Here is a 1,153,433-nt window from a genome sequence, read left to right on the forward strand (position 1 = left end):
TTATCATCATCACCTTCATCATCATCATCATCACCTTCATCATCATTATCATCATCACCATCATCTTCATCATCACCTTCATCGTCACCATCATCATTATCATCATCATCATCATCACCTTCATCATCATCATTTAGAAGGCGATACAAAACTCTGAACAGTCAGTGTAACAAATTATACAAAAAAATAAGTAAATAATAATAATTCATATAAACAGAGCAACAACATATGTGGTTGATGAAGACGGTACAGACACAAGACATAGGGTAGAGAAACTATAAAGAAGAATATATAAATGTCCATGGATTTTATGTTTTCTGAGCTAAATATAAAGTAAGGGGCATTGTTAGTGCAAATGGCTATGTGAAATAACCAGTACAGTCTGCCCTCGATAACTGCTACACACACTTGATAACTAATCCTGTTCAATTATCTTGTTCTAGCCGTAACACGTGGAAAGAACGACACAGACGGATCCTACAACCCCAGACTTGGCTTTCTTTGAGATACATTGAATATGACTTTTGTGGAAGACTATTCATTATAACAGTCATTAGGGATAATCATTGATAAATACAGTAATTCTCTCTTCAATACAACTTCATTGCTCTTATGTTGTATTCTTTTGTACTTTGTGTAAAAATTGGGTGAAATATTACTGCTTCCTAGAATGAAAGGTCGTCTTGTCTAACAGTTATATTCTTCTCCCATTCTATGAGTTTTAGTCCTGATTTTCCAGGAAGTCTTATGATGAGGAGCCAAAGTGGATTATTTTTATAACTTGTTCTTATCTGCCTTTTTTAAGGCCATATTGACTAGAAGGTGGACTTTACAAATTCGGTATTGAAGTGGCTTTAGAGTGGTCAGAGGACTTTCCGTTGTATGTCCATGTGTCCACAGTTTTGAAGTGAGTTGGATAAAACAGTCTGTATTCAATCAGATCATTAAAATGTTCACAGCAGCACAACGTTTTTCAGGAGATAATTGAGCTGATCTTGTGAGAGGCAGTGACCTGTTCACACATGTGATAGGTTAGTGAGGTCAGGGCTGCATGTGACAGGGGCAGTGTCATTATGTGAGAAGGGGAATGGAGGTAGCAGGAAGCCACAGACTGAGAGTTATATAGTGGAAGGAGCACAGATTATATCAGGAGACGAGTGATGTGTTCGAGAGGATGTGATATGTTTGTGCTTACATTAATGCCAGTGGAAGTTCAGAACTCTTCAGCTATGGAATCAGCAGAGCAATGGCGACTTGTACGCACCATGCGCCTTAGCAGTCGTTGACCCTGCTCTGTGATTTTACGTGGTCTTTCGCTTCATGGATAAGTTGTTCTTAAACACTTCCACTTTCTAATAATATCATTTACAGTTGACCATGGAATATCCAGCAGCAATGAAATTTCACGAACCGTCCTATTGAAAAGGTGGCATTCTATCACAGTACCACGCTTGAAGTCACTGAGCTCTTCAGAACGACCCATTTTGTATCACAAATGTTTGCAAATGGAGACTGCATGGCTAGGTGCTTGATTTTATACACCTCTGGCAACGAGTCTGATAGAAACACCTCAATTCAATAACTAACAGATGTGACCAAATACTTTTGTTCATATATGGTGTATATATTGTCAAAGTCGTATAATTGGATGAACGAAAGTATATTGGTTAATATTGTTTTACCGTGCAATTGCGATCGGTACGTCACGTAACACGTGGCACGGCGCGATCGCACAATAAAATATGCACACATACACTCGCACTCCCACATTCATTTATATATATATTATTTCATATTTATAATGGTTCCATTCCACAGTGATTTATGAGCAGATGGTATTTAGTTTATATATATATATATATATATATATATATATATATATATATATATATATATTAAGGTTATATGTACACTTAAGTGAAATCAAAGGTTCAGGTTGCAGGAACTATGTCATGTTTAGTATGATTTTAATCCCCTATTCATCAGCAGTTGCCCGGTTCATTCGCCGAAGAGATCGCACATTGCATACTTTATTTAGTGATGTTAGGGAATAAATGTTTAAAGTGATACTGACTGTATAATGCAAATAGACTAGTTGAAACTGGATTCTTGGCGGGACTTCATTCTCTGACCACAGTCTTCTGGGCTGAAGTACTGTAGCTGGTACCAGCGGAGCGCAGCGGGCGCGGCGGTATGTATGTATTTGTTATCGGCTGTACTGTATTATAATTATGTATTGAACTGTTAAAACTTTTGCTTTTGGTAAATAAATCGATTGTGCTTTGGACCCACAAGAAATCGCTTAGACAATGCTTATTGGAAAACTATAAAATTACTTTAATAATATATATATATATATATCTATATATATATATACATATGTATATATATATATTCTTAATTTTCCATGTGCTGTCATTTTTTTTATACACTTCTTTTACTCTGTAGCATTTATTAGGAATCAGAAGTAAATGCACACTCTTGTGTCAAACATGAATGATTCCCTGTTTTCAGACGCCCTGCACAGTATCTCACTTGTTTTAAGACTGAATAGAGTAGTCTCAATTGACTCTTTTTAGGTAATCAAGTTCTGATTGAACTGTAATTGACTTTATGCCTTTTTTCTTTGACTAGGTGTTTTTTTTATCTTCTTTTTCAACAGCTTTTCATTATGGGCTCACTTAAGAAACAAGCGTTCAATCTAATTTATTTGCAAAATGATCAAATATCCTCTTTCAAGGAAGATCGATGCAGCGTTATTAGCTGACTCACCTCGGTAATTAAGAAGCCGAGGGCTACCTTAGACTGGTGAATCTGTACGTGTTGTTAATGATAACAAATGTCAGCGAGAGTTGATGTCACTTCCATTGTCTATCATAATTGCTGAAATGACACTATTTTCCAGCAAGGCTCCTGAATTTTTCAGCTCAAACAGCTTAACTCATTTTTACTCCAGGGCTGTGGTTATTAGACTTCAATGTGCATTTCTCCTGTAGTATAGCAAAGCTTAATGCTGAGGCATACATATTACTGGCTAACATTAACAGAATAGGATAGTGTCTATAATACAAATGATTAAATATGGGTCATACTTTGAACTAAGTATCATCATCATCATCTATTTATCACAGTGGCCTAGTGATTAGCACTTCTGCCTCACAGCACTGGGGCCATGAGTTCAATTCCCGACCATGGCCTTATCCGTGTGGAGTTTGTATGTTCTCCCTGTGTTTGCGTGGGTTTCCTCCGGGTGCTCCGGTTTCCTCCCACACTCCAAAAACATACTGGTAGGTTAATTGGCTGCTATCAAAATTGACCCTAGTCTCTGTCTGTCTGTCTCCCTTTCTGTATGTCTGTGTGTGTGTGTGTCTATATTAGGGAATTTAAACTGTAAGCTCCAATGGGGCAGGGACTGATGTGAATGAGTTCTCTGTACAGCGCTGCGGAATTAGTGGCGCTATATAAATAAATGATGATGATGAAGATCTATATAGCACCACTAATTCCGCAGCGCTGTACAGAGAACTCACATCAGTCCCTGCCCTATTGGAGCTTACAGTCTTAATTCCCTAACATACACACACACAGACAGAAACACAGACTAGGGTCAATTTTGATAGCAGCCAATTAACCTACTAGTATGTATTTGGATTGTGGGAGGAAACCGGAACACCTGGAGGAAACCCACGCAAACATACACAGAACATACACAGATAAGGCCATGGTTGGCAATAGAACTCATGACCCCAGTACTGTGAGACAGTGCTAACCACTGAGCCAACAAGCTGCCCACTGTAAAAATGCATGCATCCGATCAATATCTAATTTTAATACATCTCATGAGGGCATACAATAATGACTGCTACAAGATCACAGCTCCCAGCATATCTGGTGATGACAGAGGGAGGAGAAGGAGGGAGCGGATGTCATAGTGCGCAATGCAGAAACAAAAACACATTGGGCCTGATTCATTAAGGAAAGTAAAACAGCCAGCATTTCCTTATGTGCAAAATAATAAACTCATTTGCACCCCTTGCATTGTAACATGGTTTTGCCAAGGTTCAAAGTTACTAATTTCTTTTACTTATTTACCTTAATGAATCAGGCCCATTGTCTGGCTGCCGGACAGAGGCACAATCAGTCTTCTATACTGACACAAGCTCACAGCTCTCAACATGTCATGTGACGACAGAGGGGAGAGGGGAACGTGACTGTTGTTGCCATGGTAGTCACATTACACCGGGGAAAATGTAAAGAATTAAGAAGCAACTGAAGAAACAAACCAAGGGAAAAATATAATTACCAAGTTGTTTCTTACAGCCTGACAGAGTGATGTACGTTAATTTTTTTTCTTTCCATTAGATTACTGATTTAATTAAGCTTCATAGTAACATGTTTTTTGTCAGACAGCTTGGTTTGTTCAATTTGGTTGTATGTGTGGCCAAATTGGATATATATCAGGTTGTTCAGCTCTTTGGCTATGCATCTGAATCTGCCCAAGCGTGGGCAAATTTAGTTGTGATCTTGTTGGTAAGACTAGAAAAATACTATGTCAAGGTTTCTCAACTTGCGTGTCCTATTTATTTTGGTCATGAAATTATAGGATTTCAACACTATTGTGTGCAAGCATCTAATTTCATCACAGTTACATTCCAATAAAATAGTTTTCTTAACATTTAGCCCACAGTAAAGAAGTTCACAAAATTACTATAATAATTCTAGACGGAATTTGGAAAAGAGTTTCACTATTTCCCAAATGTTTTGACATTTAAAAACTGTTTTTGAAGAGCAAATTTTATTAGAACAATGTAAAATAACAACAAATTTACAATATACAGAACTAACTATACTGTTAACAAAATGTTTTCACATTTTTATACTGAACCAGCAATGAGAGTCACAGATCTCTGTAACGTAGTGTTGTGTTTATCTGAAGTCCGGGCACTTTCTAGCGTATACCTGTGCTCACACACATGTCCTCCTAGGCGGGAGAACAACTTTTGGCTTTTTCTCATACTGTGAGTCTAGATGCATATTCCTGTTTTAGTGATGTGTTTCCAAAAACCGTAAAAGTGGGTAAGCACCTTAAAATAAAAAAAGAAGTGCAGGTTTGCATTTTTTCTACTGCTTAAATGAGAATTTTGCAGAGGTGGAAGTTGCTCAATCAAGTTATATGCTCATAGCAGGTGCTTGAAAGGGTGGGGTTATCCTGAAAGGAATAAACACACAGAAGATTTCCCCAGCACACTGCTATAGCCAGCAAAAGACCTGCTATTTCTACTGTAGATAAAAATGCAAAAGTCTTAGTTGCAAACATTTGCAAATGTATGTTAAAGCCATCCGCCACTCCACGGTGCTTTTGCTAGGGTGGTCCTAACACTAAACAATGAGAGTCCCATATATTTGGGCCATACATATATGTGTTTTTAAACTGAGAGCTAACTTACCAAAGAGGTACCCCAGCATTTTGGTCTGCAGACATCGGAGCTCTCTGCGTTACTCATTTGCTTTCAGTTTATGTGGAATCAGATCGTTCAGCCTCTTACAACTTACATTGTAAAATCTGTTTTATCATGGCAGTAAGCACGCAGGAGAAATGGCATTAAAGATATTGCTGCGGCATAACATGTCCAGATGTGTAGTAGAGGTGTATCTTCTAATAAATGTCTTAAGAAATAAACCATATGCTTATTCCTGCACTTACCAGCTTCCCTTTGCTCCCTCATGCACTAGAATGAACAGTAAGGCTTATGTATAGCATGACAGTAATAGCAATAATAATGATTTTATTTATATAGCGCTTTTCCCACAATAGGACTCATAGCACTTTACATTTGCAGAATAAAAACACGCATGATAAAAAAAACAATATTTAAGACCAACAGAAGGAAAGAGAGCTAAGCATTGTGTATTATGTAAGTAGAGGTGCAGTAAGTAAGGCGGGACACACACTATACAAAATTTCTCCCGATACGATATCATTAAAGATTTTACCAATGATTAGAAGAAAAAAAAGTCTCGATTTATGTGTACACACTAAACAGATTGTACACGATTTACCTTCAGATCTTTGGTTTACATCGGTCATAACCATCGGCTGAAAAGATCCTGACTCTGCACACTCCATAGAGATCTAAGGACACTGCCGGTTGTGGGTGCATACAGTCATGGACTTAAGTTATGAGAATGACACAAATATTATTTTTCACAAAGTCTGCTGCCTGGTGGCAATTTGGATATACTCCAGAATGTCGTGAAGAGTGATCAGATGAATTGCAATTCATTTCAAAGTACCTCTTTGCCATGACAATGACCTTTATCCCAAAAACAACATTTGGGTATTGGGTTCTTAACACCCAGAGCAAGAAACAGGAGCACCTGAGTATAACCTATATAGCAGTGACAATTCAGGCCATGATGTCTGATTATTTTTCCATGTGGTAGCACATATACTACAAATAGCATGGGAAATAAGACAGAGCCCTGTGGAACGTTGAGCGGCAGGGGTTATACGTTGCAAATGAGTATACTCCTCAAGACACCTTCTAGTGAGAAACCATGTGAACCAACTAAGGACTGTGCCATCTAGTCCACACAAATTCTTCAGGCCCATGGTCCACGGTATCAAATGCTGCAGAGAGGTTCAGGAGGATTACGATTGAATATAGGCGCTCCACTAATGCATAAAATAATTATAAGGAACTGAAAACGCACCACCGCTGCTTAGAACATTTCCCCCCGTCTTTCTGTTACCCAGCTTGGATTTGAGCCAACGATGAAATATCGGAGTTGTCCGACATGACACCAGTAACTGTCTGTGTATTTATGTTCTTAATAGAATAAGATTTACTAATAAGACACAGCGTTCGGGGACTGTCTGATCTGAATTCCTTGTATTTATTTTCAGTACATTTATTTTTCTGCAATGTCAATGGGTCTTTATTTTAAAGATAATGCGGTTAGTGTGGAGCAGGTTCACATTCCTTAGGCCTTAATTGGTTACAGAAGTTCAATGCATTCCATATAGTAGGAAAAAGAAGGTAACAGTTATCAGCGGTTAATGTTTATTGATATGTTGAACATGGCATTGATACGGTAATAGAGAACCATATATAATATACCATAGATATGACAGATTATTAGTCTTGCACACAGGCCCAATTGTTTGGGCAAAGCATGTATTTATTTATATACAGAACGGACGGAGTAGCTATGATAACATAGAATGTGTAAGTGTCAAAATAACATTCGTCATCATCTATTTATATATCGCTGTACAGGGAGAATATTTGTTATTCACGTCAGTCCCTGCCCCAGTGTAGCTTACAGTCTAAATTCGCTACCACATACACAGACTAGTGTTAATTTTGCCAGCAGCCAATTAACCTACCAGTATGCTTTTAGAGTGTAGGAGAAAACAGGAGCACTCGGAGTAAAACCATTCAAACTCCGCATAGATAAGACCCTGGTCAGGGATCGAACTCATGACCCCAACGCTGTGAGGCAGGAGTGCTAACCACTGAGTCACCATTCTCCTTGCTAAACTATAGTAGTGTATAATCCAGACAATGGCAAAACAAAGTCCACAGCAAATCAGCTGCCAAATTTGTCTTATAGGGGAAACAAATTGTTTCCCAAACCCCCGCACATGACAATGAATCAAAAATCTAATTTATTTAACCTTTCTTTCAATTTAACCCTTGTCTCTAAACTATATGATTCCCTACAAAGGTAATTTAGAAGTCCATTATAATTACAATTTTTTTTTATGCTTAAACATATTTTAACTGATAGTGTTATCTGTTTGTGCAGCTAAAAGTCTGCACACAAATGTCTATTTTTAACATTTTGATTTTTTAAATTAAAAAGTCTCTTTGGTGGACCTGCATTAGCCCTAAGTAGCTGAATAGGTTGTTTATAGATAACTGAGTAAATTTAGCAAGAGATATTAACGAGACTGGCTGCTGTGCACTGGTCTTGTAGAGAGACAATGGACCGGCAGGCACAGTGCTTTTAGTCCAACATAACAGAGAGGACGACAATGATCACATAAAGTTTTTGTACAATTCAATATAAATGTACTTTGTATTTATTGTATTAAAAGACAAAAACAAAACAAAACATAGTTTTCATTATATTTAAAAGAGATTTTTCACCCTGGGGGATGGGGGGTACCTCTTATCCTAGATTTGTACCTAGGTGGGTACAAATCTATACATACCCATTGGAAATAAACCAGAGCCCCAAACAGTGCTAATCTCTGTGCCTATGTCATTTAACACTTTCACTGCCATGAATGTTACGTCCTTCTAGCGCCGCATGGTTATACATGTAGGTAACTGCTATGTAATGAGCCTCACCTGCTGCCAGGTTCCTGTACATCAGTTTGTGAACCTGGCAGTAATGTTACAATACCAACAACCCCGCAACCTCAATTTACCTTTTTCTTTTAAATAAAATAATTTTTATGTCAGACCTGTAATTCACCCATGCTTTTAAACCTCCCCTGGGACCTTCCTGCTGCCCCTTAGGAAATAGAGTAGGATATTAGTTCCTTCAATCTTGCAATTGACACTAGTTGCAAGCATCACTGAGCCAGGGGTAAAACAGATCACACGAGGAAGGTCTTGAAATCACATCCGGGCTCAGTGATGTTTATAATTAGTGCTGATCACTGTGATGAAGAAATTCATCTACTGCTCCTGTCTGGTACATCCGTTTCTTATAGTGCCCAGCAAAAGGGTGCAAGGTGACAATCTGGTGATAGAGCATACTTGCCCACTCTCCCAGAATGTCCGGGAGACTCATTGCGGGGGCGTGAGCAAATGATGCGATTTGTTATGCAATATATGTGCTATCCAATATACATATATATATATATATATATATATATATATATATATATATATATACACACATATATATATTCACACATATATATATATATATATATATATATATATATATATATATATATATACACACACATATATATACTTGCAGACATACAAATGGATATGGCAATATGTGTTTCCTCCAATAGAAACAACACAAATTATTGTACCAGAGATGATGTGCGCGGTACATAATTAATTTTTTAGACTTTTTATTTATTACATTTGGAATTCAATTCATCCCCGAACTACCCCCCACGCTAAAGTTATTACCGTTATTACGATAAGTATAACCCGGCTTTCTGAGCTGCGAGCTAAAAGCCGGCTTTAAAGCTACCGCAGTAACGGTATTTACGCGCACTATTACTGTAATAACGGTAATAGTGCGTAGCCCGCTTTACTTTTTCAAGTAACGCGGCCAATTGAATTCCCCCCATAATGTACTACATATTTGAATACTATGAAATCAGGAAAAAAATATAGATTGTCCAGTACAAGAGGTTGAAGTAATACACGTTTTACTTCAAATAAACAAAGTTAGTATCACAGCAAAAAACAATAGCCCTCTTACAAATGCTGAGAGTACACGTCTCTCCGTTGGCTTCAGTACAAAAGCTTAACTCTCCATTATTCACACTCGATGTTTATGGGTTACAAGTTACACAACTAATTACATATTCATGACATTGTAACACGGACATTTCTATTTCTAAGAAGACACAAGATTGGTTGATACCATTTCAAACTCAAAGAAGAGGGGCGTCTAGCTTCATTGGGGTATTAGCTTAATGAAAGCTCTTGTCATTGTGTCAGCCCTTGTCCATATCAAAATGTCCATGCAGATCAGATAATTAAGGCAGACCCTCTGGTTGCTATATGATTACAACTCAGCACAAAAGTTAGATCATACAATCTTGATAACAAGTTGCTGTTGAAGCTGAGAATGTCAGATTCCAATATGTGCAGTGTCATCCTTAATTTTGATACACAATGATATATATACATATATATGTGTTTGTATTACAAATGCCCTACACTACTTTGCATCTTGTTTAATAACTATGCGATAACACACTTATTATATTGTTAGTTATTAGTTTTAGATGTCAAATATCTTCTAACCTTATAATTGTTTTAACAATACCACAAATTGCTTTAACATAAACTATGTTAGTGTTCTTGTAAAGATCTCATTGCTCCTCTCAAAGCTCCCACAATTCAGTTTTTTGTGACATACATCTGCACAAGTCATCAAAAACTTAAAGTAGGGCAGATATAAACAGTGTTATAGAATTTCACAATAAAATGTATGATCCTTTAGGTGCAATAAAGCAAAATGTTCAAAACTATTCTTGGAAATATTCACCCCATTCCTCATTTGACTGCGGGATTTGAGTTTAAGTGTCCCCCTATTATTTCGGTTCCTCACGGAAGCCAAACCTGGCAATAGCTGAATAAATTTACCATCATTTTTCTCAGCCCTATAGACTATAAATACCACTAATCTGCATCTTCACTCATCTGTAGTAGTAATATATATGTACCATATGTCTGCTTAACCATTTATTTTTCAAGTAAAAGGTCATTTACGAAACAAAAAAGTATAAAACCAGAGCACAAAACTTCACCCAGTTTTAAGGGAAATCTAATTGATTTTTTGGCTGAGATGGCGGAAAAGTTTTTGCCGCCCGATAACAAGAGTAGAGCAGATCAGGCACATGAGTGCACCCATTGTTGCACCAACTACAGTTAGTTTTGCAGGACAAAAATATTAAGCTGCAATGAAGTTGTTGAAAGGCAGCTTTTAGAGGGGCAGTTTCTGGCTTTGCTTGAGGGCGCAGTCTTCAGCCTATTCTAAATGCACCTTGACGAATGTAATAAAACATACAAACAGACATGTGACACATGTAATTATGTCAGTCACAATGTCCCCTCACTCTCATAAAATGAATTAGTTTCATCCAGCATTGATTAATAAACCTTGATTGAAGCTGGAAACTAGATGGTCAATAACGGTTAAGGATGACAAAAACAATTTATAGCTGTAAATGCTGCAGGAGTTATTAATTTAACTTAATGAGAAAAACCTCTGATACCCAGAGTAAGACGACAAGAACAAGAATCTCATATTAGAAATCCTTAATTGAGATGATACATCACCAGGAGAAGAGCAGGTTTTCTGCAAAAAGTTGTAAATACGTGTGTTAAATAAAGTGGAGAAGATGCAAGTCGGAAGATAGGAAAATCTATCATAAAATACCTTTTTACGCTGAATGCTCACAAATATAATGGAACCACTTTATAAATGTAATAAAAACGGCAAATATATTACTGCTAAGAAAACAGCATCAATAAACACCATTTATGGAGATTTTATGAGCTTGAAGAATGATTTCTGTGAACTGCGGCTTTTGTGAAAAAAAGGAGAGCAATATATTCAGCAAAAGTTGTTGGAAAGCACGTACAAGCAAGTAAATTAAAGTGGACATCCCACTTAACTACATAAACACTTTGACATTTTAGTGCACAAATATGACAGCTTCGCGGTTGCTCAGTATCCAACTGTTGTAGCTCGTTTAAAAGATCAGAAAAATTATGTTTTTTGCAATGCGCCTCGTGGCCACATATATCCTCTACAGCATTTAAAAAACACTCATAGCTAAAGAGTTGTAGAGAAATTTGGGATTAACTCACAGTGCACTCATGTTTTAAAACTACAGGTATGGGTTCAACTATACAAAAACCTGATACCCAGAAAGTTCAGCAAAGCAGAAAGAAACGTTTCCTATATTACTATGGCCCCTTAATATAATGATACAATTACATCGCCACCTCAGTATATGAATACATTAATATTGCATTCTTAATATAAAAATAAATCTGTATTGCCCCCATAAAATAATTCAAATTAATATTGCTATGAATTGCATGAGGTTTGGGAATTTCAAACTGCCACACATTACATGCCTCCAAGCTGCAGTATAGTAAATTCTGAGTTTGGGGCTGAAAATTTCCAAATTAGGATCTGTGTTTGTACTGCACTACTGCGCTTGTGCCATATCAGCTACTGAACTGGTTACTAAACTTTAATGTGTATGGTCAGTTTGACACTTAAACCCTACAGAGACTTATGGAGAAGAAGAAAGGACACAGAGCAAGAGGTAGATGTATATGTGAGAAGCAAGGTAAGCACACTGATAGAAGCAAGGTAAGCACACTGATAAAAAACAAGGTAAGCACACCGATAGGAGTAAGGTAAGCACACCGATAGAAGCAAGGTAAGCACGCTGATAGGAGCAAGGTAAGCACACTGATAAAAGCAAGGTAAGCACACTGATAAAAGCAAGGTAAGCACATCAATAGAAGCAAGGTATGTACACCAACAGTAGAAGGGTCAGCACACTGATAGTAGCAAGGTAAACACACTGATAGTAGCAATGTAAGCACACTGATAGAAGCAAGGTAAGCACGCTGATAGGAGCAAGGTAAGCACACCGATAGAAGCAAGGTAAGCACGCTGATAGGAGCAAGGTAAGCACACTGATAAAAACAAAGTAAGCACACTGATAGGAGTAAGTAAGCACGCTGATAGAAGCAAGGTAAGCACGCTGATAGGAGCAAGGTAAGCACACTGATAAAAGCAAGGTAAGCACACTGATAAAGGCAAGGTAAGCACATCAATAGAAGCAAGGTATGTACACCAACAGTAGAAAGGTCAGCACACTGATAGTAGCAAGGTAAACACACTGATAGTAGCAATGTAAGCACACTGATAAGAGCAAGGTCAGCACACTGATAGAAGCAAGGTAAGCACGCTGATAGGAGCAAGGTAAGCACACCGATAGAAGCAAGGTAAGCACACTGATAAAAGCAAAGTAAGCACATCAATAGAAGCAAGGTATGCACACCAACAGTAGCAAGGTAAACACACTGATAGTAGCAATGTAAGCACACTGATAAGAGCAAGGTCAGCACACTGATAGAAGCAAGGTAAGCACACCAATAGTAGCAAGGTAAGCACACTGATAGTAGCAAGGTAAGCACATCGATAGAAGCAAATTAAGCACATCAATAGTAGCATGGTAAGCACACAGATAGTAGCAAGGTAAACACACTGATAAGAGCAAGGTAAGCACAACGATTTGAGATGTGTTTTATGTTGGGTTACACACAGTAGTTGAAGTGGAAATCTAGAAGTTGCGGTATAGAAAATGTAAGTGAATGGCCAGGGGCCTGGGGGCTGCCTAGACCCTCTGAGCTTCAGGGAATGTGATCGTTTGAAATTGATTTTAGATCTTTTTAACACTCCCCTCCATTCCTCCTGTGCGCTGTGTGTGGTCAATTCTTTGTGGTCGGCATTCTCTACCCTTCTACTGACTATACACTGCTCCCAATTCCTGTGCATTGTTGGTGGTCCATTCTCTAATCCTCCTGGGTCTGGTCATGGTCTCTATTACTGCCTGTGTCGAAGTGATGATGTAGAAGTGGCGGTATGGGAAATGTAACTGAATGTGTATTGCGTGTTGTTGACTCAACTCTCCTCGTATGTCTGGTCATTGCTTGTCCCACCTCCGTCTCCCCCCTATACCTCTCACGTGACGTTTCTGTAGTGGACAAAGTAAAAATAAATAAATTGGAAAGGTATTTTTTAAACCTTCGACTGGATAGTAGAATATTTAAATAATACTTTCCTTAGGGAAAATACTGCCTCACTAAATTTATATTTATATGGGTTTAGAATGAAAAGGGATACAGTTCCTAGTTTGTGGTAATGGACCCTTCCGAACAACTAAAACTTCTGCAATACCTGCGCTAAGGTTTTACGTGCCAGGATAAATATTTTTTCTGCTGTATCTAAAAGAGAAAAACTTGTGAGTGCACAGCACACATTTGTATTTGCAGTACAAGCTTGGCTATAAATCAAATGTGAACTCAGGATGACTTGAGTTGACACAAGGTGGGGGCAAGTTTTAAGTTGTTGATGGCGATGATTGACTTATATATCCTCCAAGCGCCTCTATACTCTAGATGTAAGGTTGTGCGTGTTTTAAGATATGTGTAACTTATAAAACAGAGAATTAAACGTAAGTGTGCACACGTATGTTTACCCTTATGCAAAGAGTTTTATGCTCAACTCCCCCATAGTGTGTTAGCCAAATGCAATGGATTTAAATTGAAAACCTTAACGCTGTCATGGCCATTTTTCCCTAGTGGTTTCCAGGGCATGAACAGCATTAAGCTTTTTTTATTACTTCTTACAATGTGGTCAGATGGGAAACTTCCCAGAACACATGTAAGAAAACCCATTGGGGGAAAAGGAAAAAAAAAAGAACAGAACAAAATGCTGAAATAATAATGAGAATTATTTAAAGAAACATAAGACAAAAAATTCAAAGGTCTGGGAAGCTTTACTGTCAAACTTGTATCCTGCAAGACCTATGCTCAAAACTAAACTTGCAACTGTAATACATTCATTAGACAATAAAGGTTTTCTCTTTTTTCCTGTCTGGTTGATGAACATACTTTGGTAATGTTTAAAGAGTTTTAAAGCTCAATTATTCTGTTTTTCTAAAGTACTAACATCCTGAGCTCTGTGTGTTAGGTAGAAGTGTTGATTAGACTCAGTCTTCGGAGTGTTGCCTTTGTTGCAGTTACTGGTTGCGAAACTATGTAAAAAGTGTCGCTGTGGTAGGGATAAGCTGTTGTTATAGGGATCAATATGGAGAAGTTGCCAAAAGCAAAAACTGTAATGTAAATAGGACCTAAATACTTAATCCTGATTTTGTTTTATTAAGACAAACTAATGTCGCTGTTAGCAAATTGGTATTGAGTAAGGTACAGGGTATGACAACTTCGCAGTAAATCTGAACTTCGACTCCAGCCAGGGGCGGGCTGGACCGGGAGGGGGTCAGCGGGCACCCGGGCCGCTCAGTGTAACGGCTGTTCGAGCCGGTCGCCTCCCCCCATCCCCCCCGTGGATGCAATAATTTCTTAATACTACCGGCGGCCGCATCACATGACACGCGATGCGGCCGCGTTATTATGATGCGGCCGCATGGCGTATCATGTGATGCGGCCGCCTGTTCCCCCCTTCCGGGCTGAAACCCGCCAGCCCGCGCCTGACTCCAGCCTAGAAATAAACATCATGGACATCATGGACCAGCGGGAGATGTAACCACCAGAGGGTATCTGCATTGTGCAGTCACCCAAGATTTAAGGTTACGTTATATAGAAACCAGAGATTTGGAAGGAGGATCATTGTGTGGCCACCAGAGAACTGGATGCTACATTGCAAGGATACCAGAAGTTAGGCGACCTGAATGATAAAGCCATTAGAGATTTAGGTGTTCTGTTATCGAAAAAAACCACCAAAGAACTGGATTATCTATTGTAAAGCCACCAGAAGTTTGAGGACCTGGGGCCTGATTCATTAAGGATCTTAACTTGAGAAACTTCTTATTTCAGTCTCCTGGACAAAACCATGTTACAATGCAAGGGGTGCAAATTAGTTTTCTGTTTTGCACATACTGCCTGTTTTTTCATCTAGCACACAAATATCAACTTTAAATTTCAGTGTACAAATAAACTATCAAGTATTTGTGTGCTACATGAAAAAACAGCCAGTATTTAACTTATGTCCAAAACAGAATACTAATTTGCACCCCTTGCATTGTAACATGGTTTTGTCCAGGAGACTGAAATAAGAAGTTTCTCAAGTTAAGATTCTTAATGAATCAGGCCCCTGGATTGTAAAGCAACCCAAGAATTGGGCATGTATTGTAAAGCCACGAGAAATTTGGAGGTATATTTACTAAACTGCGGGTTTGAAAAAGAGAGATGTTGCCTATGGCAACCAATCAGATTCAAGTTGTCATTTATTTAGTACATTCTGCAAAATGACAACTAGAATCTGATTGGTTGCTATAGGCAACATCTCTACTTTTTCAATCCCGCACTTTAGTAAATCTAGCCCTTGGAGGGTCTACATTGTTTAAAGTCATCACAAACATGTGGATCTGCATTGTATAGTGACCACTACAATGTTTCGTGATCACTAGAATATTCTATGAATTCTATTTATCAGTCACTAGGATGCTCCCTATATTGTACATTGATCACTAAGTTGCTCTATGTATTGTCACCAGAATGATCTATGTGTGGTCACTTTTCACTAAAATAGGTTGTGCATTGAATACTTATAGATCTTTGAAATAACACTTTTCATTGGCTCTGTAAAACTTTGCCCAAATTAGACAAACCACCGCCCCAGGATTTCAGCACGCACCCATTTTTCATTGTGCTGTACTTCTTGAGTATTCCCGGTCACTAAGTTGTTGTTGTCGTCCCACAGGTAGAGTAGATTTACTAAAACTTCTAAAAATGAAAAGTGGAGCTGTTGCCCATAGCAACCAATCAGATTCTTCCCTTTCTTGTTTTGACCACAACCAGTTTTCAACTATCAGAGGAAAAGGACAAGTTGTTAAACCCGCTATGCCTAGTTTTTCAAACTCCAAATCTTTTACTAGAATATTTTAATTAATCTTTCAACGTGTTACCTGATCAGGATGCTGAAGGTCAGCCGAGTTCTCCCGTAAATGATGGTTTTGCAAAACTGCCCGCGGCTGAGATTTTCTTATAACGCACAAAAATCTCTTTTGTTCAGCAGTGATTAAGTATTGCGAGTGCACTTTACAATGGGGACTGATGTAATAAATTAGAGCGAGGTTGAAAATGTCCATTTAAAATTTTGTATCTCAAAGGATCTAGTCACAGTGAGAGGTATAATCAATGCGGAGAAGATGTTTTTTTCCTCTTAAACTTCCACCCTGTGACATTATCATTCATCTCGTCGCAGTGACACAATAAGGCTTTGTGGCTCATTGTACCATATTGTGCATTAAGACATAAAATCACCAAATGTACTAAAAACTTTAAGGTAAGAACTTAAATAAATTAAATTATACATAGTAACGCTTACAAAAATCAGCACATGGGCATGTCAATGTCACAATGGGGGTGTTGTCATGTCACGGGAGCGAGCTTAGAGCTTGTGAAGAGCTAGGCCAGGCTTGGCCAACCTGTGGCTCTCCAGGAGTTGTGAAACTACAAGTCCCAGCATTCCCTGCCAGCTATCAGCTGGCTATCTGCTGGCAAAGCATGCTGGGGCTTGTAGTTTAACAATGCCTAGCTCTGGTTGACCCCACCTGAGCTAGGCTATGTCATAGCCACTGCTCCCACCCATTCTTTGCCACATACGCTGGTAACAGTTGTTCTTGGCACCTGTTCACTGTTACTCTTCTATGCAGAACATCATTGGATGGGACATAGTTTTCTAGGATGTACTAGATAAATAATAGCTAGAATCTGATTGGTTGCTATAGGCAACACCTCCGCTTTTTCTTTTTAGATATTTTAGTAAGTCTAGCCCAGCAGATTTATTTTGTCTTTTTCTGCATTAACATAATTAGAAATTCTGAAAAGTTGAACTTGTGTCTTTTTTCCTTCTTCCCAACTACGTAAGACCAAGGGGGTATATTTACTAAACTGCGGGTTTGAAAAAGTGGAGATGTTGCCTATAGCAACCAATCAGATATTAGTTAACATTTATTTAGTACATTCAACAAAATGACAGCCAGAATCTGATTGGTTGCTATAGGCAACATCTCCACTTTTTCAAACCCGCAGTTTAGTAAATATATCCCCAAGTCACCTTTTGCAAGCCTACTTTGTTATTTCATTATAAAAATATTGAAATGTTATTTGAAAGTGGAATAAAAAGTACTAACAATAGTTAATCCAAATGTACTACATATTTTTTGTATTGCAAATAGGACATAACAACCCCGATACACCTCAGCGCTATAATTCTTATTGTATTATATAAATCTTAAGTGTACGACTGCATTCAGTTATCCCAATGAGTCCGTTCAGCCTTGTGTTGTGTCTATAGCAGTGTGACTCTCATTATACCACATAAAATATTTCATTTTCTTGCTTTTCATTTTCCACTGTGGACATAAAGCTCTGTGCTTTGTTCTGCTTCCAAATAAACGTTATAAAATAACTTTCTGAATGTCTCTTGTAGCTAAAGCAGACTTGGAAAACCTGACAGCATAGATACAATGTATACAATCTTATGAACAGTAAACTACATCAAGTCCAAACATTGGATGCATTTTTATGTTTTTTAATGAATGTCATAGTAGGCATTGAAACTGTGGAATAAATTGAAAGACGATGGCCGCGATTACGGGCTTGCATAATATTGTCACCACCGAGTTTATGAATATCTGAATATTAGCTAGACAATGTATCAAACGCAATAATATCTCATTACAGTCGTTGGACATCTAACAGTAGCCGAGTGTCAGCGAACAGCTGGGCACGTCCTCTTAATGCGATGGACCTTCAGAAAGGATCTTCAATAATTTTATGTTTTCTTTAACCAAATGCGTCGATTATTCACTGCAGAACCTTTTAAATTAATTAATAGCTGTCCTTTTACAGCTGAATAGAGCCATAGCCCGGAAATGTGTGATTCTATGATGGGAAATTGATTCTCTGGTGAATTAAAGTGAACACACCTTCAAAGGTGGGATATAATGAACTGGAGTTAATAGGATGTTTTAGAAGAAATAATGGTCAGCCTAGGATTCAATGGGTTGTCCATCTTCAGGTGACGTTAATTTTTTGGATTGCACTTAACCTCTGCAAATTTTACTAAATACATAGCTAATTTTTCTAGCCTCCTTCTGTGTCTTTCACTTAGGGCTTATACATCGTACAGGTGTGTTTGTTTCATTTTTGTTGCTTTTGGTTATGACACACAGCTCTGTGGATGCGATTTTATCCAATGCACTAGTATATCTATGACAACACTAAAGGGAAAAGAAATGAGCCACCTAGATGATATAAAGGCCTTTGTGAAAAACACGGATGAAGCCAAAAGACAAAGCAATGTAATTATTAAAAGGTTATGTACAAACCAAATAAGTTGAAGTTGTCTGATGTAAAGTATACGGAGTTTTATGGAACATGAAAACATGTTAATGCTTTTATGTGTTTGATGAAAAGCATAATAGAAAATAATGGGAGATCTAATAGAGAATAGTATGGGGTCCTTTAAAGCATATATAAGGTTCTCATAATTTTTCAAAGAAAATTAGAAGTCTGTAATTTTGCAGGAGTGTTGTGGATTTTGGAATCTTAAAATGGGCGTGGATTACATACACAGGGGTGTGATATCACCAAGAGAGGATGTGGTTTGGGGGACCCACTTCTGATTGGCTGCCTGTCTACTAACTAGGCCATCTTACTGGTTTTTAACTCATTTGTGGCAGGACCTCCTAGTGAGCTGTCTGATTTGTTCCACTGACAGGGGCACTGTTATGGCATTATTCAATAACATAGGTGCAAACCCACAATTTGTAGAGGGTATCTCTAAAATCTTTTGTTTTGGGGGAAAGAAAAGAAACAAAAATAAACACTTGCTGCAATAATGATAAAATTAGAAAAGAAAAATGTCTATAAATGTAATAACGTATATTGAATGTAAAAAAGAATGAGGCATAAAGTAAGTAGTACATTATACAACCCCACATTAATATCAACTTAAATTATTCTTGACCATCATAACAAATTAATATAATGTCATATCTTGTACAGTAATACCCCAAAATGAATACTAACACCCCCAAACATCCAAATAAATAAAACAAATAGTGCAATTAGTGTTACAGTTACTCACCTAGTGCTTTACGTCACTCTCAGCAGCAGCTGCAGAATATTACAAATAACTTACTTCATTTTCTTTTACTTAAAGTCACAGAAACACTATGGCTAAAACATAAGAACATTCACTAGAGCCAAAAGTAAGAACAATTATAGTGGTCAATTACAGTGGTCATTTTGTTGAAGCCAAAGTTCATTAAAACAAAGGCATATCCCCACAAAAAATGAGTCCTAGACCGCAGACACAACATTATAGTTTTTTTTAGTGAAGGTAGTAGGCAGAGGTTCCTCTAAGCTAAACCACATAATTGTCATGATAAGAGTGTAAGGGGGTCTCTGAGCAACCGAAAACTATCCCTAATGGCTCCCAGCCTTAGAGGACAGTAGCATGGCCTGGTCAGGATGGGGAAGGAGAACTTTTTAAAAAATGTTTTATTGTTTTATTAGAACAAGTCTGTAAGCACCACTACTATATTTTTTGTGTGATTTTACCTGTTAGTTTGCGCTGACTTACAAAACTGCTACATCATACATCTTGTGGTTTGTGTTGTTTTCATGGGTAAAAAGTGTGACAATTATTTGTAAGGTAGCAGTTATGAAAATGGCACTTTTCTGGCGGTTTTCTATTAGTTCGTACTTTTATACATCGGCGGCTTGCAATCAGAGAAAATAGCTAAAAAACAATGATCCTGACAAACCACAGCTTGGTACATATCCCTGTCAGTCTGTGATGTCCATATTCCCACCATTCCCCTCCTCACATCATGTCACTGCCCCTGTCACATGCAGCCCTGTCCTCACTAACACATCACTCATCTCCTAAAATAATTTGTGCTGCTGGAGGATCCTGCGCCTTCCACTATATAACTCTCAGTCTGTGGCTTCCTGCTGTCTCCATTCCTCTCCTCACATCATGTCACTGCTCCTGTCACATGCAGTCCTGTCCTCACTAACACTTCACTCATCTCCTGGTATACTCTGTGCTGCTGGAGGACCCTGCTCCTTCCACTATATAACTCTCAGTCTGTGGCCTCCTGCTGCCTCCATTCCCCTCCTCACATCATGTCACAGCCCCTGTCACATGCATCCCTGTCCTCACTAACACATCACTCATCTCCTGATATATTCTGTGCTGCTGGAGGATCCTGCTCCCTCCACTATATAACTCTCAGTCTGTGTCTCCTGCTGCCTCCATTCCCCTCCTCACATCATGTCACAGCCCCTGTCACATGCAGCCCTGTCCTCATTAACAGGATCACATGACTGGACAGGTCATTACCTCCTACAAGATCATCTCCTGAGGAACTCTGTGCTGCTGTGGACATCAGATGATCTAATACTGGTTGTTCTATCCTCGTCGACTTCATAACTGGGGACATACCGGACAAGTGGGAGATTGAATACAATTAAGTGCTCAGACATTAAAACGCTCTTTAAAAATAAAATCAGAAAAACATTAGTGACTAATAATTCTCATGTAATGGATCTTAATCTAGCCATAACATTTTTAATAGCACTGTATGGTAAGAATTTCAGTTAATGGTTTAATGTATTATAATAATCACTGTGGCTTTTAATATGCCTAATAAACATATTATCATTATACACTTAAGCACGGTCATCATAACTTATTAAACATTAATGGGTTATAATAATTCACAAGGATCTGTGCTATGATTTCAACTGGTTCATTTAGTTCTACTGAAATAATGAAGATATTATCATTCACAGATAAAGACAATACAATGTTTAAACCATTAATTCTATAAACCGAGGGAGGAAAACATGACATTGGACTGATTGCAGATATTATTTGTTAATATTATAAATTCTTCTTTACTGATAACTTTTGTTATAAAAAAAAATATATAAAAAGAGAAAAATATATAACATAATACAATAAATATAATTACAAAACTTTAATGGGAAAATGGAGAACAAATGTAAACAATAAAATAAAATAAAATAATATAAATAAAAAATAAATAAATAAAAAATAAACATATCCTTATATAAAACCATAACAGTCATTTCCAGCATTAATAGATGGGGACAGAAGTGCAAAAGATTTCTACAGGAGAAACACATCTTGTTTGGGGAAAAAGTCTTATTATTATTGGAAGCAAGATATCCATAAAGAAATGAATTATTTATCTATTGCTTTATATGGGGAATGGGTTAGGTTTTTTCATCTGCAGAAAACATGTCAGCCCTTATGGCTTGCAAGATATAGGTCATCATTTTATTGCTTTATTAATTAAATATATCTATATACCATGAAAGGAATGATAGTCATTTATTTATTCATACGGGATTGATAGTCAATTTGTTTTCCATATCAATATAGATGATAAATATAATATAATTCCTGCTTAAAATTGCACCATCTTCCACCTACACTGTCCTCTAGCAGTGTCGCGTTGGCATAATGCAATTCAAATATAATTTAGAATTTTCTTACAATGTTCTGTTCCTGCAGAGACAAACGTGTCTTGCGTGACAGTTAAACATTTTAATGCATTTAATGTTGTCCAGCTCACATTATTAAGGACATTTTAATATGAAAACAAATTACACATTTTTGTTTTTATTTAACGGCCTACAAAGGAGAAGATTAAATGTATATTTTGTTAAATTATATTGACATCTGTATTATCTTACATAAACCAATTTTTCCCCCCCTTAAAATGGCGACACAAATAGATGGCCCCGTGCTTTCCCACAGGACGATCCCAACACCAAAACTGGGAGATGAGTGTGGAGGTAATTGTTCAGTTTGGCCAAACAAGTGTTTAGCCAAATTTGATGATATAGGATTATTATACAGTGTTGCATGCACTTTGGAGCACACAATGCAACGTGGGGACCAGTGCCCAATATGAGATGCAATATGGCAGCGTCTGTAGCCTCCTTTAAAAATTACAGCTTTGTCCCTCAAGCCATCATCAACATCAATATTTATTTATATAGCGCCACTAATTCCGCAACGCTGTACAGAGAACTCACTCACATCAGTCACTGCCGCATTGTAGCTTACAGTCTAAATTCCCTAACATACACACACACACACACACACACACACACACACACACACACACACACACACACACACACTAGGGTCAATTTGTTAGCAGCCAAGTAACCTATCAGTATGTTTTTGGAGTGTGGGAGGAAACCGGAGCAAACACGGGGAGAACATACAAACTCCTCACAGATAAGGCCATGGTCGTGAATTGAACTCATGACCCCAGTGCTGTAAGGCAGAAGTACTAACCACTACGCCATCCACTGGTTCCATATCATCATTGACTTCCCAAGTTATGTCCTTAGAGGCTGATGGCACTTTATAAGTATTCTAGGTTTCTGTGCTTTTTAACCTTTGGTTCACTACTTAAAGGGGACTCTGACTTAATATTTGAAGGATTAGAGAGTCAGTGCGCCCTGCACTTATGAGCCGTTCGGAATATAGACCCAACTCAGGGGATAGGCATGACACCGGTCATTATACTAACTTTAATCTATCGTGAATGATGAAATCTTTGTATGTAATGTGTTAATGGCACGAAATACAAGCCACGCTAGTTGCCTTTAAAACCGATAATCGGCCAAATCGACAATCTGCATCTACATTCTATTTCCAGGCTACAGTGAGCTTTGGAGCATCAACTGATTACAGGTGACGGCAGGGGTGAATTTCTACCAAACATTGGAGGTCCTGGTAATAGCCCCCTTGTGGTTTTGCTAGTTGGAAGGAAGGGGGCTTTATCTCACAAACAAACACTTTCTTTGGAGTTCCTTAAGTCTCTACTTATAAAGTAAGATCTGAAATGGGTATTAAAGTGTTGAGTTTTTTTAGAACTCGCCAACGTGGAGCAGGAAAATACATAACAGTCTAAGCTTATCCGGTTTAAAATGTTAAGACTCTAACAGGAAAGACAAGTAGGTCAGATAAAGGGGTTATTGCTCCATTATCCAAATTAAAATCGCTGGAGCGGGACCCACAAGCCGTCTCCGTGAAGCTGCACTGTGGATGTGCTAAAGACTAGATTGCAGCTTGAGTGGATGCATAGTATGGATGAGCAGAGAGACCTGGAATACAGCAAACAACACATCAGTTGGCAATCTACACTTTCAGAAAACTTTTTTTTATCCGCTGTACTAAGAAACAGTATATAGTACCAGTGCTGGAGCGCACAGTAGCGGAACCTTCTTTTGACCCCATAGTCTTTCATGTATAAAGATCATTTTAAATGTCCTTTTTGCATATGTCATACATTTTCCACTTCTTTTTCATTACAAATTAAGCCCTGCTTATAAATACCAATAGGAATCACCCAGCAGCAAGGTAGCAGATGGGCATAACCCCTATCACCACCCCCTTAAGCGAACTGGGCTTACATTTGCAATAAAGGCCAGGGTGTTTACTGAGATTAAATGACTACTCAATGAAATTTTGTGAATTGCATGTAGGTAAAGTTCAATGTTCATTCTTATTATGACTTGAAACTACAACAATCATAAACAGCAAAACACATCACATAAAAAGTTGTAAATGGCACTGTCATAGGACAAAAAGCTCAAATGCCAAAGCATAACATCTTTTAGTTGCTTTGAGATCACTCACCATGCCATATGAGAATCTGAACAGGTCACGTCTTTTGCATTGCCTACAGCGATGCAACATGAAGAAATATTCACTACAGTACAAGTTGGGCCCTCTTATGTACATCACCACTGATCGCAACTGTAAACAACTGCCAGTTATGAGGTAAAAAGAGATGAGCAAGTAGCAGCAGTGACTAAAAGAGACATTGGAAATATGGTGAAGGTTTGCCTCTAACCGGCTACGTGTATTAAAATATATAAGGTACCCTCTCATATAAAGTTTTCCTGTATGCTCTAAACTCAAGGGCATCTTTTTGACCCATACATGATTGGGATAATCACACATTGCACTCCATTGTAAATTGAGCACAGAGAAATTGTTTCACAATAATTTAAAGCAAAGGAGAGAAAAATAAACATAACTAGAGAAGCCCGGTAATAACGGCCTTAAATTAAACTGAAATGTAATGATTAAAATGCTTTATTAACAGAATTCAATAACATTTTATACACTACATTACATGTAGAAATTTTAAGAATGGAATATAATGAATAAATAACTATATTATCATTGACTGTATTAAAAGAACTCAAGAATTTCTTTATACATTAAAATATATGTATAACTTCTTCCATCGAAGTTACATTTCTGGGCATGGTCACCGCAAAACATACTGATTTACGTGACTGCAAATAACTGTCACAGTTTCCAGACCAACAAGCAGGTCACATGTTCCAGGTCACCCAGCAGGTCTGCAAATAAGTGTCACCGTTTCCAGACCACCCAGCAGGTCACAGGTTCCAGGTCGCTCAGCAGGGGCACAGGGAATGTTCACTAACTGTCACAGTTTCCAGAGCAACCAGCAGGTGCACAGGTTTCGCTAACAGTATTGCCAACTGTCGCATTTTCCAAAGAACAATGGTAATGCATTGGCAGGTGGACGTTTTGAGAAATAACTCAGAAACAATACAACGACAATATGTTTCTGCAAATCTACAGACCAAGACCTTAAATTTGGTATATAATGTGAAATAAATCACTCAGACAAGTCATACTTATTTCAATCATTTTGCACAAATATTCAGCTACAATTAATTTTGCGAATGGTCAATATATTCTGTAAAATTCAGCCAAAGCTGCGCGGTGCGTCCACTGGGAGGCGAGCCCCCTGTGGACACAGAGACGGGTATCATATTTTTGCAGCTGCTAACTCAGATTATCACTTACTAAATATATCAGTCATCTCTCCATCACGCCAGGTTATAGGACTGCAATATGATCTCTGACCAGGCGGCTGAAAAAACTAAATGGAACTGAACTTTCAACTCACATGTTGCACTAAATTTCAATAGAATGCCCAGATCTTGTTGATAGACTTGTTAATGCGTTGATTGTAGAATTATAATAACATCATGATGTGCAGAGTGGGAAAAAAAAGTATCTTTAAAGATTATAAAACCGATTACAGCAGGCATTATAAGGATTAAGCAGTTAATTTGCTTTTTCTACAAATCTGTTAAACAACTACAGCTGCAGTTTGCATTATTAAGTGCTAGCTCTTATTCATGCCAGTGGAATAAATCAAAATACTTTTTATTTTTCTCCATAGTTCTGCAAATTTTGAAATCACAAATCTTGTACCAAATACAGAATGGTACTGCTATATAATGGTAATGCTATAGTCATATGTATTCACCGTTAAGTCTGTTATCATAGCAGAAAAGCACAAGAGCAGCCGGTTGTTTAAAGATCTCTTGATTTAGAGAATCCTTTTAAAAAGTAAAAGATTCTAGCTATCATTTATCTACTACTTTCTAGAAAATGATTGCTAGAATATGATTGGTTGATACGTGCATTATATATATATATATATATATATATATATATATATATATATATATATATATATATATATATATAATTATGCTAAGTAAACAGTTTATTGATTTCAGTTGTATTGTGTCCGATGGCAGGTTATGTTAGGTAGGTGTAGTTAGTGTCCTCAAACTTGCCAACTCTCCCGGAATGTCCGGGAGACTCCCGAATCTGAGTAGGTCTCCCGGGAGAGTATGGCAGCCTGGGCAGAATTAAATAAAAAATGCTGCGATTCTCAGGGAATCGCGTCATTTGGTCCAGTCCACTGTTGTAAAATTACGCAATTGAGTCATTGCTTCACGAGGTGGGGCCAAAATGTGTGCGATTTGCGTAGCCCCACCCCCAAAACTCTCACCTACCTCCCAGGCAGCCCCCAGACGCCGTCTTGAAAAAGTCGAGTGTCCTATTTCTGTATACAGTGTAATTATTATTATTATTATTATTATTATACGATGGAACGATGTTGGGCAAATCTTGCAGTGTGTAAGCAGAGCTGGATTAACAATAGGGCTAAGGGGGCTACAGCCCAGGGGCAGAGCCGTAACTAGGAATTTTAGTGCCCTGGGCGAGGAAGAGCACTGGCGCCCCTCCCCCCACACACACTTACCTTGGTAGTTGTAGGTGGTCTCTCCCAGCCGTGATGAAGGCTCAGCATTGCGCCCTGGGAGGTCACAGTGCTCTAGTTACAAACCCAATTTGTATAATAAATAAAAACAAAACAAGAAAAACACAAACAACTTTCTAACAACAAATAATGTTAGCAATCACAAAACAAGCCTGCACAACCAGCGGCTCATCTCTGTGATGACAGTTCCACAAGTGTATTATGTGGCTGGCTGGATACAGTGTTAACTATGGTTCTCCAGCTTTTGTCGAACGACAGATTCCAGCTTGCCCTCTGGTAGGGCATGCTGTGCTTTGTAGTTCCACAACACTGAAGAGCCAGAGGCACCGATAAAAGTAATTGACTGAAAGCCTACTTACCTTGAAGCTGGTATTCTGTCCTGTCTGCTTCTCCTCTGTAGCTTCTCCGGAACAGTGCAGGGGAGTGTAGTACATTCATGTGGGAAGCTTTTATCGCTATACAAAGTAAATTTGCTATGTAAATTCATTTAGCCACCATGTTGTTCAGAACATTGCGGCTGCAGAATTTTTACAAGAAATGTCTGCTGATTTTTCTCACGCCCCCATTGAGGTGTAAGGAAAAGTCAGCTGAGAAATTACCGTAGTAACGGTAAAAATGCACAGCCGCGATGTTTCTCAGAACATAGCAAGTAATTGAATCTGCCACATAATGTACAAAAAAATGATTATAATAAGAAGATTGTGCCTACCTGCCATACTCAAGTTTGTCCGCAGCTCTTCCAATCGGCAGCCACCAGGACTCCATCAACATCAGCAGAAGAGGAGGAAGAAGGTAAGAGGGGAGAAGAAGGGGTAGCTGTGAGGGGCACAGAGAAAAAGTGGGTGTTGGGGCAAATGGTAGAAGGTGAGGAGATGGATAAAACAAAGGGTGGGCAAAGAAACACAAGGGGAGACAGAGTTGCACAAAATTAAACACAGACAAAAAGTGGGGGTAAGAGATGCACAGACAGATAAGAGAGATGCACAGACACACATACAAAACTGCAGACAGAGAGGAAAACACAACAGGGGACACAGAGTTCAACAAAATTAAAGACAGACACAGAGATGCACAGACACAGAAAGGGGGGGGGGGCAGAACCACACATACATAGAGGAAAACACAAGAGGGGAGAAGAGAGAGGGGGGGGGGGTTCACAGAGTTCAACAAAAGACAGTTACAAAGTGGGGTAAGAAAGAGAAAGACAGTCGCAGAAGACAGAGATGCACAGACATACAAGGTGGGAGCAGAGCAACACATCTAAAATAGCAGATAGAGGAAAACACAACAGGTGAGAAGAGACAGGGCTGGGGGACACACAGAGTTCAACAAAAAGTTAAAGACAGTCACAAAGTGGGGTAAGAAAGAGACAGCTACAAAGATACACAGACACAGAAAGGGGGAAAGCAGAGCCACACATACAAAATAGCAGGAAGAGACAGGGGGTGAAAGATAGAGACAGGCAGACAGAAACACTGTGGGAAGTGAGGGGGGAGGGGTGGATGCTTACCGACAGCAGGGGAATCGTTGCTGGTATCATGTGACCAGGAGCAGAGAGGTCAGGGGGTGAGCCTGTGCAGTGTGCACATGAAGAGGCCACGCCCCCTGTATAATCAGAGTGGTCGAATGCTGCCTCTATACTGGAACAGGCAGCATGCGGTAAAATGTATAGAGATACGGGGAGAGGGGGGGGCGATTTTGCTAGGGGACATATCTAGCATCACAGTAAGTGTGGCCGTGGCGCCCCCTTGGCTTTGCGCCCTGGGCGGTCGCACCGGCCGCACACCCCTCGTTACGGCTCTGCCCAGGGACCTCGGGCAGCTGGGGGGCCCGCCGACATTTATCGGGTCTCTTACTGTCACCTGTTCATACTGTCACCTGTTCAAGGAAAATGGTAGGCAGCTAACAGCAAATGTTATGCTGTTAACTGCCTGCTGTCACTGTAGGACTTACCGCGTAATTGCTACAGGGAGTGGAACAACGGAAGGAGGTAATTTCACAGGGAGAAGGGGAGCTCATGGGGGGGGGCCTCCCTTCCCTTAACCCGGCCCTGTGTGTAAGCACTCAGTACCAGCAGCGTAGGCAGATCTCTATGGAGTGTGCAGAGTCACCATCTTTTCAGCCGATGGTTATGACAGATGAAGAGCACAGATCTGACGGTAAATCTTGTAAATGGTGTATAGTGTGTACACACAATCAGCATGCTGATCGGGACTTTCAGTCAACGATAAAATCATTAACGATAACGCAACAGGAGGAAGTTTCTGTAGCATGTACCCGCCTTAGGCCACGTTAGGTAGGTATAGTGTCCTATGTCTGTATATATTGTAATTATTATCATGTCCTATAGTCAGGCTGTGTTTTGTATGTGAAGTGTTTTATGGTTGTATACAATGTAAAGAAATGATATAATATGAAGAAAGCAAAAAATGTCTGTTTCTCCAGTTTCATGCTGTACTTAGGGAACGGACACATTTGAGAATCGTCATGGAATCGTTCCTCGTATTTTGAACACTGTGACACACACTATAGTGACATTGTGGCAAGGAGCCAGAGGTTTTTTTTTAGCATAGAAAGTGATGCAGAGCATGAACATAAGACTTAGAGATCAGTATCAGAGGCTGAGAAGATCAGGCTACTGACCACTGACTGTAATACCACCTGTAGCTACAGATCTGTCTGTAATTTGTTAAGAAAAATAAATGTCTCTACATTTTTACAACATTTTTATGAATTTAATTTGCTGACCTTTCTTGTGCTACGTGCAGTTTATCAAATCATATAGATTTTATTAAAAATAGCATGTGATCAGTGACTTCTGCTATAATAATAGAATACAGCAACAACAAAAATTAGGGTTCATCTGTAACCCTGTCCACTTTGGAGAGAACATTAATAACATTGAACTGTTTATACGTTATGCAGGAGATCTGAAAATCATACTTGCTAATTTTGTATCTCCAGAGGGGAGGTCGAGTGAAAAATGTGTGTGTGTGTGTGTGGGGGGGGGGGGGGGGGGGGCTGTTTGAGGCACTACGAACTCATAGTTTTGGCCCTGCATTGTGTCACGGGGCTAGGGGAGGGCTGGCAAATTTGGGGGCAAGACTCAACTCTGCAGCCTATTAAAAACATTTAAAAGGGAAGGTTGGAAAGGTTAGAGGTGAGGAAATTTCACAACCATCAAAGGAAGGGGTTCTTTAAGGTAAGGGTAGTCAAGATATGGAATTCATTACCAGGGAAGGTTGTGATGGCAGAGTCAATAGATATGTTTAAGACAGGGTTAGACAATTTTCTAGCGGAAAAGCGTATCCAGGGATACGACCGTTAATTAAAATGAAGGATAGTAGTGTATATAGGGTAAAAATAGGACTGCAATATTGAGTCTGGGGGGGTTTTCACAATTGAAACAGATTGGCAGTTGCTTAATCTGGATCAATTTCAAATATAAGTGAGGGATCGCAGGAGATCCAAAATAGTTTGAACTTGATGGACTGGTGTCTTTTTTCAACTTCATCAACTATGAAAACAGGTGGTCCAATGACCCAGCCCATGATAACCCACCGTGGGACCGGCCTGGGGGGGGGCAGTCGTCCGTTGCCCCCCAGCCCATCCTGACCCTGCGCAAGGCCAAAAGCAAAACGCGTCATTGAGGCCACCATCCCACCCACTACACCAGATAGTGGGCAGGATCTGAGAGGGAGGCCTGCTCTCCAGGAGTCAGGAGGTACTACCTGAAATCTGCGATTCTCCCGAACATTCAGGGAGAGTAGGTAAGTAATCTGAAAGGTGAGGTATAGGGGACGCCAGCCTGGAAACATCTCATCTATGCTGACAGCTGGATTCGGCTTTCGAGTGGAGCCATTAGGTTGAGTTATGGTTGAATCTAATGTCAGGATCATTTTAATGCCACAGTCAAACATACCTACCAGCAATCCAGATTCCCACTACCTAAAAGGGGCATGGTTTCACTATTTAGAGAGGAAGGTTTTCTATTTAAAGCTGTTGTATTGATGTATCAGAGTAGGATCTTAATGGATCAGTGTAAATGTTAGGAGATATAGTGCAAATAGCAGCAGATATCAGATTTAATCAGTCTAGTGCACGTTACACTAATGGAAACTAATATATTTCATGAAGGCTACAAATATGAGAACTTGTTTTTTACTTTTGTAATCAACTTATGATGTTCAATGTGTTTCTTATAAAAAAACAGGTGCGACTGAGTCATGGATTTCAGTGGAAGAAAGGTAACGCAAGTAAGTGTCAGACTTAGGGAACAGTATGTACACACAATTATTAACACATCTTGTGTTGCGTGAAATGGTACTGGAGCCCAGATGTATTGTAGACGCATGTATTTGAGAGGTTTTTGAAGTGTTTTTTGATGCATACTAGATTGGGTATACTTATCTAAAAAGGAAAAAAATTGAGGTATTGCCCATAGCAACTAATCAGATTCTAGCTACATTCTAGAAGTCATTGTATACAGGAGTCCGCTGACCTGGAATTCAAAACGTAATCTTGTTACCTCTGACATTCCTCTGTTAACACAGTGATACATTTACAATAGATATCAACATAAATTATAGGTTACAATCTTAATGCAATGGTGCGTTACTCAGAGACAGTCAAGGGACCTAATTCATTAAGGAAAGGAAAGCAAAAAAACAACGAGTAACTTTGAACCTTGACAAAACCATGTTACAATGCAAGGGGAGCAAATGAGTTTATTATTTTGCACACATGGAAAATACTGGCTGTTTTTTCATGTAGGACACAAATACCTGATAGCTTTATTTTTATACTGACATTAAAAGTTGATCTAGGACATGGCCTCTCCCAAGCATAAATCTTTCATCACATTTTAAATTTACCTCCCCCTCTAATGCAACATGGCTTTGCCAAGGTTCAAAGTTACTCATTTGTTTTGCTTTCCTTTCCTTAATGAATTAGGCCCAAGGTATCTAGTCCATAGTTCCCTATTCTCCCGGAATGTTCAGGAGACTCACAGATTTCAGGGAGTCCTCCCGTACTTCCGGAACAGCAGAGCAACTGCCCGGTTCCCTCCCATTTGATAAGTTAAACGACGGGGGGCGGGATTTATCGCGTCATCGTGGCCCCACCCTCTGCTGTAATAGGCCGTAACATGTTATGTTAACTTGCCAAATGAGGCGATTCATCAAGCCCTGCCCCACACGTCCACCTCACCACCGATCTCCAGGAGGCAATCTTGCCAAAGTTGGCAAATATGATCTAGACTATATCTAGTTGCAGATTGCAAACGGCCTGTTTTACAATTTAAACAGGTGACTTCTACTATCCAAGCATTATATACATATTGTCAAGTACATAACTGTGTTAGCATTACCATAGGTTTACCTTAGAAATCTATCACTCTATAATTACAATATATAGCAACAATCACAATACAACTTTAAAACACATGTACAGCACTAAACCACATTGAACCGCTGGATAACATGGGCGCTAGTAACTCCCAAAAGTCCTGTGCTTGGAGGCACCACTGTAATCAATGTCCGTTAGTCTGACTCTTGGGTTCCTTACACCTTCTAAAAGACCATCTCTATATTACAAATTATAATCTCTGTGTTTACACGCCTACCCCAACCCAGCGCATTCTTACATGTTTGCAAAGAGTAAAGCAAATTTGAACAGCCTCTGCCTCCTAAAGCACAGTTCTTAAACAGGTAACATCAGGGCCGGACTGGGACTAAAAATCAGCCCTGGCATTTGAAGTACACAGGCCCACCTCAGTCCCAGCATGAAAAAAACTGTGTGCCACTGCGCAGCGGCGGCGCCGAAAAGGGCGTGACCACATTGTGTTGTGGGTGTGGCCAACATGGGGCATTGATACATACATTATAATAATAAAACATTACTGTACTTATCTATGCTTCTGGTGCTGCTGACATCCATATATATATTGGTCCAGACTCCACACAATGTACTGATATACACACACAATTTCCAGCCAGACACACAGCCCCCTCAGTGAGACACAGCACCCCCCCAGTGAAACACAGCACCTCCCCCTAGTCAGACACAGCACCCCACCAGTGAGACACAGCACCCCCTCCCCCAGTAAGATACAGCACCCCAGAGAGAGAGACACACTTACCTTGTTACCTCGCTGCTTGGCGGACAGTTTCAATGTGATGTGCGGCCGTTGGCAGTAATCACATGGGACGCGCACCACGTGACAGGTGCCGTCCCATGTGATTAAAAGCACATAGCCGCACATCACTGAAACTCTGCCCGGGTGGGCATCCTGCCCCGCTGGATCGCCCCAACTAGCCATCGGCCCCTCTGTCATTTGCCAGAAGAGCCCGATGGCCAGTCCGGCCCTGGGTAACATGGATACTTGTGTATAGGACAGTCACATTTAACAAGGTGACCTAGCACACACCTCTCTCTCCCAGCAGTGTATCACTCGCCCCTCCTCTCCGAGGGTAGCATTACTCTCTTTTTTTGGTTTCTGACAATAACGTGCTAGTGTTCACTCAGCCCTGCTCACCCCTCCACTGCCAACGTGACTATTCAATTCTTTGTCTCTCAGTTATATTCTAATTACATTATAATGCGGTATATTCTTCCTGACTAAGCTCTCTATCATACAGCCACATTGTGAGGTAATTGCAGTGTCCAATTTCTTGGACTAGGTCCCTGTCAACTTTATACAGTATTTTAAACTGTGACACCACAATGACGATGGATATTGAGTTTTGCAATTTTCTAAACAGGTCTTACACCACAAAATGTAGTGTAATCTTGCTGAACTTTCACACGACGGTTCCTATGCCAAACGTTCAATACTTGCATTACAAGACAATCAAACAAGCATTAAAGTGATATTATACAAAAACATTTCTTACCGATGTCATCTTTACCCAAGAACCACTTATGTCTTAAAGCTGACCTCAAGTGCAGACAAAGAAACATTGGATTTCTAGGAGAATTGAATTGAACAAATCTGAATTGGACCCAAACCACTGTGTCTCTGTCCATATATCATTTACGTGTTTCGCAAATTCATTATCACCGTTACCCAATTTAACAAAATTTTAACAGAGGGGTTGATATATTAAAGACTTCAGGCCTGTTTTAAAATAGGCTTATCTGATCCTGTTCCATTAGCCATTAATTTACATCTGTAGCAGAGTGACAGGAAGGACAAGAACTGATAAGAAGACTCATATTTATCATTCGTACTGTATAGTGCATTGTAATTGTGTAATAAGTGTCCTTGTAAACATTATAAGAAGCCTATCCATTAGCCTTTCAGCTTAAGGTCTATTAGGTTTATCATAAGCATCAACAGAGTAAAAACAAAATGTCCCGGGGGCTTATTTTTATGACCTTAAATAACCTTTTTAAAAATATGTATGACTTTTTTCAAATAAACGTAAAAGTTACCCTCTTATCCAGGGTGTATAAAAGGTCTTTTTTAATTGAATTTTAGATAGTTGCCGTTATATATATCTACTGCAGCGATATCTTGCAATTGGCTCCAGAGTTAGACTGATGGCCAATAATGATCCAATCAAAATTTTGCTGACCACTATTAGGTGTATTGGTAAATGTGTGCGGAAGATGATTGTTATAGATCTGTGTTTGAACAGTGTACTGATCCAGTGTTTGACCTGAGTGCCTAAAGGTCGAATCTCTTGCAATCTGGCCATTCTTGCGTGTGACGTAATTGGACACTGATCCTGTGGCTTGTTATTCAAGCCTACGTTACATTTTATGCAGGTGAGCACGCGTTATTATTCTAAGTTATCAGCTATATCCTGGCTAAAATAAGCCAACAGTGGTTTCCGACTAAAGACTTAAGCTGGGTACACACTACAGAATTTTCCACCAACTTTTTATATATCGATTTTACACCCGATCAATGGTCCAATCGCTCGGTCCATGGACTGCATACACACTAGCCTTGTTTTAGACGATAAAGGGAAGTGCGGACGTTCCGTTAGCGACTTTTTACAGCCATGTTGTTATGAGCAATGATTGTAATTTCGCACTCACTGTCGTGGATCGGTCGGAAACTTATACACACTACACAACAGAAACGAGATTGGAACGAAAATATTTAACGGTACGACCAACCAAATGAGGCGACAATCGTCCATTTGGGCAGACTTTCGACCATCGTGTCACTGCACACACTGACCCGACTTTTGACGGAGCGGTCGTATGTCGGCTGGTTGAGCCGGTTATTGGACAGAAACCCTGTAGTGTGTACCCAGCTTTACAGACAGAAAGTCTACTCTGAAAAGCAAAGCAAAAATCTTACCCCATTAAAACATATCTGTGCAGAGGTTTTTTTGGCAAAAGTAAATAATCATCTAATGGTCGGGAAGAAAAACAAACTTCTTAATTCATTTATGTTTTATATTTACAATTACATTTTTATTTTTATGCTACAGAATTATTTTGAATTTGCATAAGAAAACGTTACCATTAATATTCATCTGTTTCTAAAACCTCAATTAAAAACGCCATTATTTAAAGCTTAATGGTTTCATGTTACAGAAACGTGTGTGTGTGTGTGTATAAATATATATATAATATATGTATACACACATATATTATATATAAATATAATCTGTGATTATAGTAAGACATGAGGCAGCATGCTGAGTGCTGTAGGCTACATACACACTAGGTTTTAAAGGTTAAATGAATATAAGCTGCATTTGCTTCTAGGCATAAGTCTCATATGCGATTGGATGCATTACAAATACATTCATTCTTTGTGTTTTAAATACTCGTCCGTGACAGAACCGTAAGTTGTTTATCTAAAAGCACATTTGCAAACACTTCTTAACCACGTCTCGCGTTTATAGTGTGCTCTTACATGAGATGAATGTATGTTTTCAACTGCATTGGCAGGGGCAAACGCAGGATTTGTAGAGAGGGGTTCCCATGCCACTTCACCAGTGGGCGTAACCAGCATGCTTTGGGGCGTGGCTATAATTTTAGACAGTATTTGGCTGCTCTCCAACTCCTCCTATCCCCATCATATACACGGGCAATGCTGCGTGCACTACTGTTAGGGGCACACTCTCCCTTTTCGAGCAGAGCCGTGTGAAGCAGGACACACCTCCCAACTGTCCCTACAATCGGGACAAAGTCCTGACTGAGTGTGTCAGAACAGTTGACAGACTGTCCTGCTCTCTCCTACCTGTTCTTTCTGCTTTCAATACTTGTTGGGGAGAGATGACTGTGAACAGTGCAGACAGAAACGATCTGCACACAAGCTGCAAAATGGCTGGTCCCGGAGCAGGGTCCAGCCTCCTCTTGCATACAGTACCCATGAGGGGTGTTTCCAGGCACTAGTAACCCCCCCACCCCCTCCTCGGTTTGCCTATGGTTGGTGAGTATCCAATGCTATGAAAAAAACCTAGTAGCGGCATAGAAATAAGCACAGCGATGAGTCACAGGACTTCGCTGTTCCGCATATATAAAGATATGTTTTACATATTCGTGCCCCTTGTGTATTAGTATCATATATTGAGCGAATGTTCTTTTATTGAAGCTTTTTGTAAAATGAAGAATATACAGAGACTGGTGTAAGAAGATAAGCAGAATTATAACAACTTTCTGGCTGAACTTTGTATTCTTCCGAAAATCTAATTATCCTGCTAGCCTTCATTAATAAGCTAATGTGATGTGTTAATGTAAGTGTTGTACTTAAAGTGAATAAAACAGAGTTTTTGTTCTCGGCTTCAGTAATTATTTCCTTAAGAACTCCCAGGTGGCTGATCACCATTATTGCCAGTCTGTACGAGGATTCTGGATGAGCGAGTATACTAAAGATCGTTCTGTCAATATCCCAGCTTATTCACTATAGAAAACATCCATTTGTGGAAAAGCACATCGTATCATTCCACTTGATTTTATAAACGAACTAAAATTCTCTATAAACGATGGAACAATGTCGGGGAAATTCTGCAGTGTGTATGCACTCAGGACCGGCAGTGTAGGTAGATCTCCATAGAGTTTACAGGGGCATATTCAATTAGGGTTCCGGTCCGTGGTAATGCGCATTACCGTGGAAAGTGCGCGTTATTGCCGGTATTACGGTACCGCAATAATGCAGATTTTAACGTGGAAAATCCACGTTATTGCGGTAACGTGGATTAAGTTTCACGGCTGTTCCGGCGCGATCCCGCGGACCGGAAAGCTAATTGAATATGCCCCACAGAGTCAAAATCTTTTCAGCCGATGGTTATGACAGATGAAGAGCACAGATCTGAAGATAAATCTTGTAAAATGTATACAGTGTGTACACAGGAATCGCCATGCTGATCGGGACTTTCAGTCGTTGGTAAAATTACATCGGGAGAAATTTTCTGCAGTGTGCACCCACCCTAAGTGAGACAATTATATTGATGAGAATATCTGTCAAATAGCATTGATAGAGCAACTGAGCGACTTAACTGTTGTGCTAAGTTACAGATATCACACGCAGATAAGTCTAATACTCATTGCTATAAATATATTGAGCACAGTGGCGGGCTGGCCCGGGGGACAGGGGGGCATCGGCCCCCCGGGCCGCTCGGTCAGGCCGCTATTAGGGCCGGGGGGTAGGCCGACAGGCTGCAAAATACAATTCTTTCCCCCACGGCCGCATCTGATGACATCAGATGCGGCCGCATCAGCACACAGGCGGCCGCATCACATGACAGGGGATGCGGCCGCGTCAACAATGACGCGGCGGCATCCCTTTTCATGAGATGCGGCTGCCTGTGTGCCCCCCGGCCACGCCTCTCCCAGCCCGCGTCTGATTGAGCATGAGCAAAAGGGAAGTTGTTTTAAACCCGTAGGAAAGTGGACATATGTATGTATGATACTGTATTGCAGTCCTACTTGAGTGGCGATAGTTATTAGTGTGCTAAAAAATACTACATTCAGTAATATATTTAGTAGCCGTTCAAAGAGGGAGATTAAATTAGCCGCGAAGTGTCCCCGGGACGTTAGTGAGACACTTTGCGGTGGAGATTTGACAGAAATCTCCGCTCATTTTGGGTGCGAGGGAAAATTAGAGATTTCTGCCGTAACTGTCTGCAATCTGCATGGCGTGAGGTCTGCGCAGTTGATTCTCCCCCAAAGAATATGTTACCTTGTATCCCCATAAAAAATATCTCTATTCAGACGTAAAGTTATTAATCGTATCAAATTGCAGTAACACCAGAGGATACTTGAACTAATTTGACTAAGGACTTTTCTTCATTGAATACAAAGTAATAAACGAACGGCGTCTCATCTGTATCCAGCTTTAATTTTTTATTGTGGCCAATTTTCCTTTCTCAACTACGCTGCTAAATGTCTTGATCTGATTGTGTTAGCGAAGGAACAATGAAATTTCAGCAGACAGCTGTATCGACTAATGAAAGTATTTTGACATTTTAGACAATCAATTTATTTGTTTGGTTGTGCAGACAACTTAATACAGTGGAAGAAGACATCATGCCAAATTTTGGTGCCTACAAAGTATAAAATAAAGGAATAGAGTGAATAGAGGATATCTTCATGGGCACCAACGATCAATCGGCCTCACCAGTTGTGTGATATACAAACGGCAAATGTTCATTTATGAATTTAGACATTTACGGAGTGAAATATTAAGGGTGAAAGTGCAATAGAGGTCAACCCAATATAGTTAAAGGGTAAAGTGAAATTTTAAGGTGTTAGAAATGTACATTATCTGCAACCTGATATATGTAAAGCTGGGTACACACTACAGAAATTTCGACCAACTTTTTATGCTGAGCGATTTTACATGCGATCGATGTTCCGATCGCTCGGTCCATGGACTGCATACACACTAGCCTTGTTTAGGATGATAAAGGGAAGAGCGGACATCCCTTTAACCACTTTTTACAGCCATGTTGTCGTGAGCAATGACTGTAATTTTGTACTCACTGTTGTGGATCGGTCGGAAGTTTATACACACTACACAACGGAAACGAGATTGGAACGAAAATATTAAACGGTACGACCAACCAAATGATGAGATAATCGTCCATTTGGGCAGACTTTCGACCAAGTCTGGTCAGTGTAGTGTGTATCCAGCTTAAGTTAGTAGTCTTCTTTACCATGACAAATAGGCAAATAACTTATGTTATTCACAATCTATTACTTACTGTGTTTTGCTATTTATATGATTTACAAAGTCCAAATATTGTATTTTGATCCTGAATTATCCTACCCATGCCTGTAATAAATACTTACCATACTTGCCTTAAAATTATCTTAAGTGTTTTGGCATCTGGTGTACAAGGTAAATAGGATAAAGCCTAGGGTCGGGCAGAGGTTTCCTGGGTCTACCTCTGGCGTTTCAGTTGTAGAACACTTACCTGTAAATTCCGGAGAACCGGGTGGAGGCACCAATTCCAATCAGCTGGAGTGAGTATCATTCCATTCAAATAAGCAACACCTTAGTGCAGGGTTTCCCAAACACAGTCCTCAGGGCTCCCTAACAGTGCAGGTTTTCCGGATCACATGTGACATAATTAGGACCACCTGTGGATCTGTTACAATGTGTCAGTAAGTAATGATTAATCCTGTGCTCCAGCAAAGAGATATGGAAAACCTGCACTGTTAGGGAGCCCTGAGGACTGGGTTTGGGAAATCCTGCCTTAGTGAACCTAGCTCTGTATTAGGGTTCAACCAAACAGGTGTTACACATATATACTGTTGCTGTATTGGCGACTTCTCTTCTGTGAAATCATGTGACTACCTTTATAAAATTTGCGCTATACATTACATCATTGTGCATGGCTTTGCATGGTAAAGTGGCTTCTTGCAAATACAAATACGTATTCTAAAGCATAGGGGAGCAACCTGTGGTTCCGGACCCAAAGTGTAGTCTGAAAGTCTGTTTTTTTGGTCCCATGATTCAGATGCCACACATTCCATTGGCAATTGGCTCTTTTAGGCTCCCAGAACAATGGCACACTGAATTATGGGGTCCCAGAATGAGTGAGCACCACTAGCTTAGTGTATGGACCGACTGGGGTTTTCTAAGTGCTTTATATTTATGATAGGTTAAAATCAGCTACAAGGGGTGCTGGAAGTGCAATAAAAAAAACATTCTCTAGTTTGCATGTGTACAATGTCTCTGCATCTTACAGAAAGGCTTGATTTTCATGTATTTTCATGTCAGCTTGGAGGTGATGTTAAGCACTTCATCCAATGGACTTCTGCCTCCGCATTCTAAGATAAAAATAAATAAATTTAATGAGGTCCAAATATTTACGAAGTCAGTGCTTTAACCTGACCTGCAGCAGACGAGAGTTCATTTGGAATGTATCCTGGAAATACAACACATTCATTTTTCTTCTAAATAAATTACATGACATAAACAAAGCAAAACTTTTTTCCTTTCCAATTCCACTAGAAATTGATCAGGATGAGAACACAGTTAGAAGTAGGTTCAGATTTAGGACTTGAATTTACAATGAGTCTGTGTAAGGGTTAGGATTAAAGCTTTGAATTCTTACCAGGAGATGTGTATATGACCCTAATCAGTCAGCTGACTTGCAAGATGAGAACCCTCTTTTTGATTCAAGGGGTCTCATTGGTCCATAGGGGTCAATATTCCTGAGTGAAAGTTGGGAACAAAATAAGCCAGACCCTAAAACTGCTGAAACCATGACTAGATTCATCCAAAGGATGCTTGAATTTACTTTTAGGACTGTGGCGAGTGATCTAGTTGTCCCTTTATTAAAACGGACGTACATACGGATAAATACAGCTTTTAAAGGCACCAATTGCGATTTTATGTGAATATGACTTGCTGATCATTTTGGGCAAATGGCAGCCTAGGTCCTCATGTGGCCCCCTGAGGTTTCATCTGTGACCCCCAGCTCCTTCCTACTTAATTGTCAGTTGTGTTTGTTTTAGATTGTAACACTTGTGTAAAATGCCTGCTGAGATGTTGTTACAGATAGGGGTCTATTTCTGTCATTTAATGTATTGCTTTAACGCTATGCTTGCTGACTTTGCAAACCCATAGGCAATCCAAGGGGGGGGGGGTTCCTAGTGCCTGGAACCCCCCCCCCCCCAATCCAAGCCTGGGGCCCTGTATAATTGAGGTAGCTGAACCCTGCCCCAGCTTCACATGGCTCTGCTTGAAAAGGGAGAGCTGGGTGCACCTAACAGTAGTGCACGCAGCATTGCCCATGTATATTATGGGGATAGGAAGAGTTGGAGAGCAGCCAAACACTGTCTAAAATTATAGCTACGCCCCCATGCATGCTGGTCATGCCCACTGGCGCCGTGGTGTGGAAACCCCCCCTCTACAAATCCTGCGTTTGCCCCTGAAACCTTCCCTGTGGGATCTCCCTTACAGCTCATGTGATAGGGGTAGGAGGGCGTGTGGTGACGCCGTTGCATCGCAGTGGCCCCGCCCCCTTCTACGAAATGCCAAAATGCAAAATGGAAATTTGGAAGCCTCACGGAAATTCCAGGAGAGTAGGCAAGTACGTTTACCTTATTACTGAGACTAAGGGTAATGTACAGGACTATTGAAGGTTCGAGGGCCACTCATGTGGCCCCTGAAGTTTATCAGGTTGCCCGTCACTGGGGTAAACAGTATAAAATAGATACAGCAGTTATCAATTTTCTCTGCTTTGGGAAAGTTACTCAGTATTTGTAGATGATAAAGAATTATTGTGTCCAATTTGCAGCATGTCCGGGCAATGCTTTCAATGCATTTTCTAGGTTAAAACCAATCATTTCTTCCACAGAATCATTTCTGGAGTCTGTGGTATTTTCTCCACTTACAGCTTGTTTACAATCACATCTGGCTAATCTAATCCCACACAGACGGCTGTTGTTTAATGTCTGAGGCAAAATATCAGCGTTCTGTGTCATAAGATTATAAAGCATAGCTGCAAGGGACACTAATTTTTTAATGGCTTCCCTCCTAGAAAATAACATTTCAGTGATCATCACCGGCATTTAAAGGGATAACAGGTCAATTTAACAGGTAAAGTTGTTAGACGTTTTTGTTACTATACTTTGTAAGCAGTACAAGTTTCTAGTGCAACATTTTGGACATACTGGGGGATTTTCAGGAAAGCTGGTGCATCAAATAGTTTCTGTCTGATTGGTGGCTATGCGTTACAGCACTTCTGTGTACATGGGCAGGGCCCCCTCAAGTCCTGGGGGTACCCTAGGGAGAGCCCCTCACTCTGTGCCCCCACCCCTATTGGTCCTGCACCGGAGCATCAATATTCATAACTGTCCACCATAGATTCTTTAACTGAGTCTCAGTTAAAGATCATAATCATCATCATCATCACCACCATTTATTTACATAGCGCCACTGATTCCGCAGCGCTGTACAGAGAACTCATTCACATCAGTCCCTGCCCCATTGGAGCTTGCAGTCTAAATTCCCTAACATACACACACACAGACAGAGAGAGAGAGACTAGGGTCAATTTTTGATAGCAGCCAATTAACCTACTAGTATGTTTTTGGAATGTGGGAGGAAACCGGAGCACCCGGAGGAAACCCACGCAAACACGGGGAGAACATACAAACTCCACACAGATAAGACCATGGTCGGGAACTTATGACCCCAGCACTGTGAGGCAGAAGGGCTAACCACTGAGCAACTGTGCTGCCCAAAATATGAAAGATATGAATGAATCTCTCCTGGAGGTATATTTACTAAACTGTGGGTTTGAAAAAGTAAGGATGTTGCCTATAGCAGCCAATCAGGTTCCAGTTATCAATTATTTAGTACATTCTACAAAATGACAGTTAAAATCTGATTGGTTGCTATAGGCAACATCTCCACTTTATAAAAACCCGCAGTTTAGTAAATATACCCCCTGTTCTGGTTTGTGGATGGATATAAGTGTATAGATTTTCTTTTCTTTATTTATGGAACAATATATCCTTTACTGTCAATTATCAGAATATTAGAGGTCATTCAGAAGTTCCGTAACAATATAATGGAGCCTAGGATGCAGGCAAACTACTTTTATACACAAAAGTCCAAGATAACTTCTGATAGCCACAATACTTCACAATAGTAGGTGCTTTATTCCTTACAATACAGTTTTCCTAATGGACATTGAAGTGATTACATCACAACATGCCTATTGTAAACAATGATATGGAAATTTAAAATTCACACTTAGATATTATTTACGAGAATTTATTCACCTATTATCATCCCTTGTGTTTTATTATTTATTAGGTCACTTTGTTGTTTTTTTTTTTCTCTTTAATAAAATTAGTGTTTGCAAAACGATAATTTTACCAATTCCAAATATTATTCCAAACAACCTCCATTAAGTGATTCACTGGCTCTGATTCACTGACATTACACAAATCTTGGTCTTAGCAAAGACCTATTGCTCATCTCTAGTTGGTTATTAAAACTTCTAGAGAAATAGATAAATCATCATCTATTAACACCGTTAGATTTTATGGAGCAAGCTGGTTAGCCACTGTTATATTTCATTGATTCCCAATAAAATATAAAAAATGTTAACAGATGAAATTTTACTGTTTGCTATAATGAAAATTAGAAGCCAATAAAAGTAGTTATAGTCTTACACCCCTATGACCTTGCAGGCACCCTGAGGTTCTGCTAGCGGGAACGGGGGTAGTGCTACACTGCAAATGTATTTATGGGTGGAGTCCTTTGAAGTTAAGTGACAGGTGTCGGCTACATACAACACAGTGCACCTATATGTAAATCAAAGAATAGGAAAGAAAAAACTTGTACAAGTCTTGATTTTAGTATCGTCTTATTTCCTGTTTGTACTATTAGAAGAAGCCTCTTAATAACAAAAATACCTTTTGCGTTTCTTAATAAATATATGACTTTTTTGGGGTGCTTGAGTCTGCAGAAAGTTATCTAACATAGGTGCAAAAATGCACAAGGGTAATGACCTATAGCAACCGATCAGCAATGATTTTTGATTGGCTAGGTCAATGAAAGTCAATGTCTGATTGGTTGCTAGGTTGTTACAGAATACTGTTATTGTGTGCGTTATCATCTAAGATAGATAGTGAGAAAATAAGATAAGATACAGTAAATAATCTCCAAATTATCTGTACTATAGGACATGCGTAGGTTATTTTTTGGATAACTATTTTAAGTGATTCATGTACAAAAATCCTGATTGCAAATTATTGAGTTTATTCACTTCTCTGTATATCCGTTTTATTTCCCAAGGTGGTGGGAACAGTACCAAGATGCCATGTGTTCAGTTATGCAGACAGTTTGTTCAGTGGGGGTTTAAGGGAACTTTGTAGGTGTGTTAATTATAATTATGGGGTATCTAAAAAGGCTGAAGTGAGAAGGCAACACCTCAATTAAGAGACAAAATAAAACTGTTAAAGAAAGGTAATTCTGGAGATGAGTGAAATGTGAATGAGTTCTCTGTACAACGCTGCGGAATCAGTGGCGCTCTATAAATAAATGGTGATGATGATGTTTCAAGGGATGACAGAGGTCAGTTCATTTTGCTGCTAGGAGCAGGGGCGGACCTAGACTTTATTTTGAGGGGGCAATTTAGCATAATCACGCCCCTCCTGCATTGTGATTGGATGGCTCTGGTTGGCGCCACCCCCGATTGGCCCCATCCACACACCCCTGCTGCTAGGTGGGCGATTACCTCGATCGGCCCCCTCAGGATCTGGCACTGACTAGGAGTGGTTTGGCTACAACTGGAAACAGTCCACATTCTAGTGACGAAACATGAACAATTTGGAGGCTAAATGTGGAATGAGGTGAAAGTTTTGCTGAAAAGTTTCGAAAACTTCTCTCACGTCAAGGTATTGAGCTCTGAGCCTCATTTACAGTTGGACCGAAATTGCGCCTTTTGCGTACAGACAAAAAATTGTGTTCTGCAGCTGTATTGTGCAACTTATCTAATCTAGCGAATAAATGCATCTGTTATGGAGATGTGAATGTCATCATCATCAACATCTCTATATAAGGTGCCCGGTTGCTTTTCCACTGCCCTCTGTACTGAGCTTACATGTTAACACCCCTGACACACCTCTCCCAGTGCAAAGGGTGAAAGTAATCCAATTGCATCTTTATTTGTCAAAAAGAAATATACGTCCAACAATAAATTAAGCCCTGTGGGTAAATAATCTTTCCAAATAAAAGACTCTTGTGTCCTGAAACCTTCTACTATTTCATTTTTTTTTTTATGTTAATCATTGAAAGTAAAATAAAATAAAAAGAATACAAATTTTTACCACTTCTTTTCCTTCTCAACTGTTTTATAAATAATTACATTGCGGTGGAGTGATGCTACTTTTTTTGAGTTCTAGAATATTTTGTTATTGTAAAAAGTCTCAATAGAGGGATATTCTTTACGGATGATCGTTTTATTTTATGGTGTAAATTTCAACATATTCTTAACACTTTTTAATAGAATATGGAGTATTATTATTATTTTATTATTAATTTTTATTTATAGGGTGCCACTAGGTGTCCGTAGCGCCGTACAGGGACAAAGTTACAATACAAGGGGAGACAGTACAGTACAGTAAACAATAAGCACAGTAACTCTGTGAGCTCAAAGCACAGCTAGAGGGGCGAGGGGAAGGTCCTGCATACGGCTGACCCCGAGAGGGAGGGCCCGGATGACAGGGAAACCCCCAGAGGGGAGAGGAAGGAGTGAGAGGGGACGGGGGGAAGAGGGTCCTTGAGGAGGAGGGCTAGGTAGCTGGAGAGCCGAGTTAAGAGTGGTGAGGACAGGAGGAGAGATGACCCTGCTCAGAGGAGCGTACAATCTAAGGGAGTAAATATGCAATCCCACCACATTTTGAAGTACATTTTCAGATCTCTCCATTTTTATTTTCCTAAAAAAAAGTAATTAAAATAAAACATAGACCCTTCCTCCTTTGCTACCCTCTCAGAGATGCCCATTCAGCAAAAACTGGCCTCCCATATTCTTGCCAATGCAAGATGCTTAATTGCCAAAACAAGAACCCTCCTTGCATTTCAGCCCTAAAGAACTATATCTGGTTTATTGGCCAGATGGAGAAAATTGCCCGTCCTTTGCAAAATAATTAAGATAAATTCCATCAAATTTGGTATCCCTGACTTTACCTAACTCTAATTCTGTTCCCCGAATCTCTGTAATACTCCATCAATATCCTGCCCTATAGCCAGCCCTCAAATCCTATACTCGCCTAGTTGAGCCCCTCACCAAAACCTCATATTCCATACCTTTTTGAGGTGTTACTTTCCATCCACGATGACCGGGGTCCCCCCATTCCTCCTCCTCCTCTTCCCACCCAAATTTAAAAATTAAAGCTATTGGTATTAAGGTTTGAGCAAAATGTAAGATATTCCAGTTTCAGGAATGTTTATGTTCTACTGTTTTCAGTACTCTTTTCTTATTGCGATTGTTTTTATTTTATTATATTTTTTGCTCTTTTTTTATGTCTGTATTTGAAAATTCCAAAATAAAAAAAAATGGAAAAAATTAATGTAAATAAAAAATAAATTATAGAAATATGAGAAACAAATACAATTTTAGGAAAAGTATAATGAATGCATTCTAAAATCAGATGTGTTGTTTTAATAAACTCCAATTAATCTATAATAGTTGAGAAACCACACTTATCACCAGCATTAGATTTTTATGCTATCTATTGTGACAGCAACAGTCATCATCGGCTATTTATACATTCAACGTTTTTATGACGACATTATATATATATATATACATATATACATATATATATATACACATACATATATATATATATACATATATATATATATATATATATATATATATATATACAAGTTAACCCGTGCATGACACTCATGCATTCTAGTCAAATCAAGCTACTTAAGGTGTTAAAAAGGTTCTTGTCATGCATTTGGGCCTAGCCCAGGCCTCCTCAGGGGAGGACCGTTACTTCCCGACGCAAGCGCCCTTTTTTAACGTGGTTTTGTCCACATGTCACCACCTCATCATTTTTCTCCATCACCTCAGCCTTCATCTTCATCGCCACATCCTTCATCAAGCTACTTCAGGTGTTAAAAACTCCCCACTGTCACCCCCGGCAACCACCAACCACTCCCAACTGTCACTTCTCCTTCAAGAAATATATAGGTCAGTGTATAACTCTGCCCAGCAGGTGGCGCTGCAGCTTGGGTTTTTTTTTCCACACACGCCACTAGGCATTTATATAGTAGATATATATACATATATTCTGAAACACAAGAACAGGCAGGGCGCCTCTAAGTGGAATATCGAATATACAAGGTGGAAATGTGTAATAGTATGCGTACCGTAAGGTAAGCAGCAATAGGTCTCCGGGAGAGGGTGGAGTAGTCTCTGCTATACTTGTAATCCTCCAAGTCTCCGTCAATCAATAAAACAATATGGAAAGAGCAAACATAGCATAACACTGAGATGCAGTAGGTAAGGGCCGTTCACCAAATACCCCACAATCCTATGGAGTGTCTGAGATTGTTGTCTCAGATAACTATATACAGGACACCCAAATGAGTGCAACAAAGTGTGAAATAAAATGTGCGTACCAGATATCATGAAACGTCTCACGTCTGATGGATACTTATAACATATAAACCAATGTCTTCCTAATCCCAGCCTCATACAGGTGGCGGAAATGCATAGGATTGGAAAAAGAAGATGATTTGGTATATGTACAAAAAATTTATTAAAAACGTAATAAAAGCACTCACATGAGGTAATGGAAATAACGCTGGATACAGCTCAACGCGTTTCGTCCTGTAACACCCAAGACTTCATCAGGAGCACAGAATATATATATAGATATATACATATACAAAAGCATATATATATATATATATTTATTTTCGGACATCAGTCTACAAGCTCTTGGCTTTGACAACTGTCTCCTTAGTTCCTCACAGCCAGTAGAACTCCTGCAGAGATCCTGAGAAGGTACAATTCTTATTCTACCGTAGACATTTAAGTGCACTGATTGGGGACTGCAAAGAACCCATTAGCAAATTCCCTTTTTGACACAATCAGCATTGACGTGATGAGAGTAGAAAGTGTTTTCTTCACCGTTTTACCCAGTGTCAAGTAATGATGGAAAGTAAGTCGACCATTCTTTACATTCGAAAGGTGCTGTACTGTGACATTGAAATGATCCTACGTTCATTACATAATGTTTAATAAAGTGTATTAAGTTAAATTCTATTAAACCTTGTCATAAACTCTACTTCCTCAAGAACACTTAAAATAGTGAAAACTGTACATATAATTAAATATTTTCTTTTTTTTTATGTAAAAAATGTCAGTGTCTATTTATTTCCAAGTAACATAATAAGATGTCAGTTGGGATGATCATCTTTTGGATATCTTACCTATTTGAAATTTTAAGATGTCCCCTCTTGAATGTACTCATCTAGGGCCCCTGATTTAATAATGCTATGACAGAAGTTTGGGAATGCATTGGAAGTAAAAGACAAATGACTGTTGAGTTATTTGCTTTTGTAAAATGGGTTAAAATAATGTTAGATGTAAGTTTCTATATTTTCCTAGATGTTTATCTCAAGTTACCGTTTTACTGGTAGTTTGGAATCCACAAAATGTACTAGTGTATGAACTCTTAAGCTGGAGAAATATACAGTCATGGCCAAAAGTTTTGAGAATGACACAAGTATTGGTTTTCACAAAGTTTGCTGCTTCAGTGTTTTTGTGTTCAGTTATCACTTTTGCCTTATGGCAAGGTGCTCCATCATGCTGGAAGAGGCACTGTTCACTAAACTGTTCTTGGATGGTTGGGAGAAGTTACTCTTGGAGGATTTTTGGTATCATTCTTTATTCATGGCTGTGTTCTTAGCCAAAATTGTGAGTGAGTCCACTCCCTTGGCTGAGAAGCAACCTCACACATGAATGGTCTCAGGATGCTTTACTGTTGGCATGACACAGGACTGATGGTAGCGCTCAACTTTCCAAACAATCTAAAAGTGGACTCATCAGAAAAAATGACTTTACCCCAGTCCTCAACAGTCCAATTCCTGTTACTTTTGAAGAATATCAGTCTGTCCCTGATGTTTTTCCTGGAGAGAAGTGACTTATTTGCTGGCCTTCTTGACACCAGGCCATCCTCCAAAAGGAGGAGTATTCGCCTCACTATGCTTGCAGATGGACTCACACCTGCCTGTTGCCATTCCTGAGAAAGCTCTGCACTGGTGGTGCCCGATCCCACATCAACTTTAGGAGACGGTCCTGGGGCTTGCTGGACATTCTTGGGCGCCCTGAAGCCTTCTTCACAACTATTGAACCTCTCTCCTTGAAGATCTTGATGATCCGATAAATGGTTGATTTAGGTGCAATCTTACTAGCAGCAATATCCTTGCCTGTGATGCCTTTTGTGCAAAGCAATGATGACTGCACATGTTTCCTTGCAGATAACCATGGTTAACAGAGGAAGAACAGTGATTTCAAGCACCACCCTCTTTTTAAAGCTTCCAGTCTGTTATTCTAACTCCATCAGCATGACAGAGTGATCTCCAGCCTTGTCCTCCTCAACACTCTCACTTGGGTTAACAAGAGAATCACTGACCTGATGTCAGCTGGTACTTTTGTGGCAGGGCTGAAATGCAGTGGAAATGTTGTTTTTGGGATAAAGGTCATTGTCATGGCAAAGATGGACTGTGAAATTAATTGCAATTCATCTGATCACTCTTCATGACATTCTGGAGTATATGCAAATTGCCATCATAAAAACTGAGGCAGCAGAAAACCAATACTTGTGTCATTCTTAAAACTTTTGGCCATAACTGTATTAAACAGAGTGTGTGACTGCTATATTGCAATACTATCATGCAACCTGCTACCTTGCTTGATCAATATATTCCTGTGTATAGAACAATATTTACTACAATCTAAAAGTTGTAATATATTAACACTGTGAATTCGTCTAATTGAGACTAACTTTGTGATATTACCAGTTCCAGATTAATATATAATCACCAATTCTTATTTATCAGCAATATTATGTCTGCGGAGTTACTGATTTGGACCTATGAGAACTAGAAGAGAAATATGTCATTTTAGGATTGTCAACATGTATTGCTGATTTCTTTATAAAATTTGGGAATGTCTTAATAAAATATGTTCTTTTTACCTGAATGGATTACTTTCATGAAATCAATTACTCATCAATTTATTTATACATGATAAGACGGTACTTCAGCTTTCAGCGCTGCGATTTGTATTTCAATCGAATTTACAAAATGTTTTTTGTTATTTAAAAACTTGCTGTGCTATCATATTATCCCATGCCTCTACTAAGTTATGTCCATTACCGTCTATTTATTTGTAACTGCCGAAATTATGACTTGAATGAAGATTGATCCTGTGTAGAAAGGGAGAAGAGAGCAATTTCCTTTACTGTCGTAATTCATGTCAGTACACATCTCTCCTAATGGATCCATTTTGTAAAGAATAAAAGCATTTTTTTGATCATTCAATACCTAAATTATCTTCTGTCTGATATTTCTTCAACAGCACTCATTTTTCTTCTATTTATTTTCCACTATTGAGATTGCATATGTTTTGTTTTTTTTTAGTCATTTATTGTTAGATGATCACTGCAGCATTGAGGGCTAGTACACACGGCGGGGGAAAAAAACGTCTGGTAAAATTAGGGACAAAAACTTGTACTTTAGCTTCACAGAATTAGTAACCCCATTATATTGTACAGTAAATCTGATGCACAGTAAGGAATTGTGTGATCATTGGTCCAATCGCTCACAGTATTATTTGAACCATCAGCACTAAAACAAGGTTATTAATGTTTAAGAAAAGTGGGTTGACCATGTAATATTAATGCCCATGTGCACGAGCCCTTAGATTTAAATGTTTTTTCCAAAAAAACTGTATTGCTTTCAAATCATTATATAGTTAAAGTTGAGTTAATCTTTAAAAAAAAGATTGTTGCCCATAGCGACCAATAAGATTCTAGCTATCATATATCTAGCACATTCTAGAAAATGACAGCTACAATCTGATTGGTTGCTGTTGGCAACACCTCCATTTTCCTTTTTAGTGGGTTTCATAAATCTATCCCTTGTGTGTTTACACTTCACAGATGATATTTACTAGTTAGCTACCCAGTTTATAAATCAAATATGTTGTCTTTCCAAAATCAGACTTGAACCCCTACAATCTATTTTGCACGCAGCGGCTGGATTGATTTTCTTTGCAAACCGTTCTTCCTCTGCTGAGACACTCTATCAGTCTCTACATTGGTTTTCTGTTTTCCAACGAATCCAATATAACATTTTTCTATTAACACACAAGGCCATCAACAAAATTGCACCGACATACATCTCCTCTCTTGTCTCAAAATATCTCCCAACTCGACACCTCCGTTCTGCACAAGATCTGCGTCTCTCTTCTACTCTCATCTCATACTCCCATTCCCAGTTACAGGACTTTTTTTCGGGCTGCACCCACTTTGTGGAATTCCCTCCCTCGCACAATAAAACTTTCCTCTAGTCTTCAAACCTTCAAGAGTTCTCTGAAAACCCACCTCTTCAGACAAGCTTATAATATTCCTCAACCAGCATCTTAATCTCCATAGATTACCCTATTACCACCCTCTACACAGCTAACACAAGGCAACAATCAAAATTGCTGTTTGGCTGATCACACAGCCCACTAAATACTTTTTACCTTTGCGTTCTAGCTGGTCCAATGTGCAATATGATGTAGCACGTGCCCTTGTGTTTCAAACTCCCATTGTCCCATATATTGTAAGCTTGCGTACAGGGCCCTCTAACCTCTCTGTCTGTATGTATTACCCAGTATTCTTTTATTACTGTTTGTTCCCAATTGTAAAGCGCTACGGAATCTGCTGGAGCTATATAAATAAATGCTGTTGTTGTTGATGATGTTTATGTTGATAGTATTAGAATATTACTGCAATATTTATTTTTCCAGAAACACGCTACACAGACTCAAAAATAAAGAACTGGTACATTTCAGTAATGATGTCCTATACAAAGACATTGTCATTGAGCATTTCCTCCTATAGTAATTGCTAGAAGAACTGCTAAACAATTCAATGAAGAGGTTTCTGCTAAGGGTAGTGTGAGGAAAGACAGGGTTAATTGTCTAATAGAACTTAGTATAGATTGTGCTCTAAATAATGGAAAAACTTTTTATCCGGAAAACCGTTAGTCACTCCAAAGCATTCTGGATAATAGATCCCATACCCGTATATTAAAAAAAAAAAAACTGAACCACAGCTATTGCGATATTTTTTCAATTAAACAAGGTTTTAATAAGACAGGCAATGATCTGGAGCAATTACCACACAGTATATTAAAATAAATGTAACCACAGCTCCTGTAGTATTTATTTCAGTGGAAAACAGGCATTTATAAGACAGACAATTTTCTGGCTCTACACGGGGCATTGCATTGTTGTTTCCAGTTACTGTCTGAAGTAGTATATTTCAACGGAAAGCAGACTGTTTCTTTGTTTGTAATTATAACTGAATGAGGCTGATACATTATTTTGTTAGCAGTGACAGTAACAGGGTTTTGTAAAAATGGATTTTGTGATGCATGTTTACCCCCATTATGGCTCTGCTGCAATCCTATTTATCACACTGTGTTAATAAATTATTTAACTGCCAGGGTAGCAGCTTTCGGGGCCTGTGTTACCATCCCCTTTGCTATTACGGGTTCCTACTCCTCTGCTGTGAGCTCCCTACTGCATACTTGCCAACTCTCCCTGAATGTCAGGGAGACTCCCTGAAATAGGGGTGATCTCCCTCACGCCCTGAAGAGTCTGGCATTCTCCCTGATGCTGAGCCAGTACAAGACGTGGTTGGCTTCGCCATCTGTGGCATGATGACACAGTTCACAAATTGTGTCCTATGTCCATGTATTGATGTCTATGGAAGTGGCCATTTTCATGGAGACCAAGATTTAATCAAAGACTGACAGGTAAGACAACATGATTTCAGTAATGGAGACAGAAATGTTAAAGACACTTCAGTCTCTAGAGATTCATTAGCTGCTTTTCTTTAACGCATAGTTGCCGGCTCTCCCGGAATGTCTGGGAGACTCCCGCATTTCTAGGAGACCTCCTGGGAGAGCAGGGCAACCTCATGGTTCTCACCCCCGCAATAGATAAGTGGCGTGGGGCGGGGCTTAATGATGCAAATATTGTGTCATCTTAGCCTTGTTTAGGGGGCGGGGCAAAAATTATGCGATTTGTCAAGCCCCGCATGCCCACCTCCCCCAGGATCTCCCTGAAGCCAATGAGGAAAAGTTGGCAAGTATGCCTTACTGTGTGACCTCGGGTAGTAATTTGAACTTTCAGACCGCCTTGCGTGCGAGCCAGGAGGGGAGGGGAGTGTACGGTAAATGTTTTCCTCCCTAGAAACCTTGGGGGCCTTGTCAAAATTTTGCAATGGTGCTTCCAAGTTCTAGCTACGGCTGTGGCATTAATGTTTATTATTATAAAACTATTGTTGATTATTTGAAAGCTCTGTGGCGTCTTTCAAAATGTATTTGGTAAATGCAGGCGATAAGTGATTATTACAGGGGCAAAAGCAGGGACGGACTGGCCATCTGGCACTTCTGGCAAATGCCAGAAGGGCCGATGGTCAGATGGGCCGGTTCGAGCAGCCAGTGCACTGACCGTGCACCGACACTTCCTGGTCACATGTGTCGCGCGCAGCGCCGGCACATGTGATCAGCATAGTTGGCAATTCCGCGGAATTGGGCTTCTTTTCTTTCAATTTGCGGGGTTTTTTGGGCGGTCTCTCTCAGCGGATTGTGTGATCTGTCACCTCTAACTTCAGTAGCTGCCAGAGACAAAGTGACAGTTATGCCTGGCTGGGAGGATTCGGTGCAGGAGATGGTGCAGACTCCGCTTCTCTCCGGTAACTCTTCCTCCGCGTGGCTTTCTCTGTGTGTGAGGTGACTTTCCCACATAGTTGTGTTCGGCAGTGACAGGGATACCGGAGCCGCTAACAGCTGAAAGCATCATCGGGCCTGTGACCAAAAGGTATGTGAGGACTTGTAGTTCTCTAACAGCCAGAGAACAAAATAATTAAAGTACCTCTGCTGTAGTATGATTCCTGCAGAATGTAGTGGGCATTGGGTTTGCTGAATATGCAGGGATTTGTAGTTCCACAGTAGCTGAGAACTCACAGATTGTGCACCAGTACAGTAGTGGAATCCTAACAGACTGTTTACAGTAATTGTGAGGCTTGCTGTGTATTGTGGGACTTATAGTTCCACAGCATAATGGTAGGCTGGAAACCTGGCTGTAGCTGGATTCTTGCAGAATGAGTGTTTCAGGTAAGCCATTTTCTGACCTTGAAGATACTATAATATAATGTATTTATCTCTGACCATTTTATAAAATTTACTGAAAACCATCTTTTTTTATTGACAGTTTGTGGTACCAATATATATATATATCTATATATATATAGATATATAAAAATAGAGAGACAATCAACACCTAGAAAACACTGCCGGATTAGAATAGGGTAAATATAGGGTTCTGCGTAAAGACTCTTTTGCAGCATATATGAGGGCAAGCTTGCACCACTTGTTTGTTTGGCAGAATGGAGCCCAGGATCCCTGTATATGTTTGAGATGGGAAATACAGGACACCGTATGATACAAAGTTTAATCAGTCCCTGGGGCCAATTCAATTCGGCCGTGTTATTCTAGAAATAACGTGGCGGCCTGCGTACTATTGCTGTTGCTACGGTAAAAGAAAGTGTGCAGGATTACCGTTAGTACGGTAATTTTAATGCTGATTTTTGCTCAGGGCCGCGAGCAAAAAGGCAGGTTGAAATGACCGTATTAAAATACAATTAGCGTCACGTTATTCCTACTCTAACGTGGCCAAATTGAATGTGTACCTGTGTATATGTTTGCTTATTCAGTTTTCCTGCAGGCAGTGTAAGCTCCTATTTTCAGTCACACGTGCGCACTTCAGTATAAACTCTGGGCTTTTGGGGAGCTTTTTAGGATTGGTTTGGTCTTGTTTTTCCACTTAGCAGTTGCTTGTTTTTCATTTCGGAGTTGGCAACCCTGGTGATCAGTACAGGTCCTGGAAGGCAGCTGACGAAGAGCGGGCAGGAGACAGAAGCTGAGGGGGGGTTGGAGAAGAGAAAAGGTACCACACAAAAAACGGGGGGGATGGGGGGGCAGGAAGAGAATAGTGCCACATAAAAAACAAGGGCGGGGGGGGGAGAAGAGAAAAGGTGCCACACAAAAATTGGGATAATATGATTTGGGCCACTACTGTGTGGCATAAATTCAACTGGGGGCACTATTGTGGCATAATATGATTTAGGGACACTATTGTGGCATAATATCAACTGGGGGCACTATTGTGGCATAATAACTGGGGGCACTATTGTGGCATAATTTAGGCGCACTACTGTGTGGTAAAATATTATTTTGGGGCACTACTGTGTGGCATAATATGATTTTGGGGCACTACTGTGTGGCATAATATCAATTGGGGGCATATACTCAGGCATGAGGGATGGAGGAGAATGTTAATATAATGTGGGAAGTAGGCTATTAATTTAATGGTGAAGTTTAGGTGGGGGCTAATTATTTAATTAATGTTATTTTATTTGTGGGGTGAGGTGGGTTAATTTTATATTAGGGCCTAGCAATTTAAGATAGGGTGATTGGACCTTTAATTTAATGCTGGGGTGGTTTGGGGGCTATTAATTGAAAGTGGGGCTGTTTGGGAAAAAAATGTGAATATGAATTATTTAATGGCAGTGATGGTTGCGGGAAATAGGTATATTTATTAAACGTAAATGCTATTTCATTTATTGCTGGGGTTGTTTGGAGGGAGTGAAATAGGTTTATTTATCAGCTGCAGCAGCAGCAGCTATTTATATTAAATGTGAATACTAGTATTTTAATGTTGGGGCTGGAGGGAGGCCTAATTATAAAACATGGGTTGTATTGATTAAACACCAGGGCTGGTTGGAGTTTTCGAAATTACATGTACCCATTTTTTTTTTCAAATAGGGCCCCAACATTCCAGTATCCAGAAAAGCAGCAACTGAACTAAAGACACAAGGAGCCACAGGTGGTGAAAATAACAAGACAGGTAGGAGAGAGCAGGACAGTCTGCCAACTGTCCTGAATCTGTGGGGAAGTCCCGAGTTTTGGTGACTGTCTCGTTTTGTGAGATGTGGTCCGAATACAAGGACAGTTGGGAGGTATGTCCCACTTCACACTGTACTGCTTGTGAAGGCAGAGCTGTGTGCAACTAACAGTAGTGCACACAGTATTGCCTGTGTATTTGTCTAACTTTTGTCTAAAATGATAGCCAAGTTACATAATAGGGGCTCCTGGTCTTAAATACCCCAGGCCCCCCAAGTGTTAATCCAGCTCTGGTTAGCAGGCGGGAGCGAACAGCTGCTCCAAGTCTCTGGATAGGACACAGCCTGCAGAGCAAGCCGAGGAGCTCTAAGTCTCACAAGATTTGGTAATCTTGTGAGACTAAGAGCTTCGCTGCTCACTCTACAGGAAGTTCCCACTCTGATGGATGTCAGCAGCACCAAAAGCATAGACAAGTACAGTGAGCTGGTGGTGTCATAATGGGCCTCGGGGGATGGTGTAAATGTAATGTTTTATTCTAATGTATGTATCATTGCCCCATGTTGGCCACACCCACAACACAATGTGGTCACGCCTTTTTTGGTGCCGCCGCGCAGGCCCACCTCGGTTTCTTTCCTGCTGGAACTGAGGTGGGCCTGTGGACTTTAAATGCCAGGGCTGATTTTTAGTCCCAGTCCGGCCCTGGGCAAAAGTATAATCGAGAGGGGGCGAATAATGATAAATAGGCCCCTAAGGCACAGTTCTCCTTGTATGCAAGCAGGCAGAATAAGTATGACTATAAAAACATGCTACTTTTATAATCTTATCCATATGTGAGGATGACTGTATGCTGTGATTGGCTGAATGTTGTCTGCTTCACAGTGATTGGTCTGATTCTTCAGGGTTTTTTTATTTAATTGCCTCAATGTTGTCTGAATCAAGCTCTATTTACTAAATTACTTGGTGGACTTTAAATTTAAGACATTTTCATGAATTTCACTTTTTGGGGGGACTGATTTGGGGGGATTGACAACGCTAATTGTTAACTTGGTATATGCATAAAAACACGTCCAGTCCATTTTCAACAATACAGTGAACAAACTGCAGCTTTAGATATTTTTCTTGCTAGGAACGTTATATGCTGAATGTACCAGCTTAATCGCTCCTGCCAATTTCCTTGACCTCACCAAGTCTGGTATGATTGTAATGTTCGATATAACTGCCCCACACCCATTCACTGAAGACTATTTTTATAACCTAACGTCCTTATGCCAAAAAAGTAGATGGATAGCTTGTTTACTTCAAGGTTCTCCCTACATCCTAATCAGTGAGATAAAAGTACTGTGAGAACCCAGTGTGAAAATATTCTGTGCGCACAATGTAGTGGAGGAAGTAGTTTGTGAATAGGCAATTGTGTGATCATCTGTTAGCGGACAATCCTGTACGCACTGAAAAAATAGTAAATACTGTAAATTCCTTAGATCCCCTAGCTATAATCTTCTTGGTTCAGAGAAACTGTACTAATGCTCAAATGTATGGGTTTTGTGTAACTTTATTTTTGCTAGGGGGGCAATTTGCCCGCACCGAAAAATGGTGTGGCTACTCGTTAAGCGTGACGACCTCCTCTCACGCTTACACGGCTTACTGTGTTCCGTCGGCCCTGAGTACAGATCCAGATTATCAACCAAGCAACATAGGTAAATGCCTAGGTTGCAAAGAGGGCCCTGGGTGGAAGTCATGTGTTCCTAAGCCATCAGTAGAGGTTCTGAAACCACAGAAATTGTGTTCGCTGTGCGTTGGACAAATTATGGCGTTGGAGATTTGTGCTGAAACATGGGTGTGCCTCTGTGATTTGTGGTTTCACATAGGCCTCTCTTTCTTCCAGGACTTCCTGTCAATCATTACACAATTGTGTAGAGAAGTAGACAGCGGGAAGTCACTGTGAGTGAGGGCATGGTGCCAGACAGGCGCTTTTAACTCCATCACTTTTCTAGCTGGTAATTGCATTGTGGTAGACAATGACCATGACGTTTATAGGTAAGAGAACTGTATAACAGGCACCAACTTTGTTCCACAAAGTGGAATAATCACAACATATGGGAATAGGTGGTGACTCCTCCCAGTATTTACCCTGTCGTGCCCTTTTAGGATAATTCATAGCTTTGGACCAACCAGCACTTATGACTAAAGGTGTCTGCTATGCTTGGTTGAAGGGAGCTTTGATAAGTCATTAGTGTTACAAAAGTCAAAAGTGGCTATAGCTCAGTGGATCCCAAACTTTCTCAGTTCACAATTATTTCAAGGTACCCCTAAGCCAAAATAATTACCAAGTAGTCCCCCATCTTGCTTACCAAGGGGCCTTGCCCCCCCTTTGAGATCGCCACTGCACCACAGAGAGCCACTATAGCAAGCGCACAAATTGTAGTATATTTTACCATCAGAATTTACAATAGTGCTGCGTCTAGAATACATAGGAAAGTGCCAGAAGCATTCTTCCTTCTGAGAAGGGGCCCAAGATCAGCCTTATTAACAGCCCCTGGTACCTTGCTCTCGCCACAGCCATCCAGTGTTATTTGAATCCTTCATGGTTCATGCAAAACCTACAATCTCCGATGGGGCTCCCAGCACGCCATCGCCTGTTCCCAACACTCTGGAGCGGGAAGAGCAGCCCAAAAACCCGCCAGAACTCACCAATCCCCTACACCACCGAGTCAGTGATATTTTACTAATTTTCTACTACATAATTCTATTAATTCACAGGGGCACTATCTCAATAATACAGTTGCCACATGCAATAATGTCCCGCAGCTCATGCTTGATGGGTTAGGAGGGTCCCACCACAAACGCCCTCACCCGCCCACCTTGCGCCACACATTTCTCCCACTCAGCCCTGTCATGTATCTCATCACCGGCCAAGGGCATCTCCTCCTTTACCACTTTCTTATATACGGGGTAATGCTGGGTACAAGCTACAGAAAATTTCTCCCAATGCCATAGGTTTAAACGATTTTACCAACGACTGAAAAAAAAAAGTCCCGATCAGCATGCCAAATTTATATGTACACACTATACACGTTTTACAAGATTTACCGTCAGATCTGTGCTCTTGATCTGTCATAACCATCGACTGAAAAGATTGTGACTCTGCACACTCCACAGAGATCTATGGACACTACTGGTCCTGAGTGCATACGCACTGCAGAATTGGACATTGTTCCATCGTTAAACAAAATTTTGAGTTCAATTTAAAAAATCAAATGAAACAATACGATGAGCTTTGGAACCGTTCATTGTTGAAGCGTACATACTAATGAGATATTGGTCCGAACGATTGATTATTGTGGGATTGGCCTGATAATCAGCTGAAACAAGTGTGTACCCAACAAATTGTGGAAGAAAGGGCAGGGTACATTTAAAATAATAAAAAACAAAAAACAAAACATTTTGCCCAGACATTTCTCTGTGGCAGTAAAAATGTGTTTTCCTTGCAAATTAATTTGCCTGCCAATGGCAAGTGCACCATTGCATAGCCTATAAAGACCTAAATATATTCACCAATGTTTTGTTGAATAAGTTTTACAACAAAAGTTATTTTTTAGTTTTAGTTATTTATTATCACCCACAAATACCCTTTAGAGCCACTTGAGACTCTGTAGGTGTTTTGTAAAAGGAAATGTTTATCTCCTTAATTAGATAACTGTAAGTCTGTGGTTACACCCACCTGTTCTTCTCCTATCCACTCAATCTAACTTAATTTAATTTGTATGTATTTTTTCAGTTGCATATAGTTCTGATTTCCCTCTAGATAATACAAGTATTTCGGGTGAATGTCTTCAATTCATGATTCTGAGGAGTCAATTTTATAAATCGATATAAACGATTTGCCTCAAAGCTAATCAAAAAAATCAAAATCTTTATTAATATAGGACTATTGTATTGATTCTTGGATTTTTGGTTGATCAGGCTCTGGGCAACTCTTAAGTACGTGTTTTTTAGCCATATCACTTGCACTAACTACAGGGCAGATGTACGTGCTGATTAATAGTGATGATAAACTATAAAAAATAATTTTATGTACAGTAGGCATTAAGAACATCCTTATTTATATATTTGATGTGCAAAATAAATTTAAAAAAATATTTTATTAAAATGTATATTTATTTATGATTATAGTATTAAGAATTGTTAATGTATTTTATTGTTTTTCCATGTTCTGCTAGGACTATATTGCACATATACATTGTGTGTATCCTGCACTGTGTCTGTCTGCATACAGCATAAAGCTATATTTACTTTCACATGATTATGAGATTGAAGGGACAGAGAAGTCACCTGTAGGGGGCGTTCCCTGAAGTCACCTGTAGGGGGCGTTCCCTGAAGTCACCTGTAGGGGGCGTTCCCCGAAGTCACCTGTAGGGGACGTTCCCTGTTTAGTGTGGGCTGCAGAGCATTTTTCTCCACATAAATGGACTTGAACATTCTTGAAAAAAACAGGCATCAGACTCTAAATTAAATGGAAAAACATTTGAACTTCCAAATGCACTTTATGTGGAAATTAATGTTTTAAGGTGTATTCAGCCGCAGTAATAAACATTTTACACTCACAAATATGACACTTGTAATAATGACAGTTCCGATGTACTTTCCTTTTCATAATTAGTTTAACTGATCAATTAGACTAAACTGAACAGAATGTTAGGAGAAAAGCAAAAATATTTCAATGAATGAAGGGGGTGGTCCTACGATAGAAGTAGGCGGGACTCTGAACTGATGATTTTCATTTTCCTACACACACATTTCCAGTCAGACCAGAAATCTCACTAAAGTAGGTGCAGATTGATTTTCCATTGTCAGGTCCCAAAACAAAAATCTCAGCGTGATCCTGCAAATGTGTAATTGGACAAATAGAATCACTTGCAGACAATGAGAAGCGATGTGTGAGATCTATATAAGATTTATACAGTGACTGGTTCATGTTTCGTGTCCCTGCTTTCCACTGTCTCTCCAGATTCCAACAGTGTTTGTTTTTTTGACAGCCCAGACTCAGGGCTTCTGTGCCCCTAGTCAGAGCTCATGGGGCCCTAGGCTAGATGCTGGTTCCCCTCCGCCCCCAAAAAACAAACAATCCATAGCACTATATTTTTTTAGCATAGCATATATTAACGATTAATACCTACTAGAAAAGATTGTATTCATTTTGCTGTAAATGCATGCTAATCTAATAATTTGTCTGCACACCATACTATTTTACATGTTTATATTGCATGTTCAGGGTGCCGCATATCATTTTTGCCCTAATGGCATGTTCATTTACTAGTTTACTTTAAATGTAAATCATTCCACAGCATTCACCCTACTCTGCATGCACACTCTTACTGTAAAAAAAACACAAACAAAAATGGCAAGTTGACAGGCCTGTTAACAATGGTGTCCCTTGGCTGCAAGCTTCATCATGAAGTCAAGCCTGGAAGCAACAATTCACAGGGCTAGCAATTAGAATACGTCTTACATTCTATGATGCACTCGTCTGCTATTATATAGCTACCCTGACTATACTGCACATGGACATGAAACAAATAATTCTATCCTAGCACTGATTGCAGTGAAACCCTCGGGTATGCGCACAAACATCTTTGCTCTCTCTCGGCCATTGTAGTTGCAGAGAGTGAACGGTGAGTGACAGGGAGGGATCATGTGATCCACACATGCGCTGTCCAGCTCTGCTCTTCGGAGCAGAGCTGACAGCACTGAAACTTTTCATTTATGATAATGTACGTCAGCTTCAGCTGACGTACATTAACATGATTGAAAAGTTGATTTCATTTATTGTTAAATAGCGTTACTGAGCACTCCCCATACACTGTTATGGGGAGTGCTCAGTTAAACAATAGGAGATGCAAAGCAGCAGATATCTATGATATCTGCTGCGATGCTACAATCATAAATAGCAATTTTGTGTTTAATCCCCGAAACCCGTTGTTTTTGGGGATTTTACAGGGGGGAAAACTTTGATAAATAGGCCCCTTAATAGGAGAGAAAGACCACACTGATCACAATTGGCAATCTCAGAAGACAAAAGATAGCAACACATGGTAAGATCATTATTTATTAAACTCTCTACAATGTTCCTCCACACTGCCCTAAACCACACAAGTAGACAAGAACAGACAATGCAAAACTGAGCAGTTGTTCTAAAGCCCTTATCCTTCCAGTACATATCTGAATATATCTAGCATTGTGAAGTGCGAGCTATAATCAGATGCACTTATATTGTCAGGCAACTGATACCCTTTAAGTTTGCAGGCGAGGCCAGGTACAGTTTCTGTTTTGTTTACTAATAATGCCCAATGATGTCCTGGCCAGCCAATAAGGGGTTATTTAGGTGAGGGGCAAATGCAATTACCTGTGTTTCAGTGCTGTCTGAAGCACAAAGGTCCTTGCAGAAATGAGGACCAAAATTTCAACCAATGCCTTAGATTTCCATTGTGCTGTATACACTCAGATTTCTACTGGTAAAGACAATCACTGACAACAACTGTCTTTTTTTTTTTTGGGGTATTTATACAGTGCATTTATATTACCGTGCAACTGGTGCCCTTAAACCCCGCCGGTGAGGCTTAGCAAGGGAACATTTCTATTTTCAGAAACGACAATTGCAAAGAAATTTCCATAAACCTTGAATTCAATGTCAGATTTCATCCCATGGGAGAGTTTCATATCAAAATTAACTTGTGCGCATGACATGATTGACATTTCTACAAAAATAAAGTTCTGCGCCAACCAGACCTTTCTCATTTTTCCTAACTAATTTGCCGTTTGCCATAAGCAAGAGAACAAGTTGACAATGATTTAATTGAAACAAGATGAACCAATTTAATCAGTGTTAGTGTTTGTTAAAATGCTATAGTGAGATAACCTCCCAGCTTGTAGTGTAACGTGTACTAGGCAGCCTATGAAAGGACTGCAGCCCATAGTAGCTGTGTTTGGGATTGTAGTGTGTGTCACACAATGGTTAACGGGGGTGGGAGGGACTGCACAAGCTCCTAGAGACACACATTGATTTTTTTTTATGTTCAGAGGGAATAACTGGCAGTTGCAAGTGAGTCCACCTCTGTGTAACTGCTTGTGTGTGTGAGCTCACTCCAGATCCAGACATTTCCCAGGATTTACAGGATCTATGTGCTGGCAGAGAGGATTTTCACTTCCTCCCTGAAGACCTCAATGTACTGCACTATGGCTACTGTCAGTGCACCATGAGCCTGGGACGGAATGGGGACATTGGAGAGCTCAGCAAGTGGTAGATGCTTGCCGGATACAAGAACAGGTAAGTCTGACCAATGCAAGTCATTCTTCTGTGATACATTATTAGAGAATGCTTTCATACCTTTCATAATCTGATAATGGTACCAGTAGACCAAAAATAGCCAAAACTCACTCATCACTACAACTTGTGTTGCAGATATTAAGTCATTGCATAACTAGATATGTTAAGATTTTCCATGGGATGTTCTAAATTTCATTTAATTTAGACTTGCTTTTTTTTTTACCATAATACATGGTCCTAATTTACCATCTGTTGAAATTCATTTTTTATTCGTGTCGTAGTGCATTTTGTCACTTAATTTTGGTTTCAAATGGCATTGATATGTCTGACGAAGGATAATTCTTGTGAATCAGAGGAAGAATATAGAATATAACCGGGACATGCTTTTGCTGTGAAGTTTTGCTCAGCAGTCCACAATCACTCTGTATCTTCTTAGAGGTGATGAATGCCATCTAGAACTGAAATGAAGGCACTGAGTTGGCTGTAAGAGATTAAATATAATAAAATTCCAAAGTGACACTCAAGAGTTCTTATAAAACGGCTTTTCCTTGCATTAAGGCAGTCCTAGGCACCAGGGCAGAATTTTGAATACAAATTATTATAAAAGACAATTTGATATAAACAGCAACAAATATTGCAAAGCATTAGAACATGTAATCCTATATAGGGTCATTGCTTTTAAAATTTAGCAATAAATGAGGAATCCTGGGAAACAGAAAAGGAATTTTAGAAACATCTATACATCAGTCACAACGTTGTCTGTATTACAGAACTGAATTAAGACTGTTTCAGTGATATAATAAGAACCTGGGCTGTAAGCATATAATTACTCATAAAGGTCTCCTGGCTGTGTCTGAAAATAAGTGTTCTGGGGGTTTTAGAGTTCCACTTATAAAGTATGTTCTATGTATAAGGAGGAACGAGCAGTTCTAGTTTATGATTCTGAGAGGTTTACTCTATTATTGGATTAAAGTAAACGGTGTTTTGCAAGACACTTTCTGCAGAGGAGACTTTTAATAGCTGTTTACAGTTTGTTTCCTAAACTGTTTTCACTTTGCAACCGGTTTAAACTCTTTTTTTCTTGGCTTTTGGAAAACAAAGCAGTTAGGCAATGATATGGATTCCTGTAATGAATACTTTACAGCGTATGAGTAATAAGATTAATATCAATAAGTACTGTACAGTCACTAATATAGATTGTAATGAAAACCAAGTCCACTGGGGATGGATTTAAGTCTTGTCTTCATGAGATAAAACAGTTCTGAGTTATGGCAGCTTTATAATACTGTATATTAGTTTTAAGTCTTTCTGAGTTGTGTGGTTGCTGTCTAATTCTCATCATGTTCTTTTTGCATTTACGTTGAGCTGTTTGCCCTGGTCACTGGCTAGAACCATGTTTGTTGAAACAAGAATAAAAGGCTTATTATGAAAGTCCTTTAGGATGTTTTTTAACTGCTGCAAGAACCAGAAATATTACTCCGGCTTAACTGAGAACACGTGTCTCTTGGCTTGCAAAGTACTATAAAAGTACATTGCACATACTGTACTGGTTGTATATCTGTCAGGAGTTCCCTGTTCCAAGGTGGATTCTAGACTAAATTACGCAATCATCATCATCATCATCATCATTTATTTATATAGCGCCACTAATTCCGCAGCGCTGTACAGAGAACTCACTCACATCACTCCCTGCCCTATTGGAGCTTACAGTCTAAATTCCCTAACACACAAAATACAGATACACAGACTAGGGACAATTTTAATAGCAGCTAATTAACCTACCAGTATGTTTTTGGAGTAGCTTATGAGACTAATTTTTACAAGGTGTATTATCCTTTAAGGTCAGGCTTAAGCAAACTGTGTTTTGCTAGCTGTTGTGGAACTACAAGTTTCAGCATGCACTGTCAGACAGATTTCATTTAGATCAGGTTTAGGCGACATGTGGTGCTCCAGCCATTCTGCAACTCTGGCACAAAGTGGACACCCTGGGACTTGTAGTTCTATTGTACAGCCACAAGGTAGCTACTCCTGCCTTAGGCTGGGTGCACACTTCAGGTTTTTCACCTGACTATCGGGCCAATCACACGATAAACGACCGTTAAGTCTGACATCGCAGTAGTGTGCACGCTCGAACAATCATGTTTTATTGTTCCAAAGCCCATCGGATCATTTGATTCGATTTTAAAAACGGACTAAAATTCTCTATGAACGATGGAACAATGTCGGGCAAATTCTAAAGTATGTTCACACTCACGACCTGCAGTGTAGGCACATTTCCATAGAGTGTGCAGAGTTACAATCTTTTCAGCAAATGTTTATGACAGAGGAAGAGCACAGATCTGAAGGTAAATCTTGTAAAACATGTACAGTGTGTACACATGATTCGGCTGCTGATTGGGACTTTAAGTCGTTAGTAAAATCGTTACCGATCTTGCAGTGGAGAAATCTTCTGTAGTATGTACCCAGCAATAGATGCTTAAAATACCACAATATATCTGTACTAACACACAGCTGTCAGAAAGGCTTAACTGGCTTAACAACCTACTTTCCTGTGTCAAATTTTTACAAACCTACAAGCAATAAACACTAAGTTTCTGTTTACATCTTTTGTCCATTCAGTCCTGCTGGGTGAGATAGTACAGAAACATCTCGTTGTATAGATAATATAATTTTACAACACTTTCCTTAAAGATGAACCATCACATAAATGATATCCCATAAATGTATATTTAAGCGCAAACCTTTAGAAGTGTTGATAGTGATTTTGTGTAGATAATATTATGCAACTAAACTCTAATTTTTTAATGTTTTTTTTCTTCTCTAATATGTCTATATACCATTTAGATTGTAAGCTCTTTGGGGCTGGATACACCAGTTTCCTCTTGCTGCTGTTGAAAAAATTCCATTCTATTATGCACTTTTTCCTTTTTTGACTGTAGCTTGTAGTTTAGTTAGTCTCTGCGTACACTGGCAGTGCGATATATACACTTCGTACCTACTTTTGCTGTAACTGCTGCTGTATTTTAGTGCTGCCTCTCTCCCTCTCAGAGGCTTATCACTTTTTCACTAAGCTGCAAATATAACTACTTAGTGTTATCACTGCTTTACTGATAGTGTTGCCTATAACGGCACAGACTTACTGTTCTACAAGAGTGACTGAAGCAATATCATAAAGTGAGACAAATCTTGTAGAAACACAGTGAAGGTTAGTTAATAACACTGTCTATAGCTGCCAATTTGATCTGAGCAACATCAACCAATGAGACTACTAGTTTAATTATCTAGCTTACCCTAAACAAGTAAAAGTGGCTGATTGGTTGCCAGCATCTAGTGCAAATTTGCACCAACATACAGTGTTGGTAAATCAGTGATTCCAAATCAATGAAACAGCATGAGATTGTATTATTGTAACAATGATAACAGACTGTATCCTATCCTTAATAGCATAAAACATAATTGATAGTGTGCTCGATGCTGGGTTGAATTTACATCAGTTTGCGTAGCATAAATTTCGCAAATTTGCACTGTGCAAGTTCGCATCCTTGCAACTGTAGAAGCGGTACGGTGGAGGGATGGGGAGGTCTAACCTAGGACAAGTACAGTAATGGCGCGTTCATGCTAATGAATGGTGAGGCAGACCAACGCGGAGACGGATATACGCCTGTCAGTCAATCGGTCGCTTCTGATTGGTTGATTGCGGATGCACCTCTCCAGCTGCAACCACTTCCTTCATTACTCGTGTCTATATTACAGGATTTAGTGGATGTTTGTTTGTGTGACCTTGCTGCTCAGACCAAAAGAGCACAAGCTATACAGAGGTGTGTCAGTTTCGACTTTTACAACAAATAGCGAATGCGTGTCACGCTAAGAAAATTAATGTCAGGAAACGTTTCTGTTTAGGACATTTATATTACAGTTATGTTTGCCTTGGCATAATACGTTATTTCTGCATCTTGAAATGTGCCCAGTTCAGCACACAGTCATACAATCACTATTTTTTATCCTTTTGACTTTTATTGACTTTTTCTTATGCCTTTAATACTCTACCTTGTAAGCATTTTGAAAACTGTTCACTAAATTTCTATGAGGTCTTTACATTTCCATATTTTTATTTGTTTATTTTATATTTACAGGTTGTGTTGCAGAGATGATTTAAGTTTCGGATCTACTCATCCAACTATGACCAACAGTACGGAAGTCACACTGTATAGTGTAAATGACTCCCTTACCAACACCACGTACCTCAAGGAGCAGAAGATATCTGTGTTCTTTTCAATCGTCTTCATGACAGTGGGAATAACATCGAACAGCCTCGCCATTGCCATACTCTTGAAAGCCTACCAAAGATTTAGGAAGAAGTCTAAAGCCTCATTTCTCCTGTTTGCCAGCGGCTTGGTCTTCACCGACCTCTTCGGTCATCTCATCAATGGAACGATCGCTGTCTTTGTCTATGCATCGAACAGAGACTGGTCGAAATTCGGTCACTTGAACATGCTGTGCAACATTTTCGGCATGTGCATGGTATTCTTCGGCCTCTGTCCGCTGCTGCTCGGGAGCGTGATGGCGGTGGAGAGGTGTATTGGAGTCACCGACCCAATCTTTCACTCCACCAAAATGACTTCTAGACATGCCAAGATTATCTTGACTTTCGTCTGGCTATTCGCCATCGCGGTGGCCTTGATGCCAATCCTGACGTTTAGGTCCTACCATATCCAGGCCACCAAGACCTGGTGTTTTCTAAAAACAGAGCAAATCGAAGATTGGATGGACCAGTTCAACTTGTTGCTCTTCTCCACATTAGGACTCCTATCGTTGGCCACCTCGTTTTTGTGTAATGCTATGACTGGAATAACATTACTTAGAGCCAAAATGAAAAGCCAACAGCACAGGCAAGGCAGATCTCATCATTTAGAGATGATAATCCAACTTCTGGCCATAATGTGTGTCTCTTGTGTCTGCTGGACTCCGTTCCTGGTAAGTTTTCAAACACAAGGAATCGTTTTGTGTTCTGTTAGGGTATCGCCTTTCTCATCAATAAACAAGTTTAACCATTTTTTTGTTCCAACATAAACTGTTTTTTTGGTGGTTGGCTTAATGGATCACTAAACCTAGTGGTCTTATACGTAGGAGACTTGCCAACAACATTCACAGACACATATCTAAAACAATATTTCAGACAAGTTAACCCGTGCATGATACTCATGCATTCTAGTCAAATTAAGCTACTTAAGGTGTTAAAAAGGTTCTTGTCATGCATTTGGGGCTAGGCCAGGCCTCCTCAGAGGAAGAGCGTTTCTTCCCGACGCAAGCGCCCTTTTTTAACATGGTTTTGTCCACATGTCAGCACCTCATCATTTTTCTCCATCACCTCATCCTTCATTTTTATCGCCACATCTATCCAGATGTCTATCCAGACACAGGGATCTCTCTCAGCGGTCCTGAGTATCACACTACTCTCGCTCTGTCACCCCCAGCAACCACCAACCACTCCCCACTGTCACCCCTGGCAACCACCAACCACTCCCAACTGTCACCCCCGGCAACCACCAACCACTCCCAACTGTCACTTCTCCTTCAAGAAATATATATATATTTTTTTAAAATCTTTATAAACATTTTTAACAATTAACAAATTAAATTAACAAATTAAAAACATCTTAGTATACCAAATTTCAGCCCTTTGTGAGGTTTTTTTTCCCACACACACTAAGAATTTAGTAGGTCAGTGTATAACTCCGCCCAGCAGGTGGCGCTGCAGCTTGGTTTTTTTTGTCCCCACACAAACACAGACTAACACACGCCACTAGGCTTTTAGATTATAGATTGAGTCAAGGTCATGGAGGATCAAATTGAGCCACACGCAGCCAATGAAGGACACTGCAGCTAGGAAAGTTAACAATCTTTTGTTGGAATGACTGTTAACAGAGAACAGTAGTTCAGTTGCATACAATAATAAATGGTGTTAACCATATTATGGTCAAAGTACGGGAATGGTTACGTACATATCTGTGAATATTTTTAGCAGTTGTTTTACGTAAGGTAACTTGTGCTGTAGGCTTAGTGGTCCTTTACTTGTTAGTCATTCCCACAAACTACGTTTTGTTTTCTTGTTAAACATAGTCCCTGTTGAATCTGGCTAAAGAATTTCATTTATACCCCACGCAAGTAAAATTTCCCAGTGCAGGAAGTCAGCTTGTTAAGGCCACACATTATGTAGTAACACTTTTTGGGGGCACTCCCTCCTTTCCAGGCACCGGTGTGTGTTTACAGCTCGAAAAAACAGTTGCGTTTGTGTAAAGAAATGAATGTTTAAACGCTTGAGGGATAAGAAAAATCTTTATTCTCTACTAATGACTTGTATGTCGCACGCTCTGCAGACATTCTCTACAACTCCCACTGCTTTATTCAGACCTATGCTTTGTATCGGAGGTTGTGGCAAATAGCCATGAAAATAGTGTTATTTAGAATGTGATCCAACTTTCTGTCTCAACTAAAATAGTTGATAGATTAAAAGCTGCAGTAGCACCAAAATTTTACTAACAAGCTGAATCCCAGAGCCGGAGCATCGGGACTTGTTCCAGGAAACCGCTTTTCCCAGGCGTTCTCTGGTTCTGTAATACAGGGTCTGCAAATCTATTTGTCACTGTACAATGGGGGGCAGGGCCATCTTAACAACTTTAAGGGCCCCAGGGCAAAGCAGTGCACCGGGGCCCCTACTTACATATATATATATATATATATATATATATATATATATATATATATATGTAGTAATAATACCACTGTATAGGTCATTAGTACAACCTCATCTAGAATACTGTGTTCAGCTCTGGAGGCCGTATCTCCTGAAGGATATAAATATATTAGAGACTGTACAAAGAAGGGCAACTAAAATGGTGCATGGTCTACAGCACAAAACTTACCCGGAAAGACTGAAAGATCTTATTATGTATAGTTTGGAGCAGAGAAGGGAATGGGGGGACATGATAGAAACTTTCATATATATCAAGGGTTATAATAAGGTGCAGGAGGGAAACATTCTACAAAGGAAGAGAAGTATTAGAACACGAGGACATGTCCTGACACTGGGGGGAAGAGAAGTATTAGAACACGAGGACATGTACTGACACTGGGGGGGAAGTAGGTTCAGAGGAAATGTGAGGAAAAACTACTTCACAGAAAGGGTAGTGGATAAGTGGAATAGCCTCCCATCAGAGGTGGTAGAGGATAATACAGTAGAGCAATTTAAGCATGTTTGGGATAGAAATAAGGATATCCTTAAGCTGGGTACACACTACACAGTTTCCATCCAATAATCGGCTAAATCAGCCGACATACGACCTCTCGTTCAAAAGTTGGGTCAGTGTGTGCAGTGACACGATGGTCGAAAGTCTGAAAGTCTGCCCAAATGGACGATTGTCACCTCATTTGGTTGGTCGTACCGTTTAATATTTTCGTTCCAATCTCGTTTCCGTTGTGCTGTGTGTTTAAACTTCTGACCGATCCACAACAGTGAGTATGAAATTACAGTCATTGCTCAGGACAACATGGCTGTAAAAAGTTGCTAAAGGGACGTCCGCTCTTCCCTTTATCGTCCTAAACAAGGCTAGTGTGTATGCAGTCCATGGACCGAGCGATCGGAACATCGATCGCATGTAAAATCGCTCGGCATAAAAAGTTGGTCGAAATTTCTGTAGTGTGTACCCAGCTTTACAAAGAACTAAGGATTAAATAGGGTTTGGTTTCCATAGGTTAAAAAACGGGCAGGCTAGATGGGCCAAGTGATTCTTATCTGCCATCAAATTCTATGTTTCTAGTAAATCTTACTTGAATTGTGGTAATTGCCCATGCCAATAAATTAATTAGAGTGTTGCGACAATTTTTTAAAGCAATACAACATATTGATCATAAAGAATCACATAATTAAGATTCATTTGAATAAAACTTAGATTTTTATATGCAGTGTTGCGTAAAATAATTAATGATACATATGGGTTACTCTAGAACATATAAGGAAATCTAACCAGTTTATTTTGCTTTCCTCCTCCTAAATGAAGTACAATGATGCAGACGCACTTGTTTGCTGTAATCTGTAGATTTAATTTATGTTTGCACTCTGCACAGTGAAGAAATGTTTCCATATTAGCTGCACTTAATATAATACTACTGAAATTAATTAATAGCTTATGAAAACAAATTAGACCATTTTGTCCCTCAAAGCATGATGGGAGATTAGCAAAGGGCAGTAGGAAATTATCGTCTGCATGTACTGGTAAATGTGCCAAAGAGCTGTATCAGTGAACGGTACATTAGCTGATTAATATCCAAGTCATGCTGTGAGGGGATAGGAATGAGGGCACTGGAACAGAATGGAGTGTTCACTGATGGGCAGGTGCCCTTCATTTGTTTATGGGGTTAAATATTTGATGTGCATTAGAGTGATTAACAGATTAGGGGATATATTTACTAAACTGCGGGTTTGAAAAAGTGGAGATGTTGCCTATAGCAACCAATCAGATTCTAGCTGTCATTTTGTAGAATGTACTAAAAAAATGACAGTTAGAATCTGATTGGTTGCTATAGGCAACATCTCCACTTCTTCAAACCCACAGTTTAGTAAATATACTCCTTGGAGTTTTATACCTGGGAAGTAACTGACTGGTAAAGCTTTAATTAATGGACGCCAAACACACTGCTATATCGCAGCCTGAAATTGGGACGTGTACCTAATGTTGCAGTTTGTGTGGCCCAAAAACAGCAGCCATTCCTAACAGTAACCCGATCAAATTTGATCGTGTCGTTATCAAATATGTTGGTAAATGAAGATGACTATATTTAACTTGTGTATACATCTTTTGACGGCAGTAGCCGGCCCCAGTGATGCCAGACATGGTCTTGTTGCAGTGGCAGGCTGGGCTGGGGGTCAGGGGGGACATATGTCCCCCGGGCCAGTCCCATAGTGGGATACCTTGGGCTGTGTCACTGGGCCACCTTCATTTTTTTCCTCCAAAATAATCCTAATTGGCAGCTGAGTTGAGGCTTGCCCCCCCCCCCCCCCCCTCCCCGGGCTAAATTTAGCCAGCCCTCCCCTGTCTGGCCGTTCAACCCAAAGAGTTGAACGATCAGATCTTGTCCAAGTTGACCTCCGTTGCGAAATGTACATCGATCTTATTGTATGGTGCTCGCATTTCAATGACAGGTTCAGTCCATGTATGACTAGTTTTAGTCTATCCATTCCATACTCGTACCACTCTACTGTCCTGATTTAGGCAGGGCAGGTGCGCTTCTAGGACTTTTGTCCCAACTGCTGGGAATTATGGGAATGTCCCTCTCACTGAGGTTAGTGGTTGCTTTACACAATGCACAGGTATATTTAAAGGCGGGGAGGTGGCACGTCCTAGTGCTTCATTATGTTTTTTGACTGTTTTTTTGGACTGCGGGAGGCAACAGGAGAAAACTCATGCAAACAAGGGAAGAACAATACATACTCCACACAGATAGTTCTCTCATCGGAATCAAACCACTGTGCCGCCCAAATGTGCCTATATTATTTACTGGTCTGTGCACACACAGGTCCAGGAACCATTGAGGAAGTGTACATCTAGACACATGACAACACATTTTATTTTCTTTCTTCCAAAGTTTTGCTTGATCCTCATTCCTGTTTCACTTACCCATTGGCTGTCATTATTTAAAGTATAAAGATTTTTTACATGTTCTTTTGTTTAATGTGTTGGTTTACGTTGCACACAGATATGCAGATGGTGTAATAGTTGTGCCTGGGTGGAGCAAAGAACTTAGAATGTTTGGGAAAGTTCTGAGTTTTTCCACTTCTAATGTTTCAGGACTTGCTGTGCTCCTTTCAACAAAGGAGCTGAACACCAAATAGAAGTAACATAAAATGTCATACAACTGTGAAAACCTTTGCATAGGTCAATGTTGTGCAAACCTGTAGCAGCCAATCAGATCCTGTCATTTGTCTAGTGCAGCTTGAAAAAAGAAAGCAAATGTCTCATTGGTTAATGTAGTTTATAGCACATTTGTCTTGCGCACCAGTTTTCACAAATGTACCCCAGCACCAGTGATATTCTCTAGTTTGTGTCTGATTTTACGCTGCTACTGTTAAGCACGATGTCTTATGTAGGGATAATTGCAGGCTCAACTCAACTCAATATAGGGAACTGAGGCAAATTGCTGCATTATATATGTCTATGGTCTGGTCACAATTATACATCTAAGCGACATACTGAGATGTTTGTTATGCAAACCAGATGTTTAAATGAGCTGCCAGGGGGTAGATACGGGGCAAACACAAAGGCCCCCTCTGTCTTACATTATGTAGCAGATTTTTTCCTCCCCTTCGGAGATGATTGTCACCGTTACTTAAAACGTGGGTGACATTTGCATGTCCTAGGCACATAAGATAAATTTAGTGCAAAGTTCAGTGCAAGAAAACCAATATATTTAAAGTACAAAAAAAATAAAAACCTAAAATAAAAACAAGCAACAAAACACACATCACGCTTAAAAAGTACTTAGGGGGCATGAGTTCGATTCTGTGTGGAGCTTGTATGTTCTCTCCTTTTTGAGTGGATTTCTACCAAATTTATTTGAGTTTCTGGTAGGCAGGGACGGACTGGCAAGATTAGACTCAGCAGCCGAATACAAAAATTCCAAGATAGTCCGGTCCATATTGGAACAAAGACAGATTGCTCTATTGGTATTGGTTCCAGAATGATGGGGTGAGGGGTCCTGATTATGAAATGCAAAACGTAATTAGGTAGCAGAAGCTTTTTGTGCCGATACACTCACCCTAAAACAATATATGTAATCAGAACAATGCATTTTTTTTTTGTAATGAAATACATTGCAACATTTATTTATATATTAGTTATATATTTAAAAAAAAAAAAAAAAATCACAATTTTGAAAAACACCTGTTCTACCCATTTAAAATTTGTTTTATTTGGTATCAGGAATGAATGAATGTTTCAATGGAAAGTGGTTCATTATCATTCTAACATGAACTTTAAACAGCCCTTTGTTATACACGGGATCGTAATTCTCGAACAGGAAATCTGACATTGAGCTACCTTGGGAATGTCATTTAGTATTCATCACTAACCTCATAGGATAAAATGTGTAAAACCCTTTTTCTATAGAAAATAATTAGCACAGGAGACACATTCCGTGTAATCAGGAAGGAATGATTAGAGGGATTCCCGAGGAGTGCAGCTTTACAATCCCTCAAAAGCTGTTTAACTCTTTAAATCCGGCACCTGTTCAAAGCACTTGAATTCTTTCCTATTGGCTGACTGCCAATAAATGCATTCTTCCAGAATTCACCCTCTTGCCAAAGTACATTAGATTGTCTTAATGGCAAATTCACAGTCAACAGGATAAATAGAGAGCCAGAAATATGTCAAAATGTTGATGTAAAAGATACGGTTTCATTTCAAACAGAGTGAACCAGATTTTGTATGCAATTAATGCGTGTCTTTAGAAATTTTAAATAGCTTGAATCCCTCGGAATGATGGGAAATCACATGATTTCTTTTTATAATATGGAATAGGAAGAAATGTATGTTTAAAAAAAAGAAATATATAATTATCATTTATATAGTGCCACCAATTCTGCACCACTGTACAGAGAATATTTGAGACTCACATCAGTCCCTGCCCCATTGGAGTTTACAGTCTGAATTCCCTAACACACACAGACTAGGATTCATTTTTGCCAGGAGCCAATTAACTTCCCAGTATGTTTTGGGGGTATGGGAGGAAACCAGAGCACCCTGAGGAAACCCACGCAAACATGAGGAGAACATACAAACTCCTCACAGATAAGGCTCTGGATGGGAATTGAACTCATGACCCCAGTGCTGTGAGGCAGAAGTGCTAACCACTGAGCCACTGTGCTGCCCAAAATATATAAATGTATATTTAATATTTTATATATAGAATATTTAAGAGGAAAAGTTAAACACAGATGATTTTAACTTTGCAATTTATTTTATTATAAAAAAAAAATCAATGCATATTTTTGATATTATGTATTATGTTTCTCTCATCTGTATGGATTCTTTTTAAACTGTTTTTCAGTTTAATTGGTAATAGACTGCAGCACTGCCTTCTAGCCTACAGATGTCAGTGTTCCAATCGTTGCCACTACTAAGCCTTTGACTGATATCTAAACCTCTCCATAGACAACAGTGGAAACAGTGACACCGAGGGCTAGATTTACTAAGCTGCGGGTTTGAAAAAGTGGTGATGTTGCCTATAGCAACCAATCAGATTCTAGCTTTCATTAATTTTGTACCTTCTAAAAAATGACAGCTAGAATCTGATTGGTTGCTATAGGCAACATCCTCACTTTTTCAAACCCGCAGCTTAGTAAATCTAGCCCCAGGTGTCACTGAATTTACGTTCATTTTGCGTGTCTCAATGAACCAGGCCCACTGTGTTTAGAGTGCTTGATGCATCATACAGCTAAGTTTGTGCCAGTGATTTTTTTTCTGCCAAAACCTTTTTCTAATGTATCCACCCCCCACCTAGGGAACAGGGACATAGATAAATGTTTTTCTCTGAGTTGACAATCAAACAGAGGAGACTCACAGAAGTCTGTGCATTGATGGCTGCACGCATGAACTTCTCATAGACTTTCTCATCAGTAACTTTCCACTTGGCACTCTGTCTAAATTGTTTACTGAATCTAAACAGAGATCACTTATATTGCCTTCAAACCAATTTCCAAGTGCCTAGTAACAATAATGTAACATTAGTTTGGTACAACATGTTTCATTTTTTTAGTTTAGAAAACTATGACACTTTGTGCCACTATGACCCACTGTTCTCTCCCCATCCGTGTTCCGACCGTCACCATGACGAACGGAACGTCACTTCCCCTCTGTTTCGGCTGTCACCAAGGCAACAGCCGGGATGCTCTTTCAGACAGCGCCTCTTCCTGCAATGTTAGGCAGCTGGGTGTGCATGCAAAATATATCATTAATTAGTAGCCTTCTGTGGCTAATTGGCACTAGGGCTTCTCTGCCCTTATTGATTCATATCAGTATTTAAGACCTCACTGCCGGTTATAGCGCTTAGTTCATGTCACGTATTCCTGACCAGCTTCCCTGTACCTCTGGATACTTGGCTATCTGTGACCTGAATTTCCCCTTGTATCATTTGCTTGTTTCATGGATTACCCGTGTTTGCTACCTGCCCTGACCTCTGGCCTGTACCTCGCCCTTCCTGCTTTCTACGGGCACACGACCTAAGCCTGTCCCCCGTTTTTTGCCTCCAGTCTTCCAGTTTCTCTACCCTGCTCTGTGGTTATTCTGAGAAGCTTCTACTACCGTAGAGTTAAGCCTTTTGGGCATCTCAGTACCTCGGAACTCATTTAGTTCTATGGGAGAGGCAGCTGCTAAAGGTGAAGACCTCTACCAGTCCGCTTCTAGAAGCTTATCAAGTAGCCGCGATCCTAACAGTTATTTGCAAATCAATAGAACTATTGTAACTATGAGACAGTGTTGGTCTGATTCAGAGTGAAATGTACGTCTTTTTGTGTAGTGTGTTTTGAGTTTTTTTGCACTGTGCATATCCAGGAAGTGAATGTATGCAAATGCAGCCTAGTATACCTACGTCTTTTTAGCACGTAGCAATCCTTATGACTTAAGAGGAGTGATGGAGGAGGGAGGGTGTTCTAAATTAGGCAAAGTGTAGTAGGGGCTTGTTCTGTCAATTGCATACCGATTCAGGCTGGGAAAAAGACGCAGATGCGGAGAAACGTTATTGAATTTGCAGGTGGTCATTGGCAGGTGTAAGTAGTGGATGATATTGATGAAGATCACTGAAAGTAGGAAACTGCTTGTGAATAGATGTTTGCAATGATCCACAGACACTTATTGATACTTTAATAGATTATGGGTTAGCGAGCGTGTTTTAGCAGTAATTTTTTTTTCTTTTTTTTTGTGAATGTGGGATGGGAAGTTCTTATTGCTTTAATAGAAAGGTTATTCAAGGTTAAATGATGCTTCATGTTGATCAAGTGAGGGAGATGGTGTTGGTGGATTGGGAGAGTGATGGTGTAGATGGATTGAGAGGACAATGTAGTTGGTGAATTCTGAGAGAGACAGTGTTGGTAGATTAGGAGAAAGATGCTGTTGGTAGGTTGAGATGGAGATGGTTTTAGAGAATTGGAAGAGAGAGGGTGTTAGTGGATTAGGAGAGACAATGTTGGTGAACTTTAAAGCAGACTGTGTTTTTGGATTGTTAGGGAGATGTTGCTAGTGCATTGGTAGATGGTGTTGGTGGATTGTTAGGGAGAAGGTGTTGGTGGTTTGGGAGGCAAATGGTGTTGGTGGATTGGTGGGGAGATGGTCTTGGTGGATTGGTAGGGGGATGTTCTTGGTACATTGGTAGGGGGATGTTCTTGGTACATTAGTAGGAAGATGGTCTTGGTGGATTGGTGGGGGGATGTTTTTGGTACATTGATAGGGGGATGTTCTTGGTACATTGGTAGGGGGATGTTCTTGGTACATTGGTAGGGGGATGTTCTTGGTACATTGGTGGGGAGATGGTCTTGGTGTATTGGTAGGGGGATGTTCTTGGTACATTGGTGGGGAGATGGTCTTGGTGGATTGGTGGGGGATGTTCTTGGTACATTGGTAGGGGGATGTTCTTGGTACATTGGTGGGGAGATGGTTTTGGTGGATTGGTGGGGGGATGTTCTTGGTACATTGGTGGGGAGATGGTCTTGGTGGATTGGTGCGGAGATGTTGGTCGATTGGTAGGGAGTGGATGCAATGACTAGTGTTGTGTAATTATTTAGTGTATTACTTATTTGGTCTTTTGACCTCAGCTACTTAAATCAACAATGCAATTGCAATTGAAAAGTAGAAAAAGCAGAATCAAGCTATTATTACACTGTGAAATTGCTAATATTGCCAGGCACTTTTTCCTAACAGTGGTGTAGAATCTTTAATGGGAGCAATTGGCAACATTACACATCCTATTCAGTAAATGATCTAATTGAACAACTTTTACTTGTTGTAGATTTGTCCGATAATTTTGGAGAATACCGAGGAACATTGATTTATGGTCAGAAATGGTGGTGGCCATGTAATAACTGCTGCTCTGGTAGTCATAGCAAAATGCCTTATATATTTATCTTTGCTATAAGATTTGTGACTTTGTCCTTATTTTGGTAAGGACAGTGTCTTCGAAATGCTGTGCTAAAACCAATCAAGGATGCTTAGAGTGTTCCTCCTTTAATGTTCCATAGGAGAACCAATCTGTCACTCCAACTCACACTGACATATGCAAATACGCAGACGTCTAAAGTTTTCTGTGTTGAATAACTTTTGCTCTTTTTGCTTAACATTTCCAGAAAAATGAAAAGGGGAAAATGCAACCCTATTTCACAAGATAGATTCAAATAAATACCCTTGGCACGCGTGCAAGGTGGCACTCAAGGACATTTTGAGGGGCACCTGAGTCCCGTCTTGTCCTCCACCTACTTCCTCACAGAAAATAAGAATTCTCATGGAGGTTAAAGGGGAGAAGGAAATTAAGGTTTCAACAAACATGTCCCACATGTACATCTTCCCTTTTGGAAACATCTCTGCTTCCCAATTGTCTCTGTTATTTGTCTAATGTATAAACCAGTAATTCCTTAATTGGCTGCAATTTTTAAGTGTGTATATAGCATACTTGCCACCTTTTCTGCATTGGTCTTCGAGAGATCCCTGAGTCAGGTGGGCGCATGAGGCCGAGCTTGGCGAATCGCGTCATTTTGGCGCATGTCTGTCCGTATTCAAGCACAAGTGGATCTCAAGAAATGTTTCCATTTGAATATGGGTACACTCTTGGTAGATGGTATTTGCCGTATGTAGACAGATAGAACACAGGATACACATAATACATATGTACAATATCAAGTACCATCAGAACCAGGGGCGGGCAGGGGGGCATCGGTCCCCCGGGCCGCTCGGTTTCAGCGCTGTTAGGGCCGGCCTCCTGGAATAAAAAAATTACATCATTTTGACCCGCGGCCGCATCTCGTGTCCTGACCACACACAGGGACACAGGAGTCATTGGACGCGGCTGCATCGCGTGTCATGTGATGCGGCCGGGTTGTATTATGCCAGCCCGCGCCTGATCAGAACACATATCAAAAAAATAATTTTCACTAAATTAACAGCTCTTAATACCATAATCATTGATAAAAATACATGTTATTTTTTTTTAACATAAAATACATAATTGTACATGTACATGTACTGTACATAAAATGCATTTTTACAGTTTCTCTTAGTTGCATACACCTGTTCAAGCGTGCGCACCTCTCAGTCATCACTATCAATCAGCACTTACACCTGCGCTATAGCTTGTGCTATTGATGCAGCTAAAAAACACGTACATGAGAGATGCCCAAAACTTGAATCGGGCGAATGTGCTAGTCCTTGGCACGTCTTACTGTACATTGGTAAGCTAATGATATGGTCTGATTGGTAGATATAGTTACGGCATTGTGACAGTCTGTAGCCATTGTCTTAATTCAGGTGGCCCAAGGGCCAATTAAGGCCCTCTAAGCTTTCCTCTGAGCCCCCAACTCTTTTTTGCTTTATAGTCATTTGTTGTTGCTTGTAACACCTGTATAAAATGCCTGCTGATAGTTTATTACAGATCGGTGTCTGTTTCTCTGATTAAATGTATTGTTTTACGGTATTACTGAGAGTAAGGGTAACGTGAGGGCCCCCGTAGTGTATAAGGTTGTCTATCTCTGCACCAAGTCGAATGAAGTTTATTGTGACAAAAGACTGAGTGCAGTCATTCAATATATTTCTAGCTGTTGAACACATATCTGTGACTACAGTAGGGGTTTCATAAAAATATAATTTTAAAATCTAAATGCAAATTTGAACTTTGAATTTTTTTTTCACTATGACAAATGTTCCTGTTTTCTTTCTGGCGGAGATTAGCACCTCTGCAGAGCTTGCAGCTGTCACTGTGGGAACGCTTAATATATAGAGTTACCTACTATAAGTGACACTTAGAGGCTATAAAAAGGTAATACACTGCATCAAATCCATGTTTATGTCCTTTACAAAATACAGTAGCAGCTCTCCTTTGTTTAAATCAGCACGAACAGGTCTCCACGAGATACATTTTTTAGTTTTATATATATATATATATATTGTTATTGAGACGATTTTGAAACAGCAAAAAGCGCTGGTACACAGCATATCTCAAGGCAGATATAAATAGTAATTTAAAAGTACAGAACTGGAATCCATATACAGAAACAGGAGTTGCGCTTGACTCCCAATGGTTGCAAGAGCTGCAATAGAACTAGGGATCCCTCCCTGTAAATACAAATAGACGAAGATTCTATACGGTCACTGGTGTTCAAATATTTCTAATTAAGTGTGGTGTAGTCCTGACATGCTTGACTGGTATCTAGACAGGGATTGGCACAACACCTCAAACCTCTATTAAACTGTTGTATATATATATAAAATGTATAAACCCTTCAGTGTAAAATAATTCAACATTTTATTAAAACATATTACACACACTGAAAACCTAAAAAATGATATAAACCTAAAAATCACCAATCTAGTCATAAATATGACAGATTGTAAATGAATAAATAGACAGAATTAGCGTATAAAAGGAATTTGCACATAAACCTGATAAATATAAAACCAGATCTTGGTACAATAAACCATATATTATGTATTAGACAATAATCCCCTGTCTAGATACCATTCAAGCATGTCAGGACTACACCACACTAATGTGGAAATATTTGAAAGTCAATGAGCGCATAGAACTGGAATCCATAACAAAATAAAATAAGTAGTAATGAAAGAAGTAGTAGACTCCAGCAAGTTGGCGGAGAAGGGAAGAGGCGGGAGGGATCAGGTGGAGAGGGGAGAGTGAACGGGGAGCCGGAGGACCGGTCAAACTGATACTTGCCTTTTCTCCCCGAACGTCCGGGAAACTTCTGAATTTTGGGGAGTCCTCCCAGATTCGCAGGAGGTGGGGCCAAGGTGATGCAATCATGTTACCACGCCCCCTCCTGCACTGGAGAGTAATTAAAACTTCGGTCAAGCCAGCGACTGCAACTTTTAAAGATGTTTATGTTTTGCAGTGAAAATAATACATGTATTTAACATGCTTCTTGTGATTTTTTCAGGTGACGATGGCCAACATCGGACTAAAGAAATATAGATCCCAGGAGGCTAACGAGACAATACTTTTTTCTCTCCGCATGGCCACGTGGAACCAAATTTTGGACCCGTGGGTTTACATTCTCCTGAGGAAGACAGTCCTCAAAAAACTGTTCAGAATCGCTAGGCGCTGCTGCGGGGTTCAAGTCATCGGTTTACACGGCTGGGAGTTTAGCTCCTTCAAGAACTCTTTGAAAGTTGCCACTATTTCGGAATCTCCAAGTTGCACACGAACGAACACTTTAAGCATCTCCCAAAAGAAGGATACAGAACAAAAATGTGAACTCATGGAAACGAGCTAAACCTGTTTTGTTTTTTTCGACTGTATTTCCCAGTATACCACAGGCTGGTATTATACGATGCTACATCACTACGGTCGGACATCTACTCAATGAGTGTGATGACAAGTTGAATCCATGCCCGTGATGCTTAATAGGCTAACATGATTTATATTTATTTTTCAGAGCATGGCAGGTAGCATTAACCCCTCTTGTGCCAGATACCAATATATTGCAAGCCATAAATCAGTGTAGGGACTGTGGGTAAAAGTCATGTAAGAATTTCTTACAGCTAGTGGCCTCCAACCTGGAGAATAACACAGTAAGTTAACCTGGCTAGATGGGACTGGGATTTATCACTAGGTAGGGGGCGGGGACACTTGTAATAAGCTGCACCTCCACCCATCATGGACACCATCCCCATCTGAACAGGTTATTATAAAATGCTCGCAAAGGAGGATATTCTCAAAAATGTAAAACAAAAGTTGAAAAAATGGCATTACAAAAAAAAGATGGCGTCTAACATGGGGGTTGATTTACTAAAACTTCTAAAAAGGGAAAATGGAGGTGTTGCCCATAGCAACCAATCAGATTCCAGCTGTCATTTATGTAGCACATTCTAGAGAATGATAGCTGGAATCTGATTGGTTGCTCTAGGCAACACCTCCACTGTTCCTTTTTAGAGGTTTTAGTACGCCTACCCCCCCCACCAAGGTATTTTCCATTTGAAGTAAACATGGTTTGACCAAAGTGACCACAGAATGAAAGCAATGGAGACTTAGAGGGAAATTCAATTTGGCCGCATTAATTATATTACCGTTAATACATTATATATAATATATTTTGGCAGTAATGCGACCAATTAATATTAGAGATGTTCACTGACCCCCGTGTTCTGGTTTTGGTTTCGAATCTGGATTAACTTCGTGTTTTGGTTTTTGTTTTGCCAAAATCGCCCTTGCGTTTTTGATTTTGGATCCCGATTTTTTTTCTAAAATCCGATTTTTTTTTTTTTTTGCTAAAATCACATATTTTTGCTTCTCCCCCCTCTACATTATTATTAGCTGACTTGGCTCGGTACTCGGATATGCTAAGTTCGGGTGTGTTTGGTTCTAGGGGAACCGAGCCTGAGCATCTCTAATTAATATGCCTTAAAAAGAAAATTAATTAGGAAACAAATTTACTTTCTGTGATAAGTTAAAAGAGTCAGGCAGAAACATCTTCAAATGGTCTGAATATCTTTAACATTAATGTATTAGACATCAACCATTATAACTGATTACTGTACAAAAAAATTGTGTTTTCTTTATTGAAAACAACATTTCATGAAACCTTAATTTCACTCAAAAATACCTTTGTATTTAATATTTTTAAAAAAAAATTTGAAAAAAAAGTTTTAATTACTCCAATTATTATTTTTTTGTTTCAGTAATTTTGTAAGGGAAATATTGAGGCCATTCTGCCTTTTTAAGCTATTTTTGACGATTTGGCATTTTTGAGAATATTCTCCAAAATTCTCCTTGCCATGTTTTTTTTCCACTGTGCATTGCAATTACTACATGCATAAAATAGACTTATTTTTTTTCAGGAAGGAATGTAAATGTTTTCAGTTCGATGTGCTTATGTAGCATTGTTTTTTTTACATTGTGCAATATTTCTGTATATATATGAAAATATTTATGTTGACAGAGTCAAATATGTTTGTTTCGTGTGTGTCTTTCTGTTGTACCGCTGTCCAGATAACTTTTATGGAATGCACAAAAGAAATATACTATATAGGTTATTTATGGAAGATGTATTGTTATTAGTACAGTACATGGAAAATCATCTTCCATAAAAAATATAGAGATATGTAAGTTGTTTTCAGTAGAAAAAAAAAAAGTGTTTTCTCAAATTTTGGGTTCCTACAAGATTTATTGCTTTGGGGCCTGTCAAACATCCTACAAAGGTTGTTTGAAACATACATGAATTTAATGAATTTAAAAAAAATAAATATGAAAATCTTGCTTTTGAAAACGACAATTGCTAAAAATAGTTGCAAAGCAAAAAATGAAACAAACACCTTTACATTATGAATACATTTGAATACACTTAGGACTCTTATACATGGGGGCTTTCCTGTCTTCATGGTGCAAATATTGCAATTGTGGATGGAACATTGCAGCAAGACAGTAGAATGTTGCAAATTTGACCAGGACTCATAGTGAACAGTCATCTGTACTGTCAGAACTTTCCTCAGCGGAATTAATGAATCCTATTTGCAGCGCTAGTGTTTTATGTAGCTTTAATCAATCATATCAATCAATCAATCAATCAATCAATCAATCATATCATGGGTGCAGGGGAAAAGCCCATCTGTCAAAATTGTCAAATTTGTTGACTTCCCCTTGTGGCGATCCAGAAGGGAAGTCAAAGTAGCAAAACAGAGGGTGTGGCGATGTAATTTTCGTCATCACGCAGCGGGTGTGTGGCCATAATGCTACAACTCACAGCAAATTGTGTCACCATGGCCCACCAATTTAGGGTGGCCTTCTTTCCTTTCCCCAAAATTCCGGAGTCGATCAGTCGCTCCGGGAAAGCAGGCAAGTATGCCATTTGAATGAGCTTTGATTTATAGTTGGGAGCAAACTCAGCTACTGTGTGCAAAACTCTAAAACATACCTGCCAACCTGTCAGTCTTCAGGGGCGGGACAGGGGTGTGTGGTCACACGCCCAGAGGGCTGTCTAACGTTGTAAAGCGTTAGCCTGCCAATCAGATATCTCCCTTCCTCCAAAATTCCCACCCGCTGGACAAACATGTACTTGGGCGGGACAGAGCCTTACAATCGGGACACTCCCACTGAAATCAGGACAGTTGGCAGGTATGTCTAAATGGCAGTGTAAAAATATCGCTGGTCAGTATGTGTGTGTAGCAAGTAGCGTCATTTGATGCAGATTTTGCTTCTACCTCTAAATATGCCCCAAAATGTCTTTTTAATTTACTTTTTTTGGAACCAGTAATTACTTAACACAAGAAAAAACTATTGTCCTAACATAGCAAATTATTCTATGAATCAAGTTGTGGGATATTTTCTTGTCTTTAATTTTAACTGAATTTAGAGGTGAGAGAGACAGCTTAGCGTGGCTTTGGCATTTAGTGAAGTTTGGCTGATTTGGTGTTTTAAAAAAAACATCTTAAGAACCTAATTGTTAGAAGTATATCATAAGGGAAATATTTGCTAAATCGAATTGCCAAACCAATTTCAATTTGGTGACAATAAAACTATTGGCCCAATATTGTGAATCATTTGGTGAACTGAACAGGGGGAAGGGATTTGCTAATCTCTACATGTTACTCAAAGAATGAGACTCTCTGTATAGACAGGGAAAGCATTAAACATGATTTACCAAAAATAGTACCTTGATATGTTGTTACAATGTTATGTGATTCGTTACTTGTCTTGTGTCTAAAAATGACGCCTAATGGAAGTTGTTTTGTGTAAGATACAATGTGACTCTTTCATGCAATAAATGTTTTTTCTTTGCGAATGTCAATGTGATTTATCCATTTTTTTATATATATATCGGTGTCAAATTTTCTATAAATGTCTGCCAATTTTTATGTATGCTTCCATAATATATGTGATAGATCGCACGGGAATAGGGAAAGTGTTCAGGGCGAAGTGAAATAACCAAAGCAAGAAATAATCTATAGTCAGCAAGTTAACATCCCACTTGTCAGCTGTCCCTGCTTTATATTGACAGAATCATTTTTTAAAGATCTGTCCTTGATGCATGTTATAACTCACGTCCCTATATTATAATGATAACTTTCTGCACAGCCAGCAATGTAGCAAGTTATCAATATATAGTGTTAGGTTTCTCCCGGCATATATTCAGTTTTAATCCAGGGGAGATCAGAATATCAATATATTATTGTGGGCCTCCAGTATGTGGTCAAAGTAAATGGAAATTAAGTGAAGCAAATCATCATCACCATTTATTTATATAGCGCCACTGATTCCGCAGCGCTGTACAGAGAACTCACTCACATCTGTCCCTGCCCGATTGGAGCTTACAGTCTAAATTCCCTATAAAAAAAAACACACACACACACACACACACACACACACAAGGGTCAATTTTGATAGCAGCCAATTAACCTACCAGTATGTTTTTGGAGTGTGGGAGGAAACCGGAGCACCCAGAGGAAACCCACACAAACACGGGGTGAACATACAATCTCCACACACTGTGAGGCAGAGGTGCTAACCACTCAGCCACAGTGCTTCCCAAATCTAGATAATAATAAAAAAAAAATCATTTACATATAATCTGGTCAACAGCAGTATAGACTGTAAGCACCAGACACATAGTAAGTATTATAACAGACATTGGGATAGGATTATATTTACGTGCTACAAACGTTTTTACAACACGAGTAGCAGACACAATAGTGAGCCCTGCCCACAAGAGCTTACACTCTAAAGTAATTTGTTTCAAATGTGAGAGCAGAACTATCTTGTAAAATAAAAAAAATACAGCCCTAGTCAACCAAATATTTACTGAAAAATATATATAGATGATAATAATATTAATAATAATAAAATAAATAAATCTTTCACGAATCATCAGTACAATAAAATTGACATTTTTATTTAGACTAGAATCAAGTCCAATCGCTCACAACTTATATACCTTTCAACAAAAATCTGCAAATAGATGTATTACATTATGCACAAATCTAACTAATCGATACATGTGGACACCTGTTCATTTCTCAAAGACATCAATCGCATAGCAGTAAAAAAATAAATCCAATAATCTGATCAAGATAAATATAAAAATAAAGAAAACACACACACACACACACACACACACACACACACACACACACACACACACACACACACACACACACACACAAACCAATTGATACTGATAGAGATGCATAAATTTGATATTATAACAATATATCAAAATCAGAATCTTGGGCCTGATTCATTAAGGATCTTAACTTAAGAAACTTCTCATTTCAGTATCCTGGACAGAACCATGATATCTTATTTGTACACCGAAATATAAAGTTGATATTTGTGTGCTACATGAAAAAACAGTCAGTATTTAACTTATGTGCAAAACAGAATACTAATTTGCACCCCTTGCATTGTAACATGGTTTTGTCCAGAAGACTGAAATAAGAAGTTTCTTAAGTTAAGATCCTTAATGAATCAGGCCCCTTGTCTCTAGACAGAAATCACTACTAGCTGTCGGTGGTGCTGAATGGCAGCTGACAGCAGGATCAGAGTTGACGGTACAAATAACAATGTTACTCTTGAGTTGGTCTTTAGTAACCGTAGGTGAGAAACATAGGATCCCACATGTCTTCCTGAAGCACTGTGAACTTCGAGAACAAATCCTGAAATAAATATTCTATTAGAATTGCCAATCACTATAGAGAAACCAATCACTAATTATCCGGAGCATATGTATAGCAGAGTCTCGAAGAAGATTGCAACATTTGATTTGAAAAGTCAACCAATAAAATCTATGGGCTTAATTCATCAGGTCATGTATTCTGAGCGCAACCCGAGTTAAGAATTATACGCACGTATTTGTATTTAGGCTTTGCTTATTCCCAAATTTATCAAGGCCCGGATCTCAAGACAAGTGTGCTTTTAAAATCGTGTGTAAGTCTGCTGTGCTCTGCCACACAAGATGCTGCAGGAAACGTATAATAACTATGTAGATCATGAATTAGCAAAAAAGAACGCACAGGAAAAAAAATCATTGAATAAATGTAATAATATAGGCATTAACCATAAAATACTAAAAGCGAAAAAAGTTTTTTTTTTAATTTTTTATTTTCCATTAGATACATTTATTAGGATGTTTTTAGTCTAGTGGGCATAAAACACATTTTTACCGTTGCTCGTGAGTGCAAACACATGTTATAGCATGCATACGAGACTGTCAGCACTACCGTTCAGGACTTAGACTAGTTCTTAGTTAAAACAAGAGATACAGCAGAAAATGTTACTTTCAGACGATCAGCGCTTAATTGGGATGTGGCTGCGTGCACCTGACTTTGCCACGCCCCTTCTGTAAATTCACCACGGCAAAACGCCCCTTGCCGCCACATCCCCCCCCCCCCCCCCCCCGGAAATAGTAGGCTGCAGTAGGTGTACCATGCATACATAGATGCAGCGGACCGGACTGCGTTCACGGCACTATCTCCAAGTTCTTTGCATGCGCAGAGTGATTTTGTGGGTGATATATTCACAAAATCAGTGAATCAGGCCCAATGTGTCTGTAGCAGTTGAGTGTCTTCTGTCATCCAGAGAACGTTACCTCTGTGCAGCAATTATATTGTTTTTCATAATAATTAAGCACACAATACGTAATGCTAGGGAACTTTATTGAGCAATAAACAAATATTCTTCATTACAGACACAATAATTTAATTTGCTGTCTTTGCAAATAAAAATCACAGTTAGTTTTGCTGTGTATTGAGTATTGTAGTCTGACAATGTCAAACACAGAGCAGAACGGAAGAAGCACAGGAGGGCTCTGGATGGGAAAGATATTTTTACTCATCACTCCCTACAAATCTCTCTCGAGTTCCTCGTTATATACAAGATCAATAGTGGATGAAACATCACTAATGACTTCCCTAACATCTTGGCACTCGCTGACGGCAGATACAGACCTGTTTGCTATAAAGCCGTTTACAAGGAATGATAACGTCTTATGTTTGTAAAACAAATATCATTTTCATGTGTCTGTTGGCAATCATTTCCCAAATGTTTGTAATTAATTAAAATGTATATACACAGCGGAAAGTTGTATGTGGAACATTCTATTACTTTCCAGTTATTAGTATTAGATCACCATGCTTAACACATCATGTAAACTGCAATGAAATCAGTCCCCTTATGATGAACAAAGAAAATCAAATAATACAATGCGGATAATATCTATCTATCTATCTATCTATGTATCTCCTATCTATCTATCTATCTATCTATCTATCTAGCTATGTATCTCCTATCTATCTATCTATCTATCTATCTATCTATCTATCTATCTATCTATCTATCTATTTAGCTATCTATCTATCTATCTATCTATCTATCTATCTATCTATCTATCTATCTAGCTATGTATCTCCTATCTATCTATCTATCTAGCTATGTATCTCCTATCTATCTATCTATCTATCTATCTATCTATCTAGCTATCTATCTCCTATCTATCTCCTATCTATCTATCTATCTATCTATCTCATATCTATCTATCTATCTATCTCATATCTATCTATTTATCTATCTGTCTGTCTATCTATCTCATATCTATCTATCTATCTATCTATCTATCTATCTATCTATCTATCTATCTATCTCATATCTATCTATCTATCTATCTATCTATCTATCTATAGCACACCCCACACCTATCTATTTCCTTATATAACCATGTAAATGACAGCTGCCTCAATCATTATTGGCCCACCACTGAATAGGATAGAGGTACAGGGAATTATCCTCCAAAAGAGACCAGTTTTGAGATGTCTGTTCACCTTAGTTTATAATCTTTTTGCTAATGTACTGTATCTCTTCTGATGATATTTTGTTACTCTACATTGTATTTCTCATTTATAGACATTATTTATTCTTCGGGGTACAAGTTAATTAGGGTTAATTTTATCCTAATAAATTATGCAATGTATTAAATAGCTAATTTTACACAGCAGGCACATCAAAACTGTCATGGAAACAAAAAAGCTCTGTGGTTTGTTTGAGCATTAAACATGTATCATGCAGAGAATGTAGATATGTATCACGGCACTGCAATACAGTAGTAAAGATGAAACAGTGATCGATGTCCGCAGAGAGGTAAGCCTGGGCTATGGCGTTCATTTGTCTGTTGACTGACAGAATAAATTGGCAACAGTTACAGGATAAAAGTATGGTAGGATTTGTATTAGTGGATTGTAAGGCTATAACAAATGTTCTTTATGCAAGGTTAGAACAGGTTGTCTGATGCTGAAACTATTGTCCCTTTGTAAACATCACCAGCTCTATCTGCAGTAGATAAAATTATTGCTCCAACTTCTGGAACAATTTATTCACCTTCGGTAGACTTTACTTTAATAGGTTATATACAGAATGTCTCACTAACACTTTTATCAAAATCAATGGGGCTCATACAGACTTGAACATATGCAGTGGTTGTAGTGGACATTTAGAAGTGGCGGTATGATAAATGTAATGGGAATGTAAGTGAATGGAAGGTGATAGTGTTACCATGAAGGCAGTAAGAGTACGGTGTACAGTGGCAGTACGGTGGTATGGCATACCACCGTATACACCTTCACTTCCACCAATGTCCATTTTCGATTTAAGATACACATCAAAATACTGCATATGTCTGGACATACATTTCTGCCTGTCGACGACTTTCGTTTCCTTACACCTGGAGGTAAGTTGGCGGGCAAGCGTTGTAGACACTTAGGGGTAAATGTATCAAGCTGAGAGTTTTTCGGCGGGTTTAAAAAACCAATCAGATTCTAGCTATCATTTATTTAGTACATTCTACAAAATGACAGCTAGAATCTGATTAGTTGCTATAGGCAACATCTCCACTTTTCAAAGGCTCTGGTCCAGGGACCAGTGGAAGCCCAGAATACCCTAACCTGTTTTTATATTTTATATTTTTGACAACCAGAAAGATGGAAGGTGGCCCTAACATGTATCGTGCCCAGGGCGACAGGGGATCCTAATCTGACTCTGATTGACATGCTCTGATCTGTGCCGGCATGGCATGTCACACGTTGCAGACTGACAGGCCTGTTAGCTGGACTGGAGACAAGATAATCATCCTGAGCCAAACACCTGCAGTACTAGTCTCCAGTTTATAGTTGGATGTAGTCCATGTTGTTCTGAAGCTGGAAACAAACAAGATCATTATATGTCACGCTGGAACAGATTTAAGCCAAAGGGATACGATACAGACTCTAAGTACCTGTTCTTTTTTCAGGAACGCCAAACAATTACTGTGACATTTTGCAGACTTATAATAATCACTATTCAACCTCATGCAATCTAATTTTGTAAATACAAAGCAGTTGTATTATTTTCCAACATAAAAATAGAGCTTCACATTATGTTACTGGTCAGAGTCAATTGTGTTGTCCTTGAAGAACTACGGAACTGATTCAAATCATAAAAGGTTCATCTTGAATATGTGCACTTAGCAAATGTCAAGGCTGTGAGCAAGGTGCAGTGACCTGTCTGTATCCGGTCGATGGGGTGCACGAAATAAGGCAAACTGGAGCAGACCCGATGCAGCTATTTCTTGTGCAGCAAAATATACTTGAAAAGCAGATGTTCTTGCTGCAAAGTATAAATTCAGGGCTTCCCCCTTGTTGGTTTATGGGATAATGAATAAAATTACTATTTCTTACATGTTGCAATCATTTCATTAACATATTATACTATTACTATTATCTTTTATTTACACAGCGTCACAAACGTTCCGCAGCCTCGTGCATCACATTTACAGTAGTATATAATAGAGATGCTCAGGCTCGGTTCCCCGGGAACCGAACACACCCGAACTTAGCAGATCTGAGCACCGACCCGAGCTGGCTCGGTACTTTCCCGCGCCCTCGGAATTAAAAACGAGGCAAAACATCATTGTTACGTTGTAGGATATCGGGAGTTTTGGATTCTATAAGTACCGCCCTTCACGGCGATCCAGCGCCATTTCACAGAGGGGCACAGAAGGGGTAGCACATTTCTTGGCAGTCTCTAGTGCAGTTGGGCAGCATCATAGGTAGAAAAGAAAGAGGAGGGGAAGCAGTGTTCTTCAAAGTGTACAGTGACATTCAGGAGAGCTCCGTTGCTCCATTGCTAATTGTCTGAAATAGAAATAAAAGGTCTGGCAGGCTTGATCTTCTAAATCTGAAGTCTTTGTTTGAAAGTGCATGAAAATAATATTGTGACCTGTGAGGTGGTCAAAATTGACTGCAAATGGGATTTTAGAAAAAATCGTGATCCAAAACCAAAACACACAAGGGCGGTTTTGGAAAAACCAAAACACGAAGTTAATCCAGATCCAAAACCAAAACCAGAACACGGGGGTCAGTGAACATCTCTAGTATGCAATACACAGACAACGATCAATAACACATTACATAATACATGAAAAACAAAAGAATAGACCACACTTCTACTGATTTAACAAATAATACACAGATAACGTGTGAAGCCGGGTTAGGAGAACAGGTGCCGTCTCCTGGGGTAGATGGTAGAGTAGAGCAGCTGAGAAATCACACAACTCCAAGGTTTTGGTACAACTGGCCTCAGACAGTTTTATTAGGCAGAAAAACATTAAAGTAAAATTTCAAAACAAACACCTTGCTTGTCCGGCACTAACTAAACACAAGTCGTTCCTGGCTGTCAAACTATAAAAGAAAACATTACAAGTTCCAGTAGGTATAGTTTACTTACAACAGATATCAGGCTTTCTCTTATAGAGACTCTGCAGTCTCTTTCCCCAGAGTAGCAGGATATGTGGTCTGACTGCTTGTAAACACCCTTCCACAGGTGCAAGTGCTAAGCGGCCTATTCTTAGGCTGGAGGCCCGAAAGACTCAAAATTGGCCTAATGAATGGAGCCTGCCCTCACTCTCCATCCATAACCCCACGAACCCTTTACAAGTTTTTACCAAAGGCCAAAAGCCCTTAGAATCCTTTTCTAAAAACAGACAAACATTTTTCTTGTCAGGCATCCACGAGGATGAGCGAGATCCTGCTGTCTCGGCTGGGATTGGCTTGACTCCACCTAGAGGCGCGGAGTCTCTAGGTGGATCACCAGGGATCCCCGAAAGGAGATTTGGGCTTTGTGGCTTCCACCCTGCAGGTCATGGCCCTCTAGGAAAGTGAGACAGGACATAGAAGTGACTTGAGAGATGAGGGAGATTCACAAATAGCTACCAGAGGTAGAATGAGATGAGTCTGAGAGATGAGACACTTGGAAGTGTAGAGAACAGGAGTCTGTAGCAGTATGTTGGAGAAGAGGAGGCGTTGATCCAGGGAAGTTCCACCAACAAGTGGAGCAGGTAAGCAGTGATCAGTGGTGGACAGGATATACAGCAGATGATGACCCACGGCTATACCACTAAGGAGTGGAACAGATCAGTGGATGTCAGCGGTACATACAGGATAGATAGAGGGCGTTGATCACAGAGAGGATAAGGGAGCTGCTTCCGGGCCAGGTGTAGACACCAAGAAGAGAAGGAGAAGTACTACTTGTATGGAAGGCACACTCATGGAGAAAATCCTGTATTGTTGAAGGGACACTTCATTGTGGATAACAAGAGTGGATAGAAATGAACAGAAAAATAAATTGACACTACACAATAAAAAATAAAACTAATATTTATTAGTCATGCAAATAAAACTGTATGGTTAAAAAGTGAAATATTACAATTTCGGAGTCTTGGTCAGGTACGTATATTCAGAAGATCAATACACTTTAATTGGTTCCGTAAATATATACCGGGAGTCTCTATCTATGGTAGTTATATTATACAGATGTCTTTCCTAGTAACTCCACTAATAAATATTCTTACATTTACTCGCATTTAATTATTAATCTCTCCTAACATTCATTTTTTCATGTGTCTCCTGAGAACTTCACCCTTGACAATAAAACCACAGAGCTCTGGTTCCAGTACAGCACTAGCCCAGATATTGGTTCTCAGAACATCAAAGGGCTCAATGCAAAGCTCCGCGGCTTTGGACGGATAAGTGTTATAAAACTAGCAGATGATGATGATGATGATGATGGGGAAGTGCTATATTTCTAGCCTTACTGGGTGAAGAACACCATGTTTTTGTAGCACATATACATACAGCTTTGTACTACATCTAAGCACATCCGGGTTTTTCTGCTACTGTGAAGTGTATTTGGACTAATTATTTATTTTATTTTTGTGCATAACATCAGGTATTACACAACCTTTATTGCAGCTGATTTTGCACTATGAAATCAAGCAAGCCTTCAAATATCCACCTATAGCAAACAAATATCATATTCCATGAAATAAAATCTTGTTTTTACAAATCTCCTGTATCTTTAGGCGTATCTTGTGTCTAGCCAAGCAAGGAACACTGATACACTGATACTCACTCACTCACTAACTCACACATTTTTGATCAATAAATTAATGAAAAAAGTATATACTTTTTGTGTGTTATCTGATTTATTTGGTTCTCTTTATCTATTTTAATGACTTATATGAAGTTCTGACCACATTAAAGGTCACCTTTACGCAGGAGTTCCGAAAATTTTAAAGGGTTCTCAAACTTTCTCGCACCGCTGTGTCAAGGCCCATGGACTAGAAATGTCCATTCATGTTCACTTTGGCATTTATGGGTGCAGTGCAGTGTGGGTCCCCTTTATATTTTTCAGCCCCCGCAAAAAATGCATTTCTCTGTTTCAGAGTTTGAAGGGGGTACATTGTGCTTTGTAAATGTTCAGGCAGTGACGGCAGATACCGGGTGGCGTTATCTCCAAGGCAACTTTTATCAAGATGTGTAACCACGTTATTATAGTTGTCATTATTGCTGCTGCTGATAAATTACATCATACAGTACAGACAGCTCAATTGTACAACATTTTTACAGCCCTAAAGCTGTGTACACACTACAGAAATTTCAACCAACTTTTTATGCCGAGCGATTTTACATGCGATCGATGGTCCGATCGCTCGGTCCATGGACTGCATACACATTAGCCTTGTTTAGGACGATAAAGGGAAGAGCGGACGTCCCTTTAGCGACTTTTTACAGCCATGTTGTCGTGAGCAATGACTGTAATTTCATACTCACTGTTGTGGATCGGTTGGAAGTTTATACACCCTACACAGCGGAAACGAGACTGGAACAAAAATATTAAACGTTAGGACCAACCAAATGAGGCAACAATCGTCCATTTGGGCAGACTTTCGACCATCATGTCACTGCACACACTGACCCGACTTTTGAACGAGCGGTCGTATGTGGGCTGATTTACATATACCTGACCATTATTACTACCTGGCATTTTACTGGGTACCACATCTACTACATTACATATACCTGGCATCTTACTGGGTACCACATCTACTACATTACATATACCTGGCATCTTACTGGGTACCACATCTACCACATTACATATACCTGGCATCTTACTGGGTACCACATCTACTACATTACATATACCTGACCATTATTACCACCTGGCATCTTACTGGGTCTCACAGCTACTGCTGTGCATTTAACTGAGTACTACTATTATTGAGCATCTTCATTGCCATTACTGCTACTTTTTGGCATCTTAGATACATGATTAATGATAACATATTGTCAATTATAACAGCAATAAGGAGCCCTAGGAGTCAGAAATTCAAATTATATAAAGGTCAGTAAACAGTATAATAAAGCCGTGTGAACAGCTATATCTTAAGTTATATATTTCTAGCAATCGATTTCATATTATCTGAATTCCTGTTTAGAGCTCAGTTGTGTCTAAAGACATGATTATTGATACTTTGTACAGGATTAATCACAAAGGGAAACAACATACGTTATTATAAGGATCGTTTCACAATCTGAGCACTTCAATTCCATGTGTTTTAAATTTCCTCATATGACCATATGTTAAAGTACTATTACTGTAGCCTTAAATAGGTGCTAAAATAAATTTAAAAAACTGAAAACTGTTTTGTATACTTCTTATATAATGGGCATTTGAGTTCTCTTTTGGGCATTTATTGTAAGACTAAAGACTACAGACTGTGTTAGAATTTTCCCTACGTTAGTATCTGCATAATAATGGATTCTAGAAGAAAAAACAATGACCTTATCTTATGCCAAAAGTGTTTTACATCAGCGTAAGCAAAACTGATTTTTCCATTTTCAGCATCTTCATCAGACACATTATAAAATCTGTTGTTGTACAAATATGGGAAATAAAATATGACATAATATAATCTGTGGGAGTTGAATTGATTCGGTATGAGGTCTGTTTCCAATGAGTGGAGCAATATATGACTGTTTGACGTGTGACTGATTAGATTAGTGCTTCCTAGGTCTTCATGCATTCAGTCTATCAGTAGATCACATTTACTTTCAGAAGAGCACTTTGCAACGATTTCCTGAGAAAAATGTTGCAAGGGAAACAGAATAGAACACAAGCATTAATGCTCTGATTTCTAAAACGACCCAACTAAGCTGCAAGGTAAACAACCAGGAACCAAACAGGAACCTAGAGCTTGAAACTGTTATGGGAAAGTAGGGATAGACTGCAGGACTGGATATTGCTGCATGCATGCGAAGCGTGACTTATATTAATGTGGGACTTACATATTCTGCCCATATTGCTGGTTGACTCGAACCTCGTTCTTTTCTAATGCAAACATTAAGAGATTAATGGATAATAATATTCAAGTTGCAAACATTTTTCTAACATATATAAAGGTGTTACTGCATCTACTTGCAGAGATTGTCTTGCCCACAAAGCCTTTGTTTGTCTTCCTTTCACATCCCGCCATTATCTCCTCCCAAAGCCACCATGTTATTCTTTTTGATATATCTTTATATATTTTCAATAAGCAAGTTCTTGGGGTATGTCCTATTGAAGGGGACGAGTCTGATGTCATGATGTCATTGTATATGTAGAATAATATCATTGATGGCATAATAGACGGAGGTTCTGAAAAGCATCACTGATCATGAAAAGAGCAGCAAGTCACAAAGTTTATTAATTGCTTGTACAGAGGGTTAACATAAAACTATACATAGCATATGCATTCTCTGTATTAGATACTACTAAGCAATTTTTTTTAAATTGAATTCAGAACTGTATTCTGCATGCGGAAACTTGATCTGCGTCTCCAGCTGTTAAACTTTCCAATCGAGAAGGGAGGGTGTGTGTGTAGGGACTAACTATAACTTACTTGGCAGATTCCGTTTCTTCCTCTTTACAATTATTATTTGTACAGTACTTACTATTATTTGCTTAAGTAATGTCAGGGTTACGGGTAGGTCACTTTTCCCCAAAAATATTACTTGAAAAGTTTTAGATTAATCTTTCTTAACTTGTATTGTACTTAAACAAATGGTCTACAAATATACTGTAGTACAGTGTATCTCCAATCCGGTCCTGAGGGACCGCTAACAGTGCATGATGTTCATAGCAGAGCGCAGGTGCATTCATTACTCACTGGCACAGTTTAATAGATCCACAGGTGGTTCTAATACTCTCACTAGTGGTTCTGTGAGGAGACCTGGAAAATATGTACTGTTGCAGTCCTTGAGGACCAGATTTGAGAAATACGATCCTGCAACTGAAGAACCAAGCCCAGCTTTCATCTAACCCAGGGGTTAGATGAAATATATTTAGAAACGCCTTGTACCCCAAAATACATTTAGATACACCGACTTTACCCCCTTGATTTGAAAGGAAGGAAATCATATATTTGTAATTAATGGAATTCAAAATTTTATTGAATCTGTTCAAAATTTCTTTGAAAGCTTCAACTTCAAAACTTCAGGTTTTGGAGAAATGATGTTGCTTCATTTTTGATACGGGAGCATCAATATTGGGGCATTTTGATGTCAGAGCAATTCGGATCCAGTCTTCAGCGTCCAAACGATTTCTCTGCTTTGTTTTTATGTTCGTCAGAGTGGAAAATCCTTGTTCGCAAAGATAGGTTGTTGCAAAAGGCTGCAACTTTTTGACGTCCTCCTCATGTGCAATTTTGAACGCCTTTGCAGCTGTTGACATCCAAAAATATGACAGATCTCCTTTGTTTTCAAATGTAATACGTGCTTCATTATTGCATCGAAGCTCAAGAAGTGCCTCTGCCAACCCTTGAGGCTCTTCTGGTACAACAGCAATTTCACATTTAAAGGGGTCTACAATCCAACTGACAGCATGTGAATGGGCAGCATTACCCCCAGAAATTTCATTTTTACCCCATTTGGGGTAATTTACCCCTGTTCCCTGACCACTGATCTAACCCTCTCTATATTTCTCTTAGTCATAATTGGGTAGTTATGATGAAAATTATTGTTAATAAACGAACCTGGTTGAATGGAGACAAGACCTTGTTGTGACAAGCTCAGAACACCCACAACCTCCATCAATCCCATGGCAATCCATAGATTTAAATGTATAACTCAGTGTCAAGTGTTAACAGCAGCTCTGACGTCCCACAACACACACTGAAACATTCCCGGAATAGAACAATGAAAAATAAACACTGACATCTGTATCTGTACATAGGAGATTCTATAAGGCATGACATGTAAACTAACGTGCGTACAACTAAATACATTTATTGAACATATTTTAGGAAATGTTCTTTCTGCTTCAAAAGCTCAACAGGTATCAGAGGAGCAGATGTCTATCTGAAATAGCTCTCCATTCTAGCATGTGCAGCTCCCTCATGAAATCCTGCTAATAAATTCAAGACAAATAATTATTTTCGCCTTGCTGTGATATACGGCCTCTTTCATATATAAATTCTGCGCTGTCTTTGATAAAAGTAAACCAGGCACTAAGCTCTAAATCAAAAGCTAGTTCAAACTAATAAAATGTTTCATTGTGTTTTCGTGATTTTCATCCCACATTTGTAGATCATTACATGCATGACTTGTATGTGGCACTGGTATGGAGGGGGGGACGACTGTAAATCACTGCTCTCAGTCCTAATAGTTTGTCGGGTGTGGTAGGGTCAAAGCCACCGTGATGGTAGTGATGGATATACAGTCAAGTCCATAAATATTGGGACATCGACACAATTCTCATATTTTGGGCTCTATACACCACCACAATGGATTTGAAATGAAACTAACAAGATGTGCTTTAACTGCAGACTTTCAGCTTTAATTTGAGGGCATTTACATCAAAATCAGGTGAACGGTGTAGGAATTACAACGGTTTCTATATGTGCCTCCCACTTTTTAAGGGACCAAAAGTAATGGGACAATCGACTCAAAAGCTATTTCATGGACATGTATGGGCTATTCCCTCGTTACTTCATCATCAATTAAGCAGGTAAAAGGTCTGGGGGTAAATGTATCAAGCTGAGAGTTTTCCGGCGGGTTTGAAAAGTGGCAACCAATCAGATTCTAGCTATCATTTTGTAGAATGTACTAAATAAATGATAGCTAGAATCTGATTGGTTTTTCAAACCCGCCGGAAAACTCTCAGCTTGATACATTTACCCCCTGGAGTTGATTCTAGGTGGGATATTTGCATTTGGAATCTGTTGCTGTCGACTCTCCATATGAGATCCAAAGAGCTGTCACTATCAGTGAAACAAGCCATCATTAGGCTGAAAAATCAAAACAAACCCATCAGAGCGATAGCAAAAACATTAGGTGTGGCCAAATCAACTGTTTGATCAGCCTAATTAAAAAGTGGGAGGCACATATAGAAACCGTTGTACTTCCTACACCGTTCACCTGATTTGGATGTAAATACCCTCAAATTAAAGCTGAAAGTCTGCAGTTAGTTACATTTCAAATCCATTGGGGTGGTGTATAGAGCCCAAAATATGAGAATTGTGTCAATGTCCCAATATTTATGGACTTGACTGTATGTATGTCTAGCTGGCTGATTAATAGAGAATATTCAGGTTATGGGATATGTTGTGTTACTTATTACTGGTATAAAAGCAGTAGCATTGCAGTAACTTGGGTATCTATTTCCTATTACGTAGTAGGTCAACATAGTTATCATGTTTCCAGATTGTAGGTTTCCACGATGAGCACAAATATTAAGTAGCTATTTTCTGAGTGGTTAGGCAACAATTAGGTTAATTGGAAGAATAACATTTACCCGTTGGCAATAGTTTCCTATTGAGGTTAGTCCCTACAAGCCAGTGAGAAGGACTCTAGTAGCCAGGTCCTGATGAATCATTGAGCCCACATAACACCATTATAGGACAGATGCTGGCACTTATGGTGGTCAATGCTGAAGGTTAATTCCCTACACTCCAGTCTCAGAAATGATCTGGTTCCTGCAATGTATTGGGCCAATCTCCATCTCACATGACATTACTCTTGGCTTTGTGCAGGGCCGAAAGGGAATTTGATTTTAGGAGAACTTGAACCTGGACTGAAACTGGCTATAATACCCACTCATAAAAGTCATAACTCACTTAATACGCTATTGTCAGTTCATGATGAACAGGATAGTACAGTTGGCTAAGATAGGATGAACTGTCTTCTTGCTCCTTCATTAATGTTGAATAATGTGTTAAGACAATGGTGTAAATAAAGACAGGAAAGGAAATCTATTTTTCCCCTGAATGGAGCACTCTTGGGAACTGTGGACTTTCATTCAATGAGTAGTCAAAATAAATCCAGTATTGGTCCTATTCCTGGTTTCTAAGTAGACTCTGAGGGGATCTTCATGTTGAATGCGCCACTATTGGAAACAACGTTTATCCACATGGCTTGTTCAATATAGCACTAAAACACCTATGTACTTGGGGGGATTGGTAAAAGTCTAAGCCCAGCCCTCGGCAATGAGTAGCACATTATATGTAACTATATTTAGTATGTTTAGTGTAGAACGCCTACGTCCACGTTGCATTACATCTACAACCTTGTAAGAGGTGGTGACGGTATTGTCGTACTCTGCGCATGTGGAGAATGTCGCAACAGAGCAGACTCACCAAGTCTTCCTCTTCTGTGATAGGTGTGCACATGGGTAGGTGCATCGAGATGGCACCGACTGTAGTGGAGCAAAATTTAGTTTCTTCTGAGTGGTGGAGCCTGAGAGATCGGATCGTTCCTTGCTGAATGCGGGTTAGTCACAGTAATGTGCCTGATTCTGCAATCAAATGCCAAAACAAGATTTCGGTTAGATAGAAGGTACAAATTTGGGGACGGGTTATCACTGTCTAGCAAGTGTCTGAGGAATGATTTGCTAAATTTTCGACCAATTAGCACATCTTTAATTTGCTTCAAAGAAAACAAGTTTCTTAAAAAAAGATATTTTATGGCTATAAAAATGTACTTTTGTTTTGCTATTTTTGACTTTTTTGCTAGAAATTGTTCAAAAACAACATTTCAAAAAAACTTTGTTCTGAAAACCGCCCCCATTATCATCTTAACAAATAAGTTTGATATATTGTTTTCTAGTCTTTTTTATTTATTTTCAGCATAGCTCATTATTCCTGCCTTACCCAATAATGTGGTGAGCTTGGCCATCAACTCCGGAATTATATATCTAAAATAAAAGTGACAATGGCTGAAATGAGACGATTCCATGCTGTGAGAATGTATGATATTATCCTCTGCCTCTTTCTTGACCTGAGTTTGGATGTAATTTGACTGATTACAAGCACAGCAGGGATAATGTTTTCATCCTGTATCTAAATGATCAACAAATGTGTCTGCATCTGATCACTGTGGTTTGGTTTGCAGATGACAGCAGAGATCAATGTTTCACCTTCCAGCGGAAATCTCTACGGTGTCGGAAAAATGCCTTTGTCCGATAATCAGACACAGTGTAAAGCAAATAATAATAACATTTTATTATTGTGAAGTGCCCATAGCCCATTACATGTATAACTCGGTGTCAAAAGTTACCAGCAGTGCTTACGTTCCACAACGCACTCTGATACATTCCCGGAATATAACAATGATAAAGAATCATGTGGAGGGATGTCTTAGTCATGTTATTGTCTATAACCTGCGTTCCCATGACTGTTAGCTCACAATTGCTGCCTCTGCTCAGTATAGGAAAAAGGAGAAAAATAAATATTATTTTCTGGGGAGAAGGAAAGATAGATATAACAATAATTTTATATCTCCCGCTATAATTTTATATACAAATATAAAAATGCAAATGATTTTATTTATTTATTATTAATAACAATGGAACTAGAAGCTCAAACCAGGCTTCCTGCTCCATACATGCACTTGTTTCATAGCACACTTGAGAAACCCAGCAGTAACCGCCTTACATTAAACTGAAATGTAATGACTAAGTTACTTAATTAACAGAGTTCAATAACTTTTTTATACATTACATATACAAATTTTAACAACAGAGTATAATGAATAAATAACTATGGGCCTGATTCACTACTGATCTTATCTGACGTGTTTTTGAGGATCTTAAGAAAATCTTATCTGAACATGCCCAGAAAAGGGAGATAAGAAGAAAAATCCACTGTGTAAGTTAAGAATTTCTTAAATTAAGATGAAAACTTCTTAACTGCACTTAAGAAGTTCTCCCAACACTTAAGAAAAAAGGGTTGGGAAAGGGAGGGGAAAGGGCGGAGAACGTACTGACTTAAGAAGAGTAGGTGTTTACCTCCAGATCTGTAGGATAGATAAGAAGAAATGCTTAAAGTTTTCCTTAACTTCTTGTTTAAACGTAAGGAAGCTCTGGGTCATGCTTAAGTCCAAAACAGCTATAGCAACAGCGCTGAATGCAGCCTCGGACTGGTCTGCCGTGCCGCCGGTCTAACCACCAGTAGGCCCCACCGCGTTGATGCTCCGCCCCCTCCGTTGCTAGGGCTTACAGAACAGGTGACTCTGGCCCATTACTTGCTGCGATGGCGAGACTTCGTGTAACCACATTAATGCGCAGGTGCAGAGAGCCCAGACGTGGCTCTCTGCACCTCCGCAGTAGTGTGTTTTTCAGTTTCAGCAGGGGAGGAGGAGTTCGAGTTCCTGTAATCCAGCCGCGGCCGCCCAGAGGAGCATGAAGAAAGGACGCCGGAGCTTTGCACAGGTAAGTAAGTGCGCACCCAGCCAGCCTGTCATTTTTTTTTTTACAGATCAATGAGCAGAAAAGAATGCGGGACATGAAAAAGGGAAATGGTGAGTGGGATGAAAGAGGGATAAGGGGCCAAGGCAGCATGGCAGAGAGTAAAAAGGGGTCAAAGCAGCATGGCAGAGTGTGAAGGGGGGCCAGGTCAGTATGGCAGAGTGTGATGGGGGGCCAGGTCAGCATGGCAAAGTGTGATGGGGGGCAGTGACGGTTGCGGGAAATAGGTATATTTATTATACGTAAATGTGATTAATTTATTGCAGGGGCTGTCTGGAGGGAGGGAAATAGGTTTATTAAATGAGAATACTATTACTTTAATGTTGGGGCTGGAGGAAGGCCTAAGTATTAATTGTGGGTCCTATTAATTTAACGCCGGGGCTGGTTGTAATTTTCTTAATGTACTCATTATTTATTTTAAATAGGGCCCCCAACATTACAGGATTCAGACAAGCTGCAACTAAAGAAACCAGCAGCCACAGGTGGTAAAAGTGACATGAACAGGTAGGACAGTCTGTCAAATGTTCTAGTCTAGTGCAGGCTTGGCTAACCTGTGGCACTCCAGGTGTTGTGAAACTACAAGTCCCAGCATACCTTTCCAGCAATAAGCTGCTATATATTGGCAAAGCATGCTGGGACTTGTAGTTTCACAACACCTGGAGTGCCACAGGTTAACCAAGCCTGGTTTAGTGGGACAATTCCGATTTTTGGTGACTGTTCTGCCCAATCTAAGGGGCAGGTCAAGACTGTGTACTCTTTATATACACACTGCATTCTTTATATAATACACTATGTTGCTAGCTGTTCTTCGTGGGCTGACCACTCCTCCTCTAGTGTCTGGTCTCGCCTCTTTGATGGCTGATCACACCCCCTCTGGTGGGCCCCTAGCGTTGCAGTCCCCCGCTGGGCCCTTCATGCCCCAGTCCGACACTAGCTGAACGACACCACTAAACTGTTAAAAAAGCATTGTTCATTTAAAACATTCACAATTAAATATGCACAACATACATCTTAACACACTTTACTCAAATATTTTTTTAAATTTACATTTATATTAATATCAAACATTAATTAATATACTATTTAAAAAAAACAAACAACCATGGTGGATGCACAGTTGTAATAAATTGCAATGTAAAGTGGTTGATGTGTAATATCTAATAGTTAGCCTATACCTTTTTCGATAGTTTTAAAAAATGACTAATAATATGCTAGTATAAATGAAAGACATAACAGCTTCATTTGTTAAAATTGTGCAAACTTAAACCATGCGTACTCTTCCATAAGGGACACATAGGAAATCCACACAAACATGGGGAGGAAATATAAATTCCCCAGATATAAGGCTGTGAGTGAGGATTTGAACTCAGGAACCCACTGTTGAAAAGTGGATTGTTTTACCACTAAGCCAACATGTGTGTTGTTTGTATTCTAAATTTTAACCCAATATTTTTTTTTGGGTGGGTCTTGTGAAGCTTTTCAATCTAATATCTATTAAGATAATTCTTATGTGTTTTGGCACTTCCTTATGTTGCATGTTTATCCAACAGATCCCCCGCCCTCCTGAAACTGTGGAGGCAGGACACTTCAGGCTCCACACTAATTTGCAAGGCAAAATCTTTTTCTAATATGGTTTATATCACACTTTTATAATTCTCTAACATCCTAAAAGTACAATTGGAGTCATGAGTTCGATTCCTCACTCATTTTGTAATGGTCAGGACACATATTTTTTAGCATATATTAATTTTAGTAAATATATATATATGCATGTTTATTTATGCTAGCAAATTAGATGCATTTGCATCCACATGCGCTCAGTTCAACTCAAACACATTATCTTTCATGTCGGTGATTAAAAAGGTGTGTTGATTTAACTGAGTAACACTTTCAAATCATTTCTCAAAGGTAATCTAATTATATAAATGCTAACGCAAATAATAAGGTAACAAGAATTATATACAATATACACTTGATTGATTTTGTTTTAACATTTGTAAACAAACTCTTTGCACCTCCCACATTTGCCGTTACGTAATACCGTCTTATCTTTAAATAAGTAGTTGATCTTAAGAAGCGGATCTTAAGACGAGGATCTTTTTCATTGCTTAAAAGACTTAAGATGGGCGTGTCTTTGAACTTCCTTTCCTTGCTGAATTGAAAATTTCTTCTCTCCCCGTTTGATCTTAAAATACTCATAGTAACTCAAAACCATGTTACAATGCAAGGGGTGCAAATTAGTATTCTATTTTGCACATAAGTTAAATACAGACTGTTTTTTCATGTAGCACACAAATATCAACTTTAAATTTCAGTGTACAAATAAGCTATCAAGTATTTGTGTGCTACATGAAAAAACAGTCAGTATTTAACTTATGTGCAAAACAGAATACTAATTTGCACCCCTTACATTGTAACATGGTTTTGTCCAGGAGACTGAAATAAGAAGTAAGACTCACGAGATCTCCTCAGTAAGGATACTACAGCGCGCCGGGGAAGGACCGCAGTGAAAGTGCTCAGCACTTTCGAGGGCCCACTGGATGCCCGAGGCCCCTGGGCTGTAGCCCAGTTAGCCCTAGGGTTAATCCGGCCCTGCTCTCATCAGAAAACCTATGCTTGTTCCTGTGTGTACATTCTGTTTATTTTTCTTTTAAGTATGACGTCTGTAGTTGTTGAACTGATTTAGAAAACATTAGTTTTAGTTTGTTTTTGCATTAGGTTAATTTATATAAATGTAAAGAATTGAATGTATAGCGTCATTCATCCGTTGTATCTCAGACCTTTAATAATGAGGCAAACACATCCAAACTCAATTTGCATCTATCAGCGATAGATGTTTTACGTTTTTGCATCAATAGTCTCATCGTGTGATTTTATTTTTCAGTGTTTACATTGATGTTTTGTTCCTACAATCTTCAACAACAGCATAATTAGTTTACATCTAAGCTGTTAAAACAATGTGTCGCTTTAATTATTACTTAGACCAAGCTGTTCTGTGTTTAAAATCTTGCATTTTGCATATACAAGCCATAACAACAATTACTTTTTCTCGGTATCCTGTCATTAAGTGATGGTGGAGGTTACAGAGAGTGTTAATAATGATCAACGAAAAGATATTTTATAGTAAACAGTAATAATACTCTACAGCTGCAGCACAGGCAAAAATAAATGGTTCTAAATAAGTCTATACTCAGCTGTGAAGCCATAAGAGGTGATATATGTCAGTCGGCAGGAGTGGGACAGGGGGCGTGGCCACAGTATGATGGGGGAGTGGCCACATCATGATGGGGGCATGACCACGACCCCAGAGGACTGCCTTGTGCTGTAAAGCACTAGGCTGCCTATTGGATATTTTCCTTCGCCAACATTACCACCCATGGGACAAACATGTTTCCAGACGGGGTAGCGGTAATGAGTCTTAAAATCTGGACTTTCCTGCTGAAATCAAACTTTTGGTCAGCATGGTGGCTCAGTGGTTGGCACTTCTGCCTCAAAGCACTGGGGTTTATGACTTCAATTCCCGACCATGGATTATCTGTGTGGAGTTTGTATGTTCGCCCCGTGTTTGCATGGGTGTGCTTCAGCTTCCTCCCACACTCCAAAAACAGAGCGGTAGATTAATTGGCTGTTATTAAATGGACCTTAGTTTCTCTCTGTCTCTGTGTGTGTATGTCTATATTAGGGAATTTAGACTGCAAGCTCCAATGGGGCTTCAGAAATTTGGATCTGGTTTATGTTTGTGAGAAGATGATTATGATTAAGTTCATGATTATGTGAGAGGTAGGACAACTGATTAGCCATATCTAACTGCTGTCAGCATGCATACCTCATCATCATCTATTTATATAGCGCCACTAATTCCGCAACGCTATACAGAGAACTCCCTCACATCAGTTCCTGCCCCATTGGGTCTTACAGTTTAAATTCCCTAACACACACACAGACACACACACACACACAGACAGACAGAGAAACAGACTAGGTAATTTTTTTGTTAGCAGCCAATTATCCTACTAGTATGTTTTTGGAGTGTGGGAGGAAACCGGAGTACCCGGAGGAAACCCATGCAAACATGGGGAGAACATACAAAGGCCATGGTTAGGAATTGAACTCATGACCCCAGTGCTGTAAGGCAGAAGTGCTAACCACTGAGCCACCGTGCACATTACACAGTAGTGAGTAATAACTGAACATGACAAAGTCTCAAATCCAAGCAGAGGCAGGGTGGGTTTGGGTGCAGAGGGTTAACTGCCATAATGAGCTATCTTGGCCTAGGTCACTGAGCCACCTGCATTTTTTCCCTTAAAATGATCCTAATAGGCTGCTGAGTCGAGTTTTACCTCCCGGGCTAAAATATGCCAGCCCTCCCCTGAATCCTACTTAGAAGAGAAGTCCTGCAGCAGTATAAGGATGTCTAACTACTGGCATTTTTGATTTGCATTTAAAATAGCGAGAGGAAATTTCACAACCAGCAAAGGAAGGTGTTCTTTACAGTAAGAGCAGTCAAGATATGGAATTCATTGCCAGGGAAGGTTGTGATGGCAGATTCAATAGATATGTTTAAGAAATGGTTAGACAAATTTTTAGCGGAAAAGTGTATCCAGGGATACGACCGTTAATTAAAATGAAGGATAGTAGTGGATATAGGGTAAATATAGGACTGCAATATTGAGTCTGGGGGGATTTTCACAATTGAAACAGATTGGTGGTTGCTTACTCTGGATTAATTTCAAATATAAGTGCAGGATCGCAGGAGATCCAAAATAGGTTGAACTTGATGGACTGGTGTCTTTTTTTAACCTCATCAACTATGTTACTATGTTACTATATGCTAACGAAACTGTATCTCAAACGCATTTCACATATATTTGTTTTACTTGTAATCGGGAGATCATTGGAAGCCACTCAATTGACTCAAGTGTGTTTAACATTCATTAAATGAAACGGCCAGTGTTCAGAAAACCACAGTTTTCTGCACTCACCTTGAGAATGGGGTCAGTGGAAAAAATTTACAACAGTTGGTATGAAGCATTAAGGTACCCAAAGGGGGCAGCAAAATATTGGGATTTAATAAAACAAATGTTCATTTTCTTGTTGCAAAAATGTAAAATGTCGGTGTGTATATTGTTGGTACATTAATATCAATGTTTGTATACTACAACGTATATCACAAGCTTCAAACGTTCCCTTAATATTCTATCAATTAATCAACACATAACTCTGTACAGCGTTGCGGAATTAGTGGCGCTATCTAAATTAATAGATGATGATGATGATTACACTTAGATTTTATTGAGGTAAATAATTGTGTCCAATTCTGTTCTTTTCAGAAGTCCGCTTAAGGAGGTCCAAGGTTGACATGATCTGAATAGATGTATATTTACTGACAACCGGACAGGCCTTGCAGGGCCATCTTTTCCATTGGGCACGATGGGCAGCTGCCCGGGGGCCCCACGGGCAAGGGGGCCCCATAGGCACGACTCTTAATGTGAATAAATAATCCTGCAAAAGAAAAAAACCTGCAAAAAAAACCTACAAGGGTCACTGAGCAAGTACATCTATCTATCTCTATCTCTATATATCTATATCTGTATCTGTATACATCTATATATCTATATCTAGGGGCCCCGGTGCACTGCTTTGCCCGGGGGCCCATAATGTTGTTAAGATGGCCCTGAGGCCTTGTTTATATGTTCAAGAAAGGTTAAGCAAAATAAGGTGAAGTGAGTTTTACGATGCCATCACTTATGCTATAAACAACGTTCATGTTTGTTGTTCTTTATCTTAAGATAGAGAATGTGAATTAGAAACTTGTTAACCATATTAGGAAACTGAAAATAAGAAGAAAGACCATTCGACTGTGTAACACATGTTGTAAAATGTATAAAAGCTTTTACTTGTCTGCACAATGACACTTCTCTCTCCTTGAGAGGTGTCCATGTCTCATGTGAATGCAATAAAGACTTCATATTTCTGACACTGCATTCCCGACACCCATATATCCACACTTCAATCCATCCTAAATGCTGCTGCAAGACTGATCTTCCTCTCTCACCGCTCCACATCTGCTGCACCACTTTGCAGATCCCTTCACTTGCTCCCTGTGTCCTCCAGAATCCAATTCAAATTGCTAACCTTTAGTTACAAAGCCCTCAACAACACCACCCCTTCATACATCTCAAATCTCATATCAAAATACTCTCCCTCCCACCCTATTAGATCTACCTCTGATCTGCACCTTGTCTTGTCTCTGGTAACCACTTCTTACTCCCACCTACAAGACTTCTCCCGTGCTGCTCCCCACTTATGGAATTCCCTACCACGCTCAATCAGACTTTCCCACAGCCTTCAAATCTTTAGATGCTCTTTGAAAACCTGTCTCTTTTTTAGAGGTGACCTTATCCTTGATAACACCATTCACTCTAATGTACCCTCACAAGTATCCCAATCTCCACTCTGAGCCACACTCGCTACTTTTGTTTCAGCTGTGTCCTCTTCCTTTTAGAATGTAAGCTCTCTAATGAGCAGGGTCCTCCATACCCTTTGTTTTCATGTCTGCGTTTATTTTGCCTGCCTTGTATGTTCGTTTTATGTATGTCCTGTGTTTCCTAGTGTACGGCGCTGCGGTGCACTGTGGCACCTTACAAATCTACAATAATACCAATGATAATTAAACCATATCAGTTACACAACATGACAGAAGCGCGTAGATGAAGTTTATATTGACAAACGACCTGAAGTGTTTTGTATCTCTCATCTCAAAACTATTTCTGGTGAATCCTGCACAGAAAATGTAAAAAAAACACTTTCTGAAATTCCAGGAAAATGTTGCAATCTGCAGATGTCTTCCATATGTTATCTAAACACAAACCTGTGATTATTATTGCTTTCTGCAGTCCAATCCTGTCATTACTGTTAAGGTGGTTTGTTGTGTTGGTTTGTTATGTACAGTTAAAGAGCCTTTAAATAATATACATTGCAACATGTATAATCTACCAAAAATGTAAAGTATTTACGGCGGCATACAAGACGTTTCCTAAAAATTCGGAATGTTTAGTTGTTTTACCTTCTATCTCCCTTTCCATCTCTTTGACATTCAGTGGCGGATCCAGGAGAGGGAGGGGGGGCGATTGGGGCATTTGCCCCCCATAGCAGCAAAAAAACTACCTTTACAATAGGTCCCAACCGCCGATCAAAACATGAACGGGCGGAGCTAATCGCGAGTGGAAGGCCGGGCTAAATGCGGGTCAGCCAAACAGAGTAAAGGAGGGGCATTATTATGCAAAATCTCGACCCCCTAAACATAAAGTCTAGGTCCGCCCCTGTTGACATTTCACTGCATACAAGTGACGATAAAAAGATAAACTCAAAAGAACAATGGAACGTTGAACCTTCACTAACCACTTCTACATCATCTTCATCTAGAGGCGGAACTAGCGATCTGTGGGCCCCGGTGTAGGGAGGCTGGGAGAAGGGAACTGGGCCTCCGAACCTCTGCATTGGCCATGCAATGGGCCCTGTTATCTCCATGGGCCCCGGTGCACGGCACCTGCTGCACTAATGATAGTTCCGCCACTGTCTTCATCATCATGATTATATATATATATATACCGTTAAAATTACGGATACAAGAACATGTCCGCAATATAAACAATCGAATAGAATCACATTCAGTGTCCAAACACTTTATCGGCACACATAACTCAGACCCTAGTGCCCTCACGTTCAAAGGAATTGAAAATGTTCGATTAGCGGTGGTGATATCCAGACGAAAATTATCTAGACGTGAGATGTTCTGGATGTTCTGGATCTTTCAATTAGGTACTTTGACCCCTGCTGGATTTAATGAAGGCTATGAGATTGCACCTTTTTTATGATTTTTATATCTTAGAATTGGTCTACATTTCCTTTATTTAGTGTTGTTATAAATTATATATTTTTACCCTGCTATATATTGTTTTAGCTATATGTTTTAAGTTATCATATGCATTTTACAGTGGATTATCATGTATTTACAAGGTTATTTACACATGTATGGTTATTTTACTCATTATTGATTGTTTTTATTTTTCACTTATATTGAATATTATATTGCATAGCCCTTAATTGACAGGCACATATCTTTAATATGCATATTGTTATATTGTATTCAGAGATCTATTTATTATCTAATGCACTAGCACCTTTCATACTCTAGCACCTGTACTAAGATGGCCGTTTTTTGGGACCATCTCACTTATTTTCCCTTATCAAGATGGCCACCGCCACATTATATCACAGTACCTGCATTAATATGGCCGATAAAGTAGCCATTTCACTAGAATTCCTTTACCAAGATGGCCACCGCCGTATCTTGAGTTCAAACCTAATGTAACCATAGTTATTGTTATTTAGAATCACTTTAGTGGTGTAATATCCCTTATATTATCACTACCATCTGAGTAGTGTACTGCCTGCTTATCGTAGAATCGCGGCAGTACCACTAGCCGCGCATGCGCAGAAAGAACGATAGGTCGCGCATGCGCAGTCCGTATAGCGCAATGCGCATGCGCAAAATGGCGATGCGCATCGCTATAAATGCATCTCTGGTTTAGACCACATTTATTACCTCCTGAGGAAGTCCTGCTGAGGACGAAACGCGTAGAGGCTGTATTCATGTACCCCTGGGCTATATTGGATCATCATACCATCAGATCTTTTGTAAGGAGACTGTGGGAGGTTCCTGTTATACCCAAGGTTCTGGTATATCTGTTACCTGAATTATAGATAAGCTTGTATTTTTATTACTCATTGTGAGTGTGCATTTTATATGTTAATTCTGATTAAATACTGCTATCATTGAAATACTACACCATATAGTGTATTATCTTCTTTTTCCTATCCACTGAGTGGAGGAGAGATATGGTGTTTACAGTATGCTGATGATATATGACTGGAGACCAGACTTGCAGTTGCTGAGAATGCTGACCACATATCACTGAGAGAACAGTGGTTTTTAAGCTGTGTTCCAGTCTATGGACAAGATATATTTATACAGATAAGCGATATATTTCTTCTGGGTGTGTAATACTATGGTGATGGCCTATCACTAACACACTGCTTTTATTAATCCTATGCTTGTGTTATTCTGTCTTTTTATATATATAACACTGGACACATACCCTTGGTCCTAGAGGACCGTCCAGCAAGCTTGAAACATTGAACTTCTTGAACTTTATTGTTGTTTCCACTGAACTTGGGATATTATCCTAGTAACACACCATTGTGCGCCGTATCCTTGCTTTACTTATTCTATTATTCTGGACTTACCTACCAATTCTAAGGAAGGCTGCCTCCACATGTGGAAGAGGTGTTATTGTGGACTTTTTTGTGGACTTTTTATATATTAATTCCATACAATACTGTTGTGAGCGCCAGTGTTTATTACGTATTCTGCTATATATATATATATATATATACATTGCGCATAATTTGATTTCTGTAAAATTTTGTTCATCACCAGTGGGCATCCTCTTTTGGGAGTATCTCCTTTCCCACTCCCTGGATATCCATATCAAGGTTATGTGAAATAGATAGTTTTAGCTAGTAAATCAATCTATATTAACAATTTAGTCCTCAAAGGACGAAGTTCATAAAAAGTTTAAGAAATTCTTTCCAAACTTACAGTAATACAAATGTGAGTTTGGGTCTTGAATTAGTAATTTAAACAGCTGTATTTACAGCAGACAGAAGGGAGTTGAACATCAAGTCCAACTAGAAGCATTTTGTGGAGTGTTTATACAAATTGACAGGATATGATAACAATAATATGCAATTAATGGACAATATTAAAATAAAAACAAAAGTACATAAGTGGAAAATAAACGACGATGAGTTCTACAGAAGAAGGTCAGAGAGGACAAGAGCTCAATAATTAATCTTACGAGTTTTCCTGTTGCGCATTCTCTTTTGAGTAAAGGACTTTATTTCGTACCTAGTTCTAAGATGAATTATTTTGATGTCCAAGTGGGCCTAGAGCTTTTAATTAGAAAAATTAACTTTGAAATGCTTTTTTTAGTATAGAGCAGTGATGGCTAACCTGTGACACTCCAGGTGTTGTGAAACTACAAGCCCCAGCATGCTTTGCCAGTAGATAACTAGCTGATAGCTGGCAAAGCATGCTGGGGCTTGTAGTTTCACAACACCTGGAGTGTCACAGGTTAGCCATCACTGGTATAGAGGGTTCCCAGAATATTCAAAGTAATAATCCAATGCCTGAAAATATGTGATAACATTTTTGCCTAATATGTCTTGTGATGTGGATCAAAGGATAATGTATTATGTTTGCCTAAACATTCTATTGAGGGGTGAATTCAATTTTCGGCATTATTCTAAGGAAAAGGCTTTTTAAAAAATATTGTTGAGAAATTGAGTTTGTTATTTAATACTTATGATGCACATAACTCAGTCAAAAGGGTTATATTACACATGGCCCGAAAAAAAATAAGGCTCTTAAGTTACTCAACAAAAAAAGAAATGATCTGGTCATAAAATAAACAAATACATGATGAGTAATTTACATTATACAGAAATGGTGAATAAAATTATTGTAAATGAGTCTACTCATGCTCAATTGCAAAAGATCTCATAAATGTATATAAAAAACAGCTTCAGTTACTTTTGGGTGATGTTTTGGAAAATTATATTATCAACTAAATGGAATATCATTATTCACGGTGATAGGACCCCTTTAATTTCTATTTTCTATAACTTTTTGCAGAATACATAAGTCACTTAGCAATCTACCTGAAATTACCAATAGTGGTTTATAATTTGTTTATTTCTGAGAGAATATGTTGATTAATTACAGTCATTAGTTTGGTCACAACGGAAGTGTTATCACTGTATTTCACCATAGTTCATGTGAAAACTCATTTATTCCATTTTGGAATATAAAGAATATATTCTTAAGCAAAATACGCTTAATATAGAAATATACAATCAATATAATGGTACTGTTATGGGCAGTAAACTTGTTCCTGCCTATGCAATACTTTTTACTGAATTATGGAAACATCAGTATATGTTTTCTTGTACAGCATATATTGTGCTATTTGTTGTGGTCTGGCAGTAAACTTTTATTGATTCATCCTTATGTACATAATATTTAGGTGAATATATAATGCTCCATATGAATTATAACAAGTCCAATATATCTGTTATCGATTTAACATCTTTGTTAGGAGTTGTGGTAATTTAGAAGTTAGTAGAGTATGTTTTCTAAAACTTTTTCTGGAAATACTATATCGCTACAGCTAATAATATTTGTCCAATGGTTAAGTTGTGCAGGCATTGCTGCAGAGGAAATATATTTTTAACAAGAAACAGATGAATTAATTGTTGAACTGAATACTAGACGGTATCAAGATCACCATTTACTATGGGCTGGTCACACCACCAGCTAAATTGACACAGCCAGAGAGCGTTATGGAGTCTACAACCGGTATCCACCAGAGCCCGCTGCAAAGCATGATGGATTTTCTGAATGTTATAACCAGGTAACTTACAGCTACTTACTACAGGTTAGTAGCTGTGAAGGCAGAATAGTCAGACTAGTCGGGGTCAGCAGGATGCAGGTTAAATAAACAAAGTCAGCAAGCATAGGAATAGTCAGAAATAGCTAAAGGTCAAAAACAAGACTAGGGTATCTTGATGTCAGGAACAAGCCAGGTTAATAGTAATCAAGCAGTAAACAGGACAAAACATGCTCAGGAGTTCAGAATGGCAAAGTTGATATTCTGAATGATAGGCAGAGCAGGTTTATATACTGTTTGGGAGTTCATCCCCACCTCTGTGATGTCAGCAACCATTTGATTGCATGTTATTGAATGTTCGCCTTTCTGTGAAGTACAATATAGATACTGAGTCCTGCAAATGCAGGATTCCTGGCAGAGATTTTGTTAAAGCATTCTAAGAATTTTATCAATAAAGCTAATAGAATGATAGGACCTCAATATGTGCCAGTGTTTGTAACAACTTATAATACTAGTAATAATATGTTATCTAAAATTATGTATAAACACTGGGATTTTCTGAAGTTTGATAAAATAACGAATGGTATCTAAGGAGGTTGTCCAAAAATAGTTTATAGGAAGATTTTTTTGTTAAAAATGATGCTATCACTTACTCTTTTAAAACAGATTAAGCAAAATGGAAATATTTCCCAATTGTCTAAGTTTAATGTTAACAAAAGCATAAGGTACCATCCATGTAATTCTTTTACCACTTTTTATTGGACAATATCAACATTTCACATTTATTAGGAGTGTTATCAAAGTTAGTTTGCTATCAAACTATTTATTGAATGTTCTTCTAAATGTATTATTTATCTCAAACAATTTGGATGACAGAAACAATACGTTGGACATATGATTAGATAAATATATTAATGAACATAAACAAGCTATAAATATTTAGATGTTAATTTGGTATTTTTAAACATTTTCCAAATGACTATAATGGAGTAGATTGGAAAATGTCTGTGTGTGGAATTCAAGAGGTTAAACAATGTTTCAGAGAGTGTAAGAGATTCAACTTGCTCCTTACACATGAAGCCTTTTGGATGTTGATACTTCAAACTATAATTTAATTAGCTATGGATAGATTTCATTGGGATCCTTTTCATTTACCTAATTATAGGTGAACTATGATAATGGTTTGAGTTATGAATTAATCATGTAGTAGAATAAATGTTTTTGTAATTACCTATGAATAATTTTCTAATCATTTATAGAATTTGATGGCAGATAAGAACCACTTGGCCCATCTAGTCGGCCCATTTATTAACCTATGGTAACCTCAAACCCTATTTGATCCCTAGTTCTTTGTAAGGATATCCTAATTTCTTCCCCAAACATGTTTAAATTGCTCTACTGTATTAGCCTCTACCACCTCTGATGGGAGGCTATTCCATGTATCCACTACCTTTTCTGTGAAGTCGTTTTTCCTCACATTTCCTCTGAACCTACTTCCCCCCAGTGTCAGTACATTTCCTTGTGTTCTAATACTTCTCTTCCCCCCAGTGTCAGTACATGTCCCCGTGTTCTAATACTTCTCTTCCCCCCAGTGTCAGTACATGTCCTCGTGTTCTAATACTTCTCTTCCCCCCAGTGTCAGTACATGTCCTCGTGTTCTAATACTTCTCTTCCCCCCAGTGTCAGTACATGTCCTCGTGTTCTAATACTTCTCTTCCCCCCAGTGTCAGTGCATGTCCTCGTGTTCTAATACTTCTCTTCCCCCCAGTGTCAGTACATGTCCTCGTGTTCTAATACTTCTCTCCCCCCCCCAGTGTCAGTACATGTCCTCGTGTTCTAATACTTCTCTTCCCCCCAGTGTCAGTACATGTCCTCGTGTTCTAATACTTCTCTCCCCCCCCCAGTGTCAGTACATGTCCTCGTGTTCTAATACTTCTCTTCCCCCCCAGTGTCAGTGCATGTCCTCGTGTTCTAATACTTCTCTTCCCCCCCAGTGTCAGTACATGTCCTCGTGTTCTAATACTTCTCTTCCCCCCCAGTGTCAGTACATGTCCTCGTGTTCTAATACTTCTCTCCCCCCCCCAGTGTCAGTACATGTCCTCGTGTTCTAATACTTCTCTTCCCCCCCAGTGTCAGTGCATGTCCTCGTGTTCTAATACTTCTCTTCCCCCCCAGTGTCAGTGCATGTCCTCGTGTTCTAATACTTCTCTCCCCCCCCAGTGTCAGTACATGTCCTCGTGTTCTAATACTTCTCTTCCCCCCAGTGTCAGTACATGTCCTCGTGTTCTAATACTTCTCTTCCCCCCAGTGTCAGTGCATGTCCTCGTGTTCTAATACTTCTCTTCCCCCCAGTGTCAGTACATGTCCTCGTGTTCTAATACTTCTCTTCCCCCCAGTGTCAGTGCATGTCCTCGTGTTCTAATACTTCTCTTCCCCCCAGTGTCAGTACATGTCCTCGTGTTCTAATACTTCTCTTCCCCCCAGTGTCAGTACATGTCCTCGTGTTCTAATACTTCTCTTCCCCCCAGTGTCAGTGCATGTCCTCGTGTTCTAATACTTCTCTTCCCCCCAGTGTCAGTACATGTCCTCGTGTTCTAATACTTCTCTTCCCCCCCAGTGTCAGTGCATGTCCTCGTGTTCTAATACTTCTCTTCCCCCCAGTGTCAGTGCATGTCCTCGTGTTCTAATACTTCTCTTCCCCCCAGTGTCAGTGCATGTCCTCGTGTTCTAATACTTCTCTTCCCCCCCAGTGTCAGTGCATGTCCTCGTGTTCTAATACTTCTCTTCCCCCCAGTGTCAGTACATGTCCTCGTGTTCTAATACTTCTCTTCCCCCCAGTGTCAGTACATGTCCTCGTGTTCTAATACTTCTCTTCCTTTGTAGAATGTTTCCCTCCTGCACCTTATTATAACCCTTGATATATTTGAAAGTTTACTAAAGTCTAGATAAGCTACATCTACGTTCCCCTTGATCTATTAATTTAGTCACCGAGTCAAAAGAGTCAATAAGATTTGTTTAACATGATCTCCCCAGTAAATCAATGCTGTTTTAAAGCCTGTGAGTTGCTGGATTTGAGATATTCTACAACTCTTTCCAAGAGTGTTTCCATCAGTTTCCCTACTACTGATGTAAGGCTCAGTGGTCGGTAGTTGCTCACCTCTTCCTTGCTTCCACTTTTGTGCAGTGGGATTACATTTGCTCTTTTCCAGTCCTCTGGAATTACTCCTGTAGCTAGGGACTGATTGAATAATTCTGTTAATGGTGTTACCCCTTTAAGCTCTTTTAGTATCCCTCTGACCCTATTGATTTACCCACTTTCAGTTTTGGGAGTTCTGCTAGGACCTTCTCTTCTGCAAATGTACTTGTATCTACCTTATTTTTATGAATATATTTGCAACTAAACTGTTGCCCCCTTCCCCTCTCTTTCTGTAGTGAATGCTGAGCTACAATTATTTTTAAGATGATCTGCTATTACCTTGTCTCCCTCAACAAGACTCTCACTTTCTGTCTAGTGTTATTGTTCCTCCTTTTTTTTTCTCTTATATACCTAAATATTTTTCCCCCTTTACCTATTGACTGGGCCATTTTCTCTTCAGCTTGTGACTTTTCCCATCTGACCTGGTGGTCTATAGATCACCGCAGTACGAAGAATAGCCTTGTCGCCCGTTTGGACGATCACCTAAGGACCTCAGTTTATTCTTCAATACTTTGTATTAAAGTAGTATTTATGCTTTTTTTTCACTTACATTGCTACCCCTCCTCCGGTTCTTCCCACTCTGTCCTTCCTAAATAAAGTATATCCCGGTATACCTATGTTCCAGTCATGAGTTTCATTGCTCCATGACTCCGTAATAGCCACAATATCCAGATCATCCCTTGTCGTTATCTCAATTAGTTCTGGGATTTTATTTCCTAAGGTCCTAGTATTTGCACATATAGCTCTAAGTGTTTTATTTGTGCATCTTCTATTCCTAGTTATGTTCATCTCTCTGCCTATGTTTGTTTGGTTTTGATCTGCATTGTCTTCTGTTGCTGTGGATATATTCCTGTGCCATTAGCCTGCAGAAGCGATACCTCTTGGTTGGGGGAACAGATTGCTTAATTCTTGTTTAGTTCACTGCCCCCCTCTGCTAGTTAAATTCTGGTTCCCCCTGAAGATGGGCTCAGGCCGTCACTTTTGTATAAGCCCCTATCTTGCCGGATCCCATGACTATGGTCTATTAATCCAACTCTCTCCTCATTACACCACCTCTTCAGTCACTCATTGAAGTTTCTGATGCAGTGAGTTCTGTCCTCACCTCTGTGTACTGGTAATACTGCTGAGAAAGTTACAGTGCCACCTGCTATAGAGTAGTCCCTAACTTTCTAAATTCATCTTTTTACGGTCATGACTCCAGCATTAGCCAGGTCGTTTGTCCCTAGGTGGACAATGACATCCACCTCTCCATCTTTTCTTGCTGCCATCGAGATTCTTAACATGCACTCTTTATCCCTTGGAGCTGTGGCTTCAGGTGAGCACCTTACTTGTTTCTCTACTTTAGTAGCTTTTCCCATATGTATTCCAGTGTCTTACAGTGGAATCCCCCAAGAGAAGTGTAGTCCTTGTTTGAGATTTCATTTTCCTGTCCCTATAGCTAGTTGAAGTCCCCATATCCTCATGTTGTGTATTGCCTATATTAGTTGCACATTCCAGCCCTGTAAGGGCACCATATAAGTTTTGCAATGTCACAGCTTGTAGGATGTGTCTGTGTCCCTCTGGAATTCTCCCCCTTTCAGATCTCACAGTAGTCCAGACATGATGTCTTCTGGGGGCTCTCTGAGGCAGTGGTGGTCTAGAGAATACAGACATCCTAAATAACTCAGCCTGCAGTTTAGCCATCAACTCCTGCAACAAAGAAAATTGTTTACAGATTAAAGAGTAGCTGCGTTTCCAGAATGTCTCCCGCAAAACAAATCATCACCATTTATTTATACAGCGCCACTGATTCCGCAGCGCTGTACAGAGAACTCATTCACATCAGTCCCTGCCCCATTGGAGCTTGCAGTCTAAATTCCCTAACACACACACACACACAGACACAGACAGACCAAGAGAGAGAGAGAGACAAGGGCCAATTTTGATAGCAGCCAATTAACCTACTAGTATGTTTTTGGAGTGTGGGAGGAAACTGGAGCACCCGGAGGAAACCCACGCAAACACGGGGAGAACATACAAACTCCTCACAGATAGGGCCATGGTCGGAAATTGAACTCATAACCCCAGTGCTGTGAGGCAGAAATGCTAACCACTGAGCCACTGTGCTGCCCCAACAAATGCATTACATCCACTGCCCTGCACTCCTCCAAACATTGTATCAGATGTTAATGGTAGAGACAATACTTGTGTACCCGATTCTGTATTCTAACTAACCTGACGCTGTTTCAAACTCCCAATTCACTTAAGCTGCATCACTTTAGGATTTGGAAACTGCTGCAATGTATTTTTATTTTATTTTTTCCTCATGTACTTTGGCTTTTATTTTAATAATATCTGTTATTTGCTTATCATTGCAACCATGTTGACTTTTATAAAAAATGGACCAATGGACATGCAAGTCACGCCTTCTGATGACGTGACTTAGATGTTGTGAGATGCGTCAAGGAAGTAGTAAGGTTCAACTCCTGTCTGTCAGCTGGCATGCTGCTGTAAGTATAATCGCCATGATAGGAGATAAATAAAGTGTTTTATTTTATTATTCAAGACAGGTGGAGATGCTGTGACTAATTTTTACCACTTGTGGAGAGAGAGCTTTCCTTATTTTGGTGTTTATTGTCGAATTCCCCTGCTATTACTGACATTAGGCTCGATGTGTTGCAAAGTTAATGAGCAGGGATTTCATTACCTGCGCTGTATTTAGTACTTGTCCCAGATGTCAGTCTGACACTTTAAAATGATGATGTTGTAAAGCCCAAGTGTTAAAAATAGACGTAGCTGCGCTGGCTACATTCTGTTCTTTGAAGTAGCTTAATGAGTGCAAGGTCATTGCGTAATATTTGTCTGCCTTCACTGGATTTAATTATTCCAGGTCTTTGAGATTCAGCATCTCCGTGTCAATAAATTATCCATTCTTCTAAAATATAACTACACACACGTTTCTGTTCTTTCATATGCAAGTCATTTTACGTCAGAACGCTTTTCATGCCTAATACTGTACAGATATTCTCCATACGAGTTTGGTTTACTTTACAATCACCCCCCAATCACGGAAGAAGAAAGTAATGATCAAACAACCCAAAAATGGATAATAATCTTCAGGGGGAATGTGGTGACAAAACACAGGTACAAAAGATTTATCAATCTAACAACAACAAAAAAGCTTTACTATAACTAATTATAAAAAATACTCCTGCAGCCTCCAGTGACACGGAAATAGAGTCTTGCACAATTTTGTAAGTAATATAAGAACTGTTGCTGTGAGCTTTTGGAAAAGATACACACTATTATTGGGTCATAATAAAATAATTTCTAAATGGCAGGAGGAAATATGATCCAGTTAACTTGGATTATAACTTGTCACATTTATGCAAGTGCAAATCTAGACTTTAGAGGAGTGTTTTACCAATTATACCAACTGTGTAACAAAAATACATCTGTTTGTTGTTAGATCAGGATCCCCTGTGCAATGTCTTCTGCTCCAACTAATTGATGTGTACCTCCTCCTTCGCAGTGGCGGGCTGGCTAGATGCCTATTAGGGCCGGGGGGTTGGCCGGCCGGCCGCCCCCGGATGCAAAAAACAGTTTCTCCCCGCGCGGCCGCATCCGATGTCATCAGATGCGGCCGCGTCAGACACAGGCGGCCGCATCACATGACAGGGGCTGCGGCGGCTTCATCAATGACGCGGCCGCATCCCCTGTAATATGATGCGGCCGCCTGTGTGCCCCCCGGCCACGCCTCTCCCAGCCCGCGCCTGCTCCTTCGTGTGTGTGACCCATGCAGATATTAAATACCCTTTTCATTTGTGTTGTTATAATTCATTTTATTTTTTATTTTGTTATTTTTTGTTTACATTTTTCACAATAAATTTACTATATTAACAAATTAAAACACCATGTATCTGTAAATATATTTACAACCCCATATGATCAAATCCCAAAAATAGGCATCCTGGATGTCAAATCACCAAATCACAGAACACCAGCCCCCCCTTTTAAATCCACAAAACACGGTGCACTATCATCATCAGCTATCTATATAGCGGCACTAATTTCGCAGCAGTGTACAGAGAACTCACTCACATCAGTGGGGAAAAGAGGTTAAGGGAAAGAAGGGGAAAGTTGGACGAAGGATTTCCCAGCAGGGATTGGCTGGAGCAATAATTTTCTCCACGCGTTTGTGAAATCTTAGGGCGGAGCTTCTGTTTGCTCAGTGCCGGCAGGCTCGTGATTGGCAGTTTAGCTAATAATATCACTAGGCTTGCCTCCCTAGGGTGCCAATGGATAGGGGGCATGTAAAACACTTAATGAGCAACATAAAGTGCCCCCTTCAGGATGTGCTGGCCGTTAACATGAAGGAGAAGCATATTGTAGATTGTACTAAATAAATGATAACTAGAATCTGATTGGTTGCTATAGGCAACATCTCCACTTTTGAAACCTGCCAGAAACTCGCAGCTTGATACATTTACCCCATGGTCTCTAGTATGCTCTGTTTTGTCTTTTTCCCACAATGTACCCCCCCTCCCTTTTTGTGTTTTCTATACCCCTTCCCCTTTACCTTGAAATGTTTCAATAAAACCAATGATGAGAAAAAAATAAAGTACAGCACAATTATATATGTCTATTTAAAGTACAGTTCATAAATAGGTTTACTCTCAAACGAACAATCATTGTCACTTTGGACAGTTTAACAAACACTTATCCCCTTTTTCTCTCCTATTACTGCTTGTTTTACCGTTTTTTGGGTAGTGGAAAACTTATGAAGCCTACTCCTAATTATTTACCATTTCGAGAACGTTTTAACTTATTCATATAGTTCATACTTGCCACTCCCGAAATTAGGGTCAGTCTCCTGGACTCCCGGGACACCTGGCATTTCTCCCGCATCCCGCAATTCCCTTGCTAAAATGACGCGATTCACCGAAAATCACGTCATTTTTGCCTCGCCCGCCCGCGACAAAACTTCATTTTACTCACGACGGGGCCAAAATGACTCGATTCAAGGCGCCCCGCCCCATCCCGCCCTCTAATCACGACCCTCTACCAGTCGTAGCCTACTGAACGTAGGTAAGTATGACATATCTCCTTGCCCCTCTCTCTCTCTCTTTCTTTCCCATTCGCTCACTGGTTATACATACCAGTTTTATATATAATCTGCTACAGTAAATACACATAAACATTGACTGCAGTCTTCCCGTAAGTAAAATTTCAATATGTGTTACAGAGAAGAAAAATAAAATGCCAGGAGTATTTTAATCAGACAGTCATAACAAATCATACTACACGGACTAATTAATGTATAAACAGTGTGTTTAATGCTCATTATACGGTGCCAGCGTATAGAGAAGATCGTGTTGTTGGCTTTCTGCAAGTCTCACGTACAATTTATGCAATTAGCTGCTACATTAAATATGACACAGGAATGTTTCTTTCATTACAAATTTTTTTTGTATTATGTGTCATGAGTTGTAGTCTAATACTGTTAGTCAGAACCATAAGGAGCAGGAAAACTGTGGTGTTGTCTGTGGCAACCAATCAGATATGTGCTTTCATTGTCTGAACTTTGGTTTGTTGGATCCATAAGGAAAGTGGAGAACCTTGTCGCAGACGGCACATCGGGGGATGGAGGGCAGAGCTGTGATGTCCTTCTAATGGATCTTTGCAAATAGCCCCTGTCTAAACTGCATTACAAAAACTACAGCTGAATTCTGTCTGGTTACCATGGAAACACACCGTTTTGTATGTCACCTCCTTCTGAGGTGGTGTTTACTACAGAGAAGTGCAAAATACTAATGTGTGTTATTGTTGATTTTATTGCTTTTTGTCATGGTTTTTGGAAAAGCACCTACAGCGAGCCTGGCCAACCTGTGCCTCTCCAGGAGCTATGAAAATACAAGTCCCAGCATGCTTTGCCAGCTGTCCGCTGGCTATCTACTGGCAAAGTATGCTGGGGCATGTAGTTTCACAACACCTGGGGGGGTAAATGTATCAAGCTGCGGGTTTGAAAAGTGGAGATGTTGCCTATAGCAACCAATCAGATTCTAGATGTCATTTTGTAGAATGTGCTAAATAAAGGATAATTACAATCTGATTGGTTGCTATAGGCAACATCTCCACTATTCAAACCCACCCATAACTCGCAGCTTGATACATTTACCCCCTGGAGAGCCGCAGGTTGTCCAGGTTTGAGTATTTGTCTGCTTTTTGATGGTACTTCTGAAATGATCTTTTCTGTAAATGGACAATTCTTAGCTTTCTTTTCATAACATATACTTTATTTATTTACATTTTTGTCACTCATAATCAAATGACAATTTCATGTTTTGGTTTTTTTCAACATTATATTTTTATTGTTAAATACAAGAGAAGTGGATGTATAAAAAAAAGATAAGATACTTGGGGCAAACTTATATCTTCCTGGCATTGTATGCAAATAGAATATGTAAATTTATCTGCAGGATTTTAACCAGCTGGAGAATGTTAAGATTATGTTTCTTTTTGAATAATCTAGTGAGTATGTGAGTTATTGTGAAATATATCTCTGTCATTTGGCCTGTTTTATAGAGGAAAGACTCATTAAATATTTCAGGCCCATTTCATAACTCCTTCGAATCTTAGCGATTTTTGGTATTGTGATTTTAACCATTTGGGGAAGGGGAAGTTTTGAAGGTCTGAACAATAGCTGTTCTAACTGCAATGAAAACATGTCCAATTAGGGATTCATTCAGGTTCAGAGGGAAATTGGTGATGTTTCTGCAGACTGTGAATTTAGCACAAATGTGGTATAACGAACATTTTGGGCTAACAAAGGTCCTATGATTGGACAGGAGCAAGAACTATAGTAGATTACGGGGGCATCATGTGGTATTGATATGATAGATATGGTGCATTCATTTTAAAAAAAAATCCATATCATTAAGACATTTATAGATATTGGGCATCACTTTAAAGTCAGAAGCAATGCAAAAAAAAAAGGACCAAATTTATACTTTGGCAAAACCATGTCTCACTGCACCCTGGGGCAAATGTACAATGTGTGGACAGACTTAGAGTTGGGAGGGTGTGTGTACTAGCTCAACTCTAAAATGCAGCTTAAAAATAAATATGCACAGTATTTGTGTGCTTGATGCAAAAACAGAGTATGTTCCCTGAATGCAATTTTTTTTTTTAAAATAAATAAATTTGCCCCCCTTGCATCGCAACACGAGTTGTCCAGGAGCAAATATTTTGCTTTTACTCTTTAGGAACATAATGGGTACTATTGAATATATTTCTCAATTCATCTATAGTAAGGGAGATGCTAATTTGATGTCCTAATAAGTTATGTTTGTAGACATATCAAAGGATGCAGGCGAGATTAAGAACCGGTACCAATATGTAATTCTTCAAAGTACTACTTCTATTTAGACTATGGAAGGGCCGGACAGAGGCAACTCCATTAAGTGAGTATAGCCAATGGTGGTGTTAGAAGAGAACACCGAAATTCTGCCAGCATCTCATTGGTTGCTAGTCAGCAGCAACCTAGCAGTTCCATTCATTAAATGCTCTCTGCACAGGTGTGATTCATTATGCTTGGCTCCATCCCATTGGTTCCCCAGTATTTATAAATCCCTTCCCTTCTACCACCTGTGCTGGTGATAGTTTAGTCTCAACCATGTTCTGTGTCTACGTATATCGTATTGTATTGTATATCCTAGACCATGCATGTGACTCTGCTTCTTTCTCCTGCTTGTTTTAGGATTTGCTTTTGACCTCTGCCCGCCCTGACCTCGACCCATTTACCAGATTTCTCATTAACCTCTGCCTGCCATGTCCTTGTCCTGTTTACTGGACTGGCTATAAACCTCTGTCTGCCATGACCTTGGCCTGATTACTGAATTTGCTACTGATCTCTGCCCATCCTGACCTCGACCTGATTACTGGACTAGTTATTGGTTTCCGCCTGCCCTGACCTTGGCCTGCTTATTGGACTTTGCTCTTTTCTGCCACCTGCCTCTGCAACCTGCCTTTCTGACTTTCTTGATTCATACAGTAGCCACCTGCCTCCATACGTGTCCTGTCCACAGGGCCGGATTAACCCAAGGTCTAACTGGGCTAGAGCCCAGGGGCCTCGGGCATCTCTGGGGGCCCACCGGCATTCATCAGGTCGGAAGCGTCCCCGCCCGCCAGCTCCAACTGTCAACTGGTCAAGGAGAACGGCAGGAAGCTAACAGCAAATGTTATGCTGTTTGCTGCCTGCTGTCACTGTAGTGCTTCAGCACCGCACAGTAATCTCCTTACTGAGGAGATCTGGGGTTAGATTTACTAAGCTGTGGGTTTGAATAGCAACCAATCAGATTCTAGCTGTCGTTTTGTAGAAAGTACTAAATAAATGAAAGCTAGAATCTGATTGGTTGCTATAGGCAATATCCCCACTTTTTCAAACCCGCAGTTTAGTAAATATACCCCCTCGTGAGAGTGAGACTGTGAGTCATAGTCTCACTCTCATGAGATCTCCTCAGTAAGGAGATCTTGTGAAAATGAGAAGCATTACAGGGAGTGACGGAAGAATGCCTGACAGTGGAGAAAGGACGGATCAGGATTAGGAGGTAAGCGCTCGGGGGGGGCTCACAGCTTTATATTATGCTCTATTATATATATTGGGGGAGGGCCTCCATTAAGGGAGTAGAGGCCAGGGGACCTCCATTCCCCTAATCCGGCCCTGCTTATTGCGTTCCTTGGAATGGGGGGGCTGCTGTAGGCAAAGACCACGTGAAGCTGTTCTGGGGGGTTTATTATTTCAACCAATATTGCCGTAACAGGCAGACATGAAAATACTTGTAAATATCCTGGGTTACTATCTTAAATTAGAATGGAATTTCGGGAGAAAGGTAAGAATGATTCTCTGAAAATAGCGCCCCAGTATTGAGAGCGGATGGTAGGAGATCTACTGTTTGTGAGCTCTTGATAAGTTTGTGCTACACTTATAGGAATGACTGTATGCATGGAAAGAGAAAGGTGACGAGAGGTGAGGAGATCTCAGATCATATGGGGTCTATAAAAGATCTATCATCATCACCATTTATTTATATAGCACCACTGATTCCGCAGCGCTGTACAGAGAGAACTCACTCACATCAGTCCCTGCCCCATTGGAACTTACAGTCTAAATTCCCTAACATACAGAGAGAGAGAGAGAGACAGGCTAGGGTCAATTTTGATAGCAGCCAATTAATCTACTAGTATGTTTTTGGAGTGTGGGAAGAAACCAGAGCACCCGGGGGAAACCCACACAAACACAGGGAGAACATACAAATTTTCGGGAATTGAACTCATGACCCCAGCGCTGTGAGACAGAAGTGCTAACCACTAAACCACCGTGCTTGGAGCAAGTACAGGACACAAAGTAGGGGATATATTACTATACTGGAGATTGAATGACTGCCAATGTGCTTTCATAGAAAAGGGACTGTTTATATGAGGAGGTTTATTCTTCCAAATAACTAAATATTTGAAAGAATGGAGAGGAAAGAAAACCTTTTGGCAAAATCAGAATTGGTGCTGCCACTATATGGCCCACCCACGAAATGTTACAGCTGAAACACGCCTTGATTACTTTTTTGATTTTAGATCTGTGAGTTTAAATCCTAGATGTAGACATAGACTTGCTGGGATGTCAATTTGAATAAAAATAAAATATTTTGTAACTTGGGCTGCCAAATATGTCTATGTTATCATTTTAATTTCCAAAGAGTCTGTTCTAGACTAGGGATGTGCACCGGCGACTTTTGAGGTCTCGTGTTTTGTGTTTTGGATCCGGATTTTCGTTATTTTTGAGGTTCGGATTTGTCTCGCAAAACACTTGACGAAAGGTCTCGGTTCGGATTTAAGGTTTTGGATTCGGATTTTTTTGCAAAAAAACATAAAAAGTTTAAAAATCAAGTTTTTGGGCTTATTTTCACTCCTAGGCTATTATTAACCTCAATAACATTCAATAACAAGCATTTCCACTAATTTACAGTGTATTCTGAACACCTCACAATATAGTTATTAGTCCAAAACGTTGCAACAAGGTATCTTTCTGGACTGCGTAGAGGAGTGGGTCACCACAATATATATTAAAAATGCTGAACTTTTATGAATCGCACCAATAAATGTACCTGGACTGCGTAGAGGAGTGGGTCACCACAATATATATTAAAAACCCTGAACTTTTATGAATCGCACCAATAAATGTACCTGGACTGCGTAGAGGAGTGGGTCACCACAATATCTTAAAAACCCTGAACTTTTATGAATCGCACCAATAAATGTACCTGGACTGCCTAGAGGAGTGGGTCACCACAATATATATTAAAAACCCTGAACTTTTATGATTCGCACCAATAATTGTACCTGGACTGCGTAGAGGAGTGGGTCACCACAATATATATTAAAAACCCTGAACTTTTATGAATCGCACCAATAAATGTACCTGGACTGCGTAGAGGAGTGGGTCACCACAATATCTTAAAAACCCTGAACTTTTATGAATCGCACCAATAAATGTACCTGGACTGCGTAGAGGAGTGGGTCACCACAATATATATTAAAAACCCTGAACTTTTATGATTCGCACCAATAAATGTACCTGGACTGCGTAGAGGAGTGGGTCACCACAATATCTTAAAAACCCAGAACTTTTATGAATCGCACCAATAAATGTACCTGGACTGCGTAGAGGAGTGGGTCACCACAATATATATTAAAAACCCTGAACTTTTATGATTCGCACCAATAAATGTACCTGGACTGCGTAGAGGAGTGGGTCACCACAATATCTTAAAAACCCAGAACTTTTATGAATCGCACCAATAAATGTACCTGGACTGCGTAGAGGAGTGGGTCACCACAATATATATTAAAAACCCTGAACTTTTATGAATCGCACCAATAAATGTACCTGGACTGCGTAGAGGAGTGGGTCACCACAATATATTAAAAACCCTGAACTTTTATGAATCGCACCAATAAATGTACCTGGACTGCGTAGAGGAGTGGGCACTGGGCACCACAATAAAATATATAAAAAACCTTCAACAGGTCTGCATTACACTACACATACGGCTGCTCCTCCATCCTCTCCATCATATACATGTTGGAGTTTTAGCGTGTGACAACCTCTTGTTTTTGATAATGTCAGTGCATTTTGAATATTTTTCAATTTGCCCCACACCACTGAATGTACTTTATCTATGATACGCATCTATCTATCTTGACTGCGTAGTGTGGTGGCCCCGGTACACAATTTGGTACCGAGGCCACAATATAATTAAAAAACCCTCCACGTGTCAGAATTCCACCAAACAAGTATCTGGACTGCATAGTGGGGTGGCCCCGGTACCCAATTTGATACCGGGGCCACAATACCTCCTCCAAACATGGTACAGACAATTCGTCATTGAGATCCCAGACAGACAGGGTCAAAGTGTTATTGTTTGACTTTGTAAACCCAAAAAACTGTCCCTGTTGCACATAGTCGTGCAATGAAGACTGACTTTTTCATTTAAAGGCACGATCTTTCAAGTGTAGTGTTTGTAAGTCTAAGTCATATTATACTTTTGGTAAAATTGGTTTATTTTGTTCCTCTTTATGGTAATTAGTAATAGAATTAAAGTATGAAATAGAATTAAAGTATGAAATAGAATTAAAGTATTAAATAGAATTAAAGTATGAAATAGAATTAAAGTATGAAATAGAGTGGTATATAGAGTTGTAGTGTGGTATAGATAGAGTGGTCCACACAATATAATAATAATAAAACCCTCAACTGGTCTGAATTCCACCAAACAAGTATCTGGACTGCGTAGTGTGGTGGCCCCGGTACACAATTTGGTACCGAGGCCACAATATAATTAAAAAATTGGGCATCAACTGTCACCGTTGTTTAATATCTGATACACCTAAATATGGACTGCACAGTGGAGTGGCCCCAGTAGTAAATTTGGTGCCGGGGCCACAATACCTCCTCCAACTTCCAAGTGTAGTGTTTATAAAGACAGACAGCGTCGAAGTGTTATTAGTTGACTTTCTTAACCCTAAAATTGTCCCTGTTGCAAATATTCGTGCAATGGACAGTTACTTTTTTATTGAAAGACTCAAGCTTTCAAGTGTAGTGTTTATAAAATATAAACAACAATACAGTAGTTTTAGAGCACGTCAATACCTCTTGTTTTAAATTATGACACGGCATTTTACTTTTGGTTTAATTTCTTGTATTTTTTTAAATTTGGTTTTACTTTTTGAACATGGCAAACGACTGTTGATTGGTCATATAATGCAAAAAAAAAAGGTCCAAGATGGAATTGTCCTTGGGCCCTCACACCCACCCTTATGTTGTTGAAATAGGACATGCACACTTTAACAAACCAATCATTTCAGCGACAGGGCCTACCAAACAACTTTGGCTGAAATGATTGGTTTGTTTGGGCCCCCACACCAAAAAAGCTATTCATCTCTCCCTGTACAGACTAAACAGGCTCTACTGAGGCAAGATGTCGTCCTCATCCTCAACCTCTGATTCCTCTCCCCCTACAGTGTGTACTTCCTCCTCATCACACATTATCAATTCGTCCCCGCTGGACTCCACAACCACAGGTCCCTCTGTAGTATCTGGAGGGCAGTGCTGTACTTCATTGAGGAATTGATTATTCATTTTTATAAACATCATTTTTTCAACGTTGTGAGGAAGCAACCTCCTTCGCCACTCACTGACCAGGTTCCCCGCTGCACTAAAAACTCTTTCCGAGTACACACTGGAGGGGGGACAACTCAGGTAAAATAGAGCCAGTTTGTACAGGGGCTTCCAAACTGCCTTTTTTTCCTGCCAGTAACAATATGGACTGTCTGACATGTCTACTTGGATGGTGTCAGCAAAGTAATCATCCACAATTTTTTCTATTGTGACAGCATCCAATGCAGCGAGAGTAGACATGTCTGCAATGGTTGGCAGGTCCTTCAGTCCGGACCAGATGTTATCAGCATCCCCGCCAGTGCCTCTTTTGGGAAAACTGAGCTTTTTCCTCGCAGCCATAGATGTGGAAGAAAATGAGGGTGGAGCTGTTGGCATGTCACGGTCCTCTTCAGAGGACAATCTCCTGACCAGCAGGTCTTTGCACCGCTGTAGACTTGTGTCCGCCGGAAACAGAGACACAACATACGCTTTAAACCGAGGATCGAGCACGGTGGCCAGAATGTATTCCTCTGACTTTAAAAGAGTGACCACCCTCGGATCCTGGCAAAGCGTACGAAGGGCTACATCCACAAGAGCTACATGCTTGGTGTAATCGCAATGGCTTACCAGCTCCTCCCTCACTTTCTCCAGCTGCTTCTGCAACAGCCTGATCAGGGGAATGACCTGACTCAAGCTGGCAGTGTCGGAACTGACTTCTCGTGTGGCAAGTTCAAATGGCTGCAGAACCTTGCACAACACGGAAATCAGTCTCCACTGCGCTTGACTGAGGCGCATCCCCACTCCTTTGCCTATGTCGTAGGTGGCTGTGTAGACCTGAATGGCCTTTTGCTGCTCCTCCATCCTCTGCAGCATATAGAGGGTGGAGTTCCAGCGCGTCACAACCTCTTGTTTGAGGTGATGGCAGGGCAGGTTCATGCTTTTTTGATGTGCCTCTAGTCTGCGGTAGGCACTGGCTGAATGCCGAAAGTGTCCAGCAATTTTGCGCGCCACCGCAAGCATCTCCTGCACACCCCTGTCACTCTTGAGGTAATGCTGCACCACCAAATTAATGGTGTGGGCAAAACATGGGATGTGCTGGAAATTGCCCATATTTAATGCCCGCACAATGTTACTGGCATTGTCTGACACCACAAATCCCCATGAGAGTCTAAGTGGGGTAAGCCACTGGGAGATAATTTCCCTCATTTTCTCTAATATGTTGTCAGCGTTGTGCCTCTTATTAAAGCCTGTAATACACAATGTTGCCTGCCTTTGCATGAGCAGCCATTTTGTAGATGCTGCTACTGATGCAGCTGTTGCTGTTGCTGCGGAAGGGGATGCATCTACCCAGTGGGCTGTCACAGTCATATAGTCCTTCGTTTGCCCAGAACCACTTGTCCACATGTCCGTGGTTAAGTGGACAGTGGGTACAACCGCATTTTTAAGAGCACTGAGGACACTTGATCGTACTTCTCTGTACATTTTTGGTATCGCCTGCCTAGTGAAGTGGAATCTCGAGGGGATTTGGTACCGGGGACACAATACCTCCATCAACCCTCTAAATCCCACTCCACTGATGGCGGACACCGGGCGCACGTCTAACACCAACATTGCAGTTACAGCCGCAGTTATACGCTTTGCAATAGGGTGACTACTATCGTATTTTGTGGTCATGGCAAACGACTGTTGGACGGTCAATTGTTTTGTGAAAGACTTAGCGGTCTTACGACTTCCCCTCTGGGAAGATGACCGACTAACAGCAGCAGTGGCAGTAGTAGGCGTACCGCTGCAGGATTCCTCGGATGAATCCCGTATTGAGGAGGACTCAGTCTGGCTGCTGACTTGGGCTGCAGGACTGAATCTGATGGAGATTGTGGAGGAAGTTGACGAGGAGGGTGTTGCTGGTGTGTATCCAACTGGACCACGGGATTTAGGTGTCCCTGTACCGATGAGGGTCCTAGCCCCAGTTCCTGAACTAACCACTGAACTATGAAGGTTATTCAGGTGACGTATAAGGGAGGATGTTCCTAGGTGGGCAAGATCCTTACCCCTGCTTATTTGAGCTTTACATAAGCTACATATGGCCATACATTGGTTGTCTGGATTTGGATAAAAATAACTCCAGACCGAAGAGGTGCATTTTTTGGTCTTCTGACCAGGCATGACGATGGGCTTTTTCATCCCATGGACATCAGCTGTTTCCCCCCCTGGTGCCTCATTTACAATAACCACATCACCATCCTCATCATCAAGTTCCTCCACAGCGCCAGCTACATCATCAATAGCCTCCTCCCGAGCCACCTCTTCCCGTACAGTGATGGGAAGGTCAGGCTTGACAACCACCAACATCCTTGGACTCGCCTTGTGGATTTGTGATAATTTCTCTTTAGAAGGCAGAGTTGTTTGCTGTTTTGTTCCTGACAGCATAACTCTCTTCAATTTTTTGTAGGGGGGGGGGAGGAGGAGGAGGGCTAAGATCCGTGGGTGAAGCTGAACCACTAGTCATGAACACGGGCCAGGGCCTAAGCCGTTCCTTGCCACTCCGTGTCGTAAATGGCATATTGGCAACTTTACGTTTCTCCTCAGATGATTTAAAGTTTCTCTTTTTGCTACTTTTTCTTAACTTGGGCTTTTTGGATTTTACATGCCCGGTACTACGAGATTGGGCATCGGGCTTGGAAGACGACGTTGATGGCATTTCATCGTCTATGTCATGACTAGTGGCAGCAGCTTCAGCATTAGGAGGAAGTGGGTCTTGATCTTTCCCTACTTTATCCTCCAAATTTTTGGTCTCCATTATATGTAGCACAAGATACTGCAGAATGTGTGAACTTGGTAATATTGCAGTACCAATGGACTTATACTGCTGGATTGGTTTTGCAAATTTGGTTATAATTATTATATATTTTTTTTTTTTTAAATTTTTTATTTTTTTTTACTTTTTTTTATTTTTAAAAAACTTGGGAATAGTGGGGAAATAACTATGCCCTTAGAAGCACAGAGCACAGGACACAGCACCACTGGACTGAACAGGACACGGCACAGGACCCAGCAGCACTACGGAACTCAGCAGGACAGAGCACAGGACACAGCACCACTGGACTGATACTGCAGAATGTGTGAACTTGGTAATATTGCAGTACCAATGGACTTATACTGCTGGATTGGTTTTGCAAATTTGGTTATAATTATTATATATATTTTTTTTTTTTAAATTTTTTATTTTTTTTTACTTTTTTTTTATTTTTTAAAAACTTGGGAATAATGGGGAAATAACTATGCCCTTAGAAGCACAGAGCACAGGACACAGCACCACTGGACTGAACAGGACACGGCACAGGACCCAGCAGCACTACGGAACTCAGCAGGACAGAGCACAGGACACAGCACCACTGGACTGATACTGCAGAATGTGTAAACTTTGTAATATTGCAGTACCACTGGACTTTTACTGCTGAATGTGTGAACTTGGTAATATTGCAGTACCAATGGGCTTATACTGCAGGATTGGTTGTGCAAATTTTGTGGTAATTAAAAAAAATTAAAGTAGTTTTTGGTGTTTTTTAAAAAAACTTTTTTTTATTTTTTTAAACACAGGGGAATATTGGGGAAATAACTATGCCCTTAGAAGCACAGAGCACAGGACACAGCACCACTGGACTGAACAGGACACAGCACAGGACCCAGCAGCACCACTGACCTCAGAAGGACAGAGCACAGCACACAGCACCACTGGACTGATACTGCAGAACACAGCACAGCACAGCACAGCACAGCACAGCACAGAACTAAACAGCACAGAGGACCACCTAACACACCCTCCCTCTACCCTGATCAATGCCCGAGTGAAGATGGCGGCGACTAGCGGGGAATTTATAGGATCCGAGTATCGCGAGATCCGACAACGGGATTATGAGTCAGAGCCTCAGTTTCACATTTGAATTTGGCGCCAATACCCGGATCTGTCTCGGATCCGACTCGGATCCGCAACGTTCGGGTGGGCTCGGATTTCATAAATCCGAGTGCGCTCATCCCTATTCTAGACCATTAATTTGTAAAACTTATATACTAATAGATACAGAAAGATGTTGAGGATTCACCGTTCCTCCCTGTGCCCCAGGCACCAAAAACTGGATTGAGCAGAAAAACTTTGTAAAAACTGAATTACTAGAGGGGGGATTTATAGCGGGTAAAAAAAAAATAGTGTGAATCGCAAAAGTTGTTGTTCATTGTTGCGATTTCACACGTTGGATTTTGTGCTTGTTGAGCCTTTTACAACTGCACATGAATTTGAATGGAAGGTTGGTGCATATCTGTGCAGCTAAACTGCTATAACAAAATTTGTATTAAATAAATTAAGTGAGCAAGATATTAAAGTGACTTATAAGGATTGGACATAGCACAAAGATGTTTTTGATATTCATCATCATCACCATTTATTTATATAGCGCCACTAATTTTGCAGCGCTGTACAGATTACTCCCTCACATCAGTCCCTGCCCCATTGAGCTTACAGTCTAAATTCCCTAACACACACAGACAGAGAGACTAGGGTCAATTTGTTAACAGACAATTAACCTAACAGTATGTTTTTGGAGTGTGGGAGGAAACCGGAGCACCCGGAGGAAAACCACGCAAAAACGGGGAGAACATACAAACTCCTCACAGATAAGGACATGGTTGCGAATTGAACTCATGACCCCAGTGCTGTAAGGCAGAAGTGCTAACCACTGAGCCACTGTGCTGCCCATATTTCAGGTTTATTGCAAAGATTTCTTACTGCACAAAATACCTTTTCATTTAGGGTTCTAGGAAAGGTGTCTGTTCTTTCTCCTAGGCCAGAAAAAACACATTTTTATTGTATTAAACAAGAAAAACCAGCAGATGAGTAGGTCAATCAGAATGTAAACTGTCAGTGAAAGACTTGGCTTTATGGGAAATAAATTAGCCAGATGTACAGTAAATGGTAACAGTTCAGAGAAAGTAAAAAAACGTTTTCGATCTTTTATAATACAACAAAATTGATTATGACAGTTAGAAAATTCCATATTTAGCTATAATTGTGCTAAATCGGCAGAAACATTCCAGTCTTTTCTCATTTTAACCCAAAGTAGGCAAAACGCGTAGTGCGTACAATGACTTTTACTAGAACCTGGATATACAGATGGCAGTTTGATCAGTAGCCATCTAACAGATTGTTTAAATATAAATTCCAATCCTAATGACATGATATATAAATATATTGGCTACCCCACCGTAGCAAATGAATAACAACATTGTCTGGTGAGTTATAAGCGGTTCGACTAATGTTTCAATTAGTAGACATGGGTGGGGAAGATGAAGAGGGGATTTCAAGAGAAAAAATATAATTCAATTCATAGTACATCTTATAATCTAAATGTTTTATTTTTTATTTGATATCATCCAGGTTTGCGTTATCTAAAGTAAGACTTCTAATAGATCAAAGGCTAGATTTACTAAACTGCAGTTTTGAAACCAATCAGATTCTAGCTGTCATTTATTTAGTGCACTCTGCAAAATGACAGCTAAAATCCGATCTCCACTTTTTCAAACCCGCAGTTTAGTAAATATACCCCCAAGACTTGTTTTCACTACTATATATTGCAGCTACAAATTTGTTGTACAGATAAGGATTGGTATACTTTAAAGCCCTTCAGTCCCCCACCCATTGACCTCCTCCCAGTCTCCCCCTACCCCCCTCCCTCTACTGTCCCCCTCCTACTTCCCTCCTTTTCATTCTCCTCTCCCCCCCCCTCCGTCCCTGCCTCGTTATCCCCATTCCCTCCTCCTACCATTGTGTCTCTGTCCGTCCTACCCTCCCCTTAGATTGTACGCTCCTCCGAGCAGGGCCTCCTCTCCTTCTGTTCTCCACCACCTTAACTCTGCTCTCCAGCTCCTTGTCTCCTCCGCGAGGTCCTCCGGCCCCTGTCTCTACCCCGCTGGGGGCTCTCACCTCTAATCTAGCTGTTCATTGAGCTTCTGAGTTACTGTGATTTCTGTTAACTGTACTGTGCTGTCTCACCCTGTATCGTGTTTCTGTCTTTCCCTGTACGGCGCTACGGATACCTAGTGGCGCCCTATAAATAAAAATTAATAATGTTTTTCTTGCCTTATTTTGGATTAAGTAACTTTTCCTCTTCAAGGACATCTATATTTATTATATTTTATCTTCATATAAAAACTTTAAAAACCAAGGACCCTAGCACCAGCGCTGCCTAGAATGTCTTCTAACCCTAAAAAATATCACTAGATCCTAAGATGCTACCTAAACTTCTCCAAATAAATGTTAATAATATCTTGCTCAGTTTGAAACAGAGCGTGGGAATGTCACTTATCACGTGGATTGTGATTTCCAATATTCACCAATATTTTGCTCAATGACTATATATTTTTTAAAAGGCTGTCTTCAAAGTGAGCGTGACTTCATATTCGCTAAAAATAAATTTTATTATTTTGCGAATATAATGAGCAGTTGACCATTTCTTTTTAGGAAATATTTATAGTGAAAATAAAATTGTAATTTTTAATGGACAGAATATTGATAATTTTGTCATTTTTAATGGTCCAAAATGCTAATAATTGCATGATCTAAAAAAGGCATTATAAAGATGTTTACACCAGCCTTTTATACACCGGTGTGGACTCGCGCAACCGGTCAGAGACACGTCATTGCGTTATGATGAACTGTGTACCCTGCTTTTTTTTACTTTCTCTGAGCATGACATTGCTTGGACAACTATTACAGGTCATGGGTAGTTCAATTTAGGTCATACTTGCCAACTCTCCCGGAAAGTCCGGGAGACTCCCGAAATTCGTGGGTCAGCTGGCATTTCTCCCGGATCCAAGATTTCACAGAGAATCGCGTCATTTGACGCGATTCTCGGTGAATCACACCATTTTGGAGGGCGGGAAGGGGCTGGGTGAGGCCAACCGCGTCATTTTGGCCCCGTCCCCACGACGTAAACCACTTTTTTGTGGGGGCGGGGCCAAAAGGACGCGATTGGCCTTGCCCTGCCCCCTCCCGCCCTCCAGTCACGCCCCCAACTCCCGGAAGCAAGTTTCCGGGAGTTGGCAAGTATGATTTAGGTGTGCTGTTTATCTACTATTTTCTTGTTGCTGACCTTTGCTTTGAGCTCCACCAATGATTGTTCTCCACTTATCTACTGACCCTTTGCCAAGATTTGACCTTGAAACTGTCTGCTGATTTGGTTCTAGTTTGTTTGTGGTTGGTTTTGACCTTGGCCTGTTGTGACTTCACATTTTGTCTGATTGCGCATAACCGTGAATGTCCACACCTAACTCATAACTGCCGACTTTTGTATTCTCCCCTCTGGGAGATCTTGGAGCGGAGGGAAAGTATCAAGAGCAACGGTGATTGATGCACAAAATTGCGTCATTTTGGCCCCGCAAGGACACAGTCGTGGTATTTTGGTATTTCGCCATAGGGGGGCAAAATGTTACGATTCACCGCGAATTGCGTCATTGTGGACATAATCCCACCCACTTCAATAGAGAGTGGGTGGGATCTGGGACATAGACCTGCTCTCTCAGACATGCCAGGAGAGCTACCCAAAATTCCAGCAGGCTAGGCAAGTATGCTATAACTATACACTAATCGCAGATGGGGGTTGTCTACCTTAGCGCAGCTACAAAAACGACGACAACACTTTTCCCGTCATGAAAAGTTTGAAACTGTCATTAACGACAGACTGTGAAGACCGAATGTATGAAAAACAGACCTTCACCAATCCAGACGAATGATCATGTCGGCACCTGAAAATTACGTCAGTTTCAAGGCCTATACTATTATTCTTGCTCTTAAGTGGGTAATGCAAGGATGATTTTTACAAAAGCTTCTACATTGAACAGCCGGTGACTTCTTGCATTACCCACTTAAGAGCAGGGGGTAAATGTATCAAGCTGAGAGTTTTCCGGCGGGTTTGAAAAGCCAATCATATTCTAGCTGTCATTTATTTAGTGCATTCTGCAAAATGATAGCTAGAATCTGATTGGTTGCCATAGGCAACATCTCCACTTTTCAAACCCGCCGGCAAACTCGTAGCTTGATACATTTACCCCCAGGAATAATAGTATTGGTCTTGAAAATGAAGATCATTCGTGTGGATTGGTGCAGGTCTGTTTTTCATACATTGGATCTTCCCAGTCTGTCGTGAATGACAGCGTCATGTCGGGGAAAGTGTTGTCGTTGTTTTCGTCATTGTGTTAAAGACTAGGTGTAGCTATGTACCAATACCAGTAGTCCATTTGTAGCCCTTCACAGACTAATCTATCAGTTGGACATTAAAAACATATGAAGGACAGACAAGTTCAAATAATAGAGTGGGTGCTAGGGAATCTTACCTTAAGCAAGACCCCTCTAAATATGGGATCACTGGTACTGGTACAAAGCGAAACCAAAATGTTATTATTTTATTTTTTTAATTAAAAACACCAACATTCTTTTCAGGAATCAACATGAACAATTAGTAACTTTCAATGCAAAAGGATAGCTTGCCTGTCTATTGTACGTATTATTGTCAACAGACATCATTTTGTAGTAATTTATCAAACTGGAACACAGAGGACGTGTGTGAGCACAGAATGTTAGTAACAATATTTGTATAAATTGCAGTCATTTTCTTCTCCTCTTTGTTATTTTTCACCACCTTGACTGTCTTATTGGAAGTGTTCCTGTCCTGTGCTTCCTCTAAGTCTTCTCCTCATTACGCTCGCCAGGGAGACTTTTATCTGTTGATGACTCACTTTTGAAGCATGACAATTTGTGAGAACAGCTTTATACGGAAAATTAACAAGATTTGCACTGGAAGATCTATGTGTCTTTTCTATCCTTCTATAAATAAGATTACTCCACTTTGCCTTCAAAGAACAGAAGCAGCAACACCTATCAAAGCACATTTGCAGTCTATTAAATGCCTATCTGTGACAATTCTCCGTTGTATTGTGAAATTCTATCAAGTATATTAAAAGAATTGCATTAAAGTAATGTGCTGCTTTTTAACGAAAAAGCTAAATTGTAGGTAGAGTTTCATGTTCACACAATAACAAAAATAGTTTGATTCACGCAGATAAGGAAAATGTACAAAGCTACACAGCTGAAGGCCTGCAACACAAATTATATTATGTTATGTTTCTGTATTTCTTCACATGGATTAACACGACAAAGTGGTGTAGTTTCTAGGGGGTATATTTACCAAATGGCGGGTTTGAAAAAGTGGAGATGTTGCCTATAGCAACCAATCAGATTCTATTTATCATTTATATAGTACATTCTACAAAATGATAGCTCAAATCTGATTGGTTGCTATAGGCAACACCTCCTTTTTCAAACCCGCAGTTTAGTAAATATAGCCCTAGGGGTGTAAAATTGTGCCTGTTCTGATGGGAGTAGCTAAGATGTTTTCTAAATGTGGACTAGGTCAAGATCAATGATGACTGGGAGACCGTTGGAGACTGCTGGAGGCAGGTAAGGTTCTCGGGCGACCATCTTCCAGGCCCCTGCCTGCACTCTCTGTTATTTATGCTTTGGGGCACAAGGCCTGTGGCCCTTTTCAGGCACTAAGCTCTTGCAGCATTAGTTAGGCATAAGGCCTGAGGTACTGGTAGGTGGCTGTAGGTTTTTTATTTCCTCATAAAAGACAGCATAAAAGCCTGTGGGCAAATACAAGAATAGCCTGTGGGCAAATTTAGTATGTGGGCAAAGCTAATTCAGGCACTAGGCCTGTGGAGATGAACTTTCCCACAAGGCCTGACACCAGTGGGAGGTAGCCCTGCGATTAGAAGACCGTGCAAGGTCGGACCCCATTTGCCCGTTTAATCCCCAAGTGGCCATTTTGTGGTGGTCTCTTATGGACCATTAAGAACACTTTCATTGTGCCCTTGCCCTTAATCGTCAGGCCTCCATTAAACATAGGCTTTTGAGGCACTTCCCCATTACAGGATCCAGGAGTCAGGCCCACATTCAAGGTACGCTTTTGGTCTCTGATGCTGTAACTTGTTGTCTGTTATTCTATGGTTTGGTGTATGTGGGGATTGTACAAAGAGCAGTGCACTACACCTAGTGCTAGGAGTTAGTGTTGCGCAGGAAACTTGTCAAGTAGAAGATTGTTAGGACCAGGGCGCTGCTGTTGTACTGTTGTTGTAGCCAGCACTAGAGTATGTGGTACATACTAGCCCAGGAGACAGCCCTGTGGCTTAGCTGTTGTGTGTCACCCTTTTCCTAGGTAGGTGCTAATCCTGGGAGTTGCAGAGTTAAGAGGAGACAGTGAGTAACTGATGAGTATCGTTATTCGGTTTTATCTTTCTCTTGGTTGGGCCCTCACAAGTACATCAATGAGTTAAATATTCCAGCAGGATACTTCCCTGGTTCAAACATCTGTAGTCTAGTGCCTGGTGATGTAGGCAATAGGAGTAGAGTACAGGGTCTCACAGCCACCCGCCTTCCTTCCACTCTGCATTATTGCACTCAAATAAGTGTTCTGTTTTCTCCCCTATACTGGGAGAAAACACGAGAGACGTGATGGCGGGTGGTCCGATAGGGAACAGGTTACCCCAGTTACATTTTCACTCCTGAAATGTTCTTTGGTGCAGGATTTAGACATTTGGGTTGGCTTGGTCCACTCCAGGACAGCACAAGACAAGTTAGGATCAGCCCAAGTCTACGGGATGGGACTCCAAAACCATTGTCATCACATTAGATCCATGGTACTTGAAAAATATGCACAAAAAAAGGTTAACTGTGTCGATTTGAGCTCCAAATATGCACTACAAGAAGTATCATGAGAAACTAAATATCTTCCCGTAAATAGACAATTGGTTGGGATTGGTTGATGATGGATGTAATTGATGATGAGCAACTCAGTCAGTGCGTTAACGGAGAGCAAGAAGTGCTGCCGAGGCTTTCTCAGTTCTGCTCTCCTTTCAGTTCCTAGATGGGGACAACATAAGAATTCAATTGTCAAGCGTCGTCCCCGCATCGCGATCAGGAAGTGGGGACGGCCGCCTGTCATTTCTGACTGAGGGAGCTCTATCGCCTAGCAACAGAGAAGCTCTCTCCCTCGGTCGTCTGGAAGCACCGTTTGGGCAGGTGTTGTAGCGCGCCCTGCTGCCAGGCAACGGAACGCTATGTTCTAGCGCTGGTCAGCGGTCTATGATGCCCTGACCGCCGTCCAATCATTCCCCAAGTCCCTCTATATAAATCTGACTCTGGCATCATTAGAGTGCCAAAGTATCAGGTCCATTCCTGTCTTCAGCGTCCTCTGTATGTTTGCTTCCTTTTCCTGTATTGACCCGTCTTGCTTGACTTCTCTCATGGATCCTCTTATGGCTCATATTCTCTTTTGGCTAGACCTCGGCTTTCTTGACCATTCTTGTGATTCTCCCTCGGTACTGCATCATCCTCTTGATTTGACCCGGCTTCACCTGACTACCCTACACGCTATTACACCAGTGACTGTCTTGGAGAACCGCGACCTGCGCATCGCTTGCAGCGAAGCCCAATCCTTCTTGCGGGGGTCCGTGGCGAAAACCAGGGGTGCGTTAGACTCCGCGCCTCCTTGTACAGTGGTGCCAATACCGGTTAGTAGCTCCATCCAGCTTGCAGGCCTAACACCAAAAGAGCACTGCACACTGCTACCAATGTAGGGACATTTCTCCCCAAAATGTGTGTTTTCTACAACACCTGTGAAGTGTATGGATGTTCAAGAGACTAAAAGAACTTATATCAATATCAATGTTGAAATTAATACTATTTGGGCAGTACAGTGGTACAATGGTTAGCACCGTTGCCATGCAGCACCAAGGCTTTAGGTTAAAATTTAACCAGGGCACTGTCTGTGTGGTACTTGTATGTTCTCTCTATCCTTGCATGAGTTTCAATCTCATGGGCCAAAAAAATTTAGGTAGGTTAATTGGCTCCTTACAAAAGTATCTCTATGTGTGTACCTGTATATGCCTGTGGAAGGGAAATTAGATTGTTAGCTCCACTGCAAAAGAGTTGATCACTACATAAATAAAGAATAATATTATCAGTTTTCTGGGTCCATAATCTAGAAAATACGCAGCTATATAAATGATGCTATCTTATTCATAATTGACTTTAATTTAATAACTACTAGACTGGAAGATTAATGTAGTTTACTTTAAAAAATGAGCCATATGTAATGTACACGTTGTATGCTCAGGTAACTACCAAGGCTGGCATAAAGTGTATCCTAATACTCACTATAGTATTCCTAGATGTGAATTACCTTATACACTGTCCTTGATGTCGCTGCTTATTAATGGCCTTGACTCATATTTAAATTCAACTGGTTTAGAGATGATCATTTGTTTTCTCTCATATGTCAAACTGATCCATGGACACAACAGTAGAGGAATGTAAGTGGAAAATACAACCGAATATCCATGTGGATGCGGTTTGGAATTGGATGTGCATTCGCGTTACGGAAATTGGTGTTTTACGCTGTCAAAATCGTATAATTGGATGAAAGAAAGTATATTGATTAATATTGTTTCACCGTGCGTTTGCGATCAGTATGCGATGTAACACGTGGCACGGTGCGGTTGCACGATAAAATACGCACGCATACACTCGCACACTCACATTCATTTATTTATATATTTCATATTCTTAATGGTTCCATTCCACAGTCGTTTATGAGCAGATGGTATTTGGTTTATAGTTATATATATTATAAGGTTATATGTACACTTTAGTGATATTTAAGGTTTAGGTTGCAGGAAATATGTCATGTTTAGTATCATTTTAATCCCCTATTTATCAGCAGTTGTCCGGTTCATTCGCCGAAGGGATCGTACATTGCATACTCTAGTTAGCGATGCTAGGGACTAAATGTTTAAAACGATACTATCTGTGTAATGTAAATAGACTAGTTTAAACTGGATTCTGGGCGGGAAAATCAGAGTCATCATCTGGAGAGCAGACCCCCACCCTTGGAATATTGATCCCCACCTTTGGAGGGGGTTGTTTGATCTGGCCTATGACCTGCATTACACTGGACCCTCCTGAAGCCTGGACCTATAGAAGCAAGCCACATCATCTATATTGTTTTCTCTGTATCACTGAGTGTATATATACAGCTCCCTGGGACCAGCTAAATCAGTCATCTCTGACCACAGTCTTCTGGACAGAAGGACTGTAGCTGGTACCAGTGAAGCGCAGCGGGGGCGGCGTATGTATGTATGTATGTATGTATTTGGTATCGGCTGTATTGTACTTGTTTATTGAACTGCTAAACCTTTTTGCTTTTGCTAAATAAATTGTTTGTGCTTTAGAAACGCATAAATCGCTTCGACAATGCTCATTGAAAAACGATGAAAATACTTTAATAGCGCAAAAAAATGTTCAACATTCTTTGATCCACAAAGTGTCAGATCAATTATTTGTACTTTGTCTTATCTCTGTTTTCCACTTCAACTCTCATATCTTGCAGTCATTAGTTTATAATATTACACTGTAATCGTTGCAGATGGAATTCCAGAGAATATCTTAAAAAGTAATGTACTGAGATGTTGTAAGATTTAAATGCTGAGCATTGAAGCGTAAACAATCTTATTTAACAGCCCGGCAATTCTACATTTAATAGAAGAAAGTACGAAACCGTCGGTCATTTATCACAGCAGATGAAATAACAAATGGTTTCTTTTTCTAAGCTACTGTAATTATCTACAGATGTTCAGAATTTTTGGGATAAACAGTTGCAACTCCCATCGAATTGTATGGAAAAATGTTCTGCAAGATGCTGTGTAGAAGGGACACGTGGGGAGATGACATAGATCAGGGCTGAATCTCTCCCAGAAATATTCTTGTTTTTCTTTGTTATTTTTATACTAGCAGTTGTTAACTTACTCATGAGCGAGGTCACAATGTCGATTACAAAATAAAGCAATAAAAATCTGACAAAATACTATGTCCAAGGGGGGCCAGATATTGGGCTCATGGACATCTCCATCCTCCACCAACACCTCTGGAGGGCACACAGGATGGACCTCGACAAGTTTGGTACAGGCTCGGAGGCTCAGAGGTACATGCCTGCACTGGGATACTGTTCCATGTGGGGGCGCTCTGCCCAAACGTTACTGGCCGTATGTAGATACACAAAACCGAGTGCTGTATACACACAAGTGTCTGTTCACATGAAATAATTTAATCACGAAACAGATTTTCTTTCAGGCATCTCATGCTTAATTTCATAATTCAGAACATGATAAATATGTCATTGAGTCATTGAGTGGCAAAGTTCCATCCATGCGTAATCCAGCACAGATACTTGACCTTGGCGCAGATGAAAAAGTGTTGTACCTTGGGGTTGCGGTGATCGTCTTCAAATACCAAGTATACAGAAAATAATTCCTAATTTAAGAGAGTCTGTCGAATAAGTCATTGGATTTAACTGAAAAGCAGCCAAAACTAAGCAATAAATTGTCAGCACTACCCTAAGTCTACGCCGAGTTTGAGACGGAGGTGCGGTACTGATGCAGTTTCTGGATTATTGGATCCTGACAGTTGAGAGCTTTGGCCTATTTGCCATGGATACCAAAACACCCTCTAGATTCAATTAATTTTGTGGGATTGTTTACAGTACTTGCATATTTGTGAAGGCTAAATGTTGACTTTCCACATCGGACCAGTTGATTCTGAGTTCAGTGGTTCCCTTAATGATTGAACACAACTATTTACTGTGTAGTTAGTCATAGATGCTGAGATGTTCAGAAATAACAATGCTCATGGATCTGTAACGCAGAAAAACACTTCTTGAATGCATGTCATTAGAAATACTTTCCAGGCCAGCTGTCTGTTTTGTATTGTGTGGCTTAGACGAAATAGAAAACATGGAACTAGACGTCAATAGAAGATGAGATGTTTTCATGTCATACCCTGTGCCTAACAAAATCGCTGCCTTTATTTGTGGTCTACGTTTTATAGCCAAACAACAGAAGTACTTTCAGAAGTACTTTAACAGTCTTGTAAACATATTACTGTATTTTATTATGATCAGAGCTGACATTGTAAGTTAATAATTTAGCCTTTATCACTTCCATGTCTCCTGCAATGGAAACTCCCTACTGCTGTTAGTAACTCGGTGGGGTTGCAATGGAGGTGGGAGTGATTTGTGACCTGGAAAAATGCACAGGCAGAGCATTTTTTATACAAATATTGTGCCACTAAACATTTTTCTGCATTTGGCTAACCAATCAGGGACATTTCAGAGCTTCTATTTGTCCATTCAAGGAACAAGTTGTTGCATCCCCCATTGTCGCTGCTATCTTGGCACAAAGTGGACACAATCACAATAATGTAAAAGAGAGACAGCATTTGCGCTAGAGCAATTAACCCTCATTATCTGCAGATTGATTGTGATTAACCAATGAAAGTAGTTTTAAATAGACACTAAGGGCTAGATTTACTAAGCTGGGGATTTGAAAAAGTGGGGATGTTGCCTATAGCAACCAATCAGATTCTAGCTATCATTTTGTAGAAGGTACTAAATAAATGAAAGCTAGAATCTGATTGGTTCCTATAGGCAACATCCCCACTTTTTCAAACCCGCAGCTTAGCAAATCTAGACCTAAGTTTTAAAAGGGTTTAAAGCCAGATGGAGCTAATATCAGCCAGATCCTATACCTACAATTTAATTTGTACTGGTGTTTGGGTCACTGGAAATGGTTTTCTGATTAACTAATGACTGTTCATGTTGTTAATTAGAATGCTAACATTTTTCAGACTTATTAGACTGAACTGGTTGGCCTACGGGTACAGAATAAAGTGACTATTTGATAATTTTTTACCCCATTTGGCAGACACTGTATCATATGTGGCTCCTAAACAACTGCTCTGACAAATCAAAATTCACGTAAAATCAAGTCTGTCGATGATCTGCATTAGCGCATGTGTGGGATTATCAGCTGACCGAGTAGTAGGAGGCGCCTTTATCACATTGCGTACAGCTGGGTCTGTCGATCGGCTCTGCACTTGTGTGCCAAACTGGCTGCAGATTTGGATGTTTATTATTCATTACCAAATATTGTTAACCACCCAATGATTTGATCTAGAGTTGTGTAACTGTGATAAGATCAGGCTACCCGGCACTGTTAAGAAAGGTTTTCCCTGCTGGATACCCTCTCTTCTGTAACAAAGCTAGGTTTTCTGTGTGTAAGGCTATGTACACACTGAAGCAGTTTCATCCAATGATCAGGCAAATCAGCCGACATACCACAGTTTGCTCAAAAGTCGGGGTAGTGTGTATAGTGACACAATGGTTGAAAGTCTTTCCAAAGTGTCGATTGTTGGCTCATTTGGTTGGTCGTACTGTTTAATATTTTCCTACCAACCACCGACCGGTCATGTAGTGTGTATGCACTCATGCTGACGATCTCCATAGAGTTTACAGAGTCGTGTTCTTTTCAGCTAATGCTAGCAATGAATGTCCCGGTGAATAAATGTAGAGAGTGCTGTAGAAGGAATAATTAATTTGTTCGTTATGAGACAGAATGTTTAGTTTCAGAGTCACAGAAGCTAAAGAAATTCATTAGGACATGTGGATAGCTATAACAAGGCGGTTTTAGATGAAGGACCAGATGAAGAGCCCAGATCTGAAGGTAAATTGTGTCAGTGTGTACGCATGAATCGATCAGACATAGGTACAATCGTTTGAGATAACTCGTCGGTCGAAAAATTCTTCAGTGTGTACCCAGCCTAAGTGTGTGCCACTATTATTTAAACCGGACAGCCACAGACTTTAAAAAGCCCAAACAGCAGGGAGTCCCAGAGCTATGTGAGGGACAAGGCTGTCACGAAATACTCCCAAGAAGATAAGGGTCACTAGTCTTCTTATCATAAGGTTCTGGAACAATGGCACATTGACACTTGATTCTTTAACACTTGGGGCTCCAGAACAATTGCACTTTGACAATTGGAGCCACAAGGTACATTGACACTTGATGTTCCACAGCATTAGCTCATAAACACTTGTGGCCCTGGAACAATGGTGAATTGCCACTTGCCACTTGGGGCCCCGCAACAATGGCACATAAATATTTTGGGCTCCAGAACAATTGTGCATTGACACTTGGGGCCCTGAAACATAGGCACATAGACACACAGGCCTTGAACAATTATTATTCATCTTTATTTACAGGGCGCCCAGTGCAGAGGGCAAAAAATAAGACAGTACATGGTATAACAGTACAATACAGTAAGTAAACAACACTACAACTCTCAACACAGCTGCTGGAGTACATGGGGTATATTCAGTGCAGACTGAAACCTGTGCCCATTGGTGTGGAAGCAACTAAAAGATTTAGAGCCACTGAAAGAGGTGCAAAGACAATGGAGGAGTGGAGGACAATGGACAGAGAGTCCAAGGAGGAGGTGCGCAGTGTAGCCGGTGAGCAAAATTTATAGGTAATGAGAAAAGGACGGAAGAGGGCCCTTTAAAGGGAAGGGAGCAGACAAACAGTTGACACATGGGGGTGAGCCAATGTAAGGGGATCTAAGGGCAAGAAGTAAGAGTGGGAGAGATGGAGGATGAAAGAGGGTGAGGGATAATACATGGTGAGATGGTTAAGTGGAGGACTGGTAGACTTTTATTATCAGGTGGGTTTTCAAAGACCTGAGCAATGACTGACTGCCTTGGCACCTAAAGCAAAGATAACTTTGGAATCTATTTGATATATTTAAACCTCTTGGAATGAACAGAATCTATCCAGATGATAGCAGTATAACATTTATAAACTTATTTACAGGGTGTCAAGGATATTGGTAAATCTTTGATGACAGCATCTAGGTGAAAGTGACCTTTAGGATGCTCAGGCAAATAAAGTTACCATCTGCTTTGATTTATCATTTAATTCTCCATGAACATAAATCTATTCCTAATATGCCTTGCATTGACATTTCAGTATGTGCCCCTTTCCTAAAAATAATATTCACTGAAGACAATCATTATTAATGAAGCAGATCTGATTCTTAGAATTTTGTGCTATTCAGTTTCATGGAAATTAGATCTTACGGTCATAGAACAAAACCATGAATCATTGGCCACCAGGAAGTCTTTAACCGGTAAAACATCCAATTTTGTTTCTAGTTTGAAAACTCTCCCTCCGACAATGTCCATAAATTCCATTCCCACTCTTGAAATGTTTTGCCTGTAGTAACATGTCCCCACTGTATCGTCTTCCCTCGACTTATTTCTCCATCTTTCCTTTTTACTCACCAGGCAGCCAACGGCCTTTCTTGGCAAACTCTTTCATAATATGCATGTTTGGGATTCTGAGCCTTCTCCAAATTGTCCGGTTTGATTGAGATATCTACTAACTTTGGTGCACTTTGGTTTGAGGACTTTTACAAGGCGGGTAAAGTTTTAAAGGAAGTCGCATGCAAAATAGAGAATTATCAGGACAGTGAAGCCCTCTTTCAGCTCTATTTCGATTGCTCTAGTTTGTGCAGACAGAGTCAGAGCTCCTGTAGCAAGCAGTAGGATGTATTGGCCTTCACCCAGTAGGCTGGGGGTTATTGGGGGCTCCTTGGAGGCTGCCTAATGTCTTTTTCCTCTTTCTGAGTTTTTACCTAATATTTTTTTTCCAACCCTCATGGGGTGGGATGGTGGACATTGCAGATGGATGGGTACACTTGACTGGCCAGACTCATCAGGGTCGGCCCCGACATAGGGTTGCCTCGACAGTAAGAATCCTATATCTGACAACCTTGCCTCATCGTATAGTGCGGCCCATGTATCTCTTAGGTTGCACAAAATTCTTCAGTACACACTGAAGAATTCTCCAACCAACGTGTTATCTACAATGATTTTACTAACGGCTGAAGGTCCGATCGCTCATGTGATTCATGCGTACACACTGACATGATTTACCTTTAGATCGGTGCTCTTCATCTGGTCCTCTAGTTGCTTAGAGCCCAATAGTCACTCATTCATTCCTGTCACACTGGTTAATACTGCCTTATTATAACTATCCACTTGTCCTTACGAATTTTGTTAGCTTCAGTGACTCTGAAACAAAATTTCAGTCTCAGAATAAACAAACAAACTATTCCATCTACAGCACTCTCTACATGTATATTGTTGGCATTGGCTGAAAAGATCAAATGGGTAAATGTATCAAGCTGGGAGTTTTCCGGTGGGTTTGAAAGTGGAGATGTTGCCTATAGCAACCAATCAGATTCTAGCTGTCCTTTTTATAGAATGTACTAAATAAATGATAGCTAGAATCTGATTAGTTATTCAAACCCGCCGGAAAACTCTCAGCTTGATACATTTACCCCCGGGACTCTGTAAACTCTATGGAGATCGTGATGACGAATGCATGCACACTACATGATCGGAAGGTTATTGGAACGAGAATATTTAACAGTACAACCAACCAAATGAAATGACAATCGGCACTTTGGAATGATTGTCGTTCATTGTGTAATTATACACACTAGTGCGATATGTGGCCAAGCGGTCATTTATCGGGTGATTGGCTGAAAAACCTCCAGTGTATACCTAGTCTTAATGTTGTGAAATTAGGTAATTTTAAGGGATTTTCAACGCCCTCTGCAGGTTCCTTCCACCTTGACAGATGTAAGTTCCACTGCTGCCAGCAGCACAGCTACGTACAATGGTCCAATGGTCCAGAGGGGCGGGTGACGCCAAATGGCCGAAGCCTCTAAGCAGTTGAGAGTACTGTATTTGGAGTATGTGGCTGGCTTACTCCAAAGGAAGTACACTCATTCATTCATTATTTCCATATTAATATTATTGCTATAACATTGTTTTTACAGTTTGGATTTGGAGGACTTGCCAAGATAATACATGGTATTTCAGTTTACTGCTCAGTTGACTACCCTGCAATAACAAAAAAAATAGCATCTTGTTTCCTTATGATCTGCGGTCCTTGCAGGTCTTAACTGGACTCCAGTACACTTTTCATGATTTGTACGGTGTTGTCATTATTCTGCTTGCTATATGTAAAAGATTGTCTCGCATTGCTAAATGATCTATGCAGTATAATGTCTATAGTGCAGTATAGTGCTTGTCTCTTATTATTTTCTATTACACTTGAGGGATGTTCTGTGAGGTCAACAATCTATAACATGGAAGAAATTTATTTTCTTAAGGCTCTGTACGTGTCATCAGTGCAGTGGTCTGAGGCTGGGAACCTTGGCTCTCTTTCAGCCTTATGATCTTTTCAAATGTAAATTTGCACACAATTTCCTGTTTTATAGCTGATTTAATAAAATTCAATAGAAAATTATTCACGTTTTCTATATACAGATTTTGTTCTAAATTAAATTGCATATTTTTTGGAGGAGTCACTGGACTTCCTGCACCAGCATTTGGCAATGTCATTTACATTATTTTTTCATGTTAAACAATTTATTTGCATTAACCAACACTAAATGACAAACAATTTCAGATATATATATATATATACAAGTGTAAGATATTCAGTATAACTATGTGCCTTAGTGGCTAGGACTTCTGCCTCACAGTGCTGAGGTCACAAGTTCATTTCCCGACCATGGCCTTATCTGTGTGGAGTTTGTATGTTCTCCCGTGTTTGCGTGGGTTTCTTCCGGGTGCTCCGGTTTCCTCCCACACTCCAAAAACATCCTGGTAGGTTAATTGGCTGCTATCATATTGACCTTAGTCTCTCTCGGTGTGAGCGTGTGTGTGTGCGTTAGGAAATTTAGACTGTAAGCTCCAATGGGACAGGGACAGATGTGAGTGAGTTCTCTGTACAGCGCTGCGGAACCAGTGGTGCTATATAAATAGACAATGATGATGATGATTATAGTTTCTCTCAATCTCTCCTCATTGGTGAGGAGAAATCTCAACGGTTTACATAATAATTTGTAGGACACTAGCAGTTCCAAATATTTACATATTAAATCTGATAATAGCACAATAGATCATTCAATTAAAATCACCTCTTTGGAACCATTTATTTATTACAGTAATGAGAAAATATACATTCAGTCTGTCACAAGCATATGATGGTCATAAGGATGTTCTCTGCATTGTATGGCAGTCAAAGGATACTCTCCATATTGTATGGTAGTCACAAGGTTGCTTTCTGTATTGTATAGCGGTCACAAGGATACTCTCCATATTGTATGGTTGTCACAAGTTTGCTTTCTGTATTGAATAGCGTTCACAAGGTTGTTTTATATGTCTGTCACAGGGATGTCCTCTGTATTGTATATTTGTCACAGGGATGCCCTCTGTGTTGTATATTTGTCACAGGAATTCTCTCAGTATTGTATGGCTGTCACAAGGAAGCGCTCTGTATTATATGGCGCCCACAATTATACTCTCTGTATTGAATGGACGCCACTGGGATGCTCTCTATATTTTATGGCGGTCACAAGGATGCTCTCTGCATTCTACGGCAGTAAAAAGGATACTATCTGTATTGTATGGTGGTAACAGGGAAGCTCCTTGTATTGTATTGCGGTCACTAGGATGCTGTCTGTAATATATATATATATATATATATATATATATATATATATATATATATATATATTGTGGCAATGGCAATGGTTTTCCACAGGCCTCTCAGAGTGAAATTAGCTATAGAGCTAACAATCTGCAGGTAAAAGGCTGCAAATCAAGTCATACATGGCTGTAGCACTGTGCTTATGTTAAGTTATGTACAGGTCTGAGACATGTGATAAAGTAAATGTAAAATGTGATTTACTTGCATGCTTTAATATGTTTGTATCCACAGCTAGCAGCAGAGCTGATAAGGGTGGCTGTACTGAATAGGCGTTACAGGACACCTGAGGAGACTTCCTTTAAAGACAAGGTGGGAGTGTCGCCTGTCAGTCATCCAAGCCTGTGGGAGGAGACCTGTGTATTTAATCCTGAGTTGTGCTCTTTTTTAGCGGTCACTGACGCTGAACTAGTTGGCCAGTCAGTAGTGAGCTGGTCTATGTCTAGTTAGCTGTAGGTTCACCAGGAGGTGCAAGCAAAAGGGAAGGCTTGCTGGTGTCATCCTGACAGAAGAAGTGTTATTTATTGTGATGCAAACAATAAATACATTTGATTTAAAACAAGAAGTTTTCGTGTTGCTGATATCTGCTGGGTGTTCTTGCAACAGAAGGTGATTTGTTACAAGATATATATATATATATATAAAACATATGGAGGCATTTATCTGGCAATCTGCAGATAAAGAATGCAAGCAGAGTAACACATTTGTGCACCTAGTTTGAAGATAAACATGTGGAGGACATATGTGTGACAAAATAATGGCATAGGGTCCGATTTAACTTGCTTGGTTTAAAAGTGCCTTTTCTCACAGCTACAGGGCCTGTCTGCTGTAAGAGTAATCAAACAGAAGCAGCTGATGAGAACTCCCTTTTAAAGAGAAGGTGGGAGTGTGACATCCCAATCAAGCTAGGGCTGTGGGAGGAGTGTTAGGTATAAAAACCTGTTTGCTTCATTGTTCAGTGTGACCGATTTTAGAAAAGCTGTTCAGTGTCTAGAGAGCTGTTCTCTGTTTATTTAGTGTTTAGTTTCACAAACTGTGTGGAATCATTATGTTGTCAAGTTGAACGGGGCAGATGGTTGGCACCCCAAAAGTAGTATAAGGAAGGATTCTACAGGCCTAGTGGTATTGTAGAGAGGCAGAATAAAACAGTTTATGTAGTTAACAGGGTTAAAACTGCATAAACTCGTGGGTTTATTCTCCTTGCTTGTGGCATAAGGCTTTACCACAGCAGCAGATCAGTAGTGGTAATGTAGAGAAGTAATAGCACAATACCATCAACATGCAATGTTATTCAACATGTCACAAAATAAATCACATTTTAGGAATCTTGGTTCAACAATATGCAAACATAAATCAACACAATACTTTTAGTGCAATTATGATGATTATACTTATCAGACAAAAATAAGCAGAGATGCAACAAGGATTAATCCAGCTTGTTCAGGTTAGATGCTTTCAAGTTCACTCTATGACATACAGAACCCAATGGGGTAATTTATAATCCACAGATTTAAGTGAAGTTTCAGCTGACACCTGACGCTTATTTACTTGTACAAGTTGAAATCAGTAGTCCACTTAGCAATACGTCTAATGGAATAAGCAACTCTCTCCCAGCAACTGTAGGGTTAAACAACTTGCAATTCTCTTATTAGCATCCATTTAAGGCAGTTTCAGTCAGCTTTTAAATACAGCAGATTTGGCTGGAACAAACTCTTCCTTTAGCCAGTGCTATAACACCTCTATTACAGTCCTGGTCAGAGCTTTTAATAACACAGTTTGATGTCTCACTTAAATAACTTGAACACAGCAAAGCAAAATAATCGTATCTGTCTTCATATGAGTCCTGCTGACATCTCATGGGCAGTAGAAAGTTAGGTCTTTTCCTATATTGCTAAAGTGCTTCTTTCTGGGCTGGCTGCAAATATCCCTCCGGACAACAAGTCAGCCATAGATTCAGTGGCTCTTTATGGGAAGATCCTTCATTAGTTCGGTCAGCAGCCACACACATTACTTCTCTCTCTAGCCAGTGTGTTTTTCGCTCCTCTCCTTTCTCCAAGAATCTCGCTGAAGTACATTCTTGGGCTCTAGAGAGCAGCTTGGCCTGTACTTTTGTAGTCTGTCCACCCAAAAATGCATTTAACTTCACAGAGGTACTCTGGGGAACTATAGTTTTCTGAATGAGTGCAAACAGTAATATACCTGTGATTTGCAGGGTATTACGCAAATACTTTACCATCCTGAGAGTAAATGGTAAAAAGCAATAAGTTGTTCAAGTGTGTTTCACCAGAAGTGTGCTCTTGCCACAATATATACACATCGATCAGCCACAACATTAAACCCACTAACAAGTAAAGTGAATAACATTGATTATCTTGTTACAATGACACCTGTCACAGGGTGAGATTTATTAGGCAGCAAGTGAACAGTCAGTTCTTGAAGTTAATGTGTTGGAAGCAGAAAAAATGGGCAAGCGTAAGGATCTGAGTGAACAAGACAATGGCCAAATTGTGACGACTGAGTCAGAGGATCTCCATAATGGCATGCCTTGTGGGGTTTTCCTGGTATGGAGTGGTTAGTACCTAACAAAAGTTTTCCAAGAAAGGACAACTGGTGAACCGACGACAGGATGGGCGCCCAAAGCTCATTGATGCGTGTGGAGAGCGAAGGATAGCCCGTCTGGTCTAATCCAACAGAAAACTTACTGTAGCACAAATTGCTTAAAAAGCTAATGAAAGGTGTGATGGGAAGGTGTCAGAACACACTTTGTACCGCAGTTTGCTGCGTGTCGAAAGCACTTACAATGAGCACATGAGCTCCAGAACTGGACCATGGAACAATGGAAGATGGTGGCCTCATCTGATGAATCACATTTTCTTTTACATCATGTGGACAGCCAGATGCATGGGCGTCATTTATCTGGAGAAGAGATGGCACCAGGAGGCACTATGGGAAGAAGGCAAGCTGGTGGAGGCAGTGTGAAGCTCTGGGCAATGTTCTGCTGGGAAATCTTGGGCCCTGGCATTCATGTGGGTGTTACTTTTTCATTTACCAACTACCTAAACATTGTTGCAGACAACTGAATATCTGTTACTTGGATGTTCTCTGTATTAAATATGTCACTACTACTACTACGAATTACATGAAATATAAAATTTGTTTCCTGGTCACTGAATAACCTGATTGGTGCTCAATTTGGTCACAAAAGGCTGTTATCAGGACATGTGATGGAAATGAGTGGGTCCCAATCAGTACAGTTGGTCTACGACCACGCACACATTTAACTTGCAGTCACTGATTATATTTATTAGAAGAATACTGATTTTGACTGTGGCTGTTTTGTCCCCTTACACAGAGAGTTGTTGGGCTTCTGTGGTCAAAAACATATTTCTCCTTATGTGACCAATATTATGCTCCAAACACATGAAAATTGATTAAAAACAACAACAATATCCAAGTTGACTCTTAAAAATGGTTTTATAACAATGTGAAAATATATTTAGATCCAAAGCCTGTGGTCACATCACCATGTAAATCCATTGTGTCGTTCATGTCCTATTGTTTAATTCAGCTGCAATTTATACTTGGAAACCGAGTGAAAACCTGATGATTGATAATTCTCACTTACTGTACATCCGATAAGTGAACAGGAATAGTCGTATTGTTTATTCACAAGGCAGCCGGTGAATTTAGTTAGAATTTGCAAGGAAGCAGCTGGTGGGATGTGTACAACCCGCTGTCACAAATCGCAAGCTGACAAATGATTTGAAAGCTGACCAACACCAAGTGAAAGTGAGATCTTAATTGTTTATTAATCGCACAGTCGAGTCTGTGGAACTCTACATCATTATCACAGACGTGGAGCGCCAGTATGGTTCAATGTTGCAGGATTTACATATTGTGACGTTATATCTGCCTTACCAAAGAATTTCTTTGAAACAACGAGCAGCACATTTTGAAAAATTACGCAGTAGCCCATTAACAGTCGGCTTTGTTAAATAACTGTATCTGTAAACTGGAACTTCACCCCCGATGACATCTAATTGGCAGGAAAAATATTAATAATAACACAGCAAAGCATATTTATTATTCTGTCTATTTTACAGGATTGATTCAATATCTGTCCAACTAAATAAAACACAGGGAGGTTTGTACTCTGGATGTAGATAAATGGCCTCTTTTAGAGTTGTGTGTATGTCAATTTTTCTGCCATAAATATATGCATGTCTGCAGGGCTGTCAAGAGGAATTCAGGGCCCCGGTACAACTTCTTCATAGGGGCCCCCCTTATAGTTGAGCATGGCAAAAACATTTGGTGTGGTCATACACTTGGGGGCGTGGCTATGCATCATTGGGGCGTGGCTAGCAGGTGAAAAGTTCTAGACCACCCTCCGACAGAAAAAACCCTGCATTGTTGTGTATACCACTGACACAAGGGTGCAGTGCCCGCTTGCTGTGGCATATGTCCCAGCACTCCTGTGTACACTCCAGTGTGTACATAAAGAGTAATTGACAAGACTGAGAGCCCTGGAGTGCCAAGTTTGTCCCCCCTCTCACCCCCCCAAGGGCTCTATTATAATGGACAAAGGTCTGTCTTTATACCAAAAGCTGAAAAATGAAAACACACCATTTTTAAATAAATTTGAAGTGAATAAAAAAGCCTAATTCAACACTCCAAGGGGTATATTTACTAAACTGCGAGTTTGAAAAAGTGGAGATGTTGCCTATAGCAACCAATAAGATTCTAGCTGTCATTTGTAGAATGCACTAAATAAATGATAACTGGAATCTGATTGGTTGCTAAAGGCAACATCAAGTTTCTTTTCTTCTTGATCGGTTGTAGTCCACATGGATAATAAACCCCACGACTCTGCACTTGGTGCTCTAGTGGTCACTGCATCCTTGTAATACACTACTTCATTCCCAAACATTGCAGCACACAGAGACACATAGTTCAAATTCCGCTCACCTCTATTTCTGAGTATTCCCAGAACCACTGCTGACATTCTATCAAACAAATAAGTTTCTTCTTGTATTTATTGGCAATCTTTATATGTACATTTTTTTCTGTGATACTCAAAGTACCAAATGTACATCTGCTGAAATGTTTATGACATTTCTTTTTTTATTCCAGCACACAAGATTCATTCACAAGTAACGTTCATTCATCCAAACTGCAAACCCTGAGGGGGGTTTTTATACGCTGAATTAATGAGTTGAAGAATATTATTTACAGTAAAAGTGTTTCACAGGTCTCTCCAAACTTTATTTCACCATTTCCTTCATTGCGTGCTAACCTCAAATGATCTATTTGCATAACTTTGCCTAATATGGGGGGAAAATGCATCATTTAGAAATAAATAAGACATTTACAAAGTCGCACACATTGGGCCTGACGTAGAGTCGGATGTAATTTACACTGAAATCGCAAAGTATAAATTGCATCCCGTAGGATTCCAAGGTACGGATCTTTAGATCCATCCGGGTGATCCAGAATACTATGTAAATTGTGCAAATACACCTCTTTATCTGCCATTTACTTTAAATTGCATCTGACTCTACATCAAGCCCCCAGTGACCAATAAGGATCAGAAAAACTGATTAAAACTAATGGTGATGGAATTAAAATCCCCCCCAATGCTTACAAAATATAAATAGATTTATTCCAATATACAAACAAACAAAGTCTTATTAGTCCAGAGATGAAAAGTAAAAAAATAATAATTCAGCACTGACCAGCTGGCTGCACTGTAAAATTCCACTTTTTCAGCATATTAAAGGCATACTTGCCAACTCTCCCGGAATGTCCGGGAGACTCCCGCATTTTGGGTGAGTCTCACGGACTTCCGGGAGAGTATGGCAATATCCCGCATCGAGCAGAATTTGGTCCAAATCGCGGCGATTCACTGGGAATTGCGAAGTTTGGCCCCGCCCCCACTGTAAAATGAGGCGTTTTGCGTCATTACATCACGGGGCCAAAATGAAGCAATTTTCGGAGCCCCGTCCCCTGCACGCCCACCTTCCCACTGCAGCTCCTGGATCATACTTGCTATAAGTTGGCAAGTAGGATTGAAGGCATAGCTTAGTCTTGAGCTTTTTAAGTTAGTATATTGAGAAGTATTTCAAAAGCTATAAATGCATTGTACACTATCATTCAGTAAACGTGTTACGGTGGGGATTGTGCACTGCATATATATATATATATATATATATATATATATATATATATAATATATATATGTAAGTGTATCTGTAAGTGTATCTGAAACCTATGATCCTGGCATAAATTTAGCATAAATCTCACATATCACAGGCCTGTGACAGTTTTCATTCTCTCATAGAGAAAAAAAATAAACAGGCAAGAAAGCATACTACAACAGAATGCAATACAATTGTGGTAAAAATACTAAAGTGTTTAATCAAAAACTAATATTCATGTGCCTTACGGGATAACACCCCCCCAGCGTAAATTCTTTTGAATATTAGAAGTCCCATCGGAACTCTATGCCCTGTACGCTCCTAACAAATTGACCCTAGTCTGTGTGTGTGTATGTTAGGGAATTTAGACTGTAAGCTCCAATGGGGCAGGGACTGATGTGAGTGAGTTCTCTGTACAGCGCTGCGGAATTAGTGGCGCTATATAAATAGATGATGATGATGATGATGAAGATAGAGATTCACCCACAGATGAACATATCGGATTCGTGAAGAGCATCAACCCCTGAAGAAAGGTGCACTCTTCTTTGAACACTCTGTGAATTAATGTCTTTTTATTTACGAGTACCCTTATGAGATAGGTCTTAGAGCCTACCAGGCGCACACGTTGCTGTGTCCGCCCAGCATGCATCCTAGTTTCCGCTTTGCATATGGACGCAGTTGCCGCTGCTCCAATGAATGCAAATTGTGTCTACAATTTGGGGTGCGATCGTAGCCGGCTCTGCATCAGCCCCTAAAACCCGTCTGTGTAGTTATAATATTAGAATGATGTCCGCCCATAAGTCAGAGATCATCATTAATAAAAATAAATACACAAATGCATTTGAAAAGAATCTGCTTGAACAACTGATACTACAAGGACCACTAAACCCCAAAATTGAAATTTTGAGATATGATCCATGAAGGTGAAACACATTGTTCCGCATTAAACTGACATTTCACTGCAGCCCTGTTATATAGTAATATATATCCTCCCCGCTGCAGTACTGACAGCTGACGGTCCCCACATCTTTATCCTGCACAATGAAACTTCATTGCTACAGTTCTGTGCAAAATTAAGTAGCAAACCCCGTCCGTTCCTCCACCTCCCATTGCACCTCCTTTTAGTACAGTGCTCTATTCGAACGCCTTAATTAATTGCAACAATTCCATTTGGTCATAATATTGCTACTTTGGGGTCTATTTATGAACCATTGCATTTTAGTCACATTATTTATCATTTCTTATTGCTATTATAACAAATGATTCAATGTCGCAGTGAATATAGTAATCGCAGTCACAATCACTTTACTTACAGGTTGTGACGGTCTTTGCACAATTTGCGATGGGGAGAAACACGAAGATCTCTCTCCTGCGGTGCTCTCCCTGTAAGATAGAACGACCAACTCCGTCTCCTTGATGACGTTAGTTGTCGGGTTCGGAGCTTGATAAATAAGGTTTTTTGCCAGTCCCTATAGACACCTATGGGGACTGCATTTGTGATCGAAGAGGCTGGGAATACAGAAGACATCACTGGTATCTGCTGCGATCCTCTAATAATAAATAATCTTGCTACTTTAAAATGCGGTAAGCTGGGATTCACCTCTTCGGAGATTCCTAAATAGGTCCCTTTGTGACTTGTGTCTTCTTATTAAGTCACGAGGGTGAAGGGACATTGTGACATCTTTATATTAGAGATGCTCACTGAACCCCGTAAACTGGTTTTGGTTTTGGTTTTGGATCTGGATTAGCTTTGCGCTTTGGTTTTGGTTTTGGCAAAACCACCCTCGTGTGTTTTGGTTTTGGTTTTGTATTTTTTAGAAGAATTGTTAAAATATGCTAAAATCGCTTCATTTTGCTCTTTTTTTGTTCCTACATTATTATTAACCTCAATAACACTAATTTCAAGTCATTTGCAGTTAATTTTGACCACCTCACAGGTCACAATATTATTTTCATACACTGTCGGACAAATACTGCAGCGACCTGGCTGATTGGTAAGCGACAGAGCAATGACACAAACACACGGCAGTTCCTAGCACATGTAGGACACATTGGCACACAGCAGTGGCAGAATAGAAAAATGGTGCAAGATGGAATTGTCCTTGGACCCTCCCTCCCAAGATGGAAGTGTCTTGGGACCGCCTTCTCACCCACAATTATGTTGGATCTTAAAATGGAATCCAAAACTCGCGTGATCTGAGATCCGACAACGTCATTATGACGTTTTGCCTCGTTTTCAATTCCGAGGGCACGCAGCAGTACCGAGCCCACTTGGCTCGGTACTCGGATACCCTAAGTTTGGGTGTGTTCGGTTTCCAAGGGACCAAGCCTGAGCATCTCTACTTTGTAACATGTGTTGCATTTGTACAATTGTATGTTCTTATCGCATTGGTATATGTCGACATAAAAATGCGTTATGCCATATAAAATGTACCCTGTGGTCGCAAAATTTGTTCCCCCTAAAACTATAGGCTGGCTGTTCATTGACTGCCTGCTAAACTGGGAAAGCCCCTTAAATAATTCTCACATAGATATCTTATTATCCTGATTCACAAGCGCACCAAGTTGCATGAGGGCGCAGAGTAAGGATCTTCCCTAAACCTCACCTGCTAGCAATAGTTACCTTATTATCCTGCGTCACAAGTGCTCCCTGTTTCATGAGGGTGCAGAGTAAGGATCTTCCCTGCACCTCGCCTGCTTGCAGAATCTCTCTCAGTTACTGTTCAACTTTTCCTGCCCAGTGGGTCACAATTATTTTGCACGATATTATCGTATTTTTGCTGGCAGAGACACGTGATCTATTGCTGCTATGATGCAGGGGAGTGTTGGATCATAACTCCCCTGTACTTATATGGCCAGTAGTCTCTACTGGAGACAGTCCTTTTTGGCAGCAGACCCAATGGGGAACTTTTCACCGGAGAAAACGTTGAATATTGTCTTTTAGCTAAACCAGTGACAAATCAATTAGTTCCCGATCACAGTGCAGGAACCACGGACTGTCACTGAAACCACAGAACAAGGCTGGATATACGTCAGGTTAGTCTGGCAAAGTAACAATTCCTGGATTCAGTTAAAACTAGAGATGCTCACTGACCCCCATGAACTGGTTTTGGATCTGGATTAGCTTCGTGTTTTGGTTTTGGTTTTGACAAAACCGCCCTTGTATGTTTTGGTTTTGGTTTTGGTTTTGTATTTTTTAGGAAAAAAAATAAATCCTAAAATATGCTAAAATCACATAATTTTGCTTTTTTTGTTCCTACATTATTATTAACCTCAATAACACTGATTTCAAGTCATTTGCAGTCAATTTTGGCCACCTCCTAGATCACAATATTATTTTCATACACTTTCGAACAAATACTGCAGCGACCTGGCTGGATGTTAAATGACAGAGCAAAGACACAAACACACGGCAGTTCCTAGCACATCTAGGACACATTGGCACACAGCAGTGGCAGAAAAGAAAAATGGGGGTCTGCCCTCCCTCCCATCCCCCGTTTAGAATCAAAAACTTGCGAGATCCGACAACGTAACAATGACGTTTTGCCTCGTTTTCAATTCCAAGGGTGCGCAAAAGTACCGAGTCCGATCCCCTAAGTTTTGGTGTGTCCGGTTCTCGAGGAGCCAAGCCTGAGCATCTCTAGTTATAATGAGAAGGCCTTGTCGCAGGCGATGCTTGGAGCTGCAACTAATCATACCAAATTTTTGTATTGTTTTGTATCTCTTGCTCTATCATGCTTAAAAAAAATTGTTAAAAAGTGAATAAAAAAAAAACAGTATCTAAAAAGTTTTTCAAATCATAAATAAGTGAAAAAAAAATAAATCTGTTTTTCAGTAAAAAAAATGTATATTCACAGACTTATTATTGAGAGTTTCCTCCTACAGTCACTTTGAGCAGCACTGCTAAACATTAAGATCCCATACCTGTATAATCTCTATGTGTACTAGATATAAACATACAGAACGAAGCTTGTAGAGATACAAATGTTTGCCTTAAACAATTGTACCCTCTAGTGGTGTAAAAGTATAAACGACTTTCCGTAGAGAGAGAAATACATTTATTTTTTATCATTCCATTTTCTTTATACAATTGTTATATAATAGTACGTTTGATTCAGCAAACTTCCTAATTCTTGGTCCTTTAAGGAAGAGAAAGGTAAAGGAATATAAATTATATACCGAACATGGAAAAAATGAGATTGGAAAGTTTTGATTTTTAAGCCGTGTCATAACTGTCAATTATTATTGTAAATATGATTATGATTTAGGTATTTTATATGTACTTATATTTAGACAAAGACAAGAAACACCTGCTGTGCTTGCCCTGTTTATCTACCTGCAATGGTGGATAAAATTAAGATCATTTAGAATTTTGCAATGCATGATCTAATAGCGTTCAATATTATTATTGTTGTTATTATCCCTTATTTTTATACATATAAATAGTGCAGGGACATCTCTTTCATGTCTCCTTAGGGTACTTAAATTTATCTTGTGCATACTTGCCAACTTTCGGCAAGTGTATTCCGGGAGAGGGACACGAGTAGTAGGTGGGAGGGGCGGGGCCAAAAAATGCTGTCTTGTTGCACGGGGGGCAAAATGACATAATTTAGGCTAGGCAGGTTCGGGATGCGGGAGACTTGCCTGCTCTCCCGGGAGTCCGTGAGACTGACCCGAGTTTTGGAGTCTCCTGTAATGTCCGTTGGCCAGTATGATCTTGTGTCCCTTCAACCATAATATCTCCCCTGTGTTTCTTCTCCTCTCTCTTGTCTCTTCCATGTATCTGTGTACTCTCTCCCTGTGCCTATATCTTCATCCTAGGTAACCCCATCTCCCCCCTCATCACCTGCCCTCCTCTGTGTCTCACCCCTTACTTCTCTCACTCCCTCCATCCAATAAACGGTGGAAGTTACTTTGGAGTCTGGAAAAAATGTTTCCCACATAGCGACAAATTAAAAGCAGCACCGAGGGTGATCTGCGACCAACTAATCAGTTCTTATGTGTAACAAATTATTAAAACACTCCTAAAGCTGGGTACACACTACAGAAAATTTCTCCCAATACGATATCGTTAAATTATTTTACCAACGACTTAAAGTCCCGATCAGCAGCCGATTCATGTGTACACACTGTACACGTTTTACACGATTTACCATCAGATCTGTGCTCTTCATCTGTCATAACCATCATCAGCTGAAAACATGGTGACTCTGCTCACTCCATAGAGATCTATGGACACTGCCGGTCCTGAGTGCATACACACTGCATAGAGATCTATGGACACTGCCGGTCCTGAGTGCATACACACTGCATAGAGATCTATGGACACTGCCGGTCCTGAGTGCATACACACTGCATAGAGATCTATGGACACTGCCGGTCCTGAGTGCGTACACACTGCAGAATTGGAACGACATTGTTCCATCGTTTATAGAGATTTTTAGTCCGTTTGTAAAAAAAAATCGAACGATATGATGTGCTTTGGAACAATAAAACATGATTGTGGGATTGTGTACACTAATGCAACATCGGACCTAACAGTCGTGCAATCGGCCTGATAGTTGGATGACAAACCTGTAGTGTGTACCCAGCCTTACTCCTCTCCTGCACAGATGTTAGTCACAGTTAATGAATTTCAGGTATACAGTTTAGCAATCACCTGTTACTACACAGGACAGGACTCATTTGGGCCCAGAAGCTTACTCTCTTCCCTTCACTTCCCACTCTGTTGTACTGCAGTCTGCTCTCTCTGGATTCAGCCGCTCCCAGCACATGACCACTTCTTCTCTGAGCACGCACCCAAGCTTACAAACGTGACTCACTCCTAACTCCCTCTTGCTCCTTCTTGGTGTGACAGCAAACTTGGACACGCACCCATGAGGCGTTGCGTCTCCTTAAACTATCAACGCCCCCTGGAAGCATTGTGCCTAACTACTTGCGTATCTTGCCCTCCATGTTACAAGAGGGCATGCCCTCACTCACCTGCATTTTCCTGAGAACAAGAAAATTTACACCAGGATTAGCAGTTATTTTTAATGAATAAGCTTCTTAAGCTGTGAAAGGGAATAGGGGAGGGAGTGAGGACAGTGGTAATGTGACAGAGGAGGGGGAGGGCCAGGAGGACGAGGTGACAGGGACAACCTAGTGACTGGGGGACATACAATCAAAGCAGTGGGAGAAGTGGTAGTATGGCATACCGCTGTATAATGGCCCACTTCCACCACTGTTTATATTACACACTTGCCTACTTTTGAAGGCAGCTGTCCGGGAGGGGGTCCATCAAAGGGGTGTGGCCACGCATGGTGCACCATTAGGCTCCGCCCCTGTCAATATTATGCAATTTCAGCCACTCGCACGCCACGATTAGCCCCGCCCCCACCCATCTTCAACAACGGAGACAGCTGGATCCGGGATATTTCCCTGCTCTCTCGGGAGTCCGGGAGAACTCACAAAAATTCGGGAGACTCCGGGAGAGTAGGCAACTATGGTATATTATATGAAAAACAAGGGTTGTATTGTCTGCTACTATACAATTAAAACCGTACTATTTACTGTAGGAACTGTTATTAAAAAATAATACTATTGCATACAGTTGTTAGTTACTATTATTTACTCTGGTGTCTGACCTTTGCAGTAGATTTACTAAAATTTCTAAAACGTAGCAGTGGAGGTGTTGTCCAAAGCAACCAATCAGATTGTAGCTATCATTTTATAGACTGTGGTAGAGGTATGTTAGCTAGAATCTGATTGGTTGCTATGGGCAACATCTCCACTATTGCTTTTTAGAAGCTTTAGTAAATTTACCCCATAGCCTTTTTCAACTAACCTGTAGTGTTTAATTTGAATAAAATAAATGTATGTAGAATTAATCAGAGAGCAAAAGAAAAAGCTATTTATGTCGCAAAGACTACAACTAGTTTAACCTTTATTAAATATTATATTAGAAAATTGATTACTAAGTTGAGAATTTTCTCACATTATATTAAACAATATTGTTTGCGTGTTAGTGGCAGAGCAAAATATTTTTGCTAAAGACAGTTATTGTTATTTTGAATTCATCTGATATAAATGTGTAAAATAAATTAGATCAATATTGTGTGGCATACTTGAGAAAGTGATTTGGAGAGCAACATATAGACAGTGCACTCACACTATCTGAATAGTACTTGGAAAGAAACACTAAGAGAGAAGAAAGAACTATATATAAATAATATAGAATAGTTCTTGTGCATTCACTTGCCTATAAATTGATTTGAGCAGCTTCCACTTCTGTAATTTACTAAAAATGCCCCCACCTCCACCTGGGAAGTGCAAAAGGTATCCCGTTAAAATTATAGGACAAGTTCCAAGTACCGGCACCTTCTGAGTATCCGTTCAACTCATGTTGTGGGAAGAAAACAGCAAATCAGGTAGAGCACCCCTAAATTTACCTTGTACACCCCTGCAATCCCATATGAATAATCTCGTTCTGCAAAACAAAATGTAATATTTGCACGTGGGTGCACACCTAGGTATATTTTTAAATCTAAATAACATTCAGGAAGCAACGCCCTAATCTGCTCAGCTTCATCCGTCAGTCGATGCAACATTCTGTTGCGTGTTCACCTTTCTGGTGAGGTTTATGACATTGAAGAGGCGTCCCTGCTTTTATTCCGTGTTATGCAAGATGAAAGGATGAAAGTGGTTTTGCAATCGGAAAACTATAAGCATGTGATGTTGGAGCGCATTAGAAAACAGCTAAAATGTTTGACATTTTCTTAATATATTCCAAGCTGGGCGTAGATTGCTCACCAGGAAATACATTCAGTCTTTTCCAACATTTTCCCTTATTAAACTATTATGTACTTCAAAGCTATTATATGCTATAAGTGCAACTATGAAAGTTTGGCAAACAAATAGCCTCCATCTCAAAATAATGACATTACTTTGGAGTATAGGAACATTGCAGTCCTGGAATGTGCTTAGTAGCAGCATAAAGACATGTGTAATTCAGGAGATTATAACCATGTGTCCAATACTGATTATATTTCTTTTTTAATAAAGGGCAAACATTGCGCTCTTATACAGTATATATGAAGCATTAAAAACACCAGCAAAACAAATGGAATAAACTACCTTGGTTTGCACAACTCTAATGCAACAAAAATAAAACAATTCTGTAAAATGAACAATTGTACAAATGGAGTAAGAGGAAGTTAAAATCGCCACGATATTGTTTTCTGTGTGTTTTGTATTGATACGTTACTTTTATTATTTATGTAATGTCATTATGGAACATCAAAATTAGTGATGCCACAAAGTAAGGTAATGAGAAGTGAAAACCAGATAAATATATATTAAGGACTCAAAGCACTGTGCATCGTTAAAAATAAATATAAAGGTTACATTGTACATATATATCATACCCTGGAAAAAGTACCACATACAGATTTAGGAGGTGTTTCATCAAATTGTGTTGTTACATGGTATCTAATTGGTGCTGGATTTTGGATTTGGTGCAATAGAATACACATATATGAGCTTCTCAAATGCCCTTCTGAATAGGCAGATTGTGTCTAGAGGCCTGACTCATTAAGGAACGTATCTCTGTTTCTTGTGCGTGTCGTAGGCAATTCCCTTCAGCGCATGCCCAGAATGAGGACACTCGGCCGTCAATGAAAGTAAGTCCGCTGCTTATGCCAACGCAAATGATGATGGCATCAATATCATATTGACCATACACGTCTTCCGACAGGACAAGGCCTGTTAGGTCGCTTGAAAGGTGACCACACACAGGCCAATAGCTGCGATCTGACCACATTTACCAACATCCCTAATAATTATCGGACTGCATTATTAGTGGGCGATGCAAACATTTTCAGGTCAATTACTGGAGTAAAGCCAGGAAAGGAATATGTTACAAAGGGCAATAGAGTGAAGGGTGTGTAGGAGAAGAGGCTGATCAACAGTATCAAAAGAAGCAAAGAGGTCCAAGAGAATGAGTATAGAGAAACTACCCTTAGATTTTGTAGTAAGTAAATCATTGGTCACTTTTGTGACAGTAGATTCAGTGGAAAGTTGGGGGCAGAAGCCTGAGTGCAGAGAGTCAAGAATGGAATGACAGGAGAGAAAGTGAGACAGACGTTTGTACCATAATTGCTCGAGTAGTTTGGAGGCAAAGGGGAGGAGAGAAATAGGGCAGTAGTTGGAGAGAGAGGCTGGATGGTTTCTTTAGAATAGGTGAGATCAGCGCATGTTTAAAGGAGGATAGAAATGTGCCAGTGGAGAGATACAGGTTGAAGAGGTGAGTTAGAGATGGGTATGCAGTGGAGGAGAGGGAACGGAGATGTTGGGAGCGAATAGTGTTGAGGGGACAGGTTGTAGGGTGAGATGATGAGATGAGTGCAGAGACTTCATCTTCAGTTACTGCAGAGGATGAATTAAGGGTGAATTGGGGAGTGTAGGTGAATGTGGGCAGAGTGGGTGGAGTGAGTGGAATTTGTCATGAGGAAATATCTCGCTGAATGGTGTCAGTTTTGTCTTTGAAATAGTTGGCAAAATCATGGTCAATGAGGAAGGACGGAGGAGGAGGTGCAGGTGGGCAGAGAAGTGAGCTGAAGGTGGCAAACAGGCGACGTGGGTTAGAAGACTGGGTGGATATTAGAGATATGAAGAATGTTTATTTGGCAATTGAAAGTAATTGATTACTAATGAACTTTTATTTTTTTTAAAATATTATTTTGATTTTGTCATATATTTATCTATATAAAGTGGTTGAAGTGGAAATCAAGACGTTCCGGCATGGAATACGTAAGTGACTGGAATTTGATAGTTTTACAATGAAGGCAGTAGGGGAAGTAAAAGAAGTGGCAGTATGGCACCACTGTATGCTGGCCCATATATATATATATATATATATATATATATATATATATATATATATATATATATATATATATTTATTTATATACAGTGATCATAGTTTGCTGATATAGGGTGGCATGCCGTACCCCCACTTCTCTTAATGTATAATGTTTGCACTATTTTATATGTGTGTATTTTTGTGACATGTTTGCAGATTTGCACATTTGTTTTTTCCTACATCTACATCCAGTGAATAGCAATTTAGATTTTTTTTTTTTCCATATTCAGTATCTAAAGAAAAAAAAAGTACATCTTTGAAGACCATTAAATAATTTATCTTGCCCTCCGGAATAAGAAAAACAAATATATACACAGAGACGCAACAGTTTTCTCCACGCATCCACATATCTCAAACCCCACTTTCTATCTATGCAGCAAAGGATAAAACTGTCAAATAAAGGAACTACATGCAAAGGCATCTATAAAAAAAAAAAAGAAAACGAAAAAATAGAAAGCATAATGCATATGGAAACTACAGGCTGTGCTAAGCCCGAGGACCCCCTCCCCCTCCCCCCCATGTAATGCATTTGTAATTCTGTATGTTCTCGAGATATGACAGCAGTATAATCCTTACCCCCCGCTGACTATAAGCAGCCAAGCTGCAAAGTTCTGCCCCTGAGATATACAGACACATTACACTTGTCACCGCTATGAGAATCATTTGCAAACTGCCAGTTGTAAGAATTGAACTGTAACCAAACCGTGAGCCTGCTGTGAGGTACAGATGTGTGAAAATAAAAAGGAGTCTGCATTGAAGTCATTGTCCCGGTAACGCTAATGTTCCGTAACAAGCTCGCTGTACCGGCTGACAGCAGGAGATGGCTTGCAGCCTACAAACTTCTAACATATTAAATCATTTGAATTTTGCTCCACTTGCAATGAGAACCTGATGGTAAATGTTAAGTAATCACGGAGTCACGACATGATTTCAATTACCAACCTTCTGTCAGGTTACCCGGTGTTTATTTTTCTTGCAGTACAATCTCATATCTAAGTCTTTTATTTTATACACTGTAGGGCAAACACAGAATACAAATGTTGCTGTAGACACAGAATTTGATAGAGCGACAGCAAACCCTGATTTTCTGCGGTTTTATAGCAGAAGTGATTGCTTCAATTTTCAACACAGATCTGTTTGGCTTTGTGAAGTTGGTTGTATGTATCTTATATCTTTGCGCACTCTTCTGTGCACACACAGTTGGTGTGAGCGTTCACTTCTTTAATTAGGTCCTGAGATGTCGCCGTAGGGTTAGCTTGCCAGTCTACCAACCGTATTGCGGAATCTAGGAGATACAACGTGGGTGATACTTGATTAGAACATTCATTTCATCTTCTAAACATTTCTTGGTCAACTAAATATTCCCCCAACCTCCAGATTTCTAGAATAACACAGTATCTCTACTATCTATTATCTAGAGGTGGCATCCTAAGGATTCTGCAGCTTGTCCAGTCATCCGACTTGAAGGTGGTCTCCAGATGACTAATAGGTTGACCCAGGAGATGTCTCAGATGAACAATATCCACCGAGGTTTTGGTAAAGCATATACTGGAACTAACAAGTTAGGCAATCCTCCATTGGCCTCACTATCGGGACTTTTCTTTTTTCTATCGCCCCAGCTCCGATCTGCCACGTGTCCCAGGTTTCTGAGCACAGTCTTAGTTATAATCACTGGAAATTTTTAACATGGGAAAAAACTTTTTTCTAACAAGTCAGGAAATGTATTTCTATAACTGGTTTACTGAGGCTATAACCACCCAACGGTAAAAGTGAACACTGCAAATGTCTTTCCTGATGGGTGGCCCCATGCCTCCCAACTATCCTGATTTCTGATTCTAGAGCTCTCTCCCGCTGTCCCATCAGGGAACATGTTTGTCCTGTGGGTGGGAATGTTAGAGGGTATATTCCGTTCACAGCTACTCTGCATAGTAGGTCAGGCCTTGCTGTAGTGTTTGGAGGGTAAGGGAGATTTCCAATGGGCAGTCTGGGGCGTTCAGAGCAGTTCTCTGGAGGGGTGGGTGCTGGCCCACCATGATGTGGCCACGCCCCCATCTTGATGTGGTCACTCACTCTGTCCCGCTGCTGGGGACTGAACTGATGGGAGGTATGCAGGGGCAGGCAGGGCAGGGGGGCAGGGGGGCATCTCCCACCTGGGCCGGTTCCATAGTGGGCTACCTTGGGCTGGATCACTGGGCCAGCTGCATTTTTTTTCCTTTAAAAAGTTGAGTCTTGCCCCCTGGGCTAAAATTTACCAGCCCTCCCCTGGAGGTATGGGACCCACATTTATGTTTCAATACCGGGGGCTGTCCCAGCTTAACTAACCTCTAAAAGTTCTACATTTATTTTTTTAACATTATTACCCCTCTGTTAAAATAATAGTTTAAAAAGAAACAAAAACAAAAAAATGTAATGAAATAAAATAAGGATTTAGAGCCTTGTTATTTGTACTTGTTTCCAAATTTGTTGTCTAATGGGTGGATGGAGGGACCTACTACTTCTGAATCGCTGGACACCCCCCTGATGTGACACGCTGCGCCCCCTCTCTTTGGTGTGCCGCCGCTTCAGACGCTAACAGTGACCATGTTGTATAGCGTGTAAATCTCAACTGTATTAAAGTTTATATCATAGATAAAAATAAAAAATTTTGGTACTGCCTTTCACCTTAAAATATATGAATGCAAAAATAAAATGTATTATTAAATAAGTCAGCAGCACATTGTTCCAGCTAAGTAAACATTACTTAAAGCAATGAATCATCCTCTGCACTTCTGTTGTCTTTAGATGCGTCCCAGTTTTTACACTTGGATACCCTTGTATATCTATTAATGTCCTGTATTTCTTCTCTCTTTTATGTGAGAGTAATGAAACCACCTAGATAAAGAAGACAGTTATAGCAGACGGGACTGAAAAATACAACACTGCTAAAAGCAGTTTATACCTCCAGTGTAGATCTATAAAATAAAATAGCTTCATTGCACTTAAAATGGGAATAGTTTCCTTTCACCGTCCTTGTCCGTGTGTTTATTTCAGACTATTGATGGTAGAAAAAGGCACCCAAAGCAATGATGGCAAAACTGCCCTGCCTGGTTGCCCATTCTCTTTAACAGTGCCACCGCAAATTACTCATATTGTCAGTATGGTGCCTCATAATGTCATTATGGAAACATTTCAATCCACAGCTATATTTAATCCAAGGAGAAGTGACTGCGGGTTCCAGATGTACTTATGGCTGTCGGCACTAGGGTTAGTGCAGTGTAATGTGGGTGGGCTCCCTCTCCTATTGCAAACCTCCATCCATTGTCATTTTTATCCCCAAAGCCTTAGCGCTGTCAGTGCAGAAATAACAGGGAGTGGCTGTTATTAGGAAGGGGGAGACTCCACGCTTTTAGTGCTGAAGTAGGTGGCAGCGAAGAAAGGGAAGGGAGCAAAGCTGGAATTACGTACCCATAAAAATACAATAGAAACCTGTGCTTAATGCATTGTCCTGATTACTATAGTCATACAAAAGGTCACAACCTGTATCATATCATTTTATTATATAGGTGTTTAAAGTGTTTCCCTCCAGTTTTAAGGCAAAAAAACAAGCTAGTTGAGGATAGATAGTACGCAGCACAGCCCCATTGTTTCACTAATTGATTGTTTCAGTGTTAACTATACATTTGTAATAAAAATTGCAAAACACAACCCGATAAGCTAATGAACTGATTGAAAACTAAGTGTACTGTAAACATAGTATAAAAAAAATGTATAATATTAGTCTTTTTTTAGCATACCCTTTTCCGCTAATGTTCTGCAAAGTTCTACGCTACCTTGTAGTGAATTTTCTATATATTGAAGTGCCGCCTTCGGTTTGTGGATCTTCAAATTACAAGTGTTAAAGTTACCGTTGCACACTTCCACCTAGTTAATGTACAACTTAATATTAGGTAAGTGTCTAATGAATGGTTTTGTATGTGTCCCTCTACCAGTATATAATAACAACAGCAGGTGGATTGTGAAGCACAGTGATGTCTTAAAACAAGCTTTAAGAATATGTCAGTACAATTAAATCAATAAAGGCTTCTGCTGTTTAATCAAGTCATTTGTACATCGCTTTGCATATGAAAACAATCATAATATTGCACTTATTTCATGAATATTTCATAAACACAACAGATACTATTCATATGACTGCTTCAATTTGTATAAATACAAAGTCTAATGATAGTAACAATTATTCCTGTGGTTTCTCTTCCAATATGATACAACAATATGAGGATTTTGAGTTACACTTACTAATCATTCTTAGTTTTTTTAATTTCTGGTTTCCTTTGGGTTCTATTGGTCCATGGGCTCTTTGGGTCCTAATATTCCCCGTTGCTGTCTCCGTGTCTCAATCGTCAGGACTTTATTTGCTCCCTCCTTCACTTTAATGGTCAGTGGGTAGACGGTTCCTTCATACCGCTAGACAGTTGGTCAAAACCGCCGCTCGTATTTCTCATTCGTTTGCGTGGGGATCCTTCACTATTGAGAATGCCGCCCACGTTCCCCTCTCGATGTATGGAATAGTCATGCCTTACGTGTCAAGATATAGGGTAGCTCAATGTGCACCTTCTTGTAGGGTCATTTCCGTTTATAATTTATGTCTCACCTACAACATGAGATGAGTGTTTTGCTTGACAATCTGTGAAATACCCAACGCGTTTCATCTGGTATCCACCCAGACTTCATCAGGGAATATGTATATTTGCCCGTTAAGTATTCATGATCTTATATAGAGGTTCCTAAAGTTCTAATTGGTGCCCTTAATTTGCTCAGTGCAGCTTATGTCCATTTTGGTTTGCTTTTTTATGTTAACCCCTAGTTTGCTGTTTTTTGAAACCAGAAATCAGAATATCATCAAGTTGACGTTTCCCAAACACAGCAGACAGGAGAGCCCATGGACTACTAGAATCCAGAGGGGACAAGAAATTTAAATCCAGAGATCTGCGCGCAGTAAATGTAATTCAAATACTGATAAACTATACTGGAACTGAGTACAAACCGAAACAGTTATAAGAATAGTATCTATTGTGTTTATGAAATATTCATGAAATAAGTGCAATACCCTTTTCCCAGTATAACATAAAACTGTAAATCATATCCTACGTACCTTTAGGAAGACAGTGGAATGCAACAGTGACTGGTATAGTCTTTGTTGGCTGACAACCTTTCACACACATTAATACTGGATCCAAAGAGTAACAGGATGACGGACGTTCGTCAATAATCTGATTTTCCAACATGATGTGTTGTCGACCCAATGCACAACCTACCAGAGAATAAGATATGAATATTTCTGACGGAGAAATATTAAATATTGGTTTAATATGATGGGTAAGCTCAAACGTACTCAAAGCTGACAGTCTATGTCATTATTTTTAAATGTTATAGCTACTTTTTTATTATTTGTCCACCTTTTTCCGTTTTATTAGCTTGCAGATATCACCTTGTGATTTGTTGCCTGTAAACTGGTTTAATTGATAGAGAATAAAATGCTATCAAATGAAACGTTAATGACAAGGACACAACCTCATTTCAGCCAAGTGGATGTTTATGACATATAAGATTTTTAAAAAATTCTAAAATTGTGTCTCCGTTTGGCACACTGAAGTGTACAAAACAAAAGTGTGAGTGTGAGTTTGAGTGTGTTCCTCTACCATGTTTCTGAAATCTTGCTTTTTAGTAGAGATGCTCAGGCTCGGTTCCTCGAGAACCGAACACAACCGAACTTAGGGGATCCGAGTACCAAGCCGGTACTTTCATGCTCCCTCTGAATCAAAAACAAGCCAAAACATCATCGTTACGTCGTCGGATCTCGGAACTCGCCAGTTTTGGATTCCTTTTTAAGATCCCAAGATAACGGTGGGTGGAAGGAAGGACCGGCCCAAGGACAATGGGAGGATGGGCCCAAGGACAATTCCATCTTGCACCATTTTTCTCTTCTGCCACTGCTATGTGCCAATGTGCCCTAGATGTGCTAGGAACTGCCGTGTGTTTGTGTCATTGCTCTGTCGCTTACCATCCAGCCAGGTCGCTGCAGTAGTTGTCTGAAAGTGTGTGAAAATAATATTGTGACCTGTGAGATGGTCAAAATTGACTGCAAATGACTAGAAATTAGTGTTATTGAGGTTAGTAATAATGTAGGAACAAAAAAAGAGCAAAAATATGTGATTTTAGCATATTTTAGGATACCTACTTACCTGTAAACAGACACAGCCCAGATCCAATGTGAGGAGAGGGCGACACTTCAAAATGACGTAAGTTCCAATCGCGACTTGGAGATTTATGTTTTTAAAGCGGCAACGCATGGACCCATTTGATGATGGTAATGTTAATTGTATCCCTAACCCGACCCTGCAGCCTAACCCTAACCCGCTGGCTAACCCTAGCCCGCAGCCTAACCCTAACCCGCTGGCTAACCCTAACCTGCAGCCTAACCCTAACGTAAAGGTAGTACTTACATGGGTCAGTGCATTGCTGCTTTAAAAACCGAAATGTCCAAGTCGCGGTGGCAAGTGACGTAATTTTGAAGTGTCAGGCTCTCGTCACATCGGATCTGGGCTGTGTCTGTTTACAGGTAAATAGGTATTTTTTATATGTTGCTGTGTTCAGTTTCGTAATAACTATGTAGCTGTAAACACTGTCGCTGTGTACAGCATCTTGAATACCATTTACCACCGGTATCCACTACTTATATGTTCTCCACACATCTGTGTGCTTTTTCTCCTGTGATCCAAAAACATAGCGGTAGCTTGATTGGCTTCTAGTAAATTGGCCCTTGTGTGTGTGCATTTATATGCCTACAGTAGCGTAATTAGATTGTAAGCTCCACTGGTGCTTGGAGCGACGTGAATGAATGTACGATCTTTGCACAGCGCTGTGTATTATGTTGGTGCTGCTTATAAATGAACAATAATAATGAATTTTACCCGCTTTACATGAATTTTCTGGCATTGTCCATGACTGTACCAGACCGTTGCAGCTCCGCGCTCTTTCATGGTTTGGTTTTTGGAAATCATTTTGCTTGCTTTGGTCAGCGTTTCCACAAAGGCCACATGACTTTCCACGCATCAATGGCGCTAGTTGAATCTGGAAAAATTAAAATTAATATTATAGATACTTAGCTTAGGCTCTGATTGAGCTTTCAGGAACCATTGCCTCAAATCCAAAGTACCCCATCCCCCTTGTCTAAAGAAAAACAGAACAGAGACTCCTATCTTAAAATCATTTCACAGACTATATATATTAATTGCTTATTAGTCTACAGGACAAGCTATGTGTTTAATACACAATTAATGCTAATATCTATATAAACTCCTATTGTGGATAACAGAAGTCACCTTAGATTTCCATAAACTGTACAAAAGTCTTGATATGGTCATAAAACTCCACAATAACTTCTAATATTCTTATAATTTACAGCAGGGGAATACATTATTTTATATAATATATACTAAGACTCTTCTAATGGGCCTGATAAAACTGTGTATACATCTGTAAAGTACCAAAAATGTCGTGAGTATATGAAATATTAAATTGTTGCATACCTCAGCGGATTGCCCATTGAATGACACGTGTTTCACGCCATTCTTAGGTGCTTGCACTGTCACTGCTGTTGAATTTCTGTGAATTTTGATACAATCTAAAATACAAAAATAAGTCACTTACTTTTTTTTTTATTTTGTGTAACAGACAGTTGTTTTTCAGCAGCTAAACGTGTTTCAATTCTCTAGCAAAAGAGCCCGGATGTTTTAAGAATTATTAATCAGAGCAGATTCAATGTTTGACTATGGGGCCTACTCATTAATAATCCCCTTATTAAGACAATAAGTAGGATTGCTTTATTGTTATTAATTGTGACCACATAATCTACCAGTCTTTCCAAAAAAATCCTCCGCGCCTCTGTAGTTGCTATATTTAGAAAGGTCAGTGCAATATAAAAAAGCCCAAAACATAAAATACCAAAGAGCAAAATATATTTTATGCTACATTGCTTTTTTACCCCATAAATATCCCCAGCAAATTTTGTGTCCTGGATAAAAAAGTATATTCATTAGAAGAACTAACCGTTTAGAGCACTTATTTACGAGTTATTTGAAGAAACTTCCAATACAATATTGATTGAATCATACTTCTTATTCTACAGAATTAATTTAGAATACAGGTTGCAATAATGTAACTGGTTCAGAATTGACAGTCTGTAGACCGTTCTTCATTGTTTGCTTGTCTCTATGTTCTGTGATTGTGAACTAAATGTGTCAAATATCATTTTTTAAAGGACCAGTAAATACAAATTTACAACAGTTTTAAAAATAACTATTTCCCCAACTTGAAGCAATGTCCCCCCTGCTAAAAATCTCTCGCCTATGCAAGACTCCAGCCAGAAGCCTTAAATTTTCCATTAACAGCGATCCCCTGTATAAACCAGATGGGTGGGAGGCAGAAGAGAATGAGGCTGTGGGACTCCTCTAATGGAGATATGCTGAGATATAATAGCAGCTGGCTGATAAGCAAAATGGGTTTGGCCACCAGAGGAGAAACTATAATTCTCAAGCAGGGATTCCGACTGAAGCCCTGCACAGCTGAGAGAGCCAGGAAGGTGTGTGCATGTGTATGTGCTACCACAAGGTGGTGCTGTAGGGGCTATAAAATGATTTTATGATTGTGTTTACCGGACCTTTAAAAACAGCCACATTCATCAGATTGTGGGATTATTTGTAAGTGTTGCAAAAGAGAAATAAGGCAATAAAATATTTCTACAACTGAGTTAATAGGCTACTAGTTCTTCGCTTTTTCTTGAACTTGCAATATAAGTTTGGGAAAGTTAACATTGTCAAATACAGTGAATCATTCATGAGCTAAACGGTCATGTCAACTCGATGGTCCTTCCATCCGTCACATTTTTATACAAAGACGTATTAGTGTTCAGTGATTCATTCCTCCCTCTTTTATCAGTAGACAGCTCAGCATTGTCCTGTGTCATCGTGACCTGAGTATTACTGTACCTTTTCCATTCGTATACGTATCGTTCTTTAATAGGAGCCACATTCCGTTCAGAAGAACGCGGAGCTCCTCCGAAGCATCAGAATAGATCTTAATATCTCTGAGAAATAGGAATCAGAGCATTAATAGGAAGAAGGAATGTAGCAAGTACCAGTTATTATATATACATATAATACATACAGCTTAGGTGATACAGCTATTGCGGCATTAATGGACGAATCTCCTACTCATTTAGTGAGCTGAACCTGAATTTGGAGCCTACCAATTCGCTAGGAACCAGTGACATCACTGCGGGGGAAATTTATCAGACCTTCTAAAAAGGAAAAGAGAGGTGTTGCCTATAGCAACCATTCAGATTCTAGCTATCATGTTCTAGAATGTACTAGGTATATGCTAGCTAGAATCTGATTGGTTGCTATAGGCAACACCTCTACTTTCCTTTTTTAAAAGGTTTGATAAATCTACCCTTTTGCGTCTCAATGATATAACTAGTTCCAGCAAATTTTTAGGCTGCATTCTCATGATAATTGTTAGACCATAAAACGTACGACCCCACTGTGTGCAAGCTGAGTGCACTTTAAGAACAAATGTGGGTTTTGAGCATTATGTATTTTCAATTGCATTCTAAGATGGATAAATAACAGTCTGTCTTTAGCTATGCTTCATTCAATATTTTATTTTCTCTGACCCCCATTCAAAAAAGTCTAAATATTCTATAGAATTTAATATAAATGAATAAAGAACAAAACTAACTGTCTCAGCTAATTATGCTTCAAATAGTTCCACTGGCATAATACTGAATTGAAAACTATATTGCTAAATCCATTAAAAATACCAATAACATCAAAACACCACAAGCCTTATAATGCATGTAAATACAGTAGTACTGTTGACTTAAGTGCCCACGTTGCTCTGGTAATTATAAGGCGGATCTGGTTGTGTGTTCAGAGGCTGAGGGAACAGATCTGTGTACCAAAAGGCTAAATGTTTTAGAATATCATTGTTACAGGACTTATTACAGGATTTTATGATAATTCTGCTGTAGTTAGAGCTCACCATTCAGGAGAGGTGCCATTAATAGACTTCTCTTCCCCATAGTCCTGTCTTCTTCAAGACCTCTGTTGGCAATTTTATTGAGGTGTAAATAATCCTCTCAGAATACAATAGTTTGGAAGCAAGAGATATATGTGATGTAATTAGGGGCAGTGTATGATGTCCCTTGGAGTGTGGCCATATCCAGAAAAGACTGAAAATATGTCAGAGCAGGAAAAGGCGTGGCAGACCCCAAAATAACCCGAAAATAAGGGATAACATAAAACTACTGTATATCTAATATATGCATTCTGCTTTGCTCGGCACAATAACACAAATAAATGTTTTGAGGTGATAGATTTTTTAATACATCACTGCCTGAGAACTGATTTAAAAGAACTATAAGCTTATTTATATAAAATAGATTCACTTTTATAAAGCAAAGAAGCAGGGGCGGATCTAGACTTTGCTATCTCTATTGGGGCACACTGATTGGTGGTGGACTAGTTTGTATGATGAATGTCAAGCGCCATCCACCAATCAGTAATGGCCACCCACTGTATGTCTCGGTTGCAGAGGATGCTACTCGATCGCTCCGATTATGTACTAAACTACATCTATGCCGTATCAGGCCCAAAAACATTAAAAATTACCCACCCCATACTAATGGGCGTGATTGGGGCTTGGACCCCCTCTGGATCCTCACCTGCAAAGAAGGAACATTAATACACTCTAATAGTACAATACAGTATAGTAGCAATTTTTTTTTAGTGGTCCTTTAATTGAACTTACAGTACATCTAACAGTCATTATATATCCTCAGAGCACAATACTTTCATAAGTATATAGGACTTTCTGCTTCACAATGGACTTGATTCATTAAGGAACATAAACGGCAGTTTTGTACAATCTACAAAATTACTCTGCGCTACACCCAGAACTGTCTCGTACGCCACAGAATGCAGCAACGTTCAATTCATCTTTGAGTGTAAAGGACACTTACTACAGCCTATGATTTCAGGGAGAGAACAGGGCGGGGTAGGGGCAGTTGCCCATAGTCAATGTACAGCAAGGGCGCGCCAATCTCGAGACCACGCAGCAGCGTCCGATTCAAGCTATGGGCATCTCAAAAGTACTTGTTTCTCAGCCGTATCTCGTGCCTCAGCAACGGGTCTAGTCTAACTGCCGAGTACTAGTGATGGCGGCTGTGTATACAGCTAAAACGTGTGTTTGCAATCGGGAGCAACTGTAAAAATGTATTTTATGCGCAGTAGACATTAATTACATGCGAATAAATTAATTTCATGGGAAAAAAAAAACAATTTTACATTTTCTGTGCGTTCTTTTGTGAATTTATATTCCACATCTATATTGGACGTATCCTGAAGTTTCCTATCTAGTAGAGTAGACCTACACCCGTATTCATCAACACACGTATCTTCACATCTGCTCCTCGTTGAATACGGGCATATGTATACCCGATTTACGTGTGTTTTAAAACATTGCGCTCAGTCTGCGTCCCTTAATGAATCAGGCCCAGTTTCTCTATTACAGTCTGATTCCTTAATAATGAAGGTGCAGTGTATAATACATCACGATCATTTCTAGTGACTGGATTGTCAGAATAGCCTTTTCTGGCATATTACTAGGGGAACTTACGAGGGTCCCAGCTTGACGTTCATCTCGAAGGTTGAAAATCCGTGATCCAATTTTCTCATGGCGATCAAGAACCTTAGTTGGTTGGTACAGTCTTGTGCGATCACCGTATAGCAATTGGCAGGGGAAAGAGAGCATCCCAGGTTCTTTTTATCAAACGTCGTAATGCCGTCTGCATTCACTTCACATGAAGCTGCAAGACAAATGAATGAAAGTGGAAAGTGGAGATGTGTATAATGTGCATCTTCCTTTTCCATGTCAAAGGAACAGCTCCTTGTTTCATTTTAGAAATAGACTTGGCATGCTGAGACTTGTAGTTCCACAAGTGATGGCTTATCTGTCACTTATACCATCTTCTCAGAACTGGGACCCAGGTGAGGTGATGCCGAGTCACCCTCCTGAGGTCCCTATTTTCAGAAGCAGGGACTCGTATGCTCATAAGAGACCCCAGCTCAGCTCTTCTGAGAACGGAGCAGGAGCCAGGGAGACTGGAGTGGTGTTGCTGGGTCCTCCGCTGAATTTTGCTATGCGGAACATCGATGCGATGTTCTGCGTGTGCTTATTTGTGACACCAATGTTAAAATATTTTAGTAAGAACAAACAATCAATATATATAAAAGGCTAACGCTGCTCCTCAACTTTGTAATTACACACACAAAACACACAAACAAATTTGGTAAAATGTTTGCAAATGACACTTTTGTGTACTTGACTATTCCTACTGACTAGATTTTCCTAATTTCTGGGGCTTATTTTGTTTGGTTTATTTAGGTTTTTTGTGTGGCAGTTACCATTTATAACAACCTTTGCTAATCCAAAATTGACTCAATTTTCTATCCATTCGTTTTACTTACACTTACGGGTAGATTTACTAAACTGCGGGTTTGAAAAAGTGGAGATGTTGCCTATAGCAACCAATCAGATTCTAGCTGTCATTTTGTAGAATGTACTAAATAAATGATAGCTGGAATCTGATTGGTCGCTATAGGCAACATCTTCACTTTTTCAAACCCGCAGTTTAGTAAATATACCCCTTAGTGTTAAATTAATAGGAATATACTAATTAATTTAAGGAACAAAGTGTAACTGCGATGCCACCTAAAAGGCAAATGTCTGCTGTGGGAGTAACTGCGCAGCAAGAAGCGGCAAAAAGACGAAGGGCGGAGCGGGATAAAGCCCGACGACAAACTATGACTGATGACCAAAGAGAATGCGCACATGATCTTCATCGCCATGCAAATGTGACGCCTCAGCAAATTACCCGTCAGAGAGAAAAAGATAAAAGAGTGAACAGCGATAATATCACGTCAGCACCTGCAAAGTCAGCGAACAAGATGCCACGCCCTGCTGATGATGTTGGTAACTTTGATGAAACAAATATTAATGCTCATAACTGTGGTCCCATGAACAGTATTTGTGAATTTTGCCCCACTAAGCATTTTGCCTTCTGACAAACTATTCAATCAATGCTTCCACAAGGGTAAAGTCAAATTGGGGGCAATAAGTTCTGCCCCTGTTATTGAGACCTTAATTAAAGGACAGCAAAAACATTCCAAAAATTTATTTGACAACATAAAATCGATTACTAGTTCTTTAACATTATCTACGGGTGCTAATATTGCGCTACCACCTGGCTACAGACCCTACTGTTTCCGAAATAACCGTTACCAAAAAAAGGGTCCAATATGATCTTACTCTTATTTTTTCATTATGAACAGCTTTTAACTAGTCACTACTAAATAACAGTATACTTGAAAATCAAATAGAATTACATCCAATTTGTACAATGAATGATTCATATTAGATACTTTGAAATTATTGTACAGGTTTGCACCATTTATCAATAAATTTTATGGACACATTTAGCCTGTGTTACGGCACATTAATGTCCTGACACACTGGTTGGAAATCACTGCCTAGGAGTTTTCACAAGCCTTGCATTAATAAATATCACTTTAGCAACTGAATTATCTTCACCTTGTGGAGTTTCTCTGACCATCATTGACACTTCTGGAAGATTTGTCAGTTCCATAAGATGAATCTTTCGGAGCCAGTGATAGCCGAGTGACAGATCCAATGGGATAGGAATGGCCTGTTTATAAACCGTCAGCTAAGGAAAGAGGGGGAAAACATTTATCAGAACACAGCAGTGGGAAATAATTCAGAACTACATGTCCCATGATGCAGCAGGACTGTCAAAAGTTGTGATCTCTGGTTTAAAGAAATGTTACAATGTACTGTAAAAAGACATGAACGTATGAAATGCAGTGCCCTCTAGTGGAGAAGGTAAGATGCTGAAGGCAAAGATAATTTCTGCTTAGAAGAGTATTAAATCTGTACTACCATCCGCAGAAAAAAGTTTTACTAAGCCCCTCCCTTACCATAGCCAGAGGAACCCTAAGGGCTACTACCTGCAGAACTTTTTCCTGGGGCTTATCTGCTCCTCTTACAGCACTGGCAGAAAACTGAGGGTTGAAGGGGAGTGTGAGTGCCCCTCCAAGCTACAATAAAGGCTCCCTTCCATCTCTGTCTCCAATTAAAAGTGGTGAACTAAATTAATTTTCCGGTTAAGTAGATTTCCGTGAGAAACTGCTGTATTAATTAGGCCCCTTGGCTCCGGCTAGGCCAGCCGGTGTAGTGGTTGGGTGGGGGGTCACATAAGTAAAATATTTTACATAGGTGATAATTCAGCTTTCCTGAATTATCACCTTTCTAATATATAAATGTCTAGTGGCGTGTGTTAGTCTGTCTGTCTGTGTGTGTGGAAAAAATAAAACCAAGCTGCAGCGCCACCTGCTGGGCGGAATTATACACTGACCTACTAAATTCTTAGTGTGTGTGGAAAAAAAAAATCAGAAAGGGCTGAAATTTGGTATACTAAGATGTTTTTAATTTGTTAATTTAATTTGTTAATTGTTAAAAGTGTTTATAAAGATTTTAAAAATATATATATATATTTCTTGAAGGAGAAGTGACAGTTGGGAGTGGTTGGTGGTTGCCGGGGGTGACAGTGGGGAGTGGTTGGTGGTTGAGGCCAGGGCTATGCCCCAAATGCATGACAAGAACCTTTTTAACACCTTAAGTAGCTTGATTTGACTAGAATGCATGAGTATCATGCACGGGTTACCTTGTGTAAATTACTGTACTAAGGTGACACCCCCTTCACCCACTCAAAAAGCCATATTGAACAAAAACAAGATTTTTAGGTTTATTTTTGTTTCTCCACTAGACGGCACAGATACGTTCTCGTTCTGTTTGCCGTATTTCCGTTTCAGCCATAAAGTAGCCTTTGGGAAAGTTATGTCAAAGACCATTTACCTCTGGTGTCTTCAGGATGGTATCAAGGGTTTCTGTGGAGGTGGCTGCCACTCGTAGTGTGACTTGCTGAGGTGCATTCTTGTGATGAATTTCTGAAAATCCCAGTGAGTATGCTACACCCGGAACAAACGGCATGACACTAGATCAATTTCAAAATATTTTAAGTCAGTTCCTAGCGGGATGCCCCCCCGTCCCCAATGTGCATGGTGCATAAAACATATAAATACCTCCCAATCACACTTTTCAACCAGGTCGGCAGTCTCTTCCACTGCCAGGACAGCTGCACGGCGGGCGATTCAGCGAGTTGCCCTGTAGATACTTGCGCTGCTACTCTGTAGTCCTGGCAATCTTCTCCCCACCTTAATATTGCCTGTAAGATTAATCAGAATAAAGAACATATGCAAATGTGCAGTGGAAATGCTTATGTTTCTGCACAAATGCGCTTTTTTATGACGTAAGTTTTGAACGCCCAGATGGCGGCATTTGCAGGAAGTGTAAGATTTTCCATCATCTGATGGCAGGATCAGGGTGTTCCTTGCTGATTTCAGGCTGACACCAACACACAAAAATTATATTTGCAGACAAAATTATTTAAATGAAATAGAAGGGGTGGGAAATCTCATTTTAGGAGGTGATCCCTACAATTGGCTGCACAGCATTCTCCTTCTTACAAAAATAATTTCACTTTACGGGTACTCATGATGTTCCGGCAATCAGGAGATAACATGATTTTAATGAGGCTCCAATTCAAGTTCCATTTTTATGGGATAGTACATTTTGAATTTTGATCAACAGAACTAAAACATTTAAAAACACAAAAGTGACCTATATAATAAAAACAGTGGTGCATATTCAGTTCAAGGCGATGTGTTGCATCATTCCGGATACCAATGTGAAAGTCAAATAATTGGATGAAGTAAACCAAATTAATTAATATTGTTTTACAATGCAATTGTGATTAGTACACCACGTGTTGTGACTCAATCACACAAATTAATAACACACACATTTACATTTGCACATACACATGTAAATAATATACATTTATTAAGGTTCCAACCCCCATTTATTTATTAGTAAAATGTATTAGAGATTATTTATACGTAAATCACAACATATTAAAGCTATCTAAGGTTCAGGATATAGGAAATGTATCATGTTTAGTGTCATTTTGATCTGCACAATACCATCTAGAATCCGCTACTATCCGCAAAGTGATTGCTTCCTGTGATCACTAGTTATGGAAAATAAAGGATTAATGCTCAAAATTACATTGTGTTTGGAATGCAAATAGGTTTGAAAAAAACTGTTTTAGGTCAGTTTTCCTTAGACACAACATGTGCTCATCTGTTGGAGTGAGCTGGCCACACCTTATCAGAGGAATCCTTTGAACTGACCTATGATTTGCATTATACTGGACTGACCTGAACCTTGAGCCAATGAAGACCTCTCTATGTGTTGTCTGTGTACATAGTGACATCATCAGTATTTTTTTGTAAACTGAAACTGCATATAAACAAGCTTCTCTGGGCCATCTATCTCTTTTCCTGACAACAGACAACATGACTGTATCTTACCCTGGGCCCAGGTGAAGTGCTAGTGAAAATGTAATGTATTCAGTGTCTTTATAATTTCCTGCTTTATTGTAATATCTTTTATGTGTTATGATGGCTGTCCTGCTATATTTTGCAATTAAGTATCTTTGTGCGTTGGAACCACAATAATCACATTGGACAATGTTTATTGGTAAGCGATAAAATGAACTTAATACCTCGGTGCCCCAACATCACAGATTTCTCTGTGCAACTCTATGGGGTGTGAGGAAAAATCTTTGATGTAGCTTAGCTGCAGAGTGTCTTCGCTACCATTCCGGAGGCACTCTGCCGCACATCTCTTAATTGAATTGCCCCAGTGTGTTGTACTATAAATAAGGAGTCAGTTGTAATGATCTTATCAAGCTGCTTCACAGTATAAAAAACAAACCCTTCTTTTTGTTATGTAATTTAACAAATCATCTAAAACTTTGACAAAATTGGGTTCATAGCTGCCAGGATAAGTAGCAATTTGCCATATCTAAGTTACAATTGCACTTAAATGTAGCAAGGATGCTTGTGCTGTGCAGCCAGGACAGCAGGTTACTAGGGAAACAAGGCGTGAAGCAGAGTTTATCTACTGCAGTGTCAGAGGGCTGGGAGGTGAGACAGGAGACGAGAAGAAAAAGCACAGTGAGAAGTGCTGGAGGAATGAAACGGGTGTGGCAGCAGCAGGGGAAGGATAGAGATCTGAGAGGAGAATATGCTGGAGAGACAGAGTGTACAAGGAGACACAGAGACACCAGAGCTACCACAAAAGCTGCTGCATGTAGTGCTGCACAAGAAAGTTTGCAGATGGACCCTTGCAGAGGATCAGCTATCATTCAGCCCGAAGGCGATTGCAAGGAAAAGTAAGTTTGAGAGGGAGTCTCCGCTATTAGTGAACTGCGCATGAACAGAGAGAGATAGCTAGCAAGATCAGGCTTTCAGGTAGTCCACAACCCAAGAGTTGCTGAGACCTTCATCTACACCCAGAGAGAGAGAGATAAGTGGTAACAAAGCAAACACAGTGACACCATTACTGCTGCATTAAGGAATATCTCTATGGGCCTGAGTCATTAAGGAGGACAAAGCATAAAAAAGGTGTAACTTTGTACCTGGGCAAAACCATGTTACATTGGAGGGGAGATACTTTTAAAATGTGGGGACAGATTTATATATTTGGGGCAGGGCATGTCCTAGATCAACTTTAAATTTCAGTGTAAAAATAAAGCTATCAAGTATTTGTGTGATAGATTAAAAAACAGCCAGTATTTAACTTATGTGAAAAATAATAAACTAATTTGCACCCCTTGCATTGTAACATGGTTTGTCCCAGAGAACATTTACTCCTTTTTTTTGCCTTACTTTCCTTAATGACTCAGACCCAATACCTCTTATTTTATAAGTTAAATCTTCTAATAATAATCTGCACATATATCACAGAGTGAGTTATCTGTCTTCTATATAAAGACATTGAAATACTCAGAGATCCATTACAAGTTACGCCTAAAGATTCCCAAGTTAAATTGCCGGGTTACCAATGTTTCTACAAGTGCACCGATGTTAAATAGTTAATATTATAAACTATTTAATATATTGTTAGGACCATGCTTATTACTTTAAGGTATTGTTGATTTATATTTTTTGTATTGTGTGGCGCCCATCTGGGATTTTGTCATTACTGTTCACTGTACTTTTGCCATTGATCATTATTTTCCCAATTTATACCCCTTACACAGTCCAGAATCTCCCCTTCATTAAATCTGCCTTACCCATTTACTTCCCCCAAAATATATCCCCATTGAGTTTTCATAACCATGATGTGTTGTCCATTATTACTCAGGGGGTTACTGTGGTCAGGTACAAGGGTCTTCCCGAGAAAACCCCTGGTGGATCCAGTTACAGTCTACATCCCACAGTACTGTATAAAAGACTCGGGTTGAGCCGCTGAAGCGAAGAGAAACAACATTTCTCCTCCCCTTTCAAGGAAAGTGGTACTACACAAAAGCCACTGAATAAAATGTGGGAAACCTAAGTCAAAATGTGCCCCTACTGCATCCAGTGTATCTTGTACTGTTCTAATATGATGACTGACGTTAATATATTTCACATTGCATCGTATGTGCCCTTGACAGAGCCAGTTATTTGGTTATCCACCGTCCTAGGCTCCAATCGTTCCCTGCTGATTCACAAGGAAAGTTTGTTGTGTATAGAAGAAAACTTATTTCTCCTCTTTCTCCACTGCCTATCTTTAGTTCTAACAAGGTCCTGAAACAGTTCCTAACATGGTAGATAGTATTTGTAGATGTTACTGGCTGCTTTTTTTTTTATATAAAACAAATTACAATTACTTAATTTAGTGGTCCTTGAAATCAGAAAAATAAACAGGATTTTCAACCTCAAGATAATTAGATTATGTATTGTCTTTTACATACCATTATGTAACCTTTATTAAATAACTATTGTTTCTATATACAAGGCTCTCCTTATTTATACCACACTCACCGCCATGTATATTTCAGGCACAGGAGGATACCCTCCAACTGTCCTGATTTCGACGGTAAATCATGAATCTAGAAAGTTAGAAAGTTAAGGGGCTTATGTCAGGGGGGGGGGGTTCGTCATAAAGTGTTTTAAGCGAACTACATTTATTGCATCAGCAAGCGTCATTATTTTTATTGACACACGGAATACGACATATCAAAAAGTATCCAAAGCAGAAAGATGTTGTAGCCCAGGGAGGGTAAAGTAATAAATTCTTCCCGATTGTATGATATGCTAATAAGCACAGGAGGAAGCAAGAAAAACACAAATATATTCAGTAAGAGTTGCAGGAAAGACATGTACAAACAAAAAAAAGCTACTTTTGTCACAACGTTTATCTTTTGATTTATACATTCAAGTTTCTTACGGAGGCTTTGTAGTGTCCAGAAATCGAGGCATCAAAACAGGTCTTCCAAGAACTCTGCTGAGTCAGAGAAACTGTGACCACCTGTGCACGAGACTTTATTGGGTCAAAGTAGGCTGTGGTTTGGTACCCTCTGTGTTGGGCATCACTCCTGATAGCTTTCACCAGAAGAACAAACTTAGGACTAAGTCCTTCTGAGAAATTCTCCTGAAAGATACAAAAAGAAAAACATTAAAAAAGTGTAGTTATATTAATGCAGATTTACAATAGGATTAGGGCCTTATACTGATTTGGATGTAAAAGTGTTAAAATAAATGCTCAAATCAAATACATGTCACAATAGCATGTTTGCGCCCATGAGCTTGGTCGAAAGCATCTCAGGATGCGTAAAGCTTTGTACCAGTAGTATATGCAACAGGTTTATGTCAGACTTACAACCGATACACTTATACCCAAACAAGTAAAGAAAAGTTTTTAACCATTCGTTGAAAAATACATTTGATTTGAATAAAACGAACCTCTATAGTACAGTGGGTATAAGCTTCCTTCTTGTGTATGGATGAAAGTAGCAAAAAATCATTTTAAAATATACCCATAAAATCTTATATTATAGGCACTATCAATGATGAAAGCACATATCAGCTTCAGAGTTCAATCTGCACTCAGCCAATCAGAAGTGGCCAGTTAGTGCTGCCAACCATGATGATTATCAGTGGGCATTTGCACCAGCCCTCAGGCACCCGCAAGTCATATGGCTACTGACAGGTGTATCTGAGTCTCCGTGCACATCTGCTTGCTCGCAATTATGCGAATATGCCCTTACTGTACTTAATGTACTTGGCCTAGCTTAGACCACCCCATCCCTTCCCTGTTCTGCTTCCCCAATCGTAAAGAAATCTCAAGCGACAGATGTAAACAAATAGGCACACGCAGGTAAGCATACAACTTCTATTGTGCCCAATGCACTCTAAAAAAACAGACCAGCCCAACTCAGAATCAGCCACTTAATGTTTCATTGCAATTGTGTGGTAATTCAAAACAATAAGATGAATCTGCCTAGTGCAGATTAGGGCTTGTTAAATGGGCTTTTTTAACTCCATCAAAACTGAAAATTCAGGAGAGACAGGAGAGGAGAAGAAAAGCACAGAGAGAAGTGCTGGAGGAACAGGACGGGTGTGGCAGCAGCAGGGAAAGCAGAGAGATTGGATATGGGAGTATGCTGGAGAGACAGAGTGTACAAGGAGACACAGAGACACAAGAGCTACCACAAAAGCTGCTGGGTGTAGCATTTGCTCTGTCACTTGCCTGTTTTAAAGATGCAGTGGTGTTGTCAAAGCTCCTCCTCCTCATAGAACTCTCCATTTATGCAAATTTAATATCACGGAGGAAGGAAATGAACCACATTGTCTGTTTGAATAAAAGTCCACCACAGCAGGACAGAAGGAAGCATCACTGGACTCTTAACAGGGAGCTGCCAGATTCAGAGGAATGCCAGACCATAGGCAATATTCAGTTTTATTGTTTAACTTAATGAACTCCACCCAAAACAGATCTTTCAGAGTTATCTTTTATTACAAACCTGGTTCCATCACAGAGATGGAGAACATGCTGAAACTTTTTATTTTCACGATTGTTGAATAGCAACAACTTGTCTAAGGAACTCCATTGGTAGAGGCCATCAATAAGCACATATTCATAACATATGCAAGGTTGTTTTCTTAGCAACATATCTTAGAGTGATAGTTATATCTTATTCTGACTTAATGCAGATTATGGGCCAGTTTCATCTTTGAACGAAATGTGGCAGCCATGGGACAAGAAGAAATAAAATAACATATGATAATATATGACATCTCTGAATAGTTTATTGCAAAATACACCACCTAAAGCACAAATTTAGTTGTTAACTGCAAACTTTAGCTGAAAATGACAGGAAATCCTGGGCATGCTTTAGTGCAAAGACATGTTCATTGCAGTATAATTTTATTCTTGTAAATAATATTCATATACCACGTACCACACATTAGAAGTCACCAAACTCACCTCACTACTGCTACTACTGCTGCTGCTGCTACTGCTACTGCTGCTTCTTCTTCTGCTCTGTAAAGAAAATGATACTATATAAATATCAAGCCACAAATGTCAAAATGCTACACCACTTGTAACTTTTCCTATAGAGGTCTACTTTGACACCACAATCTTCAGACATTAAGTTAATAGGAGGCTCACATGACTGCTCTGTGCTGTTGGGGGACCCTGCTTATTCCATTGTCAAATTCAGTCTGTGGCTTCCTGAGCTTTTTAGCGCATTTTAAGTCTGCATTTTGGACGCAAATGCACAGGACTTGATATGTTTTTGCAGTTGAGATTTTGTGAAACATTCATGCCAGTGACGTATATAATATCATTTAAAAATGGAGATACTGTAATCTATAATCTATAAAAGCTTGATTTTACATTGTTATATTTTGCACTTTTCCCTTTAATCATCCATTAACAATTTTAATATTTCACTATTTTGGGTTATTTACTAGTACAGGCACATGGTACATACAATTTTAATTTTTAGTATGCAAATTAATAAAATGATGTTTTTAATGAACATTGGACTACAATATGCCCCCTATTTAGAATTATTTCCTTTTGTCTGTCCTATTTATCATGAAAACACTTGGCAGAGAGACTGTGAAATGGTGACATCATGAAGGAGGATCCACTCCTTCAATCCAATTTGGTTATGCCCTCTGGGCCTGATTCATTAAGAAAAGTAAAGCAAAGAAATTAGTAACTTTGCACCTTGGCATGTTGCATTCGAGGGCGAGACAAATTTAAAATGCGATGTCAGATTTATAGTTGTGGTAGGGCATGTCCTAACACATTTACATTCGCAAATACACTTGTAAATAATATACATTTATTAAGGTTCCAATCCACATTTATTTATTAGTAAAATATATTAGAGGTTATTATACATATATAATATTATAGAAAAGGTATTTTATGGTTCAGGTCCTCTAAAATGTAAAGAGTTTGGTCTCATATTAAAGCATATTTCACCAGCATTAACCCGGTTTCGAGTAGCGATCGCATCTAGTGGTCGCAAGTTATGAGCAATATGAGATTAATACTCAAAAGTGTATTGGTCAGTTTGAACTGGTTATTTGGCGGGAAGACACATAGGGAACTGTTGGAGTGAGCAGTCCCCACCCTTGGAAAAGATCAAATGAACTGACCTATGACCAGCAGACGACTGGAACATTGTTAACCCTGGACCAATGACGACCTCTCTTGGTGTTATCTGTGCATAATTGTGACATCATCACCGTTTATGTTAATTCAAGCTGCATATAAGCAAGTCCTGGGCCAGTGTTACCTCTATCTTTCTAACTGCAAACTACATGGACCTGGGCCCAGGACGCGCTGGCGAAAATGTAATGTATTCGGTTTTATACTTTCCTGTGTATTGTTATATCTTTAATGCTTTAGCATGGCTTGCTATAAATCCTGCTATCCTTTGCTATAAAATCTTTTTGTGCGTTGGAACCACTATAATCGCATTGGACAATGTTTATTGATAGCGATAAATCAAACATAACAGTGTGCTAAATGAAATAACAGCCAGTATTTATCTTATGTGCAAAATAATCTAATAATCTAATCTAACTAATTTATACCCCTTGCATTGTAACATGGTTTTGTCAGGGAGAAAACTTACTAAATTTTTTGCCTTACTTTCCTTAATGAAACAGGCCCTCTGTGTGTAGGTCAAGTCCCCTTTTACCCACATTAAAAAAGGGACTTCTGTTGTTTTTTTCTGGTTCTGTTTAGCATCTCATAGTTCAAATGCATTAACCGGATATTTCCACTTCTACTGCCCTCAGCGATTATATATATGTAGTTCCACACATTGGGGCTCATGTACAGTTAGATATACATTTGGGATTTTGTTTTTGCAGAAAATACGCATTTCCAGATGGCACACCAATGATGTTTATGCAAATGTCTGTATGCAGATTTTGTTGCATCTTATACTGGATGGGTGGACCAGGGGAGGGAAGGGGTCGACAATCATAAGCCAAGTACTGTAAGGATGTGTTCACTTAATTACAATTGAAGTGGATCTGACACAATGATGACTATGACTATCAGCAGCTCTACCTAGCCCCTTCTGGTTGACTGATTACATATTGACACCTCTAGATGACTACTTAATCACTTAAGTACTTAAATCACTAGTGTTTTGTATTTGTGTTACATACCCCAAGAGTAGATGTTGACTTAAACTTAGCAGTTTGAATCTGTGGTCCAAAGAGTTCCTGCCAAAATTTAGGGAAAATGTTAATGATAATATTATTATTATTATTATTATTATTATTATTATTATTATAAATGCTACTAATAACTATTATTACCATGTAGTTTGATGATTGCCTTGAATAGGAGTCATAATTGGACTCCTGATATATGCGGAAATTCTGAGAATCTTTTCTATTACAAGTTGTACATTTGTTGTGATTTCCATTATTTACAGCTTCAGCTCTGATACTTTGCCTTCTATGCCCTTTTCTGAAACTTTCTGTATTCCTTCTTTGACTTAAGCTGCTGTTCTCACTACTACTGATACCCAAATGTTTCCCATGGCCTTTCCTGTTGCTGCTTGGAAATGTGCATCTCTTCTTCTCTGATGAAGGGTGACCTTTTGGCAGACACTGGCCTTTACGCCAACAAGTGCAAGGTCTCTTAACTTCTTTTGATTCACGGGGAACTGTGTAAAAACTCTGTGTTTTATTCTCAAGTGAGCCCGTTTGATGATCCTCAGATTCTTCTGCTTCATGTTGGCGATTGTCGTGTTTGCCTTGTTCTCCACTTACATGTTGGCCCTTGTGATGATCCTCATGTTCTTCTGCTTCATACTGGCGCTTGTCATATATGTCTTGTTCTCTAATTACATGTTGGCTCTCAAATTCTTCTGACTCAGGCTGGTCTTTACGCCAACAAGTGCAATGTCTGTTAACTCCTTTTGATTCATGGTGAACCGTGTGATCACTGTGTTTTTTATTCTCATGTTGGCCCTTGTGATAATTCTCATGTTCTTCTGTTTCATGGTGGCCCTTGTGATACTTGTCTTGGTCTCTTTTTTCATGTTGGCCCTTGTGATGATCCTCATGCTCTTCTGCTTCATGTTGACCCTTGTGATGTTTGTCATGTTCTCTACTTACATGTTGGCCCTTGTGATGATCCTCATGTTCTTCTGCTTCATGTTGACCCTTGCGATGTTTGTCTTGTTTTCTACTTACATGTTGGCCCTTGTGATGATCCTCATGTTCTTCTGCTTCAAATTTGCACTTGTTATCTTTGTCTTGTTCTTTACTTACATGTTGGCCCTTATGTTCTTCTGCTTCATGTTGACCCTTGTGATGTTTGGCTTGTTCTCTTTTTTCATGTTGACCCTTGTAACGATCCTCATGTTCTTCAGCTTCATGTTGACACTTGTGGTGATCTTCATGTTTTTCTGCTTTTCCTTGGCACTTGTGATGTTTGTCTTGTTCACTTTTTCCATGTTGGCCATTGTGATGATCCGGGTGCTCTCTATTTTCACATTGGTCCCTGTGATCTTTGTGTTCTTTTCCTGCTCCATGTCGGTCCCTGTGATGATTTTTGTGTTCCTCTTTTTTATGGCGGCCCTTGTGATGATCATATTCTTCTCCTGTTTCATGTTGGCCCTTGTGCTGATCATGTCCCCGTTTTTCATGTTGGTCCCTGTGATCTCCTTTTCCTTTCTCTGGCCAACATTTGCAATGGATTTTCATCCCCTTATCTTTGTCTTGACTGTTGTGCCAAATCATCTCTTCTGATTTCCCCTTACTCTTGTCATGGGGCTCGGTGTGATGCTCTATGTCCTGTGGCTGGTTTTGTTGGCTAGTATTTCTCTCTGTGGATTTGTCAGGGGATGGAGATGCTGTTGAAAACTCAGAAGTATTTCCAGATTTACTTGATGTTTCATTAGATAATGAGCTATTTTCCGAATTATCCTGGTAGAGAAAAAAAATAAGGCAAAATATTATTAATATAAATAACATTTCTATTATACAAATTAATTACTTCTGCAATTCACCAAATATTAGCATGCTGTCTGTTCCTACTTTAATTGAATCAAAGTTCCTTAAGGGGGTTGGAGCCCCCAAGACTGAAACAGTCAATCTCACAATCATCTGTGAGACAATGAAGCAACATGTATTCTTGGCAGACAAAATAGCCCACAGAGCAGCATGGGGGCTTAGTGGTTAGCAATTCTGCCTCACAGCACTGGGGTCATGAGTTCAATTCCCAACTATGGCCTTATCTGTGTGGAGTTTCTATGTTCACCCCGTGTTTGCGTGGGTTTCCTCCGGGTGGTCTGGTTTCCTCCTACACTCCCAAAACATACTGGTAGGTTAATTGGCTGCTATCAAAATTGACCCTAGTCTGTGTGTGTTTGTTAGGGAATTTAGACTGTAAGCTCCAATGGGGCAGGGACTGATGTTAATGACAAATATTCTCTGTTCTGCGCCATGGAATTAGTGGCGTTATATAAATAAATGAGAATGATGGTTAGGGCTGTATCCTGTACATCTTTTTTGCATGCAGTTCCTCTGTTCCACCAGAGGTGCTGCTGTTGTGGACTTTTTTCCTGTGAGGGGTTAATCTCCTTTCTCACCTGCCCCTGCCTCCGTGCTTTTTTATTCGTACCCCTTGCACTTTTCACAGCAGTACAAATTTTTGCTCTGATCTCCATCTTGTCCCAGAGTTCCAATAGTTTGTTGCCTGTTTTCCTACATCTCTTCAGACTCCTGATCCTGCCTGCTTGCTGTTTCACTGGACAGTTTCCCCATTGCACCTTCCAGCTTTTAACCGTGTAAGCCTGATGCTTCATATTATTATTTCAAGCTTGAGTTTATCTGCATCTCACTTACTATGGTGTCTATGTTTTTGTGGCTGTTTTTATTTTTATTCCATATCTTGGACTATTTGCTGTGCACAACTATTTATGACTCTCCAGCCTCTAGAGCACTGTTAACCTGCCAAAATGTGTTTTTATCATAATAAAATTCACTATTATTTCACATTATTTTGACTCCTGCATCAAATTTTCAGGGAAACACACAATGATTCATAAAAGTAGCACATAATCGGATGCGAGTGTGGTGCCCCAAAATCTGAGTACCCTGGGGTGTATCTATATGTTTTTAATTTGTTAATTTAATTTGTTAATTGTTAAAAGTGTTTATAAAGATTTAAAAAAATAAATAAATAAATATTTTCTTGAGGGAGAAGTGACAGTTGGGAGTGGTTGGTGGTTGCCGGGAGTAACAGGAAGGAGGAGTGTGTGGTTTAGCAACAAGTCCACTAACTTTGGTAATAACTGTGAACTCCCAGAAGGCAGTGGGGAGAGGAAAGTTCTAGACTTCTGAGGGAGAGAGATCCCTGTGTCTGCATAGACTGAGAGAGAAGAAGATAAGAAGTGAGCCAAAGAGAGGTGTGAGTAAAAAGGAAAGTACTGAAAACAAATAAGCAGTATAGAGATCTGTGACATCACACTAAACAGACTGAGCTATGTACTGAGAACAGTGTGAGAGGAGAGAAAATAGAGAGGTCTGTGAGGACACACAACAGAGACTGTAATACAAAAGATCATCAGTTTATTTGGCGTGAAAAAGTAATTTATGGGCCCCAACCACGTGCAGCACTTCTACTAAATTCCTGTGCACAGTTCAACCCAGGACTGAGTGTAAAATATGGTAACGTTACCAGGGATAATATTGGTGCATCAAATGTTTTAGTTGAATATTAATGTTAAGTGATTTACCTGACAATTGATTTATTGTATATTATATGTTAAATGCTATTGTGCTCTATGTTGATCAAATGACTGTTTTGTCATTGCCATTGAGTTGAAGGGGTCAGTGGCGCGGTGGCTTACCAAAATTATCTTTACCGCATTATTAATAAACCCAAGTTATTTGACCAATCCTTGTCCCTCTCATTGAAGTATTTATCTCCTGACCACCGGATGTCCGAATAAAAAAGAACCTGAATCGTGTCTGGAGGACAAGTTAAGGGAAAGAAATCCCATCAGTACTCGGCCACCACACGAGTGTCATGTGATCAACGCAAATCCAGTCACGTCATTCCTTCTGTGACTAGGAAGACTTGCTCCTTCAGTCTCTCCTGGGCCACTGTAGTTAAGCAATGTGATTAGCTGAGGGCTATCCAACACCTTTAAAAGTAGGGAAAGCCAGTACTTAACATTGATACTTGTGAAGGGCTGTATATTACTGAGCTGAATAATACAGCATGCAAGAAAATTACTGAAGTGTTTATACATCACTATATAAGTCCATTAACTTTCGCCTCTCTACATAGGTTTGCTATGCAAGGAGGGAGATGGATTTTTAACATAGCAGGCACAGAGTGACTGGCAGATTAACAGGCTTGCCAGTGCTATGACAGTAATTCAAATGATTGCAATCTCAGCTTTTCATCTGGGACAAAAGATATGTCCTAAAGATGTGAGAGGAGCTAATGCTGTCTGTACTGGAGATCAGAAGTAATACTTTACTTTTTAACAAAACCCCATGGATATGTCAGGTTAAAACTGAACATTTTCTTTCATAGTTCATATCTGAAAATGCTAATATTGGATTAGTGGTCCATAGAGGAACAATATAAAGGTTTTTATAAAATAAGTCTGGGTACACACTACAGTGTTTTCAGACGATTATCGGGCCAATCATACAATAAACGACTGTTCAGCCCGATATCACATTAGTGTGTACGCTCCAATGATCATCATCATCATCATTTATTTATATAGCGTCAGCAAATTCCGTAGCGCTTTACAATTGGGGTGACTTATAGACTGGTATGACCTTTGCATTTGTATATGTAGTGATCCATATGTACCATGTTTCAGGGTGACGGAGAAGCTATGCCCTCCTGGCAGATTTTTAATGTGCCTGCTGTTGTCAAAGGAATGGGACAGATTGTGTTTATCATGAACACTTCAGTTTTGTTATGAAAGCTTCAGTTACCTGAATAATACAGATGTTTTAATATATAAAGTACAGATACTCTCTCTATGGTCGAAAAATAAAAAAATCTTGTCATTATTTATTGTCATTTATTTTTATAACACCAGGATACTCTAAGCAACACTTTACAATTGGGAAGAAATAGAGCATTGAAACAAGACTGGGTTTTAGCAGACAAAGAGGTAAGAGCGCCCTGCTCGCAAGTTTACAATATATAGGACACATAGGTCTATATTTACTAAACTGCGGGTTTGAAAAAGTGTAGATGTTTCCTATAGCAACCAATAAGATTATAGTTATCATTTATTAGTACATTTTACAAAATGACAGCTAGAATCTTATTGGTTGCTTTAGACAATATCTCCACTTTTTCAAACCCGCAGTTTAGTAAATATACCCCATAGTCTATTTTAGTCAAGTCAGATTGCAATGGGAAAAATTGCTTAGTGGGGCTAGGATTAGAAGGTTTTTTAAGTGTACAAGGAGAATAAATTAAAGTTTCAGTGAGTTGTATAGAGGGGCGATAATCAGGCATAGAAAGGGTAAGAAGGCGGTTTGAACATTTGATTATCTTGCCTAAAAGATGAGTATTCAGGGAATGCTTAAAGCTTTAGAAGCTAGTGGACAACAAATATAATAGATAAATATAGATAATAATAAATACAGGATAGTCCTGTTGTACAGGATAAAGAATGTTACAGCGTGGCTGAATCTCGAAAAAGACCAGTAACTAAGAATAGGGGGTAAATGTATCAAGCTGAGAGGTTTCCAGCGGGTTTGAAAAACCAATCAGATTCTAGCTAACATTTATTTAGTACATTCTACAAAATGACAGCTAGAATCTGATTGGTGGCTATAGGCAACATCTCCACTTTTCAAACCCGCCTGAAAACTCTCAGCTTGATACATTTAACCCTAGGAGTAAATAATAAATGTTAATGATCGTTACAGATCTTGATCATAGCAGAGGTGTTGTGAGATATTTTGAGACAAGCGAAGGGATTTATGTTGGTTCAGTTTTGTTGATGTCCTTGTGTGTTAGTAGAGGTATTGTATATTGAATTCGGTAAAATATAGGCAACCTACTGACTGAGTGGAGCAGCAGTACAAGAATGTGTTGCAAGAAAAATTAGTCTAGCCTATGCTTTCAAAAAAGGGCATAATTATAGACCAGGGCCACAATTAGAGTTGATGATTTCCTAGGCTTTACAAGTGAATACACTGTAATTAACTGGAGTATGTGCATGGCACAGGGTAATGCCTCTTCATCCAACACTCCCTATTCCATTATTATTACTGGGTTGGTAATGAACAAATAGCAAAAAAAAAAAAAATGAAATGAAAAGGAATATAATAAAATCAACATGTAACTGTCTTTATACTAGGTTGTCTAATAGTAAATACAATCTTGTTAGAGATTAGAGAGGATCTGGGTGAGCTAGTGACCATCATCATCATCATCGTCAACATTTATTTATATAGCGCCAGCAAATTCCGTAGCGCTTTACAGTTGGGAACAAACATTTATAAGACAATACTGGGTAATACATACAGACAGAGAGGTAAGAGAACCCTGCTCGAAAGCTTACAATCTATAGGACAATGGGAGTTTGAAACACAAGGACATGTGCTACATCATATTGCACAATGGACCAGCCAGACTGCAAAGGTAAAAGTACTGAGTGAGTTGTGTGTGTGGCAGTGTTGGTCAGAAGGTTGTTGTCTTGCGTTAGCTGTGTAGAAGATGGTAATAGGGTAATCTAGGGAAATTAAGATGATGGTTGAGGAATATCATAACCTTGTCTGAAGAGGTGGGTTTTCAGTCAACGCTTGAAGGTTTGAACACTAGAAGAAAGTCTTACTGTGCGTGGGAGGGAATTCCTCAAAGTAGGTGCAGCACGGAAAAAATCCTGTAACCGAGAATGGGAGGATGTGATGAGAGTGGAGGAGAGACGTAGATCTTGTGCAGAACGGAGGTGTCGAGTAGAGAGATATTTCGAGACAAGTGAGGAAATGTAAGTCGGTGCAATTTTGTTGATGGCTTTGTATGTTTGTAGAAGAATTTTATATTGGATTCATTGAAATACAGGCAGCCAATGTAGAGACTGACAGAGTGGCTCAGCAGAGGAATAACGGTTTGTAAGAAAAATCAGTCTAGCCGCTGCATGCAAAATAGATTGTAGGGGTTCAAGTCTGACTTTGGGAAGACCAGTAAGGAGGGAATTGCAATAGTCGATGCGGGAGATGATGAGTGCATGAATTAATGTTTTTGCGGTGTCTTGTGTGAGATATGTGCGTATTCTGGAAATGTTCTTTAGGTGTATGTAACATGATTTAGATATAGAGTTGATGTGGGGAATAAACGACAGTTGTGAATCAAGGATTACACCTAGGCAACGAGCTTGCGGGGTGGGATTTATGGTTATGTTATCAACAGAAATAGAAATGTCAGGCAGGAAGCTTTTGTTTTTGGGTGGGAATATTATTAATTCAGTTTTTGAAAGATTGAGTTTGAGTTGGCGAGAAGACATCCAAGAGGAAATGGCAGAAAGACAGTCAGTAACGCGAGACAACACAGATGGTGAAAGATCAGGAGAGGATAGATAAATTTGTGTATCATCCGCATAGAGATGATACTGAAATCCAAAGGAGCTTATTAGTTTTCCAAGAGAAGTGGTGTAGATAGAGAATAGCGGAGGACCTAGGACTGAGCCTTGTGGTACTCCAACTGATAAAGGAAGCGGAGCAAAGGTGGATCCAGAGAAATTAACACTGAAAGAGCGATTAGATAGGTAGGATGAGAACCAGGATAGGACAGTGCCTTCAAGACCTAGGGATTGTAGCGTTTGTATGAGGAGAGAGTGATCAACAGTGTCAAATGCAGCAGAGAGATCCAGGAGAATTAGAAGAGAGTATTGGTTATTATTTTTTGCTGTGATCAAATCATTGACAACTTTGGTCAGCGCAGTCTCTGTGGAGTGTTGAGAGCGAAAGCCTGACTGAAGAGGATCCAAAAGGTTGTTTGCTGTAAGAAAGTGTGTGAGGCGTGTGTAGGCAATTCTCTCGACAAGCTTGGAGGGGCATGGGAGCTGGGAGATGGGGCGGTAATTTATGAGAGAGTTAGGGTCAGAATTCTGTTTTTTTAAAATGGGAGTAATCACTGCATGCTTGAATAGTGATGGAAAAATACCAGTAGAAAGAGATAGATTGCAGATTTTAGTTAGAGGGGGATTGAGCACATGAGACAGGGACATACCAATTTGTGAGGGAATGGGATCAAGAGGACAGGAGGTAGAGTAGGAAGATGAGAAGAGAGTAGAAACTTCCTCTTCATTTGTGGGATCAAATGAAGAGAAAGTGTCAGAGGGTGCTACAAAGGAATTGAGCAGATTGCTTTTCAAGGGAGATACCATTTCAAGCCTGATCTTATCAATTTTGTCCTTGAAATAGAAAGCAAGATCCTGTGCACTGATGTTAGTTGGAGGATTTGGGGCAGGAGGATTCAGAAGAGAGTTAAATGTGTTAAAGAAGCGTTTGGGGTTAGAAGCCTGAGCATAGATGAGAGATTGGTAGTATGCTTGTTTAGCAGTGTCCAGAGCATTTCTGTAGGAGTGGTAGATATCAGTATATGTGATGGAATCATTAGAGGCACAAGATTTACGCCAGTGACGTTCTGCTTTACGAGAAAGTTTTTGTAGAGTTCGTGTTACTGTAGTTTGCCACGGCTGGCAACGAATTCTACGCGAAGTATGTAGTGTCGCTGGAGCCACTTGATCCAGGGCAGTTGCTAGGGTTTGATGAAAATGGGGTACTGCCCGATCAGGGGAGGAGAATGTAGAAATTGGGGAGAGAAGGTGTTGGAGAGAGGTGGAAAACTGTTGAAAATCAATAGCGTTGATAATTCTGCGGGTACGAGGAGGCTTGGAAGAGTTTGACACTAGGGAGGGTAAAGAACTGGGGGTGAGCGCGTAGCTAATAAGGTGATGATCCGAGAGGGGGAAAGGAGTGTTAAGGAAATGAGAAACTGAGCAAAGTCTAGAGAAAACAAGACAGTGGCCATTCTGATGAGTAGCAGATTCAATCCACTGGGAGAGGTCAAGTGAGGAGGTTAGAGAGAGTAGTTTGGAAGCAAAATTGGAATGTGGATTAGAAATAGGGATGTTGAAATCACCCATGATGATGGTGGGGATATGAGTAGATAAGAAGTGAGGGAGCCATGCAGAGAAGTGTTCAAGAAATTGTTGGTGTGGACCAGGGGGGCGATAGATGACAGCAACACGCATAGAGAATGGGTTAAAAATCCTAACAGCATGTACTTCAAAAGATGTGAATGTGAGTGATGGGACACTTGGTAGACCAGTCAGTTACCCTATGGGCACAGAATCTGTAATGAACAAAAACATTTTACAATGGAAAACCATGAAGTCTATAAAGCAATACAGGGTTAATACAAAGTTGCTTTTGTAAAGCAAGAAAAACAAAACCCAAAACTTACCCCTTTCACTGGTTCGTTGGTAATAGCAAGAATTTTCTTCAGTTTTGAAAGAGCTATCTGGCTTAGTGAGTTTTCTCTCTCTCGTACTCGACTATCAGTTCTCTGTACATTAACTGAACGCACCATTTTCGTAGCTGCCTGAGGCCCTGCTTGAAATTCTATTTGTATTTTCTCGACTGAGGCCTCCGTGTACACTAAAAGGAAGAGCACTTACTGGTTTAATTATTGAAGAGCCTGAAATTCAATACACCTTAGTAAGAGAATGTTTCACATAAAAGCAAATCTCATGAAAATTAGGTATTTTGGATCTAAGTGACTGCAACTCATGCCATACTGTCTCACTCACTGTAAACTTTCTATAATCACTTTGCAACTCATTACTTGGATTTAAATTGCATCTTATTAAGCAAGTGAATGTGTTACTAATTCTGTTAGAGAAGCCTATTAGATTAAATGCATTGCTATTGTTCTTACATTTTGAAAAAAAAGGATACTACAAATAGAACATATCATTTCTAAAAATCAATTTGCTGTAAATGGCATGATAATACAAAGTCCATAATTATTATTTTTGTAAATAAAATAAATTGTGTTATAATTAATACAATAAACGTGTTGCACTTTTTCCCCTCTGTTCTAGATGTTTTAACACATCTGCTTTTGGTAGTGACGTTATAGCTCATAACACAAAGCTGTACTTATAAATTGTATGCATAGTCAAGGGGAAAGTTTAGAAATCAGTTTAATGACTTTTATACTGTCATGCAGACTGTAAAAGGCACATAACATCATACACGTATAGAAAGTGTTGGACTCCGATAGAGAAGTCAAAAAACGACATTAAGAAAGGCAAAATAGTGATTTGAAAAGTTTCATCTTTCAGAAGAAAAACGTCTGTAGAATCCTGCATAAGTTTGTTGAAGTTTAATAATTGGATGAAAGTGGTAATCAGCCATTTCTGTACTCTAATATCGGTTCCGATGTGATTAGTATGCAATCGAACAATTATCTTTAGCAAATAACAACTTGAAAATAAGTTTAATCTATTTATTTCAGTAAAGATAAAATATAATGTGGTGAAGAAGGTAATTAATGTTTCCGAAATGTTAATTACATCGAGTTTGGTATTCCGTTCACAATAGCATTCGTTTCCAGTAGTATTTATGAAGCATTCGCACATTACACCAAAAAGCAACTCCGGAGATGCCATAAAAGAACCATTTTATACAGGGCCAGGGGCGGGAGCCTGAGGAAGGAAACCTGGCCACGCATGGAAAGATGACCCCCATCTCAAGGAACAATGACCAGAGGAATCAGCCAATGGGGTGTCGAGTTGTTGGTAGGTCATAACCCATCAACCTATGGATGTGAACCTTAATACTGTAACTGTGTATCTTTGTGATGTCACTGTTTTTTTTATAACTGTGTATAAAATGTTCATGTCTGGCTTTGGAAACCAGAGCGTTCTTATTGAAACTTGTTGCCGTTGCCGACAGCGCAGGCGTACGCATGCGATATTTTGCACTGGAATCTATTCTGCTTTGGAACCACAGCAATCGCATCAGAGGCTAAGAGATGAGGGGGGCCCATCAATACCAGTGCCAGCCCTCCTCTGTAGCTCTGATAGATAACATTGCACATTTAACATCCCTATCTGTAAAATATATTATACAAAGATCATAAAACTTTTTAAAAATGTAATTGTACAAATCCTCATACAATTTTTACTAGATACTTTGCTTTATTTGTCTAGCCCTGACATACAACACAGCTATGTTGTGACCTCTGCTTTGGACACAGTTGGGTACAAATGTAAACAGGGAGAAACTAAGTGTCATAACTAAGGGCAAGACAAATAAATAACTCTGTCTGACAATATACGTACCTGGGTAATAAAGCAAAGTAGGAAGATAAAAGGAAAAAAACAATATATTTAGTGAAAATTGTTAGTAAAAGTTGTGTGAGGGTAGGCATGTCAGCAAATTAAAGCTCTATGAAGGTGTCAATATTTCAACATTTTAATTTGTTACCTGGTTTAAAAATGAGTTTTAAAGAATGGTCTCCAATTATGTGATAAAGAGGACAATTCCCGACGAAAGCAGCAGTCAAACATTTCTGCTCCAAGCACAACTGAGAACCAAAACTGCTGGGTCTGCTACACACGGAAAAGTCTGATGATTGCGAACGTCTATGCGGCTCTTCTGACCAATAGTTGCTCTCTCTGTTCAGAACTTCTGCTGAAAACTTCCCCTGTGAAAGGATGGAATACAGACGTCATTATTTGAAGGCATCAAAACGCCACTAAATATGTTTTGAACGACATACCGCACTTCTAAATGAAATACTTCTTAAAATACACCTAGGATTCCCCGCTGATTCTTTGTGTTTTTGTGTTCATGAACTATGAGTTTTTGCTAAGTGCTTTTCAGCCTCTCAGTCCTCACAAGTCTATTATTATGCTCTGGAGAAAACTGATGGTTTTCTTCATGGAGATTGATTGAAAATATGTTCTAAAAACTTTGAAGCAAATCTTTGCTAGAGCTACATACTGTCCAAACCCTGTATTAAATCACCACCTACTGCTCTCTGAGTTTTCAAAGTCTAGAATAAATTTCACCAAACATGCTCCCAATCCTCATATAATTTGCAATAAGATGAAAAGACGATATTGCCGTAAAATAAATGAATTAAATCAGCAATCCTACCTATCCTCCTCTTTATAGTGTGTAATAAACGTGCAGATTTACGACACCAGTTAACATTAAATTTCCAAATTGCTTGGTAGATGGTCTTTATGTAACTAATGACATTTTTAGTGGGTAAATGTAATGCTGGCCACATACCTCCCCTCCCCCTCCAATAGTTCTGAATTGGCTCAACCTTTGGCACCAAAAGGAACTTTGAAGAGAATGATCCGGTGAAAACTGAAGATTATAAATGTGATCGATTGGCAACATTGATGGTCAACATTCCAACCTTGCAAAAAAGGCCAAAATGGAAAGGGAGCTTAAAAGTAGATAATAAGACCAGATCGAGATATTTTTGTTGAGATACTACAACAAATTCAGACTTAATGTTGCATGAGTAATTACACTGGAGGGTCTGCAGGTGGCGCTGTTCCTAAATGTGTTAATGCGTTGTCACTCTGCACATGGAATCTTCTAGTTTCTTCTCATGTTTATAATACATGCAAGATGTGTTCTGTCTGTATGCTGATATAACTGCACAGTGTAATATAAAGTTATTATTTCACAAAGAACAACATCGCTAAGGCTATTCCAGGTCCTCTAGAGCTGCGGGGGCCAGGAAAATGGATGAGATTGGAACTTTTGCCTCTTCAGTGGTCCCTATATAATGGACATGGAGTCCTAAAATGTCTACTCATTAAAACAAAAAGTAAAAAAAATAAAAAAAAATTGAAAAAACTTTATTAAAATGTAAAAAAAAAATCTTCTCCTAAATGATTTAAACCAGGTGCTAGCTAGTGAAGGGGAGTCCCTAGGACTCCTGGCTTTGACCATTTAATGCCGGTCAGTGCTAGTGTATGTGAGGGGGGGGAGAAGAAATTATTTTTATTTAATAAGATGGCGAATGAGAGTTTGGGAATTTTGGAGTCTGTTATTCAAATAAAGGTTTAAAAACTGTTAAATTGTGTTTTTGTTTTTTTGACAACGATTTGCAAACTAATTCAAGATTTGCTGAAATTCGACTGAGCCAATTTATCCAACTCTATTTATGCACTTTATTATCCCAAGATGTGCCTTATATTTGATTTATTCTCATTTCTGCTTGACTTTATCTAGCGGCGTAACAGAGGCTTAAAATTAAATGTTGGGGGCCGTTAAATAGCGGAATATATCTAAATAATATAAAAAGACTAAAGTATTTCTGCTCATACCCACATAGATATAGACCCAGTAAAGTTTGCCTCACAACGCTGGACTATTTGAAAGCTGCATAGTTCAACAATGATAATATAAAATGCCTTTAAAACAATGGGGTAGATTTTTCAAACCTTCTAAAAAGTAAAAGTGGAGGTGTTGCCCATAGCAACCAATCAGATTCTAGCTATCCTTTATCTAGTGCACTCTAGAATCTGATTGGTTGCTATGAACAACACCTCCACTTTTCTTATTGGAAGGTTTAGTAAATCGACCTTATATCTTTTTTTTATAATTTGCATTGTTGTGGGATAATCATGTCATGTAGAGAGGTCAGGATAATCATGTAATGTGTGCCCAATTAACATTTCTCTATTTCTCAGTGTTGCTTACCAAATCTTAATACCGGTAGTGATACATATCACTTTGTTTGAAATTAAAATTTTAAAGAGCTTAAGACTTTAAACAGCTGTAGTCTAAACATTTATTGACACAAAACCAGACAGCAGGATTTTGAGTCTGCAGCAGGTAGTGATTTCTGTTCAGCCCGTTATAATCAGATTATGTGGGACTATAAAAATTATTTTGTAAAGCAATCCCCCAGGGACAGTGTGACTGTCCCATATCTCGAGCTATTGCTTAGTGCTGTATTTCATCACTGCAAGCAAGGTAGTTAGTCTTTAGCGCTGGCATGTTTTAAATCACCTTGAGATGTTGAATCACAAAGTAAAAATGTTTACTTTGCTTTTCATTTGATTTTAAAAAAAATACAGCACTAGTCTCCCTGATCTTGGTCTAAGACATATGCATATGATTAACTGCAGGCGAGGTGGAAAAAGCAGGAATCTATATTTTTATATGAGACAGTGCAAATCCCAACGGTGAAGAGTGTGTTTCTGGGCTGATAGTGAATTCTCTTTACCTCGGTCCTCGATGTGTCCCCCACTGACAAGCCTCTTGGATTAAAGGTCTGTTTCAGTACATTTGGTCCTGTTCCAACTGGTATCACTGGAGTAATTTTAGCTGCAGCTGAATCCTCCACATTTCTTGTTATAGCGAATGCCTTTGACCTGAACATAAAACATTACATTGCTTATCTCATATAATATTTGCAAATGCCTAAAGAGGAAAAAAATATATGTTCTACTCCCCCACCTGATATTTTCAGCTTCTTGAAGGTCACTTTATTTATTTTAAAGTTTTGGACCTTGTATTAATTAGTAAACACTAGTATTATAATTAATATATGGGTGATTGATTCTGTCTTTGTCTGCCACAAAGTTTACTCAAACAGAAAAATAACTTAGATAAAAAAAGTGTATTATATTTTGGGGGTTTTGTATTAGGGCCCAACTACTGGGGTGTAGGTTGCTTAACTTAGAGTATTAACTAATTTGGTCTAAAATGTGCTCTGATCTCCATCAAAGTCCTAAAAGATGATACTTTAAATCTGGTTAAACAAATTAATTTTAAAAGATTGCCTTGTTTTAATTACCGGTGTGAGTTGACGTCACAGAATGCACAGTGCTCAGTCACTGCGCTACAGAATAAAAATCTGTAGAGCCTGGAGATACGGTGAGTGCACTAAAAGTGCATGATAGCCCCCAACCTGGCTGCAATGAGCTCATGGATACCCTCATTGAAAAAGGGTAGTCCACTCTTTCAAAAGATGTGGCCACTTAGTAGTCATTGTCTGGTGATCACCAGAAAATAACATCCTATACTACAGAAAGTGGTATGAAGTCCATAGATGGGGGTTAGGATTATGACAACCAGATCGCCCGCATCCTGGCTTCAATAAACTCAGGGGTACTGATTTGATGCTTTATACTGTCTAGTTTTCAAAATGCTTTACCATGCTGGACTTCCTCTGTTATTCCTACACATGTTATGCATTTCATTCAAGACAGTGCAAACTAGCAAAAAAAAAAAAGCATTATGATTTTCAAGTGCAATGAAACCTGAGTTTAATGGCTAGTAAGTTAAAACCCTCTCTTTTATTGTACAGTATCAGGGATCATAGGGCTCATGAGTCCAACATACTGTGCAGAAAAAAAACTGAGTAAAGGTGATGAGGATAACAAGTAGGAAACCACTGTTCTATAAAAAAAAGAAGCTTTTCACTTTTGCCAAAGACACGTAGATGATCTGGAGGGCTGTTGGTCAGATAAGCCAAAGATTTTGGAGAAAATGACACTATGCATTAATGCAAAATAACTTATCCCCTTAAGATGGTGGTGTACTTGTCATACAATGTAAATCTGCATTGGAGCCTCATGACTTAACAACGCAGAACCCCCGAATAAAGAATAGATTCTGTATTGTACCAGCAAACTCCATGGGCAGAAGCTTAATAGAATAATGCATGACAGCAAGTCTAAAAACACATGTAAATCTATGACAGAGTGTCTGCAACAAAATAAATATCGTGGTTTGGAGTGGCTGATTCAAAGTCATGACTTAAATCAAATAAAATGTTGTGGCATGACTCTGTGGTAGAGTTCTTATATAACAAGACATAAATATAATGAGCTAAAACAGTTCTATATAGAGCAAACTATCTTTTAAACTGGTGTGTAAGAATGATTATGTTGTAGAGGAGTGTTTATAATTGGTTGAAATAACAGCTACTGTAAACGCTGCAACCAATTACTAAGGTTGAAGATTCAGATATACCCTAAGGCTCATTTACAAACTGCAAAAACCAGGCCCGCAGTTTTTTTTTTGGTATTTGCACAAACATATTTCAATGGTCAGGCCCATTCTCCAGTCCTTGGAACTGCCTCCCTAGAAGTGAAACGCGTCTACAATTGCGGGCCCCCTGAAACTCTGCATGGTGGAAACAGTAAAAATATCACTTAAAAGTCCAGCCTACTACTACTACTTTTGGGCCAACCCTTTAACTAATTTTAGAATTTGGCATTTTTCTCCTAGAATATTTCGCACTCTAGCTTCATTTATGTCTTAAGATAAACATGACGGTATTGAGACTGTATCTATTGCATGTTCCACTATTGAGCATTGCAATGTTTTTGTTGCATGGGTTGAAGTACGACTGAAAATCTTGGTTCCCGTACAGCACTCCCGAAACATGTAAAATGCATCCAACTGAAAGTACATGATGAGACCCGGTCTCTGCTCCTTTTGGGCCCCAACAAAATGCTGTCTGGCCACGATCTTGACCTTTAAAACCATGTACCTTTGAGCAAAAATAGGTGTGTGACTTCACAAAACAGCATTTTCATATCTGAGCAGGGGCGGATCTAGAAAAATGCTGTACCCGGGGCGATTTAGGGGGGGGGGGGATTTAGGCCCCGCCCCTTTCTAACATCTTAGGCTGCCGACGGCTGCACACTATGTGCAGGTCCGTCCAGCCGTGACAGGCAGGGACAGTGTGCTGCCCGGCTGCTCTGATTGTGTTTTAAACACAGTCAGAGCAGCCGGGCAGCACACTGTCCCTGCCTGTCATGGCTGGACGGACCTGCACATACTGTGCAGCCGTCGGCAGCAAGTGCCTGCTAGGGGGGGCGATCGCCCTGATCGTCCCCCCCTGGATCCGCCACTGTATCTGAGCCTCAACAAATGTTGGCTCTATGAGGGCTATTCTATTCAGCACGAGGGCCCGTAGGAGTGAGACCTCTATACTCAAGATGAGCCACAGTGCACGCAGCCACACATCGTGAGGGACACTTATGGGACCTTGCTCTGAATTAAATCCCTCCTTTGTGTCCAAGAAAAGTTCTGAAAAATTATTTTTTATTGTTATTTGTTTAATCAGATTTTTCTATTATTACAAGGTGGCTAAAGATCAGATAATCTTTTCTGGGTGTCATGTTATGAGGGTTGACTGCTCTACATACAATATCTATATAGTAGACCGATATATCTAATAAACACAAACTTACATAAAAAGCAAAACATTTTCTGAATGAATAATCTTTGGTTTACATGTGCTTTGAATTATCGCTAAATAATTGTCTTTCTAACACTGGGTCTACTAAAAAATTTAAAATTTGGAGTTGTATATGGCATGGTTTTTTTTATCTTTACGACAAACCCATTCCACTGCACCCCAATGGAAACAAAATAAACCACAATATCTATTATAAATTGCAATCTATGGGGCATATTCAATTCAACATGAGGTTCTATAGGACATCACACACATCACGTAAGGCTCATAAGAGACCTTGTGCTGAATTGAATCCGCCACTATGTATGTATGCATGTTTGAAAGCTGATAAAATCAATTAATTTGTTTTACTATAGCTAATGTATGTATTTATTATGTAAAATATTACCTTATAGACATAACTTCATTTTCTTGATGATTTGGAACATAATCCATCTTGAAATATTTCTGTCCAACATTAACCGATGTATCCATATCTACAGGTAAAATCATGTTGATTTGTGTTCGGAGCTCTATTCCAGCCTGTATGAGGTTTGTATTCACTCCCATCATGAATATAATATCCTTATTAATGCTAAATTACAAGGGGGGAGAAATAATGGTAACATCATTCTGGTAGAATAATGCTCTATTTACTTTTTAATATTGATATTTTGTAACATTATCTAACATTCAAAGATTCATATATTTTATGTGTGTTGTTGTTTTGTACCAAGTTTTTTTTAGAAGCGCAAGTAGATAACACACAGGGACTTAAAACGGACATCAAGTGGGTTTTTACCTTCAACGAAAATAAACATTTCTGCCTAAATGATATATAGATTTTGTTTTAAAAAAGAAAAAAGTAAAAATAGAAAATTCAATGCATTTAGTAACAGATTAAGGAGTGCACATACAAACCAAGTAAGCAACATTGTCCTACGTAAAACAACTACTAATAACAGTTACAAATGTATACAGAAAAGTTTTTCTATGAGAAGTTTGACTGAATTTATATTTGCTATGTTGAGTACAAACTATTGCTCTCTGTAATCATCTGTTTACTGGCTAAGAAATATGACCTATTGTCATATGCAAGCTAATGACTATTCATATGAAACTGCAAATATGTTTTTGTTAATTCATTGTATTAACTTGGTGTGGCTTAGATGAACTCTTTGTCCAGCCACGGGTTAAAAACCTGAAAGGAGGGAGACTAAATTAAGGTATGTCTTTGAATATTTCTAAACTGATCTGCTCTACCATTGAGGTGTTTGTAAATCGAGAGTTCCAGACACATAGTTACGGATGAGTGACCAATACAAATTTATGGCATGGGTCATAAAAACTAAATTTCTCTTTGAAGTTACATCAATATCATCAGTGATATCCAACAAACAGAGCCTTCACATTCTTGGTGATTCTGTGATATCTCAGTACATCTCAACTGGGGGACAGAGCATTTAGGATACGTGTGAATGAAGGTAAGGACACAGCAAAATGGTATGTAAATTAAGGGAAATGTATGACTTTTTGTGTGGTTGTATTATCATCTTATAGGACATTCTGGTAAGAAGTTGGGCCAGTGTAAATAAACCTTGACTTGAAATGAGTTTGAAAAGAGGCCTAATTTGCATTTTGACAGACTCGCTAGGTCTGACATCACAGTGGAAGGGGGGGGGCTGTGGGTACCTAGAGTATGTTTAAATGTCTTGTAAATCTAAGATATGTTCATGCCTAGTATTCATGCCTTCCTGGCAAACAGAAAATTGATCATTCGTGAGTTTACATTTTCTTTTGTTTATTCCTTTTTACATTTTTGAAGCAGAGAAGATCCTTTGGTTTATGATAACTCTGGGTCAGGGGAGATTATTGGGTTTATGATAACTCTGATGAAAGTAAATTGTGATAGATTAGTTTAAAGGCAGATCCTTAGGTTTCCTCACAAAAAACCTTAGTGATGGAAAAATTGGTAAAGCAAAGTTGGTCTGTGGGATAGACAGGGAGATTTGTAATAGTTTTTAAACAGACCAGGTGGTTGTTTTTGATCAACCCTTTGTCACACACACACACACACACACACACACACACACACACACACACACACACACACGTCATGAAGGCTCAGGTGAGTAACACAAATCCTGTCCTCCAATATGCATTCTGAAATCTTTTATTTCATCCCAGCTTCCTATCAACTATATTTAGTTATATTTAGTTTCAGAAATCTTTCTATAGACATTGAAACAGATGGTATAAAACAAATGATTTTGTGTAACAAATGTCAGGTTTCTTATTTTGCTAAAATAAAATCACCCATCAGTGAACCTCTCAATGGAAAAGGTTTTGATTTTGACTCATGACAAAGCTCAGTAATTGCTTTTACATTCTCAGCATTGTAAATACGTTCTATGGCAATACTATAGTCACCTTAGAGAAAGCTTGGATTTCAGATTTATGTTAGATTCAAGTAACTGGTGAATTCTTACATCCTCTTGTGGATCAGGGGTGATATGTGATTGAGCTGTCAGGTAAAAAAAAAAAAGCAAAAATATATACTTTGTACATTTGGTTAAATTATTGTTTTGTACTAGTGCAGGTATATGCACATTACCAATGGCAGGTGAGCTGTGAGCTAAACATGCTCCCAATAGTCACGGTAGTCCGGACAAAATTTTTATCTGTCAGAACAGTGCGACAGTCCCCTCCAATCAGGACTGTCCAACCTATCTTGAGACATTTGGAAGACATGCTTTCTATACATGCAATGCGTTACTTAGGGATTAGTGTCTGCTACCACTTTGCCTACTCCCTGCCATATATTACTCATTCCCAGATGTGTCCACACCCCCAATGATGTCAGTCTCCACCCCAAAAATGTCATACACATACCTTCCAACTGTCACAATTTTGACGGGACTCTGCCGAATCGTGGACCTCAAAAGGACTTCTGTGGAAATGGACTCTCACTGGACGGTTTAAGGGGTATATGGATGGGGTTTGGGCAAATATGAGATGACAAACTGTGTCCCGATTCTCAATGCAGTGGCTGATCCAGGGGGAACACGATCGGGGCAATCACCACCCCCTATCAGCCCCAGCGCCTATCATCAGAATGAAGGAGGGTCGTGATTATGCTAAATCGCCCCCCCTAAAAATAAATTCTAGGGCCGCCCCTGTCTCAATGTCTCAGTGTTGTGAGGTATGTATACATATAACTTGCCACAAGGCCAAGCCCCAAGATATTGTATTCTGAGAACACAATATTTAAGCCTTCTTAATGGGAGAGAAAGTGATTATTGGGAGGAGGGACTGTGGCTTTGCTATTAAATGGTGGATTCAGCAGGCAGACTTATTAGCACACAAGGTTAGTCCCAGATACAAGAAATATATCATGTTACATTTTTTTATACATTCATTAATATTTGCAAGACTGTTTTCATTTCAGGTAGTGTCGGTATACCTCCCAAAATTTGAGAATTTTTTTTTCTTAGAACAGACCATCTGCACATCAATTTTATCCCCATTTTGTAGGTGGTCGTTGGACTGTGCCTCAGACTGTCCCACAAAAATTAGACTGCTGGGAATATTTGGTAAGTATCCCAGAGTAGGGAGCCCACGAGTACTTTATGAGCGATGGCTTAAGGCCATCCCTTTATGCTTCAGCAATATACCACACAGCACCAAGAACAGTAGTGTGTTGGGAGATGTAGCATAAATTGATTATTTTGCTTATGATGTATATATTTATAACATTATCCCATTAAAGTGCAACTAAAGCCATCACCTACAGTAGACATTCTGAAATATCATGCCTTTGTTTATGACATTCACTTATCACATTACTCTGTTGATTGGGGCATAGTAGCTTTAGGCTAGGTACATACTGGCCCGATGATTATACGAAAAACCTCCAATCAGCCGACATCCGACCGTTTGTTCAGATATCGTGTCAGTGTGTATAGTGACACAATGATCTAAAGTTGTCCCAAAGTGTCGATCATCGTTTCATTTATTTGTTCGTACTGTTTAGTATTTTGCACTCATGCTGACGATCTCTATAGAGTTTACAGAGTCGGGAACTTTTCAGCCGATGCTAGCGATGAATGTCCCGGTGAATAAATGTGCAGAGTGCTGTAGAAGTAATAATTCATTTGTTCGTTCTGAGACAGAATGTTTAGTTTCAGAGTCACAGAAGCTAACGAAATTCGTTAGGACATGTGTATAGCTATAACAGGGCGGTTTTAATCGGTGTGACAATTAAACAAGAATGAATGAATGAATGAATATTGTTCTGTCATTCTCTGAAGACTAGAGGACCAGATGAAGGACCAGATGAAGAGCACAGGTCTGAAGGTAAATCGTGTCAGTGTGTATGCATGAATCGCCAGACCGATCGGACCTTCAGTCATAGGTACAATCGTTTGAGATAACACATCGGTCGGAAAATTCTTCAGTGTGTACCTAGCCTCAGTTTATACAATTTTTTTAAATGCCAAGTCAGAAAGAGAAAGTTCCATCATTATGGAAACTATTTAGCTCTAATCAGCAACTGATGTACATCAGCTGCAGACTGCTCCACACTTTCACACAGATTCCCACTATACCTCCCACTTATCATCAAGCAGTGACCATCGTACATTTCATTTTCTCTCTATTATTAAGAGTTAAATCCATTGCTTGACTTTAATGCCCTTTAAAGCAACTTCACACATTTAACTGTTGGTCTCAATGTGTACCTTGTAATTGCATCCTTGTAACAGATGAGTAATACAGGCTGGTTTCTAATGGCAGACCCACGCAGGTTGGTACAACCAGGCGATTTTCACTTGACAGCAATGGCTTAGACCAATGTATATCCACACCTTGCTGAAGTTCATTCACAGCTGCTTGCAATGTTGCATGCTTGCCATTGGGAAGAAACTACACAAAAATAACATAAACTGGTATGCATTAATAACTGAGAAACAAGTTGGGCATGCAAATTGCTGCTGATTACTTACACAGGGGAGATACAGTCAATCAGGATAGAACTCAGGTAGGGAAATAATAATTTGTATAACATGAGATGAGAGGTGTAAATTCTTGGTTTTAAGGATAAAGGGCAAGAACTATCATTTCCAAAAGCAGTGTGTTGATTAGACTTGCTTTAGTGAACCTTCTATGAAACAATTGTACGCTACCTAAAAAAACGTTTTATCTGTTCATCAGCTCTGTAATAGCAATACATGAATTTATCTCCTGTTTTCACATAATCTATGGACAATTAATTCAAAAGATGTTCATATATGAAGCACAAACGTAAAATAACTATAACGTTAATACGTTTTATTCCAACCATCTCACTAAGTAATAGCTATATCGACCCAACAGCCCTAATATATTGTCGGACAAAAAGGACAAAAAGTTCAAATTGTAAAGCATTGCTTATCAGTTATGCTTGGTATGATATTATCAGTATTGACCCTATGTATAAATCTACCAACCTGTAGTCTGTGCAAAGTATTTATCTTACAATCAACTAAAAGTCAAACCATATAGAGATTACCTTAAGAATGTTTTCTAGGGAGCCTCTGTTTAACTCATGGTAGAAAATCTCTTGTCCAAACATCTTAAGGTAGGCTGACGCAGCAGGCTCTTTAGAAGATAATGGTCTCCAAGCATGCAGCTATATATAATAAAGATAAAATAGAACTAAATTTAATAAAAATATGAAATCCATGCAATACTTGTGTTCTTTCTGTGTTGTGCCATCAAATTTCCCTTTGGTTATTAAATGCATTTTTGTTGCTATGTACCATCAATGCATGGGGGTATATTTACTAAACTACGGGTTTGAAAAAGTGGAGATGTTGCTTATAGCAACCAATCAGATTCTAGCTGTCATTTTGTAGAATGTACTAAATAAATGATAACTAGAATCTGATTGGTTGCTGTAGGCAACATCTCCACTTTTTTAAACTTGCAGTTTAGTAAATATACCCCATGGGGTGGCTGCACAACTCTTTGTGAGTTTTCAGCACTAGTGGATCTGACTGTAATATGTAATAACATAGCACACTTGTACTATATATAACTATTAGTAACCAATCAAGTATTTTGTCGCTGAAGAAAACTTCTTCCAAACCAGCAGAAAATATGAAACAAAAACAAACTAAGCAGGAGATACTAAGATGAGAAGCACATACTCTGTAACATTAACTGTAATGAAGGCATGATATATTATTTTGATTGTAAAAACTATGATATTGTACTGGATGGTTTACATTGTGACACTTTTGCACCTGATGCTGAGTTAGGCGCATTTTGGCTGTAATTTACACTTTATAAAGTCACCTATAAAAATAGCGTATTTACGCCCATATGCTCAGTTGGAAGCATCTCAAGGGGCATCCAGCTCTACACCTGTAGCGTATGTGACAGGTTTACGTCAGGCATACATACACCCACATACGTATACACACAGCTGGGTCATAGGGGATTCAATTAGCCGCGAGGTGTCTCCGGAACATCTGTGAGACACTTCGCGGCGGAGGTTTGACAGAAACCTGCGCTCATTTTTGAGATGAGTGAAGAATTCTACCGTAATTGCTGCCAATGTGCACTGTGTGAGGTCCGTGCACCACATTGATGGCACTTGAATTGTCCCTGAACAGTTTGTTAGACTTCCGTTTGCTATTAGGCTCGAAATAGTACAGCACATGTACAGTCATGGCCAAACGTTTTGAGAATGACACAAGTATTATTTTTCACAAAGTTTGCTGCTTTAATGTTTTTAGACCTTTTTGTTAGATGTTGCTATGGTATACTGAAATAAAATTACAAGCATTTCATAAGTGTCAAAGGCTTTTATTGACAATTACATTAAGTTTATGCAAAGAGTCAATATTTGCAGTGTTGACCTTTCTTTTTGAAGACCTTTGCAAGTCGCCCTGAAATACTGTCAATCAACTTCTGGGCCACATACTGACTGATGGCCGCCCATTCTTGCCTAATCAATGCTTGGAGTTTGCAAGAATTTGTGTGTTTTTGTTTGTCCACCCACCTCTTGAGGATTGACCACAAGTTCTCAATGGGATAAAGGTCTGGGAGGTTTCCTGGCCATGGACCCAAAATTTCGATCTTTTGATCCCTGGGCCACTTAGTTATCACTTTTGCCTTATGGCAAGGTGCTCCATCATGCTGGAAAAGGCATTGTTCATCACCAAACTGTGGATAGTTGCTCTTGGAGGATGTTTTGGTATCATTCTTTATTCATATCTGTGTTCTTAGGCAAAATTGAGAGTGAGCCCACTCCCTTGGCTGAGAAGCTCACATGAATGATCTCAGGATGCTTTACTGTTGGCATGACACAGGACTAATGGCAGCGCTCACCTCTCCTTCTCCAGACAAGTGTTTTTCCATATACCCCAAACAATCTGAAAGGGGAATCATCAAAGAAAATGACTTTACCCCAGTTCTCAGCACTCACACCTGCCTGCTGCCATTCCTGAGCAAGCTCTGCACTGTGGTGCCCCGATCCCGCAGCTGAATAAACTTTAGGACACGGTTGTGGCGCTTGCTGGACGTTTTTGGGTGCCCTGAAGCCTTCTTCACAACTATTGAACCGCTCTCCTTGAAGTTCTTGATGATCCGATAAATGGTTTATTTAGGTGCAATCCTTCTAGCATCAATGTCCTTGTTTGTGAAGCCCTTTTTGTGCAAAGCAATGATGACATGCACATGTTTCATTGCAGGTAACCATTGTTAACAAAGGAAGAACAATGATTTCAAGCACCACCCTTCTTTTAAAGCTTCCAGTCTGTTATTCTAACTCAATCAGCATGACAGAGTGATTTCCAGCCTTGTCCTTGTCAATACTCTCACCTGTGTTAACGAGAGAATCACTGACCTCATGTCAGCTGGTCCTTTTGTGGTAGGGCTGAAATGCAGTGGAAATGTTTTTGAGATAAAGTTCATTGTCATGGCAAAGAGGGACTTTAAAAATTAAATTGCAATTCATCCGATCACTCTTCATGACATTCTGGAGTATATGCAAATTACCTTCATAAAAACTGAGGCTGCAGACTATGTGAAAAATAATATTTGTGTCAATCTCAAAACTTTTGGCCATGACTGTAATATTCCTTCTCGCGTAAGAATGAAAACAGCAAAAATAATTCTTTAAAAATACGCCCACAAGGTCCTATAAAGCAGGCACTGTCAATGAGAAAGCACCTATCAGCTTCAGCGGCGCACAGAGGATTGTCGGGGGGGGGGTTTCCCCCCGCCGACCCAAAAAAAAATAATAAAAAAAAAAAACCCAGAGAGAGCTGCTGCTGCTCCGTTTCGCCAGCGCTGTCCTATACAGCAGCCGCGGCGCTGTCTAAGAAGCGTCTGCGGCGGTGCTGTATACAATACAGCACCGCCGCGGACGCTTCTTTGACAGCGCCGCGGCTGCTGTATAGAACAGTGGCCACTTAGTTAACGCAGGGGGGGGGGTTTCTAGAGACTCAGAAACCCCCCCTACGTGCGCCACTGAGCTTCAGAGGTGAATGCACAATCAGAAAATCAGAAGCGCTAGCTATAGCTGGTGTCCATCACCATCAGTGTATGTGTACCTGCCCTAAATGCATTTCTGTGTTGGTCTGCCTCAGCCAAGTTTGCATGGCCTACGTTAGACCGCTCCACTCCTCCCCTGCTCCTCCTCTCCAGTTGTAATGAAGCGCAAGTGTCAGATGCCCCCAACTCTGCATGCGTGTATGCGCGCACTCTTTTTGTGGACATGCACAGTGCACATGTTTGCAAAATGTTGCCACAGCTGTTAGTATTACTGATGAATGGTGAAGCAGCAGTACTATATTATTTTCATAATTGTTTTATATTTTATCATATTTCAAAGCAAGAGCTTTGACACTTGTTACACTACATTTATTTATCAATTTGGCACGACATACAGTTTGACTAAAAGAAGCAGAATAATAAAATGTGCTTATTTCGAAAAATGCATCTTATGGCTCTTTTTAAAAATTATTGCTTGATTACGAGAACAAAAAATATATATTTTTTTCCAATTTGGCCACTGGGTGGCACTCTTGTATTGCTGCATAACGTGCACATACAGTACCTGTACTGTGCAAGAAATAATGCATGTAATGCTAATGTTAATAAATACAAATATACAAAAGAAATTAGCATCTCTGTGCAGAACAAAATAAGACAATCTATTTTACTGAGCATGCTTAGAAAAATAGAGTAACAAAAGAATATTGCTCTCTTCATTTACTGTAAAGTTATCAGAGAACTCCAGGGAGTATATTTACTAAACTGTGGATTTGAAAAAATGGAGATGTTGCCTATAGCAACCAATCAGATTCTAGCTGTCATTTTGAAGCATGTACTAATTAAATGACAACTAGAATCTGATTGGCTCCTATAGGCAACATCTCCACTTTTTTTCAAAACTGCCGTTTAGTAAATATACTCCCAGAACACTAACAGTTTTGAACTATAATCAATCCACCAAGGTGTAAAACCATAGTGCTCATTCCATGGGACCCTGAAGTTACAGAGTTTTGCCCCCCTGCGACAGCCATATTGACTCTGTTCTCCATGTAACAGTTACTGAACAATTAGCTTGTACAGGTTGCTGAGATGCTGCCTCATCCAATCAGCAGTGTCCTGACAACCTGCATAAGCTCTTTTTACAAAAGCTGTGGCACTGAGTTAAGCATTACCTCAAAACTCCAATACCTACAGCTGTATCAACTCCAAACATCTTAGAGGCAGTGCCCTGATTGGATTTGAAACAGGTCTAAAGCTGTCATTCAACAAGCTATGACATCACTGCACTATTCAAGAATCAGCCCATGCCAAGGGCCGCTAAGAGGAATTTCGGTAAACCCTTCCAGAGCCAGTGTTGGGGGTGTGTCCATAGCAGGTTAGTGGGTCCTCCCAAACCACAGTACAGGCAGGACAGTGGCCTAGTGGTTAGCACTTTTGCCTCCCAGCACTGGGGTCATGGGTTCGATTCCCGACCATGACGTTCTCCCTGTGTTTGCATGGGTTTCCTCCGGGTGCTCCGGTTTCCTCCCACACTCCAAAAATATACTGGTAGGTTAATTGACTGCTATTAAATTGACCCTAGTCTGTGTGTGTACACGTGTGTGTCTATGTTAGGGAATGTAGACTGTAAGCTCCAATGGGGCAGGGACTGAAGTGAATGAGTTCTCTGTACAGCGCTGCAAAATTAGTGGCGCTATATAAATAACTGATGATGATGAATACACAGACAGACCAAGGCGTCCCTGCCAAAGCCCCATCCCTCCCCGAAAACATGGCAACCTGCTGCAGAAGGGACAACGATATTGGTGGAATTAGTGATGTATATCAATCACTTCCTGTATATTATTCAACTCAGAAATGCAAAACATTTGATATTTTTTTTAATGCCAAATAAATGCCTTTACTTGGTCATTAATATCCATTTAAAATGAGTAATCATTAATTTGTCTGTTGAAAATGTAACGTTTTCCACTTATTCTTGTCCCCTATTCTTTTGTTTATAAGTCCTTGTAGAAGATTTTATGGGATTTGTCTAATTTATAGGCATGGAGTGATGTTGTTTAGTGTGAATGTCGGCCACTTCATGAGTTAAAGCCCAGGTTTAATACAACGATATTATTTCAGCCTGTGAAAAAGTTCCTACCTTTTTCATCATATCCATAATTTTCTTTATATTTTGCCAGCCGCTTTCAGAGGAGAACAAATGCCTGTTCATTAATAATTCCTGAAGTCCTTCAGCGTGATAGCCAATCTATATGTCACAATGAAATGCAAACACTGAATTGCCAAGTAATGTGTTTGTGCATTTGGTATAGGGACAAAGAAATTTCTTACCTCAAAGAGATCAGTGAAGGCCCCCAAGAAGTGAATTTTGAGCTTGCTGAGAATAGCTACAGGAAGAATATTAGCTGCGTTGTGTAACACGTCAAATCTGCTTTCAAACCCTGACATGAGGGAATCTGAGGAAAACGCAAAGTTTAGTGCTACAAATATCGATAAAGATAAATAAGTAAAAGGCAGTTTGATTCTCATTTACTAATTAAAAATTTAAAGTCTGGATAGAATAACATATTTAAAGGGTTTCTGCAAATAGGTCAATAAACGGTCTGATTTCATTAAAATAGTATAATCAATGAAGATTATTTTAAAAAATATAACTATGGGAACATATGTTCCAAGGTATCTTTACAAGCATTCATAAGTACTGTATTTCCAACATGATGTAGTACTTATTTACAAATAATATGAATTTGCAAATTAAAGTGTTTTAGCCATATAAAGTTAAAAGTAGCCGATGGAATATTCCTGCTCTTGGGATTTTATACGCATGATTGTTCCTGTACCTATAAATGTGTCATAGTGGAATCCACAGCGAAATGCGTTTCTTGTTGCTTCATATTTAGACTTCAGAATGGTAACTGCCATGTTGCAGATAGCAGCCCTAGTAACAAACAGAGGTGTAAGCTGTAGTAAACCAAAAATTACACAAAAGCAAATGCAGAGATATGGTCCTAGGATTGGTTCCAAACCTCTCAAAGGTAATATTTATTTCTGTGCTGAGCCTCTCTTTTAAATATTGATAGGGATATTTCTTAAGTGGTCAGTGATCAGATACAGAGACAATAAATGCACGCACAGGTGAAGTGTAGTATATACTCTGAGTTTACCAAAACAAATCATCATCTATATATAATGTTTTAGCCACGTAGACATTTTAGAACTGTGCAAGTGTGAATCACAAAGTCCAACATCAGCAAATATTACAAAGAACAAAGGAAGATATATATGTCCTGTGAAAGTGGACATAACTGTTACAAATCATAGTTGCAGTTCTTGCATGTCATTGAAACTTGTCAATAAAACTAAAGTCTATTGTGACTTGCAAAACTGTAGGACTGAACCCTGCACAATTTTTTTCTGAACAAACCATGTTAACTCTTTCAGTATTATCTGATGAAACTACTTACTGCAAGTTCAATCGAGTACAGACCTTTTTTAAGTGATGGACAGTACGATCTACTAGTTCTATAGGATGGTATAATATTTGCACCTTTTAGTGACAGACGTTAGCCTTATTAGAGGGAGTAGTGATCTGGGCCTCCTTATGACTTATCAACGATGGGATCTGCAAGTCACAATCTGACAAAGGACTGTGTTGTTACAGGGCCATCTTTTCCATTGGGCACGATAGGCAGCTACCCGGGGGCCCCACGGGCAAGGGGGCCCCATAGGCACGGCTCTTATTGAGAATAATTAATCCTGCAAAAGAAAAAAACCTGCAAAAAAGCCTACAAGGGTCACTGAGCAAGTACATCTATCTATCTCTATCTTTATATATCTATAACTATATCTGTATCTGTATACATCTATATATCTATATCTATATCTATATCTAGGGGCCCCGGTGCACTGCTTTGCCCGGGGGCCCATAATGTTGTTAAGATGGCCCTGTGTTGTTGTCCCTTTAAATTGTGGACAAGTTTGCAAGGTTATAGACCGTGAGATGGCCTTTGTCTCCTATGTATGTGTTATTACAAGTTGCAAGAGACTGTATAATCTGTGTGTGAAGAATAATTGTCCTTTAGTGAGTGCATCAGTGTTTTCCCATCCTCTCTTCTCATGACAACGTCTACAACCCTACAATGTCTTGGACTATAGTAGCTGTTGCTTGTGACCAACATCGGGTGACACAGTCTGTAAGCATCTGAGGATACCAGGTCTATGCAATGATAAGCTTCAAACTTACACTTCTTGAAGATCAGGGTTGGTACTTTGGCTCAGACGCTTCAATAAAGAATACACAAAACTCCCCACTTGCATGTCGGCCTCCTCCATCAGAGTTTTAGCTATGGTCATGACCAGGTCAGCAGGTGGCTTGTTGTCCATGATAATCTCGGCAGCTATTATTCGGATCAATGGATGCTGCTTCAAGTCCAAATACAACTGCAGGCAAATCTCCATAACCTGAATGGAAGGATCGGGAAATGTACAGTGTTTGTTTAATTTTGCTGTTTGTTACATTTGACCGGGTATTATTTATTGAAGGACGTTAATTATTAACAATATAAATTAAAATTATGTAAATGCAATTTAATCGTTTTGCATACATGTTTAAAAATGTAAGTTTAATGAATTGTGGTATATTTAAGGGATTTCCATCTTTGGTGATTTGAAATGGTAACAGGTATTTACTATAACTTTACTAGTCAAAAAAATGATAATATATAATATACCTGGATGATTTGGAGAAGATTGTTCTACTTGCCTTCCTTAAGACGAAACTGGGACAAAGGGGTAGATGTATTAAGCTTTCTAAAATAGAAAAGGGGAGGTGTTGCCCATAGCAACCAGATTCTATCATTTCCTAGAATAAACCAGATAAACAATAGCTAGAATCTGACTGGTTGCTATGGGCAACACCTTTACTTTTCCTTTTGGGAAGGATTGACACATTTACCCCAAAGTCTTATTCTAGTATATGGTAGAATGCATGGCACATGGGAGCCAAAGTGACAGTGTTTCTACCATGAACACAATGCTCTATCTTATGTACTTAACATAACAACCAGGACTATATATGAATACATTTCTTGCTTGTCAGCCAAAAGCAAGTAATGCTTATTATATAAATCGGTGGTAATCATTTTTACGACTACCACTCTTCCAACATGGAGAAGGCCTACAAAGAAAATCCAAAATTATGAAAAACCGATTGGAAAATAAACACACTTACCTTCAACCCAGGGCCGGATTAAGGGAATGGAGGCCCCTGGGCTAAGGGGACCCCCATTCCTTCCCCCATGAGGCCCCCCCTTGTTAGCTGCCCGATCCCCCTGCCCACTGGGAGGCCCCCCTGTTTGCCGCCCCCCCCAAGCACTTACCTCCTTCTCCTGTCTCTGTACTCCTTCCGCGGCGCGCTGTAAGCTCCTTACTGAGGAGATCTCGTGACACTCTCATGAGATCTCCTCAGTAAGGAGATTACTGAGCGCCGCGGAAGATGTACAGAGACAGGCTCAACAGCACTGTTCGGGCCATTGGTGCCCCCGGCCTGATCAATAATGCTGCTGAGCACTTTCAAGGGCCCCCTGGATGCCCGAGGCCCCTGGGCTGTAGCCCAGTTAGACCTCGGGTTAATCCAGCCCTGCTTCAACCCAACGCTGGAGATCTCCGATTGGAGCACCATGCTGACAGCAAGTGATTCTGATTGGAGAAGTGTTTGGCACTGCAGGCTGAAGTCATTGCGACGTCTGTCAGTAGAAATTTAAAGCGGCAATGTGGGGACCCCTAAGGTTAAGTGTTTAAACACTTAACCCGACATTGCCTCTTTAAATTTCTATTGACAGACGTCGCCATGATGTCAGCCTGCAGTAGAGATGGGCGGGTCCGGTTCTCCGAGAACCGAACCCACCCGAACTTTGGGTATCCGAGTACCGAGCTGAGCAGCTCGGTACTCTCCCGCCCATTCCGAATCCAAATCGAGGCCGAACGTCATTGTGACGTCGTCGGATCTCGGGACTCGGTTCTCGCGATACTTCAACTTTATAAATACACGCCTCCACAGCAATCCATCGCCATTTGACAGAGGGAGAGAGCAGGGTGTAGTCATAGGCTAATTAGAGCAGGGACAGAGAATACCATATTGTTCTTGCAATTGCTCTAACCAAAATCGCTAGTGCAGAGAGGAGGATAGAGGTTTATTATTTTTTCTTCATATTTGGCACTCCCCAGCGCTTTTGGGGTGTCCCCCATAATTGTGCATTAATATTTCTGGCTGTCAAAAGTCATATCTGTCAGCATTATCTACTAAATAATTTGTAGCACACCTCAGTGTTTTTGGGGTGTCCTCCCTAATTGTGCATTAATATTTCTGGCTGTCAAAAGTCATATCTGTCAGCAGTATCTACTCAATAATTTGTAGCACTCCTCAGTGTTTTTGGGGTGTCCTCCCTAATTGTGCATTAATATTTCTGGCTGTCAAAAGTCATATCTGTCAGCAGTATCTACTCAATAATTTGTAGCACTCCTCAGTGTTTTTGGGGTGTCCTCCCTAATTGTGCATTAATATTTCTGGCTGTCAAAAGTCATATCTGTCAGCAGTATCTACTCAATAATTTGTAGCACTCCTCAGTGTTTTTGGGGTGTCCTCCCTAATTGTGCATTAATATTTCTGGCTGTCAAAAGTCATATCTGTCAGCAGTATCTACTCAATAATTTTTAGCACTCCTCAGTGTTTTTGGGGTGTCCTCCCTAATTGTGCATTAATATTTCTGGCTGTCAAAAGTCATATCTGTCAGCAGTATCTACTCAATAATTTTTAGCACTCCTCAGTGTTTTTGGGGTGTCCTCCCTAATTGTGCATTAATATTTCTGGCTGTCAAAAGTCATATCTGTCAGCAGTATCTACTCAATAATTTTTAGCACTCCTCAGTGTTTTTGGGGTGTCCTCCCTAATTGTGCATTAATATTTCTGGCTGTCAAAAGTCATATCTGTCAGCAGTATCTACTCAATAATTTTTAGCACTCCTCAGTGTTTTTGGGGTGTCCTCCCTAATTGTGCATTAATATTTCTGGCTGTCAAAAGTCATATCTGTCAGCAGTATCTACTCAATAATTTTTAGCACTCCTCAGTGTTTTTGGGGTGTCCTCCCTAATTGTGCATTAATATTTCTGGCTGTCAAAAGTCATATCTGTCAGCAGTATCTACTCAATAATTTTTAGCACTCCTCAGTGTTTTTGGGGTGTCCTCCCTAATTGTGCATTAATATTTCTGGCTGTCAAAAGTCATATCTGTCAGCAGTATCTACTCAATAATTTTTAGCACTCCTCAGTGGTTTGCGCTCAGAATGGATTCAAAGCAGTCCACATATGATCTAAATGAGCAACCAGGTTCTGTCACCAGTCCTGATGTTAGTGTTCCCAGTACGTCATCTGGCCAAGGCGATGTCAAACAACAGAGTGTTTTCAAATTAGTGCAAAAAACAAAAACCAAAAAAAAATTTACTGTATTGAAGCGAAAAAGAAGTGTAACTGAGCAAAAGTTAAGTGACGATAAAAAAAAAATTGCAAGCATGCCATTCTACACACGCAGTGGCAAAGAGAGAATGAGGCCTTCACCTTTGGCTATTAGTGGCAGATCCCAAAAAGTTACCCAGGCTACAATTGGTGCACAACTACTGTTACGCGTCAAAGCTGAGCTGCAAGATACCAGTGAGGCATTACAGGAGAATATTTGCTCTGATTCACAAATGACAACAATCCCTGTGGAGAGTCCATCCAACAGTGGGATGTCTAATCGTGAGCATTCTGCTGATGTGTGCCTTAATAGCCCGAGTGTAGCCAGTGATACCCAAATTGAGGATGCCACTTTGGAATTAGAAGAGGATGAGGGGGAGATTTGTGTAGGCGACGAGGGCGCTAATGATGATGTTGATGATTATGATGCAGACAGATACCAAATTGCCTTTCTCAATTTCTATTTATATTCTAGATTATATAACGGCTGAATAGTTTTCTATTTTACTCCTAGTGGAGAGAGGATCTGATGCAGACAGATACCAAACTGCCTTTGTCCATTTCAATTTATATTGTACAGTATATAACAGCTGAATTTATTAGTATTTTATACAAGTGGAGGGGGGCCTAGAGAGACAGAAACCAAACTGGCTTTCTCCATGTCAATTAATATTGTACAGTCTATAATGGCTGAATTTTTTAGTATTTTATACAAGTGGAGGGGGGCCTAGAGAGACAGAAACCAAACTGTCTTTCTCCATGTCAATTAATATTGTACAGTCTATAATGGCTGAATTTTTTAGTATTTTATACAAGTGGAGGGGGGCCTAGAGAGACAGAAACCAAACTGGCTTTCTCCATGTCAATTAATATTGTACAGTCTATAATGGCTGAATTTTTTGCTATTTTATACAAGTGGAGGGGGGCCTTGAGAGACAGAAACCAAACTGGCTTTTTCCATTTCTTTACATATTTAACTATAAGTGTAGGGTGTAATATACATTCAAAGACGATGGCTGCATTGCCAATATGCATAGATGGAGAGGAAGACAATCTGTTTTGTGTGTAGAATAGGCCTACCAACGAAGAATTAAACTGTTTTTTTGGATGATTTATTACCTCAACAATTAGATTACTTGTCTCTAAAACAGTTGGAGCACTAAATTGGGTTAATTTAGGCCCAAAAACATGGATTTTCCCAAAAAATAGCAAAACAAAACCAAACAAAACCAAAACCAAAACCAAAACACGCAATGGCGGTTTTGCAAAACCAAAACCAAAACCAAAACACGACGGTAATCCAGATCCAAAACCGAATCCAAAACCAAAACACGGGGGTCAGTGACCATCTCTAGCCTGCAGTGACAAACACTTCTCCAGTCAGAATCACTTGCTGTCGGCATCGTGCTCCCATCGGAGATCTCCAGCATCGTGTTGAAGGTAAGTCTGTTTATTTTCCAATCGGTTTTTCATCATTTCGGATTTTCTTTGTAGGGCTTCTCCATGTCGGACTAGTGGACATCGGTAAAGCGTACCCAACCCATATAAATAGAGAGCTTTAAAATACTTTTACATCATACATAACATGCCTAGATCTGCATAGCTTGAAAATATTATATTTCCCTCTTTTATGTTCTATACCTTATTATGCTATATTGATCATTTGGTTAATTACATACACAAATTACGGTAAACATGCATTCCACACTAATCTCTCTATCTAATAAATAACAAAAATAAGATACACTGCTATAGTTAGAAAATAATGTTTTCCCCTCTCATATATTCTATCATGTATTATTATATAATCGTTTTTTTAAGTGTCAAAGAAATATGCACTTTCCCCTGGACATTTCTTTCATATGCTATGTTTAACATTTGGCACAGTAGTATCAGACAGGTACTTTGTGCACCTGTGTTTTTATGTCATAGTTGAAAATATAGTTATAGCTAATAAATACTATGATAAACGGTGTATGGTTTAAGGATACCTTTATGGGATTTCCGAGTCCCATGTTTTTTAGGGCCATAGCAGCAGCAGCCTGAATTGGTAACGGTAAGTGGGAAACCATCGATGTAAACCGTGGAAGGAATTTCATAATGTACTTTAAGCTGGCGAGTTGTCCTGAATTTCCCAGACCTTTCAGTGCCAGAATTATTTCCTCGCTTTCCATTAAATCGGTCGCTCCTGTGAGAAGATCATGAAGAGGCTGCAAATGAAAATAAATAAAATAAATATTTGAAACCATATTTGAATTTCTATTGTGGGACAAAAATAAAAATTGGTAAAGAGTACTATACCAAACTTGTCAAAAAAAGCAAAATTCTAGACAGGAGCACAACCAACCGAGTTAATCCTGTATTCTACTTCTAAAGTCCAGAATACGCACATATCTCACACAAGACACCGCAAAAACCATAATTCATGCACTCATCATCTCCCGCATCGACTATTGCAATTCCCTTCTTACTGGTCTTCAGAAAGTCAGACTTGAAGCCCTACAATCTATTTTGCACGCAGCGGCTAGATTGATTTTCCTTGCAAACCGTTCGTCCTCTGCTGAGCCACTCTGTCAGTCTCTACATTGGTTGCCCGTATTACATCAAATCCAATTTAAAACTCTTCTACTAACATACAAGTCCGTCAACAAAATTGCACCGACATACATTTCCTCATTTGTCTCAAAATATCTCCCTACTCGACACCTCCGTTCTGCACAAGATCTGCATTTTTCTTCCACTCTCATCACATCCTCCCATTCTCGGTTACAGGAATTTTTCCGGGCTGCACCCACTTTGTGGAATTCCCTCCCTCGCACAGTAAGACTTTCCTCTAGTCTTCAACCTTCAAGCGTTCTCTGAAAACCCACCTCTTCAGACAAGCTTATGATATTCCTCAACCACCATCTTAATCTCCCTAGATTACCCTATTACCACCCTCTACACAGCTAACACAAGACAACAACCCTCTGACCAACATTGCTACACACACAACCCACTCAATACTTTTACCTTTGCATTCTAGCTGGTCCATTGTGCAATATGATGTAGCACATGCACTTGTGTTTCAAACTCCCATTGTCCCATAGATTGTAAGCTTGCGAGCAGGGTTCTCTTACCTCTCTGTCTGTATTACCCAGTATTGTTTTATGAAAGTTTGGTCCCAATTGTAAAGCGCTACGGAATTTGCTGGCGCTATATAAATATTAATGTTAATAATGTTGATGATGATGCTGAAAGTCATTAACAGCCACCAATTGATACCTGCCGCATCCCAAAATAATTTCTGTTATTCTCATTTGTGTGCACCCTCTCTCCCCTTCATTTACCTGTTTGCACAGAGAACATGAACTTTCACATAACTAGGGGCTGGCTAGCAAATTTATCATTACATATGGTGTGAACACTGCTTCCCCCCCTTCTCTGAGCCGTGAAAACTTCTGACACATCAGAAATGGCCGAGAAGGTAAGAAACAATTCTGGCATATGGTGCTCTGCCGCTGCTTAATTGTTCTAAAGTACATAGCAGGAATATGTGTCAAACTTTCTACAAAGGAAAAGTGGAGGTGTTGCCCATAGCAACCAATCAGACTGTACCTATCATTTATCTAGTACATTCTAAAAAGTAATAGCTAGAGTCTGGTTGCTATGGGCAACATCTCCACTTTTCCTTTGCAGAAGGTTTGATAAATCTACCCCAGTGCCTCTAATAAGTATCCAGTTTTAAAATGCTGTCCTAGCAATTCTGCCTCTAACTCCTAGTATTATAAATTTTAATTGGCACACAATGTTTTATTCTATTATTTCCCACTCAACTGGTCTCAGTTAAGTAAAATATAAACTATTAGCACAGTTTAATTCTTGGGAGTTAGAGTTATACACAGCATGCGTAATGCAATACAAGCTCTTTATGTAACACATGAAACTTATTGATGCAAAACTTATTGAAGGTCATTTATCCACAAATGAGGGTACAAAATATTCCTATTTATGCAAGTGAGCCATATTGCCCACCTCACTCATTAACAAGTAACCTGCCCACAGCGAGCCGCCATTCCGGTAACTGCAACTGTCTCATAAAATATAACTCTGGGTGACCTTTAGCGGATTTGAAATACACATAGTGGAATGTGTCACTTTTGTGTGTGTGTATTTTGCTTGTTTTCAGAGACTTGGTTTTCTGCCATCTCTAAGCTTTTGAACAAAATAGTCCTTTTGCAGGGATAAAAAAAAAAGCTCTAAACAGAAAACACCCCCTAAATGTGTCTTCTACACTCCTTAAAACCTCATTTAAATAATCAAGTCTAACATTCCCTCTATGGTGTGTACCATATTTCAGGACCAAGAACACAGGCACAAAGGAGTCGGACACTGGTCACTGTCTGGGGACAAAGGAAGAGATGTGTACACTTGCTGTCACTTCCGACATCGTACCACCGAACCGCCGTCATCCAGACTTCGTCTTTTAGGAGATATAAATTGAAAACTCGCTCTGCTTAAAAATAAATGACCACTCAACCCCAAATTGAATTAGATTGTTCTACTTTAACCTGTCATACGACTGCAGCTCAGCTGGAGGGTAAAGTGTTAGCTCCCCACCCCGTTACAGCTGAAGCTTCTTCCACATATTAATGACAGTGTTCTCATGGCATCTTATAAAGCTTAGAAAGCTGATTCTTTATTCTTTTGTATTGCTGTGATATCACTGGCCCCAACGTGTGTGTGAATCCACCAATGTACGCAGTGTATTTCTGCAAAGCAAGTCTGGAAAGTTGTCAGTCATACTGTGCCTGTTTAGTTAGAGAAGTATCTTCAACCTAACATGTTACCCTGAAATAAAACATGGTGACTTATTTAATTAAGTTTTAACCCTTCAGTTATGTCATCTATATTATCCAGATCAGTAATATACAACATTCGATATACACATGGACCTGCTGTGCTCCAAATCTCCCCCTTCTTGCCAAGATAGCTAGTTTGCATTGTCAATTGTAAAAAAATCTGTGTAGTTACATCAAATTTGCCAATATCGTTTTTTGTGCACAAATATACATGTGTTACACCTCCTAAATGACCACAGTGTACCTACTAATAAAAATGCATGCGATACAATAGCCGTGCACTGCCAGTCAATGTTCCCCTATCACTCTCTTGGGAGAAACCAATTTGAATGTAAAAATAGTACCTTTGAAGTCACCAGAAATATATGACATAGCATAAATGAAGCAATATATTTTTTACTGATAGTGAATTAAACCTGACATTCTCATTTTCAAAACCGTTCTTTTCATTTACTAAACCATTATGCTGTCTAATCGGATATCATTTTCTTTTGTAAATGTATTAGCTTCAATAAGACATGATATGATTACGTTGGGGTTGGGAAGAACGGCTCAGCTTGGCTTAGTTGTAGAACTAGCTCCCTGAATCCAGAGATATACCTCATTCATTTACTTCCTGATAAAGCTTTATCAATTGAAAAGGCCGGTTCTTTTATATGTACGTATTAAAACTTAATTTTCTTTTCAATGTTAAAGTTTTATTTGCGAGCTAACTGACAAATATTATTGATATCAAGCAGTGAATAAAATGAGTATGGATTTTCTTTCCACTTTGTATTTCATACACATACAGTGGTGCATACTATAATCTGGTGTTAAGTTATGTAAATGATCTGCCATCTGGTCTAGGCCTTGTGTCTTTTCACCTGTTGCTCTTCTGATTTTAAATTTTTAGGTGAATGGAGGAGATAAAGTTGCTTCTATAAAAATCTAGGATCTATGTATATATGAAGGGTCATTTACGAGCCTGTAACAAATAAAGGCGCGTAGCACAAATGTTCTCTGGTGCCATTATGCTTGGGACTTCTAATGCTGACAGTGCTTTACAGGCAGAAAAAGAATAAGCCCTTATCTGTATTAACTCTACAAGCCAAGCCCTTATGGATAATCAGAACAGAAACGGAAAAGGTATATAGGTACTTCTGCACTCTCGTTTGTTTGGGAAGGGATGAGGCATACATCTAACAGTGGTGATCACGTTGCTGCTCCATTTTGGGTTTGGTCTGTGCAGCGCACCATTGACCTATCAGTAGAAGTCACCAATTCATTGCACGGAGGTCCTTCCCACATGGAGCAGCGGTGGTTGGATCTGCTTTGTAGAAGACCAAAACCCTCACCGTAGACCTCAGCAGGTAGGAACTTTTATGGAGGGGTGGTGGGGCTGAGACTTGGGGCGTATGTGATAAGGGGAGAATGGGGATGTAATATTTCACATATGTCCCCCCCATGACTCTCTCCTTGTCCCGTGTGTCACAAGCCTTCCGTCTTATTGTCAAGTTGTATGATATGTGTCAATGGGAGAAGGAGGGAGGTTCATATGTGACAAGGTGTAGGAGTTTAGGGGCATATGTGACAACAGGAGATGGGTGGGAAATAACGTTAAACAGGAACAGGCTACACAAGTCTCAGATACATGTGAAACATACATTATGTAGAGCACCACACAGCTGCAAGGCATGGAGTGCTGCACAGTGTATATTTCCCATCAAGACTTGCATATTGGGTTGGAGCACATGGTGCATATACAGCCCAGGGTCCCAGATCCTCTGAATCCACCACTGCCCCTAGCAGATGCATCCTACCAGACTGACTTGCAAGATATATTGTGGGTAATTTACAATAACAGGTCCTTGTGAGCGAATCAGTCAGCTATTAGAAGATACATGTGCAAAGGGCTTAGACCTGATAAGCATTAAGCTTTCTTAGAGTCATACAATTTGCATTAAGAGTTACGAGAAGGAACAATGGCAGAAACCTGCATGGCAATTAGACTAATATTGCATACAGGTGATCTTGGATGGCTGGTGTTAATAGAGGGAATTATGGCAGAGACATACCTGGAGATGAAGCGATGGGTATGTGGTTAGATCAGACTGCACGGAGGCAGATGGGCAGTATTTAACATAACTGTTATTTTCCCATCGATCAGAAGGTGCATCCATCCCCAGCAAATGCTAGAGTGACTTTAAAGATATAACTATAAGAACTGATTTAAAGTAATTGCATTAATACAGATGAAAAAGAAGTCTGAATTTCAGTGAAGTTACCATTCCGACGTTAGGTATTTCATAAAGGCACTCTCCTGGGAAATCCAGAATACATTACAGCCCTAGTCAAGCATAGACTCCAATGGAACAGTGCTACTATCTGGCAAATTATAATTAGCAACCATGGTGATTACCTGCAATGCTTCTTCTGAGCAGTAGTCAGATTCTCTGCAGAACTTATGCACCAATGATCCATAGGCAAGGTATGCCACTTTCCTTAGTAGAGAATCACCTCGGGACTTAATAGCCTCCAGCAAAGACTGTAATAGGAAATAACTGCGTTATGGATAACATTTATTGGAAATGTAATCAAACCGGTTACCTGTGCTGAATGATTCATTGATGCTAAGGGTGTATTTTTTTTTACCATCAATGATTTTAGCACAGGGAACTTCAATAATAAAGTAATATGATAGTTCAGGAGCAGAATATTTTGTATCAGGTGGAAGAGGCCACATCGAAGAATCTGAAATATTTCAAGCCCCATTTACAGTATGGAGCAAAGCAAAAACCAAGAGGAGCAAATTTGCTTCTGGACAAACCATGTTACACTGCAAGGGTGCAAAGGCGTTTTTTTGTTTTCTTGCATGCAGGGGAAATACAGGCTGCTCTTCTATGTAGCATACAAATACCGGCTGCTTTATTTTTACACTGCAGAGTTGAGCTAGGACACCCCCCTCCTAACTCTGAATGTGCCCCTGATATTAAGGGCCTGACTTATCTTCGGACGTAGCTCCTGATGCCGGCTTAATTTGCGTGAAATTGCTCTTCAGATCTTCAGAAACTCACTTTACGCTAGTGAACGCAATTTCATCCAATTTAAGTCCAAGCGCAAATGACCGTCAACATTATAAGTATGGGCACCTTACGACTGCCCACCGCTTCTCATGCCTCTCGTCATCTAACATCAAGAAGTTGTCATTCAGCAGGTAAAGAAGTGGCCAAGCTGCCCACTCCTATATTATAATAATGCACCTAGGTGTGGCATGCAGTCATTATAGCTCACAGTGACGTATTTTAGGTGATCTCTGATTGGACGTACCTTAGCTTCTTCTATTGCTTCGTGATCCGCTTCAATTAAATGTAAAGCCAGCGGTACAGCCTGCACTGCTTCAAACTCAGTCAGTTCTTTTATCTTCAGTTTTAAAAACCTTAATGACAAAGAGTGTCCAATGGCTGGAATAGCATCTAAAAACCAGCGCCTACAAACATGAAGACAAAAACACAAAAATGTTCAGAAACTAGATTGAGACAAAATCATAAACTCTGTGTTTTAAAGTCAGATTATTCTCTCCATGTAGGCTCATCAGAATGGTCACAACAGTTGAAGCAGATCTTGTGGGAGGCAGTGACCTGTCCACTTGTGTGATTGTGTTAGTAAGGACAGAGCTGCATGTGACAGGGGCAGTGACATGATGTGAGGAGGGGAATGGAGGTAGCAGGAAGCAACAGACTGAGAGTTATATAGTGGAAGGAGCAGGGTCCCCCAGCAGCACAGAGTATATCAGGAGATGAGTAATGTGTTAGTGAGGACAGGGCTGCATGTGACAGGGGCAGTGACATGATGTGAGGAGGGGAATGGAGGCAGCAAGAAGCCACAGACTGAGAGTTATATAGTGGAAGGAGCAGGGTCCCCCAGCAGCACAGAGTATATCAGGAGATGAGTAATGTGTTAGTGAGAACAGGGCTGCATGTGACAGGGGCAGTGACATGATGTGAGGAGGGGAATGGAGGTAGCAGGAAGCCACAGACTGAGAGTTATATAGTGGAAGGAGCAGGGTCCTCCAGCAGCACAGAGTATATCAGGAGATGAGTGATGTGTTAGTGAGGACAGGGCAACATGTGACAGGGGCAGTGACATGATGTGAGGAGGGGAATGGAGGCAGCAGGAGGCCACAAATTGTAGGTTTGAGAGTATGGCAAATAAAACAGGAAAGCCACCAAATAATATGACTAGCAGTGAAAACCTAGTGAATGGAGGATATGGCGGGTAAAGATTTGCATCATGACAGACGCTAGGAAGTTGCATGACCATAAAAGGGGCACAGTTAATAATGAAGGAAATTGAAGTGAGGTGAAGTGAACCTTTTTCCTTGTCCAATCAGAATATACCATTACTCAGGAAAGATCAAAGGTCAAGGCCATACAGAACTAACCAAGGTATAAAACCAGAATCACCTACTGAAGGTCTAATAAACACCGGTACAGATGAGTGGGAGAAGATGTGTAAAAATATCAACTAGTACAAATCTGTAAGACAGGTGTGATTCCACACATGCCAAATAGCTTTATCTGCATTATCTCTCTGGACGCCAATGAAAACAAACATGAAGGAACTTGCACATGTATTTATACAGTAAACCGTGGCTAAAGTTAGTGATTAAAGTTCGTTTTCTTAAAGAGCAAACTCTGAGCAGGGCCCCCTGCTCACAGAGGTTTTAAAAATCTATCCTATAGCTGCTAAGCAGGCCGTGCTGGTGCTTACGTTGTTGCAAAGCTAGTGAAACAATGTAGCAGCTCAGAGCCTCTATAGCAGACCAGGTTTGCAGAGACACCTCCAGTAGTCCCTGGCTCCCGGAATGATCTTGCCACTGCTACCCATGTTGCAATGATTGGTAGGCAACAACATTTTTTATGAATATCACATTTATCATTTTATCTGTAATACTAATTGTTTACCTGTAGTGTTTCCTTCCCGATAATGAATTCCATATGCCATCGATTTGTTCGTAGCTTGCCATTCGCAAATGCTGCACCAGTTGCATAAAGAGCTCTGGAGATACCTTGGATAATGGTCCCATGTTGTGTTCTACCAAATGATGCAGAAGGTCGCTAATCTGTAAATGTACGAGTCATGGAAAGACACACTTGAGATTTTCAATAATGAATTTAGCCCACTCGCGGGTTGATCATGAGTTCATTGTGTAGGAGAGAATTACCTATGCGCAAAAGTTTAAGCTTTTCGGTAGACAGACTCAGCCGTGCCGCTAGGCCTACCAATTGAGAAGGACTAATTGTGGGCTATGTGACCGATACATAGTCTTTATTCTACAGGGTCAAATGAATCTGCTCTTTATGTTTGTTAAACTTCAAGATAAGGTTGTGAGTTACCAGATTCATTTTATGATAGGAGGAGGGGAAACCACTACTTTGCTGAGCCTCCTAGTTGGAGAGAAGGTGTGAGAGATCCTTTGTGCCCAGATACGACTACCTAAACCAGAGACATAGAGTACACCCACTTTCATTTCTTCTTCTGATTTCAAGTCAATTTTCCCTGGATTTAAATATCTACCTAAAGTGGTTGGCACCCACTTATATGAAATTCAGCTGTTCCGATAGCAGCCCCTCACCCTCCATGCTACTAATTCACCTGTAACATCTGAGGACTTTCCTGTGCCGAGTAAAAAGTCTTCATTAATGTATTTATATTAATTATTATTAAATGAATATCATTATGTTAATACATTCGCCTATCAGAATACTATATATAGAAATGTATTTCACGAACACAAGATTAAATAAATAATTTTTTCGGCCGTTTCTAAATGTGGCAAGGACATTATGACACTTCTCCCTGAGGCCCAATTTACTTGTTTAAAAGACTACAAAGAATATATAAAAAGCAGATTTTAATGCAAAATCATTAAATCACAATCTTTAGAACTCTCCTGTAATAAAAATAATCATTACTTGAATCTACTCCCTGTGTTTTTTTAATGGCCCAATCAAACATCGAGTCTGCCAAGTGCATAGATTGCTTTGGATACCCCGGCTTGCTGAAGTTCACAAAGAACAGACACTTTGATTCATGGACATAACTTGTGTAGGTATGTACCGGTATATATATATATATATATATATATATATATATATATATATATGGGCATTGTGGGCCCCATAGCAAAATTTGGGAAGGAGCATGGCAATGCTGTTTTAGCCCCCTGGGATCCCTCTCTGCTTTCAAAACAGTAGAGTGGGGACCTCTTCTGATCATGCACTGGGAGTGAGGGCCTCAGAGGCAGGGTGACCCACTTTTGCAGGACCCACCTCACTTCTAGGCCCTGTAGTGGCCGCACCCACTGTATTTCCGGTGGCATACCTCCCAAAATGTCTGTCCTCACCATGGGACAACCCAAGAGGGCTGCCTAGTGCTGTAAAGACTAGGCTGCCATTACATACCCCCTCCCCTCCCATCAGGGGGATACAGGAATTACAGCTGTATGGGGCCCAACAGCAGAGTGGGGCCTCAGCAGTCCGGGCCCAAACAAATTTATTAGGGGTGGGGACCTCCGCAGTGAATTAAGGGAGATAGTGGGCACCATGTCTATGCAGTAGCTGCTCCTGAGATGTGTGAGGTGGTTTAAGGAAAGCCCTCTGCGCGTAATTAAGGATATGGCAGCGGGCCCCCTTGTAGGCAGCATGTCTGCCTAAACTCCCAAGAAGTCGGGGCCCAAAAGTCGCCGGCATTCGCTCCAGTCCCAGCCACCCAGGTGCCCAGCTCCCAGATATTAATTAATAACGTCACAGCACTGTCAATAGAGAGGAGCCGAAAGTAGACAGCAAGAAGAAGCAGGGAGGTAAGTAAACTACTGCAGGGTTTAGATGGAACTAGGGATGGGGGGTGACTGTAGTTAATGGGGGGAAGGCAAATGTTGGGTAGAGTGTCATTATAAATGAGTGTGGGGGGGAGAGAAGGAATTAGGGGGGGCCCTGCCCGTTACATTTGTACTGGGCCCCGCAAATTCTGATGGCAGCCCTGTAGCCACCCATGAGACAAACATGTTCCCAGGACAGAGCCCTAAAATTGGGACTATCCCTCTGAAATCAGGACAGCTGGGAGGTATGCTGTAGCTGTGCCCTTGTCATTCAGAAGGTCTGAGGATGTCTCTAGGGTCTATTGACAAATGCAGACACCTATCTTAGTACTGTTTAGTTGGCTGCAATCTTTTTTACTTTTACAGATTGGCATTTTGTTTAATGTCTATTCCTCCAGTCTTAAGTTTTTAAGAAGGAGCGGAACGTTTGGTTATTTTAATATGAATATGTGTACAATACAGTTAACACGAGACTTACGTACGTATGTACAATTACTTGTGACTTACAGTGTCAACATCAGAAAACATAGTTGCCTTCTGAGGCAAGCCAGGAGCACACTTTATACAAACACCAGTAATATATATATATATAGTTTTTAAATAAGAAACACTTTTCAAAATACATATTACATTCGAATACAAAGAATTGAATATTCTTATAGTAGTCACATACCTGGCTCTCTGCATTTTTTCTACTTAACAACTGAATTGGAGTTTGAATCAGTTTCTTTTCAAAGTGATACCGTGGCGACTCTTTGGTAATATAGTCATTATTCTCCGGGGTCGAATGAATCTGCTCTTGAACTGCTGCTAACACAAGTCTCTGTCTGAGAACAGTAACAATGATATGAATCGTGGGCAGTATTATATGGGAATTTGTAGAAATAAAAAACGCTTCTGTACTGGATTTTGGTCTTTGTTTCATACCCTATATTTTCCATTTAAATATGGGCTACTAAAATAAGTGTTTTTCTGCAATTCTATCTGTGCCAAGATTTATCCCAGGCACCATGCGGTGCATAGAACCTACATTCTGATAAAACATCTTAGTATCCAAATAATAACAAAAATCCCCCAAGACAGTGTTGTACCTGAAATGCCTTATTCCCCACTGAAGGATCATAACATCTAAAATACAAATTAAGCCAATGGGCAAACATAGTAACAAAAAAATTGAAATGGATGGTCTGTTTTTTTCAACCTTACGATGTAAAGAATACAGTTAGATTTTAGTTATCCTAAGATATTCCTGTTACCATACAGATAGTGTGTTATTGATTTCACAGGCTTTCAAGGACAGAAAACAATTGTCTAAAGTCAATTTCAAGAATGAGATGGCTCAAGTTAAGCCAAAATTAATTTGGATGTTTTGCTTTCATGAATTCTGTGTTTGAACATCCCACAAACATACTGTACGATATCATCATCATCACCAGTTATTTATATAGCGCCACTGATTCTGCAGCGCTGTACAGAGAACTCACTCACATCAGTCCCTGTCCCATTGGGGCTTACAGTCTAAATTCTCTAACACACACACACACACACACACACACACACACACACACACAGATAGTCACACAGACTAGGGTCAATTTGATAGCAGCCAATTAACCTACCAGAATGTTTTTGAAGTGTGGGAGGAAACCGGAGCACCCGGAGGAAACCCACGCAAACACGGGAAGAACACACAGACTCCTCATATATAAGGCCATGGTCGGGAATCGATCTCATGACCCAGAAGTGCTAACCACTGAGCCACCGTGCAGCCCGAATTCTAAATTTTAAATTCTCTAGAGTTTGGGCCACATTTCAGAACCCAATAAATGCCAGATCCACTGAGACACAGCTTCAAACAACTTTGGCCGTACCCCAATTGCATACCCAATGGTACACAAAGTCTACACTGTCCTGTGAAAAACAGTATAGTTGGGGTAATGCAATTACTGTTGGGATGGTTATGGTTAGAGGATCCTACCCCAGCTTCCTCTGCCTATAACAAATATTTTGCTTTAACCAAGGCATAGAATGGAAGCCTATCCATGGTCAATGGGGTCAGCTGTCCAAAGAAGTCAGTAAGGTGCTTATTATTTTTACTGGGTGTTGTGAGGCTTTTTAATTGAATGATGGCTTAATAATGTTCATTTAAAATGTAACCAAATAGCATAATTTAGCTACGTGCCTATTATAACCGTCTTATTATATTTTTAAGCGTTATGTTTTAATAATGTCATTGCATTGAACATTTCGCCAGTCTCTAGTGGGAAGTCAGCATAAACCTAGAACCCATTGCATTTTACTTTGAGCATATTAAATAATGGATGTTTACCTTGCTTCGACTACGATAGTCCCATCAATTTCATTAAATGGAGTGAACTGATGAACTTCTCTCGCTTCCGCCTCCACTAAGCGACCCCCTATGTCTGTAGGTTTGACCTTATAATTATAGGTCACTATAGCTCGGGAATTTTTGTTTCTCTCAAGAGAAGAAAAGATCAATACATAATTAGTTTACCATGTGAGACTGGCAAATGAAATCATCGTTTAAATTATTACACAGCATCATACATTTCCTACCTGTTTACAGTTGGCACATGTATGTAAATATGCATTACCGGTGACCATCCGTTCTCGGTGCTGACAGGCATTCAGGTCTACTGACTTGGTAACAAGTAATTGGCTTGTTCTTTGGTTTTGCCGAATCATGTAGCTGGTAGTGCAAACACCTCCAATCCCGTTCTGTCATACAAAATGATGCAATTAAATCAGCCTCACATAGTAACCATCAACAACAGAGGGAAGCAAGCTGTGGCTTATGGTTGGCAGAGCCTGTTATGCATGATTAAAAAAGAACTTAAATAACATGTTCACTCAAAAAACAAACCTCAATTGATGATGCTTTGCACGGTTATGAATATTTTTGCTGCCCTAGAGCTCATTCAAACAGGCCCCGAGAAACTTTTATCCTGGGGCTGGCTGGCAAATTTTAACCTGAGGGGTAAGACTCTTATTGGGAACATTTTAAAGACAAAAAATGCATGTAGCCCATTATGGGATCGTCCCAGGGTGTGCCTCCCTGCCCCCAGCCCAGGCAGCCCCTGCACTTAGCATACTGTAAAAGTGTGTATTCAAAGTTTTCGTGATGTATAGTCAACTATGATTTACTTAATGAGCGCTCCCGTAGAGTTCCATTTTATTATACTGATTATTAATCCTTGTGAGCTCTGCAATGAATGACGAGATAGATGCAAAACAAAACAAATGCTTGTCAGGAAGCGTACGTCTGTGCGTACAGGTCCATTGCTTACATTGTTCTGGTAATTTTTCCCAAGACATAATGCTGTAATAGTGGATGAAACCCTCTCTCAATCTCTGCTGCTTCCTGCAGTCTCATGCTGAGCTGAGGTTGTAGTGCTCCAAGTGTTTGTTAAAACAGAATGTGTAGCAAAAAAAAATATTTTATATTGCAGTACCGTGTCAGCCAGAAAAATCTATGTGATGTTGAATACTTTCGTTTCAAAAGAGAAAACAGAAAATTACTGAATATAAGTCCCGACGGTGGCCTCTGATGACATAGAAACTGAAATATTGATGGCAGAAAATAAACTACAAGTTGTCAGGGAATTTAGATTGTAAGCTCTATTGGGGCAGGGACTGATGTGAGTGAGTTCTCTGTACAGAGCTGCTGGTGCTAAATAAATATCTGATTATGATGATATCCCCACTGTCCCTTCTCTCTTGTCAGCTGCACATGTTGTAGTAGTTCCTGATACATTTTGCTATGAACCATTTTAGTTTCAATTATTTCTGTTTTACTAGTGTATGTCTGGAGATTCCAGGACTGTACAGAGTACTCAAGGTGTTGTCTTTCCATTGTCCTATAAAGTGCCAATACAACTTCATTGTCCCTTCTACTAATACCTCTTTATATGCAACAAAACATTCTACTGGCTATTCCTATTGTTTGCTTACATTCATCTGAATCATCTGAAACTATAACTCCAAGGTCCCTTTCCTCTTTTGCTGCTGACATTATGTAATTATTCTTTTTGCATTCTGTTTTAAAATTGTTGCATGCTATGTGCAGTTTTCATGTTTTCTCTAAATCCCTCTCCATTTGTTTAAACTCATATGGGGTTTCAACACTGTGACAAATCTTTGTTTACTACAAGTAATATCAGAAATGGATACTCTAATAAAAACGGGATGGGACTGGCCTCTGAAGTAAACCCTTGGTTACCTGCCCTAAATCTGATCTTACACCATGGAAGTCACAGATAGTTAGATGTTGGAAGGAGCAGGGTCCTCCAACAGCACATTAATGTAAGTCTCTTGGTAAACTGATGCAGGAAGATTGCGTTCATACGTTCAACTTTTTCTACTTTATCTTCAGCATTTATCTCCTGAATAAATTAAGCTGTATGAAGTCTATTTTAGAGAGAGGTTAGTTAGACTGGTCTGAGGAATAAGGTTACGGTTGAGCACAGGTTTTGATCATTGGGTAGGGTTGTGCCTAGACAAGTATTAGCTCTATTGCTAGAGATAGGATTAGAGATTGCATTGGGAATAGGTCTATATTTTGAACTAGGATTAGGTATATTGCTACAATTAGGTTAAAGCTAAGAGTAGGACCAGGGAATTATATTGTATATTGTATATCCTTCTAGGTAGATTGAAGGGTAACACAAGGCTAATTATAGTCCCTAGAAATTGACAAACATCCTATGGTTTGACTGGCAATATTGTGTCAGTAGTATTTTCAGCTAATTGCTTGCCAAATGTTTAATTACTAACTCATACAAAAGAGTATTTTAATACATGTTATATAGGCTTAAAATTAATTATCTTATAAATGTCTTTAGTTTGTTATTCTTGAAACTTACTATTTATATTTTTAATGTGTTGTTCACAAGTAGCATTTTAAAACTTTGTTCCGAATTTTTATACAGCTCAGTTGTTGCAAACTGATTCACTGGTTGTGCCTAATACCAGTAAAAACTCATCTTGATGGGCCCCAAGGCAAAAGCCGCTTTGGCCCATTTATTTATTGAAGAGGGCATGGCTGTATAGTGGCCAATGTCCTGATCTCCAGCATTGAAAAGTGCTAGAGTGCAGTAATCCATGGAAAGCTAATTATGTTTTGTGTTTGTGCATTATACTCTAGCAACAGCAGGTCAGAGGTCCATGTTCATGGATCCTCTGGACCTACAAGTGTTACTACCCCAATGGTTCAAGTTTAGATTTCCCATTGAAGTTTCAGAATTAGGTGAATTATTTTATGGAATATTTTACCAAATGTCAACGCTTGTATCCCATACTATATTTTCTGCCATTTCAAAAGGAAATATATATATAAAAAAAGATTGTTTTATTAGATTTGCTATTTTGATTTCACCCTTCCATGTAACAAATAAAATGTTTCAGAGACTTATGTAACAATAAAAACTATGAGTTACATAAAGTGAACCTTTTAATAAAGTAGCAACTTGTTTTTAACTGAAATGCAATGAAGACAATTAGGTGCATAATATTTACATGTACAATATTCAATTACTGTATTAAACTGTAAACTGCTTTAACACTTTCCTGTAATATTCACAGCACAAATGGCAGTGTTTCACTGTAAAAGAAGACAGGGCTCTTAAGTACAAAATATCGAAATGCGTTAATCATTTGACAAAGCACATTTCACTGTTTATGGCAAATTTAAACTACCAAGTAAGTCTATTCCTGGAGAGACATTGTTGTCCATCAAAGAGTGTTTACAAACATGTTTTCCTAGCAAAAGTAAAATCATCCGTCTTGTTTTTAATAAGATCAATGTTGAACAAGGGCTTATTGCAATTTCTTGGAATGTAAGAAGGTGCCTCAGTAAAATAACCATACACTCATTCATTTGTGAAATCTGCCCATTGTTCATTAACTTTTATATGAGACGATGGGAAGCATTTTTGGAGACAGCAATTTTTTTAGTCTGGATGGTAACTTATTTAATAACAGTGATTTGACATTATGTTTTACTCACGTTAATGATTCTAATCAAACTGCAATACATTTTCTGTATAAAACCTTGATTGGTGATAAGAATTATGTGCAAATAGTGACAAGATCACATAGTACGTTACAAGGTCATATAGTAAGTTACATGGTCACATAGGATGTTACAGGGTCACATAGGACGTTACAAGGTCACGTAGGAAGCCTACAGCTGGGAACTTTCATATATGCAACTAGTCACCGTCGTCATGTCATGAAAGGTATACTGTAGGACAGTTTAATTAATTAAAATTAAACTGTTGCAATGATTTGGATTTTTAGATACAGGCTAGGAACCTTAAAATTAGGGATTTTCTTCTTGGGTTCGTGATAGAGCCATAAAAATGACTCACTCAATCAATAAAACTTATTTTTAAATGGAATAGAGAGTAACTATTTTGCATTTATAACGAAATATAGTCTAGAATATTTTCCAGGATTGATTGATTGGTGAATAATATGTATTCTCTATAGCAATAAAGCCTGATTTTCTAGCTCACAGAAAATAACTCTGTATTGTGATGGTTGCTGGCTAGGTGCTGCTAGATTGCAACATGTAGTTTGGGATCTGCCCCAGGGTGAATGAAAGGTTGTGTGACTACACCCATTTGAAGCTCAGTAGGGTGCATAGTCCGCTCAACAAGGATCTTAGAAGAGAGTTCAGTGAGAATCAGTTGGAGACATAAGAATTCTGTCCCAGTAGAACTAAGATCCACCAGACAGAATCTCAGAAGGCAACAGAGTCTGGGTGAGGAGGGAACTTCAGTTATATTAGGGAGTGTGTGCATATGTGTGTTTAGCCCTTAAAGAGAAAGTTGGAAATTGCCTTACTGGATAGATAAGCTTTTGCCCTTCTGCTCCACGGGAGGTTTCTGTCCTCCCTGAGCTCGCCTTAGGACACCTACGTTATGGTTTGACAGTCAAACTCCCCAGTGAACAATGACAAAACTTTAGTAACCCCACCAAACACTGTTATATATTCCATGGGGTTTAGTTATTAAACACAGCCTTAAGTAAGTGGACATATATATGTACTATGGAACATGGAAAGATCATAATACAAGGAGATTCTTGATCTCTTAATTTTTTATTTTGGTAACACCTGTTTTGCTTGGGCAATCTGTATATGAACTTAACAACTGATTACCTGTCATCTTCCTGAAATAGCTCCTTTGAAATTTTTTTAATCCCATATGGAGATATAGTTCCAGTATATTGATCCGCTCCATCACTCTGGTATCACTATTATATGATACCATCTATGCCGTTTGTTAGGGTAACCTGTTTTTAATACACAACATACACTATCTATCACTTTTATTCTTATATTTCGCTGCTTTTTAAATATAAATGTATTAAAAGTTATATTTTATTTTTGGTTTTGTTTTTTGGTATGGCTTCCCTTATAATATACAACTTTCTAAGGACTGGGGTGCCTCTTTTGTTCTTTCTTTTGGCTTTATCTCTTATTAACATATAAGAGTGCACCCTACTGTATTTGTAAAGACAATATCATATCATTTACAATATAGTATAAGTCCTATAGCTGTGTGCGACCATTTCTCCTTATGTATGTATGTACGTGGATAGATAAGGACCAAGAAATGTGCTAATGCCCCAGTTTGGGATTAGGTGTTGTTTCTGTAATTTTGTTTTACAGTTGCTGACAATTAAAATTAATTTTAGTTTAACCTTTGAATTGCCTGGTTGGAGACCCATGTCTAGCACCTAAACTCTATTATACTGCGACTATTTAAACCGACAAACTCATAAACATATCTTTTATTTTTCCCTTTTAATGAAACATTATAACTTGGTTAAATAAATTATTAGTTTTCTGCAGGATTGATCACGGTCTTCACTCCGAGCCACAATCTTTACCATCTACCCTATAATATCACTCTAACTTCACAGGTTTTCAGTAAGCATCTAAAACACCTTTGTTAGGAGAGATACATTGTGCATTCACTTCAAAACCCGCTCAGCCTGTTTCCAATCTAGCAATATGTATAATTTCTAAGGGCTGGCCGTTCTTATTATACTAATTATCTATTGTGCAAGTTTTCTGCCTGTTATAAAATATACATCTTCTAAAATAATATTCAGCATCTATACCTATTTCTATTAAATGCTTCATAAAGACGTTGTCCTTGTGGACTTTGAATGTATTTTTCCTACTTTTGTTAGTTGCAAAACATGACGTTCATTCAATATTTCAGTTTAGTGCTTCTGACAAAGAAATATACAACAGGCTCTGGGTGCAATTATTATGAAGTGCAAATATATTAATTTCTAGCTTGAACTGAGTTTGTATATCAGAATATACTGCATTATTGGGTAGATTATTTTTTTTTTTTATTATTATAAAAACATAATTGATCAAATACTTTCTGGTCACAATTTTCAATTGGACATTTTATTTAATGCTTCTATTTGAGAAAAATGTATTTTTTATTGACTAAGCCTATCAATAAACATAGTTATGTGTTGCCTTACATTCATTTGGTGTAAAATTTGATCTGATTTCCCTTAAGTTCTAATAAAGAATCTGAAAGAAATAACACTCGAACAGTTTACATTTTTACCACCTCTTTATAGATCAGATTAGTCCAACTATAATGGATTTTCTTGGAAAGCAAATGTGAGCTTTAGAAGGTTGCTAATAACTCCTTTAGCAGCAAGAACTGAATGTTCTCTACCCGTTGATCAATTCTATGCACCCACTTAGAGGTTTCTCCTCTGTACAGAACTGTTTTGAATTATTGGTGTTTTAGGCTTGTGTGGGTGCTCTCTTACGGTCATGGCACAACATTTCAGTCACTTAAAGTCAGAACTTTGAGCCATCCATTGAAAAATGAAATATTTATCATTTAGCCTCTTTTATAGATTTACATGTATGTTTAGTACAGCTGTCATTGTTCACAAGTCACATTCTATTAAAGCTTCAGCTGACGGACGGATTGCATGACAGTCTCCCAATAACATTACCTTGTACCATCCCTCAATGACTGTGAAATTAGGATCCTGGTGAGGATAATCAGCCCCAAGTCATAATACACCTATGTCCATTCATGTGTGAGCCCCTTGGTATTGTGTGCGGCTGAAAGGGAGTAGACATGACATAACCTCTCACTTTTGCTCTCCTTAACTCTGGCTAGGTGTTGGGTGGGGCATTAAAAGACCAGATGACCTCACACATGAGGCTGTTTAACACAATGTCTCATAAGGGGGGGGCACAGGTGTTGTCAGGTGGTTTAGTGCAAAAGTTATTGCAAAATTTGGGCACAGACCATCTTGATTCAATCATTTTACTTAAATGTATACATCGTAAATAGTTGGATGAGACATAAGGCCAAATATTATGCCAGTTTCACTCACAGCTTAATACTGCCAGAGTCCACCAGCACAGTTCTTAGGCAGATGTCTAATTGCAAATTGTACTTTACCACAGCAAGTTGCAACAATAGCAGGTTACATACTGATGTATGCTGGGTGCAGTTCCACAACTGCTCACAAGTCTCAGCAACTTCTACCTTCTTATCATGTATGCAGACACAATGCAGACTGATTCACACAGACTTCTAGCACGCTATTCCCTAATCCTGGGACTCTCCTTACATGCATTTACCGTCACCTAATCCAGGGAGCGCTCTGTAGGTTTCTCCAGACTGCTTCTCAATAACCATACCCTTACCTAGGGACTCTCCTCTCTGCAGCCTTACTCCTCCTGGCAGTGCTCCCCTATGTAGGGTTCCTCCAGGTTATAGATTAAGGAACACCTTCCTATTCCTCTCTGGTAGATCCTGGCTTTTCCCACTATCTGCCATGGCATCTGACCATGAACCCATTCCGAGGGTCCTGAAGCCTCCTCTCTCCCTCTCCCTACCCTCCTCTCTCTTGATACTGGGAGACACTCCCCTCTAGATTTGGGGCTTCTTCCTCTCTTCATATATACTTTGTCCCATGTGGCTTTCAGCCACAGACCCACTTCTGGGCCAGGTGAGCCTGGGACCTCATCCCCAGCTGTTACATCACTCTCCCTAATGCAGGAAATCCCCATGTGACCCGCCGAGTCCTGGCACTAGATGCTTTTATGCCAATACCACTGTGCCACTCCTCCAATGGGGAAGTGGATGTCTCTTACAATGAGACCAGTATCTTGGCATCACCTAGCTTTCTCTTTCATTGACCCCAGCCTGCAATCATTGGGAATGGGGTGTGTTCTCTACTAGACCCTGGAGGGAATTACAACTGGACAACTTGTAATGTACTGAAAAAGTGTGTTTTTTGTCATATTCAGCATTTTCCCTTGGTTGAACCCAGAAGCACTTATATTACATAATGTAAGGGTGGCCATCAGATCCTAATGACAAATATTTAAATTTCCTTGTATAAAATATATTGGTTTATGTGCATGCATTTGTCACTAACAGCTGCTGAAAACCAACAACTAGGGCACAAGGTCCAATGTGTCTATGGAGCAATCAATGCAGGGGCAGATATCTGAAGCTATTTTGGGACAAGTGGAGACCCCTGCAGCTGGCTGCTCATGTCAGGGCTGCCACCAGAAATTACGGGGCCCAGGTCAGATTTAACAGGCATGCCCCCCTCTTTTCTTTTCTCACTCACTCCAACCCCATTTTTAAATTATCCTCTACTCACCAATTGCCTTCCCCCATTCTCTCCTGTAACCCCTAACTCCTGCAGTAGATCACTTATCTCTTTGCTTCTCTGTTTCTTCTAGCTGGCTTCTTTTGAATTGTCTCCATTGACAGCATCATGATGTCATTAATTACAGGACATTAACGATGCCACAGGGAGCCTCTCTGCCTTGTCATGGCTCTCTGTCTGGGAGCTGGGTGCCTCTCTCTTAGGAAGATGCGCTCCTGGGTAGCTGGGACTAGTGAAAATGATGACAGCCATAGAGCCCCGACATCGTGGGAGTGGAGGCGTACTGTCTACCAGGGGGAACTGGTTGAAAAGAAGCCCAATACATCCCTTAATTTACTGCAAAAGCCCCCCTTCCATAAATCTGTTTGGGCCCAGGGCTGGTCGGGCTCATACTGCTGTCATGCCCCTTACTGCTGTACTCAGTGTACCCCCGTTATGGCGGGCCTGGCTCATGAACCTGCACTTGCAGCTAGAACTTCCTGCTGATTAGGCATTTCCCCTCCACGGCCTGGCCACACCCAATTTGTCAGCATGCCACCAATTGGCAACAATGAATATGATTTTATACCGTTTTGCCTGTGGATGCATATCCATGTAGTTAGATTAAATTGCTTTTTAAATGTTGTAACTTTCAAGACATCTTGTGCTTTAAAGCCCAATGACAAAAAAGCCCAATGACACTTCCCAAAATCAGGAATGCCTTCATATATGGGCAAAATCGACCACTTTCAGATCATACCGATGTCTTCATCATCACACCTCTCTGAGGAACTCTCCTATCTACTTAGATCTACTCATCATCTCATGGAAAATGTGTTCATTATGAATTTTGAGGCATAAATCCATGCCGACTTCCATAAAAATTGGTGGACAGTCTACAAGTGCCTATTGATGACATGATAATCACACAATTTTACATTACGCCTTCGGTTCATAAACCAATCCTTTGTCTTACTTTTAGGTTTGGTAGTCGAGTAAAGATGTTGTGATTGGTGACCGCTTAGCTCTTCAGAGAAAGAGTTTCACCAACTCAAAGAGAGGCGAGCCCCCAAACCAGAACGAGAGCCCAAGAAATAGGACATAGACTTATGAATGATTTTCATTGGGTGAGGCAGAGGAAGGTGTGAGTGTTGGCGGATGTTGGATTCAACACTGGAAATTAATTAATTACTTCTTCTATACATCTCACTCTATAAATATATTCATACATTAGATTTAAATGCTCAATAATGAATCTAATTACATTACAATAATTACTTTGCTAGCTTGTTCTCTATATCATTCACTCACATCAACACTTGGATATAGCAATTTAAGAATGTAACAATGATTCTGGGACTTAAACACAAATGAATGCTTTTATTGCATTTAGCTTGCGTATGTATTGGAATGTTATAGTGTTATACCCTTGAACTATTATAAACTTAATGATCATTAAGCACATAAAACATGTACAAGCGCTACAGCATATTTTGTGATATTACGGCAAAAAGTGGATTCTGATATATTAGAATAACCTATATAATAGAATAACCTATAACCTGGTATTCTATAAATAACACTCTAGAAAAAAATCTATAACATAGGTCCCATATATAAATATAGGTGAATCCTCCCAAAATATAGTACAACTTATGGTCCCTTGTGTAAGGCCAGGGGTGGTCTGCACTGACATAAAATACTATAACCTAACCAACTGTGATGTTTATCTATAGGAACCCCATTTCACATAGATATATACATGCTCACCGGTACTCAGCTGCCCCCAGGACTTAGTAGTTTCATTTTTTTCTGCAGTGCAACACCATGGCACAACTGAAAATATAATATTGGTGACACAATAAACTAGATATTATAAATCACTCACGAGTGGTTATCCAGATATTCGGGGAACTGATGGAATGCTGACTGGTGGCAACTGTCTAAACACAGAGAAACAGCCAATGGAACTAGATCCTAACACAATGTCAGAGGTAAGAGTCAGGCAGATAGCATAGTCAGGTCCAGGGCACAGGGTCAGTGGCAGGCAGCAGACAAATAGCGTTGTCATGTACAAGCACAAGGTCAGCCATAATGGATCAAACCAAACATGAGACATGCATCCAGAAGAAAGTCTATAAACAGCTCTGAGAGCTTTGAGAGGCAGGGTTATAAAGCTAGAGCACAGGTGCATTTATTACTGATTATAGGATGATGGTAACGGAAACGCTGAAAAGGCAAAAGTTCAGCACACAGCAGCATCTCTGGTGCTAGTATGTTCCTGCACCACTGATTCAGAATCACAGAGGCCAGGACTCTAAGTACTAACATTCTGGTAGATTGTACAGCAATCCTGAATGTGCATGTGGCCGGACAATTCTACCTGAACTCTTGATGCTGAAACACTCTGTTGAACAAAAGAGAACATTCTATTGATGGAGGTTCAGAGGTGTCAAGCAAATGTAGCAAACTCACACGTTTCATCCCTCAAAGCAGACTTTCTCTTTCCATGAATGGTAGTGGATTGCTCAATAGATTACCCATTTGCATACATATATTTAAATTAAATAGAGATAAGATTCTGCTGTCCAACAATAGTTAAGGCAGAAGAGAAATGATGGATATGCAAACACATAGATGACATAATAAAATGGGACGTAGAATAACAAATACATTGCTTTGGCTTTGCTACAATTGTTTGACACCTCAGAGCCCCTGTTAATAGGAAGTTCCCTTGAATTCCAGAGAGTGTTTGCAATCCAGCTAGAATAGATGATTTTCCACACATACACATATGAAACATGATTATGTTATACTAATTATTTGTGGAGATACTTTATGTAGGTTCCTTAAGGGACATGTATAAATCATTAACAGATGTTATGTTGTTACTTTAGCAGTTCTAAATTAAAAGAGAGGTCTTCACAAACATGTATTATGAGAAGTATTGCTTTGATGCATTATGTATTCGTTAAGGAATATACATTCCTGGCCAAAGTAATTTTAACCAATATGTTTAGGATCTGTGTTGTTCCTATAACTATTTATATTTCCTTCACAATTAATGTCATAGTAAGGGTTTTCCAGTAGGGTGACACTTTAAGAACTACCTTCTTTGTTAGGCATTACTTAAGGCTAGAGAGAATAATGCTATTTTTAGTTTGTCCTTATAATATTTTAACCTTTTATTGAATGAGGCAATTCAGGCAGATATTTTAGTATTATATTTATACTGAAAACAGATACATTTAGAGCACATTTAATTACGACAAATTACATGATAGAGGGCCAGTCGCATAGTCCCACTGCCATTCAAATAGAATAGAGGGGATGGATTATTGAGACACAATCCAGCACACACGGCATATCGCTGGTCACCAGACTATGCCATTAGTCTTAAAGAAACATTCTCCAGCTCTAAATAAATTAAACGACATGGTTGGATTTTTTTGCATTACTTTCCAATCTTTAATCATAAAAAGAATACATCTCCTTGACTTACATCTCCTTGGAATGAAAAACTCTTAACACATACATATCACACTGCCGTACAATAAATATACTAATCCTTTTAATTTCTTACAAAGACCTCCTGTAATATTCTGTGTCTCTCCAGTTACTTATAGCCTACATTGACCCTGCTCTTGCAAATAATACTTTCTTGTTTTGCAGATGAAAGCCGCTTGCCCAGAATCTCAAGGATGAACCTCTGCACTTTAAATAAAGGAACTCAAAGCAGCTCAAAAGTATCTCTACTCCCTTTTTATGTTTATGTCACAATTAAATACGGATTTAAAATACAGATTTTTATTAACATATTCCTGACTCTCACAATAAAATGTTTTTTTTCCGACTAGCATCTATAACATGTTTCACATTTTAAAGATTATTACTGTCTCTAAGCTGTTAGAAACGCTTTTTTATAGAGAACTGTCTTGCTCACGTGTCACTTTTTACTTGTAGAACTGCATATTCTACCCCTCATTAACCATTGTCTGTTTCCCACCTCCTGTAATTACCCCCTATGGTTTTGAAAACCAGCGCCCACCAGTACTGTAGTTCAGCACCAACTGAAATGCCACATTCCTCCCTAGGGATTCTAAACAAGGACAGGTGAAGCATTGTAATAAATTTATTTTTTCAAGAAATTAATTATGTATTACAGTTAAAATTCCATATGAATTAGATTGAATCTTTGCATCTATGTTTAATGAAAAATAAATACATTTATATGTTTGACTATATTGCTTGTTTAATATTTTTTTTTACTTTTGTGCAAATTTTTACATCTCTTTTATACCCAGTTATAGTCAATGGGTATAAGTACCCTCTGACTATCAGTACCCTTCACTGATTAGATTAAAAATCATTTACTAGATGACTACATTTAGTTATGGGTGTCATCCAGCTATATCATGTTACTGAATATCAAATATCTTAGAGTTTTAACAGTATATAACATACAGTTTGTTGGTTTATTGCTATAGTCAATTATTAAATACATTTAATACTTATTTAATTGGATAAATGTGTTGGCCCTCTATCTTACTTTTTTTTGTCTGCTCAAGTAAATCACAAATAAAAATAAGAAGGTGCCAAGGAACAATCCAAATAGCTAAAATAAATAATATAAAGAAACAAAAAAAAAGTAGAAAGAACTTACTTATTTTTGTGGGATAAATTTTATACCAATCAACCTCCATGTTTTGGATATCCTGACCCAGTTATACTGCCAAAAACTCAACATAATTCACCCTTTTAGCCTTTGAATAATGAAGCTAAACACACGGTCTTGACTTTTCAAAACACTCTCTAGTAGAATTTTTCACATGCCTCTTCTCTTATTTCTCAATCATCGTCATGTGCTCTGTATCCTCTATTCCATCGCCAACTGCGCTCATCCTTAACCACACTTTTAAATTACTACCGACTGTTCCAAAGTGTTCAGACACCCCTTTATAAGGACAGAGGGAGCATCCAAATTTCTTCTCCCCACTTACCTAACAGAGCGTTGTTCTAAACATATTTAGTTTGCTATGTAGCTGTAGGTGCCTGAAAGTCATAGCCTAAAACTTGGGGCCCCAAATGATTGCATACTCTAATTCAGGGCCTTACATAGAGTTGTAGGCCATTTCTGTTTAAATTGCAGGTGTAAATTACGTCCAAACAAAAGACACATTGGGCTTGAATCATTAAGGAAAGGAAAGCAAAAAAATTAGTAGCTTTGAACCTTGGCAAAACCATGTTGCAATGCAAGGGGTGCAAATGAGTTTATTATTTGGCACATGAGGAAAATACTGGCTGTTTTTTCATGTAGGACGCAAATACTTGATAGCTTTATTTTTGCACTGACATTAAAAGTTGATCTAGGACATGCCCTAGCCCAATGATAAATCTGTCCTCACATTTTAAAATTACTTCCCCCTCCAATACAAAATGGTTTTGCCAAAGTTCAAAGTTACTCATTTTTTTTTTGCTTTACCTTCCTTAATGAATCAGGCCCATTCTATGTATTATGAGTTAGACGCATGTCAGTTGCTTCCCATCATTATCACTTCGTATCTTTCACCAGGGGAAGAGCGCCCACTACAAATAATTTTACTGATGTCATGTTTGATCATGTGTATAATGCTATAAAACTTAGAGGTGGCCTTTGCTGAAGTTTCATATTTTTTACAAAATACAATATACAGCTCAAAACGAAATGTGCCCTGTTTTATAAACGACAATCATTAATTCTTACATGCAAAAGGTGGTGGCTATGCAGTTTGTAGAATTGGGGTGTGATTGTGTGCTCAGTCTGATCACCTGGGAAGATCATCTCTACAGCCTATTTAATCTGAACGTGAAATATTGGGAGCTATGTTTGTTATCTTATCTGCTGTTTGAAGATACTGTACCATATTCTAGCTCAGATTTCAAGCTAAGTAGTCCCACAAATGGCATACGTTCATGGAAATTCACATATTTTTGTGGAATTATGTTTTATTACAAATGGTAGCATGATGTGTTGCTATACGTTTTGCAAATCGTTATCCAGAAAAGCTAAATACTTTGATCCAAAAAGGGCGTCATTTGGCGTTAAGAGTAAATCCAGCTGTAAGGTTCAATTGTGCTCCTTGGTAAATCCATGTCATGCTGGCTTGGAGGAAGGGGTGGCATTATATGTGTTGACAAATTTAGAATTTACCTCCTGGCACTAAATGGGGCCCACAGAGCACTGTCAATTATCAGGGGAAGCCTTAGGGGTGGTTTCAGTTGTCCAGAAACTCCCTAGACTTGAATGACAACAGTTATGTGGTTAAAAAAAAGGAAACAGCTTCTAGGAACCTTCTCCTCCTGTCTGCATTAAAAACCTGTAACACACTCTAAGACCCAATTTTGTGGGGATGTTTTAATGAACTTTGGCTTCAACAAAATGGCCACCATTATTTAACTTACTGTTGGCTCTCGTGTATGGTTCTTACTTATGTTTTGGCTTTAGCGTTTCTGTGACTTTATGAAAAAGATAAGCAGTAAATGTATGATAACTGTGCTCCTTGGCAATTCCCTGGCTGCTGAAAGTGAAGTGGAGCACTAGTTGAGTAACTGTAATGCTAATTGTAATTTTTAAAAAATAATAATTGGATGGGAGTGGAGATTAGTATTCATTTTGTAGAGTTGTGTTACTTTTCAAGTTATTACATTATATTGATTTGGTAAGATGGTCAAGATTGAGGTTGCTAATGTACAGTTGACTTTATAACTCATTCTTTTTCTTTTCTTTTTTAATTTAATATACACTTATATTTACATACATTGAACTTTTCTAACTTTATTATTATTACAGCAAGTGATTTCTACTTTCCCTCTTGATCAGGGGTGTAGTATGTTATTCTGACGCCTTTAATACAGACAAAACAATTCCGATCACAATAACATAGACACAGTTTAAATGCAGACTTACATTAAAATAGACAGAGGACATTTCCGAACACACTGGACTGCAGACTGGTATAAATTGCATACATACTGCATGGCTGCACTTAACTTTAATGTCACTAAATAGACCAACATTGAGAATTCAGAATTTAAAGCAACAATGGCAGGACCCAGCGCCAAACCCTAACCCTAATCCCAACCCAAACCTTAACCCTAACCCTAACCCAAACTCTAACCCTAATCAAAACCCTGATCCTAACCCTAACCCTAATCCTAATCCTAACCCTAACCATAATCCTAACCCTAGCCCTTAGATTAAATTGACCAGTTGCCGGGTCCTGACATTGCTGCTTTAAATTCCAAAATCTGAATGTCGCTCTGTTTAGTGACGTCAAAGTTAAGTGCCGCCATGCAGTATGTTCTGCAGTCCAGTGTGTTTGGAAATGTCTTCTGTTTTTTTTAATGTAAGTCTTCCTTTGAACCATGTCTATGTTATTGTAGTCAGAATTGTTTCGTCTATATCCTCGTTGTCGGTATTAAAGGCATCAGAGTAGCGAGTACAACCTCTGATTAGAGTTGAGGGTTAAACAACAACCAAAAGTATATTTATTTAGGCAAGTAACTTACCTCTTGCAATGTGTATGCATTGTGTGTCTTCTTTATGGTGAGTTGAAGAATATTTAAAATACCTCTAAGTATATTAACTGTAGTATCTGATAATCCATTCGGTATGTGCAAATCGCCAACTTTACCATGTCCGTACTCAAACTTTATCGGCTTCGCAAGCTGTTTCTCCAGTAACCTAGTTAATTTAGGAGAACTGGTAAACTTATCTATTGGCCAAATACCATTGTATTCTTGCAGGTCTATGTTGCGAATCTGGAAAAATAAAATAAAGACAAAAAATCGTCTTAGAAATATATATTTTTTTAAGTAGAGATTTAATTATTCTATAATTTTAAGAATTGTACAAGTCAAGCTTGTTCCTAATCAACACAAGTGAATGAATGCTTGGTAGAAATTGTTTCAAATCCGACCTTAGTTTAAAACGAATTCCCAATGTAGCGATTCTTTTGTAAAAATCTGGAAGCATTTTCCACCTAGTAAATATTGATAGACATCACCATATTTTAAGCCTTACCCCTGGGCACAAGTAAAACCTGCATTGGAACAGTAGATTATGTATGTTCTATAGAAGGGGAGCAGCCATGCGAGTTTTTACTATCAAAACTGGCTGCCAGGTAATGTGAAATTATTCACTCTTAATACTTTACACATTTCCATTCCGTGGTTTTTACACATGAGAAAACTTTCTGGATCTGTCTTTGTATTATTTAACTGATTTAAATTGAACTTGGTGTAGAGACTGACAGAGTGGCTCAGCAGTGGAAGAACGATTTGCAAGGAAAATCAATCTAGCCGTTGCGTGCAAAATAGATTGCCGGGTCTGATTCGGGAAGACCAGTAAAAAGGGAATTGCAATAGTCAATGCGGGAGATGAGGAGTGCATGAAATTCTGCAGTGTCTTGTGTGAGATATGTGTGTATTCTGGAAATGTTTTTTTGATGTATGTAACATGATAAAGAGTCAATGTGAGAAACAACGGATAGTTATGAGTCCTGGATCACACAGACACAGTTAGCTTGAAACAATGAAATTGTTGCATGTCTGTTTAATCTTGTATGACTGCGTCAACAGATGCATTTCATTCATTTTAACAATGGTACTATATCCAAAACTCTGTCTGGATATGAGATATTGTGGCCAAACAACACAGTCCAGTAACATTGTTTAATATGTCAAAATAATGCATCCATTACTTTGTACTATACACAATCTCTATGTCTATGAATTATTTTTTTAAACCAATTTTGCTAAAACTATTTATAGGCAAACACGTAGCACTCATCCAAATAAAGTGACCAATCTTTATCGCGTACAGACCTTTATGAAATAACTGTCAGAATTCATCAAGACAATGGTTCTTCTGCTCTATCGTGTGGCTTACCTCGGTTCTATCAAGTTGTGTGATTGTAATGATGACACTGCTAATAAAGCTTGGAATGCTGAATGTTGGCCTAAACACTAATATTATCAACACGGTGGATTCTGGTAGACTTTATATTACTGGTTCTTTCCAGTGCAAGATCCAGTCTACCAATCTTGAGTGCAAGATCGGTACACTCACTCTAAGCAAAGAGAGAATGGACTGGGTAAATTGGCAATGCTCCTTTTGCTTGCACTGAGCAGCAGACTTTTCTCAAACCACAAACATTGGGCTCAGTATGCAGCTAAAGTACAGGAAAGTAAGTACTGCAGGAAGTTAAACTAAAGCAAACCAACTACTGCAGGGCGCTAAAGTACAGTAAACTAAGTACTACAGGAAGCTAAACTAAAGGAAACTAAGTACTGCAGGACACTAAAGAACAGGAAACTAAGTACTGCGGGACACTAAAGTACAGGAAACTAAGTACTACAGGAAGCTAAACTAAAGGAAACTAGCTACTGAAGGATGCTAAAGTACAGGAAACTAAGTACTGTAGAATGCTAAAGAACAGGAAACTAAGTACTGCAGGGCGCTAAAGTACTGTAAACTAAGTACCGCAGGAAGCTAAACTAAAGGAAGCCAGCTACTGAAGGATGCTAAAGTACAGGAAACTAAGTAGTGCAGGAGGTTAAAGTACAGGAAACTAAGTAGTGCAGGAAGCTAATCTAAAGGAAACTAAGTACTGCAGGACACTTAAGAACAGGAAACTAAGTACCACAGGAAGCTAAACAAAAGGAAACTAAGTACTGTGGGATGCTAAAGTACAGTAAACTAAGTACCACAGGAACCCAAACAAAAGGAAACTACTGCAGGATGCCAAAGAACAGGGAACTAAGTACTGCGGGACACTAAAGTATAAGAAACTAAGTACCACAGGAAGCTAAACTAAAGGAAACTAAGTACTGCGGGAAGCTAACCGAAAGGAAACTAAGTACCATAGGAAGCTAACCGAAAGGAAACTAAGTACCATAGGAAGATAACCAAAAGGAAACTAAGTACCACAGGAAGCTAACCGAAAGGAAACTAAGTACCACAGGAAGCTAACCGAAAGGAAACTAAGTATTGGATGCCAAAGCACAGGGAACTAGGTGCTGCAGGACGTTAACCTAATGGAACCCATAATAACACTTAAAGGGCTTGTTCTTGGACAACTCCTTCTTATACGAACCTTACCTAACCTAACTCTTGCATATATAGCTACAGCACTGAATTGTATGTATATATATATATATATATATATATATATATATATATATGTGTAGGTCAAAGCAGAAATTTGGAAGTGGCAGTATGATAAGTACTGCGGGAATATAAGTGGATGAAATTTTTTAGTTTTACAATGAGGGCAGTAAGAGAAATGGTGGCATGTCATACAGTACCACCGTATATATATATATATATATATATATATATATATATATATATACACACACATATATATATATATATAGAGAGAGAGAGAGACATGTAGCAGACACACCTACAGACACACACACACACACACACACACACACACACACACACACACACAACACACACACACACACACACACAAATACTGTATGTGCGTAAGTTGGCAGTTCAGCATCCCAATTACAGTCTGAAAGTCATGACAGCGAGTGATTGAATAATAGATGATTAAATAATAGTCTGGTGTTCAGTTTCTCAGCAATTGCATTGATCCAATAAAGGTTTGTTGTTCAGTTCAAATTATTTTCCTATGTGTTGCCGTGCAGCCAGCAGAACAAATCCTTTAAGTCCATGACTGGTTGATAACTATCTGGCATATGTTAGAAATTGCATCAAGAGCACTTCCTAAAATAATAGATGTAATTACATCCTGCTCAGGCAAGCAAAGCAGAAAATGAAAGTTTTCTCTTCTCGCATAGTTTAATAATCAAATGAGAAACTTCTGTTTTTATTTTCTTACCTTAAGGAAATAGAGTCTGGGCGCAGCCCCACTGATTTCTACTCTGCATTGTATTTTGAGGCCAGACTTTGCGAAGCCATCTTCTGGGAGGCCGCTGAGCACTAGACCCTCGTAGTGATAGTAGAAAGTCTTGCTGCTAGAAAACTCCAAGTCTGAAAAAAAACCAGTTCATTTTAATGCAATAGTTTCATGGCCTTTCTTTGATTGCCAACCCACTTACTTGTCTACTCTCCCAGAATTTGAGGGAGTTTTTGCAATTTTTCTGCAAAACCCACTTTGTTGCATTTAACCCTCTTGAGGAGATATAACGAGGAACCAATTTTATGTTATACTGTTTTACTCATTGAACATGTTCTACATCGTTGTCTCTTGAACAAAGTGTGTAAAAAAAAAAAGAGATCACTGAGGCATGAGGCACAAAGTTGCCTCAGTTATGTTACTAGTTCCTAGGTCAGGGTTAGGCAACCTGCGGCTCTCCAGGTGTTGTGAAACTACAAGTCCCAGCATGCTTTGCCAGTAGATAACCAGCAGATAGGTGGCAAGGCATGCTGGGATTTGTACTTTCACAACACCTGGAAAACCGCAGGTTGCCTACCCCTGTCCTAGGTAATTGATTGGGTAAATATTGGTTGAACACGCAAAATTACTGTCTCGGCTATAGTGATTTTTACTCTTCATCATCATCATCTATTTATATAGCACCATAAACTCCGCAGCGCTGTACAGAGAACTTATTCACATCAGTCCCTGCCCCATTGGAGCTTACAGTCTAAATTCCCTAACATACATACACAAAGAGAGAGACACTAGGGACATTTTGTTAGCAGCCAATTAACCTACCAGTATGTTTTTGGAGTGTGGGAGGAAACCGTAGCACCCGGAGGAAACCCACGCTAAAACGGGTCGGGAATTGAACTCATGACCACAGTGCTGGAAGGCAGAAGTGCTAACCACTGAGCCACCGCACTCTTGAAAGATGCTTTTATAATGCAACACAAAATGTCTCAGTGATCTTATAAGTTCCTAGTAAATTGATGTGCTGAATATAGGGTAAGTACACCCTGCCTCCACTGTATCTAGACAACATGTGCACTTTAAATATATTTTATAATGAAGCTTTACTATTGTCTAACACAAACTTTTCCGATCTTTCAAATATACATACAGTATGCTTATAGGAAAAATGGCTACAAAGTTCATTTAAAAGCAAAGCATTTTCAGTCATATTTTGTCCAGAAAATGTATATTTTAGTAAAATAACTGTGGAAATAATCATGTAATATTAATAGGTCACTGTATTTAAAGGGCAATTAAACCCAATAATTAAAGTGTTCATAGATAAAGTATAAGGTAATATACATAGCTGGACATTCCACTGCAATTCTGGTAAACTAGTACATTGCTTAATCACTCCATTAGTGTCTGCATAATCCACCTATCTTTAGGATAATGTAAAACAAGATGTAACAAAGTTCAAAAACTTAGACTGCAGTCTTTTGAGTCACTGTGACATCACTGCCACCCCCTTAATCCACCAATCCACATAGTATATTTATGCTAAGCAAGTCTGCAGGGCATCCACCATAAACACTGAGAGCTCAGTTAGAGAACCATCTCCCACTCAACGTAAAGAAATGATGGACATATTCAGTTAGGTATAAACAATTCAGTTATTCCAGGTATTTTATTCAGCTCAATGATATACAACATTTGATTTATATGACTGTCAAATTGTGACTTTACTTGCCGTTTAAGCAGTTTTACAATTTTGGATGGCAGCTATCATCTCAATAATCCCACACCAAGGAGAAATTCATATAAATCTAAAGGTTTATCTGCAGTTTTTTAAAATTACATATAGGATTTTAATGGTTGACAAACCAATACAAAAGACAATCGCTCACATTTCCTTGACCAAACAATCGTGGTTCTCTAATACAAGTCCTGAGAAGGCTGAAAGCCAAAATATTGTCTCTCTGTGTGGTGTAAAATTGTGCTCTAAAGGGAAATTAGTTTTATTATGTTTTGTAAAAGAAATCTAAATACACTGGAAAAATGGATTTCATTTGTATAAGTACACATAAAGCTTTGATTGTACATATTGTGTTTTGATGTTCTTCTTTGGATTTGTTTGATTATACCTTTATTAACCAGATGGTGTCACTGTTGTTTGTGTAAATGAAGAGGTTTAGTCCACGGAAAAAATGTTCTTCATAAATGGCAACATCAGAGGAGCTTCATTGCCAACTAATACAATAAACCACAATTACTGATATACATTGTAGAAAACGTTATGAAGTAGTCTGCTCCCTTTCCTTTGCATAGAATGTCGCTGCCATTAAGGGGATATAAAAATGTATCTTAAAATTGAGTATTTTTGTAACAAATGTGACAAGTGTATAGCATACAGGTATCTTTTTATACTGCTATTAAGTTAAAAAGGGTTATTTGCATCTAAGTGTCATAGTGGAACTTAGAACATTTATTCATCAATAAATGTTTATTCATCAACTTACACCTTGTTTTTCTCAAGCTTCTGCTTTAGTGCACACCCTACATGCAATATAATTGTCCAGTTACTCAGACCTCAATTAATGCATGGGGGTCCATGTCCCACATTGATCCCCCCACCTCCTCGTTGACTACACATGCAGGCTCTCATTACTACTGCACGTTAAACACAATCTCATTTGATATGCCATTGATTATCCATCCTTAAGTTCATCAGACACATTTGTGGCTATGTCTGGATGTTTTAAATAGTAAATACATTATTTTATTAACTGCAACTTTATGCAAGTTTATCCAGCGTGGCAATGATGTGAGAATGTCACTACATTGGTGATGCATTGAGCAATCATTACAATAAACTATATTTGCACTGTGCAAAAGCTTTGTATCCTTAAGCAAAGTCTGGAATGCTTCAATGTTTTCCATAACACCACTCCTTGTAGTTCAATTAACTATCTTCTACCTACAGACACAATCTTACTTTTGTGGTTTTTCTGCCACACAATTGTCACCAAATTGTTATACTCACGGAACGCCCATCTAATCATCATCCAGGGCAAAAAAATACCACTGCCAAAAAGATGCTATAGTGTTGCACACAGCCCAGCACAATGGCACAGGGGACGTTTTTGATGTAGAGGAAGACAATATTTTGCACGTAATTGCCACCAGAATATATATACACAGGGAAAGATTAATAGACCTTATAGACAGGGTTTTGATTCCTTTTAATGGAAATAGTTCATTGCATACGAAATGTAACTTTTTCTGCAGAAGTGATCTCTACACAACATAATGAAACTGAATAATATAAGGACATATTGGGGTTTTTAATTAATATTCAGGAATGAGCACAAGTCTGCTGTAACCCACATGAACCAATCAAATATATTGTTGTCTGTATAGCATATGATTGGTTGCTATAAGTTACAGTACATTTGTGCACATTCCTGGGGGTAAATGTATCAAGCTGAGAGTTTTCCGGCGGGTTTGAAAAGAGGAGATGTTGCCTATAGCAACCAATCAGATTCTAGCTATCATTTTGTAGAATGTACTAAATAAATGATAGCTAGAATCTGATTGGTTTTTCAAACCCGCCGGAAAACTCTCAGCTTGATACATTTACCCCCAGATGTTATCCAATACGTCCTTATGGGTTCCCATGTTATAAGATTTAATTTCGGTTTCTGCTGATAGTTGTTTTTAGGTTAAACTATGAACAATAACAACATTCAGTATAATGTTAAAAATTAACACTTGCTGCAAAATTATACTTCAACACACATTAATGAAGCAAATTAATAATCTATGCAAAGAGGAAAAAAAAAACAAGTGCAACAAGGACAATCGAACATAAGAAATGATTTGCTTACCGTACTGGAGATGCTGCTTCCCTATAAATAATAAACATATTGCATGTTAGTACAAACTACAAAATATTGCTTTTCTACTTTATTTTCAGGCAGTGTGGGTATATTATGTAGTTATGTTGCAAGTATTTTATTTTACAGTTACAGCAATTAGATTGGCTCATTCCGTTTAAAATAAAATCATTGTAAACCTACCAGCAGCAGCAGCCAAAGTAACACTCAGGGCAAATATGATGCCCCACATAGTGTGATGAGTGACTGAGGTCACTCCGATGTCTCCTCTTTTATATGACGGGTCAACTGGGTCATGTGACTTCCTGGAATGGTAAATTGATGAGCAAGCAAGATTCTGGGCAAACTAAACTTTGAGCAAATAGCTCAGGGAACTCAACCTTTATCTTTCATGTCATTTTCATTTAGAAAAGTAACTTTTGCAACGAGCGAAAGTGTATTTATTTGTATCAAGGTCTAGTTGTCATTTGAAAAACACATAAAGTTACGATGGAACCAATGCCCTGTACCAGTTACATCTGTGCCATGTTAGATTGGTCACATACCCCTGTTGGGTAAAGTTATTTTATATTTTGGCAAAACCCTTAAGAGGGAGGATTCATTTAAAATGAGATCCCCCCTACAGATCCTGCTTCTGACCGATGTTAGGATGGCTATGCTATACCTGTCACTATCTATTAGTAGATCAGGTAGGGGTAATTGTTTATTTTTTAGGGGAACCTGGGATCCCAGAGTCTTTATGACTTTGCATTTAATATATTGCTGGCTTTGCTGTTTTTTTAAAAGCTATCTTGCATCCATAAAAGAGGGACAAGATACCCAAAAGAGACAAAGGGTCTATCAAAGTTCCCAAAGTCTGCTTGATTTAGCACCATCATCATCATCATCTATTTATATAGCGCCACTAATTCCGCAGCGCTGTACAGAGAACTTACTCACATCAGTCCCTGCCCCATTGGAGCTTAAAGTCTAAGTTCCCTAACATACATACACACAGCCTAGGGTCAATTTGATAGCAGCCAATTAACCTACTAGTATGTTTTTGGAGTTTGGGAGGAAAACGGAGCCCCCGGAGGAAACCCACGCAAACATGGGGAGAACATACAAACTCCACACAGATAAAGCCAAGGTTGGGAATTGAACTCATGACCCCAGTGCTGTAAGGCAGAAGTGCTAACCACTTAGCCACTGTAAGTGTATATATTCCTTAATGTTATTTATATAATATCTCCTTGCACTTGATTGTTGATGTTTCCTCCTAACACCTGTCCATCAACTGTGATACTACAACATATTCAACCATGCAACATTGATCCTTATTTCTGTCTGAGACAGAGCAGATGGAATTGAAGTTCTGTTTAATTTAAGGGACCCTATACAGGATTCTTTTAGAACTATAAGGTTTTTTTTTTTTATTAAGGGTATCGCAGACTTGATAACACTTTGATGTATTCTCGTTTGAGTCCGTACTCAGTGACACCTCCTTTGATGGAAGTCATAGTTTATGGGCAGCACAGTGGCTCAGTGGTTAGCACTTCTGCCTCACAGCACTGGGCTCACGTATTCGATTCCCAACCATGGCCTTATAGGTGGAGTTTGTATGTTCTCCCTGTGTTTGCGTGGGTTTCTACCAGGTTCTCCAGTTTCCTCCTACACGCCAAAAGCATACTAGTAGGTACATTGGCTGTTATCAAAATTAGACTGTAAGCTCCAATGGGGCAGGGACTGATATAAGCGAGTTCTCTGTAAAGTGCTGCACACTTAGTGGTGCTGTATAAATAGATGATGATGATGATATTTTCCAAACATTTCTTGTAGCCAGCAAAAAGTCGTTCTTTTCTTATTTTCGGAATGTCCCCCCCCCCCCTCCTTTCTTGCAGAACTCTTCACTGCATGTTTCAAAATTCCCCACAGAATTTAAATAATATCTGGGGACCTTGAAGGCTATTCCAGCATCTTAATCTTTCGCTCTTGATGCAATTTGACGAGGGGTGCACAAACCTACAACTCTATATCTAAATAAACCTTGGTGCAATCAGTTAATTTCAGAAGTCACAATTAATTGTTTTGAGTCCACCTGTCCACAATGAAAGTGTCTGAGTTGATTTTAAAAATAAATAAATCTATAAAAAAAAAAATATATACCTGGCTAGGAGAGGATTCGGGGTTGGTTAGTGCACTTCCTAACAATAGCTTCATCATGAAGATAAAAGCACTTTCAAAGTAAATCTAAGAAAACGTTGTTAAAAAAACAACTTCTTGCAAACGGTTTTATGAATGAGCTAAGTTAATAAACCCCTGTGCCAGTGGGATACCAGGTACTACTAATAGAGATGAAGCCTGCATAAGATCCCTTCTTGTTATGAAGAATGTCGTTGGCACTAACCCTGTGTTCTTAAATACTGCCATGTGGCTACTGTATTAATATTATAAAAATTAGGTTTATATGTTATATTTTCTCTAATGAGCCTAATCCTCCCTGGGTACGCCATCCTAACATAGACTGTATTGAGTACACTCGTTTCCTTAGATGCACTTGGTACTGCACTTGGGCAATGCTTTAAGTGCGAGTCAGCCTGGGACACGGGAATTTGAAAAATAATAAACATGGTTTTATTCTGGGAGAGTACCATAGTAATGCACCAGTGAATATGGGATATGTCCCTTTGTTCCAGGTGATCTAAAGACATTATGGGGACCCCTTATTTCTAGACCGTACAGATGCGTAACCAGATAGAATGAACCAATAAAAAAATAAAAACAACCATCTAGGGTAAGGAAAGAGACGTGCTCCCCTCTGTACCCACCCTATGCCCTGGGAATCAGAGCTGGTATAAAAGGGCTAGCTGGGAACCGACAGAGATACTTGGTTCACAAAACTGGCTGGGTACTATGGTCCTCCACATGGGATATAGCCGCAACTAACCAATAAGAGTGGCTTTCTCGCTCTCTGACCAATCAGAGTGAAGCCGATGTATTGGTTAGTTGCTGATAGACCTCCTGGCCTGTCAGTCGTGCCAGTGCTCCGCTAGCAGCAGTTGAGTGTTTATGAAGGTCAGGGCTTGCTGGGACCAGTAGTGCCACACACAAAAATGCTTTTTTATTTCCAGAGGGGAGTCTGAACATTTTTTGTGGGTCGGAGTCTCCTAGAGAGTTCAGCACTGTGCTGAACAAGGGCGGCTGCATCACATTATGATAGGGGCCTGGCACAGCCTGGCACTGGTTGTGGCTTTTGCAGAGGGGGCCGCCTCTTCATATGGATGTGAGTGTATGCATTTTTTTGTGACTATCACCAGTACGGTCCATTTACACTCAATCAGAGCGATTTAGTAACAGAGTGCAAAACTGCTCATGTGCAGTAGCCTGTAGCAACCACTCAGACAACTGCTCTCAATGTCTGTCTTGCACTAGATCAATCATAGTTGTTTGTCAATTGTTTGTGAAATAGGTAAATAAATTAGTGATAAGGATGACACATTGTCCAGTTCAAAACACAATATAAGCAATTATTCCTCCAGCTCCCGCAGCTCATCCTTCCTGCTCTTTGGCCATTTCTTTTCTTCACATTTTGTATCCACATCCACCTGCACCTAAATATTTGAACACATCCCTCATGATCCTTTTCTCCCCCTCACTTGTACCACTCCTATAATTACCGGTACAGCTGTGAGGGGCCCAGACAGACTCAGGGGTCTGGACAGATCACTCTGTCTGTCTGGGCCCCTCAATCTGACCGACCGTGCCCCCATCTCTTCTCCTATCTCTCCCTCCCCCTATTAAATTAATACCCAATTAACTCACCTTCTCCCCCGCGATTCTTCGGCTTCCAGGCTTTGATAGGCTGGGAGCGCACGGCGGGGTGACGTCATCACTGCACACCGCGCTCCCAGTCTATCAGTGAACGGGAACTGCCGCATCGCGGAGGAGAAGGTGAGTTAATTGTGTATTCATTTGTTAGGGGAGATAGGAGAGGGGGATATTTCCTAGGCTGGGATTGAGGAGAGGGGGACATTTACTGGTATGTGATGGGATGGTGAGAGGAGAGGAGAAAATTTACTTTGATTTGGAGGGGGGGAGGGGAACATTTACTGTGATGGGATTTGGGGGAGGGTATGAGAGAGGCATGTACTGTAATGAGCGAGGGGGGTGTATGTATGGCAAAGAGGGAGGGGGCATGTATGGGGAAGGGAAGAGGGGGCTCTGCCAGATTAATTAGTACTGGGCCCCACAGTTTCTGATGGCAGCCCTGCAAGTAATCCTATTTTAAGTTCCTAATATCCACCCAGTATACCAGTCCCCTTGTTGTCTCTTAGTCACCTTCAACTTGCTTCTCTGCCCACCACCACCTCCGACTTATTCTTCCCTCACTGCTCTCGACCTTGACACAATATTGACACAGTCCATAAAAAACATCTCCTCTCACTAGATCCATACCAGCTGCACTCCACGAGACTGCCCTCAGTGAAGTGACCAATGATCTGCTCACAGTTAAGTCAAAGGGGTAAATGTATCAAGCTGTTTCCAGTGGGTTTAAAAATTGAAGATGTTGCCTATAGCAACCAATCAGATTCTAGTTATCATTTTGTAGAATGTACTAAACAAATGACAGCTAGACCCTGATTTGTTGCTATAGGCAACATCTCCACTTTTTAAACCCGCCGGAAAATCGCAGCTTGATACATTTACCCCAAAGAGTCCCAGTCAACACTACACATAATTATGCTTTTTTCTGTGCTTGCTTCTTTTACTGCGTATATTTGGTACACAAATAAATTGAGCCCTATTGTATGTGTACTAAAACACGTAGCAATAGCAAATTGGTCCAGCAATCCTCAAACCACAGGAGGTTATTTACAACCACGTTACAACTCACAACATGCAGTGCTAAATAAAAGCATGAACGTGGGAACTAACCCTTAGGAAATGTTTTTCTTTCAATGTATTATTAATGAATACTGCTTGTAAAACACATAGAAACCTATAACCTTTTTTTCATTCTAATTAACTCATGAGTTTTATATACACTAAAGTGGACATTATAGCACAGCAGATACTCTTATTCCATGGAATCAATTACTACCTTTAGGCGAAAAACAGATCGTTATGCTAATTATTGGCAGGCCGGTGTTCTTGCACCTCAGTATGAGAGATCTGCAGGGAGCTTTCTGCAATATTTACACAAGTGTTATTAAAAGTATTTAAGACCCATTTGCAAAAGTGCAAAAATGCACAAGCGCAGCACAAATGCGTCCGTTTTTATAAGTAGTGGCCCAAATGTTTGACCCTTGTGACAGGAGGAGTTGAACGTACTTCTGTGCGTGCAAAAAGAAGATTTTATTTTACAGGATGACATTATTTAGATAATGAATGGAAAAGACATGCTTAGGAGGGCAGTTCCTCCTTTTCTCATAGTTAAAGGACTCATTCTATACTTACAATTAGATGCATTTTATGTAAAACGCCTTCTTAGGTGCATGTTGAACAATGTAATAAATACATATTTGCCAACTCTCCCTGAATGTCAGGGAGACTCCCTGAAATAGGGGTGATCTCCGTCACTCCCTGAAGAGTCTGGCATTCTCCCTGATGCTGAGCCAGTACAAGACGTGGTTGGCTTCGCCATCCCTGGCATGCTGACACAGTTCAGAAATTATGTCCTATGTCCATGTATTGATGCCTATGGAGGGGGCCATTTTCATGGAGACCAAGATTTAACCAAAGACTGAGAGGTAAGACAACATGACTGCAGTAATGGAGACAGAAATGTAAAAGACACTTCAGTCTCTAGAGATTCATTAGATGTTTTTCTTTAACGCATAGTTGCCTACTCCCCCGGAATGTCCGGGAGTCTCCTGCATTTCTGGGAGACCTCCCGGGCTCCTGGGAGAGCAGGGCAACCTCCCGGTTCTCGTCCCCGCAATACATAAATGGTGGGGGATGGGGCTTAATTACTCAAATATCGTCGTCATTTTAGCCCCGCCCCCTGCTGTAAATGGCCAAAATTGTGACAATCGTTTAGGGGGCACTACCAAAATGATGCAATGTGTCAAGCCCTGCCCCCGCACGCCCACCTCCCCCAGGACCTCCCTGAAGCCAACGAGGAAAAGTTGGCAGGTATGAATAAAAACACATAAAATCATAGTTGTCTACTCTCCCGGAATGTCTGGGAGATTCACAAATTTTTGGGAGCTCTAACGGACTCCTGGGAGAGCAGAGCAAACTCTCGCATTCTGCCCACTTTGTTAGTAAAGCGGTTGGGGTCGGGACTAATTGAGGCATCTTGGCCCCTGTTGCCTGCTATTATAGGCCGACATTGGTAAAGTTTAGCAGAGGGGCCTAAAGACGCAATTCATGGACCCACGACCCCAGGACGCAGCAGCGAGACCTCCCCTCACGGCGATCTCACTGCCAAAGTTGGCAGGTATGCATAAAACACGTCATCCTCTTACTGATTAAGACATAAATGAGGCTTCTTCTGCTAATTGCATTCATACATTTCATTTTTCTTCTCAACTGTAATAATACATATTATTATGTTTATTGTTCTCATGTATGTCAAATATGTTGGAATCTGTGACACCATAGAAATAGACAATGATGACGATGCTGATACCCTTTTATGGAGCAGTTCTAAAAAGTAAGGTAAAAGGCAATTTGAACCTTCTCATAATTTGCATGCTCGAGGCAGCTTTGTACCGTTCAACATAATTCCAAAGAACCAAAGAATGAAGAATCACATTTCACCCTTGGAATTGTGGGTACAGACATGCACATTGATCCTAACTAGCCCATATTGGCCATCCATACCTCCAAAGCTGGTAGTTGACAAGTATAAATACCGTCAGTTCGCATAGCCATAAATCCAACTTGCAGACCGCCTACCTGTTTGGATCTTACGAGATCTCATCAGTGCAAGATATGGATCAGTGGTTTACACCAGTGGCTCCTAAACTGTGCACTTAGGCTCCCTGGGGTGCCTTAGAGATCTCACAGGGGTGCCTCGGCCAGGGCAAGGCGGGGGACTACTTGGTAATTATTTTGGCTTAGGGGTGCCTTGAAAATTTTTTGGAGCCCCTAAGGGTGCCTTGAACTGAAAAAGTTTGGAATCCACTGGTGTACACATGTTGGGTTCGGAGTGTACCCAAAGAGATCATCTATTAGAACTATAGGGGTTGGGTACAAGGAGCCTAAGAACACTCTGTTAGAAATAATGAGGGTTCTTTGGCCTTCTCAAATAATAATGCAGCCTTCAGTTGGGTTATAGCAGCTAGCATTTATATTACACTGTGTTCTACCTCTGGCAAAGCAGAGTAGGAAATTAAGTGTCTAATAAATAGTGGTTATGTACAATAAACTATGAAGCTATGGGTAAGCTTTTCAAAGGAAGATAATAATGCATTATTTCATATTGCAGGGAGAGGAAAGGAGCAGTCACTGTAATACAATTGAAAGAATGACGGCGGTGTAGATTAAGTTTGACTGCAATGAGTAGAACGTTTTGATTGCATCGGCTGCTTTTAGCATAAATGGAGCATAGAAACAGCCTGATTAACATGATTAGGACAACTGCGTCTCTTGCTTGATTTTATAGTTCAAGCACAAGACTGAAATGATGATTTGAAATGCTATATAGCTGCGAGAGTTTACTTTCTGCTCTTGAGTTATTTAATTTTGCTGATGTGACTGTTTATCTAGTAAAATCTGTGTAATATGCAATGTTCTGTCTAGTTCAAAGGAATTCTCTGTGTCAAGTGTTTAGAGCAGTAGAAACTAATCACATTTAGTTCACAAACCTTATGCTAGAGATATATTTGGGTCATTACATATTATTATTATTATTGTTATTATTATTATTATTACTACTATTATTATTATTATACCACTTAAAGACTTTTTTCATAAAAGATAAAAAGTAATTTTGGTTACATATTGGGATAAAGAAACTTGTGTCATTCTCCTGTACAATTTCTAAACAGTAGCTCAACCTCAACCAAAAGGTCACAGACTGAGTATTAGAAAGTGGAAGACGCAGGGTACCCAAAAAGCATTATTCACCAATCAAATGAATGAGCTGGTCTTGTGGGAGGCAGTGACCTATCCACTCGTGTGATTGTGTTAGTGAGGACAGGGCTGCATGTGACAGAGGCAGTGAGTAGAGTAACAGAGAGACAAGCAGAAAGCCACAGACTGAGAGTTATATAGTGGAAGGAGCAGGGTCCCCCAGCAGCACAGAGTATATCAGGAGATGAGTGATGTGTTAGTGAGGGCAGGTCTGCATGTGACAGGGGCAGTGACATGATGTGAGGAGGGGAATGGAGGCAGCAGGAGGCCACAGACTGAGAGTTATATAGTGGAAGGAGCAGGGTCTCCAACAGCACAGGGTAGTGATATGACGCTCTTGTCACACTGGTACAGGAAGTGTGTTGTGTCCAGTGCACCTCTGCATCAAGCAAAATTCAAACATCCAATTAGCTGTTGTTATTAATAATAGTATTATTAATAGTATTAGCAGTAGTAATATTACTACTACATCTACACTCTCAATTTGTGTTTGTTTTATGCGGGTAGCTTGACATATTGACTGTTTCTTGTCTTATCACTAAAGGCAAGTAGTTTGAAAAAAGCAAAAAGACAAAACAAAACAAAAATAAATATGGTGTCTTTGAATTGACACCGGAATTAATCCATTGAAATTCAAAATCCCAAAATAATCATTACTCTACCCCAATTTTACTGAAAAACTAGGGAGAAAGATACAATTCAGAGCAAAACTATTTAAAACTATTTCTAGGGACACGATCCTGCTAAAAATGATGTCTTTAAGAACATCACATGTGATACACAGAGCCAAGTTAGACATTTTAGCACCTGTAGCAAGGAAGAAATCTGACACCCATCCACTCTAACCAAATTAACCAAACATTCATTTCCCTGGACGTCCCTTTGGGCTGTGGCCCCTATTAAAAATAGGGATTTCCCTAAGGAAAACCATTTCCAGGGACAAATCTTTAAAAAACGGGATAAACCCTTGGAATTTGGGATAGATGGCAGCAATGGTTAAACTAAACACGTACTGTGCCAGTTGTAATACAAATGTGGTTCTCATCATGTACTTATGGGCATGAGGAAGGTAGCATTAAGATTTTGTGTAATTCTCTGGGTGTTCAGCAAGTAAATAAAGCTTTGAGCCTGGAGTTGAGTGAAATGCGTTGGTGCTTTCAAATGTCGACAAATGCCAGTGTTTTCTAGTCACTGGATTGGTTAGTGAAAGTCACACTGACGTTTCAGAATTTGAGACAAATTGTTCTTTTAAACAAAAAAATTATCAGCAAATTTAACACAAAATTAAAAAAAATAATGAATTGAACACTTGTACATTAGAAATCACTTTTGAGCCTATTTTTTGAGTTGTCGCAACATTAATCCCGAAAACGGAACAGTGGGAGCTTCCCCCATCTCTGCTTCTATCCTTGTTTACTTCAAAGTAGCTTGTACATTGTCAATAAGTGAAGTGATGCTATAGGTGCTCCCGCCCCCCACCCCCCCCCAATAAAACGTGAAAAATGTCATTAATTAAGCGAAAAACTGAAAACGTTTCATCTGAGTAATAGTACCACATCTTGGTGCTGTATTCATCATTATCTTTAGTTATTTATATGGCACCACAGAATCCGTAACGCCGCACACAAGCATAAAAAAATAAACAGAAAAATATACAGATCAGTAAGGGACAAAAGAAACTGTAGAATCAGTAAAAATTAATACAAAATAGAATAGACTACATAAGAAGTCACAGCTAGAACAAAGGAAACATTAAAAAGAGGATGAGGAGGCAGAAGGTAGAGAAGGCCAAACTTGTGAGAGTAATATTAACAGGATTGGGGTAGTATACGAAGACGATAGTGGTGGAGTAAAAGGGGCAGGTGGAGCGTGAGGAGGGAATTGTTTTGGGATGGAGCCAGGTAGGCAAATGTATAAAAGTGAGTTTTGATAGAGTGCTTGAAAGATATAACATTAGAGGCGAGTCTAATTGAGCAGGACAGGGGGTTCAAAATGTGGGAGCATAGTCCTGAAAGTAGGAGTGTGAGATGGTGATAGGAAATGAGGAGAGGCAAAGGTCATTAACAGAACATAATGTATGAATAGGGGATTATTTCTTGACAAGGTGTGAGATGTATAAGGGGAAGGAAGTAAAGAGGGCTTTGTAAGTGAGGGTAAGCAACTTGAAGTGTATTCTGGAGGGAATGGGAGCTAGAGAAACACTCAACCTGTGACTTTCTATATTTAGTTGGTCACGGAAATTCTTATAATTCACACTAGGATGTACATTTTCCAATCTAACATTGAACTGCAGCTTAGTAAAAGTTTAGTAGATACAAGATTATGAATGGTTAAAAGTGCTGTCCAATTTGGCAGGGTAATATAAAATTGGAATTTGAAAAGAATTTAAAAACAAGCAAGATGTTGTCAGGGAATTAAAGGCACCTGATTGTACATCTGCTTCGTCTTATTCATACGTCACCTTTACAATTTCTGCTCACTTTTGAAATTCTTCCACAAAAGCCAGGAGAGTAAGTTAAGTCTAAGAGGACACGGATGGCTCTAACTTTAAAGGTGGTACTTAAGGAGGGACACCCCACTCTTCTATTAGGTAAGTGAAGATGGCTTTACCTGTACACCCTGCTAAAGTTAAACTTCAACTTTAAAGAAAAAATAAGTTTCCATTTGATAAAACTATTTGTTACATTCTGTACCTATGAAATATCCTGTTCCTGTCTCTCTGATTGACAGCGACACGTTCATTCTTTAAGGCTTGAAGTTAATTTATTTCCACTTAATGCCATTTATTGGAGCCAGATGCACAGTAAGACTCATATGCCGAAATTCATCTAAAACAGATCCGAGAAAAGCCAGGGGGATCTTTAAACAAGCTCTGCGAGACAATCGGAGCAGGCTATGGACGTGGGGCTGAAATCAATGAGGAATACAGACAATTTATCTGAACAATTCCAACTTTTATGGGGTTTTTTTTTTTTTGGTAAAACCATTTTGTACAATTTCATGAAGATTAGACATTATGTAAAAGTAATTTCATTAGAGATCAAAATGTTTAAGCATGCAGGTGTGAGTGTTTAAAAGAGAATATAAAATAAGATTATTGTACAAGAGTGTTTCTTTTTCTCTGTGAACTAAGTACACATAGTACTGCCAATCTATTTAAGGATTTTCGCTATCTATCTATCTATCTATCTATCTATTTATCTTTCTATCTATCTATCTATCTATCTATCTATCTATCTATCTATCTATCTATCCATCTATCGAACATCTATCTATCTAGTTATCTCATATATATATATATATATATATATATATATATATATCTGTCTGTCTAGCTAAATAACTTATCTTATGTATACATGGGGTATATTTACTAAACTGCGGGATTGAAAAATTGGAGATGTTGCCTATAGCAACCAATCAGATTCTAGCTGTCATTTTGTAGGATGTACTAAATAAATGACAACTGGAATCTGATTGGTTGCTATAGGCAACATCTCCACCTTTTCAAACCTGCAGTTTAGAAAATATACCCGCTGGAGTGTTTTAAATAAATGCAATTTTGATTAGTAGATCATCCATCATCATCATTTATATAGCGCCACTGATTCCGCAGCACTGTACAGAGAACTCACTCACATCAGTCCATGCCCCTTTGGAGCTTACAGTCTAAAATCCCTAACACACATACAAACAGACTATGGTCAATTTTGATAGCAGCCAATTAACCTACCAGTATGTTTTGGGAGTGTGGGAGGAAACCAGACCACCCGGAGGAAACCCACGCAAACACGGGGAGAACATACAAACTGCACACAGATGAGGCCATGGTTGGGAATTGAACTCATGACCCGAGCGCTGTGAGGCAGAAGTGCTAACCACTTAGCCACAGTGCTGCCCATGCTATCCATGTTATTATTCAATGGATTGTATATGGCATTAACTGCTGATCTCAGGTTCTTACAGCAATCATGTTTGTATAAGGTGAGGGAGTTCTGGTACAGGAATTGATGGCATATGACTGGTTGTGAGCCAGAGAAGGAGGCTTGTGATTGGTGTCTCATCACAACCTATGCTCCCTCTAACCTTAAAGCTTCCATCAGGCTGATTGCTGCAGGAAGCAACATTTCACTGGTAAGCTCAGAGGGCTATGCAACCCATTTAATAAAGTGAGGAAAGGCATAACATTCATGTTGGGGTGGTTTGTACAGGTATGGCTTGAACAACAGTATAAATATATTTTGTAAGCTTCTATCTATATTCAATTTGCAAATACACTATTTAAATTTTGCAAAAAAAGTGCTACCCAGAACTGCCCAGGTCGTCTGTTGTCCAGTGATTCTTGCACTAATAATTTTAATCCATTTTGTTCACTAAATAGGGCAGCACGGTGGCTCAGTGGTTAGCACTTCTGCCTTACAGCACTGGGGTCATGAGTTAATTTCCCGACCATGGCCTTATCTGTGAGGAGTTTGTATGTTCTCCCCGTGTTTGCGTGGGTTTCCTCCGGGTACTCCGGTTTCCTCCCACACTCCAAAAACATACTGGTAGGTTAATTGGCTGCTAACAAATTGACCCTAGTCTGTCTGTCTGTGTGTGTATGTTAGGGAATTTAGACTGTAAGCCCCAATGGGGCAGGGACTGATGTGAATGAGTTCTCTGTACAGCGCTGCGGAATTAGTGGCGTTATATAAATAGATGGTAATAATAATAATAATAATAATAATAATAATAAATACTAGATCTAAGTATATGGCTCTATTTAATTTACCCTTTAAAATCTACATGCTGGTACAGTTGACAGAGCTAAAATACAAGAATAGTTTCAAACTGCCTCATACTGCAGGCAAAGGAATACTAAACTTTAGAGAACTGCATTGCTGCAAATAGTTTCTGTCAGGAACTGTGCACCTGCCATTTAATTCGTTGTAGCAGTTGTCTTGTCTAAGGTCTTGCAACACACTGCTGGGATATATCACCTGGATCAACGAGCCAACAATCAATAATGCCTTGTTGTATAACTGAGGATACATGCAGATAGCTAAGGCTCACCTAAAACTAAAAAAGAACACTCTTTCCGTGGAACCCAATTGCACACGTCAGGCGCTGCTCAGAAACAATCACAGAAATCAGCTTCTACTCTAAGTTGAAGTCCCACCTCCCTGGACAAGCTTAAACTATTCGCTACCAAATTGGCCAATCAAATCTGCCCTGTGGCTAGCTGAAGGAGCCGCAATGAAGATACACAGTTTGATTGGCTTTGCCCTTATTCATTTAATTACAGGCAACTCTTTTAGAGAAAGACACAGTTTTGATACCAGTTTAAAACAGCATCAGATTAACAATGATTTTGTGAACTCATAAAGCTGACGCGTTGCTCATTTGTGACTGAATTGTGTTTCTCTGCTTTAAGCTTGCTTACCTCTTCCCTTTGTTCATATCAATGCAGAATGCATGAACCTTGCACCCTTGATTAATAGAATGGTCTCACAATTTGCAATAACAAAAATAAAAAGACTTGTATGAATCAACACTAAGCAAAAAATGGCTGATAAAATAGATTGTTTTCACCACAGTGAGTTATAATAGCCCAGGGTTTATAATATTAATTTAGGGCACAATGACATTAGGTCACTGGACAAATAAGATAAGGGACTTGGAAGTCCCATACGTTGTAAACAGAGGAATAGCGGGTATTGTAACTGCCAACATAAGCAATAGTATAATAATAATTAACTTCACCTTTCGGAGTGCCAATCTATCCTTGTGACAATGGGAACACTTTGATTTCTCCTCTGAGTGTACATTTACTCTGAAAAAAAACAGACTCACATTTCAAATAATAATGACTATAATCCACAGCCATAAAAATTTCTACAAATTCTTTTTTTTTTCTATCAGGGGTGTTCACATGGGTTTATTTGCCCCAAGCGCTTTTCTCTCATCCTCTCTTTTTTCCCACCGATGGATACGTTTTCACCTTATTGCTCATATTCAGGTACCTTCACAGGTGTTTTTAAAAAATATCTCCGGAGATAGGGCAGTGGCATACATGCAGAGTCTTTGCTATTTTCTTTGCTATTTACTGTGGTCAATTACAATATACCTCTTGTCTTCACGCAGTAGAGGCAGCCATTTTGTGAGCTGAACCAATGTTCATGGGGGTGGAACATACCAAATATGAAAACATGACCTGCTGGTAGCTCTTGAGGACTGAACTTGGACACCTCTGATTTCGAGTCTTGATTTTAAAACTTGGCACGTAGTCAGATTTGGGTTTACATTTTCCCCTTTCACTTTTTCTGTGTCGCCCAATAGCCTCACATTTCCACAACCTCCAACGTTCCAAGCCCACTGCATCAAATTTGTTTGCAATAAGGAAATATAAATAATTAAGCCCTATTTTATATTGTTTCATCATCATCATCATCACCACCATTTATTTATACAGCGCCACTGACTTCACAGCGATGTACAGAGAACTCATTCACATCTGTCTCTGCCCCATTAAAGCCTACAGTCTAAATTCCCTAACATACATCCAAGACAGTCTCTAGGGTCAATTTTGATAGCACCCAATTAACCTACCAGTATGTTTTTGGAGTGTGGGAGGAAACCGGAGCACCTGGAGGAAACCTACGCAAACACAGGGAGAACATACAAACTCCACACAGATAAGGCCATGGTTGGGAATTGAACTCATGACCCCAGCGCTGTGAGGCAGATGTGCTAACCACTTAGCCACCGTGCTGCATGTATACAATGTGTAAATAATGCATTCATATAAAATAAAAATAATCATTGAACATATATCTGTTATACTATGGACAGTTAGTAGGTGTACAGACAGTTTCTATAGAGAGAAACCCCCCTCCCCTCTCTCACCTTGGTAGGTGTGCTCATCAGCGTTCACTTTCCCTCTGGATTAAAACAGTTAAATGCCTGAATATATAAAAATATTTAAATTTTCTTGAGGGCCATTTACTAGCATCGTTCAAATCACCTTTAACCCACAGAAACCAATCGGCAATTAGCTTTGTTCTGGTTTGGAAGCAAATCTGTCATCGATTGTTCTGGTCTAGTGAACATTACCACTTTTCAGCAATGCTAGTAAATAATCCTCATTAACTCCTCCAACCAGATGACAGCCCAGTTCCAGTGAGGGAGGCCGGTAGAGGAATGCCAACATTGAAAGAACGTAGACCGTATGAGCTACTTTTGGATGCACGAAGGCCCAGCATAGTAGGACATTACATTTGTAAGGAGCGGTTGAAGGTTTTGTCTACTTTTGCACAAACCTCTTTAACTGAATCCGACCCCCTCTCCCATATAGCAAATACCTGAATCCAAGTGCTGCATTAATCTACACAAGACTTACTTTGCTGCAGCTGGTATTGTAAGCCATCCATAATTATTCCTATACAGCTGTTATTGAAATATCACTTGCACTTTTTCAGTATAACATATGTGTTTAACTGTCCCGATGTAGGTGTAGCTGTGAATGGGCGCCACACGCACATGTCACAGGTTTTCCACCTAATTACTCTTTACCAAATCCACTTTTCATTTTCAATACAGCAACTGCTTTCTCCTATAAATGCATTGTCCTGTCCTAATTAGGGTGTCTCTTTCTACAGCAAAACATTCACTACAGCCCTAGACAATGCAGATCCAGCTACTACATACAGTCTCGACGAGCAAATCCCCAACCATGACGCACGAAACAGACCCGCTACCTCTAATGTACCACTGGAGGAAATCTCATTCCTATCCCACTTTCTTCCACTATAAATTCATTCTTTCATCTTACAACACTGCTATTTCAAATGCCAAACCAACATTCTCAAATCTCTACCATTCACCCAATCTTCTAACCCACGTCGCCTCTTTGCCACCTTCAACTCACTTCTCTGTCCACCTGCCCCTCCTCCAACTTCTACCCTCAAAGCCTATTATTTTGCCAACTACTTCACAGATAGCCGACACCATTCAAAAAGATATTTCCTCATGCCAAGTTCCATGCACTCCACTCACTCTACCCACCTTCACATACAGTCCCCAATTTACCCTTAATTCATTCTCTTCAGTAACTGAAGATGAAGTCTCTCATCTCATCATCTCACCCTACAAACTGTCTGCTCGACCCTATTCCCTCCAAACTTCTCCGCTCCCTCTCCTCCACTGCATGCCCACCTCTAACTCACCTCTTCAACCTGTCTCTCTCCACTGGCACATTTACCTCCTCCTTTAAACATGCCCTCATCTCACCTATTCTAAAGAAACCATCTCTCAATCCAGCCTCTCTCTCCAACTACCGCCCTATTTCTCTTCTCCCCTTTGCCTCCAAATCACTTGAGCAATTAGTGTAGAAACGCCTGTCTCACTTTCTCTTCTCTCACTTCTCAAGATGGTTATATTATCATTCTGGCCTGTAAAAATATGACTATAAAAGTTAATATCAAAACAGAGAATGGTTCACAATTCTTTTCTTTGTCAATTTAATCAAAGACCATCAATCTATCAGCCAGAGTTCTTGCAAAATCAGCAAACTTAATGGTAGAAAACATATTTTCAACCTTTACTATTTTTACTCCCTCCCAAAAACTGTGATTGACAACCTCAACAGTGTCTGTTGTCTCATAAATCATGTCATTAATGCATAGCCCAGTGTGGTTTTTGTTTGGGAGAAATTGCCTGTACAAGGATTTTATTCTTCATCAATGTCAAAAGCGCGGTGATTAATAACTCCTGGTGAAATGTAAAGTGGGTTTTCACGCACAATTATAATAATTCACTTTTGGATGGATCATGTGTCACAATCAAGATAATTTATATCCCTTGTTTATTTGAGATTCCCTGTTACGTGAATTGTACTGCTTCCCTCAGCATTTTTGTCAGTGCCAGCAGATCTTGGCCTACCTCAGCGGGCGCCTCTTGAGCATCTCTTCCTGGATTTGCTTAATTCTAATATGCAAAAACGCTTTAAGGCTGCAAATCTTTAATTTAACATCCTCCTTTCCAAATTAGATTGGTTTTACCTCAGGAACAGCTTTGTGTTTTCCAGAGAACCGTGCTCATATCTGTAGCTCAGCAATTCATCCCTATGTTGCATAATGTTAGAGCTGAGTTCACACACACATATCTCCTCCATATTGGAGAGAAGACACAAGGCGGGTGGCTAATGACTGGGAACATATTGTAATGGACCCATTTAACCAAGGCTGCGATCAAAATGACAGAGACAGCAAAAATTGGTTATGCTGCAAAACACAGAATCTTTCTTTTTTTTTTTTTCCTCGACATACATTTAATTGTACTGTCTAAATTGCTCCAGCTTCTATTGCATCTGTTTCCTAAAATAATATATAGATATAAATGTGTTGCAGGTAGGGGGCGCTGTTGCGCTGTATAATCTCCAGCCAATGTATTGCATCAAACAGCGTTCCTTTTCTTCAGTTCCCCCCCAAATGTTTTAGGCTATAAAAAGGCCTTTCAGTACGGCAGAGCCCTTCATGCAGTGTAAAGACAAAACAAAAAAAACGATTTATTCATAAGTCGGTTTACAGCAATTTCAAGGTTTGGGCAACAAGAGTTACCTAACGCACACATGAAGCATACAATTCTTCTGACATAAGACTTCTATTCCATTCCTGTGTGATTAGGTAAGATTTCTGAAGCAATTTGTTCTGAATCCTCATTATAGATAATTCAGCCTTGAGGTACGGTTCAATAGCACTTGTTTTCGCTCTCTCTCCTTTGACGTGAGATCAAGCTTTCCTTCCCAACAAAGGAGAGAGCCAGTTCAGAGTTTTCACCTAACCGGCATCCGAGCAAAAGACCACACTTACCGGCAGCTAAGTCCTGCGTGCACAATGAGCGATAGTTATGTGATGTGCTCCCTCTCTACCCAGACCTTTTATACTCCGTGCCATCAACTGAGCTTTAACAAAAAAAAATAAAAAAAATGCTTTATTCAGAAGGCTGAAAGATTGTGCGGATAATACTGTGTCTTGTATCGAGATCTCACATACAGTGCGGAATTGCAGAAAGGACTGATGTGAATGGCAGTTTCTGTACTTCTGTAAGATCGTCAGTACCTGCTGGATAGAATAAATGGCAGGATCAATGAGATTGTACATTCTACTTTAAAAGTTAATATCAATGTCTGGCAGAACGAGGTGTGATCAGAATATTAGAAATGTGAATCGTTGGGATAAATAATGTAGCTGAATTTAAAGGTATTTAGAGATATAGGGGCCTATTTATAAATGACCTACCTAACCTAGGGTCACGCTACAGTTGCCATTTGCGGAAAACAGCGCAGGGGAGAGAAGCAGCGCTGTCAGAGCGGATTCTTCGTATCCTCTCCTGCGATGCTCCCCCCATAGGATTTAATGACTAATGCCATCATTAGATGGCATTAGCCATCGGGGGTCAAACTCCTAACAGCTTAGTATTATGGGGACAGTGGTTTAATGCAGCAATTTTCCTAATGCAGGATTTTGTTAAATGAAGACTTTACTTTAAAATGCCGAAACCGTGCGGAAAACGATTCTTCCACTGACCTTCATTTTAACCAGTGGTATTAGGTTTGCTGTATCCAGGTATATATATTGGGTTCATCAGTAAGTACCTCTTACGCAAGTAATGCTGCGGTGAGAGAATCAGGTGTACATGACTCATGGCTCAGAGGTCCTCAAGTAAATGTAATTGTACAATAGGTTGTTGTTGTATCTCTCCAGCATCCATTGTATTCAGTTAATAAATGAAGACTTTCTATTATTAGACTTATAAAAGCCCTGATGGACATGATGTGAAGTTTTATGTTGGGAGACAGTTGATGTATGAGTAAGTACATTATATTTAGAGTCTATGGCCAGTAGAGAATGCATTATGTTTTCCAGGCTAATGAACTGCTTCATTAAGAACGTGTCCCTAATTCTCTTGGCTAGACCGTGTAGTTGTTCTTAATAGCAACATGGCTCGGTGCCCTGCTTTGAGATAAAGACGCCACTAGAGATAGATAAAATGTATAAAAATAACACAAAATATCTGCATTTTTATCTTTAGTTTTTTTCAAAGAATGTTTCCACCTTTGAGAACTTTTTTTATTAGAGGTTAAATGTGCAGAATAGATCTATTTTGCAAATAAAAAAACATCTAGTCATTTTCTAGATACGGTCTCTAGCAGAGTGTATCTAGCACTTAAATTTTCAACCAGCTTCTCCATCTTCTGCAGACAGGGTGTACCTGAGTTACTTTGTATACCTGGCCCCACCTCCGTGTCAAAGACCCAACATCAGGGGGTTTGAACTGAGTAACACAAAAAGTTTTTCGGCAAGATGAGGCAGTGATGGGGGCCAAATGTACCAAGAGCACTCAGTATACCCAAAAAAACATTGCCCAAAACTTGAAGCAGAGTTGAAGTGTGCGCTCGAACTTCGCAACCCTTTACTATGCATTGACAATGTGCATAAGCCCAGTCCGCCGATGGAACCGTAGTAAGGGTCCTTTGCACTTGAAGATGAATTGGACATTGCTGCGTTCACTGGCTAATAGTTCTGTTCAGGGCATTTTACACAAAATAATGCATGCATCAGCACTTATGTTCCTTAAAGAGTCAGGCCCCAAGTGTGGAAATCTTATGGCTATTCATGGGCAGAACTTGGAGTGGGAATAGGTGCTCCCTAGGACTACGACCTTTGCATAAGATTTGTTGCAAGGGATAAGAAAATTGCTAAAATGAGATTCGGCTTGCAGAATGAGATATGAGGCGGTAGAAATTAGCTTTCTGTGTAAGGTGTGACTGTCTTTATGGGGCTCTACCAGAGTAAAGTCCAAATAAGGATCAAGGTTTAAGCAATATTCTATGTGTGGGTCTAGTTATACACACTGGCCATGTCTATGAATAAATCTTGGAGGGCTTTACTTTATGATTGGAAATTTGAGAGAGCAAAATATGTTAAATTTCATTAATTTCCCATAGATTGATTTAACTGTCATCTTTAAATTCATGCTTTGCATTTTGCTGCCCACCAAAACCAGTTACCCTTGGCAGCTTCCATAGGTTGCCTTGTTATAAGGTAATTCTTATACAGGGATTATTAAATTGTATTGTTAAAAAATGAACCCACTTCTGGCACCATCTATCCCCCATCAATATGTTGTCTCAATATAAATTCAGTACAAGTTCATTCTATAGATTACCTATACGCCATTCGTTCTTATCTAGCTCCACTATTTATTCTTATGTTGGTATTTCATATACGTTAAAACCTTTTAGTAAACCAAATACAGAGGCTCACAGTTATTGATCATAAATACTGTGCATTTTTTTCTGTACTTAATATTGACTGCTTAAGTGCATTGCCGCCAGCAAGCCTATGCCATATCATCATAGGAACTTTATAATTTTTAATTAGGTATTCAATCCAATTGAGCATTCCAGAGTCGCCAGGTAGGTACTATGTCTATTTCAAATCGGTTATGTTTGATGCAAGTAGAATCTATTATATCCCAATAAAATATTAATACTGACAAACTTCTATCCTCCGCTGGTCATTTTTAGATTCACATAGGAATTGTTGTTATCAGAGAAACTTGCTAGGTAAGAAAAGTTGTGACAACTTTTCACAGCAACAAAGTTAACAGTCAACTTGAGAACAGACAATTCTGCGATGGAAAAAAAACACAACCTGAGAATTAACATAGAACAGGATTGAGTGATTTACTCCAGTGAGATTGGAATTACAGTTACAGGAGAGTTAACATGAGAAATATGTTTTAAATATAATGGGAAATAAATTAAATTTAAATGGGTGATGTGCCAACCGCTTGGCAGCAGCGGATTTCCCATTAATTTTATTTTTTATTTTGCAACCATGCTGAGAACATTTATACAAAATATTCTTCTGCAGGGAATATTGCTCTTGGCGAAGTGTAAAAGCTGTTTTCTGCGTCTGCGCCCGCTGTTGTGTGTCATAAACGGTTTCCAGGAGGATGACATCCAGTTAATGAGCAAATATTTAAGATGATTTAGCTATCTCTGGGCAGATTAGATATTTCTATATGTTATGCTGGACAGTCACAATAAGATGCTGGATTACACATGTGGCACAAGATTCCAACATCCTTAATGGGGTAAAGTTGGTTCTCTATGGTGTCAACTAATGGAAAGCTGGTGGAACCGTGACAAGGAAGAGGGATTTGCACCGATTTTCTACAGAAAATAAATTAATTATGGAAAAACAAAAACAAAATTTTTACATTTAAAGAAAATCACAAACATATATCAAAATAAAAAAAACAAGTTGGATATTTGAACTTTGCTTGATGCACATAGAGAGTACTGGACACAACAAACTTCCTGTATCAATGTGACAACAGCCTTTTATCGGTATACTGTGCTGCTGGGGGACCCTGCTCCTTCCACTAGTTAATTCTCAGTCTGTGGCTTCCTGCTTCCCTCCATTTCCCTCCTCACATCATGTCACTGCCCCTGTCACATGCAGCCCTGTCCTAACTAATACATCACTCATCTACTGATATATTCTGTGCTGCTGGGGACCCCGCTCCTTTCACTATATAACTCTCAGTCTCAGCCTGATCTCTACACCCCCCTCCCTTACAGCCCCAGCTTCACTAACACAATCACACGAGTGGACAGGTCACTGCCACCCACTAGATCTTCTCTTGTTACTAAGCCCATTCCGATGATCTAATTCAGTCCTGGACAACTGACGACTTTCCAGGCATTGTGAAACTACAAGACCCAGCATGCTTTGCCAGCTGATAGCCAGCCAATAGCTGGTAGGGTATGCTGGGACTTGTAGTTTTGCTTACCTGGAGAGCCACTGGTTTTCTAGGCCTGATGTACTTGATAAATAAACAGGGTACACACGGACATGCTGGAGTGAATATTAAATCTTTAAAAATTAAATAAACTGTAAAGAACCCTTTGTATGGCATTTATAAGCCATTCTTCCTTGAAAATAACTCCTGTGACTTTGGTTATATCGCTTTCCTTGAAGGATGGCAGTTTCCCTGTAGAATGTCATGGATAACACCTGGGGTAAATGTATCAACCTGAGGCTTTACTGGTGGGTTTGAAAAGTGGAGATGTTGCCTATAGCAACCAATCAGATTCTAGCTATCAATTTTTAGAATGTAGTAAAGAAATGATAGCTAGAATCTGATTGGCTTTTCAAACCCGTCGGAAAACTCGCAGCTTGATACATTTATCCCCTGATCTAAGCAGGATAAATTTTTCTGTGATAAAAGTGGTAAAAAAGTAATATTAATAATTCCTAAGCAGGTCGAAATGGGCAAAGGAATTAATTTGCTGCAGTATTCAGACAAAAACGGAAACTGCGAAAAACATAGTCACTGTTTACAAAATGTGTAGCAGCGCACTTTTTTTTAGATAGGTGCAGAATGCCAAAACACTTTTCCAGGTGAAAATTATACAGAAACAACATCTCGACCCTTCTTAAACGGTCCCTACAGTACAAAATGATGGCGCATGGAATTGGTGCAGATAAAATTTGTATTTGGTATGTAAAGACATAATTAGCATTGTAAATTACCACCTATTGTCAAGAAGAAAATGTTTCAGAAATGCAATTATCTTTCTTTGCAGAGGAAACACACTAAAACACTCGTAATTTGAGCAATCCTCGTTACTACTGTGAATCACATTGAATTCAGATCTGAATTAGCTCCTCTGAGCTCACACTTAGAGAGGTGGGTAGCAAAGAGTAACATACATTTTTGAAGGGCATATCCTATTTTCAGATGTTTACAAAAATTCCTGGAAGCAAAGTGAACGACTACTTTCATTTTATGTCTTTTTAAAAAAAAAAAAAAAAAATAAATAATTTCTTTTTTTATATATAATTGACACACTTTATGAAAGGACAAATGGTCTCAATTATATGGCATTGTGTTTGAAATAGTTTTGACATTTCACCCGTAACGGAGATGTAACAAAATACAGACTTGTCATTTTCAAATGCATTTCGATATCACACTTCTAGGTGTACTTATCTTTAAAAAAAAAATAAAGAAAATGAAAATGCCACTTCTCCCGTCTCCGTTTGTCAATTATTCATAGACGACTAAAAAAAGGGGAACAAATTAAAAATAGGCAATATTATTGTTTCCTGGCTCGTTCACATGTAGCTGCTGTTATTGAGCTTTTCAGCTGCTAATACCTAAAAGTGCATTAATAATATCAAAATATTTATAGGGTTATCATCAGCATATTCCCACTGCATTCTAAAATTTGAATGCTGTGTTTAAAACTTTAGAATGTTGCATGGAATGTTTCTCATTTACTGATGCCTGTTACTAGTAATCCAGTAATGTGGATTATATAGCATGAAAAGCGCATGGAAATATAGTAAACACCAACTGCCATAAAGCCACTCCTACTGCCTTCATTGCAAACCTACCATTCACCTACATTTACCATATATATTATATATATATATATATATATATATATATATAATATGTAGTATAAGTATATGTATGCATACATATATATCTATTTATATATAGCTGTATCTATCTATCTATCTGTTTGTCTGTCTGTCTGTCTGTCTAGCTATCTATCTAGCTATCTAGCTATAGATGGATAGATAGATAGATAGATAGATAGAGAGATAGATAGATAGCTAAATAGCTAGATAGGTCAGGGCCATCTTTTCCATTGGGCACGATGGGCTGGTGCCCGGGGCCCCACGGGCAAGGGGGCCCCATATGCAGGGCTCTTAATTAGAATAAATAATCCCGCAAAAGAAAAAGACTTGCAAAAAAAAACCTTCAAGGGTCACTGAGCAAGTACATCTATCTATCTCTATCTCTATATATCTATATCTATATCTGTATCTCTATACATCTATATCTATATATATCTATATATATCTATATATATATATATATATTATATATATATATATATATATATATATATATATATATATCTAAATATGTAGGGGCCCCGGTGCACTGCTTTGCCTGGGGGCCCATAATGTTGTTAAGATGGCCCTGAGATAGGTAGATAGATAGATAGATAGATATTTACAGATGTACACGTATTGTTCAGATAAATTATCTGTGCAAACGGCTAAAGATCTCTAGAGACTCCTTTTCATATTGTTCATTAAATTAATTCAGTGTTTATTTAACCAGGAATTTGCATATCACATGCTCTGCATTAATCATTTATGTTTAAGAACATGCTAAAATACGTTGACTTCTATTCATTTGTTTTTAATGCAAGGGGATATCTTAGGGGTACTCAGTACAGAAGATGCTGTGTATTTTAACTGTGTCACTAGCAAGGATAATGAACGTGGACATTACATCAGAGATGGACGTACTGAATCTTGGTCGGATAAGTCTGCTGGATGCAAATAACAACAAGTGAATTGCTACAGGGGTTTCTCAAAGAAAATACTTGTAAATGTGAAATATTATTTGCCAGTTACGACCATGGGGTCGGTACTTACGTTATCAAGCCCTTGTTACATGTGAAGCCTAGTGATTGAATGACAGTTGTGTTTGCAGAAATAATACAGTCATTTATTGATCTCTTCCTAATAGAGGAGATCCTGGACCTTTGAGAGTCTATTGAGAGCTGACACTGAACTCTCCTCATATAGATAGCATTATTGTGGATGTATCATTAAGCTTCAAAGTAAATACCGTATGTTGTGCTCAATACTAATAGCGTAAAATGATTTTCAAAGTATCCTAACAGTTTAGGGAATATATTTAGCTTTCCCACCCCCACCTGGAAGTATCTAACCATTGTTTCTTAAAGAGTTATTTAAAACTTTATTTTTACGTTAAGTCTAAAAAACTGGGGTGCCCTTAAGGGGGTTTCCAGATGGTCCTACACTTGAATCACGTCAGTTGTGTGGCTTAGAAGTGGGAAAAGGCTTAGGAACCTGATACTAATGTCTGCATTAAGAATAAAACTATACCGGTTTGCAGTCTAAGGGGTATATTTACTAAACGGTGGGTTTGAAAAAGTGGAGATGTTGCCTATAGAAACCAATCAGATTCTAGCTGTCATTTATTTAGTGCATTCTACAAAATGAAAGCTAGAATCTGATAGGTTGCAACATCTCCACTTTTTCAAACCCGCAGTTTAGTAAATCTAGCCCTAAGACCCATGTTTGTGAGTATTTGCCTATCTTTTAATGACGTTTGGCTTCAACAAAATAAGCGTTGTGATTCTTCTCGCTTTTGGCTCTAGTGCTTCTGTGAATTTAGAAAAATGGAAAATGAAGTACAATTAAGTTACAGGTGATATATGACACTATGACAGTATCTGTGATGTGAATTGTATTTAATTGGATGTGAGCGTGTGATTAGTATTCATTTTGTTGAAGAACATTATATGATTTTGGTATCAAGAATATTTTATTTAAAGGTGATTAATATTAATGTGGGTTTTTAAAATACTGGGTACCTAATGCCTCTTTTTATTTAACATACATTGTTACATTTAAATACATTGTACTTTTCTATTTTTATTATTACAGCAAGTGTTTGTTGTTTTGCTTTTCTTTCTGAAACCAAGCATTTGGAACCCCTCCTCCCTCTAAAAATCCTGTGCTTTCCCCCTGAAAGACCCATTAGGTCTTTTCTTCATGGGGTTTGGTGCTGTGTGGGTCAAAAGATATGTTGCCCTCCGCCATCTCCATATCATAAGGCTGACGTCAGCAGACCTCATCGTATTTTAATTGTACAGAGTGGAAGACAGTGTGGTGTCATGTAGAATTTAATTTGTAGTCCAAGTCCAACATACCCTAAGAAACGCGTGACTTGGAAGAGTAACTCAAATGCATAAACTCATCATTAGTGCAGCTCTTGCACCAGGGGTAAGCATCCACAACAGGTAGACCTCTAGGAGTTGTAAAAGATTTAAAAGTTTGCTTAGGAGCTAGACTTGCGTCCGAAACTACACAACCCCTATGTATCTAATATTTGACAATGGAAAACAAAACTGGGTGAATTAAGATTTCATAGAAAAAGATTTACCTTGTAAACTACTCCCTATATTCCTACTATGCATACATCAAAAATACAATAGCACATTTGCCAAAAAAATGAAAGGTGCTTTCACTAATTCCTTAATGTCCATAAGTACCTTTTACATTTAGACATTCCTCTCGTTTTTATGCATTTTTTTAGTCCTTCAAAAAGTAGTTGTATTCCAGGCTTTCTAATAAAATAGAAGATTCACAGTCATTCTCTACTCTCTTGAGATAGGATGTTTTCCTACGTATTTAAACCGGCAATCCCACATAGAAGATTGTTATATATTATGTAATATACTCACCTACCTATCTTTATATTTTAAGCATGCATCTCAGTAATTTTTCTTAGCTGTCCTTCTACAAATCCTTATTTGCTTTTCCAAAGTTCTCTGGCAAAAAAAAAATTGCTGCCAGACACAATCTGTCTGTTACAGCCACACACGCTAACATCTCTCATCATTTTATGTGATGGCAAAGGGGCTGAGAAGAAGGATGTCACAGTTCAGACAGAGTTCAGAGGGGTGTTCCAAAGCCTCTCTGCTCACTAAGTGTTATGTGACTGTGGTTGCTATGGCAGTCCAGAATCATATATCATTAATAGCAGCCTGAAGAAAAAAAAACATAGGAAAATGGTAAATGCCAACATTGTTCTTATAGCTTGTCACAGCGATTTATGTTAACAAATCACTCCTGATTTTCTTATGGGATTGCTGCTATAATATGGTGTGCCAATTCAGCTGCGGAAAAATGTGTAAAACTTAGCACATTACAAGTGTTCTATGAAAGTGATGTTTTATTGTGTTACATAAACTTCACCCATATTTAACTCATTAGCATAAGAAGAGGGAAAAGTGGGGACATTTTAAATTTTAGAATATGAAGTAAAAAAACCAGAACAATCATCATCATCATCATCACCATTTAGTTATATAGCGCCACTGATTCCGCAGCGCTGTACAGAGAACTCATTCACATCAGTCCTATCAATCCTAAATACACTAACTGCCCATAATTCTGCTACTTGGACATCAGCAAACACTGTTCCCAAATAAAAGTACATGAATATATTTCTCTCTGTGTTTGTATAAATTCCCAGTATACAGATAGTTTGACAGGTGTTATTATGTCCTTGTACTTCAGGAACAGGCCTGCTGGCGAAAGGCTAAAAAAAAATTTTAAGAGGACATTGTGTAGGTAATTTGCAGGAAGTAGAACATGCTATGGAAGAGAGAGTTTGGATATTACAATGAAGAAAATGTTTCCAAAATCTCATTATATAAAAAAAGAGGCTTTGATTAAAAAATGTAATAGTTGTAGTTTAACCGGAGTACAATTTTTCACCCTGTTAAGCAGGTAATGGGATCTACATAGATGTCAACAGACCAGTAATAATAGCCTCTTCGTAATGTGTTAGAGGTTTTACAACAGCTAAAATAAAGCTAACTCGTTGCATGTTGTACCCCATTGCACTCTAAATATATACGCTGACAACAGAATTCTCCTGGACTTTCTTCCCCACTCTTCTGCTTATCAGGGGGTAAGGATATTAAATTTAAAAAAATGAAAAAACAAAACAAAATAAAAACTAATCTTTCCATATTTGAAACTTGGAAGTTAATGCAATAACCGTTATTTCTATGACGTTACATGAATGTTTGCTCAACAGTGATGTTCGACTTTCACCCTTTCTACAGCCTTACAGTAATGACTCAATGGATATTGAGATGGGTCAAAGTTTTGTATAACAAAGTAGAGAAAACTCATTAATTCCGCACTTGACAACTTTTTGTTACTTTCCCTCCGCTGGCATCCAGGAAGCTGCCTGCTCTTCCAGGAGTCCGGGAAGACTATCCGAAATTCTGGAGCATCCCTGGCATTTCGCGAGTGTAGTCAGCGTGATTAAACCTGCAGTAACATAATTGGTTACAGGGATGGAATAGTACACTACCGGAACCCATAGCATAACTTGAGTAAGGGTCCGGCAATGCCGTTCTAGTTTCCCGGAAAATTCTTCATTAAAGCCTACTAGTTTATCAGTCCCCTCCCGAAATCCTCCAATTGTCTTTTTAAGACACTCGCTTGTATTGGGTATGTTCTCATTTTTCAGTCTTCTTTTGTGTCCCTGTACCCGACTGTTAACTTGCAATAAGGTGTATTACTGCGGCTGCCTCGTTGCAAATGTCCATACATCAAATAATCTCCCATTGACCCAATCTATCCACCCATCTGTCCACTCATCAATCTATCCTAAATGCCACGGAGAAGCTGATCTTCCCCAATCTCTCCATTTTTCTCAGAATCCAGTTCAAATGACTTTCCCTCCCCCTACAAAGTTCTCCACTCCACCCCTTCATATATCTCCAACTTCATCTCAAAATGCTGTCTAGCCCTCATAGATCTATCTCTGACCGGCACCTCAACTCATATCTGGCCACCACTTCTGAAAGACTTCTACCTCGCTGCTACCCGTCTGAGGAATTCCCATATCACATCTCATCAAGCTCTCCTCTAGCCTTCACGTATTGTTCTAGGAAACCCACCTGTTTACTAGAGCCTACACTGCTCCCATCTATATTACTCACACTAGTGCAGTCTCACAGCTATTTCAATCTCACGCTCGCTCCTCTTCTTTCAGTTCTGCTCTTCTCCCACTATTAATTCTGCATCTTATGTACGTCCATGACTCCCTGTTGTATGTATAGATTGCTCTATTTTATAATAGCCCCCTAACAGGGCAGGTTTTCCAGGTGACAAGAGAAATAATGATATCACCTGTGTGGATCTGTTACAATGTATCAGCCAGTAATGAATGCACCTGTGCTCCAGCAAGGAGATATGGAAAACATGCACTGTTAGGGGTCCAGGTTAAAGAATCACTGCTGCAGAGCACTGTGGCATCTTACAAATCAATAAAAATAGCAATAAGAAAAATAATAATGACCTGTTTCTATACCTTTCTAATTAAAACACCTGATCCTTCTTCCTGTCTCACAAGCCCACAAGAACGTGGTGCTATAGAAAAAAAAAGATAGAGGAGAATTAATAGCGTAAATATGCAAAGAAACAGCATTTTCTGAGCATATTATGTGTCTTTGTGTACAGTTGTTGAAGTGAAACAATTCTCATACCTGCAGTCTATGTTTCTTTTATATGTAGTAACTTTACTAAATAGAATGTTTTTTTTTATGTTTTCCCTGTTACTGTTGTATACAAGGTGATTGTGTCTTTCTGAAACACAGTGCAATTTGTGCATAAGACTACTGAGGCTGATGAACATCTACCGGCAAACTCGTTAATATAAGAAATCTGGATCTCATCACTTTGTAGCAGGTCTTGAGCAGCTCGTCTGCAGCATCTCTCTCTCATCCTCAAAGACGTCATCCAGTTAATAAGGCAGCAGAGAGAGGAGAACTTAAAGATAGAGACATGCAAATGCTCTCAATGAAATTCTCACTTTTGCTTCACATTCATTGCCAGAGCTCATATTTCCCAAGAGATTCTCTTCTGTATTACAAATCTTGCTGAGTTCAAGAGATAAAGAACTGGCATAAGCAACTCATAATTATATCCAGCTATTTGACTAGCTATTTTGATGGTTACTGATTCTGCTGTGAGATTCTAATAATGAAAAAAAAAATGTAAATATAATTATATTACAGAACAAGGTAACGCAGTATCAGGTCTGTCATCAGAAGCTATGGGGCCCAACACAAATGAATATGGAAGGACCCCCCTTCCCTCATTACAATACATGCCCCCCTCCCTCTTCACAATACAGCCCCCCTCCCTCTTCACAATACAGCCCCCTCCCTCTTCACAATACAGCCCCCTCCCTCTTCACAATACAGCCCCCCTCCCTCTACTTCCTCTTCACAATACAGCCCCCTCCCTCTTCACAATACATACCCCCCTCCCTCTTCACAATACAGCCCCCTCCCTCTTCACAATACAGCCCCCCTCCCTCTACTTCCTCTTCACAATACAGCCCCCTTCCTCTTCACAATACATACCCCCCTCACTCTTCACAATACAGCCTCCTCCCTCTTCATAATACAGCCCCCCTCCCTCTTCACAATACTGCCCCCCTCCCTCGTCACTATACATGCCCCCTCCTCACAATACATGCCCCCCTCCCTCTACTCAATACATGTCCCCCTCCCTCTTCACAATACTGCACCCTTCCTTCTTCACAATACAGCCCCCCTCCCTCGTCACTATACATGCCCCCTCCTCACAATACATGCCCCCTCCCTCTTCACAATACAGCCCCCTCCCGCTTCACAATACATACCACCCACTCTCTTTACTATACAGCCCCCCTCCCTCTACTCAATACATGCCCCCCTCCCTCTTCACAATGCAGCCCCCCTCCCTCATCACTATACATGCCCCCCCCTCCCTCCTCATAATACATGCCCCCTCCTCACAACACATGCCCCCTCCCTCTTCACAATACAGCCCCCCTCCCTCTACTCAATACATGCCCCCCTCCCTCTTCACAATACATGCCCCCAATTCACTTACCTTGCTCTTGACACAACGCAGAAGCTCCCAGACACTAATAGCCTGCGGTGACATCATCATCATGATGTCACCACAAGCTCCCAGCCAATCAGTGACTAGGAGCCACACTGTATTTGTGCATTTACATCTCATGGAATTTGTACTCTAATGATAGAGCTGGGACAACGGTTGTCCATCCGTTCTGTTGTGTGGTGGGATTGGGGTAGCACTGGGGACTCATAAGGCAAAAAAATGCTGAAAAAAACATGTGGAAATGTAATTGCAAAACCAGACAAATATTTTGTAAAACAGTTTTGAATATTTATCTCACCTCTGCTCATGCTCACTGCAGCCGGAAGCCAAGTTCTACCACCCAAACACTTCTCTTCAGCAGAGCACAATGGAGCACTAAGAGGACTCAATGGATTTAATCCCCCAGCACTGTAAGAAATATAACAATAAATAAAATCTTAAATAAACTTATGGTGTATATATCTGTGTATCTGTCAATATCAAGAAATGACACAGCTGTAAAACAAGATTTGTATTACGATGAATAATGTGAGTTCAACTATTTGCTTAAGAAGAACCTCTCGCTGTATATTGTTAACTAGATGATACTTAAAGCTTAAGGGGAAGAACCCTTCTCCCTCTCGGTTTGCCTTTGAGATGCTCTGATAAGTCAGGTAGTTAGTATGCTAATTAATCTGACTAATATGCAAATCATAAACAAGGCAGTGGTTTTATTGCTGTCCCCTACTCAGAGGAGGGCTGGCAAATTTTAGCCCGTGGGGCAAGACTCGACTCAGCAGCCTACTAGGAACATTTTAAAGGGAAAAAAAATGCAGGAGGCCCAGTGACCCAGCCCAAGGTTGCCCCCTATGGGACCGGCCCGGGGCATAAGCCCTCTGCCCCCCAACTCAGCCTGCCCCCGCTCTATGCCAGGCTTTCAGAGTGCTGATTATGGAGCTAGCTAGAATGAATAAGTACTAACCACACTGCTTAGCCACTCTAAAATCAGGGGGGCGGGGGGAAATTTTTCCCCCTCTTATGCTTTAAATAGATTCTAGTTAATAAAATAGGACTTACTCGTAGCTGGGATGTCTATCTATAGAAATAGCTTTTATTGAAAATTGAATCCAATTGTGCTGTCTGATGATATTTTTTAATACTTTTTGACATATTATTCAAGTAATTCCCAAATGCATTAAAAGTAATTAAAGAAAGAAGAGGTCAAAATAGTTGCCTCATAACAGTATTCTGCCACAAATCCACAGGGGTAGTGAATGTTTTGTGTAATTTAGTAAGCTCAAAGGATGTCGTATTTAAAAAGAAACATCTAAATCTTTTTCTTACCGATGAGCAAAAATGTGGCTATTTTTATACTGAAGTGGCTATGGGCCTGAGTCATTAAGGAGAGTAAAGCATAAAAAAGGAGTAACATTTGCACCTTGGCAAAACCATGTTGCATTGGAGGGGGAGGTAAATTTCAAATGTGGGGACATATTTATAGTTGGGGTAGGACATGTCCTAGATCAACTTTAAATTTCAGTGTAATAATAAAGCTATTATGTGTCTGTGTGTTAGATGAAAAAACAGCCAGTATTTAACTTATGTGCAAAATAATAAACCTATTTGCACCCCTTGTATTGTAACATGGTTTGTCCCAGAGAACATTTACTCCTTTTTTGCCTTAATGACTCAGGCCCTATATCTTTAAGCTAAACATAGTGTGACACCGGAGTAGATATTACCTGTAGAAAAGAAAAGATTATTCTCTGTATTTTTTTTTTTTCTGATCTAGTTATTTGTATAGGTCTTCTGGGGAAGGCTTTGTATATATCCCCATTCAAGGTGGATAGAAAAATAACTTCATATGACCGGTGGGTTCCTTTGGAAATTGTTTTGAAGTAATGTGCCACGTCTGAGCTGGATAAACTGAGCTCAGCTACAATACGAAGCACCTCATCGACGGTATCTCAGACACAAAAACACTGGTCGGGATGAGAGCTCTGCAGTTAGGAGAAGCTCAAATCCCTGTTATTCACAAGAGCTGAGTTCTCAAAAGGATGTAATTTTAGACACTGATTAAGCTCCAATATAATAACACAGGAAATAGATGGAATGTTCAGGCACTAGATTTATCTCAATGTGTTTCAAAGTCACAATGTTGGTTTAATATCACAGCTAGGAAAGACGAACGTGAGGTGGTGATGTATTGTGTGTGCAATAAGATTGAAATAAATAAACTACTTGGTTGCAAAAAAACATTTTGGGGTCTAGTTATGGCCCATCGCATATTGCTCCTGTTAATTATCATTTATTATCACAACAATAACAAATGTTTAATGTGGCAATTTATTAAAATTGATTAACTGGGGCAGCGACTCTGATAGGAGTCTGTCACGATCAGTTTATTTAAAGGTTCTGGTGGCCTTGGACAATTTGCAATGGGGAGGAGCGCCACACCTGCCACGGAGGGATCCGAAGCCAATTAGAGACAGTGGCTTTTGCTCTCTCTTAGACTTAAATAAGAGTGAGCAAACGTGGGCAGATCCAGTGTCTGCATCTATGAGCAAAATGGCGAAACACCTCTTCGGTTAAATGAAGGAAAACCATCTGATTGGTGCTCTTGCCGAGAACCTGGACTTCTTTGGGCACAACCTCTGCCTGACGACTGGGGACTAATCTCAGTGCCGACAAACACGCGTAAGATAACAATTTTCACAGCAATTGTCACAATTGTCACAATGCAGAAAATAGAAGGAAATATGAATATGGAAAAACATACCGGGAAAAATGTTCATTGTCAATATTTGGAGGTATCACAGCATTCCGTTCTCAAGACCCCCTGGGTGATAACAGTCATTGTCCAACTGCACTTTCTGAACTTACGATTGACATCTAGAAGTTTCTGATCAGGTGCTAATTCGGATTGGCTGGTAAGTCTCGTTGCGTGCCGTATCTTGTGTGAAATTGTTCAGAAAGACTTTACTTCAGTGAACGCAAGTTCGTGTAATTCAAGTCCAAGGGGTAAATGTATGAATGTCCGATTTCTGCAAGTCGCCAGAAATCGGGCGACTTTGCAGGTAAAATTTAAAGGGACGATGGCTTGTAAAGGCAAACTTGCCTTTACAAGCTATCGCCCCTTTAAATTTTACCTGCGAAGTCAGCGACTTCCAGAAATCGGACATTCATACATTTACCCCCAAGTGTAAATTAAACTTCCGACTGTCTAACAGTGGAAGGGACGGATGCATGTAAGTAATGTACAGTAAGGGCTAAAGCCAAGCTCTATAGCGCGCACATTCGTCCAATGCAAGCTTTGGGCATCTCTCGGGTACGTTATTTTTATCTGTATCACTGGCATCGGCTACAGGGCAGGTGTAAGTGCTGAGTGATAGTGAGAACGGTGGCGTAGGCATGCGAAAATATGTGTCTGCTAGTAAGACAAATGGAAGAAATGTGTTTTATGTACAATAGGTATTAAGAACATTCTGATATATGTATTTCATGTAAGAAAAAATTATAACATTTTATTTTTAAATGCATTTTTCTTAATTATTATAATATTAATAGGTGTTAATGTATTTAAAATACATATTTTTCCATGCGTTCTGATTGGACTGTATATTGTACACTTGAATTGTGCATACCCTGCAGTGTGTTCTTTCTGTCTGCGTGCGGTATGTAACGTATAGCATTCTTGACTACTTTTCCCCGTTGGCTTCCGGGAGTTCCCTCGGGAGGTGGGCGTGTGGGGGTGGGGCTTGATGAATCGCATCAGTTTGGCCCCGCCCCCTAAACGATTGTGCCAATTTTGGCCAATTACAGCAGGGGCGGGGCTAAGATGACGGTCTCCCGGACATTCCCGGGATACTAGGCAACTATGCGTTAAAGAAAAGCAGGTAATGAATCTCTAGAGACTGAAGTGTCTTTTACATTTCTGTCTCCATTACTGAATCCATGTTGTCTTACATGTCAGAAATCTTGGTCTCCATGAAAATGGCCGCCTCCATAGACATCAATACATGGACATAGGACACAATTTCCGAACTGCGACACCAACCACGTCTTGTACTGGCTCAGCATCAGGGAGAATGCCAGACTCTTCAGGGAGTGAGGGAGATCACCCCTATTTCAGGGAGTCTCCCTGACATTCAGGGAGAGTTGGCAAGTATGACGTATAGCCAGAGCATCCTTACACCCAGATTCAAATGGAAACATTTCTTGAGATCTGTTTGTACCTGAATACATGTAAATGTTTGTGCAATTTCTGTACAATTTTTAAAATTGCAAATTGCGCTCGCTTTGCGTTCCAAGATGGATCAGACCATTTGTGTCCACACCTAATCCAATGTTTTATATTCTCCTCCTTTACCTCTACTAAATACCAGTGCCGGTGCCAGTTGTATTTACTGAATACAGAAATTGTCAGTTAGTTCTTGAAAACATTTTTTCCAGACTGTATTATTATAAATGTCTGCATTGTCTGCCATTATACCGCTATGTGATTTAGGTTACTGCTGTAGGAATTCAGGGTAATACCAATGAAGGAATGAGTGGACAGGAAAGTAATTGGTTTATTTAGCCTACTGCTGGGACAGACAGAATGAATGCACACTTTGACAGTTTATTGCAACAAATGTATAATTAAGGAATCCATTAAATGGTGTTGTGTAAAGATTGAGATGTCCTTCACAACTTAACAGACACGTCGCCAAAACCTAGAGTTTAAAAAATATAATGTTTCCTGAGTCATTCTAAACTTCTGTTGCTAAAGCTGGGTACACACTACAGAAATTTCGACCAACTTTTTATGCCGAGCGATTTTACATGCGACCGATGGTCCGATCGCTCGGTCCATGGACTGCATACACACTAGCCTTGTTCATGACGATAAAGGGAAGAGCGGACGTCCCTTTAGCGATTTTTTACAGCCATGTTGTCGTGAACAATGATTCAAGTTTCGTACACACTGCAGCGACATTTTCGGGAAATGTAACGAGATACCAAAGACATTAGCATAAAGGGGCAGACCTTTCACTATAGTTAACTCCCAAAACAGCATAAAAACAGAAGGCTACACTGTCTCTTCATTCATTCCTATTTGTAAACCTACAAACCTTCATAGTTTTTAAACTTTATAAAGGTTAAATGAGAAATGATTGCCAACATAGATGCAAAGGGTAATAACCCACGTGCTTTATATACGTGTAACAGTCTGCAGCCAGACAGGTGCAATACACATCTATACAAAACACAAGCATGTAATGTGCGGATTCCGCACCACGTGGGACTGGGATCAGTAGCGGATCCAGGGGGGGAGGGGGGTTTGCTGCCGGTGGCTGCACACTGTGCAGGTCCGTTCAGCAGTGACAGTGTGCTGCCCGGCTGCTCTGATTGTGTTTTAAACACAATCAGAGCAGCGGGGCAGCACACTGTCACTGCCGAGCGGACCTGCACATACTGTGCAGCCGCCGGCAGCCTTTGAAATTAGAAATGGGGCGGGGCCTAAATCGCCCCCCCAAAAATCGCCCGGGGTATAGCAAAAGTCTGGATCCGCCCCTGACTGGGATAGACATCAAAAATTAACATACACACGCCCCCCAGGTCGAGGAAGTATCGGAGGATTGTCGTGGATCGGTCGGAAGTTTATACACACTACACAGCGGAAATGAGATTGGAACGAAAATATTAAACGGTACGACCAACCAAATGAGGCGACAATCGTCCATTTGGACAGACTTTCGACCATCGTGTCACTGCACACACTGACCAGACTTTTGAACGAGCGGTCGTATGTAGGCTGATTGAGCCCATTATTGGACAAAAAGCCTGTACTGTGTACCCAGCTTAAATCTCCAGCAGGATTTCAACAGTCAAGAGTGTGCTATCTATATGTTGGCTCATTTATTTAGTGTACTTCTAAGAAACCCTTTAGAGAAAAAACATAAGTGGGTAGACGATAATGAAGAAAGGATGTTGTGCCCAAAGAGCTTACAATCTAGTTAGGTACTGGAATCTAAAGAGCGGAATAGTTGGAAATGAAGTATTTTGCTTATCGTTACGGACAGTGTCGGAACCAGATCTTGAATAACGATATTATTTAGAGTTGCCACAAGTCAGTTGATCTATGTAGTACAGATGTCATCAAATAGAATTTATCTGCGTTATAAATTTGATGTTATCTCCCCCTGATGCCTTCATTGCATTTGTTATGCTTATTGGCCTTGAAGCGTCCCGTTCATTATATTAACTTAAAAAAAAAGAAGAGACTGAAATCTCACGTTGACCACTCTCATTACTTTGTATCCTAAAGAGATGTTTAACCTACTTATGTTGGCGCCAGAACCGAGTATCAGAAATAGTTTTATTTTGCATACATCATGCATAGATTTCCATACATAATTCTTCGTCTTAAACTCCCCATATGTAGACTAACCAAAGAATGTGTGATTTACAGTGATATGCCTGTCAACGGGCCATGCAATAAGAATGATGGATTATGGTAAAGATTAACAGCGTGGAACACAATGGAGGATATTGCAGTGATGTTTCAGTGCAGATAATCTCCAGTGCATACAAGAAACGCTTCTAGAGTAAACTGAATTTCAGCTGACGTGGCTGCAGGTTAAAGATATGCCCCTTGGTGCAGTTAAGTTCTTGTCGGACATGACAATTGCTTCCAGCTCAGTTTTCAAGACATGTAAATGCCCTCATTAAACTCCTTTACTATACAATTCTGTTTTAACGCTACCCAGATATCTAATTTACAGGAGACTGACTATTTATTCTCTTGCTCATTTTTAAATTCTGCTTCATCTGTGCGATAATGCAAGATATATTTGTGTCTCTATGTCTTCCCACTGATTTCAAGCATCTTGGAGATAAAAGGACAGGCTTTAATGAAACCTTGGAGCCTCTCTGTGTATTTGCTGAACAATTTTTTGGGGGGTAAATGTGATTACGCTTTTGCTGATTTTTATAGCAGAAAGCTTAAGTCAATTAGTTTTGACATGGTGATGGCTGGAGATATTGAAAAAGCCTGGCTGATGTGTTTTGGGTCCAATGAATTCTGACAGAAGGACGCGAGGACCTTGAAACACTCTGACATGAAGACAATATTTCCCGTGAAACAGTTGCCTTCTCTAGAATCACCTTGTGCACCACTCGTAGCAGCTTAATTGGAGGAAAAATATACCTCAATGACTATTTTACATTTATTTTGGTATATTTCTAAGGCATAAAATGACTATAATAATAGGGTGAATCATTTTGTAGCTTAGGTTGTTAGAATTGGTAGGTTATCATGTCATCACTTCGGTATTTAATGTATTATAAAGAAAATTTAAACAATTCTGTATATTATTAATATATTTTAAGGCACCCTGGACCATTATATAAACTCTAAGGGCTAGATTTACTAAACTGCGGGTTTGAAAAAGTGGAGATGTTGCCTATAGCAACCAATCAGAATTTAGCTTTCATTTAGTTAGTGCACTCAACAAAATGAGAGCTAGATTCTGATTGGTTGCTATAGGCAACCAACATCTCCACTTTTTTAAACCCGCAGTTTAGTAAATATACCCCCAAGTTTCCATAGAACATATAATATGTTCTAAAATCTGTTTCTCCTGAAGCACATGGAGTGATATAAATGTCCTAGACCCCAATTCCAAAGGGCCGCACATTACTCTTAATCTCAGTAATAAGATAATACATATATGTAATAAAGAAGGAGACACTGATCTGTAATAACATACCAGCAGGCATATTATACAAGTGTTAAAAGCGATAACAAGGAAATCTGACGATAAATCAGGTAAGAGCTGGGGGCCACAGATAAAGGCTCGGTGGTCCACATGTTGCCCATCACTGGTATATTGGGTCACATACTTTTGTGTTTTTAAATAAAGAGCTAACTTCAGAAGAGGTACCCTGAAAGGCTCCAAAATATGTAAGTATTGTATTTGAGGGCAGCACGGTGGCTCATTGGTTAGTACTTCTGCCTCACAGCGCTGGGGTCATGAGTTTGGTTCCCGACCATGGCCTTATCTGTGTGGAGTTTGTATGTTCTCCCCGTGTTTGTGTGGGTTTCCTCCGGGTGCTCCGGTTTCCTCCCACACTCCAAAAACATACTAGAAGGTTAATTGGCTACTATTAAATTGCCCTTAGTCTCTCTTGATCTGTGTTTATGTCTGTGTGTGTGTGTATGTTAGGGAATTTAGACTGTAAGCTCCAATGGGGCAGGGACTGAGGTGAGTGAGTTCTCTGTACAGCGCTGCGGAACTAGTGGCGCTATATAAATAGATGATGAGGATGATATTGCTCAGCTGCCCCTGTGATATTTTCTTGGTAAGTTGCATCAGTAAGTAAATTTCGAACACCACAATGAGCAGCGATAAAAAAACAAAATTCTGCCTTATCACCGCTAGATCAGCTCTTTACTTGATTACCCCCAAATCTGTAATTTTAGCTCAATATGTATAATTATCTGATCTTTATTTAGGAAACACTATTTTGTTGGACCAACCTGAGAATCTCATAAAATGAGCTAGTGGCAGCATGACTGTATATATATATATATATATATATATATATATATACTTCTAATTGGTTGTAACCAACATTTGGAAGTCATTAATAAATGCGCTCTTTGCATTTGTATTATTAGAGAGACACCGGGGAATGAGACTACCAGAGAGACAATGGCTTTATTCACTTACAATTCTTACATGATACAACTAAGCACCGTTTGAGCCTTAGCTCACTGCCCCAATAACCCCAGTCTGGCCCCCGAGGGACGTACTCATGCCGTCAATCATGATGGGAAACCTAGAATATCCTCCGTATTATGTCTTGTGTTGATATACTGTTGGGAAGGAGTGGGGCTAGCCAGCTGATTTACTGCTTGACATGTGGAGCAATCTTTATGGTAATGAGAAACTGCTTATTTCTTTCCAAACATGCTCAATGCATTTCAATAAACATTGCAAAATACAAACGTTTCCAAGTATCAACATACCAGAAAAGAAAACATACATTGCAAAGTGCTAGTATCTGATAACATTGTCCAAATGTCACTGATCTGTAGTCACTTCAGATTGCTAAACTGGCTCTGTCTAACTTACATCAGACATTGACAATTAACTGTTTGTTAAAAATATAAATCTCTTGTGGTTAGCTTTCCATTCTCTTTCTTGACCTACAGTTTAAGAGACCACTTTTCTCTTTAGAATATTATAAAGCATGGTGGCTCAGTGGTCAGCAATTCTGCCTCACAGCACTGGGGTAATGCGTTTGATTCCCGACCATGGCCTTATCTGTGTGAGGTTTGTATTTTCTCCCCGTGTTTGTGTGGGTTGTGTGAAGTTTGTTTGTACTCCCCATGTTTGCTCTGGTTTCCTCCGGGTGCTCTGGTTTCCTCCCACACTCCAAAGACTTGCTGGTAGGTTAATTAATTGGTTAATGAAATTGCTATTAAATTAACTTTATTCTCTCTCGCTGGGTGTGTGTCGGGGAATTTAGACTGTAAGCTCCAATGGGACAGGGACTGATGTGAGTTCTTTGTACAGTGCTGCGGAATTAGTGGTGCTATTTAAAAGGCTGATGATGAATGCTTGTCTAATTTGAATGTAGCGCCACTGGCAAACTAGTTGGAGAAAACAACTTAAATTCTAAATTGTGTTCCGTCCACTTAACATTATGTATACTCTGCACTGACCAATGTATTCATTCAAAGTTCACCAGAGTGTTGAGTCCTGGAGAACTGACTGTTAAAGGTTGGGGTGAGTGAATCTAAAAACGTGAAGGCTCCAAAATTGGAACCCTTGGTCTATACCAGGGGGGGGGGGGGGGGGGGTGATTTTAAAATGATCATTTTCAGTGGCTTTTTTCTTTAAGAGATCTTAACATCTAGCGGGGTTGGAATTGGAAGTTGTAGGGTTTATAATGTCTTACAAGGGGATGAGAAATCACAGTATGTATAGGCTTCTTATCTGCCGTCTTTGGATTCGGATCTCACCAATGTCCCTTTAAGTCTTCTATTAATCAGCGATGCAATGTGATGACACTATATTATCCTGATTGTCAGTAGCTCTCACACTTAGCGCACGGATTCTTTTGATCAGCTGACAAATTAGCTCACTTGGTCATAGTCTTCTAAATGAGCTCCGCTGTATCTTCAGAGTCAGTCTGGGGATTTGCTGGGGGCCGGTGCAACTGTGATATCCTTCCTAAGTGAATTTGTTACAAAGTGATGTGAAATCTCAGATAAATGATACAACTGAGCACCACAAGCAGCTTCGTCTTCATCGACTACATCCAGAATGTGCATTTACCATCTCACTGTCCTGGACAATGTAACTTGATGATTTTATTTTTCACTACTTTCTTTTGTGCATTTTCTTTGGTCCTCCGCCACTCATTCTCAAACACTTATCAGCGTGCAATATATTTAACAACCTGTCTTTCTTGCTAACCCTCTATGTCATCCTTAGAATTATAACATCCTTAACCCCCTTCCTCTACATCACACCCCTTTTTCCATATTGCCTCCTCAATACTCTATTTCTCTCTAATTAATGCTCAATAACCTTTTTCCTATCTTTGTGCCTTAACTGCAAATCAGCAGTAATAATAATCATCAGGTTCAGGTTAGGTACGATTTAACTATTCTGACTATGCCAACATGGAGAAGCCGTACCCAAAAAATCCGAAATTCTGCAAAACCGAATGTAAAATAAACAGACATACCTTGAAGACGACGCTGGAGATCTCCGATTGGATCAGCATTATGACAGCAAGTGATTCCGATTGGAGAAGTGGTCGGCAGTGCGGGCTGACACCATTGCGACGTCTGTCAATAGAAATTTAAAGCGGCAATGTCAGGTTAAGTGTTTAAACACTTAACCTTAGGGGTCCCCACATTGCCGATTTAAATTTCTAGAGATAGACGCCGCAATGACGTCAGCCCGCACTGCCGAACACTTCTCCAATCGGAATCACTTGCTGTCAGCATGGTGCTTTCATCGGAGATCTCCAGCGTTGTCTTCAAGGTAACTCTGTTTATTTCCATTCGGTTTTGCAGCATTTCGGATTTTTGTGTAGGGCTTGTCCATGTCGGCATAGTGGTAATTGTTTTTACGATTACCACCTTAATCATGAACCTGTCGGCACTTAATAAGACCTTTTCCATCTTCGTTGTACTTTGTGCTGATTCAGCACATTTGTCACCATGCTGGATGCTGCCAGGAGAGATCCATTTGGCTGGGTTAGCTATCAGAACCACTTAGTTCCGAGAGGATGGGTCAAGAAGGACAAAGCTGAAGTCAATGTGTTGGAGAATGTAGTGTGAGGGATGAAGCCGAAGTTGATATACAGGCAAACAAAATAGGACTCTTTGTGGGAGATTCAATTCAGGGGGATGTGTGACATCAACGCATAGTCTGGCAATGCCCATAACCACCTATAATAGTAAGAAATCCCATCTTTCCTTGTGAAATGATTGGTAAGAGTGAGATAAGACTGATTACAAGGACCCTTAGTCTTAATTGACTTGACCTTCAGCAAAGTGCTGATTGCAGTAAGTGAGAAAGAATGTGCACTTTTCAGTGTTGACAGTGCACTGCCACCTGTCATCTGTAACTGGTATTGCAGCAGATCCTCACAACTTGCAGGTGTCAGGCTTCTCTGTGTTTTGACTAAGATCAAGTACAGTACTGTCCTAGTAGGAGAAAGATGCTACTCTGTGATGGGGTAAGCTGTCTTGGGCTAATGACAGAATGTTGGTTACTTGGAGCCTGTGCCCCTGGGGGACAGGGCCAGGCGTGTCCTGAAAATGCATGGTGGAGAGACCTGGAAACTACACTGAGCACAAGTAAAAACCCATGAGTACTATGCACTCAATTCTCTCTGCAACACTTTTAATTTCTTTGCCCTGATCTTATGTTTGGGCAAGAAATATTTACCCTCTGCTTGTAAGGCTGGTTCCTATGGGTACTTTTTTATTTTTTATTTATTGACACAAACCTCTTATCACGTTAGCACTTTTTCTTGTTTTTTGTGTGTGTTTTTTTCACTTTGTTTTTCGTGGGGTTTGGGAGTGACCCTTATTTGCAGTCCTATCAAATTACTGGGAGGATTGCCCCCTCCATCTGGGGGGGAGTTGAAGACACAGTTCCACAATGGATGCTACTGGCTACGGCCAACCTCGGGAAGAAAAGGGCCCATCTGAGCCATGTGGGAGAGGTGGGCCTGAAGACCCTAGCCAGTAAGTGACCACCAGGCTCTGGGGGAATGGGGATGTCAAGGGGCCCCCCTAGCTGCGATGAAAGAGGGGCTGAAGACCCTCTCAAGGCAAGCTTATCAAACTCAAACCTCCTTCTTAATCTCCTTAGGCTACTCAACCCTGTTACCACCCCTGTACACAGTTCACCAATAACTTACATGTGGACAACATAGTGGCTCAGTGGTTAACACTTCTGTCTCACAGCGCTGGGGTCATGAGTTTGATTCTGACCATGGCCTTATCTGTGTGGAGTTTGTATGTTCTCCCCGTTTTTGCGTGCGATTCCTCCGGGTGCTCCGGTTTCCTACCACACTCCAAAAAAATACTGGTAGGTTAATTGACTGCTGACAAAATTAACATTAGTTATGTGTATGTATGTTAGAGAATTTATACTGTAAGCTCCAATGGGGCAGGAACTGATGTGAGTGACAGATATTCTCTGTACAGCGCTACAGAATTGGTGGCGCTATATAAATAATTGGTGATGATGATGATGTATTCTCTTTCTGTATTAAAACAACTTACTGATCTCCAAATCACATTTGCTGTCTGACTGGATCATGTAGTCCCAATATGCAAGTTTTCCCATTGCAATCTAGATGGACTAATATCATCTATGTGACACATAATCTCTTGTACCAAACTCCTATCTTCCTATATACTGTAAGCTTGTGAGCAGGGCTCTCTTACCTCTCTGTCCGTCTATTAATACTCAGTCTTGTTTTATTACTGTGTTCGTTCTCAAATGTAAAGCGCTACAGACCATGGTGTCACTATATAAATAAATGTTAATAGATGAATTATAAATAAGAGCTAAAATATTAATGCTAATAATGCTACTATTAGTATTATTATTCCTATGATTATATTTGGAATTATAACTATAATTTAGGTAACGTGTATCTGTCATTCGGTTTGCCAGTAGTTCCATAAGCAGCTTGGTGGAGAGCCAAAGTCTTATTCTACACCCTAAGCAGAGTGGTTACTGGGTAGAGGAAGATGCCAGTGATTTCTATTCCGCCTTCTCACTTGAGCACATAGACTTCCTAAGGCATCAAGAGTTAAAGAACCATATGCCATTCCTCTTGTGCTGCTAAACCATCTCTCTTGCTGTCTGCCTGAACATCTTTGGCTCCTATTCACCTTGAACAGCTCTGCACACAGATAAAAGGCTGAATTTAAATATAACGCAATTAAGTAAACACACCTTACCCTGCGATTGTCCTGAGCACAGCGAAAAAAGCAAACAATCATTTTTGGCAGGCAGGGAAGAGACAAAAATACAGGTCAAAATGGCCTGTTGAACGTTTGCTTTCAGAGAAGGTCAGAGACGTGAGTAGCTCCTCTTTGATGACCCAGCAGCTCTGGCTGATAGGGGGCTGAGACAATGAATGGGATCATTCAGATAGATGGCGTGCTGTCTTCTGCAGGCACAAGCCTTTCACTGAGGGAAACAGATGAGCGTGCTGCTGCTATTGCAGAAAGATATGTGCGCAATACATGTTTGCTGTGACTGATTCATAACAAGAATAAATCTAACTAGATGTTCATATTGAAGCCAACTAAGAACTAGCCAGAAGGGAATGTACTCCCTCCACATTGTGTGATCTACCCAGGCAGGCAGACCCCCGGCTTCTGAGAGCGTAACTACCGCAGTGCACCCCCAAAAACACCTGTACTATATTATATATTAAAGGGAATTTATTAGCAACATAGTGTTAAAGAGAAGGGGAGAGAGAGAGGAAGAGAAAAGGAGAGAGAAAGAAAGCAAGAGAGAGAGAAAGAGGGAGAGAGGGAGAGAGAGAAAGAGGGAGAGAGAGAAAAAGAGAGAGAGAGAGAAAGAGGGAGAGAGGAGGAGAGTAGGAGAGGAGAGAGAAAGAGAGAGAGAGAGAGAGAGAGAGAGAGAGAGAGAGAGAGAGAGAACGTTGGGAGAGAGAGGGAGAAAGAGAAAGAAAGAAAGAAGGAGAGAGAGAGAGAGAGAGAGAGAGAGAGGGAAAGAGGGAGGGAGAGAAAGAGAGAGAGAGAGGGAGAAAGAGAAAGAAAGAGAGAGAGAAAGAGGGAAAGAGGGAGGGAGAGAAAGAGAGAGAGAGAGAGAAAGAGGGAAAGAGGGAGGGAGAGAAAGAGAGAGAGAGAGAGAAAGAGGGAAAGAGGGAGGGAGAGAAAGAGAGAGAGAGAGAGGGAGAGGGAGAAAGAGAAAGAAAGAGAAGGAGAGAGAGAGAGAGAGAGAGAGAGAGAGAAAGAGGGGAGAAAGCGAGCTGAGAGATGAAGAGAGAGAAAGAGAGAGAGAGGGGAGAAAGAGAAAGAGAGAAAGAAAGAAAGACAGAGAAAGCCAATGCGAGAGAAAGGGAGGAAGAAAGAGAGAAGGAGGGAAAGAGAGATAAAAAGGGAGAAAAAAAAGGGAGAAAAAGAAAGAAAGAAAGAGAGAGCAGGGGCGCACGCAGAGGGGGTTTCTGGTTCTCCAGAAACCCCTCCCCTCCGCAGACGAATGGGAGCTAAACACTGCAGCAGTGTACTGTACAGCAGCCGTGGCGCTGTCTAAGAAGCATCCGCGGCGGTGCTGTATTGTACTGCTGCGGACGCTTCTTTGACAGCGCCGCGGCTGCTGTACAGTACAGCATCGCCAAAATGGAGCTGCTGCGCATGCGCGGCAGCATGCGCAGCAGCTCGTTCTCTCTCTCTATTTTTTTGGGAGGGGGGGAAACCCCCCCTTAAAAATCCTGCGTTTGCCCCTGGAGAGGGAGGAAGAGAGAGAGGAAGAGAGAGAGAAAAAAAATAAAGAGATAGAGAGAGAGAGAGAGAGAGAGAGAAAGAGAGAGAATGAGGATATTTTAGAGACTGCATAATGTCATAATTGGCCTGACAGGATTTATAGCCATTTAATATTGCATTTGTTCCTTGTGACATCGGTTTGCTTAGGAATTATCTTTGACAACATGTTTCATTTTCTTTCCTTGCATTTAGTGGCAAAGATCGCTCTGAACCAAATAAACCAATCAGCTGTCAGCTTTGATCTGTTAGTACAAGACAGACTTTGAAAGCAAGTGTCTGATTGGTTGCTGTGGTTAACTGAAAATGTTGCACCTAAATGTAATGTTAGTAAATGAGCCCTGACAACACTTTCAGTAATATATGACCTGGTAGCCCAGTGGTCAGCATTGATTTTGTTTGCTTTTTTACATTAAATACATAAATGTAAAAATGTAATGTTTTTAATGCGTACTGTACACAAAATGCATTTTTATAGTTTATCTTACTTTCATACACATGTTCTGTGCTATTTAGTGGCACACATATATGTAATCATCAGTCAGTCGGGGCCCTGTAGCTGGTACAAGTGATACGACTACAAAACAAGTACTTAAGGAATGCCCAAGACTAGAATCAGCCGCATCTGCGTTAGCACGCCCTGAACACACCCTTACTGCTCGCCCTGAGCCCACCCTTAGTGTCTGCCCTTCCCATCCCATGTCTGCCCTTCAAGTCATAGGCAGATGAAAGGGTCAGTTGCGTTAGACATGACTTGTGTGCAACTTAGTTTATTGCCACAAGTCTGGCTCTGTCGCATGAGCAGCGTTATTACACGCCATACTTGCCAACTTTTAATATTTTTCTTCCAGGAGCTGCAAGGGGGGGTAGGCGTGTAGGGGGCGGGGCTTCGGAAATTGCATCATTTTACAGCGGGGCGGGGCGTTTGAACCGAATTCAGATCAGGGAGATTGTCATACTCTCCCGGGAGTCCGGGCAGTGGCGGATCCAGGGGGGGGGGGATCGGGGCATTCGCCCCCCCTAGCAGCAAAAAGCTAGGTCCCAGCCGCCGATTAAAACGGGAGGGGCGGGGCTAAGTGCGAGCGGGGGGCGGGGCTAAAGGTGGGCCAGCCAATCAGAGTGGTCCTAGCCGGTGACCACAACGAGAGGGGGCGGGGCCAATCGCAGGCGGAAGGCGGGGTTAACGCTGGCCAGCCAATCAGAGCACAGGAGGGGCGTGATTATGCAAAATCACCCCCCCCCTAAACATAAAGTCTAGATCCGCCCCTGAGTCCGGGAGACTCTCGCGAAATGCGGGAGTCTCCCGGACATTCCGGGAGAGTTGGCAAGTATGTTACACACATGATACACCAAGTGGGCTTACGTCCAAAGATTAATCAGGCACATTACATGCAGGAGTTTATACATATATTAACACCTCTTGTGTATTATAAAGATGATAATAGTAGAGTTAACGGAACATCTCGGACATTGTTTGCCAAATTTATTTCAGCCCAATCATTATATTTTCACTGTATCTCTCACTCAATCCTTTCTCTTTTGTTCAGTCTATTGAGACAATGACATTCATTCTAATATTTAGTAATGTTTATGCTATGTTTTTATTACTTCTTTGTACTGGCCCCCGGGAGTATTGTGCGCACATTACACATGTTTCTCCCATGTTCTGCAGACACAACGATTCTCTGGAGCCAGAAGTACGTTGTGTTTAATTCATGTTTCCGTGATGGATTTCAAAACTCCAATATTAGCCAAAACCTGACAAATTATAAAACTTCCACAATCCTGTAATACCCGCTGTACTGCCTACTGGAAGCAATTCTTATTTGTCTGTATTGACAGCTGCCAGCACAACATTGCTTCTCTTGGTCGCTATGTAGCTGTATCCCAATTAAATACTGGTATCCGTAGGCGCAAACACACTCTTTGTCTACGTCACCTGCGTAGAGCCGCAAGGGGTTAATTGCTTTCCGCCGCTCAAAAATCACCTTTCACATAGGTTACAAAACTGAGTCAAATAGAACCCTGAAGCAATCCGCACCCCTTAATCTTTGCTGTCGTCACCTAATATTCACACATATGTAACCACAATATGCAGCGTCCACGTACAATCTAACACAATGCTATCCAGCAGTCAGAGGGTTAACATGGTCACACGGCAGGAATTCTCCAATTAGGGCCTGCAAATTCATTTGGAAAATGCAGGACACAAGTTATTAAAGTGTTTAGTTTTAGAATAAAAGGCACAGGACTTATACATTAAAAAAGAGTGTAAACACGACATGTTTATAAACATGAAAACAGATACAAGATAAACAAAGAGAAATTCTCTCTCTATATACATTTCCAGTAATTCTGTACAGATCTCTCTTTCCGGGATTGAAGAAGTAATGTTTGGCAAAGTATGTATCCGATACCCAAGACTTTATGGAGCGTGTTTTCTAAAGAGGTCTCCTCCTCACCTTGCATGCAGGTGGGGATGTAATCTACAGCTAGTGACAGTAACAGTTTACAAAGTTACAATTAAACAACATTGTAACCATCAGATACTCACCAAACTTGAAAGACATTCCTGTCCAAAGATATTGACATCTATTGAACCATACACAGAATTCACATGTAAACTCTCCTAACAGGTCTTAACATGCCATCGCTGAATAAGACATTATTATACCTGTGTTATTAAGTACCTAATCTTTATGACGATACAACAACTTCACTCCTGTTATAATGTGAACTTTCTGTTACCTACTACATAATTCCTTAGCTGATGTGTATCCAGACTGTACACCATTACGACTTAATCGCTGCAGCGTGATTTGCGATGACTGCGCACCAGAATTGGGCACCGAATCAGTTTTTAGGTGATATACGTAATGTTGCAGGTTACCTAGATCCAGGATGCACACTTGGTGAATCACAGCGTACCAGATAAATTGAGAAATAAAATTGGCGCTTAAAGCTGTTATTAAATAACATTTCGTAAAACCCAGCACCCAGAATCCATCCAAGGGGTATATTTACTAAACTGTGGGTTTAAAAAAGTGGAGATGTTGCCTATAGCAACCAATCAGATTCTAACTGTCATTTATTTAGTACATTCTACAAAATGACAGCTAGAATCTGATTGGTTGCTATAGCCATCATCTCTACTTTTTTAAACCCACAGTTTAGTAAATATACCCCCAAGTGACTAAAGGTGGTCACACAATGCCGATCCAGCCACACAAGTCTAATGATTGGTTTACCCATTGATATCGGATCTCTGACTGGCATCACTAGGGAGTTGGAACGAGCCGTATCTTTCTTTCATTGAGGGCTCGCTGGTTTTGTGTGCACTACAAAGCCACATTCAGCTGCAGATCGAAAGCGGCTGGAGACGACTTTAATTTCTTTCATGCTGTTTTTTTTTCAGGTGTCTGGTAAGTGTTATCACATGTTGACGTTGGCCAAAGAGGATTACCTCTTGTGAAGCTGTGCACCTTACATACTTGACTACTGCTACCTGCCGGGGAGACTTGAGATTTTGCTTTTTTTCATGTTTGTAAGAATTTCATTTTATACCTTGTTTTATGTTTGAGCGCTCTGAGTTTTATATTAAATCTAAAAACTTTATTAAGTTGTGTCCTTGATGTCCTGAACACATTCACAATCCTTTCTTAGAGAATAACTGTTGCTTGACTATGTTAACCCTTGGATTGCTGCATAATAGTGTGCTACCTTGTGCAAGACTTTTGTGGGGTGCTTTTAAAGACACCCGGTTAGATTCTTGAGTATAGTTTAAGGTTGGTAAGCTGTTTGGGGGTGTGATTTTCCTCAATTTTGTTCAGTGAAAGATGACAGAGAGCTTTAAATAGTGGAAAGTAATTAATCCCTTGCAGATGTATCCGTGTTGTGTGTGCCGATAGTTTGTACGTGACAGATTAAACAGCAGCAACTATACACTAACCGAGTTAACGGCGCTCTTTACAAATGGAATCCTAGAGTTGCGTTATTGCTTTGCCATTCTGGAGAATGTCCTTCTGCACTATAATCTCTATTGGAGACATTTCCCTAGTTGCATGTTTATTATTTACAAGTTAACCCGTGCATGATACTCATGCATTCTAGTCAAATCAAGCTACTTAAGGTGTTAAAAAGGTTCTTGTCATGCATTTGGGCCTAGCCCAGGCCTCCTCAGGGGAAGAGCGTTACTTCCCGACGCAAGCGCCCTTTTTTAACGTGGTTTTGTCCACATGTCACCACCTCATCATTTTTCTCCATCACCTCATCCTTCATCTTCATCGCCACATCCTTCATCAAGCTACTTAAGGTGTTAAAAACTCCACACTGTCACCCCCGGCAACCACCAACCACTCCCAACTGTCACTTCTCCTTCAAGAAATATATAGGTCAGTGTATAACTCTGCCCAGCAGGTGGCGCTGCAGCTTGTTTGTTTTTTTTCACACACACCACTAGGCTTATATATATTAGAATGTTCCAAGGATAAATATTAGATCTACAGCAACAACTATGCACTGCCACAACCAGAGGAATGTGAATGAACTATCATCCATTTGCATTTACAGCATACTTGCCCACTTTTAAAACTGCCCCTCAGGCAGAAGGGAGGTCATGTGACAAGTGCAAAAGGGGGGGCATTGCCCGCCCCCCTGCTATGAAATACTGAAATTCACAGCTTTGCATAACAGGCGGGGATTGATGAATCGATTAAACCCCACCTACACCATGTTCCGGGGGTGGCTACTCTTCCGGAGTCCGGGGCCTGATTCATTAAGTAAAGCAAAGCAAAAAAGAGAGTAACTTTGCACCTTGGTGAAACCATGTTGCATTGCAGGGGGAGGTAAATTTAAAATATCGGGACAGATTTATAGTTGGGTCCTAAATCAACTTTAAATTTCAGTGTAAAAATAAATATGTCAAGTATTTGTGTGCTACATGGAAAAACAGCCAGTATTTTCCTTAAGTGCAAAATAATAGACTATTTGCACCCCTTGCATTGTAACATGGTTTGTCCAGGAGAAAACTTGCTCCTTTATTTTGCTTTGTTCTCCTTAATGAATCATTCCCCAAATGTATTGATAATAAATATACCTAGAGGGCTTGTCTAATATTGATCAACCTTTGCTGTTTATCCATCTCTTCTCCTCTCCCTGAGACTTTTCCCAATAATGTATCTGTTCTTGCTTCAGCCTTCTTATTCTGCAAGTTGGCTGTGTGTGAGATTCTCTGGGGGTGTGTACTACATGCAGCAGCTGATTGGACAGGAGCCACGATCAAATCAGCAGCCATATTCATATGCACACGCCCCTTCTGCTGGGGTCATTCAGTCAATCTGAGAGTGTTTTGCTCAGCATGCTGTTAGGGCACACTGGGAGTCAGCTGCAAGTGTGGAAAGGACTATGGGGGTGGGTGGGTAGGGGATAAAATCAAGCTCTGTCCAAAATTGGAATCTCCTTTAATTTTTTTTACATTTTTTTTTTTTAGCAAAGAGGAGAATATATTTCTGGCCCACATCCCATCTTGCTTCACACACACTTCTGCTTGGATAACTGTCAATGCTCAAGCTGTGTGGAACTACAAGTCCAAGTAACACAGAGCAAGCGAGCCATAGATGGCTTACTTCTGCTCTGTTCAATCTGATATTTACTGAACAGAAAGGATCAATAAAAGGTTTTAATAAAATGTTACATGAACACAATTAAAATCAACATCATTATATGAAATGCAAAGTACCACCAATCGCAGTAGTAATGACCTTTTCTTAGCTGCGCAGATATTGACTGTTTACGTGATTCATAATTATGAATTTCCAGCGCAGAGATCACAAAAAGGACACCGCAGATTTACTGTTCTTCCTCGGCAGGATTTAGCATTTGTATTCTTTTGAAACAAACAACAAAAAAAAACATTTTATGTTATCATAAAACTCTTGGAGAGGTTTTGTTGAGTATAAGGTTCATATATAAAGATTTGACAGATATCACCGAGCTGCTGTGCTCACTAACGGTCAGTAGATGGCAGTGTGGTGCAATAAATTCAGTTTCGTAACTATGGCGGTTTTAGAGATGCTTGAAATAGGAATGCGGAGGAAAGAAAACGTGGATTATCTTAACAATGAAACGCCATGGAGATAAGACCTGAGTTATTCTGCTGTTTTATTTCTCCCTAAGAAAATAATGGGGTGAAGAAATAAATATTATTAAGTAAAATGAGACTGTTGTGAGAGTAGATCAGCTGTTGATATTTATGGCTCAAAACCAGAGATAAGCGTAATTATTTAAACTGTTATGCGGAATTTTGCATGAATTTCTGGCGCAATTTAGCCTTAAGTATTCTGTGCAGATTTCCCTCTGTCTTTTAATGTTATGATAACATTAAATGTGGCATATACTAAGCACAAGGGTCTGCATATTAAAGCCATATCTACTTTTTTAACTTGTCCTCTGGTAGAACCAAGAGGACTGATCGTGTGACAGTGGTAGGGGGTCGATCGTGCAATTAAGAGTCCCCCCTGCCATTCAATGCTGTGAATTTTGGCATTTTATAGTGGGGGCGGGGCTATGGTGACATCACCACACCCCCCTCTGCAAGGATCCAAGAGATTGCCTACTGCTTACTCTCCCGAGAGCCTCCGGGAAATTCCGGGATAGTAGCCAGGTATGATTAAAGCAGTGCAGTGACAATCACCGTTGCAATTCCCCATGTCGGGGCTACTCTGGGAGCCCCACCGAAGTCCCTGTTCCAGCACGAACTCTTAGAACTCTTTCTACTATTTACCGGCCGCCTAGCGCTGCCGGAGAATCGAGAAAGTGCTATACGCATGTGCATTTAACTTCCCTGGGTGAGGGATCCAGCGAAGGCGGAGAGGCTTCACCTGGATCCCATGGCAAACACAATCCTGAGATGGCGCTATCTTGCTGTGAAAAATCAGAAGCTTACCAAAGATTAATGAATTGCAGAACTTTGCAGTCCCTATAGTAATCTATGGGGACTGTGCTAAGAAACATTAAATGGGTTATGATAGGAAGAAGTTCTGGTTTTCTGCTATAAAATCTTCATTAATTGTGCGATGCCCTTTTACAGAGAAAACGGCTGTTTTCTCTGTTTTAATGGCCGATTGCACTTTATTAAATAGACCTCTCAATCACACTGATTGCTGATGTGTGACGGCAGGGGGGAGAAAGTGAGAGAGAGAAGAAGAGTGAAAAGGAGAGATAGAGAGAGATGGAGAGACAAAAAGAGAGAGACAGAGAGAGAAGAAGAGTGAAAAGGAGAGATAGAGAGAGAAGCAGAGAGAAAGAGAGAGAGTGAGAGAGAGAGAAGAGTGAAAAGGTGCGAGAGATGGAGAGAGAGAGGGAGACAGAAGTCATTGAAGGAGAGAGGAAGAGATGGAGGGAGAGAGAGGGAGAGATAGAGGGACAGACAAAGAGGGAGAGTGATAGGGGAGGGGAAAGATAGAGGGAGAAAGAGACAGAAGATGAATGAAAAGGGGAACAAGAGAGAGAGAGTGGGAGAGAGAGAAAGGGTGAGATAGAGAGAAAGAGAGAGAGAGGAAAAGGGGAAGAAATAAAGGGAGAGAGTGTGAGAGAGAGATAGAAGGAGAGAGAGATAGAGAGAGATAGAGAGAGATAGAAGAAGAGATAGAGGGGGAAAGAAAGAAGAAGAATAAAAAGGGGAAAGAGAGAGAGATAGAGGGGGAGAGAGAGAAAGGGAGAGAGAGAGAGAAAGGGAGGGATAGAGAGAAATAGACATAGAGGGACAGTGAGAAAAGGAGTGAGATAAAAGGAGAGAGAAAATTTGTGAAAAAATAGAGAAAAAGATTTTTTTTTTTAAAAAAAAAGATAGAACTGGATATTGAGAAAGAGGGAGGAAGAGAGGGAGGTTAGGGATCCCAAAAATTAAAAGTAAAAAAAAAAAAAATCTCCCGCGTTTATAATAGCCATCCTAGCAGGGGGTTTAGCTAAGAAGAGCTTTTTCCATTAACAGAGATGTCATTAGCGGACATGCAGAGGGAAGAGCCTGTGTGACAATCCCACTAGTTGATTTGATTTACGGTTGCAGCAACAATGTAGCCTCCGGGTTGCAAGTTGAACCTCCAAGTGTTGAACCTCATTTAGTTGAAAAGGTTGTGGCAGAATATAGCTCGGAGGAGGTTTATACTCTGTCACCCTCGTTTTTAGCCTGATTGGAAATATTGTAATATTGTATATATATATTGTAATATCTACTATATAAATGCCTAGTGGCGTGTGTGAAGAAAAAAAACCAAGCTGCAGCGCCACCTGCTGGGCAGAGTTATACACTGACCTATATATTTCTTGAAGGAGAAGTGACAGTTGGGAGTAGTTGGTGGTTGCCGGGGGTGACAGTGGGGAGTTTTTAACACTTTAAGTAGCTTGATGAAGGATGTGGCGATGAAGATGAAGGATGAGGTGATGGATAAAAATGATGAGGTGGTGACATGTGGACAAAACCACGTTAAAAAAGGGCGCTTGCGTCGGGAAGTAACGCTCTTCCCCTGAGGAGGCCTGGGCTAGGCCCAAATGCATGACAAGAACCTTTTTAACACCTTAAGTAGCTTGATTTGACTAGAATGCATGAGTATCATGCACGGGTTAACTTGTTGTATATATATTGTAATATTGTCTCTATTGTGACTAGATTAAGTAAACATGACAAATACTTAACTTGATTCATAATTAGTATAACATCATGAAGTTATCTATGTATAAATACATTTGACATACAATGCGATGAGTTCAGCTATGTGGATGATGTTTTAAATGCAGCATATGCAATCAGTACATATTGTAGGCTAGCCCAGACCTCCCTACACCTCTCCTCTACACCCCCCTGTCCAATGCGCAAGAATGTTGGAGGATTTTACAGCTATTAAGCTGTGCAGATCTAAGATCAACGGACAAGATTAGGGTTTTATTAGTCTTCTTTTGAAAGCCAATTCCATCCTCTAATAAGACCATAAAATGGGTTAATCAAAATATTAACATTTATTTCACCTTCTCATAAATGTAGCTGAGTTCATACTGTACCCTAATAAGAATACATGTGATACAGAATCTTACTTGTTCTCTCTATAAAGTCATGTACTACAAGGAGACCAATCATTAATCAGTTCTGAGTTTCCATTGCTAATGTCATGCACTAGGTATTAATACAATCTGATTGTGTTCTTATTTAATAAATACACTGAGAGCAATGCATAATCATACAGTAAAGGGCACATAAGGTATACAAATGTATGTACAGTAAATGAATAAAGGATTAAATACAGTTAGGAAACAGGTACTATCCTGAAGAGCTTATGATCTATAGAATGAAAAACATAACGTACTGAATATTCATCGAGATTTAGAGTCTAGTAAACTAAAGGCTAAGGAGCTATCTATGCTTAGGAAAGTAGTGTAGCGTGATCAGATGAATGTATATACACTGCTTTGTCTTGTGTTACTATTCTACTGTATATTTATAAAGGCTCAATTCCAGTGTTCACTGCTAGGAAACAAGCTGCTTGCCTAGGCTGACTGAGAGAGGTTTTGATTAGAGATGAGAGAACCTGTACCAAGATCAAGCTTTGTGGAGTAACAAGTTGTTTCTGGTGATACAATCTTTGATTTCTACCACATATTTGCCAACCCTCCCTGAATGTCAGGGAGACTCACTGAAATAGGGGTGATCTCCCTCACTCCCTGAAGAGTCTGGCATTCTCCCTGATGCTGAGCCAGTACAAGACGTGGTTGGCTTCGCCATCTGTGGCATGATGACACAGTTCAGAAATTGTGTCCCATGTCCATGTATTGATGCCTATGGAGGCGGCCATTTTCATGGAGACCAAGATTTAATCAAAGACTGACAGGTAAGACGACATGACTTCAGTAATGGAGACAGAAATGTAAAAGACACTTCAGTCTCTAGAGATTTCTTTAACGCATAGTTACCTACTCTCCCGGAAAGTTCGGGAGACTCCCGCATTTTTGGGAGACCTCCCGGTTCTCGCCCCCGCAATAGATAAGTGGCGAGAGCGAGGTTTAATGGCGCAAATATCGCGTCATCTTAGCCCGCCCCCTGCTGTAATTGGCTGAAATTGTGACAATCGTTTAGGGGGCGGGGCCAAAATGATGCGATTCGTCAAGCCCTGCACACCCACCTCCTCCGGGATCTTCCTGAAGCCAATGAGGAAAATTTGGCAAGTGTGTTCTACTACTGCTATCAGTGTAAGAAGAGGCCATATATTTTAGGGCCGCCCGCACCCCATTAGTTTACTGAGTTTCCATTAGCCGGCACTATTATTGGCTAATATATTTCTGAGAGATTTCTTCCTTTTATGTTTTCTGCACCTGTCCTGCACTGAACTCTCATTGGTTGTTGGAGTTTAGTGCAGGGCAGGAAATGGATGTTTATCAGCCAATAATAATTCCCGACTGACAGAAGTTCCATTCTATCTCTCCGGTGGAACATCTCAGCAACCCTGACCATGATTCTTCTTTCCACCACTGACTAGCAGAAAAACAAGTTGTAAGCTCTGTGTAGTAGAAGGATTCCTGGAGAATACCTGATGCAGCAGTGGGAATTATCACCTAATGAGTGTGGGGGGCTTCCCTTGCAGTTCCACTAGTGGCAGCTAGGGAGTGGTGAGCTCTCGAGCAGTAAGTTTTCTACCCAAGCTTTGCAGGTGACTCTAATGACTTTGGGGGTCGCAGTACTTCTCAAATTGAGTTCAGTCTTAGAAATGATCAGCACCCAATCCAGACTATGTGCTTAGGGGAAAATGAGGAAGACTTGTTTCTGCTAGCCATGGCTAATTCTAGCATCCGTTTCTTGCTAATGGTCTATTAATATTTAACCCTACCCTTGTTTCCATTTACGTAATCATTCTCGTCTTGTCTTTACTAATGATACCACTTACGACACAATTCCAGCATCATTCCTGTGCAGATTGAGTTATAATATGATCAATATCATTTTCACCAATTAGAGAACATTAGTATTGATTACAGCAATTGTATGTCCTAGGAATTATGGGAAGCACTAATTATCATGGAATGCACAGTATGGACATCTGAAGGACAGTGAGGAACATCACGAAGGATAATGTAACTAAGGTCTTCTATGTTTTATCGTGTTTACAGTAATACAATATATCAATGTATAAATTTTGACCAGGATTAGATTTAATGTTCTGGCCACTTTGCAACTGTATCCAAGAAATAGACGTACTTAAGTTATTGCACAAGGCCCATGTGGACTATTTTTAAATACAGGCCAGGAGATGAGACAAATTCCATTGGGGCAGCACGGTGGCTCAGTGGTTAGCACTTCTACCTCACATCACTGGGATCAAAAGTTCAATTCCCGTCAATGGCCTTATCTGTGTGGAGTTTGTATGATCTCCATGTGTTTGCGTGGGTTTCCTCCGGGTGCTCCGGTTTCCTCCCACACTCCAAAAACATACTGGCAGGTTAATTTACTGCTATCAAATTGACCCTAGTGTGTGTGTGTGTGTGTGTGTTAGGGAATTTAGACTGTAAGCCCCAAAGGGGCAGGGACTGATGTGAATGAGTTCTCTGTACAGCGCTGTGGAATTAGTGGCGCTATATAAATAGCTGATGATTGTTCAACTCATGAGTTTATTTGCCGAATTGGGCCAGTGGTTCTGTTTGTTTATAGAACTTGTTTAACAAACACTTTAAAATACCATTTTTAGAATATTTTAAAAGATTTTGTTGTGACTTTTTCATCATGATTTTCGCTAACTGAATTGCCAGTCATTAAACATTGATATTTGTAGACTCAAAATTTGCTGAAACATTTCGGTAATCTTTAGAATATATGTTAGTATGTTTGGTATAAGGAAGATGTAATAATTCTTCACAATGATACTTCATAGTTCAATATATTAGGAACAATTTACAACCTACTTAATACTTAGCTCAACTTAACATGAGTAACATGAGTAACATGAGTAACATGCATTCAAAAGGGTCTGGGCTCAGCCTACACTCAGTCCTAATCTGCTACACATGACTCACACTTGACCCCACTGGCTGCTAACTATAACATTTTAAGGCCATGTCGTACCAGAACCTGCTAGTAACAATTTTCTGAAATATAAAATGCATGAAATTGTGACTTAAACCATATGGTCACCATTAGAGAACAGATGCAGCTTTGTATATACTGCTAAATCCTGCCCAATCCTCCCTGTTCCCATAATTATTCTGCAATCAATCAGCATCCAAACAATGATCACAACTGAGTCCAGGATGACATAGTAATGTCATCCTGCATAAGTGAGACGGCATCCAATTGGAGGAGAACTTCATAAGTGAGCTGGCATCCAATTGGTGGAGAACTGCATAAGTGAGGCAACATCCAATTGGAAGAGAACTGCATAAGTGAGGCAGCATCCAACTGGTGGAGAACTGCATAAGTGAGACAGCATCCAATTGGAGGAGAACTGCATAAGTGAGGCAGCATCCATTTGGTGGAGAACTGCATAAGTGAGACAGCATCCAATTGGAGGAGAACAGCATAAGTGAGGCAGCATCCAACTGGTGGAGAACTGCATAAGTGAGGCAGCATCCAATTGGTGGAGAACTGCATAAGTGAGGCAACATCCAATTGGAGGAGAACTGCATAAGTGAGGCAGCATCCAATTGGTGAGAACTGCATAAGTGAGACAGCATCCAATTGGAAGAGATCTGCATAAGTGAGCTGGCATTCAATTGGTGGAGAACTGCATAAGTGAGGCAACATCTAATTGGAGGAGAACTGCATAAGTGAGCTGGTATCCAATTGATGGAGAACTGCATAAATAAGGCAACATCCAATTGTAAGAAAACTGCATAGCTGAGCTGGCATCCAATTGGAGAAGAACTGCAGGATTTAACAGTACATATAGGACTGCATCCTCTTGGAGTTCAGGGGACAGTCTTGGGCTCCCAGTAGATTTTGGATAAATTCGACCATCACTTGTGTCGTGAAACTTTGAACGCCTGTCTGAAATGCCATAGGTTAGTTTATAGCAAACATCCTCTAATCAGAAGCAACCGTACAAGTTTATTTTATATAGTATAAACTTTCTGTTTTCCGCTGTTAAATATTATCAATAATACAATATGTTTTGTTCTATTTCTTGCCTTTATCAGCTACTAGCTCTGAGATCTGCAGCAATGAAAAGTGTTAGTGGTAGAATAAAAGTCCTTTTAACCATACTATGAACTTTCTGTTATTATCTACCAATTAGTTGTTTTGATATTGCATTATTGATTTTGTCACCTGTTTAGGATTCCTTCCTAATCTTTATTCATAACAAGCTGTGGTGTGCAAATATCACACGTGATCTTTTAAATCTAATCTTTGCAATCTGATGCTTATAGAACTGGAAGGTTTGAAGTGTTTGATTATGTATGTTTAATTGCCCCTAATAAAAATGACATACTTACTCTTAATCTTCAGTGGACTTTAATATCTCGTCAATTAAAAATGACATATTGGATGCAATATTTAAGTATTTATATATTTTGACAGAATTTGTGCCAGAGGCTTTAAAAGAATGGGAAACAGAGAAATTTAAATAGCTAAAAGAGAGTCTTAGACATCCAGCTCAATACAAAAGATGGCTGACCGCGCATGGCCTTGAAGTTTGTCTACTAGGGATTAGTCACATGGAAATCAGTGATAGAATGTGAATTGCATTTAATGTATACACAACATTTACTAGTGTCTCTCCAAACAGACTGGCATCTTATATAAAAAACACTGCATATCTATGTGTATCTAGCAAAATGAGGTACTGGTTCATATTTTGACTAAAACATGTAAGCCTGCGTTCCAGCGTCAAGGGTACCTTACTGTAAAAAAAAAAGACGCCATTATGTGTGCTTGCTGAGTTGGACATGTCGCAAGAGGCGTCCTGATCTGCATATGCGCCAGGTTGATGTCAGGCGTTCAATAAACGTAATTGCGCTCACCTCTGCATATGTGGCCAGGATGAGATAGATATGCCTGTGTGCGGTGCAGTGTAACTAGTTCAATGCAGCTATTGCAGTACTCAAAAACCACACAATATTGTTGACTTGTGGTTATTTCTGGAGAATAGCTTTAGGATACTATTTTATAGTGTGTGCTTGCAGAGTTACTAATTTATTGCGCCGATTGAGTTTGAGCAATCAAATATTAATTCACTAGAAACACCCCAGCAGCTGTCTCTTTACAGCGTCTGAGTGCAATTGGAATCTGCGTTAATGCACAATGATTGTAAGGCTTAATGGTAAGACATGCGAACAAACACGTGTCATACAGTCACAGCGCAAATGAATTAAGCACAATCAGCTGTAGACGGCAAACAGCAAGCAGCCAATCAAAAGGCAGCGAATGAGAATCGTCCAGCTAATGCTGCTGACCGTCACCATCAGTGCATATTTTGCACTGGGGTAGAGCACCTACAAGCGATGCAGGAGTATATGTGTCAGTGTACAGGTTTGCTTTTATTAGAACATATTCTTACTGTACTCTGTCTACTCTTTCACTCCCCCCACTTTCCACATCTCAAAGAGCACCAGTACGTGGAAAGTAAAACCAAATCTGCATTGTGACCTCTGTACTATAGATTTAAGCAGTTAAGGAGGTAAGCTTGGAGCATTTCCACTGGGCTTGTTACAAACAGATCTCGCGTTCCAGAGTGCACAGGAAAAGCGGAGGGAGGGTCGTGGCGAACTCTGGAACGTTGGAGGGATTGGAAGTAGGAGGTGAAGAGGAAATCTTGGAGAGGAACGAAAAAATAAATTCCCTCCCCTATGTTCCATAGAAAGCAGAAAGCTGTTAGCTCACATGAGAAACCAACTTCATGCCAATTCTAAGCCCTGCATCACTGTCCTTAGACCAGAACAGTTCCTCTTGCAGCTGATGTTTCCTCCACTATGAGCTTCATACTCATATATCTAAATAGCGCCATGCATCAATGTACAGAAAATATTTGTCACCCAAATCAGTCCCTGTCCCATTGGAGCTGAAAGTCTAAATTCCCTAACACACAAACAGATGGATGCTATGGTTATTTTCTTAGCAGCCAATTAACCTACTAGTATGTTTTTGGAGTGTGGGAGGAAACCGGAGCACCCGGTGGAAATCCACGCAAACACGGGAAGAACATACAAACTCCACACAGATAAGTCTGTGGTTGGGAATCAAGCTCATGACCCTGTGCCTCTATGCCACCGTGCCTGATAATGATTCTATTGATTTTAACAAGATCATAATAGGCATTGCTGTTGTTTTGGGACTACACAAATTGAGATACCAGTCTAATTGGCAGATAATGGTTGTGAGATTGCAGCATGTATGGCTAACTTAATGTAACAATATCGAACTTGCTTGAAAAGTAAGCATTCCATTTCTGTATGTGACGATGTCTTGCATTAGCCTCCGCGACTATTGCAATGGGAGTTTTTTGTAAGTGGCATGGGATTATGACTTTATGCCCCACTACTATTGATCATTGTGAGGACACCTACTTAACCATCTTGCTTTCTCCAAACCTTGACTTCAGCTAATTACTTTGATCATTATGCTTTCTCCTGTCCTAACATCGGATTATGACCTTGGTTATTCTACCTTCTCCAGCCCTGACCTTGGCTTGTCTGTTTGGCTATTTTCTGTCTGGATCTGCTTCCTGGATCATCAGACAAGACACAGTTTCCAGGTCCGGGTAAGTTATTTTATTCCCTACCTGTGCCTGGCAGGTCCTGCTTCTGTCTGCAAGAAGCAGAGTTATACTTAAGATGTGCTACTTTACCAAAAGTTTAACCTAATAATGTGTCCAGAGACAGTACTCTTGAATTGTGGAACATTTGTTATACAGGAAGTTAGAGGTGTCTACCCTGAAGACTTTATCATTTTATTGCAGGTAACATTTTCTATACAAAGGTGGTACTTTTGTTCATGGTAATGACCACTCCAGTATTTTGATTAAAATGTGCTGTGCTGTAGAATAGAAAAAAAAGAGATTTGAGTGAACCAGTCACAGTTCGATTTATTTACTAATTGATTTATTAGTTTTTATGAACCAAAGAGGCAAATACGTTGCCACGTTGAGCTGAAAATTTGTAACTGCTTATGTCATTTCCTATTCTAATGATCATTTACAAAAACTACGTAAAATCCAAAATTATTCACTCCTTTGCGTTGGTCTGGATAGGTCTGTGTAGAAAACTAGCATAGAGAAAGCAAATTCAGAGTCTGAGTAAAAAATATATAATATTAGTGAGTGAGTCATTGTTTTGTACATATTTCCTTTATTTCTATAAAAAAAGTATGAGAACATTATCTAACATAAAAGTAGAAATGATAAAACATTCTGTTGTATTCTTTGACTTTCAATGTTTTGTGAACAGCAAATTAATTTCCCAAGGTTAAGAGTGAATTTATTTTTTTTAAAAAAATACCCTCACTGATTACATAGTTAACAATGGACTAAGACAAACAAATCCCATTAAAAATATTGTTTGCTACATTAAAGCAAGCACACGGTTGCTGGTTGTTCAAGAAAAAGAATTCTAGTAAGTGAATAACTTGGAAGGTCATTGTATTGTATGTATGCCCTTTTACGTCTACGAGAATTGTATGAGATGACTAGCTAACATAAAAGTAGAAATAAGTTAAACATTTGGCAAGTTTCAACTTCTTTGAATTTCAGTTTTGTTAAAGGCAGTCAATTCATTATAGCTTTGTAGAAATAAAAAGGAAACCTCTTTGTCTAATATTGCTTTTAAAAATAGCCACACTACATTGGTAACATGAAATTATTGCTAAAGGGAGCAAGGAACTTAGGGAACAAATTATTTGAATATTGTCTCGTTGATACAAATTAAAGCAACCATGCAGTGACCATTCTACTGAAATACCATTTTATGCAAACGTATTTTGTACAAATCTTGTTGTACCTGCAGTACCATCTACTAGGTAAATGTGAGTACCCTAGCCTCAGCCCCTGGATAAAAGGCTGCCTGAAAAACTAGAGGGGGGTCTGAGTGGGAGGACCAAAGATTGCAGCTAGTGATTGGCCCTCATGCTCAGTACCCCACGACTCCATTCTAAAATGATGAATGGAATTAATTTGCTGTCTATGTATTACAGAAACGGAAGAGCCCCAGAATTAAACACTGCGTGGCATCGGCCGGGGGATACGACTAGGGTAGTTAGATGTTCAGCAAAACTGATCTAGTAAGTGGTAGTGTAGCTTTAAGAGTATGTCAGTGATTGAAATTAGTGTATTGATTAATTTAATGACCAACGAACAATTGTACAAATTCCTTATTTGGTCATGACCTTTTCTGTCTTAAAAATTGTGTTACCACTGATAGCAGACGCGTCATGCTTTGATCAACCAATTGCCGACCGCCCACTGTCTCTCTACGTTGTTGTGGTTCTCTTAAAGTTCAGAGACAGCATAGAAAGGCCACAGCTCCCGTGGCACAACACCATTAATGGACCAGGGCTATCAGTAACTCAGTGGTCCAAAGACCAGGCAAGAGCTAATTAATGACCTTCCATACATTTAAACCAACACTCAATATGAGCACTGCATGAGCCATCCAGTACATCTGCACTAAGTGCGTGGTGGTTGACAGATCCTTCATAGATGTTGGGAAAATCCAGAGTGATCTACACTAACTCTACCACGTTTAGATCTTTGGTAGGCTGGATCTAATAGCAACTTACATGTAGGCTAGAGTAAGTTAGAGCAGCACGGTGGCTCAGTGGTTAGCACTTCTGCCTCACAGTACTGGGGTTATGAGTTCGATTCCCGACCATGCCCTTATCTGTGAGAAGTTTGTATGTTCTCTCTGTGCTTGTGTGGGATTTCTTCAGGGGGCTCTGGTTTGCTTCCACACTCCAAAAACATTATAGTAGGCTAATTGGCTGCACCTACATTTGACCTTAGTCTCCTTCGGTCAGTGTGTGTTGGAGAATTTAGACTGTAAGATCCCATGTTGCAGGGACTGATGTCAGTGAGCTCTCTGTACAGTGTTGTGGAATTAGCAGCCCTATATAAATGTTGATGAAGTGTGCAAGGGAGACCCATCAGACCCCCCCCCCCTTATTCTGAAGGGTCTCCTACATTAAATACATAGATAACTACAAATTAAAATAAAATACAGAATTTATAAAGTAATTTAGCTCCCGTTCCATCTCAGTAAAAACCAAGTCACAGTGGCCTAGTGGTTAGCACTTCTGCCTCACAGCGCTGGGGTCATGAGTTCGATTCCCGACTATGGCCTTATCTGTGCGGAGTTTGTATGTTCTCCCTGTGTTTGTGTGTGTGTGGGTTTCCTCCGGGTGCTCCGGTTTCCTCCCACACGCCAAAAACTTACTAGTAGGTTAATTGGCTGCTATCAAAATTGACCCTAATCTGTCTGTGTGTGAGTATGTGTCTATATTAGGGAATTTAGACTGTAAGCTCCAGTGGGGCAGGGACTGATGTGAGTGAGTTCTCTGTACAGCGCTGCGGAATTAGTGGCGCTATATAAATAAGTGATGATGATGAAGTCATCTGTTGTGTTCCTCAGCAATCATTTTGAGTTACCAATGTAGCCAGTGAGCATCTATATAACCTCATTGGTGTTGAACTGACTGACAAACTCCAATTCACTCTACAAAAATAACAAAATAGCATTAAATTTAACTAATTTAAATTATAAATCACATTTTAGACTTTCATAAAGATTCCAATGCCTTTTTTTTTGACCCAGGAATTGGAGTAAAATCCTTCTGAACATGCCCAGAAATGGGCCATACATCAGTGAACGCAGCAACATCCAATTCATCTTTGAACGCACAGGACACTTACGACAGCCTACGGTTTCATGGGCGGAACGGGGAGGGGAATGGGCGTATGCAAGTAGCCAATGTACAGTAAAAGCATGGCAAGTTAGAGCGCATGCAGCAACTTCCAAGTCAAGCTTTGGGTATCCCATAGGTACCCGTTGTATCACTTGCACCAGCTACAGGTCCGGTGTAAGTGTTGATGACGGTGACGGATGTATGCTGGAACATGTCTTTGCAATCAGTAGCGACTAAAAGTATTTTATGGGATGGAGGAAAATAAAAAAAGTTTTTTTTTTTTGTTTTTTTTTTATATTTTGTCAGTAAGGGCAATATTATTAACAGGTGACATTAATTGACTTTATATTCTACATGTGTATTGGACGTATATATCCTGCAGTGTCTTGTCTAACAGAGCAGAGCGTTTAAAAAAAAAAAAATCCCCTCAATTTGCATATGTTTCGTGTGCTTTAATGAATCAGGTGTGTACATTTATATACCAAAAAGTCAACTATTGGCCCAATATTGGGAATCGTCCCATTATCCGAACCACAGGAGAGAAGTTTCTTTTTAGCTAAAAGTGTATAGCGGAAACAAAAGCTAAATATAAATATATATGAAGAGACACCGACACTGTATAAAAATCATCTTTGTGGATTCCGGAATACTGCCAAAACAATACTTGTTCAGTTAAAGGTCATCCAAATAATAGTGTAGCTTTTAAAAAAACCAAAACTGTTTAGACATGACAGTGGGTACTCAGCACTGAAAACAGACTCAATATTGCCACATCATTTTATTTTGTGCTTGAAAATGGATGTTAAATTATATGTTGTAGGTATAGACATACATTTCCAAACTGTCATAGACGAATTGCTGGCAAATCACACTTACTCAATGTCCTGCTAAACTTACCATTAATTTCCCTCGATGTCATAGACGTGTTACCGTAGCTTCCATTTCCTGCTGAAACACTAGGCGACCTAGCAATTCACACATATTAAATGCCACCTCCTGGTCACATATATATAAGTGAAAGAAAGACAAAGAGCAAAATAATACAAAGTTAACTCTGTCATTCCCAGATCGGTACAGGACGGTTATATAACTCCAAACTGTTTATCAATGTGTTAGGGGTTTTTAGAGTGCAGTCAGAGCCAGTGGCTGATGCAGGGGGGAAGTCGATCAGGGCAATCGCCCCCCCCCTAGCAGCAGTGGCAGCTCACTATATTAATGTTCCCGGCAACTGACAGACAGGCAAAGAATCCCGACTGGCCGCTCTGATTGTGTTTTAACACAATCAGCTAGGGCAGCACGGTGTCACAGTGGTTAGCACTTCTGCCTCACAGCACTGGGGTTATGAGCTCAATTCCCGACCATGGCCTTATCTGTGTGGAGTTTGTATGTTCTCCCCGTGTTTGCGTGGGTTTCCTCCGGGTGCTCCGGTTTCCTCCTACATTCCAAAAACATACTGGTGGGTTAATTGGCTGCTATCAAATTGACCTTAGTCTCTCTCTCTGTCGGTGTGTATGTTAGGGAATTTAGACTGTAAGCCCAATGGGGCAGGGACTGATGTGAGTGAGTTCTCTGTACAGCACTGCGGAATTAGTAGTGTTATATAAATAGCCAATGATGATGATGATGAGCTGCTGCTGAAAGCCCCATGCATCTATTGGGAAAAAAAGAGGCAGGGCACAAATCGCCCCCCTAAAAAAGAATTCTAGGTCCGCCCCTGCTCAGATACATGGCCTTATTGTCCAATAGACTGACTAGCACCTAGGGTGCAAGGCTTTTGGGGGACGCATCATTTTTGGGGGTGCAAAATAGTGACAGGTAGAGGTATAAACTAAATCACCTTTTAAAATATAAGAGAATAGTTGTACTCCAAAGTGGCCATTCTCAGGTCAGACGCTTGAGGAGGAGCCCTTTTATACAGCTCTGATTTTAATGAAAACAAAGCGAGTGGCAAAGATTCCCGTGACCCCGATAAAAGTCAATTGGAGCTGAGTTTTGAAAACAAACAAACGTAAACATGGATGGTGGGGGTGAAGCCGAATTTTAAAATTAGAAAAAATTAAAAGCCGAGTTTGTTTTTAACCTTTAGCCAGTCGTGGAAGCTGAGGGGGCGCTATGAGCGTATTAGCTTAGGCTGGTCTGAACCCTTAATCAGGCCCTGGTCACATTCTCTAGCAGTCAGGGCCATCTTTTCCATTGGGCACGATGGGCAGCTGCCCGGGGGCCCCACGGGCAAGGGGGCCCCATAGGCAGGGCTCTTAATGAGAATAAATAATCCTGGAAAGGAAAAAAACCTGCATAAAAAACCTTCAAGGGTCACTGAGCAAGTACATCTATCTATCTCTATATATCTATATATATGTCTGTATCTGTATACATCTATATATCTATATCTATATCTAGGGGCTCCGGTGCACTGCTTTGCCCGGGGGCCCATAATGTTGTTAAGATGGCCCTGCTAGCAGTTGGGTGTGAGTACTCCACCATCCACCTGGCTTGAGAGAGTGCACTCCAAAACAGCTTTTCCTGGTGCTGTTAGATGGGTCCTAGTTTATTTGGCTAATAAAAAGTGTTAACCAGCTGAATATGACTGCCAGAAGGGGAGATTGTGACCCCACAGACCAATCGTAAGCCACAAGCTTTCTGTCTGTGGTTTCCTATTGGACCATGCGGTCACACCCCCATAGGCTGCACATGCAGGATTGGCTATTGCAGCTGCTGTGCTATAGCAACTCTGGAAATCTACTTTCTGATTGGTTGTTACGTTTTTTGTGCAGATTTGCAACTAAATGCTATTTACCCTAATAATGATACAAGGATAGATCCCTTTGACATATGTCCATTAATATATTACACTGTCCTTGAAATGTTGAAATGTGCGTGAAGGAATGCTGGGTAGAGACGTAGTTCTATGTGGAGAAGATAGAAGTTGCCGCAAAATTGCATGGAAATCAAAATCCATTGTGGTAGTTGAAAATTGGTTGGAAAGTCACGGAGGCGCAATCGCTAAGTTGTGCTGTTATTTCGCTATTCTGTGGATTGCCGTTACTTGTAAATTCACATTTCACAGAATTTATAGAAAGAGAAGGAAATCCATCCATTCCCAAAACATACCTCTTTTTTTTGTTTATAGATAAATTAGATCATTTGGTTTTGCACTTAAGATTGACTCAGCAGCTGTCTCTCAGAAATCGCAAAAGTTAAATGTTTTCAACAATGACAGATGTTATGTGATGATAATTAAAAGTGTTAAGTTCAATTAAAATAAAAAAAAAAACCCTCTAATTACAAACCTTCCACACTCAAATCTGTTTATTTTATTTTTTGCAATCTAAATAAGTATTTATTTAGGTATAATTGTATCTAAGTGGGTCCATCTGTCCATCCTAACCATCATCATAGAACCCAGAGATCCAGTCCTCAAAGAAGTAAGCAGAGTGGAGAGAAGAAATGTCTCTGTGGAAAAATATTTGCCTGTACAGCGTTTAATTCTCCTTCAACTATTGGGGAGTTTGGCCAGAAGAGACTTGAACATTTTAAGCAGCTGGGTGTCACTAGATGCAGATGGTGGTTCACATGTATGTTGAATGTCTGTGTAGTGATTTATCCTGTGTCCACTGTGCATCTCTTGTGTGATCCCTGTGAATCTGTTGGCAGCAAAAGGCAGAGGAATAGATTTATCAAACCTTCTAAAAAGGGTATGTGGAGATGTTGCCCGTAGCAACCAGTCAGCTTCTAGTTATAGTTTATCTAGTACATTCTAGAACATGATAGCTAGAATCTGATTAGGTGATATGAGCAACGACTCTGCTTTTCTTTTTTAGAAAGTTTGACAAATCTATCCCAGAGTCTGTTGATTTATGACTTTCATAAGATGGCTTACAGGTGCTGATGAATCCGATGATGTCATCAGGCCGTGCTAGGAGATTCCTTCCAGCTCTTATAAAAGGTGGTTCAAACTAGGGAAACAGGATTTGCAAACTGGTACTTTAAAAATAAAAATAAAAATAAATGAAAAAAAATACTCACGTGATCGCAGCGCCGGCGCCCCTCCTCTCTGGTCCGTTCGCACTGAATGTTGGGCGTGAAGTCATCACGCCCGTCGTTCAGTGAGGAGTGGTGCAGAAAGGAGTCGGCAAGAAGACGGAAGAAGAGAAGTAAAGAATGAAGCCAATAGAAAGGTAAGTGAAGGAACGGAAGCAAGGGGGCAAAGACGGCATGGCACAGTGTGAAGGGGGGAAAAGGCAGCATGGCAGAGAGCGAAGGGGGAGCAATGGCAGCATGGCAGAGAGCGAAGGGGGAGCAATGGCAGCATGGCAGAGTGTGAAGAGGGGCCAAAGCAGCATGGCAGAGTGTGAAGAGGGGCCAAAGCAGCATGGCAGAGTGTGAAGAGGGGCAAAAGCGGCATGGCGCAGGGTGAAGAGGGGCAAAAGCGGCATGGCAGAGTGTGAAGAGGGGCCAAAGCAGCATGGCAGAGTGTGAAGAGGGGCCAAAGCAGCATGGCGCAGGGTGAAGAGGGGCAAAAGCGGCATGGCATAGGGTGATGAAGGGGGGCCAGGAGAAGGGGGTAGCAAAAGCAGCATGGAGGGCGCAGTGTGATCACAAGGGGCCACCACATGGTGATGAAGGGGCACAATAATGTGTGTGTGATGGCACAGCGGACTTGTGGCAATGTAATGTGTGTGGTAGGTGGTGGCTAACTAATGAGTGCTATTTTGTTTGTGGGGTGATGGTGGGGCAATTTAATTTATAGTGGGAACTATTAATTTATGATGGGATGGTTTGGGGGCTATTAATTGAATGCGGGGCTGAGTTTGAGGAGCATAAGTTCTACTTATTAAATGTGAATATGAATTATTTAATGGCAGTGATGGTTGCGGGAAATAGGTATTTTTATTATATGTAAATGCTATTAATTTATTGATGAGGCTGTCTGGAGGGAGGAAAGGTTTATTTATTAACTGGGAACACTATTACTTGTATGTTGGGGCTGGAGGGAGTCCTAAGTATTAATCGTGGGCCCTATTGATTTAACGCTGGGGCTGGTTGGATTTTTCTAAATGTACCCATTTGTTTTTCCAAAGAGGGCCCCCAACATTCCAGGATCCAGACAAGCCGCAACTAAAGAAACAAGTAGCCACAGGAGGTAAAAGTGACAAGAACTGGTAGGAGAGAGCAGGACTGTCTGTCAAATGTTCTGATTCTAGTGGGATTTTTAGTGACTGTTCCATCAAACCTAAGGGGCAGGTCAAGACTGTATACTCTTTATATATACACATTGCATTCTTTATATACTACACTATGGTGCTAGCTGTCCTTCGTGGGCTGACCACTCCCCCTCTAGTGTCTGGTCTTGCCTCTATGATGGCTGGCCACACCCCCTCTGGTGGGCCCCTAGTGTTGCAGTCCCTCGGTGGGCCCTTCATGCCTCAGTCTGACACTGTGTATACATACAATATAAAGGCACATCAGAATTCAGAATGCATGCAAAAAGAATTATTAAATTAATTTACAACTATTAATACTATAATAATTAATAAAGAAGTATGTAAAAAAATATTTTTTTACATGAAATATATAAATCAAGATGTTCTTGTACTGTACATAAAAGACACTTTTATAGTTTTTGTTACTTGCAAACACATGTTCTAGCATACATAGGTGTAGTCATCACTATCAGTCGGAACTCATATCTGGCTGTAGGTGGTGCAAGAGATATGGCTAAAAGACACGTACCTAGGAGATGCCCACAGATTGAATGGGATGAATGTGCGTACGCTCGACCTCAGCACACGCTTACTGTACACTGCCTATGTACGTGCGCCCGCTTCCCAAACCTCATTCTGCTTTACAAGTCTTAGGCAGTCGGAAGCGTCATTGTGTTCAGACATGAATTGTTCCTTGCAAAATGCTGCAATTTAAATTCCAAACTGTAGAATTTTCCTGTAAAATGATTTCCAAGAACTCTTCAGCATTACAGAACGGCCAATTAAAAACTCACAATAGTTTATTCTATATGTTACGTAGGACACAGCTAAACAGTCTATAATGTGCAAGGACATACTAGGCCGTGTGCCCACACAGATCAATCTGTTCTTTTCACTTTGACAGTTTATTAATAAAGGTCAAAATAATATTGTTGACAATAGGTAAAGCTTACAATGTACAGCACGTGTGAAGGGCATTGTTATCAGGAATTCGGCATAAGAAAAGGGCACTGAACAAACAGTACACAGCAAGAGATGATACGAATCACACAGGTCATGTGAAGTGGTACTGTGCAGCTATATGTACAAAGGTAAGGATGAAAACTGAAGGGTTAATTGGAGATAAGCAGCTCAAATAGGCATCGTACTGAATGTATTGTTATGTTTGTCACTTTGATATATGTTTCACTGATTCAAATTTTACATATATCCTTAACTTTACCACTAATGTATTGTATAATATTATTGAACAGCTAAAGTAGGCTCATATCTATCTATCTATCTATCTATCTATCTATCTATCTATCTATCTATCTGTCTGTCTGTCTGTCTGTCTCTCTGTCTGTTTGTCTATCTATTTATCTATCTATCTCATATTTATATCTATCTATCTATCTATCTATCTATCTATCTCATATCTATCTATCTATCTATCTATCTATCTATCTATCTATCTATCTATCTATCTATCTATCACATGCATATTTATCTGTTTAGCTCATATCTCAGAGGTAAAAATGGGGAGAGAAACATAAAGAAATAGGGAGATAGATAGATAGATAGATAGATAGATAGATAGATAGATAGATAGATAGATATGACATAGATAGATAGATATAAATATGAGATAGATAGATAGATAGATAGATAGATAGATAGATAGATAGATAGACAGACAGACAGACAAACAGATAGATAGATAGATATGATATAGATAGATAGATGGATATGAGATAGATAGATAGATATGAGATAGATAGATAGATAGATAGATAGATAGATAAATAGATAGAAAAATATGAGATAGATAGATATGAGATAGATAGATAGATAGATATGAGATAGATAGATAGATAGATAGATAGATAGATAGATAAATAGATAGATATGAGATAGATAGACAAATAGATAGAGAGATAGATATATAGATAGATTGATAGATATGCGATAGATAGATTGATAGATATGAGATAGATAGATAGATTGATCGATACATAGATAGATAGATAGATATGAGATTGATCGATAGATAGATAGATAGATATGAGATAGATAGATAGATAGATAGATAGATAGATATGAGATAGATAGATAGATAGATAGATAGATAGATAGATAGATAGATAAATAGATAGATATGAGATAGATAGATAGATAGATAAATAGATAGATATGAGATAGATAGACAAATAGATAGATATATAGATATATAGATAGATAGATAAATAGATAGATATGAGATAGATAGACAAATAGATAGAGAGATAGATATATAAATAGATAGATTGATAGATATGCGATAGATAGATTGATAGATATGAGATAGATAGATAGATAGATAGATAGATAGATAGATAGATATGAGATAGATAGATAGATAGATATGAGATAGATAGATAGATAGATAGATAGATAGATAGATAGATAGATAGATATGAGATAGATAGATAGATAGATAGATAGATAGATAGATAGATAGATAGATAGAATGATAGATACATACATAGATAGATAGATAGATATGAGATAGATAGATAGATAGATAGATAGATAGATAGATATGAGATAGATAGATATGAGATAGATAGATAGATAGATATGAGATAGATAGATAGATAGATAGATAGATAGATAGATAGATAGATAGATAGATATGAGATAGATAGATAGATCGATAGATACATAGATAGATAGATAGATAGATAGATAGATAGATACATAGATACATAGATTGATAGATACATACATAGATAGATCGATATATATTAGATAGATAGATAGATATGAGATAGATAGATAGATAGATATGAGATAGATATGAGATAGATAGATAGATAGATAGATATGAGATATATATTAGATAGATAGATAGATATGAGATAGATAGACAAATAGATAGATAGATAGATAGATAGATAGATAGATAGATAGATAGATTGATAGATATGCGATAGATAGATTGATAGATATGAGATAGATAGATAGATAGATAGATATGAGATAGATAGATAGATAGATAGATAGATAGATAGATAGATAGATAGATAGATAGATATGAGATAGATAAATATGAGATAGATAGATAGATAGATAGATAGATATTAGATATATAGATAGATAGATAGATAGATAGAGATAGATAGATAGATAGATATTAGATAGATAGATAGATAGATAGATAGATAGATAGATAGATAAAGAGAGAGTTAAACAGAGAGGTAGAAAGAGAAAGAAAGAGAGAGAGAGAGATAGAGAGAATGAGACAGACAGAGAGAGAGAGAGAGAGAGAGAGAGAGAGAGAGAGAGAGAGAGAGAGAATGAGAGTGAGGTTTTTGCTTCTGACTGCACAGTATGTAAACAAAGATTACAAGAGAATAGGGAAAAAAAAGTTGATTTACACATGATTAATTAAACAGTGCTGCTGGTGAACATTGTGCGCCCTTCATGAAAAAACAAACAACATCTACACTTCTGCTGTTAGTCTCATGATAACTAGTGTTTAATTGAAAGAATTAATAGCCACGCTAGCAAATTGCCTTTCAGAAGAAAATTGAAGAATTGATAAAGTGGAAAGAGCTTTTGTAATTTCGGTGCAGTGTTTGCTGAAGCAGTAGGACCATTTCCTCCCAGCAAGCCTGCGTTCCAGGGAGCAATCTCAGCAGCATTCTGCTAACTGCCTGCAACATTCAATGTTTAGCTGACCTCGAGCAGGGCTATTAAGGGCTTCCATGAAGTACTGTGCCTCCGCTGAAATGTTCTTTCAACTATTTAAACAAGATAGAAAATATCAAGAGCTCGCTGATTTATTTTAATTCAAGCACTGGTATAAATGTATAATTCATATTTCTAAAAAAAATGAAATCAGAAAAATAAAACCATTTTCATTAACCAATATCCTGCTGCGGACTTTTGCGAACTTGTGTATTTGTTTGATTTTTTTTTTAGGAAGAATAACTGCTTACAATTAAAAAGTTTTAATAATAATAAAAAAAACTGAACTAAACGAGTCATCAAAAATGTAAGAAGTGCATATTTTCTTATTAAAGAGGTTTATGGAACATCTCTCTTCTCTGAGTCAAGCAGTCTGAGCATTCCCGCAGTCACCAAATTGCAATTGCACAGTGTATTTCGTTAGCTAAATAATACACTCAGTGAATTGAAATACAAGCCTCTGCTGTAATGCAAGTAATTGGACAGCCTATGTTAAAGAAACAATGTAACCAAACAGCCTTAATGATATAGGCAGGTCTCTACAAATATTTTGTATCAACTTCCCACCCAAAAAATGATGTAAGAAAAATACTTTGTTTTTAACCATGAACGTACACACAAGATTACGTTTACTTTGTTGTTAAAAACCACCTACTCTAAGCTCATCTAAAAGTGCATTAAAAATTCATATGCACTAAGGAAAGAGTTTATCCTCCTTAAGATATGCAGATGGACATAGAATTAGGGGTTAAACTTAGACCAAGGAAAATATTCAGTAAACTCTGGGTTTGAAAAAGTGGAGGTGTTGCCTACAGCAACCAATTAGATTTTAGCTGTCATTTTGTAGACTGCACTAAATAAGTGATAGCTAGAATCTGATTGGTTGCTATAACGAACATCTACGCAAGTCTCTGAAATTAGCATGGTATGAAAAGATCAGGGCGTGGTGTGGGTTGATGTGGGAGTGGTTTTGCATTTTGGGGCATGGTCTAATATGTACAGATTTTCCATTCAGGAATGTTGCCAGGTGTGATATAGGAAACTTGTCATGTGATATCTTTAAACATCAACTATAAACACCTCTTGTATTTACTTTACTGAAAGTCATTTGGGGTTATTTAGCCTGAAAAGCAGTGTATTATCATCTTCTGATTGTCTTTGGAGTTTAAAAGACCCCAATGGAAACATATCTGGTGGCCGTTCCTCACAGGGATGTTAATTATAACCACATTACTCTGAAGTCCTGTTTTTTTACTACAATCAGCTGTTCACTACCATTCAATCTTCCATACTCTACACATCCCCCCCCAGTGACTTGTTTACTCAAAGCACTGCATGCCTATGAGCATATTCAATAGAGATGCTCAGACTCGGTTCCCCAAGAACCGAACAGACCCGAACTTAGCAGATCCGGCTCGACTTGTTACTTTCGCACGCCCTCAGAATTGAAAAAGAGGCAAAACGTCATTGTTATGTTGTCAGATCTCACAAGTTTTGTATTCTATGAGTACTGCCCTACACGGCAATCCAGCCACCATTTCACAGAGGGACACAGAAGAGGTAGAATGGTTCTTGGCAGTCTCTAGAGCAGTTAGGCAGCATCATAGATAGAAAAGAAAGAGGAGGGGGTAGCAGTGTTCTTCAAAATCTCCAGTGACATTCAGGAGAGCTCCATTGCTAATTGTCATTTCTGAAATAGAAATAATAGGGCTGGCAGACTTGGTCTTCTAAATCTGCAGTCACATTGTACTGTGTTATATAGGTAACACACAAAGAGGAGAGCTCCATTGCTCCATTGCTAATTGTGATTGCTGAAATAGAAATAATAGGGCTGGCAGGCTTGGTCTTCTAAATCTGCAGTCACATTGTACGGTACTATATAGGTAACACACTAAGAGGAGAGCTCCATTACTCTATTGCTAATTGTCATTGCTGAAATAGAAATAATAGGGCTGACAGTCTTGGTCTAAATCTGCAGTTACATTTTACTGTACCATAGCTCACTCAGAAACAGGAGATTTGGCAGGGTTCAGTGCTGAAACAGAAATTGTAAAGATAGGGCTGCCAGTTTTCTTAAAAGTTTCCAGTGACATTCTACTGTGCCATAGCTCATACAGAAACAGGAGGGGTGGCATTATTCTTGTCACTCTCCAGTCTCAGTCATGATGATACTAATCCCTCTACCTCATGTACTAAAGCCTATGTTCAAGTGCATAGTGGTTTTAAGTCACGGAAACAAAACTTTAAATAAAAAGCTTGTACCTTTTTAAAGAAAAAACATCTCTCTAATGAAGGTGAAAGTTTACTGTAGAAAAACATAAAATTGCCAACATGCCATTCTACCCAAAATATTACCAAGCATACCATCATCAGCTAGCTCCCTTCTCTCAGCTAGATCTCAGCACCTGTGATCTACACTGTCATCATATTCAACCTCCTCAGTGTGTACATCATCCTCAAGCAATACTAATTCATCCCCACTGGAATGCACCATCACATAGCTTTGATGCCATTGCCAGTAATGGCCTTCTTCATGGAATTTGTAGTTCATTTTACGGAAGAGCTCTTCACGATTTTTTGGGCAATTCTTTTAGACCAGATCAAATGTCAAAATGTTGTGCAGACTTATCTGCATCACCACTGGTTGTCTTGGGAAAGCTAAGTTTTTCCTAGCAGCAATTTCCAGAGAAACTAAAGAAGGAGACGTAATTGTGTCATGTATCACTTAAGCTGTCAGCTTGCTGACCAGGAGCTCATTGCATCTCTTTAGATCTGTGCCAGTTGGAAAGAAAGAGAAAACATAGCTCTTAAACCTAGGATCAAGCACAGTTGCCAAAATGTAACGATCCGATTTCATGATGTTGATAACGCTTGGATCCTGGTGAAGCGAATAAAGTACTTAAGCTACAGGTCCAACATAATTAGCGGAATTGCTTTGTTTAATTTCCTACTTCAATTTCTCTTGCTGCTTTTCAAAAAGTCTAATTAGGGGAATCACTTGACTCACGCTAACAGTGTCTGCACTCTCTTCACAGGGGACTATTTCGAGTGGTTTCAACACCTTGCATAACATGGAAAGTATTCTCCTTTGCACTGGACTAAAGTAAATTCCCCCTAAATTATATTCTTGTTGCAGCTGCTGCATTCTCCTACATGCAGTTGCAGAATCCCAAAAATGACCCTAAATATTTCGGGACACAGACAGCATCTCATGTCATTGCATTTTTTAAAAAGTTCTGTACCACCAAGTTGATTGTGTGAGCAAAACAGGGAATGTGATGGAATCCCCCCTCCCCCTACTGTAATGCTCTAACAATTTTGGTGGCGTTATCAGAAATCACATATCCTCAGGAAAGTCCAAGCAGGATAAGCCATGTTGCAATGACATCCCTTAGTTTTTCAAACAGGTTGTCAGCGGTATTACCTCTGACCTGCGCCTTGTCTCGTGTCTGATAACCACCATTCACTCCCGCCTTCAAGACTTCTCCCGTGCTGCTCCCCACTTATTGAATTCCCAGCCTTCAAATCTTTAGGAGCTCTTTGAAATCCCATCTCTTTTTGAGGGGTGACCTTATCTTCGATAACACTATTCACACTAATGCACCCTCACAACTATCCCAATCTCTACTCTGAGCCACACTCGCTCCTCTTGTTTCAGCTGTGCCCTAAACAACGTAGAATGTAAGCTCTCTAATGAGCAGGGTCCTCCATACCCTTTGTTTTCATGTCTCCATTCATTTTGTCTGCCTTGTCTGTTCTTGTTTTACGTATGTACTGTTTTATGTATGTCCTTGTTTTCCCTACTGTAAGGCGCTGTGGTGTCTTACAAATCTACGATAATAATAATAATAATAATAATAATAATATGCCTCTTAGTGAAGCAGATGATACACAGAGTAGCCTCTCAAAAATGTGACGTTCTTGGGTACATGCTGCTGCTGTCCCTGCTGGTGAATGCGAATCACCACCCAGTGGGCTGACACAGTCATATAATCTTTACTTTGCCCAGTTCCGCTTGTCCACATATCTGTGGTTAAGTGTACATTGGGTAGAATGGCATTTTGTAGCCCAATAATTACATTTTTACGAACCTTCTGGTAGAGGTGAGCAATAGCTTTTCTAGTAAAATGGTGTCGTGATGGAATTTGGTAACTGGGACAGAAGACCTCAAGCAACTGTCTAAAACCAGCTGTGTTAATAGTGGATATTGGATGCAGATCTAATACTAGCATAGTCACCATGGCGCCTGTGATCCGCTGTGCGACTCGGTGACAGCTTTCATACTTGCTTCCTCTTGCAAAGGATTGTTTAACAGCATACTTGCCAACTTTTTTCAGATGGCTTCCGGGAGCTGCGGGAGGGAGGTGGGCGTGTAGGGGGCAGGGCTCTGTAAATTGCGTCATTTTAGCCCCGCCCCGAGACGTAATGACGCAAATCGCGTCATTTTACAGCAGGGGGCGGGGCCAAATTCCGCGATTCCCGGTGAATCGCGGTGTTTGAACAAAATTCTGCCCACTTCACTAGGAAGTGGGCAGATCAGGGAGATTGCCACACTCTCCCGGGAGTCCGGGAGACTCTCGCGAAATGCGGGATATTGCGGGAGAGTTGGCAAGTATGTTTAACAGTCAATTGTTGTAAACTACTAGTAGTCTTCTTTTTGGTCTGCTTCTGGGACGAATATCCACCCCCAGCAGCAGGAGGAGCAGCAGTGGGCCTAACGCTCAAGGATTCTTCTGAGGAGTCCTGGATAGGGGAGGAGTCATCTCTCCTTAGAAACTTGGATGCAGGACTAACTCCCATCACTTGTGAGGATATTGATGATGAAGGTGTTGGGGGTGTAGATTGCAGGTGCTGGGATCTAGCTGAGAGAAGGGAGGTAGATGATGCTCGACTGCTTGTTGTTTTTTTTTAGCATAAGTTTCTAATTTTCACAAACGCTTTCCATGAACTCACTTCAAATGGCGTAACATGGATGAGGTTCCTAGATGGTTAAGGTCCCCACCTCTACTGACTGTGGCTTTACAATGCTATAAATGATTATGCAACTTTTGTCAGGATTTGTGTAGAAATAATTCCATACATAAGATGTGGATTTTTTGGTCTTATGCCCAGGCATGACAATGGCCTTTTTCTTATCACTGGCAAGAACTACTGCAGTCTTTGTTTGTAAATGTATGAAAATAATATTGTGACCTGTGAGGTGGTCAAAATTGACTGCAAATGACCTGCAATGAGTGCTATAGAGGTTAATGATAATGTAGGGGGGGAGGGGGGGAAGCAAAATTATGTGCTTTTATCAAACAAACCAGGGATTTTAGAAAAAATAGGGAACCAAAACCAAAACACGAAGTTGATCCAGATCCAAAACCAAAACCCAAACCAGAAATTGGGGGTCAGTGTACATATCTAATATTCAGTGCTGCTATAAATCTCTGAAAACTTTATGTCTACTGGTTGCTTTATATTATGGAACTTAAATTTATAATTTGGCTATTAACTTGTATTTCAGTGCATATCATCCAATGAATTGATGTTTATGTTTAATTTGTACCAATGTAATATTGGAAGATAATGTTTAATAAGCATAATTTTCCATTTGCATTTTATATATTATAATAAATTTGTATTTTTATATATTAGGAACTTGGCATATTTTTATTGGGGGCCTTCTCTTCTCTATACTCTCACTGTCTGCGCCCCCTCTAATTATTATTTTGTTTAATCACCTACTGATAACTGATGGAGGTTCTTATGCCTTGGACAATGCACATTTATTTGTAGCAGTTTATTAGATAAATTTTAGCCGTGAACGCTGGCTGAAGGTTTGACCTATCTGTATAGTGGATCAGTAATAATGCATAGCGTTGAGAGACACACATAAGGTACCTCAGCCCACTCCAGCCATGTTCAATCCAAAATATAGAAGTTCCAAATATCCTGGCTCTCTCTGGGCAGCTCTGATTTTTATCACTAAAGGGTAAAGGTATCAAGTTGCGAGTTTCTGGTGAGTTTGAAAAGTGGAGATGTTGCCTATAGCAACCAATCAGATTCTAGTTATCTTTTATTTAGTACAGTCTACAAAATGATAGCTAGAATCTGATTGGTTGCTATAGGCAACATCTCCACTTTTCAAACCCACCGGAAACTCGCAGCTTGATACATTTACCCCTAAATCTTTCTGTGGTAATCAAGTTGATCGGTGCTGTAAACACCGACATTCTTTAATCCTATAGAATTATTCCTATAGTGAACACAGCGACCAAGAAAAAATAACGACTTACTTGTAAAAAGACAGAGTGTTAATCCAAAGAGAGGAGATTGCGACTGTTGGAAAAGACGTCACTTACAGGAGCGACTTGCAAAGTTCAGAATTTAAAGCGGAAACGCACGGACCCAGGTAAGTATTACCTTTACGTTACCAGTTACGGTTAGGGGTAGGGTTCTAACTCCTAACTCCTAACCCCTAACCCTAACCGCCAACGTAAAGGTAATACTTACCTGGGTCCGTGCGTTTCCGCTTTAAATTCTGAACTTTGCAAGAATTTATTATACGTGTGTTTGATTTAGGCTTTTTTTTTGCAGTTTCATAAATGTGAACTAAGTTAGGGTCTTTAAATACCATGGTATACACCCCCCATGTGGATCTAATTAGGATTCCCCCCTCCATCCCCGCTTGGATTAAATGAGGATTATTATTGTGAGAGTGACCGTGAGCATTTAGCAGAGTTTAGAGAACAACTGCGGTCGTTGGAATAAAGCTATTTCTCCAAGATATTCAAACCAGATGAGGAAGCTGTACAGGATTATTCTAAGACTTTACAGTTGTTGTGAATGTAATTCTCTGCACCATACTGTGATAAGGCATTTGTGTTAACATTGGTATATGAAATCAAGAATTAATTGCATTAAAAGAATACACATATGGTAGAAATCAAATGGCCTAACAGGTAATCCGGACACAAATTTGCCAACTAACTTTTTCAGTATTGTACATGTTTTAGGCATGTTTATAGGGGTGCAAGAAAAGGGGGTGCAGCGACTTCAGAGCCCAGAGCAGGGAGGGGCCTAGCAATGCACCCCCTCTCCCCCATCCCCTCCTCCAATGCCCCTTCTCCCTCTGATTCCCTGAGCGGGGGCTTCTTCTAAGCTGCATTGAGAGCAGAGACACTGTTTGGTCCTACCCAAAATTTTGCTATAGGGAACCATTCCGCCCCGCGAGTATGGATTAAACAGATAAGCAAGTGGTGGACAAAATAGCATAGAAATCAGGAGCCAGCAGGATTTTTCATTAACCGGGAACAAAGTGCGTCCATCCACATCATTAGAAATTACTTCCAACAATTAGGAGCCAGCACAGTAATTTTTAGATACATTTGGATATCTGGCTCCTGGGATTTGTGGCAGCCCTAAGATAAGCATCCATCTTTTTCTGCCATTCTTAGTTAAATTAGGAGCCCCCCCAATTCCTGCTATGGAAAAAAAAATATTACAATTGACACAGAGGGATTAATCACATTCTTGCCTACTTTCAGTAAACAACGTCCAGGAGAGGGGCGTGACTAGTGGGCGGGGCGCCTCAAATCGCGTCAGTTTGGCCACACTCCCACGAGTAAAATTAAGTTTTGTCACGGGAGGCGGGGCCAAAATGACGCGATTCACGGTGAATCGCATCATTTTAACAAGGGAATTGCGGGATGCGGGAGAAATGCCAGCTCTCCCGGGAGTTCTGGAGACCTACCAAATTTCGGGAGTCTCCCGGACTTTCCGGGAGAGTTGGCAAGTATGATTAATCAATGTCTTAATTCAAGGCTCTGTTGTCCTCACCAGCCTGACGCATTGTGCGAGACCGCACGTTTACTTTGTAACACGATTTGTATATACTTTCATATGGCGAGTCTTCAGAGAGTATGCTGGGGTGGTAAACTGATAGTAGTCCCACATATATTTATTAAAACTGAGCTTGTTATGGTCCAATGTCTTTTAGTTTCAGACACTGGATATCATTTACATAAATGAATGCTTAACAGATTATTTGAAATTATTATTTTTATTTTGCTTGCTGGAAAATATTGGCTACATTTGCATGTAGTAGACAAATACAAAACAGCTTTATTCTTGCACTGCAACTTAGAGTTGATCTAGAACACGCCCCCCAACTCTAAAACTCTAAATCTCTCAGTGCGTTTAAAATTTGCCCGACCTTCCCTGCAGAGCAAAATGGTTTTTGCAAGGTGCAAGTTTTCTCTTCTTTTTTATTTTTCTTTTTTTTCCGACTCACAGAACAGATCTTTGCATTTATCTGCTCATGTTATGTCTACATGCATGTTCTACAATCCTAATTAATGCTAAAAATATCTAGAAGTAAGTGACAGCATGGCATACTGACAATGCATTAAATAGAATCTCTCCCAGCTTGTTAAAGACGTTGAATACAAACAAGAATACAAGCGTTACTTCTGGTGATGTGTTGTTTAGTAATTCCACTCACACTCTATGGGAAAAATAAACAGTAGCCTTGGCAAATCCTTTAATATGTGTGATCTGAAAATCTTATAATGTATTAGACCGTGGGATTCATCTATTAGTGATTTGTTCTCTCAATGTATGGAAACCAACTGCATTATTACCATGTCAAGATCTCTCTCCGTGACATCTAAGCTCTGAATTTTATTTAAAATTTACAGCTGTTCAGACACAAAGGCTTAAAGACTATCACTCCCCTATATATAGTGTAAACAACACTTTGGGCTAGATTTACTAAACTGCAGGGTTTGAAAAAGTGGAGATGTTGCCTATAGCAACCAATCAGATTCTAGCTGTCATTTTGTAGAATGCGCTAAATAAATGAAAGCTAGAATCTGATTGGTTGCTATAGGCAACATCTCCACTTTTTCAATCCCGCAGTTTAGAAAACATGCCCCATTGTGCGTTAAACTAATAATCATGAGACTACAACCTGTGAATACATTGTTTTTTATATTATAAAGCGGCAGTGTAGCACTTACCAAACATTTGAGGAATTATGAAGCGAAGATTAAGCCCAGTGGCATTCTGGGCTAGGGGGCAGGGGTGGCATCTTCCCCCCAGGCCAGTCCCATTGTGGGCTACTTTGGGATAGGTCACTGGGCCACCTCCATTTTTTTTTCCATTTAAAATGTTCCTAATAGGCTGCTAAGTCGAGTTTTGCCCCCCAGTCTAAAATTTTCCAGCCCTCCCCTATTGTGACTATCTTCAGTTTCCATAGCCAGTCACAGCACCGTTGCAAGTTTCCACACACTGGATGAATTAGGCTATGCTGACCTCCTTTGTATTGACTGGGAACAAGTGACGTTGTTGAAGTACAAAAGGATATTAAATTGATAGACTTCATTTTGAAGAATATTGTTGCAGGCTACAAAAATATGTAAGCTCTTCTGCACAGTATTTTATGTGTCTATCGTTGTTTGTGTTTAGACTTCACCATTTATAATTCATAAACCTCCATTTCAGACATGGTACTAAGCGCTAATAAGATTATGCAATTACAGCAGAACGAATAGAGAAAATCTTTTTTTTTGTCACATAGCAAGATATTCAATGAGATTGGAAGAATCTGAAAATAACTTTGAATGAATACAAATAGCAAAAAAACTATTTCAAAGAGCACAGACTCTGACTCACCTATAGAGAAAGTGCTACCACGCTACCGTACCAACACATATATGTATATCGTTTAGCTAATAACTTTTACTCTACATTCTAATGAATGGTGTCTATTTAAAATCTCATAGACATGATTTCTTGCAAGACTTTCTTAACAAAATAGATTGACATTCTCCATTCTCCTCAGGTTATTGATGTGGGTGCTGTCAGAACATATATATATATATATATATATATATATATATATATATATATATCTATCTAATATATAAATGCTTAGTGGCGTCTGTCTGTCTGTGTGTGTGTGAAAAAAAAAAACCAAGTTACAGCGCCACCCGCTGGGCAGAGTTATACACTGACCTACTAAATTCTTAGTGTGTGTGGGAAAAAAAATTCAAAAAGGGCTTAAATTTGGTATGGCTCAAACTCATTTTCGTGAGGTAATTTTACCTCATGAACCCACATGTGTAGAGGCATGCGTTAGTGTGTGTGTGTGTGTGTGTGTGGAAAAAACTATTTTCTCAGAAAGGGCTCATCCAATTGACCTGAAATTTGGTATACTGACATTATTTGACAAAAAAATTAGTATAGTCAAGTCAGTTACCTTCCATCATCCCCCCTTCCCCCCGTGGGAGGGGTAGTAAAGGCTAAATTTACGAGTTAAGGGGTCAAACTCATTTTCGTGAGGTAATTTTACCTCATGAACACACATTAAAAAGACTGCTTGCGTCGGGAAGTAACGCTCTTCCCCTGAGGAGGCCTGGGCTAGGCCCAAATGCATGACAAGAACCTTTTTAAGACCTTAAGTAGCTTGATTTGACTAGAATGCATGAGTATCATGCACGGGTTAACTTGTATATATATATATATATATATATATATATATATATATATTTATATATATCCTAGACACATATATGTGCGTGTATATATATATAATATATATATATATATATATATATATTATATATATATGAAGCTAAGTAAGTATATGTTTTATCACAAGTGCCTAGAGTCTTTAGCTCTGCACTGTCCATGTCATTATAATTAATAGTTAAATAGTTGGAATTTCCTTGGGCAATTTACAGCAGGCTTACGGCTAAAACATGACCGGTGTCAGTATAAATTTGTAACGTTTACCAGCAGCATAAATATGAAGGTTTCCGTAATGCTAGAAAGACACTCTACAGAGCCACCTGGAGATACCAAATTCTTCACTGTGCACCCCTGAGCCTGAGACTGGGCCAATTTTTATACAACCCCTGTTAGTTAGATACATCTTCTCTCAGTGCACGCCTTAAATTATGCTGGGCAAAATGCATCTATGATGATCAAGCGGCTAGAATAGGTGGGTGGGTGGTTGGGTGACTGTTCCTTATCATTGAGGGCTCGTTTTATTTACTAAATACACAGTGTTTACTGACAGCTCTCTCTTCTTCTGGCTGTCTGCTTTGGTCGGGGGGGAACAGAAGAACTCCTGGGAAGGGTCCTCCAGTGGTAGTGGTAAGCACTTCTGCCTCACAGCACTGGGGTCATGAGTTCGATTCCCAACCATGGTCTTATCTGTGTGGAGTTTGTATGTTCTCCCCGTGTTTGCGTGGGTTTCCTCCGGGTGCTCTGGTTTCCTTCCACACTCCAAAAACATACTGGTAGGTTATTTGGCTGCTACTAAATTGACTCTAATCTCTCTCGGTCTGTGTGTGTATGTTAGGGAATTTAGACTGTAACCTCCAATGGGGCAGGGACTGATGTGAGTGAGTTCTCTGTACAGCGCTGCGGAATTAGTGGCGCTATATAAATAGCTGCTGCTGATGTACAGAACTGGCAGGAACTGTACAATGGTCGGCAAACTCTTTAACCCTTTAAAGAAGTCTGTAGTCTATTGTTAAATGTCTCAGCAGCAGGTCCTGGAAGCATTTACATTCTTTATATCTGCATTTAATAAATACCTAGGATGTATTTGTTATTGCTAATGTTATATAGATTCTTATATTTTCTACAATTACTAAAGTGCCATTTGTTTTTTTCATGATCAAATCTGCACAATGTAACAGGTTGTAGATAAACGTATTCTGGTAAAAAAACAGATTGGAATCAGAGATCAGCAAACAATTTTTGACTGTTTCTTTAGTTATTGGTCTGAACCTGTATCTCCTGCCTGTCACTCGCAAATTGGTCACCATGAAATTGAAATGTAATGTTCGGCAAGTTTGTTTTAGTATGTGGTATAAATTATTTACATGTGCTTTCTTCAAATAGAGTCCGTTTCAGTGTATTAGAGGGGCAGGAGACTTGTATGGAAATGCCGGTCTGCAGACCCGTGAAAGCAGAGGATCGGCCCTCCAGACAGCAAGCGGGCCGGTCCTCTCATGAAGAATCTTGTCTCAGATAACTGTATTCTAGGGGTGGCAGAGATGAGGTTGTCACCTGACGTTCCCCTTCAGTGAACACTGGCTGCCGAAAGTACCGCAGTGTTATAGCAATTCTGCGGTTGATACATTGACAAGTGATTAGAGTCATCCCTGAACTTCCTCCTGAACTTGGTGATGGAGACGTCTTCAAGAGCAAGAGGGTTACAAAGGGTTAGAACCCCTTTAACATAGAATAACAGTACATGTAATGTCTTGTATTTAAACATCTGTTCTCTTACTGTAAATCTCCAGCCAAACATGACAAAAGCTTTGTGAGTTATGCGATGAATTTGATCAAATTAACATAGATCTTTTCTGCATCTCTCAAGGTTCCCTTCTGCTAATACTTAATGCATATTTGTCATACGTAGGCCACCTCATTGAGATTCATAGCGAGAAAAACCAGCAATTTTCATTATGTTGTAAATATCTTTAGAATTTGTAGTCTTGCTTTTTATGCTAATATATAGGTTTTCAGCTGTCAGTTAGCGGTAAATACTACTCAAGTGTAGAAAGAAATACAATTCAACTGCAAATAACTATTAAAACATATTCTATACATTTTTTAGTTAGAAAGAATATGCATAAAAAGAACTTAATCTATAAGTTTTACAATGTGATTCTTTCTTTAATGTCTATTGTATTGTAAATAACTTAGAGCAATGTAGAGGCCATGTATTGATCATTTCTGTTACTGTGACATACTTATAAAAAGTGGGTGCGTCACCGACACAAAGTTGCAGCAACTAATTTCTTGGAGAAACTAATATTCAGCCTTTACATTTCCTAGGAATTAGAGACAGAACGGAGGCATAAGGAGAAAAGTTCCTCAATTTAGTTCCATTCACACTTGCAGATTTCCAAACACATCAGAAGCACATGAAAAAGAGCTTTGTCATTAGATGTGTTCAACTGACCATACGAGGAGAGATTTATACCCCATTCATACTGCACCAAAATCCCGGGTTTTTGCCGGGGCGAGCTCAAACGACCCGGGTCTTGGTGCAGTATGAATGGTCAAAAATCCCGGGTCTAAAAACCCGGGTCTTCAACCCGGGATTTATCGAGGGGTAATTCCCGGGTCGGACCTGGGTTGCCTGCACTATGAATGGTGCAACCCGGGTTTTTCAACCCAGGTTGCACAGAAAAAAAGCTGATTGGCTGTCTGCCTGTCTCTGGAGGATGATGTCATCAGTGGGAGCCCGTGGAAGATTCGAGAAGGAGTTTAGGAGAAATGGTGGATGGTGGAGTGCAGATCAAGCTGAAGCAGAATCTGAGTTTGTTGGAGAAAATTGCTTTTATTTCACTGAAAAAGTGTGTATTAACAGCAATTATGACACACTGGATGGAGGAAGAGGTGCATCATCTTTATGCGTCAAAAAACCAGTCACCTTTCAATGACATCACCATTTTTCAGCCAATGAAAACTGCTCTGGTGATGACTCCCACAAATTGCCAGGGTACAGACTTGTGCAGTATGAATGGGGTCAACCCGGGAAATTCCCGGGTCCGAGGTGCAGTATGAATGGTGTTTTTGAGCTGGGACTCTCCGAGCCCCGGCAAAAACCCGACTTGAAAAACCCGGGATATTGCTGGGTCGACAGTATGAAAGCGGTATTAGCTGGTTAATGTGGCCACCTTTTCTTAATATTACACCATAGGCAAACCGAGGTAGAGGGGGGGGTCCTAGTGCCTGGAAACCCCCTCCAAGCCTGGGGGCACTGTATAATTGAGGTGACTGGACCCTGCCCCCGCTTCACACGGCTCTGCTCGAAAAGAGATAGCTGCGTGCACCTAACAGTAGTACACGCAGCATTGCCCATGTATATTATGGGGATAGGAAGAGTTGGAGAGCAGCCAAGAACTCTCTAAAATTATAGCAACGCCCCCATGCATGCTGGTCACGCCCACTGGCGGCGCTGTGTGGAAATCCCCCTCTACAAATCCTGCGTTTGCCCCTGTGCACCATGTAGGAACCAGAAACTGTCTTTTTCTGCATGTAGTAATTGCTACTCTCTTGCTATCATGTAGCCCTCCACATGGATGGTGAAATGTATTACGGATCTGGGGGGGGAGGTTTGCTAAAGTTTCTAAAAAGCATAAGAGGAGGTGTTGTCCATAGCAACCAATCAGATTCTAGTTATCATGTATCTAGTACATTCTAGAAGATGATAGCTAGCATATGATTGGTTGCTTTGGGTAACACCTCCACTTTTCATTTTTAGAAGTTTTAGTAAATCTACTCCCTGGTTGCATGAACAAAAGAGGGCACAGTAGCCCGATCGTTAGTCCCTGAACATCCAAATACCTACATGAAATATGCAGCCCTCAGAAGTTTAATAACATAATTTTTTCCATGCATTCAAAAAACAATGCAGCGTAAACAGAGATAAAGGAGACATTACTTGTACAATATTTTAATAAAATATTTCAACCACATGATTTTTATTTACTTTAATACTACATTTATTTCTAGGTTAAATCAAGGTCATCCGGAGGTGGAAAACCCACAGTATTAATTTTATACAGCACTTTCATCTCTATGCATCCTTACAAGATTTTATATGATACAGTTTCCAGTAGAAAAAAGTCATACTATTAATATTTTTCTATCCAGGACAAAATGAAACAGTGTGATGAATAGTGTATAATGCTACAAAGACCCAACAGAAGTCATCAACCAGGGTCTTAGCAACTCTCTCAATTTATTAGGGGTAGATTTACTAACACCTCTAAATAGGAAAAGTGAAGGTGTTGCCCCTAGCAACCAATAAGATTCTAGCTATCATATATTTAGTACAATCTAGAAAATGATAGCAATGATGTGATTGGCTGCTATGGGCAACACCTCCACTACATTACTGTCTCAACAAGTCCTTCCACTAGGGACATTTATGGAAACATTACTTTAGGTTGCATCACCTTTCATCCTAGTGACCCGTTTCCCTAAATATTCCCAATTTTATTGCAAGTTCCTACCAGTTGATCTATGTCCTCTTTGTTCAGTAAAAATATACATCTCATTCGTTGTATGGATGATCTGCTCTGTTAAATAATATATTGCACATTGTAAAAAAGAAAGGTACATTTGCCACTTAGTGCAGTGTATTACATTTTATGTATATAAGGGATCAAAAAGCAACGGGCTTATTAAAAAAAACAAACCCACAATGCATTATGCACATTTGTGCTGTAACCCGTAGCAACCAATCGGATGTCAGCTCTCATTGTCTAAACTGTGCTAGAAAAATGCTAGCTGTAATCTTATTGGTTGCTAAGGGTTACCACACACAGCCCCATCTTGTCGTATGCTCCATGCTCATACTGGTTTGATAGCCTCCATTATTACTGGTATACGACATGCTATATTTATCATAATAAAGCAAGCTTCTAAGGAAGATAAAAAAAATATGTTCTACGGCAATTTAGAGATAGATGTATCCTGCAATCTTGAGAAAAAAAACAAAACAAAACACAATTACAGCCATCATATAAGTGTGTGGTGTTTCTTCGCTTCATGTGGGAGATCTCTGTACTGCGTTGGCACAAATGTTTACTGTAAATCATGGCGGGTCCATCTGCTTATCTCAAACACATAAAACAACATGGCACGTTTTTGAATAATCTGTAGTATTCTTCTTGTATCTGGAAAATAAAGACATCATTTCATTTGAAACATATGACTGAGCGAAGGAAAACGGTCTTGAAGCATTATTTATTAAAAAGAACCACATAACGTTCAACACACATTTGTATACAACTTAAATAAAAAGGCATATTTTTGATAGCAGAAGCACTTCCAGCACATTTTCAGTATTTGTCTTTATTTTTCTATAAATATCCAGTAAATCAAATGGTCGGAGGTTGTTTTGCAAAGACAAATATAGTTTTTATGTTCCTTTCAGAACATAAATGGCAGATGCCAAATTGTTTTGCTCAGACAAAGCGCAGATCCGGCTATCAAAATTGACGCAGGTGGACAACAACTGCTCACAAGGACAAATGGGGCATCGTCCAATCAGATGTTGATCTTGATCAACATTAACATCTAATTGGATGATGCCACATGGGGAAGAACTTTATAACCACGTTTTTTTTGTGGTAGTATCGCTTTAAACACTGCATGGATATTACATAAATAAGTTATACGCAACCATGTTATAATGTGTAAAATTTGAGTTAATTTTGTGGGATAAACCAGAATGCAGCCTATTTGCTAGGACATCACAGAAACAATAAAAACAAAATGTACTAGTGCAAGATAAATACCAGGGTATAACTGGTATAGGAGAAACCAATCAGTGCAAAATATTACAACATTTATTAATGGTATTAATTAATTATCTATAAATACCATAATCTATAAATCAAAATCTTGCTCAATATTTATTTGATTTTTTCTTTATATTGTATGTTTTAAGTTGTATGTATTAGGTTGTATTTGGTATTAATACCATTAATAAATGTTGTAATATTTTGCACTGATTGGTGTCCCCTATTTTTCATAGTTATACCCTGGTATTTATCTTGCTGGTACATTTTGTTTTTGTTAGCCTATATTGTGGGTTGTCACTTTCCCATTTTCCAGCTGCAGTTCAATCCAGGTATATTTATTTATTTATCCGTTTATAGCGCCTGAAATTTCCTCTTTTTCTGTTATCACAGAGACAATACCTGGCAAATATTCATTAGGCCTGACTAATATTTATGAGGTACTGGATCCGAGCAAAGTGATAGGCTACAGTCTCATGAATATTAGCCCAACCCACTAAAATAACTCCACCTCCACTGTGTACAGGTGACAGGCCCATGTTAAGGGGTATATTTACTAAACTGCGGGTTTGAGAAGTAGAGATGTTGCCTATAGCAACCAATCAGATTCTAGCTGTCATTTTGTAGAATGTGCTAAATAAATGACAACTAGAATCTGATTGGTTGCTATAGGCAAAATCTTCACTTTTTCAAACCCGCAGTTTAGTAAATCTAGCCCAAAGTCTTTTAAATGCTTCTGTGCCTTTTGGAATAACCGAGCCATTTTCAAAGATAATCTGTGGAAATATTCGGAGTGCATACTAACTACTTTGCATATGAATGCTCTCTCAAGCAGTAATTGAAATGCACACATAACACGAGGCAAACACACACACAAAAACAAATAAACAAGCGGTATAATATAAGTGGACTACCCTGATTATTCACCAAAATTGGCTTATTAAAGACACCACTAGTTTTAAAATCCAAGTTGCCTTAGAGGAATGAACTACTAGTAACACCTACAAGTATCTATGTAAAACATTTAAGAACTGTTCAGAACAAAAGCTATTAAAGATATAGAAATACATAAAGCTGGCATGGTGAGGGAAGATTATTTCCCCACGGACATCTGACTTCCTGTCTATCATCATCATCATCATCACCATTTATTTATATAGCGCCACTAATTCCGCAGCGCTGTACAGAGAACTCACTCACATCAGTCCCTGCCCCTTTGGGGCTTACAGTCTAAATTCCCTAACACACACACACAAACACACACACAAACACTAGGGTCAATTTGTTATCAGTCAATTAACCTGCCAGTATGTTTTTGGAGTGTGGGAGGAAACCGGAGCACCCGGAGGAAACCCACGTAAACACAGGGAGAACATACAAACTCCATACAGATAAGGCCATGGTCGGGAATTGAACTCATGATCCCAGTGCTGTGAGGCAGAAGTGCTAACCACTTAGCCACTGTGCTGCCCCACAAGACTATAAGCTTATTGAAATAAACCTCTCTGGATGGGAGACAAATGTTAGAAACTGATCAATCAGTGTGATTGGCAAACTGCAAACTGCTGATCTGAGAGAATAGGGCCACAAGCTGTGCTGTGGTTGGACAATTAGATCATATATATATATACATATGTAAAGGTATTTCTCAATAATTGCTTGCACTGCCCACCTCCGGCTGTATTGGACGGAATCTCTAGGATGGAGGAGTCCGCTGACATTGACTGCAATCTCTTCTACCTGCTGTGAAACGCGTTGGGTCGTGAATCTAGCTAGGTAATGGTAAAAGCACCATCGAGGTGCTATGTTGGAGGCAGAGGTGGGGGAAGAGGAAGGCTAAGGCTAACTAAAGACTATGGCTATCCTACAGTGTACAAATGGCTGATCTGTCATCTCTAATCGTACATAAGCATCAGCACAAAGTACAGCAAAACGCTGCACTAGGTTATGAGGTGTTTTAATCTTACATGTTTAAGTGACTTAATGTGTGTGTAGGAACATATAATACACAAGTAGTGTTAATATATGTATAATCTCCTACAAAAACAAATATCTGTATAAACGGTGAGCTCTGATGCCTTCACGTGTGTATATATATATATATATATATATATATATATATATATATATATAAAACACTTAATGCAAACACACTAGAGCATTTTTGACATGCAGTTTGAATTATATTACATTTAACGCATGCAGTGCCAGGCCTCACAAGCGTTGTACACTGCATGTATTGTTTTGTTATTCTACAAGCTGTGTAACAAAGAGCGAAAAAACAGCACATTTAATCATGTGTGAACGATGGAAAATGCGAGTAAAACAGAATTTCTATTGATTTACAACAAAAGCGATAGTTCAACAATTACAGTACAAAAATGTATTACAACTTGTGGTTACTAATGAATTGCTTTGAAAATCTTGATTTTCCTAGTTGTCATAGGAACTAAATAGCAGTTCTTGAATTTGCCAGTCTGAAATAGTATTATGACTTCTGCATAGAAGTTATAACTAATCAATGCTTACCTGTATACTAATGCCTACAGGTATTGTACACCTGTACAACACTTGTCTGTATACCAGTGTGAAAACGCCTGCTTGTACACCTGTATAACACCTGTCTGTACACCTGTTTGATAATGGCTGCCTGTACACCTGTATAATGCCTGCCTACATACCTGTATGACAATGCTGCCTGTATACCTGTACATCACTTGTCTGTATATCTGTATGATAATGCTGTCTGTATACCTGTATGATAACGCTGCCTGTATACCTGTACATCACTTGTCTGTATATCTGTATGATAATGCTGTCTATACACCTGTATGATAACGCTGCCTGTACACCTGTACACCACTTGTCTGCCTGTATGATAACGCTGCCTGTACACCTGTACACCACTTGTCTGTATGCCTGTATGATAACGCTGCCTGTATACCTGTACATCACTTGTCTGTATATCTGTATGATAACGCTGCCTGTACACCTGTACAATGCTTGCCTGTAAATCTGTGTGAAAACACCTGCCTGTACACTTGTATAATGCCTGCCTACATACCTGTATGTTAACGCTGCCTGTAGACCTGTATAAAGCTTTTCTGTGTACCTGTATGATAATGCCTGGCTGTACACCTGTATAACGCTTGTCTGAATTCCTGTACGATAATGCTCCCTGTGCACCTGTATAATGCTTCTCTGTATACCTGTATGATAATGCTGCCTGTACACCTGTATAACACCTGTATAATGCTTGTCTGTATACCTGTATGATAATGCCTGGCTGTACACCTGTATAATGCTTGTCTGTATACCTGTATGATAATGCTGCCTGTACACCTGTATAACACCTGTATAATGCTTGTCTGTATACCTGTATGATAATGCTGCCTGTACACCTGTATAACACCTGTATAATGCTTGTCTGTATACCTGTATGATAATGCTGCCTGTACACCTATATAACACCTGTATAATGCTTGTCTGTATACCTGTATGATAATGCCTGGCTGTACACCTGTATAACGCTTGTCTGTATACCTGTATGATGGCACTGAGCAATGTCACTGGAGACTGGAGAGTGACAAGAACGCTGCTACCCCTGTTTCTGTGTGAGCAATGGCACTGAGCAATGTCACTGGAGACTGGAGAGTGACAAGAACGCTGCTACCCCTGATTTTGTGTGAGCAATGGCGCTGAATCTCCTGGGGGGGAGGTACTTATGAAATCCAAAAACCGCGAGATCCGACAATGCAACAATGACGTTTTGCCTGGATTCAGATCCGAGGGAGCGCGAAAGTACCGAGCCCACTCGCGAGCCTACTCGGATCCCCTAAGTTCGGGTGGGCGCGGATTTCAGAAAACCGTGCTTGAGCATCTCTAGTAATAACAATAGTTATAGTAGTAAAAATAATCATAGTAATAATAATATATATTTCTATGCTTTTCTTACCTTTTTGGATAAAACACAGAGGAAGATGAAGATGAACATTCCCTGGAAGGCATTGGAGATAGTGAAGAGGTATGCGGTGACCACTGAACCATTGACAACATGAAGGACCCCAAACATCCAGGTTGCCCCCAGGAGAAAGAGGAGGGCTAGTGCCCCCCGTGCACAGGACCTGCATAGGGACATAATGTTTTACGACTAGTGCACGTACATGAACAAAACTACAGCCTACACACAGCAACAAACAGCAACAGTCACTAAATAGTTGACATTCCCAGTGATGCTACATTACCGCCCTACAGGTTTGTATATTTTACAACAAAAGAGTTCCGTAAATATGGTTTACCCAGGTGACTGCCAGCGCCATATGACCTCAATTTAAAACTACTGTGAACAATTCCCTGAAGTTAAAGTCTGCTTATAATTACATGAAGCCTAAGAAAGCTGAAATAATAGCCTCCCTCCTCATCTGCCAGGTTATGACTTTTTATATATGGAATAAACATGCAATTACCAGAGAATACATATATATTGTTTTGAAATTGTTTAAAAATGTAAATCTGCTCTATAATGTGTTTGTAGTAGGGTTTATTCTTCAATTTTATTTATTTTGCCGTAAAAAGTATACACCACGCTGAGGAGATGGATCACAGATGCAGTAAGAGATGCTGGCGGGGAAAATTAGGGAATATTTTTTCTTTAGAAGTATAAAAGCTGAATATAATCCAACAGCTCCTCCTAAAATGTGACTGTGCCTAACATGAGACCAGTGAGATCCTTATAAGTAATAATAATGACTATCATTAATTATTATTATTATTATTATTAGTTATTATTATTATCATTAATTATTATTATCAGTAAAATATATTTAAGTGTTCACAACCTTGATATTGCCACTAATAATAATAATAAAATAATAAAAATTCATGATAATAATAACAATTATTATTATTATTATTATTATTATTATTAATGATAATAATTATAATAGTAATTTTAATAATAATAATAATAATAATAATAATAATAATAATTGTTATTATTATCATGAATTTTTATTATTTTATTATTATTATTAGTGGCAATATCAAGGTTGTGAACACTTAAATATATTTTACTGACAATGTTCAGGGGTGAACGGAGGATTGTCGGGGGGGGTTCCCCCCCGACCCCCAAAAAAAAACACCCCCCGCCAGCGCAGCAGTTCTGTTTCTTCAGCGCTGTCCTATACAGCAGCCGCGGCGCTGTCTAAGAAGCGTCCGCGGCGGTGCTGTATACACTACAGCACTGCCGCGGACGCTTCTTTGACAGCGCCGCGGCTGCTGTATAGGACAGTGCAGCTATAGCAGCCACTTAGTTAGCGCAGGGGGGGTTTCTGGAGACTCAGAAACCCCCCCTGCGTGCGCCACTGATGTTATATTTAAACAAATACAACTAGCAATTCTTACGCATAACAACACCATGGGCCTGATTCATTAAGGAAAGTAAGGCAAAAAAAAATGAGTAAGTTTTCTCCTGGACAAAACCATATTACAATGCAAGGGGTGCATATTAGTTTATTATTTTGCACATAAGATAAATACTGGCTGTTTTGTCATGTAGCACACAAATACTTGATAGCTTTATGTTTACACTGAAATTTAAAGTTGATCTAGGACATGCCCTCCCCCAACTATAAATCTGTCCCCGCATTTTAAGTTTACTTCTCCCTCCAATGCAACATGGTTTTGCACAGGTGCAAAGTTACTTGTTTTTTTTTTGCTTTACTTTCCTTAATGAATCAGTGGACATGCAACTAAAACTGCACTTGATGGAAAACTAGGGATAATTGAGCAAAGAAAAACAGGGAGAACATGTGGCATTTTTGGGGTTTACAAATAACCCTTAGCATTATCTATTAGCTCTAATGAAACGCTGCCCCACTTACCAAATTATCATTATATATTTCCCAAGCAGTAGATTTTGAAAAAAACCAAAACAAAATCTGATTTAGCATTAGCCTTGTTTTTAGCTCAGCAATATCTTCTCTTAAAAATATATAGTGGTGTATTATAAAAAGAACATACCAGAGAAATGCTGTTTATAATCTGATTTATTGCTATGGGTAATAGCACAGTAACCTGTTCACAAGTTTTCTAGATGTGTCCTATAGAAATAGTTTTTAGAATAAGTCCTATTTCAGCATAACGTCCCTTTAACCATTAAATAAGTAGACTTAAAAATATCACGTACCTTATGTTTTCATAGCAACTAACTTCTGGCTTCAACAAAGCAGTATGTCGGAAAACTTTGTATATGATCACTCCAAATGCCATTAAGTTAACCTGAAACATTAATAAGAGGAGTCACTGTGCATTCATGTATATTACAAGTCAACAGTAGGTTTACCACCTGGCCAGTAGCTTGCTGGCATGGACTGGGGACAGCTTTTCTTATAATACACAAGTGTGCAATGGACTTTTTATACTACCCCAAACTGACTGCATTGATCTATATACTTAGACTATACTTAACATAATAGATCCATTTTAGTTCATCGCTTTCGAAGTGTCACCAGGTAGCTTCATTGTACAATCACTTTGCCAGCTCCTCATTGTCATTTTATAATTACATATGTTTTAGTTTTTTTAAGTTCTCAACCCGATCGTCTTCACAATGTTATATTGTGTCCCCTCTCTTTTGTCTTGTCTAAACCCTGGGTTCCCGTCTCTGCTGCCCATCCCTAACTACACGTTGCTGTAGGCACTCGACTGTGCCCTAAATCCCCGCCCAGTACACTAGACACATGTCTTTTACACAGATCATTCCAAAGCCTTGCCAGTTATGTCATACAGCAACTACACTAAACAATTTAGTTTCCAACTGTCAATCCTTCAAATGATCCCTCAAAACTTACCCCTTCATGCTTGCCTACCCAAACCCTAAACTCTCACTTCCACTCTGTCTGCCTCATCCATTCTCCACATTCACTCTTGAGTCATTTGCACCTAGTGTCTCTTGTTACCCCCTTCCTCTAGAATGTACAGTCATGGTCAGTGATTCTCTCATTAACACAGGTGAGAGTGTTGAAGAGGACAAGGCTGGAGATCACTCTGTCATGCTGATTGAGTTAGAATAACAGACTGGAAGCTGTAAAAGGAGGGTGGTGCTTGAAATCATTGTTCTTCCACTGTTAACTATGGTTATCTGCAAGGAAACATATGCAGTCATCATTGCTTTGCACAAAAAGGGCTTCACAGGCAAGGATATTACTGCTAGTAAGATTGCACCTAATTCAAGCATTTATCGGATCATCAAGAACTTCAAGGAGAGAGATTCAATAGTTGTGAAGAAGGCTTCAGGGTGCCCAAGAATGTCCAACAAGCGCCAGGACCGTCTCCTAAAGTTAGTTCAGCTGCGGGATTGTGGCACATCAGTGCAGAGCTTGCTCAGGAATAGCAGCAGTCAGGTGTCAGTGAGGTGAAGACTTTTGGAGGATGGCCTGGCGTCAAAAAGGCCAGGAAAGAAGCCACTTCTCTCTAGGAAAAACATCATTGACAGATTGATATTCTGCAAAAGGTACAGGGATTGGACTGCTGAGAACTGGGGTAAAGTCATTTTCTCTAATGAATTCCCTTTCCGATTGGGGCATCTGGAAAAACGCTTGTCCCGAGAAGGAAAGGTGAGCGCGACCATCAGTCCTGTGTCATGTCAACAGTAAAGCATCCTGAGACCATTCATGGGTTGCGTCTCAGCCAAGGGAGTGGGCTCACTCACAATTTTGCCTAAGAACACATCCATGAATAAAGAATGGTACCAAAACATCCTCCAAGAGAAATTTCGACCAAACATCCAAGAACATTTTGGTGATGAACAATGCCTTTTCCAGCATGATGGAGTATCTTGCCATAAGGAAAATGTGATAACTAAGTGGCTCGGGGTTGAAAACATCGAAATTTTGGGTCCATGGCCAGGAAACTCCCCAAACATTACTCCCATTGAGAACTTGTGGTCGGTCCTCAAGAGGTGAATGGACAAACAAAAACCCACAAATTCTGACAAACTCCAGGCATTGATTAGGCAAGAATGGGCGGCCATCAGTCAGTATGTGGCCCAGAAGTTGATTGACAGCATGCCAGGGCGAATTGCAGAGGTCTTCAAAAAGAAGGGTCAACATTGAAATATTGACTCTTTGCATAAACTTAATGTAATTGTCAATAAAAGTCTGTAATTTTACTTCACTATACCATAGCAACATCTGACAAAAAAGTCTAAAAACACTGAAGCAGCAAACTTTGTGAAAACCAATAATTGTGTCATTCTCAAAACTTTTGGCCATGACTGTAAGCTCTCATTGCTCAGGTCCTCTCCTTCTATATCACATATCAATCTCCCTCGTGTGACCTTGTGATCAAGTCTTAACCTTAATCATCCACTACCAGCTGCTATTATTGCTAGCTCAATACCATCCATGGAGGTCTTATTATATTTAATTATATTCATGTCACTGTTATTATCTGTATCTTTCATTATATTTATTGTTCCCGTGTTTGTCATATCTGTCAGATGAATGTTCGACGTTACAGAATCTGAGACACCTTATAAATGACCAATGATGATGATGAGGATGGTAATGATGATGATGATGATGATGAGGATGATAATGATTTCTCCCCAGAAACATCATTTTCTTCAGGGAAATATCCACATAACCAGTAAATTTAACATTTAGGGGGTATTCAAATGTTAGCGAGAACCGTTAAAATCCCGTGCTCGAAAAATATTACCGTTAATGCGGTAATATTGTGCGTAAATACCATTGATACGGTAATTTACTCGCTGGATTTCAGCTCGCAGCTCAGGGAGATATTACCGTATTAACGGTAATATTTTTTGAGCGCAGGATTTTAGCGGTTCTGGCTAACAATTGAATACCCCCCTTACTGTTTTTCGACAACCAAAGGGAAAAAGATTTGACATACGTGGTGTGCAAGGCAAGAACCAACTCTTCAGGACTACAGCGTCTAATGAATCTTGCCTAAGCATCCTCTTTATTATAACGTTAAAAAATGTTCAGAATATACAACACAATGGCTTGTCACAACTATCTCTCCACAGAGTCATACTGATATATATTTTAAAGAAGCTTAGAAATCAGGAATAGACCAAGCACTACATTTGTTTTGATGTTTTACTTCCTAAACTTCTGCAGTTCCTGCAGGTAATTTCTCAGAGGAACTCTGTTTCATCCACTCCTGCTTACTAGTACGTCGGAAAACACCAGTTGTTAGATTACTCATAATCGCTGTCCTCGGGTGACTGTTTTAACAGCACGGTACATCAGAGGAACTCACAATATATCAAAGATTTCACCCGACCCCTTCATTGTATTGTGTAACAACAATAGAACACATTTTGACAACATATATCCATTCATTAGATGGACGGCGACAATCTTATCACAAACCGCAACGTCCTTCGCTTTAGGTGTTGCCATGGCAGAATCCTCCTGTCTGTGTAATTATTTGTGTAGCAGGTTTTCCTGACCATATATTCACAATCCCCTGATATGAGAGAGGTCATTTTCGGAGGTCATTTTTTTTTGTTAAACTGAATGTCCACTGATTGAATCACATGCAAGGAGATCTTGCAACAACTAGCGTATGGCAAATATATATTTTTATGTACCTAGATGTTTTCTTAATCCCAAGGTTTATTAATAGTGCACGACAAGAGCCAGAGAAGTGTTAATAATACACTAAATATTCATATTTACATGAAATTAGCACCTAGTGGCAGAAAAATGTTCATTACTGGAATAGTGAAAATTGAAACATGACAATAAGTTCCGTACAGTGTTCTGTGTAAATGCAGCATATTTAACATACTTATTCCTGGCTAGATGGATTCTTCTATTAGCAAAATACCCCAATGTATTAATCACATGTGAATGTTTAGTTAAGCGGCTAAAGAACTTTAAATGAAGACACCTTCATTTAAATTATTTTTCCCGTTTCCAATCAGTTTAATACCAGAAAAGTGGACAAAGATTTAATTCTACCACATACACCTGCTTGCAGATGAATTAGTTGAATAGAGGCATTTTGACATAGACTGAGTGCACCAAGTGGTGTCTGTGCAAAATCCAAAGAGATACAGACCAAGTAGAAGGGAGCATATGTGTTTGAGAAAACCATTATGTCTGCGAGTGCTCAGGGCAGGTGCAAACAGTGCGTCATGATTATAACAGTCCCCAACATTAGCAAACCGCTTGTGATTGGCTATTTTTCGAATGCTGATTGGGTATTTCTTCATCGCTCAGGCATATATTATGCATTTGTGTGAAAATGTAAGCACCATTATTTATTTTCATACACTAGGGGGAAAATGAATCAAGCCGCCAGTTTCCGGTGGATTTGAAAAGTGGAGATGTTGCCTATAGCAACCGATCAGATTCTAACTATCATTTATTTAGTACATTCTACAAAGTGACAGCTAGAATCTGATTGGCTGCTTTAGGCAACATCTCCAATTTTCATACCCTCCGTAAACTCTCAGCTTGATAAATTTACCCCCTAGATTGGGAGTTGGGAGTTGATTTTGCAATATTAGAGATATTAGCAGGTTTATTGATACGTATTAGCAAATGTGTTTGTTGCAAATAAAATAAATGGTTAAAAACATGTGGAGCAAATGGGACGTATGTGCACGTGGATTATGCATGGTATACGCTAGGCGCATATGCTACTGTTGCCAATCGCATGCATCTTAAGATAGTTGCCACTCCGCATATGGACGCAATTACTGCTTTTTTAATGAACGCAAATTGCACCGGCGAATTGCGGCGCAACTCAGCCTGAGAATCCAAATGGCTGCATATTGCCCAATTCGGGTACCGGCGCAGAGTTGTGCCAAGCCCATCTGCTGCCTGAGGTGGCTACTGAAATTGCGGCCATTTGTCCACTATACCATAAATATATATGTATGTAAGAAAACTCCATTCTATCATTTTGCTGCCCTAATCCTGCCTGCCTAAAATGTTCACTCCCTAAGCACAGTTACACACTTACATATGGCCATATGGAACAATGATACAATGCCATCGGCAGCACAGAGACATTGTATTGATGGCAGATAATGTTAGTACATGAGGGAAAGGAGTGCGTTTCAAGGACCAATAGTAGATCTAGGGACCAACCCAACCTGTGCTGGTAAGGCTGGGGAAGTGGGTTAAGCATGTGGGAGGGATAAGTTTAGTGTAAGTACGTGGACTCCATTACCGCCTGGCCCTATTGTAAATTCCTGACAGCCTTAAAAAAATAGATTACTTAAGGCGACCTATAGGGATTACGTTAGACAACATGTCATGGAGTAAACATATTTTATACAACAAACAAAGTCTACATTTCAAACTGATTGAAGGATCCTTTCACCCAAGTCAAAATTAAGGCAATGAAACGCAAGGTGAAAACTTCTCAGTGTGTGTGTATAGGTCTATGTTTTTAAGCACTGACATCAGAGAACATATATTAGGCAACATTCAGGGCAAGTTGACTGCCCAATTGTGGGTCTCTTGTAGAGTTGGATGCAATTACTGTCTAAAATCCAGACGTAAATTCAGTCCAAATAAAGTGACATATCCAATGTAGTATGTTTAGTCGGACGCATCTCAGTAGATCGTTGTCATTATCAGCTTGTATCTTACACCAGGGGTAGAGCACCCGCGACATATATATTTCCTGATAGGCTTATCTGCGTCTAGGTCTACATAGGTCACATTTACTAGAACACACCTTTATTGTGCTTGACCTACGCTTGCACTCTCCTCGCCACCCCCTATCCACCTCTATAAACGTAAGGAGTCATATACGCAGGATGCAATTGACTGTTGATACAGACTCAAGTGTAAGTCTTGTTTGCAGACATGTGCCAGGGGCAAAAGCAGGATTTGTAGAGGGGGGTTTTCACACCACGCCGCCAGTGGGCTTGACCAGCATGCATGGGAGCATAGCTATAATATTAGACAGTGCTTGGCTACTCTCCAACTCTTCCTATCCCTATAATATACATGGGCAATGCTGCATGCACTACTGTTACGTGCACGCAGCTCTCCCTTTTCAAGCAGAGCCGTGTGAAGCAGGGTCCAGCCACCTCAATTATATGGTGCCCCAGGGTTGGAGGGGTGTTTCCAGGCACTAGGAAACCCCCCTCAGTTTGCCTATGTGCGCCGCAGTGAAATGCACATTTTACACTATGCAAATGGACTTTTGTTGACCTCTACATGACACCCTGTGTGTCTACAACCTGAAGTTGTGACTGTCTGCTATTCTCAAAAAGGAGTTTGGCATCCTAGCCGATGTTCTTCTAACTCAAATGTGTCAATTTTGCTACAATTTGGAGGACGAGTAAAAGGTTGGTTTGGTAATCCCATGATTTTTTGGATCATTCTCAATAAATACACTCTTATGTGAAACATTAGCTGTTAAGGATTAATGCAACACGTATACATTCCAGTTGATACCTTGAAGTTTTTAAGTGTTGGAAGTTTTAACTTCTTATTTGTTTTGTTATATTTGCACCATGTGTGAATCCCTGCATTTGAAACAACTACAAATGAAATAATGTGAGCGTGCAAAACGCCAGGTCAATCTGGAACACGTTCCAATGCAAATAAAAAACACTTTGTAAGATTATTGGGGGTGGGGGGAAGGGGGATTAAGCTTGATGAGACTTCTGATAGTTCAGGAAAGTTTAAGGTTGAGTTTTTAAGCCAAATGCAACAACTTAGCAGACCTCACACTGTTATAGAGAAACAATATTTCTAGATGTTCCAGGTCTCCGAGTCAACGAGCGGCTGCTCCTGTGAAATAGCCAACTCCAGACTGATGCTACAATTTGGGTTAAAAATAACTGTGATGATTACAGGGTAGATACGGCTTCGTGAGAGGTGAAGATGACTCATTTTAAGAGCTGTCCGATCACCAATAACAGAAGATACAACACAAAAAAAGTTGGCAATATCAGAGAATCAAAATGTTGGCATACTTTCTTCTTGAAACCTCCTGCTGAGTTTTTCTAAAATGCAGCTGACATTTATAACTTAACTATGTTCTTTGAAAATTCCAGCCACAATCTTATTGTCTAAATCTGTGTTTATAGAAAACAACAGCCTTTATTTTAACCATGAACTTGACAACATTGTATACGAGCTATAACTAATTCATGCACTTCAGTAATTAACAACCCCAGAATTGATAGTTTAGTAACGTGACACAAATAGGACAATGACAATGATGTAGTTTTGGCCCGTGGTGAAAAATGTGAACAAGCAGCCACCTTACACCACCTTGTCTTTTTTGGCACTTTTTTTTGCACTTGTCTAGCCCCCTAATGCCCATTCCTTCTTGCTACTTGACCCACTTTTATCTACCCCCATTGGTATCTAAGCCACTTGCCTATACCCCATTCCTAAATGACCGTCACATGCCCCCATTGACATTTGCGTTCAACTTGCCTGCTGTTCTCTTGTATTCTACTTCTTTTGTATTCCCCCTTGTATTCTACCCCTGTTTTGCATGCGTAATGAGGGTTTCCAGTTGGCCAGAAACCCCCCCTCCATCCAGGATCATTGACAGGCTGGTCCCTTCCCTGGGTCCAGAAACTTTAGTGCCTCTCATCTAAAGACCCTGTCTTCTATAGTGTACTTCCTGTCCCTCTCTTTTGGAGGGACGGGCAGTATGACAGAGTGCAGTCCAATAAGAGAGGCAGACAGAAGAGTCTGCCTCTGAAATCTACAGAGGTACAAGGTCAGTGGGGGGGGGGAGGAATCTTACTGTAATGGGTGTGGATGGCAGTGTATTAATTTAAAGGTGAGAGTGGGCGATAATCATTTAATAGTGAGTGGGAAATATTAATGTATTTCTGTGGGGCAATTTATTTGATGGTGGGGACTATTCCATTTAATATTGAGATCAAAGCAATGCTAGGGTTGTTTTAATTTAATATGGGACTGAGCTTAGGAGGGAGGAGTGATATTAATTAATTGTGAATACCAGTTAGTTACTATTAGGACAAATTGGGGTAAATAGGTTTAATTATTAAATTGACGTACTAATTATTGAAAATTGGGGCTCTAGTAGGAATATTTATTAAATGTGAGTACCATTTATTTAATGTCAGGGCGTGTTGGGGGAGAAATAGTTCTATCTATTAATTCTGAATGCTATTAATTTAATTTTAGTGTTAATTGGGAGGAAATAGGTCTATTTATTAAATGTGAATGCTATTAATTTAATACCAGGCTTGTTTCAGGTAGGGAAGCCTAATTATGAAATGTAGGTGCTATTGATTTAACGTCTGGACTGGGCCAGCAGGACACAATTGAAACAACGGCAACCATATCTATTGTTATGCCACTGACATGCAGGGGTGCCAAGAGGTATTTCGGTCCCCGGTACAGCAACTTATTTGGGCCCCTTCAATAGCCGCAGGAGGGGCGTGGAAGGATGGAAGCCCCTCCCACCACATAAGCCAGGGCCCCCATACTTTGTACCTGCTCCCCTTAACCCTCTCGCGCCACTGCTGACTTGTATACTGTAATCTAATGCCACTGAAACTTGCACTCAACTAATCAAGGCATATATCTCTGAATGCAACAGCTTGCATTATATCTGAGCCCTTTGCGGCATGCCGCTAAACAATCATTAAGAATCTTACTTGACATAAAACTGATACAATAAAACACTAGAGAATGTGAATATTAACAATATAAAAAAGAATGTTGCACTTACAAGAATAATAAGACAGGCAGGTCCAATGAAACTCCATATAAAATTGTTCTCTGTGCTCAGCCAGCACCTTCAAAATAAATAAAAATAATAACATAGATAAATTTTACTGTTAAGAATATATATTAATACATGCACACACACACACATGTATGTATATATACACATACAGTATCTAATATATATATAAGCCTAGTGACGTGTGTTAGTCTGTGTGTGTGTGTGAAAAAAAAACAAAACAAGCTGCAGCGCCACCTGCTGGGCGGAGTTATACACTGACCTACTAAATTCTTAGTGTGTGTGGGGAAAAAAACTCAGAAAGGGCTGAAATTTGGTATATTAAGATGTTTTTAATTTGATAATTTAATTTGTTAATTGTTAAAAGTGTTTATAAAGATTTAAAAAATATATATATATATTTCTTGAAGGAGAAGTGACAGTTGGGAGTGGTTGGTGGTTGCCAGTGGTGACAGTGGGGAGTGGTTGGTGGTTGCCGGGGGTGACAGTTGGGAGTGGTTGGTGGTTGCCGGGGGTGACAGTTGGGAGTGGTTGGTGGTTGCCGGGGGTGACAGTGGGGAGTGGTTGGTGGTTGCCGGAAGTGACAGTGAGGAGTGGTTGGTGGTTGCCGGGGGTGACAGTTGGGAGTGGTTAGTGGTTGCCGGGGGTGACAGTTGGGAGTGGTTGGTGGTTGCCAGGGGTGACAGTGGGGAGTGGTTGGTGGTTGCCGGGGGTGACAGAGCGAGAGGAGTGTGATACTCAGGACCGCTGAGAGAGATTCTGGAGAGAGAGAGAGTCTGGATAGACATCTGGATAGATGTGGCGATAAAGATGAAGGATGAGGTGATGGAGAAAAATTATGAGGTGGTGACATGTGGACAAAACCACGTTAAAAAAGGGCGCTTGCGTCGGGAAGTAACGCTCTTCCCCTGAGGAGGCCTGGGCTATGGCCCAAATGCATGACAAGAACCCTTTTAACACTTTAAGTAGCTTGATTTGACTAGAATGCATGAGTATCATGCACGGGTTAACTTGCATATACATATATATATATATATATATATATATATATATATATACATATATATATATCATCATCATCATCTATTTATATAGCGCCACTAATTACGCAGCGCTGTACAGAGAACTCATTCACACATATATATATATATATATATATATATATACATATTATATATATATATATATATATATATTAGACAAGTTAATCCGTGCATGATACTCATGCATTCTAGTCAAATCAAGCTACTTAAGGTGTTAAAAAGGTTCTTGTAATGCATTTGGGCCATAGCCCAGGCCTCCTCAGGGGAAGAGCGTTACTTCCCGACGCAAGCGCCCTTTTTTAACGTGGTTTTGTCCACATGTCACCACCTCATAATTTTTCTCCATCACCTCATCCTTCATCTTTATCGCCACATCTATCCAGATGTCTATCCAGACACAGGGATCTCTCTCAGCGGTCCTGAGTATCACACTCCTCTCGCTCTGTCACCCCCAGCAACCACCAACCACTCCCCACTGTCACCCCCGGCAACCACCAACCACTCCAACTGTCACTTCTCCTTCAAGAAATATATATATATTTTTTTTAAAATCTTTACAAACACTTTTAACAATTAACAAATTAAATTAACAAATTAAAAACATCTTAGTATACCAAATTTCAGCCCTTTCTGAGTTTTTTTTATCCACACACACTAAGAATTTAGTAGGTCAGTGTATAACTCCGCCCAGCAGGTGGCGCTGCAGCAAATTTCAGCCCTTTCTGAGTTTTTTTCCCCACACACACTAAAATTTAGTAGGTCAGTGTATAACTTCGCCCAGCAGGTGGCGCTGCAGCTTGGTTTTTTTTTCCCCACACACAGACACACGCGACTAGGCTTTTATATAGTAGATATATATATATATATATATATATATATATATATATATATATATATTCACACACACACAATATACTTACACTTTATCTGTGCCATAATATCTGTATCCCAGAATAGCCGAAATTCCGACAACTACGGCTGGGCTGCAGTACCCAAAAATGTAAAAATTCTTATGCAAAAATCCTCGGTTGTAGATGACTCCGACGACGATGAGATACAAGTGAATACCTTCTATACACATCCAAGCAAAGGCAGCAAGAAAGAAGTAATGTAGTAACCCGGCAATAGTAGCACAAAGAAGCTAGAAATACAAACATATCAAAGTTATGGGGGAAAGTATAATCCACTGTGGTTCTAGAACAGTAAAAACAAAGAGTTCTGTCTGATTATAAAATGCATGGTAGAAAAGCATCCATGGAAGCTTAATGGAAATATCAACCTATTTAGTAAAACTAAAGACATTTGGTAATTGGAAGAACCCTTGAAGTTTACAATCAAACAAGTGATGAAATATGAAACACAGTAATATCATGGGAAATGCTTTAAATGATGACTCTGCTCTTTGGTTAAAGAATACAACCCCTGCGTGCAATAATCTGTCGTTTAAAATGTTACTGACAAATCTGTAAACATTTTATTTGATGTTGTAGCCTGCAGCATTGACTTTATAGCACCCTTATGCGGATAAGTAGGTTACTTTCCTACAGCCGCCTCTGCTGAAACCCTGAATCCGGCACAAGGCATTAAAAGAGACACTATTAGGATTCCTGAATATTTTATGATTTTAAATATAGGGTACTCTCCTGCCATTGATGCAATACAATGCCTAGTTCTTGCTCTATTCAATCAAGTAGCCTTGTTCAATCTGCCTAGGTGCAGAAAATATTGCACAAAAGTAGGATTTTCTTGAGAATATTTTTATCCTCAGATCTATAAGATTATAGAGGTTGTGCAGAAACATAAATACAAGTTCTACATAATGTTGATGATTGTGTCCCTTTAAGTAGTGGTTTTGCCGGGCACGGAATATCAGCAGGGCTGCAAGGAAGGGGATGGGAGGGCTCCAGTTCACTCTCCCAGATCGCATTGGTTGAAGGGAGATTGATTGTATTTTTGACCAATCCTGTGTTACTGACAATAAGTACTTGGGTGGTCTGAAAGTAAACTTATAAAACCTGTTCTGTGAGTTTCAGACTTGTAGCTCTGCATAGTCTCCCTGTCTTGGGAAAGAACGGAAACTCCTCCGACTTCAACCCTAGGTTGGAGGGTGCAGAGAGCCACCTTGGATGGTGTAATTTTGCATCCCTGCTCCCTCCCCAGCCTTGGGGGTGGGTGGGTAGGTCTTCACTGGTCAGACCAATAGGAAGCAGCATGCTCTCTGGCATTGGTCCACGCAGTCCAGTCCTACCTCTAAACATCACCAGGGCTGATGGAGCCAGAACTCTGGGCCCTCGTCGGTTATCCCATCCACCCTCTATTAAAAGTCTCCATGGATCATATGTACCTCACCCCCCACACACACACACATTGGCACTCCTTCTACCAGGCCATGCCCTCGATCCAAATGAATGCCCTCACAATGTGATTTAGCTAGACAGGCCAAACAGTTAGGCCATATCCCCTATGAATCTTGTGATGGGGTGTCCCATGAAATTGGTGTTGTTGGGTGATTATGAGTTTCTGATTCTGAAAACCTGCCCTCAGGCCTCACCAAGAGGTGATGTATTAGATCGGTGGAATATTACTTAATCCACTTTTTATCCAATTGGCGAGATCTGTGGCTGGAATTGGGAAGCAAAGCTATATCACGCTCTCCTTCTCACCTAAGTTTTATCTGTTACATATTCATCACAGACTGCCAACGCTCCAAGAGAATTAAACGGTAATGCAATCACAGTTACACCGGTTTTCTAGCATTTTGTGTACAATGTTATTACAAAAATTGAAAGGGGAATAAGAGGCCCCAGTTTCATAAAACTTACATAATAAACAGGTTAGACTGCAGATCTGAGCTGCCCGGCCTTAATGCCTAAATACGGCCTCTTTTGTGGGTTTCCTCTAATGAACAGGCCCAAAACAACTATTCATTTCATTACATATTCATCAGAAAAAAGATTTGTAAAGAAATTGTATTACATCTCAGATAGATGGATCGCTGATAGCTGCCATTAGAATGAATAGTGAGTTTGACACGTATCAGACGTTAATAAATCAGGCAGCTGTGTGACCAATGTTGTGATCTGGACTACTCTCTGTCTAATATACGCCATTATTATTTTGTGCCTCAGACCTTATGCTGAATTCCAATTTAAATGTATAAATCTTTCAACTCTATCTCTAGAACTCTCTTGTCAAATTTCATTTGTCTTTCATCTCCTTACTTCCCAAGACATTTTTCCACTCTAATATCTCTTTTCCTGATCTGTGCAAACATCTAAGTCAGGCCTGGCCAGGTCTTGTGAAACTACAAATCCCAGCATACCTTGCCAGCTGTCGGCTGGCTGCATTCTGGGGCTTGTAGTACACCTGTAGCGGAAACATTAAAGTGTGATGTTTTCTACACATAGTGGAGGCAAATTATGCCGGTTGAACACATTTTTACGAGAATGCAATTAATTAAACCAGTGACATCACACGCTGAAGCGCAACAGCAAGTTTGGGGAGGTTCTTCGTGCCTCACTGACGTTACTGGTACCTGGTGAACGGATAGGCGAATTTCACTGAAATCCATCCCCGCCCACAAATGGCTGTGTCCATAATGGGGCTCACTTAGGGCATATGTACACTCAAAACTGTGGTGTAACGTGTGTATTTTGATTTGCAACTCAAAATACTGTGTAAGTATGCGGCTACATCAAGATCGGGATGCGAAATAGTAAAAATGTGCTAGTCGCATCGTCACCTTGAATAATAAACAGTAATTAGCACAAGTGTTTATAGCCTGGGCTGGTTACTGCAAATGCTGGGGGACAAAGAGGATTGGGATACTACCAGAAATGCAGCAACCAGCAACAGGCTACATCAAACTGCACTGGTCACACTATAACAAGCCCACAGTGTGCAAAGAGGAAATATAATCTTACATGTAGTTGACGGCTGCACTGCAATGTGGTGATATCAATGTTTAACGTTGCAGCATAATAACTATCTGTATGTACTCTATATGTGCCTTATAAATAAAGTTGAAGAAACCACAAAATACAAATATCCCCCATATAAGAGGCCAAATTAAACAGTGTTGCTCAGCTCTTCGACTGAGTTGCAGGATAGCTATGTGAGTGGCCAGGTTAACCCCTCAACCAATTGCCTACTCTCACAGAATGTCCGGGAGACTCCTGAATTTTTGGGAGTTCTCCCGGACTCTGGGAGAGCAGGACAACACACCGGGTACAGCTCACCTCGTTTGTGAAGCGGGTGGGGGCGGAGCTAAACGCATCATCCTGGCCCGCCCCCACCCACCGATAGACTGAAATGGGCAAATATTGACAGGGGGCGTGGCCTAATGTCGCGATTCACGTGGACACACCCCCAAGATGGATCCCCCTCCTGGACAGCTGGCTGCAAAAGTTGGTAAGTATGCAATGTAACCGTGTTGATATGATTAGGCTGAAGCACTGTGGCCCTCCTAGGTGGTTCCCCAGCACCATCGGAGGCAGCACCCCCCTCTAACTCTGACCTTAGCAGTCAGCAAGGAGGGTGACCTCTCCTGCTCCCTTCAGTCTGGGTGTGTGGCGCTGAACTGTGACACCATATCCCAACCTGCCACTGCGTGCCTCTCTCTAGCACAGAACAGGTGCTTACAAAGAAGACAGACTTTAAAAATACATTGTGTGTACAGTAAGCATTAAAAGCATTTTGATTTATGTATTTTTTTGGAGAAAAAAAAATTAAATCCTAATTTTTTTACTAATGATTATACTGTTGTTTTTTAATGCGTTCTGCCTTGACATTATATTGCAGAGACGCTTGTGCAGTCTGTTCTGTATATCTATATACGCTAAGTAACGCTTAGGCAGAGCGCACTTATACCCAGATTCAAATGGAAACGTGTCTTGAGATCTGTTTGGATTTGAAAACTATGCAGAAGTTCCATGCTCATTTTTAAAACTCAAGTGACGTGCAAGTTGTGTCCAAACATATATCAGGCTCTCAGTGTTTAATGTGGCCCCGAACCATTGGCCCTTAGCGTCTGCCTAGATTCGCTTAACGCTACCGCCGGCCATGAAGTCGAGTCAGGCATATAACTATCCTGTCTTGAACAAGTGAGTGCTTATTAGATTATAATAAAAAAGCAGGGCTATTATTCTGCATTATATTATAGCTTTGAATAAAGCCAATTTAGCAAGCAATACATTGCAGCTAACATCAAACCTGCACTGTGTGCACGGAGTGCATTCAAAATGTAATTACTGCACTGAAAGAGACCATTAATAGTTATTGTATTTTTCTAGAGATAAGTACAGGAACGATCAACAGTTTCACTCTTTTCACGGGTCTAAGAAGCCAGATCATGGTAAGTGAAGAGAGGTATGACAAACTGGCAGTTATGTAGTCCCTTTTCCCCGGAGGAGTATGAAAGTAAAACAAGATAGATGATGCTTTTAGCTATTAAGAGTTGTTCTGTCACTGAGATCTCACACTAAAGCAACCAAACAAAGAACACAAACTACTGTCTAAAACTAGGAACTTTTTTTTAGGAATCGTAAGGGCCGATTCAATTCGGCCATGTTATCCAAGGAATAACGCAGCGCTAATATTATTATCATTAATACAGTAATTTTAACCTGGATTTTTGCTTGCGGCCCTGAGGGCTGCAAGCAGATTCTAGCTGTCCATTTGTAGAATGTACTAAATAAATGATAGCTAGAATCTGATAGGCAACATCTCCAATTTTTAAGCCCGCCGGAATCTCGCAGCTTGATACATTTACGCCCCACAGACTCTATGGGGGGGATTCAATGTGATGTGCCTCAGGAACAGTCAGGGGGAGGACGCATCGAGGCAATGTCCGGCAAGAACTCTCTGCTCATTTTTCCTCACTTCCCGCAGGGAAATGCGACCAAATTTCTTTTTGGAAGAGGTGGCAATGTGCGAAGGACCGCTTTGAATTGACTCTCCCCTTAAGTCTTGTAAGTGTGGACTGATGTGTTTATAAAAGTATAAATTGTGGACTTAATTAATTATGCAGCATGTCAGGAGATGTTGCATATAATGACCTTATCTGCCAATGATATCTTAACTGCCAAATTAATGTAATCCTCAACTGCATTTCCACAATAATTATGTTTTAAAGCAAACATTGCTCCCTACTTGGCAGCAGCAGAAAACACATTCTTTATTGCCCAGGTGCACCACACAGGACCGTTACGGAGGCATGGAAAGGTTGTTGGTGCAACTGGACAATAAATAAAGAAATTTCTGCCGCAAACTTGTGGTGGTGTTGCCTTTTTCTATGGCAAGTTTTGGGGTCAATCTGTTAAAATGTTAAAAATAGGTGCGAATTTAGAGAGCTGTTACACTACTGTTTCCTATACACTTTGGGCAGCACGGTGGCTCAGTGGTTTGAACTTCTGCCTTACAGCACTGGGGTCATGAGTTCGATTCCTGACCATGGCCTTATCTGTGTGGAGTTTGTATGTTCTCCTTGTGTTTGTGTGGGTTTTCTCCGGGTGCTCCGGTTTCTTCCCACACTCCAAAATTGTGTATGTTAGAGAATATAGACGGTAAGCTCCAATGGGGCAGGGACTGATGTGAGTTCTCTGTACAGCGCTGTGTAATTAGTGGCGCTATATAAACAGACGATGATTGTTCAACTCATGAGTTTATTTGTCAAATTGGGCCAGTGGTTCTGTTTGTTTATAGAACTTCGTGTTTGTGTGGGTTTCCTCCGAGCGCTACTTCCTCCAAAAACATACTAGTAGGTTAATTGGCTGCTATCAAATTGACCCTAGTCTCTATGTTGGTCTGTGTGTGTATGTTAGGTGATTTAGACTGTAAGCTCTTATGGGGCAGGGACAGATGTGAGTGTCTTCTCTGTACAGCGCTGTGGAAATAGATGATGATGATGCTACACATTGCTTTCTACTTATGAACAAATTTTTCCCAAAATAAGATATCGATTCCAATTCTGCCAACAGACCTTTAAACACGAACAGGAGTCTTCACAGCCTCTACATTATAAACTGGCATCTGCTACCAAACGTAACTCCAAACATTATACAGTTCCATAGAAATGTGAGAAAGAAGCAGACTATAGAATAGCTGATCGTGGGTCCCTCGAGGGGGGAATAAACATTAGTTACTGCTGCCTGGTGCCTAGTGAATATTACCACCTTCCAATATTTAAACAATAAAACAAAAGCAATTATTCCTGTGCGCGTCGGTTCCCGAGTACTCGGTGTCACACTAAGGAATTGATTTCCCCTGGCATATCTGCAAGATCTTGTTTAAATACATATACTGTATACATGCTTAGAAATGTTATTGCTTTTTTACAATACGACTTAAGTCAGCAGGTTTTACTGCAAAATATGACTTTGCTGTGAGAAGCCACAAACCGAGGTAACCCTAAACATTGATAGTATTTGTGGCTTGATCTTGGCATGTTTTAGTGGGTTATTGGTGAAATGGGGGTACAGGAGACAGCTGACATTAGAATATCGCATTTACTGTAAGGACAAAATGACGTAACTTGCAAGTGTGACTGGGATTTTTTTTTTTTTTAAAGCGGCAACGCACAAACACATTTAATTATGGTAATATTAATTGTATTCCTAACCCTAACCCTAACCCCTAACCCCTAACGTAAAGGTAGTACTTACATGGGTCCGTGCATTGCCGCTTTAAAATCCGAAAGTCTAAGTCGCGCTTGCAAGTGACGTAATTTGTAAGAGAAGTCCTCTCCTTACATCAGGTTTCCAGTGTGTCTGTTTACGGGTAAGTAGTTATTTTTTATATGTCGCTTTCTTCACTATCGTATTAAATGATGTAGGTGTAAACACTGTCGGTGTTTGCACCCCCCGTTAATACGATTACCTCTGCCTGCTGGCACTGTAAACATCTTCACTCCACGCCCTTTAAGTCATACTTGCCAACTTTCAATTTTTGAGCTCACTGAAGGGGTCGGGGTGCGAGGGCAGAAGTGTATAGAATTGCTTCATTTTGGCCCTGCCCCCCCGCGATGAAACCAGAATTTTCTCGTGGGGGTGGGGCCAAAATGACGCAATTCACAGCAAATTGCGTCTTTGAGGCTCCCATCCTGCCCACTTCATTAGGAAGTGGCCAGGATGCGGGAGAATTGCTCTCCTGGGACTCCTACCCGGAATTTGCGAGTCTCATGAACATTCCGGAAGAATGGGCAAGTATGCTTTAAGTAACCATTCAATGTTTAATTTTGGGGTGCTAACTATGTTGTAACCCCTAGGTATGTGTCTTACATTATGTGAAAGATTCACAGTAAATTCCTTACTCCTACAGTACATCCACAAACACGTAAAGTAAGAACTATATACCTTATTTTTGGTCATATTTATCCCAATGAGAAACAGCAATTCTGCTAAGAATAACGCACAGCAGAGATTTTTGTGGATTGTTGTCCTGGTGCTCTGGATTTCGCTGAAGAAGAAAAATGTAAAAATACACAGGGAGAGACAAATCAGGGAGATGATTATCCCAAGCTGGGTGATTCTTGTTAGAATACTGTGATGAGCGGACACCTGGAGAAAACAAACACAGGAGATAAATAAAACGACACCGAACTTGGCTGCTAAGTTGACCTCGATTTAACTACTTTGACAGAAATCTACAATTAGCAGCCAAATACTGTTGATTCATAGACTTGTAATAATAAGCTTATGCATGGACAAATCTTGATGGCTGAATTAACCTACGAGCTGTAGAGAAAAAGGCACAGCTCTTCTGCTGTCCTGTCGAAGGGACTGTGACTTGTGGCTCCTGGGCCCTATGATCGCTCCTGGCTGTTTTTCCTCTGCACTTATGCTGTACATACAAGATTGTGCATGAACTACGGCATCACTTCCACTTGCCAACATTTAAAATCTTTTCCAGAGATACTTTGCTATTGAGCTGGGGGATTTAAGCTCCTCACTTGTGATACTATCTTGATGGAACTCCAAACATTGCGTTCCCCAATGTGTCATGTTTACTAGCGTCCATAATGTTATTGTAACATTTAAAATACTCCTCTTTGGATGGTAAAAATTGCATCTAATAAGTGTATTTTATTTGTGCACAGTACATTATGCTGCAGGGAGGCTCTGGAAACACGTTGAATGGAGCATTAAAAGACAGGACGAAGTAGAAGGTTTTGTCTACAATTTTAATTTAATTGTTTTCCAATGCAATGAATAGCCCACCCGGCTCTCTTTTTCTTGGTAAAATAAAAGAACTCCTTTCTCAAAAACAATAAGTGCTATACAGTTTGGTGCAGTGGTGGAAGTGGGGGTGTATACGGTGGTATTGCCATACCGCCACTTCTCCTGCTGCCTTCATTCTGCAACTATCAAACATCATACACTTACATTCCCATTACATTTTCCATACCGCCACATCCATCACTGGTTTGGTGTATTATATTGTTTTTTATTATAAACAAGGAAGACAAGAAGGCGCAGGGGAACGCTGAGCAGCAATCTGATGCCAGGCCCTTTTGGTTTTAATCGAAAATGCCACGAAAGCTTTCAGGGCAAGATTTACTAAACTGTGGGTTTGAAAAAGTGGAGATGTTGCCTATAGCAACCAATAAGATTCTAGCTGCCATTTAAAGCTAGAATTGGTTGGTTGCTATAGGCAACATCTCCACATTTTCAAACCCGCAGTTTAGTAAATATACCCCTTTGTGTTTTTATTTCTGTGGGGTTTTTTTCAGTTAAAACCAAAAACTGGACTCCTTAATAATAATAATTTATTCTTCTGTGATAAAACAATATCGTCTGCAAATATGATGTTAAATAAGGTTCTACGTAACGTTTATTATGTGCTGAAAGCAGAGTTGAACATACACCCATTGGTGCATGCCCAGAAATAAAACCTGCAAGTACCTATACCTATAAGTGTAAGTATACCTGCCCTAAGCTGGTGAATATGATACATTTTATTACCATTTTCTAAGTTCTGACATTTTTACTACCCACTTCACTAACTATTCACTGTAGCTGTTACTAAACTTAATTTTGCCTTGGTTGTAGTGTTGCAATGGTCTACTGCAGGAGCGGTATCTTAAATATGGTTTTCAGCAAGCAGGAAAAACTTTGGAACTCAACCTTTTATTGCATAAATATAGCCAATGAATACAGGGTCTGATTAAGGGTTCAGGCAGCCCTAGGCTTATAACGTCCCCTTGCCTTCCAGGCTAAAACGCGGTAGGTAAAAATGAACCCCACCAATGTTTATGTTCCCGTGTTTTCATAAACTCCGCTCCACTAGACATATCTAAAGGGTCACAACAATCTTTGTCACATAGATAGATAGAGAGATAGATAGATAGATAGATAGATAGAAGATATATAGATAGATAGATAGAAAGATAGATAGATAGATAGATAGATAGATAGATAGATAGATAGATAGATAACCATTTTATTTATTTGCAAGAAATGCTTTGTTCTGTTTAATTTAATGCTTTCCTCACTTATAGAATATTGACATCTTATAGACGGCGGAGGTCTTTCACAAAGCGGAAGTATTTGGAGCCCAGTCCATTTTTGTTTTTGGACAAATGAGACCATTTATCCTCCTTGAGTACTAGTAGCTGCCTGCCCTGTTCTGCATATTCATGACCTGGCTGAGAATCTGCAATTATTGGTCTGCGATGGAAATGTGCAGATCAGCAATAGTAAAACTGCAGCCTAACAATCCAGGTCACCATCATATTTTGGACAACTTCATTTATTCATTTGAACTTTTCTTCTTTCTGTCTCCTAGGTTACTCCTCATGTGATCTTTAATTGAGTATAATATAACTCACAGCGCTTAGGTAACATACGGGGAGATGTCTTTTTTTCTTTGCAAATAAAGCGATTAGTGGTTTTTTTTTACAAACAGTGGCAAAATAATAGCATAATTGTTGGAAACGATAATTACATTCATGGGGAATTCTAAAAGAAGCCCTGAAAAAGTCACAATAAAAACATCTAGTAATATTACGTGTTAGGATGTAAGTACTGAGTATATTTAACAAACATATGATGCTCTTAATTCTGTTGTTGCAGAATTGTGCTGGCTGCAAATTTCAGCGTGTTTGCACTTATCCGTTACCCTCTTACATAATCCTGATAGTCTAACTTTAATTTCAAATGTCACAATGTTACATTTTAACTTTATAATTACTTTGGTTTATCAGCTCCCACAGAATTAGTGCACTTCCACTTAAAGGGCCGGAGTCATTAAGGAAAGAAAGGTAAAAAAAAAAGGAGTAAATGTTCTCCAGGACAAACCATGTTACAATGCAAGGGCTGCAAATTAGTTTATTATTTTGCACATAAGTTAAATACTGGCTTTTTTTTCATGTAGCACACAAATACTTAATAGCTTTATGTTTACAATGAAATTTAAAGTTTATTTAGGACATGCCCTACTCCAACTATAAATCTGTCCCTTTATTTTAAATTTTACCTCCCCCTCCAATGCAACATGGTTTTTGCCAAGGTACAAAGTTACTCCTTTTTTATGCTTTGCTCTCCTTAATGACTCAGGACCCAAAAAGTGCAGGCGTTGTGCATCAAGCACCCCTAGTGGTCAGTTCTGATTACTGTCACCTCTATCTGGCCGCTTGCAAATGAATAGCTGTGCAGACTTCTGTTAAATCAATGAAACGTTCAAACGTACACAAATGCAACTCTTCCTCTCATTATAATACACAATCTCATTACGACGTCTCATTCTTCCATACAGATTGAGCTTGTCACTCCGAGTGCATTTTATAGCCCCACGTTGCTAAAGGAGAGGTTGAAGGGTATCAGGTTTGCTACCCCTGTCGTACAAATGCACAAATGAGCCATATAAACAAGCACAAATGCCGGCAAATGTGCAAATTACATTCTTGTATTATTTCCACATTGAAACTGACCCGTGTATCACTGATTAAGTGATTCCTAATAAAACAATACATTAAATGAAAAGGTTCCACCCCCCCCCCCCCTAAATAAATTAGAGCTTTTAACTACCATTTATTTTTTACAGCACATTCCATAAATTTGGAAAAGCTTCCATTTAAGAAAAAATATTTGCAGGTTTTCCGCTGGATAAGCACTTAAACCATATTGTAAAAAATTAAGGAACTACAAAATAAAGAAACGGTAAGCAAAATCGAAGATAGATTAAAACTCATTTACTGCAATGAGTCCTCTCGAATCCATTTCTATTAAGCACAAAGTAATCTCCGCAGACACCAATGTGAAAATAATATGAAGTCTGTGATTGGGTTTTTACTTGATCAATAATTACAGAACATGAAGAATCATTATTTATTTAAAGCTCAGTATATAGAATTAGACTGGAGCAAACGTCAGCAATCTCCTATGAAGCTTAGCAAGTGGGCGAAATTCATTTTTCATGATCTCATGATCAGTACGAGGCTTAACCAACATCTCCCATTATCCTCCTGTATTTTTGAAACAAAATAACTGGGACCCTGAAAGTGACCTGGAGTTTGCATGGTTCATTAGGGATATCCATTTATTTCTTTAGGAATTCCAAATGCAGTAAACCAGTTACAGGATTCTATTGCCAAGGTTAGGCCAACTCTGTCTACCACTACTCGGCTAAGGACTGGTATAAGGAATGGGAGCACAGGATTGGTGTAGTTAGTGGGTACATTCTATGCTTATCATCATCACCATCACCATTTATTTATATAGCACCACTGATTCCCCAGCGCTGTACAGAGAACTCACTCACATCAGTCCCTGCCCCATTGGAGCTTACAGTCTAAATTCCCTAACACAGACAGACAGACACACACACACACACACACACAGACTAGGGTCAATTTTGATAGCAGCCAATTAACCTACCAGTATGTTTTTGGAGTGTGGGAGGAAACCGGAACACCCGGAGGAAACCCACGCAATGACTGGGAGAACATACAAACTCCACACAGATAAGGCCATGGTCGGGAATTTAACTCATGACCCCAGCGCAGAAGTGCTAACCACTGAGCCACCATGCTTATACGTTTAGGGGTTATTAGTGCTATAATGTGCAGGGTTTCTGCTGAATATAACATTTGGGCTCACTGCTAGTGGGGGCATTGTTGAGTATGATATTTGAATAATAATGTTGGAGTTGGTAAATGAGGACTGGGAATAGATATTCTCCCAAGTTTGCCTAGGTGCTAAAACACCTTGGTCCTGAGTCATTAAGGAGAGCAAAGCATAACAAAGGAGTAACTTTGCACCTTTGCAAAACCATGTTGCATTGGACGGGGAGGTAAATTTAAAATGTGGGGACAGATTTATAGTTGGGTTAAGTCCTAGATGAGCTTTAAATTTCAGTGTAAATATAAAGCTATCAAGTATTTGTGTGCAGTCAGCATTTAACTTATGTGCAAAATAATAAACAAATTCGCACCCCTTGATGTGTACCAAGGTTTGTCCAGGAGAAACTTTAATGACGCAAGCTCCTTGTCTCTGCTTGATATTAATATTTTTATTGATACATATAGGCCTATTATCCTGGAAACAATAGAATTCTAAGTTATGAGATGCCAATGTCAAAACTGCAACTGTCTCAGGGTCATCTGATTCCAAATAAAAGAAGTTCACTTTAATTTCTACTGGAGTATGAAGATTGACTGTTAGACACTTACTTTGTTGTGACTTGATGGTGACATCAGGATGGCGAAATGAGTGAGATGATTACATCTGCACGACGTGTGGGTTTCATTTGAATATAACACCTCACAACCTTCCGTAGACCACTCTCCTTGCAGAGATTCCGGCGCATACTTCCAAAAGGCGCATTTCGCCGTCTCAGCGTCCATAGATGACTGCAAAGAGTCGCATTTTAGAACATCGATGCAATTAACAGGTTTAAGAGGTGTCTTGTGCATGTTTAATTTTTCCCTAAATGTCATTTTAAAAGTAATTTATCATTAACGTGCAGTGACAACATTGTAACATCCACATTCCTTCCAGTATTTAAAATAAACATCTGAAAGATGGACTTTTTTATGACTTGGTAGCAGCAATTAGTGTATTTCTGTATTTATTTATATAAATAATTATTGGGCATTCATACGGATGATGGGGACATATTTCCTTTGATTCTTTTTTTTTTCTTACTTTTTACAGTTTATTTTTATAGAAATTACCAACAAAATTCGCACTGTGCGGTGGGTCTGTAGGGTTACTGCAGCAACACATTACTTTCAGACTTACTTTCAAGTCCCTAAATCAAGTTACCAAGTTGCCATAGCAACTGTCCAATAAAAACCTATCACTATAGACATATCAGCTGCAACTGTAACCAGCACCAAGTTTACTTAAATGCTAATTACAAAGTTTCTAAGAAACACAGCACAAGTGTACAAAAGAAAGATAGATATACAGTATAGATTGTGCAAAGCAAACAACTGAATCTAAATTAAAAAAAACAACAGAAAATTTGCTTTCATCTTACGACAGACTAGAGACAATTCTAATTTACCCATGTTATGTTGTCTGACTTAGAATATAGTGTATAATAATCTCCTATGCTGACATAATTATCTATTTGTGCAGAAACCATAATTACGGTATATACTCGAGTATAAGTCGACCCGAATATAAGCCGAGGCACCTAATTTTACTACATAAAACTGGGAAAACTTATTGACTCGAGTATAAGCCTAGGGTGGAAAAGAGCGCTAATTTAAAAACCTAAATAAAAATGATAGGTTCAATCTATGAAATCATTTTTAGCTAAACCATAAATAACAGTAGATGACAAGGAACATTCATAAATGATTATAAAATCATTGGCATTGGGTACAACCTAACCTAAATAAAGGGGTATATAAGGGGTAGGGATATAAATGTATGAACATGGTGGCTGTATTGTTTGTTCATTATGTAATTGCACTGTAAATTAAAAAAAAAGGAGAGAGAGAGAGAGAGAGAGAGAGAGAGAGAAGAGAGAGAGAGAAGAGAGAGAGAGATAAGAGAGAGAGAGAGAAGAGAGAGAGAAGAGAGAGAGAGAGAAGGAAGAGAGAGAGAAGGGAGAGAAGAGAGAGAAGGGAGAGAAGAGAGAGAAGAGAGAGAGAGAGAGAGAGAGAGAGAAGAGAGAGAGAGAGAGAGAGAAGAGAGAAGAGAGAGAGAGAGAGAGAGAGAGAGAGAGAGAGAGAGATATTTTTTTTTCACTTACCCGGCAGTGGAACGCATATGCGTTCCAACAACAGGAAGTTCGGCATTTGGAACGCAAGTTTGCGTTCCAAATGCCGAACTTCCTGTGTTGGAACACATATGCAGAGGTTGAAGCCGAGGGACCGGACACCAGGTAAGTTCAGCCGTGTATAAGCCGAGTGGCCTTTTTCAGCATACAAAAGTATGCTGAAAAACTCGGCTTATACACGAGTATATACGGTATACTGACTGTTTTTTGTTTTAATTATGCAGCAAGATATATTCACCTAAATCTAGTTGTTCAGCACATCTAGGAAAGACAATACTATGTAATGTGTTTACTTCCTTTTAATTTTCTGTTTTCACAATTGGGACTGGTACTAGCGCAAGGGGGAGTGTTGATAGCTTAGATGTTTTTAGATAAATTTGACCTCTTATTTATGCTGACATTTATAAAAGAAAAGACATATACCGAATATTTATACATGTTAATAAAGATGTATCAAAAAACTTATTGAAAAGGCAAATAAACGTTATAAGGACCACCTATTGTGTCATATATGGAAAGTGGTAGTGGTAGATTTACTAAAACTTCTAAAAACTAAATGTGGAGATGTTGCCCATAGCAACCAATCAGATTCTAGCTATTATTTTCTAGACTGTACTACAAAACTGATAGCTAGAATATGATTGGTTGCTATGGGCAACACCTCGATTATTCCTTTTTAGAAGTTTTAGTGACTCTGGGCCTAATTCATTAGTGATCTTATCTTGTGCAAAAGTTAAGATGCTTATTTTTAAGAAGAAACGGGGAAATAAGAGTGAAATTAAGATGGATTTTCATCTTAACTTAAGAAATTTTTCACTTACGCAGTGGATTTTGCTTTTTATCTCCCTTTTCTGAGCATGCACAGAGTGGATTTGCTTAAGATAAGCAAAAAAATGGCAGATAAGATCACTAATGAATCAGGCCCTCTACCACCAGATGTTGAATAGGATTGACAGTAATTTTAAGTCTACACATACAACAATCTAGGTCTTTTTGGTGTGGTTTGGACCACACACTGGCAATCCACATTTAAGCTTTTGCTGGCTCCTGTGATAATACTTTCTCTTTCATAATAAAAATGCTTGCTATCTGTATTAGAAGTGATAATTTTTAAAATAAACCCAGAAATATATTCTTTAGTATTTGCAGCTGCAATTCCACAGGAATGTGACATTGTGCAGCAAGCAACTTATAAATTCACCTGTGAAAAGATAAGAGCATAACTGTTCTTCTACTGGACTACAAAACTAATTTTAAGGTCTAGTTTGTCTTCAGCCACAAACACTATTTAACATGCAAGAGCCAAAACTGTAGTTGGATTTAGAAAGACAGACAATTAACAATCCTTCATACTGCAGTATTTCCCTACTGTTTCCGGCATAGTAAAAACTATGGAAAATCACATACCTCGAAATGTTTTAGAACAAATGTGATTTTTTCCAGTTGGTAGAGAGAAGGTGGATTGGAGTTGATGGCTGCTGCAATAACTGGTGAATTAACGAACTCGCTTAGCTCCAAAAAATAGTCATCTTCTGTTAACGCCTCGTTTTCAGGAGATTCAAGGAGCGAGCTAATGCTGTCATAGCGGAGAAACACGATACTTACCGTGCCTGGGGGTGAACAACAAAACGTGTAAACGCAATTGAAATAATAAGATACAATGCATCAAACATTATTTATCAAAAACTAAAGGAGAGATTTCCATGAGAATTAAGATAAAGTTTTTTTATTTCAATAGAGGTGTTTTAATGTGAAATTGTCACCTAAACACAATGGAAGCTGAGCTGACATTTTGTGGATGGAGAGAATAGACCTCATGGGGTAAATGTATCAAGCTGAGAGTTTTCTGGTAGGTTTGAAAAGTGGAGATGTTGCCTATAGCAACCAATCAGATTCTAGCTATCATTTTATAGAATGTACTAATAAATAAATGATAGCTAGAATCTGATTGGTGTTTCAAACACACCGAAAAACTCTCAGCTTGATACATTTACCCCCATGACTATAAGTCAGATCCCATGATTATAAGTCAGGTCCATTAATATAAATCAGGCCTCATGAATATAAGTCAGGTCCCATGAATATAAATCAGGCCCCATGAATATAAGTCAGGTCCCATGAATATAAGTCAGGTCCCATGAATATAAATCAGGCCCCATGAATATAAGTCAGGTCCCATGAATATAAATCAGGCCCCATGAATATAAGTCAGGCCTCATGAATATAAGTCAGGTCCCATGAATATAAATCAGGCCCCATGAATATAAGTCAGGTCCCATGAATATAAGTCAGGTCCCATGAATATAAATCAGGCCCCATGAATATAAGTCAGGTCCCATGAATATAAATCAGGCCCCATGAATATAAGTCAGGCCTCATGAATATAAGTCAGGCCTCATGAATATAAGTCAAGGCCCATGAATATAAGTCAGGCCCCATGAATATAAGTCAGTTCCCACGAATATAAGTCAGACCCCATGAATATAAGTCAGGCCTCATGAATATAAATCAGGTCCCATGAATATAAGTCAGACCCCATGAATATAAGTCAGACCCCATGAATATAAGTCAGGCCTCATGAACATAAGTCAGGCCTCATGAATATAAGTCAGGCCTCATGAATATAAGTCAGGCCCCATGAATATAAGTCAGGCCTCAGGAAATATAAGTCAGGCCTCATGAATATAAGTCAGGCCCCATGAATATAAGTCAGGTCCCATGAATATAAGTCAGTTCCCATGAATATAAGTCAGGCCTCATGAATATAAGTCAGGTCCCATGAATATAAGTCAGGCCCCATGAATATAAGTCAGGCCTCATGAATATAAGTCAGGCCTCATGAATATAAGTCAGACCCCATGAATATAAGTTAGGCCTCATGAATATAAGTCAGACCCCATGAATATAAGTCAGACCCCATGAATATAAGTCAGGCCTCATGAATATAAGTCAGGCCCCATGAATATAAGTCAGGCCTCAGGAAATATAAGTCAGGCCTCATGAATATAAGTCAGGCCCCATGAATATAAGTCAGGTCCCATGAATATAAGTCAGTTCCCATGAATATAAGTCAGCCCTCATGAATATAAGTCAGGTCCCATGAATATAAGTCAGGCCCCATGAATATAAGTCAGGCCTCATGAATATAAGTCAGGCCTCATGAATATAAGTCAGACCCCATGAATATAAGTTAGGCCTCATGAATATAAGTCAGACCCCATGAATATAAGTCAGGCCCCATGAATATAAGTCAGGCCCCATGAATATAAGTCAGGCCTCATGAATATAAGTCAGGTCCCATGAATATAGGTCCCGTCCCATGAATATGTCAGGCCCCATGAATATAAGTCAGGTTCCATGAATATAAGTCAGGTCCCATGAATATAAGTCAGGCCCCATGAATATAAGTCAGGCCCCATGAATATAGGTCACGTCCCATGAATATAGGTTACGTGCCATGAATATAGGTCAGGTCCTATGACTATAACTCAGATCCCATGAATATAAGTCAGGCAGTGATGTCAATGATTCCTAGCAAATTGACTGCATACTGGTTTGGTGGAATGGATGCCTCCACTGTGTATTGTTCTTCCCAAAAAATAAAACCACACAAGTACCAGTCCCTCTACAGGGGGTACTCACCACACTGAAGCATAAATAAACAACTAAGTCAAAGACCGCCTATGAGAAAGCGGATAATGATGTATTCCATAGGTTTCACTGTGGTGCATACAACTTAACTTACTTTACTTTACATACTTGTCTACTCTTTGGACTTCTCCTCCAGGAGATCCTGGGAGGGGTGATCCAAAGAAAAAGGCCTCGACTCTTGCTGCGTTATGACACTATCACAGTGAGGGCGGGCTTATGATGACGGGAATGGCCTCATCGGGGCGTGCCCGGCGAGACCTGATGATGTGGATTCCATCACAGTGGCTCTATCCCATCATCTTTCCCAAGAAAGCCGGGGTCCAGGATGGTAGCCTAAGGTCCCGGGAGTCCGGGAGAACTCCCCAAAATTTTGGAGTAGTCAAGTACGCTTAATTAGCATGGTTTTTGACATAACAAGGTGCCCACTGTTAGGCCTCCCCCGCCAGACAAAAGCTTGGGCGCTATGGCATTAGCATATTATTTTACAATTATAAGCCTATGTATAGGTAAATAAACACTTCTCTTTTTTTAAGGCTAAGAGCTGGCTGGTTCCTGCTGTGAAATGGATGTGACTGCAAGCACTGAGCATCGCCAACTAATTATTCTCTTTTGTCCGATAGGTTTATTGAGCTCTTTCTTCTACCTTCACATACGCACTCACTGTAAATACATGTATATTTCCCCTAAATACACGCTAGATGGTTGTTTGCCTAATTGTACCTAGATTAATACTAGAGGGGGTGATTTGACAAATGCTGTCAGGTCTAGTATTGCATTGTGCACATTTATTCAACTAATACTATTTTAATGAGCTGTGGCGCATTTCTTTGATTAAATCGTTCTTTAAAGTCATTTGCTGTGGCTATTAAGGACTGTGCTAGCAGTGTTATTCAACTCAGTCGTCATTGGTATTCAGAGCCAGGTTCCCGTTATCTAAATTGCTAAACAAAAACAACATATATATATATATATATATATATATATATATGCGTGCTTGTTTTTATACCTATATATTTCTATATTTACATCTACATAACTCTCTCTCCTTCTCGCATATATATATATATATATATATATATATATATATACACACACACATATATGTTTATATATTTATTTAATCCTCACAATAAATGGCTATTCAGCAATTCAGAATAAATTTTGTTCAGATAGGTATGTTAGATGAAGGATTAAGAAGTTGAACTAAAAAAAAAATAATAGACTGAGAGTTATATAGTAGATAGAGCAGGGTCCCTTAGCAGCACAGAGTATATCAGGAGATGAGTGAAATGATAGTGAGGACAGGGCTGCATGTGACAGGGGCAGTGACATGATGTGAGGAGGGGAATGGAGGCAGCAGGAAGCCACAGACTGAGAGTTATATAATGGAAGGAGCAGGGTCCCCAGCAGCACAGAGTATAACAGTAGATGAGTGATGTGTTAGTGAGGACAGGGCTGCAATTGACAGACTCAGTGTCAAGACTCACGGATTTCCGGGAGTCCTCTCGCATTTTCGGCAGTGTAGGCCCCTCCCGGATCCCGCCTCCCTTTATTCTGAGGTGGGGAATCTAAGTCACGTCACCATGGCCCCTGATGACGTGAATCGTGTTATTGTGGGGGGGGTTGGGACTGTGATTATGCAAATGGCGTAAAAAACAGCAACAAACAGGTTAAGGTAATCAGGGCTGCTCAATGCCCATTGGCCCCCGAAACGGGAGCTACATCGTCTAATGTATGATCCTTCTATACCTGTAATATTTCTACTTTAACGTAGTCCCCCTAACATTCTAATATGTTATAGGCTGCATGTTATACATTATGCTTTTGGATCTGAAGATATCTGCTTTATGAACAAATGGCAAAGGATCAAATAAAATGTGCACATTTGCTGAAAATGGAAAATATGAATTCAGCAGAATCATTTTTATATATAACTGGCAAAGTAAACGCTATTCAATAGACAGGGTAATACATGCAGTAATGGATGGATGTGTGGATGGTGGGAGAGAGGAAAGAACTGTATGCAGTGTGCGGTGTCAAGGAACAGATTCAAGACAATATATTTCACCAGATAAGAAAGAATCACCACAAACGTCTCAATGTGGAATGCAATTTAGAAAAAATTGTACTGAGGGCAAAACTTCTGTGAATTTTGGTATATGGAACGCATCCAAGCAGAGGTTTCACATCAGCAGGCAATTATGGTCCTAGTTTCCAAATTTGCAAAGATTCATCTTGGACTTATCCCTAATTATTCAATCTGCATTTATATATGACAATGACGGTGGAGACCATGGGGTAAATTTACTAAACTGCAGAATTGAAAAAGTGGAGATGTTGCCTATAGCAACCAATCAGATTCTAGTTATCATTTATTTAGTACATTTTACATAATGACAGCTAGAATCTGATTGGTTGCTACAGGCAACATCTCCACTTTTTCAAACCTGCAGTTTAGTAAATATACCCTCGTGGGTTAAAACAGGTGTCTTCAAGGGGGGTAGAGCTCATTATTGCATCGCCTAATACATGAAAGGTTTTACTGCCAGTGATAGCATCCTTATCGATAACCCGCAAGGGGTAAGTTTGCCTTGATATGGTGAAGTCTATTTGTCATTTATCCGAGGATGGCATTAATAGAAGAAAAGCAATAAACATTGTTTTGTGTATAGCATTTTCAATGCCATGCTGTTCTAATGTTTGTTTTCTAAAATGAATAAAAATCTGGTTTTAAACTTTGTTAAAACATTTTTTCCCCAGATTACTAGAGCTTAGTCCAGGAAAGTGGTAAATTAATGATATAAAAGGCTTTATTTAAATATGGTGGTGGGGAAGAGAGCAGTCATTCCGACTTCCGCCAACTGGGGGACGATCAATCACACCCTGGGTGCACATATCTACCTTATCGGGACACCGCGTCCTGGGCTTACAGAACCCGCCTATCCTCTGGGGTAGATAGAACACAACCACAGGGCCAACCACAAGCGTGGTACCTATACCGACACTATAGCCGATTCACTCGAAGAGAGGCAAGTTCAGCATGCCCACTACTCTAATGTCTCATCAACAGCACTGCGTTTTCCGGCAACTCTCCAACCAGGATCACCACCAGCCGCGCCAGCGCGCCAATAACTGACCACCAACACGATATGAATCCAGCCCTGCATCCGTGCTACCAAGTACCGCCAACCAAAGAGGGTGGGTGGGCAACGTTCAGACTGCAGAGACTGCTTAATTCTCCACCCATCTAACTCATAGTCCCTGTTTACCCCTATGATAACAGATGGGCATATTCCATAGTTAACTATTAATCCCAGAGAAAAAATCCATCTTAATGATACAGCCTCAGCTTTTAAATTTCTTTCAAGCTTATTTCAGCCCTCAGTTCTTATTTCTTTTCATTAATATCTAAAATTTTATCATACATATCGCCAAGATGGTGCTGGCATTGATAAATAGGTGCCCATGTCTCTGGTGTACGATTACGAATAACTATACTTATACAGCCCATCTGAAAATGGCACTAGCCATTGAAGCTTATGGGGGTGGCATTGAGGTAGAAGGTTCTTCATCTCCCACACCGTATCTTACCTCCACTCCCCTCCGGTCACTATCGTTAAGTGCCCAATTTGCGATAGTGACCATAGAAAGAGATACGACATAGCTAAAATGTGTGTTCACTGGAACAGCCGTTTATCGTGACTGCTGTCCCAGCAAAACACTTTTAATAAATGCTCACAATCTTTAATTCCTGATAGTTGCAATAATCGTGGCAAAAGAGTGGTAGATAATAATATAATATATGCCCCTTAGAGTACTTGTATTGCACATAGACAAGGGGGTAAATGTATCAAGCTGAGAGTTTTCTGGCGGGTTTAAAAAGTGGAAATGTTGCAACCAATCAGATTCTAGCTATCATTTTGTACTAAATAAATGATAGCTAAAATCTGATTGGTTTTTCAAACCCGCTGGAAAACTCTCAGCTTGATACATTTACCACAAGGTGTGCAAAGTGGTCACACATCTCAGACTATCTGCCAGGTAGGCACGAACAAAAACATTTTTAGTGTGGACATAGGATTATACAGATTGCAAAAGGGACCGTTCTTATTTAGCAGAAATTACCTTTATAATCTGTAAAATTTTGATATATAAAATATAGGGAATGTTCAATACAAAAAGATTTGGGTAGTATATCTCTATATGTACAAATATATATATATATATATATATATATATATATATATATATATATATATGTATATATTTGTACATATAGATATACAGATATACACAAATGTATTTGCAATCCTGATAATGACATTACTAAAATTATGTTAGTTTAAATCTATAGTCCAGTGGACCCCAAACTTTCTCAGTTCAGGGCACCCTTGGGTTCTTCATAATTTTTTCAAGGAACCCCTAAGCCAAAATAATTATCACCGGCCCTGCCCCCCCTGTGAGACCCCCGCGCAGATTAGGAATAGGAATCACTGCTATAGGCCATAAGATGTTACAGCACAACATACTTAAGGGCAGGGACAGCAATCCAAAATATATACGTTTTATTTGCAATAAACAAAAGTTAAATTTAATTACATTTAAGTCTGCAGCAGAAAACAGTGCAAAAACCACTTATAGGTATTGCTAATAGTTCCCTTTTAATTAATGCATGTTAATGTGAGTGTTATTCCTGTATTTTGCACCATTTTCATCAACTATTTATATCATTAGCCTTTTCATTGTGAATGGAATATTTAAAGCAGATCGTTCAGAAGACTTTATCACCCGCTAAAATCGACAGCAAATTGCTCTAACCTTTCCCATCCTCACAAAGGGATAAGCTGCTTCTTACCATTAGACGACGGAGTTTCCTTTTTCTTAGGAAAAATCTTTATGTAATCTCCTTCCAAAAGAGCGTGCGGGTGAATGTGTTTCATGTGGACAGAGTCAAAGGTAAACAGTTTGAGAGCTGGGAAAGACAGTAGAGAAATTAGACATTACGACCTGCAGCTCCGACGGAAATAATCAATGTAAATATATACAGTTTCTCAAAATAGGTGCCCACAAACAGCAAATGTGCCAGATTTCTTGTAAGAACATTCTTTATAAATAACCTAAACTAAAATACAGTTATTTAGATGATAAAATAAATAAAAAAAATCATAAAAAATAAGCTTCCTGAATAAAGCAAAAAAACAAATACTGATGTACAATGGATATAAAAAGTCTACACAACCTTAGTGAAATTGCAGGTGTTTGTGATGTAAAGCCTGCAATCAAGATAAATTATGTCAAACCTTGTTCCGCCTTTAATGTGACCTCGCAACCAACAAGGTTCAAGTAAACAAATAGACAATTTTTAAGGAGAAGGAGTGAAAAAAATAAAACCTACAATAGCCCATACTTGCCAGCTCTCCCTGAATGTCTGGGAGACTCCCTGAAATAGGGGTGACCTCCCTCACTCCCTGAAGAGTCTGGCATTCTACCTCATGCTGAGCCAGTACAAGACGTGGTTGGCTTCGCCATCTGTGGCATTATGACACGGTTCAGAAATGATGCCTATGGAGGTGGCCATTTTCAGGGAGACCAAGATTTAATCAAAGACTGACAGGTAAGACAACATGACTTCAGTAATGGAGACACTTTAGTCTCTAGAGATTCATTAGCTGCTTTTCTTTAACGCATAGTTGCCTACTCTCCCGGAATGCCCAGGAGACTCCCGCATTTCTGGGAAACCTCCCGGGAGAGCAGGGCAACCTCCAGGTTCTCACCCCGCAATAGATAAGTGGCGGGAGCGGGGCTTAATGACGCAGATATCGGGTCATCTTAGCTCTGCCCCCTGCTGTAATTGGCCAAAATTGGGATAATCGTTTAGGGGCGGGGCCAAAATGATGCGATTCATCAAGCCCCGTCCCTGCACTCCCACCTCCCCCGGGATCTCCCTGAAGCCAGCGAGGAAAAATTGGCAAGTATGCAATAGCCTGGTTGCACAAATGTGCACACCCCTAAACTATTACACTTTGACACTTAGGGGCAGGTTCAATTGACCGCGTTAGTCTCGAGAGTAACGCGGTCAATTGAATCTGCCCATTATATTGCACTTTTCAAACTACTACACTATTGGGCGCCTTTTCTATCTTTTACATACTTTTTCACGAATTAAATTATTTTAATTTGAATAGTGTTTAAAAAACTATTAGAGACACTAATTTTAATGCCGTCTGCCAACATCAAATACGGACGGCAAGTTTCAAACCTGATCGGCATATAGGAACTGAGAACACGAATTGCGCATTGTAAGTGAGCAGCAAATATTGAGCCACAAATTTTAATCACAGATAATTGACGAGTGTACTGTGGCCATCAAACTTCAATGGAATTTCAAAACGTTTTGACATTTCTGAGCATTTGTTTTAAGTTTTTGGGATGTTAGTATTCTTATTACCTTTTTATAACACTATGTTTGTATGGTTATTGTAAAAATGTTTGAAGAGAGAGCTTGTTAGGACCATCCCACCATCAGTTGTTGTCCGTGTCATATCTGGCGTAATGAGATGGAAGAGCAATGAATGATGTAGATAAGTTTCAGTATACACACTTTATAGAAAATGTCAAATAGGGATAGTATCAAGCATTAACTTCTAAGAAATTAATACACTTTCCAACAAAGGTTTTTTTAAATGATACTGTATGCTGCGTATTTAATAATAACTTTCTTTTACTTGTTGCCACAGTTATACACATCTCAGGTAATGTATGTATTTGTCCACCTGCTTTCAATAATTGCAAATACCATTAACGCTTATTTTCAGATTTATTTTATAATGGCCTCTAAGTACTGTTTTTATGTTTAGCTCTAAATTTGTGCTGTCAATTTATTTATTTTTATTACGCAATAGCATTCCTGCAGCCCTGGTACTGAATTAAGGTAAGAGGAACATTGATTGCAACAAATTGCAGGTAAGGTTACGGTGCTGAGTGCAATTTAAACACTCGCAGAGTGAACATTGTGTTCATATGTTGTCATGGCGACTGTCCACGTTCACGTTCAACGACTTGCTTTGCAAACCTCTTCCCATAGGAAGAGATTAACAACCAATCTCTAGTTAAGGTGACACAGATGATAGAAGCAAACATTCTTTGCAATAACAATTATATGATGGTTTATACCTACATAAGAAACATATTGGGTCTGAGTCCTTAAGGAACGTATCTCTGTTTTTTGTGCGTACCGTACGCAATTCCCTTCTGCACATGCCCAGAACGAGGACACTCGGCCGTTAACGAAAGCAAGTCTGCTGCGTATTCCAACGCAAATGACAGTTACGAAGGTCTATGATTTCGGGGAGGGGGAGAGGCGTGTGCCCGTACTCGATGCACAATGTGGGCGTGCCAAACTGAAGCAAATGCAGCCAGTCGGAATGAAGCTCTGCGTGTGTGACAGTTTCTTGTTTTTCTGCCATATCCCTTGCACCAGCTAAGGGTCTAGTCTAAGTCCTGGGTCAGTAGCGTATGCAGCTATAACATGTGTCTGCAATCAGGAGTAACTGTACGAATGTATTTTATGTACAGTAGACATTAAGCACAGTCTAACCTTAATGTTTATCAATGGCAAAAAATTATAAAATACTTTTTTTTTTTATACAATTTCCAGTTCTAATCATATATGACTATATTATTGACAGGTAACATTAATTGATTAATATTATTTTTTCTGTGCAGTCTTTTGAGATCTCATATTCCACATACGTACTGTACGTATCCTGCAGTGTCTGGTCTAGTACAGCAGAGTTAACCTACACCCACAATCACCTCCACACGTATCTAGAGATCCGTTCCTTGCTGACTCCAGGAGTACGCAGAGCCGATTTACGTGCTGTTGAGAACAACTCACGATGCGCTCAGTATGTGTGGCTTAATGACTCAGGCCCAATAAGTACTATCTAACAGGCATTTACACCTCCCAGTCACCTGTGCTGATTACTAGCTGAAAGAGATTAGCAGAATCGCAGGCAAATTTTATGCGAATGGACAGTTTGAAAATTCTTCAAATCTATACAAGTGGACGATGTATTGAAAATAAAATGCTGATTTTCACTGACAATAGTCGCGCATTGCCACAGCGGTTAACATTGCTGCCTCACAGCATTGGGGTCATAAGTTTGATTCTAACCAAAGCCCTATCTGTGTGGAGTTGTATGTTCTCCCTGTGTTTGTGTGGGGTCCGTCAAGGTGCTCTAGTTTCCACACATACTGGTAGGTTAATTGGCTTCAGACAATAATAAATCCTGGTAGAAAGGAATATAGGGCCTGATTCATTAAGGATCTTAAATGAAGAGGATTCTTATTTCAGTCTCCTGGACAAAACCATGTTACAATGCAAGGGGTGCAAATGAGTGTTCTGTTTTGCACATAAGTTAAATACTGACTGTTTTTTCATGTAGCACACACATATCAACTTTAAATTTCAGTGTACAAATAAGCTATCAAGTATTTGTGTGCTACATGAAAAAACAGTCAGTATTTAACTTATGTGCAAAACAGAATACTAATTTGCACCCCTTGTATTGTAACATGGTTTTGTCCAGGAGACTGAAATAAGAATCCTCTTCATTTAAGATCCTTAATGAATCAGGCCCATAGATTGTAAGCTCCAATGGCAATTGGCTCAGTATTGCAACTGGCCTTAATGGACTGTAATGCCCGATAACTATCCTATCAACATCGATAGAATCACTATCGGCATGGCAGAAAATGCTGTCAGAAGATTCCTGCTGTCTCCCTGTGTTTGTGGATATCTTTCAACCATTGACGGAATGTTTTTGATTTAATCGGATTTGGCCAAAGTGAAAAGTGATTGTGTCGCTGGAGTGGAATGGCAGGAGGCGCCCATGTTTGGACACCCGTTGTACTAATTGTGTGCCAAGTCAAATCATTTATGTGACACTGACAGCACTAATTTTGACCAATGTGTTTTATATATACAACCTTAATAAAAAAAGGTATTTAGACTGCATTAAGCTTCATTATTACTATTTGCACAAGACTAGAAAATGTCTGTGCGGAGTAGAGAAGGACAGAGAAATAAATGAGGATGTGGAAGGGATACATTTGTTTTAAACAGGAATCCAGTACAATATTTCCTATGTCTCCAGATGACAGTAGAACAGTCATTTATTTCCATCAAGTAAAAACTAAATAGATTCTTGAAATGCACCCACAAGTCTGAGCAAAAAATATGGTGCTTTAGAGCTTTTGACTGGATATGTAAAAAATAGATAGACATAAATATGAGATAGATAGATATTAGATAGATAGATAGATAGATAGATAGATAAATATGAGATAGATAGATAGATAGATAGATAGATAGATAGATAGATAAATATGTGATAGATAGATATATTTATATATACATATATATATATATATATATATATATGAGATAGATAGATAGATAGATAGATAGATAGATAGATAGATAGATAGATAGATAGATATGAGATAGATAGATAGATAGATAGATAGATAGATAGATAGATAGATAGATAGAAAGTTAGATAGATAGATAGGTATGAGATAGATAGATAGATATGAGAAAGATAGATAGATAGATAGATAGATAGATAGATAGATAGATAGATATGAGATAGATAGATAGATAGATAGATAGATAGATAGATAGATATATAGATAGATAGATAGATATGAGATAGATAGATATGATATAGATAGATAGATAGATAGATATGAGATAGATATGAGATAGATAGATAGATAGATAGATAGATAGATAGATAGATAGATAGATATGAGATAGATAGATAGATAGATAGATAGATAGATATGAGATAGATAGATAGATAGATAGATAGATAGATATATGAGATAGACATTAATATGAAACAGATAGATAGATAGATAGATAGATAGATATATGAGATAGACATTAATATGAAACAGATAGATAGATAGATAGATAGATAGATAGATGAGATAGACATTAATATGAAACAGATACATAGATAGATAGATAGATAGAAAGATAGATAGATAGATAGATAGATAGATAGATAGATAGATAGATAGATAGATAGATAGATAGAGCCATTGTCTCACCCATATTACTGGCATCCACATCGAGTTGTGTAGTTTTCTTGAAGTTCTGCGACATATCTAGGGCCGATTGCTCCATAGTGTGCAGGAGTTTTGTGATACTTTTTCTTCTACTCTCCTCCGTCAACTTTTCCCAAACTGTCATTTTATCCTTTTCAATAAAGTTGTTCACAGTGTTCACAAAAGCCTGACAATACATGTAAAAAAAATGTTATTTTTGCCAATATTTCCATCTACTGTTCATTCTTTAAACAAAAATGTCAAGCCCAAATCACTTACTGTAATAGTGGTATTAGTGAGAGCCTCTTTGTTCAGAGCTGTCTTATTTAACGTGCTTAGCAGAGGAGAAGAAGCAGCAAGTACTTCAATGTATGAAATCACATCCACGGGCAGGAGTTCTCTTGTGGTACTTTTCTGAATTTCTTTTAGAATAGCAATTGGCTCTTTGATAGCATTGACCTAAATTAGAGGTAGAGAGAGGTGAGGATGAGCTTTCTGCAATTCAGAATTTCCCTTCACTGTTGAATAGTCATACAGACAGGAGCAAGTCAGGACTCAGGACTGGAACAGTACTAAACAAACAAGCAATATACAAAAAGTATAATATAATAAGTATAATACATGAGTATAATACATAATAAGTATAATAATAAGTATAATACATGAGTGGTGTGGTGTGAATACAAAAATAACTGTATTAATTGTTATCCTTATCTTTATTACTCTTTGACATTTCTATGGAAATTTTTAGATAACAATCATCATCATCATCTGCTATTTATATAACGCCACTAATTCCGCAGCGCTGTAAAGAGAACTCACTCACATCAGTCCCTGCCCCATTGGAGCTTACAGTCTAAATTCCCTAACACACACACAGACAGAGACTAGGGTCAATTTGTTAGCAGCCAATTAACCTACTTGTATGTTTTTGTAGTGTGGGAGGAAACCGGAGCACCTGGAGGAAACCCACGCAAACACGAGGAGATCATACAAACCCCACACAGATAAGGCCATGGCTGGGAATTGAACACATGACCCCAGCGCTGTGAGACAAAAGTGCTAACCACTGAGCCACCGTGCTGCCATAGCAAATAACAATATATTTAATTGCTGGGCCCCATAGCAAAATTAGGTAGGGGCCGCTGTAGCCCCCAGCCCCCTGCACTGTCCAGCTCCGTGGAGAACTCCGCTCTACTCTTTTCATAGCAGAGAGGGGGCACCCGGTGTGTGGGGGCCTTCAAGTGGTGAAGGGCCCAGCATTGCTACCCCTCACCTCCGATCCGTTTAGCGGACTGCATGCCTGGTAGCTCCACCAGTGATCTTCTACTGTGATATCCATACATCTCAAATCTCATATCAACATACTCTCCCTTCCGCTTAGATCTACCTCTGACCTGCACCTTGTATCGTCTCTGGTAACCACCTCTCATTCTTGCCTACAAGACTTCTCCCATGCTGCCCCCCACTTGTGAGAGAGTGACAAACATAACTATAGATTTGTTATCACACTATTGCAATACTTACTGCTTCTCTGCTTCATGTCTTTCTTTCCCAACTTTAGTAATAAATGTGGTAAAATGTTTAAAAAACACTACTAACGTATTATAAGATATAATGTACTCCTTCTTTCAAATAAAAAGGTATATGAAGTTGTGTGACCATATAAAAGTATGACTCTGCAGGCCCTCTGCTTTCACATTGACGTAGAACTCCTTGGTGACTTCAAATATCCTTATATTACTCAGTAAGGGTTGCATTATCCAATGTCTTTGGCCTGATGGCCACTGAAGATAACTTTTTATACTTCAAGACCTCCGGATCACCCGAAATCCAAAAGCTTAGGAATAGTTTTTTTAATTAGAGTAATTTACACTTATGTTAATTAGTGAAACTATGTAGAACAATGGAATTTAAACTGCCTCTCACTTCTGTGTTCAGAGAATTTGCAGAAAAACGCATTGAAAAGATAGCTTCTATAAGTACATTATATTGATCTTTAATTACAAAATATAAACTAATGCACATATTGATCATTTTAACCATTTACAGGCCAACTTGTATGCATGCCCTTACTTAGGGAAAAGTGGAGGTGTTGCCTTTAGCAACCAATCAGATTCTAGTTATCATTTATTCAGTACATTTGAGAAAATTATAGCAAACCCTCCACTTTTTAGAAAGTTTGAAACATCAACCCCTCTTATATTGTGAAAATGTTGGAATGAAAATATATAGTGCACCAATATCACTCACCTTGACAATGGTCTGTTCAATGTTGTCGGCAACGCACTGGTCATCCAAATGACACTTAATCTTTAGGTTTTCTGGAATAAAAAAAAAAGTGATGTAAATTTCTCGACAACTGTTGAAAAAATTCTGGAATCTTTCATGTGATTTAATTGTCAAACTATTTTACTCCAAATAAATGGTAAAATGAACGTGTGTCTATGGATTATGAATGGAGAGGGGGGGGGGGATAATTAAAGAATCCAACACAGAAGGACCTTTACAAGACATCATACAAAATTTACTGGGCAATCATCATTAATATGACATCTTGGGTTAAATCTATCAAATCTTTTAAAAAAGGAAAAATGGAGGTGATGCAAATAACAGCCAATTAGATTCTAGTTATCATTTTGTAGAACCTGTTAGATAAATGATAGCTAGAATCTGGTTGCTATGGGCAACAACTCCACTTTTGCTTTTTAAAAGGTTTGCTAAATCTGCCGCCTTATCCTTATATTATTTGGATTTCTGTACGTGCTAGTTAATCAAGTCAAACATTTGGTAATGAGGACATTATTCACATTAAGGGCACTGCTGGGCAAGGCTAGGTACCCACTGGAGGTTTTTCAGGCCATTATCGAATCAATCACCCAATAAACGACCGCTCGGCCACATATCACGTCAGCATTTATAATCACACGATGAACCACAATCGTTCCAAAGTGCCGATTCTCTTTTCATTTGGTGGGTCGTATTGTTTAATAATCTGGTTCCAATATTTTCCGATGATGTTTTGTGAATGCACTCATGATCACAACTCCATAGAGTTTACAGAGTCATGGGGCTAGGTTTACTAAACTGCGGGTTTGAAAAAGTGGTGATGTTGCCTATAGCAACCGATCAGATTCTAGCTATCATTTATTTAGTACATGCTACAAAATGACTTCTAGAATCTGATTGGTTGCTATAGGCAACCTCTGTACCTTTTTCAAACCAGCAGTTTAGCAAATATGCCCCATGGTCTTTTCAGCTGATGCCGGGCAATGAACATGTGACTTAAATGTAGAGAGTGCTGTAGATGGAATAGTTTGTTCGTTCAAACTGGGAATGGAAATTTTGTATCAGAGTCACAGAAGCAAATTTCGTAAGGACATGTGGATAGTTATAACATGGCGGTTAATCAGTGTGACAGAAATGAATGAATGATGAATGAATGCATATTGTGCTGTCATTCTCTAAACAACTATAGGGCCAGACGAAGATTAAAGATCTGAAGGTAAATCGTGTGTAGTGTGTATGCATGAAACCCCCGACCGGTCGCACCTTCAGTCGTGAGCACAATCGCTGTAGATAACAGATTGGTCGGAATATTCTCCCATGTGTACCTAGCCTAATATAGGACATAATCTCAGAGGCTATATACGGGCGCTTGGTCAATGTGGCTGAAATGTTTCAGACTGGATTGTTTTGTAGCTGAAACGGAAGAGGTGAAGTAGAAATTAAACGTTTTCTTTCTTTCCGATGTCATGTCCCTATTTGTCTGAAGCTGCAATTTATATGATGCCGCACAGGGAACAGATATGAGTGTTAGGGTTGTTGTTGGTACTGAGAATTTAGACTTGTGTGACAATAGGCTTCTGCAAAATCTCAAAACGATTCTGATCTTACGGCCCCATTCCTAGTAGGTCAACATTACCATCAACATCATCCTTCTTTAAAACTCCATAACATATATGCTCATTTCTTTTTTGCATAGAAAAGTTTTTCCGCCCCTAAAACTATTTTGGAAAGTGCAATAATACTTTTTTTTTGTCACCTATTATATTTTATAAATGTAATTTTATTAAATGTAACCTGCAGGAAAATCGTTCCTTTGTAAACTTCATGTACTAATTAAATGACATGAAACGATGCATTACTATCCCCAGTACTTACCTTGACAGTAAGTCCCATCGTTTGGTTTAAAGAACTGGCTTCCTGAGGATGACTGATAACCTTCCAGACATGAGCAATTGTACCCTCCGGCTGTATTTTCACACTGAGCGTGGTCTCCACACTTGTTTTCCTTGCATTCATCTATATCTGCAAATACCATGTCAAATCGGAGTTTAATGACATATTTATGAAATGTAAACTTTCCCCCCTTGTTAGTAAATGCCTGATGGCAAAAGACCCAGAATTGCAATTTTATTACAAATAATTATAAAAAAGGAACATCTTTTGCACAATAATTTCATGTTTCTCCACCTGTCAATGAAGCATTGATTAGAAAAAAAAGGAAACAATTAAATGTTTAACACATCACAAAATCCTGTTTCAAGAGGATAAGGAAGAGAGTGAAACATTTTTAGATATCTCTAAATTCAGCTGCTGACATCATTATTCTCTCCTAATAAATTACCTGGAAATGCCACTACTTAGTCATGTTTGTAATTAGAATGATGAAAATCTAGAACTTAGACTAAGTAGGAAGTTTTTCATACCAGTTGTCACATGCGGTTATTGGTGTTTAATTGTATACCGGGGTGGATGATAAATTGGAAAGTAAAAGACACAAAAAATTAAATGCGGAGAGAGATCTGTTTAATTATAAGTTTAACAAATATTCTAGGATTATAAAAGGGAGACACACACGGGACTATCGGTCTGGAATAATTGAGTCTTCGGCCGTGTGTATGGCCAAGTTGGACGGATCTGGTCATTGGTTAGGTGTGGCCAACAGATGGATAGCAAGGCATCTTATGTTAATAGTTCGATGAGGACCACATATGTAGTGCTCTACATTGAAACCATGACACCAATTGTATACAACAATATAAACCAGAAGGTAGATATGGTCTTGTCCAATGGAGCTTACAATCTGAGAGGTCTGGGGAACAATTGATACATAAGGTATCAGAATAACAATTGTAGCTGCTGGTCGGGAAAAGTGTAAGTGGCTATTGTAAGGTAGCATTATTAGCAGCCGATGATAAAGCAGCCATTGGTCATTGACAATCAGTCCGTTAATCGTTACAATAAAGAGGATTTCTCACTATCCACTGTCCACTATATCACTATACAATAGCAAGCATTAATATATAACTGATTATTTGTATGTTGTAGCTCTGTTTTTGGAGCTGTTGGCTGTTACAGCCTCTATGATAATGATGTATGTTTCCTTTGTTATTCTTATTTAAGATCTTGTGTGTCTCAGAGCAATGGGACTCACACTTATTCATTGTTAGAAACATACCTCCCAACATGTCTCTCCCCACCAGCGGAACAGGGGCGTGGCCATGGCAAAATTGGGGGGTCGTCACATCGCAACGTGGGCACGCTAACGCCTAGCTTGCCCAATACATACCTCTTTTCCCCCAACATTCACACCTGCAGGACAAACATGACTCCAGGTGAGACAGCGGGGCAAAGCCTTAAAATCGGTACTGTCCTACTGAAATCGGGACTATATTTGATGATGTGATTTCTGGGCTTGCTGCAGGGTCCAGAAAAAGAAACCCGCTAACTAGACATAATACATGTAATTGTAGTGTGCTGTCATTATGTTTTTGTTGGTAACATGTTAGTCCCTCCACAGCTTCTGTAAACTATGAATTCTAGTTTGTTATCTCAGACTTATGCAGTGAAAGTATTATAAGTTGTTCAGAGATAAGCTGCAGTATGTTAGTGTTCATGACACAATATAGAAAGTAATTTAAATAATTTCATAAAGGCTAAATTCGATTTAATTAGGGTGTTCTATATTAAAAACACAACAATGCAAACATATAGCACCATATTTAAAAACAAGTTATTACCAACACTTAAAACAGGGCAAAACGTACAGTCGTCAGGTCCTTGGCTAAATTTGGGGATCGGGGTGGGTGTCAATGTGTTTCCTTTCCTCCTTCATAGACTCCGTTCTGCTTGTTTGAGCCTGCGCTGAGATCTGCGGTTGCGCAGTGAAGCTTTAAGCTACACAAAATACCATTTCCATTGAACAATGGTTGTAGCCTGTGGCATGCTGTAACATTCTCCTTAAATTTAAGATACAGTTGAATAGTGTAAAATCTGCTCAATCTGCATATATACTGTATACTTAAAAAGCAAGAGTACCTCTATTTATTATGCAAAAATCTAAATAAAATATTTTTAAATAGCAATATTTTAATTATCAAGTTTAATACCTAAGAGTATGCATGAGTAAAATACCTAAATAAGAGTAAAAAATAAGCCAATCAGATTTTGCAAAATTAAAACAGGATTTCTAGGTTTAACTTAAGGAATGTCAGTAATTTGGGGGACTTCCTTTGTCAGGAAGCTCTGCATACTCTGAGTCATCCAGAATTACAATGAGTTGAGCCTTACTAGCCAAACCCCATTAACACCAGCTATTTATTCAAAATTTCCAGATATACTGCATTAAAAACAACAGAGTAACTAAAATAACAGGCTGGATAATGTCATTTTCCTCTGAGCTAAATACAGGAACAGAACAGTGTTCTACTTTGGTCTGTGACCATACTGGCGATAATAACATGGAGAGGTGAGCCTAAAAATGAGTATATCATGCTATCGAGAACAGCTTTTAGGAATAAGTCAAATTATTCCACTCATGTCATGATCTTACCCCATGGAAAATTGCACGACGATGAAAGAATCAAACACTTTGTGTGTTTCTCACGTCAATGAAATATTGATTTCACTTTGTGAGGATGAAGTGAAGTCTGCAATCAGCACAGAAGTCACTTTAAACGCATAAAAACCAGACAAGCCATAGAAGTTAATGAAGATATTTATGGACGGGGGAATGAAGGATAGTCTTGTTTTCGCACTGTTAATACAGGGCTGTGAGAGATGCAATAGAATCTAATGCATGTCAACATTGAGGAGAGATCATCTTTGTAAAGTTCTACAACAATCCATTCACTTATCTCTTATTCCACTTATTACAGACAGCTGGGTGTCTAGATCGTACTTTATCTGAAGACATTTCAGCTAACCCCGTCAATCCATTTCTTTCCTGTCCTGTAGAAAGTGAGCTCTACTGCATGACCTTAAAGAAAACCTTCACCATTTTTTTCTGAATCGTTCTATACATTTAAAAATAAAAAAAACGATTTGCAATCGATTTGTTTCTGCTTCTGAATGGCTAAAGTAGAGCATTTTATATTATTAAGTGACAACCGGTGTTAGCCATTAGAACGAACCTGTAAAATCCAACAGGAGTTTGACTGACGTCTTCATGATGACTTTAAGTAAATTAGACATGTTGAAACACTCATCATCATCATCAGTTATTTATATAGCACCACTAATTCCGCAGCGCTGTACAGAGAACTCATTCACATCAGTCCCTGCCCCATTGGAGTTTACAGTCTAAATCCCCTAACATATACACACACACACACACACACACACACACACACACACACACACACACACACAGACTAAGGTCAATTTTGATAGCAGTCAATTAACCTACCAGTATGTTTTTGGAGTGTGGGAGGAAACTGGAGCACCCGGAGGAAACCAATGCAAACACGGGGAGAACATACAAACTCCACACAGATAAGACAATGGTCGGGAATTGAACTCATGACCCCAGCGCTGTGAGGCAGAAGTGCTAACCACATACAGACACTGAGCTTTACGTTACTTCTACTTCTATGGGCGACAGTTCTATTTATGCTATTAAGAGAACAATGCGAGGACCCACCGGCTGTACAATGTTCAAGCCTTCCTAAACAACATTATATAGATGGTGCCTCCATGCATTGCCCCCTTAATAGCATAACGTAAGGCTCAGTGTCGGTATGTGTATGTCTCAGAATTGTTTAATCTAAGTATTTCAACTTGTCTAATTAACTCAAAGTCGGCAATCAGAGCAGTCGCCATGATGACATCAGTCAAACTCCTGTCGGAATTTACAGGTTCGCTATCACGTACCCCACCTGCGACATCATCCATCCACCTCCCACTTCCTGTTACATAATTTTTATAACAGCACTGTGAGTTTCAACATTTGGCAAAAAAAATCTATTGGCTCTAAGGGTTTGACACCCCCAGTGGCATCACAAAAATTTCTTGGCTGGGCCATAGGTTTTTAATTTTTACTGGTTAACTGTATTATGTCTATAAATAGCTCTGTGTGATAAGTAGGATTGTATGAAGCTTCAGAAAGCCTGTTCACTGCAATTCAACCAAATTTTAAAGTTTTCATAAAAACCTGCAAAATTACTGTTTTTCTAAATTGTGCTTTGAAATCGCGCTTCACACTGATCCAATTTGTGGAATCCCAGCTCCAGTTTGCCCTGCTCACTTTATGTCAACCAGCTACAATCTTGGTGGGAGCATCAAGCAATCAGGGCCATCTTAACTACTTCATGGGCCCCCGGGCAATGCCGTGTACCGGGCCCCTAAAAAAAAAAAAAGATTATATATATATATATATAGGGGCCCCCTTAACTTACCTTAAGTCTGATCCTCTTCCTTTTTCCGCGCCGCTGAGTTTCTTCTGCCCTCTTCCGTGCTGTGGTTGCAGTGAATGCTGGGCGTGACATCACACCCAGCGTTCACTGCTAGCACAGCACGGAAGAGGGGACCAGGGAGCCAGGGAGGGAGCCGGATCGCCGCTGACATGACCGCAAGGTAAGTATTTTCATTTTTTTTTTTTTTTTACAGACCTGCCTCGGACAGGCCCCCCTTGCCTGCAGGGCCCCCGGGCACCTGCCCGTCGTGCCCAATGGAAGAGACGGCCCTGCAAGCAATACAACAAGGCACAGATAACCCCACAATCTCTAAGTACACTGTAAAAGAAAAGAAGCAATGCCAGTGTTAGTGGAAACAAAGCAAAGAAAAGTTGGAGATGTTTTTAATTGTGCATCAGTTGGCATTTTAATTAGGATTAGACAATTTCATCAGCTGTCATTAACTTAATATTAAATCCTATTTATACTAAATCTATTACTACTGGCATAGAAAGACTAAGGTGTAGATCCAAAATGTCAACAGCCATAGGGGGAAATGCAATTAACTGCAATCTTCCTCTGAACATCGCGGCTGCACATTTTTTCTGGTACTACGGTACCGCAACATCGCAGATTTCTCCTCGCACCCATATGGGGGGAGGGGGTGAAGAGAAATCCGCAATGTTACAGTAACGCAGAGTGTCTTTGCGACTGTTACGCAGGCACTCAGCGCATAGTTGAATTACCTTCATAATGTCTACATGTTCAAAATGTTGTAAGGTTAACAGCCAAAATGTTGACATAAACCACTAGATTCAATACAGCATTAAACGTTAAAAAAAAAACAATACTGCACAAAACGTACAGAAAAACAAAAACGGTGTGCCATCTCCCTAACAGCTTAAAGAACCCTAGTGCTGCCAGCCTAGGATGGCACTAGCAAAGTCGGGACGACAAAAAGCTTGTGGCCTCCACCCATTTTATGGAGCACAAAAATAGATATGCCATCTAAAATGCCTATCTACATTTAGGGTGAGATCTTACGTGCCCTGCAGATGAATAAATAATGCGTTTTGCTCTTGATAATAGCATCTGACTGATGGCCATTTTAAATAGCATATTAAACCACATTTTCTTACATCCTGGTTCCTGTATATTCTCCGTTTGATTAAAAATAATAGTACATTAATTAATAAGCAGAATAAAACCGTAAAAATTAAAATATGTTCCTTGTTCTTGGTGCTGTAGCGTGTAATAGCAACACACACTAACAAAATACACTTAAAATAAATAAAGATCCAACATTCTAATACAAGAAAAATGTATCTGCCCTTAGAATATCTGCTTATATTCCATTGTTGTCAAATCAGTGCCACTGATTTTGAAATGTGGCGGAATTTCTGTGATTTACAAATTTGTTCACAAGTCAGCCTAGCCCCTGACTATTCTTGACTTCTGTAAGTGCTGACGTGGTCCTTTACGTAGCGCACAATCAGCTTTGGTCCCAACGGGCGCCATGAGTTGTGTAAGTACTTCTAGGTTTCCGCCAAGATGCATCGTTTAGCGGTGCAGCACAGCGCTGGCAGAGACATAGAAGTTTGACCAGGCTGAGGGTAAGGAGTTGGGGGTCATTCGCTGATACGCTGGTAGCAGTTTAAAAACATGAATTTCACTGCTTTACTGAAGCGGAGAAACGTGAACTGCATTCTGGTCAGGGAGTCATTAATCAAACAGGGCAGATGAGATAATAACAAGGTGCACCTGTATTTACAATCTAGGAATATGTACCTTCTACCGGAATACTGTTGGTTCTGGGTTGTGATTGACCACACATGATTACTCCTGAAGCCAGATGCTGATTTATTTAACCAAGAAAACACACATCCTCACTCAGCACAAAATATGATATGCAACTACATATAACTGGAAGAGAATACTAGGGATAATTTTAGGCACGCAAGGCTTAGCTGAAACAATCCTGCAATTACCATATATTGCAAAGTGTTATTGCAGTCCTAGGTGTCTGAAGTATCTTTCTATTAGTAGCTCCTGTAACGGAATCTCTGGGGAACATGGCATTTTGATTAAATTTGGACATAGACCCGGGTAATGTAGAATCAGATCAAACGGTATATCTGAAAACACCCGACACAAATGCAATGATAATTCCATAGTTCATTGCCGGTATTTATTTATCAAGTGGCTATTGGTCGTTTATAGTTTTTACCCATCAAACTGGGAAGGGGGGGTGGGGCGGTTATTCCGTCGGGATATATACCTAGACATTCTCATTCATAGGTTTTCCTCATATCCCTCAAAATTTAAATGATCAGACAACAATAATCTGACTTTTGGGAAATTTTGGGGTGCAGAAAGACTCCAATATTATTATTACATATTTTATGAAGTTTATTATGTTTCATAAAATATCCAAGTTGGTCTTTTAAGTTAAGTGAAAACGGTTAATGTGATATTGATGTGCCAAAACTCAGAGAGACAGATCTTAGTGCATTAGCAAAATATAACATATCATGTAATAAGGATTCCATCTGTCCTCCAGATGTGCTGCAAAGTCTGGCTTCAAAGGCATCAATTGTAAAATATTAAAACCCTTGCAATATACAATGGTGTCACTAGCTAACGTTTTTCATGTGTAAACCTGTTTTAACGTTGATGCAAAAAACAGTGGATTTAGCAAAGCAACATGTGAATGCTGAGTTGAATATCGATGTAACGGCACAGTGTGAGTGTGTTGTAGACTTTGATAAATAGCTCCCCCTATGTTCATTTGTTTCAAGTTCGAACATAAAATTGGATTGGATAATATTAATAATAGTATTAATTAAGATTAATAATTGATCAAGGGGAATATAGATTAGGAAGGACAAATGTGTAGGAGATTTAGCATATGAAGCATATATAGCCACTTACCCTCGCAGTATGTTCCGTCATTGGTCATAAATCTCTCAAGATCGCTGGATACAAAACCAGGTACACACATGCAATAGTAGCTGCCCTTGGTGTTGGTACAATTGGCATTATCCCCGCAGATGAAGGTGGCATTTTGGCATTCGTTGTCATCTGCAAAACAATATATATTTTTTTATAAATAAAATAAACTGCACAGTTATACGTTTACTACGGATCGGTCACCTAAGAGTCTAGAATTCTCCAGGATGGTTCTATTTGTTGCTCTTGGAGATTTTTAATTAAGGATGTTTATTTTCCTCGAATTCAGGCAGCTGATGCATGTGCATTAATGCAATTAGTGGGAATGGGCTCAGACAACGGTATTTCTGCATTTAGAATGCAAATGAAGCGTTAAGTATTTAATGGACTAAACACTCTTTATATAATAGAGGTCTCCTGGTTTGTTTAAAAACAAATCGAATGCTTACAGTAGCTGAAGCTACTCGTATGTAATGGGTTTGTTAGGCCTTCTTGCTTCAATTAGTGCACCCAGGGGAAAAAAAAAATCACTAAACACTTTGCAAAACACAGGGGGTAACTTGCAAAAGTAAAGTGTATTGAAGTTGTTCAAGACAGCAGTGCAAATATGATTGTGCCAAGTGGTGGACCTATCATTGGTGCAGCAGGTGGGGTGCCCTGGGGCCCATGGAGATAATGGGGCTCACTGCATGGCAGATGCAGAGGGTAGAGGGCCCCAATTTCCTCCTCCCCGCCTTTCTGCACCGGGGGGCCCAGAGCTTGCTGGATCCGCCTTTGGTGATGCCTATACAGAGGCAAACTCAGGCTGTTGTCTCAAGCAGGTTTCGGGAAGCAGTAATACATAGGAAGGCAATTTAAACAAGCTGTATGTCTGAATATTGCTTCGTATATAGGGATATTTGGCAACACCACAATTTTGCCACTTCAGTTTTACAGGGGACTCTGATAACTACTTGGGGCTATTGGGGAACCTTCTTATGGGTGTAGTTACATAATTATCAGTAATCTGGAAGCTGAGTACTGCATGTAGCTGCTATCTGTGCTGCTCCTGAGCCCTGCTCCTCCTTACATCTCATTAAGCTGTCTGCTTCATGCTATCCCCACAAGAGCTTCAAAGCCTTTGAATGCCGTGCATTTGGGTGTCCAAAATTAAATTCTGCTCAGAGTTGAAGGGAACTGAGATGTTCTGTTCCATTGTTAGCAGGAAGTGAGGAGCAAAAGAATGTTAAGTGAGGGCAGGGTTGGCTCTGGGAACTTTGTGGACCCTTCAGAAACTTTCTTCAATGCCATTGCTCACACAGAAACATGGGTAACAGTGTTCTTGTCACTCTCCAGTCTCCAATGACATCGCTCAGTGCCATTGCTCACACAGAAACAGGGGTAGCAGTGTTCTTGTCACTCTCCAGTCTCCAGTGCCATTGCTCAGTACCATTGCTTACACAGAAACAGGGGTAGCAGGGTTCTTGTCATTTTCCAGTCTCCAGTGACATTGCTCAGTGCCATTGCTCACACAGACACAGGGGTAGCAGTGTTCTTGTCACTCTCCATTCTCCACTGACATTGCTCAGTGCCATTGCTCACACAGAAACAGGGGTAGCAGTATTCTTGTCACTCTCCAGTCTCCAGTGACATTGCTCAGTGCCATTGCTCACACAGAAACAGGGGTAGCAGTATTCTTGTCACTCTCCAGTCTCCAGTGACATTGCTCAGTGCCATTGCTCACACAGAAACATGGGTAGCAGTATTCTTGTCACTCTCCAGTCTCCAGTGACATTGATTAGTGCCATTGCTCACACAGAAACATGGGTAGCAGTATTCTTGTCACTCTCCAGTCTCCAGTGACATTGCTCAGTGCCATTGCTCACACAGAAACATGGGTAGCAGTATTCTTGTCACTCTCCAGTCTCCAGTGACATTGCTCAGTGCCATTGCTCACACAGACACAGGGGTAGCAGTGTTCTTGTCACTCTCCAGTCTCCAGTGACATTGATTAGTGCCATTGCTCACACAGAAACAGGAGTAACAGTGTTCTTGTCACTCTCCATTCTCCACTGACATTTCTCAGTGCCATTGCTCACACAGAAACAGGGGTAGCAGTATTCTTGTCACTCTCCATTCTCCAGTGACATTGTTCAGTGCAATTGCTCATACAGAAACAGGAGGGGTAGCAGTGTTCTTGTCACTCTCCAGTCTCCAGTGACATTGCTCAGTGCAATTGCTCATACAGAAACAGGAAGGAAATGACTGGAAATTAATGTTATTGAGCTTAATAAAAAGACCCAAATTATGTGATTTTAGCATTTTTTTAGCAATTTTATTTTAAATAATACAGACACCCAAAACCAAAACCAAAACATGTGAGGGCGATTTTGCCAAAACCAAAACACGAAGTTAATACAGATCCAAAACCAAAACCAAAACACAGGGGTCAGTGAACATCCATACTGCAAAGTTTCCTGTTCTACTGTGAAATTGTATTCACTCTACACTTCAAAGCAACTTTGTTCATTGCTAGTTTGGAGTAAGTGAAACAAGCAAGGATAGAAGATGATATTTAAATAGCCAGCGCAGTGCATTCCAGCATATTAAAAAAAAAGCATGCCTTTACAATCATCTCCCTGTAAAAACGACAATCAATTACAACGAAGCCAAAACAGAGCTTGCAGAAAGTAAAGATTTCTGCAGACACAAAAAAAAGTCACAACAAGCATATAAAAAGTATTTTAATGAGCTCTGTCGCTAATTGCGGCACATATGTTGTGCTCACATGCACCAATAACTTTTAAATTATATTATTTTATTGTAATAAAACTAAATAACACTGACCATATGTCACTTTTGCTGTCACCATATGCCGGCACATTTCTTAGAACTTCTGTACATTGGGAATATCTGTAAATTAATTCTTGACATAAAACAGAATTGTATTGCTTTGACGACCATAATGTATGTTTCTCTACAGTCGTTGCAGGATTATAATATTCAGATGATATTGTGAATTCCAACAGAACAATAATTAAAACAATGGAACGATAATTTAGAATATCCTCTACCGTGTTTCAGAAAAAGCAATAAAACTCGTGCTAATGCCACGTCTGCTTTCCTTATAATAAAAGAAGTAACAATTGTGGTACGAAAAAAAAAAATATGCTGACACAGCTTAAACTGTGTATTTTATGGCAAATATTATTTTTCGTTGGTACCAGTCACCTTTACTAGACTAGGTTCAGTCACTGAAACATTTGCACACTGATGTAGTTTCTCCCTTTATTACATTGGCCGAGCAAAGTCTTTTCTCCAGTCAACCAGACAAGACTGGGCTTATCAATTATCCCGCAAAGCGTGGAGCGAAAATGCAATTGTGATATATATACATCTGTAGCCATCCGTTTTACTGCGCACTGGATTCCCTAATTAACCTTCTTGATTTGTTATTTTAATGGCAACTTTTTTTATGAGATGCAATCCCTGCTTTAATTAAGTATAATTGGGAGACAAAACAAACAGTGTATAATAGGATCGAATACCACAGTAATTATAAACATGCTGACAAATATCACATTGATGTGTATTGTATGGATTAATGGAGCCCCTGTGTCAGTTATCAGGATATTATATAAGTCAACAAAGATTTCCGTGAATATAAAAAGACACAACAGTATTTTCTATAATGGGCAGATGGGTATACGTGAAGAGATAATGTATATAATTCCACTGTGTGTCCAACTATTTTTAAGTAATGATTATCAGCCTTTATTGAAAATTAGATAAAACCCCTTAACTGCGTTCGCAAGGTAGAAAAACCAGAGAAGAGTGGAACAGGCTAGATCAACAAAGATGATGAACCATTGTTAAACATACCTGGGTGGTGTACCAATCTAATTAATATACATAATATAAGGATAACATGAGGATATCTACGAGTGTTGTTGTGATAAATAATCCACTCTGAGAACCAATACAGGAATATTAGTAGATGTAATGGGACTAATAGTAAGTCAATATGAAGAGTTACAGATGGAGTCCTTGAACCTGGATTCCAGCAATGGTGTTAACTTATACTTCAAATGCCTCAATATATCCACAGTCCCAAAATGCAAAAAACCTCAGAGAAAGGAAACAAAAAAGGGGAGGGGGGGGAAGGAGGATGTCGATAAACAACTCCACAAATATTCTAACAAATAATGAAAAGGTATCTACTATATAAATGCCTAGTGGCGTGTGTGGAAAAAAAAAACACCAAGCTGCAGCGCCACCTGCTGGGCACAGTTATACACTGACCTATATATTTCTTGAAGGAGAAGTGACAGTTGGGATCGGTTGGTGGTTGCCAGGGGTGACAGTGGGGAGTTTTTAACACCTTAAGTAGCTTGATGAAGGATGTGGCGATGAAGATGAAGGATGAGGTGATGGAGAAAAATGATGAGGTGGTGACATGTGGACAAAACCATGTTAAAAAAGGGCGCTTGCGTCAGAAAGTAACGCTCTTCCCCTGAGGAGGCCTGGGCTAGGCCCAAATGCATGACAAGAACCTTTTTAACACCTTAAGTAGCTTGATTTGACTAGAATGCATGAGTATCATGCACGGGTTAATTTGTATAATCATATGAACGGATGAATAGAGACAGTGTGAAGGGGATACCCCACAAGAACTAAAAAATGCAGGAATATTACCACGAAAACCGATTAAAAATGAAAAATATTTAATAATCATTACAATAGAATGGTCATGATGACCAACAACTACAAACATATACAGCTAAAAAGACTCAAAATTGATAGGAATAGGTACAAAACACAATCAGAGGGACTCACGCTGAGAGATGGATATATAGGCGTGGGGAAAAATCCTGGGCACCAAAGTAATCTGGTGGCAGGCGTCCTCTTTTGGAATAAAATACAATACAAAACCCAGCGGGATGGTAGTAATGCACGATAACTCGCAGGGGAAAGTCCGCGGGCAAGCTGCGCGTCACGATGGAATGCAAGACACTTCCTATGTACGGGTGCTGGTGAGGATCAAAAGTGATGACCCAAAGCGTTTCATCTCCTTTATTTTTATTGAATTTTATTGAAAACCGAGCCCACCCGAACTTAAGGGATCCGAGTAGGCTCGCGAGCTGGCTCGTTACTTTCGCACGTCCTCAGATCTGAATTGCGGCAAAACGTCATTGTTGCGTTGTCGGATCTCGCAGGTTTTGTATTCCATAAGTACCTCCCTCCCCAGGAGATCCAGCAACATTGCTCACACAGAAACAGGGGTAGAAGTGTTCTTGTCACTCTCCAGTCTCCAGTGCCATTGCTCAGTGCCATTGATCACACAGAAAAAGGGGTAGCAGTGTTCTTGTCACTCTCCAGTCTCCAGTGACATTGCTCATACAGAACAGGGATAGCAGTGTTGTCACTTGACAAAAATTGACTGGAAACGACTGGAAAAAAATGGGATCCAAAACCAAAACCAAAACACGTGAGGGCAGTTTTGCTAATGCCAAAACCAAACGCAAAGGTAATCCAGATGCAAAACTAAAACCAAAACCAAAACACGGGGGTCAGTGAACATCTCTATTTGAAAATGCTATTTACATGACAGTCCTTTAGGTCAATGCTTTAACCAAAGATGTTTTTAGATCTAAGACCCACCCTCTTCCAGATAAATCCTGCCCCTGTCAAGGTTCGGAAATTGAGACTGTGGCGCTAAAATTGGGACAGTTGGGCAATACGCCTTCTGGCAATGCTGGTGTGAGGAAGAAAGGTGTTTTGGAGATATGATTTTTTGCCTCTGAATAAGTGGACCTGCTCCACAGTTATGAAGCACACTTACAAAATACAAAATTTTGGATTTGCATGGTGCACCTGCCTGGTCTGCTTAGTGCACATGAAGACGTCCGCCTAATCACTACTCCCGAGACACGCCTCCACAACCTAAAAGTACACCTGAGTATGGAAAAATGAAAACATCACATCAATGTCCAACCACCTTCCCTTTCCATTAAATAAAATGTTTCCGTGTTTCTCCTCAATTACTGCCCATTTTACCCTCATTTATGCTTTAAATTAATCATGAATGTGAGAAAACTTTAAAATTGTTTATATTAAATGTGTCACTTTTGTGTGTATCACTTTTTACTAAATTATTCGGAGTGCGCCCGAAAATGCCCGTATCCGCCAAAGTGCAACATTAAAATAATTATCTGAGACCCAAAGACCGCCAGCGCAGCGATAGGTGCAAAATGAATTCAAGACTTTTTGCCGAGTGAAAATAACTGCTTGCCCCTCCCCACGGAAACGAGTGCTCCTCCTCCACCCCTTATCTGATTTCAATAATCATGCTCCACAAATACAAACTTTACTTCTGCTTCTCTGTCAGTACTGCCACCTTGCTACACCAGCTCATGTGCTCTAGTGGAAATCCGTGCGCACTTGCGCAAATCAAGCCACAAGGTGTCACTAAAAATTGTTTTGCTCTGCGCATGGGCCAATTTACACTTCGTTAATGACCCTCAGCAGAAGCAGACGTTTTGTGGGCCAAACCTAAATTCATAAGAAGATTATCAAGTCTCTGAGCACCAGAGACATCAGTGGCATAGAAAACACTTTGTGGCACTGGTTCTAGTGACCTGATCGGGCGTATTCTCATGAATGTGGTTCAGCCACAAAATGGCTGCCCCCATGGTGTGTCGGAGATAAGTGCACTTTTAAATGTTATTAATGACATTGATTTAGCATGCCAGATCTGTTCGATGATTAGTGAGCTACAGGATATAATTTTGCTGAGAAATCACTCTCTAGTTTAGATCAGACAATCAGCAGGGAAACACGTACAAATGGATTGTGCCTCTTTCCTTCTGTGCAAGATATTGGAGTAAGTCCAACATTTGGGGAAGAATACAATCTGTAGGAAAGTTAATAGAGGGAAGTAATCAATAATGAAAGTAATGATCTATAGCAGAGAGGATGTCATTTGGAGACTATAGATCTGTTTGCAGAATAACTGCACAGGACTGTTTCCGGATAGATGATGGCTATGCGATGGCAACAAAACACGAGAGAGTGCCAATTTTTTGTCTGTAGTTTATTGGTGCTCAGCCTTTTTTTTCGCTAAAGTTAGTGTGCCATTTTTAGGTACCCAAAAATATCGGTTCCCCTGAGAATGTATATCTTTTGTATTTCTAACAACCAGAGAACCCTAGAAGAAGATTCTGGGACACCATTTGGGGTCCCGATCCACGGGTTGCCCACCTCTGTCCTAGTTCTTGGTTTCTTGACTAATATCCTCAAGTAATGCTAAAACTTTCTAGGTGTTTGTCTTTCAAATAAATCTCCACCTTATCCTGTTGGTAGCTCCTGTGTAATGCCAGTGGCTGCATTATGCAAATATGAGGAAGGAGAAAGACTCAGCAGTTCCCTGGTAGTGTAAAAATAAAATATAGGCTCACAAAAGAGTGAAAAATAAAGGAAGTTAAACAGATTTTTTTTTTACTGATCGGAATCTAGATTTTTGATATTTTGAAGGCATTGGTCTAATTTTATGTGGCAAAAACATATAACAGATCTATTTCAGTAGTTAACAATTTGTACCAAATAACTACATATTATTATCTCAATATAACAACAATACATTTAATTAACAATACACACTGATGATGATGATGATGATGATGATGATGATGATGATGGTCACCAGCGCTAGCTAGCTGCTTCTGATTGGCTGATTGTGGATTCATCTCCTGGCACCCGCAAGTGACACAGCTAGCGTCCGGTGAATCTGTGTCTCTTTGTGGGCCTGTTCAGTTTGCAATTAAGGGAAAATGCCCTATCTGTACTAGGTCTTTACACGCCCCTTCTCTCCCCTGTTCTGCTTCGCAAAACCTAAGGAGGTGCAAGTACTAAATCTGCATACAGATATAAGTGGATACTTTTTGTTGGGTGTAAGCGCGAGTACAAATTTGCATATTTTCCGCTAAGCAATCGGGCATACAACCAAATCAGCCTGAGCCCCTGAGTGTTGTTAAACTACTGAACCATCGCCCAGATATTCAAAAGTGTATTGATGTTTAACTGTTAAAGAAATGTCTCTGATGTCCTCTTGAATGGTCTTATTGGGAATATAACACTCTGACAGCATTTGATACACAAGTATAAGTATATTTTAATTTTATAGAAAATGGTCAGCACAGATCTCATAAGGTTGTCAACTTTGTCAACCAAATCCTTACTGAGTGTCCACAGACTTTCACCAGACCCCCCAACATGCTTGTCCTTGGCAGCGGGACAGAGGGTGTGACCAAGTCACAATGGAGTTGTGACCACGCCCCCAGAGGGCTGCATAGTGCTGTAAAGCATTAGGCTACCCATTAGATACCTCCCTTCCCCCAACATTCCTATCTGTTTCTGGGGTTCCCTAATGCATGAAACATCTCTTGGGGCTCCTCACTAGCATTTGGGATCCCAGAATAATGACAACTGACACCCGGGGTCCTAGCTGAAAAACGGTTGTGCAACACTTGTCTAAGACACAATCCCGACCACCAATGCTTTGATCAATAATTTGGCACATTCTTGTTTAATATGTATGATACAGTGTGTTCCTGTTCCTTTTCCATGTATGTCCAATTGTATAACAATTAAAACTAGAGATGGTCACTGACCCCCGTGTTTTGGTTTTGGATTCGGTTTTGGATCTGGATTACCGTCGTGTTTTGGTTTTGGTTTTGCAAAACCGCCATTGCGTGTTTTGGTATTGGTTTTGGTTTTGTTTGGTTTTGTTTTGCTATTTTGTTGGAAAATACATGTTTTTGTGCCTAAAATAACCCAATTTAGTGCTCCAACTGTTTTAGAGATAAGTAATCTAATTGTTGAGGTAATAAATCATCAAAAAAAACTGTTTAATTCTTCGTTGGTAGGCCTTCATTTATTCTACACACAAAACAGATTGTCTTCCTCTCCATCTATGCATATTGGCAATTCAGCCATCGTCTTTGGATGTATATTACACCCTACACTTATAGTTAAATATGTAAAGAAATGGAAAAAGACAGTTTGCTTTCTGTCTCTATAGGCCCCCCTCCACTTTTTTAAAAAAACAAAAAATTCAGCCATTATAGACTGTACAATATTAATTGACATGGAGAAAGCCAGTTTGGTTTCTGTCTCTCTAGGCCCCCCTCCACTTGTATAAAATACCACAAAATCCAGCCGTTATAGACTGTACAATATTAATTGACATGGAGAAAGCCAGTTTGGTTTCTGTCTCTCTAGGCCCCCCTCCACTTGTATAAAATACTAATAAATTCAGCCGTTATATACTGTACAATATAAATTGAAATGGACAAAGGCAGTTTGGTATCTGTCTGCATCAGATCCTCTCTCCACTAGGAGTAAAATAGAAAACTATTCAGCCGTTATATAATCTAGAATATAAATAGAAATTGAGAAAGGCAATTTGGTATCTGTCTGCATCATAATCATCAACATCATCATTAGCGCCCTCGTCGCCTACACAAATCTCCCCCTCACCCTCTTCTAATTCCAAAGTGGCATCCTCAATTTGGGTATCACCGGCTACACTCGGGCTATTAAGGCACACATCAGCAGAATGCTCACGATTAGACATCCCACTGTTGGATGGACTCTCCACAGGGATTGTTTTCATTTGTGAATCAGAGCAAATATTCTCCTGTAATGCCTCACTGTTATCTTGCAGCTCGGCTTTGACGCGTAACAGTAGTTGTGCACCAATTGTAGGCTGGGTAACTTTTTGGGATCTGCCACTAATAGCCAAAGGTGAAGGCCTCATTCTCTCTTTGCCACTGCGTGTGTAGAATGGCATGCTTGCAATTTTTTTTTTATCGTCACTTAACTTTTGCTCAGTTACACTTCTTTTTCGCTTCAATACAGTAAATTTTTTTTTGGTTTTTGTTTTTTGCACTAATTTGAAAACACTCTGTTGTTTGACATCGCCTTGGCCAGATGACGTACTGGGAACACTAACATCAGGACTGGTGACAGAACCTGGTTGCTCATTTAGATCATATGTGGACTGCTTTGAATCCATTCTGAGCGCAAACCACTGAGGAGTGCTAAAAATTATTGAGTAGATACTGCTGACAGATATGACTTTTGACAGCCAGAAATATTAATGCACAATTAGGGAGGACACCCCAAAAACACTGAGGAGTGCTAAAAATTATTGAGTAGATACTGCTGACAGATATGACTTTTGACAGCCAGAAATATTAATGCACAATTAGGGAGGACACCCCAAAAACACTGAGGAGTGCTAAAAATTATTGAGTAGATACTGCTGACAGATATGACTTTTGACAGCCAGAAATATTAATGCACAATTAGGGAGGACACCCCAAAAACACTGAGGAGTGCTAAAAATTATTGAGTAGATACTGCTGACAGATATGACTTTTGACAGCCAGAAATATTAATGCACAATTAGGGAGGACACCCCAAAAACACTGAGGAGTGCTAAAAATTATTGAGTAGATACTGCTGACAGATATGACTTTTGACAGCCAGAAATATTAATGCACAATTAGGGAGGACACCCCAAAAACACTGAGGAGTGCTAAAAATTATTGAGTAGATACTGCTGACAGATATGACTTTTGACAGCCAGAAATATTAATGCACAATTAGGGAGGACACCCCAAAAACACTGAGGAGTGCTAAAAATTATTGAGTAGATACTGCTGACAGATATGACTTTTGACAGCCAGAAATATTAATGCACAATTAGGGAGGACACCCCAAAAACACTGAGGAGTGCTAAAAATTATTGAGTAGATACTGCTGACAGATATGACTTTTGACAGCCAGAAATATTAATGCACAATTAGGGAGGACACCCCAAAAACACTGAGGAGTGCTAAAAATTATTGAGTAGATACTGCTGACAGATATGACTTTTGACAGCCAGAAATATTAATGCACAATTAGGGAGGACACCCCAAAAACACTGAGGAGTGCTAAAAATTATTGAGTAGATACTGCTGACAGATATGACTTTTGACAGCCAGAAATATTAATGCACAATTAGGGAGGACACCCCAAAAACACTGAGGAGTGCTAAAAATTATTGAGTAGATACTGCTGACAGATATGACTTTTGACAGCCAGAAATATTAATGCACAATTATGGGGGACACCCCAAAAGCGCTGGGGAGTGCCAAATATGAAGAAAAAATAATAAACCTCTATCCTCCTCTCTGCACTAGCGATTTTGGTTAGAGCAATTGCAAGAACAATATGGTATTCTCTGTCCCTGCTCTAATTAGCCTATGACTACACCCTGCTCTCTCCCTCTGTCAAATGGCGATGGATTGCTGTGGAGGCGTGTATTTATAAAGTTGAAGTATCGCGAGAACCGAGTCCCGAGATCCGACGACGTCACAATGACGTTCGGCCTCGATTTGGATTCGGAATGGGCGGGAGAGTACCGAGCTGCTCAGCTCGGTACTCGGATACCCAAAGTTCGGGTGGGTTCGGTTCTCGGAGAACCGGACCCGCCCATCTCTAATTAAAACACAAGTACACAAGACTACAACGAAATATCACCTGGGGCCCTGGTCCACAGGTGGTCTTGGACCACATACCCTGGCAGATCGCGGCCATCAGCAGACAAGAATTCCTGGAAGTTCCGAACAATAAATATTGAGTCCCAGCGAGATGTTTCTGCCGATCGTTCTAGGTTCACACAGGCAGCGGTTTAAACGACCAGTTCGGCAGGTGAATTGCTGCATGGATGGACAGCTTACAACGGGCATTTGACTTTGCATTAGATAAAAGAATGGCACACACTGTTATTACCCTTCAGGATATGTATCCTTCTGTTTCATTCCATTAACTGCACAAGTAAATTAATTACTATAAATCTGACACCTCATAATGTATAATCTGATTATAAAAGGAAACAATATTTTGGCAGTGATTTATAAAGTATGAGGAGATAACAAATGTAATTGACATCATCTGGCTTAAACAGAGCTGTTTACAGATTGATTTGTAGATTAACCCTTGTAAGGAGAGAGCGACAACAGCGGAACGTAGATAAAATAGTAAAGGTATAGATTGACATGTGGATGTCTGTATGGCTGTATATATATATATGTATATATATATATATATATATATATATATATATATATATATATATTTATATCATCATCATTTATTTATATAGCACCACTAATTCCGCAGCGCTGTACAGAGAACTCATTCACAACAGTCCTTGCCCCATTGGAGCTTACAGTCTAAATTCCCTAACACACACACAGACAGACTAGGGTCAATTTTGATAGCAGCCAAATAAACTACTAGTATGTTTTGGATTGTGGGAGGAAACCGGAACACCTGGAGGAAACACTGGGAGAACATACAAACTCCACACAGATAAGGCCATGGTCGGGAATCAAATTTATGACCCCAGTGCTGTGAGGCAGAAGTGCTAACCACTAGGCTACCGATATATATATATATATATATATATATATATATATATATACAAGGATGAGCGGGCTCGGATTCCGCTAATCCGAGCCCACCCGAACAGTGCGGTTCCGACGGGATCCGAGCACTGTTTGGGCACTTCCGGCCGCCAAAGGAATCTGAAACGAGGCTATGACATCCAAGCATCCAAGTCTCGCGTCGGATCTCGCGATACTCGGGTGTCATAAATACTCACCTAGCGGCCGCCAACTTCATTTCGCCTGACATCAGGGAAGAGGGAGGGTGTGTAGGGTAGTGGTGCTCCTGCGTGATCAGTGCTCTGTCCTTGCTGAGTCCAGTGGTGCTTTATACCTGTGTCCAGTGCTCTGTCCTTGCTGAGTCCAGTGGTGCTTTTGTCCTGTGCTCTGTCCTGCTGAGTCCAGTGGTGCTTTTGTCCTGTGCTCTGTCCTGCTGAGTCCAGTGGTGCTTTGGCCAGTGTCTGTCCTGCTGAGTCCAGTGTTGCTTTAGTCCTGTGCTTTGTTGTGCTAAGTCCATACACATTTTATAATTATTAAAATCTCTTAAAAATTTATTTTAAAAATGATACAAAATTAATAAAAAAAAAAATGTAAGCAGTTCTAAAGAATAGGTACTGCAATCTATATTACATTTACTACGTTCAATTTTTAAGCAGTGCAAGAGAATAGGTACTGCAATCTATATTACAAGAGAAAGTGAGGGAGGAGCTGGTAAACCATTGCGATTCCACCAAGCATGTAGCTCTTGTGGATGAAGCCCTTCGTACGCTTTGATGATATATTGTGGCCCCGGTACCAAATTGGGTTCCGGGGCCACTCCACTACGCAGTCCAGATAGATCCGTATCAACTACATTCAGTGTTGGGGCCAAATCCAAAATTAATGAAAATGACCTGTCATCGTCAAAAACAAGAGGTATTGATGCGCTCGAACTACACCCTGTATATGCTGTAGAGGATGTAGGAGCAGGCAGCTGTGCAGAGGAATTCAGAACTGTTGAGGGTGATATATTGTGGCCCCGGTACCAAATTGGGTACCGGGGCCACTCCACTACGCAGTCCAGATAGATGCGTATCAGATATTAAACTACATTCAGTGTTGGGGGCAAATCCAAAGTTAATGAAAATGACCTGACATGGTCAAAAACAAGAGTTATTGACGCGCTAGAACTACACCCTGTATATGCTGCAGAGGATGTAGGAGCAGGCAGCTGTGCAGTGGAATTCAGACCAGTTGAGGGTGATATATTGTGGCCCCGGTACCAAATTGGGTCCACTACGCAGTCCAGAAAGCTACCTCGGTGCAACGTTTTGGACTAAAAAGAATATTGTGAGGTGTGAGGTCTTCAGAATAGACTGGAAATTAGTGGAAATGATTGTTATTGAATGTTATTGAGGTTAATAATAGCGTAGGAGTGTAAAAAAAACAAAAAAATGGATTTTAGCGCTTTTTATGCTTTTTTAAAAATAAGTCAGAACCCAAAACCCTAAATCAGAACCAAAAACTTTCGTCAGGTGTTTTGGCAAAACAAATCAGAACCCAAAACCTCAAGCTAATCAGAACCCAAAACCCAAAACACTAAAAGTGCCCGGTGCACACCCCTAATATATATATATATATATATATATATATATATATATATATATATATATACACACACACACTTACTAGTAAGGTGGAATTTGTTTTAAAGTCCTGTTTGGTAGTTCTGCTTGAACTCCATTAGAGCTCAATAGCACAAGCACCCTAAATTATCACTTCAGCCAATTAGTGTACAGGAAACAAAACCTAAAGCACTTCTAACATTAGAGACTCCCGGCAGAGCAAGACAACCTCCCGGTTTCTGATCGCCATAATAGTAAAGTGGTGGGGAGAGGGGCTTAGGACGCGAATAGCGCACCAGATACACTGCGCACCTCCTCCCTGGGCGCTCTACCCACTGACTCCACTCATCCATTGTCTTCGCACCTCTCTCAGTTGCTCTAAACCTGTTAGTTGTGCTGCGGACCACATGTGGCTCTCTATAAAAAAACGTTAATAATATTATTAATAATATAACCCTGTTTTCTTATATATATATATATATATATATATATATATATATATGTACATGTACAAAAACAGGGATACTCTGCACTCTCCAAACACATTATTAATGCTGTACTGACTACATTTCTATATTAAAAACAGAAAATATTAGTTCCACATATTGCAGTATATTTTAAGCTATTATATATATGTTAAGCTGACCAACTCACGCCATAGTCTAAGTGCAACACATTGTAACCAAATAGCCAGCTCTTTTCCATTTCAAAGTAAACCACCCCATTCTCGTTTTCAGACACCGTACCCTTACCCTGGTCTCTTCATTTCTGCTAAATAGCATTGAAACTTTTAATGATGCTTACACTGTTCCATTATTACACAAAATGAGCACATAATCACCTCATTAGTGTCTTACTCCAGTCACGCTACATACATTTTTCCACAACTGTGGCTGTAACTGCCTCTGATCAGACTTGTACATTTGTCCAAGAATATCTGATCTATTGGCTAATCACACATTAAGCTAAGAATCTATTCCCTACCTCAGCCCGATTTAAGACAAATTCCCCCCACCCATTGATTGGCTGTCTTACGATTTGAGAGCCTTTCTGTTTGCATGGACATCAGGGGGTAAACGTATCAAGCTGAGAGTTTTCCGGCGGGTTTGAAAAGTGGAGATGTTGCCTATAGCAACCAATCAGATTCTAGCTGTCATTTTGTAGAATGTACTAAATAAATGATAGCTAGAATCTGATTGGTTTTTTAAACCCATCGGAAAACTCTCAGCTTGATACATTTACCCCCAGGATGTACTTTAAGCGTCTAAGTGGAGATCCCCAAACATTGCTTGGCTGATCGTTACGTACCAGGCAATGTTTGGTGGACCTTGATCCAGACCCCCATTGATAAATTTCATCACATCTCAAATCTATGGCTCTCTTTTTTCCTTGACTGTACCTTGTATTTGCTAATCTGCTACTACCCATACTTATGATTGGTGTATAAAAATGTTATGTTTCTATGACAGTAATATTTTTCAATGTTCTGCAGCTTAATGTATATTCTACTTTAAGTTTGTGTTAACTATGTATATGTATGTGTTCACTAATATAGATTACTTTTTGTTTTACAAATGTGTTTATTTTGACCTTGAGTTTGTCTAATATACGTCAGCTCGTGGAGACTGAGGCTTTCCTTATTTGAAATTTCACAAATTGATATTTTAAATTTTTATTTTAATTGGTTCGATGTCTGCATATTAATGAGCCTCCACTATAAAATGGAACTGCAATGAGAAAAAAGGTTAAATTAATTGCCCAGGTCCGCTTACCTCCAAGGCGTTATCTGGCCATTTTGCAAAGTTTAAAAGAACTGGAACCCTATAGGTAAACTGGGAACACCTCTACATATGTACAATCCCTGTCCATTCAATCTCAATAGAACATGTCACCCTTCAGGGGGCACTATTGCGTCTTGCCCGCATGCCTTATGGAACATCACATGATTGGCTAGGTCAGCCCACCCTCCTGTGCCAATACTTTCTCACACCGCCAGCAAAACCCATCACGTCAGTTACCCAAGGGCATGACCAAGAAAACAGGCCTACCCAAACACTGATCTAAATGCACACAGTAGCTCATACTTGCCAACATTTCCTCGCTGGCTTCAGGGAGATCCTGGGGGAGGTGGGCGTGTGGAGGCGGGGCTTGACGATTCACATCATTTTGGCCACACCCCTAAACGATTGTCACAATTTTGGCCAATTACAGTTGGGGGCTGGGCTAAGATGACACGATATTTGCATAATTAAGCCCCACCCCACCACTTAACTATTGCGGTGGCGAGAACCGGGAGGTTGTCCTAATCTCCCGGGGGGTCTCCCAGAAATGCGGGAGTCTCCTGGACATTCCAGGAGATTAGGCAACTATGCGTTAAAGAAAAGCAGCTAATGAATCTCTAGAGACTGAAGTGTCTTTTACATTTCTGTCTCCATTACTGAAGTCATGTTGTCTTATCTGTCAGTCTTTGATTAAATCTTGGTCTCCATGAAAATGGCCACCTCCATAGGCATCAATACATGGACATAGGACACAATTTCTGAACTGTGTCATCATGCCTCAGATGGCGAAGCCAACCACGTCTTGTACTGGCTCAGCATCAGGGAGAATGCCAGACTCTTCAGGGAGTGAGGGAGATCACCCCTATTTCAGGGAGTCTCCCTGATCTTCAGGGAGAGTTGGCAAGTATGCAGTAGCTACACAAACAGAATTTGTTCCCCGAGAACAGTAATTGGTTGACATAAACAGCAGTTAGCAACATTCTGCATTGTTTGACATTTACTTATCAGCTGATCATATAATATATATATAGACAGTATTTAACATGGCCACACATTCTGCATTATAACTTAATTATTACAGTCTTAATAGAGGCCTTTTTGGAAACCCACAGTCAGCTATTTCATAATACCACATTCTGTCACTAGAGAAACTTTTCACAAAGAACCTACTTCCTCAAGCATAAAATTAATTTGCCTTAAAAAGGGGACATAAATTATTTTTAAAATAGATATGGAGTTTTAATATCTGGAGTTCCTGTGATTTATTAAATGACAGTTCTGTCTGCCGGTGTATTTATTATTGAACTTACTGTTTTATGAGACTTTGTCTAAGCTCAACGAGGTAGCTTAAAAATCACAATGGGAGGAAGTCATGAATAATTAAATAGGTATTTATAAGAAATTTGTGTTAGCTCGTAGTCAGGAGGGTAAATCTTTCCGCTGTTTTGCTGCAGATGAATTAAAAGAGAAGAAATTCAGAAGCTCTGTGTTTCAATATGCAGCACGTAAATAACAATATTAAACGCTATCTCCCCACAGAACCACAACTAAAGATAAGTGGAATTATGGATAAACAGGACTTTTTGCATAGTTACAAAGTTCCGGTGATACAACCTTCGATTTCTGATTTTGCTTTGCAATTCTGCATTGTATTTGTAAATTCGCATTTCGTGGAAGTTTATAGTTCAATTCATTCTGATGTGTGGAGTGGTGGGTATAGAGATTCAAACACTTACATTTCCCTGCCTCCTGCAGTACAGGAATTTTATTTTTAGATGTTTAAACTCATGAGTGCCAAGGACATTGAAGGGGTTAAAGAATGTCTATTTTGCACGCAGCAGTTAGATTGATCTTCCTTGTAAATCGTCTACTTCCTCCACTGAGCCACTCTGTCAGTCTCTACATTGGGTGCCTGCTTATTACCAAATCCACTATAACATACTTCCCCTAACACACAAGATTATCAACAAAACTGAACCGACATACATCTCCTCACTTGTCTCAAAATATCTCCCAACTCGACATCTCCTTTCTGCACAAGATATGCGTCTCTCATCCACACTCATTGCTCATTGGGCAGCACAGTGGCTTAGTGGTTAGCACTTCTGGCTCACAGCACTGGGGTCATGAGTTCAATTACCAACCATGGCCTTATCTGTGTTGAGTTTGTATGCTCTCCCCGTGTTTGCGTGGGTTTTCTCCGGGTACTCTGGTTTCCTCCCAAATTTTTAAAAAAACATACTAGTAGGTTAATTAGCTGCTATCAAATTGACCCTAGTCTCTGTTTGTGTGTATGTTAGGGAATTTAGACTGTAAGCTCCAATGGGACAGGGACTGATGTGAGTGAGTTCTCTGTACAGCGCTGCGGAATTAGTAGCACTATATAAATAGCTGATGATGATGATGATTGCTTTAATTCCCTGAAATTTTTTAAGCTGCACCCACTTTGTGGAATTCCCTCCCTCACTCAGTAAGACTTTCCTTTAGTTTTCAAATGTTCTCAGAGAACCCAGCTCTTCAGCCAAGCCTTTAAAATTCCTCAACCACCCACTTAATCTCCCTAGGATACCCTATTACCCCCCTCTACACAGTTCACTAACATCTGCACCAAGAATCACATGCTAGAGACAAACACTTGTAGCTTGCTTTACTTTTTTACAGATTGATTAAGCAGTACAGACATTTTATTAAATATACATATACACTATAGGTTTAGTTGAATTAGAAAATAACTCTCTCAAAGATTCATTTAAATGCTGAACTTTTTCTAAAATTTTCTATCAAAGATTGAATTTAATGTGAAATCTGTTTCAAAGGTGTTATTTAAAAGTAGAAAAAGGAAAAATGTTTAAATGTGTATCATTGATTTTTTTTAGTTTAGTTCCTATTGGAATTCATACAGTACTTTGAGCCTGACAGTTTTTGTGCAGTGAAATCCGCTTTTCTATTAACCCAAAGCTTTCTGAGAAGAAGAGATTCTTGCTATAATCAATGTAAATGGAACTAGTTTGGGATCCCATAAAATTACTTCCAGGAATAGTGTTCCTTTATAAAGCACGGAAATCCACTATTAGATCCTATTATACATCAAAGTCTGTGTATAACTGAACTAAATAATACACCTGAAATAGTGGAGCTGTTCATATTTATCAAAATCCCATTGGTCAATGCAGACATTTGAAACAAATGTTTGAGAGGTTGGATCCTCTCTGTCTTGCATCATTGCAGAAGCTAAGCCTGTTTGGTAGCAATTTGTTTGTGTTTGTGTGTATGTTTGTGTGTGTGTGTGTGTCTGTGACGGTTTTTATTACATTGCTCAGAGCATAGGACTGGATAAGTATTTCTCTATCTAAGTGTAAGAGGGAAGCGCGAAACAGGTCTCTGCCTAAGTGTAAGAGGGAGGCACAAAACAAGTTTCTGCCTAAGTGTAAGAGGGAGGCACAAAATAGGTCTCTGCCTAAGTGTAAGAGGGAGGCACAAAATAGGTCTCTGCCTAAGTCTAAGAAGGAGGCACGAAACAGGTCTCTGCCTAAGTGTAAGAGGGAGGCATGAAACAGGTCTCTGCCTAAGTGTAAGAGGGAGGCATGAAACAGGTCTCTGCCTAAGTGTAAGAGGGAGCCATGAAACAGGTCTCTGCCTAAGTGTAAGAGGGAGGCATGAAACCGGTCTCTGCCTAAGTGTAAGAGGGGGGCACAAAATAGGTCTCTGCCTAAGTGTAAGAGGGAGGCACAAAATAGGTCTCTGCCTAAGTCTAAGAAGGAGGCACGAAACAGGTCTCTGCCTAAGTGTAAGAGGGAGGCATGAAACAGGTCTCTGCCTAAGTGTAAGAGGGAGGCATGAAACAGGTCTCTGCCTAAGTGTAAGAGGGAGGCATGAAACAGGTCTCTGCCTATGCAACAGCTCAGAACTGGACCAAAGTTCTTTTAGTTCTTTTACGAAGTAGACATGGCTGTGTGACTCTCTCTGCGACGCGGAATGTAATTACGCCCCACTCCAACCCTTTATGTCAGTGCAATAAATCTCACTCTACAAAATGATATCTTGGTTCTGCAATCTAATGCAAAACAAAGCGCATTGATCCTTCTTATTCCACACTCTGCCCCCAACTCCTCCCCTTCGATTGTTCAAACTTCCGTTCCCCCACAAGTGGGGCCATAGTGCTCTGCAAACCCAGTCAAAAATCATGGCGCACCTGCACAAAACATGTTTCGGACCCGCAGTGCTTTGGACACGTTAATGCGCTCAGCGGCTTCCTTTTATGCTTTATAAATGACCCCCAGTTTGAGCCGTACGCTTTTGAGAGCCATATCCTGTGTGTGCTGGGTGACATACGTGTAGTTTGCATAGCCAGAATAATTCAAATATATTAAGCCCATATAACATTGAAATAACACTCTATTGCTAGCTGTGAACTTTCCCTGACAAACATAAAGCTGTTCCACCCAGTTTTATATGAAGGGGAAGTTTTGATAGCTCATGCTGTTAGAGACAACAGTGGTGGACAGTTGAAGTAAGCAGAGAAATTCCACTGTCAATGCATAGGCAAACCGAGGGGGGGTTTCCTAGTGCCTGGAAACACCCCTCCAAGCCTGGGGCACTGTATAATTGAGGTGACTGGACCCTGCCCCCGCTTCACACGGCGCTGCTTGACGAGGGAGAGCTGCGTTGCCCCTGTATTTTACAGGGATAGAGAGACAGCCAAGCACTGTCTAATATTATAGCCATGTCCCCATGCATGCTGGTCACGCCCACTGTTGGCGTGGATTGGAAACCCCCCCCCCCCCTGTAAATCCTGGGTTTGCCCCTGCAATGAGCTATATTACATAAAGTCCTCTGATCACAGAGCCGAGGAAAATATTCTGTGAGCTGGGTTTATATTCATGAGAATGTAACCTATGAAGTGTCCTAGCGATGCCACTAGTTCCTAGTGAGCGGATAGGCTGCTAAAGAGTCACTGACCCAAGAATTTGTGTTGGCAAATAAATAAACTACAAGGAGGGAAGACAGTAATCATGGGGAAATATGGTAAGTAATAGCCACTCAGCAAGTTTTTTTTATACATATATATATTTTGTAAAAAAACACCATTTTTTAAAAAAATATTTCCTTCCCCCCCACCCCATTATGATTCACCTGTAACAGACTTTATTTTTGATTTGTACAGAAGATCCAAAGCTGATCTCATGGGGCACAGACAATGTACATTGCTCAGTGCTTCTACTTCTCTATTACACGGCAATGTATTATATATCTTAGCACTTTATAGTGTTTTCCTGTAATGTAAATATAGGACATAAAAGGAGAACCCCTTTAACAAAGATTGTAACCATCGGGGAAGCAGCTGCTGCAGAGTCTGGCAGTTGAGGGTGTCAATCGAGGTCCCTCAGCTGCCGGGTACCGTGTACAGAGCTGCCACAGAAATTACGGGGCCCTGTACAGATGTAAGAGGCAGGGCCCCCCTCTTTCCTTCTTCCACCCCACCTTTTTTAAGTTAATCTCTACCCAACATTTGCCTCCCCCACCATTCCCTTCAGTCACACCCCCTCCTCCCGCTGGTCCTATCTAAACCCTACAGTACTTACATTTCTCCTTCTTTTCGCTGGACCCTTTTGGCTCCTCTCCATTGACAGCTTTGTGACGTTATTAATTACATGACAGCAGCGATGCTGCAGTCAGGCCCCTCTCTCTCTGGAAGATGTGCACCTAGGGGACTGGGACCGGAGCAATTGTCAGCAATCATGGGGCCCCCACATCTTGGGAGTGGAAGTGGATGCACTGACTACAAGGGGGCCCGTCCATTTCTAGGCAGCAACTGCTGCCTAGAAATGGGGCCCACTATGTCCCTTAATTCACTGTTAAGGCCCCCTCCCCTAATAATCTGTTTATGTCCAGCGCTGGTGGAGTCCCATACTGCTGCACTCTTTCTAACCCCCTGTTGGTGGTCCTGCCTGTGTATTTGCCACCCCTGCTACATCTGAGCCCTGCTTCCTTCTGCACTACCCATACTCAGTGCAGATGCTTATTAATCTGTACTACTGCTGGTGCTGCAAAGATATCTGAAGCCCCTTAGTTGCGTGCACACCAGACGGCTTTCTGGTGCTTAAAAATGTAATTTTGGCTGAAAGGGGAAGGGGCACTGATGTTCCCTTACTTGAGCAGGAGGGGTAGTGCAGAGGAGTGCACAATGGAGGAAGAGGAGGTAGTCAGATTCTCGGTTTAATAAATGAGGAGAGGACGCTGCAAAATGTTGCTGTACCCCTGCCTTTCATTACATATTGATAATGTAGCCTATAACGGCTAATTTAGCTACATGCTGCAAATTACCCAAATATACTGCACCCCTTAGTGAGCAATCAGCTCTCGCTGTCCAACTAACCTCATATTTGAGGACTGGTATGTGTTAGAAGATATTTCTGCTGCTTTCCCCCTGTAAATGAGGCAGCTAGTCATGTAAAGCGCTGAGTAGTTTTCCTGTAAATGGCTTCATAGATGGAAGAAACACTGAGCCTAATTTATGAACCGGAAAAATACTCCTCTGCTGTGCATTTTATTTTGCACAAACTGTCCGTTCATCAACCTTGTATACAGTGGGAGAGCCTCAAAAAAAATGTCACAAACAATAAAATGTTCAACTTATTCTGTTGAATTTGATCAAATAAGACAAATCCAGGTGTAACACTGCCCCCCACCCCTATCATTCCAAGTGGTATCATCATTCATCCTTAACCAAACCTGCATTACAATCTGGCTTATCGGCACCAATAACCAGAAGTTCAATTTAGCTACATGTTAACAGCTGTATATTAAAGAGTGTGAACCATTATGCAATCAAAATATCTGCTTAGGACAACTGTTTGACAATATAAATATTTATAGACTTAGTTTTGGGGGAAAAAAACAGCATTTAACAGAAAGGAAAACAAAACACTCGAAAAACCCTTGAATATTAATGTTAAAAGAACCACGTGTGATGTGAAAGCTTTTACATGGAAATGTCTTCATTATTTGCATTATGTGTGTGTGTACTGTATATGAATATATTTGAACATGACAAGTACATAGACAATTGAAATGCTGTGTTTGTAGATGTTTCTTCTTTTCACTCTAGATGGCTTTTTTGTTTCATCTCAAGTACCTGTGAGTGTTTCTTGCTGTGTCTCTTTTTCTGCAATGTACAGACACGTGAGAACAGTTAAGCTGTGTTAAAAAAAATGAAAAAAAAAATCCCAATAAATTTTCTGCATTTCAAAAGTATGGCAGCTCGCTCTTCCCTGGAGTTTACGTGAGTACAAAAAATACATAGCCTTAGAAAGGATTTCCTTAGTTTCCTGTTAGGAGGCTGAATTTTATTGGAAATGTTTGAAGGAAGGAACACAAGTTCAGATTTAGCTACATAAGTGATAATTGCCATCTACAACTTTGACTTAACTTGAAACTTCAACATGGCCAGAATGGTAGCTTAGTGGTTAGCAATTCTGCATCTCAGCGCTGGGGTCATGAGTTCAATTCCCCACCATGGTCTTATCTGTGAGGAGTTTGTATGTTCTACCCATGATTGCCTGGGTTTCCTCCATGTGCTCTGGTTTCCTCCCATACTCCAAAAACATACTAGTAGGTTATACACAGAATGGTACGTACACTGGCGCTTCCGTCTTTGAATCACAGAGAACCTATAAAACAGAGGAATGTATCTCCTCAATCCTCTCATCATACGAGGTACATAATAAAGAAAGAGACAAAGAAAAAACATGGCATAGTAACACAAAACACCAAATAAAGTCCACCACCACTATGGGGCATATGTTGATCCTCAAAGGTAGGTGATGTCAAAAACTTCCAATATAGCACCCGTGATTCTTTCTTCAATTCTCTCCCCCTTAGGTTATATGCTTACATTTAAGGAGATCAATATGCGCCTGTAGGGTTATTCTCTGTTCCCTTAACAGTATTGCAGTATGTATTCTCTCTCACTCCACTTCCAACATGTGGACATAAAAAGAAAAAGAAGCAAAGCAACCGCAATGGTGCATTATCTCAAAACACATTTATTATTCATAAAACAATCTGAATAGTTAGAGTCAATTGTGTGGCCCCGTACCAAGTGTCAAAAATGAAAGCGCATGTATGCAATTAACCACTGCTGCAGCTCAGTTCCAATGTAAACAGCACTGTCACCTGTACACTCGATGATCGGGTCACTGGCCGACACATTTCAACCCACAGTCCCGGGTCTTTTTCAAGGCAATGCCTTGAGAAAGACCCGGGGGGAGAGAATTGAGAGACAATTGAAGAAAGAATCACGGGCGCTATATTGGAAGTTTTTGACATCACCTACCTTTGAGGATCAACATATGCCCCATAGTGGTGGTGGACTTTATTTGGTGTTTTGTGTTACTATGCCATGTTTTTTCTTTGTCTCTTTCTTTATTATGTACCTCGTATGACGAGAGGATTGAGGAGATACATTCCTCTGTTTTAGAGGTTCTCTGTGATTCAAAGACGGAAGAGCCAGTGTACGTACCATTCTGTGTATCACTGTGTATTAATTGTGGAGTTTTTGGTGGAAGCTCTGGGGTGTCTACACGGCTGCATACTTGAGTGAAGCGCCCTATAAGATCTGTTTTAAATATACTAGTAGGTTAATTGGCTGCTATCAAATTGACTCTAGGCAATTTAGACAGTAAGCTCTAATGGGCCAGGAACTGATGTGAGTTGTCTGTATAGCGCTGTGGCACTATATAAAAAGCTGATGATGATAAACCAATGGAAAAAACGAGTTCACTTAAGTTGTCTGAGTTCATGCATGTGTAAATTTTCATGACAATAATAATTTGTTTTGCATCTGTTACGAATAATTGATGCAAAATGGGCATAAGTTACGCTTGTTGAAATATTACAATAAATATACAATAAGGTTTTATTGTACTGGGAAACCACAATGTCAAGTTAATTGTATTGACTTTGAGCTAGTTCACACATACTGAAGATTTGCATGAAGGAAAGAAAACGGTGGTGGTTTTGTAGATATGAGTGAAACATTAAGTTATGGATTATGGCTAGCTCATGTTGGAAGCTCAGATGATAATGAAACTTGTGATTGTCTATCATCCCCTTTATGAAATCATGACACAGAACATTCTTTATTTAATTCCACCTTTGCAGAATTGCAGAACAATCTTATTAGTTATTACTGCTATTGATTTGAAAACAAAACATGCATTAAGCAGGAACATATAATGTAGACAATATAAAGGCAAAGGTGAAAACAAAGGGAATAAAGATAATAGAAAATTTCAGACCATTTTGAAATTCTATAGAAGTCAACCGGTTTGAAGGCCCCAAACATGTTGGCCAATAGACACCAATTCAAACAGCTTGTTCGAAATTTGTGGATCGTGTTAGCAGTTCACATTCGGCTTTGAGGTTCGACGTTTATGTTCACAGTTCGTGTTAAAATGAGTGTTTTTAAAACACTATTTAAGTAATATGTGTTTCCCTAGTGTGTCCAAAAACAGGTCAATCCTCAAATTCTTCATCCTCACCAGTGCCATCAACATAATCATCATCGTTATCATTGTCGTTCAAACCAGCGCGTTTTGGTGCAGATCCTGAAAAGCCAGAACTGGCACTGAGATCTTTTATTGTGGCAGGACTAGCCATCTTAGGAAATAATAGTACGGCAATAGACTATTGTTGGTCACTCCTGCTTTGTAAACTCTCCAGTGGTTATTGTTTATTTACAAATGAAAACTCCGCTGGTGAATCACTGAAAAGTCTGCTGAATTTCAGAATTTGCCGAAATCGTGTTAGTCCATCTCTAGTTTTGCATTAATGCATTCAAAAATCTGAGTAGAATGCTTAACATCAAAAAGTTTTAAACCCATTTGACCTAAATTCTACTGCACTCTTGGATGTCGAGAACAGCTTGTAAATGAGCTATGAAATGAATCTTATTTAGTCGTTAACAAGACATATTAAAAAAAAAAAAAGAACATTTTAATACCGTAACAGAAAATGATCAATGGATCAATTGAGAAATATGATGTTGTTTTTTTGCTTATTGCTCTTTCTATATAACACAGAGTAGCTTATGAGTAATCGTTGCCATCAACAGGGCAAATTAACCATTTTTCAAAACAAGGAGTGTTTTAAAAAGTAAAAAAAAAAAAAGAGAGGCAGGTTTCCTTAACTAGTGCATTAGGAAACCGTGTTTTGAAATCCTGACAGTAGTAATGAGATTTTAATTGTCGTACCAGAACACATTCCATCATCACATGAGGAACAGAGATTATTCACACTTCCTGTTCTGTAGGAGAAGAACTGTTGTTTCTTTGCTCAGAAGCAATTGATTACAGCAATGATTTGCAGGAAAAAAAACAAACATTGCTCTAAAAGACTTTGTTACCATTTAAACCCAACTAGATACATTGCCAGATATTTCAATTAATGTGCCCTGAATCTATTTCTTATCACTGTCAGCAGACAAACTGTAAATTTCCTTTTTCAAATTACAATCTTTAAATTAAATCAGGAAACCTGGCCAAAAAAATAATAATTCAGGTAAGAAACCAATTCCTCCTTCCCTTATTTCAAATGCTGCAGAATGTCTTATTTTCTATATGTGAGAGGTAACGTGTAGTTAGATTCTAATCATGCCAGGAATGAGATCTTTTCCAGGCATAGGTTTTAAATATCTATTTCTTTTTATTGTACCATGGCAAAAAAAAAGATTCAGTTTAAATAGATTTTGTTATGGATCATGAATTAGCAGCATGCGAGAGGTGGGTTTTGCAAATAATTAAGAAACATAATGGAACTATTTGTCACATGTTGAGCAGTACATAATATACTGTTTTTCCAGCCATGACATATATGATGTTTGGCGGTAAATGTACTATAGCTTCAAAAAAGAAAGGTGTTGCCCATAGCAACCAATTAGATTCTAGCTATCATGTTCTACAATGTTCCAGATAAATCTGATTGGTTGCTTTGAGCAACACCTTCACTTTTTCTTTTTAAAAGCTTTAATAAATCTACCCCATGGACTTAAAGAAAATAGATTTTCTGTGTTAAATGAACACCACCTGTACTGTCTGCTATAATGCTCTATTTCTTCCTCTAAGGCAGGGTTGCCCAGCCCGCCTGTAAATGTGGCCCAGCCCGCCTGTAAATGTGGCCCAGCAGGAGTTTTGGTTGTGGCAAGGGGGCAGCGCTGTTAATGAAAAAAATATTCTGCAAAAAAAAAAAAGAAAATTCTTACCTTGCGGTCATGTCAGCTGGCGCTCCGGCTTCCTCCCTGGTCTCCTCCTCCATGCGGTGCTCGCAGTGAAAGTCGGGGGTGACGTCATCACAACCGACATCCATTGCGTAGCGCAGCACAGAGGAGTCACCCGCGCAAACTATCAGCAGCAGTGAAAGATTATCCTGTATCTTATTGTTGTTACTCTGAATTAGGACTTTCTGCACCATGCAATTATGAACTAGCTGTGTTCTCTGTATGTATCTAATATTAATATTAAAAGATAATTGTATTTTTAATATTTTACACCATTTTAAATGTGCAGTAGTGAGTAGGTTGAAATTATCACCCACTGTTACCCTCATCGGAGGCTGCTCCATGAGCCATTTTTCCCGCCACCCTATCTTTAAATCTCTGTAGATTTCTATAAGTCCTCCTGATGCTACCTATATCGGTGACCATTTCAAACTGATCAATAAAAAAAATGATTCATGGGTGCAGAAAGAGAGGAAAAAAAAAAGTTTTGGGCATTTAATTCCCTGAACCCCACTAAGGGACATATGCAGGTAAGTTAAATTGCAGCTGGTAATGGGACTACTGCTTTAATCATGATTCTGCAACAGGTTTCCTAAATCTTACTAACTTCATTTCCAAGTAAGTTTAATATGTTAACTATGTTTTCTATGTTTTTTTGGATGATCAGCTATCGTTAGTGTTAGTGTATTTTATGTGCGGCCCAAACCAACTCGTCGTCTTCCAATGTGGCCCAGGGAAGCTAAAAGGTTGGACACCCCTGCTCTAAGGAAATTAATAAAATAAAGCATTAAAATCATAGTTTAAACAATATTCAATATTGTTTGAAAGGGTTCTCTATTGACTTATTGAGTCATGATTTTTTTGTAAATAATACTAGTTATTTAGTCCATGACACTTAGAACTTTACAGGTTAGGGATATTATAAACAATAAAAATTGTTAATTACGAAGGTATTGGTAAAGCTTGGCAATTGGATAATTGTGAATATATTTTAAATGTAAAAGAAAGCACTGGGTGCAAACATGCTTTAACTTTCTAAATGACGGTAGTTTCAAATAAGGGTTCCGCTTTCCTAATGTGATATATTATACTGTCCCCACTCTGTAAAAACGTTTTTAAAATGTGGTTTATACAGTGTCCAGCACATTAAAAATTCGGACAGCAAGCCATCAAAGTGGCTGAAGAAAGCCCCCTTACTGTTATTATAACAAATCTTAGGTCATATCTATCATTAAAGAAAAACTCCAACCAAAATGGGAATTTATCACTGGGTGAAGTTAGTTGGGAAGCGCTATCAGGATAGGACAAGGGAGACCTGTACCCTAGTTGATCAGTGGTGGGCGGTGGTGAGCCACTGGGAAATGTAATCAATGTTTAGTAGGCAACTCTCCATAACTCTGATACATTGATACCAGCAGACAGGCAGCTGTATAATCAGATTTCACATCCTGGTACTATTAATAAATCAGAATGCCACTGGGAGATTCTGCTTGCCCTTCCCTTGAGCAATAAACAGGGGACAAGTTAGGAGCTTAGTCCAGCGGTGGCTAGTGAGTACATTATGAAGGGTGATTTAGACACTTGCCACCAGATTAAAGGTATGATACACACTGGCCAGTGGATTATGAGTCTGATAGACTACCCACCAGAATAGAGATCAGGTATACTTGGCACCATATGTCTGCTATTTATTAGCCACCAAATTAGAGAGATGTTACTATACTAGCCACAAAATTAGAGAGATGTTACTATACTAGCCACAAAATTAGAGAGCTGTTACTATACTAGCCACTAAATTAGAGAGATGTTACTATACTAGCCACCAAATTAGAGAGATGTTACTATACTAGCGACCAAATTAGAACGATGCTACTATACTAGCCACCAAATTAGAGAGAAATTACTATATTAGCCACCAAATTAGGGAGATGTTACTATACTAGCCACCAAATTAGAGAGATGTTTTTACACTAGCCACCAGATTACAGATGTGATTTATATATTAGCCACCAGACTAGGGGACTGCTTTATACACTGACCATCAGACTAGAGGTCTACTATAAACTAGCTACCAGAGTAGAGGTCTACTATGCGCTAGCCACCAGATTGGACATCAGCTATCACTCTAGCCACCAGATTAGATTGGAGATCTCCAGTTCAGGCCAATAGCCATGTCACGGAATCCACAAAATTGACGGATCAACCGAGCACCCGTTTTAGTCCATGTAATTAAATGAAAATTATAAATTTAGTTTTGGGCGGAATCAGCCTTTATGATTCACGGAGAGATATATATGTGAATTTTGTTGCAAAATTTAATCCACACTTAATAGTCATAAACAATGCAATTCCAAAGGTTATAGTTACACACGTTCCATCACACAAATTTGGCTACAAAGTTGCTTTAACAGTGTTAGAAATAAATATGAAATTTTGGACCCTGGATATGTTTTGGAAACAAAAATGTTTTTCCTTTTATGAGAAACACACAAGGACCTCACTCCATCAAATCTGTGAGTGGTGACATTTTAATTACGTAGTTCAGCAGATTGTGATAGAATTTAGGAAAAGTGCAGTAACTGTATTACTTAAAAAATGCATTGAGCTTCAGGAAAGGTATTCTGTCCTTGAAAATATGAGATGCTGAATGTGGCATCAAATACCTGGATGATGGTACCGTCCCTGCTAACGTGTTTTCTAAGTTTAGTCCTGTGCTAACGCATCCTCGGGGGGAAACTTTCTATAAACATTGCCAGATGTTCTCAGAAATATCTCTTGCAGATTCAAACACATCTCTAGAACCTGTCAGAACTTTCTATCCCCAATGATTCACCTCCATGCAGATACCGTATCAAGTTCCCAGGTAAAATTAACAGATTACTCACGATATGTAAATACCAACTGCAGTTTCAATAGTATGGTTATTGTTCATATCAGAAGTAGATTGAATAAAATTTCTAAACAGGAACTGTGGAGGTGTTGTCCATATCAACCAATCAGATTCTAGCGTTCATTTTCTAGAATGTACTAGATAAATGATAGCTAGAATCTGACTAGTTGCTATCGGCAACACCTCCACTTTTCCATTATAGAGGTTTTAGTAAATCTACCATCATCATCACCATAAATAAATGGTGATGATGATGATGAGATGGTAAGTGGGGGACGGGTAGACTTATGAACAGGTGGGTTTTCAGTGACTGACGCTATACAGGCCCGAGGAATCAGAGAATAACAAATCAGAGACTAAGAGCTGGGATCAATATGGTCATAAAGCAGGAAGGGCTGCTGTTGTAGAGCATATACATTTATATTATCCAGGAATAGTGTCTCTAATGTTAGCAGTGTTTTAGGTTTCCTTTCCTGTACACTAATTGGTTGAAATGATAGTTCCAGGGTGTTTGGGCTGTTGAGCTCTAATGGAGTCCAAGCAGAACGACCAGACAGGATGTAAAAAACATTCCACTTTACTAGTATGTGCAGTGAAAATCTTTGTAAGTTAGTGAACATGAGGGGTTTGTGCAGGAAATGTGAATATCAGCAGGGGAAATACAGTATGTTCCTCTAAGGCTCTTGTCACTTTATGAAACATTCTCCTCTTCTAATTATTCCATTTGGACTCAAAATGAACATTAAGTTCACATCTGATCCAGAAACACAAATTAAGTGAGTACATATATCTCCGAAATGCACAGAGAAGGAAACTAATTTGTTAACAACTTTCCAGATTCATTCTGCAGGCTCTTCAGTCACAAATCAACATGAAAAACTCACTTATGTAGCGAGGAGAGTAACAGTTCTTTTAGTACAGCGTTCGGCACGCTGGAGTTATCCAGCTGTTCTTGAACTACAAATCCCAGCAATCCACAACACTGCTTGGTGTACTGCTTAATTTTTGCTTGATGTCAATGCAATATTTCACACTTTATGAGCAAGACTATGTATTACTGTGCTGAATAACTTACCCTCAGATATTTTGATTGTGCTCTTTCACCCCTTTGCATCAGGATATTTTCCGTTAGGTATGTGGTGCTTCTCTATCATATTTCATTATGTGCTAGAAGGGTGTGATTAACAGACTAGCTAGATTGCACTGCAAAAAACTCACAGCAAGGATTATTAGATTCATACACAGGAGATGGTGCAGTGATGTCACAGCAATTTAACTGACATGATTTGCTTTGAAATCTCATCTGTTTGCCCTGCATCAAATCTAGAAAGGACAGTTATAGAAATGTTAACGGTGTCATCGGCTGTTTGCAATGGAGTGGGGAGATAATACTCTAATAAGCTTACTTTTTTTGACAGAGCTACAGCTGGGTAGAGTAAACCTAAACAATGTATTTTACATTTATACTTCACATAAGCACATGTTTAAATTTTGGGCTTTTATGGTCTATTAACGTGGGATTACAGAAGAGTAGCAATGTACATTTTATATAGTTTTTTACTTTATCTATTTTTATTTCTATTTATGTCATTATTTCATATTGTTAATCTGGACAGATATTCTGACCTGAAGTCACGTGTAGGAAAAATAACGTTTGTGTAGGTTTTATGTATTTTTTATGTTAGTGTGCTATTGAACCTGAAGAAATGTCCAATACTCTGCTCATAGGCTTATGTCTCGTTATTAAAATGCATCAATAAAAATGTGACCTAAATACATACTTGCCAACTCTCCCGGAATTCCCGGGAGACTCCCGCATTTTGCAAGAGTCTCACGGACTCCCGGGAGAGTGTGGCAATCTCCCGGATCTGCCCACTTCCTAGTGAAGAATTAGGTCCAAAACGTCATGATTTACCGGGAATCACGGTGGTTGTCCCTGCCCCCTGCTGTAAAATGACACGTTTGCGTCATTTCGTCATGGGGGTGGGTCCAAAATGATGCAAATTTTGGAGCCCCGCCCCCAATCGCGCCCACCTCCCCCGGCAGCCTCCCGGAAGCCAACTTTCAAAAGTTGGTAAGTATGCCTAAATATAATATAAATAGGAAGTAGTATGAACATTTTGAAAAACTTCTGACTTCAGAGATGACAACTACTCGTGATATCCCAAATCCGCTCTGTTTTTAATGAAAGTACTCTATATGAAGTAAGGACAATAATCACTTTATTTTTCTAAACTATTCTATAATATATAATATGGGGAAATAAGGTATTTTGTAACACAAATAGTATTTGGATGGCTATAAACTGGGCCTGGTACACAGTAAATAAACATTATGTTGACCACATAAAAATAACAAAAAGGGAAAAATACAAAGTAACTTATTAATATGTATTAAAAAATAATTAACAATGCTGATGCATAATCAAGGTATTGTAAAATACTATTCATCCAACAGTAGTACTATATCTCTATGGGGTGCCTATAGCAACCAATCAGATTCTACATGTCATTTCGTAGATGTACTAAATAAATTATATATGCATTTATATATGTCAATGACGGTGCAGACCATGGGGTATATTTACTAAAGTGGAGATGTTGCCTACAGCAACCAATCAGAGTCAAGCTTTCCTTTATTTAGTGCATTCTAGAAAATGATAACTAGAATCTGATTGGTTGCTATATGAAACATCTCCACTTTTTCAAACCCGCAGTTTAGTAAATATATCCCCTAAATCTCATCTCAAGGAAAAGAGGAGGGAGTCGCTGGTAAAATATTAATTAAATGGATACATCTTGCTGTAAATACAATAAGGTAATACAAAACAGTAGCAGGAAAAATACATTAAGTATGTCTTAATAATTGTAGTGTAATCTTAAGGTTTTTATGGTAGTATACACCAAAACAGAAAAAAGAGGGTTGTGAAATTCATGGATATTTTACAGTCACAAATAACATTATTAAATAGTGCATCTGGCAAAAGTAAAGTTGAAACGATAATAGTGCACAATATTGCTGTCACTAGATCCATGTCTTCATGATGAAGCCTAAAGGCAAAGATCCTCATGGTATGTTTTATTAATATTCACTACCAATATTTCCCTCTTCTTCTGAAACAACTTCTTATACCTACCAGTTACTCATACTATTCAGTTTTACTGTCACCGAATGCACAATTCAATAATGATATTTATGATTATGAAATATCCATCCATTTTGCTGTATAATATATAACCGGTCCCATACGCAGAGATCTGTTTGGTTATCTCTGCCATCAATAACTCTTTTTTTGAATTAACATATTTTTTACATTATAGATTCCAGAGAAAATAATTTGTTGTCACTCATATGGAGCTGCCTATCTCAGATTTTAGCCACGGCTGATTAATTTGATTGATTTAGATGTTCATTTACTCATTACAGAAGGAAGATAATACATATTACCTAGGCAATGAATGTGATGTAGAACATTTACATACTGAACAGGTGATTATGTAGTTAACAAATGCAAGTTAATTATTACGTCGCTCATGTTTTTGTATAGAACAATGAATTGCAGTGCTTTGTGGTGTATGTGTGATATATATTTCATATAGAGTTTATTGTTTCATAAAGATATTTGTTGCTTTTTCTATTGCAGTTTGCTTTGTTAATCTTTGTGTTTTGAACATTCTAGTGCTCTGATTGGCTATAGTGGCAATTTTATATATGTCAGAAGCCAATTAACCTATTAGTATGTTTCTAGACCGTGGGAGGAAGCCAAACATCCTGGGAAAACACACGCTTACACAGAGAATAAGTACAAACTCTACACAGATTGTGCCCTGGTTGGAAATACAACCGTTTTTGGAGCACTGTGAAGGTGCAATGCTAATCATGCTAATGCTACACGTTGGACGAACCTGTGAATGCTGCAATGCTCTGATTGGCTACAGGTTGGGGTAGATCTGTGAATGTTGCAAAGTTCTAATTGGCTACAGGTTGGGCTAGCCCTAATAATGTTCTTAAACACTGATTGCCTACATGTTGGTCTAAGCCCACGCATGTTCTAATACTCTAATCGGCTACAGGTTGGGCTGGTCCTAAGAGTGTTCTTAAACACTGAGGGCCTCATTTAGAGTCGGACGCAATGTGCGTCTAAGACGTTCAGGAGAAGGAGTGTGCTGCAACTCGGTAGGGTATTACGAGTGGTATGCAACCCCAGTTGCGTCCCACTCATAATACCCTATCGAGCTGCAACCAGTTTGTGCAGCTAACTAACTACTTGCACCACCTAATTTCTGCTGCACGTCTGCACCTTACTGCGTCCAGGATTTACTTACAGGGTCACACCCCCTGTGTCTATATTATACAAGTTCACGCCTTCACAATTCCGCGTTCCGCCCTTTCCCTCGTACTAAGCTGCAAGCTGTCGCAAGTGTTAATTGCGTCCCAGATGCAGGCGGATATGATGCTTGCTGCACATGCGTGATAGTGGTTTCGTGGTCCATGCGCCTAAAACTGACTTTGCGTCCGACTCTAAATGAGGCTTTGATTGTCCTCATGTTGGTGTAAGCCCATTGCATGTTCTAATGCTCTGATTGGCTACAGGGTGGTTCTAATCCTACGCACTTCAAATTCATCTCAGGGATGTTTAAGTTTTGCTGTCTGTTAAGTAGCTTATTTTCTGCTAATATACCCAATTAATTTTCCGTCTCAGGTATCTCCAAATAAAAATTATTTAATGGTAGGTGGCACGGATGTTTCCAAGATCTAAATCCTACATTGAACCACTGCCTTTTCTCTGTCCAAACTCATAATTTGTCCTACTCTAAAGCTAGGTACACACTACAGAATTTTCCACCAACTTTTTATGCCGAGCGATTTTACATGTGATAGATGGTCCGATCGCTCGGTCCGTAGACTGCATACACACTAGCCTTGTTTAGGACGATAAAGGGAAGAGCGGACGTCCCTTTAGCGACTTTTTACAGCCATGTTGTCGTGAGCAATGACTGTAATTTCGTACTCACTGTTGTGGATCGGTCGGAAACTTATATACACTACACAATGGAAACGAGATTGGAACGGAAATATTTAACGGTACGACCAACCAAATGAGGCGACAATCGTCCACTTGGGCAGACTTTCGACCATCGTGTCACGCACACACGGACCCGACTTTTGAACGAGCGGTCGTATGTCTACTGATTGAGCCGATTATTGGACGAAAACCGTGTAGTGTGTACCCAGCTTTACAAAGCTTGGTGTCATTTGCAAACGTGGACACCTTACTATTTACCTTCAAGTAGATCATTAATAAAAGCAATGATAAGCATTGGACCTAGTGTTGTTCCCTGAGATACCCCACGAATAACTTTAGTCCACGCTAAACATTTGTCATTTTTAACACTCGTCTGCTTACTAAGCCAGTTATCTACCCATGGAAATGGTTTTCCCTTAGTCCCAATCCTTTTATCTAGAGCACAAATCTGTTTATCTTATGTATCAAAATGTGTAACTGTAGCAAAAGTTTTTTTACGAAGTCCAAATAAATCACATCGACTGCGTTACCAAGATCCAATAAAATGAGATGCAGTATTAAAATGTCAACACAATTTTTTAAAAGAGAGAAAAACAGAAACAGAAACATCATTTTTGCTTGGGAAAGCAGAAATATGGATCAGTTCTCAATAGTAGATTGAACCCTGGAATATGAACATTTTTCTATAACCTACAAAGGCCTTTTAAACATGCTCCTTCATCTCCAGCTCCCCCTCCCTTGTGAGGTCACTGGTGACTGTGTAGATGCTAATGGAGCTATTCTGCAATCTTTTATGACTTCCACTGTACGAACAATTTAGTCGGGAATTCTTAAAAATGAAAAATATCTTTTGCCCATACATCATAGAAACATAATAACGCATTCAATGAACCAGTGACAAATTTACACACACAAAAAATATAAAACATGACAATATAATGTATAATAATGGGGACAATATTTTATTACTATATCTTTTCTATGGGGTTAGTATTTAAGTTTGACATTTGTGAGGGGCCTATTTTCACTGACTGTACCTACATGCAGACATTGATGCCAGAATGAATTATGAACACTCTTTAATTTATGTGTCCATTCCCAATACAAAACATAAGGAATGAAAGAGACCGCACTATATCAGTTTTTACATCTGCTGTGGCAAAAAGGTCTAATCTTACAGGCTGGTAGAGGAGTCATACAGTCTGGTTGCCTGTGAGAAATCATTCCATGGCAGGGCATGGGTCTCAGAAGGGTGCTATGGTCAAGAGAAATGTCAGCACAGTTAACTTCACCACTGATTTGCTTGCACACAGGGAGCTCAGAAATTATACTCAGTTAATTGTTTATATTGTAGCCCCTAACCAGGTCATAACCTCAACACTGTGATAGAACTATGGGAGCAGAGCTGAATTCTACCACCTGCACGATTTAGGACTTCAGTGGAGGAAGGAGGGGATGCAGCGGTGCAACAGGTCACATGGCCACATAATAATTAATATCATTGTCAATCATGCACCTCTTCAACCTCCTCAAATTACTTCATTTAATTTGACTTTGGAACGCAACCGTGCCCCCGGCGGGCGGCCAGACAAAGCCGCTGTCTGAAGGCAAAAAAGGAGCAAAGTATGAAAAGACAATGTATATTTCTGAACTTTTCCAAATGCATAATTATTTTGTACCTATACTATTCATAGATAGGGCTTCTTCCTTATAACATCCTTCACAGTTGTGTAGATTGAGCAAAAAAAGAATGAAGATGTTTTACTTTCCAATACTTATGCTTATACTAATGCTCCATGCGCTCTTTTGTGACTTTATATTCCACATATGTATTGGACGCAGGGCCGGTGCTAGGGTCCACGGCACCCTAGGCATTTTTAAAAAAGCGCCCCCCCCCCCCCCCCGCAAAAATCGCGACCCCCCCGCATAAATCGCCGCCCCCCCCGTGCAAAAATCGCCGCCCTCCTCCCTCCTCCCTCCTCCCTCCTCTCCTTACCTTGTCTCACCACCGCCGCCTCTCTGCTCCGTCTCCTCCCCTCCACTCACTGACACTAGTAAGTGGAGGGGAGGAGATGGAGCAGAGAGGCGGCGGTGGTGACAAAATAGCCTCTTCCCCCCCTCCCCGTCCATCTGAATGCTGTGCGGCGGCCGTGACAGGTATGGTCAGCGGTCGCCGCACAGTTTTAAAGTATTTTAGAATACTGTGGCGCCCTCCAGAGCCCGGCGCCCTAGGCAAGTGACTAACCTTGCCTAATGGGAGCGCCAGGCTTGATTGGATGTATCCTGTAGCGGATTGTCTATTAGAGCAGAGCAGACCTAGATCCGTATTCATCAAGAGACGTATCTTTAGATATGTTCAGTATTGAATACGGACGTCCGTCTGCTCGATTTATGTGCGATTGTAAAAAAAAAAACACCCCATACGTTCATTTTGTTTGCCTTAATGAATCAGGTCCTAAAGTCTCCATACTTGCCAACTTTTTGGCGTTGGCGTCCGGGAGCTTCCCTGGGGGAGGTGGGCATGCGGGGGGACGTGGCTCCAAAATCAAGTCATTTTGGACCCGCCCCCGTAATGTAATGACGCAAACACGTCATTTTACAGCCGCAATTTACGGAGAATCGCTGCATTTTGGCCCTATTTGCGGGAGATTGCCATACTCTCCTGGGAGTCCGTGAGACTCGCCGGAAATGCGTGGACATTCCGGGAGAGTTGGCAATTATGGTCTTATCCTATATTTTTAATGGAACAAATCTTGCGCTGTCCGGCTGAATTTCTTCACACAAGCACATTTATTAGAGACCATTTAATAATTGCATTCCTGATGTCCCCTCAAAATCATTATTCATTTAAGAATCAGGACAAGAAAGTCAATATTCCATTTTTTCCGGCCGCCTAGAGCAGAGGCGCAGCCTTGACGTGCGCAGGACCGTTTAGTTTGGTGCTGTGTACGATACACACGTCGTAAATTTGGTACAGTTTTGCAGGGGGTTCGAGAAGTTAGTAAGCTAATATTTTACATACGATTTGTACAAAAGTAGAAGTGACTCAGATCCGCTGTCAGGTTCAGTAAAACATAAATAAAAATATCCTGTTTATAGAAGTTTTGTCGCACAAGTTACCGCAATAACATCTGCAAATGTTTTACATATCTTTACAAACATGTTTGCACAGTATTATCAGGACATGAATAAAATATAAAGTCTATGCTGCTATGTAGATGTGTCAGTGATAAATGGTACAAGCATGGGGAGATAAATCACACGAGACTGGCGTAACAGGACCTCTGGTAACAAAATGAACCTAGATTCACAATGAAATGTCATTAGATCCATGTTACAAATATTCAGCGACTTCTAATTAAACAGAAACCGGAGCAGCCTCTGTGAATTTGACTAGCTATTAAGATATATATAAAGAATAAATACATATGTGAAGTACAAGCTCTCAGCTAGGGCGGGGGGTGTCCTTACCTTTGGTAAAGAATACTGTCATGTTAAATTATTGATAAATGCACATATATTATAAAGAGACCGTATAAATGCCAAACACACACAGAGCAAGTGTTCAGTGCACGAGACCTGATCCAGGACTTTAAAAAATTATACAGAGGAGGGCAGAATAGAAGAGTTCTATCTAACTGTTGTACCCACTCAGGGGCAAACGCAGGATTTGTAGAGGGGGGGTTCCACATCACGCCGCCAGTGGGCGTGACCAGCATGCTTGGGGGCGTGGCTATAATATTAGACAGTGCTTGGCTGCTCTCCAACTCTTCCTTTCCCCATATATACATGGGCAATGCTGTGTGTGCTACTGTTAGGTGGACGCAGCTCTTCCTTTTCAAGCAGAGCCGTGTGAAGCTGGGGCAGGGTCCAGCCACCTCAATTATACAGTGCCCCAGGCTTGGAGGGGGGTTTCCAGGCACTGAGTAACCCCCCCCCCCCCTCGGTTTGCCTATGCCACTGTTCACCTATGGCACCGTAGAGTTATACACATTACGGCAGAATTGCGGAGTTCTACCTAGTTAGTGTACCCACTACCTACTACTGCCTTCATTGTAACACTATCACATTCCAGTCCCTTACAGTCCCATTACAAGTTACACACTTCCACTTCTAAATTTCCACTACGACCACTGGCTCTATTACTTAATTTCATCTTGATTCTCTTTTGAGTAAAACTCTGTTTTATGTCTAAATTTTAGGAACAGACCACCTCATCTGTCCCTTATATGCCAGTCAGACTTCCTTATATGCCATCAGACCACCCTACATGCCAGCTCTGCAGACCCCTCCACGGTGGCTAAGTGGTTAGCACCTCTGCCTTACAGCACTGGGGTCATGAGTTCAATTCCCGACCATGGCCTTATCTGTGTTGAGTTTGTATGTTCTCCCCGTGTTTGTGTGGGTGTCCTCAGGAGCTTCGGCTTTCTCCCACAATCCAAAAACATGTGCGTGTGTTTGGGAAATTAGACTGTAAGCTCTATTGGGGCATCAACTGATGTGAGTGAGTTCTCTGTACTGCGCTGCAGAATTAGTGGCGCTTTATAAATAAATAGATGATGATGATGATAAATGGGCAACCAAATCACGGTGTGCAAGGATACGCTTGTCAATGGTACTTAGGAAAGTCATCAGTTGCAATATTTTGAATACAGGAGTTTAGCTGTATTTTGTGGATAATATGCCACCATTTCATCCATTGTCAGCCATAGGACCTCTCATAGGAGGTGACGAGTATGATACTATGGTTTTTGTTTCCTATTTCACAAATAGACAAAGATTTGTCTCACATTCAAACACAGAATAATGAAGGCTGAAATCTGAATTGTCTAGAGCTTTGGCTGATTATCAAGATAACATACTCTGTAACCTATTGATTAAATTTATTAGTATTTCCTGCCAGCTTGTAAGAGCATTGCAAATGTTGTCATCCTCTATCGTCTGTGGGGAATTTTAATTTGTTTAATTAAATGATCTGCTGCCCAGAAGCTTCGGCGTTTCACAGCACTTAAGGAGCAGTTTGGGTTTGTTAAGTGAAGTTTTCATGTCACCACGGAGAACATCAATCCTTTGCGCCTGAGTGTTGCCAAGAAAGGTTAGGGAATTCAGAGAGATCATGTGGGAAATACCAAAGTGTTCATTAAAAACTTTATGCAAAGTACCCAGCTCCATATTTTGTTTGATGGAAAAATAAAGCTTATTTATAAATAATACTTTATCTGTAAATGTTCCAGATTCCTTAACTTTCCCAGAACTTAAAAGGGGTGGGGCTTAGTGATTTGAAGGTGTGGCATTGACAACATTTGGGCGTCATTTCGGTGAATTTGGGGTATTGTTTGGGATGATTTGGGTGCGGATAGTCTGTCCCCTTTTTTTCTTGGAATTTTAGGAAATATGATGTTCACCATAGCATAAGGGGAACACACATCCTCACAGATAGCTGTAGTTACCGCAAATTGTATTCCAGGGGATTAAAAGTACCTGCAATCCTAATTATAAGCACCAAAGGGGCATTCAGAGAATGTCCATTTAAACACTATATTACATTTGTACAACAGAGTTTGTAGAATAGGGGATATATCCACTAAACTGCGGGTTTGAAAAAGTGGATGTACTAATATAAATTAGATAGTTAGAATCTGATTGGTTGCTATAGGCAACATCTCCACTTTTTCAAACCCACAGTTTAGTAAATATGCCCCTAGGTCACAAAATCATATGTACAGTATATATTTGCATATAAAATGTAATTTAAAGATGCAATCCCACATAGATTGTTTATTTTTTACAACAAGTTTTGTACCTCTTTAAAATGAATCTGATTATTTTTTTTAGGCAGTCCTCCTGAAACTCAGTGTTTCTGTTGCAATTCTGTTACATGGCTGCCGTGGTAACAAACTGATTCACACATTGCAGCATTTGTGTTTCTTCCGAGGAGAGTGTAATATGGCTTCTGAGTCAGAGTGAGACAGTCATGGATCTAATTGCTGTGTACTTGATGGCAGAGGAGGAAGGCTGTTCCAAAGCCTCTCTGCTCACTGCAACATATGCCATGTGACTGTGGTTACCATGGTAACTGAATGACACTAAGGAAACTGTAAATCATTAAGTTAGTTGAATCAAGACTATAAGGGAAAATGAATAAAATTATGTCTGTGATTAATGTTAACAAATCATACCTCTCATACTGGGGCTCATTTAGAATTGGTCAGTTTTTTTGAGTCTCTGAAACATTGCAACACATCATTTGCTGCTGAGTCTTAGCATCAGAAACATAACAACACCCGCAAGTGCTCAATGGTTTGTGTGTATTACATATCTTGTTTTCAGATATGGTACATCAGGGCGATGAGAATTATATGTGCAATGCCTGTCTATTATGTGCATTGGAGATGATAGATAGATAGATAGATCAATAGATAGATAGATAGATAGATAGATAGATAGATAGATAGATAGGCGATAGATAGATAGATAGATAGATAGATAGATAGATAGATAGATAGAGAGGCGATAGATAGATAGATAGATAGATAGATAGATAGATAGATAGATAGATCAATAGATAGATAGATATATAGATAGATAGACAATAGATAGATAGATAGATAGATATATAGATAGATAGATAGATAGATAGATCAATAGATAGATAGATATATAGATAGATCAATAGATAGATAGATAGATAGATAGATAGGCGATAGATAGATAGATAGATAGATAGATAGATAGAAAGATAGATAGATAGATAGATAGATCAATAGATAGATAGATAGATAGATAGATAGATAGATCAATAGATAGATAGATAGATAGATCAATAGAGAGATAGACAGGCGATAGATAGATAGATAGATAGATAGATAGATAGATAGATAGATTGATAGGTGATAGATAGATAGATAGATAGATATATAGACAGATAGATCGATAGATCGATAGGCGATAGATAGATAGATAGATAGATAGATAGATAGATAGATAGATAGATAGATAGATCGATCGATAGGCGATAGATAGATCGATAGGCGATAGATAGATAGATAGATAGATCGATAGGCGATAGATAGATAGATAGATAGATAGATAGATAGATAGACAATAGGGCGCAAATTAGTTTATTATTTTGCACATAAGGAAAATACTGGCTCTTTTTTCATGTAGGACGCAAATGCTTTATTTTTAAACTCACCTTAAAAGTTGATCTAGGACATGCTCTATCCCAATTATAAATAAGTCCTCACAGTTAAACTATACATCCCCTTCCAATACAACATGGTTTTGCCAAGGGTCAAAGTTACTCCTTTTTTTTTGCTTTCCCTTCCTTAATGAATCAGGCCCTATATGTATTGTACTGAAAGCATTTCCTTCTCATAGGAGTGAGAAGTTTGCCATCTCAAATATTTATTACAAAATTTAATCATCCAGTTCTCCCTGGGATAGGGATAGCAAACATCATCATCATCATCACCATTTATTTATATAGCGCCACTAATTCCGCAGCGCTGTACAGAGAACTCACTCACATCAGTCCCTGCCCCGTTGGAGCTTACAGTCTAAATTCCCTAACATACACACACAGACTATGGTCAATTTTTTGTTAGCAGCCAATTAACCTACCAGTATGTACCTTTTTGTTGGACATTATCATCGTCACCATTTATTTATATAACGCCACTAATTCCGCAGCGCTGTACAGAGAACGCACTCACATCAGTCCCTGACCCATTGGAGCTTACAGTCTAAATTCCTTAACATACACCTACACAGACAGACAGAGAGACAGACTAGGGTCAATTTGATAGCAGCCAATTAACCTACTAGTATGTTTTTGGAGTGTGGGAGGAAACCGGAGCACCCGGAGGAAACCCACGCAAATACGGGGGAGAACATACAAATTCGTTACAGATAAGGCCATGGTCGGGACCACACATGGATACAATGTACTCCGTGCTCTAATCTACACGTAGACAAACTTTACCCTTCATTTATTAGTATTAGTATGTAGAAAAGATCCGACCTGGACCTTCCCTGAACTGTGAAAGGATTCTCCACACCAAAGGGAATGCCTCGCAGGGGCAAACGCAGGATTTGTAGAGGAGTATTTCCACACCACGCCGCCAGTGGGCGTGACCAGCATGCATGGGGGTGTGGCTATAATTTTAGACAGTGCTTGACTGCTCTTCAACTCTTCCTATCCCCATAATATTCATGGGCAATGCTGCGTGCACTACTGTTAGGTGCACACAGCTCTCCCTTTTGAAGCAGAGCCCTGTGAAGCAGGGCCAGGGTACAGCCACCTCAATTATACAGTGCCCCAGGCTTGGAGTGGGGGTTTCCAGGCACTAGGACCCCCCCCCCCCCTCGGTTTGCCTATGCCTATCAACTACTCATTACTCTTGTCATTGAGCACTGTGTTCTATTGACGAGGGTGGGGGTACAGGAACCAAAGCAATTGGTTTCTGACCACTACCTGTATCCTTGAGGTGTCACTACCTAATTGTAGCGCACCCTTAAACGCACAACTGTCACCGCAGCCCTGCTCCTTTCTATGTTGCCTCGGTACAGTAGACGACGACACATAAAACCAGTGACCGGTCAGGAAGTGGTTAACATCACTTTCCTATTATATATAATTAAAGTGAATTAAAATTAATCTGCAGCAACGGTCTCACTCAGTCCGCAAGGTCCCTACAGTGGAGGCTTTAGAACACAAAAATACATTCGCTTGCAAAGTTTAATAACACAAATGAGGCCTTTGTGACACCGCTCAGTTCAGTGGTAATTCCTGGCACCAAGTGTCTAAGTGTTAGATTATATGAGATCATCAATCTCTGATATGAGCCACTGACGTTAGGTCCCTAATGAAGTTTTCATGGCACCTGGGACACATATAGTTATATGAGGCACCGGTGTAACGCTCTCAGAGGCTAATCTAAACTGTTACCTTTATTCTGTAAGCCAGAGGTTGATATATATTTTAATATATTTATTCTGATTACCCCTCTGATTTCTTCTCAGTATCTGGGCTCAGCTTTGCTATCACATTCACAAAAAATATGCATGAGAGAACTGGGACTTGTACATGTATTTATTAGTATATTATCTTTTACTATCATGTGATTGTTACTACGTATTGTCATTTATTGCCGCACTTTGTTATCGCTTCTCATTTATTACCCAGCGGTTTGTATCAGTATGGCCGTCTATTGCCATTCATTAACAATACATTTATGATTTTATTTTAAGCCATATATTTACTGCACTATTGTTAATAATGCATTATAATCCATGTTTTATATATGAATATGATGATTAGTAGTAATATGAACTACTTTATTTACAATATCATTGCATAATCCCGTGGGTAATTCATCCAACGTGAATTAGATATGCAATATATATTTATCAACTTAACTATGGTATTCTTTTGCTTATAATTGGAACCTCTAAACATGGTGTCATTATTTTGCTGGTGTGATCCAGCTGGAACAAAGTAAAAACATAATGTAGAATTTCTCACTACAGGTAAGATCTCGCAGCCTCGTATTAACCACGTCTCTCCCAGGTGGCAAAATTGTTATGGTTCAATCTCCCATATCTTAGGGAATTATGCCACCAATTCTCTAGGATGTAAGTTCAAACAGAAATGGTTCTTTGCAGAATTGTAAAAGGTTGAAGCTGACTTGGTGAATCATGGCTTAGTAGCTCACTTACCATCAAAGTTTTAGGCATTAGACCAATGGTGGACAACATAGTACACCTCAGGGGCCGTAGGGGTGGCCTTCTAACATTGAAAAGGGCCGCATATCACCCTTAATCTCACTAATAAGATAAAACAATACATTTAATCAAAGAAAGAGGCACCTATCTGTAATGGGTGGGGTATGATAAAAATATAATGCTAATTCTGACACCTGTCATGTCTCCAAAAAAAACCCAAAAGAATAGAAAATCGACTTGAAAATAATTACACTTACCTTGAAGATTGCGCTGGAGATCCCCCGAAGACAGCAGCATAACGCCAGGAAGGCTTTCCGATTGGAGAACTGACCGCCTCTGCTGCCTGACGTCATCGCGGCGTGCGTCAAGCAAAATTTAAAGTGGCAATGTGAGGTCCCCTAAGGTTAGGTGGTTAAACACTTAACCGAACATTGCCGCTTTAAATTTTTCTTGACAGACGTCACAATGACGTCAGGCAGCAGAGGCGGTCAGTTCTCCAATCAGAAATCTCTAGGGCTGTCTGTTGCCTATCACTACATTAGACCGTTGCAGTCTTATATATGGGGTGCGCTACTTGTTTTCAAATCTTGAGCCATGCACCCACTTTGTGGAATTCCCTCCCTCACACAATAAAACTTTCCTCTGGTCTTTAAACCTTCAGGCGTTCTCTGAAAACCCACCTCTTCAGGCAAGCTTATAATATTCCTCAACTACCTTGTCGGTTACCCTATTAGCACCCTTTACACAGTTCACACCCTGATACCCTGACCAACATTGTGTGTGACTGGATCATATAACCACTAAGCACCTTCTACCTTGGCAATCTGGCTGGACCGATATGCAACATGTAGCACTTACCCTCATGTATCGAACTCCCATTGTCCCCTAGATTGTAAGCTTGCGAGCAGGGCCCTCTTACCTCTCTGTCTGTCTGTATTACCCAGTAGTGTTTTATTACTATATAAATTGTAAAGCGCTACGGAATTTGCTGTCGCTATATAAATAAATGATAATGATGAATGGCAAAAAGTTATTATGCTCAAAGAATTCCCCTCTTCTATATATTGATATTAATTTGCATTTTCGTACAAAGTACTTGGTAAAGCAGAAAACATTTACTAATAGGCCTAGCAGCACTCTACCAGCAGGTTGTTTGTGTTTGATTTCACTGTAGTTTTTGCTGGTTGGACCATGCCAGTTCTTCAGTCAAGTATACAAGTTGCCAACATGCTGTCGAAGCAGCCATTTTGTGGGATGGACCAATAGTCACACTAGGGAAGGTATGCCTCACATCTAAGTGATGTCATCAGTTCTTAGTGAATTAATAGTCTGCATTCTTGTGAATATCGACTTGGTACACAAAATGGCTGCCCCACCGCACACAGGTGACAGGTACTCTGAAAGTTGTTGAGCAGCGTGTTGGCTCAGTGGTTACCATTTCTGTCTAACTGGGGGTCATGTGATTGATTCTTAACCATGGCCTTATTTGTGTGGAGTTTGTCTGTTCTCCCCATGTTCGTGTGGGTTTCCTCTGGGTGCTTCAGTTTCCTCCTACACTCCATAAACATACTGTCACGGAATAAATAATCTCTGAAGGTCTTACCTGCCGGTATTGGCGCTGCTAAACTCAAAGGCGCGGAGTCTAACATTCCTCCGGTCTTCACCAGGATCCCTGGCAAGGGAGTTTGGGGTTAGCTGCAAGAGACATGAAGGTTGCGGCCCTCCCATAGATATCAGCGGAGTGCTAGGTGAATTAGCGTAGTTGTGAGGTCCAAGGCCAATCTGTGCGGGAAGGGTCAGGAAGTAAGAGGTCAGAACCAGAAGATGAGTATAACCAAAGGGAGATTCAAAAGGAGAGTCAGGCAGAACCGGGTCGGAATCCAGGGAACTGACAAGGATGCTGGAGCATAGAAGTGACCTAGATACTCTGGCACCCTAATGGCGCCAGAGCCAGATATAAATAGAGGAAGAAGCTCTCTCATTGGTGGCAGTGGAATCGTTGGTCAGAACAGCTGACCGCCCATAGGAAGAGGCTGCTAACGTCTCCGTTGCCTGGTATGCGCCCCCACTGCCGAGTCGAAAACCGGAAGTAGCGTCCAGTTTCCTAGCAATGGGACGCGTGAGTGGGGGCAGAGAAGGCAGCCGTCCCTGGCACCTACTGTGCGTGCGGAGACGGCGCCTGACACATACTAGTAGGTTAATCGGCTACTGACAAAATTGACTTGTGTGTGTGCTTATTTTTGTGTAGGTGTGTGTGTGTTAGGGAATTCGGACTGTAAGCTCCAATAGGGCAGGGACTGACGTGAACTACAAATGTTTTCTGTACAGCGCTGCAGAATTGGTGGCGCTATATAAGTAAATGGTGATTTGGGCGTTGTATGACGAGCACACAATTGCTAATTTAGTGTTTAATAACTAATAGGACTTCTGCTGCTTTGGCGCTCGTATTAGAAGGTTTACTGGTGGGCCACATGTTCTGAAAGGTACATGACAAATGCCTCTTTTACCCAATTATTAAAACGGCCATAATGCCATAGGACTAATCACACTCTGAAAGCATTCAGTGATTGCCTTGTGTACCCAACTTCTCATATAGCTACTGGTTTCTAAAATCGTCCCTTAGAAATATTTGTCCCTGACAGTGTCCCTTAAGTATTGACATCTGGCGCCACTTTTCTCATGCTGTGTGCCATGCACGTGGGGCGGCTTATTAATGTCTTTAATACACTTGGAAATAGAATAACTTTGCTCTCTTTCAAACGGAACTGTGTGTAGTGTTTTATAAACAGGAACAATAACATGAACGAGCACTTTACAAGCAAAGAAGTTTTCAGTTGAATTCCGAGATCAAAGTAAAATGAAGTTTAGTTTCATTTCTCTTGATTTGCTAAACCAAAAATAACCCCATAAGATGGAAAAACTGCAATATCTAAGGATAGTAGCCGGTCTCGTTATACTTTATCTAAATATATTGTACAAATGACTGCAGTAGGTTTAAATTACCACTTAAAGATAGCGACGGGGTGTGGTTTCAAGATTATAAATCACATTCTGTTACATATTAATGATACAGAGAAATATGTATGAGTTCTATCAATCATTAGAGGGGTTATTAGAAGGTAATACAATAGGTCATAGGGTTAGATGTAAAATGTTCTGTCCTTGGGAATTACAGATGGTCCCGTGAAACCTTTTTGTTGGACATCATCATCATCATCATTTATTCATATAGCGCCACTGATTCTGCAGCGTTGTACAGAGAACTCACTCACATCAGTCCCTGCCCCATTGGAGCTTACAGTCTAAATTCCTTAACATACACCTACACAGACAGACAGAGAGAGACACTAGGGTCAATTTGATAGCAGCCAATTAACCTACTAATATGTTTTTGGATTTTGGGCGAAGAAACCGGAGCACCCGGAGGAAACCCACGCAAACACAGCGAGAACATACAAACTCCAAACAGATAAGGCCATGGTCGGGAATCAAACTCATGACCCCAGTGCTGTGAGGCAGAAGTGCTAACCACTAAGCCACTGTGCATACAATGCATGCAGCTAGGGCTGCTGGGTTTCACCAGGCCAGGGTTTCCAAAAGATTCTGGTCTGCCGGTTGTGCTGAGAAGCCATCTTTGCCACAAGATAGACCCTGGCTTTTCTATTGGTGAATGGCTGGTACTATACACCAGAGATTTGAAAACCATCTAGTAGGTATCCACCAATCAGAGTGCTGGGAGGCATATAGTGAGTATGACGTTGTCCCAGCACCTTCTCTCCAGCCCAATCTCCAGAGAGACAGCATAGGACCTGCAGTAAAGTATTTGGGTCTACATTTTATCACCATGAGAGGTCTGAGGGGGTTTATTATAAAGCTTCCAGAGATTTGGGGTTTGGAAGTCATAGCCACCCTTCATCTGGGGACTGCTATATATAACCACCAGAATTCTGTGTTCTGCATTACATTACCATGCAAGATCTGGGGCCAAATGTATCAAGCTGAGAGTTTCCGGAGGGTTTGAAAAGTGGAGACGTTGCCTATAGCAACCAATCAGATTCTAGCTGTTATTTTGTAGAATGTACTAAATTAATGATAACTAGAATTTGATTGGTTGCTATAGGCAACATCTTCACTTTTCAAACCCGCTGGCAACTTGCAGTTTGAAACAATTTACCCCCCTGTTACCGTCCTCATAGGGGGCTTGCATTAGATTAGTTCATAGTAGAAAAAACAACAGTATCATCTTGGTCACAACAAATTTTCACCATGGTCTCCTTAAGAAATAAACTTGATGTTGATTGAATCTATAGAAAGCTTCAGTTCTGAGAGTACTACAGAGCCTGGAACACTGGAGAGTACATGTAACCTAGCTGACAGCTGTGTAATACCTCCATCTGACAGAGTATTCCCCAGGCTCCGTCATGCTTTTCTGCCTTACAATAGCGTGCCATAATGTCATAGCACAATACCCTACAGTATACTATAATCTGCTGGGATGACCGAGTAGAGCTTGCAAACAGTATTATAGTAATTGCTATTTCAAGGAAGAGGTAGGAATACAGAGGATGTTTTAAGTATAGACATCTTTTTATTTGCCTAGGTGGCAGGGTCATAGAGATGATGTGTCCCTAGACATTGTGGGTGAATACGTCCCAAACTAACATTTCCGCAACCTGCATGCACCTACCTCTCTATCCATTTACCAATATCCATTATTTTACCTGTAAATAAATACTGCATGGCATAGACCAACTAACAATGACTAATTAAATAAGTAAACAAGAACGAAAATCTATTTTATGCTTCCTCCCTGAACAGTGCTGCCACAGACAAGTGCCTAGTTTGCCTATTTGCCTAATTTCCCTACGTGGTAAATACAGCCCTATTTCCAGGGGACTCAGGATTTAAATTCAGCATTCTAAAGGGCCTGATTCATTAAGAAAAGGAAAGCAAAAAAAGGGAGTAACTTTGCATCTTGGCAAAACCATGTTGCATTGGAGGGGGAGGTATATTTTAAATGTGGGGACAGATTTATAGTTGGGGTAGGGCATGCATTAGATCAACTTTACAATTCAGTGTGCAAATAAAGCTATCAAGTGTTTGTGTGCTACATAAAAAAACAGCCAGTATTTATCTTATGTGCAAAATAATAAATTAATTTACACCTCTTGCATTGCAACATGGTTTTGCCAAGGTGCAAAGTTACTCCTTTTTTTGCTTTACTTTCATTAATGAATCAGGCCCTATATGGCTATTTCTCAGGATTACATAGTTCAGAGTCCCATATTCTATTTTCTTAAGGTATGTTTGCCTAGGGTATGATCACCATCTCATGTTCATCCATGTGTGACCTGTATTGAAGTGGGCGATGAAAGAATAACCTGTAGCAGATCATTTAAATGTCACAGCAGCAAGATTTTTTTCAGGGAGCAGCGAATGAGCTGATCTTGTAGGAGCCAATAAAGTGTCTACCCTGGTGATTATGTTAATGAGGACAGGGCTGCATGTTACAGGGGCAGTGACATGATGTGAGGAGGGGAATGGAGGCAGCAGGAGGTCACAGACTGAAAGTTATATAGTGGAAGGAGCAGGGTCCTCCAGCAGCACAGAGTATATCAGGATATTAGTGATGTGTTAGTGTGGACAAGGCTACATGTGACAGGGGCAGTGACATGATGTGAGGAGGGGAATGAAGGCAGCAGGAGGTCACAGAGTGAGAGTTATATAGTGGAAGGAGCAGGGTCCTCCAGCAGCACAGAGTATATCAGGATATTATTGATGTGTTAGTGAGGACAGGGCTGCATGTGACAGGGGCAGTGACATGATGTGAGGAGGGGAATGGAGGCAGCAGGAGGTCACAGACTGAGAGTTATATAGTGGAAGGAGCAGGGTCATCCAGCAGCACAGAGTATATCAGGATATTAGTGATGTGTTAGTGTGGACAAGGCTACATGTGACAGGGGCAGTGACATGATGTGAGGAGGGGAATGGAGGCAGCAGGAAGCCACAGACTGAGTTATAATGTGGAAGGACAACAGAACTATGTAGGGTGTGAGGGATACAACTTCTATGTGGCGAAGGTGAAGAGGGCCCAGTATTGCAATGCTCCCACCCCACCACTCTCTCAGACCCTTGCACCTCTATATGAGGTTCATAAATCTAACCTACTGCTGTTATGCTCATTCTGTTCTACAATAACTGACAGCTATTAGATTCTCCAAGTTGTTTTCAAAAAGGAAATATCTGTTGCATTCACCTATAACAGTATTTTTCTTCATCCCTTTGAGACTGTACAATCTGTGGCTAATTATTCATGACATAGCACTACAGTACAACGAGCAGCTAGTCACAATCTATTGTTATATTGTGTCACTATTATCAGATGTTAACAGGTAACAGTAAAGATAGATGAGCAGGTGCTACCTTGGATGAGAAAGCCGTCTGCTATTTCCAAGACAATTTCTTTTCCTTGCACAGAGTAACATTAGACACCGTAGACTGGAGTAAAGGCACAAACTGACATTTCTATCTTTCTCCCTTGAAAAGTAAAATTATTTGTTTGCCTTTTGTTTCCACCTTTGCCTCTAACCTTTTGGTTTGGAAGATTCTATTGTGTAATAGTCTTTTTTGATCATTGCTGTTTTCACCACTGATTTCTGTCACTAATATCACTCTCTAGGCTATCCTGATATGTCTACTATTGCTGGTGTCAACATGCATTGCCATCTCCCTTCATGAAGCAGACTCCCATTCTTTGTTTTTTTGGTTTTTGTAGCTATAATTAACTGAATATCTTTTCCAGAAGAAAATCTTCTACAGCACCTGACAGAGGAGTAAGAAGCCACAAGAGACAAAGAAAGAAAAGCTAGTAGAAGAAATCTTTTAAAAATAGCCTTAGACTTATTTAATAATAAATTCTAATGTTTTAGTAATAGGAAATTGCATGCAAGTAAAGTAAAAAAACTGAAAACAAATATATTAAAATTCATAACTGTTGTGTTTAGTGTCCAAGGGCCTGAGTCATTAAGGAGAGCAAAGCAAACAAAAGGAGTAACTTTGCACCTTGGCAAAACCATGTTGCATATGAGGGGGAGGCAAATTTAAAATGTGGGGAGAGATGTCCTAGATCAGTGATGGCTAACCTGTGACACTCCAGGTGTTGTAAAACTACAAGCCCCAGCATGCTTTGCCAGCTATCAGCTAGCTATCTACTGGCAAAGCATGCTGGAGCTTGTAGTTTCACAACACCTGGAGTGTCACAGATTAGCCATCACTGTCCTAGATCAACTCTAAATTTCAGTGTAAAAATAAAGCTATTGAGTATTTGTCTGCTACATGAAAAAACAGCCAATATTTAACTTATGTGCAAAATAATAAATTCATTTGTACCCTTTGCATTGCAACATGGTTTGTCCAGGATCAAATGTACACCTTTTTTTTTTGCCTTGCTCTCCTTAATGACTCAGGCCTCAGGTAAGCATGATCCAATTTCCTTAAGAGGGTAAAAATATTTTTTCTGACCCCATAGAAAAACAGACAATTCCCAAAATGTACAAATTATATTGTGTTGGTACTGCCAGTAGCACCGTAAATGCTTGGATATATGTTCCCAAATCCATGTTACTGGATGCGAGCGATAGAATGACTGCAGCCCAGTAATTAATGACTTGGTGCGAGAGTCTTTGCCAGTTAATCTCGGGTACACACTCCAACAGTTAATGTGGGCAAGTACCACGCGGGTACCTGGTAACTTGACACGAACCATCGCGGATTGACTCTTTTAGATGGCTAGTTCCTTAAGTGAGCTCCTATGATAGTTCTTCCTGGTGTGATGGCTGGACTTGCTTGAGTTAAACAGATGATACCTCCATGGCAAACGTCCAGGTACGCCAAACATGGTGCCATAGCATTGGTCTCATGGATTTCTTTTCCACTATAAAGAGACCACGAGGCTAAGCCATGGTTTGTCCAATCAGAGCCTTTCAACCTTATAAGATGGTTCTAATTGAACTTTTGGAGAATTATGGGAACTTTTATGCCAACAATGTTGGGTTTCTCTTACAGCGGGGCACACTGAGCATAAGACCCCCTCAGTTCAATGACTTAATGGAAGATCTGGGGAGGGACACACTGTAAAGCTTCCACATACGTTTATTGGCCTGTGCATACATGTAGTTATTTACCAGTAGGTAACAAAGGTGCCCCCTCAACATCTTGGACTGACAACTACTCTAACATTTGTGGCTAATGAGGTGCAAATCCTGTTATTCAGTAACTGAATTGAATGACCGAACTTCCACACAAGGCCACATGCGTGACAAGCTGCAGATTACACAGGATCCCAATAACTCACATTCTAACAATACAGCAAAGGGGGAGCACAGTCAGGATATAAGTAGAATATCTTTAGAGATATGCAGAAAGGTGCAGCTCCAGCTAGTCCTTGGCAAATGCATAAAAATATGTTTTACCAAATATATTGTGGTTAAAACAGATACAACTCCAAAACTGAATATACTTTAGATAGCAATGATTATTAAGAGAACTTCACTCTAACACATAATTTCTTACAAGACTTACTTAATCTGTGTTGACTTCCAGTAACGAATGTAACAAAGCCACAAAAGGTATAAAGCACTATAAACATAGTAAAAGTGGAGTTATCCATTGATTTATAAACAAAAGTACTTTCACAGTAATAAGGGTTTTTGCCCTTAAAGAGGACATCTTGGGGGTAAATTTAACAAGCTGTGGGTTTGAAGAATTGGAGGTGTTGCCTATAGCAACCAATCACATTCTAGCTGTCATTTTTGTAGAATGTACTAAATAAATGATAACTAGGGGCCTGATTCATTAAGGATCTTAACTTGAGAAACTTCTTATTTCAGTCTCCTGGACAAAACCATGTTACAATGCAAGGGGTGCAAATGAGTGTTCCGTTTTGCACATAAGTTAAATACTGACTGTGTTTCCATGTAGCACACTTGATACCTTGAACTTGATAGCTTATTTGTACACTGAAATTTAAAGTTTATATTTGTGTGCTAAATGAAAAAACAGGCAGTATGTAACTTATGTGCAAAACAGAAAACTAATTTGCACCCCTTGTATTGTTACATGGTTTTGTCCAGGAGACTGAAATAAGAAGTTTCTCAAGTTAAGATCCTTAATAAGTCAGGCCCTAGAATCTGATTGGTTGCTATAGGCAACAACTCCACTTTTTCAAACCCAAAGCTTGATAAATTTACTCCCTAGACACCACTGTTTCCTGTAACTAAATCTGAGGTTGCAGAGATTACATTCTGCAGTCTTTAGTCCTTATATTTATACGTTTCGATTCAATCTTTAATAAATATGTATATTCCAAAACAAGTTGCTTTTAGAAGGCATTTCCTATTATAAACACATGAATTGCGGCAGACGCCTATTGCACGTCCTATTTTCTCCCATAACTAGTCCATGTTTTGCTTATTGACACTAACAGGTCAGTCCACTGACCGGCCCCAGAGCCAAACAGTTACACACCACTAAACAAACTTAATAAGTTGACCCCAGTGCACCGAGAAAGAAAGAAAAAGAAACATCGCTGCTTTCATCATTTTTTTTGCCGTGGCTTTGATAGCAGAAGCATTTAATAACAAAATAAAATAAAAGATTTTTGTACCTTCGCAGAATTTTATTCCGTCTCCCGTGTATCCGCTAGCGCAGTAACACCCCCGTATCCCTTTCTCCACTTTGCACTCAGCGTTTTCATGACACTGCAGTTGACATTGCTGACCCTTGTCCAGCAATATAAATATACACACTGCAAAAAACATCACATAATGAGATATAATGTACTAAGAAAAAGATTAATAAAACGCTAGATGGAAGCTCAGAATTACATATATACTGTATGTGCGTATAGCACAGAGAGACATCACGGACATTCTATGCTATATGAAGTGTGTATTATTCTGAGAATTCCTACCTGTTTTTCTGTATAGCTGTACGCTTATATGTTTATTTTTATTACTGCAGGAAAAATATTTTCTGGCCTTAATGGTTATTTACAAATTAACTGCTCTATATTGACATACAGTATCTATCTATCTTAGATAATCATGTTTGACTTTAGGTAAAAAATAAATCAATGACACTGTTAAGTGTTGATTATAATACTTGGTGGCTATTACCTTTTCCCTTCTTTTAATCCTACCCCAAGGGGGTTTAAATTACACAATACCCTCAGTTCAGACCCCAAATATTAAAGCTATGGTTAATCTAATGTGTAAATGTTCAGACATAACCTTAACGGCTATTGTTTTGCATATTATCTTGTTGATATTGATAATATTCACACTTATAATATCATCTATAACACATAGCATAACAAAAATGGTATAATATATAAAGGTTCCGACTCACTATAAAATATGTAGATATATACAGAACAACGTGTAAATGACAGACTGTCTTCCAACACTAGTATAACATTTGCATTCTGTTTCTGTTAAAGACTCCAAAATGTTTAATGTGGACATACAAAATAAAACACGAAGGCTTCAGCATTGCACAGTGTCGATTTCAAACTTACAAAAATACAGATTCCAGGATTCCTTACCTATGAAATAGAAAAGTTTCATTGGAGGTGGCCGATTAGTTCTCTAGCGCTGAGAGAGTAGGTGCAAGTGGCTCTGGTGTTCCCAGTCCTGTGACGCAGATGATTTCCTCTTCAGATTTTCCTGTTTCTTTGTTTACTTAGGACTTCTACTTCCTACACTTTCATCAACTCATTTGTAGCCTTCTACAATCTTTGTTAACTTAAGCATAAGTTGCTGCCTTTTGGCTGCTGATTTCGTGTTGTACTCTTGAAGATTGTTTTATCGGACAGATAAAGTTTTATTCATTTGAAGGAATTTAATTTTTAATAATGTGTTAGTGGCCGGGGGGGTTTATGGTTCCTGAGCTGAAGGGAGTAGGCATGATCCATGATGTCACTCCTTTTGTCTTACTGATCTTGAGAAAGATCTACTAAGAATACTTTAACTGTTGTGTCTATAATGGGCTGGAAAACATTGCTCTGAGAACCAGTAACACTTCCTGGAACAAGAATTTGGCACACAAAATGTTTTTTTGGATGGCAGGGAATCTCCTGATGTACTAATAATTAGTGATACATTTCCATATTTCACGGTTTCACATTTTGTTCTCTGTTTGAGGTCTGATATGTGGACGGAAATGAAAAAATTCAACCCAAAACTAAGATATAAATATGTCATGGCTGCTCTGTGCTCAACTTGATGCCTCTATGCAAACTGCACATCCCAAGAGGAGAGGAATTGTTGAAATCTTAGCCTGCTTATAACAATCTAATGGTTAAAGTATTACCATTTAATTATTATTACCATTTATTTATATAGCGCCACTAATTCCGCAGCGTTGTACAGAGAACTCACTCACATCAGTCCCTGCCCCATTGGAGCTTACAGTCTAAATTCCCTAACATACACAGAGAGAGAGAGAGAGAGACTATGGTCAATTTTTATAGCAGCCAATTAACCTACCAGTATGTTTTAGGAACGCTGGAGGAAACCAGAGCACCCGGAAAAAAAACCATGCAAACACAGAGAGAACATACAAACTCCTCACAGATAAGGCCATGGTTGGAAATTGAACTCATGAACCCAGTTCTGTGAGGCAGAAGTTCTGTGAGGCAGAAGTGCTAACCACTTAGCCACCATGCTGCCCATACAAAGTACAAAGCAAATCAGTGTGCCATAGGCACAGCTAGTGCAGGGCTGTTACTGAGCAGGATGGATAAGATTTAGGTGATGTCCAGGACCCAAATGCTCTTTGCACGCTAGGCTTAGGGAACTCTGTGCTTTTACAGTTTGTGTCTGTGCCTCAGGTATGTATAACTTATGCTTATGTGCAGGAAAATAACATTTAAGCAGAGGCAAAACACAATATCGCCGGACACCTTAGCAAACTTTGCCGGTTCACCCACCAGAAGCAAAAAGGAGCTTCACTGCACGTGTGTTGGGCCCAGACACCCCCACCGCCCACCTGGCCTCACCCCTTGTAGCTATCAAAGCTCTTCCACTACATAAAAGAGCAGCATTGTTCTCCTTGTAGTCAGGAAGTAAGAAGTGCAACTGCTAATTGTTTCCCCCTATACCTCTAAACAACATATTTCAAGGAACACTAAAACTAGAATACAACTAGACCTCTGAAAGATATACTGATAGCATTCGGAAATATATATGTAACATTTTTTGGCGCTTCTAAGAAATGAAGATATCTGAGATACAGTTGTGATATATTCTTTCTACAAACATCAGAAATCCTGTTAGTAATCCCACTGAATCACGCTGCTGACAAATTCTTTTTGTCTGAAGTGGCTGATGAAAAAAGAACAATAGGTTGTTCTGAAGTGTTCAACAAATATAAATGCATTGCTGAACAGCGCAAACTCCAACAAGACACACACACACCACTTTTGTTAGTAGCTATTTTATATAAGTCAGAAGCTAACTTGTTTTTGTGTTCTTCAAATTAAACACATAGTTACCTACTCTCCCAGAATGTCCAGGAGACTCCCAAATTTCTGGCAGTCCTCCTGGACTCCCGGGAGAGGAGGGCAACCTCCCGGATTCTGGTCCTTCATTAGTTAAGTAGCTGGGGCGGGGCTTATGACAGGAGTCATTACCGAATTATCACACATTACTGTGTGATGCTGCCCGAGAGACGAGAGAGAGAGAGAGAGATAGAGAGTGAGAAGGAAAAAAAGAGGGATAAGGAGAGGAAGAAAGAAAGAAAGAATTAAAGAGGGATAAGCATTAAAAAAGTTATTTTATCGTTTACCAATAATAATTGTCTATGCGATTTGCATGGTTCCAACTCACAAAGCGATTTATTAGCAGAAGCAAAAGAATAACAATTACATAAACAAGTACAGCCGATACATACGCCACATTCCGCTGGATCCAGCTTACAGTCATTCATGAAATCTGTATTCAAAGAGACTGTATGCTGGTTCCAGAGAGCAATATATATACATTTGGTGTTACAGTAAATACAGTACAGATGACTTGGCATGTTTCCATAGGTTCAGGCTCCAGGACAGTCCAGTATAATGTAGTTCATAGGTCAGTTCAAACGACACCCTCCTAGGATGGGGGTCAGCTCTCCAATCAAATGCATACTAATCTTCCCGCTGAAAGCTAGTTCAAACAAGTCTATTTACATTATACACACAATACCATTCTGATCACTAATTCCCTATATTCCATAACTAGCATACACGAGGTGCGATCTTATAGCAGGATGGAACCGAATCACGACAGATAAATAGGGGATTAGAATGACACCAAACATGATATGTTTCCTGTAACCTGAACCTTAGATCCCAATAAAGTGCTTCTTCTTACCATTATCATATATAACTATAAATTCAATAACATTTGTTCATAAACGTCTGTGGGTTGGAACTATTATATAAAAATTAACTATGTACAAGTGAATGTGTAAGTGTAAGTGTATGCGTGCGTTATTTATCGTGCTATTGCGTTATGACACGTGGCGAACTGATCGCAATCGCACGGTAAAACAATATCAATCAATGTACTTTCTTTCATCCAATTATTCGACTTTGACAGGATAGCAAAAGAGAGAAAGAGAGAGAGAGAAAAAGAAAGATACAGAGTGTTTGGGGGAGAGAGAGAGAAAGGGAGAGAGAGAAAGATAGAAATATATAATGGAATAGAGTAAGAAAGAGAGACACAGAGAGATAGAAAGAAAAATACAGAGCGAGAGGGAGAGCCATACAGAGAGAGAGAGAGAGAGAGAGAGAGAGAGAGAGCGATTGAGAAGAAAAGGCAGTGGGAGATGGAGAGAGAGAGAGATATATAGAGAGGGACAGAGACATACAGAGAATGATGAAATATAGAGTGAAAGTCAGAGAGGTAGAGAGATACAGAGAGAGATAGAGAGTGAATATAGAGCTAGGGAGACAGAAAGATATGGAGGGAGAGAGAGACACAAAGAGAGAGAATGAGTGATGGTCTCCCGATATAGGGCTTCACAACTGAAAGATACCTTTAAGTTAGGGATGTGCACCGGCCACTTTTGGTGTCTCGTGTTTTGTGTTTTGGATTCGGATTTGCTTGAGGTTTTGGGTTTGGATTTGTTTCGCAAAACACCTGACGAAAGGTTTTGGTTCGGATTTAAGGTTTTGGATTCGGATTTATTTTGGAAAAAACATAAAAAGTGTTAAAATCAAGTTTTTGGGTTTATTTTCACTCCTACGCTATTATTAACCTCAATAACATTCAATAAGAATCATTTCCACTAATTCCCAGTCTATTCTGCAGAATCAGTGAACTTTGTAATATTGCAGTACCAATGGACTTATACTGCATGAGATCCGACAGCGGGATTATGACTCAGAGCCTCGGTTTCAGTGCTGCAATTGGCGGGAATACCCGGATCTGTCTCGGATCGGCAACGTTCGGGTGGGCTCGGATTTCAGATATCCGAGCCCGCTCATCTCTACTTTAAGTTAAAAAAAAAATGTTTTTTGCAACATCCAACTTTTCCATGTGCTGGGAATGTTAGATGGGGAGAGAATGAGGAGAGATGGGGGATTACCTTCTATACCACTCCTTTGTGGGAGCAGTATAGAAGATAATCTCTAATATCTTTTCTATATTTCATTCAATGGATACAATGCTTCTTGTATAATATACAAAATGTTTAGGGAATGTGACTCAATTAAAATCTCTTCATCTTAAGCTAGTCAGGTACTATGTTATAAAAAGAAATCGCTATAATAACAAGTCTCCAGAGATGAAACAGAGAGTGTGCATTTGTCTGGTGTATATTATATATTACCCTACGCCCAAAATCAGGATTAGGTTCGCACTACTCTCAACAATCCAATATTAAAAACTAACCCATCCAATTTTTTTTATTAATGAATGTGTCGGTGAAGCATATAATTTGTATAACATGATTTATAACAACTTTTAAATTTACCAATTTATTGAAACAATCAATTATCTGATCACAAAGTTAAAACTAATTAAAAGCAAGAACAGTTGGTAACTCTTTAATATATTGAATTGCTGATGGTGATATTTTTAGCAGCAAAAGTAATCAATGTTACAAGCCGTAAATATGTTATTACATTATTATAAGTGTGGTTGCGCTGGGATAATTTACTTAGAGAAAGAAATTTACAAGGCACAATAGGATCGAAGTAAAATCTTTGCTTGGTGGCGCTGTGCACCTTGATTGGCGCAGGTGGTGCGATAGTTCCACCAATGCCTGTGGGCGTGGAAAGCAGGATGGCAATGTTTGCAGAGTAGCAGAACTTTGCACCAATGAGAGTGATGTGTTTCTTGCTCAAGGGCTAGATTTACTAAACTGCGGGTTTGAAAAAATTAGAGATGTTGCCTATAGCAACCAATCAGATTCTAGCCTTCACTTATTTAGTACATTCTACAGAATGACAGCTAGAATCTGATTGGTTGCTATAGGAAACATTTCCATAAATACCCCTCAGTGTGATATAGACATAACAGTGAGCCTTGTATTGCAAGATTTCATTTGGTAGGCAGCGATTAATTAAATGCAATTAAGAGGTAGAGGGGATGTATTTTAAAAGACACCCCTTGTGTTGCATAAGGGAGCACCTCTATTTCCACTCCGTAAAGGAACGTGGCTTCTGAAAAAATGCTTCAAAAAGACAAAAGTGCCACCTGTGAATATTGCAGTCCTTACGCACATCTCCGATTAATTTAAGCCATAAATGGAACTTAACCAAGCAGTATTTTAGGAGAAAAAGTGAAACATTGATAGGAGGTTGGACTTCGATGTGACGTTTACACTTTTTGATCCTTTCCAAACATAGATGTAGGTCTGAGGTGTCTTCTGAGAGTAAGGACCTGATTCAAGTCTGCAAGCAGTTGAGTGTATAAAAAGAACAAAGAACTTATGAGTATTTCGGCCCATATTCAAATTAATGTGGATCTCAAGATACGTTTTTTGATTTTAATCTGGGTGGAAGTGCGTAGTAACGTTAAGTCAATGTTAGTTGACTTACAGAGATACATGGACCATAACAACTGTTAACAACAGTACAGTAATTTAAAAAATATTTGGTTTGGGTTTGAAGTTACCATAGGTTAAAACATGGGCAGACTAGATGGGCCAAGCTGTTCTTATCTGCTGTCAAATTCTATGTTTCTATATTTGTATGTTACTTCATCCTGCACTACTGTGAGGCTTTTTATCTCATTCAATCATAGTGTTAGGTCAACGGAATTACACTGATAATATCAGCTTATGGGATTCTAACGTAGCATATTTATAGCTTGTAAGATTGATTACATTTGTTGTTGATAATATTATAGTCAGATATTATGACAATATATTAAAAGGACCCCCACAGTTTTTTTTAATTGTCTTTCACATTTGTGATGTTTGCGTGTGATCGGGTAATTGACTGTTTTAATAAATTGATAACATGATATATAAATCCTGGAATGCTGATTATACGCTTCTTCTGACACATTGAGATTCCTGTGTAAACCTTGGATTGTTTCATTATTTATATTGTTATTTTGAGAGTACTGGGTGTAATAGTGATATTGCATTGGTACATGCTCTATGCTATATGTGCTATATACAACTCTTCCTAGTTTTTGAAAAGGGGTGTCTGATTTTTCTGCAAGAACACTGCAGATACATCCCTCTGCAGGACAACAGACGCAATTAAATGAATGCTAAAAAAATAAATATAATGCCAACTACAAAATCAGAATAATAGTTGACCATTTTAAATCCCCTGATCTCCCTTTTTCCAGAATTTCCGCTGTACAGTAGTTTTTTCTTCTTATTCATTACTGTACTTTCACCGCAGTGTTATACAATGCAAAATTTCCAGTATACCAGAACTAGCATATACAGGACTGGATATGCACACTGATTGGTGGATGGAGCTTGATATTCACCAATCAGAGCAGTGGAAGGTTTCCACACTCTGATTGGTGAATGGCTGGAACTATCTACGAATCAGAGTGCAGGAGGGGCCGGGGCTCTGTTAAATCCACCCTCACCCCCCATAAAAAAGTCTAGATTCACCCCTAGTAGGAATAATCCGGCTGCTACAATGAACCTCTGTGCCAGTTTGCACTTGTCTTTCTCCCTTTAGTTTACTTATTTTCATACTTTTCTCAGTTTTCTTTCTTTTCCCTGGTTCCTCCTGAAAAGTATGGGTGTTTTACTGTATATATTTCTTCCCAATGCTCAACATTTGAGACATAATTTTTAGATTTTCTACAAAGAGATCCTTATAAAGCAACTGATTGTGCGACTTTGGCCAGCAGTCTTCATGGTCATCTGAATCTTTATTGGATCGCTGTAACTATCCAGATCACCAGCAGATTCTGTTCACATTGTGAATGCAAATATACACAACAAGTTGACCTCATTCAGGGCCTGATTCATCATGGGACATAAGTCCTTTTATGTGCTGTATTTTGCATAAAATTGCTCTGCGCATCCGCCAGAACGAGACGTACGTCAGTGAACGCTACTGCATGCGATTCCAGTGGCACAACCGACTGCCTACGATTTAAAGGGCAGAATGGGGATGGGAAGGAAAGAACTAACGAGGCCATGTACAGTAAGGGCATCTCTTAGATACGGGTTTATTTTCTTGCCGACTGATAGTGATAACTGATAAGTATGGGTCCCACAAAATCTATTTGCAAGTCAGAAAAACTGTAAAAGTGTATTTTAAATACAGTACGCACTAAGAACATCATAATTTATGTATTGCATAAAAAAGAAAAAAGAAGAACATTTTTCCCCCTTAGACTCCCTGAAATAGGAGTGATCTCCCTCACTCCCTGAAGAGTCTGGCATTCTCCCTGATGCTGAGCCAGTACAAGACGTGGTTGGCTTCACCATCTGTGGCATAATGACACAGTTCAAAAATTGTGTCCTATGTCCATGTATTGATGCCTATGAAGGTGGCCATTTTCATGGAGACCAAGATTTAATCAATGACTGACAGGTAAGACAACATGACTTCAGTAGTGGAGACAGAAATGTAAAAGACACTTCAGTCTCTAGAGATTCATCAGCTGCTTTTCTTTAACGCATAGTTGCCTACTCTCCCGGAATGTCCGGGAGACTCCCACATTTATGGGAGACCTCCCGGGAGAGCAGGGCAACCTCCCGGTTCTTGCCCCCATGATAGATAAGTGGCAGGGAGGCTTATTGACTCAAATATTGCGTCATCTTAGTCCCGCCTCCTGCTGTAATTGGACAGAAGTGTGACAATCGTTTAAGGGGGCGGTGCTAAAATGATGTAATTCGGAAAGCACCGCCCCCGCACGCCCACCTCCCTCAGGATCTCCCTGAAGCTAACGAGGAAAAGTTGGCAAGTATGTTTTTATTTATACTTGCCAACTTCAGAAAGTTGACGTCCGGGAGATGCCCGGGGGAGGTGGACCTGTCGGGAGCGGGGCTAGGCAGATCACGTTTGCCTGATTCCCTGAGAATCGCGTCATTATGGCTCTAATGCTTTCCGCTTCACTAGGAAGTGGGCAGATGCGGGAGACTGCCCTACTCTCCGGAGAGTCCAGGAGACCTACTTGGAATTCGGCAGTCTCCCAGATATTCCGGGAGAGTTGGCAAGTAAGTTTTTATTAGTGATTACATTTTTAAGTTAGGTAACAGAAGCGCCATATAGATGCATAGTGGAATTTATTGGAAATAATTGGTGAATAAAATTTTGTAAGCAGAATGAGAAATATTTAAGGATGGAAGGTGCTCTGTACCTTACACCCCTTTAGATGTAAGCCAGATTTTTTTCATTTGTGCTCTGAAACATTAATACAATTTCATTAAATAACAAAACATAATTAGTCTATAAATTTGAAACGAGAATAACACAAAAGCTACGGTCTTCCAGTTGGCTTATTTCGTAAATATTTTTGAAAGCTGTGAAACACTTTAAACACATCAGCTTTGTTTTCTCAACAAGAATTTCTTCATTCCCATTGTTTACCAGTAAGGCAAGCGGCGTTAATAAAACAGTGATAATAAGGAAGCAGCTTTACATTACGGTTCACTATTGTGTTGATAAATCTCCAGCCATTTACTGTAACAGGTTAGTGGCTGTCACAGTGTAAACAGAAATGTAACACAAACAAAGAGAACAACACAGCTAGTTTGGCACTGAAATGATTTACTGATGATGGTCTTTCAGGATTGCAGACTACGGGGGTCAGGTTCAGCGTAAGTGTAAATTGTACGTTACTTTGTAGTCCAAGCCACACATATCTTAAGACACATGTGACTTTGGAAGAGAACACAGAACACATACAATCATCATGAGTTCAATTCCCAACCATGGCCTTATCTGTGTGGAGTTTGTATGTTCTCCCCGTGTTTGCGTGGGTTTCCTCTGGGTGCTCCGGTTTCCTCCCACACGCCAAAAACATACTGGTAGGTTAATTGGCTGCTATCAAAATTGACCCTAGTCTCTCTCTCTCTGTCTGTCACCCTCTCTGTCTGTCTGTCTGTCTCCATCTCTGTCTGTGTCTGTGTGTTTATATTAGGGAATATAAACACAGTATTCGGCCATAAACAATGTACAATGCGAAGCAAAGTACATTCGTCTATGCCCGAATATTTACATTTTCACCTTAACAGCAAGGATAAGAGTGTCTTGGTCGGCAGTGACATCATCAAGACTGTTCGGATTCTTAATAGGTCGCGATCCCTTGCAGTTGCCGGTCACAGAGGTCGTCCTGGAGCCAAGTCGAGAAGGAGCCGTTTGGGGTCACCACGTTGGGGTAAGTATTGTCGGAATAATGGCAACCATTTTTCCGTAACCCACCCGTTTCCAGAACATCCTTGCACCAATGTTATGGCGGGAATTATCGCTCAATTTTTCTTGCATCTCTATAAAAATGAGTAATAATTCCTACCGTCATTGCCGGCAATGTGCACAGCGAGATGTCCATGTGCCACATCGCCGACAATTGAATCTCCGACCCAAATGACCTTCTATGTGGTAGCTGCACTAGGACTCCTCAGAATAGGGGCCCCTTGTAGCCTGCATGTTACACGGATTTGTAGGAAGCAAAGGCAAGTGTATTGTTGCTGTCACTTGCTAAGGCAAAGTGAGGGAAAGCAAAGACACTAAGGGCCCTTACCCACTGGCGTCAAAATCTATGCTTTTACTAGTGTGCTTTTACTAATGTGGGAAGGGAGTCCACTGCTCCTCCTATGTACTAGTGTTTGCAGTGACATTTATTGACCTCCCTGACCACAACTTAAACAACGCATATGAAACACAGAGATTGACGCAATGCCAGTGGATAAGACCCCTAAGGGTCCCTTTTGCGATGTCTCCAATCTATTTTTGTGTGAATACATTTGTGGGCCAAGATGGCTGCATCTGCTGGGGGAGGGCAGAGCTGGAAAAATTAGGGCTGAATGCATCTATTTATGCACCGATTCTTTTTGTGGTTTGGGATTATATAAAGGAGATTCAATGGGCGTAGAGGGTATTTTTTTTTGGCAATGAGGGGCACATTTACTAAACTACTATTTGACCACTTTAGAGGTTGGGTTGGAAGATTTGAGGGAAGTTGGGAGGTATGTTCCGCACTCACCAGAGGCAGGTGTTGGGGACACAAATGTGTCTTATATTGTGCCCACGGGCAAAAGCTAAATTTTGCAAGACAAAATATTTAAATGATCTTTAAGGGGTGGAGATTGAGCATTTGAGGGGTGTGGCATTCACAGTTTATCAGGTGACCATAGATCCTAGACGCAAAGGGACTGATGCAGCGATGGTGGAGTACTTTTACTCATAAGCAAAGCCATAAACATCTCAAGATCGGTGGTAGTCAGCATATTGATGCTGACTACACCGACAACACTTACCACGACATCTGGAGTTCGGCTGACTGCTTCCACAACGTGGATCCATCACGACTCTTCACTGAAGAGACTTCAATCAATCCCGAAGACAGAAGACGCCGGCTGCACTGGATGACGTCACTGACCTTGCCGACGCTGCTCTTAAGTGGGCCATGTACAATGTACAACCCTTTCTAAAGTACATTGTACATGGCCCCATAGTTACATTACCCCCTTAGGAGCAGCGTCAGCGAGGTTACTGACGTCATCCAGTGCAGCCGGCGTCTTCTGTTTTCGGGATTGATTGAAGACACTTCAGTGAAGAGTCGTGATGGATCCACATCGTGGAAGCAGCCATCCGGACTCCAGGTGTCGTGGTAAGTGTTGTCGGTGTAGTCACCACCGATCTTCCGTACCCCACCCCTCAAGATGCATCAGCAGCTTATGCTCCTGATTTACAAAAATGCATCGTCCCACCGCTACTGTACTGAGCCAACGTTAGAAAGCTCCCTCTCTCCCCCATCTGGCCTCTCCAGGTACAGGGGGGCATAAGTACCAAAGTCACACAGGTCTGCATAGGGACTATATGCGTGGTTCCACTACACAATATATGCTACGCAAACTGACGTATGTCCCACTATGCCTCAGCCCCAAAATAACCTGATTTTTAAATGTCCCAAACTATATATTTGTGCGTGTTAATTGCGCAACGCATATTTAAGGTTCAGCCGTTCCTTTATTTATCTATGAAAACCTGTAACTTGATAGACTTTCTTTAACTTTTTCTCTATTCTATTCTAAGTTTTTTGGTTTTATTATTAAAGTTTCTCAGCTCCTCAATTTTATTTTTTTTATTTGAACATTCTGAAGTCTGGCTGAGAGCTACTTGTTAAATCTTCCTCACGGCTGAGGCTACAATGGGAGCGGATACCATTAAAGACCCTACTGCTATCACAAGTGATATAATAAAGGTAACAACACAGGATACATTACCCACACTCCGATGGGTCCATATGAATGCACTAAACTTTATTTCAAGGCATTAAAAATCATCAGGTTAAAAATATCTAGCATATAAAAGAAATACCTGGAGAGGAATTCAGAAACGCGTTGGACGCGATATTGGATTCCTGACTTTTTTCATTCAGATAGAAAAGCTTCCACAGACTTCGGCTGCCTCTAATCTATTAGCGAGATACCTCTGATGCTCTCTTTCTGATATTTGTTGTGCTTTATGGTTTTACAGAGAATATTACACTCTTGTCAAGTAGAGAGCCAACACATAAATCACACTCACTGTCTAAAACTTATATCTGACCTATTTTGTGAGCTTATGGTGAAGAAACAAAGAAGACAAAATAACTTATTCCTGAAGATTTGCAATATTTTCACTTTAATTTTCTAGACACTTTCTATGAAGCAAACAGTTGTGCTGCACCTTATTCTTTGTATACGCATCTAATAATTGGAGAATTATTGTCTAGTGAGAAATGTTGCTTACACAGCAGAAGTAATATAAATATCTTCAATAAACACACACCAGTGTCTGGCTGACAAATTTTGGACCGCGGGGGGGGGGTCATTCAAACAACATTGGCCCTTGAGCCCGTTGTTAAAATGTGGTTTTAATTATAGAACGCAAGACCTGATTTATTAAAGGGTGAAAGCCATTTTGCTGGCTGAAACAGGTGTATTCAACAGCAACATTTTAAAATACTGAACATACTTTTACTTCCTATCTTTATCTGTTTTTCTTCCTCTGTTTCTCATTTTTCCCTCTTTCACTGTGCTCTTCTCCTGCATTTCTGCTTTTTAGGGGGGAATTCAATTCCCTCCAGAGTAACGCCGCGCTAAACCTATTACCATTATTTCGATAACTTTAACCCTGCTTTCTGTTAGCGGCTCAGGGATGCGCGAGCAAAAAGCTGATGTTGAATTTACCGTATTAACGATAATTATGAGCACTATTACCATAATATCTGTAATAGTGCGCGGGCCACGTTACTTTTGGCAGTAACGCTGCCAGTTGAATTCCCCCTTAGTGTCTACTCAGGTACAGGAGCAGCGTTTTAGTATAACCTGCTTATATGAGAGCCTACTGCTGACAAAGATCCTCCCATTGCCTTGTATTGTACTAACTAATGGGAGCATCTTGTTAGCAAAGAGGGTCCCATTTTATTACTTAAATATTCGGTACACTGGGCACCGTTTCGGCCAGCCAGATTGTAGTGGTTATGGCGTATACAGCTGCGTCACTCACAAACAAAATATTGGTCCTACAGGACTCCTGTAGGCTAATGTAGCTCTATAGAACCAATACTGTGTTTTTGAATGACGCGTCTGCTTAGGCCATGCATAGGTGGCAGCATTGGGTACTGCTTAATGCTGCGGCATCTTTCACCGATGCAATATTGGTCCTACAGTACTCTCGTAGCCGATGCAGGACCCATATTGTGTCAATGATTGACGAGACTGCGCATAGGCAGCCCGCAGCTGTGTGCAACTAAACCACAGGAAGGCAGGAGGCTGTCCAAAATATTCAGTGTTGGTCCAGCCTTGGGGTGGGCTGTTGGTGTTTAAGCCCCCCTGCCTCCCAGCCCAAACTTAATACACGTACAGGTATATCTATATAGGTGAGGACGATGGATGTGTGGACCATGCTCTGCAGGTGGTTTACAAACACAAAAGAGCATATTTTACCTCAGGGGAGCACCACCTTCACAACAGGCACTTCCGCCTTTGCTGTATTGCTCAGCTAGTACTAGTCATAGGTATTTTACCATCTTATTATACAGGTATTTTCAATATAATCCTAATAAGCCCCAATATCCTAAAATAAAGGCAATCACTCTTTTTGTCAGCAAATTTTCAGACTTTATGGTAAAAAATAGCACAATTATTGATACAGTGCATGACCTCTCCTGTTTCCTGCCTCAAAACTTGCTACCCCACCTATATCTCTCAATTTCTCTCTCTTCCTATATCACTCTGTCCTTCTCTCCACATTTCTCTCTTTCCATATGATCCCTTTTTTTCCTTATATAACACGATAATTTGTTTCCCTGTCTTGTGTTGTGCACATAATTCTTAACATCCTTCCATTTCCTGTAGAGTAGAACGTTCACTGCAGCCAGGTTGCATGCAGCACAGTCTCTCTTTCCAGGAACCGTCGTCAGTAGGATAAACTTTCTCAAATGCCAATTACCAGAAGGCTGTTCTTCTGCTATCCACAACCTATTTTTCTATTGATCACCACCAGTGCCTGCAGTGGGGAAAGACATTAGTATTTTGAATTACCGATAATTCCTTTCGTACCTTACTAGAGGGGGGTGATCTTAACATACGCACCAAGCATATCACACTTTAACCAGCCTTGGGCCACGGCACTTGCCTATCAATGTCTTTTTAATAATGCAGGACTCACTAAAAACAGGTGTACGTATTTCCGCAGTGGAATTAACTCGAAGTGCTCTCTCTGTATCAAGTCCTTTCATGGGGGAGTAAGGCTCTATGACCCCTGCTAACTGAGGACCAACCCCATATATGTCCAATTCCCACTCCTTAAAGCTTATTTAAATATTTCAGAAGTATGCCAAACTCCCAATTAGCAAGCAACATCCTACAGTCAGAAAACAATTATGGCGAGGATTCACAACACTAGCTCTAGATGACAGCTGCCGGATAATGACACCTTCTCTCAATTCCTGTAATCAGCACTCTGCTAAGAACAGCAAGCTAGCTAGTCACCTCACCTGGACTATTGCACAGCTTTCTTTACACTGCAATCAGCCCTTTGGTGAAAGGTTCAAATCAATCAGAACAATTCATCTCACCTGTTTGTAGTGTCTATAAGTCCCTCGGTTTTACCAAACCTTTGCAGCAACAAAGTTCTGTTTTGGATTTCTCTACTTGTACTTTGAAGAAGACTTGTTTTGTTAGACTGCACATCACAATTCTTCCCTATCAAATCCCTTGACGTTGGCTTCATCCATTACTATTTCTACCTTCTACAATCCATAGACTTTGTACCTCACTACCAGTGCTCTCAGGATTAAGCAGTTTGGCCAGACAGGTGTGTCTCTGGTTACTACCCCAGCCAAGTGTTTCTTTCCTGGCAGCTGCCAGCACTATCAGTAAATGAAAAGTTTTGCAGAACCCGCACATGCCTCTATATTGACACTGTATGTTCCTAGATTCCACAAAGATAAGCATCATATCACGCGCACTTGTGGGTAACATAATTTGCTGTGTTCTCCTGTATGCACTGTGCATTGACCCTGAGTGCCCTGCTCACAAGAGCTTTCAATCTACAGACTGGCTATGTCATGGTAATAGCATTCTTTTTAGCCTATATGGGGTACATGGTGGCTTAGTGGTTAGCACTGCTGCCTCACGACCATGGCCTTATCTGTATGGAGTTTGTATGTTCTTCCTGTGTGCGTGGGTTTCCTCCAGGGCGCTCCAGATTCCTCCCACATTCCAAAAACATACTGGGAGTTTTATTGGCTGCTATCAAAAATTGACCCTAGTCTGTGTGTGTCATCATCATCATCATCAACATTTATTTATATGGCGCCAGCAAATTCCGTAGCACTTTACAATTGGGAACAAACATTGATAAGATAATACTGGGTAATACATACAGACAGAGAGGTAAGAGAACCCTGCTCGCAAGCTTACAATCTATAGGACAATGGGAGTTTGAACACAAAGGCATGTGCTACATCATATTGCACAATGGACCAGCTAGAACGCAAAGGTAAAAGTATTGAGTGGGCTGTGTGTGTTGCAATGTTGGTCAGAGGGTTGTTGTTTTGTGTTAGCAGTGTAGAGGATGGAAATAGGGTAATCTAGGGAAATTAAGATGGTGGTTGAGGAATATCATAAGCTTGTCTGAAGAGGTGGGTTTTCAGTGAACGCTTGAAGGTTTGAAGACTAGAGGAAAGTCTTGCTGTGCATGGGAGGGAATTTCACAAAGTTGGTGCAGCTGGAAAAAATCCTGTAACCGAGAATGGGAGGATGTGATGAGAGTGGAAGAGAGACATAGATCTTGTGCAGAACGGAGGTGTCGAGTTGGGAGATAGTTTGAGGCAAGTGAGGAAATGTATGTCGGTGCAATTTTGTTGATGGCCTTATATGTTAGTAGAAGAATTTGCAAGGAAAATCAATCTAGCCGCTGCTTGCAAAATAGATTGTAGGGCTTCAAGTCTGACTTTGGGAAGACCAGTAAGGAGGGAATTGCAATAGTCGATGCGGGAGATGATGAGTGCATGAATTAATGTTTTTGCGGTATCTTGTGTCAGATATGTGCGTATTCTGGAAATGTTCTTTAGGTGTATGTAACATGATTTGATGACCGATGTGAGTGAGTTCTCTGTACAGCGCTGTGGAATTAGTGGCGCTATATAAATAAATGATGATCTCATCCTTCTGTTTAGACTGAAAAACGTAACTTCATATCTCAATTGGACGATTTTCTTTAAAGAAAACTAGGAGACAGAATGTGGAGTCACATAATACATTTTCTTCTATTTTGTTCCTTAAGCTTATTGTCATTTAAATTAAACTAGGAAGATCTAAATAGTCCTAATCCTCTCTTTAATACCTGCTTAATACCAAAGAAACTTGCTTTGATACTTAATATCTTCTAGAACTATTATTTAAGCGTTAATGCTCTGATGCCTTTCGTTGTATGAATAGTTTTGTTTTTTTTTGACAAATGCCGCGTCCACCCGCTGACTCCAGTAACAACTTTTTTCTTTTTACATATAAGAAACAAAAATCATGATTCATATTATAATAATGTAATGGTGTTTAAAAGTAAATGTGTCAAGCCACCTTAGCGCTAAAGCCATTCACGCCTGACGATAGCTCACCAGTGCATGCATGCATACAACTAAAGAATAATTGATTCCTATTGCCGCTGTCACAAAGGTGTTTCTAAAGCTGCACTTGACACCACAAGAATTTTAAAATGCAGATGGAACAATCTTTCTGGATGACAAGTAATTGTCCAAACAATTATGCCTCATTTTATTCAGAGTGAAATGTGAATAACACACCAATGAGGAATCTATCCAAAAATACAACTGAAAAAAAAACATCTCAATGTTCGTCTTTGAAAAAACATGTGTGCGTGTGTTTGGGAGGGAGGGTAGAGGGGCCATATAGGGAAATTGGATTTAAAGCTAGCCCTGTATAATTACACAAGGTAATGGAGCCTATTTATCATAGAGCTCCCGGTCATGGCGTTAAGGCTAATTTTTTATCACCGAACCACACAGCCTGAGATGGGAATTACAGAATAGTTAGTTTGGTTGTACCTGTACTACTGCGATAACTGTTAAATAGGTTCCCCCAATGGCATGGAAAGCCATTCCTGGTGATAGCAGTATTATTGTAACGATACTGGTGGTATTATCTGAAGCCCAATAGCCGAGTAGATATCCAGAAGGTAGTCAGATGTTTGCCGAGTTGGTACACAAGCGGGTAGTCAGATGTTTGGAGTGTTGGTACACAAGCAAGAAGTCAGAGATGCAAGGAAGTGTAGCATGTAGCAGGAGCTGAGCAGGCAGAATACTCAAGCACATGTGTGATCCAGGAAGTGCCTATTATAGGCCCAAACATGAAACAGGATCCAAAATGATTTCTCCTTGATGCCATTCTGGCCATCATGGATAAGGGCAAATCTAAGGGCAAGTTTACGAATACAGAGACCTCTAGTGGTCGAAGGTGTAAATAATCAGAATAATTCCTTACAGTTATCACCAGAGGTAAGCAGTTGATGTATTGTATAGGGCAAAAACAAGACAATAATACCCATGTCACTGGTTTTGACGCCAAAAAAGCTTTTGCCCCTTTGGAAAATCAGCCACAGTGCGTGAGGATGTGAATTTCAGTTCCTTCCAAAGGGAAGAAGCATCTCTCATGCTTACCTAATTACAGAAGGTGCAACATGATTCAGCTCTTGTAGGCGCAATTTGGATTTAACGAATTTAGAATTAAGTAACGCAGGCCTGAGCCAGAGGCAGCTGAGATTTAGAGGCAGCGTCTTTCAAACAATCGTCCTCCGCTTGTACCAACAACTTGTTTTTTTTTTGGTTGAGGCCAAAGATCAACTTTTGCTACAGTAGGAGGCTGTAACCAAAGGAGGGAAAATGAGTAGTGGGGGAAATATTTTAGGTATGTTGAATGTGGGGATATAGTGAAATACTGCTGTTTTTTAGTTTGGTGTACTTTTATCAACATTTAGAGATTTAAACATGTTATCACAGATAAAATAAAAGCAAAGTGCTAAGATACATGGGGATATCAGTGTTCATTTTTGTGAGCAAAAGTTCCATGCACCTAGCAAATCTATGGGAATATATATATATATATTTTTTAAAGACGTTTTAATGTCAATACAGGGTTAAGAAAAAGAGGAGACAAAATAGGCCGTTGCCAAGGACGGAGAGTGCATTGCTGGGCCCTATACCAAAATCTGGGCAAGGTCCAGTGCCATTGTCACCTCCTGGGCCCCGAATGATGCCATTCTTGCTCTCGTGCCAGACAGGGGCCTGGAATGGGGAGTGGAGTCCTCAGAGATGGGGTCAACTTGGCATTGCTTGGCCCCTCTAACTATTGGGCCCCATAGCCGCACCCTCTACAATTCCGCCTATGGTCGCTGCCATGGGTACATAGGTCAAGCACCAAATACTCTGAATTTCCTAAATTTGCTTAGGTAGAATAAAGATACCCAGACACACTGTGATGTTTGATAACCAATTAGACCTAACTGGCCACATATCACAGTATGTGTGTGCACAAAACAACTGCCGACCCTCAGCAACTTCTGATCTGGATAGTTGAGATGTTGCTCGCGACTGTCAAAACATCTAGTTGTGCGATGATCACTATTACATCATGTGTACGGTCGCTGCCCATCCTCACTAGTTGTGCCCTATGGGAAACGGCCACTCGGTGCTCTGGACAAATAGCCGGATCTGCCTGTGTATGGGCATTTTATTGAATAACAGAAGTTATTTTTGGCAAAACCAGTTTAGCACAAACTGGAGAAATTGTTTAGAGCAAGAAGTTACAAGTCAACTGCGGCCATCAAATGGTTACATTTTATGGAAGTGTTTTTGCCATATTGGAAAAGTGTGGCTGCTACTGTAATTTATCCTAAATCTACAAGTAAGGGCCTTGACTTGTTTTTTTAATTAAAACAAGTGTAAATATCCCAAAAATATAAAGCCAGCCCTCAATACATCCACAGTTCTCATGCGTCCAACTACAGATTGCCTGAGAATTCAGACCCAAGTTGTAAATATATTTTACAGTCTCCGTTCCATTTTCCTTTGGATTTAAGCTCAAATCCATGTCATGATTAAATTTCATAGTTCACTTTTATTATTTTGGCATTTCCAGAAAGAAATTGTGAGTGGTGTTTGGGATGTAGATTCCTCGTTCTAAATGTCAGTGTCTGAGTGCAGTCAATGGTAATAATGCATTGGGATACAAAAAAAAAAAAATACAAGATAATTTCTGAAAAGCTCCCAGAAAAAGTAGTAGTTAAAAGGTACTTTCTTACCAGCTGGATGCCCAGACACTTTCTATAATTTGTAACAACCAGAATTATGGGAGAATACTCAAAATTCTCTGCTGCATTAATAATAAATGCATTAGAATATAATCTCTCCTTCCTTTGTTATTCTGTGTCTGTCAAGACTTGTGCCCATATGACCATTCTCCAAACAAAAGGGCCGATTCCACTTTCTTTGAAGTCTATCAATGCACACACTTGCCTGATTATTTGCGGTCTGCAGTCTGCAGAGTACAAAAGTAAAACGTAACTTCAAGGTCCACCCATTTATCCATGAAAATAGGTACAATGCACAAAAATAGGCACAAACAAAGAAGAAACTCAGCATTTGCTCTAATGATTTGCCTATTGTCCTGTTGGTATATGACTTGTGATATTATAGGTATATGGGCAGCACGGTGGCTCAGTGGTTAGCACTTCTGCCTTACAGAACTGGGCTCATGAGTTCAATTCCTGACCATGGTCTTATCTGTGAGGAGTTTGTATGTTCTCACTGTGTTTGCGTGGGTTTCCTCCGGGTGCTTGGTTTCCTCCCACACTCCAAAAACATACTAGTAGGTTAATTGGCTGCTAAGAAATTGACCCTAGTCTGTGTGTGTGTGTGTGTGTTTGTGTGTGTTAGGGAATTTAGACTGTAAGCTCCAAATAAAAGCTACACCAATGTCGGTAATGACTTAATTGGTCCAAATGATTGAATTCATAAGAATTATTTGAAATGTTAGAATTAATTTGCAGCTCTGTTATAAACTATAGAAAAGAAAAACTGCTTCTCCTACGATCAAAGGCATATTCCATTCAAATTATAGTTCATTGTTTTTTAGTTTTCGTCTAAAATACTTTATTGTGTTTGTCCTTATTCTACTCTTTTAATAGTATTTTCCTGCGGAATTATAAGTGATTTGCTTATTATTGAACCACGATTCGGCATAGGGCTGTTTGTTTTGCATATTACTAATTTATGTAAAGACAATGGATGACGGGAGGAATAACATTAAAGTCTTTGTATTTGTATAAAATTTGAGATTTTTATAATAATTAAAATTTGAGACTTGTCACGCCGTTCCTGGGTTAATAGGTCAGTCGTATACTTATACTAACTGAAAGCTCAAATACTCTATTTATTGTTTAAAAGTCACAACATCTACTATCGTAATTCACAATTTTTGTTTTTCAAAGGCAGCTAGCCTATTGCATAATGTACAGCTTTCATTTCTTGAATTGGGATTTTTTTTCCCGTTCATAAGGTAATGAAGAACTAGCAGTCATAGCATTGTATGATATTGTGTTATCGGTTTCACTTAGCCTATTATAAATTACAGTTCATTTCATTGTATATTGTTTTGTGGGGTGGGGATGGAGAAGGTTGTACTTCTTAGTTGTGGTTGGTGTGGCAGGCATTTTTATTTCACTTTTAGGTACCTGTTGATTGGTAGCTGCATCTAGTTGTGTCACTATTTCCTCTTCGGCTCCATCTCTTGATACAAGTTTGCAAGCAGTTTCTGACTTCACAAGATTGTGAGTCACTATAGAGCTAACTAAGTAAGCTGTACATATACCAATGTACACATAGCAGAAGATGATTAGAGTAATCAGAGTCCAGGCCACTTATAAGTCATAGCACAAATAGTAGCATATACATAAATGTTTTCCCTGTCTAGGACAATCCAGGGAGAATTAATGGGGACCTGCTGCAATACCAACTACAGACCACAGGTGGCAGTCTACCATGTACCATCTACACGGACAACTGCATGTTCCTTTTCATCTACTGTAATCAGCACTTTGCTAGAGGTCAAGTAAATTAGGACTAAGAGCTGTCACCTGAGTTCTCTGTACAGCGCTGCGGAATCAGTGGTGCTATACAGAGCCGTAACTTAGAATTCTAGTGCCCTGGGCGAGAAAGACAAATGCCGCCCCCCTAGCCCTCAATTTTAATCAAATTAACCTAAAATATTCCAAAATTGCGCCCCCCTTCAGCGTTGCGCCCTGGGCGGTCGCCCCTGTCGCACAGCCCTAGTTACGGCCCTGGTGCTATATATATAAATAAATAAATGATGATGATTATAGGTAATAGACACAGATCAGGACACAGGAATGCAAAATATGTCAAGGTCAGCTAAAGTGAACAAGAGCGGCACGCGTCCCCCCCATCCCCTCGACACAGAAGCAGCCCTCCCCCTACACAGGCAGTGTCCCCAATCCTGCCGCTTCTTACCTTGGTAGGTGGGAGGTGGGGGGCAGTGTCCTCGGCTCCTCAGACTGGGAGTAACATCATAGAGAAGTACCACACTCCCAGCTACAATCTAATTGGTCGCAAAGGGTTGCAGCACTTTTATTTTTAACATAATCTCCCATGCTTTCCACTGAGTTGTTGTGTGTTAATGCATTGCTTACAACAATCCTCTTGGATAATAATCAAAATATTACAAGTTGATATAAATAAAATATTAAAATGCTATTAATATTTTATCGCCTCTCATCTACAGAGTGTACATATGTTTAATAAAGATATTGTTTATAGGAGTTTGTACATATATTAACATCCCCCGTGTATTATATGTTTATAATTGAGTCTTTTGGTTCCTGCCACATCTGTGTGTATACTATATTTTATCTACATGTGTAATCCTCACTTCAATCATTTCCTTTCTCTCTATTGTCCTCACTCGATGAGCTATCCTACATACCGTAAAATATATGCTAGGCAACAATACTTTCAAAAGAAAGGAAAGCACCTTAAATTTGCTGTTTAATGGAAATAGACAAGTTAATTACGTGCATTCATGCAAAGATCTTTGCTATACAAATATATATGATTGTTAAATGCCTTTTTAGATTACAATGGGATCCTCCTAGAGTACAAATGTCACGGTTCAACAGATGATTTTGCAGAGGTGTGACGTTCCATCCCCACAATTTTCGCACTGTGTTTGTAGGATTGTGGTTGCGAAACACTTAAGTCTTTGCAGCCAAATGTGGAATGAAGCCAATATTCTAGGGAAACAGTTTTGCAATTTTTTCTCAATTCTAACCTCTCCAATTCTTGGCAGGTTATAAAAAAGAACAAATATATGTGGGCATACAGTACATAAGAAAATGAAACAAAACAGTCTGAATTAACGTTTGATAAATAGTATGTTACTATAGCTCAATGTAAAAATAGTCACTCACAATACAGTTGGCCACTTTAAACATAATTGCAGATCACACAATAATTCCCAAGTAAACTGAATGAATCTACAGAAAAGTAGCGATTGATATTTTACAATGTTGGCAATATGTGTCATATAACACAAACTATTGTATTTAAAATGACCAGTCTTTGTAAGAGTGAAAGATTAGGGACCCTCTCACCTTGCCCACCTCTTCAACTTATCCCTCTCCACTGGTATGTTCCCTTCATCCTTCAAAAACGCTTGTGTCTCCCCATTCTAAGAAAAAACAAATCTTGACCCCCACCTCCCTGTCCAACTACTGCTCCATCTCCCTCCTCCCTTTCACCTCTAAATTGCTCAAACAGCTGGTCTACATCCAACTCATTAGCTACCTCTCTGACAACTCCATCCTTGAACTTCTCCAATCTGGTTTCCTCACCCTCCAGGTGTGCACTCAGGGGGGGTCTACGGGTGCTTAGAAACCCCTCTCCTGCCTGGGGCATGGTGTGCTTGTAGTGGCTGGCCCCTCCCCTGGGATCAGCCACAATACAGCTTGTGGCTACGAATCGTCTCTCTTGCAGTGCGTCCCCTTGCTCCCACACTGTCAGCAAGTCTGTGTGTCTAATGTGTGGTGCAGGCAGCAGGAGACAAGACACAGCACCAGATGAAGAAAGCAAGTGCGGGGAAGTTTTGGGGAATGTGTGTGGGACTGTGTGTGTGTGGGAGTGTGTGTATGGGAGGGGGCTTTTTCATGTAAGTGTGTCACACTGTGTCACAATGAGGGGAAGGAGCTTTTAATGTAAGCGGCGGGTGGCAGCAATGTCGAAGTTCAAATAATTCCAGTAGAAATAGGGCTTGCAGCATTTGGATATTGTACTAAATATGGAGCCTGGCTTGAACGGGCTTTTATTGTAAGTGTGGGGGGGAGGAGGGATTTTGGTTTAAATGCAGGGGGTGTCTCTTAATGTAATGTGGGTGGTTTTATAGTAGAGTGGGGGCTAATCGTTTAATGGCAGATGGGAGCTTTTAATTTATTGGTGGGGGATATTGATTTGATGGTGGAGACTATTTAATCTAATAGTAGGGTTAGTGTGGACTTATTAATTTAGGATGGGATGATTAATTTAATGCTGGGGTGGTTTGGGTGCTATCAATTGAATGTGTGGTTTAGTTTAGGGAGAAGAATTGCTATTTCTTGAAAATTAACGCTAATTATTTAATGTTTGGGAGGAAATAGGTTTCTTTATTAAATGTGATTACTATTAATTTAACGTTGGGGATGTTTGGGGGAAAAAGGTCTTTTATTAAAGGTGAATGAAATTAATTTACAGTTGGGCTGGTTGCAAGGAGGGAAGACTAATAAATAAACATGGGTGATTTTGATTTAATGTTGGACTGCACAGAGGGAGGGAGCCCTACAGTGTTTTCTCATTGCTAGGCTAAATCCTTTTTTCCAAACAGGGACCAAACATTCCAGGATCCAGACAAGCACAACTGAGCATAGGACACGAGAAGCAGCAACAAGTAGTGAAAACAGCAAGAACAGGTAGGAGAGACCAGGACAGTCTGCCAACTGTCCTGATTCTGGTGGGTCAGTCCCAAGTTTGGGGAATGACACACTCAGTCAGGGCTTTGTCCCAACTAAAGGGACAGTTGGGAGGAACATACCGCTTCACGCTGCTCTGCTCAGGAAAGGGGAGCTGCGTGCACCTAACAGTAGTGCACCTAACAGTAGTGCTCACGACATAGCCGTATATTTGTAGAGTTGGAGAGCAGCTTAGTTATCTAAAATGATAGCCAAGCCTCCTTGCATGCTGGTCATGCCCACTGGTGGCGTTACATGGAAACCCTTCTCCCTAAATCCTGTGTTTGACCCTGCCCTCCAATCCACTGGAACCGACCTAAGCAAGGTTACCAATGATCTACTCCTAGCCAAATCCAAAGGCCACTACTCCCTGCTCATCCTATTTGACCTCTCTGCAGCCTTTGATATAGTCGATCACCCTGCATATCTGTTGCACCAGTGACCATTCTGACATTGTAGGCTCTTGGTTTGCCTCTTATCTCTCTGCTCTTTCTTTGTTTCTACCTCAGGCTCCTCCTCCCCATCTTCTCCACTTCCTGTAGGAGTCCCCCAGGGCTCATTCCTTGGCCCTCTAATCCAATGACTGCCGCCTCACCTCTCATCTGGTTAACACGTCACAGTCCCGCATCTAGATGTCTCCCGTGCTCCCCCTACCCTGAAAACCTTCAAACGATCCCTCAAAACTCACCCTTTTTCTTTCTAAACTCTCCCCTCCCTTCCTCTTCCCTCTTTCTTCATCCTTCCTCACCTATCAATTCACCTCACCCTCTCTCTTCTGCCCCTCCTCATTTCCAAATTACCAGTCACCTCACTACTCTAGTCCCCTTTCTACTCACCATTCAGATTTCTAGTTCGCTTAACCTGATTCCTTAAGGAGTTTCCTGTGAGTCTGCCCTCTCTGCTAGATTGTAAGCATCCGCGAGTAGGGTCCTCTACTCCTTGTGTCCTCCTCCTCCTGTCACCTTCCTGTTGTTTCCAGCATCCCAGCTTCATTCCTCAACCTTGACTCTGGGTTCCTACCTTGATTTCCTCCTTCTTCCCCTCTAGTACTGACTCTGGTCCTACTAGTTGCGCCAACACTCCTGCTACTATACCATCCTACTTTAGTCCACTCCTTACCTCCCTTCCTTCTCCTTTCTGGTTCACATACGTTTCTTGATTCATTTATACCTCTCTGTCCGGTCTACCTGTCCTCAGCCAGGATTATCATCATCATCATCAGTTATTTATATAGCGCCAGTAATTCCGCAACGCTGTACAGAGAACTCATTCACATCAGTCCCTGCTCCATCGGAGCTTACAGTCTAATTTCCCTAGCATACATACATGCATACACATACATAGACAGATTAGTGTCAAATTGATAGCAGTCAATTAACTTTCTAGTATGTTTTTGGAGTGTGGGAGGAAACCGGAGCACCCGGAGGAAACCTACGCAAATACGAGGAGAAAATACAAACTCCACTCAAATAGGGCCATGGTTGAGAATCAACTTCATGACCCTAGTGCTGTCAGACAGAAGTGCTAACCACTGAGCCACCGCGCTGTTCCGGCATGTCAATTAATTTGAACTTTGTTTTATCTTTCTACTTCCCTGTAAGCCGTGTTCTGTTTTCTCCTATGCACTATGTACGAAGCTGCGGATCCTTTGTTGCGCCGTATAAATGAAAAATAATTAATAGGGACTATAGTAGCTTGTTTAATCCTGGGCTGCAGTAATGTAATCTTTTAGGAGCTGAAGACTGTATATTGGAGCCGCATACACAGAGGAGAAACAGATGGACAAAGGGAAAAGGCTGAGATCAACGCTTCTATTGTACGTTACATCTAAAAGGCATATTATTCACTTCTATCTGAGCCTCAATACAAGCATAATTATTTGTCACTTTGCATACACCTATTCATTCTCAGACACTCCTTAACCTAAGTGGATGTATTCCTGGATGTTATGCTACATGTCTTGAGATAGTGATATTGCTGTCATTTTCCTGGTGTTGTTTAGAATATATTCTGCAAGCAAACATCTGATTGGTTGCCATGGGTTACAGTACATTTGTGCATATTGCACCGGACTATTATTTCTGCAATATGTTCCACAATCAGATAAAACATATTTACTTGTATGCAATATTGACATTTCTTTCCATAAAATATGAAGCAAACTGAGAGTTTTTGGAATGTTATTGAAATCTTAGCAACCTAAATTCAAATATCGAGTCATATTTTATGCATTAGACTTTGATAATTTCATTATAGCAATCTGCCTCGTCACGTTGCAGGTGTGGATCATCAAGCTTGGAAATCATAGTGTAAACAATAAAAATATGAATTTTCCATTAGAAAAATGAAATCTCTACGGGTGGGATATCACAGAAGGTTCTACAGATTAATTTCATATTTTAATTTTATGCGGGTTTGTGTTAACTGTACTTCCTGATATGCATATGACCAATTAACAATTATAATGTGATTTATTCTCTTCTCATTCACATATGTAGACTGAGACTTACATCAGTCAAGGACTTAAATGTAATAAATGTGTTTCTGTGACATGATAGTTTATCATTCTCATCAGTGTGCCATACGCTCCATACAAGATGCATACCCATTGATATGTACGTGCCAATTATTTTGGGGTAGAGATTCTCCTGAGTGGTGTGTAACTGTCACACATATATGTACAATACCCTGTAACACATACCTTTATAATTGCTCAATAGTGATCTCATCACTTATGTTTGAAGAAAAGTGATATCACTCCTGTAAATTATATCATTTTAATTGGTGAACAGCGAGGTCACACAACACAGAAGAACACAGAAGTTCTAGGATGGAATGCTCAATGACTAATTCTACACAACACTGAAAATTCAGATTTGGCTCGATTTAGATAAATTAAGCATTAATCCAAAATATGAAGTACCCTATATCCACATTGTTCCCGACAGTGACTACATGCATATTGTAGCCAGCAGTGCCCACCACATTGTACCCAGCAGTGACTACATGCATATTGTGCCCAGCAGTGCCTACCACATTGTACCCAGCAGTGACTACATGCATAATATCCCCTGCAGTGCCCACCACATTGTACCCAGCAGTGACTACATGCATAATATCCCCAGCAGTGCCCACCACATTGTACCCAGCAGTGACTATATGCATATTGTGCCCAGCAGTGCCCACCATATTGTACCCACAGTGACTTCATGCACATTGTGCCCAGCAGTGCCCACCACATTGTACCCAGCAGTGACTACATGCATATTGTAGCCAGCAGTGGCTACATGCATATTGTGCCCAGCAGTGCCCACCACATTGTACCCAGCAGTGACTATGCATATTGTATCCAGCAGTGCCCACCACATTGTACCCAGCAGTGATTACATGCATATTGTGCCCAGCAGTGGCTACATGCATATTGTGCCCAGCAGTGCCCACCACATTGTACCCAGCAGTGACTACATGCATAGTGTGCTCAGCAGTGCCCACCACATTGTACCCAGCAGTGACTACATGCATATTGTATCCAGCAGTGGCTACCTGCATATTGTGCCCAGCAGTGCCCACCACATTGTACCCAGCAGTGACTACATGTATATTGTGCCCAGCAAAGTGCACATATGTACTGTCCCCAGAAGTGCTCACAAACTCACATATTGTACCCAGCAGTGCCCACCACATTGTACCCAGCAGTGCCCACCACATTGTACCCAGCAGTGCCCATGCTCAGATGTAACAAGCATCACATTAACTTTTACTGGGTGATTATTCTGCATCGTGCAGCTCATGCTGTACAGGTTCACTATGCATAACATTAACGATAAACACCAAACCATTGATAAGTTTTGCTTATAATACCATATCTATTATCATTCTAAATATATGGGGTAACAATGAGAACTGCAGGTTACATTATCTTATTTGTAGACAATATATTGATATAATGAAGTGTTATATATACAAAGGAGAATGGTGACAGTTATTAATACATGTGATAGTTAAATTTTCAATATAAAATGTAATTAAAAACAAACACAAGTACAAAATACAAATTAAATTAAATATAAGCATCTGCTGTTTTTCTTTTTAAAAATCCAATAACAGATGCAGATGATAATAACAGTACCCGTCAGCCACTTGCAGCTGAATACCAGAGTGATTGACAGTTACCTCCTCTCACACATCAGACCTGAGGATCGACGGGGTACCCGCTGTTACTCAACACATACCTGACGGCTATACTTCTCCGGGACAGATGCCGCGGCTTTCCTGGCGGGATGCCATCTTGTCGGGTGCACTGTGCATGCGCTAACCCGGCATGTCACCCCATTCATTCTTTCCAGCCAATCCGATGCCTGAGTTCACTTTTGAAATACACCTCTCACCGGTGTAAGTTGCCATATCTCCAGGTCTCTCCTCCTGTGCTGACGTCCTGTACCCTGACTCCTGGTCGCTACTTGTTTCCTGAGTCTCCAGCATATTGGTCCGCAGTACATCACAGCCTCTGTGCCTAATCCACTACTATCCTTGTGGTAAACGCTCTGCAGATCATCGTTACTTGTCTCATGAGTCCTCAACATACCAGCCCGACAGATCATCGTTGCCCGCCTCTTGGGTATCCAAGATCTAAGACTGAAACAGTCATTGGCTGATTATTTTTTCCAACATGTATAGATTTGTGTTGTGGTGTTGCAAATAGTTTACATCAAATTGCGCTATAACTCCTCTCCCTGACCCCATGTATACAAGCCATGTGTGCTTTCATTATACAAATATTTGCACATGCTAAAACTCTATTCATAAAAGTTGTAACACCAAGGGGTAAATGTATCAAGCTGAGAGTTTTCCGGCAGGCTTGAAAAGTGGAGATGTTGCCTATAGCAACCAATCACATTCTAGCTGTCATTTTGTAGAATGCACTAAATAAATGAGAGCTAGAATCTGATTGGTTTTTCAAACCCACTGGAAAACTCTCAGCTTGATACATTTACCCCCAAGTATACATTGTATCACCAGGACCATGTCAGTTGCAAAAATAGATTACAGCAATCTTTTTTAAGACAAGTTTACAGTTTCTCATGAGAAATCTGTGGAAAGTTATACAGCTAAGAGGAAGTGACTTAGTTCATGCACTTGAGTTTCCATTAACATTTGTCGGCAAGTTTGTTTTTCAGTAGTTATCTTTGTGTCCTTTTTTTGTGCTTTTCAGTAAACTGTTTGCAGTAAGTTTTCCTCGTTTTGTGCTATTGTTTAAGCAGGGCTGACGTGTATTCAATGGCTAAAGATTTGCGATCCTCCTGTAGTTCTTTTTCGGGAAAGATTTACAATATTATACCAATAATTCTATATTCAATCAACTAAAAAGCAAACATTTTATTACATTATTACGAGTTTTTTTTTATTTTTCTTTCACCAAATTTATTGTAAAATAACATTTTAAAAAGTTTATTAAAAAAATTGCAATTTAAAAGACATCATAATTCCGAATTCTTAAATATATTCAGTGTGAGCTTCATGAATTGACCTATAAAAATAAATTCCGCAAATTTAATTTGCAGACGGCCAGAACCGGACCATATGCAACTAACCACAGCAACGTTCAATTAATCTTCATTTGCAAAGGACACTTAATATAGCCTATGATTTCTGGGAGGAAACGAGGTGGGGAAAGGGCGTTTGCCCGTAATCAATGTACAGTAAGGGCGTGCCAAACTCGAGAAACCACACAGCCACGTCCAATTCAAGCTTTGGCCATCAAAGGTACATGTATTTCTGCCATATCTTTTGCTCCAGCTACAGGGCTAGTCTAAGTTCTGATTACTATTATGCATGCTATAACATGTGTTTGCAATCAGGAGCAACTGTAAAAAATTATTTTATGTTCAGTAGACATTAAGAACATCCTAATAAATGTATTTCATGGAAATAAATAAATAAAAAACAACTCTTTTATTATCATTAATGCCTATATTATTAACAGGTGGGTTTAATTTAATAATTTATTTTTTTCTGTGCTTTCTTTTGTGACTTCCACATAGGTATCGGACGTATCCTGCAATATCCTGTGTACAGCAGACCTACATCTGTATTTAACAGAGAACGTATCTTGAGATCCGTTCCTTGTTGAATTTGGGCGTGCATGTGCCTGAATTCTGTGCGTTTTAAAACAAATGCTCATTTTGTTCCTTCATGAATCAGGTTCTTGGGGGGGGGGGACTCACTTAGCCGCAAATTGTCTCTGGAACGTCCAAAGAGGACGGGTAATTCCAACCTGCAGAACTACAAATCCCGTAGGCCACCTCATATTGACTATTCAATATCTTGCCTCTAAGCTAATACAAGTTAATTTGGACCTTTCTTGCAAGTTTTGCCAGTTACCCTTCCACAAAGTTGTGCTATGCACTAAGGTATCCAGTATGCCATTGTATAAATTCACAGAGTGAGAATAGTGATCATTGTATATAGGCGATAATACACATTGTACTGCAAGATTGTAGATTGTAAGCTCACTTGTGCAGGGTCAGCTTTGTCTTCTCTTTCATATCATGGTTTACAGTTTGTTTGTATCATGACCTCGTCAATGATCGCCTTCACCCAGGCTATCCACAGCTTTCAGCTAGAGTTGTTTTGAGACAGGGTCAGTGCAGGAACATGATTACAGTTGTTTTAAGGCTTAGTTTTTGGAGGAGAACTGGGACGAGGCATAGGCAAGCTGAGGGGGGTTTCCTAGTGCCCAGAAACCCCCCTCCAAGCCTTGGGCACTGTATAATTGAGGTGGCTGGACCCTGCCCTCGCTTAACACGGCTCTGCTTGAAAAGGGAGAGCTGCGTGCACCTAACAGTAGTTTACGCAGCATTGCCCATGTATAGTATAGGGATAGGAAGAGCTGGAGAGCAGCCAAGCACTGTCTAATATTATAGCCACACCCCCATGCATGCTTGTCACACCCACTGGCGGCGTGGTGTGGAAACCCCCCTCTACAAATCCTGTGTTTGCCCCTGCGAGGGGCCCATATATCTACAACATATGGCTGCCAAGTTCACAATAAGTGAAAGAGAATACTATGATCGTCACGGTTCATTTTCTGAAAGATATATTTAGTTATCTGTTTGCAATCATCCAAGTATTATATCCCAACATTGACTGTTTTTAACATATAATAGTGAGTGGAATTTAACTTTATATTAATATTTTGCAAGTAAAATCCTCACAGCTGGAAAAGCACCGTTTATCACCGCGGCGATCTCTGATAATGCCGTGACATCTGGAAACCCAACTGTTTCCCGTCTGTTCATCCCTACCTGCTGAGTCCTCCGCAGCAGAATCGACTAACAATGACGGCTAGATTTCAATACAATATAGGTTCAGCGAATTGTTCACTTTATAATATACTTTAAATCTGCAGACAAAGAAGAAGGTAAAGGAGAAAAGAAAAGTTAAGCTAATATTTTCCTAAGTTACGATGTGCTGCCTCATATCGGTTTCTGCCATCTAAGCAGCTGTTTTATTTTATACCTATATTCACGGATTCATTTGAGTCTGTTGGACTAAGAAACACTGACGCTTCTTTCTCACAGAAATTAATGGTACACGAACGTGATGCAGTCGCTGTTCCAGACGTGTTATTTTTAGGTCTTATCTCCAATAAACTCAGACGTGAGTGTGAAAGGAGAAATAAGACCATGGAAAAATAAAATAGTTTTAAGGTATCCTTTCTTCTGACAATCTCTGGAATCACAAGTCATCAAATAATATATATATTTCACTGCCGTTGCCATGTTGGGGCATTTCTCATACAAACTTTAGAGTCTTCTCATCTCATCCCATAGTTTAAAGAGGAACCATTATATGACTGCATGTTGCACTTTGGGCAGAGAACCGAATTAATGTGCGCACTCTGAGCATATGATAAACATACTTGCCAACTTTTCCTCCTTACCTTCAGAGAGATCCCGGGGGAGGTGGGCATGTGGGGGCGGGGCTTGACAACTTGCATCATTTTGGCTAAGATGATGCAATATTTGCATCATTAAGCCACCCCCCGCCACTTATCTATTGCGGGGGCGAGAACCAGGAGGTAGCTCTGCTCTCCCGGGAGGTCTCCCAGAAATGCGGGAGTCCCCAAGACATTACGGGAGAGTAGGCAACTATGCGTTGCAGAAAAGCAGCTAATGAATCTCTAGAGACTGAAGTGTCTTTTACATTTCTGTCTCCATTACTGAAGTCATGTTGTCTTACCTGTCGGTCTTTGATTAAATCTTGGTCTCCATGAAAATGGCCACCTCCATAGGCATCAATACATGGACATAGGACACAATCTCTGAACTGTGTCATCATGCCACAGATGGCGAAGCCAACCACGTCTTGTACTGGCTCAGCATCAGGGAGAATGCCAGACTCTTCAGGGAGTGAGGGAGATCACCCCTATTTCAGGGAGTCGGCAAGTTTGCAAGTATGATGATACATGCAACATATGTAGGTACCCTGACATGTAATATATTTTCCTGATATTCCCTTAGTCTCTTCAATAAATTTAAGTACTGAGCAGTACTTTAGGATAAAATCAGAAAAGTTTAATTTAACAAAAGGGTTATTTCTACAGAGGTGTGAGGTACACCCATTATCAGCCCTGCCCCTGGCCCCGCCTCCTCCCTCATGCAGCAACCTATCACAGGTAGAATCCCCTGTGTAACAGGCGGACAGCTTTCCTTTCTCTCATTCAAGAAAAACAACATAATTATACACAAAACTAAGTAAAACAAAACAAAATGGCAATTAAAATGCTAAAATGTTTTTATATAAACGTGCTACTCATTTATTATAAGGAATAATGCACTCGCTACTGGGAGGTAGCAGGATCTCAGAAGTCACCTTTAGGTTCTGTCACCTGTTTAAATGCACCCGCCTGTAACCCTACACTGGTATATGGTTACAAAACTCTCCTGTGACTTCTGCTACCCTTATACATCCATGTAGGGTGTATTATATATTTTGTGCATTGAGACAGCAGAATTAGCCAAATATTAGAGTACATATATATATATATATATATATATATATATATATATATATATATATATATACATACACATTTAAATATAAATATATGTGTATATATGTGTAATTCTCACGCTATCCTTTAAATCTTCTTTATTGATAACTCACAACTTTAAAAGAAATACTGACAGCAAAATATTTGTTCTACTGATTTCCATAATTCTAAATTGTATTAAAAAGTAAAAAAAGGCATTTAGGTGTAAATTTATCAAGCTGCAGGTATGAAAATGTGGAGATGTTGCCCATAGCAACCAATGATATTCTAGTTATCGTTTATATAGTATATTCTACAAAATGACGGCTAGAATCTGATTCTAGCTATGGGCAACATCTCCACTTGTTCAACTTTTTTTTTTTTACTTTTTAATACAATTTAGATAAATTTACCCCTTGGACTAAACCCTAAACAGACTCAAGAATGATGGGATGACGTTGTGGTGATTGCAATTCAAGTTACTGTCAGAAGCTGCATACTTTTTACTGACTTGTCCTTACTGACAGGCAAAATCTTGGGTATTTCATTTTTTGTGTACTTATAGCAAGTAAATTCACTGGTAATTGGCACCCAGGCCCAGCCAAAGGAATGATGTTAGAGGAGCGCTGAAAACACCAGGTATGATTACAGATACTGCATTGCTGCTTGTAGAGGAAACTACTGCAATTAGCTGGGAACGGATCATTGTCTCAGTAGAGAAGAGAGATACTGATATGTGTTTATCTGCCTGCTAGGTTCCATACTCGTTCTTTTGTGCTGGTACAGAAGTAGGAAACTTTATAAGATCAGTATTGTTTTGCTTATCTTTCTTGTCAGATTAATGCCTCAGAAAGGATCTCTAGATTAGTCATGAATTGCTCCCCCATTTGATTGCTACGTTTAGTCACCATCATTATATCCATAACAGAAATCTCCTGCGGAGTCAGGTATCCTGAATGATACCATTGTGCTGTATACAGAGAGACTCTCTTGATATTTTATTAATGAAAGTAGAAAAAAAATGGATAAAAACAAGTCTAATAAGGACTCAGATAAAAGGGTTTCGCGTCTCCTTTCATTTTCCTTGTTCAAGGAGCTAAAAGGTTCAGTTTCTCTGACGCCGTAAGTGTTTAATGGCCGTGTTTACTGTCTAATGCTGCTTTCTATTCATTCTGAGTTATGGCCTTGCTAGATATACTGGTGGATAATACCTGGTTATCGTCATTTAGGGGCGACCTCTATGAGGTCAATACAATGTAAGAATTAATAAATGCAAACCGACAGGCATCGGATGAGCCTTTAACATCTACTATCCGGCAGATTGGGGCCTGAAAAACTCAGACGGCATCCGAGGCCAACCCGCATGGAAAAACAGAATGTCAAGAATAATGTTATTTTTGTCTTAGGTGTGTTAGTTTTTATTTATGTTTTTCCTGGTGCACTACAATTCCCAGAGGGCCCGGGCAGATATGGGTATGCTGGAATTTGTAGTACTACAAGTGCCAGCATGTCTTGCCACTTAAAGGTGACCAGTGCACGTGGGCCTTGCAGTGCACTGTGGACAAAATGTCGATTTAACCCTTTAATTTACATTAATAACCCACATCCACCGCCCTGGTCCTAGTGCTATCGGGGATGATTATTCATTGGGGGGCAGGGCCCGCGTTCTTCTGTGCAGGCCTGGTCCCGCTAGGAAATTCAGTCCAGTACTGCCCAGCCTAGTGCGGGACGGTACTATGGCAGGGGGGGGCCCACGCTGCAGGTTTTCCAGCTATAGTGCCACCATCCTTGGCTGGCATAGCCTAGGGCTGGTTTTAGGAATTTCAGGGGACCTCATGCTGATTTTGCTAATACCAGACTAGGCTGGCAGCTATACAGCTGTTTTGCCTTTTTTTTTGGGGGGTGGGGGGATTAACTTTTATTTATTTATTTATTTTTAGCAGCAAGGTCTGTGTTGATTATCATCATTACCAGCATGGATCTTGCACCAGGGTGTAGGCAACAGATATGACTGTACTCGGGGGTTGGGTACGATATTTCGAGTACCACAACCCTGACAACGACAATACCTACAAAGAAACACCAAATAGGAAAAAAAACTTAATTTAATATACACAGACTTACCTACAAAGCGACGTTGCAGATTTCCGATGGGTGGATGATGCTGACCGCAAATAATTCCAACGAGAGCCCTCTCCGGCACTTCACTTCCGCGTCACTGAACAGTGCGGCCTAGGTAACTGCTCATTTAAAGCAGGTTAACGGACATTGCCGCTTTAAATAAAAAGTTACTTAGGTCACACTGTTCAGTGATGAGGAAGTCAAGTGCCGGAGAGGTCTCTCGTGGGAATTAGTTGCGGTAGGCATCATCCACCCCTCGGTAATCATTTTTACGATTACCACCGGTACTCGGGCTACACTATCTCGCCCATTTCCTCCCCAGTTTTGTCTCTTCACACGTAGAGAGGCGTAATGACAACATACAGTCTGAGGCTGAGTACACCCTCCAGAAAATTTTTCCAGATGCAACCTTTTTAACGATTTTACCAACAGCAAAAAAAACAAAGTCCCGATCAGCATGCCGATTCATGTGTACACACTAATGTGATATCGAGATGAATGCTCATTTATTGCTGATAATCATCTGAAAACCCTCTAATGTGTACCCAGCCTTACACCTCCAACTTTTCATAAGGTCCTTGATGAGGTAAGGAATAAGCCATGAGTAGAGTGGGGAGAAACATGTGTCATTTTAAAATATTTTTAGTAGATTTTAAGTATGTGCTCTAAATTACAAGAAAAAAAATCTTCTTTGGAACCCCAAGTCCCAAATATTCTGAATAACAGCTGCTGAATATATGCAGAAAAAAAAATGAACAATAATGGATACAATTTGTTCATGTAATAAAGTATAAAAACAGTATACAAAGAAATGAGCATCTTAACGAATACATGTTTGTTGGTTGATTATTCAGGCATGGTACGTGTTTGAAATGTAGCCAATTCACATGGATCACTTTGACCAGTGTACAGTAGATTCTATAGATTGTCAATAGCACAGACTGATGGTTGGAACGACGATCAAAGCTTGTGGACATCTGACAGGTATGCCCAAGCATTTTTGTCGGTCACTGGTTGTGCAGCTACTAAGGGGCAGATCTGAGGTCAGTTATATGATAGATATGGAACTGTAAAACCAAAGTGTGTATTGTAGGGATACAGACAAAGTCAAATAACATTTACTAGGGCACAGGCACTGAGTGCCTCTGGCACGTTAAGGCTATTTGGTCATACTCTAATCCTCTCGGCTTGAGTCCCAGTGAAAGTTCTGCGGTGCGAATGCCCATCACCATAAACACCAATGAGGAGCCAGAGATGGGTTCAATGATTTTATAAAGCTCAAACGTTTGCGTGTTAGTCCCTGACCATCTCAAGTACCCCTCTACAGAAATCCGTGAACTTTACACCAGCCGGCAGGTATAAGGGTCTCATCGTACACTTTACTGGGACACATTTTGCTTTTTCCAGTTGTACCTCAGCAGAGAAACGAATATCTGACATTTCAAGGCTAATCTATCATTCTGCCCTCTACAGTTTCTAGGTGAGAGATTTACATTGCTATGCCCATCATCCTGTCTCTCACCTCTGTACAGCAGGCTGTCCTGCAATAAAATTATTTAAATGTGTTCAACTAGAGATGGAGAATGTACGGATCAATAGATGTATTCATGTGGTTGCTGCAGGGTTAGAGTAGCATGTATTGACATTGCAAGCATGCCAATATCTTCATATCATTTCCAGGGACTCCTTGTAGCTAAATACATCTAAGCACTTCACACTCTGTTTAGACCGGTGATTGACAACAGGGGCCTCGGAGCCTGCCAGCTCCTTCCCTCTTTATTGTCAGATTTGTTATAGTTTGTGATACTTCTTCAAAATGCCTGCGGATAGGTTATTACAGATCGGTGTCTCATTATTTGATTACATGTATTGTTTTAACTTATTACTGGGACTAAGGGTAATGTGCGGCCATTTTTAAGGTTAGAAGGTGTAACGATCTGCCTACAGCTTGTTGCTTTGTATTGTTAGCTCCTGCCTCCTGGACTATTGGACTTTATTATTTGTGTTTCATTTTATGTGTTAGCAGCAGTACCTATGATCACCAGAGGTGTTGCTATTGTGCCTATTTCTTGTCCTTTAGGAGTTAACCTTGTTGCACTATTATCCCTTGTACCTGGGTGTTTCCCTATGTATACTGGTCACTTCCGCATACATTGCTGGTTATTGTTGTTACATTGTTGTTACTTCCTTCTGGGTTAATTGCTGCTTGGGATCTCTCCATACCTCCTGCTTACCTGCATCATCTGTGAACCTGGTATTTACTGCTGCATTTCCCTGCACTTGCTGCTTGGGATCTCTCCATACCTACTGCTTACTTGCATTAGCCATGTACCTGGTAATTACTGCAAAGCTCATCATTACACCTTCTGTTTTTTACTCTTCAGCAAATAAACATTGGGTGTTTTTCACTATATTCGTGGCTCCTTAGCTGTGTTCCTGCATTGATCCGTGACAGAAGGCCGTCCGTGCGGCCCCTGAAGTGTATAAGTTTGCTTATCGCTGGTTTAGACTAACTTTGTTGAACTATAATCGCCATCAGCGAACTTGGTTATAATGAGCTACTAAATATAGAAATAGACAAGAATATTTCCAGGGAGAATAATATCCATAGACATATGTTTAAAAGTTGGGACTATTCCTCCAAAAAAGGGACAGCCGGTAACTATCTTGGTAGGGGCACATTTCCATATTACATATTTCCCAGCTATCCCGATTCACGGACTTTGAAAAGTGAGGAGGTGACATTGAAGTGGGTGGGGCTTTGCCGAATTGTGGGCGCGTTTGGTTGGAAATTAGGCGTGGTAGAGCTGATTTGAGGCGGAGTTTGGTCGGGATAAGGCTGGTTTATTTTGTACCGATTTTGCATTTAGAAATATTGGGATATTGGGATATAATGGCTTGATTTCTTTTTTTTTTACTTATTGGAAACTGTCATAATTTCAGTTAATTACATTTTGGAACAGAATAACTAAAGGTAAATAAATTACACCTAGAAATTTGCCATAATAACTCTAAATTCAATGGCACTAATACCACGCTTACTCTGCCCTAAAAACCCGGGATATTGCTGGAGCGAGCCCTGACGAACCGGATCGTGGCACAGTGTGAACGGAGGTCCCTTCATCTGCCCGGGTCTGATGACCCGGGAATTAGACTCTGGACTTTTGCAGGGTTATTCCCGGGTCCGTCCCGGGTTTTTCAACCCAGGTCTCACAGAAAGTAGCTGATTGGGGGCATTAGGTAATCTTTGTCAGCCAATCAAAGCTCCTCTTGTGATGACTCTCACGTATTGCCAGGGCAGACCCCATTTCAGTATGAACGGGGTCAAACCGGGAATTTCCCATATCCAAGGTGCAGTGTGGACGGGGTCTGATGAGCTGGGATGCTCTGTGACATGGCACAATCCCAGGTTTGAAAATCCGGGATATTGCCGGGGTGCCAGTGTGAAAGTGGTATTAGATATAACCACATTTGATTTTGCACTAATTTCATCCGTTTTGGCTACATTTTCACAGGAGTGTAATAAAATAGCATTTTTTTGTCTTGCCTAGTCACTCGGCTAGCCCAAAAATGTTTATTTATATTTTGCAGACTTAGGTATGAATATTTCAATATATAATCCTAGTAAGTTATGTATTTATTACAGCAGGTAGTATTTGGGGAAAAAAAATAATCTGGATATTAATCATTATTTATTCATCAGCACGTTTTCCCAGGGTAAAAATCCTTCTAACGTGATACAATTTCTTTTTGTAATCACCTTTAAAATGATAAGCGATGTAACGCCGACCAGCGTGACTAGCTGCAGTCTTGGCTCGGGCCCATGAACAAAACTGTTTGGAGACCTCTTTATTAGTGTTTAATTTATTTTTGTCAAATGCTTATTTTTCTCTATTCCAATAGGAATCCTGTTCATTAGTGAAGCCAAGTGTTCATTAAAAGAGCTTCGCATTTTCTCCCTGTATTGTAAATTGACAATTATAATACAGGGACGGATAAATGCAAGATATTTTAAAGCATACATTTGCATAAGAAAAACAATGCATTTAAGTAAATGATAATGAAGATCAGCTTTTCTAGGTATTGTCCTTATATACCTTTTAAAGAAAATAATTTACAGGGAAGATTATGTAACACACAATTACGAAGTAAGGGAATATTTACACATTGTGGGTCAGGGCAGAATGAATTATAAATACAGCTCTCATCTGTGTTCCTGGGTATAGAGAGGTAAAGCTACACTGTCTTCCGTTTTCGCTTTTTGGAACAAGTATTTAACTGTTTAACCTATTTACTCCAGAAATAATCTATAAGTTGCTTGCTGGATGTTTTTATACAGTACTTCTGATATGGTCTGTCTTGATCCTTTTTCTCCTGTTTCCACATTCAACCACTCTCTGGTCTCCTCTGTAGCTGTTAGTGCTCTAAGTGGCTCTCCAATTTTGTCCTCCAAGCTGTCTGGTTCTTGCTCTGTTGATCTCTGACTCCTGCTACTGATCTCCAACTCCTGAACGGCCAATCTCAGACTCCTGTCCTGCTGATCTCTGACTCTTGTCCTGCCGGTCTCCAACTCCTGTCCTGCCGATCTCCGACTCCTGTTCTACCGACTTCCAACTCCTACTCTACCGATCTTCGACTCCTGCTCTAGCAACTTCTAAATCCTACTTTACCGATCTTTGACTCCTGCTCTATTGGCTTCTAACTCCTGCTCTATCGATTTACAACTCCTGCTCTGATGATCTCCGACTCCTGTTCTACCAACTTCCAACTCCTACTCTACCGATCTTCGACTCCTGCTCTACCAACTTCTAAATCCTACTTTACCGATCTTTGACTCCTGCTCTATCAACTTCCAACTCCTGCTCTATCGATTTACAACTACTGCTCTGACGATCTCAGACTCCTGTTCTACCAACTTCCAACTCCTACTCTACCGATCTTTGACTCCTGCTCTACCGACTTCTAAATCCTACTTTACCAATCTTTGACTCCTGTTCTACCGACTTCCAACTCCTACTCTACCGATCTTCGACTCCTGCTCTACCGACTTCTAAATCCTACTTTACCAATATTTGACTCCTGCTCTATTGGCTTCCAACTCCTGCTCTACTGATTTACAACTCATGCCCTGACGATCTCCGACTAATGCTCTACCGACTTCCAACTCCTACAGGCAGGGCTGGTGATGGAAGCTATAGTGCCCACTTGCCTGGAGTTGGTCCATGCGCCACAAAGCCCCTTTGGCACTCTACTGCACATGCACGTAAGTGGCTTCACTGTGCATGTGCCGCCCCCCATACACCTGCACTTGTTCTTATAGCTGCTCTGTTAACCACACAGCAGGAACTTAGAAATTAAAATGGTATGTAACACCTGTCAAAAAAAATAATAATAATTTGGTTCATACTTGCGGGGCGCCCCAGTAAGTGCAGCTCCCTCCTGTCATGCTTATTGAGCTTACCATGTTCTGCCGAACCTGCCTGCAGGGAAAAGAAAGTTAAGGTTAGACTTCGGGGGTGGGTAATTGGTGTTAGGCTGCTGGAGAGAGAGCATTTTAAGTTAGACTGACTTTATATATGACCTTATAAATACTGCTCTGGTATCAAAATCCTACAAGCGCTTTTTCATTTTTGCAGCTCACTTTAAAGAATAATACAACAATAACATTTTCGTTCTGCAATACAAGTATTTATACAGCACAGCGCCATTACATCCGAGCAGCCCGGTGTCAGTAAAGGCTCATATCAGTATACAGCATATCGCCCATTTTTTACATTCAAATAAATGAACAGCTCTGCAAGACAGCTGCTGAAATGATTCCTGTAATTCCAAAATGTTAAATATGATTTAATAAAGGCAGTTTCTGTGATTCCTTTAAAATATTTAAAAGGTGTCCCTTTTAAGAAAATGCCTGCTATATAGGCTTTTTAGCCAGGCCTTCCACGTCCATCATGGGGACCGACACTCCTACTTGCATTCAGCTAAAACCGTTAACGATATCGCATCGGGAGAAATTATCTGCAGTATGTACCCAGCCTTACCCAAAAGTAGACAATCCCTTTAACTATTATGTTGTAAATTAGATTGTAACAACTGTTTCTATAACAATGTATTCTTCATTCTTTTTCTTTTCTCTATTCACCCAAACACTGTCAAAGTTTGTACCTTGTATTTTCTGCACAAACATATTTTGTTTTACAATTGTCAGCTCCCTTTTTTAACGATCCTACTCTCATAGTATCTCAGGCTAAACGTGCTCAAGAAGTTATTGCTTCATCTGGCTTGGAAAAGCACCAATTTTGGAAAATGGTTTTAGTCTTATAATAGATGCAACTTTCTTTCTATAATTCTGTACAAGTTACAGAAATGTTGTTTCCTGTAGAAGAAACTTTCCGTAGGATTCATAAGGCAGGTTTGTTGGGCACAAGTCTGCGGTCGTGTTAGATTGTGTCAAAATATATAAAGTCACATATGAAATCTTGTTTTTCTGATACAAAACATATTAATATTTATCAGAGTCCAGACAGGGCTGTTATTTGTGTCCTCTCTTTGATGATACAAGTGGAGATCCAAATCTTGATCCAGGTATAGAGGCTGGTGAATTGCATTTCATAATGTTCCTACCAGAGGTTCTATTTTTGGTATTATTTTCTCTTCTTTCAAATTCTTCTACAAAAAAAATACTTTTTTATTTAACACTGTTATGAATTTGCTTTTTAAAACAGAAATGTGCATGTTGTTTTATAGATGACATACAATATAGAGAATCCTGCAACATTTACCAAATAGATTTGTTTATTATTTTGGCTTCCTCCTGTGTTTAGCTGGTACATATGCATGTAAGCAGAGTTTGTTATGTTTATTTGACCTGGAATAAAACACAAAACTGCTGTCTGGCTGCATCTGTCTGCAATGTAGAGAGCTACAGATGAGCGAAATTATTAAAACTGTTCCAAAGTTTTTTTTGTTTCACAAGTTCTCACCAGTCTCACCTGCAGAAATTGGCTTTAAGTGTTTCTGGTCCTACTCCAACAACAACACACAGCGCAGAATGAATTGACTGTCATTGCCCTCCTTCCCCTCTCTTCATAGACTACGAATTATGCTGAATGTGAACTTACAAATATATCATAATACTCGAATTGTATTACTAGAACATCACACTCCTGAGAACTGGCCGTTCCACTGCGAAGCTCCGTTTGTGCAAAATTCCAACAGACCCCATGATGCCCTAGGCAAGGTACTGGTTATATATATATATATATATATATATATATATATATATATATATATATTAGAGATGCTCGGGTTTGGTTTTCCGAGTAGACTTGCTAGCTGGCTCTGTACTTTGTGCGTCCTCGGATCTGAATCGAGGCAAAACGTCATTGTTGCGTTGTCGGATCTCGTGGGTTTTGGATTCCATAAGTACCTCCCCCCCCAGGAGATCCAGCACCATTGCTTACACAGAAACATGGGGTAGCAGTGTTCTTGTCGCTCTCCATTCTCCAGTGACATTGCTCAGTACCATTGTTCACATAGAAACAGGGGTAGCAGTGTTCTTGTCACTCTCCAGTCTCAAGTGACATTGCTCACGCAGAAACATTGGTCGCAGGGTTCTTGTCACTCTCCAGTCTCTAGTGACATTGCTCAGTGCCATTGCTCATACAGAAACAGGAGGGGTAGCAGTGTTCTTCTCACTTGTCAAAAATTGACTGAAAAATTGACTGGAAATGACTGAAAATTAATGTTATTGAGGTTAATAATAATGTAGTAACAAAAAAAGAGCCAAATTATGGTATAGGAGCAGATCTTTGATTGGTGGTTGGTCCTGGGGGAGGGGCCAGCCAAAGAGAAGCAGAGCAATGGCAGGGGACCTTTAGGCCAGAGCTGACCCGGTAATCCCTTTATGGCGGATCACCCGATGCTGTTCGTCAGCAGACTAAAACTCCCCGCTTCTGTCACTCATCAGTGGTGGCGTATTTCCCAGGGCTCAGGTCCTCTAAAGGGGGATCTGGCTTTGTATCTACAGAGAGGACAAAAGAGCAGCGTCATATTGCATGGAAACCACAAATTACAACTCTGCCTGGTGATATAACACATGGATGAAGAACTATATTTCCATCAAATATGCAGCACAGTGGCTCAGTGGTTAGCACTTCTACTTTACAGCGCTGGGGTCATGAGTTCAATTCCCGACCATGGCCTTATCTGCGTGGAGTTTGTATGTTCTTCCCGTGTTTGTGTGGGTTTCCTCCGGGTGCTCTGGTTTCCTCCCACACTCCAAAAACATACTGGTAGGTTAATTGGCTGCTATCAGAATTGACCGTAGTCTCTCTCTCCCTCTCTCTTTCTGTCTGTGTGTATGTTAGAGAATTTAAAGTGCAAGCTCCAATGGGGCAGGGACTGATGTAAATGAGTTCTCTGTACAGCGCTGCGGAATCAGTGGCGCTATATAAATAAATGGTGATGATCATGATGGTTAAAGTCAAGAAAAAGAGCCAGAAAATGAAGAACTTTACTGCTGTATTGATTTATGAATAAGTTGCTGGATGGCATAAAATAATTGAAGATGTCTGAAAGTGGGTGGCGCATTTAAATATTGTTATAGACAGTGTCTGGATGACCGTCATTCATACGGGTTCAGACAGTATTATTTTCTCAATGAGATATTTGCTGGGTCTAATATATGGGCTATACCTTACATTTTCATAGAAAGCCGGTAGCAATGTTCTCTCTGCAATTGTCCTCAGGGTTCTCAGGTGGTCTACTGGACTCTTACTAGGACTAGAGATGACTGAAAGATTTCAGCACCTTTCAAGTTTCAAAAAATATTACAGTTATTGATTTAGTTCTTGAAGGTCAGGCGGCTGCTTCGGAATTTGGAACAAAATTGTCGAGTAAGATGTTCTTTTTGAACACCAAATTCTTAAACATATTCCAAGGATAAACTGTACAAATGGATATTATAAAAGGCTTTTTGTACTATTGTACTTTTTTACTTGAAAAAAAAAAAATCATAAATTCCTTCTAAAATCTCAAGAAGGGTTCAGAGCGACAATCAGATTGACTTATATTCAAAAATAATACTAGGAAGAATATTGTCATTATATTTTTTATGCAGTAGTTCCTGTGCGCTATATCATACATTATATGTAGTCTGTTTAAGTTTTTTTGGGGGGATTGCAGACCCCTGCAAGTGGCAGTACTGATCTACTGAACATACCCAGCGCTGAAAGGTTTTGTGTTGTTTTTACTAGTTCCTGGGTATATAAGTCAGGATATCATTAAAGGACCCATTGTCATGATCTAGATGTCAGAACACTTAAGCTTCAAAGGGTTAATCCACAACCAAACTGGATTTTACTGGCCAGAGGATGAGATGACCTCACCAACAAATCATTAAATGGCTGGTTTGCCCGTTGCACTGCAAGGAGTTAACCCCACTGAAAAATGAGTTAGAGTTAGAACTCTTAACAAGGGTAGAGTGTTGGGGGAACTTATGTGACTTCATCATCATCATCATCATCTATTTATATAGCACCACTAATTCTGCAGTGTTGTACTGAGAACTCATTCACATCAGTCCCTGCCCCATTGGAGCTTACAATCTAAATCCCCTAACATACACACACACAGACCAAGAGAGACTAAGGGCAATTTAACAGCTGCCAATTAACCTACGAGTATGTTTTTGGAGTCTGGGAGGAAACCGGAGTATCCGGAGGAAACCCACGCAAACGCGGGGAAAACATACAAACTCCACACCTAAGGCCATGGTTGAGAATTGAACTCATGACTCCAGTGCTGTGAGGCAGAAGTGCTAACCACTAAGTCACAATGCTGCCACTTATGCCCTCCCCACTCTCCGCTTCTAATGTCTTCTACTACACCATTCTCCCTTGTCACTAGAACCCCTATCTCTAATCTCCCACAGGATCTTACCTGCTGCCGTGTATTGGTGGAGGAGAGGGGGTAAATGTATCAGCTGAGAGTTTTCTTGCGGGTTTGAAAAGCTAATCAGATTTTAGTTATCATTTATTTAGTACATTCTACAAAATGATAGCTAGAATCTGATTGGTTGCTATAGGCAACATCTCCACTTTTCAAACCCGCCGGGAAAACTCTCAGCTTCATACATTTACCCCCTGGTCTTCACAGTAGCTTCCACCTCTACTGCACAATGCGAGAAGAAACCTTGACTTATGGACCTGTGTGCACTGCCTACCATAAACACATGGTGGGTACAATACTGTGACCTTATCTCTACAATCCCTCCCTTCCTTACTGGACTGACAGCATGATATTTTGATCAATGTTTGTGGTTCTGATGTCTACAGTACAGACAGCGCACATGGATATTGATAGGGAGGGGGAATAAGTCGGTGAAAGTAGACCAAGGAGGTGGTTAGCACTTCTGCCTCAATTCCTGACCATGACCTTATCTGTGTGGAGTTTGTATGTTCTCCCCGTGTTTGCATGGGTTTCCTCCGGGTGCTCCGGTTTCCTCCCACACTCCAAAACATACTGGTAGGTTAATTGGCTGCTATCAAAATTGACCCTAGTCTCTCTCTGTCTGTGTGTGTGTGTGTGTATGGTAGGGAATTTAGACTGTAAGCTCCAATTGGGCAGGGACTGATATGAATGAGTTCTTTGGTCAACCAATCACCTTCATTGTCACGTGTGAAGTCATCTGCAGACCAGAAAGCATGGAGCACTGGTGGTATCTTGTAATCTGATCACTTGGTCTAGTTGTCATTCTGTACATGTTGGTAGCTGCAGTTTGGGAACTATTAATCACTGATGCAAAATGCCAAGGTTCTGTGGCTAATTAATATTTATTATTAAAATATTACTCAGGAATGTAGCTATTTGTACATAATTATAAATATTATAAATATGTTTAATCACAATGGTAAAACTATTTTTTTTTGGGCCACAACCAAGAAGTTAAGAACCGTTGGCCAGTGTATATCCATAACCTTCTCTCACCTGGCACATGAAATGAAGAGTATTAAAGACCCTTGTATCCTGCAAATGATCCATGATAGTCACAACAATACAAATATATTTGAATTACAAAACCTTGCTGTGTTTCATGCCCATATTTTCATTTCTGTAATAAAGAAACCTTTAGCTAGATATTTTTTTTCCATGGCATTTAGTACAAAAGTTACTATGCAAAGGTTTATGATTTAAGCCAAAAAATCCCATTAGAGGAATCCTTTAAAATCATAGAAGAGAAAATAGCTAGGGTGCTATCCAGACTTCTGTCAGGACGTGGAAGAAGAATGTCAATTTACATGACACAGCCAGCATTGTAATCATATAGTACCTCTGAAATGCTGCGCTAATGGCTCAAAAAACAGCATTTAAAGGTGATTTGCTCTAAATCGAAGAAATTGTTATATTTTTAAATGACCAGTTGACGATTTTCTCCCTGCACTCTACCATCGCACACATCCATTTTCTCATGTTTGTGAAATTCATTCTTTATTAGTAATCTCCTGCCTTTATTGTTTGATCTTCAATTCCTCCTTGGAAATTGTTCAGACTTGCCAAGATTACTTGTCCATCTGACGCTTCCTCTCTGCGCAACACATGAAAAGAAGGACGTGTAACGGTGGATTAAAGGCAATAAAATATATATATTACTCATCATCATCACCATTTATTTATATAGTGCCACTGATTCCACAGCATTGTACAGAGAAACACACACACATCAGTCCCTGCCCCATTGGAGCTTAGAGTCTGAATTCCCTAACACACACACAGACAAAGAGATAGAGACTATGGTCAATTTTGATAGCAGTCAATTAACCTACTAGTATGTTTTTTGTAGTGTGGGAGGAAACCAGAGCACCCGAAGGAAACCCACGCAAACACGGGGAGAACATACAAACTCCACACAGATAAGGCCATGGTCGGGAATTGAGCTCATGACCCCAGTGCTGAGAGGCAGAAGTGCTAACCACTGATCCACTGTGGACTCCCATGACTCTGTTGCTGGTAGGTACTAACCACTGCATACCAGGAACACCCCACAAGACCGGCTGTTTTGAAGATTCTCTGACCCAGTCGACTAGCCAGCAATATTTTGTCATTGTAGGTCTTGCGGAGCTCATGCCTCGTCGGATCAGAGCTGTTTTGGCGGCACGAGGGGGATCTACACAATATTAAGCAAGTGGTTTTAATGTTGTGGATGATCGGTTTATAGGCAACAACAACCTCTCAAACACAGTAAATAATAAAATATTAAAAAAACTATATTATTCTTGTACTTAATTTGGATGTAGGTACATGGTAAGCTGCAGCAAAGTTATCCAGAAGATTTAACATTTAACCCAAATTAATATAGTATTACTTATTTAAAAATGACATTGTTAAACTATGTCAAAGTTGAATCAGGTAAGAAATACAGACATATTCAAGAAAAATAAGGAGCTCTTCAAGCACTTGTCTTTGAAACTAAATCTTCAACTTCATGGTTATTTTAATTTAGCAGAGAACCTTTGCACTTCAAGATAGAAAAGGAATCTCGGTGCAATCTTATTTTAATTTCCTTTTCTAGAAACACATACGTTGAGGATGGAAGCAGAGAGGTACATGGTAGGCAAGGGAAAAATGAAAACACTGACTTGTGATAAGATCAGATGAAAAATACAGCCAGAATTGTTTTAGTTTCAGAAAATCCTGACTACTGTGCATGACAATGATCGATGAAAATAAGACTGCTCCTAGATTACCACAGTGTAGAATATTTAAGGGCACTGGTTCACTAGACAGAGTGGTGGCAGCCATTTTGTGGGGTGAACCTACAGTCATGAGGAGGCAGTGGATGAACTATCGAGTTATGAGGGAGATATAGTCAGCTCACAAAATGGCTGCCTCCAGTCATGGCCAACTAATATTGCTAAGCCTTAGTGAACTAATAACACTGTATTCTCATGCATCCAGCTCATTAAACGGGCGCAACCTACAAAATGGCTGCCTCCGTTCTGTGTAGGCAAAATATGCACTTTAATATCCGTGAAAATAATAGATTATTGCTCTACATACCTCACAACTGGGGGCAAGGACACACGTCACAGGGGCTTGCCCCCCGCCTTGGATGTGTTGGACCACTCTTAACCCCTTTACTCTCCCCTAAAAGTACCCTTACAATTGTGCGCCCAACAGGTATGGGCGTGTAGTAGCCCCCAGTCTCCACTGCTCTGACCGGAACATTCCTCCCAACCTTCTGGCTTGATGGGGCTAGCGGGCCAGCACCCCCATGTTAAAATTAGGCTTCAATTGACTAATTCAACAGCATCGGCTGTGAAATCGCCTTCAAAACTTTTCAAGTTGCTAATCATTGTCATTGCTGTCATCTTTCCAGTTTCTGGGTTTAATTCGCTGGCTTGTAATGTATCTCTTGCTTAATATGTTTTTCTTCCCTAAGCTCTCTTTTTTTTTGTATAACAGGACAATGCAAATAAATATTTCTGGACTGATGCTGTAAATGCATGGATGAAAGCACAGAGAAAAGCTAAACGGAAAAGCAATGTGTGTGTATATATATATATATATATATATATATATATATATATATATACATATACATATATATATATATATATATATATATATATATATATATATATATATATGTATATATATATGTATATATCTATAATATAAATGCTTAGTGGCGTATGTTAGTCTGTCTGTGTGTGTGTGTGTGCAAAAAATAAAACCACGCTGCAGTGCCACCTGCTGGGCGGAGTTATACACTGACCTACTAATTTCTTCGTGTGTGTGGGGAAAAAAATTCAGAAAGGGCTGAAATTTGGTATACTAAGATGTTTTTAATTTGTTAATTTAATTTGTTAATTGTTAAAAGTGTTTATAAAGATTTTAAAAAAATATATATATATATTTCTTGAAGGAGAAGTGACAGTTGGGAGTGGTTGGTGGTTGCCGGGGGTGATAGTGGGGAGTGGTTGGTGGTTGAGGCCTGCGCTATGGCCCAAATGCATGACAAGAACCTTTTTAACACCTTAAGTAGCTTGATTTGACTAGAATGCATGAGTATCATGCACGGGTTATCTTGTATATATATATATATATATATATATATATATATATATATTAAACTCACTTCAAGGGGAAAAAACAGCTGTTGATCTCAAACTATTTCCATTCTAATTTATAATTGAACGTTACTAATTTCTACCTGTCAACAATACTTTTCCAGACTAAGCAAAGGAGTGACTGCTGATTTGGATATTAATCCACACGCTGGAAAGGTACAGATATATCAAGTTAATAAATGCTGGTCAAAATTCAGTAAAGAATACAGCAATAAGTTTAACGTATGTTTGTTTTAGAAATTATTGCCATGTGCCAGGGTATTATGTTTGGCGATATGTGTCTTTTATTCAACGGCATATGTTACAGAGCGCAACATCCCACCTGGGGGGTATTCACTAAGGTTGGAATTTGACATTGGATAGAAACGTGTGTGCAATATGCTTGCATTGATTTAACTGAATTGATACAAAGATTTGAACGGATTGAAAAGAGTACGACTGTGGTAGTTGGCAGAATATAAACAGATTATATTATTGTGCATACTGTGCCTGGAACCCCCCCCCCCCTCCCCAAGCCTGGGGCACTGTATAATTGAGATGGATGGATGCTGCTCCAGCTTCACACGGCTCTGCTTGAAAAGGGAGAGCTGCGTGCACCTAACAGTAGTGCACGCAGCATTGCCCATGTATATTATGGGGATAGGAAGAGTTAAAGAGCTGCCAAGCACTAAAATTATAGCCACGCCCCAATGCATGCTGGTCACGCCCTCTGGCGGCGTGGTGTGAAACCCCCCTTCTATAAATCCTGTGTTTGCCCCTGGACACATAACCATTTTACGGGCAGCCATGGTTAAAGCCCTCACTAGGGATACTGTTGACACCAATTATGATGGAACTGTGTACCTGGAGATTTAGGTGGCCAAGAAAATGTCTTTAACTGGGTAGCAAAATGGTGTTCCACCATGGAGAACTCCGACATTCTGGAGATACAGCCTGCAATTCATTCCGCAAGCATGGGTTGAACCCATTTAGGGTATAAACATCAACCAATATGGAATTTGCCTGCTTCTCAGTGCTGGTAAAAGGCAAAAGTCAAAGGATTGCAGTTTGGGAAGAATGGAGGTCTAGGATGCCTTGATGGAAGGTGGTTTTTTTTGGGTTTTTTTTTCAAGTGTTATTTAGCTATAAAGTTGCTCTTTATTAAAGCTCAATTATGTTCCTGAGTTTACTGGATGGAGACCATTTTGTGCACCTAAACACTGTACCCCTGACCATAGAGCAATTTAAAAGTAGCAGCCTTTGGCTTACCCCTGAATAGCTGGAATAGAAACACTTAATATTCAGTGATTACTGGGCATGGATCCTGATAAATTCACAGATATAGTGGATCAACATCCTCCTACGAAGATTCAGGAATATTAAGGATTTTCTTCTTTCTTCATTTGTGTTTCTCAAGGTAATGCTTAATAGGTACTTTCCTCCTTTTAGGATCCATAGATTCGATTCATACCGCTCACCACTGTATTTTCAGCAGTGCTGTCAGATAGGGACCACACAGCGGAGTTGGAGCTGACCAGTGGTACAAGATTTTTGGAAGAAGGTTATTGGCCTGGTGACAGTCCTTTTTCATTTTACTGTTTTACCTCATCATCATCAGGAATTTTATAGCACCACTAATTCCGCAGCGCTGTACAGAGAACTCACTCACATTAGTCCCTGCCCCACTGGAGCTTGAAGTTTAAATTTCCTAACATAGACACTCACAGAGAGAGAGAGAGACTAGGGTCTATTTGATAGCAGCTAATTAATCTATTAGCACTGATTTCCTTCCACGCTCCATGTTTCTGTGGCGGAAACCCACACAAACACGGGGAGAACATAAAAACTCCTCACAGATAAGGCCATGGTTGGGAATTGAACTCATGATTATTATTATTATTATTATCATTTATTTGTTAGGCGCCACAAGATTTCCGCAGCGCCGTACACAGTACAAACAGTAGACTATACAAGGTGAAACAGTACAGAACAAGAAACAAAAATACCAATACTTCAGAAACTCCAGGCAGGCTGCTACAATAAGTATGGAGCAGAAGAACAGGTGAGGAGACAGGAGGGAAGATGGCCCTGCTCATTCGAGCTTACATCCTAAGGGAGGGTTGACAGACCAGGCACAAGAGGAGCCGGTTGAGGCAATGGGAGAGAGGGGAGAATGAGCGGAGGAAATAGGGGTTAAGTGGATGGGTGGCTTTGAGAAAGAGGTGAGTTTTGAGTGCACGTTTGAAGGAGCACAGAGTGGGAGAGAGGCGGATGGAGCGAGGGAGGTCATTCCAGTGAAGGGGGGCTGCACGGGAAAAGTCCTGGATTCTGGAATGGGAAGAGGTGATCAGAGTGGAGGAGAGGCGACGGTCATTGGCCGAGCGCAGGGAGCGGGCGGGAGTGTGAATGGAGAGGAGGTTGGAGATATAAGGGGCAGTAGAGTGGGAGAGCGCCTTGTAAGTGGTGGTGAGGAGTTTGAAAAGAATTCTGTAGGGGAAGGGGAGCCAGTGAAGGGCAAGGCAGAGAGGGGAGGCAGAGGAGGAGCGGCGTGAGAGGTAGATGAGTCTTGCGGCCGCATTGAGAATAGAGCGGAGGGGTGAGAGACGAGAGTGGGGGAAGCCGGTGAGGAGGGGGTTGCAGTAATCCAGGCGGGAGATGATGAGTGCGTGTATGATGGTTTTGGTGGCCTCCTGAGAGAGAAAGGGACGGATGCGGGCGATGTTGCATAGTTGGAAGCGACAGGCTTGGGCAAGGGAATAAATGTGGGGGGCAAAAGAGAGAGAGGAGTCAAGGGTGACACCCAAGCAGCGGAGTTGGGTGACGGAGGAGATGGTAGTGCTGTTAACGACAATGGAGAGGTCATGGTGGGATGGGTTGTTGGGAGGAGGAAAGACAATGAGTTCAGTTTTTGAAATGTTGATTTGAGAAAGGGCTCCGACATCCAGGAGGAGATGGCGGAGAGGCAGTCAGATACCTGAGCGAGGAGGGTGGGGGAAAGATCAGGTGTAGAGTTGGATGTCGTCAGCACAGAGGTGATACTGAAGACCAAAGGAGGAGATGAGAGCGGCAAGTGAGGAAGTATAGAGCGAGAAGAGTAAAGGACCGAGAACAGAGCCCTGCGGGAGTCCAACAGGGAGAGGGTGGGGGAGGAGGAGGAGCCAGATGTTGATACAGAGAAGGAGCGGTTAGCAAGGTATGAGGTGAACCAGGCAAGGACAGATCCAGAGAGGCCAAGAGAGAGAAGGGTTTGCAGCAGGAGGGGGTGGTCCACTGTGTCAAAGGCTGCGGAGAGGTGGAGGAGAATAAGTATAGAGGAGTGACCTTGGACTTGGCCATTAGGAGATCATTAGTAACCTTGGCCAGGGCAGTTTCGGTGGAGTGGAGGGGACGGTAGCCAGATTGTAGAGGGTCAAGGAGGGAATAGTCAGAGAGATGTTTGGTGAGGCGGCTGCAGACAATCCGCTCGAGAAGTTTGGAGGCGAAGGGGAGTAGTGAGACAGGGCGATAGTTAGCAAGAGAGGTGGGGTCGAGATTGGATTTTTTGAGGATAGGGGAGATAAGAGCGTGTTTAAAAGAGGAGGGGACTATACCAGAGGAGAGTGATAAGTTGAAGAGGTGAGCGAGGTAAGAACAGGCTGTGGGAGAGAGAGAGCGAAGGAGGTGAGAGGGGATGGGGTCGAGAGGACAGGTAGAGGGTGGGGAGGAGAGAATAAGGGAGCGGACTTCTTAACCTGTAGTGGGGCAAAAGGAGCACCAGAGTTGGTTGTTGGGGGGAGGTGAAGCAATGAGGGTGGCGGGGGAAGGGGAGGAGGAGGTGTTCAGTCTGATGGCCTCAATTTTGGACGAGAAATAGGTGGCGAAGTCAGAAGCGGAGAGGGAGGGCGGGACAGAGGGGGGGGAGAGAGTAGGGAGTTAAAGGTGGCAAAGAGGCGGCGGGGATGGGAGGACCGAGAAGAAATGAGGGACTTAAAGAAGGTTTGTTTAGCGAGGGAGAGGGCAGAGCAGAAAGAGGAGAGGATGAATTTAAAGTGAAGGAAGTCGGCCAGGGAACGAGATTTTCTCCAGAGGCGTTCGGCAGTGCGAGAGCACTTTTGGAGGAAGCGGGTGAGTTTGGAGTGCCATGGTTGGGGGATAAGGCGGCGTCGGCGGATAGAGGAGGCCGAGGCGACCGCGTCAAGGGCAGTAGTGAGGGAGAGGTTATAAAGAGAGGACGCCTGGTCAGGACAGGCCAGAGAGGGAAGGGGTGATAGGAGAGTTTCAATGGAGGAGGAGAAAGAGGTAGGGTCGATAGCGTCCAGGTTGCGCCTAGTGAGGGTGGCCTTAGGCGGGGTGGGAGAAGGGGAGGAGGAGAAAGTGAAGGAGAGGAGATGGTGGTCAGAGAGTGGGAAGGGAGAGTTGGAGAAGTCAGAGAGATCACAGAGGTGAGAGAAGACAAGGTCGAGGGAGTGACCAAGACAGTGGGTGGGGGAGGAGGTCCACTGAGTAAGGCCAAGAGAGGAGGAAAGAGCGAGAAGTTTGATGGTGGCGGGGTCAGAACAGTTGTCGATGGGGATATTAAAGTCGCCAAGTATGATGGAGGGGAGGTCAGAGGAAAGGTAGTGGGGGAACCAGGCGGCGAAGTTGTCAAGGAAAAGGGAGGTGGGGCCAGGGGGGACGGTAGATGACGGAGACACGGAGGTGAATAGGGGAGAAGAGACGGATAGAGTGAACTTCAAAGGAGGAGAAGGAGAGGGAAGGTAAGGTGGGTAGGACCCAAAAAGTGCAGTTAGGAGACAGGAGGAGGCCCACTCCACCTCCTGGACGCTCATCCGGTCTGGTGGAGTGGGTGAAGGAGAGGCCCCCGTAGGAGAGAGCTGCAGGTGAGGCAGTGTCAGAAGATGTAAGCCAGGTTTCGGTGATGGCAAGAAGATTAAGAGAGTTGGAGATGAAGATCCCAGTGCTGTGAGGCAGAAGTGCTAACCACTAAGTCACTGTGCTGCCCACTTGACTCTTTAAAGCAAGAGTCAAGTGGGCACACCTATATATATCACCTATATCTATCTCCCCTAGTCTTGTGCCCCTGGGCAGAAATATAACGCTCAGTATCCTATTTGGAATCACATTAATTTCTTTGTTTAATGCCTTTGGAAGACCTGTTACTAATTATATTTGAGAATGATGTCAGAGGGTTGCTATTTTTATCTCCCCCTTCTCTTACCTCCCTTCTGGATGTGTGTACATATGCATGCTATTTAATTTATTTTTGCTATTTTTTTTACATTTTCCTTTGGTTTTAATTTTTTTGGGGGGAAAAACTTAAAATAAAAACATATTAAAACATATGGACTTATGTCAGCCAGAGCAGCAGGCTGAACATATGGAGTAACTTCTTAGGGAAATAGGCACATTCTCAATTGAGCAGCTGCAAAGGGTTAATAAGATATGGATCTACTTCTCAGAGACAGTTTGTGAGTTCTCCCTCTAATGGAAATGTAACACTTAATAGACTATTCTTGTTTTGCAGAAGGTCAGGATAAGTGTCCCCATTTAAATCTCTGTAACTGTGTACAGCATTTTAAACACTAATCCTGACGAGACAGCACTGTGCAAAAACGAAAATGTCACATGCAACCTCTTGCCACTGTAGATTCACCCCTTTTATTAAATTAAAGTTTTATATTGTTCAAAAATGCTGCTCAGTTTAGTCTCATTATGGCTTAAATTAATCATGAGAGTATTAGAACCAGGGCTCTCTTTATTACTCGAAATAGGTGAATTGATTCAGACAATTTCGAAATTTGAATGAATTTCAACACTTCGCGATCTGTGAAGTCCAAGATTCAACAAATAATTTATGCCCCTTCTGAAACTTAGGCCAATAACAGTGCAGATATTGTATTATAAAAGGTGTTTACAGCCCCTCTGACACTCATTCCATCACTGTTGGGTTTTCATCTGCCTTGCATTCTGCTTTTTACTCTAATCTGCTATGCAATTCAGGTGTGTCTCTACCTCTGAGTGTTGTTTAGATGACTGACCTTTATAAACTCTCACCTGTTCTGCATTCATTGCCAGTGATAACATTACACACTAGCTTCCTGGTTCCTGTATCTGAGTATTGATTGCTACTGACCTTGCATCAATCAGTTTCTGGCTCTGCAATCAGCAGTCTCCTGGTTCCTGATAACGGGTTTGCAAATTGAAGTCTCCTGGTTCCTGATATCACGCTTTTCATCAGCATTCTATTCATATAGCTCTTCACAGTATACTCTACTCTACTATGGCAAATATCACTGCTTTCTCTGCAGGGCAAAGACTGTGTTATTTACCTGCATTGCCAAAAAGATTATTATATTCCTGCATTACATCAAATACTGTTATATTCTTGCATTGCTATAAAGACTGTTATATTCCTGCATTGATTTAGAGATTGATATATTCCTGCATAGCCACAACAATTTAGTTATATTCTTGCATTGCTACAAAGACTGTTTTATCCCTGCATTGCCTCAGAACTTGTGTTTGCACCTGTCTTCTATTAATTACTGCAATATCCAATTAGCTTGTGCTTACACCATCATTATATGCAGTGATCTGCAATAAACTCCATATTGTATTTTTCTACAACATCAGTTTGTAGTTCCTGTGAATTCCTAACTGCCACAGTGCTGGTAACTCACAAGAGAGAACCACTTGCCTGGAGTAGCTATCAGAGACCACAACCGGCCATGCGTTTTATTTCTGAGAGGATGGGTCGTGATAGACAAAGCTGAAGTTGATAGACTGAGATGGTAGAATTATGAAGGACAAGGCCGAAGTCGATGGGATAAGCTGAAGTCAATGGGTTGGAGAATGGAGAATCGAGGGGAACAAAGCTGAAGATGATAAACAGGCAAACAAAACAAGAGTTTTGAAGTACCAGCAGAGAAATGAAATTCCAACTTTGCTCGGGCAAACATTGGTAGGAGAGAGGGCCTTAGAAAGGCTACATCATCATCATGACCATTTATTTATATAGCGCCACTGATTCTGCAGCGCTGTACAGAGAACTCAGGTGACAGCTCTTAGTTCTAATTGACTTGACCTCTAGCAAAGTGCTGATTACAGTAGATGAAAAGGAACGTGCAGTTGTCCGTGTAGATGGTACATGGTAGACTGCCACCTGTGGTCTGTAGTTGGTATTGCAGCAGGTCCCCATTAATTCTCCCTGGATTGTCCTAGGCAGGGAAAACATTTATGTATATGCTACTATTTGTGCTATGACTTATAAGTGGCCTGGACTCTGATTACTCTAATCATCTTCTGCTATGTGTACATTGGTATATATACAGCTTACTTAGTTAGCTCTATAGTGACTCACAATCTTGTGAAGTCAGAAACTGCTTGCAAACTTGTATCAAGAGATGGAGCCGAAGAGGAAATAGTGACACAACTAGATGCAGCTGCCAATCAACAGGTACCTAAAAGTGTAATAAAAATGCCTGCCACACCAACCACAACTAAGAAGTACAACCTTCTCCATCCCCACCCCACAAAACAATATACAATGAAATGAACTGTAATTTATAATAGGCTAAGTTAAACCGATAACACAATATCATACAGTACTATGACTGCTAGTTCTTCATTACCTTATGAACGGGAAAAAAAAATCCCAATTCAAGAAATGAAAGTTGTACATTATGCAAAAGGCTAGCTGCCTTTGAAAAACGAATTACGATAGTAGATGTTGTGACTTATAAACAATAAATAGAGTATTTGAGCTTTCAGTTAGTATAAGTATACGACTGACCTATTAACCCAGGAACGGCGTGACAAGTCTCAAATTTTAATTATTATAAAAATCTCAAATTTTATACAAATACAAAAGACTTTAATGTTATTCATCTCATCATCCATTGTCTTTACATAAATTAGTAATATGCAAAACAAACAGCCCTATGCCGAATCGTGGTTCAATAATAAGCAAATCACTTATAATGCACCAGGAAAATACTATTAAAAGAGTAAAATAAGGACAAGCACAATAAAGTATTTTAGACGAAAACTAAAAAACAATGAACTATAATTTGAATGGAATATGCCTTTGATCGTAGGAGAAGCAGTTTTTCTTTTCTATAGTTTATAACAGAGCTGCAAATTAATTCTAACATTTCAAATAATTCTTATGAATTCAATCATTTGGACCAATTAAGTCATTACCGACATTGGTGTATCTTTCATTTGGATGAGTTTCCCAATTTTTTAATCCTTCAGATAATTAGTTGCATTCAGGGATTTGTTTGTCGACGGATTTATTTATAATTAATCTCTATGTAAAACAGAAGTATGGATTTAGGATAAGTGCTTGCTCAGAGGCGATGCTCAAACCAATGACATCCTCTGTACAGGTAGTTTGATTACCCACCAAAACACGGAATTCTTTAATATTCACACAACAGCACATTTTAGTTCACATTTTTATTAGGACATAGAACCCAACACTCATCTCTGGTTCATTCATTTACTCTGTCATACGCCAAACATTTTGAAAAAAATAACATAAAAATCCACCCAAATTCATTGAAATATATAGCAAGACCCTTGCTGAATGTTCACTTTATCTATTGTCAAGTCCATGCTTACACTACTGAGCTTGAATAGGGAAGGAGTAGGCCTCCAGATCATTATGATGAGGCTGAATACACTCGGCACCCACTTATTTATTCATAACACTTCTTGTTTGTCACTTTCACTTGTTTGTTTTTTGTTTCATGGATTGCTAGGGATGCGGGCAGACCCTTATGGGCTCTCTATTCCCAAAGATCTAGGGGAGCTGTATGCCCCTGAGCTTCCAGCCCCCTTGAACCCATCGATGACCTCCCTTCTAGGGGATGGGCAAGTTGTCATGCCCTGGGTGAAGCTTTGGCGGATCCCAGGGACAAAAGGCCCCCCCGTAACCTTGCGGCGACGGGGGGTCTGAAGAGCCTTGTATCCTAAGGGACCTTTGGTTTTGGGGATCGGGGATGAGAGCCCTTTCTCTTCAGAGAAGGACCAGTACCGCACCCTCTTGTGCACTTTTTTGGTTGTGCACCTTTTTTTTGCACTTTTGGGCATGAAAGCGCTGTTCTCGGGCTTCCATAAATGTCACCCTCCCTCGTTTCATTTGGAATACACGGTATTTGTGCCTGCTGCTGAGTTTTGCACTGACTTTCTGAATTAGCCAGAGATCAATTCATTAATTGATATAAAATAATTGTTTTTATTGTATTTTTACCTCAGTTTGTTTATTGAGTCCAGGTGAATTAAGTCAGTGATAGATTTGGGAGCTGACATTTATTCCAGGTAAATTGGGTCAAGTTTATGTCTCTCCTCTTATATCCCCAAAAGCTGGACTACAACCCCAATCACCTTCAAGTGCTGAGTGCTAATGACGAGCAGGACTCCCCCTCTACATGACCTCCTACAGTGCTATGGACAAGTCCCAGTCGCCCTCTGCATTTAATGGGTTAAGAAAACTTGCCGATCACTTCCCAAAAAATACTGCTGGAGGAAAGGAAGGTCCTTCATTAGAAAAGTGCATGCACGCAACCAGTCAGTTATAATCTATGGGAAATGTCATGGATCGGGGGCGGCTCTTGATAGAAACTTTATCTCCATATCTCTGGTCCTTAGAAAGCTGAGGTTACCATGGTTTGAAAGTGGGACGTCCCCTTGTGTATTTATTACCTACCTGCTTATTTGTGATCAGCAGGCAATAAATACATATGTGATAAGCCCAAAAGTGCTCAACACATGGGTGAGAAACATCTTGATGGCAAAGGGTTAACCTTCCACTGACCTGTCTGGCGAGCTACATCGCTACAAGAACTTGCATGATCTCTATCCCATGTGTCCCCATGTGTCTAATTGACATAGAAATGACATCATTGGCAGTGAAAGGGTAAAGTACAATTGCAGACAAATGCATGCAGGCGCTAAGGGGATTGTACACACCTGTTGCAGTAATTATGGTACACTAGTTTTGGCAATGACTGTCTGGGACAGGACTAAAAGAGAGAGGACTTGTTTAATGCTACGGAGGGTGGCATCTGATAGATTTTTCACCAGTTTACAATCAATCATATCCCGCTCACTATGGTAATGAACATATTCATCAAGTCTTACCCAGCCAATTACTGCCAAAACCGGTGATCAAAATCTACTTCAAGAATTATGTACAACCTCTTTAAATAGATATTTTAGATTGGCAGCTGGGAGCCCAATAATTAGTTTTCTATCATTTTCAACCTGAGGCCTACATGTGTTGTGATGTAATTGCCATACTGTGTATCAGTGGGACGAAATGGGCACTTACGCCCAGTGGATCTGAAATGCAAACATATTATTTGTGTAAAAATCACCGTCTATAGTGCCGCTGATACTAAAAATAAGTTCTTTTATTTTAGCCTCATTGAATTCTTACAAAAACAAGAACGTGTTAATTAAATTTGCATATAAAATGAAGTCTCTGGAAAAGATCATCTGTCATGTGCTTAGTATTTATCTTATTTTAATTAAAACCATTTTAATAATAATGGCAAAATTAAGCTCATTAGTAAAATCTAATCGAACTGTAGGCAGCCTCATTTATAGCTAAGAAATAGCAATTTTAGTTTGATCCTTTTTTTGGAGCTTGATTTGATGTTTAGATTGATAGTTTTGTTTATTTTTTCACTTTCTAGTTTGTGGTTCATGTGATCAGGTATAAAACACATCTCATGGATGTTCAGTGATATCAGAAAGTACATCATAACCTGATAGTGTGGAGATATGGAGGGAAAGATGCTACAGAGAACCGTACACAGAGTGAAAGTGATTATCCACACGGCATGAGGTGTCAGCTCTTGGGTAACAACCATGGTGTACTGTTACGTGATATTGCGAATGACACTTCTCTGTAGGAAGTACCAAATAAAGAGTGGATTTTATTGAGAGATGGTCTGGCATCTGTGATTATCCCAACTATACTGTGAACTATATCTAAATCATGTTACATACTGTACATCTAAAAAACATTTGGAAAATATGCACATATCTCACACAAGGCACTGCAAAAACTCTAATTCATGCACTGATCATCTCCTGAATTGACTATTACAACTCCCTCTTTACTAGTCTTCCGTGAATCAGTCTCTCACTAGCTACAATCTATTTGGCGCGCAGCGGCCAGATTGAGTTTCCTTGCAAATTGTTCTTCCTCCGCTGAGAGACTCTACATTGGTTACCTGTTTATTGCCAAATCCAACTCGACACCATTCGTTCTGCACAAGATCTGCGTCTCTCTCTTCCACTCTCATCACATCCTCCCATTCCCAGTTACAGGACTTGTTTTCTGGCTAAACCCACTTTGTGGAATTCCCTCCCTCACACAATAAGACTTTCCTCTAGTCTTCAAACCTTCAAGCATTATCTGAAAACCCACCTCTTCAGACAAGCTTATAATATTCCTCACTTAACCTCCCTAGGTTACCTTATTTCCATCCTTTACACAGTTTATAAAGACAACAACCCTTTAACCAACATTGCTGTGTGACTGGATCATATAGCCTATGAATCACTTGTTACCTTTGCAATCTGGCTGGAGCAATATCCAATAAGTAGCACTTACCTCGTGTATCAAATTCCCTCTAACCTCTCTGTATTACCCAGTATTGTTTTATTACTCTTTGTCCCCAATTGTAAAGTGCTACAGAATCTGTATATCATCATTTGTTTGCTTTTGTCTAGTCGGGAGACTTGCATCCTCCCTTTACAGCTGCTGGACCAGTACACTTGAACCATTTTTATATTCGTGGACACCTAGAGTAAAAGTTTTTTCTCTTTTCTTTCTGCATAAGATCATATACCCCTCTTATTATTATCCTCAAGATATGACTGTGGACTAATGAGTGTCCCACTTGTAATGTTCATCCATTGTTCACCATATATCAGTATAAAGTCATTAAATCTCGGGACATTCCCATGAAAGCCTGTACTGTTGGGGTTCACGACAACATAGCTGGCGTTTAATGTTAAGACTCCCAGGTCTACGGTCGTGTATATTAACTAGACTCTCTGTTGCAAAATACATCGGTGTGTAATATGTGAATGTAGATATGACCCCGTCCAAATACTTCTCAAATAGCTGCTTAGGGCAACACTCCTGTGATACAGTAAATTATAGCTAAGTATTGTGAGTAATTATACAACTGACAAACCTTTGTTTCATACACGTCTATGGCTGTATGATGGTAAACGGCGGCTAATGTCAGCAATTTACCACCTATTTCCACCGAACAGCGTGTGACTTGGCTTTGGAATTGTCTACACAGTGTGAAATTCTGATAAACTGTACAAAACAATTCTAAGTAAATTGTTAATGGCGGTAATTAAGCACACAAATGATAAAGATCTTATATAGATGTTTGAGAGGGTCGGTAAGGTCTATCTCTCATTCATTGATATACACAGGGCTATTATTTCTGAGCACCGAGAGCTGACGATTAAAGTGTTCAAGTCTTTTGTTTTGTATAACTGGTTTGGATAATTTTAAAGGCAATTGCAAACTTTAAAATAATGGGAATAAATTTCCCTAATAACATTCCTAACTTAAAAAGGGAAGTACGTGTTACCTAGTAGCCTGCAGAGGATAGATGGGGAATTTCTACAGCTATTTCAGCATTTTGTGGTTCACTTATTGGTGCCATTTCACCCGAAATTCCCCAAATAATGTATGAGGGTGAGGCCAGACACAGTGTATATGATGTATGAAGCCAAACAGAAAAGAATCAACAGACGTCACACGTCTACAGCCTTATAAAGCATCTCTGGCATTTATCTTCCCAGAATTGTTCTAGGGGATAGTATTCGTGGATTCTACTATTCAGTGCGGCTTGTGACGTGACTGGTGATTTATCAACAGTCTCGCTTCCAACTTTTATCACCTTCTTCATTTCTGTTCTGTGTGGAACACAGTGGAATTGCTCAATTAGACAATTTTGTTTAAAATTATTTTGCAAATGACTTAGTTAGCCCAATAGTAGACTCACAATCTGTTGGAATCCAAATATTTTTGTGTAGGATTTTTTTTCATTGTACAAATTGCCCATTGCTTCATACCTCTACCTTTTTTATATTTTATTCAATACAGTAATCAATCCGATACCCATTGTTTATGTACAAGTGTAGTATTGCCATGCTACCTTATGTTTGCTCAGTATGAACCAGAAATCACATATAGTTAACAAAATCCCTGCTTCCATAAATAGTGAAATTGGTTACTGGTTATGATGATGATATTAGCGCTATATAAAGAAAAGGATACATCTGATAATGCTCTAGTAAACTATATGGATATTAAAAGTCACCAAAGAGTCATATGACCGTATAAAACCATCAGGTCACAAAAATCTGAGGTGGATTCTGACATTTCCACTAATTTACATTAATGAGTATATTATTCTTTATAATAAACACTGGAGTATCCTCCAATTATAATATGATTATGACATGAGGACTCACTGTTTACACATATATTACTTATAGATCTATATACATACAATATCATGGTGAGCTGCTATAGAATATTCTATACATAAAAGAGCATTTTCAACAGGATTTTACTGCATTCGCAGCATTGTTTATCAGTATGCAAATGTTCTACACATTACGCAGTGCTCTTTACGAAGGCTGTAGACTAATATAACGCATTTTCATGTTAATCAATGCCACATCATCATAATTGTGCAGTGCATACGGAGATCTGGGTAAACACAATCTATTAAACAAAGTTAATGCATGACTTTTATTCAATATCACATTCAAAGCGGAGACTATTACAGGATTCTCCTATCTCGGAAAAGAAATCTTGTTTATTTGAAATGTGTTTATAGGATCATATTACTTTCTCTTTTTTTTTGATGGCTGAAAAAGCAATTTGCAAGTGAAATAGAACTTCGGGATGAACTGTTAACATCCTATATATGAGTATTTGGAAAACAATTAAAGGTGGAAGAGATGTTGAATAAGAAACGCATTGGGGAGATGGACAGTATAATAAAGTGACTGATACAATGTATACCTCCGATTCTGCAGCGTTCTCATTAAAGAGATGAGTGGAAGGTCTCATTACATTTTGTTTTGCTGTAAACATCAGAGCTTCAGTTAGAAATAAAAAATATGGGGCGAAATTTGACGCAGAAGCGCGAAGGCCGGTGATATAATCTTTAATTTCTATTAATTCCATGGAATGGTCATTGCACATTGTGACCCTGATTCATCAATCGTGCTGTATTTTGTGTTAAATTGCCCTGTACATGCCCAGAAACGAACTATAAGAACATAGTATTTGATGGCAGATAAGAACCGCTTGGCCCGTCTAGTCTGGGCATTTTTTATGGCCCTTTAATCTTTGTAAGGATATCCTTATGTCTATCCCAAGCATGTTTAAATTTCTCTACTGTATTAGTCTATACCACCTCTGATGGGAGGCTATTCCACTTATCCACTACCCTTTCTGTGAAGTAGTTTCCTCTGAACCTACTTCCCCCCAGTGTCAGTACGTGTCCTCGTGTTCTAATACTTCTCTTCCTTTGTAGAATGTTTCCCTCCTGCACCTTGTTATAGCCCTTGATGTATATGAAAGTTTCTATCATATCCCCCAGTTCCCTTCTCTGCTCCAAACTATACATATTAAGATATTTTAGTCTTTCCGGGTAAGTTTTGTGCTGTAGACTATGCACCACTTTAACTGCCCTTTGTTGTACAGTCTGTAATGTATTTATATCCTTCTGGAGATACGGCCTCCAGAACTGAACACAGTATTCTAGATGAGGCCGTACCAATGACCTATACAGTGGTATTATTACTTCTTTCTTTCTGCTACTGATTCCTCTCCCTATACAACCAAGCATCTGATTTGCCTCCCTCATTGCTTTGTTACATTGCTTACCTGCCTTTACGCAGGGCCATCTCTTCCATTGGGCACAATGGGCAGGTGCCCGGGGGCCCGGCGGGCAAGAGGCAGCGCTGAAAAAAAAAATCCTGCAAAAAGAATAAAGAAAATACTTACCTAGCGGTCACGTCAGCTGGCGATCCCTCCCTGGTCCCCTCTTTTGTGCTGTGCTCGCAGTGAATATTGGGCGTGATGTCACACCCAACATGCAAGCACAGCACGGAGGAGCGCAGAACAGAGAGACTCAGTGCGGAAAAAAGAAGAGAAGGGGATCGGACTTAATGTAAGTTAAGGGGGCCCATATATATATATATATATATATATATATATATATATGGGCCCCGGTGCACTGCATTGCCCGGGGGTCCATAATGTAGTTAAGGTGGCCCTGCCTTTACGTCACCTGAAATGGTGACTCCCAGATCCCTTTCCTCCTCAGTAGTTTCCAAATCATCTACAAATGCAAAGTACCCATGCTACAGCATATGATTTCAGGGATGGCGCGGGGAGGGGGAGGGGAGTATGGACATAGTTATTGTACAGGAAGAGCTGGCTAAGCTCGAATGCATGCAGCAGCATCCAAATCAAGCTTTGTCCATCTCAAAGGTATGTGTTTTTCTGTGGTATCACTTGCACCAGTTACAGGTTGGAGTAAGTGCTGATTACTAGTAATGACAGCTGTATATACATGCTATAACATGTGTTTGTAATCAGCAGAAACGGCAAAATTGCATTTTATGTACAGTAGACATTAAGAACATACTAACAAATGTTTTGTATGCAAGAAAAAATAAAATAAATATATTATTTGTAACCATTTGTCATTAATGACTATATTATTAACAGGAGACAGTTATAATTTTTTTTATTGTCTGTGTGTTCTTTTGCGACTTTATATTCCACATATGTATTGGACGTATCCTGCAGTGTGTTGTCTTTTAGAGCAGAGCGGACCTAGACCCGTATTCATCAGCAGACGTATCTTTACATTCGCGCCTTGTTGAATAGGGATGTGCATATGCCCAATGTATGTGTGTTTATAAAACAAAAACACACAATACAGTAGCTTTACGTTCCTTAATGAATCAGGCCCTGTATGGATGACGCAGAGGTGGTTGCAGAATAGGAGGAAATGTCTATAAAAAGAGGAGCACAGAAAAATAAAGTATTTCCGCCCTTATGCAGAGACATACGCACCTCGACATGCAACCGCCTCTACTTTCACAGCATGTGCGCCTTGTGTATGACAGGTCATCATCATCAGTGAGTATTTGCAGCTGTTCTATAGCAGGTGTAAAAGCTAGCCTTCTAACAGGTGCATATACTTGTTTCTGTAGCTCTGCATGAGTCGAAATCCCCTCCTCCGTTCTTCATCTCCAAGTGCACGCGGGTGTATGTGTCGGAATAGCACAACTCTGCATAGACTCACAGGCGTGCGCCACTAGAGAGTCTTGGGGGTAACTGCATCAAGCTGAGAGTTTTGTGGCGGGTTTGAAAAACCAATCAGATTCTAGCTATCATTTATTTAGTATATGCTACAAAATGACAGCTAGAATCTGATTGGTTGCTATAGGCAACATCTCCACTTTTCAAACCCGCCGGAAAACTCTCAGCTTGATACATTTACCCCTAGATGTGCAAGCACAGAGTGATATCACTCGTGTGATCCGCTACACATACTGGCGCACGTCCCACTCTGCATCAGTCCCTGCATTAGTATTTTCCACAGTTTGTGTGTTTTATAGTCTATGAAAGAGACGGACAATTAGGATGTCAATTCCTTCTGCACTGTGTTATTGTTGGGTAAGACTGGGAACTGCAGGTGGAACAAAATTTATACAAAGAATATTAACTTAAGCCCAAGTTCTGATTGGAGAAACTAAAGGAACGAAAAAAAAAACCTTAGCAAATGTTATTATTGGAGCCGCTGAGCCATAGAGGGCAGTGCTGGTTGTCAGACCACTGCCCATCATGGGCCCGATTCATGTTGGGTTGTACGCCCATATGCGTAGTGTATCTTGTGTTGATTTCGCTCTGTGCTTGTCCAGAAATGGACATTACACCAATGAGCAAAACTACGTGCAATTGACACTTAAGGTTCCTGCTGCAAGACTGATCTTCCTGTCTCACTGCTCCACATCTGCAGCACCACTTTGCAATCCCTACATTGGCTCCCTTACCTACAAAGCTCTAAACAACGCTACCCCTTCATTCATCTCAAATCTCATATCAAAATTCTCTCCCTCCCACCCTCTTAGATCTACCTCTGACCTACGCCTTGTCTTGTCTCTGGTAACCACCTCTCACTCCCACCTACAAGACTTCTCCCGTGCTGCTCCCCACTTATGGAATTTCCTACCACTCCCAATCAGACTTTCCCACAGCCTTCAGATCTTTAGATGCTCTATAAAAACCCATCTCTTTTTTTAGAGGTGACCTTATCCCCGATAACACTATTCACACTAATGCACCCTCACAACTATCCCAATCTCCACTCTCAGTCACTCTCGCTCCTTTTGTTTCAGCTGTGCCCTCTCCCACTTAGAATGTAAGCTCTCTAATGATCAGGGTCCTCCATACCCTTTGTTTATGTATGTACTGTTTTCCCTACTGTACGGCGCTGAGGAGCGCTTCTTGCAAATCTACGATAATAATAATAATTTTGCTGTAACTCTATTCAGTCCTATTTTGAGCACAGTGCAATATTTTCAGCTTTAATCAGTTTAACTATTCTGTTTATGTTTTAATAATTGCCTTATAATACTTTGGACTAGTTTGATATAAGGCAGTCAGTTTTGTTGTTCCAAACAGTTGGGACCCTGCATAATAGGAAACTGAAATATTTCGTGAATATGGCACAAAATTTAAATGAAGAATGTCTCATTAGCATCCCTTTTACCCCCCTCCAGATCTAATTGCTGTAACATATTTATTGCTGTGGCCTCAGTTGGCGAGGAGGCGCCCCAAGGAATTAAATTAGCTTATTCTTGCGGCATGACCCTTGATATTATGAAAGATTCCAGGGAAGGTCTAATTAGGTCTAATTTCAGTGGAAAGTGATTTCATTTGTAATATTTCCGGAAATTGCATTGGTGGGTACTAAAAATTACATTTTGTTCTTTAAACAAACTGCAATTATAAAACATTTTATGCTATAACTCAACCCACACATACCACATTAAATTATACCTTTGTAGGTGGAGAAACTATTTTTTATATATATCATTAATCCAAGAACACAAATATTAATTTAGTCTTCTGATTTTTTTGTTCATTTAAGAAATTAAAGGGAACTTAACAGGGAGAAATCTTTTAGCACATAAATCACTGTTTCTAATATTGGAAGAGGTTGTCTACTTTGGGTCAACCCTTTCTTAATCAATCCTGCCTCATATATGTATAACATCATTATCATCAGCTATTTATATAGCGCCACTAATTCCGCAGCTATACAGAGAACTCATTCACATCAGTCCCTGCCCCATTGGAGCTTACAGTCTAAATTTCCTAACACACACACACACACACACACACACACACACACAGACCTAAAGAGACTAAGGTCAATTTAATAGCAGCCATTTAACTTGCTAGTATGTTTTTGGAGTGTAGAAGGAAATGGGAGCACACCCATGCAAAGACAGGGAAAACATTCAAACTCCACACAAATAAGGACATGGTTGGGAATCAAACTCAAGACCCCAGTGCTGTGAGACAGATGTGCTAACCACTGAGCCAACGTGTATATCAAACAATAACAGATAGCTTGTTAGTATTTGTGCTTGTTAAGTTAATTGAGTACATAACTCTGCAAAACAAACAAAGTTCTAGAACTATATCTAGGTGATTAGTATGTAATGAGTTCTCAAGCTAGCAAGCCAGGTCTCTGATGTAGGTAATAGAGGTGGAAGAATCTAAGGCAGTGGTTCCCAAACTGTGTGCCACGACTCCCTGGGGTGCCATGGCGATCTCACAGGGGTGCCGTGGCCAGGGCAAGTGGTAAGCAAGGCGGGGGACTACGTGGTAATTATTTTGGCTTAAGAGTGCCTTGAAAAAATTATTGAGACCCTAGGGGTGCCTCAAAGTGAGAAACTTTGGGATCCACTGATCTAGGGAATATCTCCTGGGATGGGTGGAATCCGTGTTCTCTATTTGCTTTTAATTCTGGGCAGGACTGGTTAAGAATTCCTTGTCCGCTGCCTTCTTTGAGGCTGCAGCTGTCACCACAATGTCTGAATATATGAGGAATAAGTGTCCTGGCACTCTGTCAGACAGAACAATGCCAAAGAAAAACTCACCGGGCAACACAGATTGTGAAAGACCCAGAGAGGATCGATAGGTTTGGGTGTCATACACACAGTGTCGGACTTGTCCACCAGGGTCCCCATACCTCATACCAGATACCCCATCTATCGCACTCCCCCTCCATGTTTTCACGCACACCCTCTGCTACACGCTCCCACTCCCTATTGCCAGTGTTACGATTCTCAGGAGTTTTCTATCAGTTAGTGTTAGCGCTGGCCTTCCCAAGCCGCGGAGTCTAACAATCCCCCCGGTGTTCACCAAGAACCACCGCAAGGCGGGATGGATTTTTCTGGCAGAGGTCCGCAGGTCGTGGCCCTTAGGTTAGTCCACTGACGTGATAGGTGACAGACGGTTGGTTTGAGATCAAAGTTGGACCAAGGAGAGGGATCTCTGCAGTGGTAATGTAGTATAGCGAGGTAAAGCAGGATTTAGTTAGCTGAAGTGGTACGGCACACTCGGAAGATTCCAAAGCTGTTATCAGTGAAACACCAGGGGGTAAATGTATGAACATGCGGGTTCTTCAACACCGCGTGTTCAGCAGGTTCGGCGATTAAATTTCAAGCGGCGCTGCATTGTAAAGGAAAACTTCCCTTTACAATGCAGCGCCGCTTGAAATTTAATCGCCGAACACGCTGAACACGCGGGTGTTGAAGAACCCGCATGTTCATACATTTACCCCTAGGTTGGATACAGTGAAGAAACACTGCACACAGGAGAGTCGCTGGGTCGGATACAGGGGTAATTAAAAATTGGGACCTCAGCGGACCTATTATAATGGACAGAGTTTTTAAATCCTGAGGGTATATTTACTAAACTGCGGGTTTGAAAAAGTGAAGGTGTTGCCTATAGCAACCACTCAGAGAGTACGTATAACCCTTTCAGCACCAGAGGTGTAAAGTTTATGTCCGTGATCATCCGGTACCATAGAGCCTCAAGTGTAAACTTTACAGCTACGTGGCTCTATCGCATCCCGCTACAAATTACGGATAGTGAATGTATTAACACATGGTATGGTAATAATAATAATAATATTAATAATAATAATAATAATAATAATAATAATAATAATAATAATAATAAATTATAATAATAATACTTTCCCAGTAGGGTCTAAAAAAAAGAAAAAAGGGAAAAAATGTAAAAAAAAACAATCTACCACAATCACAGAAAGGTCAAGTCCTTCATTTATTATGACCCACACTTGTAGATCCAATCTCTAAGAAAGTTCACAATATATCCCAATAACTGTCACAAGTTGTACAAGACAATTTGGAGCATATTTTGTGGGTTAAATTAATTGTATAAAAGTTGTTAAGAGAAAAATCATGGAAAAGTGTATTTTTTTTATTTTTTGGACCAATGTTCCCTACATAATGTCCATACATGAATAATAGATTTAATCCATTATGGCACCAAATCTTTCCTGAAAAAAAAGGAACAATCTAAGATTTTTTTTCCTGACGAAACAGATAAAGAGCTAAATAGCGAAAATCATTTTAGACTCCTGTGTGAGCAAATCTAGCCAAACCTCTGGTGCTGAAAGGGTTAATAGCCTCATAGACATTTGGACTAGTTAAGGTTATTACAATGACTGACAAAAAAAAGAAACAACTTTCTACAAGAATTATATTTTCACCTGCTACTTACATGCAAATGTACCGCATAATGAAGTCATTAATCACATAGGTTTGCAGTAAGTGGTCTAATTTTCTTGCTCCTTGATTTAAAAAAAAACAAAACCTCCCCCCCCCCAAAAAAAAAAAAACAACAGTCCCAAACTCTAGTACTGACTTCTGAGAAGCAATAATCGCTCAAACAAGCACAACACAGTCACCCTGAGGTCCACACATATAAAATATAATTGGTCTCACATTCTATCCTTGGGGAGACATTGAACACGGAATGAAATAAATTATAGCCCAGATTATTTAGGGAATATGATAAAACAGGAGCTCGTAAGTAAATATAAAAGAGGAACATCTCACTCTCTCTGTAACCTGAAGCTACTAACAGACTGTTTTCTGCCTCCTATTTAAATATATATCCATAGCTAATTATATTTTTCCTTTTGAACATTTAGCACATTGGTCCTTCTAATGACCTATCACGTGCAGGTAAATAAATAAATAAAGATGTTTAGGTCATTTTTTACAGAGCAGAGGATATTGTAGTCGAGTAGACGTGTGCTGTGGAATTCAGCTATATTTCACGTCCGTAAAGTGTTTTAGGCCATTCTGTACCAATTCTCTAAACATTTCTAAAATAAAACAGTGTACTGTTGTAGCTCATTATTATAAATTGCACAGCTGTCTAAGAAACAGGGTTATTAAATTTGCAACTTACAGTATAAACATGCAAAATTACATATATAGGTGATTAATAATTAAATCATTTTTGGAACATAACAATCAAATAGATTTTATTTGATTAGAATGATACAAATATACGTCTGATTGGTTGACAAGACGGGGATACTTATTCATAAATATTTCCTCCATGTTCACATCTCAGTAATGATTGTGCAATGATCCTTTATAGAGGTCATTTATGAATGAGCCATACAATTTGGAAGAGTAATTGTCACCTCACAAAGTTGGGTAGACCTTGCCCAATTTTTTATGGGGCAGTGCATCCATATCGTTGGCAAGATGCCATCTTTTGAGGAGTGAGTAAATATTTTCTTATGATAGCGAGCCGACTGTGTCAGATCTAGAATTATCCGTTATGGAATATGGGAAATAGTCAATGATGCACAAACTGTAATGGCCATTAACAAAAGTTCAAATGTGTTAGCACAATTATAAAGGCAATCACAACGTTATTAAATGGCGGGGAAAATCGCTCTGCAACTACTTTTGATGGATTGAGGAACTGACTATAAATGCACAAGATGGAAAGAATGAATGTTGCTACTGCCAAAGTCTGTTTGGCAGGTGTCACTTTTATGTTTTTCAATGTTTTAGTTATATTGATTGAAATCTGTTTAGAATGTGCACCTTCCTTCAAGATTGCCATTGGTAGACGCAAAAGGCATCCCTTTGAAGGCATAGGACGACAGGCACAGACCACGCTACCAATCTGATTCATATTGATGTCTTACAACTTCCCATGAGACACTTCTCCTGGAGACTGGATGACTCTATAGTGTTAAGCCCGACAAAGTGTTCTTATATAATTAATACTGTTAATTAATATTTTACTATAAATTCAACCAAGGGCATTTACTCTCTGGGATGCCCATTAAAGCAACCATTAGAGGGATGGTGGTTTGTTTCTCCTGAGACCAAAAAATAAAGGAGCTTAAGTTTATGCAGCAGTTGTAATCCCAGATTCAGACACTACTGAAACCGACATCAATCTTCATCCTCGATGGAGTTTTTAAATCAATTGACCTCTCTGACAGGTCATCTAAATGTGATCCTTTTAAAAAAAACTGGCTTAGCCAAAGTTTTAGGAAAGGAGTGATAAAGTGCCATCATTATTAGTGAAAAGTGGGATCTAGTGAACTCATTATGAATACACAAAGCTATTGGGTCAATTCATATGCTAGGTCCTCTAACATATGAATCTCGGAATCCCAAACTTTACAATCGGAATCCGTGGTGTCTCCCCAAGACATACAGAGTAATGTTGATCATTATCTTTACCTTCCTTATGTATAACCTCACATCAAAGCTCACAAATCTCTTTAATTCAATCACTGATACATGAGCTAGAATTTCAGTGATTCGTAAGGAAAAAGGTCCCACCTCCAACGAGAACTTTCAATCAATTTATCTCGTGAAAGTTAATTTTAAGATTTTTGATAAAATAGTAGCCAACAGGCTCAATGTATTCCTCCTTAAACTAATAGATCCTGGCCAAATGAATTTTACACTTGACCGACAGGACATGGACAACACCAGGAGAACAATTGATCTATAAGATTAATATCAGGCCTTACTTATGGCTTTAGATGTGGAATAGGCCTTTGATCGCAATGGTTGGCCCTTCATGATGAGAGTCCATGAATCCTTTGAAAAGTTTCTATCTGAACGGTTCTCTCTCTTCACCATTTCAGATCATGAACGGCACCCGTCAAGGCTGTCTCCTCTCACCACTTACCTTTGCCCTTACAACGGAACCATTGTCCACCAGGATTCGACAGAATCCAAACATAGGTGGATCAGCTTAAGCACAAAGTAGCTTTATATACTGATGATGTCTTACTGTCTATCTCCAAAACAATAATGACTCTTCACGAAATTAACTTTGTTTCAAACAAATAAATTAACATATTTTGGAAAATACAGTATATCACTAAGGATCTTAAATCACTTTTTAAAGTTAACATCCCCCCCCCCTTAGCGACCATTAGAACGGATTTATTATCCTAGAGTGGCCGGATCACCACAATTAAAATTAATATCCTCCAAAGACTTTTATATCTCTTTCAAGCATTACCAATAAATGTCTTCTTCAGGACCCTTCAGTGGATGGTGTCAGCATTCAATTGATCTGGGAAAAAGGTAATATTTAAATGGAAAATCCTTCAATGGCCAGTACTGAAGCAGGTTTCAGTATTCTGAACTTTTAGACATATTATTATGCTGCGCAATTAGCTCAGTGCAGACAATGGCACTCACCCCTGGATTACGGGTCTGGGTGGACATTTAATCAAATATTTTCATCATCTTCTACCTCTGCTATTTTATGGCTCCCTGCACCGGATAACCTCTAGTGACTCATTTTCATCCAGAAATAAGTCTATCCCTCTCAATCTAGTCTTGCAGCAATAGATAATATGACCTAGCTCTTCTCCTATCTCTTATTATACCTTTCAGGCACAATTTAGATTTTGTCCCAAGCCTTAATAATACAGTGTTTCCACACTGACACACAGCCAGTGATAGATTCTTGAATTATTTGACCAAACCTGGAGTGTCTCCGACCTTTGCAAATTTGATGGAGCCCCAAAATATGAGTCTCACCACTAGAGAATTTATTCACATTGGTTTCCAACAGGGCTGTCTTAACAGCATAATAGGCCCCTGGGCAAAGCAGTGCACTGGGGCCTTACCTACACAACCACTCACAGGAATAAAAAGGCAATAAAAAGGTGATAAAATTAAGCTTATATTTATTGGTACCTCCACCAAAATCAGTGTTTTTAAACATTAATAAATATACTGTACGACGAAGATTAATCCACACAAATGTTTGGGCAATATAACATGAGCCTTGATGTTGAAAAACAAGAAATTTAACATAAACATGGTACTCAGTTGGTAAATCATACAGACGGAGGTGGCACAGTACGAAATTACTGTGAATAATTTATTTTTAATCAAGTGTTCAACACAAACATTTGCAAAATTTCTTTGCAGAAAATTGCTTCAAAAAATTATGTGTGTTGATTTTGCCTTGCTTATGTAGGATTAGTATATGTTTGTTGCTCAGCTGACACTGAGGTGATTAAGCCACAAAAACGTTTTAATAAAGAGGGTTTGAATGTTCTGAGTAAATCTCCAGTAAAAATATACCAAAAACTTGGCAAGTCTATGGGGCCCCTATGCACGTGAACAGTCCAGCGTGCCCATGCGTTAAGATAGCTCTGCATATCAACAAAAACAAATAACACTCACAGATTTTCAAGGTTGGGACCCCTGTAGCAGAAACTTTCCAACCCATAGGTAACAGTAATATAGACAGGGGTCCCAAACACCGTCAAAAAGGCATGCAACTCCTCACACATGAAATGCTCACCTCTATGCAGTTGAACTCCCCTCCTGCCCAAATTTTGCTTTGGGGCCTGACATGTGGTGTTCCGCCCCTGCCTCCATCAAATATCTTGGTTTTGCACCTTTGTGCTATGACAGGAGTAATACAAGCCTTTTTTGTGTGTGTATAAATTGCTTGTATGTCCAATAACTAACAATCACAAAGACACCATATTCACAGTTAGATACTGTTCTTGCATGAAAAACCTGTTAGAAAGGGCAAATGCCTGTGCAGTAATATCACACCATTCCCATTTCTTCACGTTGCTATGCCAGCTCAATGTAAATGACTTCAATATATCTAAAAGAGCACTGTGGAGTACACGCTGGTTTTATTAAGACACTAATGCATAGCGCTGTTTTTTGAGGTAGCGCAATAATTTGAACATAGTACAATATAAAAGAAAACAACTCAATTTATTTGTCAAAGTTATATTACAAAATAGCATTCAATGGTATTATATAAATCAGCTCTGCAAGATACCAAAGAAATAGGCGAACATTAAAGAAATAAGTTTATAAAATATTTCCCAGCAAACTCGGTTCCAGTGTCAGGAATGAATCTGAATGTTAAAGTTTAATTATTATATTTAAATGATTCTGCATGTATTTATATCCCATGGGTACAGGCAACCAGTTCACCCTTTCCTCTATAAAACAGAATATGTAATGATTGCATTGCAAAGTGTACAGCAGTACAGCATTCAACAGATTTTAAGTGGGCAAAATAAATGGTTTTAAAACAGTGTCAAATATATACGTTTAATGCTAAGGGGAGTAGGGCATTGAATTGAGAAATTGGGAATGCTGAAAACTTCATATTAACATCAAATTTTCACTGTGTGAGGTTTGACTGTTTTACATGGCCTAATGTGGACTAGACAAGTTTTAATTTCAAATAAATTTGTTTCTCAATGCACAATACACAGTCATCGTCACCATTTATTTATACAGCACCACTAATTCTGCCGCGCTGTGCAGAGAACTCATTCACCTGCCCCATTGGAGCTTACAGTCTAAATTCCCTAACATCTACACAAACACAGTGACAGACAATTTTGATAGCAGCCAATTAACCTACCAGTATGTTTTTGGAGTGTGGGACGAAACCAGAGCACCCAGAGGAAACCCATGCAAATACGGGGAGAACATACAAACTCCACACAGATAAGGCCATGGTCGGGAATTGAACTCATGACCCCAGTGCTGTGAGGCAGAAGTGCTAACCACTTAGCCACCGTGCTGCCCAATGCTGCTGACACAATGGCAAAGAACGACACACAGATTACCATTTACACGCAGACTCACACTGATAATGACTGACACAGACTGACTGAAACACAAGATCACAATGACACATAGACAAACACAAACACTATGGGGGATATTCAATAAGGAGAGAGGTGCCACTGAACATTGCCTCAATTTTCCGATGTGCAGGTTTCCGCCCATTACGGTAAAGAATCTCTGCTTATTTTTTTGCACACCTCTATGGCACAGGAGGAAAAATGTGGTTTAGTTGAAGTTTTTGGGCTAGATTTACTAATTTACTAAAAATCGTGTTTGGTGGAGGATTTAAACCGCCACACATGGTCAGCATGGTGGCTTGTGGGCAGCATGGTGGCTCAGTGGTTAGCACTTCTGCCTCACAGCACTGGGGTCAATTCCCGACCATGGCCTTATCTGTGAGGAGTTTGTAGGTTCTCCCCGTGTTTGTGTGGGTTTCCTCCCACACTCCAAAAACATACTGGTAGGTTATTTGGCTGATAACAAATTGACCCTAGTCTGTGTGTATGTGTGTGTTAGGGAATTTAGACTGTAAGCTCCAATGGGGCAGGGACAGATGTGAATGAGTTCTCTGTACAGCGCTGCGGAATTAGTGGCGCTATATAAATAAATGGTGATGATGATGATGATGGTCAATTATTTAGAGCTCCAAGCCGGCGCTTTTACTATGGGGCAGTTTGAAGCTGCGATGTAAAATGCCTGGTGATGTGTGGCGGATTAAAACCAGCTAAACAGCTGGCGGTTTGGTGAAAACATCTTTTAAAACTGCCATAATTAAAATGCTGTTTGAGCTATCTTGCCATTAGAATATAAGAGGAAGCACCATTGACCTATTATTGTATTATTATATTAAGGGTCACTATGCAATGCCACATGTGTGCATCATAAATAATTATATACCCACATTAATAATCAGATAGTATTGCCCAGCTAATATAATTATTTATTCATATTTCCAACATAACATAGTGCAGTAATTGTAATATATTGAAATAATAATTATATAATAAGATAATGACAAATAAAATTTGCCCCAAATGTTAACTATAAATGTATTGTGCCCCTTAATATAATGATTGCCCCCATAATTTATATCAATGGTGCTTCCTCACCTCTCACAACTGCCTCTTTTATTTTGGCTGTTTTTCTGACACTTTTCCCTGCGCTCTGTCAAACTGCAGCTTAGCAAATATGGATTTTGTTAATGTTAAAAATTGGGATGGCAGATCACCTCTCCAGCCCTCTCTGCAGAAAGTAGTTGCCAAGGTTCAATGTAGTTTAGAGATGGAGACGGTGGGAATGCTATATTCTACCGCACCATCCTCTCACTAATGAAATGGTTCAACTGCCATGTGTACATCACCGAGGGAGAGGGGGCACCCAGCGCTTGCTCTGATTTCACCCAACAGTTCCCAGTACCTTCGCTTATAGAGTCTCCCCAACCGACCCAGTCAGAGACCCCTGGTGATATGTGAATAGGATGACCTTGTAGTATGTTTTTTGGAATGTGGGAGGAAACCGGAGCACCTGGAGGTAACCCACGCAAACACGGGGAGAACATACAAACTCCACACAGATAAGGCCATGGTCGGGAATTGAACGGATGACCCCAGCACTGTGAGGCAGAAGTGCTAACCACTGAGCCACCGTGCTGCCCTAACCTAATGTTGTGTTCTTATCCCACTATGTACCCCCCCCTTTTTTTCCATTCTGTTATCCACATACATACTCTCCCTTTTTGCTTTCTGTACCCCATTTTTGAAAACCAATAAAAATACCAATAATGTAAAAAATTGGAATAGCGATTTTTAAACTAATGGTTTGTTAAACTGTAGCTTTTTACCTGGCGGTTTAGCCTTTAGTAAATATGGCAGAAAAAACGCTGAAAACTGGCGAGTTCATCAAACCACCCATTAGTACATCTAGCCCTTTGTGTTTATAATGTGTATTTAAAATGTGGACATCAGTAACAAGTAATCTTTGACAGTTGAATCTATGACCTTGTACCTAATTTTCTTAGCAATAAAAATAAAATGTAAGTAAAAAAATGTAAATGCTATAATTGACTGTATGTTCTGTTAACTTTGTATAGCTTCTTAAGAGATTCGATGCTTTATAAATTAATAATAATACTAAATAAATCATTATCTCAGTGTAATTCCCCATTGAATCACTATTTGATTTGATCAAATCTGATTAATATAGAATTGCTTCATCAGCATATGTCAGTATGGTTCAATATATGAATGTCTTTCCTAACAATATATTCAGTATTATGAGGTGTTATAAGCATTGTTCTACAATGATTATTTAATGACCATAATCTTAAACTTGTTTTGTGCATTCAACATATTCAAACTAAAAGCAAGTGTTGACAAAGGTATTGAATCTCTAGAAATCTTGTGTCATACATTTAGTGAGTAGTTTCATAATGTTGGTTTAATAAAAAATAAAAAAAAGATTTTGTGCAGTAAAATTATAGAAATATTTGAAATTCCACGGTAATTTTACAAAACGTTCAACCATTTACGTGAGACTTATTAGATTCAAACATACAAAGCCTCAGTATTATGCCAAATATATGTTTCTGAGTTTCTACACAAATATGACCATCATTAGGGCTTAGTAGCTATTATTTCAAATGGCTTTTTCAGAATTCTAAACAATTAGCGTTGAAGTACAATTACGGTTCAGCATTACCTTGTCTCTATGGCCTGAATCTGAGGGGACAGATTGTGTGAGGTCTGCTTAGTAGTCACTTTCAGCTCAATTTTTAAGTTCAGCAAAAATTTTGCAGACTAACATTTTTTAGTGAAGGCGCTCGGAGAGATACAGTAGGACTACAGAAGCAGAAAAGGACAGCGGGAACATCTACTCTGACTTGGGGTCGCAGAATTTTGAAACAGAAAGTCGGAAGTAATTGCCCCTCCTATTAAGCTCGGTGCATAAACAAAATTCTGACTTGTGACAAAGAACTGCTCTAGTTCCAAATACATTAGTTTATGCATCATTACCATCAGGGCCTCTCGCCAATGCTCCAGCATAGCCGGGAAAATGCTACATACAGCTGGCTAAGCTGTAGTACTCCTCAACTGTAATCTTGGAATTCGGCACTCTTTGCAAAGTGATAATGAGGGCACTTTACAAAATGTGCCTTATTATTCAATTGGTGAATTCATAGATGCCCACAGAATTATTTCTTTTACGGGGTTGCAGGTCTAACAAAAGATTCCCATGATGAAAACCTCACATCAAATTCCTGCCTATTACCACTTTAGGACCACAACCTTATTTCAGTGTATCTCCTAAAATGAATGGGACATTGGGGGCTCTAATACCTTGTATCACTTTTGCGTGTTTGTGTTTATTGCAATGGACAATAGAAATGTGACTTTTCGCAAAGTGTATCTGGATGGTATAAGATGACTCCTGAATTATTTGGACTCTCAAGTCCTTTTCTTGGGAGTAAAATGCTTTGTGGGGAAGTACTCGCGAATTTCGGGTAGTGCGTATTGCTGCAGCACTAACTTGTCACTTGATCTCCGCTTTGAGATCTAAAGTTGACCAGTGTGCCTTAAGCTGGGTACACACTACAGAATTTTCCACCAACTTTTTATGCAGATCGATTTTACATGCGATCGATGTTTTCCGATTGCTCGGTCCGTGGACTGCATACACACTAGCCTTGTTTAGGACGATAAAGGGAAGAGTGGATGTCCCTTTAGCGACTTTTTGCAGCCATGTTGTCACAAGCAATGACTGTAATTTCGTACTCACTGTTGTGGATCGGTCGGAAGTTTATACACACTACACAGCGGAAACGAGATTGGAACGAAAATATTAAACGGTACGACCAACCAAATGAGGCGACAATCGTCCATTTGGTCAGACTTTCGACCATCGTGTCACTGCACACACTGACCCGACTTTTGAACGAGCGGTCGTATGTCGGCTGATTTAGCCGATTATTGGACGAAAACCGTGTAGTGTGTACCCAGCTTTAGCAATGCGTATTATCCACACTTTGATCTTATTTACATAAAGTCATCACAAATTTGTAGCTTTTTGAGGGGATTAAAGTTGGGTGGGAGGGGAGTTAACAAGTGTGCGAATACTGTCTGGTGTTTCTGAGATTACAATTTAAGAGCAATAATAAGTAAGGGTTTTTTCGGCAAGTTTTCCATTGTTTTAGTTATTGTTCTGATTAATGCATAATTTAACACAAGGTCATTGTTAAGAAATAAGAAAGCAAGGTGCAGCTATGTTATTATGGTAAGTTAAGCTAAACTTACTCTAAAAGTTGTTTTTTTTAATTGTTATTGTTTTTTCTTTTAAAAAATTTATATTTTAAAATATTACTTTATAGAGTAGTCTACGTGCATGCTAACACTGCCCTATTAATGCTTATTATAATATAAAATAAATAAAAATAAAAACTTAATTCAACTGCCTATGTGTTCAGGACACACCTTGATCCAATGTGGCACCGTCCAATCTCTGGTGTAGCCTGACCTATGGCAACCAATCAGATTCTAGCTTTCATTTATTTAGTACCTTCTACAAAATGACAGCTAGAACCTGATTGGTTGCTATAGGCAACATCCCCACTTTTTCAAACCCGCAGCTTAGTAAATCTAGCCCTCAGTCCCTTTTTGTGGTAAGTAAACCAGGACTGACACTTGGGAGGTTGGTCTACAGTGGTTGTAATAACTATGCCGTACTCATCAAATTGGCAATGATACACAATGTATCCATCTGCACTCCTTCCGGATTGTGTAAATATCACGTCTCGCAAAATGAAATCTCATTTTTGAAGATCTGGAGCGTGGGATAGCACACTTCTGCTATCCTGAAGCTGTGAAGAATGCCATAATTTTCTAAGAAATCTACTCTTTCTAGCCCTCATGTCGAGTGGGACGCAAGTTCGTTTGGCTAGCATAAAATTTGAATATGAATACTACTGAGCATGCCTACAAAACAGACTTACACTTGTGTTGGCATGCAGAGTGAGTCGCTTCTTACCTATATGACTCCTTGCGCTTATAGAGGCAAGGAACATGCAAGTGCCAAGTACATTAAGGGTATGTTAAAGTAGATGTGTTCAATGTCAACCTGGACACAGGTGTTTATACGAATGTCAGGGAACGTATCTGTTGCCCATGCTTTATCCTTGGTGTAACATACAAACTGATAATGATGATGATAAGCTGAGATACGTCCAACTCAACATACTATGTAGAACATGTCTGTTTATGGATGCACTTTACACCAGCGTTTTATATGGAAATTGCATCCAACTGTACATAAGTTAGTGCATATTTTGCTATGCCTATAGACGCACCGTTCCATAAACATAAGTGCATGGACTGCAAATGTGCATCGGTGTTTAAATCACTGGTTTCCAACTCCAGTCCTCAGGGACCCTAACAGTGCATGTTTTCCATATCTCCGTGCTGGAGCACAGGTGTAATCATTACTGACCAAAGCCGGATTTAGACCTCATGGGGCCCTAGGCAAGATACTGGTTTGGGGCCCCCTCCCTGAAAAAATCCATAGCACTATAGTTTTTTAGCATAACATATACCCCTTCAGGGGCTGACTGGCAGACTTTAGCCCGGGGGGCAAGCATATAGCACTGGCCCATAAGTAGCGGCCCATTTTTAAGGGTGGTCTCACCGCCGGCCCTGGGAGGGCCCTCTGGGGACCACTGGGCCCAAGGCATTTGCCTAGGTTGCCTAGTGGTAAATCCGGCCCTGTTACTGACTGACACATTTTGAAAGATCCACAAGTGGTAGAAATATGTCACTTGTGACCTGGAAAATCTGCACTGTTAGGGGTCCCTGAGGACTGGATTTGGGAAACACTGGTTTAAATGATGCTGGGTGAAATGTGACTATGGTGCAGGAAGCAGGTGGGAGCCCATTGCAAGGTTAATACACAGGACCCAAGAGGTGGAAATACACTTGAACAATGAAAGCACTAATTTTAAAAATCTATACATGATAAACCCATCCATACATGTGAAAGGAAAAAAAATGGTGTTTTATAAAGACTTAAATAAGTTTAGCAATGTCAGCTGCACCTGAACGGAATCTGTAATGATACTTTCTCTTAAAATGAGCATTGTTCATCCTCTATTTCTATTCCTTCATTACCATCAGCGATTAACGAAGTAAACGGATTTTCAAACAAATAAACAGCATGCAGAGAGAAACTGTTAATCATTATTTTTTTTTTATTAAGAATAATCAGAGCTCTCATCATAAAAAGTACAAAAACAATGTAACTTATACTCTACAAATCCAAATATTTTATTTGGGTTTACTTACACTTTAATCCACTGATACATGTATATCTTCAAGGCAGATTCTGTCTCTAATGTAGTGACGGGCTCGGAATATCAAGAACTGCACATTTTACCATGTTTTGATGGAATATTTAGTACATTGTGAACTAACCTTTGCCAAGTAACGCAATTAGTGAAATAGTTGAGAGAGGTATGATATGTTTTAAAGACAGATCGCACATATATAATCAGCACCATCTGTATAGTGTGAATGCACAAAAGTTGAATTAAGGAAAAAAAACTTGGCAACAAGAAAGGATGAATCAGCATATTGCAAAGCACCGCAGGGTTTGGAGGATTTAAATGATTATATTTGTTGATAAGCAACAAGAACATAATGACCATTGTGCAGATCTTAAGTCCTTTGTCAATTTTTAATTTGTATCTTGGAATTATCAGCGGAATAGTCTTCTGTGCATTTAACAGCAGCACATAAACAAAGCATTATGCTTCACACTCGTCTGTGCTTATAACATATAAAAAAATGTGCATATGTTATAGCAAAATCACTGATATAACATGATCTCAACCACTCGTGTTTGTAAATGCAAAATACAAAATAGTATAAGAGTATGAGCAGTCTACGTTCTAGAACAGTAGATATGTCAAGATAAAAATCTACAAGGGCATAGTATTAAATACAGCCGTATGTAGAACACAGTAACAATGTAACCCTATGTGTGGTGACATAAATGATTGGTTGTGGGCAGCACGGTGGCATAGTGGTTATCATTGCTAGCTAACAGCACTGGGGTCGTGGGTTCAAATCCAACTAGGGATGCATCTGTGTGGAGCTTGTATGTTCTCCCCGTGTTTGCGTGGGTTTCATCTGGTGCTCCAGTTGCTTCAAAGAAATACTGGTAGCTTAATTGGCTGTTGACAAAAGTTAACCTGTGTGTGTGGTAGGGAAAATAGACTGAATGTGAATTAAATATTCTCTGTAAAACACTGTGAAATATGCCAATGTTATATAAATAACTGTTAATAAATAATTTTACATGGCACAGTAATTTGGAATTCCTATGCCATTCCCTATCATATTAACAGGGCAAATGCAACTCTTTTAAATTATAAATTCCAATTAGAGGAACTGGAAGAGAAGATTGTGGGTTAGACTCTCAACATACAAGCTCCACACAGATGCAGCCCTAGTTGGATTTGAACCCATGACCCCAGTGCTGTTAGGTAGCAATGATAACCTTTATGCCACTGTGCTGCTCACAACCAATCATTTGTGTAAGGTTCTAAATAAATGTTAGCTAGGGGCCTGATTCATTAAGTATCTTAACTTAAGAAACTTCTTATTTCAGTCTCCTGGACAAAGCCATGTTACAATGCAAGGGGTGCACATTAGTATTCTGTTTTGCACATAAGTTAAATACTGACTGTTTTTTCATGTAGCACACACATATCAACTTTAAATGTTAGTGTACAAATAAGCTATCAAGTATTTTTGTGCTACATATTTCATATTTCATTAAAAATAATTCTATTTGAAATAAATAGTATGTAACATAAATAAGAAAATAAATTTAAAATATTCCATTTAAAGTAAATGCATTAAATAAATATGTTTTATAATAATAAATAAATATCTTCAAGTAGCGATGGTTGATTGCTCAAAAGTCCTGACGAGGACTTTTGCACAGAAATTTGTGGTACTGGTGATCATCCAGAAGTCAGATGAAAACTTATACATTACATGGTCAAACAGTCTTCTTTTTATACAGATTTCCACACATGTTGTCAGGGGCTAGCCCAGCCCCCTGATTCAACCAGACACTGAAATGTCTGCTATCACATCATATAATTTAACATCACAATGTGACATTTCTCTAGACATGGAGTTATTGCAATTTTAACAAAATTTACACCAATGTCCTAAATGAATTGCTGGTTACATTATTTATGTAGTTCGTCTATCTTGCATTTAACATAATTTTACTTTCACAGTAACCTATGACTTCCTCATATTTGCTGTCTACATTCTTAGAAGGTATCCTGTCTTTCTAACAAGACATGACAACAGGTAACAACCTCCTGCTGGACCTTTAGGCTAAAGCAGGTTTTTGTCCTTTAGTATTTCCTGCTTTCAGCAAAACAGACTTCCTCTAATCTGGCAAAATACATTAGAAATCAATACATTTCCTTTACCGAAATACACACAATATAAGAAAATATCAGTACATTTGCAATGATATACAGCGGTGCACCACACCTTTAATTAAAATAACCATCTACAATAAGTTATTTCTATGTGATACAGCCACAACAACCATTTTGTGCCTGAACTAAAATTATTTATAATGCAATTTATCAGCAAACTAGTAACCGCTGACTCTTGAGCTTTGGTTATGAAGTGTCTGATAAGCTTCAGTGATACTGGCTCCTAGTGTCTTGTCACAAACTTACCTTACCTGCTCCCCCACCGTTCCGTCTGCCCTGGAAGCAGCACTTACGGGTTGGGCGGTCACATGACCGCAACTCAGGGTGGGGAATTTGAATATCTGCTCCTATTTAAAACACACTCTGACAATCAGTGAGTGTCAGAGCAACTTACCTGGTTACTGGCTCCTGTTCTTTTTGGAATTCCTTGTGCCTGCTCCCTGTGAGTGTCTCCTGTGTTCCAGTCCCTGCTTGTCTCACTTTCCTGGATCTCCTGCTACTGTGTGCAGATCCGGCTTGCTGACCATTCTGTTTGCCTGTGACCCTGACCCAGATTGTCTGACGTTCCCACCCTCTAACTTAGTTTCTCTGCCATTCCTGTGTACCGACCAGACTTGCTGACCATTCTGTTTGCCTGTGACCCTGACCCGGATTGTCTGACGTTCCCACCCTCTAACTTAGTTTCTCTGCTATTCCTGTGTACCGGCCAGACTTTCTGACCATTCTGATTGCCTGTGACCCTGACCCGGATTGTCTGATGTCTCTTTGCCTGCGCTTGTTCCTTTGCCGCCAGTCTGTGTACCGAACCTGGATTCCTCCACGCTGCACCTACCCGTCTATCCTATACTACGTGTAACGGCACCGGCTGTCGTCCTACATCTTCTCTACCTGCTGCTCCATCCGCTATACTACATCTTGAGGCAAGCCTGAGGACCGCGACCTGTGTCTCCCGGCAGCTAAGTCCATCCAGCCTTGCGGTGGTTCTAGGTGAACAGCGGGGTGTTCGTTAGACCCTGCTCCTCGGGTAAGCCAGCGCTAATCAAGATTAGTTCCGAACCCAGCTAATCCATTACATATCTATGGTGCAGCTACCTGCCCTATATATAGATGTGTATTGAGGTGATCCAACCACCCTATGCCCCTCAGTACATCACAGCTACACAGCTTTCAAAGAATGCCCAGCAGGATCACTGGCACAGAGGCTGCCTGTGTAGCCCTGCTAGGGCCAATATTTGCTATCAGCCAGCAGTAATATTGGCTGATAGTTATTTTACCTGCTTTGCACTGTATTACAAATGACTACCATAATTTGGGGATGGTTATTATATAGCAGCATCATTAATTTTAGCTGTGGGGCCCAGCAGAACTTAGAAAGAGTATTAATATGGCAAGGTATATTGCAAGCAGACTATTAGGTCTGTATTATCGTAGTTATTAGAGAATGAGTTCTGGAAAGTCCACTAGTCAGTCGCAAGCGCATCTGATTTGTATTTCCCACTAGCTACCAGAAAACAGATTCTCTGTTTTGTCCACTAGCCACTATCCAGAGAAGGTGGTCTGTGTTGTCCACTAGTGACCAAAGAATGAGATTTCCATTGCTAAGTAGCCACCAGAAAATAGGGCTTTTGTTGTCCACTAACCAATTTTACTTGAGTGCGTATTGCACACTATGCATCATAGGAAGAAAGAGGCTCTAAGTTGCTCTGCTAGTGTATTTTGTATTGTGGTTCACTATGCTGATATTGTTTGTGGCGATCACTTCTGGTATAACGTGTAGTGTAACTGCTGGGTTTAATGTGTAAGATCACCACTTGATATGACATGTTAATCATAACGGTAGAAACAGCAATGTACTCACGCTTGACTTGGGAACCAAAAGAGCTGACTTCCTTCGTGTTCGAAAGTTTATGAGCATTCCTTAAATCTCTAGAACCTGATCTACGTTTGACTCCTATTTTTTTGCCTCCTGGGCCTAACTACTGGCAAACTCACACATCGTACTGACAGGTAGAGTCGGTAGAAGAATGAAGATTTAGTGCATTTACGGAAAAACATAGTAGAAATAAATATAAATAGGATGTATTTTCTTTCAGTATCTCTGTTACTCTACAGAGATTGTTCATTAACACATGGAAAAAAAAATCCCTGAATATTTAAGTAATCTGCGATAGTTCTGAGACCAATGTGCTTGTAAATTGAGATCACAAAATTTGATTGGTGTTCCATCAAATACTGACTATAAATGCTGGGAGCCTCGGATAACTTTCAGACTGCAATAAAGGCAGAATGTCTCAATTCATTCTACAAAAACATCATAAATATGAAAGTAAAGAAAATATGTCTACAGGCTCTTCACATATCATAAGATAAATGTATTTATTGTAATCAAAAATTGAAATAAGAGAAAAGTCGCTCCACTGGAATAAAAAGACAAATCGCATAATCTCGCTGCTTTTCATCTTGAGTAAGAAAAACATTAGGCTGAGCAGTTTGTATTGTGCATTAAAATAGCCTTATAAATAACTCACCCAGCATGCATTGCGTACCTCTACATCCTCTTTCTGAACAATCCTTTCACGTTGTTTATTTTCTGTCATTCAGAATGTTTTACTGTACAGTTCTTTATAAAGTGTGGCATTGTCTGTTTGCCTGTTACAGGCCCTGCAAAATATTCCAACCGTGTGCAATGTATTGTCTGTTATTTTGATCAGTTTCCACAGTGTGCAATCACCTGAACATTGTGGAAACACAAATATTCGGAGAATGCAGCCTATCCATTCACTGACAACTTGTGATATCACTGAGGTATAAGGCATAAGGTTCTTTCTCCTGGCCCAGGCTCCTGGAAATTGAATTTTGCTCTGCTGGAAAGGGAGGATGTGTTAGAGGAGTTGAGGGATGCCTGCATCACATGGAAGTATGACAAATGTTATCTTGATTGCATGTCTGACTGGTGGGAATATTCAAAAGTCAACATTTGCAGCTTCTTCCAGGCTAAGGGTAGACAACAGGCGTGTGAGAGGAACAGAAACTTCAGGAGGCTGCCAAGATAGCTGCAGTTGCTGCTGGATCTCCAACTTTGCAGCTGAGATGTGGAGGATGAACTGGTGGAGACCAAGGTTGACTGAAAAGGCACTTCAAGGAAGAACCCAGGCGCATCATCTTCCATTCCAAGATGGAGAATCTGGAGAAGGGTGAGAAATGTAACTCTTTCTTTTTCAGAAAACTCCACTCTGGCCACACGCCCCTGACTGAACTTCGGGATTAGATGGGCATTCCCAGGAAGGGGAAAGAGGGCGTCATGGGAGTCGTCACAGACTACTACAGCAACCTCTACTCCCGTAAGACTATTGACACCGAAGCGGCTGATTCATTCCTGTCAAGTATCACTAACACTATTAATCCAGCAAATAAAGAGGTCGTGGAGGCCCCCCTGGTTTTTGGGGCAACTGCTCTCTGCTGCTAGATCTTTTAGGCCAGGTAGGACCTCAGGGCAGTGATTGTCTCCCAGCTGAGCTCTATGTAGTGCTGTGGGACCTCATTGACCTGGACCTGCTAGAGCTGTATGAGGAGGTGTTGGTGGAGGTCAGAATACCTACAACTCTGAAGGAGGGATTAATTATGATCCTGTATAAAAAGCCAGGGGGAGAGGTGTGACCTTAATAATTGGAGGCCCCTCTCTCTCTCCTGAATATGGACTACAAGATCCTTGCAAAGGTACTAGCCAACAGGCTAAAGGTTGTCATAGGGCAGATAATTCATTCAGATCAGACTTGCAGCAATCCTGGTCGCAGGATAGCCTTGTGCTGCTGAGGTACATAGTCCATTACATCACAGATCCCCATACACATATGGCCCTGGTTAGTCTTGATCAAGAGAAGGACTTTGATAATGTTTCTCATGAGTTTATGCGTCAGGTTTTTCACAGATTTGGTTTGGGAGAAATGTTTTGTTCATATGTTAACCTGATGTACCTTAGTATTTACAGCTCAGTGTTAGTGAACAACTGAAAGACTGACTCTTTTTCTCTTATGTCTGAGGTCAGACAAGGCTGTCATCTTTCACATCTCCTTTTTGTTTGTTGTACAGAGTTATTCACAATGTGCATCAGACAGAATTCAGAGATAAGAGGCATCTCTGCACCAGGTCCTGACCAACTAGAGGCCAAGTGCTCGCTCTACATGGATGTCGTCACTGTCTTCTGCATTGATCAGCGGTAGGTGACAGCACTTGTCCAGACCTTTGAGAAGTTTGGCCAAGCATTAGGGCAAAGCTTAAATGCGGAAAGTCAGAGGCAATGCTCTTTGAGCAGTGGCATCTGCCATCGCCCTCTGCATTCCCCTCATAATCAAGTCAGACTTCATCAAGATTCTGGGAGTTTGGTTTGGAGGAGGAGAGTTGGCCTTGAAGTGCCCTGAAGAAAGTCTTGCAACTGAGAGACAAAAGATTGGTTTGTGGAGCCTCAGAGACCTCAGCATTGAAGGGAAAGCACTGGTGTTGCACAACGAGATCCTTCCCATTCTGCAGTACATGGCCCAAGCTTGGCCACCCTTTGCTACGATCTGTAAGATAATCACAATGACAGTACTCCACTTTATCTGGGGCTCCAAAATGGACAGAGTGAAGCATTTGTTATTTACAAGGAGCCCAGCAAAGGCGTGAGAGGGATACCGGATATCTTCACCATGTTGCAAGCATTCTTTGTATGCAACTGTACCCGCAGGACTCTTATTGAAAAGAACACTTGCTCTGCTGGGAAGTCCATGTCTCACTTTTTCCTGCTGGCTTTTTGGAGGTTTATTGGCTGTGACATGTAGGACAGCTCCTTTCCTTTTCCTTTTTACATTGCTTTTCTGTCTTTTCTACTTAGTGACATTCATGTTTCTTATTGTAAAATTATGTGTTGCCTGACAAAGCTGTAACAATTTTAGAGTCAGCCTATCATTTGGAGCATGCATGTGTATCACTTAGGCTGGGTACACACTACAGGGTTTTTGAAACGGATTATTGGGCCATTCAAATGATAAACAACCGTTCGGCCCAATATCACATTAATGTGTGCGCTGCAGCGATGAGCGATTATCATTCCAAAGCACATCGTATGGTTTCATTTGATTTTTATACCGAACTAAAAATCTCGTTCAATGATGGAACAATGTCGTTCCAATCCTGCAGTGTGTATGTATTAACAACCAGCAGTGTCCATGGATCTCTATGCAGTGTGCAAAGTCACAATCTTTTCAGCTGATGGTTATGACAGATGAAGAGCACAGATCTGAAGGTAAATCATGTAAAACGTGTATAGTGTGTACATATGTATCGACATATGTACACACTATACACGTCCCGCTGATCGGGACTTTTTTTTTAATCATTGGTAAAATCATTAAGTAAATCGCATCAGAACAAATTTTATATTGTGTGTACCGGGCCTTAGTCTTGCTCCACCTTTCATATTTTAGTAAATGTGGCAATCTTGTTTAAGAATGAATAATTCTGCAGGAAGAGATCACCAGCCAGTAAAAATTTGTCATACTACTGACTGTAGTTTTAAAGGGTTTCAAGCCCAATGATCAGGGAGTGCGGCTGTTACCATACCTGGAGGTGAAGGGGACCCAGCAAACCAGACCACCCTTCCGAGACTACCACTCTACCCTCCTGAACATGAGCTGGTGGGTGAGAGCGGTACATCAGCAATGACGCCTGGATTAGGGCACACGCAGACCCCCCATGCATCTGAGTATTGAGTAGGAATGAGCAAAACTTTTGGGCAAATTTTATGATTTTTACATCTCAGAATTAGTGCTAGCAAAAATAGGTCAATTTGTGTAAGGCAACTAACAAAAAATGAAACAAATGTACATTATACACAAATTGTAGTACCTTAAACATTTTTAAACAAGTTTTATTGTTTGAACCAATCATAAAAGATTCATAATGCAGTTCACCAAAACTGTTACAACTATTGACCCAAAATCACAAATTGTTCCAAGTGATCCTTACTTCCAGTGCTGGCTACCTGTGGGTACATATATATATATAGCTCAGGCCCCAACATCATTTGTTCTACTGTTTGACCTAAATGAAAGATCAATTAGCATAAGTTAATAAAAGTACAATTATTAAACCAATGGTCGAGTTTAGCTCCATTCTTTAAACCCAACCCCAAACTAATTGAAATATAGGACTCTCTCCTACAGGACCATTGCCATTTCGACACTAACTCCCATCACCCGGAGAGAATGTTCTCCAACCTCTGAAGCTGGAAACAGTTTAAAGTGAGTGGCAAAGGCACACCGACATTACATGCCAGGTCATAGTTTATTGGACAAACGGTGGTCAGCTGACCCACAGTCCCTATTCACTTAGAATATCTAAGTGAGTAGGGACTGTGGGTCCACTCCTTTGGGTATATTGTTAAGAATATAGCCAAAAGAAGGAGTGAGTACCATGAAAATGGTCAGGGTGTGCTGGAGGGGACCTAATATTTTAACTAGATGGGAAGAAGTTTGTGGAAAATTTTATTAGACACTTTTTTCAACAGCTAGTACATCTCTAGTCCAGAAATTCCCACTTAAGTTTCTTAACTTCAATGATGTTTGTTAACGATCCCATACTAAATATTACAAAAAATTTTAACTGCAAATATAGACAGGTTTTGTTGAACGCAAGCATTTGTTTTTTATTTTCACTTGTTTTATTTTAATTGCACATTACTGGTAATTATCTTACATGTTCATGACTATGTAATACCTTCCATGTTTATGTTTACTATTTACTGCTTAATATCTCACAGTTTGTTAACTATTATATTGATTTTAATTGATGTATTATGCTTTTTTTTGCTATTCGATACAATTTACTCTCCAGGATGTCATACGACTTATTCTGTTGTGATGTTTGAAATTATTTGGTCTTGTTGCAACAATTTTGAAAAAGAAGGAAATGTAACTTATGTAGAATGAGATAAAACGCCAGCATGACAAGCAAAATAACCGCGTGTTGCTTATGATACATAGATGCAAACTGGCTACCTCTGCAACGACTTTATTACATGTGAGCTGTTTGCAGAGGTTAAAAAAAAAACTAAAACAAAAACAAAAAAACACAGCAAAAGTGAGATGTTTCTTTTGACTTTAACTGCCAACATTTAGACAAATGGACTGGGTTTCCATTAAGTCAATGCTTTTTATCTTCTGACAATAATTGTTCCAACAGAATACAGTGCTTTGAAAAGTGTTTAATGATGGAACACGGAGTTATTCAATAACGGCTGCAGTTTGGTGCCAAATCTACAGAAATACCTTGTGAAAATGGTATTTGGTAATGAAAGACTTGATTCAGAATTCTTGCTGGCACTCTACCAAGCAGAATAAATAACCCATTTGAAAATAATTGGTCTTCATGAGGTTTAATTTGACTGGAGAAATGTTTAGCTTCAATTTAAATACAGAAAGCAGATTATTTTATTTGAAAAACATATTACACAAGTTAACTATGAAATTGCCATCTTCTCCAGAAAATGACGCCAGCTCAACTGTGAAGGAAAATAACTAGATAATTAAAAGTAAATTATAATTCTATTCTAGTATGTGCTGGGTCTTTGCTATAGTATATTTTGGGGGGCTCACTATTCAGAACAAGAAATAAAAATAAATGAAAACATTGATCCCCAATTTGTTTCCAACAGCCTGTGATGAATCTGTGTCCTGAATGCTTTCCTATAGTGCTAGAACTGGGTCATCAGTGATACCCCTTGCTGTTCCCAGGAACCGTTTGATCCAGTTTCTGGGCACTTGATTGCTAAAATTCAGTTTTTAAGCCAAAATCTGAATATCAACTGCAAGTTATGTCACAAGTATTACAAGTATTCTGGTTTTGAGTGAAACCACCAATGCAGAAAATGCATCAAAAATGGGAAAAATGCTTCAGAGAAACTACATAATAGTTATGTCTAAGGGTAAGAACTTGGTGGTCATTAGGGTCCTACATCAATTTTTGGTAATTTACCCAGATAAGGGAAGAAAAGCAAACATATGGTCAAAACAGGAGCCACATCTAGTGATACAATTTAATTATTACACGGGAAGAGGCCAGGGGAGGGCTGGCAAATTTTAGCCCGGGGGGGGAAGACTCGACTCAGCAGCCTATTTTCAATGGAAAAAATTACCGGTGGCCCTGTGACCCAGCTCATGGTAGTCCACTATGGGACTGGCCCAGGGGCCAGATGTCCCCCTGCACCCCAGCCCAGCTTGCCTCTGGATGAGGCTGACTTGTGAGACAGTGTTGATTTCTGGATGGAACCATGCTGTGATACAAGGTGTGGAAATGCAATTGTTATTTTTTGCATGCATGGAATATACTACCTGTTTTGCATGCAACACCCAAATACTGGGCAGCTGCTTTTTTTTACACTGTGATTTAGAGTTCAGTTAAGATATGCCTCCCACCCAATTTTATTGGGTTGGAGGCAGTACAACAAGGTTTTGCAAATGTGCAAAATTCCACCTTCTAACCAGATTTCTACCTACAATTTTTTTTTTTTTAAATCCAGTATTTTTATTGAAATTTTTTAAGATATAAACATACTAAACAACAAAAAGAAAAGAAAAACAATCGCATACATATCGGAATTAAATGACGGAATTTACAAGATTACATTAAAGCATAATAATAATAAATGTGCTATATTCATTCAGGATCATACATCGTAAATGCTTATACATAAGTATGTTACACATGCAGGGTTTATTACATGGACTCAGATACTTATTATAAGAACTGCGGTAGCCATACATTTAAGTAGATAGAGCATCTGTACTAGATGACATAGGATAGAATGGAGACTCTAACCATCTGTACAATTTTTAGCTAGATTGCTCCTAACTATAAATAAATCCCTTGGTTTTAAATTGGGGAGACCTTAGTCATAATAACACAGATAATCTTTGAACTGTTGGCAGCGTTTATAGATTGGATGATAAGATGGTTCAACCAGGGTTGCCATCAGAAATTGTGGTGCCCAGTACATACAAAGCAGGTAAGCCCCCCTCCCGCACGCTCACACTTGACCCTCATTTACTAGGAGTCCAGTGGAAAGCTCAGTGTGCTAAAGCTATGGCCGCCTTCAGGGGGGTATTAGGGATACCACAGTAAGGTGCCCGGACAAGCCAACGGGCCCGCTGCCCTCTGATAATCCCCGAACTGGTTGGATCAGATTTTGATCCGCTTCGTCAGCATGATTGTGTACACATGAGATGCACTGTGGACACATCTGACAATCAGCAGCAACCTGCACTGAGCGCTCACAGTGTACCGAAAGTAGGGGGCGGTGCCAAGTGACATCATCGAGTGAGGAGCTTGAGTGAGAGAACACAGCTGGGGCCCATCTGACCGCAGACTACAGGGTGAGGACAGTGACATCACACTCATCTACTGTTGAAGAAGGAGAAGAAGGCTCCACGCTACACAGAGGTGTAGAATGGAGGTCTGGTGCCTGGAGCAAACACTTGTGACGCCCCTCCCCTGTTGGTGGACTGCGCTGTTCTCTCCTACCTGTTATTGCAGCAATGAAAAACTTTGCTGGTTCTTGTCTGGATCCAGGAATGTTGGGGTCTGTTTGAAAAATGTATAGAACAAGAAATATGATCAATAAGTTTACACAGTACATAACACAGATCATGCAGTAGATACTACATATGATCAACTTTCAAAAATACCCTAAAATTGTGAATGAAAAAATCATCAGAAAAATGACCTCGGCACACCCACATCACTTATCGCAAAGTGCCCCCACATGCCCCTCACTTGACTCCAAAATTCCACCACATGCCCCTCAGACTCCTATAATAACAAAGGACACCACCAGATTTGTCAAGGCACCTGAACCGGGTCTTCAAAGTTACGTTCTATCAGACTTCTAGCAGCTACGTGTACCTGTGTACCTCTCACTTCAGTACAGGCGGTCTCAGGTCTATGTGAGTACAATCTACAGCTCCCAGAACATTTGGTACTAAAGAGAGCCTGTAGAAATCTACCTTGAGCTCATGCCATTGTCCCTCATTGCTGGGGAAGCATATATATATATATATATATATATATATATATGCCACAATAATTTTAAGGCATGTATCACTTGCGTCAAATGGCATGAATATGTTGCCTGTGTGATGCCCACCACTATGGAGCTCACAGACTGGAAGGAGCCTGGGGCCATGAGGTGATTAGCACACAATAAGACTTAGGCATTAGGACCATAATGTATTTGGCTGTAATTCTACTCTCACCTGCTCATAAAGATTCAGGAGACTGGTGCTGCTCAGGAGAAACATCTGAGTATCCTGATCGGACAGGGAGTCCAGGTTCGAACAGAGCCTGAAAGACCGCGTTCCGCGGAGCCTCTGGGGAGCCTGGCTCTGGTGCTCCTCATCCTCTTACTCTCTCCTTTCTGCCTCATGGACTACAATGACAGCATAAATGCTACAGCATGTATGCATTGCATTACCCACATCCGCTATGTTAACTACCCTCACAGACATACAGGATTTGGACCCTTTTTTATTGTCATCACTATAAATTAAATTTAGGCCAATAGAAACCGCTTTTACTAAACTCGCCTGTAACAACCACCTCTATTGTTTTGGCTTCATGCATTTGACGATTTGTATATAGTCAACGACGATGTTGAACGCTTTGCTGGATGAAACTACTGCTGTTGTACCGCAGTTTTTAAGCATCTTTACCTTTAATGCATCGAATGGTTTAAAACCCGCCCGTAACGCATCAATTTAGCGTTTGATACATTTATATCTTTGTCTTTTGTTGTTGTTGTTGTTAATTGTTTCAAATCGAGTTGTGGCCCAATATTTAATATGTATGTTGCCGAGTGATTTATTTTCATTCTATATTATGGAGCTGTTAATGATGACTAATAAAAAGGCATCATTTTAATGCAAGGAATTAATGCTGATTCAGTTATAAATATATATATAGCAAGGGTGAAGAGGATACAGTGGATTAAAGGGAATAACTACAGAACAGTGATACATTTTAAATAGAATTCATAATACTGTTATGAAGAACACATTAATTATAGATATGTTGAAGGTGAACTCCGCACAATTTTTTTAAATCATACATCTGAAATCCTAAATACATTATTTGCAATGTAATTGCTAATGTTCCTGCTGTCGCCTGGCACAAAATAATCTGTAGTTATGTTTTTCTAACCTATCAACTTATGGGATGGAAATTTCAGCATGTACTAGGTTGCTTGGAAAAGATGTCAGTTAGAGCTCTCACGTCCACTAGCTTCCTTTTTTCGCTACAATAGAAATTGACAAACATCTATGGCTATTGTTAATATATAATTTGTTACATCTTGCTGTTAAACCATTAACCTTAGTATGGAAGCTGGTTTAAATTTTATTGTCATGAACAAGGCAAATAACAAACTGATAATACAAATATTTTCATATCATCATCAGCTATATAGCACGTCAGTCGTTTCCCCATTGAAGCTTAGAGTCTAAATTCCCAAACATAGTCCGAGAGAGACTAAGATCAATGTAGTAGCAGTCAACTAACCTTCTTTTATGTTTTTGGATTGTGGGAGGAAACCGGAGCACCCGGAAGAAACTCACGCAAACACGGGGAGAACATTCAAACTCCACACAGAAAACGCCATGGTTAGGAATTGAACACATGACCCCAGTGCTTTGAGACAGAAGTGCTAACCACTGAGCAAAAAATTTTATATGTCATAATTAAGGGTTAAAACTCTGTGATATTCTCACTATTTGGCTCCTGTTTTCTACAGAATTTAAATGTGGACATTTTCTTATTAATGTTGTTCTGTGCAATTTGTGCAATGTTCTGATACTAACATAAGAGATAACACAATACTTAATACACACACTAATGTAAGAATACAGCTGCTGTACTGTTACAGAAGTTTTGAGAAAAGTTTTTTGCTCCTCTAAAATTACACATTTTTCCAATATTAAAATATAACTTGATCTAGTGGAATGTTATTATATTTCTACTCTTAGAGTTAAAATGAAGCTAAATAAAAAAAAATAAATCCTGTCCTCCATGACAAATCATTTATCACAGGATACAACTCTTTTATCTGCCACTGTAATCCTCATGGTATCTTCCTGGATAACAGAGTACCAATTGTATCAATTGTCAGGAGGAATCAAACCTTATATCCTCTAATAAAGGCTAAGGAGCCGAGTGACTGATGTATCAAGCTGAGAAAAAGTGTGTTTTCTATATGCCGAGATGTCCTATTTCATCCACAGCCATCTATCACATATAAAATATTGTAGCACTGTAAATCCTCTTTCTTAAAGAGAGTAAATAGAAGATTGTCAGAACCACAGAGACTAAATAGAAGATTGTCAGAACCACAGAGAGTAAATAGATAATCAGAACAACAGTTAGTAAATAGAAGATTGTCAGAACCACAGAGAGCAAATAAAAAAGTCATCAGAACCACAGAGAGTAAGTAGAAGATCATCAAAACCACATAGAGTAAATAGAAAATCTTCTGAAAAACAGAGAGTAAATAGATCATCAGAACCACAGAGTATATAGAAGATTGTTGGAACCACAGAGAGTGAATAGAAGATCTTCAGAACCACAGAAAGTAAAAAGAAGATCTTCAGAACCACAGAGAGTAAATAGAAGATCTTCAGAACTGCAGAGAGTAAATAGAAGATTGTCAGAACCACAGAGAGTGAATAGAAGATATTCAGAACTACAGCAGGTAAATAGAAGATTTTCAGAACCGCAGAGAGTAAATGAAAGATTGTCAGCACCACAGAGAGTAACTAAAAGACCTTTAGAACAGCAGAGAGTAAATAGAAGATCTTCAGAACCACAGAGATTAAATAGAAGATCTTCAGAACTGCAGATAGTAAATAGAAGATCTTCAGAACCATATAGAGTAAATAGAAAATCTTCAGAAAAACAGAGAGTAAATAGATCATCAGAACCACAGAGAGTATATAAAAGATTGTTAGAACCACAGAGAGTGAATAGAAGATCTTCAGAACCACAGAAAGTAAAAAGAAGATCTTCATAACCACAGAGAGTAAATAAAAGATCATCAGTACCACAGAGAGTAAATAGAAGATTGTCAGAACCACAGAGAGTAAATAGAAGATTGTCAGAACCACAGAGAGGGAATAGAAGATATTCAGAACTACAGCAGGTAAATAGAAGATCTTCATAACTGCAGAGAGTAAATAAAAGATTGTCAGCACCACAGAGAGTAGCTAGAAGACCTTCAGAACAGCAGAGAGTAAATAGAAGATCTTCAGAACCACAGAGAGTAAATAGAAGATCATCAGGGCCACAGAGAGTAAATGAAAGAGCCACAAATAGTACTATATAAGTAGTACATTCACAGACAAACCGCACATAAAACAAAACAAATAATCATACCATATGGAGTTGGGAGCATTTCAAGTAATATTATGATTATTTATACTGATGATATTTGTATAAAGTGTTTAAGAAACATAGAGACATCCTTTTACACCTTTGTTGGAGGAGTCATACATCTGGCAGATAACATCTAATTTGGATAAAATGCAGACCTCAGTAATACTTATTTGTACTGAGGACCTCTTCTGGTTACTTAGTGTAACTGCAGAAGCTCCAATGGAAAGAAAGGAACCAAGGTGCAGGGCTAACATGACAGACAAGACTTTACAAAGGCATTATTTAATCACGAGCTGGTCCAAACATACAGCACAACACCACAATTCAGAAATGCATGCAGAACAGAAATTAGGCAGTCGTGCAGTAGTAGGTAAACTTTTGGAAGGATCCCTTGAATTATATATATATTTCTTTACAACTTTAGAATACTCCAGAATTATTTGAATTGAACTATTTTTCCTATATGCGCACTATAGGTGATTTTTTGACCACAATAATCTCATTGGTCCTCATTATTGAATTTTGTTTTTATGATCGGTTTATGATTGTTTCTGTATGTGTACAATGTGATTTTACTTTCAATATTGTGTGCTACATGAAAAAACAGGCAGTATTTAACTTATGTGCAAAACAGAATACTAATTTGCACCCCTTGCATTGTAACATGGTTTTGTCAAGGAGACTGAAATAAGAAGTTTCTCAAGTTAAGATCCTTAATGAATCAGGCCCATGGTCTTGCGTATGTTGAATCTAGACACATCGCTGTCAGCATTTACTAACACTGTGATCAGGGGGTAAATGTATCAATCTGCGGGTTCTTCAACACCCGCGTGTTCAGCCTCTTCCGCGATTAAATTTAAAGGGTTAACTTCCCTTTACAATGCAGCGCCGCTTGAAATTTAATCGCGGAAGAGGCTGAACACGCGGGTGTTGAAGAACCCGCAGATTGATACATTTACCCCCAGATTTGGTATGGGGGTTTCTGCCTGTGTCCTGACTACACAGTTCCCCATGCCCTCAGCTAAAGAACTAACTATGAATCCAATTTTCTTTCAGATATCCGACAGCTCTTCAAACACACTACTTGCTGTAGAGCATATGACACATTTCTAGGGCTGAGTTGCTCGCACCAGTTTGATAAAGAATGGTCAATACCGAAGATACTCAAATCTTAGTTTCATGCACTTTAAAAGCCTCTATATATGCACTCCTGTTTCTCATACCGGTGTTGCCACCAGCCAATGGGGTCCATTCCTCAAAGTACTGGAGGCACTAGACTTTAACAGCAGCCATTAAACATTTGCAGCTCAAAATCATAGTAACATAGTAACATAGTAACATAGTGACATAGTTGATGAGGTTGAAAAAAACACCAGTCCATTTCCAAGTTGAACCTATTTTGGATCTCCTGCGATCCCTCTCTTATATTTGAAATTGATCCGGAGTAAGCAACCGCCAATCTGTTTCAATTGTGAAAATCCCACCAGACCCAATATTGCAGTCTTATTTTTACCCTATATCCACTACTATCCTTCATTTTAATTAACTTTAATTTACTTCATTTTAAATACCTGGACACACTTATCCGCCAAAAATTTTGTCTAACCCTTTCTTAAACGTATCTACTAAATCTGCCTTCACAACCTTCCCTGGCAGTGAATTCCATATCTGGACTGCCCTTACTGTAAAGAACCCCTTCCTTTGCTGGTTGTGAAATTTCCTCTCCTCCATCAGCAGAATAGAAACCTATAAGTTACTGTAATATACCTATTCATTTCCATATATAACCTTACTTATGTTAAGGCTTTCCAAAAACTGACATAAGCTTTTAGAACTGGTGGAAGAGGTCTTCACCTATAGCAGAGTTAGGTGCACTCACAGGTAGTCAGATGCCCCCAGGAAATGACTCAAACGTAGTAAAAGCTTATGTACAGTAACGGATAGCATGGAGGTAGGAGGCAGCGGCAAGGTATAAGAATATCCAGGGGCAGGCCAGAGGTCGTGGGTTAGAAGCGAGTAGGGTAGTCACAGACAGGCCATTGTGGCTAGCGCGGCTCATAACACCTTAAATGGAAAACATATTTCTCAGTTAAACATAAAGAAATAAATCATTCTGCATAAGAAATTGTTCAGTAAAACAATTGATCTTAGACAACAGAACAGTGATTAAACTATTATCGAGAAAGCTACAATAATTGCTTGGGAGACCAATAACCTAAATTAATAAAACATCCCTCAGTCCTTCCAGTGCCCTAATGTTACCTCCTAGGGCCAAGTCATGGAGTAGATGAAGAGGCTGCTGCTTTAGGTGTAACTAGGCCTGGGGACTAGAAGTGAATATAGTCATTTTTTTCGAATACCAGCATGTAACAGTCATCAGCAAGCAGTTTTGCCTTGTTATTTTAGCATCACGCTCCCTTGTGGTGTGATTGGGAGTAATGATCTTTCTAAGGGGGGAGACTGCGGAGTCCAGTGAGTTCTAGTTTAGTGTCACGCTCAGAGTGGAGTGTCAAAAGCAATGAAGGAGATTCCAAGTTGAAAGTAGAGAGAGAGATAACGTAGTTGAGTGCAATGGGAGAACATCATCATCATCATCATCATTTATTTATATAGCTCCAACATATTCCGTAGCGCTTTACAATTGGGGACAAACATAATAAACTAATAAACAAACTTGGTAAAACAGACAAAGAGGTGAGAAGGCCCTGCTTGCAAGCTTACAATATTTGGGACAATGGGAGATTGACACATATATAGTATACATTTTGCATCTTGGCCCAGCCAGACTGCAAAGGTAAAAGTGACTCATAAGCTAAATGATCCTGTCACACAACAATGTTGGTCAGGGGGTAGTTGTCTTGTGTGAAATTGTGTAACAGGCAGTAACAGGCTAAAGGTAGTGAGGTTAAGAGGGTGGTTGAGGAATATTATAAGCTTGTCTGAATAGGTAGGTTTTCAGAGAACGCTTGAAAGCTTGCAGACCAGAGGAGAGTCTTATTGTGCGAGGGAGAGAGTTCCATAGAGTCCTGTAACCGGGAATGGGAGGATGTAATGAGGGTGAATGAGAGACGCAGATCTTGTGCAGAACGGAGTTGCTGAGCTGGGAGATATTTTGAGACAAGAGAGGAGATGTATGTTGGTACAGCTTTGTTGATGGCCTTGTAGGTTAGTAAAAGTATTTTATATTGGATTCGGTAGAAGACAGGCAGCCAGTGTAGAGACATACAGAGGGATTCAACAGAGGAATAGCGATTTGCAAGGAAAATCAGTCTTGCCGCAGCGTGCAAAATAGATTGTAGGAGTTTGAGTCTGTTATGTAATGATTTTAGGATGAGAAGAGGGTATATATACAGCTAGCTAATCCTGACAGATGCGAGAGTTGGATCCCGAGAGCGTGAGTAGATCTATATAGAGAGAACACAGTGCATGAGATCGGTAAGAGTATGAGAATATCTACAGGCTACAGTTAGAAGAAATGCAATCAGCTGCCCCACAAGCCACAGAGCAAGTGGCGACAATTGCAAAAAGGGAATACCCATAATACAGCTGGGGAGTGTCCGCTGAGGCAGGTGAACTTTATTAATGCCAATAAGAATGAGAAAGATGACAAAGAAGAAGATGCAGCAATAGCAGAAAGTGCTTAAGTGAGTTCTGCTTAGCAGTCTTCCTGTGACTAGTTGCGTAACCGCTATGGGGCCCGCAGTTGGTGGCCAACTCTCCCGTTAATGTGTATATGTTTCTCTTTCACCCTTTGGCACTACTTGGGGGGCCCTTACAAAATCTTGTTATAGGGCCCACCAATGTCTAGTCACATGGCTGTGTGTATGCCGGTGTATGCATGCTTGACATAAACCTAGAGCATATGCTGGACGTATCTGGTAACCGGAGGTAATTTAAAAACCAATAAAGGAGGAATTGCCAAAACGCCTGCCCTCAGTGCAAATGTGCCTGGATTAGCACAACTGTACCTAGATCTCCGCCCGGCAACAATAGGTTTGCAAAAGTAAGATGGGTGCAATTGCAGAATTGCATAAGTTGGCATGTGCAAAGTGTTGGGTGGAGTTATGGGACACAAAGGATAGAATGATGAACCGACACACCTTATTCTTCAGAGCAGTGTAGGCACCATATTTAATTTTGCAGGTCAAGATTATTTTAATGAGATAAAGGGATGGAGAGGGAACGTTTTCATCTGCGTTTCTTGGCATGCACAGCCGTTTCCTCTTTTCACAAGCTCCAGTCAAAGCTGGAGGAGATTGAGTCTGACCTATACGTTCAATGAAACAGTACAATGCATGGTGTGAAATACTATATAATAATAATAATAATATTAAATAAAAAAATCATAACTGACCTCCAGAGAAGGATTGTTATCCTAATCATTAACATTTATTTATATAGTGGGCAGCACTTATGGGCAGCATTTATGGGCAGCACGGTGGCTCAGTGGTTAGCACTTCTGCCTTACAGCACTGAGGTCATGGGTTCAATTCTCGACCATGGCCTTATCTGTGTGGAGTTTGTATGTTCTCCCCGTGTTTGCGTGGGTTTCCTCCGGGTGCTCCGGTTTCCTCCCACACTCCAAAAACATACTGATAGGTTAATTGGCTGCTATCAAAATTGACCTTAGTCTCTGTGTGTGTGTGTGTGTGTCTATATTAGGGAATTTAGACTGTAAGCTCCAATGGGGCAGGGACTGATGTGAGTGAGTTCTCTGTACAGTGCTGCGGAATTAGTGGCGCTATATAAATAAATGGTGATGATGACAGTAATGATGATGATAGTGCCAGCAAATTCTGTAGCCCTTCCGTATTGATTATATATAAACCCCAAAGGACTGTGACAATGCAACTTTGGTTGTGCCACATTTATATGTGAAGGCCTTGCAGTGCGGATACCATTTGTCCTTGGGTGCCAAGACAACTTATACTTCTACTGAAAACATATATTGCTATTAAAATAAGTAACGTTTGAGAATAATATCCCTTTAAATTTAATTTTCTATTTTCAGTGCTTCCCCTATGCTTGCTATGTGTGTCAATTCAGGACAAAATAAAAAGCAAAATTAAGAAGAATAACCAATGAATATATCAAATTTTAATTATTTATCGGGACAGAATACATTAAAACATCCAAAACAAATTGGTTTTACAGTACAGTGTATTCATATTTTAGAAAAAGTTGAACTGAATCTGTGAAATCTCAACACAAATGTTCTAAGTACTCTTCAGAAAAAAAGGTTTTATTGGCAGTATAAAGAGTAGAGATAAATTCTATCTTCACATCATAAACTTTATAACTTAAGAATGCCACTATAAACTTGCTAATGAGGTATAGAGGCATCAATACAAATTTAAAGCTCAACTGAAGTATTCAAAATCTTGCAGTGGCAAAAGTTGAAAAAAGAAATCAAAACATTAGCTCAGCAGAGTTGCAGAGGAGATTAGGATTTGCTTCAATAATGTATGCTACATTTCTACTGCAGTGTCAAAATATCTTATATTTCCATAACCTAATGCAAAGATTACATCGCTACAGTACAATTTAGATGATTTGAGCTTGTGACAGGGAATAGCAAGGGACATATGTAAAAATACATGGATGATAACATTTTAACTAGAGATGCTCAGGCTCGGTTTCCCGAGAACCGAATATACCCGAACTTAGCAGATCCGAGTATCGAGCTGAGACGGCGCTTTTCGGATTTGAAATGGAGGCAAAATGTCATCGTTACGTCGTCGGATCTTGGATCTCGCGATTTTTGGATTCCTTTTTAAGATGCAACATAATCGAGGACCCAAGGACATTTCCATCTTGCACCATTTTTCTTTTCTGCCACTGCTGTGTACCAATGTGTCCTAGATGTGCTAGGAACTGCCGTGTGTTTGTGTCATTGCTCTGTCGCTTACCATCCAGCCAGGTCGCTGCAGTATTTGTCCGAAAGTGTATGAAAATAATATTGTGATCTTTGAGGTGGCCAAAATTGACTGCAAATGACTTGAAATTAGTGTTATTGAGGTTAGGGATAATGTAGGAACAAAAAAAGAGCGAAATTATGTGATTTTAGCATATTTTAGGATTTTTTTCTAAATAATCCAAAACCAAACACACGAGGGTGGTTTTGCCAAAACCAAAAATAAAACCAAAACACGAAGCTAATCCAGATCCAAAACCAAAATCAAATCCAGTTCACCGGTGTCAGTGAGTATCTCTAATTTTAACACAACATTTGGGGGCTCCTCTAGAGTCAGACGCAATTGTTCACTAACCTTATACAGGAAAAGATGCAAGAAAAGCTCATTTATGTGCATACAGATAATAATAATCTAAATGAAGGGGACTCACCTCAAATTAGTTGGTCCATCCTGAAGATCTAGAATTCTTGTTGCAATTGTCAGAATGATGGTTCTCCAGAGATCCAAAATCTCAATGTGAAAAAAGCTCAAAATTAGGGATCAAAGATATCCACAGCGGTAAGAAGAATGAAAAACATGAATCCTCTAAAAGGAGCCAGCTGGCTTCAACACAATAACAACACCGTTATCATGCCAATGGCTTTACTTGAATGTTTTCATATAGATATATTTAAAACATAAACAAGGTTCGACAACGCTGTAAATGCTTTTTTGCACAAAAAAGCATGTTGTATGTTTCAAAACATAGCATTACTTTTTACTGTAAAACCTAGCGTAGACTTGATTCCATTGATTCCAAATTTTACAATATATTTTATTTTTAATTGAGGATTAATTTTGTCTTGGAATGATGCATATATTCTTGTAAAGGGAAACTCAAGAGCTGACTCGCCCAGAAATTCACTCAACCCACTTACAATTCACAATCGCAGTAAGTATTCAGGGATTAAATCATGTTCGGATGTAAGTCTGTTTGCGTGAAGTATCATCATCATCATCATCATCATCATCATTTATTTATATAGCGCCACTGACTCCGCAGCGCTGTACAGAGAACTCATTCACATCTGTCCCTGCCCCATTGGAGCTTACAGTCTAAATTCCCTAATATAGACACACACTCACACACATAGAGAGGGAGACAGACAGACAGGTAGAGACTAGGGTCAAATTTGATAGCAACCAATTAACCTACTAGTATGTTTTTGGAGTGTGGGAGGAAACCGGAGCACCCGGAGGAAACCCACGCAATCACAGGGAGAACATACAAGTATCTTGTGTGAAATAACTCTCCGCATGCGCTGATACAGACCTTACGCCAATGAACAGAATCACATGAAATTCATGCCTGAACCCAAATGACCGTTACCATTGCCTACGCCTTGAGTGGCGAAATGGGGGAAGGAAGGGGTCGACCAGTATTGGCTAACCTGTGACACTCCAGGTGTTGTGAAACTACAAGTCCCAGCATGCTTTGCCAATATATAGCAGCTTATTGTTGGAAGGGTATGCTGGAACTTGTAGTTTCACTACACCTGGAGTGTCACAGGTTAGCCATCACTGGGGTAGACTAACATAGGCAATGTACAGTAAGGGCAGTTGATTCAAGTCCTGGTTTTCTCGTAAGTGCGCTTGTTTCAGCCATATCACTTGCACCAGCTACAGGCCACGTGTAAGTGCCGAATGATAGTGATGACTGGCATGGCATAGTCTTTGTTTGGAGGATCTACATGTATGCTAGCACAGAACATGTGTATGCAAGTAAGATAGACTTTGAAAAACGCCTTGTATGTACATTACACATTGAAAACATCTTGATTTATGTATTTAATGTAAAAAAATATTTGAAAGAAAAATTCTTTAAAATCCATATTTTTATTAATGATTAAACTATTGTTTAATCATTATTAATTATCATTGTTAATCATTGATTAAATTATTTTGGAATATATATATTTTTTTGACTGTTCTAATGCACTTTTCATTGAACAGACGCTTATGCGTATAACGCAGTCTGTTGTGTCTGTCTACGTACGGCAACTAACAGTTTGGCAAAGCGTACTTATACCCAGATTCAAATCGAAACGTATCTTGAGATACGCTTGGATTTGAATGAGGTACGTACCACACACAAGTTCCGTGCTCTGTTTTGAAACGCAACTTGCATGCGGGTTGTGACCATACATGAATCAGGCCCTCAGTGTTTATATTTAGTTAATGAAGAAAACAATAGGAATACTTTTGTTTGGGGTATAAAATGAATCCGTGCATGTACTCCTCCTGCCCAACAATAACCTGCACAGAACTTGTAAGGCTGGGTACACACGACAGGGTTATCACCCAACTATCGAGCCAATCATGCAATAAACGACATTTCGGCCCGATATCGCATTAGTGTGAACGCTGCAATGATGACAGTTTCAAAGAACATTGTATCATTTAATTTGATTATTAAACTGGACTAAAAATCGTGTTCAACGATGGAGCGATCTTGTTTCAATCCTGCAGTGTGTAAGCACTCAGGACCGGCAGTGTCCATAGATCTCTATGGAGTGTGCAGAGTCACAATTAGTTCAGCAGATGGTTATGACAGATGAAGAGCACAGATCTGACGGTAAATCTTGTAAAACCTGTATAGTGTGTACACATTAATTGGCTGCTGATCAAGGCTTTTCTTTTTCTGTTGTTAGTAAAATCGTTAAAGATATGGCATAGGGAGAATTTTTCTATAGTGTGTACCCAGCCCAAGTGGGAAGTGTATGTTTATGGTTCAGATTATATAGACATTGAAACATCTTTGTTCAGTAAAGTAAATATCACAGTAGTAAGTTATAAAAAAACACCAAAAATTATTTTTGCTTCAAATTCTCAGCACAGCTATGGTAGTCCCAGGTATGTAATTTTTAATTAAACATGTCTTTAATTATTTCTTTCGTTACAATACTTTAAACAGTACTAATTATTTTAGAGCAATCATGTTTCAGCCATAGATAATCATTCATTATCATCTATTTATTTATATAGCGCCACTAATTCCGCAGCGCTGTATAGAGAACTCACTCACATCAGTCCCTACCCCATTGGAGTTTACAGTCTAAATTCCCTAACATACACACACACAGACCAAGAGAGACTAAGGGCAATTTAATAGCAGCCAATAAACCTACGAGTATGTTTTTGGAGTGTGGGAGAAAACCAGAGCACCCAGAGGAAATCCACGCAAACATGGGAAGAATATACAAGCTCAACACAGATAAGGCCATGGTCGGGAATCGAACTCATGACCCCAGTGCTGTGAGGCAGAAGTGCTAACCACTAAGCTACCGTGCTGCCCTTATTCAACCACCGCTGCTCGGTAAATGGGAACGGGGTTGCCCGATTCTCCAAGGTACGCAAACTATTATGTAAAGATCAATTAATTCAACTAATTAAAGTTTAGATTACAAGTTTAATCATAATCCGAGTATAGTTTATTCCAATGGTCAGTAAACATATCTACTTATGAGAAAATACATTTCTCATTTTTACTTAAATATTCCTTTAGTCAAAATTTAATTTCTTATAAACTCTTGTTTTTGACTCAGATAAAGCAGGGTTTTTTTTCTAGTCAGAAAAATAAGTTATCTTAAAATGCCTTTAGTTTTCAAATTTATACTGCAAAAGTTCAAATTCTTTTAATGTGCTTTATTCTGTGGCAGAAAATTGTATGTCTTGCAAATGCAAATGCCCAACAATAGTTTTTATTATAGTTTTTCAGTTAAAAGGGTACAAAAAGCAAAAAAGTAAAATAGGGAGAAAAGGAAGGAGGAGGGGGGATCAAGAAGGGGAGAGGAGGGTTCAAAATGGGGGAGGTACACTTCAACACGGTCATAAATGAAATGTGTCTTTTTGGACTGAAATAGCACAATAGGTGTGGTTATAATTGTATAATCCATATAATCATAAGAAACCAGAAAACAGCAAAATTGGGAAAGCACTGATTGAGAACACCGTTCTTAGGTCCAATTCACATTAGTCATACCAAAGCCAGAGTAAGCTGTGGGTGTGAAACAAAAAATAGCTGGAAATGCACTCTCTATAAGAAATGTTGTTTGTACAGGCGATTCCCTGAATTGATTTGATGGATTTCAATATTTTATCATCAAATTTGGCAAATCTATCACAAATCATAATTTGTAGAGATTTGCTCATTTCCATATAAGAATGCTAGTAACATTTCATGTGAAAATGAATGAGAAAAAAGAGGCAAATTGAGCAGCCAATATTTTATTTTTTTGACCACTCAGCTATATAGACAAATCTATATTAGATATTTTAAAAATAGTTTAAAAATGTTTTATGCAAGAATGAAAGGTTTACTTGAAAGATGCATTAACAACTATTTTTACATGTTACTTAGTTGTTACATTTATGTTCTGGAACCATTTTCCCCAGAGCTTGTGGGTCATCTCACAGCCCGACCAATAACTGGGGCCAGTTCCCCGCTGAGGAGGGGAGTGGCGTCACGTGTGAGGACCATTCAAATGCTGCAATGAAGTGGGCAGTGGCTTCTAATTGGTCATCCTTTATACGCCCTTTGGCGGCTGTTTTAAAGTGGTAAGCGAAAAGTTTTGCGAGTTAGATGGTACTGCAGCTTTAAGAGACAGACTTATTTTAATTTTAATGTTTTTTTGGGTAGTTTGGTACGATGGTGTCCGGCAATTCGTTATACAAGCCCCACATGCTTTGTGTGAAATATCAGTATAAGGCATGTACAGTTTAATTGAGGCAACAGCTTTCCGTCATCACTCTGTGAAAACGCTTCTTGGTGAAACACTAGCAGGAGCTTACAAGGAAACTTTGTTATGAAGTTAACTTTCCATTCTGTCATTTATGACATTACGCAATACTAGGAACGTGCAAGATGTAGCTTTGCTATAGTGTTTTCACATACATAGGTTGCCTGGGCTCTATAAAACACATCATACAATTTAAAACAGTTCCTTGAAAATCACGAAAAGGTTGCTGATTGGCAACATCTCTGTCTGATTGTTGCTGGAAAAAAGTAGAAAATTTAGTTTGTGTATTGTAAACTCATACAAGTCATAATTTTCAGCTGAGTAAATATTTATTATAAAATGTTAAAAAGTTACTGGAAGGACAATTCTGTAAATAATATGAAGACTATCGATAGAAGACCAAAGTTGTGTTTCTGCATTCTTTCCACTGCATAATAAATTACATATGGCTGTTATTTGTATATTAATCCCTTCATGACTGTCAAGATGTCTGCCTCCTTTCATAACCAGGCCAATTATCATATTTTGTTCATGTTTAGCGGGCAATACTTCATTTATTTGTCTACCAAAATATATTTGATTTTGTTATTTTAGGTGAAAAAAAGTTTTTCTACTTAAAAGACGTATATATGAATAAAGGTAACACCCCTATGTAAATGGTGTGGATGTAGGAATTCCTCTCGCCTCTCTTATTCAGAACAGTGCTTCCACCCAAATCTTGACATGTGGCTACTTTTCTGTGGAGAGTGCGGGACCATGAACACCAAGGGGAGATTTAGGGCACCCTTTGTCTACCGCTTTAACTTTGACCACAATCATAAAAATCACTTTAGCAGGACACAAGAAAGTTGGAAGCCACCCGGTACTTTTATTAGATGAGGATTGGGAAGCAACTACTTTTCTGTATTTTACAACAAAAATATATTTTTGACATGAAACAATGACAGGACATAAAACAATTCAACATACAAGAATAAAGGCAACAATTTGTTAAATATTAGAAAGCTAAAAGTTTACATAGCAACTACAACAATTTCTCTTGTACTTCTACCTTTAGCTCTCACTTAGTGCCTGTAGATGAGGTACCTCTGGCACACTAATTACTCTAGCTGGTTTGATTGAACTACAGCCTGCACCAGTACTTCCCTTTACCGCTTTTTACACAGGTTATGCAATAATTTCACAGTATTTTACACAGTTCACGACAAAGTAAGACACCAAAACCCTATAAGCATGTAAATACACAATAATACCTTTAAAGAAAAACACAAACACAGAGTTCTTAACTGATCACGATCGGTCCACCTATCAATCACAGACACATTTTCTGGTGGAATACAGTGAGGAAAAAAGGAGGGAGTGTCCAAGGTAATGGGTGGAAGCAGAGAAACTGCACTCTACTCATATGGCCGACACATCGATTTTGGTCTGGGCCCAAGCACTTCTGCCTGAATATCTTACTCACCAAATTATTGGTGAGGGCATCACCAAAAGAAATGCAAAACCAAACAGAGGACGTCTAGACATCTTCATTGTTGATCCCGACGTTCTCTGGTTCTCCACTGCCTTTCTCCATCTTCTGTCTTCCACTGGAACTCTTTTGGCTTGCACTGCCGTCCTGAACTTGGTGCCGCTGCTTCACCACAATTATTCTGATTTGGTCTCATCGGGTCATCACCAGACTTACCGACTCTGGCACTGTCCTCTGAGTGGTTCCCCTTCACCCTCTTCAGGGACAATGCTGCAGGTTTGGTCTGGGGGCACTTTGCTGCACCTAGAAACAATAGCACAGTTGAACTCTCTCACTCTATGTAGATGAGCAGCTTGTATTCAAACACTTAAATAACTGTTACACAGCAGGTAACAGGATCAATTATTTGACTCTTGAATAAATACACAGATTTCCATAGCAAAGATCAAAACTCTCTCTGTAATCTCAAAATGGCTGCTTTTTGAGGGCTGCATTGTATTCACATAAAATGATGGGTATCAAGTTCAATTGTCTCTGTTCAGCAGCTTTATTTTTCCTGTAGTGCTACAACTTCTAACATCAATAGCAATTTGCTAGCTCAGCAAATATCTACATAGCTTGAAGCAGGTCAAACTCAGTCTATCAAACCTAACCACATTCTCTCCCTAATATCTAAAACCCTTGTAAAAGATATCTCAGTCCAGCACTAGCAAAAGGGCATAGCACAAATCCACATCTTCAGGACTCCCCACACTATCCATATACTCTTCACTCTAAGGGCTAGATTTACTAAGCTGCGGGTTTGAAAAAGTGGGGATGTTGCCTATAGCAACCAATCAGATTCTAGCTTTCATTTATTTAGTACCTTCAACAAAATGACAGCTAGAATCTGATTGGTTGCTATAGGCAACATCCCCACTTTTTCAAACCCGCAGCTTAGTAAATCTAGCCCTGTGTGTGTTTTACTGTCCTGAAACTTTTAAGAGTATATTTATGAAAACTTTTAAAAAGGAAAAGTGGAGGTGTTGCCCATAGCAACCAATCAGACTGTAGCTATCATTTTCTATAATGTACTAGATAAATGATAGCTAGAATTGGTTGCTGGGGCAATACTTCTACTTCTTCTATTTAGCAGGTTTGATAAATCTACACTTTACTTCTTTCAATACTTTTCTGTCTCTTTTCTTTCTCTTCTCTCTCTCTCTCCCTGCTCTCATCACCTCTTCTTCAGTCTAACATTCTTCTTTCCATTTTCCTTATCCGCTTTCTCTCCTTTATTTTTTTATTGTATTTTTCTTTATATTTTTCCTCTTCCTTTTCATACCCCTATCGCCCATAATAATAACACATCTCTCCATCTCTCTGAGCATTTTATTCTTATATCAGCAGCTGAAATGCCTGACTGCTTTGATCCCGTCTCGGTTGTGACTGCAGTCCACAGGGTGCTCAGTGAGCTTTCTGCTGTAACTGTCATCCATGCAAGGAATATAAAGCACAGGAATGCAGTGCATATGAGGCAGTATTTTGGAAATCCAAAATTAAATTAAATTCTGCTCAGAGGATGTTCCTTTCCCCTCTGAACAGGAAGTAGAGAGAGAGAGGATGAGAAGGTGGAAAGCAGCTCTGTAATTTAAGTGAGGAGAGGAAGGGTATATAAACCCAGGGGCTACACAGGGGACCCTAGTCAAAATTTTGTTTTAGTCCACCAGAACTCTAGTGTCCCTATATATTAGTTGCTATAGGCAACATCTCCACTTTTTCAAACTCGCAGTTTAGTAAATATGCCCCTAAGTCTTTATGATGTCCTTAATCGTCATAAGAAGAAGTGAATTGCTTTCTCTTTGTGCTGCGTTTCCTTCAATACGATGGGCCCAGTGGTTTTAGAGTGGCAGCTCCGTTCCCATTAAAACATACCATTAGTTTTATTTACAGAATTACCATTCACACATAAAATCCATCGACAGTAAGTGTTAAGTAGCACCTTAGATATGACATCTTTACAAGTCTGCTGCAAGCCTAAGAAATTGATAAAAGGGAACAAATGTACTGTGAAATTTCCCTATAAAAATTTTTTTTTTCATTTTACATACTGTATGAAGTTAAAAGAAATGTAAAATGACGTGTAATAAATAATTAAAACTTCAAAGGGACATTTTATTGAAACAGTATTTATTGTAAAACAAGATTCATTCAGAAGAAATAAGAAAAAAAACCCCCAACAACCGGCCAGACGCACATCAACCTTACGTGTGCCCGGCCAGTTAACCAATGGGGTGATGACATTTGTAAGGTGATTTATTCATCGGCTGGATATACCAGCATTTTCTAGGGGAATTTATTGCCCAAATAGCTTCCTCCTTCCCCAGAGCCATAGATCTTTGTCTCTAGTGAGAATATAAGCTAGAGATGGTATTTACCAGCACTGTTTTTCAGCTATTGCTGTTTAAACTTCTTCTGTTTTTACACTTCAGGAATTATGTTTGAGCATTATTTTATCTTTTATTTTTATATTAGCTAGAAACCTAATTTATCATTTGATTAATGTTGAGTATATAGATTAAAAGAATTCAACCACACCTCCTGCGGTATTTATTAGAGAGAATATTAGACATTTATAACACAGGCAATAATCTGTAACTCCACCTATTGCGGCAGCAAAAAAAAGACATTTACAAGGGGGTAGAGATTGTACACTTAAGAAGGTCTCCTCAGTTTATCAGGTGCCTGCACGGCCTTTATAGAATTACAAAATAACCTTATTTTTATATGCTATCGTAGGTAACAAACAGAAGCCATTACTTTACACAAAATACCTTTTGTGCTGTCTATGTATGTTTTATACATGAAAGATGACTTATCTGCATATATTAAATATATAATTAAAGCAAAAGCGAAGACCTTTAGAATGCTGAGTGCGGTCACGTACCTTTAGAATGCACAACAGTCAAAAAAGACAAACAATCGCGAAAAAGAGGGTGGTGTTGGTGGAGGAGTGGAAGTTTGCTCCAGCGTGTGTAAGTTGGGTGGAGTTCCTCTCCGACATGTGTGAGGAGTTGGGTGAAGTATAGGTGTTCTTTGCAAAGTATGGCAGAGTGGTGATCCCAGTTTTCTGGAGCAGTGCAAAAATGAGATTACAATTTGTAGAGGGAGTTTATTGAGATGACATAAAAGGGAGACGGAGCAGTTTTAGAGGAGTTCCTTTCGCATGGCCATTTCCACTCTGGAAAATAAATATCTTTTTGCACTAGCTCTGTGCTGGCACAGATGGTGTGACACCCTATATTTCTAATGGACCCTCCAGATCCACTTATGCAGAGAATGCATTACTAGGCACACTTTGCCCAATGGAAAAAAATGCTGTAACCAGACAAAAGTGGCATATGTAATAATGGCCGTCCTTATTCACTCACTGTCATGAGTAATCTAAGCCATAAGTTTGGCTAAATCGAGCAGCATTTTAGCAAAAAATCAGAAATGTTTCATTTAATGGAGGTTGGACTTTGATATGACCTTTGGAGTAGATTTTTTTAAAGCTTCTAAACAGGAAAACCGGTGGTGTTGCCCATAGCAACCAATCTAGCTATCATTTATGTAGCACATTCTAGGAAATGATAGCAAGAATCCGATTGGTTGCTATGGGCAACACCTTCACTTCTTAGAATGTTTGAAAACTCTACCTATTAGACTCTTACACAATGTTCCCCTTCGGATTTATCCACCTCTGCGCACACCTTGATACACTGGAAGTTTATGGAGGTGTCTTCTAAGAGTGTATCTGTGCACCTTCATGTAGTCATACTGGGTTTCGTTGCACATTTTTTAGAAGAGAAAGGGGCCCTGAAAATGTTGCTACAGTGCCCAAAATTCCATAGCTACTCCACTGGCTACATAGGATTTATTGTTATTTTATGAAAAGCTGAGATGACTCATGTATCACAGCGTACAATTGCATGAAAATATTTCAACTACTAACGTATTAGGTGAATAAGAATTTTGCCATTTAGAATATTGCTTAGCAATTTAATTTCCAATGTTGTAGCTACATAAAAGTCAAAAGGAGCCTGGCGGAACAGACATGTATTTTTTTTTGCAAGCACACCCACAACAAGAGGCGTTTTTTGTCTACAAAGCAATCATCGTAAAGGAAAGATATATCTTTATTTCTACATCTTTCTTCTCTTAATTAATGTTGAGCTCTAATTTACCCACAGATTCATGAAAATCAACAATACATAGAAGAGGTGAATACGGAAAAACAATTCAAAGTGAGATGGAGCAGTTACCTAGGAAACCACTTTGAAAGAGCTAAGTAATTGAAGCGATTGCTTTCACAAGTTATGTGTCTATTACCTTGCTTTTGAAAAAAAGAACAAAAAAAAAAAGACTTTGATGAGATGTTCTATTTTTTTTATTTTTTTTCCATTTTATATGATACTTTCCGTTACAACTGTAGAATAATTGTTGCCCTGTTGTCTCCGTTGTGGCACGATTATGCAAAATACAGGGTAGTCCATAAGTGTGGAAACACTCTTTTAAAACGGAAATATTAATACAGTGTCTACACATATGATCTGGGTGTGACCAGGGCCAGATTAACCCGAGGTCTAACTGGGCTATAGCCCAAGGGCCTCGGGCATCCAGGGGGTCTTTCAAAGTCCTCAGCAGCATTATTGATTGGTCCGGGGACCGGAGCGCCCCCGGCCCGATCAATGCTGCTGAGCACTTTCACTGTAGTCATCTGTCCCCAGCGCTTACTGAGGAGATCTCGCGAGAGTGAACTCTCGCGAGATTCCATTCCCTTAATCCGGCCCTGGGTGTGGCTGTAAACTTTCTAGGGTATGTAGCCAGTATGACGGCCATCTTGAAGTCAGCCATCTTGGATGCAAACAATTTTGAAAGGGTGTTACCACACTTATGGACCACCCTGTACATGTTAAAAAATGTTGATTGTTAAATAGCTACATCTTATAGAAAAAAACATAACACATTTAAGCATAATGAAGTGTCTAACTTAATGGACTTTAGTTTCTCATTCAATATCAGTAACTGTGTAACAGGTATACAGTGCATAAGTGATGATAGATAATATATGTATAAATGAAATAAAAATGAAATAATATCTGTATACATAGTAAGTCATGATGTCAATGTTGTTTATATAATTGGTGAGTTATGATATCATCACTTCAGTGGTTATTAGTAAAACTTGAGTATTATGAGGAATAAAATACTTCCCACAGTAAATTTTTGCGGATATTAGGAGTGTATAAGATTTTCTCTTTCTGTCTCTTTAAATATTAAATGAGATGAACAAGTTTCCAATAATATTTCTATAGTTTATTATTAAAATTATATTATACATAGATACAGCCATACTGGACGAAGCAGACATAAGTCCAGGGTCTCAAATGCCAATTGACAATCTATATTTGATTAACTTATTCTTTTATAGAATATGCTTTAAAACACACCTTCTAAGTTTACATCACTCTATCATTAAAGTGACATGTTCTATTGGACGGTCTTTTCTTTGGCCATATCCGGGCGATATTGTGAAATACAATCACATGACAATTATATAACCTGTTTTGTTCATGAATTGTGCAATAATGGAAATTTCCTAAAAACATGTCTCTTGTTATGTAATATGTGTTTTTCTCCGTTCTCTTAAAAGCACAGAAACAAAAATCAAGTTCATTGGTTCATGCTATTAAACTAATTGGTAATATAGGGTTTTTGTTAATAATTACTTCTACAGGAGCCACCTCGGAGATCATCATCATTATCAATTTCTATTGTGCCACCAACTCTGCAGCGTGGTACAGACAATATTTGTCATTTGCAGTTCCTGCTCCATTGGAGCTTACAGTCTAAATTCCCACACAGACCGACTAGGAGGGTTCATTTTGTTAGCAGTCAATTAACCTACCAGTATTTTTTGGGAGTGTGGGAGGAAATCCACGTAAACACAGGGAAAACATACAAACTTCACACGGATGGTCAGGAAACGAACTCCAGACCCCAGCGCTGTGAGGCAGAAGTGCCCCGTGATCCGTAACCATATAAAGCAGTGTTTCTCAAACCCAGTCCTCAGGACCCCTAACAGGGCAGGTTTTCCAGGTGACAAGAGAAATAATTATACCACCTGTGGATCTGTTACAATGTGTCAGTTAGTAATGAACACACCTGTGCTATAGCAAGGAGATATGGAAATCATGTCCTGTTAGGACCAGGTTTGAGAAACACTGATATAAAGGCACAAGGCCACAGACAACTTATAATATCCTTATAATTTACTGTAACGAGTACATTATCCCATATATAATCATCAGTGTACAATGTATCGTAAAACTATAATTCACAATATTTTTCCACCTATGTAGAAAATGCTTTTTAATGCCGACAACACAACACAGAGGCTAAGGGCTAGATTTACTAAACTGCGGGTTTGAAAAAGTGGGGATGTTGCCTATAGCAACCAATCAGATTCTATCTGTCATTTTGTTGAAGGTACTAAATATATGAAAGCTAGAATCTGATTGGTTGCTATAGGCAACATCCCCACTTTTTCAAACCCGCAGCTTAGTAAATCTAGCCCTAAAAGTCCACTTAATGGTAAACTTGTCATAATATGAGGAGCATCGGAAGCTACAGTAATGTGCCCTTGATTTAGTTTATATTGAAAGAGATAATTTATTTCTTTTTTTTTTTTTTAAATCTATTCTCTGTAACAAAAAAAAAAGACAAACTGCCTTTTCGGTTTTGAACTTAATACTGAACAATCCCATTAAATCACATGCATTATTCACTTAATCAGATATAGCAACTATTAATTAAGGCATTACACAGATAGCATTTACAGCAGTGTCTTGAATCAGATAGATTAGCCATTACATCATGTCAGTTTTGACTTAAATATATTCCATGTTAGAGAAATACATCATGACCTACTGTACTCTACTAAGATCTATAGCCTGGCATTAAAAATTTACTTAGAGCCAAACAGTTTATTTTAAATTGAACATGTCAACTATTGAACTTGTTTTTGAAAGTTCTGAAGACAAAAAATATATATAAATCATGTTGGTAACATCTGATAAATAGCAAGTTCTGTACGCCACTTGCCTTCATTTAATGAGCCATCCAAACAAAAGAAAAGTTTAAGCAGATTAGTTATGGGTGATGAAAGCTCAAGTCTAATAACTTTATTGTCCATTACAATAAGATAGAGGTTGGCGCCGGCGAGACCCGAAGCCATCACAGCTCACATTTGTTTCATAAATATCAGAAAATTAATTCACTTTTGTATTGTCTAAGCTGTGAATAAAAGCGGTTGTCACATAGCTTTTGTCTGGCTTTTCTAAACATTTGTATTCACTATCTTTATCATATATACTTAGATTTAGATAATAGTAAAGATATGCCTTCAATGCATAAGTCATCTTTTTAGAGATGCAATAAGTGCTCAGTTAAATTTAACATTTTCCAGGTGGTTATGCCTAGAGCAGACTTAGACAACCTGTGGGTCTCCAGGTGTTGGGAGACTACAAGTCCCAGCACACCCTGCCAGCTCACAGCTGGCTATTGCTGGAAAAGCATGCTGGGGTTTGTAGTTTGACAACACCTGGAGAGCCACAGGTTGACCAGGCCTGGCCTAGACGGCTATCTCCTGAAGCACAACATGTGGAGAAGTCTTTAAAACAATTGGTGGGTGAACTATTTTAGTGCTCTCAAATATAATAGCATTACCTGGGAGCGTAAACTGCAATATAATGTTATGATTTGTTTTGCACTTATTGCTCCTCTATGTTGACTTCATGTGAATGTTGAACTTAGTTTAATATTTATGACTTTGGCTTTCTTCCTGAATAATCAGATGATTGGGAACGCCCTTATAACAGGAGATCATGGGCTGGATTTACTAAACTGCAGGTTTGAAAAAGTGGAGATGTTGCCTATAGCAACCAATCAGATTCTAGCTATCATTTATTTAGTGCATGCTACAAAATGACAGCTAGAATCTGATTGGTTGCAGTGTTTCCCACTCTGCCAGCCCGTCGGTTCACCACAGAGATTACGACCAACGTGTATGGCATACAAATATATCAGTAGAGGAGGACGGGGGAAGCAGATGAGGGCCAGACTGTCATTCGAGGGACTTGATTGAGTTAACTTGTTGGGCTAGATTTACCATACTGCGGGTTTGAAAAAGTGGAGACGTTGCCTTTAGCAACCAATCAGCTTCTAGCTGTCATTTTGTCGAATGTACTAAATAAATGATAACTAGAATCTGATTGGTTGCTATAGACAACATCTGACCTTTTTCAAACCCGCAGTTTAGTAAATATACCCCTTTGTTTGCTCAAGATAACTGAATCCTTGGATTGACAAGTGGTTGGCATCAACTGATGCCTAATAAGGTACAGGTACCGTATATTTAAAAAATTGGTATATGATTTTATATTTAAATTTGATTTTTTTTTAGATTTGTGGTCAGATTAATTTAAAACCCAGTAATGTGACTTGCATTGGGACATAACTCACCTGGTGGGATCATATAATATCCTCTACACGTTCCCTTATGATGACCACCTAAATTTGGGAGACATAGATAGTGTATGGAATATACTCTCGCATCCTTGTATTGACTGTTTTGTACACCCTGCTATGGATGTACTGGTGTCAAAATATTGCGCTGTATAATTCTGCTTCTTCTCCGGTACTCACTCCCCCCCTAATAGTTCTATATAGTTATAAAATATAAATAAAGTGCATTAAGTATATAGACACTGCAGAACGAATCTTGGGCACTATACATACCCAGTGAGAGAGACTTTGGAGCTTACTTGCACTGACAATCTTTCTCAGTCGCATCGCCTGCATTCAAAGTAATTGCTATCTCCCCTAAAATGAATGTATCTTATTGTTATACATATTTACTGAAGTTTCCAGCTCATCCTCAGCAGGGAGTATACTTTAGTTCATAACTGCCTTTAGGGTAAAGAAAAAGATATTTTCTTTAGAAAAGATTGGATCTTTCTTTCTTTTTCTTTTTTTTAAAGTCTTAAAGGATCATCTTGTAATATACCGATAGCTTTAGGAGTAAAAAAAATACTCCCTGCTAATTCCTTTTATCACTACCCTGTTTTTCCAGCAAAATATCATGTGTAGCATTTTAAATCTACATCTGTTAATACATGCCTCCAGAGTGAGAGAAATCTCTGAATGGAAAAGGTCTCTTGGAAAAAAATTAAAATAATAATAATAGTTTTGGTGAGTTTTTCTTTTCGTTGTAAGCTTCAGGCTTTAAAAATGCTGTGGGTAAAATTAGAAGTGCTAACAAAATTAGCACAATAATAGAAGATTTGCAGTATTTTTAATTAGTAAGGTTTTGATCCACTCTTAGTTTATCTTATGTCTTTACCAGTGATGAGGAAGCTCACTTGGATAATTACTGTTCAATGCAGGAGGACGATTTCAGATGAGTAATTGTTTTTACTGAACCTATCTACTTTGCAAAATAGCCAATTCAAGTTATTCTATCTCACACACATGTATTATGTTGTAATTGTTCCAACTTCCATAACAGCCAACAACCCTGACTTTTGTTGGACAGCCCCAAATTTATAGCATACATAGGGGTGTGACATTATCTGACAGATCATCATCATCACCATTTATTTATATAGCGCCACTGATTCCTCAGCGCTGTACAGAGAACTCACTCACACCAGTCCCTACCCCATTGGGGCTTACAGTCTAAATTCCCTAACACACACACACACACACACACACACACACACACACACACACACACACACAGAAAGAGATTAGGGTCAATTTTGATAGCAGCCAATTAACCTACTAGTATATTTTTGGAGTGTGGGAGGAAACCGGAGCACCCAGAGGAAACCCATGCAAACACGGGGAGAATATACAAACTCCACACAGATAAGGCCATGATCAGGAATTGAACTCATGACCCCAGCGCTGTGAGGCAGAAGTGCTAACCACTGAGCCACTGTGCTGATCGAGCATTATTTAGGCAAATCTAGAAAGTGGCAAAATTTGCCTGCTTTTGTGTTGTCAAATATGGATAAAAGATTGTGGAGGATGTACGTAGCCCAGTGGCAGAACTACCATTGGTGCGACAGGTGCTATGCACCGGGGCCCATGGAGATAATGGCAAATGCAGAGGGTCAGGGGCCCCAGGTTCCCTCCTCTACACCTGCCTGCACTGGGGCCAACAGCTCGCTAGTTCCATCTAGTTCCGACTGTCCAACGGGATACCAGTGACAACCTTAGTAGGCCCCTGTGCTTGAGGGCCCTGCCCACTAACCTACATCACAACTACTCCTACTTCCTCCTCCCTAGTAGAGATGAGTGAAATTTTCAGAACAGTTGCCCAAATATTTTGCCTCTTTACACATTTGGGTGTGGAATTTCACACGTTCCTCAGTGGAATCTGTGTTCCAAAACGGAATTCCCCCAATCATTTTTATCCACCCGGACTTAATATATACCACACAACAGAATGAATCGACATAGTTGTCGACACAGCTCTATTTTTATACTATAAATTCCATGAAATGCAAAGTTCCCCAATACAGTGTGGAATCTGCTCATACAAATAAGCAGACAGGGCTTAGTTGAACAGCTAATTAAATGCTATGAAAGAAATTTGCCTTAGTTTAATTTTATTCTTATAGATAAGTTGCATTTTCATGGATATTGGTTTAGCCCACAAAATGGCTGCCCCCACTGTGTGATGGTGACAAAAGAGGTTTATTGACAAAGAGTTATTCTTGCCATTCACTCTCTGGGCTCTTATCTCCCTTACCTTGTGGAAAACTTCCTAAACGGAAAGTAAAAACATCATGTGGCAACCTTCAGATGGGCTGTAGATTACCCTTAATTTCAAGAATATAAAAAAACATGTAAATTACCTCGGCATGCTTATATAACTCATCCCAAAAATGCCCTTCACATGCTCCTAAATTTCATCATATGCCTAAATCCCATTTGCTCCAAAATGCATCCACATTTTGCAGCCCTCAGAACCTACGTGTATTCCAAACCTCCCCACATGTCACTCAGATCTCCTCACATGCCCCCAACATGCCCCTTAGATCTCCTCACATGCCCCTCACACCTCAGCACATGTCCCTCTCAACATGCCCACCAGATCTCCCTCGCTTGCCCATAACACCTCCCCCATATGCCATAAACATCTCCCCCACTTTTACAGCCTGGTTCTACTGTCAACTGCTCTCCCTCCAGGCCACAGAGTGAAAAGGAGATTAGGCAGCACAGAGCACACTGTAATCCCTCCTCCTCCTCTGCCGGTTTGCTGTACGACCTCCCTGCATTGTGTAGAGGTCACATGAGGTGGACGTTGGCTGCTTAAAACACTTCTAAAACCATGTTCACCAAATTGAATTATATTCATTTGTTGGCATTTTAAAGTTTTCTCTTCAATAACTCTTATTATTAACTTATTAGAAATAGAATTAGAGAATAAAGTACCTAGAGACAAATCTTTCAAACCTGAAACGTTCAGTGGAAAAGATGGGCCGTTGGAAATTTTTTATAAGTCTGTGTATAAGCCCTAAGGTCGCCTGTGTGTACTGTATATAATTTACACACTGTGGGCCTGATTTATTAAGGAGAGTAAATAAAAAAAGGAGTAAATTTGCACTTTGGAAAAACCATGTTGCATTGGAGGGGGGAGGTAAATATAAACTGTGGGGGCAGATTTATAGTTGGGGTATGGCATGTCCTAGATCAACTTTAAATTTCAGCGTAAAAATAAAGCTATCAAGTATTTATATGCTACATGAAAAAACAGTCTGTATTTAACTTATAATAATAAACTAATTTGCACCCCTTGCATTGTAACATGGTGTGTCCTGGAGAAAACTTACAGTTTTTTTTGCTTTGGTGTCTCTAATGAATCAGGCCACGTGCATGTGTGTATATATGTAAATATATATATATATATATATATATATATATATATATATATATATATATATACATATATAAATATATATATATATATATATATATATATATATATATATATATATATATATATATATTAGAGATGCTCACTGACCCCCGTGAACTGGTTTTGGTTTTGGTTTTGGATTTTTTAGAAAAAATCCTAAAATATGCTAAATTCACATAACTTTGCTCTTTTTTTGCTCCTACATTATTAACCTCAATAACTCTAATTTCAAGTCATTTGCAGTCAATTTTGACCACCTCACAGGCCACAATATTATTTTCATACACTTTCAAACAAATACTGCAGCAACCTGGCTGGATGGTTAGCGACAGAACAATGACACAAACACACGGTAGTTCCTAGCACATCTAGGACACAATGGCACACAGCAGGGGCAGAAAAGATAAATGGGGGTCCGTCCTGCCTCCCGCCCTCCGTGATATTGGATCTGTAAAAGGAATTCAAAACTCGCAAGATCCGAGATCAGACGATGTTGCAATGATGTTTTGCCTCGTTTTCAATTCGGAAGGCGCGGGACAGTACCTAGCTTGGTACTCGGATTCCCTAAGTTCGGGTGTGTTCGGTTCTCGAGGAACCGAGTCTGAGCATCTCTAATATATATATATATATATATATATATATATATATATATATATATATATAAATATATATATGGCCACATGTATAGTAGTTGAGAAATATGGTAAAATATCATATATACGGAATACTGGCTGTAATACATGGACTTACTCTTTTTATTTTTCTGAAATGTAAGAACTGGAAGCTATTTATACCATTTACACTCCAAAAATGTTTCATTCTCTTATGTTGACTCCGACTAACCCGTGGCATTTACATACTTTAAAAAGGCTAAAATTCCCTCCGCAAGACAGACGTTTCAGCTCTCAACGACGCCGCTCAGTCACGGTGACTCTCGGCTCGCATTACCTGTTACTCAGTAGGTGGCGATGACCTGTCTCCGCGCAGTCCATTCACAACTTAGAACACAATTCCTTATCCACTCTCCTGCTGCGCTAACCTAATGTGACATCTGAAAATGAGGAATTCAGTCACTGGGTGATCTATCCGCAAGTCTCTAACCTGCCAGCTGAGCTGAGACACTTTCCCTGCTGTAGATCTGCCAATAAGATGCTATCAGTTAGTACAGAATAATTAGCTAACAGCACTTGTATATCCCGTGGTCGCAACCGCAGTCTGTCACAGCTGTCTGTGATGTAGATGTATAATGTAAGAGGACGTGCGTGTAAAATTAAATGGGCATATAAAGCGGTGAGAAAAACAAAACGTTATAACGAGCAAATGTACTGTTCCTACGACTTATACAGCAATCAAGATGGAGCATAGTGTTGCAATGACGGATATCTGATTAGTTTAGCTGTGACTATCTGAGTATTTAAGTTAGTTGTAAAACAAAACATTATTTGTGATGTCCTGCCATTCACTGCTATTATATCTGCTGTGTTTGTGCACATTGTTCTCAGCTACAGATGGGGTGCAGGTAACTGGAATAAACAAAAACATTTTGCAGCTAAGTGTTGCTGTGTGCATCTAAACTAATCAAAGATACCGCTGCTGATAACATTTACCAGGAGAATACAGAAGTGGAAGCTGCTCAATCAATTTATAGGCTATAGCAGGTGCTTGAAAGGGTGGGGTTATCCTAAAAGGAACAAACACACAAAATTTCCCCCCAGCACACTGCTATAGCCAGCAACATATCTGCCATTTCTACTGTAGATAAAAATGCAAAAGTCTTAGTTGCACACATTTGCAAATGTATGGTAAGCCACCCGCCACTCCACGGCGCTTTTGCTAATAGGGTGGTCCTAACTCTAAACAGTGGGAGTCCCATATATTTGGGCCAAACATATGTGTTTTTAAATTGAGAGCTAACTTACCAAAGAGGTACCCCAGAAGCCTCCAAACAGCAATTCAGCGATATAACCCTCTCTCAGCTACTGACACCAACATGCCTCTCAGACAAATACAGAAGTGGAAGCTGCTCAATCAATTTATAGGCTATAGCAGGAGCTTGAAAGGGTGGAGTTATCCTTACCATGAGAAGCCTACATAATAAGCATGACGGCGGTACTTGTTCTGTTACAGAAGAAAGTGTATGAAAAAAATGCTTTGTTCTTTTTTCTATTATTTATTTCTATTTTTTAAATATATTTTTAAAATACTTGAATCAATTTTAAATGGAAAAGAAAGACAAAGTCCCGCTGAGCGAGTGCGAACCGGATAGCCACCGCATGCGTGCGCGTATCCCCTAAGACTGGCCCGACAAAGTGGTAAGTTAACCCTTACTGTTCCGGCCCAGTATTGCCAAGACGGCTGACAGTCGCACAGCTGCTTCTGTACGATTTTATTGATAAATTTGGCCGACACCATGATGCAATAAACATGAACAGAAAAAGTAGCAAAGCAGTTGCAAAATATATGGCGGAGAGCATGTATGGGTACAAAAGTCTTTATTATAAAAGCACTAAATGCAATGCAGAAATTTATAAAAAAATATATATAAATAAAATATTCAGGGATCAAATTTTTGAGGAAGTCAGATGTATACTGACGAAACGCGTCGACTACTCCACATTTCATATTGAATACTCACTACTGGACTTTGAGTTGATTGTCTTCTTCCTGTGCTATTGTCATCGCTTAATAGTTGGCATGTTGGTGATTACCCACCTCACATCTCATACAGTAATTACTATTTGTATCGTGGATCTCCTGCTTGGCTGCATAGATCTAAGGAGAGGGGAGCTTCTCCCTAACAGCCACCACACTCTCTCGGGTGAGAACGTACCTGCTTCATATAACTCAAGATCCCACGCATCCTCGCACCATCCGAATTGTGGATATCGTTTGAGGCCATAGGCCAACTGAGGGGGTTTCCTAGTGCCTGAAAACCCCCCTCCATGCCTGGGGCACTGTATAATTGAGGTGGCTGGACCCTGCCCCCGCTTCACACAGCTCTGCTTAAAAAAGGGAGAGCTGCGTGCACCTAACAGTAGTGCACGCAGCATTGCCCATGTATATTATGGGGATAGGAATAGTTGGAGAGCAGCCAAGCACTGTATAAAATTATAGCCACGCCCTCATGCATGCTGGTCACGCCCACTGGTGGCGTGGTGTGGAAACCTTCCCTTACAAATCCTGCATTTGCCCCTGGAGGCTATATAAATATCCAGCAGGGGGGCCTCCTCACAAAAGTCACCACATTCTACTGTATGAAACCGAATTATACTATATTAATCTAATGAGGTGACTCCATATATGACAACTCATTTTTAAACTCTTCTGTATTGAATGCAGATTTAATTTTTTGCTGCTACACAGAATTTTGTGACACTAGATTATTGAGTGGGTGGCCACCCATTCTATGTTTAATTATTTACATCACAATGGATGAGTAGCCGGGTAATATATTACATATTTGGAATTTTATTCATTATAACTTTTCAGCAATTCCTGATTCCATCTTTTATTTCGGAACATCCATTTGGATACTATCTCAGCTTATCCCAGTCTAGGCACTTTTTGATTGTTCTAAATCTCTGAATATTTTATATATATATATGTATATATATATATATATATATATATATATATATATACATACAAGTTAACCCATGCATGATACTCATGCATTCTAGTCAAATCAAGCTACTTAAGGTGTTAAAAAGGTTCTTGTCATGCATTTGGGCCTAGCCCAGGCCTCCTTAGGGGAAGAGCGTTACTTCCCGACGCAAGCGCCCTTTTTTAACGTGGTTTTGTCCACATGTCACCACCTCATAATTTTTCTCCATCACCTCATACTTCATCTTCATCGCCACATCCTTCATCAAGCTACTTAAGGTGTTAAAAACTCCCCACTGTCACCCCCGGCAACCACCAACCACTCCCAACTGTCACTTCTCCTTCAAGAAATATATAGGTCAGTGTATAACTCTGCCCAGCAGGTGGCGCTGCAGCTTGGTTTTTTTTTCCACACACGCCACTAGGCATTTATATAGTAGATATATATATATATATATATATATATATATATATATATATATGTGTTTTATAAATTTCTGCATTGTATTTATTGCTTTTTAATTAATACTTTGGTATCCATACATGCTCTCCGCCATATCTTTTGCAACTGTTTTGCTAGTTTTTCTGTCAGTGCACCTTTCTATTTTTCTCTATTATTATCCATTGTGTTTTGGGGATTGGCACCCCCTAAGATAGGTTGCGACATACTTGATTAAATTTAATTCATTATCCATTATTTATATAAGCTCACTAGAGTTTGTGTTTTCTATTTCTATTTGATGCAATAAATATCACTATCACCTCTTATTAATAAAAAGGCTCTTGTAAGTACTGAATACTGGGAGGGGAATTCAATCAGCCGCAAAGGGTCTCATGGACCCTCCAAAGACACCCTGTGGTGGAGAGTTGAAACAAATTGTAAGCAGAGATTTTTACTGTAATTGCTGGCAATGTGCGTGGCACGATGTCCATGCACCACAATGCCGGCAATTAAACTCTCCGCTATGTAGTGTGCTATAAACATGTACCATCCAAAACATAGTACTTCTACTGTTAATCACTTCTCTTTATTAAGAATTCCAATTAACCCTTGTGGATATATTTCAGTTTTTATGAGACCAATATCTACCAATGTTGCCGTTGGTATATAGGAGTTTTCTACTTGTGACAAAGTCCTAGAAAGAACTTGGGGGAAATGGCGCAACATGGAAGAGGAACATAGATGCCCTGGTTCCTACCTCTACTTGCTTTGGCTTGATAAAGGCTGCAGATGCCTTGACATATGTTGTCTCACTTGAGGTAGGCAACTTTCCACAGCCTGGGATGGATAAATTTGTCTTTTGCCCATTAATGTGCTGTCCCACAAAAGTTATGGCGCAAAAGAGGGGATCTTTACTCTATGAAATAGAAATCAGCTTGTTGGAGCTCAGCCACTTTCTTCCCCCACTTGACTGGCACCAAAATCCATCTGGCCATGGGGATTGGACCTCCCCGTGTAGGACATCTGGCAAGCAAGATAAATGTAGTGGAGTTATGTTCAATAAGAAAAAACCTTACGGTAAATTTAACTACAAGACCATGAAGGACATCTAGAAGTTCTAATTGCACTAGGACCTTAATTGTATCTCAGCACATTCTTGTTGTCCATACCCATGCAAATGCAGAATTAAAATTTCTGGTGTCTAGGAGAAGACTTGAGTGTTACTGGAAGCCTCCCCTGTGCAACATAGATGGAGCTGGACCAATCCTAACTCCAAATAGGTGACCAGAGAGGCAGAGATCACTGCATAATGTTGGTCACATATAGCACGTCCTATCAAACCAAGCATCACTTCATCATCATCATCATCATCATCATCACCATTTATTTATATAGCGCCACTAATTCCGCAGCGCATTTCAGAGAACTCACTCACATCATTCCCTTCCCTATTGGAGCTTACAGTCTAAATTCCCTAGTACACATAGACAGACTAGGGTCAATTTGATAGCAGCCAATTAACCTACCAGTATGTTTTTGGGGTGTGGGAGGAAACCGGAGCACCCGGAGGAAACCCACGCAAACACGGGAAGAACAGACAAACTCCACAGAGATAAGGCCATGGTCGGGAATTAAACTCATGACCCCAAGTGCTGTAAGGCAGAAGTGCTAACCACTTAGCCACCTTGTGTATTATCATCTATATTATTAATTGTTATAAATCATATTATTGATTATTGTGGTACGGTACAGGTGTGTTGCATAATAAATATTTATATCAACCTTACAGGGATCCTTGTATAACCTAGTCTGACATTAGTTCCTTCAGCGAAACCTAATTTTATATCACTTTTGTTACACTGTGAATTTACTGCAGAAAAACGAGTCAATTTGAGCAGTAATACAGTAGTTAATTTTCTGCCCAGCTCTACGCCTCTTCTACTAGCAATGTTAACAATAACTGGCAAGCGAGCTCCCATCTAATGTATGTGAAACCCTGGACAATTACATGTAAATGGGTCAAGTAATTATATACCATCCTTTCTTAATGTCTCTGTAGCAGCGCAGTTTTGGTTTGAAAAAAATATTTTTTTGGGTGCCAAGGGCAGTGACACAGAACCTTTAGCAGAAGATGTTATCAATTTATTGATATAATGAAGACAGATGTTTTAGTATAATTAATTCGCTATTTTGCAAGTTGCATTAGAAAGGAATAAAGTTACAAGGTGATTTTTTTTTTCCCTCTACACGTTCATCTGCGGTATTAAGCCATGTATCCATCATGGCTAAAAATTTTGTTCATACCTGTCATTTTCCTTTTAATGAGCTGTTTGGGGCAGTCAGCAAACTTCAAATGCTGTAGTTCAAAGCGAGCGTGTATTATCTGCATTATTCATTACTCAAATTGTAGTATACACGAGTTAAATATGAAATTGTTCCTGAGCAAGATATAAACGTGTCTGCTGTAAAAATCATGAATTATGTAACTTGATTTCGCTTTCTCTCTCCCTCAAGCCTCAGCCTCATGGTTTGTCGCAGGCAACATTATATATATATATATATATATATAAATATTTATTTATTTAAACATATATATATTTATTAAGAGTTGTTTGCATGCCATATGTGCATTTATATTGTTACCGGGTGCTCCTGAATTGAAATCATTTCTCTCTTTTTGTACAGTCAATTTTTATCCTAATTAGAAGTCATTTAGGAATTAGCAAGTTACTGTACATAAAACGTATATCGTAAGAGACAAAATGACATTGAATACACAATAAAATGTCATTTTGAGCCACAGTGCCATCAATATATTTCTAAAATAATCAGCATGTAAATAACCTGAATAATTGAAAAGTGGAAACTTAAAAAAGAAAACGAATTCAGAGTAGCATCTCAATTACTCACAGAGAATATGAAATGTACACTCCATACAACACCAGCTCATAGCACGGTGGGTCAGTGGGTAGCACTTCTGCCTCAGAGCACTGAGGTCATGAGTTTGATTCCCGATCATGGCCATATCTGTGTGGAGTTTGCATGTTCTTCCCGTGTGTGCGTGGGTTTCCTACGGGTGCTCCGCTTTCCTCCCACACTCCAAAAATATACTAGTAGGTTAATTGGTTGCTATCAAAATTGACCCTAATCTCTCTCTCTCGCTAGGTGTATTTTAGGGAGTTTAGACTGTAAGCTCCAATGGGGCAGGGACTGATGTGAGTGAGTTCTCTGTACAGCACTGCGGAATTAGTAGCGCTATATAAATAAATGATGCTGATAGTTTAACATGAATTCTTTATTCAGAATAGCATTGCTGGGTCGATTGTACTGGATAGAGTTTTTATCCTTCACGATCAGACCCTATTTTATATTTTGTTATGCCTCACTTGAAATGGGCTTAATGTTTTCATTTCAATGTTTGAAATGGGCTTAATGTTTTTATTATACAAAGAATATTATGAAGCCTTTCTGTTGGCAGCACACTAAAAAAAACTTTTTATTTTATTTTATGGGCATTATATAGAGAATAAATACCTAAACTGGAAAAAAACACTTTTCCAAGATACTCCCCATAGTTAGTATCATGTGTTTTGAATTTGTTTGATTACTTCGTTAAGGTCAACGAATAGCATTTTAAGATTTTTCCTTTATGCTATACTACTGTATACATTGAATTATGGGGCAACCATTCTAAGTTTGTGAGAAAGATGGGGTGGGAACCAGTGGTACGAAGACAAAGTGGGTCTGATATAATTTGAGGGGGTTGGCAGCAATTTTAATTTTATGTGACATTCGCACATTTTGGAATTTTAATGAATTGTAACCCTCATTTAGTTGTAGATTTATAAAACATTCTAAAAAGGAAAACTGGAGATGTTGCCAATAACAACCAATGAGATTCTAGTTAACTTTTTTTTAGAATGTTGAGCCACTCTGTCAGTCTCTACATTGGCTGCCTGTATTTCAACGAATCCAATATAAAATTCTTCTACTAACATATAAGGCCGTCAACAAAATTGCACCGACATACATCTCCTCACTTGTCTCAAAATATCTCCCAACTCGACACCTCCGTTCTGCACAAGATCTGCGTCTCTCTTCCACTCTCATCACATCCTCCCATTCTCGGTTACAGGACTTTTTTCGGGCTGCACCAACTTTGTGGAATTCCCTCCCTCGCACAGTAAGACTTTCCTCTAGTCTTCAAGCCTTCAAGCGTTCTCTGAAAACCCACCTCTTCAGACAAGCTTATAATATTCCGCAACCACCCTCTTAATCTCCATAGGATACCCTATTACCACCCTCTACACAGCTAACACAAGACAACAACCCTCTGACCAACATTGCCACATACACAGCCCACTCAATACTTTTACCTTTGCATTGTAGCTGGTCCATTGTGCAATATGATGTAGCACATGCCCTTGTGTTCAAACTCCCATTATCCTATAGATTGTAAGCTTGCGAGTAGGGTTCTCTTACCTCTCTGTCTGTATGTATTGACTTATTAATGTTTGTTCCCAAATGTAAAGCGCTACGGAATTTGCTGGCGCTATATAAATAAATGTTGATGATGATAAGTGTTCTAGATAAATGATAGCTACAATCTGATTGGTTGCTATGGGCAACATCTTCACTTTTTTATCTTTAGAAGGTTTATTAAACTACCCCTTAGTTATATTTAACAAAATCGCACTGAAGAAAGTAATGGTGAACATAGATATATATATATATATATCACAATTTGGATTAGTGTTAAAGTATGAGCTGCCTATTATCAGAAAAGTTATTTGGCTGTGAGCAAATTTAAGGAACCGCAACAGCCACCATTTTGACTGATCTCTGTTTTTGGTCCTCCGGACCCTGGTAGTGCCTAAATGATATACCTCAAATCATAGGGGTCTGATCTATTTTTCCCTCTAATCTCCTTCCAGAATCCTCTGCTCTGGGAGGAAATAGGGGAGTCATAGTAAAAACATATAAAACAGTGGTAACTCTACTTAATGGTCATTTTTTCAAGCAGATTTAATAGCGCCTCAATTTTAAACAGATCGACAACAAGACATATGTTGGATTGAGATTTGGATGACGCAGCAATTTAAGTTAAGCGTTCAGAACGGCAGACAATATTTTTTATTCACTAAGAGACTTAAAAATTGCTGATAAGATGATAAGATATCTTACATTAAGCAGCCCATAAAACTGTATTATTTTTCACTGTCAATTAAGCTGAGAGATTTTATTAAATTCTATATTGGAATACGAGTGTTATAGAAGTCACGAAAAAATACTCTGTGCCTTGTAAACATAAATCGGAAACAAAATAGATTCTAACAGGGTAGAAAGTTTATTTGTGTAAACAGAATTTAGCTTGTCGTTTCAGAGCGCAAAATAATATTCAAGAACCCCAAATGGGATTTTATTTCAAGACGTTAAAGGGATAATTCTTCAAAATAAGCTGGATGTTATAAAACTTTCCCGGAGACATAATTTAAGTTTGACAGGAAAATATTACAATCTCCACTCGCTATACAAAATATTTCAGCTGTCTCCATTTCTAATATATGCCGTGGCGGAATTTAAATAAAATGAAGCATTATTAAATCACAAGCAGAACAAACTCCATCAAGGTGGTTATAAATCTCTAAATATTGTGATGTATATCCTTAATTAGTTTTTTTGTTTGTTTCCTTAGATGTAGATAAGATGTAGATAGATAAGGCGTTGATGTGCCCCACTTCCATGTTAATGCTTTTTGGGAGTACTCAGATGCTCATTCCAAAGCGCCAAAGGCATTTCACTTGTATAAGCAGAAAAATGCGTACGAATGAGAAGATATTAGTGATTATAAAACCATTAAAAATACAATGTTAGGTCAACAAAGAAAAGTTTTCTTCTATTTTCTCTAAGGTTCTTAAAATTGAGCTGTTTAAAAAAACAAAAAAAAACTGTTGTATTGTTTCAGCGTATTATAAAATGGAGAAAATGGTCAAGTTGCATTTCTGTTCAATCTGTTGAGAGGATTTACACTTCGATTCTCTTTTTATAAATTATAATTCGAATAGAAGGATGAATTACATATCAAAATGACATTCTATTTAGTGTTAAGGGATTTAGAGGATTAAAGAAAAGTATTCTGTTTAATGTTTTGTCATGCTTTCTTCAATATGTATACAGGCCTTAAAGTTGTTTTTCAACTTTTTGTCTCTGGATAATAAGATATTTAGATAGTGTTTTTGTTGCATGTAAACACAATTTATGCATACATTTATCACACTACAAACACAAGACTTCAGGGGAAAAAAAGCACTGTAAAGCCATCACATAGTAGTAGTTGTAATAATAATAATAATAATAATAATAATAATAATAATAATAATAATAATAAATCATTATTGAACTTTGTAAAAATTACATGCTACCTTTTTTTTTTTACATGCATTGTCAAAAGCACAGAAGTCAAAATTAAAGAAATTCAAGTTTCATTGTGCATGGATAAAGAGTTATTCTAAGAGTGCTCACCTGGCAGCATGGTGACTCAGTGGTTATCATTGCTGCCTGACAGCACTGGGGTCATGGGTTCAGATTCCTAACAGACCCTACCGGTGTGGAGTTTGCATTTTCTCACCGTGTTTGTGTGGGTTTCCACCAGGTATTCTGGGTTCCTCCTACACAGTTCAAACACAAAAATCTACACCAGCCTGAGCTCCGATGGGACAAAGATGTGAATTTTACCATAGCAAGTCTTGGGAAGGATCCCGTCGATGCCGCAGTAGCCTCCTGGGCCCCTTACTCTGCTCTTTAAAGATGATTTAGCAAAGAGGAGAGTGCTTGGAGTGACTCAGGGATGGGGCTGGTGAGGTGGTGAGTGGGAATTTCAGGGCCCCTTCAACACTAGGTCTAGTTGCGGGCACACTTCCTGCACCCATGGTAGTTCCACCATTGTCTTGGAGTCCTAGGCTCCAACTATTCCAAGGCTACTTTAGTAGGACCCCATTGGTAAGGAATCTTTAACCCTGTGAAGATGAAGCACTTCACAGTTAACAAGAAGGATTTATAATTTTACAATTTATTTATTTATTTTTTTGCTAACAGTTTCAGAATATCCTTAAACACCCTCCAATTCTTTCTGTTGCATGAGTTACAAATATTAGTCCAACTTGCAATATTTAGATATTAAAGGGGTCTTTCCGCTATTAGCTCTAAACTTCAATTCACACACCCTTTTTCCTTAACTGCAGGTTACGGATTTGATTATTGGCATACAGGGATCGCATACAACTGTTATGGGATGACAGAGATCAAAGCTATGCTCTGCTGGTTCTTTTACCTGATACCAAAACAGAGCAAAAGGTGAGAGAATACACAGCTTGGATTTATATTTCAGTTAAGCCAGGACTTCAGCTTAAACCCTTCTCTCCATCAGATCTATTAATGTTTCTTTGGCTCTTCCTCACTGCATCAGATATTTGTGTGTTTTTTCCTTTTTATTACTTCTGTCTGTTGTTTTTCTTAAAATTTCCCTTATGTCAAGTATTTTGACTTGAATTTAGTGATTTAATGATTATGCTGCTCGCCTTTTTACTTTATATCTTTCGCTCTCCCCTATTTATAATTATACGGTTCTCTGTTCAGCTCCCTTTATCGTTGCCACCTCTTTCTTTTATCTCATCACAATCAGGGAGCACAGTGGCTTAGTGGTTAGCATTTCTGCCTCACAGCACTGGGGTCATGAGTTCGATTCCTCATCCTGGCCTGCGTGGAGTTTGCATGTTCTCCCCATGTTTATGTGGGTTTCCTCCGGGTGCTCCGGTTTCCTCCCACATTCCAAAAATATACTGGTAGGTTAATTGGCTGCTATTAAATTGCTCTTAATCTCTCTCAGTCTGTGTGTGTGTGTGTGTTAGGGGATTTAGATTGTAAGGTCAATGGGACAGGGACTGATGTGAATGAGTTCTCTGTACAGTGCTGTGGAATTAGTGGCGCTATATAAAATAAATAGATGATTATGATGATGAATTGGGCAACACTCCTTCTTTCTCCAATCGCGCCCTCTTACGTGACCTAAAAGCAGACACCCAACAGGTGTAATATCCGACGCTTCAGTAAGTTACTAAAGGGGTTGTTAGTATGTACTGTGTAATACAGAGCTATTATAGGACCTTGGCATGGGGTATTCTGAGTAAAGTTTGGGCTGATGCTCTTCCCACTAAGGTGCAGTAAAGTAGAAAGCCTGTCCTGGATTATCTGGAGCCTGATTTTCCAGGGATTCTCAGATAATTGTTCTCACCTGATGAATTAGAAAAGGAAATGTCCTATTTATTCCAGAGGCAGGATTATTCAGGGCTTTCCACATCCTAAGAGAAAATGAACAGGATGGAATACCCAGAAAGGTCTCTCGTACAACCTCCACGAACCAATACAAAGAAGCCATCTGTCTGACATATTTATGTTGGCGAGCAGATCAGCTGCCTGGTGACAGGTGTTTTTACAATGTATTCGTTAGTGCTCTGACAGAGCTAGAGTTTTGTTTATATTGTTTTTGTTTTGTGCTGAGTAGTTTGTTGGGTTTCACCGAGAGCAATAAACAGGCTTGAAGCCAGTTGAATTTACTTGTGCCTGCAAATCGTCTTTTATCCTGAAGGATTGTACGATTGTAGATCCAAAGACAAAGTATCAGCCAGAGTAAGGAGCTTTACAACACAATGTACATAGTTCATAATATCTAAATCCATTCCTTTTAATGCAACAAGAGTACAGTTCTTCCTATATATAGAGTTTAACAGCACAACCATCAAATCCTACCAATAGATCATTTATAAATGCTTCATAATATCAACAATGACCAATAATCCACAATAAGACGTTGCTCCTTACAGGATCTATTCACGTTTTGATCCACCTTTTAATTACAAAAGAACACAAAGGGAAAGAGTGTAGTGTAGTAAGTTATGACACTAGGGAATATCCCTAATGTATGGACTTACTTGAATCCAATAAATTCAAGCTTGTCTGATAAATAATGAAATCTCTAGGAAAGCGATATTTCCAAAGCCACAGAGATAAATGTTAAAAGAGATTATCTCAGCAGGATCATCGGATTCCTTCCCCCAATTCACTTGTATTTTAGCTGGAACCCTGTGAACTTTGAGCCGTCTGAGATTGAATTCTTACAAGTGAATTGAGGGAAGGAATATGTATAGGCTGCCAGTTAATGATTTTGATCAATGATCCATTTTTATTCCTCTGGCTGCTATTGCAAAAACCAGGACTGGCTCTACGTTATTGGAGCCTGTAGGCACACAACCGTTGATGCAGTAAACCTCGCCCAATCTACTCGCCACTAATCATTTACACAGAACCGTCATCAAGCCTATCACAGAACACGATAAAGTGATGATTGAACTGTCCGCAAATGATTTCACGAACTGGTTTGTCAAATATTTTTAGATATTTCTACAGAATCAACAATGTGTTAGAGATTACATTGATACATTTTGGGACTCATTCATTAAGGAACGTAAATACCGATACGTTCCGTATTTTGCTTAATATTGCTCCTCGCATGCTCAGAAACGGACTATACGTCAATGAACGCAAGTGCAAGCAATTCTTCTTCGTATGCAAAGGACACTTCCGACAGCATAAGATTTCAAGGGCAGAACAGGGGAGAATAGGGGCGTATGCACGTAGACAATGTACAGTAAGGACGTGCCAAAGTTGTTTTTAAATGTTTTTAATGAAGAAATGCAAAAGTCATTGAACCTCAGACGCAAATATGTACTTTGCAATTTGGACTTTGAACACTGTAGGGTCTGAATTTTAAAAATGTTCAAAAACTTATTTTAGAATATCATTTAAATAGTATTTAAAAGTAATTAGTTTATAAAATACTCATTTTAACAGAAACTGCAAATGTGAATAGCGAATCTTGAAGCGAAATGGCAAAACTTGAAAGATAAAGGCGAGCAGCATAATCATTAAATCACTAATTTCAAGTCATTTGCAGTCAATTTTGACCACCTCACAGATCACAATATTATTTTCATACACTTTCGGGCAAAGATTGCAGCGACCTGGCTGGATGGTAAGCGACAGAGCAATGACGCAAACACACGGCAGTTCCTAGCACATCTAGGAAACATTGGCACACAGCAGTGGCAGAAAAGAAAAATGGTGCAAGATGGAAGTGTCCTTGGGCCCGCCCTGCCACCCACCGTTATGTTGGATCTTAAAAAGGAACCCAAAAATCGCGAGATCCAAGATCCGACAACGTAACGATGACGCTTTGTCTCGTTTTCAAATCCGAAAAAGTGCGAAGGTTCAGAGCCGGCTCGGCTCGTTACTCAGATCTGCTAAGTTCGGGTACATTCGGTTCTCAGGAAACCAAGCTTAAGCATCTCTAGTTGAAATGTTACCATCCATGTATGTTCCTAGCACATCTAAGACACATTGGCACACAGCAGTGGCAGAAAGGAAAAATGGGGGTCCGCCCTCCCTTCCACCCTCCGTGATGTTGGATCTTTTGCGAGGGCCGAGATCCGATGACTTCACAATGACGTTTTGCCTCATTTTCAATTCCCAGGGCGAGCGACAGTACCAAGCCGGCTCGGCTCAGTACTCGGATCCCCTAAGTTCGGGTGTGTTCGGTTCTCGAGGAACCGAGTCTGAGCATCTCTAATCTCTAACCCTCGTCAAAGCAGGTGATTTTTCTTTCACTCTTTTACTTCTGATGGAAAGAAAAAAATATTTTTCGCATGAACTGTACAGGAAAAAGCTACCTCCCCCTGTGCCTAGTGCTGCCTTTAGCAGAAATTTAAAATACACATAAGAAAGATGAAAAACTCTGCACACGCTCTTACAGATGAGCTGTTGAACTTGTTACGTCAGTTCAGAATTTTAAACAACACTATTCTGGAAAATATAGCTTAGATATAAGTTCTAAAAAGTAAAGTACTGATGTCTTTACAAATGACAATCCTGATTTTTGGTGGTGTTTGTGCAAATCTGGGCATTCCCTAACTTGTCCTTAATTTTCAGTCGGGATTGTTGGCAGGCTTGTGGACTACAGAATACTATATCATCATCACCACTTATTTATATAGCGCCACTGATTCTGCAGCACTGTACAGAGAACTCACTCACATCAGTCCCTGCCCCATTGGAGCTTACAGTCTAAATTCCCTAACACACACACAGACAGAGAGAGAGAGAGAGAGACTATGGTCAATTTTGATAGCAGCCAATTAACCTACTAGTATGTTTTTGGAGTGTGGGAGGAAACCGGAGGACCCAGAGGAAACCCACGCAAACACAGGGAGAACATACAAACTTCACACAGTTAAGGCCATGGTCGGGAATTGAACTCATGACCCCAGTGCTGTGAGGCAGAAGTGCTAACCACTTAGCCACTGTGTTGCCCCTACTATATTAAGCAATAAGACTGAACTATGGAATTTTAATTTGCATGTCGCTATATAAACCATGCAGAGAGAGTATAAACATTCTAATAAAGTTGTAAACTTCAATATGATCCAGAGATTTACAGTTGTCGAAATCTTCTTAAAACACTAATAACTATATAGCATTGTTGCTCTCATCCCATCAAACTCACATATTTTATTGCAGATTTTACATGATTTTTATTTATTTTTTTGCACATTTTTATAAACTTTTTAATGATGTAATAAGATTGTCTGGCAAAACCACAGATGGAACCTAGATAATATGTTCAACTATACTGTGTCAATGTCCTGTTTCATCTGTCCCGTCTCTCACTATCAGCAGTTTAGGCTGAAAAACATTTACAGATCTTTACAGATCTTTTCCAGCAGACTTTAAATTGCTTCAGTGCATGGTTAACAGCCCGCCAAAGCAACACTTTTATTGCAGCTTTCTGAAAGATTATAATTATTATGTCAGCTCTAACCTCCAGTCTAACTTTGCAAGCATGTGGCGGATGGTTTCATGTTGATTTTGCTGTTGTGATATTGAAAGTAATTGTCCTTGAAACTGTTTTTTTCTTCACACTGTGATGGCTGGAGTTTGTGTGACTCAACTTTGGGCTATGCAGAGTATTTGCAAAGTTTAGAAACAACTCTGGAAGTTTTGTATTGTTTTTTTTTTAACTCTTTTCTCATACAGGTTCTTTTAAAGGAAAACCATGAGCATTTTTAATGCTAAATTAATTCTATTGAAACACTGAGATTTGTTTAATTAGTATTTTTTTTTAGTTTAATTGATAGGGAGTATTTTATTCTGATGTTCCTACGTAGTATGTTTCTATTCTGTAGAGAGATTTAAGTCTCTGACGGGCCGTTAAAATGTTGCAGACTGACCAAGATATTTTTGGAAAAGAAATAGCACAATCAAATTGTATTTCATTATTGATGATATATGAAAATTACATTTTCTGACTTGCTTCAGTGCCGTGTGCCAGAGTCACAGAGTAAAGACCTCTGTATGATGACAGAATTACATCATACTTGCCCACTCTCCCGGAATTCCCGGGAGGCTCCCGAATTTCGGGGAGTCCTCCCGGACTCCCGGAAGAGTAGGCAATGCTCCCGCATTTGCCGAAATTTACGGCATTGAATGGGGGGGACTTGTTTAATACATAAATGAGGCTCAAGAAAGCAGTATTATAAAACTATTTAAATCAGTTAAGGCATGGATCAAAAGTGATAGTAGACAGGATTTTGAGGTGATGTTTTTCATATTGGCAGCATGCTTAATCCTAGGACATGTGGTCGTAATCCTAGGACATGTGGTAGTCCCACAATTGTTCCTGCAAAGTTGCTGCACAGCTCTACTCCTAATCGTGGTATGGCATGGTGTAGTCTGAAGCCTTGGAAGCCAAGTTTGTAGAATGTACTAAATAAATGATGACTAGACTCTGATTGGTTGCTATAGGCAACATCTCTACTTTTCAAACCAGCCAGAAACTCGCAGCTTGACACATTTACTCTCAAATGTGAGAAAATGTGTTAGTCTGTGATGATCGTATTTTTCTTTACATGATGAGATGTAATGATATATTCATATGTTTCTTATGTTTTCCTTGACTTCAGGGGTAAATGTATCAACCTACAATTTGCATTTTTCAGTGATTTTTTTCTGGCGAGTTTAAACCCGCCAATGTATGAAAGTGCAGGTTGTCAGTAAATTGACAATAAAGTGAAGTAGCCAAGATAGACACGCTACAAATCATCGCCCCACCGTTTTGGTATTAGCTGCATTTTTGAAAATCGACTGTAAATCGCCCAAAATCACCATAAAAAACGGTGGTTCTGTTTTGAGCTATTTGGCCATTCCTAGCATAACAAGAAGCACAATACAAGTATGAATTATGAGAGTAATCATTATTTATAGCATAGAGAGGCAAATATATATTTGTAATGATCTGGGCAAAATTATTTTACTAATAATTTAGTGGCCCAAATTTTATGTATGGTTATTTGTAAGGGGAAATATTTTTTTTAATTATATTATTGGGGTACACTATTTGAGTACCAATGGGGCAATAATATTTTTTTTCTGACATGGCAACACTTAATATTTCCTGGGGACACCATTTAAAGAGCATGCTTGTTGGACTACAAGTGCAAGTTATCTAGCCAATCAGAAGCAGATCTAAAAAAACAGCGCTTTTATTGTTGAATTTCTGATGATTTTGCGGAGAGCTTGACAAAACCGCCGGCGGGATAGGTGTTTAGAAATCGTCACACATCGCCGGAGATTGGATTTTGAACTCTCAAAAGCGCAGGTTAATATATATGGTGACTTGATGCATAAACTCGCAGGCAAACTTAAACCATCTGCAACGATTTTAAATCGCTGCAAAAATTGCACTTTTATACATTTACCCCAGAACTCTGTCCCTCAGATAAAAGAATTAGTCCACCTTTGTAGACCTTATAAAAAAAATAATGAAAGTAATAGACCAACACATTACTGGGCAAAGTCAGAAGGTTTAATAAGTATCTTATGAACACCCTAACATGACTTCTAAATTTTAAGGTTCAAGTTAGATATACACTGCCACAAATTGTATGTATTCAATGATTACAGATAGGGAGTTCCTTTGTAAAATAGACCCGATGGAGTCTATACAGAGTCCATAAGGTTAGACTAATCCTTTAAGTTCCCCATACAAATGTGCACTGGTGATTAGACCAACCCTTCTCCGCTTTCCTCCCACAGTCCGAAAACATGGTGGTAGAATAATTGGCAAGTTGACCACTGCTCCACACCGACCTGCAGATGGGTGTGGTCACACAACTTTTCAATAATGTTGGCGAGAATCCCAAACTTCAGAGCATGAATAGGTTGCTAATTAACACATAACTGTCACACTTTATTTTGTAAACAGTTTTACATTTTCTAGTAACTCATTCACTAATTTAACTAATTTATACTCCAATATTATTTACACAATTTAAAAGTGAATGTTTCATTATACTAATCCACCTTTAAAGTTGTACTGTATCGTCCCAGTGTCCTGTAGTTTATTGACTAACGTTTTTCATAAATGCGCACACTGGGCCTGATTCATTAAGAAAAGTAATGCAAAAAAAGTAGTAACTTTGCACCTTGGCAAAACCATGTTGCATTGGAGGGGGAGGTAAATTTAAAATGTGATGGCAGATTTATAGTTGGGGTAGGGCATGTCCTAGATCAACTTTAAATTTCAGTGTACAAATAAAGCTATCAAGTATGTGTGTGCTACATGAAAAAGCAGCCAAAATGTAAGCTATGTGCAAAATAATAAACTCATTTGCACCCTTTGCATTGTAACATGGTTTAGTCCAAGAGAAAACTTACTCCTTTACTAAACTTGCTTTCCTTAATGAATCAGGCCCACTGTAGCTCACACTAAATAGCTGAAATATGTATACTTTTATTCATTTTCTCATATATAGCAAAATATGTATTTTGCAAGGAACATATTTTTTTTTGAGCGCAGCCTAAATATGCACACTTCAAAATTTAGCTGGAAATGGCAGGAACTAACCATCCTAGGATGCTGAGTAGGTTTAATCTTTCTCAGCCTTCATAATGCAAAGTAATTATAATACATGATTACAACTTATTATAATCAATCAGCATAGTCTTAAGTGTAATTTATTTTCCAGCAGATGTGGATGCATTAAATCATCCCATAAAATGGACTTTCTTTCCAAAAAGAGGAATTACTGTATTACAACAAACTCGTACACCAATACAGTAAACCGCTTAATGCATCGTAAATTACAGCAATTACACAATGATCTATGAACCTTTCCTTTGTTTTGCTTTGGGGCCAAAATTCAACCTCTAAGTAAATAACTACTGTCATTTGCATGATCTTACCTTTCCTTTTGCATCATTCCCGATTCCTTATTAAAATGGCTTCTCACTAGATGTGCAATGAGCTAGTTTACCATTTTATTTTCTGTTTTACATATTTGCCATTGGCTCCGTTACGTATATGAACAATTAGTTTTTTTTGTTAGTACAATTCAATATTGCAATCAATATAAAATACAAAAGCTTATTTTTAATTTTTATGTTTTTTAATTTTTATATATATATATATATATATATAAAGTAAAGTATAAAAAAGTATAAAGTAAGTATAAAGTATATATAAGTAAAGGTCGCTAACAGAATCCTAAAAAAATAAAAGAAAACATAATTCACCTTGCACCCAGTGACTTTCCTCCTTCTTCAATAACTGAAGTAACATCTTGGTTACAAAAAAAACAGTACAGAAATACTTAATTTAATTCAGTCTGATATATTCATTTTACAGTATGTACATTTTGACTTTTGTAAATTAAAATATTTTCTGTTCTGGCTAAGGAGAGGGTAAAAAAAATCTGAAACCTAATCTGTAGGGAAGCAACCTGATATTTCTACAGAAATGACCCTGAAATTCTTTAAATAGTTTCACATGGTATAAAGGAACTACGTGAAATAAGAACATCACAAGCGACAGGGTTTACAATAATATTGACGGTCAGGCAATATAAATCTTCCTTTTGGCAGAATGGATGTATTGCATTGTGAAGTGACCTTTGCAGGTACATTATTGTATATCTAATTTTAGTATACTACCATGGTGTTCTTCGGTAAAACATTGCGAATCACATATTAGAACCTTGATCGTAAAGCTTCATTTTCTGAACATTAGTGAATTGTCAGCCATCACTAACATAGCAGACGAGTTGTCACCTTATTTACACAACAGATAACTCCAAACCCTTGAACCATATGACTGAATGAAAAGTGTATTAAAATGTAGGAACGCTATTGGATACCCAAAGAAAACATTCCCATGTACAGCACATATCTTAATTAAGTAAAAGGAGAAGCAAAATATTTTGTCTGGTGACTACTGAAATGATTTACTCCGAGATGGTTGAACTCTTCAGAATAAGCTGTAACATAGAACTCAGAGACAGTGTTGGAAGACAAATCACACTGGTCCACCTTCATGCATTCATCCAAAGTCTAAAAAAATGACTCCAACATGCACAGGGCCACTTGCAGTAGTGTCTGCTCTTTGGTACCTCAGTATATTAAGGGGGACAACGGTCCAAGATCATTAATATCAGGGCTGTGAGGCTAACTGAAGCTGGGGAGCCCTTTTTTTTATCAAGGGTTTGAGAGTCCACACAAACCGACTTCTATAAAATAATAGTGTGAGGTCTATTCTTCTTTGCACTATACCAGCCTACATATGTGTCTGTAACCATGTAAACCTGAAATAAGACACGGACACTCACATTTTTGGCAAATTAAAAGGTTGCAGTTTATTTAGATATCAAACATTCATGGTGGCGGTGAGAGCATAGTAGTCAGCTAACAACTAATCTTCAACCAAAAACCGTGGGGGACACTCGCTCAACCACTAAACCAAGAATCACATCTTTACTATTGGCCGGTGCTAACCTGGCGTCAATGTGACTGCTCCCTCTCTAGACTCGACATTGCCGTGCCACGCAAAGCACGCCACGGGACCCTCCATGCAAAAAGGGTCAAGGGTCATGTTACTTTGAAAGGGGCAGTGACGAGCGGCCAATCGGGGTAGCACCTCCGATTAGCCACCGACTGCACAGCTCTCCTACCCACTGCACCTCTTCTGCATAAAGGAAAAAATGGTAAAACAACTTAAACTGTAGTCCTAAGTAGGGCAGGTGGGAGGTATCAGCGACAATCAGGAACAGAAAGACCCAACATCCTTTGGTCACGGAATTTATAGGGATATAAAAAACTTCTCAGCGGAATCCTATTGGCTGGGTTTGTAATATAAACACAAAAACTGTAACCCTTAATGGTAAGTGCTTTTTCAGAGACCCAACACATAATTTTAAAAGCCCTCAGCTTACTGCCTTCCTTGTTATTGTCAGATACACAAGTCCTTCTGGCAATTGCCATCGTTGCCAGATTGGCAGTGTGAGTTTGCTGTAACATCTGTTATTTAGGCTGCTAATTAAAATGCTAATGTATGAAAGAAAAGAAAAGGATATAATCGATATATAGGCAGTGCACACTGGATCCAGGAACAGTCTTCAATGCTGATGTCTGTTAGCTAAGAGACCGTTTCTGTACCAGAGTCCAGGTTATATTAGAGATGTTCACTGACCCCCGTGTTTTGGTTTTGGTTTTGAAACTAGATTAACTTTGTGTTTTGGTTTTGACAAAACCGCCCTTGTGTGTTTTGGTTTTGGATTCCTATTTTTTTCTAAAATCCCTATTCTTTTTGCTAAAATCGCATAATTTGGCTATTTTTTTGTTCCTACATTATTATTAACCTCAATAACATTAATTTCCAAACATTTTCACTCAATTTTTGTCACGTGACAAGAACACTGCTACCCCTCCTGCTTCTGTATGAGCAATGGCACTGAGCAATGGCACTGGAAACTGGAGAGTGACAAGTACATTACTACCCATGTTTCTGTGTGAGCAAAGTCACTGTAGAATGGAGAGTGACAAGAACACTGCTACCCATCCTGTTTCTGTGTGAGCAATGGCACTGAGCAAAGGCACTGGAAACTGGAGAGTGACAAGAACACTGCTACCCCTGTTTCTGTGTTAGCAATGGTACTGAGCAATGGTACTGGAGAATGGAGAGTGACAAGAACACTGCTACCCCTGTATTTGTGAGCAATGGCGCTGGATGTCCTGGAGAGGGAGGTACTAAGGAAATCCAAAACCCACGAGATCTGACAACGCAACAATGACGTTTTGCCTCGATTCAGATCTGAGGACGCGAAAAAGTACCGAGCTGGCTCGCAAGCCTACTCTGATACCCTAAGTTCGAGTGGGTTGGGTTTTCAGAAAATCAAGCCCGAGCATCTCTAGTTTATATGCTGTTTGGTTTAGAAAAAACAATGATGAGGTCGCAATTACACAGAGATACCCATAAGAGAATTCTTCATTGGTCCAGGGTTTATGATGTTCCAGTACAATGCTGGTCATAGGTCAGGTCCATCAATCCTCTTTCCAAAGGTGGGGACAACTCACACCAACTTTTGCCTACAGGTCTTCCCCCCGAATAACCAGTTTAATCTGACCAATATACAAAGCGCTTTTGAGTATTAATCTCATGCTATTCAAACTTGCGATCGCTACTCTGTGGACACTGGGTTTCTGCTGGTAAAATATGAATATGAGACCAATCTCCATACATTTCTGAGGACCTGAACCATAATTACCTTTATTGTAATATTATCTATGTCTCTAATACATTTATTAATAAATGATTGTGGATTGGAACTTTAATAAATGTGTACTATGTTACAAATGTAAGTGTGAATGTAAGTGTGTGAGTTGTTTACCTGTGCGATTGCGTTATTGCCCCGGGTATGACGTAAAGTACTAATAACAATCACACAGTAAACCAATATTAGTTAATTAGCAATTCATCCAATTATTTGACTTTGACACTACATAAGATCTAATTTTGAAAAAACTCATGATTACAGCTTCCAGTCAGGTGAAACTGAGATTGAAACACAATATAAATCCTACCTCCACGTATTTCTTTTAAAAATAAGAAAAAAATATTCATGCATTTTAAAACTGGTGCTTTCGTTTTCTTACCTTAATCATACTTTTAAGTATACATGCACACCAGCCAAAGGTCAGGTCACTTGATTATATTAAGTAATTTATGCAAATAATTGTCTCTGAAATTGCTCTTTGCGATGACACAGTCCTTGACGTGAACTACAGACAGTTTCAATTAAAGGATTTCTTTTTTTTTTAATATCAACCAAAAATTGCAACAATATCACTTAACGTCTATGACACTGAGCGTTTTACCAGGAAGAGGCATTGCAATTATGCGTCATGAATTGAACTCAGAAAGCCCTTAGAGCAGACTCTGGTGCCTTTACCAGTTACACAATGACGAGCAGGGAGTCTTTGCCGGTCAGACAGGGCCCTATCAATCAGCTGGCACAGGAGAAAAAAAAATGACTTTGTCATGATAGGGTTCTTAAAGGAATAGTAATAAATCCCATATAAACTATGAGCTTGCAGCGTAGCTAATTTATTCATTATCCACCCCAGAAAATATAATTAAGTCATGCTTTCTTTTCTAGCGCTTCATTACGGTTTCATTTTTTTTTTCTCTCTCTCGTTTTTTTTTTTTTGTCCCTGTCGAAACCAGTGACTGAATGCTTATTAAAATAAATTAGATGCTAAACTTTTAACTCTGGCTTAAAGAAAAACTAATCCACTTTTCTAGTAGAAGCAATATTGATTAAATACATCTAGTTTCATGCAGAGCAGACTAATTCCTTTAGCTACAGTTTCCGATTTTAAATCATGTTGTATCATCGGTATTGCCGAGGTTTGAGCAGTACATAATGAGCTGTGGAGTTTATAATTGATATTAACCTCTTTAGATGTATGCCATTTCCATCTAACTTTTTTTTTCCCTGCTTCATTTTCGGAAGTTACTGTAGATTGAGTTGGGCAAGTCATTGACTCGTACACGTGAATCGGTCGGGCTTCCTAATAACATATGTATACTGTCGGAAAGTGAAAGGCTTATATGAGAAACTGTGTAAATGGGATTGGAGGTTTTTTTTTAAAAAAAAGAATGTGTGGCGAAATACTTCAGTTTGTCCATTTTAACAAATGGTAATGATTTCTGTCGAATGTAGCTAAACGCAGATCATTTCTATGCAGGAAGATTAATATGAGGATATATTGTTTGAAGATAAATTCTGTGTCAGTTCTTCTACTGACTTTCAGTGTTTTTTTCCCCTGAACCTGTCAGTATAGTTCTGTTATCCTTTTCAGTTAATATAAATCAATCTATCATCATCATCACCATTTATTTATATAGCGCCACTGATTCTGCAGCGCTGTACAGAGAACTCACTCACATCAGTCCCTGCCCCATTGGGGCTTACAGTCTAAAATCCCTAACACACACACACACACACACACACACACAGACTAGGGTCAATTTTGTTAGCAGGCAATTAACCTAGCAGTATGTTTTTTGGAGTGTGGGAGGAAACCGGAGCACCCAGAGGAAACCCACGCAAACACGGGGAGAACATACAAACTTCTCACAGATAAGGCAATGGTCGGGAATTGAGCTCATGACCCCATTGCTGTAAGGCAGAAGTGCTAACCACTGAGTCACCGTGCTGCCCAATCTATGCAGAACGCTTGTTTTTTTTTCCTGCTGTTTTGTTTAGCAACTGTTTAACAAGCTATCACTTGCATTTCAAAGCATATATGATGCACAGCTCCTGTTATTAGTTATTACTTTGAATATTTTATCAACTACTTATCGCTGTTCTGTTGATTGTAGGGGTTGGGTATGCTTCAACGATGACGAGAAATCCGACACAGAGAAGACCCACACAAAAAAACGATTAGAGGAAAAAACAACTGGAATATACACAGACTTACCTGAAAACCGACTCTGAAGATATCTAATGGCAGCAGAAGGCGGACCGGACCTCCTTCCGAATGGACAGCTCCCCGGCAGTAGTGTCTGACGTCAGTGCCACCTGCATGAATTTTAATTTAAAGCGGCAATGTCAGGACCCCGCAGATTAAGTGTTTAAGGGTCCCGAACTACTGGATTGTAGATGCAGAGGAGGGCAACAGTCTTTGATGATGGGGGACCATTATCCTTCCACTATCTCATTCTCAGTCTGTATGAAGACCCAGCATTTCTGTTTGCCACAATTCAGCCAAATTTGGGCTCAAAATTGTGGTTAAATTCAATCTTTTTTTGTAATCCTGCTTTGAAATCGTCATTTGCTTTGATTCCAAGTGGTTCGTGGTATCCCAGTTTCTGTTTTCCGTGCCCACTTTCTATACAGAAAGTAGAAACTAGAGAGAGTGCTTAAGATTTGGGACATCATTTAGAGTCAAATGCAAGTTTGCATACTTGACGTGTAAATTACGGGCAAAAAAAATGCCTTCTTTTGTGTATATTTTGAGTTGCACTTGTCTTAAAATACATTCTGCTCAAAATAATGTAAGAATGCACCAATTTAAGAGTGCTAAGGAGGCTGAAATTTTAACTCTTTCTTGACAACTCTCCCAAAATGTCTGGGAGATTTCCAAATTCTGAGTAAGTCACCCGGACTCCCGGGAGAGCTGGCACCCATCCTGCTTGTAGGGAGCCTAAATGACGTGATTTGCGGTGAATCGTGTCATTTTGGCGATTTGCCGCTCCTGCCCCCTTCCGCTATCTGTAGACAGACAGAACATAGTGCAGGATATGCACATGCCTATGTGCAGTATAAAGTCTAAAGCATTTTTCCCCTTTATTGTTAACATTAAATACATAAATCAGGAACGCAAAAGGACTTATGTTCAAAAATGAATCAGGCACTAAGTCACCAGAATCTTTAAACACAGATTGTTTTGCATTGTACATAAGTGACAACTGTTTACCACCCTTTAAACTAATTTTATTCTTAATATGTTGGATGAGGATGTATCACCACTATTTTACTTCATTACCATTAACACTGGCATTGCTTCTTTTCTTGTACAATGTACTTAGTGATGTGGGGTTGTGTGGACACATTTGACATTTTTGGCCTGTACCAAGTTTAAGCTTATCGCATGGTGATGAATTTTCATCCTCATCTCACCACTTTATGCATGGGGCAAGAACAAATGTTCAACCATATCATGCCTCTGAAGATGTCTATCACAGGGCAGTATTATTGTCTCATCTTGTTCATCCTCAAACTGCTGCAAATAGTCACTGGCAGTTCATCCAGCTCTTTGGTTTAAGTAAAGATTTTGCTAAATATTTTTTGGTGTATTTTTCTTTTCTGTATTCAAGTTGTCCTTCTTTATAAAGTAACTGACAGTCAATGCAATAAACTTCATGTACTGCAATGAAGAGGGGATGAAAAGACTGACTGGTGATAGTGACAAGTGGAGAAAAAAGTATTTTTGTGCCAGTCAGTTTGCTGTAAAAATATACACTAGCTGAGATGCCAACGTATTCCATGGGAGTTTATATCCGGAAATCACAAATGGCGCTGATAACAAGTACAGACAAAAATAGTTTTCTTTCCACCAGTCAGTGTGTTGTAAATAATACACAATAGCAAGTTGAGATAAAACGCAATATATTGCCTGGGTATGTCAACACCTACATTGGTAAAGACAAGTACTGAAATGGGTTTTGGATTGGTTACGATACTGAATGAAATAGAGGAAATGAGGTAAAGATCTGTTCAGTTTGTATAATGGAGCAAAAATCTACACAAATCTATTGTGCTCTAATAGTTTGTGAGTCACAATAAGTAAAGCATAGACAAATCAGATGATATAACTATGTACCAAGTGTACATAGAACAGCAGGGAAAATGAGCACAATAAGAGTTCAGGTCCTCTTGCACACACAAATAGAGTTATTCACGTGCTCCTTCCACTAGTAGAGCACAGGAGGAAGATATTTGTTGATATTTGTTTGATCCTTGCTAATCTGACTCATTTACATTCCATGCACTGTGATTGGTCTGATTCTTCAAGGGACATTAAATTAGTCAAAAAAATTTGGGTGAATCTGGATTGATCTATGAATCGCAAATCTCTGAAATGCGCCTAATTGTAAAAATTTATGTTGCCCCATCTCTAGTCAAGCTAGCCATACACGGGATGATGTAGCCACCATGCATGAACACTGGGACCATTGTCAGATTTCGGTATACACATGTGTGTGGCTAATTCTGAAAGATCCATCTTCTAGCGCTAAAAGCAAACATTCAGACCTGACAGAGCACCATTAGCGCAGTCACAACCAAATGCCAGAATGCATTTACTGTCTATGCCGACCTACATTTTATAGATTATTAATGTTACAGTGTCGGCCGGGACCAAGATGACGTGATCCCCTGCAAAATGCATCATTAAACCCCCACCCTTGTCCCACCCCTCCTTCGGGGTTAGGCAGGATCTGTAAGGTTACCTGTTCTCCAGGGAGTCACCCAGACATTCAGAGAGAGTAGGCAAGTAAGCTCTTCTGGGATTGGGCTGTCAGATGCAAGTGGAGTAGTGGACGTGGTCTAGAGTATGACTGACCAAGGTGTGGAGAGAGGTGTTTTGTTGGAAGATATGGGAAGGAGTCAGTTAAAGGCTGGTTACAGCCATGGGTTTGATAGTGTGTAGATTGGTGACAAGAGGTCTGGTTTGGTTTCTGAGGTCTTGAGTGCAATTACCAACCATGGCCTTATATGAGGAGAGTATGTATGTTCTCGCCGTGTTTGTTTGGGTTTCCTCCCACCCTCCAAAAACAGACTAGTAGGCTAATTGGCTGCTATTAAATTGACCCAAGTTTCTCTCGGTCTGTGTGTTAGGGAATTTAGACTGAAAGCTCCAATGGGGCAGGGACTGATGTCAGTGAGTTCTCTGTACAACGCTCCGGAATTAGGTATATAAATAGGGATGATGATGAGTGTGATTAGCTGGAGGGATGGATTGCAGCTTGCTAGTGTCTGAGTGACAACTGAAAAGGCTGCAGAAATCATTTACATGTTCTTGATGCACAGCGCAAAACTCTTTAGTTTTCACCTGTGTGCTCCTGCGTTTATATTTCACCAAATCTGTGGTTGAGAAAAGTAAATAAAAACAAACCCTTCTTGTATGCAGCAAAGCATGTTTTGGAACATTATTTGTGCAACATTATTTACAACTATATATAAACTTTAACAACTATCACAATTTATTCAATACTTGAAAACTTATGGCCTGATTCAATAATGATCTTAACTTGAGAAACTTCTTATTTCAGTCTCCTGGACAAAACCATGTTACAATACAAGGGGTGCAAATTAGTATTCTGTTTTGCACATAAGTTAAATACTGCCTGTTTTTTCATGTAGCACACAAATATTAACTTTAAATTTCAGTGTACAAATAAGCTATCAAGTATTTGTGTGCTACATGAAAAATAGGCAGTATTTAACTTAAGTGCAAAACAGAAAACTAATTTGCACACCTTGCAATGTAATATGGTTTTGGCCAGGAGACTGAAATAAGAAGTTTGTCAAGTTAAGATCCTTAATGAATCAGTCCCTTAGTGCTAGATTTACTAAGCTGCGGGTTTGAAAAAGTGGGGATGTTGCCTATAGCAACCAATCAGATTCTAGCTTTCATTTTGTAGAAGGTACTAAATAAATGAAAGCCAGAATCTGATTGGTTGCTATAGGCAACATCCCCACTTTTTCAAACCCGCAGCTTAGTAAATCTAGCCCTTAGACTCTTCCTATTTTGCATATATCACAATTTTTATTTATCAGTTTTGCAAACAGCTATTAGTTTTTAATGTTATGTAGAAGCTCAGAAGATATGTTACTGTAGCTAATAAACCTGTCTTTTAACCTCACCTTGACAAAACACCCAATATGTACAGTATGCTCAATAATAAATGCATAAAGGTACCTCACTGTTCTATACAATTAAATTGGCACACTTCACATTAATCAACCAACATGGTAATTGCAATATTATTTGCTTTTATATGTTATTGACGCTTAATCAGCATTACACTATCAACTCCAAGTGACTGCCTGCTAGAAGCCACGGGAGGGGGGGGGGGAAATGAGAAAATAAAATCAATATTTTAATAAAGTACCTTCTTGACATAACACCTTCTTAATCTAATTCTCTTCACTTCCTATTCCTTGATACAATTTTTATTTCAACGGTTACCAAAACCAAATCGATGGCGGAGGAAATACTAAGAGCATAGCCTTTTAATTAAGGCATTGATTGTAGTGGAACAATTAATTATAAAACAATGAAGTGAGGGAGAAGATTTATAGACTCTGGCCTCCTTTAAGGGATTTTTTATGAACATATACTTATTCGTGTCTCCCCCGCTGTTTCCCTTGCGGGGACAAGAACACCAATCACCCAATGGCAAGACAGGTGGAATGAATACCAGATGCCTGGCTTGTGAAGATCACGCTCAAAATCTCAACCACACAATCCTTTATACTTATATAAACCTAATGCTTTAATTTCCTCTATTTTTAATTAAAACTATTTGAGAAGGGGATTGCGGATGATATATATCTTTTATGGTGTTTTTCTTTATCTAAAGAAATGATTGCTGTGTTGTTGCCCTTCAGTGTTTTACTATGACCTGAACTTTTTTCATGTGGTTCCAACAGATTAGAGCATTATGTAAAATGAAAGGACGGTCATAAAGACACATACCAAAAGGAGTTTCCCGTAAATCACAACTGTACGTTGGTAGAGAAGTTAATGGCAGACACAAAGAAGGACATATTTTGTGAACCAGAGCTTTCAACAGCTTTTACAAAACATTAATGAAATAGTGTACGTGGAATGTGTCTGCTGTGTCCCAGAGCAGCCAATCAAAAAATAGCTCTCATTAGCCTGACCTCAATAAACTGCTGAAAGCTGATATTTGATTGGTTAATATCTGTTACAGCCCAATTAACATATGTAATGATTATAGTGGTTTTTGGGCCACACATGCTGCAAAGCCAATTGCCTGTAATAGCCTGAAAAATCCTATTAAGTGTGCCCAGCCCAGTGTGCCTATAGAGCAGCAATTTCTTTATTACTACACTTAGACCTGACACTGCTGTTTCAACCAGTAAAACTACAAAACAATTTCCAGTCAGGTAGCCGGGCTCCGCGTCTCCCACTACATTAAACAGTTACAGACCTTAGGAGGTATATTTACTAAACTGCGGGGTTGAAAAAGTGGAAATGTTGCCTATAGCAACCAATCAGATTCTAGCTGTCATTTTGTAGAATGTACTAAATAAATGATAGCTAGAATCTGATTGGTTGCTATGGGCAACATCTTTACTTTTTCAAACCCGCAGTTTAGTAAATATACCCCCTAGGCATCTGCCTAGGATGCCTTATTATCAGCTTCTGTAAATACTACAACAGGTTTCTCATACTGAACAGGATTCCTCTCCATAAGTAATTGTCACTCTGTGTATTACTCTCACTTCTAATTTCTCTAATAATCTTTTTTATGCAGATAATATATATTTATTATTATTATTATTGTTGTTGTTGTTGTTGTTAATGTTATGTCTTAAATTTGCTTCCATATAATTTTAGCATTTTTAAAGCACATAACTATGATGATTTTAGTTCTCTAACTCAGTGATGGGCAACCTGAAAGCTTCAGGGGCCACATGGTGCGGGGCCCTCTAACCTTCAAAAGGGCCGCACATCACCCTTAATCTCAGTAATAAGCTAAAACAATACATTTAATCAAAGAAAGAGACACCTATCTGCAATAACATATCAGCAGACATTATACACAAGTGTTACAAGTTATCACCAAGAAATCTGACAATACATCAGGACGTAGGTGACGCAGGGGCCACAGGTGACGGCTCGGAGATTTGGGCGGACTGTGGCTCATCACTGCTCTAACCCCGGATGATCAACCATTTCCCTGTTGTCCTGTTAAAATAACCGGATCTGTTTTCGTTCTCCCTGTGTTTTATTTTAACATGATTCCTCTCACTGCCAGTTCTTTTACTTTATCCCGAGACACTCTCGCTCCCAGTCATTCTCATGCAAGTCACAACTAACGACTACTCTGCTGTAATTGCATCTGATCTTTTACCTTACAAGTCTCCCCATCGTTTGCAATAAATAAACGGCCTAATTATTTGAAAAAGGTGGCTCTTTTTTTTTCTCCGGCAAGTATTTAAAATTCCCTTCAGTGTGTTCTCTGGTCTCTGCAGAGCACCAGATAGTCGTTCTTAATTCACCTTTTGCTGATGCAAGTGATGATTTGTCTCCGCAAAAAAATGTATTTAAAATGTTTATTCTGTGTATCGTCTTTGAATAACACCTTCTTTTCATCATTTGTATCACAAATTGCATGCTGCTGAGAGGAAATTGACAACAAAATGAATTATTTGATGTTTGGTTTTTATTTTTTTATTGTATGATTTCTTAGATAAGAGGAGGACGGGCAGGCAATCCAATTATCGATGTTTGCTGCAGACAAATACTTTGAATATATTGAAGCTATTTTCAAAGTTAGTGAAAAGAACACTCCACGAGCATCTTTTCTCTTATCTGAAAGAATATAATTTAAAACACTTCACTTGGCTGAAGCTAGACTGTATTCGGTCCTAGATTTTTCTTTTAATGAAACTTCAGTTCGCAGAAGTATTCCCAGCTCGATCTTTTGGATCTGTCGTCGAGACAATGTATTGCTTCATTTTATATACATTTTACTGACGTGGATAGAGGTTATTGAATTTGGGTTATTGTTTGTTTGCACCGTTGTCCGGTTTAAATACAAGAAGTAATTCTTATGTGTCCAGCTACATGACATTTGCAATATATAGAATTAATGTACAAGACATAAAATGTAGAACAAAGTTGGGCTTTCCATGTATTTAACAAGATAAGGTACCTAAGGAAGGAGCACTCCATTGTGAATAAATAGAATAAAATAGGAGAAGGGTCTGCGTTGTACTGCAACATTTTCGGCTGGAACTACTGCCTACATTCTTGCCCCTACCTTTTAAACCTGCCCCACCAGCTCACCTCTTGCTCTGCCCACTCAACTGTCAGTGACCCATTAAAGCCCTGGGGCCTGATTAATTAATGAGCGCACTTCACACAACTTCCTCAGAGCATGACCAGAACCGGACCGTACACCAGAGACTGTAGGAACATCCAATTCATCTTCAAATGCAAAGGACCCTTACTACAGACTACGATTTCAAGGGAGGAGTAGGGAGATGACTGGGCGTCTGCACGTAGTCCGTGTACAGTGAGGGTGTGCCAAGCTCAAGCGCATGCTGCAACATCTCAATCAAGCTTTGGGCATCTTAAACGTACGTAACACTTGCACCAGCTACAAGTCTGGTGTAAGTGTTGATTACTAGTGATAACGGCTGTGTATGTATGTTAGAACAAGTGTCTGCAACTAGGAGCAACTGTAAAAATGTATTTTACATACAGTATCATCATCGTTTATTTATATAGCTCCACTAATTCCGCAGCGCTGTACAAAGAACTCATTCACATCAGTCCCTGCTCCATTGGAGCTTACAGTCAAAATTCCCTAATATAGACACACTCACAGAGAGGAAGACAAACAAAGAGAGAGAGACTAGGGTCCATTTTGATAGCAGCCAATTAACCTACCAGTATGTTATTGGAGTGTGGGAGGAAACCGGAGCACCCGGAGGAAACCCACGCAAACACAGGGAGAACATACAAACTCCACACAGATAAGGCCATGGTCAGAAATAATCTCATGACCCTAGTGTTGTGAGGCAGAAGTGCTAACTACTAGGCCACTGTGCTGCCCATAGTAGACCTTAAGAACATCCTAATAAATGTATTAGGACCTAGATCTGTATTCAACAAGAGACATATATCTTCAGATTCGCTCCTTGTTTAATACAGACATGCTTATACCTGATATTCGATCATTTTTTTTTTTTTTTAAAAACACACATTACGTTAGTTTTGTGTTTGTTATTGAATCAGCCGCTGGTGTGAAAGGGAGGATGGGATCACCTGCCTGTCCCCCTTTCCTTCCCACCACAGCTCAGACGTTGCCCGGTGGGCAGATCTCCGAGTCTATCCATTCACTTCGCCCCTATCTAGAGATCAGCAAAGTTGCAGCAACATTCTGATAAATAAATGTTGCACTGTGTTTGAAAATTCCACTTTGCGCAGAATTTATTGTCTACAAATATCATTGGAATGTTAACGAGGTCATTTCATTCTGCTGTGTGGTGGGATTGGGGTATAACAAGGGAGACGTTCAGACAGAACACAAATTATAGGGGGAATTTCACATGGAACACTTAGAGCCCAATTCCGCTGGAGGACATTACACATCGTTCCTTTTAGGGTACCCGTTGGCAGCAACAACCAATTTTATAACCTACCTTTAAAAAAATAATAGGATCTCAGGTGCACAATTTGCAAAGTATACATAAGCCTTGTAAGGAGTCCTTGATAGGCTTAGTCCTAACTCTAATCAATGAGAGAAACCTTTCTGTAGTGCAATTCATGTTTAGTAATGAAGGAGACAAATCAGCTAATTCTATCAGAAAAGGGCACTGCCCGCCTGGGAAGCCTGGGGTAACCCATCGGCAACTTCAAACCTGCCAAAGGTTCTTTCAAAATTAGTACATCATGCACAAAAATGGGATCTCCTTAATCCCTCTACGAAAGTTCACTTGGGGGAGAGGCAAAGACAACAGATCGTTCCCTTCAGCGCTATATTGCTTGATAGCAGAAAAAGACTCATTTTAAAAGCTGCATTTCAGCAAGTTTGATGTATTAATGTATTTTCATAGACAGGTGTATTTAAGAGCTCAATCATTACGCATGAGTTTAAAAGACGCCTCACGTCAATACTCTCTGCTGTTGGGGACCCTGCTCCTTCCACTATTTAACTCTCAGTCTGTGGTTTCCTGCTTACCTCCATTCTCCTCCTCATATCATGACACTGTCCATGTCACATGTAGTCCAGTCCTCACTAATCACATGAGTGGGCAAGAAATGAAGAAGGACAACAAAAAGTTCTGAGACCCTAGAGAAATGCACCTTAAAAGGAATAGAAGCAGAGAACCCCAAGTCCTGCTGTACTATACAGCCTAGGCAAGACTAGACATCAAGGATGTAAGCTCGCTTGAGCAGGGCCCTCTTCCCTCCTGTCTCCTTACCCGTTCTTCTGCTCCGTGTCTATTGCATCTGCCTGCCTGGAGTTTCTGAAGTATTGGTACTTTTGTTTATTGTTCTGTACTGTTATACCCTGTATAGTCTACTGTCCGACTATGTGCGGCGCTGCGGAAACCTTGTGGCGCCTAACAAATAAATGATAATAATGATAATAATAATCAAGGGCCTGATTCATTAAGGAGCGTTACTGGCAATTCACAAATGCGCACAATTACTCTGCGCACCCCCAGATTCAGACCATACGCCACAGAACACAGCAGCTTCCAATTCACCTTCGAGTGCAAAGGACAGTTATGACAGCTTGTGATTTCTGGAAGCGAACAAGGTGGGAAAGGGCCGTATACCCGTAGTCAATGTACAGTAAGAGCGTGTCAAGCTGGAGCGCACACAGCAGCATCCGCTTCAAACTCTGGGCATCTCTAAGGTGTGTGTTTTTCAGCCGTATCTCCTGCTCCAGCTACAGGTCTAGTCTAAGTGTCAATTACTAGTGATGACGGCTGAGCATGCCTGCTAGGACATGTGTTTGCAATCAGAAGCAACTGTAAAAATGTATTTTTTATGTTCAATAGACATTAACAGCATCTTAATAAATGTATTATATTTCATTAATGACTATATTATTGCAAGGTGTTACTATTAACTTGAGTAATAATTTGTATTAATTGAATAGGTTTCTTTTCATTTGTGCGTTCTTTTGCAAATTTATACTCCACGTAGGTATTGGACGTATCCTGCGGTGTCCTGTCTAGTAGAGCAGACAAACACCCAAAATCATATCCACATGTTTCTTCCCATCCGCTCCTTGTTGAATACAGATGTAAGTATACACATTTCACCGCGTTTTAACGCACATTATGTTCTTTTTGAATCAAGCCCATAAGTCGTGAAAGCATAGTTGGAGCCCTAGGCTTCTTACTGTGTGTGGAGCAAGCAGGGCAAGAGGGGAGGTGGACTCTTCTGGGAGTGTGGCACTGGGCTATGACATCATAGCTAAGCGCCACACTCCCAGCCAATCACTCACATGGAGATCCAGCAGCCGGTACCTTCACAGGTAACCCTCTGTTTCAGAATGGGAACCTGGCACTCAACGTGGGGGGAAGGGGCACGGGGAGGGGAAAAGGTCTTGCAACATTATCCACTTATACAGTGTTTTAGGCACCTCCTAAACATAAGCTAGAGGACGTCTAGTGGTAGTCGCCGGCTTTGCTACACATTTTCCACCATCCCTTTTATTCACCTGTGAAGACTTCCAATTCCCCCTTGCCACTCGGTAGCAGCAGACAGTTTAATATTCTGTAATTGAAGTAGTGGTTTGCTGGTCTTATTGGTACTACATAGAGTATATCAGCACCAAATTGTTTCAAATAATTTACCAAGTTTATTATTCAGTTTAAATACAAAAAAAACCCATAATAATGTATTATGGGCTTTTAAATAAAGTGCAATAAATCAGTAGAGGACAATACTTTTTTTAATAGCAAAAAATAATGTTTCCTATAATTAGTTTAAATAGATCGGTATCTATCTTTTGTTTGTCCCTTCACATCAATGAGCTGCTTTAAAATGAGCAAAGATTTGTTCTGTACATACCAGTAGTTACATCACAAAGGTAAAAGAGAGGATGGTTGTTATGGCAGCAGTCTAGCGTCAAACTCTGCCAGTAATCTTCAGTCACTCGACCTTCTGTCTAGCGAAACAGTTTGTACTCTGCAGATACTTAGAGCTTAGAGTCTTACAGTGTTGACAACAAGCAAATGTGCAATGCAGGTATATAAAGTAAACGCTATTACAGACAGATGGAAATATTAGTTAAAAAAAAATTAGTGTTTCGTAACACATGGGAATATTAGCTGTTGTCCTTATAAAAACTGTGCTCTACAGTTTGTAGAAAAGGAAAAATGGTACATAAATATTTTATTTAACTCCTGATAAGACTGTCGTCTCATTTTCAGAAAATATCCTCTTTTTGCTATGTATGGAACTATGTAGTGAACATGCAGGGCCGGATTAACTCTAGGGCTAACTGGGCTGCAGCCCAGGGGCCTCGGGCATCCAGGGGGCCCTTGAAAGTGCTCAACAGCATTATTGACCGGTCGGGGGCGCCCCCGGTGCGATCAATGCTGCTGAGCACTTTCACTACGGTCCTTCCCCAGCGCGCTGTAGTCTCCTTACTGAGGAGATCTCGTGAGTCTCACTCTCACGAGATCTCAGTAAAGAGCATACAGCGAGCCGGGGAAGGACTGCAATGCCAGAAGAAGGAGGTAAGTGCCTTGGGGGTGGCTCGGCTCACCGGGAGGGGTGGCTCAGATCACGGGGGGGGGGGGCCCTCACGGGGGAATGAAGGCCCCCTTTGCCCAGGGGCCTCCATTCCCTTAATCTGGCCCTGTATACATGTAGCCATGTGTTTAATTGTAAGCTCTCATGAGCATGGCCCTCTTTCCTCATGTCCTCCTCTCACCACCTAAGTCACCAGGTCACCTGTGTCCTCTCGCCTCTGCTCAGCCAATGATCCTGCGCCCAGGCTACTGGGTAGGGGCTGAAATTGTGTTCATTTGTTCCCCCACCTCTAACAGTTGAGATTATACCTCACTGAGGACTTTCAGCATTAACGGCTGGTTTGACTAATTGCTTCCTGTGTATTCTACTATTTTGCCTATTTTATAGTGAACTTATTTTTTGCCATTATTATGATGTCATGTTTTTGCCTTATTATGTTTTACTATATACTCTATGTACGGTGCTGTGGATCCTTTGTGGTGCTTTATAAATAAATTATGATAATAATAATAATAATAATAATAATAATAATAGTGTCTGTGCACCTTTTATTAATTGTACAGTGATATATAAAATGTTGGTGATTTATAATGACATGCTATATACTGGAACAGTATAGTATACTTTACGTTGGGACTGTTTAATATGTGAGCATTGTGACTACGCAATATTCTTGCCAAGGGCCATAAAAAGGGGCATGAGCAAAATGATAGCATACCTAACAATGGTTTTTATTTTCCCTGGACAGTCCTGATTTGAGGGGTCTGTGTCGCTGTCATGTGATCAGCATGTTTGTCCTATCTTGCAGGAAGTTGCGATGTATGTTTCGCAATGGTAATTCACTGTGATGTACAAATGCTGCTCCTTTCTCCTCTCCGCAATGTAGGGTACCCTATTACCATACTTCCATGCAGAGATAGGTCAACTTAGTACTGTAAAATAAACTGCATTTCTAATTAATACTGTACTTGTAAAACATGTTTATTGATATGTTCCACAGAGTTTCACCCTAGACAGTGCTGTGATTGTTTTGTTTGTTTTTTAACATTTTGTAAGTGGACCTGTCGTCTACACAGCGGAGGCTTCAAATTACTGGGCCGAACTAATATTCATGAGGTGCATGAATATTCATGAACCTCATGAATATTAGTCAGGACTCATGAATTTTAGCCAAGCAGTGTCTCTGTGATGTCACTGGTTCACAGCGAGGTGATAGGCTGCATACAGACCACAAAATGGATGACTCCAGTCAGGTGACAGGTCCACTTTACTTACATCTCCCAACTGTCTCGATTTCAGCGGGACAGTCATGATTTTAGGGCTCTGTCCCGACCAGGGACATGTTTGTCCACTGGGTGGAAACGTTGGAGAGGAGAGGTATGTAATGGGAAGCCTAACGGTTTACAACTCTAGGCAGCCCTCTGGGGCAGCTACGCACCCTTCGCATCGTGACCAGGCTCCCTGTTCTTCCGGCGGGAACAGACATGTTGGGAGTTATACCTTCACTTATGAATATTTATGTACCTAAAACTCAGAAATGAATGCTTTCGGATTACCAGTGGCTCTGTAGGGCTTTGCCACTAGGTGACCAGCTCACTAAGCCAAGGTCATTTGTTTTAAATAGATTTTCTTTAAAAAAATGTAATTGATGTTTGACAATTTATTTAATATCTTCAAACTGTTCAGTGACTTCAACACCAGTATGATGTGGGTCTATGCTCCTGATCGTTACCAGTAACTTAGCGAAGTCCTTTCTGGCCAAAGAGAAAACATCACCAAGTTGAATTACCTTGCTGCATGACATGTAATAAAGTCTTTGGAGTGCTTAACTAGTCTGTCCTCCATCCTCCATCTCCAGGAGGTCAGAAGGAGTTGTGAGGCTGTCGGACATGGAGGTCCACCAGAAATTTCCCTTATATCTCAGTGGGCCAATCTAACACTTAGAGAGTCTGTTGTGCAACACATATAGAAGATTGTGAGTGGGCACAGAATAAAATAGGATTTATGAAAATGATTTCCAGTTTCACTACGTGGCAATATGTTTTTTATTCTTATCTGAGGGCCTCTCGAGTGAATTGGTTTAGTGTCAATTTGAAGAGACGTAATCATGAGCATTAAATGCAGCAGGAAACGTATCCGGCACGGTTTGTAAATTCAGACCTTATAATCCATTGATTTTATGACTAACCATCAACTGGTTATAGATTGCACGTTATGTTGGGATCAGTGCTACTTATTATGTTCTTATTATGGTCTTACTCCCTAGATAGTGTTCTGGATAGAAGATCCTCTAATACTTAATACTGACTGTCTCTCCCACTTATATGTATTCAAAGATATCTTCACAGTGTTTAGCATCACTTTTATTTTCATAAACAACATGAAAAGTTTAACTGTTTATCACACATTGAAATATATAATTAATCGATCGGCACATAGACAGAAATGTATGTCTAGAATGTAGTTATATATCTTAAACTAAAGTTGATTTCACCCAATCTTCTTCTCCCACTTCTCACTTTTATCACTATTATTTAGGATGGGGTCACTTCCTGTCCCCTCTCTTGCACTTTGTTGAAGTCAGTAGGGTTTCGATACATTGAGTTACTCAGGAACTACTGTTACTGTGGCTCTGCACCAACTGTCTTTTTGAGAAAGTGTGCCTACTTGTCTGCCTACCACATTTCAAGGAGTATAGTACCAATTAACAGTACTGACTACCCTGACACAGAACAGAACGACATGAGGATTCCGAATGAAGACTATACCGATCTGTGAAAAAACCTACTTACCGGAATGCAGAAGACTTCACATCACAACTCCCTGTCTTGCCGGCTTGAGGAAATGACATCATCAGCAAACGCGACTTGGCTTAAAGCGGCGATGGAGGGACCCATCTGTCATTTATGTAATGTAAGTACTATTTTAGGGGTTAAGGTTAGGGTTAGGCTTAGGAATAGGGTTAACCTAATCTCCTAACCCTACTATCCCTAACACCCCTAAAACAGTACTTACATTACATAAATGACAGGTGGGTCTGTCATTGCCGCTTTAAGGCAAGTCGCATTTGCTGATGACGTCATTTTCTCCAGCCGGCGAGTCGTGATGTGAAGTCTTCTGCATTCTGGTAAGTAGGTTTTTTCACAGGTCGGTGTAGTCTTCATTCGGAATCCTCATGCCGTCCTGTTCTGTGTCGGAATAGTCAGTATCGTGAAACTGACTACCACCGATTTCAAGGTGTATGCCCACTCCCCAGGCTTTAGAACACTCCTGTAACAGGAAGATGATTGTGAGTATAGTCTGGAAAATGCCCATGGTGTACACAGTAAACTATCTCCTCATTGGTGTCTTAAATTAATCCTGATAGTTAGGGGACACAGAGACTGACTTCATTACATATGTCACTTTTGTGTGGTTGAGTGTTTTTATTACTGGACATAATGGGCTTGATTCATTGAGGCAACTAAATGCTGATATGTGCTGTATATTCCGCGTAAAATTGGACGCCCAGAACTGGACCATACCCCAGAACGCAGTGAAGTCCACTTCATCTTGGAGCACAAGGGACCCTTACTACTGTCTACAATGGGCGGAACATGGAGGGGGCTAGGCGTATGTACGTAGTCAATGTACAGTAAGGGGGTGCCAAGCTGGAGCGCACACAGCAGCATGAGCGCTCAAGCTTAGCACGTACGTGTTTTTCTGTCGTATCACTTTCATCAGCTACAGGTGCCCATTACTAATGATTGCAACTGTATATGCATGCTAGAACATGTGTTTGCAATCAGGGGCAACTGTAAACATGTATTTGATGTACAATAGTCATTAACAACATCCTAATAATGTATTATTTATTTTTTAACGTTTTGTCAAAAATGACTATATTATCAACAAGTGACATTAATGGAATAGTTTTTTTTCTGTGCATTCTTTTGGTACTTTCTATTCCACATATGTATTGGACATATCCTGCAGTGTATTGTCTGTTAGAGCAGAGTAGACCTAGACCTGCATTCATCACCAGACGTGTCTTTACATCCGCTACTTGTTGAATACGGACGTGCGTACACCCGATGTATGTGCATTTGTAGAGAAAAAACACACAATACATTTGTTTTGCATGCCTTAATGAATTATACCCAATGTGCTTAGAAATGTTCATCACGGTGGCACAGTGATTAAAATTGTTGCCTCACAGTGCTGGTTCAGTGTGTGGGTTCAAAAAACTGAGAGAGGAGTCCTTGCAGACAGAGAAGCTGAGGGAGGAAGACACCAAGTTTGTGAGAGGAGAGAAAACAGGGCTGAAGCAGAGAGAAACAACAACAAAGCAGTGCGAGAGAGATATTGTGAAGAGAGAAAAAAATAGAAGCCTGAACCTGACATTTTGGTACAGAGTGGAAGACAGCAGCCATTGAAGACAAGCTCAAACAAAGAGCTTTGGAGTGGAGGAATTGCAGATAAGTATAGCTGGTTATATTACTTATTTGCTGGTGGACTGAGATACTACTCTCCGAGTAAAGAGAATAGGGATAGTGTGGGGAGTCCTGAAGATGTAGATTTGTATTATACCTTTTTGGTAGTGCTGGACAGAGATATCTTTTGCAAGGACAATAGAGATTAGGAAGAGAGGTTGGTTACGTTTGAGAGACTGAGTTTGACCTGCCTCATGTGATATAGATGTTTACTGAGTGAAGTTATAAGACTACAGGAAAACTAAAGTTGCTGAATAGAGAGAATTGAACTTGCTACCCACTATTTTGTGTGAATATAATTCAGCCCATGAAGAGCAGCCATTTTAAGAATACAGAGAAAGTTGTGCTACTTGCTTTGCAATCTGTAGCTGCATTTATTCAAGAGTCAAGTGATTTATCCTTTACTAGAGATGCTCAGGCTAGGTTCACCCGAACCTAGCAGATTCGAGTAGCGAGTCAGGACAGCTCTGTACTTTTGAGCGCCCTCGAAATTGAAAACAAGGCAAAATGTCATTGTTACGTCGTCGGATCTTGGATCTCGCGAGTTTTGGATTCTATAAGTACCGCCTTCCACGGCGATTCAGCGCCATTTCACAGAGGGACACAAAAGGGGTAGCGCAGTTCTTGGCAGTCTCTAGTGCAGTTGGGAAACATCATAGGTAGAGAAGAAAGAGGAGGGAAAGCAGTGTTCTTCAAAGTTTACCAAAATCCTGACAACAGTTGTCTAGCCATTTGTAGCGTTTGTAAAGTCACAGTAACATAAGCATGGATGTCTAAATAGACGTGTATATGTATTACCTTCCACTTTGCTGCTGTTTCATCAGTATTGCACAAAGTGTTTGTAATCTGCACTTTGTGTCAAAAGTACCTGACTGTATCATAATTTTTAGGGAATTGGGGCTGATTTGAAGCTCAGTGATAAACTTGCTTTTTGCTGTGAATTACAATGGCTCTTTTTAGTGCATTGTTTGGCACCCTGGATTGGTCTGGGTCTGATAAAAGCACGCATCCTGGGGGGTCAGTGCTCGTTGCCATGTGTTAGCTGTAGAATTATCACAGTTATCCAAGGAATGGGTGGAGCAATCACATGCACCTTAACTTATCTCATGATCCAAGGGCAATTCCATCTTGCACCACTTTTCGTTTCTGCCACTGCTGTGTGTCAATGTTTCCTAGATGTGCTAGGAACTGCCGTGTGTTTGAGTCATTGCTCTGTCGCTTACCATCCAGCCAGGTCGCTGTAGTCTTAGTTTGAAAGTCTATGAAAATAACATTGTGACTTGTGAGATGATCAAAATTGACTGCAAATGACTTGAAATTAGTGTTATTGAGGTTAATAATAATGTAGGGGGAAAGAAAAGCAAAATTACGTGATTTTAGCAAAAAAAATAGGGATTTTAGAGAAAAAAAACATACAAGGGCGGTTTTGCCAAAACCAAAACACAGGGGTCAGTGAACATCTCTACCTGTTACATGTGTGTGTGATTCCATATGATTTATTTAAGTAACTGTATTTGAAACCCAGTTGCTTATCAGAGTGTGCTATTGTTCCTAGAGAAGAATGATAACTGGATCACCAGGGATCTAACAGGTCTCTCTATTCAAAGGTACCTGTGTAAAGGACTGTGCAGAATGATTATCTGCCTAGTTTAGGCATATGTATATACTGTGATGTATCACAGGCCACCAGTATGCACCAACAAGATAGCTATAACAATAATTGTGCAATTATATGTGTAAACGGTTTGGGTGTGAGTGTGTTGAGAACTGTGTAAATTACTATGAAATTATTGCATAGCGTGTAAAAAGTTAAATTACTAAGGGAAGTACTACTGCAGGCTGTTGTTCAATCAAACCAGCTAGAGTAATTATAGTGCCATATGTAATTCATCTACAGGCACTGAGAGGTAAAGGTAACAGTGCAATAGAATTATCAGAGTTGATATGCAAACTATTAGTTTTCTAATATTTAAGAAATCGTTTCCCTTTTTATCTTTATATGGAATTATTTTATGCCCAGTCATTATTATAATATACAGAAAATAAGTTTCTGCCCAATTCTCATCTAATAAATGTGTTGAGGTGGATTCTGAACAATCCTTGTGACCCCCTTAAGTAATTTTTGTGTTTGTGGTCATATTTATAGTGGTCCCAAGTCGTCCCTTTGTGCTTGTGGTCATGAACACTCCCCAGAAAAGAGACCATGGGGTATATTTACTAAGCTGCGGGTTTGAAAAAGTGGAGATGTTGCCTATAGCAACCAATCAGATTTTAGCTGTCATTTTGTAGAATGCAATAAATAAATGACAGCTAGAATATGAATGGTTGCTATAGGCAACATCTCCACTTTTTCAAACCCGCAGTTTAGTAAATCTAGCCCCATGTGTCAAGATTTAAATGAAGGCACTGTGCTCAATAAAAGAAGTGAGAGGAAATCCTACACACATGCCATTTACATACACCAATGCCCAGAGGAGCCTGGGATAGGGGTGTTTCAGAACTTATTTTAGCTATTTATTTAAAAAAGAATATTATTATTAATAATAATGATAATAATAATAATAAGAATAATAACAATAATAATAATAATATATAACAAAGTCTTCCTGCATCATTTAGATCTGAGCCCTAAAACACAATGCGCTCTTGGGAGACCCTGCGCTTTCCACTATGTAACTCTCAGTCTGTGGTTTCCTGCTTGTCTATTATCCACTTTTCACATGATGACTCTGCTCCTGTTACAGGCGGCCCTGCCATTTCATAAATTAAACAATCAGAGGAGTAGACAGGTCACTGGTCACAAGATCAGCACATCTTGTTCTACCAATGTCAGTTTAAAAACTGGTGACATCCAGAGGGGCAGGAGATTAAGATTGATAGCAGAAAGCTGCTCTGACATTATTAATATACACTTTCAAAAGGAAACATTGAAAGAGCAACTAACAGCACTGATATATGGTGGATAGTGATATGCTCTTGAGTAAGAAAATTCAATCATGATGACAGATCCATTAAAAACTATTAAAAAAATAGTACAACTAATCCAAAAATGTAAGTTCCCTCATATATGGCCCAGTACCCACTGGTGTTTGCATTAGTGTTTGACATGCATTTGTAGTTACCATTGTTACTAGCGTTTGGAGTTTACATGGAGCTCAATGTAGATAAACGCATGTGGATAGAACGAGATGCGGCTTAAAATTGGATTGCAAATAGAACGCTACCGCAACACTAGCAAAACTTTATTGACAATAGTAGTGGAAGGGTGACAAAAGAAACAGTGAACATAACTAACAATGCATGTAGTTATCACCTGTGGTTAAGAAGCCTAAGAGAACTACTTGTATCGTTCACAAATATATATGTACATAACTTAACGGAAATGAAGATTTATAAAAGCTTTAATGAGGCAAATTTGCTTTTCTTATGCACAGCAGAGCTGCCCTAAAATCTGAAATCTTTGATATCAGAGAACAACAACTTGCTTTCATGTGCACAACAAATATAGATACATGTATACATTCAGGGATATTCATGAAAACTGATACAAAGGAAATGTGTTGTTTCCCATAGCAACTAATCAGATTCGGTCAGTAGGCGCGTTTCACATAGGTGGACACATTAATTGCTACATCCAACGTGTTGTTTTATTGCAGTTAAGGAAATGAAGTCAAACACCTGTTAGCAGTCCTAATACCAGTAAGTATTTTAATTGGCTGCTAACAAATTGACCCTAGTCTGTGTGTGTGTGTGTGTGTGTGTGTGTGTGTGTGTGTGTGTGTGTGTGTGTGTGTGTGTGTGTGTGTGTGTGTGTGTCTATAAGGGAATTTAGACTGTAAGCCCCAATGGGGCAGGGAATGATGTGCGTAAGTTCTCTGTACAGCGCTGCGGAATTAGTGGTGCTATATAAATAAATGAGTATTTAATACAAAGGTTGTACATTTGCACTGTCCTGGTGCTAGCTGGTTCAGTATAGGTGTTTAATAAATTGAAAGCATTTTAATTCTGGGAAACTACATGGTTACTTTCTGTACTATAAAACAATGAAATGATTATTTAAGAAAGGAAATGACGTGAGAAGATCAGAATATTCTGCGTATAGCCGTGTGTTTAGCTAACATTTCCAATTAGTTGTTTCTTTTTCACATCTGAAGTTACATAATTGCGTTCATTTTAAAAAGTTGTACAGACCAGTCACGCTGATCTTTAAGTGTATCAGAAAAAAAAATAGTTTTCAGGTATAGCTTACCCCCTGGTCCTTTGAAAACAATGAGCTCTTATTATAAAGAAGCAAAATTGCTGACAGCAAGAACAAAAGAATTGTAAAGCAACAATTAATTCAGAGCTCATTTAGGTTGTGGGAAATCAGATGAAAATGCTGCCACCAGAGGTCAGCCAAAATCTGCTACAGAACACAAAGGCAAATAGCTGAGATATCAAAATGTATTGAAAACAGCTGAGAAAATGAGCTGGGATCAACGGGTTGCGTCTCCAAAGTCCTGATTTCCAGTAGATTTTACCATCAGCATCTTTATTTTCAGCCTAGCCAAAAGCAATAGGTTTCTTTTATAAAGTTCAAGACTGCAGACAACACTGAAAACATTCGCTGCCCAAAACAGCTCGTTTACATCCTGTACAGCTGACACTGTAAGCAATTAGCTGCAGCACAATTCGACTGACGCTGCCTTTGATAATTATGTTGCCAATTTAGTCGCTTTTCATTTATTTGTTTGGACTTTTATGCATTCCATTAGAAGAAATTAGAAAGCAGAGAGTTTATTAAAATACAACAGAATAAGCTGTGATTTTGGTTGGAACGGTCACAAATAAGCTATCATTTTCAGATTCAAAAGCGCATTGAAATTGATCTGATAGCATCCTAGTCACTTGATCCAATTATATTTTTCTTAGTTATATACTTTACGATGTAGCTACTTGCTACAATTTGCTGGCAGCGCAACTCTTATGCTAGCGCCAAATATGCAAAAGAGAGAGAAGGGACACGTTAGGGCCTTAAACATTGGTGTTGCATTTGAAGTGCGGTGGTTAACGAGCACTTGCGGTCGGTGGGAGGTATATGAAGGATTTTTCATTAGCCCAAATCCTCTTACTGGAAGTGAATGCAACTAAATTGAGCAGACAGCGATGGAAAATGCTCCAGACTACTAGGGGAAATACTAGTGAGTCATTGGAACCAATGGGTTCCATTCTCATACACGTAACATAACTCCATGCTAATTCGACTCCCTCATTATTTAGCATATATATTACAGCCAGAGTAAAAGTTTAATTACAATGAGAAGTTATTAATGCACATATAATTTATTATGAGGATCCACTGCAATACCAGCTACAGATGACAGGTGGCAGTACACCATCAACACTGACAATTGCACATTCTTTTTTACTTACTTCAATCAGCATATCTGCTAAAGGTCAACTCAGTGAGGACTAAAAGAACTCACCTGTATGCAGCCTTTATAAGGTCCTCACTCCCAAAGTTCAAATTTCGTTACTCTGCTGGTGCTTCAAGAGTCTTGTTCTGTTTGTTTTTATTTATCAAATGTGGTTTCGTCCCTCATGATTCTACATTATCCAACCCATTGACTTCAGCTCTGTCCCTCACGACCCGTTCTCTCAGGACTAAATGGCTTGGTCGGCCGTGATGATTCTATGATGACACGGTGGCGCAATTGTCAGCTTTAAATCTCTGCTGGTCCCTAGCTACCACATAAATACCTATTTAGATTAGTGAGGGCACCAATCCCTGTGACTCTCATGTCATGTGGTCATTTAGAGACAATTTACTAAAATTCGACTCATGATGATGTCACGGGAAGTTTCTTAGGAATTCAGTAAGTATGCTGCAGCCAAAACATGGGGTTTATCTACCCTTTTTAATACTCATGCACATTCATAGCTGCCTTGAAAATGACAAACTGCTTATTGACAAGTGAACAAAATGAATATAGCAGAAACTATAAATCTGTAAACACAGTGGGCCTGATTCATTAAGGAAAGCAAAGCAAAAAAAAAGGAGTAACTTTGCACCTTAACAAAACCATGTTGCATTGGAGGGGGAGGTAAATTTAAAATGTGATGGCATATTTATAGTTGGGGCAGGGCATGTCCTAGATCAACTTTAAATTTCAGTGTACAATGAAAGCTATCAAGTATTTGTGAGCTTGATAAAAAATCAGGCAGTATTTAACTTATGTGCACAATAATAAACTAATTTGCACCCCTTGCATTGTAACATGGTTTGTCCAGGACAAAACTTACTCCATTTTTTGCCTTACTTTCCTTAATGAATCAGGCCCGGTATATTCAACCTGCTTTCAGCTCAAGGGTATTAGAGCCCTTGAAGCTGAAATACCACCTCTCTGCCTTGCCTTACACTGGCTCCCCATCCCCTACAGAATCCTCTTCAAACTCCTTACCACCGCTTACAAAGCTCTCTCCCAGTCTACTGCCCCCTACATCTCCGACCTCCTCACCATTCACACTCCTGCCCGATCCCTGCGCTCTGCCACTGACCGTCGCCTCTCTTCCACTTTCATTACCACTTCCCACTCCAGAATCCAAGACTTCTCCCGAGCTGCCCCCCTACACTGGAATGACCTCCCTCACTCCATCCGTCTCGCTCCCAAGCTGTGCTCCTTCAAACGAGCACTTAAAACTCACCTGTTCCTTAAAGCCTACCAATCATCCACCTAACCCCTCACCTACTCTGCTCGCTCTTCCCTCTCTCCACTGGCATCACCGCTCCCTCTCGTGTCTGTTTCGTCCACCCTCCCTTAGGATGTAAGCTCGTTTGAGCAGGGAACTTCTTCCCTCGTGTCTCCACACCTGTTCTTCTCCTCCGTCCTTACTCTATTTGTCTGTCCCGGAGTTTCTGAAGCACTGGTACTTTGTGTTTACTGTTCTGTACTGTTTAACCCTGTATGGTTTACTGTTTGTACTATGTACGGCGCTGAGGACACCTTGTGGCGCCTAACAAATAAATGATAATAATAATAATTTATTAACCATCTCCCTCTGCTTGTCAGAACTGGTCGATGCAGCCGCTTAACTCTGGATTTCTCTGGTTCTGTAATAAGCATCAGTTAAATCCCTTCCGTTCACCATTTTTAAATGGCAGTAAGGGGGCATGTGGGTGAGAGGACTAAGGACATGCCACCGCACTCCCCACAGTTTTCAGCTGAGACTGGGAGAGTCAACCGAGGATCCAGAGAAAAATTGCTCCATAGAGAAACCCCCCCAAGGCTCTGGCTAGAGAATGGAGGAGGTTAAAGTCATTCCTGACTCTTCACCATTCCATGTAACCATCAGAAACTTAATATGCGAGAGACAATTTACTTATTTCCAAAAATTAATGTACCAGATTAATTATTTTAGGAACCTAAAGATGCAGGCAGTGGTTTTTTTTTTGGACATTTGAAGTCAGCAGTTCTGGATACATTTATTCAGTACTTAAAGTGTGTCAGACAACATAAAATTATCTCCGACTTTAACTTGTGGGATGCATTAGAAATAAAATAACAATACAGCAAATTACTTCTGCATGCTGTGTTTACCTGCATTCAGCTTCCTCTACAACATTGAACTCCCAGATAGCAGAATGTCTTTTGTATGAAGCACTAAAGTGATCTGCTATACAAAATAGAAAACAGGGCTATCTTTAAATGAATATTCTTTTATTTGGACTTCTCACACCCTGTTATATCTTGATGAGGTGACATAGGATTTGAATGAAGTGTGATACATCTGTTATTGTAAATCCCTGTGAATAGTGTCCATGATTCCTGGTCTCCGGCAAGCGAAGATAGGGACTTTTTTTTTAGGTTCAAATCTATTTTTAAAAATAGGTTGAAATACCTAACAGATGAATAAGGCCCCAATACAACAAAGGCCTCATTGACAGGGAATTGCAATCAAACGTCTGACAGATTCATGTGCTTGGTGACATATGTTATATGTTAGAGTCATAGATTAGATATACTTAGTTGAAAATTGTAGCAGAACACCAGAAGAGGTAAATATATTGCAGAAACGATTTCCGTCCAGGCTATGCAGAAAATAACCGATTCGTAAAAAAAACTAAACAAAAAATCAAAGGTACCATAAAAGATTACTAGCGCAAAACAATTACCAGGAAAAAAAAGTGTAAATGAATATGATAACCAATCGGCATATAAAAAAACAAATATTTATTAAAATAAGGTCATATGACCCTGGACATATATAGCTTCAATGAGTAAATAAAAAAACAAATGAATAATATTCCATTGGCAAAACATATCCAATGTATCAATACAGTATTAAGAACATGTATATTGCAATGAAATGTGTTTATGCAAATGAACTGAATGATATTCAATAAATTATTCCGATTAGATATGGATATAATCAGTCGATAAGTGCCAAACAGCACTTTATACTGTATTGATACATGGGATATGTTTTCCCAATGGAATATTATTAATTTGTTTTTATATTTACTCATTGATGTATGTTATATATGTCCAGGGTCACATGACCTTAATTTAATAAATATTTGTTTTTTATATGCCGAATGGTTTTCATATTCATTTATACTTTTTTTCCCCGGTAATTGTTTTGTGCTGGTAATCTTTTGTGGTATCTTGTGTGGATTGTTGTGGGTAATACCAACCCCACATCCAGCTGCAACTAATTCCAGGTTACTTTAGCAAATTTGTTAGCGCCTGATATATATATTTTTTAAAAAAAAAAAAATCAAAGGAAAATAAAAAAAAAATATAGACAAAGCAAAACAGTATGAATAAGGGTTATGTCACATAAGTGATTAGATTTTGGCTTTTAAGAGCAGCATTTACTAAAGCACTGATACGTAGCAATGAACGAAGGCTCAAAACTGGCATTTATATATCCTACAATCACTGGTTTTGAGCCTACAGTTGATTCTATGTATCAGTGCTTTATTAATTAAGTGCTGCTTTTTAAATTCGAAGATCAATGAATGAAGGTCATTCTCTGAGCAACAAAGGAATATAGTACAGTCAAGATATATTTAACATATAGCAACCTAGGTGCATGCCTAGGGCATTTTCGGTGCCTGGTAACCTTGTACCAGACCAGAATTACTGATTAAAATGTAAAGGAAACAGCAGTGCGAGTTTGCAGGCTTTTCGAGCGTACAATAGATATATGTGTACTGTATATACTGCATGTAGTATTATCAGAATAGTGCAAAGTAAATGACTACTTAGGCAAAAGGTGACATTTCCAACCCTCCTATCAAAATCCTGCACTTGCCCTTGTAAACACAAAGGAACTTTGGTCGGATGGACCATTTGAAGCCACGCCCTTGAAACAAATGACTTTCTTTAACTTTAAACCAATATATATTCCATTAGAGAGTGAAAGTACAGGATAGTCTTCAGAAATTATTATATTTAAATTTTTGCTGTAGTATTAATTACCTATTATTGAAGCAAAGATGATGTCACACTTCTGGTATCACAAGATGGAATCCAATAGCCAGGTAGTTCGAAAGCAAACAGGATTTATTTTAATATAGAAATCTAAGTATCCAACAAGTGAATTCAATAGTCCCAAGGCAGATAAAGGTCTGGTGGAAGTATCAAACACTATCAAACCAGATCACAAGAGAGAGTAAGGTTCTGTGGAAGCACCTGGTACAGATTCAAACATAATACACAAGCAAAGGCTTCAAAGCAGGAAGATTCTTTTATAGGCCCAAACAGGAAATAAGATCCAAAATGGGATCTTTATGAGACAGTCCCGGCCATCTTAGATCAGGGCTATTGTAAGGGCAAGTTCATAACAAAGATCCAATATGGAGTTTTCATGAGACAGTCCCAGCTATCTTGGATGACGGCTGTTCTAAGGGCAAGTTCATAACTGATGATTAGGTTTTAGCCCTGGTGGACCACCTTATTCTGCTGACTATATATTACATTTTTATTTTAAATGTCTGAATTGTTACTGTATACATTTATCTGGATTTCCTTTTAGTGTGATGTTAAGTACATTTTCATGATCTATTTCATGGAAGATGAAATATAAGTTATAAGAGTAAACCACACAGGCCGATGACAGCGAAAGACATAATGGTCTATTCATGGTCCACAGTAATGTTTTGCATGAAATTCAAACATCTTGAGTAAAGTACAATAATGATAAACAACTGAAACTTCTCAAGCTCAACAGTCTGCCAGAACTGCCTACCGGATGCTGAATATTCAGCGGCAGATGTCAAGGGATCATGGAAGAATACTCAGGTTCGTAGTCCTCTCCTCTGCAAACTGTCAACCAATTTTGGCAATCACGACGGTTCAGCTTAACAGAGTTCCCAGTCTCCCTCACCACCAGGTTGGACAATACTGTGTTGTCATTGATCTTTTACATGCCTTTTTATCAGATTTTAATGTGAGTTTAGTGAAATGATCTATGGTTCACAATAAACCATCAACGGTATTATGCCAGCCGTTCCTTTTTTCTTTCTCTCTCATATGGAGGAAAACATTTAAAGAAACATCTCACTGTAACATTTGAGAGGTTTCCCTGCGGCATTCAACACCATGAGTATTATCGGTAGATATTGTATGGAATGCTTTGCTAATTTGTTACAATGTGTGTGCAACCACAAGGGTGTGTTGTTGTGGACCTCTGTGGCTTGGAAAATCACTGTTTCCATAACAATATCACACTACTATGTTGTTTTCTCTTTATTTTACATATATCTTGTCCACAAAATTGAGAAGACATTCTTGTATTCTTGTCACATCAATTTTGACATTTTCCTACTTATTTAAATTGGACTGGACATTGATATGGATGGATTAGTATATACATATTTTTTCTGCATAATATATATATATATATATATATATGCATACAAAAATTAACTATTTATTGTAGTTATGTCACTACAGGGGCAAACGCAGGATTTGTAGAGGGGGGTTTCCCCACCACGCCACCAGTGGGCGTGACCAGCATGCATGGGGGCGTGGTTATAATATTAGACAGTGCTTGGCTGCTCTCCAACTCTTCCTATCCCCATAATATACATGGGCAATGCTGCGTGGACTACTGTTATGTGCACACAGCTCTCCCTTTTCAAGCAGAGCCGGGTGAACCGGGAGCAGGGTCCAGCCACCTCAATTATACAGTAGCCCAGGCCTGGAGGGGGTTTCCAGGGACTAGGAAACCCCCCTCGGTTTGCCTATGCATTAGAGGTTGCACCACCATTCAAGCTCTGTTTTTTATAAAGTACAATAATGAGCTATGAGTTGGATCACAGAAGGGTGTTACACTATATCAATGATGTTGGAGTATATCTTTTGGGAATATGCAGAAAGTGTCATTAATACTACCAGGATATTAGACCCAAATAGGAGCACTTTCTCTCTATATCTTGGGTGCAATAGTTAAACGTCTAATGTACGTACCATCGAAAGCACAGAGAATACAACAATTCAACAACATTTCTAATCAGCAACACGAGTGCACAGAGTCATTGGAATATTCAGATTCATCGCTCTACCTGTCATGAACCAGATTCCCTGAGCTTAGAATTCCACGCACCTCAATCACAGCGCTGCTGCCGAAACTCCCTTTGAAACCGCATGCACGGCTGCCATTAATATCCACCATTGAAATAAATGGGCTTTCTGTCTCTGTAATTGATTGACAAGATCAATAATTTTAAGATCAAATGCTAGCAGCAGTCTGTTTTTTTTTTTCTTTAATCAGTGTCTTTTTGTCTAATACCCAATGCCTACAGCAAGAACTTGTTTTCTCTATGTAGACATAGCTTCCTGCTGTGTGCTGTTGAGAAAATGAGAAGACACGAGGAGGAATCAATTTAAGAAGAAACACTTTCGTTAACAAAGCTTTAGCGCAGATTAATTAAATGTAAATATTGAAAACATTTTGAGAGGGGGGTGGGTTTTCCACTTAATCATTCTTAGCGCATAATGAATTATGCAATATCTTATTTATTCCATAATCGTGGGTTTGGATGCTCATTAAGATGACATTTTAATATACAACGATGACAAGTTGGCTGAAAAAAATCATGCTAATTCTAACTGCTATCTGTACTCCTTTACTTATCTAAGATTAGCATTCTTTTGAACAGAAAATCTATTTCACTGTTCCCAATTAAATTGTTACCTTTTTGCTAACACTGTATTTTAACAAAATTGCTATTATGTTTCCTTTTAATAAATATTTTTAATTGATCATATTTTGATGTATAGTAGTCAAACAAACAGAACATTTGAGGAATTTCTTTTATATATAGACATCTTGGATAGAGAGGAGCGAATTTCTCATGCTTGCAAAATATTTTGACTTTTGGTGAATTGATTCAGTATTTTTTTTTTTAGTAATTATAAGAGGAGGTTTGAGAAAAGAAGAAGTAAATGTTCTCCGGGGCAAACCAATGCAAGGGGTGCAAATTAGTTTATTATTTTGCATGTAAGTTAAATGCCAGATGTTTTTTCATCTAGCACACAAATACTTGATAGCTTTATTTTTACACTGAAATGTAAAGTTGATCTAGGACATGCCCTATCCCAGTGTTGGCTAACCTGTGACACTCCAGGTGTTTGTGAAACTACAAGCCCCAGCATGCTTTGCCAATATATAGCAGCTTATTGCTGGAAGGGTATGCTGGGACTTGTAGTTTCACAACACCTGGAGTGTCACAGTTTAGCCAACACGGCCCTATCCCAACTATAAATCTGTCCCCACATTTTAAATTTACCTCCCCCTCCAATGCAACATGGTTTTGCCCAGGTGCAAAGTTAGTCCTTTTTTTATGCTTTGCTCTCCTTAATGACTCAGGCCCTTAAAGTCTATAAATAAAAGATTTTTATAATGTAAATGTGTCCAATTAGTTTTTTTTCCTCACCTTTTTAATAGATTTTGTTGTTTGAAAATGTATTCATAAATGACGTTTAAAAAAAAAAATTGTTACATCAAAACTTTTCTTGCTCGCTACGACCTGCTTCCTCACGTTCTACGCTTCACTGGATCCATCATGGAATAATTCACCTCTGATTTAATTTAATCAGCAGAAGAGAGATCATACAAAATCATAAAATCCATATACTGGTCTTTCACACCTTAGGTACTCGTCTATGATATCATAGACTAGTGTTTCCAAAGTCCAGTTCTCAGGGACCACTAACAGGGCAGGTTTTCCAGGTGACAAGTGAAATAATTCTATCACCTGTGGATCTGTTACAATGTTGCAGCCAGTAATGATTACACCTGTGCTCCAGCAAGGAGATATGGAAAACATGCACTGTTAGGATTTCCTACAGACCAGGTTTGAGAAACACTGCCAAAGACTGTCTTCTGGTGACTTGTGCTGTTACTCCATAATGGATGTCCTGTATTCATTTGTATTATTCTGTATTGCCATGGGGACCACCAAGTTTGGTTGAGTGCTTTCTTGATATTTGGCTTGGGTCATGCAACGTTCAAAAAGAGACCTAACATTAATAACTGTGTTATGCTTATTTTTGAAAGATAGATTTAAAGGAGAACTTCGCCCCCTGATCTTCATACTCTAATTTGATCTTAGAGTGCAGATTCGCAAATGGTTTAAGAGCTAATTATCATCATCAACATTTATTTATTTACACAGCACTCCCATGCAGTGCAACAAGGATTTTACTAAGGAGCAAATCTGCTACTTTGTTATTTACACTCAAAATCATCTTCACCATCTATTTATATAGCAGCACTAAATCCACGGCGCTGTACAGAGAACTCATTCACATCAGTCCCTGCCCCATTGGAGCTTACAGTCTAAATTCCCTAACACACACAGACAGACAGACTAGGGTCAATTAACCTACCAGTATGTTTTTCGAGTGTGGGAGCAAACCAGAGCACCCAAAGGAAAACCACGCAAACATGGGGAGAACATACAAACTCCACACAGGTTAGGCCATGGTCGGGAATTGAACTCATGACTCCTGTGAGGCATAAGTGCTAACCACTGAGCCACCGTGCTGCCTAATTATCCCTTCTGCATGTTGGTTATGTCTGTGGTACTCCTATGATTTCAAAGTCTGACATAGTTTAAAAATAAATATCTCCTTGCAAGGTTGTTGGTGGGGAGCTGATTGGATGAGTGACAACCGTGAGCCAGGAGAATCGTGGGAATAGAGGCACCAGCTACGATATCTCCAGGGAGCAGTTTATAAAAAACGTTCATAGGGTTTTCTTTTAAACCAACTGTAAATCTTATATCAGAATTTTCTCCCTTTTCCTTAGCATAAGGTATTAAAGATGTAATCAGTGTGCAGAGGAATTGCTTCTCGATAAAAACAACATTTGCCATTTCAAATAGTGTTCTTTCTGTACGTTTATAGCATGGACATGTCTTCATGTATATAAATAGTATTAAAACCATTTCGTCCTTTAAATATGTTTTAGATAGATTAGTATGCGTAACATTACTGTTTAGTTCTATATAGTACAACTATAGTAATTCTACATGGAGAAGTATAATAACTATTGCCAAAAACTGATCAGATTGCTGCACTGAATCTCACTTTTTTAATCTACTGTCATTAATGTTATGGTGATACATTTCTTTTCCAACTTGTGCACCCTATTCATCTATTTCTTATGACTTAAATGACATCAACCTATTGTCCTGAAGGTGTTAACACACCTGGATCCTTGTGTGGGACATTTGAGTGCACTTTTGGTGCTTGCATGTATAAGGGATAGATGTGCATATTTAATAGATAACCTGATTTAGAAGTTATCTATAATATACTTCCCGGGAACATGTAGGGGCATATGCAATCGTCGCGGGTTTCCGCGGCGTTAAAACTACTACCGTTATTACGGTCGTAGTTAGCTGGATTTCAGGTCGCGGCTGCTCAGGGAGCTGCGAGCTGAAATCCAGCGAGAAAAATACCGTAATAACGTTTTTTCCACGCACTATTACCGTAATAACAGTAATAGTGTGCAGAGCGCAAGATTTTCGGCGTTTCCGCCGACAATTGAATATGCCCCTCAGAGTTTTGTTTTTTTTGTCCTGTGTCTAGCCAACAGGTTTTTTTCATTGTTCATTTAACATTACCCTCTTTTTGTTAGAATCTGAATAATGCAGCCCTGACCCTAAAAATACATTTTGAGATCACTACGTCCATTACAATTAAGTAGTGCCGGGACCTCCTTGAGAATCTGGAGCAGTATGGGGACTACTCCATCTCTTTTCCTAGTTATGATGACCCAGTTGATGGGATGCCCACAAGCCTGTGGCAGATGCTGATGCGTCAGTGGCCTCTAATCGTGGCCATGCCGTGTCATTCGGCAGCGAGAGCTCTGGCCCTGCTAGCCTGATCTGCTCCCTGCTGCTTTTTCCATTGCTACATGGATATTGATGGTGGCACTCATCTATAGACCGATGCCTCTACGATGGTCGCCATTCCTTCCCAGCGTCCATCTGGTGTTGGAGAATCCCAGATGAATGAAGGCTCCGCCGCCACACCATCTGCTCCAGATATTTCATTTTTAGGAATCAATATTTCCATAGTTTTTGGCAGATTGCTGACGGCACTTGTTTGTGATTATTCCATCAACAGCACTGTACAGATATTAAGAAAATACACTAGAACTTGGGTAGAAGACAGTTTATATGGCAAATTTGGATAATTCTGGTGACTGATGAAGTTTATTCTGTCAGTATACAAGAGGACCACAAACAGGTAAATGTTATATATGGCAATGTACACTTCCACCATTTTCTGCTCATAGGTTGTAGACTTGCCGTGGTTCTTTATCCTCTTTTACAAAATCTTCAGTATATTTCCCATTAATATAGTTTGTTTGACATTGGTGTAGATAGATTTTCTCTTTTCCTGGGAGTCAGCATTCATGCCAAAATTTTGTTAGTATGTTCACTATCGGGAAATTGAGAACCCAAACATGCATTTTTCTATGATACCTTTCCTTTTTCTCCTCTATGAACAATGGAGGACTTTGTGCAAGTGGTTTATTTTCAATGCAAAATCACAGGCTCCCTTACTGGAGGGTGGAACTGGGCAATTGTACCTCTCAGGTGCTGTTAGTGGTGTAGATCATTTAAGTACTCTCATCGTGAGCATGTTAAATGGCAGCTGCATGTAGATTCTTGTTTCCTACTCATCATCACTGCTTTATACAACCTTGAGAGATGTTTCTGAAAATTGGTTGTCTAATGTAATTTCATTTTGTGAAGCTACGCCATCAGAATATGCAAAAATAGATTGATATGCTTTTCAAATAAAAGACAAATGTTTGCAAACGATTATTATTTTTTAATCCTAAATAAGTTGGATGGTGAGATGAAAGCACTACTTTTCTTGACTTCATTACCCCTGACACGAGCATTGCTTCTTTTCTTGTACAATGTACAAGAGATGCCGGGTTTTCTGTGTACGTTTGCACTCTTTTGTCCATAACAAATTTAGGGCTAGATTTACTAAGCTGCGGGTTTGAAAAAGTGGGGATGTTGCCTATAGCAACCAATCAGATTCTAGCTGTCATTTTGTAGAATGTACTAAATAAATGAAAGCTAGAATCTGATTGGTTGCTATAGGCAACATCCCTACTTTTTCAAACCCGCAGCTTAGTAAATCTAGCCCTTAGTCTCATTGCTTGGTGGTAAGTTTCATCCTCATCGTCACTCTCAGAATCACAGAACTACTGGCTCAACATGCTCATCTTCTAACTGCTGTGAATAGTCATTGGCACTTAATTGTAATTTCAGATGTACTGCTTTTACCACTGTCTTCAAAGTTCCCAAGTTGTTACTAAATAAAGACAGCTTTATTTATTTTTTAAAGGGGAGCAGGAGGACAGTATTTGAACTGGGCCAGTAAGAATTGAGTTGGCACAAGAAAATACAGTTCTTTTATTTTTTTTTAAAAAACAAGTAAAAACCCAAGGGCAATTTAGAACGATTTTAAAATGACTTTGAAGCTGCCTTTTTACTACCAACTGTAAATGCATGTGAAGCCTAGCAGTGGGAACATTATTTATAAGTTGTAAAATAGTGGTTAAAGTAGCGTAAACTTGCAGGAATATATTTAATTTAATTAAATGTAGCCATACAAAATGACGATTAACATAAACGCATGTGGATGAATATAGTCAAGCAGCAGTAAATTATTTTTTCACCTTAATTCAACTTACATCGACTTTGAAATTTACATTTGATTGAAGTGATTGTTACGGAGCCGGTGGAATTTGAGCATTGACATGTTGAATAACCGGGAGGGCCAATATTTAAGATATTGCCCCAGTGCTGAAATTCATCATTCCTAGTATCTCTGCCAAAATTTATGTTAACACACCAAATGTACCATCCGTTCAGAGAAATCAACAACATTATTACAAAACAGCTGGTTTAACTACAGGATGAGGCAGCAAATTGGCCCCGGGTAAGCAGCTACTGACAAGAGAGAGACAAAAAGAGACCTAGCAAAGGGAGACATTATGTCAGGCGCAGTGGTAGGAACAGAGCCTCAGGATATACTCAGGATGTAGTGATAAATAAAAGGGAAAAATAGAAGTATGAAAAAAAAATTCAACAATTATATTTTGTGAAAGAAAGTCTATGACATCCAGATTCTGGTTAGTAAAATGCAGCAAAGTTAATTACCAAAGTAAATTCCTGAAAATAGTTTTTGGTGCTGGTGGGAATTTCATCTGTGGCCCTTCATCCTATGAAGGAAGGGGGTCATGGGACAAAGGGTAAGTCTTTCTTTCTTCTCACAGAAAACTATGCAGGTAGATTAGTATTGTAGGTTCTCAATATAATTTTTTAGGATGCAGTTCTAAAGTAAGTAGAGATCCGAACCGGCCCGAACTTTGCCTATCCGAGTACAGAGCCGAGCAGGCTCAGTACTCTCCCGCCCATTTGTAATCGAAATCAAGGCAAAACGTCATTGTGACATAGTCGGATCTCGGGGCTCGGTTCTCTCGATACTTGAAAATCATAAATACCTGTCTCCACAGCAATCCATCACCATTTGACAGAGGGAGAGAGCAGGGTTAGGTCACAGGCTGTATTAGAGCAGGGACAGAGCAATAATTGTTTACCTTATTCTTTCAATTATTATTTATATTTTTATATTTTGCACTACAAGTGATTTGGGATGTCCCATATTCCACAGTGTGAATCACTAATTTTTCTGGCTGCCAAAAGTCATATTTAGCAGCAGTATATATAGAATATTTTGCCGTACAAGTGCTTTGGGGTGTCCCATATTCCCCAGTGTGAAACAATATTTGTTCTGGCTGCAAAAAGTCATATTTAGTGAGGTGAAGTGAAGTGGACGAAGATGCGGAGTTTTGCTGTACTCAATTTACAAAAGGGGTGTGACAAACTCGAGCGCTCACAGCCACGGCTGTATAAAGCCGCACGGCCATGAATATAACTTGTTTTTCTGCCGTATCTCTTGCACCACCTCTGGGGCTACCCTAAGTCCCGATCGGTAATGATGACAGTCTCGTATGGATGCTGTAACATGAATTTGCAATCACAAGCTACTGTAAAATGTATTTGTATGTTCAGTAGACATTAGCAACATTCTAACAAATGTATTTCATGTAAAAAATAAAATAAAAAAACCAATACAAAGCACTTTCCCCCCCCATTGTTTATCATTAATGCCTTTATTATTACCAAGTGACATTAAGGGGCATATTTACTAAACTACTGGTTTGAAAAAGTGGAGATGTTGCCTATAGCAACCAATCAGATTCTAGTTGTCATTTATTTAGTACATTCTACAAAATGACAGCTAGAAGCTGATTGGTTGCTATAGGCAACATCTCCGCTTTTTCAAACCTGCAGTTTAGTAACTGTACCCCTATGTCTATAATTTTTTCATTTTCCTGTGTGTTCTTTTGAAAATTTATAATAAACATAGCGATTGGACATATCATCACCATCATCAGTTATTTATATAGCGCCACTAATTTCACAGCGCTGTACAGGGAACTCATTCACATCAGTCCCTGCCCCATTGGAGCTTACAGTCTAAATTCCCTAACATACGCCAATTAACCTACTAGTATGTTTTTGGAGTGTGGGAGGAAACCCACGCAAACACTGGGAAAACATACAAACTCCTCACAGATAAGGCCATGGTCGGGAATCGAACTCATGACCCCAGTGCTGTGAGTCAGAAGTGCTAACCACTGAGTCATGTGCTGCCATATCATACAGCATCTTGTGTAGTACAGCACAGCAGACCTACACCCAAATTCAACAGTGCACGTATCTTGACATCCGTTCTTTGAATTCAGGAGTCCGCAACGCATGGATAGGTGCACAGAATACGGAGCTCAAGTTACGCTCAGAATGTTTGCCTTAATGAATGAGGCCCATTGTGTTTCAGGACTAATGCTTCTTTGAAATCCAAATATGGTTTCCAATATATGTGGATAGCGCAAAAATGAAACTCAATCGCTACGCTGATACCCTCATCTGCTGATTGTCCTCACTATACCTTGGGGATGATTTATGAGCAAAATAGACAGTAATCAACAGCAGCCTGCTTTCATTGTTTAAGATAGATTAATTAAAGCAAATTGTTGATTGGTTGCTATGGGCTTCGGCACATTTGTACTGTCCAATCATATTGTTTCGCTTTGTTAGTAAATAGCAGATCACTGTATTTATTTAATACAATATGGTAACTTATAGGCTACTCGATTCGTTGCTATGGGTTACAGAACATTGCTCTTTGTTCCATGTTAGGAAATAAGCCCCATAGCATCACAAAAGCCTCACAAAGCTAGATTCCACATTTGTATGCAGTGGACATGTCTTACATGATGCCAGAAGAGTTTTGTATACTATACATAGTGATCACAACTGACATTTCATCCAGCACTGCTGTAAGGGCCAGGCAACACAGTTTGTTTAATTAGCTGTTTTCTTGCCGCATCAGGTTACACGGAAAAGGACGTCAGATTGAGTTAAACGATATTTCATGATTGTTTGCAGAATCTGTGCCCTGACCAGTAAAATCTGTGTTTCTGGACTTATGGTTTGAATACAATAATCAATGATGTTAATGGTACAAGAGTAATAAACTCTCTAACCCCCTTGTTAGCAGAACGGAGGGGGCTCTCGCCCTGTGTTAAATGGACAGCAGCACCGATGGACTTTGTGAATTTTAAATCCTTTTAGGGTGTGTATATCATTAACAAGTGAGCACTACTACTTTTTTTTTATTTTTAGCTATTTTGTCCTGAGGGTTTATGTGCAAGCTGGTTTGAAGGAGGCAAGGTACAACCAATATATTTAATCTGAACATTAGAACCTAAATAGCCAGCTGTGTACAGTAGAGTTGCAAACACATATGTTTTCAGGCTCTGAGAAAGGCACTTATACCTAGACCAGTGTTGGCTAACCTGTGACACTCCAGGTGTTGTGAAACTACAAGTCCCAGCATACCCTTCCAGCAATAAGCTGCTACATTTTGGCAAAGCATGCTGGGACTTGTATTTTCACAGCACCTGGAGTGTCACAGGTTAGCCAACACTGGCCTAGGCTGTGCTTTGTATTTACATAACTGATAGCTCCTTTCTATGAATAGATTGTCATATAACAATCAATAGTTAGTATTTTGACCATGCACAGACATCTACACTAAGGACCTCATTTAGAGTCGGACGCAAAGTCCGATTTAGGCGCATCTAACCAAAAAACACTACCACGCATGTGCAGAAAACTCCAAATCCATCTGCATCTTGGACACAAATAACACTTGCGACTCACTATGAAAGAATGGGAGGAACACGGATCTGTGAAGGCGTGACCATGTAAATGCATCCTAGTCGCAGTGAGGCGCAGATGCAACACACGTCAAAACAGTTCCCCTAATCTGTCCAGTTTTAAACGGGCCCTAAAAACCCACCTTTTTCTTAAAGCCTTTCTGTCTCCCACTTAACTTCCTACCTTATCTTCTGCCTCCGTCCCCCTACTCTCCCTCTCTCCCCTGCGTCTCTCTGTCTGTCCACCCCTCCCCTTAGATTGTACGCTCCTCTGAGCAGGGCCATCTCTCCTCCTGTTTCCACCACTTCTAACTCTGCTCTCCAGCTACTTAGCCCTCCTCCTCGAGGGTCCTCCACCCCACGTCCACTCTCGCTCCCTCCTCCCCCCTGGGGGTCTCCCTGTCTTCCGCGCCCTCCTTCTTGGGCCCCGTCATTTGCGGATCCTCCCTCCCCCTTCCCCGCCCTCTCTAGCTGTGCATTGAGCTAACTGAGTTGCTGTGTTTTCTGTACTGTGCTGTCCCATTGTATTGTAATTTTGTTTGTCTTTGTACGGCGCTGCGGATGCCTTGTGGCGCCTTATAAATAAATATTATTAATAATAATAATAATAATAAAAACAGGGCTAAAGCTGTGCGGCAGGAATTAGGTGGCGCAAGCGGTTAGCTAGCTGCAGGAACTGCTCGCAGCCCCATAGGGTATTAAGAGTGGGACACAACTGGGTTTGCTTGCAACTCGTAATACCCTACCAAGCTGCGGCACACTCCCACTACTACACTCCTTACATGGACTTTGCGTCCGACTCTAAATGAGGTCCTAACTGTGTAAAAGTATGTGGACATCTCAGCATCAGATCCATATGTGCTTGTTAAACACCTCATTCCAAAATCCCCATCATCATCATAATCATCAAAGCACCACTGATTCCGCAGCGCTGTACAGAGAACTCATTCACATCCGTCCCTGCCCCCATTGGAGCTTACAGTCTAAATCCCCTAACATACACACACACAGACCGAGAGAGAAAAGGCCAATTTAATAGCAGCCGATTAACCTACTAGTATGTTTTTGGGGTGTGGGAGGAAACCGGAGCACCCAGAGGAAACCCACGCAAACACGGGGAGAACATACAAACTCCACACAGATAAGGGCATAGTCGGGAATCGAACTCATGACCACAGTAGTGAGTGTTGCAAATAAGAACAGATGATTTTTACGCACTTCAGCACTCGGGTGTCTCATTCTGTGACCTTGCGTGGCCTAACGCTTCACAGCTGAGCAGTTGTTGCTTGTAGACACTTCACAATTACAGCACTTACAGTTGACCGGGGCAGCTCCAGCAATACAGAAACTTGACAAACTGACTTGTTGGAAAGGTGACACATTGAAAGTCACTGATCTGGTCAGTATGATCCATTCTACTGCTAATATGTAACTATGGAGATTGTATGGCTGTATACTTCATTTTATGCACCTGTTAGTGATGGGTTTTCCTGAAACACTCTATTTAGAAGGGGTGTTCACATACTTTTAGCCATGTAGTGTACGTTTGTTATGGGGATGTGTAGACCAGGACAAAAATAATCTGTGTCTCTTAATACCCATATTTGGGGTCGCCTGTACAGATCACTATATATAAATGCGAACACTGGCTGCTTTGTATAATAAAACCCAATCTCTATATTAACTTTTAGTACTATATAGTGATTGTAGCTGCGGCTTGCAAGTTGCATTTATGGTAATTGTAGTTTAAAGTCATCTGCGTTGAGTGCCAGGATCTTTGAACACCAGTCAAAGGGCATCACTGGTCATTTGAAGTTTTGAGAGCAACCCCTGCAGTTGCTGTTGGTACAGACATAATCTGATCAGAAGCTGAGTGGGGACCTGACAATTCTGTTTCACAATGCCAAGGCCCCCATTCTGCTCTTCATGGCATGTGCCGACCTTTGAAAATTCATTAAACAAATCTTCCTATTGACCATGAATATATTCTAACATGTTGATAAGGATACCTATAAAGTTGACCATATATGCAGCAATTTGGATGGCCAACTTGGCTCTTTTAGAACAAACTGGCATGGACCCCCCCCCCCCCATAAACATGCAAATCCCAAAGACCAATCCAATCAAAACCGACAGATACGATTGCCGAGTGTCCGACTACAGCGCCTGACCCCCATGTTATTTGTTTATTAGTCGCAAGCAACAAAGCAATAGACATGTCCACATGTGTGGGATCAAACTGGACATGGATCCCATTGATCAACAAAGGAGAAGTGGAGGCGTGGTCCGTAGCAGCCAATCAGACTTTAGCAAACATGTAATACATTCTAGAAATAATTCCTAGAATCTGTTTGGTCGCTAAGGGAAACATCTCCACTATCCTTTCTTAAAAGGTTTCACACATCTAACCCAGGATGTATTACAAACAATGACTTATAATATGGTAAAGTGATTTTGTTTTTAGATAGGGATAAATGGTACATCAGGGTTCAATCTCGCGTCATGGAAGTTTGTGAAATAATTGAAGTTCCTATGCGGTGGTCAGAACACTGCAATTACTAACACCTGAAAAGAAATCACCTGAATAGGTTTTAAATCAACAGCGGAAGGAAGTTAAACTGAATGGACAAATAATGATATGCACGTTTTACTTAACATGGCTCCAATAAATCCTTGGCTTAGTAACTACAGGTGTTGATTTTGAAGTAGCTGTGTCTGGTTTATGTCTGAATGTCAGCTCTTTTCTTGTACTTGGTATATTAGAGGTTCTTAATCAAAATCTCATGAATGCAAATGTGGGTCATAAACATTTAGCTTGATTTATCTAGTGCATTTGTGTTTTAATGTTGTTAGTCTAAATGATATGTAGTTTTAATGTATTTTTAAAAATGACAAATACCAAAATGTATTTCAGGCATCTACGCCTGGGTTGGAAACATTTGCAATAGCAAGTAAATAACTAACTAAAAATGTAACAATATACATAAATAAGTTGGTTACATGCTAGCAAATGAAATAGGCAATAATAAGCAGTATACTTTGAATGTGACCAAGGGACTATTTGCGTGTTCTGTCTGCTCTTTGTACATTATCTTCCTATAACTCAACCACGCTGGTAGATTAAATGACTTCTGACGGCTTTGTTTGCTTGTGGTAGGGAAAATTAGACTGTAAGCTCAACTGAGGCAGAGGCAGATGTGAATGAATCAACATTTTGTGACTATCATCATCATCATCACCACCATTTATTTATATAGCGCCACTGATTCCGCAGCGCTGTACAGAGAACTCATTCACATCAGTCCCTGCTCCATTGGAGCTTACAGTCTAAATTCCTTAACATAAACACACACACACTAGGGTCAATTTTGATAGCAGCCAATTAACCTACCAGTAGATTTTTGGGGTGTGGGAGGAAACCGGAACACCCGGAGAAAACCCACCCAAACACGAGGAGAACATACAAACTCCACACAGATAAGGCCATGGTCAGGAATTGAACTCATGACCCCAGCGCTGTGAGGCAGAAATGCTAACCACTGAGCCACTGTGCTGCCCAAAATAAAACAAATCATTATAAAAATAATCATGATTATTTAAGAGGGTTTTTTTTTAAAGAAAATAAATAATATTTTAATGAATAAAGTATATGATAATGTGCGCTATCAAAAGTGTATGATTATGTGCGCTATCAAAATGATCTATCCGACTTAGAAGAAACGATGACTGTCCTTAACAATGATAGAAGAAGATCCCGGCAGTCTGAGAGCAAATCACGATCCGTAGTAAGAACGGCATCTTGTTTCTACGTTATTTTCAATTGCGACCTTTGTATCAAAATTTTTAAAGCGGCAATGACGCTTCCTATTCGATCTAAATATTACACGTAGGCTTAGGTGTAACAGGTCGGATGAGAAGCGGCATTGCCGCTTTAAAAATAGCTATACAAAGGTCGCAACTCAAAATGACGTAAAAACAAGATGCCGTTCTTACTAGGGATCTCAGACTGCCGGGAACTTCTTCTGTTATTGTTAAGGACAGTCATCATTTCTTCTAAGTCGGGAAAGTAATTTTCGTTTTTTTCCCTTCGTGGTAGTCACTGTCGGTGACACCACTTCCGAAATTTTGCACCCCACCCGCTGCTTGAGCGAGCAGAGAAGCCGGTTGCCCACATCAGTTGAGCCGCGACTCTCAGAGCACCATGCCGCTGGGCAAGCTGGGCAGCATGTGATTGGGAATGTAGTGAATACATTATGTTTGTTTGCAGAAAAAAATTACTGCGAAGGACCCAAAGTAGGCTTCTGCACCCCGGCACTGCTCATTTCCCCATGTCAAGAGGAACCTATGTCAAGTGGCATCTATATAATTATCAATCACCAGTTTATGGCAGGTTTTCCTGCTGTGCCTTCAACAACAGGAGAATTGCTTGTTCTCTAGGAGGAAATGTACCATAGATTGGCACCTCTGCAAAATGACCTTTTCCACCATAACACTTTATTTTCATGTTATTGCACAGCTACTTCACTCTCTCTTATTTCACCCTAAACCTTAACAATTTTGTCACCAAGAGTTGGAGATATCCAGATTTAGAGGCAAATGGGTTTCTGGGGTCAGGAGAACTTTGTTGTTATGTATAATTTGGTTATGTTATTTCACGGAAAATCATAATAAATTATCCAAACATGAAGTCTACCTACAGAACCCTTAAAATCCCTTCTTTCAATATAAAAACCTACCAGTAAAGCACCACTCACAGACTGAAGGAACTGTAAAAATGTGTCTGACCGCCAGATTGAAAGACAGCTCGGTGGCTAAGTGGTTAGCACTTCTGCCTTACAGCACTGTGGTCATGAGTTCAATTCCTGATCATGGTCTTATCTGTGAGGAGTTTGTATGTTTTCCCCGTGTTTGCCTGGGTTTCCTCTCAGTGCTCCAGTTTCCTCCCACGCTACAAAAACACACTGTTAGTTTAATTGGCTGCTAACAAATTGACCCTAGTCTGTGTGTGTGTGTGTGTGTGTGTGTGTGTGTGTGTGTGTGAGAATTTAGACTGTAAGCCCCAATGCAGGGACTGATGTGAGCAAGTTCTCTGTACAGCGCTGCGGAATCAGTGGCGCTATATAAATAAATGGTGATGATGATGATGAAGAAAGAGGTGTTCCTTTCTAAATTTTACACAGGACTGTGGTGGTACTTAAAATATCTACTGTGATCATTGCTGGTTAATAATAAGCTGAAAAGTAAATAACATATGTGACCCTCGTCTACGTGTGGCTTCATCAAAATGGTGCTACCGCAAGATTACTTAAAAATGGTGGAGCTGGACGACTTCACTGCATAAATCTCCCTACAGTCTATGCAGCTGGGAGGTGGAGAGATCTGAGGAGGGTGGAGAGGAGCAGAAGAGCCAGCTAGTATCACTTGAGAGAGGGGAGGATATACATAGAGGCAGGACATCAGAGTGAAGAGACCATAATGGAAGAGAGGGGTTCAAGAGGAAGATGGACTTGCAGAAGGCGAGGAACTGGTCCAGGATACCAGATACAAAGAGACATGTTTTACAAGTATTAAAGTAATTTCATCGTTTTTCCATAAGCATTTTATAAGCAATTAATGTGGTTCCAAAGCACAAGCAATTTATTTAACAAAAAGGAAAAAGGTTTAGTAGTTCCAAAAACAAGTACAATACAGCCGATACCAAATAAATACATACATACATACATACGCTGCGTTCTCTGCTGGATCCAGCTAGACAGTCCTTCAGTCCTGAAGACTGTGTTCAGTGATGACTGTCTTAGCTGGTCCCAGGGAGCTGTATATATACACTATGCAGGTCATAGGCCAGTTCATACGAAAATATCCAAAGGTGGGGGTCAGCTCTCCAGGGGATGTACTCCGATTTTCCCGCCCAGAATCCAGTTTAAACTAGTCTATTTACACTACACAGACAATATCATTCTAATCATTTATTCCCTACAATCTATAACTATCATATAAAGTGTACATATCACCTTATAATATATCTAACTATAAACCAAATACCATCTGCTCAGAAAAAACTGTGGAATGGAACCATTATGAATATGAAATATATAAATAAATGAATGTGAAAGTGCGAGTGTATGCGTGCGTGTTTTATCGTGCAATCGCGCCATGACACGTAACACGTGGCGTACTGATCGCAATCGCCCAGTAAAACAATATTAATCAATATACTTTCTTTCATCCAATTATACCACTTCGACACAAGGGACCTGTGCCAGTGAACCTCCGCTTTAGCCCAAGGAAGATCTACTGCTATCGGCATTCAAAGAGAAGGAGTCAACTGGCCTTGGTGAAAAAAGGGTTAGCAGAGAGGATGGCAAGAATGAGGTGGCCTGACCTGCTGAATACTACCGAGTCCTGCCACCACAGTGACAGAAAAGTGATACACTTACGCATGTAGTGCACAGACTAAGGTATAAGTGCAGAACCGTACTGTTTCTAAACACATAGACAATTTCAGCCTGTTAATATTCCCTTTAAGGAGAACTGTTAAAGCTATCCAGGATTATTTACCAAATGCAACAATGGTACCCAACGTTCATAATTGTAATTATACTATTTGCATCAGATAGCCAGAGTGAAAGGGTCTAATGTGAGTGTAAAAGTTGTGCAGCTGAAATCCCTTACTCTAGTTGATTGCATGTATATGGGAGATTTATTGTGCAGTTTACTGACTGAGCTGTGACGACCACTCAGCAACTTGTGTTATTCACGTGAACGGTTATGGTTATCTTTAAGGGTTATGCTGAACAAGTTTATGTAATAATATTCTAATATAGTCAAATCTATTCTAATCTAAAGCGCTACAAAATACGTTGGTTCTATATATATAAATGTTGATGATGATGGTGAAAATCTATTAATCAATTCCTCTTTTATCGAGCCCTTTTCTACTAAAATGAAAGGTGTTTCCTGACAGGTAACCAGGTTTAGTTTAGGCAGGGAGCGTTGAGTGTCACAGTGGAAGGACTACAATCTGAATAGTGAGAGGTGTAATAGTGATTGAGAGTTGTACTGGAGTTTAAACTAGATATTGCATTTTGTACGTTCCAAATTGTTCAACTTTTATCATGGGTTAAATTCAAATAAACAATCCTATTACCCATCCCCTTTAATAAATGCACCACAGTGGTTTATTTTTTATATGCTATGTCGTGTTACCCTTAAGAGGTCTGTGTGGATTCAATGGGGTCTCCAAAATTGTCCCCTGGTAACGCAAACTACCCACATCCCCACAGATTGCTGAAGAGCAGACTTGAGTAGATTCAGCGTGGCATCAAGAGCGGAAGTAGCTATTGTAACACAACATAACTCAGAAGTGGAGTGAGGGGGTGTTTCACGTAAAAAAATAATGTACAATGCTAATGAGCATGTTAGTGCTATATAAAAGGCATAATATTAATAGCAAAAATTGAACATTTCTGGGACAAATAGCAGTTGTGATGCATAATTTATTTACTTTAGCATTACTTCATACAGTGTTGGGTGTATTTTAAGTAATGTTGACAGTCCTGTTGTTCTATACTTTCACTAGATTTCGATTTATATTCCCATGTTTAATAGGCTCTTTTTTTACCTATAAATCTACTTGTGTATTTTTATTAATCTACTTATAAACAAAAGTGTAGCTTAATGTAACTTCAAATGAGCAAATACTGGTTTTTTTATGGACTATTTAATTTGGCCATTACTCAATTACCTATAAAGTTAAAGACTACATTTTTATGGGATGAGATAACAATTGGAAAACGGATGAGGGAATCTCCAACAAGGAAAAGGATGGCATGTTTTATTCTTGCTAATGGTGTTTTTACGAGTGGTCAAATATTTTGTGCACAATGTATACACTTATCTGGGTAAATGGAAAAAAAAAAAAGAAAAAGAAAGAAATATATATCAAACAATAGGATGAATACTTTATAAGAACTTCAAGTGAACTTTTTTATATCGTGGAAAGAAAAGCAATGAAGTAAAGCAATAAACACAGAGAATATCAGTAAATCTTAAGTCACTTTATTAGTGAAGTTAGAGTTCCAATGATGAAAACAATTTCATTTGTATTCTAAGATGATGAGATTTATTTGCTGATAAGTAACTGATACTGAACAAGGATAGGTAAAGTGCTTTCTAGAACACTAAGACTATATGATGCTGCAAGTAATTATGACCGAGCGTTAGACAGGTAAGTTAATTTTATTTTATTTTTAGGGACTAAAGATATGCACACATATATATGTGCGATCTATAAATTGATAATCCATAATTTGCAGAGCATTCTCTACTTTTTGTGCTAATAATTAGGGCCTGATTCATTAAGGAACTTAAATTAAGAAGTTTCTTATTTAAGTCTCCTGGACAAAACCATGTTACAATGCAAGGGGTGAAAACTAGTCTTCTGTTTTGCACATAAGTTAAATACTGACTGTTTTTTTCATGTAGCACACAAATACTTGATAGCTTATTTGTACACTGAAATTTAAAGTTGATATTTGTGTGCTAGATGAAAACACAGTCAGTATTTAACTTATGTGCAAAACTGAAAACTAATTTTCACCCCTTGCATTGTAACATGGTTTTGTCCAGGAGACTTAAATAAGAAGCTTCTTAATTTAAGTTCCTTAATGAATCAGGCCCTAGAACATTTTTATTTTACTTTCTGCTAAATATTGGAAAGCCTTAAAGAAAAAGAACAGTCAGTAAAGATCATTTATGAATTAATTAGAATGTAAGCTCTTTAATGAGCAGGGTCCTCCATACCCTTTGTTTTCCTTTCTGCATTTATTTTGTCTACCTTGTATGTCCCTGTTTTATGTATGTCCTGTTTTCCCTACTGTATGGCGCTGCGGAGCATTGTGGTGCCTTACAAATCTACAATAATAATAATAATATGAATGAGAAAAAATGGCAGACTCGCAGCACAAATGTGCATCCTCTTTTATAACACTTTATTTCTATGGGTAAATGCATGGATTATCCTTGCAAATGGAGGTTACACCAAATATGCAAAAGTTTGTTCCATCTAATGGGGTGATCAAGGTGGATCAGAGTGGTCCTTGTTGAATATGGGCCAAATACAGGAATTTGAATTATACTGTACTGAAATGAGAATTATTATTATTATTATTATTTTTGTAGATTTTTAAGGTGCCCTAGTGATCTGAAAACAGGACATGCATAAAATAGAGACATACAATGTGGACAGAATAACTGCAGACATGATAACAAAAGGGTAGGGACGACCCTGCTCATTAGGGAACTGTTGAAACAGCAATCACAATTGAGCTATGTGGTTGCCACAGCTGAACAGAGATGGTAGTCCAGGAGATCCTTAAACAGCTTTGTTTTTGGTATGAAGCTGATCTTCAACGCTGCTGTGATGTTTACAAACAGTATTCTGAAATATCCAATGCTTTATAGTTGTGAGAATAAGGAAAAGTGGGAGCTTGGGCAAGGAGGTTAGCCAGTGAACATCTTAACCCAACTGGCATCAACATGCCACCTCAAATAAGACCTCATGTTATTATTCAAATATGTTTCAAGGGGTGGAGATTGCACATATGGGGGAGAGAGTCCTCCAAATGACCAGAGTGTTATACAGTTTAACTATAACGTAGATTATTCTTTGACTTTTAATAACAATGGAACGGATTATTACAATTGCACCATTGGGGGGGCTCTTTACATACATAAGCACGTTAACACGAAAATACTAATGTCATAAAAACATTGAAACTTTTCTGTTATTTAAAACATAAACAAGGTACTAATCTCTGGTATTTTAGGAGAGAAATGGAAAAGTTGGAGTTTATTAAAGGATTATTCCAAAAGTGATAGATGCATTTGAACAGAAATTACGCACATTGCCTCTAAGTCGTTAAGGAGACCCAAGCATAAAAAAGGAGTAAATTTGCACCTGGGCAAAACCATGTTGCATTGGAAGGGGGAGGTAAATTTAAAATATGGGGACAGATTTATAGTTGGGGTAGGGCATGTCCTAGTTCAATTTTAAATTTCAGTGTACAAATAAAGCTAGCAAGTATTTGTGTGCTAGATGAAAAAACAGCCAGTATCTAACTTATGTGCAAAACAATAAACTCATTCCACCCCTTGCATTGTAACATGGTTTGTCCCTGGGAACATTTACTACTTTTTTTGCCTTACTTTCCTTAATGACTCAGACACATTGTTTTCAGGTTCATAAATGACCCTTTGTACGTGTTTGCTGCTTACAGTTTACATTTTCAGGTTTTATGATTGAATTTAGTAGTGAATGTCAATGCTGTCTCAGTGCAATTACTTATTCTAGATTTTATTTGATCTAATAAAATCACTTGAACTATTGGAGAAACGTCTGTCTATACATGTTTTTGTACCCAACGCCCTGCACTTATGTAAACTTATGTAAACTTGACCTGAACCAGTGAGGCAGTGATGAAGATATGAAGAATCAGATAACCAGGATTATCCTATATTGACAAATTTGTACTTGGAGCCTTATTCTGAATATTTGGTCCTTTACTATTTAAGATTTCCTTCATATATCCTATATATCTACATTCATATATGTTTGGGTTAGCATTAGTTTTTTATACTAGTCTCAGACATAAAGGCAAAATGATAAAAAGCGTGTTCTCCAGGGGTCTGAAATGTAAAGCCACACCTTGGTGGACTTAATTGCTATTATTGAAACAATGATTTTCATGGAAACTCAAAATTTGCCGTAAAGGTCGTGTCTACATTCTGCAAAAATATGTAAATATATATATATATAAAAGACAAAAATAATAGAAGTGCCACACATAGTGTATTATATGAGCGATAAGCAAATCTCAATATAAAGGTGCAGATGCAATAGCCTCGTACCAGAGATCAAATAAAAACAGCTTATCTGATATGGTTTCCCAAGCGTCCATGTGATATGAATCCTCTCATATGATGTCCTTTTAATCCTATGGTATAAACTGAAAGCTCAATGAGAGAACTATTATGGTGCACTAAATCTGTATATAGCTGGAATATATTCACCAAATTAATCACACAGATAGGGACTATAATGAACTTGTCCACAAGTATATATCATATTAAAGATTTAATAGCAAAAGTTAAAAAAATGCCCGTACGTATAAGACATATCAGAGCTTGTCTGTGAGTTTCCGGATGGTAATAACTGGATCCCAAATCCACCTGGCCAGGGTAAGTATGGCAATCCAGGGGGAAACCAACACAGGAAGAAACAGTATCCCTCTCAACGCGTTTCGTCTGGGTGACTTTATCAAGAGATCAGGAATATGTGGTATATATATATATATATATATATATATATATATATATACAAGTTAACCCGTGCATGATACGCATGCATTCTAGTCAAATCAAGCTACTTAAGGTGTTAAAAAGGTTCTTGTCATGCATTTGAGCCTAGCCCAGGCCTCCTCAGGGGAAGAGCGTTACTTCCCGACGCAAGCGCTCTTTTTTAACGTGGTTTTGTCCACATGTCACCACCTCATCATTTTTCTCCATCACCTCATCCTTCATCTTCATCGCCACATCCTTCATCAAGCTACTTAAGGTGTTAAAAACTCCCCACTGTCACCCCCGGCAACCACCAACCACTCCCAACTGTCACTTCTCCTTCAAGAAATATATAGGTCAGTGTATAACTCTGCCCAGCAGGTGGCGCTGCAGCTTGTTTTTGTTTTTTTTCACACACGACACTAAGTATTTATATAGTAGATATATGTATGTATGCATGTATGCATCTGAATCGAGGCAAAACGTCATTGTTGTGTTGTCGGATCTTGCGGGTTTTGCACTCCATAAGTTCCTCCATCCCCAGGAGAATCAAGCGCCATTGCTCACACAGAAACAGGAGGGGTAGCAGTGTTCTTGTCCCTTGACAAAAATTGACTGGAAATGATTAGAAATTAATGCTATTGAGGTTAATTATAATGTAGGGATAAAAAAGAGCCAAATTATGTGATTTTAGCAAAAAAAAATTAGGGATTTTAGAAAATAATCAGGATCGAAATCTAAAACACGTGAGGGCGGTTCTGTCAAAACCAAAACACCAAGTTAATCCAGATCCAAAACACAGGGGTCAGTGAACATCTCTAATAACCACAAATGAATAGCTGCCACACTTGAGCAAATATATGAATCACTGCAGCAGAAAGGAACACTGTCATTTAATTTCCCCCTCTTAGCATGCTGATCCAAGGGTTAATATAGTGCAGAACAAGTGGCTGTTTTAAGGAATCCTTTACCTTAAAACACTGTTAGACGCAGCCAAATAAACCTTGTACACACTAATATCTGTTTTATTAAAGGAATAACCCTTCAGGGTAAAGCAAGATGTTTGGAGCTGTGTGCCTACTCAATGTGATAACACAAGCAGACAGGGGTAAGGGTGTCTGAAAAGGAACTTTGTTCCAATCCTTAGATCCAATAAGTTATGGTCCAGGTTACATATAATTAACCAAGCACTGACGCGTTTCGTCACTCCGTAGTGAATTTTTCAAACATGCTTTATGAATCAAATATCCACCTATCACCTAAATATCAGAGACCTGGCCTACACAATTTACCGTCAGATCTGTGGTCTTCGTCTCTCATGACCACATGCTAAAAAGATCGGGACTCAGTACACTTTACAGATATCGTCCTACACTGCTGGTCGTGAGCATGTGCACACTTTCTCATTTTCCTGACATTGCTCCATGTTTGATTTCGATTTTTAGGAAGTTTAAAATCCCAAATCAAATGATACGATGTGCTTAGGTATAATAAAACAGGATTGTGAGAGCATGCGCACTCTTATAGTATCTGACCAAACGGTCGTTAATTCTGTGATCTGAGCGATAATTCATCGTCATCATCACCATTTATTTATATAGCGCCACTGATTCCGCAGCGCTGTACAGAGAACTCATTCACATTAGTCCCTGCCCCATTGGAGCTTACAGTCTAAATCCCCTAACATACACACACACAAACAGACAGACAGACTAGGGTCAATTTTGATAGCAGCCAATTAAACTACCAGTATGTTTTTGGAGTGTGGGAGGAAACCGGAGCACCCGGAGGAAACCCACGCAAACACAGGGAGAACATACAAACTCCACATAGATAAGGCCATGGTCGGGAATTGAACCCCAGCGCTGTGAGGCAGAAGTGCTAACCACTTAGCCACCGTGCTGCCCCATAATAATTGCGTCAGTGTGTACTCAGCTTTAGCCCTTGACCCCCCCCCCCCATTATCATTTGGACAGGGATATCTGACTCCCAGAATTATTTCTCTTTACTAGTAGATGGTCCTATCGGGCTTGAGTCATTATAGAGAGCAAAGCAAGAAAAAATAGTAACTTTGCACCTTAGCAAAACTATGTTGCTTTGGAGGGGGAGGTAAATTTAAAATGTGGGGACAGATTTATAGTTGGGGTAGGGCATGTTCTAGATCAACTTTACATTTCAGTGTAAAAATAAAGCTATCAAGTATGTATGTGCTACATGAAAAAGCAGCCAGTATTTTGCTCCCTTGCAAAATAATAAGCTAATTTGCACCCATTGTATTATAACATGGTTTGTCCAGGATCTAATTTACTCCTTGTTTTGCTTTGTTCTCCGTATTGACTCAATCCCACAGGTCTGGTTGCTCAACAATCTGGCCCGTGGATCAGATTGATATGTGTGAACATTTTAAAGGCGGTGACCACCTTCAGATGACTTTAATTTATTGGTTTGTGCATGATCCCCTGCAACTTCTACTACGTATACTGCTTCTCTCTCCATCACTTCCTTGTGTGCTTCTCAGCCATGTCTTTATATTATTAGGCAGTGATTTAGTTTGCTCTGGGATAAAGCAAAATGCTGCTCTCTGAATATTGCTTTACCCTATACAGTGATAACCAGAGGTGCATCAAATCCCAGGGCAAGAAAACGAATCAACTATGCCTAATAATATAAATACATGGCATGAATACACATGTGGAAGTCATTCGATGGCGAAAATTGTCTTTAAATTGCACTAAGCCACTAAATTGATTGATTACTGTAGGTTATACCACATTTGCACCTTTTTGCAAACACATTTTTTTGTAGTCCATTTTACATTTGCGCCCAGGAACCACATTTTATTACACTCTTTATGTTATTAAAATCTGTCTCATTTTTAGGGGGAAAAAATAATCACTGAACCAGATCATCCTAAGAGTATTTTTTAGATTCCATGGAGGATATTTACTAAACTTAAAAAGTGGAGATGTTGCCTATAGCAACCAATTAAATTTGAGCTATCATTTTTTTAGTACATTCTATAAAATGACAGCTAGAATCTGATTGGTTGCTATAGGCAACATCTCCAACCCGTAGTTTAGTAAATATACCCCATGTCTTGATTAAAAAATGTTTTTCATTTCATCAAACAAACACAGAAACACACACAGACATACACATAGACACACAGAGAAACACACACAGACACACAAAGAGACACACAAAACACAGAGACACACATATACACATGCAGAAATATTAACATTTTACATCTAAATATTCATTATCTGCAAACAAATCACCAAACAAGATATCTCTATCTAGTGAAAATAATCACGGAATTGTTTTTATCAGGTGCAATGCAGATTTTAGTTACAAATTTACATTTCTGTATAATTTTAAAGATATAAAACAAGAGGTGCATTTTGTCCAATTCTTCATTCACTTTCTGCTGCCTCAGCATGTAACATCTGCCTGACTTTAGTTCTCCAGCACGAAAAGTAAAATCTTTCTCAAACCCCTGATGAATATCAGATTCTAGAAATGATCTCAGCCAGACTATACAGGATTATATTCCCCTAATAGTAAGCTCCATCGCATTTCGTGCCAGGCCAGGTTCCTCTCCATTTGTAAATGTTTATTGTAAGGCCAATACCTGATCATTTTACTGCCGTTCTACAAAACAAATAAAGATTTTAGGAGAAGAAGCATTGATTCTCTCTAAAGTCGTGGCATTATCTCAAATATTACTTGTATATTGTTTCAGTAATACAGAGGGGTTTATTTCAATTATTTTCTCAGAAATGCTCATCTTAGCATAAAGCTATTTTTTTTTCCTGGGTCCTTCTGGCTCTTTAGAATAGATTTTTCATATTCATAGGTGTAAGTGTTCTTCTAAAATAATTTGACATATTCTATCAATGGCCTTACAGTTATTTTATTCTTCTTTCTTCTTCAAAGAACGTATTATATCAGCTATTTCAGTAATTTTAATTCACTTTAAAAACGTTCAACATTATGCTGATCAATTATATATTTTTAAATATTGGGAGTAGATTTAGGAAACCTTCTGTAAAGGAAAAGTGGAAGTGTTGTCCATAGCAACCAGGTGTTGTTCATAGGAACCAATCAGATTCTAATTATCATTTTTGGAGGTGTTGGCCGTAGCAGCCAATCAGATTTGAGCTATCATTTATCTAGTACACTGTAGAAAATGATAGCTGGAATCTGATTGGTTGCTATAGACAACACCTCCACTTTTACCATCTGTATGATATTATGGGATATATTTATCTGTATGATGTTATTGAGAAAGGTTTATCCCATAATATCCCACAGATGGAGCAGAATATAATGCAGTGAGTGGCAAATCACAGTTTATAATTAAGGAAAGAATCAATATTATCTTAAGATAGATCTTTGATCAGTTTAGCTGTAGATAGCTCAACTGCTATGTGGCAAGTTTACAATCAACTGTATGAAGATATTTACACTCAGCAATGTATGCATTTATATATATCCAGGATAGCAGCCCTGGAGAAGTGATGATTAGAGTACTGGCAATTGTTGGTAACTTGAAAACAACGGAGGTTCCAGACTGGAGGTAGGAGGTTAAACTGTACAAAAAAATGACAGATATCCTTCTTTAGTTGTAAAATGCATCATATGGCATGGTACACTTTCCATTGCAACTAACCCTACGAATGTGCCGTGCAGAGGCGGAACTAGCGAGCTGTGGACCCGGTGCGCGGAGGCTGGGATAAAGGGGACTGGGGTCCCGACCTTCTGCATCTGCCATGCAGCGGGCCCCATTATCTCCATGGGCCCCAGTGCACAGCACCTGTCGCACCAATGGTAGTTCCGCCACTGGTGCCGTGATATTTTTTTTAGATTAAAAACAACAAAACTTTATTGTTAGTAGACTAAAAGAGACGCTATGGATTAGTGTTGGTTTGTCAAACCTGCATGACCCCCCTGACAATGAATCCTTAGTATAACATTTATGGCATTTCTGTGTATCAGAAGAAAGGTTCTAAATGAGGTCCTCTGTCTTATTGTGCAGTGACACAGTCTAGGCTATGCTTCAACTCCAACAAGCTATAAGATATTATAATCTCTGGTCCAGTTATCATGATTGAGCCAGTTGTTCTGAATTAAAATAAAATCTGTCTTGTGTACGCTTATGCACTGAGAATCGCCGATAAGGACATCAAAACACGGTGGCAAAGTGGTTAGCACTTCTGCCTCACAGCGCTGGGGTCATGAGTTCAATTCCCGACCATGGCCTTATCTGTGTGGAGTTTGTATGTTCTCCCCGTGTTTGCGTGGGTTTCCTCCGGGTGCTCCGGTTTCCTCCCACACTCCAAAAACATACTAGTAGGTTAATTGGCTGCTACCAAATTGATCCTAGTCTCTCTCTCCCTCTCTGTCTGTGTGTGTATGTGTGTATATTAGGGAATTTAGACTGTAAGCTCCAATGGGGCAGGGACTGATGTGAGTGAGTTCTCTGTACAGCGCTGCGGAATCAGTGGCGCTATATAAATAAATGGTGATGATGATAATGACGTGGAGGAAACTTTGTGATTTGCAGGATAAGGTGAACAGATCGAATGCAATATTTCAATTTTAGAGCTCTTTAAATGGCGCTGTGAAAATAGTCTGCAGAAACAGCCGCTACACAAAGAGATTTAGAAAAACTAAGGGGAATGACGCTCTATCGCTTACTGCAGCTGATTGTCACCAAATAAATTAACTTACAGCGAGTATAATGAAAGTTAATAAATAATCACATAGGTCCTATTTAAGGTCCTATCCTATTTAATAACCGTCATTATTTGTGACGGATGTTGTTGTCATTTATTTTGTGACAATCAGCCGCACTAACCAATAACACTGCATTTCATTCTGTTTTTGGACAGACAACGTGCAGGATGTAAATTATCTGGGCCTACTTGGGAAGATTCTCCACTTACGTATCTTTGTTATGTCTCTGACTTTAATCAAAAATTTGGGAATGAAACATTTTAACATATTATACTTTTATAATGGAACAAAACATATCACGTGTTTGCCAAGCAAAATGACCAGCTACGGGGAAAAAACCTTTTGTTTACTTAGATCCAGAAAGCAGAACTTGTTCAAATTCATTTGCATCCCAGTTACTGTAATGTTATTTAACAATGTTCAAATTGAAAAAATACTATTAACATACAATACTGTTCATCTTGGATTTTTAAGACTAATTAAAACAGTTTAAAGATGTGAGGGAAGTAATTGGCTAGTAATTAATTACATTTTGTAAAGGCAATCATTTACAGTAAACCATTATAAGGATTCTTGAGTAACACAGAGTAAATGTGAATTAACACATATCGACTAATCGGACATTTGCTTCTCTTATTTAAGTGGTTGCTAACTGGTTTATTATTGCACATGTAAAACATTTCATATATAACGTCCTCCAGTCAGTACAGTGTATACATGTATATAGAGCCATTTTTTTTACAGCGATTGTTTAATGCCATAGTGAATGTTCCCTCTTGTGCCTGTTTGTCCACCCTCCCTTAGGATGTAAGCTCGTATGAGCAGGGCCCCTCTCCCCTCCTGTCTCCATACCTGTTCTTCAGCTCCATCTTCGCTCATATGTCTGCCCGGAGTTCTGAAGTATTGGTACTTTGTGTTTATTGCTCTGTACTATGTCACCCTGTATGGTCTCCTGCTTGTATTATGTACGGCGCTGCGGAAACCTTGTGGCGCCTAACAAATAAATGATAAATGATAATAATAATAATAGTGTATAATAACAATCATAATGGTAATAATAATAATAATAATAATAATAATAATAATAATAATAATATAAATAAATAAAAATAATACAATAAAACCTAATATGATTGCATTTTATATAACACAAGGTTTAAGAAACAGACTATATACAAGTAAAAGTAAAACATGATTGGTGTGAATACTTCTATAAACAAATCTGCAATATATCTGTGCCTCAGAGCACTGGGGTCATGGGTTCAATTCCTGACCATGACCTTATTGGTGTGGAGTTTGTAGGTTCTCCCCATGTTTGCGTGGGGGGGCTCCGGTTTCTTCCCACACTCCAAAAACATACTGTGAAGATACCGGGTCTTCTGGCCCAATTCTACCCACTTCACTCTGGCTGGCCACCCACGGGTGCCTTCGTAAACCGGGGAAGCCTACCCCAGTACCTTCTAAGGTTCTTATTAGTCACACTCAGGCAAATGCAGTTAGAAAAGTACAGCTGTACATTTATTGTAATAAAAACAACACTAGAATATTAAGTACACACAGTAAATAAATGCCAGGCAGGTTTACCACATCATCTGTCGCTTACCCCACTAGCGTAAGAAGCTACAGTAACCTGAATGTCCTGACTTAAAGACCCATGGAGCTCTTCTCTTAGCTGCAGCTTTAGTCCATTGGTAGAGAACGAAAACGCAAAACCAGCTACACTGCACCTTCCATGAATAAATTCTCCAACGAATATCACCTCCATCTCTGGAGTGGCTGCTTATATCTAGGGTCTAATTTCCACAGTAACTCCCCAGCTAGATTGTAGACCAAACGTCTGGAGTTGCCTTGTGAGAACAATGGATACTAATTAGCCCCCCCTCACCAGTATCTTGCAACCTGTTCCCTACCCATAACCCCCTTGGCTTCACTTTAAGGACAATGAATAACAAACTCACTGCCTGATCAACAATAAACAATATACATATTTACAATATACCTCAATGTCCCCTTATCCACATGTAATTAGACACAGCAATTGTACTCTGTTGTGCTGAGGATCAAAAGCAAAGGCTATAAAAAGTACATGCTATAAGTACATGCTACATTTTGTGAAAAACGAAGACAGGCTGGTTAGGGTGATATTAATATCTTTTTCACTACACATACTAGTAGGTTAAATAGCTGCTATTAAAAATATTGACCTTACTGTGTGTGCATGTTTGAGAATTTAGACTGTAAGCTCCAATGGGGCAGGGACTGATGTGAGTGAGTTCTCTGTACAGCGCTGCGTAATTAGTATAGAAATAGTTAATGATCATGTTTTAGGACTTTTTTCTTCCCTATCAGAAGATGACAAAGATAATATATATCATGTCCGTACACACATAGGGCCTGATTCAAACCCGAATGCAACTTGCACATAAGTTGCGTGTTGAAAAAGTGCACGGAACTTGCGTGTAGTTTTGACCAGATTCAAATCCATGAGGATCTCAAGATACGTTTCCATTTGAATCTGTGTAGATGTACGCTCTGTCTACACAGTACTTGGCGTACTTATACACACACAGAACAGGCCGCCATGTACACGCGAGTGTATGTACAAAAAAAAATGTCTAAAAACAAATAAAATGTATTTGATCATAAAATAAAATAACAAATGTTATCAGTATAATGATATAAATATTAATTTTCAAATATAATACTGTTGTTAATTTTTATATTAGTTTCATAAATAAAGATGCTTTCAATGCGGACTGTACATATAAAGCATTTTTATAGTCTGTTTTAGTAGCATACAGTTGTACTGTGCTAGCTAGTGGCACGAAACATAAACTAATACGATATTAAAATAGTGAACTGGAAGGAATGATTCACACCTAATCTTAATTATAAGTATATTAGAAGTCACCAAGAAGTTCCATGACCAGTATATAAAGACTGTTGCAGCTTCGTATAGTATTCGTAGGTTGCCAATAAACTTCCTGGTGACTTCTAATATCCTTCGTTACTGAGCAGCTCTTGTTTCGACACCCAGAAAAGACACTTGCTCTATCTCTACATTACAGCAGGGGGCGCATTATCCCATTTATAACACATATGAATAATATATCACAGCTTTTAGTCCTTTCTCATGATGAAACAGTTGTTCAGAAAATAAATAAAAGGCTTTTAGTTTCCTCCTTGTATCTCTTTTTTCATTACATATTATTTAAAGGAAAGCTTGTGCTTTCAAGCAGTAGCCGGACCATTAAAGCCCGCAGTTTTGTTTAGAAAGAAGGAATATTTAATTAATTATCGTTGTTGACATTGAAATTAAATCATACTTCCAAATAATGGATGGCAGTTTCCAGAAATAGACAGGACTCTCTCCCCAGCTGGAGGCTCAGGTTACTTCCACCTCGCTGCATCGTCTTCTCACTGTGAGACCTCGTTACCAGCAGTCTACCCGCTTGTTGTACTTGTAACTCATACAGAGTGATGAAGAAGCAAATATATCTTATACACTGAAAAACGTACAGGATTGCCTGCCAGCTAATTGTTCGTAAAGATATCTTCCATACTATAAGGCCATGAAAAACGTTATCAATAATTACAGAATGCAAGGGTAGCTAAACAGCATCCTTAAAAAGGAAATCTTAAAATGAATATCCAACTATTTATATTAAGATGTTTCATAAAGCATCTTTCTGTTGCCTTCTGGTCAAAAAAAAAAGCATATAAAGTAGATTCTAACAAATCTACTTGTGAGCTGGACATTTGGCTGGCATATCAATTTAGTTTAGAGTTCTTAAAGCTCTCATTTCCATTCGCTTCCCTAGTCACTAAGGAACTTGCAGCCAAGACTGTTTTAATATTTTATTAACTAGAAGACCAGAATAATTAACACTCGGGCACTCCAGTCCATTCAGTTTTATTAAAAAAATACAAGTTTTATTAAGTGTATATTCCAATATATCAGGACTTAAATCTGAAAAAATATGTAAAATATTGATAAGGGAAGAGAAATAAAGAAATTGGTGCACGCAAGTATTTAAAATCTTACAGAACCCATTAGAAGAGCCAAATTTTAATGTTATATATATATATATATATATATATATATATATATATATATATATCATATATATATATATATATATATATATATATATTTAAAATATTACAATGCCTTATTTATATATGAGTTATTAGGTGTTGTTTATCCTATTTTATTTAATTTGATGATTTAACAACTAAGTATTTGATTTTGTATTCGAAGATCTTCATTAGGTTATACACTTAAATCATGTAATAACTTGTATGCACTTTATATGACATGAGGGCACTTAATTGTTTTGAACAAATAATTTATTGAATAAACATTTAGCTTGACATGTGTATGTAATAATCTAGTATTACTGCTTGATATGTAGACAGAGGAAGAGTCTGGTTTTGGTGAGCACAAATTTTTTAAAAATATTTTACAATGTTGCAATAATGGTGCAGCTTTTTGCCAAACATTTATGACTTGTTCACATACTGGATATACTCTGGGTAAAGGGACCCGTGCTTTATACGTGGTTTAGTGATTCGTCTTTCACACGGTTTCCATGTGCTCTGCATGTATTCAATCCATTGCACTGGTAAGCATGTAAATGCATGATTAATAGATTATTCCACGTTTTCTAAAGTTGCAAAATTTTAGAGCACAATGATGGGAACGGCACCATCGACTATAATGGAGCACGAATTTAATATAAAATGCAGCTTCTACTTCTATTATTTGAAGGCTATACATTTTAAAAAGTAAAATAATTTTGCCAGTATTCTCTAGCAACATCATAAAAATTGTAACTCTCTCCAGCAACTCGTTTAACCTAAAGTCCGAGATTGTTCGGAGTTTACGAGAGCCAGGTGCTATGACGTATGGAAGTATACCTGTGCCGTGATGTCATGTCTGGGCCAGGGAGGTGGAGGGGGGACTTAGGGCTTTAGCTTTTGACACGTCCTTCGCTCTGACTATTATTTTTATACAGGGTGAGGGGCCATCTGAGAAGGAGAATGAGAAGGTTATTACTCCCAAGAGTCTTGTTCACAAATGGTAATCCAATTATGTCCAGAGGCCAGCTTTACATCGTATCCAAGGAACAGATATAAACTGCACCCTGACAAATTTATTTTAAATTTATTTTGAAAATGACAGACTAATACTCTCGGAGACCTGTAGGTTAATAAATATATTTAAATATATAGTCAAGGTTTCAGGAGGGCATGGGTGACCCAATAAGGCAACGTTATCTTGAGGTAAGAAACTACTTGAAATAACGATGTCAGAAGTCAATTAATCAAACCCATGCACTCGAAGTGAACCCAAACAAGGGGAGAACATACAAAATCCCCACAGATATGGCCCTGGTCAGAATCAAACTCAGGACATCAGCGATGTGAGGCCGTAACGCTAATAATAATAATTATTGTTATTATTAAAAAGATTATTATAGTACAGTTGGGATTGCCATCCCTATCTCCATTACAACAATTCTTTCACTGCCAGTTGTCATTGATGGCTGCTTTGCCCAAATGAAAAGCTCTTTCCATGATGTTGGCCATATAAGTAGAGTACAAGTGGAAGACTGGTAATTCAGCCTATTGCTGTGACCTCATCAGGGGCTTCTGTTCCCAATGCCTATTATTGGCCAAAGCAGCCCCACATTACTAGCACAGCCCTGTCCATAGCAATACTGTCCTTGCAACTCACCACCATGTGCACGAAGAGGAGGGTGGGTGTGTTTGTTCAACAAGTAGTCTTAGGCCACTCCCACAGGTAAGAGGGGAAGGTCTTGTATGGTGATGTGCCAAGAATAACCCAAAGCTATGGGAAAGGGGGCATGGAAAGTAGAGATGATTCTTACCTGCTTGGAGGCTGAGTAATGTCTAGTGTTGAGCTGAGTATATTTGTGCTTGGAGGAGTGTATAGGTGGATTTTGGATTATGATTGGTTTATGACTGTTTGGAGGTGTGTATAGGTGGAGATTGGATTTTGATTGGTTTATGACTGTTTGGAGGTGTGTATGGGTGGAGTTTGGATTATGATTGGTTTATGACTGTTTGGAGGTGTGTATGGGTGGAGTTTGGATTACAATTGATTTATGAATGCTTGGAGGAGTGTATAGGTGGAGTTTGGATTATGATTGGTTTAAGAATGTTTTGGAGGTGTGTATAGGTGAACTTTGGATTATGATTGGTTTATGAATGTTTGGGGGTGTGTATAGGCGGGGTTTGGATTATGATTGGTTTATGAATGTTTGGAGGTAGGTACAGTTCTTAAAGGGTATCGCCAATCAAAATTTATATTATATAAATCGACTCACCTGCACATAATTTCTAGTTGTTATAAAGTAGGCATAAAAAGTAAAAATGGCTGCACGTACAATCTTATTAGAAATAAATGGATGATAAAAATATCTAAACATATAAGCCAAAAGCACGTCAATGAACCAAAGTTATTTAATGGAGAAAAGTATTATATTTAAAAAATAACAATGTTTAATATTATAAAAATGTAAGTAAGTTGAAGTGAACATATTTCAACGATAACATACATCATCTAGTGACTAATTAGAGGGAGGGATGGAGTAATACCAGACAAACATGTCCCAAACATATTAAAGTTTTTTTTATAAAGGAGTCTGGGTTATCCTCATGGAAACTGTAGTTTAGATTTACGTAATATAATAATTCCCTATTGTCAGCTTTTGAATATAGCCGGTGTGGTATCTCGCCACTCCTGAGGTGTACGTCTGGCTTCATGTGTTTTCCAGCAGAAAGGGTTATAACATCCACCAAAGTTAATAGCCACAGACATATCTAGGTTGTGTTTAGGCTGTCTGGATGAAAAGTACAAGTAGCTTACTTTACGCGTTTCAGTGCTCATACGGTCCTTCCTTCAGAAGGATGGATGAGCTTACTTACAGTCCCGCTATTTAAAAATCACATGCATTTTGTTCAGAGTGACATATCCAATTAGAATAATACCAAACAGCAGAGTTGCTCTGTTTTCATTGTTAAATTTGAAATCTCCTATTGCAAAAACAAAGTTTACAAAATCTTATATCTTTGAAATAAAGTTTTTGCAGCTTCTCACAAAGATTAACACATTGTAACAGCACGAAACTTCATGCACACACATGTAGGGAAGTAAACACAAGTGAAGGCCCTCTGTATTGATTACCACCATTTTTTATGTGAACGCTATAGCCATCAAATATCAGGTGCCTTCCCGCTTACAGCAAGCTTTTTGCTTACATTTCATCCTATTGATCTTACTCCTTGAGCCTTCACATATCCGATTCTACAATGGGGGCTAGATTTACTAAAACTTAAAAGGAAAAGTGGAGGTGTTGCCCATAGCAACCAATCAGATTGTACTAGAAAATGGTTACTATGGGCTACACCTCCAATTTTCGTTTTTAGCAGTTTTAATAAATTTATGCCTAGGAATTGATTCTGATTTCCATTCTATTGCAATTGCCATTGGGGTCCTAATATCATCATCATCATCACCATTTATTTATATAGCGCCACTGATTCCGCAGCACTGTACAGAGAACTCATTCACATCAGTCCCTGCCCCATTGGTGCTTACAGTCTAAATTCCCTAACATACACACACAGATAGAGAGAGACTAGGGTCAATTTTTGATAGCGGCCAATTAACCTACTAAAATGTTTTTGGAGTGTGGGAGGAAACCGGAGCACCCGGAGGAAACCCACGCAAACACAGGGAGAACATACAAACTCCACACAGATAAGGCCATGGTCGGGAATTGAACTCATGACCCCAGTGCTGTGAGGCAGCAGTGCTAACCACTAAGCCACCATGCTAATATTTGCTATAATATATTAATAATGTGCTGGGACATCCCTCAGTCTAGTACTAAATAGGTCCAACCGCAGACACGTGGTAGCACTTACCGCTAAACATTTTGAAGCAACAATAAACACGACATCCCAAAATAATTTAATTTTGCTGAATTCCCCCCAAATGTGGCACATGATAACTGTCCCTCCATAATTCCTCCAATAAGTTATAGAGACATGAGTATATTTCAATCAATTTGCTAAGTGTAAGATACCAATTGTAAAGTATCTTCTGGACCATTGCAGAACGCAATTAGAAGCACTCATTGGCAGCATTAACTCCGTTCTCCATTTGTCCTCTGAAAAATGTATGTTTAATTCTTTCTTTGTATGGAATTTTTATGAAGCTGGGAGGGTTTGTTAAGTAGTAATATATATCAGAGATTCCACTTTTAACCTTCTTATTAACTGTAATGAGTTGGTATAGAAATATCACCTACAGAAAGGCATTCAATCTTATAAGAATACAAAAAGAGCTTTATTTGGAGGTACTTATATGGGCTGCAAGTATGTAATTTATACTTATTTTGCATCAATGTCAGAGTCATGAATACAAAACCCTTGTTCGAGACTTTAACATATTAGATATCCATTGTTCTAGCACCAAATTTGTAATCAGTGTCTGCAATTTTTGTATCAGCATTTAAATGGCTGCTGGAGACTCATGACAAGTTGCACATTATTAGGTTGTTGAAGGCAGGAAAACAGTAGATTTATTGAAGCAGTTCATTATGGACAATCAAGGCTGATATCACGAAAGCAGGATACGAATTTAGCAGGTATGTAAACAGGTAAGTAAATATGATATAATTTGGCACAATGATAATGCTGTAGGTTACTAACAAGATAGCAAACAACGGAAAGTCATTGGCACAAATAATAAATGACACTGTATAGATAAGTCACTGACACAGATGGTGAATGGGGCAGCACGGCAGGAAACTCTTGGTATACTTGACTCAAGTGATGAGTGGCACAGTAAGCTTGTATGCAATTAAGACAGCGATAATATATTCCATTGTGTAAGGGCTGAGTCCACCAGCAAGGTTCAGTATGCACAGTACTATGCAAGGTAGCGGTCACGAGGAGTTGTGCGTATACAAGCCAAGAAATTAGAGCCATAAATCATCGATATTCAAAGCTAGTATTCAGAGCCAAAAGTCACCGATATCCAAAGCCAGTAGTCAGAGCCAGAAGTCACCAATATCCAAAGCCAGGGTCAGTGCTAGAACTCACAGAAAGGAAATCAGGCAACAGAACCAAGAAGCTAAAGTAGGAAACACTATCACTGGCAACCAATGCCTGGATAGGTGGTGTTTTTTATCTGAGAGATAAGGTAAAGTAGAGGACTCACCTCCACTGATGTTAGATCACATAGCAGCCATCGGAAATACTTAATTAGAAAGTATATGGAAAAAAAAAGCATGGCAGAAGACAAAGTGATCATGTGCAAATTATATGCAAAGCATAAGAAATATTTTTTTCCCCCAAATGCTTAGAACTGAATAAACTGTGGATGAAAATATCCAATGGTAGAAGCTGGCCAACCAAACCAGATTGCATAGCATAAGTGGACACACAAACAAAAGCTACAGAAGGCCCTTCTCTCAAATCATCACATTTTTGTGTAGCTGGCAGTGAGTTCAAACAGTTGGATGCAATAATAATCACATGATGTGCAAATAACCCAATACCCTGTTTAACACCTTTCATCTTCATACCTTCTATATCCAGGCTCAGACTTATCGCAGTTGCCAAGAGTTCCATAATCATAAAAAAATAAGTGCAGCAGCAGTTTTGTTATCTAAAATGGGCCATATATGAATCCAGCGGTATAAACCCTTGCTAATGGATTGCAGGAAAGTGCCAAATGGCTTTCCAAGCTCCCCCATTATGCCATGTCTTCTGAGAAGTGTACATTAATAACCTCAGTGTATCCCATTGAATGCCTTTTATGCAACTAGGGGTAGAAGCAGAGATGACATTTTCGCAACAAGTGTATAATGTTAATGAACCTTCTAGCACCACCTGTAGTTGACACCCACCACAAACTCACCCGGTCAGTTTCTTTCAGCTTGTAGGGAAACTGATTTAATATTGCTACTATAGTTTTCCATTTTCTATTAAAAGAAATTCAAGTCTGAAATTTTAAGTACGTTTCTTTAAGCAGTTTAACCACTGTTGCCACTAACATTTTTCTGTAAAAACCTTGGAGACATAGGTAGATTGAAACATTTAATACCACTAAGGACATCATTAATACTTACTAGTTACTGGTACAGAAAGTTGTTCATTGTCTCCAGATGAGACTTTTGATAATATTAATTTCACTAACATTTTGGTTACAGGGAGATAGAAGGTTTTAAAATATATTGTTGACTTTAATAATTTGCGAATTCTTTAGCTATATCTTTGAGGTTCATAATTATTTCATTGTTGGTGCTGACATGGTATGTTAGAGGTACATTTTTGGGTTTTCAGCCTTCTTTCTAACAGCTTTGTTTCCTCTAGAGCACAAATTAAGCTTTAATCTTTTTTTTATTGACTGTTTATACATTTTTCATTTCTTGGGAGGATTTACGATCTTAGATTATGTTGTCCGTGTAGCATCAGCTGCTGCCTGTATTAGATGGCCAATCACTAGAGTTTTTTGAGTGCACCAAATGGTATGAAGTTGAGTACTATAAATATTACACTGGACAAATTAAGTTATAGATCTAAAGATGTTGACCATATTTTCTTGGCAAGCTAGCAGGGGCTCATTGAGTCTGCACATCCCTCGCCTTCCTGTGAGTACAAAGTCTTAATGGCACAGTATACTGTTGTATGGACTGACCATTTAATTAGACTGGCATAAAGACCATTAATGGTTTTTAATGTATGTTTATCAGCTGTGATAAGTCAAGTTCTTGAGTAAACTTTGTGTTCCACTGAGTAGTCATTCCACATTTGGCACCCAAATTTTGATGGCCGAATTTGGCCTTAAATGTTCCCTATATTATCTCAACTGTGCCACACGACCAAATTAATTGGCAGGTCATTCCAGCTCTATTTGTGGACTATAAATTCAGAGAAATGTAAATATATAAATGCAGACCAGAATGGTGAAGAAAAACCAGACTTGGAAGATTGCACCTAAATGGCCAGTTGCACCATGAAGCAGTAAGCACACCACCATATATTGATGGTTTATAGGTCTCTTTGCTGGCTTTGAACCATCCAGACAATCAACAACATTTCTTTTTTTCTAAAAATCACTGCAACTATTATTATTATTACCATTTATTTATGTATTGCCACTAATTCTCTGCAGAGAACTCACTCACATCAGTCCCTGCCCTAACACACACAGACAGAGACACACAGACTAGGGTCAATTTGTTTGCAGCCAATTAACCTACTAGTATGTCTTTGGAGTGTGGGAGGAAACCGGAGCAAACACGGGGAGAACATACAAACTCCTCACAGATAAGTCCATGGTCGGGAATTGAACTCATGCAAGGCAGAAGTGCTAACCACTTAACTAGTCTATGATCCCCAATGCCTTTGCCATTTGATGGGGGCATACAAATTCAGCAAGGTATATAGTACAGTGTTTATCATACATATCAGTGTCGTACCGCTTCCAGACTGGTCAGTAATACTGTAGGTTGATGAACCTGACAGCTCATCCTACGTTAACTGGCAATCATCACACTCCATTTCTTAGTATGGGAGAACTAAGTGAATCTATGGAGAATGTACAAGCAACTCGAACACCACCCTAGATGGGGGCGAGAAGAAAATAAATGTAATAAGTGTAATGTAACAAATTCTATGGGTCATTTACCATGGCTCCTGGGCAACTAATAACATAAGTTCTCCAGAAAAGAAATTCTAAACAGGTTCAAACTAATAAACAAATCATCTGGTTTATAGTATGGGATTTCTAACTTTATCCATCAGGATTCTATCTGTGTCCGTTATTTCCTGTCCATTCTGTGGAAACATTGGCTGTTTCTTATATGTCCTCCATAGAGATGTAGCCTTGCCTGGAGACAGGTGTACACACTGGAGTCCATTCTCCATTTGTTTGATGAAGAATTTCCATCTATATCCAATACCATTATCTCTCAATGAAGCAATAACTTTCACTCATTTCTTGAACTTGACCAATGTGGAAGTGGAGAGATCTGTATACAGGGATATATCCTCTTATGGCTTTGGTAACTCATTCTTGAGGAACACTTTTGCTATTTTAGGATCCTTAATGTGATCTAATTGTACTTGTGTCGGGATATCTCTCAGGGGTTGGTGCCAGCAGTTTCTTTGAATAAGGCACCATTGAACTCACCATAAGTAACATAAGTACAGAACAGATGTATCTGGCAGCCAGATGCAGAAGATGTTCTCCAGGTAGGTCAACAATTACGTCTTCTTGGAAACCCCAGTATCTAAATTTATTTCTGCAGGTTTTGTCCTCTACATCTTTTATTTTGGTGACCAATTTAGAGATCTTCTCCTCTGGTGTATTGTTCAAGTAAACCAATTCATTATGGGCTACGACAAACATTTCCATTTGATTCTGACGGTTGTTTAACCTGTGGCCCAATTGGTTTATGTCCTCTTTAAACCGCCCAAAGTTCTCTCAAAGTCTGCTTGAATAGAGGTTTGAAACTGAGATATATTTTTTTTAATCACTTACATGGTGATCGAAGCATCAGCCTCCACGATTACCTTTAAGCTGGTCCTCTTTGTGGATTGTGTAGAGAGAACAAGGTGACTCTTTTCTGAGGAGGAAGAGTAAGAGCTTCTGCAGTCTTCAGTTTTCCAGGGTCTTTGCTCATCCAGACAGAAGGACATTTTTAGCTGGGTTTTATGCCCTCTCCCCAACAGCAACATAGTAAGCATAGTGAAGTCTTAAGGCTTGACTGGGAAAGTGTATGGGACTCTACGTCTAGACAGCTCTTTCCCACGGCCAACTTCATCTGTACCTCTTCTCTGTTCCTCTTCTGCTGTGTGAGCCAGAGGAAGCCTGCCCAGTAGAGTGGATTTAATGCATGCACAGGTCATTTAATAAAATAATCTTTTGTGACAGAACTGGGTTCTGGGGGAACATTGTTTTGTTTTTTTTGCTTGGTACATAGTGCACAAAGTCAACTCAAAAAGACGATCTGATATCATGGCACAGGGCAAGATGAAACTGTAATTAGCAATTTTCCAGCGCAATAGAAAGATGCTCCTATCAAGACAACTTTCTCAAATTAAAGCACATAGCATAAACTGCTAAAAGGACTAATAAAAAAGTAATCCAACTAGAGTTAAAAAGAGAATCATTCCGTGTTGTTTCTAAGTAACGAACTGTCTAAAAATAATATATATTAAGCATCCTATCTCTAAACTGTGTATTTGTAGCATTTATGAAAAAAAAAAACACTAACCTACTGAAGGATGAGTTGTACCCTTGAGCAAATTACGAGAACATTTATTTCAGCAGCGTGAGTTTCAAACTCATTTTCTGGTAATATCAAAAGTGTTCATAGAATTAATTTCCTGTCAGTTCAGCAGTAGTCAATTGAATATTTTATGATTTTGCATTAGCCTTATTTGTCTAGAATTGTGACATGATCGAGTCATTCTTTAAGGGATACACATTAATAATTAATCCATGTCCAACGTGAAGTGCTAAGGATGACAGTGTAATTGCACATTTTTCGAAAGTCAGAAATAAGAATGCCCTACTACCATTTAAATGTCATTTTTAAAAATTCTACAGAAAAAAAAAGCAGAAAATAAGAAATTCTGATATTGTTCTATTGCATATAAAATACAATGAATGCAAATTGCTTCTCGCATTTGGTTCCTGCAAAGCTGAATAAACTGTCAGCCTGAGACATTTTCATGATTTGGACGTTTTATCTGTCCTCTGTTGCGTTGATGCTGTACGTTCTATTTGCACAGACTAAACTAGAGAGAATTGCAAAATTTGCCAATGTCCACTTAGTTATTTTATGTTCAGGGCTATTGCTATCATGAGACAAGGTGACAAGTTCATCTTGGGTGGCCAAATCTATGGGCACCAGAAAATTAGTTCTAACCTTGTCTACTGCTTTTGTATTCCAATTCTCCCTCTCCTTCTCCTTCATACTGTGCGATAACGAACATGAGCAACTGACTACATGAAGAAGTGGCCAGAGATATGTATTACTATGTGGGCAGCATGGTGGCTCAGTGGTTAGCACTTCTGCCTCACAGCACTGGGGTCATGAGTTTGTTTCCCAACCATGGCCTTATCTGTGCAAAGTTTGTATGTTCTCTCCCTGTTTGCGTTGGTTTCCTCTGGGTGCTCTGGTTTCCTCTCACACTCCACAAGCATACAGGTAGGTTAATTGGCTGCTATTAAATTGCACTTAATCTCTCTTGGTCTGTCTGTGTGTGTATTTTAGGGGATTTAGAATGTAAGCTAAAATGGGGCAGGGACTGATGTGAGTGAGTTCTCTGTGCAGCGCTGCGGAATTAGTGGCGCTATATAAATAAATAGATGATTATGATGATAAATATTCCCTCCATTGGCTCATCATTTAATCCAGAATACAATTCAAGCTGCTTGCCCATACCTACCTACCTATAAAGCCCTCTTTAACATCTCCTCCAATATCTCCGACCTTGTCAAGAAATACTTCCCTAAAAACCCACTTGATTCTGTTGCCGACCTTGGTCTCTCCTCACACTCCCACCTGCAGGACTTCGGCCATGCTGCTCCCACCTTTGGAACTCCCTGTCGCACCTGACCATACTCACCCCTAACCTCCAACATTTCTAGTGTTCCCTCAAAACAACTCTTCATCCTTGCCCACCACACCCAATCCTGATCCTCCCTCCTGATGCTCCACCTGCCCATTCCGCTCATTAGCAATAAGTGTATCTATCATGGTTTGGCTGGCTGAACTATTCACAATAAAGGACCATGAGTTTTATTTTTGGCAAACCATTTTCAGTGGCGAAAGCAGGATTTGTAGAGGGGGGTTTCCACACCACACCACCAGTGGGCGTGACCAGCATGCATGATGGCGTGGCTATAATATTAGACAGTGCTTGGCTGCTCTCCAACTCTTCCTATCCCTATAATATACATGGGCAATTCTGCATGCACTACTATTAGGTGCACACAGCTCTCCCTTTTTCAAGCAGAGCCATGTGAAGCAGGGGCAGGGTCCAGCCACTTCAATTATACAGTGCCCCAGGCTTGGATGGGGGGTTTCCATGCACTACTAACCCCCCTTGGTTTGCCTATGATTTTTCAAATCTTATGATTGTGATATAAGCAGAAAAGGTTTTTTTTTTTTTAAAAAAAAAAGAATAATGTGATGTAAATGAGTGCTGTTTGATGACTGGTAAAGATATTTTTATAGAATTTGTGTTGATAAATTAAATTTTAAAAGATTTTATCAAGTTAATTTATGATATGATCCCTTGTGAGGGAACTTCTGCTTTTCATTTCATAAGTTGATTTAAACAGCCAAACTCCAAAATGTGCCAAATCTTTTAATCCATTTGAAGTTGCGTTCACATCACAGGGTAACGTATTATAAAATAGTAGTATAGATTGTGTTACAAGATTAAGGAGCGTTAGGGTATATATTCAGTGGCAGTTTTACATTTGCCTATGGCATATTGTCCAGAGGTAAATACACAGAGCTTGACAAAATAGTGTAACTATTGTACAGAGAAGGTACTCTTAGCAGTCAGCTATATCTGTGATCCTTCCAGCAGTTGCAAAGTCTGTCATGAATACAGTACAGCACTTGTCATAATGATCAATAAATCACTATTTTGACAAGTGCTGTTACATCTGCTTCCAGGGGATTGAAGCAGAGGGTAGTGTAGAATAGGTGCCTATACAGTTACCCAAAAATCGTATTCTAAATCAGCTTTCATCAGCAGATGCAATCTGCAAATATTGCCGCTTCTGTGTCTAGAGTCTCATCAACACATATACAGTATTTGCAGACAATTAATATCGATCTTGATAAAAAGTTTAATTTAATGCATAATGTACTTTTTGCAAAAAGGTACTACTAATTATTTTTATAATATTTAGCCACAATTGTTATTCCGCTACCTTATGCATCAAGTGTTCTCCAGACCTTTTCGATTGTAAGCTCATTTGGCCAGGGCAAACTTTACCTTCTGTTTCATTTCCTTGTATGTAATGTGTTTGTGTCTTGATCCTTTCAATGTACAGTGCTTCATAATATGTCAGCATTTTATATAAAAAGATCATAACAATAGTCAAGATTGCTGCATAATTAGATGAGACCCGTTTCAAGACTTTAGTAGGCCCAAGGCAAAGATTTGATAGTGGGCCCTGCATCTCTGCAAAACAGAAGTGGTTACTCATAAGCTGTAACTATATCCAAAATAGGAGAGTATATTAAGTGTTTAGATTTTCCATTGGTACAAATTACATGGATGTTTTACCCTTTTAGCACTGTGTAGTAAAAAAAAATCAGAGCTCTGCTAGGACTCTGTATAGTTACTGAGTGTGAATTAAGTAAGTTGAAACATGACAGCCACCGACTTTGAAACAAAGTGTCTCCGGTCTTCCTAGGACACAGGGGGTTAATATAGAAATCTTCTAGATGTGGTATCTCCTATTGAGGCTTAAATACGAGTGTCACGCTTCCAGCTGCCATGTCTTTGGGGTATTTGCTTTATGATGTTACACATGATTCCAGCCCGCAGTCTCTCTCTACCTATCACACAGGTTATAGACCTACTGAATCGCTCCCACGCCACACTCTCACACTCCCACACACTTCAGGTTTGCCACTACCTATTGAATACGGGCAATAGGACCCGATATACTGTCCCACACCAGCACACACAAGGCTTCTGGCTACCCATAGGCTAGCAAGGCCCACACCAGCAAACAAAGGATTAACTCTTCACACCTCCAGACTGTTACACAAATGTAAATGCAAGCACACACTAGGCTTGTTAGTCAAATGTATTAACAAGTCACACACCGGCATTCAAAGGATTAACTTGGTTGAGCTATATTTTTCTTAACAGGCTAATGGATTCGTTAGAGTATCAAGGACGCCACTTATTAATTTTATAGATTTAATATACAAAGGTACAGGGCATTCTAATATTAAAAAAACAATTAATTAAACAATTGACATAACATATTATTATTATTATTATTATTAATTTATATTTATAGGGCGCCACAAAGTGTTCGTAGCGCCGTACAAGGACAACAATGGCACAGTGCAAGGTGAAACAGCACAGTACAATTAACAATAAGCACTATAACTCTGGAAGCTCAAAGCACAGCTAGAGAGAAAGGGTGAGGGAAAATCAGCATAAGCTGGTAACCTGAGCCCAAAAGTGTGGGTGTGGATGACAGGTTAAGAGCCACTGAGAGGTGCAGAGAAAAGCGACTCAGAGGGCAGAAGGTTCAAGAGGAGGTGGGCTGAGTAGCTGGAGAGCAAAGTTACAAGTGGTGAAAACAGGAGGAAAGAAAGCCCTGCTGAAAGAAGCTTACAATCTAAAGGGAGGAGTAGGCAGACTGAGAGACACAAAGGTGAAACAGACAAATGGGTGAAATGGAGACAGAGTCATGGAGCTGGGAGAAGGGATGAGAGGGAGAGGTAGCCGACAGGGTGGGTAGTAAAGCGGTTGACTAAAAGGCTTTTAAGAAAATGTAGGTTTTTTAATGTTCGTTTGAAACTGGACAGAGTAGGGGATGATCTGATGGGGCAAGGAAGCTTGTTCCAATGGAGAGGGGCAGCGTAGGAGAAGTCTTGGATACGTGCATGAGAAGAGGAGAAGAGAGGTGACGATCATTGGCCGATCGCAGTGGGTGGGATGGAGTGTGAATAGAGATGAGGTTAGAGATGTAGGGAGCAGTGGAGTTGGCAAGGGCCTTGTAAGTCAGTGTGAGGAGCTTGAAAAAGTAGGGGAAGGGAAGTCAGTGGAGGGCTTAGTACGGGGGGGAGGACAGAAAAGGAATGGCGAGAAAGGAAGATGAGCCTTGCAGCAGCGTTGAGTACAGATCGAAAAACACAAGCAAACCAGTTTAAAATTAAAGGGGTTACATTCAGAGTATAACTTACACAAATTGTATAATCTGTGCCATGGGACATAGGCTAGGTAGAGTACAGCTTATCAATGTGGATTGATTTTCCCAAAAGACTGACAATTTACCCCTTCCCAACAAAGGTTTTTTAAGCAAAATTAAATGGGACAGTCTTCACAGGGGCAGTGTTAATGATATTAGGGGGGCAGGAATGTTCCCTGGGTTTCACTATAGTTTGCTTACAAATATTAACAAAGCTTTGACCTTTGGGTATTTCTTCACAGATATATCCCAGACACATAGCGCCCCCTTCAGTAAACCGGTCATAATCTCCCAAACATTTAAATACCAAACATAATGGAATTATGACTATGTGACATAACTTTCCCAAAGATATGTGATTATAGCTGTTCCCGGATATCGCCAGTATCTGTCATTCACAACCCTGGTGTGATATCTGCTCTTCAGTATGGAGTGGCACCCAGATTTCCCAAACTATGAACTATGAAGACATTTTCCTTTGAAGCTCATATTTCTATATACCTGTATAGGCCTTCAAATGCTGCCTTTGGCTGCAAGGAGGTCAAGCTTTGACCAGCCCCCCAAAGTCTATTCAGGTGTCCTAAAACTAACTTGTGTCAGGATATAGCTCACAGCAGGGGCCCTTTGAAGCTCCTACAGGTGACACTGCTATCTTCTAACACTGGGATGTGCAAAACCATCAAATACACACACAACAGACTTTCTGACTTCACATTTTACACTTTAGTAGCTCAACTTATCAATGGATTCAATTGATATACTCGATCTACACTGAAGTTATGATTTAGACCTTGTCTACATTTTTCCAACCATAACTTATTTTTCCATCATCCAATATGATGTAAACCCTTTAAATTAAGCAATATATTTTTTTAAAATAAACTTACCCTATCCCACGAGTATAATGAAATCACCTCTGTCTCAGATCTTACAGCTCTCAGTACACAGACATTTAACAGGCTTGCAGACCCACACCTCATTCTTCCCTGCACAATTGTAATTGATGTATATGTGATAACACCTAAGAGAGAAGTTAAGCCCTTTGATAGCACACTTTAATGAAGCAGAGAAGATCTGCAGAAATGTTGGTCTATCAACCAGTCAAATGGTCTTTATGAAGGAGCTGAGCAGAGTGCAGATCTGAGAGATGGAATTGCAAGATAAGTAAGTGTATTCATTAAAAGTCTTCATTACTATTGGTGTAGAACCTCATTAAGTGACAATAGCATTAGCCACTGGAAATATTCATACGCACTTAAATCTATTTTGATGCCACTTGGGTATTATAAATTACACTGGTCACATTATTCCATATATATTAAAAGGACAAAATCCCATCATTTTCATATGTGGTTTAGGCCATAACCCTGTGTCCGTGTCACCTGTGGCTGCTATTCTAGTAGACAAGATATTCATTAAATATATCCAAATAGTGTGTGAAGAAAGCTAAACTAATTTTTGAAGATGGTGTCTCACTAATGGCAAGATTGCTTACAAATGAAAACTGTAAAATAAAAATTCATAATAAAAAAAATCATCATTATCAATGTTACCAAGGGTTAAGACCTCAACTTCTTCAACATGTCCTACTACAGCCATAGATGTTTCTTGCCTGTTGTTTGATAATAATTGGATTCTATTGTTACATCAATAAGTTAATAGTGCTGGTTATTTTCTGCACCAGTATTTATACAAAACATGTTTTAATTGCAAAAAGGTTGGCAATAGAAATATAGAAATATTTTGTTTTAACAATGAGTACATGGGATGTCAATCAAACATTGTCGATCTTATTTGTTCTTTTTAACACCCCCCGTGACAGTTACACAATAACATAGCAAAGCCAGTATTTAAATTATTGTTATCTCAATGTCAAAACGTTCAATTATTTTCATACGTGGATGAAAGAAAAAGTCAAAATAACACAGTAAGAAAATGAAATGCAATTAAAACACTTAGCAATAACATGAAAACATTAAAAATATAATAAAACTGTAGAAATAATTGTTAATTGTTGAAACAAGCTTTGTTTGCTACTCAACAATTTTACAAACACATTTCTCTTTTTTATGCAATAGATTTTTTTGACTAACTAGCTTTAGATTTAATATGTAATTCTAGAGATGCAGACATCTAGAACAGGTCTACTATTTTGCTTTATTTTAATTTTAAACTTTAACTTAATTTAAAGATTCTCTTTATATATAGATACTGTTTTGGTGGCTGGCTTTAAGTGTGAATATCCAACTAAACTAAAGAAATATATATATATATATATATATATATATATATATATATATATATATATATATATATATTTGTTTTATAAAACATTTGTTTATTTAAACTGTTTCCTAATTTTATTTTTGTCATTAATATGCATTGTCAACCACCAATCAACATGCATTCCTTAAAGTGAGGCCGGTAAAACACAATAATTAAAACTCCAGGACTTCACATGAAGAAGAAATAAGCATGATATTTTGTTTTGTAAATGGTAAGATAAAAGAAAAAAAAAGCATAAAATTACAAAATGTTTTAAAATTCTAGATAGGTTTGAAAAAGAAAATGTAAAACAACTGCAGAGACTCTGTTGGACACTAGGTTCTGTATAAGTTCCCTACCATTTCTACACTTGTCTGTCAAAGTCAAATAATTGTATGAAAAAAACTATATTGATTAATATTGCTTTACCGTGCGATTGCGATCAGTACGCCATGTGTCATAACACAATCACATGCTAAATAACGCACGCATACTCTTACACTTACACATTCACTTGTACATAGTTCATTTTATAATAGTTTCAACCCACAGTTTTTATGAACGGATGTTATTGAATTTATAGTTATATATTATAAGGTTATATGTACTTCAGTGAGATCTAAGGTTCAAGTTACAGGAAACATATCATGTTTGGTGTCTTTCTAATCCCCTATTTATCCTTAGTGATCCGGTTCCATCAGCTATAAGATCTCACTTTGTGTATGCTAGTTATGGAATATGGGGAATTAGTAATCAGAATGGTATTGTGTGTATAATGTAAATAGACCAGTTTAAACTAGCTTTCGGCGGGAGGATTGGTATGCATCTGATTGGAGAGCTGACCCCCACCCTTGGAGAGCTAACCCCCACCCTTGGAGGGTGTCGTTTGAACTGACCTATAAATTACATTATACTGAACTGTCCTGGAGCCTGAACCTAGGAAAACATGCCAAGTCATCTGTATTATATTTACTGTAACACCAAATGAATATATATTGCTCTCTGGAATCAGCTTACAGTCTCTTTGACCACAGACTTCAGGATTGAATGACTGTAAGCTGGATCCAGCACAAGCACAGCGTATGTATAGGCTGTACTTATTTATTTAATTGTTATTCTTTTGCTAATAAATCGCTTTGTGAGTTGGAACCACACAAACCGCATAGACAATGATTATTGGTAAATGATAAAATAACTTTAATATGTCTTAATCATATTCTTAAGCCTATACTGTAAATTAGTTAGTTGAGGTAATGAAGAGTATAGCATGAATGGTGCAGTGAAGCACAAGAAAATTTAGAGTTAAAAAGCCTTCCTATCTGAATGGTCTTATGCCATAGGTACTTGCATAGGCTGATTTGTGAATAATCCAGGCTTGGTCACATAAGACACGCATGCAGTGTGAAATGACTATGTTATATACACAATAACTAATTTAGGTTGCTGCTGTCCACCATGGGTTATAGAAGCAAAAACTCTAAATCCGGCTCCAAGGGTATAAAGATGAAGATGTACAACAGTTGTCAGAACAAGCAAACTTTGGAAAGGAAAGCATCTTATGCCTCCACCCATTTACAGGGCCATCCATCTTATGTCACCAAATTTTAACACACACTCTGATATAACTTGTCAAGATGTCCAAAGCAATCGTTGTGATAAAATGTGGTACCTGAACAGCATTAGTGAAGGTCAAGAGTAATACAGTACGTCATGTTCCCTTTGCGGTTTTTTAATCCCATGTTCTCCCAATGTTTCTTGGACAGGTTACTCCCCAGAGTACAGAAATGGGTTATTTTTTTGTTGCTTGTGCCTGAGGGCTCTTATCCCAAGTTTAACTGATCTTCGTGGTATGCTCTCCTTTATTGTTTCCTCTAGCCCATCCCTAAACAAACCAGAGCCTTCTCCTCATGAAACAGGGGAGGGAACCTTGCAACGATCCTCAGCCTGGACCTGCCCTACATGAAACAACTGGCCAATAGAAGCCCACTGCCCTGAATGTCTTTACCTAATACTGAGAAGTGAGGTGTGGGAATATTGTGGATTTTAAAAGGGGTTGATGCAAAGACATCAAAGTAAATTCCTGAGAAGGTTTGCTCTATAGCAGATTCAGAGTTAAGGCTCCCATTCAGCTATGGTGATATTAGAGTGTGTGCTTGGTGCTGGTAGTGGGATTACAGTTCCTTTTGAATGAAAGAAAGACTGTGAAATGCATTGGCTGGACTAGTGGAAGACCTAGAAAGACATGATTGATGTCTAGAGGTGGCTCAGTTTGCTGGTGTGGCCATGGGCTACGGGGTTAAGTTGCTTAGATGGGCTAACCTGCTGCTAGTTGAGGTTCTGCTTACAGAACAGGGGGAAATTATCACCATGGCCCTCGTGGGCTATAATGAAGCTACCACAGACTGTATGCAGGATAAACAGACAAGGACTATGGGAGAATCATGTTTCTGGATGCAGTGGTATTTCCACCCTTTATGTGTATTTGTTTCCTTTGCATATTTTTAAATGTTCTCTTTATTACCAGTGTATTATGTACCTGTGATACTAAAGCCTTTGTTTCTATTACCTGTTTGGCCCAAAATCCTACCCACCCAGTGGTACTCTTAGTGGGGTATCGTCTAAGGCATTTGCTTTATATATATCTTTCAAGTTAAAGTTTTGGAGCACATATTACTATGTGTGGAAAGCATTTTCTCTGTATGGGCAGTCCTTCATATGGCTGTTGATAAAACCACGATTCCATGATGACAGAGGAGAGGTTTTAAATGTCAGCTAAACTGAGATATCTGCCAGTTTGTGTCAAAAGTTGGCTTAAAGATACAAGCCGCATTGTCCTTCAGTGGGATTACTGACATAAAGTTTGCTGAGGGCTTGAAAATATCTTCCCCTCACAGCTGTAGCTCTATATTTTGTTCTTATAAACATTCAAGTATATATTTGTGAATAATATTAGTAGTTCTTTTATATAAGGCAACTTGTATTTTGAGTTTAATCTTCCTTTCATAAGAATATATACAATACCTCAAGCATGGTTGGTAAGTAAAGCTAAGGCCCTTATTTGAGAAACAACACATTTAAAAGCTTCTACTAAGCTGCAATAGTTGATCTTCTCATAGAGCAAAAATATAGAGGAAGACCTGAAGCACAAAAGGCAAAAAGATGGAATCAGGAGATATTTGGGAGAGGGCTGGTAAGAGTGACAGTGGTACAGTTGCCCTTTGGGCCTTATTGTTTCTTTCAGAGGGCCTGCACTGAGATGTTGGTGAGATTTCCATTACAGTTGCGTATTGTCAGGATTCCCAATATGAAGGCCGCTGAGAGAGCGCAAGTGGGACAAAGTATTTTTTTTTAAACACAGGTTACACAGGTTTAGGATGCAATAAATAGTAAGACAACAAGTACAAACCAACAGGGTATGGCAGTTATAGCATGGATAACTCAGGAAGCCACAGGTGCAGAGAATAGTCAATAGTAATATAGTTCAAAGAGTCAGTGCTGAGAAGCCGGATAACACGGTCTGGTTCGGAGGCTGAAGAAGCAGGATAAACCACGAGTGTCAGGATTCCTGGTTTACTCAAGAGACACGAGGCCCCAGATGAACCATGGATGATTGGACACTGGGTTACTCAGGAGGCAGGGGGAACCAGAGGAGTCACGGGTGTCAGGACTTCAGGATACTCAGGAAGCAAGAGGCACCAGAGGAGTCACGCGTGTCAGGACTCCAGGTTACTCAGGAGGCACGAGACACTCGATGAGTCAAGGGCAGAGAAAGAGCAGTGATCTGTAGAGTGGATCACTCGGAGGTCCAGGTAGGCAGACAGCCAGTAGTAAAAACAGCAGACACAGGAGCTAGATAGCCTGATAGCTGGAGATGCCACAAACTGTAGGTGTTGGATTGCAATAGGTGCAATTAACTGCAGACACAGGAGCTGGATAGCCGGAGATGTCACAGACTGTAGGGGCTGGATTGCTAGAGGAGCAATAAACTGCAGACACAGTAAAGCAGGAGGGTCAAACAAGCCAGTGGTCAAAGCCAGACAGTCCACCAAGATACCAGGGAGAAAGTAGAAGCAAATTCACAACAATAACGGGTCAGGGGTCATAGGAAGGTGTGCCAAAAGAGAGGGACAAGCAGAGATCAATGCCAGGAAATCAATCAGGAATCATACACAGGTAAACCAGCAGTAGTTAAGGCAACAGAAAAACTGGCAAAGACTGCTGGGAGAGGCAGTCTTTTAAAGGCCAGAGACAGGTGCATCTCGAAGTAACAAGCTTAACTCTAGCAGGCAGGAGAACAGTCCAAGTACCACAGTGGCCCCTTTTGTGGAATAGTGGTACTGCAGGCTGGATACATGTATGAAATATCCCTTGCAGGCAAGATCAGGGGAAGGCACAGCAGCATCTAGATGCAGCGTTGAAGCCAGAGGCAGATTGTGAAACATATTTTTAACCCAGCAATGCACTGTGACGGTTGCTGCATATAGCACCTATTTGAGACTATTGGCTGTTTGCTAAATCTCACTGGCCCATCTGAAATCTCCTCTAAACTGCAAGCTCTTACATGCAGAGCCCTATCTACCCTTTCTCTCACATCTTCATCTCTTTCGTCAACCTTTGTGGTACCTTACAAATTAGCAACGATGGTGATGATTTTGATGAGATAGCAGTTTGCTACCTCTGTATTTTGCCCCATAATTGCTTATTATGGCTTATTATTGTAACTATGTAGCAACTGCAGTAGCATGGGCCATATTACTTGCTGGGCCAAAAGCTCCAAATTGCCCAGGATTCCTATATAAATGCTTGACCACCAGGTATAATCTCCTAAATCCTTTAAAATCTATTCATTCCATTATAAGTCAATCTCTTTCTAACACTACCCTCACTGTAATGTCTGTGTATTATAAGCAAGCTGTATAAAGAGGGAGTACTGTATATAATTTTTGAATTGGCACACGAATGGCTACGCACATAAACAGAAATTCACATGAACATATTTATGAAGCTTGAATATACTTGATAAGTTTGTGTTCACTTGTGTTCTATCCAGGCCCGGCGCTCCCATTAGGCAAGGTTAGGCACTTGCCTAGGGCGCCGGGCTCTGGAGGGCGCCTGGAGGGCACCACAGAATTCTAAAAGACTTTAAAACTGTGCGGCGACTGCTGACCATACCTGTCATGGCCGCCGCACAGCATTCAGATGCACGGGGAGGGGGGAAGAGGCTATTTTGTCACCACCGCCGCCTCTCTGCTCCGTCTCCTCCCCTCCACTTACTAGTGTCAGTGAGTGGAGGAGAGGAGACGGAGCAGAGAGGCGGCGGTGGTGCGACAAGGTAAGGAGAGGAGGGAGGCGATTTTTGCGGGAGGGGAGGTGGGGGGGCAGCTATTTTTGCGGGGGGGGGGGCGCCGCTTTTTTAAAAATGCCTAGGGCGCCGTGGACCCTAGCATTGGCCCTGGTTCTATCTGTAGATGATCATAAGAAAAATTAAAAAGTGTATTTGCCAACATGAATTGCAGGCTCTTACACTTCAGCAGAACCTTTTCCATTCGCATTTAAATTTAGCCGAGCACTGTTTGAAAGGGGCACAGATGAATTTTGACAGACTAATCTTTCCTATAATGGCATTAGACACGCCAAATTAATTTTCACACAAGTCAGACCACAAGTGATCAACAATGCAATCCAACACCTCTGACCTGATCTTAATTAACTATGTGTACAGTTCTATATCAAAAATCACTGGGAATGCATCAGCGAGTGCAACTCTCCTTAAATCATCCTGATTGTGTATCTTTGAGAGAATGCATTTATAAAACACATTTCCATAGTTCTCAAGACTAATTTATGATCCTATCAGTGGTTTGGTACACTCAGCTGCTGAAAACCAGCATACTATTGCTGGCGTGTTCACATTATTTCCTTTGAAATTGAAATTACCATTCAAAACCATACAAAATCAGACTGTCTTTTAAGATTTTTTTTTTTTGTCAAGTGTCTACATTTCAATGTAAGTAGACAGGGAAAAAAAAAATGCACTTTTTATATATGTCTTATTTTCACTTGAATGTAGCTATCATCTGTCTGAGTAGCATAAAGGTAACACTGTCACCTCTGAAAACGCCTTTTTGGGATCCATTAGCACAATGCTGAAAAATCCCAGTTACGGCTTTCAGAATAGTTCTGCAGTGGCTGTAAAATTTCACACGTTCCCTGTAGCATTTGACACCCACTGCTGAGTTCTTCAGGTAACAAATTATATGTTGGGAACACTGAAAATCCCCAAAACTAACATATATTTGTGACCAGAAAAATAATCCTATAGGCGCTACGTGAAACACCAATAAGTGCAGGTGTGAAAACAAGATATAAAATATATACTTATTTTCATAAATGTAATAGGCAGCTTCTTCTCTTATAACATTTCGTTGCAAAAAATGTCTAAAAAAAGATCAAGAAAAAAGAGAGAGCGATAACACATAGTATAACTCTTAAAAACACTTTAAATATGTGCAAAAGTGCCAATGGAACTCATACCAAAGTGATAAAAGTAATGAGCTTATCTGATATATATGATGATATACGATCTTCAAGCTTCCAGGGAGATGGTTTATTCAAAGCTCTTCTTGTCGTTGCCGACTATTTCCTCCATGCAAACCGGGGCAAGGAGGTTTCCTGAGCTGCGTCAAGCGCAGGGTCGGTGCTGGGCACTCAGACACTGAGGCCTGGAGATGAAGGTTTGATACAATCATGCGTATTCTTGTGTCCATATTTAGAGTTGAACATATCTTGCACTTGGGACATCTTTTACTTTTAACTCTAAACCAGAATCCATTAAGGATAATTTATTAATGCTGAAAAATGTGGCGGAAAAAATCAAATGCAATTTATACTTCTCTTAGGGCGTCATGCTCTTACGTCTGTGCTTTATATCTGTTTCTACAGGTACAGTAATGTATTTTTACAGCAAATGGGCAGTGACACTTGGGAGGGGCACCTTCTAATGGGAATTTATATGTGCAGATAAACAAGTGCAACTAAAACATTAAAATGTACAAATGTGACACATGAGATAAAGACAAAACCAGTTGGACCTCACTTTCGTGACTTGATGAGGCTCAAAAAAGAATTAGTATAGAAAAAGTTTAAATTAATTAAGGGATGGTCCGAAAGTTACATTTTTAATTTCGCCAACATGCATATTCCGTTCACAACAACTATATTAGATAATCAAGATATATCCAAAATAGCAACAAGGGTGGGGGAATCTCTGACATTGCAACGCATTAAACCCCAAATAAAATTCAGCTAGGATAGCCAGTCCTAGGCAGTCAGAAAGTGGAGAATAACAAGTCCTGCGCTCCACCAACATGACCTCAAGGGGGCGTTGGACTTCTCTTTCAAAGTAAGAGGAATAGAAGAGCAACCTATGAAAACCAAGCTGTCTGGACAACCCTCCCCTACAACCACAGTTAGCTGCAATACAGACCTCGCAGCTTCTTGTGGCTTTCAGACCAGCACCTATATAAGCAACTACAATGTCCATGAGTGCGCCCGTCACACATTCCGAGGGCTAGGTTAGATACAGGTGGCCAGAATGAGCACATGTTTATGTTTAGCCTCCAGTGTGTGTGTCCTCTGCAGGAGCAGAGAGAGGACTATTAAAATCTAAATTTAACACACAACCCTTGTTTGAAAAGTACTCTTTAGTTAACACGTTAAAGGGCTTCCAAGTGTGCTAGGCAAGAGATAGTGTTGGTCATGTGGTTAAATGTGTCCTAGATGGTATATTTGATCTCCTACAACCACATGCTGTCAGACAACAAATTCTTGTTAAGTCACCATGTAATTATATTATATGTCCACCCGGTGCAATCATGTAGACAAAACACAGGAGAATAATCACACCAGGGGCAAAATGTATCAAGCTGCGATTTGCCTTTTTCAGCAATTTTCTCAGTCGGGTTTGAACCCGTTGATGTATGAAATTGCAAGTTGAAAGTAAATTTCCAGCAAAGTGATGTAACCAAAGTCGCCATGCGACAAATCGCCATCTCTACTTTTGGCTATTCTAAGAATACAAGCTGCGATTTTACAAACTCAACCCGAGATTCCAGTGAAAATCACCCAAATCAAAACTCTTTTTTGGATAGGCGAGATTACCAAACACATCAGCTTTCCACCAGTGATCAACGCTAACATAACAGGAGGAATCATCATCATTTATTTATATAGCGCCACTAATTTCGCAGCGCTGTACAGAGAACTCATTCACATCAGTCCCTGCCCCATTGGAGCTTACAGTCTAAATTCCCTAATATAGACACATACACAGACACAGACAGACAGACAGACAGAGACTAGGGTCAATTTTGATAGCAGCCAATTAACCTACCAGTATGTTTTTTTTGGATTGTGGGATTAATTATCAATTATCTTATGGGGGCTAAATTATTTTATGAATAAATTTGTGGGCCAAATTTCATTAATGATTATATGTAAAGGAAATGTATTTTATTTTATTATATTATCGTGACATTCTATTTCATTACCAGTGGGGCAATAATCATTTTATTCTGATGTGGCAACACTTAATATTTCCAGATACACTTAATATTTCCAAACACCATTTAAAGTACATACTTGTGTCACTACAATCGGAAGCACATGCATTGTAAACAGGAAATCATGATTACCCTCATAATTAAAACTTGTATTGTACCTCCTGTTATGTTAAGAATGGCCAGATAGTCCGTTTTTCCTGTTGAATCTTGGGAGAGCATCTGTTTGTGTTGAATCCCTGGAGAGTTTGAATAAACCAATGGGGGGATAGGTATTTTAAAATTGACACAATTTGCCATACATTGGAATTTGGATTCCCGAAATTGCAGGTTAATGCATATAGTGACTTTGCACAAAAAATTGCCGGCAATCTCAAGCGGTTTTCGAACTATTTCAAAATGCTGAAAAAATTGCACTTTACCGCCAAATCTGGTGTCCTGCTAACTGCAGAACATGGTGTTGGATACATATATATTCAATACAGCTAATGTAGTATAATGTTGACCATCAAGGTGAACTATGCTCTAAACGACACAGAGTTGTAGGGTAGGATGTATCTGCATATCCCCTCCCCACATGCACCAAGAGTGACTGGCTTTTGTACAATGCCTGTACCCCATTCTGCTAGAGGTGGAACAACCACCGCTGCAGGGGGTGTGACTGGTAAAGGACCCAGAGGTGTGGGCGAACGGTGATGCTGGGTGATCCCGCCCATGGGAGGGCTGACAAATATTATCTCAGGGGGTAAGACTCAACTCAGCAGTCTATTTTCAATGGAAGGTGGCCCAGGGACCTAGCCCAAGGTTATCCACTATGGGACCGGCCTGGGGTGCAGATGCCCCCCTGCCCAGCCTGCCCCTACTGAGGGGACTCAGTTGGGTCTTTTTTGCACATGGTCCTGACCTACATATGCTCAGAAGAGCTGGGAGGGGAGCTGGTTCCAGGAGGCTACAGCAGTATTGCCATGCCCTTCAACAAATTTTGCTAAGGGACCTTATGAGTGTTGCAGTGCTCCTCCCCTGCCTTCTATCCATCGCCTGCCTATACTATTACCCTACCAATTTTCTGGTTAATTTTTATTTTTGTAAGCTTTTGTTTTTATTGTATCTTGAAAAACTTACTAATAAATATAGAAATATACAAAAAAACAAATAAATTATTTTTTGAAACTGCTTGAGAGAGGAGAAAAATATTTACAAATTGATTAGATGTAAATAAAACTATTGGGTGATTTTTTTGTTAATTATTTTAAATTGTAAACCACATGAAATTTGCTTACGCTGCCACGCTGATGCGTTGCACTGGGGCCCTGGGTTCAATTCCAACCCAATCCAAGCCCTATCTGTGCATAGTTTGTATGTTCTCCCCGCGTTGACGTGGGTTACCTCCTGGTGCTCCAGTTTCTTCCCACCGTCCAAAAATAAACTGGTAGGTTAATTAGCTTCTGACAAAATTAACTTTACTGTTCATGTGGCAGAGAATTAAGAGCGTAAGCTCTAATGGGGCACAACTGATGTGCATGATTAAATATTCTCTGTAAAAGCACTGCAAAGTATGTAGAAGCTATTTAAACAAAGGTTAATAAATAATTGTTGCAAAATATACATATAATTAGAATTTAAACATCAGCTGTATTTTCCAAACAACGTGAACGCAATGTTGGCTGTAATTTATATGATTTATGAGATTTGAGATTGAACATGTTTTATACAGTTATTTTATCACGATTTGATGCTTTAAGGTTTTAGGACAATTTGCTGACAATTAGGCAATGTCTTATCATTAGCCTGCTCTATATCTAGTACCTGGTCAACTTACTGTATATAATCTGGATCTAAATTCAACGCAGACCTTAATGTTTTACCATTTATTCAAGAGAGCATTAAATATGTTTACTGTGAATGTACATCTGCTGGATCCCCTTCCTCACAATACCTCAATTGTTCCCCACAAATCACCCCCCCCCCCTCCTCTTCAGAGAAAATTCACAGGAGATCTGACCTTCAAGCTGAGTAAATTGAGATGAACCAACTAATTGCTAATTGTTATTGTAGTTCCTAACCTGATATATAGCTCTGAAAGTCAAACAGAAGCCTCTAGAGTGTAACCTAATTCTAGAGCCAGTCTTTGAGGTTGTTGAAACACATATTCACTAACAGCTGAAAACCTTCACAGTTGTTACAATAATTACCAGTATTACGTTTGATAAACTCTTTAGTGACTCAAAAGTAAGTAAATAGGTGGTTAACAATTATTTAAAGTGAACAGGAAGATGTGTTTCAATGTGTGTATAAACATGACATGGCTCAGAATATATCCGTTTAGTTCTGGGGCGAATTGTAACAATCTATAGGTGGCTATTAGATTTATTATTGCAAAGCTCTGTGCTAGATGGGATCATAAAAATATTGTTATAATGATAAAAAAATAACAAAGAGTACCTGAGCGATATGTATATTGGTCTTGCATTTTCCACTGAGTTTATTAATAATAAAAATAATAATATTAATAATAATAATAATATAATAATAACATATAATAATGACATAACATAATCGTTTTGGTAATCATTTTTGGTAATAGAAGTAATTTTTGCAATTCTTGGTAATAAAAGAGTTTTGGTAATAATAATAACATAATAATAATAATAATAATAATAATAATAATAATAATAATATCATATGCAGCTCTATACATAGGGGGGTCATGATGCAAATACATTGTAAACAATGACTTGAAACATTGCATGTTTTCATGCTTCTTAAGGCTGGGTACATACTACAGGAAATATGAGCTGGTTCTGGGCATCCACAGAGGGCATGTACACTAAGGCAAAAAAGTTTTTTCCTAGACAAAGCTATGTTACAATGCAAGGGGTGAAAATTAGTTTATTATTTTGCACATAAAAATAAATACTGGCTGTTTTTTGATCTAGCACACAAATACTTGATAGCTTTATTTGTACACTGACATTTAAAGTTGATCTAGGACAGTGTTAGCTAACCTGTGACACTCCAGGTGTTGTGAAACTACAAGTCCCAGCATGCTTTGCCAATATAGAGCAGCTTATTGCTGAAACGGTATGCTGGGACTTGTAGTTTCACAACACCTGGAGTGTCACAGGTTAGCTAACACTGTCCTAGATCAACTTTAAATGTCAGTGTACAAATAAAGCTATCAAGTATTTGTGTGCTAGATCAAAAAACAGCCAGTATCTAACTTATGTGCAAAGCAATAAACTCATTCCACCCCTTGCATTGTAACATAGTTTGTCCCTGGGAACATTTACTACTTTTTTTTGCCTTACTTTCCTTAATGACTAAGGCACATTGTTTTCAGGTTCATAAATGACCCTTTGTACGTGTTTGCTGCTCACAGTTTACATTTTCAGGTTTTATGATTGAATTTAGTAGTGAATGTCAATGCTGTCTCAGTGCAATTACTTATTCTAGATTTTATTTGATCTAATAAAATCACTTGATCCATTGGAGATACATCTGTCTATACATGTTTTTGTATCCAACGCCCTGCACTTATGTAAACTTGACCTGAACCAGTGAGGCAGTGATAAAGATGAGTATCAGAGATCAGGACTATCCTATATTGACAAATTTGTACTGGGAGCCTTATTCTGAATATTTGGTCCTTTACTATGTAAGGTTTTCTTCATGTATCCTATATAACGTGCTTTGCTTTCCTTAATGAATCAGGCCCAGAGTGATTCTGCAGATGACACTCACAATATCGCTGTTTACATCCATTGATGAACCAGGCCCTTTGAGTTGAGCGTCGTTCTATGTCACTCTTTGCAAACTATACAGAGTGCTAAGTAAAATATGTTTAGAATGAACTCTATTTTAATTGCAAACCAAGTCTGGAATGAAAGCTGCTTTCCTTAGTCATGTCTGGGTAATACTGTATCTGTGCACTGTGCATCTGTTTATATTGATGTGCGACAGATATAAATTCACAGCAGGGATGCAATGGTATTCCTGTGTCACATCGCAAGGTCTAATATCTTCCTGTCTGTTCAAAACCTCAGCTGTTCTTCTTGTTATGTTTTGTAATCATTTTGGCTTATAGAGTAATATTTTCCCAAAATGTTACTTGTACCTGCAGTGTAGGCAATTTTAGTACACTGTTGAAGTTTTACTAACAACAAAAAAAAAAGTATTTCTGTCTTAGTTTTATGGAACAAAAACATATTTCACGTTCCTTTATTGTGCCATGAAACAATATACAGTTAATGAGAATGCATTTAATTGAGATGACAGCTTCCAAAACATTGTTATTATTTACTCCAGCTGACATTAAAATGCTGCTTTTGCGCTCCTGTTGAGAATAAAAACTGCTAGTCATTCAGCTCTCAATAAAATGAATACATTTAATTATTGTACCTTGCGATATTGCAGGGGCAATTCAACTTTTGTGTTTCATAGTCAAACATGCTCGTTTGTTTGTGTTTTCCGGTACTATAAATAAGAGATGCAAATTGGCAAGCACACAACAGGCATTTCTGTCCTGTCAGTTAAATTACATAGTAGCTAACGATGAAAATCTCAGTGCTGATCCAGGAACGGGCAGACGGAAAAACTCAACTGATTTCATTGTGGGTTATTTACTAATAAAATGCAAATGTGCCTAAACCTTTAGCAGACATTTGGATCCATTGTTTAATCTGCACTAAACCAATCAAAGCTAAATGCTGATTTTATGCTATTGGCTAATGCACATCTGCACATTCTTAGCAAATGAATGAAATGTGTCTGTAATGCCTAATTATGTTTTTAAGCAGTTTTTATTTTTTTCTGACGCCACCTAAAGCACATTCTGCGCAAGTGCACTGCCTCTTCCTGATGGAGTGCGATTTAGCACAGGACCTAATGCACGTTCTCATGCTGTTCTGTTGCAGAGGTAAAACATTTATTTTGTTTGCAAAAAAAATGAGAAGAGGCTGACATTTTTTATTAGGTGCCAGTGCCTTATGTCTAACACAGAGGAGGGCTGGCAAGGATGGCATGGGTGCATTTCCCCTCATAGGTTAGCCTCTCCTGATCTGCCAGGCCCGGATTCTGCACTCAGATTGTTGAACGGTATTGGCCATTCATTAATCACAATAATGGCTGCTCCCAACATGCTGATTGGTGATTGGCCTGTACTATCCACCAATCAGAACGATAAAAGCCATTTACTGGATATAGTGAATTAACTTCTTTCCCAGTGTTTCAAGATAGAGATTGCAGGACCACAGAAGGGATTAGCAATCTAAATGGGTCTGCACCGTGTTGCCTCCGTATATTTGTGGCTTCTGCATTGTAAAATCACAAGGAATGTGACAGGTCAGCATTATAAAGCCACAAGAAACCGGGAGTCTACAATTTAAAGCCGCCAGAGATTTAATGATCTGCATTATATAGCAGCCTGCAAAACAGGGTCACTAGTTTTTGTATATTGGTCACTAGAATGCTCAATGTATTTTATGCTAATCAATAGTCTGGCTACTGTTTTGTATATTAATAACTTTAATGCTCTCAGTATTGAAAATCACTAAGATGTTCTATGTATTGAATAGTGGTCACTAGAAACCTGCCTGTATTATGTAGTGCTCACTAGAATGTAATTAGGTAATTAGAATGCACTCTGTATTGTATGGAGATTATTAAAATGCTCTCTGTTTTGTGTAGAGGTTACTAGAAAGTTTACTGTATTGTATGTAGGTCATTAGACTGTTTTCTGTATTGAATAGAGGCCACTAGAATGCTCTCTGTATTGTATAGAGGCCACTAGAATGCACTCTGTATTGTATAGAGGTTGCTATAATGCTCTCTGTATTGTATAATGATCAGAGGCTATATTATGTCTTATTGTCAATCCTCCCCTGATTTGTAAGGTTTTACATGCATTTATAAAAATATGCCAATATAACTATACCCAAGGACGCAACACGTATCAACACATATTAATATTTACAAGCTCATTCACCGGAATGTACATGTATAACATCTGTTATGCAGAATGATTGGGAACTATGGTTTTCCAGACAAGGCATTGTTATGTTCGTCTAGTCGCTATCAATAAAAATTGTCCACTGCAATCAATGTGGTTACAACGCACAAAGAGATTTAATAGCAAGATGCAACAAATAACAATTCAATAAAATAAAGTACAGCCTATACAAATGCAAACGCTCTGGATCCAGAGTACAGTCATTCAATCCTGAAGTCTGTGGTCAAAGTAGACTGTACGTTGATCCCAGTGACTGGTTTATATACAGTTTGTGATATATAAAAAACAGTGGTGATGTCATGGCATGTTTTCTTAGGTTCAGGATTCAGGACAGTCCAGTATAATGCAGGTCATAGGTTGGTTCAAACAATGTCCTCCAAGGGTGGGGTCAACTCTCCAACAGTTGCATACGTGTCTTCCCTCCGAAAAGCTGGTTCACACTGGTCTATTAGCATTACACACACAGTATCACTTTGACTATTTATCATTTATCATCCATAACTTGCGTACGCAAGGTGCGATTGCTTAGCCGATAGTAGCGGATGTCTGATGGTGGAAAGTGGATTAGAATGATATTTTCCTGTATCCTGAACCTTAGATATCAACAAAGTGGTTTTAACATTATTATATTAAACTATTAAATCTATTATATTCGATTATAAAATATGGTGAGTTGGAACTTTATTAAGGTGAGCTATTATCAAATGAATATGTGAGTGTAAGTGTATGCAAAAGTGTTTGCAATTGTTATTGATAAAAATTGTCCGTTGCGATCAATGTGGTTCCAATGCACAACGCCCTTCCACATCGTAGCGTGCTATTCGCATATTTTCTGATAAAGCCAATTATATTGATGGTCATTAGTTTGAAACGACTTTATCCAATTATTCGACTTTTACAGCATGTTTAAGTAATTTGGAGCACCATGCCTAAAATATGCTAAATTACCTTGAAAATGATGCGATTCCCCTCCTCATTAATTTGTTTTAATTGTTTAGCTATGCTCCTCACAGTGACTGTGAGAAGAGGCTATTGGTGGTCATATCTACGTGTGTAATATTGTCACATAATAGCCGTAATTATTGTTTTTTTCTTTCTGGTTTTCTGGAGCTTCCTGGATACCAGCTTTCCAGATGATACTTGTTTCTGAAACGATTCTTCATCCTTTACCTTACAGTGTTTTGTTTAAAAATACAATTGTTTTATATTTGGTTTTTTTTAAATCCTGTATTCCAGGATCCTCTTATATCCATATACAGTACAGGCAAAAGAACAAAAATAGCAATTTTTTATTACAATGTCATGGTATAAATTAGTAGTAGTTGGCCAACTCTGTAAGCTGGAGTTTGAGTGGTGAGTTGCAGCCAAGTAAATGGGAAGCCCTGTATGAGATCTGCTGTTGAGTATAGTGTTTGATAATATAAGACCTTTTGATGAATAATACGTGAGTAATTGAACATGAAAAAAATCCAACCAAGCACTGCTTATGTGTATTAAGTTAGGAGAGTTGGAGAGCAGAATGATTTTGGGATTGGGGACATGGATATTGAGAAATTGGTTTGTAGATTTAAATGGACCAGTTGACTACACACAGTGGAAGCAGCCATCATTTGGGCTGAATTAATATTGAGAACTCGCGACATCACTGAGACATCATTAGTTCCTAATGAATGGAAAGACAGCATTCTGATCACCCCAAAAAATAGCTGCCTTTACTATGGTTAGGCAACAGGTCTACTTTAACAGCCGCACCCTGCCAGGCTCTCCGTCGACCTATAATCCTACAAATGCTCCTTCATAATTCACCTCTTCACACTTTCCTACCCTACTCCGCTCCTGGACCCTCATGTCCACTCCCTCTACTTCCTCCATCCATCATATCCACTCATGACCTATTTCCACCTACTGCATCTCATTACCCCCTCCTAGACCCTGATGTCCACTCCCTCTACTTCCTTCATCCACCGCATCCACTCATGAAATGTTCCTGCTTCAGGGCCCTCATGTCCACTCCATCTACTGTCTTCCTCCACCATATCCACTCATGACCTATTTCCATCTACAGTATCTCCTTTACCCCTCAGAGAACATCATGTCCACTCCCTCTACTGTCTTCATCCACCCATTACCTATTTCCACCTACTTTATTTTATATTCCCTCTCCTAGACCCTCATGTCCACTCCCTCTACTTCCTTCATCCACCGCATCCACTCATGAAATGTTCCCCCTTCAGGGCCCTCATGTCCACTCCATCTACTCTCTTTCTCCACCATATCCACTCATGACCATATTTTCATCTACCGTATCTCCTTTTCCCCTCAGATTACCTCATGTCCACTCCCTCTACTGTCTTCATCCACCCATTACCTATTTCCACCTACTGTATCTTATATTCCCTCTCCTAGACCCTCATGTCCACTCCCTCTACTGCCTTCATCCACCACATCCACTCATGACCTATTTACACCTACTGTATCTCATTACCCCTCCTAGACCCTCATGTCCACTCCCTCTACTTCCTTCATCCACCGCATCCACTCATGAAATGTTCCCCCTTCAGGGCCCTCATGTCCACTCCATCTACTGTCTTCCTCCACCATATCCACTCATGACCTATTTCCATCTACCGTATCTCCTTTTCCCCTCAGATAACCTCATGTCCACTCCCTCTACTGTCTTCCTCCACTCATTACCTATTTCCACCTACTGTATCTTATATTCCCTCCCCTAGACCCTCATGTCCACTCCCTCTACTTCCTTCATCCACCACATCCACTCATGACCTATTTACACCTACTGTATCTCATTACCCCTCCTAGACCCTCATGTCCACTCCCTCTACTTCCTTCATCCACCGCATCCACTCATGAAATGTTCCCCCTTCAGGGCCCTCATGTCCACTCCATCTACTCTCTTCCTCCACCATATCCACTCATGACCATATTTTCATCTACCGTATCTCCTTTTCCCCTCAGATTACCTCATGTCCACTCCCTCTACTGTCTTCATCCACCCATTACCTATTTCCACCTACTGTATCTTATATTCCCTCTCCTAGACCCTCATGTCCACTCCCTCTACTTCCTTCATCCACCACATCCACTCATGACCTATTTACACCTACTGTATCTCATTACCCCTCCTAGACCCTCATGTCCACTCCCTCTACTTCCTTCATCCACCGCATCCACTCATGAAATGTACCCCATTCAGGGCCCTCATGTCCACTCCATCTACTGTCTTCCTCCACCATATCCACTCATGACCTATTTCCATCTACCGTATCTCCTTTACCCCTCAGAGAACCTCATGTCCACTCCCTCTACTGTCTTCCTCCACCCATTACCTATTTCCACCTACTGTATCTTATATTCCCTCCCCTAGACCCTCATGTCCACTCCCTCTACTTCCTTCATCCACCACATCCACTCATGACCTATTTACACCTACTGTATCTCATTACCCCTCCTAGACCCTCATGTCCACTCCCTCTACTTCCTTCATCCACCGCATCCACTCATGAAATGTTCCCCCTTCAGGGCCCTCATGTCCACTCCATCTACTGTCTTCCTCCACCATATCCACTCATGACCATATTTTCATCTACCGTATCTCCTTTTCCCCTCAGATTACCTCATGTCCACTCCCTCTACTGTCTTCATCCACCCATTACCTATTTCCACCTACTGTATCTTATATTCCCTCTCCTAGACCCTCATGTCCACTCCCTCTACTTCCTTCATCCACCACATTCACTCATGACCTATTTACACCTACTGTATCTCATTACCCCTCCTAGACCCTCATGTCCACTCCATCTACTGTCTTCCTTCACCATATCCACTCATGACCTATTTCCATCTACCGTATCTCCTTTCCCCCTCAGAGAACCTCATGTCCACTCCCTCTACTGTCGTCATCCACCACATCCACTCATTACCTATTTCCACCTACTGTATCTCATTACCCTCCCTCTAAAATATAAGCTCTCGCATGTATCATGACTGTCCATCTGATGTCTTAAGGTGAATCTTCTGCTGTTTGTTCCTTCGCATGCCTGGAATTTGTACCGGTATTCAGGCTGGCTTAATTGTTAGCTCATGACTATGTATGTATGTGTTATTATGCTTTATTGTATACATATATCTGTTATTATGTTTATTATTTTCACGTATGTCATATCTGTAAGATGTATGTCATAGCTTTAAGTTGTTCAGTGCTACAGAATCCGTTGCACCCTATAAATAAAGGTTGTTGATGATGATGATGATGATGATGTTAGTTGGTGGACTGAAGACATTAGGGATCATTTCTAATGCGGTAGCCTAGTGCAAAGTTCATCACTGTAGGCATTTATCCATCACTTTAGGCATCTGTCCATTCACTAATTACCACTGACATCAACGAGGTACGCTGTCATTTATTTAGAGAACATGTTTTCATTGTAATTTCTGCTTTATTAAGATTCTCCCTTCTTTAGTATTTTGGTCAATTTATTTACTAAACTGCGGGTGTCACTGTTCCTATTGCTGTCTACAAAGGGCTTTCACTATTGATTAAAAATTGAGCAGCAATCAGTGGCAGTCGATCACTGTTGTAGTGGGTGCAGAGGATGCAGCAACTATGGGACTTGGTGGTAAGGTGCCCCGCACAGGTCTATCCACACCCCCCTCCCCCCCCCCCCAAGGCCCCTGATGTGTTCTTTGGACCAAGTGTAGAGGGGCTAGTACAGTAGAGCTTTGTTTGTGCTTTCAGTGGATGCCGTAACAACCACACTCTCCCCTCCCAAATAAAAAAAAATAATTTTGCTAAGGGGTCCGGCGATAGAATGTAACACCCCTGGCTCCAATGATAACATACTAATGGGCAAACTCTACCTTATTAATTAAACTGTTGTACATTTTTTTTGTACATTTTTCTTATGAAACACATAATACTATTAAACTATATTTACCTTTATAAAGCATAAAAGATACATTATTTATGGCAGTCCTCATTTAAATAGACAGCGGAATGCCATGCAAATTTTGCAATTAGGTTGACCAGTTCCCAGAGTCACCTCTAAACTCCGCATCAGGGGGAGCTGGGACCTTGCACAAATGTATTCAGCCTGGCGCACAGTTTAACAGCGCTCATCCTCACACTGACTGATAAGTGCAGAACGGCGAGTCACATTACAAAACAGATAACATTATACTTGGAGAAAGCTTACCTTGCGTAGTAAATGGTAATTTCTGCTGAATTTAGACTTTATAACCGTTAATGTTTTAAAATTGGCCCTAAAAGATTCCTTCAGCATGATTTACATATGATTGAAGCCCGGTGGGGCAGCAGCTTAGAATACATTTTACAGTACCCAGTATTCAGGTGTTTAAACAAGAAAAAAAATAAAATTAACATAAAATATTCCCTTTTGCCTCTAACTCATAAAACCACATTCTAATCACTACCAGACTTTGTGTAACAATCTATTTCACCCAAAAAAAAAAAGAAAAAGTTTTATCTTTTGTACTGTTTCCCCCAAGCTATCATACACAATAATTGTACGCTGGGCACATTGGGAGGAGGAATTGAAGTAGGTAATGATATTGCAGTAAATGATACCCATTCCTGTAGTTTATAAGTGATATTTTGCAAGTGTCTGTACTGAGCTTACATAAAACCAAGTTTATAATTAATCACAAGTGTTTATACACCCAGTAAAGAACTACACATAAATTCAGAGGGAATGGTCTTGTTAAAGGAGTTATTTTGAAAAAAATAACAATAAAACTAAAAAAGCAGACTTATAAATTGTTTTTTTTTTGTATGATATCATTTAGCCATTGGGTAGCACTGTCTAGTTAATTTCTACAGAGGATTACAGCGCATGGCAGCTTCCACTCATAGGGGTAAATTTATCAATCCTTCCAAAACAGGAATAGTGGAGGTGTTGCCCATAGCAACCAATCAGATTCTAGCTGTCATTTATCTAGTACATGCTAGTTAATGATAGCTAGAATCTGATTGGTTGTTATGGGCAATGCATCCACCTTTCCTTTTTAGAATGTTTGATAAATCTACCCCATACTGTCAGTCAAGACTGTCATTAGAAATTTTGGGGACCATTCATACAACAAGGTGTCATCAACTAACAACATTTTTATTGTAAAAACTGAGTTATTGACCTTAACTGGACTGCTCAAGCACAATAAAGGTCATTTATGAATGTGTCCTTATAGTGTAGATGCTGTTTTGGAGCGTCAAATATGTCCATTTTCACAGAAAGCGCCATGAACTGCCCATCTAAATGGCGGCATCTTTCGAAGGTGTCAAATTTTTGCATTGGCTTTTGAGAGGAGCTGGGTGATTCTAGACATTTGTAGCTAAATGTAAGCTTGGCTCACTCATGCTCTTTGAATTGTGTCCATTTGCAAAACTGAAATTTAATTATGTGGGACAAGATGTTTGGAGGAGATTTCAAATAGCCGTGATGTTCCGCTGGACAATGCCTGGATGTCCGTGGATGTCCGGCTCTGCACCTTGAAGGCCAATACGGTACAGAACTCTCCACTCATTTTCCACTCATTTCTAAATTGATGTTTCAATTCTTACAGTAGTCTTAACAACATTTAATGGACAATGGACACAGAAGGTCCAGGTGCAGAGAGAATTGTCCACACTCCCAATAGATTATAGGTTTAGGAAATTAAATGTGTGGACCAATAGCTTTTAATCGGGCCTTGTGGTCACCCCCGTTCTAGGCTGCTCATGCCACCCGGGCTGTTGCATGCAGGCTATTAGTTTGAGGACCTCATGTAGAACTTAATTTTTATTCCCAGTCCCCTGTCTCAGGGATCCATACACATGTACTCTCCTTTGCAAACACAAAACAAGTAAAAAGCAAAAAACAATTGTAGAAAACAAAAAATAAATATTTCCTTTTTATATATTCCCCAATTATATATCCCTACTTTTAAAGATTAAACATACCAACTACATACAAAAAGGTCAATTGACTTTTTAATTTAAGCATTCAGCATACTTTAGTTATAGTCATACTGCTTGTTTTGTTAAGGTCCAATCAAATATTAATGTCACTCAGCAACATAGCGCCATTAGTGCTCATTTTATTGTTAAACAAAATGTAGAACGCAAGATTGGCTGTGCAAAATATTACTGTTAAACAAGCCTACATCCATGACAATTCCCCATGGTTTATCCGAGAGAGGTGTAGGGAACACACGCATTAAGTAAAAAAATACCCCTTTAAAATTGTACGTTGCAGAACAGGAATTGAACATTTTTAAATTCTTACTCTCCACTGTGCTCTCTTGCTGAGCAAGATACAGTTTCTTTTGTGTTGTGACTGCAGTTAATAATTTATTGAAATGTACCATATGAATACACAAAGAATGTGGATATAAATAGTGTTAGGTCCCCTGATAAAATCAGTGTGTTTTCATGTTTTAAATTTCCAGGCATCTATCAGATAATTCAATATCTGAAGAAGCTGAGGAATGTCATATAAAAATTTGATAGATTACTTTGTGCCTGTAAATGAGAAAACAGACTTGTAAATTGTGAAATGAACCGTTCTGGCGAAGTAGAATTTGATCTTAAAGTGTAAACACTTGAGTTAATGGCAAGGATATCTCGGAGTCTCAGAAGCTGTGGAACGTAGGGAGGGTGAACGAGAGGTTATGAAATCTCTTCAATATTTAACTTTGAACATCCTTATAAGCTTTAATTAGACAGATTACCTGTTATGCATGGTGTGGTGTGCTGAGCAGTTTTAAACTGTCTTGTCCTCCAGGCAAATGGAAAGAAAAGTCACATAGAATTAGAGTCTGCACTGAATAAGAATGGATGTTCTATTAAGGGCAAGGCAAAATTAAACATTCCCAAGCTATGCACAGTTTAAATTTAAACTTAACTAACTACAGAGAAGTTAGTAAAATATTTAACGATTACTTTTCTATTTTAAAGGAAGGGTATGACCTATTTTTGTTTAAATTTTTTTACATTTTAAATTCATATGGTGTATGGGTTTTCTGTGATTAAAATGAATGATAATAAAGATTATATAGATATGTATATATCTATATAATCATTAAATATACACCGAACAGCCACAACATGGAAACCACCTGCCTAATATTGTGTAGGTCTCTCTTGTGCCACCAAAACAGCTCTGACCCATAGAGGCATGGACTCCACAAGACCTCTGATGGTGTCCTATTATATATGGCACCAAGACACTAGCAGCAGATCCTTTAAATCCTGTAAGTTGTCGAGATGGGGCCTCCATGGCTTGTACTTGTTTTTCCGGCACATCCCACAGATGCTCAATCGGATTGAGATCTTGGGAATTTGGAGGCCAAGTCAACACCTTGAACTCTTTGTCATGTTCCTCAAACCATTCCGGAACAATTTTTGCAGTGTGGAAGGGTGCATTATCCTGGTGAAAGATGCCACTGTCATCAGGGATTATCGTTGTCATGAAGGGGTGTAATTGGTCTGCAACAATGTTTAGGTAGGTAGTAACTGTCAAAGTAACATTTACATTAATGCCAGGACCCAAGGGTTCCCAGGAGAACATTGCTCAGGACATCAGACTGCCTCTGCCAGGTTGCCTTCTTCCCATAGTGCATCCTGGTGTCATCTCTTCCCCAGGTAAATGACACACATGCACCGGGCCGTCCACATGATTCATCAAACCAGACCACCATCTTCCATTACTCCATGGTCCAAGTCTGTTGTTCACATGCCCATTGTAGGTGCTTTCAATCGTGGTTGGGGGACAGCACGAGCACTCTGACCACTCTGCGGCCACGCAACCCGAAACGCAGCAAGCTACGATGCACTGTGTGTTCTGGCACCTATCTATTATATAAAGCATTAACTTTTTCAGCAATTTGTGCTACAGTAGCTGTTCTGTGTGATTGGACAAAACAGGCTAGCCTTCGCTCCCCACAATCACCAATGAGCCTTGGGTGCCCGTGATACTGTTGCCGGTTCACTGGTTGTTCTTTTCTAGAAAGGTAGGTACTAACCAAAGCATGCCAGGAACTTCCGTTTTGGGGATGCTCTTACCAAATCATGTAGCCATCACAATTTGACCCTTTTCAAAGTCGCTCAGACCCTTATGGTTGCCCATTTTCAGCACATCAACTTCAAGAACTGACTGTTCACTTGCTGCCTAAGGTTGCGTACACACTGGAGCATTTCCGTCCACCAATTGGCCTAATCAGTCGACAAACCACCGTTCAGTTAAAGGTCGGGTTAGTGTGTATAGTGACACAATGGTTGAAAGTCGTTCTAAAGTGTCGATTGTTGGCTCATTAGGTTGGTCGCACTGCTTAATATTTTCTGACCAATTACTTAACGATCATGTAGTGTGTATGCCCTCATGATCTCCATAGAGTTTACAGAGTCGGGCTCTTTTCAGCCGATGTTAGCAATGAATATCCTGGTAAATAAATGTAGAGAGTGCTGTAAAAGGAATAATTAATTTGTTTGTTCTGAGACAGAATCTTTCGTTTCAGAGTCACAGTAGCTACCAAGCTATCGTTAGGTCATTAGGATAGCTATAACAAGGCAATTTTAATCAGTGTGACAATGTGACAAGAAGGAATGAATGAATATTGTGCTGTCATTCTCTGAAGACTAGAGGACCAGATAAAGAGCCGGTTAAGACCACAGATCTGAAGGTAAATTGTGTCAGTGTGTATGAATGAATTGTCAATCGTGTGAGATAACACGCCAGGCGGAAAATTCTTCAGTGTGTACCTAGCCTAATATATCCCACCCCTTGACAGGTGCCATTGTAGCAAGGTATTCAATTGTATTCACTTCACTTAATGTTGTGGCTGATCGGTGTGTGTGTATATATAAATAAATATATATATATGTGTGTGTGTGTGTGTGCATATATATATATATATATATATATGTTTTTATATATATATACATATATATATATATATATATATATATATACATACATACACATATGCTGTGTGTCCGACCCCTCTCTCCCCTGCTGTCTGTCCATCACCTCTCTAGCCTGCGGCCCCTCTCCCACTGCTGTGTGCTGTGAGTGTATTTTATGTGATGTGGATGGGGTGTGAAATATTAATTTCAAAGTAGGTTGAGAGTGGGAGCTTTTATTCTATTGGTGGAGTGAAGGTTGGGGATATTTGATTTAATAGTTAGGTTATGGTGGACCTATTAAGGGTGGGATAATGGGACTTTTCATTTAATGCTGGGGTGGCTTGGGTGTTATCAATTGAATGTGTGGCTGAGTTTGGGGAGAAGGAATGCTATTTCTTAAAAGGGAATGCTAATTATTTAATGTTTGGGAGTAAATAGGTTTATTAAATGTAAATACTATTAATTTAATGTTGTGGTAGTTTAGGGGGAAATAGATCTGTTTATTAAAGGTGAATGACAATAAATTACTGGGTTGGTTGCTGGGAGGCATAATTATTAAACGTGGGCGCTTTTGATTTAATATTGGGCTGCTTTTGAGCAGGGAGGCCTACTGTGTTCACTCATTGCTGGGATTTCTATATCATGTACTTGTCCTTTTTCCAAACAGGGACCTAACATTCCAGGATCCAGACAAGCAGCAACTGAACTTAGGACACGAGCACCAGCAACAAGCAGTGAAAGCAGCAAGGACAGGTAGGAGAGAGCAGGACAGTCTGACATCTGTTCTAAAACACTCAGTTAGGACATTGTCCCGACTGTACGGACAATTGGGAGGTATGTCCTGCTTCACACTGCGCTACTTGCACCTAACATTAGTGCACGCAGCATTGCCCGTGTATATTATGGGGATAGGAAGAGTTGGAGAGCAGCCAGCACTGTCTAACATTATAGCCACGCCCCTATGCATGCTGGTCATGCCCACTTACAGCAGGGCATGGAAACCCGCCTCTACAAATCCTGCGTTTGCCCGTGTAAACGTTTAAATATTTTATTGTAACAATGTTGTAAAAATTAAACTTGTTTTACTAACATATTTCTGTATTAATAAAATCTAACATAGTGGCATCTAGAGGACTATGGATAACTATGTGGTCCTGCTGAATGGCCCATTCCACCATAGATATAAATCTTAGTTACTGTATGCCAGACTCTATTGACAGTGCATCCTCTTACATAGTTAAATTCAGTTCTTGATGGAGTACTCACAAGATCTGGGGTCTGGATTCCAAGTCTGTCCCTCTCACATTCATATTTTATAAGTTCACTGCTCCTGCAGCATTCACTTCAGAAATGCAGGCCAGCAAATTAACTTCTCAACACAGAGGTAGCGCTGTCATTTTTTATTTTTTTTTTCCATCTGACTTCTTGAGAGTTGCAAAAAAATGCTGTTTAGAGCTTTGTAGTTTTACTCTAGAGAACATGTGATCTGACACTGTCATGACCTATTCTCAAGTGACATATTAGTACAAGAGTCTATAAACCTTCTCTTTACCTGAAAGTGTCTATGAGACTGTTTCTGCTCACTAGGGATGTTCAGATGACAAGATAAATGGGAATATATATCTTATCCAGATGTTAAGATACATTACATAGTCTATTTATACTTAAACTTTGTTGGAACTGACATGGTGTGACGTTTTGAAATATATTGGGTTGTACATTGTGGAATTTGTGTACTTTATTCAGCTCTATTTGTGCTGACATAATATAGCGCAGCACTCTATTAGAGGATGTGGTTGCTAAATAATAACATGAAAAAGGTTTGGCCGACATATCGCATCTATCTAGAATGTTTCCTTCCTTCTCAGAACTTATGTTATTTACATTAAACTTAATTTCTGTTTTTTTTTTATATTATACTCAAATTCTGTTCCATAACTTCTCCGTTTGTCTGGTTCATATTTTCTCATTTCCATTTTTTACTGAATTCACCTCCTTAACATCAACTAAGCCAACTCGTAAAACGCAAATGGTATATCACATATCCAGACACATGTCACCCTCGTGAAACGGGTCATGTTAGTATGTCTGATATATGGAAATAAAACCGTGAGCTAAAACAGATTAGAGATTTTTAGTGGTTGGTGATAGCTACCCTCCAAACACAGGCTATAATGTAATCCTGACCACCATTCAATAAACCAAAGCACCTTGCAAAATAATCTTTGTTCTTAGGCATTAGTTAAAAAATCAGGCTTAGATAGATCAAGAACTTTCTTCTTAAATATCCAATAAAAAGTGATCTAAATGATCAAGCTCTGCGTAAAGGAAAAAAAGACAAGCTGGACAAAATTGTAGGCCTCACACATAGATTTTAAATGATACGACTGAGACAGAGGTTTGATATTTGTCGATAATCATCATCATCACCATTTATTTATATAGCACCACTGATTCTGCAGCGCTGTACAGAGAACTCACTCACATCAGTCCCTTCCCCATTGGAGCTTACAGTCTAAATTCCCTAACATACACACAGATAGAGAGAGAGACTAGAGTCAATTTTTGACAGCAGCCAATTAACCTACCAGTACGTTTTTGGAGTGTGGGAGGAAACCAGAGCATCAGGAGGAAACCCACGCAAACATGGGGAGAACATACAAACTCCTCACAGATAAGGTCATGGTTGGGAATTGAACTCATGATCCCAGTACTGTGAGGCAGAAGTGCTAACCACTTAGCCACCGTGCTACCTCATTGTCTGTTACTCTATTGCTATTAACTTTTTTGATACAGACTAATCCACAGTCTTGTTTCTAGTAAATGAAGCATTCCATTTTAAATATTTTGCTATTTTTTTTATCATAGTTTATAATAATAGCAATATATAAAAAAATGGCACACTGCTTACCTAGATCAAGTCTAATGTAATCTTTTCTTTCATTTTCTGTCTTCTCTCTTTTGTCTTCTCTCTTCTGTCTTCTCTCTGTGTCTTCTAATGTCTCTAGCACAGCACCGAAAGCGGTGCAGTGACGCCAGCCTAGAGTATGGTAGAGGAGAATGGTGTCAGGGGAGGTTCAGCAGCAGGGATGTATCACAGAATGGAGGAATACTGTGTTGGTGAGACCAGTGGCAGCATGGGGTGACTGGCAGCAGAGAGGGGTAGTGTGGAAGATGGGGTTCCTGGCACATGGAAAGGGAAGCGTTCTTATGGGGTGCCTGGAACAGGGAAATGGAGTGGGCCAGTCCAATGCTGCCAAACTCCTCAAGGTCAGGAAGCCAGAGTCTTTATAGACACTAGCTCCCATGTGGGGCTCCCAAAGCCAACACCAGTGCATGGCTGTCTGCTGTACAGGTGCTATGTTAGGTGAAGCACTAAGCTCTTTAAAATAGAACATCCCCCCAGGTGACCTCACCTGCCATAACCGGGGGGCGTGGCTATGCTGCAGTAAACTATATGTGTTACACCTCTTTTTTACAGAACATTCCGAAGCCTTGACAGTTCTCTCACAAAGCACAATACTCTACACAACGCATCCCTTCCTCAGATAAATAATATTTTTCAGCTAACCCCCTCCTCACCCAGTTAATGTAACATTTTTCTACCTCGGTGAGATACACATTAGTTTATTTTTTCTTTTTCCCTTAAACTTATGTCACTTTCCCCCATACCCCTTCATGCCGAGGAGAGAAAAAATGTAAATACACACATTACAGGGGAAAAGCAACTTCTCATCCACAGGCCTTGTCTAGATCTGGGCTTATCCACCCCTCATAACCTCCCATGTTTCTGTCATGGCTGTATTGGATATAGGTACTTATTTCAGTTAATGGCAGTGAATAGAGATTAGCGAAGTTGTAGCACAATTTCACAAATTGAATTTTGCAATGGAACAGGAAAGAACAGTGCTCACAGATACATTCAGATATGTCCATGATGTGACTTGAAAATAATAAAATGCAGAAATCTTGGTGGTTTTTTTTGCTTTTTTAGGGCACAATGCTTCATATCCCATCATGGAGGCAATATTTGTCAGGGTGCATATCACTTACCATTTGGCACAAAGAGCTTACAGTCCTTCCAGGGTCTGCAAGAGGTAAATAAATCAGTTTAATTGTAAAATAGCCGGTGTATCTTATTTTTCCCCCTTTCCTCTGTGTTTCCAAGACACATTACACGACAGCTCATATATATATATATCTATATATGAGTATTTTGTAACACTCAAAAATACACACTTTAGAATTTACACCCCTATATAAATGCTACTTATCATATGATATGTGGTATTAATCTTGAAAGGTTTGTTAGTTTCTCTTGGGGATCCTCTGACCTTTTTAAAAAAGAGTTATTAGATATTAAGGCTTCCTTTCTTTGAAACAGTAGAGATGTCCAAAATCTTAAATTGTATCCTTTTACTGCCTCTCAGTATGACTTTAAAAACCGGTGAATTACATTCTACCAGTGTTAGGTTTTATTAAGTAATTTGTAGTTTATTTTGTAGGACATAAGGCTGGTGCCAAGTTTTAATAAAATCGCAAATTTACCTTAATTTCTAGCAACAGTAGATTAACTGTATCTTTCTGAGTAAGGATACAATTGCTAAAATATTACTGACCCTTTAAAGCAGGCCTGTCCAACCTGCGGCCCTCCAGGTGTTGTGAAACTACAAGTCCCAGCATGCCCTTCCAGCTATCAACTGGTTGTCTACTGGCAAAGCATGCTGGGGCTTGTAGTTTCACAACACCTGGAGGGCCGCAGGTTGGACAGGCCTGCTTTAAAGTTACAGGGCTTGATTCATCTTTGAATGCAATGTGAATGGTACTTGCGTTTAAAAAACTTGCACCCACGTACGCTCATATTCAAATAGAAGCGGATCTCAAGAAACGTTTCCATTTGAATCTGGGTATAAGTACACTTCGGCTATATGTTAGAATCCATAAGTAGATAGACAGAACAGACTGCAGAATACGCGCAATGTATATGTTCAATATAAAGTCACATCAGAATGAATGCAAAACAAAGAATTCTAAAATAAACTTGCAACTCCTAATACTATAATCATTAATAAATAAATAAAAAAAATTATACATTTGCACATGAAATACATAAATTGGGATGTTTTTAATGCGTACTGTACATAATGCATGTAGTCAGCTTTTGGCATTTACACCTGCCCAGTGGTTGGCGCAAACAATGCGGCTAAAAAACACATACCTAAGAGATGCCCTGAACTTGAATCAGCAGTATGTGTGTGCGCGTGACCTCGGCACGCCCTTACTGCACATTACCTATGTGATATGCAACTCTCCCCCCCTTCCCCTCCCAGTTGCATGCAGATTTGAATTGCATGCAATTGTGTTAACTGCCGTAAATCTCATTCTGGCACATGTGCAAAGCAATTTTACACAAGATACGGCAAAGGGACTTGCGTTCAAAGATGAATCAGGCTCACAATGTATTACTACAAAAGAAAGCTCCTCATGTCCTTGGGTTCCCATCTATCAATGCTAAAATGATGGCTAACACTAAGAAATGCCCTTTACAGGACAAGTACATGTATATGTGATTTGTGTACATTTTCCCATCATTTATTTCCTTATAATACCCAAGTGATGATCTTCAATATATAAACCCCTGCACATTATGTAGGTATAAACATTGAGTTCTGATGTCATTGTTTATAATTGCTGACTTATGATGTCAATGCTTCAGTATTTATTAGGAAATCTGACTTCAACATGCAGAATTTTCTTGTCTTAATTCTTTGCAGATTGGATGCTTCTTAGTAGTGGCACAATTTTATAGGGCTTCCCAAAAGAGAAAAGGACGAGGATCTCAAGAGATGGACCTCTCACCCAAAACACATATCTGGGGTGGGCGGTCATTGTATGAATTGTTTTTAGATAGTGGAATTGTCTTACAAAGTCAGGAATGTATTACGGTTAGATGTTAATAGTGATGGAACTACCATGGGAACAAGGAGGTGGCTGCTTTGGGGCCCAACAATACCAATGCTCATGCTCCCACACCGTGTCGCCCCCTTTTACCCTTCCAGACTACCTCTCTGCTCTGAAAAGAGCAGTGCAAAGTTATATTGTGAGTAGCATATGCTCAGTGGGCACATGCGCCGGCTGCGTATTATCAGAAGCGGCCCCCTCTCTACTCATTTCTGGGCCCCTACCCAAACTTTTTTATGAGGCCTGGCCATGCAAACTTCCTGGATGTTAGTATATTGAAAATATCTTTATTTTTCTATGTATCTATAAATCCTACAACTTGACTAACAGACTCCAAGTAACAGTCACATGCTAAGTTCGATGTCAATATAAGACTCCTGTGTTCAATTTGAAAGCAAGTGAAGCAGCCGACGTCCAGACTTTGAGAATTGTTTGAGCCACAAAAAAAAAGTATCTTTGTGTTTTCCTATGGAACAAAATAAGTAATTTGTTAAGAAACCTTTCTGACAGGATGATAAAGCATCCTTCTTTCATGCTTCCCCATAGTGCACAGCCATGTGAATCGAAAGAAAAGCTAAGTTTACTGTAACACATTGACTGACAATTAGATTTTAAAACTCTGGGAAATAAGATCTTATAATGGTACCTAATGGGATTCTGAAATAAAGTCCACCGCTCTCGGATGTCATCATATGTTGAAATTAAAAGGAAAAATGCGGAAACTCGATTATTGCAGAAGCTGATCTTTAAGTGGGCTGTCAAACCAAGAATCTCCTGGCGTCACTGGTACCATGCGTAATTTTTTTCTGTTTCCTGTATTATTAGATATTATTATAGCCTATAACAATAATATGTGCGGATCAAATGTTTATCACTCTCCTGCAGCCTGTTGAGCGTATGGAAAATCTCTTGTACATCTCCTGTAATGTCCAAAAAGAATTGTAGGATATTAAATCGAGCAATTAGTTGACTGTAAAATTGCAATCTGATCTACCAGTGGAGTATATTACGCTCCATAGAATCTACATCACTTTTTTTTTTTTTAAAAAGTTAAAAGTAAGTCAGGAGCTCTATAAATGTTATATTCTTTCTCCTTCTAAGGTTACAGAATATTGGAAATTCTACTTCATAAAATACGCTTCTGGTTTTGAGGAGAGGCAATAATTAAGCTTCAGCTGCCACCGATTTGTCTCATTCATTGTTATATTTTAATTACAAACAAAAACAAAAAATTGGAGCTATGTACTGGCGGCATTAACATTTAACATTAATCTAAAAGTGTTTGTAACATAAAGTGCCTCATTTGTTAGTTCATGTCTATAAATCACTATGTTTTTATTGCATTATTCTGTTTTTGTGCAACAATATGACAAATGGCTGGTACATTTTCACAACTTTGTTGAGTGATTTTATTCAGTAGGATCATTCATGAAAGTGCAAACATGTGATTGCACCTAATTATATGGAAGGTGCAAGAATTGCCATGTCTAGAAGAATGCAGCTGCAGGGGGGCGAAATGCTGCTCCAATTGCTGGTAGGATCAGGGTAGATGAGGGCAATTGTTGCTGAATGTGAGCTGATTGGTTTAATGCCCCTCTTACTGTGTCCACTAGCAAGGAAAAAAAGATTTTGTGTGGCATATAGTTACATTAAATCAGGGGCTACAGATTCTGGTCACTCACCTACCCAAAATACACAAAGTCTTCCCTCCGAACTGGAATTATTTGCGACCTTGGAGGCGCTGAGATTCAGGGGTTGGTCTATCAAGATGCATTTTATGCAGAAAAGCACATTTCTGGCAATGGGATGAATGCATTTAAATGTAAAAATTTGAGACATGAAACAGAGACAGACCCAATGTCACCTCACTCCTATGACTAATTTAAGATGTAAACATACCTCCAATAGGTACCAGTCTAGACGAGACAGTGCTGATTTTTGTGTCCCATTGACCTGACAGCAAGTCCTTTTCTCTTACCTACCAAGGCTGTTAGAAGGTGTGTCCAGGCACAACAGAGGGTTGGCACGGGGTTGATGTGTGCCTACTGCACAGCAATGTGGGGGTGTTTTTAGAGAAGTGGTGGTTCTACAGGGATAAAAGACAGGTCTTGCACCTTGTTACTCTTGAGGTGGTGAAATAGACCCAGCTGGACAAATCTAAATTAACTTCCCTGAGTATATTTATTTTTCTATGTCTTGCAAAGTTCAAAAAGCCTTTCTATACTCACTTGATAAAAATAATAATTATTGGAAACAAAAACCCCATGTAAAATCACAACCACATACATTTCCGTACTTTGATTACACACCGCAACTCGGTGTCTCGATTTTTGCATACCGTAGTCTTGCATCTCCTTACGCCTGGAAAGAAGAATACAGTACGAACGTGTTCACTTAAAATACATAACTAGGCATGGACGCATCCTCAGACAGTGGCGGATCCAGGGGGGGGGGCGATCGGGGCATTCGCCCCCCCCTAGCAGCAAAAAGCTAGGTCCCAGCCGCCGATTAAAACGGGAGGGCGGGGCTAAGCGTGAGCGGGGGCGGGGCTAAATGTGGGCCGGCCAATCAGAGTGGTCCCAGCCGACGACCACAACGGGAGGGGGCGGGGCCAATCGCGGGCGGAAGGCGGGGTTAACTCAGGCCAGCCAATCAGAGCAAAGGAGGGGGTGTGATTATGCAAAATCGCCTCCCCTAAACATAAAGTCTAGATCCGCCCCTGTCCTCAGATAGGGGGCGGACCCCTTGTGGGTACTTTGTGGCTGGTACAAATATTACTCTTAATCACAGCAATAAGTTAAAACAACATATTTAATCAAAGAAAGAGACACCTATCTGTAATAACAGATCAGCAGACATTTTACACAAGTCTTACAAGCTATAACAAAGAAAACTGACAATAAAACAGGAAAGAGAGGAGAGTCGCAAGTGAAGAGTGGAGGGCCATCTGTTGCCCTTAACTGGCTTATATTCTCTCGCTCTTACCCTATCATCATCATCATTTATTTATATAGCGCCACTGATTCCGTAGCGCTGTACAGAGAACTCACTCACATCAGTCCTTGACCCATTGGAGCTTACAGTCTAAATTAGCTAACATACACACACACAGACAACCCTATCCATTGTTTCAGGGAAGTTGTATGCTATGTATAATTCTATCCCTATTCAGTAGTACTGAACTGTCATTAAACAAGATTTATAATATATAAGTAGATCAAAATGTTTCATACAAAACAGGGTGACTACTGTGATTGCTTTTGCACTTTTTGGACAATTAAAAGCCTTAACAGTATGGTGCAATTTATTATATTGGAGTTAGTACATTGCAGTAATGTAGGGAAATCCAGACATAATCCCACTATTCTTTGCTCATAATGGATGGATAGTGAGTCTCTTTTAAGATAAACAAATATCTACAACATTCTTTTCAAAATACTTTTTTGGGGAATTGATTCAAATAGACATTGGATGACGGTTTGCTGATTATTAAGATTACATTAATTACCACTGACATGATGTTGTTGTGAACACACTGATGCATCTTTTCTCCGACCTCTTTCCTTATCTTGCCGTATGAATGACAGGAGAGTTTGTGTAAGCGCTTCTGTGCAATGCGCAAGCACTGATACCGGTTCAGATGCGGCAAAAATGTGTACTTTTTCCTCTGGAAGTTTATTTTTACACCTCCATAGGGCAAAAAATAAATAAAAATTGCCTTGCTCTGTTGATAATACCGTTGTCTACGCATTTCAACAAATATATAGCTAATGGCATGTTTGGTTCCAGTGTTTATTTAAAAAAAAAACACCCTGGTTTAGCTCACAATCTGTGTTTTTACCCATAGATAGGTAGAGGCTCCCAGTATAAATAGAGAAGAAAATTGTGTTTTATTGTAGTTTGGAGGTGCGTGAAACAAAAACGAAACGATCAAGAAGACAGGCATTGCCGCAGTACTATTTACACATGGTAAATGCAGTGGGAACTATTGTACTGTAGTCTAGGCTAAATGAGATACAAAGAACTTCCACAGCCGTTAGCTCTAGCCCAATCCAATTAGAATAGTACTATACTTTGTTGATTGACCCCTTTACTTATCATGCACTTTGATTGGCCTGACCCTTTATTATATATTAATTATTACATCTAAGTTATTAACAGTTAATGTTAATTATAGGGCAGCAAGGTGGCTCAGTGGTTAGCACTTCTGCCTCACAGCACTGGGGTCATGAGTTCAATTCCTGACCATGGCTCTACCTGTGTGGAGTTTCCTCTGGGTGCTCCGGTTTCCTCCCACACTCCAAAAAAAACATACTGGTAGGTTAATTGGCTGCTATCAAATTGACCTTAGTCTCATGCGGTATATGTATGTTAGGGAATTTAGACTATAAGCTCCAATAGGCTAGGGACTGATGTGAGTGAATTCTATGTCCAGCCCTGTGGAATTAGTGGCACTATATAAATAGCTGATGATGATGTTAGCCACATTTTTGGTTGAATCAGGAGCAATTTGCCTATTAATTCATTGCATGCACATCGATTCGCCCATTGCGAACTTTTATATGACTGGAGAACAAACTGGAGTAAGATGCCAGCCCGACAATACTGGATGTGCTCAAGAATTCTCTGCAACACTCTAGAAGGTTAGCTTGTAAATCACACACACAAGGAGATTGATGTTGTTTGCTGAATACTTTCTAATGGTGTCAGGTAGGTGTGTGTTCCCGAGGCTTAGGAATTATTTTTGTGGAAGGCTCCCATCATTAAGGTTGATGATGTGCCTGCAACTAGGAAAGACGGAGGAATGTTCAAAACAGCAAAGTGATTTGTATCTCTTACCGTGCCAAAAACTTTCATCATCCATCGCTCTGACAGTTATGATTTGTTCAGGTTTTCTTCAGGGTGTTTGTAACAAAGCTTTGAATTTATTGTCTTGTGATTTGCATCTTTATTTCAACCATGTATAAAATCTATGATGTTTAAAAGAAACACAATATTTTATATTTTATTTCTGTAGAGTGGGGAGAGAAAGACTGATTGTGGTTTCTTTTAGAACATGCTCTGGATTTTTTTATCTGTTTAACGGAATTAGTCTGATTTTATTTAGGGTGTTTTAATTTTAGTTCTTGTAGGTACAAAACTGAGAATTATCGTTCCAAAGCTCATCGTATTGTTTTATTTGATGTTTAAACCGGACTAAAAATGCCGTTCAAAGATGGAATGATGTTGTTTCAATCCTGCAGTGTGTATGCACTCAGGACCGGCAGTGTCCATAGATCTCTATGGAGTGTGCAGAGTCACCATCTTTTCAGCCGATGGTTATGACAGATGAAGAAAACGGATCTGACGGTAAATCAAGTAAAATGTGTTTAATGTGTACACATGAATGTTAATGGAGACTTTTTTTTTTTTCAGTCGTTGGTAAAATCGTTGACATCGGTAGAAATTTTCTGTAGTGTGGCCTTAGACTGTGGTCTTAGAGCCAGAAACTGAGATTTTACACTGGTGCCATGTAGAATGAATGGGAGGAGTAAGTCATTTGCAGCGATGGGAATACCTTATACCAGTGATAGGTAAGATGATACAGTTGGGGGGGCCGCACGGACAGACCTGTAACCTTGAAAATATTACACTTAATTAATAATTACAGTAATAAGTTAAAACAATACATTTAATATAAGAAAGAGCATCTCTAATAACATATCAGCAGGTATTTTAAACAAGTGTTACAAGTTATAACAAAGATATCTGACAGTAAAACAGGGAGAAGATGGGGGCCACAGGTGAAGACTCGGAGGACTGTCTGTTGCCCATAACTGGCTGATGTTCTCTCTCTCTCTCTAACCCTATCCAATGTTTCAGTGAAGTTGTATGCTATATATAATTCTATCCCTATTCAGTAAACTTTATAAGTATTACTGAATTAAAATTGTCATTAAGATTTATAGTATGCAAGTAGATCAAAATAATTTTATACAAAACACAGTGACTTGCTGTGATTAATTTTTGGACAATTAAAAGCCTAAACAGTGTGGATTAAATAACAAACTGATTCATGGAGCAAATCAAGACAGTCGCTCAAATTTAGCCAGAAGACAAGATGTCTAATATAAGTTATATCATGCAATGCTTCATTGGTTTGGGATTTCCTTCCCAATTTTTTTGTGAGATAAAATTGAGAAACTCGTGCTTTAAGAGAGAGCTTATGTGAATGCTTTTTATACATATATAGAATATACTTTAGTAGGAAACTTCAGACTATTCCCATCAGAATAGGATTGCTGCAAAGACAAATGAAAGAGGTCGGACAGTGGCTCAAATATAACTATAAGCAGGGGCAGAATTGTGCATCACCAGTCTTGGGTAGGGGCAGATGTAACCTTCTGGGTCCCTGCTCTGGAAATAGTCCTTTACTCCTTCAGAGGATAACAATAGCCCCACTGGGGGAGGGGGCTAGTGATGTGGGGCCTCAGAGATAGGGCTGGCAGTGCCCATAGGACCGAACCCTCTACATCTACCATAGTTCCACCATTGGGTTTGGGCAAAATCTGTTTTTCTGTAAAGGTGAGTGCATGTGTTCATAACAACAGACAGAGGCTAGGGGGTATATTTACTAAACTGCGGGTTTGACAAAAGTGGAGATGTTGCCTATAGAAACCAATCAGATCGTAGCTTTCGTTTTATTTATTACATTCTACATAATGATACCTAGAATCTGAGTGGTTGCTATAGGCATCATCTTAACTTTTTCAAACCCGCAGTTCAGTAAATATACTCCTAGAATTAGATTTAGGAATGGAATATGGATCCTTAAGTAATAATGTACAGGCATCTTTACAAGATACACAACTAAACTTGAACCTTACAAAACAGTCACAAAGTTATTAACTAGACTCCTCCAACTGCTACAAAAATGCGATACACTTTAACTGTATAAAAACACCTGTGTGCACAGACCCTAATGAGCTAAGTTCCCGATCAAACTTGGGATGTTAAGGTTGCACTGTCTGTAATTTAAGGACAATTTCTGATCCCTAAGCATGAGATGCTGGGCTTAACAGATTACAATAAAAATAGGAATAAATATTGAAACATATATATAAAAAATGTGGATTTTTCTAAATTAATGTAAAAGAAATGTGCATAATTCTTCATGAAATGCTCATTACCTGACTGTACAACTTCATTGAACTTGTTACAAGAAAGTGGGGTATAGCTGACATGAATGTGCCTTCAGAAAGCAGATGCAAACAACGCGCTCACAAAAAGTTACAGCAACTATTCCTGTTGTTCAGACAGATTAGAATTAATAAGTTACCTACAGTAAAAGAGCAATGTCTGTTCTGTCCCCCTCAGCAGCACGTCAATGCTTTTGTAAATTAACATACAATGTTTTTAACTATGCACATTGAAGTTTTAAGTGGGTAAACGGGGAGTAACTGCACTCCATTAATTCAACCTACTCTATTTTTTTGTTATACAGATGATCCCCTCTAAATTTTATCTCATCTCTGATGTCTTCTGAGCATTGATATTCGTCGTCTTTCAAACATTCATTAGTTTAATTTGTTATAGTTTTATAAGCACCTTTTTGGTTATTAGAGTCAGGTTGCAGGCATGTTCAAGCTTTCTTTGGGATTTTTATCAGTGCCGGCTACATATTCTCCAATTATTTTCTGTCTCCGGGCAGATTGATATAAGTTATTCTTTCTGCATCTAGGAAAATAACATCAGTGCTTTTTGATCCTCCTCTTATGCTTCACGCTGATGGGTAGCACTCCCTGTTCTCCATGTATTTGTTAGGTGTGTACTTGGTGGTAATGTTGAAACTTCTCAATGACTGTGGGCTCTGTAAAGACTTGAGATCTTCTTCACAGTCCAAAACTTATGGCTTTATTGTGGCTCTGTTTTGATAACTTTCCATCGCTTTTTTAAGTTTTAAAATAGTGAACATTTGCGTTCTATTATTCAATCGTGTGTTGTTTGTATTTAGTTCATTATACAGTCGAGCCTCAATCATTGTAACTTAACTTTTACCATTCATTATCAGAGGTGCAAACAGATTTTCTCTACACATACGGATGCATATATTGTTATAAATTACAATTCTAGTAATACATTTTGGCTTGAATTAATATCAACTTCATAAATGGCTATAGAACTATTATGAAAGTTACATCAATTATGGTAATTACTTCTTAAGAAGAGCACAGTTGATATTTATATTATGCTACTGAAAATAATAATAATATATAATTAATGGATTTGAGGAAAGTATAAGACTAAAAAGCCTTGTGATTTATTGTGATGTGTAGTTAGAAGGAAAAAAAAATTATGAATATGTATCTTCATACAACATTCAATTACTAAACATGATTGTGTAACACTAATATTACAATGTCGCATAATTACAATAGATGAGGTTCTCCTTTTTATGAGAACTGAAAAATCTGCTCTATAGGACTACAACTGGCTTCATACAGGTAGGTTCAATAAACAAATGTTTTTGTCTTTAATTAATTTGTTACAAAATGTGCGATTTGTTCCCCCTTCGGATCTAGAAAACTGGTGTACCCGGGGCGATTTAGGGAGGGGGGTTGGCGATTTAGGCCCGCCTCTTTCTAACATCTTAGGCTGCCGACGGCTGCATACTATGTGCAGGTCCGTCCAGCCATGACAGGCAGGGACAGTGTGCTGCCCGGCTGCTCTGATTGTGTTTTAAAACACAATCAGAGCAGCCGGGCAGCACACTGTCCCTGCCTGTCACCCCGATCGCCCCCCCCCCCCCCTGGATCCGCCACTGCCTTCGATTGGGTCAAATCTGATATAACCAAATGCAAAAGGGCAAAATTTAAAATCTAGGTTAGACGAACCCCATTTTGTCATCTGTGAACCTGACAGCAGAAAAACCAGTTTGGGATCCTATTGTTCAGTTTTGTGTCTGAAGGATTAGTTCGGTGCAGCTAGACATGTCCCTTGGGTGGCCAAACTGCCTGAAGAACTGTATGCTAGACCATCAAGGAGAACAAGTCGCTCACAACCATTGTGCACCACCTTCCATTTTTATAATGACAATACCCACTTATTTGCACCATGGTTCAACATGTCGGATGTGACTTAAATCAGGACCCCATACAATAATTTTCTATGAGTCTAAGGAAAAGGATAGCAAAAAAGAACATATTTGCAATGACCTAAACACATGCATACAGCCTAAAACTTCCTTAATCTCAAAGAATAATCATAGGTGTATCATTAATATATTGTCTGGGTGATTAAAAAAGTAAAGATTAACACAATACCCCAACCACAACAAGCAGTGGTGGATTGGTCATAGACAATATTGGGAGTTTCCCCAATAGGCCAATAGCCCCCCACAACCTAATGAGTCATTTTGCAAGCAGGGTCGGGCTGGGCCAGTCCCAAATTCAAAGAATTGGGCCGGCATCTCTGTTGCCTTAGAAATGGAGCGTAACCATTTACACCGGCAGCCCTGTCTATTGAGCACCCCTGTGCGTTCTTCTATTTAAACTGAATTGCAAACGAAAACTATTGTATCCATTGACCACATACCCACGTAACGAGTTAATCATGTCTGGGAGTGTTGCGGCAGTGCTGTGATTTTTCTGAATGCTGCCTGTCTGCTAGTAATAAATGCATTGAGGTCAATGTAATCACAGCCACTGACCTCCGAAATGTGAATAAACATGCAAGTTAAAAAACGCATGTTAAATGCTGGTGTTTGCACCCGTATTTTTAATTGCAAATCAAACACCACTGGGTATAAGGCTTTAAAGTTACCGGGAGTTCTACCAGTTAGTCACAAGACTAGTTTCCCCCTATAGCATGTTATAAATATGCTGAAAGTCTCTTATTTGTCCTACTGAAACCATAAACTCACTAACAATAGGTCACTATTGTATATTACTGTATATGTATGGTCTAAAGCATTATATGTATAGTCTAAAACATTATATGTATGGTCTAAAATATGTATGCAACATACAATATATTATTTCAGCTCTACAGTTCATACTCCAATGCTACCGTGTAAATATTGCTGGCTAATCTGAAACAATCTAGAAAATGTCAATATTATCCCCATTGGTAGCTCTTCAAGACAGCTCTAGACCAAGCATGGTCAACCTGTGGTTCTCCAGGTGTTATGAAAATACAAGCCCCAGAATTAAGCCCCCTTAATTCATGCACTCATCATCTCCTGCATCAACTATTGCAATTCCCTTCCCAAAATCAGACTTGAACCCCTACAGTCTATTTTGCACGCAGCGGCTAGATTGATTTTCCTTGCAAACCGTTCTTCCTCTGCTGAGCCACTCTGTGAGTCTCTACATTGGTTGCCTATATTTCAACGAATCCAATATAAAATTCTTCTACTAACATTCAAGGCCGTCAACAAAGTTGCACCGACATACATCTCCTCACTTGTCTCGAAATATCTCCCAACTCGACACCTCTCTTCTGCACAAGATCTGTGTCTCTCTTCCACTCTCATCACACCCTCCCATTCCCGGTTACAGGACTTTTTTCGGACTGCGTCCACTTTGTGGAATTCCCTCCCTCGCACAGTAAGACTTTCCTCTAGTCTTCAAACCTTCAAGCGTTCTCTGAAAACCCACCTCTTCAGACAAGCTTAAGATATTCCTCAACCACCATCTTAATCTCCCTAGGTTACCCTATTACCACCCTCTACACAGCTAACACAAGACAACAACCCTCTGACCAACATAGCTGTGTGACTGATCACACAGCCCACTCAATACTTTTACCTTTGCATTCTAGCTGGTCCAATGTGCAATATGATGTAGCATGTGCCCTTGTGTTCCAAACTTCCATTGTCCCATAGATTGTAAGATTGCGAGCAGGACCCTCTTACCTCTCTGTCTGTATGTATCACCCAGTATTGTTTTATTACTGTTTGTTCCCAATTGTAAAGTGCTACGGAATTTGCTGGCGCTATATAAATAAATGTTGATGATGATGATGATGCTTTGTCAGTAAATAGCCAGCCGATAGCTGTCAGGATATGCTGGGACTAGTAGTTTCACAATGCCTGGAGAGAATATATTTTTTTCCGTAGACAATGAACCCATATGTTTAAAATTACTATCGACCCCCTACTTGTAAACAGAGTACACTTTTACTTGAAGACCTTAAAACACTTGTTTTTCCAGTACAAAAATGCAAAAAAACAAATATAACAAGGTAATGTATGCACCCGAGATGTTATTGCACATCATAAATAAAATGTATCCAACATCTGCATGATATTGTGTTTCGTTATCTCTAACTTTATGTCTCAGTGTGGATGACTTTTGTGCTTCATTCTACCATAGTCTGCAATGCAGAACAGATCTCGTTATACTTTACATGAAAGCGGTTAAAATGACAGCCCCTGAATAAACCATAAAATAAAAAATATTTATTTTTCTGTAACAATGGCCAAGGATTTCTACAGAAGAGCAATTTAGTTCAATTTTGGATTTCTATATTGGAACTTTTCCAGTTTCTAATTTTTGCCTTAAGCTCGCTCCTTCGGCAGCTGAAGAGAAGCGTCTCAAATGAAAATCAAGTGTGTTTAGCAATCATGCAAGATGGGCGAAGTATGATTTCATGATTAATGATTTCTTATTTTGGCATTACAAATGACAACTGGAAAAAATGTTTTTCCACATCTGTTTTTCCTTTAGTGTGTGACGACTGAAGCCTGCAAATCGAAAATGAATAAAACAAACAATACATAGTCTAGATACGGATTCTTTTGGTCGTTTATTGTTGAACTGATGGAATAAACAGAGGAAGAAGTTTTACAGTAAATGAATATTCAAAAAGTATTATGAATAATGTACCACTGCTTTCAGGTTATTATTTAGTCAGGAGAAAATGATATTTAGAGGTTGGGAGTTGTAACAAAATTTGATTTAGTCCCGAACTGCAATTTAAAATGCGTCTTTTTTTGAATTTTTTTCAAACTGTGCAATTTATCAAAGTAAAATAGCATTACGCCGCTTTTTTTCAACGTTGCAGATTGCACACAGCAATGCCGGGTATGTACTCTGGGATCCATACAGACCATACTTGCCTACTTTCCCGAAATTCCTGGGAGGCTTGCGAATTTCGGGGAGTCCTCCCGGAAGAGTAGACAAAGCGCCTGCATTCAACGAAATTCACGGCATTGAATGGAGGGGGTGGGGCTTTATCGCGTCATTAAGCCCAACAAGCCCCTATTAAGCCCCTATTCAATGCCGTGAATTTCGGCATTTTATAGTGGGGGCGGGGCTATGGTGACGCGACAATGTCACCACGCCCCCCTCCTACTCCTTGTCACATGGCTTCTCCCCCGAATCTCCCGGAAGAAATCTTAAAAGTTGGCAAGTATGATACAGATGAAAAAAGCTAAAACTTGTGATATGTACAACTTAAAATGTAGCATATGTAACCCCCTGTCACTGTGTGTAGTGTGGGGTGCAAAGGGTACACAGTGCACCTCCTTCTCAAGCCCTGGCTAGCTGATGGGCATGGGTGTAAATGATCAGGGGGTCCCTGCACATGCAGGTGTTTCTTTGTAGTTAGTGGGACACAGGTAATGTCACTTTGGTGCAGTGTAATAGAAGTCACAATAATTTGGGTGCCAGACCATCTCTATAACAAACTGAACTTTTATTTACACTCTTCCTCCAGCACGATAATCATAATGGTTGCAGAATATATACATCTCCTTACTCTCTCCAGCACAGTTCTTAATGAGCAATACGAATATGGTTGCAAATATCTTATCACTCCTCCTGCACAGTTCTTAATGTTATCCAGATGTTAAATAACATAATTTACATGTCTCTTGCACTCCATACTCACTGCAGATCACCCTTTCTGCAGGGGCACATGCATGGATGCTAATAGGCAGGCAGCCTCTCCTCCATGCAGCTCTGACACACTCTGTGTACCTCTCAACTGCAGCTCACCCCTCCTCTGCGGGGATGATGTCTCCTGTGCTCTGACACGTCACTCTGTGTACTCTCAGCCTCAGGATCTGACACTACAGCTACCAGGCCTCTTGTAGCAGCCCTCACTCCAGGGCCTCTTCCATGCGCAGTGTCCCCCTCTCTCTTGGGTTCTCTATAGTGGCATGGAGTTCTCCCCCTCATCCAGGGCACACATTCCTTGCCCTGGCGCAGTCACCACGCTCAGACAGCCAGGCAATGCTGGGGGAGCCTGGGAGCTTCCACCCCAGGTCCCCAGCTACAACTCTCCTCTTGTGTCTCCCTTCTCAGTTCCTATCCCCCCTTAATGACAGCCCCTCCTTCCTCTCACTTAGTCTCACAGGCTGGGCTGGGTTATCACCATGGTAACCAGTTTATGTAACTTTTCAGAAACTTCTATCTTACCCTCTAGGTGACCCCTCCTCTATTCACTGAGGTAAAGGTTTAACTAAAACACCACTAGGGGGGTGTTACATTCTCCCCCGATTAGCTGGGCACCCTAAACTACACCTAATGGGGCTGCCTAGCTAATCTCACTCACACCTAACTCACATATGACCACACACATGTAAACTTTTCTACATCACTATTGCATGAAAAATCACAGTGTAAAGTGAATACATACATAGCAATACAATGGCAGTATCAATATAAAACACATTTCACATTGCATACCCCACAACACCCCCAATGGATGTAAACATGTGAGTCACAGGTGTCCTGTTTTCTTTCAATGTACATTTAAATATGGCTTTATGCCAAAGCAATGTAGCACCTGCCCATGCCTGCCCATGTCTCCCCCCTCCTGGGTCAAAAAGAGACAGGTGGCTCTCGTGGGCCCCTCCCAACAAATACATCTCCCCCAAGTCACATATCAGCAATATATGCAGGGGTGGCATTTGACCAGCGGGGTTGCCTTCCCCCCTTTCTCTCCAACGTGGACGATCTGCCTTTCTTTGCTCCCCCTAATCCTCCGGAAGGGCAATATACAGACGTCACATTGCACAATCTGCCTCTCTTTGCTTCCCCAAATCCTCAGGAAAGGCAATATACAAACTGCATTATAATTACACCTCACACGTTGAACCTTTTCTTCTTTTGCTTCCCACTCAGCTGGGTTAAGTGGCACTACAAGTCTCAGCAACAAGCACACTGCTGCTCCATATACTGTCCCGGACAGAACTACTCAGCAAACAGCTTGCTTCACCTTCTCCTCATTACCCTTGGTCTCCTGGGCACCTAGAGACGGTCAGACATGGTGTCCCAAGGGTGTTACTCCGGCTGGGCACACTGCACTCAGTCCCTGTGTCCTGCAAGCACTTTCTCCATCTGTTGTGCTTGAGCCCCACGTTGGGCGCCATTATGTAACCCCCTGTCACTGTGTGTAGTGTGGGGTGCAAAGGGTACACAGTGCACCTCCTTCTCAAGCCCTGGCTAGCTGATGGGCATGGGTGTAAATGATCAGGGGGTCCCTGCACATGCAGGTGTTTCTTTGTAGTTAGTGGGACACAGGTAATGTCACTTTGGTGCAGTGTAATAGAAGTCACAATAATTTGGGTGCCAGACCATCTCTATAACAAACTGAACTTTTATTTACACTCTTCCTCCAGCACGATAATCATAATGGTTGCAGAATATATACATCTCCTTACTCTCTCCAGCACAGTTCTTAATGAGCAATACGAATATGGTTGCAAATATCTTATCACTCCTCCTGCACAGTTCTTAATGTTATCCAGATGTTAAATAACATAATTTACATGTCTCTTGCACTCCATACTCACTGCAGATCACCCTTTCTGCAGGGGCACATGCATGGATGCTAATAGGCAGGCAGCCTCTCCTCCATGCAGCTCTGACACACTCTGTGTACCTCTCAACTGCAGCTCACCCCTCCTCTGCGGGGATGATGTCTCCTGTGCTCTGACACGTCACTCTGTGTACTCTCAGCCTCAGGATCTGACACTACAGCTACCAGGCCTCTTGTAGCAGCCCTCACTCCAGGGCCTCTTCCATGCGCAGTGTCCCCCTCTCTCTTGGGTTCTCTATAGTGGCATGGAGTTCTCCCCCTCATCCAGGGCACACATTCCTTGCCCTGGCGCAGTCACCACGCTCAGACAGCCAGGCAATGCTGGGGGAGCCTGGGAGCTTCCACCCCAGGTCCCCAGCTACAACTCTCCTCTTGTGTCTCCCTTCTCAGTTCCTATCCCCCCTTAATGACAGCCCCTCCTTCCTCTCACTTAGTCTCACAGGCTGGGCTGGGTTATCACCATGGTAACCAGTTTATGTAACTTTTCAGAAACTTCTATCTTACCCTCTAGGTGACCCCTCCTCTATTCACTGAGGTAAAGGTTTAACTAAAACACCACTAGGGGGGTGTTACACATACAACAGCACAGATATGACAATTATCATCAACAACTAAACTTGCACCAGATCTATCCTCATATCATTAAGGATTTATCTTTATTAAAATTGGGCTAAATGACAATGGGTTAAATCAGGTGCACACCTATATAATGTTTGTGTGATGTTGATGTGCAGGCCTACATTTTTTTTACCAATTATACGTGGCTTGTTCCAAACTGCACACATCTTGTGTCACCTCAAACCGCCAAAAATCAGAATGCAACTTTATGCAAAGCGCTAATTGATAAATTTTGGGTTTGTGTTTGGAAACTGCACATAATTCCTGGTTTTTAAAGTTGCATACAAAGAAAATCTTTTAGTAGGTGTATATTAAATGGCAAAACAGTTTTTTTTGCACATTTTATTTCTAAAGTAATTTATGTATTTTTAGCAACAGGACAATTTTAGGTTATAAGATAAATTAGGTGGCCTCATGGCCATTGGCTGTACAGAATCTGTACAGGAGCCAACTCTTAGCTCCCTGTCTTGTGTGGTTTCTAAATATTGCACAAATCGCAATATTTACTGTAACTGTCCAGAAGACATGGAAATAGCGATATGTAGAGGGCTGAAGAGCGCATCTTTTCTGAACAGGGTAAAGAGAAGTTTTTTAATTTTTTCACTTTTTTTTTTCAATATTCATTCACTCTCACAATACCATTTAATATTCTGCTCAATTACAACAACTGCAGGTCCCGGTCCGCTAGCATATGCTAGCCATATCCTCGGCATTATAAGTACTTTTTCAGAATACCGGAAGAGTCGCACTCAGCGTCCGGGTGATCGGAGCGCACATGCGCCACCCTTCTACTACACCTCACAGTGGGACCGATGAAAATATCTACCCAATCAGGGCAAGTAATTGGATTCCTGATTTGCATGAGAAGGACACCCCTAGCTGACGGAACTACGACTCTACACAATTGTGAGTTTTCTAATGTACTTTAACGGTTCTCCAAACACATAAACTGGACACGTTTGGAATCCAGATAGACTTTCCATTGCTTTTCTACCATCATTCACAGTATTGGAGCCATTAGAACCATAATTGCTCTTGGACATATCTGCAACTAATACAAGATATAGTTTGTTGCAGCTGAACGTACATTTGCTCCTTGTTATATCTGCAACCAATACATGACTTACCTTGTTGCAGCTGAGTATTATACACCTTGCATGTTTCCATATTTTTCCTCATAATTGTTTTTATTGTTCTGGCCAGAACCTGTTAATGACATATTATGTAATTAAACGTCCAATTTTGGTATTTAAACTTCCAAAGTTTTATGTACATATTGCTCTGCGCCCAAGTACCTAACCCAATTTTGCATAAAGAGAAGTATTAGAATTGTACCAAATAAGCAATGAATGCTCCGTTAAATAGAAACTCATCATTTTTAGCGATGACAAATCAATACCACAAATTCTATTATCAGCCTCTGTAAACTGAACATGGGATTTGTATTATCAATGGGTTATCAGCCATGATTTAAATGGTGAACATTATGTTTTAATTCCCCATTGATTTGACTTGTGAATCATTTGATTTGGTTGATAATATGGTTAAAGTTTGCATTAAGCACGGCCACAACATTCTGCTAATACTCACCCTAAAGCTAGTATTAGTTTGATTTTATTTTATGCTAGTTATCTCTCACTGTGCAGTAAGATACATAACAAGACTCATAGAACAAGCAGCAGGGCCAGTTTAACAGCATTATGGGCCCCCGGCAAAGCAATGCACAGGGGCCCCTACCTACACAACCACTCACAGGAATAAAAATGTAAATTATCGATAAAATTAAGTTAATATTTAATGTTACCTGCAAAAAAGTCAATGTTTAAACATTAATAAAAACATGCTGTACTACAGAGATGAATCCACACAAAAAATGGTACAGTGCCAAGTGAAAAAGAAAATTTCAAACAGTACTAGAATGTTCACAATAATCACCAAATCAGTACTACTCTTACCTTGCTGCTGTATCCAGGGGAGGAGGTTTCAAAGAGCTACATATAGTCTCATCACAGTACTTCACAATCACTGGAAGGAACTGTTGAAATGGGTCATAAATAGTCAACATACCCATCACACCCCTCCACATGCCATCAAACCCAATTAAATGCCACTTGCATGCCCATCAGATCTCTCCATATGCCCCTAACATCCGCACCAGCTACTTTTGTCCCCCTTCATGTCTCCCCTATTTCACACACTGTGCCCTCCATTATACTCCTGTTTGTCCCCCTTCATCACGATTCTGGTCTCCCCCAGTATCCAACATTGTGCCTTCCATTATGCTCCTGTTTGTAAACATTCATCATGCTTTTGGTCTGCCCCCCCGCCCCTATATCAGATGCTGTGCCCTCCATTATTCTTCAATTTGCCCCCTTCATCATGTGCCTCTGTGCCCCCCGCCCCTGTATTAGGTACAGTGCCTGTGCCCTCCATTATTCTTCTATTTGTCCCCCTTCACTTACCTTTCTATCGCCTTCTTCTCTTCTTTTTTCTTCTTTTTCATTTCTTTCTTCCTCGCTTGCTTTTCATCGTGTCGTGGGTCCTCCGTGCTGCGCTTCCCGCTGGGTGTGATGTCATAAGGCTCGACATTCAGTGCGAGCACAGCACTGCCTATGGCAGCACGGTGGCTCAGTGGTTAGCACTTCTGACTCACAGCGCTGGAGTCATGCGTTCAATTCCCGACCATGGCCTTATCTGTGTGGAGTTTGTATGTTCTCTATGTGTTTGCTTGGGTTTCCTCTGGGTGCTCCGGTTTCCTCCCCCACTCCAAAAACATACTAGTAAGTTAATTGGCTGCTATCAAAAATTGACCCTAGTCTCTCGCTGTCTGTCCGAGTGTGTGTGTGTGTGTGTACGTTAGGGAATTTAGACTGTAAGCTCCAATGGGGCAGGGACTGATGTGAATGAGTACAGCGCTGCGGAATCAGTGGGGCTATATAAATGATGATGATGATGATGGGGCCCCCTTGCCCAAGGAGCCATCAGGCAGTTGCCCAGCGTGCCCCATTGGAATGACAGCCCTGACAAGCAGGACCGGTCACAAGTCTAACAGCACCCTGTGCGAGAATTTCTGGTGCCCCCCCAACTAAGTTTAGAAATGAAGTAGAAATTGATAAAACAAATTTATCTAAAAAAATTTTTTTACAAATGAGAAACAAACAAATACCAGGATCTCTCAAGGATGTCATTGAAATAACACAATGTCATTTTTTTTTTATCACACTGCTCCCAGTATTCATCAAATTGTTCCCCTCTTTCTTCCTTGCTCCCCTCCTTTATCACATTTCTCCCCTCATTTATCACACTGTTTCCAATTGATCACACTGCTGACCCTTCATCACAATGTCCCACTTCATCAAATTGTTCCCCTCCATCATCACATTGGTCCCCTCATTTATCACACTGCTGCCCCTTCATCACACTGCTGCCCCTTCATCACACTGCTTCCCCTTCATCACACTGCTCCCCTTCATAACACTGTTTCCATTCATCACACTGCTCCCCTTCATCACACCCCTTCATAACAATGTTCTCCTCTATTCTTTACTTACCTTCCTATGACCTTATTTCTTCTGTCTTCTTTTTTTCTTCTCTTCTGTAAGCTGCTCCTCTCTGCACGTTTCCTGACTGACAGTGTCAGGACGTGATTATGACATTATGCCTGGCAAACATTAAGAAGGAGAGAGCGGGTCGCTGAAGCAACGCACTGCCAGGTCAGACTGCACCTCTAGTTACCCTTACATGTTGACCCTTGACCTGAGCGCTGAATATCTGTGCGTCGCGTGGGGACCCTTGCTCTCGGCACCCCAATCGGCTCAACTTGTTAATCATTCCTTGAGCCTACACTGAGCCCAAGTTTGTTATAATGAACAGAACAACCATCACCAGCAGAGAATTAAAGGATAACTCCACCTCCAAACTGATAACGTTATTTTGGATAGAATTATGCAACAGAAATAAAATATAACTTTCCTGACATTACTGGATCCTCCAGTCTAATGGGAACCATGATTCATGTAATGGTCCTAATGAGTGTCATACTGACATATATGGAGCCTTGATAATTCCACAATAGTTTAAAAAAAATCATTCCTCTATTATAGGCATCACAGGATTTTCTACTTGTATCTATTTCACATTAATTCCATACAAAATTACATTTTTAATGTAGGGTTGAGTTTGACCGTTGTGTGTCCTGAAGACAAACTAACAGTTGGCCTCCTTTGTGATACCACATTTTTACTATGTTATTTACCTTATCAGCCAGGGCATCCATTGTCTGAATCAAACAGGAGCAGGCAGCAACTTGTCTGCTAGATTCCATACAGAAACGGGTGAAAAGACCAGGCCATCACTGACACCATATAGCAACAAACTTTCTGACTCAGTCCTATAGGTGTTGGTTACCCAGTGATTGTCAACTTTGCATTTTTGATCTGGCAAGTTTAAAGGTCTCCGCAAGTACATTCTCTCACCACTAGGGATGGATGGTTCTGTGCCCCCAGCAGAGATCACATTAGTTAATCTTTAATACTGTATTCCATATCCCATAAAGAATTCAGAGAACCAGGTATCCCAAATAAATTTTTCAGGCTATCCAGGACAGTTATCTCTGCAACCATTCATATATTCCAAATGTAAATTAGTGACGGCACAGGACAAACGAAAATGTTTTGCGATATTACGGGATAACTAATGATGAATCTGTCTCTGGGCTCCAGGGCTACTGCCCCAACTATTCTTATTATAATCAACCATTTACCATTGCTCCAAATTTATTATAACGTACAGCACTCACTTCAATTTCCCAAAAACTATACTATTAATGATTGTCTTTTTATTTTACTTTTTTTGTAAATATATTAATTAATATCCATACAAGGTACATACTATACTATAGTCCTGCTGAGGATTTTAATATAATTGCCCTGTTTTTAGGTGGGTAAGACCTGGTAAGGATTTGGTCATTTACCACTGCATATTAAACTGCAGTTAAGAGTTTTCATTGGTATTGTTACTAAAAGTGCCTCGTTAATTAACATTCATGCACTTCAAAACCAAGGATGCTAAATTCTTTTGTTTCAGCTACAATTACAGCAATAGGAAATGTATGCGGAGAAGACACTTAACATGAGTGGGGTAATTGTATGTATCATGTTCTGCACTGATTTGATACAGTAGCTATTTTCTCAGTATCAATTAAGATGCCAAAATTATTGTAAGGCAAAGGTACCTTGTCTAAGCAAATGCCTGCTACAAGAATGAAATCCAAATAACTTAATTAACAGTTAATTTGTCTAGTTTGACATCATTATTTATTCAATTAAATTATATGGCTACAAAACCCCACCACTAATAAAATGATGAATGCTTTATTTCGACTTGTTATTCTGTAGTGTGTACTATTATCTGCTAATTGCATGAATTTCACAGACGTACCCCAAACATTAAAAGGTGACCTTGGCTCTTAAAACTAGGAGTGTAAAGCAAGACCCTGCGAAAAATAATGAATTATTGATTTGACAGGAAGCACTTAATAAATGTTTTACAATCTTCTTATTAAGCAATTTACTGGTTGCATTAAACAGTTGGATAAAATATCCCCGTTGTGATGGTTGTATACCAGCTGTACACTCAGCAGTGTCCTGGCACTTAATTTAAGTAGTAAACAGAAAATCAAACAAGGAAAATTGTTAAAATGCTAAAGGATCTTCTTATCTGTGTAAGATAATGAGAGATTATGTCTAATTTCGGAGGCAACGCATCGCTCCTGGTTAGGGGCAATTCTCCACTGGGGTTGTTTATCAAAATACACAAAATTTACTAATATAGCCTTATGCTCGGACCAAAGCAGTGTTTATCAAAGACAATTTACTTTTGAGTAGTAAATAGAATTCTATTAGGCAGATTATACAAATTTCATTTACTGTTAGCGTATAATTCAAATTTACACTTCAAGGTACTTTCTACTTGTGAACAGTGCTCTCTTTTTCCATATTGGGCAGCACGATGGCCTAGTGGCTATCACTTCTGCCTCACAGCAGTCATGAGTTTGATTCCCGACCATGGACTTATCTGTGTGCAGTTTTTATGTTCTCCCCGTGTTTACGTGGGTTTTCTCTGGGTGTTCCAGTTTCCTCTCACATTCCAAAAACATACTAATTGGTTTATTGGCTGCTATCAAATTAATCCTAGCCTCTGTGTGTGTGTGTGTGTGTGTGTGTGTGTATGTTAGAGAATTTAGACTGTAAGCTCCAATGGGGCAGGGACTGATGTGAGCGAGTTCTCTGTACAGCGCTGCAGAATTAGCAGAGCTATATAAATAGCTGATGATGATGATATTGTCTCCTCTAATTATTGCTTAGATGGGGTCCTTCTCCCTCCTGTTATCAGATAGCAGCCAATAGTCTTTGGAGGAGCAGTGTTTTTACAGCATTGAATACCAGTGGTCTTTTACAGCATTCTGTGCAATGGATGGGAGCAGGGCTGCTATCAGAAATCATGGGGCCCAGTACTGCCCCCCCTGTGAGCGCCCCTGCCCCCCAATGAGTGTCCCCCCTCCATGAGCAACAGCGCAACACAAACTTACCTGGGGGCCCACTGTCTTGCAGTCCGCTGGTCTCCGCTACTCTGCGCTGATATCTTCAGCCTGGCTGTCACCGTGACAGCCAGGCACCAGAATGCGATCGCAGGGGTGGAGGAATCATTCCCCTGCGAACATGTGATCTGGCTGTCACAGGCAGATGGGAAGAGATGTAGGCAATCCCTTTAGATTTGTTTTACCATACACATGGATAACAATTGATTAAAAGTGTAAACTTAATAAATAATTTAAGCCATTGGTCTAATAGTTTTAGCTTTGTCAAAAAATTTGCTAAAACAACTACGTATTATTTTTGGTTCAACCACTTGAACCAAAAAGGTTTATGCTAGAATTGAAAATGTTTGTCATTTTCCTTTGTATACAATGTTCACTGTTATAATAACTGTTCAGTGACTAATCACCTAGCATCACTGCTTCAAAGATCCCTGTCTGTCAATCCAGAATCCTTCCTTACGGTTCCGAAAAAGTTTGTACTCTCCCAAATCTCAACAATTGCCTTCATAGCTTTAGTCATGCAATCTCACCCTTTGGTTTACATGTCTTTTAAAATGCATTGTTTACAAAATCCTGATAATTGAATTTGAGGATAGTGCAAGACAGGAATGACTAATGTGCGGTAACTAATCACCATGAGTTTAAGTTGGAAAGAGCTGAGGAAGAAACTTTAAGTGAGCAAAAATTTTCAGCAGTTATTAGACACAGGTCGTGATGTGAAAATAATACGTCTTTTACAGAGTTGAGATTATGCAAATTGGTTTGTGTGGCTATATGTAGGATGTGCCTGTGTTTTATTTTTGCTTAACTATTGTTTTAAAGAGGCCAAAGTATTGGACATAAGATAGCATGTCCTAGTTAATGGACTGCTATTCTCCTACACATTCTCCTACAAAGCAAATGACTCCCATGCTCTTATCCAGTACATGACCATAATAACCAGACATATATAGTACCAGTAACCCCCATATATTACGCAAAGATAACCAACCATTTCCAGCCAAGTACTGCAGAGATATACTAACCATTGGAAGCAGCCTACTGATGAAAATTCTCCCCCTCTCCCCAGTTATAGTCACACATTACAGGTAAATAAACCAATTGCCAGATATAACTGATATAACTAGATATTTGAATATTGACTTCCAGCCATATGCTACACAGGCACTCCAAGTGGTCGTAGTGGAAAATGTAAGTGAATAGGATTTAATAGTTTTACAATGCCGACAGTAGGAGAAGTGGTGGTATGGGCCAGCACCGTATATCGGCTCACGTCGTCCACTGGACATGCCCCAAATACCACCTCTTGTCCATCATATATTGCAGAGAGGTTCCCCTAACCTGCCAGCCACCTGTTACACAAACATCCTCCTTAAATATCAGTCCCCTGTTGCACAGATACTACATCAACTGCCAGTCATATGTCGCACAGATTTCCACCAGCTGCCCGACACCTGTCTTTCTGTTTTCAAAAAATATTGTAGTCCTACTCCAAAGTCAAGAGCTAGATTTGCATTGGGGAACATTTAATTTATGTCGCGCCCCGCCTGCCATAAGTATTATAGTACAGCAAGAGATATTTTTTTTAATGATTCTGGCTTTATGTCTTTGCCAAATAAGTTACAGAAGATTTAAGACTTGTGTAAAACGTCCCCATAAAAAATGTGAACTATGTCAATAGATTCTACCTAAAAAATGCTAAATTACTTTGCTAATAAAACTGATTGCAGAATTGCAATTTAAGACGGAGCACTACTGCTGTTTCTATGTGGAAAAATATTATTTTGAATAACATTTTTTCCTGGTAAAATTGGTAAGTTACTCTTGCATTTGACATAAAACATGTAAGGGTACATAAAAATGTATAAACATGGTTTTGGCTTTGGGTTAATCATAGTTAGAGATGTATTTAACACTAATATTTGCTGGCTGTTATTCCCCTGAGTTCCGCCCATGATTTGCAAATTCTGCAGATTTGCTGTGTTAGATTGCTGAATCGCCTCACCTGCTTCCTGTCAGCCATCTTGCAATTTCAGTATGAGACGCTGGCAACGGAAAACAGTAAGTTATAGTTTATGAATTTGTGCACTGCACAGCACATTGTAAATAATACATCAGAATTCCATGGGTGTTTATTTACCTATATAGCTTATAGCACTATTGAAAAGAACATTAAAAAAGATTGGGTTTTAGACCACTACTGAAAAAAACAATATTGGGAGCAGAGATGACAAGGGCAACTTGTACAATGTAAACAAAACCCCAAAAATCTATTGTACTCAAATAGGGTGTTCACTATACATTCGCAATAAACTGCATAAAGCAAACTATTTCCATACAAAACTCCATTACAACATTAAACCAACACAGAACCACACAGGGCTATGTATAACACAAATGCTTCCATTTAAACCAACAAACTATCCCAAACACAACAGGAATTCCAAAAATTGTACAGCACTACAGGAGTCACATGGTCAGCCATCCAAACAACATCTGCCTGTAATGGCCCAATTCACTGCCAATGCAGCTTTCATAGCAACAGGCCCAGTTCTTATTAGACTACACAATCACATACAAATCAGACTAACACCATACCATTACCTATGTTATATCTACACAGCATTGCAACATTATTACAAGGCATGCAGTTAACACTATCCATACCAAACCAAGGTATAACTTTTAAAACCAACACAATCTCGAAATAACTCTTGCACTAAACGCAGGCAATTCTGTTCACATTTACCAACTGTACCTTCAAATAAACTTCCATATTACTAACGCCAAATGATCATTTACTCTCATATACTCTACCACATATGCGTCCAGATTCGACCATCTTTCACTCAACAACACATTACAACATTTATAACATTTATGTATCCAGACTCACTCACCTGTCATTAATTCCATTCAAAAACTCCATTCTAACATCTATCCTGCTAGTAAGGGCCCAAGGCCCTCCTATTCCTACTAGCCAGGGCCTGTGGAGGCTATGAGGTAACTTAATTGCCTGCATGTCCAGCTAGAAGCTATGGCTGCATACCTTCAGACTGGGATTAGAACACAAGAGATAACTTCTTTCTTTGTGTCACCTGTAACCCCCTCTTGTGGGTGGAGACACAGGAACCACTCACACCATTCATATGCTAATTTGACCAACTGCTCAAAACCTGTTTCTCAAGTATTCACAAGCCACATGTTTCCAGTGGGGGGAAGGAAGAGCTTTGTACCTAGGTCACCTGATTCAATTGTGGCTGAATCTGTTCATATATTATGAAATGATATATAAAATAATAGATTATTTATATACTCTTCATCAGTAAGCCTCCCTCTTTTGTCTTCCTCTTCTCTTTACATATAGCCATACCTTCTGGATGTTCCTCTCATAGACCATGCAAGCGAGCACGAAGCACAACATCCACACTCTCACCACCACTGCCAACAAAGGAAAATGAAGCAAAGTTGTTGTATGTTCAGACAGTTATGTTCCAAATGCAGTGTGCACAAGTCACAGAGAGAATCCACAGATGTCTTCTCTTTGTTATATCCAGGAAGAATGACTGCCAGAGCGGTTGTAAGCTTCTGTTATAAATTTAAGGACATGTGATATTTGCTGATGCATGCTGATTGGTCTGATATTTCTGTGGATGTTATTTTTTGTAATATTCGCATATGAATTTCAGCCCCCCGAAAACTCTGAAATTTGGGACAATTTCCGTATAGAACGAATTTATTAGATCACCTCTAGTCAAAGCATTTTGATATGACTGTTTTGTTCGGCAAGTTGCTATTTGCCTTAGTTACATATTATCTTTGCAAATGTTAAAACAAGAAATGTTAGATAAGTTGAAGTCTTGGAGTAACTGTATAGAAACATAATGGGCTGCGTATAGATAATACAACATGCAGTATATTAGAAGTTCTATTCCCCTGAGTTGTGCAGCATCAAACCTCATATGATCAAGACGGCCCCCTGCTGTTAGACAACAAGCTCAGCTACCTTCTCATGTAGAGAGGGTCCGAGGGAGCTCACCATTGGTCTTTACTGGCTGTTATTCTGGTGCCACTGCTTAGTATGGATTACCTTTAAGGAGCTCATTATGTTTTGGAGTGTCAAAGTCCTGCAGTCATCACAGCATCACAATACAGCACAGGCACAACTGTTCCTGGATGTGAGGATCTTTCCTGTTGTCTTCCCTTGTCTTTTCATCTCTTCAGCATTCAAAAATATGCTATATATATATATATATATATATATATATATATATATATTATTTATACAAAATTGTATAATTGTCGGATAATTAAACTATGAGAAAAATTGGGTTTGAACATTTCAAATCTGAGAATAGCCACAGCACTCTCGCAAGAATTTCAAAGCATTAAAATAGGTTTGCATATAAAATCCATCCATCTATCTATCTATCTATCTATATATCTAATTTATATCAAACTCTGTCTATTTTTGGATGTTTTATAACTGGTTTAGATGTACAAGTATTATTGATTTGATTTTGGTGTGTTGCTGTGAAAAAAGCAACAAAACTAAACACAGACACCAAGCAGTAAAGTCGTCCCCTAGAGCACTGCTGCCTAAAGACAGTTCTCCTATCCTCAGCCCTCATCCACATCCAGCATTGTAGTCTTACTTCAGTCCTATCTTTTTCTGCATTGTGTTTACTATGCTATTCATTTGTATTGCAAAGTACTTCTACCAGCATTACACTGAATGCCTTCTATGTCTGCCCCATCTTCCTCCCCTCCTTCCTACCCTACCTTACCTCTGCTGTCCTCCTCTTTCCCCATCCTCCCTACCCAATATCCCCGTTGAATCTACCCTATCACCACCTCAACCCTCCCTCCTGCAACTTTGTGTTTAAGATGAATGAAAGGTCCAATGTTGTTTAAGTTTGGGTTGGGGGGGGTTGAAATTGTCTTCAATTTTCTAATGTTCTATTTTTACATTGGTAACTAAAGCCTCAAACACGTGTTTTTGCTGGTTGTGTGCTGTTCATGTATAATTAAATATAATTCTGAAAAATTATTTGATATGAGAGGTTTTCCTCATTAAAATTGATTACATCAGGACTTTCCTGATTTTGGGGTAGATTTATCAAACCTTCTATAAAGTAAAAGTGGAAGTGTTGCCTATAACAACCAATCAGATGCTAGCTATCATTTATCTAGTACAGGGGTCGGCAACCTCTGACACGTATGACAGACGTGGCACGTGGAGCTGTGTTCACTGGCACGCTGGCCTTTCAGGTCACGTCCAGACATCAAGGGGAAACTCTGGTTTCGGGGCTCCATGCTTTCACTGCTAGTCTCCCCAGGGGAACAAGTAGTCAGTTTGGGCTGCAACGTGTGTGTTCATTTAAACAGGAATCGCAACATCTAGCTTCTGGCTTCTTCTTCTCCCTTTGGCTTCCTCTATTGGTCAGATCTCATGGAAGCAATGTGAGTGCCTTCCTTTGTTACCACCAGGGATAATACTGCTATTGCTGGTGGTATTAAAACAAAATACCTGGCAATAACAGACTAAATGCATTTAAAAAAAAGTAATTAATAAAAATCACATATATGTGTGTATATACATATATATATCTATAATATATATAAAAGCCTAGTGACGTGTGTCTGTGTGTGAAAAAAAAAAACCAAGCTGCAGCGCCACCTGCTGGACGGAGTTATAAACTGACCTACTAAATTCTTAGTGTGTGTGGGAAAAAAACTCAGAAAGGGCTGAAATTTGGTATACTAAGATGTTTTTAATTTAATTTGTTAATTGTTAAAAGTGTTTATAAAGATTTAAAAAAAATATATATATATTTCTTGAAGGAGAATTGACAGTTGGGAGTGGTTGGTGGTTGCCGGGGGTGACAGTGGGGAGTGGTTGGTGGTTGCCGGGGGTGACAGAGCGAGAGGAGTGTGATACTCAGGACCGCTGAGAGAGATCCCTGTGTCTGGATAGACATCTGGATAGATGTGGCGATAAAGATGAAGGATGAGGTTATGGAGAAAAATGATGAGGTGGTTACATGTGGACAAAACCACGTTAAAAAAGGGCGCTTACGACGGGAAGTAACGTTCTTCACCTGAGGAGGCCTGGCCTAGCCCCAAATGCATGACAAGAACCTTTTTAACACCGTAAGAAGCTTGATTTGACTGGAATGCATGAGTATCATGCACGGGTTAACTTGTATATATATATATATATATATATATATATATATATATATATAATGTAAAACTGGCACGTCGGGGCTTGACAAGACTTTAGCCGGTGCGCTGGTAGAAAATTATCGCTAGATTCTGATTGGTTGCTATGGGCAACACCTCCACATTCCCTTATTTGTAGGTTTGATAAATATAACCCTTGGAGTGTTAGCCCCAAAATATGAGTTATTAAATGAACATACACAGACTGTACCAAAAGAAGATACCGTGCCACCAACACCTGGGCTCCCCTGATATAAGCATTGCTAATCAGTTGCATTAAAAATTTCTCTAAGAGTCAGAATATTATATAATGTAATGTGTAAGTACATTGGGTTTCTGTTATTTCTATTCTGTTAATCTCAATCCATATTGGTAGTTTATGCTTGTTGTTTTAACTCTGTATCTTTAATAGTTTTTTAATGTGTTTGTGGATTTTTGTCTTTAATGGAGCAAAAATAGGCTGTATGTGTGATTATTTCATCAAAATAATTGTCCAACATTTCCCATAATTTAATTTAAGCACATTTAAAGAAAACACTCTTACATTTTTAATGTAATCACTAACTTCCAGTACAGTGCTGTAAATTGGCCTGGTGATGTTGAGCTATCTAAACAACTATTGCAAACACAGGGTTTCATGTTTCTTTCATATTGCAATCTCACTTGTAATATGCAATGGAATCAAGATGCTGGATTTCTTCCCAAAAAAATAAATACATCTTACTGTAGATGTTGGAGAGTTTGAAGATACAATGTATCATGGGTGGACGGGAAAGTCACAGTTTACCGAAAAACTGCAAGAACAAAATACAAAGCAGGTGTCAAATGTAACCAGCTGCTGATGATGCTACAAGGGCGTATGTTCATCATGTGAGTACTATGGGACTTGCAAGCATAGGAAGACTGGCTCCAATAAAACATGTTTATTAAAAGGCTAACTAAATTCAAATAACTCTAGTATTCTCCATACCCTAACACACAAGTTTTGTAATATAGCCCCCACACACACACACACACACACAAACACACCTCCCATCTATTTATTAACTGTTAATGCTATTAATTTAATATCAGAACTGGTTTCAGGTATGGGTGCCTAACTAAACTTAGGTGCTATTGATATAACATTGGGGATGGTTAATGGGAGGGAGGCCTAAATGGTTCACTCATTGCTAGACTTTCCATATTTTATTTACCTGTGTCTTTTTTCCAAACAGGGCCCCAACATTCCAGAATCCAGACAAGCAGCAACTGAGCTTAAGACACCAGCACAGGCGGGTAGTGAGAGCTGCAAGAACAGGTAGGAAGAGCAGCACAGTCTGCTAACTGTCCTGATTCTGGTGGGGCAGTCCCGATTTTGTGTGACTATCCCTCTTAGTCGGGACTTTGTTTCTGACTGCAGCAATGCATGTCCTGTTTCACGCTGTAATGCCATTGAAGTCAAGTTGCTTGCATCTAACTGCAGTGCCAGCCCTTAGTGCGCGGGACAGTCACACAATATTGGGAATACCCTACCAGAACCAGGGCAGTTGGCTACTACTGCTCGTGTATTTGAAGGGGTTGGGAACAGTTGGGGAGCAGCCTAGCATTGTTTGGAATGCCTTTGCAATTTATTGAACAGTAATTACTGTGGTTTTTTTATCCAGATGAATTGAAAGGGACTGAGCTTAATATACGTATGTAGGGCACTCACAGCCACTTTCTTTATGTTACATTCAAAATATAGTCATTATCTTCAAAAATATAAAAAGGCAAAACTTTATTTCTTATTACATTAAAATATAGTTGATTAAAAACAGCAAAATGTAAGATCTAATTGGGAATTGTGAAAAGTGATTATAAATAGCTTAAGACCAGCTGGATGTAGTAGATCAAATTTTGCGATAATAGTCCTAATTCCTGTGTACTGTAAAGAATATACTCATTATATTATTGCATAATCTTTCCTTGCAAATATGTAGTAGGTATTTATTTATTTATTGTACCTTTATTGTTTTAATTTACTTATATGTTTGTATAGACACTTAAAATCCTTGCTACAATGAAGTGAAGGGGATTCAATTCTTTTATTACCGGGTTCTCAAAAATTCCCCAGTGACAATTATGGAGATTATGAGACAGTCTTAATTACGTTAAAATCATGCACTGTGATTTCTTGTTATATCAGAATACATATTGATATGTATTTATATTCTTTTTTTATTATGTCCCTACTTTAACAATCATATAAGGGATGACAGAATTCCGTTCTCGAAAGAGACCTGTAGTCTAGATGCTGCTTCCAACGTTTACATTTGCTAGGCACTGATCTATCCTTCGTGCTTCTGTAGTAGAACTGCCATAGCCAGTGGTGAATTTACTGTCTGATACCTCATGGTTACTAAACCACATTGTAGACTGATTTAGGCACTGATCTCTCCTTTGTGCTTCTCTAATAGAGTTACTCTAGCCAATGATTAATTTTAACTGTCTAATCCCTAGCGTTTATTAGAGCTCATTATAGACAGAATCTATCAAAATAATCAATTCTTTAAAAATGCCTCTTAATTTAACCTATTTTGAACATATACACTCAGTGGAAATGCAAATGCGCGTTTCGCCATAGCACGCATTTTCAAGGCAAACCGATTGTTCCAGAAGTGGGATGTTTAAATAACTTGCAACCAATCACCAGATTGTTAGGCATAGTTTCACGATTGGTTGGAACTTCATTCATTATTTAACTCTTTATATGACATTATTTATTTGATATGTTAATTTGAATGTATTGTTATTAGTTTTGCTTATGAAATGACTTTAAATTTTAAATCATTTTATGTACATTTTCCTTTTAATTTTGTTCTTTTATACTTCTCTTATGAATAAATTATTTTATCTATATTAATTTCCTGCAACTCTTCTGAAGATTCAATATCATTATCTTTTTAATATAAATTTCATAGAAATGTATCTGCACCTACATTATTAACTTTGTGATTGAATATTTTAATTCTTAGCATGTTCCCCTATTAATGAATTAACTTGTTTTTTAAGTTGTCTACTTTGTTTCAGGAAAGTTGTCGAGTCATGCAGATCCAATTTACAGTACGTTAAGAGCTAAATGAACGAGAGAATAGTAAACGTTTATATCTCTCAATTAGAGGGTCAAATTTGGAGCTCTCTGTAATTCTCCTAAGACCTTTATATAAGATAGTTATTTATTGTTTCTATCATGACCTGTAAAGTTTAATGATCTGTATTTTGTATGATTATAAATTTAGTTTTAAACGATATTTACCATTCTATTGTTAATTTGTTGATGGATACATTTGTTTAATAGATGTATCACTAATATGATGCTTAATATTTGTCTTGGGGAGCAAAATTTTTTTTCCTCCATAGAGGAGGGGGGGGGGTGGTATTGCACACCCTGTGTAGAACTCTATCATACTACATCCTCAAAGGACCTATTTCTACCCGCTCGCTTGAATATGTAATTACTCTCCAGCTCTAATTCTTTTTTTTTTTTAAACAAGTGTTTGTTAACGGTCAAAAAAAGAATTAACAGTGCAAAAGGATACGTGTTATATCAAACAAAATATATTCAGTACATTGGATAGTGAAGTAGAAGTCTCCGTGCTTCAGAGATAAAATAGCACAGATTCAATGAAATAAAGACCGGCATTTTTAAATTTAAAAGAGAAGAAAGAAAAGAAAAGGAGAAGGAAGAGGAAGAGGAAGATAAAAGAGAAGATGAGAGGTGGAGGAGGAGAAGGGGAGGTGCGTGGGAAATCCCTCTTGAGTCAGAGGCAAAGAGATGGGAGGGGAAAGGGTTACGTAAGGGCAGAGGTATAATTAGGTAAAGGGGGAGCGGTATTGGAAGTGAGACATCCAGGGGTCCCAGACCTTGTTAAAAGATTTGGCCGTGTTTCGTATAATGCTAGTCAAGTATTCCATCTTATACGTATGCCAAATCCTATTAGTTACAGCGGAGAATGAAGGGGGGGCAGCCTGCCTCCAATCTATGGCGATTTGACATGTGGCCGCTGAAATAATGTGACAAGCAAGTTTATTTTGGTGTCTAGTGGCCGTGGGGAACCCGAGGGTTAGAATGAAAAATTTAGGGTCGAAGGGTAAGGGGGTTTGAATTAACATTTCTATCAAAGCTTTAATTTCGCACCAGAAGGGAATCAGTTTCGGGCAGTCCCACCATATATATAAGAAAGAGCCCGTGCCAGAGCATAGATGCCAACATCTGTCAGAGGAATCAGGCAGTATCTTTTGTAGCTGAGTAGGTACATAGTACTACCGGTAGAGAAGTTTGTAAACATTTTCCTTTATTCGGACGCAGATTGAGCTGGAGGCAGCATTGTCCCGAATTTCCGACCACTCCTCATCATCAAGAGGAGAGCCCAAGTCATGTTCCCATGCCATCTCATGAGGGTCTCGAGAGGGAGTAGAGGGAGCAATTAGTTCAGAATAGATATTAGAAATAAGACCTGACGTCGATGCCTGGCGCAGACACAGTGTTTCAATTGTTGTGAGATGTCGAGAAATAAGACGTGATTTGGAGAAGGAATGAAAGTTGCGAATTTGCAGGAATTGATAAAATATCCGTGTGGGGAGGCCAATTTTAGTTTGAATGTCCGTAAATTGGGGAAATGTTATATCGCGGGTTATGTCATTTAAGAAATGTATCCCTCGGGAATGCCACGGAAGGAATGCGGAATGGTGTAGACCAGGAGGGAAATCAGGGTTATTAAAAAGGGGGATAATTGGTGATGGATGCGGAGAGAGACCATAGAGCCTGATGGATGAGTCCCATATAGCCAGAGAATGGGAGATTATGGGATGAGACAAAGCTTTTTTGGGGCGACACGCCCTTGGAATCCACAGAAGGGAGGCAGGAGTAAGCATCCCCAGACTCTCCGCCTCTAGTGTCACCCAGACCCTAGAAAAAACAGGACCGTTCCATAGGACACATTGAGCGATTTGGGCCGATAGGTAGTATTTTTTAAAATTAGGTATACCTAGACCGCCACTCCAGCTCTAATTCTTATTCTAGTTGTACATATATTTCATACTTTAATATCCAAAGCTATTGAGTGAGTTTAAATAGTATAATGTTTCCTAAGGGTCAGAAACTTTGTCCACTTCATGGAGGAGACGGGGCCAGAATCCTGCACTCTGCTCCATCATATCCAAGATATCCGCTTCTCACACATCATGGTAGTTATTTTACATTTATTTACTACTGACTCTCTAAGAACTAGACTCAAAAAGCTCATTGACCTAACCATTATAATATCTGAAAATAAAGAGCTGATCACAGACATGTACAGGAAATAAACACTAATAATAGTATTCTACACACTACTACTAGCTACATTTCAGCTATAAAAGCAATACTAAAGGGTGATTTTTTTACGCACACTTGAAATTTTTTTGAAAAGAGCCAAAGAACTTCAAAGCAGATTATTAATAATAGGACAACACAACAAACAACAGCACTGACTACTGATGCACACATAAACACTAATGGATCCATGTGGTGGAAATAAAAAACTTTGTTCAAAAAAGAGGACACAGTTAAAGACTCGTAAAGAAAAATTATTATACTGTGGAAACCACGGACAGGGAATCACTCGTGTTCCCAAAAAAAAGTTAAAAATGAAGATAAAAATTGGCACATAGAATTGCAAATGGAAAGCCATACAGAACATACTAGAAAAACATAAAAATATTCTCAAGCTTGATTAAGATCTAGTTCAAGTAGTAGGAGATAGGATACCTATGAGTTAGAGGAGGTCCTGAATTTTGCGTGACATGTAAGTCAAAAGTCACTTTACCAACAACAATTAAAGTACATTTGAAAAAAACTATAGGATTTTTCCCCTTGCAGTAAATGTAAAGTCTGCGAGTACACTAAAAAAATTAATAACTTTGAAGACAGGTATAAAAAAGTGCAAAAAATTAATTAATTTCTTAACTGCAATACACGTGGAGTGATTTACTGTTTAATGTGCACATGTGGTCTGAGATATATAGGCATGACTAGTAGACTGCTCAAACAAGAGTATTTGAACATGTAGGTAATATTCGGAATGTGGAATCTGATTTAAAGAAAAGTAAATCTTTAACGATGTTAGCTGAACACTTTTTGAAGCAACACAAGGGAAATCCAAAAGACTTAGGGGTATATTTACTAAACTGCGGGTTTGAAAAAGTGGAGATGTTGCCTATAGCAACCAATCTGATTCTTGTTATCATTTATTTAGTACATTCTACAAAATGACAGCTAGAATCTGATTGGTTGCTATAGGCAACATCTCTACTGTTTCAAACCCGCAGTTTAGTAAACATATCCCTCAGTAGCTTTTGTTAGGGAAAAGGTGGAGCTAGGTATAAGCGAGGGCGACATCAAAAAGACACTTCTAGAAAAGGAATCAAAAAATGATTTTTCTCATGGATACTATTAGCCTGAAAGGACTAAATAAAAATAATATTTTTTTCAGTTATTCTGTAAACACATATCAAAAATTAAAAATGACTTAATCATGACCAGTATCTATCAGCAAAAAACATGCTCTATTCACATTTTACTTAATCAAGGATTCAGTAGTACATTTCTTATCACATTTTTTCACAATCTTGATTTGAAGAGATGGTTGGGTTTATAAGAACACAGATTTTACTAATAGGATATAAAAGTATGAAATGTATCATATTAAATTCACATAAAATATTAACTGAGAGCACTTAAATTTTCCATGGGATTTTCACTTCATATCAAGTCTGTTAGATCACTGATCCCCATAATCACTTATTTTTAGTGCCCTATAGACATATGAAAGATTAAAACTAAACTGTTTAATCATGGGTATATTTTTATTCCATTTTTATTACCATCACACAATAATTACCTAAACAAGTAACAAAAACTAGAATTATATTTTAACCTATTATTTAATAACTTTAAGTATGATAAATTAATGAAATTTGAAAATAAGATATTGTTACTGAGTATTAAATTAAGTTAAAGTACAAAATTATGGAACTATGTACATTTTGTACAAGAATCATAATTGTTAAAGAACTACGTATCATGATATGTGGGAAGAAGTCGATACCTTAGGAACTGGATAAGATGGAGCCGAGGGTAGGACGTTGGCGCCCTCTTCTCCATGAATAAATGAAGTCTCCAATTTACGTAAAAAAGAAGAAGAAGAAGATTAAATTTCTTTTAAACATAGTCTAAGATTAAAAATAGTATCATTTAACATAAATAATAAGAGGTAGAATCAAAGTTTAACCTCCTATATATGCACCTTGAATATGACAAACTAATACACTCAAAGGAATTATAAAACGACATAATAAAACACCCGTGTACTGGCGTGATAAATTGATATTATCAAGTATTAAAACAAGTAGAAGCTCAACGCTATTCAATCATGCACATTTCACATGAGAGTCATAAATATAAAATATATGCTTACCATGATGTGTGGGAAGATACGGAGATCTTGGAGATTGGATATGATGGAGCAGAGTTCAGGATGGTGGCAACGTCTACTCATTGAAGTGGACGGAGTCTCTAACCCTTTAGAAACATTATACTAATTAAAATCATTCAATAACGTTGAATATTAGGATCTATAGCATGAAATATATGTACAACTAGAATAGGAATTGGAGCTGGAAATTAATTACATATTCAAGCAAGCAGGTAGAAATAGGTCCTTTGAGGATGTAGTACGATAGAGTGTACACAGGTTGTCGATACCAACAACCCCCCACCCCCTCCTCTATGGAGGGAAAAGTTTAATCCCCAAGACAAAAAGAAGAATAAGTATTATATTAGTAATATATTTATTAATCAAATGTGTCCTTCAACCAATAAATTGGAGAACAAATGAATAATAGAATGGTAAAGATCATTCAAAACAGAGTTTATAATTATATATAAACTACAAATCATTAAAATGTCCAGTTCATGATGGAAATAAATAAAAAAGAATTAGCTTAAATAAAGAGCTACAGAGTTGATTAACTCTGAATTTGACCCTCTAATTGAGAGACATAAACGTTTAATATTCTCTTGATCATCTAGCACTTAAAGTACAGAAAAGAGGATCTGCATGACTCAACAACTTTCCTGAAACAGAGTAGACACCTTCCCAACAAATAAATTACTTAATAGGTGAACATACTAAGTATTAAAACATTTGATCACAGATTTTTTAATGTGGGTGCAGATACTTCACTATGAAATTCATCTTAAAAAGATAACTATGTTGAATCTTGAGAAGTATTGCAGGATATTAGTATAAGAAAAATCTTTTATCCGTAAGAAGTATAAACAAAAGAGAAAAATATACATAAAATGATTTACAATTAAAACTAATTTCATAAAGTTAATAATAATATATTCCACTAACAAATTAACAGATCAATTAAATAATGTCACATAAGGAGGTAACTAATGAATGAAGCCACAACCAATAATGAAACTATACATAACAATCTGGAGATTGGTTGCAAGATGTTTAAATATCCTGCTCTTAGAACAATGAGCTTGCCTTTTAAAAGCGCGCTACAGCGAAGCATGCGTTGGCGCTTCCGCTTAGTGTGTATGTTCAAAATAGTTTAAATTAAGCAGTATTTTTAAAGAATTAAGTCTTTTGAAAGATTGAGTCTAGATTGAGGTTTTATAATCGTAAGGGATTAGACAGTTAAAATTAATCATTGGCTACGGTATCTCCATTAGAGAGCACGAAGGAGAGATCAGTGTTTAGATCAGTCTAGAATGCGGTTTAGTAACTGTGAAAGATCAGACAGTTAAATTCATCACTGGCTACGGCAATTCTACTACAGAAGCACGAAGGATAGATCAGTGCCTAGCAAATGTAAAACGCTGGAAGCAGCATCTAGACTACAGGGCGCTTCCGAGAACGAAATTCTGTCATTCCTTATATTAATTTAGATAGTTAAAGTGTGGTCATAATAAGATAAGAATCTAAATAAATATCAAAGTGACTTCTGATATAACAAGAAATCACAGTGTATGATTTTAATGTAATCAAGACTGTCTCATAATCTCCTTGATTGTCACTGCAGAATTTATGAAAACCCGGTAATAGAAGAATTGAATCCCCATTACTTCATTGTAGCAAGGAATTTAAGTGTCCATACAAATATATAAGTAAATGAACACAATAAAGGTACAATACATAGACACCTACTATATATTTGCAAAACAAGATTATGCAATAATACAATGAATCTATTCTTTACCTCAACAGTACACAGGAATTAGGACTATTATGGTAATTTATAAATATCTATTACATTCAGCTGGTCTTATACTGAGCACTATTTATAATCACTTTTCACTTAGCCCAATTATATCTTACATTTTGCTGTTTTTAATTAACTGTGTTTTAATGCAATTAGAAAAAAGTTTTGCCTTTTCAATTTTTGAGGATAATAACTATATTGTGAATCTAAGATAAAGAAAGCGACTGTAAGTGCCTTAGATATAATAAACTGTGAGGTATTTTTACTAAACCGCGGGTTTGAAAAAGTGGAGATTCCAGCTGTCAGTTTGTAGATTGTACTAACGAAATGATAACTAGAATCTGATTGGTTGCTATAGGCAACTGCTCCACTTTTTCAAACCCGCAATTTAGTAAATATACCCTTCAGTCCCTTTAATTTCCTCTGTATATCTCTTAACAACAAATACACATAATAAGTAGAAGCAATAGGTCATACAAAAGGAAACAACAGCCCTGCTCAATATTCATTTATTTTCTGGTGTGATAGTGTTTTCATATCTGTATCCAGGTAAGCACCAGTGATCAGTGATGATGCTACTGGAAATCCCTTGATGGAATGATAGCTGCTGCGTATGAACAAAAATAGGTGTGAGAAAATATTTCATAGTGCAAGATAATAAACTTAAACTTATTTGACACTTTAATACAAGTGGCTCACATTAAACACACCTCCAAACTGTGCCGATTTAAGCGGGACAGTTCCACTTTGAGGCCTCTATTCGAAACGTCCCAATTGAGACAACTATGCCCAGTGGATAGGAAAGTTTGGAGGTGTCTACCGTTCACCGCTGATCCTGCCACTGGTGCATGCAGCATTGAAGGGGCATTTTTAGGGAAGGAGAAGTGAACCGGGGGTGCTTCCCCCCTAGAGGGATATGAATACACTCAGTGATGCGTGACCATGTTCCGTTCTTGTGCACATTGTCTTGATTCCCCAGCTTCAAAAGTTGAGAGGCATGCATATGTATTTTTTAATACAGCATGGTACCTCTGAGCTATGGTTCGGAAGATACAGAAAAGCCTGGTAACTTTTAGAGAAACCCTGTTTAGGCAGATGATGTCACAGGGGAGAGGAAGATATCATTAAGTACTGTTTTTAATGCATCCAAGTCGATCATGGTTGGTGCAATTCTCTGCCATAATCACTTGACATATATAGAGCTGCCATTCCCCCCAATAGTCCAAACTCTGGTAGAACTCTCCCAGAAAGGGGTGTGGTTTACTGACAATGTGGGCGTGGTTTGGTCAGATCTAAGAGTGTTTTGGGTAGGTCATGGGAGGTGCTTATTTTTTCCCGATTTTGCTTTTAAAAATGTCGAGAGGCATAGAGCTGTGTTATCAGTGTTGTCTGCAATTTCCATATTTTCAAAACATACAAATCTAGAAAAATGCTATTGTGGTTCAATGACTCCCATATCCAAGGTGTATCTAGAGATCACAATAATTAAACAGATACATTTCTCGCATATTAGCTTCATTACATATGTTATTCCAAGATATAATTACTCTTTAACATTCGATACACATCCATGCCCATTGACCAATGTATTAAGAGGTCCTGCAGAGCGATTTTACATGAGCAGTTCCAAAAACAGCGGCCACTTACAGAGGGCTGGCACTACCATTAGGCACCTTAAGGCAGCTGTCTAGAGCGCTGGAAATTGGGGGACACCAATGGGCCTGGGAGGAAAAATTAAATCTGTTCCTGGTCTGAATGTCTCTTTCATGCCAAGCAGCAACTTTTCAGACAACTAAGTGATCTCCATGACCAATTTCCAGCGTCAAAATTCCCAGTCCCGACTCTCCACTCTGGCTATGTCATGAGCAATATGGAAATTATTTCATCATCAATTGGGGACATAAATTTTAAAAAATGAGTAAACATCACCTCTAGTCTTATAGAACATATATATCATTTAGTAGTATATTAATGAAGTGGTGAAGATTCTAAAGCCATAAAAGGTCTCTTTCACTGCTTCATCCCATTTAACAAAGGCTTAGCACTGGAGAGATAAAAGATTTCTACAGCCTTATACTGCCTTCAGTTGTTTAGCACCGTCTTCTTACACCTCTATGGGGGCAGTGAACTATATCTATTCATCAAGCGGTGAAAAGCTTTGCTTTGCTTTTCACCACTAAAGCTCAAAACTTTTCAAATGAGGTCCAGTCCCAATGGAGTGGATCCACTTAGGCCAGAGTGGACTTTACCGCACATGTGTGACGAAACATCAGTGCATGCGCAGTATGTCAACTCTATCAGTTCATTGGAGACAGTCCCTTTTGCAATGAAACAAGAGTTTCTTTGCAAAGAGGATCTTTCACTGAGGATCGCCTTGCAGGTATGTTTTCATGTGCAGCGATAGAGATCCTTAAATGCACAATGTTAATTAAACCCCTTAAATCTAAGCAATGTGTGTGGTCTTTGCCTATTGCCTTGCTGTGCGTTTATAACAAAGAACTGCAATATACTGTGGTCAATGACATTTGTCAGGACTTGTATTATAGCCTCAGGTTAGGTACATGCCCAGGGTAACAGTAAAGTGGAGGAAGCACTATGAACAATCACAGTTTTATTATATGATATTTTTTTTGTTCTTCACTATCAATATGCAATAGACATATTTGCAGGTACATTCAAAGGAAGGGATAGGTACAGGGGCGGATTAACCAGAGGTCTAACTGGGCTACAGCCCAGCGGCCTCGGGCATCCAGGGGGCCCTTGACAGTGCTCAGCGGCATTATTGATCGGTGAGGGCGGGGGCGCCCCCGGCCCGATCAATGCTGCTGAGCACTGTCACTGTTGTCCTTCCGCAACGCTCAGTAATCTCCTTACTGAGGAGACCTCGTGAGTCTCAATCTCATGAGATCTCCTCAGTGAGTAGCTTACAGCGCACAGTGACAGGACTACAGTGACAGGACAACAGAAAGAGGTAAGCACTTGGGGTGGATGGGTGCTCACAGGGGGATCCTCACGGGGGAATGGAGGCCCCTTAGCCCACGGGCCTCCATTCCTTTACCCGGCCCTGGATAAGTAGCAGGAATTGGGAGGAGCAGCGAGTGTGCTGCCTCTTCCATTATTCCAATGTCTCACAAGTAGAACATATGACCAGTCATATCTCGCTCACTTTTGTTCCCTGCGTTTCCCTGCATCGGTTCCATTGAGTGAACTAAGAAAAGGCTGATTGCAGTGACCACCAACGAGATTAGTGACAAGATCTCTGCTAAGTGTAGTAGGCCAAACTCTCTCTACCATCCCAACTGTGGAGAGTTAAGAGGTAATTCAGCTAATGGTTCCATATTTACCCCTGGACAAACCATGTTGCAGTGCAAGGGGTGCAAACGCAGTTCCATTTGCATGCAGAGAAACCACTGTAGCTCACAAATACTGAACAGCTTTATTTTAACACTGATTTAGAGTAGAGCTAGGAAGTGCCCATTCCCGAACTCTTATGCTCATTTTTAAATTGTCCCCCAATGTGTCAAATTGCCCCTTTTAGCTAGATTTACCCCTTAACCCTAAATGCGGAACTTTATTTAAACTATCTTCAGTTCTGATACATTTCTGAAACATATATCTACTGTATGTTTGCCTGTATAAGGAAAAAGTTGCAGACAACTTGCATTTTAAGTTTACCAGTCCTTTAAATCTATTTTGGTGAAATTCAGTGCCGATGAATTAATTGCCACCTACCACTCCACAGGGCATCTTTTAACCGCCACTTACATTAGTATCACTCCGATTAGAAAGCCATACCTATATTTTATTAACAACTATATATATAAAAGAAAATCAACTGATTAAAAAGTAGGATAAAAAGATTGTCGAAATCAGGAGAATAAGACTTTAATATATTCAGAATATCCAGCTGAGCTTCTGCAGATAATATTAGGATATGCGAGACTTTCTTGAAATAGGCAGTTTCTGAGTTTAATTGTCTCGGACAAGGAACTTACTGAGCAGCAGGGACCTTGCGACCCAGTTACACTATTAAATGTAACTTAGTTTTATGCAGCTCAAACATCGAGCGTCTCTGTGCAGTAGACACATTTTTGCTTGGAACAAGTTCCGTGGCATTTCAACATTATATTATGTGCAGACATTTACATCAATAGAAAACACGTCAATTCATTTTAGACTAATTCTGTAAAGCATGGATCGTAGCAGAAGGTGTGGAGCTCAAAATGTGTTCACAAGTAAAAAGAGTACAATAATTCTGTCCAAACATTGAAAAATGTTTGTTGATTTTTTTGGGTTTTTTTTAGGCTTATTTATTGGTGTCTAGCCCAGTGATGGGCAGCACGGTCTAAGAGCACATCCATTTCTAAAGCTAAGTACACACTGGAGCATTTTCGTCCAATTATCGGGCTAATCAGCCAACATACGACCGTTCGGTTGGAAGTCGAGTTTGTGTGTATACTGACATGATGGTTGAAAGTCGTTCCAAAGTGTGGATTGTCGGCTTAATTGGTTGGTTGTACTGTTTAATATTTTCCGACCAATCACCTAACGATCATATATTGTGTATAAGTTTCCGATCGATCCATGAGCCAATGGTTCCTCCAGCTGCCACTACTTTGCTCACAACAATATGGCTGTGGAAAGTGGCTGCCCGGGTGGTCGGTCTTTCGTTAATCGTCTAAAACGTCACTAGTGCGTACGCATTAATCGTCCGAGCGATCGGACCTTCGGTCAAAGGTAAAGTCGTCGTAGAGAACACGTTTTTTTCGGAAAATTCTTCAGTGTGTAACTAGCCTTAGTCTTTGGAAACACCCTCTTAAAAATCAATCTGCACCTAGCATTGTGAAATGGCAGATATTCTGTAGAATACGTTGGGTTTAAACAGTAAGAATGTCATGTCAAAGGCCAATCTACTATCATTTTAGGACCGAACTCTTAATTTATTTAAACATTTTAGCTTTTCTTCTAAACTACTGGTCAATGTGACCGCTACCTGCACTACACCCAGAAGTTTGTAGAAATACTTTACTTTTACTTTCAGACGTGCATTTAAAGGGGAGATGGGTGGGAGAGAGAGGAGAAGTGGAGGGAGTGGAATGGACTTTTAAGGAGCAGTCATAGGTTGCCTGCTGTGTGTAGGCAAACATTTGTATCCTACAGCAATATGTCTATCCAAAGACGGAACATAAAAACAGACAATATTTTCATATTTATTTCCCTGTAAACATATTTATAGCAACTGATAAGTCCAACAAGCTGTCTGACTGTTCTGACGCTTATTCCGGACAGGACAGCACATTACCAATTAGAATATTTCCAATTCAAAATAAAATCTTTTTTTCAGCAATTTTTGCATCTATCGTACAAGTCATTTGGAATCATCATCATCTTATTTAAGGAATGACCAGTTACACCTAAGTACGTGAAGGTCTTCACATCATTTTCAGCAAATCATTGTTTGTTACTCTAATTGGTTTGCAGCTCTGTTAAAATAGGTTCATATGCAGGAAAATAAGCATATGTGATCACGAAGGAAAAAGGAACTATTTCAGCTATGTAGACCCACATATTTATACATACACAAGCCCCTCTATTTGCTCTACGATAACAGTATCACATCCAGACCCATGCCCCATGACCATAGAGTTATCATTTCACAGCTACACAACTTCCACACAAAGCTTTGACATACAGACCACCCATGGCTTTTAGCTCATGTAGTTTGGGCCATTGTTAGAATGGGTGTCTGAATGAAATATAAAATCTACTCTATCCTTCTCCGTCCTTCCGTTTTACCTCTGCTCACTCTCAATTTCCCACCTTGTTCAATTTCCAACTTCTATGCCCTAGTGCACCCTCTGTGTCACCTCCCAACCTAACAGTCAGCTGAGCCCTACTCTGAATAGTATGTTTCCAGAACTTCCCCCTTGTGGTGTATGTAGTTCTTGTTACTGTGTGTGTATATGCGGCGGAGGGATACACCGGATCTTATTTGGTGCTGTATATCATTGGTGTATGTACCTATCTTCTGTGTAATGTGTTTCCTGCATTTCTACAGTAAAGAAGCGTGCAATAACCACTGTGCCTTGTTCACTAAAGACTTTTATTGAAATATAAGTCACAGATTTAACACCCCTCGTGCAGCTTGATAGCACATTCAAGTGTCCGTTTATACACGATACCCATATCCTTCAGGCTAACTTTGTTTTGAGATATTTGCAAGGCAGAACCTGCCTGTTCAGAAATTCAGACCTGCATCTATTTGTTGACCGGCTTCTCCTTCCAATATAAACCTGTTTCACGGCATTAATGCAGGACCTACTGTGCAGGCAACCATTGGTTCTGTCTATCATACAACTGAATATAGTGGCTCTGTAGGGAACATTGCTGAATATGTAGGAAGTTCACACTATGAATACATCATTGCTCCTGCCTGTCGTTAAATAATGAGTTAAAGTTGAATAGCTGCTTAATGTCTGTTTCTATTTCACACTTTATGTGATGCTCATTGAAATAATGATTGTCTTTGATAGTGTTATTTGAATGAGTTATCGACTTCAAAAGTATGAAGGCATACTACATCAATCAGTCAATAGTCCTACTGCTGTTATTTTCTTTCTGTGAAGCCTCTGTACACATATTTGTTGTTTTATCAGTTTTGTGTTCCTTGTTACAATTATTTATGTTTCGCTTTATATGTGCGGATCAAATCGCATCTCTTTTATCTGTCAGTCTCATCTCTCCATTACAGTCTCGCTCTGAGTGCACAAACAGCGGGAGCTCGGCTAACACTCACACGCGCTATTTATATTGCCATCCATTATTAATGCCATTGACACAATTATAGATGATGTCATGATATGAGAGCTCATTAGAGGTTTTATAGGAGACTGGTGCCATCGCTATGATTTACGGACAAGGAAGCAACAGTTTCTGCAATGTTGTACAACATGGTACCATCCCCAATCTTACATACAATACATGGTCTTTGAGGGTCTATGGTGATATTAAACGTTCAATGTGTAATAGAACATAGCCAGAAAAGAGCAGGTATTTTTAAATTAATTTATAGAAGCTATCACTTGGATTTATATGTGTAATGCAAACTAATAATAATGTATAAATATATGTATTAACGTTTGTAATAAAAATATTAATATATATTTCTTATATAAAAATAAATCTTATATATCCTCGATGGCTACTTTATTAGATACATTGACGTAATAGCTAGCTGCGCTCCTACTTACCCTCCAAACTGCATGAATTCAGGGTATGGACAATACTCAGTGCAATACAATGGTTTTGGGCCATGTTCAATGATATGTCGCATATTCGGTGCATGTGGTGTTCCAGCTTATCTGATAGATGCCAGGTTGGTGACTGTCCATGCCACTGATTTAGGATGATTTCATTATTTAGCTCCTGGAACCATTTTACGGTTTCCCTAGCCCTTTGGTGGTATGGATTGCTATCTTGCCCAAATTGCCTGTTTGTAGACTGGCATATTGGAGATGGGTACACTGCTGCCATGCGGGGAATGCTCCTGGTTGATGAATGCAGATGTGATCTGCAGCATTCGAACATTGATGCACTTGTGCCAAGGGACTAAATGCGTGCAATGAAAACACACCAGACAATCTCACTACTGCCACCACTAGCAGCTTGTAGTCTGGTACCAAGCATAATGGATTCATGGACCCATGTGGTTTTCACCATATACTGGTCCTCCCATCTGAATGAACCAGCAGGAACCAATATTTTCTTTTCAATGGTTCAATGTGTTCCTTAACCTTATGTTTTTTTGATCACTGTTACTTTGTACAACTAGTGCCAGCCTCTTTCAGCTCCATTCATCTAAGGTCTTTTTCCAACCCGCAGACTCCAGTTAACTGGTTTTATTTAGGTTTTGGACTCTTCACTGAAATTATACTGTTCCTGACATTCTGAAAGTCACTTAAATATTTTTTCTTGCCCATTTTCCCACTGAATTCCACATTTACAGAATCCATTGCTTGCTTGGTTAAAATAGCATTGTCTGTACACACAGTAAGAGTCAGAGAATGAGCAATCAATTACCTAGGAGGGCAGATTTTCCTAATGAATTGGACCCTCTAGAACACAAAGCACATTGGATGTGCAGCACAAATTACCTTGGATTTGCACATGTGTGAACATGACCACCTCCTAGTACTTTAGAAACTATCCCTTTATTAAATGCCATTTTTCCATTTTTTCCTAAAAATACTGCTCGGTTTAGTCTAAATTTTAGCTTAAGTTAACTGTGATTGAAATGACATTCAGACTGCCTTCATTGCTATGGTCCTTCTGTCTTCTTAAAGCTTTTTTTAATTACACTGTAGAAACTGACCTTTGGCATTCACTTCTCCACTGACGTGAACTGCAAGGCACAAAATGTGTCCAAATTAAAAGTATAAGACGGAATCCAATCAGAATTGGTGTAAAATGAAGTCTCGGTTTCTGGTTGGTTAATTGGTTGCTGACAAAATTGGCCCTAGTATGTGTGTGTGTGTGTGTGTGTGTGTGTGTGTATGTATGTGTATGTGTGTGTGTGTGTGTGTGTCTATTAGTGAATTTAGACTGTAATTTATACTCCAACGTGCTAGGGACTGATGTGAATGGCATAAATATTCTCTGTACAGCGCTGCGGAACTTGTGGCGCTATATAAATACATTATGATGGTGAGGAAATAATTGTTATGAGCTGATAGTTCTTCTGCGGTTATTAAAACAATCAAGGTATGCGGTGGTATGCCCGAGTCTGCCACAAAAACACTCATGCACAAAGTATATAATTAAAAAAGTTTATTCTAACATGTAAAAAACCATAATAGGTACAACCAATGGGGACTGTTATCGGTGCCAAAACAATTGGTAGCGAGGTAGGTGCACCTACACGCTGACCAGATATTATATGTACCAGTCCAGCAACTGTATAAAAACCGTTCCACTCTATTAATATAGAGATTGTAATAAGATTTTCACGGAATTACCAAACCCTGTCAGGGATAGTAATATGGAGAATAAAGTGGTGTGTTTGGGAGGTCCAACTCCGGAATAACTGATGAAATCCAATACGGAATGTCAAAAGGTAACAAAGGTCTCTTACCAATTTCTGGCGATGTATTATAGGACCGGTACCTTGATATGTACTATGTACTGTGTAACCGACATGGATCCTCCTCTTCTAGATGTAGATATTATATGGAGCTCTGTGTGTAGCTCTTGTTCTCACCACATAAACTCCAAACACTAGTGCGTGGTCCCGCTAGTGACTGACATCATAGAAGTGCGTCCCCGTCTCCTCCGGGACTCTTCAGAAGTATAAAAGTGAACGGTTGGTAGAAAGATGCACTGGTATGGGCACTAGACTGTAGTCCACAAGAATGGTTAAAATAATTGCTGTTCATCTGACGCGTTTCATCCCCATATAGGCGATTTCCTCAGAGATCGAGATCCTCATACCTTGATTGTTTTAATTATCTATTTTTGGGGTGCAGATCCCCAGCGTTGGTACCGAGTCTGAGCAGTCATTTCAGTGCCGGACTAAGTTATCTTCTGCGGTTATGCCCCAATCCTCAATGGGGAAATAAAATGAGAATTATGGAAAAAAATTCCCAAATTCCCAAAGTCTGAATAATTCATTATTCCTAGTTTCTAGTTAATATAACTTACCTAGTTTTTGGCTATAATGTGTAACAAAGGGAGGCATTTATCTGAAAAGATGCAGAGAAAGCACACAAGTAGAATAAAACATTGGTGCAGTTATGCACCTAGATTGAGGTTAAACCAGGTAAAAACTTATATATAGTTTAAAGTTTGGTTAACTTACATGATTTGAAAGCTCCTTCCTGTCAGCAAACATATAGGGTGTGTCTGTTAGTGCAAACAGAGCCAGTGATGGGCGTTTTCTCTTAAAGAGAAGGTGGGTGTGTCACCTGCCCATCAAGCTAAGGCTGGGGGAGGAGTATCATGTATAAAAGCTTGTTTGTGTCATTCGTTTACTGAGACCAACGCTGGGGAAGCTGGCTGGTCTTGAGAGAGCTGGACTATGTATAGCTAGCGTTTAGGGTCTCCATAATTGCTGTGAAAGTTATACGGTATCAAATACATTTTAACCATCCTGACAATAAAGCTGCATAAAAAGAAAAAGTTGTTTGCGTGTGCTTCAGCAGTAGCGGGCTCTTGCCACAAATGATTAAACTAATATTAAAAATTTTTTTTATATAGAAAAAGAGTGTAATATTCTATTCACTGTAGGAATGATACAGAATTCTTTATTTAAATATATGCTTAAGGTAAATGTCATTAAGTATATTGGCTTGTATCTAAAACACATTCTTTGCAAATCTCGTAGTGCTCTATATAGATTTTGCACTCAAAAAAGGCAAATATTTAACTTGCACCAAACCCCAAATTTTAATAATAAACATAATTTGATCAGTAAAGAAGAAGCACTTGAAAGTACAGGATTTCAAACACATATAACAGGCTATTTTAAAAGTTTTCCTCTAGAAATACTTAAATATTAAACAATCCGCAAAACTGCCCTAGAAACTCAAGTTATCTTTTCCAATTTTATTTTCTGTTGGAAAAACTTCTTTGTTTCACTAAGGACAAATCTCTTGTGTTTTGTAGCAGTGTTATTGAACAAGTTTAATGATTTGCAGAGGACCTCTTCCAAAGGCATTACTGGGCAACATGAGATTAAAAATGTAAGATCGTACAGGCTCTTCTAGAGTAAATGAAAATATTTTATGCAGCTACCAAGAAAGGCCTCCAGAGATCAAATTAGAATCTTGCTGTGAAGGGAGATGTTTAGGCATGCTGTAGAATTATTTATGTCTATGTTCAGTTCATGAGAGAATAAGCGGACATTAGGTTTAAATTAACAAAGGGGAGAAAAAGAGTTTTTAGCAATTTGACTGCTAATGATAATTCTGATTTATTGTTAACCTAACAGTTTATGCAATAGACAATGGAATAATTGCTATCACAGCGATTGTAGGTCTTAGTACAAGTTCATCTAATTCAATGACTGATGTCCAGAGTATTGTCTCCTGAATTTTTGTGCTGTTCCCTGTGTGTCTTGTTTTAATTTTTCTGCAACTTGTGCACCTAGGGAATAGAGGGAAGACATATTTAGGAATACAGGGCCTCAGAGCAACAGATAACGTTGCTAGGGGTATTGTACTTCATTCACGCCATAGGTAATGCAATTGATCTGTTCAACAGTTCCAAGAATTGAAAAGGTTTAGCTTTATCAAATTACATAATGAGCTGTGTGAGCACAGAAGCCTGACAGTATGTGTCTGTATTAAGTTAAGATTATAGATGGTAAAGGTAAAAATCGCTCACAGTGCCCATGGCAATCTAGCAGACTTGGTGCAAGAAAGTGCATCTGACCTAAAGTACTAGTCACATGACATGACCATGGGAAATAATCATAATAAATGTATTGATATATGTCATGGTGTAAGGTACTTCATATAATTAGTATAGAATATATATGTTATTCTGTTTGTATCATATAGAGCAGAAATATGAATACATTAGACTTGCATCTTCCCTCTAGTTGTTTGTGCAGCCCCACAGATATACCCCTTACATTTATTTCTCAACCCCAAATGCTTATTGACCAGTGATGGACAAACTTTTTCAGGAGCGGGCCAAATAAAAAAAGAAAAACTTTAGGCGGGCCAATATAATTTATTAAAAAACTCAAATATCGAAATATATAATACAAATTTTTTGAATGGGACGGGAGGGTGTTATATAGCAGTGTTACCTCTATAAGTGCAGCGATCGTACAGACACAGGACTTATTTCAGCAGGCTGTTGCAGATCCGTCTTTCTGGTGAGCCACTAACTGACAACACAGCAGCCAATCGAAATCCGCCTTAGTGTATGGCTCAGCCCATCTCTTCTCACATGACTTTCAGCCATTAGGGGGCGGGCAGGTGTTTGAGTGATTGACATACGAAGTGTCCTTTTAGGAAGGAGGATGAAGTGTAATGGAGGAAATAGCTGGGAAGGCATAAAATTGAAGGTTCTGACACACAGGGTTGGCCCTAATAATTTTATGCATATTTTAATGAAATTTTTTAAAATATTGGCGGGCCAGATGGAACCTCTAAGTGGACCGGATCTAGCCCGCAGGCCGTAGTTTGCCCATCACTGCTTATTGACCTACCCAATATGTATACTTTATTTTAAGTTTTGTCTACATACTGTATATGGGCCATAGCAAAGTTTACATTTTGCTTATATTATTGTATCCCACTAGGGGAGCAACTGTGTATTTATGTATAAAAAGGATTTATTATTACAAGAGCATGCATTCATAATCCATAACAATGGTTTTAATAATGAAATCTGAGCTTATATCAGAGCGGGCAATGTAAGAGCTGATCAAACTCAGAGTCACCGGCTCTTTCAGGAAAACATGGTAGTGGTGACCTGGAAGAGGTTTCTGCTAATTCGGTGTAACCAACTGTCTTTCTGCTATTTCCACATGGATGTCCAAATGCTACCTAAAGGTTAACATGTCCAAAACAGAGATGCTTATCTTCTCTCCTGCCAGAGTCACCAACTGCCCTCAAATCTCCCTCACTCAATAACACCACAATTTCCTCAGCCTCCCAAGCCCGCTGCCTTTGTGTCACACTTGACTCCGCCCTCTGCTTTATTCCTCACATCCAGACTCTCTCCCATTCCTGTCGACTCCATCTTAAAAACATTGCCAGAATACGCCCTTTTCTTACTCAACATGATACCAAAACTTTTATCCATTCTCTCATAATCTCCCGTCTTGACTATTGCAACCTCCTGCTATCTGGAATTCCTAATACCCTTAAATCCACACTTCAATCCTTTCTAAATTCTGCTGCAAGACTGATCTTCCTCTCTCCGCTCCACATCTGCTGCACCACTTTTCAAATCCCTACACTGACTTCCTGTGTCCTCCAGAATCAAACTCAAATTACCTAGAACCTCTCAACAACACTGCATACATCTCAAATCTCATATCAAAATATTCTCACTCCCTCTCACCTCTCACTCCCACCTAGACTTCTCCCGTGCTGCTCCCCACTTATATAGTTCCCTACAGCGCTCAATCAGACTTTCCAACAACCTTCAAATCTTTAGACGCGCTTTGAAAACCCATCTCTTTTTTATAGCTTACCTTATCCCTGGTGATACTATTCACACTAATGCACCCTCACAACTGTCCCAATCTCCGATCTGAGCCACATTTGCTCCTCTTGTTTCAGCTGTGCCCTCTTCCACTTAGAATGTAAGCTCTTTATTGAGTAGGGTCCTCCATACCCTTTGTTTTCATGTCTGCATTTATTTTGTCCACCTTGTATGTCCCTGTTTTATGTATGTACTGTTTTTCCTACTGTACAGTGCTGCGGAGCACTGTGGCGCCTTACAAATCTACGATAATAATAATAACAAAGGGTATGGAGGACCCTGCTCATTAGAGAGCTTACATTCCAAGTGGAAGAGGGCACAGCTGAAACAAGAGGAGCGAGTGTGGTTCAGAGTGGAGTTTGGGACAGTTGTTAGGGTGTATTAGTGTGAATAGTGTTATCAGGAATAAGGTCACCTTTAAAAAAGTGATGGGTTTTCAAAGAGCAGCTAAATATATGAGTTATGTTCAGTTGTGTCAATATCACTACATACGATCAGTTACTATTTAAATCCCACTCTGCAACCACATAGGTTTGAGGACAAAATGCATGTCCCCAATGGTTTGACTAAGCAGTGATCAGATTTAGGAATAAAATTTCTAAGTAAATTAATTTGAAATAAAAAATGTTACTCTTGAGCCCAGCTACTCTACAGGGTTGCCAACTCTTCAAATTTCATTAAACTAAATTATAATAATGGTCATCGTGGCCCAATCAGAGATAAATCCCCAAAAAATAAATGTATATATTCTGTGCTGATTTAGAAATTAGTTTGAAACATGTGAAATGCAAGATGGATTGGAAAAAAAAATTATATTAGTTTGTATTTACAATGTCGGGCAATACAAGCATAATGGAATTATCTATTTTGTTGGCTTTACTGCGCAATGGAAGCAGCTGAACAGGACAACTACCAATATGCAATATGGGGCACTTAACCTCAAGTATCAAACTTCTATTGTCCTATAAACGGTAAGCTCATAAGCAGGGCTCTCTTACCTCTCTGTCTGTCTGGTAATACCAGTATTATTTTATTATTGTGCCTGTTCCCAATTGTAAAGAATATAAAGAATATGCTGGTGTTCTATAAATAACAGAAATAATAAAAACGAATCCATTCATCATGTTTCAGACAGTGTTGAACTTTGGACATTTTATGGTCCACAAACCAAAAGCATTCAAGTTCTAATTGCAGTTATATTATTATATCATTTTAGAACAACAATTGCTATAAAAATAAAATAAATAAACTGAACAATAAAGTAACATTTTATACTTTTGGGACATCTTATAAACAACTTTTTCAGGTTGAACCAGTAATAAAAACTTTGCAATCTGATTGGTTCAGTATTCCGCCATTGAAATCTTCTAGCCTGTATTATCAAATTATCAAGACCTTACAATTCTCTCTAATAACTGAATGATATTTATCCAGGCTCAGCAATATTAGCAGCGTTTGGCACCTCCTGCAGAGTTCACAAGTGTCGACTGTTGACAAAACAAAATGTTTGTTCATTAGGTTTTAAATGATTGCATATATTAGAAATGTTTTCTTCCTCGTTTTTAGCCCACGTGAAATAGCCTTCAAGAACCCTTCACACAATTGCTTTAATTATACATCAATAATGGCAGTTTGTTTACTTTGTTTTCTGATGTCAATCTACATGCATGACACATCAAAACATGGATACTTGACACATTTCGGCCCCAGGGTTTGGTTAGGGTTAGAAAGGTCCTCACAAAAAAAAATAATAATCTAAGCAATGAATGACTTTCAGACTGGTTGGGACCTTAAGCGCTTATTGTTCTTGTAAACCTTGTGTGGGGCGGTGTGACTTTAGGGGTTATCCATTGTTGATTCACTTTTATAAATGTCACAATTTCCACATTTTGGGGAAATAATTGACTGTGGTTTTTAGTTACAATTCCACTGGCAGCGATGGAAACCAGCTTCAAACAATAAACCAGAGCAGGAGGAGGAAAGAGCTTTAATTGCAAATTTTGATAATTGTGGAAACTGTTTAAGAGATTCTTTAACCAATATTCCAACCGATTAAAATGAGGTTGAATTAGTTTCAATGCAGTTTAATCCTACTTTGTATCACTGACTCCATAAATTTAAACTAAGTCACAGTATTTAACAATCAATACTCATCTTAGTACAATGTGAATGGGACATATATGCCAACTTTCCACAGTATAGGGCAAAGCTGTCCCAATTGGGATAGGAGAACAGAGCCCTCAAATTGGGACTGTCCAGTTTAAATTGGCACTGTTGGGAGGTAAGGGTTATCACTTAAATAATAACTTAGGCTGGGTACACAGTATAGAAAATTTCTTCCAATGCGATATCATTAACAATTGTACCAATGACTGAAAAAAAAAAAAGAAGTTCCGATCAGCAGCCGATTCATGAGTACACACTGTACACGTTTTACAAGATTTACCTTCAGATCTGTGCTCTTCATCTGTCATAACAATCTGCTGAAAAGATTGCGACTCGTGCTATGACAATAGCATTTAGATAAAGTTAATAGGCCTGATTCATTAAGGAAAGCAAGGCAAAAAAAGGAGTACATTTTCTACTGGACAAACCATGTTACAATGCAAGAGGTGCAAATTAGTGTATTATTTTGCACACTCCATAGAGATCTGTGGACACTGCCAGTCATGAGTGCGTACATACTGCAAAATTGGAACGGCATTGTTCCATTGTTGAGCAAGATTTTTAGTTCGCTTTAAAAATGAAATGAAACGATATGATGTGCTTTGGAACAATAATTGCTCATCATTAGCAGCGCAAACACTAATGCGATATCGCGCAAAGGTCGTTTATCATGTGATTGACCAGATAATCATCTGAAAGTCCTGTAGTGTGTACCCAGCCTTACCTAATTGGGAGCTACGAGTAAATAAAAAATGTCTGCACCTTGGTAAAAACGGTGGTAGTCATTATCCCAAAGATGAAAATGCCCACGTCTGATCCCTCGACAGGATGACACCAAAGGTGTCATGGATGACAGGGTGGGAATACTGACCTTGTGAAAAACAGACGTGCAACAATTCAGACTAATAAAGATCCTGGAAGCCTCCAATGATGTCACTTTGAAAGGGCACAGTCTGATTTGTGCTGTTAAGCTGCTAGTTTAAGGAGGCACCGGCTGTACCAGTTACTTTACAAAGCCTAGAACATTGTACAGCCGGCGCCTCCTCAAATTAGCAGCCTAACAACGTGAATCAGACTGTGCCCCGTCAACTGACGTCATCCGAGGCTTCCAGGATCTTCATTCGTCTGTTTTTCGAGAAGTCAGTATTCCCACCCTGTCATCCATGACGCCTTCTCATCCTGTCGAGGGACCCGATGTTGGCGTTTTCGTCTTCGTGATAAGGTACCCCAGGGGCGCACACAGGATTTTTCCCCCCGGGAAAAAAATAAAGAGAGAGAGAGCTGCTGTGCATGCGACCATGCATGTGCAGCAGCTCCATTTCGGTGGCACTGTATTGTACAGCAGCCGCGGTGCTGTCAAAGAAGCATCCGTGCCGGTGCTGTATTGTACTACAATAGCACCACCGCGAACACTTCTTTGACAGCACCGCGGCTGCTGTACAGTACAGTGCTGCTATGTAGGGGCACTGTTTAGCCCCTGTTCTTCACAAAGGGGAGGGGTTTCTGGAGAACCAGAACCCCCCCCTGCGTGCTCCCCTGTACCCAACCCGATAAAAACCATGTTGCACTGCATGGGAGCAAAGTAATATAATAATATAAGCAGGCATTTAGTCATTGATTTGAAATTGTGAAGTAGATTTTTGTGATGCAAGCAGTATAATACAAACGGTGAAAAATCAGTGTTGTCTTATGAAACCTGATTAAGCTAACTGATAATACTGTAATCACATGCAGTGCCATTGCATCCTGTCATCATGTAATAAACTTTGCTTCATGTGTACTTCATTCCATCTTCATTTAAAATAAACGATCTTTGATGGAAAAATGGGGTAAATTTAAAAACATATAGCAAAAGTTAATGGGCCTGATTCATTAAGGAAAGTAAGTCAAAAAAGGAGCACGTTTTCTGCTGGACAAAACCATGTTACAATGCAAGGAGTTCAAAGTAGTTTATTATTTTGCACAAGTTAAATACTGTCTGTTTTGTCATGTAGCACACGAATACTTGACAGCTTTATTATTACACTGAAATTTAAAGTTGATCTAGGACATGACCTACCCCAACTATAAATGTACCATCACATTTTAAATTTACTTCCCCCCTCCAATGCAACATGGTTTTGCCAGGGTGCAAAGTTACTCCTTTTTTTTGCATTCCTTTCCTTAATTACTCAGGTCCAATATGTCCGTATTGCTCTCCCCATTCTGTTGCCTATGGATTCTATAATAATGTTTTGTGTTTGCAACAAACAAAAAGAAAACAGCTTACATAATCTACTTCAAGCTTAGGAATTGGCAAGTGCATAACGACGTATTCATTTGTGACACTCAAGCATTTCCAGGGCCGCTGAATGAAAAATATAGAAAGAAGATTCTCTGATTAGCTCCATTGATTTCTGCTTGAAAATACTTTACTTAACTTCAGTCACTTTTGAGTTTAGTTGAAGCTCTGAGCTCCTTAATGTGCAAGCGGCATAAATCTATGTAGAAAGCATTCACTAAGTATTTGTCTCGTTAATAGGTCTGTACGAGGCTGTCGACAGGTTAGAAGACAATACGCTGATAAACTCATACAAATTAGCCGTTAGCATTATGACAAGACAGACACATGTCCCCGGTTTTAGCGTGTTATAGATTACACCAAACAATTATTTGGAAACGACTATTGATTCTTATATAAATAAAGCTCTTTTCAGCTTTGTTCTCTCTGTTCATGTTAATTCTTAGATGCATTTAATGTCTCTCTCTTGAAATTATCATGTCTTATAAATGAAAGATAATTCCATTTGTTTGGTGCATCGAGACATATGAAGAACTGTAAGTCTATCATCAGGATACATCAGTTTTAATATTAACAATGTTTTGGATTCTGGGGGAAATTAGAACATAAGTATTTTTCTCACAGACAGATACAACTTTTAAATTAGCAATCTGTCTAGCAAAGAATTACTAATGTGTCAGGTAAAATGGCTGTTGTATTACTGCAATTACGCTATTTGTCAAATTACTTTTGTTATCTTTGTTTTGGCTGTTAATTTTTTATTACGCAAATTGGGGTAATTTTGGAATTCAAGAATGCAGCATTCAATAAGGATGAATAGATCGCTGGTGCCTGAAATTGAAAAGAAGTCACTTTATTTTACTAATAATTGGAAGATTTAAACAAATGCACAATTTGAACTTTAAAGTAAACTTGACAGATGTTGGAAACACCTGCAAACACAGGTTGCTAATTAAAATTTGTTACCACTAGGGTGTGCAAAACGGTTTAGCAAAATTTGCATTTCTATTAGTGATGAGTGGTTGGGATTTGGAGAACTCCGATAGATCGGAGATTTGGGATTCCGAGTAGACACAAAACATGACTCGATTCTTCGCACCAAAATCAGATCTGAAAATATGGCAAAACTTAAATTCCAGGAAAATATGGAACCAAAACGCTTGTTATACAGGAAGTGCGTTTTGCATGTCCGGTTAATACATTCCAAGCTATAGCGTATACAGCTGGAGTGTGCAATTGATGTGATGCGGCCGTCTGTGCGCTGACGTGGCCGCATCACATCAATTGCACACTCCACGGGGAGTATTACCCTAAATTTTGTTTAAACCCGTAATAAAAGATCTATGAATTGATTTGTCAATAAAAGCACCATTGGATCAATTTAGCAAATTGTTCATGTACCGAAAAAAGGAGGTTTTCTCACCTCTAGTCACTGCCTCTGATTACTGTAACAAAACAAGAGGGGAACAGTGACCGGTATGAAGGTGCTGCAATTTGTCACAGATTAAGGATTATTACTGGGATACTTTTTAACCCTTAATGTTCCTCAGATCCCCAGGTTCATGGCAAAGCAGGTGTTGGCATGTTGAAATAAAGGTTAAGGCCACTGTGACTCTCTCTCTTTCAGTCACCCCAATCCTGTTTAACCTGACGGAATATGTTTAATATAATTTGCTTTAATTGTGTCTTCATGTATATACCAAAACTACACCTGTAAAAGAGCTATATGCACTCTGGGGAAAAACCAACCTGCAGAAACGGTCCCAAGTTTAACCTGCCTCATAGATGAGCTAAATACTGCTGGTAATGGTGATAATCCTACAGAGTACTGGTGAGAGTCTATTAGAAGCTCAATCCAGCAAGAGCCCAAGAATCTGCAGACAAACAGTGAGGGGGTTAATCCTGGGATAATTAATTACATCTATAGTGATTAGTATACTTTGTTTGAGATCAGTTGTGAAAGCAACTACAGTCATTTTGAAACCATCACCATCAGGTAGACTGAGATGCAAATGATCAGTGCCTGAGTCACTATGCAGTTCCTGGAACCTTCAAAGGGGTAGGCAGAATAGGAGAACACAACCCAACATAGGGGGGCCAAAGACTGGATAAAAGCAGTGTCTGTAGGCCAGAAGCTTTCTGTGATTCAGTGGTGAGATCACGGAAGTTGGATGTCAAAACTGGCTCTTGCTGGACTAATCAAGAAACGGATGATACAGTGAAGGGCTGCAAGAACCTGCAATTTTCCATTATCTTTATTCCCTGCAGGCCTTGGAGATCTGTATGGCCATCTAAAGCAGGATGACATAGAAGGTGGACTAATGCTGCGCTGACAGTGTTGGGAGAGAAGCCTTGCTTACCATCGATGCAACCGGAATCGCATATCCCCGGTTTGATTATAAAAAACTGGTATCATATTGCATTGTATTCCCTGCGTGTTATGTTATAACTGTTTGTAGCGCGATTGATTTAAATCTTCATAAAAGTGCCATAGGAAGTTTGTCATAAATAGACGTAAAGTCTTCTTTATTCAGATAGGTCCCAGAGTTTGAAAATATGTTCCCCCATCCGTATTACTGGATGCAACTGATGGGCTGCTAAGGGCTGACTTGAAGCGGGAGATTTTGCCAGTTAACTCTGGCAACACTCTCTGCCAATTGCTTCGGGTGAATAGCCTGTAAGTGTCTCAGTATTGTAACACCTACTCTCTGATTGGTTGGTCAAGTTGTGCACTGGTCATTGTTGTAAGAATCATCAATATTCTGAAACACTCAAGTATCATTTGAAACAAACACAACGAGCAAATCACCAGCTCTATAGAATTATATTTTAGTTCTTACTAAACAATGATAAAAAAACAGTAATTAGCAAAATAATGCATTCATTTTTGTAATTTGTTAAAGACTGGCCAGTTTTGGGGGTCTCCAAATATTTTTTGAAATAAAATGTGAACATATTACTTATACAGCTTATAACTACTATTTTTAATGGTCGATAGGTTTTACGGCCTCCGTATTCATAGAGAATATATACAGACATTCTTAACAAAGAACTTTTAAAGCTTAATCTAGTATTAGGATGAGTTTTATATTTCAAGATAGAATCCGCTGTCTTACTTGTGATGTGACGTTCCCACATTTGCAGTGATCCTCAAGCTGCCCACCTCTAAATTAAAAAACACTCTTCCTGCTTGAATCAGGTGAGCAGTAGAATTATACAGAAGAGCACATTGTGGATCATTGCAAACTTTAGGGACTGATGGTTCAGGTCAATTAATATAAAATCTCTACCATAACATTTATTTGGTACTTCCACTGAGTTCAGTCAATATGCTTTTTTTTTTCAAATTTAGTTGTGTCACAGTATAATCCAGCTAAAGGTACATTTTTCTGGAATGGTGCATAATCTAAAAAACAACATGTGTTTTGTACATATGTTTCTAAAGAAAAACAGAGTTCTGCAAAATTTGAAGGATAATTTATTCAAACGTTATAGCTTGATAATCACAATAATATGTTCTACCATTTCAATGATAATTGGAAATAGCAACCACAGACCTTATAGTTCAGCAGGGAAGAAAATTAGATTATTTATATATATGAAGATATTTTAAATTAACCCAATAAATAGCAAAGCATATTCTAAAAATAGCTTATATAATTATTTGTCTTCCTTGTTGGACTTCGCCGTAGTTTCTCATTTTTTTTTTAATTTATTGACTAGTACTCATGGGTGAGAGTACATTTTCCACTACAGCAGCTCCCCAGTCACCAAACATGCCCTGTGGTTATTTGGCTAGTAATTTACGATTGTTATTTCTCTTTACTTCAGCCAAAAGCCGAGCAGTGTTTTCTGTGCAGAATTATTTATGCTCAACAGGTCTCTCTATATCCTAACAATCCTCAAATGCTGCAGCCTATAAAACAGTCTGAAATATTAAAGTGAGGATATATATGTTAAAAAAATGATCATGCCTCGTATGTGGGAGGAGTTTGAATTTGCCCGTAATGGGTAACAAAGAGCGTTGCTGGTGTATAGAGATGTAAGAGGCGTTTTGTTAAATTTCAAATTTCCAGTAATTTCAAGGGTTTTGCATCAAGTTAACCAGTTCACAATGGTTTTGAATGATATAGTCTTTTTAAATGTATTTTTATTAAATATGAGTCAACATTTAAGTGATAAAAATTCAAAAATAAATTGAAACAAATCTATTTGAAACTCTGTATACCCTTAAAACATTTCAATGAAAAGTTTTGGGGCTCGTTTATTAAAAAATGAAACTCTAAATATAAAATATAAGTGGCTAAAAATCTGTATTACTCCATGCCCACTGTCCATTAATTTTTCTTGTAGGACATAGAAACATTTTGTGAGGATCCGGTGTAATACCAGTTAGAGATGACAGATGGCAGTGTAGAGTCAAGACTGACAACTGCAACACTCTTATATAACATTTGCTGCACACTTTGCTGAAGGTCAAGACTATTACGACAGAGACCTCACCATTATGCAGCCTTTGCCAAGCTCTTACTCTTACCAAGCTTTCCACAAGCAAAGTCTGAATTTGCTTTTAAGGGTTAGCACTGCAAAGAGACCTGTTTTGTTTGCTTGTTTATTGACTTCATCTTCTTACCTCACAAGTCAACCTTCTCAACCCATCAACAATGGGTCGCAATTCTTTCTACTCAAACCTGCACTGAGAGATTTGGACTCCACATATATGCTTATATTTTGGGACACTCTTAGACCGGTTCCAGTATTCCTTGAAATAGTTATTCAACAATTCTATATCAAAGACTGATTTTCTGTTAGCCTTAATACAGATAAATTGTTCACCTCTTACTTTATTCCCATGCAGCTATAGTAACATAACATTTTAACGTACTGCGCATGGAATTGTCAGAATTGTCCTTCATTTCAATGTTTATACATCACAGATAACTTATATCATAAATCAATAACCTTCGCTTTTAAACAGAGGCAACAAAATCAATTAGGGGAACATTCTTTTGAACACCTTTAATGCTCCAAATACTAGGTCCTTGGTTATAACATGAAATGCACAAAGTGTTGAACCAGTTCAAAATTTGATTACATTTCACCGGTTTAGGGATCTCTAATTTGGTCGATTCATGTAATTGTTTAAAAATAACTATAAATGTTGAATGGTTATAGTGTATTGCATTTTTAACATTTTTCTTTTTTATTAGAACAGCAAACATCACTGTGTTTGAAGTCCTCCAATAATATTAGACACATATTGCGCAGCACGATGGCTCAGTGGTTAGCACTTCTGCCTCTCAGCACTGTGGTCATAATTTTGATTCCCAACCAAGGACTTATCTGTGTGGAGTTTGTGTGGGTTTCTTCCAGGTGCTTCAGTTTCCTCCCACACTCCAAAAACATACTAGTAGGTTAATTGGCTGTTAATAAATTGACCCTAATCTGAGTGTGTGTTAGGGAATTTAGACTGTAAGCTCTAATGGGGCAGGGACTGATGTGAGTGAGTTCTCTGTAAATGGCTGCGGAATTAGTGGAGCTATATAAATAAATGATGGTGATGATTAAATGCATTCAACGTTCCACTAACCCCAAGCGCCATTAATAAACTTACACACAGAAAGACTTTTTTCTTCAGAACAAAAGTGCTTCCTTTCTATTGTGTGTTTAGATATCTTTAGTTCTAACAAGTTCCTTAGATGATGTTACACACGGGAAGTATGATGTGAATAGAACAAAAGTGCTATCCCAAACAGAAGTGGATCTGAAATATTTGACCTCCTAGGCTCCTCCCATCCCATCCCTAAACTCAAATCTCACCATGTCCCATTCACCTTGCATATAAAAAAAATAAATGTTTTCTACCAGTAGTTAAAATGATCATATAATTGTTCTCTATTTTGACAGGTATACATAACAAAAAACATTTTTATAACATGGCGAAGCAAGAAGCTGCCTTCCCTTCAATTCTAAATTACAATTATGCCTTGTCCTCCCATACATTTGTTGTGGTTTCCACTGTAAAATGTTTATTTCTAATATAGATTTTATATTTTTATGGCTTCATGAAAGTTTGTAAACATTTCTCATTTCAGGTTTACGGTTATTCAAATAATAATAAAAGTATAAATAAAGTGACGACAATATATTTAACAATTAAAATATATAATCAGTATAATTTTGAATATGTTTTACATAAATTAATTTGTTCTAAGAAGAAATTAGAAATAAATGTCAATGTCTTAAAATGACATCTAGGTATTCAATTTAATATATTTTTGGTAGATTTTCTCAGGCTATTACACAATAGACACTTTATTTAAAGGACTATAGAAATACACATGTTTATATATTATGTCCCTTGACAAATGAAATTTGTGTACTTTTACATTTGAAACCATAACCCTTCAAATTACACATGCCATTAGATGTATTTAAAAACACATCAATCATTTTTCAAGCGATTTCGTTATTATTCAGAAAAACCTTTGCCCTTAGTGGGTAAGAGGTTCAGGAAAGTATTTTGTAATAAACTGTATTAAATTAGAAAAATAAAAAGAATACAGAATACCCTAATTTGAAATTCATAATCACTAATATAACAGAATTTATTTATATTTGTATTGCTTATGATTCATGTGTCGCATTAAAAGGAAATATTTAATGAGCAATCCGAAACCAGGAAAATATTTAAGCAGTAGGGGTTTTTTTTTTGCGATATGTCTAAATGTATATTTGTTTCAACAATCAATGCATGAATAAAATTAACTGTTTAATGGAGCTTCCTTAAAAAAAATCTGAAAGATTTTTTAAAAGCAGTTAGATTGTGAATTAACATTCCATCAAGGATATTTAATTATTTTTTATTTGTTAATTCAATATGTTATACAACCTAAGATTGCAAATAGTTTAAGAGGTATGGATGGATTATTGTAAAGAAAAGCACTTAAACAATTCTGTGCACCCAGAACATCTGACTTTATTTTACATAGCTACAAATATCATCAAACCAAATCCCACAAAATACATCGTACTATAGATTTTGCACCCAATATATAAAGCTATATAACTAGACCCAAAAGAGGCACCATTTAAAAAGGAGAGGGACAAATGCAAAAAAATAATTCAATCCATAAGAGTGATGAATATAGTAATAAAAATGTCATGTACTTGCTATGATTCTATCATCATATTAGTTGAGCAACCTTCTAGAATATATATGTAATATATAAATGTCTAGTGGCGTGTGTTAGTCTGTCTGTCTGTGTGTGTGGAAAAAATAAAACCAAGCTGCAGCACCACCTGCTGGGCGGAGTTATACACTGACCTACTAAATTCTTAGTGTGTGTGGAAAAAAAATTCAGAAAGGGCTGAAGTTTGGTATACTAAGATGTTTTTAATTTGTTAATTTAATTTGTTAATTGTTAAAAGTGTTTATAAAGATTTAAAAAATATATATATATTTCTTGAAGGAGAAGTGACAGTTGTGAGTGGTTGGTGGTTGCCGGGGGTGACAGTGGGGAGTGGTTGGTGGTTGAGGCCTGGGCTATGGCCCAAATGCATGACAAGAACCTTTTTAACACCTTAAGTAGCTTGATTTGACTAGAATGCATGAGTATCATGCACGGGTTAACTTGTATATATATATATATATATATATATATAATATTACACTGATAGAAGATCAGCTCCAGTAGTCCCTGACTTGCATTCCATCAATATCATTGTGTCACCACCTCTTCAATTAAATTTAAACAAACCCGCAAAACAATCAAATCAATCCAAGCAGACATGAGATTAAATCTACCCGTTTCAGTCAACACATAAAGTGTATTTCTCAGCATCAGAAAGTGTAAGTTAATACCTTCCCATCTCATCATAGCCAGTTAAGTAATTCATACCCCAGGACAACTGGCATACTTAATGCTTTCCTGGGTTTGAATATGAGTAAACCACATGATGTTGACTGTATGAGAATGAGGAAACAGGTAGGACATGTTTAATCTAATTATTGTACAGTGCTGGTGGCAAAAGTCCAGAGGAAACAGAGGAAGATAATGGTAGGGTTAAAATGATCTCAAGCATAAGATAAGATAGTACATTGCCCTTCACATTATGGAAACAGTTGGCTAAAATTGAGTTAGCACTAGCGGTGCCAGAAAATGAGTTTTCCAATTACGTGTAACATATTTATGTCATAACACATTGTTCATGGCAAGGACTAGTGCAGACAAATATGAAGTAGCAACATTTAGTTTGTAATTGTGTTTTATTTGTAGTTTTTTGTTGAGTGTTTAAAAAATCAAAAGGGTGCAAAAAAGAAAAGAGGGTTTTCAGGGGTAAATAAATATACAATTACGGGCAGCACGGTGGCTCAGTGGTTAGCACTTCTGCTTCACAGCTCTAGGGTCATGAGTTCAATTAACGACCATGGTCTTATCTGTGTGGAGTTTGTATGTTCTCCCTGTGTTTGCGTGGGTTTCCTCCGGGTGCTCCGGTGTCCTCCCACACTCCAAAAACATACTAGTAGGTGAATTGGCTGCTCCTAAATTGACCTTGGGCTCTTTCTCTCTGTGTGTTTTAGGGAATTTAGACTGTAAGCTCCAATGAGTCAGGGACTGATGTGAGTGAGTTCTCTGTACAGCTCCTCAGAATTAGTGACGCTATATAAATACCTGATTATGATGATGATGTATTGGGTACTAGCAGAGTTATACATATTTGACTTCTAGCTTTAATAGCATTACTGTTTCTTAAGATTTGATTAAATAATCTAATATAGTCTGTGTTCCAATAATAAGGGGTGTACACAGCTTAGGTCAATATTATATGGACCATAACAACAACTGCTAATGTTCTTAGCTTTTACAAAGTCATGCTAAGTAGTACTAAGTAGGAGAATCTAGGGAGTCATTAACTCTCTAATTATGATGTCTATGTCAGTCAAGTTTTTGTTCTATACTGTTGGGGTTTAGTCATCTATTTCAGAGTTCTATATATAAAATGTAAACCAATAAACTTGAGGGTAAGATGCTGAAGTGTAGTATTTGATCTCAATAGCTTCCATTTCAAAGTGTTTCTGTGTTTTGGCTCTAATTTTGGCTATGTAGGAGGTTTGCGGGTCTTTCCAACACTGAGCTATCCCCTGCTTTCTGTACATGGCTAATATGATTGGCGCTATATAAATAATAATAATGACAATAATATAAGAATATGTCCTGCTAGATATTTGTCATGCACTGGGAAATTTGAAGGGAAATGGTGTAATTACTGGGCAATTCCATTATATGTGGACTAAGTTTCTTTCACTTCCACAGTTTCTCCAACAAATTTTGGATTGGTTGAGCCAAACCATGCATCTTACATGGGGTTAGGTACAACTTGTGCATCATTTTAATTAGCATTTCTTATATATTTAGATATACAATGGCAATAATGGAAAATTATTTCTCGTTGTTCCTTTGCAAAAAATAGTATGTATATCTGTTTCCCATACCCTGAGAACTTTTCCTGATGCTTAGGGGAGAGTATGAATCTATACAAGAACGTAATGCCTCCCATATGGTTCTGAGAAAGGAGGTTAGATATTAAGAGGAGTGATGGAGGGCTATCTCTGGAATTTTTTGTAGAGGGATATCAGCCCTATATCATAATACTAAAGGCTCAGTATTAGCTAATGGACACACTTCTAAACCCTTTAACAATAAACAACGGAACCCACCAGGGATGCCCTCTATCCCTGTTACTTTTCGCTCTTATTATGGAACCCCTAGCGAAAATTAGAAATAAGCCTGATATCACAAGAGATCGCTCTAAATGGCGAAGATGTTATATTTACAGTATCTAAACCGCAAATATCCCTACCTAACCTCTTTAAAGAAATATCTAAATATAGCTCTCTATCAAACTATAAAATAAATGCAGATAAATCTGAAATACTAGACCTTAATATGCCTCAACAGGACATTGAAAATGTCAAAGCTAATTCTAACTTCCATTGGCAACATAAAATTAGAGATGCTCGGGCTCGGTTTTTGGAAAACCGAGCCCACCCAAACATAGCCGATCCGAGTTCCGAGCCGAGTTGGCTCTGAACTTTTGCACGCCCTCGGAACTGAAAACGAGGCAAAATGTCATTGTCGCACTTTTGGTTTTCACGAGTTTTGGATTCTATAAAAACTGCCCTCCACACAGATCCTGTGCCATTTCACTGAGAGGCACAGAAGGAGTAGAAGGTAGAAGGGGTAACTGTGCCATAGCTCACCTAGAAAGAGGAGAGGTGGCAGGGTTCAGTGCTGAAACAGAAATTGTAATAATAGGGCTGTCAGTGTTCTAAAAAGTCTCCAGTGACATTCTACTGTGCCATAGCTCATACAGAAACAGGAGGGGTGGCAGTGTCCTTGTCACTCTCCATTCTCCAGTCACATTGTTCTTGTCACTCTCCAGTCTTCAGTAATATTGTTCCTGTCACTCTCCAGTCTCAGTGCCGTTGGTCACACAGAAACAGGGGTAGCAGTGTTCTTGTCACTCTCCAGTCTCAGTCATGATGATACGAATCCCTTTACGTCATGCGCTAAAGCCCATGTTCAAGTACATAGTAGTTTTAAGTCAGGGAAACAAAAATGTAAAAACAAAGTTTGTACCTTTTTTAAAGAAAAAAAACACCTCTCTAAGGAAAAGTAATAGTTTACTGTTGAAAAACATAAAACTGTCAACATGTCATTATACCCAAAATATTAAGAAGCATACCAATATCAGCTATCTCCCTTCTCTTAGCTAGATCCCAGCACCTGCCATCTACACTGTCATCATTCTCACCCTCATCAGTGTGTACATCATCCTCACACAATACTAATTCATCCCCGCTGAAATCCACCATTACAGAAGTCACTGTTATTTTTGTGGGGGGCCCAAACAAACCAAGCACTTCAGCCACAAAATTGGCACTCCTTGTCGATGAAGTGCTTGGTTTGTTAAAGTGTGCATTATAAGGGTCTGTGGGAGGGCCCCAAAGACAATTCCATCTTGCTCCACTTTTCCTTTCAGCTACCGCTGTGTGCCAATGTTACATTCATGTGCTATAAGTGCTGAAGTTTGTTTTTAATCAACCCTTTAATTGCTTATCTCTCACACGTGTGACCACCTACTTTGTTTTTCACTGGATTCACCATCTCCAACTGTGTTATAGAAGTGCTCTGGGTGATGGCGATCTCCACATCTTTATCTTCCAAATCTACGTCTGCAGGGTCCGGTGACCCACCCATTTGTTTTCTCAGGTCTCTTAACTGTTCTTTAAACTGGACATATTTATCATCCTGCCTCAGGGCCTCCTCTCTATTATTCTTCTGAAGCGCAGTGTATCTCACGTGTACAAGCTCTCTTAAATCCGGGATCTCATCCGGTGGGTCACATTTTAATTAAAGTACGGTCTCCTCAACTGCAAGTATATATTGGTTTAAATCTGTGTTCAATGCAGCGTATACCAACATGACGTGTTCCATGATGCCCACATGTTCCGTGTCACAGTCTTTTTGAAGCAGATGTAATGCCACTCCAGTTGTAATATCTATTCCTGTGTCTACATAAGTTTGGCAGTTCTTCAGGGATGAGAGGGAAGTATCCAGGGAGGAGAAGGAGATTAAAGATGCAGTACGAGCAGACATGGTTTAATAATGTAGAGTTCATTGACAGCACTGTTGGGCTTAAGGCAGCTAAGCTATTGGTAGCTTGTTTTGTGGGGGCCCAAACAAACCAAGCAATTCAGTCACAAAAGTGGCACTGCTTGTCACGGGAGTTCTTTGTTAAACTGTACATGTCCTTTTCAATATCTTACATAAGGGTGGGTGGGTGGGAGGGCCCAAGGACAATTCCATCTTTCATCTTTTACCACTTTTCTTTTCTGCTACTGCTGTGTGCCAATGTGTTCTAGATGTGCTAGGAACTGCCGTGTGTTTGTGTTATTGCTCTGTCGCTTACCATCCAGCCAGTTTGCTGCAGTCTTTGTCCGAAGGTGTATGAAAATAATATTGTGACCTGTGAGGTGGTCAAATTTGACTGCAAATTACTTGAAATTAATGTTATTGAGGTTAATAATAATTTAGGAACAAAAACCAGAGAAAAATTGTGGGATTTTAGCATATTTTAGCTATTTGTCTAAAAAATACAGATCCAAAACCAAAACACACAACGACGGTCTTGCCAAAACCAAAGCCAAAACGCAAACTTAATCTAGATCCATAACCAAAATCAAAACCAAAACACAGTCAGTGAACATCCCTAGTTAAAATATTTTTTTCAAAAAAATAAATAAAAAAGATGACAATATCGGCCCACCCAAAATCTGCCTAAAACATCCCCATTTACAGTGGCCTCTACCTTGTTTTAATTGGACATGAGCATTTTCAGCTCCAAAATTGGGTTATTTGTAGTGTGATGTCACAATCATGCAAATGTTTTAAACATCATGCAAATAGCAGACCCATTTTAATGTTGGAATCTAAAAACAGATACAGGAGGAAGAACGCACATAAGAACGAACTTAACTTAAAACAATAAATCTGCGCCACCTGGCATAACACCCCATCTGGCACACCTCACCAATTAATTTCAACTGTGCCAGATTTCACATATATCCCCCACTACCTGAAACTGGAAGCCAAAGAGACAACACACAAATCCAATTCATTATTATAACACAAAGCGAAGCCTAAAAGTTGCTGAATGTCCAATTAAATCAATGTTGGAATTGATCTAGTAAATTCCATGTTCTAATTTCTAGGTTTCAGTTTTAGTCATCTTATAATTTAAAAACTAGTTCAACCCATTAATAGTTTAGATAGATAAAATAAGTGTGAACACTACAAGTACATTATCACACATCGTTATAGAGGGGTCAATATACTTGGAATTCAAACTTTTGTCCAAATTGACATGAGCATAGATTCTTGACCATCCCAATGGATATTAAGATAGAGAATCCTTGATCTAGCAGGACACTTAGGTACCAGTGGCAGAAATAGAGCACTCACCTTTGAGTCAGTGGTTAAAATGTATTACATTCAAAGAAAACCAGGGGACAGCTTCTATAAACAACAACACAAAAGACTAATCTTAACAGCCACAACGGGGTACATTTACAAAAGCAGCACGTTAAAATCAGAAACTTGTAATTTTGATAGAATTTTTTAAAGCATGTACAAGTCATAATATGTATATATTACACATACGTAATAAGAAAACATGAGTTTTCGATTTATTGCAGCAATGAAGCCTATTTGCCACAGCTCTCCTGCATAGGGACAGGTGAGGTCCCGGGAAGTCTGCAAGGGAAAGCTACATACAGAGTTAATTCCCACACAGTCTTTCCCGTCGCACACAAACACACAGGTGTACCATATGCGTGTTATTGATTTATTGTCTGTGATTGGTTTGCAGTGTTTGGGTGGGGGTTAAAAGACTGTTCATTTTATGTGTGTGACTGATGCTGGAAGAGCTGGCCAGTCAGTAGAGAGCTGGACTGTGTTTATCTTAGCATTAGGGTCACCAGGAGGTGTAAACAATGTAGCATTGTTTACTGGTGTCATCCTAAGTATTGCTATGTGACGCAAGCAATAAAGAACCGTTTGATTTGAAGATATCAGTGACTGATGTCTGCAGGATGTCATTTCCAGGAGTACTACAAGTGGTGTCAGAAGGTGTCAGATGTGCTACAAGAAGGCCTCGTTTGTTACATTATAAAGATTCCTATTTATAAAGGTCCTGTCCCTGTGTCCTTTCTCTCACACAAGGATGGCCGTCTGACTCCAGGTCCTTGGCCTTGTCTGGTTGCTTGGCAACCAGATGCACTAATTCCTTGCCGGCTGTGGCTCCTACTGGTCATGCACGTCCCATTGCAGGGCGACGTGACGTTATTCAGGGATCCGGCGGTGGCTGCTTACATCACCGCGGCCGATAATTAGCGTGTTCACTACCTTCTATTTAAAGAAGAGTATTAAGTCCCTTATGCTCAAGATCAACTGCATGTTGGCTTCCAGCTGCTGGTTTGACTCCTTGGTTACCGATTTAGCTTCCTCTTACTTGCATTTCGGATCTACCTTTGCGCTCAGTTTTCCTCTCCCGGTATGGGACCTCTGGCTGCCTGACCAGTATTCTGGATTAACCCTGTGTACTGCGCAGACTGTGCAGCTTGAACTCGGTTTGCCTGACTTTCCTCAATCATCTGTTGCTTCACTGGTAGCTCTATTGGAGAACTACGACTTGCGCGTTTGGAGCAGCAAACCCCAAACTTCCTTGCAGGGCTCCGTGGCAAAGACCAGAGGTGCATTAGACTCCGCGCCTACAAGTAGTGCTGTGTCAATACCAGCAAATATCCTTCCATACTCTGTACGTGACAGATACTTCTCCATTTGTAAGGAATTCGCAACATTTTGTCCAGGTTTCTAATCTTAAATATTATTCATAAATATGTTTAAGTGCCGTTTTAATACTGTTTCACAAAGTAAAATGTAACAGTAGCATCCCGAACACAAAAAACCCCACACAAACAAACACTAATATAAATGTAATACAGATTTTGTTGGCGGGAGGGGCTCGGGGTGAGGGAGGGGGAGTGTGAAGAGTCTCTCTGTCTATTTCTGACTTATTTTGTCCAGGGGCAATTTTTAAGAAATTTCTCTTATTGTTTCATGTAGGATAATTGGATCTGCTAACATCATTAACAACTGTAGCTCATCTTTTCTCTGGTTTCAATCATCGGGACCTTGTGTTAGTTTTGCTACTCTAGCTTTTTTTATTTGAAATGTCAAGTCACCTTCTACGGATGAATGTGGGCGCCAGAGTTGTGTGAAATCTGAGTGATTAGCAATTGCCATCTTCTACATCATACTAATAATGAGACACTTATATTTTTAAGTTTTGGAATTGAAGACTTAAAACTCATTTTCCAATTTTCAAAATTACATTGTGTGCAAGAATCTAATTGATCTATGTCTGAATTAATCTAGAATACATAATTGGTCTCTGATTGTTCTGATTTTTGACTGGTTTGTAAGTTCAGTATATGCATCTTTTCATGCTAATAAAATTTCACAATGTCTAGGTGTTATAGGATTTCTATTTTTATTGAACCCTACAAAAGGGGAATAATGTCCACGGACCCAACTGACTATGACATTCTAGTAGTGGAATGATAACATTTAAGGATGGAAACTGTTTTATGTACGTTATTTGCTGAAATGACAGGCTGGTCATATGATAGGTGTGATGTCCTGGTCATTTAATTTCCAAAGTGGGACATGCTGGTTATGGTTTGGTTTGGATTGTCTGATTGTGGTAAATCCACAATCAGACAATCAGAAGCGGGTTGGATACGAAATAATGATCCTCATTATTCCGACACTACTTACCATGACGTTGAGAGACCGAAGGGCTCCTACCCTGAAGAAGCCGGCGTCAGCTGATGACGCCACCTATAACTTACCCCCTTCACAGCACCGATGACTGCGCCGTGGTTATCAGCTGCCGCCGGCTTCTTCAGGGATCGCCATGACTTCCAGTCGGTTTAGACAGAAGTCGTCCTACAGGCTGGTTGGGGAAGGAGCCCTTCGGTCTCTTCACATCGTGGCAAGTAGTGTCAGCTGCTAGATAATGCTGGCGACCATCATCATCATTTTTTTATATAGCTCCACTAAATCTGCAGCGCTGTACAGAGAACTCATTCACATCAGTCCCTGCCCCATTGGAGCTTACAGTCTAAAGTCCCTTACACACACACAGACAGAGAGAGACAAAGGTCAATTTAATAGCAGCCAAATAACCTACCAGTATGTTTTTTGTAGTGTGGGAGGAATCCGGAGCACAAGGAGGAAACCCACGCAAACACGTGGAGAACATACAAACTCCACACAGATAAGGCCATGGTTGGGAATTAAATTCATGATCCCAGTGCTGTGAGGCAGAAGTGCTAACCACTGAGCCACCGTGCTGCTCATCATCATTAACGTGCATCTGCACCTGCCCTCAATACTGTTCTCTGTCTTTGTTAGATTGCCCTTTCCCTCCCCCATTCTGCCTCTCCAGTCTTCAGGAGGTGCAAGAGTCAGATGCGAGCAACTCTTCTCTTTTTGGGGACAAGCCAGGCCAATTTTCGTAACTTCTGCTTCGCTAACAGGCATACATCCAAATCAGCATCAGGTCCTTCGTGCCTACAGCCAATTAAATACATTTTAAACAATCGTTAGCCATGTAGGTTTTCTACTCTTCAGCCTTCCATAGTGTTTTGTGTGGAAGACGTCTGAATGTAAGACACAGGACCCATTATTTCAATTCATGTCAGTAAGTTTCACACCGGGATAAATCAATAGAATACACCAGGCTGACCAGATCTAAGCAATAAACAAATTCATTTGAAAATAAGAACTATGACAAGATCACTCTTCTCTACTGCTAAGTTGTTGAACACCATCGCTCGCAGGGCAACTCATTTCTCAAAATGCTCTTCAGAAAGTGTTAAAGGAGATCTATAAAATACTGCATTTTAAAGCTCTAAACAGCAGTACATATTTTTTAAGTAACAGAACCGAAACACGCTGTAAAATAAGCAATGGAAGCAACATAACCGTGTCCCGGGGCATGGATGATGTGAAAATATTTTGCCGGGGTTCAAACTGACTTGAAAATCAGTGTTATTGCTGAATGCTTAAAGAGATTGTAGTTTAGAAACCTGAAACTACTGTATTGCTTTATATCCTTATTCCTGTGTTGTTTTCTGCAAAATGTAATGCTACTGGTTTATGGTATAAGAATTTGATTGGACGACATTATGTAATCGCATCATCCCCATCATTATAATTATTTTCCAAATAACAGTAAGGGTCATTTACCATCTAAAAAATAAATTTAAATGCACTATTCCAAGTATTTCCATGTATTTCCCTTAATTTGGGAGGCACAGTACTTTGTATAGATATTTTGCATATCCATTGACAGGATTGTAATCTCCAGTGAAAAAGTTGTTTAGAGTCCCCTTAATTTACTACACATTTTATTATTATTATTATTATTATTATTATTATCGTAGATTTGTAAGGTTTCACAGTGCTCCGCAGAGCCGTACAGTAGGAAAAACAGTACATACATAAAACAGGGACATACAAGGTAGGCAAAATAAATTCAGACATGAAAACAAAGGTTACGGAGGACCCTGCTCATTAGAGTGCTTACATTCTAAGTGGAAGAGGGCACAGCTGAAACAAGGGGAGCGAGTGTGGCTCAGAGTGGAGATTGGGATAGCTGTGAGTGTGCATTAGTGTGAGCAGTGTTATCGGGGATATGGTCACCTCTAAAAAAGCGATGGGTTTTCAAAGAGCGTCTAAAGATTTGAAGGCTGTGGGAAAGTCTGATTGAGCGTGGTAGGGAATTCCATAAAAGGGGAGCAGCACGGGAGAAGTCTTGTAGGCGGGAGTGAGAGGTGGTTACCAGAGATGAGACAAGGTGCAGGTCAGAGGTAGATCTAAGAGGGCGGGAGGGAGAGTAGTTTGATATGAGATTTTCTATTTATTTTCTATTTTTTGTCCTAAAATAATGTCTATTGGAGCTATCTGTGCCTTAGTTAAGCTATTAAAGTAAGAAGACATTGGGGTTATCTTCATGTATTGTTACATTTGTACTTAATGTTTTAATTAATAGGTGTAAATTAGATTTACACCTATAAATGTGCTTTTACCCTATATAAATTGCGCCTGGTTGATGAGAATGCATCCTCCAAAATGGCCAGGTTATCTCCACCTTCAACTTCTTCAATGACGAATAAATAAATAAAATAGCTTGTAAGAAAATAAGTAAAAAGCAGTGAGGTGAAAGACAGAAAACAATTAGTGAGAAGTTTGTTGATGTCAGAGAATACAGTGCAGCTAAACCCACAACACTTGCAGAAAATACAGCATAAAAAATAACAGGAACAGATAAGGGAGACAAAGAGGACCCTACCTGTGAGCTCTTACATTGTAGAGGGAGGGGGTAATGAGAGACAAGGAGCAAATGGGACACCAGTGGATGTGCTGGGCAGAGGAAGTAAAGGGAGAAGTAATGATGGTCTATGAAGAGATAGGTTAGGCAAACATGATGAAGGGGGTTTTGAGAGAGTGATTTTGGGAGGTTTTATGTTAGGGGAGAATTTGGCAGGGTGAGACAAGGAGTTCCATTGGTGTGGAGAACAAGAGAAATCTTGGAGATGAGAGTGAGAAGAGATTATAAGAGGGGAGGAGAGGCATTGTCAAGCGCCATCCTGCTGTTGCCTCTAAACGGGCGACTGCCTCCATGCAATGCCGTCGTCCCATTGCATAGCAATGCACATTCTCCACTCTGTTCGCATGCGTACGCTGAGCTTGGTCCATCACGACTAGAAACTCCTCCTGTTTAAGATCCATACGCATGCGCAGGCCATTGCGGTCCGTTGCATAGCGACTAAAGACTCTTCCTGTTTACGATCTATACGCATGAGCAGGATATCTCTGTCCGTCGCTTAGCGACTACTCTGTGATTGGTTGCGTTTCTCCACCCAATTGTGGCAGCACAAATCAGGGATCTCTTTCCCCTATTTAAAGCACAACCTGACACCATTTGCTTGCCAGAGTATTTGGTCTTCAGCCTTGCTCCATTGTTTTGTTCCTGTGCCTATTAACTTTTTGGATTCTAACTCCAGCTTGTCCCTGACTTCTCCTTTGGTTCCTGTTTTTGACTTTGTGTTATTCCTGGTACTGACTTGGCTTCCTGACCATTTTCCTGTTCCTGATTTGGCTGTGTTTGTCTCTCTGGTTTTGACCCGGCTTGCTGACTATCCTGTGTACCACAGCATCTGGTTTCCAATCTTTATCCTGATGCTCCTCCACCGCTGCCTCAGCTGACTGATACTGAGGGCCGCAACCTGCATGTCCCTTGCAGCAAAGTCCATACCTCCCTGTGGGGATATCTGGTGAAAACCAGGGGCGTGTTAGACTCCGCATATCAGTACTCAGTAGCGTCAACTGCTGGTAGGTGTCACATACTTCATCTTCGTGATTGTGACAGGCATATTTCTAAAGCGGGGTGGAGTTGTCAAGCTTGGGTGTATCTAGTAAGAAGCTCATATATGTATGAAGGGAAAGCTTTAGTGAAGGCTTTGTAAGTGAGGGTGAGCAGCTTAAATTGGTGGAGTCGTTGATAAGCAGCGGGAGAGGAAGATTAGTCTAGCCAGAGCATTCAGGGTGAATTGTACAGAGGAGCAGTGGGTGAGGGAATGGTCAGCGAGAAGATTATAGTAGTCAAGAAGGGCGATACTAAGCCTGTGGACCAGTGTTTTGGTGACTTCATGAGTGAGAAAGGGGTATATTTTAGCAATGTTATGAAGGAGGAGGCAACAGAACTGCAAGAGGGAAAGATGTGTGGAGTGAAGCCAAGAGCAGAGACAAAGAGGGCACCAAGGCAGCAGGCATGGGGAACATAGGAGGGTGAGATGCTGTAAGCCATGAGGGAGATGTGGGGAGGGGTAGTGACATTAGTAGGAGGAAAGCTTATGAGCTCAGCCATTCAGATGAAGATGGCACAAAAACAATTAGCCACATGGGATAAGACAGAAGGAGAGAAGATGAAGGAGGAAAGGTAGATATGGGTGTCATTAGCATATAGGTGGTAGAGGAGGCTCAAGGAGTAAATCATTTTGCCAAGAGATTAGAGATAAGAAGAAGAAAAAAGAGCAAAGATCTGAGAAGAGAGAATTGACGGACCCCTATAGTTAGAGAAAGAGGGAGAAGGAGCATGAATCAGTAGTAGATACACTGAAGGAACAACCAAAGAGGTAGGAGGTGAACCAGGAGAGGACAGTGCCACAGAGGCCAAGGGACTGATGGTTATTAAGAAGAAGAGAGTGATCAACAGTGGCGGAGGGGTGACAATAGAGAAATGATCCTTTGGTTTAGCTAAAGTAAGGTCATTGATCACTTTAACGGGGGCAGTTTCACTGTAATTAAGAAGCCATAATGCAGAGGAGAGAGTGGGAGGAGAGAAAGTGGGTCATCAAGTGAAAGAGGAGATGATCACAAATTTTTGAGACATAGAAGAGAAGAGAAATAGTACTTGGAAAGTGAATGTTTGAAGGTAGGGAGAAGTCACCGGTGTAGAAGGAAAGGTTGAAGAGGTGTGCAAGCTTATATATGCATAATATATAATTTGACAGTCATTTACTGTTTGTGTATTTGTTCAATAAATAATAAGGTAGTTCAACATAAATATGTTGTGCTCTTTTTTATAGAAAACGTCTATAAATAAAGATATCAAAGTAGAAAATCATAAACAATCAGTAGATATGCTACCGCAGAAATAAATCAAGGTTATTAAATTATAGATAATAAAAAGAGTTAAGCAATTATTATAATATTATTTGAAATAAACAAAAACACTGAGACTTGCTCAAGATCAATCAGTGAACCTGGTTAATACTAGTAAACATGTGTCATCTGGGGGTGTTGAGTGCTGTGAAACTAATATATTCTCACACTAAAATATACTAGAGCACATAGTTGTTTTTTTGCCCAAGTGTCAATTATTTAAAATCAATTGATCATAAAAATTATTTTCTTAACTTTTATTATGATTTAAATTAGAAATCCTCTGGCTATATTTTTAGATGGAAATAATTAAGAAGCTAGTCATTTTGAATGTCATATCTAATAAGACTCTCTTTGTCTCTCTTCCTTGCATGGTTCTTGTAAATGATACTTTGCAGGGCTCTTTTCAATGTTTTTTTTGCATCAATCTTTTAAATTCAATCTTGCAAATAAAAATGTAAATAAAGAAAATATTTTTAGCAAAAATGCAAAAAAATCTGCAACGTTCGAGAAACATAAATGCATATTCCTACTCTCCTATAATATATCTTGTGATTTATCTAAATTAAGAGCACCTGATAGTTGACTTCAAAGCATCTGGTACTACAGATTTTCCTCACCAAAAAATCAGTCTTTAATAAAGATTGTCATAGGTCACGCTGTCAAGGATAAACAATCGTTCTAGAATCCTTTGGTTTCAGGCTAAAGTGAAACCGTATCCCTACGGTGTGTTTGTCTGACCATGCATGTCTGTTAATGTGCAGCATTTTTATACGGCTGGTGTCTCTTTCAACCGCATAGCTTCTCACTGGAAGGCATTTGATTTCTAGTAATTAATCAGATCATCATACATTCTGTGTTTCTCCTTCAGGCTGGGTTCGTTAGTGATCTCAATCTGACCTCGGTAATAAAAGGAAATCATTAATGAACGAGTCTCGGAGAACCAAGGGATATCAGTTCAAGCTATCGTCACTGGATGGCCCTTTTCTGTCTAGGCTGTATGTGATATTACCAAAGTAGGATACTCATCAAGAAAAATAGGCCTGCTGAATGTCACTTAGATGGACGTTAATATGCGTTACATTGTTCTCTGGTGTGATAAAAACAGACTGGAGATAATTCACGTAATCCTGGTAATGAACACTAAAACCACAGTGTAGGATGCTTGCTTTTCCTCAGGAGTTTTCTACTTATAAATAGAAGCTAATATTATCACTAGAAAGAGATGTACAAACTTTTTTTTTTGCCAAACCATAAAAAAAAACCCAATAAAAACAGCTTTGCAATTTGTCTGCATCTTTGGCCAAACAAATCATTGGGCTAAAATGTAATTTTTCAGATAGAGATAGAGACAAAGGGGTATATTTACTAAACTGTGTGGTTGTAAAAGGGGAGATGTTGCCTATAGCAACCAAACAGATTCTAGCTGTCATTTTGTAGAATGTACTAAATAAATGATAACTAGAATCTGATTGGTTGCTATAGGCAACATCTCCACTTTTTCAAACCCGCAGTTTAATAAATATGCCCCTACGTGAGATAAAAAGAGAGTTGGGGGTTGAGGGCAAGAAACAATGAAAAACTAGTTATTTGTCTTTTGATATTATTTTTTTTTGCTTTTTTAATCATCCATTTTTGCTTTCTTTTTTTTAATAAACCATCATTTTTACTATGTTTGTTTATTGAGATAGAGATGTAAAACATCATTTGCTCTTTTACAGTAGAAATTTAATTTAAAAAAAAATATTTTTTAAATATAATTTTGTAATATAATGGGGACTTGGATCTCCTGTCATTTCTCCGCCCATCAAATATATTTTCAACCGATTGAAAAATAAAATTAAATGCATGGTGGCTCAGTGGTTAGCACTTCTGTCTTACAGCACTGGGGTCATGAGTAAAAACATAACAAAGGACAAGTACAACCGAGTGAGATAAGTAGGTGAGACATGAGTCAGAAGGAAGAGAGGGCCCTGCCCATGGGAGCTTACGCTCTAAAGGGATCACAGTGGCTCAGTGGTTAGCACATCTGCCTTACAGCGCTGGGGTCATGGGTTTGATTCCTGACCATGGCCTTATCTGTGAGGAGTTTGTATGTTCTCCCCGTGTTTGCGTGGGTTTCCTCCGGGTGCTCCGGTTTCCACCCACACTCCAAAAACATACTGGTAGGGTAATTGGCTGCTATCAAATTGTTCTTAGTCTTTCTTGGTCTATGTGTGTGTGTGTGTGTGTGTTAGGGAATTTAGACTGTAAGCCCCAATGCGGCAGGGACTGATGTAAGTGATTTCTCTGTACAGCGCTGCGGAATTAGTGGCGCTATAGAAATAAATGGTGATGATGATCAATGCCACAAATCTGTATTAAACATGAAAAAAACTAAAGTAGAGGCTAATGTGACTGTGTGATGCATATGTAGTCACCTGTACATATAGAAATACCCATTTGTCTTATAATACAAAGAGGGATTGGGGGAATTTGTCATATAGGAACTTATGCTCTCGCGAGATGTTCTATTGCACCAATGGGAATGACTTTATCACACAAGATATCAGGGAATTTATGCTGTTGGTGTGATCAGAGACACTGCTTAAACTAAATAGCCTCTGTTTATAGCTTCCCTGTTAAGAAAAGATGACTTATATTTTTGTAGTTTTATTTTTAAAAGGATAAATTGGCTGTTTACGACCAAACACCTATAGATCGAAAATCCTAGCACACGAATAAGGCAGCACGTTTTACTAAAGTGAATATTTTTGCACACATTGGGCTAGATTTACTAAGCTGCGGGTTTGAAAAAGTGGGGATGTTGCCTATAGCAACCAATCAGATTCTAGCTTTCATTTATTTAGTACCTTCTACAAAATGACAGCTAGAATCTGATTGGTTGCTATAGGCAACATCCCCACTTTTTCAAACCCGCAGATTAGTAAATCTAGCCAATAGTATGATTTGCTTCTTAATTTTTAATGATTAATTGGTCTTTGTTTCGCTTGATTTTTTCAATAATCAAAACTGAGGATTTGGAGGCAATTCTAATCCATCATTCTGTCAGGTTTTTGAAAAATAACACTTTCTGATTCTGAAAATGTTTAAGGTAAATTTTGACCTAAACTGACCTAAGTATTTCTGTTTAGGGCAAAGCTCACCAACGAAAGGTGAAATTACATCAATAAAGCCACTCTTTGACCAACCAGCAGCTACACGCCAGAGTAGTGACAATTACTCTAGTTTGCTACACTTTAAAAAAAGATTTAATTTTTAGAATTGTGTAGCACTGTAAATGAAAATAAGCATTATTAAATGATGCTTGGTGGAAAAATTTAAAAATAAACGTATTAAGGTCTAGAAACAAAAATAGGGATTTGGAATTCATGCCTAAACTCCCACTGGTCGGCTTCTTCTCTTTCTCATCCCTTCCTCCCTTCTCCCCCTTCCTCGACTCCGTCTCCGTCTCTCCCGTCTCATCCATGTGTCTGTCTGTCTTCCCCTCCCTTTAGATTGTACGCTCCTTTGAGCAGGGCTCTCCTACCTTCTGTTTCCATCACTTTTAACTGCGCTCTCCAGCTACTCAGCTCACCTCCTCTCAGTCCCTCTGCCCTCTGTCTCCTCTCGCTTCTCTCCGCTCCCCTCAGTGACTCTCAACCTGTCATCCGTGCCCACCCTCTTGGGCCATAGTTACCTGCCTGTACTCACTTTTCCCCTCCCTCCCTCTCTTTCATGCTGTGCCTGAGCCCCCAGAGTTATAGTGCTCACTGTTACTTGTACTGTGCTGTTTCACCTTGTACTGTGCTATTGTTTGTCCTTGTACGGCGCAACGGATACTTTGTGGCGCCCTATAAATAAAAATTAATAATAATAATAATAATTCAATTAGCCGGAAAGTGTCTCGGGAATGCACGTGAGACACATCGCGGCGGAAATTTGACAGAAATCTCCACTCATATTTCCTCGTACCCCACAGAGGTGCAAGGAAACATGAGCAGAGATTTCCACCGTAGTTGCCATCAATGTGTGCAGCGTGATGTCTGCGCTTCACATTACCGTCGTTTGAATTCCCCCCATGGAGTACCTTATTTACAAAACGCACTTCAGGGTGGTCTTTAAGAGTGCTCTTCAAAGTGCATTCACAGTGTGTTTCTATTAGAGATGCTCAGGCTCGGTTCCCCGAAAACCGAACATACCCGAACTTAGCAGATCTGAGTACCCAGCCAAGCCGGCTCGGTACTTTCGCGCTTTTTCGGATTTGAAAACGAGTCAAAACGTCATTGTTACGTCATCGGATACCGGATTTTGCGATTTTTGGATTCCTTTTTAAGATCAAACATAACGGTCGGTGGGAGGGAGGGCATCATTTTTCTCTTCTGCCACTGCTGTGTGCCAATGTGTCCTAGATGTACTATGAACTGCCGTGTGTTTGTGTCATTGCTCTGTCGCTTACCATCTAGCCAGGTCGCTGCAGTATTTGTCTGAAAGTGTAAGAAAATAATATTGTGATCTGTGAGGTGGTCAAAATTGCCTGTAAATGACTTGAAATTAGTGTTATTGAGGTTAATAATGTAGGAACAAAAAAAGAGCACAATTATGTGATTTTAGCATATTTTAGGATTTTTTCTAAAAAATTCCAAACCAAAACACACGAGGGCGGTTTTGCCAAAACCAAAACCAAAACACGAAGCTAATCCAAATCCAAAACCAAAACCAGTTCACGGGGGTCAGTGAGCATCTCTAGTTTCTATGCTCTACTCTTGAGTGCCTCTGCAATTTCGGCAACATCTCCACTTTTTCAAACCCGCAGTTTAGTAAATATACCCCCTAGACTTCTACATAAATGAAAATGCAAGTAGCTGACATTTTAATATGTTTTGCACACTCTTTTGAATTGCATCTGTTTTTCACCTAATCTCGTTCATTTTACTCATATTTACTTGTTTTCATTCTGACACATATTAAATTCAGGTTTTCTGTTGCGTCAAAGCTTACACTTATGCACAGTTTTGTAGCAAGTCTAGCCTGTGTCATGTTTTATTTTTACCCAGAAGAAATCAATATATATGTCTAAATCCTTTGTGGCAGGCATGAACAAGACTGAAGGGGTTAATAAGGCAATATGTTGATCAGAAATACAACTAAACAGGAGACAAAGGGAAGAAGCAATGTCTAGCGCTCAACCTTCCCCAAGTAGAGAACCATTACATCAGACTTCTCTGAGGCAGGCGTCCTTGGCTACTCACTGTCTTATAACACAAGGTTCTTGGAACTCAGCAAAGCTAAACAAAAAAACCAGTCAAGATATAAGTAAAGACTAACAAGGACATGAAAAGTACAGGCACAAAAACAAAAGAACACTATAACAAGGACAAAAGGAAGAACAGAGAACATCAGGGCAAAACAGGTAACGTATTCAGTAAACAATAGGATAAGTTACAGGTAGAATAGTGTCTAATTAACAGGGCAATGCAAAGACAGAATTGCATATATTGTTTTTAGCTTAGACCCAATATAATCTCAAAATTGTCTCCTAAACATATAGGGCCTGATTCATTACGGAGAGTAAAGCATAAAAAATGGGTAACTTTGCACCTTGGCAAAACCATGTTGTATTGGAGGGGGAGGTAAATTTAAAATGTGAGCACAGATTTATAGTTGGGGTAGAGCATGTCCTAGACCAGCTTTAAATTTCATTGTAAAAATAAAGCTACCAAATATGTGTGCTACATGAAAAAATGGGCAATATTCAACTTATGTGCAAAATTATAAACTAATTTGCACCCCTTGCATCGCAACATGGTTTTTGGCATACTTGCCAACTTTTCCTCGTTGGCTTCAGGGAGATCCCAGGGGAGGTGGTTGTGCGGGGGCGGGGCTTGACAAATCGCATCATTTTGGCCTTGCCCCCTAAACGATTGTCACAATTTTGGGCAATTGCAACTAAGATGATGCAATATTTGCGTCATTAAACCCCGCCCCCGTCACTTATATATTGCTCTCCCAAGACGTCTCCCAGAAATGCAGGAGTCTTCCGGACATTCCGGGAGAGTAGGCAACTATGCGTTATAGAAAAGCAGCTAATGAATCTCTAGAGACTGAAGTGTCTTTTACATTTCTGTCTCCATTACTGAAGTCATGTTGTCTTACCTGTCAGTCTTTGATTAAAATGTGGTCTCCATGAAAATGGCCACCTCCATAGGCATCAATACATGGACATAGGACACAATTTCGGAACTGTGTCATCATGCCACAGATGGCAAAGCCAACCACGTCTTGTACTGGCTCAGCATCAGGGAGAATGCCAGACTCTTCAGGGAGTGAGGGAGATCACCCCTAGTTCAGGGAGTCTCCCTGACATTCAGGGAGAGCTGGCAAATATGGTTTTTTTAACAGCAAACTTTTTTTTTGCTTTGCTCTCCTTAATGACACAGGGCCATACAGTGCAAAAGCACTTTGTGACTGATCATTAAGGAGCTAAAACAGAAAGTGCTAGTATCTCTTAATGTGAATGGGACAACAGCATGACTTTATAATCACTGACATAGATAGACTATTTAGAAATATAGAACTTAATGGGTACATGTTATTCTTGAGTGGTGTCTTATGAAAGCAGGAGTCCTTCTTTACTACTTGTATCTTAGAGATTAAGTAAAATAATTTGTTTTATGAAAAGTTAAACATGTACTACGTACTGAACTCTTTTAATCCATCTGGCTGTCAGGATGTATTCAGCCGTCAGGCCATTAGATGGATCCCTATACCTAAGGCACCAGTGGATCATCATCATCATCATCATCAACATTTATTTATATAATGCCAGAAAATTCTGTAGCGCAGATTATACCACTTGTCTGTAAGTTATACTCTGAATATTACCCCTTTATTTTTCATGTTTTGCTATGTATGTCATGTCAACTGTTTATTGTTTTTTTAAAAACCTGTAAGCAATGTACTTTTTGTATATTAAGATTAAAATTGAATTAGTGCTGCCCTTATTGCTCTAAACAAATTCACCTCCGGTTTAGAAGAGAGAGATTGCTTGGCTGGGCTAACCCTTTAGATACCAGTGTGTGAAGTGTTAACTGTTTAGCTACCAGAGCACAGAGTGTGCGCAATTGGGTAATTAAGTCATAGGTTTGCTACGGGCTTTATACGTAGCTGGGGGCGGTTGCGGAGAGGGGTGGAAGCCGGTGTCTGTGTTGGGAAAGGGACCAGCTAAATCTGTAGCCTGAATGAGAGGTGAGTGTGAGGTTTAGGCTGGAATCCTGTGTGTTCCCTTACAGTAAGCTTTCAAGTCACGTGTGCGCAGAGGGCGGTTTGTGACCGGTAAATGTAGTTAGCAGAGGTTTCCCGACAAAATAGAGGCAATATATTGTGTGACTGTTGGCATATATTATAAGATATTAAATCAGGCAGGTGGCTGAACCTGACACTTGAATGGATGAGCATGGGGGAAGGATGGGCTATAGAATGTGGTTCTCTTTTTGCGCAACTGGCAATTTGTTTTCTACGAGCTCTCATCAAGGTAAACGACCACTTTCCAGTCTACAGAACGAGCCCCGTAAACGGGGGATGGGCCAACATTTGCGGGTTTTCAGATACTCTGGAAAACGGGCGTGAAGAATGCAGTAAACATGTCACCATAAAGACCAACCTACTTCCACTTTAGCATTGCCACTTTATTAACTTAAACTGTTCCATTTTCTCCTACAATATGCCAGCTCATTTAAATAGTACCAAGCCTGTATGAGTTAAAAAATCTAATTCTGGTTCTCTTTCACCTAATCTGCACTTAGCTCGGCATGTCAGTCCAACTTCTCCCATCCTCCCAATTTGCTCTTTCAGTGAATGACCCTTTTTTTCTTAGTGCCTTGAAAACATGTAATAATGCTTTCATTTGATTGCCTACATTTACGTTGTATGTTTTATAAATCTCAAATTCCTTAATATGAATTGGAATTTCCTTTCATCTTATGCACTGAAATCTGTGAGCCTGCGTTATGTGTAAATGTGTGTACATAGTGATTTGTACATACTATTTCTCGTAAATGCACTTGATAAAATATGCAACCAGTTGTTTAAAAATATGTGTATGTAGAGTTGGGCTAAAGAATTCGGTACGTTTAAGAATTTGACCATTTCAACTTACAGACCAAAGAACAGGAACTTTACTCAGGACTGGAAGCAGGTTCATTGGCCAACTTAACATGCTTATGGTATATGGTGGATAATAGCCATATATGGAGTCACCATGGAATTTACATATTGGGCTTCACTTAGAGATAGGATCAATTCCCGCTAAAGGATTGACAAAATATGTTGCAATACAAGGGGTGCAATATGAATTGTTTTTAATACTGGCTGTTTTTGCATGTAGCACACATATATCAAGATGAGCCCCTTCCCATAATTAAATCTGTCCATACATTTTAAATCCCGCCAGCGCAACATGATTTTATCAAGGGGCAGAATTGAACCTTCTACCAGTATTAACTCCTTAGTCTAGATGGTGACCATTGCGTAACATTGATAAACAGTTTCTTGTTCACTTGTCGCTTAGTACACCTTGTAATAAATATCCATATCAGATACATTAGAGAATACCATAGTTTATGTTAACAGGCAAAATGCTGTTTGGTTTGATATACTTTATATCAATGTTCTGTTTTTATCGATAACTGCGCTTTCAAAGCACCCTGGGCTGCAGTCTGTGATTGGCAGAAATCATTACTTTTACCTTTAAAAAAAAAATCTAGCAGATACTCTCATACGATGGGAAGGTGGGGGCAGCTATAGATTTTTTTTTGCAGTGCACGCATCACCATCATCCTTAAACCTAAATCAATCAGTGACACAAATGGTGTCTTGATTGGCAAGAATACATAGACACTAGCGTGTGTTCACATGATCAATTCCTACCTTCTGCATTAACTGTTTGAATAAATGAAACACAGGTCAACATATCACATGTCTTACAGCTGCTAGACCATATTCTAAGCCATTAAAAAATAAAACACACACACACATATATATATATATATATATATATATATATATATATATATATATATATATGAAATTGGAATAGAAGGACAAGGCGCACAAACGTGTAGTATTTTAGCAGTATAGTTGATCAATATACATGTGCATACCAGATTATAAAGGTATACAGGCACATCCAGAAAAGGGTAGGATAGATTTAGCCAGAGAAAATATATACCAAAGGGAGTGTGTCTCAGATATAACAAGCAGTGCACACCATCGCTCACTCACGTGTAACTGCGCACCAGATATAAAAATCTTGTAGGCTTATCTGTATAGATTCCAGTGATCTGTATCTGGACAGGTTTCCTGCAGATCCAAGTATATGTGTATATATCCTGACAATAAAACTACATAAAAAGGAAGAAGTTGTTCGCTTGTGCTTCAGTAGTAGCGGACTCTTCCTACAATATATATATATATATATATATATATATATATATATATAATTATCAATGAAAAAATGACATTAGTAATTATGCTAAAAACTGAATGTTGACCAATTTCCCTCCTCCTTACAACTTGCAGAAATGTGAGTTTCCATTACACTTTCTTTGCAATTCAAGAGAAGTTCACTCCTTCCAGCACTGTAACAGTTACAAATTATTGTTAGCCAAGATCAGATTCAATCCATGTCCATTTGTATTACAAATGCTGGATGGAGAGAGCCTTAGGGGGAGATTCAATTCAGCGCGATGTGTTAGTCCACATAGACACATAATGCTGGTGTTGATGCTGAAATCTCTAGACGTACGCGGAAAAATTAGCAGAGATTCCTTACCGTCATAGTGCACAGCCGGACAACGCGGTATTGTCCAGCGGCACATCGCACCCATTTAAATCCCCCCCTTAATTTGGTACAGATACAGGGCTGTATGCACTTTTCTTTCTACCAAATTTCGATGGGGCACAAGATTGGCTCACTGGTAAAGAAATTTTTCTCCAAATCTCTGGTTTTCTCTGGCAAAGATTTCTTATGGTTCTGCTGTTTTGTGGTAGAGTAAATTCTTGCCAATTTTTTTTTTGTGGAGATTCTAACTTGGAACCAATTGATCTTGATGTTCATCCCTGCAAAGAATTACATTTAGAAATTATATATTTTTTGATGTCTCTGGAAGAAGTATCCAAAACTAATAAGGATTATCAGATCGATGACTCTATCCACATTCATTTTTATTGCATATTTTTCATAAAGCCTAATGCCATGGTGATGTTTCTTTTCCAATTCATTCCACACTGTGAGATGAAATGACCTTATTTAACTGTACATATGTCAAGTGTATCCAAAAGTGTTTTCCAATAGACAGAAAGGTTAGATGAAAAACACAATGATTCATTTTATTTCAAAGGGATCACGCTGATTTACAGCTGATGATCTGACTTCGTAATGACAAAGTTGATTGCTTCACTGGAGAGGTCTTGTGCTCACATTTTAATCTAAGGCTTGGTGCTACCGGTGACAGTAATATATTTTACAATGTGACATGTTGTTTATTAGAACTGATTGTTCTAGGTAACTTGATCTTGCACTGTATCAATTGTACTACACCCCACAATTGTCTCCTGTTTATATATTGACTTATAGACTTAAAATATAACATATGGTAACACATCATTGAGATATGATATACAAGTCATGGCTATTGCAGCATAATTACTGTTAAATTACAGTATTATATTTAGAAATGTTTTTTGAAGGTTATTTTGAATATTATTTATTTAGGGTAACAAGTGACAGCCCTATCTCTAATCACAGCTGATCGCTAGGGTAATTTTCTATAGAGGTGTGTCCAAGCAGTCAGCGATGATCAGCGGCAAGTTTAACTTGGGTCATGTTCAGAGTTTTTGTTTCGTTATGAGCAACAGCCCTACAATATTCTGTCCAGCTGTTAAAATTGGACTCCATTGTAAAAATAGAATTAAATAACAATCACAATTTTTGACCCAATGCCTCTCGTCAGCAGAACACAAACCCATTATCAATGTGTCAAACAATCTTTCATATTTTACGTAGTAGAGCTATCAATAAGTTTATGGCATTTGCTTTGTAGGTTTTGGTCTTTGTTTGGGCGTTATCTGTTCTGGTATTTGTATATTCGCAAACCCCCCCTGCTTGTGTGGATTTCCTCCAATGACTCTGGTTTCCTCCCGCCATCCAAAAACATACTGGTTGTTTATTTAGCTTCCTATGAAACTGCCCATCGTGTGTGTATATTCGTGTGAGTGTGATGGGGAATATTTAATTATGGCAGGGACCTATTAGAATGAATGAAGTATCTGTACAGCCCGGCGTAATATGTTGTCACAGTGTAAATTAAGGAAAATAATAATAATAATAAGTATTTGAGATATGCCGCGCAGGAAAGGTAAGAATTTTGCTGGCTTGATCAATTTTGTCCAAATACTATACCATGTGTTGAGTCGTCATACCGGAATCTAATCTAGTCCAGTTGTATTGGATAAGAGCTGGCGTGATGGAAAGCATGGGTCAAATAAATGGCCCCCATTACCACATCATCGTTTCAACTTGGAATACATCCCGTTTAGGCTTCCCTACTGGTGTTGGCACAACCCCTGAACAACGCCAAATTGCTGTGAGTGTGAGCTGGTATACAATATTTAGTGCAGTGTATTAGGCTCAAAGTGGCTCTCTATAGTGTCCCTTGGCTTACTACTGCTAAAGCCGGGGGACAATAAGTGTGGGGTCCTCCTGCAAAAACTGCAACCAGTACCAGGCTATGACAGGCTCGGCTGGACACACTATAACAGGGACACCTTCAGCATGGGGTATCCCTGTCGTATTGGAAAAATTGGTCAGTGGGTGCCAGGGAAAATACTTCAATCTCAAAATAGAGTACGTACTTTAGTGGAACTACAAGTCAGCCATTGTCATGTTTGCAATTGCAGTACTATGTGTGTCAGTGGCTGCCAGAGCCTGCTGGGGCTTGTGGAATTAAAAGTAAACTCCAACGTGAAATTTCTCACTAAAATAGTCTATACGGGATCTTCATCCACTACGTGATCCAAGGGGAAATAGGATAAAAACACATAAGAGACAAAATCAACTTCCTTAATTTACATTTCACTGAATGAAGCCAGACAAGCTTTCGTCATTTAGCCAATCACAAACAGTTTTCCCATACAGGCCACTTGTGATTGGCTGTATGGTAAAAGCTTATCTGAGTCAATTTAGTTAAAAATTATTTTTGACACAGTGGTAGAAGTGGTAGATGATGATTGCTGCATCTTTGATCCAGAATCATCCATACACTGTTATCTATAACCAAATATAGTATAGTATTACACAGTGCTTTATTTGTAAGAAAAAAGATGCCGGAACTCACCTCTTTCTCCCCTTTCATTTTTGTGTAGCCCTCTCTTTCTGCCCCCCTCATTTTTGTGTAGCCCTCTCTTTCTGCCCCACTCATTTTTCTGTAGCCCTCTCTTTCTGCCCCCCTCATTTTTCTGTAGCCCACTCTTTCTGCCCCCTCATTTTTCTGTAGCCCACTCTTTCTGCCCCCCTCGTTTTTCTGTAGCCCATTCTTTCTGGCCCCTTATTTTCCTGTAGCCCTCTCTTTCTGCACCCTCTCCCCCGCTTTCTGTAGTCTGTACTTACATTCTATGCTTCTTTTCTCACTTCTCTGCTTCATCGTGGCTCCTCTCACTGGCAGCGTCATGACGTCACGACGCTGCCGGAGCCGGAAGCAGGACACACACTAAGATGCGGTGCTGTACTATAGCAGCACCGCAGAGTAAAAAAACCAAAATGTGAAACAGCTAATTAAACCTTGAAAACCCATGGAAAAAAGGTTCTGGAATGCCGTTTTGAGCGTTCTATGACAAAAAAAAACCCTGGTACATGCTATATCCCATGTGTAGTGTGCTAGCTAGCTTTTGCGATCAAGTATATTCCTATCCAGAGAGGGACACTAAAGTGTCTAAAAGTCTTGTTTATACAAAGGTGTTTCCTAGTATGCTAAGTGTCCTTACTTCCCGGTGAAGAATGACCCCACCCCCCTGCCAAATAGGAGCTAACCACTTCTGTTGCTGGAGCACCAGAACTGGACCACTCTGTGTATGTAAAGCACGGCAATACAGCAGAGAACTGAATGTGTCCAGCTCAATTCAATGAGCAGAATAGAACACTTTTACCTCCCTATTGAATTGGGTATAGAAGGAGAGGGTCTAAATTAACTAGATTTGTAATTTAATATGAGGAAATATTTCAGGCAGTAGGAATTCATTTTCTTAGAAAATACTGTTGCAAGCTATTTGAAACAAAATAATTGCACATATTTCTATGAGGTAATGATGGTTTATTTAAAAATGTAACAAAATGATATAGACTACTTTGCGCTAGAAATGATATTGCTACAAATGTAAAATGCATAATAGAATGTTGTGTATTACCCATAAAGAGCAAAGCAAAAATCATACTCTACATTATTTTGTTCTATGTATATTATTTTAAGGACTGCTAATAAAACTGTAATATTCTCTGTGAATAATTTTCCCTGAAAGGGCACGAGCCGGTAAATCTAGCAAATTGTCCTTTATTATATGATTATTGTTGCAATGCAAAAAACCAGAGAAACATGCATTTTCTAAATGAGCAGATATTAAAAGTACAAGAATATATTTCAAGGAAAATGTACATCAAGATGTCCATTTCGCACAGTACATAAGTGACTCATTTCACCAGGCAAACAAGATTCACCTCTTGTAGTTTCCATTTAAAGGGGCTAGACCACCATGCTGCATTAATAGCTTATCACAGAAAATATAACTATAGGCTCCATCAGCATTCGGCTCCTGTTAGTCCCTAAGTATCTTGTTTTGAAGTGGGTGGGGGTAGAACCAACTGTAGCCAATCAGATGATCGGAATGGTCTCAGCAGCTGGTGATGGGCGAGCTGATCTTTTGGGAAACAGTGACCTGTCCATTCCTGTGATTGTGTTAGAGGACAGGACTGTCTGTGACAGATACTGTGTCATGATATGAAGATGGGAACAGAGGCAATGCTCAGCTCTTTCAAATAAAGTTCATACAACTTGTTAAAATTTGTATTTTGAGTACCGTCATTATCTGTTAAAGTTCTTTTTACAGTAGGTAAAAGCAGGCTGTTATTGTTATTCAGTATTCTCAGTTTACGATAATTAAGATATTCTCATTTGGCATCATTAGTGCATGACCTCTTCGTGACCTGTCACGTCAGTTCAGCTATGATGTAAATTAGCTTTTAATATTCTTAAATACTTATGTTTCCGCTAACAAAAATGAAACGGTGCATTGCTCAGAAATATATGTAGTGCTTCCAGCATGGTTTTATGTTATGACACTAACGATAATCCCTTGTGTAATTAAGTGTAGAGTGGCTATGCATGCAGTTTGCAGTCCATGACAAGTCTCATAGAAAATACATCAGTATTAGCCACAGGTGAATTCGTTTAGAAAGATTAATGACTGTACCTGAATTTTAATGTCTTAGAAGAGATCCAACCCTGAATCCTTAATTAAAAACTTGAATGAGTGGTTTGGTTTGTTTAACATCACAAATGTTGAGGGTAGTATTTTTTTTTTTTTAAATTAATATTTTGTTGGTGTCAGTAATGGGATCTTTTCCATTATGAATAGTATCTGGAGTTTATCATTGAGTTTTGAGATGATAAATATATTTATGTAAATTAAAATGTGATGCGGTCTCTTTGATATGGATTAAATGTAGTAGAATTGTAACTTGTTTGTTTATAGAACATGGGAAATCAAAATTAAATACAAGCAATTAAAACATTTCTGTTATAGAGTTCAGGTAAAAACTGTAGTTAAGCTATAATTAAGATACCATTTTCAGGTGTGTTTGATTGGGGTTACAGCACATAAGGCCTTTATTCTTTAAATCTGGGGGGACACAAACATGTATGAAATGAAGTAGGTGGGGCTAGAACTTTCTGTAGCCAAAGAGAGCTATAGAATGTTAATACCAGCACTACGTATATATATATATATAGCAGACAACTCCCCAATGCACCCATGTGTGGAAAGGGCTAGGCCAACAGCCAACATGTAGGTGATCTGAACAATTAAATGTTAACAGGGCACAGAGAAGTGAAGTCAAGATTGTGATGTCAACACTCCCCAATTAGAAACAAAGTTCATAAATCCATCTTATTCTGGTATATGTCTAAAATTAAATATACGTTGACAGAGTATTATTCACAAATGCCACTTGCAAAGAATTCTGACATTTCTGACAATTTTCTTAAAAATAGTTATCTACACCATTTCCTGAACTATTCATTATCAACACTGAAATGTTAAATAATCAATTATTGTTATCAATGATTAATGTTAATGAATTAACCTGTGGAGTAAAAAACATTATTTTAAAGGCTCGTAAACTTTATTAAATTTTGACGCAGGCAACCTCCTTATAATAATACTGAACTTGTAAGAAAGAAAATATATATGTTAACTTCAGAAGACTATTTGCATGAACTTTTAAGAAAAACATTTGTTGAAAACAATAGTAACTCTGCAAACTCTGCAACACTCAATTTAAAAAGAATACAGTTCTTAACTGACCTTTAAGTCGTTATTTGTTTGTGAATTCTTTGTTAAAGGAAAAATCGTGAAAGCTTACTTTAAAGCACATATATCTGCGTTGTTAATTTCACATATAGTTTGCAATTTTTATATTGCTGTGCTAAAACTAGTCCCTTCTTAAGACTGACTGTTGTCACAGGACTATTAGAAACTCTCAACTTTCCAGCCCACACTGCATTTTAGCAAGTAATGCACCCTACTGTGCTTCCATTCACTTCTGTGTTTCACAACAGAAGCTTCTAAATTCCGTGTTTTCCTCCATATGAGTGTTGTGCTTGAGCACTTCTGCATGCAGCTGACAGGTGGTTGCAAGGTGTGAGTAATCTATAGATTATTGATCTCTCCTAACAATAGCACTATTAGATCAAGTGTCAGACTGGGTATACACTACAGGTTTTTTACCCGAATATCGGGCCAACATATTATTTAAAAATGCCTGAATGTCTCACGGAATAAAGGACACCTAAAAATGTCATATATGCTACCAGACCCTCAATCTTTGTTCTGTCAATATGGCTCTATCCCATACTACCCTGCATGTTTGTTTTTTCTATACTCATGAGAACGAGATGATTACATTTAACCATGACTATTTAGGGTAACACTAACTGTGTACAAGTAACTAGAAATAGAATTATGGGGAATTTTGTTCTTCCTGTTTTTGGCTTCTATCCCTCAATACTAAAACTTTAATGGCAAATACAATAAAACTGTTACAGGAGCAATCATTTTTTCATTTATTATTTTATTTAAAAAATATATTTAAAATGAACTTATATGTACTAAGACATAAATATGTTTTTCCCCTGTAAAATGGTCACATCGCCAAAGAGTGACCGTTGCCCTGGTCATGAATGGGGGGAGAACCATCCAGTCGTGAGGGAGTTAAGAGGAGGACTGTAGGCGCATGGAAAAATAATCAAAATATGATTGAAAAAAATAAATATTATGACAACTATGCATTTTTTATTTCTAGGTAAATAAATTGTAGCAATCAATTCTATTTGCAAAGCTTTCTATGTTTACACACGGGGCCGTTTCTTCCATTAGTTGTAGTGAGAACCTTGTCTCCAGTGGGACTATCCTAGGAGAGGTAGAGTAGAGGCTTTCCCTTACCTTCTGGCTCTCCCCAACTCCTCTTTGTTTGTTCAGTGGCTGCTCATGACGGAAGTGAGCATGGTGACTAAGAAGAATTGTCACTGTGTTCGCCGCTTGCAGAAAGTAGCCAGTGATGGGGGAAGGGGGCAGTGTCAGTGGGCCGTACCCCTGTGTACACTTTGGGCCTTATGTAGAGTTGGACACAGTTTGTCTAAAGCATACCCCAGAAAAACCTTACACGGGCATGTTGAGCCAGACGTACCTAGGCTGATGCTCATCACTATCAGTTCACACGGTGGCTAAGTGGTTAGCACTTCTGCCTCACAGCACTGGGGTCATGAGTTCAATTCCCGACCATGGCCTTATCTGTGTGGAGTTTGTATGTTCTCCCCGTGTTTGCGTGGGTTTCCTCTGGATCCTCCGGTTTCCTCCCACACTCCCAAAAACATAGTGGTAGGGTAATTGGCTGCAATCAAAATTGACCTTATTCTCTGTGTGTGTGTGTGTGTGTGTGTGTATGTTAGGGAATTTAGACTGTAAGCTCCAATGGGGCAGGGACTGATGTGAATGAGTTCTCTGTACAGCGCTGCGGAATCAGTGGCGCTATATAAATAAATGGTGATGATGAAGATGATGATCAGTTCGTAATTTACACCAGTGATTGAGCACCTGCAAGTTTCTCATCCCCTAACAGCCTCATAGTCGTTTGAATCTCAGTCTATGTAAAACGCATTAACTTGCCCACTCCTTACCCCATTCCGACTCTTCAGTCATTTGTGGTAGCAAGCAAGATGCATCTACATATGGCCGAAAAAGGTAACTAGTGCTTTGTGGGCATGTGCAGAAGTAAATTTACGTACAACTGTACATGAGTCCCAGTGTGTGATATAATATTTTGTTGATAGATCTTTGCATTAAAGTAATGTGTGGTTGAAGGTTTTTTCTTACAGTCCTCAGAAGCAGCTTATCACAGCACACTTGTAGTAGGTTCAGTGGTACCATTAAGAAGAATTTTGTCTCTATAGGTAAATATTTTACTGCGCCTCGATTCCGCCATTCCTCCGTCAATAAACCTTACTGGGTATTTCTGGAAAAGTCCCACAACCATATAATTGACTTGGTCATTGTAATTACACAATAGGTTGAGACAGTCTTGCTAGCAATCGCATTGTATTTTCTACAACATTGCAATAGTTCTTTTACTCTCAGTATATTGCACAATTGCTGCCAATGTCGATAGAGATCTGTATAGCCGCAGGCAGTGAGCAAGGAGATGACATGCCAGCCAGTATCTCTTACCCACTTACTACTTTTGAAAGACGCGAACAGTGGCCAATTACTGCGCTGAATGTTAGTAAGAATTTTATTTTTCCCTTGTGTTTGTGTAAAACACTTCTTTACAATACTTCAACTAATAATTAAATAAGAAACACAATAGTTTCTAATTAAATTCACCCAGCTCAGATGACACATTCATGAGTGATACCGTTCCCTGGAGAAGTAGAAAATAGTTGTTGTTTATTCGTTGCTTTATTTTTGTCAACCTGTTAATCAATAACACATATTTAAAAAAAATGTCCCTAGAGACTTCCTTATTATGTATTTAGAACACTGGCTCTATATCAGATACATGAGGCAACTGTCAGTAACTCAAGCTGCTGTCATGCTCGTTCCACTCTTATAGGCTTAGAAACAGCATACGTTATAACTTTGGGAAACTATATTTATTTTACGTTCTTAATAAAAGTATGTTTTCTCCATTAAAGCAAAAGAAATAAATAAGAAAAAAAAAGCATAGCGCAAAATAATATAAATATACATATGTCTCCTACCACCTGCTAAGTGGGTGAAATACTAAATGTGTAATTTTCACCAGCTTGCTGGAATTGGTGCTAACCTTCATTCTGTACAATTACAGGTGGAAGAAAAAGCTATTTTTTCCTATAAACCTGATTGGACAGGATAGAGGTAACTAAAAATCCAACAAGCTGACAGTAAGTGTTGTCTTTAAAAAAAATGTTATTGTCTATTTATATAGAGCCAATTACATTATATCGTATTAGCATGTTTACCTACACAATGAATGACAGTCGTTCCAAAGTACCGATTGTCGTTTCATTTGAAAGTGGCGGTATGAAAGATGTAATAGAAATGTATGTAAATGGAATGTGATAGTGTGACAATGAAGGCAGTAGGAAAAGTGGTTGTGTGACATACCACCATATACCCCCACCTTCATCAGTATATATATATATATATATATATATATATATAGAAAGTCAAACAAGGATACGGCGCACAATGGTGTGTTACTAGGAATTTATCCCAGGTTCAGTGGGAAAATAATAGTATAGTCAATGGATCAAAGTTCCACGTTTGCTGGACGGTCTTATAGGACCAAGGATATAAGTCCAGTTTGCACATATAAAAGACAGAATAATAAAGGCATAGGATTAGTAGGAGCAGTGTGTTAGTGATAGCCCATCACCATAGTATTACACACCCAAAGGAAATTATATCGCTTATCTGTATGATTAATCCAAAGACTGGAACACAGCTTAACAACCACTCCTCTTTCAATATTAGGTGGTCAGCATACTCAGCAACTGCAAGTCTGGTCTCCAGTCAAAAACATCAGCATACTGTAAACATCATATCTTTCTTCCACTCAATGGGTAAGAAAAAAAGGAGATAATACACTATATGGTGTAGTATTTCAAGGTAACAGTATTTAATCAGGATTTAACATATAAAATGCACACTCACAAAGAGTAATAATAATGCAAGCTTATCTGAAATTCAGGTATCAGATATACCATGTCCTCAGGTACAGCAGGAACCTCCCACAGTCTTCCGCACAGGATTGACTGATGGTGTGGTGACCCAAATATACAGGAACAGTTGGAAAAGAGCCTCTACGCGTTTCGTCCTCAAACAGGACTTCCTCAGGAGGTGATAAGTGTGGCCTCTTTGCTGCCTTTCCAAGTTGTCCCCAACTTGAAAGAGGAGTGGTTGTTAAGCTGTGTTCCAGTCTTTGGATTAATCATACAGATAAGCGATATAATTTCCTTTGGGTGTGTAATACTATGGTGATGGGCTATCACTAACACACTGCTCCTACTAATCCTATGCCTTTATTATTCTGTCTTTTATATGTGCAAACTGGACTTATATCCTTGGTCCTATAAGACCGTCCAGCAAACGTGGAACTTTGATCCATTGACTATACTATTATTTTCCCACTGAACCTGGGATAAATTCCTAGTAACACACCATTGTGCGCCGTATCCTTGTTTGACTTTCTATATGATTCTGGACTTACCCACCTACTATAAGGAAGGCTGCCTCCATATGTGGAAGAGGTGTATATGTGGACTTTCTCTATACTAACTTTATACAATACTGCTGTGAGCGCCATTGTTTATTACGTTTTTGGATATATATATATATATATATATATATATATATATATATATACATACAAGTTAACCCGTGCATGATACTCATGCATTCTAGTCAAATCAAGCTACTTAAAGTGTTAAAAAGGTTCTTGTCATGCATTTGGGCCATAGCCCAGGCCTCAACCACCAACCACTCCCCACTGTCACCCCCGGCAACCACCAACCACTCCCAACTGTCACTTCTCCTTCAAGAAATATATATATATATTTTTTAAATCTTTATAAACACTTTTAACAATTAACAAATTAAATTAACAAATTAAAAACATCTTAGTATACCAAATTTCAGCCCTTTCTGAAATTTTTTTTCCACACACACTAAGAATTTAGTAGGTCAGTGTATAACTCCGCCCAGCAGGTGGCGCTGCAGCTTGGTTTTATTTTTTCCACACACACAGACAGACTAACACACGCCACTAGACATTTAGATTATAGATATATAGATATATATATATATATATATATATATATATATATATATATATGATAGATAGATAGATAGATAGATAGATAGATAGATAGATAGATAGATTTAGATATATTTATATTCCAGGTGAGGCAGCAGTCAAGGACTTAAGACAAATTGTAGTTTTTAATAATTTCCAATGTTTTTAATCCATTCCAAAGTTTCAGTATAGAACTTTCCTCAGGGACATCCAGATGTTGATAGAATAAACGATGAATGAGATTTGAAGGATGATGACCACACTATGCAGACATGTGATTGGATGTGAGCCGATCATATGACTCAATTTCCAGGCTCATATCAAATCGCATGCTGTCCTATTTAGCCCAGAATGGCCCATTGTTTTAAGTCTGGTAGCGGTCTCCTAATTGATCAGCTTTTAACGCAGCGCTGGTACAACCTCATTAAATGATATAAGTAGTTCCTGTTGCCTTTATTCTCCTTTTTATATTCCTCTCTTGTACTTCACGCACAACATACTCATTAGGAGAATGAAAATAAAGCATCAAAAAAGCGAAGCTGAAAAATCTTTATATTAATGAGTTATGTTAAGCCAAATTAGTTATGCAAATTTCTGAAAATGAAACAACACCTACAATCAATTTTAAAACACTATTCCATATGGTATTTAATTCAAAAGGCTTTTGTTCATCTGGGATATTTGTTCGGTTCTGGAGTCAACAAATACAGACAGAAATACATTGCATTACATTGTGAGCTTGTATTAAAAAGATGATCCGGTAGTTATGAATTAACCTGCTGTTTTGGTTACATGTATATTTCATAATGCTCTTTGTGTATAACTTTTAAGCTTAAGAAGGAAACATCTGGGAGCAGAGATGCCTGAAATGGTTCGTTGAACCGGTTAATAGTTCGGAACACTTGCGATCAATTCTTGAACTTTAGATATAATAAAATAAAATTCAGCTAATAAGTTGAACAATGTTTGCTCGGTTTCAGCTTGTTTGAGTTTAAGTGGCTAAATCGCAGGGCATTTTTTAATTTTAATAATTTAAATTATTTTTTTAAAAATCTTTAACGTGAAATTGTAACTTTTCTAACAGACTCCTGATTCACCTGAATAAACAGCACTCGTCACACATGTAAGCAAAACATTTTAGCAGTTTTAGGGTTCCTACAAATATAGCCTTCATATCTGTTTGTCAATATCTGTATGAAAAAAAAGTTTTGTAATACAGGGACAAAACTGATTTTAAAATGAAAGTGTATTGTTTGGTTTTAGTTTGAACTGTTAATAAAATATTGCTTAATGTAAAATCCAAAAATGTATCTATTCACCCAAAATTGCAAATTGTCCCCTTATTGGTGGAAACATGCTCCTATAATAGTTTTATTGTAGTTGCCATTAAAGAGAGAAGAAGGACTGCCTGATATGGGTTGATCGAGTATTTGGGTAGTTTAAAGATACAATTCCCAACTGTTGTTGCAGCGGGACAATTTTACTTCAATGAATATAAAACACACAATATCATTGTATGAAATAAATAGGCAGCAATATAAATGTACGCCAAAAAAATACGAAATCTACAGGGGAGCAAAACACATATGGAATAAGTCTCAACTCTACCAAAACCTTTACAAAGTTTGAAACGTTTTATCCCACACAAAAGCCATACAAGGCAGCAACTATGGATATATTAAAACAAAAAAATCATGCAGTCAATGTTTCCTGTGCAATTACTGTCCAGTGTTTTCAATGTCCACTCGGTGCCCCCACACAAAGCACCGGCCGCTGACAGCACAGAATAGATGCCAGCTTCTTACCTGTAAAGCTGTCGGCTGCCACTCCTTATTGCCAGTGATGAGTTTGGAGAGTAGCGCTGGGCTATGTTGTCACTGCCAAGCTCGACTCTCCCAGACTACAGGGATCAGGAGATGTTACCTTATCTCCCGCTTATTAAGGTGAAATGCAGCAGGGGGTGAGGGAACTGTCCTGAAAGGACAGGGGCACTGCCCTCAAATAACAGGGGCACTGCCAAGGGTCTTAACACTGTTTCAGTAGGCCCTTAGGGGGGGGGGGGCTGCATGCTATTTTTTGCACTGAATCACTCTATAGAAATATCAGACTAGGACTATTTTCCAGCATGGTAAAGTGACCAAAATAATTTATTCACTTACTGTCATAAATGCAGGTGTTAGATTGAGCCCTTGTGTCAATGACTGAAATGTTCTTATCAGCTTGAATTCACAGATTTTTCTCTCCCTGTCATTTTTATTTAAAAAAACTTCCAGTATTAAGACTTTTAAATCTGTCATACTGTGTCCTGATTCAGAGAAGTGTTTACTCACGGGGGTGTGCAGAGCCTTCTTTATTATGTGGCTGTGTAGATTCATCTTGGATTACAGTTTCTGCTTGGTCTCCCCAATGTAGATTCCCTCAGGGCACCTTGTACACTGTATCATGTACACCACATTGGAGGATGTACATGAGAATGTGTCAGTGATTTTATCTTCCCGTTGTGTGTTGAGTATGTGGTCTGTGTTTGTTGGTAGGACATGGGTGCAGGTTTTGCATTTTTTGCTTTTGCAAGGGAAGGTGCCAGTCTCTGATGGTGATGAGAGGGCACTTCTAACGAGGAGATTTCTTAAGTTCTGAGGTTGTTTGAATGAATGGAGAGGTAAATCTGAGAATATTTCCTTCAGTTTATTGTTTTTATGAAATATGGGCTAAAGATCAGCAGCAGCTTTCCCCAAGATGTTCATGTGGAGATTGTAAGTGACCACTAGGGGCACTCTGCTGTTGTCCTCCTTCTTCCTGTAATCCAGAAGGCTACACCTTGGGATTCTTGAGGCTCTGTGGATCTGTTCATTTATAACTATTGTATGGTATTCTTGTTTGAGGAATGTACTCCTCAGTGATAGCAGGGGTTGTTTTCTGTCTTCACTGTCTGAACAAATTCGAATGTATCTCAGAGCTTGGCTGTAAATGATGGACTTCTTTATTTGTCCTGGGTGAAAGCTGTTCCATCTCAGATATGTTGGGCGGCCTGTAGGTTTATGATAGACTGATCCAATCCAGGATTAATCTGCACAGACACACAATAAAGAAGGCTCTGGACACCCCCGTGGGTAAACACTTCTCTAGACCAGGATACAGTATGACAGATTTAAAAGTCTTAATACTGAAAGTGTTTTTTTAAAAAAATGACAGGTAGATAAATATATGGGGATTCAAACTGATAAGAACATTCCAGTCATTGACTCAAGGACTCAACCTAACACCTTAATTTATGACCCACTACATTGATACACTTCACACCCCACAGCAAAGTGACTCCAGATCTCTGAACTCCTAGGACTTTCACCCTTCTATCCGTATCAAAAAGCTCTGTTTTATTACTTTAGCTTATCTTAATGATTTACTCCCCTGTACAAATTGCTTGATGTAACATCTCTTAAATGTTGCGCCCATTTCTCAGTCATTAATTTGTAAACCTGCCTGATGAAGGGGCCTCTGTGCTAGCAAATATAAACATTTATTTTGGTTAGCCAATAAAGGTATCATACCTATAATACTTTTGTCTTTTTTTTTACATGAAAGTATTCAACATCACATAGATTTTTCTGACTGACACGGTACTGCAATAAAAAAATTTTGTTGCTCTTCATTCTGAATTAAACTCTGAAATAAAGCTTAAATTAAAAATCGGCCTAATCAATTTGCCCATCTCGATTTGTGAGTAGCCATGTATACTGGAGGAGACATTTTCCTCCTTCTACAAAGGGCCTGATGCGTTGGACTACATCTGATTGTGCTGTGTAAATTATAAATTTTGCAAACTGTTCATGTTCACAAAGAGAGCTCACGTATATGCACACTTACAGTGTTGCAAGCATCTAACAATTGCTCCTCCTTAAAACTGGAAAGGTTGAACAGATGCGGCCTAACATAGGTCGAGTACAGTAAAGGTGTGTTCACACAAATGCGTCTGATGCAGATCAACGCGGAGACACAAATGCAAATACCTGCTGACGCTGATGACCGCTGCCAGCACTAGCTAGTTGTTTTTGATTGACCGTTTGTGAATTCACCTCTGAAACTGATGGGTGCTTCCTTCATTGACCGTGTATTATCACATGATTTTGAGGGCCAATTTTAAAAATATTTTGTTTGCTACTTTCATTCATATGCGAAAAGGAGTATTATATCTGCTGTATTACATCAAGCCTAATAGTGTAAAAATAGCTTTATAAACACGTTAACAAGCTTTTCTTGGCTACAGGTGCAGAGCTTGAGATAACTCCGACTCCGACGCTATTTTTATGGGTGTTTTTTTTTTAGCATAAATTATGCCCAACATGCGTCCAACTCAGCATCAGACAGTGACAGCATAGTATACAATTTTCGTTGTTCACAGTATTTAAAGGACTGGTTCCCCACTGGTGGCCCATGGGTCACACATGGCCATCCTGTGCTCCCCTTGACGCCCAAAACATTAGAGCTTGTGGAGAAGGAATCAAGGATGAGGAGAAGAAATGGTATCAGTGCTACACAAGCAGCTCTCACTTTCCAGAAGAAGACCATGTCAGCGGGTGAGTCCATACTATTGGCCATTACTACTTTTGGTGGCTTATTACTTCGCATTACATTTTGGCATAAAACTGGGAACAAAAAATTCTGTGAACATTTTAATGAACATTACTAATACTGATGATAATTTACAGGTCATTACTACTATTGTTACAGGTCATTACTACTATTGTTGGCATATTACTGGTCATTACTGTTAGTGCTGGCATTTTACTGGGCACTACTTTGCTACTGTATTATATTGGGAACAACTACTGTTGGCTAATTACTAGGCATTACTCTTATTCCTAACATAATACCGGGCACTACTTTACTACTACATTATATTGGAAACTACAACTACTGTTGGCTAATTACTAGGTATTGTTCTTAGTCCTGTCATATTACTGGGCACTGCTTTATTACTTCATTATATTGAGAACTACAACTACTGTTGGCTAATTACTAGGTAGTACTCTTAGTCCTAACATATTACTGGGCACTGCTTTGCTACTACATTATATTGAGAACTATAACTACTGTTGGCTAATTACTAGGCATTGCTCTTAGTCCTGTCATATTTACTGTGAACTACTTCCGGTAGATTTTTGCTCACTACAATTACCACTAAAACTTATTACTAGGCATCACTTTTACTGGTATATTACTGAGACCTACAAATACTGCTGGTAACTTATTGGTCACTACTGCTAGTGGAGGCATATTACCTTGAGTTCATTACTGTTGCTGCCAGTACTCTTTTTACTGCTAACATTTTATTGGTCACTTCTATTACTGTTGTCTTATTCATGGATTAATGAGCATTACTGATATCGCTGATCTAGGACTGGACACTAATACTAATTCCAATATTTTTATATGGGCATTACTAGTTCCAGTGGTTTATTACTGGAAATTACTGTTGCTGCAACATCTGTGGCTGCCAAAAACTTGGAACACACAGAGCAGTGCAGGTCTTTAAAAAGAGATAATGTCAGCAATGGCCTCATCTGATTGGTTGCACAGAGTCAGCCAATCAGATGAGCTGCAGCGATCATCATCTGTGATGCCTGATAAAGGAGGGGCTTGACCTAAGCTCAATGATTTACAATGGAGTCTGACGCTTGGCTATCTACATGAAATGACATCACATACTGCTAGGAAACCGACTCATCAGTAGCTATAAATAATTATCTTATTTAAGTTATGATCAATTTGTTTAAAGTCTTTCACACATATGGATAGACTGGTCACAGCAAACAAGTCTTTCAGCACGGCTACTAATTGATGTAGCTGTTTGTTTTTGATCAGATCCTCAGACAAGCTCCGGGAAGGGCAGAGAATCACTGTTCTCTTACCTTGAAGAGAAAAGATGCTTAAAATACTTTTCTTGCCAAATAACTTTTTTTTTTCTGTTGCGCGACAACAATGGTTTTATGTTTAAATAGTTTCATATTTGTGCCTTTCATTATACTCTGTTTCATCATCACGGTCTAATGGTTAAATAAACAACTCAGTAGCATGAAACAAACAAGGGGAAGTAGAAAGCCAAACTTCTCTGTCTAAGGACTGGGATAATCTCTTTATCTTCTTGGGTTTCTTCACTCCATTTTCCTTCGCTAATGATGTTTTGCTTGAGAACGTATTTGCTAGTTAAATAACTTCTCATCTTAGTCTGTAAGTAACAACATGCACAATTTAAACTGCGGTATGTGTAACAAAAAAACAAAACAAAAAACACTTATGTGAATACCATGGTCTGTTCCCAGGCACCCTGCTCTGGAATAATTTTCGGGCTATATGTCATGCTAATGTCTGTTATCATCTTGTTAGACCATTTATTTATTGATGTACAACTTTCTTTATTTGACTTTGTTTATTCAACCAACTGCAAGAGTGTTTGTGCTTTGTAGGTGTTGTTTTACGGATCTCCAGATGTCACATCATCAAGGTGACCATTTTGGAAAACCAGTTACCTCTGTCATTGATTATCCCATCATTGGAGACCTTAATGAATAACCCCACCCAAAAAATAAAAATGTAATTTTGGGTAGAGTAGAAAGAGTTAAAAAAAATGGAGAAAACCAGTTACCCACTATGTTCTGTTGGTCAGAACCAACGTGGTTTCTATGGGTATAACGGTTCCGTCAGAGCTGTAACTTAAAATTTTACCACCGGGGGCAAGAAGGAAAATTGGTTCCTGCTAGATCTGCTATTTGTCGATTCCCTTCCCTCTATTGCTACCCCTCTCCCCTTATGGGAAGCTTTGCATGCGGATGCGATCACCCGAGAAACTGGCAAATCATAAACCCTGCGGGCAATCGCAGTGGTCTCAGTGGGGGTACTCACTTCATGTATAGAGAAAAGCCCTATTGCTGTATATATTTATATTATTATCTTACCCTCGTTTCCAAAGCTTGGCACCCCTGCATTTTCAGGCAATGTAGTATTCTACGTCACCTGGTTAATTGGTCAATATATCTGCAAAATCAAATAGGAGCCACAGCTGGAGTCGTTAGGAGGGTGCTAAGAGGACCTAAAAAAAAGAAATAACCATAAAAGGCTTATTAACATCACGCTGATTCTTAAATGAGGCAATGTAAGATTTTTTTTTTTTTCCCTTTAAATTGACATCCCCTTCACTAAATCTATCTCACTGGCATGTGTTTATTAGGAAATCCCTGATTGAGTTCAGCCCTCTCTCACTCCCAGTGTGTAACACAACATATACTGTCTCACTGATCACAAAACAGATAGAGGCAAGCAGCGTTTGTCCCATCGTAGCCAGTGACGACGTTCCATCAAGAACAATGGGGCATCCTTCAGGCACTCGGTGGCTCTGAAAGGGTTAATTAAATACATGGTTACACTTTGCTTTCATGATTGTAAAATTAAAGAAAGGATTTCTCTTGGAAACTATTGGAATTAAATGTTGTAATTCTCTATTTTCTGTCATGTCGACCTTTATTTAGAGAGAGAACTAAACGTTTCCAGAGAAACTGGTATCCTTTAAAAAATGTTTTCAATGGAATTTGTTCTTGGTTACTTTTCAAAGCGTAACATTTGTATTGTTATGTATGGGGGAAGTTTATTCTGCATCTGAGGGTAAAACAACAATTGTTTTCAATAGAAGAATTTAAAAACAAAAAAATTATTATGTGGAGCCGTCTTAAGACATCTAAGGCTTGATGTGGAGAGGAAGGTCCCAGGGCTGTGTGAGAAGGGCTTCCGCCTAGGGTGCAAAACTGAAGGGGGGGCGCAGTTTGTAATTATATGAATATTTTAGGTTCATTTGGTTAAAATTGAGGGCAACTTTGCTTCCTTCAGGCGCTAAAATTTTAAGTTACAGCTCTGTGTGTTTGTTTGCATAGCATAAATTGCATGATTTCGCATTGCGCGTGCCCACAAAAAAAACAGCAAGTTTCTACTCCTATAGTTACATGCAACCACACTTGTGTCTGTTTTCATCTGTAGAGGCATCACAAGGACAGGAAGGGGTGTTCTAGCATCCAAAATTGTTTTCACTGAATTGCGTGCTCTTGCAGACCTAAACATAGACGCTGACCCGCCTTTTACTGTCGTATTATATGCGCCAGGCTATGATGACGACGGTCGCCAGGACTAGCTAACCGATTCTATTTACCTGATTGCGACCTCTGAAGCTGCCGGGTGCTTTCTTCATTGACGTGCATATATTATAGGATCTAGGGATATATTTACTAAACGGCGGGTTTGAAAAAGTGGAGATGTTGCCTATAGCAACCAATCAGATGCTAGATATAATTAATTTAGTACACTCTACAATATGACAGCTAGAATCTGATTGGTTGCTATAGGCAACATCTCCACTGTTTCAAACCCGCAGTTTAGTAAATATACCCCTTGGTGTGTGTATTTTCAAATCATTTTTTGTTACTTGCGTGCGCATGCAGGGAAGTTATATCTGCTCTATTATATGAAACCTAATAACAAATGTGTTTTTCCCTATGAAAGCAAACTTTTACAAAGATTTATGACGCTTTCACAGTGGTTCCATGTATGTGGGTGCAAGTATGTCTGCTGTAAATCTGCCGCGTATATTACAGCTTCTAAGCTCAGCACATGTCGAGATATGTCTGACGCGGTACATGTTCTGAAGCACAATATTATTGTGTGCATATATTTTGGCCTATAAAATAAGCCCAAGTTGTGTTGAACGCTACATCTGGCCCATAATGACTGTTTCTGGTTGCTGCATAATAAACACTTTTATTCATTTTTTTTGATTAATAAAGAGATCACTTATAATCATCCATAATGGTGTTGTGTTTCTACCATAGTTATGTAGCAAGAATAATAATAATAATAATAATAATAATAATAATAACACTATTGATAATACATTTTTATTGTTAACCTTACCAATTAATACACAATACAGTGCAATTACATAGGTTAATGAGTGACAGTAAATCCAGTGGTTCGCTAACAAGAATAATGAGTAACAATGTTGCTTTGCATTCATATATAGTAACGGAAAGTCATTATCTCCAGGTGAGTTAATTACTTCCTGGTGGGTCTAGATTCACACAATAACTAAATGTCACATTATTGTTCTGAATTTGGTTTGTCAACCCTTACTCGAAAACTTTGAGCAGACTCAGGGCCTCATGTGGAGTTGAGCTGAAGTTCATTTTAGGTGCGTTAAATACCTATTCCCTATTGTGCATGCGTACGAAAAACGCATAATTCAATATGCAGGCTCAGTCGCAGCTGATGCTTGCTGCTCCCTATGCTTAGAGAGGTGGAATGGGGGAGAGAAGGGACATTTTAGTGTAGGTCAAGCACAGTAGAAGGCGAGTTCATGTGCTGCTTATATAGGGTCGAGACAGCCACAGATATATCTGTCAGGAGGCGTATGTGTTGCAGCTGCACCCCTGGTACTAGATATGCGCTGATGATGATCATCATCCTGCAAGTGTTTTTTAAAAAAAAAGTTATAAATATATTTATAAACAGATTGCCCAGCCCAAAAAGTGCTGCCACCACTAGCGCTCATAGCCAATGTTTTAAGGGGATCTTCTTGCCTCTTGCTTTTCTTCACATCTGCGTTCTTGACGCACAATGCGCCCAACTCTACATGAGGCCCTCCAATCATTGGTGATACCTCTAAGGTTGCCCCCTGTTAAGTGGCATCAGAGTGTTACACCAATGGCATATTGAAACCAGTCTCATGCTAGGTAAAACTGGATACACACTGAAGAATTTTTCCCACGGAGGTGTTATCTCAAACGATTATACCTACGACTGAAGGTTCGATCGGTCTGGCGATTCATGCATACACACTGACACGATTTACCTTCGGATCTGTGCTCTTCATCTGGTCCTTCATCTGATCCTCTAGTCCGGAGAATGACAGCACAATATTCATTCATTCACTACTGTCACATTGTCACACTGATTAAAACCGCCATGTTATAGCTATCCACATGTCCTAACGAATTCCGTTAGCTTCTGTGACTCTGAAACAAAATATTCTGTCTCAGAACAAACAAATGAATTATTACTTCTACAGCACTCTGCACATTTATTCACTCTGACATTCAGTGCTAGCATCGGCTAAAAAGAGCCAGACTCTGTAAACTCTATAGAGATCGTCAGCATGAGTGCACACACACTACATGATCGTTAGGTGATTGATTGGAAAATATTAAATGGTACGACCAACCAAATGAGGTGACAATCGTCCATTTGGGCAGACTTTCGACCATCGTGTCACTACACACACTGACCCGACTTTCGAACGAGCGGTCGTATGTCGGCTGGCTGAGCCGATTATTGGACAAAAACCCTGTAGTGTGTACCCAGCTTTAGTCTGGAAGCCTGACATTGCTGCTTCATCAGTAAAATAAGTGTCCAGACAACACAATGTCACCCAAGCGCAGTGTACAATGACAAAACAGTATGTTTCTCTTCTGAAAACCCAGATCTACGGAGCCAGGAACACATTATTTCATTGTGATATAGAGCAGAGGAGATGAGAGCAGAGGAAACAGATAACAGGGCTTTCTGGACAACAGAGCAGAGAGGGGTCGGAAAATGAGAACTGCAGATGAAATAAACAGATAGCGAGAAACAGCGCTAGTAACACAGGATTCTACTGATACCAGCATTAAGTGAAGGTGAGCCATGGCTTTATATTAAGAGGGTGCTGCTCTCGTCTGCAGAGGGGGGCTGCACACACAGCAAATAATGCAGATGCGTGTGGAAGATGTCTGTATGCATGCATGATCCCTGTACTTGACAATGTATGCGCATATATGTATTCATTATAATGCGTAACCAGCATGTGCCATAGAGTGTATACAATACTACGTGCCATTGGCTTTCTCTGTCTGTTTATATGTACTGTATATTAATATGACAGTATGAGTTTTACCAGGAACTCATTCTCCTCTTATTTCCCTCTAAAATTTTCATACGAAATTTGGTCTGTATGTTATGATCCACAAATCATTTCAACTTGTATGGTGTCACAGGAGATTATGTAGAGATTGAGCAAATAACAGGCAGCATATATCATAGCAATGCAGTCTATATTGTCATACAGTATAATAAAGCAGCACGGTGGCTCAGTGGTTAGCACTTCTGCCTTACAGCACTGGGGTCATGAGTTCAATTCCTGACCATGGCCTTATCTGTGTGCTTGCATGTTCTCCCCGTGTTTGTGTGGCTTTCCTCTGGGTGCTCCAGTTTCCTCCCACACTCCAAAGACATACTGGTAGGTTAATTGGCTGCTAACAAATTGACCCTCGTGTGTGTGTGTGTGTGTATGTTAGGGAAATTAAGCCACAATGGGGCAGGGACTGATGTGAGTGAGTTCTCTGTACAGCGCTGCGGAATCAGTGGCGCTATATAAATAAATGGTGATGATGATGATGATTAGATGTAGAGAACATATACCGTAAGGCTGGGTACACAATACACGGTTTTCAACCGATTATCGGGCCAGTCACCTGATACACTATTCGGTGTGATATCACATTAGTGTGCACGCTCCAATGATGAGAGATTATCGCTCCACAGCTCATCGTATCGTTTCATTTGATTTTTAAACCAGACAAACTCTCGTTCAACGATGGAACAATGCCATTCCAATCCTGCAGTGTGTACGCACTCACAATCAGGATCTCCATAGAGTTTACAGAGTCACAATCTTTTCAGCAGATGGTTATGACAGATGAAGAGCACAGATCTGAAGGTAAAACATGTATAGTGTGCACACAGGAGTCAGCATGCTGATCTGGACTTTTATTTTTTTATCAGTTGTTGGTAAAATCACTACTGATAAGGCATCGGGAGGCATTTCGCTGTAGTGTGTACCCAGCCCAATGCTGAGAGGTTGGACAGACCAACCCTTATTCAAGTATCAATAAACTTTTTTGCATAGAAATTTTCTGTCTTGTTTAGTCTGATTTATCAGTTCTGTGTCACTTTATTGACATACTTTACCTCCAAACAACCCCCATTTTGAGCATGACTTTGCGAGAATGTGGGCAAAGTTGATCATATATGAGCAGGGCAAAAACATTATTTGGGTGGATCAGGGCGACAGACGCCCTACCTGTTATGCAGGCCTCTCATATCCTACAAATATATCATCATCATTTATTTATATAGCGCCACTAATTCCGCAGCACTGTACAGAGAACTCATTCACATCAGTCCCTGCCCCATTGGAGCTTACAGTCTAAATTCCCTAATATAGACACAGACAGACAGAGAGGGAGAGACTAGGGTCAATTTTCATAGCAGCCAATTATCCTTCCAGTATGTTTTTTGGGAGTGTCGGAGGAAACCGGAGCACCCAGAGGAAATCCACGCAAACACAGGGAGAACATACAAACTCCACACAGATAAGTCCATAGTCGGGAATCAAACTCATGACCACAGTGCTGTGAGGCAGAAGTGCTAACCACTAGGCCACTATGCTGCCCATATCTCAAAGTTAGAGTGTATATATTTACAGCACATCCTATGAAACAGAATACACAGTGATCCGCTCCAGAAGCCACTACTCTGATCTCTTGAACTTGCTCGGGGGAGGGTCATTACACCTACAGGGAATCCACTGCCGTAAATCCAATAAGCCTTGAATTACTGTGTTGATCCTAGTGGATGTGTGAGCAGGGTGGCCAATCCAAGGGAAAAATGCACTGACCCAACAAAGCAGAACTAAATTTGATTGGGCCAATGGACATGACCTGTAGGAACATGTACGATTCATTTCTCCCCTGGCTTGGCAAGGGAACAGACCACTTTTCCTTACAAACAACATATCACAGCTTCATCTTAAAGATGGTTACATATTAAAGTTTAGCACCCGAGTGAAGCTCTAATCACAGGGGAGCAATGACTTATCTAAAATCCGGATACAAACACTATATAATAATAAAGTTTAACAGGAATACATTAATCTGTAATTTAACAAAGAACTGTAGCATTGAAACATTTCCACACTAACTTTAACACAAGCTCCCAGGGACGTCTGCCAAGATATTACCACCCCCTTTGGCTAAGACAAGAGGCTAATTTACATATGGTTTACCAATAAGCTATTTAGCAGTGGCTGGAGAGAGGGGATGTCAAGTGGGCTTAATCTTTATTTTACTGGAAGTGCTTTGCACCGCAGTCTCGTCACAGCATGTTTGGGGAAAAAAAGTACATATCCATTCAAGATTATATTTTACTATTTAATGTGTGTGGGGGGTGGATGGGGACTAGGATTCATGATATAAAAAAAACAATGTACCCACCTTACCAATTTCTGCCTCCCGCAATATCAAGGCTCCTTTGCCTTGTGGTGAGATTGAAACCAGCATTCTACCCACCGACCCCTCTAAATAGCAAATTAGACAATTTTGGTGGAGAGACTTTTTAAATTCAGAAACAGAAGCCCATTGGCAAGCTCAATGTCCTAAGACAGTCTGCAGAATGTAAACTGACCCAAATTAAGGTATATGTTTATGAGGAATTTAATTGTGTGCTTTAATTGTTCTGTTAAGAGTGTCGACAAGTCACTTTAAGAAATTAACCCCTTTAATGATCTCGCTTCGGCACTCCAAAAGGTTAAAAAACAGCATTGCTTTGCATATTCCCAAGCTGTAACCATTTGCAGATAATAGAGCTGTGAGCAATCTGTACATTGCTGGTACACTTACTGTAATAAAATACTAGCTACATTAAAATGATCATTTGGAATTTATTTAATATAAAAAAAAAATAATGCTTTTCCAGCGAACATGTTGCGGTTTTGGATAATAGTTGTACGCAAGGAATCACATTAGTAGGTGAAATGGGAGCCCATTAGGAGAGGCAACAAAGAATTATGTTGTAATTGGTAATAAGGAAATCTGACATCAGATCATATCAGGCTCTATAATTTACTACCGTTCCCCCTCACTTATAAAGACTCTGTGTATTGATTACATTACATTGTTCTGTGTTGACTAAGCTATGATTTTTTTTTCCTCGCAGAGCACAATAGAATGTTCCAGCACTTGTCTTTGCCGATCCTTTATATTTCAAGATACAGTGTATATGTTTTCTTAGTTCTATGGCTCACAGAGGAAAATATTAGACATTCATTGCAGTTTGTTATATTAATATGCAGCTATGTTTTTCCCCACCTGCTGTGGCTGAAATTAAACCTTGGTGTTCAGAATGACTCTAGACTACGAGCCCAAATAACATTTTATTATTTATTCATGAAGTCTAGCTAATTTGTGGGTTTCTGTTTTTTGTGGAGGAGAAAGAAGTAGCACTCTTGGTAGCGCTTACAGTTCAGAGAGATCGTAGATGTTTCTTTATTTTATTTCTGTTCATATATTTTTTTCCTTTTCTTTTTTCTTTTTTTTTGCGATGGAAACATTAAAGTCTAGTAAGACACTTTTTATATGGTTTTGTAAGTGTGTTCAGCTCCATACGTAAAATAACAGAAGAGATTCAATGAAACATTATCTGAAGCAGCTTAGACAAGTACACATATGGTTATCCACTTAACTGAGCATTTAGCTGTGATTGTACCTAAATCTGCATGCTGCCTTGCCCGAAATGGTATAAATCTCTGAGAGTCGGAAAAAGAAAACATAAAATGGGAATCCACAAATAAACAGGGACATTTACAATGAGAAGTGGACACTTAGCCAAGATTACAAGGTCTGTTCGCTTTTTCGACAACCTCAAAATTTAGGCATCACAATCCCATTTAATTCCTCATTGGGGGTGTCCTCCCTCTTGAATCTCCCCATTATATGAATTCTGCTCTAAGTCTCCTGCATCTGATAGTATATAGAGGAGAGTGACTGCTGTAAGGGGCTGGGGGCCGGACCTGTTCAAGCCACTCAAGCAGCTAGGATGGGGGTGTGTAGGGTACACAGCATCTGATTGGATAACCCATGGTTCCTGTCCAATCAGCTGCTGCGAACATCACATACCTGTACAGATAGAACTTGCTTAAAAGGGGGTCTGGTAAGGTGGATTACCAATGGTCAAGTTGCTTGTACACCATTTGCATGCATTGATAGCAGTCGGCAGATGTCCACAGAGAAGTAATACAAATAAAATTTAATTTTCGATGGGCAGTGACCTTATTCAGCCAGTCTATAGAGTTAACTAGGTAGTAGTGGGATAAAACCAAGCAAAAATATCAAGTGTTGATACTGGAACAAAGGAGGGGTTAGTTACAGAAAGTAGAGTCCCGCCCTTCATGTACGTAGAGGTGTAAAGTCTTTCTAGAGCTTAAACACAACACTTTGGTGAATTTGTTTCAATAATGAGGTATTAAATATGCAGATATGTATGTACAAAACATTGTTATACAGTACCTGCACATCACAAATGATTCCTATATTCATTGACGGAACTAGCACTGTTCCAGGGGGTGCAGTGGCTACGGAGCCACCACGAGGGGGCCATCTGTTCCCAAGGCCTTTTTCTGACAGTGAACGGCCATCCCACATACTTAGAAGAGCAGTGCAGGGGCCATGAGAGGATACCGACATTGGTACCGACCCCCCCATCCCCAAAAATATGTTGCCATGGTAACATATGATTTTTTTGTTATGCCCTGACATTAAGTGCTACAGTGTAGCCTCTATGTGGGGAATTAAATTGTCCGCTATGTGCCACTCGGCATCAACCTAATGTTCACCTGTGTGCATGTCCTGGGTTCTATGGTACCGTAACATCCTGGATACTTTATGGAGTGCACGGATATATCTGTAAAGTTGTTTTGCCACAGAGTGCTCTCAAGACAGTTCTGTAGGTACACCTTGGCACATCGCATTGAACTGAATGCCCCATTTATAGGTCACCAGCTTAAAACACAGGCCTATAAACAGTGCTACATACAATATAAATTATATCTAAAGGGTGTGTGGGTAAAAACAGGGAGCCCTGCAAAAATAGTTATTTGGGTTTAGCAATACAGTAAGTACAGCACCATTGTGACATACTCTTTTATAATGTTTTTTCAATGTTATGTCTTAAACATTTTTGCAGCCTGTACATTTATATTTTCTTTTAAAGATTATAAGGTCATTATAGTAAGGCATCTAACAGCCACGATCAGAGCCCAGAAGAAGCACAAAGAGCCATACGGGTTAAATATCTTACAGAGATGCGCTCAGAACTAAGAGTTAATGATAGTTCTCTGGCAAAAATGAAATAAGACACATGTGTTTCCGCTTAATACCGCTTGCCTTATTTCCTACGCCAGATGTCATAAAACTGTCACAGGATTATATTGCTGTTAACACTTCAATGGAATATGACACAAAAAACACATGTACAGTCGGTACAGTAAATTCTCCTAGGCTCCTGTTATATTTTGCCTCATCCCTCATTACTTAATAGATACTTATGAAAAATGCAATTCCAAATGTGAGTGACCATCTGTATAACGTTCATCCAAAGCGACTGCATAAAGATTAGGATAATTATACTAAAGCCACCGAATAAAATGCCTAAGTAAAGAGAGCTGATCTGTCAGCCAAAGACATAACATTGCAGTTCGCTCTCTGCTACTGATACAATGTGTGGTTTGGAACGCTGTCGCCTGATCACCTGGTGGGGGAGCTCTACCACCCAGGAGGCTCCCTCACCAGTATAAGGAAAAGTTCGACTTCAGGTTTACTCACATAGCAGTGACCCAACTAACAAAAATGAGAGAGACTGAATTGAAGCCAGGGAAGTACCAGGGGCCTCTCAGGCAGCAAATGCCAACGGGTAAGACTGGTGTCAAAACATTCTTCCAAGAATTTTCAATAACCATCGTCTAAATTTGGTTCCAAGCTTGAAATACTAAAAAAAGGTAAAAAAAATAGTAAATAGCAACAACAACAAAAACAACAACAACAATAATAATAATAATAGTAATAGCAACAAGCAATTTATGAAGAGTAAAACTATGGCTTTTAATCTTTTATTTTGGCAAATCTACCATTGGTAAATGAATTCCAAGCAATAGCCACTATACTAGACCTTTCATTCCATTTTTTCCCTTGAGTATATTTCCTTCCCTTTTCCCCTTTTGTAAATGGTTTCAAATAGTCCAGCTCTTGTTTAACCCCCTGCCCTCAGCTCACTATTTCCCTGCCTGTCACTCAGATCTGCCGTTGGTACCTTATTTGTATTCCTTAATACACCCCATGGATTACTTGTTGTTGAAACCTTGGCTAGCGCCGTACTTTGGATTTCTCTTTTAACTTTAAAACACAGACTGCTGTTGTCCCATCTGACCTTGACACAGCGTGATTTTCACACAGCGTTTTGTGCTGTGCCTATTTACCCGAAGAGTTCTCTCTCTTTTTTTTTTTTTTTTAACCTTTTTGAATCCTTCCACAATATGCCTCTTGTAAATTGTATCATGCTACCACCAAACGTGGTGTAACTTTGAGAATGTTATCTATATTTTTGTGCTATCAAAGTACATTTTCTCTCTTAAAATATATATTTTTAAAATATATTATTCAACAGCACTAGTGGGTAATAATTTATGGGTTGAGACTCTGCTCTGCTGGATTCCAAAAGGGCTTTTCCAAGGCCACAAATTTAGACAGGGATAAAGGGAAAGAAGGTTTAGTTTTAAATGGTACTCCACCCAAAAATCTTTTGTGTTCTTTAGTGTGGAATTGTAGTACACGGTGTAAATGAAATGTATTTACACCATATGCGGCTTTCATTTGCTGCATGCTGGCTTCTCTCCACCACAATGAGCCTGACGTGGCTGACAGAAGCGGTGGTTACTATACAGAGCTGATTGAATAGTAACCCGACATAAAACTCCCGACAGATCCTGGTTCCTATGTTTCCGCCTTATTTTATGAAATATAAATGGGGCTCTAAATATACACTGGTCTTTCTGTTATTGCAGGAACGATCACATCTGAAGATGTAATTTACATCATCAACAACATCATCATTTATTTATTTATATAGCGCCACTAATTCCACTACGCTCTACAGAGAATATTTGCCACTTACATCAGTCCCTGCCCCATTAGAGCTTACACTCTGAATTCTCTAACATACACACACACACACACACACACACACACACACGGACTAGGGTCAATTTAATAGCAGCCAATTAACCTACTAGTATGTTGTTGGAGTGTGGGAGGAAACGGGAGCACCCGGAGGAAACCCACGCAAACACAGGGAGAACATACAAACTCCACACAGATAAGGCTGATCAATGGAGAATGTACAATGCATATACATGGTGGACGCTCACAGACGAGAGGCCGAAGAGGCTTCAGCTGGTTCCCATTGAAAATGACAGGTAACGCCATCCTGAGATCTCCTGAGCTTAATAAATTGGATAACTTCACAGACCACATATTGATATATGGGTTCTGCCTTAAGAAACCTAAAATGGGTTTCTAAAATCTATGATTCTACTACATTGAACTCTTCATAAATTATTTGATGGCTATTTAATAGAGAAAACTGCAGTTTCCTCAGTTTTTATGGCTGATCGCACCTTTGTAAATAGACCCCTAAAAATTCTTCATATCCAGAGGGTGTTTGCCCCGTTCCTTACTAGACCAATTTTAGTACAACCACGGCATAAATACACTAACACACTAAAACATATACTATTTTATGATGCTCATCGATACTGTCACTACAATCGATTTGTCTAGTTTTCCTAAGAATACCAAAGCAATACCAGAGGCAGAATTAGCCAGCTGTGAGCCCCAGTGCAGGGAAGCGGGGGGTAGGGAATCGGAGCCCACAGCCAGGCGCGGGCTGGCAACATGCAGCCCAGGGGGCGCACAGGCGGCCATATTACATGACATGCGATGCGGCCACAGGGGGGGCGGCCGGCCCGAACAGCGGTCCATCTGAGTGGCCCCCCTGCCCCCCGACCCAGCCCGCCCCTGCCCACAGCTCACTAGTTCCCAATGCAGCTGGCCCCATTTTCTCCATGGGCCCTGATTCACCACACTTGCTGCACCAATGGTACTTCCGCCACTGAGCAATACCAAACAGCAGTAATGTATGCAAGGTCTGACATAGTTATAGGCTCTAGGAACACATTCACACATGTTAGTTCCAAAAGTTTTATTGTTACCCGATGATATGCTACATTCGCTCACTGATACAATTTAGCCATGTGCGTATTTTTCTGCTCTTGGAAGAAAGGGGGACTGGGCAGATAGGACCAAGGTTGGGAAGACAGATTTTGGAAGCTGGGAAATGTCGGGGGGATTTGGGGTGACAGCATTGAGCGCTGCTTGAAGGGGCTCATTTAGAGGTTGGCGCCTTTGTGCTCTATATGTAAGTAGGACAATAAATCCCATTTACATGCATAAGTTAAGTAGAACACAGCTCAAAAACAGCAGCATTGGTGTCAGGCGTAGATGAGGTGTACAAGGGTGTATACTCACACCCCATGATGGGTTAGAGATAGCGTAGAGATGCAACTTGACTGCATTAGTAGAAAATTCTAAATTCTCATAACCTATTTGTACACAGTAGTGTAATGAAGCGTCATAAGCGCAAGAGAGAATATTGTCTTGACAGTGAATAAACGCATAAGTTGCATTTTCAATATAAAATGTAATCAAATGCAACTCACAAATGCAAAATACAAATACGAGTTAAATTAAATTAAATACAGGCATCTGTTGTTTTCCCATTAAAAAATCAAATGGGAATATTGCTTCCTGCAGTAGTCCAAATGGAAACGTCAATTAAATAAGGCAAATAGACTGCTGTGACGTAATATGATGTAGCTGCTAATGATTTAAGTACTATTAGTGAGGGGGGGGGGGGGGGGGGGCAGTACACAATCACCCAATCAGCAGCGGCTGAATAATGCTGCTTATACTCCTCATCATCATTGCGTATTGTGGCTCTCTGCTACCTGCAAGAGATACGCCTCCTTAAAGGCATTTATGTGAACAGGTCCCTACTGTATTCAAACTACACCAACCTTTACCTGCCCCGATTCTGTCTATCCAGGCAGCAATACTCAGTATATATGCAGGGCCATCTTAACAACATTATGGGCCCCTGGGCAAAGCAGTGCACCGGGGCCCCTACATATATAGATATATATATATATATATAGATATAGATGTATAGAGATACAGATATAGATATAGATATAGATATATAGAGATAGAGATAGATAGATGTACTTGCTCAGTGACCCTTGAAGGTTTTTTTTTTTGCAGGTTTATTTATTCTAATTAAGAGCCCTGCCTATGGGGCCCCCTTGCCCGTGGGGCCCCCGGGCACCTGCCCATCGTGCCCAATGGAAAAGATGGCCCTGTATATATGGATGTATGAGTACTTTTTGGAAATGTGAAAAGTTGACGTATGTCCAACTGTAAATGGTCCTAAATGATTATGTGGTCCCGCCAGGCCTAGGAGGTGGTTTCTAATATTTTCTATTTCTAACTTTTTCCTCTTCTCATTAAATTAAAAAAAGGTTCTGTTGTCAGTTGCCACCAGGATCTAATTATGGTGGCGAGCACATGGGCAGACAGGTGTTAAAGGTGAAATGAAAGATTTACTAAGCTGCGAGTTTGAAAAAGTGGGGATGTTGCCTATGGCAACCAATCAGATTCTAGCTGTCATTTTGTAGAACGTACTAAATAAATGAAAGCTAGAATCCGATTGGTTGCTATAGGCAACATCCCCACTTTTTCAAACCTGCAGCTTAGTAAATCTAGCCCATAGAGTCATCTGCCATTAAAAAAAATAGTTGTACAAAACAAAATCTGGCTTAATCATATTTGTGCACTTATATACTTAATCAGAAGTGATTGCCCCTGATCTGTCCAGCTCCTCCTGTTGGTGGAAATTTTTTGCACTATTGTCATCATCATTTATTTTTATAGCGTCACCAATTTCCGCAGTGACACACACACACACACACACACACACACACACACACACACACACACACACACACACACACACACACACACACACACACACACACACACACACACACACACACACACACACACACACACACACACACACACACACACACACACACACACACACACACACCCCTAGTGTTAATTTTGTCAGCAGCCATTTTGTCAGCAGCCAATTAACCTACCAGTATGTTTTTGGAGTGTGGGAGGAAGCCCGCACAAACACGATAAGAACATACAAACTCCACATAGGCCATTGTTGGGAATTGAGCTCATGATCCCAGTGCTGTGAGGCAGAAGTGCTAACCACTGAGCCACCGTGTTGCCCACATGACTCGAGCACCATCTTGCCCTTCAAATCCATGCGCTTAGCTATAAGAACAGGGGAAATGCTTCAAAAGTAGAATATTCACATCACAAAACAGCACTTGCCGTGTGCTTTAGCACTTTTATAAATAGCCTTTTTGTTTAGCCCTGCTTAAAACTTGTCAGTTTAGGCAAGTAGCTCTATAGAGACAAATCCCCATTGTACATTGATGAGCTCCATGCAGGGTAAATCAGTCTGCCTGAAGGTGTGAATCTGTCTCAGTACATGATTATGTCAAGGTAAAACATTGAATTATAGAACAATCAATTAAAACACAATTTCAAAAGTAGACATTGAGATGCAGATTTGGAAAAAACATCTAGGGGGGAATTCAATTATGTGCGGTGTTCCACCGGAACGGTTGTGATGCACTCAGCGTTATCGCTACATTCGCTGATCTCTCTTCGTCCCCCATAGGAGTGCGAGGTAAAAACCCGCAATGTGGCTGTACCGTAGCACCAGAAATATTACACAGCTGCGATGTTCAGAGGAACATCGTGGCTAATTGAATCCCCCCCAGTAGCACTTGTGTATAATATATTACAATGTAATAATATATTATATTAAGAAGATTGCAGTTTCGGTTTCTATGAGTCTTTAATGACAAATGTTCTGAACTTAATCTGATAGTAAGGAATATAGAGTCTCCAAAATTAAATGTTCCTGTTTTGTGTATAAAAATGTTCTTTTGTTACTTTTATAGATAAACATCTGCAAATTCCTGAGCGAAATCCTTTAGGGATAAACTACAAGGGCAATTTTTAGTCTCCCAATAAAATCTTGTGAGACTACAAAACACTGTGCTACTTTGTACAACTATTTGTGATTAATCCACCTGAGATGCTTATGTTCTGAAAGTGACATTTTTTGCATGGAATAGCCTAAAAAACTGCATAAATGGTTCATTAATTGATTACTCCATTATAGTCAATGGAAGGATACAGTCGATGAATCGCTAGAAGTTCACATGACGTCATTAAATGGCAGCATTGCGTGATCAAAGTCAATGGTTCCTCTATATGGCGATTACAAAACACTATACAGCAATGACAAATCGCCTGTTTATATCAACAACACAGTGAACAAGTAACAGAGTGATTGAAAAATGCCCGTGAGGTTCAGCTTTTATTCAGGTGAAACTCTGATAACGTCATTTGTCAAATTTCATATGCAAATCATCACTCAAACATGTAGATAAACAAAAATAATATTTCAGCACATCTGAAAAATACGTAATTATTCCTAAGTGTTAACATGAACTATTTCAATAAAAAACCACTAATTAGGTAATGACGTAAGTGCTGTAAATAAAATAATGAATGAGATACTGTAGTAATGTGGAGTATGCAGCTTATTACAGCATATGCTGCTTTTCACACTTCTGTAGTAAAACAGCAGGATTACTGGTAAACACAGCAGGTAAAGAGTGTTCTACAAGATGAAATCTGCTTAGTTTATTAGTTGCAAATTATATAATTCTGTCAGCAGTCAATCATTCTGCCAGACATTATTAGTACTAGGAAAGAGCTCATCAAGTCATAGGAAGTGTTTAATTCCATATTTGTGATGCCCCCTGTCCCCTTTGTGAATTATGCACCCCTAATATTTTGCACTCAATTTTTTCACTTAAAAGGAGAGAGTCATTCTACATTAAATGCAAAGCTTCCATTGTGGTGTACAATACATGCATATTATTATAAAGCTGGGGCTTGGTAAAGCCAGACAAATGTTGTATTATTTTATCACTTGAATACCGGGGAACTGAAATTCTACGGTGAACTGGAAAAAAATGCTGTTCTTTTCCTGTTGTAAAACCATGGGTCTGTTTTGGGCCGTTTGCTCCTACTTTTATGGGCACGTCCATGCGTTACAACAGTGAGGCAATGCTAACTGCACCTGGTGCCAACGTTTGCTCCTTACGACGGGCAGAGATGGAACTTTCCATGCCAGCTACAATAAAACTCCTGGATTACAGCAATGTAAAAATTACATTTGATTTTGCTGTATATAAAATTGTTCTCAACTTAAGGGGTGAAGAAAGTACATATTTAATTATAGGTATGCACAATTGTATGGTCCAATGACCTCCTTTCCCTAACAGTGCCAAAGGTAACTGGCAGTGGTCCCACAAAGATATATAAATGTGTGTGTATATATATATATATATATATATATATATATATATATATATATATAGTGGCAATTGGAGTGGTTTTCCACAGGCCTCTCAGAGTGGAATTAGCTATAGAGCTAACAGTCTGCAGGTGAAAGGCTGCAGACCAAGTCATACATGGCTGTAGCACTGTGCTTATGTTAACTTATGTACAGGTCTGAGACATGTGGTAAAGTAAATGTAAAAAGTGATTTACTTGCATGCTTTAACGTGTTTGTACCCACAGCTAGCAGCAGAGCTGATAGGGGTGGCTGTGCTGATTAGGCGTTACAGGACACCTGAGGAGCCTTCCTATAAAGACAAGGTGGGAGTGTCGCCTGTCAGTCATCCAAGCATGTGGGAGGAGACCTGTGTATTTAACCTGGAGTTGTGCTCTTGTTAGGGGTGACTGATGCTGAACTAGTTAGCCAGTCAGTAGGGAGCTGGTCTGTGTCTAGTTAGCTGTAGGGTCACCAGGTGGTACAAGTTAAGGCATTGCTTGCTGGTGTCACCCTGACAGAAGAAGTGCCATTTATTGTGATGCAAACAATAAATATATAAATATATTTAAAACAAGAAGTTTTCGTGTTGCTGATATCTGCTGGGTGTTCTTGCAACAGAAGATGACATAAGTGCCACGAGAAGGGGGAGTTTTTGTTACAATATATATATATATATATATATATACTCTTTCTATATATCTGAGATCATTACAGTGACGATCTAAGCGCTGACAAGACATACCCGGACATGATGACACCGAAGCTGTCATTTCCGACACACTGATAATGCCAATTGCTTCAAAACGAGACTTCAAAGAGCTCCAACCAATAAAGATTCCAGCAGGCTGAAATGATGCTGTATATATATGTAATTGCTGGGACTAAATGAAATGAATGGTAAGGGAAGTGGTTTAGTAAATTGAATTTTTAAAGTGGAAAACCTCTTTAAATGTTTAGGGAGTTGTGCAGAGTTGGATGTAAGTCCATTTGCGTGGTGTGAAAAATAAATTTTACTTCTGCGCGTGCCCACAAATAAGACTTATGCTTGAGTTTGAATGCAGAGTAATTTGCATCTCTCACATACGACTCCTTACACTTAGAAAGACAGATTGGGGGAGGCAAGGTGCGTGCAGGTGTAGGTCAAGTATAATAAGGGGGCATGTTTACGTAAACGCGACTGATGTAGATCTGGGCGCAGAATGTCAGGAAACGTATCTGTTGTGGATGCTCTATTCCTGGCATAAGATAAGAACTGGTAATGATGATGATAGATGACGGTAGAATGTGTCTTTTTTTTATTTCTGATGCAATCTACATGTGCGTTTTCGACAGAAATTGCATCCAGCTCTACTTTAGGCCCGAGATGCTTGGCAAAACATATCAATATATATCAGTTATTCAGTAGTCACTTGGAAGTGTTCTGCAGATCTCTAGGACAGCAAACTAACAGCATGGGATACAACACAGAAGGCAGAGTGTGAGGTTCTAGTTTATAAGAGTTCATAGGCTAATATGTTCAATACCTGGAAGAAAAATATCTACTTGCACCCCTGGTCTCAGTTAGCTATATACACACACAGATAATTAGATCACGGTGTGTTACATTCACAAGTCTGTCACATTCATGTATGTGATGTAGCACTGACACAGCACTAAGAATAATCCCTTAATTCCTTTCAGACCAGCATATGTTATAGTGCATAGGTCACGTTTCTGACAATATGTATTTTATTGTCTGTATTATATTAGGGCTGGAAGCTGAGCATATCTGATTCTACTGCTCGCCCTCTCTTCATTTCCAATTTCTTTGTTGGAGAGAATCGGGAAAATGCTCTGTATGAGAACTGAGAGTGTTCTGAAAGAAGAGCTGTAGGAGTGCGCAAAGGATATGATTATTATCTGTATCCTTACTCATTCCTGGTAGAGAGTTTTTCGGAAAACCGAACCCCCCCCGAACTTAGGGGATCCGACTAGGCTCACGAGCCGGCTCGGTACTTTTGCGCGTCATCGGATCTGAATCGAGGCAAAATGTCATTGTTCGATCTCATGGGTTTTGGATTACATAAGTACCTCCCTCCCCAGAAGATCCAGCGCCATTGCTCACACAGAAACAGGGGTAGCAGTGTTCTTGTCATTCTCCATTCTCCAGTGACATTGTTCAGTGCCATTGCTCACACAGAAACAAGGGTAGCAGTGTTCTTGTCATTCTCCATTCTCCAGTGACATTGCTCAGTGCCATTGCTCATACAGAAACAGGGGTAGCAGTGTTCTTGTCATTCTCCATTCTCCAGTGACATCGCTCAGTGCCATTGCTAATACAGAAACAGGGGTAGCAGTGTTCTTGTCAATCTCCAGTCTCCAGTGACATTGTTCAGTGCCATTGCTCACACAGAAACAGGGGTAGCAGTGTTCTTGTCAATCTCCAGTCTCCAGTGACATTGTTCAGTGCCATTGCTCACACAGAAACAGGGGTAGCAGTGTTCTTGTCAATCTCCAGTCTCCAGTGACATTGCTTAGTGCCATTGGTCACACAGAAACAAGGGTAGCAGTGTTCTTGTCATTCTCCATTCTCCAGTGATATCACTCAGTGCCATTGCTCACACAGAAACAGGGGTAGCAGTGTTCTTGTCACTCTTCATTCTCCAGTGACATTGCTTAGTGCCATTGCTCACACAGAAACAGGGGTAGCAGTGTTCTTGTCATTCTCCATTCTCCAGTGACATTGTTCAGTGCCATTGCTCACACAGAAACAGGGGTAGCAGTGTTCTTGTCAATCTCCAGTCTCCAGTGACATTGTTCAGTGCCATTGCTCACACAGAAACAGGGGTAGCAGTGTTCTTGTCAATCTCCAGTCTCCAGTGACATTGCTCAGTGCCATTGGTCACACAGAAACAAGGGTAGCAGTGTTCTTGTCATTCTCCATTCTCCAGTGATATCACTCAGTGCCATTGCTCACACAGAAACAGGGGTAGCAGTGTTCTTGTCACTCTTCATTCTCCAGTGACATTGCTCAGTGCCATTGCTCACACAGAAACAAGGGTAGCAGTGTTCTTGTCATTCTCCAGTGACATCGCTCAGTGCCATTGCTCACACAGAAACAGGGATAGCAGTGTTCTTGTCAATCTCCAGTCTCCAGTGCCATTGCTCAGTGCCATTGCTCACACAGAAACAGGGGTAGCAGTGTTCTTGTCACTTGACAAAAATTGACTGGAAATGACTGGAAATTAATGTTATTGGGGTTAATAATAGTGTAGGAACAAAGAAAGAGCCAAAATATGTGATTTTAGCAAGAAAATTGGGATTTTAGAAAAAAATAGGGATCCAAAATCAAAATCAAAACACGCGAGGGCAGTTTTGCCAAAACCAAAACCAAATCACAAAGTTAATCCAGATCCAAAACCAATTCCAAAACACAGGGTTCAGTGAACAGCTGAATTTTAAATACCAGCTTGCTCAGAAAAATAATTGAACAAACCTGACAATTCTGTCATTACTTAAAAAGTTAGGCAGCATGGCGGCATATTGGTTAGTATTCCTGTCTCACAGTTCTGGGTTCATGAGTTTGATTCCAACAAGGGCCATATTTGTGTGGAGTTTGTATGTGCGTGGGTCTCCTCCGGGCGCTCCTTTTTCCTTTCACACTCCCAAAACATATTTCTAAAAAAAAAAATCAACCTGTCTATGTGGAGTCGGGGATTTACATTGTAAGCGCCAATGTGGCAGGGACTCATGTGAATGGCTAAATATTCTACAGTGATGCATAATATGATTGACACCATATAAATGATAATAAATAATAAAATGCTAATAAACATAAAATAATAAAACAAATTATCTAAAGTAACTAGACGTTTGCTTATTTTTGCTATATTATGGCACCCCCTATATAAATAGGCTGGCACTTCTATTCCAAAGCAGAGCAAGAGTCGACGTCTCTACCCAGTGCAAACTATCACAGATGACTTTCATTATGTAAAGTCTAAGCAGCTAATGGATATTCATGTCTCCAGGATCTGTCAGCAAGATCATGCTGCAGGATATGGGAAAGAGACGTGGAGTAACTGTAGTTTAACCAATAGGCATCCTGAGTTTCCTAAATTTATGAAGAATATAGATTAGATTGTAATATAGAATATATCCTTTAGATTGTACGCTCCTCTGAGCAGGGCCATCTCTCCTCCTGTTTCCACCACTTCTAACTCTGCTCTCCAGCTACTTAGCCCTCCTCCTCGAGGGTCCTCCACCCCACGTCCACTCTCGCTCCCTCCTCCCCCCTGGGGGTCTCCCTGTCTTCCGCGCCCTCCTTCTTGGGCCCCGTCGTTTGCGGATCCTCCCTCCCCCTTCCCCGCCCTCTCTAGCTGTGCATTGAGCTTACTGAGTTGCTGTGTTTACTGTACTGTGCTGTCTCCCATTGTATTGTAATTTTGTTTGTCTCTGTACGGCGCTGCGGATGCCTTGTGGCACCTTATAAATAAATATTAATAATAATAATAATAATAATAATATATGTTTTTATAAGAGACCAGTGTCTCTCTTCTTGTAAATGATTAAGATTTTGCAGTGCAGCCTTAATGTTGTATAAGCTGGAATGGGTTTGATATACTATGCAAAATGTGATTGGACTATCAGTCAGTGATGTAGCTCCTTGTGGCCAATCCTGTGAAGGCAGGTCTAGTTAGCAGTATATAGTAAAGAGTTTTGATGAATGGCAATTCTTGCAGAGAGAATTGAAAAGGATTCTATCTTGTTTGATGTAGATTGAGTCTCGTAGAAGAGAATAAGACCCCAGCTTAGCTAAACCAGTGGCGTGCAACTTAATATTTTGAGGGGTTTCATGAAAAGCCCTTCGTCCCACAAAGGGGGTTGCAAGGTAAAATTGTGCAAAAGCATCAGATCACGTTCTGAGATCATTGCACCAGCATTAAGTGTTCACAGAGCCCAACGTGTAGGTTAGTTTATGGTTGAGTGGTCAAGCTGATGAGAACATCTACTACATCACTGAATCCATTCACTGTGTGACATCAGAATTGATAGAAAGTGGACCCAAACGGGAAAATTACTATGGTCATGGTCACACGTGCTCACTTGGCGGCCTATTGCCCGTTACCAGTCTAGAGAGCGAAAAATCAGCCTGGTAAGACTAAATTTACAATTGGGCATTCTGTAAAAAGGCTGTGGCTTATACATAACCGGGAATCCTTGCCTTTCTTCATCCATCATGCAAAGAGTTAAGTAAAACATTTGAAAGACATTCAGGCTTGGCTGGTGCCCAGTTCTTCATAGACTGGTTAAAGATCTCTTCTACTACCATCCCTGAGATTACAAGTTGACAGGACCTAACCACACAGCATCTGGTGCTAATCTAGCGGAAGGGCAGGAAGACTTCACAAATCATGTTGTAAACTCAACTTGCTAAAAATTTTGTTTAAGTATCATTATTTAATGTATGTGTGTTACGTTATAGCCTGCTGACAAGTCCACTCTATGCCTTGTTTTTCAGATTCATCATTTATAAACAAAACATGCTACTTTCTTCATCCCTATATAATAACTAAAATAAAGGTCGTTTTTACTACCTGTCCTGAAATTTGACACCTTTACCTGCTGTCCTGGAACCATGCGTCAAATTGTATCTGTGAATACAGATATATACTTGGTTGTGTTTATCCTTGCGATTGATGCAAGCAAAAATTTCTATAATTCTTAAACTGTAACAAATAATTAAAAATACTGAAGATGAATCAATGAGTTGATAACCCCTAATTCGCTCACACTAAATAAAAGGCAGTTTTTATATTGCTATTTATGATTAGTAGGAACATGCTTTCAGATGTGACTGAAGATATAAGTAATCTAATATTTTTATTATAGTAATTATTTGTCATGGCTAGAAGAGAACTGAGGCCTACTTGCTGGTATTTACACTACTAAACAAGGAGGTGCGGAGTCTAAACGTGCCTCTGGTCTTTGCCAAGGAACCCCGCAAGGGTGTTTGGCGTTAGCTGCAGAAGGCACGCAGGTTGCGGCCCTCCTAGTTAGCTACCAGTGGAGTAATTGGTGAATAGGCGTGGTCACGCAATCCGAGGTCAGGTCGTGAAGACAGAAGCGTAGTCAGGAAGCTGGAGGTCAAACCAGGAAATCTATCGATGCCAGAAGGAGATCCAAACTGGGAGGCCAGTGATAGCCAAGTCTGGAGCCGAGGAGTCAGTCAGGATGCTTGGGAGCAAACAGGAACACTGGAGCATTAGGGAGCCTTGAAACTCTGGCACCAGAATGGCACCAGAGCCTACTTTAAATAGACAATACTGCTCTCTCATTGGTGGCAGTGAATAGGGCAGCAGAACAGCTGACCACCGAACAGCCAGTGTCCCGTTGCCTAGCAGCGAGGACACGCACCTACTGACAACAGAGTAAGGCGTCCATCCCTGGCACCGGGTAAATGTCTGGGGGAAGGGGGGGGCGCCTGGCATTATTACAGAAGAATAGAAAGTGTTATTAGTGGAGTAATAAGGAGCAGCAGTATTATAACATGTTACTATTAGGTATATCAGAGAATTTTGTGTATTATATCACAAAGAGAAGTAAACTAAAAGCTGGAAATAAAGTTATATTACCTCTTTGTGAAACACATACACAATAGGAAATGGCTCATTATCAACTGATTTCATAGTATTATTGTTATAATGTAATCAGTGTACAAATTAATAATTTGCATATTATTAGTTTGCTAACCTCCCTGGAGATTTGCCATTTTCATCTACTTCCATTGTTTATTTAGAATTTGCAACCACTGTGAACTGCTACTGCCAAAATCAGCAATTAACCATTGCCCATTTGTATTCAACAGCTCAAGCTCTAAATGTTTTTGTTATGTAGCATATACAGAAATTACTGAGCCCCACAGCAAAATGTTGAAGTGAACCCACAGTCGTGGAGAACAAATTAAACATATCATGAAAAACAATACACAAACAAATAGCCAATCAAGCGAAAGGTGTGCAGTAGAGCTTCCAATCTGTTGGCAATGTGGTAGATGAAACGCAAGGCTTGTTGTGTTCTATGGATCAGTCACAGACATAACACAAAGATTAACTTTTTCAGGTGCTAAATGTAGCTCTATGTACTGGACACCTTGTTGGACTTGTTGTAGTCAATGAAGAGGATTCATTTGAAGTTCAAGCAATGTGATTAAATTGAGACATTGCACTATTGAAGATAATATTTGCATGTGTTTTACTCACCTATCTGTCAACTCTACAGACCTTACAACTTTCCATTCCCTTGCTGATCCTATTACCTCTTTTCTTCCACTTTTCCTTTCTTATAATACTGAACTCTCCCTTCACTCACTTTTTCCTTTATCGTCATTAACTCACCTCACTTTTAACCTCTCTCCATCCTTTCGTTCTGTCATACTTTCTAGACTCTGTTTCACGATTATCATTAGCCTTATGATTTGATCCTCTCTTGCTTCTGACCTCTCTCTTTATGCTTTTGTTTCCACTGTCCAACCTTCCTAAGTTCTCCCTTCTCCTGAATTCCCCCCTCTCTCTTCCCTTCGTTTTCCCTCTCCCTCTCCACTTTTCTTTCCTCTGCTCCTCTGCCAGTGATCTGATTCTCTGTCCCCTCACTCGTCTTTCCCTCTCTCCTCCAAACCCCCTCACCCCCTCTCCCTTAATCCCCCTCACTTCTTTCTTCTGTCGCAACAATCTGCATCTCTCTTTTTCTCTCTCTTCTTCCATCCTGTGGTCTCTGGAATGCCAGGTCTGTCTTTAACAAATTGGCCTCTGTCCATGACTCTTTATCTCTAGATCTTTCAACTTGCTTGCCATCACTGAAACCTGGCTATCACTTGAAGTCACTGCTCCTCCTGCTGCTTTCTCTTTCGGGGGCTTGTTCTTCTCCCATACACTCAGACCAGGGGTCCGGCAAGGTATACTTCTTTTCCCCTGCAGCTCTTTACGGTTTATTAACCCTGAACCCTCCCTCTCTTTCTCCTCCTGTTAAGTACACTCTATGCACCTCATCCACCCAGCCTACCTCCCTGCTGCCATTATCTACCTTTCTCCTGGTCCTGTCTTTCAATTCCTTGATCACTTCACCACCTGGCTCCCTCAATTTCTCTCCTCAGATCTACCCTCCCTTATCTTGTGGGACTTTAATATCATTAATATTAATATTAATATGGGACTTTAATATCATTATAAACAATCCATCAGACCCTGATGCTTCCAAACTTCTCACCCTCTCCCTCCCCCCCTGGTCTCTCTCAATGGACCTCTTCTCCCTTCCACCAAAGTGGTCACTCCCTTGATTTGGTCTTTTCCTACCATGGTACTGTCTCCAACTTCAACAATTCATCTTTCCCTCTCGCTGACCACCATATCCTTTCTTTTAGCATCTCTCCATCCTCTCACCTTCCCCATCCCTTAAAGTTACCCTCACCAGGCATAACCTTGACACCATTGATCCAACCAAGCTCTCCTCCTCCCTGGTCTCACTGCTTTTCCCCATCATCACTTTTGTTGCCGATGAGAATCTCTCCTTCCATAATCACACCACTGCACTTGACTCTGTCATCCCAGCTGTCACCATCAAACTGTGTCTTTCCCTGCCGCAACCACTCCAAACTTACATGCTATCTTCATAATGCTTCAAAGTGCAGAATAGCTCTGGAGAAAATCACACACTCATGATGATTTCCTTCACTTCAAGTTCATACTCACCTCTTATAGTTATGCCCTACCACGCTCCAAACAATCCTACTCATTTTTTCCCAATCCTTCTATTGCCTTTTTGCCACTGTCAACTCCCTCCTCTCATCTCCCATTCCCCACTACCACTCCCGTCCTCGCTCTCTGATACTAACTTTGCTACCCACTTCACCTCCAAAATTGAGTCAATACATCATAACATCTCCATCCATCAGTCCCCATATGCTCTACCCTCTCCCCCCTATCCATTTTGTCCCCCCACCCACCTCTCCAATCTCATATCTACCCACAATACTAGCCGCCCCCTCTGCTCTGCCCATGACCACCGCCTCACTACTTCAATGATTACCTCTTCCCACTCCCACCTCCAGGACTTTTCTCCAACTGTTCCCCAGCTATGGAACGATCTCCAACACCTTATCAGGTTAGCCTCTACTCTCAAAGGCTTCAAGTGTATCCTTAGGACTCATTTCTTTACTGAAGCCTATTAGTCTTCCTCCTATCTTCCTTGTTTTGCCTGTCACCTTCACTTCCCCACTTAATACCACCCTATTTGTTTCTTCCCCTTTCGTTGAAAATGTAAGACCTCACAGTCAGAACTAATTTCATTGTGTTCTCCTTCTACTATTCCATCACCCTCTGTACCTCTTAGCCTGCTTCCCTAGCCCTGTTTTCTGGAACTCTGGTCAACTTCACACTGGTCACTGCCATCACTCTCACTCACTGTCCCGTAAATAATCTGATCTGCATTACCAAGTTATCTGTGTGTCATTTGTTTGTATGTCTAGTCTTTGTATTTTGTTTTTCACGTATCATGTAATGTGTTATAGATCATTGCGTTCTCTATATGTCATGTACAGCGCTGCAGACCCTTTGTGGCACCTTATAAATAAAAGATAATAATAATGATACACAACACTTACAAATTTTCCTGTGTAGATCACCCCATAGGAAAGGGACTGGAAAAAGGTTGATCACTAGTAAGCGAATAATCAGCCTGTATCAGGGAACTAAAACTCACTCATGTTATTTAGCCCTAAGGAGTAAGTATTCTTCATAAACTATATTTATATTGTATAATATTCTATTACAGTGCTAAGGTACATTAGTGTTTTGTCAGGCTGTGACAAATTGTTACCAACAACTTGCATGTTACTTACTATATGGATTTGTATGGAGCCAGATGCAGTGGGAATTGACTAATGCTTTACTTTGCAACACTTTATGTGTTACAGTTTGCTGCATGTTTGTTAAATCACACCCGATTTGACAACATTAATTTTAATAGGAGAGATGACTGTGTCATATATTACATGTAAGTGAAAAATAAAAAACATGTAACAAAAAAGAGGTAAACCTGATATTGCCGTAGACATAGGCAGTCTTTGTTGTACAATAATAGTTGTATAACATAAATCTTTAGTGTAGACCAGACCTTAGAACTTCTGGTGGAACCAATCTTTATGGAGCCAATAGACCTCAACCTCTCATTCTACTGGGTCACATGACAGTCAGTTGGGCTATAGTTATACTTTTAGGTTAGATACTTTTATATTTGAAAAATATGGGAACTATTTTACAGAGTTGGCTCCTTTGCAAAAAAAAAAAGAGAGAGATAAGAGGAGGGACATTAACATACAATTACGCTACTCAACAAAATGTTAAAATATTCTCTGCATCTGGAATGTGAATATGTGTTTTCTCCTAATTTAGGAATGATGAATTCAGTGGAACAGTCAGATTATCTCTAACGTCACATTTATTAGATACACACAAATAACAAAAGTGGTAATAGCTATATTTGAAAAAGTAAGATAAGTGAAAATTTCAATTAATCTCTGTGGAATTGAAATATTCTCATCGTATTCATTCATGAAATACTTCTAAAACTACAGAAACACTTAAAAGCTGCAGAAACTAAACTTCAGAAACTCATAACCATCCAAATTATCTGTAATGTAACTGTTAATAAACGATAAAATGTAAAGTTTCTCTGCTTTAGGGAAATAGAATGTTGACGCTTTCTATTTGTACAGTGTCTCATTGTTCCCTTTAAAAAGGATCCAGCAGTAGTCTCCCATCATTGTAGGGTCTCAGCGTCCACGGTAGCGATGCTCCATGTTCACCACTTACACTACTCAGATTGATAGGGAAAGTCTCGATGGGAATGAAAAAAGTGAATTTTACGTGACATTCTACAGCCCATATTCTTGTAGCTGTCCAATAGTTCAATCACAATGGACAGCAGCCTTGAAGGAGGACCAAGCAGCAAAGCTCAATTTTCATTAATTTAGCGCTAAATAATTAATCCGTAAGCAGTTTCCTTATTTGGGGGCCTACAAATATGCCTTATTTTAGCTTTGTTTCGCTTAACTTTGAAAACTGTTCCTTCAGATAACTGAAAGCCTGGCCTTCTTTATCCGGAGCTTTCGTGAAATTCTTCATTAGGCCCAACTTAAGGTGAATCGGAGGTAAATTGATTATACGCGTCGCAACCAATGGAGTATACTTGACGTTTTTCTCCCTAGCAACATAGGTTTCTATCTCTGGCCGCTTCTTCGTGATATAGTAATTTTAGTGTCTCTGCAGTCCTATAAACACAGAAAACATCAGTACTTTGTGAATCCACTTTGCAAACCCAACGGCAGTGCAACTACCTTAAGTTACAACAAAGATTCCATCCATGATTGTCATACCTCATTCCCTCCAACAACACAGCCATACTCTCATAAGTTTCTTTCGTGTCCACTGCATAGGCCAGAGGCAATGAAGGGATTTTGGTTCCATTATGGAGTAACACTCCTTTCAGACTAATCTTCGAGGAATCAAGAAAGAGTCGCCAAACACTAGTATTGTACTGAGCCCCAAACTCAATCATTGAACCGTTAACATCAGTACACACACATTAACAAAGGCAGTCTTGCCGTGCACTTATTGTGATTAAATACTTAAATTTTCGTATTAAAATTTTTCAAAATATCTCAAAAACCTAATAACAAATTTCTGAAGGTATATTTGGATCCTACACTCAAAATTACATGGAAATTGATATATGACTGTTGAGTAGTGTTTTTAATTGCTGATTCTCTATAAAATACAATCCTGCTCGCACTACTGGTCTTAACCATGGGTGACACAGTGTTCAACATTGATGATTCACAATGCTGGGGCCTTGCACTTGATTCCAACTAGGTTGCTATCTGTATGGAGTTTGTATATCACATTGGAAGTTCACTTGCATAGTGGTCGCAGAAGATCTACTTTTCCATGGAGTCCCAGGGGGGAAATACCAAGAAATGTTACTGTTTGAATTTTCCCTTTCACTGGAATGAAAATAAATTGAGGCAAAACAACAAATGGGGGACAAATATAGTGGGGAAACAAAATAAAATGTGGGGTGAACAAATAAAAGCAAAAAAAGTCGGCAAGATTTATCAAACTTTGAAAAGGGAAAAGTGGAGGTGTTGCCCATAACAACCAATCAGGGGAACAAACAAAGTAGTTGTGTGTCTAGATAGGTATATATTTGCATTTTATATTTTTGGGGACCTATAGCTACAGCACTGGGCAATTTTAATTGAGTGTGTCTATGGTACGAAGAATTGGATTGCAAGCTGACCTCAGAGTGAGGCTGATGTGACTGAATACAATTCTCTGATCGTACAACACTGCAAAATATATTGATACTACAAACAACAAAAGAAATGGACACTTGTAACTAAAAAACTTTTTTAAGAACTACTGGCTTAAAGTTCAAAACAGAAAGACAGTACAAAAGCCAACAGCACAGATTATCAATTGGCAAACACAGGCTGTAAAACGTAAGGAGCCCCTTATAGCATCGGTGAAATCCCCATCTAACACTGTGCTTCTCTTATTTAATATTTAGTAAGTGTTCTCTTACTCGATCTTGTGATCTGGAAGCGAAATACACTTAAAAATTCTTCTCCCATATGCTCTCTCTTCCAAGCCGTTGTTTTTAATGTTGCATTTTTTTTACTTTCTTTTTTTTTTTTGCTTGTGCTGTCAGAGTCCAGTTTGTGTGGCCTGGGGTCTTTCGTTTAGTCTCCTGCAGAGTCTTATTAGTCATGCGTCCTAAGGGGAACGTGTTTGTTTGTGCCAATTTTCCTGCTTGCGGCTGAAAATTTGGAATCTAGATGTCTAGCACATGCGAAGCCTGAATGTCTAATTGTGTGCCTTCGTTACAATTTTCTAGATATATTTTTTTACCAATTTTTTTAAATATATAATTTGCTTCTATGTCTAAATGGCTAATCAATTCTTCCAAGTGTTAAATAAAAATTAACATTTCAGCTCAGCTTTACCCTCCGATAAAGAACACATTTGGTATGCGTTCCAATATCTTTTATTCGTTATTATAAACTTGTTAAGCACTGAGATGGGGTTACAAATAATTATTTTAATAGTTCCCATCGATGCCGCCAAGTGAAAGCTGATCTTTGAGAATGTCAAATGCCGGAGTTGTTAAGTTTATTAAAATGAGGCTTATGAATAAGGAAAGTTTAACACCACTGTCAGATCTTATTGGCATAAAGTTGATGGCGAACACTTGTACTGTCAAATTAATATAGAACGGATTTCTTAGAAAAAGAAAGAAAAACTTGGGAGAGAGCTGTCGTGATAGATTCAGTTGTGCATTTTTATCAGATCTAGAAGACATTAGGATGACACCATCGGACGTACAACTGTGAAACTATTTTACTGCTGATGTTTTCCTCGGATTAGAAGATGGATTCAGAAGTTAAAAGTTTGAAATGTTTATTTAGGTCAGTAATTAGATTTCCTTTCACAATACTCTTTACAATTCTTCTAAAAAAAATGTTGTTGTTTTTTCACCACTAAGATTTTTCACATTAAGAAAATAGACATGTCATTTTTAATTGTATATCCAGACAGTTTGAACAAATCAGAGAATATGGGGGGGGTAATTTATGAATGACAGTTGATATTACAGAATATGGCTGAGTTGCCAGAAAATAATAGTTTCTAAATTCATTGGAATGGCCAGGGCCACTAAACAGGAATTTCAGGCCCTGGAATAGCAACTTCTTGGGGCCCCCTTCTATTGCCACAGATGGTGTTATGACCATTTCAGGTTAGTGGTTCCTCCCACTAAAATACAGGCCTGGACCTCTTTACCTGCCCCCCTCTCAACACCCCTGGGAATAGCAATTGAAAGATGACAGCTTTTGTGTTTCAATCAGGCCAGACCTTATCTCAACTCAACCCAAGAGACCAATCACCAGATCTTATGAGACTTGACCAACCTTGCGTGTGGCCAAATTGAACTATATTCCTGTCCATCAGGTTGACGGGCAGGATCTGACCAATGTTGTAGATCCTATTTTCCTCACATTTCTCTAATCAATTCATTTTTATTTGAACCAAAAAAGTTCTTTGTAAAGACATGTTGAGGGTTAAAACATTGTTTATGATACATTCAGTGTACTTAAGCGTCTTCATCTTTTATTATATAGTTCTCACAGAATGTTTTAATTCCAAAACATTTCATGCAACAAATCCACCTAACGCCCCTATGGGGGAACTGGTGTTTGATGAGTTACTATGATTATTAAACCATTAAAAAGTTACACCAATTTAAAAGTTAGCAGAAAAAGCTTTTAGACGACACAGAAAAGAGATTTTTACAAGTTTTACTTTTTCTGTTGATTTTGGATTTGGACAGACGGTGCAGCAGCACCCACCCAAAGGCTATTGTACATGGTTGAAGCATTGAAAACTCCCATGAATCCTGCAGTGATATGGCATCAGCAAAGATTTGGAAAGGTTTCAGAAAGAGAATTAAGTAGTGTCTGCGAGCCAAAGACACACTAGAGGTAGGCAACAGTATTTAATATTCGTAGTAGTAAATGAATTGAGGCAGTGGTGTTGGACATCTGTAACTTTGTAGATTGAAGTAAAATACTTCTCACTAATGAAGAGCCAATCTGTAAGTGTATTTGGCAATTGATCACTGTTGAATAAAATTTACAATAATTGAAATTTTTGCAATGCATATTACAGTCTTCCTCTATAAAATATTTAATGTATTTATTAGCTTTTTATATTGCACCTCCTATGTTGTCAAAAGTCAGTGTTGATAATAGTTAGAACAATATACTCTGATGGCTCTAAGAAGGCCGTACACCATTGTATTAAAATGGAGAGAATCCATATCAAAACAATAAAGTGGGTGGTGGAAAGAAAAACTAGTAGCCAATCATAGCATTAGTATGTTATCAGCAGCACAGAGTGTTTTAACTCAGCCAACTGTATGACGTCCCCTTATTAGTGCAAGTTTTACAAATTATGGTTTCTGACCAATAAGTTATGCACTGGTCACAGTCAGTGAATTGTGATTCACTGCTTTCAGTTTTCAAAATTGAAATGTTTACAAGAGCAATGGAGGAGACTCAATTGCCGGCGATGCGGTGGGTGGACGTTAACGCAATATCCGGCTGAGCACAATACCGGCAAATACAGTAGGAGTTTTTTGCGCACCTCTATGGGGTGCAAGAAAGAATGAGCAGAGAATCCTGGCATAATATTGGCACAAGGTGTCTCCATGGACGGACCGGAGACGACTCACGCTAAATTTAATCTTGCGCAAAGAATGACCCTAAAATGACTCTCCACCTCAACCAAGGCTCAGTCCATACATTGATCTTTCCTTTCCACCGATCATACTTCATCTAACCTTTCAAATGTTGTTTACTGGCCAAAATGACATCATGATGGTACTAGATGTAAGGTTCTTCTACGTATCTAGCATTTATTACTGGAAGTCATTCAGAATACTTATTATTTCCAGCAATCACACTTCTGATGCAGGTCAATTACTCGGATTATTAGAATGGTAAAGTGCTACTTTTAATGACTGCTATGTATTGGATATGGACCCTGGTGATTAATCTAATTGAGATTTCCACCCTTTGGGCACTTTGCAGGATGTGTTGCAGGTTCGGAGTGTTTTAATACTGATGCCTGAGGTGTGAGTTTGGTATACCCTTTAATCAGTTACCATTCAGGTGGCCTTCAGGAGTTGTGTTCCAGCTGACTGCACCAATCCCCTTCGAGCATTTAGATACATGGAGCTGTAGTGGCTGTATTCGGGAGGGGGGGGGGGAAGGTTCTGAGAGGGAGGCCCCAGATTTCTATAGCAATGGTGGGTATGCTGAGCCTGACACTGCTGATAAACCACTGAACCAGTATAGTCAAACAAGAGTCCTGGTCAGAGGTACAACCTGCAAGTCGAGCGAGTGTCAGCTCCAATATATATACCTGTCATACACTGTTTATTAATAGCAGGGCCGTAACTAGGGCTGGGCGATATGGGGCGACCGCCTAGTGTGCAATACTGAAGGAGGGCGCAGTTTATGAATATTATAGGTTAATTTGGTTAAGATTGAAGGCTAGGGGGGGGCAGTTTTTCTTCGCGCCCCAGGCACTAAAATTTTAAGTTACAGCTTACATAAATTACAGAATTGCAGAATTTAATAGTGTATGACAGGTACATCATGACGCACATATCCACTGTCTATCCCATATATATAAAACATAATAAAGATTAAGGACAGAATGTCTCTGCACAGGATATTTTTATTCATTATACTCTGTCTTGCACATATTCTTGTTTTTATTACTATGCTGTGTTTTTTAAGTTGCAGTATTAGTATAATGAAACCTAATAAAAGTTATTACGTTTTATTACACTTCATCATCACCATTTATTTATATAGCGCCACTGATTCCGCAGCGCTGTGCAGAGAACTCACTCACATCAGTTCCTGTCCCATTGGAGCTTACAGTCTAAATTCCCTAACATACACACACACAGACCGAGAGAAGAGAGAGAGAGAGAGAGAGAGAGAGAGAGAGAAAGAGAGAGAATAGGGTCAATTCTGATAGCAGCCAATTAACCTACCAGTATGTTTTTGGAGTGTGGGAGGAAACCAGAGCACCTGGAGGAAACCCACGCAAAGACGGGAAGAACATACAAACTCCACACAGGTAAGACCATGTTCGGGAATTCAACTCATGACTCCAGCGCTGTGAGGCAGAAGTGCTAACCACTGAGCCACTGTGCTGCCCACTTAAGTACCAATCAGTGCACCACATATAGACAACCACATTTGTATCATAGCTGTCCTGACTTCTGTTTCAGAATGATCCTATCTGTAGAAAGAAGGGATGGATGGATTGTGGCATGGTGGACAATAAATAATAATAATAATAATAATAATAATAATAATAATAATAATAGTTTCATAGATAGACATGGGACATCTTAAAATGCTTCTACAGGGTGCCAGTGTATGAGGAAAGGAACCTGACTTGATTTTGTGGTAGATTCTGCTGTATGATAGGAGATATATTTATTACATACTTTTTCTCATACAATGTCATTGTGCTGCATGTACTTGAAATCCAGGAGATAAATTCTTGGCATAATTGTATCACTAGCAGCAGAATCTATACCTTCATCTCCGCTTCTGTTATGTGTATCCGTCCCTGACAGTGGAGATTAATTCAGTCAGGGAATCACAGTTTGCGTGGCTCAGATATTAGTCATTTTTTTAAAATAAAATAGGACAATTTCAAGATCATTTTAGTTTCATGCAAAACAAAAAAAAAGGGAATAGAGAAATGCTTTAGCCACAGTGCAATATGTTACCCAATTACTGGAGCTGGGCTCGCCATGCACCAGCAGTGGAATGAAAGAGTCTCTGACCAGATGGGAAATCATTCGTAGCATCCGATAAAATAAGTTAGGGAATTTTTTTTTAATGTAAAAGCAATTCATTGTGCAATGTTTAAAGTGACCTTTACTAACCTCTAACGTGACAAATGGTCCATGTCCACAAGAAGTGTTTGAAATCACGAGCAAAGGGACAGATTTTTGGGTCTGTAGTTCAGCTATAGAGAAAAACAAGCTTTATCTTTTAAAGGTAACTTGAGTTCAGGACCATGACAAGGTGGAGAAATCCTCCACAACAGAACATGCGACAAGGTCTACTCCGTGTGTGTATGTGCGTACAACAAGGTCTACTCCGTTTGCTTGTGCGTATGTGCAAGATGGTTTACTCCATGCGTGTTTGTGTGCGTGATTGAACAAGGTTTACACCCAGTGTGTATGTGAGTGTGCAACAAGGTCTACTCTGTGTGTGCATGTGTTTATGAATACGTGCATTTTTATGTTTGTATGTGTGTGTGTGTGTGTGACTGTGTGTGTGTGTGTGTGTGTGTGTATGTGTGTGTGTGTGAGTGTGTGCATTTGTTTGTGCGTGTTTATGTTTGTTTTTGAAACAAGTTATACTAAAATAAATAAACTGCTTGGGGTGAAAGATATACAGTAAAAAATAAAATAGACAGTGAATTGTCTTGTGCATTGTGTTTTGTCACAAATACAATATATTTCCTTGACCCAGTGTCGGAGTGTCCGACACCACAAGGCCGCGCGGCTGGTACTGAGCCAGGGGTGAAAGTGTCCGGGGTGCCCAGATCAGACATATTGTCCATTGTGTATATGTTTTTTTGTGTCCTGTATTCGTCTACATGACTGAAACTTCAATCTGAATAATGAATAATAATATCCTATTGTACCCTCTCATTTGTGTTTTGCAAACCATGAAGGGACTAAAACTGGATGAAAAATCGACACTAAAACCTGGAAATGAATCTAATCCATTTAAGTAATTTTTCCTTCTAACCCATAGATTGAGATTTACTAAATCTTATAAAAAGGAAAAGTGGAGGTGTTGTCCATAGCCACCTATCAGATTCTAACCACCAATATAGCATGTACTAGATATATGATTGCTACAACCTGATTGGTTGCTACAACAGCCCAACTTTTCCTTGTTAGACGTTTTTTACCCCATAATTCCTATTCTTCCGAAGACACAGAAAAACTTTTACCTGACCACATTCCTTCATTGTTATTAGTCTGAACGTGTTCTCTCCTCTCCACCTACAGCAATGTAAACCGATATGTGTTGATTATAAAACAATAGAAATAAAAAACCCAGAAAACAAATATTAATGTGATCAATTCAAGATGTTAGTGTTGTTTTATTTTGTGACTTGCACAATATAACCCATCATAATTGTATATTGAGTATTAACATACTGTATTAGGTGTGTAATATATATATATATATTGTGGCATGAGCCCGCTACTGCTGAAGCACACGCAAACAACTTCTTCCTATTTATGTAGTTTTATTGTCAGGATGGTAAATGTTTTGACACCGTACAGATTTCACAGCAGTACTTGGAGACCCTAAACGCTAGCTAGACATAGCTCAGCTCTCTCAAGACCAGCCAGCTTACCCAGCGTTGATCTCAGTGCACAAATGATGCAAAACAAGCTTTTATACCTGATACTCCTCCCCCAGCCTTAGCTTGATGGACAGGTGACACACCCACCTTCTCTTTAAAAGGAAACGCCCTATCACTGGCTCTGTTTTGCACTAAAGAGACACACCCTGTCTGTTTGCTGAGAGGAAGGATTTCTCTGCATGTAAGTTAACCAAACTTAAACTATTGTTTGTTACACATAGGTCTTTACATTCAATCTAGGTGCATTGCTGCACAAATGTTTTACTTTACTTCCCTGCTTTCTCTGCATATTGCCATCTAAATGCCTCCTTTTGTTACAATATATATATTTATATATACATATTTATAAACAAGCCAGCCTTTGTTATATGTAAATCTCTATACCTGGGAGGTGAGTGCATCTGATTCTAACTGCATTTAATGGTGTTTAAAGCATATAGGTCAGTGTAGGACCTGCATATAATGAGGTGCCCTTGACGCTGGGATGCAGGCTTAAATGTTTTGATCAAAATATGAACCAATACCTCATGATTTCATTTTGCTAGACACACACAGATATGCAGTGTTAAGGATAAGCGCTGACAACTGTCTTTTTGTTTTGTATACATATATGGGCATTTATATTGCCACGCAGCTGGTACCAAATACAATATTGGATATACTGAGCGCGGGCTTATTGCCAAGCAGCTGGTACCATATACAATATGGGATATACTCAGCGCGGGCTTGTTTTTTCTCTGGTCTTGTTTCATATATATATATATATATATATATATATATATATATATATATATATATATATATATATATATATACATATATATACAAGTTAACCCGTGCATGATACTCATGCATTCTAGTCAAATCAAGCTACTTAAAGTGTTAAAAAGGTTCTTGTCATGCATTTGGGCCTAGCCCAGGCCTCCTCAGGGGAAGAGCGTTACTTCCCGACGCAAGCGCACTTTTTTAACGTGGTTTTGTCCACATGTCACCACCTCATCATTTTTCTCCATCACCTCATCCTTCATCTTCATATCCTTCATCAAGCTACTTAAGGTGTTAAAAACTCCCCACTGTCACCCCCGGCAAACACCAACCACTCCCAACTATCACTTCTCCTTCAAGAAATATATAGGTCAGTGTATAACTCTGCCCAGCAGGTGGCGCTGCAGCTTGGTTTTTTTTTCACACACGCCACTAGGCATTTATATAGTAGATATATGGTTAACGTTGCTCCTCACCTTTATAAATACACACACAAAACACACAGAAAAATTTGGTAAAATGTTTGCAATTGCCTCTTTTATGTACTTGACTATTCCTACGGACTAGATTTTCCTAATATCTGGGGCTTATTTTGGTTGCTTTATTTAGGTCTTTTTGTTTGGAAGTTACCATTTAGAACGACCTTTGCTATTCTGAATTGACTCGATTTTCTATCCATTCATTTGACTTGACTTAGTGTGAAATTAATAGGAATGTACTAATTAATTTAAGCAACAAAGTGTAACTGCGATGCCACCTAAAAGGCAAATGTCTGCTGTGGAAGTAACTGCACAGCAAGAAGCAGCAAAAATACGAAGGGCGGAGCGGGATAAAGCCCGACGACAAACTATGACTGATGACCAAAGAGAACGTGACCGTCATCACCATGTAAATATGACTCCGCAGCAAACTGCCCGTCACAGAGAAAACAATCGAAGACCGAACAGGACAGAGGTAATATCACATCAGCTCCTACAGAGTCAGTGAACAAGATGTCACGCCGGTCTTCATGTCGGTAACTTGGATGAAACAAATATTAATGCTCATAACTGTGGTCCCATGAACAGTATTTGTGAATTTTGACCCGCTAAACATTTTGCAGTTGAGCCGCCATCTGACAAACTATTCAATCAATGCTGACACAAGGGTAAAATCAAATGGGGTCAATAAGGTCTGCCCCTGTTATTGAGAACTTAATGAAAGGACAGCAGAGTACAGCGATCTGCAGACGTGAAAATCAAAATTTTTGGTTGCATGAAAGAGGGGAAATTTGTAAATACTCTGAGAAGATTTACACAAAAAAATGTAGAATATAAAGAAATATTTGTCAAATAGGAATTGTGATAAGTTCTATTTTTTTGTCCGCTCCCGGAAGAAACCCACGCAAACACGGGGAGAAACTCCAGACAGCTAAGACCATGGCCATGAATCGAACTCATGACCGGAGTGCTGTGAGACAGATGTGCTAACCACTAAGCCACCATGCTGCCCAATGCATTTGACAATTCTACCTGTTTGAATGTGGAAAGAGAAGTAGTGAACTCCACCCAATATGATTATTATTAACATTATTTATCTCTGAACATTATTGTCAGGTTGAAAGCATAAATCTGATATAATGAAATAGAACATTGAATGTCAGGGCACAATAAAATATTACATTTATACATAGAAGTGAACCTGATTTTCAACTCAGATAAATGTTTGACCAAATTTTTTAAAAAAAGAAACAATTAGCCCAGTAGGAGGTAATTAGGTTGAGCAAACCCTTTTGTGAGGAGACCTGCTTAAGATATCCAGATCACAGACATCCATTGTGTTTGATCCTATATTCCCTGTCCTAATTGACTTCCTTTCAATAGGTAGTGTAAACACCATAGGACCATTAGGTGTGAATTAGAGAGAGAGCCATATGCTTAGGTGAGAATCTTGCAGCCAAGGAAAGCATGTGAAGGCCTATACAAGTATATAGAAATATGAACTTATCTTTGCAAAAGGTATGTCAGATTGTCATAATTCCATAATGTTTGGTATTTAAATGTGGGGGAGATTATGACCGGTTTATCAAAGGGGTAGTAATGTCTCTGGGATATATCTGTGAAGAATTATCCAAAGGTCAAGACTTTGGGAATATTTGTTGTCAAACTATAATGACACCCAGGGGACATCCTTGCCCCCCTAATAGCATTTTCCCTGCCGCTGTGAAGACCGTCCCATTTGATTTTGCTTAAAAAACATGTGTTAGGAAGGGGCAGGTGTCAGACTTTTTGGGAAATCAATTTACATTAATAAGCTGTCCATCTTTCATGTCAAATTTCCCTTGGCCAGAATGCAATTCATGTAAGTGCTAATCTGAATGTAACCCCTTTTATTTTAAACTGTTTTGCATGTGTTTGTTTTATATCAGTTGTTTATGAATTATTTGCCTTTATATCTGAATGCCCTGTACTTTTGTATATTAAATCTAAAATTGAATGTGTTGCGTCCTTAATACTCTAATGAATTTATTAGCCTGTTAGAAGAAATAGCTCGACCAAGTTAACCCAGTGTGTGATTTGTTGATACATTTTATTAGCAAGCTTAGTGTATACTTGCAATTACATTTGTGTAACAGTGTGTAGGTGTGAAGAGTTAACCCTTTGCTTGCTGGTGTGGGTCTTACTAGTCTGTGGATAGCTAGAAGCTTTGTGTGCCAGTGTGGGACAGTATATTCTGTGGATAGCTAGAAGCTTTGTGTGCCAGTGTGGGACAGTATATTGGGGTCCTTTTGCCCGTATTCAATAGGTGGTGGCAAACATGAAGTGTCTGGGGGTGTGACCTCTGTTTGGGGGCAATTCAGTAGGTGTATTACCTGTGTGATAGCCAGAGAGAGACTGCAGGCTGAAATTGTGTGTGACCTCATATAGCGAACAACCCAAAGTCACGGCAGCTGGGAGCGTGTTCGTAACAGTTATTATATTGAAGTTGCCAATGGTTGAATATCTTACTTTCAGAAAAATAAATGTCAGTGGCAAAATTAATGTGTATTAAGTGCCATCAAGATAAAAACATTTGAAACTTGTTTCTCTAATTAAAGACATTGGCAACTTCGTACCCGTTGAAATTTGAAGTCGAAGTAAAGATGAAACGTAAGCACCTCTGTGAATTGGCTGCTCATTATTCAGAAGTGGTAACAATGTGCAATTCAAAAAGAAAGTCGTTACAGTATGCAGATCTTCCTTGTTTTCCCAAGACTTCAACACAGTTTAAGCAATAAAATAACTTAATCTCTCCGGAATGTGATATTGCAGAACTATGACAAGGACGTGAGATTGACAGAATGTGTAATATTGTATCTGATTTATGACATAGGTGTTTGATTTCAAGGGCATGATTTGAAATGACCCAGTTGCAAATTAATGTAGGCATTTACACACAATGATTTGGAATGACGTCTCAAGACATGTTTCATTATTATTCTGTTCGCTGAAATGACAACGCGTGCAACGGATATGAAGGTATTGTTTGGTGTAAGTCATTAGAATTCCTGAAAAAAAGAAATGCGCAGTTCTTTGTGGATAGAAAGGCTACCACCGTGGTTTAAAGAAACCTATAGGGTCTGCTGTTGGCTAGAGCTAGATAACAAAAAGGCACGGGCATTGCAATTCTTTATGTGTAAGTGCTATAGAAACAAAGACAATAGAACCTCGATAATTACAACATTTCCAGACATTGTATGCTAAAGGGGATGGATACCCTCAGCCCAATTGCGTTACGTGACTGTCTCGGAGGCTTGACAAAAGCAGGGCAAACCTGGCCAAAATAGGAGTACCAAGGGTGGATGTGAGCAACATGGGACAGATTGAGCTCCACTCATGTGATGTTTTCTTTGGCTAAGTATGTAACACTGCTGTTGAGTCGAACAACTAAGATGGTGCATAGTGCATGGTGCACAGGCTACAGCACAAAACTTACTCGGAAAGACTAAAAGATCTTAATATATATAGTTTGGAGCAGAGAAGGGAACGGGGGGACATGATAGAAACTTTCAAATATATCAAGGGTTTTACTAAGGTGCAGGAGGGAAACATTCTTCAAAGGAAGAGAAGTATTAGAACACGAGGACATGTACTGACACTGGGGGGAAGAGAAGTATTAGAACACGAGGACATGTACTGACACTGGGGGGAAGAGAAGTATTAGAACACGAGGACATGCACTGACACTGGGGGGAAGAGAGGTATTAGAACACGAGGACATGCACTGACACTGGGGGGAAGAGAAGTGTTAGAACACGAGGACATGCACTGACACTGAAGGGAAGAGAAGTATTAGAACATGAGGACATGCACTGACACTGGAGGGAAGAGAAGTATTAGAACACGAGGACATGTACTGACACTGGGGGGAAGAGAAGTATTAGAACACGAGGACATGCACTGATACTGGAGGGAAGACAATTATTAGAACACAAGGACATGTACTGACACTGGGGGGAAGTAGGTGCAGAGGAAATCTAAGAAAAAACTACTTCACAGAAAGGGTAATGGATAAGTGGAATAGCCTCCCATCAGAAGGGGTAGAGGATGATACAGTAGAGCAATTTAAACATGCTTGTGTTAGACATAAGGATACTTTACAAAAATTAAAGGACCATATAGGGTTTAAGATATCCATAGGTTAATAAAAAAAAAATGGGCAGGGTGGATGGGTCAAGCGTTTCTTATCTGCCATCAAATTCTATGTTTTTATGAGTCTTCCAAGAGATCATGTTCTATAATACAATTCAGCTGGCAGCTTCTATTCCCTTTAATCTTTTTTTTTAATGAATTACAAATTATAGTCACCAAACCCTTATCAACGCTTCAACTGCCAAATATGTCTGGGCAAACATAGTCTCTGACTGACATGTCTGTAACAGTATATGAGCAATTGTAATACATTTGTGGTACACTCTATGAAACATTTGAATGGGGATAGGAAAGGAATATCCTAATTTCACCCAAAAAGAATCCTAGTTAAATCAAACATTAATCCAATATAGAGTGCGGGATATCTACAAGTAAATATAGATTAAGAAGTGGGATGAGGATGTTGAAGAAACATTGATTTGCTATCTAATCATGACATTTATAGATGCCAAATACTCAAAAACATTTTTCTAGTTTTTGTAGTAAACCCCAATCTAAAGAAAAGTAAAAACAAATGTTTTCCACTGAAATAGAAAAAAGAGTTAGAAAACAACAGGGGGAATGTTTGGGAGAGAGTTTTGTTCCTTAAGGAAAAAAGCCAGACAATTTATGAGCTTCGCAAATATGGAAAGACAGATTAGGGAACAGGACATATATGCCACAGATGTTTAACTGAAAAAGAAAATAAAAATATATATTGTGTTCTCTAGATAGTGTGTTTTAAGAGGAGTTAGTGTCTGCAATTGCTACACAGCAATAACAGGAAGATAGTTGCTTTTGGCTAAAGTCTTAGTCTAGCCTTTAATAGTCTCAGAGCCTGTCTGTATGTCCAACTTCCCATTAAACCTAAACATAAAGGGTTATTCTACTCAAACATTATTACAATTTTTTTTTTGCGATCGGAATAAATATCATTACTGGAATAACTCCTTGAAATAGAACATCTACCCGAAATTGGAGCATGAAAGACTAAGACATGGCTGCTGCGGCCATTTGGCAGATATGTTGTGAATATCTGACGCTGCTTCGCATACATCTGTAGCCGTGGAAACAAATCGTGGACTGCAATTGCTCTTTCCATGGTTACAAATGTTACTAAAGAGTGTCAGATATTCACAGCACGTCTGCCAAATGGCAGCAGCATCCATACCTGAGTCTGGCAACTGCCAGCTTCCTCCGTGCAGCTGCCAGAAATTGAAGGGTAGAGAGATATCAGTTATTAACATCCATTTTCTCTTACACATAAAATGTGTTTTGTTTTTTTAAACAACTTACATGGACCAGTAATAAAAACATTAATAGAAAATTTATGAGTTGGAATATTGTTTCAAAATCACAAATCACCCCATTCATCTATAGGTGTCATGTAAAGAGGCAAGACAATTTGATTTAAGATTCATCAGAATAGAATATATTTTTAGCAAGATTCCGGCCAAATTCTTACAATTCGGCAAATCAGAATGCTCAATTTAATGCATAATTATTAAGAAGGACACGTAGTCAATGACTTAACTAACGACATAGTGTGACTGCTATAGGGCCCAGCCGAATGAGGAGGTCACTAACCCAATGATTGGCTGCTACTATCACTCACATACCTGAGTGCTTCCTCTCCCCTTTCCATGTTTCTAAGTCAACTGGTTGACCCTAACCTTTCCGATACGTAGTGTACTGTAGTGGTAACCGTAATGCAGGAAACCGAGAGACGCGGCTCTCGAAAGCAGAAGTGATACACCTAACATGAAAAAAGGAAATAGCTTAATTAGTTAATAATAGCAAATTTAGTAGCATGAGCCTTTTGCACAGACATAGTAATTGCCTGAAAATAAAATTTGACTTATCTGGTCATAAGGAGGTGGCATCAGCGACTGTCCAGATATCCAATTGTACCAGAACACTGACAGAAGCTTCTTCCGAATGCACAGGTGTCTGACAATAGTGTCTGACATCAGTGCGCCCTGAATGAATTTCTATTTAAAGCGGCAACGTCAGGACCACTCGGGTTAACAGTTAAGAGAGTGGTCCCGACATTGCCACTTTAAATAAAAATTAATTGAGAGTGCATTGACGTCAGACACTACTGTTTATTCGGAAGAAGCTCCTGTCAGTGTTCTGTTAGGATTGGATATCTGGAAAGTCACTGATCAGGTAAGTCTGTGCATATTCTTGTTGTTTTCTTCTCAAATCGGCTTTCTTTTGTAGGTGTCCTCAGCGTCGGATTTATCAGCACGTTGGATTTATCAGCATCGGCAACGCTACCCCACCTGTAACTATATGGTGGAGATTCCTATAAATCCAGCCTGTCCGCTTAATGTAGTAACTTCAAAAGAGATGGATCTCCCCAACTTGTAGTTTGGGGGACTGTCATAATATGTTAATATTTTGTTAATACAATAAAGCTCCAGATAGTAAGTTAATTACATTATATGCACCCTGTTTTTCTGTGTCTCCTAGTTGACTAGTCTATAATAATTGGGGGCAGTCAGAAATGTTAATGTCCAAATTTCCTCTTGTTTTTCTATATAGCTGGGACTGAAATGTCAATCACAACCTCCCAATGGCAAAAAATCTTGTGTACCAGTTTACACGATGCAATAGAAATACTGGGCCTGATTCATGTTCGAACATAAGTCAATCTGCATCTGGCATAAAACAGCTCTAGGCCTGCTCAGAACCAGACCTTACGCTAATCAACGCAATTGTATGCAATTCATTTCTGAGCGCAAATAATACTTACAACTGTATACAACTGGAAGGGCGGAACGGGGGAGGGAAGGACCGGGTGAACGCAGGCAACAGTCAGGGTGTGCCAACGCAGATGCAGCCAATTCAAGTCCTGGGTTTCTCTAAAGTACGTATTTTTTAGCTGTATCATTTGCACCTGTGACAGGGCATTGTCTGTGAATTAAAAACTACACGTATGCCACTAGATAGCAAAGAACATGTGTATGCAAGTAAGAGAGATATTGAGAACGGAGTGTATGTAAACATATTTTATTAATAATTATAGTATTAATTGCTATTAATTTCTTTTATAGAATATTTTTTTTTGCATGCGTTCTGATAGAACTTTATATTGCACAAATGCATGTGTGTATCCTGCACTCTGATCTGTCTATTAACATACAGAAAGTAATATTTAGACAGAGCACACTCGTATACCCAGATTCAAATTGAAACCTATATTGAGATCCGCTTGGGTTTGAATATGGTCGGAACTACACTCAAGTTCCGAGCTCATTTTTTAAAGGCAAATTGCATGCAGGTAGTGCCTGAGCAGGAATCAGGGCCATTAAGAGAGACAATGACAGACAGATCTGTTCTTACACTCTCAATCTCTTCATCCCCTTCCCTGGGTCTGCATGATGTACTTACACAGTGAGATAAGATAAGACATTCACTGCTATTTCTGTCTCTATAAGTCAGCAAGTCATTAATTGCAGTAACTATATGAGGGACAGATATTCACTTCTCAGCTCCCTGAAAACGCTGCAGTGGCTGCTACATCTTCTACATCAGTATTATTATTATTATTATTATTATTATTATTAATAATCTTTATTTATAGGGTGCCACAAGATTTCCGCAGCATTGTACAGAAAACAGGCAGTGGCCCATACAGGGTAAAACCGTACAGATCAATAAACTAAAAATACCAGTACTTCAATAGCTCCAAACATAGCTTGCTCAGTGGAGTTGAAGGAGAGGAATAGGTATAGAGACAGTCCCATAGATTGTAAGCTTGCGAGCAGCGGCCTTCTCACCTCTTTGTCTGTTTTACCCAGTTTGTTTATTAGCTTACTGTGTTTGTCCCCAATTATAAAGCGCTACGGAATATGTTGGCACTATATAAATAAATGATGATGATGATGATGATGAGGGAAGAGGGCCCTGCTCGTAAAAGCTTACAACCTAAAGGGAGGGCAAACAGACAGGAGGCACAATGGGGAGTCAGAGGGGAGAGGAGCGAGTAGCAGGACAGGGGAATAGAGTGGAGGAGATCAACCATGGAGAGAAGGTTAGATGGATGGCTGATAGCCTCTGAGAAGCAGATGAGCTTTAAGTGCCCGTTTGAAGGTGCACAAATTAGGGGACAGTCGGATGGAGCGTGGGAGGTCGTTCTAGTGGAGGGGGACAGCCCGGCAAAAATCTTGGATTCTGAATAAACTCAAAACTATTACTCAAAACTGAGTAGTGTGATTGCAAAATCTGGCTGCATACACCAAGAGCTCCCCTCAGCTCCGCTGACGGTTTTAGATACTCCTTCCAGATGATTGACAGTCCTAAGTGTTTAGCTGAAGTTGCTGAGGGAGGGGGTGTATTAATTACTAGTAAACATCATGTTTAATAAATGTGCTTAGGACAGTGGTACAAACCCTTTACTAGACACCAATTTACATATTTATTTTTTTAACACTCAATCCTTATATACTACTTGCTTATTTTAGACTGTAACGTGTTTAATGTGTAGGTTTGAAATATGATTAGTTCTACGAGTAACATTATACATAAGATTCTATCACTGCTTAATTTTAATATGTAAATTATGGGTTGGATGGTGTGTTATGTTTTAAAGAATGTTTGTAAAAGAAGAACTTTTAATATTTGCCCAAGTCAGTAGAACACAAAATAAAGTCTTCACTTTCTTTTTAGATCAGTTTTTATTTGGTCATTGATAAAACTAAGTCGCCTGTTCAACACTCTGCATAAAGATGGGATTATATTTTTATAAAAGTCATACATATGATTGCACAGGCTTTTAGCTTCTGCAACTCTGATTACAGTTTTGAAAAGGTCACGATAATTACGGATAAGAGGACCAAATTATTTGGCATTTGAAAAATAATCCTACTTTAAAGAGAAAAAAAGAAAAATTATCCACACACTTTCACCATAGTCCAGTGGTTCCCAAACTTTTGCAGTTCGCGGCACCCTTAGAGTCTCCAAATTTTTTCAAGGCACCCCTCCAAAATAATTACTGAGCAGTCCTGTTTTAGAAGTAGTTGGGTCAAAAAATTGTAATAAGTATTTAGGTCATGACAGAAATACTTATTTAGTTGTATGCAAAAATGCCCCTCTGCATCCAGGCACACTGCCCCCTCTGCATCCAGGCACACTGCCCCCTCTGCATCCAGGCACATTGCCCCCTCTGCCCTCTGTCACGCTGGCCCCCTCCTCTGCCATCTGACCTACTCCTCTGCCCTCTGTCCCCCTCCTCTGCCCTCTGTCCCCCTCCTCTGCCCTCTGTCCCCCTCCTCTGCCCTCCTCCTCTGCCCTCTGTCCCCCTCCTCTGCCCTCTCTCCCCCTCCTCAGCCCTCTGTCCTCCTCCTCTGCTCTCTGTCCCCCTCTCTGCCCCGCGCCAGCTATAGAAAAAAGAAAGCAAACAGAAACTTACCAATCCGCGCAGCGCTAGGACCCTGCAGCCTCCTCTCTCGCGCAGCTGTCACTGACGTCGATATTCAGTGACAGCTGCGGGAGAGGGGAGGCTGCCGGGTCTTAGCGCCGCGCGGATTGGTAAGTTTCTGTCTGCTTTCTGTTTTCTAGGGCTGGCCCGCGGCACCCCTGGGAGCCGCGGCGCACACTTTGGGAACCGCCGCCATAGTCTATTCATGGGGTCTATTCAGGGGAAGCTGGGAACAGTCAAATAAACAAATCTCATCATAAACTATAAACCTAGTTTTACAACTAAACACAAAGTAATCATAATATAATGCAATAAGCAAACAGAAGTAAAAATAATAATAATTTGAAATGAAAGGTTGGTTCAATTTAAAAATATTTGTTTTTTGTTCTTATTTTAAATCCTTGTTCTAATATCACAAATGGGATCCCTACTAAACTGAAGGATATAATACCACTGTCAGTGGGCAGAGGGGCATCCCCCCCCCCCCCTTGGCATCGCCCATTAGTGGGCTTTCTTGGGCTGGGTCACTGAAACACCTGAATTTATTTTCCTTTAACATGTTCCTAATAGGCAGCTGAGTTGAATCTTGCCCCCCGGGCTAAAATTCACCAGTCCTCCACTGACCACTGCATTTAGGAAATGTGATAAACTTCTTTGAAAATATGTGTTTCCTGGGCACTCTTAAATGTTCAGATTACTTGTTTGTCTCAATGTCCGATCTAGTCCAATCTAGAGCAATGTTACTCAAACCCAATATTTGAGTACCCCAAACATGTCATGTTTTTATGATCTCCTGCTGTGTTGGGGTTCTTGAGAACCAGAGTTGACTATCACTGTTCTAGAATGTTCTAGAATGCCATGAGACCACATCTTTTCAGAGAAGCTTATCATACTTCCTAAATCCCTTTTTAATGCAGCATTCATGTTGGGGTTTCACTTATGCGTCAGTAATATCGATGGTTCCTAGTGAATTGATAGACTGCAATCTCCTTAATATTGATTCAGTTAGCAAAGTGGCTGTCTTCGCAAAGGGCAATTTCTAAAAGTGTAAAACATATGCCTCTGGCAGCTAGTGATGACACCTGATCAGCATTTTACTAGCCTGGCTGGTAAAAACGTAACTGGGCACCATTTTTAGTAATAGGGCAGACACTTTAAAAAGAAGTAAGGTCGGTACATTGCCCAGGAATAGGTGACAGCCATACCTACAGGTTATATGCCATTTGCTCCTATTTTTGCAAGAATGTAATCCTGTCTATGGTGACAAGCTTGAATTTGCAGGCCAAGGCTCCTGGGAGGGGGCATAATTTTGCATCTTCTGATAGGAGGAGCTGGTCGGATCAGGGTGTTCCTAGATAAGTATGGGCTAGACACCTGCTGCGTGGCAAGAAGCCCACGTTCAGTGTATCCCATATTACATATGTTACCAGCTGCGTGGCAATATACATGCCCATATATGTATACAAAACAAAAAAAGACAGTTGTCAGCGCTTATCCTTTACACTGCATATCTGAGTGTATCTAGCAAAATGAAAACTTGAGGTATTAGTTCATATTTTTATCAAAACATTTAAGCCTGCATCCCAGCATCAAGGACACCTCACTATATGCAGGTCCTACACTGACCTATATGCTTTAAGCAAGCCAGCCCTTGCTAGATGTAAACCCCTATACCTGGGAGGTGACTGCATTTGATTTTAACTCTATTTAATGGTGTTTTCATTTTGCTAGATACACACAGCTTTTCTCTGGTTTTGTTACAAAATATTGCCTTATTGTCATAGCAGCTGTCCATCAAGCCTATTTAAGGCACTTTTGGGTGTGGCTCACAAGCCAGCCATTGCTATATGTAAACCCCTATACCTGGGAGGTGAGTGCATCTAATTTTAACTGCATTTAATGGTGTTTAAAGCATATAGGTCAGTGTAGGACCTGCATATAATAAGGTGACATTGATTCTGGGATGCAGGCTTAAATATTTTGATCAAAATATGAACTAATATATCATGTTTTCATTTTGCTATATACACACAGATATGCAGTGTAAAGGATAAGCACTGACAATTGTCTTGTATACAAGAGGGCACCTATTTGCGCACTCATATGCAAAAACAACATTTTGTTTTGTGGGACAAGATTATCTAAGTGAGAGTGTAAGGATGGAGGAGATGTATCAAGGCAGGTGCATTTAGTTTAGCAGTGTGCTGCAAAGTATTTTTCACCCTAAAAGGACTTTCCACCATGTACATTCCCTTTTTGTCCTGCAAAACTGGAAAGCGAGCAGAATAGTTTAGGCAAACAGAAAAACTCTGCCCACTGAACAGTTTTGCACTCACTTCTATGACCTTTTACTTTGTGTAGGCAACTGCTCTTCTGTAGCATGCACATACTATAGATAGAAATAAATAAAATGACTCAGACCAGAATAATATTAGTAATGCATGCTGTGTGAATCTCAGAAAATTAACAAACATTATTACCGGAATGGATACTGTTCAGTAAGCGACAAATAAGAATAGTCACATTAACTTCAGTGTAATCAAATTAAATAAGGCTTGTGATAAAGTTGGAAATTCTGCTTATTGTGACTCTTGAACTTCAAAGACAGAAAGTTTAGTTTATTAACTGCATAATAATATGCGAATAGGCAACTTATTATTTTTGAGCAAATGTATTTGCAATCCTAGTGCATACAGTAAATATTCTCTGTAAAGTGTTACGTAATATGTAGGCACTATGTAAGTAATTGTTAACAATAATACATTACTATGGTACATAGGTGCACACCCACTTACCTGTACCAAGATGAGCCCCCATGTCTACATGGGAGAACGACGCAGTGGAGACACTATCCGCCAGCAAAGAATAGAACCCTGCAGATACCAGGGTTCCGCAGGGAGAGTTCAGAACGATGCAGTTTACACATCAATTATTCCTTCCATTGTCAGCTCTATAAAAACATAAGACCTTCAGGGCTGGACTGACTGCAAGAATCCAACACCCATATTGGGTTCACTGACTTTCATTCTCAACCATCAGAAATGTTGGACATCATACAAGTACCCACCAAGGGCTACCTCTATTTTTGGAAAGTCTATTGTGACTGAATGTTTTTTTGTTTCCTCTTTTTCGCACCAGGTTAAACATGCAAAAACATGGACTTTATGTATTAATGTAGTTCCAAGGAGACTCTTCGTAAGTGGTCAGGGAACAGGGATAAATTACCCCAAATGGGGTAAAAATTTAATTCCTGGGGGTAATGCTGTCAGTTGGATTGTAGACCCCTTTATATGTGAAATTGCTGTTGTACCAGAAGAGCCTCAAGGGCTGGCAGTGGCACTTCTTGAGCTTTGATACAATAATGAAGCACGTATTGCATTTGAAAACAAAGCAGATCTGTCATATTTGTGGATGTCAACAGCTGCAAAGGCATTCAAAATTGCTCATGAGGCGGCAGTCAAAAAGTTGATGCCTTTTGCAACAACCTACCTTTGCGAACAAAGATTTTCCACTCTAACGAACATAAAAACAAAGCAGAGAAATCAATTGGACTCTGAAGACTGTATCCGAATTGCTCTGACATCAAAATGCCTCAATATTGATGCTCTCGTATCTAAAATGAAGCAGCTTAATTTCTCCAAAACCTGAAGTTTTGAAGTGGAAGCTTTCAAAGAAATTTTGGATAGATTCAATAAAGTTTTGTATTCCAATAATTAATAATATATGATTTCCTTGCTTTCAAATCAAGGGGGAAATGTCGGCGTATCTAAATATATTTTGGGGTAAAAGGTGAAAAAATTCCATGGCCCCTGCTCTACGTTCACTCACTAAAGTGTGAACACCCTGATAAATGCCAACTCTCCACTTCTTGAACCTCTTGGCTGCTACACAAGATCTAATTTTCTCACGGGGGCGCCCAGTGTGAGGCACTTTTCTGCACCTAAACTGCATTGAGCACAAAACTCTCATGTGTCTAGCTCCTCCCATCAGAAAAAAAATGTGTGTTGCATGCCTGCAGGCTCCGCCCCTGAGCCATGCACAGTTGCAATAACACAAAACAACATCTACACTGCAGCGTTGCCACTGTTGCACTGTCATACATAACTATAAGCAAAGCACTTTTTTCCCTCATTGTTGTTGTGAAGATTAATCCAAAACTAGGGTGTCACAAAATGACCTAAACTAATGTCATTTCAATGTCTAAAATGGTCCCTTCACTAAAATAAACCAAGTTTATTTATTACAGTTATAGGCAGGATAACTGAGAAGAAAATAAAACATTGCATTCCTATATTAGGTGCGCTATGCCTGAATTTTTTAGATTTTTATTAAGTTAGCTGTTAAACTGTATAATATATAACTTCTTGTAAAAAAAATACATTTATAAATGAATAAACATACTGAGGAAGAAAAGGATTATATTGATTTGTCACTAATAAAAAAAAAAAAAGACTATAAAATTCTAGATTTATGTTGGATCAATTATGTACTTAGGACTGTAGAGTTGAACATTTTTCTAATTTTACACAGAATCAGATATGTCTAATTTTAATTACATTCTAGCCTCAGCGAAGCCATAAGTATTACACTTTGGTCTGCATTACCAAACTGGCATGTAGAGGGCGCTGTAGCTCTTTAAAGATTATAGTTTGTGCTTTTTCAGACATCTATACCTTTCCCAGTGACTGTCTTTGTGTTTTTTTTTTCGTTTTTTTTTCCCTTCGATTTCTCTCAACATCTCACTCTTGATCCCCCCTCTCCTCCCCATGTCTTATGCCGTTGTGCCAGAAAAAAATTTAAATGTATCCCTTCAAGTGGAGATAATCAATGCAAATCAGAGGTAGTGGATCCCATAGCTTGATTCTCAAAGAGGGCTTAGCTTTAGGAGGTCAATTGTGGAAGGGTTCTCCTCCTGTTACATTCTCCCTCATTGCAGTACAGCTCTGTGTACACAGTGACAGAAAGGATTCAATTCACTGCAATCTATGGCTGGCTTCACTTAGAATGTTCTAAAGGACTTAAATTTCACCTAAATTGCAAAGGTAGGTCATTACGGAAAAACGTTATACGCAGAATAATATGAAACTTTGTGTATTCTTATGTTTGGATTAATGTTTGAAATATAGAGTATGTATGTGCGGTTTGCCGTTTTTTTTTATACACAGTCATTTTTACATTGATGTTCTATTTCAGTTTCAAGATGCTTTAGAACCCTGTTATCGACAACTTATAACCACCGTCCGTCCTCTTCTACAACGCGTCCTGGCGTATACGGCCGGAAAACTAACACAAAATTATAACTCGCCAATGGATCATCGTATAATTCAAGACATTTTCTATCAAGGCACAAAGGATTTGTGGGCAGCACAGTGGCAAAGTGGTTAGCACTTCTGTCTCACAGCGCTTGGGTCATGAGTTCAATTCCCGACCATGGGCTTATCTGTGTGGAGTTTGTATGTTCTCCCTGTGTTTGCGTGGGTTTCCTCCTGGTGCTCCGGTTTCCTCCCACACTCCAAAAATAAACTAGTAGGTTAATTGGCTGCTATCAAAAAATGAGTCTAGTCTAGTCTCTCTCTCTCCCTGTGTGTGTGTGTGTGTGTGTGTGTGTGTGTGTGTGTGTATGTTAGGGAATTTAGACTGTAAGCTTCAATGGGGCAGGGACTGATGTGAGTTCTCTGTACAGCGCTGCGGAATCAGCGGCGCTATATAAATAAATGGTGGTGATGATGATGGTATAGCGTTGGATGTTTAGGATAGTAACTGAAAAGATACAGAAATTTAATTTACACAGAAAATCAGGATTCTGGTTTATATGGGTATTTGTCTATCAAATAAAGAAAATAGAGATTTAGCAGTAGATACAAATACATTAAAATCCAATAACCAAATCAATGTAAATAACATGTAAGCCTCCTCCTTGCAACACATATGCAAACCCTACTGATTGTTTCCTTTATTTTGCATTGCAGGTGAGAGACGAGAGGCTTCACAGCTACTGTTCACCATGAGAAATGTGTCCACAAAATTATTAAGTACAGTATAACGGAATAATAAAGATTTTTAAAAGCAGCCTTGTGGGAAAACGAATGAAGATGGAGAAAAAAAATGCTTAGAGCGTAAGATATGGCTCATTAGCAAAATTATAATAGAGGGCAATGAGTGATGGTCTAATTAGACTACAGTTTTCCTCAATAAAAGTCCTGGTAAATGAAGGTATTAATCTTATCAGCATTACAGGAATATAGCATAAAGGTATATACATATATATAGATATGTTTATCCATATATGTAAATACTCCTATTAGCTGTTGTAAGAAATTAATGTTTGTTTGTTTTTTGGGGCGGTTGGGGGTGGTTGCTTTCCTCCATTAGTGATTATATATTGCTTTCAAGTGCCGTGCTCTCTGTTCTTTTAAATATAAGTATCAATCCCGATGTTTGCACCGCATTGATCAAAGACCTCTTTTTCCCCAGCCGCAGTAATCATCTGATTGTTACTGAAATAGTTCAGCATCGTTTGAGAACCCAAATCCCTGACCCTGTGCTTCTCCCGAGCCCCGAGCCTGACCTGTCTACAGCAGGCAGTGATCTTCTCATTTTAATGCCGTAGAATCCATTGTATCTGGAAATTAAGTGAAGACTGTAATCTCTAATAACCAGATTTATTATTACATGCCACGTGTTTCTTATTATGATCTCCCCCATCTAACTGACTTGTCTCCTGTTTGAGAAAACGGAAAATATTTAGTTCAACTGGGGAAATCTTTCCAACATGTTAGCAGGGAAAGGCTTACACAAAAAAATATCAGAATTATTTTTGGATCTTGTGGCAAATATTTACTGGATCCAGGGCCAGATCAACCAATAATCTGATCGTGCAGGGGGGCGCGAGGGCGCCACAATTTCCTTTTCCCCTTTTGCTTTTCTTTTTAATCATGGCGGTCGGGCTGGAATCATTGGGACCACCCCTGGTCTAAAGGGGACGGTCCCGACTGTCACTATCACATGACAGGCAGTCTGGCAGCAAATCACTGTCAGGGTCTTCTAAGCTCTTAGCCACTTACAAGCAACTAGCAGCAATCGGATTTGCTACCAGGCTGTATGTCGTATATAGCGATAACCATGAAGAATGCTGTGGCTGAAAGTCAGAAAGTAAGTGAGCTGTAACGTCTGGGGGGGTTGTTGTACTATTGCAAACAATAGCAATAGACAAAGGAAAGGGTGTATGGTTTAAAGGGCCACTAGCAGCCAGAAGAGGGAACAAACTCTTTAATAAGGGGCCTTCGGTTCCAAAGAGGGGAACGTTTAAATGAGGCATTGTTTTTCTCTGGGGGGGGCAATGAAATGGCTGGGGGATGTAAAATAAATGGTTAAGGGGGGTCGATGAAGTGGTTGTAGGGGGCAGAAGTAATGGCTTAAGGGGGTAGATGAAGGAGGCTGAGGGAGTGATGAAATTGGTGAGGGGGGCATTTAAAAAATCAAGCAGCTTTGGGGGGGCATGATCTCTGTCTCGGTATTGTGTGGCGGTTGCGAGGATCTGTGGTCTCAGTGGTCACTAGAATGCTAGGTTCTAGTCAGATGGAGCTGGTAAATGTATGTATTTGATTATAGCTGCCAACAATTTTAGTATATATCATTCTCTATATATAGCATTTGCAAAACACGACCCCAGCTTTCTAGAAGCCATCTAGACAGGACAGGGAGGACTAGTAAGGACTAGAGAGGACATCTGGTAGCTGCAAGAACAGATAAGAGAGACCGGCATAGTCTGTTTAAATTTATATGCTGGAGAATACTCCTGAATATTAATTTTCAGAAGTTTTCTTATAAGCCTAAGTGGGGGGGGGGGGGGGGTGGTGGTGTGCTACGACTGTACTAGCTTGGGGCGGCCGGAAGCCTTCATCAGGCCCTGACTGGACCAGAAATGTTGAAGGTTTCTTAACTCTAAGGCCTTATATGCATGAACACCAAGAATGCCCTGTTAAGGCACCTGCCATGGATCATGCTGACAGTTTTTCCAATGTTTGGAAACGTGGGGTTTGTTGAACCCTTTGGTGAATGCATGCTCTATTTCAGCCTTGGGCAGCAGGAGGTCCACAGGATGCCAGCTGCCTGCCAAGCCATCACCTGGTGCCCAGCTGCTCCCAATATAATCAGAACCAGGGGTGAACCTACTTCCACATCATGTGACCTCCTCTGTACAGTGCAGAGAGGTCACACGGCAGATGCGTCTTCCAACTATTTGATGTTGCCTATCACTGCTGTATACGCTGCGCACTTGCTAAATTGGGGCGCTCTTTGGACGTGAAGCAACGCTCCGAGCAGCGAGGACCTGTACTTACAGAATGAGTTATCGCCCAAGGTTCAAATTATCTCTCAGAGTGTTCTTAGCATGTCGAAAACAACGCACCATGGATGCCTTATTGTATTGAGTGCCTAAGATTAACTTTCTCTTTAGTACTAGGTGTCATTTATTGAAGGGCTTGTTTGCAATCTGTTTAAAATAGAATAAATTTTTCTACTGTCAGTCAAATATTTTGGGAAATATTTGCTGCAATAATGACACGCGTTACCTCAAACTGTTTTAAAACGTTTCTCCAGTTATAAATTGCAACCACACCTACAAATGTCCCTGAGTTTTGTGGATTCTTAATACATACCTGTCAGATGCTATTAAGTGTCTAGATTTAAAAAAAACAACTGAAAAAAATAGAAAATAGCATCAGCGACTCCTATTTTTACACTCAGCTATAAAGCGAATAGTAAAATAGACAGCGAGTCACAGCTGGAAACATTTTAAGTCAGATAAAATCTGCCAAAATATATTTTGATGCTCATATTATATTGTCATTAAACCTGAATGAACCTGAAGCACAAAATGTAGACATGGGCCGGTGGGATTATAATTTCGGTGGGGGATGTTTGAAAATTGCTTGAAAACAAGTGTATCAAAGCTCCTGTAGAGTTTAGAGTGGGATATTTAAGTAAGACGCCAACATCCATGAAGTTCAACCTTTTCTTATTTGGTAAATACATTCATAATATTCATCATCATCATCATTATTTATTTATATAGTGCCACTGATTCCGCAGCGCTGTACAGAGAACTCATTCACATCAGTCCCTGCTCCATTGGAGCTTACAGTCTAAATTTCCTAACATACACACTCAGACAGAGTCAGAGAGACTAGGGTCAATTTGATAGCAGCCAATTAATCTACTAGTATGTTTTTCGGCGTGTGGGTGGAAACCGGAGCACCCGGAGGAATCCCAAGCAAACACAGGGAGAACATACAAACTCCTCACAGATAAGACCATGGTCGGGAATTGAACTCATGACCCCAGTGCTGTGAGGCAGAAGCGCTAACCACTTAGCCAACCGTGCTGCCCATATTATCACCCTAATCCGGGTCCGGAGAGTAACCAACAGCGATTTCATGAAAATAAACCCAGTTAAGGATGTGTGTTTGCCAACGTTTATAGAAATTTGAGTCTTTTCTCATAATAACATCTACACTGAACCAATGGGGAAGATTAGCCATTGACTGCAAGGTGGAGAAGGCTATTTTGATGAGTTAACATTAGGACGCAGTTAAATGTGTGTCATGATGTCATTAGTTCACTGTGTGCCATGATGATGTCATAAGTTTACTGTGTGCCGTGGTGATGTCATTATGTCACTGTGTGCCTTGGGGATGTCATTATGTCACTGTGTGCCTTGGTGATGTCATTGGGTCACTGTGTCCCATGGTGATGTCATAAGATCACTGTGTGCCGTAGTGATGTCATTAGTTTTCACAAATATTGGTTTGCCCCACAAAATGGTTGTCTCCACTGTGAGTTGGTGATGGCTACACTTTAAAAAATTAGAAAGATCAGTTTTGTGGTTTCATGCACTGTTTTTCCTTTTAATTCTAAGTTCACAACTGTTCTAAGTATGTTGCTGATGTTTAATTATATCTTATTTCCACATACCCCAAATTTGTTGAGTCTCAAATGTCTCTCACTTTGGACACAAGTCACCCTAGCCCATCACTTCTTCATGCTTTAGCTTTTATTTTAATCTATTAAATCTATATATATTTGCATTCATTCTCTGAATCAGTGATGATACATAATTCAGAGCATGTGACCTTTTCTGATTCACAATTAAAACCACTTCTAAGTACTTATTTGCAAGGTAACCTTGATTTTTTCAGAGTCACCTCTGACTTTCCAATTCATTATATATAATGTAAAACTAAAGAAAACAGAAGCGCCACACAGTGTAGACGAATAATTAACACAATCAGCAGATTATAGTGCCATGCTAACTGCTACCAAAATGAAAAATATATTAGGCCAGGGTTTCCCAAACCCAGTCCTCAGGGACCCCTAACAGTGCAGGTTTTCCATATCTCCTTGCTGGAGCACAGGTGTATTCATTACAGACTGACACATTGTAACAGATCCACAGGTGGTCCTAATTGTGTCACATGTGATCCGGAAAACCTGCACTGTTAGGGAGCCGTGAGGACTGGGTTTGGGAAACCCTGTATTAGGCTATTTATATAGCGCCACTAATTCCACAGCGCTGTACAGAGAACTTACTCACATCAGTCCCTGCCCCAATAGAGCTTATAGTTCAAGTTCCCTAACATACACACAGACTAGGGTCAATTTGATAGCAGCCAATTAGCCAACCAGTATCTTTTTGGATTGTGGGAGGAAACCGGAGCACCCGGAGGAAACCCACGCAAACACAGGGAGAACATACAAACTCCACACAGATAAGGCCATGGTTGGTAATCAAACTCATGACCCCAGTGCTGTGAGGCAGAAGTGCTAACCACTGAGCCACCGTGCTGTCCACATATAAAGAATGCAGTCTTTCTTAACACCTTTTCATATTTCCATATCCCAGGAATAGGTCCAAAGAAGGAACTGAAGCTTAAAGATATGCCAGACAGTATTGTATGTTGCTGACCAAGAAACAGTATACCAAAAATCTCAAAGGAACTCAGGCAATTATTTAGAAAATGTAATCAACAATAGCGAAAGACCAAACAAATGCTGATATATTAAATACAAACAATAGAACTTATCTGTGCTCCTCCAAGTCATAGATCTTTCAATAAGGGACACCGCCCTGGCCACGAGCTGGAGATCCTAATGCTGCTTAAGAATGGATGAAATACAGTCCATGGTACCCAACGCATTTCATCTATGGAAACTTTTCCAAGGGGTCATAACAGCACTGGCAGCAAGCATGGTGATATAGTCATATTCATATACGCAGGTCCAATCATAATCTCACATATTTGTATCATTCCAGCATCACTTTCCTTCCACCCGAATGTTCGCATTAATTCCTCCCTCAATCAGGAATTGCGGCCTGCCGTCATATCCGGTATTACGTAAACATAATACTTAACAATATCCATATATGTTTACATATATGATTACATCATGGAGAACTGATGCTCCTCCCACAGTGTCCTGGTGGGATCTGATATAGGTTGAAAACCCGGGACTGCAGTCATTTAAGCTGCTGTGACATGTGTAAGAATCAACCAATCCACACTCCTATTTACTGCATGTGACACCAATAAGTAAGCAAAGGGAGACTTTAATGTATTAAGCAAACTTTTACATCACATGCTTGTCCTTTTTAAAAAAATATTGGAGTACTAATCATAAACAAGGTTCGATAAATCTTTATCTGAGTCCAAATCACATAATAATCAATGTTCTCCTATTTCAGTCAATAGTTGAAGCCACAGCTAAATATTCCCATCTTCACAAATTACTCAGTAAATTCTACCGATGTGACATTATGTTTGAAATATTTGGTGCTTTCATCCAATTAGTGTTGAAACTGGTGACCAGAGCAAAAAGATAACTTACTTACACCTCAAGGGGTGAAGAATTGAATCACTCTGAAACTGACTGATCCAACTTGTGATACACTTTGATGTTCTTATATTATATTGTTGCCTAAGCCCCCCTCCCCCCCAAAATTGACATTCCTCTATGTGTTCAGAATTCTTCAGCAGTGGTAAAGTGCTGGGTAATGACTAAAATTAACCCCAGGCTTTATCTAGTCACCTTTACCTAAAACTTCACTGACGTCTCTCAACTATTTACATTTTTTTTGTCTGTCAACAAAAGTTCGCCTGAGAAAAAAAAAAAAATGAAGTCTTCAAAACCATTATTTAAAATCTATAGAGACTTTTGGGGAGACAGATATAGATTACTTTAAGGCTTTTACATGCTGTTGTGAGTAGTTTGAATTAAAATGTCGCTTTTAAGATTGCAATTGAAATGCAGCAGGGCATCAAAGAGACAGATAGAAAAATGGACTAAGCACCTATAATGGCCACTCTGTGAAATGTTGAGTGTTTGTTATCTGGCTATTGTGTCAAAGTGCGTTATCTACTATAGCAGGAATGACAAAGAGCAGGCCTGTACCACAACCACAAACTCTCTTTTATTTGCTAGAACTGTTTACTTGCGTCCATTACGACGTGAAGCAATCGCCTTTGTATTCTCATCAGGTGATTACCAATTACGGTCAGTAACAGGTTCTGCCGACGAAAACAGATTTAAAATCAATTTTCATTTGCCATTTATACACAAATTGTCTAATGTAATCAAAAATGTGATCACTATTCACGCATCCGTTATTAGTCCTGTATCACAAAATGGTTAACACCAAAACGTGAGAGGAATTGTGTGCTCAGAAAATAAGGTCAGCTGCCAGAAGAGAGCTATTCCACTGACATTAACGGTTCTTGTTTTTTTTTCAAGTTTCAGTACAAAGAATAAACATTTACAAAATCATGGAGTACAAATCAAATATTCCAGGAATAAAACTAAAATAAATCATGTACCTATTATTTCAAGAATATAGTATTTTCTGCATCTAATGTAACTGGTTCTACAAATATTGTGTTTTTGGAGAACTGGTAGTGTTATGTCCATATTGTCGCTACCAATAAATATTGTCCGATGCGATTAATGTGGTTCCAAAACACAAAAGAGATTTAATAGTCAAATATAGCAGATCACAGTAATCATAAAACGTACAACCGATACATATGCTACGCAGCACTGGATCCAGGAACAGTCTGTCAATTCTGATGTCTGTTGGCAAAGAGAGACCATTCCTAAATCAGAGGCTGCTTATATGCTAAGTTTAGAAAAAACACTGATGATGTCACAAAATATACACAGATAACACTAAGAGTGGTCTTCATTGGTTCAGGGTTTACAATGATCCAGTAGAATGCTAGTCATAGGTCAGTTAATTTGATCTTCTCCCAAACGAGGGGGCAATCCACTGCAACTGTTGCATACGTGTCTTCCCGCCGAATAACCAGTTTAAACGAACCCATCAATGGAGTACTTTGAGTATTAATCTCATATTGTTCATAACTGGCGATCACTACTCTCTTGAAACCGGGTTACTGCTGGTAAAATATGGATTAATAGGAGCCCAAACTCCTTATATTTACCTGAACCATAAATACCTTTATTGTAATATTATCCATGTATTTGCATCATTAGCAGTGGCATACTAATCGCAATCGCACGGTAACCTAATATTAATTAATTTAGCTGACTTCATCCAATTATTCGACTTCCACAGAGCGATGACATGACACCTTCTATACGCAAATATATATATTTACAGAGTTTATTAGGAATCCTAAAAAGCATTTAGGCAGCATTTACCTAGGTGTGCCAGAGTGGGGTAATTTTTTTTATTACTGATAAATTAGTGTAGGTGCATTAAGAAGATAATACTGAGATACTTCATAGTGTTGAAACAGTAGGGCGAACTTCATGAAAAACTGGTGTACAAACAGTGGTTGCAATATATCAGATTGTAGCTGTTTTCTCAAGGCCCGATTAAGGGTTCAGGCCGCCCTAGTCTAATGCATACTTGCCATCCTTTATAACGGGAATTTCTGTGAGATCCCGGGAAGGGGGCGTGGGAGGGGGTGGGGTACTGTGAATTGCGTCATTGAGTCTGCCCCCCGCGCCAAAATAATGTTTTGGCGCGGGGCCAAAATGACCCGATTCACCGCGACTCGCGTCATTTTAGGGAGTAAGTTACAGTATGCGGAATACTTGCCTGCTCTCCCTGGAGTTCCGGGAGACCTACCCAAATTTCGGTAGTCTCCCAGACATTCCGGGAAAGTTGGCAAGAATGGTCTAATGCTCTTGTAGCGCCCCCTCACCTTTCACACCAAGCTAATATGGGGTAGGGAAATGCAAACTCATTCTCAAATTTAAAGTCTAGTCCTCCCGCCACCACTGGAGAACGGCTCAAATATGAAACAAGTTTTCAAAACTTTTTCCATCAAGAACCCACTCGTTCATCTCTCTTCTTCGCACGTTTTTGAACCTCGGCGCCACTGTGCTTTTTAAACGGGTCACAAGAATCTTTGCCACTCATTTCGTTTTCATTAAAACTGTATAGCGAGATGGAGGCGTGAACGAGCGCTACTGAAGGTGAAGACGTGAGGGTGGAGGAGGGAGCTTTCACCACTGCACCTGCCGCTATCCTTGTCTCTCCTACTGGCTTATCCTCAAGCGCCCTCCCAAGGATGGCTCATTGTATTGAGCCTTCATCCTGGGAACACGTCAAGATTAAAACCTTGCTACATTTTTCTTTTATTTTTTTTCTTTGGAGAACAAATATTTTTTTATGTTTTAAAATGAATAGCAGTCTATGCCTCTGCCTGGCACAGTTTAGCTCCCCACAAAATGTTGTACCTAAGGCTGCAGCCTAGTTAGCCTATTGGATAATCAAGCCCTGGTTGTTACTTTTTATACCATTTAAACAATCAAAACAAGCATCAAGTTTCTATAGAGTAGAAAAACATTTATTTATTTATCTTTTAAATTACCTTATCACAAATGGAGTCCCCATATGTTTTGTACTCCTCTACTTAATGAGCCAGACAGGTAGTCTGTCATTATGACAATTGCTATTTCTGTCTTATCTGGGTGGAGCAAAAATGCAGTGTGACATCTCTGAAAGGTAAGTTGCCCCTGGGACAGAATACTGTGCATATTTCCTACAACACGTAGATCTACTGAAAGGTGGACGTTTAAGGGGAGCTGATAAAAGCTATAATACAAGTTTCAAAACAGTAGAGTTTTTTTCCCTCTATTTTTCAATTCACATTTTTTACACATTTTTCTATACAATTATTTTTTCCTACCACTGTTCCCCTGTGTCTATAGTTGCATTCATTCTCCTGTTCAAGTGGAAATAATATTCTTCTTGTATAATGTTTAACCATTTTGTGCTACAGCAGCTACACTATACTTTACAGTTTTTGTTGTGTAGTACTTTTTTATTTCACAATCTGCCCAATCAAATGTTATATTGTTGTATTTTTATTTTTCATGAATTGTCTTTCATTTAAAGTGATAGGTAGTGTCTGTGTTTGCAAAATTCCTATGTTGAGGCATTTCAACCCATGAACTATACATTCACTACAATTGCATGTTTGCATGCTATTACATAAGCTTGACTGATGTAAACATATGTTATTACATGCTTAAACTGGGGAGATACTGTGATTCCCTCTAGCAGGGAATCCTCAATGATAACACAATTGTCATTCGTGTTACCCCAGAATTAAATAAAGATACTGACATGGAATCATCTGCATTTATTTATAAGGCACCACAGATTCTACCAAGCCATACATCATCATCAGCAGCAGTCTAAATTCCCTAACATACACACAGACCGAGAGTTACGTCACTCAGGAGACTTCTATCAGTCAGTGTTAGAGCTGGCTTTTTCATGGTGCAGCATCTAACAAACCCCCCAGTCTTCACCAATAACCATCCAAAATCCATCCCTCCTTGCAGGATGGATTTTGCTGCCGGAGGTCCGCAGGTCGCGGCCCTTAGGTTAGCCCACTGGCGTGATAGGTGGTAGATGGTTGGTAAGAGATCAGGCTGAACCAGGGAGAGCAGACTCTGTAGCGGAAGTGTAGTGCAGCAAGGCAAAGCAGGATTAGTTAGCTGAAGTAGTACAGCACACACAGACGAATCCTTAGCCATAATAAGTGGAACAGCGGGTGGGATACACTAAAGAAACATCGCACACAAGAGAGTCGCTGAGTCGGATAAACTGGAGCTCAGACAGCGGAGTGGTCAGTATTGATAGTCGGTTCGAATACACAGGAACACAGGCAGCAGAGTAGTCAGAATGGATAGCAGGGGTAAGATACACAGGAGCGCAGGCAGCATAGTGGATGTCCAGAAGCAGAGGTCTAACAAGCCAAAAGGTCATATACAAGAAAACACCAAAATGCAGCACAAGGGTACACAGGGAGAGCCAGATGCCAAGAAGTAACTTGTTGCTCTGATACAGCTGTACTGTCAAGGTGAGCTTTATATACTCTGCAGGTTGTATATGCTGCCTCCCAGCCATGATCATGTGACCACCCAAACCGCCCAAGTGCTGACCTGTACACAGAGACAGAGGAATCAGCAGCACAGGAGCAGGTAAGTTTCTAACACAGAGTGAGACTCAGGCCAATTTAATAGAAGCCAATTAACCTACTAGTATGATTTTGGAGTGTGGGAGGAAACCCACGTAAACACGGAGAGAAGATACAAATTCCACACAGATAAGGCATGGTCGGGAATTGAACTCATGACCTCAGTGCTGTGCAGTGGCTTAGTGGTTAGCACATCTGTGAGGCAGGCGTGCTAACCACTAAGCCACCGTGTTGCCCATATAAGTCAGCAATGCACAAAAAAATAAAATAATACCAATAAACATTGGAGCAGTAAAACAAATAATAGTAGAAGACAAAACTTAGAACATAAATGAACCTTTAAAAGAGGACAAGGAGTTGAGGACAGCAGACGGGAAGTAGAGAGGATCCTGCTTGTTTGAGTTAACATTCTATAGGAGCGACGAATGATACAGAGACAATGGGGGGGGGGGGAGGGAGTGAGCGGAATGGATGTGTTTTGAGAGAGGGATTGGATGTTGTGGCCAAAACTTTGCAGGAGGGTCAGGGAGCAGTCTCTAAATTCTATCTAAAACAGTTTAATGATTAAAGTTTATGTCACAAAAATAGATAACGAAAGGTCACTCATTACACATGGTCCAAGGCTGACTTTTCTTATACATTAACATCCAAGAAAAATCTGCAAATATACATAGGAATCTCTGACCCTATTCCACAGAAGATCACGTATATAAAATAGTTACACAGGGACACAATATTATTATTTCGTTTTTTCCCCTGCTCACTTCAATAGCCGCACTGTAGTCTACACAGTAATACAATCATTAAAATAATGTTCCCATGTTTTAGGAATCCTGTAATCTTGTATGAATAGAGCTTGTTAAAAGTTACTTGCTACATGGTAGCGATTTGTTGATTAGTTTAAAGCCAGCTTGAAATAAAGTTGAGTAAATTATAACCTACATGATTAATGTGCCTATAAGGATACTTAGCCAAGTGCTAGAAAAACAATGCAAAATACATTTTATAAGAGGTTGTATCGTAGCTTTAGATGTTCTGCGCTAAGATTTTGATATAACTGTGCTCTGAGTTTGTGGCCTATTTCACTGTAGAATAATACTTTAATGGGCTGATTCATTTGGCCGAGAGGTTCCGTAGTAACCTCGCGACTATGTTTATGTGCCCATGAAAACTTTGGTGTTTTTTTTTTGCTCGTACCTCTATAGTCATTACCAAAGCATCAGATGGTAACACACTATGTGATGCTACTGTGGCACTTCGCCACTAACTGAGTCAGCTCCAAAACCTGTGTTAGCCCATTATCATTACGACTGGCTGTGGCCTAGGGCAGTGATGGGCAAACTACGGCCCGCGGGCCAGATCCGGCCCACTTAGAGGTTCTATCCGGCCCGCCAATATTTTAAAAAATGTCATTAAAATATGCATAAAATTATTACGGGCCGACCCTGTGTGTCAGAACCTTAATTTTTGTGCCTTCCCAGCTATTTTCTCCATTACACTTCATCCTCCTTCCTAAAAGGACACTTCGTATGCCAATCACTCAAACACCTGTCCGCCCCCTAATGGCTGAAAGTCATGTGAGAAGAGATGGGCTGGGCCATATACTAAGGCGGATTTCGATTGGCTGCTGTGCTGTCAGTTAGTGGCTCACCAGAAAGACGGATCTGCAACAACTTGCTGAAATAAGTGCTGTGTCTGTACGATCGCTGCACTTATAGAGGTAACACTGCTATATAACACCCTCCCGTCCCATTCAAAAAAATTGTATTATATATTTCAATATTTGAGTTTTTTAATAAATTATATTGGCCTGCCTAAAGTTTTTCTTTTTTATTTGGCCCGCTCCTGAAAAAGTTTGCCCATCACTGGCCTAGGACATATGAAAATAATTTTTTCTAAACATTCTTAAACATAATGCCACCATATATTTTACTGTGGCTCAATATAGTGCCACTCTCGGAACTTCTTCTGAATTCTGGTGTAATTTGGTGATGATGTCACTGAGGTGAGAGCTACGGGGTCTCACAAGAAAAGAAAAGTGATCAGCAGGTTTTAGTAATAGAATTCAACAAGCAAACAGATGCTAATAAAACAGGGGTGGGCAAACCTGTCCTCAAGGGCCATATCCAGTTCATGTTTTTAGGATTTCTTTAATCATGTACAGCTGAGTTAATCTATTTGGCTGGGTCAGTAATTATTCCACCTGTTTCTACAGACAGAAATCCTAAAAACATGAACTGGATATGGCCCTTGAGGACAGGTTTGCCCATCCCTGTATTAAAATGTAAAAATAGTTTTGACTGACCCCTGTGGAAATCTACATTATTAACTATTTTTTATACACTTGGGCTATATGCTACAAATTAAAATAAAAACCTACATATCCCCCCCCCCCAAATAATCAACCCAACCAATGCCCCTCCCTCCCATTGAGGTTGGGAGTTTTACCAATAGAGCAGAATGGAACCTGTCATTTGGGTTTTAATTCCCTATGTAGACAATAAGAAGATGAGAAGAGCTTGCACTTCATAACTACAAGACACTCTTATGCAATCATAAATCTAAAATAAACAGATGCTTGCGCTTAGTCTTAGGGCGGCCCATCTAAAGGGCCACAATCTAGCGAATTTCAATACTGACCCAGATGTCCTTTAACATTTAGAATATGACGCCTATTAACTTGTTAGTCCTGGATGCCATGGGGTATTTGAGTTAGTCCTTCCCAGCCTGATGATTCAATGATAGCAATAGGGACTATCAAAACTCCCCAGTCCAGCTGCTACAATAAATATGCATTATATAATATACCGATCAGCCACAACATTAAAATCACTGACAAGTGAAGTGAATAACATTGATTATCTCCTTACAATGGTATCTGTCAAGGAGTGGGATATATTAGGCAGCAATTGAACAGTCAGTTCATGCAGTTGATGTGTTGGAAGCATGGAAAATGGGCAAGTGTAAGGATTTGAGCCAATTTGACAAAGGCCAAATTATGATGGCTAGACGACTGGGTCAAAAATGCAGGTCTTGTTGGGTGTTCCCAGTATGTAGTGGTTAGTACCTACCAAAAGTGGTCCAAGGAAGGACAACCAGTCATGGGTGCCCAAGGTTCTTAGATGCGCTAGGGAAGCGAAGGTTAACCCGTTTGGTTCAATCCCACAGAAGAGCTACTGTAGCACAAATTGCTGAAAAAGTTAATGCTGGGCGTGATTGAAAGGTATAAGAACCACAGTGCATCGCAGCTTGCTGCATATAGGGCTGCGTAGCCGCAGACCGGTTAGAGTGCCCATCCTGAGCAAAGTGCCTACATTGGGCTCATGAGCACCAGAACTGAACCATGGAGCAATGAAAGAAGGTGGGCTGGTCTGATGAATCATACATCAATCAATCAATCAATCAATCATCCATCCCATCCATCATGTGGATGGCTGAGTGTGTATGCGTCATTTACCTGGAGAAGTGATGGCACCAGGATACAAATATGAGAAAGAAAGCCGACAGAGGCAGTTTGATGCTCTGTGCAGTGTTCTTCTGGGATCTTTGTCTCCTTGCATTCATGTGAATGTTACTTTGACACGTACCACCTACCTAAACATTGTTGCCGTCCAAGTACACCTCTTCATGACAACAGTATTCCCTGATGGCAGTGGCCTCATTCAGCAAGATAACGCACCCTTCCACACTCCAAAAATTGTTCAGGAATGGTTTGAGGAACATGACAAAGAGTTCAAGGTGTTGACTTGACCTCCAAATTCTCCAGATCTAAATCCAATCGAGCATCTGTGGGATGGGCTGAAAAAAACAGTCCATGTCAAGAAGGCCCCACCTTGCATCTTACAGACACCTTCAAAGGTCTTACGGCGTTCATGCCTCAACGGGTCAGAGTTGTATTGGTGCCACAAGGTGGGCCTCCACAATATTAGGTAGGTGGTTTTAATGCTGTGACTGATCAGTACATATATATATATATATATATATATATATATATATATATATATATATATATATATATTATACATTAACGTTATAAGTATGCATTTTATATACTATATATATATCATTATATTAAGAATATACATTAACGTTATAAGAATACATTATATATACTATACATATCATTATATTAAGATGGTTTAGAGTAGCATAATACCATTCAGACAGACAGACTATAGACCTGGACATTTGATACTGGATGTTCTTTGGAAACTATTTGAAATGTCTTCTGGGAATCTCAATTTTTTTCTCTGCTGTCCTGACATGTTATATGAAAGAGTTTTATTATCATTTATTTTCCCTTTCACATATTTTTTTCTTTTTACATATGTTTAACACTTTCTGTCTAGGATTTAAAACATTCATTAAAACGACTAAAACTAAAACATAGTAATCTGTGCACATAACTAGGCAAAAAATAAAAGTTTGTATTCAAAACACCATTAGTCAAAAAAGTCACAGGGGTCCAGCTATTAAATATGAGCAAGAAACTTCTCTAAAGCAAAAGAAGGAAAATTAGATTTTGACAGCTTTCTTTGGTTAGAAGGATAGAAATTGACTTCTTATATCTGCAGTACAGAACAAGGGAAGACCATTATTTGTCCGGGAACGGGATACATTTGAGAACAATTTCTCCAATTGCTTCTTATTAGAGTAAATGATCTAATATACAACTTTGTAAAGTAAGGGGGCATCAAGGTTGACTTTATTTCATTGGCAATATTTTTATTATCCATTTGTAACCCTTACAGTGATGTACTTTAGGATTTCTAACAATGGTACACTATGTGAGTTGGGTACGATTACACGATACTGAAATCCCTGACAGTTAGTGTAACTACTTGACATGTCCGATACTGACATGCCCGAAAACAAAGAAATATACACTTGCCATAATAATGACACCTGAACTATCCGAGGGTTTTCTTACATACCGAACACAACAAATCACGGCACAGCGTTTTGGCGTCATTTCAAACAGCGACTGTCCTATTACTGACCATCTTGGGTACGGGTCCCAGTCCGTAACCCTAACACTAATCTAATCCCTAACCCTAACCCTTTCCCTAACCCGATTCCTAAGCCTAACCCCATTCCTAACCCTAGCCTGATTCCTAACTCTAACACTAACTAGATCCGTAACCCTAACATTTACGTAGATAAGTTAAGCAGCGGGACCCGGTATTGGCGCTTTAAAACCAGTAATAGGACGGTCGCTGTTTGAAATGACGTCAAAACGCCGTGCCGTGATTTGTTGTGTTCGGAATGTAAGAAAACACTGTCGGATACTTGAGGTGTCACTATTATGGTGAGTTTATATTTCTTTGTTGTCGGGCATGTCAGTATTGGACATGTCATGTCGTTACACTATCTGACGGTGTTATCAGTAGCAATAACATGACTATGACCGACGCTATGTCCCATGGCACTCGCTCCCTTACTGTATTGTACTGCTGCCTTTGGCTACACCTTAGAGCGTCCGTAAGTAGGAGGCACTCAGCTCAACTGTAAATAGCACTCTATTTGGCCTTCCAAAGCGCAGCATGTATGGGGACCTTAAATTGTGTTTATTCTATTGATCCAGGAATCTGTACATTATAGGCCTTGTGTAGTGTTGGACGCAATATAATTCAATAATGCAAACGGAAATTGCGTCTCGTAAAAAGACACATGTTATACAGGTATGCTGAGCTGGACACAGCTATGTTGATGGTCATCACTATCAGTTCGTAACTTACACCAGTGATTGAGCAAACGCAAGTTTCCCACCTCTTAACAGGCGCATAAGTCGCACTTTCTCCAACACTCCCTTACATGCGCCCTCCTTCCCACGTTCTGCCTCTTCAATCGTAAAGGGCTCGCAAGCACAAGATGCGACTCGGTCTACATATGGACTCATGCATAACTAGTGCGCAGAAATTAATAAGCGCATTATTCACTGAAAAAACACTGTTTGCGTCCAACATACAGGAGCCCCTATATGTGTGTGTGAACACTGCTCTCTGCTTTTACTCTATAGTTTTATCTAAGAATAAAATAGAATTTTTCTTCCTCGTCTTAGCATATAGATGGGCAAATAAGTGCACGCAGCTCAGCAAAAAAAAAAAAATCACTGGAAATGTTTGTTGGCCCCTCTATACAGCAAGGAAGACTCCTAGAAATGATCAGCAAAATGAAATGAAATTTTTACACAGGTCCACAAAACCAGACACATCTGCACTTAGCAAGCAACAACCGCGCTCTGCCAAACAGCTTAATCTGCGCGTGTACATAGCACCATCTGGCGCAGCAGAGTCATGCACTTTAGAAAAAACTAAGCATGGTAGCACAATTGGAGGCAAGCGGCATCGCCCAAGAGGGGTGTCCACTGCACCTCAGCAGTTTCGGAGCTTGTAAATTGCTTTCTAATGTGCCTCACTTTGGCTGCATTTTGCACCTCAAATGTAGGCTGACAAATTCTGTCACAAAAATCATAGGTTGAGTTGCACATACGTCCAATTTCACTATAGTATAGTTTCTGCATCAGACATACACCTAACATACAAATGTGTAGACCTACACCTAACAATACCGTCAAATTATTGTATGTAATGTTTCTGCAGGATCAAAATTATTTATGCAGCTTTCCAAGCACCATTATTGCTCACTCACATCAGTCCCACCAGGGGCAGGCTGGCCTTGGGGACAAGGGGGCAAATTACCCCCAGGCCGATCCCATAGTGTGCTACCTTGGGTTGGGTCACTGGGCCATCTGCATTTTTTTCCCTTTAAAATGTTCCTAATAGGTTGCTGAGTCCAGTCTTGCCCCTCCCTGGGCTAAAATTTTCCAGCCCTCCCCTGGTCAATGCCGTATTGGATATTGTAATCTAAATGACCTATCAGACACACACAGAGTAGAAAGCATTTTGTCAGAAGCCAATTTACCTACTAATATGTTTTTGGAGTGTGAGAGGAAAACGGGAGTGAACATCCCTATTTATCAAAGCAATCACATTCATTAAATCTTCAGTTGTGATAAACTCCAGAAACAATGACATAATTAAGAATGATATTAGTATCTTTTATACTATGTTAACTAATAACATGTTAGGTTTGTAGTACTTTCTGTAATAATTTCTATAAATCATACTTGTCAGCTTATTGCAGTGGGCGTCCGGGAGCTGCCGGGGGGAGGACGGGGGTGTGTGGGTGGGGCGGCACTCAGAAAAATTGCATCATTTTGGCCCTGGCCCATGACGTAATGGCGCAAACGCGTCATTTTACAGCAAATTGCAATTCTCAGGGAATCGCGGCATTTTGGATTTAATTCTGCCCACTTCACTAGGAAGTGGGCAGATGCAGGAGGCTGCCATACTCTCCCGGCAGTCCGGGAGACCCACCTGGAATCCGGGAGTCTCCCGGACATTCCGGGAGCATTGGCAAGTATGCTATAAATAGGCTTGCATTCTCTTATTTTAATGGACATTGATATCTTTTTTTAATGTTTGAAAATGACATGCAAGGTTAGCATTCTCTACCATTTCAATGTGACATTCTTTTATAGACAATACAAAAAAATAAATGAACACACAGCAGATATAAGCGTGATAGCATCCAGGGAGAGTAAAAAAAGAATTAATTAAAGACAGGTTGCATGTACGGTACACATTTAACGGCTTTACTCGTTTTTAATTTCTTTTGAAATGATGCAAATCAATTCTGCTAAACCGAAAGCACTGTCTCTTTCCCCCCATACTCACGCAGATTTATTTTGTGTCGTTTGCAATACATGGTTTTTTGTTTGTTTTTCTTTTAAGTGCTTAACGTCGACATCTTTTCCCCCCCTTTAAAAATCCACTGAATTATAAATATATCACAAAACCTTTTAATTTTAAACTGGCGGATTATTGTAACTGTTCTTTCAACATAATGATGTCAGGAATGGGAACGCGCCCTAGACTAAGCAGCATGGGATAGTGTTCGTCTGTCAGGATAAAACATCTTTCCATCTAATGGATCACGTTGCTTTGAACGTCTCTGATAAGTTAAAAGAATTCACGAAAGTAGATTTAGTCGACGTATGCCCCCAGTTTGTTCCATGACATTTTATTTTATTTCATTCCGCGTATCTACTAAAAAGCATAAATTTAATGTAGGTGGAAAAGAGCTGGTGAAAAAAAGAGATAGCGGATTATGGGATTATGATACGGCTGCATTTCAGCAAAAGGGGGGCGGTCTGCTGTCAGTAATGTTTCTGCAGGTCAATAAATATTCACACAGCTTTTCCAAGCACCATAAACAAAAGTTTTGGTGTCTAGTTAGTTACAATCTTTGCATAAGTTTTTCCTAATGATAGCCATTTGTAAATATATTACTGTCGGAGTGAATGCAGCCTAATGGGGTTCATGACATTTGCAGTCTCTCTGCATGGGTAATAATACTAACCTAATTTACCCTTGATTTTTTTTCTTCTTCCAATTTGAGTCAACTTTCATGCTCTAAACGCTAAATTTCCACTCTTTATAAACAAACCAGACTGTTGCTGTATTTTTTCCTGCCTATATATTAGCTTGCAAAATTAATTTGCTGCTTATATGACCGGCTGACATTTTTTCCCCCCCTACAACTGGTAATAATTATATGGATTTAAGGATGCCATTTCCTTCCTCGCAAAGTCTGTCTGTTCTGAAATGAGTTGATACGAATACTTTGCTAAATAAATACAGGCTTTTTTTTTTTTTTTGCCCGAAATGGCTATAACCACATGAAACATTTATGTTTGTTGATGTTCCTAAAGACAATTGAAGGAGGAAAAAAAAGTTGATTGGATTTACAATTGACTACTGTTCTGTAAAGGGAATATATGGACATTAGCACAGTTTATGGCAATTTACTGTAACAAAAGAACAGTTTTTCCTGCTCGGTATTGATGTGCGGTGTATCAGTTTGTACAGTGGGAGCTCAGCAACCCCAAAGCTCCTGGTTTATGTTTTCTTACAGTTGTTTAGCTTCTCCTGGAAGTGAGGAGAAAGTACATGTGGGATAAAGTCTAAACTTAGTTCCTCACTAGCACTTATACTGTCTACAGCACTTACAAACAAATTCAAATTCAGAATTGTTTTTAATAATATTTTTTTATTATTGTTGCATTTGTATTATTATTATTATTATTATTATTATTATTACTATTTGTATTAATATTATGATTTTTATTTTGTATTTTATTTATAAAACGCGTATATATTACGCTATGCTGAACATGGAGGGGATAATGCATCAGGGGCAAATATAGAGAGAAAGAGCTGCTGCGCATGCGGTCGCGCATGCGCAGCAGCTCCATTTTGGCGATGCTGTACCGTACAGCAGCCACGGCGCTGTCAAAGATGCGTCTGTGGCAGTGCTGTATTGTAGTACAATACAGCCCCGCCGCGGATGCTTCTGTGACAGGCCACGGCTGCTGTACAGTACAGGGCAATGTTTAGTGCCCGTTCGTTGGCGGAGGGGAGGGGTTTCTGGAGCACCAGAAACCACCCCTGCGTGCGCCCCTGTGCACAATACAAACAAAGGAAATACAGTGATATGAATCAGAAGATACGGATGGTCTACACAGATGAGCTTACAATTTAATAGGTGTTCAGGAGAAGGTGACAGGATAACAATTAAGCGCAGTAAATTTACTATGACGGAGGCTGTAATCTCAACAGAGCTTTGGCCCCATACCTTCCTACTCTCCCAGAATTTCTGAGGGGCTCATGAATTTTAAGAATTCCTCCCGGAGTCCTGGAAGAGTAGGCACCCTACCGGATTCCAGCAGAGGTGGGGCTTTATGATGCAATTTGCCACCCGCTATGCGATGCCGAGACCCTCGGCATTGCATAGCAGGGGGATGGGCCACAGTGACAGAGGGGAGGATATAATAGTTGGCAAGTAGTCTTTATCCCAAACAGAACTGTTACGAACAAGGTAATAGGAAAGCCTCACCTACTGGTATCTGCCCTGCTACGTAAGGAGGCGCGGAGTGTAACCACGCCCCAGGTTTTCACCAGGGAACCCCACAAGGAGTTTTGGACTTAGCCGCTGAGACGTGTTCTCCCATTTAGCTACCAGCGAGGTCTGGTGAACAATTGTAGTCGACAATCTGGGGTCAAAACCGAGCGGGCAACAAGGTACAGAGGAATCAGGCAGAAGAGTAGTCAGGGAGCCAGGGGTCAAAGTCAGGAGATCCAAACAGAAACCAGGGAGAATCCGGAGAGAGTAGTCAGGCAGGCAGGGCTCAAAATCCAGAAAGGCTAGCAAATATATATATATGAAGCAGGAGCCAAGAGACAGACCTGGAAGACTAGATACTCTGGCACCCTAGTGGTGCACTGTATACTATTGGTGGGAGCGGAGGTCGGCAGTCAGCTGGTCTGACCGCCCACAGGAAGTGCCGCATGCGCCCGGACTTCCTCCCTATACCGGAAGTGACGTCCCATTGGTAGGCAACGGGACGACGGCTGGGGAGAGGGCGTACGTCCCAGCACCAGGTAAGAGTGCGGGACGGTGCCTGACAAGGACCTGTGGTCTTGCACTGTGTACTGTAGCCTAAGTTTACATAGATGGCAACAGCCAAACTGGACAACAGCTGATAATGACAGCTCGGTGGTCTACCGGCCAGGAACCAGGATTTTCTTTTCTTGCAGACATTGTTCATGCTGAGAGTTGTATGCAAAGTCCTACAACGTCATGTTCTCCTCCGTGGTTGATGGGCAGCCTCGTGTCATCATATGGTTTTAGGGCATGAAAATGTCCTGGCGTGACTGACTATATATAATCTCCAGTTCCCAATATGGCAGATGTGCCCATCTCATAGTTAAAGCTACACTACCACCTATGGATAATATCTAACTCATGTGATGCTCCTGTAGCCAGCTAAATCAAGATGGTTTTCCCCGGGGTCCTCTTGTAGCTCCAAAAACCAGGGAAGATAGACGGATGTACGAAAGGAGGACCAATAAGAAGCTACTATCTAGAGACTGAGGCTTGTGACGTGTCCCCAGACCACTATTGCCCTTTGATAGACTGAATTCCTGCAACTCCTTAGAAACATCTGTAACAAAGGAAAGAAACTGTGGACTACAGATGTTGCTAAGGAAAGTCAAATGGTCTCATCATATCTGCCAAATAAGTAACAACCTTGGCTTCCGCTTCCAAATTATTTTGAGTACAATTTTTCAAGCATCAGTAGATATTCCAGTAACTTATGGTGCCCAGAATAATTATTTAAATTTGATAATATAATGTTTTATCATTTATGCGAGTAGTTAACTTTCCAGCACAAGGCGGACACATCATCTAATCCTCACTGTAACTTTACTACCGTGAGCAGCTCTAGTAAATGTGAGCAGTGCGAGTACCAATAAAAGACAGATATAAGATCACTCCAAGATGATTCTATAGCTCTCGGAGTCGTCTCATTAAAATACAGGATGGTAAATTTTCCCATGCCTGCAAGGGGAAATAAAACAAACATGAACATATATATTTCTATTTCAGTGTTTGTATATTTATTTATATTTATTGTACATTTTTATAAATTAATTTAAATATATTAATATATGAATACAAAGTGACAGATTATCAAGTAATTGTTTGTTATACATTTTGCCATCTGTTGCATCAATTTTAGAGGTAAGTAAAGTTGTTCTCACACTTAATTATTAGTTAATTAATGTTGTGGGTGGGTAAACTGAAAAGACATAAACTAGGTTGTACATAGATTACATTTTTCAGTAGCAAATTGCAAAAATTCAAATATAAACTATCCAGGTCTAATGCGCAATTAGGTTAGGAGAAAACAATAGATTATTTATTTTTGTTAAAAATGTATACTAGCCTGATTTACCTTTGGGAGCAAACAGAGATCTGACAAATAATTTTAGACCTTTAGTAAGACATCTTCTCAGACAGTATCTTACAAATTTTAAGCAGTAAAACCATTTGGACAGCACAGTGGCTTAGTGGTTAGCACTTCTGCCTCACAGCACTGGGGTCATGAGTTGGATTCCCAACCATGGCCTTATCTGTGTGGAGTTTGTATGTTCCTCCCGTGTTTGCGTGGGTTTCCTCCGGGTGCTCATGTTTCCTCCCACAATACAAAAACATACTAGTAGTTAATTGGCTACAATTAAAATTGACGCTAGTCTGTGTTTCTGTGTGTATGTTAGGGAATTTGGACTGTAAGCTCACATGGAGCAGGGACTGATGAGAATGAGTTCTCTGTACAGCGCTGCAGAGTTAGTGGCACTATATAAATAAATGATGATGATGATGAAAAAAGGGGAGGTGTTTTCTTTTGAGCATGAATCACGGTGGCAGGCTACAAGGAGAATGTTGGTATGTACTATTTCCTTGGTTTGTTTCTTCAGGCTGCCACTAATGACTTATCATTATTCACAGTGGGCCTGATTCATTTAAGGAACTTAGGCAAGAAATTGAGTAAGTTTTCTGGACAAAACCATATTGCAATGCAAGGGGTGCAAATTATTGTTTTGCACATTAGTTAAAAACTGGCTGTTTTTTTCATGTAGCACACAAATACTCAATAACTTATTTGTACACTGAAATTTAAGGTTGATATTTGTGTGCTACATGAAAACACAACTAGTATTTAATTTATGTGCAAAATAATAAACTAATTTATATCCCATACATTGCAACATGGTTTTGTCCAGAAAACTTAAGTAAGAAAACTTACTCAAATTCTTGCCTAAGTTCCTTAATGAATCAGGCCCGGTGTCATGAACTACCATGGCAACCACAGTCACACAGCACATGATGTAGGGAGCAGAGAGGTTTTGTAATGCCCCTCTAAGCTCTGTCTACTCTATGCAAAATCCTTCCCCTTCCTCCTGTGGCCCCTGCCTTCACATGACATGCTGAAAGCTGTGAACATGTGTCAGTGAAACTGGCAGCCATATTTTCCATTCTTTGAGAAATTTTAAAAAGGAGATAATAATTTATAGAAAGACAGCCAATAAAATGATGCATGCATAAAAGCATGTGGATTGCTGTTTTAAATATTCTCAGGCTCTATATCATTTACACGTGTCAGCAAACACATAGGGTCTGATTCACCTTGGAACGCAATGTGACTACAACTTGCATTTAAAAATATCGGACATAATTCGCATGCACGTAGGCCCGTATTCAAAAACAAGCGGATGCCAAGAAGCGTTACCTTTTTAATGTATGCTATTTGCCGCATACAGACATGCAGAACACACTGCAGGATAGGCAAAGGTATATGTACAATATCACGTCCCATCAGAACGCATGCAACAACATTTTTTTATAAAATTAATTTACAACTACTAATACTATAATCATTATTGCACATACTTTTAAAATAATCAAACATTTTACATATATATGTAAAAACAAAGTTTAAATTTTTTTAATATGCAATACTTAAATCAGGATGTTCTTGTACAGTACATAAAATGCATTTTTATAGTTTCTCTTACCAGTATACACATGTCCTGGCATACATACAGTAGTCATCACTATCAGTCGGCACTTACAACTGCCTTGTAGCTGGTGCAAGTGATATGGTTAAAAATTGACACGTACCTGAGAGATGTCCAAAGCTTGAATCGGACGAATATGAATGCACTCGAATTCTGCATGTCCTTACTGTGCATTGCCTAAATGCATACGCCCCTCTCCAATCCCTTTCCGCTCTTCATGTCGTAGGCAGTTGGAAGTGTCATTGGCATTTGGACAAGATTTGGATACAGATGCGTTCACTGGCATAAAATGTGTTCTGGAGTACACTCAGTGCTATGTCACGCAAGATACAGCGCAAAACGAGACTTCAGTCCGAAGATGAATCAGGCCCATAGTTTCGGTGAGTATATTTATACACGTTTACGCCCCAGCAGCCGCTCATGAGCATGCTGATAGCCATGTAGTGACCCTAATACTGCATTCAGACTCAGTTTTGTTTCGGTACAATATCTGAGAATGTTGTGAATATTCTTTAGTCTAATTATTTGTTATCATACAGCCTGCATAATTGTTTTACTACTGATCTAACGTTGTGCTGTGGAAAGGTCACTGCCATTTATAATAAAAACAAGGGGGATTAAAGGTCAGGCTTCAATAAAATGATATCATGTTGCAGACTTTACCAAAAGTCAGAGCATCATTTAATACACATGAATCATCAGTCAACGAATTAACCTCAGGAACAAAGGTTATAACATGTTTTTAAAAAAAGGAAAAATCATTACCACACTTCGTTTCTGATTTACTGTAAGAAGCAATCATATACAAAACACGTTAAATTGTTATAATCGGCTACACATATTGGGTGCAATCATGTTGTGGGTTGAGACGGTATTCAATCTATCAATTTATCAGGAGCTAGTGGCTAAACCAAGCCTGTTGGTAAGTATTATAATACAACATAAATATTATACAAGACCACCCTTATTTGGAGAAGTACCAAAATTATTGATAAAGCCTCATTCATTCATTTTAAGTGTCAGCGCTCATCCTTAAAGCCTATTAAACGCACTTTGAGGCTGATAAAAACTACTATAACAGGGGCAAACGCAGGATTTGTAGAGAGGGGTTTCCACTCGACGACCGCCAGTGAGTGTGACCAGCATGCATGGGGACGTAGCTATAATTGTAGATAGTGCTTGGCAGCTCTCCAACTCTTCCTATCCCCGTCATATACACGGGGGAAGGCACCTCAAGCATACAGGGCCCCATGCTTGGAGGGGTTTTTTCCAGACACTAGGAAACCCCCCCTCGGTTTGCCTATGTATAAATAAATGGACCTGTAAACACACTTTATCTTTGCATCATTTTCTGTGTTGCCTACATCATTTGCACGCGTCAATGCTCGGTAAAGCACAATTAAGTTCTATGGGTACATTCATTAAGGTCATAGTGCTGTAGAAGTTTGTGGTGCCCAATAAATAAATATATTTATTATTATTAATATTATTATTATTATTACTTTTATTATTATTATTATTAATAATAATAATAATAATAATAATAATAATAATAATAACGTTACAGGGAGATGTTAAGAACTTGTTTATAACGCTCAGCTAAATCTCCACCTCTAAGCTCCCCCCCTCCCCAGACCCACGGGGGCTGCTCCATGTAGGCGTTGTTTCCAAGCTCCAATGTTCTTCTAACAGCCTCAGCAGAAATGCAGGTTTGTGTGAGGCTGCATTAGGGGGTGTGTGAGAAGGAATACCAATCAGAATTAGCCATTATTGGATTACCGGCTTCTTATTGGTCCTCCTGCTCACAACCCTCTTCTGCAGCAATTTTAACGTGGTGAATGAAAATGTTCAACTGCTTTAGCAGCAAAGATTCAGTACAAGGTTTTCTCTAAGCTGTTACCTAGCGTTGTTTTTTTGTGCAGATGGGACCCTGAGGCTCAAACAAGACTATCACCAAAAAACATCGATATCTATTAAAAATACATTACAAAATGACTTTTCTAAACTAAATAAAAACAAAAGTTTTGCTTCTTGTTCGTGAAAGAATAAATAATATATGAGACATTAATAAGTAATAATACGATAGTAAAAAAAAATTAATATTATATTGAATTGTCAAAATCATACTAGTGTGTACTAGTATGAACCCTAAAATATTAGGGTTTAGCTTTTCTCTGTATTTTTCCCGACAGTAAATCACATTTCATTCCCACAGTCATCATTATCCTTAATGTTATTTAGATTTTTAAATTTTTATTTATTTTTATATTATTTTAATTATTTTTATTTATGGTATTTGACAATCAAAACCATGTTTAATCAACACCATTTATGGTCTTCTCAATTTAATGAAATAACCCTGTTCATATGACTGAAAGTGTACTGCAGAGTGCTATACTATCCGTGTACTTCAGAAAAACATAACATTTATTTATATTGCTGTTAACTGTTTAGCCTACTTGACAAATGCATGTATACAAAATCAACTACTATTATTATTTATTTATTTATAAGGCAACACAGATTCCATAGCGCCGGAAACAGAAGCAAGTCACAAATAGATGAGATAATACATATAAGTAGCACAGATGAGTGTGAGTAATGCTTTGAGGACTCACACAGAGTGCAGCAACGTACGTGGGAGTTAGACAGTAGACAAACGTGGGACAATAGGTAGAGAGGACCCTGCCTGTGAGAGCTTACATTCTAGAGGGAGGGGTGGTGAGAGACAGTAGGAACAACTGGGAGAAAAGGGGATGGCAAGTGAAGAAAGGAGATGATGGATAGAATGTTTAGGAAGTGGTAGGATAGTCGTGCTTGAAAAGGTGAGTTTTGAGTGAGCGTTTGAAGGACTGAAGGATAATTTCATTTACAAACCAATGACACAATCTAGACATCTCTCCTGGTGTCTCATGACATTGAATGATGCTTTCTTTCAACCAAACCACGCATGGCCCATTGACGTGATGACATTTTTTTCATATATATATCATTTGGAGGATGACATTTTTGTATGAACTGAAAAATTGGACATTGACAAATTATAAGGTGTTTCTATTTTTATGTGGAGTCCAAGAGTTTTCCAGCTGCGCAAAATGCCTTAATTTTAACAGCACCTCTTAGGTCGTGTTATCTACTGTTTACCGGCTATTTCTAATGGGAAGTCATTTGCTTTGTCTAAGTACGTCATCTAAGGGTCCTTACCCACTGGTGTCAAAATACACGCAGTTACTAATGGGAATGGAACCCATTGGTTCTAATCACCCTATGATCACTTGCATTTGCAGGAGGCATCGTAGAGCGTTTTACTGATGCTGCCTGCTCCGTTTACTAATGTTAACGCGGTGGGGAGAATGCATTGCACTCCATTGATCCCACCGACCACGTTCACGTTTAACATGTGGTGTCAGTGGTCTTTTATGCAACCCTAGTGGGAATGGAACATAACGATTCTCCAAAAAGAACACAGTCTGTCTGTCTGTGTCTGTGTGTGAGTGTGTGTCTATATTAGGGAATTTAGACTGTAAGCTCCAATGGGGCAGGGACTGATGTGAATGAGTTCTCTGTACAGCGCTGCGGAATTAGTGGTGTTATATAAATAAATGATGATGATGTAAGGCAATGTACTTAACATTTAAAAAAAAAGAGAGAATCAATTAAAAAGTTTATTGCAGGAAAAATTTAAACAACTGAAGGAGGTGGTCCAGTTATGACAGTAAATATGATGGTTACAAAATTATTCCCTTCTGTAAACTAAGTATATTTATTTATAAGGTATAATGTAACAGTAATCACCTGAGCAAGGAAATCACTTGAGGATTGGGTGGATTGGAGTGTACTCTGGACCAATGATGCATTTATCCAGACTGGTAATATGCAAATTTAACAAATGCAGTTGTGGTCCAGAGTCCCTCTTTTGAGAACATAGAAAGAACAATCAGCACAAGTAAAGCAACAGCTCTAAAAGCAATCGCACTATTCACACTGTGCATAGCCCCTTAAGTCTTTACGTAAAACAATAAACATATAAAACTACAACCATGTTTTGGAAACCCTGCTTTGTAGAATGTATACATGTCCTGCACTTTAAACCTCCAGCCATTATTTTATTACCACTCTTTGTCAGATTTGGATCTATATACGTGCCTTGGGAATATTTACTTTGTATTGCCACATATTTAATCACGCAGATAAAAGTTTCACTTTAAGGAAGAAGAAAGAAAGAGTTAAAGAATACTGTCACTTTAAGACAAAAGCCCCCACTAAAAGTGTGTTTTTATTTGACAAACAACAATCTGTGTTAATGACCAATTCTTTAAAGGGTTATGCAGTTCTGAGAACCTCTGACATGCCACTTAATCAAATATCCTCAGTAGTTTTATTTTGGGTTGTACAAGAGATGAAATGTCATTTAATGAAGGAATGGGACAAATATTGCCCACAAGAACACCTGCCAAAATGGTTATTCACGTTTTAAGAGTATTGTTCCACAACGAAAGGTAAACACTGCTCAGGTGGATAAATCAATATCTGTCAAAAAAAGACAAATGAATTGGTTGTAAGCTGATACCTTATGTGGCTAAAATGTGCATTTTCGTATAGACACACATGGCACATCCATAGGGATCATGCTGCGAGATTGACTTTTTTTCTTTTTTTCATAATGCTCAGAAGATGTTTAACTGGCAGAAGCTTAGATTTGTTGATTAATGACAAAATGCAGAGGTTGTGTCAATTGTAAGGGTATTAAACTGGTTACATTCTTCTGCTGTATAAAAATGTTATTAAATGCATTAACATGGGGGCCATGGTTTAGCTACAAAGATAACTGGATGCCCTTTGTAGGGGTTCCTGTCCTTACCTGCACAGGATCCGCTCACATCTCACATCTCGGGTCAGCACTTCACCTGAGGGCTCAGGAAAGATCGGAGGACCTTCTGCTCCGATGACGGAGTCCAACACCTCGCATACTTATTCTGGGATGACCTTGATGCCTGGTCTTTCCACCGGAGAGTTTTCTTATTGTCATCAAAGTGTACATGTGCCTCATGGCAACCAGCATCGGTCAGGTGCTTGCAGGACTTTCCTGTCGGAACCTTGTCTATCTGCCAGGGTTCTACTCCAGTAGAACAGATCCTTGGTAACCTGCATTACGTCTCAGGTCCACTTAACTCCTCCTCTATAGCACTGAGTGCACCCATACGTGACATAGAACTACTATCCCACATGCAACACAGCCCCCCTTCTATGTTCTACCACATCTATCTACCTTGTAGTGGACACATATTGGCTCATGTTGTGCTTCTGATTCCCTAATAACCTCTATGCAGTTATTATACTGTATATATCATACACTACCTGTGTCTGTAACATATCATCACCTCTGCTATACTCCAGTACTCCCCTGCAGCACTGTATCCGGCTCATCTGGAGAATCTACAAATAATGTATCTCACACGATAGCTGTGAAGACTTATCTTATCGTGGGTTACGCTGCAGTACTACATGATGCTACAAATTTTGACATGTACTAATCCTGGGCGCTAACTCTGCTCACCCTATTGCTGGGATTGATGTGTAATACCGTTGACTTTGTTCTGTCTATATACTGCTCAAGATGGACAAGTTTGTTAATAACTCAATTCCTGCAAAGGCCCAAAGTGCCAAGGAAAAGAGGAAACACGGTGACCATTCCAGCTCTATATCCGGGAAGACTCTGGAAAAAGACTCCCTAGACAATTACAATGTTTCAAAAAGAAATCTTCTTCCTTCTGAGTCTACATCCAAAAATTCAGTGGTGCAATTTTGTTCCATATTCTATGAGAAAATTGTCCAAGGAATGAAAGAGACTATGGAACCACTTATGCATCAGCGCTCATGGTGGCTTTTCAGGAGATAAATTACTAGGGCATATATTTACTAAACTGTGGGTTTGAGAAAATGGAGATGTTGCCTATAGCAACCAATCAGATTCTAGTTATCAATTATTTGGTACATTCCTCAATCTGATAGCTAGAATCTAATTGGTTGCTATAGGCAACATCTCCACTTTTTCAAACCCACAGTTTAGTAAATATACCCCCAGGTCTCCCAAACTGCTAAGCAAGTTCAGGTCATTGAATTGCGCATAGTATAAAATCTGCATGAACTAGAACAGCAGAAATGTGTCATTGACTCTTTACTCAAAACTCAACAACAAATGTTAAATAATTAAATGATTTGGAAAAGTAGAAACAATCTTCACGTTGTGGGTCTCCCGGAACCCATTAAAGACCCAATCTTGAAAACATTCTTGTCCACAAATCAAAGTAATATATTGTGTTTTTAATACTGTTTGACTCACCAAACTTAAATACCTAGGAATATATATCCACGTTAAAATACACCACCTGTACACATTTAATTATCCGCTAATCATATCTAAAATATAGTCACTTTTGGAAAATTGGCCAGCTTGCCTCTGTCTCTTTTGGGTTCCAACACAGTCTAATCTTCCCTAAATAATCCTACTCCCTCCAGATGCTCCTGCTCAGCCTCACTAAATTTGACCTCCATACTTGTACCAGATTATTCTCCTGATTTCTGTGGCATAATTTAAAACCCTGAATCACTAGAAATAAGCTAATTCTTGGTAAAAGTCATGGGGCTATAGGCTTACCCAATATTCTATTATTTACTAAGCCGGCTTTATTCAGGAACGTTTCGGACTCGTTCCTAAACCAAGAACGTATTAAGACTCATGCCGTAGAGAAGAAAATCTTTCACCCCTACTCCCCAGCTGTGCTATTGCATCTCCCAAAAGCTTCAAACCCACCACAGTTTCACCACAATATTCTCTTTCGGGGTACATATAAAGCTTGTACTCAAATTAAAGGAAAGTTCAACAGACACTATAAATATTATAAGTTCATATCAATTTGGGGGAACCTGGAATTCACTTAGAGTTTGGAGAATGCCACATAACTGCCATAAAAGATGTATTTGACCCATATAGCAATATATATATAGTTTTCAACAGCTCCGGGACAAGTGTGATATTCCTAACTCTCGTTTATACATGTTCCTACATATGCGTTGCTGTGCTACTTTTACTACTTATACTACTCATTACCTGTACTGGCTTAATGCCGAACAATACTTTATACCCTATATTTACAGTGATTGTTACTGCTGCCAAACAATTGCTCTTGTGGTAGTGGACATCCTCGTTTCCACCTCCCCACAGCACGTTGAAAACTGACTTACCGGACATACTATACCTAGAAAGGAGGGCCAACCTTCTTGATATTGAAAAAGGGGTGGAAAATTTCCATAAGAAGTAGGGTCTATATTTGGAGTCATTAGATGTAACTGTATGAACTATTGTTACGAAGATGTTCAAGTCAACTGAATGGTATCTACTTCCACAATTTGATTAGAGGTACCTAGTGCCTGCTTTCTATTCAGACTGGATTTCCTGTGCTCCCCTGCCCTCTCCTCCTCCCACAATGTACTAATTTTTCTCTTGGTTTGAATGAAGCAATAAGACACAGTGACATGAATTAGATCAGATTTTGTTTTAATATTGGTTTATTCATTTTTTTTGCTTTATTCCTTTTTATAATTTTTATTTTATTACATATATTATTGCATCTCCTTTTTTTTATTTGATTACATAAGCAGCGTACACAGTTTTGCTTGTCTTATGTTTACTATTTTTTTTACACCACTTTCGTCTTATATATTATAAGGCAACTGGATGGACATTGTATCAAAACTGCTTTATTGTATGACTGTATTCACGCATAATGTACATTTTTATGATTCATGCTTATGTTGTTGGTTTCTTTTATATTTTCTTCAATAAAATGAGTTAAGCAAATTTTTATTATATTCCCAACAGTCATTGGAGTGTTTAAGAACCAGACAGGGTCACAGTTCCTTTATGAAAATATTAGTAGGAACACACATGAAGCAAATGTAATGCTTAAAAACAATTTGTTTTTAGGCTGCTGATATTTCAAGGTAAAGTGCACATAAGTTTAAGGTTTCTTTGAGTATTGTTATTATTGCATGTATTGTTAACTGCTGAAATATAAATTTAGAAGTGGCGGTATAGAAACTGTGAGTGAATAGTATTTTCTAGTTGTACAATCAAAGCAGTATGAAAAGAGTCAGTCAGAATGATATATATATATATATATATATCATACTTACCTACTTTTTAGACCAGCTGTCCGGGAGGAGGCCCATTGAGGGGGCGTGGCCACGCACGATGCACTGTTAGGCTCCGCCCCTGTCAATCTTAGTCAATTCTGGCCAATCGTAGCAGGGGGCGGGGCCACGAGGCCGCAGTTAGCCCCGTCCCCATCATTTACATCAACGGGGAGATGCTGGTTCCGGGATTTTTGCCTGCTCTCTCTGGAGTCCGGGAGAACTCCCAAAAATTCGGGAGTCTCCCGGACATTCCGGGAGAGTAGGCAACTATGATATATATATATATATATATATATATATATATATATATATATATATATATATATTTATATATTAAAATACTTATCTATGAGCACCAGGGTCTGGCTGGGCTGGGGGGCAGGGAGGCCTCCCTGCCCTCTAGGCTGGTTCCAAAGTGGGTTACCTAGGGCTGGATTACTGGGCTACCTGCATTTTTTCCCTTTAAAATGTTCTTAATAGGCTTCTGAGTCGAGTTTCTTCCCGCAGAACTAAAATTTGCCAGCCCGCCCCTGGCTAGCACAAAGCTTTCATTCTGACGCTCTTTAACTTAATTCCAGATGCGGAGGGTTGTAGAGATCTGCAGTGACTCTATGAAGCCCAATACTGAGTTAGATGCCATGGCTGGTCATTTGATCTGCCAGAGGTCATGGATCTAAGGTGATATAACAGTTCGCTGTAAAGGTGACCCAAAAGATAGAGATACTATTTTATTCCAGCTTATTACAACTTTTTCTACAGTGTTCAGCAATATTAAATGAAATATATTAAAGTTACTAGAAATTATCTACATTTAATTTTTCTCTCCTGAATCTATTTAGAAGAACAACTCTCGTGAGCTTAGAGAGGATGTAATCTAGAGGATCTGCCTGTGAAAATGAAGCGAAAAGAGGATCACAGCAGAAATATATTAGACCAGGGCGCTTTTAGTGTATTTCATTCAAATATATCCCGACAATTTCTTTTGCTATCCACATACCGCAAAGAGGATAAATCTGAGATAGAGATACAAGTACTTATATTATTTACATCATTAAATGCCCCTGCAGTCTGGTGTATATTGGAAAAACAGAAATGACACTGAGGGAGAGAATAACTAACCACAGAAGCGCCATTATAGCTGCATTACAAACAGGTAACCTGTAGCTCATCACTTCCATAAAAGAACATGGTTTGCCCATTCTGCAATACATGGCTGTTGGTACGGAACCTTCGATTCTTAGAGGAAGTGATCGTGGGAGAAAATTGTTACAATTAGAACCCAAATGGAAACATTGTTTGCAAACTGTTTCCCCGGGGATTTGTGAGTATTTAAACTTACAATGTTTTATTTATTAATGACTGTATTAATGACTTATTAAAGCCCATTCTAACTAGAGATGAGCGGGCTCGGATATCTGAAATCCGAGCCCACCCGAACGTTGCCGATCCGAGCCAGATCCGAGACAGATCCGGGTATTGGCGCCAATTGCAAAACTGAAACCGAGGCTCTGAGTCATAATCCCGCTGTCCAATCTTGCGATACTCGTATTCTATAAATTCCCCGCTAGCCGCCGCCATCTTCACTCGGGCATTGATCAGGGTAGAGGGAGGTTGTGTTAGGTGGTCCTCTGTCCTGCAATATCTCGTGCTATGCTGTGCTGTGCTTTATTTTTCAAAAAAAAACCTAAACCTTAAATCCGAACCAAAACCTTTCGTCAGGTGTTTTACGAAACAAATCTGAACCCAAAACCTCAAGCAAATCCAAATACAAAACACAAAACACAAGACACCAAAAGTGGCCGGTGCACATCCCTAATTCTAACTAGGATCCCACATATTTCTCATGGCACTGAGGCTTCACACCTATCACCCGTTCCATCTGCTATTTCCATTCTCCATACAGGTGTTGCGTCTCACTCTCTCGCCCCGTGGTGGGTCACAAGAGGGCGTGAGGGTTACATATATGTTTCTTTTTAATGCTGGGAAAGACTTAAATATGGGGTCATTGTGCCTTTAATTTCATATTGTGAAAACACCGGCTGTTCTAGGTGACTATACTGATTCTATTTGAACCTGGAGGGAAATAAACATGGGGGTTTAGGATGAGATACATAAGCACCGAAAAGCACACAGCCTTGAACTGTGAATTTGTGATGCTAACAATGCAACAATTTACTCATGATAATGCAGCATAAAAAATCCAATAAACTTTCCCTTGACAGCAGAGTTAAGGCGTCCGGCCAACAGCCGATTCACGTGCACAGAGCACGCGGCGTCAAGCCTTGTCATGGTTATATGCTGCATTATTACCAATAAATCATTGCACTGATCTAAGATGTGAAGAGTGCCCTGATCCTTCTATCTCCTTTGTTTGTTAAATGGAAGTAGCTTTGACTTTGATGTGACGTTTTTACGGTTTCCACCATGCAAATTTTCCGCAGCATCCGAAGAACCCACAAAAAAACTAGGCGAAGATTGATTTTACAAGTGTGTTTTCAAACACTTTGGAATTTGGCACGGACCATAAAATAGGCCTAGAGGACAAGTAAGACATAAAGAGTCATTGACGATACACAGATCTTGCGGATTGTAAATGAACATTTCTATTTCAGTAGGTCTCTATCAACAATCTCGTCTCTAGTAAACCTACAACATAATTCATTTTAGTAGAAGTTACTACTTAGTCTCCTGCGTAATTTTGAAAAGGAACTAATCAATCTAATTAACCCTAATGATATTAATCATTTATCAATGAACTCTCGCTTGTTTTGTGCTTGAAACATACATTCTATTATATGTTTTACGATGGGATTCTAGAATATGGTGTGCTGTATATGTATTAAGAACATTATTAGTTATCTGTACAACAATGTAACAATTCTGTCACTCTCTTGCACATGCGAGTTCTCTACTGAGAACAATGGATCTTGTTTCACCAGCTATCCAATCAGCTGCAGAATTTATGTGATTGTGATGGACTCATGGATACTTTATTTATTTCTTGAGGTCGTTTCACCTGTGCAGGTGTAGTACTATAGTTCACCTCTGGGCCTGCTTCATCAAGGCACGCATACTTACCGCAACCTGAGCTTGATATAAAAACGTATGTAAATCAGCTATGCGCACTCCCGAATTAATCAAGGAATGGATCTGGGGACATATTCGCTGATGAAATCGGGGGGCGGGTCTGCTGTGCGCTACTACACAATACACCGCAGGATACGTCCAATACCTATGTGGAATATAAATTCGCAAAAGAACGCAGAGAAAAAAACAAATCCAAATGTCACCTGTTAATAATACAGGCATTAATGAAAGAACAGTTTAAAACTAAAAAGAAAAATGTTTTTTTTATAGATTTTTTTCCTTGAAATAAATTTATTAGGATATTCTTAATGTCTTCTGAGCCTAAAATACGTTTTTACCGTTGCTCCTGGTTGTAAACACATGTTATAGCATGCATACAAGACTATTATCACTAGTGATCAGGACTTAGACAAGCCCTGTATCTGGAGCAAGAGATACGGCAGAAAAAAAAGTGACTTTGAGACACCCAAAGCTTGAATCGGACGTGACTGCGTGTGCTTGAGTTTGGCACGTCCTTACCGTACATTGACTACAAGCGAACGCCCCTTCTCCGCCCCGTTCCCTCCCAGAAATCACAGGCCGTAGTAAGTATCTTTTGTGTACTAACATTAATTGAACATTGAGTTGTGTATGGTCCTGGCTTTGGGCACGTACAGATTAATTTTGTGAACTATACACACAAAAATAGCATATACGCTCCTTGATTAATCAGGCCACCTGCCGGGGAACACAGTACAGATGCCACAAAATGTCATTCAGAAGCTGCAACCAAACAAAAAAATAAATAAAGCGTCTCACTAATTGGTACTAATTGATGAGTCAGGTGTATTAAGGCTTCATTATAGACTGATCCGCACCTAATATGCCATTACCTTATTTGAAACAAGTAAATGAGATACACTACATGAAACTCTAATTATGTGACTAGTTATAATGACCAAAACATTTTTTAGACACAATAAACTCACATGTAAAATGGAATGTTAACTTCCTTTTTACAATTTTCTATAAATGTGTATAAGCTATGTGTCACGAACACGCTCCCAGCTGCCGTGACTTTGGGGTGTTCGCTCTATGAGGTCACACACGATTTCAGCCCGCAGTCTCTCTCTCTACCCATCACACAGGTTATAGACCTACGGAATCGTCCCCAAATCCAGTGCTCACACCCCCGGACACTTCAGATTTGCCACCACCTATTGAATAAGGGTAATAGGACCCCAATATACTGTCACACACTGGTACACAAGTCTTCTAGCTATCCACAGACTAGCAAGACCCACACCAGCAAGCACAGGGTTAACGCTTCACACCTCCAGACTGTTACACAAATGTAAATGAAAGCACACACAGCTTGTTAATCAAATGTATCAACAAATCACACACTGGGTTATCTTGGTCAAGCTATTTCTTCTTAACAGGCTAATGGATTCATTAGAGTATCAAGGACGCAACATATTAAATTATAGATTTAATATAAAAAAGTACAGGGCATACAGATATAAAAAAATAATGAATAAATAATTAATAGATTGACATACACAAGTGAAACAGTTTAAAATAAAAGGGTTTACCTTCAGAGTGTCACTTACATGAACTGCATACTCTGTGCCATGGAATATTTGGCAAGAAAAATGGACAGCTTATCTATGTGATTTGATTTCCCAAAAAGTCTGACACCTGCCTTTTCCCAACACATGTTTTTTAAGCAAAATCAAATGGGACGGACTTCACAGAGGCAGGGTAAATGCTAATAGGGGGGCAAGGATGTCCTTTGGGTGTCACTATAGTTTTGCCCACAAATTGTCCCAAAGTCTTGACCTTTGGGTAATTCTTCACAGATATATCCCAGAGACATAACTCCCCTTTCGATAAACTGGTCATAATCTCCTGCACATTTAAATATCAAACATGATGGAATTATGACTACGTGGCATATCTTTTCCAAAGATATGTGATTATAGCTGTTCCCGGATACTGCCAGTACCTGTCATTCACAATCCTGGTGTGATTTCTGCTCCTCAGTATGAAGTCGCACACAGATTTCCCAAAATATGATATTTGAAGACATCTTCTTTGAAGTTCATATTTCTATATACTTGTATAGGCCTTCACATGCTTTCCTTGCTGCAAGATTCTCACCTAAGCATATGGCTCTCTCTCTAATTCACACCTAATGGTTCTAACGTGTTTACACTACCTATTGAAAGGAAGTCAATTAGGACAGGGAATGTAGGATCAAATACAATGGATCCCTGTGATCTGCATATCTTAAGCAGGTCTCCTCACAAAAGGGTTTGCTCAACCAAATTACCTCCTACTGGGCTAATTGTTTCTTTTTTAAAAAGATATGGTCAAACATTTATCTGAGTTGAAAATCAGGTTCACTACTATGTATCAATCCAATATTTTATTTGGGGCCTGGCATTCAATGTTCTATTTCATCATGTCAGATTTATGCTCTCCTCCTGCCAGTATGGTATAACTTAATCGTCAATTTGTTCAAATCAACTGCATCTTTGACTAATTTGTTTGAGCTTATGAAAGTGAACACTGAAAGTCTGGTGCCCAAAAACACTCTTGAATTGTGATGATTATTAGAGATGGAAAGGATAGGGCTATTATCTATTTGTGTGTAATAGTATATAATGCACAAGTAATAATAATATATGTATAAACCCTTGCCAATTGTAAAGGTATAAATATATGTTATAATAGTTCTCATGTCATCACTACATTGTTCATTGGGAACACTTGTGTTTTTCATGTAATAAATGGTATGCAAAAGACCTAACAACACCAGCAAGTTATATAATAAATGTTTTACTTTGCTTCGAGTATAACATCAGTACACAAGAATGACAGATATAAAAATGAAAGGCATAAGAGCTCCCAAATCAGTTTGAGACATCTTGAAGTGATTAGCAGATATTTTGCCAGGGTCAGTGGAAGGCTTCTGAGTGCTTGCTATAGGTAGGACTCGTCCTGTATTTCACACAGGCTTTATCGTTTATTATTTATCTTACTATGCAAAATATCAGTGGTCAGTCAGTAATAATAATTATTCTTTTCTCTAACATGTCAACTCTAAACAAGAGAAACCCAGTGACTAACAAGGAGACAGCAAATCAGACATGATATAGATTAATGTTACTTATCTTAGCATAGAATGTGTAGTTATAAACACACAGGTGCACATATACAACATTAATCTCTTTAACTATTCCAATTCTGTCACATTCCATCCTTTGATTCATGACGGGTGTATGGTCTGCCATGTGTGCTGCTTGTGTATACGTTCCTGTAAGTGCACAAACCTATTTTTTGTGCTTGCGTGATTCCATATTCTGATTCCCAACTAGTGTCGTGTTGCACATTTGAGCTGGTGGTATTTTAGAAGGAGAGTGGGTATTCTCTTAACCTGAAAGTTGGTACCCAATAGGTTTCTATGACAGCTATTGTGGATCCCAATTATTATTGCATGTAAACCACTGGAGACGACTAATTAATGAACTAATTATTAGATTTTCAAATTGTTTTGCACAAGCAGTTCATATTCTTGAAATTATTTTACTTAGTTTTATAATTAACTTATTGCCTCATCTCACATGCCCTTATCGCCCCTCATCTCACATGCCCTTATTGCCCCTCATCTCACATGCCCTTATCGCCCCTCATCTCACATGCCCTTATCGCCCCTCATCTCTCATGCCCTTATTGCCCCGCATCTCTCATGCCCTTATTGCCCCTTATCTCATATGCCCTTATTGCCAGTCACCTCATATGACCTTAATGCCCCTCATCTCTCATGCCACATTTGTTTCTCTCCCCTCTCCCCCAAAATGACAGCTTTACTATCAGCAATGGCTCCTGCTGCTCCTGCATTCTTCGTGTACCTCCTCTGGGCGGCAGGACGTCTCCAACGTGGGCCGTTCTTCTTCCCAGATGAGTCATGTGACATGACTAATCTACCAATGACTTTTAGGCACTTGTGCAGAGAGCCGCAGTCGCGTCTGGGCTCTCTGCACTTAGAAAAAATTTCAATCACCTGTCACTAGGAACAATGGACTGGGCGGGGGCATGACTAACCAGCGTCCTGGCCTACCGGTGGATAACCCGGCTCCCCGGCAGGCCAGTCCGATGCTGTATCTATTTATCTGTCTGTCTGTCTGTCTGTCTATCATACATACATTTTTATCCCATATTTATCTATCTATCTATCTATCTATCTATCTATCTATCTATCTATCTATCTATCTATCTATCTATGATCGCCATGGCTATATTGCTAAATATAGTTACTACAATATGTGAGCATAACAAACATAAATTCATATTCTACTGAAATCAAAGGCCATTTTTCTTACATTTACGAAAGTAGTGATAGTGAAAATGCAAATAAAACAGCCTTTGATACAGTAAAGTCCTTTGATCTGAAACACACCAAAATGTATATTTGTTTTTATAATTTTTTCATAGAGAATAATAGAATTCTTTGAAGCTCTTTGCTCCCAGTAACCATGAGTAAAAAAAGAGTATTTCAAAACACATGCCCAGGTGTAATCCAGCAGGGGGCGCTCTCCTAGAGATATGCCACCTCCAGCATGTTTTGAGATAAGCTTCAAAGTAGAAAATAGCTAAGAGTTAGATTTTTTTTGATTCCGAGGGCATAAAAGCTGATAATTAGTAAGAAAATAGCATTTTCAAAAGTTTTCTTGTGTGTTCCTTGTGCTTTCTTTTTTGCGTTGGAGCTAGAAGACCAAATTAAAAAAACGCAGCTAACTTCTGTGGTACTGACATAGTTGTGGGAGAGATAAAATGGGCTGTAATGTTTATATTGAAGAAGGAAAATGATCTGTGGTTCAGACATGGCAGGAGAGAAGAATGAGCTGTGGTACTGACATGGTGGGAGAGGAGAATGAGCTGTGGTACTGACATGGTGGGAGAGGAGAATGATATGTGGTACTGACATGGTGGGTGAGGAGAATGAGCTGTGGTACTGACATGGTCGGTGAGGAGAATGAGCTGTGGTACTGACATGGTGGGAGAGGAGAATGATCTGTGGTACTGACATGGTGGGTGAGGAGAATGAGCTGTGGTACTGACATGGTGGGAGAGGAGAATGAGCTGTGGTACTGACATGGTGGGTGAGGAGAATGAGCTGTGGTACTGACATGGTGGGAGAGGAGAATGAGCTGTGGTACTGACATGGAGGGAGAGGAGAATCAGTTGTGGTACTTACATGGTGGGAGAGGAGAATGAAGGTGGAAGATACATGAATTATAGTACTGACATGGAATGTTAGTGTAATGGGAATGAATGGAGAGCTCACCCATACATTGTATATTATAATATGTCTAACGCTTACGATTTTATTTTACATTATATTTTACTGTAATATGTTTTATAATAACCAGGTGATGCTAATAATTGTATAAACTCCTGTAAATGATATCTGTATAATCACTGAGTTCTGATGTCACCACCAGTGTTTATTACAAAAACATGTATATTTATAAGAATGGCACAACCCTTTTGTAAATTATAAGGGTATTATAAGCCACCTCAAAGATTCATGGCCTGTTTGAAAGTGGTATTGTGCCTTTATTTGGGCTTTGGTGAGTTATAATATCCAAATAACTTACATTAAGGTATTCATTATCCAATATATACCCTGAATTCTACAACTTGAATATGGAGGGAATAGTTTATTATAAAACTTTCATTTAAAAATAATCAATAGGAAGGTGAATATATATATATATATAAAGGGTAAATAGTAAAAAATGTGTAGAAATATATTGATCTTTTACAAAAGTTTCCAAACGGCATGAAATCTCTCTGATTAATATGAAATCAAATAATAGTTATCAGAATGTCACGGTGCTGGGGCATTAATAGAACAAATGCATTGTAGAACAATGTGTCTGTCATTACCTCAAGCACTTCGGACAGGAAAAGATTCTATTTAATCCTTTTTGATTTCCTTATCCCAGTTGAGCTTTTCCTATATCTGCTAGATGACGGAAAACAATTTGGATAGTGTCCCGTATTGCTCAAAACGCTGTAATACTAGTGGATAAATGCCATTGCTGATAGAAATGTAGTCAGTTCCTTTGGAAAGACATGTACAACCAGATAGAATAGTATCTATAAATGTCCAATCTGTCAACAAGGGGAAGTTGTTATGAGATAGAGATGATTTGTATTGGATGTCATTAGATGGGCTAAATTAACTGTACTTTGGAAAATCTGCCTTTTCCTCCTTCTTAAATACCTTTTTTCAATTTTTTTTTTAGATTATATATTTTATATCCAACTTATCAAAACAAAAATTAAAAGAACTCTCAAACTTTTTAATTAAAATAGTTGTAACTGTTTCTGAAAGGTTTTCAGTGTTTAATAAAGTTTTCTAATTTAAATGTTTGGTGGGCATTTTGACATATTTTATTTAGTTAGTTCATTTCACATGTTAGATATGAAATGTCATATGTTTGATGTATAAATCAAAAAAATTATAAAGCTTATTTAAATCTTTAGAAAGTAACACATAGTTTGATAGAACAATTGGGGAATCTTAAATACTTGTATTATTATTAGCATTTTTTTACATAGGGGCAATGTATTAATATGTAAATGTACATCATTCTTATTTAAACTATTTGCGTTAATTGTATTGCATCTGCTGATCAAGCAGTTTCTAATAATAGTGGTGCCACTGATTTATTATTATTTTATACTGTATTTATATAGCAGATATAATCCTTAGTATGTCCCTCAATGCGCAATCATGTTTTTAGTGTGTTTGAGATGTCCAAAGTTACAACTGTGGTCCTGGACGGTGCAAAACTGAAAAATTAGATTTTGTTTTAGTGAGAGTGATTATTTAAATAATGCACAAGGACTGTGGGTGGGGAGGGGGGGGGGGTGCGTAACATTAATGGTGTTTACTAGTTTTGTAGTGCAAAGTGTTTGCACTGTGCGCAATTGCATGATTTTAATGGCAGCTCAGGGGTGGGAGTAGTCTATATTTCTAATGGTTCACTACAAGCATAAGCAGTTCCGGCACCTTTTTATCTACGGATTTTCCAAGTTTTTAAAGTAACTTTTGAACATTTGATGTTTGGTCCACGTGGACTTGAATCACCCTGTCGAGCGTAGAAGGTTGGCGGAAAAATCATTAAAACGGTGCATGCGGAATGCTTGGGTGTCGAGTACGATACATGCGTGCTTCATCCGCGCTGGTTGTGATGGCGCTGCTCGGCTTGTGGAGTTGCTCAGCTTGTGATTGGTCGTGTGGTCTCGCGATGAGAGCTTACTGCGTGCGACGACTGTCATGTTTCGTTACACAACTGACGTGTGTGGGTGTGTACAGTGATTGACTACGTCATGTGAGTTCCGGCACCTTTTTTTCTTACAAAAAAAGCACTGAGCATAACATAGGCGCAAAAGAGTCACTGACCAGCGCCAACTCCTAAATGTGTTAAAATATTTGAAAATTAAAGAATTGTCCCCACCTTTAAATCTAAAATGTGTCCCTCTCTTCTCAAATTTAACCTGACAATGCTTTCCTTTCTCAATGTTGTATCTACTTCTACCTTTTTTTAAGAGACTTTGCGATAATGGAATTACACATTTGCAGAAATTTCCCACGTTATATAGATTGAAAGCTCTTCGCTGTATATTTGTTTAGATTTTTTTTAAAGTCTGTGCAGCTGTGAGAAATTGTGCAGTATGTGTAAATAGTGAGTGCCTTATAATTACTGTATAATAAAATATATAAATCAATTCATCTTTTTAAGAACAGATCCTGCAACTAGGTTTATTCACAAGAATAAAAAAAAGTAATAAATAATGGATATTGTATCTTAAAACATGTTCCTAATTTGGTATTATGATTTGCAAACATTTATTCCATATCTACTGTCTTTTGAAAGAATAAAACAACATTTGCACTTTTGTTTTAACAAAAAGTTGAGGGATGTCTGTCAAGCTCTACTGAGCTCAGTCTATTGTTTTTTCAAACGCCTGTGATGCATGCCAGATAAAATCTCCAGCACACAAGTAGATAGGTTAGAGAATTTGCACTAAAGGATTTATTATCATCATCATCTATTTATTTATATTATTACAGAGAACTCAATCACATCAGTCCCTGCCCCATTGGAGCTTACAATCTAAATCCCCTAAATTACAAACACACAGACCAAGAGAGACTAAGAGCAATTTTAATAGCAGCCAATTAACCTACTAGTATGTTTTTGGAGTGTGGGAGGAAACCAGAGCACCGGGAGGAAACCCACGCAAACACGGGGAGAACATACAAACTCCACACAGATAAAGCCATGGTCGGGAATCGAACTCATGACCCCAGTGCTGTGAGGTAGAAGTGCTAACCACTGAGCCACCGTATTATCACTAGTGGCAATGTTTTGGGGAGTTTTGCTTTTAAGTGTGAAAGCATATGTTTACGTTTCAGGAAGTGTTTCATGAAACAGCGCAAGCTACCATCAAGCTCACCCCATGTTGGCTCCGTGACTCATGGTTTTAGTCAGGGCTGGTGAGGATGTGTTTAAAGCTGATCTGTCATTTTCAGTAAACCCAACCTTTCCTGGCCTAAACACAGAACACTCTGAATAAACAGACTGAAACAGTGCCATTTTTTTTTTCTTTTCAACATGTTAAAAAGTTTGTACAAACTTGATAAATGGCCAGCGTCATTGTTTCCACTGTTTAATCGTATTTCATAGCCTTTATTTGTTGATGTATATTGCAAATGAAATGTTAGTTTAATTTAGCACAGATCGGGGTTCACAAATCAAGGCCATTGCTGTTTTGCTTTCAGGCACCGTAATGTTTCACTGGTGTTTTACATACTTTTTTTTACATTTACAAAATATTTTCTTTCTATCGCTAAAATGTCTTTACACAGGGATCTTGGGAATGCAGAGGGCGGTATGTGAATATACACCCTGTTATTGTAAACAAAACAATGCGCCTTTGACCCGCCAACCCTCTACAGGCCGTTACAATTAGAAGGAATGAATAGAAAACTCTACACATCATTATCCTATATTAATAACTAAAGGACTTTCCCAGGCTGCTCGGCAGTGATATTATATTACTGCAGTGTATGATACATATTAGGAATTTCACACGTCATCATACAATTCAGCTTAGTTTAATTAGACTAATGAAGTTATAGCCCAGTCTAAACAAATTTATTGAGCAATGCAGAACTTCTGGAACCATCGTTTCCTTTAATCGGAGTCGTCAGGAAATGAAAGGGTAGAAACTGGACGTGTTAGGAATAATCTATAGAATCTCAGAGCGAACCTTCAGGGTGAAGTTCTCATGATTGTAAGATGTTAACTCTCTCGTCTCTAGATTACGGAACTCAGGCTTCAGGCATCGATGCTGGGATGGTCCACGGACATGTAAAAGAGTACATTCTGTGTTTGCGTTCGTTTTCTTGACTTCACGCATCGTCTTGCAATGTCCATGGGCAAATGCAGGATTTGTAGAGGGGGGTTTCCACACCACGCTGCCAGTGAGCGTGACCAGCATGCATGGGGGCGTGACTATAATTTTAGACAGTGCTTGGCTGTTCTCCAACTCTTCCTATCCCCATAATATACACGGGCAATGCTGCGTGCACTACTGTTAGGTGCACGCAGCTCTCCCTTTTCAAGCAGAGCTGTGTGAAGCGGGAGCAGGGTCCGGCCACCTTAATTATACAGTGCCCCAGGCTTGGAGGGGGTTTCCAGGCACTAGGAACCCCCCCCCCCCCCTCCTCGGTTTTCCTATGATGTCCATTTGCAGTTAGTTTTGATATGGGCAGCAATAAACCTAATGATTTGCTCAGCGAGCATTATGTGGGCATGCAGTGAATGAGAATGGGGTTGGATAATGTTTTGTTCTTCAACAGGCAGTGTACTATAATACTTAGTGATGAGGCAAGTTCTGAGGAGCACCTACATGGAGCAAGTTTTGAAAAAGGCAAAATACTAAGCAAAGAACGAACAGACTATGGAAATATGATCGAACGTGGTAACTGGATCACTAGATCAGTACAAGGTAGCTGGCTCTAGTTTACTATATGATTTATATCACTTTTCCCATCCTATTTTTCTTTTGAGTGGAGTTGCAGTAGTCTTAAATGATGGGTAAGAGGTAGGTGGCCCTATAGCGACATGTGGCCCTCCGAGCTGCGGCCATCAGCTCCTTCCTGCTTGATTGTCCAATGGGTTTGTTATAACTTGTAACACTTATTTAAAATGTCTGCTGAGATGTTATTACAGATTGGTGTATCTATCTTTGATTAGATGTACTGCTTTCATCATCATTATCATCATCATCTTCATCATTTATTTATATAGCGCCAACATATTCAGTAGTGCTTTACAATTGATTTCCTTTATTAATGATATTAGCGTAATATGCGGCCCTCTTGAAGGTTGGAGGGCCGCACCATACAACCACTGTAGTGTATCGGGTCACCCATCCCTGCTCTACTGTCCTAAAATCAAATTAAAGCGACATTAACCGGATTGGTGACGGGTAAAAAAAAATTGTTGCAACAGGCTGTTCCATGTCTCATCCTATTATCAAATTTGTCTTTTTGCATAAGTCTGCCAGCATCAAAGAAAATCAGCGATCATTTCAGTTACTGGTAGAATACATTTAATTATTTTATCCATACAGATGGGGATAGTCTAGTGGGGAGCAACGACTGAAATCCAGTCTTAGAGGGCTAGGTGTCGCTGCTCTTGTGCCATTTAAAGAACGCTAACATTAATAATACAAAGTCGGCAAGCCACACTGACATGATATGGTAAATAAAACGGAGAAAAGTCTGAATGTGAATCCTTTCATGTATAGTTTGTGTTTAGCAAATGAGTCTGTGATATAATCCAACCATTGGAGCAGAAATAATAATTAAAGTAATGCATCAGTCTGCTTCATTGATTTATGAATATGTTTAATGACTCTTGTGCAGAAAAGCAGAAGCCATTATGCACTGACTGATTTTGGGAGACAGTCTGTAGTATCGCAGCCCTTTTACTGCAAAACAAAGGGAGAGGAATGTTTTCTCAGCAATGGAAATAGTCATTTTTTATGATGAGGCGGGAAATAACAGTATTTTCAGGTTATACCAAAGAGACATTAAGTACATTTAGCTCTCTGGAGGCTGATCTCATTATTAGGATTCAGTGTTGCAATGCCAAAGCTAAAGTGACATCAAAACTAGTTTAGATCAAATGACAATAAGGAGAGAGACTTCTGCCAAATTAGAGCATCATTAAGTATCATCATCATCATTTATTTATATAGCGCCACTGATTCCGCAGCGCTGTACAGAGAACTCACTCACATCAGTCCCTGCCCCACTGGAGCTTACAGTCTAAATTCCCTAACACACACACACACACAGACAGACAGACTACGGTCAATTTGTTCGCAGCCAATTAACCTACTAGTATGTTTTTGGAGTGTGGGAGGAAACCGGAGCACCCGGAGGAAACCCACGCAAACACGGGGAGAACATACAAACTCCTCACAGATAAGGCCATGGTCGGGAATTGAACTCAAGACCCCAGCACTGTGAGGCAGAAATGCTAACCACTTAGCCACTGTAAGTATGCAAGTAAGATTCTATTGTGTAACATATGATACCCAATTCTAGCCCCAATCATATTATTTGTTATTTGCATTTAAACATTCAGCACTTCTATCAGTCGTTGTGGTCTGAGGCAGTTTGACATCAGCTCAGGGTGAGTTGCCCTAGATAGTGAACAGAGCTTAGGCTGGGTACACACTATATACAATATGCTTAAAGATTTTACTAATGATTTAAAAAAAAAAATGTGTACACACTAAACACATTTTACACGATTTACCTTCAGATCTGTGATCTGTTATAACCATCGGCTGAAAAGACAGTGACTCTGCACACTCCATAGAGATCTATGGACACTGCCGGTGCTGAGTACATACACACTGCAGGATTGGAACGACATTGTTCCATCGTTGATCGACATTTTTAGCCCGGTTTAAAAATCAAATGAAACGATACGATGAGCTTTGGAACAATAATCATTCATTGTTGCAGAGAACACACTAATGAATTTATCGCATTGATTGGCCCAATAATCAGCTGAAAACACTGTAGTGTGTACCCAGCTTTAAACACCCACAAGATTTGTTGATTGCTATGAGGAGTCCATTGTCTTTCTGTAACTGTTTATGGCACTGGATGGAACGAGTATTGTTCCTGGTCCATTCAGAAATGCAGCCAGTTTCGATAATAGGGCTCATTTAAAGTTAAGAGCAAAGATTTTAAAAAAAGGTGCAAATTTGCTCCTGGACATGTTGCAGTGTAAGGACTCCAAGTGCATTTATTTTATTTTTGTGCATGCAGGGAAAGTACTGGCTGCTTTTGCATGTAGCACACAAATACTGGACTGGTTTAGTTTTACGCTGCAATTTAGAGTTGAGCTAGGACATTGCCCTCCATCCCCTCCTGCAGGGCAACATGTTTTTGCCAAGGTGCAAATTTGCTCCATTTTTTTGCTGGTGGCAGGAACTATCAAGTGTAGATTTTGTGGCCGATTTTCTGTTCAAATGTGTAATTTTAAGAGGCAATTTGGGTCAAAAGGTTTTATCACTTTTATCACTTTGATCTTTGCAAAGTGATTATCATTTTGCAAAACACTGAAATTCAGTCTTAAACTTTACCAAGTCATTATATTCATGTATAATAAATACAAAATATAATTTGAACATCCATATGGAACACTTTCCTTTTAAACAACCAACATGATCAGAACAACCAGGGGGTAAATGTATCACACTGAGAGTTTCCGGCGGATTTGAAAAAGTGGAGATGTTGCCTATAGCAACCAATCAGATTCTAGTTATCATTTGTTTCATACATTCTGCAAAATGATAGCTAGAATCTGATTTGTTGCCATCTCCACACACCGGAAACTCTCCGCTTGATATATTTACTGCAAGAGTGGTGGCTGCTTCTAGCCATAACACATTCACATTAATAGGCAGGACAGATGTTTCATGAATAGGCAGGACAGATGTTGCATGAATATACAGGAAAAAGTTCCATGAATAAGCAGGACAGATGTTGCATGAATAGGCAGGACAAATGTTGCATGAATAGGCAGGACAGATGTTGCATGAATATACAGGACAAATGTTGTATAAATAGGCAGGACAGATGTTGCATGAATATACAGGACAAATGTTCCATGAATAAGCAGGACAAATGTTCCATGAATAGGCAGGACAAATGTTGCATGAATATACAGGACAAATGTTGTATGAATAGGCAGGACAGATGTTGCATGAATATACAGGACAAATGTTCCATGAATAAGCAGGACAAATGTTCCATGAATAGGCAGGACAAATGTTGCATGAATAGGTAGGACAGATGTTGCATGAATATACAGGACAAATGTTGTATGAATAGGCAGGACAGATGTTGCATGAATAGGCAGGACAGATGTTGCATGAATATACAGGACAAATGTTCCATGAATAAGCAGGACAAATGTTCCATGAATATACAGGACAAATGTTGTACGAATAGGCAGGACAGATGTTGCATGAATATACAGGGCAAATGTTGAATAAGCAGGACAAATGTTCCATGAATATACAGGACAAATGTTGCATGAATATACAGGACAAATGTTGCATGAATAGGAAGAACAAGTGTTTCATGAATGGGCAGGACAAATTTTACATTGGACATGTCCAATAACTATGACATGGTTAAGGTTGGTTGATTGGGCATCTTACGTGTTTTGTAACCACGCATGTTGATATCACCAATCACTGGCAATATTACAATGTGTGGATTGTTTAAAACATACTTTCTCCATCTGTATTTGGTTATTGATTTTGTGATATCAAAGGAGAATGAAGTCAAGTTTCTCAAGCTCTCCTTGCATTTAACATGCTACATGGGGCCTGTCAAGAATCCTCTGCTAACTTTAATGTCCACTGGAGTCTGAATAACAGAACAAAATATTAAGAGCCTCTGAACCGTATTTTTTACAACTGTGTTTCCTTCACTTTATTTCGGCACATGGCTTCTACAGTTTCTGGTAACGTACAGGCTAAATGCTATCTTGACTCCTGCAAAAGAAGAGACCACTGAGGGATACATGTGTTATACATACTATTGTGTTCCTAATTTCTTCAGACGTGGAAACTTCTACTTATTCATGAGGTGATACATAATGTTCTCTCAACATGTGTTTAAGCTATTGTGTTTATGGATTAGTCTCTGTCAAACATTTATATGCTATGTGTATACACATATAGCTATAATATAAAGTTAAAGCAAAAGTCTAAAATCATCTTGGGAGAAAAGTGTTTTTTCCACAAACCTTTGCCAGGGATAAATAGAAGACTGGGAGATTATGGCACAAACAGAGGAAACGCAGATCTGGCCATTTAAATCTGAAGCTGATAATAAAGGAGCAGGTAATTATTCAGTCTGCTTTTCTCTTCAGAGTATAGTGGGGACTGTATTTGAGTTGATACGTTCCTAGGCATTGAGTCATTATTATTGATCATGCCAATCTATCCAACAACCACCCTCCCAGTACGTTTGCTGGGAAAATAGATAGTTAGCAAAGATCAAGTTGCAAATAAAGAAAATTAAGAGGAAAAAATGTAATCGTAATCAATATAAAACCATTTCTATGTTGCGTCTATACTGTTGTCTTCAGACAAGCTTATAATATTCCTCAGCCACCCTCTTAACCTCGCTACCTTTAGCCTGTTACACAATTTCACACAAGACAACTACCCCCAGACCAACATTGTTGTGTGATAGGATCATTTAGCTTATGAGTCACTTTTACCTTTGCAGTCTGCCTGGGCCAAAATGCAAATTGTAGACTTAACCTCATGTGTCAATCTCCCATTGTCCCATAGATTGTAAGCTTGCGAGCAGGGCCTTCTCACCTCTTTGTCTGTTTTACCCAGTTTGTTTATTAGTTTATTATGTTTGTCCCCAATTGTAAAGCGCTACGGAATATGTTGGAGCTATATAAATAAATGATGATGATGATGATGATGATACTGCACAAGACAAGTTGCATCATTTGCCTACATGGTAAATAGAGCTCTTGGTGTGGTCCTATAGATTTTCTTTGAATTACTTCTTAAAATCTGGTATTTACTGTTTTCATATCCATGCCTCTATATTTTCAATGCAATTAGAGGAAATAGTGTTCAGTATTAACTCTTAAATTCATTCATTTTAAAACTGCTCTTTAGCTGACATTCAGAGGCAAAACACATCCAAAAAGTTAACCTTAATCGGTCACTAAAGCCCCAAACTGACAATTTTATATATAAAGCTTTAAGATAAAACACATTGATCCTGATTCATTAAGGAGAGTAAAGCAAAAAAAAAAAAAAGTAACTTTGCACCTGGGCAAAACCATGTTGCATTGGAGGGGGAGGTAAATTTAAAATGTGGGAACAGATCTATAATTGGGGTAAGGCATGTCCTAGATCAACTTTAAATTACAGTGTACAAAATTAAGCTATCAAGTATTTTTGTGCTAGATGAAAAAACAGTCAGTATATAACTTATGTGCAAGATAATAAACTAATATGCACCCCTTGCATTGTAACATGGTTTGTCCAGGATAAAACATTTTCTTGACTTACTTTGCATAATGAATCAGACCCATTGTTCGGTGTCAAAAAAACTATGTTTAATAGAGTATTACCTACTCAAGTGATGGCTAACCTGCGACACTCTAGGTGTTGTGAAACTACAAGTCCCAGCATGCTTTGCCAGCTATCAGCTAGTTATCTACTGGCAAAGCATGCTGGAACCTGTAGTTTCACAACACCTGGAGTGTCACAGGTTAGCCATTACTGACCTTCTCACTCCATTACACACTTGGCTTAAAAGGAAATTGAGTACTGCAGTGGCTTAGGAGCTCTATATTAGTACATAGAACCCATGGTGATCAAATATCCCCATATAAGTCGTATTCCTTGTGTGACATAAGTCTGTTACTTTCTCGTCTCAATAGTTTGACCACTGTGAAGACCGAGAACATCAATTTGGCAATACACCCGAGACCAGTTACTTAATGATGACTACAATTACTACTATGGTTACGTAATGATTAATACAATGCATTCTAACCCAGCATATTGAAAACAGACACATAATTGAAGGTGCATGTCTTTTTTTTTTGTAACATGGTTGATTGAAATGTTATTTGAATTTTCCAGATCGAATCTCCCGCAGATTGCAAAGTACGACGTGAAAGCCGAAGCAGGAAATCTGGAGGTGAATTAAAAACCAGATGGCTCTATTCACGTGGCACCTCATTGATTTGCCGAGATGTGTGCGGTCATACACTATGGGCATTCTTTAATCATACCGTTAATTAAAAACTTGCTGATGGCTGTATACTAATGAAACAATTACAGGAACTTAGCATATGACAACATTATTTCATAAAGAGAACATATGACACAATTATTTAAAATATGTTCCATGAATGATGTGCCCCTTACACCTGGGATGATGACAAAATTAACTAGGAAATACAGATGTTAACTTGACCCAGGTTTATTTATTTATTTATTTAATTCTTGGAAATTAGGCTATTTTGGGCACTGTGTATCGTTTGATGGGTAAATGTCGCTGGGTTTCCTTTGCGAGATGATTTTTCGAGATTGCAGCAATGCCTATGTTTACAGTAAACCAATCAATGAATCCTTAATTGCTGGTTCCAACAAAGAAAAAAAGTTAAAACATTATTTAAACGAATATTTTAAAGGGCAGCAAATGTAAATATGTTCACTTTGTTAATTTTGTTGAACTAATTTATAGACTGTGAAAAAGACCCCTTAAAATTTAGTTTTATTCTGAGCACAATGTGTCACAGCAATCTGCACCACCTACAACACACTCATCGATATTTGTAGAGTTAAAAATGTGCAGACAAGTTTTACCCATCTCTAGTTCTGAACTTATATATAAGTGGTAAGCTTGTGGTTTACATTTGTAATATTCATGCTTATTTCTTAAATGTGTATAGAAATGTGCACACTATTTTGGAAAAGATAGAAATGCACTGTAAACACTAATGTGTACCACTAGGCTCACATGTATAAAGTGTATAGCTTAGTAGATTTTGTTTGAAAAATTGTGTAGATGTTATTCCTCCCATGAGAATTATTGACAGTGAAGATAATAATAATAATAATAATAATAATAATAATAATAATATAATTTTGGCTGGATTTGACTGCAACAAAGAACCATATGACTAGGCCCTGCCATATACATTCAGTTTAAGTCCTGAGTTTGATTTGGTTGGGTCCTGAGTTTTCCCTGTTTGAGAAAGTTGAAACTTCCAAATCCGTCCAAATGTAATCTGTACTACTAAACTAGATGCCGATGTTGCCTAAAAGGGCAGATAGATGGTTTAAAAAAAAAGGAAAGAGTGAAGCATACCACTGCCACAAATGTATGCTACATAATAAGTGGTACTTTTGGGGTTAAATGGTAAGGTAAATGATAGGTAATGTCGGTGGTGAAGCTACCGCTGTTGCAGGGGGTGCAGTGCCTACTGGGCCCAGGGCTGGTAGGTGAGGGGGTGCTCTAGCAGCTGCACCTGCAGCAACGGTGTAAATTCCATAATCTGTGAGTAAGCGTGGTGAAGCAGAAACAAGTATTCACTGCACAGGCACATACTCAGAGGACCAGAGTGGGGGACGCAAACAATTTTGCTATGGGGCCCGCTGATATAGTCTTACACCCCTGACTAATGTTATGGAGCTGTCTTGTATCAAACTCAGGTCAGAGCATAAGGGAAATGCAGATTAAGGCTCAGCCAGGATCTCCCAACAGGCTTATATCACTACTGAACCAAAGCAGCATTGGACTGGACAGGTGGATTAACAACCAATTTACTCTTACTGAGCTACTAGCACCAGATAGTCATTTATCATGCTTAAAGCCATAGATGAATAACCCGAGGCCGTCAGGCCTAATTCAGTCCACAGGGTCATTTTTGTGGCCTATAGGAAGATTTTCAATTCATTAATGTTGCCATTTTTAGTTCAATTTAACTACTACCCAAAGTCGATAGCTTACTGAGTAACACAGTCTATTGCTAGGGGCAGGAACACATTACTAAGGCAGAGACACATGTATAGGTGTTTGCACAGACATACTCCAACACAAATCCAGGGGGAGCAATAGCTCCTTCCTGCAATTTAGAACTGACTCTGGTCAACTGCAGAAATGAAAGCTGTACACCAAAAATCCAGCTGGTAGGTGATAATATTGTAGTTTATTGTCCTGTGACTGGTGGAGAAGAGATGTGAGGTACTAATCTCCATACTTTCTTCTTCACAGACATGGGTAAGTGACTTGGTGCACATACATGTGACAAGATGGGTCTGACATGAGCCATGTGATGGTTATGTACAGTGGACTACAAAATGGTGATTCTTCCATTTACTGACCTACATCCCCCATCTCTTTGAGTATAAAGGAAGCCAGTAACCTCTGTAGATGCTGCAAAGTCCTAAAATCTTAAGGGGTTACAATAAGGAGTTACTATTAATTACCTGGAATCAGGATGTTCATTAGTCAGTTTAATCTACCATTGTTCTTCCCTGGACTTTAACAGACATTGAGGAAGCATTGCAGCAGGAAGAAGCACACCTGGAGTTGAGCGTGATCCCTGCCCATCTTCAACCTCTAGACTCATCCCAGCCAATCTTGATGTAGCCGACCTGGACATCACCCTGCAGGGTGGGATTATCCACATGGGAGATCTTGACATTTTAATACAGCTTAGCAGGGAGAGTATAGTGTGTTCATGGATCTACTGAGACTGGTGTCAGAGTGACTTCTCTTACCAGCTCAACTGTGGTTCCTGCTCAATCGTCTGCATCTAATTTACATGGATCTGTCTCTCCTGGTGTGCCTACAGGAGTAGAGTCACTGGGGTGCAGGTCTCTACCACACTGGTAGAGAGCATTGGCCAGGTGGCTGGGATCCTCATTACATTGTACAATCAACAACAGTTTGGTCGGCAGTTTCTATCAGCATTTGCGGAGCTGACATGCACATCAAGCATTGTACAAGCAGACAACTAAATAGAGGCAAATTGCTTCTAAAGTGCTTGGCAGACACCCTTACCAGTATAGAATGCCCATTATCTGATATAACCATGCCCCCTATGTGCATGACTATGTCCCCTAGCTGCTCTTATGTTGATAAGTTTGTCATAGCTGGATAACCTCTATGAAATTCAATGTGTTAATTTTTAAGTATGTTAACATTTTATTGCATGCCCTCAAATGAGTAAAATTGTATGCACCCCTTTTCTAGGCCTATATAAACTGCTTTCTGTAATTCACTCACTGCAAAATATTTGTTGCATAGTCCTAGACACTTGACAGGAGTATTCCTGTTCATGCTGATTTAATGATTCTTTACTTGGTCTACCAATGATCTCAGATTAGGGTCCTAATCCAGTCCTGTTTGTCCTTGTGGTTGTCAGGTGCCATCTCCGCACTGACACATGGTACAGGAGACAGACACCTGCACCTTCTTGGCAGCCACATCCCGTTGCATAGCAGCGGGACACTATCTCCGCTCACCTGTCGGCAGTCAGCATGTCTGACCGCCAAAATCTCTCTAACCCAATCATCTTATGGTATATAAAGCACCTTCTGACACATGTCTAGTGCCAGAGTATTGGTTCACTCCTGCTCCAGCGCTTACTGAACTTCTGATCCAGTGTTCTTCGGTTCTGACTCGGCTTCCTGTTACTATTCTCCTGTGTTTCGTTTTGGTACCTCGCTGCCCGGCTGGTTTGACTATTTGGCTTGACCTGACTTCTTTCTGGATCCTCCCTGTGTACTGCACCACTCGGTTGGCTCTAACCTGGATTGCCTGACTATGCCTGTCTACTATTGTCGCTACCCCGGTGACTGTCTTGGAGAACCGCAACCTGCGTACCCTCTGCAGCTAAGCCCAAACTCTTTGCGGGGGTCCCTGGTGAATACCAGGGGTATGTTAGACTCTGCGCCTCCTTGTTCAGTTGTGCCAATACCGGTTAGCGGCCATCTCTGCAATTCCGTGACAGTGGTCTTGAGTTGGTGACACAGATTGTCTAACCCTGAACTGTCAGCCATCTGTACTGACTGTTTTACTGGTCCTAACCCTGAGCTGCCCACCCTGTCTAATAAGTACTCTGCCTCTCCTCGAAATGTAGCACTTTCAGAGCCACCTTACACTCTTGCCATGGATCCCAGTGGAGAGAAGTGAAATCTTCAAAAATGTTCTTTTAAATATTTGCCTCATTCTGCTTTTATGTGGGAAACTTTGCATTTTTATTGGTAGACTGTGACCTTAAATGTTCCCAGTCCTATGAAAATCACATCACACAGCAAAATGGATTGAATATTGTTGACATAACTATAATTTCTGTAAAAATGTGAAGTTACAAAATCTGTAATAGAGTTCCATTGAACGTTGAAGCAAAGCTTGGTTCAGTTACTATTGTTATGGTGCTGTAAGGCAGGTTACCCTCCTATTACCCCTGCTTCCCTTCTGAGGCCTCTCATGAGCTACTGTCTTTCCTGTTTACAGTATATGGAATTACTGGTATTATTTGAAGCACAGCTGCTGTCTTGCCCGCACTGTGATTATGGGGTATATATATCTGGACCTCTTAGATATGTCCTTTGACTATCAGTGGATAAAGTAAGTATGATCCAGGCTACATTCCCAAATTAAATGTTCAGGACATAACTAGTGTAGAAAGAGAGCTCTTACTGGGGCACCTGTCATATCAAGGGTTTCTACGTTTTGTTTTCCAATTCAAGGTTCTAGGTAAGGAACTGCCCCACATTGCCAGATAGGAAAACTTAGATGCCCATCATAGTGGTGCTAAGAGTATACTGTATACTGTAAGCCGAGAGGGAGTTACGATTATTGATAGCTGGGTAATTCCACCACCTTAATGTCTCCTTAGATAGATAAGATAATGGCAGGTGTCAGCTCTAGGCTGATAGTTTTCATTTAGTTAATAAAATGTCAAATGAAATGCCACTAAACCTCCACTAGTGGTGCTAACAGCCATACATAACTCCTAAAGCCTGGTAAATAGTATCTATGGGCAGGTTTGGAGTACGAGATTAACTCACAAGCTGGGGTACCAAGGTGGCATGGTTTCACGGTACTTGCACTGAGTGTTTCTCATTGTCTCAGTGTTCTTTAATCCCTAACATTATTTTATTTTTAATAATGTTTACTTACAGAATACATCAACGCCTATGGTAGTATTGTAAAGACAAAGAAAGACTCACTAGAGTGTTATACAGAAAAGAGAGTGTGACACATCTTGTAGAATGGAATAAGTTCCTTACTAATGAAAGTAAGAACATTGATATAGGATTCATTTGTGGATATTTTGTAAAAAAGGAACAAATGTTTAAGTGTTTTTGTGCATGAATGAGGATTTCCATGGAATGGCCTCTTTCCTTGCTTCCTGCGATATGTCATGTGTGCGTGATAGATGTATTTCACGAGAACAGAGGTCAGTCGGTGGAAGGTTAAATTATTAGGGAATAGAGGAAAAAGCTGGCATTAGTGCTCTACATGTTGACTGACATCACTTGGGACCCAAAGGCCATCACATCCAATACATACAGCATGTTCTTGAAACAACTGTTTATGCTAAATATGAATGCCCCTTAAGAGGATCTCTGGGAACCAACGTGTGAAACCAATTAAAGAGCTTATGGTGTTGGCTGATTCAAACACAGGTTACTTATGGCTTCTTCGCTATCAAAACAACAGGACGTATTGGGGACAACTATTGATTTGGAATACTATGCCCAGGCCTTCCAAGTATCCAGGTTTTCACAGTAAGGTCCTGTTTATGCCCATAAATAGCTAAAAAATTATTAATAGAATTAAGACTTTTGAGAAATCTAGATTAATATGATAATTTGTAAAATAGACTTTGAGCCCTAAGTAGAGTTAGGAGTAACTCTATCTAGAGGGTTGCTCATTGGCTACCTTGCTGCTCTGTGGGCAGGGGCAGGCTGGGCTGGGGGGCAGGGAGGCATATGTCCCCTGGGCCGTTCCCATAGTGGGCTACCTTGGGCTGGGTCACTGGGCTACTTGCATGTTTTTTCTTTAAAATGTTCCTAATAGGCTGTTGAGTCGAGTCTTGCCCCCTAGGCTAAAATTTGACAGCCCTCCCTTGTCTGCGGGGGTGGGGGAGAGTTAATTGTGCAATTAGATATAAGGTGGCAAGGAGGTATTTCTTAGCGCAACTTTAAATCGAAATTTAATTTGCACCCCTGCTTTACAACATGGCTTGCCTTTACCTGAGTTTGCTCCTAAATGAAGTTCTTTATCTGTGCATAGAGTATTTAGCACACAAAAAGAAGCAGTGATGGGAATAGACTTCATGTCATGTCTTCGACCTGGAATCTTACTATATGGACCATTAGTTATTCTATGTTCTAATGAGTTTTAGTACATTATCTCACTTGCTATGTTTAAAACTATTCCATTCATTCACTCAGTCACTCAATTTATTTCATCTGCATCTGAAAAATTGGATTCAGTATAACCTAATATTAAGGTGATAACCGAAGGTGATCAAATCCAATGGTTCAAAACACGCTCACATGGACGTTATAGCCAAACTGTGACCTAGTCAGTCATACAGGGAGCGGAATGACCAGTCCGCAAAGGGCGTGATGATGTCTGTTACCTGATAAATGAACAACATGTGTGAATTCAGGTTCCTTGGCTAAGTAATACAGATATTTGCAAAAGTTAATGTTTAGGAATAAATTAAAGTAAAGGGCAAGCAGAATTTTGTTTAATAAACTTCATACTGCAGATTCACGCACAAACCTCCCAACAGTCATTGTCAAAATCTCTTCACTACCACCACCACTGGTACCAGGACATAGTATGTTGCGATTAGTCGGTGCTAAATCTGATCTAATTTTGACTACTCCTCCTCAGGGCTCACGATAACGTGCAATACAATGCAGGTCAAAGGGTTCCCCACACGAAGTAACCAAGAACCAGGTTGTCTCGAAGGGGGCAGTGACATTCGGCCAATCAGCGATAGCACCTAACTGTGCCTACTCTATAACCAGGAAAATTAAATGGTTAACACAGCAAAATACATGTAGGGAGCGTGGAAGGGGATTTCTGTTATGGAAGAGATCCAGTATCCTTTGCTATGGACACACAGACCAACCACGCCCCCAGGATTTTATTGGCTGAAGAGATACAGCAACTTAATCCTCAATAGGTATGTGTTTGACTCCTGAACATGCAGATAAATTTAAGGCTGTTAGACTTTATGTGCCCCACTTTTCATAAATTTAGTGCTTAACAGAAGTAGCTTGAACATTTTCTTGTTACTGTTTATGTGCTGTGTGTTGGCGATTTACTATCAATAGACCTCATATATGAAGCACATTGTACAACCGCCAAAAATAATTTTGCACTAGAGCACTTATGTGGTCTGTGGAGGGCGGTGCTTCCGGTCTTGGAGGCACCTTTGCAAACTACAAGTCTGGCAAGGTTTGCATGGTGATGGAAAATTCGGAAGCGGTACATAGTGGAAATGCCATCTTAGTCCAACCTCCTACCACTCTGTTCATAAAATTTAATTCTTCCATTTTCTTTCCTGAAATACTACTTGATTTAGCATTATTTGTGGCTTAAATTAATCATGAAAGTAAGGGGAAATTGGCACTTCATTTTTCACATTAAATTTTTGTGCTGTTTACAGATTTATTTTACGTTGGGCAAATGCAAATGTGCTCTGTTTATGTGCAACTGTAGGGTGTAACATGCGACCCATTAAGAGCATAGGAAGAGAAACAATCTTCGCCAACTCTGAGCTACAGCAAGAGTCTATGAACGATGTCGCACAAACTGTTATATACCCCACTCTTCATTAGTCCCAACAAATTGCAAAAGAAAGAACAATGTATTTAGTGTGAGTTTTAGGATGGCATGTACAAGTCAATTTAGTACATCAATATTATACGTTTAAAACCCTTTGAATGCCTTTATTCCTTGCATTGCATATTCATACCTACAGAATGAACTGGTAAAATATATTTGCTTAAGGTTTTCTGCTTGAAACTCATTTGCACAGCATCCAATTCTAGTGCTACTCATATTTAGCTCAGTGATATATTGTTTCCTATAAAAAAAACAATGAGAGTATAATTGTATAACAACATCAGGCATCTAATATAATATTGTTATTATTAGAGGAAGATAATTTAGTGGTGGATGTAACACAATATAATAATACAGGAAATTTAAGTATGCCCATAGTTAATTAAACAATTTTATTGTGCTTTATTATATTAGGACTAATTAATATACATGAAATATAGATATTAAGTCAAACTGGACTCTCTGCTATATGTCTGGAAGGGAGGGATACGGTACCATTATTTGATTTCCCCTGTCTTGTTGTTCCTTATCTCTTTTGCTAGCCTGGTTAGATGACTCGCTCTCAGAAATGTTCTTTCAATGCTCCTTAACTCCTTGGCGCCAGGCTACAGAATTCAGCAATGCTAAATGCATTAGCACTTAACACTACGTGATCCCAGCCACTGGCCAAAAGGATTGGAGTTATTTTAGGACAATATGTATTGAATAATAAGAAAAATAATTCTGCATTATACTGCAAGTATACACATGATAGTATCATAAATAATTTTTCCCGAAAGCAAAATAATATGAGGCACTGACTAGAATGTCTGTCTGGACAACACTTATGCCTTTGGCTACTTCGCTGCAACACAATGCAACTATCAAGTGCTGATTTTATCGATGAGCAGAGACAGGAGTAACGGTCAGTCACCATGAGACATAGAGTACCAGGGTTATCAGTTATTGTGCTGTTAAATGTGCATTCTATTGAACAATGACTTGCTTCCAGGTGCCCTTTATACGGGAAATTACATTTCTAAGCACATTTCCGCCAGGGGGTGCATAGTGGGCACCCAGCTTCCTGGCGACGGCGGCGGCTGAGACGGCGTCCTTCCCAAACCTTGTGCGAACTGTCTTAAAGATTTTATGTGAGTTGTGTGCTATTTTAAAAGCAAATATTGTCATTTGTAAGCATTATTAGAGACAACAAGAAGATAAATACTTTGTATTTTTGTATAACGTCTATCTTTGCATCGGCCTTACAATTAAATTATCTTATTTTTGCTGCCTCACAAAAGTAATCATTATTATTATTATTATTATTATTATTGTTGTTGTTTATTTAAAAAGCACCAACTTAATGCGTAGAACTGTACATTGAGGGACTCAAGATACAAATAAATAGCATACAGTAACATAATATAGAAAGTAAAGATGGTCGTGTCCAAATGAGCTCACCATCTGACAGGTGTGGGGAACCATTGGTAGGGGAATATTGTAGTTGGTGCTGTGGAAAATCTTTGGAAGACTTTGGAAGGTGGAAACATGGACCAGTCACTGTAGAAATGTTGAAACATTTAGCTGTTGACAATCATGACCGTCCTTCACCATGTTTCTCAACTCAACCTCCTTCATCCTCAGGACCTGGGAAAGACTCTCTCTCTTGTCCTTTACAGACTCTCCGGTGGTCATCCACCAGCTCGGAGTAGATGTGTGCCGATATTTTTCTTCGACATTATTATTATTATTATTAATAATCTTTAATTATAGGGCGCCACATGAGGTCCGCAGCACAGTACAGAGGGAAAAAACAAGACAGTACATGGTATAACTATACAATACAGTAAATAAATAACACTACAACTCTCAACACAGCTACTGGAGAAAAGGGGTATATCCAGCACAGGATAATTAATACCTGTACCCATTAGCATGGGCACAACTAACAGGCTCAGAGCCATGGAAAGAGGTGCAAAGACAATGGAGGAGTGGAGGACAATGGGCAGAGAGCCCAAGGAGGAGGGGGTACAGTGTAGCTGGTGGGCAAAAGTTATAAATAATGAGAACAGGAGGGAAGAGGGCCCTGCTCACTAGAGCTTACAATCTAAAGGGAAAGTCTCCATCCCTTTATCTCATTTCATTAATCACACTCTGGGCACCACAGTGACTACTTCATACTGTGCTATGAACACCAGTACTCTGCCCAACTCTTCTCCTCCACCCATGCAAACTACTGATCCTTCTCAAACTGCGCCATTGGCCTCTGCAAGCCTATGCACTTTAGAAGAAGTCTACTTGCACCAAACGAGGAACATTGAATGCTGATTTTGTGCTTTATAAATGACCTCCAGCAACTCTACTACCCTACATGTTTCAACAGTGGTGGAATTATTGTGATTGCACTGGGTGCAGCCGTGAGGGGTAAGGCGGTCCCGGCAATGTTGGTGCAACTCCCTCCAAGTCCCACCTAGGAGGACCCCTGCACCCCTGAGTCCTCCACACAAAAGCTAACTCTCTGTTCTGTAAAGGGAGGTGCATGCACAGTGCTCAGAAAAGACCCCATCTATGCTTTTTTGGGGGACCTTGTAGCTGCATGACAGGGCCTCTACTCAAACTTTGCTACAGGCCCCAGCAATCTAGACTTCCGCCCCTGTGTTTTAACTTGCACAGCAAACATCCTACGCCACCTATTTTTAATTAAGCAGCAAGAACACCTCCCTAAGGACAATGAAATATTATTTTCCTTTATTTACAAGGCACCACAAGGGTTCCACAGCACCGTATATAGGGGAGTATGCGGCGAACCCTCACCCCAAGCCCATGTTCACATTTGTCAAGGTCATAATTGATCCAGTGGGTTTGAGTTGGAACCCACTAGTCCCCTGAAAGCCCTGGGCCAATAGCTAGTACTCCAAATACCCACATTATAATCCTACACTGATCTTATTTCAAAATGCTGATCACACAATAGGGGCTTTGGATAACATCCTGACAAATATTAGTTCTTTCCAAATAAAGCATTTTAACTAAGGGGGACAATTACAAGTGAATAGAACAAAATAAAAGGTATAGAACATATTGACGCTCATATAAGATCTAATAATTTCTAGTTTCATATCCTTTCTTGGCATTGTAATAATTCACGATATTTTTTTTGAAGTTGGCAGCTGTACAAAATGCTGGTAAAACATCATATATTATCAATAAAACAAGTATTTCATCACAGATCTTAGTGCGTCTTTACAATGTGAAACTCAAAACCAGATGTCACAGAAAAGTTTTAAGCAGATTGATGGACACTGTGTGTGTGTGTTTCCCTGCTGATTCCCGGGAATGTGGCTTACATCTCACTACTGCTAATAAAAGCATTGTGGCCCCAGAGTCTTTGTAATATAACCAGAGTGTTAGTCCTTTATAGTGCCAAGTTAACCGGAGAGCCACTAAACCTAGTCGTCATTTGAACTCTGCACACAGCATTTGCGATCCCTTGTGGCGGTAGTGCCATAGTTTTGACAAGAAAAGATTAATGTTGGGATGGGAGAAATCTCTAAGGCAAAGTTTGAATGACAGAGGAAGAAAATTCGAAAAGACCAAACACATGTTTATTATTATTTTTTTCTAACATTTCCTTCCAGATTTAGTAAACAAACAAAGTGAAATGACTTAGTTGAACTTTCAGTAGATTATTATCAGAGTCAAAGTTCTTGTGAGGTGCGTAACCGTTGCCAGAATTGGCTATAACTTTCTACATTTACTGTATTATTTTTTTGGGATTTTTTTAACATACATACTGCAGTTGTAACATTATATTTAAGCAGCTGAAATTGCATTGCAGCTCACTACATGCCCTGAACCGGTTACTAAAGAGCGATGGAGGATGATTTGCTGCCAACGATCATTGCAGCCTTTGTCATTCATCATCATCATCATCATAGGCATCATCATCATTGTCATTTATTTCCGGTTCTGCAGGGACGAACATGCGTACAGTGTTATAAGCATACCGTGTAAAACAGGAGTGTAAAACAAAGATTACACAAAGATGATGTAAGATAGATCATAAAAAAACATAACAAAGGACAAGTACAACCGATTGAGATAAGTAGGTGAGACATGAGTCAGAAGGAAGAGAGGGCCCTGCCCATGGGAGCTTACGCTCTAAAGGGATCACAGTGGCTCAGTGGTTAGCACATCTGCCTCACAGCACTGGGGTCATGGGTTTGATTCCTGACCATGGCCTTATCTGTGTGGGGTTTGTATGTTCTCCCCGTGTCTGCATGGGTTTCCTCCGGGTGCTCTGGTTTCCTCCCACACTGCATAAACATACTAGTAGTGTAATTGACTGCTATTAAATTGCCCTTAGTCTCTCTCAGTCTATGTGTGTGTATGTTAGTGAATTTAGACTGTAAGCTCCAATGGGGCAGGGACTGAAGTGAGTTCTCTGTAGAGTGCTGTGGAATTAGTGGTGCTATATAAATAGATAGATGATGATGATGAAGGGAGGGGGGCAAAAAGATTAAGTGTAGTCTCAGGTGGTGGTAGAATAGGAGGTGAAGAGGTTGATTTTAAGGGAGTTTTTGCAAGACTGGAGGTTTTGGGATAGTTTGGGGAGTTCTAGAGGAGTGGAAGGAGGAGGGAATAATCTACAAGGAGGAAATAATCTAAAAGGGACCTGTGGGCTCCTCCCCCGGCTGCTACATGTTCCTTGTAGAATATTTCCTTCATTACAGGTTGTTTCCTTTATTTTATATTATCTAGTTTTTGTAAAAAGGAAAATATAAACATTATACAGCCTGATCCCCATAAAATATATTATGTTCAGACATTTTTCTTATGTTTCGGAGGTAAAATTATAGATGCCAATTAATGGTTTACTTCCTGCTACTCATTTCAATATGTAAATTAGGGTTTGTATTCTGTTTCCTTTGTAAAAACATTTGGTATTTGGCCAAATGCATCCTAATATGTCTTCTTATCAAGACAGTGGCAAAAGCCAAAATGTCAACAAAAATGAAATAAACATTATTTATTAACCTTCATTTACATAGCACCAACATATTACACGGTGCTCTACATGAAAATTTGTCATTCACACCAATCCCTGGTCCAATATAGTTTACATTCTAAATTCTCTCCAACACAAACACCAACATTGACCTTCCAGAAGGGGTGTTACCAGAGGTGGGATTCAGTCGGTTCACCAGAACCGATACCTAATTTTAAGGTGAGTTTGGTGAGCCGGGTGCTTCAGAGTCTACCCTCTCCGTTGGTGGGGGGAGCAAAGTACTTTAAAAAAAAAATACTCACCTGCTCACGGCGTCGGCACTCCTCCTCCCAGAGACCACAGACAGGAACCTGTTGTGGGCAAGGGCTTGTGGCATATCTGAAAAGAGAACAATTATGGAGGAGTATATGTAACTAAGGGTGGAAGATTCATAAATGCTTACACACTATACTCAGGGCCGGATTAAGGGAATGGAGGCCCCTGGGCTAAGGGGGCCTCCATTCTCTCGTGAGGGCCCCCCCGTGATCCGAGCTGTCTGCGCCCCCCCTCCCCCCCGTGATCCGAGCTGCCCGTGCCCTCCCCCCTCCATAACTTACCTCCTTCTCCGGCGCGCTGTATGCTCTTTACTGAGGAGATCTCGTGAGAGTGAGACTCACGAGATCTCCTCAGTAAGGAGACTACAGCGCGCCGGAGAAGGACCGCAGTGAAAGTGCTCAGCAGCACTGATCGCTGTAGCCCAGTTAGCCCTATGGTTAATCCGGCCCTGACTATACTTCACGCACCCAGCAGAGTCTCAACTCTCTGTCTTCTGCTGGTCTAATGGTCAAGACGACAAGTATAAATGTAATTGACACTTAATGCAGAATGTTGATTGAAGCTGATTGGTCAGCTGACACATTCAACCAATCAGTTGCAATCTACAGGCGGCACAGTGTTGACTATAGATGCATTTGTTACATATAACACTGTCTGCTACACTAGAAATCAGAGCTATTCAGAACACCCCAAATGGTGGGGACTCCGGGTATGGCAAGCCATGTTTTTGCTAGTTGGAAAAAGAGCAATGTTCTTATGCAAAATGTATCCTGGCTAAACATCTCCCTTAATAACTTCTAATGACGCAACACACCTCATTCAATGCTCTATCATACAAAGCTCTGTGATTATCGTCACCATAAAGATGTTTATTACATCACAGTTTACACATCTGGTTGCTACATAGTGACACTGTTCCAATAAGGCAGCCAATACAACAAAGGTTAATATTAATCTAGACTTGTGCCAATGGGGACATAAAAATCGCCACTGTTCCACCTGCTACCGACAGCACGAAACATACCCCATTAATTATGTTTTCCTTGCAAGTCATTCTTTTTAAGCCCTTGAAGAATAAGTACTGTGTATTGCAAATGAGACAGTAATTTATGAGAATGAAAGGCAGCAATGAAGTTTAGTTGGAAGGAGGTAGGCTTGAGACGCAATGGAGACGCTGATTAGCTGCCAGATTTTATTTCCCACCCACGTCTTGTTGACAATAATATTATCAATTACTCAGAGGTAACACATGGAGACGGAGGTCTGGCGAGCTTGTTCAGCGTAGCCAAATATCTTCATCACATTGACTTTCCAGTTTAAAAACAAACAGAGAAATTGATTGAAATGGATGGTGGATACGAACCAAATGGTTCATCTCCATTATACGTTTCATATCTGTCTGATGAATAATTTCCTTTGATAATTGTATTTATGCTTTAATGATGCTCACTTGTACATTTGTATCCCACATCATTTTAACTCTTTTATGTCAAATATTCAGCATACTGGGATTAGAGAAGCATTAAACTTTATCTTTGCATCTCATACCGCAGTGATTAAACTGGTTCCTAGTTGATAGCCTGAATATTGTCTCAGCCCAAAGATGTCTGAATTCTCAATGAGAAGGCAACACCCACACTGTAAAGAATGCCAGGACCAAAAAGAGTTCACTTGCTTAAGGAAAGTCAAAACAAGTACTGAAAATCCCTAGCGCAACAGGAACTAAAAACAGGGAAGTCATCCTCTATTTGTTATATGTGGGGCTTATATTTTTATTAAGAAGTGACTGTCCAAATTGAAGAGTCTATTTATGTAGTCCCACAAACTTATTTGATAGCAATAGCAAAACTTGTTTTACAATTATTTTTATGTTGTGGAATTCCAGCTCAGATTTTTAGTGGTGCTATATAAATGAATGATGATGATGATGATGATGATTTGCCCTACCCCCTTCCTATCAGCCATTTACAATCTGTGTGGGAGAAGTAGATAGCAAGAGTGAGTAAAAGATAGAGAGGAGGCATGTAAAGTGGATACGTTTTGTTTGAATAATAGTGCAGATTCAACAAACATGAAAGGCATACTTTCTAAAGCTAGCCTTTTAACTAGGTGTACATCTAGGGGGAGTGCTCTAAGATGTGTTCTGCTGTACTTTTTCAATATGTCTAGTACTTAAAGAAGTGAGGGTTGGTGGTCATAGCTTATTTGCAATTTTCCTGTGGAAATGGTAAAAACATTAAGTGATGTTGGTGGAAAACTTGAAGCTTGCACTTTACAGTTGTCATCAGGTGCAGCTATAGTCCAAAAATAAATTAATATTTATATCATCCTCACCCTCATCATCACCAGCAAGTACAACAATGCTAGATGTAAAATTTAAATTTTATTTTTTGTATCTGCAGTATGGTTTGTCAAGTCTTGCATGTTTCTCCCAAATGAGATTATGTGTTGAATCAGGGACGATATACTAAGCTTGGTTCAACTGCATTCTATGTAAACTATATGACAGACAATACAGTAAACTTCTTATACTGGGGTGGCCAGCCAGTCAAAAACTAAGAGCAAAAATATATCTGTAGATACAGCAAAGAACCATACCCCTCAGACCTCTTTACATGTCCATCAGACCTCCCTATATGTCCCTTACATGCCCATCAGAATATCTCACATGCCAACAGAACTCCCCACATGCCCTTTACATGTCCATCAGACCTCCCCATATGCCATAAGAACTCCCCATATGCCCCTTACATGCCCATCAGAACTCCCAATGTGCCATTGCACTTCCCCACATGCCCTTTACATGGCATCAAACCTCCTCACATGCCCCTTACATGCCCATCTAACCTCCACACATGCCACTTACATGTCTATCAGACCTCTCAACATGCCATCAGTTCTCCCCACATAAAAATCACAACTACCCACATGCCTACCAGAGAACCCCACATGCTCCTTAAATGCCCATCAGACCTCCCCAAGTGCCCCTTTTATGCCCATCAAGTCTGGAGTAATTACATGCCTGTAAGACCTCCTCACATGCCCATCAGACCCCACACATACCTCTCACACCTCTCCCACTTGGAGCCTGCAGAGTCTGCAGCACAGAGGAAGCCAGGAGAGCACACTGCACTCCCTCCTCCTCCGCCTCTGATTATTTGTGCTACATAACCTCGGTCACGTGATGTGGAAGTCAGCAGCTTCCGGTGTGTGTTATTATCTGCTTTATAACAAAGTAGAGAATAAATCAGACTGGGAGCAGTCGGCTGGGGGACAAACCTTTATCTTAATAAATATATTCTCCAGGGAGTCTAAATTATTTGATTCCTTTGGATCAAGTCGAATTAAATTGTGAATCATTGAAACCTTTCAAAATCAATTTGCACATCTCTACTCACAGACCCCCGGTGAGCTGCATTGATTCTCTTCCCACAGGCTCTATCTGCAATAGTCCAAACTCCTGTGTAGAAGCTGCATAGCTCTGTCCCTTTATCTCGCCTCCACATTAAATCCCCCATACATTTAGCACTGACGTTTTAATGCTTGCTTAAATCAACTTAGTTTTTCTTATTAAACACCAGGAAAATATGCATTACAATATAAAAAGGAATGACCATATACTGTAGCATGTTTCACATGACAAATAAAAATAAACACTGTACAAATCAGATTCAGCTGTTCATCATAAATAACCATAATCTCCAACAAATGCAGCACATCACCATGTTTAACAATAAAACCTCACCTCTCCCCCAGATGCCATGAAATAGTCCCTTAGTGCCCCCACAGTACTATGTCATGAGTATTAACAACTCTCCCAGACTGCAATGCCCCATGGTTCTCATTTGTAGACAACACACCAGTACAGAGCAGCATTGCCATTGGCTAGAGCCTAAGTCTGCTCTTCCTAGTGAATTCCAATTGGCTGATATTTACTGTGAAGAGACTGTAACCAATACCAGCACTGATCAAGTCTAGGGGTGTCAGTCAATGTGAAATTAATTCCCAGTGAATACGCTCACCATTACTCTCAACAGGTAATAGTGATGCTGTTCTATGGTGGATGCGTCTAGTGGGACCACATGAGTTATACAAAATGGCAAATACAGGCACAGCATTATTTCAATCATGAATTTGCCACTTTGTACTGCATTACACTGTGGCTGCCTGTTGCTAATGACCCCGTTTGTTTCTGTTCTTGAAAACACAAAAACAAAAACTAATTAGAAGAGGAAGTAGGGATAGAGGATAATGCCAATTGAATAGACGTTCAAAATCCAATATCTGAACTTAAATTCTGTTTGGATTAACCAAACTAAATTTGGAATGGAGAGAAGCATTACAAATAACTAGTGATATCCCCCAGAATCTCCAGGGATTAAGGGAGTCTGCTGTGTACTGCAAAGGGCTTTATCAGGCGTCTGTGAGTTTGAGAAGCGATTCTTTCTGTCCTTTATTTTCATACTTCATCTTAAAAGCCACTTTTTTGGGTTTCACTTAGCCAGTAAAGTGCAGGAGAGGGGAAGAAAGTACTAAGCCAAAATGATAGCACCGTAACATAACATAGTGTTTGAAAATTACAGAAGTTTACCAGCAGATTACATTAATTAAAAAGTGTTACCCACAAATGTATTGTTAAAAAAAAATCCTGCCTCTTCTTTTACAGGGGTTGTCTGCTTCTGGTGGTTCTAACGTTGATCCCGTCGCAGCCTATTTTCCTGGTCTATTAAGCAGCAGAATTATTTGCTTTCAACTGTATATACAGCCAGATTTCAATGAAGGATTCTGTTTAGAGATGTCAGCTAAGAGGTGTCCTGGACATCATCATAATAACATTTCAGATACCTTCATGCCAGCATTTAGTACCACCTTATATTTCTCCGTCTATATACACTGTCAGCAGCAATTTATATGTATTTATTTAAACTCATTCAGCAACCTTAAAACACAGCGCCAGATCCTAGATGCCAAACCAGAGACTGTCTAATATTTTCTCTTTTTGTTATAATTCACTTATGTTCCTGCTTTGTGTATTTACCCGTCTATTCTGGCTGAATAGTATCTGGCAGCTGAATTGTAGTATAAAAGATGTTTCCTCTTCATATAAACGTTAAACTTGAATCCTAAGCACAAAAAAAAAAGAGAAATCATTGCACATTTTAATGGTGCAAAGCATTCTGGGTGTTCCACTTGTAATGTTCAATTGGATCACTTAACAAGATATGAAAGCCGGTCAACAATATCAAGTCTCTGTACGTAGAAGCACGACTTGTTTTAGGCGTAATTGATTTACTGTGTATCAGTGTAACTGGGCTGAAAGGTTCTAAAATTGAAGCAGCCCTTTATTTGTTGAAGCAAAGGAGCATGTCTATAAGTCTGCAACTGAAAACTACATTTTTTTGGAGGTTTCTTAATAGAAATGTTAACATGGATCCTTAAAGTGGTACTACATCCCAAAACGACTGATTTTTTAAAGTCCATGTATGAAGCATATATTCATACTTTTGAAAATTATAATTCTGGTGATGATTTCATAATTATTTTTCCTGAATGAAAAGGGTCAGACCATTAATTATTATTATTATTATTATTATTATTATTATTATTATTATCATCATTTATTTATATATTGTATTATGATCATGTCCAGTGGTCAGGTCATGTTGGGGGTGTAGTGTCCTATGTCTGTATACAGTGTAATAGAATTGTATTATGATCATCTCCAGTGGTCAGGTCATGTTGGGGGTGTAGTGTCTATTGTCTGTATAGAGTGTAATAGAATTGTATTATGATCATGTCTAGTGGTCAGGTCATGTTGGAGGTGTAGTGTCCTATGTCTGTATACAGTATAATAGATTTGTATTATGATCATGTCCAGTGGTCAGGTCATGTTGGAGGTGTAGTGTCCTATGTCTGTATACAGTATAATAGAATTGTATTATGATCATGTCCACTGGTCAGGTCTTGTTGGGGGTATAGTGTCCTATGTCTGTATAGAGTGTCTTGTCATGTGTGAGTGCACGCAGTGTGATGTCCAGCAGTGTGTCCCTAGAATTTATCAACTGTTTGTAACTGTGTACAGTCATGGGTAAAAGTTTTGAGAATGACACGAATATTGATTTCCACAGTGTTTGCTGCTTCGGTGTTTTTAGACCTTTTTGTCAGATGTTGCTATGGTATACTGAAGTAAAATTACAAGCATAGTGTCAAAGGCTTTTATTGACAATTAAATTAAGTTTATGCAAAGAGTCAATATTTGCATTGTTGACCCTTCTTTTTGAAGACCTCTGCAATTCGCCCTGGCATGCTGTCAATCAACTTCTGGGCCACATACTGACTGATGGCCGCACATTCTTGCCTAATCAATGCTTGGAATTTGACAGAATATGTGTGTTTTTGTTTGTCCACCCCTCTCTTAAGGATTGATCACAAGTTCTCAATGGGATTAAGGTCTGGGGAGTTTCCTGGCCAAAATGTTGATGTTTTGATCCCCAAGCCACTTAGTTATCACTTTTGCCTTATGGCAAGGTGCTGGAAAAGGCATTCTTCGTCAACAAACTGTTCTTGGTTGGGGGAAGTTGCTCTTGGAGGATGTTCTGGTACCATCATTTATTCATGGCTGTTTTAGCCATGTTCTCCCCGTGTTCGCGTGGGTTTGTTCCGGGTGCTCCGGTTTCCTCCCACAATCCAAAAACATAATGTTATGTTAATTTGCTGCTATCAATTTGTTCCTAGTCTCTCTCTCAATCTGTGTATGTTAGGGAATTTAGACTGTAAGCTCCAATGGGGCAAGGAGTGGAGTTCTCTGTACAGCACTACGGAATTAATGGCGCTATATAAATAAATCATGATGATGATGACTGTATATAGGTTGTAGAGGGGTTCTTACTCTTGACTAGTAATTAATAAAACCATAGCCAGATGCAGCATAAACTTTGAGCTTTGTGTTGGAACAAGCTGTTTCCCAGAGGAGCGGAATTCTGACGATACAATTTTCGAGTTACAGTTTTAAGTCCATTCCGCTAAACCCCATTCCGCATTTATAAATGATCATTTTGGGAACGAATAGGGGTATAGCAGCCATTGATTTGTTCTTCTGTGTAAGTACGATTGGAGCAGTATTGGGACCATTTAAACAAAACTCATCCGGCAAAACATGCGAAATGTCACGGCCAAATGCAGAACAAGGTGAACATTTCCCAGATTAGTGTGGAATATGCTGCTTGTTTCTACTATTGACCCTTCTCAGCAGGATATTAAGAGGATATTAAGCAGTAGAGCACATGATTAATATCTGTGATATAGTTAATATGTCTTGTTTCTGAACAAACTAGATTAAGGTAGAAAAACAAATCTCTATATTTTCTGCCAGGATTTCATGCCTACCATAATACCAAATCCTAATTCTATCTGAAATGCAATGTGAAAAGTTCCATAGCAGTAAACATTCCTTTGTTAAAGTAAATAAGTTTACTTTCTCATGTGTGTTTCCAATGTGTTGCAGAAAGTGTACTTTGGAATGTTACTCTGAACGCAATTGCCAAAAAGCCCAGTCTGGCATTCGTCTTCATATGTGGCTGTGCGCTGATAAACAGTCTAACAAAGGTTGGACACCAGTCTTCAAACACTGTTTGCTTGTCAATTTTGCAATGTTAAGTCATCAAAACACTTGGGTCCATATTAACTAAGCAGTGCTGTGCCCCACGGCATGCCCAGATACCAAGATACATCCTACAAGATTTAATTAGGTCATATCTGAAGCTACAGGGTTTTGTGCTGCTGTGGGATGTCTTACGGCACAATAGTGCATTATATATGCAACTAACAGTAATATCCACAAGGCACTGTTAACCCCTAAGACCTGACATTTAGAACGGCTTTAACACATCTCTGTACTACTCAAGAAGTGCAAAAAGTCAGAAGAGTGACTTCATTTTTTATAAAGATTTTTTTTTTCTATAAATCTATATAGTAAAGTATATGGGATAGAATGTATACTGTATTGTATATGGAATGGAATATATACTGTAGTGTATATGGAATGTATATAGTAATGTATATGGAATGGAATATATACTGTAGTGTATATGGAATGGAATGTATATAGTAGTGTATATGGAATGGAATGTATATAGTAGTGTATATAAAATGGAATGTATATAGTAGTATATATGAAATGGAATGTATATAGTAGTGTATATGATATAGAATGTATACTGTAGTGCAGGCTTGGCTAACCTGTGGCACTCCAGGTGTTGTGAAACTACAAGTCCCAGCATACCCTTCCAGCAATAAGCTGCTGTATATTGGCAAAGCATGCTGGGGCTTGTAGTTTCACAACACCTGGAGTGGTACAGGTTAGCCAAGCCTGCTGTAGTGTATATAGAATGGAAGTGTATAGTAGTGTATATGGAATTGATGTATACTGTATTGTTTATGATATAGAATGTATACTGTAGTGTATAGAATGGAATGTATACTGTAGTGTAAATGGAATGGAATATATACTGTAGTGTATATGGAATAGAATGTATATAGTAGTGTATAGCATGAAGTATATACTGTAGTGTAAAGAATGGAATGTATACTGTAGTGTATATGGAATAGAATGTATATAGTAAGGTATATAATATTGACTTTTGTAATACATGTTCTCGTGTTTCATCTATAATTGAGGCTAAATTGAGCATTACTTCATTATCTCTTTTTTATAAATTGCTATTTATTTAATCATTCACATCAGTCCCTGCACACTGAGGCTTACAATCTATAAACTGTACCATACACACGCACGCACACTCGTATCCATTTTGTCACTATCCAATCAACCTACCAGTATGTTTTTTGGAACATGGAAGGGAAATGGGCCAAACCCAGGCAAACTGGTGGAGAACATATAAACTCCATGCCGTGGTCAGCATTGATCCCATTGCCTCTTCACCGTAAGGCAGCAAAGCTAACCACTGTGCCATTGTGCCAATAAAAAGTTCAATGTTTATCTGATTGAAAGCGGTGGCGTAGCAAGTTGGGATTTGATGTAAGAAAAAAATTTTCATTGATGTTCCTGACATTTAAACCACACTTGCCAGTTTTCACAGAATTTCTGTGAGACTCCCGAATTCCGGGTAGGTCTCCCGGACCCCGGGAGAGCAGGCTATTCTCACACATCCTGCCCACTTCCTAGTAAAGTGGGCAAGATGGGAGCCTTCCTGACGCGATTCACTGCAAAGTTTGGTCCGGCCTCCACGGCACAATGGCACTTTCGCATCATTGCATCGCAGGGCCAAAATAAGGCACCCTGTCTCCCTCTGTCCACAAATCCCACCACCCCTCCTGGATCTCCTGGAGACGAACATTGAACAGTTGGTAAGTATGATCTAAATGCACATTTAGTTTACACTCAGCTCCTGAGAGAGGGGGTAGGTGTGTACCTTGTAGTATGCTGAGGACCATCATAATGCACTACTGCAAAATCAAAGCGCTTTAAGTGTGCATCAGATACGGTTCATAAATAACTTTCTATGTATGGTCAATGCATCTGTTTGTGGATCCAAATATGTTATTACTGTCCCTACTGTTTGCAAAGTCATTTGCAATATTGCACCAACAGTTCTATTACTTGGCAAAATAATTCAAAAGTCTTGTGTTACTGTTTCCAACAAAAAATATTTTAAAAGGCATTTTAAATAGAAAGTTGTTTCGTATATGTAAATTTGTTTGGTTTGTTTTTCTTTCTTTCTTTTTTAGTCTATTATTTTGTTAAAAGACATTTCATGGGCAATTTTGCTCACAAAAAGAAAGCATTTGCAATGGCGGTTTATTTTTTTCTTGACCTTTAAAAACTGTTCCGCCAGGAAATTCTCTTTCACAAAACTTTTCATTTTCCGTTATTGGTAGAATGTGTCAATTTGTGTTATTTCATAAAGCACAGAGGATCACATAATGTCCCAGCGTTGTATATACTGGAATAGAGTCATGCATACGAACGTCGATAAGAGATTAACACAATTTAATTACAGTTGAACAAAACATGAGTTATTAACAGCTTAATAAGATTTAAAGGCACTTGCACTGTAACACATTTATGTTAGTAAATTGGCACAAAAAGACTCTTAGTTTTGGACTCCATATTTTTTTATATTTTATTTAAAAACAGCCTCTCCTGCTAGTGTAGGAGAAAGCCTTGTTGGGTCCTAATGTTCACTGAAATACTGTCTCAGGTTTTCTTCCTGTGGCAGCTACTAATCTCAGCACACAAATAATATAATATATTAATGGTCTTCTAAGAATTGCAAAAAATGTAGTTTAAACAGAGTTTCTTTAGTCAGCGGCGGAACTACCATTGGTGCAGCAAGTGGGGTGCACCATGGAGATAATGGGGCCTGCTGCGAGCTGTGGGCCCTGCTTCTCTCCTTTTTGCTGTCTTGCAACGGAGCCCACAGTTCGCTAGTTCCGCTTATAGTGCTATAGACGGTTTGCATAGACCAGTATTATTATTACACTCTGGAAAGCTCTGCAGTTTGAGAGTGATTTTATAGAGAATACGTTGCTTAAGGCTTCACACAGGAAGATATAGAATTTTAGCGGAGAAGGCGCTTTCAATAAAAAGAATAATGCTGCACCTCTTAAAACATATACAAATAGTGACCAAACAGAGGGCGCAAATCCAATGTAATGCAAACAAACAAAAACAATAGTGTTAACATCAAGAAATGTGCGGAGTCAGGAATTACAGCGTAACAGCCATAAAGACATAAAAATTTAAAACTTGACAGTCTGACAGCAACAGTCACAACATAATGAGAAATGTTTATAGCCCTTCTGAGAATACAGTGGGCTTTGGTATGTTGATAAGAAGCCACAGAGTGAGGCTCAGATAAAAAAAACTTGGTTCTTACCCTAACAAATCCCTACTCGGTGGTCCCGGGTCTCCTTTGGGGATAGTAAACTCCAGACCTCAATCCACTCTGCTGTGATTCGCGTCCTATTGCGTATGGAAAGCGGAAGGGGTCAGTGGAACGCAAACGTATGGTGGCTGTGGTGTGTCAAATTTACAACGCGTTTCACCCATTCATTCAGACAAAGTCACACAGGAAGAGAATCAGAGGTGGAAGTGGGATAGTACATGATGGCTTGTCATATCGCCACTTCTCGCACTGCCTTCATTGTAAAACTATCAAATTGAATGCACATATGTTTTCCATACCGCCGCTTCCACATTTACACTTCGACCACTGAATAAAATAATAAACACCCAAAATGCAGTCCAGTCCTGTTGGCTACTGCACTACACAACCAACAACTTCACGTGCGAAAACCATGTGATCAGGTGCATTCCTCTCAACATTTACACAGGCTAAATAGAGTCATATCTGCCAAGTCCCACCCTCTTATCTTTATCGAGAACCGCAAATAAGGCCATCAATGCAAAAACGATGCAACTGGGGCAGTATGAGAGGAATGTTGGTGATGTCTAATGTTTATAGTGATAGCACTGAAGCAGTACATCCCCTTTATTAAATAAAACTTCAAAGGACAAAAAACCTAACACGTAACCATAAAATCACTACATTGCAAGAGACCTGTTAATTGTAGCAGGTATTTTCGGCACAAGCAGCTGTAGGTCAGATTAAACAGGATTCAGAGTGGATGTATTACTTGTATTTGCTGGTACATGATCTTCTCCACATCAGCTGGAAGTCAGAAACAATTTCCATTGGTATGATCGTGGCCTTGATGTAGTCCTAGAGTAAATGGTGGTTGCGATCCATTGGTAGTGAGCTTTCTTCCTATCCCTCCTGAATGCTTGATTGGTAGGTCTTTGACACACAAAAAATTCCCCCAGCACACTCCTATAGCCAGCAAAAGACCTGCTATTTCTACTGTAGATAAAAATGTGAAAGTTTTGAGAGCTAACTTACCAAAGAGGTACCCCAGAAGTCTCCAAACAGCAATTCAGCGCCAGTACTTCTCCTCAACTACTGACACCAACATGCCTCTCAGACAAACACAGAAGTGGAACTTGCTCAATCTATTTATAGGCTCATAGCAAGTGCTTGAAAGAGTGGGGTTATTCTAAAAGGAACAAACACAGAGATCCCCCAGCACACTGCTATAGCCAGCAAAAGACCTATCATTACTACTGTTGATAAAAATCCAAAAGTCTTAAATGCACAGATTTGCAAATGTATGTTGGAGCAGTAGTAACATTTGTATAGGAGATTGGTGTATTCCATATGTATAGTAGTGCTAACTTTGAATAATCAGCAGTGCCAGATGGTCTTGCAAAAAGACTTTTCCAAGTCTAATTCATCCTTTCAGCTTGACATGTGACTAATAGTACAAAGGGCCACCGTGAACTAGTGGAATCCTCCATTGGGATGCAAAAGTATGTGTCTCTCTACAGGATAAAGGAATTGTGTTGGAAACCATTTCCCTGTGAGATTTGTATTGATCATATCAGATGTTTTACCTGATAGGTTCTGGAATTATGAATATTTAGGAAAATAATCCACAAAAAACAAAAAGCCTTAAAATCAAGAATGGCAGTTGATATCTTGTGTCAAGGAAATCGGGTATCTCATGTAACAGTAAAGTTTATTTTTTGTTGGTTCCTTTGTTTTCCTGACAAACCACAGTTTTTTTCCTTTTCTATAATGTCCTTGGACATGCCAGTGGAACACATAATCAATGGAGCTCATGCTTTGGAGAGCTGAATGACTTGGTGAACAGTATGATGTCATTTTAACATATCAGGCCTGGAAAATTTTGATACCACAACTCGACCAGATGGTATAATCAGGTTGCTATCTATTGATAGTCACTGACACAGTGACCAAATTTCACTATGTTAGGAGGCACTTGCTCTTTCCGCACATACTATCCCTTCTCATGTGTCTTACTAACTGCTGTTATCATCATCAATTATTTATAAAAAGTCACCAATTACTCAGGGCTGTACAGAGAATATTTGTTAGTCCCTGCCCCATTGGAGCTTACAGTCTACGTTTCCTAACACACACACACACACACACACACACACACACACATACACTAAGGTTAAGGGAGGAAACCGGAGCACCCTGAGGAAACCCATGCAAACACAGGGAGAACATACAAACTCCACCATGACCCCAGTGCTGTGAGGCAGAGTTGCTAACCACTGAGCCACCGTGCTGGCCAAAAAGAATTTCATCTTTCTGTTTTTCCTCGTTTAATGATTGTAGCAGCGATTCAGGGTTCATTCTTGTGGCTTATATCGAGTAGAACACTTTCTCATAATAAAAGGTTCTTCTCCATTGTTCATATTTTAGTATCATATGCTCTAAAAAGTGTATCAACAATAACCATCAATTGGTCTGGAGAATATGAAATAGACAATTCGTATTACGGCAACTGAAGCAACATTCTTTGCAGTCTTCCAGGAGCCTGACGTATGGTCCTTGATATAACAGTGTGCAGAGGTTTATCGTCTCACTGTACTGTCCTAGTTCTATAGCTGTATTGATGGGATTTCTTTGATGCAAACATGATTACCAGCTTTTCTTTTTTCAATTTGTGCATAGTTTTGTTCTGCACATGACAATGTTCTGGGCACATAAAGGCCTGGATTCCTCTCTTGCATAAGACATGCTCCAAGGTCATCTTTTCACGCATCGGATTGTATTTCCATTTGTTTGGATGGGTCAAAGTAACAGAGGGTACTGATCAGCAGATTTAATGTTTTGTCCTTCTCCGGTCCCCATTGCCGCACTGATCTCAAAGGTGTAGTCATAGCCAGGGAGCATAGGAGACCTTTCCTAATGTCTGGTAGAAGCATGAATTGCTGTAGTGTTGCTATTATCTCTGAAGTTATGATGTGACCCGCATTTCACTTCTTTCACCAAGGGGTAAATGTATCAAGCTGAGAGTTTTCCGGCGGGATTTAAAAACCAATCAGATTCTAGCTATCATTTATTTAGTGCATTCTACAAAATGACAGCTAGAATCTGATTGGTTGCTATAGGCAACATCTCCACTTTTCAAACCTGCCGGAAAACTCTCAGCTTGATACATTTACCCCCAAGTCTTGGATTTTATCCTTGTGGAACTCATGCTGCCGTTGGGTTGAAGCAGCTATAATCATATATTCAGCTATTATGTTGATGCCTTTAACGTCTGCTGAAACTCCTCACCATCAGACTTAATTCCAAATGATAGCCAACTGAATTTGCGGTATCCCCAATGTATATTATGATAAATGAAGACCAGCGTTGGAATAAAAGCACTTTAACGCTAGGCTTGTAGGCTTACATTGCACTTACCTTCAGGGGTTAACCCTTTCTCTGAATTATTTTGAAATTATATCCAATAGGCTGCCACTGGGAGTGACACAACAAGTCTTTATAGCATCCATGTCACTCACCGGACTGTGAGTGCTTCTTCCCGGACATTTAGGAACCGTGGCCGTCCTCCATCCTGAGGGTCTGCGCATGCGCAGCCCTTTCCTATACTTCAGTGTATGTCCCTTTAACTCAATTGGCAGATCAGGCAACACTCCCTATATTAAGCACCTGTGGTCAACACCACGTTGCCTGATCTTGGAGTCTCATTCCCCATGAGTCTCTGAAGGTGTTCCTATGTTTCCTCGTGTATTCAGCGCTGCTGATTCCTGTGGTTTCCAAACCACTTCTACCTCTGTGGTTTCCAAACCACTTCTACTACTGTGGTTCCCATACCACTTCTACCATCAATTGTATCATCGTGACTGTTGGCTGATTCCTATCCGCTGCCTCCGTGCACTACAGTCTTCTATACCACTTCAACGCTATCATATTCCATTGTGACTGTTTGCTGATTCCTATCCGCTGCCTCCGTGCACTACAGTCTTCTATTCCACTTCAACGCTATCATATTCCATTGTGACTGTTTGCTGATTCCTATCCGCTGCCTCCGTGCACTACAGCTTTCTCTCCACATCCACTCACCTGTTCATCATCAAGTCTGTGAGCTGATTCCTATCCGCTGCCTCCGTGCACTACAGTCTCCAGCTTGCAACTCGCCTGTGTTCATCATCGTGACTGTTAGCTGATTCCTATCCGCTGCCTCCGGGCACTACAGTCTCCTGCTTGCAACTCGCCTGTGTTCAACATCGTGACTGTTAGCCGATTCCTATCCGCTGCTCCTGTGCACCTCAGCCTCATCTCATCTCTCCGTACTTCCTCGAGACTGCCGCTTTCATTACCATCTGCTGCACTTCGTGATCTACAGCTCCTGCCCTGCGCTGCACTCCTGTTTCCCATCGCTGTTGGTTCCTGTGGTTGCTACTGGTTACCTCCGTGTGCCGCTGAGTCCTGCTGCTGTGGTCAGCGCTATCGTCCATCTCCTGCTGATCCACTCTCCACGCCTTCACGTGTTCCACTGGCCTCTACCCTCCTGTCAGCATTGGATTTGTATCTCTTCTACTACCCTCTGCTGGATCATCTCCATTCTCCTGGGTTTCCTATGAGTCCAGTTCCACGTGTTGCTGCCTCCTGTGGATTCGTGTCCCTGTCGGTCTACTCACCTGTGCGCTGCACCTGCTAGACCGCTGCTTCTCCTATCCAGGGACTTCCTATCCAGTCGGCCTCCAGCCGCTCAGGTACCGCTGCAATCCCATCTGACTGCTACTGCTGAACCACGGTATGCATACTTCTCATTGACTGTGCTGTGTATTGCATATCTTGCTGGACTGTGTTTGGTTCTCTCTGGAGTCTGCTATCCGCTGAGTCTATTGCCATCATTGACTGTGTTATCATTGTGCTGGACTACTTCAAGAGACTTTCTAGATTGCAGACCTGATCAGTCATTTACATATATATATACCTATATTGTGCATATTACTGTGGATCGTGTATAAGGTGCCTGTGTATATCCTGTGTTGCAGTCTTCCCCCGTGCACCTCCTCACATATATATGCAGTGGTACAACTTGCTGATGTCAGACCACTGATCCCTGTTTCCGGTATCACCTGTTCCATTATCCTCTCACATAGCAGTGGTACAACTTGCTACCGCAGACCACTGACTACCTGGATACCTCCACTTGGATTCCATTCCTTCACTCAGACAGCGGTACAACTTGCTACCCGCAGACCGCTGACGCTCATCACCTCCTTGTTTCTGTTGGACATTCCTCCTCACTATAGCAGTGGTACAACTTGCTATCGCAGACCACTGACTACCTTCACGTGTCCTTGTCCATACAGTTCCTTGTGTATCATTACCTCATTATTACCTGTGTTGCTAGTCATAGACTTTCCTGAGCATCTCATCGGCCATCATTTCATGTTCCGTGATCACCCAGCTACCAGAGTACCCTATTACCATCTACATTGCTCTGGTAAGCCTACCATCTGGTGATCCCTGGGTAAAGACTCCTAGTGCCCGTGACAGTAAGATCAGGCCATGACAGACCCAGATGTGGAACCTACCGCCAAAGAGATGCTGCAACATCTGGTTAGCCGTGTGGAGCAACAGGATGCCCGCCAACAGCTGTTACTTCAGTGTTATCAGTCATTAACCTCCCAAGGAACATCTGGACAGACTGTGACAGCTACTACTGAAGCTCCTGTGCTTTCCTACGTTTCCCCATTGCCATCCCAGGTGTCTATAGCTTCCACGCTTCACCTGCCTACTCCGTCAAAGTACGATGGAGACCCCAAAACTTGTAGGGGTTTCCTTAACCAATGTTCAGTCCATTTTGAGCTCCAACCTCAAAATTTTTCTACCCATCGTTCCAGAGTGGCCTATCTTATCTCTTTGTTTTCAGGACAAGCCCTGGCTTGGGCCTCCCCTCTGTGGGAGAGGAACGATCCAATATTACAAGATAGTGCCAAATTCATTTCTACATTCCGAAGTGTGTTCGATGAACCAGGTCGTGTGACCTCCGCTGCTTCCAGCATCCTCCGTCTGCGACAAGGATCTCATACTGTAGGCCAGTACGTCATTCAATTTAGGATCTTAGCCTCTGAACTTCAGTGGAACACTGAAGCCCTAGTTGCCGCCTTCTGGCAGGGGCTTTCCGATAAAATTAAAGATGCACTGACTACCCAAGAGCTTCCTTCGTCACTTGAAGATTTGATCTCTCTATGCCATCGTGTTGATATGAGATTTCGTGAAAGAGAGGCTGAGAAAACGACTTCTGCTAAAGCACCTTTTCGCTCTAACCCTCAATTTCGTCCAGTGTCACCCGCTGTGATTCCCATGGAGATAGGACGTTCCAAGTTATCTTCTGAGGAGAGGAAACGAAGAGTCAAGAATAGACTCTGTATCTATTGTGCTGATTCCACTCATGTCCTCAGCTCCTGCCCTAAGAGATCGGGAAATGCCAGGCCCTAACTAGTTCTGGAGAGGTGAAGTTAGGGTCCCTGGAGTCCTCTCCATCGTCTATGAAATCTAAAGTCTGCGCTTTTGATGTGACTATTTCCTTTGCTACCAAAACCTTTGAGTCACAGGCATTGATTGATTCCGGAGCAGCAGGAAATTTTATTTCCAAATCGTTAGTTAATCAATGGTCTCTACCAATGATTACCTTAAAAACTCCCATTACTGTGACGGCTATCGATGGATCACGTCTCATCAACGGTCTCATCACCCAGAGTACGTCTCCAGTAACCCTTCAGATTGGTGCTCTGCATCATGAAGAGATATCGTTTTTAATTCTTCCTGTTACGACAAGTCCGATTGTCCTAGGCCTTCCATGGCTTCAGTGTCACTCTCCCCAGATTGACTGGCGCACCCCTCAAGTCACGTCTTGGGGGCCTGAATGTCACCATCACTGCCTTTCCCAAGTCATTCCTCTCAAGGTACAGCAAGCTTCCATCTCAGCTATTTCACCGGGACTCCCTCCTCAATATGCTTCATTTACCGATGTTTTTGATAAAGCTCAGTCTGAACGTCTTCCTCCTCATCGTTCTTGGGATTGTCCGATTGATCTTCTTCCTGGCAAGACTCCTCCCAGGGGCCGGGTCTATCCACTCTCGTTACCTGAAACTCAAGCTACATCTGAATATATACGGGAGAACCTCCAGCGTGGGTTCATTCGACCTTCCACCTCGCCCGCTGGAGCTGGGTTCTTCTTTGTCAAAAAGAAGGATGGATCATTACGCCCTTGTATAGATTTTCGTGGACTCAATGCCATTACTATCAAGAATCGGTATCCTATTCCGTTGATCACTGAGCTATTTGACCGCATCAAGGGAGCCCGTATTTTTACTAAGTTGGATCTTCGTGGTGCCTACAATTTAATCAGAATCCGTTCCGGTGACGAATGGAAGACGGCGTTTAACACCAGAGACGGGCATTACGAATATCTGGTAATGCCTTTCGGGCTATGTAATGCCCCCGCTGTCTTTCAGGGCTTCATCAATGAGATTTTTCGGGACTTATTATATGTATGTGTCGTCGTCTACCTGGACGACATATTGATTTTTTCACAGGACCTGCCTTCTCACCACCAACATGTGGCAGAAGTCCTCTCCAGGCTACGGAAAAATTCATTGTTCTGTAAATTAGAAAAATGTTCATTCGAATTACCCCAGATTCCATTCTTGGGGTATATTGTTTCCGGAGTTGGTCTGAAGATGGATCCTGACAAAGTAAATGCTGTACTACATTGGCCCCAGCCAACTACTCTTCGTGCCATCCAGCGTTTTTTAGGTTTTGCCAATTACTATAGACGCTTCATTCAAGACTTTTCTTCCATTGCATCTCCTATTGTGGCCCTGACTCGAAAAGGGGCTAATCCTAAGCAATGGTCTACTGAGGCTATTCAAGCCTTTCAAACATTAAAAGAGTCCTTCTCTTCGGCTCCAATCCTTCGTCAGCCTGATGTGACACTCCCCTTTTTCCTAGAAGTAGATGCCTCTAATGTGGGCTTAGGAGCTATTCTCTCCCAACGCTCGGAACAGCAAAAATTCCACCCTTGTGCCTTCTATTCTCGGGGTCTCCTACCCGCAGAGAAGAATTATACCATCGGAGACAAGGAATTACTGGCTATCAAAGCCGCATTAGAGGAATGGAGATACTTGTTGGAGGGAGCTCGCCATCCGGTGACGATCTTCACGGATCATAAGAACTTGTCATATCTCCAGTCTGCCCAATGCTTGAACCCTCGTCAAGCAAGATGGTCTCTTTTCTTTTCCCGTTTTGAATTAATAATTACCTTCAAACCAGCTGCCAAGAACAAAAAAGCTGATGCCTTATCTAGAGCCTTTGCTACGTCCTCTGATATAGAAGAGGTTTCCAACCATACCATTCTAGACCCCAAATGTATCTCACTGGCTGCTTCATCCACCAAAACGCTACCATTTGGGAAGACCCTCGTGCCTTCTACTCTAAGGAGGAAAATCCTTTCGTGGTTCCATGCCTCTCGTTTTTCTGGACACGCCGGTGAACACAAGACTTTTGAGATCCTCTCTCGAAGTTACTGGTGGCCTTCAATGAGGAGAGACGTCAAAGAGTTCATTGCTTCCTGTGAATTATGTTCGCAATTCAAATCCTCCCGCAGAACCCCAGCAGGGTTGCTGCGACCACTACCCATTCCGTCCAAACCATGGACCCATATTAGTATGGATTTCGTTACTGACTTACCACCTAGTAAGAACCATAACACTATTTGGGTGGTAGTGGACAGATTTTCGAAGATGGCTCATTTCATCCCTCTGTCTGGTTTGCCTTCCTCGTCTATCCTGGCTGAACATTTCATTAAAGAGATCTTCCGTATCCATGGATGTCCATCTGAGATTGTGTCTGATAGAGGAGTACAATTCGTGTCCAGATTCTGGCGAGCCCTTTGTAAAACCTTGGGCATACGATTAGCACTCTCATCTTCTTACCATCCACAATCCAATGGACAAACCGAACGTGTCAATCAAGATTTTGAGACTTTTATAAGGATATTTTCATCAGCCAATCAAGACAACTGGGTAGAGTTACTCCCTTGGGCTGAGTTCGCCCATAACAACATGTACCATGAGTCATCATCCAAAACTCCATTCTTTGTGGTCTACGGTCACCATCCGTCTTTTCCGGAATTTCCTGCCCTCCCGCCCACCCAAGTTCCTGCGGTGGAGACTGTTTGTCAGACCTTTAAAAATATCTGGTCTCAGGTTAGAACCTGTTTAAAGAAGACATCTGTCAAATATAAATCTTTCGCTGATAAGAAGAGGCGGGCTATTCCACCACTAAAAATTGGAGATCGTGTCTGGTTATCCACAAAAAATATTCGTTTGAAGGTTCCATCCATGAAATTCGCCCCTCGTTTTATTGGTCCATATAGGATCATTCAAGTTATCAATCCAGTATGTGTGAAACTCCTTCTTCCTAAGAGTCTTCGGATTTCTAATGCCTTCCATGTATCTTTGCTCAAACCTCTTATTATCAACCGTTTTTCAACTCCTCCCTCAGCTCCGCAGCCAGTTCAAGTTCATCAGGAGGAGGATTTCGAAATTACTGAGGTACTAGACGCAAAAATTTCGCGAGGAGTCCTCCGTTTCCTCGTTCATTGGAAGGGCTTTGGTCCTGAGGAGCGCTCTTGGATCAAAGCTGAAGATCTTAATGCTCCTGCCCTTTTGAAGAAGTTTTATTCCAAAAATCCGGACAAGCCCGGTTCCAGGCGTTCTGTGCCCACCTTTAAAAGGGGGGGTACTGTCACTCACCGGACTGTGAGTGCTTCTTCCCGGACATTTAGGAACCGTGGCCGTCCTCCATCCTGAGGGTCTGCGCATGCGCAGCCCTTTCCTATACTTCAGTGTATGTCCCTTTAACTCAATTGGCAGATCAGGCAACACTCCCTATATTAAGCACCTGTGGTCAACACCACGTTGCCTGATCTTGGAGTCTCATTCCCCATGAGTCTCTGAAGGTGTTCCTATGTTTCCTCGTGTATTCAGCGCTGCTGATTCCTGTGGTTTCCAAACCACTTCTACCTCTGTGGTTTCCAAACCACTTCTACTACTGTGGTTCCCATACCACTTCTACCATCAATTGTATCATCGTGACTGTTGGCTGATTCCTATCCGCTGCCTCCGTGCACTACAGTCTTCTATACCACTTCAACGCTATCATATTCCATTGTGACTGTTTGCTGATTCCTATCCGCTGCCTCCGTGCACTACAGTCTTCTATTCCACTTCAACGCTATCATATTCCATTGTGACTGTTTGCTGATTCCTATCCGCTGCCTCCGTGCACTACAGCTTTCTCTCCACATCCACTCACCTGTTCATCATCAAGTCTGTGAGCTGATTCCTATCCGCTGCCTCCGTGCACTACAGTCTCCAGCTTGCAACTCGCCTGTGTTCATCATCGTGACTGTTAGCTGATTCCTATCCGCTGCCTCCGGGCACTACAGTCTCCTGCTTGCAACTCGCCTGTGTTCAACATCGTGACTGTTAGCCGATTCCTATCCGCTGCTCCTGTGCACCTCAGCCTCATCTCATCTCTCCGTACTTCCTCGAGACTGCCGCTTTCATTACCATCTGCTGCACTTCGTGATCTACAGCTCCTGCCCTGCGCTGCACTCCTGTTTCCCATCGCTGTTGGTTCCTGTGGTTGCTACTGGTTACCTCCGTGTGCCGCTGAGTCCTGCTGCTGTGGTCAGCGCTATCGTCCATCTCCTGCTGATCCACTCTCCACGCCTTCACGTGTTCCACTGGCCTCTACCCTCCTGTCAGCATTGGATTTGTATCTCTTCTACTACCCTCTGCTGGATCATCTCCATTCTCCTGGGTTTCCTATGAGTCCAGTTCCACGTGTTGCTGCCTCCTGTGGATTCGTGTCCCTGTCGGTCTACTCACCTGTGCGCTGCACCTGCTAGACCGCTGCTTCTCCTATCCAGGGACTTCCTATCCAGTCGGCCTCCAGCCGCTCAGGTACCGCTGCAATCCCATCTGACTGCTACTGCTGAACCACGGTATGCATACTTCTCATTGACTGTGCTGTGTATTGCATATCTTGCTGGACTGTGTTTGGTTCTCTCTGGAGTCTGCTATCCGCTGAGTCTATTGCCATCATTGACTGTGTTATCATTGTGCTGGACTACTTCAAGAGACTTTCTAGATTGCAGACCTGATCAGTCATTTACATATATATATACCTATATTGTGCATATTACTGTGGATCGTGTATAAGGTGCCTGTGTATATCCTGTGTTGCAGTCTTCCCCCGTGCACCTCCTCACATATATATGCAGTGGTACAACTTGCTGATGTCAGACCACTGATCCCTGTTTCCGGTATCACCTGTTCCATTATCCTCTCACATAGCAGTGGTACAACTTGCTACCGCAGACCACTGACTACCTGGATACCTCCACTTGGATTCCATTCCTTCACTCAGACAGCGGTACAACTTGCTACCCGCAGACCGCTGACGCTCATCACCTCCTTGTTTCTGTTGGACATTCCTCCTCACTATAGCAGTGGTACAACTTGCTATCGCAGACCACTGACTACCTTCACGTGTCCTTGTCCATACAGTTCCTTGTGTATCATTACCTCATTATTACCTGTGTTGCTAGTCATAGACTTTCCTGAGCATCTCATCGGCCATCATTTCATGTTCCGTGATCACCCAGCTACCAGAGTACCCTATTACCATCTACATTGCTCTGGTAAGCCTACCATCTGGTGATCCCTGGGTAAAGACTCCTAGTGCCCGTGACAATCCAGGAACAGGAAGTTCTCCCTCTTTTACTTCAGGAAATCCCTCCATCTCGTCCTGTCTGTTAATTATGTGGTGTGTATTGTTTTTCTTAATTTCTTTTTCCCTACGTAGATAAGGCACAGTCACCAGGGAAAGCAATGCAGTCAGCGGCTAATACATGGCGCAAGAGCTTCTGTTTGGCCGCAGGATTCTTCCCTCTTCAATCTATATCTCTTTTAGGCTCCTTTCTGAGAAGGTCCTGGGTATCGTTTCAGTGACCGTGCCCTTTGAGGTCAGAAGGGCTGTAGTCTCTCTGACGCCGTAAGTTAGCGCCTGAGATTCTGGGCTGGTTGCCGGTCCCTATGTTTGGTTGTAAGGTAGTAGCTGGTTAGATTAACTTGCTTTGCTTTCTTCACCACCATCATTTATACAATTAAAACTGTGACCTTAGTGAGCCAAAGTAGAAATCTGTGTCTGTGTCTTATATTATGTAGAGTAGTTATCTTTATTTTAAGGTTTAGAAGGTGAATGAGAAGAGGGAGAATATCGGCCGTTTAAAGGTACACAGCAGTGATGACTGTTCATCAAGAGCTAGATTTACTAAGCTGCAGGTTTGAAAAAGTGGGGATGCTGCCTATAGCAACCAATCAGATTCTAGCTTTCATTTATTTAGTACCTTCTACAAAATGACAGCTAGAATCTGATTGGTTGCTATAGGAAACATCCCCACTTTTTCAAACCCGCAGCTTAGTAAATCTAGCCCCAAGTCTAAATTGCCAGCACCCCTTTTCATTCATAATGAGGAAAATAAAATTGCCACTTAATTGGGATTGTACACCCTACAGAGATGTGAACGCTGCCACTTTATCCCTTTAAGACCTTTGGGATCCAGAGAGACTATGAGATGTCCATTATACTAATTCATTCATCACAAGACAATTTCCTGGGTACAGTTACATTGACAGGGCTCACAACTTCTTTCTCTTTAAGTACTAAATGTGATTACTTTAATTTATCCTATGCGCATATGGAATTTTCTCGCAGACATGTATAACTGTGGGGTCCACATAAATATGATGGATTTTTGTTTGCTGGTTGAGTGTACAGAATTTATTTGTCAGTAAAACACCAATAAACAGACAGTCTGTTTTCTTTGTTTGTTCCTTATTCTGTTTCATCGTAATTAGTTTGGATCTGCAACACTTTCATTTTTGTATTTATCCATGACATGTTGCTTTGTCAGCTGAACACTGATTCGGCTTGTCCATTTGTCTGCCCTGCAATTGCTTATTTAGGCATATCTTACTTTAGATGTCCTATACAGAGCCTGATTATCCAACAGGCTCACTGGGCTGCAGCCTAGGGCGTGATGCCTTGGGGGACCCCTGAGATTTTTGGGGTACAATATTGTGATAAGGATAAGTGTAAACTGAAATTAATTTTAAATATCAGAGAATAATTGTTCCCCAATGTGAAAAGAAAACATGAAAAATAAATGTAGTAAGTTTTTAATCTTGATGTATTCCTATGGTAAAGGCTGAAGACAAGGAGTCGACTTTGAACAGTATGTACAGTAGCACAATGAAATTATGAGATATGGGTTCATCTTTTGAGCTCTCTGTCTTTGCAATAATTAGATGACTCTTAAAGATGTTTATACATATTAAGAAAAATAACTCTAACAGATATCAAAAATATATATTTTATGTTTAGATGGCCTTTAATATTTTTTTTTCCTGAATTTTATAGTTAAAAAATCTGTGCAGTTTTGTTCCTTATTATATTTACTTTAAAATCAACTGAACCAGCATTAAAATAATTACACTAAATATTCTGGATAAACCTTGCTTACATTGAAGTGTAAAAAAAAAAAAAAAAGCCATAAAATCCATTCATGCAGAAATGTCCAAATGTTCACGCTATCTGATGTAATGAATTAGAAGTACATCTTGTACAAAACTAGCGTACATCACAAGGAATAATTCAGAGTTTGAGTTTATTACGCACACACGTCCATCTCAGCTAGAAATCTTTCATGTAGTCATAATTCGACAAAATGTCAAAATTATAAATGTATTTTTCTGAGAAGTCTGTTAAGAAAATACTTTTCTCTATGGATATTTGCCATATTTCCGTAATATCCAGCACCTGCCTAACCTCCTTTAAGGTAAGGGCTACTAACAGTAAAACACAAGTTGAGGCTGAATTTAAAGGGAAACAACCTTTAAAGTATATTTTGACCCCCATAAAAAGTGTGTTATTATTAAAGGATTAACTGTGCCCCCATCCTTGCTTATCTAGCCTTTCATGGCTGGAGGCGATGTACAAGACTTATAGTTCTTGGGGGGAGCATACTTGCCTCCGTTATGGACCTACCCCCATTAGGGGAGTTCCAAGGGACAGGTGCAGGGGGAGTGATGTTGCAATTTGCATAATCATGCAAATGAATACAATTCACATGCTAATCAATACCATTCGCATCATCGGCGAGACCATGAAAAATGTGAAGCTAGATCTGGGAGGTCGGCTCACACTCCCGGGAGTCTGTGTGGACTCCCCAAAATTCTGGTGTCTCCCTGACATTCTTGGAAAGTAAAAAGCATTTGGGTGAAGGAGGAAATAATAAGTGTTCAATGGGAGTCACCCTTTAAACTTATCCTGCATGTTATTTTAGCACTTGGTAACTCTACACTCTATCCTAAGAAGGTCCTAAAATAGAAATCCTCTGAAATTGGAGTTTCTACCCTGAGCAAGCATCATCCATCATCATCATCTATTTATATCGTACCACCACACAGATAAGACCATGGTTGAGAATCGAACTCATGACCCCAGAGCTGTGAGGCAGAAGCGCTGTTTACTAAGCCACCGTGCTAGAAATCACTTCCCCCGGGAGTCACAGAAATCTGCTTTCAGCTGCTGAGTTGGTGCCTCCTTACTTGTGTGCAAGAGGGTCTAAAAAAAACGAGTAATTTAAAAAAAACGAGATTGTGTGACGATCTTCAGTGGGACGTTACCTTAATATCTCTCTCTATGCAGAAGCAGTGGTTATTACAGAAAACAGTGCGCAGGGCAGATAAAGTATTTGGTATTTAACTTTTGTTAGTTGCTGCTCAATTATGTTGAGATCTGTCCAATGAGGGCCCTGATTCTCCCTAATCGTAGTGCACTATTCACTGCAGTAATTCTGTTTATAGTGAAGGAAGAGGTCACAGCTCTAATGAACTTAACTGTTGTTACTGTTACCAGACTTGTACAGACACCTGCAGCAGTCACCTTCCTTCACACATATCAGGACTTGGAGCCTGATTTAGAGAGGAACGCAAGCGATCAAACAAGTTGTGCGCAAGTGTATGCGTATGTACTCTGTATTCAGAGTAGAAGATGCATCCAGGTCTGAATAAGCAGTTGATGCATCTCCTCGAAAACAGATACACCCCTCAGACACGTATGTCCAACTTGTGAACGCGTACAATTTTTTTTTTTTATGTTGCAAATGCTATGAAGCATTATTTAGACTTGCATAACCTAGCTATTACAGCAGGAACACCCCCCCCCCCCCCCTCTCCAATTGTTTTTTAAAAGTTTTCCTACAATAGGATCCGCAAATCCTAATCTGTGGCCAAGGGCATATTTAGTTAAGCACGCAGTGCCTCCCGAATGGATCCAAAAGTACTTTGCGTTACTGCACCATCACAGATTTCCCTTCGTCCCCATAGGTTTGTGGAGGGAAATCCACGAGGCTACACTACTGTAATAACCAAAATAAAAGGGCAGCGGCGCGTAGCCGCGATGTCCCCAGCTGATTGAGTATGCCCCCCTAAAGTCTTAATAAGCAAATCATTTGCAGACCTTCAATAAAAAGCTATATGCTAGCTATAGTTTGTCATCATCACCGACTACTTATATCTGTCCGTGACCAGCTGCAAATAAGAACGCTTTTTCAGCCATATCTGCGACTACGTCCCGATCTAAATCTGTTCGCAAATACTTGAAGACGCCCTTTAAATTACATACAAGTTCTGTTTTTTCATAAAAATGAGAGGATCTCTGGCTCAGTCAGTTCAGCATATTAGTATACAATTTCTGCGGGCTCTGTTGAGTTTCTTAAGAATCAGACACCCTCCTTTACGGTAGCCCTTCCAGTGGGTTAGAGAAGGTTGCCCACCCTCTTCCCATATATGCTCTTTAATGTATAGGGCATACTACAATGTGTGGATGAACTAACTTTATTTTAGAACATTCATTTAAAAACAATAATCTGTTCAATAAGTAAATAAATCCCCACGTTGACTCCTGATTGGAAGGTCCACTGTGGTAGGCCAGGGGCACTTTGCCAGTTATGCAAATTCCCACTGATACCTTCTAACCCCTCTTATATTCTCACAAGACCAGTGCCAACCATGCTACAATCATATAGCACCTACTTCTCTACATATACGCCAGGTTAATCAGCCCATTAATTGTTAAGGCCACTAAGCTAAATTAGATTTCAGATAAAAATAATGTTTCTGAACACACGGTCAGGCAAATCTGACTACAAATCTTTATCTCAGTTGGCATTAGAAATACATTTTTTTAATATATGTCACATGTTATCTCCAGAGCTTAACCTTGTTACAAGAAAGACCAATCATTTCTAGGCAACAGAGGGAACTGTAGTGAGTGTGATTGTTAATTAGTCCAATCAAACAATCTGCAGTTATGAAGATAGGTTAATTCCGCATTAAATAGGCTGAATCCAACAGAGCTTCCATCATACAGCATTAAAGAGAAAAGGAACAATGTTCAAGTCCTTGGGCAAAGTTTTAAAAAGTAAAAATGTAGGTCACAAACACTCTAAGCAGGAAGTTGCTGAAACATTGGGAGCAGGAAATTTGGGAGCAGAGTTCCGTAGCCATCTCTCCAAGTGCTCCCATGTTTTAAAGATTTCCCTGTTTCAAGATAATTATTTAATCAGTTAAAAAGGATTTCCCTATATTTATGAGGATAACATTGCTTGACGAGACGGAGAGTTCCGGAGATGTTGAATCATAAAATCTGTATTCTTCAGGCATTGCCAATGCACAGGTGCTGAGGAAAGGGCAGTAGAGAGTACCAAGTGTTATCCTGATCTGTCTGGTAGATGTCATAAGTTACACAGAATAATTCAGATTTTGGGAAGAGGTGAGCAATGTTCTTTTGGGAATATTAGGAGGCTCAGGGCCCCATGCACTAAGTATCAGGGGAGCCCAAAATTAATAAACAATAAGAAAGCTCAAAGTACAAGTGCACAGAGCATTTCTATTTGCAATAATGCATTTATTCATCGGCACAGCACATTCGTAGGTGTGCCCATGTTTCGGTTTTTGGAACTACCCTCAAAAACTCAATCTGCACCCACTTTTGTGGTATTTTGGGTGCTCCTGGAAATGCGTACGGTGAAAAGAATGGACACGTTACTTCCTATCACTTTAAACTATCACTTCATTCCAGATTCCATTATACTTCTTAAACACTGCTTGTTTTAACCACAATTATTTCTTTATTTAATTACCTTTATTGAAAAACAAAAGTGTGGGGTATCTGGTCTGTCTTTATTACATGTGTCATTTGGTGTTTTCACTGTTTTTATTACATTGGAGAAAACATAATTTATTTATATAGCGCCACTGATTCCGCAGCGCTGTACAGAGAACTCATTCACATCAGTCCCTGCCCCATTGGGGCTTACAGTCTAAATTCCCTAATATAGACACATACACAGACTAGGGTCAATTTGTTAGCAGCCAATTTACCTACCAGTATGTTTTGGAGTGTGGGAGGAAACCGGAGCACCCAGAGAAAACCCACACGAACACAGGGAGAACATACAAACTCCACACAGATAAGGCCATGGTTGGGAATCAAACTCATGACCCCAGTACTGTAAGGCAGAAGTGCTAACCACTGAGCCATGCCTAGAAACGCTCTTTCCCTCAGACTGGGACAAAAGCAGTTTCCTTGAAAGTATAAGACGACTCCAGATCACTGGCATCTCCTAAACTTCATGGGGAGAGATGCCGGTGCAGTTCCTCCCAAACTGGAATTATGCCCTTATATGTGTCTTGTCAACCCCTTCGGAAGTTATCTAAACAATCTTGTCCTGCAAAACAAAACCCCATTTATGTATGTGGGTGCATATGTAAGTACATTCATCCAGCTAGACCTTCCCATCACAAGATACTAAATGTATCACCCCCTCATAGATGCTGCCATCTTGTTCCACAATTCCATGTGCTTCCATATAAAACAGGATGCATATGCGCAACAATGTGCACGCGGCAGCGTAAAACAAAGAGTTTGTGCTGCTCTTTTTTCCTCTTTTAGAAAATGACTTTTAGTTAATGTTGTACTTTTAACAAATTCATCCGTAACCCCTGGTGTGGCGATGCTTCGCACACAGCTTTAGACCTGGTTTATCTTAGGCTAGCTCTATATTCTTTTCTCCACTCTCAGGCTCTGTGGGGTTTAACGTGTAAAGCGTGCCGTCACATGTAAGTTTAATAACCAGTTCAGTAGTTGAGGCGATACAGAGGTGTAGTAGAGCAGTACAAAACACAGATATAAAAAGAATGGGCGCAAGACCATGCCTTGATGAAATGTTTTATTTGCTCCTCCAGCTCTGTGCCCCTCTCTCTGAGCAGGTGGGTGACAGTCCACAGGTACCTGGGATCTTGTTCCCAATTGTAAAGTGCTATGGAATCTGCTGGCGCTATATAAATAAATGTTGTTGTTGATGATGATAATGATCTTGTTATTTCATTTGGGTTACCTATCACTGCACTCTCTTGTATAGAGATAACTTACAAGGACAGTGTCGGGCTTGGAGCTCTATCACATCCAACATGCCCACTGGTACTCTTGGTCTATTCTCATCATCATCATCAACATATATTTATATAGCGCCAGCAAAGTCCATAGCACTTTACAATTGGGAACAAATATTAATAAAACAATACTGGACAATACATACAGACAGAGAGGTAAGAGGGCCCTGCTCGCAAGCTTACAATCTATTCTCCATTTCATATAGCGCTCACTGAGACACAGAGCCTCCCTCTTGGCTCTCAGGCTGACATGTCTCTGGATACAGCTCAGCACTCACAGATTACATTAGTACCCTGGCTCTCAGGCTGCCATGTCTCTGGACACAGCTAAGCAATCACAGATTACATTAGTACTCTCTCTCTCTTTCTACTTAACAACTAGAAAGGTCACAGCTTTATCTTGAATGTGATACTCAACTCAGGTCCTGGACATCAGTACTGCACTGGAATAGAACAGTGAACTAGAGAGAACTTAAACCCATAATAACGCCATCTCTCGGGATTTGGAACAGGTATTTAAATCTTCTGAATGCGCCGAAAATCTCTGGACACATCCCAGGACGACGCTGTCAACTGAGTCAACGTCGGGGCCCCAATCTGCTAATCCGGGGTCAGTCAAGGGGACAGCAAATATTCATGCACAATTTTAAAGAGAACGGGACATTTACAAAGCCTAATTGATATGCTGCTCTTTATAGAGAGGAATATTTATAATGGTCATGTATACATGGGATTTAATTCCCAGCGACATACACAACTCAAACATAAAGGGATTGAGCTATGGTGCAATGTTTAGGTCGGATCAAACATTTTCAAGTTTTACGTCTACATTGTATAGTATTTTTTAACAGTTTTCCATGCAATTTCTAATTCAAACTCAAATGCAAATTGAAAAAATTACACATATTATATATAGAAAAAATTACACATACTATATAAAAAGCAGCCAGGCAACATTTTCTATTTATTGTAACGTTTCTAAGAACATAAGAACACAGAACACAAACAGCGAACTATATAAACGGCGAACCTCTAGCTTCAAATTTGGCTTTTCAAACTCAAACACAAAAGCGTTGGCTCTTCAAATTAAAAGAAAAACTTAAAATAGCTTATTTTTAGACGATCAAGAACACGATCCACGACTTTGAATTGGCTCAAATTCTCGATCTTGCTGCAAAAAAGTGTGAGGCCCTTGAATTAGTTCAAATGAATAAAGCATCTCTGTTCGGTAGTGCACGTTCCCACATGCCTAGATTAGCTCCAGATGGAGAGCTGCACGGCGTACGTGACGTCAGCCAGCATGGATTGCAATGATAGTGCTTCTGTCAGCTCTCTTCATTGTCATTGAAGACAGGCGAGCTGGCCATATACTGAATCGTAATGCAAGGTAAGCATTACATTACATTATATACTACAGTGACACAAAGGAAGCTCATAAATAAATGAACACAATAACCACCAATGGGCTAATTGTAAATACACATAGTTCACTGAGGTAAAAGATTTTGTACATCGTGACATTAATATTTTTTTATTTTTTTTAATGAAAATTAATAGTTGTTGCAAATTATTTTCATATAAAAAAATATATACATTCTTTTAAATTTGAGGATATATGTCCCTTAATAACATGGTGCACTGTACCCTCCACAGTCGTGTGCTTTCATTTCATAATCTGCAGTAGAACAATGACAGGATCTGATTGGCTGATATTGGCTGAACAATGACAGGATCTGATTGGCTGATATTGGCTGAACAATGACAGGAACTGATTGGCTGATATTGGCTAAACAATGACAGGATCTGATTGGCTGATATATATGTGTTACAGCACATTCATGTTTATTGCACCATTTTAATTTTATTAAATAAACCCTTATGTGTGACTACAGTTCCCATAAGTGACTTGTTCAAGGACGGTGCCAGGAGGTGACCTGACAGGGATATATATGAAAAGAGAACAACTGAAAGGAGTGAGGTAACATAGTGTGGTTGTACAGTGTCCAGGTGAAAGATTATCTTTATACACGATGTGTAATAAGACCAGGGGGTATATATATCAAGCTGCCATTTTCTGGCTAGTTTCAAAAGTGGAGATGTTGCCTATAGCAACCAATCAGATTCTAGTTATCATTTATTTAGTACATTCTACAAAATGGCAGTTAGAATCTGATTGGTTGCTATGGGCAACATCTCCACTATACACACTAGCCAGAAAATTGCAGCTCGATAAATTTACCCCCCAGGACTTAAGCGAAAGTCATCTTCAGTACTCACAGATCTGAGGGAGTACTACCTGCAGTTTATTAACATAAGTAATCAATACATTCAAATCCCAAATTACTGCTTTATTATTATTGTTTATTTATAAAGCACCAGTCATATTATGCAGCGCTGTTCAGATAGCACAAAAACATTGACGTGAGTCCCTGTCCCACTGGAGCTTAGAGCCCAAATACACATACACACAGATAAGGCCCTGGTTGGAATCACACCCATGACCACAGTGCTGTGAGGGATCAATGCTAACCACTGTGCCACCGTGCTGCTTTAGACTCGATTCATGACTCAGTGATCTCATTGTTTCCTAGAGAGTTGATGGGCTCCATAAGCGTTTAGCCTACAAAATGGCTGTCTGCACTGTGTGCAGGTGACAAGTACAGTTTAAATAATATATTAACCAAAGTCAGCATAGGTAGCGATGGACCACCTATTAATCCCCAATAAATGAAGCAACCAAGCTTCCGTCCTCTGGTGCATCCATTCTTTGTGTTTAACGCTGCACCGCTACCAATAGCGTGAAGACAAAGGGGCGGGGTTATTGCCGGGTGTTCCGGTGCAACTACACCGCATCGGGGAGGGTCGCCGGATCGTACCATTTATGTCAAATAAACATGCTTCATCTATTCAGACACTGACTGTGCATGTAACCAGGAAATCCAGGAATCAGACTTGATTATGTGCTTTCTTTGTGCACCCTAAGTGACATCTCCCTTTCAATCGTGATTTACTAAATCAGGAGATATTCTCTTTATAATACATCATCTCTTCTTTTGTTCAGTGAAATGTTTTGTAGTATGCTTTCAGGGCTTATTGGCCATCAATAAAAATTGGTTTATTAAATTATGAGCCCTTGACTAAATCCCACTTTGAGCATTTATCACAGAGATGGCTGGATTGTCATCCTAAAGATGGCAGCACACGGTGACAAATTACCAGCTGCTGATGTGCGGAATGGAGAGATGTAGCTTAAGCAGCGTGTGCTGCAGACAGAGGCACAGAGAAAATGTCTGATAGCTTTCCACGTTGAAATCCCACTGCTTTACCTCAGTGTAGCAAATACTGGAGATCATTTTGCAAAGGCCGGGTGGATTGAACTTGCAAGTCTAAAATTTTTGCCCCTGCCTCAGAGTATACTAAGCTTCTGTATTTCATTACTCTTGCTCTGACTTAAGTTCTTCAAGTAAAGCTGAATAGAAAAATACAAGTTGGTTTATATTAAACACAAAAAACATGTAAGGGCTTAGGAAATGCAGAATATTTTCGGTAACCTTAGACACAGGGAGAAAATATTTAAAATGCATCCGACACATAACACCCTGGAACCAATAATCAACGATCATTAAAATGCTGCCAATCTATTACTATGAGCCTGTAAATATTTGGTCATGAAATCCTTGTACCTAGAGCTGACATTCTCCCACTTCTCACTTAATAATAGAGAAAGGCTCTCTATATGTTGCTGAATTTGCTGGGTGAGGGAGAAGGAGTGAACATGTCTAAAAGCCAAAATGACAAGATTCACAAAGCCCCTCCGCCACAGGCCCTACATCCCCTTGGATCTCCCGGAGGCCAACTTGGAAAGGTTGTCAAGTACGAGTTAACCTACCGGTATGAATTAAACTGTAGGAGGAAACCAGAGCACCTGGAGCAAACCCACACAAACATCCAATTATAACCCTTTCACAATGCCAACCTGGCCATTTCCCGGGTATATGAACCCAGGTTATTGCTGGGTGACAGAGCTTCCCACCCCCTGCAAATTCCCGAGTCGATCGGGTTGCAAAAAAAAAAAAATTATGTTTTTAAAGCGGCAATAGCGGACCCTACACCTGTATAATGTAATCCAGCTGTGGGGGCCTCTATTGCCGCTTTAAAAGCATAATTTTCACCCTGGCTGTTAGAAGTGACATAATTTCTTCCTGTAGCTCCCGGACATTCAGCGTGAGGAAATACTACCTGTCTATTAAATGGTAAGTGGACATTGTTCATTATTTTTTTTTTTTTTAACTTTTTAACACTTATCGGTGATACCTGGGTTGAAAAACCCAGGTCTCACCGTTCAGACTGGCTTCTATCCGGGTCGGATCCGGGAATAACCCTACAAAAGATCTGGGTCTAATTCCCGGGTCATCCGATCTCGATAGATGGAGGGAACCCGTTCACACTGAGCCTAGACCCAAGTTTTTGAGTCAGTGTGAACGGGGTAACAGACAGGTCTTTGGTTGGAATCGAACCCATTACTCCAATGATGTAAGCCCCATTAATGCTTACCACTGTGCCACCACAACGCCCATGCATTTAAATATCATATATCTGGGGACTTTTCTGAAGACAAAGCTATACAAATAGAATTGGATAAAAGCATATGTAATCTTTAGCAACCAATCAGACTAAATTTTTTTTAGTACAGGTTAGAAAATGAAAGCAAAATCTTATTGCATGCCATTGGTTATAGTACTTTTTTTTTCTGTGTATCTGCTTCATACATTTCTCCAATAATTTATTTAAACATATTTACCGTTGTCCAGGGTGAGAGCCCCCCGGGAAAATGATCCCTGTCCTGATTCTCCTCCAACGTCTGAGCGCGCTGGGATAAAACATGCATTTATAAAGCCGGCTGCAGTTTTAATCCAGTCAAAATGTGCAAATTACAGCAAAGTTCAATAAAATGCCTAAAATAGCATCGGATACACAAGGGTGAGAGCAAACAATAAAATCACAACACAATAACAATATACTATAACAACAAAAAAAGAGAGATAATTACATTTGTATAATGCATGGACATATTTCATTGTGATAAGATTGTTCTCAAATGATTTTCGTCAAGAATACACGGAATGTTACTATTATCGTTGGTAATTTGCGGGAGAATAATACATGAGCTATGTGACTCGCGTGTGCAAAGATGTTGACGGTTTTCTCTTTCTGTAGAGACGTAGCTGCAGAATTTCAAATAGTTGGAGAAATATTAATGCAAGCTGGCGGTGGGAATGAGCTTTCTAATACGGCAGCACTTTTCCAGTATACTGATATTATGTATGCCCCAAATGATAGCAGAGATTCTAAATCTAGAACCATCTGGTGTGTAGGTTTTAATGTTGCCAGCTGAGGCAAACTGAGATGCAAATTCACCTAAACGTCAACGTTTGTGTTGTCTGAGTAGCTGCACGGCTATGTCATGAGACTTGGCATGTATCCTGGAATTCTCCTTTGCATCCGTGCTTGTGTATGCAGTGTGGCTGATCTCAGATTAGTCATTCATTTAAAGGGGCACTGAAATGACATTTGAGCTGTTTACATATATAAATAATGTCTGTTTTCTACAGAAAATAGCATGTTTTTTTTTTTTTATGCCTGGTTCAGAATGCTATAGCCACAACGCAGTGACATGTCGTAGGTCAGTATTATTTATGCCGGGATACTGTTAAGTCGCCCCTGAGTTATAACCGCTGCATCAGCCTGTCGTTCATGCCTGGCTCTCCCTTGCAAAGAGGAGGCGGGAATCTGCTGTTATCAAGAGCATATGCACTCACGTATTTAATAAAAAAAAATATTGGGTAAATATACCCTTTGAAATGCTGATATAGGACCACATTTAGAGTCGGACGCAGAGTCAGTTTTAGGCGCATCTAACCAAAAAACACTACCACGCATGCGCAGAAAGCCCCAAATCCGCCCGCATCTTGGACGCAATCAACACTTGCGACAGCTTGCGACTCACTACGAGAGAATGGGAGGAACGCGGAATTGTGAGGGCGTGACCGTGTAAATACATCCTAGTTGCAGTGAGGCGCAGACGCAACACACGTCAAAATAGGGCTTAAGCTGTGCGGCAGGAATTAGGTGGCGCAAGCGGTTAGCTAGCTGCAGGAACTGCTCGCAGCTTGATAAGGTATTAAGAGTGGGATGCAAATGGGGTTGCTTGCCACTCGTAATACCCTACCAAGCTGCGGCACACTCCCACTCCTACACTTCTTAAACGGACTTTGCGTCCGACTCTAAATGAGGTCCATAGTGTATATACTAGTTCTTTTTAAGGATGACTAGAGGAGTGAACTACTTTATACCTTTGTACTGTGAAGGACACGTTTGTAGAGTTTGACCTTGAAAAGTGAGACTATACAAATATCACAAGGCCACGCGGTTATATTTAGAAAGATGTCTTGTAAACGGAGCAATCCAAACCAATCAATTTTCTTTTGTCCTATAGAAATTAATTTATATTCTGACGAATTTGTAACTTCGTCAATGAACCAGACTTACTGCCTTATGTCAATCAAACACATTTTGCAAGCTAATGACTAATGTTAACTTTAGTTGTCTAAAGTTTGCCTTATGTAGACATTTTTGGATAGTATTTTCAATTAAGAGTTTTGGGGTAATTGTTAGGGTGAGTTTAATTAAAGTGAACTGCACCAGGTTAAGTGTTTTGTTCCTTTCACATTTTTTTTGTAGAACTACAGATATACCAATTAAGAGCAATAATTTGTAGCACTGGTTGATTCTCAGCCACGACTTATCATCATCATCATCATCATCATTTATTTATATAGCGCCACTGATTCCGCAGCGCTGTAGAGAGAACTCATTCATATCAATCCCTGCCCCATTGGAGCTTACAGTCTAAATTCCCTAATATAGACACACACACAGACAGACAGAGAGGGAGACAGACAGACCAGACAGACAGACAGAGAGGGGGAGACTAGGGTCAATTTTGATAGCAGTATGTTTTTGGACTTATACATTTCAATGCCTGAAAAGTTACATTTTCTGGTTTTATTAAAATTGATTATATTCTAAATGTACCATCATTTGTTGGTTTGGGAGACCCAACAAACGTGCTAACTTTGGTCATGTTTGGGCAAAGCTTTGACCTAATATAACCAATAGGTTTTCAGGTAACAATCACGTGGTCCCTCATATCACCACTTGGAATGTTAGTGCAGAGAAGAAACAGAGAAGTAGTACGGGTATTACACAGTTATATTTAATGACACAGAGAGAATAATGAGCTATTACTTTATTCAGCAATCTATGCAGCCAAACTCAGGCCACCAATAGATGGTGTCACAATGTTTGATGGCCAAGCAAGAAATTGATTAATTGCTGGTTAAAGGTTTGACAGTTTTGCAGTGATCAATGCACCATTATTCTGAGCATCTCATATCATCCCTTTATAAAGTCTCACCTTTATAAGACTGGTAGTTAGAATAAGTCAGATATACAGCACTATCATATTCTTCTCCAGTTCCAATGTTCCCAATCTCACTCTCACTACATGTGTAATAAATAGTTTATAGACTATGGAAAAGGAAATGATATCACAGATCACACTTTGCAGTCAAAACTACATAGACTCCAGCATAGGAGTCAACTTTTTTAAATGATTGGGGTGCTCATGCCCCCCCAACATCACCACCACAATAATGCTCAAAAATGTCACGCACAGAAATGGTTAATGGCTGCGGCAGAACAAATATTCGGGGGGTTCTCAAGTACCCACAGGGCTGTCTCCTATGGACTCCCAAAGCAAGCGGTGGATTTTTACTGGGAGGTCCCACCGCCACATTTTTCCTTCACTGATTTGCATAATATTTATATATTTGTGTATAGTACATAACCAGCAGGCATGCTTTATATACAATATAACACATGCAATATATTTATATCTCAGGCACTGGAAACACCAATCACACTGCTCTGTACAGAGTAGCCGAGTGACTCTGCTGTGCTATAAATGTCTGTGCAACACTTTATCTCATATTTTAAACAGTCAAGGCAGGATTTCTGATCCAGAGCGGGGTTTCCAGGTAATCGTAACGCCTCTACTTCAAATTTTCACCCCAATAGTCAGGCATTGGTTAATAGTCTGAAATATTCCATGATATGAAATGTACCAAATTCATTCATCTGTAGTTAACACAAATCCTAAAGTAAAGGAATCATTGGCAAAGAGCTAAACACAATAATGATGCCACAGTAATTATAAAGGGGCATGATGTAAGCAAACAGCGCAGTCCGTTAGTACCAACATTAAGGAAATCTAACCCCACCACTTGACTTCCCCTATCAGCTTTAGGAAAATATACTTATTTGAAAAGGCCACGTTGTAAGCATTTCTAAATATTGCTTCATTTAAGGCTCAGGATTATACAAATTGTGTCACTTTCAGATTATGATTGACAGTCCTAGCTCACTCTTCTTCAATGCACCTTTCCTTTGAAGCTCATTATTGTGAACAGGAAGTGTACAGGGTTTACACATAAAGCTTCACATGATCCTTCAGATAATAGAATTTTATTGATTTTTGCAACTCCTTAAGACATGACTAACGGGACTGTAGCCGCAAAATTATGTCTAGTACAGCAGAACTACATTTTAGGTTTTCCCTCCGTCTGGGATCCACGAATTGCATCTATTGGGAAGTTCAGTGATGTCACATCACGCCATAGATGATGTCACACATATCGTTTGCCAATAGGTTATGTCCAAGATTTTGCAAGACTACTAATACTTAGTTAACTTGGCAGGAGAGCTCCTGGGATAAATGAAAGGGATTAGAGAGAGTGCATGGCTGGATACTGAATTCTGAGCTCTGCAAGATTACTAACTGGTATCATTATGAAAGCTAGATACAGTCCTATCATCATCATCATCATCTATTTATATAGCGCGACTAATTCCACAGTGCTGTATAGAGAACTCATTCACATCAGTCCCTGCACCATTGGAGCTTACAGTCTAAATTCCCTAACACACACAGACAGACAGACAGAGAGAGACTAAGAGCAATTTAATAGCAGCCAATTAACCTACCAGTATGTTTTTGGAGTGTGGGAGGAAACTGGAGCACCTGGAGGAAACCCACGGAAACTCCACACAGATAAGGCCATGATCGGGAATCGAACTCCTAACCCCAGTGCTGTGAGGCAGAAGTGCTAACTACTGAGCCACCGTGCTGCCCACCATTCTTTTATACATTCATATCTTAATATTTACATTAGACAAATACATAGAGAAGATAGATAATATAGGGTTACAGTCTCTTTAAACGTGTAAATTCTGTATCATTGATATTTTATGGGCAGGCAAAAGAAAAGAGATTAGTAATAATCTTAACTAGGCCCCAGATTTAGTTGTGTAGTCCTGTAATTGTAATAAAATTTCTTAATCCTCTTTAGCAGAGAGGCAAACATAGTTTGTAATCTACTTTCCCCAAGATCTTTCCTCACTTAGAAATGAAACGGGCAGATTATTACATTATTACAAGCTTTCCTTTGCTGAAAGATAGATCAAATAAACTTTGAAAATGTTAGACTTTGTATGTTACATTTGGCTCAAAATCACTATATAGTATCAAAAGCAGCATCATCTGGCTAAACCCTTATAATAACTAGTCTTTTCTGGGCATCTTCAGTGGATATGATAATATGGTAATATTAATTTCTGTTTCACTAACATACGCAACTCATTTAAAGGATATCAAAGTGCAAATAAAAATGATAATGTTTCATTAATTTTCACTGTAGCTTATGTTAAACTGGAAAATGTAACCAATTATTTCTCCCCCTGCAAGACAAATATCACAAAAATACATTGAGACACACAAAATCGAATACCGTACAAGATAGCTGCAAAGATGGATACATCCTCTCAAATTTGACATGATATTTCTGGCCACGTCCCTGTGCTCAGCATATTTCCATCTTTGTGAATTTTTTTTTAGTAATTAGAATTTTCAGCTGTGCAAACCAGTTTGCACTACAAGTGGAGCATTTGCACACATTTTATTCTGCATTCAGACTTTCAGTTCCATTAATTATAAAGACAAACTGCCAATGCAACTTCAGCTGTCACTGATAGACTTACAAACTTGCAAAAGAACCAAGAGCTGCTTAATGCACAACTCCAAGGAGCTCAGGCATGTTATGAAAAGGATTCTATAAACAGGCTCAAGACGTCCCTGTTTACCAAGGTATTCGACTAATGAAATATTCAACACTTCTCTTCCTAAAATGTTATTTGTAAAATAGGTTTATTAAATATCAAGTGCTTTGTGTCCCAAGAAGAAAAAACACTATATAAATAGTGTTCTTGTTATATATTTTTAAGAACAGCTTGGTAAATTCTACAAACCCATCTTCTCATGCCACTAACAACTGCCACCTGCTGGTGTTCTGACTTATTTCCTCTCCTGATGTGCCAATCCTCAACATCTACTCCTCCGAAGCTCAAACAACTTCTGTAGAGCTATCTCATGAAGTATGTTCCACCAGCCACAGCGAGAAGTCCTACTTCTCTCCTGTTACATATCACTTCTAGGCATTCTAGAACAAGAGAAGAAGAAGGTAGATGTGAGAGACAGTAGAATGAAATGGAGCACGGGCTCTCTCGGCCAGTGGGAACAATGAATTCCCTGTGGTGGTACTTCAGGACAAGAGAAGAAGAAGAAGAAGGTAGAGATGTGGGACAGTACAAGAAAAGGTAACAATAATTCTGGAAACCCATTGGGCAAAGGATCCCCTGTGGTGGTTGCTCAGGAAAAGAGAAGAAGATGAAACTAGAGATGTGGGACAGTAGAAGAAAATGGAGCATAAATTCTGGAAGCTGGTTTTGGGCAATGGCTTCACTGTGGTGGTTATTCAGGACAAGAGAAGAAGAAGAAGGTAGAGATACGGGATAGTAGAAGAAAAGGGAGCAATAGTTCTGGAACTGGTGGGAACAAAGGATTCCCTCTGGTGGTTGTTCTTGGCAAGAGAAGAAGAAGAAGGTAGAGGTACAGGATAGTAGAAGAAAAGGAAGCAATAGTTCTGGAAGCTGGTGGGAACAAAGGATTCCCTCTAGTGGTTGTTCTTAGCAAGAAAAGAAGAAGAAGGTAGAGATGTGGTACAGTACAAGAAAAGGGAGCAATAGTTCTGGAAACGCATGGGGCAAAGGATTCCCTGTGTTGGTTATTTATGGCAAGAGAAGAAGAAGGTAGAGATACAGGATAGTAGTATAAAATCGAGCATTAGCTCTGGAAGCTGGTGGGAACAAAGGATTTTCTCTGGTGGTTGTTCTTGGCAAGAGATGAAGAAGAAGGTAGAGATGTGGAACACTACAAGAAAAGGGAGCAATAGTTCTGAAAACCCAAGGGGCAAAAGGATTCCCTGTGTTGGTTGTTTAGGGCAAGAGAAAAAGAAGAAGGAACATAGGTGAGACAGTACAAGAAAAGGGAGCAATAGTTCTGGAAACTGGTGGGGGCATTGGCTTCCTTGTGGTGGTTGCTCAGGACAAGAGAAGAAGAAGAAGGTACATAGGTGGGACAGTACAAGAAAAAGGGAGTAATAGTTCTGGAAACTGGTGGGGGCATTATCTTCCCTGTGGTGGTTGTTCGGGGCGAGAGAAGAAGAAGAAGAAGAAGGTAGAGATGTGGGACAGTACAAGAAAATGTAGCATTACTTCTGAAAGAAGGTAGAGATACTGGATAGTAGAAGAAAAGGGAGCAATAGTTCTGGAAGCTGGTGGGAACAAAGGATTCCCTCTGGCATTGACTTCTCTGTGGTGGTTGCTCGGGACAGAAGTAGACAGTGTTATAGCACAGGGGTAAACAGTGCAACAGTACGGTGCTGAGAACACAGAGCGAACATTAATTGAAGAATATAGTCCAGAGGAGGATACTTAAATAAGGTGTGGACTAGAAGGAAGGTGTCACTAATAATAATAATGTTTAGAGAATAAACTACAGGATAACACTGTTCCAGAGTTTATAGAGCGAGAGTTCATGATTTCTAATACTTCACATATTGGAGGTATTTAGTTTCATGCAGTAATACATGGACCTTGTTATATATTAATGCCAAATAATAGGTTTATTTGCTCTGTAATATAGTCTTTCACTAGTTAATCACGACTTCTCTGCTCTTGCTTTTTTTTATTACAGCTGGCTGCAGTATTCACAAGTGAAATGATATCATCATCTGTGGTAATTTTTCCTACAAACACTACATGAAAAGATGATGAAGAGGTCGTGGTATTTAAATTCCCTATAATAATGGCTACAATTTTCTTCTAGTGAAACATTTTGCCCTATTTAGTCTATCCCTGTAAGATTAATTTGCTTTCAAGTAAATGAGATTGGGGCTTTTTGTATCTATTTCCACTTTGACAGATTAAATCATCTTTATAATGCAAATGGTAAAATAGTTATGTTGTTTTGTCCTTGAATGGTCGCCATGACAACCCAGTCGATACATGTCAATCATATATTATTTAAGGATTCCCAAATGTCCACCAGAATCGCAGCCTCAATGAATGTGAAATCTCTGACTTCTAAATTAGATTTTTCTTTGTTCATCATTTTTGCCTGAATAAATATTAAAAGACTAAAAAAGCAATTAAAATTAAAAAAAAAGAGAGGTTGCATTTTTAAAGGATTGAATGGTCTTATCTATTATATGGCAGGGTCTGACAATGGGTGGCTCTTTAATTGATGTTGAACGTAACTCTCAACAAATTATCGAAAGATTGTGAGAGTTGTAGTTGACAAAAAGCCAGAAAACATATTTTCTTAAAAATAATTTTTTTGTGCTTTTCAGAAAATTAATCTTCTAGAATTACTTCTGGAGATGACATTTATTCCATTTTCTGCAAATTGATTCGTGAATCATTTCTTAACAGTTTAAACAAAATGCAAATTATTTTTAAAATATATTTAAAAGTACAAAAAAGTCATAGAGATAGATGTGTCAAACCTTCGAAAAAGGAAAAGTGAAGATGTTGCCCATAGCAACCAATCAGAATCTAGTTATCATGTTCTAGAATGTACAGCATAAATCACAGCTAGAATCTGATTGGATGCTATGGGCAACACCTCCATGTTTCCATTTTAGAAGGTTTGATGAATTTATCCCACAGAGATTGTTGCTAAAATCATTTAAAAAAGTAATTGTGTCCCTTTTTTTGTCAGAAGAACTGAGCTTTTTTTTTTTTTTTTATAACACTGGAATCTATAGCATGGATTTGGACAAAGGTTAACCAGAAGATAAAATATTTGGTGCTAAATTTAAGGATTAGCTTCCACACTTTTTATTTGGGTTATTAGCAACATGTTTGCATAGGTCTGCAAAGCATTTAATTTTACGTATATATCCAAGACTACACAGTGACTATACAATGAGGGCGTCATTTAGAGTAGGGACCAAAGCCAGAAAATTTGCAAATTTGCTCCTGGACAAACCATGTTGCAATTCAAGGGGTGCAAATGCATTTAATTATATTTTTATATACAGAGATAAATACTGACTGCATTTGCATGTAGCATACAAATACTGGGCATTTTTACACTGTAGATATTTTTACACTGTAATTTAGAGTTGAGCCAGGAATTTCCCCTCCCACACAGTTTAAATTTGTCCCCGCCAGCAATTTAACATGATTTGCCAATTTGCAAATTTTCTTGTTTTTTTTTGTGATTTGCGCCCCACTATTAATGCCAATGTATAATAAAGTATCTGCTACTGAGTGCTTGTGGTATATTTGGTGACTCTAGGTGTACCATCAGTCCCCATGTTTACCCAATAGAAAGCCCAAGTTGGCCCTGGCCATGGGCATTAATATACTGTACCTGTGTAAGTACTAATCCCATAATAATAACGGTAGATGTTCACACAACAACAGCAGTGAATAAAGGAATGTTGGGCAATTAATTCTGTTTCAGAGGGGCTTTACTTTAAATACAGCATAATGCTAAGTCTCAGCCAGACGTTGACAGTTTTATTTGTCTATAAATTTATCAAAGGGGTGGTGAGATAACTGGTTCTTCTCGAGAGGACCCCACAACCTTGTGGAGCACACCAAAAGATGAGTCATCAAGATGGCCATATGAATTTCCCCAACATCGAGACCAGAATGAGGTCCAAGGAGAACTCACAGTCTGGAACCTTGATTTAAAGAGTAAGACATAGAATCCTTCACTTTGACAGGTGGTCAATATAATGCTGTTCCTCACTAGTTAGGTTCTAGATAACGTTGTCGGACCCTCCACACAAGATTAGTAAGTCTCCATAAAATTTCTTCCTCTAAAGAATATAGGCAAGAGCACTTCAGCAAGAGGACCATAATACGCACACACTTGGCGAGTAACCTCAACTTAGAACTTGAACTACAGTTTAATTCAATCATCATCATCACCATTACACACAGACTAGGGTCAATTTGTTAGCAGCCAATTAACCTTCCAGTATGTTTTTGGAGTACGGGAGGAAACCGAAGCACCCGGAGGAAAACCACGCAAACATGGGGAAAACATACAAACTCCTCACAGATAAGGCCATGGTCGGGAATTGAACTCATGACCCCATTGCTGTGAGGCAGAAGTAATTCAATGGAAGAGAATCTTAGTTTGAGTGTTCATAAGTCTGTGCCAAGGATCTCACGGCTGCTTGTTAAAATTATATTGTGACCTCGGCTGTCCAAATAAAAAATTGTATCTTCCAAAGCTTTTATGTGACCAAAACCGTTATTAACTTAAACTCTACAGTATAACATTTGTTTAATAAGACCCTGCTTGCAAACATATCTTTACCTAGTAGATTCAGTCCAAACCTGGAATAATAGGGCCTTCTATTTGACTAAAGCCAGCGAGATATAAATTTTACTCTCACTTGAAATGTATCTAGGTGTTGTATAAAAATGAAATATTTCTAAAAAGCAAAGCAAAGACGTCTTCAGTGAAACTTTCCATTATACTTGTGTTTAGAGCTACTGTGCAACTTTTAAACGCAGCATAAATATAGAACTTAGACTTTTACATTTCTATTTGTTTGCTCTTAATAAATTATTTCCAAAGTAACGGGGATCTGATACCTTATATTTTATACATCAAATTCATAGTCTGTAGGTATTCTTTATTTATGAAGGGCAGAGTGTTATAAATTGAACAAAAACATATACTTTCTTTTTTTTTTTTCCATTAAACCTAGTTAAAAAAAAGGACAAAATGCCCCCGCAGCTAGCCCCGAAGAAAAAACAACTTTGAATTGCCTGTGCTGATAGTCTCAATAATCTCCCATCCCTAATAGCAGCAGATATCTTCTGAAGTCAGGGTTATGAATGATCAACTAGACTAAATGGTAAATCATGGAATATCATTTTTCCAAAGCACCGCGGTGTATTGCCCTGTTCAAATTACTAGCATATGTCACCTCACATACAAACAGTTGAGCTTAAAAAATTGCCAAGCCGAAATCCGACTGGAGCATTAGGCATGAACCATATATTAGCAGATGGATACATTCTGCCGTTACCACAGGGCCAATACCTTTGGCATTATAAGGATAATGGATAGTCGATTATAATAGACACATACCATAATAAGCAATATTCTTATTCAAGATAGGGTGTAAGTATAACTCTCCAGCAAAGCTTGATGGGTTTTTTTTATACTTATTTTAGGGGTTTCTTTTTTTTCCCTGTTTCTCATTATTGAAGTTTGGGATAAACACAGGAGGTCTTAGCTGGGGAGGTAATCTGTCTTAAATTTTAAAGATCTTTCATCATTCTATACAGAACTGATATTGTACGTTTTGTATGTCTGTCACTCGGGCTCTCAATTCTAATAGGCAGCCAAATCGAAATTTGATTCTTAGTGCAACTAAAAAATATGTAATGAATATTTATACGATGAATAGGCTGCTTTAGATTTATACTTTACACACATATATATATATATATATATATATATATATATATGTGTGTGTGTGTATATGCATATACACACACACACACACAGACACACACACACAGGACCTGATTCATCAAGGAAGGTAAAGCCCACAAGATGGATAACTTTGCACCTTGGCAAAAGTAAGTTGCATTGGAGTGGGAGCTAGACCCAATATAATCTCAAAATTGTCTCCTAAACATATAGAGTCATTAAGGAGAGTAAAGCATAAAAAAGGAGTAACTTTGCACCTGGGCAAAACCATGTTGCAGTGGAGGGGGAGGTAAATTTAAAATGTGAGCACAGATTTATAGTTGGGGTAGGGCATGTCCTAGATGAACTTTAAATTTCAGTGAACAAGTAAAGCTATCAAGAAATTGTGTGCTACATGAAAAAACAGCCAGTATTTATCTTATGTGCAAAATAATAAACTAATTTGCACCCCTTGCATTGTAGCATGGTTTTGTCCAGGTGAAGACTTGCTCATTTTTTTGCCTTACTTTTTATGAATCAGACCCACACAGTACATGTGTTTTTTTTTCAGGTTGAGAGATTGGTCATGCACCAAATATAAAAATAAAAGGACTTACCTGGAAATGTTACTTGGCAGCAGTAGATTCTGAGGGATAGATGTATCAAACATTCTAAAAAGGAAAAATGGAGGTGTTGCCTATAGCAACCAATCAGATTCCAGCTATCATTTTCTAGAAAGTACTAAATAAATGACAGCTAGAATATGATTGGTTGCTATGGGCAACAACTCAGCTTTTGCTTTTTAGAAGCTATGATACATTTCCCCTTAAGGGTCATTTTGTCCCATATACCTGGATCCCTTCACAGGATAAATAAAACCAAAAACGCAGATGAGGGCATTCCAATGCAAATAGAGGAAAACGTGAGATAAATCATATACACATATGTTACAGAAAGAGAGAAATGAGTGAAGACTCTGCAGCCATTTTAACAGTTTCATTGTTCTAAAATTGTTCACTCAAATCTGGTTTTCAGTTGAATATTCGTCTGTACAAATAACATGTTTACACCCATGTTTCGCACATTGTTATACGCGCTTGCACCTACAGCATAGGCATCTGATGTACGTCAGGCAGACATACACACATACACACAGACATACACATATACACACAGACATACACACATACACACAGACATACACACATACACACAGACATACACACATACACACAGACATACACACATGCACACAGACATACACACATGCACACAGACATACACACATACACACAGACATACACACATACACACAGACATACACACATACACAGCAGGTCATAAGCTCCAAGAAAAGTTTGTTAACAATAGTTTTGATAGTGTAAAACACATTGGGCCTGATTCATTAAGGAAAGTTAAGCAAAAGTAAGCAAGTAAGTCGAAACCATGTTACATTGGAGGGGGGAGGTAAACTTAAACTGTGATGGCAGATTTATGGTTGGGGTAGGACATGTTCTAGATCAATTTTAAATTTCAGTGTACAAATAGCCAATCAAGTATTTCTGTGATACATGAAAAAACTTATATTTTCTTTATGTACAAAATAATAAACTCATTTGCACCCCTTGCATTGTAACATGGTTTTGTCCAGAATACTTGAGTAAGAAAAATTACTAAATTTTTTGCTTAACTTTCCTTAATGAATCAGGCCCATTGGCTATAAGGCTTGATATAATACAGCAGACATAATACTACTCATGTACGAATGAAAGTAGTAAAAAAAGATATTTTTAAAATACTCCCTCAAAAGCACATATTATATGCACAACAAAGAAAACACCTACCAGCTTCAGAGGTAAATTGACAATCAGAAGTTAGGTAGCTCAGGCTAGTGACTGTCACCAGCATCAGAGCATATTCCCACTGGCCCTCTAGCAGGTAAAATAGATACGGCACCTGATAGGTGTATATGCCATACTTGCCAACTCCCGAATTCTGGGTGGGTCTCCCAGACTCCCGGGAGAGTATGGCAGTCTCCCGCATCTGTCCACTTCCTAGTGAAGTGGGCAGAATTAAATCCAAAATGCCGCGATTCACTGGGAATAACGGCATTTGGCCAAAAAGACGTGATTTTTGGAGCCCCGTCCCCTGCATGCCCATCTGCCCCCGACAGCTCCCGGATCATACTTGCCATAAGTTGGCAAGTATGGTATATGCGTCTCTGTGCTGGCCCGCCTTAGCCGCACTTGAGGGAACGCCCTTACTGCACTCAGCCAACGTTAGACTGCTCCATCCCTCGCCCGCCACAAGGAGGCACAAGTGTTAAAAGCGCCCATATGAATGCGCTCCCTTGGTGGGCATGCGCATTGCAAATTTTCATAATTTAAACTACACAAACGGGCTTCAGCATCGGCCCTTAATGCAGCCAAAATTATGCAAATGTTCTAAATAAATGAACGGCAATGTTGGATGATGTTTAATTAACCAAAGAAAGTTTTGTGATGATTGTCCCTTTAAACAGATTAAGGCAGTAAAAAGATAGACTCTGCAGACTGTTTTTAATTTTCTGTGGCTGTAATAGACTTGTTACTTGTGCTTACAACTCTCTCTTGCTGGGTAAAGACTTATTACCTGTACAGACAGCTGCGGTTTAAGACCCTATAGGATTCACTTCAAATTAAACTCATCTTATTTCGTTTCCACCTGTTCCCGTGACTGTGTGCATAAACCGAGCAGCATTTAGTCAGGGAGCTCTGTGTTCATTGTCTCTAGTTGCTAAAAACATTTAAATTGGGAAGTCGGAAGCTAAACCAAAGCAGAGAGCCCGCAGGCAACTATCTCTTACGCCGAGTAGATTTTTTCCAGAGATACTGTCTATGAGAAATATTGCAGATGTAAAACCTTCATGTTCCTCTTGACTAATGCACAATTCATAGAAATAAAGTCAATAAAAGCTATACTAAAAAAGGTGAACTATGGTAACCTATTGCAGCCAATCAGATATTTGCTCTCATTTAGCTATTTAGCTCACGACTGATCAAAGCTCATTTCTGATTGGTTGCTTTGGATTACACCATTGTGCAGTTATGTTAGTATATAACCATCATACTCATTATTACATCTCTACAATTGCCTCTTAAAACCAGCAGCGTCTTCACACATTAGGATAATGTCACATAAGACGTTTCTGAACGCTGGCATTTTTCCATTAAACACAGCAAGGTATTTCAAAGCTGTTCAGAAGTTTGCATCATTTATATTATAGTCAATGGGTAGGGGGATGAGTACATGTCAAATGACAGCACTGAGTGTGGGCTGAAACAGTATTCAAAAAAATGCAGCCTACGCCTATCAGCTCACTGGGAACCTCGTACCTCAGTGATGTCACTCGTTCCTACGTGATTGGTAGACTGCATTTCTTTTGACACCAATGTCCAATGACATTATTCATTCCTTGTGAATTGATTGGCTGTATTCGCAGTGACCTCACTGATTCCTAATGAATTGATTGGCTGTATTCGCAGTGACCTCACTGATTCCTAATGAATTGATTGGCTGTATTCTCAGTGACCTCACTGATTCCTAATGATTTCATTAGCTGTATTCTAAGTGATCTCACTGGTACCTTACGGGCAGCATTATGGTAGAAAAGAGTTGTACATTATTGGAATTCCGTTCTCTCACATACATTTGTTAACAAGAACTCCGTTTTAGGGTTTTCCCTGAAGATACCTACAAGGGCCTGATTTATTAAGGATCTTAACTTCAGAAACTTCTTATTTCAGTCTCCTGGACAAAACCATGTAGCAATGCAAGGGGTGCAAATTAGTATTCTGTTTTGCACATAAGTTAAATACTGACTGTTTTTTCATGTAGCACACAAATATCAACTTTAAATTTCAGTGTACAAATAAGCTATCAAGTATTTGTGTGCTACATGAAAAAACAGTCAGTATTTAACTTATGTGCAAAACAGAATACTAATTTGCACCCCTTGCATTGTAACATGGTTTTGTCCAGGAGACTGAAATAAGAAGTTTCTCAAGTTAAGATCCTTAATAAACCAGGCTCTAGGTCACTTCCACACCCTCTGCTTGTCATATTATTCTCAAAGGGGCTGTACCCATTTAATCTAAAATATATATACTGTGTAGATGTAAGTAGATGAGCAGCATTTTTAAAAGCTTCACAGATATTTCAAAATTCTTTAGTGGGATTTGGCATGTTTTTTTGGCAGTATTTGTTCCACTGTCATTGTCCCAGCTTTATGTATTCACTATGAAGTCTACCAAATGGCAAAACAAGAGCAGAACTAGAATATTGTACCAGTGAAACGTTGCTCCTCGCTCTGTCAAATGGTCTCTTCTGCCATTAAATTTAATTTTCGTGAAATTTTGTAGCAACTTGGCTCAGTTCTATATATACACTTTGGCTGGCTTATTTAATCAGGGAACGGAAAAGCTGCAAGTAGTCATAGCTAGCACAAGTATATATTCACTAGATTTGCCAAATCATTCTCTGTGGAACCACCCTGCTGATATCCTCAATAGAGGTACCCAAGCAAAAAGCAGGGCATAAGGCGGCTCCATAAAGTCTAGAATAGAGTTCTTAAATCGTGCCTCAAAACATTTAAAAAAGCTTAATTGTGTCAAAATATGCCCCTCCACCCCTCCAACCAAACAATACTCCACAGAGAACTGCCCAAACTCCACTCCAAATTGTCCAAACACCCCCCAGTTGCTCAGTGCCACTTTTCAGTTTCAATAAGCTCCACCCTTTTGGTGTCCACGAATCAGGACAGTCCCAATATATACTGGACTGTTGTAGGTTTGCTGAAGACTTGCTAGTATGCTCGAGTATCCCACCTCTGGGAGACATGGATTATGTTGGTCATAGGCCATACTTACCAACTATGGAAACCTTTTCTCTGGGAGTGGCAAAATTAACAGCATTGCATAGTGGGGGGGCTTATGGACGCAAAATCGCTTCATCAAGCTCCGCCTCCACCATGGAAATTTGGGAGCCTCCCAGAAATTCAGCGAGAGTAGGCAAGTATGTTATATGTTAAAAAGTAACAGTTACCCTCACATAGCAGAGGCAGCCATTTTCTGGGTTGAAGCAAAATTCATGGGAATGCAGCCTGACCCAGGGACTTCACAGGGTCAGTCCATGACCATGGCTTATGAGGCATAAGCTATTTTTATGAAGCAGTGGATTGCAGTGAATTAATTCTCACACCCCAGGGGCGGAGCCAAAATGGCGCAATTCTCCACGAATCGCACCATAAAGTCTCCCAACCTGTCTACTTCACTAAGAAGTGAGCAGGATGCGAGAGAATGGCCATTTACCCGGGAAGACCTACATGGAATTCGGAAGTGGGCAAGTATTGAATTAATAGGTTCCATCTGAATGAAAATAGGTTAAGGGAACAAAATGGCTGCCTGGGCTGTGAAAAGGTGATGGGCCTTTAAGCGCATTTCATTAGAAATAAAGATTTTTTTGAGGAGTTCAACCAATATAAAAGATGTTTATTTAAAGGTCAGCGCTGAGGTGGATAGATTGGACTTTTCTTTTACAAACTGCTTTTATTTGCAGTGGCAATTAATTTAATTTGTTTTACTCCCACAATTGCTTTTCAATCCTTCTCCTTTTTGATTTCATTAGAAAAAGGATTATCGGTTAAATTCTCTTCCCACAAAATGTGCCCGTAAGCCAAAGCGCAAATAATAAATAACATCATACTGTAGGAGTGATTTGGAAATGGAAAATGATTATGGTTCTTAGGGGGAAGACTGAAATACACACAACAATATTTGTCATTTCAATGGGAGGGAGAGAGAGAGCATTCAGTTAAAAATGTGATCAGTATACATGGAGATCAGGATTTCTTTCTGTAAAATTATAATTTTCTGTACAGGTTTTTAATTAGTTCATGGTACTGGGCAAGACATAAAGCTTTATTGCCTGAAATAAAGGCAGACTGGACACGTTTACTTGTTTTCCGTAAGGACAGTTTCTGTCTTCCGTGCAATGGCATTTTAATGATGATGTCATCAGTCGTCGCCAAGAACAGTGGTAGCACTCAAAGGTCAGCCGCCTCTGCTTTGTGTGAACATTGGCTCATTTTGGGCAAAAATCGTTTAGTATAAATAAATTGTTGAAGGCTGTGTATAATTATAAGTCTGGCTCTATGATTTTCCAGAAAATTTTAAATGAAAGAAGTATAAGTTGTGAATAATTTCCGTATATATATTTTTAAAAGCTTTATGATTTTCTGAAGCTTTCTCTAAGGCCATGTACACACAGTCCTTCATTTCAAGTGTTTACAACCCATTCTTAAAAAATATTAAACATACTTTGACGCTGATAGCATGAACCTGTATGCACACGCTTCCTGGCATGAATTAGCGTCTTTTCGCATCATTTTTGCTGTTGCCGGCAGAGACAACGCTTGATAAAATACAAGCAAATTCTGTGAGGGCGATCATTCAGTACATAGTATACTCTACTGCAGGCAAGCTTTGACGCACATTAATAAACACTTAATTACCGTTGCTTTTCAACGCATGCGTGTACGAGTTCAGTGTACTTCAGATTTTTCTGCTATGTATGTCTTTGTCTTGGGTCCAGCTTAGTAATATATTTTACGAGTGAACCACGTGGATTCAATGAAGTTCATTCATACACCACGTGGAGTCTATGCGCAGGAAGCCAATCAGAGCGGCATTTGCAAGGAGCAGGTTGGGCGTTGTCTATCAGGATGTATTTCTTTTTTTTTATATATCCACTGGATTACAGGAAAAAGAAGGAACAGAAGGATTTAGGCGTGCAATAAAGTTTTTATTTCAAATAAAATATTTTTAATACAGTGTGTGTTTTTTTTCCTTTTGCAATAAAGCACTACAAGCCCCAGCAGGCCCTGGGTGCCATGCTGGCATTTGTATTTCTATAAGCACCAGTATGGTCTTGCAGCCATGGGTATGCTGGCATTTGTATTTCTTGTAACTACTTGTAGCTCTATAAGTACCAGCATATCCAAGCAGTTAATGCCTGCCAGGGCTTATTGGGCATACGTACAGGTCATAGGAAAATACTATTTCTTATTATATTTACATTATTACCCCAATACCCACTACCCTAGGGTGTAGGGAGGAGACCCATTGCATAGGGAAATTATTTTTTCCTGGGCCTGATTCCCCTAGGGAATTCTGCTCCATGCTTAACATGCTGGGGCTGAACCCCAATATGACAGAGGGACCCCACATTTAAAACACCAGCCATCACCATCAGTAATGGCGACTGGCGCATACACTAAAACCGTATTTGCATCTTGGTGTGACGCTCTCCACATATCTCAGGACATGTGTGACTCTCAAAAACAGGTAAATGCACAATTTTACGAACCCAAATTTTATATTTACGCTCTGCCCGCAAATCTAAGTGAGGTCCAATCTGTGAAGTGCAACTGCAGAATCTGAAAAACTAAACTGGCCAACACCCTCTATATCCCCCATTCACCTAGGTAGGGGGTAGGAACCAAGAGGAACAGGAATTTCCTGGAGGGTATGAAGTTTTAACCTGCGGATGAACAGATCCATTTGTGGACTTATGAATATCCTGATCAAATGTGGTGAACTGGTCACAGAAGATTCTAATGTGATACAGAAAATTAGTGTTGCTCAATCCAGTTCTAAGTAGCAGCAGGTGTTAAAAAGGAAGGATTTATCTAGAAAAGAGACACACCAAAATCTCACAGCACACTGCTGTCAGCCAGTGCAAACTGCTCAATAAAACTACCTTGTATTTATAAAAAAAAAATACAGAAGTCTCAGTTACGCACATTATCTAATATATGATAAGCCCCCAGCAAATTCACAGTGCTTCTGCTAATAGGACGATTCCTAAGTCTAAACGATCAGAGTCCCTATATTGGGTCACTTATTCATGAGTTTTGAAATTGAGAGCTCATTTCTCAGGAGGTACAACAAAAGTCTCCAAATAAGGCACCACAAGGACCAGCATTCCCTATCAGCTACTGATCCCATGAATGTCACCAGCCACTTCTGTTACTAGGGTGGTCCTAACTCTAAACCAGAGATGCCCAAACTCAGTCCTCAAGAGCTACAGGTCATCTTTTCAGGATTTCTGTCTGTAGAAGCAGGTGGCGTAATTACTGACCCATCCAACTCACCTGTGCATGAATAAAGAAATCCTGAAAACATGAACTGTTGGTAGATCTTGAGGACTGAGTGTCACACCTAAGGATCTGTCTGTACCCAGACTGGGTTGTGTCTCTGGAGCTGAACTGTTGACTACATGGACAAAGCTGGGAAGCCTGATACTGGTGCAGATGGTGGTTACACTAGCAGAGGAGAGCAAACAGGAACTGGATTGCTGGACCAGACTGGAACCGGAATGCTGGAACCGAACTGGAACCGGAATGCTGGAAGAGGATTGTTGTAACCGGAATTTTGGATGGAACCAGAGTGCTGGAATCAGACTGGAGCCAAAATGCAGACTGCACTCCCAGAGCTGAATTAACAGCAAGACTGTAGCAAAATAGCAAACTGCTGGGAATCAGGTTGGCATCTGAAATACAAAGTTGCACTGGCAACAGGTAAGGGCTCCAAAAGTCCTTTTAAAGTTGTTGCTGATTCCTGATTGGAGACTGCAGTCAGCTGAGCAGAAGCAGCACTCTGAGTTGCTGTGATGGATCAGGTGACTATATTCAAGATGGCAGCTCCTATGAACTGGTTTTGGAGGGAATCTGAAATGGAGGCTGTTATCACCTGATTGGCTGAGAGGAATCATGTGACTGAATCCAAGATGGCCGCACCCATAGTTTGATTCTGGAGGGATCTCTGTAGTGGAGACAGACTGGACAGCATCCCAAAGAGAGGTCTGAAACCAGCAGAGCCTGAGGACCACAGGGACAACTTGTAAAGCCAGCGAAGAGGTAAGTGACAGACCCCGTGTGCCTGGTGTGTGACACTGAGTTTGGACACCTCTGCTCTAAATGACTAGAGCCCCTACAGATGTGCTTGAATAAATAATTTCGGTTCCACAATGCTATAGAACAGTGTTGTCTAACCTGTGACACTCCAGGTGTTGTGAAACTACAAGTCCCAGCATGCTTTGCCAATATATAGCAGTTTATTGCTGAAAGGGTATGCTGGAACTTGTAGTTTCACAACACCTGGAGTGTCACAGGTTAGCCAACACTGCTATAGAATATACTGACTCTACATAAACAAATAAAAATAATAAAATGCAGCAAAAGTGATTAGGACACAAATTTAGCTTTTTTTTGCTCTTGGCTGCTTCGTCCCCACAAAATAGGGACTCGGAACTTAGGGTGGTGCAGAAGGGCTGGCAAGGTGCCCCTGTAAGCGGCGGCGGATCCTGCCTTGCTTACCAGGTTACCAGTGTTCAACCAGCACTGATCTAAACTTTACAGACTTCCATTGCCCCAACCTATGCTACATAACATTATTGTTTTTTTGGGTTTTTTTTAAAAGTATTCTACAAGTTTTTTCAGATGATAAATATTTTATATTAACAGGCATATATATATAAAATAACAATATTATGTCATAATGAAATGGAGTGCAAGTGGGAAAAAATGTGCTTAAGTGAATATAATTAGGCCATCTATAGGCACAGATGTCGACATCTTATCCAGGATATGTTTGATAGCTTGCGTATTTACCTCACCTTTTGACTGAAATAATCTGAACTCAATTAATCAACTGCTACAGAACAAGTCTTTTACATCAGTTAATTAACTAAACGGAAGTTAATTAATTAAAAAAGAAGAAGTAAATAAAAAAAGCAGGCTGATCTTCCAAATGGAATCAGTGGTTTCTGCCGGGGTGCGGCTGATCACACAGTTTAATAATCATATAACCCTTCTCACATTACAGTTTTAACTGCTCTTAGAATAACAAATTTTACCTTGGTAGGTAGTGTAGTAAGTGCACTTCATTAAGGTCTATATCGGTGGTTGAAGTGGAAATTTAGAAGTGGCGGTCTGGAAAATGTAATGGGAATGTAAGTGAATGGAATTTGATGAAGGGCAGTAAGAGAAGTGGCGGTATGGCATACCGCCGTATACACCCCCACTTCCACCATTGGTCTATATCTAATAACTATGTTGACTATATATATAGATAGATAGATAGATATAGATGTATAGAGAAAGAGATATAGATATATAGAGATAGAGATAGATAGATGTACTTGCTCAGTGACCCTTGAAGGTTTTTTTTTGCAGGTTTTTTTTTTTTTCAGGAATATTTATTCTAATTAAGAGCCCTGCCTATGGGGCCCCCTTGTCCGTGGGGCCCCCGGGCACCTGCCCATCGTGCCCAATGGAAAAGATGGCCCTGCCTGGGAAACAGTTTTCCAAATGTCATATATCTCTGCTAGGAAAAATCTGCTTAATATACAATCAGATCAGCATAACTTAGCACAATTAGAGGTCTATTTATGACTCATCTTTTGCATCTGAGTCACGTTAATTATCACTTCTTATAGAAATAATTTAATTTACTATTTATTAAAATTCTTCAAAGTAAATAAGAAACTGTGACTTATGCGTACCAGACACTATATTTTATGGGCCCTTGCTTTATCTGGGGGGCCCTTTATACCAGATACAAATCTGTGTGGCAGGTCTTCTTTCGTTAAATACAGGCTTTACATTTTGGGAACCCAGGTCCACTTTTTCTGTGTCACCCCACATACCCCCTCTGCACTTGGTCATAATTAGCCCTAGTGTAGCAAATAGCTAAACAATTATAATAAACACATACAATATAACTGCGCCCCTCTAATACTTAATACTTTGCTCTATGTGCCTTTCAGCAAATCTAGGTCTTTTAGAACAGTCTTCAGCAAAAACAAATTCCTTAACAAGATCCAAACAGCACAGGGGCAGGGGGCCGGCAGGATGGCTCACCCCCCCCCCCACCCCCCAAACCCCCAATAAAAAAAAAAAGAAGTGGTCCATAGCAAAAGTTTAAACTCCCCCCCGCCCACTCATCACCCTCAAAAAGTGAATGACCTTCATCCCTAGAGCCATAGCTAATAAAACCACCATTACCCAATTTATTATTTCACATTCTTAAAACCATATGCAACATCTTTGTTCTTTTCCTCCACCCTATCTATAAGTTACTGATGTCTCTTTTTTTTTCTATCCCAATTTATCATGGACAGCAATGATATCCATATGGTCCAGGATCAGTTCCCCTAGGAAAGGCATGACATACTGGTGTTTTGGGAGCCACATGAAGACCTCTCACTCTTTCCTTGCGACCCTCTACCACTTTCGAAAATTTAAATTTTAAGAATTTCAATTAAATAATGAAGCTCATTATAGCGTTAAAGGATAAATGTCGTCACATGACCAATCCTGAGCTGTCTACCCTCACATGTCAGATGGGTGTGTGCAATTATTTATAACCATCAGCTGTCTGGATATCCCTTTAAACTGTTCTAAATGGCATTGTCAACATTCGTTCTTATCTTCTTTTCAGCTGAACTAGTAGTTCTGATAACATCACTTAAAAATGCACTCAGTAAAACTCTGAGAAATAAGATGTTTAACTCCTAAATAAGTGAGGTTTGCCCCCAGGATTTTGTGACCCTCCCTTCGTCGATGACCTCTACAAGTTTTCTCAGTTATTAAGAACTCTACCATGGTCAACTCTCCTCAAATCTGATGAAGAAAAAGATTTTCTTACGAACAATTACTAAATTAAAATCTGTAGGAAAGAATCACAACCTTCCTTGCAGTGGAGTGGACATCTCCGGACCTGTCGGGTCCAAATTGGGATAAGGAAAGGGGGGTGGAATGTCTTTTGCTATCGTTCCACTAATGGAATTGCTTCTTAAGGGGTTGGTAATGAAAATAACAACATGTCGGGAGAGCAATTCTACTTTGTCAGGATGGGGTGGGGGTCTTTCTTGACGAAAAGATGCTTCCTATTACCTGACTGCACATTAATTAAATAAATGTAGGGGCAACACTCCTTTACAATGGGAAGTGTTGCATAAATCTATGGGGTGCAAGGAAAAATGAGTGGAGACCACTACCGTTGCTGGCAATGTGCGCTGCACGATGTCCGCATGCTACATCGCCAACAATTGAATTCACCCCATGGGCAGGTACAGAGGCTTAATGATGCGATTCACGCCATCATGGCTCCTACCCCTGTTGATGCATCAGGGGTGGGGCTATGATGAAGCAATCTAGTCATCAGGTCACGCCCGGTGAGGACTGATGACGGGTGTCATCCAGGCCCTATCCTGCCCTCTTCGCAAGATAAGAGGTTGGATATGAGAGGGTTCCCCAAAATTCAGCAGTCTCCCAGACTAGTATGATTTTAAATATTATTCTTTTTTATTATGTAGGATTATACTTTTATGTGTTTATGTTTGTGTTTAGATATTTTATCTGCTTCTGACTTCCACTTGAAGTCTTTATATAACTATAGATTTTTTTATGGCCAAAAATTGTCGACAAAAAATATTAAAACACTCTACAATTATTGGGCACTAGCTCCTCACATCAGAAACGGTTTTAAAAGCTTCTACTTGGGCATAGTTTATAAAGTGTGTTAATGTTTTCCTTTTCGATTTTCAGATCACAGTCTCGACAGATAATAGGGCTTCTCTAGAGCTAAAATTGCAGTGAGAAGCAAAATAGTCCTTTTCCCTTCAATTATAGTTTCAAGTGATAAAACACTAATGACATATGATATGATGCCTTTTTCAGTACTATGGAATTGGAAAACAGAATAGCCCATAAGCGAAAACATCTATTTCCTTCTGACTCTGCCAGCATCCCCAGAGACTATTTGCATTACAACCAACTAATATTTTCCAGCCATTGTTTGTCCAGTTAGAAGGAGAAAGCCATATAAATCAATTAATTTAACATATGCAGAAACATAATTGTTGTTATTTTGCAATTCTGAGCTCCGCAGCAGCAGTAATTCCCAGACGCTGGTAATATATCATATTGGCAAATTTTGTTCTTTATTCATAAAAAATCATATTTGGGAAAGCAAAATATTTATGCCTATTTTTTATTTTTTTTATCAATGACTTTACTGTTTGTCACATTCAAACCGTAAACCCTTAACAATGTTAAAATTGACAATTTAATCGCTCCCTGGAACCATTTCTGTATTCTGGGGAGAAAAAAAAGTAAATTGCTGACATTTGTGAGTATTGCAAACTAATGTGATAGAAGGGTTTAAAAATAACCAAAAGTACATGGATTTGTAATTCTGTGGCAATTTTGACATTCAATGGAAATAGTGTTTTCTTAAATTACATTGTCAATAAAAATATCAAGCCAGCTATTATTATTAATAGGTAATGCAACATTTCTCTAAAATGTGAAAGTAAGTTTGAACGCAAAAAAAGAATGGACTGTTTAAATTGTTTTTAGACGGTGGCAAAATTTAAATTATTTAGTTATAGTGGTATTTATTGTCTGCCTTGTTGTTGCTAATGTTTGATTGATTGACTTAATTGAAGCACACTTTGTGTATACAGTACCCTGTGGCTTCCAGGTATAGTACATTTTAACTAAACCACCAATATATATATATATATATATATATATATATATATATATATATATATATATATATATACTATTTTTTATTTTTTTAAAGAAAGACTAAGGGCTAGACTTACTAAGCTGCGGGTTTAAAAAAGTGGGGATGTTGCCTATAGCAACCAATCAGATTCTAGCTGTAATTTTGTAGAAGGTACTAAATAAATGAAAGCTAGAATCTGATTGGTTGCTATAGGCAACATCCCCACTTTTTTAAACCCGCAGCTTAGTAAATCTAGCCCTAAGGCTGGGTACACACTACAGGGTTTTCAGTCGACTTTTGAGCCAATCGCACGATTAACGACCATTGGGCCCAATATCGCATTAGTGTGTAAGCTCCAACGATGAACGATAATCCCTCCAAAGCACATCATATCGTTTTATTTGCTTTTTAAATCGGATTAAAAATCTTGATCAGTGATGGAACGATGTTTTTCCAATCCTGCAGTGTGTATGCACTCGCGACCGACAGTGTCCATAGATCTCTATGCAGTGTGCAGAGTCACCATCTTTTCAGCCAATGGTTATGACAGATGAAGAGCACAGATCTGACGGTAAATCTTGTAAAATGTGTACAGTGTGTGCACCATACTTACCTACTTTTACAAAGTCCTTTCCGGGAGATGAGCGTGACTGGAGGACGGGGCGCGCCAATCGCGTCATTTTGGCCCTGCCCCCCCGCGACAAAAATGGCGTTTTGTCGCTGAAGCCAAAATGATGCAATTCACCGCAAATCGTGTCATTTTGGGAAGACAGTAGCAGGATGCGGGAGATTTGCCAGCTCTCCCGGGAGTCCGTGAGACCGTCCAAAATTTCGGGAATCTCCCAGACATTCCAGGGGAGTTGGCAAGTATGGTGCACACATGTATCGGCATGCTGATCTGGACTTTTTTTTTTGTCAATCGTTGGTATCAATATCACGCTGGGAGAAATTTTCTGTAGTGTTTACTCAGCCTAACTCCTCCATTTTCAAAGTTCATTATGTTAGAAAATAACTTTGACACCACAACTTACTTAAACACCCTAATCAGGGCTAGCTGCTATGAGAAATAGTGGCAAAGAAACTAGTTCACCTCTGACAAAAAATATGAAGGATCTGGAGGCATTGCAGCTTGATTCATTAACAAACTCAAAATGTACGTAATGTGTGTTTTGTTAAAAAATGCACTTACATCGGGTATACACGTCCGTATTCAACAAGTCGTGGATCTAAAGATACCTCTGTTGACGAATACGGGTCTAGGTCCACTCTGCACTAACGGACAACACATTGTAGGATAGGACCAATACATATGTGGAATATCAAGGCACAAAAGAACGCACAGAAAAGAAAAATATCAATGTCATCTGTTTTTGTTTTCAATAACGTACATTTATTAGAATATTAATTATGTCTACTGTACATTAAATACAGTTTAACAGTTGCCCCTGATTGCAAACACATGTTCTAACATGCATATGCGACCGTCATCTGTAGTAATAGGAACTGACACCTGACCTGTAGCTGGTGCAAGTGATACGACTAAATATCATTTAACTTTAAGATACTCATAGCTTGAATCTCACGTTGCTGTGTGTGCTTGAGATCGGCACGCCGTTACTGTATATTGGCTGTGTGCATCCACCAGGTCTCCTCCCCGTACCGCTCCTGAAATCATAAGTTGTCATCAATGTCTTTTACGCTCGTAAATGAATTGGAAGCTGCTGCGTTCTGTGGCGTATGGTCGGTTCTGTACATTATATGCAACGTATCATTATTTATGATCCTTAATGAATCAGGCCCATGGTGCTGCCAAGCTGTCCCTGGTTCCATTATTATATTTTCGAGGATGCCCATAAACACTTGCACTGTGAGCTGACTGCACTATATTCTTAAATTAAATACTTACCCCTGACTTATTGTCTGACAATGGGGAGGAGGGGGTGAGTTTAATCATTTACATTCCTGCATGTAGTGCTGCTGCTCCTCTGTCTCAGAGATAGTAGTGCTGCTGCTCCTCTGTCTCAGTGATAGTAGTGCTGATGCTCCTCCGTGTCAGTGATAGTAGTGCTGCTGCTGGTCCGTGTCAGTGATAGTAGTGCTGCTGCTCCTCTGTGTTAGTGATAGTAGTGCTGCTGCTCCTCTGTGTTAGTGATAGTAGTGCTGCTGTTCCTCCATGTTGGTGATAGTAGTGCTGCTGCTCCTCTGTCTCAGGGATAGTAGTGTTGCTGCTCCTCTCTCTCAGTGATAGTAGTTCTGCTGCTCCTCAGTGTCAGTGATAGTAGTGCTGCTGCTCCTCTGTCTCAGTGATATTAGTGCTGCTGCTCCTCTGTCTCAGTGATAATAGTGCTGCTGCTCCTCTGTGTCAGTGATAGTAGTGCTGCTGCTCCTCTGTGTCAGTGATAGTAGTGCTGCTGCTCCTCTGTGTTAGTGATAGTAGTGCTGCTGCTCCTCTCTCTCAGTGATAGTAGTGTAGCTGCTCCTCTCTCTCAGTGATAGTAGTGCTGCTGCTCCTCTGTCTCAGTGATTGTAGTGTTGCTGCTCCTCTCTCTCAGTGATAGTAGTGCTGCTGCTCCTCTGTCTCAGGGATAGTAGTGCTCCTGCTCCTCTGTCTCAGTGATAGTAGTGTTGCTGCTCCTCTGTGTCAGTGATATTAGTGCTGCTGTTCCAATGTGCATTGATAGTAGTGCTGCTGCTCCTCTGTGTCAGTGATAGTAATACTGCTGCTCCTTCTTGTCAGTGATAGTAGTTCTGCTGCTTCTCCGTGCCAGTGATAGTAGTGCTGCTGCTCCTCTCTCTCAGTGATATTAGTGCTGCTGCTCCTCTGTCTCAGTGATAGTAGTGCTCCTGCTCCTCTCTCTCAGTGATAGTAGTGCTCCTGCTCCTCTCTCTCAGTGATAGTAGTGTTGCTGCTCCTCTCTCACAGTGATAGTAGTGTTGCTGCTCCTCTCTCTCAGTGATAGTAGTGCTGTTCCTCCTCTGTGTCAGTGATAGTAGTGCTGCTGCTCCTCTCTCTCAGTGATAGTAGTGCTGCTGTTCCTCTGTCAGTGATAGTAGTGCTGCTGCTGCTCTTACGTGTCAGTGATATTAGTGCTGCTGCTCTTACGTGTCAGTGATATTAGTGCTGCTGCTCTTACGTGTCAGTGATATTAGTGCTGCTGCTCCTCTGTCTCAGTGATATTAGTGCTGCTGCTCTTACGTGTCAGTGATATTAGTGCTGCTGCTCTTACGTGTCAGTGATATTAGTGCTGCTGCTCTTACGTGTCAGTGATATTAGTGCTGCTGCTCCTCTGTCTCAGTGATATTAGTGCTGCTGCTCCTCTGTCTCAGTGATATTAGTGCTGCTGCTCCTCTGTCTCAGTGATAGTAGTGCTGCTGCTCTTACGTGTCTGTGATATTAGTGCTGCTGCTCCTCTGTCTCAGTGATATTAGTGCTGCTGCTCCTCTGTGTCAGTGATAGTAGTGCTGCTGCTCCTCTGTGTCAGTGATAGTAGTGCTGCTGCTCCTCTCTCTCAGTGATAGTAGTGCTGCTGCTCCTCTGTGTCAGTGATAGTAGTGCTGCTGCTCCTCTCTCTCAGTGATAGTAGTGCTGCTGCTCCTCTGTGTCAGTGATAGTAGTGCTGCTGCTCCTCTCTCTCAGTGATAGTAGTGCTGCTGCTCTTCCATGTCAGTGATAGTAGTGCTGCTGCTCCTCTCTCTCAGTGATAGTAGTGCTACTGCTCCTCTGTCTCAGTGATAGCAGTGCTGCTGCTCCTCTCTCTCAGTGATAGTAGTGCTGCTGCTCCTCTCTCTCAGTGATAGTAGTGTAGCTGCTCCTCTCTCTCAGTGATAGTAGTGCTGCTGCTCCTCTGTCTCAGTGATTGTAGTGTTGCTGCTCCTCTCTCTCAGTGATAGTAGTGCTGCTGCTCCTCTGTCTCAGGGATAGTAGTGCTCCTGCTCCTCTGTCTCAGTGATAGTAGTGTTGCTGCTCCTCTGTGTCAGTGATATTAGTGCTGCTGTTCCAATGTGCATTGATAGTAGTGCTGCTGCTCCTCTGTGTCAGTGATAGTAATACTGCTGCTCCTTCTTGTCAGTGATAGTAGTTCTGCTGCTTCTCCGTGCCAGTGATAGTAGTGCTGCTGCTCCTCTCTCTCAGTGATATTAGTGCTGCTGCTCCTCTGTCTCAGTGATAGTAGTGCTCCTGCTCCTCTCTCTCGGTGATAGTAGTGCTCCTGCTCCTCTCTCTCAGTGATAGTAGTGTTGCTGCTCCTCTCTCACAGTGATAGTAGTGTTGCTGCTCCTCTCTCTCAGTGATAGTAGTGCTGTTCCTCCTCTGTGTCAGTGATAGTAGTGCTGCTGTTCCTCTGTCAGTGATAGTAGTGCTGCTGTTCCTCTGTCAGTGATAGTAGTGCTGCTGCTCTTACGTGTCAGTGATATTAGTGCTGCTGCTCTTACGTGTCAGTGATATTAGTGCTGCTGCTCTTACGTGTCAGTGATATTAGTGCTGCTGCTCCTCTGTCTCAGTGATATTAGTGCTGCTGCTCTTACGTGTCAGTGATATTAGTGCTGCTGCTCTTACGTGTCAGTGATATTAGTGCTGCTGCTCAAACGTGTCAGTGATATTAGTGCTGCTGCTCCTCTGTCTCAGTGATATTAGTGCTGCTGCTCCTCTGTCTCAGTGATAGTAGTGCTGCTGCTCTTACGTGTCTGTGATATTAGTGCTGCTGCTCCTCTGTCTCAGTGATATTAGTGCTGCTGCTCCTCTGTGTCAGTGATAGTAGTGCTGCTGCTCCTCTGTGTCAGTGATAGTAGTGCTGCTGCTCCTCTCTCTCAGTGATAGTAGTGCTGCTGCTCCTCTGTGTCAGTGATAGTAGTGCTGCTGCTCCTCTCTCTCAGTGATAGTAGTGCTGCTGCTCCTCTGTGTCAGTGATAGTAGTGCTGCTGCTCCTCTCTCTCAGTGATAGTAGTGCTGCTGCTCTTCCATGTCAGTGATAGTAGTGCTGCTGCTCCTCTCCCTCAGTGATAGTAGTGCTACTGCTCCTCTGTCTCAGTGATAGCAGTGCTGCTGCTCCTCTCTCTCAGAGATAGTAGTGCTGCTGCTCCTACGTGTCAGTGATATTAGTGCTGCTGTTCCTCTGTGCAGTGATATTAGTGCTGCTGCTCCTCTGTGCAGTGATATTAGGGCTGCTGTTCCTCTGTGCAGTGATAGGCTGCCAATGTGGCTCATAGAGATCACAGCCGTCTGTGGATCTGACATCTCACCCCCTCTGCTGCCACACCCACCATAGGTGAGAAGCGATTGAGTGGAGTACACCACTCCACAGGAGTTTTTGGGTGGTTGTGGCAGCTATGCCATCTAGTAGCATTTCTCCTGCCCCTAGTAAAGTACAGTACTTTAATACGTTGTCCCTTTTAAATATCATTTTAATATTTGAATCTTTCAGCAGTAGATAGACTCTTTTTCTGTCAATGGTGGTGCTTGATTGAACAGTTGCTGCGGTTTGGCCAAATAAGGGCTGCTGGCAACACTGAGCAGTCAGTCTGGGACCACTGACAATGGAGGCTGATCCCGGCCACTTTTATATTCCTCATTCAACAATAGAAATTCTCAGACTCAGCGTTCCTTAAGAATCTTCTTACTGACAATACGTTTATAGCAAAATCCACTAGTGATGTAAGTGTTGCATTTTACCACTAAATATTGAAATCCAGCCCCGATGACCTACAGAAACAACCCACATTTCATAATTCAATGACATTTCTAACTGAGCAACATTATTTCTCTTTACATTTCTGATGTGCTGGCAAAGGAATCAGTTACATGATTGGATTAAAGTCAGCCTTGAGCTCAGATGTCAATGTGTATGAACCATCGTCCCACAATTGCCATCTGTTGAGTGTTACATGACAGCTGTATCTCTTGACCAGTGCGGGTGATGATAACAACAAGAGTATGACAAGAAGCATAGAACAGGATCCAGAACAGACATCGAAAATAAAAACAATTAAAAAAAAAAAAGAACTAAAAAACCACACATACACACACGGAGTAAAAGACATTTAGATACAGAATCACAATGTGTCAATAATAATGTGTACTGCTCCCTCTTTATAACATCATCTTAAAACATAGGTTTTAACTAGTTTAAAATCAAGGGTGGTATAATATAGATGGTGACCGTCTGTGAATATTCATATTAATGTAGAAAGGGCAACTACACACACAATTATTATTTTTATCTTTTATTTTATAAGGCGCCACAAAAAGTCTGCAGCGCCGTACATGACAGTAGCATACAATAGACAGTAACGAGCCATAACTGAATACATTGTACAGGAAAGTTTGAACATTTATTGCCAATGTTCGAACCTTAAAGTCAATTAATCATCATCATCACCATTTATTTATGTAGTGCCGCTGAATACTCATTCAGTATTATTTAAAAAAATTACCATACCAGGAGTATTCAACAACCATTATGAACTCCACAAATGGATCAGCAATCCCTATTGCAAGTGATGCTAAAGCTGCATTCACCATGAGACTGAAATCAGCACAGTCTGAAGGAGCCATCAATGCAAATCAGAGCCCATAGGTACATAGTTTAATTAACTGTGTGTTTACTGTGGTTCAGTTGCATTTTTTGTCACTGTATGTGCTGTAATTTAACAGCGGTCTAATTATGTGGAAGCTGGGAGGGTTTGGTAAATGTGTGTTCATTTTGTGTTACATGAACAGATTTCTTGCTGTCTGACAGCTGACCACAATCAAGCTCATTATAGTATTATAGGATAAATGCCGTCACATGACCAATCCAGAGCTGTCATCCCTCATATGTCAGATGGGTCTGTGCAAATATTTATAATCGTCAGCTGTCTGGATATGCACCTCATGTAGAGTGCTGACAATCTCAGGCTGCTGCTGAGAAGCTCAGTTCATAATCCACCTTAACCCAATGCTTACCATGGTCTGCTGCACAGACCTCATTCAAAGAATAATGGTACACGATAATGTCTATGGAAGCTGGGATCACAAAAACAAATATTGTGGTATCAGTTGGCGTGCCCTGTTTTAAACTTCCATGATATTTTTCCTGCAACAATTATATTCAGTGGCTATAAAGCAAATAGTTAAGTAAGAAAATACTGAAATAAAACTGTTACATGCATTTATTTGGAACTTGTTAATTATAGGGGTGCCACTGTAATTCACCACCGCTGCCACATGGACTGATTTGTAATATCTCGCCAGGGAAAGCTGGACACGTAGGCTGTTCTCCACAGCCACTGCCGGAGGTGCTGGAGGGGTTTCGATAGGAGCTGGTCTAGGCAGGACCAATAGACAGCCTCGCTGCTCAAGTTTGTCCTGTCACGCTTCCATGTAAATCACAGCTATGGAGCCCAGGATGTGATGAAGGCATAAAGTGTTTATTGAGCAGGTTATAATCAGGATATACAGAAAACACTACAAACCAAATATTGCTGATACTGCACAAGGATTTCTGAGTAAAGCTGAATACTGGTAACAAAGGAATACATGGCGCACGCCTTCCTCTGCAAGGTTGCATAACAGGACTGGACATGGGAGTATAAGGAAACTCACTTCCTGGTGCTAGAGGAAGGTGTTATTGTATACACTGTGGAGCCCATATAATTAACAAGTACTGTTTATTTCAATTTGCTTTTACTATTCAATCATGGGGAATTTATTTTTTTTATAAACAAGTAAATAGATGAATGACTTACAATGCAAGCAGTATAATCCAGCTTTATCTAAACTTAATTATATAGCATTAATGTCATAAGACAGCTTCCTTAACTAACACAATTGTGGTAAATAACGTAGGTGCAAAATTGTTCAGTGCATTGCAACCTGTGGATACTGTCTCCATATTCTGCAAATTGGATAATTATCTTCTGCAAGATGGCTGTTTAGATGAATGGATTAACATTAGAGTTGGAAGATAACTCCTGTGTAGAGTTGGAAGATAGCCCCTGTGTAGAGTTGGAGGATAACTCCTGTGTTGAGTTGGAAGATAGCCCCTGTGTAGAGTTGGAGGATAACTACTGTGTACAGTTAGAGGATAACTCCTGTGTAGAGTTGGAAGATAACTCCTGTGTAGAGTTGGAAGATAACTCCTGTGTATAGTTGGATAATAACTCCTGTGTACAGTTGGATGATAACTCCTGTGTAGAGTTGGAAGATAACTCCTGTGTAGAGTTGGAGGATAACTCCTGTGTACAGTTGGAGGATAACTCCTGTGTACAGTTGAATGATAACTCCTGTGTACCGTTGGAGGATAACTCCTGTGTAGAGTTGGAAGATAACTCCTGTGTATAGTTGGATGATAACTCCTGTGTAGAGTTGGAAGATAACTCCTGTGTAGAGTTGGAGGATAACTCCTGTTTAGAGTTGGAGGATAACTCCTATGTACAGTTGGATGATGACTCCTGTGTAGCGTTGGAAGATAACTCCTGTGTAGAGCTGGAGGATAACTCTTGTGTAGAGTTGGTAGATAACGCCCACATTGCTGGAATTATAATCATTAAATAGTTGAAACAACTCTACAAAAAATTCATTTGATAGATTGCTGTTATTTTTTACAGCATATATATGCTGATATCGCTGTGGCATTATCAATAGAATGAGAAGAACGGAAAAATTAGATAATAAACAACTTTTATAAAATATAATAATATGGCTCAGTGTGTTACTCACAAAGCGTTACAACTCGTTGTATCAGAACGTAGATGCTATTCTGTGTTGTGCTCATGACAGTGGGAGTATTTAGTAATACTAATGTAGGCAATGCAGCCATCAGGAGGGTATGAGGGGTACTGGTGTATGGGGCCCAGGCTCACCAGGGGGCCCGCAGCCCAGACTTACCAGGGGGTCCACTGATGAACTGTCCGCCCCGGCATCTCTGCTGCTGCCGTGAGCCTGGATGTCACTGTGAGAGCCAGGCAGCTGCCAAACGCGATCGCAGGAGAATGATCGCTCAGACCCCTGCAATCATGTGATCCGCCCGCTCTCCCTGTCCGCTGATTGCGTGACGTCAGACTGATGTTCCCGCCGCTGCTGTAGGAAGGAGGAGCTGAGAGGCTGCAGCAATCAACATCTAGGTAAGTACTTTTATTTTAAAAGTAACTATAATGGCTTCTCATGTGCTCTGAAAACAGCAGCTTTATGCCTCTACCAGTCAAAGTACTACACATTGAGAACAGTCATCAGCTGCAATGGATTTCATGTGCACTGCCTCACACTGAAAACAATAAATGAAGATAGGTTAAGGCTGTGCAAGCATTCAAACATCTATCTAAAGCTTAGGTGAGGTACTTACAAGATAGAGATTTCCTTCCCATGGATCAGTTGATTTTACTTTCCTCCTTTTTATTCTCAGCTTCCAATTATTTGTCCTACTTTATGGAAGTGTAAGTGACGGATATCTATGAAAATACTGGCACCTGAGTATTATTCAGTGTGTATGCGCTGCAGTACTCACCTACATGTTGATGACATGCCTGTTGTAGAGAATGCCAGTTGTTCCAGTAGGGAATATGAAGGAAACACTATGGGGCAAATTCAATTAAGCGCAAAGTGCCTCCAGAACAGACCTGAAGGCCCTACCGCAACATTGTAAATTTCATGTTCGCTCCCCCCCCCATAGGGCTGCAAAGGGAATTCTGCATTGTTGCTGTCCCGTAATACCTGATGTAATGCGCATCCGCATTGTCCGTGGTTAATTTAATATACTCCTATGATATATATATGAGTATATGTCAATACGTGACTCTTTAAGAACCAATCTTATACTAACATGTCACCAAGGCTGTTTTGTTGTATTGCTGACAGAATAACTGAGACGTGGGAGCAGTCACACCATTATATTGTATCTCACAAGTATCTGAAGCTTTCATATCCAAACAAACTGCCCTGATAACAAAGTATCTGGTAATATGTGTAGTTAGCTTTTGTAAGGTACATATGGGATCGGCAACCCATTTCTATCGGTGCGCCAGCAAAAATCTCTTCAAGCCCAGGTGCACCAGTGTGTGCATATATATATATATATATATATATATATATATATACAAGTTAACCCGTGCATGATACTCATGCATTCTAGTCAAATCAAGCTACTTAAGGTGTTAAAAAGGTTCTTGTCATGCATTTGGGCCCTAGCCCAGGCCTCCTCAGGGAAAGAGCGTTACTTCCCGACGCAAGCGGCCTTTTTTAACGTGGTTTTGTCCACATGTCATCACCTCATCATTCTTCTCCATTACCTCATCCTTCATTTTCATCGTCACATCTATCCAGATGTCTATCCAGACACAGGGATCTCTCTCAGCGGTCCTGAGTATCACACTCCTCTCACTCTGTCACCCCCGGCAACCACCAAACTACTCCCAACTGTCACCCCCGGCAACCACCAACCACTCCCAACTGTCACTTCTCCTTCAAGAAATATATATATTTTTTTTTTTTAAATCTTTATAAGCACTTTTAACAATTAACAAATTAAATTAACAAATTAAAAACATCTTAGTATACCAAATTTCAGCCCTTTATGAATTTTTTTTTCCACACACACTAAGAATTTAGTAGGTCAGTGTATAACTCCGCCCAACAGGTGGCGCTGCTGCTTGGTTTTATTTTTTCCACACACACACACACACACAGACAGACAGACTAACACACGCCACTAGACATTTAAATATTATATATATATATATATATATATATATATATATATATATATTGGTCAAAGTGTTCTGCTATATGGTGGCCCCTGCCTGTTTCATATGCAACGGGTCCTTCGACAGTACAGTATCTCGCACCAACCAATCAGACACATGTTTTCATTTGCTTAAACCAATCAAAGCTAATTGCTTACTATTTGCTATTTTTACACTGTAAAAGTTTTCACCTCTGTTAATAAATAGACCCCAGCGTTTGTCTTAAGCATTTCTCACTTTTTATTTTCTGTAATTAATGCATTATAAATGCAGTGGGATTATACAAGAAAATTTGCAGTGAAAATGAATGTGAGATACTAATATGCATGACATATTTCATCATGGAAATGACAACTCTAATGATAGAGCATAAGTTATTTCTAGCGTTCTGTACATGATAAACAGTATGTGGAGGATTAATTGGTTAACTTCTTCTCTTTATTACACTAAAATAAAATAGACACGTTTGATGCACAAACTTTGTTTCATATGAAAGTATGTTTGTCACCACAAGCTTCCTGTCACAGTATAACACAAGCCTCATACATTACTCTGTGCTACTCTTACACTGATTTACACCATATAACTCTTGGTTTGAGACGTCCTCCATTCCCCTCCTCACGTCATGTCACTGCCCCTGTCACATGCAATCCTGTCCTCCCTAACACATCACTCATCTACTGATATACTCTGTGCTGCTGAGCACCCTGCTCCTTTCACTATATAACTCTCAGTCTGTGGCTTTCGGCTGTCTCCATTCCCCTCCTCACATCATGTCACTGCCCCTGTCACATGCAGCCACTATTCTCTAGCACAGTCACAGGAGTGGACAGGTCACTGCCTCCAACAAGATTAGCTCCCTCATCTCTTGCTGCTGAGACCATTCTGATGATCTGATTGGCCAGTAAATGCACATAGATGAGCAGATGAAGTCTAAATAGATTAAGTTGTAGGTATATTTAGTGAAACACCAAACACATTTGACAAAATACACTACTGCTAATGGTTATCTATACAAAACAGATTAAATATGTATGGGCAGCACAGTGGCTAAGTGGTTAGCACTTCTGCCTCACAGCACTGGGGTCATAAGTTCAATTCCCGACCATAGCCTTATCTGTGTGGAGCTTTTATGTTCTCCCCGTGTTTGCGTGGGTTACCTCCGGGTGCTCTGGTTTCCTCCCACACTCCAAAAACCTACTAGTAGGTTAATTGGCTGCTAAGAAATTGACCCTAGTCTGTGTGTCTGTCTGTGTTAGTGAATTTAGACTGTAAGCTCCAATGGGGCAGGGACTGATGTGAGTGAGTTCTCTGTACAGCGCTGTGGAATTACTGGTGCTATATAAATAAATGCTGATGATGATGATATGTTCTCCATTGTCATGTATCACTGTCATCAGATAGATAGATAGATAGATAGATCATTATGGAACAGGACTTAAAGAAGCATTAATATCTTGTAAATGCCACTGATATTTATTTGGGATAGATTAGAATAGACTAGAATAGAATAACGGGAATAAAATATTAAATGTCTCTATGTTACATATTCCACTTTATTTAGATACATACATTGATCTCTGTAATACAAGGCAATGTTTGTATTCGATATTAGCTCAACATAATATTGTTCAGGCTGCATTTTCTTAGACATGAATAATTTTAATGAGCCTAATTATTTTCTAAACAACATGTTTACATGTTCATTATTGAAGCATCATGGTGATAAAATATACTACAAAGCGTATGCAGCTAACCTGCGGGTTTGAACCTAAATATTCACGTCATTGTAGCCTATCAATCCCATAGGAAATAGTAAAAGCAGTGAGACACTCCTTTGTTTCAGCTTTTTAAATGTCTCCTTTCATTGTATAGTCGACAAGTATACTTTCAAGGATGATAAAAAATGTAAGAACGTAGATTTAAAATGGTTTATTCAAACCCCATTACTAGAGATGCTCAAAACAGCCTCAAACTGTTTCTTGAACCTGTTCATCTAACCGATACAAACGTTCGACAAAAAAAAAACCTTCAAACTAAATTTGACCAAATCCAACAGGTTTGATCTTAAATTAACAAATTATTATTTTTTTTAATGCAAACGGCAATTTGTGAACTTTGGTGAACCCGATCCGCTTTCTTCAAATGTGAAAAGCGAACCTCAAATGTGAATGGCTAATAGCTAATGGGGAACGATGAACATCAAATCAGATCAGCGATCCAAGAACGTAAATTTTCAACTGCTAAATTGAATCAAGGTCTACCGAAGAGTGTATCACACACATTTTTATGGACATGGAACGGCTGAAGTTTGATCGATTGTTTAACAGTTTAGAATTTTTTTAGCATCTCTTCTCATGACCTGAATTTTGGTGACTCTTGCTGGGAACCTTCTTCCAATGAAACAGAAGGAACCCTGATTAAATTGTTACCACAATCGTGGACTCAACCTGCAGAGCAGCCTCAGCAGAACTAAATGTGGGCTTCAACCCACAGACGTAATTTTAATTAGGGATGTGCACCGGCGACTTTTGAGGTCTCGTGTTTTGTGTTTTGGATCCGGATTTTCGTTATTTTTGAGGTTCGGATTTGTCTCGCAAAACACTTGACGAAAGGTCTCGGTTCGGATTTAAGGTATTGGATTCGGATTTTTTTTGAAAAAAACATAAAAAGTTTAAAAATCAAGTTTTTGGGCTTATTTTCACTCCTAGGCTATTATTAACCTCAATAACATTCAATAACAAGCATTTCCACTAATTTACAGTGCATTCTGAACACCTCACAATATAGTTATTAGTCCAAAACGTTGCAACAAGGTATCTTTCTGGACTGCGTAGAGGAGTGGGTCACCACAATATATTATAAACCCTGAACTTTTATGATTCGCACCAATAATTGTACCTGGACTGCGTAGAGGAGTGGGTCACCACAATATATATTAAAAACCCTGAACTTTTATGATTCGCACCAATAATTGTACCTGGACTGCGTAGAGGAGTGGGTCACCACAATATCTTAAAAACCCTGAACTTTTATGATTCGCACCAATAATTGTACCTGGACTGCGTAGAGGAGTGGGTCACCACAATATATTAAAAACCCTGAACTTTTATGATTCGCACCAATAATTGTACCTGGACTGCGTAGAGGAGTGGGTCACCACAATATCTTAAAAACCCTGAACTTTTATGATTCGCACCAATAAATGTACCTGGACTGCGTAGAGGAGTGGGTCACCACAATATCTTAAAAACCCTGAACTTTTATGATTCGCACCAATAATTGTACCTGGACTGCGTAGAGGAGTGGGTCACCACAATATCTTAAAAACCCTGAACTTTTATGATTCGCACCAATAATTGTACCTGGACTGCGTAGAGGAGTGGGTCACCACAATATCTTAAAAACCCTGAACTTTTATGATTCGCACCAATAATTGTACCTGGACTGCGTAGAGGAGTGGGTCACCACAATATATATTAAAAACCCTGAACTTTTATGATTCGCACCAATAATTGTACCTGGACTGCGTAGAGGAGTGGGTCACCACAATATCTTAAAAACCCTGAACTTTTATGATTCGCACCAATAATTGTACCTGGACTGCGTAGAGGAGTGGGTCACCACAATATATTAAAAACCCTGAACTTTTATGATTCGCACCAATAATTGTACCTGGACTGCGTAGAGGAGTGGGTCACCACAATATCTTAAAAACCCTGAACTTTTATGATTCGCACCAATAATTGTACCTGGACTGCGTAGAGGAGTGGGTCACCACAATATATTAAAAACCCTGAACTTTTATGATTCGCACCAATAATTGTACCTGGACTGCGTAGAGGAGTGGGTCACCACAATATCTTAAAAACCCTGAACTTTTATGATTCGCACCAATAATTGTACCTGGACTGCGTAGAGGAGTGGGTCACCACAATATATTAAAAACCCTGAACTTTTATGATTCGCACCAATAATTGTACCTGGACTGCGTAGAGGAGTGGGTCACCACAATATATTAAAAACCCTGAACTTTTATGATTCGCACCAATAATTGTACCTGGACTGCGTAGAGGAGTGGGTCACCACAATATCTTAAAAACCCTGAACTTTTATGATTCGCACCAATAATTGTACCTGGACTGCGTAGAGGAGTGGGTCACCACAATATATTAAAAACCCTGAACTTTTATGATTCGCACCAATAATTGTACCTGGACTGCGTAGAGGAGTGGGTCACCACAATATCTTAAAAACCCTGAACTTTTATGATTCGCACCAATAAATGTACCTGGACTGCGTAGAGGAGTGGGTCACCACAATATCTTAAAAACCCTGAACTTTTATGATTCGCACCAATAATTGTACCTGGACTGCGTAGAGGAGTGGGTCACCACAATATCTTAAAAACCCTGAACTTTTATGATTCGCACCAATAATTGTACCTGGACTGCGTAGAGGAGTGGGTCACCACAATATCTTAAAAACCCTGAACTTTTATGATTCGCACCAATAATTGTACCTGGACTGCGTAGAGGAGTGGGTCACCACAATATATATTAAAAACCCTGAACTTTTATGATTCGCACCAATAATTGTACCTGGACTGCGTAGAGGAGTGGGTCACCACAATATCTTAAAAACCCTGAACTTTTATGATTCGCACCAATAATTGTACCTGGACTGCGTAGAGGAGTGGGTCACCACAATATATTAAAAACCCTGAACTTTTATGATTCGCACCAATAATTGTACCTGGACTGCGTAGAGGAGTGGGTCACCACAATATCTTAAAAACCCTGAACTTTTATGATTCGCACCAATAATTGTACCTGGACTGCGTAGAGGAGTGGGTCACCACAATATATTAAAAACCCTGAACTTTTATGATTCGCACCAATAATTGTACCTGGACTGCGTAGAGGAGTGGGTCACCACAATATCTTAAAAACCCTGAACTTTTATGATTCGCACCAATAATTGTACCTGGACTGCGTAGAGGAGTGGGTCACCACAATATATTAAAAACCCTGAACTTTTATGATTCGCACCAATAATTGTACCTGGACTGCGTAGAGGAGTGGGTCACCACAATATATTAAAAACCCTGAACTTTTATGATTCGCACCAATAATTGTACCTGGACTGCGTAGAGGAGTGGGTCACCACAATATCTTAAAAACCCTGAACTTTTATGATTCGCACCAATAATTGTACCTGGACTGCGTAGAGGAGTGGGTCACCACAATATATTAAAAACCCTGAACTTTTATGATTCGCACCAATAATTGTACCTGGACTGCGTAGAGGAGTGGGCACTGGGCACCACAATAAAATATATAAAAAACCTTCAACAGATCTGCATTACACTACACATACGGCTGCTCCTCCATCCTCTCCATCATATACATGTTGGAGTTTTAGCGTGTGACAACCTCTTGTTTTTGATAATGTCAGTGCATTTTGAATATTTTTCAATTTGCCCCACACCACTGAATGTACTTTATCTATGATACGCAATACGCATCTATCTATCTTGACTGCGTAGTGTGGTGGCCCCGGTACACAATTTGGTACCGAGGCCACAATATAATTAAAAAACCCTCCACGTGTCTGAATTCCACCAAACAAGTATCTGGACTGCATAGTGGGGTGGCCCCGGTACCCAATTTGATACCGGGGCCACAATACCTCCTCCAAACATGGTACAGACAATTCGTCATTGAGAGACCCCAGACAGACAGGGTCGAAGTGTTATTGTTTGACTTTGTAAACCCAAAAAAATGTCCCTGTTGCACATAGTCGTGCAATGAAGACTGACTTTTTCATTTAAAGGCACGATCTTTAAAGTGTAGTGTTTGTAAGTCTAAGTCATATTATACTTTTGGTAAAATTGGTTTATTTTGTTCCTCTTTATGGTAATTAATTAGTAATAGAATTAAAGTAGGAAATAGAATTAAAGTATGAAATAGAATTAAAGTAGGAAATAGAGTGGTATAGAGTTGTAGTGTGGTATAGATAGAGTGGTCCACACAATATAATAATAAAACCCTCAACTGGTCTGAATTCCACCAAACAAGTATCTGGACTGCGTAGTGGGGTGGCCCCGGTACACAATTTGGTACCGAGGCCATAATATAATTAAAAAATTGGGCATCAACTGTCACCGTTGTTTAATATCTGATACACCTAAATATGGACTGCACAGTGGAGTGGCCCCGGTAGTAAATTTGGTGCCGGGGCCACAATACCTCCTCCAACTTCCAAGTGTAGTGTTTATAAAGACACACAGCGTCGAAGTGTTATTATTAGTTGACTTTCTTAACCCTAAAATTGTCCCTGTTGCAAATATTCGTGCAATGGACAGTTACTTTTCTATTGAAAGACTCAAGCTTTCAAGTGTAGTGTTTATAAAATATAAACAACAATACAGTAGTTTTAGAGCACGTCAATACCTCTTGTTTTAAATTATGACACGGCATTTTACTTTTGGTTTAATTTCTTGAATTTTTTTACATTTGGTTTTACTTTTTGAACATGGCAAACGACTGTTGCTTGGTCATATAATGCAAAAAAAAAAGTTCCAAGATGGAATTGTCCTTGGGCCCTCACACCCACCCTTATGTTGTTGAAATAGGACATGCACACTTTAACAAACCAATCATTTCAGCGACAGGGCCTACCAAACAACTTTGGCTGAAATGATTGGTTTGTTTGGGCCCCCACACCAAAAAAGCTATTCATCTCTCCCTGTACAGACTAAACAGGCTCTACTGAGGCAAGATGTCGTCCTCATCCTCAACCTCTGATTCCTCTCCCCCTACAGTGTGTACTTCCTCCTCATCACACATTATCAATTCGTCCCCGCTGGACTCCACAACCACAGGTCCCTCTGTAGTATCTGGAGGGCAGTGCTGTACTTCATTGAGGAATTGATTATTCATTTTTATAAACATCATTTTTTCAACGTTGTGAGGAAGCAACCTCCTTCGCCGCTCACTGACCAGGTTCCCCGCTGCACTAAAAACTCTTTCCGAGTACACACTGGAGGGGGGACAACTCAGGTAAAATAGAGCCAGTTTGTACAGGGGCTTCCAAACTGCCTTTTTTTCCTGCCAGTAACAATATGGACTGTCTGACATGTCTACTTGGATGGTGTCAGCAAAGTAATCATCCACAATTTTTTCTATTGTGACAGCATCCAATGCAGCGAGAGTAGACATGTCTGCAATGGTTGGCAGGTCCTTCAGTCCGGACCAGATGTTATCAGCATCCCCGCCAGTGCCTCTTTTGGGAAAACTGAGCTTTTTCCTCGCAGCCATAGATGTGGAAGAAAATGAGGGTGGAGCTGTTGGCATGTCACGGTCCTCTTCAGAGGACAATCTCCTGACCAGCAGGTCTTTGCACCGCTGTAGACTTGTGTCCGCCGGAAACAGAGACACAACATACGCTTTAAACCGAGGATCGAGCACGGTGGCCAGAATGTATTCCTCTGACTTTAAAAGAGTGACCACCCTCGGATCCTGGCAAAGCGTACGAAGGGCTACATCCACAAGAGCTACATGCTTGGTGTAATCGCAATGGCTTACCAGCTCCTCCCTCACTTTCTCCAGCTGCTTCTGCAACAGCCTGATCAGGGGAATGACCTGACTCAAGCTGGCAGTGTCGGAACTGACTTCTCGTGTGGCAAGTTCAAATGGCTGCAGAACCTTGCACAACACGGAAATCAGTCTCCACTGCGCTTGACTGAGGCGCATCCCCACTCCTTTGCCTATGTCGTAGGTGGCTGTGTAGGCCTGAATGGCCTTTTGCTGCTCCTCCATCCTCTGCAGCATATAGAGGGTGGAGTTCCAGCGCGTCACAACCTCTTGTTTGAGGTGATGGCAGGGCAGGTTCATGCTTTTTTGATGTGCCTCTAGTCTGCGGTAGGCACTGGCTGAATGCCGAAAGTGTCCAGCAATTTTGCGCGCCACCGCAAGCATCTCCTGCACACCCCTGTCACTCTTGAGGTAATGCTGCACCACCAAATTAATGGTGTGGGCAAAACATGGGACGTGCTGGAAATTGCCCATATTTAATGCCCGCACAATGTTACTGGCATTGTCTGACACCACAAATCCCCATGAGAGTCTAAGTGGGGTAAGCCACTGGGAGATAATTTCCCTCATTTTCTCTAATATGTTGTCAGCGTTGTGCCTCTTATTAAAGCCTGTAATGCACAATGTTGCCTGCCTTTGCATGAGCAGCCATTTTGTAGATGCTGCTACTGATGCAGCTGTTGCTGTTGCTGCGGAAGGGGATGCATCTACCCAGTGGGTTGTCACAGTCATATAGTCCTTCGTTTGCCCAGAACCACTTGTCCACATGTCCGTGGTTAAGTGGACAGTGGGTACAACCGCATTTTTAAGAGCACTGAGGACACTTGATCGTACTTCTCTGTACATTTTTGGTATCGCCTGCCTAGTGAAGTGGAATCTCGAGGGGATTTGGTACCGGGGACACAATACCTCCATCAACCCTCTAAATCCCACTCCACTGATGGCGGACACCGGGCGCACGTCTAACACCAACATTGCAGTTACAGCCGCAGTTATACGCTTTGCAATAGGGTGACTACTATCGTATTTGGTGGTCATGGCAAACGACTGTTGGACGGTCAATTGTTTTGTGAAAGACTTAGCGGTCTTACGACTTCCCCTCTGGGAAGATGACCGACTAACAGCAGCAACAGCAGCAGTGGCAGTAGTAGGCGTACCGCTGCAGGATTCCTCGGATGAATCCCGTATTGAGGAGGACTCAGTCTGGCTGCTGACTTGGGCTGCAGGACTGAATCTGATGGAGATTGTGGAGGAAGTTGACGAGGAGGGTGTTGCTGGTGTGTATCCAACTGGACCACGGGATTTAGGTGTCCCTGTACCGATGAGGGTCCTAGCCCCAGTTCCTGAACTAACCACTGAACTATGAAGGTTATTCAGGTGACGTATAAGGGAGGATGTTCCTAGGTGGGCAAGATCCTTACCCCTGCTTATTTGAGCTTTACATAAGCTACATATTGCCATACATTGGTTGTCTGGATTTGGATAAAAATAACTCCAGACCGAAGAGGTGCATTTTTTGGTCTTCTGACCAGGCATGACGATGGGCTTTTTCATCCCATGGACATCAGCTGTTTCCCCCCCTGGTGCCTCATTTACAATAACCACATCACCATCCTCATCATCAAGTTCCTCCACAGCGCCAGCTACATCATCAATAGCCTCCTCCCGAGCCACCTCTTCCCGTACAGTGATGGGAAGGTCAGGCTTGACAACCACCAACACCCTTGGACTCGCCTTGGGGATTTGTGATAATTTCTCTTTAGAAGGCAGAGTTGTTTGCTGTTTTGTTGCTGACAGCATAACTCTCTTCAATTTTTTGTAGGGGGGGGAGGAGGAGGAGGGCTAAGATCCGTGGGTGAAGCTGAACCACTAGTCATGAACACGGGCCAGGGCCTAAGCCGTTCCTTGCCACTCCGTGTCGTAAATGGCATATTGGCAACTTTACGTTTCTCCTCAGATGATTTTAAGTTTCTCTTTTTGCTACTTTTTCTTAACTTGGGCTTTTTGGATTTTACATGCCCGGTACTACGAGATTGGGCATCGGGCTTGGAAGACGATGTTGATGGCATTTCATCGTCTATGTCATGACTAGTGGCAACAGCTTCAGCATTAGGAGGAAGTGGGTCTTGATCTTTCCCTACTTTATCCTCCAAATTTTTGGTCTCCATTATATGTAGCACAAGATACTGCAGAATGTGTGAACTTGGTAATATTGCAGTACCAATGGACTTATACTGCTGGATTGGTTTTGCAAATTTGGTTATAATTATTATATATTTTTTTTTTTTTAAATTTTTTATTTTTTTTTACTTTTTTTTTATTTTTAAAAAACTTGGGAATAGTGGGGAAATAACTATGCCCTTAGAAGCACAGAGCACAGGACACAGCACCACTGGACTGAACAGGACACGGCACAGGACCCAGCAGCACTACGGAACTCAGCAGGACAGAGCACAGGACACAGCACCACTGGACTGATACTGCAGAATGTGTGAACTTGGTAATATTGCAGTACCAATGGACTTATAAATTATAATGCTGGATTGGTTTTGCAAATTTGGTTATAATTATTATATATTTTTTTTTTTTTTTTTTTTTACTTTTTTTTTATTTTTAAAAAACTTGCGAATAGTGGGGAAATAACTATGCCCTTAGAAGCACAGAGCACAGGACACAGCACCACTGGACTGAACAGGACACGGCACAGGACCCAGCAGCCCTACGGAACTCAGCAGGACAGAGCACAGGACACAGCACCACTGGACTGATACTGCAGAATGTGTGAACTTGGTAATATTGCAGTACCAATGGACTTATAATGCTGGATTGGTTTTGCAAATTTGGTTATAATTATTATATATTTTTTTTTTTTTAAATTTTTTATTTTTTTTTACTTTTTTTTTATTTTTTAAAAACTTGGGAATAATGGGGAAATAACTATGCCCTTAGAAGCACAGAGCACAGGACACAGCACCACTGGACTGAACAGGACATGGCACAGGACCCAGCAGCACTACGGAACTCAGCAGGACAGAGCACAGGACACAGCACCACTGGACTGATACTACAGAATGTGTAAACTTTGTAATATTGCAGTACCACTGGACTTTTACTGCTGAATGTGTGAACTTGGTAATATTGCAGTACCAATGGGCTTATACTGCAGGATTGGTTGTGCAAATTTTGTGGTAATTAAAAAATATTAAAGTAGTTTTTGGTATTTTTTAAAAAAACTTTTTTTTATTTTTTTAAACACAGGGGAATATTGGGGAAATAACTATGCCCTTAGAAGCACAGAGCACAGGACACAGCACCACTGGACTGAACAGGACACAGCACAGGACCCAGCAGCACCACTGACCTCAGAAGGACAGAGCACAGCACACAGCACCACTGGACTGATACTGCAGAACACAGCACAGCACAGCACAGCACAGCACAGCACAGCACAGCACAGCACAGAACTAAACAGCACAGAACTAAACAGCACAGAGGACCACCTAACACACCCTCCCTCTACCCTGATCAATGCCCGAGTGAAGATGGCGGCGACTAGCGGGGAATTTATAGGATCCGAGTATCGCGAGATCCGACAACGGGATTATGAGTCAGAGCCTCAGTTTCACTTTTGAATTTGGCGCCAATACCCGGATCTGTCTCGGATCCGACTCGGATCCGCAACGTTCGGGTGGGCTCGGATTTCATAAATCCGAGTGCGCTCATCCCTAATTTTAATGTCTCCGGACGGTAACTATTGGTGAAATTGAAACGGGGGGTTAAAGTGGCAGAATGATGAGGGGTGATACGGACATGGCACTACACTCAGCTCTAGCCTAGTCCTACCCTTTGAGGCATATTTAATTGGGTTCCCTTAAGCACATGTAAGGACTTTACAGAGTAATAATGAATGTCATTTAAGTAAAAGGGACAGGTATCATTTAAAAAATATAATCAAGAAATAAAGAGGGAGAGAGAGAAAGCGGGAAAGAAAACATGTGAAATTATGTAAACTACAAAGTACTTTCTGGTTATATCGAGCTGCTGTTTTTTGAAGAGTCACATAACATTAGTTCTCCAGACATCTCCCCCCATTGTATCCTTCCATGAAAAGCTCACAACTGGTGTCTGCTTTTCAGATGTAGATTCCAGCAAAGCTTTCAAATTCAATTGAATGTGATATGTAAATAGGTGCTGGGTGTTTTATACAAATCAATCTGCAGATTCTGCTCTTTAGTTTCAAACTCTCCTTATAGAATAAATAGTATTGTTCCAAACTCAATTTAAAAAACAAAACAAAAAAAAAACATTTAATGCAATGTTCTGGTATCCAGATATTTAGTGAGTAGACCCTGGGATAAATTATAGTGGGTTGAAGTGATTGAAGATCAGTGATGTAGAGAAAGGCACGTCAGTTAGTTTACGTGTGAGGCAGCCTCATTGTTGAACAATGAGACATGTCAATCACACGTTAAATAGAAACCGATCTTTCCAGGGATTGGAGAATGACACCACCCGGCAACACTATTCCAGGAAACAATAAATAAGGGGCCCATTTACTGTTACCAATTGCTGCTACAGGTGTGAAATTGAAACATCTGCTATTTTAAAAAATATACCCTATTTATTGGAGGCCAGGACACTGTACTGTGGGGAATATTTTATGAACACAGAGGAACATGTTCTGAAAAATGTCTGTGATAGAAAGACTATAAATTTTCGCACCATATTATATTAAAAATTCTTATGTAGAAATTAATGTTTTTCCTTTTTTCACCTTAATTTTTTTCTTTTTTGCTTTTCTTAGGAAATTAGGCATTTTAACATTTATTCTATTTTATTTTGAGGTGGATTCATTCCCTACATGTTTATTACAGCGTTTTGATTCAGGTGGAAAAAAATAATAATAAGAAAACAGAACAATTTTTGCATCTTATAAAGTTTTATTTTGGTGTTAACTGTAAACTGCTACCTTGTACTCATTAGCATATGAAGAGGAGGCAACATCATGTTATAGAATATGGAGCACTATAAGGACTATAATTCTAAATACCAGGCAAAATGACCAATTCTTTCATAGAATATCCCATCAAATATTTTTTTTTTCATCATATTAGATTTACATTTATCAATAATGCTGCACACACATGCTGTGATATTATTATTAGTCTTTAATTATATACTGCCAACATATTACACTCCTCTCTGCAGAGATGTTACAATCATTAAAATGCATAGTGTTGATTCCCCTCTTATGTGAATCCCCTTTCGGGTTAACCTTGCACAACACTTAAAAACCATAAAATAAAGACACGGACACCAACTTAAGTTTGGAAATAAAAAGGTCCTTTTATTTTTATTATTATTATTTTTTTTTAATTATTTTATTTATTTTTATTTTATTTTCTTTATTTTATTTTATTTTATCCGGATCCAGGAAACAGGAAGCTCTCTCCCCCTCCACTGCTGGATATTTTCTTTCCACGACCACTCCCACCTCATCCCAATTGGCTGATTCCATCACAGACTTAACCCCTAATGGTAAGTAACATTGTCAGCTCACAACACATGCTTTTAAATTCCTTCGGCTTAATGGCCTCTCTCACACTTACACCAGTTCCTGCTCCAGTGCAATTTACAATCTAAATTCTAAACCACATATACACACATGTACACACATGAACAAGTTTGTCATGCACAAAACCATGTTACAATGCAAGGGGTGCAAATTAGTTTATTATTTTTGCACATAAGTTACATACTGACTGTTTTTTTCACGTAGCACACAAATACCTGAAAGCTTTTTTTACACTGAAATTTAAAGTTGATCTAAGACATGTTCTAGCCCAACTATAAATCTGCCATCTCATTTTAAATTTACCTCCCCCTCCGATGCAACATGGTTTTGCCAAAGTGCAAATTACTCATTTTTTTCCTTTACTTCCCTTAAAAAATCAGGGCCATAAACTCTGCATAACAGTGTCCAAGTCAGAACTGAGCCTTTGGCCCCGGGGTTATGACGCAACAATGCAAATCACTGTGCCACAGTGCCATCCATATCACAGCCAACATATGGTCGACATCACAGTGTGTGAGAGGCACAAACTACAGCATTGAGTAATCCAAATTATCCTGATCATTACTAGGCATGCCAGTAAATGCAGTTATGGAATGATTGCAGATGGCCACTCTCTACCTGTGCGTGTTTTCGTCTCTTGACCATAACAGGCGCCAGTCATGACAGAAGTGATCTGGACACTCGTCCTGTAAAGCAGAATGGTCAGGTGTTTTGTCTGTTTTGCCCACCTTCGTCTGTGCCCAAATTGGACATAGATCCTGTCGCCACACGTTGTGCCAAATAGCAACCTGAGCTCATATGTGATTTGCTTAAGATTTTGGTCACAGTAACTGATTGGGCAAGGGTCGTCAATGTCCCTTAAGCTTGTATCATAATCTAGCTTTGTATCAATTAAAAGGTATCAATTTATTAACTAATTCTTAGTGACATACCTGTAGATTCCATTAGATCAGTACCTCTAGTGGGCAAATTTTGATGGAACTTTGTACAACTCATGTGTGGTTGGCATTACAAAGAATAAGGTTTTTTAAACCACCTCTTAGATATCGATATATAATATATATATAACATGAAATAATGCCTGTAAGATTCGGAAAAGCCCAGATTCGAGTCCAATATAGCACAAATCCACTGGTCCCCTGCTTTTAACCCTTGCTTGGTAGGTATAAGTTGGAAATAGAAGAAAAAACACAATTCAAAAAGAAAATGTGTAAGTTAATAATGTGGTGATCTAGAAACAGTGTCTAGGAATCAATTGGTCCACAAAGACTCCCTCCCCTGTCACAAATCTGGCTCTAATGGAAATGGTGACATAACTGATGAAAATAATGGGTGTCAGGCCATTTCAGTCTACGTACACAGTCTCTTGTCTTCACACCAAATAACACATTAGGGCATGAATCACTTGCTCAGATTTGTAGTAACAGCAAAATCATTTTTGTCATCCAACACGTCAATGGGTTGCAAGATGATAAGAGGTCCACTTGGTATAATAACTGACGCTCATTCATGGTGTAACTGCCACTTTCTGCTTCGCTTCTCTCCTCCTGCACTCTTACTTTTGGATAACTGGTCTCTGTTTCCCCATATCTTGCAGACCTCCTCTCTGTAATTTGGACCAGACAACGAGCTTACCTAAGAATATGACAGAAGCATGCTTGTGGTTGGCTACAAGTAGACAACAATGAGTGCCAGCCATGACAATGTGCTAAGAGCAAAATCCGCATTATAGACACAAGATTGATCTTACAGACAGCAATCTGAAACACATAACTTTTTTGTAGCCAAGAAACCTAATCACCTAAAGGTCAACTGTTGAGTTTGAAAAGATATAATGAATCAGTTGAAGAAGCACAATAATCAACAGAATGCTAAAAGTGTTCATAGTGTATTGACTCCAGAGCCACCAGTCATGTCAAGGGATGGAAAGAGTTACCCTAGCTAATGGATAGTATATGATCTCGGAAAGGAATAGGGCAAGGTTACATTAACTGCCCGGTTCTAATACCAGAGTGACGTCAGGAAATAATGTACTGTATGTACCTAGTCTTGAAAGCAACCTGTTGCTACGGAAGAAGGTCACAAAGCAAGGCAATGTTTGTAACATTCAACCCTGAAGCTATAAGGAAACTAGCTAAAGATCAACTGGCTAATAGTATCAATCAGTGCATCCAGAGGATGAAATCTACTAGCTGCTTGAGATGGAAAGTGACCAGAAAATATATGTTTTAAAAGAACACCAGTACCAGAGCTGAACACCCTTTGACCTTGATAAATATGTATGTGTGGGCAGCATGGTGGCTCAGTGGTTAGCACTTCTGCCTCACAGCACTGGAGTCATGACTTCAATTCCCGACCATGGCCTTATCTGTGTGGAGTTTGTATGTTCTCCCCGTGTTTACGTGGTTTTCCTCCGGGTGCTCCGGTTTCCTCCCACACTCCAAAAACATACTAGTAGTTTAATTGGCTGGTATCAAAATTGACCCTAGTCTCTCTCTCTCTGGCTGTGTGTGTTTATGCTAGGGAATTTAGACTGTAAGTTCCAATGGGGCAGGGACTGATGTGAATGAGTTCTCTGTACAGCGCTGCGGAATCAGTGGCGCTATATAAATAAATGGTGATGATGATGATGACAATGTTTGTGGATCATTGAACAATGAGACACCAGGGAGGGAGACATCGCTACACACAATAGTCTAAGCATCACCATAGTCACATAATAGTCTAGGTAAAACATTTGTTTGGACGCCAAAGGTACTATGCGAATATAATGGGACTCATTACACACATGGTAAGCTACCTTGCAAGAAAAACAGAATTGTGTTACAGACCACAGTGCCATACAACCCTGGATAGGTTGGTACGGCAGAGATAAAGAGCTGTAGGCTCTGTGAAAGTAGACTCTTTAATGCCAACAACATATTATAGTGAAGCATTCATGACAGCTTGCTATCTCAAAATTATTTATTCTGCAAGGCTACAGAGAAAACTCAATATGAACAGTGGAAAGGAAAAAATGCTGTGCTGCAATATATTAAAATATTTGAGAAGCAAGGCCTATGAACATGTTCCTGAAGAAAGTTATAGCAAATGGGAGACTCATGCAAATGAAAGAACTCTATTAGGCTACTGTGTGAGCCAAAAGGATAAAGAACTCTGAACCAAGAAGATAACAATTAGCAGAAGCATGGTAATCAACAAAGCCTCCGTGTCAATCAAATTTCGCTACATTTCAGTGCTTCAGCCTTAGCAACAAACACAATCAGAAACACAGGCAGATTAGCAAAGTGACACTGCAATTGAATTAGACAATTCAGCTACTCAAGAAGGAGAAAGAAAAATATTACTGCTACCTTCAGTTGCAAGACCCAAAATATGAAATAAGGGCATTCCAGCCAAACACCTGTCCTATATGGTTTGAATATCATCAATACTCAAGCCAAAGTAATGCAAGAAGATGCAAGGACTTCCTATACATGAGAGGAAAGAAGTTGATTAAAGCTGCTCATGAACAGATAAATTCTCTGAACAGCCTCCAGGCATGAGAACCCATACACTAACTGACAGTCAAGCATGCAATTGGATGCAAATGTTATTTTAAGACAAAGTGCAATTTTGAAGGAACAGTTTCAAAAATTAAGGCAAGATTAGACACAAAGGGATATGTTCAGAACCTTGTTGGCAAGTTACATTGATCACTCTACGGATTCTAGCAATTAATCACAACATGGAAAACTAAAATCGTTGTCTTCATCACCATCATCATTTATTTGTAAGATGAAAAGAATTTTGGTAGAGGAAGGGTTTACTCAAAGTCAATCTAATCTATGTTTGTACTCCAGGGGCTAGATTTACTAAGCTGCGGGTTTGAAAAAGTGGGGATGTTGCCTATAGCAACCAATCAGATTCTAGCTATCATTTTGTAGAAAGTGCTAAATAAATGAAAGCTAGAATCTGATTGGTTGCTATAGGCAACATCCCCACTTTTTCAAACCCGCAGCTTAGTAAATCTAGCCCCAAATGTTAAGATGAAATATTGATGTACCTGTTTCACTATGTAGATGACTTAGTCAAAGCTCACAAGAAAAACAAATACATTACAACTACAGGTAAGTTTAAGTTCTTAATAAGCACAACTAAGGACTTGGGGTGTATGATATAAAACCAGGGAATTCAGATTGAGAGGGAGTAATATGATAGCTGTCAACTCAACAAAATTGCTAAACTCAGCGCAATCCTAACTAGTTTTGCGATGACATAAACGAGGGGTAATCAACTGATGGGTACAGCCTAACTGACGCTGGAAGGTGAAAATGATCTTCAATGAGATTTACAGTCAAGCAGTGGGGGCATTGTTGTACACGGTAACAACTATGTGCCTAAATATTGCAGTCATATCAGGAACGCTCTGTAGACGTGTGAGTTTACCGAGCATGTTGCAGAGGAGGTTGGAATGCAGTAAAGAGAGATATGCAATATTTTGAAAGACTCAAGATATGCAATTGAAGAGCTCAAAAAAAGGGAATTCACTTGTAAATATTTATCAATCGGGAGTGTTAAAATTATTTTCATCCATATATTTATTGCGACCGATCCGGAAATTGATTAATGGATTAATTAAGAAATAAAATTCTCTCTGATTTTCATTTTATTTTAATTTTAAATGGTCAAATTGATTCTGCCATCTCTTCTCACCACTTGTACAATAATGCAATGCTGTGGGCAATGCTGACAACCTCATTGTTGATAGACTTATGCTGCGTCAATTAGGTTTTTTTTATTGCACCTTTCTAAATTTCTATGAAATAGATTAGAGAGAGGTTATTATTTTGTGCAATATAGTTTCACGTTACTGTTAATGCTTAATATGTGAGTAGTTAAAGTTCCATTTTAATTTTGGTTGTTGTTTTCAAGATTCTCTTAAATAGTTCATTAAATAAAGTTAGAATTAAGAGAGAACGCCAGACAAAAATATTTTCTTATTATTCCCCCTCAACATAAGAAAAATCCCGCTGCCTGAGAGGACAACTGACGTGCCACCCCCGTTTAGCCCTTTAAATAATAAACAACTAAAAAGACACATATGGTCACCTTAACCATGACATATATTAGCAGACTTTTTTACAGGAATTAAAATGATATCTTTAATTAATTCTTTATATATTACCTTTATAATCTGATGACTGAGGGGATTCTATTCTGGAAAAAAAAACACACTCCTGCTGATTCCTTTGCTTGATGCTTCTCCAGTTCTTACAGCCTGGAGAAATATGAAATTAAATTGCGCAGTTGTTGCTGCTGCCGATTAGAGGTGGTACGGCAGCCTCCATGATTATTAATTTAGGGTTGATGGAAATAAAAAACAACTTCTCATTGTCTTTTAGCGTTTTAAGGTAAACTGTGCATACTGTATGTCATTTACTATGGATCCTGAAATATTGGGAGGTAAGTCATTTTAACATATTTTTTATTAGTATTTTTTTTAGTTTACTGGTATACACATCAGAGTAGACAAAGTGAAGATAAAGACTATCAGAAATGTAACTGATCAACACAGTAACAATTACCCATTTCAGAAATTAGAGGGAATATTGGGTTTCAGCCGTATTGTAGAGGGAATACAAAATGATTGTGTGTGAAAGGTTGAACTATTATATATCATTGGTAAAGCCCATAAATTTGCAGGGTCACATGACCCTTATTAGTAAGTCACAGGTCAAATACCAGAACAGACAATTAGTAACAAGTTTCCCTCTGCCTTGTGAGGCTGCCAAATACTGAGGCAGTGATGCTTGCCACCTGGACTAACGTTTAATTGGATAACTTAAAGTACACCTGTCGCCTACACACAGCCGAGGGAGCCCTTATGTGTGCAGTCTCAATGTAGCTTATAAAATCACTAGGAACTAGTGAAATAATTGAGGTAAAAAATGATGTCATTAATGCAGAGAAGTGATGTGAAGCTGCTCAATGATGTCACTGGTCCTAGTGAATCATTAGGCTGGGTTTTTTCACCCATACTTATATATAGTATGTCAAACTCTTTCTCTGTTTTTCTTGAAGGGTTATCCTTACTATAGAATTATATGACAGTGGACTTGTCTCCGAAGGGAACACCACATAATCTGAAGTGGGAACTGGTTAGCGATAAATAATACTTATTTTACCTATAGAGATGCCTTATTTATTCATTTATTAAACATCCATAGCTTTCATAGAGCCCTGTTGAAGAACTATGCTTCACTTCCTACCTCTTCAACTGTTACTTCTCTGTCTCTACCACTATTTCTTCCTTCCTTCGTCTCCCTTTGTGCTTTAGAGTCCCACAAGGCTCCTCCCTCAGCTCTTCTTGCCAGTACAACTCCTCTGGGAAAACTAATCAACTCCTTTTGTCTGCTGTGCCATCTGTACTCTGATGACACCAAAACCCACCTATCCCCTTCACTCATTTCTCAAGTACCCTGCTGTCTCTGCTCCAGTGCTCCATAAAGCTTAACATGTCTAAAAGTAAGCTCATCCTATTTCCTCCTTTTAAAGTCTCCGACCCCCCCATGCACCATACTCTTTTTTGTCCCTCAGGCCACTGTCTCATTATCGCCTGCCTTGACTACTCTAATCTTCTCCTGTGCGGCCTCCCACTCACTCGTTAGTCCTCATTTCAATCCATCCTCAACACAACAGTGAGTCTGATTTTCCTCTCCTGCCACTCTAGGTCGTCCTCCCTGCTTTGTTTATCTCTAAACTGAATCCCTGTTCACTACAGAATCCAATTTAAACTGACCATTGCCTTGGCCCCCACTGTTATCAACATGTCACTGCTGCCTCCAAGACTTCTCCCATGCTTCTCTCCACCAATGGAATACACCTCCTTGCCAAATCAGACTCTCCACCAGCCTCCAACGTTTTAAATTCTCTTTATGTTTTACAAAGCCTATCAGTCTTCAATTTAAATCCAAAGTTGTTGGCCCAGTCTGCCTCTGACCCCACATTCTTCCTAGCCTTGCCCATCCCCCATTAAATTGTAAGCTCTCACCATCAGGAGCCTCTCTCTCTCTCTCTCCTTCTGTTTCCTTGTCCACTTTATCCTTATCCACCTGTGAGTCCTTGTATGCCTCATACACTATGCTGTTTGTTTGTCCTGTACCTTACCTATTACATCTTACGTATTATACTTGATTTTATTTTATATTATTGTATTTTTGTTCTTGAATGTTTGCATTTTGCCTCTGCTTGTTTGCATTTTGCTTGTTGAAACTCTGCGCTTTAGAGTTTTGGAGCATCTCGTAGAGCTGAACAATATTTTCAAAACTGGTCTGTGGAATATTCACCGTATTCCAGATTTGACCTTCAGTATTATGGAGTCACGACATCATGGTGCAGTCATAGTGGCGGTAAGGACAATTGTACCCATTGTATCCACGGTCATGAGATAGTGGACTGTGCATGGATCACTTTAACCATGAGTGGATGTGGGGTTACAAAGAACTGCTATGCCCAAAATGTGATTGGTATCAAATCAGTTGTTTAATAATTGTCCCAAAAACTGAATCTGTACATATTGGCCATCACGTTCATGGACAAATTGAACACACATCCCGTTCTTTGACCTGAAAAACCAGATTGGACTTACCAAGACTTCCAATGCCTCTTCTTACCTCTGAAACTCTAAATCCCTCAAAGACGCCAAAGTTATCATTCATCATATTCCAAAGCCTTTACAAATAGCAGTTACTTAAATAAACAAACAAATCCAATATCCCAGTCCTGTGCTAGGAAATGGTGTCTATGTATATTTTAGAAAATATTGCTATGTCATTTATGAATTCTGCTAAGATGAACAGGCATCGTCATATATGGGTAGATCTAGCTGCTTAGTTGAAAATTTGTGTGACCAGATCCACAGGGTTGGGTGATAACCGATATCACGGAATGTCAGCAGTCATCATTCAAACACATTTTTGACACCCCCAATTCAAATCGAAACATAACCCATCAGAAAAAGATATTTTTCTGCGCTACATATTGTGCTGTGCACCCAATTTGGAATACAGAGACTTAACTGACCATCAGAACCACAGCATATAATTGTTTAGTCTAGTTGTATACCAAGATAAATTTTTCCGCACGCTGCAAAAAAATCTAATCGGTCTAGTTGATGATAGTTAAGAGTAGTTAAAAGAAAACACAGTCCATTCCAGTTAAGATGAAGATATAATCAAAGCTCTGGCCAACGCGTTTCACCTGTACCAGGCTTCCTCAGGGAAACGGAGCCCGGATTTGTTTTTTTGCGGTACCTGTGCATCGCAGCTTACACTGGAAAGATGCCGACCTGTGGACCTGGAGCCCCGGGAACAACTCCACTGAGAAGGTTGGTCTAACTATCTAAGCTTGAACTATTTGCTACATATCAACACGTTTGAGATTTCTGGACAATATCGATGGGATATTCCGTTTTGGTTTTTCGGTTTATTGATGTAGGTAGGACAAATAATGCTACAGGAGTTGAAATTTACAAATATATATTTTCTTCAATCGCTATAAGATTTGTATTATCCTCATACAAGAACCCTAGTGAATATTTGGACGTTCATTCACAGATATATGCTCAATAACATTATACAATTTTATATTTGTTGTTGCCATTTTTGGGCATAATGATGCTAATTTTTTCACCTACGTACTGTTATTATATGGGGTGAATTGTTTTTAGATGTATTATCGTTTTTGCATACGCTTTTATAATAAATCTAGTAAGACATCCAGGTGCCAAGGAATTCTCTATCTAGTTGTGCACCAATTTGAATGGTAAGCTTATCAGAATATGACTATCATTTATTTCTTTTGCCTCTTATTTCTACAAAGCATTTATGTTTTGTAATTTATTTTATTCTTGCCATCAATGTGAATCACTATATACTCAAGAGGTACCTTTATTAATGACGATATACGTCCCTATATGAAAAATAAACTACAGTACATTTCTTATACATTTTTTTAGCAAACAATACACACCTTTACATCCGTATTTAAACTAAATACTCCATTTAAATCTCTTGATTTTGCAGATTGTTTCTGACACTTCACATTGATATATTGGGAATTTAATACACAAGACTCCTGGTCTCCATAGGCGCATTGCTGGTGACGAGAACATAATGAATGTCATCAGTGAAAGAGATAAATTTCTCATGTGGAAATTCATTTCTTCTTGTTGTTGCTCACCTATGACACTATATTCAAAGAGATCAGCATTTTGTAAAGCACAATATTAGTTATTAGGATGAAATTCATTGGAGATTGGATATATTAGAAACTCTCTTGACCCGACGGGATTTCTCAAATAATATTTCTTAATATATTAAGCTGCTACTGGCTACATATCTCTGCTCATTGATTCTTCATATGACAGGAAATAGATATATAAAAAAAAAAGCATACTAGGCTCCCTAAAGCATATATAACTTAAAGAGAAAATAGTAGAAAATATTTCAATATCTGTGTAGAACTGCTCTTGAAACCTGAGCTGAATTTCACGTGATCTCTTTATTTATCAAGAAAGCAGTATTTCCGTAAGCTTGCGAGCAGGGCCTTCTCACCTCTTTGTCTGTTTTACCCAGTGGGTTTATTAGTTTACTGTTTTTGTCCCCAATTGTAAAGCGCTATGGATTATGTTGGCGCTATATAAATAAATGATGATGATGATGACGATAAGAGCAAGTTTCCCTAAATAAGAGGAAGCATGGAGCATGCACAGTCTTTCTAAACTTGAATGCTGGTGAATAATGTTGAATATTCATATTCACCGGTGAATTATATTCTAACATATAAAGAATAATATTTTAAATTAAACATTCATAGACCATAAATCGATAGCGTTTAGAACATGGTAAGTATAAGTTTTTTTCCAGCGTTTTTAAACCAGCAATCCTATTAAAAAAAAATCAGGCATGTGTAATAAAAAACACTATAAGAAGAATGTTGCAATTTTCCTATTTTTATTCTTCAACCTGCTATTAAATGTTTTATGATTCCAGACTACCATGACAACCACAGTCAGGAGACACATGATGCAGTGAGCAGAGAGGCTTTAGAACGCCACTCCGTGCTCTGTCTGCACTGTGACATCATTCTTGTCCCCCTTCTGCCCTCTCATGACATGCTGAGAGCTGTGAGCCTGTGTCTTTGTAGTAGACTGACTGCGTCTGTGTTTGGTAGCCATTTCTGTTTGCAAAACTGAGAGTTTTTAAAAAGGAACTAATAATTTGTAGGAGGATGGAGAAAGAAAAAAGATGCATGTTTGAAAGGTACTTAACTTGCCATTTAAAGAATTAAGCAACATCTTCTATGTGGGGTTGCTGTTTAAATTAATTTCACCCCCACCTATCTTGTCTTTGCTCCTTCTATTACTGTTTTCCACTTGTATTGATTTTTTTTCTTTACACTGCCCCGCTACACATACACATTTGCTTTAGAAGAAGTGGGAATCATTTTTCCTCTAGGAGAGCATAGCTAAACCATAGACAGACAAAAAAAATCAAGTAGTGAATCAATGGAGCTGTGCCGATAATTGCCTACCTTTGTTTCTTTTTCTCTTAGCATTAGGAACTATAAGATTAGCCCTGAAAAATGAGCATTAGTAATATGTAAATATATTTTTTTATCAGTTAAATAAAAGGGAAAATGATTAAAAAATTCAATAGAGGCACAAATTATATCTTTATATTTATTTTTAACCTTTTTTTTAACCGAGTTTAACATTTTTAGAGTTATACGTCTTAATCGGGATTCATCTTGCCTTCACTATGCATGATTTGTGGTACAATCTCTATGTGTTATATGAATTAAAGTGTTAGTGAGCTAACTACATTTAAATATATTTGTCTGCTCAGAGGAGCTTAGTGAATTATTTACGTTACATACAGAGATATTTCAGTCTGTTTAATTATTTATTAATAGGCAAGAGTATAAATATGTCAGGGTGAGTGAATGAAGTTCATAGATGGTTGTAATTCAGCAAAAATATAACTGAAAATGGTCTTACAGGAAAACCGATATATTTGCGTTATCTATCTATCTATCTATCTATCTATCTATCTATCTATCTATCTATTATCATCTTCATCATCACCAATTATTTATATAGCGCCACTGATTCCGCAGCGCTTTACAGAGAACTCATTCACATCAGTCCCTGCCCCATTGGAGCTTACAGTCTAAATTCCCTAACACACACACACACACAGACACAGACAGACAGAGACTAGGGTCAATTTTGATAGCAGGCAATTAACCTACCAGTATGTTTTTGGAGTGTGGGAGGAAACCGGAGCACCCGAAGGAAACCCACGCAAACACGGGGGAGAACATACAAACTCCACACAGATAAGGCCATGGTCAGGAATTGAACTCATGAACGCAGCGTGAGGCAGAAGTGCTAACCACTGAGCCACCATGCTGCCCATATCTATCTATCTATCTATCTATCTATCTATCTATCTATCTATCTATCTATTATCATCTTCATCATCACCAATTATTTATATAGCGCCACTGATTCCGCAGCGCTTTACAGAGAACTCATTCACATCAGTCCCTGCCCCATTGGAGCTTACAGTCTAAATTCCCTAACATACACACACACACACAGACAGAGACTAGGGTCAATTTTGATAGCATGCAATTACCTACCAGTATGTTTTTGGAGTGTGGGAGGAAACCGGAGCACCCAGAGGAAACCCACGCAAACACGGGGGAGAACATAGAAACTCCACACAGATAAGGCCATGGTCGGGAATTGAACTCATGACCGCAGCGTGAGGCAGAAGTGCTAACCACTTAGATAGATATGGGCCGCATGGTGGCTATCTATCTATCTATCTATCTATCTATCTATCTATCTATCTATCTATCTATCTATCGATCTATCAATCTATCTATCTTCCATCTCTGTTTTATATACAACGCACTTCTTATTTGATAAATGGTGGTGATGACGCTGATGATAAGCGCTCTATTTTTGCAACCAGGGCTAATTGTGTTGCACGTTTAGTAAGTCATCTGACTCTGGTCAGCTTGGGGACCTCTAATCAATTCACAAAATGAAAAAATAGTTCACTCATTGAGATCAGCAATATGCATATTGCATCCTATTCACTTGGCTATTTTGAAGGCCAGGGGTGAACAAAGTACCTCTGCAAATTTAGAGTTTTTATGGATGTTTTTTTTATGTCTGACAAATCAGCCTGGGAAGGTCGTGATGAAAGGTTTTGGAAATTCAAAATTGTCCTTGAAGTGTTGTTTCAACAACAAATTATATGTAATAATGTAGGAAAAAACAACATATAAACAATAAATAAATTACCTATTTTGTTTGAACCCTGAATAAAAGATTCAAAATTAGATAGAAATATTGGCACAATATCATAAACTAAGAGAGCGTTGCTCGTCTGTAATTGTCAGACTCTTGGCACATCAAGTATGTCCATCATCAAAGCCTCTTTTGTTGTTGCCAAATGCAGTTTAATATTTAGATCCTACTACCAATATTTAATTTGCAGGTGATCTCCACCTACAGTAGAAAATAACACCTCTCCCTTTACAAGAATAATTATTTTATAACTAATGTATAAGGCATGGGGAAGGTATAACAGTGATGGACCAGAGTGTATAGTTTTATTAAAATTCCAGAAAAATCAAATTGCGCTAATTAGAAATTTACTGACGTTCGACTGCACTCTTATGGGAACATCAGACCAGAAAACAGATTGTTTGGACACTGGCCCAAAAACAAACAGTGGATTGAAACCGGGACCACCCTTCCTGGCTGTCATGTCTCTGGTACTACAGGAGTTCAACTCCGTCTTCACTCATGAGAACATGAAAACTCAAAGAGAATTGAGAGCAGGTACAAATATTGCGATATGTCAGAGCACAGAGTAACCTTACATGGAGGGTTCTTACAACGCTCACACTTGCAAAGAACAATCTGATTGATAACAATTCCAGCCTCAGAGAGCAAGGCTAAGAAAGAGATCCCCTAGGTAGTAAAATAAGCTACGAAACACATTAGATATATATATATATATAACTGATTGTATGGTTTGCTATTATCATCATCATCATCATCATCATTTATTTATATAGCGCCACTAATTCCGCAGCGCTGTACAGAGAACTCATTCACATCAGTCCCTGCCCCATTGGAGCTTACAGTCTAAATTCCCTACTATAGACACACACTCACACACAGAGACAGACAGACAGAGAGGGAGAGACTAGGGTCAATTTTTTTGATTGCAGCCAATTACCCTACCAGTATGTTTTTGGAGTGTGGGAGGAAACCGGAGCACCCGGAGGAAACCCACGCAAACACAGGGAGAACATACAAACTCCACACAGATAAGGCCATGGTTGGGAATCGAACTCATGGCCCCAGTGCTGTGAGGCAGACGTGCTAACCACTAGGCCACTGTGCTGCTATTATTCTATTCAATATTGATCAACATATAATTATGTATTATTTTATATTTATATAGCAGAGAATGTGTATGTGCTGCGAAATTAGTGGCAATAAATATATATATATATATATATATATATATATATATATATATATCTAAATAAATGATGATGATGATCTAGGATCAATGCACACGCTGATAGGCTTTATTGATTTTCTGTGATTGGTTTTTCCAAGCATAAGCTTGTGAGAATGATTCATATAAAGTTAGTTCCTACATTTTGTTACATTTGTGAACACATCACATCACTACATCGCAATATTGAACCAACCGATCTTTATGTTTTGTGTTATGTTAAGAAATATTTCTGTGTCCTTCACAAGTTGCATTCAGTCACAGTCCCTTTTTTTTTTAACAAAATTAATCAGTAAATGATAAAACAGTCAGAAGGCGCTGGTTTGATTTTTTTAATATGGTCATTGGCATTAATCCGTCCGCCGTTCAAGGGAAATAGAAATAAAATGAACATTGTAAGCTAAAGATTTTACAATACAGCAAAATCGGACTGTCCTACAAGTGACCTTTATTGACAAACAAGATCAAATCTCTCAATTCACCGCCTCCTCCATTTGCACTTAGAATCACCTTAAACTTAAAGCCACACTCGTTTTGTAAGCAATGTCAAAGTGCTGATTTTCAGGTTAAGCTACAGAATAAGATTTGATGTAAAAAAAATCTTTAGAGCAGCCTATAGTTATTGGACATATTAGATTACATCAACGTTCTGACATAGTTTGGCTTTAGACAGAATTGCTAATTGTCTCTGTGTCCTTACAGTGCACCTTAAGACTGGGTACACACTACAGGTTTTTCAGCCGCCTGTTGGGTCAATTGAGCGATAAATGACCATTCAGGCCAATATTGCATTAGTGTGTATAATTAGAGGATGAATGATAGTCGTTTCAAAGTACCGATCGTCGTTTCATTTGATTGTTCAATTATAAATCTCATTCCAATCCTGCAGTGTGTACGCACTCACCGTCAAGATCCCCACAGACGTTACAGAATCATAATCTTTTCAGCCAGCGGTTATGACAGTTGAAGGACACAGATCCAAGGGTTAAATCTTTTAAAACGTGTATAGTGTGTACACATGAATTGGCATGTTTCAGTTATTGGTACTATCCTTGTGGATAACACATCGGACGGAAAATTCTGTAGTGTGTAGCCAGCATCAATAAAATGTCATGTGCCGGACCTTCAAGTGCGTTCCAGTAAACTTACCTGCCCCACGCAATCAATCCCCCGGCGGGTGACGCTGCGTCCTCCCATTGTTGGGCGCCATCTTGCCTTTGGGTCTGCGCACGCGCAGATCCGTTCCTCATTTTACACTTCTCCGGCCCCTTCCCATTGGCTTCTCATAATTATTTGGGTATTTAAGACACCTGACATGGCAGTCAGGTGCCTGTTCTTTGTGCTCACTTCTGTGTAGAGTTTGGACTTTGCTCCTTGTGCTCCTGCTACTATATTGTATTGGACTCCATGCTGCTCCAGTGACTCTACAAATCAGCTGTTACTCTCATCTTCTCGTGTACAGTCCACAGTTTCGTGCTACCATTATCAACCGGCTATCCGTTCTCTTCTCTACTAGCCGGTCTGTCTAGTGCTCACCCAGAGGGCCGCGACATGCGGGGCAGTGGCTGCGGAGTCTATACATCCTTGTGGAAGTTCCTGGCGAAGACAACCTGTCCTGTTAGACTCCGCGCCTTTGGGAAGAGTAGCACCAAACTAGTCAGATCCGGGTGATCCAAAGTTCACCCCTGTAGTCCGTGGCATCCTTATCTCAGAAGCAACTAACAAAAATTGGCCCTTGTCTCTCTCTCTCTCTCTCTCTGTCTGTGTGTGTTAGAAAATTTAGACTGTAAGCTCCAATGGGGCAGGGACTGATGTGAATGAGTTCTATGTACAGTGCTGTGGAATCAGTGGCGCTATATAAATAAATGGTGATGATGATGAACTAATCTGGAAGCTGTACACATCAATGCGCTAGAAAGCATAAAACAAAAATATCCCTTTGACATACGTTGTTAGACCAATGCTTATTGTGAAACATTTTTTTTTAAAATAGTATTGATTTGAGAGACATAATTTAAGTAATCTTGTTAACCTAGCAGTTTGATTTTAGTATAATTAACATTTACATTAGCAAAAAAAGAGATGTCATGGGAAAATTGAGATGCATGTACTGTATACAAAGTCAGCCCATGTGCTCGGTGAATATTCCAATGTTTTGATTGGCTACACGTTAGTCTAGTCCTGTGAATTTTCTGATACTATCATGGCTGTAGTTGGTCTAGTTCTGTAAATGTTCTAATGCTCTCATTGGTTGTAAGTTGCTGTTGTCCTGTAAATTTTCTAATGTTCTCATTGGCTAGTAGTTGATCTAGCTGTGTTAATATTCTAATGCTCTCATTGGCTACAAGTTGGTCTAACTCTGTGAATGTTCTAATGCTTGCATTAGCTACCCATTAGACTAGTTCTGTGAATAATCTAGCACTACAAGATGCTCTCACCCTGTAAACATTCTAGTTGCAAAATCAGGAAAGTCCATGGTGAATTAGAACTTATGTACTTACCTGATACATATGTAGTCAGCTTCTGCATGTGTTGTATGTGATATTTTCACACACACAGGCAGATAGCAGCCTTCAAACTAAACTGCATAACTCCATTTATCCTCTGTTTAATCTAGCACTCTAAATGTGCTAAAACCCTGATTGGGCTACAGGATAATCTAGTCCTGTGAATGTTCTAATGCTCGGATTGAGTATATGTTTGTTTACTACTGAAAATTATATGATTTTCTGACCGGCTACAGGTTGTTCTAGCCCTAAGGACATTTAAATACTCTGATTGGCTACAGGTTGGTCTTGTCTTGTGAATATTCTAATGCTTTCATTGGTTACAGGTTGGTCTAGCCCTGCGCACATTCTAATGCGTTGATTGACATGTTGAATCCAGTCTCACCCCCTTCAGTTGCTTCACACGGAATAAAATAGGCACAAAGATTAGGCACTATCTTAGGGAAAAATACTTAAAATGCCTTCAGAATTTTTATTTATGCCAACAAACTAAAGCCTGGGTAACAATGGCATTACTTGGGTTAAGTGATTTGTGTTTGTAAAACTGTTTCCAAGGGTTTCACTTTGCTGGTTTGTATTTGTTTATATTTGCTTTGTTTTTATGGAGCACAGTGGAGTTTGGTACAAGCTTCATACCCATTAAAATACTGGATAATCCTGCGGTCACTTTCTGCAGCATAGAACAGAAACATTATAACTTACAAAAGAACATTTCATTAGTAGCTCCAAATATCTCCCACAAAATGGTGCGATCTGCTGAGGTTGCAGTTCACTTCGTACGTCAAGTAAAACCTGAACATTGAGGCTTAATTAACAAATTGTTTCTTACACTGAATTTTGATAAATGTCAATCTCTAGTGTGTGTGTCAGCAACACTATGGAGCTGCCCAATATGAAGTAAATCATGCACTATTTTTTTCTCACATCTCTTACCTAGAGTCTGTGGCTGTAGAATCCAAATAACAGAAAGCGCATTCTATGCAATCAGTAGCATTCTATTCTATCAGCAGCATTCTATTCTATTAGCAGCACTCTATGCAATCAGTAGCATTCTATTCTATTAGCGGCATTCTATTCTATCAGCGGCATTCTATTCTATTAGCAGCACTCTATGCAATCAGTAGCATTCTATTCTATTAGCAGCATTCTATTCTATCAGCGGCATTCTATTCTATTAGCAGCATTCTATGCAATCAGTAGCATTCTATTCTATTAGCAGCATTCTATTCTATCAGCGGCGTTCTATTCTTTTAGCAGCATTCTAATCTATCAGCTGCGTTCTATTCTATTAGCAGCATTCTATTAGTATAAAAAGATGTTTCCTTCTGCTATGGAAAGTGGGTTGAAAAGATCATTACAAAAGGTTCTTTCTGCATCGGGCACACATGGGGGTAAATGTATGAATCTCCGGATTATTCATCTCCGGCGCCCATGGTGTACTCTACAAAGATGAAGTCTAACATCACAGATGTACTAGGAGAAGGAAAACTTGGTGATGGGCGCTCATTGCTAAGTGCCCGGACCTCTGGCAAATGTATTTTATTGTTATCCACAGTAGGTAGCGAGAGGGTGGCCGGGGGATTAATTGCATCATCATAAACCTCTTGACTTTTATTCACAATAATAACAAAAAATGGCAGCCACATGATACTTAGTCTGTCCGAAAGGAAGCTGCCTTTGTCCAGGAGTGAGGACAAACGTTCCGCTTACCTCCAACCATTAAAAAACTTTGTACAGACACGAGGACTTGGAGAACCAGCTGTGCAAAAGGAGATCATTTGAGTGGAGACAGACAACGGTTAGTAGCTGTGATAAATATAATATGTATGTAGTAGATGTAGTCCAAACCCCCAACTTCATTAAACTCTTTGCATATTGGGCCTGATTCATGTAAATCAGTTTGTGTGCTGTATGAAATAGCTCTCGCATGCTCAGAAACTGGCCTTTCGCCAAGGACGCACTTTCATGTCCAAACGCAAATGATGGTTAATACTGCCAACAACTTGAAGGGGGTGGGTAGGGGCGGACTGACATAGGCAATGCTCAGTAAGGGTGTGCCAACGCAGATGTGACCAATTCAAGTCCTGGGTTCTCTCAAGTACGCTTGGTTTCAGATGTTTCATTTGCACCAGCTACGCGGCAGGTGATAGAAATGATCGTCATGGCGTCATCTTTGCTTATAAAAGTACACATATGCGTGCCACTAGGTAGCACAGTACATGTGTATGCCTGTAAGATAGTCCATAGAAACTCACTGTATTTACAGTATGCATTAAGAACATCTTAATTTATGTATTTAATGTAAAATAAAATATATATAAAAATATTTATTTTTTAAACTAACCATATTTTATTAATGATTTTATTGCTTAGAGTTGTTCATTTATTTTATAATATAATTTTTATATATGCGTTCTGATGTGACCTTATATTGCACATGTGTGTACTGCAGTCCGCTCTGTATTCTAGCGTATGGTAGGCAGTGCGTACTTACAGCCAGATTCAAATCGAAATGCATCTTGAGATCCGCTTGTATTTGAATACGGTCGGAAATAAGCTCAAGCTCCGCGCTCTTTTTTAAACCGCAAGTTGTATGCAAGTTGCATTCTGATTTTGAGCCTGGCCCAATATTTTTTACTTGTGGGATGTAAGGCAGTCAGGCGAAGTAATGTTTCTGTCAATTTCATTACTTAATAATATTAGGAACGCATTTATATATTTGTAATCTCCAGCCCTGTCTGCTCACTTTATTATCTGTTCCCACAAGAGAAGCTCAAACTGTTCGAGTAAGTTCGAAATTCAATTGAATTAGGCAAAGTCAACAGTGTTAAACTTGTTTGCAGTCCTCTTGCGATTTTTTTTTTTGTCCAGTGTGGTCTGAATTAGGGATGAGCGCACTCGGATTTTTGAAATCCGAGCCCACCCGAACGTTGCGGATCCGAGTCGGATCCGAGACAGATCCGGGTATTGGCGCCAAATTCAAAAGTGAAACTGAGGCTCTGACTCATAATCCCGTTGTCGGATCTCGCGATACTCGGATCCTATAAATTCCCCGCTAGTCGCCGCCATCTTCACTCGGGCATTGATCAGGGTAGAGGGAGGGTGTGTTAGGTGGTCCTCTGTGCTGTTTAGTTCTGTGCTGTTTAGTTCTGTGCTGTTTAGTTCTGTGCTGTTTAGTGCTGTGCTGTGCTGTGCTGTTTAGTGCTGTGCTGTGCTGTGCTGTGCTGTGTTCTGCAGTATCAGTCCAGTGGTGCTGTGTGCTGTGCTCTGTCCTTCTGAGGTCAGTGGTGCTGCTGGGTCCTGTGCTGTGTCCTGTTCAGTCCAGTGGTGCTGTGTCCTGTGCTCTGTGCTTCTAAGGGCATAGTTATTTCCCCAATATTCCCCTGTGTTTAAAAAAATAAAAAAAAGTTTTTTTAAAAAATACCAAAAACTACTTTAATATTTTTTAATTACCACAAAATTTTCACAACCAATCCTGCAGTATAAGCCCATTGGTACTGCAATATTACCAAGTTCACACATTCAGCAGTAAAAGTCCAGTGGTACTGCAATATTACAAAGTTTACACATTCTGCAGTATCAGTCCAGTGGTGCTGTGTCCTGTGCTCTGTCCTGCTGAGTTCCGTAGTGCTGCTGGATCCTGTGCCGTGTCCTGTTCAGTCCAGTGGTGCTGTGTCCTGTGCTCTGTGCTTCTAAGGGCATAGTTTTTTCCCCATTATTCCCAAGTTTTTAAAAAATAAAAAAAAAGTAAAAAATAATAAAAAATTTTAAAAAAAATATATATATAATAATTATAACCAAATTTGCAAAACCAATCCAGCATTATAAGTCCATTGGTACTGCAATATTACCAAGTTCACACATTCTGCAGTATCAGTCCAGTGGTGCTGTGTCCTGTGCTCTGTCCTGCTGAGTTCCGTAGTGCTGCTGGGTCCTGTGCCGTGTCCTGTTCAGTCCAGTGGTGCTGTGTCCTGTGCTCTGTGCTTCTAAGGGCATAGTTATTTCCCCACTATTCCCAAGTTTTTTAAAAATAAAAAAAAAGTAAAAAAAAATAAAAAATTAAAAAAAATAAATAAATATAATAATTATAACCAAATTTGCAAAACCAATCCAGCATTATAAGTCCATTGGTACTGCAATATTACCAAGTTCACACATTCTGCAGTATCAGTCCAGTGGTGCTGTGTCCTGTGCTCTGTCCTGCTGAGTTCCGTAGTGCTGCTGGGTCCTGTGCCGTGTCCTGTTCAGTCCAGTGGTGCTGTGTCCTGTGCTCTGTGCTTCTAAGGGCATAGTTATTTCCCCACTATTCCCAAGTTTTTTAAAAATAAGAAAAAAGTAAAAAAAAATAAAAAATTAAAAAAAAAAATATATATATAATAATTATAACCAAATTTGCAAAACCAATCCAGCAGTATAAGTCCATTGGTACTGCAATATTACCAAGTTCACACATTCTGCAGTATCTTGTGCTACATATAATGGAGACCAAAAATTTGGAGGATAAAGTAGGGAAAGATCAAGACCCACTTCCTCCTAATGCTGAAGCTGCTGCCACTAGTCATGACATAGACGATGAAATGCCATCAACGTCGTCTTCCAAGCCCGATGCCCAATCTCGTAGTACCGGGCATGTAAAATCCAAAAAGCCCAAGTTAAGAAAAAGTAGCAAAAAGAGAAACTTAAAATCATCTGAGGAGAAACGTAAAGTTGCCAATATGCCATTTACGACACGGAGTGGCAAGGAACGGCTTAGGCCCTGGCCCGTGTTCATGACTAGTGGTTCAGCTTCACCCACGGATCTTAGCCCTCCTCCTCCTCCCCCCCCCTACAAAAAATTGAAGAGAGTTATGCTGTCAGCAACAAAACAGCAAACAACTCTGCCTTCTAAAGAGAAATTATCACAAATCCCCAAGGCGAGTCCAAGCGATTTGGTGGTTGTCAAGCCTGACCTTCCCATCACTGTACGGGAAGAGGTGGCTCGGGAGGAGGCTATTGATGATGTAGCTGGCGCTGTGGAGGAACTTGATGATGAGGATGGTGATGTGGTTATTGTAAATGAGGCACCAGGGGGGGAAACAGCTGATGTCCATGGGATGAAAAAGCCCATCGTCATGCCTGGTCAGAAGACCAAAAAATGCACCTCTTCGGTCTGGTGTTATTTTTATCCAAATCCAGACAACCAATGTATGGCAATATGTAGCTTATGTAAAGCTCAAATAAGCAGGGGTAAGGATCTTGCCCACCTAGGAACATCCTCCCTTATACGTCACCTGAATAACCTTCATAGTTCAGTGGTTAGTTCAGGAACTGGGGCTAGGACCCTCATCGGTACAGGGACACCTAAATCCCGTGGTCCAGTTGGATACACACCAGCAACACCCTCCTCGTCAACTTCCTCCACAATCTCCATCAGATTCAGTCCTGCAGCCCAAGTCAGCAGCCAGACTGAGTCCTCCTCAATACGGGATTCATCCGAGGAATCCTGCAGCGGTACGCCTACTACTGCCACTGCTGCTGTTGCTGCTGTTAGTCGGTCATCTTCCCAGAGGGGAAGTCGTAAGACCGCTAAGTCTTTCACCAAACAATTGACCGTCCAACAGTCGTTTGCCATGACCACCAAATACGATAGTAGTCACCCTATTGCAAAGCGTATAACTGCGGCTGTAACTGCAATGTTGGTGTTAGACGTGCGCCCGGTGTCCGCCATCAGTGGAGTGGGATTTAGAGGGTTGATGGAGGTATTGTGTCCCCGGTACCAAATCCCCTCGAGATTCCACTTCACTAGGCAGGCGATACCAAAAATGTACAGAGAAGTACGATCAAGTGTCCTCAGTGCTCTTAAAAATGCGGTTGTACCCACTGTCCACTTAACCACGGACATGTGGACAAGTGGTTCTGGGCAAACGAAGGACTATATGACTGTGACAGCCCACTGGGTAGATGCATCCCCTTCCGCAGCAACAGCAACAGCTGCATCAGTAGCAGCATCTACAAAATGGCTGCTCATGCAAAGGCAGGCAACATTGTGCATTACAGGCTTTAATAAGAGGCACAACGCTGACAACATATTAGAGAAAATGAGGGAAATTATCTCCCAGTGGCTTACCCCACTTAGACTCTCATGGGGATTTGTGGTGTCAGACAATGCCAGTAACATTGTGCGGGCATTAAATATGGGCAATTTCCAGCACGTCCCATGTTTTGCCCACACCATTAATTTGGTGGTGCAGCATTACCTCAAGAGTGACAGGGGTGTGCAGGAGATGCTTGCGGTGGCCCGCAAAATTGCTGGACACTTTCGGCATTCAGCCAGTGCCTACCGCAGACTAGAGGCACATCAAAAAAGCTTGAACCTGCCCTGCCATCACCTCAAACAAGAGGTTGTGACGCGCTGGAACTCCACCCTCTATATGCTGCAGAGGATGGAGGAGCAGCAAAAGGCCATTCAGGCCTACACAGCCACCTACGACATAGGCAAAGGAGTGGGGATGCGCCTGAGTCAAGCGCAGTGGAGACTGATTTCCGTGTTGTGCAAGGTTCTGCAGCCATTTGAACTTGCCACACGAGAAGTCAGTTCCGACACTGCCAGCTTGAGTCAGGTCATTCCCCTGATCAGGCTGTTGCAGAAGCAGCTGGAGAAAGTGAGGGAGGAGCTGGTAAGCCATTGCGATTACAGCAAGCATGTAGCTCTTGTGGATGTAGCCCTTCGTACGCTTTGCCAGGATCCGAGGGTGGTCACTCTTTTAAAGTCAGAGGAATACATTCTGGCCACCGTGCTCGATCCTCGGTTTAAAGCGTATGTTGTGTCTCTGTTTCCGGCGGACACAAGTCTACAGCGGTGCAAAGACCTGCTGGTCAGGAGATTGTCCTCTGAAGAGGACCGTGACATGCCAACAGCTCCACCCTCATTTTCTTCCACATCTATGGCTGCGAGGAAAAAGCTCAGTTTTCCCAAAAGAGGCACTGGCGGGGATGCTGATAACATCTGGTCCGGACTGAAGGACCTGCCAACCATTGCAGACATGTCTACTCTCGCTGCATTGGATGCTGTGACAATAGAAAAAATTGTGGATGATTACTTTGCTGACACCATCCAAGTAGACATGTCAGACAGTCCATATTGTTACTGGCAGGAAAAAAAGGCAGTTTGGAAGCCCCTGTACAAACTGGCTCTATTTTACCTGAGTTGTCCCCCCTCCAGTGTGTACTCGGAAAGAGTTTTTAGTGCAGCGGGGAACCTGGTCAGTGAGCGGCGAAGGAGGTTGCTTCCTCACAACGTTGAAAAAATGATGTTTATAAAAATGAATAATCAATTCCTCAATGAAGTACAGCACTGCCCTCCAGATACTACAGAGGGACCTGTGGTTGTGGAGTCCAGCGGGGACGAATTGATAATGTGTGATGAGGAGGAAGTACACACTGTAGGGGGAGAGGAATCAGAGGTTGAGGATGAGGACGACATCTTGCCTCAGTAGAGCCTGTTTAGTCTGTACAGGGAGAGATGAATAGCTTTTTTGGTGTGGGGGCCCAAACAAACCAATCATTTCAGTCAAAGTTGTTTGGTAGGCCCTGTCGCTGAAATGATTGGTTTGTTAAAGTGTGCATGTCCTATTTCAACAACAGACCTCTCAACTGCAGCTCATCCCTCCTCTGCGGGGATAATGTCTCCTGTGCTCTGACACGTCACTCTGTGTACTCTCAGCCTCAGGATCTGACACTACAGCTACCATGCCTCTTGTAGCAGCCCTCACTCCAGGGCCTCTTCCATGTGCAGTGTCCCCCTCTCTCTTGGGTTCACTATAGTGGCATGGAGTTCTCCCCCTCATCCAGGGCACACATTCCTTGCCCTGGCTCAGTCACCACGCTCAGACTTCCAGGCAATGCTGGGGGAGCCTGGGAGCTTCCACCCCAGGTCCCCAGCTACAACTCTCCTCTCCTGTGTCTTCTCTCTCTTTCTGACACTTTAAAGATCGTGCCTTTAAATGAAAAAGTCAGTCTTCATTGCACGGCTATGTGCAAGTGCAACAGGGACATTTTTTTGGGTTTACAAAGTCAAACAATAACACTACGACCCTGTCTGTCTGGGGTCTGTCAATGACGAATTGTCTGTAGCATGTTTGGAGGAGGTATTGTGGCCCCGGTATCAAATTGGGTACCGGGGCCACCCCACTACGCAGTCCAGATACTTGTTTGGTGGAATTCTGACACGTGCAGGGTGTATTTATTTTATTGTGGCCCCGGTATCAAATTGGGTACCGGGGCCACCCCACTACGCAGTCCAGATACTTGTTTGGTGGAATTCTGACACGTGGAGGGTGTATTTATTTTATTGTGGCTCCGGTATCAAATTGGGTACCGGGGCCACCCCACTACGCAGTCCAGATACTTGTTTGGTGGAATTCTGACACGTGGAGGGTGTATTTATTTTATTGTGGCCCCGGTATCAAATTGGGTACCGGGGCCACCCCACTACGCAGTCCAGATACTTGTTTGGTGGAATTCTGACACGTGGAGGGTGTATTTATTTTATTGTGGCCCCGGTATCAAATTGTGTACCGGGGCCACCACACTACGCAGTCAAGATAGATAGATGCGTATCATAGATAAAGTACATTCAGTGGTGTGGGGCAAATTGAAAAATATTCCAAATGCACTGACATTATCAAAAACAAGAGGTTGTCACACGCTAAAACTCCAACATGTATATGATGGAGAGGATGGAGGAGCAGCCGTATGTGTAGTGTAATGCAGACCTGTTGAAGGTTTTTTATATATTTTATTGTGGTGCCCAGTGCCCACTCCTCTACGCAGTCCAGGTACATTTATTGGTGCGAATCATAAAAGTTCAGGGTTTTTAATATATCTTGTGGTGACCCACTCCTCTACGCAGTCCAGGTACATTTATTGGTGCGATTCATAAAAGTTCAGGGTTTTTAATATATCTTGTGGTGACCCACTCCTCTACGCAGTCCAGGTACATTTATTGGTGCGATTCATAAAAGTTCAGGGTTTTTAATATATTGTGGTGACCCACTCCTCTACGCAGTCCAGGTACATTTATTGGTGCGAATCATAAAAGTTCAGGGTTTTTAATATATCTTGTGGTGACCCACTCCTCTACGCAGTCCAGGTACATTTATTGGTGCGATTCATAAAAGTTCAGGGTTTTTAATATATTGTGGTGACCCACTCCTCTACGCAGTCCAGGTACATTTATTGGTGCGAATCAAACAAGTTGATGGTTTTCTTATTATATATATTGTGGTGACCCACTCCTCTACGCAGTCCAGGTACATTTATTGGTGCGATTCATAAAAGTTCAGGGTTTTTAATATATTGTGGTGACCCACTCCTCTACGCAGTCCAGGTACATTTATTGGTGCGATTCATAAAAGTTCAGGGTTTTTAATATATATTGTGGTGACCCACTCCTCTACGCAGTCCAGGTACATTTATTGGTGCGAATCATAAAAGTTCAGGGTTTTTAATATATATTGTGGTGACCCACTCCTCTACGCAGTCCAGAAAGATACCTTGTTGCAACGTTTTGGACTAATAACTATATTGTGAGGTGTTCAGAATACACTGTAAATTAGTGGAAATGCTTGTTATTGAATGTTATTGAGGTTAATAATAGCCTAGGAGTGAAAATAAGCCCAAAAACTTGATTTTTAAACTTTTTATGTTTTTTTCAAAAAAAATCCGAATCCAAAACCTTAAATCCGAACCGAGACCTTTCGTCAAGTGTTTTGCGAGACAAATCCGAACCTCAAAAATAACGAAAATCCGGATCCAAAACACAAAACACGAGACCTCAAAAGTCGCCGGTGCACATCCCTAGTCTGAATTAACTGGAACTCGAGCGCATTTAATGCATTTGATGAATGCGTTAGACATACACCTTACATGTTTGTGTTTAAACACAGTGTGTTTATTGACCGTGTGCATCAAGTGTATTTATTTGATGGTCGTCAGAACGAACGTCCGATGTTATCTTAGCTGTTATTCATCTATCATCACAATCATAGTCTTTCAAATTTTTGCTATAATTTGACAAATTTGTTTGACAACTGTTTTTAAAACACCTTTACTTCCCACAGGGACAAATTTAGATTTTGCTGAACCTCCACGCAAGTGTCTATGCATCAATAAGATGTGGTACATCTAAATATGCATCGCTGCCCACCGCAGTGATGCATATTTAGGCACCGCTTAGATGCACCATGCTGGGGCTACTCTGGGAGCCCGGCGAAGTGACCCCTATATTGCAAACTTTTTTCCTGCTTAGCGTTGCCGGTGACAGGAGGACGTGCTGTGCGCATGCGCACAACACTGACACTGTACCAGATTCTGCAAAGCCAGAGAGGCTTCAGTGGAATCCAATGGGAAATGACAGGTAACACCATCCTGAGATGGCGTTACCTGTCTGCACAATGTGAAGCTTATCAAAGCTTTATGCATTGCAGAACATCGCAGTCCCCATAGTAATCTATGGGGATTGTGATACTGCACGATGTCAGCCTGAATGGAGGGGATTTCTATGAAAGAGCAGTTTCTGCATCTTGTAAGTAAGTTTTTGCTTGATGCATAGACCCCATAGTGAGGCAGTGCATTGCACAAATAGTGCAGGATTTAGGCTGGGTACACACTACAGTCTTTTCAGCCAATTATCGGGCCAATCAAACAATAAGCGACCGTTCAGCTCGATATCATATTATTATGTACGCTGCAACAATGACCGATTATCGTTCCGAAGCTCATCATATAGTTTCATTTGATTTGTAAACAACGATGGAACAATGTCGTTCCAATTCTGCAGTGTGTACGCACTCTGGACCGGCAGTGTCCACAGATCTCTATGGGGTTTACAGACTCTTGGTCTTTTCAGCTGATGGTTATGACAGATGCACAGATCTGACGGTAAATCATGTAAAACGTGTATAGTGTGTACAAATAAATCGGCTGCTGATCGGGACTTTTTTAATTTTTTAATCGTTGGTAAAACCATGAAGGATGTCGTATCAGGAGAAACTTTGTATAGTGTGTATCCAGCCTTAGAAACACCCATGATACGCCCAGTTTCTCCCACCAATGTTAGTTGCTCATAGTGCCTGGAAACCCCCCTCCAAGCCTGGGGCACTGTATAATTGAGGTGGCTGGTCCCTGCTCCCGCTTCACACAGCTCTGCTTGAAAAAGGAGAGCTGTGTGCACCTAACAGTAGTGCACGCAGCATTGTATATTATGGGGATAGGAAGAGTTGGAGAGCAGTCAAGCACTGTCTAAAATTATAGCCACGCCCCCATGCATGCTGGTCGCGCCCACTGGCGGAGTGGTGTGGAAACCCCCCTCTACAAATCCTGTGTTTGCCCCTGTTGCTCTACATTTATCTTGGATGGCTGTGGATTTACAGTTTAGCTGCCACCAGAAGGGTTAATGTGCCTAAAGGAAACTCCTATTATTATTATAATCCCAAACACACATGTACCATATGTATATTTTATGCAACGATTGGATAAACACACTTACAGTCTTGTTAATTTTTCATGCTTCCTGCCTTGGTATTGATTGTTCTGATTACAGAAACTTTGATAAATCAATAGATTATTTAAGTTTTCAAAGATATATTGACCAAAGGTAAAAGTCATGGGGCTGAGAGGAAGGAGGAGGGGGCGGCATTTTTTTACTTTGCTTGCAAAGAGTAAGTATTCCTTTCACATGTTTACAATACCTGTCATCACTATACCCCTTCAGGGGGGGATTTCAAAACTTGACTGGCCTGTTGGCAAAAAAAAAATTTTTTCTTTGTTGACGGTGAAAAGCCCCAACTCTCCAACCACGAGAGGTGACTTCATGTCATCTGCGCCGGTATCGGGATGAAAAGTCCTCTTAGTCATTATTTATATTAGTCTTTTAGTAAAAATATACATTCAAGGGGTCTGTGTTTAAAAGAAAAAAACTTAACTGTACGGTTCTCAAACTGAAATCACCAGCTCTAGTTCTCGATCGTTACAGCTTTTCATTGTAAAATTAGAATTTGTTAGGTTTGCCAATATAAAGGAACAGTTACAAGGCGAAGCTCCGTGTCTGTATATTTTTTATGTCCGTGTCTGTTTATTTATTACATTGGTTGCTGTTTGTGTTTCCCCCAAAACAAATGTATCTGGACAACTATTAGAAAAAATTTAATGCAAAACACATTGCAGTGGAAACAAATTAATAGTGTCAATATGCTACAAAAGTGATGTAAATATATGCAAATTTCTCTGTACAAGATATTCTGTATAAACCGTGAGTTCTAATGTCATTGTTTACATTTGGTGAGTTCTGTTGTCATCACTTTGTAGTTCAGTATTTAATATATTACATCATTCCTGTTACAGTTTCACATGTAAATTAGTCTGGCTATTTTCTTTGCAAATTGATGAAAATATGTATTTGTTAACAGTTATATAACAATGACTGCCGTATAGTATTTTATACTAACACACAATTATGTTATATAAATATGTGTTCACAAATGAGAATAAAACGTCATCTAATGAGCACTAGGACGGTGTACGTAAGGGATTCACAGCCCTGTGCAATGACATAATCACTAGTGACATTCTTGTAGTATTACAGTATCAGATATGATTCTTATTGACCTCTACTCTTTCGAGGTGACAGGTGAAAGTTTGACTTCTTTTACACGGTCAGGAAATTTGCTGACGGTTCGGTAACGTATAGATTATTTTCACATATTTGCAGCAAATTGCTCAAGTAACAGGAATATATGAACAATAGATATCAGAAGGGGAAACATGTTCCATGGCCACGTATAATTAAGGAATTGGAAAGTTGTGCACTAGCTTCAAACTCTGTTAAACCCCATTTACGAAGTACATTTATGAAGTACATTTATGAAGTACATTTATGAAGCACATTTACGAAGCACATTTACGAAGTACATTTACGAAGTACATTTATGAAGTACATTTATGAAGTACATTTATGAAGTACATTTATGAAGCACATTTATGAAGCACATTTACGAAGCACATTTACGAAGCACATTTACAAAGCACATTTACGAAGTACATTTATGAAGCACATTTACGAAGCACATTTACGAAGCATATTTACGAAGCACATTTATGAAGCATATTTATGAAGCATATTTATGAAGTACATTTATGAAGCACATTTATGAAGCACATTTACAAAGCACATTTACGAAGCACATTTACGAAGCATATTTATGAAGCACATTTATGAAGTATATTTATGAAGTACATTTATGAAGCACATTTATGAAGCACATTTATGAAGTACATTTACGAAGCCAATTTACGAAGTACATTTACGAACCACATTTATGAACCACATTTATGAAGTACATTTATGAAGTACACTAAATTGCTTGGATTTTACACCTAGATGATCTGCTGACGAGGTGCGCCCCTACTTGCTGGTCTTTGGAGATGCCTCAAGTACAAGTACCACCCCTGTCCTTCTATAGCTATCGCCATCTCAGGATGATGGTAGCAGTGCTGTTATACAAGAAAAAATACTTTTTTAGTTAAAATAATATGTTTTATATTATTTATATTAAAATAAATATTTGTTTGCCTGCATTGGCCTGGCGACCAGTAAAAGTGCTCTGACATCTGACAGACAGTTTCCCCGAAACGCTGAGCATCTCTCAGGTGTCCGCCAAACGTTTATTATCATATAAGGGCGAAAAGTGATTTTTTTTTTTATCACTGAGATAAACAACAATAGACAATCTACGTTATCACCCAGGCTTAATAAATAGGTCCGTATGTAGATTAGCCTGGCTATCTTTATAACAAAACCCTTTAAGGGCTCATTCAAAACAGTAGTTTAACTCATTTGATCATGCTGCATTGCATATCAAGCCCTGAAACTGCTGCAAAACGCCGCAGCCACCAAGATCCTACTGCTGATGCGTTAAAAGTGTGCCCTGACAAATTGCCATAACTAGTGCATGCGTGACGTGCAAAGTTTTGTGCTTGCTGTGGTTAGCAATGTTAGTGCGGAGTCTACAGTATTTTAATAGTGCTTTCCGCTTACGGCATCACACACAGAACGTGGCGTGAGAAACATCTTGGAAAGCGCTCGTCAGATCCAGCCCTTAACCTAAACACAGCTAATATTCTGTGCAGCAATTAACAGATTAGTATGCTGTATCTGTGTTTCACATCTGCATTTTTTTTTTTAGCAAATATAATAAAATCCATTGAAAAATAAACTATTTTGGAAAGTTAGTTGTCAACATGCAGTCATCGTAAGTCTGCGGCGTTAAGAAGATGTATATACCGAACCAATCACCTCCAGATGGTCTCTTTTACAGTTGTCCTCTGGAAACAATAGAGAGGAAAAAATTGTCAGAATTCGTCAGTGTCTAAATCCAATCAAGATGTTTCTGAAATGGATTAAGCAGCATTTAACAAATGGAATTTATTTAAGTCCGCTCTCTAGTTTATGGTGGTATTAACACATCGCAGGCTGCGAGGGATAGGACAGAACCGGTCTTATTGTGAGCATAGGTGGTATGGCTGTTTTTATACAGCTTTCAATGCCAAAACAAGATCCTCTCTGTGAGATGTCATCCACAGTTTGTTAACTTTTTATATATATATATATATATATATATATATATATATTGGTACATAGGAAATATTTAATACGGTCTGGATCTTGAAGTTTTTATCTAGACAAAACACGAGGAAGAAAAAAAAGAAAACGGGGAGAAAATGGCTGGACATGATAGAGGGAATTAAGAACAGATTTTCTCTTCTTACAGAAATGTGTTATCATTTGAGTCCTCAAATTGCTCTGTGCATTTGTTCTGTCTTCAGACGTACAAATGATTGTATCTAGTTGACAGCAGACATCATGTCATCCATAAGACAAGAGAATTGAAGCCAGGCAGCCATGTTGTTCATTTAAATTAAACCACCGGGATATAATAGTAGATAGAAAAATAGTTTAATATTATATGAAAAAATAAACCATTGTATTTTTTTGTTAAAATAAATTAAAATATAATTTTTGTGTTGCCGTTTTCCAGCAAATGAGTTCCAGCGTTAGCGGCTTTGCAATTTTTGGGTGGGCACCTAAAGGTTGTCTATAGATGAATTATAGACCTTGCATGGGATTTGTTTGGACATTGAGGTTATATCCTGGGAAGTTGACCTCAAAGGTAATAGTCTTTTATGTCTATAAATCATCTTTTATGCTTAATGTAAATAGTCCAGGATATCCACAGTTGTTATCCATTGCTGATTCATTTTTAGAAATCAGAATTCAGTATTCCGAATTCTGAAGGAGAAATGTCGAGCTGCCCCTCCCCCCACCTCCCAGGCCTCTGTGCTCCCCTTAGGCCCCAACCTGCCAAACTGTGCATGCTCAGAAGAGGCCTCGCTCTTTTCTATTAAGAGCAAAGCAGAGGGGGCCAGAAGGTGGGAACTGCATTGCTGGCCCTTACCCAAATATTGCTATAGCATACCTCCCAACTCGAAGGGGTATAGTTACTAAACTGCAGGTTTGAAAAAGGGGGGATGTTGCCTATAGCAACCAATCAGATTCTAGTTATCATTTATTTAGTACATTCTACAAAATGACAGCTAGAATCTGATTGGTTGTATAGGTAACATCTCCACTTTTTCAAACCTGCAGTTTAGTAAATATTCCCCTTAGAGTCCCCAAATTCGGACTAAATAAGCCCTGTCCCAGTTCCAGTCAAACTCCGCCCACAGATGACCATATTTCAGGATAACCCCACCCACTCTTCTGTTAAGCCCTGCCCCTTTTGTGGCCTGCCAATCAGGAACGGTGGGAGGTATGCTATAGGGGTCAGCAGGCTCTGTTCGCCCCTGATTACATTCCTTGACCCTGACATGAGGTTGTATGAACACACTGATACTTATTCCCTTATCTTGTTGCATGGATGACTGAAGAGTTGGTATCTCGGTGGACGATGCCCAAACACCGATTCCCTTTCAGAGCTGGTAAGATATGTGCTTATTTTCTACTTATAGCGTTTCAACAAATACACCCTTAAATATCACAATGAATCGCCCCCTTGCACCTAGATAGGTAACAGTACTACTGACAAGTACAGAGAGAAACGCTGTATGCGCCAGTTACTGCACTTTAGTGAATACACTGGTAAGATCATATTACATTGACTGTCTACGTGTAAACCTCGTCTGCTAATGGTACTAATAGAGAACATATCTGTGTTTTGCAGTGGTCAGTGTCTCTCAGAGAGGGTGTAAAAAACATAAGTAAGGCGGCAATGCGGCAGTACGGATTATACAGCTATGTCATACTTGCCAACTTCTAGCAGTCGGGGGTAAGTGGGCGTGCAGTGGGCAGGGCTCAGAATATCTCACCTTTTTGGCCCCGCCCCTGTGACGTAATGAAGCAAACGCGTAATTTTACAGAGAATAGCGGCATTTTGGATCTAATTTTGCCCATTTCACTAGGAAGTGTGCAGATGTGGGAGGCTGCCATACTCTCCGGGGAGTCCGGGAGACCCACCCGGAATCCGGGAGTCTCACGCACATTCTGGGAGAGTTGGCAAGTATGAGCTATGTAGCAGATGTAGTGAGCGCACAAGTGTACCGTAGCCCGGATTACAGTCACAGACACCGTCCAATAGTACAATCCAGGAATAGTGAGCTCTATTGATAAAGTTATAGACATGTGACATTTGTTGAAACTTTCTGATTGGCTTCTGCTTCATGTACCATGATTGGTCAGATTCTCCAGTGAATAGCAATAATTGCGGCCAATTTTGGAGTAGGTTGAGACCGATTTGTGAATCTCTGAAAAGTGGCTGAAATTCAGAACTGTCTGAAGCAACCAGCCCCGTCGGTTGCCATTTTGTGGGATGAACCAATGTTTAGTGAATAGTTTACATTTTCTACAATCCCATACATACTGGTAGAGCCAACAAAATGGCTCCCTCCTTTATGTGCAGGTGATGCGTACTCTTTATCCACCCTGAGTCACTATGAGTTTATTAAAAATATTCTGCACGATGAGTTTATAATGCTGGGAAGCAGTGCCGTAACTAGACATTTCAGTGCCCTGGGCGAGACAGGGCATCGGCGCCCCCCATCTTAATAGGAGTGACGTTTGTCGAGTGGGTGTGGCCACCCTAATGTAGGGGTGTGTCTAGCATTTTTTCTTCTATGTCTGTAACTGATATTCTTGAAAGTTGTAAAGAAGCCCAACAATGGTGAAAAAACTTGTATCTATAAGAAAACCCGTACACACTACAATATATTTATATATATATATATATATATATATATATATATATATATATATATATATATATATATATATATATATATACACATACATACACAGAAACTAAGAATCCCTCTCCCAGTGTAATTATGTGATATATATGAGGATATAACTTATGGTCCCTCTCTCAGTGCTGTGTTGCAAGTGAAAAGACTGGTCCACCCACTGTGCCCTGAGAGTGGTCAGGTGGTGTGTTTCTCCGTCTCTAGTCGTTGCACCCGGTCCTGGTCTGGGGCACAGGGGTAAGCCGTTCTAGAGAGGCGTTCAAAAAAAAATGGCTTAAAACAAAAATAAAAATAATATAGCAATCCCAGACATTGTAGCCTTTTCATATATACCGTATATACTCGAGTATAAGTCGACCCGAATATAAGCCGAGGCACCTAATTTTACCACAAAAAACAGGGAAAACTTATTGACTCGAGTATAAGCCTAGGGTGGGAAATGCAGCAGCTACTGGTACATTTCTTTAATAGAAAAAACTTGTCAGCTGACCCAACGCCACTCTGTTTGCAGGATAGACTGTTATAATAGACCATAATGCTAAATCAATTGCTAACACTAACATCAAATAACACTAACACTTTTTAAGACACTGTGGTACACTATTCAGAAGAGCATACAACTCAAACTTCAGGACAAGTCAGGCAGAGTAAACCAATATTTAGATACCAATTTATAGGAAATAAAACTGTAACCTTCATGATCTGCACTTGTACAGAAATGTTCTAGAATTTAATGGAGCTCATTAATGCACTGCCAACACTCACAGATTCACAAGTGTATGTGCCACGTTATCTGCACGGTAAAAGACACTCCTCTATCATCCCACACCTCACTCAAAGGGAACTAACTGTTCAGGAAGTACTTAAACAGAACATTATGCAGCATGCAGGAGCTATATTACACACAATACATAACATGCATGTCCTTTATATATACACAGTGTCCTCACATTAACCATTTACTAGCCACTGACTACACGATCACGCAGCCCTCTAGGAATCTTGTGAATAAAGACTGCTTATAAACAAAACGCAGATGCTGAAAATGAAATTCATACCAACGACGCTGGCTGACATGAAGAAGGCGTGTGGGAAGTGTATGTGCCTTATGTCGCAGGTCCCGTTGAAAACATTGTTGCTACTATTGAGAGAGAGAGAGAGAGAGATGTTTCACTTACCTCCGCAGTGGAACGCATGTGCGTTCCACAGACAGGAAGTTCGGCATTTGAAACACAAATGCCGAACTTCCTGTCTGTGGAACGCACATGCGTTCCACTGCGGGAGTTAAGCTGTTCCACTGCGGAAGGTAAGCTGTTGACTCGTGTATAAGCCGAGGGGGAACTTTTTCAGCATAAAAAATGTGCTGAAAAAGTCGGCTTATACACGAGTATATACGGTATATTACTCTCCCAATCCCAAGCAAAATGTACAAACAACACTCTTGGCAGAGTGAAAGGTGTTGGTATATTTGGAGAGACAACTGATTTGATGGCGATATCAGCTATAGATTTTTCTGCATATTAAAATAATAGGTAACAGACTCCTCCTAAGCTGGTGACCATGTTCTCATTCCGGTGTCTTGGCCATGTGAAGACGTGTGCTCTCTGATTTTAAAGATGTCCCGACAGAAATAAATAAAATACGGTAACTCCTTGTATTCTTTTTAAATGTTGAAATCTATAAATTGCAGAGGCGGATAGATGCTTGGTAGTACAGGGAGAGGAAACAGTAGCAGAAAGAAGTAATAATGCCACTGTATAGGTCATTGGTACGGCCTCATCTAGAATACTGTGTTCAGTTCTGAGGCCATATCTCCAGAAGGATATAAATACATTAGAGACTGTGTATAGATGGGCAACTAAAATGGTGCATGGCCTACAGCACAAAACTTACCCGGAAGACTCAAAGATCTTAATATGTATAGTTTGGAGCAGAGAAGAGAAAGGGGGGACATGATAGAAACGTTCAAATATATCAAGGGTTTGAACAAGGTACAAGAGGGAACCATTCTTCAAAGGAAGACAAGTATTAGAACACAAGGACATGTACTGAGACTGGAGGGAAGTAGGTTCAGAGGAGATGTGAAGAAAAGTTACATCACAGAAAAGGTAGTGGATAAATGGAATAGCCTCCCATCAGAGGTGGTAGAGGCTAATACAGTATAGCAATTTCTACATGCTTGGGATAGACATAAGGATATTCTTAAAAAGAAACAAGAATTAAATAGGTTTGAGGTTACCATAGGATAAAAAAGGTGGTTCTTATCTGCCGTCAAATTCTATGTTTCTATGGAGAGATGCTAGCACGGTGTAGGATATTAAATGATTTGGTTTGCCGGGAATATAAAATGTGGGGGAAAAGCACAGACTGTATTATTAAAGTGACTTTCATTTGTTTTCCAGATTTTGCATATGTGACTGTGGACAATTTATTGCTTCATATTTACCTTTTCATCTTCTCTTCTATACTGCTGTATTCTTCGTCATTATCCTTCTTCTGTATACTGCTGTCTGAAGACAGTTCTTTTCTACCTTCTCGGTCCAGCCGCCCCTGTGCTGTAGCTCCTGGCTCTTCCCGACTCCTCTAAATCCACTAGCAACGTTGTGAGATCAGGAGCTGGGTGCTGGGCACCATTTTGGAAGCGCTGGGCGCCTAGCATCGATAATCTATAGTCTGTGGTCACAGACCCAGGGCACAGAGGCAAGTAACAGGCAGCCGCTGCACCCACTTAGCACCGCCATGGCTCTGCTCCACAGTACTGAAATCAACAAAACCTTGCCAACTCTCCACATTACAGCAACTGGCTATACCAACGTCACCTTGTACCAGTACAACCCATGTCCCCACACTGCCCCAATGCCAGTCTTGTCCCCACAATACACCAATGCTACCCCTCTACACCAATGCCAGCCCTATCCTCATACTACACCAATGCCAGCACTGGCCCCACACTGCACCAAATCCACCCCCCCTACCCACACTACACCAATGTCACCCCCCTACCCACACTAAACTATTGTCACCCCCTCTACCAACACTACACCAATAACAGCACTGTCCCCACACTGAACCAATGTCAGCCATACTGATGCAGGGGTGAGAGGAGGAGATTTCACTTGCATAGGAGTGAAGAGGGGAGGGCAGACAGAAACTTTCACACACAAAGGGGAGGGGAGGGGAGGGACAGAGGCTGACTGACACACAGAGGGAAAGGGGAAAGACGATCTCACAAGCAGAGCAGGAAATGGGAGGATACAGAAGCTGCCACACTCGGGGATTTGTTTAAAAGACAGAAAATATACGTTTGGACATAGCTCCGCCCACTTTCGGAAAGCTCCGCCCCTCCAAACGCCGTGAATGCCGAAGCTGTCACAGACAGATATATATTGTGAGTCTGAGGGGAGAGAGACTGTCCCAGGTAGAGGATAGCAGAGAGAGACTCACATACTTAGTGTGCGGAGTCTCCGAAGTCCAGCCTTATAGAGAGCATGTGTTCCCCGGCAGCCTGCAGTCACAGAGCCAGGCACAGAGGCAAGTAGCGGGCGGCTACTGCGCCCCCTTGGGCTTGCGCCCTGGGCCACGGCACCGCCCGCACCTCCCTAGTTACGGCTCTGCTGGGAAGAAACATATTTTTATAACTCAGCTTTTCAGCACCCACTCAGCTCTGCACAGTACAGGAAGCCTGCATGGTACTGAGATACCTTTATACAGAGGATGGCAACTGATGTGAGCTTTCATTCAGAATATCCTATTAATACGATTCACATGACTTACATTGCTGCCTTCCATGATTCCTATTGCAGAACGAGTATAGACAAGTCCAATCATAAATTGGATATGCCCTTCTCTCCTTAAATTGCACCTGTCACTATGAATTGACAATTTCTGATTTAGTTCTATATAAAAGCTGACTACATATCATGCTGGCTATTTGTTTCAGCCGTTTTAACCTTTTTAGTTACTTCTCTGTTTGGAGTCGTGTTCCCTCGTGTACATTCATCTATCGTCTATTGCCAGTAGCTCTTCTATGCAAATGAGAGGGCAGGTGAAGATTCAGCAGTATGCAAATAATATAATGGCTGATTAGCATGTACCCCTCCAATTAACATGCCTGTTAATGTATTCTTGTCATCTACACACAGAGGGAGCAGCCATTTTGTGGAACACAGCCGATCATTTCACAATGAACCAGTGAATTATGAATAATGGGCAATCCTCATGAGCTTGAATATCCTAGTGAATATGGGCAGCACGGTGGCTCAGTGGTTAGCACTTCTGCCTCACAGCGCTGGGGTCATGAGTTCAATTCCCGACCATGACCTTATCTGTGGGGAGTTTGTATGTTCTCGCCGTGTTTGCGTGGGTTTCCTCCAGGTGCTCTGGTTTCCTCCCACACTCCAAAAATTTACTAGTAGGTTAATTGGCTGCTATCAAAAATTGACCCTAGTCTCTCTTTCTCTCTCTCTCTCTCAGTCTGTGTGTGTGTATGTTAGGGAATTTAGACTGTAAGCTGCAATGGGGCAGGGACTGATGTGAGTGAGTTCTCTGTACAGCGCTGCGGAATCAGTGGCGCTATATAAATAAATGGTGATAATGAATAGATGGACTGTGCTGCTTTTACTTAAATTGTGTAGTATTTTTGACACTGCACATCTTCAGCCCTTATGTGTTTTTTATTTGTTTTTAGCTTGCTTGTTTATTTGGTTTTAAGCAATAGATCTAACAACACTTTTAAATGTCTTTTCAGTGTTTTAGTTATAGTATATCTCTTAAGACACATATTAAAAAAAAATGCAAAATATTTGGGTTAAAAAAGCAACTTACCATGAAGGACTGTGTAGTCAACAAAGGAGCATCCACTGTGTATCGAGAAAGATCCTTTTATCATCAGCATAGGAAAGGGTTCTTTGCAGTAAGGGTAGTTAGACTGTGGAATTCACTACCAATGAAGTGGTGATGGCCAATTATTTAACTGAATTTAATAAGGCTTGATTGCCTTTCTTACAAGATATTTTTTACCTATAAATGTTATTGGGGTGATTGATCCAGAAAATTAACCTGATTATCATTTATGAGACAAGGAAGGAATTTTTACCCCCACAGTGAAGACAGATTAGCTGCTTTGTTGAAGCTTAGATTTGCTTCCTCTAGCTTAACACTGCTAGATCTTATAATAAGGAACTTGATAAACTTTTGTATTTTTTCAGCCATAATAACTATGTAACAGTGTAATGACAGCTAATTGAAAGCACAATTAAAACTAGCTCTATTAAGAGTGTACCAGAAACACAATCTTAAACACCCATGTGACTTTGCCCTTTGACTGGCTTCAATTGAGATTCAAGACGGGGGGCAAGTTCACTTTAATGTTAATATTATACAGCACAAAGTAAAAAGAAGACAGTTTATACGAATGGAATCTTGGACAGTGTGTGTGATAATGTATAAATGTAAGATAACCATTTCACTTGTGAAGGAAAAATGAAACTTAACTATATACTTTCAGAACGTCAAGGGAAGCTGAAATATGCACAAGTTACAGATTGTAGAGGAGCTGGTGAATGTGCTGATCAGCTAAGTCCTGGAAATGGACACTGCTGACCTTTGACGCTTATTCGATACGGAACCTTGCAGTTGGCTTTAAGATCTGTTACCAGTTGCCTTTCAGTAGAAAACGTTACTGTAGATTCAGGGTCTAACACTGTCGCTTGGATGTGCTAAGCTGCAACAGCTGCGGGGAAGGTGGATAAAGTGCAGTTTCCAGGGAAAATGTTGAGCTCATAGTTTTTGATTCACACTGAACCACATCTCTACTCTAGACAGTTGTTTTGTTTCTTGTTATAAATGTTAACCACAGGCTTAAAGCTATATAACATTTCATATAGATGTAACATCTTCCTATGAATTTTAGAGATGCTCACGCTCGGTTTTCTGAAAACCGAACCCACCGGAACTCAGGGGATCCGAGTAGGCTCGCGAGCCGGTTTGGTACTTTCGCACATCCTCGGATCTGAATCGAGGCAAAAAGTCATTGTTGTGTTGTCGGATCTCGCAGGTTTTGGATTTCATAAGTACCTCCCTCCCCATGAGATTCAGTGCCATTGCTCACACAGAAACAGGGGTAGCAGTGTTCTTGTCACTCTCCAGTCTCCAGTGACATTGCTCACACAGAAACAGGGGTAGCAGTGTTCTTGTCACTCTCCAGTCTCCAGTGACATTGCTCAGTGTCATTGCTTACACAGAAACAGGGGTAGCAGTGTTCTTGTCACTCGTCATTCTCCAGTGCCATTGCTCACACAGAAACAGGGGTAGCAGTGTTCTTGTCACTCTCCAGTCTCCAGTGACATTGCTCACACAGAAACAGGGGTAGCAGTGTTCTTGTCACTCTCCAGTCTCCAGTGCCATTGCTCAGTGCCATTGCTCACACAGAAACAGTGGTAGCAGTGTTCTTGTCACTCTCCAGTCTCCAGTGACATTGCTCAGTGGCATTGCTCACACAGAAACAGGAGGGGTAGCAGTGTTCTTGTCACTCTCCATTCTCCAGTGCCATTGCTCACACAGAAACAGTGGTAGCAGTGTTCTTGTCACTCTGCATTCTCCAGTGCGATTGCTCAGTGCCATTGCTCACACAGAAACAGGGGTAGCAGTGTTCTTGTCACTTTCCAGTCTCCAGTGCCATTGCTCAGTGCCATTGCTCACACAGAAACAGGAGGAGTAACAGTGTTCTTGTCACTTGACAAAAATTTGACTGGAAATTAATGTTATTGAGGTTAATAATAATGTAGGAATAATATAAAAAAGTGCCAAATTATGTGATTTTAGCAAAAAAAAAATAGGGATTTTAGAAAAAAAAATAGGCACCCAAAGCCAAAACCAAAACACGCAAGGGCAGTTTTGCCAAAACCAAAACCAAAACACGGGGTCAGTGAACATCTCTAATGAATTTTAATAAGCCATGGGTTATGTTTATGTCATTTTATCAAATAATTATTATTTTTACAGTAATAAATTAACTAAACAATGGTTGTTATGCATTTGAACAAATATCATCATCATCATCATCACCATTTATTTTTATAGCTCCACTAATTCCATAGCATTGTAAAGAGAACTTACTCACATCAGTTCCTGCCCCATTGGAGCTTACAGTCTAAATTCCCTAACACACACTCAGACATGCACAAAGATTAGGGTCAATTTTAATAGTAGCCAATTAACCTACCAAATGTGCTGCACAGATTGCTCTCTGTAACTAAAAGTTTGACCACGCTGCTTTGGCATTCATGCTGAAAGTTTTCTCAGTAGCAGTGAAGGCCATTGGACCAATAAAAAGACTCCTAACTTGGTTCAAAACCAATCAGACGGCATGAATTTATCACACGGTCTCTACTGTTCACTGCTAGCCTGCTACTTAACTTAGCCGACCCTCGCGTGTGAGTACTTTTACTCTCCATGTGGTATGGACGCTGGCCTATCTCTATCCAATACTCTACTGACATTCTGGCACACTCCATTCATTTTCTGCTTCTGTTGATCCCGTCAATGCCAGTCGCACGTACAACCTCTTGAGATAACGCTATCTGTTTAATTCTACATTACTATGTCCAGTCTTTCTTACTTTTCCTCATTGTATCATTTGCTTCTCTGCTTAAACAATTGCTATCTCTTTGATTACCGGCATCTGCTGTTATATTGTTTTTGAATTCATAAATAAACTTCTTTAAAAATAAATAGTTTCCTTTTTTTTTACAAACCTTTTAGATATTCAGATGATTTCCAATGCTGATTTAATAGAAATGTTAGATTTCTTTTACTCATACACAGACATCATTATCCCAATAAATACTAAAGAGCGCTAAGCAGTTATTGCATTCACCCACCCATGAAATCCTGACATATCCTAAATGAAAACACAAAGGTTATGTTCCTTGAAATGTGATAGCCATTATCACTCATTAAGCCATAGAACTGAATGACCATTAATAAGTGGCCATGACTTTAACCTATAAAATCATTTTAAGCAGGTAGAGCAGCTCGTTGGTAGGAACTAACAAGGTCACATTATATCTACCACTGCAATATTCACACAGGAAAAGGGGAAAAGATTGAGCTCAATAATAACTGGTTTTGTGGCCACAAAATGATTCTCTATCACTTTTGTTGATATGAATTTTGTGTTACAGTCATGGCCAAAAGTATTGAGAATTACACAATAAATATATATACTGAAGTACAATTACAAGCATTTCATAAATGTCAAATACTTTTATTGACAATTACATTAAGTTTATGCAAAGAGTCAATATTTGCAGCGTTGACCCTTCTTTTTGAAGACCTCTGCAATTCGCCCTGACATGCTGTCAATCAACTTCTGGGCCACATACTGACTGATGGCCGCCCATTCTTGCCTAATCAATGCTTGGAGTTTGTCAGAATTTGTGGGGGGTTTTTTGTCCACCCACCTCTTGAGGATTGACCACAAGTTCTCAATGGACGTAAGGTCTGGGGAGTTTCCTGGCCATGAACCCAAAATGTTTATGTTTTCATCCCACTTAGTTATCACTTTTGCCTTATGGCAAGGTGCTCCATCATGCTGGAAAAGGCATTTTTCGTGATCAAACTGTTATTGGATGGTTGGGGGAAGTTGCTCTTGGAGGATGTTTTGGTACCATTCTTTATTCATGGCTGTGTTTTTAGGCAAAATTGTGAGTGAGCCCACTTCCTTGGCTGAGACGCAACCCCACACATGAATGGTCTCAGGATGCTTTACTGTTGGCATGACACAGGACTGATGGTAGCGCTCACCTTTCCTTCTCCGGACAAGCATTTATCCAGATGCCCCAAACAATGTGAAAGGGAATTCATCAGAGAAAATTACTTTACCCCAGTCCTCAGCAGTCCAATCCCTGTACCTTTTGCAGAAAATCAGTCTGTCCCTGATGTTTTTCCTGGAGAGAAGTGGCTTCTTTGCTGGCCTTCTTGACACCAGGTTATCCTCCAATAATCTTCACCTCACTGTGTGTGCAGATGCACTTACACCTGCCTGCTGCCATTCCTGAGCAAGCTCTGCACTGGTGGTGCCCGATCCCGCAGCTGAATCAACTTAAGGAGACAGTCCTGGCACTTGCTGGACATTCTTGGGCCTTCTTCACAACTATTGAACCTTGAACCTCCTTGAAGTTCTTGATGATTCGATAAATGGTTGATTTAGGTGCAATCTTATTAGCAGCACTATCCTTGCCTGTGAAGCCCTTTTTGTGCACAGTAATGATGACTGCACATGCTGTTTAACAGAGAAAAAACAAAGATTTCAGCACCACCCTCCTTTTAAAGCTTCCAGTCTGTTATTCTAACTCAATCAGCATAACAGAGTGATCTCCAGCCTTGTCTTCGTCAACAATCTCACCTGTCTTAACGAGAGAATCACTGACCTGATGTCAGCTGGTCCTTTTTCATAAAAACTGAGACAGCAGACTTTGTCAAAATTAATATTTGTGCCATTCTTAAAACTTTGGGCCATGATTGTACATAGTTTATTTTGTGATTCTGTGGCCCTTCTCCAAATTTTGTGCACCCAACTAATAAAATTATTTATACATGTACAAAATGTATTATGTCACATGGTACAAACATGATTTGTTCATATGAATGATTTTATAGACAAATTATACTGTTAACAAACATCGCCGTGTACCTTATCCTGATACAGTGTGCGCTTGCAGAGTCTATTTGAATGTACAAAACAACCTGATTTTTGCCTCTCCTCTGAGGTGTTGACCAGCCTCCTGCTTTGACTGGGATGCTCTTTGCACCACCTAGATACATTTTTAAAGGAAATCACATTTTATGTGATAATGTACAAAAGTGACAATTGTAATAAAAAAAGCCCCGATACCCATCAAAGCGACAAATTTATCACTGACAACATGGCTCTTTTTTGCTTCACCCAACACAACAAAGGGGTTACCATGGGGATAACTCTGCCAGCAATTTAACTAGTACTACAGTGTACTTCCATCGTCGCAATATCTGTTCTGTTAGTTACATTCTCAGAGTGGAGCATTTTTATAATCCATTAATGTTTTAATCTTAATTGTTTTCCATGTTAGTGGAACTGAATGCTCAAATCTGACCAGATCGTGCATGCGCCTACCTGCAGAGGTCGCTCAGAAAACTGGTCAATTAACTCTCGCCGCTCTGTACCAGAATCACCGTGGCAGGTGAGTATCTCTCTCAGATGGCTCTGAGTAAGTTTTTTTGTGTTCCTTAAAGTGTTGCGATTTTTATTAACTTTTCATTACAAGATTGTTTTTTTTATTGCTGCTGCTTACGACGCTCACAACTTGAGACATAAATGAGGCTTTAAGGTAGTATTTTAGGACAAAATTTATAAAGAGGTAGAGGAAAAGTCGAGGTGTTGGCCATAGCAACCAATCAGATTCTAGCTACCTTTTTCTAGCCTGTACTAGAGAGCTAGAATCTGATTGGTTACTACTGGCAACATCTCCAATTTTCCTTTTCAGAAGCTTTTATAAATTTACCTCAAAGTTCAAAACAATCCAGGGGCCTTCAAATAGCCTAATTTCTGTGTAAAAAAAAAAAAATGCGAAAAGACTCTGCACGACTTACCGTTGGTGAATGACCTACATTCTCTTTCTGTGCGTACAGCTGTTCCAAATTAGACAAGATTTCCTCTATGAGACTTGTCAAAATAAAAGAAAATACAGCCAGCCCATCAGTTTTCCTGCAGTCGGTATTAGCTAATCCAAATACACCGCACAGCAGGTATAAAACTGCTATATCCAGTAAGACAAGATCATGAATAATTAAAGCCTTATTATTAATGAACTTCCACTCCTTATGTAAATGAAACTGATTTCAAGTCTAATTTGTCAGCCTGCTTTTTTTTTTCACTCTTCCTTTGTCTGAGACAAGGGCTTGCTATAATGGCCCGGATTATAGCACACTAGCAGGCAAGGATCTCGCAGTCTGAAGTTTTCGGGTTAGCTAATTGATACAGCTCCTAAAGGGATGGATAATTTGGCGCAGTGTATTTCTTTCACTGCCTTTCACCGACGTCCTTGTCTGATTACCTGAACTACACAAGCAATACCTTTCCGTACAATACTATCTCACTACACAAGCAATACCCCTCCGTACAATACTATCTCTTTAACCAAAGGACTTAATCTCAAACAACTGCTGTTATCAAAATTTCATACAGCAGCAAATTCATAACATCGCTAGGATGTAAACTTTATTGTCAAAGCCTATGAAAATAACTGCAGTTTGATTTAGTTGTATTGTAGCTTTGTATTTATCTTTGGGACATTCTGCCAAATAATACATTTGTAAATGAAATGTATGTATTTTGTTTTTGTGAAGGATCTGAGCAGGTTACTCATTTTTTCGAGACTGCAAAGACAAATGGCACAAGTATGAATGCAGCGATTAATCCTAAAATGACGGCCTATTCGCTTTACTGACCTTTTTTAATTAGCAATATGCTAGTTGTTGGAAACAAGAGGAACGCTTTCCTGAGTAAGCAAGTGGTGTTTTTTTCAGTGTGTGTGTCTTTAGCAAATCAGTGTGAAAAGCAATTGCATGAAGTTCTGTTTTTATTAAACAAAATAATCCCCAGTTTGACAAATACACAGTATTTACTTGTCCTGGGTAGCACACCATGGTCGGTTAGTGTTCACCTATTTTTTTTGGAAGGCTAATAATTTGCTTTAGCGTTTACAGGATCAGCGACAGTTGCTGTAGTTTAATTTAAATGCCTGGTAAAACAAATGAACACAAAGTTATACCAGAGAGAAAAAAAATGTTATCTCCATTCAGCTTATGTATTTTTGCTTTAATATGAGTGAGAGGTACTATAAAAAGTAAAATAGGTCAAATAAAGTAGTCGCAACCACTGTCACCTAGTGGTCAAATTATTATAAAAAAAAGTAACATTCTCTGATTGGCAAGCATAGTGTCAAGGAAGGTAAATCCAAAAAAAAAAGCGTATAAGAAAACACTATGGCTCTGGGCCCCATTATAAGATGGAATCAAGGACCGTATTTTTCAAAAATCGGAACCAATTAGTTATTGGATATGTCATATTTAAAGAAAAATGCCTCCAAAAATGTCAAACTTTTCAATTGATTTTCTTGCTTAGACCATTAATGAAAAATATATGAGTTGGTTTGTCAACAATCAAACTATTGTCTCAGTATCGCACAGGAGATTAGCTCATCTCTAACATGTAATCTCAAGTGAACAATAATTGAACTTTGAAAGGTATTAGAGGAATGTATGGTTTAGTTCAGTTTTATTGTTATGTTGAGTTGCCCATTAAACACCATTTTTGGTCAAGTGTAGTTTCATTCTCCAGCCTATAGATGTCACTGCTGCAACGTCTGTTATTGGGAAGTACTTGCCAGTGTCTATAGACAGTAATAGCATAAATGACAAATGAAGTGCACGGGAAGATCCAAGGTACTGTCGAAATAATGGAACAAGAAACATGTTCATCATCATCATTTATTTATATAGCACCACTGATTCCGCAGCGCTGTACAACGGATATTTGTCACGCACATCATTCCCTGCCCCATTGGAGCTTACAGTCTAAATTCCTTAACACACACAGACTAAGGTCAATTTGATAGCAGCCAATTAACCTACCAGTATGGGAGGAAACTGGAGCACCTGGAGGAAGCCCACGCAAACACGGGGAGAACATACAAACTCCACACAGATAAGGTTTGGCCGGGAATTGAACTCATGACCCGAGCGCTGTGAGGCAGAAGTGCTAACCAATAAAATGCCCCTAATCCCTTAAAAAGCCAACTTGCCACAAAATGCCTAGTGTAATTTAGACAATGAAAGCAAATGTGTGATTGGTTTCTATAGGTGACTGAACATTTACACTTCCTCACCTACACTACATGGACAAAAGTATTTGGCCACACCTGTTAATTATTGAATTGAGGTGTGTTAATAGGACCCGTTGCCAGAGGTGTATAACATCAAGCACCTAGCTATGCAATCTCTATTTGCAAATATTTGTTATATAAAATGGGTCGTTCTGAAGAGCTCAGTGACTTCAAGTGTGGTACTGTGATAGGATGTGTGGTACTGTGATAGGATGTGTGGTACTGTGATAGGATGTGTGGTACTGTGATAGGATGTGTGGTACTGTGATAGGATGCCACCTTTGTATTTTCATCCCTGCTGGATATTCCACGGTCAACTGTAGGTGATATTATTAGAAACTGGAAGTGTTTAGGAACAACAGCAACTCAGCCACGAAGCGTAAACTTCGTAAAATCACAGATAGGGGTCAATAACTGCTAAGGCGCATGGTGCGTAAAAGTCACCAATCTCTGCTGATTCCATAGCAGATGAGTTCCAAACCTCCACTGGCATTAATGTAAGCACATAAACTGTGCAGCGGGAGCTTAATGGAATGGGTTTCCATGGCCGAGCAGCTGCATGCAAGCCTCCCATCACCAAGACCAATGCCAAGCGTCAGATGGAGTAGTGTAAAGCACACCGACACTGGACTGTGGAGAAGTGGATAAGTGTTCTGTGGGGTGAAGAATCACGCTTCTCTGTTTGGCAGTCAGATGGGCAAGTCAGGGTTTGGCAGATGCTCGGAGAACATTACCTGTCTGACTGCATTATGCCAACTGTGAAGTTTGGTGGAGGAAGGATAATGGTATGGGGCTGTTTTTCAGGGTTTGGGCCATGCCCTTTAACTCCAGTGAAGACCAGTTTTTTATGCTTCAGCATGCCAAGTCATTTCGGATGATCCTATGTTTCCAACTTTGTGGCAACAGTTTGGGGAAGGCCCTTTTCTATTCCAACATGACTGTGCCCCAGTGCACAAAACAAGGACTACAAAGACATGGTTTGATGAGTTCGGCATGGAAGAACTTGACTGGCCCACACAGAGCCCTGACCTCAACACCATCGAACACCTTTGGGATGAACTGGAATGAAGATTGCGAGCCAGGCCTTCTTGTCCAACATCAGTGCCTGACCTCATACATGCTCTACAGAATGAATGGGCACAAATTCCCACAGAAACACTCCAACATCTTGTGGAAGCCTTCCAAGAAAAGTGGAAGCTGTTATGGCTGCAAAAGGGGGACAAACTCCATATTGAAGTATATGTTTTTGAATACAATGTCATTACAGTCCCCCTGTTGGTGTAATGGTCAAGTGTCCTTTTGTCCATATAGTGTCTTTTAGTGGAAACAAGAATTTAGCTTACTGGGAAGTGCATGAGATATAAGAGCTGGTTATCACTAAAATAAAAGTGTGCCGATAGCCTAGATACAGTGGAGGAAGCCATGCCAAGTATTGTCCATTGGTCGCGTGCACAGTCATCTCCATTAGTAAAGAAATTCTGTATAAAATCTAATTTAACAAATAAATATCTCTACATGGTAAATATGAAGAGTTCCTTCTGACAACTTTAATTTCTCATCCTTGAATGTCTATGTATGAACTCCTCCGACCTGGCCTCTCTTTCTATTATCTTCAAAATAAAAAACTTAACACTTAAAAATGATATTTTTGGTAAACAAACGGTTTAACATATGGTAACTTTCATATTGTGAATTGGTTCATATAAGTCACATCTGGAGGGAGACAGTTTAAATTTTCAATACTGTATCAAGTACTCAATAAAACATAACCTTTGATCTTACTAGACCTTCACAATCACCTCTCATAGTTGTCACATTAAAGCTACTGCTGGTTGCTGCAATGTGGATTTGCTATGGAATCTAAGCTATAACCTAAGCCTTCCGTTACATATGTGTCCTCATGTGTCTACAGGCAATGGAAGTTTAAATATACACTAATAGGCTTATTTAATAATATAGTGCTAGAGTAGGTGCATAAAAATGCTGTAACCCTCAGCAACAAATCAGATGATTGCTTCCACTGTGCAGCACTCAGGAGAGAAAGGAAAATTAGAATCCCAACCCTTGCTATGGGTTACAGAATTTACAGCACATATGTGCACTTTGCAACGTGTTATTAAATAAACCCTTAACAACACAGCCCTGCTTGGTCTGATTTATTGCACACCCGTGAATTGCGAGCTGCAGTCGCAACAAGCATCTCCACCTACTCGTAGCTTCAAATTCACCTACTATATAGTTACCAGCAAACCCACCAACAATTTGCTGTAACTGGAAAATAAAGAAATCAGTTTCCCATGGACTATTATTTATATGCAATGCAAATTGTCTTCAGTACTACTGATACTTTTCCAAAGTCTGCATTATTTTGTACATTCCAATCCCTGTCTCTTGACTTTCTGCACTCCTTCTCTGAGTGTTAAAGGAAGCAATAACTCATTCTCTTAGAAAGATATATTCATCATCATCATCATTTATTTATATAGCGCCACTAAATCCGCAGTGCTGTACAGAGAACTCATTCACATCAGTCCCTGCCCCATTGGAGCTTACAGTCTAAATTTCTAATATAGACACACACTCACACACAGACATAGACAGGCAGACAGACAGAGAGGGAGAGACTAGGGTCAATTTTGATAGCAGCCAATTAACCTACCAGTATATATTTTAAACAATTATTAATGTAAAGATTTACAAATATTATTATTCACGTTTCTGCAATCTTATTGTTGAAAAATAACAACTAAATGCAATAGCTTCTCTGAATCAGTAAGTTTTAATTGTTTTGCAAAGTACTACAATATTATTTCAACAAAGTGCAACAAAGAAACAGTCAGCAATCCTGGCTGCCTGATAAGTTCTTTTGTTGTGAATAATATAGGGATGGAAAATATTGACAGCAAACAAGTAGATAGATTAGAAACATGTAAAAAATTTCCACTAGAAGGCAGCTAATACCAAATAAAAGTGCAAATAATACTACTATTGATGATGATGATGATGATGATGATTGAGTGGTATTAAAAAAAACAAAAAAGAAAAACCCATACCCACATTAAGGGTCATGTGCAAATGCTCTTTTGTAACCTTTGTACAATTGTACCTGGATTTTACGGGGAACCACATGGATTTGTGGGGCAAATTATGGCATTTGTGGATGAGCAAAAGGTTGCACTGGCTAATATCATCATCATCATCATCATCATCATCATTTATTTATATAGCGCCACTAATTCCGCAGCGCTGTACAGAGAACTCATTCACATCAGTCCCTGCCCCATTGGAGCTTACAGTCTAAATTCCCTAATATATACACACACTCACACAAAGACAGACAGAGAGGGAGACAGACAGAGACTAGGGTCAATTTTTGATTGCAGCCAATTAACCTACCAGTATGTTTTTGGAGTGTGGGAGGAAACCGGAGCACCCGGAGGAAACCCACGCAAACACAGGGAGAACATACAAACTCCACACAGATAAGGCCATGGTCGGGAATCAAACTCATGACCCCAGTGCTGTGAGGCAGACGTGCTAACCACTAGGCCACTGTGCTGCCCAATAATAGCAGGAGTTGGCCCGGATTAGGGCCGTTCCTTGATTACGAATTGGCACACAATTGCTCAGAGATCCCCGGTGACCAAGGGCTAGGTTTACTAAAGGGCAGTTTGATGAAGCTGCCAATTTTTGGCATTTTATTCAGCGGTTTTAAAACCGCTGGATTTACTAAAGGCTGAGCCGTCAGTTAAAGGGCTGAAAACCACAGATCAACAAACCTTTACAAATCACCATCCCGATCAGAATACAAAGAGCCAGATTTACTAAGCTGCTGCTTGACAAACCGCCAGACAAAACAAGTGTTTGTGAGAGACGAGATTGCTCAAACAATATGTTGTATATTTCTATTCAGAACATAAGAGGAAGCACCATTGACATATAAATTATGGGGGCAATCATTATTTATTGATAAACAGGCAAAATGAATTTATATTTAACTTATGGGGCAAGTTTTACTTTTCATTATATTAAGTGGACACTATTATTGTATTATATTATGGGGAAATATGAAGATATCATTATATTAACTGGGCAATTCTATTTGATTGCTAATGGGGGATATAATTATTTATGATGCACACATTTGGTGTTCCATAGTGCCCCCATTATATAATAGTACAACAACATTACCACCTTAATATAATGAAAAATGAGATTTGCCCCATAAGGTAATTAGACATTAATTTTGTCCCTTAATCAATAAATAATGATTGCTGTCATAGTTTACAAAACAATGAAAGGGCAGGATGGTGGCTCAGTGGTTAGCACTTCTGTCTTACAGCACTGGGGTCAGGAGTTCAATTCCCGACCATGGCCTTATCTGTAAGGAGTTTGTATGTTCTCCCCGTGATTGCGTGGGTTTCCTCCAGGTGCTCTGGTTTCCTTTCACACTCCAAAAACATACTTGTAGGTTAATTGTCTACTAACAAAATTGACCCTAGTCTGTGTGTGTGTGTGTGTGTGTGTGTGTGTGTGTGTTAGGGAATTTAGACTGTAAGCTCTTATGGGGCAGGGACTGATGTGAGTGAGTTCTCTGTACAGCGCTGCGGAATTAGTGCGCTATATAAATAAATGGTGATGATGATGAATGATGCCTTGTATTATGTTCTGAATGGACAGAGAGCCCCAACAGCATGTTTCAGCTATGAAGCCAATCAGAAGCAGGTGTATAAAAACTGTCTTTCTGATGACGGTTTTGACTAACCCTCCGGCCATTTAGCTGTTTGTAATCCACCTCACATCTCTAGGCATTGTACATCACAGTCTCAAAGAGCCATCATACGCGATTTTTAGTAAATCTACCCCCAAGTCTTGTCTTATTCTTGTAATGGGAAATAGTTTGCACATTCCTGTTGCACTTCTACAGGAAAAAGCCTTTTTAGGAACACAGTAACTAATGGGATTAAAAAAAGCTCAAAAGGGACATACATAATAAATGCAGACCTGGGGGTAAATGTATCAAGCTGAGAGTTTTCCAACGGGTTTTAAAAAAAAACAATCACATTCTAGCTATCATTTATTTAGTACATTCTACAAAATGTTAGCTAGAATCTGATTGGTTGCTATAGGCAACATCTCCACTTTTCAAACCCGCCGAAAATCTCTCAGCTTGATACATTCACCCCCTGGTGACCCTTGACCTTCATGATCAATTTAAGCCATAACCAAGGATAAATCGAGCAGTATTTTAGAGGGATCACGGAAATGGTTAAATGGAAAAAGTGGATTTTCTGAAGAGATGGTGCGCTGGACTCGAAGGGACGTTTCACTCCTTTTACCATGAGTATTTTCAGTTGTATTTGTAAATCTGGGAAAAGACTGAGGGGTAAATTTATCAAGCTGCAGGTTTCATAAAGTGGAGATGTTTCCTATAAAAACCAATCAGCATAGGCAAACTGGGGGGGGTGTTTCTTATGCCTGGAAACCCCCCTCCAAGCCTGGGGCACTGTATAATTGAGGTGGCTGGACCCTGCTCCCGCTTCACAGAGCTCTGCTTGAAAAGGGAGAGCTGCGTGCACCTAACAGTAGTACACACAGCATTGCCACTGTATATTATGGGGATAGGAAGAGTTGGAGAGCAGCCAAGCCCTGTCTATGATTATAGCCATGCCCCCATGCAAATGTGGTGCCCCAAAGTCCTATTAAACAGCACAGAGGAAGTGCATAAACGCTTTTAAAATGCAGGGCTTCAAGGGGTTACTAGAGGCTGAGAAAGACACAGTGGGAATGACAGTTGACAGTTGAACTGAAAGTACGTACCCAGGAGGATGTGCAGGAAGGAGGAGTGTGTGATATAGCAACAGGAAAGGGGAAGCTGACATGAGAGACTGATCAGCTGCTGGAATTGGTAATATTGCCAGCACACACGGCTGGAGAACGGCTGGAGTCACACAGTGGGGTGTCCAACACAGTTTCCACGAACTGCAGAACCTTTTCAAGGTAAAATCCTAGCCTGCAGTGTACTGCACACACCCCAGCGTCAGAGGGAAGAGTGATTAGAGAACAGCGCCATCTTGTGACTGAATTGAGCAACAGTCCTGTGTTTTGTTATAATCTTTAACACTGCCTACAGTTTAACATCTACCTTTTAGAGAGAAAGTACAGAGACTTAATCGGGATTATTAACCCTTCTGGAAACCTCTGCAGGATATTTAAACACTACAAAATTCCTGTGCACAGTTCAACCCAGGACTGAGTGTAAAATATGGTAACGTTATCAGGGATAATATTGGTGCACCAAATGTTTTAGATGAATGTTAATGTTAAGTGATTTACCTAAAAATAAATTTATTGATATTAAAGATGTTATTGCTATTGTGCCTTATACTCACCAGGTGTATATTATATGTTAAATGCTATTGTGCTCTATGCTGATCAAACGATTATTTTGTCATTACCGTTGAGCTGAAGGGGTCAGTGGCGCGGTGGCTTACCAAAATTATCCTTACCGCATTCTTAATAAACCCAAGTTGTTTGACCAATCCTTGTCCCTTTCATTGAAGTATTTATCTCCTGACCACCGGATATCCGAACAGAAAAGAACCCGACTCGTGTCTGGAGGACAAGGTAAGGGAAGGAAATCCCATCCGTCTCGACCACCACACATGCTGGTCACGCCTACTGGCGGCATGGTGTGGAACCCTCCTCTACAAATCCTGCGTTTGCCCCTGATCAGATTCTAGTTATTCATTCTGCAAAATGACAGATAGAATCTGATTGGTTGCTATAGGCAACACCTCTGCTTTTTCAAACCCGCAGCTTGATACATTTACCCCTGAGTTTCTGGAGACCGTATCAAGCACCGTAAAGTGGAGGTACAGCTTTGAAATGTGATAGGCTTGTAAATTATTTTCTCTGTATAGATCTGTTTTAAAGCTGTGCTATACTCTCATCAAAGGTGCTAGTGCAGCCCCCAACCCGCCCCCCCCCTCTCCACCCCCATCCTAGACAGAGCAGATGCTTTTCCTGGTTTCCTCCAATGTTCTTACAGGCTGTGAGCGGGACTGCCATTCACAGGCTACAAGATATTGCGGCTTGTGATTGGTCCTGCCACGTTCACACGCCTCCTCGGCCATTTAAATTTGGTTGACATTAAATCTGCCAGTTCTGTTTTACTTTACATAGGCGCTCTTACCTGCAACAACAAATCTGCTGTGTATTTACAATGGTATCCAGTGCACGTCTCAGCTACCTGATGGTATAACCAATAAACTTTCCCTTTAAAAGAAACCAGTTTCCATCTCCGCTCTTCCTATCTGAATGCAAGTCTCTGTTCAGAGATAGAACCACATTGCATAGTTACCAACATTTTAATATAATTTCCAGGGACACGATGACTGCGCTGTTGAATAGAAGCATTTGAACAGTTCTCACGCTGTGCTGTTTAGGTGAATATAATGTACCCCATCAGCGTTGTCCAACTGGTGGTCGCTGGGTTCACTGTGATCCATCAAGTGTGTTCTTTTGGCTCCCACCGGTCCTTACAACCTCCATACATATATTTTTAATATTATACAGCTGCAAGCACATATACTGTGTATGGCCCCATTCATGTAAATTAGTGATGTGGAATATAACACACTTCGGCACCTGCATTCATAACCCTCTAACTATAAATAGGGCCGCATATCACCCTCAATCTCAGTGAAAAAATATAGCAATACATTTAATCAAAGAAAGAGACATCTGTCCTTTATATCAGCAGTCGCTTTAATGCAAGATAACAGTTTTGCAGCAGACTGGTACATAACAGGATGTACCTAAAAACCCTGACCTTGCACTAATGAAGTAATCATATATAAAAGACAAAATTTTACATTTTAATTACTATAACGTCTACCAACAAGGGAGAAACTGATAATGTGGATGGTATGAGCAAGAATGTTTGCATTGTCCTTAATTCCTTACATTTAGTTGTCCCCTAAAACCTTCTGCCCTATGCAGCTGCCGCTCACTGTGTACAATTGCTCAATATTGACAACATAGGGACAGTTCCAGAGTCAGGAAATTTTCCTGGGCCGATCTGTAAAATCGACTGACTGATTGACTGTCAGAGCACTGGGGTTAAGCGCCATAGCTGAAATTACCTAATCAGCCCCTACATCTTTTACTAGTAATCCCAAGTTATGCAGACAATTCCTCACAGGCTGCTGCCAGGCCAGTATTTAGGGAATTGTGTAATTAACAGATCATTAACTCTGCTCTTTTTTTTATCAATAAGTGAAGTACTGTACTTAAGTTAGTTTTGCTTTGAAAACTTGATCTCACCAGCAAGGTCATGACCCCTGCATTCCACTATCAACCGCAAATATCGATTAGCAGTCAATATCTGCTCCTAATAATTATCACTATATTATTTTTAATAGCTACATAAATTTAAAATATTATAGTTGTAATAAATCTGTTTGTATATAATATATAATTTAATTAGCACCAAAACATCATATTATGCATCTAGCGTCAATGTTGTTGTATAATAAAAAAAGATAGATAGATAGATATGAGATAGATAGATAGATAGATAGATAGATAGATAGATAGATAGATATGTGATAGATACGTAGATAGATATGACATAGATAGATAGATAGATAGATAGATAGATAGATAGATAGATAGATAGATATAGATACGTAGATAGATAGATAGATATGAGATCGACACTAGATAGATAGATAGATAGATAGATAGATAGATAGATAAATAGATCGCTATGAGACAGATAGTTAGATATAAGATAGATAGATAGATACGTAGATAGATAGATAGATAGATATGAGATAGATACGTAGATAGATAGATAGATAGATATGAGATAGATACATCGATAGATAGATGGATAGATAGATATGAGATAGATGCGTAGATAGATAGATAGATAGATATGAGATCGACACTAGATAGATAGATATGAGATAGATACGTAGATAGATCGATAGATAGATAGATAGATAGATAGATAGATAGATAGATAGATAGATAGATAGATAGCGAGTACAAGTGAAGATTCAGTAAAGCATAGTTGTATAAAAGTGAAATGTAGACAAATATGAACCTATTATAATACTCTTTAAAACAATTACTTTGTTTTCTTTGCGGAAACTTTTTTTCTGTTACTTTCTAACAAAAATTATACTTTTGTATACTTTATAGTAGAAAATAAAATCAGTACAATTGTTTTTTTTAACAAAAATGTAAATAAATAGATTGTTAGCAGAGCTTCAACAACTGCACAGCATCCGGACCTCTCTCCTAATGAATATGTTGTTTGCTGAATCTTCGAGGGCTCAGAGTTTAAAGTCTTCAACCTTCGCATGCAAAGAACGCAAGTCTCAAGCAAAATGGGCTTATTAAAGACTATTGTGCGGTGAAATCCTTGGCAAGCTTTCCTTCTCACCCATGACCAATGGGTATTTTTTCTTATGACTGCTACTTTTGTGCACAAAAGTAGTTTTTTTTTTTTTTCTAACTGATTAGTACTTTTCATCTGTGATTGCCAGGTTCCCACAACAAAGAGTCTGTAAGGAAGAATGATTTGGCATTGTAATGGGAATTAAAGAAGTCTCCTTTGGAGTTTTTCAGGGGAAGAGAAAGGAAAAGTGTATAACAATGAAAAAGAGAAAATATCTTACACACAATAAATGCAGGAAAATTGCTAATTAAAGTAACCGAATAAAACACAAGAAATTCCGAAAAAGATTCTTTTGAGGTTTTTTATTTCGTGTTTTTGTTTTAGGTTTTGTATAAATAGTCCCCCCTCCCCCTGATTTATAAACAGTTGCTGCATAATTACTGATGTCAAAGGAAGCATTGCCTTAAAATACTGGTGTCAACCCATCACTGTGGCCTTTCTTAACGTTCTATTCTTGGTTTGAGAAGTGTCATTGTAAAAGAGAGAGGAGGAGAAGGGCTTTGTTTTGGGTAAAAAGAACATGCCTCAAAGCTGTCATGTCCAGGGTGGAACTCTCCATTACAACAACTCGACAGACAGCGGACACACAATTATTTTGAAGTATTAGAAGCTTGACTGGCAATTGATAATTGACCATAAATAATTAGGGAGTGTAACGTTCCTGGGGAAGTTTATCCATGGTGATACATGTATATTTTTATACCTTTATTTTTTTCTTACTTGTATATAAGTTTATGAAGTTATATATACTTTACGCTTGACTTATGTCATTATGCCTTGTGGCACCTCCGTTTATAAGAATAAAATGCATTTATTGACAGTTTAATCGTGCTTGCTGTCATGGGGACAGCGATAACACGGATAGTACAAAGGGACTGAGCTAATCAACGTCAAAACCATGAGACAAATACAATTACTATGCACACCCTAATTGCCTTTTTCTTTTAACCAAGCATAGATTTTCACATAAACCATTAACATAAACATGTCTTCAAACCGCCAAAGAAAAATTGCAACATTGATTTCTCTGAATTAAATTACAAGAAATAATGAAATTGTAAGAAATGTATATCGTACATATTATTACGGAATGCAGTTATGTTTTAAAATAGGAAATCATTCATAAATATAATGCTGGGTAAGTACACCCATTATATTGGGGATAATAGTAGATGGACGGGAAATTTTCAAAACTGTTGCACAAAAAAAAGCTGGCTTTGAGTGTTCGGTCCAGAATTCACAGATTTAGTCCGGACCGTTTCTTGTTATATCCCCATCCACACCAAACCTGCAGAAAGAATACACACTGATGCTTTCCAAGCTCTATTTATAGATTATAAATGTGATATTTACAAAACGAAACTAGAAGCTTGAAGATTGTATCAACAAATTTTTGGGAAACGAACTGTTCTTAAGCTTTGCGCAAAAATTTCGCTGTATCGTCGCTCATCTCGATTCTATTACAATTGTAGAATATGTTGTGACTTATTTATAATGAATGTTTGTTTTAAACCCAACATTTTGTTTGTTAGGTGAACAGAGTGATTGTGCTGCAGGCTGTGTACGAACTGTGTTCTTCCCTTGTTTCAACATTTTAATATCAATCAGCTGCAGTGATTTTATAGCCACTTTTTTTTAAAAAAAAAAATCATATTAACATACAAAAAAATATATATACTTTTTAAGTATTCACTATTACTGGACCATCTCTAAACCTACACTTGACCATCTTTAAAAAAAAAAAAATGAAAAGAAACAGGTGTGCCCCCCATCCCTAAAATCTTTCATCAGCTGCAGTGCTAGATAGAAGAAGAAGAACCAGCATGGGTTCCTACTTGACCAGATTAGGTCAGGATGGACCATTCCTTCTATAACAGGGAAGTCCCCAGCATGGTGTCTCCCAGTTATAGTGTCAGCCTGGTCATTGCAATGCTGGATCCCCTGGGGAATCTTACAAAATTGGTAAGTGAGCCCCCCTCTCAGAAATCACCACCCCATCGCCTATTATTTATTTATTTTTTCATTTTATTCCCTTATGACTACTTTGAAGGAAAGGTTCTTTTTGGAATACATTGAGAAAGAAGATTTGTACTTGTAATACAATGGTAAATGGGTGGTTTGGGGGACTCTTTATTCAAATAAAAATTTATGTAACCCTTTCTGTGTGTATGTGTGTGTGTGTGTGTGTGTGTGTGTGTGTGTGTCTATTTTTTCCCCTCCTATTTCAGCGATTATGGACCTGTGCGCACTGACAGGCATTGTCATGCTGGTACTTCTAGTTCAGCAAACTCCAGTGTGCACTTACAGACGATAGTTGTCCGTTCTTGCTGGGACACATACAGCTACCATAGCTGAGACCACTCGGGTGGCGTAGCTGCCAAACCAGTAATCCAGTGTTATTTAAATGCATATTACGTTGGTTTCCAAAACTCAGGGGTACTGGGAAGTGCCCCAGTGTTATTCAGTATAGGGCTTGTAATGTCTAGGAGGACAGCCTGCTCGCTTGTTTTTTATGGGTTCGCCCAGAGCCTCCACCTAAACAAAAGGAAAACCAACCCAGTACAAACTGTGACACTCCAGGTGTTGTGAAACTACAAGTCCCAGTATGCTTTGCCAGTATATAGCAGCTTATTGCTGGAAGGGTATGCTGGGACTTGTAGTTTTACAACACCTGGAGTGTCACAGGTTAGCCAACACTGCCCTTGGGGACCCCATGTTTCGGATTCTCCTGTTACATAGGGAATATTCCAGCCTGGCGCTAGTTACCACTTTTTCGGGGATCCTGACGTTAGTCATCCCTTTGCTGAAGTGGGAACTAGCCCAAGTTTGTTTTTGTAAAGATGTCTTTTTTTTTTTTTATTACGCGGTAAAGATGTGACAGTCATCATTATCAATGTTTTCGAGAATTTATGAACATGACTGGTGAATCGTTGATATATTAATATATCATTAGGGACATATTCAGGAAAAAAATTGTTGATAACCTGTCACTACCCCTGAAAATTATCGACATTTGGCAACTATTTAGCTCTTGTTGGTCATGACTTGGAGCTTGTGGCCGTTTGGTAAATTTTTTAAGAGTTTTGTTAATTATTGTTTACAATTTAAGCTTGAATACGTAGACACCTAGTAAAATTATTTAGTTCATGCCTTGTTAGTATACACACAAGGGAGGGCAGAAGGTTATAATGTTTCACTCTCATTTCCCGTATATATCCGTCTCCTTCCTCATCCTCTGCCACTCACATATATTCATATGCATACGAACCCTGATTCCTTTGAGACAACTAATTGTCCCCTTCCTGGAGCAAGGTTTGCATTCATAGGAAACCAGATAGGGCCCTTCTCTGCTCTGTCCCCGTATCTCCAGCGATGGCAGTGAAACTGATACTACAAACAGGTTATCTTTCATCCTGTGTTAATGTATTTTCCCGGTGGGAATAGAAATAGCTATGGGAATGTTGTACAGCCAGTGGTTTTATATGACCATATAGAGTAAAATGTCATAGAATAAGTACATAGAGTCCATGCTAGGACAAAAAGGAAGCATTTCAGAAGGTCTTTAATAGAGATGAGTGAAATGTTCAAAAATATTTTTTCTCGATTCGGATTGGGCTGTTAGATTTGCACATATCGCCAGCAGAATTAAGTGTTCCCAGTCTTACCAGGGCCGTAACCAGGACTGTGCAAGAGGGGCGACCGCCCAGGTTGCAGCACCAAAGGGGGACGCAGTTTATGAATATTTTAGGTTCATTTGGTTAAAGTTGAAGGATAGGGGGGCGGCTGTTTTCCTTCTCACCCCGGGCATAAAAATTTTAAGCTACGACTCTGAGTCTTACCCCAACCACAGCAAACGAGAGAATGAATTGAGGATAAAAAACAGTGGTGGAGAGAAAGGATATGCAAATGGATAATTCAATTGGATACAATAAAAACAATAGAAGACTTGGAGCTGACTTACTGGTAAAAACATTAAAGCATCGCTAAGTATAACTGATATCTGTGTGTGATGTGGAGCTGGTTAAAGGTTGTATGTGTCTCACAGTCCAATGTGGCAGCCGCCAGTACAAAAATGTTACTAAACAATGCCACAAACAATAAAGCACAGGCCTGGGGAGGTTGGGTAGTGCACTTACCTCCCTCCCCAGAAGATGTGTCCAGATTCTCCTTGCAGAGGTCCTTCTTCCAGGCAGTGATCCCGCTCCTGGAAAATGTATGTTCCTATCGTAGTACCGAGAAGACGAATCCCCACACAGAGGAACATTAGCCTATTGTTGCCTATACACTCATTTGCTTGTTCTGAGCAATACTGCCGTTGGTACTCATACGAATGCGGGGACCTCGAGACTGCTTCTCGGTACTACGATAGGAACATACACTTTCCAGGAGCGGGATCACTGCCTGGAAGAAGGACCTCTGCAAGGAGAATCTGGACACATCTTCTAGGGAGGGAGGTAAGTGCACTACCCAACCTCCCCAGACCTGTGCTTTATTGTTTGTGGCATTGTTTAGTAACATTTTTGTACTGGCGGCTGGCACATTGGACTGTGAGACACATACAACCTTTAACCAGCTCCACATCACACACAGATATCAGTTATACTTAGCGAAGCTTTAATGTTTTTAACAGTAAGTCAGCTTCAAGTCTTCTATTGTTTTTATTGTATCCAATTGAATTATACATTTGCATATCCTTTCTCTCCACCATTGTTTTTTATCCACACTCTCCTATCTATCTTTCCATTTTGCGCTGGGGAATCTATTGTTGTTGTATCTATTAGGGGTTTGAGACCACCTCTTCTGTTTGTTCCCCTAGCTGCCCATTTTATCTACAAAGTGGGAAGCGCGGATCCCCTACATCTTGTTCGAGAGAATTAATTGAGCATTATCATCCCAGCTCTATCGATAGATTTTAAATTCCACCAATACAGTCAGGAAGGGCCTCCCATTGAATGGCGAGGCACAAACAGAGCTCAAAGACTGTATCAATGGTACTTAGGAGCTTTGCAAAATGTTATCTTCCAATGCAAATCTCGATTCAAACAAATGTCAACACAACTTCGCTCATTTCGAGTGTTTAACAATACTTTGCATTCTGTATAAGACTACCCCTATCAGGCATTATTTTTGCTAACTTCTGTTAAAAACAGACCAAAGACGGGATGACTTCCAGCTTCACCAGGCCTGTTACCTTCTGACCGCACAAACAGACATAATCTTCAGACAGCATTATCCTACATGCGTGATAATGTTCCAGTAGATTTCCCTTACATTATTCTGAGTAATATTTTTTGGCCACTAGGGACAGAGAGAAGAGTCAATTATGAACCAATCTGTTGACCAGCAAAGCTTCTTTATGCACGCAAGTTCACCTACTTGTTCACCAAGTGCATTTCATGCCCACTTAACAAGAAATGCCCTTGATTCATCCAACTTTTCCCAACAGCCAGTACAAAGTTGTGCACCCACACAGACATCTCATTCTTGACTTGCAAATCCGCAAGACTCCCTGTAAAATGAGGTGCAATTGGACAACAGCAGCCACATGACAACACAAAGGAGCTTTTATGCTAAGTGGCTCAGTGGTTAGCACTTCTGCCTCACAGCACTGGGGTCATGAGTTCAATTCCCGACCATGGCCTTATGTGTGTGGAGTTTGTATGTTCTCCCTGTGTTTGCGTGGGTTTCCTCTGGGTTTCTCTCACACTCCAAAAACATACTAGTAGGTTAATTGGCTGCTATCAAAATTGACTCTAGTCACTCTCTCTCTCTCTATCTGTGTGCATGTTAGGGAATTTAGACTGTAAGCTCCAATGGGGCAGGGACTGATGTGTGTGAGTTTGTACAGCGCTGCGGAATTAGTGGCGCTATATAAATAAATGGTGATGATGATGATGATAAAACAGTGGTGTCTACTGAGGAAGGAACAGTGAGTGTAAGTTCTGTGGTGTTGTGTAATCACCTGCGATGAGCAGCAATGGGTTTCATTTATTATATTAAACTAGAATAAACTACCCAGCTGCTGAAGCTGAACAGTATTATCAATATACAAATAAAATAAATGAATTAATACACAGCCTAGTGATTGGAGCACTAAGCTGACTTAACTGATGTAGAACAGCACCAGGGAAGAACATCCTGTGTAGCCCCCAACGTGGTTGATAGCTGTCAGTAAATTTGTACATGTCAGTAAGGAAAAGAAATCAGATCATCAAATATATGACAAGCACTGATAATTCTAAGTTTATATGTAACGTTTACCACACTGATTTTTTTATGGATATGAGTCTCCTATTTTGCAGTCCCTGAACCCGTTTCATATTAAAGCCACTATCTTTACTTTTTCATATATTTTTAGAAATGCACAAATAACATGTCAGTAGAAAAGTCCTGGGGGTAATTTATCAAGCTGCGAGTTTCCGTTGGGTTTGAAAAGTGGAGATGTTGCCTATAGCAACCAATTCTAGATATCATTTTGTAGAATGTACTAAATAAATGATAACTAGGGGCCTGATTCATTAAGGATCTTAAATGAAGAGGTATCTTATCTCAGTCTCCTGGACAAAACCATGTTACAATGCAAGGGGTGCAAACTAGTATTCTGTTTTGAACATAAGTTAAATACTGACTGTTTTTTCATGTAGCACACACATATCAACTTTAAATTTCAGTGTACAAATAAGTTATCAAGTATTTGTGTGCTACATGAAAAAACAGTCAGCATTTAACTTATGTGCAAAACAGAAAACTAGTTTGCACCCCTTGCATTGTAACATGGTTTTGAGCAGGAGACTGAAATAAGATACCTCTTCTTTTAAGATCCTTAATGAATCAGGCCCTAGAATCTGATTGGTTGCTATGGGCCACACCTCCACTTTTCAAACCCGCCGGAAACTCGCAGCTTGGTAAATTTACCCCTAGGTCTTCAGTACATTTTAACAAATTTGTCTATAGTTTAAAAGTTTAACAACCCTGCCCATGGTGTATGAGGTGTGGTACAACAAAATAGCCCAATGAAGTGGTTCTTCTTTCATCTTTATGCAAAATAACACACATTTATATTAGAGTAGCTAATTTGGGCACATTTCTGGTAACCTGTAGCAACAAGATATTTTATTTCATGTTCTAACAGTCTCGAAATCACATTTAGAACACTAACAGAAATAGCACCTTTTTGTCTGTGCACCAGCTATTAGAAATGTCTCCCGTGATATCATCATTATTAGATCTCCCAGCAATATAGAAACCATCATTTAGAATATTATCAAAGTTTAAAAAATTTGCAACCTTGTGCTGAAAAAAATAAATAAAAGCCTTTCGCATAATTCAGCTGCCTGTGCTTTCCTCAATCTGCTTCAACGTAGATCTATTTTGGAACTCATCTATTCCAATGTGTAAGACTGATATAAGAACTATTACAGACGTCTCAGTTTAGATATGTCATCTACTTGCAGTTTCCAAGAAATCTCCCCGGTAGCTTTGCCTGTTTTCTCTCACGCACTTGTTTGGCATTTAAGCAGCAGTCAACATACTTAGTTATATCTACTGCCAGCCATTAGTTACGTCCTAAAGCTGAAGAAGATAAATACTGCAGTGCTGGGTTTCAGTGGAGAGACCCTTCTGTAACCTTTCCCTTCAGCAGTGTCAGCCCCAAGAATCAAATATTGACAGACATTTATTCAGCTAAATTTAGCAGACCTTACAGGAGATGTACTAAGGTTCTATCACTTATGTATCCTGCAAGTAAAACATTTTGTACCCCGACATGTTAAGAATTCTTTCAATAAGCTTTCCTACAAAAGTTCATTTGCTTTTTCCCATGAGCACATTTCCATATGGATCCACAATCTTGCCAAAGTAGATGAAAATTTATTTATTTTTATTTTTTGGGGTGGAATGTGGAAGTGCAAGGCAGACAAATAGCAGCATTTCATCAGCATCAGTAATTTATATAGCGCTACTAATTCCATAGCGCTGTACAGAGAACTCACTCACATCAGTCCCTGCCCCAGTGGAGCTTACATTTTAAATACATTAACATACACACACACAGACGAAGGACAATTTAATAGCAGCCAATTAACCTACTAGTATGTATTATGGAGTGTGGGAGGAAACTGGAGCACCCGGAGGAAACTCTATACAGATAAGGAGAATGGAGAGTGGCATGAACACTGCTACCCCTGTTTCTGTGTGAGCAAAGGCACTGAGCAATGTCACTGGAGATTATTATTATTATTATTATTATTATCATTTATTTGTTAGGCGCCACAAGGTTTCCGCAGCGCCGCACATAGTACAAACAGTAGACTATACAGGGTATAACATTACAGAACAATAAACAAAAGTACCAATACTTCAGAAACTCCAGGCAGGCAGATGCAATAGACACGGAGCAGAAGAACGGGTAAGGAGACAGGAGGGAAGAGGGCCCTGCTCAAGCGAGCTTACATCCTAAGGAGATTGGAGAGTGACAAGAACACTGCTACCCCTGTTTCTGTGTGAGCAATGGCGCTGGATCTCCTGGGGAGGGAGGTACTTATGGAATCCAAAACCCGCAATATCCGACAACGCAACAATGACGTTTCGCCTCGATTCAGATCCGAGGACGCATGAAAGTAACGAGCCGGCTTGCAAGCCTACTCGGATCCCCTAAGTTCGGGTGAGCTTGGTTTTCAGAAAACCGAGCCAGAGCATCTCTACTATTTAATGGCATGCATATAAAGTCTATGCCGTGTTAGTCATCACTATCAGTCGGGAATTAGAACTACCCTATGGTAGATGATACGTACCTAAGAGATGCCCAGGACTTGAGTTGGCCACATCTGCGTTGGCATGCCCTTACCGTACATTACTTCCGTACATCTGCCCCTTCCCTCCCCTGCTCTACCCATCAAGTCGTCTGCAGTCATAAGCGTCACTCGCCCTTGGACATCAATTTAATGCATTTGCTTACATTAGCGTAAGGTCCGTTTCTAAGCTATTTCTCACCAAGATATGGCACACAAAGCAACTTACCAAGCATGAAACTGGCCCTCTGTGTAAAGCATTGCATAATATGTTGCAACTATATAAATAAAGGTTAATAGTATACTTTAAAAATATGTAAGAAGAAAAAGGTAATTCTAAAAAAATATAGATCATACAAGTGTGGAGAGCGCGTTGTTTAGCACAAACGTACGGTGGCTCAGTGGTTAACACTTCTGCCTCACAGCACTGGGGTCGTGAGTTTGATTCCTGACCATGGCCTTATCTGTATAGAGTTTCCTCCGGGTGCTCCGGTTTCCTCCCACACTCCATAATACAGCGCCATTGATCACACAGAAACAGGGGTAGCAGTGTTCTTGTCACTCTCCAGTCTCCAGTGACATTGCTCAGTGCCATTGCTCACACAGAAACAGGGGGGTAGCACTGTTCCTGTAACTCTCCATTCTTCAGTGTCATTGCTCAGTGCTATTGCTCACACATAAACAGGAGGGGTAGCAGTGTTCTTGTCACTTGACAAAAATTGACTGGAAATGATTGGAAATTAATGTTATTGAAGTTAATAATAATGTTGGGATAAAAAAAGAGACAAATTGTTTGATTTTAGCAAAAAAATTAGGGATTTTAGAAAAAAATTGGGATCCAAAACCAAAACACACAAGAGCGGTTTTGCCAAAACCAAAACACGAAGTTAATCCAAAACAGGGGGTCAATGAACATCTCTATTAAATAGCAAACAATATTTGTGCACAAGTAAAAGAGAATATAAAACCGAGTTGTATGTACAGTACACATTAAGAACACTCTGATTTACATATTTAATAAAAAAAAACACATATTTTTATTAATGATTTTAGTATTGTGAGTTGTTAATTTATGTTTTATTAAAAATTGGTCTGCATGCGTTCTGATGGGACTTTATATACATGTGCTTATCCTGCAGTGTGATCTGTTTACTTTCAGAAAGTAACATATAGCCAGAGGATACTTATACCCTCATTCAAATGGGAAAGTATTTTGAGATGCGCTTTTATTTGAATACGTTCCTAAATATGCCCAAGTTCCGTTCTTGTTTTTTAAATGCAAGTTGCATCTGACGATGAATCAGGCCCAGAAATGTTAACTCATTCACATCCCCTGCTCCAGTAGAGCTTACAGTCTTAATTCTCTGCCAAACAAACATTAGCCAATTAATATGTTTTGAGTCTGTGGGAGAAAACTGCCCCAAAGGTGGTTATAGTCCTTATTCTCTACTGCAAAAAGAACTTACCAGTATGTTTTTGTACGGTGGGTGGAAACCAGAGCAAACATGGAAACTCCACATAGATAGTGCACTGGTTGGAATCAAACTCATGGCCCCAGTTATGTGGGGCAGCAACGCTAACCACTGAGCCACTGTGGTTTATTAGCTTGTAGGTTCAGAATGGAATTGCATGAAATGAACAACAATAAAACAACTGAATACAGCAATACATAACCGCAGTCACCACAGATTATAGATACAATCGTATTGGTATATAATTTGTGGAGGGGAGGTTGTTGAAAGCAGAGAGTGACCTCTATTATTGGGCTGCAGGGTGGCTCAGTGGTTAGCACTTCTGCCTCACAGCGCTGAGGTTATGAGTTCAATTCCTGACCATGGGCTTATCTGTGTGGAGAGTGTATATTCTCCCCGTGTTTGCGTGGGTTTCCTCCAGGTGCTCCGGTTTCCTCCCACACTCCAAAAATAATACTAGTAGGTTAATTGGCAGCTATCAAATTGACCTTAGTCTCTCTGTCTCTCTGTCTGTGTGTGTGTGTGTGTGTGTGTGTCTGTGTGTCTGTGTGTGTGTGTGTATGTTAGGGAATTTAGACTGTAAGCTCCAATGGGGCAGGGACTGATGTGAGTTCTATGTACAGCGCTGCGGAATCAGTGGCGCTATATAAATAAATGGTGATGATGATGATGACCTCAACCGCTGACAAACTCTTGACACTGTGCTGGAGCAAATCTAGACGTATTCCGAGCAATGTAATATAAACTTCACCACATTTAAAAAAGACAGTCCCTATATCTTCTCATTCTCAATATGAATGTAAGTCATGAGTGAGGTTAAACCAAGCAAAATTTTAGGAGAAAAAAATGTAATTCAATGATAAGGCCTTATAGCGGTAGACGCTTGAACTTTAATGGCACCTTTTCAAATGTTCATCATCTCCGAGCCCTTTTGGTGCACATCTCAGTTGTTAGGGTGACTCCTGGATCTTTAAAACAAGCCATTTATCTGTGTGTGCATTGGGTGTTCTTTGTGATTTTGTGATTGATCTCGTAGCTATTTTTCCTTTTCTTCTCCTGTATTTAGGTGGGTTTTTCAGTTCAGGCTTACAGCACCTGCAATGTCCTTAAAGGACATTGATTCATTAGCGGGAAAAACAGGGCAGACACATTGGATTAGACACAATCACGAGTGGACAATGTAATCAGTTGATTTGCAAATGCTTGTTCAACATATGCTGATAACACCATATTGTAGAATAGATTGCCATTTTCTATTGAGGAAGGAAATAAATTATCGGCTAAGTAATAAAAGCTCAGACGATGCACCTGAAAAGCTAAGTACACTGAACAAGACCTTATGTTAAACATTAAACCCACCTTTTGTGAGCAAGATAAGAAGTTTTACTCATTGACAAAAGATACTGGAAACGAAATGTTCCGTAGACCTGATAGTCCTCATGTTTTTAGTCGTGCGACAAGTGCTTGTACTGGGATGGAATATTTAACCATTTAATCCAGTGATGATTCTTTGTACTATTAATGTTTGGTCTGTCAGGCAGCTCTCATTTAAATATATTATAAATATCATTAAGGACCTTTGACCAAATCCTGCCATTATAGGCATTATTAGATTGGAGTTAACAGGTATTGAATACATTTACCAAGCTGAAAACTTAGCATGGTTGATCTCATTCATGTTACTAATTACATGTATGTGGGGAATTCTAGTTCTCTGTACAGAATGGCTTATCTACACTTGGGCAAACCTTGCATTTAATCCAGTCTCCGCACCCCACAGTTGGGTTCGGCAGCAGAGGGGCATTATTCAACATTGAGTCTGTCCTAGATATTCAAGCAGCTAGGATGGGGGTGTGCATTGTAGATGGCAGTTGATTGGTTGGCTTTTGTACCAATGAGCTGACTCGTAGAGGACACACCTACAAGAGCTAGAAGTTTGGATCTCTGAACTGACCAGTGCGGCTGGAACAGAAGTCGAACAGTGGAGATATCAGTAGGACTCTGCCACCCTGGCTCATTATTAACTTTGTCCTAAAGTGGACAAGCCCCCTAAATAGAGTACAGTAAAACTAAATGCTGTTTTAATAAGGGATTTTTTTCCCAAACTTGTGAAGATATATAACAGGTTTAGTGGTAACTGTATGAAACCTTTTAAAAAGGAAAAGTGGAGATGTTGCCCATAGCAACCAATCAGATTCTGGCTATCATTTCCTAGAACGTACTAAAGAAATTATTCTGATTGGTTGCTATGGGCAACATCTCCAATTATTCTTTGTGGAAGGTTTGATAAATCTATCCCTTAGTATCATAATTACTTCTTAGTGTTAAAGTGACACCAGAAACAAAGCTGACAATGCTGAAAGTGATTAAAACATTCACTTACTGAGCAGGAACAGTCTATAATTCCGTAGAGATTGACAGTGTGACAGGGAGCCGAGAGAGGGCAAAGTGCTCAGAGGTGAAGGGAATGTGGTGCACTTTGTAACTAATGCCTTATTTTTGTCTTTGTTTCTTCGTCTGTAGGGCCATTCAAGAACTACAATGCAGTATTCAACATATGTTTAATTTAAGCATACTTTGACCTCCGAAACTGAGAGTCAAACATCCTAATTGCCAGATGTCAGTCAAATCATAGCAACTGCGGAATTACCCCTTCTAATTACAAACCTTCAGAAGTATTAAAAGATGAATTTGTAACCAGCAACAAAAACTTAAATAATGTAACTATCATGAAGGAGAAAATAATTTCAAAAGTCAATTCTATTATTTTCTATAGGACCCCTGCTCCCTATTAATGTTTTACATTATACCACAATTAATACTCCCAGGATCCGATAGATAAGAGAGAGACCATTCAATTTTACAGTACTCAGTTACATATAATACTATTCATACTGTAGCAGGTAGCTAAAGTACATTGCAATTAGTTGAGTAGTATATAACGGATCATGTTTAACAAGTCATAATTAAATGGTTGTGGATTCCAACATGGCTCTGTCAGGACAAGTATGGCAGGTTTAATGCAACTTTGATATATATTTTATATAATTGCTGTTTCAGAAAGATTTAGTAAATTAACTGTAAAACAGAAGGATGTTGATGCAGAATTATTGGCAAAATGGGCGTAAATGACTCTATAAGATAAGAGCATGGGACAATAGTGTATTTACTCCCATATGCAGAGTCGTATAAATATCATCATCATCAGTTATTTATATAGCACCACTAATTCTGCAGCGCTGTACATAGAACTCACTCACATCAGTCCCTGCCCCATTGGAGCATACAGTCTAAATTCCCTAACATACACAGACAGAGGAAGACACTAAGGTCAATTTTGATAACAGCCAATTAACCTACCAGTATATTTTTGGAGTGTGGGAGGAAACCCGCGGAAACACAGGGAGAACATACAAACTTCACACAGATAAGACCATGGTTGGGAATTAAACTCATGACCCCAGTGCTGTGAGACAGAAGTGCTAACCACTAGGCCACTGTGCTACATATCATGATGTACCTCCCTCCCAAAAAGCAGTGTGCACCCCCCTCCCGGAATCTACCAGTCCCACACTGAAACCATACCGCCTCTCCCAGCCCAACCCTGGACTGTGGGGGTTGGTAAATTTAATAAGATTGTGTGGTCCCGGTTTAATGGACAGGGGTCCTCTAGACATAGATAACAGTATGAGAAGTGTAGAATAACTAGAGTGTTTGCATTTTAGAAGATTTATTGAATATAACAGTTTTATCAAGGTTTAAAATGCAGAACCAGTAAGCAATAGGAGTTTCTTAAAGCCGGAGAACATTATTGGATTAATTAATATGATACATTGTTCCCTAAAGGAATACATGTAGAGAAAGATTGTTCATGCTTTAAATAGTCCATATTGTATATCCTTTTATACAGGATTCAGTATATCCTTATTCCAAAGGGAATAGCCAGCTGACTATATTATCTAGGTTATCCTTCTGATCCTATGGATTAAATACGGTATGAGTTAGATATTTATGAGTTCTCTTTTCCTGTCTGTATTCTAAGTCTTTTATGTTCTACATTGTTACAATTATTGGTACTGAGAGTCACAGGAGTGAATATCATAATTGTTATTGATTATCTATTATGACTTATTGGATTTAGGTTTTTTTCTTCTTTTAAAGAACTGTTGCTTCTCTGATTTTCCAGCTTTGGATTAACTTCAGTAACAGTTATTTTTGGGTTTTTTTTTTGGGGGGGGACTTCATGATGATCACTGAGCTAGGAATTAAATACGGCCATATGTTTGTTGTGTCTTCTTTTTTCTAACCTAAGAAAGAAAAAAAATATTAGTTTCTTTTTTTTATTATTATTATTATTATTATTATTATTATTATTATTATTTTATTATTATTATTATTATTATTATTATTATTATTATTATTATTATTATTATTATTTATTTATGTTTTAATTTACTGGTAATTCAGAGTTTTTGAACCACCATAGTAATATTGTTAGGATTGTGAGAATTATGGCATTAACAGAGAATGTCTATACTTTTCAGTCATTAGTTTTTGAAAAAGTTTTATATTTTCCAAAATATTTCATATTTTGATGATGGAGTCACAATGTGACTGTCCTTTGTCTATTGACACCGCCCCCCCATACAAAATTTTTATATAAATGACTTAGGAACTTTAAGAAGGGGTGTTACTACACATAGCTGATCTAAAATGCCATTTCTAAATGCCCCCTCACTATTGATGAGCGACATTTTCAGAACTATTCGGCGGAAAATTTACCTCATTCTGCATTTGGCCTCAAAATTTTGCTGCGCGTTTCGCCGGCAGTTGTACTCTTACCACACCACACAACAGAATAAATGAACTGTTGCTGTCTCAGCTCTATTCATAGACTTTAAATTTTGTAAAATGCTAATTTATAAATGCAGTGAGAGAAGGCCATACATGGAAAAGGAGAAGCAGCTTGGAGGGGGAGATTCGATTGCCGGAATGTGGACATTGCTTCATGAAAGACTATAGACCAGATATAAAAAAAAATCATCAATGAAAAACCAGGACACTTATGTGACCTGATGGAAGTAATAATTTGCAATGGGAACTGCCCTGGAAAAAGCAAGACACCTGGGAGCCAATTAGCAATGGTGGCACATATGGTGTATCCGACCTTCTGCTGTTGGTGGAGAAGTGGGTGTGCTTCGGCATATGCAAATGAGACACAGCGGAGATTGAGGCAATGAAGCTCTGCAGTGGTAGGAGAGGAAAGCCCAAAATAATCAATCACTCAAATCATTAAAGCGGATCTATCATTGGGTCCTATAATGATATATATTTTTTTTAGCATGTTACATAATGCCTTGTACGCAAATAGAAATGGGGTTCCCCTGGAAAGGAAGGAAATAGAGTTAGAAGACCAAGGGACAGGTTCTCACTAAGTCTTGCCTATGTGGATCAATACCCTTATTTACCCGTGATGTCTCTTGACCTGCAAATCTGTCACAACACATGAAATAGATAGCATTTTATTTAGTAATAACATTTTAGTCAACAGTTTAATCAGCGCTATCCTGGCATTACCTGTAGTGATCTGTATGTATATTACAAAGATCATAATCAGTCATACAGCCTATGATGTGGATATCTTACAAGAAACTTCTAAAAAGATGGTGGTATGTCACAGTAATGTGCCATGTGACCATTACATTTTCATTATGTTAAAGCCCCTGTCATTTTTACTAAAATTCCAGCCTAGATTGAAAAGATTAGAAGCCAGTGGCCCTCACAGTTATACACAACTGGTAGGGCCTAAACCCAATGGACCTGATTCATTAAGGAAAGACTGGGCAAAACCATGTTGCATTGGAGGGTGAGGTAAATATAAAATGTGGGGACAGATTTATAGTAGGGTTAGGGCATGTCCTAGATCAACATTAAAGCTTAGTGTACAAATAAAGCTATCAAGTATTTGTGTGCTACATGAAAAAGTAGCCAGTATTTAACTTATGTGCAAAATAGTAAACTAAGTTGCACCCCTTGCATTGTAACATGGTTTTGTCCGGTAGAAAATGTATTTCTTTTTTTTTACTCTACACAAAATCTATTTTTGTATTGGAGAAAATGTAAGATCATAATAAAATTATTGAAGAGAGAGAAAAAAGAGAGAAAGACAGCATAAAAGAGAGGGGGAAGAGAGGGAGAGAGAGTGAGAAAGAGGGAGAAAGTGAATGAAAGAAAAAGGGAGAGGGAAGAAAGAGGGAAAAAGAGAGAAATAGGGAGAGAGGGAGAAAGAGAGAGAATGAAAATGGGGGAAAGGGGAAATGGGTGAAAGGGATAGAGACAGAGAGAAAGAGAGGGAAAAAGAAAGATAGGGATAGACAGAGAAAAAAAGAGAGGGGGGAGAGAGAGAGGAGAAAGAGATGGAGAGAGAGAGAGGGAGAGGGAGAATTAGAGGAAGGGAAAGGGAGAAAGGGAGGGAAGGGGGGGGAGAAAGAGTGGGAAAGAAAGGGGGATAGAGATTTTTCATAACAACAATTATGGAAAAGGGTATTGAGTGATATAACCTTATTATTTTGTGGGTTACGTGTAGCAAAAGCGAACACTTGGAAGAGGATGCAAGATGGATAATACAATACAATACAATGTAAAAATGGAATAACAATAGAATACAACTAACAGTAAAATGGACAATAGCATAGAATAATAATGCAACAGAAATAGACATGCAGAGGCAATAACGCAGTGATAATGGTACAAATGAAAAGCAATAACAATAGCTCACAGCCTATATCAAGCTAGGATAATCAGTCTTGGAGAAGGTGTCTGCTCGGTGGAGAAAATGCAGAAAGACAATGAATACAAGGGTGATAGTCCCTATATTTGTCTTGTGAAGAAAATTCCTGTAACAGCAGACAGTATGTTCAAAGTGTGGGGTAATGGGAGAAAATACAACGGTAAGTGACACTTTCAGTTTATAAGTAGATAGTAGAATAAATTAGAAGATAAAAGGTTCCATAAACATACACGGTAGCTTATTGTTCTGTGATGGGGACAAGGATACCCTATGTATTGTCATACATAAACTAATGCACCAATTCATTATTGAAATATATGTATGAAGCATAATGATTTTGAGCTTATGCTCCATATAACCCAAGGTATTTGGTGTCTTTTGCTATAATGGTCTTTTTTGCAGACTTTGTTAAATCCGATTTTTGGAATGTAAATCAGCTCTACCTGTTCTGTTTTTTCAGACTTTCGCCATATTGGATCAGAGAGTTTATTTCTACAGGTAATCAAAGTTTGGAAACAATTTTGATAGCAGACAATATTAATACTCAGATATTCCATATAAGAAAACACAGAGTAGCTAAGATTTACTCTCTTTTATAATCTTTTTATACTTTTGCAGCAAAAATTAATAAATAATAATCTCTCCAAAATTAACATCCTAACGTTTTCTGGATGGAAGTTCCCCCAGAGCTACAAGCAATTAATGTCCTATAATTAAGGAAAGACAGAACATTGACACTAACTGTACAGTGATAGATACATATTGTCTTTATTGCTTATATCTGTATTTTTTCTGACCACATTTTCAGTCCTATCCGTGGCTGAAGATATATATAAAAATAATAATTTTAACTCTGCAGACATATATTTTTTTATATTGGGATATATTTGGATTTGATAAAGGGATACTTTTGTAGTCTGCTCTTTAGAAGCCAGTCGAGAGGTATGAAATGGCCTGATTCCAAAACACTTTTATGAATATGTCACAAGAACATCATATCTTATAGGGTCTGGCAAGAAATAAATTATTCGGTCAATTACACTGAGAGAATTGGTAGCAAATCAAAAAATTGTTTTTTGGCCAGCTAGATTTTTTTCTTGTCCCCCTTTAGTAGCTTTTGGTACCTATGGACAATTAAAGTCCTCATTATTAGGATGATGAGTAATACCCATGGAGCACTTTGTGTTTCCAATGGGAAATTACATTTTTTTAAAAGTGATCTATCAAAGATTTTGAGATTTATGGCTCTTGAGATACCCGTGAAATGATTCCAATATTTCAAGGCTGGAAAATAGTGATATTGCCAGAGGTTACATAAATCTAACACAATGGTAATGACATGGCAATTACTGCGTTGCAGGTAGAGCTAAGGTTTAGTTGAATAATAGTATTGATGGAGCAGTTTCTTGACCCTAAAGTTATTCATTTTTTAAAAGCTTGACGATTAAGGCCAACGATCTGCAATTCACCTTCATGTATCGATCGGAATAATTTCACTCTAACTTCCATCCATTGAAAGTACATTCATAGTCAACTTGTACAATTACTCAAAAGATTTTTGTGAATCATATATGTATATATATATATATATATCCCTTAATTTCACATCTTGAACATCATGCTATTACAACATGGTGCAATGATGTGCTGTAAGCCATGGCAACTAGATATTAGCTTTCTTTAACATCATCATCATCACCATTTATTTATATAGCGCCACTGATTCCGCAATGCTGTACAGAGAACTCATTCACATCAGTCCCTGCCCCATTGGAGCTTACAGTCTAAATTGCCTAACATACACACACAGACAGAGAGAGGGAGACTAGGCTCAATTTTGATAGCAGCCAACTAACCTACTAGTAGGTTTTTGGAGTGTAGGAGGAAACCAGAGCACCCGGAGGAAACTCACGCAAACACAGGGAGAACATACAAACTCCACACAGATAAGGCCATGGTCGGGGATTAAACTCATGACCCCAGCGCTGTGAGGCAGAAGTGCTAACCAATTAACCACCGTGCTGCCTCTTAGCTTGACTTCAGCAGACTGCAAAAAATCTGTTATCCCGATTGGTTCTTATGTCTACAGTATATTATCGATCTTTGCACCATGTGGTTAAAATAAGCCTCTATATCTCATAACCCAGTGGTTCCCAAACTGTGCGCTGCGGCTACCCTGGGGTGCTGTGACGATCTTACTGCCGGTGGTAAGCTGGGTAAGCATGGAAGGGTACTACATGGTAATTATTTTGGCTTAGGGGTGCCTTGAAAAAATTATGGAGACCCTAAGGGTGCCTCGAACTGAGAAAGTTTGGGATCCACTGTCATAACCTCTTACACAAGGTTCTCATAATCCCTTGTTGTCCATCTGGCCCTGTTTTTCATGTTTTAAGATACATGGTGCTTTTATTACTGATATAACTACCACTGTAGGTATTCACATTATCTTTATAGAGCCAGGAAATTTTCTGTCTCATAAGTGCTTTTTTTTTTACTGAAATACATACCGCAGCCAGTGTAGTTATAAGTAAATGGAAGGTACTTTATTCCTATATTTCAAGAAAGTATTCTTTCTGTTTGGTAAGTTTTAAAAAAAAATGCCTTTTTGCATTGTAAACCCTTTTCATTGTTACACTAGTGGTAACAGCATTATATGTGAAGAAAAAGGGAAGATCTGCAATGTTCTAAAATGGAACATTCACAAATGCACAAACTGTACGAGCAATTTGGTGAACAGGACAGACACGGTGTCAGCCAAGGAAAAAGCTATTTATCTTTTGATTTCTCCAGACTTTAAAATGTTTTCGTTTACGAAACTAAAATCCGCACTGTGTGTGGTTTAAATTCTTTTAATATTCTATTTTCTAATTGCGTCACTAAAATTGCTCTATAAACGTCTCTTTTTCCCGTAAATAAATACTGCAGTAGCAGTGGCTGAAATGTTTTTTAATTCTAATTGCACCAGGTTATTGTCTGTCTTATAAACACATCTGTTATACACAAATACTGCAAATTATTTCGTTTACTTAATTCTAATTGTAACACAAAATTTGTCTGTCTGCTAACGAACCCTTTTTCTTTGAAATAAGCACCAAAAGGAGTGTGTTTAAATTATTTTTGTATTATTTATTCTAATTATAACAGAAAATTGTCTGTCTTATAAGCGCCTCTTTTTTAGTCAAATAAATTGCACACTAGATGTGATAGAAAATATTATAATACACCTTATAGCAACTGCACCAAAAACAAAGCATAAAGCAAATATATTATAAATATTATAACTGCCTTTTGCACATATATAAAAACTGGAATGGATGTGGTTAAATGCCTTTAATTTACTTAATGTAATTAAATTTGACTTATAAACTGGGTCTCTAACTATTAAGAACATCTGTAACGTGTAAAAACATTAGAAGTGCAAATAGAAAAAGCAAAGCTAAAAACTTATAATGTATACGTAGGGGACACATGAACTAAATTAGGTCCCGAGAGTGGAACTACAAAGATAGTAGCAGAACTTTGGAAGGAAATTTTTACTTTTTTCCACCATGCAGATTTCCATCGGGACTCACAGTCCAACAAAAGTAGGCGCAGACTGATTTTATGTCGGCAGTTCCTAAACGCAGAATGTGTGTGTGTCTGTGCACCCAAAAAACGGAATAGGAGGTAACAGCGGCACTTTTGTGCATGATAAAATGTGCTAAATTATCAGCAGGTTTACACTCTGGGAGTGTTTCAAGTTGCCCCTGGCCAGGAGTACCACATGCTCCTTAGTGGCTGGACCCTCCCCTTATAGTGACCTTACAGGTTCTGCCATGGATCATTCTGACCGATTATTCCCCCCCTCTCTCCCTGTCTGTGGACACCTACCCCTTTCTCCCCCACTACGGGCATGTCTAATATGTGAAGGCATAGAAGACCAGTGCCGATAGCAAGATACAGCGCCATATGAAGAAAGTGACTCTGGGGAAGAAGGAATTTAATGTTTTAATGTAAGTGTGGGGAGACATGGGCCTTTTAATGGAAGCATGAGTGAGAGTGAAAAGGGCTTTTAATGTAAGTGTAGGGAGAGGGGGTGGCTCTTAATATAACGTGGGGAGGTGGATGGCTCTTAATGTAATGTGGGATGGTGTGAACTGTTTATTTCATGGTAGGGTGAAGGAGGGAGTAAATTATTAAATGATGGAGCTTTTGATTTATTGGTGGGGTGATGGTTGGGGCTATTTATTTGATGGTGTGGACTATTTAATTTAATAGTAGGTTATGGCATAGTTAATTAAGAAGGAGCTATGGGACTCTTCATTTTATGCTGGGTTGCTTTTGGAGCTATTAATTAAATACCAGGCTGAGTTTGTTAAATGTGAATACTAATAATTTAATGTTTGAAGTATGTTTATTAAATGTGGATATTAGTAATATAATGCTGGTGCAGGTTAGGGGGAAATAGGTCTATTTGTTAAATGTGAGTGCTATTAATTTAATGCTGAGGCTGCGTGCAGGGAAACCTTATTAAATATGAGTGCTTGTGATCTAATGTCATTGCTGGTTAGGGGGAGGAAGGACTAGAGTGTTCACTCATTGCTAGGCTTTCCATATTTCATGTACCTATCCTTTTTCCTAGCAGGTTTCCAATATTCCAGAATCCAGACAAGCAGCAACTGAGCTTAAGACACCAGAACAGGCCGGTAGTGAGAGCTGCAAGAACAGGTAGGAAGAGCAGTAGTCTGCTATCTCTCCTGATTTTGGTAGGGCAGTCCATATTTTGGGTTACTGTCCTGTTAAGTCAGGACTTTGTCCAATTTCAGGGGCAGTCTGGAGGTATTTTTCTGCTTCACATTGCTCTGGGAGCTGCGTCTATTTCTGAGCACGACAGTCACCCAAAATCGTGACTCACCCACCATTTATCCGTTTACCTATTTATTTGGATGGGAGAGTTGGAGAGCAGCTTAGCACTGTCTAAAATGATAGCCATACCCCTTACATGCTGCTCATGCCCCCTCTGGTGGGATGGCATGGAAACCCTCCTCTAGAAATCCTGCATTTGCCACCGTTCAGATTTTTGTAGCCACAGTTTTTCCATAAAGGTGAGAATGAGGGACCAGCACGTATATTCCTTGGCTCAGTGTCAGGGTCTGCCTTCACCTTCTATTCAGCATTGCATCTGCATCCTGCTTTGTATTGGCAGCTCCTGCCTCTGGGATTATATTGGACTTGTTAAATTGAATATATTGTCCGGCAGTACTTCTCATCCACCAGAGGTGCTGCTATTGTGCCTTGCTTCTTCTTACTACTAGGGGTTAACCTGCTGCACTAATAATCACCTGCACTTGGTGGCTCCCTACTTATATCTGCCTCTCCCAGTTATCTGTGCTGGTCTTTGTTGTTATGGTGCTGTTCCTTATTGTTGTGTTCTCCTGCTTCTCCTGTTCTCTGGGACTTCTACATGCTGCTGCTGACATCACTGTACCGTATTTCTCTCCACTTGGTAATTCTACCTGCATCAGCTGTACTTCTTATTGCTACCAGTTTTCAGCTTCACTCAGAAATCCTTGTTCAATATCTGCAATACTTGGCTCGCACCATTTCCTGTATTTTCTGGTTTATACCTGTTCAATAAATGTCTTAAGCTTTCATCATATATCAGGCTCCATAGCTGTGATTTCCAGCTTTCTGCATTGAAGCGTGACATTCAGTTTGTGAATTGTTACTTTCCATGAGTATAAAATTTGAGTTTTCCCAAAATTGACACAACACAAAAACTAACTATGCAGTTCACACCAGAAATAGAAAAACAGTTACGTTGTTTCTGGTTCCACATTAGGGTAGTTGTATCAGCTCTCAGCAGTTATACATCTCATCGGTGCTTGTGTTACAAGAACCTGTTCCTGTCAATTCTACTTTCAGGTGAAAGAGGCAACTAACTGCTGGGTTCTTGTGTCTGCTAAATGTGTGTGCAGAAAGCATCCACTCCCCTTAGAGGTTGTGTGCCTCCTGCCTCTTTGTCCTAGAAAAATCATAGGTTGTATTCATTGAATATTGCTTCAGTACACCTACATGGTGTTTGTGTGTGACACATACACATTAGGTCACTTTAAAATTAAATAAATGTTAAGGATGTCATTTAAAATGAGAACGTAAATAAAATGTTGCACCTTGATTAAGATGCTGGTTTGCAGGGTTGGTTCGTCATCTAGGAAAGCAACTCCGCTAATCATGCCCTCATTCGCTTCGTTGCAACCTCGTTGCTGTTTTAGCAATTTTACTTTTCAAACATTTCTTTTTAAATTGTTGCTGACAGGTTGAGTTCTTTCCAGTGATGTGTACAGAATTTGCAGTAATAGAAAGTTACCAGAAATATGACACCTCTGCAGCAATGTTAATGATTATAGCAGATGAGATTGTGTACATTCCGAAGCCTCGCACATTTTCTCTCACAGAACCGCAGTGAGAGGGGGGGGGGGGGGGGTGAGAATAACATTTATAGCGATATACAAAATATATCCTGCTCCAGTTAGGAAACAGATTGAGAACTAATACTTATCTATCTAAGGAATCTAGAAAAGATGGTACATTGTATTGATAAGGATTGAATGATTGAAGTGAAGCAGAGTTCAGCCAGGAATGATATCAGACAATGTAATTTTCATTTCATTTTGTGAAGAACATAGGCCATTGTCGGGGTTTGTAGAAGACAGCAGCTATTAGGAAACTTTACTGGAATTCCCGTGGAAATAAATTTTTATCCAGGGCTGGATTTTGGGTAAGACCAAAAAGGCCGTAGCCTAGTACAGAACAATTTGTAGGGGAGTGTGACAGCTAGTAGATATTGTAAACAATCCCCCTGTTGTCATTGTGATTTTTAGATTGTGTTAACATGGTCAGCACACAAGCATGTGACCTAGGGACGTTGCTGCTTTGAATAAGATGGCAAATCAGCTAAGACGTAAAGATTTAAGATTAAGAAAATCACTTGTGTTTAAGGAATGAACAGAACTGACAATATCTAGGATAAGATTAGGAATTTTTCTATAAGCCACCTGCAGGGAAAATACGAGTAGTTCAGGGGTTAGGGGTATTGACCATATAACAATGACGTTGAAAGACTTGTGGCAGAAGCCTCTCTGACAAGGCATTTTGTCTCTCTATGTTTCAGAAAGTGGCTCAGAAGTTCTACTAGGCAGAGAAACTGTGGCTGAAAATTCATGTGTATAACGTAAGGTATTTGAATTTTATGTCATCATCATCATCATTTATTTATATAGCACCACTGATTCTGCAGCGCTGTACAGAGAACTCATTCACATCAGTCCCTGTCCCATTGGAGCTTACAGTCTAAATTCCCTAACACACACACACACACACACACACACTCACAGACACAGACAGACTAGGGTCAATTTGATAGCAGCCAATTAACCTACTAGTATGTTTTGGAGTGTGGGAGTAAACCGGAGCACCCGGAGGAAACCCACGCAAACACGGGGAGAACATACAAACTCCACACAGATAAGTCCAAGTTTGGGAGTTGAACTCATGACCCCAGTGCTGTGAGGCAGAAGTGCTAACCACTGAGCCACCATGCTGCCCCTACATCAGACCCTTCTACATGGTACAGAATACTACTTCCAAACTCTCCACTTCATTTTGCTATTGCAGTGTGTGTGGAATACATGAATTGATAAGATTGTGTTTAAAAACTCAATTGATTAATTAATTCAGCCCAGGTTACAGCAATCATAAATTAAGCGGAAGATTGGATTCCGAGCATTTTGTGCTGGGCAGAAGGGGTCAATTTGGAGGGTGTGCTATGTAGAATGGACTTCTGCAGTTTATAAATATAGTAATGATGACGAAGAATAATATGGACTTTTCGAGAGAATTACATAATTGTATTATATACAATGTCAGATATAGCATCTTACACATATAAAAGCACACACACGTGTGTGTATATACTTTGTGGCAAAGTGACTGACATATGTTTAGCAGAGAATCTTCCCTTGTGGCTAGCAGGCCACAGGATATGGCTAGAATGAGGTCTACCAAACATCGAGCCTGTTCTAATCACCTTTATCTAGGAAGATGGGTCGTGTCTGACTAAGGGGGTGTAGACAAAGGTGTGCAACCTGTCAATCAGGCTAGAGTGGGGGATGAGCTTAGTGTTTCCTGTGGGTGGGTGCTGGACAAGCTGTCCAATAGACAGGCGGTCTATGTTAGGTCAGTGTTAGTGGTGACCAAGGAAAAATTGTTTGTTGTATAAGTTGTCTGCCATCTTGACAAGCTAAAAACATTTTGTGGTAAAGTTGCTGCATTTTAGGGCAACATCATAAAACCAAAAACTATTAGTTGGAGAATCCTTCATGATGTTACACAAACTGTTGGTTTTTCACCCGTAATTTGCAATATGACATTATTAGGGGGGTATTCAATTGTTAGCGAGATCCCCAGAAAAACGAGCGCTCAAAAAATATTACCATTTATACGGTAATATGCGCGTAAATACCGTTAATACGGTAGTTTACTCGCTGAATTTCATCTCGCAGCTCAGGGAGCTGCGAGATGAAATTCAGCGAGTAATTACCGTAATAACGCTAATATTTTTCGAGCGCTCATTTTCCGGGGATCTCGCTAAAAATTGAATACGCCCCTTAGTGTAAATATATCAGGTAAACTAGCTCTTATATATTACTAAAATGAGGATTTGAAAAAGTGGAGATGTTGCCTATAGCAACCAATCAGATTCTAGCTGTCAGTTATTAAGTACATTCTACAAAGTGACAGCTAGAATCTGATTGGTTGCTATAGGCAACATCTCCACTTTTTCGAACCCGCAATTTAGTAAATATATCCCTTAGTGTTAAATATAAGGGTATTAGGTGTCACCAATAATTTTTTGCATCATGTTTTAGAGAGGGCAAATAACTTGAAAGTAACTGGTAATGTCCCTACAATCTACAATGAGGTGTATGTTATATAAAATTATTGCTTATTGCTAACAGGAGTTTATACATCTGTAATTGGAATACTGTATTGTTAAGTGATGTAATTGCTATTGCTTACTGGGGTTTATATATTAAAGTGCTATATAAATAAATAATGATGATGATGATGATATATGAATATATATATATATATATATATATATATATATATATATATAATATTTTTTAAAGGAGTAGGGCACAAGGGGCAGCTGTCTTGGAAACACTGGGATTTTGGGCACACTGATGGCATTTAGTAATGAAATTAAACTTTTTTATTTGATTTAGGCCAGGGTGCAGGTATCTACTTCCCTATTTGACTGGGAATTGCTGGACCAATGACACTTGAAAAGGGTCAGCATTAACCACAGGTAGTTTTCGCCTGACCGGCGCTAATCCTTCCCCCCCCCCCCCCCCCCCCCTACGGGCATCATGGAACTTTTCTTTCTTTTCACTGGAAGCACCTTCAACTTGGTCCTTCACAGTAAGCACAACCCCTAACAATGTCATCTGGAAAAGGGGCTGAAGCAGGGCCATAACAAGGGCTGTGCGATAGGGGCAACCGCCTGGGGCGTAATGCTAAAGGGGGCGCAGTTTATGAATATTTTAGGTTCGTTTTGTTAAAATTGAGGGCTGGGAGGGGCAGATTTTTCTTTCTCGCCTCAGGTGCTAAAATTTTAAGTTACGGCTCTGGACTGATGTATCGGATTGGTGGAGACATGGGCGAGTTCTTCTGCTGCAGCATAGAAGTGGGACTGAGGACCTTGGCTTGGCAAACACTGCATAAGGAAACCCTTCCACCAATTTTATTTAGGACAGTCTCGATTTGAGGACTCTGTCCATAGTGGGAACTTGGGATATATATCCCATCCACTGATGTTCTGCATAGAAGAGTAGCAGTGGACAGGTGCCAAGCGCACCAGTTACTAGTGTACGTGGCAATGAATGGGTGAGGAGCCGTGGCTAAGACATAGCCTAACTCAGGAGGGGTCAACCAGAGCTAGGCATTGTTAAACTGCAAGCCCCAGCATGCTTTGCCAGCAGATAGCCAGCTGATAGCTGGCAGGGAATGCTGGGACTTGTAGTTTCACAACACCTGGAGAGCCACAGGTTGGCCAAGCCTGGCCTAGCTCTTCACAAGCTCTAAGCTCACCTCCATGGCACAGACCACTAATGTTGTCATGACAACACCCCCATTGTGACATTGACATGCCCATGTCCTGAATTTTGTAAGCGTAACTATGTAAAATTTAATTTAATGAAGTTCTCATCTTAAAGTTTTTAGTACATTTGGTGATTTTATGTCTCTCCATTAATGCACAATATGGTACAATGAGCCACAAAGCCTTATTGTGTCACTGCGACGAGATGAATGATAATGTCACAAGGTGGAGGTGTAAGAGGAAAAAAAAATTCTTTCCTTTAGAGTCAAAGCATCTTCTCTGCATTGATTATACCTCTCACTGTGACTAGATCCTTTGAGATACAAAATTTTAAATGGATATTTTCATCCTCGCTCTAATTTATTACATCAGTCCCCATTGTAAAGTGCACTCACAATACTTAATCACTGCTGAACAAAAGAGATTTTTGTGCGTTATAAAAAATCTCGGCCACGGGCACTTTTTTAAAACCATCATTTACGGGAGAACTCGGCTGACCTTTCGGTTCAGCATCCTGATCAGGTAACATGTTGAAAGATTAATTAAAATATTCTATTAAAAGATTTGGAGTTTGAAAAACTAGGTACACAGCGCACAGCGGGATTAATAACTTGTCCTTTTCCTCTGATAGTTGAAAACTGGATGTGGTCAAAACAAGATAAAAAGGAATCGCAATCAATCAGGAGGCTTCTCCATGTGAGGTATTGGTTTGGAAATGACGTCTAACCTAAACCTAACAGACATCTGAAGTTCATAAATCTGCAGGTGTTCAAATAGCCTTACAGGCGAGGTCAGATAACAGATTTGCTCCGTCTGAGTTTACAAGGATTTAGTACTGTATAAACAAGACTAGCTAAAGTCGGTGTGGAGAATATCCAGAAGCAGGAAGACTCATTTTTGATTTAGCACCTTGTAAATTAGTTTAACGCCTTCCTAGCCACGGGGAGTTAGTACAGCAAAAAGAACGAATGTCCTTCTCTTTGGTTAATATCTGGGGGTAAATGTATCAAGCTGAGAGTTTTCCGGCGGGTTTGAAAAGTGGAGATGTTGCCTATAGCAACCAATCAGATTCTAGCTGTCATTTTGTAGAATGTACTAAATAAATGATAACTAGAATCTGATTGGTTTTGCAAACCCACCGAAAAACTCTCAGCTTGATACATTTACCCCCTAATCTTTCAAATTCAGAATGGAATTATGCTACATTTTTTTACTTGTTAGTACAAGTCAAACTAAGATACATTATTTAATTTTGATTTAATTAAGAAGCTCTCCATAGCCAATAGCCGATAACCAGCAGAGTATGCTGGGACTTGTAGTTTCACAACACCTAGCGAGGTGCAGATTTTCCAGGATTGCTCTGCGTGTAGGTGAAGCTGCACGTCAGTAAAACAGATCATGCATGTTTGTTTTCAGTATATCTAGCACAGCAACGCCGCGCTGCAGAGAAATCATTATGGCGACTGCCAGCCAGCAAAGGTTGTGATTGTAGAACTAATGCAAGTCTGCATTTGACGCCCATCTAATAGATGTATTTTGCATGGGGTTTTCGTAAGCCTGCTTTTATAATTTGTTGTTCTATTATATTATCACATACTGCCCAACATTTTAAAAAGAAAAGTCGTAAAACAAAGTAAGGACAGTCAAAGATACGGGAAACACCCCCGTCCCAGTCCATCCAGATCTGATCACCCACATCTACATTCCTGGTGATTATTATTATTTTTATTAATATACAGCATATTACAAATACCTGTTTCTCAGCCTATTTGCAAATTAAGGCTGGGTACACACAACAGGGTCTTCAGTTGATTATCGGGGCCAATAACCCAATAAACCCCTGTTCGACCTCATCAAATGCAGGGCAGCACGGTGGCTTATTGGTTAGCACTTCTGCCTCCCAGCCAACCATGACCTTATCTGTGCGGAGTTTGTATGTTCTCCCTGTGTTCGTGTGGGTTTCCTCCGGGTGCTCTGGTTTCCTCCTACACTCCAAAAACATACTGGTAGGTTAATTGGCTGCTATTAAATTGACTTTAGTCTATGTGTCTGTGTGTGTGTGTGTGTTAGGGAATTTAGACTGTAAGCTCCAATGGAACAGGGACTGATGTGAGTTCTCTGTACAGCGCTGCGGAATTAGTGGCGCTATATAAATAAATGATGATGATGATAATATTGCATTAGTGTGTGCACTGAAATGATGAGCGATTATCGTTCCAATGCTCATTGTATCGCTTCATTTGATTTTTAAACAGAACTAAAAATCTTGTTCAATGATGGAACAATGTCATTCCAATAGTGCACTGTGTACGCTCTGATGATCAGGATCTCTATAGGGTTTACAGAGTCATGATGTTTTCAGCCGATGGTTATGACAGCTGAAGAGCACAGATCTGAAAGTAAAATGTGTATAGTGTGTACACAGGAGTTTGCATGCTGATCGGGACTTTTTTTTAATCAGTCATCGGTATAATCGTTATAGATATCACATCGGGAGAACATTTCTGTAGCGTTTGCCCAGCCTTAGAAATGGAACAGTAAGCCTGTAAGTGATACAAAGGGGTGGGGAGTGGGCAAACTGGTACCCAAGGACAGATTGCAAATAGCAAGGAGCTGTTCTGTTCACTTCTGAATTTTGGACAAATATTGCCATGGACAGAGCAGGGGCAGGCTGTGCTGGGGGGCAGGGGGGCATCTGCCCACCAGGCCGGTCCCATAGTGGTCTACCTTGGGCTGGCTCACTGGGCAAACTACATTTATTTCCTTTTAACATGAGTCTTGCCCCCGGCTGAAATTTGCCAGCCCTCCCCCTGGGACAGAGCAATGTTTGCAGAACTGAACGTGCTTTGGCACAAGTTTTACATAGTTTGACAAAAATTATTATATTGATAACCATTAGTCAGTAATCATTGATACATACTACTTCGGCTATTTAGGAATATGCTAAAGAGTTAATAACCCATTGTGTAATTTCCCCCTTGAATATTGGAGACATTCATAACAAGCACTTGATATGTACCATCTAATACTAGAAAGTGTATCTAATCGCTGACTGAATGTAGGGTAGGCATATTTACTAAACAGACCTACTGAGTCTATATTTTTGGTTCAGAGATAAGACCGTAAATTTGGGCTTATCCTTTAAAGTCCCAAAAAACTACAACAAAGTCGAAGACAATGTTACCATATATGTGACAATTATAACAGAGGAAGGTACTTAGCTGGCAATCTGCAGAGAAAGGATGGAAGCAGAGTGACACACTTGTGCAACAGTGCACCTAGTTTAACAGGTGGAAGGCATAAGTGTGACAAAATAATGGTATAGAGTCTGATTTAACTTACTTGGTTTGAAAGTGCTGTTTCCCACAGCTACAGGGCCTGTCTGCAGTACGAGTAATCAAACAGAATCAGCTCCTTTTTAAAGAGAAGGTAGGAGTGTCACCTGTCCATTAAACTAGGGCTGTGGAAGGTATACAATCCTCTTTGTTTCATAGTTCAGTTTGACCACTGTTAAAAAAGCTGGCCAGTGTCTAGAGAACTGGTCTCTGTTTATTTAGTGTTTAGGGTCATAAGAAACTGTATGGAATCTTTATGTTGTCAAGTACTTTACCATTCTGACAGTAAGACAAAGTAAAAAGCAAGAAGTTGTTTGTGTGTGTTTCACCAGAAGTGGGCTCTTGCCACACAATACTAAAATTATCAACAGTTACAGTAAGGGAAGATCAGCAATCCCTATAGAAAGATAGAAATTATGTTCATTATATGGATTCAGTATTGGCAGCCTTATAACTGGAACATAAAAGGACAAAACTAGTACAATTTTTTATTTTAGATTAATCTAGAACATCTAACGTGCTGGTAAATGTCCTCTCTCCAGATAAAAACATTATTTTTATATATGGAATGCTGAGTATCTTCAGGAAGAGAAATCAGCTGCTACTTTACTTAATTCTGGTTGTCACTGTGTGCAACAATTTTTTTCTTTTTTGCATATGTGCTTAAATGATCACGCAGAACGCGTCCAAGAATTTCAATCACACATTTATTTGTACTAAAATATTGGCAGTGTTCATATGTATACATTGCATAGGAACACAAACACTGATTTTTGTTCTCTTTTCGTTTTTTAACAGTAAAAAAAACCAATAAGAACATATTTTATTTATTTCAAATAAGAACTCAGCTCCTGGTACCCAACGCGTTTCTGGTTCTGTAGAAACCCTGATGGGTAACCATTTATTTTGCTTTTCATCAGCCCAATTTCAAGTTCCATTTATTCATTTATCTGTGTAGGAGTGCACTTACTGCCCATTACAATTTTTAAGTTTGATGGGGAAAGGGGGGGAGACAGGACTGCAATGCTGAAGGACTCATTAGACACTCTCCTGCAGTGCACCGGTAAAAGCTTCAGACTTCAAAAACTATATAATTTAGAATTTTAAAAAGTAGTCATTTTTATAGCAGCCCCAACCTATCAACAAGCTGTGAAGTTCCAGTGACTGAGACTCTCACCTGATCCAGCAGCTACAACCAGATTGCAAGAGACTTTGCCAGTGGTAACTGGTAACGAGTATCTCTCTTTCCATGGGGGAGTCCATGGCATTGGACCTACTGCAGTTCTCCTTGTTGTGAGGAATGTTTCAAATGGATTTCACCTTTATTTAAGGTAGAAAGAGAAATTATTTCTTTAATATTTCATGCTTTTATTTCCTCAGCTAACAGAAGTTTATGAAACTCCAGGTACCCCGTCATTACCAAGATACAAAGCACTACTGCTAATACTAACAGGGGAAAAGGATCCCCTTTAACTGATTGCTTACTGTGTCGGCTGTCCGTAAAGTATATGGACCTAAAAGGAATTTTTTTTAAGCCTGGGATAGGTGCTATTATGCTCCAAGTGCAACAAAGGTGTAAAACTAAACAAAGTGCACAAGGTTGCGGAAAACGTCAGGCCCTCCTAAAAAGAGGAAGGGCCCCCGCTATACCCAACCTCTGGAGACCAAAAAGATCCCGTAGGAAGCCAGGATCTTTAGAAACCCCTTCGCTGCAAGGGGTCACTTTATCCTAGGATCTGACAATACTCTGGCACCGGAAACTAACTCTCATCGAAGGTTTAGGGGATTTGGAGCCTCAAGGCCACCTAGATCATTGTTGAATACACAGCCCATAAGGGCCTACCACACCCTTTAAAACCTGTGAAAAGGACACAAAAATGAAAGTTGCAAACAGGGCCTAAAATAAAATAAATAAATAAATAGTGTTGTGTGGGTGTGAAGGAATGGTGAGCTAATGGACTGAGAACTTTTTATTCATCACCCATTTCTCACAGTTTAATGTACTTTTTAATCCTTTACCCACTCTAAGTATATACAGCAGAGCATTGATGTATTATGTGTATTATTAGTTCAAGTTATTAGGTACATTTTGCCCTTGCTATTACCTGCAATATTGTATGTATTGGAAATAAAAAGAATATTGCCATATTGTGTGAAAATAACAGGACAGCAGAAGTAATTTTGCTTGTGTGAATAAGGTACCATTGTTTCTTCTGTTTGCTCCCTATTGTCCACTAGTGAGCTCTATAGACACCCAGGAGCCGGACCCAGCAGAGGTCACCTGATGGAGGATACCTGGGGAGGTAGGATAGTATGAGAAGCCCACCAATCAAGACCATTTGCAACTCCCATGAGCAGGCAGTTCCCAAAGTGAGATTAGGAGGTGATAATAGAGGCTACCCTGGGAGCTGGACATGTGTGTGACTGATTTTGGCCAAGAGGTGATGCTCTGCCAGAAATTCGCTATGGAACATATCCCGCTGGATTTATTTGAACTAAGTTCCTCACTTGTTAAGGGGGCCATGTTGTACCTATCTCACTGGATTTATTTGAACTGATTTCCTCACTTGTTGGAGCTGGTATCATTAAGTGGACCGTGCTGTATTTAATCCTGTTCTGCAGAATAAATCATCCTTCTATTTTTCCCTTTAATACTGTGTCTGAGTAATTTGGGAACCACGTATCTTCACAGTGGGTATGGGCTCCAGCCTAATGCAGGGCAAATATAAAAATTCTCCCATCCAGTCAAAAGGAGGCAATGCGGCAAGTGAGAAATTGTTTTCCGTACCTACCAGTTTGCTATGCATTATAATATAAATAAGGAGGTGTAGGTCACCCCCAGTCTGATGCTAAATTACCATAGGTAAACCTAGGGAGGGATTCCTAGTGCCTAGAACCCCCCTCCAAGCCTGGGGCACTGTATAATTGAGGTGGCTGGACCCTGCCTCCGCCTCACACGGCTCTACTTGAAAAGGGAGAGCTAACCTAACAGTAGTGCACGCAGCATTGCCCATGTATATTATATGGTTTATAGGGATAGGAAGAGTTGGAGAGCAGCCAAGCACTGTCTAATATTATAGCCATGCCCACATGCATGCTGGTCATGCCCACTGGTGATGTGGTGTGGAAACCCCCCTCTACAAATCCTGCGTTTGCCACTGTTTACTTATATACATATGTATTACTTATATTTATCTATATTTATATATGTTTAGAAAATAAATGCAGTAGACAATGTTCAAGATTAAGCACAGGTTCTTATTAAGAGCCCAGACAACATTAGTTAAATACTATATTGAATCCGATATAATATAGTCACATTGGATGGGAGAGGGTGGGGGTTTAAAGTCTACCCTGTTGATGATGTATGATTTGATATATCTGATTGTCAGGTGTTGTTGCTGGAAATTCAATGTATCATTGAATTTATCAATGGATTACAATGTATCAATGTAAGTCATAGCGTTTCTACTGCACGTGAGGTGTATTTACTACTAACCAATAGAGAGAGGCTTTGCCATGTTCTGACCAATCAGAGCGAAGCTGCTCTGAATTGTATCCTCCCAGCCTGTCAGTTGGGTCGTGACGCCTTGCAGAGCATGTTACCATCTGAAATAGGTCTTGTTTTATTGGTTCCCACACGGATTTCGAGCTGGAAAAAAAGAAGAGGGTCCACATGGATATAGGTAAGCAATAAATTGGTAAAGGAGGGTGTGTGGGGGAGTATTTTTCGTTTAATAAATTACTTTTTTTTCCTGGTTTCAGTGTGTTTTAGTTTTATTTTATTGTATTTTTGATGGTGTACCACAAGTCCCAAAGGATCTGGCAGCAATGGGTATGTTGCCAATTCTACAAGTGCAGGATAAGGCTGTTTTTTCTCTAGGGAAGGACCCACATTTTCTTTGCGTGCCCAAATGTCCCAGGGTATTCGGTCCTGCTGGGCAGGCTAGGTTCGAGTGATGTTATAACAGGGTTGGCTAATCACGCAACCACAGAATCGCCTTTTTCCAGGCAGGAGGTGCTCTCTGACCCCTTTTAATTCAAAGTATTTCAAAATCCTTGTTTGCGTATGGTCATTGTGGACCAAATGAGAAGTTTCTTTCCAAACCCTTATAAGACCATTCTTTTAAAGAAAACAAAACAAAACGGAAATGGGACTTGAACAATAATGTAACCACTTCACAATATTTTAATTAGAAAGCAAAGCAAGATGACAAGCAGCAGCCAAATAACCGCCCATACATGGAAAAATCAGATTCCCACGCCGGGATTGAAGGGTCTTAATTAGGAGGATGAAACACAAGTCATTAAGGACTTTTCAGAATTGCAGGATGGACATTAAGAGGAATACACTTGTAGAGGATATGCAGGTGGACATTTGCTCAAAAAGCCTAAATGCACGCCATAATGCCTTTCCTCCCCTCGCTCTTTGCAAATCTACTGAAAGTGCTTTCTCACAAATAGCTCATAATTCCAACTTTACAATTATCTTTACTACTTTCACCATCTGTTTCATCACAGTGGTTTGAAACAGTGATAATACCGCTAGTTATTTATGCCTCAGCACAAATAGCTTTTCTGAACTTTAGTGGAAATCATCTAATGTGATTTGTTTACAGATTTTCTAAGATTTTATTTTCTAGAGCTATAAGCCATCTCCCATCTTATGATACAGTGAGAGTGCAATTTCTATTTTGTCGGTGCTTTAACACGAGGGTTTTAGTGCAGATAAAGAGGGACACTCAGTATTTTACTAAGTACTCCACGGATGATGGTGGAAATTGAAATAATTTAGAATTCCTTGGCTCATCCTCAACATCGTTTCCTAACACCTTAAGCAAACAAGAATTGAGCTATTATTCCATCGAAGAGAGTGATATCCAGGATTCACAAACACAGAATCTAATTTATAACAAAACAGCTCTCAACAGACAAAGGTGTATTGCAACTGAAAATGAGAGGATCTTTGCTGTATATTCAGGATATTTTCGAATGCCATAGAAGATGTAACCTGTTTAGAAGCTGCTTGTGGTTTAATAGGGGTTTTCAGTCATCATCAGCTATCATCAGCTCTTTATATATAATAATAATAATATTAAGCAAAATATATGAAAAAATAAATACAAATATGGACTTATTTCTCTGCAGATTAATCCAAAACCATTCTGCTAAATTAACTGGTGTCTGGCATTGGTACACGTCTGCAGATTGTAGATTATAAGCTCCTTTAAGGCAAGAACTGATGTGAATGAATATATATGCACTGATCTTTTCAGTGCTGTATAATATGTGACCATTATACTATATTTTGAGAAACGTTTGCAACACACAGTGTAGACCTGGATCTATACAACCCAGGGAATTTCCATGTATTATCCTGCTTATCTGTACCCATTGTTCTTATCTGTATATAGTTAAGCAATCTTGTCATTTTGTTGTTCTAACCCCCTATGTGCGGTGCTGTGTGAGCCTTATAAATACAAGACAATAACAATAATCTCAGGGTTGCTTGATACATATGGGCTTATAAATGTAAATGGGGGGGCTGTTAGTGTTTAGCCCAGTGAGCCAGAGCACATGGTTCATGATACCACAACATCACCCCGCATGTATTTGCTATGCAAAGTTGGCGAATGATAGATTCACTCTATGTCTCAGTGATTCTTTGGTTCCTAGGGAACTATCAGGATGCATACGCCTAAAAATAGGTCTAGCGCAGTGGTTCCCAAACTGTGCGCTGCTGTTCCCTGGGGTGCAGCGGCGTTCTCACAGGGGTGCCGCAGCCAGGGCCTCGAGCTGAGAAATTTTGAGATCCACCTGTCTAGCCAATTAAATGTCTGTCTCCATTGTGTGTAAGGTACGTGCCAAGAAACCAGTGCTGCGGATTTAGTGGCGCCATATAAATAGCTGATGATGACGTTGATGATGATGATGATGAAGAAACCGTCCTTCAAAGTGCTGAGAATCAAGACGCCCCTGGCTACTCCCCGGACCGCCTATTTCTACTCCGCGATAGCCCCCCTAACACCATGTTAGCAACCCTGAACTGTCCTGTGAATGACTCTAATTGACCATTGTACCATAATACGAGACACCCCAACACGTTTGAGAACAAACCAGCAACAATGGAATTCTCTCTCAACACTGGGACAATCTTGTGCAAGCTGTGAGATTTATGGGGTACGATTCCTCTCTGTCCGTCTGTAGCAGCAGGTTAAAGGTGGGCAGCCGCAAAGTTACTATTATTTAGTTTAGTGACAATAAAAAGTTCATGCTAAATATATTTCTAGGGCAGTGTCCCTTTAAGAAACACCTGCTATACCTTCACACAATTATGGGATTAGAGTAACGCGGTATAATCATTACCAGATAAAACACCTTCCAATTACTCATTTTCCTATTATTATAATATGTTAAATTGTCAGCATATGTTTGAGGAGAAATCAAATTGCTTTTCAAGGTAATGTCAAAGGACTGATTGAAGTGTTAAAATGAAATTTATATTTCAACTATATTGAATTTATTAATCTTTTTTATTATTATTATTTAACATATATGTTTTCTGTGCTTATCAAGAGAAAGGGGAAAATATTTCATTATAATCTAAAGTAATCTTCAATGAATTATCTTCCGAACAAAGTATTTTTTCCTCCTGTAGGAAATATAATATGATCTTATGAGTGGACGTCTTAGGAAATGACTAACAGGAATTGCTGTTCTTCCTGGGAACAAGCAGTAGGAATATCCCACACATTTCCCTTATCCCACCAATTGATTTTTCCTCTGATTTTATCGTTAAGATTGGACTCTCCCCTTGCTCATGAGAAATGCACTTCCTACTACATGACATGACTAAGGCATTGTCCCTTCCGATAAATCTTCAGAAAAATGAGTCAACTGAAGTTTGACAGGACAAGTACTTATATTTACTGCTAATCGGCGAGTATCACCATCACTTCTAGTTATAATTACTGGTGGAGAAAACTTAGAACACGTCAGGGAACTGTGATACACCCTCCAAAGGACTAGTGTAGGGGAAGGGGGATTTAAATAAAACTATAATAGGTATGTGGAAAACACCTTGACATCATGCTTGATTACATATTAGTGTCATTCTAAGGGTTCTGAGTACAAATGTACATAAAGCAGCCATGCTGTATTACTTGGATTCAGTTTTTACATACAACGAATCTCTTCACAATGGAGCAGAGTGGATCTTGGACTTTTGCACGAGGAGGGGGAAAGAGAGCGACACCCCCCCATATAGTAATGATTAATTTCATTACCATTCAAGTGCACCATAACCCTACCCGACTCCTCCTCCTAACGCGCCTCTGACGGACTGTATGATGGTAAATCTATTGACACTATCAGGATCCTTAATGAACATGTTGGTAAATGGGGATGGAAGATGAACACTATTGGCATGGCCGACAGCACTAACAGGTCTAGGGGTCTGTCTGCCCAGTACCAGATGGCTGGACCTCCTGCTGCTTGTCCACCTCTTTGTGTTTCTAATTTGGACAGTGACGCTGTCACTCAAGTTATGGGCCAAACAGCAGAGTAAGGTACATTTACATTTCCAATTCAGAAAGGGGGGAGTGGGGCGACATACGGATCAAAGATTCATATTATACTAAGCTACTGAAGAGCATGTACTAGACTGATATAAGCTGATATCTCATTACTATATGAGCCATATTAATGGACAAACCCCACAATGTCAGATCTCTTAATTTCTGTATGGTATGCTGCACATATAAGTATGAATGTGGATAGATAGATAGATAGATAGATAGATAGATAGATAATAGATAGATAGATAATAGATATGAGATAGATAGTTGGATGGATAGATAGATAGATAGATAGATAGATAGTTAATAGATAGATAGATATGACATAGATAGATAGATAGATAGATAGATAGATAGATAGATAGGAAATAGACAAATAATAGATAGATAGATATGAGATAGATAGATATATAGATATATAGATAGGATATAGATAGATAGCTAGATAGATAGGAGTTAGATAGATAGATAATAGATAGAATGATAGGAGATAGATAGATAGATAGATAGATAGATAGATAGATAGATAGATAGATAGATAATAGATAGATACATAGATAATAGATAGATAGATAGATAGATAGATAGATAGATAGATAAATAGATTTCAGATAGTTAGATAGATAGATAGATAGATAGATAGATAGATAGATAGATATCAGATAGATAGATAGATAGAGAGATAGCTATCCTATAGTAAGATAGATAGATAGATAGATAGATAGATAGATAGATAAATAGATTTCAGATAGTTAGATAGATAGATAGATAGATAGATAGATAGATAGATAGATATCAGATAGATAGATAGATAGATATCAGATAGATAGATAGAGAGATAGCTATCCTATAGTTAGATTGATAGATAGATAGATAGATAGATAGATAGATAGATAGATAGATAGATATCAGATAGTTAGATACATAGATACATAGATAGATAGATAGATAGATAGATAGATAGATAGATAGATAATGTTCTAATATTTATTTCACCAACTCTGTTGTTCTCCAAAGATCTATCTTTTTACAGTCAATTCACTAACCTCTTATATCTGGTCTAATTTTCCCACCGTACAAAGATTGGCAACTCCTGGTAATCAAGTAATCCATCAATAATTAATGGAAGGCTTTGATTCTTTCCTTTCCACACATTTGCTGTCTAGCTGACATGAATGATTGAGACCACAGTACTCCACCAAATGCGGCAGAGTGAGTGATGTGTGTAGGTTAGGATTTGGTTCGTTCATATGCCAAGGTCAGTGGTCAGCCTTGTAATGTGAGGCTGTTGTGGAACACGCAGACACACATTACATATTACATCTATGTAATAAATAGTGCTCTGTCAAACGGAGGATTTAGCCGAGTTTGTTGCAGATTTTCGAACAGCTTGTTATTTCATACTGCTGGCTGGCTGCCTGATGCTAATCTGAAGCTGTTCTGTTTTTATCTTATTAAATATTAAACCTCACTTAAACATTGCTATTTTGGACGTATTTTGTCGATAGTTGTCTATTTATGTAGCATATGATACGCAGAGATAAGAGACACAATGTGGGTGTCCCTTCTTATAATATATCAGAGGAAGGGAGTGGTGTGACGGCTATTTAAGTGAACATGACTGAGCAGTCAAACGCAAACAATGAGGTCATCTCTCTCCCCGCAGTCGCATAGTTATTGTTTATTTACAGATTACAGGTCACATCCAGACAAACCTGATTATTTTATTGCCTACAATCATTGATATTGTGTTGCAAGGCTAAGTTCACCACAGACAGGTTCAGGGTAGAGTCCAAATACTAAACAAATTAGTGGCAATTAACAATAGAACTGCTTTATATTTACTGGTTAGAGTCATTGTAAAGGTAGAACCAGTGAAGGAAAATTCCATTCTTTGAATGGTCTGTATTGAAAAGGAATTGTCTAATACAGAGTTTCCCAAACCCAGTCCTCAGGGACCCCTAACAGTGCAGGTTTTCCAGATGACAAGTGAAATATTTAGTACCACCTGTGGATCTGTTACAATGTATCAGCCAGTTATGATTACACCTGGAGATATGGAAAACATGCACTTTTAGGGATCCCTGAGGACTGGATTTAGAAAACGTAGTCTAATACCAGTATAGAAGTAGTTTCTCTCCTGGAACCTCCGTACTCTGCGCCAGACACTTGGGTCTCCACAAGGATGGATCTACTCTACTGCTCATGTCATAATTGCATGGTCTCTTTACAATAGCTAAATAGAGCGCTTGCATGACATGGTAGTGCCTGGACTGGTCCTCTGCTTCTACAGTCGATAAACTCAGCACATTGGTAGTTTCTGCAGGCTTCATCAGGAATCCCCATGGTGCAATATATGTGGATCCCAAGGTAGGGACCCCAGCTATATAAACATGGGGATAGCGTTTAAGACATTGTGTGATTTGGGTTGTTTGCAGCTGCTCAGTGTCTGGCTGAATGTGTGACTGATTAGCTGACTCTTAACATTCATTTATACACTAATTATCACAATTTTAAATTGATCATTTTTCAGTAAATTGCGTTAATGTGCATTCTAAGGGGCACATTTATCAATGTTCTCAAAAAGTGAAAAGTAGTTTTCAATTTTTATCGCATTGATAAGAATTGAACTATTTCTTAAATTTATGTAGAATGCAACACAGAAACAGTGGTTCCGATAAACTGCTGTTTCTGTGATAAAAAAAATTACTTATCACACCTCTTCATCTCTGGATCTACTCCTTGTCTTCTTCGTTCCTCTTCATACTGCAGTTGCGCATGTGCAGTTCGAAGACTTGGTCATGCGCACAAACATCTCTGCTCTGTCTCTGCAACTATAGTTGCATAGAGCGAGCGGTGAGTGACAGGGAGGGATCATGTGATCCCTCCACACATGTGCTGTCCATCTCTGCTCTTCGGAGCAGATCTGAAAGCACTGACATTTTTCAATTATGCTGGTGTACATTAGCATAACAAGTTACCGGAATTATTTTTTTCCGAAACTTGTTAGATTGCGGTACGGAGCAGTCACCATAGTATTGAATGGTGACTGCTCCCAAAAACGAAACAGAATGCAAAGCAGCAGTGCATTGCACCATTCATAAATATGCGGGACACTCCAACTTGCTTTGGACTTACGGTAAGTGTGTGAAAGTTTGATAGCACTACTTCTTAAATATGCCCCTAAGTGAGAATGCTTTCTTTATTTCATCTTCTCCCCATTCCGTTTTTTTTTGTTTATTCCCATTTTGATTATACATATTTATATTTAATTATTTATTTACTTTATCTTTTTATTTATTATTTATATCCATTATTACATTATTTATATCCATTATATATATATATATATATATATATATAAAATTATTTTTATTTTCTGCTCCAAACATTTAAATTATATATTTCATTTATTTATGTCAACAGTGAACTATTTTCACATTTTTTTTTTGTGTTAGAATTCTAAGAATATTTTTTTAAAAATTGTTAGTTTGCACCTATATAACCGGCCCACTGATGGTTCTAGCGCCAGCACCATTCTATAATTTTTCACGTTTTTTTATGATCCTCGTCGCGTACTAAGCCTGCATAGTAGCATCCAAGTGGCCAGACAAGTGTCCGTGAATGTCGGAGTAGAGTGGGCCGCAACTGTGATTTAGGGTCTGCATAATTCCAGACCTGGCATCGCTTAGACATCTGCTTTGCTTCTGGCTGCTGATTACAGCCATCTGCTCTTGACTGTTGCTTGTTTAATGACCTTGACTTCTGTCTGCTGATTTGATGCTGTCTTGTCCCCTCTGATATTGATCCTGACCTGTCAGACTATGAGTTTTCCCTGTTGAGTCGTCTGCTAGCATGATCTATACAAGTAATCAACTATAGTGCAGTAGACCTGGTAAACCACGTACCAGTGAGCACATTTAGCTCTATGGGACTGGGGGTCAGCTATTGGTGAAGACCATGATTACCTTGGCTATAGTCATCATCATCATCATCATCATCTATTTATTTATATAGCTCCACTAATTACACAGCACTGCACAGAGAACTCATTCACAACAGTCCCTGCCCCATTGGAGCTTACAATCTAAATCCCCTAACACACACACACACCAAGAGAGACTAAGGGCAATTTAATAGTAGCCAATTAACCCACTAGTATGTTTTTGGAGTGTGGGAGGCAACCGGAGCACCCGGAGGAAACCCACGCAAAAACGGGGAGAACATACAAACTCCACACTATAGTTGCTCACAATCTGGCACAGTGGCTCAGTGGTTAGCACTTCTGCCTCAGAGCGCTGGGGTCATGAGTTCAATTCCCGACCATGGCCTTATATGTGAGGAGTTTGTATGTTCTCCCCGTGTTTGCGTGGGTTTCCTCCTGGTGCTCCGGTTTCCTCCCACACTGCAAAGACATACTAGTAGGTTAATTGGCTGCTACCAAAATTGACCTTAGTCTCTCTTTCTGTGTGTATGTTAGAGAATTTAGACTGCAATGGGGCAGGGACTGATGTGAATGAGTTCTCTGTACAGCGCTGCGGAATCAGTGGCGCTATATAAATAAATGGTGATGATGATACTGATCTGACATCTCACTGGTGATACATGTTACATAGAGTCACAAATGGAATATTATTGAGAGTTTATAATATTCTATTTTGCTGGCACCTAAACTTTGCTTGTACACCGAGAAGGGACTGGAAGCCGCTCCCCTGACAAAAGTGTCATTATCCTTTAGAAAATAGCTTTGTTCCTTCCCTATCTCTGTTGTTGCAAGAGGAACCACCAGTGTAACACACCTTTGTTCCCACGCCCACACATTGTGTTAACAAACATACTGGATAATTGGTGCTTCCTAATCTGATGACAACTGCAACAATACAAGGCATGGGCTGGTGGTCTGACAGGTAGCAGAGCTGATCACGGTGGAAGCCTGTCCAACCATTGCATTCCGAAGAGAGAGCATTTCAACAGTGACTGTATACTCCATAGGATATTACATTATATGCTCCAGTTCAGTAAGTCTACAGTCTCAAAATATTCCCAATAAAGGAGCATACATATTAATTACACACTGAAAACAACCAGAATAAAAGAATAATAATTATAGCATTAGAAGATAGAAAAAAAAACAGAGTTCCTGATTAATTAAGGAAAGCAAAGCAAAAAAAGGAGTAACTTAGCACCTTGGTAAAACCATGTTCCATTGGAGGGGGAAGTAAATTTAAAATGTGGGGATAGATTTATAGTTGGGATAGAATATGGCCTAGATCAACTTTAAATTTCAGTGTAAAATTAAAGTTATAAAGTTTTTGTGTGCTACATGAAAAAAACATATAATAATAACCTAATTTGCACCCCTTGCATTGTAACATGGTTTGTCCAGGAGCAATTTTTTTTCACCATTTTTTCTGCTTTCCATTCCTTAATGAATTAGGCCCAGAACGAGCATAGATGGATACTCAGCATGGGCCTGATTCATCTCAGAAAAAAATGTGACGCAACTTGCGCTTAAAAAAAAATGCAATTTGCACCCACGTATTTAAATACAAGTGGATCGCAACAAGCGTTTCCATTAGAATGTGGGTATAAGTACGCTGGCTCAAAGTTATTTACCGTATATAGACACACACTGCAGGATAAGCTGATGCATAGGGGTAGTAATCATTAACAAATCTTTATTTTATTTTTTAAAAGAAAAATGCTTTTTTTCTCCATTTTTTTATATTAAATACTTAAATCAGGATGTTCTTACTGTGTACTGTACATAAAATGCATTTTTATAGTTTCTCTTACTAGCAAACACATGTCCTGGCGTGCGTACCTGTAGTCATCACTATCAGTTGGCACTTGCACCCGCCCTCTATCTGGTGCAAGTGATACAGCTAAAAGATGCGACCCTAAGGGATGCCCAGAGCATGAATCGGCCTAATGTGCGTGCGCTTGACCTCGGCTCGCCCTTACTGTACCTGTTCCGCCATTCAAGTCGTTGGCAGGTGGAAGTGTCCTTTGTGTTTGGACATGAATTTCCTGCAATTCACTGGAGCAAGTCCCGTTCTGGGGCATGCACAGAGCAATTTTCACGCAAGATAAGGCACAATAATGAACTTCCATCCGAAGATGAATCAGGCCCGATATATCCATAATGCTGAATGTGATACGTGGAATTTATAAGAATAAGAAAAGCGACTTAGAAACACATCCAGAATGCTGAACGATAGACGTGGTACTGTTTGCAGTTGTCCATACTTTTCCTCTTTTCCTTTCTAGAAGGTTTGAGACATCTATACCTAAGAAAATAATTCAATGCAGCGTCTAGTTTAATCTGTGCAGTATACAACCAGTCATCGGTGTGCTGTACACCATAAATGCCCTGTTTCATACCCTACCGGTTAGACAATCTTCAGAACACTCTAGAGGATGGCCAGTCTTCAGAACACTCTAGAGGTTGACCAGTCTTCAGAACACTCTAGAGGTTGGCCAGTCTTCAGAACACTCTAGAGGTTGACCAGTCTTCAGAACACTCTAGAGGTTGGCCAGTCTTCAGAACACTCTAGAGGATGGCCAGTCTTCAGAACACTCTAGAGGTTGACCAGTCTTCAGAACACTCTAGAGGATGGCCAGTCTTCAGAACACTCTAGAGGTTGACCAGTCTTCAGAACACTCTAGAGGTTGGCCAGTCTTCAGAACATTCTAGAGGTTGGCCAGTCTTCAGAACACTCTAGAGGTTGGCCAATCTTCAGAACACTCTAGAGGTGGACCAGTCTTCAGAACACTCTAGAGGATGGCCAGTCTTCAGAACAAATCTAGAGGTTGGCCAGTCTACAGAACACTCTAGAGGTTGGCCAATCTTCAGAACACTCTAGAGGTGGACCAGTCTTCAGAACACTCTAGAGGATGGCCAGTCTTCAGAACAAATCTAGAGGTTGGCCAGTCTACAGAACACTCTTGAGGTTGGCCAATCTTCAGAACACTCTAGAGGTTGGCCAGTCTTCAGAACACTTTAGAGGTATAAGGGATTACAATGGTGGACTCAAATGGAACGTTAGCTTTAAATTTTACTACAGGCTTACGTAAACTACAGCCTGAAAAAATAACGAAGCTGCTCTTTGATCTAGACATGTAACCCCATGCAGTCCTACATTTAAAGAGACAGCACAATATGGTTTACTTTGTACATAAACACTACATTATACAGAAACACAGCTTATACATCTAAGAAATATAGACAGGAATGACATGTACAACAAAAATACATTTTACACTAAAGAAACTGAATTCACAGTAAAAATGCACATCTGGATACAAACGTACACACACATTAATACATACTTACACTTTTACAAACATACATACACTATTAAATAACTGCAAAGTAACAGGCACACCTGACGCAAATTAATCAAATTAATTTTGTTTGCATTCATTTTAACCCTTTCATTCCGGGCCACGTTTGCCAGTTCGCTATGTATATATATATAGAAATGTGACCTTCTATAATGATACCGTCATTATACCCTTACATGTAATTCTTTATGTAACGGTGTTTGTATAATTAAACACACAACCTTTTAAAACTATTTTCTTGGCAGCGTGGCGATATATTTCCTATGACCCCCTACAGCTTTCAACCTCCCGGAGCCAAGTCTTACAGCACCAGATAAAATGTATGCTTTAAAAATTAGAGCCGCCATTAGTGAGCGAAACTGCATCAGGCTTACGAGTAAAATACTTTCATTCATAATGTGCCAAGCCGTATCCTGCACGTGAATGAATGTCTGGCACAATAAAAACGTTTTAATTTACAGATAAATAATGTGATTTATGAAAATGTTTACTTGAAAAGTGTCACACTTACATCTGCTCGCTGCAATAAATGGATGTGTTTCTGTGGAGCTAACTTATTTATTTATTTCCCCAGCTTTTTCTGTGCAGGCATGATGTATTATTGCTGGAGAACGGAGGATAAACACCATAAACCAGTGTCTTGTTTTTACCAGTTAAATACTACTGAGTGTCTTTTGCAACAATCTTAAACAGCATCAGATACGTGTTAGATTATCAGCTCCTGACTACATCTGTTTCATGATTTATTCCTGTACTCTAACCGTGCCTCCCAGCTGTCCTAAATTAGGCTGTCCCGTTTTAAAGAGACTATCCCACCATCCAGACATTCAGGACCTTTATTCCGACCTGCAGGAATGTTGGGCAGTATAACATAGTGTCAGGTGTGAGCTGAAATTCAAGGGGAAGAGAATGGGGTTGGTCACAAGACTCGACCCCAATGTGTCCACATCTCCTTTAAGTGCTTTGGGTCAATGATGAGAAATATTACATAGAAACATAAAATTTGACATCAGATAATAAACACTTGGCCTATCTAGTCCCATTTTTAAACCTATGGTAACCTCAAACCTTATTTGATCCTTAGCTCTTTGTAAGGATATCCTTATGTCTGCCCCAAGCATGTCTAAATTGCTCTACTGTATTATCCTCTACCACCTCTGATGGGAGGCTATTCCACTTATCCACTACCCTTTCTGTGAAGTAGTTTTTCCTGAGATTTCCTCTGAACCTACTTCCCCCCAGTGTCAGTGCATGTCCTCGTGTTCTAATACTTCTCTTCCCCCCAGTGTCAGTACATGTCCTCATGTTCTAATACTTCTCTTCCCCCCAGTGTCAGTACATGTCCTCGTGTTCTATTACTTCTCTTCCCCCCAGTGTCAGTGCATGTCCTTGTGTTCTAATACTTCTCTTCCCCCCAGTGTCAGTACATGTCCTCGTGTTCTAATACTTCTCTTCCCCCCAGTGTCAGTGCATGTCCTCGTGTTCTAATACTTCTCTTCCCCCCAGTGTCAGTGCATGTCCTCGTGTTCTAATTCTTATCTTCCCCCCAGTGTCAGTACATGTCCTCGTGTTCTAATACTTCTCTTCCCCCCAGTGTCAGTGCATGTCCTCGTGTTCTAATACTTCTCTTCCCCCCAGTGTCAGTGCATGTCCTCGTGTTCTAATTCTTATCTTCCCCCAAGTGTCAGTACATGTCCTCGTGTTCTAATACTTCTCTTCCCCCCAGTGTCAGTGCATGTCCTCGTGTTCTAATACTTCTCTTCCCTCCAGTGTCAGTACATGTCCTCGTGTTCTAATACTTCTCTTCCCCCCAGTGTCAGTACATGTCCTCGTGTTCTAATACTTCTCTTCCCCTCAGTGTCAGTGCATGTCCTCGTGTTCTAATACTTCTCTTTCCCCCAGTGTCAGTACATGTCCTCGTGTTCTAATACTTCTCTTCCCCCCAGTGTCAGTACATGTCCTCATGTTCTAATACTTCTCTTCCCCCCAGTGTCAGTACATGTCCTCGTGTTCTAATGCTTCTCTTCCCCCCAGTGTCAGTACATGTCCTTGTGTTCTAATACTTCTCTTCCTCCAGTGTCAGTACATGTCCTCGTGTTCTAATACTTCTCTTCCCCCCAGTGTCAGTGCATGTCCTCGTGTTCTAATACTTCTCTTCCCCCCAGTGTCAGTACATGTCCTCGTGTTCTAATACTTCTCTTCCCCCCAGTGTCAGTACATGTCCACGTGTTCTAATACTTCTCTTCCTTTGTAGAATGTTTCCCTCCTGTATCTTGTTAAAACTATTATTATTCTCAAACAAGTGTCAGTTTGATCTCCGCTCTGTACATGATATTGGCGCTTTATGAAAATAGGTGAAAGAAATAAAAGTCATAAATAATGAAGCCACTTCCTTAAAAAAAACTTAATGTAGGAGGCATTTCTGTAGGGTCTCTGGGACTTAATTTCCAGAAAAAAATTGATTTTTTTTTTAATGAGATTTTCCAGTCTCTATCTAACCTGGAACGATCCCACTGTTACGTTAGACCATAGATGCCTACTCTGCCAAAATGTGATTTCCTAAACCACCCACTTTCTTTTTTCCTACCTCGCCTCTCCATCTCCCTGATAGCTGTCAGGGCATGCTGGGACTTGCAGTTCCACGGCAGCTGGAGCAACCCAAGTTGTCTAGCGTAAGTGTAAGTGCAACCACTCTCTTAATATCTACCTATATGTATGTGCATGGGAATGATGTCATAACAGGGTGCCATTGTTATTGGTTTAACTCTCATCTAATACATACTTTTCCTTCCTCATTTCCAGGAGATGGAGCGGCGAGGTAGAAAAGGAGGAAGTGGTCGGAGCTTCATAACACAATTCGCTGAACGATGGCAGTGCATGCTGGAACATGTAGTTCCACAACAGTTGGCCAGCCACAAACTGCCTATCTTTGGCTTTAAGAATCCATTATCATACACAATGCAGATAACTAATTGGACTTCCTAGCGCAAGAATATTAGTTTTCGAATCATAAGTGAGACAGGAAAAACACAAGTACATTTGCATACCGGAGGAGATAGATAACTAACATATCCATGCACAAGGAATATTCATGTGCAGGGCTGCCATCAGAAATTGTGGGGCCCAGTACAAATGAAACAGGCCAGCCCCCCCTATTCCCTTCAACCATACTTGCCAACTCTCCCGGAATGTCCGGGAGACTCCCGAAATTTGGGTAGGTCTCCCGGGCTCCCGGGAGAGCAGGCAAATATACCCGCATATGGCATCTTGCTCCTCAAAATGACGCGATTCGCGGGGAATCGTGTCATTTTGGCTCCGCCCCCACAAAAAAAAGGCATTTTGTCACGGGGGCGGGGCCAAAATGATGGAAATTGCCATGCCCCGCCCCTCCCGCCCTCCAACCACGCCCCCCTGCCTGGGATCTCCCAGAATTAACTTATCAAAGGTTGGTAAGTATACCTTAACCCCATCTCCCCAGTCCCAGGTTCCTACCTCTATTTGCAGTTTTCACCACCTGCTTTTATTTTGGTTTATTTTCTGGATACTGGAATGTTGGGGCCTATTCGGAAAATGTATAGGTAGATGGAGTGTGAAATAAGTGAACACAGTACAAAACACAGATCATGCTGTACACAGTACGTATATCCAACCTTCAAAAGAGCCACACATCACCCTTAATTTTGAAAATAAAAAGCATCCACATCGCTCATCCCAAAATGCTCTCCCATGCCTCTCTAATACCTTATACAGTGCTTATGCATTTTTCCCCACTGTATCATATAATGTGATTTGGACCTCCTTATTATAATCTCATATGACACTTAACCAAACTAAATGCACAATATCAGGTCATGTTAAAGGGGACCTCCAACTTCAGAGAATTCCATTGCCCAAGCAGATGTTTTACCTTCAGTGCCCTTGGATAAGACAGACAAGCTGACGTTTGTGTATCGGTCATCATTTGATCTACACAGCAAATTTGTTGTCAACTCTATGGGCTGTAAAAAAAAATCTGGCAGATAAAAATTATCTAAAGGTGGAGCTCCCCTTTAAGCATATTAACGGTGCAAATGATAGTTCACACTCTACACGACATCACAGTGACACTGAAATACAGAAGTTATCTCCTGTTACACTGGAAAACGTTCCACAATGCCGTCTAAATACGCACCTCGTATACAAATGAAACAGGATTGAGCAGATGGTTGAAGAAGGCATACAAGCAAGCAGTAAATCTCCTCTTCTGATTGCTGAGCCCACAGTGGAATAAAGATTCAAAAGGAAACCAGTAATCAAGCTGGATGTCATTAGCATATTCCCAATAAGGGAACTTACATAAAAATTCCCAGTGAAAACCAACGACGGCCTAAAGATCAATGTGTTGAAGGGAAAATTCCAGCTGCACTACAAAACGGAACTTGACGCATGATTTATTTACAGAGAGGATACTTGCAAAAAGGCTGCACTTCTCACTTTCCTTTCAAAACAAAATTCATTTTGACATACTTCAGGCAAGATGATGGATAAATAGCCACATCAGACCTCCTCAAAAGAGAGAGCGAAAAATAACATCAACTGAACAAAGCTCGTCAGCTATATACACTAATTTTTCCCTCCGTGATGTGTGTTTATTTTGACACAGAGGTGTATAACGAAACGGAGCTGTATACAGACACAAGGGAACTGTCATGGAAGATGCTTGGAACTTGTGGTTCTCCAGATAAGTCGTTTAGTTTTTTTTGTGATTTGGAGCACCCTCCCTAATATATAATATATTACATTTAAAAATGATCAATGTTTACCTACACAATCCCAAATTTAAAATGAAATGTGAGGACAGATATAGAGTTAGTAGGGGGGAGGGGGGTGTCCTAGCTCAACTCTAACTTGCAGTTTAAAAATAAAGCTGTCCAGTATTTGTGTGCGTCATGCAAAGGCAGCCAGTATTTTCTCTGCATGGAAAATAAATTTAAAAGAAAATCATTTGCACCTCTTGGATTGCAACACAAGTTGTCCCATAGCAAATGTGCTCCTTTTTTGCATTAAATGACGTCCTTAGTGATCATGTTGGTCAGCATGAAAAACTCAACAAATAGCAGTACAAAACTTTTTTTTTCTTTTTGATTGCTGGACAATAGATCCCATACCCATATACACAGGGTTATGACATTACTAAGGGCATCAGGGGGATGATGGTTTAAATAGAAATCAACAAATATTTAGAGTTTTAGTTTGTGGGACAATTCCTAATTTTTGTCCAATAGTAGTGATTCCATTTTCAACTCATTTATGAGTGGTTCAAATTAATATTGTTGTTTAATAAAACTTTCTAAGGGCATAGTAAACTGCTCTTATCTGTATCTTTCAATTTATATATTTATTTATTTTTATAACATTTGTTTATTTTTATTTATTTGTTTACAAAAGACCATTTTGTTCCTAAAGGTAAATTTAAAAGATAATTGTGTTTTGAGTTCCAAAGCTTTTCCCAACATTTGTGAACTGATTCTTTAGTCAGTTTGTGACTCATGTCTCGGTGTTGTCACTTATTCGTCGTGAGTTGAGGAACTGAACATTGGTTCATCCAATAAAATGGTCCTTTGCCTGTAAGTGACGAATCCTGCGGACCATTGTAATACACCTGGTAGTGTAAATATCACAGAACAGTAATGATTTTTATAAGACGTGAGAGGGTAGTAAGTGTAAGCTGTGTGGACAACAAAGTATAGCAAGTACTATAGCACATAGCTTTTATCATAATACAAGGCATCAAAGATTAGTAAATGATTTCATACAAATAATGAATAGGGTTAGACGTTCCTGGGTATTAAGTGGTGGTCAACCTTTTCTTAGCGGGAGCCCCATGTTATTGTGCTGTTGTTATGGGTCCCAAAAAAGTGGTTCCTAATAGAACATATTGCATATCTGACAATCATGAGACTTCAATTAAAGATCTGTCCTACTGGTTGGGCATCTCTGCTACAGAGAATTGTACAGTTACACATTACAGGGTAGCCTGTGATACCACAATAAAGTATAGAATGCTACCAGGTATCTTTTAGCACATTTTTTGAGGATAAAATCGCTAAGAGCAATTCTCTAACATAACACACAATAATAAGTCAGTTCTTGAAGTGGATGAGTTGGAAGAAGAAAAAATGCCCAGGTGTAAAGGACCTGAGCTACTATGACAAGGTGCTAATCAGGTCTTGTTGGGTGTTCCAGGTATGCAGTGGTTAGTACCTACTAAAGGTTGTCTAAGGAAGGACAACTGGTGAACTGGTCACAGGGTCATGGAAACCCAAGACTCATTGATGTACGTGGGGAGCAAAGACTAACTCGTCTGGTCCAATCCCACAGAAAAGCTACTGCAGCACAAATTGAAAAAATTAATGCTGGCTATGATACAAAGGGGTCAGAAGTCACAGTGCATCACAGTTTGCTTTACCTGGGGAAGAGAACCAGGATGCCCTGTGGGAAGAGCCATGCTGGCAGAGGCAGTGTAATACTCTGGGTAATGTTCATCTGGGATACCTTGGGTCCTGGCATTCATTATTATTACCATTTATTTATATAGCGCCACTAATTCCGCAGCGCTGTACAGAGAACTCACTCACATCAGTCCCTGCGCCACTGGGTCTCACAGTCTAAATTCCCTAACACACACACACAGACACAGACTAGGGTCAATTTGTTAGCAGGAAATTAACCTACCAGTATGTTTTTGGAGTGTGGGAGGAAACTGGAGCAGCCGGAGAAAACCCACGCAAACACGGGGAGAACATACAAACTCCTCACAGATAAGGCCATGGTCGGGAATTGAACTCATGACCCCAATGCTGTAAGGCAGAAGTGCTAACCACTGAGCCACCGTACTGAACCTCATGTGGATGTTACTTTGACACGTACCACCTACCTAAACATTGTTGGAGACCAAGTACACCCCTCCATGGCAACGATAATCCCTAATGGCTGTGGCCTCGTTCAGAAGGATAATGCGCCCTGCCACACTGAAAACAATTATTCAGGAACGGTTTGAGGTACATGACAAAGAGTTCAAGGTGTTGAATTGGCCACAAAATTCCCCAGATCTCAATCTGATCGATCATCTGCAGGATGAAAAACAAGTCCAAGTCCAAGTCAGAGGTCTTATGGCATCCAGTCAGAGCTGTTTTGGGACTTACACAATATTAGGCAGGCTTTTTCACATTGTGGCCAATCGGTGTGTGTGTGTATATATATATATATATATATATATATATATATATATATATATATATTTATTTATTTATATATAGATATAGATATATATATATAAATATATATATATATATATATATATATATAAATATAAAATATTTTGTGCGCCAGTAAATATAAAAAGTCATCATTTAGGCAATTTAGCTAATTATATAATACTTTAAAAGTTTTCAGAGTGTTAAATATTTTCCACATAAATGAAACGTGGCTTAGAGCAATGAACATTTTCTACAAAACTCGTAACATTAAACATAAAAGAATGCAACATTCAATGGCTATACAGTATTAACATTACAAAAGGCCAGTAACAACAGAATATTTAGTGCTATCCTCTATACAAGCCTCTCTGGTTAACTGACCATAAGATGCATTATTGACAGAACCCTGTTGTCAGATAAAGGGCCCTGATGCTGAGTCTCACAGATGCTGTTATTGATCACTCCAGCAGGATACACATGACACAGAATAAAAGAGCCCTGTCACATCATTTTACAGTTTATTATGTGAAGCCAAAGTTTCAATGGCTGAGAGCATAACGCCTTCATTTTTCAACCATTAAAGAACCATCTGAAACATTTCATGGGAAGGATCTCTGGGCCCTGAACCTGCCATTGAGAAAACCTGTTTCTTGTAAAAATTCCGCAATGGCCAAACCATTAATAAAATATCTGTCAACTGCATGTCTTTATGAGTTAATTCTACAATAAAGGCAACGATTCATTAATTACGGCGACTGTCAAACAAAATAGACAGGCATTGTCCAGGATTTTACCATGCTTATTGTCCAGAATGACCACCTTGCCCTTAGATTGGTGTGATTCATGGGTAGAGCCGTTTATTATTTTTTAAATACAAGACAAAGTGTAAAATAAAGTTTAAAGTGAAGGGATCATTCAATATAGTGTTTGTAGAACACATTTCATCAAATTTAAAATCTAAATAAATAAATAAATAAAATCGATCATAAAACTATATATGTGAGGAAATAATACATTTGAGAGTTAATATTCTTTTAACATACTTTTTTCTATAGCCACAGTTTTTTAAGGTGCAATTCCTCTGTTCAGTAAAGCTAACAATCTATGGTGTTCGGGATACAGGGTGGCAAACTGAATTGTCTAAGGGCACATTGTGATTTAAACAGGAGTCTTCGGCAAGCCTCTCATTGTCATGGCTTAACAACTATAGCATCTAAATCAGGGTGCTATCCCACATGAAATAAATACTATGCAGACATTTGGGGCTGAAGTATGGAATGAGAAAGGTGTCCTGAGATCCCCAGGCAGAGGGCTGTAAGTCCAGGATGTGCTCAAGAGACTAAGACGTTTTGCTCTTTCCAGAACAGCTGTGACTTTATTTTGTCTCATACTGAGATGAATGTGTGTGTGTAAAAAATTGCTTTGTGAACTGGGTGCTCGACTGGAGAATTACTAGTGTCATTTTCTTGCTTCAAAAGCAACAGTTGTTTGGGGGGGTGGGGGTGATCCCTTACAAAGATAGTTCTTGAAGAGGTATGTTTCTTATCATTAAACACTTACTGAGATTCTTGTTTATTTGGTCAGGTTGCAAACAAATGAAAATCATGCATACAGGTAAATACTGAGAAACACAAAATAAATATGTTTTTTTTCATTATTAAAGTTAGTATTATGATATTATTATTATTATTATTATTATTATTATTATTATTTATATTGTTATTACTATTAATATTATTATTGTTATAATTTATATTTTTCTCTGGATCTCACTTATTAACAAATGTTGTATTAATATTGGTAGTAATAATATTAATAATAGTAATAATAATAATAATAATAATAATAGTCATCATCATAATACCAATATTATCATAGCTATTGCTCCTAGTTCAGGCCAATTATTTGTCTAGCAAAGAAAAATTATTTTGATTAGTTATAATGTTATGTTGTTTTATATATTATACTATATTAGTTTATATAGCATTCTTGATGCTTAACATGGAAATTAAAATCGCATCTATGTATTAAGCTACTGTGTTAACTACGTGCATTTTTAAAATACCTGTATATGTTAAGTTATCTGATGTGTTTTTTGAAGGCCATAAAACAGAAGAAATACATTCAAAATGTGAAAGTAATTACTGACAAAGACATTTTAAAAGGACGCTGATTGTATTTTTGGTCAATTTGTTTGAATCACTTTATTTTTAATGAACTTTGGCACTGAATAGAATACTTACACTTATTTAATAAATTATCTTTATTTAAACAACATATGCTATCATTATTTTTATCATTAAAATGAATAGACTTTTTTTTTATATAACAGTGGACAATACTTTATTTGCTTGGTTAATAAAGACAGCAAAAAGATAATTCTTCAGAACAATGATTTACCATTTTAATTTTGAACGCTACATGCTGCTTGGATGGGTACTATTGCAGAGACTGCTTTTCCAAGTTTTACGCAGTTTTCAGTTTTACTGTCAATATTGATTCAGGGCTTATTTCTTTCAACTTGTTTAATATTTGGAAACAGCAACAAAAAACTGAGAATGATAAAACCACATTCAAGTCTTAATTTTTGTAAGATTTATAATCCTACCCGGCTATAAACCTAATCAATGAACTAAAATGACAAAATAAGTGAATTATGCTTGTAGGTCTAAAATATAAGATTAAGTAAACAATACTAATTGGTAGAAGTATAACAATTTAACAATTGTATTTGTGCAATAAGGCCTTGTTTCCCAAGCAACCCATATTTAAGAGTTTTTGGCACTGGGACCTATTTAATAGAAAACTGTAATTTCTCAATTATGTAATTTATTTATTAAATTGATCACTTTGAGAAGACAGGTGATTGTTCATCCAATTACATTCATTTAGCACACACAATAGTACATCAAATGAGTTTGTTGCCCAACTTTGATAGATCTGAAATGGTGCCGCTAATAAAGCATTTTAAGAATCAAGATGGTCACATATTTTTAGTGTTATATGCAATGGGCAGGGTTTCCAACCCTTGAAAATCTTTTTCTTTTCTTTTTTTTTACAATTTAAGGAACATTTATAGTGACATTATTTAAGTAACAGAAAAATGTAGCAATCAGCAATATAAAAGATGGGATAAGAGGTTTACAACTTGACTCAAATATATGGTAATGTGTTAACTGTAGTTTAATAGTGTTACTAATATGTCATATTATTAATGAGAACATTCTTGTAAATTGGAGAAAAAAGATTGCTAATTTTATTTAAGTGTTAGCAAATTGACTGATGGTTGGCAGCTATGCCACAACACATATGTTTGCAATAATATACACCATAGATTTTTTTCAGTCCACAATTCTTTAGTTATAACATACACGTCAGACTCTTCTTATGCCTATTTGTGCATCATTAATCTGGATAAAGGATTGGTCTTGCATCAGATTTGTACAAAAAAAAAAAGGCCATGACGTATACCTTAAACCAATCTGTAAATCATATTATTTTTTGGTATCCAAAGCAGACAGACACAGTAAAAAATAAAAGGTTAATATATGTTCAACGACTTTGCAATCTACCTCAGCAACTTAATAATAAATATTCCAAGTGTGATGATGACAAGTTAGTCCCTTGGTGGATTCTGTTGTGGCAGAAATTAACTTTAAAGAAGAGCATTTCTGCAAACCTTTTATATAAGTATTTTAATATATTATTTTATATCCAATGCTGTATCACAGAACCATATTATAAGATACTGAATATTTGAATAATCAAATTGTTTGCTTTCATAAGAACAGATGCTTAAGTCTATTTTTTATTGGCAAGTTTTATTATATAATAAAAGTAAAGTTTCAGCACTTCTGTTGGATTTTGATAGTTTGGAAAGAAAAAAAGTAAAGATTTATTAAGCATATTTGGTTTTTGGAGACATTTCGAGCCTTAGTACTTTTATTGTGAGTCACTGGTTGGTTTTAATATATGAATGTTATTGTGTTTAAATTAAAAAATAAAATGTACATGATCCGAGGAAAGGAGAATGCTTTAAATTAAAATTCAAGTATCTGTATAGTGGAAATAAATGTTATCATCTTTAAAATTATATGAATTGCAAATGTGTGGCATAAAAAAAAAATGCATTTAATTTAACGCGCATAAATAAGCTTTATTTTCTGAACGCTGAGTTAATTAAAAATAGACGCTGCATGATCACAATCTATATGAAGATTATTAAAAATAATGCAACAAAAAACCACTGAGAAACAAAGGAGATAACACCCAGTGTTAAATCTCACATTTTACTTCATATAAAAAAAAACATATTGTGACCTGATAGTGGACAGTATACAATGGGAAGCAAACGTGATGCATACTAAAGTAAAATTAAATGAAAATAAAACCAAACAAAAATATTTAGACTACATTGGAAAAATATATCTGAAATCTTAGTGGAAACCTATACTATGGAGGGTCTTAACCTTTTTTCGGCCAGAGACCAGATTAAAGTCGACTCAAGACCAAGGCAGGAGATTTTTGTTTGTAAATAATTTCCGGTCTGTCAAATATATACAAAAATGTGCCATTATTCCTACTTTCATGAGAGTACATCTAGAACATACTGAACCAACTATTTTAATAGATGCAGCTTTTCAACTGAACTATGTTCTCCCATGGCCTGTACCTTACAGCTCTCAAACCCATAATTGCTATCAGCATACTAAGTCCGCTATGTTCTTGGGCGAATGTGGGGGGGGGGCTGTTTTTTTGTATCTCTTTAGAAAACCAGACGATATTTCAAAAATAGATAAAAAAGCAATTCTGGCTCCTGGGGACAGGTCCGAGTCTATGATCCGTGCAAGGCTCCTGCAAAAGACGACCTGTGTAGCTGTTTCATGTTAATGTGGGTTGTATGAATCTTTGAACAAACACTGTTTCCGACCATATTTTTTAAAATATATCTATTGTATATTATTTACTTGACCATTCTATAATAATATTTCTTACTTGCTATTTTGCAAAACATTGTTAAGGCACAGTTACTCTGCCTAGTTAAGCTTACAATCCAATTATTTTGTTGGTTGTGTCATAGGGAGATAAAGTCACAAGGACGCAAGGAGAAGATGCTGGGATTTTCACCAAGATCTCCAGAATGTCTCTGCGTCTTTCCTCTCCACACTGAAATCTGCATTTTGCAGTTAAACGTTGACTAGTTTCTAAAAAAAAACACATATTTTGCAGCTGTATGTACACAAATTTTCCTTATTTAACCAAATACAACTAAAGCTTCGCCATGGATTTAAGAACTAACTTTTCATGGCCTCTTTGGTAAATGGAGCATCATCATCTAAGACCAAATATTAATGATGAACTATTTATTTATTTATAAATAATTTATTTATTATTTAGTGACATCTTTGAATTTTGCTAAGCACTGTTTGTACAGCTAACGAGGGTTTTCACTATATTTGCATTTAAGTGCAACATTTCTCTAAACCATAGCAACCAAGTATTTTCATTGCCTAATGACAATGAATTGACTATCGGTTGTTATGGTTTAGCACAATTTGCACTGATAAAAAATAACCCTAATTATATACTTTATATATGGGATAATTTACTACCAACTGTAAATTATATTGATGTTAGGAGATACCGAGGAGTTCTTTGGCCCTATAAAATATACTGGTCACAGTAATCCATGACGGCTTCTAATATTTTGACCAATTTAGCAGTAAAGGGTGCATTGTTAATTATAATGCAGATGCTTTCCTAAGTAATTAATTAGCTTAAATTTCCAAATTTCCAAGTAAGCTGTGAACTCGCTGTTTACACAGATATTATATACAGCACTGATATTCAAAGACGCCAAGAAGACAATATAGAGCAACTGTTTTGGTTCGCCAGGGAGTGGAAAAGCCGAACGGTAAACTGGTTGGTTACAATATTATGAGGTTTATGCTAAGCACAGCTTACTGCTTTATATTGCTTGTATCCATCTCCCCATTGTGAGCATGTATATATTATTTTACCTTTATTACGTTGTGCTCTCTGCTGTTGTGGAATTTGTACTGATCATTTCATTGACTGTGTTGTGCTTTTAGAGGGCCGCACATAAACAGAGAGGAAGAAAACAATTCTGCATTGGACTTGTAAAAAGTACCAGTTAACTTCTTAAGAGTAATTCGTTGCACACATTTCAGTATTCAGCACCGAGCAATGTCTTTTGTCGATATTATTTGCAGACTATACATGTATGAACATCGTTAACTTGTTTAATATTTGTTCCAGACAATCAATGATTAAGCAATACTCTGCACTATTTTAAATTCTAAAATGAGGACAAAGGCAAAATTGCTCAATGCTTTAAATGCATTTTTTAAGGGTTGCGTAGCAAATATGTCTTAAAAGTACTACAGAATGCTTGTTCTACAGAAAGGATGAGGTAGACTCACAATTATTGGGCTTATTTGGAAACATGATGTAACTTGCCTAAATGACTTGCAACCTACTGCAACCAATCGTTTTTTTAAATAATATTGGTTGCTACGGGTAATTGAACTACTTTACCATTCATTCATTCATTCGTAGAATAGAATGACATTATCAAAACTGATCCGTAGAATATTCACTCCGTTCAAATTTTAATTTGCTTTTCCTACGGTATACCCGTATATTTTTGTTTCACCCAAACTCCTAGCCACATCACAGAATGAACAGACAGTCATTTCCACAACTACGTAAACAATGAATTAATCAAAATGCAGATTTGCCAACACAATGCAGAATGGCCCTTCCGCTGAATGATGAGGCAAAACTGGACTCGAAGATTACATCACCGGATCTTCGCACCTCAACAAAAGGCCAATCACGCCACAATATTCAGTTTGCACTAAATTTCGTTCTACTTGTTAGTTATTTTGCACCTCCATTTGATGCTGCTGAGGTCATTAACCGAACCACCCTTTCCCTGTGGTCCTAATATTATGCATGTCTGTTCCCTGACCGATTCTAAAAAGAAACTTGTAAATGACCAAAATAAATCCATTTTCCCTTTACTGCAGCCACACAGGTGTTCTAAACTGCTTTAACTGACCATCTCTTCTAGTTAAAATTCAATTTACAGGCTTCCGCTGTTGATCTCTACTTAGTTTTATTGCTGTGTCTGTTCTTAGCACAGGAACTATTTTAGTGCATTGTAACTGTCATTTATATTTGAAACTATCATTTCTAAAAGTGTCATTATTCTAGCTAACCTTTTCTTAGGTCTCCGTCTGTGATAGCAGCCATGTAAGTGTAATTAGTGGTAGAGAGGCCGGGCTGTTCCATTAGTGATTGTGTTATGAGAATGACATTGGATAACCGTGACTCTACTGTCCCAATACGTACGTGTCCATAGAAGAGGCAGCTGCATCCTTCTCAAGCTGGTCACAATGATCTGTCAGAATAGATCTGCTAAAACCATTCAATGGGGACTGTGGAGCGAAGCCACAGGAGTTTTTGTATCCATTGTCATTGACAGAAGACAGTTGAATATTAATGAAATGCTTATCGTTGACCCAAGGAACTTTCCAGAGACATATATTTTGCCCAAACATTATTATATTAGGATCCACAGCCAACACTGTACCAATGTGAAATCTACTGGGACAGTTCCTGCTGTGCAATAGTTGCAAAACTAGCGCCTTTTCAATTCCTTGATATGCTCGCATTTGGTCTATTAATGATGTCGTGTCTAAACCAGACTAAGCGTTTAAGCATTTAGTGTCGTGGCAGCTATGCAAAGGCATCACTTTCTGTTAAATGGGCAAAAAAATAACGCTGGCATGTTCTGACCTAAGATTCATTGTCAAACAGTCTGTAGACATACTTGTAGCCAAAGTGCATATTAGTTTCTCAGCTGGAATCTTTTACAATCTAAGTTCTGTCTGCTAAACACATGCAGTGCTGTAGTGTGAAGGTTCTAGGGGTGAAGCATTCTTTTGCTTTATGCTTTTTGCAATATGGTGTCTTTAAATGACCAAATAGGTTGAAGCAATATGAACATTTTATTTTTTTACAGTTCACAAACACACTGGATATGTACTAACTTACAAGCCAGGACTAATTATTGCTGGATTGATACCTCATACCCCAGAGTTGCTTTATGAATTTATGTGACAAGGTGATAATGGTGGGGCAACATATGTGACAAGGGGAGAATCATGGGGGAACATATGTGACAAAGGGAGAATCATGGGGGAACATATGTGACAAGGGGAGAGTGGTGGGGCAACATATGTAACAAAGAGTGAATGGTAGGGGGACATATGTGACAAGGTGAGAACGGTGGAGGAACATATGTGACAAGGGGAGAATTGTAGGGGTTATATATGATAAGGGGACAGAGGAGCACAGGCAAAGATTAAAGAGGGTCTGGCCCATGCTGGGTGGAGAAGAGGGAGGAACAAAGGAGAGGGATTAAGAGAGAGGAGGGAGAAGCAGAGTAAAGGGAGGAACAGAGGGGAGGGAGCAGCAGAGGGGATTAAGGAGCAGAGGAGAGGGAGGAGCAGAAGAGAGGGAGGAGCAGAGAGAAGGGAGGAACAGAAGGGAGAGAGGAGCAGAGAGATGGGAGGAACAGAAGGGAGGGAGGAGCAGAGAGATGGGAGGAACAGAAGGGAGGGAGGAGCAGAGAGATGGGAGGAACAGGAGGGAGGGAGGAGCAGAGGATAGGGAGGAACAAAGGAGAGAGAGGAGGAGAGGAAAGGGAGGAGCATATGGTAGGAAAAGGAAAGTGAGAAACAGGAGGAGAAGGAAACAGAGGATCTGAAGGGGAGAGGAAGAACAGGGATCCAACCAGATTGTTGGGAGGAGTGGAACAGCTGCCTGCCGTGATTAGCTGTGGACCCCTTCTGTCAACTTAAGCATCTTGTCCTAGACTGACAGACAGGAAGTGGAGCCAGTCAGGACAGGGGGCTAATCCCCACTAAAGGCAGAAGCCCATTTACAATGCCAGGGGAGACTCCACTAAGTCCTGACTGGCCAGACTGGGCCCTGGGCTCTCCTTCTTCCATACATGTGCACCTGTGGGTGCCGGGTGGACCCATAAGCCTGTACAGGACACTTGACTCATGAGCCTTCGCGCACTGCACAACCTGCACCTATAGTGGATGCGCCCCTGTCGTACTCCTAAGTAACTGCACTGTTCCTGACACACCCTTTCTACCTGCAACTTTTTGACACTCAATACCGTAAGGGCATGTTTGAGCAGTTACGTACGGATTTAGACTCAGATGTAGTCACAGATACGACTGAAAAGACGGCTTTATTTGCTAGTGGTCAGGGACAGCTGTAAGTAGTGAATGATGTTGATGACGAGGGGAGGAAATTTGTTTTTTGTTTTAACTTTACTAGTGGAAATTCACTATTTCTGAGGTATATACCTTATGCAATAAGCATTTTGTTGAGGAGTCTTTTGTGTATTTTGGTGTAGGTAAATAACTTGTTTGGGGTTTTGTAATTTTATTTGTGAATTCTCAAGTCAGCAATAGAATGGAGGAATATGTATTCTGCAACTGTCTGAAGAAAGGACCCATGTTGATCTCCTGTTAATTAGACCTTTTGATGTGTGAGGGTCCAACACTGTGAAGGCACAGGAAGGTTTAATTAGACTTGCTGTTAGAGTTCCTCTGTGTCTAAAACAAGAAGCAGGAAATCACAGCAGGTTTTTGGATATCACAGATAAGTGTAAATATTGTTAGCTTTGCATTGCATGTAAATCTATATTTGGGTAAACATATTGCATCCTGATACAAAAAATAACTCAGACCTCAAGGGGCTGGCTTACCCTGTGAGGCTGTGTCCAAAACTGTTTAAAAAGCACTGTTTTGTATTGAAAATTGTTCTTCTTGTTTCATCTGACCTGCCCACTTGTACCTTCAACCAGGATGAGCAAATAAACATCACTTGCTTCAAAGACCTGTTTGGAAACTTCTCTATCTTTGTGACCTACAGATTAGACCCAACTCTAATCCGTTCCCACCTGTTCTGAGGTTTGGACCCAGATTTCTGGTACCACCGCTCTGCCTGCTACCCAGCAGCTCTGGCTAGTGTGATAGGCCAGGGGGGAACCATCTACAGCAACCCTGATCCATAGGAAGAGGTCAGGTGTACCAGCCTAGGTACAGCAGTAATGGGGACACTCGCAGCATCAGTTACCCAGAAGAAACACGGTTCTGCATGACGGTAAGGAGTCCACTGGTGGCAGCATTTGTAAGCCCCTTCTACTGGGGTTAGAGAGCTTCTTTGGGATACCGAAAGGGAATGGTGGCAAAGTAAGCCCAGCCGGTTCCCAGCAACAACAGACAGGATGGAATAGGCGGTCCATCCTGTCACAGTACTCGTACTTCGTGAGTTGGATGTAAGTGTCTGAGGGGCGTGTCTGTTGTCAAGCGGACGCATCTGCCACTCCCACAGACCTGGACGCAAGATAAACTCTGAATAAGGCGTATATATGAGTACACTTGCGTGCAAATGTTTCTATCTATCTATCTATCACGGTGGCTCAGTGGTTAGCATTTCTGCCTCACAGCACTGGGGTCATGAGTTTGATTCCCGACCATGGCCTTATCTGTGTGGAGTTTGTATGTTCTCCCCGTGTTTGCGTGGGTTTCCTCCGGGTGCTCCGGTTTACTTCCACACTCCAAAAATATACTGGTAGGGTAATTGTCTGCTATTAAATTGACCTTAGTCTCTGTCAGTCTCTGTGTGTATGTTAGGGGATTTAGACTGCAAGCTCCAATGCGGCAGGGACTGATATGAATGAGTTCTCTGTACAGCGCTGCGGAACTAGTGGCGCTATATAAGTAAAAAGATGATGATTATCTTTCTATCTAGCTACATCTAAGTAACAATCAGCAAATTAAGTTATGCGTTTGCGTTATGACTCCACCAGTTCTACTTTTGCCACATATATTTACAAATGTTTTATTACTGTTTCACACAGAATAAAAAGTTGTAGAGAAGACATTGCAAACCCCAATCAGCAGGTACAGCTAGATAGTTATGTCAAATGTTCTGCAACATCACCGCTTATACACTGAGGAGCCTATATTCCAATATTCATGAGAATGGTGCCCATCAATTCACTGGGAGCTTCTTAAGATCTCCCTAAATTGATAGACTGAAAATTACGGCCTCTACTATGGGTAGGTGATAGGGTGCAAACTTTCACACCTATATTTGGCTATGTGACAAATATTGAACCACCTTGCGTGTTAGCTACAAACCTCCTTTACATGTCAGACCATAAGTTAGTCCCAGGTTTACCAGTAATTACGTTCCTCATATCTCGGCTAATTACCTGCTGTATATTCACCTCGCCTCGAGTGTTAACGCACTTGCTCCTCCGGTGCAGACTAATGACCTGCAGGTGTTCAGCTGCGACAAAACCCTTCTCAAGAAACACTGTAAAACGTCAGAACGAGTCGATAAAAATCACCATTTCATTATTCACAGCAAATATTAAAACCCACCATCGTATTAATTATTAAACAGGAGTAGCACAAGAATCGTATTCAGGTGTTTCTGTGTGCTAATATCAGTGATTCATATGCAGCTGGTGCTGCTTCTGCTAGAGATTTATTTTGCAAGGGAATAGAACTAATTAATGCCGCTCACTATTCATGACAAACTAGGACTAATGCAGTAGTCAATGACTGTGTTTAATGTATACCCATTCCCAGCACCTGTACATACAGTGGAGGCAGTTATGTTGTGGGCTGCACCAATATTTGTGAGAAAGCAGCCTGTAAATTCATTAGAAAACGATGACATCACTGAAGCCTGAAAGTGTCTCGGAATGTTACTGATTCTTTGTATATTCCTGCACAGGTTGCACTCTCATCAATATGAGTTAGTCACGACATTTCGGCACTGTAATTGTAAATAAACATTCCGCAGGCTTTATAGCCTAGGAACAGAGCTGGAATGACGACAGTCCATTTATTGGGCTGTGTGTCACTCATCGCTAGTCTACTATCTGGTTACTTTAATGCTAGAACTATAATTAGGCTTGCAAGGCTATAGCCCAAGGACTTGTGAAGGTCACAAGGTCACTGTACCAACGTTGTGTATTCCACACATGGCTTGGCTCATACCTAGCAAGTATAAACAATTAGAGATCTTGTCAAATTATCCATTCAGTTCTTCGTGGACCCACCCACATCCAAACAGGTCAAGTTTAAAACTGTCAAATTCTCGGTCAAATTGTGACATTGTAAGTAAGAGAACACTGCTGAGTCACTCATTAGTTACAATTTATGACAACTTATTTGCACATTCCTGATAGTTTTTAAACTGTGGTATATTGTGATGTATTTTTTTTAGAATTTTGTATTCATTCATTTAGAATTCATAAATGATTACAAATTTAGAAATTAATATTTTAGATTCCTAGTACGAATAAGAGGAGTGAATCTTCCGCAGGTCGCCTCTCTGACCCCTCAGGGGCATGTATCCGCAACATTAATTTCCTGACCGTTGCCAGAGGTCTGTGCCATAATGTGCACCTCAGGAGGTGCTATCATTTTTTGTTCAATTCATATGCCATAGAGGTTTGAGATATATTTTTTTCCATTTGTAATCCACCAAAATATCATCATCATCATCATCATTTATTTATATAGTGCCAGCAAATTCCGTAGCGCTTTACAATTGGAAACAAACATTAATAAAACAATACTGGGTAATACATACAGACAGAGAGGTAAGAGAACCCTGCTCGCAAGCTTACAATCAATGGGACAATGGGAGTTTGAAACACAAGGGCATGTGCTATATCATATTAAATATATTGCTTTTCAGGACAGGTAGAGCTTTCTTTTGTTACCGTAGTCGAGTAAATATTTTTATTTATGGGAATTTTAGTAACTTTTTTTTATGGTATAATATATGTTTACATGAAGCACCACATTCATGTACACCATAGAGATCCTTTTATGATAGACTGTGGCAGAGATGATTTGGGTCATACTAGACACATATAATCTTCTTCATGCATGGGCATGTGGGCAGCACGGTGGCTCAGTGGTTAGCCCTTCTGCCTCACAGCGCTGGGGTCATGAGTTCAATTTCCGACCATGGACTTATCTGTGTAGAGTTTGTATGTTCTCCCCATGTTTGCGTGGGTTTCCTGCGGGTGCTCCGGTTTCCTCCCACACTCCAAAAACATACTAGTAGGTTAATAAAAATTGACCCTAGTCTCTCTCTCTCTCTGTATGTTATTTATATGTATGTATGTAATTATATAAATAAATGATGATGATGATGCATGGACATAATGACCTCAATATAGTTTGCAAATTGGGCGTTCAGAAGGTGATTGAGCTCATTGAGGTCAACAGCAACACCATAGAGCGGCAAATGGTTTAGGGTGAAGGACTAGGTGTTCCACAGACCACAATGTCAACCTTATATTCATGGCAGTGAATAGGGCTAAGGGTATCAATAATTGTTTATATTATATATTAGTTTGTTTAGATGTCTTCTCTTATATAGAATTTGTTGCAGAAAAATACATTTCAATACACAATTTTGTTCATAGACAAATCACTGAAATTCATAAAAACTTAAAGGGTGACTTTTTGCCTGATTTGCTTATAAATATAGATTAGCCACATTTTGGAAACCGTTCCACAAAATATTCACCATATTGCGCATTTGGACACAGAAGTCTAACGCGTTTCATCAGTGAAATTTGGACGTAAGAGGACCCAGTACAACCAGTGCTTCTCCGCTCCCAACACACAGTAGAATGAATGGTCCATTGTCGGCTCAGCTTTATTCAGAGGTTCTGCAAATTGCTTTGCCAGCCCGAATTACTAAGTATAGTTTCAATTGTAAGTTGTGTTGATACATTCTAACTCTTGCAATCTATTTCTGTAATAGCCTTGCCATTGATTTAAACAATTATTTGAAATTACAATAGTAAATGTGTCTTACACTGTTGAGATGAAATAAAATACAGATGTCCCTTCAGTGCAATATATTGTTATTCCTCAATCCCCATCAAGGACACTTTTAGATTTTGTGTTGCCCAAGGCCAACTTGTAATATGACATCCTTACTTAATTATACAACCAGGGCTGTATCTGCCATAAAGGCAAACTTATTATGTGCCTAGGGCAGCAGGCTTCACAAAGGGAAAATGGTATGGTTTGTGTTCATTGTATTGATTTAATTTTGATTGTTTTTTTCCCCCCTACTTTTTAACACATCCCTACTTCCCAGCTTCAAATGCCAGAGGATTGGATGTTGCATAGAGTTTAATGAGCATGCATGGTGCATTGTTACAGAGTTAGGGAGTAGACACTCTAGATACAGAAGACATCATACTTGTTGATTCGGCCTGTATACTGCTCATATCATACAGCGCCCCCTGCAGCCAGTTTTAGCTGTTACAGAGGATAAAAGATAAGTATAGATTTCAGGTGCTCTAATTAGCATGAGTGCAATTTATAGGATGGATTAAAGTTTGATAATTTTAGCAATAGACCACTTGACAGTAAAATTTATACAGATTATATTGCCCAAAAAATTCTTAAAAAGCTACAATTCTGCTACAATCAGGGCCGGATTAACCATAGGGCTAACTGGGCTACAGCCCAGGGACCTATGGCATCCAGGGGGCCCTTGAAAGTGCTCAGCAGCAGTATTGATCAGTTGGGGGCGATCAGTGCTGCTGAGCACTTTCACTGCGGTCCTTCGCCGGCGCGCTGTAGTCTCCTTACTCAGGAGATCTCCTCAGTAAAGAGCGTACAGCATGCTGGGGAAGGAGGTAAGTGCCTGGTGGGGGGGGTCCTCACGGGGGAATGGAGGCCCCCTTAGCCCAGGGGCCTCCATTCCCTTAATTCGGCACTGGCTACAATCTTTTCAGTGTAGTCTCAGGCCTATACCTCGACCTGGTACATGCAAATGTTTGTTATGCTCTGAAGCATCTAAGATTTTGAATTTTGAATTTTGGTCCCTGATTGAAAAATCATGCATTTTTTTTCACTCCAAAACTTATGCCCTGGCTACCAGGATTATAGGCCACTTGCAATCATAATACGTATGCTTATTTACAATTTGTTTTAATAATGCTACTGATTTGTAGCAGAGAATTTAAACCCGTATCCTGTTTCATTCACAGCTGCACATGGTACCACTCTTAAGAGTAACTCTTACAAGCTCTGCAAAGTAAAAAAAAAATAAACAAATAAATGATAATGACAAGTCTTCATTTTTGACAGCTGTTTCATTATTTTAAGTTAAAGCTGACAACAATACAAAAAAAATAAAATTGGGGCCAAACGCAGTTTCTTCCTCTGCAAATGAAACCCATAATTGTAAATTCTGGCACATAATAAGTCAAAATAAATTTCCATTGTGAGCATATGAGACAAGTCTACAACCCTCTGATCTGCTGGAACATAAAAGATATTCAATAGGCTGAAAACTTTAGATGCCAAACATATGTCAATAAGAGGCCGGCCACATGTACCTTTTATGAGTTCTACCCTCAATATGTGTCCTATCAGTGTTTAATTATCCAGACCAAACTGCAACATAAAATCCGAATTTCAATTACTTTCCACTAAGGCATGGTATGAAGACAGTAAATCTACAGTATGGAAAGTGTAGGTGCAGAACTCCGTGCAATAGGCACAAGACTAGTGTGGTTTGTTTTCAATATTCATATACAAAGAACCACTCATCACAAATATATAAAATAAATCTATAAATATGCAAATATATAGTAGTAATAAAAAAGAGTGTCTGAATTTGAGGGAGCTTATTCAAAATATCCTCATGGCGTACACACTAGAGATGCTCACTGACCCCCGTGAACTGGTTTTGGTTTTGGATCTGGATTAGGTTCGTGTTTTGGTTTTGGTTTTGACAAAACCGCCCTCATGTGTTTTGGTTTTGGATTTTTTTAGAAAAAATCCTAAAATATTCTAAAATCACATAATTTTGCTCTTTTTTTGTTAATACATTTTTATTAATCTCAATAACACTAATTTCAAGTAATTTGCAGTCAATTTTGACCACCTCACAGATCACAATTGTCACGACTTGCACTCTGCAGCTGCTGTCTGCAGTGACTTTATTGGATTCATTATGTATTCTACTTGTAGTACCACTGCCCACCAAAGGGGCCACTGTGCTACTTTGATCATTTTCCTTGATTACTGAGAGTTGTGTCACCTGCATGAGGCCTATATAAACCTGCCTGCTTCATATGGTCTGGGCCAGATCATCAGGTCATTCCTATGAGCATTCCCTGTGCTCAGCTTCTGCCTGCTAGCTGGACTCCTGCATATTTCTTCATTGAATTCTCTACTGCTGTTATCTGCTATCTGGACTCCTGCATATTTCTTCATTGAATTCACTTCTGCGGTTATCTGCTATCTGGACTCCTGCAAATTACTTCATTTAATTATCTACTGCTGTTATCTGCTATCTGGACTCCTGCAAATTACTTCATTTAATTCACTACTGCGGTTATCTGCTATCTGGACTCCTGCAAATTACTCCATTGTATTCTCTACTGCTGTTACCTGTGTCCTGGACTCCTGCATCTTCAACCATTATACCTGATACTTCTAGTTCTACGCTGCCTGTTGAAATCTACTATTGCTGTTACCTGTGTTTCTCATCTGCACATCAAACTGTCTCGTGAGTTACCTTGTCATCTGTGTTTGTTAATAAACTCATTATAACCACTTATCCCCTCTCCGTGGTCATACCTTGGAAATCCGTGACAACAATATTATTTTCATACACTTTCGGACAAATACTGCAGCGACCTGGCTGGATGGTAAGCGACAGAGCAATGACCCAAACACACGGAAGTTCCTAGCACATCTAGTACACATTGGCACACAGCAGTGGCAGAAAAGAAAAATGGGGATCCGCCCTCCCTTCCACCCTCGTGAGATCCGACGACATAACGATTACGTTTTGCCTCGTTTTTAATTCCGAGGGAGCGCGTAAGTACCGAGCTGGCTCGGCTCGGTACTCAGATCCCCTAAGTTTGGGTGTGTTTGGTTCTCGAGGAACCGAGCCTGAGCATCTCTAGTACACACAAGACAGGCCATCATCGTGTGGGTAGGATCAATAATCATGATAATACAGATATCAGATCTCTAGGAACCAATGACAGCTTTGCAATGTGATGTTCTTCATCCCTAGTGAATTATTGGGAAGTGTTTTATGAAATTTGTCTCGGTACACAAAATGGCTAGCGTCAGGTTGTACAGTTCAGTGATGGGCTATCTGATACACTTCAGGGGCCCCTTGGATGGCCCTCTCATCTTCAATTGGGCCGTACATTACTCTTAATCTTAGCGTTAATTTCAAACAATACATTTAATCAAAGAATGAAACGCCTGTCTGTAATAATATCACCAGACATTATACACAAGTGTTATAAGTTATAACAAACAAATGTGAAGGAGGAAGCAGGAAGTAGCTGGGACCGCAGGTGAAGGCTTGGAAGGACACATGTGATGCTCCGTTGCCTGTTCCCCATCATTGGTACAGTTGACAGGTGCACTAAAATAGTGCAAAATCTGCGTACCTGCCAACATTCCCAACTGGAAATTAAGAACAATTTAGATCAATAAATCCACACTGTGATCTGCCAAAACCACATCTATTTCAGACAGGCCATGCAGCTTCCAGATGCCAGAGATCTGTACAGTACGGTGAAAATCGGGATTGCTGGCACATGTGCAACTGATCAACTACAACATTAAAGCCACCTGCCTAATTTTGTGTAGGTCCCTCTCTGACCCGTCGAGGCTTGGGCTCCACAAGACATGTGAAGGTTTCCTGTGGTTTCTGGCAGCAAGATGTTAGCAGCAGATCCTTTAAGTTCTGTAAGGTGCGAGGTGGGGCCTTGTTTTTCCAGCACATCCCACAGATGCCTGATTGGATTGAGATCTGGGGAATTTGGAGGCCAAGTCAACACCATGAACTCTTTGTCATGTTCCTCAAACCATTCCTGAACAATTTTTGCAGTGTGATGGGGTGCATTATCTTGCTAAAAGAGACCACTGTCATCATGAAATACCATTGCCATGAAAGGGTGTACTTGGTATTTAACAATGTTTCAGTAGGTGGTACGTGTCACCCACATGAATTTTAAGTCCCAAGGTTCCCAGCAGAACATTGCCCAGAGCATCACACTGCCTCCGCCGGCTTGCCTTCATCCTATAGTGCATCCTATTGCCATCTCTTCCCCCCAGTAAACGATACATAAGCACCTGGCCGTCTACATGATGTAAAAGACAATGGTATTCATCAGACCAGGATACCTTTTTCCATTGCTCCATGGTCCAGTTCTGGAGCTCACCTGCCCATTGTAGGCACGTTTGGTGGTGGACTGGGGTCAGCATGGGAACTCTGACCTGTCTGAGGCTATGAAGCCCCATCTCTAGCAAGCTTTAATGCGCTATGTGTTCTGACATCTTTCTATCATAGCCAGTATTAACTTGTTTAGCAATTTGTGCTACAGTAGCTCTGTGGGATTGGAGCATAGGGGCTAGCTTTTGCTCCCTACACATATCAGTGAGCCTTGGGCACCCATAAGCCTGTTGCTGATTCACCAGTTGACCTTCCTTGGATAACTTTTCATAGGTACTAATCGCTGCCTACCGGGAACACCCCACAAGACCTGCCGTTTTGAAGATGCTCTGACCCAGTCGTCTAGCCATCACAATATGGCCCTTGCCAAAATCGCTCAAATGCTTACGCTCGCCCATTTATCCTGCTTCCAACACATCAACTTCAAGAACTGGCTGTTCATTCATTGCCTTATATATGCCAGCCCTTGACAGGTACCATGGTAAGGAGATAATCAATGTTACTCACTTCACTTGTCAGTGGTGCACAAATACACTGTAACCCACAGTAACCAATCAGAGTTTAACTGTCATTTTTCTAGTGCAGTTTAGAAAATGAAAGAGACCGTCCAAGTGGTCCATAGCACCGCTTCATTGAATAAGCCTCAATATCTCAGCGGAAACAAATTTACAGTCAGCAGGATAATTCCAACCCATAATAATGTGTTCATTTCACCATTTTGTCAATTACCTTCATTGTTTGACAAAATGAGAAAATCCCTTTATAAAACAGAAGCCGAGGTACTTCACATGTATGCAGCGGAGATTAACCTTGGTCAATGAGTAATGAAGTATGAATGATATCGCTAATAGATGTTTATACTGCTCCCAAGGTTGCCACTAATTGAATTACACAGTATCTTGTGAGTAATATTGTTTTGAGAATGGAAGAGTGCGTAGCAAATGAAAATATCGTAATTTAATTATCGAAAGTTGGGAAATATATCAGCTCATAACAGCGGTGTGATTGGATAATAAAAAAACAAACAATGCAGATATTATTTATTCACAGTCGGTTTTCCAATAAAATGTTTTTTTATTTGATTTTGGAAATGGGTGGACTGAAAAGGATTAAAAAATTGCTCTTCCTATGAAGGAGGAATTAAGAATCTATTTATGCTCCTTCTGCTATTTTGTGCTCAATTATTCCCCTACTTAACCCCGTCATGATCCAAGATGGTTGGCACATAGTGTTACAAGGCTAAGAGGGAACATTGCGGATGTGCACATTTGCGGGGGCTACAATACCATAGAGTCGCTGATCCCCGTGGAGGGACCCCAGGACCATTCCAGAGGCGCTCTGTGGAAAATCGAATGTAAAGTCAAGACTTTATTATATCTTTTGCTTTGCAACAAATCTTTTTATTGAAATTTTGATTTTCATACTAACAACAAACTACAAAGCAAACACTATCCCAAGGTAATTAAAACAGATACCAATGCATTATAATAAGTTATTTGGAAAAAATAGGTAGTTGTAAAAAGAGGGATACAGATCAGCAATATAACATTGATCATCATCATCATCATCACCACCATCACCCTTTATTTATATAGCGCCACTAATTCCGCAGCGCTGTACAGAGAAATCATTCACATCAGTCCCTGCCCCATTGGGGCTTACAGCCTAGATTCCCTAACATATATACACACACAGAGAGAGAGACTAGGGTCAATTTGATAGCAGCCAATTAACCTACTAGCAGTTTTTGGAGTGTGGGAGGAAACCGGAGTACCCGGAGGAAACCCATGCAAACACAGGGAGAACATACAAACTCCACATAGATAAGGCCATGGTCAGGAATTGAACTCATGACCCCAGTGCTGTGAGGCAGAAGTGCTAACCACTGAGCCACCGTGCTGCTCTATTCATACAAATGTGGTCAAACAAAATATAGCAGCATAACCAGGGGAGGACTGGCGACTTTTAGCCCGGGGGACAAGACTGTACTCAGCAGCCTATTAGGAACATTTTAAAAGAAAGAAAATGCAGTTGGCCCAGTGACCCAACCCAAGGTAGCACACTATGGGACCGACCTGGGGGGCAAATGCCCCCCTGCCCCCATCCCAGTCTGCCCCTGGGCATTGCCATATCAGTGCAAGACAGGACAAACAGAAAACAGGACACAGAACAGGACACGGTGCCTAGACCAACACATCCTCAAGATATCAGACAATGCAGCACGTATCTAGAGGAGATCCTACAAGACCAGACTTATAATATACCTTTATAGAATTCCTACTTGAGTGAGTATACCTCTCATATCCTACTGTCTCAGTCACCATGGCAACCCAGTTATTGAAGGATGGGTTCTCACCAATCACGCTCTAGCTATAACTATCTTGGTCAGGACCAACAAATAATCACATATTAAGATGCTGAGTTATCGAGAATAGTTTTAGGATCTAACAAAGGAATTTTAATATACATTCTGTTGTGCCTCACACGTACTTATGGGCATCTTATTGGCTCATAGTATTTAGCATATTACTTGGCGTTATTAATGGAAATTTTATTGGGCATTAATATGATTTACGGGCATTTTATTGGTCATGGCTGCTACTAATGTGCCTTTTACTGGACAATACTTTTACTAGTAAGCATTATCACTGGCAAAATAAATTCCACTGCCATTATAGATCTTGCTGAGTATTACGGCTGATGTGTTGCAAATTGCTGGCATTACTGCTAGCATGTCAGATCTTTTTAGTCAGCAACAATTGAGTTCTTGCTGGGCATTATCAGTGCCAATTTATATTTTGCTAAATTAGGATATCATTATAATTGTAAAAAGGCCTTTTAGGACTATGTTTGGTAGAATATTTAAAATGTTTTGTCTGCATTATAACAAAATAGAAATAATCAAACCAGTGTTATGTGTAATAATCTAATACAAAAATTATGGTATAAAAAAAGTGTTGGAATAAATGCACATCTGTAGTCACACCTACTCATTTACATAACCAGGCCCCCGTGCAGCACGGTGGCTCAGTGGTAAAGAACTTGTGTCTCACAGCACTGGGGTCATAAGCTCGATTCCTGACCATGGACTTATCTGTGAGGAGTTTGTATGTTTTCCCCGTGTTTGCGTGGGTATCCTCTCACACTCCAAAAACATACTGGTAATGGGTGCTATTAAATTGCCCTTAGTCTCTCTGTCTGTGTGTGTATGTTAGGGAATTTAGACTGTAAGCTCCAATGGGGCAGGGACTGATGTGAGAGTTCTCTGTACAGCGCTGCGGAATTAGTGGCGCTATATAAATAGCTGATGATGATGATTATTTAATTTGACCACTACATATTGCTACGCTTCCTCATGTCTAAGCATGACTCTGACTTCATAGCTGAGAGGCGCCCTAGGAAGTGTTTTCCCAATGTTAGTAACTATATAAATGGACCCCTCTCTTCCCATGGTCCAGGCTTTACCTAATTTAAACTTATTAATGCTTTTGTCTTCATCTTACTTACCTCTGGGAAAGAGCTTGGCATCTCAGAGCGCACATTTTACGTTGGGCTTAACTTGTACCACCACCAAACTTTCTGAATTCTTCTCATAGCTCTTGCACATAGCTAGCAAGTCTACTGAAAACTATCCACAAATGTTATCAGCTGGTCCTCCCCATATAATCCATCAAAAAAGCAGGTTTGGCTCTTGTGGCGTGAGGCTTTTGGTGGTGGGGGGGTGCACAAAATGTTTTGGGGTTCAAAATTATGACAGAGAGCTGTATAAACTGAAATTCATAAACTTCATCTCCTGCCTCGACTACTATAACCTTCTCCTCACTGGCCTCCCCCTCTCCCACCTTGCCCCCCTTCGCTCTGTTCTCAACGCGGCTGCCCGACTCATCTTTCTCTCACGCCGCTCCTCCTCCGCCTCCCCTCTCTGCCTTGCCCTACACTGGCTCCCCTTCCCCTACAGGATCCTCTTCAAACTCCTTACCACCACTTACAAAGCTCTCACCCAGTCTACTGCCCCTTACACTCCTGCCCGCTCCCTGCGCTCAGCCAATGACCGTCGCCTCTCCTCCACGCTCATCGCCTCTTCCCACTCCAGAATACAAGACTTCTCCCGAGCAGCCTCCCTGTACTGGAATGACCTCCTTCGCTCCATCCGTCTCTCTCCCAATTGGTGCTCCTTCAAACGGGCACTTAAAACTCACCTGTTCCTCAAAGCCTACCAACCATCCACTTAACCCTCACCTCCCCCGCTCGTTCTCCCCTTTCTTCCCTGACCCCTCTTTTCTCTCCCCTTACTTCGATGACTCCCTTCTGTGCCTGTTTTCGTTCACCCTCCCTTAGGATGTAAGCTCGTATGAGCAGGGCCCTCTCCCCTCCTGTCTCCATACCTGTTCTTCTGCTCTGTCTTTATTCCATATGTCTGCCTGGAGTTTCTGAAGTATTGGTACTTTGTGTTTATTGTTCTGTACTATGTCACCCTGTATGGTCTACTGTTTGTACGGTGTAGGGGCTGCGGAAACCTTGTGGCGCCTAACAAATAAATTATAATAATAATAATAATAATAAAAAATTCATTTTACAATATAAGATAATATTTGTTCTCTAAAGTAAAGGGAAAACATGAAAGGAAAATGTAGTCAGGTTATACTCTCGATTCCCATGTTAAAGGCTGAGGTCAGTGAGTCATCCTTGGGCAATTGACCAATTAGAAGAGATACTGATGGCGACAGATGCATGCATGACGGCCCTTCCACATATTCACCCTCAGTATCGCTCGTTCCTGCCTCCGCTCTTCTACAGTTCTGATTTCAGTGAAAACAAAGAGAGATCGCTGAGACCTTTTTAAAAAGGCGAAGTTTCGAAAACAAGGGAAGATAAACTTTGGTTGGGTTGGGAGTGAAGGAAGCCGGACTTTAAATTAAGGTTCTTTTTTTACCAACTGCATATTCGCCTGGCAGGGAAAGATAGGGGGGCGCTACGAGCACATTACCCTAGGGCGGGCTGAACCCTTAATCGGACCCTGTATTCACTGGCACAGAAAATAGACGTATCTGTGAGATGACATAGAGGGGCAGGAGGCAGCAGAAAAGTAAATATCTTTGCTGAGCAAACGTTGCAACAAGACATGTACAAACCACAAAATTAAGTTTGCTTGAAAGTAAAAAATCATTCTGGCCAAAACTTTGGCAGGTCAAGTTTAAAGGTCAGTATTTGCCCATAATGTTAATTTTCTGATCAAAAAATGTATCCAAAATGATTGAGCTCCCTGTGTGAAGTAGGCAAAAAGCATCTATTCTGCTGTTGTAGAACTACAAGTTCCAGCATGCTTGGACTTCTAGATCCAAAGCCACAATGTCTCAGCCTAGTTTACAGAATAAACTCCTCAATCTACAAGGATGCCTCTTTTAATACAATAACATAATACTGTGTGAAGCTACTGCAAAGCCGTCATTTTTATGTTTTTATCATTCTATTTAGTTACATGGAATATTGTGTTTCGTGCTTGTTGAGGGATTGTACTAATGTAACAGGTATGAAGTGGCTGAATGATTTGTGTCATTTTTGCTGCTAGCGCAATTTTCTTGAAAGCCTTTGTCGCAGCTTCGGATCTAATGTCACTGACCAGGAATTTTGGCACGGGTTGAATAACAAACTTCTTTCGTCGAGTTTTAATCAAACATTTATCTAGTTTTGCGTATGGAAAGATGCTCCTGACAAATTGTCACTTTTGAGTGAATAACCGGGGAACTTCAAAGCAATTGAAGTGTCAGAGCTGTTAACGATATTTGTGAGAAGTACACAGTGATTCTCAAGTCAGTACAATAACTTTGCCACATAAATTAATTTCAAACTCTTAAAAATCGCTGGGCTGGGATTCAAAGGGATGAGAGTGTGTCTATTAAGTGAGTTTCTTTGAGACTGAGAAATAGTTGTTTTCATTTTTTGGCACAAATGTGTTCCTGTTTGGAAGAAGATACTCATGTACAACAAGTCGTTTGACTTCTAGTAATTTAATGACTGCACTTGATAAACAGGGAGTTTGTAAAATTAACCTTTTAGGTAGGAGGAGGGTGAGCTTATTCATAACGGTGGACGATCATTTTTCAAGTGTTTAAAGAAAAAGAAGAAGCCCTTAAGAATATATTGATCGAACCTTTTAAAACGGAAAAGAGAAGGTGTTGCCAACAGCATCCAATCAGATTCTAGCTATCATTTATCTGGAACATTCTAGAAAATGATAGCTAGAATCTGATTGGTTGCTATAGGCAACACCTCCACTTTTCCGTTTTAGATTGGATAAATCTACCCCTTAAAGGACAAATAACTTTTTTTGTGTTCTTGTTCTAGCTCCACCCACTTAATTTCCAGATCATAGGTGCAAATAATTTGACATCAGATAAGAACCGCTTGTCCCATCTAGTCTGCCCAATTGTATAATCTATGGTAACCACAAACCCTATTTGATACTTAGTTCTTTGCAAAGATATCCTTATGTCTATCCCAAGCATTTTTAAACTACTCTACTGTATTAGTCTCTACCACCTCTGATGAGAGGCTATTCCACTTATCCACTACCCTTTCTGTACAGTAATTTTTTCATTAAATTTCCTCTGAATCTACTGCCCTCCAGTTTCAGCTTATGGGCAGCACGGTGGCTCAGTGGTTAGCACTTCTGCCTTACAGCACTGGTGTCATGAGTTCAATTCCTGACCTTGGCCTTATCTGTGAGGAGTTTGTATGTTCTCCGTGTGTTTGCTGGGTTTCCTCCGGGTGCTCTGGTTTCCTCGCACACTCCAAAAACATACTGGTAGGTTAATTGGCTGCTAACAAATTGACCCTAGTCTCTCTCTGTGTGTTAGGGAATTTAGACTGTAAGCTCCAATGGGGCAGGGACTGATGTGAGTGAGTTCTCTGTACAGCGCTGCGGAATTAGTGATGCTATATAAATAAATGGTAATAATAATAATAATGTTTGCACAGGTTTGAAGATTTAATGCAACAAATGATTTGACCCTAGTTAAACACTGATGTCCTAAGACAGTGTCTCTAGACCTGAACAGGAAAAACACATTGGCTCCATGTTTTGATATCATTCCCTCCCTATTTATTCCAGTCAGGGGTGGGCTACCTGTTTCATGGGATGAATGTGTTGCTGACTTCTGTCTATAACTTAATATACGATGCCTGCCTAAAATACTAAAACAGAAAGTGCATGCTGTAAAGTCATCACGGACAGTAGTTATGTAGATGAAACCTGAGAACAGAGCTGATCCAGAACCACTTATACAGAACACTGACGGCTTTACTTTAAAGCTGAAACACCACAAATCAGCTTAATACAGAAGCCCAAAGATGGAGCTACATCAACTCTGCATATATTGACCATGATAAGCCCAGCAACATATATGACCTACGCTCCACCCAAATTGGAGGAAAGCAACCCTAATAATATACAATTAACCGTATTAGTAGTATGGAATGGGAGATTTAATCCCTCAAGTGTCCCTGAATTATCTTAGATCCTCTCAGGAAGTGCAGGTGTCGCCATTGGCACAAAAGGGATTAGAGACACAGGTTAAGCAAACACCACATTTAACATCTGCTTCTGGTGACCTCTATGCGACCTAGGTGTGAAAACTCATCTTTTACAGTGAACCCTGAGCATGGGTGAGCGAGAGAATCTCAGGAATTGGATAGCGTCTGCTGTGGCTTTCAAGCTACATCAAAGAAGCACCGAGCCAATGGCAGCGATGTTCATATCTGGTGTTTTTCCAGCAAGAGTTAGAGCCCTTTCACACATGGACTCTGATTTAGCCTTAAGTCATCATCATTTATTTATATAGCGCCACTAATTCCGCAGTGCTGTACAGAGAACTCATTCACATCAGTCCCTGCCCTATTAGTGCTTACAGTCTACATTCCCTAATATAGACACACACACACACAGACAGAGAGGGAGACAAACAGAGAGAGACTAGGGTTAATTTTGATAGCAGCCAATTAACCTACCAGTATGTTTCTGGAGTGTGGGAGGAAACCGGAGCACCCAGAGGAAACCCACACAAACACGGGGAGAACATACAAACTCCACACAGATAAGGCCATGGTCGGGAATCGAACTCATGACCCCAGTGCTGTGAGGCAGAAGTGCTAACCACCAGGCCACTGTGCTGCCCTATAAATCCCTTGAATTGTCTGGGTATATAAATACATATGATTTATGTATGAAAGGCTTCATCTGCACATTTAATGTGATCTGCATATTTTTTTTTTCAATTCCTGTTTGGCAGGTGCCAAAATCTGACTTTTACAAGGACGTGTGTAGAAATATCTGCTTCCTCGCATTGTATTGACAGATTGTGGGTTGGTCATAGTATGGCATTATTTACCCGCTAATTAAATTACAATTAATGTGTATCTTCTGCAGTGTGCGTTTTGAAAATACACATATTTATTTATGTGTGAAAAGGCTCTAAGCTATGACTATGAGAAGGTGAGACACCTTCCCACTATATCTAGAATATCACTAATTGGCTGAAATTTCATTAATGAAAATACAGCTTTGAACTCAGAAGTATATATAGCTATTCCTTCTAGCACACTTATTATGCCACAAATATAAGTCCCTTTAAATGCATCAAACACTCCTGGTATATATAGTATAATTATTTATTTTAATTCCTCTCCCACGTTTATTCTGATTATCGCTCTATTTTTGTTTTTAATTGATTAAAACTGATTTGACTTTTATCCTTACTAACACTGCCCATGATTGTCAGAGGAGAGATTCTTTCACTACTTAAATTTGTTGCCTTTTAACACACTAACAAAATGCTGTTGTGACAAAATGCGTTGGGTAATTGGTTTTGCACAAGTCCTGAGTTTCTGGTGAGAGTGATTCATTCTGTAATCGGAAAGGACAAGCTTCTTACTTCTTTTGTGTGGTATGAGTTTTTAATTTGCATTAAAGAAATATTTGGAAATAAATGTACATATGAGCAAATAAAAAAGGCATGTCCAGTGAGCTTGATTATTAAACGTGTATTCACTTATATTTAAAAATGCTAACTCAGCGCCACTAGGTACCTATATCTCAGACGCATCACAATTAT

General features: G+C 39.6%; 3 protein-coding genes and 3 long non-coding RNA genes across 6 annotated transcripts; 1 reads left to right on the top strand and 5 right to left on the bottom strand.

The window, feature by feature from the left end:
* Positions 1–19,017: 19,017 nt before the first annotated feature.
* LOC142100006 (uncharacterized) lies at positions 19,018–27,780 on the bottom strand. The gene is made up of 5 exons (XR_012678651.1): positions 27,441–27,780; positions 27,091–27,186; positions 20,905–20,994; positions 19,642–19,670; positions 19,018–19,341 (listed from the first exon to the last, which is right to left on the bottom strand). It is a non-coding gene; the product is annotated as an uncharacterized LOC142100006 (long non-coding RNA).
* A 35,121-nt stretch (positions 27,781–62,901) lies between these two features.
* PTGFR (prostaglandin F receptor) lies at positions 62,902–85,243 on the top strand. Its single transcript, XM_075181966.1, has 3 exons — positions 62,902–63,195; positions 67,329–68,169; positions 81,398–85,243. The coding sequence occupies exons 1-3, from the start codon at positions 63,173–63,175 to the stop codon at positions 81,731–81,733; spliced, it is 1,200 nt and encodes a 399-aa protein (XP_075038067.1). The 5' UTR covers positions 62,902–63,172; the 3' UTR covers positions 81,734–85,243.
* A 23,433-nt stretch (positions 85,244–108,676) lies between these two features.
* Positions 108,677–765,058, bottom strand: LOC142100007 (uncharacterized). The gene is made up of 3 exons (XR_012678652.1): positions 764,937–765,058; positions 573,921–573,932; positions 108,677–108,912 (listed from the first exon to the last, which is right to left on the bottom strand). It is a non-coding gene; the product is annotated as an uncharacterized LOC142100007 (long non-coding RNA).
* LOC142098771 (vitellogenin-1-like) lies at positions 168,577–265,594 on the bottom strand. The gene is made up of 35 exons (XM_075181539.1): positions 265,479–265,594; positions 261,861–261,982; positions 257,785–257,936; positions 254,435–254,686; positions 238,778–238,939; positions 238,530–238,678; positions 236,874–237,027; positions 234,285–234,442; positions 232,648–232,807; positions 231,740–231,865; positions 226,489–226,707; positions 221,232–221,449; positions 219,829–219,926; positions 219,320–219,444; positions 219,129–219,236; positions 213,990–214,109; positions 213,181–213,364; positions 210,872–210,965; positions 208,851–209,036; positions 205,472–205,619; positions 202,699–202,918; positions 200,669–200,862; positions 191,515–193,134; positions 191,362–191,418; positions 189,146–189,202; positions 187,106–187,309; positions 182,848–182,990; positions 182,621–182,759; positions 181,280–181,412; positions 179,306–179,495; positions 176,617–176,714; positions 175,159–175,253; positions 174,541–174,700; positions 172,722–172,880; positions 168,577–168,875 (listed from the first exon to the last, which is right to left on the bottom strand). Exons 1-35 carry the CDS (start codon positions 265,592–265,594, stop codon positions 168,757–168,759), a joined length of 6,639 nt encoding a protein of 2,212 aa, XP_075037640.1. The 3' UTR covers positions 168,577–168,756.
* Positions 349,587–463,505, bottom strand: ADGRL4 (adhesion G protein-coupled receptor L4). The gene is made up of 16 exons (XM_075181967.1): positions 463,246–463,505; positions 462,307–462,447; positions 407,847–407,996; positions 400,402–400,548; positions 398,491–398,561; positions 396,517–396,696; positions 396,241–396,424; positions 390,974–391,090; positions 383,875–384,077; positions 380,906–381,085; positions 375,591–375,794; positions 368,160–368,380; positions 366,182–366,248; positions 357,645–357,736; positions 355,413–355,581; positions 349,587–350,830 (listed from the first exon to the last, which is right to left on the bottom strand). Exons 1-16 carry the CDS (start codon positions 463,265–463,267, stop codon positions 350,768–350,770), a joined length of 2,211 nt encoding a protein of 736 aa, XP_075038068.1. The 5' UTR covers positions 463,268–463,505; the 3' UTR covers positions 349,587–350,767.
* Positions 765,059–1,105,037: 339,979 nt separating the features above from the next.
* Positions 1,105,038–1,112,545, bottom strand: LOC142100008 (uncharacterized). Its single transcript, XR_012678653.1, has 3 exons — positions 1,112,407–1,112,545; positions 1,107,283–1,107,435; positions 1,105,038–1,105,103 (listed from the first exon to the last, which is right to left on the bottom strand). It is a non-coding gene; the product is annotated as an uncharacterized LOC142100008 (long non-coding RNA).
* Positions 1,112,546–1,153,433: the final 40,888 nt, after the last annotated feature.

Source organism: Mixophyes fleayi, chromosome 8 (genome assembly GCF_038048845.1).
Source record: "Mixophyes fleayi isolate aMixFle1 chromosome 8, aMixFle1.hap1, whole genome shotgun sequence".
Taxonomy (NCBI): domain Eukaryota; kingdom Metazoa; phylum Chordata; class Amphibia; order Anura; family Limnodynastidae; genus Mixophyes; species Mixophyes fleayi.

Coding starts and splice junctions, on each gene's coding strand:
- PTGFR (XM_075181966.1), top strand. CDS start 63,173: ATGCTTGCCGGATACAAGAACAG. Junction 63,196..67,328: donor CTTGCCGGATACAAGAACAG/GTAAGTCTGACC, acceptor TTATATTTACAG/GTTGTGTTGCAGAGATGATT. Junction 68,170..81,397: donor TCTGCTGGACTCCGTTCCTG/GTAAGTTTTCAA, acceptor TGATTTTTTCAG/GTGACGATGGCCAACATCGG.
- LOC142098771 (XM_075181539.1), bottom strand. CDS start 265,594: ATGCGGCAGTTCCCGTTCACTGATAGACTGGGAGCGCGGTGTGCAGTG. Junction 219,445..219,828: donor CCACTATGACACATTTATAG/GTACAGGAACAA, acceptor CGTTTTCCTCAG/ATTCCCTCATGTCAGGGTTT. Junction 189,203..191,361: donor AGTCAACATCTACTCTTGGG/GTATGTAACACA, acceptor TTTTCTTTACAG/AGCAGAAGAAGAAGCAGCAG.
- ADGRL4 (XM_075181967.1), bottom strand. CDS start 463,267: ATGAAACTTTTCTATTTCATAG. Junction 396,425..396,516: donor TCACTAATACCACTATTACA/GTAAGTGATTTG, acceptor ATGTATTGTCAG/GCTTTTGTGAACACTGTGAA. Junction 375,795..380,905: donor CACCATCAAGTCACAACAAA/GTAAGTGTCTAA, acceptor TGTTTTCTCCAG/GTGTCCGCTCATCACAGTAT.